Source organism: Lissotriton vulgaris, chromosome 6 (assembly GCF_964263255.1).
Source record: "Lissotriton vulgaris chromosome 6, aLisVul1.2, whole genome shotgun sequence".
Lineage (NCBI taxonomy): Eukaryota > Metazoa > Chordata > Amphibia > Caudata > Salamandridae > Lissotriton > Lissotriton vulgaris.
The window spans coordinates 377,788,651-378,942,083 of NC_141694.1; the positions used below are offsets into that span (position 1 = coordinate 377,788,651).

Below are 1,153,433 nucleotides of genomic sequence, written 5' to 3' on the forward strand. Positions count from 1 at the left end.
CTGGTGTTAGGATTTCAGACCATAGCTCCGGGTTATTCCTGAAGATTGCATTTGGAATGCCGTTTGGCCCCGCCGCTCCCTCAGACTTTAATTTCTTTATAAGGATTTTTAGTTCTTTCTCATTTGTCAGAGGAGTTTGCTCTTCGAAGATGGAGTTTAAATGGGCTGAATTAGCCTTTGGTGATGCATGACGCGATCCGGATTGTGCCTCGTTCTGTTCATGATCTTGCCCCTGGGGATGTTGTTCCAAGTCCCTCCTGGGTTGGTTGAACAAGGACTTTACATGGTCTGACCAGATGTCTGCACCGATTCCTGCTTGCTGGTGAAGTGTTGGACCCGCTGTTGACGTATTAATGATCCCCCAGAAATCGCTGCTGTTGTTTTTTTTTGCTGGCTATTAGTAGTTGCTGCCAGATCGATTCTTTATACTCTGTTTTTGATTTCTCCAACTTCTTTCTATAAGCACTCCTTAGTGTCTGCAGCGTTGTTTTTTCCTGTTTTAGATCCTTTTCTCCCTCTCGGGATAGACGTCGCACTTCTCTAGCGATCTCTCTTTTGCGCGTTTTCAGATCATGATTGAACCATGGGTCCCTTTTGGCTGTTTTTAATGACCTATGTGGCTTGATAACCGGGAAGGTTTGGAGTAAAAACTCAACCATTTGCTCCCAATATCTTACATGAGCCCGTTCTTGGGCCGGGCAATGGGTTTCGATCAATGACTTTACTTTATTCTCAATAAGTTCTGGAGCCTCTCCTCGCCATTTTACTTTGCGCAAGTTAAATGTTTCTGAGTGTTGCGAAATGGCGTTATTCCTCTGAGCGAAGACTGTTCTATTCTTAAGGTTCAGTATTAACAGCAGATGATCACTTTCAGCTCGTGTAATTATTCTGAAACTAGTTATTTCTGAGAGCTGTTTAGAACTCATTATAATAAAGTCTATTGTCGAAACGACTTTTCCACTCAGATATGTTGCCGCTGGAGGCCAATCCCACGGGGAGTTACCGTTCATAATTTTTAGATCTAGTGCTGCTAGTTTGCGCACAAATTCCGACGCACCATTCGATACTTTACAGTTTCTTCCCCGGTTGGGTGCCAAAAGGTTGGTGTTGAAATCGCCAGCGATCACCAGTTGGGCGTTTGAATGGCTTTTCTGCAAAGTTTTCAGCAGTTTTATTAAAGTTATGTATTTTCCATTTTGCTTCTTTCTCTCTGGGTGGATGTAAACATTTATTAGTAAGAGAATTATAGTCTGGTCATTGCCGGTTACCTTGGTAACTTGGATCTAGTTTACCCCAGTGTCTTATTCTTCGGTTTCCCATGTCAATTTTTGAGTTATGAAGGTTGACAGGCACCCTTTCGGGTGGCCATACTTTGAGTGTCTTTCTGCCAGGCAGTGATGTTAAATGAAACCAGGTATTGAGGTTGTCCCGATGTTCCATGTTTCCTGAAGCATGATTATTTGTTGTTGATTTAGGAAGGTTACTGTATATTGATCTTGGCCCACATCCCTGAAGCCATGCACATTCCAAGAACAGAGCGAGATGTTGATTAATTCCTTATTTTCCCTTGCCGTTTCCGATGTTTGTGTGCCTTTGTTAGGGAGACTTATCATTCAGTGTTTTTGTGATCCAGGCCCAGTCCTTGAGGTCCTGAGGACTTACCCCGGTAGTGCATGAATTATCGCTTTAGGGTGCATATTGTTTCTCACTGATGTCATTGGTGAAATAGAACGTGCTCCACGTAGACATGTGTGCTGATGTCTTCGTGGGCTTTGCTCTTCATTTGGATTGATTAAGAAGGGATACGGGTACCTAGGGTGTTGCACTCCCTGAAGCCTGATTCCCCATGTCTCAAATCTTCCCCTCATAGCTATAATGTTATCCACCAGGTTCTTGGATGCCCACGTTGTCAGGGACTCCTCTACCCCCCTTCGGGGTGTTTCCTTGAATTTCACTGAAATTAAATCACGTGAACAGATTCCTTTTAGTTCGGGGATTTCATGGAACAGTCTCAAAAGGTTTCCCCTGTTGAGCGTGTCCTGGGGTCCTTTCGATGAATATTCCGGGATAAAAGACAACTTCAGTTCACACGGATCTATTACTTCTTGCTTTTCAGAAGGCTGTGGGATGCTGCCGTTTCTTCCCCCTAACCCTGTGAGGATTTGCTGGGGTTCTTCTCTGCCTCCCTGTTCGTACTCAGCAAGATTTTAAATTTTTACCTCTAACTTAGCAGTTGGAGGGCCCGTGTGTTTTTGGGTCGATGTCTTTTTTTGTGGGTCCGCTTGCTCCTGAACTAAAAGCTTGCAGTGACGATCCTTCCCCCTTAATATTACGGCAATTGATTTCAGTGGGATTTCAGGGATGGTTGACAGTGTTCCCTCTGGCCTATTTTGCTTGAGTTCTGCTTGGTTGGGCCCCTCTTGCCGTACCAAATGTTGACTATTTTGTACTTTGTCTCCCCTCGAGCTGCTTTGTCCTAACAATTGCTGGTTTTCCATGTGTGCTACTTCTTCCAATTCGTTTTCATTTTGTTTTGTATTCTTCTGTTGCTGCGCCGGCAAGGTTTCTTGACCACTTGCCTTATCCATGCGAACTGGGCCTCTGACTCCATGCTTGTTTCGAGACTCAGAAGAGGATTTTGCCGTGTGCCTAAAGTCTTGGCTGTCTGCGAGGGAGGACTGTGATAGGTGAGCTTGATTCCTTTCTACGCTCTCTACCTCAGATAAAGTTCGAGGTATTACTTTCAATTCTGTATTCGAATTTGTTGTAAACAGTGTAAAATATTTAACCGGGGCTATGTTTTGTTGTTTGTTGTATTTAAGCCTGGCCTTCCTTGCGCGCTTTCTTTCCCGTTTTGTGATTTTAACTTCCGCCTTTGTTATTGGCAGTGGTGACGCTATTTGGTCTTCGCGTTGGATTCGATTTATCTCAAGATCTGACTTTGTTTGAGTGTCGATTTTATTTTTTGCTTCTTCATTGTGGACTTTAGATAAGTGGGAAGTTTGCTCTTGCGCAATTGGTTTTTGAAATGACCCTTGGTACTGATGTTTTAATGACTGTTTGGCTGCCCCTAAAACATCTTTTAAGATTTCCGGTAATGTAGCCAGTTTCTCTATTATGGGGCTACAGTGGCAGTTGGCTTGTTGATTATTTGTGTCACTCTGTCTGTCTAAAGTTTCTTTTTTTATTAGTAACACTGTTATTGCGTCCAGTTTTTTATTTATTCCGGCAATATGACTATCCATCAAGTTTATTAGATCAATTTGGAAGTCCATTTTATCAGATTGGAAGTTTAATACCTTTATCGATTGTTACAAGGTTTGAATCAAATTGTCAGCCCATTTCGTGTTATGGCGATCATCATTGTGTTGTGTCTGTGCTGGCGAACTGGGGCTTGACCCATTACAAGAAGAGATTGTTATTGGTGAAGACAGGATTTGTGGTTTCTTTGTTATGGGACGGTATGTAACTGTTACCACGGATTTTTTACAACGCATACCATTACCACGCATACATTTACAACACTGGTCATTTTACAACGCATACCTTTACATCGCAATACACTACAATGCACATACTATTACAACGCATACCATTACATCGTAAGTATTTTTATAGGTAAGTTTAACATTTTTTTGTGGTATTTTGTTACGGGGTACAGGGGTATTTTTAGGTTTTAGGGCTGGGTTTGGGTTATGGGGTACTTTTTTGGTTTTAGGGCTGGGTTTGGGTTTTGGGGTACAGGGGTATTTTTAGGTTTTAGGGCTGGGTTTGGGTTTTGGGGTACAGGGGTATTTTTAGGTTTTAGGGCTGGGTTTGGGTTTTGGAGTACAGGGGTATTTTTAGGTTTTAGGTTGGGTTTGGGTTTTGGGGTACAGGGGTATTTTTAAGTTTTAGGGTTGGGTTTGGGTTTTGGGGTACAGGGGTATTTTTAGGTTTTAGGGCTGGGTTTGGGTTTTGGGGTACAGGGGTATTTTTAGGTTTTAGGGCTGGGTTTGGGTTTTGGGGTACAGGGGTATTTTTAGGTTTTAGGGCTGGGTTTGGGTTTTGGGGTACAGGGGTATTTTTAGGTTTTAGGGTTGGGTTTGGGTTTTGGGGTACAGGGGTATTTTTAGGTTTTATGGCTGGGTTTGGGTTACGGGGTACAGGGGTATTTTTAGGTTTTAGGGTTGGGTTTGGGTTATGGGGTACAGGGGTATTTTTAGGTTTTAGGGCTGGGTTTGGGTTTTGGGGTAGAGGGGTATTTTTAATATATATTTACAAATAATAAAATTAAAATTAATTTAATTTCATTAATATATCTATTTAATAATTTAATAATTAATAATTAAATTAAATATTACAAAAATAATTATTTACAATATATATTAATATTATATACTTACCTATACTTACGTTGTAATGGTATGCGTTGTAATAGTATCTGCGTTGTAGTGTATTGCGTTGTAAAGGTATCCGTTGTAACATGACCTGCGTTGTAAAAAATCCGTGGTAATGGTATGCGTGCTAAAAGTACGCGTTGTAACATCATATATCCTTATGGGACTGTGGCCGTCCTCCTGTGATTCTTTTATGTTGACGTGCTGAATTCTTTGAGGGTTCAGAGGCGTTGATGAGACCAAAATGGCTCTTCTATGCAGAGTTATGTTCTTTGGGTTCGGGGTTAATTGCTCCCTATCCTGTCCCATCCCTTCTAGAGACTCCAAGACTTCGATTAGATTCGCCTCGCTTATGTTAGAAATCGATTTGCTGATCCGCAATTCCTTTGTTGCTAGACTTGCTGCTGATTTTATTAGATCTATTTTTTCCTCCTTAGTCCATTTTGTATTAGCACAGCACTGTTACTTGTTTCCTTGGGGGAATTCACCAACATTCGACTTACTATTGGTGAAGTATTTGACCTTCATTAAGGGGGTAGGATTTTTCACAGTCTCTACTTGTCCCCATAAGGGCCTCTAGGACCTCTAGATCCGAGGGTTCCACAGTGTCTCCAGTGTTGATTATATTTGATTTTGCTGTGGTTTCTTTTTTGTGCTTCAGTTACGTCTCCAGATTTAGTTTTGGGAGATAGTCCCGTCCTTTCGATAGCTGCCTGGTGCACCTGGGCTATTACTGGTACCAAATTCCTGCCATCTGTATGTACCAGCCGAGTCTCTAGAGGTTGTACTTGTGATGATGCACTGTCTAACGTGGCCGTAGTGACTCTGAGAGAAGGTTGTATTTTGGCCGGCTGCATTGGGGTTGGCAATAACGAAGATTCCCTTTGGGGGGGGCGTACATAGCCGCCAAGGGGTCTTTTAAGAAGAAGAACTTTTGTATTATTAATATTATTATTATATTTATTTTTATAGAGCGCGCAGCTACCCGGAGGTTTCCCGGCGCTAAAGACACGTTAAGAGAGAACACAGTAGGGAGACAGAAGGGCCTAATAGGAAGTTTATTGGTTAAACAACCATGTTTTCAAATTCCTGCATAATTGGAGGTAGCATGGGTCTGTGCGAAGATAGATGGGGAGGGAATTCCAAAGGGAAGGGGCAAGGTATGAGAAAGAACGACCACCCATTCTTGCTCGGTTAATCCTGGGTAACTAAAACTTATGTTGACTTGAGGAGCAAAGGGTTCTTGAAGGACAGTATTGGTGAACAAGGGTACTCAGGTAGGATGGTGCTTTACCTGATTTTATTCTGTGCATGAAACACAAGGCTTTAAATTTAGTGCGGCTTTCGATTCGAAGCCAGTGAAGGTTACGTAAACCAGAGGAGGTGGAAGATTTGTTGGGCAATTTGCAAAGTAGCCTAACCGCTTTGTTTTGTACTATCTGAAGTTTCCTCGTGACTTCCTTACAGGCTCCTAGGTACAAGATGTTGCCGTAGTCCAGTCTAGATGTGATTAGAGCCTGGACTATGGTTTTTTGTGTGTCCTGGGGAAGCATCAGTATGATCTTCCTGAGCCACTTGAGGATGGTAAAACAAGTGGCAGCGACTATGACCGCTTGTTGTTTCAAGGACATTTGGTCATCAAAGATGATGCCAAGATTGCGAGCAGTTTTGGAAGGAAGGGGTGTGGGTCCCATCTGAGGCGGCCAATGTTGGGGACCCCACAGGGCAGTATTTTTGCCAAAAAGAAGCAATTCAGTCTTTCCTCCATTGAGTTTAAGTTTGTTTTCATGCATCCATTTGGCAATGTTGTTAAGGCCGGAGCAGAGGGAGGACGGGTTAGAGTGTGCGTTAGCGGAGAGTGAGTAGATAAGCTGGGTGTCGTCAGCATATGAGTAAATCGCCAACCCAGCTTGTTCCACTAAAGTAGCAAGGGGACTGATGTACAAATTAAACAATATGGGGCTGAGAATCGAGCCTTGAGGAACACCAAATTGAGAGTTATATGGGTTTGAAGAGGATGTGGAAGAGAAGACTTGGAAAGTTCTGTCGTTGAGGAAGCTTTTGAGCCATGCAAGGGCAGATCCAGAGATACCACAGACTTGCAAGGTGTTAAGGAGGATGGTGTGGGAAACCGTGTCAAACGCGGCACTGAGGTCGAGTAAGATGCGTGCCACGGTTTCCCCATTGTCAACTTGTCGGCGTATGGTCTCAGAGACCCCTAGAAGTGTTGATTCGGTTGAGAATCCTGCCCTAAAGCCCGCCTGGGATGTATGAAGGAGATTCCTTGATTCAGTAAAATAGGTGAGTTGAGTGACAATGTGTTTTTCTAAGATTTTAGAAAATACGGGTAGAAGCGAGATTGGGCGGAAATTAGAAGGGTCATCTGGATCCGCATTAGCTTTCTTCAGCAAGGGTGCTATCATAGCATGTTTCCATGCCTTGGGGACTTTAGCTTCCCTTAGGGAGGAGTTAAGGAGCTCCAGAATAAGAGTGAGGGAGGGGGTGTCGAGGGTCGATAGGACATGTGGGGGAAAAGGATCCAAAGGGGAACCTAATTTGATGTTGTTAATGATCTCACGTAATGTCGACAAGTTGAGGGGGTCCCAGTTTACTAGATGCTGAGAAGTGCTGCTAAAAAATGGGTCAGGTACAGCATTGTCAGGGTGAGAAACCATTTTGGGAGATTCAGGTGTTGTTGAAGGAGAAGTTGGGTCTTTGAAATCTGCATAGATGTTATCAATTTTGTTTATAAAAAATTCTGCCAAAGCATTGCACCGTGAGGAGTCCAAACATGGGGCTCTCGCTTGACAGGTAGCACCAGAGAGTTCTTGCACAACTTTGAAAAGTGCCTTGGGACGGTTTTGAGCATTCTCAATAGTTAGTTTGGTATATTCAGCCCTGGCTATTTTACAGTTTGCGTGATATTTAGTTAGGGTTGATTTATATAATAGCTTTATCGAGGGGTCGTAATGAGAACGCCATCGACGCTCTAAATTTTTACATGCAGTTTTTTCCAGCTTAATTGATTCCGTAAACCATGGGGCAGGAGGGTGATGTGAGTTGTGCTTTTTCTTTCTTTGTGGAAGGCATACATTGACCTCAGAACTGAGCCAGTTGTGAATAACTGCTGCCTCCTCGATATTCGTTATGGTGGTGAGGGGTCTAGTTTCGTCAAGGCATGCATTCAATGGAGTAATATCAAGTTTTTTCCAGTTTCTCATCACCCTAGGTTCTGTAGGAACTGTCTGAGAAGTAACGGGCAGGGGAATAGTTATAGTAAATTCCACCAGATAATGATCATACCAGGGGATAGGTAAGTGTGGCTTGCATGCAATATTGTCGAGATTAGAGAAGATCGGATCAAGTAGATTGCCGGCCTTATGAATTGGGCCAGAGTTACAAAGAGTAAGCTTTAATGCTGCTAGGTCTGATATAAGGTTGGTGCTGGTGTGACAGGAGATATCATTAAAGTGGATATTAAGGTCTCCTACTATCAGAAAGTTAGTGGCATCCAACAGGAACGGGGCAATGAACTCAGGAAAGGAGGCGGCCCAGGTGCTGGCTGTGCCCGGAGCCCGATAAATAAGAGCACCAGATAGGGTGACATTTGGGGATAGCAGAAGCTTAAAGGATCCAGCTTCACAGTTTTGAATGTCCAGGTCTATCCACTTGCAGGTGTAGATATTTTGAAAAATAATTGCAATCCCACCTCCCTCTTTATTCAGTCTATTTTTGCTGATGTAGGTATAGTTCGAGGGTAGGGCTACTGCTATATCTGGCCCAGAGCTGTTGTTTAACCAGGTCTCGCTAAGGAAAAGAGCGGCTGGTTGTGATGTAGTAAGTAAGTCAAAAATGTCTGTTTTGTGTTTTGGCAATGATCTGCAGTTCAGGCTAATAAAAGAGAGTACATGTTGGAGTCCAGTAGGATCATGTGTATGCCGGAGAGGCGGAAAATCTGAGGTCTCCAAATTTAGTGTGGAGGGTGCGGATAGGAGGTTTAGATTGCAGTTAGTGCATACTGAGGGAGTGTGCTGACAGCTAAGAGCAATGGCTCGAGAGCATTGCACGGAGTTACAAGCAAAAAGAGCATCTCTGGAATTATCATTGGGATGGTCGAGTTTGGGGCATAGATTCATGCCCCTAGCCCCGGCTGGTCTCGGACGGGCGCAGACGGGCAGGACTTAGGCTTGACTTGGGCGCGACAGCGGCCCGCTCGCTGCGCGCGTCCGCTGCGCGGCCGAGGACACATAGGATTATATGGGTAGGGGAGGAGTCAGCTGCTAATCGCTGATTGGTTGGGGGCCGGAAGTTGTAATCACTTCCTCCGTGGGCTGTTCGCCGTCCCTCCACACAAACCAAACTTTTGGGGGTGGACCGGGGACACGAACACGGCGCAGTTAACAAACAAGTGAGTGCTGTGAAGTTTAAAATCAGTCTTAACACAGTCTTAACACAGAAGTTTAAAATAGTGTAACAGAGCCTTTACCAGCGCTCTAAACAACTGGAGGTCTCCTAGCCGGTTCCTACGCTCAGCGAGTCAACAGAGCGACTATGGGAGAGAGTTTTTGAGCCTGCGGGGAGTCAGCTGCTAATCGCTGATTGGTTGGGGGCCGGAAGTTGTAATCACTTCCTCCGTGGGCTGTTCGCCGTCCCTCCACACAAACCAAACTTTTGGCGGTGGACCGGGGACACGAACACGGCGCAATTAACAAACAAGTGAGTGCAGTGAAGTTTAAAATCAGTCTTAACACAGTCTTAACACACAAGTTTAAAATAGTGTAACAGAGCCTTTACCAGCGCTCTAAACAACTGGAGGTCTCCTAGCCGGTTCCTAAGCTCAGCGGGTATCTCTGTTTGGTGAGTCGATTTGGAGTTTGTCTTTGTTAGTGGGGTTGGGACTGAAACCAGCCTGTCCCTGTGACCCACTCCGTTTTCCCCGATGTGGGTTTGTGAAACCTCCTCCTCTTGATCTTTTAATTTTGTTTTTTTATTTTTGTTTCCTTGTTTCCTTCGCGATCTTGCTGTGGCCTCTTGACGGATAGTGCCTGATCGCATCTGTGCTGGCACCCAGCACTGTGTTTCTTTGCTCGTACCCTGGTGCACGTACACAAGTGCTGGCAGCCAGAGAGCACTACCTTAACTTCCACTAATACTGGGACTTAACAATCTCTTACACGGCTGTGTTTCTGTTAGAACAGCCCTGCGCTTGCTAGCGCCATGGTGTAGGCCTTGGGGGTGGCTGCTGATGGGGCAAATCGCTCTCTCACCTCTGGTCTGGTTGATGCCGCTGATGGTGCTGTTGCTCATCTGCCACTTTAATGCAGCTGGCTGACGACGTAGATGGTGTTGATGATGCTAGTTTTGGGGGCCCGGGGGAAAGGGCGAGGGCAAAGGCAATTCTTAATGCTCACTTCTCTCCGCTTGCCTCTTGAGGCCTGTCCGTCGTCCGTTCACCAGAATGTTAAATTGCGTTCTGGAGTTCTCACTCACTACTGCTCTCTAGTGGTCTGAAAGAATATTGAGGGGGTGGGTTGCTCCTGCTCCCCCGGCGGACCATTATCTCTTCCCCTTTCTTCTTAGCCTGTGATTCTCTCCCTGAGATGGGGTAACGGGATGGTAGCTGGGTGGCTACTGGGATCAATGGGAGAAGCGAGAAGTGGAAAAAGGAGTATGGTGGAACTGGTCTGCCATGAGCGGAGCACTCAGGGGGTGCCTCCCGCCAAATAGGACCTAGTCAAATTGGCCTAAGCTGCCCCCCGGGCTTTTACTTGGCAGCTGCCTCTAACGGCAGCTGCACTCGTGCTTTGACCCTGGGCCCCGTCCTGTACACGGCTGGCCTCACTCCCTTAGGCCCCTTAAATCCCGGGGCTGTATGGCAGAGGCAGCAAGGATGAGGGATAACTCCTAAGTTGCGCAATTGCTTACTCCTTACTTGCCTGCCCAGAGCTGGGTGCCGGACACCAGACACCAGTAACGAAGTGCCCTCCACACGCCCTCCATGCCCCCCTCGGGCCAAGCCGCTCCTCACTGCTACTTTTCAGGCTTCAAGCAGCTCCAAGATAGCAAACAAGGAGGCAGGCTGGCTGGCGGGCAGGTCCGTTGGTGGAACCGGTCGCGACAGAGCTTGAGCCAACCTTTAGCTATGTGGCCGCTCGGCTTGGCACCCCGACCTTGAGTTGAAGATGAGGCTGAGGTCGGTCGGCAAGCAGACAGGCTTCCCTAATCCTTGGGGCCCGCTCGCTACACGCCTCCAGTGCGACTTCAGCTCTGGCGCTGCTTCTCTTCTGCTGTTCTGGTCTGCTCTGCTGCTCTGGTACCGCGCAAGCGATCGCCACCTAACGGTACGTACACGAACACTCGCCAGCAGACATATGCTAAGGGTTAGGGTAAAAACAACAAAATATGTAAAAGGTTAGGAATAAGACCCCTAGCGATTTCAGAATGAGCTGTCAACAGCCCTGCCTAATTGTATTCAGCATCCGTGGGATAAGGAGCAGATGCAAAAATGAGTAAATGAGAATGAAGCTCCAGTCAGGATAAAGAGGTCTACCAAAGAGGGAAACTCAAAAGCACAAAAGGTTGGGCACTTTGCGTTTTCAGACGTAGGAAAAAGGACCATTGATACCGAGCCACACTGGTTGAAAATGCCCTAAGCCACTTTAGAGAGCAAGTGCCACTTGTGGTCGGCAAAATGACCGCCTGCTGAGTTCATTGGCACTTATATTGAGGAATTCGGCCACATGATTGACCATCAGGGAGATCCTGAGAAGTGACAGCCAACTCCGTAACCTAAACGGACAGCATGTCTCCCCATACTGCCCTCTGTTACAGTATCACACGGTGGGTGTGTTGTCTATTAGCATATGGTTTCATCATTTTTGATGGAGGGCAGAATACAATGGGATGGAACTCTAGCAGATTTTTTGATTGCATTGCTCCACTGAAGACCAGAGACTGCACACCTCAAAGCCATTCTGGCGACCTCTCTAACCAATAAATGAAGCATGCATAAGTACGCTACTTTCCGAAGGGGGTAAGGAAAATGGGCTAGCATCAGTCATTTGTCAATATATACTGTGGAGAATTAAAGAGACTGCTCGAGAGGATTCCCCAATATTGGGCTCAATGCAGACACAGTTTCCACAGAAGGACTGGCAGGCACTACCGAGCTTGAGGCATCAGCAGGATGCATGATGCTAGTAGATCTGGAATCCCTAGAATTGACAGTAATTTATTGTTAAACACAGCTGAGTTATTAGAATTGATGTGGAGGCAGAAAAGCCTTCAAGGCAGCCATATCCAGAATGGCCCCAATGAAGGGTAGTTGATGGGATGTTTATAAATTTCATGTGGGTTTTTATGAAATTTGAAATAATTTTATTATTTTCAATATTGAACATAAAACAGAAGCTGCAATGCACAGGAAAAAAAAACAGCTGTCAAGTAAATACATACCAATGTAAGTTTCAATAATCCATATAATACATACCTAATAATTCAAATATGTTGTTAAAGAATTGACAAGTACATAAGTATAGGTAATAAATATTTTTAAAAGTTACCAAGAAAAAACATACAATAAAAAAAATAAACAATACATAATAATTTAATAATTTAGCTTTAAAATTGACAGGTACATAATGGAAAACCCAAAAGTGTCCAACAACATTGCTTTTTGTGGATAGCCGAAGACTAGCTAAGCAAGCCTGCCTTTAATAGCCACAGTCAATGTATAGGAATATGTGAATCTTCAACCTGCAGAATTTGTCCATAACTCCTGGCATGACACTTCATGATGACCTGAGGAGCTGATCTAAAACTGAAAGGCATGATGGTCAACTGGAAATGCTCTGACCCCACTACAAAACAGCTATTTTATGTGTGATGCAGCCTTGCACATGAAAGACACATTCTGCAGAATGTGTGAGGGACATAATCGTTTGCTTTTCCTCCTGTAGGAACAACTTTAGCCACCTGATATCTAGAAAAAGTCCCAGACCCCAGTACATTTTCGGGCACGGAGTTCTGTGAGTGACAACCCATTCCATCTCCGCTACGACCACAACACAGATTCTCGACCCCAACCACCTACAATGCATCCTTCTCAACACCCGCTCAGTCCACAGGCACGCCATTGACCTTTGGAACCTACTAGACACCATCTCTCCTGACGTCGCCTTCCTAACGGAAACATGGATGAACGCTTCCTCCGCCCCTGACATCGCCATCGCTATCCCTGATGACTATAAGATCACACGCAAGGACCGCACCGACCATACAGGAGGTGAAATCGCTATCGTCCATAAGAAATCAATCCGCATCTCAACCAGCTCGGACGCCAACCTCGCCAACTCCGAACACCTTCACTTCCAGATCCACATCGACCCCAAAACCACACTCAGAGGCACCCTCCTCTACAGACCACCAGGACCCCGCGCAAAATTCAGTGAAGACATCACGGACTTCATCACCCCACACGCGCTCCCCTCCAAAGACTACATCCTCCTGGGAGACCTCAACTTCCACCTTGAAAAGATCAACGACCGCAACACCGCCACCCTCTTGGACAACCTAGCCAACCTCGGACTTAAACAACTGGTCACTTCCCCCACCCACATCGCAGGCCACACACTCGACCCCATCTTCACCTCCAGCAATCATGTCTCCTTCAGCCACACTACGGATCTCCTCTGGACTGACCACAGCTGCGTTCACTTCACCTACAACAAGCCGAAACCCATCATCCACCTCCAACCAACTCTACAAAGAAACTGGAACAAAATCACCACGGAGCAGATCTCCACATCGCTCCTTCAAACCTCCCCAGCCATCTCTTCTAACGCCAACGAAGCCGCCTCCAACCTCACCCTCTGGTTATCCAACACCGCCGACACCTTAGCACCACTGAAAAAACGTCAACACAAACTTGGCATCAAGAAGGCCTCATGGTTCAACGATGACCTCAAGAAGTCCAAGAAACTGTGCCGCTCCCTTGAAAAGGCCTGGAAAAAAGACCCATCCACCAGCAACAAGGACGCCTTCAAAAGCGCCATCCGTACTCACCACCAACTGATCCGAAAAGCCAAGAAAACAGCATTCAAGGATCGACTGGACAACAACGCCCACAACAGCAAGGAACTTTTCAACATCGTCAAGGAATTTTCCAACCCCTCGGCCAACTCCAACGACATCACCCCCTCTCAAACCCTCTGCGATTCCCTAGCCTCTTTTTTCCACAACAAGATTGCTGACATCCACAACAGCTTTGACAACCAACCCGGAAGCCAACCCACCCTACCATCAGCTGACCATCTTCCCCCCGTTAACACCCTTAACGCCTGGAACCCAATCTCCACTGAGGACACCATCCGCCTGATGAATTCCATCCACTCTGGATCCCCCACAGACCCATGCCCTCACCACATCTTCAACAAAGCAGACTACGTCATAGCACCGCACCTCCGAGACGTCATCAACTGCTCCTTCAACTCCGCTACCTTCCCAGAAGACTGGAAACACGCTGAACTCACCGCCCTTCTGAAAAAACCAACAGCAGACCCCACCGAACTCAAAAACTACCGCCCCATCTCGCTTCTCCCATTCCCGGCCAAAGTCATCGAGAAAGCTGTCAACAACCAGCTCGCCGCCTTCCTCGAAGCCAACAAATCACTCGACCCCTCACAATCTGGCTTCCGAACCAAACACAGCACTGAGACCGCCCTCATCGCAGCAACAGACGACATTCGAACTCTACTGGACAATGGAGACACAGTCGCCCTCATCCTCCTCGACCTCTCTGCAGCCTTCGACACAGTCTGCCACAGCACCCTTTTACAACGCCTCAGAAACATCGGAATCCAAGGAAAGGCACTGGAATGGATCACCTCGTTCCTCACCGGAAGAACCCAGAGAGTCCGCCTCCCACCATTCAAGTCCGAGGCCTCTGAAATCATCTGCGGCGTACCACAAGGATCCTCACTCAGTCCCACCCTCTTCAACGTATACATGAGCCCCCTCGCGGCCATCGCACGCCAACACAACCTCAACATCATCTCTTATGCGGATGACACTCAACTGATCCTTTCTCTCACCAATGACCCCAGCACCGCCAAAACTAACCTACACGAAGGAATGAAAGAAGTCGCCGAATGGATGAAACAAAGCCGTCTGAAACTGAACTCAGACAAAACAGAAGTCCTCATCTTAGGTAAATCCCCCTCTGCATGGGACGACTCCTGGTGGCCGGAAGCCCTTGGAAATGCACCCATCCCGACAAACCACGCACGGAACCTTGGCGTCATCCTGGATTCTTCACTCTCAATGAACAGACAAGTCAGCGCCGTATCCTCTTCCTGCTTTAACATTCTTCGCATGCTCAGAAAAACATTTCGCTGGATCCCCACCGAAACAAGGAAAACAGTCACCCACGCCCTGGTCACGAGCCGACTGGACTACGGAAACACCCTCTACGCAGGTACCACCGCTAAACTCCAGAAGAAACTACAACGAATCCAAAACGCCTCAGCCAGGCTCATATTAGACATCCCACGCAACGAACACATCTCTGGTCACCTTAAAGACCTCCACTGGCTACCCGTCAATAAGAGGATTACTTTCCGACTGCTTACCCACGCACACAAATCACTCTACGACATCGGACCAGATTGCCTCAACTCTCGACTGTCCTTCTACACCCCCTCCCGCCAACTTCGCTCTTCCAGCCAAGCCTTCGCCACTGTACCTCGCATCAACAAGACCACCATGGGAGGCAGATCCTTCTCATACCTAGCTGCCAAAACATGGAACTCCCTCCCCGCTTACCTTCGCCTCACCCAGAATCACCTAGCGTTCAGAAAGCAGCTTAAAACGTGGATATTTGACAAATAATCCTCCTCCCCCCCCTAAGCGCCTTGAAACCCTCTGGGTATGTAGTGCGCTATATAAATCTTATGACTTGACTTGACTTGACTTGACTCTCTGTCTCAGGTACAGCTCCCTTGTCAGGCAACATCAACACACCTTGGAGAGGATACTGGAATTATCTACAGATTTTGGGTATAAAGAAGGAGAATATGGGAATAGGTGTCCAGGAAAAGGGGTGGAATAACCAACCTAGACAATTTGGAGAACCCATTAGTCTGAACCAATTGTGCACCAGTATGGTATGCAATGTTGGATTCGACCCTCAACCAGTGTCAGCTGTCAGCCCAAGGGTTAACTTAAGGGACATGAAAGAACTATATGGAGGAGAGGAAGGAGAGGACTGATGCTGCTGCCCTTCTCCTTTGATACTGCCTCTGTTCCTTGCACCGTAAACATTTGTACTGGCTGGGATGAAAAGTAAGTTGCTTGTGGAATGTGAGGCCTCTACAATAACCTATAGATTTTTAGTACTGCTGGTGGAACTGGCTAGCCAGAGAGAACAATCCCAGAGAGAGAGCCATTACTCCGCTACTCTTGAAGCACTACAATACTGCATCAGCTTTTTTGCCAACATTTCTGACCCAATCAAAGGGCATAGGGCCTCATTACGACGGCCGAGGGATCACCACCGATAGGCTGTCGGTTCCTCTGCCATCTTAAAATGGTTTACCCCCGCCATATAATGATGGCGGGGGAAGCGTGACGGTCGGAAAGACTGACCGCCACAGTCCAGACGGGCAGATTCAATCCAACCACCCTTTGGACTCACTGCATGTCACTGAATTGTGGCAGTGCCAGTCAGGTATGCTGTAGCAATTATAATATCCCTTTCCACTGGTGTGTCCGCGGCAGTCAATCTGTCGTGAAATGACTGGCGAAACAGATTTGGGGGCCCGTAGCGAATCCCCCTTAATCCCTGGGCCAGGGACATGTGCCCTACTAAGCACCATGCCCTCTACATAACCCTTCACCATGTGGCAGGCACCGCATGGCGGCAGGCACCGCATGGTGCCTGCCAAGTAGTGCAGGGTAATTTACACTCCATATTTTTTGTATTGAGGCGGGGGCTTCTGACAGCCCCCCCACTGCAATACAAAAGAGTGAAACCGGTCGCATCATTATTCAGATTGTGGTTAGGCCGGTCCCAAATCCTATATGATGGCGGATGAGTTGAAATCCATCCGCCATCGTAATGAGGTCCATAGTCATCAAAGATGCAACTAGAGAATATGGTGGCACATATCCAGGTGTGGCCTTTAATAATAATGATGCCTGTAGCAGATGCTACAGTATCAGAGGAATCCAATACAGAACATAAGATCTGCTAACTGTGTCTTGTCAATTCAAAATTCAATTAAAACTTTATTTTACATTTCCTAAGCATAAAAAGTAAATACATACTATTAAAAACAGGCAAACCTTTTAAATGATAGTTAGTAATATTTAAAAAGTGATTCATATACAAATCCATGTATGGGCAGTTTATCCTACCACTTTTATCTCACAAAGATCATAAATGTCATTGCCAAGATGGTGTAGCAAATCAAATCATGTTAACCCTCCTGTTAATCTTTTATATTTTCAATCACAGGTGAATACCTGTTAGGGCGATACATAATTAAAAATAATTATGAATGAGTTAAAACATCTATATTGCAGATATTTCAGTGTCCTGGGTATACACTAAAAACTCACATCATCAGATCAAAATCCCACATCGCAACTCTTATATAGTCGCCTTTGTTTCAGAGCAGCCCAGAGAAATGTTGCTAATGTATAGCAAACCAAGCGGTCATCCAGTTGTTGGATGAATAATAGTGCTGGCCAGCACTGATTGAAATTAAATTTGAGGGGACATAGCCAACGACATGGCCTAGTAAGACGTGTTACCAGAAGTAGAGAGCCACCAGGGCTCTCCTAAACAATGTATCACATACACAGGCATCCATACACCTCTCGGGGCGGGCTTGACCCGAGGGGATAAATAAACGGCAAGAAGATTGCTCGGGGTCTTCCAGCCAAGAACTATCCAGTTATTGTGGCGTACCTTATTTTAGCGCAGTTGCAGCCTTCCCCAACGTGGCCCCGCCGCACTACATTGGCGACGAGGCCGGTTGCACTGCACACATGCACGTGCCCAGCAAGGAGGAGAGGGTTGAGGCAATCCAACAAGCTTAATGACTTTCAGGAGACAATTGAAAACCTGGCTGTTCCAACAAGCAGTATAATGGCTGACTGATGTTTCATCTCGGGCCTCTTGTATCTTTCTCTCTTAGTGCCAGGATACTCTTCTGAGTAGCTGTGTGCTCTACAAATCCAGTAATAACATAACATAACATAACAGTGCCCCAACATGGCTCGCCAAGCACTGAGAATGCAGCCCAGAGGGCAATGTGGTTACTGTGGTGAGGATCACTCAGCGACGACTGCCTGCGGGGCGAGAGGGAAGACGTGCTCTTGCTGTGGCAAGATCAACCACTTCGCCAAGGTGTGCCGCAGCAGTCGGTGCAAGCAGGTGCCTTCGAGGCCGCGGGGCATGTCACAACGGCTTTGCCAGGTTCTCATCGATGACCCACCATCGACAAGGGAGATCCAGCAGCAGGAACACTGCCTTGCTCTCGAGGATGATGACGGCAAAGTGTTTGGCGATTGTCGATCCTGCTGACATACGACACGACAAAGGCCACCACCAATGTGCTCCATCTCTGTGGAAGGGACGGCTGTCCAGGCCCTCATCGACACAGGTGCCTCCGTCAATGTGATGGACTCGGATCAATGTGAGAGTAGGTACATCACTACATTCTCGATGCATGTTGGCCTCCGGAGGTACAACAGACTCAGCTTTGGGGTGTTATCGGCAGCCAAAGTCTTCCAAAACGCCATCAGGGAAGCACTGTCAGGTCTGCAGGGCGTGATTAACCTCAGCGACGACATCCTGGTGTTATAGGACACCCTAGAAGTTCACCACACTCACCTCCGGGCCACCCTGCAGAGACTGAAAGACTGCAGGCTAACCCTTCACAAGTTGAAGTGCTCATTCTACCAGGAATCCGTCGATTTCTTCGGGTATACTTTCACCAGAGAAGGACTACAAGTGAACCCCAAGAAGGCTGCAGCCATCCAAGCTCCAGAACCCTGAAGAACCCCACAGAAGTCATAAACTTTTTTGGCATGGCCACATACTGTGGAAGATTCATTCCGAACCTCGCTGCCCTGTCAGAACCGCTCCGTACTCTCACACACAATGATCACAAGTGGGAGTGGACTGTGGCCGCCAATACTGCGTTCAACAACATCGAGGCAGCACTGCTGGACAAGATGGTAATAGCTTACTTCAATCCGGGGCGGCGTACTGAACTAATCGTTGATGCCAACCCAGTTGGCCTTGGAGCGGTCCTTCTTCAGGAGCACAGCCTAGAAGCATGGAGGCAGGTAGCACACGCCAGTAAGGCCCTCACAGACACTGAAACAAGGTATGCCTAAATCAAGAGGGAGGCTCTGGCGATCAAATGGGTGTGTCAACATTTTCACTTATACCTGTGTGGCCAAGAATCCCAAATTGTAACCGACCACAAACCTCTACTCCTGCTCTTTGCAGGATTTTCCAGGCTGGCACCCCCGAAGATAGAGCAATGGGCTGTGCAGCCGCAGACCTACAATTTCAAGGTCATTTTTCGTCCTGGGGCCCAAAACCCGGCAGACTACCTATAACGCCACCCAGAAGATGCCGCCTCAAAAATCATCAGCAGATGCATCCCAATCAGAGGTATTTGTAAAGATGGTCTTCAAAGGGGCGTGCCCCATGGCAATGAAACTTGAGGAAATCAGCCGTACCACTAATGAAGATGAGACACTGTCCCCGGTGAAAATCACGCTGTTGAGCAATAGCTGGGCACATTTCATGGATGGGACCCCAGCTCTCAGGGCAGAAGTCAGTCATGCTCACCAACAAATCTGGCAAGTCCACCACAAACTTAGCGTAAGTGAGTAGGGAGTCATCCTGAGAGGACACTTGATTATAATTCCGGAAAAGCTGCAGATACGGATCCTCCTGCTGGCGCATGTTGGACACCAGGGGATGGCCAAGACAAAGGCCAGGCGGAGGAACAAAGTCTGGTTTCCAGCAATGGATTTCATGGTAGACGAAATGGTGAGACAGTGCCATGCCTGCACCGCCACAGGGGGAAATCCGGCGCCGGAGCCAGTGATCACTGAAGAACCCAGTGAGACCCCCTGGTCCAAAGTCAGCCTTGACTTCGGAAGTATCCCCGATGGATGCAACATGCTGGTAATGGTTGACTCCTTCTCGAAGTTCCCTGTTGAGGAGGTGGTAGGTCAACGGCGTTCACACACGTAAAGAGAGTCTTGGGCAAAACATTCGCACAGATGTGTCTGCCCAAGGAAATAAGATCAGACAAAGGGCCCCATTCCAGGGTTAGGAATTTCAAGAATACCTAGAAAATAAAGCGATTCATCACTGAAAGATCACCCCTTTGTGGCCTCAAGCCAACGGAGAGGTGGAGCGTCTGATGCAAATGCTCCACCGAGCACGGCACAGTGCCGTAGACCAAGGAGAAGATGCAGAAGCGGCACTGGATCAATTGCTTGGCGCCTATCAACAGACACCACACAGTACCACCAAATGCACCTGTCCCACCTACTCTTCAAGAGGCCCCCACAAGATAGCATCCCGACAGACCCAACGTGCCCACAGTATGATTGTGAATAATATGCTCAAAGTATTTGGATACTTTGTTTAAAAAAATAATTTAAATGGTCTATCTATCTGTCATTTGTTACACATTTGGCTTCCGTCTTCATGTCATACTTTGTTCGTATATTTATAAGCAACAATGTTATATAAAATATAAATAATATATAATATATATCTCAGATTATGTACAATAAAAGAATATATTTTGGAATAATAATAACCTTTCTGGTCACATATTGTTATTGTATAGTATAGGTCCACCTTTTTTAATCATTTCCTAAATGTTTATTTGCAAACATTGTTTATTCGCCCTGATTTAGGAAACTCATTCAGTGGTACCCCTTTTTTCCACATACAGATCACTCTACTGCGCAGACGAGAGGTGCCGTGCGGCAGAGGCCTGAGGCGGGTGATGGAGTGGTAGGCGACGGAGAGAGGGTCTGGCAGGCAGCAAATAGATCCACCAGGCGCCCTTGGCGAGAATCGCAGGAGGTGGGCCTAATCAACAACAGAGTGTGTTTGGCAGACGTGGCGCCTCAGCCTTGGGGGCATCCCTTCATACCAGAGTCCCAGAGTATCCCGCCAATACCGGATCCTTCGTGGAGGGGCTTGGAAGAAAAAAAAGGACCCGGGGGCCTGCGACTGGAAGGCTGACCGGACCCCCCCCCCCCCCCCCCCCACCACAACACATGTGCCGGAACAGAGTGTAGACAAGTGCTCTCCTGGGGCCCGCTGCCATGAGCACCACGTACAGTGCGCCATCCTGTGGTTTCGCCATAGGAGTCAAGTAGTGGTTGAGACCAGGGGTGCTGTGCTGCATGAGAAAGTAGCATTAAGCACTATCGTGGCTAATCAGCTGGTATCACAAACTGGAAGTTTCCAATTCAGTAGTGCAGTATGTCCGGCCTCCCACCTCCACCCAGCAGACTAGCAGACTCTGATGAGTGCCTAGTCGGAGTTGCCCTGCCGAAATATCTGGTGAGAACCTGGGTGCCCAGTTGTGTTTTGGATCATCCCTCGCTGCAGCCCTTACCCACCTACCATGATGGCAAAAGACAAAAAGCCTAAACCCCCCCCCCCCCACACAAGGTAAAATGGACTAGTATAGCAAGGTGGATGCTCCTCAAGAAGCCGCACAGTCACTGCCAAACACGGCCAAATTGCTACAGGCGATACAGTCCTCCAGAGCGGCACTGTAAGACAGAATTAGGGAGGTATGCTCTTAGGTTACATTGCTCCGTCAATATCTATGGAATGTCTATGAAAGAGTGAAGGAGACAGAGAACAGGGTCGCGGAGGTGGAGGAGGCAGTTGAATATCTCCAGAGGGGGCGGCAGAGCTGCGCAATACCAACAGTGATGCACTATGGTGCATCAAAGATGCTGAAAACAGAGCACGCAGGAACAACCTACGCTTTGAGGGGACTAATGTGCTCGTGTTCCTAGCTACATGGCTGAAAATGTTGATCTCGCCCAACAGATTCTCCACTTGCTTCATAATTGAAAGTGCACACTAGGTGCGGAGCACAAAACCACCACCCGGAGCATCACCTAGATCAATCATAGCGAGGTTTCTCACCGTTTTTTGACAGGGACATGATCCTAAGGAAGGCAAGACGCTTGGGAGAAAACAGACACGATCCTTCTAAAATCATGATCTTCCCAGTACAACACCAGAGAAGAACTTTTGACTCAGTCAAAGTGAAACTCAGAGCACACCAAATACAGTACATGCTCCTGCTCCCTGCGAAGTTGAAAGTCATATCTGGGAAAAACACACTTCTTTCACATGCCAGAAGATGCAGAGACTGGTCAACCACTGCTACAGGAGAAACCACTGGATCAATAACATACAAATGTATGAACTGACATTACTGCCCTGGCCAAAGGAGCGGCTGAAATATACCCAACGCCCCAGACACTGTTGCAGGGATTCTGCTCATGCACAGAACTATGCGCAGGAAACCAGCACCTCAGTGAATTGTGGGGTACCAAAAACTCACCTCAGTACCCAGAACCCCTATCCGACTAGCATCAGTGTCTCGTTTGTTCTCCATCCTACCACAAAGCTACCAATGATGAGACAACCCAGAACAAGCACTTAGAATACTCTCAGAAATGGTGGGAATCAAGAAGACTCTTTTGTTTATATTCTCATACAAGTCCACAACATGAGTAATAAGAGACACAGTAAAGTTTAAAATGTTTATTTTAACTACGTGCTCTATGATGTAGCATTTTAGCTAACATAAGCAGGGATATGTTTAGAAATAAAGCAATCAGCATTGTTACAATTTCATAAAGCACAAAGGGAGAAATCATGTTATAATGATAGAGGAAACAGGTCTTATAGCGCCTTATAGCGCCTTGTGTACCACCCTCCCCTGGCTAGGAGCTAGGTTTTATAATAATAGAAGGTCTCTAGGTTTTAACAGGGAACCCCATACCTCCAAGATCAGCTGAGGTGAATCACATCACAGGATCAGCAAGCTCTCTGTAGATGGAAAGGTTTTTCTCCAAGCGCCTGAAAACATGCATGCAGTGTACTATTAAAGGCACTCGAGTTTCAGCTATTCGCAGCTGTGTGCATATTGTGTCTAGAATGTGGGCAATAAACCTGAATCAACAGCATACATTGTTATTTGACCTTGAAGACTTCAGCACAAAGTGTACAGACTGAGGTCACCGTGTAAGTCTAGGGATGTGGAAAGCAGACCATTCTCATGTAAAGAAAATCAAGCAGTTTAACTTACAACAGATACATGTAGTGTTGTATGCAAAAGCAGCAAGGTGGCAAAATGGTGTTTACATTTCTAAAGAGCTTATGCTAACATAGCAATGTGTGCAGGTAGAACCAGGTCTTCACTACACTTGATGTTCGCTATTTGGAACTCTGATCCAAAGGGGCTACACAGGTGCTAGGTCCCTTAAGGATCTAACTTTGTTATTTTAGTTTGTATTCATGTAGTGAGTGATTGCGTACATAAAGTTACGTTAACCAGAAGCGATGGAGGACAGCCCTCTTCTCTTGCGCATGATGTTATGTGCTGTTAGTAGGTCGTGGGGGCTAAGCGGGGGTAGGCTAGGTGTTGGTTGGGGCAACGGACATTTATTCTACTGGTTCTAGTTGGCCGCACTGGTATTTATAGACCGGCACAACAGAGACTGAAAGAGGGCCTCAAGATCTTGATACAAACGGCAGTGACATCTTCTCAGATTATACCATACCCATGTCAACCTCCTTAGAGAATCGGGCCTTCTCAGTCCTGACGTGGAACGTAAATGGCCTCGGAGACAGTATCAAATGATATGAGATATGGTGAAGCTCCAGGAGACTGACATGCAGAGGACCAGGGGCCAGATGTAGGTAATTTCCATTTACCGATTCATAAATACCGGTCATACCGAATCGGTATTCGTGAATCGGTAAATGGTTTGTAGGTAAAAAGTCGGTAAAAGATACCGAATCGGTATGAGTCGGTAACCCTAATTGGTAAATACCGAATCGGAAAAATCCGAGTCGGTAAATACCAAGTCGGAGAAACGCAAGCATCCCTATGGGCCACATGGCCCATAGGAATGAATGGGATACACCGACTCGGAGAAAACCGATTCGGCAATTACCGATTTGTTAATTACCGAATCGGTAATTACCGAATCGGGAGCTTGAAACACGCCATGTGAGCCTGCCAACCAATAACGGACAGCCTACACACCCCACAACCAAGGCCCTGTGAATCCAACCAATCAGAGTGAAGCACCCCACCCCAGTACCTGGGAGTGGCCACACCCATGCAGGGGGAAAACCAACAGAACAAACAATTCTTCAGAGGAGAGAGGAGCAGAGCATCCACAGGCAAGCAGAGTGACAGAATGGAGGCACAGGAAGGCCAAAAGGATGGTGGTGAGAGGAAAAGGAAGATAAAGTTCAGCCCAGAGGAACTACAGGTGGCTGTGGATGGAATAGTAAGCCACTACAGCCAAATCTTTGGGAGACAGTCTCTGCATGTTGCAGAGACTGTGAAGAGGAACATTTGGATAGCTATTCAGGCCAAAGTCAATGCCATTGGTGTCACCCACTGGGAAATTGAGGACATTAAAAAGAGGTGGTATGACCTGCGCATCGTGACGAAGAAGAAAATTGCTGCCCAGAAAAAGGATGCTGGTGTGACTGGAGGTGGCAGGAGCAAAGCACCAAAACTGACACTGATAGAGGAGCTAGTTGAAACCACCATGGAGCCAGAATGCATCCATGGGATAGAAGACCTGGATAGCACAGCGAAAGCAACCAAGAAACAAGGTAAGAGGCATGTACCCACAACCACCCCCAACAACCCAACCCCGTACCCCACTGTGTACACACATCACACTGCAGAAGAGCTCAGACTTTGTTGCAGCAATGCATCATGGTAGACGTAGTCATGTATACATAGATGCAAAGTACACCACACATGACTCAGCAAGGCATGCCACACACATCACCAAACAAGCAATGTGCACTGTGCAAAGGTGTGCAGACTATTTATTTAAGAACCACACACAGACAAACAACAACATTGACCCTATGTCAATTTGAATCCACAGGAGAGTCGTCACGCAGTTCAGCACCGCCGAGGGAGGAGAGGGCAGCACCAACTAAAAGAGGAGAGAAAGAAAAGAGGAAAAGTTGTCACAGCGCAGGTGAAGGAGGAAACAATCCCACCCAGGAGCCCTCATCTCCAGACCCACCCACTACACCTGTCCCAATGTCCCCTCTGTTGTTTGGATCTCCGGACCTCACAAACACACCCAGAGCAATGTCCAGAGGGTCCATGCCGGGAGGGGAAAGTAGCCATGCGGAGCCCCCGCAGAGGATCCTGCAGACCTCTGAATCAGAGGATGAGGAAGATGTCCCCCAAAAGAGTGCACCAGTGGCTGACAGGCCAAGACCACCGATTGCAGCAGGCGCAGCGCGCACCATTGTCCTTGGCAGGAGGGCACGTGAGGGTGGGGAGGGCCAGGAAGGGGAGAGCGTCTTCTGTGGCCTGGAGGGCACAATGCTGAAAGTACAGCGCCAGCAGGCCAAATCACTGCAAGCCATGCATAAGCAGGGTCGCTGTATGAACACCAAAATGTCCAACATTGACAAGGGCATAGGCCAAATGGCATCTAGCCTGGAGCAAATTGCACAAGGGATCACAGACATCTCAACATACATGGGAGTTCTGTCCGACAAGTTGGACAGGGATCATCTCCAGCGTGCCAGGGAATGACAGCACATGCGCCAACAGACAAATGCCATGAATAGGTTTGCAACCAATACAGCACTCCTCTGCAGACGCTCTATTTCAATGCAGGAAGCAATAGTGCACTGCTGCACAGACTTAACACGGGGCATGGGTAGAGTGACTGTGCTGGTGACTCGGGTGTGGAGGAGACTGAGGGGTCAACCAGCAGGAGTGGCTCCAGTACACCTGTACCGGAGGTGCGCAGGAGCGGCAGGCACAGCCATGCTGAGTCAGGCACCAGCAGGGAATCTGAAGGACAGGCACCAAAATCCCGCAATGTAGTGCGAGGACGCAAGCACTGACCTATGCGGGAGATTGACTCAATTGCACACAGTGACGGAAACTGAGAAGGTGCAGCCAGTGACATTGACGTACATTCTTGGATCCTCTTCAGATGTGACAATGATGATGTAGTGCTGATTAAACTACTCATGTCATAAAGTATACCTGTGTATGTGTCATACTTTACCTAGAAATATTGTCGTGTGATTTCTGTCTGTCTCAATCTACCATCTAGTGCGGCTGGTCCTGTTGCCTGGGGCTCTGCATGTTCTTGGTCGTCATCTATGTTCTCATGATGTGTCAACTCCACCTCTGAGCCTTCCTTGGTAGCAAGATTGTGCAAAATGGCATAGGTCACTATTATTTTGCAACACAGGATGGGGGTGTACTGTCGCGCACCTCCACTTTTGTGGAGGCAACGGAACCTGCTCTTCAGGAGTCCAGAGGTTCTCTCCACTACGTTGCGGGTGGACCGGTGTGCCACATTGTATCGCCTTTCTGCACTGTTGGTTGGGTTGAGGTACGGTGTCAGCACAAAGGAAACGCAGGGCATATGCACTGTCACCTGGGAGAGAACGAGAGGTACATGAGTTACATTCACATTGCACATTTAGCTGAGATCCATTTCAGGGTGTGTACAACTTTTTTACCTAGCAGATATCAGTCTCCAAAATCTCCAGTCAGTAGCCGTGTGTATATTCCGCTGTTCTGGAATATGTAGGAGTCATGCGTGCTCTCTGGGAATTTGTCAACTATGTCGGTGATGATGTTCCCTGCATTGCATATCACCTGCACGTTGATGGAGTGCGTACACTTACAGGTTCTGTATATGTGTTCGGTGGCTGCAGGTGTTTTTTAGAAACAAGGGGACCCCATAAAGCGAACCTGGGGTAGAAATGTACTTTTTAAGAAACAATGGTTCAAGGTAGGCCTAATAAGGTCCTAAAGGGAAAAAGTGAAGTAGCGAGTATTTAATAAACGCTAGGGAGCGAAAGATGTAGGTACAGGTAGGAACTTTTATTTACTCTTTCTTTTTTATATATATACACAAATCTTTATACTGTATTTCAGGTGCTCAAGTGAATAATACGGTGCAGGACGTGACATAAGTGATCAAAGTGAACGAACTGTCACACAACAACAACAAGGTTAAAAACACAACAAATATATACAATGAAACAAGTGAATTTCCTTGGGTGGGTCGACGGCGTTTCGATCTATATAACTTTAGATCATCATCAGGACTGTTGAGCCTCCTGAAACTGCAAGATTATGGGTTTGAGTTAAAAATTGTCTACCTACAGGTCTATTTAAACTTTCAGAAATTATGTGCTCCCGGGGAATTAATGAATTATCATGCACATGTTTAAGTAATTCTCATGCATATTTTATCAAGGTAAATAGGGGGCGCATAGCTACCTCACCTATAGTGTGCTGCGCATAATTAATCAGAAAGGAATAAAGCTAATTGTAAAAACATGCACAAATTTAATAATCAGATAAATGACTGAATTTTTCAGTACCTTGCCAGTGCGTTATCAGGCAAGGAAGACTTATTTGGACAGGGTAACTGAATTTGCTGTAGCTTTCCAGAGAGAATCTGAAGGCAATATAAAATAATTAAAAACGAGCAATGCAGAATTGTGGCTGTAGTCACTAGTTAACAAGTTTAAATGTTTTATTTGCAATGGTAGATGCCACTATATTAGCCAAGGGATTGCTAAGATGCTTAGTTATATGGTACTTGTAGCATAGATTAAGGAACATGCAATTCAAAATTTAATTTTCAGTGGTTGTTTTATGGTTAGGGGCAACCATTTTGTCAGTGAGCAGTCACAGGTGAAGACTTACATTGGTCTAGTCAAGCATAATCTTTCAATGGGTTGGGATAGATCGGTGTCCTACTGGAACCTATAGGCAAGGTAATTAAGATATAAATTGCGAGTTGTATGGGTGTAGCCTTCTATAATTGAAAGTGGTGTAGACCAACTTACTGAATTTATTGGCAATGGTAGGAAACAAATGATCCAAGTAGCGCTCTGTCACTGTAAATACAAAAACGATTTTTTCACCGAGGCAGAAGTTCTTTGCAAAAAACTAACTGCTAGACGCTACCCCATTTATCTGATTATTAAATTTGTGCATGTTTTTACAATTAGCTTTATCCCTTTCTGATTAATTATGCGCAGCACACTATAGGTGAGGTAGCTATGCGCCCCCTATTTACCTTGATAAAATATGCATGAGAATTACTTAAACATGTGCATGATAATTCATTAATTCCCCGGGAGCACATAATTTCTGAAAGTTTAAATATACCTGTAGGTAGACAATTTTTAACTCAAACCCATAATCTTGCAGTTTCAGGAGGCTCAACAGTCCTGATGATGATCTAAAGTTATATAGATCGAAACGCCGTCGACCCACCCAAGGAAATTCACTCGTTTCATTGTATATATTTGTTGTGTTTTTAACCTTGTTGTTGTTGTGTGACAGTTCGTTCACTTTGATCACTTATGTCACGTCCTGCACCATATTATTCACTTGAGCACCCGAAATACAGTATAAAGATTTGTGTATATATATAAAAAAGAAAGAGTAAATAAAAGTTCCTACCTGTACCTACATCTTTCGCTCCCTAGCGTTTATTAAATACTCGCTACTTCACTTTTTCCCTTTAGGACCTTATTAGGCCTACCTTGAACCATTGTTTCTTAAAAAGTACGGTGGCTGCAGGTGGGCATAGGGGAATGTGGGTGCCATCAATGCAGCCTATCACATGCGGGAAGTGTGCCAGTCCATAGACGTCTGTTTTAGTTTTGGCAAGTTCCGCAGGTGTGTCAGGGAACTGTATGTAATGTCCCATTCTCTGAGTCATGACATCCAGGAACTTCCTGAAGAAACGGGACAGACAGCTCTGGGATACACCTCCTACTGCAGCTATCACACTCTGGTACCTCCCAGAGGCAAGCAGGTGTATGCTACACAGCACCTGGACATGGGGTGGGATGGTGTGGGCCCTGGGTGTTGGATGATCCAGGTATGGGTGGAGGTCCCTTATTAGGTCCATGATGGTAGTGGGGTGCAGCCTGTACCTCTGGAGTATCTCAGGCTCAGTCAATTGGAACAGAGTGATCCTCTGCCTGTACACCTGCTCCTCCCTTTGCCATACCCTCAGACCTGCAGCCTTCGCCTCCTCGCAATCACATAGAGTGCCGCCATTTTGACAACACTGTTGCATTTTGGGCCCTTTTTTATAGCATGCACATGGTTACCACCACCTTTCAGTCCATGGTAAATACCGACTCTTGAATCCCAAATTTCAATGAATTCGGTATTTTTGGCCTTTCCTACATCTAGATGGCCATGTTTTCCGATTTCTTCATTACCGATTCGGTGAATAAGGACTCGGTAAATTACATATCGGTAAATAACGATTCGTAATTATGTTCTCGGTAAATACAGAGTCAGTATTTTGCGAATTCATATTTACCGAATCGGTATTTTTTGGTCACCTACATCTCTTTCTCGCTATACCGGTCGGTAACGACCGATTTTACCGATTTTAGGCAGTTACCGACCGGTATTTGGCGTCCTACATCTGGCCCCAGATGTGGATTTCTTGAGAGGGGTTGTGTAGATCCTAATTAAGAAGTCACCCCCCCTTTGTGGCTACACATACATGAACTGACCCATATGGTAGCTACGTAGGAGTGGTGTGCAGATGGGGCCAACACAACCTAACACTTATATGTGTCTATGCTCCACCCGGACTACAAGTTGATATGTTGACCAAAGTGACAGACATTCTTTTGGAGACCCCGGAGAACCTTCATGTAATATGGGGCAACTTTAAGGATGTAATGCGCACGTCCTTGGATCACTCTGAGTGTCATGGTCCACCGGCCAACACTACCCTGTTGGCACGTTTAGCTGACACACTCAGACTGCCGGATATATGGAGATCCCAACACCTGCATGATAGACACTACTCCTCCTTCTTAAGGGCACCCAAAGTCTACTCCAGACTAGATTATATCTTTGTACCGACAGGCGAGCTGGGAGAAATCAGTCAGGCTAACTACCTCGCAAGAGGGTTGTCGGACCACGCACCACTATGGCTGTGCATGGGAACTAAGACCTGGGACTCACATGCACAATAGAGACTTAATGCTTGGGACCTACAAAATGGTGCCATTGTACGTGGTCTCCAGGAGGACACTGAGCTCTTCTTTGAAGAAAACAAGGTAACTGTTGCCTTCGGGGTCACCTTATGGGATGCGTACAAAACAGTGCTGAGAGACAGGGTCCAAAAAAAAGGCATAGAGCACCTGGAGCAGTTAGAACGTCAGATACTTGCCCTGGAAGGGCATGCTATAGTCAAGCCCACCAATCACCTGACAACTGGATGCTCTAAGACTGGAGTATCGAGACCTAGCTCAAAAGGCCGCCAAAAAACAGAGGCTAGCCACTCTAAACTGACTCTACAAGGTTGGCGCTAAAACAGGGAAACTGCTGGTACGGCTGTTAAAAAATGAAGTAGATGACCAGGGAGTTACTCACTTCACTGATGAACAGATAGTAAATCTATTCGCCACGTACTACAGAACATTCTATGAGGGAAGACCTCTTAGCACCTCTCCTGAAATAGAGGAATACCTGATTGATATTCTGACCCCCACACTAGACGAAGAAGATATGAAGGGACTGGATGAAGACTTGATGATTACGGAACTGAAGGACGCAGAAACTAAGTTGTGCCCGGGTAGGACACCAGGCCTAAATGGCATACCCGCCAAACTATATAAATGATTCATAGATCTACTGAGTACCCACCTGCCATGCCTCATTCAGAATGCCTACAAAGATAGTATCCTCCCACTAGACCTCCAGATTGCCACAACACCGACAGTCAATAAGGAAGGTAAACCAAGGGATAGGTGCGTATCGTACCGCACGATTTCTTCACTGAACACAGAGGTGAAGGTACTTGCGACCATTTTGGAAATGTGGCTTCTACGCATCATAAAGGCGCTGGTCTACCAAGACCAGTATTACACAATGTGGTCACGGCAGTTTAAGCAACTTAGCATGTATTTACAAAAAACACAACTCAAGTAGAAATGTGGTTATTAGATCCACTTCTGAATCCTTTGTATTGTTCACAAGTATCGGATGCAGTACAACTCAAAGCATCTAACAATAGGAGTCTTACATATGCTCATTAGAACAAAAATGCAAAAGATCCTTTGGTATATACAGTTCTCAAGGTGACATGGAAAGAAAGGAAGATGGGGATAAATTGTTCATGTGTGGGTAGGGGACAAGGAAAAGTCGTAGTGACATATATACATCAGTATGATTCGCTGTATTTGTATCCGTCCATGTTCAAAATGTTCCCATTACAATACATAACTCTACAGGACCCTGAATTCATCTCATTTGGTGTCACTAGAGTTTGTATTCAGATTGTAGTCGACGTTTCGACCCCTTATTACAGGATAAGTAGTGGTCCTTGTGGTGGGGCCTTAAGTGGGATTTGAAATAAATCTTTATGAGCTCAGAAATTGTATGATTGGACAACTTGCAATACTTACTTCAATCAAATTGAAGTGACTAGTGAATAAGCATCAGGGTATGAATCTCCTGGCAATTCAATAGGTAAACTTAATGTGGCGTGGTTCGCTCGCAGGTCCTGGGAAAAATCCCTCTTTTGCTGGAATGAAAAAACAAAGTCTAAATCTACAGAGGACTATTGTGGAAGGTAATTATCCACAGAGTACAAGAGGTAAACATCTACAAGCCTAATGCGGGAAGAGTCAGAATCATCAGTAAACATCTGGGCAAAGTCGTCAGAGACGGGCTCATGATATAAGGCCATTTGGTGACTGACATTTAATTCGATTAGTAACAGGCCGGTTAAACTTAAAATCCAAAAGAAAAATGTTCCACAGCGGATCAAACGACCAGCACCTCAAATTTCCAACGTCCCTTAAAGTATTCAGTCTTGTTGTGCTGACAACCTCCAGGACCTGCTGCGGTTCGGTCCCACTGGAATTCCAGATAGAAACTTTGGAGAAGAATGGAGGCAGCACCAAGCACGAAGTAAATCAACAGGACCAGAGTTGTATCAAAAAATATTTTTTTCTTTTTATTTTCGTATTTTCAAAGTGCACAGGACAGCCAACGCGTTTCGCTCCCCAACCATGGGAGCTTCGTCAGGGCTGAAAACAACGTGAAATATACACATATATTAATGACATATACTAACATAAAACAATCACAGCAAAAAAAACATACAAGTATTAAAAACATCAGATCAGGCCTTCGGAAGCCAAGGAGACGACACAACACCTAAGGGGACCCAATAACGATCATACTAACTGGGGGGCATGTTACCCCAATTCGAGATATACAGACAGCAATGATTGTACAACATGGTAGATACAGTAACCACATCGTTAAGCGAAATAATATACAACCATGTATTGCATCTGGGTCAGTGAGAAGAATAGGGTAGGGCAGAGTTCAAAAAAGGAGGGAGCTAGAAAGGAATAACAGTAAAGAAAAGAATACATTTAAATAATACTGAGCAAGGTATGGAATAATAACCAGTTCTAAAAAATACGCAAATGACTAAACCCATTTGTTCCAGAATATATACATTGTATTTCTCACCAAAAGTACTGGATGGTTAGTCTTGCTGTAGCGCAATAAAGTTGACAAAGAAGCTGGCCAGTGTAATGATAAGAATGATGAAATAACAGAGGACAGGATGTATTAGTGTAGAGATAACAGCAGAATTGTTGAGTCCTCAAATGAGACACCTAAAATATGAAGTCGTCAATACTATAAAGTGCGAGAAAACAATATCTAATAAGGATATATTAAATGTAGAGGTAAAAGTGGTATTGTTAAATCCTCAAATAAGAAACATCTAAAATATGATGTCATCAATACTATGAAGTGAGAGAGAGAACAGTGTCTAATCAGCCTAGGCCCCTAGGCGAGACTAGGAGGTGGGAGACCAAAAAATCAATCAAACAATAAGTACCATAGACTCTTCATAAGGTACACCCCTTGATAATGGTGATATTATGGAAATTTTGATTAACATAAGGGGTAGACTAAAAATCCTTGTCTCCTCACCTAGTGTAAAGATTCCAATATTGGGGAAAAAGTGTCAACAAGCGTCACAGGCCGTCAGGTTGATCACGCCAGTTGTATGAAAGGTTATCTCTCAAATTGAATCTAAAAGAACAAAAATAGAGAAGTGTCATAAATATAGCGACACACAGGTAGTATAACCCAAATCCGGGATGCCGGCAGTTCCGCTAGTATTGGTCCAATTGTGCTTCAGGGCAATACACATAGTGCAAGGTTGAGGACCCGATACGAATTATTGTGAAAAGGGGGGGGGGGGCGGCGACCCGGGGTCGGTCTACAGAGTAAGGAAAGAACTAACGACTATAGCAGTGTCACGTACATTCAAGACAATAATATGCCAGGTAAACTTGCCAAACCCCGGGAAACATGGGAGGGTGAGCTGGGTATTGTAGAGTATGCCAACTAGGAGGCAACATTGATGCAACCCAGGGAGGTGGGGATCAAAGTCTGAATTTGACTCATTCAGTATAAGATCCTTCATTAGGTATACTATGATAGGGCCAGGCTACCCAAAATAGGTCATGCTGAAAACCCGAGCTGTCAGCACTGTATGCAAGTAGTAGGGGGATTTCTATCACACGCTATATACTGTTACAATATATAGACTTATTGAGAAGGGATCATCAGAGAACTGAATAATGTGCTGCAGATATCTCTCCCTATTGACCTTAAGTTATTCCTGATGGGGATCCCAAGTGAGGTAGCTATTGCTAGACGTCAGTTGCTATTCAGTGCTTAAGGCCTAGTGGTGGCAAATCAGGATGTAGCAAGTGCACAGGACTTACCAACACTATACAAATGAAAAGAGGGATGGATATATACAAGGCGGCTGAAAGGGTCACATATATGAGCTTGGGTTGCCCAAGAAAATTCTGCAAGGTATGGGGCAGTTGGCTAAACCACTATGTACAGAACTGCAAGACCTGGCAACAAAAATCTCTAATAAAGCGGGAATAGAAATGACTACAACACCTGTTTTCCAAGAGACACTGCTAGGTCGATATTGCGTAGGGGCAGTGTATTCGCCTGAAATTGGGGGAAGGGGTAAAACCCCATGGCACAATATGATGTGCATTGAAACTGTGTGTATTCATAAAGGCTGAGATGACTTGAGCAATACTGTTTAACCCATGTGCGAAGTTTGGTTTGCTTTTGCAGATTGGGGAACTATCGATTTTTTTCTTGGGGGAAGGTAAAATATGCAAAAAATAATCTATATGACTGGGTGGAAAATCTATCACAGGAGCATAAGGTCAGCTCGTTTACAGTGTGCATTAGCGGGGAAGCCCAACATAAGTGGAATATAGTTTAAGCTAAACCATGTCAGTATAAATATATGCTGGGGATTTTGTACAAAAATCAGTTAGGATTGCACGATTTACTTGATTGGGGAGACCTATGGTGTAATGCAACAGTGCTTATATATATATATTTTTTTTAACTCCCACCTATCAAGAGCAGCCTTTGCCAAAAAAAAAGCATCTAAATCTTTGCCTTTCAAAAAAGGGCACTTGTGCAGGGGGTATCAAAAAGAGTTAGTAAACCCAAGTCTGGCAGAGTGGATTTTACATAATTCAACCAAGGAATCTTATCTGCAAGATCCAGTTTTAAACAGTCCCTCAGAAAAGCTTGGTTCAACTTTACTGTCTCCCTCTTCCATATTGAATGCTTTAATAGAATTGGCGCCAATCGAATAGAGTCACCAAAATACGGAAGATATAACTCTCTTCGACATATATAATTTGCGCAACTGCCAGGCAGGGATAGAAGGTTTTACAAAAAACATCCTCAATACGTTGCAGGGGTTCGATGACCACCATACCCCACACTGCTGCCCCATAAGTGGCAATGGCGCTTGCATTAGCTTCATACATTTTTAAAACTATGGGGATAGGTTTGGACTCCAATTTCTTTGTGAAACAAAATATTGCTGCAATGCCTCTTTCTAGGAGAAGCACATTAATTAAAACCATATTTTTCCATGTGTAGTCACCATCGAATAAGATCCCCAGGTATGAAAAGGTTTTTACAACCTCTACTCTTCAGTGATCTATATAAAATACCAGAAGTTTCTTTTGGCGCTTACCCGTGATGAAAACATACAATTTTGTTTCAGTTACATGAATGTCTAGGTTATCCATAAACCTAGTATACTCCTCTATGAGCCTTTGCAGATCCTGAGCAGTCTTAGCCAGAAGCACTGCATTGTCTGCATAGAGGAGTATTTGGAGATAAACCACCTCAATATAGGGTACATCCCTGACACTCTCTGCCAGAAAAGCTTCAAACCTTTTAGCGCAAAGGGAGAATAGGAATCGAGCAAGGACGCACCCCTGTCTCAAGCCCGCTCAATATCAAAATGCTTTGTATGCTCCCCCTCCCTGCTGAACTGTACACAGGCCGTGGCCCTTGAATATAGATGCCTAATAAATAGGATAATGGATTGGTTCAATCCTATAGTCTCCGTGATAGCCCATAATTTACTAGGGGCAATGCAATCAAATGCGGTCAAGAGATCCAAAAAGGCCATGAAAAGTTGGCCTTTCTTGGCAACGGTATATTTGACAACCACCATATTGAAATTGAGGCACTGATCGATTGTTCTTTTGCCTCTTCTAAAGCCATACTGTGTTTCAGCTAAGGGTCTTCTTTCCTCTACCCATTCCTCCAATCTATTGAGTAATAGACGTCCCATCAACTTGGCCGTGCTGTCCATCAGCGAGATTGGCCTATAATATGTTGGATTTGCCTTATCCCCATTTTATATATAGGTATGATTATAAATTTCTTCAAAGTATTAGGTGGCCCCATCTTTGCAAAAGAATTAAAAACATTAGTCAATAGGGAGGCTCATGAACGCTGCTGATCAAAAATAGATTTCTTCAGGGATCTAAATTGAGCTAATGCTTGCTTTATCTCTATCATCTCAAATTCTAGGTGGGGCTTATGTTTCTCCAGGACATGACATGAATACAGGTTGATGTCTCTCTAGAGAATTTTGAAAAAGGCTTTGAAAATATGCCACCAACCCGCTTCGTCCATATTAACATCTAGCAAGTGATTTGTAGCCTCTTTCAAAAAACGGGGACTTAACCACTTTACAAAATCCTCTTTTATTTGTATTCTCAGTTGCTCGCCTCAACTCCGCCCAGGACTCCTTCCTTAGTTTACTTATCCTGAGCTCTCTCGCTTCCTTGTACTCAACCTGCAGGCTCCGTACCAAGGAGAGGTATCAGGGAACCATGCGTAAAGCCTTGTTCAGGTTTGATAATGCCTTAGTGCATGTTGTGTCAAACCATCGATCTGATTGGGGCTTTCTATTTGAGTATGACTGTCAGGTGATCTCTGATTGCTACCAATACCTAGGCCTGGGTGGTAAATTCTGTTCCGGTCGCGGAATTTGCAGAATTTGGGTAATTTTGCGTTCCGCGGAAAACGCGAAATTGCCCAAAATTCCGCATTCTGCGACTTTGCGAAATATTTTGCTTGTTCGCGTTCACAAATGCATTTTTGCGAGATGTTTCCCCCCAAGCACCCAAACAGCATTTGAGAACAGTAAAAAAGCATCGCGAACAAGCAATTCCGCGTGTTTGCGGAATTTCTGCGTGTTCGCTGAGATTTTTTACCGTTTCGCAGAGATTTGCGTACCGCGATTACGCACATTCCGCCCACCCCTACCAATACCTCCAAGAAGGCTACAGTTACCTGAACTAGGATAGCACTAGGATCTAAACAGGTCATTATAGCTGCCTGTTTATTTGTGAGCACAGTAGGAAGAAGATTTACTTTATCCAATTTTATGATACAGCTGTTATTTCTGGCTAGTGACTTTCCCCGCCTTCTTTTTGATGCTTCCTTCCCATTTCAGATCACAGGCAAGGTAAGCAGGATCACTAAATCCCGAAAATGTCACCTGCATGTTAGACAGCCTGGCCTTATAACTATCTGGGGCTATTATATAATCTATTGTGGATCCTTTGTCTGTGCTCCCATAAGTCCCATCCGTGGAACCTGAAAGGGGATTTATCCAATTAATTACCTCCAAGTTCCATCTAATCATCATTTTATATAACTCATTCCCATAATCACTATGATCAAAATGGGTAATTATATCACCTTCACAATTAGTTATCCCACAAACCGGCTTTTCTAATTTTTGACAGCATTGGGCATTAAAATCTCCCAAAAAAGGTTTTAGGGCTCTGGGTGATAGGAACTTACGCCATTAATCGCCAGCTCCAGTGAGGCTGCCACTTGTGACATTTCCCTAAAAGCAGTTATAATAATTTATGATTATCACATCCCTGTCACTTTGCCACTCACATGCCAAATAATGGAAGTAGGAAGCAGACATTAAAGATCTTAAGAATTCTGAGCTTGGTGATATTAGCCATGATTGTCAAACTTCCACCTTTTGCTCTGCAAGCTCTCAATTGTAACGCAGGGGATTGGTAGGAGCCGAAACCATCCAGGGAAATGGGGCCCACTTCCCAAGTATTCTGGAAGCATAGAATTGTTTTGGACTTGGCTCTTTAGGCAGGTTCACCCCTAAAACATTTTGCCTTATTCTAGCCTTTTTTGTAACCTGGTGTTGGTGGTTTTAGGCCTCTGGGCACTTTATAACTGTGTTCCAGTGTAAAGTGCGTGCGCTCTCTGTGTAAATTGGTGAGATTGGCCTGTCCTCCCATAGGAATGCATTGGGGATTTCCTGATCAGTGTGTGTCAGTGGTAATTTGTGGTATGGGAGGAGCAGAACGATTGAGTTTGGTATGTATGAAATTGTGAGAATAAATGCCGCGCAATGGTGTGCGCAGATTTATTGTGACTATGGGAGAAATGCCACTTTTAGAAGTTGCCATTTCTGTGTGCTTTGTATCTGCCTGCCTGATGTGAATTGCATGTCTGGCTTGTGAGTGACAGGGGCTGGGAGGTGTGTGTAGCTCCAGGAGGGGCAGGGTGAGTCAGTGCTGGGAGTAGTGGGAGGAGTAATCCCCTGAATCTGAATAGGAGTGTGCCTGCCCTGTACAATGCTGGCTCCACCCCCTGTGGTGTGTCTGATCACCTAGCCCCCACCTGACAAAGGGGAAGAGGAGCTTGCAAAACAAACTGCTCCTAATGCCCCCTGCCAAGGACAGAAACCAGAGAATCTGGAGGAGTGACTGCCCTTGTGCAGACTGCTGTTTCTTTAGTTGGCTCAAAGCTGAAGAAGTGACTGCCCTTGTGCCATCATGCTATTTCTTGGGTTGGCCTGAAGCTGAAGAAGTGACTGTCCCTGTGCTGTCTGCTATTTCTAGGGATGGCCTACAGTGGGAACTTATTTGGCATGGAGTAACTAGCTCAGGAAGGTAAATTATCCCCTAAGTGCAGTTGTAGTTTTTGGGAATCCCCAGTAAGGGTGTGATTCAGTGTTGGCAGCAATATGTAGTCCAGTGCAGGGAGTGCCATTCCCATTTCCTAGAGGATAGTACCTGGTTCCAGGTTAACAGGGGGATAGGTTGAGATTCAGGGGCAGTAAGATGCTGTCTCACCAGTCTTGAGGGGGGGGGGGTATGTGGATGAGTGGTGGGTTGCACTGGACGATTGGGTGTGAGCTCTCTGAACCCAGGGAGCTTGCATTAGGGAGTGACCCTAGAGGAATGGAGCAGGCATCTTCCAACCCAGGGATGTGGAAGTGGTTCAGAGTAGCCCAGCTAGGTACCCTTCTAGTGATAAGGTTGCAAGGCTTCACATCCTGTCTCGCAGGGGAAGGTGTGAGACTGGGCCGTATTCCAAGCCTCAACCTCAGTCTCTAGTACTGGATGGTTCTTAGAGGGAACACCAGGTAGGGAGCCTAGTCTGTCCTGTTGGTCTGTTCTTTGTGGGGGATCTCCCAGTGTTTTGCCTTCTCCTATGCTTTTTTGTAATCTGGTGTTGGTGGTTTTAGGCCTCTGGGCACTTTAGTACTGTGGTCCAGTGTAAAGTGCGTGCGCTCTCTGTGTACATTGGGGAGATTGGCCTGGCCTCCCATAGGAATGCATTGGGGATTCCCTGATCAGTGTGTCAGTGATAATTCATGGTATGGGAGGAGCAGAGTGGGCGAGTTTGGTATGTATGAAATTGTGAGAATAAATGCTGCGCAATGGTGTGCACAGATTTATTGTGACTATGGGAGAAATGCCACTTTTAGAAGTTGGCATTTCTGTGTGCTATGTGTCTGCCTGCCTGATGTGAATTGTATGTCTGGCTTGTGAGTGACAGGGGCTGGGAGGTGTGTGTGGCTCCAGGAGGGGCAGGGTGAGTCAGCGCTGGGCTGAATAAGACATCTGTACTGGGAGTAGTGGGGGGGGAGTAATCCCTGACTCTGAATAGGAGTGTGCCTGACCTGTACAATGCTGGCTTCATCCCATGTGGTGTGTCTGATCACCTAGCTCCCACCTGACAAAGGAGAAGAGGAGCTTGCAAAACAAAGTGCTCCAAATCCCTCCAGTTGCATCTGGTTCCCCCAGGTACTGCACTACAGACAAAGAGATTGGTGGTATAAATATAGGGGCTATGACCCCATGAAATTGCTCTTGTGCTTGTTCTTGAACCTAGGGGAGTGCTGCTGCTGGGTATCCGGGGGGAACCTCCATGAGGGGTTGCCTCCCTGGGCCCAGCATTGCCCCCTTTATGCCTAAAGGAACTTTGGCTGGACTTACTCTTTTTAATGCAGGATCTTTGCTTCATCTTGCGCCTGGGGTAGCGAGGCTCCGTAGTGCTGAGCTGCCCGTGGAGGAGGGAATCCCGGCGTAGGGATTCCCCTGCATTTTTTTCTTGCCAAGCGGGGGCCCACCCCACTTTGTAGTTGTTTCCAATGGAGGGTGCCCACCCCACATCGTGGTGCCTATTTGCCGGTGCCCAACCGATTGTGATTTATTTTATTTAACTTTGCGGGTGCCCACCCCGCGTTTCACCGCTGTGGCCCAGGCCGCCAAAGAAATCGTCTTCCGGCTGCAGCAGTACGAACAAGAAGTCAGGCACGTCTGCCTGGCCTGCCGCCGGAAACCAGAAGTCCGGAGCCTAGCAGGCTCCACGTTTAAGTCCCGGTTCCCAGGAGGGGGCCCGGGTGAAGAGGGAGACGCTGTAGGCAGACGGGAGCCCACCCCACCTGAGTGGATACTGCCAGATGAAGCGCGGGGCTCCCCTGAGCCCGAGGGAGCACCGCGTACTGCAACAGTGGAGCCGACCCAAGTGAGTCCCGAGGAGACCGGAAAAGGAGAGCCGGTGAGTGAGGCTTCTCCCGGGTCCAGAGTTGGTGCCGATCGAGGCACAGTGCCAGTTTTAGTGTCTGGGGGATCCCGCAAGAGAGAGGGCCGCCCCAACAATGGGGGCATATTTGTTTTTTTAGAGCCCCATGAGAGTCCAGAGCGCACCATGGTGCCCGTGCTTGTCTTGGTGATTCACAGCTGCACCAGCTACAAAATTGGCCCCACTTGCATCCCCAGTCCTAGAGCAGACTCCTGAGGACACAGTGAGTGCCCATGTTAACTCCTTAGGGGGCATTTTGTGTGTAGAGTCCCTGAGTGGGACAGAAGAGGCACAGTGGTGCCAGTGCTGATTTCCTTTCCCAGCTGCCCCACCAGACAGTGGGCAGCTGCAATGTTTGGCGCATAATGGAATCAGAAGTCCCTGGGTGGGACAAGAAAGGGCACAGTGGTGCCAGGCCTTATTGGATTCACAGCTGCACCGCAATTAGCATCAGCTGCAACGTTTAGGTCACAGTTCTTTGGGGGCATTTTGAAGGAGATAGGAGTGAGATGCACTCCTTTGCCCCAGCGCAATGGTGCACTTTGGATTCCATTGCAGCCCAGACATTTTGGACATAGGGCATTTGAGCCCCATTGAGAAGGCCAGTTGGCCAGGGGGACTGTTAGGTTTGTAGGGAGTCAGGCCCTAATGTGATTTATGTGGTGCTAGGAAATGTGATTCATGTCCTGAGAGTTATGCACCGTGATTTATGCCTCTACTGTGGTTTATGTTATGAGATTTTGCATATGGTGATTTATGCTGTGGGGTTATTGTCTGCTGCATTTAGACTTATGAGATGATTGCATAATGTGTTTATGCTGGTGAGGTTGGCGAAGAATGTATTTCATGCCTAAATGTGATATTGTGCATAATATGGGTCATGCTACAGGATGATGCGGAGCTCAGTGTTTGCCAGTGATTACTGGTTGTACATTTATGATATGTCCCACATTTATTACGTTCACTTTGTGATGGTTCTGACAGTGGTCCAGTTGGCCCTGTCAGGTGTATGTAATCCTTTGTAGATGGTACATAGTGCCAGGTGTCATAATGTACATTATGTGATTGCTATTCTAATGTGTTATGAGAATACAAAGACTATTTTTGATATACCTTTGTGTGGAGTTCCATTTGTGGTGTGCCTGGTATGTTGTTGCTGTGTGTGTGTTGCGCAAACGCTTTACACATTGCCTCCGGGATAAGCCTGACTTCTCATGCCAAGCTACCAAGGGAGTGAGCAGGGGTTATCTTTGGCGTGTAACTCCCTTACCCTGACTAGAGTGGTGGTCTCTGCCTGGCTTTGGCGCAAGCCTTAGCCAACCAGATAACTCATTTCTAATAAATATCATATTTTGTTACCTCACTTATCCAATCATGGTTGTCTATTTTCCATCTATAACCTGCTATATTCCACAACACTAACTTAATCTAATCCGCCCGTCTCATCATCCTTCTTCCCCTACTGCAGATGCCCTAACCCTCAGCCCTCTACTGTCTTGCTAATGCTAATATCCAGTCCGTCACATTCCTCTTGACTCTACAATGGGGCACCCCTGTTTCTGGACGCAAACTCAACACTTCTCATATGGGGAATACTACAGGGATAGACTGGAGCGGAAATACTAACTCACCCTAACACTGGCTTCTGAGCATCTCGTGGTTTATAAAAGAAACCTAGGGGTAGTGCAAATATCTGGAAGTCGAAGGAGGGAGTAATTGGGAGCTGCCAGAATAATTCCCCTACTAAACCCGGGCTGCCAGAATTTACACAATGCAGCCCCCGCAAATTTTTGGGGAGCTGACCGAACCCAGGGGATTCTTCTTGCGATGAGGATTTGACCACTTAAATAGGACTCCACCCTCGCAAACTTGGACAACCAGCGCAGGGCTTTTCCCATCACTTGCTCAGTCAATTCAGTCTGTGACTGCCTTAACTCATCCTTACCCGACGCGCACCTGGGCTTAGCCCTCTAATCCAGTAGTTGAAATGATGTGGGGGATTTACAGATGGGGGCAGATGTACATAGTAATTCCGGGTTAGAGGTTACATTTAAGGCGGAGCTAATTGGATTGGGATATTCGGCTCACTATAAGGGTCCAAGTCTAAGTGGGTTGGACCATCCCCTCTACCACAGTCAGTAAATTGTGAACTATCAGGTCCATTATGCGCAACAGCATGATGGGATCTGTGATCCTCCCCTGGCCCTGGCCTTACTACATCTGTTAAAGTTGGAACAAATGATTTTGAATATGGTTGTAAAGCACTAGGGAGATTAAAAGCCAGGCTGGGTTATCCCATTTTATTTAGCCAATTGAATTAAACGCTGGCATATTGAATCTATTCAAGTTAGATGGGGTTGTAAATGAAATGACAGCACTCATCACAGTTTATGGCATAGTTCATCTATGTTTACAATTGAAGTTGCCTGAGTTGGAGTCTCTGCTCTGGACATCTTCGCTTTAGGTTTATTTTGCTGCCTTGAACCTCCCCTTTTATTTTACTGGGGGTTCTGTGGGGGGAAATGGAAAAAAACCCTTGTTGTTCCAGCTGGGTATCATTCGTTATGGCGGAGGAGTCCCTCAGCACCCCTGACCCCGGCAAAACTGTCTCTCCTTGATGGGGGGCTTTCAGTAATAATAAGTTGTCTACCTCCTACATCTTCGCGGGAGAGCTGGTGTTCTGTAAGTTCAATTTCAGTTGATAGGACATTCGCTGCCCTCACAAAAAAGTCAAGGGTTGTTATAATTTCTCTGCGAGGCTCAGGTTGCTTTGTCTTCCTTTCTACCATGGCCTCGTGTTGCCAGATCCCAGTGCCTAGGAGTTAGATGGGGCACCAGGCTCTGAAGGGCATGGACAGGCCCGCCATTGGCCCAGGCTTCGCCTAGGCATGTCCTGCGCCGTGGAACAGTGTCGCGCTTTTTAGTGTGTGTTCCGCACAGCAGAGGTAGATGGGGTATGTAGTACAGCCCCCCAGCGATGCCTGGGACCTCCAGCACTACCTTCCCTCCTCACAGACAGCAACAGATGCGGAGGCTACACACGCCGCAGGACAGTGTCGCATTTTGAGCGCGTGGGCCTCACAGCATGGGTAAATTGGGTCCTCCGGCACAGATTTCCCCTCTTCACAGACTGCAGCAGATGCAGCTGTGTCTTGTCAATTTTGGACCATTTGTGTTATAGCATTATTCTGGTCCTATGTGATAAAAACGTCATGCTCCATGTCTAAAATGTGTATCTTATATCGTCCCACATCGCAAACTGCATTCAAAGGGCACAACGCCAAACTGCCTGAAGACAAAACTTTCTTGTTCATTGTATCAGTTCTCAATTCGATTCCTTGTCAAGTAGAGTGTAAGAGAAACATTTAAGATTGACATTACAAATGGAGGCCTGCATTACAAGGATCTCCAAAGTGGGATGCTGTGATAGGATTTTAGGGTCTCAAGGTGCAGGGCTATGGCACCTAGCAACAGGGCAATTTAATGCTGAAGCAGAATATCTTTTAGGCCAAGCAGCCAAAATTGGATCGAGTAAAATGTCAACAAAAGCTTTGAAGTATTAAGCCCAGGATCCAGCTTTTGTGTCAAAGGGTTAGCCACAGTGTTATATTTGGGGTCTCTCGTTGGCAGAGGTAGGTACCTTTGACCAAACTGGGACCCTTGCATCTAGTCAGGGTAACGAGATACACTCCTTAAATAACCTCTTCTCACCCCCTTGGTAGCTTGGTACGAACAGACAGGCTTATCTCAGAGGCAGTGTGTAAAGAATTTGTGAACACATACAGTAACCAGTGACAACACTACAGATGGACATCACACAAGTTGTAGTATAAAAGTACAAGTTATATACCTTCGGTAACGATGTATCTGGTAGAGACGATTCTAGCTCCAGATTCCTTCACGTAGAATTAACCCCAGGCGTGAGACTGGATCCAGAAACTTTTTTCGACAGCAACCCTGCGCGCCGAGGGCGAGGCAGCATCACGTGACTCCACCCAGGCGTCGTCCGCGAATGTGATGTCAGCGAGGTCACATAAGCTACCCCTCGGCGCACCTACGTCAGTTTTCTTCTGAGAACTTTTCCCAGAGACTGAGCTGAGTCCCACAAATAAGAGGAGGCCCTAGCCAATATACAGAAGGTGTTAAGGGCCTACAGGGCAGCACTAGTCAAGGCAAACATGTTGCGCCCCCAAGAGTCTAGTCAGCGGGCCTCCCGGGACAGCGGAATCAACAGTGGCGTCAGGAAGGGAAAAGCTGTCCGCAAAAGTGGACTAGGGGCAGAAGGGTGGAGGGAAAGACACGCCGGGTCACGCGGCGCGTAAGGTGCTGGTGCAGCAGGTGTTGACGCACCGGATCCCCTGAGGCGGGAAAGGAGCGAACCCTCAAAGGGAAGAAAGATCTCCCTCCTACCAGAGACCTCGTGGAGAACCTCCAAGAGATGCTCCGCCGGGAAATGAGCAATTGGGTCACCCATGGGCAGAATGCTCACAGCTGTGGGCAACGCGTGAGTAAAGGACGCACCCGCCTCTGTAGAGCCCCACGGTGTAGAAAGCAGCTCTTCCGTGGGCGACGGCTGCAAACTAAGGCGGCCGTCCCCGAAGCCAAGCGGGACGGGCAAAGGCCAGACCTGGAAGTCAGCAGGAACCGAAGAATGGGGGACCTGCTGCTCCTCCAACAGACACCTCGGCCTCAGAAATGTCGGGGAGCCACCCTTCGACGACGACGGTGAAAAAGAAACCGCACAGCGGCCAGTCTCCGGGGAGGACCCAAAGACAAATCCCTGGCACGACTTCTGTGTGGAGCCTCAGAGTCCGCCGCCTGAGGCAGGACGTCAACACCATCTGGCGCTGAGGGAGATGCCGGATAGGGCTCCTCCAAGTCACCTCGCCGGGCACCGGAGCCGAACAAGCCAAGGGGCAGCGCCGGAACGACCCTGACTTGACCTCTGCCGAGGCAGCTGCCTGCGTGGAGGAACGAGAAGGACCGGGGGAGTAACACGAAGCCCTCCGCCAGCCCCGGCCCAGAATGTGGCAGAGGTGGCCCGGCCACCTATGCGGCGGTGTCAGGGATGATTCAACCTCTGACGAGGCAGCCACCTGCGGGGAGGGATGATAGGGGGCCGGGGAGGGATGATTGGGGGCCGGGAAGGGATGAGGGGTCCCCACCCAGCCTCGACCCAGGGTGGGATAAGGAGAGGTCACCGTCCCCTGTGGCGCCGCCCAGAGCAGCAGGCGCTGGCACCGTGGCGGTGTCAGCTCAACCGTGGACGAGGCTCTCGCCTGCGCAGATGGCCAAGCGGGGCTCGGGGATGCAACCTGAGCCCTGGCGACCTTCTGCGGCACAGCAGGGGCTCCCGCGGAAGTTTGCGGCGAGGCAGAGGCGCCGTGGTCAGAAGAAGGGACCCCTGAGGGGCCGCACCCCAACAGCACCACATCCTCCAAGCCTGGATCCAAGCCAGTCGGTGCTGGGGCTTGAGCCACCAGCGGTCCCGTGTGGGCCCCGGGCAAGGCAAGGGATCCGATGACGCCGCAGAAGGGGAAGGAGGAGGAGACGGCAGCGAGGCCTGCAAAGCCGCCACGTATTTCTACATCTGGACTCTTGACGCCCCATCTCCGGGAAAGGGTGGATAGGACGACATGCAGGCCACATCCCCCGCATAGAGCCCACACCCCTGGCAGGCCAGAAACCAGCCCCCGGGGACAAACTGCAACACTGCCCATCAATCGTTCTTCTTGCATTTGTCACCCCGAGTGGGATGGGTATGCTCGGACGTGAGTTCTGTGCTCTCCATACCACTGGAGTCAAGCTATCCTGGCCGATGAGGGCTGAAAGCCCGAAACCGGTCCTAGGGTGCTTGTTTCCAGTCCAGGGAGGACCTGGCCTGGCAGTTCGGGATTAGACTGTTTCCATTGGGCACAGGGTCAAGGCTGATTTGCATAAGTCTGTGTCCAAACTGGAATGGCATGGTGAGCAAAAAAACTATGGATTTAGGCCCAGATCGCTGTACTGGGGTGAATGTATGACATTCTGCATTCTGTCCATCAATTCTTCTTTTTGCAGTGATCCTCCCCTAAACACCACATACAAACGAGGTGAGGGTCTGTCGCCGATATAAGACGCCCACACGACGTCTTGAAGCCCGAAGGCATTCGCATACTGTTCCAAGAAAAGTAGAGACAATGAAGAGAAAAAAGGGTCCCAAACAGGCCTTTAGCAAAGACCGGATCCGCATTGCACGCGGAAAAGAAAAACGGACGTAGGCCCGCCGGGGTGGGGCTTATGTGCCCTTGCTGACATCACATACGCGGACGATGCCTGGGCGGAGTCGCATGATGCCGCCCCTCCCCCGGCGAGCAGGGATGCTGAGGCAAAAGGTTTCCGGATACAGTCTTATGCTTGAGGATAATTCTACGTGAAGGAATCTGCGGCTGGTAGTCTCTATTAGATATAATTATTTTTATATAGACGTAACACAAGACTACAAACGACAAAAATTCACAATACTGTACTTTAAAAATGGTAGAATTAGCTTAGTTCTCTTTAGATGTTAAATGTGACACTTTCAGTTCAATGTACCTTTGGATGCGTAATGCTAAACTAAAGTGTTTCAGGGAAGGTGATGCATCGGTTCCTAACACGCAAGAACGGTGATGCGTCGGGTCCCTACTGATGCATAGGGGATGCGTTGGTGTAAGAAAGTGGCTCTACATATACTGGACCAAAGTAAGGCACAGTGTGTATAGAGTCCCCAATCCCTAGAGGTATAACAGAGGTTAAAGTTAGAACTGACCTTACTCTCTAATGTGGTAGCTTGGTCGAGCAGTAAGGCAGTGTCAGAGGACAGTGTAAAGCATTTGTTGTACACACTCAGTCAGCAAAAGGTTTCACACACTCAAGAACTGAACTCTAGGCCAATTGCTTTTATATAAAAAGATATAGTTGTTTTATTTTAGAACCAACAGGTATCAAAATAAACTTTTCTCAATGTGATTGACTTTGGGCAATTACTTTGCAGACAGGCAATAGACTTAGTAAGTACAGTAGTTACTGGGGTTGCAGTAGGCAACATATTTCTAAACACAATTTAAAAATGAGCTCAGAGGGTTTTTCTATAAAAATGCAATAGATTACTTTCAGGATTACTTTGCTAACCAAAGGACTGGATCCTGGATTGAGTCCCAGGACCTAAGCTGAAAACAGTTAAGTAAAAGCGTTTTGGTTACAGTTGTACTTTTTAAAGGATATGAATGTATTTTCAAAGTTGACACTTAGAAACTTTTCAGAGAAAAACTAGCAATGTTATCCTATGGAAGGAAATTCAAGTCACAGGTAAAGTAGGTTCTCGTTACTTTTGTAATCCAGTACTGGACTCCTAGATCCAGCACTGGGACCTCTACCCAAGACAGGTAAGTATTTACGTTTCAGCAGTTGGTACGATTTTTAAGAGATATTTGTAATTTGCAAAAATCGACACTAAGAAGAAATTTCAGAGAAAAACAGTCAATAGTTTCCTATGGAAGAAAATGCAGGTAACTGGTAAGTACAGTTAAGATTACTTTTGCGGTGCAGCAGTGAACTAGTAAGTACAGCACTGGCTTCTCTCCTGATCCCAGGTGAGTATTTTGGAAATCGTTATTCGGCTGATTTTAGAGGAATATTTTAAAGTGGCAAAAATAGACACTTAGAAGAAATTTCAGTGAAAAACAGTCAATGTTAGCCTATGGAAGAAAAGTGAGTTATCGGCTTTCAGGTGAGTACTCGACTGGTGAGGTTAAGGTTCTGGGCATAGACTCAGGGGTCTCGCAGGGTCGGAAAGGTATAGTTGTTACACCCTCAGCGGAACAGGGGCAGCCTGGTGCAGAGAGAGCAGGCCCAATGCAATCAATGAAGGGTAGGGGGCCTTTGGTTGGTGGCTGCAATCAGGCAGGCCACGCAGCTGTGGGAGCTGAGCTCCTGGTCACTTCCTCAGGGCAAATGGGGAAGTAGATTAGGGTAGTAGTTGCACATCCAGCGGAACTCGGGCTGCTGGGTGCAGGGTGCTTTTGAGCCGTCGGGCGCGCAAAGTTATGCATGGGAAAGTTACAAAGTGAAAAAAGGCTGCAGGCTCTGCTTTAGAGATTCTTCAGGTGCGACCACCTCTTCGAGAGGTAAGTTGGGTTCTTGTAGAAGAGGTGAGTACCCCAAAGGAGGGCACAGGGGACCGTGGGGCGCCGGGTGCAGGGGTGTCTTTGGGTGTCGGGAAATCTTACCCACGGCTGGTCGCGGTTGGGGGGTCCCTGGTTTTGAGGCTGCGGGCGTCGTCTGGGTCACCGAGGAGGGTCTTTGGGCACTGGACTTTGGGTCCCAGTCGCCGGGGGGACGTCCTCGTTGTCTTGGATCACTCGGCACGGGCCGGGCTCAGCAGGTGGCCTGGATTCGCGGTTCCTGGCTGGCACCAGGGGTAGGGTTGTTGGAGCAGAGATTCTGCTCAGGGGAGTCCGAATCTTTGAGACGGTCAAGGCAGGCAGGTCCTTTGGGTTTCCAAGGTTGCTGTCCGCAGGAGTCGCTGGGATTTAGCAGGGGCAGGTTCCAGGGTCTTTCAGGCTGGTAGGGCTGGGGCCAAGTCAGTGGGTGTTGTCCTGTTGTTAGCAGCTGCATGGCAGGTCTTCTTCTTGATCTTCTCTCTGGTTTTCTAATTGGGATCTGAGGAAGGAAGGTTCAGGATGCCCCTAAATACTGAATTTAGGGGTGTTACAGGTAGGTCCCTCTCCTGTGGGTGGGAGGCAGGAGCCTAGCTGTGATTGGGCAGGGCTCCCCATCTTCAAGATGGCCGGAGCCCGGGGTCGTGCTTCACCTCGCCTCTCCCACCTGAGGGATGTAGTTGGCAAAGGCTGGCCCACCCCCCTTCCTGACGTAGGGTTTCCCGCCAGTCTTTCCGCCAGAATGGGGGTCAGAACTTGTGGGGGCTAGTTGCTGAGAACAGCAAGTGGCCTGGAGAAGCTCACAAGGGCGGCAGGCCTTTGAAGCTTCCCCCTGCCCATCCTGGGGGAGGAGACCTAGCACCTCGCCCAGAATGTACTTTGTTGCAGACCCAGGAGAGACGTGGGCTCTCCACTCAGGGGACCTCACTCTTTTTCTACAGGATAGGGTAAGAGCCACTCCATCTGTCCTGGAGAGCCCTTGGTACCACTGGCTCCAAAACCTACACCTGTTGCCCAGGTTGAAATTCAACCAGTGCAGCTTTTGGTCATACCAGTGCTTCTGAAGCTCCTGGCTGGCCTCAAGAATCTTGGATGCCTTTTCCATATACTCAGCCATTCTGGACCTTAGGCCAAGCACATAGTCAACAATGTCTTGCTTGCTCTCCCAACCCTCTTTCACAAGACACAGTGGTCCCCCTTACAGGATGGCCAAACAGAAGTTCAAAGGGGGAAAACCCTACTCCCTTCTGTGGCACTTCCCTATAAGCAAAAATCAGGCATGGCAACAAGACATCCCATCTCCTTTTGAATGTTTCAGTCAGTCCAATGATCATATCTTTCAATGTCTTGTTGAACCTCTCAACAAGGCCATTGGTTTGTGGATGGCATGGGGTAGTAAACCTGTACTGTACCCCACACTCATTCCACATGTGCTTTAGTTAGCAGACATGAAGTTGGAACCTCTGACTGAAACCACCTCTTTAGGAATTCCTACCCTGGTGAAGACACCCAGGAGGGCATTGCCTACCGCAGGAGCTGTAGTAACCCTAAGTGGAATTGCTTCAGGCTACCTAGTAGTATGATCCACTACTACTAGAATGAATTTGTTCTCTGAGGCTGTGGGAGGTTCAAGTGGACCACAATGTCCACCCCTACCCTTTCAAAGGGGACCCCCACCACTGGCAGCATTATCAGGGGGCCTTTGTGTGGCCTCCTGCCCTGCCACTGCCCAGACAGGTAACACAGGAGCGCACAAACTCCTTGACCTTGTGATGCATTTGGGGCCAGTAGAAGTGACTAACTAGCCTCTCCCAAGTTGTGTTTTGCCCCAGATGTCCAGCTAGGAGGATGTCATGAGCCAAAGTCAGGAGGAACTCTGTGGCACTACCACTCTCCTGGTGGCTCCAGGAGTGGGGTTTCTTGCCTCAGCATACAGTAATCATTCTTCCCAATAAGCTCTCTGGGTACCACTGACATCTCCCTGTGCTTCTGAAACAGCTTGCTGCCTCAGGCTTTCAAGAGTGGGACAGTCTTGCTGACCCTGGCACAGATCTTCCCTAGTGGGTCCCTCTGGGCCCAAGAGCTCAACCTGGTAAGGCTCAAGCTCCATGCGCTCAGTTACCTCTAGGGTTTCCAAGTCCTCTCCCTCAGGAGAGGGGGCCTGGGGGTTTTGCTGTGTAGAAGCTGGTCCCCCAGTCTGTCTTCTGATTCTTTCTCTTGATTGGTTGGGCCATACTTTCAGGCTCCAAACCTACTTGTGCGCCCTTCTTTTTGCTCTGTGCTCTGGTTTGCACACACACCAGTCTAGGGATACCCAGCATGTCTGCATGGGTTATTTGCTCAACCCAGGCTGAAGTTTCCAGGTAATTTCCAAGCAGACAGTCAGCTGGTAAATGTGGAGAGACCACTACTAGTTTTAGGCCAGTAACCTCCCCCCAACCTAGTGTCACCATAGCCATAGGGTGATTAGTGGTAACACTGTCAGCATTGGTGACTGGGTAAGTTTTCCAAACCAAGTATTGCTCTGGGAAAACCAGTATATCTTTCACCATATTGACACTGGCACCTGTATCACTCAGGGCTTCTACTCTGTTTCCATTAATAGAGGGTTATAGCAGATACTTTTTCAAGCTACATTGGCAAATTCCACTTCCCTCAAGGAGACTAGACTAGCTTGAGTGTATTCCCCGATTTGCTCTGGGCACTCCTCTGATCCCATCTGTAGACTTGCTGTCCCTGGAGTAGCTGTACTGGGTGCCTTAGGGTCTTTGTTGTAGGGGCAGTTTTTGTCTACAGTTAAATGTCCCAACTTCTTACAGTTGTTACAATAGGCCTTGTTAGGATCAAATGTCTTCCCCCTACAGGGCTGTGGCACATAGGGAGTAGTTTGGTACCACTCACCTGTACAGGTTTTTGGGACCCTTTGGAAGACTAAGACTTTTTATCTTGGGGTTTCTCACCACCTTTCCCCTGGGGAGGTTTTGTAACCACCTTCTTTTGGTCACCCCCAGTGGTTGTCCTTATCACCCTAGTCTTGACCCAATGGTCTGCCTTCTTTCCCAATTCTTGGGGAGAAATTAGACCTAGGTCTACCAAATGCTGATCCAACTTTTCATTTGTGCAATTACTCAAAATGTGTTCCTTCATAAATAAATTGTAAAGTCCAGAAAAATCATGCACATTGTGTCCAGTTAACTACCCATCCAGTGTCTTTACTGAGTAGTCTATAAAATCTATCCAGGATTGGGTCTGGGTTTTGTGAGCCCCCCCTGAACCTAATTCTGTACTCCTTAGTAGTGAGCCCAAATCCCTCAATCAGAGTTTTCTTCATGAGTTCATAGGACCCTGCATCTGACCCAGAGAGGAACAGACGCCACGTCTCTGCAGTTACCGGAGAACAGTTCCCACAGGAGTGCCCCCCCAGAGAGGTTTCTTTAATATTCTCATATCACAGGCCCTCTCAAAGGCTGTGAAACACTTGGTGATATCATCACCTTCCTCAAATTAAGGAACTATCCCTTTGGGGATTTAAGGATCATAAAATTGCTCTCTATCCTTGTTATTGGTATTGCTTCCACTAGAAATAGGGGCTAAGCCCATCCCTTTCCTTTATTTTTCTAGAGCCAGGAGTCTGGACTCTAGATCTAATCTTTTGGCCAACTTTGCTAAGAAGTTGTCCTCTTCATTGGGGGTCTCCCCAATGGGTTCTCCTTGGCCTAGCGCACCTGTGTGGTTCCTAAGCTCCCAGAAGCTGACTCTTGGAGTTAAGGGTATGGGGACCCTCACCTCCCTAGAGACGGGGGGAGGATTGCTATCATCATCCTCCTCCTCCTCTTCTTCCTCTGACTGGGTGTCACCCTGTTCAGAGGGGTGGCCTTTTGCATACTCAGCCAGGAGCTCCTGGAGCCCTGGTTTGGTTGAATGCAGACCCATGACTTTCTTTTTTTTAAATTTTGCATAAGGACCTCAATTCCTTGAAGGACAAGTGTAAGTAAGGTGTGAGGTCGAGCTACTCAACAACCAGGTCCATAGTGTCATCTTCACTAATAGGGAGGTTCTGTTGAGACATTCTAACCTGACAGTTCCGACCATCTACCCTAATTATAGTGGGACTTAAGCAAGGCCCTACCAGACTTTTATTATTTTGGAAAACTAAATTTCAGAATTCTAAAGGTAATTTATGAGTTCTGTTGGGTGAACAGATGGTAACCAAGTAGTCCAACAAATGCAAGTTTGTATCACACCGCTGATCCACCAATGTAAGAAAGTGTCTCTATATATACTGGACCAAAGTAAGGTACAGTGTGTATAGAGTCCCCAAACCCTAGAGGTATAACAGAGGTTAAAGTCAGATCTGACCTTACTCTCTAATGTGGTAGCTTGGTCGAGCAGTAAGGCAGTATCAGAGGACAGTGTAAAGCATTTGTTGTACACACTCAGTCAGCAAAAGGTTTCACACACTCAAGAACTGAACTCTAGGCCAATTGCTTGTATATCAAAAGCTATAGTTGTTTTATTTTAGAACCAACAGGTATCAAAGTATACTTTTCTCAATATGATTGACTTTTGGTAATTACTTCGTAGACTAGCAATAGACTTAGTAAGTACAGTAGTTACTGGGGTTGCAGTAGGCAACACAATTCTAAACACAATTTAACATTGAGCTCAATGGGTTTTTCTATAAATATGCAATAGATTACTTTCAAGATTACTTTGCTAACGACAGGACTGGATCCTTGATTCAGACCCGGGACCTAAGCTGGAAACAGTTAAGTAAAAGCGTTTTGGTTACAGTTGTAAGAAATTAAACTAAAAGTAACAGCAACTTGTGAAACTGCAAATGTGATCTATCTTTTGAAATGTCCCTGTGGGAAAATTTATGTGGGGAAGACTGAGCGCAAAATTCGTTTGCGCATTAACGAGCACAAATCAAACATTAGGACAAAAAATGCAAAATCTACTGTGGCTACCCATTTCCATGAATCAAAACATAACATTGCACAACTGAGATTTTTGATATTGGAAATTGTAGAAAAATCTGAAGGAAAAGACAACAACAAGGAACTTTTGCGCAGAGAGAACTTCTGGATTTATTACCTGCAGGCGCTGAAACCTAACGGTTTAAATGAACGAATTGAATTTGTTTGCTATTTGTAACATTACAGACATTTGTTTATATTGCTCTTTGATTTTCTGTAAATGTGATGCCTCTAAATATTACATGTGTGCTACGATTTGTCTTTACTGTTATAATCTATCACGCTGGAACTTCACCATTCTAAGATGGCCGCCACCTTTTTTACCTTCGTTCACGTGACCACTCACTTTAGTCCGTCTCACCATTTTGATTGTTTTGAACGCCACTTGGTTTTTTCTAAACCCCGCGTTTTTTAAACCTGTGCGTATATAATGAGCACACTAATGTTAGTATCACCGTACACGGTGTTATGGACGGTTCCCTGAACGCGCGCATCTAATCTCACCAGGTAAGCAGTCCTGAGAGGGCTACGTTTTCGCACCCTTTCCGTATCTTTTCTAAAGCGCTTTATTTTTAAAGCGCGAGTCGAGTTTTTTTCATTTTTTTTTCATTTACTTAGTCAGCCTACCTTTGTCTGACATACACCTTATTTCTTTTCCCTAGATTTTCTACTACTCGTTTAATGAGTACGTGAGTAATTTCAGTACAACCTTGTGCACTTTAACACACTTTTCACTTGGGTTATAAGGCCTTTACCGGCACTATACAAACACCGTATTAGTTATGCTAGTGTGATTTTGAAATAGACGCTTGTTTGCACTCATGTATTTTCAAAATGTGATGTCTCTTACAATTGAAATTGAATTTATTGGTTGTATTGTATCGATTTTTTCTAGAATGCACTCCCTGATGAAGAGCGGAATGTCCGCTCGAAATGCATTGGAGATTGGAAAATAATTTCAGGAGGTCCTTTGAAATAATTGGAAACAAATGAAATTTAAATGAACTCTTTCGTTTTGAAAAAATGAAAAAATAAAAGATTCAAACTGTGAAAATATGAAGCTCTGATTGTGATCACTTATAAGGAGTGCCCCAGTTGGGCTTGTGACCAAATTCTATTTGGAAACACTCATTTAAGATTTATTGTTACGTTGTATTGGACGGACAACGTACCCAAGGGAGCAACCTTAAACCTTTCTAAACACACGCAAATACACGCTTACAACTCTATTCACTAAACAATAGGTTGTGCACTTGTCCTACTTGGATAGTTGTTACACCCTCAGCGGAACAGGGGCAGCCGGGTGCAGAGAGAGCGGGCCCAATGCACTCCAATGGAGGGTAGGGGGCCTTTGGTTTGTGGCTGGAAGCAGGCAGGCCACGCAGCTGTGGGAGCTGAGCTCCTGGTCACTTACTCAGGGCAAGTGGGAAAGTAGAGTAGGGTTGTAGTTGCACATCCAGCAGAACTCGGGCGGCTGGGTGCAGGGTGCTTTTGTGCCGTTGGGCGCTCAATCTTATCCAATGGGAAAGTTACAAAGTGAACAAAGGCTGCAGTCTAGGGGACAGAGATTCTCCAGGTGCGACCACATCTTCGAGAGGTAAGTTGGGTTCTTGCAGAAGAGGTGAGTACCCCAAAGGAGGGCACAGTGGGCCGTGGGGCGCCGCGTGCAGGGGTATCTTGGGTGTCAGGGAAATCTTACCCTCGGCTGGTAGCGGTTGGGGGGGTCCCTGGTTTTGAGGCTGCAGGCGTCGTCTGGGTCGCCGAAGAGGGTCTTTGGCACTGGACTTCAGGTCCAAGTCGCCGGGGGGACGTCCTCGTGGTCTTGGATCACTCAGGCACGGGCCAGGCTCGGCGGGTGCAGAGTGGGCAGGAATCGCGGTTCCTGGCTGCCACCAGGGGTAGGGTTGTTGGAGCAGAGCTTCTGCTCAGGGGAGTCCGAATCTTTGAGAGGGTCAAGGCAGGCAGGTCCTCCAGGTTTCCAAGGTTGCTTTCCGCAGGAGTCGCCGGGATTTAGTAGGGGCAGGTTCCAGTGTCTTTCAGGCTTGTAGGGCTGGGGCCAAGTCAGTGGGTGTCATCCTGTTGTTCGCAGCTGCACGGCAGGCCTACTTCTTGATCTTCTTTCTGGTTTTCTTATTGGGATCGGAGGAAGGAAGGTTCAGGGTGCCCCTAAATACTGAATTTAGGGGTGTTACAGGTAGGGCAAGGGCAGGGACCAATAGTTCCCTATCCTGGGGTGGGTCAACCCCCTAGCCTCCTGCTCTCATGCAGCGGGAGGCAGGAGCCTAGCTGTGATTGGGCAGGGCTCCCCATCTTCAAGATGGCCAGAGCCCAGGGTCGTTCTTCACCTCGCCTCTCCCACCTGAGGAATGGAGTTGGCACAGGCTGGCACCCCCCGTTCTGATGTAGGGTTTCCCGCCAGAGTGGGGGTCAGAAAACTGGTGAGGGCCAGTTGCTGAGTACAGCAAGTGGCCTGGAGAAGCTCACAAGGGCGGCAGGCCTTTGAAGCTTCCCTCTGCCCATCCTGGGGGAGGAGACCTAGCACCTTGCCCAGAATGTGCTTTGTTGCAGACCCAGGAGAGCGGGGGGCTCTTCACCCGGGGGTCCAGCAACATGTCTGCTGTGTGGCAGCCTAGGCAGCCTCTCAGTCCAGACATGAATTGTTGGTTAGGTTTTCAAAGGGCATCTCTAAGATGCCCTCTGGTGCATTTTACATTAAATCCCACACTGGCATCAGTGCAGGTTTAATGTGCTGAGAAGTTTGATACCAAACTTGTCAGTCTTCAGTGTAGCCATTATGGTGCTGTTCATAATGACGACCTCCCAGTACCATATACTCTTATTGGCATCACTGCACTTACAGTGCCCAGGAATGGCCCAGGGTACTGTAGGGGCGCACAGGGCTCATGCACCTGTGCGCACACCACTGGCATAGGGCACCCAGCTAGAGGGGTGACTGAGGTATGCCAGGGCAGTGGGTTTTGTGGGCATGGCACACAGCGATGTTTGCCATGTCGACTCTCTGTTTAGTTCTGCACTTAGACACTCAGCCTGCAAAGGCAGTGTGTGGGTGTCAGGGTACAGGGCCCCTAAGGGTGGCACAATAAGTGCTGCAGCCCTTAGGGGTCTTCTTTGGTCACCATGCCCAGGGTACCTAGAGTACTATTTACTAGGTACTGACAGGTGGCCAGAGATGCCAATTGGGTTTTGGTTTCAACACAGTTTTATGGAAGGAACACAGGCCCTGGGCACCTGGTTGGCAGGAGCACAGGGGACACTCAGCCAAAGCACATCAGCAGTTCAGCAAAAAGTGGGGGCATACCAAGGCAATAAAGATGGCACTTTCTCACAGTCGGTTCTTCCCGGCGTGGGGAGGTGATGCGTCGATGTCTTACTGCGCTTCTGTGGCGATGCGACCAGCAGCGCCGTGATGCGATGAAGATCCGGTGCAATGAATAAAAATGGCATCTTCTCTTTGATGCAATACAATGAGTGTATGCCCGACGGCCGTGCGGTGACTCAACGATTCTTCTGAGCCGCGACAGGCCCTACGACACGCTTCCTGGTGACGCGGAGGCGTCTGATGCAACGTCGATCCTCTTCTCCAGCGATGGGAGGCGCTTCAGCAATGATGCGACAGCTGCAGCTACGACACAATTTTGCAGTGATGCGACGGCGTCTGGTGCGACGTTGATCCTCTTCTCTAGCGATGTGAGGCGCTTTTCGCATTGGGAAGCGACAGCGGCAGTTCGGCAACACGCTTCTTCTTCGTGAGTCGCGCTTCCAGCTCCTTGAGACACGCAGTCCCTCAGAAAGCCCAGCACAACTGCAGGCACTTCCAAAGAATTCTTGTGGAGCTGTTGTCCCTGAGACTTCAGCAGGAGGCAAGCTCTATCTCAAGCCCTTGGAGATACTTCATAAGTTGAATGAAAGTAGTACAACATTCTTTCTCCTCTCTTTGGCAGTCAGGCAACCACTGCAGGCCAATCCCTCACACCTAGGGATAGTCTCTCCTCAGTCTCTCTGGTTCCACTCCTCAGCAAAGGTTTCTTTTTGTTTCCCAAAAGTGATCTAAAATTCTGGGGTTTGGGTCCCCTCTTTTATACACATTTTCCCTTTATTCTCTGAAGGTAGAGAGGCCTAACCAGTTCTATTCAGTCCTGGAATACTTTGTTGACAAGGCTCCTTCTTTCCTATCACAGTGTAGGCCAGGGACGTCAGATGCACCACAGGAGGTGGAGCCAGCATTGTAGAGGGAAGGCACAGCCCTATTCAGGTCCCAGGTGCAACTCCTCCCTCCATTCTGCATGCAGGTCTCTCTACTCAGCTCTGTGCTGACTCACCCAGTCTTCTGGAATCACACAGCTACTGTCACTCAAACTGTAGACAAGGAATACACAACCTAGCAGAGGCAGGCTCGGGTGGTTAGACAAGAAAATACCTACTTTCTAAAATTGGTATTTTCAAACACAGAATGTTACAACCAACTTCACTAAAAGATGTATTGTATCATTCTGAGTTCAGGCATACTAAACTCGAATTTCTACCTAGTTCCCTGAGTCAGTTAGGATTATAAGATGTGATAATCAAACTTCCCATTCTGTCCTATAGGGAACAGGTAGTCATGCAATAGTGAAAAACGAAAATGGCTATAATTCACTATTAGGACATGCCACACACATCAGGGCTTGTCCTACCGTTTACCTACAATGCACCCTGCCCTTGGGCCTACCACAGGGTTGACTAATATGCAGAAAATGGAAGTTTTAGGGGCTGGCAAGTGAGTGCACTTGCCCAGTCAACATGGCAGCACCAGCCTACACACAGGCTCTGCAATGGCAGACCTGAGGCACACCTTTACAGGCTGCTTCCGTGGGTGGCACAACCAGAGCAGCAAGCCCACCAGCAGCATATGGTTTACAAGCCCTGGGCACACTCAGTGCACTATACTAGGGTCTGACAAGTACACCAAAGCAACCAACCATGGAAACACTAATCTATATATCAATTTACCATAGGGAGCACTTGCACTGTGGCACTGAATAGCAGTGGCACAGTGCCCAAAGGATCTATAACCAGCAAAAAAACATGAGGCAACAGCAGAAAAGGGAAGGGAGACCCACGCCAAGGTGCCAGGTCTAGCACACAGTCTCTGCAGTGACGAGTGTGTATCGGTGCTCTTTGATTCACCATTACAAATGAGGCACTGTCTACAGTTAGGGGATGCAAAGGTGAAACCAGGGCAGATTCAGGGGAGATGCCTAAGCCACTGGCCTTTTGCAAGTAAAGGTGCAAACTAGCATCTGTATAGAGTGTGCGTGTGTGGGGGGGAGGGAGAGGTGGGGGGTATGCAGCACAGAGATTGTTCGGCCGCCTTAATATCATCACCTTATGAGATGCACTAGTTCAAGACTTTTTATGGCCTCAATCTGACTGGAAAATGTGCTCCAAAAGTACTGGTGCTGAGCTGGAGGAACTGGAAGGGAGTCTTCCTCCACAATAGGATGTGCCTTAGTTGTGGTGGAATGTGACATAGAGAGATCTCTCACCAAAGAAGGGTTTAGAACCAGGGCCACAGCTGAATCCAGATCCAAAACCTGCGGCACGGAAGCTAGAGGAGGCGCAAATCGAGGAATAACTGGTAAGGTTACAGTTATGGAGTAAAGATGTAGTCTGGCATTGGAGGTGGAGTGGGCCAACTAACTCATGGGTCAGTCAATGCAGAAGAATGTCCCATCAGTGGAAGCTCGATTAATTGCCCCCAACAAGCCCAGAAGGCGTGAGGTGCACCAGTGGAAGGCCGGATGAATTTGAAAATCTGCAGCATGGCCTTCTTGAAGGCTGCAATGTGCTAAGCCTTTTTTGGGCTATATGGGCTAGTTCACGCTTAGGCCCCTATAACATTTTGACCACATGTTTCCATGCCAAATGTACATCCATTTCTTCCAACATCATGGAGATTTTAAAGGTACCCAGGGTTTGTTGATTCCGCTGGAGGAGACCCAGAAATTAGCCAAAATACAACAATTCATTTTTATTTTAAAAGTGAAAAAAGCGCTGCAGAAGAAAATGTCAGTTTTTTTCCCTGCAAATGGTATCAACAACGGGTTTGTGGTGCTGAAATAACCATCTTCCGAGCTTTCAGGGACTGATAGACTTGTCAGAAAAACAACATTTTTTACATAGTTTTGGCATTTTACTGGAACATAGCCTATTTTTGCTATTTTGGTGCTTTCAACCTCCTTCCAGTTAATGGTAGGAATGGGTATGAAAGCAACAATGGATCCTGGAAAGCTATAAATTTCAGAAAAGTAGACATAATTCTGACTTCAGCAAGGGGTCATTTGTGTAGATCCTTTAAGGTTTTTTAATATCAACTAACAGCTGAAAATAGGAAAAATTTTAAATGAGTTGAAAAAAACTGCCATTTGTGCCAACGGTTTCACATGTAACTTCTTCCAAGTATGACTGATATTTGAAAGCAATATACTGCTACGTTCGCTGGACCCTTCTGGTTGTGGGGATATAGAGGACTTTTAGGTTCACCAAGAACCCAAGGAACCCAGAGCCAATAACCGAGGAGTGTCTTGCAATGGTTTTTTATTGTGTACCGGGTATATAGCAATTCACTTGGAAAAATAAATAACAGTGAAAATGGTATGAAAGACACCTACGTATTTCTGAAATGGGAACCAAGTATAGATTTCAGAAACCGCAGCTATTTGCACATTTCTGAAATTGTGGGTACCCATACTCCCTCCGGGGGGCAGTATGACTGTAGCATTTTTTGGGGGGTGGGGGCATTGGCATGCCCATTCTGGGCAGCCCCTACTTTTACATATATAAAAATAAAATCCCTGGTGCCTAGTGGGCTATTTCCCCCATCTGCCTCGTGGGGAGGGGCAACAAGTGTTTGTTCCTTCTTCGAGGCCGTAGGGTGGGGGCATCGGCAAGCCCATTCTGGGCAGCCCCCACCCAAGGCTTATTAAAAAAGAATCCCTGATGCCTAGGGTGCTTTCTGCCCCCATCTGCCTCCTGGGGTTGGGGGGCAGAAAGTCTTTTGCCTTCTTTGAGTGGGTAGAGACTGTCCGTCAAAATTTAATGGGGGAGCAAATGCCCTTGCCCAAGGGGCTGCCCCCCCTCCCTAGTGGCTGGATCTCTGCTTGGGTATCGTCCTCCAGGGGCGACTCCCAAGCAGAGATCCACTAGAGAAGGGTATCATTGGAAAGGAGCACCAAAGTGTTTTGGTGCTGGAGGGGCTGAGATAGCTGCACAAGCACCTTAACATTGAAACAGTTACGTTTTCAATGTAATGAGGACAGCACTCCTTGCAGGCGATAGTCATCACTTTGAAAATCAAAAACAGGCCTCAGGAGGTTAGGGAAGCTCTTCCTCACCTCTTGAGGCCTGAAAAAAAGCAAAAGACACACAATTGATGGACGGAATGCAGAACAAATCAAAACATTCACCCCTAGTCAAGAGATCTGGGTTAAATCCGTCATTATTTTGCTCACCATGCCACCCCAGTTTAGACCTGGCCATATGCAAATCAGTCTTGACCCTGTGCCTCATGGGAACAGTCCAGCCCGAACTGCCAAGCCAGGTTCTCCCTGGACCAGAAACAAGCATCCTAGGACCGATTTCGGGGTTTCACCCTTCTTCAGCCAGGATAGCTTGATTCAAGTGGCACAGTGAGCCCAGGACCTACGACTGGGCATACCTGGCGCACTTAGGGCGAGAAAGCAAGACACACAATTGATGGACGGAATTCAGAACAAATCAAAACATTCACCCCTAGTCAAGAGATCCGGGTTAAATCCATCATTCTTTTGCTCACCATGCCACCCCAGTAAAAAAAAGCAAGCATTGGAAATGCAATAGGTCTAGCATTTCCTTGAGTTACAGCTATTGGTGTTGTAAATGAAAATGTATTTTCCCTAAGTGTTCTGGAGTGTATGTATGTGGCGTGTAGTGGAATTTTGTGGTTTGGATTGAAGTTGTTAGGCATGGAATAGTGTGGAGTGGATTTGGGTAGTGGAATTATGTGGCATGGTGTGCAACGGAAATATGTGGATAGTAATTAGGAGACAACGATTAAAATACATAAATACATTTGTTTACATTTAAATGTGCACCTAAACAATCATGCAAGCAAACAAAGGCACAAGATATAAGACGTGTGCACATAGAAGTAACACTCATACGTAAGAATATAAACAGACACACAAGCTAACATAACTTAACAAGACCAAAGCTGAGAAGTAACTTATAGTTTCCTACCTGTCGGTGTTGTTTTGCAGCTTGAAGACTTTTTGGATTCACTATGCTGTTCATTATTCCGCCATCTAGTGGTTGGGTCCGGAATTGTTGTATTTTTTTTTGTGGCCCAGGTGGGCGTCGACATACCACCATTCGGTGTCCTTCGTGACATCGACGTGCTTCCTCCAGAAGCTCCCACCTTTTGTCGCCATCTTCGGATTCTTTTTTCTTCTTCTTTCTCCTGTTTTAATAGACTTCCTCCTGTCTCATCTTTCTGGCAGAAGATGGTGGGATCGCTATGAATCCAGAAATTCTTCAAGCTGCAAAACTACACCGACAGGTAAGAAACTATAAGTTTTGCAGCGTGAATATTTCTGGATTCACTATGCTGTGCTAGACTGTAGCTGTTTGTTAGGTTTGTGGTGGCTGGGTGGAAGATGAGCTTTGGTTCCTGAATATATGTTGTAAGACCTTCTGTCCCACTTGCGCTTCCTTGTTCATTTGAATATCTACGCAGACGTGCTTAGTGAACGTGTGCACCGAGGACCATGTTGCTGCTTGGCAAATGTCTTGAATAGGCGTATTTGCTAGAAACGCAATTGTTGCTCCTTTCTTCCTTGTGGAGTGAGCATGTGCTGCTCCTTGTAATTGTTGCCCAGCTGGTTTGTGGCAGAATTGTATGGTTTGTGCACTCCATCGTGCAATGGTATTTCTGGTAACTGGTCGTCCCAAGAAAGTGCTTGCAAAAGACACAAAGAATTGCTTTATTTTTCAGCACTCTTTTCCATATAGTGCATTACTGCTCTCCTGGCGTCCAGTGTGTGTAACGCCTTTTCTGTGCTTGTGGAAGGTTTTTGGAAAAAACGTGGTCTTTGTATTGTTTGATTAATGTAGAACAGTGACACCACCTTTGGCATGAAATGTGGATCCGTTTTTATTACAAACCTGTCATTGTGTGTTTGTAGGTAGGGCTCTTGTAGCGTTGCTGTCTTTAGCATGAGCATATGCAGTGTTGCTTTATGAATAGGCTCAAATGGTGCCTTCATCAATTGGGTTAGCACTACGTTGAGGTTCCATACTGGAGGTGGCATTCTGTTTGGAGGTGCAATTCTCTGTGCTCCTTCTAGAAATCTCTTTACTACTTGGGAGGAGAAGATACTCTTCTCTGTTTCTCCTCTTGTGTAAGCCACTATCGCCACTGAGTGCACCCTTAGAGATCAAGTCAAGTCAAGTTTAAATTTGTATAGCGCACTACTCACCCAGAGGGTCTCAAGGCGCTTGAGGGAGGGGGGAGTTTTACTTATCAAATATCCAAGTTTTTAGTTGTTTTCTGAAGGAGAGGTGGTTCTGTGTGAGGTGGAGGTGGGTGGGGAGGGAATTCCAGGTCTTGGCCGCTAAGTAGGAGAAGGATCTTCCTCCCATGGTGGATCTTTGGATGCGTGGAATGGCGGCGAGGGCTTGATTGGACGAACGAAGTTGGCGGGTGGGGGTGTTGAAGGACAGGCGCATGTTGAGGTATTCTGGTCCTAGGTCGTAGAGGGCTTTGTGTGCGTGGGTGAGGAGGCGGAACATTATTCTCTTGTTGATGGGGAGCCAGTGGAGGTCTTTCAGGTGACCGGAAATGTGAGCTTGGCGGGGGATGTCTAGGATGAGTCTGGCTGAGGCGTTTTGGATGCGTTGGAGTTTTTACTGTAGTTTGGCTGTGGTTCCGGCGTAAAGGGTGTTTCCGTAGTCTAGTCGGCTTGTGACCAGTGCATGGGTGACCGTCTTTCTTGTTTCGGTGGGGATCCAACGGAAGATTTTCTTAAGCATACGTAGGATGTTGAAGCATGATGATGAGACGGCGTTGACTTGTCTGGTCATCGAGAGGGAGGAGTCCAGGATGAAGCCCAGGTTACGTGCGTGGTCCGTTGGTATGGGTGCGGTTCCCAGGGCCGGTGGCCACCATGAGTCGTCCCAGGCGGAGGGGGATGATCCTAAGATGAGGACTGCCGTTTTGTCCGAGTTAAGTTTTAAACAGCTGTTCTTCATCCACTCGGCTACTTCTTTCATCCCTTCGTGTAGGTTGGTTTTGGATGTGTTTGGGTCTTTGGTGAGGGATAGGATCAGCTGAGTGTCGTCTGCATAGGAGATAATGTTCAGGTTGTGTTGGCGCGCAATGGGTGCGAGGGGACTCATGTATACGTTGAAGAGGGTGGGACTGAGTGAAGACCCTTGGAGTACGCCGCAGATGACTTCGGTGGCCTCTGATTTAAAAGTGGGGAGGCGGACTCTCTGGCGGGGGAACGAGATTATCCAGTCCAATGGTTTTCCTTGTATTCCCTCGTTGCTGAGGCGTTGTATAAGGGTGTTATGACAGACTATGTCAAAGGCTGCGGAGAGGTCGAGTAGGATGAGGGCAGCAGTTTCTCCGTTGTCCAGAGTTTGAATGTCGTCTGTTGCTGCGATGAGGGCGGTCTCGGTGCTGTGTTTGGCTCGGAAGCCGGACTGTGAAGGGTCGAGGGATTTGATGGATTCGAGGAAGGCGGCGAGTTGACTGTTGACGGCTTTCTCAATGACTTTGGCAGGGAATGGGAGGAGCGAAATGGGGCGGTAGTTCTTAAGTTCAGTGGGGTCTGCTGTAGGTTTCTTAAAGAGGGCGCTGAGTTCGGCGTGTTTCCAGCTTTCCGGGAAGGTGGCGGAGTTGAGGGAGCAGTTGATGACGTCTCGAAGATGGGGTGCGATAGTGGAGTCTGCTTTGTTGAAAATGTGGTGGGGACATGGGTCGGTTGGCGATCCTGAGTGAATGGTGTTCATCAGGCGGATGGTGTCTTCATTGGTGATTGGGTTCCAGGCGTAAGCGTTGTTGGAGGGGGGTTTTAGTTCGGAGGTAGGTGGGGTGGGCTGGTCTCCAAAGCTGTTATGTATGTCAGCGATTTTGTTGTGGAAGAACGAGGCTAGAGAGTCGCAGAGGTCTTGGGATAGAGTGATGTCGTTGGTGCCGGCGGTGGGGTTGGTAAACTCTTTGACGATGTTGAATAGTTCTTTGCTGTTGTGGGCGTTGTTGTCGAGTCGATCCTTGAATGCTGATTTCTTGGTGGAACGGATCAGTTGGTGGTGTTTGCGGGTGGCGTTCTTGAAGGTGGCCAGGTTGTCAGAGGTTGGGTTTTTACGCCAGGCTTTCTCGAGGGTGCGACAGATCTTCTTGGATTTCTTAAGGTCATCATTAAACCAGGGGGCTTATTTTGTAGTAGATGTGTTAAGTATTTTAGTACTGTTGATTCCTTGGTAATTCTTCTTTGTAGTTTCTCCCTAATGCACCATTCGGAAAATCTTTTCCACTTTGCTACGTAGCACTTTCTTGTGGTAGGTCTCCTTGCCTCTCTAAGCACAGTCATTGTGCTTGCTGGTAGTTTGAGATGTGCAAACTCTAGGTATTCAGGAGCCATGCTGCCAGGATCAGGATCTCTGGCTCTGGGTGTAGAACCCTTCTGTTAACAGGTCTTTTCTTGTGCGGAACCTTTGTGCTGGGCATTTACCATCTCCATGATCTGTGAGAACCAGGTTTGTCTAGCCCACTGAGGTGCTATCAGTATTAGCGTCATGTTGCTGAATCTGCATTTGTTTACTATTCGGTGTAGAAGTGGTATCGGTGGAAAAGCGTAGGCAAATGTTCCTAACAAGCTTATCCATAGCGCATTCCCTAGGGACCATTTGCACGGTTGTCAGGATAAGAAGTTTAGGCATTTTGCATTTTGGTGTGTTGCAAATAGATCTATTTGCGGATGTCCCATTTGTGAAATATCTTTTGGATTTCTTGTTGATTGATTTCCCATTCGGTGGATGCCGACGTCTGTCTGCTTCCATATTGTCCTTCCCTGGTAGATGTATTGCTGGCAAGTCTATTTGTCTTGGAATTTCCCATCTCCATATTTCCTGTGCCAGCACTGATAGTGTCCCTCCTTGCTTGTTGATGTAGAACATGGTGGTTGTATTGTCTGTTTGGATTAGTATCCTGTGTCCGTAAATTTGTTTCTGAAAGGCTTTTAAGGCTAGGAACACTCTTTAGTTCAAGGTAGTTGATGTGCTCAATAGCATCCTGTTGTGACCACAATACCCTTATCTTGAGGGTGTCTGTGTGTGCTCCCCACCCCACCCCACGTGGCAGGAATCTGTTGTGATGGTCACTGTTGGAGTTGGTTGTGTGAAAAGCTTCCCTTGTGGTATGTTCCTTTTGTTCCACCACACTATTACGTGCTGTATTGTTTGTGTGACAACAACTAGATCTTCCCTACTCCCTGTTGCCTCTGACCATTGTTGTTGGATCCATTCTTGGAATGGCCTCAGGTGTAGGTGGATATTTGGGACCAAATGTATGCATGAGCCCATCATTCCCATCAGTTTGCTCACTGTCCTCACTGTCAGAGCTTGCCCATTGTGGTAAAAACGTGTCTCCTTCAATATTGCAAAAGTTCTCTTTGCACTTGGAATTACCTTGCCCTGTATGGTGGTGATCTCTGCACCTAAGAATATCTTCACTTGTTCTGGCTCGGTTGATGATTTGCCCCAATAGATTGAAAACCCTAGTTGGGCTAGTATTTGTATGAAGTCTTCCATGTGCCGCTTTCACTTGTTGTATGAGTTTACTTTTACCAGCCAGTCGTCGAGGTATGGTATACATGTATTCCTTGGCTCCTTAAGTGTGCTGCTACTGCTGCCAGGCATTTTGTGAAAACCATTGGTGCGGATTGAAGTCCGAATGCCAGCACTGTGAACTGGTAGTGAGTCTTGTTGATCATAAACCTTAATATATGTTTGTGTTTGCTGCTGATGGGGATTTAAGCGTCGATAGTTGCCATGTAATCCTCTTCCTGTAACCGGGGTATTGCCTCTTGCAGTGATGTCATCTTGAATCTTTGAGTTTTTATGACCCTGTTTAAGAACCGTAGATCCAGAATTGGCCGTGAAGTTTTGTCCACGTTTGGTATGAGAAGTAGGTGGAGTAGACCCCATTCCATTCCTTGTATGGTACTATGTCTATGGCCCCTTTTTTTTTTAGACATTCTTGTGCTTCCTGCAGCAAATGAGAATGCTCCTTTGCTGAGTACTGTACTCTGCCTCTTGACCTTTTGCTTGGAGGTGGTTTTTCTAGCTCTATACAGTAACCGTATTGTATGAGGTTTAGTATCCATTTGTCTGATGTGCTCTTCCTCTACTCCTGGAGGACATGTTTTATCCTGCCTCCTACTGATGCCGTGCGCTGGAGGAACTGTTGTTGGTCTTGATTTAGTCTTTGTCTTTGTGTTGTCTCTTGCTGCAGCCCTAGAGGTGTCGACTGAGTGTGCATTGGTTCTACTGAGGAGTCAGTTGGATGTGGGTTGTTTACCACCTCTCTGTTAGTTTCCCCTTCCTCGCGCACACCCTCAAAAGGATTGTGCTCGGGGCTGGTACTGCCAGCTTTGCTACTGCTGCTGTTGTCCCTGGTTACATCCAAGATAATCCTGTTGGAAGGTTTGGTGTGGTGTCACAGATTGGTGGTTCCCCCTGCCCGTTGGTCTCCTTGAAGGTGTTCCTCTTCTCATTCCTCTGAACTGCAGTGCCTCCATGGACCTGGCGGTTTCGTTGTCCTTTTTGAGTTGAATCAGTTTCTCATCAACTGGAGCGCTGAAAAGGTGTTCCCCGTTGAAGGATGTGTTGAGCATGTTGTTTTGAACTTCATTCTGCTGACCTGCTGTTCTGGGGTCATTGCCATCTTTGTCCTCGAGCCCTGGTGGGGCTGGAGTCCCAGGGCCACACGCACGCCAGCACCACTGAGGCACCCATCATCCCGGCTTGTTTGAGGGTCTACGAGATTAATCCCTCTACAGTCTCTGATCTCCCTGTTTCGCCACCACCCCCTGCGTCACTCTGACAACACATTCCTAACTAAGACATCATCCACGACCCGATTCTCCCCCAACAGCTAAAGATCATTTCCTGGAATGTTTCAGGGCTCAGCAGCAAATTGTCATTGCCCCACTGGAACGAACTGATAGAGGGCTTAGACATTTGTGTTTTCCAGGAAACTTGGAGTTTGGTTCCCTTATATAAATCGGGTTTTAGCTGTTTTCACTCACCAGCTACCACCATAGAGAGAGGGCGCCCTTTGGGAGGGTTGATCGTTTGGGTTAACATGGCTTTGGGTTACAGAATCATCTCACAACAAAATGTGATTCCTGACATCTTGAGGCTCACTATTAAGGGACGCTGGGGGGAGGGGAGAAAGGCTAGACTTATTCAAGGCCTACATAAAGGGGAGTATGAGGGCAAACCTTCACCTATTGTCACACTATCGGAACACGGTTTAGCCAGTTGCCTGTCTTACTCTAGAGTTGTGTTTGCAGGAGATTTTAATTGTAAATTTGGGCCTCTAAGCTCAGAGGACATGTTGGGGGTCGAGGACGACAGAAAATGATCTGTTCCCCACTAAGCATACCCCCTGTTAAAAAATCCAACTCAATGCACTTACCCTGGAAATTGTGAACTTTATTCTGCCGACCTGCTGTTCTGGGGTCATTGCCATCTTTGTCCTCGAGCCCTGGTGGGGCTTGAGTCCCAGGGCACACGCACGCCAGCACCACTGAGGCACCCATCATCCTGCCGGGGGACTACTAGTTCCAGCGTGCATTGCTCCCTTCACATGTGCCAATCTACCATCGCGCATAAAGTGCTGCCTCTCTCAGGCCAAGGGCGGGCCCATCCTTGCCAGGAAGAGGGAGGGGAGGCCCACCTTCCTTTCATCCAACTCCTGAGCTGTGACGCAGAACTATTCGCAATCCGCCAAAGTACTGTGTTGAGTGCTAACGATTATCAGGGACCTTTTGTTGTTAGTGGGTACCAGTAGGATCCTATGACTATAAACTTTGTGCTGGGCCCCTGGACTTTCAGAAATAATTTCTGCAAACGGAATATTTGACTTTGGGCATCGGGGCACAATCATCCTGTGGGTCATTGTAAGCTCTGTGCCATATAAAACTATCAGGGGTTAAAACATGGGGAAAAGAAAAACGATGAAGGGAGCTGGGAGGGATATGGCCCTAACAGGGGGCAACAAAGGGGAAAAAGGCAAGGAAAGCACATAAACATGCCACCAATAACTGCGTGATGGATAGAATAGATACCCTTATTAATGGATGTGAAGGCATCCTAGAAGCAGAACCAATAGTTCCCCACACTAAGACCCAACCACCCCCCAAAAGTGCCAGCCCTCCCGCCCAACTATCATTCCCAAAATGTTCCAGAAGCCCTCCCGGAAGGTATATCAAAAAATAGAAAAGATGCACCACTGAGTTTAGAGTTGAACAGGTGAATGACTCTTCTTCCCATGTCTGCTCTTCCCAACTTCCAAATCTCTCTACTAGCATTGTTGAAAGCCAATCACGCCCCCCCCCCCTCCCCCTGCCCCCCCACCAATTACCTGCTTGAATAAGTTTTCAGCTTTGGCAGATATGCCTGACACTTTTGAGGATGAGATGTTCCAACCACCTACTACAACTACAAGATCAGTGAAGAGGAAATTCCACTGTCTCATGATATTTTCAGCTTGTTAGCTTCCTTAGGTTAGAGATAGGAACTATGAGAAATATGATCAAAGAGCTTATCATCATGGTCAAATTCCTATCTTCAAACGACACACCTCACAAGCACAAGCAGCTCACACACCCTCTGCATAAACAACGCCCACAGGCGCATCGGGCTTGCTCATGGATTCATAAAGAAAGAGGCCTAATAGGAAATGGACCTTATTCCTCCCCCTTAGAAACATTTAAGCAGGCTCCACCAACCTCCAAGCTAAAAGAGGCTGACAATCCTAAAACCAACCATCAGAACCAAGTCTGCTCTCAGGCCATTACAAACTGCGTTAGACCACCCAGTTTACCACTAGTTATATGTCCCTATGCAAAAGATCCCCACCAGAAGAGCTTTCCAGAAACTCTCCCCTTTTCGCAGGCGCAATAAGTCTTTATGGTCAATGTCCCCAAGTTAGGCCCATCGGGTGGCTAAGAAAATGAAGACTCTATAATTAACAAATCCATACACTGGATTTGCCACGTTAGGGGCTGTCGCTCAGTCATACGTAAAGATATTGTCAGGGCTTTGAGATGCACGTCCCTTATCCAACCCCTGGACTGCATCGAGCTTACCCTGACCAAGGCCGACCTGTCTGAAAATCTTCTTACACTGGAGTACTGCACTTGCCCCCCTGCCTCCTCAGCTATACAGTTTAGGCGACTTCCAATAACATCAGTAGCCAGGTTACATGATAAGTACTCATTGAGGGCCTCAAGTGGAGGGACTCCATTGGAAGCCATCGATTGACTGCAACGCAAATCCAGTCACAACAGGAAGTACATGTTACCTCTTCAACAATCAAATACAGTCAGCACAATTTCCTTGCATTGGTCCCGAGCCGCTGACAAATAGCTTCGAAACTACTGCCCAAAACCACCACCATATGGATTTTTTGAGGGTCTACGAGGTTAATCTCTCTACAGGCTCTGATCTCCCTGTTTCGCCACCACCCCCTGCGCCACTCTGTCAACACATTCCTGGAATGTTGCAAGGCTCAGCAGCAAATTTTCATTGCCCCACTGGAAAGAACTGATAGAGGGCTTTGACATTTGTGTTTTCCAGGAAACTTGGAGTTTGGTTCCCTTATATAAATCGGGTTTTAGCTGTTTTCACTCACCAACTACCACCATAGGGAGAGGGTGACCCTTGGCAGGGTTGATCGTTTGGGTTAACACCGCTTTGGGTTGCAGAATCACCGCACAACAAAATTTGAGTCCTGACATCTTGAGGCTCACTATTAAGGGACGCAGAGGGGGAGGGAGGACGGGAGGGGGTTGAAACACTAGACGTATTCAAAGTTTACATAAAGGGGACTATGGGGGCAAACCTTCACCTATTGTCACGCTATTGGAACAAGGTTTATCCAGTTGCCTGTCTCACTCTAGAGTTGTGGTTGCAGGGGATTTTAATTGTACCTTTGAGCCTCTAAGCTCAGAGGACATGTTGAGGGTCGAGGAAGATGACAGAACATGGTCTGTTCCCCCACTAAGCTTGCCCCCTGTTAAAAGATGGTCGCAGATAGCATCCCAACTCAATGCACTTACCCTGGTGTTGCAAAGTCATCCTGTGCCCTGGGCACCCCCCAACTTTTTGCTGACTGGAACTGGTGGTAACTGACTGACTGACCCTGGGCTCTGTTTAACCAGGGCCAGTGCCAAGCTAAAAGGAACACATTAGAATACAGTTGACACGCGACATACACTAGGGTACACTATGGTATGGTGGGGTACCACTGTAATTGGCATGACCTACCCCATAAGCTCCTAGTATGTAATAGGGCAGGGGATTAAAACTACCTAGAAGTCTCCAGTATCCTGGGGCATGGCAGTTTAGAGGCCAGCAGATTTTCTGCACTAGCATGTGTGCAGTGCTGAAGCCTGAGGTCAGTTTAAAAGCATCCCTGGTGGCCAGGACAGCTTTTAGTATTAAATCTGTTTATTGAGCAGAAAAATAATCACACTGCACCTCACAAAGAGAATCAGCGCCGACGCCGAGGGGCGGCTGTCTGGGCCGGCGGCATAGTACACGCCCAGCATAGTGATACCAGACGGTCATAGTTAACACAGCAAGCCGCCTACAACCCATCCGGGCCGGCCGCGTCCAAAGAGGTGCTCAGAGGATGCAAGTGGAGCTAATAATAATGCCAAGAAACAAGAGTTTGCAAAACGAAACAAAACTGACCCCGAACTCCCCGCCCCCCCGCCCTTGTCCAGTAATCAAGCACAGGGTGTCATATCCACGCTGCCCCATCTACGAACCCAGTGGAGCCACAGTCACCGGGCCCTTGCGTTTGCGCGTGCGCGCCTCAGGCTCCGGCAATGGGGTATCCGCGAGGCGTAGCAGTCGTAGATACCGGGGACAGCTCACCTCCCGGAATTCCCCGGTCAGCAGGGAGAGGAATGGTTGCCACAAAGCTGCAAAATCCGCCCCCCTCCCCGTCGCGGTTAGTGAGAGCTTTTCCATACCCAGGATCGCCCAAAGCCTATGTAGCCAGCCCAGTTGCAGTGGAGCCTGCGCCGCCCTCCAGTGAGCCACAATGTTCTGTACCGCCGCCCCCAATGCCAGTGCAATCAGTCTTCCCCTCCAGGACTTCAGAGGGTACATGAGGTCGTTAGGGAGACCAAGTATGATGTAGGCAGGGAAACGGGGCAGGTGTGTATCCAGGTGGGAGTCAATGAGGTCCAGGATGGGGGTCCAGTACGGACGGAGCTTATCGCATCCCCACAGCAAATGCTCCAGGGTCCCCAATTCCCCACACCCCCTCCAGCAGCGATCGCTCACCCGAGGGTCCCATTGATGCAACCTCTCGGGGGTGTGATACCAGTATGTGGCAATTTTGGTCATCGTCTCAGTGAGGCCTGTGTGATGGGCAGAGTGTCTGGCCCTGTAGTAGACACCCTCCCATTCCTTCAGTGTGAGTTGGCGCCCCAAGTCCCTTTCCCACCTAATCCTGCCTGCGTTGTATGTGTAGGTGTTGGTGAGGAGTAGCTGCTGGTATAGATCCGAAATTACTTTCTTATCTGATGTGCGGGTCCATAGCCACTTCTCATAGTGTGTGAGGTGTTGTTGGGCGCCTGGTGAGATGGAAGGGTGAAGGACCCAGTGCCGTACCTGTAGGTATCGCAATCGGTCTGCCTCAGCAACTCCATAGTCCTGCTTCACCTGGTGAAACGGAAGTATCCCCTTGAGGTCAAACATGTGGCCCACCGCCCTGCAGGGGGTCGCCCGCCATGCCGCAAAAGCCTTTGTGTCTAGTCCCGGTGTGAAATCTGGGTTATCAAAGATCGGTGTCATCGGCGACGGAAAAGAAGTCAACCCCTTCTTCACAGCCACCCTGTCCCAAACCCCAAGGACGGTGCTCGTGATGTCCGAGGCGTATAAGTTGGGAGGTCTGTGGCGCCGTGGGAGGAATGGGACTCCCTGTAGTGGACGACCGGCCACTGCCTGGTCCTGAAAGAGCCAGTGCTTGCCCGACTCTAGTTGATGCCACTCCACCAACGTGCGCAGTTGTGCCGCCTGAAAGTATAGCGCAAGGTCGGGTATCCCCACTCCCCCGTGTTCCGGTGGCAGGGTCGCAATAGTATGCTTGAAACGCGGACGTCGCCCATTCCAGATAAATCGCGATAGGTCCGACTGGGCGTTCTTGAGCCACTCACGCGGTGGTCGCAGGGGGAGCGTCTGGAACAGGTACAAAATCTGTGGGAGCAAAGTCATCTTAACCGCCGCGATTCGGCCGAGCCATGACAGCGTGAGTGGCCTCCAACGCCGCAGTTGGTCACGGATCTTTCCCGTTAGAGTCACGTAATTGGCCTCTGCAGTGGCCCGCACCGTCGGCGCCAAGTGGACCCCTAAGTAGGAGATGGAGGAGGCCGACCATTGTACCTGAAACTCCGCCTTGACCTCTGTCAGGACGTCGGGGGGCAGTGAGATATTCAGGGCCTCCGATTTCGCCTCATTGATTTTAAAGCCCGAGGCCTGGAGTTCCACGAAAAGCGCTCGCAGAGATTGCATCGGGTCAGTGAGGGACAGCAGTACGTCGTCCGCGTACAAACTAATTTTGTGAGTGTCACCACCAAAGCGGACACCCGAGATGCGGTCGTGTTGTCGCACTCTCTGCGCCATTGGCTCCATATAGAGGGCGAACAGGAGGGGAGAGAGCGGGCAGCCCTGTCGAGTACCTCTGCCAATTTCGAACCTCGGGGAGGTATGGCCATTAACCCGCACCGCGGCATTGGGACGCCGATAACAGTTGAATATGCGGTGACAGAGGGTTTCCCCAAACCCGAAGCGCTGCAACACCTGTTCAAGATAAGGCCAATGCACCCTGTCGAACGCTTTTTCTGCGTCGATGGTGAGGAGCATGCAACCCGGTCTCGTGCGCGAGCCGGCCTCGATGAGATGGAGGACTCGCCGAGTATTGTCGCTGGTCTGCCTCTGGGGGATGAATCCCGACTGGTCAGAGTCCACCAGCTGCTGCATATATGGCGCCAGGCGATTCGCAAGGATGCCGGTGTAAAGTTTCAGATCCACATTCAGCAGGGAAATGGGCCGGTAGGAGCCGCATTCCGTCGGGTCACGACCAGCCTTAGGGATCACTGATATGGCCGCCTCCAGCAATTCAGGGGGAATGGCACCGGGTCGATCAAAGGTGTTAAACAGGTCGCGTAGAATGGGGGCGACCTGCTGGCAGAATGTTTTATAGAAGGCCGCCGTATAGCCATCCGGTCCCGGCGACTTCCCCAACTTGAGGCGAGATATCGCCGATATGACCTCCTCCAGGCCAATGGGCCGGTCTAGGAAGTCCGCTTGCGCTTGAGTGAGGGTGGGGAGTGTCGCGCCGCGCAGATAGTCCAGGCCCGCCTGTGGGTCAAGGCGATCCGCGTCGTAGAGGCCGGCGTAGAAGTCGCCAAAAGCCGCCGCTATAGCTGCGTCTTCCGTGATCTGCGTCCCGAGCGTGGAGTTGAGGGCACACACTTGGCGTCTCTGCTCCTGTGCCCGCAGTCTACTTGCTAAAAGCTTCCCACAGCGGTCACCTCCGGTGTAGTACACGTGCTTGAGACGGATGGCGGCGTATTCTGCCACATCCTGGTCTAGTGCCGCGAGCATCTTCCGCTCCGTGCACAACTGGCGCCACGCCCGCGCGGCCCCAGTGCGTTGGTGCATCTGCTCTAATTCAGCCACCCGCTGAGTGAGTTCGGCTCTTTTCAGTGCCCTGTCCTTATTATCGGCGGTGGCGATAGAAATGATCTCGCCTCGCAGGACCGCCTTGAGCACCGCCCACTGAGTGGCCTTGGTCGTGTCGTCGTAGGCATTGTGGGCCAAGAATTGCGCGAGTGCGGTCTTGAGCCTATCCTGTGTTGCGGGAGACAACAGGAGTCCGTCTCGAAGCCGCCAGTGGCGCCGTGGTGTCGGTGCAGGCGCCATCCGGAGGGTCGCCACCACCGGGGAGTGATCGGACAGTGAGGCTGGGAGTATTTCTACATCCTCGGCTTGCGCCATCAGCTGTGCGGAACACAAGAAGTAGTCCAGTCGCGCGTAGGTCTTATGGGCTGCCGAGTAGTAGGTGTAGGCCGCCGAGTGTGGGTAGAAATGTCGCCATAAGTCCGTGATGGCCAGGTCAGAGAGGTGTGCGTGTCCCGACTCTGAGAGCGCCCCCACCTGTCCAAACCTCTGGCCGGTGCGGTCAGCCGTGTTGTGAAACACCAGGTTCAGGTCTCCCCCAAGCAGTAAATGTGGATGTGTAGTGGCCGTGGCAGCTTCCAACGCCGTGAGAAGGAACTTTTCCTGCCCCTCGTTTGGTGCGTACACCGAGCCCACCAATAACGTCTGACCCGCCACCTGGAAACTGTGGAGGAGAAGCCGCCCCTTGATCTCGGCCTCTTTCTGCATGACCCGCCCCTGGAAAGACCTGGCAACCAGTATAGCCACCCCAGCAACCTTTTTGTGGGAGGAGGAGAAAAATTGCCACGGGAAGGCGCGCGACCGCAGCCTAAGGTGGTCTTTGGGCACCAAGTGTGTCTCCTGCAGGAGGCAGATATCGGCCTTCGAGTGGTCTAGGAAGGACAAGACTGCTCTGCGTTTGACCGGGTTGTTGAGGCCTCGCACATTAAGGGAAAGTATCCTCAGTGGGCGTGTCATGGTGGGCGTAGTGAGTGGGAAGCTATTGTTATGTCTGGTGCTCGCGACGTGGCGGCATGGCGTGGAGCAGTCCCCTGGTCAGTGCAACCCCAGTTCGTGACCCCCATTAAAGAGCCCACAGGCCCTGGACAAGGAGAGTGCCCTCCCCCCTCCCTCCCCTCAACCAACTCCCTTCCAACTCCCTCTTGCATAACACCCCCTACCCACCCCTCCCCCCACCCCCCCCATCTCTAGCCCCAAAAATGAACTGTCCCCTGCGCCCCCACCCTCGCCTCTCCCCCCACCCCAATCCCCAAAACCCAACCAAAGAAACCAGGATGAACATCATAGTCCCAGGTCAACCAAGTGGAGGAGGGACCTGTGGAGTAGTCAGAGACCAAAGAGACCCAAACCAGTTGGAGTCAAAGTACAGATAGGGTACGTGGTGACAGCGACCGTCGTGGCTCCCCACCCCGCTACCCCCCATGATGCTGCTGTCTCTGCATGCCCCCGCAAGGAGTGACTCATGGAGGCCCAGAGGTGTCCTTTGCTACTTCCTGAACAGCATCAGCCTGCTCCTTGGCAATTGTCAATGGGTCCGGTCGGGCCCGCTGCTTGGGCTGTCTCCGTCTGCGGACCGTCTGCCAGCCGTCGCGACGGGATCTTGATGAGCGTTCCTGTGACGACTCTGTATTAGTGTCGTCGCCGACATCTTGCTCCGGCAGCTCGATCCCCAGCAAGGTGCAGACATCCTGAAGGGGAACGCATCTGGTGGAGAGAGCCATCCCAACGGAAGATAAGTCGAAACGGGTGGCCCCAGGAGTAGGGCACCTCCTTGTCCCTCAGGAAAGAGGTGACAATCTTGAATTCCCGTCGTTTTTGGAGTGTGATCGCTGAGAGGTCCTGAAAGAGCTCCACTGATGCATCTCGGAAGCGGAGGGGTCGAGACTGGCGCGCCTCTCTAAGAATCCTCTCCTTCAGAGGGAAGTCCGGGAGGAATGCCAGTATGTCCGGGGGAGGTGCAGGAGCCCGGCGGGGCAGGCCCACTCGGTGTGCACGGTCAATGCGGATGGGGAAGTCCGCAGGCTCCTTGAGGATTTCCCGGAATAGCTCCTGGAGGTATAGGGTGACACTGTTCCCCTCTGTTTTCGACGGCACGCCCCGGACCCTGATGTTGTTCCGCCTGGAGCGGTTCTCCAGGTCCTCGTTGTGTGCCTGTAGACCTATCTGCTGGTCACGGAGCCGCAGGACTTCTTGCTGAAGATGCACCATTTCCTCGCAGCGGACCTGGTTCGAGTCCTCCATCGCGGCCACCCTTTCTCCCAAGCCGTCCATGTCTCTGCGTAGTTCCTTCTGTTCGCTCACCAACTCCTGCTTGAGAGCCTGGAAGTCCTCTCTCAGCGATCCGAAGAGGGCCTCGAGGAAGGATCTCGTGACCGGGGCCTCCTCCTGGGTCCCACTCTTACTGGACGCGGGTATGGGCGACAACGACGCCGTTTGGGCCTTGTCCCCTTTCTGGGATTGTTTCACCAGCAGGTCGGTGATAGAGCGGGCCCCCCCTTCGGTTGGCATTTGCCATGTCGGCGTGGTTCGCTGTGCCCTCCCCCTACGGTCACGTCCCCGGGATGACGCTCCGGCCGGTCGTGAGGACACCCGGTGGGCCAAGCGGGATCCGGTGCTGCCGTTCCGGAGACGGTGCGTGGCCGCCAAGTGGAGGTCTCAATGCAGTCCCTGGTTATACTTCGTTGCCGGCCTATGGCGTCCAGCCGTCCACGCTCTGCGTCTGGGGCCCCCGTCTGCGACCTTGTTTGCTGTGCCGTCCCCAGCAGCTCTGCGCACCTCCCCCACCACTGTCACTAGTTCACAATCCCAAGTGGTCTTTGGGGGCCGCTTTAGTCCGGCAGGATAGTCACTACCCCCTGGGGGAATCGCTGCGATTCCGGGGCTCGGGGATTGTGCAGTGTCTCTGGGGGGCCGCCGGGTCCGACAGACCACCACTCGCCAATGGCCCAATGCCCCTGTTATCCCGCGAGTGCTCCCCGGGGGTCCGCGGCCGTCGCGGCCTAGTCTGTCCGACGCTAGTCGTGCCCCCACTCACCGCCAGAAATGCTCGGGGCTCCTCCGGGGGACTCCGCTCCCTCTGAAATTGCAGACGGCGGCTAGGGCCCCATTGACAGCTCAGGCCCCGTCCGGGCTCCCGACGTCCGCGCCCCCGGGCGTCTCCGGGCCCTCAGCTCACACTCCAAGGGTGATCGGGTGTCGAGGGAGCTCTCGGGATCGTCCCCAGCCACCTGGCGCCCCTTCCGCTGGTCCGCCTAGGCCCAGACCGGGCCCTCGATTTTGGCGGTGGCTGCCTCCCGCCCGACTGCTGGTCAGGGTGTGCGCTCGCGGGCAGATCCAGCGGCGATCAGGGCCGTAGGTATCTCTATCGCCTCACCGCCGTCCCTGGGAGCCCCGTTCACAGCCTCCACTAGCTGTCCCCAAGTCTGAGCACTCCTCCAAATGGCGCAGGTGAGTTCCTGTTTGCTGCCGGCCCCAGCCGGTGCGTAGGCCCCGACCGGGCCCCCGAGGCCAGCGCTGTCGGCCCCCTACGTCGCAGGTCGCTGGGTGTCACACCAATGGGACCCTCCTCTTGCCAGTCAGTGGCGGCCGGGCCCCGAGCGAGGAGGCGCAGCAACTCCCAGCGCGGCCGCCAGCCACCCGGCGCTCACTTCGCAAGTCCGCTCAGGCCCAGGCCGGGGCCTCGATTTTGGCGCCGGTGGCGTCCGCTCCCGGGGCCGTCCAGCAGGGACCAAGGCTGCCGCGGGCCCCGCCGCCTCTCCGCTGATCCCTCACCGACGATCCTGCACCGTGGCTTCGCCTGCCGCTCCACTTGCCGCCAGCGGCGAGCTCGCCGCCTCCCGGTCACCTGGGTCCGCGGCCCGGGCTGGGCCCCCCGATCATCCGTCCCGTGGTCCTCACCGGCCGCCGTCAGGAGCCAGGCACTCCAGGTCCGAGTACAGGACCCTCCGCACACCAGGGGGCAAGGCGGGCGGGCGAGGCGAGGCGAGTCCCAGCACGGCAGTCCGCTAGGAGGTGTTCGGACAGGCAGTCCGGATAGGCCCAGGCCAGGGCCTCAGTTTTCGCGCCTGCTGCGCCGCACCCCGCCAGCCGCCGGCGGATTCCCGGGAGAGGCGAGCTCGCCGGTCCCAGGGCTGCAGGCGACCTCGCCGACTACACCGCTGCGTCGGGGAGGTCTTCAGCAGTTAGACCCTCCGTCTGCCGGCGTGTTGGAGGCAAAATGCAGCAGTTAAGTGGGCTTTGGGGGATTTAGGGCAGGGAGCCACGCAGACCTGCGTCTGTTCAGGTCGCCATCTTGGCCACGCCCCCCAGGACAGCTTTTAAACCTTAAATTGTGCCCACACTCGACTTTGGGGGTAGGGGCCCTTATAATGAAAAACCTACCATGTGTTTGCATATTAGGGACCCCAAGGGTCACCCCTAGGTATACCGGGACGGGGGGGGGGGAGGGAGGGGGGGGGGGTCAGTTATCTATAAGGTACGCCTTATAAAATGATTTTTTATATGCCTGGGTAAAGTGACATTTTATTGTGTTGCAGAGCTGCTCAAATTCGACTTTGATGCTAGAAGAAGAGGGTAAGGATAATGTGCAAGATTTCTGCAGATTCAGAACCCCTGAAGTCTTCCCTAGTTGCACAGGGGGTGGGGGTCCTGTAGAAATTAGGGAAATACTTAATAAATATGGTTTTATAAGCCCTGGTTCTTGAAAAGTGGCCTAAGTCATTTTCCTTATTGCAAACCCCATGGCCCATAGGTTAACATGGTAGGAAGTTATTGATAAATAAATATTGATAGGAGAGGACTAGCCGGACCATTCAAAGACTTCCCAGAATGGTAGTAGTAAATCCAACAATATCATCTTGTTGAATTTCTCCTAAAGTGTACATACAATAAGTTATGAGACTTTCTTGTTTGTAAGTCCAAATTCAACCTTTCAGTGGTCTGCCTTGATTGGTCAGAGTTAAGTGGATTAGCCAGGTTGCTGGGAGGGCAGTGTGCTAGTCTATAGGAATGCCAGGCCAGGAGTTGCCGTTGTAAACTATGCTCTACAAAGGCAGAGGGAAGGCCTGGGTTTCAGTCCACTCGGAACGTTTTGACCCAGAGTCAGGGCTAGGCTTAAGGAAGGTATGTGCAGATGGTAGGGGGAAGAGTCCATGGAAATAAGATATCCCAGGGGGTGTGTTTAGCCAGCTCTTACCTCCTTGCTGGAAAATCAGCCATTATGGATTTGGACGAATGATGCACTCTGGGACAAACTAATGGCATATTCCACAGGATGTGGTCCTAACTATGAGGAGTTGCCCTGCTCTCATTGGTCAGCAGTGACCTGGTGCTTGACCCAGAGAATTTTGAATAAGTATCTGAGAGGGGAAGAGCCCCCCAGATCTGCTGCTTGAAACTGAATGAAGCAAGAAGTGCCCTGCTGATAATTTTGCTGTGCAAGGAACTCTAAGGCCTGACCTCTGGAGACAGCACCAAGTGAAACTGCAGCCCTGTGGATTACCTTGCTGCCAAAGAACTCAAGAGTGGAACTCCCTGCAAGCTACAGGTTAACAGAGCTCACCTGGACAGCCCCACAAAGAATTCAAAGCCTGGAGTACCAGTGGAGTTGTACGGGTTTTGTTTAAGTGGATTGCGGAATTGAAGTTTCACACTTTCAAGGACCCTCTTGGAGATTCCAGAACCTTGGATTGTGTGTTGGATACTTAGGGACCCGCAAGCAGAACGCCAGGAAGGTGTTCTAACTGGACCTGCTTGCTGAAGAAGGTGGCCCACTACAGTGGTGAGAATTCTTCAGAACAATTTATAAAGGTGTGTCCCTGACAGAGAAAACGAAATTACTTAAGGGGCACTATTGGTTTCTAAGCACTAGAAATTGACTAATCTTTAAAAATTCATATCTCTGGTTCCCTACAGTGGATGGTTTTGGTGTCATTTAAAAGATAAAATATTACCTATTTTATATAAATTGGTGTTAGATTTTTATTTAGTGTTGTGTCTTAATTATTTACTGAAATGGTGTTTTTAAATGCTTTACATACCTGTCCTTGAAGTTAAGCCTGTCTGCTCGCAGCCACGTTACCAAGGGATGAGCAAAGCAATACTTTTTTAAGACCTATTATGTGTTAGTGGCCTTATTGCCAGTGGCAGATCTACATTTGCCCCTACCAATAACCCACTTTCCAACATTTGGAGTTCAGAGGTGTGGATGAGGACTCGTGTATAAAAAATACACCTTTGAGTGAATAATTTAACCACATCGCTGCTGTGGTTATTTTTCCCCTGTGCTGGATCTTCTCATTTTCCATTGTTCATGACGAGCTCAGCTTGTCATCAGCACAGCTCAACCGTGCCTCATGATGAGCTGAGCTCGTCATGAGCATGGAAAGGGTTAAGATGATAAAAATCCTCTAAATTGCCTTAGAACAAAACCTTTGAGTTTGATTTTTCGAATTTGGACTAAACTTTTTTTAATCCATTGTTTTGATTTTTCCAAATTGTTCTAAGTCTATTGTGCCTAGTTTTTTGTGACCCAAAGCTAGGGAACCAATGAACTGGACCTGGCTAAACGGTCCCAGTTTAAGATGGCGGATCTTAGAGAACAGTGTAGGCTTAGGGGGCTGCATCCTGCCAAGAAGATGAGGAAGGCAGGGTTGCTTGAGTCCCTAAAGCCTGGGCCAGGGCAGCGGAGGAGAACCCAAGAGGGTGGGAAGATGTTCCCCCCAACCTCACCCGAGAGGGGGGTGAGGATGGGACCTTTCCCATTGTGACTAGTGTTAGCCAGGTGAATCAAGGTGGTGGTGGGAGTGAGGAAGGGTCCCTTACTCAGGTACCACTACTGTCCCTTGCAGGGAGACAGCTTCAGGCTCAATTAATGTTGATTGCCTTGGAGAAGGAGAAATTTGAATTGGCTAAGAGAAAATGGGATAGGGAGGAGGAGAAAGGGCATGGTGGCAGCGAAAGTGAAGAAGATGCTGAGATGTCCAGGGGTGGTAGATTTGAACCTAAACTTCCCAAATGCATAGTACCCAAGTACACTGAGGGGGATGACATTGACAAGTGGCTTGCAGCTTTTGAGAGGGTTCTCAAAATGAGTAGGGTCCACTCTAGATATTGGGATGCACTCCTGGTGGAAGTTGATTCCAATAGCTGGGCGGGATAGGCTCCTGACCCTGAAGGGAGAGGATGCAGAATCATACCAGCAGATGAAGGCATGCTTAGTCAAGAGATTTGGTCTGACTCCAGAACAGTTCAGGGTGAGGTTTAGAGGCACGCAGAAATTGAGTTCAAAGTCTTGGGTAGACCTTGTGGACGTTTCAGTAAAGGCACTGGAAGGCTGAATTGTTGGAAACAAAGTTGACACATATGAGGGATTGTATAATTTGTTTTTGAAAGAACACATTTTGACTCATTGTGCAGAAGAGAAGTTACGCCAGTATCTAGTGGACTCTAAGCTGACAGACCCCGGAGAACTGGGGGAATCAGCTGATGAGTGGGTGAGAACCTGGGTTTTCATTCAGCATAAGGGGGGTGACCAGAAGAAAGGAGGACAGGTACCTTCCCAGGGGAAAGCCCAGGGAAATGAAGGTCAAAATCCTAAGGAGTCCTCCAAAGACCCACAAAAACCGGCACAAAAAGGGAGGGGCCCGAGCCAACCCAAATTCAACGGGAGGGGGTTTCAGGGAAAGCTTGGTAGGTTCTTTGATCCCTCAAATGTGGGTAAGTGCTTTGACTGTAACCAGCCAGGGCATAAGCAGGGAGATGCTGTCTGCACCAAGAAGCTCCCCCTAAGGGGCCATCCACTGGGATTGCCAGTGTAGGGGTGGAGGGTGGTGTACATAACAGGCAGGTGGTGGAACCAACCTTAGTGTCCCTGGGTGGGGTGAGTATTGCCACCCTTGCTGCCCTACCTCCAAACAGGGACAAGTACAGGCAGAGGCCTAAAGTGAATTGGACTGAGGTTGAGGCTATCAGAGACACTGGGGCTAGTGTAACTATGGTCCTGGATGAACTGGTGCCACCAGAGAGGTTGTTACCTGGTGAGTTTGCAGACAGCACTACCAAAATCCATCCCATGGCTGTGGTGGATTTGGAATGGGGAGGTGTGACGGGCCCTATGAAGGTAGCTGTGTCAAAGGTGCTCCCAGTCCAGTGTTAACTAGACAATGATCGTGAACCCTCTGCGTGGTCAGAGGTGGAGAGGACTCCATATGATAATATTGGAGCTCCCTGAGTGGGTATGTGTTGTGACTAGGTCACAGACTAGTCAGAAGGGAGGGGCTGGACTCTTGGACCCTGGAACAAAGGGCCAAGTATCCAAGAACAAGGGCACTGGGCCTGGTGAGCCAGCCCAGGGAACTCCAGAGGTGTAGGAAGAATCTAACCCTGATGGGGAGGATCTGGCCTCTGAGGGAGGGACTCCATCCCTGCCAGAGCTGTCAAATTTGGCAGAACTGACAGGAGCAGGTGGACCCTCCATAGAGTTCAGTCAGGGACAGCGTGACTGTCCCACCCTTGAGAGCTTGAGGCGGATTGCTTCTAAGCAAGAGGAGGGAGATGACAGTGGGTTTCACAAATTCTACTGGGAAGATGGACTGCTTTATACTGAGGCCAGAAACCTCAAGGAGGGGGCCACCAGGAGATTGGTGGTGCCCCAGAAGTACATAGAGTTCATCCTGATTTTGAGTCATGATATCCCCTTGGCAGGACATTTGGGACGGACAAAGACATGGAACCATTTCTACTGGCCCAATATGTCTGAAAAGGTAAAGGAGTTTTGCAGCTCCTGTGTCACCTGTCAGGCCAGTTGCAAGGCAGGGGGCAAGACAAAGGCTCCCCTAATACCACTGGCAGTGGTTGGGGTTCCTTTAGAAAGGGTGGGGATGGACATTGTTGGTCCTTTGGACCCACCTACTCCATCAGGGAATAGGTATATCTTAGTGGTAGTTGACCATGCTACTAGATACCCTGAAGTCATACCTCTTAGAACCATTGATGCACCTGCAGTGGCTAGAGCACTGCTTGGTGTGTTCACCAGAGTGGGTTTCCAAAAGAGGTGGTGTCAGATAGGGGCACAAACTTCCTGTCCAGCTATCTGACTGCTATGTGGGATGAGTGTGGTGTCAACTACAAGTTCACCACCCCCTATCAACCACAAGGAAATGGTCTTGTTGAGAGATTCAACAAAACCCTGTATGATAAATGGGTTGAGAAACTTAGGAGGAGATGGGATGTTCTCCTCCCATGCTTACTGTTTGCCTACAGGAAGGTGCCACAGAAAGGGGTTGGTTTCAGTCCTTTTGAGTTGGTGTTTGGACACCCTGTGAGGGGGCCATTGAGCCTGCTAAGAGAGTCTTTAGAGAAGCCTCTTAAAGAAGCTAAGGACAATGTGCTCCATTATTTGCTAGGCCTGAGATCTAGAATGGCGGAGTACATGTACAAGGCAAACAGGAAACTGGAGGCCAGCGAGGAGCTAATGAAGCACTGGTATGATCAAAAGGCTACTATGCCCGAGTATACTCCAGGACAGTTGGTGTGGGTGTTGGGGCCTGTGGCTCCTAGGCCCCTCCATGACAAGTGGAGTTGGCCCTATCCAATCTTAGAAAAGAAGTGAGAGGTTAACTATTTAGTTGACCTTGGCACCCCCAGGAACCCTCACAGGGTCCTGCATGTGAATAGATTGAAACCCCACCATGACAGGGCAGACATGACCATGTTACTGGTCACTGATGAGGGTGTGGAGGAGGAACTTGAGCCTGTGCCCGACCTTCTCTCTACTAATGGGCAAGATGGGTCAGTGGAGGGAGTTGTACTCTCTCCCAAATTGACAGACCAGCAGCACAGAGACTGTAAGCAGGTGCTGGAGCAGTTTGTTGGCCTGTTCTCTTTGACCCCAGGCATCACTGAGTGGTGTGTGCACCACATTGACACTGGTGACAGCCTACCTGTCAAAAATAAACTGTACAGGTCGTCAGACCATGCCAGAGCCAGCATTAAAGCCGAGGTTGCTAAGATGCTGGAGCTGGGGGTAATTGAACCGTCTGAGAGTCCATGGGCCAGTCCAGTGGTACTGGTACCTAAACCTAATCCTCAGGGGGGACCCAAGGAGTTCAGGTTCTGTGTGGACTACAGAGGTTTGAATGCAGTCACAAAGACGGGCGCTCACCCTATACCTAGAGCTGATGAGCTCATTGATAGGTTAGGGGCAGCTAAGTATCGGAGTACTTTTGATTTGACTTCAGGTTACTGGCAGCTTGCCCTCACTGATGGAGCAAAGGAGAGGTCAGCATTCTCCACACCAGAGGGACACTATCAGTTCAAGGTAATGCCCTTTGGATTAAAGAATGCACCTGCCACCTTCCAAAGGTTGGTGAACAGGGTTGGAACAGTTCAGTGTTGCAAAGTTATCCTGTGCCCTTAGCACCCCCCAACGTTTTGCTGACTGGAACTGGTGGTAACTGACTCTGGCTGACCCTGGGCTCTGTTTAACCAGGCCTAGGGCCAGTGCCAAGCTAAAAGGAACTCATTAGAATACAGTTAAGACACCCAACATACACTAGGGTACACTATGGTATGGTGGGGTACCCCTGTAATTGGCATGGCCTACCCCATAAGCCCCTAGTATGTAATAGGGCAGGGGATTGAAACTACCTAGAAGTCTCCAGTATCCTGGGGCATGGCAGTTTAGAGGCCAGCAGATTTTCTGCACTAGCATGTGTGCAGTGCTGAAGCCTGAGGTCAGTTTAAAAGCATCCCTGGTGGCCAGGACAGCTTTTAAACCTTAAATTGTGCCCAAACTCTACTTTGGGGGTAGGGGCCCTTAAAAATGAAAACCCTACCATGTTTTTGCATATTAGGGACGCCCAGGGTCCCCTTTAGGTATCCCAGGGGGGTGGGGGGGGACGGTATCAGTTATCTATAAGGTACGCCCTTATAAAATAAGTTTTTATATGCCTGGGTAAAGTGAAATTTTACATGTCACTCCCCACATTGTGTTAAAGAGCTGCTCAAATTCGACTTTGATGCTTGGGTAAGGATAATCTGCATGGTTTCTGCAGATTCAGAACCCCTGAAGTCTCCCCTGGTTGCACAGGGGGTGGGGGTCCTGTAGAAATTAGGGGAATACTTAATAAATATGGTTTTATAAGCCCTGGTTCTTGAAAAGTGGCCCAAGTCATTTTCCCTATTGCAAACCCCATGTCCCATAGGTTAACATGGTAGGAAGTTATTGATTTATACATATTGATAGGAGAGGACTAGCCGGACCATTCAAAGACTTCCCAGAATGGTAGTAGTAAATCCAATAAGATTATCTTGTTGAATTTCTCCTAAAGTGTACATACAATAAGTTATGAGACTTTCTTGTTTGTAAGTCCAAATTCAACCTTTCAGTGGTCTGCCCTGATTGGTCAGAGTTCAGTGGATTAGCCAGGTTGCTGGGAGGGCAGTGTGCTGGTCTATAGGAATGCCGGGCCAGGAGGTGGCGTCATAAACTATGCTCTTCAAAGGCAGAGGGGAGGCCTGGGTTTCAGTCCACTCTGACCGTCTTGACCCAGAGTTAGAACTAGGCTTAAGGAAGGTATGTGCAGATGGTAGGGGGAGAGTCCATGGAAATAAGACATCCCAGGGGGTGTGTTTAGCCAGCTGTAACCTCCTTGCTGGAAAATCAGCCATTATGGATTTGGAAGAATGATGCACTCTGGGACAAACTAATGCCACACTCCACAGGATGTGGCCATAACTATGAGGAGTTGCCCTGCTCTCATTGGTCAGCAGTGACCTTGTGGTTGACCCAGAGAATTTTGAATAAGTATCTGAGAGGGGCAGAGCCCTCCAGATCTGTTGCTTGAAACGGAATGAAGCAAGAAGTGCCCTGCTGATGATTTTGCTGTGCAAGGAACTCTAAGGCCTGACCTCTGGAGACTGCACCAAGTGAAACTGCAGCCCTGTGGATTACCTTGTCGCCAAAGGACTCAAGAGTGGAAACTCCCTGCAAGCTACAGGGTAACAGAGCTCATCTGGACAGCCCCACAAAGAATTCAAAGCCTGGAGTACCAGTGGATTTGTAAGGGTTTTGTTCAAGTGGATTGCGGAATTGAAGTTGCACACTTTCAAGGACCCTCTTGGAGATTCCAGAACCTTGGATTGTGTGATGGATACTTAGGGACCCGCAAGCATAACGCCAGGAAGGTGTTCTAACTGGATCCCACTTGCTGAAGAAGGTGGCCCACTAAGTGGTGAGAATTCTTCAGAACAATTTATAAAGGTGTGTCACTGACAGAGAAAACGAAATTACTTAAGGGGCACTGTTGGTTTCTGAGCACTAGAAATTGACTAATCTTTAAAAATTCATATCTCTGGTTCCCTACAGTGGATGGTTTTGGTGTCAATCAAAAGATAAAATATTACCTATTTTATATAAATTGGTGTTAGATTTTTATTTAGTGTTGTGTCTTAATTATTTACTGAAATAATGTTTTTAAATGCTTTACATACCTGTCCTTGAAGTTAAGCCTGTCTGCTCACAGCCACGTTACCAAGGGTTGAGCAAAGCAATACTTTACTAAGACCTATTATGTGTTAGTCGCCTTATTGCCAGTGGCAGATCTACATTTGCCCCTACCAATAACCCACTTTCCAACATTTGGTGTTGAGGTGTGGATGAGGACTTGTGTTTAAAAAATACACCTTTCAGTGAATAATTTAAGATGATAAAAATCCTCTAAATTGCCTTAGAACAAAACTTTTGAGTTTGATTTTTTGAATTTGGACTAAACTTTTTTTAAACCATTGTTTTGATTTTTCCAAATTGTTCTAAGTCTATTGTGCCTAGTTTTTTGTGACCCAAAGCTAGGGAACCAATGAACTGGACCTGGCTAAACGGTCCCAGTTTAAGATGGCGGATCTTAGAGAACAGTGTAGGCTTAGGGGGCTGCATCCTGACAAGAAGATGAGGAAGGCAGGGTTGCTTGAGTCCCTAAAGCCTGGGCCAGGGTAGCGGAGGAGAACCCAAGAAGGCAGCCCACTACAGTAGTGAGAATTCTTCAGAACAATTTATAAAGGTGTGTCCCTGACAGAGAAAACGAAATGACTTAAGGGGCACTGTTGGTTTCTTAGCACTAGAAAGTGACTAATCTTTAAAAATTCATATCTCTGGTTCCCTACAGTGGATTATTTTCGTTTTGCTGTCATTTAAAAGATAAAAATATTACCTATTTTTATAAATTGGTGTTAGATTTTAATTTGGTGTTGTGTCTTGATTATTCACTGAAATGGTGTTTTTAAATGCTTTACATACCTGTCTTTGAAGTTAAGCCTGCCTGCTCGCAGCCACGTTACCAAGGGTTGAGCAAAGCAATACTTTTCTAAGACCTATGCTGAGTCCTATCATGTGTTAGTGGCCTTATTGCCAGTGGCAGATCTACATTTGCCCCTACCAATAACCCACTTCCCAACACCTGGAATTTGGTCTAAGGGCAGCAAATGTTTTAACTACATCAGACGTCCAAGGAGACAATACTTACAATAGAGCTACCTGCCCTTCCTGCATCGACTACATCTTGTTAGACAGAAGACTATTGGAAAATGTCATAGAAATGGTAGTGGGTAACAACTGATAGCGACCATAACCCCCTTAGTGTGAAGATCCCATGGGTCCTCCCCTGTCCGTCTTCGAGCACCCATATGCTATCTTTAACTAAAGAGGTGGTCCCCTCAAATTGCAGACGTTTTCTCAAATGTCACAAGATAAAAAAAATAGCTGGAACTAGGAAAGTACTGAGCAAGAACATATTACAGGAGGCAAAAACAAGCGTAGACGGGCTGGCAAATGTCCCTATTATCTACTCGCGCACAATTGAACAGATAGGTGCATATTTCCAAGCACCTAATCAGCATAACAAATCTGTCGCGCGAACCTAAGAGTAGGCAGACATGGTATACTAAGGATTGTAGACTCAAGAGGCAGCCATTAGCTGCAGCAATTAGAAGCAAGAACTGCCCTGTGATTAAAATTGCAAGAAAAGATTACAGAGGGGCTTTGCTTCAAGCAAAGTTGAAATGGGTTGAGAGCCGCTGGCAGGATCTCAAGGACGCTAGTACAGCAAGGGATACCAACCTTTTTTGGAATCTTGTCAGACGAGCAGACAAGAGAGATCTAGATCTTATCCCCAACCATATTTCAAGCCAGGATTGGTACGATCACTTCGGGAAACTCTACTCTGGGTCTGATGACATTTGCATGGAAGGGCCATGCAATCATTCCCTTATTCTCTCTTAATAGTAGCAACAGCAAACTTTTTTTGCTGGTTAAAGTAGAAGCTGCCATAAGTAGGATATCCCAGCCAAAGGCCCAGGACCAGACAGTCTCCCAGGAGACTTGTTTCTTGCAGACCTCTGAAACTGGGCACGGTATATTTTGCTTTTTATTAATTACATCTCCAATGGTTGTCCAGTACCAGAATCCTGGAAGGGGGCAGAGGTGGTCCCGATTTTTTAGACGGGAAACAGAGAGGACCCTGCCAATTACAGACCAATCAGTTTGATTGATGCAATCCAGACGGTAGTTGGCAGAGTCCTGCTGCAGAGGATTCAATCTTGGGCTGAGGATGAACACATCCTCTCCCAATATCAGGCGGAATTCAGGGCTAACACGAGAACGGTCAATCAGGTCTTAAGGCTCCTTTTGATATATTGGAAAGTTGTTGTGATCGGCAGAGGCAGCCTTTATCTTGCTTCTATAGACTTAGGATGGCCTTTGACCTGGTTCCCAGGAAACGGTTGTGGCAAATATTAGGAGGCATGGGCATCCCTCCACTAATCCTTGACATACTGATCCGGCTTCATGTGGGCAACTATGCACAGGTGAGATAGGGTCCAAAGGTCAGCTGACGGAAAGGATTACAGTAAACAGGGGAGTACGCAGGGCTGTGTGATGACACCCACCCTGTTCTCTTTATACGTGAACGGGGTGGTTAGTTTCTTGCAAGAAGTTCCAGCTGATGCCCCAGCCATGGCGGGTGATAAGGTACCTACTATCTTGTTAGTGGAAGACACATTGCTGATCTTTAAGACCCCAGCCGGGCTACAAAAATTACTGAACAGAGTTCAAAAATGTTTTGTAACTCTCGGGGGCTGGTCATAAACACTTCTAAGACCATGTTCATGACATTTAACCCCCATAAATCGTTAAGAAACAACCTCGCCTTAGATGGGGCACATCTGGAGAGAGTCAGTACTTTTGAGGCATTTGGTAATGCTACCCCGGAATGTCCCATTAACTCCCTTGATGTATGATATGGGTAGGCGTTCATTCGGCGATATTGCTAAACTGCGCCCACTGCTCTTTTGGGATTGCCATAGGCGGACTACTGAACTCCCGAATAATGCTAAAGCACTTACCGAAGTAATGAGCTTAGACGTCAATCATGGGATAAATTAGATAACTAATGTCAGGAAATTAATGACAACTCTTGGCCTCAAGGACTCCTGGGACAACCAAAATCCCCCGAGGAAGGCAGAGCGTAAACTTATCTATTGGGACTGGATTGACACTCGGGAGCTTAGCAATTCAAATGTGGAAAGGCTAACGGAAGAATGATTCCAGCATAAACAACAAAGAGGCCTTGAACCATATTTGGATTCATATTACAAGCCCCATGGCGCAATACATTAGAGCACAGGATGAACGAATAAATATTGCTCAAACTTATTTCTATGTACTGTCACTTGTATAAGTTAAATCGGGCACTATTCTTTAAAATATACATTTTAACTGTTGTTCTATTTTAAAATGAAATATTTTTATCACGATGAAATAATGTGTTCTCATGTTCTGACCGAATAGACATCATGTATCTGTTATGTCTTATGATAACTTTTATTTGAACAAATTCTATTTTTATAAAAGGATAGTCTGATGCTTTTAGGATACTTGTTATCGAAATAAAGCAATTTGACTTGGCTTGACTTCATTCTTGAAGCCTGAAATCCGTAGCCAGGCATGCCTTCTCTGTTATTCCCTTTTTTTTAATATTAAACAATGGTCCTTTAGCTTAAACAAATTGGATTAGAATAGGCACAGACTAAAAATAAAGACTGTGTATTTTTTCAATGTCCAGCCGGACAAGGAAGCTTTTTATTTTGAGGAATTAGAGAATTAACACATATAAAGTGAAGCAAGTCACACAAAAATAATAACTGGGCACAAGCCTGTACCAAGTCAAGAGAGGACAATACATGGGGGAAAAAATAACAGGCAAACAAGACAGGAGAAATGGCGGCTTACAATGCAATGAAATTATAAGTAAGCTCTATCCCACAGTAACTGCAACATAAATCTTAAATCGAAAAAGCAGCAGTACTATGTAAAACAGTCGACGAACGTTTCGATCCCTATCTCCAGGGGTTACAACGGGATCATCATCAGGACTAAATTAAATTGAGCTTTGCCTGATTAATTATATTGGTAGGCCTGCGGGGTTAAAACAGGAGGAAAGGAAGAAAAAACAACAATTGTCTTAGAATTCTCAATTTTGCAGAAAAGACATGTCAGACATACCTCTTTAATTCAGACTGTGAAAGGTTACTTTGTGAAAAAATGGAGTTGTGCACATGCATAATGTGTGCACTGAGCCTTAGGTGCTTGTATCCAAAGGGCACAGTTGTCAATGTGCTCATATTTGGGTGCACTGTCATGCAGATATGTGACTAATTTCTGAAGTGGGTAAAACCGAGTAAATTGTGTCAAAATTGGACATACAACAGTGAACCAAGTGGGAGCAGTGACTCGGCATGGCATTTTGGTATGGTGCTGGTGAAGGAATCTCAGAAAATAAGGAGGTGGTTGATTGTGATAATTGAGGCCAACCTTGAATAACAAAGAGTACCTTGAAGGCCAGGCTCAAGGGCGGCCATGGGATCCTGATAACCTTCAGAGCAGGGTGCTGGATCGCATGTTACTGTTGGTTACAAAAGGGGGGGTAGGTTTAAATTTTTGGACCGCTGGGGGAAGTATCTGTGCGAGGCTTAATAATGACCGTGGAAAAAGGGAAAACATTCTTACTGAGTTTACTTGAAATCACGCATATGAGCGTGGGATATCCGGGCCCTGTAAGGAGATAGCAATTGCCATGAGTAAAAAGCGCTGTGGGCTCATGGCAATTGCTATCTCCTTACAGGGCCCGGATATCCCACGCTCATATGCGTGATTTCAAGTAAACTCAGTAAGAATGTTTTCCCTTTTTCCACGGTCATTATTAAGCCTCGCACGGATACTTCCCCCAGCGGTCCAAAAATGTAAACCTACCCCCCCTTTTGTAACCAACAGTAACATGCGATCCAGCACCCTGCTCTGAAGGTTATCAGGATCCCCTGGCCGCCCTTGAGCCTGGCCTTCAAGGTACTCCTTGTTATTCAAGGTTGGCCTCAATTATCACGATCAACCACCTCCTTATTTTCTGAGATTCCTTCACCAGCACCATACCAAAATGCCATGCCGAGTCACTGCTCCCACTTGGTTCACTGTTGTATGTCCAATTTTGACACAATTTACTCGGTTTTACCCACTTCAGAAATTAGTCACATATCTGCATGACAGTGCACCCAAATATGAGCACATTGACAACTGTGCCCTTTGGATACAAGCACCTAAGGCTCAGTGCACACATTATGCATGTGCACAACTCCATTTTTCACAAAGTAACCTTTCACAGTCTGAATTAAAGAGGTATGTCTGACATGTCTTTTCTGCAAAATTGAGAATTCTAAGACAATTGTTGTTTTTTCTTCCTTTCCTCCTGTTTTAACCCCGCAGGCCTACCAATATAATTGATCAGGCAAAGCTCAATTTAATTTAGTCCTGATGATGATCCCGTTGTAACCCCTGGAGATAGGGATCGAAACGTTCGTCGACTGTTTTACATAGTACTGCTGCTTTTTCGATTTAAGATTTATGTTGCAGTTACTGTGCGATAGAGCTTACTTATAATTTCATTGCATTGTAAGCCGCCATTTCTCCTGTCTTGTTTGCCTGTTATTTTTTCCCCCATGTATTGTCCTCTCTTGACTTGGTACAGGCTTGTGCCCAGTTATTATTTTTGTGTGACTTGCTTCACTTCATATGTGTTAATTCTCTAATTCCTCAAAATAAAAAGCTTCCTTGTCCGGCTGGACATTGAAAAAATACAGTCTTTATTTTTAGTCTGTGCCTATTCTAATCCAATTTGTTTAAGCTAAAGGACCATTGTTTAATATTAAAAACTAGTACTACCCGGGGTCCTTTGCTACCTATATGGGTTCCCTTGTTCAAAATAATAATTCTCTGTTATTCCCAGCATCACCAACCTGCTTGATGTCTCCTCTGCATCTAGGGCGGACTTCAGACATGTATTTGCCATGTTCTTTCCCTCTTCTACCAGGTGTCTCGCCCTTCTCTGGTATTGCTCTGGTAGGTGTTTTAGGAGTTCGCCCACTTCTTCCCAGAGCTGGTATGCGTGCCTGTTAATGAGCGCATTGGAATTGGCGATGCACCATTGGATTGCTGCACTTCTTTCCATCTTCCTCCCCATAAAGTCCGTTCTCCTTTTCTGGAGCGGTCCTGGGTTTGTGGGTATAATTGCCCTCTTACTAGCTGTGGATATTATAATTTAATCCGCTGGTACCGATACCTTAATATGCATATGGTACTTAAAAGAGTGTTTATATTTCCTCTCGGTCATTGGGGTTACTGCTTTACACATAGCATGTTCCTTGAAGGCCTCCTTCCCCTGGTCCAGCACACTTGGGAGAATGGGTAGGAACTGACTACTTGTCTGTGATGGCAGCAATGTCTCCAAGAGGAAGCAAGATTGGGGTTTCTACTCCTCTAGCTGCACTCCATAATTGTCGGCAGCTCTTTTGATGACCTGGTTATAGATCCCTATGTCGTCAAACGGCGAAGGCCTCGAAGGATAGGATTCTACACCTTCTTCCGGTGATTCGGCGTCGAGATCCTGCTACTGCAAGTCCTACGCCTCCGAGGAGGTCGAGCCCTGGTAAGTTTGCTCGACATCCTCACCTTCGGCGTCGCAGTAGTACAGCTCTTCCTCCACCTGTTCCTCGCCAGGTACTGGTGTGGTAGGTGATTGAATCTCCTTGATGCACCTTTCGGATTCGGGCATGGGTTTCGACTGAATATTGTACAGTTTCATTTTCTTGTTGAAGTCCCTCTTGCGTTGCAAGATGCTTGCCATCTCGGCCTCAATCCTTTTCTTTCCCATCTCGGCCACGTGCTCGGTGTCGAGGGTTTCGGCTTTTCTTTTCACGGTTGTCGATGTCATCTCCGCTTTCAGGCCCTCATTTTTTTACGTTGAAGCGTCAGTTTCGTGGCTGCTCTATGGCGCCTTTCCCTTATCTTGGGTTTTTGCAGTCTGGGAGTCCTTTTTCAAGGAATCGATAGACTGTTTGTCCTTGGATGCAGTTGCGGAAGCAGTGTGTTTCGACGGCAATGCTCGTTTCGAGGACTTTGACTCACTTTGCGAGTATCAGTGGAGTGCCTGGGGTTCGACAACTCTTACCTCCTTCGACCTTTTCTTTTCGACCTCGACAACTATGGCGTCCTCCTGTCCTTCGGCGATGTGGTCTTTTTCTCCACTGGAGAGTCCTGAATCTCGGAGTGATGGCGGTGCCCTCTACCCCTGCATGCTGTAGTTTGCTCTTCTTTGCCTCTCTTTTACTCTGAGGGTCTTCAGGGTGAGTGCCGCGCAGGCGGTGCAGTCCTCGCTTCGATGGGCTCGCAGGCAAAGTTTGCAAACTGGGTGCTGGTCCTTCTGCGCGTACTTGTGGTGGCAGTTTGCTCCAGGAAAAGGGGAAAAGGGCCTCGAAAGGCAGCAGGGGTGGGGTGGGGGGATTCCGGCTTTCTTTCTTGTCGGAATACGCTTTCAGCTGGCCATTTCGTACCCCAGATAAAGTCCTTATCAAAATGAGAGAGTTCCGCTATGTGATGTGTATCCAGCGCCTGAAAGACATTTAGAAATAAAAGCACTCACAAACCCAAGTAGATGTTTATTGCTGCGAGGTGCCGCTGCTCTCCCATTACAAATAACCACGCTGAGAAAACGCCGGTACCCTCCCTCTCAAGCCAAAGCAGCACAGCTACTCAGAATCTCAGAGTATCTGCCAAGTTAAAGCACATTCAGCCATATTCATCAATCTCCCGTTTTGCGAGGCCCTAATAGCGAATTATAGCGATTCGCTATTAAGGACTCGCAAAACGGGATTCATGTAGGATTAGCAAAAATTATTGCGATTCCTACTGATTCCTTATTTGCAATTAGCAAATTGCTAATCGCAAATAAGGAAAAACTCCCCATTCATTCCTATGGGCCAAAAGGCCCATAGGAATGAATGGGGAGTATTCCTTATTTGCGATTAGCAATTTGCTAATCGCAAATAAGATTGCGATTTGAAGGGTGCCAGGGGTGTCCAAAGGACACCCTGTAGCACCCCTCAAATGCACATTCGAACAGGTGTTGCGCACACACATGTCCAGAGGACATGTTTGTGTGTAACATGCAAAAGAAAAAAATGCACTAAAGTGCTTTTTACTCTTTTTTCGCAATTTACCACGAAGTCAGATTTCGTGGTAAATTGCGACCAAATATTGCGAATTCGCAATTTCAAATAGGGTGATGAATTGGATTTAGAATCTGGCCATTTGCGAGCGCAATTCAGGTTGATGAATATGGCTGTATGTACATGATAATGTGGTACTTTGCAAATTAAGTACGATCATGTTCATGGCATGCACAGCGATCCAATGCATTGATGAACTGGTTTGCGCTGTATAAAGGCGAACAAATATATACATGTAAATCACTAAACTGATTAATTCAGAGAAATTAAAAGGTTTGAGAGAAGCAAAGTCAGTGGTGACTGATTGAGGTTAAAGATGTACATCTGAGTTTCTATTGCGTTTTGTGATGCACAGTAAGTTTGACCTGGCATTGGCAAGCAGAACCTGCACTTTTGTTTCATTGAGAGTTAATCTGGGGTAACAGCTGCTACTACTGGCATACCTTTCGGCTCGAAGTGTAGGTGGAAGTGGAGCTAAAAGGGAGACTTACCCAGGTCTCCAGCTCCTGAAGCACGACAGGAAATAAAACAAGCATTTGTAACGTAATAATGTTGGTTATTTACTTGGCCTGCAACTCCGTTTCTTCCGGCACAGCTTGTCTAAAGAAAGGTACACAACTACCATTAAATGTAAAGCGCGGAATGGAGTGGTTACAAAAAAATAAATAGTCCCTAAACAAAAAGACATAAGCCTGCAGTGTAAGGGACATTTTATTGGCCGGTGCTCCTCCAGTGGCGTAACGAAACTTGAGGGGGCCCCCCTGCAAACTACATGGAGGGGGCCCCCCTCCCATCCTCCGTGCCAGTCTAGAGCTCTCAGGCAAGCGACCCGCCATACTGCAGGGGATGCCGGGCTATTTTTACGCCACTGTCACCAATCTAGCCGTTATAAGTAACACTGGATGGTGGAGTCAAAGGTTGGGCTCAGTCTGCCCGCACGCTATCATAGGTGGTGGTCCATTCATTACAGGGTCCCTGCCATCAGTAGGCCGGGGAAGTTTGCCCAATTTTAGGTGGGTTTCCTGATGCAGACTCCTGTCATGATATACAACATCGGGCCCACTCATTGTTCAGTTTTGACAAAATTGCATCCACTGCTCCTTCTCGTTTCCGTTTTAAAACATTAGACAATGCGACAATGCAGTATCTCAAAAGCAGATGTAACTTCAAAGAGCAAATTTTGATAATACATTTTTAATAGTAGACTATAGCAATCTTAAGCGGCATTGCATAGCCCCATACACACTGTGACCCCAATTCCATCAAGTCTCTGTCTCTCTCTCTCTCTCTCTCTCTCTCTCTCTCTCTCAGTGAGTCAGTCTCTCTCTGTCAGTCAGTCTGTCTCTCTCTCTGTCAGTCTCTTTCTCTCTCTCTGTCAGTCTCTTTCTCTCTCTCTTTCAGTCAGTTTCTCAGCCAGTCAGTCTCTCGGTCAGTCAGTATTCAGTCACTGAGTCAGTCAGTCTCTACTCTCTCGCCACTCTATCTCTTTCTCTCCATTCTCTCTCTCAACTCTGTCCACTCTATCTAGACAGTCTCTCTCTCCACTGTCTCTCTCTCCACTGTCTCTCTCTCCACTGTCTCTCTCTCTATTCTCTCTATACTCTCTCTCGCTCTCCACTGTCTCCCTCCACTCTCTGTCCCTTCTCTCTCTCTACTCTCTCTCTCCACCCTCTCTCCTTTCTTTCTCTTCTCCACTCTCTCCGCTCTCTCTTCACTCTCTCACTCCACTCTCTCTCTCTCCACTCTCTCTCTCAACTTTCTCTCGCTCACTCTCTCGCTCACTCTCTCCACGCTCTCTCCTCTCTCTCTCTCCACTCTCTCTCTCTCCACTCTCTCTCTCTCCACTCTCTCTCTCTCCACTCTCTCTCTCTCCACTCTCTCTCTCTCTCCACTCTCTCTCTCTCTCCACTCTCTCTCTCTCTCCACTCTCTCTCTCTCTCCACTCTCTCTCTCTCTCCACTCTCTCTCTCTCCACTCTCTCTCTCCACTCTCTCTCTCCACTCTCTCTCCACTCTCCACCCTCTCTCTCTACCCTCTCTCTCTACCCTCTCTCTCTACCCTCTCTCCATAGCTGCCAAGGTTTCAGATTGCTTATGTGTGACATTTTCATAATTTCAGTGTAATTATGGTTGACATTCAACGTCTATGAGTGACACTTTCTCGCAAGCAAAAATAAAGCAATGAAGGCAAAGGAAACACAGAAATATCAGAAAAACACACCCCTTTGAGCAAAAAGAAACTCTAGGAGATCCTAAAACATGCTGCAAAGCAGCAGAAACATAGCTGCCAAGTTTGCAGACTTAAGTGTAACAATTTGGTGGTATCAATGTGCGAATGTGCAGGGCTACCGGAATTATGCGATTGTGCAGTGATTTTTGCATAGTAGTAGATTTGCCACATTTGCTACATAATCCTGCATCTGTTGCATAATCTACAGCTAAAAAAAATGTTTCAAGCTCAGATGGTTCAAAAGTTTGTAAAAACTCATCGACACCTGTTGCAGTTAAGTGGAAGGCCCTTTCCAAAAGAGACTGCTCAACTTTATGTAGCTTATTGCTATATATGACACACAACTAATGCTCACACAATGTTAACAAGCTTAAAAATGCCAAATTAATGAAGTAGTACCATCACAAAATGTGCCGCATAATTTGCCTTTTCTGGTCCTCTTAATTTACTCAACTCTGCCACATGATTTGACCCTCCCCTGCCACATAATTGCAGTGGCCCTGCGTATGAGTGAAATTCTACGTCAAATGAGCAACACTCTGAGTGACACTTTCTCGCAAGTAAATTTAAGCAGTAATTAACCATTACTAAGATCTGTGAAAGGGCTGCTGGTCTAAGAAGTTTCCAATCTCTCCTGTTCTCTCTTTACACTGCTTGTATCTGCAGTCTTTCACTGTTAGCCACTTGTTCCCTCTTTTTCTCCACATCTTTTTAAAAACCTTAATCTGCATATATTGCATCATCTCTTCCCTCATCCTCATTTGTTTTTCAATATGTCCTGCATGCACTACTTGTATTGCCCCCGTCATCCCACATCTACCCACCCGCTCTTTCCTCATTTTAAATTACACTTTTTTTTCATGAAATCAATATTTCGACATTTACATATTACTCCAGCACACATTTTTGTAAAAAAATAATTAAATCACAATTGGCCTACATGTGAACATCTCTCTACAGAGAGGCCAATGCTTGACAGTGTAAACACATTAATTCAACCCATTGTGGGAAGCTCTCCATGCCTTCAGCCTCAGCTACACATCTCTCGATCATGTCCCATTATACCCACTCACAAGCTTTAACTAGCTCAGACGCCTATAACCAACCAATAGAGTTGATAGTTCCCATGCTGCCTCATGCTGAAATACATACTTGGATGACACAGCCTCTGCTCTGACCTGCCCATTCCGTCAGTGAGCTGGCCCTCATAAAAAAATGTGGTGAACCTAGCTCGTCTCGCATACCCAGCATTCGGTGCCTTTAACATCAGGGCAGTCCAGAGCCCTGCTGGGAGTCCGAGAACCCCTCCACGAGGGTGACAGGGGCCCTCCATGGGGGTGGTGGCGGGTGGCCCTTGGAGACCAACTTTAGCCCTAATTAGACCCTTGGAACCCAACCTTGCCACTAATGAGGTACTGGTATGCCTGGCCAAGAATCCTCGCGAGAGCCAGCTGTACACAATCTGGCACCAAAAGAATTTAGGGAAAAGATGTCTGTGGAAAGGGTGACTAATGGGAAGAGAGTCCGACCTGCCAATCACTGCTCGGCTGTCTGTCCATCAAAGTGTCAGAGGAGGCAGGAACTCTCCCCCACAGGGGGGCAAGTACACAGTGCACTGCTCACACCCCCAACAGCCGCATGGGGGGAAGGGCACTAACAACACCCCAATCTCAACTGATAGAAGAAAAGTATACAGAATGAGCAATGGCAAAAACAGCGCTAAGTCCAAGGGAAACTGAAACCGACGAATTTGGAGAGGATCACACACTGTACACGCGATGAATGAAGCCAGAATTAGAACTCGGCTTTCTTGGATTCAGATCAGACAACTTGCCTCATAGGCCTGTTCAAACCCACTCAGGGGCCTAGTCCGCGAGCTATCCATTATTTCATGGAACATTGCGGGGGTGAGCAACATCTTTAGGGACATAACTACATCTGAATACCTCGCACAGGGGGACATATTGTGTATTCAGGAAACCTGGGCAAGGGCAACGACCGCCATTGGTGGCTTTTACGAACATTTTAAACCAGCAACCAAAAGGACAATCTTTGGACGCCCGTCAGGGGGTCTTTCTATCTACGTAAGTCATGCGTGCAAAATTAACACAACTGAATTAAAGTTGGGGTCTCCTGATCTTCAAGCCATCATAATTAGTGGGTTGTCATTGGGTCAAAAATCTCGCCCCCTTCTACTAATTAATTGTTATTTCAATCCAAACAAGTATCAATCCTCCCAGGCCATGGAATCACTTATTTCAATTTTGGAAGATCTTTTAATAAATTGGAAGGACCAAGACGTAATAATCGCGGGCGACTTTAATCACAGAGGCTTGGGTTTAATTTCGGAGGCTCCATCAAGCAAGAAGTCAGCCCTACTGACTGAATTTCTCGCAAATTTTAAGCTGCACTCCACCCATAGAATACAAAAACAGACCCAACCTGAATGGCCCACCATCCCGACCTTTAGAAATGTCTCTACAATAGACTACATCTTTATCAACGAAGGGCTTGTCCACAATCTTTGCAACTCACAGTGGACGACAGAGAGGAAAGTGATCATAGGCCCCTCCGCGCCACATTCAATCTGGCGCGGGTACAAGCAGAATTACAAGTAGTTATTGGAACTACCACGGGGGAGGAACATCACAAAGTGCTTAAAAGAATAAAATGGTCAATCAATCTCAGTCATAGCCTGCTAGACTATGTAGCTAGAAGGGAGGAAGAACCTAACCCAGTTCAAACTAAGAACGTCATTCACCTCTGGGAAACCCTGACCTCCGATTTATTGGAACGTCTGGGCAATAACCGTCACCCAAGAAGTCGCCAATTCCACTCTGGTCCTCGCCGTGCAACATCGTGGTGCCTGTCACAGTGTAAGCGTGATCTAAATAAGGCAATCAGGGCACAAAAGAAAGGCACTCATCTGTCAGGGAGATACTCCATTGCTGCTCTGCGAACTGACTATAAAAAGAAAGTCTGGGCCTACAAAAAACGGCAGACTGAACAGAATTGGTTGACTGTGTTTTCCTTAATTAAAGGAAATGACAATAGCAAGCTTTGGCGTTTCATCAACAGTCTGACCCCCAGAGGAGAGCAAAAGGAAAATAGTGTTGCAGGGAAAGTGTGGGAACAGTATGCCAAGGGGCTGTATACCTGCGAGTCAAATCAAGCCACTGCAGGAAGCCGTGCGTGGTCCAAGGTGGTGGCGGAAATTATCGAACCCGAAAGAGTTACGTCAGAAGGCGTAAATCCGACCTGCACCGGACTGTTCACAGAAATGGAGGTACTAAAGTGCATCAAGGCCATTAGAACTGATGGCGCTCCAGGCCCAAATGGGATTCCGGCCCAGGTTCTGAAAACTGCCTCAGCCTTTTTTGCATCCAGACTCACCCCTTTATTTAACCATTCTTTTGCCACGGCAATGTTGCCATCCTCTTGGAAAGGTTCTATTCTATTCCCCATCCATAAAAAGGGGGACCACACGAACCCGGCCAATTATAGGCTTATAGCTCTCCTCGACGTAGAAGCAAAGATATACGCCCGCCTTCTTCTCAGGGATCTGGAGGACTGGGTGGACAAGAACGGCATTCTTCCGCCCACACAGACCGGCTTTAGGGCTTACAGCTCCACCCTCGACAACATCTTAGCCCTTTCCTACCTTGCGAAGAAGGCCAATATGAGGAACAAACCGCCCCTGTTCTGCTGTTTCATAGACTACTCCACAGCCTTTGATCGAGTGAACAGGGGCCGGCTCTGGGCAAAACTCGACTCGTGGGGGCTACCACAGGCTCTACTAAAAGCTATAATAGCGCTCTATGAGGGCACCTGGGTCAAGGTGAAGCTAAGCCCTACAATAACAACTGCAAGAATTGAAACCAACTCGGGCCTCAAGCAGGGGTGCGTCTTGGCCCCCATGCTTTTCAACTTGTATACTGCGGACATGGGGACAGCTCTGAAAGATGCCAACTTAGCACCTCCAAAACTGGGGAGGCTCGTCTTGGGAACACTCCAGTATGCAGACGACACGGTGATCACGGACCACACTAGGGTGGGGCTCCAAAGAGCCTTAAGCAGTTTGGCATTATACAATAAGTCAAATGACTTACGGATCAATGTGGGCAAGACCAAAATTGTCATTTTTGGCAAATACCCCCACAAAAAAGAAGCTTCATGGTCCCTGGGGGAGCACCGTATCGTCACTGCCCCATCCTACCACTATCTGGGCACCTGGGTCTCTGAGAGTGCCTCTGCAGCCAAACATCTGAAGGAGCTTAAACCTAAAATTGACAAAACCATTCTGTCGCTAAGACGCTTATGCCACCGCTTGGACAGTCCCTCAGCAGAACCAATGTTGACAGTGCTCAGGGCAAAACTGATCCCTGCCATTGCACATGGGCACATAGCCTACCCTGGTGCATTTGACAAAGTGGTCAACGCAGCCCAGGCGAAAGCCTATAAGTTGGTGCTACAGGCCCCTAGATATGCAAGGAACACTAGATTAAGGCTAGAAATGGGCCTTAAGCGACCGGAGCTGGTATTATTGGGGGACCTTTTAAAACTCTATATTAGAGTATTGAAAGCACCAGAACATTCGCTAAAGCACTCCCTAAAATCAATCTTTGATGAGGTGGGCTCCCCCTGGTACTCAAAGGTAGGACAAGCTATTGCAGCATTGAAAATCGAAAGAAGGAGTTTGCCCCTGCACGAAATTCCTTTCTCAGCCTGGGCCCAAGCTGTTAAGCGCCAAGTCCGGATCATCTCCTTTGGACTTGACCTTGCATCTCTTCGGCAAAATCCACTAACCCAGGCCCTGGACAAATCATATATTCCAGGTAAACCCCAACCTTACCTGCAAGATCCAGTATCCACTTACGCGAGAAAGAAAATTTTGCACTTTCGACTTTTGGCCCTCAGGATCATGGACTTCAACCCCAAATGGGCCCGTACGGATGGCACCTTGGCCTGTCGTCTATGCAATTACCGTAGAGAATCCTGGCTACACTTGCTGTGCTGCTGCACAAAGCTGGCCAATGACCGCCATCGCTTGCTGCTTCCGATTTTACGTAACACTGCCTATAGAACTTGTAGAGAGGCCTCGGACTGGTGCCTCTCAGTCTCCACGACCTGTTTGATAGCCAGAGTTGGGAAATTTATACACCAGGTAAAAATGGCACTCGACTCCCACTTAACGGCATTGTCTGCAAAGTAACTGGAAGCCTCCTGCCGCAGTTACCTAACTTGGGCTGGTTTAAAGATCCACGAAGAATCCATCTTTCGTCAACAGCCCTTGGTACATGAATTGACTCTACCGAACTTTCATGTGCCCCCCTTTATCAGCTGGGAAACACTTGTACAATCTATTCATCACTCCTTTTAAAAGAACCATGTTTAGGACAGCTAATCAGGACTAATATGTTAGTATTTTAACTTAAAGTGACTCTCACTTTTATGTTTGGATGGGACTTGAGAGTGGGGGAGCCGGGACGTTCATAAAGCTTTTTATTCTTTTTTTCACTTTTATACTGTAAAGATTTTAAGTAATCATGCAGTTTATTAATAAAAAAAAATTGTCATAGGCCATATCTCCTCATCAAAAACGTGGTGAACCTAGCTCGTCTCGCATACCCAGCATTCGGTGCCTTTACCAGCGGATGGTGGGGGTGGGGAGGGAGGCTCTCATCAACCTGCAGTGCAAACTATCTAATGCAGTGCAGACTATTCTAATGCCAGTACGCAGAGGCGCTGCCCACGCCCACCAGGCTGCCAGGTGTGCGCTATGTCATTTACTGACGGGAAGCGCTGCCGGGCAATCAATCATGTAAATGATAAAGAAGGCCCCGCACTGGTGACGGGACACCGGACGGACTTACTTCAGTCTACTTTCAACTTCAGTTGTTCAGACAGTCCTTTCTGACTCAGAGCGTGGGCGGGCCTGGCTTTGTTTGTCTTCTCTCGACTCTTCTTCTTCACTATGGCCCTATGCGTGCCCCTGATGCCACAAGTGATGCACGCCACACCTTGCATTTGTGTGTTTGCGCCACGGCGCCCAGCGATTGCGCATGTGCTGCTGCAGTGGTGTAAATGGGCATTGGTCACTCACCAGCCAGCCCTGCGCCCGCACCCCACGCGGACGGCGGAAATTATTAGATAGAAAGTGAAAGTTTCAGTGTAACTGGACAAGTGTGTGCGCATGCATTCATCCCGGCCCGCCACCATTTCATCGATCCTCGAAAGAAAAAATAAACTGCTCACGGGCGGCCCCGGCACCATTTTAAGTGCATGATGAGGATTGCATCAAAGTGAGAGTGGGACTCATGGCTGACGACTCCCAGGGGGGCCCAGGCCCCTGCCCGCACCATTTCAAACTCACAGGGGCCCCGGCCGGGGCCCGCGCTGCGCACCATTTGTCACAGCAGCGGCATATCTTACTTGAGGGCCCGGGGCCCGGCCGGGGCCACCAGGAACGCGAGGCCCCCCGCACTGCGGGGGCTGCGGGGACTTGTGTTACGCCCCTGTGCTCCTCGCTTGTAAACTGTTGGTGCGTCTGTGCACATGACTGAATGGTTCCATCATAAGCACAGGTCCCCTTGATGGAACCATTCCGTCATGAGCACCAAAAGGGTTATTTTCTTGAAAGCCAATTGCTTGACATCTTGCTGGGTTGGAAGTGCCTGGATGTTGAACATTCTTGACTGTGCTTTCTATGCTTTTCAACTGGTCTATCGATTTCACCTTAGACTTAATTGAGGAAAGGGATGCGAAAGAGGGGGTGGGGGTGTGGGTAGGGGTTCAGCCTAACCACCTAGTTCGGGACCAATACTTCTTGTGTTTGACGGCAGTGATAGCTTCCAGCTCCATGTCTTAGCGTGCATCAGGGAAGCATTTATCACAAGACTTCAAGTCATGTTTGATGTTGAGGTATCACAGCAGACATTGTGTGGGTCTGTCACAGGCATTTGCTTGCGACAAACACACCATGGTTTGAAGCTTGTCATCTTCGGGGCAACATCCCTGCACACTGCCCAAAAATTTACAAAGCAAAAATGGTTTTGGTCAAAACAAATGAAATTGGTATGCAGGGAGTCTAGGATCATTGTTAAATCGCATGGAAAAAGAAGACTGTCGGCGTGCAGGGTTGGCACCTACATCGGCTCGGTGTTGTCATGTTCACGGGAAGGATGGAGTTATAAAGGCCTGTGGCACAACTTGCTGGCACCGGAGAGCGATTGCAGTAGTATCCAGATCCAGTTTGGAGCCTAGGAGATTCAAAATGTGAGGAATCTGCCGTTAGAGGCATCCATATGAATGCTTAGTTCACCTAGGTGCAGGTGTTAGTGGCTACCTGCCTGTCCATTCCTCATCTTCACCAGTACAACTCCACACTAGCTTACCATGCTCGCATCTGCAAGGCTTGTGTACAGAAGGCACACTGAGGGAACGTGTAGAATAAGAAGGCACTCACACTAGCCTCTGAGTCTTAGATGCCAAGTTACACCATTTTTTTTTAACAATTTCCAAGAAGTGTCACAAGTAAGCAAGAGCAGCTCTTAGGCAGCCACCGTCACGCTCACTCTGTTTGGAAACATAACAACTCATTTAAAAGATCAACCGAACCAACCTTAGGCTTTTCTGTAACTAAACTGCATCCCCAGGTCTACATCAAGATGAGGTTAGTTCGCCCTGCCACATTAGAGTATTCGGTCTGCAATCCACAATAAAAAACGAATTGTAACATTTGTCAACAAAACAATAACAACTTGATAACAGAACGTTTTATTATACCAGACTATTGTTAAAATAAATTGAAACGTTAGCTACATAATCAAAAAAGCATTTAAAATGACATTCGTTTCATGTAGACACCTTAAGAAAACACATCTTTTGTTGGAAAAGCTGAAAACTAAAAAGAATACGTAATTCAGGACAATAAACCATTGTTTGTTTTATTAGGATTTGATAGATGTCAGTGTAACACTAAAATGTTTAATTTGTCAAGTCTGTCATTTAAATATATGTGCAAAAATAAAAAAAACGTATTATTTTCTCACGAAGTAGCGATTTGAAACGCATGAGATAATAAAGGGTTGCATATGGTTAAAATGCACTTATTTTGCTGTTCTGTCATCTAATCAAACAACATATGTCAAAAACACAGCAAGGTGTAGGAAAAGGCTAATTTGTGATTTTAGTTTTTTCCTAAATGGGTGTGAACGACTGCCTATGTCGTCTTGGCTACTGCAGAGACTCAATTTCAGGAGCAGCAATTTTTGGGATGCAACTTCTATCAGGCAAAAACAGAGAGTTGCGACTGCGTCACATGGAACAAGGATCAATGACAATTTTCCAAAAATGATTTACAACATCTAAGACATTGCTGGTAGACGGTCTCAAAATCTTCATCCTTTCCCTGAAAATAAAAGAATATTGTTACTAAAAAGAGACACAGACTTATCAAACAGTTTCACGTAGATTACTGAACATAGTATCAACTGGCCGAAACCCCAAATATGCGTTATTAAATATAGGGTCACTATAGGCAATTACAAGTAATCTTCTCCCAACACACATGGTACAAATAATATCAAAAACACAAGGATTCTTTAGACAGTTTTTCTCAAAAGAAAATATTGCGCAAACTATTAGCAATGCTGCAGTCTAAAATATCGGGAAATTTCTTCTGTAATAGTACCTTTAAATTTGAGCTGAATTGCTAAAAACCACCTCATCAACTATATGTTACTGTTAGTCTTAGACACAGTCTTAATTTAGTTTCTCATCCAAGTGCGCTAAAAGTGAATTAGAAAAATTCATTCCATCATACAAATATAAAAAATAGTCATCAATGGAAATAACTTCCTGGTCAGTGTTCCACCATGCAGACATTACAGCAGATAGAAAAATAGTTCTCCAAGTAATAGGATTCTATGTCAGGACCGAAGGCAAGGATTATGCTATTCTTTCTTCACTTTATTTCAACATCAGCCATTAAAAAAAACAAAAAACAATAATAAACTTAATTTCCCATGAACCATAGGGAAAAGCAAGGACTGCAGTGCAGTCAATTAACAAGCAGTGTCCCGCCACATATTCTCCTGTTGACTCTCCTGCCTCCTCTTTCTTCACTGCTTCAGCAGCCGTCAGTTAAGTGCTTCGGCCTTTCCTTTTTTTGCTACCTGTTTAATGATTAGTTGCCTATTCTTTGATGGAGTATTTGTGTTTGGCTTATAACATTGCGGTTTCTCACAATTGTTCCCCTAAAGTAGCCCCGGGAATGCTCGGACGCTCCTTTGCAGCTGCTGCCAAATTTTTGTATTTGGCCTTAGGAGAGGTGTGAAGCCGGTGCGCAGTGGTCTTCTGGCTGTTAAAAGGCACGTGCTGACGATTAAACAACAAGTCTTTTGACGTGATCATATCTCCTCACCTTCCCCGGTTAGAGCGCGATTCGGGAACTTCCTGTGAAGCTCATTTCGCCTGGCCGCAGAGTGGTTGGATTGACAGCTGTGGCCCGCCTGGAGTCATAACACCCCTTTTGAGGGGGTTGTATTGAGATTATGAGCTTTGGATAGGGTGACCAGACGTCCCCGTTTTGCCAGGACGGTCCCTGTTTTTAACCAGCTGTCCCAGCAAATTTCATGAAATTTAGCTCATGTCCCCGTTTTTGGAGAGGGTCGACTGAAAACGGTGGGAGGTGTTTTTTATGTTTTACAAAGCAGGGATAGTTAGCAGTTGTTTCAAGAAAGCAAATTAATTAATAGGCAAGCTACTGGGCTTACAAATTGCATTTTATGTATGTTCTTACTGCCTGTTCTGTAATTCTCTGCTGAGGAGCGCTCTCATCGCTTGAAGTAAAATTGTAGTCCTTCTTCTATTTTTGTGAAATGTCCCGGTTTTTGGCTTTAACATTCTGGTCACCCGAGCTTTGGAAGTAGTGGGCCTCTGCATCAAAAGTTGGGACACTGACCCAGGCAGTGATTAATCCTAGAGAGCCCTGGCAACTCACCTGGAGGGCATGTGTTGCCCCGGGGTTTGACCCCGATTGGCCGTGAGGCCTATCTCTACCAATAATACTAAGCTTATACACATACCTTTCCCAGTGTATTTCTCAGCCTTCTATTGACCTCTGAAAAGATGCAGGAGTCTGAAGCTCCCTATATGGAAGAGGAGTCGGTCTCCTACTTTTCAAACAAAGATTAATTTTGTGGCGCAACTGATGCTTCCATTCATTGAGCAGTTTAAAATGCGGTGGACCATTAGAGCAGAAACTCCCACAAATAGTGCAAAGATCCTTTAAACTCTCCCTCCGAGGGAAAACCTTCCTAGACGAATATAGCAGCTTGACGCACAAACTCCCGAGCTCACACACAAACGCATACACATCCCATGGGTGGACCTGGATGCCTTTGCCAGGCTTAAAAATGCTTTTATGAACTAGGCTCTGCTACTGTCCCCCTCAACCTCCATCTGGGGCTTTGACCCAGACAGGAGGCTGTCATCCCTCTTCCCCTCCTCCTGACAGGGATGATTCCCTCCACAGGGTCTGATGGAGATGTGGAACCTGATAAGCCATGGTGCATGGCTGCGCACACACCCAGTGGCGACCCCCCACGTCATTCAAAAGTCCGGTATAAGAAGTCTGATATATTGGACTCAGATTCTATTACAAGCTGATTGGACCCCAGCGGAAAAGGTAGCCAGTTATGTGTTGGGCAGATTGCGCAAACCTCTGGATAAAGAGTGCCCGCCTGCCGCCTGATGGTAAGTGGCACGGACGTGCCGAGTTAGACACCAGGACAGACACTTTCTTGGCTAAACAGGTCAGGGACTCCAAGAAGGGAATTGACCGCTGAGGGTAAACGCCTTGATGTGACTGGACCTTGGACAAAGATTCTTGACATGGCAGAAGATGCCATGGCATCAGGCGCTTTCATATCACCGGAAATCCTTTCGGGCGGGCCCAGCAAGCCATTATTTTCTGGGGGAATGCCAATTGCGCTGTCTCTACTGAGAGGAGCTGGTTCCTTCTGATAAAGATAGACCAAATGTTGGGGGACTTTGCAACCTCCAAGGGAGGTCAAGTCGCACACTTTTTGGTGAAACCTTTATAAAGGAGCTCAGTAAATGTGTTTCTGATTTCACCTCCTTGGATAACATATTTACACTTCAGGCTTTCACAGGGGCTGGCCTTGGCAGGGGCTCTGTCAGCCAGCCTCAATACCAAGCCTCCTCCAGAGGCCAAGGCTCCAAGCGGGGCCAATAGCATATGGATCCAGATTCGGGGGTTTCTACCGCATCTGAGGCTACCCTTGTCACCGAGGCTCCAGAAGCGGCTCCAGAGGAGGCAGTAACACCACCCATGGTGAGTGTACACATTTTCCTACAAAAAGCTGGGGTCAGGTTAGCACACTTCGTTCACAACTGGAGGGCGGTGACTTTGTGCTCATGGGTCCTTCAAACAATTCAGAGTTTAACGACTCACATTTCAACCGTCCCCGGATCTATGCTTCTCAGAGATGGAGACTGTCGTCTTCGAGGTGGAGGTAGAAGAGTTACTCTCAAAAGGGGCTATCAATCCCACAGAATTCCTCTGCAATATATTCCTGGTGGGGAAGCAGGACGGGAGCCAACATCATGAAAACAACCTACAGAAATTCAACGAGTGGTTGGTCTTCCATCACTTTAAAATAGAGGGAATTCCCCTCCTACAGGACCTCCTAATACCAAACAATTGGTTGGTACATCTGGATCTCAAGGGCGCCTAGCTGACGATCCAGATATACGTGCCACATTGTCTGTTCCTACAGTTCTGAAGGAGAATCTAGACCTTCAAATTCACAACTCTCCCTTTAGGTCTTTCCTCCACTCCATTGCGATTCACCAAGGTTGTAAAACCAGTGGTGGAACACCTCAGGGCCAGAGGTATCTGTATGATTTATATCTGTGCGACATTCACCTCATGGATCGATGCAAGAGGACATTGTAGAACCTCCAGCAGCTAACCGTCGACCTTCTTAATTACATGTGTTTATCAACAGGAAGAAATCCATCCTAACCATGACACAGACCCGCACATTCTTGGGATTTGCGACCGACTCAGTCGAGATTACTCTGAGCTGTCCTTCCAGGAAGATCTCCAAAATCCAATATCAACTTTGCTGAACCCTCGCCAAGCTGACCTCATCACTCAGACACATTGCAGGGATAGTGGATCTTCTCTCTTCCTCAACACAGGCCATATTTCCAGGGCCTTTGCACCAACGGGTCCTCCAGCGCTTGAAGGCTTCTCAACTCTCCAAGAGTCTCACGTACTTTCAGCTGGTCAACTTGTCGGACGATGCCAAAGGCAAGCTTCGCTGGTGGCTCATTCATATGGAGGTCTGGAATGGTCACGCTGTTTTTTGTTCTCAACCTGATTTAGTAATAAAAGTTAGATGGCAGTGACACAGGCTGGGGGTGGAGGGGGCACGATAAGGTGAATTTGCCACCGGATGCAGATGGTCCGCATCAGAACTATTTTTACACATAAATTAACTTGCGTTGATGGCATGCTCCTTCGCGGTGAGATGATACGCCAAGGACAAGGCATGCTGTTGTGTCCTTTTAAAAATGTACACCGTGGCCGAGGTCCGGTATATCAATCATCTGTGCGGCACAAAATCCAGAACCGTCTCGGATCTGGCTCAAAGCTTTAGGGAATTTTGCCTTGAGAATCACATGTTGGAGGTCGTGGAGAATCTCCCGGGTACAGCAAATTAAGTGGGCGATTGGCAGTCACATTACCTGATAGACGCAAGCTGTTGGAAACTAGATGCAGCAGTTTTCCAGCCCATATCGAAACAGTTCACTGTGGATCTCTCAGCATCTCATTTGGACCACCAGCTCTCCAGGTACTTCAGCTGGAGCCCGGACCCCAATGCAGTGTCAAGTGATGTTTTTCTGCAGGAGTGGACAGGGGAGACAGGTTACACGTTGCCCCTTTTTCCATAATAATGAGGCTTGCAATGCAAACCTGAAGGCAAGGAGAGGAGCTGGTGATTCCGATTTAGAGGTCTCAAGTTTTGTTTCCGGTTTTGATAGAACCCTCTTCGGATTTTCTAATCTGTCTACTTCTTTCTCTGGGGATCCTCAGGGATCTCTGGGACAACTCTCACCATCTGTTTCTTTAATGCATTCTACAACTAATGGTGAAGAGGATTACAAGGCATGATGGCAGGACCTGGGCCATTCACAAGACAAGTCAGAGTTCCTCTCCAGAGCCTGTGCCAACAGCACAATTAAACAATACCAGTCAGCCAGGACTCATGGGATATGTTAGTGTCAGCAGAGACACTTGGATCCCGTGGGGACAGACTTTGTCCAGATCTTGAATTTTTGGATTCCCTTGCCTCGGATTGATACAGATTGGTAAATATCTTCAGTTCAGGCATATCGGTGGGTCATTCACACACTGGTGGTCATCCGGTGGAAGAACATCTGCTTGTCAAGAAACTGCTCAGAGGCATTAGGTTGTCCTTTGCGTCAAAAACGAGGTATTCAGTTCTTTGGGATGTCCATAAAGTGGGAATTTGTTCTTATCTTGGCATTGTAATCTTCTGTATCTCTACAGGAACTATCAGCACAATTAGCTATGTTGTTATGTCTGGGCTCTTGTAGGAGAGGCCGGTCCAAAAGGAGCATGGATCGAATAAACCAAGTGACTTCGTCCTGGTCAGAGATTTTACCTTCAGATCAGGTCTCAGAAACTGAAATCTACCTGGAAGCAGAATAAAGTTGCAGGCTGTGTCTGACAAATCTCTCTTGCAGCCAGATAGCCGCTGGACGAGGTCTATTTCACTAATGCTCCAAAAATAAAACATCGGTCAGCACCTAGCTCTGGGAATGTGTCTTAAGTTGGATGGGGAGGTTTGACTGCTTATTGCTGATATTCATAATACCAAGACCTAGTCATCTAACCCCTTCCAAAAAAAGGTACATTCAAGTTTAAGAAAGAGTGATACCTGCTGTACAAAAGACAGACATGTGAAAACATCTTCTACAGTACATTGATAGCACAGATAGGCTCTTTCTTTCTTTAATGATATCAGTGTACACCAACTAGTAGGATGGCCAGGTTTATAGCTTTCATTTTACAGTTTTGAAGTATCAGCATGACAAAAATAACAAGATCTGGCACAGCCAATGGCCATGGTTCCTCATTGGATGCACACCATGCTCAGTAGATTAAACCAGATGAGCAATCTGTAGCTCCCAGTCTTTTGGTGCGGTCAATGCTTATATGGTCATGGTTTTTGCAAAACTTTATTGTTGGAGAAGCTACTGGATCCTGGTCTATTTAAAAAAATGACTAAAATCCTAAATAAGTTTGGGCCTTAAAACACACATTGCTGTAGTAGTCCCTGGCACTGAACAGAAGTACTTTAAGCATGAATGGGTTCCTTGTGAAACAGTGAAATACCAACACTCACAATGAAGTTAGCCAATGACTGGAGTGGGCTCACCAAGTATAGTTGTTATACATTTAATTTTTTAGTAAAATCAAAGGCCTTGGCTGACAACAGACCTCAAAATGAAATCATCTGAAGTTTGGGAAGGAAGAACAAAGTACTGAAAGAGATATACAATAGGTTAAAGTATCTAAATATTTGACATGACGTCACAAAGGACGCAGAAGCAGGCTGTGATGGAACTGTTTTGTAACTATGAACTGAACAGTCTAAGCTACCATAAACATCGCCCACAGGATTGAGACTTTATTGTGCAGGCCTGTGCAGTTAATGATTTAAACTGAGACTTGGTCGGCTCACCTGTGCCCAGCGAGAAGAATTCATCAACCTCGCAATGCAACTGGCCTACAACACAGCTCCAACAAGAGACTGGAACAGACTCACACTCTAGTTGTATATCAACTTTTCAACACTGTTGGAAAGGGGTTTACCTCAATGGGGCAAGATAACTTCTGGACAAAGGAGGGTAACATTTCATGTTTTTCGGCTCCCCTCCCCTCTGACTGGACAAATTTGCAACCAACCACTTATTGGTAAGAGAGAATAGTAATTCATAGGATTAAAGTGATTTACTACTCTGAGGGCCATAGAGGGTGAACACCTTGCCAACTTCATAAGCAAGATAGGAACTTTGGACTGTGCCCTTTGGCCGAGATACTGTTCCTAATGATGATATATAACATCTGATGTAGGATATGAACAACCTTACAGTCAAGTAAGACAACTCCAAAGGTTGACTTTTCTTCAGGCAAGAGATGCAGAGGGTACAGGGATTATCTTCTGCAACCAATCAGTGACACAAGTATAGTCAACAGTTAAAGCATAGTGGTCTAAAGTGCCTGAGCTGAAGGAAAAAGAGAAGAGTACGTAAATGGCAAACGTATCAAAGATGTAAAAAGAATTTAAGAAGCCCAGTAAAATAATTTTTTGACTGCAAAACATGCAACACAGTTTTTCGTTTCACTCCCCCTGCCCTAGACGCTGTTGCTCGCTGGTGTTTCTGCTTTGGGGACCAACTTTCCCCCACCTGCCTCTCCTGCATACCGGGACGCTGCTGTGGCTGGGACTACATTACCCAGCATTCCCGAGCGCGGCGAGGAGGCCGCTGACGCTGGTACCATCGCGCCAGGAGGCGCATAAAGGGCTTCTTGGACCTCGTCCCGCGGGGACGCGCCGGGAGAAGCCCGGGACAAGGGCGGGGCAGTCTGCCGCCGATAGAGACCGGACAGGGCAATCCCCCTTGGCCGCCATCTGTCAAGGTGAAGGTATCCGTCATTTAATTTAATTTACACATTGACATTTGACTGTTTTTGGAGGGTACAAAGAGGATATTGCAAGCACTCCTTAAATCTGACTAAACCACAGAACCTTAATTATGGCTGAGATGAGTAGGAGGTCAGGGGTAACTGGCTCACTAGATGACTTTATATCTAGGGCAGAACGATTAGTGTGCCGTGATATCGAATTTGCAAAATGACGACTTTCAGTCAACCCTTCTAGTCCCCCAACATATGGTCAAACAATTAGTAAATCTATCGGCCAACCATCGGTTACTGCTCTATATCAGAACGAGGGAAACAGTCCACAGACACCGCAACAAAGCCCAAATAATTCTGCACCCGGGACCCAACATAAAGAGCCCGGGATAGCAGGGATTTTTACTAGGCTACGGACACAGAAGACTGGTATAGATACGGGAACAAAACCAAAAGTTCAGACGAAAGAGAGGAAACTGGTTGGGAAAAAAGGAAAGCTCTGTAAAGCTGTGGGTCCTAAGAATGTGGAAGACAATGTGCAAATGCCCGACCAGGTTGAAGTCAGATTCAGATCCTTGGGAACCCAAACAGACTTTGACTATGAGATGAACTTTGGTGTATCTGGTGGGAGGGAGGAAGAAGAAGATTGTACAATTGTGGAAATTTTTAAAAATGCCCTAGATACAATACAGTCCCAGATAGATGAATGTTTAAACTCCAGATTGATAGTCCTTGAAGACAAAGTAGACCAATTAGATAAATTATCCATTAAATTATGTGCAACCATTGAAGAAGGAAAGGGGTTGATCGCAGGTTGTACTTGCCTGCTGAGTGATCTGGAGTCCAGATGTATGGATAGCAATAAAGTGACCAATGTTATAGACTGTACAAACCGCCCAAGCCCCATTTTGACACAGGATGACAGTATTGGGGTTAGTTTATTAGGACGGGTAGATGGTCCCCCGGTTACCATAAGTAATACTGCTCCTGCACTTATAGCTAATAATGCAGATCATGCAAGGAATCAAACAAGAAGGGGGATTATTCATAGCCCAAAGGGGACTGATCTGGTACCAAAGAAGACATTCCGAGTTTACCGCCTGCCGCGTCTCCATGTGTATTGGTATTAACAGGTTACCCAGTCTTAAAAAGAGACTAAAAAGAATCATGGGAAAACCTCAGAAATAAAGTTGTAAATTGGCTTTGTAAATATAAAAAGTTCCACCCACATCGGAGTGGTGAAATACTGATGGTGAGAAGGGTAGGGTGGGTAGGTGTAGCAACAAAGGACATTCAAGGGGATTGTATTATTGTGAATTTTAGATACCCCAATACGGTTCGTAAGATACTAAAGGTTCATGAGGAGTTCCCATCACAAAACCCTGTTATGCAAGCTTTACCACTAAGATATTTTTACAAACCCAGTGTGCCAAAACTAATGCAAAATATGGGGATATTGAGCTCCCTAGAAACCCCAAACAGGTTTAATGAATTATCATTGTTAGAGGCGGTTGATTGACCACGAAGAATGCATATAGTAAAGGAAGAGGAAGTGGTATATACAGGTTGCACTTTAGAGAGGACTATTACTTATGACATGGAAGGTGGTGATGTATGTTTAATTCGTAATCCTACCTTAAGTTCGCTATGTGAAATATCGTCACAGACGGAAACTAGTGGCATAGAATCTAAGGTAGCAGATAATGCATTTAGTGCTACCAGCCCTAAAGGTCTTCCTGTATAGTCCAGCGCTTTTAATCCAAATGGTCCTTCTGACATAAAGTTAATATCATGGAATATAGCGGGAGTGGGATCAAACATAAGTGACCCTGAATGGAACAATTACATCAATTCAAATGACATCTGTATACTTCAGGAAACATGGGCCACAAAAACCATACACAGGGTAGGATACAAAACTTATCAAATAAATGCAGTCCCATCGGTGAGGGGTCGACCATCTGGGGCCTTATTATTTGGTTGAGAGTGACTATTGATATAGTCGTTAGTAAACTAAGTATTGACTCATTAGACATACTTGGAGTAAAAACGTCAGGGGCTATCAGCGGATTTATTGAAGCGGATCACAAAATTACACGAAAACTATGCAAAAGTTCGGTGGGGCCCAAATGGGGAGTTATCCCAACCAATACCAATAGAGAGGGGAGTCCGCCAGGGATGTGTGTTGGCCCGACACTTTTTTCCGTTTGTCAACGACATCCCGTTTTGCATGGAGGACTGTAACAATGATTCTCCAAAATTGGGGGGCGAACGTGTTTCGTCCCTCCTTTTTACGGATGATACTATTCTTATTTCCCAAACCCCCCGGGGCCTACAGTATATTGCAGCACAAAGGGTTTAGAGATTAATACAATGAAAACTAAATACATGGCCCTAAACGTCAACAAACATAATAAGGGAACCTTGACGTTAAATGGGCACAAACTTGAATGTGTCTAGAATTTTACCTATCTGGGTGTTTCCCTGGATTCGAAACTAACATGGAGAAGCCAGATTGAAAAAAGCAAAATAGTGTTTAAACTCATTACCTATAATGAAAAGACATGGTAATAGCCTGAATAAAGCAATCACTCCGGCATTGGAGATTTTTTAATTTAAAGTACAATCAGCGGTACTATACGGGGCAGAATTATGGGGACCCATGTGCAAAAACTCCTTTTAAACTGGAGAAAACAAGTTTTACAGGGCTTTGTTAAAACTCCCAGTCAGCACCCCGTTGATTACCCTTCTTTTAGACCTGAATATGAAACGCATAGACCACCTTGCTATTTTGAGACCGTTGATGCTCTGAGTAAGATTATGGACGACCCCAGAGCTGATAGACTATAAAAAAGGTCTAATGGAGGTTATGGATCTAGATTGCTGTAATAAAGTCAATTGGCTCAAACACGTAAGATCCTGGCTGGTAAAATTAGGTCTATCACACTTTTGGAATGAACCAGTATTACTGAACTCGTCCTCAAAGAAAATTCTAAAGTTATCTTTCTGGTCATATGCGAGTCATGAGGTAGTGAACCTAAATATTCATGGGTCTCTGACAAATAAATTTTTATTGTTCAAAGATTCAGCATCTTTTGAATATTTCTTAGATGAGATTCACTCCCCGTTAGCCAAGACCCTCTACATAAAATTCAGATACGGTACGCTTAGGACAAATGTTTGTGAACTGAGGTGGTCTAATAGTAGTAGTAACCTGTGTACTTTATGTGCGAACCAGACAAAGGAAGATGAGGCACACATTTTGTTTTTTTGTCCAACTTATGCAGCACCAAGAAAAAGGTGGATTTTGCCCCTTTGTCGGAACATAGGTTACAGATCCCATAAAGAGGCTGGAAGAATCATGGTTTTACATGCATGGCTTTTTAGCTTTTTTAATTATTTAAATATTTTAACGTGATTTTTTTCTTTCATCCGGAATTGTTGTCCAGGATTTAAATGAACTTCTTACAAATCATAATATTTCATGCTATGTGACATTTTGACTTATTTAATGTATATTGGGCAATCGTAAAGTAATTATAATGTATTTTATGTATCTTTTATGGCACTTTATGTACCGAAATAAAGATTTAGACTGGCAACACAGTATTAATGCCCACAACTCCGATTAACAAATTTGAAGCATTCTGGGTCCTGCGACTAGGCGGCAGGGCTGTATTGAGAATGAGAAAGAGTCTCTGGAAGTACGAGAAATGTCTTTACGGGAGAAGGTGACCTGACTGACTGACGGTATTTGTAAAGCGCACTACTGCCGAGGCGTCTTGGCGCTGGGGTAAAAATAAGCTGGGACATAACCACACATACATTAGAGTTTGGTAAAGAGCCATGTCTTAATTTCTTTCCTGAAGGCCAATATGTTAGGTAGTCTTCTCAGATGTGCTGGTAACGTGTTCCAGAGTTTGGATGATAGAAAGGAAAACAGTTTTCCTCCATAGCGTGCTCTTTTAACCTTAGGAATTTGTACAAGGCCAAGGGTGGATGACCTTAAAGGCCGCAGAGGAAGGTAATGTGAAAACAAAGCTTGCACATCCTCGGCCCCATCTCCAAACATAGCTTTGTGCACCAGGCAGAGTGACTTAAACTCAATATGTCGTCGTACTGGAAGCCAGTGAAGTTTATCGCTTTCGATGTAGGCTGATGTTTAGGTAAACTGAGCAGAACTCTGGCTGCCGCATTTTGAATAGACTGACGTTTGGCAAGTTGGGCAAAACCTATTCCAAAATAAAGAGTGTTACAATTGTCGATTCTAGATAAAATGGAGGCTACTACCACCGTTTTCCTCAGGGAGAAGGGAATGCAAGGAGGATCTTTCTCAAGCCCCTTAGCATAAAAAAGCATGCAGATGACACCTTTGAACGAAGGTGGAATAACTCAAACCTGGGTTGATGCAGGCTACCTTGAGATGCAGGCCCATAAACATGGGATTGAATTGAGGCTGTTAAGTCTAGAAACATTTATTAATTGTTAAATTGCAAGTGCTTCACTGAAACCAACAGTTATGATGCACTTAATTATCACAAGAGATTCTGTTCATACGGGTGGTCTGTGATTGATCATGGAGTTTGCACCTAGGCAGAATACTATGTAAACTGACATGAGCAGTGGTGCCACTGGATGAACCACTACTGGTTCCTGGAGGAGGTTGCAGACTCCATGCAACATACGCTATTTTAGATGAGCACTTTACCAGTCCATTTGTAATCAACTTCATCATGGACTGCAGCTCTTGAAAGTTTCCCACATCCGCTCAACAAAGAATGTGGTAGAAGACAGGAAACCATTAAAGGCCAACCACAGCTGGAACTGTCGGATATATGCAAGGTTCACACCAAGCGATATTTCTGTAGAGTTAACTTAGAATGTATAGAAAAACATGACACGATTTGCTATAGAATAAAACAAAGTGGAAAAACTAGTGTTATGGGAGAGCAGGCTATGACAAAAGCGGCTTCCTTAACTTCAACTGCCTTTTAATGAGATACATGAAACCTATATGTGGATAGCAAGCTAAAATGATTTTCTCCAGCTAGATTCAGTTAGCCCCACAGTAGGTTGACCACCCCACTTAAGGTCATTATGTCTGCTGCCTCCAGTCCTAAAGCTTTTCACAACGAATTTCTGCTTTCAGGTGTGTTAATTCTATCTAGCAGGTTTGGTGCACTCATTGCATGACTACAGTATCCCCAATGTAGTAGGTTATCACACAAAGGTTCTGGAATGAAGTGTTCATAGTGACCAGATTATAGGTAATAACCTTAGCCGGAAGCGACAAATGAAGTGCACAAGAACAGGAAAAAGTGAATCACTCGTTGGTTAAACCCTTTATATTCATTCGAGTCCGTAACCTTTGGCATCAACATGACCTAAATGTACTGCATAACAAAGACAGAAAAAATGAAATCTTTTTTTTTTTGTCCTCATTACCCAGACCTTCATTCCAAGTAGTAGCCAACCACCTCACATGTCCCTAGGAGACAAGACCAAAAAACGATCCCTTCCTATACCCGGACAGACGTACCAGAATGGCGGGAGGTACTCTCTGGAAGATGTTACTCCATCAAGGCATGTTTCAGCCTGTGTTGGACTGATTTTCGTATTCGGGCTGGCCCTCTGTCTGGACCATGGAGTGTAGGGGCTTAATCATCAGACCCGGGGGGGGAAAAAAAAAAAAACCCGGAGCCCTGAATGGCTAATCATCTCCACTTCACTAGCAAGTTCCAAAAGGCAAGATTCCGAGAACTACAGGATCTGGCTGTGTCCACCCTTGATGTTTCATAGAGAGAAGACAGCCAATTTGCATGTGTTGGTGCTTTGGGGTCGACCCAATATCTGCAAATCTGCCGTCTCGCCAGGAGGATAGCGTAAAACAAAAAGGTTCTTGCCACCCCTGTGATGTTATCATCCAGTCCAAATATGATTAATGGCAGGGTGAAAGAAAATCGATATTTTAAGGATTGACTCCAAAGTGGCCTTAACTTCTTCCCAATATGCGATTATAAGAGGGCAGTCCCAAAACATATGGATATCGGAAGCTGCTGGAAGATGGCATTTATTGCAGCACTTTCCTGGCTGGAATTTAGATAGCCTTTGGGGGGAGAGATACGCTCGGTGCACGGTGAACAGGTGGTTGCGTCTTAACCATGCTGGCTTAACAGTTTTATAGTGGAGACTAAAAGATCTAGACCATAAGTCATTCACCAGTGCTCCCATATCACTTCCCCACAGCTCCATCGGAAGGTTGAAATCGCCGTCCGCCTCCTCCATGATGGACCAGTACCAGTGTGAGACTTCCTTACCCCCGGGTTGCTTTTCTACCAGATGTTTTTCCAAATAGCTGCCCTTGCCAACCTGGTGATTTTTTTTCTTATCTGCTCTTGGGACCAGCTGACCAGTTGTATACATTTAAATCTCGAAAGGGTTGGACAGACACTCTCAAGGAGCGGCTCCCACTCTACCAGGGAACCTCCTGCCATCAACTCGCCCCACCTTAGAATCCCTACCTCTCGTAAGGGAACTGCAAGAGTGTCTTTTAAGCAGGGAGGGAGCCCCGGAGAATCCCAGATTGGGGCCAGGTTTGAGAAGTATGCCAACCCAGCTCTGGCTTTTATTTGAACCCATACTTTTGCCAGTGATAGTAAAATCTTCAGTCTCACCTTTTTAAAGAACCTCTGATGTCCAAACTTAAACAAAAATCCATCAAGTGGGAAATTGGCCCCAATTAGCATGGCCTCAAACATATTCCCCTTTGAGGTGCCTACTGGAGTTTTCAGCAACATCCTGGAATGGGATAACTGAAATGCCCAGGCATAGTACTCTATGTCAGCAGAGCTAGCCCGCCCTTTTCTCTCCTCCTCCTTAACTTGTTCCAAGCTAGCGTCACTGTTTTATAACTCCAAATAAAAGAGTTTATTTCCTGCTGACACTTAAGTAGCTGTTTGGGGTCAAATGCTAGGGGGATAGAATTGAAGATAAAAGTGAATTTGGGGAGGATAGACATTTTTACTATGTTTGTTTTCCCAAACACGGTCAGGGGGGGGAAGGACCAAGCCTTCAATAATGCCTTGGTCTCTTGAAAAACCCTGTCCAAGTTGGTCTGAGCTAAGATACCGATGTTGTGGGTGATTTTAACTCCCAGGTAATGAATTGAAGGGGTTACTGGAAGAAGTAGGTTTTCAATATTCCAGGTCATGAGCTCAGTTTTCCCGACTTTAATTTCGTACCCGGAAACCCGTCCAAATTCCTCCGCCCTCTTTACGACCAAAGGGAAGGCCTGTACCGGATCTGTGGTATATATAAGGAGGTCGTCCGCATATAGTCCTACTTTCTTCACCCAGCCACAGAATTCAAAGGGCGGAATACTACGCTTGTCTCTCAGGATTTGGATGAAGGGCTCGATATAAATATTAAATAAAATGGGGGGAGAGCGGACAGCCCTGTCTCGTGCCCCTCATGATTTGAAAGGGTTCAGTACGGGTACCATTAACCAAAAGGCAAGCCCTGGATCATTATATATAAGATTTTTAGCTTGACAGAACTTGGCACCAAGTTGGAACTCCCTCACTACTGCTGCTAGATAGGGCCAATTGACCCTATCGAAAGCTTTAGTCGCATCGAGAGTCATAATGGCCAACGGGAGGGCATAAGTTGAAGCAATATCAATTGCCCCAACCAAGTCGAAAGTGAGGTCTGATAGCCGACGCCCTCGTATAAATCCCTTCTGATCCTGGTGGATAATCGTGCCGATCTCGCTCCCAAGCCGAGCCGACAAAATAGCAGCAAAGATCTAATAATCATTGTTTAGGAGCGAAATCGGCCGATAAGACCCGCAGTCAGTTGGGTCTTTTCCTGGTTTCAATATCAGTGCGATATTTGCCTCTCCCCATGACTTGGGTGGCACCTCGCCGTTCAATAAGAGGTCATTGAACAGGTTAGTCAGGGTTTTGACGATGACGGAGCTCAGGACACGGTACAGCTCACCAGGAATACCATCCGGCCCCGCGGCCATCCCCCTCTTCAGTTGTTTAATGGCTTTGCTGACTTCTGCCTCAGTTATTTCCTTTTCCAGATGATCACTCGGATCCAAGGAAAGCGCAGGAAGGGTGACCTTCTCCAACCACGACTCCCTAGCCATTGGATCATCCATAATCTCCTCTCTAAAGATATTTTGGAAAAAAACACTGAAAGGCCCTTCCAATGTCTACATTTGAGGTCATATTGTTGCTTCCCCCAACACTCTCACTTCCCTGATATACTTTTTAGCCTGGTCTGATTTAATTACTAGCCTCCCACCTTTTTGCCACCCTTTCTTGGAGTATATTGTCCAGGTTTACTTTAAGCTCCACCCGTCTATCTTGATCTACTAAGGGTGTGGAGCCAGAGGCTAGCTTCAAATCTAAGAGTGTCAGTTCTCGCTCTATGCCGGATATTGCTTCTCTGTACTGCTTGCTTCTATATGAGGCTCGATTGGTGATGCAACCTCTTAAGTAGGCTTTAACCCCTTCGCTGCTCATGACGAGCTCAGCTCGTCATGAGGCACACTGGAGCTGTGCTTATGACGAGCTGAGCTAGTCATTAACAATGGGATTCAATAAATATCAGCACAGGAGGGGAAACGTCTTAGCAGCCAAGGTGTTAAGTGCCTCCCACACACTTGCCAAAGAGGCAGAGTTTAAGTTAGAGTCTAAAAAAGAAGTAGCCTCTGCTAGAAGGAAGTCCGCCTCTACTTCCTCAAGCAAAATCGTCCGGTCAAAATACCAGGAAGAGTATTTAGCCTGCGGAACCAGGGTTAGAGAGAAGGAGATAGCAGAATGGTCGGACAGATGGGAGGGCAAGTAAACCAGCTCCTTCAAGGCATCCTTAGGGGGGAACTAAAGAGAGCATAATTGATTCTCGATTTATGTTTGTATTTAAGATTATGAAAAGACACACCCAAGGTATTACCCGCTCTCTCCCTCCATAGGTCCGCTAACCCCAGGGTTGTCATGCATGCTATAAGGGTTGACCTAGATTTAACGTGAATCAGTGCTCTGGAGTTGGGCGATTTATCTAATTTAGGGTTTAGGACTAAATTGAAGTCATCCATCCAAATCACAGGGTCATGGGAGGTTATCAAGTGGCTCTGGATTTTATTAAGGTAGGCTGGGTCATCGTTGTTAGGACCGTAATATCCTACCAAGGTGAAAGCTTTCCCAACAAAACTTTGGCTAATAGCCATCTTCCACTAGGATCCTCCTTGTACTCTGACCTGAGCCTTGGCCTGTTTCTAAAAAATGATGAGGACCCCACGAATGTTGGCATTGTGGTCTGTACAAAGATACTTGTCCAACCACTTCAGGTTTTTCAACATATCGTTGACCTCCTGTTTCAATAAGTGCATCTCCTGGATGAGAATGACCTGCACGGGGGAGTCTCTTAGGTATTGCAACATTTTATGTCTCCTACCCCTCACCCGCAGGCCATTGACATTCCAGGATAGAAAGTGTAGTGTACTCATTTACTTTCCATACCCCTTATCCCTCGCCCGCCCATTGAGCAATTGAGGCACCCCTCATTGAGAAGCCAGGAATGATCGCTCTTGACCTGATCATTAGTACCCTTGGGACAGTTAAAGTGGATTTTAATGTGTACGTAATAAACAAGAGCTGACATTTGAGGACATTTTAATTCTTTACATCCCTCCCCACCCCCCTCCCTGGGAAACCCTCCCTTACTTGAACTGGCCTGATGAAGTGCCAGGTTTACATCTCTAGCGTAAACTCACCCTATCCCTGTGTGACTACGACCGGCTAAGAGTAATGGGATTCGTAAAACAGGTGATCAACCTGAGGTCACCCAAAAAGACAAACACCTAAACAGAGAAGTCACCCCGTGAATGTGATAGGAGGGGAACTCTAGATAGTATACTTTAGGAAATGTACTCCTTTTTTTTATTTTAGTTTTATTCTTTTTTTTGTTTTTTTATTTTATGTTTTAGAATCTTAGTCATTTTTTTTTCTTTTTGCAAGACTTCTCTTTATTTTAATTAAGTGTATTTTTTTTTTAAAGTGTTTTTTTTAATTCAAATTTGTTTTATACCACAAGACTGTCCGTTTGCTGGATAGTGCTCGGTTCCCCGAATCATTATTCCCGTGTTCCTGTTGATTGTCAACATTTTTTGTGCTGCTTTGTTTATACCCTGCTTTCCTACATCCTACCTCCTACTTCCTACTTTACCACTCCCCAAAACTGTATAGGATCAGGAGTGGTGACCGGGGAGGTGTGAGATAGCAGGTGTTTGAACTGTTGCAGAGGTGAACTAGATGCCCCCCTGGGCGTAATTACCAATGAATGCTAGAAGCTCATCAGCTTCCAGGGGCGAGCGGATGTTATGCATCTTGTTGTTAAACATTACCCTCAGAAATGCGGGGAACCTCATCTGCACTGTTGCCCCCCAGGGCCCTGAATTTATCCATTTTCTGACCAAGCTCCCACTGCCTATCTAGAGTGGTTTTGGATAGGTCTGATCGGACTTCGAATGCGAAGTCTGGGGCCTTTAATGAATTTGCCTTGAGAGCAAGATTCAGGATCTTTTCTTTAATGGTGTAGGTAAGAAAGTTCACCAGGATATTCCTTGGTTTCACTCTCCCGGGGTTCAAGCGGAAGGGGTCCCGGTGGATCCTCTGAATGTCTTTCTCTAAGTCCTCTACAGTCTCATCCAGGTTGAGGGCATTCTTTAAAAGGGAGACTACATATCCCTTAATATCGCCTCCCTCCTTCCCTTCTGGGATCTTCAAAAGCCTGAGGTTGTTCCTTCTGGAGTAATTTTCCAAAGACTCAACTCTATCCTTCGTTGCCTCCCCTTCTCTCAAAAGAGACTGAATCTTGCCCTCAGCGTACTCCAGCTTGGCTTTAAGCTCCACAACTGCACCTTCCAAGCTCGCTTTTCGCTCAAAGAGACCATCCACTTTTTTCTCCAGGGTCTCGCACACTGCCCTGATCTCATTTTGGTTTTGCTTAGACTCCGCAAACCCGCTTTTGATCTCGTCCCTCATTGCAGAGAGCAGGAATTCAAGAGATGATGCTAGCATGTGCATGTGCTGGATTACCATTCTCGCAGCTTTCTGCTTCAGCCTCTGCCGACGCTCTTTCAGACCTCCCGAGATCACCAACTGGGATGGACTTGGTCGCTTCCGCCATGCCATCAGATACTGCCCCTAGGGTAATACTTGCATTAGACGCGCTGGAAGAAGAACAGAGGGCACTCGAACGCCTACTCTTACTCATACTCTTATTCGTAATCTCGATGCCTCTACCCCCTCTAAACTTTGCGCAATGTCAAGCACTTGGGGTAAAACTTTGAAATAGGATTTCAATGACTGAGTAACTAGGGTTGCGCTCTTTCGTAGTAGTCCCTTAGGTTTCCCTCTGCCTTTGCCCACCAACTGAATAATGGAGCTTATGTTGGGTTTGGGGAGAACCGACCTCCCACCTGCAGGTTGATGCTCTCCTTCCACTGTATCCGATGCCTCTTTCCCAGGCGCCCTCTCACCTCCTTTGCGCTCTCCTACAGAGACGTCAATTTGTGGTATCGTCTTGCCCCGTCCGTGTTTGCCTGACAAGGTAGAGATTCCTGAGCCCTTCCCCAGTTTCCTGCCCTTCCCGCCTCGACTTCCCGGAGATTTGGTGACTCCAGCGCTAGTTTTCGAGTGCTCACCTCCCTTCAAGCCCCCCGTGCGTTATTGCTAAACACCGGCACATTGGGAGCCACTGCAGTGCTCCTGGAACTGTCTGAACGCTCACCTTCGCGCTGTAAACAAGAGTCACCATCGACATCAAAATCGGCGTCCGAGTTGAAACTGGACTCGGGCACAGCCTGGAGCAGCCCCTCGAGTGGAACCCCCTCCTGACCTTCCACGCTTTTGCTTGGGGTACTCACTCTAAACAGACCGCGAGCCGCCGCCCTGCGGCTCTGCCGAAGCTCCACGGCTGCTTCTGACCACCGTAGCAGAGAGGCAGGGGCGGAACCAAGCTGATACATATCGGCTGCAGCGCAGTGAGCCTCAATGGAAAGAAACCTCTGTCCGTCACACCACTTGCCGAAGGATTCGGGAAAGGGCCATAAAGGAGCAATAGAACCCGGCAGCAAGTTTTTACATCCAGGGAGTTCCAGCGATGACAAGAAGCCGGTAACTAATCACCACAACCGCATACCAGCAGGGCTAGGCGAGGTCCGCTAAAGCCGTGCGCACCGCCCTAACCAGCGACCGCCATGTTCCCCATCTTGAGAGAAAATGAAATCTTGGCAGAAGGAAAATATGTTCAAAGGAAAAGAAATCTATAGGCAAAACATGTTTGAACTTGTTCGGTAGAGTGAAGGGACTTAAACAGGTGTCTCATATGCATAAGTTTACCAATCTCTACATATTTTTGGGACATGCAAATTCTGTTCTGATTCCTATGTCTAACGGCTACCATCAATATAGGGAAGTAGACTAGTATAAATAACATATACACAAAGCATAGCAGCTATTTATTATGCTTAACAAAATATGGTTTAACTGGGGCTTACGTAATAAGGATCTTCAATGATGCGACATTTCTGTGGATCATAGCTTCCAAGAAGTTCAATTTTTGATTTGCAATTTTGAACTTTATCACTTTTTCTTTTTAGATCTCTGGGGGAAAAATAAATACATTAGTTGTAAGCCAACAATGTTTGCAATTCAATGCATTGACTATGCTTTTATTTCATAGACAAATTATGCATATTCTACAATAACAAAATGTTGTATAAAAAGAACAAACCCCCATCATGAATTTGCGAATGTCCAAATCCAGACTTTCTCAAATATTACCAACTGCTGATTAGGATAATAAGGAAAGGAACAAGTGAAAGTGGACATGACAAAAGTACAACTAAGCTTCAAGTTACCATGTGCGGACGTATTAGTTAACCAGCTAGGTACTTTCCATGGAACCTTCGCTTTAGCTAACTGCAAAAGTTATTTTCAGGGTGCATTAGATTAGGTAATTAGCCAAAATCTAACAGAATTATTTTTTTTGTTTATTAATCTTTTTATTGCAGGTTATAGAACTACATATATAACAAGTAGTGCAGCAATGACATATCTCCAAGGGACAATACAGCAACAATTCGGTCGTGCATCTCATAGAAAGGTTAAAAGAATACAACAGCAATTCCCATAAATAGTCTCATGACTCTTGATTCAAGGAGTACTCCTATTACGGACTCTAGGACTTTGAAAGTCCTCTTCCACCATTCACCGTTACGATCGTTTCAGGGACGAAATCTTTCCCCATTTTGTGGGGCATCCTCTGCCTACATATACGGTTCTTTCAGCCAACATGCACAAGTCTATATCTTTTCCCTATTTGGCCACAGTTGGTGCATCTCGCAGGCGCCACATACTCGCTATGTTTCTTTTGGCAACTGACAGGCCCAGCGCTACCCACAATTTATTGTACCTAGTTGGTGGGTCATCCACTCAGATGTGTAGGAGGCACATCTTGACCGAGTCTGGGATCTTTATTTCTATGTTCTCTGGTCAGTTTTAGCAATGCCAAGCAGTAGGACCGAATATTAAGACAGGCCCATACAATATGGAAGAACGTGCCCCTCTCCCCACAATCCCGGAGGCAGATATCCGATGGGCTACAACCCATGGCAAAAATGTTGGTGCAGTCGTTGTATGAACGGTATAGGATTCATAATTGAATAGGACGGAACCCTGATTTGATAGCCACCTCCTAAAATGCCACAGTAGCCCCTTCCCATTCGCCCTCCTCAAAAGTGTCCCCCATCAATCTTTCATTTAGCGTGTAGAGTCGAAAGGATGTCTGGAGGGTTATTAGTTTCTTATAGATAAATGAGATTGTCATTTTCAGTAGTGGCTCCGTAAGGATATGGTCCCCCAAAGACAAAGCCTCAGAAATAATGGCGAGTATGGTAATATGCATCAATAATGCGTGTGGGTGCAAGCTTATATTGAGTCTATATTTCGGCTAAACGGAGCATAGATTCCCCCTCCCAAATATCTCCCAAAGGTGATATGCTGATAAGGCTCCATTTTCAGAACCCCTGGATCTTCCCCCACCTCTTTCAGGCTATCACTTGACCACATGGGAGTCATCCCGGTTATTTTTCCTTTCCATCACAAAAAGGCAGTAGCAGCCTTCCAGACCTGGGACATGGTTTGTGTTTGACGCAGAAATCCACTCAATGCGTTTGATTTGTAGAGTACTCCCTGGTTGCCCGTGGCTCCCCACGAGAACCTCTCCAATTGTAGTGTTCAGTCATCCCAGGCAGCAAATGCCCAGTCATTAACACCATCGCTGCTGCAGCAATTCCCCTCCTGTGCTGCATGACCTCTATTCCCATTGTTCATGACGAGCTCAGCTCGTCATCAGCACGGCTCAACCGTGCCTCATGACGAGCTGAGCTCGTCATGAGCATCGAAGGGGTTAAACACCGTCAACTGTGTGGCCCAGTAATATTGTGTGATGTCTGGGAGGCCAATCACCCCCATCGTAAATGCCACTTGTAGGCTTTTGAGGGCTATGCGGGGTGGGCTTGTATTCCACAGAAGGCGGCGTAGTAGAGACTTCGCCTTTGTAAAGAATTTGCCAGGCACACGGTATGGAGTGTTTTGGAGGGCATAAAACATCTGAGCCAGCATCTTGAACATCACCACTCTGCCCAGTAGGAAGATCAGAAATTCCCTCCAATGTTGGATGTCCGCTCTAAAGCGGACCAGTATATGGACTAAATTCTGTTGATAGGAGAGATGGGGATCGTTTGTGACGTAAAGTTCTAGATATTTACAGCTCTCTTTCGACCTGGCCAGATGAATATTGCTGGACAGAACAGGTATAGGGCATTGACAGTATATTCCGAGTGTTGCCCAAAAATTCTCAGGATCCGAGTCAGTCTGGCAATTGTTATAGGGGATCTGTATCATAGAAGAGGACATCATCGGCATATAGTGAAATACACTCTTCCCAAGGAGCCCCCTAATGTATACCCTGTATCATTAGGTCTTGTCAGACACATGCTGCCAGGGAGAAAATTGATGGAGAAAGTGGGCAGCACTGTCTTGTGCCCCTAAAGTGGACAAAGGTGTTGCAGACTGTCCCGTTTCCTCGGACCTTGCGCCATGGGGTTGTTATATAGAAGGAGCAGCCAGACTATGAAATTGGGGCCAAACCTCATCCGTTCCAGCACTTCAGACATGTAGGTCCACTCCAAAGTGCTGAATGCCATGGAGGCATCCATAAATAACACCATTATTGAATCTGCCTCGTCACTAGATCCCGCCATAACACCAAAGAGTCTTCAGAGATTCAGTCTGGTCCCCTCTATTTGGCATGAAACTGGATTGATCTGGGTGGACCAAAGATGTTATTACCGACGAGGCGGGATTGCAAGGAGCTTAGCTAGGAGTTTTATCTCTACATTAAGGAGGAAGATGGGTCGATATGATCTAGGTTTAATATAACATAATTCTTAATCACAAGAGGACAGTTGCAACTGTGGAGGGTTTGGTGAGGCAGGCGTGTGGCGCTCAAGACAGGTAGCTAGTAAGGATAACTAGGTGAAGGATGTCATTAAGAGTATGGTGCTACCAGGATAGGGGAACCCCCAAAACCCCTAAAAGAGTCAGGAGCAAAGCCCTTCCCTCTACAATGAAAAACAAGAACCTGGGCACACATATGATTATGAACAGTATATAAAGTAATTTAGGTAAGGTGAAACTGCTTCGTCAAGCGAATTTCGCAGTTTCACCTTACCTAAGTTTGTTGTATTCGCTCACTTGGAGCTCATATCCGTCACTTTCTTGCATGTTTTTTTCTTTTTTAGTATGTATTTAGGGTTTCACGCTGTGCTGGTGCTCTCAAAGTTGCACATCTTGATTTGTTGAAAAATTCACTCAGATGTTGTATGCACAATGGTAATACAGCATATTTATGTTTTTCCTATGTCACCTTGTTCCCAGCCCTGAAGAGTCACAGGCACTGTCCTGTTGACGCAACACGTGTCGGCTGGCGTTTGTTTCTTTTTTTATGAACATCCACACGTATAAAAATCTTCAAGAAGAAGAATATCCGGTGTCGACTACAGTTACTACCAATTACTTTATATACTGTTGATAATCATATGTGTGCCCAGGTTCTTGTTTTACAAGAGGACAGTTGTTGGGTCACTTTGCCTGTAAAGTCATTCACTTTCTTATTCCAATGTAAACAATGCTTCTGAATCTGATGGTCTAAACAAAATGGTTAAATATTCAAACTAAAGATATAAGGTGCATGTGGAGTGGCTCACTGGTTATAGGCAGCAGACCCGGAAGCAGAGGTCGGTCCAGAACCAGGGTTCGATTCCCGACGCGGCAGGGTCTTGGTCCATGGTCAGCGGACTCGATAATTCTCACCTCGGTGCCTACTCCAACCATGGGTCCCACTCAGCAACTCTGGGCAATAGCTTGCTTAATCTCTACTAACGGCCCCATCAGCGCCGGGGATGCTTGTCTTCACCTTGGAGATGCCCAGGAGGGACCATCTCACAGGGAAAGCCAGGATGGGTTCCCCAGCGGTATACAGCGCCGGGACACCCCTTTGCTGGGGCAGCTGTGCGCTTTACAAGTATACGACATTTAACATTTACCATTGCTGAGAATCATGTATTCGACTGATGTCACAAGTCATTTAGAATTTGTCTATGGTAGATGTCCAACCAAAAAATTCCTATTCTGAGTCCAATCTCTAGATGGTGGAATTATGCACACCATGTGAATCTGGAATACGCGCATGTTTCCAAACATATACATATGAAAATAAACAGTAAAAAAATAAATATCTCAGAAAATAAATATAGTCTATAGGAGATCATGAAGGACTCCACAATCATTATCAATTTCGATGAAAAGATCATGTTCTGATCATCACTTTAGAAGTTCAAAGTCTCCAGTCAAATTAGCACTGCAGACAAAACCTTCAATGCATCAATCAATCAATCAATGACATTTATAGAGCGCGCTACATACCCGCAGGGTCTCAAGGCGCTTGGGGGAGGGGGGTGCCGCTACTGCTCGAACAGCCAGGTCTTCAGCTTCTTCCTGAAGGAGAGGTGGTCTTGGGTCAGGCGCAGGTCGGTCGGGAGGGAGTTCCAGGTCTTGGCGGCCAGGTAGGAGAAGGACCTTCCTCCTGTAGTCGCTCTTTGGATGCGGGGGACGGCGGCGAGGGCGTGGTTGGCTGATCGGAGGTGGCGTTTGGGAGTGTAGAAGTTGATCCGGTTGTTGAGGTAGCTTGGTCCTTGGTCGTGTAGGGCTTTGTGTGCGTGGGTGAGGAGGCGGAAGGTGATTCTTTTGTTGACGGGGAGCCAGTGAAGGTCTCTCAGATGTCCGGAGATGTGGCTGGTTCGTGGGATGTCGAGGATGAGTCTGGCTGAGGCGTTCTGGATCCGTTGGAGTCTCTTCTGGAGCTTGGCGGTGGTCCCGGCGTAGAGGGCGTTGCCGTAGTCCAGTCGGCAATGCATAAAATTTGTCTTGAAGAATTCAAGCTAGGAAACATGGTCAGGTAACGAGAGAAACATGTAATGTGTTCTATTTTTGGTAACCTACAAAATTAAAGCCAAAACATCCTCCATACTAGGTAATCAACCACGAACAAGTCTAAATTTGTGCAGGCAAGTTCATCTTACTTCAGGTCAAAGATTGTGTGACCTGCCTCGGGTTAAAATTTACCATCTTTAATAAGAATTTCTGTTAGGAAGATCATTCAGTCTTTGATAATAGAATGACAAATCTGAGAGAAGATAGAAGTAAACAATCCTCAGCAACTGATCTATGATTTGAATGACAGCTTAGAATGAAACCTTTATTGCTAAGAGCATCTTGAGCCTGGGACTAAAGTTACTGAGAACTTCCACCACAGAGCAGACAAAGTGAAGCACCACGCAGTTGTACCCATCAGGCACAACACATTATCATTATATGAAAATGCGTTTTTTTTCCCGGGGATCTGGCCCACTCTGCCTTCTGGACGGTGAAAAGGATCTCTGAAATGAGTGGAAATTTCTAACTCGAGGCCACACACATCAGCACCTTTAGTGAAGGAAAGGTATTAAAAATAAGTGAGAGAAGACTCCTACAGTATTGTAGTATTAACCTCCAACTTCTACAATATAAACCACTTTGTCTACTCTGCCATCGTCATTACAAGACCCCTTTCAGAAAGAAGAGACTGGAGCAAATATTAGGCAATTTCATTTTTTTTTAAAGTAGCAGCGATAGGCACAGTTGTGCCACAAAGCCGTACTTCTTTTTTGGTTTAACTGCCGTATTTAGTTTCTGCGTGTTTGTGGCACAACGTGAGAAGATACTCTGAACTACGCTGCAGTATGTCTGGCCATTTAAGCAACCACCCATTACACAGTTTGTTTAGATGCCAATTAATACTAAAAGCATAAAAAGTGGTCAATGCTCCAGATGAATGGCATACTACTACTTAAAAAAATTAAACAAAGGCACATTGCTGACCGATTGTCTTAAAAAACATGTTGTTACACATCAAGGAGTAGTAGATTTGTTTTAGCAATAATAATTTTATAAATTGGGTCCAAATGTTTCAAAAGTGTGTAGACTTAGAAGAAATAAAGCTAAAATGGAGACTTTGAGGGATAATTAAGTAAAGGAAGCTGAGGGCAATTCTACATCGGAAAAGATAATGGAGATGGTGTACTGTTTGGGAGTCCTGCTTGGTCAGGACATGGTTGAGATTTCAGGCAAACTGTGTTGGATCAGGAATTAGCCGAGCTTTGCGAATCATGGTTTCAACAAGGGACTTTGTTTTTTTCTCCAGAGAGGCAAAACAGATGGCTTCAGTACTGTAAACAAAAGCTCTGAGAAGGTAAAGATGTATTCGGAAGCAGTGACTGGTGGCAATACGTGAACCAATTCTAAATGAATGCCATCCGAAAGCCTTGCCGCAGGTCCTTTTTAGGTTTTGCCTAGCCAATGCTTACGAAGTAAGCATTCGCTAGAAAAAACTTAATGATGTGTGTGTGTGTGAGGACTGGACCGTCCCCACTCGCTCATTGGCTAGCTCCATAAATGGAGGCTAGCCATTGGGAGACGGGCCTGTCCGTCAATGCAGGACCAGATTCGGGGGCGTTCCCGAGAATTTTTGGCTTTTGGCTACGTCAGCCAAAAGCCGGGAACGCCCCTGAATCTGGTCTGGCAATGCCGGCACCTGCCTTCCTGCTCTGCGTGTTGGTTCCCGCCCCTGCCCCCCCCCCCCTCCCGCTCTCCGTGTGTTCGTTCCCGCCCCCCCCTCCCGCTCTCCGTGTGTTTTATTTAGGCAATTTATGCGTGTTCGTTCCCGCCCCTGTTCCCCCCCCTCCCCCCCCTCCTCAATTTTCTGAATTGAATTGAATCGCCGCCCGGCCCGCGACCAGGAAGTCAGGCAGGCCGGGGGCGGTACTGCGGGACACTCGTCATTCCCCAGGCCGCGCTCTGATTGGCTGCCGGCCCGGGACCTAAGTGGAGGAAGAAGCAGCCTGCAACCGGCGCCTTCTACGCCGCCGACCGGAGACCGAGGAGAGTCCCGAGGAGCGGGAGCTCTCCAGCCGCCGACGAGACCCGGTGAGTGCCTGAGAAGGCAGATTCGCCCTTTTGCGAACGCAAACATGCCTGCTCTATCTGCCCCTGTGTTCCTGGATGCTTTCCGGCACCTTCTACGCCGCCGACCGGAGACCCACTCTAGCTCTCAGCGCCCGGCAACAGCCGCCATGAAACCAACGATCCCTGCCGCGAAGCAGGCGACGGAATCCCGGCCGTGACGTCACAGCGGAGCTCTACGACCTGCGAGGGACTGAAGGGGCAGCGCGCGAGCTTAGGCCTCGTGTCCCGTGAGAGCGAGCAGGTCGTCGCGAGACAGGATGTTCCATTGGAAGGCGACAGGGGGCATTGTAGTGGGAGGAAACAAGGGCACTGAGGTAAAGGTGAAAAAAAACAAGGCAAGGAGGAAAGCTGGGCAGGTCTACGAGGAAGCTAGGGCGATGTAGTCTATCTTCTGTGCCCAGTGTTGGGCAGCCGAAAGAGCTATCATGTGTTCCACCGTAGACGATCATTGCTGTATTTTGAGTTTGTCCCGACGACGGCCATGTTCGTGTCAGGCGAAACTTCAACGGACTGCCTTACGCTGAAGTGTTGTGCCTGATATTAACATGGACGTTGCTGGAAACGATCTCGAGTCTCGTTGCTACGTGGGGTTTACTACGTGGGGTGGGTTTAAAGTCTGGTAGCGTCTTCTGAACTCTATTATTCTTCCGACGCACTTTTCTTAAAACTTTTGTTTCTTAAATATCTACAGCAAGTAATCTATAGATAATGTAAGCATGTTACATTGTTTGGTGGGGAATATCTTCAGTCGTTAATAATCTGCAGATTTTTATGTTTTGCTGTTTCTCAGCGTAAACATTACTGTTAACCAGCTACGGTGCACTGGTGTCTTGGAGACTGGCTCCACTGCATCTATCCAACGGTACAGGTAAGACGCTTTAGTATCGGAGTCAGGCTCTCTGTATATGATATTGTCACAAGCAGAGCTGCCAAGGTTTCAGATTGCTATGTGGGACATTTTTATTATGCTAGTGTAATTGCTAGTGTAATTATGAGTGACGTTTCATTGACTATGAGTGCGACTGTCTCCCAATCAAAATCAAGTAATGAAGACTGCCTGAGAAGGCAGATTCGCCCTTTTGCGAACGCAAACATGCCTGCTCTATCTGCCCCTGTGTTCCTGGATGCTTTCCGGCGCCTTCTACGCCGCCGACCGGAGACCGAGGAGAGTCCCGAGGAGCGGGAGCTCTCCAGCCGCTGACGAGACCCGGTGAGTGCCTGAGAAGGCAGATTCGCCCTTTTGCGAACGCAAACATGCCTGCTCTATCTGCCCCTGTGTTCCTGGATGCTTTGAACCTTGGCTGGAGCCCTCCGTGCTCCTTTACTTCCATGGTTTATTCAGGGGCTGACCACTCGGCCTTCTCTGGCACCCCTCGTTTGCGCAGCATGTTTCTCTATAGTGGTTTTTTGTGCGCATTTATGTCTAATGTTAATTTTCAGTGTAAATAGTGTAATACTTTATAAGTACCATGTCATGGATCCCAACCTTAAGATGCAATGTTACCAGTGTGTCCCCCACCAAGATGAGGCGCCTCACCCCTCTCCTGGTCAATGACGTCACCTGTGTCATCATCAGTGACTTCCCCCAGTGGATGATCCCATTTGTTCTCATGTTTCACACGTGTGATCGCGTACCCATGGCTGTCCTGATCTGAGGATTGCTGCAGTCAGCACCAAAGGCCTCGGTCATGGCTGGCTCCTGGTCCTTGCATTCACGCAGCGCTCTGCGGCTCACATAGAGGCCTCGCGGCGCTGTGACCTTGTCTGGAAGGGGGTGGAGGTGCACGTGGCACGGACGGGGAGCGTGTTGGCGGTATGGCCCACATACATAGAATCGGATGATGAGTTTGAGTCGAGAGATGTCCTCATGTCGTGACAGAACGATATCTTGCAAGGAGAAGAGAGGGATTCTGAGTGGACAGGAGTGACCCTCCCTCGGAGTGGACTCAGAGCCGCATACATGGTGCGCTTGACTCACAGCAGTGAAACATGAGCCCGAGGTCAGATTGTGACAAATGCAGTAATCACAAAGTCGTCGTGTGGCCAGCGGCGAGCTGGTGGCCAGACCCAGCTGGAGGATTGGAATCGACATGATTGAGGAGCCATGAAATCCGGATTTATTTTATACAATGTTTGTATTAATGTTTGAAGAGACGGCCTTGAGCTGGGCCTCCGTGACCTCCTCGCACAAAGGACTTTGTCAACTTACCACCCTGAGACAGAAGGACAGTTGGACTGCAACCACCCCGCAATCCTTTCTAAAATCAAACCTCTGTCCTAGTGTGCAGCATGAACATAGTAACCCGTGCAAATATAAACAATACAGTAGCGATCAGATTCAGAAGTGTTAAAAGCAAATCATAATGTAATGGATTGGTGAAATCATAATACTTTCTTATTTTATGTTTGCAATTCCATCCTTACCTCATTGCCTCTCTAAACTGATCTTGGCACCATAGAAAGGGCCTAGTTCGAGTTTCAAGGACGGTTCACACCCACCTACCCTGTCTGAACAACGCCCCGTGTTCAGTGCTATCGCAGTGTCTGTTGTCCTCTTCGATGTGGGCAGGCAGGTAGATAACCTTGCCGAAAGATGATGATGATCTGTTCCTCCTGCATCCTGCAGCAAAGGAAGGGGCTGCAGTTCTGTGTGAGCTCGGTCCCAGTCTCTGGTATAAAGTTCCTCCCTCCCCATCACACCCTGTTCTTAGTCTTTATAACACATCTGACCATTGCTGTGTCTTTTGAGAATAAACAATTAGCAGAAATGGCCGGGCCCCTCCCACTTAGTTATTGTCTGTGAAACCCAGCTCTTTGTTTAATAATAACAAACAACAAGAAGTAAAGTTATTAGCTTCCATCAAACCTGCGTCATCATTCCAAAACAATTATAAGAATAAAGAACTTCTGTCAGACATAATAACATGAATATATTCAAGCAGACGTGGTGATCATGTTGTACAGGAAAAAGGTCTTTTAAATGGATTTGTGTAGGCATGAGGCATTTCCAAAGTGCAAACCTGGCCACGAGAGCAGGGTTTATTTATTTATAAAGTTTTATATAGCGCGAACAAGATCTCGAGGGATATCAAAGCGCTTTACTATATGAGGGGAGGAAGAACAAAAGCAGTATCTATAACAATATCCATAAGAGGAAGGGAGAGAAAGAAAATACAAGCAGATGGTGAGGGAGTGTTCCTTACAGAGGTGACGTCAGCTCTTTCCTAAACTAGAGCCGTGGGAGGGGGGGGGGGGTGATGGGGAGGGGAAGGGGTCCTGGTGAACACGGGGTAGCTGTTCCTGGTCCTTGGTTCATAGATGGAAAAGGCCTGCTGCAGTGGTTTGTTTTTTGTTTTCACACTTCTTCGTCTGCACTCTCATGATCTCCTGGGGGTGTGTGTAGAGATGGGGAGGTTGTCTTCAAGATAAGCGGGTGCTGGTTGTGGGTTTGTGAATGATGCAGCTGGTGTTGAAGGTGGTGCTGGCAGCAGGACGAGGCAATGGAGTTCCATCAGGACCGCAGTGATGGGATCATTTTTAGGTTTCGATCTGGCTAGTCGGATCTGTGTGTGATTGTAGTGTGGGACAGTGGGAGGCAAGAAGTGTGCACACATACACCTGGGACTGACGCCACGACCCAAAGGTGGCTGCACCCTGGAGGTTTTTTGATGAGTATGTGCTAGGGAGTGCAGAGTGCTAGGGAGTGCAAAGTGCTAGGGAGTGCTGAGTGCTAGGGAGTGCTGAGTGCTAGGGAGTGCAGAGTGACTGCAGAGTGCTATGGAGTGCTAGGGAGTGCAGAGTGCTAGGGAGTGCAGAGTGCTAGGGAGTGCAGAGTGCTAGGGAGTGCAGAGTGACTGCAGAGTGCTATGGAGTGCTATGGAGTGCTAGGGAGTGCAGAGGGCTAGGGAGTGCAGAGGGCTAGGGAGTGCAGAGGGCTAGGGAGTGCAGAGGGCTAGGGAGTGCAGAGTGACTAGGGAGGGCTAGGGAGTGCAGAGTGACTAGGGAGTGCAGAGTGACTAGGGAGTGCTAGGGAGTGCAGAGTGACTGCAGAGATTAAGCTAATGGCAATGTAAATGACAATGCCATTTATTTATCTGTTTTCAAAACCAACACATAAATACAAATGTTGTCATTTACAATGCCAATAGCTCTAACTTTTCCAAAGGCAAAACCATTGCATTGTAAATGCTTGTTTTGCTTGCTTGCAAACTATTCCAGAAGACTGTTTAAAATAGCCGATGAATCACTTCAGTCAAGAGCTCCCAAACTATTCATAGGAACTGCCTTGTTAAAGTAAGAATGCATCCCGGCTCTTCTGGAATCAAACTTTTACCCGACTGGGAGCAGAATCCAAAAGGGATGTTCTGCAAACTAATCACTCTTTAGTGCAGACGTGAGAAAAGGTCGAGGCCCAGATTGTTTATTTTTGTGATGTTGTGTCCATGTGAACTCTCAATTGCCACCCTAAAGGATAAGCGGCCAGAGGTAGCTCTATTGATGCTAAGAAGTAGCTCTATTGATGGCTAGCAGGACAGACTTGTCTTACCTCATCAAGGTTTAATCACTGTCAGCAGGGAAGCCCAGCTGAACTGAATTAATTACTGCTAAAGCTTTGAGACAGCAAAAAATACGTTTTTACAAAATTACAATTGATATTTTTCTCCAAAATCTACATTTAGACCTGAACTATATTTTGGGATAATGTGTAAAGTTAAACATTCTAATTACTAGCAGACCTCTTCTTAAAGCTAGTTGACTTATTTAATGCATAAAAGTAGGCTATTCTATATAGCAACGTGTTTTCTATTGGGCATGTTACTGTTGTGTTTGTACAGCAAGCAGTGGACATAAGTGATGGGCCTGAAGACCCCAAAGACTACTGCAGGCTTAATTATAGGCTTACTTCAACTGGTTTATTTATCTATTATTAGAAGAGCACAAGAAAGCTGGTGTACTATATGCACCAGTGGTTTGAATGGCAAATGTCGCATATGGACGTCAATGTACACTTGAAAACATGGTAAATTTACGAGGCCCAACTCACATACAGAAAGACCCATGGCTAACTGGAAAGAGAACATAACTGCAGTGTCCAGGAAGTTCATACAATAGATACATATGATAACTTGATCATAACATTGATGGACAAAAGAACACTACAATGCTAGCCCTCTGTTTTACCAAACGTTAAAACAGACCTTACTAACTAAAAATGTAAAGTGAAGGATCCTCAACCACAGCTGTTTAAGATGGAGGGCTTAAATAAAAATCTGTTAGAAGAAAACTGGATTCCAATACAGAGATACAGTCCTAGGTGAGAAACTGTTGTCCGTTTTGATCAACCACTCTGAAGTTCAGAAAAACTTTGAGTGTGAAACTTAAGTTGCCTTCCATTCAAATTCCTCTTCTAAAGAAGTCACAAGTCTGACAATGACAGCAGTCTCTGCTCCACCTAAAGAACCATGAATTTAGCTAGATTCATCAAGGAGTAAGAAACTGATAAAACGGTTGTCTAAATCAGGAGGAAAATCACCAACTACTGAATAATCTTCATCGAGGGTTAATATGAAAAATGACTGTGGATGAGAAAGATGAAAAACGCACTTTTTGAAGGCGGTGATCTTGAAATTCTTTTCAAGTGAGAATGTTTATGGAATGTATGAGAGCTCACAGAATGAGAGTCCCTGACGAGTCATGCCTTCCTCGCCTAAGGAGGAATATGCTGATCTTTCTTTGCCTGCGGATCAATTTCGTCCTGAGAGGTCACAAGGAAGGCTGCCCCGATCAGTGCAGCAATACTATTCCTTTTAGAAAAAGTCCAATCACTTGGAGTCGGGCTCCAGCACATAAACAGGAACTTACGATTCAGTATATTACGCGTTGGATTCTTCTTTTCCTGAGCATGCATGAGCATGAACTCAAGAATTTGCAGAAATTACAGCCACCTGACTGCTACCCTGCGGACACCGAGCCATGTATACATGGAATGCTGGAAGTGAAATGCTACTGAGTACCCTCATGTTCCTCCAACAAAAAAAGCAAAGCACCATCAACAATGGTGGGATCTGAAGGGAAGAGCCTGCAAATGACCACTTAAGCTAACTCAGAAATACTCGTGGATAATAAGTGCCAAGACACCTAATTAACACAACAGCTCAGCAAAATTGTGAGTCTCTGATCAATAAAGTCCAGAAGAAAGAAGTAGTAGCCAGAGATTAGCAAGGCACGAACCATAGTTGCAATAAAAAAAAAAAATACAAAAAAATGAACTAATCAGTGGCTAACGTTTTTTCTAAAGAGGAGCAAACATGGTTAGGTTTCTACTGGACACCATAATAGCAGTGATCAGAAACTGGGAGTAGCAAGGAATAAATGAATAAAGAAAGAAAATGAAAAATTGCTAGATTTACCTTGACGTGTGTGATGCATGATGCCCTCTGGCAATAAAACCGTAGGGCCATGACAATTACACTTTTGGCCAGCGTATGTTCTAGCAACAGCTAAAAAGTGTGTGTCAAAACAAGATTATGGAGGAGCTGCCTTACTCTGCTTGGAAGTGGTCTACAAAAGAATGGTAGACATTTGTATTGATCCAGGTGCTAGAATAGAGCATTGAGCACAGTCTGAAAAACACACGTTGCAGTTCTTCCAGCAAGTGCCCAACTCACCACTGATCACTATGTTGACTGGTGGACAGAGAGCTCTGAAGTTGTGGCGAGAATAGGGCACTTAATTTCAACCTGCTTATGGGACAGATGGGTGTTAATTTAAGAGTGGTAACAAGAACTCGAATCTCTGTCCAGCAATTCAGGAATCTTGACTTCATACCTGTGAACCTGATCAAGCTACAGATTCTGTTGAGGGACATGTTGTATCAGATCCTGAGTTATAGCATCTGTGTGTCTCAGAAAGAGAGCCTACCCCGCACGGAATTAGCATCCGATCTGAAATGTATCTGAAATTAATTCATATGAATCTGAAAGGGAGGGAAGTCAGTCAATTTTAAGAGATTTTTGCTACAAAATAAACACAAAAAAGAAACCACCTGCTCTGGTTAGCAAAAATATTCATATCCTTGGATTTAGAGGATTCTCTCTTTACTTTTCAATATGGAAGTCTAAGCACCGTTTGCTGGCCAACTTCCCCTAGCACATAACCTGACAAATAGTTGCACAGACAGCAAATGACACAGGCTGGGTTGTGTCATCCGCTTCTGCCTCTCATTGTAAACTGTAGGTTTGTCATACAGGGTGACAAGAGTTTACATCAAGGTTTCTATGTTATATATTATCAAAACATTTTCACAAGCCTTCAGAACCTCTGTCTTTCTGGTATTTTTCTAGAGTTGCATAAGTAAAGTAATTGGTTTGAGGATATCCTGGTCGAGTCTAAAGATTAGACAAGAAAAAAAGTGACAACACTGCAATTCATTACTGGTTCTCTCAGTACTCAGAATCTTCACACCTTATTTTAAAAGGTTCTACCCTCCTTCCAGAGTTTTGACGATGGATTTGGAGTCCTGAGTTTAGAAGTCTACACAAATAGATAATATTTGAGGAGAGTGTAGTCTTATAGTCTTCAGACGGGATACTTGCTTCAATTAAATAAAAAGGTACGCAATAACATGCAATCAGTTTCGAGACGAAGCAGCTAGGCTGGGGTCCTGGTTAGCAGGGCCCCAGCCAGACTAAAGTCGATAAATCAGTTAAACACAGCAAAAAGTGGGGGTAACTACAGTAAACAGATCCTACTCTACTACAGTCCCCCCCATTAAGGGAGCCTAATGAACACACAACTGGGGCAAGGTAACCATTTATAAAATCCATAGCCATATTTATTTATTTCATATATTCCTTAAGTGCAGCACTTAAATCCAAAGAGATATCATGGCGCTGAGTAGTTGCCTGACCTAGCCACTGAGCGATTACATTAAACAAGACACGTCTAAACATTTATTAACCTGGGAAGAGCAAAGCTTTCAATTTCTTTCACCCGGTATAGTTCTCAATGAGTCGAAGCTTCAAAAGGGAGCATATTCCATTGGACAGCAGCCAAATACAAAAAAGATCGCCCCCCCCCAACCCCTGCCCCCCGGTTATTACTTTTTTTATTCGCTTGATTTAGCCACAGCTGAATTTAGAGATCTCAAGTCCTGAGTAGGTTGATAAAATTCCACTCTAGGTTGTCATATCTGAAGGCCTTTCTTTGTGCAAAACTTTGAGCCTATAGCATAATAGTTTAAAATTGGCCCGCTTTTGCATCGGCAGCCAATGCAAAGAGGCTAGGCAAGCTGAAGCGCACCCAAACCTATCTATGTTGCAGATTAACTTGACTGTGGTATTTTGAATCACCTGCAATCTTGTAAAGAGGTAATCAACATTTCCAGAATATAATACATTGCCATAGTCCAGTCTACTTGTGAATAGGGCCTGGACTGGTTTTGTCGCCAAGCTATGGAACGACAGGATATCCATGCAAAGGAAAACCATGAAAATCACAAAGTCAATAGCTGGACGTGGCTGATGCAAACCCAGTATCTCTCTATACTTCTAACTCTACTTTTTAGAAGGATTGATTGAGACCATGAGGGCAAGAACTAAAATGGTACTGTCAGCATGTACATTTTATGTAAATATCATAAATCGATTCAAAATCCTATTCCTTAAAAAAAGAAAAGGATTACATAAAAGTGGAGAGCATGATTAAATTATTTGCAAAGAAACGTTAAACGTTAATTTCTCAAAAGGTCTCTTCCAATAAATGATTTAGTGACCCTTACCGTAGATTACTTTCATCCATGCACAACATGTAATCATACGAAAGAAAATCCTCTTTTGTAACCTACAATAAAGAAGACCATTTTGCAGTTATTAAGAATGTTTTACGGTCAAGGTAAATGCAACGAAAGTAATCCTTTATAAGCAAACGGTGATATACCTGGAGCACTAGTACCCTCTAGTGTTTTGTTATCTAAACACATTGCCAACCACTGAACTTCACAGACACGAATTTGAAACCACGTTTAAAACATCAGAGGACCAGGGAAAAGAAATATTATCAGCAGCCCTGCTAAGGTGCTGTGGATAGGGACTTTCATTCAAACATCAAGTGATTAAACAAAAACACGTTGTTTCTATTGTTTAGTCAATAAACAGGACTACTTCTAACTTCTAATATACCACAACTGCATTTTACAGTGTAATCGAATACCCGCTCAGTATCCTTTTGTCTACCTACTTAAAAACTGATTGAAAACTACAACCTATTTGAAATACTCGAGCTTCTTACAGCTCAAATCTTTCAACACTTCGCTTCAACATATTTCACAAATATCGTTTTCAGAATTTGGCTGAAGACCATCAGGTCAGCCTGTACACATGTGGCGGTGCCCGTACTTCACAAACGTCAATCACATTCTCTTCCCTCTGAGACATTTTAAACAAACAGATGTTACAGTTTAGTTTTCTCCAGATGTTGCCAGCCAATTTACTTTGTGTGTCTAACATTGCAGGTAGCCTCACCTGACAGTACAGCTGTCTGCAAGACCTATTGTTCCTCATATACAGAGTAGATTTCGGTGTGTTCCCTTCAGCCATTGGCTAGTTCTGCCCCCTTGGCCACTAGCTTGAGACAGTGCTAATATTAGACCGGCCCAGAAAAGTATACATCGCTCACCTTTTGCTATTGGCTAATTTAGTGCATTATTTTCCCTTCAAGAGAGTGTTTCCATTGCAATGCACGAGTTGCATTGTTTTCATCATGAAACAGGGACTATTTGGAGAATTGAAATGCCATATTGAAAAGAAGTAATTTCATTCTAAAAGTTACATAAACACACAATACATGTGCAATTTTAACGAATACCATACAATGGCGTGGTAAAAGAGATCCAGAAAAAAATATTTTCTTTAAAAATAAAAATATACAAATATTGCCCAGCATATACATACTTTTTTGATGAGTCATTCATTTTATTTGTTTTGCATCAGTGGAAACAGAAGAGAAAAGAAAGCTGTCTCGCATTAAACTCGCTTCTCGGTTTCTCAACAGGAGGAGGGGTGGGGGGGGGGGGGGGGGACATTATATTCCATTTCTTATTGTTCTGCCTTGGTGAAAACAAAATGAGTGGAAAAGAAAGTCTTGAAGCAAACTCCGAGTCAGACCTAAGTTTCTCAACTTGTGGGGAATTTCAGTCCTACTTTTATTTCATTGTTTTAACCTGATGGAAACAGGCACACGAAGAGAAAGGGGTACTGGAACAAACTTCCAGTGCTGCTTCACTTTCTTAACTGGAGGGACAGATAATGCCTGTTGGGCCCGCAAAGCGTTTATAAAGCCACCAATATGTTGTATATCGGGGTGAAGTGCTCTGCACATCCTATCTGCCATGCAAGCAACACCTCAGTTTGCACTGACATATGCAAATCAGTCTTAACCCTTCTACTCATGGGAACAGTCCATCTCGAACTGCCAGGCCAGGTCCTCCCTGAACCAGAAAACAAGCAATCAAGGACCGATTTTGCCCTAGTTATTGGCTCATACCCCGGGCACAGCTTGGTTCCAGTGACATAGTGAACATGGGACCCATGTCTGGGCATACCCATGCCACCTATGTAGGTGCATGAAACAAACAAAAGGTGATGGAGGTTGCTTGAAATAAGTCTAACGACTGGCAATCGCACTGGGTATCACTCCAACTCCTTGTTCTTTTGCTCACCATGCCACTTCAGTTTGGACCCATCCATATGCAGATCAGTATTGACCCTGCTCCTCGTCGGAACAGTCCAGCCTTAAATGCCAAACCAGGGCCTCCCTGAACCGAAACACAAGCAACCCAGGACCGTTTTTATCCTAGTTATGGGATAATCAGCAGGGTACAGTTTAGGTCCAGTGACACAGTGAGCATGGGAACCACGACTGGGCAAAAGCTGTGGGTCCCATGCTCACTGCGTCACTTGAATCCAGTTGTACCGGGCTGATGATCATATAACTAGGGCGAAACGGGTCTTGGGTTACTTGTGTTCAGATTCAGGGAGGACCTGGCTTGACAGTTCAGGCTCGACCGTTCTCATTAGAAGCAGGGTCAAAGCTGATATGCATATGGGTGGGTCCAATCTGAAGTGGCATGGTGAGCAAAAGAACGATGGGTTGGGATGATACCCAGTGAGATTGCTAGTGGTAAGACAAATTGCAAGCATTCCTTTATCACCTTTTGTGTGTTTCAAATTGTATTAACTGTGCAGCAAAACAAACCCTGTCCCAACATCCTATAATTCTTCTTGCTGGTGCAAGCGCCCACTCCCAAAGCTACTTCCATCTTCCTAATGTGCAGAATCTGAAGCAGCAAATAAAGGTGCACGTTTTAGAAACAGTGTTGAAACCCCACTAGAACAAATGTTTTCCTCACCTTTGTTTCTACTTGGATAATTCATTTGGTGAATGTTGTACATTTTACTTCTGAGCACTGGCCATTTTCAAGTAGTGCATTCTTAGCATCAGCAGCTCTGTAGGAAGTCATGTTCTGGACCTGTGTTCCAGTGCCACTGATGTGCTGTATCAGGCACAGGGGTAGAGAGAGTACAAATTAGGTGATTGCGCGCCGCGAGGCTAGCCCAATCTATAAATTGTTTGTTTCTGCCTGACTTGCACATTAGAATTGTATTTTTGCACATCTACCGTATTTTTAAAAGAAAAACTGTTTTTAAACTGAAAATATACACTGCTCTAGAAAATAGAAGCTGCTGCTCACTTGTTATGTTATGTTAAAATGCTCTTTTATAGCGCACGGCTACTCCGAGGAGTGTCCCGGCGCTTTAGCAAAGAGCCTAAAGGGTAGGCAAAACACAGCACAGCATAAATGAAAAAGAGGAAGAAAGAAACCAGTTACTGGGTAAAAAGCCAAGTCTTAAGTCCCCTTCTAAAGGAAAGCAAATCATCAGCTTTCCTGAGTAGAACAGGGAGACCATTCCAGCCTTGAGTCGCTAGAAATCGAAAGGAGCGTCCTCCGATTCTGGTCAGACGGATAGGGGGAATGAAAGCTTTGGAGAGAGACGCAGATTGTAGCGTCCTACGAGGCACATAGAAAGACAGGCGTTTCTGGAGGTATTTGGGGCCTATTCGATGAAGAGATTTGTAGGCAAAAGTAAGCGCCTTAAAAACAATCCTTTTGGCAACTGGGAGCCAGTGCAGTTTCTTAAGCAGCTCTGTGGCTCCAGCTCTACGCTGGAGACCAAAAATGGCTCTAGCTGCAGAGTTCTGCACGATTTGCAATCGGGCCAAAAGGTATTTCGGCAGGCCAAGATAAAGAACGTTCGCGTAATCTAGGCGCAAACCTATCAAGGCCTGCACGATGATCTTTCTATGCTTCAGCCAAAGCAGCGGAAGAAACTTCCGATGTTTCTTCCGCATCATCTTTAATGAGGGTGTTTTATTGACGCTGGGTGTCCCAGTCCCCGGTCCGTCACGGCAAACAGTGCCGATTGTACGGAGGGACAGACATAACTCCGCACACAGTGGCTGCTTCACTTCCTGCCAGTGGGTTTATCAGACGGATGGCTTGCCGGCCGTGCAGCGGGCACGCCTAAGGCAAGCCTATCTGTGCCCGGATCGCGGCAGGCGCCGGCCATGCTGCCAGTAATAGGAGTGGTGAGTCTCAATCTTGGACGCAGGACGATTCATTGAGTCTCCGTGGTCTAGGCTGCATTAACTCACACCAGATTAATCTAGCCACTATTCCACTCCCACATAGTTGTGGTGGTTGCGGTCAGTCTTTGGTTCCTACCAAGGCGCCTAGGAAAAAGCAGGTACGTCCCCCATGTCGAGCGGATGTGAGCAATGGAAAAATTAAGGCTCGTCTGATAAACTGTAGATCACTGCCCAAGCATGCTGAAGATGTTTGGTCAATTTTAATTGAGGATACCTGGGATGTCATGTTCCTTACGGAAACTTGGCTTAACTTGGATACGGTGACAACAATCACACTAGCTATCCCACCAGGTTTTAAAATGTGCCATGTTAATAGAGAAGGAGGAAAAAGGTGAGGTGGGGTGGCTATTATTTTTAGAGACACAAAGGAGTTGGTGTCCTCTGCCCCTTTTTCTGCTCAGGATTTACAAAAAGGGGGTGGTGATGAACAGAGTGTCTGAGTTAAACAGACCACTCTTACCCAGTCCAAAGATCAGGGCTTGATCCATCACCGTTATTTATCGCACTGCCCCATCCCAGTTCAGAACCTGGCTATATGCAAATCAGTCTGTCCCTGGCCCAGTGCATCATGGGAACAGGGCAGACTAAACTACCAAGCCAATTCTTCACCAGAAAGGAGACAAGCTACCGGGGACCGGTTTCTGGCATTTCAGCCTTCTTCGGCCCGGCTTGCTTGAATCCTGATGGAGCAGTGAGAAAGGGACTCATGTCTGAGTATACCCTGCCACACCTATAGTGGCCAAAAACGATTTACAAAAAGGGGGTGGTGATGAACAGAGTGTCTGAGTTAAACAGACCACTCTTACCCAGTCCAAAGATCAGGGCTTGATCCATCACCGTTATTTATCTCACTGCCCCATCCCAGTTCAGAACCTGGCTATATGCAAATCAGTCTGTCCCTGGCCCAGTGCATCATGGGAACAGGGCAGACTAAACTACCAAGCCAATTCTTCACCAGAAAGGAGACAAGCTACCGGGGACCGGTTTCTGGCATTTCAGCCTTCTTCGGCCCGGCTTGCTTGAATCCTGATGGAGCAGTGAGAAAGGGACTCATGTCTGAGTATACCCTGCCACACCTATAGTGGCCAAAAACGATTTACAAAAAGGGGGTGGTGATGAACAGAGTGTCTGAGTTAAACAGACCACTCTTACCCAGTCCAAAGATCAGGGCTTGATCCATCACCGTTATTTATCTCACTGCCCCATCCCAGTTCAGAACCTGGCTATATGCAAATCAATCTGTCCCTGGCCCAGTGCATCATGGGAACAGGGCAGACTAAACTACCAAGCCAATTCTTCACCAGAAAGGAGACAAGCTACCGGGGACCGGTTTCTGGCATTTCAGCCTTCTTCGGCCCGGCTTGCTTGAATCCTGATGGAGCAGTGAGAAAGGGACTCATGTCTGAGTATACCCTGCCACACCTATAGTGGCCAAAAACGATTTACAAAAAGGGGGGGGGGGGGGGGAAATCCAGGAAAAGTTTAATTTCAAGAGGTTAATTCATCAGCACAGCATAAGGTCCTTGTACAGCAACAACAGGATGACAACTGACAGGCAATGCAGAATGTTACATGAGCAAAGCTCTGTTCAGACAATGGAATACATAAAGAAACATAACATGTTGCATGCACTTAAAGGACCAGGAGGAAAAGGTTAATTAATAATAAAACCCATGACAAGGATATAACAGTAGTGCCTGCCCTTCATACTCTCTGTAACTTAATTGTACAAAAATGAATAATGTATACCAACTTTCTGGCCTTGGGAGATTTTAACTTGTATGTAAACGACCTGAACTGCCCTCAAGCAATGCAGTTAATTGCATTATTAGCTGGGGCTAATCTCAAACAATGGGTCTCCCACCCCACGCATGTTGCGGGGCACACCCTGAACGTTTCTCCAATTGTACTACTATTGATATGGAGACTTCCGTCCCTCTGACATTGTCAGATCACTATCTGGTTCCATTTTTTATAATTTTACCTAAATTAGGGCAAGTAAAAGGAACGCACCTCACGCTAAAAAGAAATTGGAATAATTTGACCGAAATAGCATTAAGCTCCATCTTGCAAGACAACCCCCCGGTCTATAGTCTAATCCCGACGCTGATACAATCTCAATACACCATTGGATTGCTACGGCGGTGAAGTCGGTAGCACCGGGTATAGTTGTGAAATCAACTAGATTAATCCCCACTGCCCCATGGTTCTCCAATGCCCTTAGGGAGAGTAAAAGCAGGTGTAAAAAGCCGGAACGACAATGGAGGTTGAGCTACTGCGAGAGAACAAAGGCAAATTATAAAAAAGCCTTAAAAGTTTTTCATAAGGAGATAAACACAGCCAGACGAAACCACATTGCGTCATGTATTCAAAATGCTAACCAGTCCAGCAGTGAGATCTTTAAGGTAGTTCAATCTTTTTTAAGCCCAGCGTACTGGAGACTGAAGTAACTTCATCCCCAGCCCTGTGCGATAAGATTGTGAACTATTTTGATAATAAAATCTTAAAGGTTTAGGAGTCATTCCGGGCCACTGAGGCCACTGCGAAAGGGGATAAATCTCCACTCGAGTGGAGATACCTAGACTTAGCGAGTTCACACCAATTCTGCCTCAGGATGCCCCAATTGCCATTCAGGAGCCCCAGATGATCCCAAATTATGGAAGATGTTATCCTCCTAACTGGTGGATGAGTTATTACAAATTTGGAACTCCTCTCTGGAAACAGGCATCTTCCCAGATAAATGGAAGCATGCAACACTTCTCCCGTTGGAAAAAACAGAAAATGGAGACCGGGATGATCTAAAAAATCCGCGACCTAGCTCTCCATTACCCGCTCCAGGAAAAATGTTGGAAAAATTGGTTCAACGTCAATTGACCAGTTTTATTGAGCAGAATGGGGCTTTCGAGCAGGATTCAGTACGGAGACTGCTCTCCTTGAGGTGACACAGTCGGATAAGGGGGTCTTTGGATTCAGGAGCACCAGCACTGCTGGTGCTCCTGGATCTTTCTGCGGCATTTGCCTCAGTTGACCACACTATTATTGTCCAGCGCCTAAAAGAAGTGGGCTTTGAGGGAAAAGTACTCACATGGCTGACTTCCTATCTGAGGGGGCGTACTCAAGAGAGTCCCCCTTACGCCATATGAATCTCAACCAAAACAGCTCAGGTGTGGGGTGCCCCAGGGCTCAGCTCTGAGTCCTTTATTTTTTAACCTCTACCTAGCTGCTTTATTTTCTTTGATTGCCAACTGGGGAGTGAAAGCAATTTCCTACGCTGACGACACCCAGTTGGTTTTCTCTTTCAAAGAGCAGACGGTGGATGGTTTTAAGAATTTCAAGGGATGGCTACGCGTCATCTTTTATCATTGTATGTATTTTATCCATTTTACGTATCCTATGGCTTAGAAACCATATAAATGCTTTTACAGTATTATTTCATAATACTCTTTTTACTGTACGCACTTTACTTTATGACAAGTATTGCGATTGTAGCAATTCACTTCTCTTGCATGAGAAAGAAGACTGCTCAATAAATAACCTTTTTTATTGAAAATGCCCGTCTCTCTATTTCTCTGCACTTCTGGTGAAACTAAGCCTGCACAATTGACTGAGTTAAATAACCATCTATTGTTTCCGCGACTCTGGGGACACATTCCTTATTCTTGGGAAACAAAGTTGTCATGTTATATGGTTGTCAGAAACTAATCCCTTCTTGTGTATTCAAGAAATTTTCTGGTGACCTCTGAGCTAGCTGGCATTCACAAATTAAGTCTAACATATTCAATAGAGACCTAGTCGACTTCATTCCTACGTCTAACCTATCGTTTAGGTTATTCCAATGCGCTGAGCCTATTGGGAATATAGGAGCTACACTACATGGAGCCCAACGTTTGGTAAGGCGATAATTTAACGCTCGATACTAGAGTAACTCAGTCGTGCTTTTCACACAGACCCCTTTCCCGTAAAAACTCAAATAGACGCCTGGAGGGGGTGAAAGGTTAATATCCGCCAAAACTTAGGAGGAGAATCCTATGTATTAGTTTTTGGTTTAGTCAACCTTGAATGCTACAGTGTTCCAAAATATTGTGCACCTAATCTTTGTTTCCTTGAAACTTGCTCTGCAAACTTTCAGTCAGTAAAATGACGACGAAAGGGAGAAAGCTAGAATAGCAGCTCAAGCAGTCTTAAATGACCCAGCTCTCCAACAAAATGACCCGGATGCTATATCCACCCCGGCAAATAAGGAAAACCATAACTATAAAACGTATAGAAAATGGGGTATCATCGAGAGGTGGTAAAGTTATATTTGTGATAGAGGCACATGATTATCGGCAGACAGAGGTATTCTATTCATGGATAACTTTTCCAGCAGCAAATGCTGAGACACACGAGTTCCACTGCTACAAAACAGAGGAAGCTCCAACTGAATACATTCCTTTCGAGGACGTTGAAATTCCACTAACTTACTAGGAGCATCAGCTCTGGTTTAATGGCGCACTAAAACATCAAAATCACATTACCAGGCTCTGTCCACTAGGTATACAAGGAGCTACATGGCCGGTTCTAGCCAGCTATACACCACATCCTGACTTTGAAGAAATGTCAGACAGAGAACTGTTCGCTCAGCTAAAACAATTAATTAAAATACATAGACAATTGGTCCAATATGTCATGCAGACTTTAACAGTCCAACCTGCTATAAAAATTCCACAGCACACCCCTCACCAGGGGAATACAAATAAAATTACACCACAGACTATACAATCAGTCATTGGTAAATTTCCCGCAAAACGGGAACAAATACCGTTCTGGTTGGCTCAAAAAATTACTCAAATAGAGGCAGTATTCCCTGATAGTACACCTCATGAAAAACACAGAATTCTGGCAATCTGTTTACCAATGGGGATCGCACCACATGTGGAAGACTGTGACACTTGGGGAACAGTCTTTGCTTCAATCTACACAAAAACACATGGTGTTTCGTCTATGGCGGTTATACTAGACTTACTAAGACAGATTCAAAATGAATACGGTCCAGAGCCTGCTTTAAATCTAGGTATGAAATTACTGAAAGACTTTAAGCAAGTCTCGGCTATACTACTAGCCAACATAAGAGGAGAAGCAGCATCTGTGGCGATCCGCCAAAAATTAAAGGAAACAGAAATAGCAGACCAGCCTTTTGAACTTGCCAGGATAATTGAAAAGTGCCATTAAGAATTAGGTAGAGATAGTTTGGGTGGGAAACCACTAAAACCACAACTAACAGAACATCCTGAAAAAACTTTTATTAAGAATAATCTCACTACTCCAAAATAGAAGTGGGAGAGTAATAAACAACCTCTTCCTAGAGAAAAATATTCTCAACCCAGAGGAAGATGTCCTCAACAGAGAGACAAGTCTTCCCGGAGGAAGCCCTATGAAAAGAGATATAACCTCAGAAATAGCGATAATTTGAGAAAACCTGACAGATATCAAGATAATGATACACGTCCCTCTCGATCTTTTCAGACTTCCTCACAGAAATCGGAAAGAAGAGGACAGTCAGAACATAAAGAGAAGCGCATCAAGTCGAAAGACAGGAACCTGCTCATCAAAGTAAAAAAATCACAATTTTCTAAAAAGAAGGTAGCTAGCATAAAGATAAAACATGCCGAGGATCCTGAGGACACAACTCAAGAACGGAGAATGGGCCCAGACAATGCTAGACAGTGCAGCAGAAGTGACCATAGCTCGCAAGATCATGATGAATCTTCTGGAGACAGTAGACACGAATGAGTACATTCAGGTGGAAACTGCAGACACCAGAGTTAGTGTACCCCATAAATTATATTAAATAACATTAAGTATAGAAGGGGACAGAACTAGGAAAATTAGAGGTCTCTTTTGGGAGAAGCCATCTAAAGGCTATGATATCCTTCTAGCTGAGAAAGACTGGCCACCAGAATTTTTTAGGGAGTGCCCACATGGCAAAGAAATGATTATGCCTGCCTATTCAAATCCCATTCCAATTCATAAAAAAATACACATATGCTAGAAAATGGGCAGTGGCCCAAGCCCCTGCATTATATAAAAATCATGTAGGATGGGATGAGGAATCCCCTCACCATAAAATCCAGTTAAAAAAAAAATCAACCTGCTGCACAAAGGCTGTATCCTGTTAAGCAAGTCAGGGAGATCTTGGATCCACTTGAATACCAGGGGGTGATTGAAACATGCACCTCACAAATGAACAAACCTTTGTTTCCTGTCTCCAAACCAGACAATTCATATCGTCTAGTATTGGACTACAGACATTTAAACTCTTGTTGCAAAACATTTGCGGTACAAAATTCACACAATGCAGCACTAATGAATACCATCGTGCGCCAAAAATATAAAACGACATTAGATATTTCAAATGGTTTCTTCTGTCAAAACACTGCACCAGAAAGCAGGTATTTGACAGCTTTCTCCAGTATGGGGGCCCAGAGGGAATTTTGCCGTCTCCCCCAGGGATTCAAGAATAGCCCAGGTTTATTTTCAGCGAGAGTAACCGAGTTACTACAAATGTATGATGATGATGCATTATCTTATGTCGCTGACATCTATCTAACAGACGATGATTTGGATAGGCACTTGGAAAGAGTGAACACCATTGTACTTGGGTTCGCATCAGAAGGGTACAAATTCAACTTTGAAAAATCGCGGATTGCCCACCTCACTGTCCTATTTCTAGGATAGGAGTTATCAAGTGAAGGAAAAAGCCTGGCAGCCAATTTCTTAGAGAAATGTGCGCTGCTCCAAGCTCCAAAAACGCTGAAAAACTGACAATCAATTCTAGGTTTCTTGAATTCTGGAAGAACTTATGTTCTGAATTGCCCAGAGAGGCATAAACCTCTCCACGAATTAATTAAACCGGATTTCAAACCAACTAATTGGACACAGAAATTTACGTTCAATACAAACAGACATGTTAGCTAAAACAAAGCTGCAAACACGCATAAGCGTACGCAACCTTGTAATCCGAGTCATCCCAGGAAGATGCAGATTCACGTACCTGACCTATAATGAAGGGGAAACCGTACCAATAGTTTACAAATCACACTTGTACACACAAGCTGAAATAAAATTCACTTCTACAGAGAAAATTCTGACAGCGGTTCAAACTGCTGTATCAAAAGAAAGAGCCCTCGCACAGGGTAAACCTATAATAATCGTTACACCTGTACCTGCTCTAGAGGCAGTGACAAGAGCAAGCATTCCAAATGCTAAAGCTTTACATCTGAGATGGATACAATGGGTTAATTCTCTTGCTGCATCAGACGTAATTTACGAATTTGATCCTAACTTGAAAACACAAGAATGTCTCTAATACGAGTATGAATGTCCTCTGTCGACCGAAATTCTGCCTCTCAAACATTACGCTGTATAATATATACAGACTGATCGCACAGCCCGCAGTTGGGGGTAAACAAGCTTATAGTGCTGCGTGCGCGACCGTTAACGGTCGCTGGCACGAAGGTAAATTCAGACCTATGGTCACTAAAACTCAATCACTCGGAGACTGTACAGCTCAGCGAGCTGAACTACAGGTTCAAGATGGCGCTTGAGAATACCGATCGCGAATTACCTACACTAATAGTGTGCGATTCGTATTACTGTGTCCAGTATTACAATGAATACTTGCAGAACTGGGTTCAAAACTGTTTCAAAGATGCGAAAGGTGGCACAATTAAGCATAAAAAGCTTTGGGAACAAGTAGTTCTTTTGCAAAAAGAACTACAAAAGACTCACGTGATACATACACGGAGTCATCAACGTGATGGCGTTCACGTTGCAGGGAATTCATAGGCTGATAAAGCCGCAAAGGCAGCTGTACACATGGCTTCCGTAGCTACAATAAAGCGTGCTAGGGAAAGAATAGACGGTGAAACGCTGCTAGCAGTAAAAGCTACAATGAAAGGCAACTATGCAGCGTTACCTCTACACTATCCACTCACGAATACATACATAATTGATGCAAACTCCGTTCCTTTTGCTGGAATCCCTGGAGCGGGGGACATAGTAATTCCAAACAGGAAGCAGAGAGGTTTCTTGATTCAAGAAGCACACATGGGAGAGGGTCTAAGACATCAAAAGATCATAGATTCCATACGGGAATTAGACAAAGTGTACTGGTGGCCAGGAATGGGCTTGGACAGCTACGAATTTGCAAGTAACTACCCAGACTGCAACTGAGATCGCAGTAATGAACCGCCCCAGACACCTGACTACAGAGTAGCCATCCAGATACAGACACCTCTGTTAGACAGCAAAAGGCTATTTACCCGCAGGCGTCCCTACAGACAAATGCGGTTCCACAACTACTAGGACGAGATTCATTTGGATGTGGCCCAGCGCTCGGCTGACGCCAAAACGTTTTTTAAAAACCTGTGAGTCTTTTTAGGTACATACGCAATTGGCATTCTACATTCTGACCAGGGTCCTGCGTTTAGCTCTCGAGCTTACAAAGAGGCTATGGCCAGCTTGGGGGTTGCATTGCGGTATTCTAGTCCCTTCCATCCTGAGGGTAATGCGGTAGTGGAGAGAAAAAACCGTGACATAAAGCAATCTATATCCGCGAGTGTATTAGGTTCGGGTGGGTCAAACATCTAATAAGTGTCCAACGTAGTCTTAATAATCTGCCAAGACACTCTCTGGGTGGAATCACTCCGTATGAAATTTTGTTTGGTACTAGAATGTTGATCGAAGACCTCGACCGTCGCACTTCAGTGGTGGAACAAAAAACCTTTGATATCAAAGATCGTTTGGCTGTTTTACAGGACATAAATGAAACAAGAAGAAGTCTAAGTAACACAAAGCAAAAGCCAACGGCCACTGAAGAAAAAACACCTGTCCCAGCAAGACCTGTCTAGATTCCAAAGATTCGGGATCTGGTCAGAGAAAAGATCGCGGTGAAGAAGGAATTTGGGCCTTCTTATAGAAAAACAGTACCTGTCTTAGCAATCCACGGAACAAGATCAGTAGTACTACCGCCCCTTGCTGGTAAAAATGAGAACAGAGTTGTATCAATCGACCTGGTAAAATCACAACCATGTGGCCAATAATAAGTAGTGGGCCCAGTGGACTCCCAAGATGTAGTAGAAGACCAAACCTTGCTACAATTCAAGAGGTTCAAACTGAGAGACTAATCACGTTTGATAAACCTGCAGTGAATAAAGAAGGACTATGTAACAAAGCCATGGAACTAGTGCCTCTTGAAACCCAAATTGCAACAGTTCGTCAAGAAACACCTGTCTACAGGAGAAGCGTGGCTCAATGGTTAGAGCGGCAGACCCTGATGCAGAGGTCTGGCCCGGGACCAGGGTTCAATTCCCGCCTCGGCGGCTCTTGGACTCAATTTCCCCGGACCTGATAATTCTCGCCTCAGTGCCTAGTCTAATCATGGGTCCCACTCTGTGACTCTGGGCAATAGCTTGCTTTATCTCCACAACGGCCCCAGCAGCGCTGTGGATGCCTGGCTTCACCTTGGGGGTGCCCAGAAGTGTACATTTCACAGGAAAGCCAGGATGGGTTCCACAGCTGTATGAATACAGCGCTACGAGGCCTCCGGGTAGAAGTGCGCTATATAAATACTTTACATTTACAATGATGTAGCCTCTGACTATACTAATATGACAAAGGAAGAAGCAACTACAAAGATTAATAACAATCATGATGCAATTCCAACAATTGACAGAACTGCCTCTGGCTTTTTTATCAATTTCGATGACTTTTCCGACGATCCTAGCGAACATGAAGAAAAGCCAGCAAACAAAACTTTCAAAGAAAAAAATAACAGAACTCTTTCATCAACTTGGAGAAACATATCCGATTTCACCATGGATTGAATTGTGGATTGTGTTAGGTGTACTTTTCCTCCTGCTCTGGCTCATTTTGGTTTTAAGTTTGGGAAGAATGATTGATGGAAAATACAGTACAATGGACACAGCAAGTCAGAAAATCAACTTGGTTCTAAAGCCTCACAAATCTTCTCACATTGAAAAAAAGAGAACTATCATTAGTAAACATCACAGCCATTCCTATACCTGATGGTGTAGCATGGGACGCTACTGATTACGACATCTATGGCCCGGTTGAACTTTTGAAGTATCCACACTAGTTCAAGGTTTCTTTAAGTGACTGTCTCACCGAGCACTTTCTCTGATGATTGGGACTTTGAAACTATTAATAACATGATGTCAGATTTAGAAATGTCAGCAAAATTTACAGAACATGATTATTTAGAAGGTTGATCAGATTATGAACAAATGTATTGCTTTAATCATTATGAGCACCACTATTTGCATAAATCTGGGAATCCTAAACATCTTTTTACTTATAATCAATGGGAACATTGTCCAACACTGCAAAAAGGGAGCTCAAAAACATTTTATGAGAAATTCCCATACTTCTCAGGGTTTAATACCACAGATCCAGAAAAGTTTTATTTCAAAATTATGAATAAGACAAGAATGAAAAACATGTTGACAAATACTAAACTAATTTATTCTGCAAAATTTTATGCACAGTTGTCTACATTTGGTTTTGAATTTTGGAAAAACAACATTGAGACAAAAACGGTCTGGGGTACAAAAGACTGTCAGGTACAAGGTTTAGAATCATTATTCAGAGCCTGCATGATCCCAGAACAAATAATGTTCCTGGATGACACCATTCAACAAACAACCTGTCTTGGCCTAGCCAAGATAAAGGATTTAAACAAACCGTCTATACCAAAGCCCATACCTGATAGTAATAGCACTACAGATGAGGAGATAGACGTATCCCAAATTTTACAATAAAACAGAACTAATCCCGATTGGAGAAAATGGTTGATCTGGCCCACAGACACTAATAACTGTCAAGATAGATTCCTGAACAAAACACAGGGGTTCGCACAGAACAGGCCAGACCCAAGATATTCCCAGAGACAACATCCAGGGATAATAACAACATACAGTGTAGGAAAACTATGCCTCGAATGGCTACAGAAATCCACACTACCTGAAATTAAGCAACACTTGACCTTACTTAAAGAAGGCGTTGACTTGCGAGATTTCAAAAACATTTCATATACGCCGGTATGTATGCTGCTTACAACGAAGCTTGGAAAGTAACGCAAATTGAAACTGCTGAAAAAATACGAGAAATTGATCGTATTCATTTGGAAAAAACACTGTCTGTAGTGGACAATGGGTTAACGACTCTGTCCTCCAGAATTTATTCTTTGGACATCATTGTATCATCTGCTATTGATATAATAGAACAGGATATGCTAATGTTACAACATGACCAGTCCCAATTACGTTCTATTGTACAGTTAGGCTGGACGTTACAAAATCTCCCTTCAGGTTACGTGCTCTTGCGTCTAATCAACACAACGTCATTATTTTCTATCTTTAACCTTACAGATAAACAAATCTCTTTGCCACAAAGAGGAGCAGACTATACGGTGCTGAGCATTGAAAAACTAGAAAGATTACCATTGACAGTTTCCAAAAAGCCTGTCATTGAATGGATAATACATGGCACCATTACAATACCAATAACGACATTTCAGTTTCAATATTGCCTAAAGCACATACCAGCGGGCCTGTATGAAAAGTTGGGTAAAGGGTACATCAAGTCAACCTGGAATTTACCATACACACATAGATGTTGGAGTGGGGGATAAAAAGAGGTATTTCTTAGTGGTAACAATTGTAAAAACTCACTAAGTGGTGCACTTCTGTGTCAAGGAATTAACTTGCATGGAGCCTGTGAGGGTTCATCAAATGACCTTTCTTGCCACCTGCACGGCACCCCAGCCACACAAATAGAGCCTTTTTACGGACAACTTGCCAACTGCAGTTACGTTATGTTAAGTGACCACAGCTGTTGTGGCATGTTGCCAGGAACGGCCTATCTCGTTAGTGTTACATCCAGGGTCACTTGCTGTATGCAAGTATTGTATCCAAACAGCAAACCAGACAAGGAGGTAACGATATGGCCTTCATTGAATATCTCTTCTATTCAAATTGATACTTTAAGCAGAATGAAAGCCATTCTTTTACAAAAAAACTGTGCCATTGACCTCATGCAGAGAGACGTATGATCTGCAAGTCGAAAGGACGTCAGCAGAGATACATGCATTATTATCAACAAATTGGCCCGTGCATTTCGTAGAAATGTTAAGTCAAATCTTAAACATGTCTGATACCAGCGGCATCGCACTTGTATTCAAGACAATTTTTTCGGAACTATTATCACCCTTTGAAGCAGTCCTGAGCATCTTCCCGAATTTCGTGCACTCTGTGTTCTGCAGCATGCCTCTCATCTTGGTACTCGTAGCAGGAATTCTATTTTTGTTCCTTATGCTCCGATATGGAAAGTCCAGTCACAAGCAATACCCAGGGTACCATGGAACAAACGATCCTGGCAATGCGGTACAGAGATAGGATTACATAAGTCCTCGGATTTGCTCGGCTAAGAGATCTGAATACCACATGGTTTCTTTCATTCAGACCAATCTGGCAAGATTGCATACTACCTGTTCTACTATGCCTGCTCTGCGGAGAAGAATGCGTGTTAGACGTCAGTCTCACACTCCCATCAGTAGTACCTATGGATGCCGATACTTTGCTTGGTTCGGTAACAGCTCATGCAACGTGTTGTCCCCAGAGGCTACCAATTCTGATGACGGCATTCGTTGAGACCTCACAGCAACATGCTGGTAGTGAGGTACGAGATGAAAGCGGCACACAGGTACAACATTCCGTGACCATTGCTGATCTAGAAAACGATGACAGCAAGGCATCTCACATATGTACTATTTCTACTTTTTTGGACATGGTCCAACTTTCACCTACTGTTGTAGACAAATTCTTTGCCAGCCTATCTGAGCTAATGTTCTCTCCTAACAACGAGAATAACTTTTGAAAACACGAGCACACAGCGTTCCCTGAACTTTGAATTCGCCCTTCAGTTTTGATAAACAGAACTTCTAAAGCTTTGGAATTATTTTTTTCCTCAAACAAAATAATTTTTTCTCATTACCAAAATATTTACTTTTTTGGCACAGAGTAATCTGCTTAAAGTAGAACTATCCTTAGAGAACAAGATTTCTATTTTTAAGGAAAAAAATCTAGAGACAATATTTGAACTCAGCCTCTAGCACATGTACAGTCTTGTATAAATATGTGATGAAATGGTCTCGACCTTCTCTTCTGTATTAAGAGCCATTTCATGAATGCAACTTTTTGTGATTCATTCAGTCAGCATTTCAAATGTAAACTATATGCATGGTTTGAATGATACCACTGCTTAGAAAACGTACAGTACAGTAAAATACTCATTTTTCGCGTACAAACCATTTCAAATGCATTTTGTGTATTTTTGTGTGGGATTGTAAACACATGCTTAGATATGTTATACTTGCTTTAGTACTTAGTAAAAGATGGACATTCTACGTGGAGTGGGTGTTGTAGACGAATCTAGGGCTCTAGTGTAATTTTCCCGATTCATGCCCTTATATAGGTATAACTCATCATATCCTTATATAGGCATCAGAATCATAACCATATTTAGACACAGCCAATGCAGTCCAAATACCGCATGGCTACTTCCACAGATTCCTAGAAATCACGAGATCTTGGAGAGACCAAACCTCCAGCAGTCCGGGACTTTCCCCTGCTTCTGTATTGAATTGTCCTAGAACTCCTGGAGTCCTAAAAGAACTGCAAGTTCTTAGTGACGTATTATGTCCAACCTTACGTCAAACTCGGCACCTTCCATGTAAATATACCAGCATCTGCCCTAGCAAGACACACGGTGGTTTGGAGCAGATCGACTAACTACTTGCCCGACGCCCTGCTGTAGCGAGTGCCGAAGGAAGCCGACCCTCCAGCTGACGCACTGAGAGAGACGCTGTCTTTTCTCTTGCCGAGAAATCCAGCTCCGGAGTTTCCCGGCTACCCTTGCGGGTTACTGGGAGATCGATCCTGAGAGAGAGATACAAGACCTCCTACATTCTATAAACAAGGTACGGAGCTGATTAGACCCTTAGAGAATTCTTGGATAAATTCTTGGCAGAACTATTTAACTCAAGCTACATCTCACTTACTCCTTCCCATGTACTAGGATTAGGTTAGGTACACCGGGGTAGGCGTATCTTAGAAGCACCAGTTATGTTATGTTAGTATGAATTTGTAGAGCGCACGTTCACCCTGGGGTTTGTTGAGTACGTTTAGTCATCTTTTATCATTGTATGTATTTTATCCATTTTAAGTATCTTATGGCTTAGAAACCATGCAAATGCTTTTACAGTATTTCATAATACTCTTCTTACTGTACGCACTTTATGATAAGTATTGCGATTGTAGCAATTCACTTCTTTTGCATGAGAAAGAAGACTGCTCAATAAATAACCTTTTTATTGAAAACGCCCGTCTCTCTATTTCTCTGCACTTTTGGTGAAACTAAGCATGCACGATTGAGTGAAATAGCCATCTATTGTTTCCGCGACTCTGGAGATACATTCCCTATTCTTGGGGAACAAAGTTGTCATGTTATGTGGTTGTCAGAAACTAATCCCTTCTTGTGTATTCGAGAAAGTTTCTAGTGACCTCGGAGCTAGCTGCATTCACAAATTAAGTCTAACATATTCAATAGAGACCTCAGTCCTATGTCTAAACTATTGTTTATGTTATTCCAATGCGCAGAGCCTATTGGGAATATAGGAACTACACTACAATTTCACCTCTTGTTTAAGGTTTAAAGCAGCCTCTGTGTGATACTTCAGCCTGCATTTAAGGTTGGTGATATCCAACCATACTTCCTTCTTTCTGGAGATTATGAAGACTTCTGAACCCTTAGCTGAGGAGTCACAGTAATGCTATAAACGTTTGGAGGTGTTACAAATAGCTGGTGTTGTACATCACTGATTCTTGCAAGACAGATAAATCCCCTGAACAAACTAGTTCCTAAATACATTTTCTTTCTACAAGAGGGATGCCAGTTAATATCTTGGGTATCTTCCTTGACCCAAGTTAAGTGTAGAACAAACATGATGAAAAACTGTAATTAGTCCTGAAATGCTCCAGAAACTAGATTACAGAAAAAGACAAGACTACCAATGCCATTCCTGGTACCAGGTAACATTACAGTGACACGGTTTGCGGCACAAGCAAGAATACGCTGACAGTTCTTTCACGGATCTTATTGTGAATGACAACTGATTTATTTATTGGTGCTTCCAGTCAAAGGCCTCATTTATGTGGTAGATCATGTTTTTTGGTGTACACCTCCAGTAGAAATATTTAGTCGGTGTCTGTCCTTGGTAGTAGGATGAAAGCTATGGAACAGTTTGATCAGTATGCACCTCACTATCTGGCTCACAAGGAGATGGGCAGCCCTTTAACCTGGGCTGCACGCTGCCGCCACATTTCTAGAACTCACAATATCTGCAGTGACAACATAGGGCTCTGTACAGACCATTCGAGCAAATATACATAGCATTGCAATGAACACCCAACTCATTTCACTTTAAAAACATTTGTTGTGTATTCTTCAAATACAATGTTCTGCCGAAGACACTACAATGAGAACATAATGGCTGCCTTTTCAAACAATGAGGACACTATATTTCTACATACACTAAAAACAGGTCAACATATTGGCTTATCCAAGACTTCTCTTAATATGGAGAAACCCTTCTAACAGTGGCAAAACAACATTTGTGGGTGTACTTTCCATGTTCATTACATACAGAACATTGCACAGCTGGAATTGAACCCTGCAGCATTAAAATAGTCTTAAAATTCAGACTGCTGCCTACGAGCGTTCCCAGCTTCTTCACTTGCCTTATACTAAAAAATACAGGTCCATTTAGTTCGAAACTGGTGTACACCACTTGGGACTTAACGTTTACAAGATGTTGAAAAACACTGGACTGATCAGGGCACCTTCAGAAACTTCACTACGCATCTCATACTCTCAGATGCTGTGTGCTAGCCATTGCCCTTTAAACCATTCCTTTGAATAAGTTGATTTTTTAGGTTATTTAATAATAAGGATTATATTACTTAATCTGTTCTTGGCATGTAAAGCAGTAGATGAACATGCTTTGCATACTCCTGCTATCTAGAGGTGGGTCCGGATGTTTACAAGTTGCTGAGGAATAGGTTAGATAGGACTTGTAGCAATGTCCTTCTTTTTTAGTGGAATTTTGCAGCTTGTAACCTCTTAACAGTCTTCCTTTTCGAAGGTATTGATTGAATCCTTGGCCAAAATATGTCCAGTGTCTGGATTAAGGTAAATGTTCTTTTATTAAGGGTTCAGTTTTTCCTTCATAAGTTCCAGGATAGGTTCTGGAGGTTTTTGAAGGGTATCTTTTGGTGCTAGAATGTTTTTGGAGTAGAAGGTTTTGGTTCCGAGGATGTTTTATCTCGACTCAAGTCAGAGCCGGAAGGCTTGATATGCTGTTTCAGTGCCGAGCCCGAAGGCAGGGGGTTAATGGCAGTCTTTCGGTGCCGACCCTGTCCCGAAGGCTGTGGTGGAGGAAGAAGCCTTTTGTTTGGTGGAAATGATTTTGGTGGGTAAAGGGGCTTTGTTACTCGCGGCACCCTGTCCCACTGGAACGTTTTCGACTAACTCAATCTCCGGTTCTGAATCAGATTCCTGGATAGAGAAGGCTTCATCTTTTGCTGCCCGCGCTTCCATTTGCTCCTGGTAGGTCTCTTCCCCAAAGATATCCGGTGTGTAGTCTATGTTCCGCTGCTGCATGTCTTTACATCGACGGTCCGACAAAGTCTTTTTGTATCAGAACGATCGGCAAGCATCGAAATCTTCTTCTGTGTGCTTTGGTGAGTGGCACAAATTACAGACTTTATGCAGGTCGGTGAGCGGAAACCAGGGAGTGGCACCAAGGACAGAATTGAAGCGAAGTCTGTTACATCGGCAGAAGACTGGATGATTTTGATAGAGTGACAATCGACCGACACGGCTAGGCCCGAAGGCCGCCAACTACCGTCTTCTAGATCGAAGATGGGAGTTTTCTTATTTTTTTGACACAAGGAAATAAGAAGGTGCGTACCAAACAATACTGGCGAGGGTACAGTGGGTGCGCACCGAGGGGATCCCGAAGAACGGTCTCAATCCCGAGCACCACAAACCACGTCCGATCCAGATGGCGGAAAGAAAACAATCTAACAATGGATATGATGCCCATGCGCACTATCACCGAAAGGAGGAGTCACCTTCCGTCGTGACTGAAAAACACTTCTGCAAAGAAAAAACTTGCAAACATCGAGACCCAAAACAAGCTGTCAGGAGTATGCAAAGCATGTGTATATACACCACACCTGCCTCGAACAGTTATTTATAATTCTTTGTAAACTACTACTCAATGCTAAAACCATATAATATTTCGGAGGGTTTTATATTATCAAGCGAATGGAGAGGTCTTTAGCAAGTTATTCCAGACACAGGGTTGGGGAAGGCGAATGATAAATGTTAGAGATTGCCACAGCCTGGGAGGTATCTTCATAAGCCACATTTTTATATCACTTCTATAAATAACTGAGCAGCTTAGTTGGACGAGAATTATTACCATAGGTTCATGCTGAATCACACAATTAAGACTGTGCTACACCTAAAATATTTATCAACACACAAAGTCTGTCAACTCAGACCAGTCGTGTGACACACGGTTTCAACTCTCATTGTCTGGAGTCCAGGTAGAGGGCCAGCGAGGCTCTATTTAAACGTCCCCAGCACGTGAGGGGTGTATCTAGATGATTTAATTGAAAAACACTTTATTGGGGGGCACGTTAGGGCTGTTTAAGCAGAGCAGGTTTTCCAAAGCCCTACTCGCCAAACCCTGCCCCTTTGCTACGGCCAGGCTCCATTTTTTATATGATCACACTGTGAAATAGCCTTACGATTGGAAGGTCTGATACATACAAGGAGTACACACATATTGTTTACCTGTGCATTTATAAATAGGGCCAATCTTCGAAGATGCTGAAAACCTTGCGATACGCATCACATTTGGGTAGGGGTTAAGCACAAGCAAAAGGTGAATACAGTGTAAGGGAGATTATATTTTGCTCTGAAATTACATTTCTTACATTTGAATATGAAATAAAGTGTAAAGTCTAGGCTTTTTTTTGTAGGTGCCCATTTGTTCACTGTGCAGTGCTCATCTTATGAAAACGGAGGAATAAAAATTGATTGAAAATAGTTGAAATATCAGTGGCACTTTGTAATCTTTGGGAATGTGGGCAAAAGCCAAGTAAGTGTTTAATACATGGTCTCATCTTTCAGTCAACTAAAGCTACAAATCAAATGCTTTGCATGAAAAACTTTAAAGCAATATTCATCACAGAATTAGCTTAATTGCACTTTAAAGGACGTCACTAACAATCTGAATCAAAACCTCACAAAAATAGAAAATGGAGACTTGCTATTGAACTATAACGACATTTAGCTTTTAAAGAACAGATGCATTAAAAGAATAATTTATGCAATAGCCAATACCTAATTGTTCAACAGATTCATCTTTAAAAGGTAGCAAGCAAACAGGAATTACCAAAAGCATTTGCTAAGGAGGTGTTTTAGATTCAGTTTTCAACTGCTGTAATGAATATGTAAAAACAGTTCAGATTTTACTATTTTTTCTTTTAATGAAAATACCTGTAAAATTTGCGTATTCCAACTCAGGGGGCAAAATTATGTGGAATTTGTATAGATTCAGTTTCTTCGCTTGGTTTAACCGTTATTAGAGACAGTTCTTTGCACAAACACATTGAGGGTAGAGAGCATCAAAAATTCTGAAGCAAAGAATTGTATTTGAATTTGCGGTTATATACCTGCTGTGCTTTATGGGTAGTCTCCATCCCATGCCTTCTTAGACAGCTTAGTGCCCTTACATCAGGGGAGGATCCTATATTCCAGTCAGAAACAGCACCACTGTCTATAATCCACTGCAATACAAAACAAAGTTCACAACTAAGATGATAAAAGCAAAATAGGATACAGTACCTGCCGGGCAATATGATTCATGATAATGCCATGTCTTCTCATGCAGGCATCACCTCGATAATCAGGAGGGCTTCCTATTTCATATGTAGACGTTGCAGCACTGTCTATTCTCCACTACAGAAAGAAACACACACAATATTGTATTCTCCCCCCGAGAGTGATCCAACTTTAGAAAACATAAAGGAGACGTTTGATCAAATAAAAACAAAGACTGAACACTCAAACAACATTTTTCTTTTTCTTGTTGTACAAGAGTGTATAAAATAGATTATATTCCGAAAGGACTCAACTGTTACCCATCCTCCCTCTCACATTAACAAGAAGTGGTACGTGGAAAGTGAGTAAATAAGGTTGCTGATCACCTACACACAGATATCACAATTCTATACATGAGAGCACCGTGTGAACCGGAGACAGAGATGTTAATGGTTGATTCCGATACGCTAAGAGGCGTCAAATCGTTTTTTCGGGGAGTAGCACGAGACTCTGGAACCCAAAAGTGATTAGTGGTGAATTAGTATAGGGAGACTTGAGATTAATTCGAGCGGTGGACATAAGAGGGAAGGGTTTAGAAAGGCTTGTTGGGAGATCTGAATAATAAAAGAGGTATGAGATGATGCAAAGGAGTAGAGGAGGGAAGAGTCTAGAAATTGTTATTTTGGGGATCATAGTAGAATGGGTTTTGGAATGAGTCAGAGAGGAGAAATAGAGGATATATTGAGAGATGTATAGGGTGAGAAATAGGTTAGTGCATTGGAGAGAGTAGTAGAATGAGGTTTGAGATGAGTCTGAGTCCACCCTACGCCATACCACTAACTTTTAGCCATGTTGATAAGCAGCCAGGCTGCTGTACAATGTGGCTGTTAGAACTGGAGGGCAATGCATTGGTTGCAATGGCGCAAAGTCTTTACTGTCGATTTTGTAGCAAAAAAAGTTGCAGAATCCACTTCGGAGGCTCAGGACTGAATTTCCACCTTAGGCAATGGAGGACTCACAGATGACTAAGTCCAGCAGCGGCAGTGTTGTAGGTAGTCTTTGATGGCCCTAAGACTTCAGAACAGGGGGCAAGCCAGCAAGCCCTGGGAGTCACTCTCTGGGTTCAAGTGAGATGGATACAACCTTTGTCCTCAGAGAGGTATTGATCAGCAGGCAGCAGGGCAGCTCAGCAAAGCAGAGAAGCAGTTCCTTCAGAACACTCAGTCAAGCAGAGTGGCAATCCTTGTAGCACAGCGGTCTTTACTCTTGGCAGTTTTTCACAGGTCCATTAGTGTACTGTATTGGGAGGGCCGGGGCCCTGATACTTCTAACCAAATGTGCCTTTTAAGTTGAGGTGACTTCAAAGCAGGCCCTGAAATGCACAGGTTCCCTTTCATCCCAGTCCTGATTGCCAGGCTGTGGGATACAGGACACTGCCTATTCAGGCTGTGGGATACAGGACTCTTGCCCATTAAGAGCTATCATAATGCAGATGAATACAGATGAGTTCTCTATCACACCCACCCTTCCAGTGTTTGTGAGAGAATGTACCAAGTGTAGCGGTCACCCACCCCAGACATGTATTGAAGACAGGCTCCAAGGTGCACACAGAGTAGTAAGAGCAGAGAAATATCAATTTTTTAAATGTGGTATTTCTAAATCAGAAATGTGGAATTTAACTTAACCACATAAGAAAATTCATCATTACCATTCCAAACATATAAAACAGGATGCAACAACTCCTTTCCAATCAGGAATTACAGCTTAAAGGTGTTTTAAGCATCTCCCAATGTTAGCCTATGAGAGGAGTAGGCCTCAAAGTAGTGAATATAAATGTAGCTGTTTGCCACTAGCAGGACATGTAAAACTTAAGTGTTTGCACAAAACGTTAGAGGCAACTACAAAAATGTATTTAGGGGACAGGGATAATCGAGAACAGATTTTTTTAAGACAGAGGGATAATCGAGCCCAATGTACGATAGGCAAAAAGGTCCTCTGTTGGAGTAAGTTATTTTTTTTTTTATTCGTGCCATATTTCGCACATAGGCAGAGAAGTGCATATCCAATTTGTTGCGCCAACATATGGCTTCTCTAGTAGGCATAAACCACTTAGCTGAGTCGAATTATATACCTCGCAGTGCTTGTGAAACACTATCATCGCAACTAAAGATGTGAAAGCCGGTATATACACGGAATCAGATAACAGTGGTTTCTGTCCACAACAGATATGGGGCTCTATAATTTAGCAAATGTGCCAACAAAAATAATCAACGCCTAAGTTTCATCTCAGTAAAAAACAAACAAAGATGGAACACACAGGAGAATAGAGCCCTGAAGAAGCCATATGTAGGTGAAACACAGTGGCTGCGCACTTCTCTGCCTATGTGTGAAATGAAGCATGGATAAAAAAAAAAAAAGGAGAACATACTCCAATAGAGGACTTTGTTGCCCTACTTACATTTGTCTAGATATTATCACTCTGTCTCAAATAATTGTTTTTTAATTGCCTCTCATTTTCTGTGCAAACGCTACTAATGTGTGAATAATTGTCCGTAAGAGTTGGGCAACTGTTGTGTCCCTTACATACAGTGAAAACATCAAGTAGTGCAGCACTGAGGTCCCTGGCTGCCAAAGCCTGTTCAGTAAAACTTAAAAGTATTTGTTCTGCCTTTTACTTAACAGCACCCTGCCCTTAGGGCTACCTAGGGCCTACATTCAGGGTGACTTATGGGTAATAAAAGGGAAGTTTAAGACTTGGCAAGTGGTTGCAAAAGCGAAGTGACAGTAAACTGCACACATAGGCCTTTCAATGGAAGGCCTGAGACAGATATAAAAGTCCACTTGTGTGGGTGGTACAACCAGTGCTGCAGCCCCACTAGTAGCATTTACCCTGGGTAAATGGTATACCACTGGACAAGAGACTTGTAAGTAAACTAAACATGCCAATCAGGTATACACCACTGTCACCATGTTTAGGGGAGAAGCACAGGCCAGCAGTGGTAAGGTGCTAAGGCCCAAAACAAGATAAAGCAAAAAGTGGAGGTAAGCAGGCAAAAAGTTGGGAGAAGAGCACCCTAAGGATGACAACAGATCTAACAGTGGCTTAAAGACACTGGCAAGGCCAAGAGTTCTCTTATAGACGAGACATATTGACTTTGCCAATGCTCGTTTCACATAGAAGAGCACAGCTTTACTGAAGGTGCCATTGCCTTCATTATAGTTCTCTTTTTGTTTCAATGCCAAATGATGTTCACATAGCAAGGGAGTCCTCATACATCATGCAACATTATGTGTCAACAAGCGGCAATTTAAAAAAGCATGTTTCCTGAAAAAAATCAAAAGGATTCACATGCAATGCATGGATATGAGCTGAATGCATTATGGCTGTTAGTGCTCCTGCAAAACTGCAGGCCTGAATCTAAACCAGATTGATGATAGAGAGCTATGGGCAAAATATCTTACCAGTAATTAATGCAGTATTATGAATACCAATCCTTCATTTGGACTTAAAAAATGGCAGATATATGCCCAATTTTCAAAGTGAAGCCACACATAGTAAACATTGGCTAGCTTTGCTGCTCGATTCCTTACTGAACTTACTTCTGCACATGCAGACTTCTACAATGCAAGATTCTATGTCAGTAAAGGCTGGTGTCAGGTCAGAGTGGTGGGGCGAGCGATGAGAAAATGTAGTAATAATGATAATTAAAAGAATTTGCCTGCCATTCGCTGCATCACTGATGTACTGCTCTTCTCTGGCTCCACTGCAGCACAGGTTTTCAGACTCCCCTGCAGCCAATCCAGATGCTGCTCTCATGCTACCCATGAATGGTGTTGTAGACAATTAGCATCAAAGTTGTGCCTGCTGTGACAGACCTCTTTCATGAAGGAAAGACGAGTCCTCATTTCAAAAGATGCAGAACACTCAACATTAAACTTCAAAGACCCAGACACTTAACATTCGGTGTCCAGAAAAGGACTATAAGAAGGAGAGGTTGAGTACCCAAAATATTGTCATCTGCCAAGCAGCCAGCTATGTGAGAGGTGAATGCTCTCCAAGACTTCTTCCTGTGACCAGTACTGGGAGCATATGACTGCTAGTCCCCCTGCTGAGTGAGGGGACATTACCAACAGAAACCAAGTCAAGCTACCCTGGAGCACTCGCGCCTGCCTGCTTGTTTGTCAAGACCAGTGTGCCCTGTGAGGAAGAGGAGAGCTTTGCAGGGAGTGAGGTACATGTGAGGAACCATACTGTGAGGAATCGGCTAAGAACCAATCGGGCTGTCGCCCAAATGCAGGATTGTTTTCGACGACCCCCCGTATTCCAGGAGAGGGCCACCATAGACTGAGCCGAGTGCTGACTGTCATGTGGGCCTTGTTTACACCTGTGACCTGTATGCCAGAGGGGCCCACTGGTAAAAATACCACTTCAGGGAGTGCCAAGACGTGTGACGTCTGGGCCAGACGCTTGTGCTGGCCAAGCCTGGGGTACAACACTGTCTAAGGAGTCTGCCCACCGTCCAACGAAGAGACAGGCTATGACCCACTGGTTAGACTCACACTGTGAGTCAACTGCCACAACTCACTGCAGAGGATTGCCGGAGATGCCATGGACGATGTTGAATCCTCCCTGGCTCCAGCTGGGAGCTGAAGAAATGATTCCCTGCCACAACCCTCCACCTTTAGCAAGCTCAACTTACCACATCTACACGAGTAGGGAGCCATCTGAGTGACCTACAGAAGCAGCACTTGGGAGAAAGAGACTGCGCTGCCGGTAGCTGCTGTGTGGGACGCAAGCAGCCCAACTTCTCCATACTGAGCAGAACTCATGGGTGTGCACTGAAGGCACCCACTGCACTGCTGGTCATTTCCGTGCTGCGAGAGTGGGTAAGACATGAATTGGGACAAATTGGTCTTGAGGGAACAGTGGCTAATGGTGCGGCAGCACCACAGACACGCTGGACTAAATTCCTAAAGTGTCAAAGAGAGAACTTTTGAGTATGTCCTAATAGTTTGCATTTCCTGCTATGGATCTATGATGTTACAACGCGTTATTTTACAACGCATGCTGTAACATCGCAACTTTTACAACGCAGCTTCCATTACATCGGATGCCATTACAACGCAGGATATTACATAGCAGATGCTATTACAACGCATACCATTACATCGTAAGTATAACTTTTAAAAAAAAATGTAATTAAGTTAATATAATTAATTTTATTTTACTAATATAATTAAATTAATTTTAAAAATGTAATTAATATCATTTATTTAAATAAGTTTAATTTAAAATAGGAATTAATGTAATTTAATTAATTTAATTTTATTAATTTGATTTAATAAATTTAATAGTAATTATTTAAATTTAATTAATGTAATTTAATTAATATAATTGAATTAATCTTAAAATTGTAATTAATTTGATTTAATAAATTTAATTAATGAAAAATAATTTAATTAATTTAATTTAATTAAAGTCGTACTTTAAAAAAAAATAAACCCTAAAAATACCCCTGTACCCCAAAACCCAAACCCAGCCCTAAACCCTAAAAATACCCCTGTACCCCAAAACCCAAACCCAGCCCTAAACCCTAAAAATACCCCTGTACCCCAAAACCCAAACCCTGCCCTAAAACCTAAAAACACCCCTGTACCCCAAAACCCAAACCCTGCCCTAAAACCTAAAAACACCCCTGTACCCCAAAACGCAAACCCTGCCCTAAAACCTAAAAACACCCCTGTACCCCAAAACCCAAACCCTGCCCTAAAACCTAAAAACACCCCTGTACCCCAAAACCCAAACCCTGCCCTAAAACCTAACACCCCTGTACCCCAAAACCCAAACCCTGCCCTAAAACCTAAAAACACCCCTGTACCCCAAAACCCAAACCCTGCCCTAAAACCTAAAAACACCCCTCTACCCCAAAACCCAAACCCTGCCCTAAAACCTAAAAACACCCCTGTACCCCAAAACCCAAACCCTGCCCTAAAACCTAAAAACACCCCTGTACCCCAAAACCCAAACCCTGCCCTAAAACCTAAAAACACCCATGTACCCCAAAATTACTTAAATTAATATATTTAATTTATAATATTTAAAAACATAAATAAATATTTTTATTTATAATTAATAATAATTAAATCAATTATATAATATTAAATAAAATAAAAAAAAATTATATACTTACCAATACTTACGATGTAATGGTATGCGTTGTCTCCAGGCACGACTGTACACAATTCCCATTTTCTTCGCGTTTCACGAGGTCACACCGTCTACAAAAACACGCCTTTCACAAACACATGTGAGTGTGTAATTATTCATTGATTATGTTGGTTCAGTGATTTTTTCAGGACATATAGATTTGGGATAAACTTGTGCAACAGTTAATTTATGTATGCAATACAGTGACTTTCTATATACTCTGTACCTGGAGAGCCAGATGAAATTCATGTTACTTAGTCTTGTATCTCTTCTTTGCAGGTTTCTGCCCCTGAGGAAGGGCTTTACAAGCCCGAAATGCATTGGGCATGGCTAAAAGTGCGAACAAGTAATCTTTATTGTTCATGATGTGAAATGAACATTGATTTGCATATTCATTATCAAAAATCCATGAATTTGTGGTACTTACTGATTTTCAAGTGAAATTTCATGTTTTTTGACTTTCAAACACAAGTAAAAAATATAAATATTTGCAAACAAAAAGATTTATGAGTTTTCATGTATCTTTTAAAAAAAGAGTGTTGAAACTGTCCAACCTTTTTTAGGTTGAAATCGCAACAGTGCGTAGAGGGCAAGCGGTTTCCGCTTGACTATTTTTCATGCGTTGTAATACCATCTGCTATGTAATGCCATGCGTTGTAATGGCATCCGATGTAATGGATCCTGCGTTGTAATAGCTGCGTTGTAACAGCATTACGACGTAAAAGTTGCGTTGTAAGTGTTACATACCCCTGCTATGGATAGGGAACAACTCTGAACACATAACACAAAGGAGGGTGGGAGAGGAATTCGCTTGAAAACTACTAGAGCCCCGACTTCAAGGGGAACTGCGTTTCTGAATGTCATAGTTCGTTGCAAGTGCAGAGTTAGAATTAAAATACTGCTTGGTTGTTTCATTAAAACTTAGGTGGTCGACGTCTATAATATAAACACAGAAGCAAAGTTTTGCAATCTGCGGAGTTCACAACTGTTCAGTGGCTGTCAGCTAAGTGCTAAAAGAGACAGTGCTTAATAAGGTATTCGGTGAACTGAAGATAACTGTTTTATCAAATATTAATTGTAGCAAGATAGCGTTTATATTTTTTAAGTTTGACAAAGATGGTACAAATGTGGTACAGTATACCTGTTTTGGGACCTCTGTGTGAGACGATTTATTTGAACTCCTATATCGTCATCATTGAAATTTTTACATTTTGGTCGTAACAAGTTCCTAAAGAATAATAAATAAACATTTTCTGTAATAAACTTTCTTTTTTAATGCCTGAATAATCCAAATAAGAAACAACACATAGGTTAAAGTAGAGGGTTCGGTTTCTATTCTGGAGGAGTAATGTATATAAAGCACCTACTCCTAATATCTTAGTAAACTCCTTTCTTTTCATGTAGTTAATGGATCATTTCAGGAACCACAAAGTCAAGCACAAGAATTGAATACAGGAGCTGAGCATCTTATCCCCCTTCTGGGAACAGATGATCTCTTAATGTTCGGAGTCGGTAGAGTGTTCCCCTTTCAAGGGACAACAAGTGTAAGACCAAAATGATAGTTATCTAAGAGAATAGTTCTGCTGCTGGAGCTTTTTCACAATGTGCCTGCTGTATTTTATCTTACCGTATAGTTGATGGGCTCGGACTTAGATTAAATAGAAAGTACTGGGCATCATCCATAAATGTAGACAGAGATTCATGGTGAGACACAAATACCATATTGCCTTACACTGCTAATGCCACCGTAAGACTCTCTTGGTTTGTACATGTTGATTTCGAGAGTAAAAATGCAAAGTAAGGCAATGTGCTTAGAAATGGTGATGCTTCACCCCACTTCATCATAGGGGGGTGGGAGTACAAGAACCAAGTTGTAAGACCATTGTTACACATACTGCACATTTATTTCAAGAAGGTCCCCTCTCTCCTCCTGGAGGTGGTGGTGCTGTGTGAGTGGAAGCAAGCTCATTCTTTCCCACTGTTGGCACTGGTCTAGTATGACTAATCTCAAGGTGCTATTTAGGGAGTACATGCAGTGAAGATGTAGTTGCCCTGCATGTGTCATCTGAAGAAATGTTATCAATGAAAGGTAATGCTGCTTTCATCCACTCACGAGGAGTGAGCAAATGCTACGTTGATTAATTGTGAATAAGTCTACATAACAACTCTGTCCCAACGTATCTACAGAAAGTCATAGCGAGCAACTGAAGTCCAGATAGCCTATACAACATTTAAAAATGCCACTTTGAAAGTCAAATGTTGCAAAGGGCACATGTGCAAGAACTTAAACGTACGAAATATCAGTGGCGTGAAAACGGTGTTCAATGTTGGATATGGCAGTTATGACCTGCGTAAGACCTTCTAAAAGCATATGCCACTAGCACCCTGAAGAAAGAAGGGCCAGGAATATGTGCATGGAGGAGTGATGTAAGTGTGCATCAAGCAAACACCACAAATGCTGCTGCAGATGATGTAGCGAGAGAGTGAATAATGTCTTCTTTATTACTGCGCGCAGTGATACATTTGGCTGAGAAATTGTCTCAGAGTCCTCTTACAGACTGTCTGTGCAGGATATTGACAGTCAAACTAGAAGGTTTAGGCACATACACACACATCCACAACAGCGGTATACTGCCATTTTTCAAATTTCTAATATTCAATCTGTGCCAATCCAGGCCTCTTCAAAGAATACGAATAGTGCAAAAGTTCATCTCAAGCAGCCTTTTATTTACACGTAAAAACCCAATGCATTTCGGGCTTTGATGCCCTTCTTCGGGGGTTGCTGCTATGTTAGTTTAAAAAGCCTTCCGTCCTCATTTCTTTCTCAATCAGTGATTGAGAAAGAAATGAGGACGGAAGGCTTTTTAAACTTACCGCTGTTGTGGATTTGGGACAAAAAGCTGAAAAAATGTGTTTAAAGAAGACTAAGGAGTATCGCTAAATGATGGAACACTAAAAAATGGCTAAAAGAAAATTTCGAAAAAACATGCACGCCAGTGGCGGCATGAAGCTGTGCAAGAGGTTTTGGGGCTCTGGAGTCCCATCCCACATAAAGTTTATTATTAACCTATGGCAGTTGGGCATGCCTTTCACCTTTCTGCACGCAATTGTACGAAGGAGAGACATAAAGAAATGAGGAACAAAGAAATCTGAAAAAGAGGTGTGCACCCCTACATCTTTAATAATGTTCATAACTTTCACAGACACCCACAGTAAACACCAGGAAAGAAGACCTAGACTGGTGTATGTTTAGGGAAAAAACAGTCTACACATCCTGTGGTTGCCCTAAAAAGTGGTCCAAGATCTGGGACCTTTGGAACACCTCTAGAGGACATATTTGCAACCCCCCGCTTAATATTGACCAAGATGACTCCCCCTCCCCATAATGACTCCACATGGTGTTGTGCTGAAGATTATTGTTTGTAACTGATCTCACAGATTGTACTGTACCTTGTTTCTTCCTCTGCACTGTATACGATATAACTATGTACGTTAATAAAAATATATATATTTTTTTAAAATGGAAACTTATTTGAGAGTTTACGTCATTTTACCACTGGAGGCTTAGGTTTAAGAATAGAGTTAGGGGGGTTGAAAGGTTTAGGTAAGGGGTATGTTGTGTAATACAGGTTAGGGTTGAGATTTGCGTTAGGGTATTTTTAGAGATTGAAGAGGATTCCGATTTATTATAATTGTGTGCCTATCATTATGAATATTTTTGCACTAAAACGAACACACTGTACTTAGCAAAATCATGTTTTCCTGTGCTGGACTAAACAATGCAAACACAAGGAGATGATGGACGGAACGCTGAAACTTTTCAGACACTCACCCCCAGGCAAAGATCTGGGTTGAATCATCATCGTTCTTTAGCTCACTTCGCCACCCCAGGCCAAACACAGAATGACTAAACAATGTCAGAACTAGGTCAAACTCAATCTTGGATTTTAATGCAGCTATGGTGTGTTTCACTTTTCCTCTCATCGCACAAAGTAAAATGTGCACCGTTATGTTTTGTATGGTCATGTTGCTATTCTTGAAGACCTCCAGAGGTAGCCTTTTGCCACATTCAAATCTCTTCACTCCTTTGCTACTGAAGGCCTATTCATAAATGAGACGGTCATGATTTTGAAAGTAACTAGATTTGTACGAACGCATCCGATAAAATGATGTCAATATGGGTTATCTTATTCTTTTTGGGATGTTGATAGGCAGGCTTCTCCAGCGAGTAGTATATCAGGTCTCTCTAACAAGTAGCTCATAAGCAACTTGTAGCTCTACAGTTCCCTGTAAGTAGCTCTTCTCTTTTGTATGCAGGGAAACCTAGTAAATAAGAACCTTTAGCTTGGTTAAATGAATGTATGCATACCTAAATTGATAAAGCCTTTTACGTTACTGCAGGCAGCCTTGAATGATTCACTCAGGTGATCATTGCTGTGATCTTGCAAGGGTGGCAACTATTGTAAACTAACCTGATATGGACACAGTCACAACACTAACAATTTCAGTAGCTCAGGGTGATTTTGATTGAACATAAGTAGCTCTTATTACAGAATAGGATGGAGATCCCTGCGCTAGATGATACTGTATTTAATTTCTTATTCTGATTCGATGATCTGTGGAATTAAGTATGATCACTTTATGCTGACAATACTCTTTCCATAGCATATTTTGTCATACAAATCTGTCTGGAGGTGTCGGGTCTGGTAGTCTGTTTCTCAATTAGGACTTTGACTTATTTCACTATAAGAAACGACTTCATGTCTTTCTCTTTGCTGCATTTGATTAAGGATTATGCTAATTATCCATCCTGTTTGGCTACACAGTGTAACTATTATTTTTGTGTTCTGTATGCCACTTTAATTATTTAATAAACCGTTACAGTTTCAAAACTTTTAAGATGCTTAAGTCCCTTCTAGTCTTAAGGCTTATTTGACCAGGTTGATTCACTGTGCTATTCGTGGCTATCTGTAGGGACACATTGCCTCATACAATCTTGAGGGTAACACCCTCTCTGAGTCGGCGTTTTATCTTAAAATGTTTTGACAATATCTTATCAAATAATCTAAGGAGTGTTAGAACTATGTTCAGGTAAAGGAACATGATTAAGGGTCAGGGCTATTATTAGGTTTATGCATATGGACAGAGTTGTGCTTAATGTTCTGTTAAATGTCAGGCTCAGGATTAGTGACAGCATTTGTTAGGTTTAAAGTATGCTTTTGAGTAAGGTCTATTGTTAGAGCTGGGCTTTTCCTCATGCAATGTTTCCTATATAATACCTTCTTAGTGAAAGTATTTCCTTTTTGCTCGAAACTGATTAACAAACAAATATGTCATAATCAAGACTATCTAGTCCTCTCTCTCAGTTTGGAAAGCATCCATTTTAATTACATGGTCATCAACACTAAGATTGTGACAAACAGTACCATACTTTGCTAGCTTTCTATTGACAACTATTCCATACGTACCCTACATCCTGTACTGAAGTTGCTCTTGTGATGGTCACCCTGGGCATAGTGTCTGAAAGTGGTCCACCTACTATAAATTCTTACTTGCAGTTCAGTGTTCTGTAGTTTGTGTGCCACTAAACCCACCAAGGACCCTGTGTCTGTCACTACTGACTTTTAAGCCATTCTTGCACTGGTCATATTTGTAGCACTGAATGTAGAACTAAGTGTATGCAGACATTATCCAGGAGCTTCATCAACATCTGATTAGACAATGTTAGTAGTTGGTGAAGTTGTCGTTTGAAATATGTTTGTTTCCTTTGTTTGAGTTGCCACCACTTTCAAGGTGTGTTTTGGCCTCCAAAAAGTCTTTGACTGGGGTTGGGTTGGACATGATTTCTACACTGCCTGTGACACTAAACGCCAAGATAAATGTGATGGTTCCATTTGTGCTTATGTCAGATTGTTCAAGAGAATTTCTGAGTAAGGGAACAGCATGGGTATGAATACACACAAACATTTGGTCATCACTCTGCACTGTCAGGGGTGATGAATGTAATAAAATATCTACTTGTCCATGGGCAGCTTGCTTTATATATATATACTTGTCCTGTAAAAAAATCCACTTGTCCCTTTGGTGCCATGTAGTGCAGTGACAAATTAGGGCAGCAATCTCATTATATAAGAGCTCTGATATAGCCTCTTTGATTATGCCAGGGCTCATACCATAGTATTGTTTGATTACTTGCAATCCCCCTTTGTTGCCACATTTCCACAAATCTACTTACTGGGGCTGAAGGTAGTGTGGTAAGCAATAGTTCCAGGGTTAGAATGCACTTTTGAGTCTGTGCAAAACTACTAACCTGCATGTTTAAAGGGTTTTCAATAACTCTTCTCTTATCTTTTCCCACACTGAGAAATGTTGGAAATTTACTCCTGACAATGGCAGACGCAAATCTTCTTCCAGAGTTGGGAAAAAAGTGGCTGGTGGGAAAGTGAACTTGCAAACACTCAGATTTTCGCATGAGCAAATCTACACATGCATATTTGTTCATGCTAAAAGGCAGTTCACAAATATTTTCTAGGAGTGCTATTACTGGTGGTGGGAAAGGGAACTTGCAAACACTGATTTTCGCATGAGTAAACCTACATTGTTGTGATCGTATATAGGACCCCAATTAAATATTCCCGATTTATGCCCTTATGTGGTTATAACAAATCATACCCTTATAAAGGCATAAGAATCATATCCATATTTAGTTATAGCCAATGCAATCCAAATACGGCAAGGCTACTTCCTTAGACTCCAAGAAAGTATAACGAGTTCTTTCAACAAACCAAACCTCCAGCAACCTGGGAATTCCCCATGCTTTTGTTTTGATTTGTCCTAGAACTCCTGCGAGTCCGAAAGAACGGCCAGTTCTTAGTGACATCTTTTATTGACGTCGTATGTCCAACCTTACGTCAAACTCGGCACCTTCCAGGTATAAATATACCAACGTTTGCCTTAAGCTACACACGGTGGTTTGGAGCAGAGCGGCTATCTACTTGAGTTTGAGTTTGAGTTTAAAATTTCTTATAGAGCGCACGTCTACCAGCGGTTTCTTGGCGCTATAGCTAACAAAGTCGAGGGCTAGAAGGCTGGAGGAGCTGCTGGCGTATTATTCAAAGGACTTCGTAAACAGGAAGGTCTTGAGGTGTTTGCGGAATTGAGGGTACAGGGGGATGGAACGAAGTTCAAAGGGAAGGGAGTTCCAGAGAATCGGGGCAAGAGTGGCAAATTTTGAGCCTCCCCACTTCTTTCTCCGGTAGCGTGGGATGGTGAGGAGGGACTGGGAGGACGAGCGGAGTTCTCTGGTGGGGACGTAAGGAATGATCTCGGAAGAGATGAACGCTGGTGCCAGGCCAAGTCGGGCCAAGAAGGTGATGGAGGCGAGCTTGAATTGGACCCTAGCTCGCACAGGGAGCCAGTGTAAAGATTTCAGAAGAGGGGTAGAGTGGTGAAATTTTGGAAGTTTGAAGGCCAGGCGGGCCGCCTGGTTTTGTATCTGTTGAAGGCGCCGCAGGCTATATGCGGGGATGCCGGCATATAGGGCGTTGCCGTAATCCAGGCGGGACACCACCATGGCCAGAATGATGAGCTTGAGGGCGGAGAAAGTGAAGAAACGGGACACCCTGCGTATAGTGCGCAATGAAAGGAAAGAAGAAGATACCACAGAGCTAACCTGGGAGTGAAGGGTGAGTTGAGTTTTATGCCTAGGGTTTTGACAGAGGAAGAGGGTACAGGAGAGGGGCCAAGGGAGGGGGGCCAGAAAAGAGGAGACCAGGGGCTGGATGAACCACCCGTCAATACCAGCTCGGTCTTGTCGGGGTTAAGTTTGAGATGATTGTGGTTCATCCAGTCCCTGATATGGAGCATAACAGATTGAAAGTTTAGAACAGAGGAAGGGGAAGAGGATAGATTGAAAACAAGCTGGAGGTCATCCGCATAATTGAATACGGCGACCTCCATCTGTTGGAGAGAAAAGATAAAAGGGGCGACATATAAATTGAACAGGAGGGGGGAAAGGGAAGAGCCTTGGGGGACCCCGCACTGAACTTTCCGGACGTCCGCTGTGAAGTCACCCAGGCGGACGGCCTGGGTGCGGTCCCTCAGGAAGGAGGAGAGCCAGATCAGGGCGTTCCCCCCCGATCCCCGCTGCCCTGACACGGGATAGCAAGATGGTGTGATCCACCGTGTCAAAGGCGGCTGAGAGATCGAGGAGCACTAGGGCCTGGGGCTGATTGGTATCCATACCCTCCCTGAGGTTGTCTAGGACCGAGATGACAACGGACTCCGTAGAGTGTGCGGGGCGGAAGCCGGCCTGGCGGGGGCAAGAGCTCCATGCATCTCCACAAAGGAGCTCAGAGCGCCGGTGACATGGCGCTCGAGCACCTTAGCCAAAAATGGCAAGAGGGAGATGGGGCGGAAATTGGCAGGGACAGAAGGGTCTGCCCCGGGTTTTTTCAGAATAGGCACAATAACCGCGGACTTCAAGGGGTTTGGAACTACGCCTTGAGCAAGAGAGCTGTTGAGGAGATGAAAGGGGGGGGGGGGGGGGTCTGGGCAGGTAACAAAGATATGGCGGAGAATGTGGGCAGGACAGGGGTCAAGCGGAGAACCAGATTTAACCAGGGGAACTAAGGAGGTCAGAGATTCCCTAGTGATGGGGGGGAGGGTGGTGAGTTCACCCTTGAGAGGGGGGCATTGGGGGTCAACAAAGGAGGGAGAAGGGGGAGGGATGTTGGCCTTGATGGTAACAATTTTGTGGATAAAATAATCGTTGAGGGAGTGGCAGAGTTCTTCGGACGGGGCGGGCTTAAGGGTTGTTCTGTCCGAGAACGCCAGGTTGTGAACGATCGTGAATAACTCCTTAGACTGGTTTTCCGCGGCTAGGATTTGGGAGGAGAAATACGATGTTTTGGCCTCCAAGATGTCTTTTTTATACTGGGTAAGAATGGTGGTATACTCCAGTTTTAGAGTGGGGCAATAGTTTCTCCTCCATGCCCGCTCCGCGCGGCGTACTTTTAGTTTGGTGGCCTTAAGCTCTTCGTTGAACCACCGGTTGGCATCCTTCTCACGTTTGGAAGTGATGCGCTTGAGCGGGGCGACGGAGTCGCGGCCAAAGGAGAGCCACTGGTCAATGGCCTCAACCTGGGAGAGAGTGGAGAGGCCCTGCAGGGACGGGAGGGAGGAGAGATTTTCCGGATTAACTCGGCCCCATGATCGAACCCAGGTGTTTTTGGGGTGGGGGGGCTTGACTGGGGGGTGGATAGGAAGGGAAAATGAAATCAGGTGATGGTCGGACCATGAGCAGGGCGAGATGGAGAGAGATTCCACCGGGCAGTTCAGGGACCAGATCTGGTCAAGCGTATGACCTTTGACATGGGTGGGGGAGTGAACATAGGATGTGAAGTTGAGGGATTGGAGGGTATCGGAGAATTCCTTAGAGGACGAACATTCAGCAGGGTCGAAGGGCCAGAAATTGAAGTCGCCAAGAAGCAGAATGGAGGAATTATTGACTGTGATAGTGGCCAAGACATCCAAGAAGTCAGGGAGAAATTGTAGAGGGGTTTGAGGAGGACGGTAAGTGAGAAAGCAGGTCAGAGGGGGAGAAGTGGAAGTGGTGCGAATCACCAGATATTCAGTGGTCGCGATGTCAGGCAGAGATAGGATTTGAAAGGGAAGATCGGCACGTGCGATGACCGCCACGCCACCCCCAGCTCCGAAGCCCAGCTGATGCGAGTGCCGAAGGAATCCGTCCCTTCCATTTGACACGCTGAGAAAGACGCAGACTTTTTTTCCTGCCGAGAAAATCCAGCTCCAGTGTTTCCAGTCACCCTTGCGGGTTACTGGGAGATCGAGTCCTGAGAGCGAGATACAAGACCTCCTTCATTCTAAAACCAAGGTATGGAGCCGATTAGATCCTTAGAGAATTCTTGAGTCAGATTCTTGGCAAAACTAACTTAACTTAAAAACTCCTTTACTCCTTCCCATGTACTAGGCTTAGGTTAGGTACACTGGGGTAGGCGTATTTAGAAACATCAGTTGAGTACGTTTAGTCAAACTTTTATCATTGTATGTAATTGTACATATTTTATACCTTTTAAGTTATCATATGGATCCGAAACCATATCAATGCTTTTACAGTAATTTCATAATACTCCTTTTACTGTACGCACTTTACTTTATAACTAGTATTGCAATTGTGGCAATTCATTTCTCTTGCATGAGAAAGAAGACTGCTCAATAAATAACACCTTTTATTGAAAACGCCCGTCTCTCTATTTCTCTGCACTCTGGTGAAACTAAGTATGCACAATTGACTGAGTGAAATAGCTGTATATTGTTTTCACACAACTCTGGAGATACACTCCTTATTCTGGGGGAGCAAAGTTGTCATGTTTATGCGGTTGTCAGAAGGTAATCCCTTCTTGTCTAATCAGGGAAGTTAACTCCTCCCTGTTCATTCGAGAAAGTTTCTAGTGACCTCTGAGCTAGCTGGCAAACCTAATTAAGTCTAACATATTCAATAGAGACCTAGTCGACCTCAGTCCTACGTCTAAACTATTGTTTATGTTATTCCAATGCGCAGAGCCTATTGGGAAAATAGGAACTACACTACAACATGTTTGAATGCAGTTCACAAATATTTTCTAGTACTATTACTTGTCCTACTTCTGTAAATTCTTGGAAATTCACGAAGGCCGTATAGCTGCACTTAATTCAAGGACATATAACATGGGTGCACTTTTGCAACTTTCTTTAATAATTGGGCCTCTAATTTGGTCTGGTGTTAACCATGAAATTTTGCGTTTATTAACATTATGTCTCTCTCTCTCAGTATCGACTGGCTTCACTGTGAGTGGCAGCATTATGCTCTTTCACAAGGACCATATCAGCACACAAAGTAGTTTTGTTCAGTGCCAGTAACTACTGTGGCAGTGTGTGCTTTGAGACCGAATTTTTTTTTGCTTTTGCCAATGTTTGTTATAATGGTGAGGGCCCGGCAGCTCCAATATTAATAAAGTTTTACAAAAACCATGACAAAACAAGTCAAATATTGACAAAACTAAAAAGCTTGACCACCAATTTCAAACCTATTGGCTTTGCCAATGCTTGTTTCTTTTTGTTTCCCATAATCTTATTGAAATTGGTTACACTGATTTTCCTTTATGAATATTTTTGGGAAATACTAGCATGCATCAACACGTTACTAAATAATGCTGCAAAGAAATGGTACCTGAAATTGTACAGTAGTTTAGCAAAATGTTTTTTTTCCCACTTTCATTTTTAATGGACATTTTATTTTGAAAGCAAAGAATCATTGCTTTCAAGCTCTGCTTTCAAGCTTCACACATATTTGCATCAAATCAGAGAGCATTCTGGGAGCATTACACATAGCCTCATATTGCTAAACTTTGAATATGTGTGTACACATTTTTATACTGGAACCACTGTCAGTAGTGCAGTCAGAGCATACAACATTTACTTGGAGCGCTCATCTTAATAATGAAGGTTTTGAATTAATTAACCTTAAATTCAAGTTTGAACAGCATTAACATATGGGCAAAAATATTACCTTAAGTGCAGACAGTACCCGTCCCTGATCCATAATGTGGTAATGCAAACTGGCAGCCAAACGGTTTGTGCTGCAGGGGGTTGGGCCGACTTGCCAAAGGACAAAATAAATACACAGGAAAGCGTGTTGCCCTTGACCCCAAACAATAGGTCCTGGGCGTCGGGCTATAGAATTACACAGCCCTGCACAGATATGGAAAAATGCATTACATTTTACCATAGCAAGATAATCTCTTCCTTCAAGCAGAGGAAGGAGGTGGGGTACCCATCTTGAATTATGTTGTTCACATATATTAAAAGGAATGGTCAGCTCTTTTGGGGGTTAATTGTCCTCCTTGGGTATGAGGAAGCCAATGACGTCTACTTCTTATCTTCCTTTACTCAACATCAGTTCCTCTATTACACCCCTAGGGATTGACGCCTATGCCTTTTACAGACGGAGAGAAATGTGATAATCCTTCATGTGCATTTGTCTTGGACGAGTATTCTTTGTTTGTGAGACATTTACTACAGTAGCTCTAACAAACTCTCTTAGCACTCCTTGTCAAAAGGTTACATCCAGTCATATTTGACAGAATAATTTCAATATCTTCCTAGCAGGAGTGGTGCAGAGAGCTTGGGGGGAGTGGGAGGTGGGGTGGGGAGGGACGGGAGTAATAGAACTAGTCACAGTTGAGAGTACAGTGTCACTCCTTGTATTCTGCTTTAGAAGGACAAGCTAGGAACATTGCATCGAACAGACAATCTCCGTGTTGGTCTTGCTTACTGCCACAAGCTTCTTGGCCTTCAGCTATAGCATTAACATTACTGCTTAAACCCTTTCAAAAGAAAAGAACAACCCTTACCTGATCTGTTAATCCTTGCTCTACAACAAGTTTTCGAAAAACAGCTTCTGCTATTGGGGACCGGCAAATATTTCCTAAGTAAATAAAATACATTCCTTAGATAAGAAGCATCATTTAAAATTTCATTTTTTACTCACTACATTAAATCGGTTTTTACTCTATGCAGAAAAGAACAATTTACATAGGATGTGGAATCAGTACCAGGTCCTAAATTAAGCAACAACGTTTCAAACAGATTTTGAAAATATAGTAAATTGAAGAGAATGCAAGGCCCTCGCACTTGCTCTGACCAAATATCCCTATAATCCTGCTTTTGCACTTTGATACACACACCGCAGTCTACGACTAAAGCACAGAGATATGAACAGGAGTTTGCCACGTAATTTTGATCCAGCAATATCTCTACATGCTGTTAGGATTATGTGGATTGTGGGATTTAATTTCAAGTCATGGCATCTGTGTCCTTGCTAGTAGTAGATTTAAGGAACAGGGCTTCTTTGCAAGCTCGAACTAGACTCATTGAGGAGAGGAAGGAAGAGTTTCAGGTGGGACTCGTTGAAAGTGGCTCTCGGTGCTAAAAATGATGCACTTTAGGAAATATGGTTTACATATTATTTTTATATTTTCGGTTATACATGTGGAACACCGTCAATGGAGAGCACAGCGAGTGCCCTGTTTGGAGGGAGATATCTCACTAGCATTCTAACTTGTACCCTATAGGCTACACACAGACATTTCCATTAGCCCACTGATCTGGCAGCAACAATCTGTGAATTAAAAGTTACATTAAATCTCTTCAATAGGAGCACTAAGAAACAAAAGGGCCAGGTGTATGAAGCTTTTTAACGTTTGCAAACTGCCAGATTCATATTAAAAGGCATTATCAAATGTACAAAGGCCAAACTGTGATTTGGTAACCTGTTACTGAACCGCAATTTGGGACTGCAAATCTGATTTTTAGGAATAACCTTCTTAATACCGATTTGCCGGGGCGCAAAACATTCGCATTTTACCACCAACTTGGTGGTAAACCATTTGCAAAAGGGAAGGGGTCCCTGCGGGACTCTCTCCCGTTTGAGAATGAAAAAATATACTTTCCAAGAGCAGGTAGAGGTCCCACGGACACATTAGAAAAAGTTTCATTTATTTTTTGAAACGCATCCCACTTTCCTTTTAAGAAAACGGGCTGCATAAAAAAAGAAAAAAAAGATTGCTTTATTTAAAAGCAATCACAGACATGGTGGTATGCTGATCCCAGCAGTCCGCCATTCCTGAGTTTTTTGCGACTCCCATAGGGATGCAAACTGAGACCACCTCATTAGTATTAAGAGGTAGGTCTATTTGAGACCCACTGGGAATCGCAGAAAGTGCAAGACACACTTTTGTACATTAGTGTTTGCGATTACCAAATAGGGAATCGCAGAAATTCGCAATTTGGTCATAGAAAACATTGAAGAAATTCTTTGACTTTCTCCCCACCGAACCAAGAAAATCTATGGCGGTTGCTCTCATACTTTCCCGCCTCGATTATTGCAATGGCCTGATGGCAGGGATAAAAAAACAGACGCTAAAAAAAACGACAAAGCGTTCAACACGCAGCTGCACGACTGGTATTAAAACTGCCCAGAAAATCCTCAGCATCTGCGGCCCTCAGGACATTGCATCGGCTCCCTCTCCATAAAGGGATTCTCTTTAAAATCTTATTGACCTCCTTCAGAGCACTAAACAACGTTGGCCCTAAATATCTCTCAAAAAGATATACGCGTTACAATCCCACCAGAGTTTTGAGATCAGCAGGCTGCAACTTAATCAATACTCCCACCTTTCACTATAAAACTAAAAGGTGGAAAAACTCTGTGTCCTGGCTTCCAGGGCATGGAATGCTATGCCAAAGGAGCTAAGACTATTAGATCGAGAAGCCCCTTTTCGAAAACAACTTAAAACTTGGCTATTCAACTTGTCAGATGCATATGTATTAGCTGCCATCTAGTTCCCTCCTCCATTGACTTCCTCGCTCTTTAGCGCCAGTATGCTCCTTTCAGAGCGACAGTTTGCGCTTTATAAATACCGAATAACAATAACAATAACAAACCTTTGTACATCTGACTCTTAGAACATTCTAGTATTATAAACTATGAACGGCGGAAAACACTAATCTTTGCAGAGGTGCTTCTCCCTTTAAGCTTTCTTGATTGGGATTAGAAACTATGACGTGAATACTACACAGAATTATTGGTACCATATTTACCAAGCAAAACTGATTATCATCAGATTGTACATCATTCTCTAGGCCTGAAAGCGGAAATCTGAAGTCTAAGCAATGCATTCTTCAGTGGGTATATAACCCACTGAGGCACTATGTCCCTACTACTGTTAACATGTGCAACTTGATTATTTCTAGACTTTCTTTTCCTTCTTTTCCCCATTGGTTAATTGTATCGCTTTTGCAGGTATGGAGGCTTTGAGTCAGCACTGCCTTCTTACATCACATTAGATCTGGCAACCAATAGCTTTAACAGATGAAAAGACTACTAGGCCTGGGCGGAGTTCGAGAAGTACTGTGAAGTGACCAAAAAACTCTGCTGCACTACGTGGAACTCTGCAAGCGGCGGAATGCGTTGGGGCGCCGTTCACACTGATTTTTAGTGCTGGCTGTTTGTTCTGCACTGGAAAATCTGTGCGAATGGAATCATGCACAGCGCAAGAGGGCGCTGCTTCTTTCTGCTGCTCAAGTAGAAGTTCTACTTGAGCGGCAGCTTCCTTAACGCTAACAGAAGATTTCTCAATATGGGTGGTAGCACTTATTGAATGACATATCGCTTAAAGCTTTATTCTGTCACCTCAAGATTTCGAACTCTTTATCAGTTTCTCATCTTGTGATTTATAATAGGGATTTTCGTATATGGAACACGCTTTATACATTACGTTCGGTATTGTATTAATGCTCAATTGATGACTAATAGAGAAATAACTACTAAAGATTAATACAAACGTTTTAAACTCAGATCAAACGCTCATCATTGACTACTTAATAACTGTGATGAATAAATTGAATGCGATTCGCAGCTCGTGATTAATTAGTCACCTACATCCAAGGTCCTATTGACCCAGGGCACAGAAGAGCAGGGACTTTTCTTTCAGATCCATGGACTGAAAATGTAATTTTTTAGGGTCTTATGCTCGGCCACCCATGTGCACCTATAAAGGGGTCTCCTTGAGCTTCAGGCTTGCATGCCAATTGCTGCTTTCATAAAAATGTTTTATTTATTCTTAGTGGTCTAAAGCTTGACTAAAGCACCTTAAAGCGATTCAGATGCAGTCTACGGATCTGTGACCAGAATCTGAATATATTTCCGCCTCAACTCAGCAAGGTATAAGACGCTGAATCAATGACTCACCCAGTCCAGGGGGAATGAGACCCTACCACAACTTAATAAGCCATGTGCAATGAAAAGGACCAACAGATAAAAAAAAGAGTGCCTTGGCAATCAACTATAAAGCCCAAACTGGCCCCTAGCAAATCATTGCGTCAAAAAGAGCCTACTTGGCAATCTGGGGGGTTTGGGGGAAATAGCCCAAATCACCAAGCACCAACTCGACTGGATGAGGAAGAGGGCCACCAATTGAAGAAAGCTACATGCTTGTCACTGCCTAGGGACACCGATGTGTGGCCAACATCTGCTCGGAAGGACTGGCGTATCTGACAGAGAAGGATACAGCATAAGGCAAGAGTAATTTACTCTTTCCTGACTAGATGCTGGTAATTACTTTTTGAGCGAAAGGAGGGCTACAACTTTATTCAGCAATCCTATAGATAGCCCTACCTTAGTTTTGATCCTTTATTATGTTTTCAAATATTTCTGTTATACAGTGGAAGGTGATTGCTATTTTACGAAGTGATAGAGTTTAAAATTGTAGACCAAAAAGATCTAAATAACCACGTTAGATATGTGCCTTAAAACATAGGAAATTGTGGTTAACTCGGTCGAAGAAAAGTTGCATGAATAAATGACACATAGGAAAATGTGCTTGCTTAAATGTATAGAATAAAATGTGAAGTTTTAAATTCAGGAACCTCCCATTTCTAATGTGCTTCTAGGACGATGCCCAAATTTCTTTCAACTCTAGCATTCATTTTAAATAAATAAATGTATTTTTTTTTTAGAAATTATTGACTGAGTATCAACATCCGACTGCAGAATGTGCTGATTTATAAAATGTATTCTTGGCTTCATCACACCATATGTGCGCATTTTACTTCGACAATGTGCTTTGCTGTTGCCTTTATAATGAATAGAATATTAGTATAACCAGCATATTGAAAACGTGTATTGTTTAACCAGGACATTGGCTATAGAAATGTTTCATTGCATTACACTAGCCCTTGTGCACACAATGGGACACAGAAAGCAGCTAACAACGTAGGTATGAGGGTTCTCATGAGAACCTTCTCCCATGTATCTAACGTGAAACTTTTTCGTGCTTTATGCTCGAAGCTTCATGCTTCATCCTCATCCAGCTAACTATGCTCACCAACTTTCATGTCCTTCATTTCTTTAAAGCGTTGTAAGCTACGGCTAACAGCGATTTCCCATTGCCTGACAATTTTTGCGGGGGAGACGTTCTCCTGGTACTGATCATAACTAATGCAGTGACTGACTTTCTTTGATTGGATTCAATGGCTGGTATTGCAACTTTTGAGGGAACTCAGCTGAGTTTCTAAGACGGTCTTTACGAGAAGTTCATTTTCTTGATTATGCTCCGGAATTTCATTCTTTTCCAGAACAAAGTCTTTATGGGTTTCGTTTAGGTTATGTCCTTTTAGATTAACCCGATCCGTGCTTGTGACTGGGAAGGAAACAAGCTTCCGGGGACCGGTTTCTGGCATTTCAGCCGTCGTCGGCCCGGCTTGCTTGAATCCTCATGGTGCAATGAGCAAGGGACTCACGTCTGAGTATACCCTCCCACACATAGTGTGGACAAACCGATTTTGGAAATGCCAGAAACCGGTCCCCGGAAGCTTGTCTCCTTCCCAGTATAAGAATTGGCTTGGTAGTTTGGTTTGCCCTGTTCCCATCATGCACGGGGACAGGAACAGACTAATTTGCATATAGCCAGGTTCTGAGCTGGGATGGTGCAGTGAGCTAAAAAACGGTGATGGATCAAGCCCTGATCTCTTGACTGGGTAGGAGTATTCTGCATCATTCAGAAACTCTGTCCATCACCTTTTCCAAAATTCACTGAGGGCTTACTGCCACTGACTGGCTCCTGAGGGGCGGAAAAGAAGGACAGTCGTTGGAATGTGTGCGGTCTATTATGCTGCATTACAACTTTTGCTGGGATTAAACTTTGTGGAAGGGAATCACGAGCTTCTGGCCTCGCCAGGCTAGAGGCGGTCTGGGCAGGAGAAGCGTGACCTTAGTGTCGACCACAAGTATGAGAACTGGTGGTCTCAGACGTACGGAGTCGTGTAGTCACACGTGGTCCAGCATATGGCGGTCCCTATCAAACATCGACATGGGCAAGGACAAAGGCAGTCTAGCAGTAGCATCCAATACTAAAACTCTGTATACTTTGCCGCGCCACCCCCGCAGCGCATCACGCGCCATACAAATGGAATAGGCGAGGACAGGGGGGACGCGGTGCCGACGCAGGCGGAGCCCCTGGCTGCCATACAGAGATCCCAAAAGGAGCTGGAAGCTCGAATATATACCATCTCCATTGACGCTAATCTACTGCGGGCTGACCTCCACAAAGTAGCGGATAAGTTCACAGTGGTGGAGGAGGAGGACGTATCATGCCTCAAGGGAGAAGTGGCGGTCTTGAAAAAACAGGTGACACAACTATCCTCCACAACGGAAGCCCTGGAGCGCCGGCTGAAGACGCAGAGGGTTATGCCAGACGCAGCAACATACACGTACTGGGCTTTCCTGAAAGAGCAGAGGGGAGATCAGCAGAGCTGTTCCTGCGGGCCTATCGTATATGTTGGTCATCGAGAGGGCACCCATGGCCCTAGTGTCTCCGCCGCCACCGGGGGCTCCCCCGCTTGCGCTCATTGCAAAACTCTTGAATTATAGAGACAGAGACTGCATTCTTCGGGCTGCCAGAGAGCAATAAGACCTCCTCTTTAAAAATAGCAAGATCTCCATTTATCCGGATTATACCAAGCACGTGCAAGAACAAAGGAAATCCTTTTTAGAAGTAGAGGAAATTAAGGGATATGCACCTACAATATACGTTGTTATACCCTGCAAAACTGAAGGTCTTGGCGTATGGTAAGGCACATTTTTTTGAGAGCCCCGAGGATGTTTGGGAATGGTTGGAAATTCGGGGGATGCACTGCGAGAGCCATGGAACCGGAGCTAGAAATGGGGCACTTGACCGCTGCAAGGATCACAGATCGGGGAGGGAGATGAGGGGTCACTAACTGCGGGCGCAGGCCCAGACAAAAGGATCAAGGTCGGGAGTGACGAAACGATACAAATGAGCACAGAAACCCTCTTGGCATTGGAGGAAGAGGGGGACGCTGCCAATTCGGACAATGGGGATCAAACTCAATGGCCAAATGCATCAGTGGATGTAGTCCTGAAAAATCTGTTCGACCAGGAGATGTAGGCAATGTAGGAGCAGTGAACGGGGGGCTTGTGATGGCTCCCGAGCCGGGCCGGCTGCGAGGACAAGCGGTCAGTATGTGAACCACACACATGCAGAAGTGACCTGCTCCATTGAAAGGGCGGGCTCAAGTTTACATACACTGGGGTGGGCTCAATAATGATGTTGTACTGGTGACACGGAGATCCACACCACGGGGCACTATTACCTGATTAGGTTCAATTTCGGGGCGTTGGGGTAGGTGGGTTCAGATTTCTTTAGTTAGGGTGGCTTGAAAACATTTTAGCCCCAGTTGTGCGATAAAGTGGGATGCGTGTGACCTGGCACGACATAGGTGTAGGCATTTTTGAAAACATTGTTCATAAAATGTCCGTGGGAGGAGGGTGGGCTCTGTTACTACAAGTTTTCATGTTTTGGTTTGTTTAGAAGGTGTGCGCCGCAGCAACTCAATCATGGGTGGGCAGAGCTTGAGATTGGAGGCTGAAGTGAGAACACCTCACAATGGGGACAGAGTATAAATTCTTGACCTGGAATGTGTGGGGATTGGGCACGTACACCAAAAGGCATGTTAACTTTCCTCAAATGCCATTATATAGCAATAGCTTGCCCCCTGGAAACGCACCTGGATGATAGTGGTGCAGCGAGAGTGGCCAAGAAGTCGTGAGGTCAGATTCACCATTCCTCTTCTTTACATATGTCAGGGGCACTATGACCTGGGTGGCCCAGGCATACCATTCACTCCGATATACAGCGAATCGGATGTGAATGGTCGATATGTACTTCTGCGAGGCTAACTAGATGGCAGAAAAATTGTCATCTTAAACACATACGCACCAAACACTGACAACCCAGCGTTCTTTCAGGTCATCCTGGAACAATTGTCCAACGAATTTGACGTCCCATACTGATGGATGGGCGACTTTCATTTTGCCCTAGACTCAGCCGTCGATAGACACCCCCCCAGGGCAGGAACGAAACCTAGAATGTCCCAGATGCTAAGGAAGGTCATGCAAGATGTCGGGGACCATATTGCGTGGAGGGAGACCCAACCTACACTTCGACTCTTTACATGCCATTCACTTACGCACGGAACACAAAGAAGGCTGGATAGGGTTCTGGTACCGGGTGTGCCTGCCTTCTCGGAGGTAGAGGTGGAGGTGACTCATTTGGCGCACTTTCTGTCTTACCATTCACCGGTACGTTGCTTGGTGAGGTGGGGGTCATCCATACTGGGCCTGAGGCGTTAAAGATTTCCGCCTGTACTGCTCGAGGATGAAGTGGGGAGGGCTGCACTATCCAAGACTGTAACAGACTATCTGGAAACAAACTGGAGGGGCCCCACTGAGTGGGAGGCTTTAACGGTAGTGATCGGCAGGGAGAGCATGGGTATTGGTGTGGGGGGGTGAGGAGACAGCTACTTGGGGAGCTCGATAGAGAGGAGAAAACGTTAGCCGACATGCTGACTTTGAAGTGGGCGAGAGAGAATGGAAACAGTAAGAGCGTATAGCCGACATCTGGGATAGGCTAGATAAGTACACCTTGATGTGTCGGAGACTACATGCCGAGGGTCACAAGTCCGGTCACCTACTAGCATGGATTCTCCGAAGCGAGCAGGCTCCCTCATTGACCACCACTTTGAAAGCTGAAGGAGGGGAACCTCGTCCACACCAGAGCTGGGATTCTGGAGGTGTTCTTGCACCATTTACAGCGGGTATATACTGCAGACTCTGGAGTGACAACAGTGAGGTACATCCCCGTCGTTGAGGGGTTGGCGCACCCGCAGCTCTCACTTACTGGTGTAAGGAAGCTAGATGCCAAATTCACCACTGAAGTACAGAAGGCGCTTCGGGTCATGCTGGGATCTAAGGCCCCGGGCCGATGGGTTCCCAATGGCCTATTTAAAGCCCTATTCAAATCAGCTGAAGCATAAGGTTTTACCCCCATCAATGCACAAAGGGAAAATTGTTATGCTCCTGAAGCCAAGGGGGGATGACTAGGATCCCTTAGCGTACCGACCCCCAACGATGATATGTAAACATTGTAAACATTTTATGCAATGTCCTGGCTGCTAGCCTGGTCCCCTACATGGTGCACCTGGTCCACGAAGATCAATGAGGTTTTATAGCAACCTGTAACATGGGCATGAATATCATGAGGTTAACACACATTCTGCATGAAGTAAGGCAAAGAGACGAGGAACTATCCTTGGTCTCAATAGATCAGGATTGCCGGATTTGGACCGCGGTTCAGGTGATGGGTACAGATCTTATATACAGCACCCAGTGCTAGAGTTCGGGTGGGGTACAGTAGGTCGATCGAATGGCACCTAGGGAGGGGGACACGACAGGCCCGTCCACTTTCTCCACTTCAATCAATGTCGGCGGGTCTTCCCATATCATATCACTATATGTGGATGACACGTTATTTTATGTCTCATCCCCATGGGAGGCGGTACTAAGGCTACTACGGGTGTTGGGGGAGTTTGGCAGGTGCTCGGGGCTGCGACAAGTTAAAATCATGGATATTCCCCCTGGGTCGCCTAGCGGGCCATGCCACGGATTCTCTCCCTCGACTGGGCCTACGATGGGAGACGGTGCACTCCAGAGCTAACTGGGCATTCAGGTGGCGGGTGAGGAGTTGCAAATATTCCAGCTTAACGCTTATAAGACGATAGATGCGCTAAAGGGGTCGGTGGGTTTTCAAAACACTCTTCCGCTCTCCTTAATGAGCAGGTTGGCAATAGCTAAAATGGTGATGTTGCCCCACTGCCTGTATATGCTACAGAACGCCCTATGCCCAATACCCAATACCCAGGCGAATATTTCGGGATCTGGATTCTATACTGATAGAATTGTATTGGACAGGTCATTGCAGCAGAGTTGCGCTCGCCACACTAAATCGCACATATGATGGGGGTGGACTTGAGGCACCCAGACTGGAGCTCTACTACTTCTCTGCTCACCTACAGGACGTGCGAGATGGCTTGCCGAAGGGGACATTTGGGATAAAAGGTTACTACAGCACAGAGAACCGGTTTCTGACCTACCGTCCTTATTCTTGGAGGGCACAGGCACCTCTGATGTGGTGCCATATGTGGTCAGACAGACCTCATGCATTTGGCCAACATTGGTGGGGCCCTTCCATCGGGAGTTGTCGTGTGGGATATTGTGCCGGTCAGGAGGAGGGTGATGTCCAATATGTCATACCGAGCATGGCAGGAGGGGGGCTGTGACGTGCTCGAGGATCTGTACCCGGGCGAGAGCATCACATTCGAACAGGCCTGTGGCGATTTTGGACTGGGGCAGGAAAATTAACTACAATATGCTGCTCTAGCCAATATATTTAGAGAAATATGGCCCACGCATCTAGCTATCCCACAGCTCGCACAGACATTAGACTAGTGTGCGGGGCAGGTGGGCGCACCATATTGCTACTATATAGGGCCATGAGGGCGGACGCCGGTGCTCTCCCAGCCCCCTCACCCTTTGCTGCTTGGAACGCAGTCCTGGAGGTGCAACTGGAGGGTGGTGGGCGCTCTCATGCACACGAGCTCCTATAACGCTTGTTTCCGGTTAATCCACTACAATTATATGCATCGCACATACATGATCCCGGAGAGAATACATCACAATGCCCCCAATAGGTCCAAACTCGTGCCCTTGGTGCCATAGGAAGGGGCTGATTTCCGGCAATTGGCTTGGGAATACCACAAGGTCAGTAGCTTCTGGTCGGAAGTAGTGAAGCAGATAAGAGGCAGTGTGAAGAGACAAGTGCAATTGATACCCACCCAGTGCCTGCTGGGGTTGATGTGAAAACCTAAAAAGCAAAGCAAGATGGCGTATAGAATCCATTAACTACTACTGGTGCTAGCACGGTGCAGAATTGCAATTGTTTGGATGGGGGTGAGGGTGCCAGAGATCCCGGTATAGATGTGGGATGTGTGTGTGAATGGACGCTAGTTGAGGAGGTGCGCATGAAGAGGTGTCCCAGAGATGAGAATTTAGAGGATAATTTAAGGCTTTGAAGGGAGCTATATCACTACCTACTGGCCAACGGCCTCCAGACAGGTTCCTAAAGCACATTGGCAAGAGGTAACCATGCAGGTCCTGAAGGGGAAGGGGGTTAAATGTCCTTTATGCCTGGTTACAGATTTTGGAGTGGGGGGGAATTGTGGATGGACTGATCTCTATAACTGTAACCACTATAATGTATGACTACATGATTCTTATTGTTGGCATCGGCATGCACACCTGTATTATGTAAAACTTTAAATAAAGTTTCTACCAATTGGCTGTTTACCTTGCAAGGAACATTGCAAATGAACTAACGAATAACATATAGAAGATAATGATGCGTGTACAAAATACCTATTCCTGCATCAATTCAATAAACCACACATGAAAACAAGCGCCACACTATATAATAAATTTCACGTTATTTATTATAGAGCCAATCAATTGTTATTGTAATGACCATAGGTTGCGCGCAAAATGAGGGGTGAAAGGATAGAATAGTTGTGTTGGGTAGTGAGATGGTGAATCAAAGATTAAGGAATAGACAATTCAAAACTTTTCAATACTGATAGCAAAGATCAATTACAGCAAGCCTGTCCATAAAAGATTTACATGTAATCTGTAAATTTTCGGTCTGCATTCAATGCAATTTCAATAGTACGAGGTTGTAAGTAGTAGGTACAGGTCTTGATCAAAGTTAGAGTGTCGACGTTTCGACTCGACTATTCAGTGCGGAATTTGAACCTTTGCTGCGAATCTTCATCAGGATAGTGTATTTGCAACCTAAGATGGAAATGGTATGTTAGAGCAGGGCTTGTATGTGTGTGGTACAATAAAGTCAGGAAGGAGCAATCTACTGACCTATACCTGCAGCCAAGCCTGGATAAACAGGTAAACTTTTCAGAGTGCCAGAAGGCCCAGAGTCGCCTCGGTACGATTAATCCGGTGTGCTGCATGCACATCACCAGGAGTGTATATCATCAAGGATCAGCGAACGCCCCTTATCTGAAACGTACATAACTTGTATAGATTTGAGATTCCCTTAGGCTAGTGGGTCAGTTAATAGTTTACCGCTAGTTAAAACCGGGTTACCCAACTTCCCAGGGCTAAACACTTTGCAGTAATACAGGAGCATTCTAAGAGAACCCACGAGGGACAAGGGGCCTCTCCTTATGAGTTAAAGCAACGTGAGCCCATGTTTAAGCTGTTGGAGCAAAATAGGAAAACCAGCTTCTCTTTGTGTATAAGCGATGCACAAAAGCTCTAGAATGGGGCAGTGGTGGCCATATCATATTACCTTAGTCAGGAGGCCTCAGCGTCGTAGACTTCCGCTCCCACAGGAAGCTGGCAACAAAGGAAATCCCGGCGGACAGGTAGATAAGGGCCGCGAGGAAGCATGCGTAACATGCACGTAGTCGTCCAGGAACAGTAAATGAAGCCCAGCGGCAGACAAAAGAAGGAGAACACTTCTCTGAGCGGCCGATGCTCAAGGATGAGGCTTTGTCCGAAATAATCCCCGGGGGCAGAATGAATAGTTCCCAGAGTCGATAGTACCATGAATAGGGAAGCTATGTGCCTGCCTGGTAGAAAACCAAGCATGTAATGACAAGTGAATATTTACATACTGAAAAACAACGTGAATGTCCATACATTTAATAAACAATGTGGAGGTAATATGATATAGCCACCACTGCCCCATTCTAGAGCTTTTGTACATCGCTTATACACGAAGGGAAGCTGGTTTTCAAACACACTGTCCTGATGAAGACTCGCAGGAAAGGTTCCAATTCCGCACTTCATAGTCTAGTCGAAACGTCGACGCTCTTCCTTTGATCAAGACCAGTTCCTACTAGTTACCTCATCATACTATTGAAATTGCATTGAATGCAGACAGAAAATTTACAGATTACATGTAAATCTTTTATGGACAGGCTTGCTGTAACTGATCTTTGCTATCAGTATTGAAAAGTTTTGAATTGTCTATTCCTTAATCTTTGATTCACGATCGCACTACCCAAAACCACTATTCTATCCTTTCACCCCTCCTTTTGCGCGCAACCTATGGTCATTACAATAACAATTGATTGGCTCTATAATAAATAACGTGAAATTTATTATATAGTGTGGCGCTTGTTTTCATGTGTGGTTTATTGAATTGATGCAGGAATAGGTATTTTGTACACGCATCATTATCTTCTATATGTTACTCATTAATTCATTTGCAATGCTCCTTGCAAGGTAAACTGTAATTGGCTCGAATTCTGTTCACGGACCACTGTTTTCAATCCTTTATCACATGACGACTTTGTTGTAGGAAATGCCATAGTAATTCTAAAGATTCTTGTATTGCTCTATTTTTCAATTATTTCCTTTGTCAGACTCCACAACTTATTTTCTACTCCCTCAGTTTAACTAACAAAATGTGTAGGGGGCCACAGACATGCAGATTATGGTGGAGCATTTAGAAACCGACCTTGGGCCTGTGTGAGGGAGGGAGGGAGGGAGGTAGGTAAGGGTGGGGGGTTGAAATGGAGACTAGAAAGAGCAGCAACAGTTAGGAACCTGTTTGAGATACAAAGCTCCCTCCTGCAAAGATAGTCTTTGCCAATTTAGGTCTGTGTACAACAAGCCTTTGTACTTATCCTATATGGAAGATGCTCGAAAACACTTGGAAGTCCTTGGCTGCCTGCCCAGTAAAACAAAATTTGTATAGCCTACATACGCAGAGAATGCAGTAAAGCAATCTGCATGGTAAAGCACAATCCTTCTATACTTTAGGTCTTATATGGTAAACAAAAGAGAGCTGTGCAATGTCTGACAGAGATAGACTTAAAATGTGCATTAGCTAAACAATTTTCTTCATTATCAAGAGAAAGAAATTGTCAAAAATCGATCAACAAATTGTAAACAATAAATAGCCGTCCAGGCATAATGTTTCCCTGCTTAAAAATCTATAGAGTACATACACCTTTAGGACTGTCTAACGCTTAGCATGCAAGTGTGTTCTACTTTTCTTGCATGTGACTGAATGCTGCAGCAATCATTAGGAAAATGCTCAACAAAACGAGAACCTAGGTCTCGTAAACAGAGGGTTCACTTAATGGACCCTCTTCCACCTTGCAAGTGCTCAAAAATATTTGGGGAAATCATCTCATCCACAATATATCGTGGCATGCTTCATCATTAGTAAAAATTCCACATCAAGGTAGGCAGATACCACCATGACAGACTCAACCAGTTATGGGAGTTCCTGATAAATATTAACTGGATAGAAGCAACAATCCAGATTTCGTTTTTTTGTAAAAACATATTGTTGAATACTCAAAGGAATTCCCCTTTATTTAATGGGGACAATGGATATGATTCAAATACTATAAAGCAGATGTTAATCAAATAAGGATTAAAATTCCATATTATTCTGCCACCATGTTTCAGCCTATTATACTGCTCTTAACGGGTCGAAAGCCTTCTTTAGGGCTCCTTGAAATCACTGCATGATATTCAGGCCATCTATTTATCTTGTGGGGTTCTCTGCTGGGATGATGAGTAGGGCAGTTCCACATCTCGGTTAGGTTGAGCAGGCTCTAGCCTACACACAACTCACAAGAGAGGCCCGGCGTGTGCAACGAAGTTGGAGATAGTAACAAGGTGTAGAGGCATGCATATCCTAGGCGGGCATGCCCCTTCAGCATGTCACTGTGTAGTCTCTCTCCAACATATGATGGTTTAATGGGTCACCAACACCCAAGAGTGTAGTGTATCATTATTACCTCAGAGTGCAGTGTCTCACCACCAACTCAGGATGCAATTTGGCATCAAAATCTCAGGGCCCAGTGTTTAATACCTTGGTGCACTGCTACCACTCCTTTTCGCTTGTCATCCCCCATTCTCGTTAATGTCACCCTTCCCTCAACATATTACTATCAGGTGTATATGTTAGTGTCCTTCCCTATACAGAACTGCCCTCCTTCTTTCAACCTATTACTTACTTTCCTCCTTCCACTGCTTTATTTTGCCCCCAAATGTTGCTTGCGCTTTTAATTTTGCTATTCAACAAGCACTGGGGCATAAAATACTAGTCAAAGCAATAGATCGGCAACCAGTAGAAAAAGTAAGACCAACTGACTTTGCCAATGCTGGTTTTAAATGTTGGATCAAGCATCACTTAAAAACATACAGAGTTGCTTTTGAACTAACACACAAAAATGTAGAAAGACATGACAGGATTGTTTATATATATGAAAAGTTATACTGTATGCACACTCACATCCACAGTATAGGAAGTAAGGGAGGATACATTCAGCTATAATGGAGCAGATTCTGTGCAGGACCCAGGGAAGTAAGCTGAATTTGCGCCAGTGTAACTTGTCAGCGGCATGACATACTCAGCAGTGCAAACACTTGTCTGCTTTATGTTAGGAGCTGCAACCTCAGGGCATTGATGAGGTTTTCTAATTTTCACTTTTAGGTGGGCCCAAACCAGAGGCCTGATTTAAATGGCCACGTACCCTGCTTTTGTTTGAAAATCATCCTGGTTATCCTGGCTGGGAGCAATCTGGAGACTAATGTCTAGATGGCAATGCAATGGTGGGAAACAAAGGCACACTACTGGTTATAACTTAACATATACATACGATAAACTATAATGTGAGGAAAGGTGTTTGACTTTGTTGAACCACCTGTAAGTAATGCATATGCATGCACTGAAAAAAAGATGTATGCATCAGTCTGTATAAGTGATCACATAAATAACAATTTAAATAGAAGTAACATTTTTATGTAATTCTTTAATAGCACTATTCATCAAAATGTAGTGTGTCAAAGCACTTTACATCACACACATTATACAGACACAATAAATTATAGAAGTGTCTAACTTAATGTATAGGGAATGTTTAAATGAGGGTTACAATAGTCCATACTGGTTGTCAATATATGTTATGTGGATCTGGTTGGAAGAAACTAAGTCAAGATTTAAAATTTAACACATGGTTGGGGTTATCTTTAATAAGACTTTATTACATCCCAAAGTAATGCTTTTTAGCAACTTTCCTACAGATTGGGAAAAACTACAGATTGAGAAAAAACAATACAGTTCTAAATACATGCCTTGCAATTTGCACGCAGTTTCTTGATGCTGGTTCACAGCTCACTGTGCTACATTAGGACATTAAGACTGGGACTGCAAGTACCAAAGCAATGAGTGTCAAAAGCAGTAATACACTTATCTTCATAAAATACTAAGCTGTGATCTGCATGTGGTTTGCAGCAGGTGTGTTAGCTTTTTATGTTACTTTGAGTCAAAACTGAACGAGGCAAAGCACAGAACTCTCCAGAAGTATCTTGCTGTTATTATCTGCAGAAAATTGCAGGTCACACAGATTTCTGTAGCCTGTAAGATTTCTGTACAATGTAAATGTTTAATGCAGACTCGTTGTGACCAAATAAGAAAGCCAGAACATATTTACTTTTATATTCGTCCTTGGTGTAAAACACTTTGCAGAAGAGCTTCTAAAAATAGTAAAGTATACATGGACTGTTAATCTCTACTTCTCATAACGTAGCCCTCTGTGACACCATCTTTTTTATACTGACAAATACTCAAGGTCAAAACATAAGTATAAATGGTCCTTGGACAACTCACAAATAGAATACGCGAGTACATATAGATGCTTAGGAGTACTATTTGATGAGCGAGGATCATTTCAACCACATAAGATTGATATACAACGGAGATCAAAAATATTGCTAGCAGCATTGAGAATTATACAGAAATTCATAGGAGGGCAGAGTTATGGACAGTTGTTAAAAGTAATATCAGCAAAACTCTTGCCAACTCAGACATATGGAAGTGAAGCATTGTGTGGAAAAGACTAAGTCATAATCAACAATGCAGTCACGAAAGTGTATAAAGCCCTCTTCTTAATTCCACATAATGCATCACCCGCGCAGATAAGAATGGAATTTGGGATGACTAATCAGGCACTTGCACAAAAAGGCCAATTTATCAAGGTGTGGAAAAGGATAAAAACGGATACTGTAAATCAATTGTCCAAATTATTGTGGCAGGAAATAAACTTAAACTGGAAAGCCCAGGCGTGGAAATATCCAACTACATCATTAGAGGAATATTCTGTAAACTCGGCCTGGGAAATGCCAATTACCTTGAACTCCTTAAAAAAGTTGTTAATAGTACAACAAAGCACTTATCACTGCTATTGAATAAAGATACCTTCTCAAAAAGAAAACATTTGTGGCCTCTAACGAATGGCTGGCTATACCAAGGTAAAAGTGCAACCATATCTCGAAATTCCTTGGTCTGTGAATTACAAGCAAATATTTATAAAAGCTTGCTTCTGACTATTTCAGGGAATATGTCATCTAATGCCATGGTAGAGTACAGAGGGACCAACGACATGTAATCTATGTAAACTTGGTGAAGAGAACATTATACGCCTCCTTTGTGTTTGTCCAGAACTGAAAGTAGAAAAAATATTCATTCTTAAGAGACATTTTGATTTACGTGGAATAAGGAGTTGCAGACAAGCTCTGATAAGATGCCTCCATACTGACAATATCATTTTAACTTCAGCTTTTGTAAAGTTCTTAATGTGACTGAGAATTAAGTTAGAACACCAAAAACTAAAAGTTTGTAACGTAGGATGTACATAATATGTTAATAGTATAATGAACTTGATGCGCAAATGTTTCTATAACTGATTTTATAATTGGATTTTATCATTAAGAATTACTGGATATATATATTGTAAGGTTTTAATTAATCAAAAAATAAACTTTATAATTTTACTGATAGGCCTTGAAACACCCCCGCCCCCCAACCCTTATCTGGTTTCCCAGAATGAATGTTTCCATTTGCTGCAATGCAGATATATTTAACAAAATGTATACTCTGGCTTAGACTAGAAAATAAACTCATATCGTTTCAAGTGAATGACAGATAATGTTCTCTCTTCCTACCGTGAAGGGTCATCACTAGGGTCAGACTGTGACAAACAAATAGGCCTAGGACCAAAATAAAAGTGTGACCAAGAAGGTAAAAAAAAAAGTGGCTCACATTGGAGCTTCTTGGTCTGCTATATTGAGACCAGCTGCCTCTAACAGCGCCCTCCTGCACCCAAGTGGCAGCGAACTGCTGAAGGGCAGCTCTACATTTAACTAGAGAGGATCATCGGCTGACAGATATGACATGTCTGGCGAGGAATCTGGCTTCAGCAGGTGTTGAGTTCTGGGGGTTTTGCCAATTGGGATCAAATAGGAATTACGTATCTTGCAGATGTTCACCTGGGAGGCACGCTAATGTCTGTTCAGGAATCAAGAGACCAATGTTTTATCCCACAAGCAATTCTTTAGTTTCCTCCAGTTGCGCCATGCCGTGCGGGCTCATTTCCCCATTGACGTTGAGATCCCTGAAAGTAGTTTGCTGGAAGCAAAACTAGTCATGAGGCACTTAGACAAGGGGCCAAATCTGCAATTGATCGCTCATTAATGATTAATGGACCAGACTGCCTTGCTTCCCTCCGACAGAAATGGGAAAGCTGGGTGGGCAAACTCGACTACGATTGGAGGGAAGCGTGTTTATCCCCAAGAGAATTGGCGACCTCATCGTGGTTGAGAATGATGCAAATTATCTTTGCGCCTCCTTACATACTTCCCTCATCGGTTGCGACAGATGTTCCACACGGCTCCAGCCGTGTGCACACTGTCTTTGCCCTAACACAGACTGTTACAATGTGGCCTTGGACTATCCTTCTGGGAAGGAGTGGGTAATGAGATTTCAGCTTTACTTGGCCACCCCATTGATTATGGTTCCCAGGTGACCTTGTTGGGCCTTTTAGAGGTACTTGGAACATTCTCACTCATAAAGAATTTTCAAAGGGATGACCGGTTTGGTGGCCAAGAGAGATGAAACTTGCTAATGTAAACAACCTAAGCACCCCTCACTGCTGGACTGGCGAAATGGAGTAGACTAGTGTGCTCACCCAAAGAAGCCAATTTATGAAGCATGGGGTAGTCCCCAAAAACATTATAAACAATGGGAAAAGTGGTGGATTTACCACAGGTTATCCAATTAAAGGAAAGGTATTGGATTCGACTATTCAATCTTGAGATTGTACTCCAGAGCTGGTATTATAATATGTGTGCCACAATGTATGATGCTTGCTTTCTTCAACCTTATAAAAATGTGGGTATAACAAATAAAAAGTGGCTCACTTTTGGAAACCAATCCAGTTCTAAACATGTAAAGAAACGCTGTATGGGAGACTGCATACATTTGAGCTTGCCGCAGACAATGTTCGTGGTAATATCACGAAAATCAACAGTAAAAACCAGCACACCAGGCCATGTAAAACATGGCCCACAAACAACCAAGAAACCGAGCCACACACTGGTCTGTCTACCAGCCCATCGGGCACTGCCTGAATGCCCTATAGGCCAGTCCGAGCCTGCCATCACTGCCAATTTGGGGGGCTTGCTCCTCGCTTTCTGGGCTTAAGGTAAACCAGTCTGAGTGACTGGTGCTAGGTAGTTGAGACTAGACAAAATCAATTAACTAGTGACTTTTGCGCGGTTCAGTGGATTGGGGGTGAGGGGGAAGTGTTGTCATTCCAAGGTTTTTTCGAGTCTGTATGTATATAAACTCTTTTCCTAATAAAATCATTTGAAAACAAACAAAAAAACCGCACAGAACGGTCCATGAATCAGGGTACGACACAAACAACTAAAGGTACATGCCCTCTTTAGATGATATAACATGGCACGCCCGAAACTAGTGCCAAACGGTATTCCTTTCTCGCGAAACAACAAATGCAAGCCTACCAGTTCGCATTCCAACCGACTCCCTTCTTACAAAACCAACAGAGTTGTCATAACTAAAATGGTACTATTTCACAGTTGTTAACACTTTAAATAAATACGAAGGTTCTCCAATTATGTCAGCGACTATGCTGTCTATATCGTTGCATTGCTGAAAAGCAGACGCATAAAAACCGATCTGAATGCGGAAGTATCGCTGCAATTCCATCTTACCCAGGCATACGAACAGCACAGACTTGCTCCCTGTGTCGGCCATGGCTGCCTCTAAAACGTGCAGGCAGGGTCCTCTCAATATGAGCAAGTGCAATGAGATTGCGCGTCACAGGCCAACCATAGCAGACTAGCACTGTGCCTGACTGAAAATCCAATTAATTCAAAGTAGCGAGCGTTTTGAAAGGGGGGAAGACTGTGACCGGAGGAAAACTCTATAAATGGAAGGGGTAATTATCTGCTAAAAAGAAATAAATAGCTACAACCTAAACCGATTGCAAGTCACGTATGTACTAATAAAATAGCCACATCGGATACATTCAAAATAGATTATTTCCCAACTACGTTGAAGTCCGCATTGTACGCCGACCTCTTTTGCGAGCACGTCCCTGCTCCTATTTTCCACGCTGTTTTCTGGTGGGTTTGCGTAAATGAGCGCAGTTTTTCTCGTATCCACAGGAACGGGACAGGGTGCTGATTGGGGTTTGAGGTGTAATGGGCGGGTACTTGGCAAGAAAGATCTCACCGTGTTGATAGGCGCGTCGGAGATGGGTGTGGTTCAAATTGGCAGGTGCGGCGTTGACCCGCCTCTGGCAGGTGAACAGGTAGAGATCACGCTCTACGAGAGATTGCAGGAAAGCAGAGGCTACCTACCCGCGGAGCTACGGGGACTGTCACCACTTAAGGAGTGAGTACCAGGGCTCATGCCCATACTGCCACCCGCCCTTTCCTTTGAATCCGCAGGTCCTCGTGTTTGAGTGCACACAATGGGCGGTCTCTCCTTTGGGATACAGTTCACTTGAGAAGCCTCGCGTCACTTGTTGAAACGATAGTATATCTGACATGCGCGGCATATTGGGCCAGATGTATCAAAGGGTTTTACCCATTCTGTGTCTATGGGAAAATGTGTTCATACATATGGCCCTTAATTTCTAGGTGTGCACTGTCGCAGCCGTGCGATACGTTACCTCTTGCCTTCGCCGCCGTACTTTGATGTCAGTTGACAGCTTATAGATGTCTCTCGAACTAGTGTTGCCTACTACGGTGGCCTAAAGGAAGCGCTCCCAAAAACACACAACCTAAGTTTGAGCAATTGATTTCGGAGTGCGTAATAGAACCGTAGGGAAGCAAAGCTGATATTCATTCCAACCTTCATTGCCAAGTTCATGCCCCCATATGCTTTCTTCAAGCAGGCATCTATCTTATTTTTTTGTTGACTCTACATTGGGTACAGCCTTCTCATGAAGCTTGACATAAAAAGGAGTCCGAATCCCTACCTTTGCACAGTGCTCTAAAAAGGCTTTTGAATCTGAATGGAAGATGTGTTTTTTTTTCCCGAAGAAATACCCATTCCTTTTGTTGTTAAAGTAGGCTCATGGATGGTGGTTCTGGCTACTCCGGGTACCATTATTTCTGAGAAAGCTTCAATATCGAATCATGTTGACAAATGGATGGATTTAGCAATGGTAAAGGGTTATGCGTCCTCAGATTTTGCAATAAGGGCTGCTGCATATGCAAGCCATGCCGTGCAGTCTCTCCATTAAAGATTTTCAGATTCTGGCTCAACTGTTAGATCAAGGTGCAGAAGTAACTCCCAACTAAGGCAATAGTGGAGCAGCAAAAGAGTTCTGTTGGACATTTTCGAAGAGGCTTTCAGTGTTTCTTCTGTTGTGGCAGGATCAACAGTGGGTGTGTTGTTGTGACTTGAATTGATAATATGCATCCTTTCCCTTAGTTACCTGTTATTCGCTGCTCAGCCCGTATGAATGTGATGTAGAAGAATTGTTGGTGATGACATGGAGTGCTTGAGTGGCTGGTGAGGTTGAGAGTGTCAGTTGGAGCGTGTGGGCTGAGCTGGAAGGATGAGTCTCCTGGTGGGACTTACTTAATACCATGTACTATACTTTGACTTTTACCTGTCATCTTAATAAACCATTTTCTTCTACAATCTGGCTACTGGACTTCCTTCCGTTACAACAGGGTGCTTGTCACCAGTTACGGATGAGCCCTTGGAAAACAGATTGCTCTCAGAAAAACCTGCTTGTGAATATTCCCTTTTCAGGACCAAATTTATTGGGGAATAAGTTGGGCAGTATGGTAAAATTAGTCGTCTGATGATAAAAAGTTGTGAGCTCCATTAAAGTGGGCTTCTAGAAGATGCTATTCTGAGTTCTGCAGAGCTTTTGATTCCGCTTTTCAGCCCAAAACAGGTAATTGGCCCTTTTGAGGGCGGGGACATGGGTGGGGAATTCCTCCTTTTGATAAAAACCCAATCTTATCAACCTAGAGCAACACATTACTGTCAGGCTGTCCCATATTCCTTACTATGCATCTACTGACTAGGATCCTTTAAGTGGGAGGAAGGCTGAGATATTTTCTGAAAGGGTGAGAGTACGCAATTCAAGACAAATGGGTGTTCCAGGTGGTCTAAGTATATCAAATAGTTTTTATTCCTCCTATTATTGAATACATCCCTGCTACTCCCCTTCCTACCAACACAGTAAAGAGATGGCTTTTACAGAGTACAATGTAGAAACTTTTGACCATAAGGGCAATAGTGCAAGAACCCTTTAATCGGCGTGGAGGAGGAACGTATTCCTTTTTATTATTTGTTTAAAAAATGAATCAGTAGTAGAATACAGATCAGTGCAGGATCTCAAGACTGGGAACTCTTTTATCCTACTTAAAAATTTCAAGATGCACTCTCTACAATAGATTGTCTCTTTTCATTGATGTGGGGAAGTTTCTGGCATTCATAGCTCTCCAGGATGCTTACCTTCATATACCAGAACATCAAACATCTCAAAAGTACCTGCGTTTATGGTTGGGCCAGAGTCATTACCAGTTTCAGATGCTTCCTTTTATGTTTTCCTCCTCTCCCAGAGTACTTCCTAAAGTGATTGCTCCCTTGGTGGGATACATACATACAGACATTCTGTTGTTCCGAAACGTTGATAATTGGCTCATTTGTACCTCTTTTTCTAAGATGGAGGAAGCCACCAAAAGGTATGTGAAGTGAGAAAGTAGCATGGTCTGCTCGTGAATCTCAAGAACCCTCACCTGGAACTTACAAAAGGCCTACAAATATTTGGGGAACAGCTTGACACCAAGGAAGGGAAGAATATTTCTTCCTCTATGAGAATTCAGAAACTCAAATTGGACTTGACAAGACTAATATCAATCAAAACCGTTCCTTCCAGAGTGTGTTTGAAGGTTCAGGGGCTGATTGGATCCACAATCCTAGTTTTTCCCAGGGCTAGGTTACATTTATATCCTCTGATAAATAGCCTTCTCTATATTTCTGGAATCCAGGATCCGAAAATGACGATCAGGAAGTCCACACGGATTCCCATGTTTGTCAAGAAATGAAGTGGTAACTTACGGACGGGAATTTGCAGAAGGGATCCCCATTCAGATTATGCCCGACCAAAGTAATTACTACAGATTCCTGCCTGATGGGTTGGGGAGCTGTACTGGAGCAGAGTACCTTGCAGGGGCAATGACCAGCACATGAGAGGAAGGCTTCCTCTAGGTGGATGGAGCTCAAAACTGTACATTTAGTTGTGTTCCGTTTTACCCCATTAATAGAACATCAAATGGTTAAAATAAGAAGAGACAACAACATTGTAGCAAGCTACGTAAATCACCAGGGGAGCTGCAAGGCTTCGTCCTTGAACATGCTGGTACGTTTTTAGCAGAATAGGATTTAACAGCATTGAAGACAGTATATCTGCCAGGGAAAGAAAATGCTTATAGAACAGGGGTTGACCCAATTTAGTCAAAGGACCTGGGTATTCGATAATATAGAAAACAGTTGATCCTTGACGAAGATTCACCATATAATTTGGTTAAGTAGATTTTTAGTCAACTCAAGAATAAATCTGTACTGTTGGTTAGATAGGTATACTAGCCCACATTGTCAAAATATTATACAAAAAGCACCAAAAACCTTGGAATTTGAAATGAATCCAATCGGATTATCTTATTTAATATACAATTCAAAAAAGGAAAGAATTTGGCAAATCTTTATACAAATATTTACATTAACAATAAACAAAGGTATATTTCTATGATAAAAGAGAAGCGTGCACAGAGAAAGGTCAAAGTGTGTGCTCAAGTGATTGATCAAGGAGATCAGAGAAACAAAGTGCAGATTACTTATATACAAAAAATGAGCCTGCCCTAGAGAACGCTTGCAAAAAATGTAATTCTTTTTTACCAGCTTGTAGTTTTTCGAACTCAGTTATCCTTAGTTTGCACAGTTGGCAATGGGATTTGGGAGGGAGGGAGATGGGAAGAGGGGGCAGAGACTAATAGGTGCAGGCTCCCACAGGGAAATGTCGACGTTTCGACCCAACCATGAAACGGGCAGTTCAAATCCTCAACACAGGGTCTTCATCAGGACGGGATATGGGGAGGGGGTGCAAAAAGTCTTTCAGAGTGCACGAAGGTTAAAAACCATTGTCATTGGGCACCCTTCTGTGGTGTATCAACACATGTGCGACGTTTTGTCCGCACCCAAAACATTTTTAATCACAGATTGACACCACCACTTAGTTCAGGGATGCTTTCCAATGAAAAAATTAAGTTGGATTGCTAAATTTACTGTCCAAGGCGCGGAGGAATTAATCTTCTCACAAACGCGCTGCCCGACTAGCCTGCTCGTCTTCGCGTTATGGAATGCCCAATGACAATGGTTTTTAACCTTCGTGCACTCTGAAAGACTTTTTGCGGAGTTCGAAAAACTACAAGCTAGTAAAAAAGAATTACATTTTTTGCAAGCGTTCTCTAGGGCAGGCTCATTTTTTGTATATAAGTAATCTGCACTTTGTTTCTCTGATCTCCTTGATCAATCACTTGAGCACACACTTTGACCTTTCTCTGTGCACGCTTCTCTTTTATCATAGAAATATACCTTTGTTTATTGTTAATGTAAATATTTGTATAAAGATTTGCCAAATTCTTTCCTTTTTTGAATTGTATATTAAATAAGATAATCAGAATGGATTCATTTCAAATTCCAAGGTTTTTGGTGCTTTTTGTATAATATTTTGAGAATGTGGGCTAGTATACCTATCTAACCAACAGTACATATTTATTCTTGAGTTGACTAAAAATCTACTTAACCAAATGCAATAATTGTTTTATATGGTGAATCTTCGTCAAGGACCAACTGTTTTCTATATTAGGGAAAGAAAATGCAGCAGCAGATCACATCAGTAGGGTTTTCCCCATCAATGTCAACATTATCTTTGATAAATCATGGGGGAAGGATCACTTGTCCTGCATAACCAGGGTATGCAGGTAAGTACGTGGTGTCTCACAAATTAAAAGACCCTCATGCACGTGTATTCGGAGTGTTCGTAGCGGTATATGTTGTCTCCCCGCTCTTTTATACACGTGTGTGCATAATCCTTGGGTCAGTATTCAAAGGAGACTGAACGGATCAGCACTCTGCCTCCCCCCTGTGATTTTTTGTTGTGACATTATCTTTGAGGCAGGTGTTCCATCAGTTGGTGAAGAAGTTTGGTCTTCCGATGGCGGATCTGTTTGCCTTAGAATATAATCTCCTCCTTTACAGGTTCTGCACAATTATGAAATCTCAAAGAGCATGGAGAATAGTGCAATGCCATTCACATGGCCAGAAGGGCTTCTCTGCCTTTCTCCAATTCTCATAATTCAGAGGGTATTGCAGAAGGTGAAAGAGAACAACACAATGCTTATTTTGCTGACTCACAGGTGGAACTGTCACCCTTGCCGCTCGTCTCTCCTGCAGAAAGCAGTTTGTCCTCCCTGGGTGATTCCTCTAGATCCTTATCAATTGTAGGCTGTCTGTCCCACCCAGCTTTTCAGAGACTGAGATTTGGGCCCTTGCTATGAATGGTTACACCTGGAAGAAACGGATTGTTATTCAGAAGTGGCTCAACCATCCAGGTGTCCTTCTACCCTAAAATCCTTTTCTTAACACTAACAATAATTTGAGAAATGGTGTAATAAAATACAGTCGTCAGGATTGCTAATAGAACCGGTGTCGATTTTTGGAATATTTGAAGGAAGGTTTTGACAAAGGCTGGCAGTTTATACCTTAGTGTGCCAATGGGCAGCATTGAGGGATTTTAGGAATCTAGGTTTGGAGAATGTGGAGCTTTTCGTGTGTTTTACTTAAGAGACAAACTTTGTTGTAGTTCCTTACATGCTTGGGACAATCCCATGGTCTTGCACGCCTTGCAAGGGAATCCCTTTGAACCTTCGGAGCAGGCAGAACTATAGTTTCTGATTTATAAGATGTTTTTTGTGGACATTTCCACTGCAAGGAGAGTGGTAAAATAGAAGGTTTTGTTATCTTCAGTACCTATTTTTAAAGTTCTTCCCAGATAAGGTACATTTATGTCCAGGTTCTCGGTTTTTTCCAAAAGTGATTTCCTATTTCCATTGTTTTGAAGATTTAGTTCTAACAGTCTTTTGTTCTTCTCCAGAGTGCGAAAATGAAAGGTCTCTACATTTATGGGATGTAAGAAGAGCTGTATCAATTTACTTACAGGGTGATTTCTTCCCGAAAAAGTAGACTCATTAGTATGACTTTTGATTTAGCTAGGCAGTGTTTGAAAACGACACAGCTACTACATTATGGAGATGGTTAAAACCTTCTATAATTTTTGCATATGAAGCAAGAGATGAGAACTTTCCAGGAGGGTGAATGGTTAACTGGTGCATGGTGGCCTCCTAGGCAGTGCTCAGAGGGGTTCCAGTGCAGGACATCTGGCCACTTGAGCCTCTCAATACACTTTTGTATAGCATGAGTGTTGATTGTAAAGATTGAATGGATTTATTGGTGTTGATTGTTAAAGATTGGTGTTGGGGTAGTGATTCAGCAACTTTCAAGGTTTCAATTCTGAGGTTACTGGAAGATAGTCAATGAAATGATCATGTTTGCTTTTTGTTGTATTTATATTAAAATAAATATTTCCAGTGTGGACAGACTTCTTTTGTGACGCCACTTGCTCACATTGGTATCAGTTAGCTGTTTGAGGACTGTGACGGTGATGAGTGAAGAAAAGGTAATGTTTATTGCTTAAGTTCTACTCTTCCCCGTCACAGTCTAGGATTCCTAAATAAGGTTTGGCTTCTCCTTGCTTGATTATTGCATGACAGGATGTGCGGTTGATGGCTGTTAGACCTGGCACCATTGGCGTGGGTCTCCCTTCAATTTTTGCTGTTGCCTCATGTATTTTTGCTGGTGTTAGATGCTTTGGGCACTTTGCCACTGCTATCCAGTGCCACAGTGCAAGTGCTCCCTATTGTAAATTGATGTATTAATCAGTGGTTTCATTTTTGGCTATTTGGTTTACTTGTCAGATCCTAGTCTAGTGCACTGAGTGTGCCCAGGGCGTGTAAATCCAAATGCTGCTGGTGGATTTGCAAAAAACCCAGTTGATGGACAGAATGCAGAACAATGTCTTACATTCACCCCAGTACAAAGATCTGGGCCTAAATCCATCGTTTTTTTGCACTCCACACCACCCTAGGTCAGACACTGGCTATATGCAAATCAGCCTTGACCCTGTGCCTCATGGGAACAGTCCAGCCTGAACTACCAAGCCATGTCTTTCCTAGACCGGAATCAAGCATCCAAGGACCGGTTTCTGGCTATCAGCCTTCTTCAGCCTGGATAGCTTGACTCCAGTGATGTGGAGAGCCTGGGACTCACGTCTGAGCATACCCAGCCCACTCGGGGTGAAAATTGCAAAAAACACAGTTGATGGACAGAATGCAGAACAATGTCTTACATTCACCCCAGTACAAATATCTGGGCCTAAATCCATTGTTTTTTTGCTGGTGGATTTGCAGCACTGGTTGTGCCACCCACAGAAGCAGCTTTGTAAAATGTGTCTAAGGTCTGCCATTGCAGAGCCTGTGTGCAGTCTGGTACTGTCATGCTGATTGGGCAAATGCACCCACCTGCCAGTCCCTAAACCTTCCCTTTTCTTCATATCAGTCACCCCTATGGTAGGCCCAGGGGCAGGGTGCATTGTAAGTATAAGGTAGGACAAGCCCTGATGTGTGTGGCATGTCCTAATAGTTAATTACAGCTTTTTTCGTTTTTCACTATTGCAAGGCTACCTGTTCTCCATAGGCCAGAATGGGCTGTTAGATTATTACATGTTTATAATACTAACTGTCTCGGAGAACATGGTAGAAATTCGAGTTCAGTATGCTGATATGATAAAATACATCTTTTAGTTAAGTTGGTTTTAAGATTCTGTGTTTGCAAATACCACTTTTAGAAAGTAGGTATTTGCTTGTCTAACCATTCAAACCTGCCTCTGCTAGGTTTGTATTCCTTTGTCTGGTTTTATGAGTGACAGGGCTGGGGATTCCAAGAGACGGGCTGAGTCACCCAGTGGTGAATAGAGAGATCTGCATCTAGATGGGAGGGAGGAGTTGCACTAGGGCTGTGCCTCCCTTCCACAATGCTGGCTCCACCTCCTGGGGAGCGGCTGATGTCTCTGCCCTGCACACTGAAAGAAGGGAAGGAGTCCTGTAAAAAAAAGTGCTCCAGGACTGTACTTGCCTTACACAATGCTGGCTCCACCTCCTGTGGGGCGTCTGATGTGCCTGCCCTGCACTGTGAAAGGAAAGGAGAAGTCTGGTAAACAGACTGCTTCAGAACTGGTTTGGACTGGGCAAAGGCCCCTCTCCCCTCAGAACAAAGGATTTTGGGGTATAAATATTGGGACCCTGATCCCAAGAAATTAGATAACTTGAGACTACAAGAAGAAACCTTTACTGAGGAGAGGAACCCAAGGAGAGACTATTCCCAAGCTAAATTGCTGCTTTGGGGATTGGACTGCAGTGGTTGCCTTACTGCCAAAGGAAGGAGAAAGGAACTTTGTGTACTTTACTTTCAACTTGTGAAGGATCTCCAAGGGCTTGGAAAAGAACTTGCCTCCTGCTGAAGTCTCAGGGACAATAGACTTCAACCCCCAGCTCCCCAGAGTTCTTGTGGAAGCGCCTGCTGCTGTTTTGGGCCTTCTGAGGAACTGCGTGTCGCAAGGAGCTGGAAGCGCGAAGCAACGAGATCGAAGCGTGTCGCTGCTGCTGCCGTCACACTTCTGAATAAGGGTGTCGCCGCTGGAGTTGTCTCACTGCACCGCATCGAGAGAAGCATGCCGCAACAAAGAGGAAGCGTGTCTCCGTCGCTGCTGCCTGCTGTCGCACTTCTGAACAAGGGTGTCACAGTTGGAACTGTCGCATTGCACCGCTTCAAGGAAAGCGCCTTGCATCCCCGAGAAGCGTGCCGCTGTCGAAGCTGCCGCCGTCTCATTTCTGAACAAAGATGTCACCGCTGTAGTTGTCGCATTGCGCGGAAGCTTCAAGCATCATGGGAGGAGAGTGTCGCAGTTGGAGCTGTTGCCGTCGCACTTCTGAACAAGGGTGTCGCCGCTGCAGTCAACTCATCAAACCGAGGACTTCTCGCATTCCTGGAGAAGCATGCCGCTTCTGGAAGATCTTCACGTCTTTATTTCTTTGTACTTGAACTTTGCCGCATTTACCTCGCTGCGACATTGCTTGTCGTGGAAGCGCTACGCAACCTAAGGTACATTGATGCAAAGCTTTGCATCTTAAGAAATGAACTTAACTAAGCTAAATCTGCCATCTTAAAGTAACAGTATTGTGTATTTTTGTCGTTTATAGTCTTGTGGTAACTATATAAAGTATACATATTTTTTATATAAAAAGCCTTTTGTGGTGTCCATTTGTAGTGTTGTCACTGGGTTACTGTACGTAGTCACAAATGCTTAACACACTGCCCCTGAGATAAGCCTGTCTGCTCGTGCCAGGCTACCAAGGGGGTGAGCAGGGGTTATTTTAAGAGTGTATAGGGGCCCTTGACTAGAGGCAAGGGTCCCTATTTGTGACAAGTACCTACCTGTGCCAACTAGAAACCCCCAAATCTAACAATGGCCGTTGCATTTAATACCATGTCACAGGAAATGTAGTGGAGGCCATGTTGGACTAATGGGTAATTGTATGTTGGAAATGCTTGGTAATTTATCTGGTGGGAGAAATGGAAGGACTGTGATGGGGAAGAGTAGAACTAGAAGAAGAGATGGACCACCTCAACAGTTTTGGGTTCTCACCCCTCATCAGCATTAACAATCTGAGGGGCCTGTGGTCGGTCTGAACCCGAAAGTTAGTTTCAAACAAGTAGGGCCTCAGCTTCTTCAGAGCCCAGACCACAGCAAAAGCTTCCCTTTCAATTGCACTCCACCTCCGTTCCCTGGGTAGCAGCCTCCTACTAATGAAAGCTACAGGTTGGTCCCAGCCCTCGTCGTTGATCTGTGAGAGTACTGCTCCCACACCATGCTCTGAAGCGTCTGTCTGCACTACAAACTCACTGGAGACATCAGGTGCCTTTTGCACCGATGCTGTACAAACGGCAGGTTTTAGGACATTAAAAGCAGTTTGACAGGCTGCGGTCCAATTCACTCTCTTGGGCTGCTTCCTTGAAGTCAAGTCTGTCAAGGGGGCAACAATGGTGCCTAATCGTCAGTAATACCTGGTGAGACCTAAAAAGGCTCTCACCTCTGACTGGGTTTTGGGGGGGCTCCCAAGCCAGAATGGTATCAATCTTCGCCTGTAGGGGCGCCACCTGGCCGCTTCCCACCTGGTGTCCCAAATACACCACAGATCCCTGCCCTATCTGGCACTTGCTGGCCTTGATAGTGAGCCCTGCCCTTTGCATAGCCTTCAACACTTCACAGAGGTCATGCAAGTGTTCCTCCCACGTGGAGCTAAACACAGCAATGTCATCCAGGTATGCCGCGCTCCAGCCCGGTCAGTACCTGGTTGACCAGTCTCTGGAATGTGGCAGGGGCGTTCTTCAACCCACAGGGCATGACTCGGAACTGGAAGTGCCCCTCTGGCATTCAGAACGCAGACCTCTCCTTGACCCCCTCAGTTAAGGCAATCTCCCAATAACCAGAAGTTAAATCAAAGGTACTGGGCAGCTCCCAACCGATCCACGAGCTCATCCGCTCTGGGGATGGGGTGTGCATCCGTCTTGGTGACCGCATTGAGCCCACAGTAGTCCACACAAAACTGGAGTTCAGGAGTGGCACCGGGCGCAGCAGCTTTTGGCACTAAGACCACTGGGCTAGCCTAGGGGCTGCTGGAGGGCTCCATTACCTCAAGCGCCAACATCTTGGAAACCTCTTCCTTGATGCTGGCCCTGACCTTGTCAGCTACCCTGTAAAATTTCTGTTTCACAGGTAAGCTATCTCCAGTGTTCACATCTTGGACGCACCAATTGGTGACACCTGGGGTCAGGGAGAACAGGGAGCCAAACTGACCCAACATTTAGCGACAGTCCCTCTGCTGCTCTGGGGTCAGGGTGGGCGAGAGGACCACACCATCCGCTGACCCGTCTTGCTCCTTCGCTGCCAGGAGGTCAGGAAGAGGGTCATTTTCCTCTTCCATTCCAGCATCTGTAGCCAGGAGCAATGTCACTTCAGACTTCTCAAAGTGGGGTTTGAGGCGGTTCACATGCAAGACTCTCAGGGGCTGCCTGGGAGTCTTCAAGTCCTCTTGTCCTGGAGCGCACTAGGCCCCTCTGGCGCCATCACCCACACTTTCTGCCCAGGTTGAAATTCGACCAGAGTGGTATTCTGGTCGTACCATCTTTTCATTTCTTCCTGGCTAGCTTCGAGTTTCTCCTGTGCGAGCTTCCTGAAGCGGTGTCTGGTTGCGGAAGGCCAGCACATAGCTGAACACATCCTGGGAGGTTTTCCCACTGGATTTCTCCCACCCCTCCTTCACCAGTGTGAGAGGTCCTCTAAAAGGGTGGCCATACAGGAGTTCAAAGGGACTGAACCCTAAGGACTTCTGAGGCACCTCCCTGTAGGCAAACAACAGGCATGGTAGAAAGACGTCCCACTTTCGTCTCATGGGCTCTGCTAGGTCCATAATCATACCTTTAAGGGTGCTTTTGAACCTTTAAACCAACCCATGTCCTTGAGGGTGGTAAGGAGTGGTGAACTTACAGGTTACCCCACACTCCTCCCACAGAGACTTCATGTACCTAGAGATGAAGTTGGTACCCCGGTCGGAGACCACCTCTCTGGGGAACCCCCCACGTTAAAAGATCCCCATTAATGCACGGCCCACCACGGGCCTGTGGTTGTCCTGAGATGGACAGCTTCCGGGTACCGGGTGGCATGGTCCACCAGTACGAGGATGAACCTGTTGCCTAAGGCTGTTTTGGGGTCCAGTGGCCCCACAATGTCGATGCCCACCCCCTGGAAAGGGGTGCTCACCACAGGAAAGTGTTGTAAGGGTGCCTTGCACTTCCCTCCGCTCTTGCCACTCGCCTGACATGTCTGTCAAGATCTACAGAATGTCCCGACGTGCTTCTTCATCTGGGGCCAGAAGAAGTGGGGGACAAGCCTTTGGAAGGTCTTGTCTTGCCCCAGATGTCCTGGGGGAGGCACGTCATGAGCCAGACCCATTAGGAAGTTACTGAAGCGCTCGGGTACCACCAGCACACGGGCTGCACCGGGCTCAGCAAACTTAGGTTCACTATACAACAACTCCTCTTCCCAGTAAATGAGATGATCCTTGGACTCTCCACCTGCTGCCTGGTCTGCAGCCTGTTGCCGCACACCAATGAGGGAAGGACACTCCTTCTGCGCCTTGCAGAATTCCTCCCTGGAGGGGCCACCTTCTTGCTGCCAATGGGTCAGCTCAGGTAGGTCCCCCAGTTCAGCCACCTGTTCCCCGGTAGGCTCCAGGGCATCCCCCTCAGGTTCTGCTCCTTCCTGGGCTGTGGGAACAGCTGAGGTGGGTTTCCCGCGCCCCCTGCCTCTTACTCTCCTGGCAGGTTCCTGTGCCACTGTTTCAGGCGCCGGTTCTGCTGAATCACCCTTACTGCCTGCCATTGTTCGCGTGGTCACGCAGATCCACGCAGTTAAACCCAACATCTCCAGATGAGTCTGGTGTTCCACAGCCTTCCATGGGGAACTCTCCAGGTCATTACCTAGCAGACAGTCTGCATGCAAGGCTTCACTCACAACAACTTCCAAGAGACCAGAGACCCTCCTCCACTCAAAGGGAACACGTGCCACTTTGCAGAGGCGCACTGAGCTGTCCGCTGCAACTACTGGGTGGAGTACATTGGGAATGACCTGCTCTTCAGACACCCACTGACACCTCACGGATGTCACGCTGGCTCCTGTCTCTCAGAACCTCTACCTCCCTCCTATTGATGGTCACCTTCTGCCCGTATTTCTTAGTGTTAGGGGGCAGAGAGGTATCCTGGACCATCTCTTGGTCTCCTAGAGCGACAAGGGTCATGACTGCTAATCCCTCCTCCCCACTGGAAATCCAATCCCTTCCCAAAGCTATACTTGCTAAACCTGGAGCTGGAGCACCAGTGGGTGCTGGAGATTTCTTCGGGCACCTATTGATAACATGTCCCACCTCATTTCAGTGATAGCAGGTAGGAGGACCTCTGTTATCCCTTCTGACCCTAGAGGGCCGTGGCTGTTTGGGTTTCGGGGGATGGGAATCTTTTCCCTGGGAACTATTTTCCAGAAGTAGTGTGGCTCACTGGTTAGAGGCGGCAGACCCGAGAGCAGAGGACGGCCCGGGACCAGGGTTCGAATCCCGGCGCGGCAGGTTTCTGGACCAGGGTCAGCGGACTCGATAATTCTCTCGCCTCGGTGCCCACTCTGATCAGCGATCACACTCGGCAACTCTGGGCATTAGCTTGCCTCATCTTCACTAACGGCCCCACCAGACCGCCGGGGATGCCTGGTCTCACCCTGGAGATACCCATTAAGGGACCATCTCTCAGGGAAGCCAGGAAGGGTTTCGCAGCGGTCGAAGCGCCTTGGGACCCTCCGGGTAAGTAGTGCGCTATATAAATGCCTATACATTTACATACATTTACATTTACATTTTGGGGCCCTTGAGAGAGCTCCTTTTGGTTACCCTTGTCTCCACTACTCTTCTTCTGGGGACGCTGCCCACCTTTTGGCTGTGGTACCCACAATTCCTCTGTGGACCCTGGTACTGGTCCAGCGGTTAGCCTCCTTAGCAAGCTAATGGGGTCTGTCAGTTTGCTGTCTAAAAGATGCTGGTGCAGCTCTGGAACACAAATACTACTCAAGTGCTCCCAACTAATTAAATGCAACAACCCCTTATAATCAGTTACTTTGCTGCCCTTCATCCAACCTTCCAGTGCATGTGAGTACAAATTTACACACTCCATCTAAGTCTCAGACTCTTTCTTCTTGGAGTTCCTAAACTGCAGTCTGTACTGCTCTGGAGTAAGTCCATACATGAGACATAGGGCCTCCTTCATATTGGGGTAGGTCATGGTATCTACTAATTCGAAGGGCTCTAGAGCACTCCTCCCAGAAGCCTTCAAATCTTTCCACAGGCCTGCCCCCCAATGCTGTTCAGGCACACCATTCATTCTCAATGCAATTTCATAGGAAGTAAACCAGGAATAAATATCCTCACTCCTATTATAATTATGTACCAAATCCTTGGGAATATATAGTTTACCCCTTGGCACTGGCTGTGCGCTGCCACCATTCGAAATGGAATCCACCTGCTTGGCCTTTATATCCAATACTCTCATGCTCAACTCATGAGCCAAAAATAATTTCTTTTCCGTTAGGGCATGGGCATTTTTGCTCTCCTCTGCCACCCTGTCTCTTTCTCCATTTCCAATTGCTTAATCTTTTTCCTTGTGACTTCCAAGTCATAGTCTCTTACTCTCTGGTTCTCTTCTAACTCTTCTGGGGTAGGACCCTGGCTGGAGTTGTTGCTGCCAGCCCTTGAGTTTGGTTTGCCCACTGGCATCTCGTGGGGCTGAAACCCCTCCGTACCACTTGCATCATTTCCCTCTTGGGCCTCCCACCAGGCCTTCAAGATTCTCTGCAACTCATCCTTCCTGAAGTTGCTTTTTATGGGGCACTCTGCAACTCCTCCTTCCTGAAGTTGCACTTTATGGGGCACTCAAACTTGTTGCAGAATTGCTTAAGCTGCTCAACTTTGTAAGAATACAAATCCTCAATGACCAACTCCAATTCTGCTTCCCCACTGTGTGCCTTTCCATTCAGACATGATGCTTTTAAGAGTTACTCAAAAATAGAACCAACAAAAAAAACTCAACCATAGTATGCGGTAAAATAGTGGTCTGCACTCACTAGTGATGTACACCAGTTACTGTGGGTCTAGTACAAATACAAGTTCAAAATCCCACCGCTGCCACCTATGTTAGAGCTGGGGGTCTCTAGTTGGCAGTGGTAGGTACCATTGTCCAAATAGGGACCCTTGCTTCTAGTCCGGGTAAGGAGCAAACACTCTTCAGATAACCCCTGCTCACCCCCTTCATAGCTTTGCACGAGCAGTCGGGCTTATTGAAAGCATTGTGCAAAGTATTTGTACCAACACTCACAGTAACACAGTGAAAACACCACAAACAGACTCCATAACAGTTTTGAAAATTAAAGGTATTTTAATCTAAACTACACAAGACCAAAAAGACAAAAATCCAACATATACAATTCAAGAATATGGTTTCAAATGAGTTCTTAAGGTTGCGTTAAAATAGTTCATAGTTGCATCATGTTTTAGCCAACAGTACCTTTTTAGATTAAGACTAAAATTCCAAGTGAAAGCTGTAGCTTTGAAAAGCAAGCAATGCGTCACTCCTGAAACCCTGGAAGGTGATGCAACAACCCCGCTGGACGCAGCGGGCATGTTACGGTGACTCCGGTCTGTATGGGGAGGGATGCGATACATTGCGTGGATTCCGGTGCACAGGTTTCGGTGGAAGCGGCTCGCAACAGATACGATGCGACGATCTTCGGGGTGGCGACTATCTCCGGTGTGGAACGATACGCGGCTCAGCATCTATCTTCTCCTCTCACAGCCCCTCAATGCGATGGCTCTGTGACGACTCTCGCAGCGACGTGATGCGGTCTGCAAGCAATCGGTGCGACTATCTCACCCAGCGACGACAGGCTCTGCGACGATACTCGCAGTAATGGTAATCTTCCTGCACCGGACTGGAGCGTTCGCAAGTGATGGATGCCACGACTCTGGCAGCGGCACCAAGCGCTGCAACGTTCTCCGCCTTGGTGGCGGTGGGAATTTCCTTGCACTGACTGGGATGCGCTCCTCAAGCGAGCGATTACACTTGCAGAAAGTCTTTAAAATCTTTGTTTCCAGCTTCCCAACACAGGTGCAACTTCCAGAGGCACCACGACTGGTCCAATCACTCTAGAAAGGACAGAACCCTCTCAGCAGAGTTCAGGGAAGCTGGTGGTGAAGTCCTTTTGTTCCTTGGACTTCTTAACAGGGAGCCAGCTCTTCTCAGGCCCTTGGAGATTCCTTCAAGCAACGGGACACAGCTCAAAGCAAATTCCTTCCCCTCTCATTGGCAGCAAAGCAACTGCAGGTCGGTCCAGCAAAGCAACAGCAGGACAGTCTTCCTCCTTCAGTCTTCTAGCTTTCTCCTTGGCAAAGGTTCCTTCTTGATTCCAGGATGATCTAATTTTCTGGGGTCCTGTACTTATACCCCTAAAAGTCTTTGTTCCCTTTGTGCAGGAGGGCTCTGAGCCCGGTCTGAACCAGTTCTGGGTTTTCCTTGAGCATTTTGTTTTCCTGGCCTCTCCTTTCCTTTCAGAGAAGGGGGCAGGGTCGTCAGCCGCCCAGCAGGAGGTGGAGCCAGCATTGTGGAAGGTAGGCACAGCCCTATTCAGGCCCAGGTGCTACCCCCTCCCACCACACTAGATGCAGATGGAGCTATTCAGCCCAGGGATGGTCCATGCAGCCTCTGGGAGCCACCCAACCCCTGTCACTCAGAAACCAGACAGTCAATTCACAAACAGGCCAAGGCACACAAAGGTCAGACAAGAGAACAGCCACTTTCTAAAAGTGCTGTTCTCAAACACGGGATTAAAAAACCACCTTTCCTAAAAGATGTGTTATTAGAGTTCAGGGATACCAGACTTTTATGTCCTATCTTGCTCCTACGGGAAGATATGCTGGTAACCACTGTAGCCAGCATTCCCATTGGTCACCTATGGGCAAGATAGCCTTAAAATAGTGAAAAACTAAAATGGCTGTAATTCACTACCAGAGCATGTCACCTGCACTAGGACATGCTCTACCTTTCACATACACTGCACCCTGCCCAAGCGGGTACCTTGGGCCTTCCATAGGGGTAACCAATGTGTATATAGAAAAGGAAGGGTTAGGCCTGGTCAATGGGGGCACTGACCAGGTGTGCATGGCTGTTCACAGACTGCACAAAGGCACTGCGGTGGCAGGCCTGAGACACAATTTTAGGGCAACTTATGTGGGTGGCACAATCAGTGCTGCAGGCCCACTAGTAGCATTTGTAGCACCATCCCTGGCACTCTCAGTTCCCTTTACTAGGGACTTTTTGGTGATACAAATATGCCAATCATGGATAACCAATAACAATTTACACAGGCAGCACTTGCACTTTGACACTGATCAGCAGTGGCAAAGTGCCTAAAGCATCTAAACCAGTAAAAACGAAATCCAGCACAGCATCAAAAATACAGGAGGCAGAGGTAAAAAGACTGGGGAAACCACGCCAAAGATGCCAGGTCTAACAGACAATGTATGTTTTTGAATGCTTTATGTAAGTATTAGATTCAAAAATACAGAATATGCCATCCGTAAAGGTAGCCACTCAAACAAATGATGGACAGAGTGCTGAATGAATCATGCATTCACACCTAGTGAAGAGATCTGGGTTAAATCCATTGTTCTTTTGCTCACAATGCCACCCCAGTTTAGACCCAGCTGTATGCAAATTAGTCTGGACCCAGTTTCTCACAGGAATAGTCCAGCCCGCACTGCCAAGCCAGGTCCTCCCTGGTTCGGAAACCAGCATCCTGGGGTATAACCCCTCAGTCGCCAGGCTATCTTGAATCCAGTGGCACAGTGAGCAAGGGTCACACATCTGGGCATACCCATCCCACTTACGGCTAAAAGTGCTACGCAAACAAATGATGGCCGTAATGTTGAGTAAATCATGCATTCACCCCCAGGTCTGGGTTAAATCCATTGTTCAGACCCAGCTATATGCAAATCAGTCTTGACCCTGTTCCTCATGGAAACAGGATGCTTGTTTCCGGTCCAGCGAGGACCTGGCCAGGCCGTTCGGGGTGGACTGTTCCCATGAGGGACAGGGTCAACGTTGATTTGGTGCCGCTCACAGCCGCTTCCTGTGGTCAGAGCACTCTGGGTTTTACCTTTCCTGCCTTCACGGATTACTACGGAGCCTGATACCGGGAGGAATTGCCGACTTTGGGCCAAACATGTGCTCTAGGGGCCTGGACTGCGAGACCCAGGGTTCATCGTGCTTGACCAACACAGCGCACCTGGTGTCTCTTTCCGCCCCCTGCTCCCTCGCAGCTATTTACAGCTCTCGGCCCCGCTCCGCGGGAGCCGCTCGCAGCAGCTTCCTGTGGTCAGAGCACTCTAGGTTTTACCTTTCCTGCCTTCACGGATTACTACGGAGCCTGATACCGGGAGGAATTGCCGACTTTGGGCCAAACAACGTGTGCTCTAGGGGCCGGGACTGCGAGACCCAGGGTTCATCGCGCTTGACTAACACAGCGCACCTGGTGTCTCTTCCCGCCCCCTGCTGCCCTTTATAATCATGCCCTCCTTCGCGCATCGCGGGGCGGGCGCCGGGCTCAGCCCGGGGTAAAGGGCGGGCCGTTTGAGGCCGTTCGAGCACGGGCGAGACCGGACCAGGCCACCCCCCTTGACTCTTCTCCTTCATCTGCAAACAAGACTTCTGGTTGTGGCGAAAGGACCCTGTCATCCAGAGAGACCAGGAGTAAAAGTGCCCTCGCCGGAGGAGCTCCTACTGGTACCTTAGACAATTATTTTAAGCAGGCGCCCTCCTGATTGACGAAATCACAGTTCTGGAATGACACATTTCCCAGGAAATCAAGTGGGTAAGAAGATCATCCATGGGAACTATAGCTCACCCAAAGACCCCTGTTAAAGAACTTGATCACATGCCTCTTAGCTCAGGGGCTACTGGGAATAGTGGAGTAGCGGCCATGTCTGACGTAGATATTTCGATTTCTTTTAATGATCTACCACACCCATCTACTCCACCCCAGAGCCTCACACAATCTAGCTCCTCCCCCCACCCCCCTCCTCACTGTCCAATATTGCAAGTCCCAAAACTAGAGATACTCGCTTAAAACAGGAAAACAGGGAGTTAGGGAAGGAGCAATCCCGAAAAGGAAAAGAGCGACCCAAAATCCAGGTAGACGCAAGGCTAAAGCTCCCAAGCTTAATCCCTTACTGGAGGCAGACTCAGTAGAAACTAGTAAATCTGCACCCACACTACCCGAGAATGCTCTATCGACATCTATAGTGGATTCACCCTTGCAGGCAATGGAGTTCGCAAACCTTAACTTTACCCTGTCTGAAGGAGGCGATATCTCCATTACTAAGATTGTTGCTCTTCTAAAGTCTCTCCTCAGCCCTCTAGAAGCTCGCCTAATAAAGATCGAGGTTAGGCTATCGATCATAGAAAATTCAACAGTCCAACTAGCAGATGTCCTTAAAGTTGAGAACAAGTCTGTTAGGGGCGGGGCGGAGCCTAAGAACACGAAGGGTACACTAGTTCCACCAGTGAAGGATATTAGACAGCTGCCAAAAACCATCCAGCGCGAGCAGCTCATTGCCCAGCCCACTATTCCTAATCCAACTGAGGGAGTGCTCAAACCGATCCACCCGGGTTCCAATACCCTAGCCATTCCAAGTTACCCAGTCACGACGCAAAGATTTAAGCCCCTGAGTCTCTTTCCCCCCCCCAAACCCCCCCCACCCCTCCCAGAGGCCGGACCTTATGTAGTCATATTGGCTGGCATACCGGACCTAAAACCGGAAACCATCGAATCGGCCACCTCCCTTAAGAACAAGGTGGTCAATTGGCTTTCTTTAAATCGACCCCTTCCCCAAGGAATAGTGAGTGAGGTTCTCATGGCAAGAAGAGTCCCCTGGGTTGGCAATTCAGGGAAATCCATCAACTGGGACTGTGCCGTGATCAACTTCAGGGATCCTAGGAAAGTATCCTACATCTGCGGCTGGCCACATCCTGACCAAGGGACTTCCATCCAATCCCTACCTCTTTCCTTCTTTTATCCACCCAGGATAAACCTGTTTGTTGAGGAGGGATGGAAGACCGTGCCTAGGCGAGGTGGTCGGGGGGGGTTGGGAGAGAGGAGATTCCTACCGTCATATAGACAGACAGCCTGCCCAATTCAACACGTTTTAACAGATTTAGCTGCCTGGATATGATTGATTGATTGACACTCCCCGAAGCGGCGGGGGGAGGGACATGAGCAAACCAGGGGTGACCAGGATGGTAATTTTAGTGGATTGAATGACCCCACTGATCGAATCACAGGGATTCTGACTTGTGCCGAACAGCACAAAGATCAGGAAGGCCAATATCCGCTGATGGGGTTCTTGTCCATCCCCCAGGAACTGCCAGGCACCAGAGGGGACCAGGCTGAAACCATAATATCCCCGCTTAGTCCCTATGACAAGAGGATTCCCGCATGTCCTGCATTCAATCCAAGACCGCATCCTTTAAAGATACTTTCTTGGTATGTGACCAGTGTCGGAAACAAGCTTGAATGCCCGGAATGGAGTTCATTTGTGGGTAGTAAAGACATTTGCCTGTTTCAAGAAACCTGAGCTCGAGAGGAACACCTCCGCCCAGGTTTTGCGGTATTATCCACACTTGCGCAGTGGGCGGGCAAGGGGAGGCCATCTGGGGGACTTGCAATTTGGGTGGCCACACACCTAGGCTGTAAAGCAGCATTTCACCCCACAGCTTCGGATGACTTTCTATGCGTTATTCTGGAGTGGACAAATTCCAGTAAATTGGCACTGGTAAAGTTCTAATCCAGGCCGGTAAATGTAACCAGGGAATCGAGCACCATCGAGGAACTTTCCTCCTTCTTGGGCAATCTCCCACATGGAATTCCATTCCTGGTAGGAGGCGATTTAAACTCTCATTTCGAGCCTCTCCCAAGATTAGTAGATGGTATATCACTGGAGGAGGATGCCCTGTGGCGAGTTCCCCCTACGGCGCCCCCCCTCCCCCCAGAGCTTGGACACCCCTTGCAGTACAGATTACCACTCTAACCCTTAATCATGGCATTAGGGCATGTAATGGACGTACGAAGTCTGACATCCCCCCCCAAAATGCACATTTAATAGAGTGGGAAGGGAGTCAAGACTGGATTACATCCTTATTCAACTGTCTTCCTGGTCGCACATTGAGGATTTTAGGGTAATACCCAGGGAGGACAGCGACCATAACGCCCTAGAACTAGAATATTCACTCCTTGGCGTAGACATAGCAAATGGGGCTGTTGTGGATGCGCCCGACATGGGGTTGTCCTTGGCAAATAACAGACGGAGAGTGAGGTGGGAAAAGCTAGCAGAGAACCCAGAGAAGGTCGTGGGGCTGTATGACCGAGTCATTCCGATACTTGAAAGGGTGTGCGCATTAACGGAATATCCTAACATTGGTGATGCGCACACAAAACTCTGGTTGGCACACGAGGACCTCATTAAATCCTTGGCGGAAATTATTTTTTCCATGGGAGGGACAGGGGGTGGAAGGCCACAACGGCCCACCTGGTACAACGCTGCATGTCGCAAAGCTAAAACTGACCTACTGATTAGCATCAAGGAGGGTAAACGCAGAACATTCATACAGGAAAGGAGAAGGGACTACAAGCGGTTGATTACCCATGCCAAGGCCGAATGGGAGAATCTGACCACTACACTAGCCGTCAGGGACTCTAGGAAGTTCTGGCGTCTAGTGAATGCCGGCTCGGAGGACCTTTCCCCTGCCATTGAGCCTAATATTTCAGCCAAAGTCTGGCAAGATCATTTACAGGCCTTGTACACAGATGGTGATAGGGCCCCAACTGAGGCATTCCCAATCACTGGAACACAGCTGGAGATGGATCTATTTACAGAGGCTGAGGTACGGGTGGCCATTCTTAGGCTGGCCTCTGGAAAGGCGCCGGGCCTGGATGGGCTCCCGGGCAATATTTTCAAACAGGAGCCGGACATCTGGGCCCCCTACCTGTTGACAATCTTTAACGCCGTCTTGAGGAGCATGGTGGTGCCCTGTACTTGGCTGGGAGCAGAGATTGTCCCTATATTTAAGAAGGGATCGCCTCTGCTTCCAGCCAACTACAGGCCCATCGGCCTCATTGATGTGTCTCAAACTTTTTGGTAGGCTGATACTTGATCGCCTCCAAGACTGGATTGAGGAGTTCTCCATTCTCACCCCCTACTAGGCCGGTTTTCGAAGGAAGATCTCAACAACAGACCAGATTTTCCTACTCAATCTTTTGTTTTGGAAAACTGCCATAATCGAAGGAGGCAGCCTTTACACTGTCTTCGTAGACCTGCGTGCCACCTTCGATTTGGTCCCAAGATCCAGACTGTGGACCGTGCTGGCGGAGATGGGTATCCCCTCGGACATACTGAACATCTTGACTAGACTGCACCAAGATAATTACGCTCTAGTCAGGTGTGGTAGAAATGGGACGCTTTCAGGAAGATTCCCCGTTGACAGGGGGGTGAGGCAGGGCTGCGTGCTTGCACCCACCCTGTTCTGCCTCTTTGTCAACGGGGTAGTCGACCACCTGACCAGGATAGTCGATATTGACGCACCAAAGCTCAGCGGCAGCAGGGTGCCCGCCATTATGTTTGCTGACGACACCCTGCTGCTGTCTAAATCCCCGATGGAAATCTAACGGGTTTTGGATGGGATCGAAGCCTTTTGTGTCGACCGTGGATTGGAGATCAATGCGCTGAAAACTGAATACATGATTCTCAATCCTCCTCTTTCAACACGCCCCAATCCTACCATAGGTACACTGAGACTAGAGAGGGTTAATACATTTGAATACCATGGGGTGACCATCAATCAAAATTTGACTTGGGACACACATCGGACAAAGGCTAACATCAAATTAGCTCAGTCAATGGGTGGTATCTCAAGGATGGTAAATAGATCAACCCACAAACCCCTCGGCCCAGTGCTCCAAATCTACAAAATGCAGGCCCGGGGGGCAGGCCTACACGGGGGGAGTTGTGGGGACACAAACCCGCCTAAAATCTGACAATCACAGAGAACAAATTCATTAGGCAGATGGTCGCCTTACCACCAAGCACTCCACTCCTGCCGCTCAGATTAGATCTGGGCTTAAGAACCATTGAGGAAGAATTGGGATTAAAACCTTTAACTTTCTGGCGCCGAATATGGAGCACCCCAGAACTCATCCAGGATGGAGTTGCAAGAGATTTTATCTCTACCAAAATGAAAGAACATTCCCTGGCTGAATTATAGAAATAAGATATGCAAGAGTCTGGGAAGGTCGGAATTGTGGCTGGACCCAGCCAATGCTTGTAAAAGGGTCTCCTGCAAATCCTTATCAAAGGACTACTATGAATTTAAATTAACATCATCATTACAGAATTCATGCATGGGGTCTCCAACACATTCTTTTATTAAATTTAAAGACTCCTATCAGCGGGAACTTGTCCTTGATAAAATTAGCTTTGTTCTCACAAGAAAATTATTTCTACAGTGGAGGTACGGCACACTCCCCCCTCAAAGCATTTAGCTGTACCTGGTCCCATCCCTCCACCCCAGAGCCATGTCCAGCATGCTCGTATCGACAGGAAACTGATTTGCATGTTATTTTTTTCTGTAAGGCTTATCAGAAACCAAGAAAGTATTGGCTTGTTCCCCTACTTAAAAATCTGGGGTCCAGGCACTACCTGCCTGCCTACAGAATACTAAAAACGGATGTATCGTCTCCAATTGTGTTTGCGGTAGCCACATTTTTAACTGCGATGTGGCACATTCGTACTCGTGGTCTGCACTGATCTAGACTCTGTGCAGTTTTAGAATTTTCCTTTTATAAAGTATTTGATTTTTAAATCAAACGCAGTTCACACAATCTCTGTCATTTAAAAAATGTAATTTGTGATGTATGATAGGTAAACTTTTGTTATTGTTTGATTTTTTTCACAAGGGCGAAAACTGTCAAGCTTTTTTAATCATCGTAGACAGACTTGTAATGACCATTTGTACTGTTAAATTATTGGATGTCACCTTTTATGATCTATTGGATCGAAATAAAGGGAAATGATTTGCATATGGCTGGGTCCAAACTGGGATGGCAAAGTGAGCTAAAGAATGATGGATTAAACCCAGATCTGTGACTGAGGGTGATCGTCTGTCTGAAAAGTTTCAGCACTCCGTCCATCATCTCCAGGCAGGTGCTTGCTATGTTAATAATATAGCCATTAAGAAGTTTATATAGACAAGGAATATAAATAAGCGCAGCACTCTTGAGCTTTAATGACTGTGCAAATTCTGCCTTCCTTTGCAAGGAGCAAGTCCAGCTCAAAGCGTTTTTGAATAATCCTAGCTCGAATTGCAAGCTTTTCTTTATAGATCACGGTTAATGCACCTGCTGTGTTAATAGCAAGCCCGTCAATAAGCTAGACTACTTTCTAATCTTCACATCATTCAGTGCTACTCCTACAGATGGAATTAGTGCTCTAAAAATGTCAGAATATGCTTAAAGCTTCATCTGATATAGTTTCTAGAGGGAAATCTATATTCTTAGTATGATAGCTTCGGGGGGAAAAATAATGCGGCATAGCATCTCCCTGCCCAATTATGTGGGAACTGGAAAAAAGTTGATTTACCACATACATGGTAGATGCCTTAAATGTTAGCTTCTTCATTTGAAAGGGTATTCCCTTTTACTAAGTAACTATGTTCACATTCATTCCTTCCTACTTTCTCAACTCTCATTTCCCTCTTGCTGTCGTAGCATACATAATGCTCCTTTCTTATTTACTTCAAGACTCAATTTAGGAGGAGGTTCCTTCAAAATCTCCTCACCTTTCCCAATATAATGAACAGCAACTATTTTCTTTTCTCCCCTTTTCTTCATCTATTTTAACCCTATTGTTCAATTATTTTATGAAAATCCTTGCATCTGCATTCATTTTATATGTTACATTGTGCAAGGTATGATTAGTAAAGCTTTTGTTAGTGAAGTAAATAATGTTATCATATACTTGGACTGTTCCCTTAATTTTGTCCCTTTTTAAAAGCTCTAGAAATATGTTTAGTAGCCCACAGATATGGATTTCCATTCCTGATAATGGGTACATTTTCTAAGTAATCATCCAAGTCCGAATAAAACAGTTTAATCACGTTTTGCTTATAATGGTTAAGAAAACCAGAACAAGAAAAGGACTAAGTTAAAGGAAGGTGAACATAAGATGTTCAATCAGCTGCAGAAGCTGGCAGATAAGATCAAATAAAAAAAATTAAACTTGCATAACTGTTGGACTTGCCCCTTTTTGGCAGGTTCACACCCCTGAACTTTTTGCCTTCAGCTCTGACGTGCTAGTAGTGATTTTAGGCCTCTGGGCACTTTAGCACAGTGGCCCAGTGTAAAGTGCGTGCACGCTCTGAGTGCGTGTGGTGACATTGGCCTGCCCTCCCATAGGAATACATGGGGGATATGTGTGTCCATGGTAATCCCTGGTATGAGAGGAGTGCCGGGGCTAGTTTAGTATGTACTCATGAGGATAAATGCTGCGCAATGGTGTGTGCAGAATTATGGTGACTGGTGGAGAAAGGCCACTTTTAGAAGTTGGCATTTCTGTGTACTGTGTGTCTGCCTGCCTGATGTGAATTGCATGTCTGGCTTGTGATTGACAGGAGCTGAGAGGTGTGGGTGGCTCCAGCAGACTGAGTGAGTCATCCCAGTGGTAAGTAGAGAGAACTGCATGCAGATGGGAGAGAAGAGTTGCACCTGGACCTGAATAGGGCTCTGCCTTCCCTCCACAATGCTGGCTCCGCCCCCTGTGGTGTGTCTAATCACTGAGCCCCCACCGGACAAAGGGGAGAGGAACTTTGCAAAACAAAGTGCTCCAAATCCCCTCTAAACCAGTTCTGACTGGTATCCCCAAGCCCTCTGTTGTGACACAAACGGATTTACTGATATAAATATAGGGGCTGTGACCCCATGAAAGTGTTCAGTGTGCTGTATTTGTTCTTGACCGGGCGTGCTGCTGCTGGAGCCGAGGAGGGCTGCCAGGAGGGCTTGCCTCCCTGGGCCCTGCATTGCCCCTTTCTATCTCTGAGAACATTTTTGCTGGGACCCTTTTCTTCGTCCATCGCCTGGGAGCGCTATCTTTGAAAACTGCCCAGCTGATGGAGAACCTGGGGGCTGCGCAGCGCTGTGCTGCAGCCCTTGCAGGGGGAATCCCCAGCGTAGGAATTACCCCGTTGTGCTTTAATTGTGGGTGCCCACCCCGCTTATTTCTTTATTTCAAGGGCGGGTGCCCACCACGCATTTTTTCAGGAGCCTAGCGGGTGCCCACCCCGCCTTATATCATTTGTAAGTATGAGGGAGCATACCCCTCATTGCCGAATTTTGATTTTATTAATTGAAAGCGTGAGGCCACCCTGCGTTTCACCGCCACAGCTCAAGCCGTTGTGGAAGCCTTCCCTGGGACGCTTCAGCACGACCCGGAAGTCAGGCAACTTTGCCTGGGACATGGGCGGGGCCTGGTAGTGCGGCCGGAAGGAGTGTGGCAGTCATGAAGAGACCGGAGCTCCCCTGCTTAAAGGAGAGCCTCGCATGTTGCCACCTTTTGATGATCACGGCGAAGGGGACTCGAGGCACATTGCCAGTGCCTGCCCCAGCCGCCTTGGAGAAGTCCTGGTCCCCAGGAGAGGGACCGGGTGAAGAGGAGACCAAGCTGCACCAGCGAGGGAGAGGAGCGGCGTACTGGTTCTCTCGTGTAGAGTGGAGAACTGAGGAGTCCTGCCCCCAGAGCCGGTGAGTGAGGGCTCGAGGGGGCACGGTGGTGCCGGTCGAGGAACCGATTCAGAGCGGTCCTGCCAGAGAGCGGGCTGCTCCACCATTGTTCAGATGTGCCCTTAAGGGGTCAGAGGAGCCAGTGTGCTGGAGATAGCCATTTCCATGAGCGGGCCTGCCCTCGCGGACCGCTCCAACGACGGGGGCATTTTCTTTGTCTTAGGCACACGGAGGAGCCCGGTTATTGGGGCTCCCCCATACAAGACTAGTGCTAGTACTTGACGGGCATCATTTTTTTCAGAGAGCCCCAGAGCAGAGGGCCTCTTTGTGTATTCACAGCTGCACCACCGTAGTGGGCAGCTGCAACAATTGGGCAGCCTTCCTGCTAGAGAGTCCCAGAGAGGGGCTCAGGTGGCACCAGGGTGCCGGCTCTGATTTCTTCACCTCAGCTGCGCCGCACCAGAGTGGGCAGCTGTATCGATGAGCATATTGGTCGTGGAGAGTCCCAGTGGGGACCCGGAGGGCATAGAGGTGCCAGGGCCCATGTTTCATGCACAGCAAGTAGTGGACAGCTGCTCAGTTTAGGCCCTCATGGGATATTCCCAACTCCCAGCAAGTAGTGGGCAGATGCAATGTTTAGGTCTGCGCAGTTGCGCACCCTTGACTTCTGCTCCCTTGGCAGCGAGCCCTGACTCCTGGGACATAGGGCATTTTGCGTCCCTTTTGAGATGGCTACTTGGCCAGGGGGACTGTTGGGTTTATGGGGTGCCAGGCCCTAATGTGATTTATGTGGTGCTAGGAAATGTGATTCATGTAGTATGATTTAAGCACCTTGTTTTGATACCTCTAAATGTGGTTTTCACGATTATTAGGTTGTTTTGCATATTATGGTTTATGCTAGTGAGATTATGTTCCATTGAGATTATTTCCTAGTGTGAGTTATACTTAGGAGGTTAGGGTCTAATGCGTTTAGACTTATGAGAAGATGGCATAATGTGTTTATGCTGGTGAGGTTGGTGCAGAATGTAATTCGCGCCTGATGTGATACTGTGCATAATGTAGTTTGTTACAGGCTGATGCTAAGTACAGTGATTACCAGTGGTTACTGGTTGTACGTTTATGATATGCTTTACTTTTTACTAGGTTTGCTTTGTGATGGTTCTGACAGTGGTCCAGTGGGCCCTGTCAGGTGTATATAATCCCTTGTTAATATGACCTAATGCCAGGTGGCACCATGTATATTATGTGAGCACTATTCTAATGTGTTATGAAAATACAAAGGCTATTTTTGAAATAACCTTGTGTGGAGTTCCTTTTGTAGTGTTACTGGGATGTTGTTGCTGTGTGCATGCGCAAATGCTTTACACATGGCCTCCGGGATAAGCCTGACTGCTCGTGCCAAGCTACCAAGGGGGTGTGTAACTCTCTTGCCCTGACTAGATTGTGGTCTCTGCCTGGCTTTGGTGCTAGCCTTAGCCAACCAGAGATCCCATTTCTAACAATAACCTTTACATATTCAGATACCATTTAATAATACACATTATAGCGATGCACATTTTCATGCTGTAGGAGGTGTGACATTTTTCTTTCTTTAGATGGAGGGATAATCACAGAAGAAATAGTAATATTACATGTATTGTAAATATCAACTACCCAAGCAAATAAACAAGCCACCATCTAAACATAGCAGCTGAAATAGCAATTGCCATACTTACAACTATAATTTTGCAGTGTCACTATACCGTCATCAGCTTAAATCAAATCAAGAAAACTTCTATAATAACCAAGAATTAGTAATCTAGTAGTTAACCTACTGTGTGAATCCTATCTTGGAAACTATTTTTCATTCTGCGTCAGCTGGATGCCTTAATGGGCTATCTTCCTTTAATCGTTACCCACACACTCTAATTGTTTGCTTAACGTTTGTCAGTTGTCAAGTTTTCAAATCTTTACATCTTCAATCTTCTATCAAACAATCCACTGAATCAAATTAGATTTTTGCATAGCATGTCCAGTCTGGACCAGCGTACTTTCTGTTCACTTTTCTTCCCCTTTTTTGTCTTATTAAGTAAATTTGTTCAAAGTCATGAATGTATGCTTGTTCTTCTAAATAAATTCTACCCTAATCATCTCTGATCTGGTCTTATGTCTCAGTTGTCTCTTTTTAAGAGTTGTTGTCTTTGGCCAACTTTCTATTAAGGTGCTTGAGATTTTTGATTCAGATATAACTTGTTCACTTTCCACAGTAGTCTTTTTGTTCAGTTTTAGACTCTGTCTCTCTGGCAGGTTGTTGAGTCAGATTACTTTCAATTTTCCACAAGATCTCATTGCCTTGGCACATACTCAAACCAGTGATTGGATTCTCAGAAGTTTCTGGGTTTGCAATTTCCACGGCAGTCTCTCATTCAGCAGGTTGTCCATTCGAGGGAGATTTCTGGTTTACAGGCAGGTTTTCCTCCTCTTCTTCCGAATCCTCAGACACCTCAAACTATGGGCGACTAGTAGAATTGGAAGACTTAGACTCTACTTCTTCCCCTTCGTCCTTGACCTCTTGGTATGGATAGCGTGTATCCTGTTTGGGAGACCATTTTGAACTAAATTGAAAGTTCATCCCATCTCTTCCTACATTAGTCTGACAATGCATAAGTCAGACCATAGATGGGAAAAGAGAATCTGATATTGCAGGCTTTCCTTCATTGGACACCTAAATATCACTGGCATCTCTTGTACATCCCATTCGTTCCCATTTAGCCTTTTCTCTTTCTGGAGCAGCATGTTCAAGCTCTTAGTTCATTAAAAGTGTGCACAGTGTTCATTAACCTGTTTCTCCTTCTAGATTACATGGTTCATTTAAGTTAAAAGGTACTGGACTCGTGTTTGACTCCAGTTTTCACTCTTCGTTGTTTTTGCCCATTTCTATTTTTAATTGAAACATTCTAGGGCATTTTTCCCACTTGGTCCCGCCTCCAGCCAAGCCCCTTAACCATGGCCCCTTTAAGGAACTGGGATGTGCGTCTCCGCAGTGTCTCCAACACTACCCATCCACCGAAAGTCGACTCGTTATTTTCCTTGTAGGCCCTTAGCATCCATCGTGGGAGGGGCCTGGCTAATTTTTTCATCAACGCCGCTGTGAAGGCTCTGACGCCGGTTTTATTCATTTTATGATTTATCTGTTTTTTTACTATTTTAACTAACTTTGTGTTACCAGTATTTGTGAAGCTCAAGCGAGGCTTTGCTGCACGAAGGGGGTTACTGACCCCAGTTTTCACTCTTCGTTCTTTTGCCCATTGCTTTTTTTAAATCAAAGCACCCTGGTGCTCTTCTCCCACTTAGTCCCGCCTCCAGACACGCCCCTTAACCACAGCCCAATTAAAAAACTGGGAAGCTAGTCTGCGCCAAAGGCAAGCCTGTGTGTGCCGACGCGTAGCAGGACTGTGCCGTGCGCCAGGACTGTTGGTCCTCACACTATCCAAACCTACTCCAAGTCTGAAATTTATGTTGATTGGAAACTAAGGTAAGCCTTTGGCTTGCACTCCGTATCATTTCCAGGTATCTGCAAATAAGAATGCTTGCCCTAATTGCAATTTTGCATGTAGCCCCAGCTTAAAGCCCCAACAGAAGAGCAATGCCCTAACATCCACAGAATACTTGGCCTCTAACCTGGCACACTCCAATAATACACTTTCCTGCTTACTCCTCAATACGACGTCTTTAATTAAACATACCAAAGGGGATGATGGACGGAGCGCTAGAGCAAATCAAACACTCACCCCCCAGTCAACTGATCTGGGTTTAATCCATCATCATTCTTTAGCTCACTCCATCACCCCCAGTTCCGCCACGGCCGTATGCAAATCAGTCTGACCCTGTGCCTCATGGGAACAGTCCAGCCCGAACTGCCAAGCCATATCTTCCTGGAACGGAAACAAGCATCCTGGGACCAGTTTCGGGTTCATAACCCTCATCAGCCAGGCTATCTTGAATCCAGTGGCAAAGTGAGCAAGGGACCCACGTCTGGGCATACCCTGCCAACTTAGGGCGAACAAAGCGATACCAAAGGGGATCAGTTGACTGGGGTGAGTGTTTGATTTGGTCAAACGCTCCGTCCATCATCTCCTTTGGTATCGCTTTAATTAAACAGTCATGAATTTGCCGACCTTTTGGAACTTGAGTCCAGTTGTCTCTTTCCTTATTGAAACATGGGCTGGCACCAAATCTGACCCTGATTTCAAAACTGCTATCCCAGAGGGCTATGATGTGACTAGAGTTGATAGAGGAAACAAGCAAGAAGGAGGGATTGCAATAGTCTACCGTATTCACCTTAAGGTGACATTCAAGTCCCTCTTGCTTCTGTACTGTAACGCGCTTATGTTCTTTATAAAGATTGGCAATACTTTATCTTCAATGGCCCCCTGGTCTGCTGCCCACTGGGCCCAAGGGAATAGTTTACTCAATCCCTATTGAACCTCATGGAATCATGCTTAGTTCTCTCTTTTTATACTTGTACCAATGACTCAAACCTGCTGGTCGAGAAGGTTCATGCCTCTGGCCTGAACTGACCACAGGGTTATATTCTTACATACATACATCACTTACCTTGCAATCCGCTATATTCCAGAGTAGAGAGTTGAGGGTGCAGTTTTTCAATTTTTATAATCCGGGACCCATAGATGGAAAAAATGGCGCTCTCAGTGAATTGGACGAAAAACTTACACATGAGGCTGAGCTAAAGAAGGGGGGGGGGGGGGTTCCAATGACAATAGTACTGGGCGACTTTAATTGTCACCTCTGCCCAGTTCTGCTTCAGGACCATCCATATTGGAACGCTTGCCCCTTTAATGAGGGGCCTCATTGGGAACATAATCAGGAGGGCACACAATTAAATGCAATGATAGAAGCCCATTCATTAGCACATACGATGGACCTACTAACCCCAGAGGTAGAGGGGACATACGTACCAACTTTCAAAGGCAGAGGGAGTTCTACCATAATAGACTACATACTAATATCCTCCTCTGCCAAAAATAGAATTGTGATGGCTAAAACTAAATGGAGCCCCTTTAGTGACCATAAACCTCTCGTTCTGGAAATAAGACACACCTGTGGGGCGGGCAAACCCAAAGGGGGGGGGGGGGGGGGGGGGGAATTAGCCTCCAAACAACAGATCAGGGAAGGCGACTTAAGTGGGCAAGGGTAGACTCTCAAGAGTTTTATAAATCTCTTGTCCAAAATGGAAGAAAAGAGATAGGAGACTGTCTGGACCCCCTAAAAAAAAGGTCCAGAATTAACGGAATCCTTCATAACCCTTACAAGCATAGTGGATAAAATGCGAAAGTCAAAGGCCTGAGGAAAGAGCAGAAGAACCCACGCTGGTTCGATGAGAGCTGCTCCAGAGCATTAAGGGATCTAAAAGCCTGTCTTAAAGTTAAACCAAGGAATAAGACAGACTTGGCCACTTGTAGATTAAAATACAGAACCAAAGTAAAAGAGCGGAAGAAGCTGCTTCAAGCAGAAGTGTGGGCAGACCTTAGAGAGGCGGGAGAAAACAGGGATTTAGCAGAATTCTGGAAAATTGTAAATCGGCCCTGTTTTAATGAGAATTCTGCCCCGGTGATTAGTAGTAACATCCTCCCAGAGGAATGGGTCAACCACTTCCAAGGGTTATACAACAAATCACACCTAGCAATTCAGGAGGGCGAATGGCAGGGTACGCGGAATGATAAAATAACCTTCTTGCTAGGGGAGATAACCAATGCAAACCGTGGATTGACCCCAAACAAAGCCCCTGGTCCGGATGGTACCCCACCGGATCTATATAGAAGTAATATAGATCTATGGGCACCAATTTTAACAAGGGTGCTAAATGCAGCCATCAGATCTGGCCTACCACGCTCCTGGTCCACGGCACTGATTGTACCCATATTTAAAAAAGTGTCCAGGGATGACCCTAAGTGCTATAGGCCGATCTCGCTCATAGATGTTTCTGCTAAAATTATGGGGCGAGTGATTCTGAACAGGCTTATGGAGTGGACGGCGGAACATCATATATTGGCAGAAATACAATACGGGATTAGGGAGGGTAGATCGACAAGTGACCAGTGTCTAAATTTGTAGCTCTTGACAGCTAAGTACACGAAAGCAGGCAGGGGCACGGTCTATATGGCATTCATGGACCTAGCTGTGGCCGTTGACAATGTCAATAGGTCTAAACTATGGACCATGATGCATAACCTAGGGATAGAAGAGGGGCTGATCAATATCCTGAAAGAGCTGCACTGGAACACCACGGCCAAGGTTCGTTTCAGTCCAGAGGGGGGGCGAACTGATCAATTTTTATGTTCAGGGGGAGTAAGACAAGGGTGCATATTAGCCCCTTTTCTTTTCTCCCTTTACATTAATGCCCTAGAGAGTGCCCTCATCGCCCTAGAAGTTGATTTCCCCCAAAGTAGGACCGCGTCATGTCCCAGTACGCGGATGACGCGGTCCTGCTGGCCAGGACCCCAAGGGCTTTGCAACTCCTGGTGGACGGATTCGTTAAGTTCATGGGGGACTTGGACTTGTCTGTCAACCTAACAAAATCCTTTGTCATGGTGGCCGGTAAAAAACCTACTAACAAGAGCATGTTCAAAATTGGGTCACAGACTCTGGGCAAAGTAAAGACCTTCCCCTACTTAGGGCTGCTAATAAACGGGGACATGCTATTTAATCACCTGCTCGAGGCGCATTGCACCAAGCTTGTGTGCTCAAATGGGGCTATTTTGAGCTTTGCCCGTAGATTGGGACGCTGGTGCCCAGAACAGATAATGGCATTATATGCCTCAATCAGTACAGCTAAGGCCTTGTATGGTGCTGAGATATGGGGCTTTAGGGACTGTAAGCAACTTCAACAGCATGAAGATAAAGTCTTTCGGAGAATCTTAAAAGTCCCGCAAGCCATCCCTGCTGAAATTGCCCATGATGAATTGGGGATGCCATATCACTGATATTGTTAAACTAAGGCCAATTATGGCATGGATGAGAACTTGGACTAACCCGGAGGCAGCTCTGACCAGGGAAATAATTACAAACTGCTTACAAAGAGACAAGACCCTACAAATCCCCTGGTTGAAATATGTAAAAGACTCTTTAACAAGTATTGACCAGGGCCAGCTTTTTAATGATCCCTCCTTGATTGTAAATAGTTGTAAAATGAAGGTAAAAAAATTGCTTTTAGAAAAATATGTCGCTGACAGAAGAAGTTGTGGCCTGGCAAAGAAATCACTAGCAGCCTATGACCTTGTAAGAAATGGAGGGGGAATGGAATCGTATCTGTTTCTTATGTATAGCCAAAATGATCGGTTTTTAATGTGCCGTTTTAGGCTCAATTGGTTGCCAAATATTTTAGCTTACCCTGCTGGTTTTACTGTATCAATTGAGCAGAAGGGTGCCTGCGGCTGCGACAATAGGTCTCCGCAGGACACCCTTCACTTTGTACTTTTATGTTCATTTTATAGTAACCCCAGACGATTGTTTTTGGTAGACATTTTAAAGAAACAGAAATTCCGCCAAGCAAGAACTGCATTGTTGTTTTTACAGAAAGCCACTGATCCCCACACCCTATGTGCCATTTTAAGCTTTTTAAAAGTAGCAGTAAGATTGAGGAATACAAGAAATGAATTAGTGTTGTAAAATTATACGTGCCCCGTGAATCATATCCTCTCTTCTCTATTGTTGTTTTTAACATGAAAAGTTCAGGAATGAAATGTAATGAAATCTAATAATTTTATGTAATGTGCTTTTATGAGGAATTTTTATTCTTCGAAATAAAGATTTACTGACTAAATTCTTCAAACTAAAAATCCCAATAAAAATCCTCCAATTTCCGAAACACCGACAATACTAAAATACCAGCCATGGAAAAAAATTAATAGGGAATTAAATAATCTGATGGAATACCATCCGGTATTTGAAAGTGACATTGCTCTAGAAGTAGCCAATTTTTCCAACTGTATTGATACAGCCGTCACACGCTTGCCTCTTCACAAATGAGGACAAATCGCAGATCCCCGCCGTCTGCTCCATGGTATTCCCAGGAACTCCGAATGCACAGACCAAAATGCAGACACTAGGAACAATTGTGGAGATTAAACTACAGTTCCGATGTAAAAATAAAATACAAAATCCGGATCAAAGAGTATAAAAGATAATAAATCCCACTAAGACCAAATTGTTTTCAGATAAAATGAACACTGCAAAAATGTATCAAAAGAACTCTTCAATACAGTTAAAACCATGTCCATGCTCGGTAATAAAAATCCTGTGACTCCTAATAACTCACTGTGTAATAAAATAGTGGATTTCTTCCTTTCTAAAGTCAATAATATATTCCTAGAGATTACCACTTTGTTTGAAAACACCATGACCTCATCCAGAAAGGACACATTAGAGGAAGTCATTACTTCTAACACTGGGCAAGGGCCAGCATTGCTCACTAACTTTGCTCCTTTTGCAGAGGATAAGGTGGGTAAATTATCCTTGCCCTAAGCAAGTTCTCCATCCGGTATCAAATACAATATCTACTCACATTACAGTACTCCTAAACCAAATACTATGATTCGGACACTTTTCATTAGCTTGGAAGAAATCATCAATACTGACACTCTTCTAAAAAAAAAAAAAATTTTAAATTGCTGGACTCCCATGAAGTAAAAAACTATAGGCCAGTCTCCCAACTCCTGTTCTAGGAAACATTCTAGAAAAAGTTAGAACCTAGAAATGATGGCCTTACTGGAATCTGCTAACCTCCTTCGCCCTTGGCAACATTGGTTCAAATCAACCAATGCACAGAGTCAGCCCTTATAGATTCTACAGGTGAAATTAGAGCTATTGTTGATAATGGTGGAAAGATTTTGCCGGACGAAAGAAAAAGACGACACGACTTCTGTTGGCTATATAGTACAGAGTTTATATAAAAGCGTGCAGAAGGTCAGTCAGCTCCCTGGAACTGGTTTCTGAACTTCAACTTACGATGTGGCGGATAATTTCTTTTATACATTTGTAACTACAAATACATCATATATTTGTATAATAAATCAAAAGTCTACTCAAGCACAACATTGTATCAACAGATAATGCTTTTTCCAAAAAATATCTAATCACATGTTCATGGAATGCGACTTGTGCACTTGTTTGTTCCACCTGCGTTCTGTGCTTGATGCGGGTCGAACAGCGGCACTGTTGCTATTAGATCTTAGTGCCGCGTTTGACACGGTCTTGCACAGGATTTTGCTTCAACGACTTGAGGAGGTGGGGGTTACAGGCTCCGCCCTGTGCTGGTTTCGATCTTTCCTAGCTGACAGGTCATTCCAGGTCGCGATCCCTCCCGGTAAGTCGAAAATCCATCCGCTAGACCTGGGGGTCCCACAGGGGTCATCGCTGAGTCCCACTCTTTTTAACCTTTATGTGAGGCCGCTGGCAGCGGTCGTCAAGCAGTGGGGCCTAACGATGGCCTCTTATGCTGACGACACGCAGCTGGCGGTCACGCTGAGTGGGGACTCAGACACGGAGGCCCTCAGCTTCTGTGACGGCTTACGGGCAGTGGCCAACTGGATGAATACCAACTGTCTCCAGTTGAATACCAAGAAGACTGAGATCATGGTGGTTGGCAAGCAGGCGGCCCTGTGGGATGACGAGTGGTGGCCTCCAGAATTGGGTGTGACTCCGTCTCCAGTATCGGAGATAAAGAATCTGGGGTTATGGCTTGACCCGTCCCTCGGTTTCATCTGCCATACCAAGAAGGTGGCAGCTTCCTGCTATGGCATTATTAGAGGACTCAGGCAATCTTTAAATTCTTTGATGCTCCCACCAGGCAGTTGATGGTTCAAGCATCAGTGCTGTCTCGGCTGGATTATGCCAACTCACTTCTGGCTGGGATCAACCAATCCGAACTCTCTCGACTGCAGCGAGTCCAGAATGCTGCAGCCAGAGTAGTGATGGGTCTACCTAGGCGTAGTTTGGTCGCTAAGACTTTACATTCGCTTCATTGGCTTCCTGTACACCAAAGGATCAAATTCAAGGTGTTATGCCTGGCGTTTTTCAAATTCTCAAGGGTACATCTCCCCAAATTTTGGATAATTTGTTGATACCGTATGTCCCCTCGCGAGCCCTCAGATCCTTAGGTCAAAACTTGGCTGTGGTTCCGCGTTTTAGACTTAGTAGAGCGGGTGGCCGCTCCTTCCGAGTCCTAGCGGCAAATAGGTAGAACTCTCTCCCGGTACATGTTCGTGCCGTGGACAATCTTCAGTTCAGACGGGCCATCAAAACCATTTTATTTGTATAGCCCCCTTGCTGCGTTCTTTGGTCCCCCCAGTATTTTGTGGTGTTGTGTTGTTTTGACCTTGTCAAAGCGCCAGGACGCCCCTTTGCTGGGCCAGCTGTGCGCGATACAAATAAAAATAACATAACATTTCCACACCACCGTTGTACTAGCGGTGTCCTTGGCTTGTCTCGTGTTTGAATACCCAACTTTGCCTCTGTGCTGCTTTATCTTCATATTTTCTCAGCGATGGTTTCTTTTAATGTGGGACTGTGACCTGCCATTTCTGCTGTGTCTAATTATATTTCTGTATTCAACTGAAGCTCGTATCTACTTCCCTCCCCCTGGCTCCCTACTCTAGTTGTGCTTTCTATTTGTCTAGCTTAGGCCTGTATTTTTCCTTTTAGCACGTATATTTGTACATGACTTTCTGCTGATGTGTGCATTGGCATAAGTAGGCCTTCATTTTCTACATTCATAATAACAAAGCAGCCTTGATCTTTCGGACACATTTGAAACAGTTGATCACTCTTTTGTGATCAACCAGTTCATAGGCATTAGGGATCGAGCACTGGAACTACTAGGCACCTTTCTGTGCAGTCGCTAGAAAGTTGTCATCCTGGAAATCTTCACTTCGTATTCCTTCACACTCCTGTGCAGGGTCCCTCAGCAATCCTCACTTAGTCATACCCTTTTTAATGTGTACATCACCCTCCTCATTGAGTTTATTACATCATGTGGCTTTTCAGTACTTTTTTATGCCTACGACACCCAGATAGAGTTGTCAGTTTCCTCAAACCGGAAAAAGTAGCCAAGCAATTTAATATCTGCATGAGAAACATCGCTGAGTGGATGCAGAAAAAAATGCTTAAACCTTAATTCCGAGGAGACAGAGGTGTTGCTTTATGGCAATAATACCTCCTTCTGGATTATCTTGTGGTGCACTTCCAATTTAGGTTTGTTTTAATCTCGAGTTAAAAAAAAAAACAAGGACCTTGGGGATCATCTTTGATGCTAAGGTGGTATTTGCAACCATATAAATCAGGTGACATCCTCCTATTTCTTTACATGAGAACTTCTAAAGAAAATCTTCTCTTTTCTTCCCTTAGAGCTGCGGAAAACAGTAGTTTCAGCCTTGGTAATCTTGAGGCTAAATTACAGTAATGCTCTATATGTAGGCTCCCAGCAGCGCCTACCAAGCAAATTACAAACTCGAAAATGCGACATCCAGAGTGTTGTAAAATATTCTTAAATTCAGCAGTATCTCACTGACCATTTGTGACCTTCACTGGTTACCAGTCCGAGCTGATCAAGTTCAAGGCCCTGTGATTGGCACGTAAGGCCCTACGCAAGGTTGGTTCAATTTAAAAATCTTTTGGAAGAAATTCTAAAAGATTTTTAAATAGTATGTACCTACTCGCAATCTATGTTCCACCACAGCAAGCTAGGTAGTTGTCCCAAGACTTAGAAGCTTCTTCCTCCCCAGGGAGCCCTCCTATCATACCACATGTAAACGGGGGAATGCATTGCCTCACCATTCCAGGTTGCAGCCTAATCTGTTGAGATTCAGAAAACAACTAAAACGTTGCTTTTTCCCTTGGCCAGTAATTAGGTTTCAGTTGCCTTTCTCTTCAGGATATCGTACAGACATACGCAACCAAGATGCCAATTTTTTTTAGATTTGCACGCTCTATAAAATTTTAACTTAACAAGAGCATCGTGTCGAGCAACTTCATCTGCTTATTAGTTGCCACTTGTGACAAAATAATTTCCGCTCTTGTGTTCGCCACATTTCACCTTTGGCAATTGTAGTGCACTCAGTAAATTTGAAACATATGTTCATTTTTTGATAGGACTCACAGCAGAATATAAAAATCTTTGTGACTATAACTGGTCAAAATCAGGAAAGGCTCCAATTCCATACTGTCTGTCAGTATAAATAGTGACTCGTGGACCTTCTGAAGTACAGCAGACGCCCTTTAGGGCAATTAATTCAGTCAATTGTGCAGGAGTTACTTGTCACAAGTAGGAAGATTCTACTACTCCACTTTATGTACATGTGGCATATGCAGCTCTTGGGATGCCATGTTGATCTCTTAGACATTAACCATCAACAGGGTATGGTCAGGATTTGTAAGAGTGACATCTATCTGGTCTTGGTTTTGTGCAGAACCTGGTTACATTAATGCAATCGTGGTAAAAGTCGTTCTCGTTCTTTCCTTCTGGAGTAAGTAACAAAGAAGCTGGATTTAGTGTGTTACATCGAAACCTGCTGATCTGCTAGAATAATTCTGGCATAGTGGGCCAGGCGGCTATTTGTTATGTGTTGGGTTCTGAAATATGTTATGAGGATTTTGATCTAATGGGGCATCATAACAATTAGACGGTAACCCATAACAATATTTTCAGTTTGCTGGATGCTAAGGTTAATCACTGCAACCTCTTTGAGAAAACCATGCAAACCTACGGCCACCGAAACAAGGCAGTGGGACGTGCAGTGTCACCACGTGCTTATGTTAGTAGAGACGAGGCGCACCCACTTTTGTGACAAGAGTACAACATCCTTTGTATAATCTGACATTCCAAGAGCAGGTGCACTGCAAAGCAGATTTTTAAGCTCTTAGAAGGCTTCCATGCATTCCTCCTCAAGTTTTGGATCATTGCCATCCGGATGCGTCCGCCTTATCAAATGCTTTGCAACTAAGGAGAAGTTCAGTCCCCATTGCCTCCAGCAGCCAACCATCCCTCAAAATATTCTCACTTCTCTACGAGTAGTTGGAAATGTAATTTTACCGACTGCCTCTATATGTTCATGAGACACTCTTCTTACACCCTTTGATATTTGATGACCTAGGTACATGACTTCTTCCTGACAGTACTGTAACCTCTCAGGCAAAACCTATGGTTCCTTGTCTGCAAGCTTCTTTTGTCATTGAGGCAATCATTAGATTATCAATGTACTGGATTAGGGACAAACTACATGGTAACTGCAAAGTCTCTAGATTCTGTTTAAGAATTTGGTTAAAGTAGGAAGGACTCTTTGCATACCCTTGTGGTGCATAACACAACCATAAACCACTGTACATTTTAGAGAATCTGAAACAAATTACAGCAGGGTAGCATGGAACTAAAAACTGATTGATCTTCTGAAAATCCTGCACTATGTTCCATTTCTTGTTTGGTTTTTGTAAGGGCAATACAGATGAATTGCACGGACTCCCACTAACTACTTTTAAGATCCCTTGCTCTATCGTATTCTCAATGAGCCGAGAAATTCCTTCAGTGGCTTCTGGGGTTGTTTTATATGGGTGAATCTGAGGACAGACCGCATTTTATCAAAGAGTACTCTTAAGAGGTTTAGTATCTTTGAGTAATCTGATTTCTTTTCTAGTAAAATATCAAACTTCTTCCTTAACTGCCTCTTAAGTCAACAGGCAAATCTTGAGAGTGAATACTGGATAGATTATGACGACAGACTTTGGTGACTTAACTCTAATGGGGTCTCCCAAAGAACAACTGGTTCTGTAGGGAAACACACAATGTATTTAAAGGTAAGTTATCTTTGGCCTGATTAACTTGGACCTGTCAATGAATGGCGTGATACCCAAATTAACAAACCAATCAATAGACTTATTAACCACCTCTGACACAAAACAATATAGTTTCCTTTAAAGAAATTGTGCGTTTCCCTACAGAACCAGTTGTATTTTAAACTCTGCATCAGTTGCTTGACTCTTAACTCCTACACCGTCTTACATACAATATATAACACAGTATAATTTACACAAAAGATCTCCACCTCACAGGTTTGCAGTAATCTGATTAGTACGCTGCTGAATTGTGATACCTACCACTTGTGCTTGTTTTTCGAACAAGGGTAGTTTTGGAACCTCAACTGTTGAACGAGTAGCTCCTTTGTCTATTAGAAATATTAAGGGATGTGCATTTACCTCGCCTTCAACATATGGTGCGCTCTGATCCACTTCTTGGAATGCTCCAAGTAAGCACTCCTCCTTTTCCCCTCCCCCTGCTACTCCCCGAGCCCTTTCATTGGTCCTGAATTAAGGCAGTTTCAAACATCATGGGTTTCTGGGGAACTCTGACATTTTTCTGTTGGTGTGGCATATTTCCCTGCATCTGCATTGGGTTATACCTTTTTGGTAACACTTCAGCCTTTGGAACTTTCTGAACAGCCATAGGGGATTTAGGGACTGGCGACATGTCTTTTTTGACCGACTAAATTTAACCCCTTGGGAATGTTTTGCTGGTCGATCTGTATTGTATCTACATACTATCTTTCAATGCCCCACCTTGTGGCATATCTGTCATGGGGTAACTTCCTTCAAGGCATTTATATTAGTACCAGTAATCTTTCCCCATCCTATTCTGAGTCCAGATATATTTCCTTTATAATCTGCTTGAACTTCTTGCATTTGCATGATATAATTTGAATCTTACTCAAGTACCTGTACTGAAGAATTAAATACCTTCACCTCTAAATTATTAGCCAATTGGGTCTGGGCGATCTTGAATGTTTCCTTCGCTCCTTTTTCAGTTTTGCTTCCAGATTCTCACTGGTATACTTGGCATATTGTAGGATTTCGTCTACAGATTTGCTCTGCCAACAAATAACACCTACTGTAATCTGATTGCTATTTTTTGGTCTCAACCCATACACAAAAGAAGCAAGAAATCCTCTCATATTTTTACCAATAGGATAATTAATTCCACTGTGCGCTCGATACACCAGCATTAACCTTTCAAAGTATGCGTTCACTGATTCTTTAGGTTCCTGTGTGATTCAAAAAATGTGTGGCCAATTTCTCTTTGTGGGACTTTATTCTTTAAATGTCCCATTACTGTCTCATATTTGGTCTTTAATGTAGGTGAATGGGTATTTGTCCTTGACAAACAATGTGGTTCTTGGGTGTGCCAATCAACCGCTCTTTTACATTCTGCCCACATCTCTTTAGGAACCATTGCTTCAAACCCATTCAAATCTTCCCACAAAACGTTTTATATGATCACAATCCGCTCTAACTGGGTGTACCATGTGTCAGAATTTTCTCTACGTTTTGGCAGAGTGTTTGTATATTGGAAAAGGTCTGAACGAACATGTACATATGGTACTCTCTGAACCTCATTTAATGGAAACGTTTATCCTTTTACCCATAGCAGTTTCTTCTCCCTCTTCCCCCCCCCACCCCACACCCTTTGCTTAATTTTAACCTTCTCTTTCTTCTACCACAAGTTTCTGTATCACTCCATTCGCTACTATTCTAAATGTAATCTTTCACATGCATTCTCATTCCTCAAACTTTCATCATTCGCAACAGTTTCATCCATTCTAGTATTTCTTTGCAGCTTCTAACGTTTTGTTATATGAACACCACATTCATCCGCCACCCTCTCTTTTTTTGGCATACTCCTCTTTCGCCACTCTCTGTACTCTCCCTGCTTGTTTGCACAAATACAGCATCTTGTTTTCCCTATGGTATCCCAAGTAATCAATTGCCACATTTCCTTTTACAAGTTTTTAAAATTCTGTCTTTAACCTTGACAAATTGATTCTTTATGTAGGGGGTCCCTTAATGGGAGTGCTTATCATTAGATTTTTACTAGTTAAGTGTCCCAGGCTCTCCCTTCTAATGAGGTTTCCCACTTGGTAAGGAATTAGTAGCCATACTTCCTACACGTGTAGCTTTCTCTTGGGTTATACTCGGGACAGGTGGTCTTTAAACCAGGTTAGAAGAGGTGCCATCTAAGAAGCTGGAAGTAGCCAGGTAAAGTTAAGGTGTTTATTGCAACTGTTAAAGGGTCCTAGGGTCGGGGACAGAACAGGGGTCTCTGCATAGGTTGGGGGGCTCACGAGGCTCCACTGAGGATCTCACATTTGCTGTATTTTTGGGAACTGTGCAGGGACGCTCCCCACAATTGAAGTAATGTCATAATACAGGGATGATCTAATACTAACTATTCTTAATACAGAGCATCCCCTTCCTTACTTTCTGTATCTGCTTCTTTCACAGGTTTTTCTTTAGTCTTTTCTTTCTCTTCCTTTTCCAACTGAATTTATAGTCCTGCTGTTTCAATACCTTCCTCTCACCACTGATTTTCCTCCTCTTATTCTTTCTTCATGAGTGAGCTGTACTTTGAATTTAAAATTAAATCGTCTTTTTCATTTTCTCATTCAAGTTTATGAGGTTGGTAGACAAGTGCACAGCTCTAGTTAGATTATTTTGGAGAAAAAATGTTTATATGATAGGGTAGGTGCTCCCAGGTGTCGTCCTCTGCCCTGTGGACGAGTAGTATTCAAAGTATAGAGTGCTGTCAATGAGAAACTGATAGCATCCCTTATGGCACACAATATGGCGATTTTTGCCTTCAAAGTTCAAAGAAACATGATTATTCAGTTCTTCTTGAACAGAAAGTTTTTAATTCATTATGTTCAATTCAGTATGTTAATTCACATATTTATTGTAACGATAAGTTCAACTTTTTTGCCTTCCTGCTCCAATGCATTTCGGACGGTTGTCCTTCGTCGGGGAGCATCTAAAAGAACGACATATAAAGAACCTATGTATTCTTTGCTAATGGGGTCTAAAATGTGCAACAAAAACTCAATAAATTCTGAAAGCATGCTCATAATCGTGGGTATATGAAAGTGTGTGATTAAGGTAAAAATTAAAATAATGAAAACGGGTGAAGAGTTAATCGTGTGATTATTTAGCATTTGGTGATTGAAATGTGTGACTCAATACGGTTAGTGAAACGAACGCAAAGTAGGCGTTGTGTGGTATACAGGCATTCATTAAACAAATAAAAGCTTCGCCGGGTTAGTGCAGTGGAATCTCGTCGTAGCGTACTCAATACGGGTTGTGCTCAAATTAATAAGGCATTAATGACACCAGCGTTCGGAACGGCTAATTTAAAGCTGCTAATGTTGCGGGTTGAATACTGATGCATTACGGGTGCTCCGTGAACTTACCAAGTTAATCAAGTTGAATCGGTTCGCGCCGGTTCGAAAACTCCGCAATGGTTTACAAGGTTAACGCGGAAGTGTTGGTTAAGCCGACAGTATGGGTCACGTGGGTAAACTAAAGCAAAACAAAAGACTATCGGATCAGTGTGTGTTAGTTCTGGTTTGTGGAAGCTTAATGCACAACGCGTTTGAAACCGCATATAAGTATGAGAACAAGATGTCATCATGTAAAAATAACATAGTGGCAAAAACTGAAAGATATCCAAAGCTTAACATCGGAATGTCAGTGAAACGGTCACATGGTTCAACAGTAAAACTAAATGAGGGACTTTTGGTCATGGTGTGTAAATCCTGATAAGCTAAAACATAGTAAACAACAACAAATGTAAATCCATGTGAAGGGTTAAATGATGATACGTTCTGAATGTGTCAAATGCAGGCAAAAACAAGTAAATTGTGATCGTATCAACACAGACTAATTAAGAATACTTGGTTTAACAACAAGGAGAATTTCCAGAACTAATGATCCCGAATGTAGGGATCTCTGCAACCATTGTTCATAAATAACATGAGAATTCGATGCGTTCATTTAGACCGAATGGTCTCATCGACTGTAGTCTATATATCCAGTATTTTTCTCTTTGGAGTAAATGTTGTTTGTTGTTATCTCTTCCCTCCACTTTGTTAATGACCTCCAAAATAGTGTACTTTAATTGGGAAACAGTATGTTTCATTTCATTGAAATGAGTGGCTACTGTGGATTTTTGGTTCATGGTACGAATGTTAGACTTATGTTCATTTAAGCGTGTTTTTATTTTCCGCTCAGTTTTTCCAACATAGGTTTTTCCGCATGGACATTTCAAAAGGTAAATGCAGTTGTTGGTGTCCCAAGTAGCTGTTACCTGTAAATGAATTTTATGTCCTTTCATGGGGTGTGTTATTTCTGTGCCTGATATAATGTTATGACAGTTATTGCAATTGTTGCATGGTCTTGTTCCACGAGATTGAAGATCCGGTGTTTTAGTCTGTTTGAGGATTTCTCCTAAGTTTTCTCCCCTGGTGTAGGCGAATAATGGTAAGGACTTAAATATGTCATTGAAATCTGTCTCCAATTGTAAAAGTGGCCAATATTTGAGCACAGTGGTTTTGTATGTAGTGCTAACGTTTGAAAATGTTGAAACTACAACCATTCGGTCGCTTTTGGGTTTTTGTCTAGGTTTACTTAGAATGTCTTTGCGGTTCATAGGTCGGATAAAGTATTTTGCAGATTCCAAAATCTGATCAGGATATCCTCTTGCACGAAATCTTTCAGTCATTTCATTGATACGTGCTTCCGCCATGGTAGGGTCTGAGGTTATACGTTTGACTCTGAGTAATTGTGATCGTGGTAAATGGTTTTTCAAGGATGCTTGATGAAAGCTAGTATAGTGCAGGGTATTGTTTCGATCTGTGGGTTTTCTGAAAATGTCTGTGGTTATCTGATTTTCTTTGAGTGTGATTTTGACATCCAGGAAAGTAATAGAATTTGCTTCAATATTCCACGTAAATTTGATTCTGTCATTAACGTTGTTTAAGGTGTTGAGGGCTGTCTCTAGACTCTCTTTAGTGTTTTTCCAAAGAATAAACAAGTCCTCAATGTATCGTACATACATTTTGAGGTTGTTGCTTTCATTTTTACCTTAATCACACACTTTCATTTTCTCATTCACCATTTGCTCCCAAAGATTTTAGGCCTCAAATTGAGTAGATATAGGTTGCGGCTTTAACTTGTACATCTACCTTCTTAAATTCTCTATTTGTGGCATGTGTAAGGTTCCACTTGGAGGTAATGGTAATTCCCCATCTGTAGCTGTATATTCATGCCCTTTCCCTGGCTTGTGTACCTTCTGATGAAAACTTCTCTCTTATTTACATCACTTTTGGACAAATGATTCCTCATTTTATTTTCATTTGCAAGTATTCCTTATGTAATTCTCAACATACAAAACAAGGAGAATGTTTGCACTGTGACAGAGGGTGTGAGACTGTGACACCGGTATGCAGCACCTCTCCAACACCTGCATACACTACTATGGGCACAAGGAATGATGCATTTTCTAGGCTGAGGAGATAAGTTGTTGGACAGTGCTTCAAATTAGAATTTTTGGTCTTCTTAGAATTGAGCTTTGGGTTTTGAAGTGGAGTTCAACAGTGTTCTTTGGGTTCATTTATGGTCAGCAAATACAAAGGCATATACACAGATGGACACCGCTATCTAATAAAATGGCCGTTTCCACCACTCCTTCTACCTTATACAACATACAAAACAACCAGACCTGCCAATACTGATCACTATTAGAACTACTTTAGAGGGCACAAAAGCAACTAGTCAATATGTACCATAATAACTCAATAATCTTTGTTTGTATGAAAACTGCACTCTTATTTAGTCTTTTTTTCTCAAATAAAACAGTGCCACATTGACATCAAAAGTTAGAAAAATGAAAAACGCCACATCTAGAATTCAAACCAAATTGATCAATGTACAAGAAAATATCACACACCAACTCATCCATTCATGACTTTCCTCATTCATACCACGTTTCCTCAGTCATACTATTCTATATTCATACTCCTACTCATAATCCCTTAGGGTCCGAAAAAGGAATTTTTCTTATTTGTAATGGGACCATGGGCCTAAACCAAACAAGGCAATAGTCCAATTGAAAGACTTGGTTGTGAGCAAAATTGATACTAAACAACAGTAATATATTAAAAATTGACTTTTTTTTTTATCCCACAGCCAGCCCTAACTATCTAAGTAGTGCATTTGTTTGATATCCAACACACGAAAAAGGTGTCTACGTTTTTAGCCCCTTGATCAATGTACAAGAAAATATCACACACCAACTCATCCATTCATGACTTTCCTCATTCATACCACGTTTCCTCAGTCATACTATTCTATATTCATACTCCTACTCATAATCCCTTAGGGTCCGAAAAAGGAATTTTTCTTTTTTGTAAAGGGACCATGGGCCTAAACCAAACAAGGCAATAGTCCAATTGAAAGACTTGGTTGTGAGCAAAATTGATACTAAACAACAGTAATATATTAGAAATTGACTTTTTTTTTATCCCACAGCCAGCCCTAACTATCTAAGTAGTGCATTTGTTTGATATCCAACACACGAAAAAGGTGTCTACGTTTTTAACCCCCTCAGTTTTGGGTTTCTCCTCAGGCCACAGAATACTATTTGCAGATCCACAAATGATCAATACAAAGTATGTCCAACCAACGGGGCAAATGTGCTCGATTTTAACTAGGTGGAGTATTACGAAAGGCGATTTGTCTGTACATTGCAATACCTTGTTTCCACGGTTCTATATAAATCCCATGCGGCCCAACGTCAGAGGAAAGAGGACATGCAGTCAAAATTTTTTGATTCTTACTAATTGTTATCCATTCAGTTGGATGTTCGACACGTACTGCTCGGTGCGCGGTTGGCGTTGCATGATTGAATCCGTATTTTCTTTGTTCACTCAAATCTTTGTTTGCTGAACAAAATTGATTCTTCACAACGCAGTCCGGCCTCCTGACGATGCCTCCGGGTGTGGCCAATTGAACTTTGGGTTTTGTAGTGGTGTTCAACAGTGTTATTTGGGTTCATCCATGGTCAGCAAATACCAAGGCATGTACACCGATGGACACCTCTAACAAATAAAATGGCCTTTTCCACCACTCCTTCTGCCTTATACAACATACAGCAGACTGTAGAGAAATAAAAGGAGTAATTAGCACCCCTTAAACATTGATGATGGCTCAGCACCAAGCTAATATCCCAAAACAATTTCCATTAAAACTGATTCTTACTCGTCGGTCCTGTGAGTAGATGTCTTCACTTGTTTATTTTTGAACGCATCTGTAAAGTTCAAACATTCAATTTGAAATGATCTTTGCAGTGGAGAGTCGGAGAAGGAGAAATACCAATGTTTCTTGTGTATTCTGTATCTCAACATTTTTGTAGGGTTATGCATTGAGAGTAGAGCAAAAATAAGCAGCATCACTCAATGTAATGTTATGTTTTCATAATGGAAGTTAGGGTATGTGCTAGGATCATTCTCTATATTTATTGATACTTGCCAGCTGTTTTTATAGATCAAGGTAGACTTTCAGACCTATTTGGTATCAAGCTTGTGAATATTACTTTTTTTTTCATAGTAAATACCCATTACCTGTACTTTTACTTGTCCTTCTGCCAGTCACTGCTTATGAGGTGTATCCCAGCTCTCAAAACAGGAAAAAACCTAGGAAGCATGGTAAACACCATCCCTTCTCAAAGGACATAGGGGCATCCGCCTGCATTTTTTACTATCTCTCAGGGAGACTGGTATGAGGATTTACACAGTTTAAAAAAGTGACTTAAAGGACTTGGTGGGCCTGGGCTCAAAAGTGTATTGGTAGATATAGCCCTTGGGAATCCTCCTGCTGGGCTTGGGGAGTCACTATGAGACTTTTGTGATATCTACAAAGCACCATACCTAGGAGGGCGCAAGGCAGATAAATGACATCCAGTGTAGTGAATACCCCTGAAAACTGTTTGGGGATTAGTTTTTGGTTGGTGGAAGAACTAGAATATTGGGACATCTGGTAACTATTTGTGAGACTACTGCTGTGCTTTCAAAGTAATACTTAGTATTTAAATTGAAAGATGCTTGCTCGTTCTCTTCATGGTCTTGGAACCAATAGAAAGATGCATTAATTTGATGAATGCCGCAGTATAAGGCGGCTCTTCACACACAAGTGTTAGTGGTCTCAAAGGTCCCCGAATGGACAAGTTTCCACTTCAGCGACTTCTCACTTTAAAGACCTCTCACTTAAGCATGAGCCAGCATCTATATTTAGGGACCTGGGGGTAACACAGGTACTTGAAGTTCTCTGGCCGGTGCGGTTTGTGGTGAATTCTTTGCTAAAACAGCCTTTCTGGTGGGTTTGACTGGGTTTCTGATGAACTGTGGGAAAACGCAGATTAAAACATCATCATGAACCGAGCTCGCTGAGTCAGTGTTTACCCTCTCAGTTCAGGAAGTGTTCAAGACCTGACTCCATCATTGAGGAGGAGAGAGTTAAACAAAATGTTACAAAGAATCTTATGTCTTTAGGGACCACCCCATGCAAGAGGCGGCATGGAAATACTGATAACTGACTCCTCCAGTAATTCAGGAGAGGAAGCTAACGTGTCTCCTAAATATCAGGGAGAAGGTATATAGGAATCTGTTTCCTGCCAGAAATCTTATCCCATATAAGATGCACTATGGGATTTTGGCTACCACAAGAGCCAGATAATTCTTTGGAAACAGTTTTTTATCCGTTTGAGAAGACACCCCCGTAGGATTTACCCATTCAATTCAATTTTTCAATTTCAATTTCACCCATTCACTACATGTATCAGACATTGCACATCGAGAATGGAAGGATCTGGAGAAGGTCTCTAAGCTGAGGTTCAGGGAAAAGCTGTCCCCATCAGAAAAAAAGTATGACGTTTTATTGGTTGTGGTGCATGTAAACTCAATTGTTGTCGGCCTGCTGGGGTGCTCTGCAATGGCTGAGAAGTCTATATTAAGGATCAAAGAGAGAACAAAAATAGATACCTCCTTAAACAAAGTACTTGGGGGGGAGGGGGAGGGGGCATGAACTTGAAAAAGAGAGTTTGAGTTTAGGGTGCTTATGCTCAGCAGTAACAACTATCAGACTTCAAGAAGTTGTTTAAAGCCGCAGAGAGATGAGCAGAATGTTCAGCACATCTTGAACTAATAGTTTCTCTCAAATGTTTCCTTCAGTGTTGTTGGAGCCCATGCCTTTGCCAGTGGAGCAATACTAGCTGCAAGGATGTACTTCCCGCACAAAGAAGGGCATACAGGTTGTGCTAAAAAAGCTACTACCTTAAAGATGCCTTTCCGGTGCAATATACTTTTTGGTACATAGCTAGATTAGAAACTATATAAACTGTTTAAAGAAAATAAATGTTTATTGTATTTTCAACAGAAGAAAGTGATACTGTTGATCCAGGCCCTCTCTGCACTGGTACCCCTAAACATTTTGCCTTTAACCCTCCTGTTTTCCGAAACTGCATTTGTTGGCCCTTAGAACTTTGCACACTTTACCACTGCTAATCAGTGCCAAATTGCTTGTGCCCTCTCCTTTAAACATGGTGAAATTAGCTTACAGCCAATTGACACATTTGATGCATTTTTAAGTCCCTAGTGAAATGGTACTACAGGTGCCCAAGGCAGGTCAATTAAATCCTACTAGTGGGATTGTGCCACACACTTAATTAGCCTTTTACAGCATGTCTCAGGTCTGCCATTGCAGCCTGTCTGTGCAGTTAGAAATATCCCATTTCGACATGGCAGACCAAACAAGTTGCAAAGCCTAAATCCTTTCTCCTTAATACATATTAGTCACCCCTAAGGTGACTTGTATTCTTTTAATACATATAAGACCCCCTGAGGATAGGCCCTAACCACCCCAAGGGACAGGGGGCAGTGTATTTAAAATGTTGGACATATACCTATTACGTTTTTCTTGGCCTGGCAGTGAAAATTTCAAATTTTTACTAGGTGCTTTCGATGTTGTCTTCTACAAGTCATACACCAGAAAACTTCAGCACATGGGCATCTGCGATCCAGCCCTTATCCTCCTTCCTCACGGACAAAACTTAATGAGCTATACTCCCCACACCTCAAAACCCAAGAAACTCATCTGCGGAGTCCTTCAAAGATAGTCACTCAACCCAAAACTGTTCAATGTCTACATGACGCCCCTTGCGCACATTATCAGAGGCCAAAGCATCAGCATAGTATCCTAGGCTGATGTATTAAGCTCATCCTCTCCTTTACCAATTCAACCAGCACCGCCAAAGCAAACTTTGCCAGCTACATTGCAATGTTGCTGTTTGGATGAAAAATAACTGCCTCCAGCTCCACACTAACAAAACCGAAGTCCTAATCTTAAGCAACATTCACCCTCCCTGAGGTGGCTCTTGGTAGCCCTCTGAAGTTGGATTATCTGCCACCCCCACAGACCATGCCAAGAACCTTTCGATCTTCTTGGACATAAACCTCTCCATGAGTAGACAGATCAACACCGTATCCTCATAGTGCTTCCACATCCTGCGAATGCTACTCATGATTTTCAAGTGGATCCCACTGAACACCAGGCGAACGGTCACCAGAGCTCTTAATCCTACTTTTTTACTGAAACGCCATCTCTATCAAAATGCCAGTCTATGTCCTACGCGAACTCCAACGCACCCAAAACACCGCCGCCAGACTCATCCTGAACATCCCGCTAAATATTCCCATCTCTCCACACCACCACAATCTCCACCTTCCCCCAGTCCACAAAATATGTAAGTTCAAACTTTCCACAACACCGGTCCAGCTTATCTCAGCCATCGTCTCCACTTCTACCAACCCACCAGATAACTTCAGTCAGTCTGGTGATGGCCCATCAGGATGTGAATGGCCCATCGGGCACACTTAAGCTCTCTGTGTGTGGCTGTCTAGAGGGAATATGCAAAGCTCAACTGTCACCCACCCCAGATATGTATTCAGATGAGCAGAAGCACAGAATGGTTAAACTGAAAAAATGCCAACTTTCTAAAAGTGGCTTTTTCAGACTTACAATTTAAAATCCAGCTTTACCATAAGTTGCAATTTTTAATTATGAGTCCAGAGACACAAAGCTCAAAATATCTATCTTTTTCCAATTGGAGATTGCACTTATAAAATGTAATCGGGTAATCCCAATGTTAACCTTTGTGAGAGAGATGCCTTACAGTAGTCAAAAACAAATTTAAGCGTTCTTCACTACCTGGGCAGGTAAAACTTTAAAGTAGGTGTCCAACATTTTAAATACACTGCACACTGCCCTTGGGGCTGTCCAGAGTCTCCCTTAGAGGTTATTGTTACTGTTATTTGACATTTGTTAAGCGCATATATCACCCTTAGGTCTCATAGCACTGATACGAGCAATCACAGTGAGAAACCGAGAGGACTGTGTGCATGTGGAGTTTAGAATAATAGGGTTTTGAGGGACCTACGGAATTTCGGTTTCCGTTCTGAGGTGTAAGGGCAGCACGTTCCAGATCGTAGGGGTGATTTTGGAGAATGATCTGCTGCCATACCTGACGCTGCGGGTCTTTGGTATTATTAGGAGATGTTTGCTGGCTGAGCGGAGGGTTTTTGTAGGTTGATATGTGATTAATTTCTGCGCAAGCTAGCAGGGTCCCTTTCTGTTTAGCGTATTGTGCATCATACGGCATATTTTAAAGGTGATCCGCTTTTTGATGGGAAGCCAGTGGAGGGTCTTCAGACTGGGGGAAGAGGGCGAGTTGGGGGGGAGATTAAGGACTAGTCTGGCCACAGTATTCTGTAGGACCTGAAGTCTTGTCAGGTGTTACATTTATGAATGCCAACAGGGCATTGCCATAGTCCAGGAGGATAATAATTAATCCCTACACTAAAGGCATGCATGAGGAGAGTGGTATCCATTTAAAGATTTTTCTCAGGCTACGTATTAGCCCATAGCATGTGCGCAATACCTGACTAATGTGGTCAGACATTGAAAGTTTGGTGTCTATTATCACGCCAAGATTGCAGGCTGTCTTTGTAGGTGAAGGGCAAGGTCCTATGATTGGCCACCAGTCGTCGGTCTACAGTTGTTGAGCCTTTCGGAAGAGTAAGATCTCAGTTCTTCCGGCATTAAGTTGGAGGTGGTTGTTAGTCATCCAGTCCTTGATGTCTGTCATACATTGTTTAAATTTGAGTTTCGTAGAGGTGGGATCTGGTCCAAGGGTGATTAATAATTGGGTGTTGTCAGACGAGGCAAGATGGCCGCTACAGCGTTGTAGAGGATCGTCTCACTTTACTCCCTCTCCTGACCAGGAAAATGCAGAAGGCACTCTGAGGCAGTTATGTGGCTGGTTTACGGGCTGACAAAGATTCAACAAAGGTCAAGTACTAATACAGAGCTCCGGATTCAGCGGGGAGCACTGACAGTATTAAGGATTTTGAAGAAGTGCTGGAGGGATTTATACAGCGGTATCAGGGCATCCAGAGGAATGTCGCAACGTGGGAAGCAAGAAATGCACAAGGAAAACCCCCCCATTGGTAGCAGCTAGCGCGATCAAAGCGCAAAGTCAGCGGGATGGGCTCAGCACCGGAACTATTCCAAAGATGCCCCCAACAACTAAGCGATCGACCCCCACAGTAAACGCGGCTTTAAAGGCACAACAGCGGAAGGCGGAGAAAGAAAAGAAGCTGGACCCAAAGTTGATGCAAGCCGTGGTGACCCGCAGTGAAACTTTGAATGAGGCACACGGACTAAGCAAAGAAATCACCGCCTCGACGAGAAACAATAATCTAGCAAAAAAAGACGCTAAAGACTTGATCCTCCGGCAGCCTACTTTAACGGAGTCATTCAGCACGAAATTGCCGACAGGAATGGCAGACAGGCTAGCGGTGAGTCATCCGCCCTTGCAAAAACGCTGGAACAGAGAATGCCGTGCTCTAGGACGCAGGCGGCTCGGTTGCTGGGCAACAGGAGGGAGCAGACGTGGAGTGCACGCTTCCCGCGGAAAAAGGCCGAAAATGCTCAGAGGACGGTGGACATAGGCATTGAGCAACCGGTGAACAAGGGCAACCGGTGAGCAGGGGCGCTACTAGGGGGGCAGAAAGCCTGAATAATGATCAAATGATGGATGCTCTGCTACAAGTAGAGGCAGAGTAGAGCCAGGATACTATGCGGAGTCAGGGCGCAAAGTGGGGGAGCCTGGCAAGCTTGGACTCACAGAAGGAGCGCAGGGAGCGTAAAGGGGCCAGAGGGAGCTCGCCAGAAGGTGATAGGTTCTTTTCGGTCAATGAGGGCTCAGACTCCACACCCTCAAGTGATGTGGAAGACAAAGACACTATGGACATTAGCTCAGATTCAGAGGGAAGTAGTGGTTCTAACCAGAAAAACACACCGAAAAGGAGGAAATCGGCGGCAAGACGAGGAGGGGGAGGCTCTCCAGCCAGCACAAACAGGAAACTTTTATGGGACTATTCTGCTACTTCTAGTGTGTATCATGAAGGCACTCAAGGGGAAGGAGCATCAGGGAGAGCTGACAAAGAGTCTCCACAGTATGCCACACTGGATCTGATGTTTAATACCCTAAAACAGATGCAGGGGGAAGCCAGGGCCGAAAGCCGAAGAGCTAGGCATGACACTAAAAAAAAATACAAGCAGCAATTAGGAAAGTGAATAAAAAATATGAAGAGGTCGAGGAGCGGGTGGTGCTTGTTGAGTAAAGAACGGGCAGGCTCGAGGATGAGGTAACGGATTGGCAGACGTTCAAGATGGAGGAGGCAAAAGCGGTGGAGGACCTGCAATGGAAAATCGAGGACTTCGAAAATCGCCAGAGGCGTAATAACGTGCAACTTCTTGGACTGGAAGAAAGGATGGAGGGGCAGGATGCAAGAGGATTTGTCATCAAGCTGCAAAAAGGGGCCTTCCTGGAAGCTCAGTGGCAATGGGAGCTAGAGGTCCAGAGGGCACACAGGTTCCCACTTTCAATGAAAAAGAGACGAGATGGGAAACAGCACACTCTGCCAAGAGCCATGTTAGTTTTTTGGGGGAATTTTCTGGCAAGGCAGGAAATTATAGAGAAGGCAGACTCTAAAAAACAAAACATATGAGGGGGTTACGTTTTTCGCAAGACCAGATTTTTGCCACGTGACCGTGGAGAGGCGGTGGCGGCTCAGGCAACTAATCGCTCCTCTCCAGCGGCAGAGTGCAGAGGCATATCCAATGGTCCCAGCAAAATTAAAGGTTATTGTAGGAGGGCATACTAGGATGTTTTTCTCGGAAATAATGGCGGGGGAATTTCTAGTGGAACTTACTGAGCAGCACAGGGGGGGAGAATAATAAATGAAAAGGCTAATATACCGGCCTAAGGGCAGGTTTACAGCAAACACTCAGGAAGGAGAGGGAGGCGACACTACAACACATAGCAGTCACACATAGGTCATGTGTGACCTATTTGCCTGTGGAAGGGGGGGGTGGGATGTCAGCGGAAGGGGGGAGAAGAGGGGGGGAGGGAGAGGTGGGGGGAAGGGTGTTGGTGATGGGGGTTTGGAAAATACAGCACAAAATGACAAAATACAGACACACCAGTAGAGGGGAGTACTAAGGTGGCGACTAGAAAGGAGAAAAGCAGCAAGTACAAATGGCGTTAAGGATTGCTTCTGTGAATATTTGTGGCATCAATAACGGAGGGAAGAGGCAGAAGGTGGCTGCCATGTTTAGAATGCTGAGACTGGATGTAATATGCCTCCAAGAGACACATATCGTGGGAAAGGACAAATTTAGAATCAAACAATTTTTATTCAGCAGACATACAGCAGTGAACACAGCTAGGCAGCCTACATCCACCGGCCGGCAGAGCGTGGGGAAACAGCACAGAAACACAGCCATAGGGTCTACAACCCGGAGGGCGACCCGGCGAGGATGGACTGTCAGCCAAGTGGAGCAACCAAGTCGGGTGTCGATGTTGCCTTTTATGAAACCATAGAGAGAAACACCACAAAGGAAACAAAACCCTACCCACCCCCCGCTTGCCCAAGACCCCCCTCCCACCCACCCACCCCCTCCGCATCAGCATGACCCTGACATCTAACTAAGCCCACACTCTCGGGGACCCTGCCCCACTCCAAGGGTGAACCGCGGGCTCTCATATGCTCGCCCCTGGCGGCTCCAACGGGATGAGTTGCAATACCTGTAGGAATTTGGGGCAGGTCACCTCTCGTAAGTCCCGAGACAGCAAATGTATGAAAGGCGCCCAGAGCTTCGCATATGTGTCCCCTTTACCATCCACACACAGGGAGAGCCTCTCCATGCCCAACAGCAACCAAAGTCGTCTGATCCAGTCCCTCGGGTCAGGGGCGTCTGGTGAGCGCCACTGTGCAAGGATGACCAGGCGTGCTGCCAGGAGAGCCAGGGCTATTTGTCTGCCCCGCGGGGAGCGCAGGGGAAATGCCTTAGGATGAGGTAGTCCCAATAGTACATGCTCTGGAGCCCTGGGAAAGGTGATGCCAAAAGCATTATCTAGGTCGTCTAGGACCTCCCTCCAGTAGCGCACTAGCTTGGGACAGTGCCAAAGCAGATGTGTCAAGGTACCTGTCGCGCCACAGCCCCTCCAACAAAGACTCGAACACTTAGGGTCCCACCCGTGAATCCTCGCTGGCGTATGATACCAATATGCCACTATTTTGAAAGCCGCCTCGGACCCAGCAACATTAGCTGCAGTGTGATGTGCGCGATAGTTTACTCTGTCCCACTCCTTACGTGTCAACGGGCGGCTCAACTCCGTCTCCCACCGAACCTGCGCCTTGGAGCGCTGAGTGTGCTGGCGCTTCATAATGAAAGCATAGAGTTCAGAAATGAGTTTGCGATCATCCTTCTTAAAGGCTACCCAGCGTTCCAGGGGTGTCATAGGACGGGACATGTCTGCAATGTTAGTAGGAAGCGTAACCCAGTGTGCAAGCTGCGAGTAATGGAAGGCATCCGCGTCGCTCAGCTCAAAGTATTCCCGGCGAAGAGTGGAAAACGGTATCAGTCCCTCCGGTTGAAAGAAGTGACCCACTCTCTTACAGCCTAATTCCCTCCAGCGCTGGAATACCGGCGAGGCGCATCCTGGGGGGAACTCCGGATTGTCAACTATAGGCGTCAGTGGCGACGGTAAGGTAGTCCAGCCGCACCTGTACGCCAGTCGGTCCCACACCGCCAGCGTCGGCGAGGTCACCGGCGATGAGTAAAGGCCCCAGGCCCGATGTTTACGCGGGAGCCAGAGTTCGCACCAGATATTACGTCCCGCCACCGTCTGGTCCATAAAGAGCCAGTGTTTGCTGGACATGGGCCTGTTCCACTCAAGGATAAAGCGCAAGCACGACGCCTGGTAGTACGCCTCCACACACGGGAAAGGATACATTTATGTTGGAGCAGATGGGGTTTGATGTGTTCGCTCACACAAAGCAAGAAACTAGGACAAGAGGGGTCGCTATATTAGCCAAGAAAGGGACTGTTAATTTGAAAAGAAAAAAGGAGGATCAAGGGGGGAGATGGGTAATGGTGGAAGGGGAAACAGCTGCTGGGTATTGTACAATTGTTTTTGTTTATGGTTCTACGGATGATGAGCCTGAGGTCTTTGAATATCTCGACTTGGAATTGCCACTGTGGCCAGAGCCTGTAATATGCTGTGGGGATTTTAATATCAATGGACTGGATGGATTGGGATCAACGGGCGGGGGAGCCTATGGAGATCGGAAGAGGAAGACATGCAATGCTATATATAATCTAGCGCAACATAATGCTTTGGTGAACGTGTGGGCTAAGAACAATCCAATAGGAACAGGGAGTACCTATTATTCAGCACCCCATAGGGTGGTAGCCAGGCTCGATTACTTTTTTATTTCAAGCTCAATGATGTGTGGTTCCTAGTTAGAATGGCTGCCAAGGATAGTATCGGACCATAACCCGCTTGTGCTAAGTCTTCCACTGGTTAATAGAGGGGGGGTGGGAACCAACACATGGACTTTTGAGAGAGGGTTGCTGAGGGAGGAAGAGTATGTTGGGCAAATGCAGGAATGGATTACACAATTTTGGGGGATTAATAGAGAATCCGCTTCGGCTGATATGGTTTGGGATGCGTTTAAGGCCGGAGTTAGGGGGGGAAACACTGAGTTACACGCTGCAGAGAGGTAAGAAGTAGAAAATTAGGATGGATAAAAGGCTTCGAGACCTGGAGAGGCTAGAAGAGAGTTTAATCATGGCCATAACCAATCATGAACCAATAGAGGGGGTATTGTTGGAAATAGAGCTAAATAAAGCAGAGGCAGGGGAAACCTTGGCACGGAAGGCGGCGCGAAATTTCTTGGCGAAAAAAGAAAAATGTTATGAATATAATGAAAGGGTAGACCACCTACTGGCAATTCGGACTAGACAAAGTTTAGCAGCATGCGAAATAAAGGAAATAAAAGAAGGAACAGGTAAGATAGTAAACAAGGTGCAGTAGGTCCTTAGGAAATTTTATGAAAATCTTTATGAACAGAGCCAAAACAGCACTGATTTGGCGATCACGGAATATCTGGCAGAGATACCACATGCAATTTTAAGTATTGAGGGGAAAGAGAAGCTAGACCTCCCTCTAACTTTACAGAAAGTACACGAGGCTGCTTTAATCTTCCATCGGGGAAAGCTACAGGGCCAGATCAAATCCCGGCAGAATTTTATAGGACCTTTTGGGATACAGTGGGGGAGGACATGCTGGCGACCTTTAGGCAGGCACAGTTAGGTAGGTCAGTACCACACTCCTGGGCAGGGGCAGACATCATAGTGATTTTAAAGAAGGATAAAGCTCCGCTAGAACCAGGGTCTTACAGGCCAATCACCCTCTTAAATGCGGATGCAAACATTTTCTCTAAATCGCTTGCTCAAAGATTGAGCCGGTTCATTGAGCGTATAGTCAGCACCTCGCAACATGGGTTCATCCTGGGGAAAGGGACCACCCAGCATACAAGGCAAATGATCACCATCTTGGATGCTGCAGAGGTTGGAGGAGACCCTGTCGCGGCTATATTTCTCGATGTGGAGAAGGCCTTCGACAGGGTCTCCTGGGACTATCTGGGGAAGATTATGAAGTGGTTCGGGATAGGGGGGGATGTATTAAAGCGATTCAGGCCCTATATGAAGGGCAGACTGCAAGGATAAGAATTAATAAAAGTTACACAAAAGCAGAACAGATAAGACACTAGGCAGGGCTGCCCAGCCTCGCCCCTGCTCTTCGCTTTAGATCTGGATCCTATGCTAAGGAGACTAGCTAGTAATAACAACCTTCCCCCGGTCAGGCTGCATGAAAAGGAGTACAAACTATTCGCCTATGCGGATGATGTGGTTATTATAACACCGAATCCAGGGAGGGCGATAGCTGAAATAGAACAGGAGGCAGTGAATTTCGGGGCAGTATCAGGATACCTGATTAACAAAGGGAAGACCCAGATAGTGCAAAATACCTATACAATACATCAGGACGCTAGCCCGAAGCAACATATCTAGGGATAAGAGTGACCGCCGATTTAGATAGATTAGTGGGGTTAAATATGGAACCATTACTAGAAAAAGTCAAGAGAAATACTGAAAGGATTCATAACCTAGACTTGACTCGAATAGGCCGCATAAACGTGATCAAGATGATAACATTCCCGAAATTCTTGTACATATTCAGGGCTATACCACTTTTCTTTGACCATGCATGGTTTAGTAAACTAGAAGTAATACACAATGGGCTTATCTGGGCACAAGGGAAGACCAGGAGAGCTTATCGGTTTATGACACTGCCCAGGGAAAAGGGGGCCCCAGATTTCAGACTCTATTATTGGGCCGCGGCCCAGCAGTATTTTCAAGGGTTGATAAATTGAGGGGGAAGTAAGCAAAGGGGTGACAGAACTGGCTTCACGAATGTATATAGGGCACTGGTGGGGGGGGGAGGCTGAGAATGGTTTATTAAATACGATTGATTATAGCTACTTCAAACACACCAGGTTTAAGACCTTAAGAGCGGCATATAATATCTGGAAGGCGGCTGCAAAAAAGCTCGGAATAGGTAGATACAATAGAGATATAAGACTACACACGAGTCATTCACTCCCAGGGGATATTTTTAGGGATTCAGTTATGAAGGAGTGGGATAATAAGGGGATCAAGAAGGTAGGGGAGGATTTTACAATCCCAGGAACTACAGTAAAAATTTGAGATATCTGGTAATAGCTTTTTTAAGTATCTACAGGTAAGAAGCTACTTTGCAAACAAACAGGGAGGTTTAATAGGGTTTGGCCACTGCAGAATAATGGATTACATAGAAAGGAGCAACCACTGTACAATTCGGCAGCTGTATGCAGAGCTTTATGTATTAAAAAATGACGATCGGGAAAAACACGCTAGTAAGTGGGTGGAGACAGTGGGGTCTCGTCATGAGGGATTACAGATATCTTTAGATTTGGGGCGTACAGTTTTATGCTCAGCGACGCTACAAGCACAGCATTACAAAACACTGTATTCTCTTTACCGCACTCCTGCTGGAATTGCACAGTGGGGGGCGGTCACAGGAACTTGCCCGAGATACGATTTAAGTAATGCGGATATTGTCCACATGTTTGCGCAGTGTCCACAACTGCATTCATTAAAGGTGGCAATTGAGACATTTTTGGAAGGATTGTTGGGGATTAAGACCAAAATGACAGATGAACTAATAATGCTGGGGGTGATGGCAGGGGTAGAGGGCCTCCCCACAGAATTTCTGTTTATGGTAGCTGCAGTATATCGGATTGGTATTGCGAGGGCATGGCTTGACAGGGCACCACCGACATTCCAAACATGGGTAGTAAGGCTAGTCTCTAGGTACAATCTGGAGAAGGCAATATATGACAGGAAGGGCAGAAGGGCGAGACCATTGGGGAGGAAGGTATGGCAACCCATAGATCAGTGGAAAAAAAGGCGGGATAGTGGAGGGATCTCCACTGTTGGGTCTGGGGATGAAGCTATTGCTAATGCAAGAAATTGAAATGAAATTATTTGTGTTATTGTGTATTCTGATTATTTGTGCTGTAATATGTATTGGAATACTTGGAAAAAAGTAAAGAAAAAACTTTAAAAAGATTTTTTTTTTAAAGTTGGAGGTGGCTGTTAGTCATCCAGTCCTTGATGTCTGTCGTACATTGTTTAACCCCTTCGCTGCTAGGCCTTTTCCCCTCCTGTGCTAAGGCTTTTTTTGGTGTTTTGTGGTAGTGCGCACTTAGGCTCTTGTAACTTTTTGACCACATAAGTTATCCACGCCAAATTTGCGTCCTTTTCTTCCAACATCATGTGGATTCTAAAGGCGCCCAGGGTTTGTGGATTCCCTTGGAGGGGTCCCAGAAATTAACCAGAATATAGTGATTTTTTTGTTTTTTTCAGAAAAATGGGAAAAACTGGCTGCAAATGAGAGCCTCTGGGTTTTTCCCTGAAAATGTTATCAAAAAAGGGTTTGTGGGGCTGAAATCTCCATTTTCTCAGCTTTTAGGGAATGACAGTCTTTTGTCAGAGAACTGACATTTTTCACACAGTTTTGGCTTTTTTCTGGGACATAGCCTATTTTTGCTATTTTTAGAGCTTTCCACCTCCTTCCAGTTAATGGTAGAAATGAGTTTGAAAGCAATAATGGATCCTGGAAAGCTGTACATTTCCGAAAAGTAGACAAAACTCTGAATTCAGAAAGGGGTCATTTGTCTAAATCCATGAAGGTTTCTTTATAGAAACTAACAGTTAAACATTGGAATAATTGAAAATCTGTTGAAAAAAACAGCCTTTTGTCTCAACGTTTTCACCTATAACTTTTTCTAATTTTGACAGCTCTTGGAAAGCAATATACTGTTACATCCGCTAGACCTTCCTGGTTGTGGGGATATATAGGACTTGTAGTTTCACCAAGAACCCGACGAACCCAGATCCAAAAACTGAGCAGCAACTTGCAATGGTATTTTTTCATTTACTGGGTATAGAGCACTTTGTCTTGAAAAATGTATACATGGAAAAATCTGTATGAAAGACACCTATGTATTTCTGAATTGGGTACAAAATATAGAGTTCAGAAACAGTATATAATTGCTAATTTTCAAAATTGGGAATACTCGTACTAGCGTGAAAATTATTGGTCATTTTTCACATTCTCTTTTTTTTTTACACAATGTCTTTCATTGAAAGGGAGAAATGCATGAAAGCTCAATTGGTAATAACAGTTGATTTACAAATCTGAATTACCCCAAGTCTCCCGATAAAAACGGTACCTCACTTGTGTGGGTCGGCCTTGTGCCTGCGACAGGAAACGGCGCAAAATGCAACGTGGTCACACCTAAATTTTGCAGTTACAAATTGACCCTTTTTTGGCAAAGTGCCTACCTGTAGTTTTTGCACCCTAGCTCTGCCGGCACCTTGGGAACCTAGCAAACCTATACATTTTTTAAAAGTAGACACCCAGGGGAATTCAGGATGGGGTGACTCGTCTGCCTACCCCCAGGTTTTGTTACCCAGAATCCCTTGCAAACCTAAACATTTGACCAGAAAAAACACATTTTCCTCACATTTCTGTGGTGAAAGTTCTGGAATCTGCGTGGATCAACATATTTCCACCCACCCACGGTTCCCCCAGGTCTCCCGAAAAAAATGGTACCTCACTTGCGTGGGTAGGCATAGTGGCTGCAACAGGAAACGTTTCAAATCGTACGGTGGTGAATTTACAATACCCAATTGCAAAACGACCTTGATTTTTTAAGGGGGGGGGGGCACCTGAGTTTTTGGCCAGGGGCTCGGTGGTATTCTTTGGAAAGTACCAAACCCGAACAGTTCTGAAAAGATGACACCCGGGGGAGTCCAGGGAGGTATGGCATGCGTGGGTCCCCCAATACCCAGAACTCCTTGCAAACCTTAAAATTAGGTAAAAATATCACTTTTCCAAACTTTTTTGCATGGGATCTCCGTGCCGGCAAAAATGTCCTACCACCCAGCGTTCCCCTTGTTCTCCCGAGTAAAAGGATACCTCACTTGTGTGGGTGCCCCAAAGCAGAACAGGCTAAAAATGAATTTTGAAAAAAAGTAGTATTTAAGTTTTACAAGTTAAGCCCCCCTGCCTTAGTCACAGGCCTTTGGCCCACCCACACAAGTGAGGTATCATTTTACTCGGGAGAACAAGGGGAACGCTGGGTGGTAGGCCTTTTGTGCCGACACGGCGATCCCACGCTAAAAATGTATGGAAAACTGTTTTTTTAACCTAAATTTATGGTTTGCAGGGATTTCTGGGTAGGAAAACATTGGGGGACCCACGCATGCCATACCTCCCTGGACTCCCCCGGGTGTCTAGTTTTCAGAAATGTTTGGCTTTGGTAGTTTCCAAAGATGCCCGCCGAGCCCCGGTCCAAAAACTCAGTCCCACCCCCCCCAAAAAAGAAGGTAATGTTGCTATTGGTTATTGTAATTTCTCCACCGTACGATTTGGACCTTTTCCTGTTGCAGCCACTATGGCTACCCATGCAAGTGAGGTACCATTTTTATCGTGAGACCTGGGGGAACGCTGGGTAGGAGGAAATTTGTGTGAGACCAGTGATGCCACGCTTTCCCACACAAAAAAAGTGTGAAAAAACTGATTTTTTTCAGCAAAAATTGAGGTTTGCAAGGGATTCTGGGTAAAGGAACTTTGGAGGATCCACGCAAGCCATACCTCCTTGGAAGCCCCCGGGTGTCTACTTTTCAGAAATGTGTGGGTTTGGTAGGTTTCCCTAGATGGCCGTCTCGCACGGGGCCAAAAACCCAGGTAACCCCTCTTGCAAAAGCTGAGTTTTTGGCCCCGTGCTAGACTGCCATCTAGGGAAACCTACCAAACCCACACATTTCTGAAAAGTAGACACCCGGGGGCTTCCAAGGAGGTATGGCTTGCGTGGATCCTCGAACGTTCCTTTACCCAGAATCCCTTGCAAACCTCAATTTTTGCTGAAAAAATCATTTTTTTCACACTTTTTTTGTGTGGGAAAGCGTGGCGTCACTGGGCTCACACAAATTTCCTCCGACCCAGCGTTCCCCCCAGGTCTCCCGATAAAAATGGTACCTCACTTGCGTGGGTAGGCATAGTGGCTGCAACAGGAAACGGTCCTAATCGTGCGGTGGAGAATTAAGTTTTCAATTTGAGAGCGTGTGATTCAAGGCAATTGTGACAGACAATTTCAAGTTTGCCGGAGATTGTGGATAAAAATCAACAATAGAATTCACCAGAAAGACAGGACCATATACTTCCATGGTTTAACAATAATATCTAAATTTTGTAAGTTATTTATAGCTATAATGTACACCGTAACAGAGTTACTCAAAAGTCAAACATTCAAGCACGGCTAACTATTCCTCAAAGACACACACATACAGGTTGGATTTGGCACAAGGGCGAGTGATGGTTCAGTACATAAAATTTTATTAACAAGATATTTCAAAAAATGAAATGCTCTGTCAATAAATAAATGCATAAAAACCGAACCAGTGACTCGCAACTCGTGAGCTGTAAAGCCACGACAAGGCACCAAACGTTTTACAGGCCATTCACGCACCTTTCATACCTGATACAAACCAGACCATTGACACCATCCGGAAGGAACAGCAACACATTACAACAATCACAATAAGGGACAAGGTACACCCTACTTCAGAAAGAGATAAAAGACAAACATTACTGCACAGCCATCTAATCCGCAAGCACACACACATTCTGGTTGGATTTGGCACGAGGGTGAGTGATGATTCAGTACATACAATTGTATTCGCAAGTAATTTCACAAAAGTGAAATACACTGCGTATAATTGAAAGTATGATAAACTGAACCACTGACTCACAGCTCGTGAGCTGTAAAGCCACGTCAAGGCACCAACCTCTTTACAGGCCATTCATACACCTTTCGTACGTGCGACACATACAAAACATTCACACCGCCAGCCGCGGACCCATCACATTTCAACACTCACACAAGCAGACAGCGCCATTCAAGGGCCCATCTCTTTCACACGCCCACATTTCTGACATTGCAACAACACAAAATGATGGACTGCGTGGAGTGTCACTCAACTAGCAGTGTGTGTAGTGACCAACAGAAAGTAACTACTCACACACCGCCAGCCGAGCGCCAGTCCACCGACACCACCATCCAAGCACCAGACCATGCACACCACCAGCCAAACACCACTCAGCGCACACCGTCAGCCAAGTACCACTCCACACACACCACCAGCCAAGCGCCACTCCACGCACACCATCCAGCCAAGCGCCAATCCACACACACCGCCAGTCAAGCACCACTCCGTGCACGGACAGCCAAGAACAACTCCACGCACACCATCCAGAAAAGCGTCACTCCACATACACCGCCAGCCAAGCACCATTCCATGCACAGACAGCCAAGTACCACTCCACGCACACCACCAGCCAAGTGCCACTCCACACACACACCACCAGCCAAGCGCCACTCCACACACACCGCCAGCCAAGCGCCACTCCAAACACACCGCCAGCCAAGCGCCACTCCGTGCACAGACAGCCAAGTACCTCTCCACGCACACCATCCAGCCAAGCGCCACTCCACACACACCGCCAGCCAAGCTCCAGCCCAGGCACACCACCAGCCAAGCACCAATCCCAACACACCACCAGGCAAGAACAAGACCATGCACACCGCCAACCAAACAGACCACGCACACCGCCAGCCAAGCACCAAGTCCACAGACACCGCCAGCCAAGCACCAGTCCACAGACACCGCCAGCCAAGCGCCAAACCATACACACCGCCAGACAATGGACACTACACGCAAACCAACATCATACTTTAGTTTTTTTAAAACACAAATAAAAAACAGAAACACATTGCAAATTGATACAAATCTACTAGCACAACAACTAAATCTAAATACACTACACAAATGCCAACTTTGAAACGGAACAATCAGTTTTAAAGAATAGAGACCAGTCTGTTCACTTTACCACTCATGGATGCTCCCAAAACTTCTTTTGTGTGTGATACATTCTAAAACAAGCAGGCACACACAGCCCAGGGTTAGAAGGACAGTCTGGGCAGTACATACGAACCTCCTTCCGCAAACCTCTTTGCCAACAGACTCTACATCTCCGACTGGGAAAGTCTTTTGAGGTTGTAGGAGGAATTTGATCAGGAAAGTGGCGATCTTTCAATCTGGCAACATCCTCCTCCACTCCAACTCTAGGAACACTTGCCTGTTCCACTAAAGCAAGGATGCCCACTACAGACTCCTGAAACTTCACAAAAGTCATCTTTGACTGAGGACAAGATTGCTGGAACACAACAAAAGCATTAAAGGTTGCCAAGTGGAAAAAATGGACAGCCAACTTTTTGTACCAAATGTAAGACTTACGAAGAGCAGCATACGGTTCCAACCTCTGATCTACTCTGTCAACACCACCCATGTGCCTATTATAGTCCATAATGCACACAGGTTTGTGCACTTCTGCAACCTGACCCCAAATAGTCAACGCTTCAGTGCTTTCATCATGTATGGATGTCAACATGTAGACATCTCTCCTGTCTGAAAACTTCACAGCTAAAAGCTCCTCACAACGCAATGCACTGCACTGTCCCCGAGCAAGCTTTTTACAAACAAGTTCTTTTGGAAAACCTTTAAGGTTACAGCGGATTGTGCTACAAGCAACAGTGTCCACTTTGGCCAATTCCCTGAACAACCGCACACCAGTGTAGAAGTTATCTACATATAAATGATGGCCTTTGTTAAAAAATCCTCTACCAAGTTCCCACACAATTTTCTCAGTCACTCCAAAAGTGGACGGACAACCAGGGGGGTTAATCCTGGATTCCTTACCGGTGTACACCCTGAAATTAGAGACATATCCAGTCTCACTGTCACACAGCATATAAAGCTTAATTCCGTAGCGTGCCCTCTTACTAGGAATGTATTGCCTAAATACCAAGCAGCCTTTGAACAACACCAAAGACTCATCCACTGCAATTTTCTCTCCCAGGATAAAAGATCTCAGAAAATCGATCAACAAAATGATCAAGGACAGGCCGAATCTTGAAAAGACGGTAACAATCAGGGTGATCTCGTGGCAAAGCATCACCATTGTCAACAAAATGCATCATCCGAAGCAGAAGCAAATACCTATCATGACTCATGACTGCCGGAAATATAGCTGTTGCCATCAAGGGACTAGTAGACTAATATGAAGCCAATGATGGTTTCCTAAGCAAGCCCATCAAAAAAGTTAAACCTAAAAACTTTTTCATCTCCTCCAAATTTGTGGGAGTCCACCGGTTAGCTCGAGCATGGGGCTTAAGGATGGCACTGTTCTCCCTCAAAAACTGTTCTGCATACAAATTAGTCTGCTCTATGATCTCTGCCAAAAACACATCATCCATAAACAACTTGAAAAAATCAATTGGCAAAAAGTTTTCAGTGTTCACCCTACACCCTGGAACACCAGTAAATTCAGGCAATGCCGGCTGCACCATGCATGGGGCAACCCACAGGTCAGAACTTTCATCGACAAGTCTCCCAGCCTCAGGCTGCCGCCCAGCTGCCTCCGGCCGCACTACACCAACGTGAAGTCTAGCAGCCCCACGCTGCACCACAGATGCCTCTTGCCGCACTATCGGCACATCAATGTCCTCCTCTGCCACAGGCACTTCATCCACACCAAAAATAGCTTCATCAGCACTCAGGGTATCTTCATCATCAGACGATGCCATGCACAGAGAAAACTCACTACCAGAATCTTCACCTCCCATCTCTGCCTCAGAATCAGAGTCACACTCAGCACCATGGTCAGAGGAAGAATCAAAAAGCATTCCAACAACTTGCTGAGCTGTAATCCGGCGGCTAGCCATTATCCTTACAAATAAAGGAGTCTGCACAAACAACTCAACAACCCCAACACTGTGCAAAGTAAGTTAAAAAATGGAAGCCTTTATCACAAATATCTATATTTAGAAAAAATATACAATTCACTTACAAGAGACAACTACACTCACCAAAGACACATCAAAGAGGCAACGATATCCCACTAGAAAGAAGAAAAAAAAAACTTACATCTACAGAAGGACACATCAAAAACAAATGCAAAACATGTTTTACAATCACAATAAACAGAAACCAAACCTACTCGTATTACTACACACTTTGCAAAAAAAAAACAATTACATTACAATTGAACAAAAGAGGTCTCTTAACAAACACATGCAACTACAGAAACAGCAGAACGGAACCACCAGTAACGGAACCGCACACTGCAACACTCTAAAGAGGAAAGAAAACAATACACATTAGAAGAAACAAAAACAACACACATTACAACAGGCTATGTCACAGGGTATGCCACAAATGGGGTGTCTGTCCCCAAGGGGGAAGATTATAAATCATTATAAACGTGGGCCCCCTGGAAGCAACCCTACGGAGGGCAGAGAGGCCAAATAAAGACACGGCAGAACATACTTTTGAAAACAAATGGGCCCAAGGAAGCAACCCTTGGCCAAGGGGTCGCTCCCTATAAAAAAAAAAAAACCCTGGAGTCTAGCGGGCTTTTCTGCCCCCCCCCCCCCCCTGGGTTCAGATGCGGTCCAAAAAACGGCCGATCTGCCCCAGGGGGGGCAGAAAAGTCTGAAAAATATTACATTCCCCCTAAGGAAGCGACCCTTGCCCAAGGGGTCGCTTCCTTTATAAATATAAATCAATCCCTGGTGTCTAGTGGGCTTTTCTGCCCCCCCTGGGCCCAGATGCGGCCCAAAAAACGGCCGATCTGCCAACAGGGGGGGCAGAAAAGTCTATAAAAAAATTAGGGCCACTAGGAAGTGACCCTTCCCCAAGGGGTCGCTTCCTTTTCATACGTAAACAAATCCCTGGTGACTAGTGGGCTTTTCTGCCCCCCTGGGTGCAGATCGGCCAAAAAAAAACGGCCGATCGGCCCCAGGGGGGGGGGGGGCAGAAAAGTCTGAAAATTATAATGCCCCCCCAAAGGAAGCGACCCTTGCCCAAGGGGTCGCTTCCTGCACAAATAAATTTGCCATAATAACAATCCCTGGTGTCTAGTGGGGCATTCCTGGTGCACGATCGCGACACTGTGCGCGATCGTGCACCAGGAATGCCCTGCATTGGGACATCAGGGGAGAGGAAACACAGTTTCCTCCCCCCCGATGCCTCAAGACACCGAAAACCGGCCCCCACCGGAGCACCAAACACTGACCTGACTGCTGGGCGCGCTGGAAACAAATGGCTTCCAGCGCGTCCAGCGCTTCCTGATGACGTCGGCGCGCGCTGTGCACGCTGACGTCACCAGGAAGCGTGGGGGGCCAGGGGGTGGCAGCGGAAAGTCTTCCGCTGCCACCCCTGCTAAATTGACCAGGATCGATGCCCCAGGGGGGATTGCCAGCGCTCCCCCTCCCGGCTGTACTGATGACGGAGCGGTTCCGTCATCCGCACAGCCCAGCCGATGCTGATGACGGAACCGGGGGGATAGGTACAAGTTAAAGAGAGTTGGGCTCAGTATGGAACCCTGGGGGACACCCTTATCTATGGGCTGGCTACTGGAGGTGAAGTCTCCTATTTGGACTTTGGATGTACGGTTAGTGAGGTAGCTCCTTAGCCAGTTCAGCGCTGTGCCCTCTACACCAAGCTCCCACATGTGGCCCAAGAGGATGACCCGTGAGATGGTGTTGAAAGCTGCAGACAGGTCCAGTAGTACCAAGATGGCAGATTTTCTGGCGTCGGAGGCGTGTTGGATGTTATCAACTATCTCCAGTAGTGCCGTTTCGGTGCTGTGGAAGGCCTGGAACCCGGACTGAAAGGGGTCCAGCAGGTCGTTATTCTCAAGGTGTTCAGACAGTTGATTGTTTACTACTGCTTCCAGGACTTTCCCAAAGAGAGGTAGAAGGGAGATAGGTCGGTAATTATTGTGTTCTTTGGGATCAGAGTTTGGCTTTTTTAAGATGTTTCACTATGACCTCTTTCCAGGTGGATGGTCCAGTGGACAGGGACAGCTAGTTATTGAATAGCTTGGTCAGTCTAGGTGTAACGGCTAGACCGATTTTGGATCTAATTTGGGCAGAAGCTGGGTCAGTGGGGGAGCCTGATTTAATCCTCGAGAGGGTTGATAGGACTTCTTCCTCGGTTGTTGGGTGGAATTCTCTGAGGAGGTTGAGATGAGGGGGAGAGATACCCTTATTCCATTCTGAAGGCAGTGTTCCTGTAGGCTGTGGGAAAGAGCTATGGATGATTTTAATTTTATTCACGAAAGACAGAGCGAGTCAAACCGCTCTTGTGAGTAGGTCTGAGTTGGTTGGAGGGGCGATTAGGGAGGAACTATATGTATTAAAAAGGAAAGTTTGGGCCTGGCAAGAGAGTTAACTTGCTTGGGTGGGTGGCACAATCTGTGCTGCAGGCCCTGGTAATATTTGATTTATAGGCCCTGGGCACATTTAGTGCCCTTTAGTAGGGACTTATAAGTAAATTAAGTATGGCAACTGTGGATATGCCAGTTACCATGTTTTAGGGAAAGAGCACGTACACTTTAGAACTGGTTAAGTGCCCTGAATACTAAGGCCAGCAAAAATGAAGTCAGCTAAACAGTAGGTCAGAAGGCTAAAAGGTCAGGGGATACCATGACAAGAATACCATATCTAACAGTTGGCTTATTATCAGTGAGTAGAATCCAAGCGACTCCATGTAAAGACTGTAGAGTATCGGGCAAGATGGAGCCATGAGAGACTAGTCAGGTGGTATGTATCTTCAGGAACATGATGATGTTCGTTTGCATGAACCGCTGTTGGATCGATAAGCAGGAGAAGAACCAGCAAAGGACGTTGCAGGTGAATTCCCTACAGAAAGTCAGAGTGTGGATGAGGGTGGTTTGTGCCAGATTGTTGAAGGTGGTTCAGAGATCCAGCAATGATGGAAGGCAGTACAATCAGTATTTATACACCTCCTCTTTTGAGGTAGAAAAGTGAAATTAATCTGGGAGTAAGATTTGTAGGCACTACAAAACCAAAGGTGATGCATTTGAAACAGCACTATAGCTTTTCTATTGGTATCTTTGGTGCCTTGCCAACTTCCAGTTTGTAATTCAGTAACGCATAACATCCTATGGGTGTCTTTTTCTTTATCCTTTGCCATAAATTGATGAGAACCATATGTACCTTCCTCTAACAGTATGCTTTCTGTATATCGGTGTTAGTCATTTATATATTTTATACATTTATATTTATTGTTACAGTGGATGACCAATTCAACCCAGACAGGTAACTGCACTTGGTCGTTGCTCTGCACAGAGGAACTGGTTTTGCTTTCAGCGGCACATCGGAACTGGTTTTGCTTTATGCGGTCCATCGGCATTCCTTAGTCGTCACATAGTTCGACTGTAGAACAAGTTGAGCAAGCTGAGTTGTACTGACAGTAAGACTAGAATGCTATTTTTAAACCACGTGACGCTTGTTAATTATTAAGCTCTTCTGCGCAGGTACTGTTTTTGTGTCTAGTAAAATTCTGAATATCGGTGGATGTTTTAAACACAGATTGCAATGGACGTCCTCATGAAATGATAGGTTTGCCACATAGTCCTGCATTTTATGGACTCCTAAATACTACTCACGATCATGTCATCATAGTTGGCCTTTTACTGCTGCTCTGTGTTACCTTTGCTCTCATTTTGTCTTCTAGTACCCGCCCTACCTGCCCCGTAAAGAGCTTTGAAGCGATGTAACAGCCGCGTTAGTGCTATACAAAACGAGGAAAAAAAGAGAAAATAAGATGCACTTCGTTATATGGACTAATAGTGTGCCATCCGGGGTCTCTGTAAGCCTGTCAATATATTTAATATTTTCCACTTCGCTCCTCTGGGAATTTAGTTATTCTTTGAAAACCTTTACTGTGCTCTAATTTCACGGTCTGGAACTGGTAGCTCAAGTTGGTGTCACAGGCCTGTCTGTACTGCATTCACCAGCTTGAGCATTGGGGTTATGGGATTGTGCTTGCCGGACAAATAATACCAAGTTAAATCAGAAAAGTTGAATTTTTTGATAGGCTTGCCTTCCAGAAATTGTTCTCTTTTTACATACCACACTTTCATTTCTGTCCCACCGTAGAACACTAAACATCCCAGAGTCCTCATCAATGAGTGAAGGTTTCCCACCTTAGCTTCTGAAATAACCATGCGCTCCTAAAAGATTCTGTTTGTTTTTGAACTGTCACAATTGAAGAGATTGCTATAGTCTGAAATGCATATGTTCCTCGTTATAACGCACATTTCCTCTTGCATATGGTGAAAGACGGCTATGTTCTTTGTTGGCAATTGTCCTATAGTTAAATCCTTGCTTCAAATCAGTCTGGATTTATAAAGCGCTGCTGCATCACTCATGAGGGTCTCGAGGCGCTGGGGCATCATGTTTGTGCTGCCTGTCGCACATCCAGGTCTTGAGGTCCTTCCTGGACTGTTGGAGCAATGGTGAGGCTCCGAGTTGCAGGGGAGGTTGTCCAGGCCTTGGCTGCCAGATGGGGAAAAGGGTGGCCTAAACTGATCGTCAGTAACGCCTCGGGTGGATGCTAGGTCAGAGGTTCACATATTTTAGTAGCCCCCGATGATTGTCTTTTCTGCGCCTCCCTCTTCTATGAGGTGAGAAAGGCTGTCCTTTACCTGAGGATGGATGGGTATTCGGGCCCTCTGAATGCTTGGTCCAGCGCGGGAGACAGGCATTTCTCCCGTGACTTGACTTTGGCACGAACCACCAGAGCGGATGGCTGTGGTCCATGGGTGGAACTGTTTGCATTTGCAGAGGCCGGCTCAGGGGCCGGGGCCATAACCTGCGCCGTGCCCCAGTGGAAAACAGGTTCTGGGCGCCCTAAAACGCGTAGAAGCCAGCCAGATGGAGATGCCCACCCGCCAAAAGAGCGCCCAGTGGCGTCAAAGGAGGACCAATGGGCAAGCAGCGCTATGTTTGAACCCCCCCCCCCCCCCCCCCCCCCCCCATCAGGGGGCTCCACCTGAGCACTAAGGGGAAAAATTGGGGAATATAAGTCGCCGCTCTGCCAGGTAGTTCCTAAAATCGTGGAGCAGGGAGAGCGGCGCATCGGACGGAGTTCTGCAGACCCACACCTAAGTAACAGAAGTGTTGCAGTGCTGGACAGTTACACTGGTGTTAGCGGAAATTGGTACAATGATTGGCTAAAGAGACACACCGGCTGGCGGTGTGTAGGATGAGGGGCACTCACTTTTGGATGCCGCACGGAAGGGTGAGGTGGCCGCACCAAGGAGGGGAGTAGCACAAGGAGACCGCGCTTGCGGCCCAGACCCGGCCTGACGGCAGGGAACAAAAGGTAGCGAGCTTGGGGCTTAACTCAAGGGAGAGAAGCTACCCTCCACTACACGCAGAGGGCTTGGGTGATCAACCAAATGGTGGTCCCAAAAATAACCGACAAAGAGGACTACCAAGGACTAACAAAAGAAACTGGTTTGGGCGTGCCATTTACGAACAGAAATGTACCACAAGAGTATTGGCCCAGGAGGGCTTATGACATGTATGATTTATGACCAACATACGGCAGTTCGCAAATGACAAATGTATAACCAGCATGTGTACAATCCTAATAAAACTGCGGCCAACAACGACCACAACATATACACTCATTGTTGGCTAACTTTATTGGGATGGCGGCAAGTGGGCGGAGGGGGCATAGGTATGTCTTCCACGGAATGGGCACGGTGCGAGGGTTATACGTAATACCAAGCAGAGCTGTTCCTGGCAGAAAGAGCTAGGTAGAAGCCTTAAAAATGTATACACCCTTACTAAGCCCGGTCTTTAATTGGCTTGTGTACGTAAGTAGGAACTGAACAACACAGCCTCGTCTTCCTGTGTAAGGTTTCACGAAAATGCAACCTCGTGTTCCATAAATTAAAAACATAATAAAAAAAACCAGGATTCTGTCTTGAGGAAAAACTGCTAAAAAATAACTGAACGCATTGGTACGCTGTAGTTACAATTCTCTATGCAGTACATAGTCCACGCGTTGATATTCAATTGAGTTCGGTTTCCCTAAATAGCTCCTACCTTTTGATAATATGCCTTGAAGCGCAGTACTTGGCAAGGGTACACGTCCTTGCTGAGTTCTTAAACTGCACAAACGACACCACACTCACATGTACAAGTTATCTTTATGATGAAGTCAAAGAAATTCGTTAATCGATGCGATGAAGCTTACATTCAAGTTTTGAGTAAATTAATATTTCTCCAACTTTTTGAAGAGTTCTAGAAATATACTGATACATAAGAAAATATACATGTACTCCGTTCCACATGTGCAGAGCTGTGCATCAAAAGTGAATTTAAACGGAAGAATATTTGAAAGTCAAAACGTGAACAAAGATTTTATCTAAATTAGTAGGGATTCATTGTATAGAAATCAGCTGTAGAGAGTTCCCTTGAATAGCCATAGACAGAGTGCCTAGAAACCAAGATGTTGTAGCTGCTGGTTCAGAAGTTTCATTTTATTAATGAATCCAAAAATCTACAGTTTACTTATGCAAAGCAGAACCAGGTCCATACACTGAAATGGACATTTTTTCTCAATGACCCCTATTCCTTCGCATGAGGTTATGGACACAGGATCGTAGGGCGTGGCAAGGGTTTTAACACATGACCATTACAGTTTCCCTATGTCATAAACTGTATTTTTCGGGGCTGTCTTACTGGGTTCTCTTCAGTAGTCCAATGTAATCCCATTTCTGTCAACCTTCGTCCTTTTACTGGGTGAGCTTCTAGACTATAGACTTGGAATAGGGTTCAGTATATAAACCTGGCTTCCAGAGTTTCCCTCTTCCTTCTGCCCTCCTCTGTTTCGAATAACCTTCCCAGTTTTCCGGCTTGCCTGTATCTCCACTTCTCCCCTGTATCTCCCAGCTTCCAGCATCTTCCCACCCTAAAGCCAGGATTATCTGGATGAAACTTCAGACCCTGTCTATCCCTCCTTCGAGCATTGGAGATTGGTGAGTGGTATGTTCGGCATCTCCTTCCCTCCAAACTTTTAATAAGAGATCGAAGAATTGAAGACTTGGCTCCAACCCCACACAAGTCATACCGCCCCTCTTCATAGACTGTTGCCCCATGCTCTGGAGCCAAGACTGTTCTGTGGCTGACCATATGTCCTTCATGCTCTCAACAATAAGACTTGCCCGGGTAAGTGGCAATCCCCTGTTCTTTAGGGTGTGGACCTTTTGTTGATGCTGTCACTACTGCAGTAAGTTAATGTCACCAGAGGGACGTTGGCGAATGTTGTTCCACATAGTAAACTAAGGGTGGTTTCCTTCCCAACCTATATGGGCCATCCTAGTCTGTGGTTGCCTTGCATGTGCAACATAATATGCACAATTCTGTGTAACAGTTGTTTCATTATCATTCAGCGCATTCCCACCAGATGTAGTTTCCTGGTGTATTGGAGCCACTGGTTCCCATTGATCTGCTTGAAAACACATTTTTCAATTGGCATTGTTACACACAAAGATTATTTTTGTGCATGTTAAGTACTACAAATCTGCCTGTTAATCTCAAAAGACCCAGAAAGAAAGGACATTGGGATGGTCATATCAACATGTCGATATTAAAGAGAAGGAGCTTATATTCATCAGTCCTCAATGCCAAATAGCTTTAGTAGAACTAGTAGTTATACCTTGGGAATGCAATGTTATGGTTTGTGGTTCACCCTAACAATCCTTGTAAGGGTGTACAACAAAAGTCACTAAATAAACCAGTGCTGAATTCTGTGGTAGCTTGGCACAAAACTAGTGAGGCTTAACCTAGAGGCAATGTGTGAAGTATTTATGGAGTATTCGAACAGTAATGGAGTGAAAAGAAAGGTCGCACTCCAATTTAGAAACCTAGAAAATGTTTTAATAAATTGATACCAGATCGACAAACATGCAATCAGTACAATCGAAGATATGCAATTTTAAACTTTGAGGTGGATATAATGTCTAAAAGCACAAATCGCTAACTGAGGGTATTTGTTTGCGTTGGAGCGGGACAAAGTCATAAGTTCAGGCCGACTGAAATGGGGCACAGGCGGGCAGAGGACCATGTTTAGTTTGCTTAGAGTTGGTCCTTATGTCTTTGGTGCGATGTCTGCGTGGTGTTACTTTGTGAGCCTTTCGGATGCTTTAGGCCAGTTCTCATGGCTCTTTCTGCCAAGCAGAGGGGCTTTGCATTTCTTGGCATTGGTTCAGATGAAGCTCTCAAGTATGCGCCAAGGCTTTACGGGGATTTGTGTCACTTCGCACCAGATATGATGGAACCTTCAGTTAGGCAAGGAAAAGGTCTCTCTGGTTTGTGCCAGCCAAGGGTTCAGGACGAGGTGAGGTACCTCTTAGGAATCAGGGACTCGCTCCAGCAGAGACCAGTAGGGTTCTTCTTATTATATTATTCAGGCAGGACCAGTGCAACAGGTCATCTGGGCAGTTCAAGGAGGCCTCATGTGCTTGTTCCCTGTAGCTCACACAGGGGGTCAGACATTTCATCTTTGGAGTACTTTGGGTAGCCTGGGATGAAGGTAGCAGGTCCAGCCTTCCTTCTCAGAGAGCAGGCCGGGTCTCCAGCATCAGTGTAGTCCTCTAGAGAACAAGGCAGACCTTTTTCTGTAGTGTTCACAGGCCCAGGAGTGTACTGAAGAATTGTTCTGATGGCCCAATACTTGACTGGTTCCAGCACTTGAAGTGGGGGAGTTTTTAAGGCTACCCCCACATCTGGTTCAGGAAAGTTCCTTCCTTCCCCTGCCAAGGCTTCAAGAAGTTTAGGGTGACGAAAGGTTAGTGTCAGGTTCCTTTGTGTGTACTAGAGCCAATCTTTTGAAATGCAAGTAGGACAATGAACACCTCTGCCCGCAACCATCTTGCCAATACCTAGTCCCACTTTGTCTCACTGTCTGGGAGGAATGCACAAAGGCCAACTGCCAAGTTATTTAGTCGTGTGACCCAGGAGACCGACAGCAGGCACAAAATGGTTAGGACAAGAAAACGTCAACTTTCTAAAAGTGACATTTTCAGAATAGTTCAGATTTAAAATTACATTTCTTCTAATTGCAAACATGACCACTCTACCAATTAAAAGTTAGCATTCATTAAATGTAATAAAGTAGCCCAATGTTATCCAATGGGAGGGACAGGCCTTGTAGCAGTGAAAATCTAATTTAGGAGGTTTTCTCTACAATACATGTAAAACCTAAAAACACTTCCTACTTTTTAAATACAATGCATCCTACCCTCTGGGCTTTTAGGGCCTACCTTAGGAGTGAAATCTATATACTAACCAGCACTGGCAAAGGCAATCTGTCTTGACAGTGGCTAAGCTCTGAGCTTTTGGCGGTGTCAACGTGAATGTTTTTTAATCCTATGTTTGAGAGGCTGTTGATGGGTTATGTGTGCCTGTGTTCAAATGGGTGTGATATTACTTGAAGTGTGCCAAAATGGGGTATAAGACAGACCCTGCAGAAAATATTACCATGTCACTGCAGGAAAATCCAGACATGTTATATCAACAATAAGCTGGCTTTATCGCTGCAATAATAAGGGCCTATCACAAGATTGGTAGTGGTTCAGTTCTGCCCGAAATTACAAATTGGTATATTTTACTGCACACGGATTTACTTGATGTGGTATATCCCAGATACAGTCTCATTAATCAACAGTTGGTGGAATATGTGCCCGGTAATAGCAGAAAAAAAATACAGGAATCCCACTCCGAGCCCAGAACCCTAATTGATGTGGTAACCCAGTAACCGGCATCGCTGCATTGGAGAGCCTGTGATTGCCTGTGGTTACAGAAAAACAGGAGGGGGGACTTACTCATGGCATTACTCCAATTTGATGCTTCAGTGCAGTTTTCTGCTTATGTCGACCACCCCCCACCCACCCACATGCGCGTCAGCCTGTAGAGAAGGTTTATGCCTGACAGAAAGTTGAACTGCTAACTAGTGACACAGGTCTGGAAAGAGCGCGTGCAAGCCAAAGACTCAGTGCGTTTGAGTTGCTTTTCTTTCAACATTTTTCTTTCAACATTTTTCAGACAACAACACATTTACTTTGTGCCCTTGGAGGTTATACCTCTTATACCAAAGCCAAAGACATTATATTTATTTAGCGATCAAACTGGGAGGTATATTTAACTACCTTGGTTATTGCCAGCCTCTGGTCAAGTGCATTTTCATCTTGGGCTCAGTAAAGAGAAGCTAGCTTTCGCCTGTAATCTGCATAGATAAAAGGCGAGCCGCCGACGTAACAACAAAAAAAATAATAATAAAAGGGAAAATGCAGCCAAGCTAACTTAAAAAAAAGTTAATCAATTCAGTTTCTTTGTTGCTTCCAGACTCAATAAAATTGGTATCACAAAGCTGGACTGAAATGTACACTGCAGAGTTTAAAAAAAATTGCTCTGAGATTTCTCTCCATGGGACACCCTTGAGTAGTTTTTGTCTCCGGTCCTTTTCATGGGCATCAGGCATATTGAGATCCTGTGGGCTGGAATGGACCATGACTGATACGAGGTGGAGCCTGTTTTGTGGATGGAAAATTAGTCCTGTTGTTTAAGCCTGGCAGAAGTCCTCCTGCCTTCCTGGCCGTATGGCTTTTAATGAAACCATCCACAAAACGAGGGACGGGAGGAAGCATTGAAAGAAAGAAAGCTGTGTGCTGGGGCTGAGCATGTCCGGGGGTGTCATACAGTAATTAAAAAAAAAAGTCCTGCAACAATGCAATAAAATAGCCACTGCGAATGTTTAGCGGCACTTGGGCGCAGTGCTTGTGGATGGCTAAAGTCTAGAGGAGGCATCACACATTCATGCCATGGGCCATTTGGGAGAAGTAACAACTGAGCAAAGGTGGAGCCAGCAAAGGGCAAGCTTATGAGCACGTTGAAGTCCACAACCGTAGATACAGCATATCTCGGTTCGAGACCGCGCATGCGCGCCATCTAGAGCCGAGACCTAAAAGCAAGGTTTAGTCCTGACGAGACGTTTATTTTGCAAGGTCAAAATGGCAGTTAAAACTGCATAACAGGCTGCATTGGCAGGCCTGAGACATGTTTAAAAGGGGTTCTGAAGTGGGCGGCAAAATGAGTGCACATTGTGAAGGAACTCGCCAGCTCCAACGTCCTCCCGCCGTCACAAGACCTCTGCGACTCTCTAGCCACCTTCTTCCATCGCAAGATCCTAGACCTCCATGACAGCTTCAACACTCAGACCCCCCCACCAGCCGCCACACCTTAGACTCACCGGCCCCCAGTCACACCGGCCTCCTGACCTCCTGGAACCACATCGACGGACACCCTCAAAACCATGAACACCATCCACTCAGGCTCACTGTCAGACCCCTGCACCCACCACATCTTCAACAAAGCGAGCTCCATCATCGCACCCCAACTCTGAAAGATCCTCAACAACTCATTTGAGACCACCACCTTCCCGGAAAGCTGGAAACGCACATAGATCAATGCCCTACTAAAGAAACCCAAGGCAGACCCAAAGGACTTCAAGAACTTCTGGCCCATCTTCCTGCTACCGTTCCCTGCGAAAGTCATCAAGAAGATCGTTAACAGACCATTGACCCGATTCTTCGAAGAGAACAACACCTTGGACTCATCCCAGTCCGGATTCCGCAGCAACCACAGCACCGAAACTGCCATCATCGCCGCCACCGACAACATCAGGACCCTGCTGGACAATGGCGAAACCGCGGCCCTCATCCTCCTATACCTCTCGGCTGTCTTCAACACCGTCTGCCACCACACCCTACGCACAGGCCTCCACAATGCAGGGATCTGCGACAAAGCCCTGGACTGGATCACCTCCTTCCTCACCCTCCATTCCGATCCGATGCCACCAAGATCACCTGCGGAATACCCTAAGAATCCTTCCTCAGCCCGACCCTCTTCAACGTCTACATGACACCACTCGCCAACATCGTCCGATCACTCAACATCCTCTCATATGCTGGACGACACCCAGCTGATCTTCTTCCCCCACCAAAGACCCCATCTCTGCCAAAACCAACTTCCACGAAGGAATGAAGGCTGTGGCTGAATGGATAAAGAACAGTCGCCTGAAACTGAACTTGTAAAAGACAGAGGTCCTCAGCCTCTGCTCCATCCCCTCCGCCTGGGAGGACTCCTGGTGGCCGGCATCGCTGGGAGCTGCAACAACACCCACTAACCATTCACGCAACCTGGGGTTCATCCTTGACTCATCACTGTCAATGACCCTGAAAGTCAACACTGTCTCCTCCTCCTGCTTCAACACCCTCTGTATGCTTTGCAAGATCTACAGATGGAACCCCACCGGAACCAGGAGGACGGTTGCCCAGGCACTCGTCACCAGCAGGCTGGACTATGGCAACACCCTCTACGCGGGAACCACGGCCAAACTCCAGAAGAGACTCCAATGCATACAGACCGCCTCTGCACACCTCATCCTCTACATCCCCTGCCTTAGCCACATTACTGCCCACCTGAGGGAACAGCACTGGCTCCCCTTCCTCAAGAAGATCACTTTCAAGCTCCTCACCCATGCTCACAAAGCACTCCACGATGCCAGACCATCATACCTCAACAAACTTCTCACCTTCTACACTCCCATCCGGCGGCTTTGCTCCACGGACCTCACCATCGCCACCATTCCACGCATCCACCGCATGACCACCGGCGGCAGATCCTTCTCCCACCTCACCGCCAAAACATGGAAAACCCTCTCCATCCACCTGCGACAGACATAGGACCTGCTGACCTTCAGGAGACTTCTCAAGACTTGATTTTTCGATCAGTAGCAGGCCTTGAGACCCTCACAGGTAAGTAGTGTGCTCTACAAATTTTGATTGATTGAGTGCTGTAGGCCAACTAGTTTGTAAAAAACAGAGTGCCAGCCGCACAATTACTTTAACTCCTTCTTTTGAGGAAGAAACCAAGTGAAACTCCTGGGTTTATCTGGGTATCGTACTTTTACCCTTTTTCTTTTTATTGTTTTCAAATTTTCTATTTCATGTATGAAAAGAACACTTTTTCGTATTTTTGTTCACGTAAAAAGACAATTATTCATACCACAAAACATTTTGAGACATACAAACACCTAATTGTATATACACACTGGTTCACTTTGATATATACACAAAAATATCTTACAAAAGACCAGAGTTGCGATTGATATGGGTTCGAGATTTCAAATAGACTATTATTGAAAGTCAGAAAAAATTAATAGAAACAACTTAATATGGTTTGCAATTCATTTTACAACCATAGACCACAAATAAATTCCTTTAGTCTATCGACAAACAACTGTCTAATCTCTTTTATGCCGTAGGCCAACTAGTAGCATTTCATTTACAGGCCCTGGGTACATGTAGTATCAGGTCTTTGCTAATGTTACCATGTTTTAAGGAGAGTAGAATAATTTTAGTTCTAGCTAGTAGTGGTGAAGTGCACAGGGTCCTTATGATGGTAACAAAAGCAAATTTCAGAAAACAGGAAGGGTGAAGGCAAAAGGTTTAGTAGTGACTCCGCAGAGAGGGCAAATCCAAAATCTGTCATCCAGACGCTCTTGTAGCCATTTCTCGACTAATATGCTTTTAAATGTATTGACCCCACCCTAGTTCATTTTAGTGCAAATTATTAGAACTCTGTTATATGCCGATTATCCGGGTGTAATTGAACACAATTTTTGATCTTGTTTGCAATTTGGGATGCATTTATACATATACAAAGTCTTCTGATTGTCAGGCACGCTATAGTAGACGTTTTACTGTCTAATAACTGTTTTGAAAATCACACATTACTTCACACTGAGAATTCAGATCCTCCTAGACATTTTCTGTCAATGGTTATCACATGTTGTAGTCATGGTCTTTGGAGAATAATAACAGAAGTACCTGCAGGATTACAACAGATAGGAGTGGATAGCTGAAGTGTTTGCAAACACTACAGCTTTTCTTGCAGTTCAGTTCCAACTGCCTGAAATAAGCCTGGCTGCTTTCGGCACTGCTAGCACTCAGTACAAGTCCTGGCTCTTTTTGGAACTAAATGTCCTAATCCAGCACACCATAGCACACTTATGAAGTATTTCAAACTACAACAACATATCAATATTTTTAACACAGCAGCAGAAGTGAGTTCATTCAGTGGGGTGAGTATCTGTGCCATGCATTTTAGTGAGTTAAAATGTCCAACCAGTGTAAAGGAAAAACATCTCTTCTCTCAGTGCTACATCTCAAACAATCACCAACAACAGAATGTTGCTTAAGAGCTGCAAGATAATTGGTGGATCAGGGACGGTGTTAACCTCAAAGTCTATGAGGCAATGTGTTCCTAGATATGTTTTAAAACAGCATTTTACAATACAATCAATAAAGAAGCACTGACTCAAAGAGACAGCTGGATTACAATTTAGAAAAATTATAAAAATTCAAAGGCACAATATAGAAATAGTAGATTCAAATGCAGAAATAATCTCGCATAGAAACCGTTTGCCATCAAATGCAGAATAATATAATAATGGGCAACACTTGGAGATCCGCAGAGTTTCAAATGTGCAGCAAAACCAAATCTCACAGCATCCCTGAAGGCTCAGCAAAGATCTCAAAAATAGTTCAGGCTAACCCCCCAAATTCAAGCATTTAAATATAGTTATCATACATAGAAATGAAGAATTACAAAATCAGCATGGTATGATCGTAACTCTAACCAATCCTATTTTCCTAGTGTCATATGGTGGTGCTGAAACACAAATAGCAGTGAATGATGATTAATGAATGTAATAAGGTGTGGAAGCATAAAAAGCATATGCATGGGAGGATGCTCATTTGGTTTCAAGCCAAGATGGGTCGAGACCATCTTCAGAAACAACCTTTCAGAAGAGACTCAAAACATGGTTGATTAGGCAGACTTAGAGCTTTTAGTCAAAATCTGCTATTTCCATTTTAGATATTTCTATTTTTAGGTTTTTGGTCTGCTCTTTTAGATAGCAAGCTTCACTTGGGTTATGTGGAGGGCAATCCTAGCATGGATGCACTCCAGTTGGAGTAACCAGGCGCTTCATAAATAAAATACTATCGTTATTATCAAGAAGGACGTTTTTAAAAATAGCAAAATAATTTCTTCTAGCAAGCTCTTCGAGAACAGTGTCATTCACAAATAAACAATCTACTTACTATTGTACATATAGGCTAACATGAAATATTTTGAAAAACATGTTGTTGAGACCTAGTTAGGCTGAGCCAGAAAAACACTGTAATGTATCCCAATAGTTTTGTTTCAACAGTATTGCCTTCTTTGTTGGAAATGGCCTTTTCAGTAGGGTCACCCCAAACGTTTTGCCCTCCTCCTCCCTTTTTTGCTGACTTTGTTTGTTGGCCCTAGGACTCTGCACTTTACCATTGGAAACCAGTGCTAAAGTGCTTGTTCTCACTCCACTAAACATGGTTTAGTTGGCATTTAAGTAAACTAAATATGCTAATTAGGTATAAGTCCCTTGTAGAGTGGTGAACCATATACCTAGGGCCTGTAAATAAAATGCTACCAGTGGGCCTGTAGCACTTCTTGTGCCACCCACTTAACTAGCTCGCTAAAACATGTCCCTGGCTTGCTATTGCAGCCTGAATGCAGTGCCACACTGCCATGCATTGAAGCCCCCTTACCAATTCTTAAACTATTTTTATTGCATATGTCACCCCTAATGTAGGCCCTAGGCAGGGGTCTGTGTAATTGAAAGGTTGGCCAAGTACTCTTAAGTTTTACATCTCCTGGTTTTCACTATTGTGAGGCCTACCACTCTGATAGGATAGCATTGGGGATTCCTGATTACATTTAGTAAGATGTAATTACTGATTGAGAGGAGGTTTATATATCATGTTTGGTACCTATGAAATTGTAATGATAAACCCTTCTTAATGGTAAAGGGTATAGAAATAGGACCTTTAGACCTGCTCAGATTTTTCATTACAAATTTGAAAATTGGTGCCCTCAGTTCTTTGTGCCTGTAGCATGCCTTGGGTCACATGACTGGGTGTTGCTGACAGTTCAATTCCTTCCGGATAGTCACATGATAGCTCGTTTAGGTGTGCCTCAGTGGGCTATCTTCTGGCAGGATGGTGTGGGGGCTGAGCTGATCACGGCCTCACACCTGAATGGCCTGTGCTCTGCTCTCACACAAAGGGCCTAACGATCCAGTATTGTCGCTGCATCCAGCTTGGAGCCAGGACAGGGAGAGTCCAGAAATTACATACGCTTCAAAGAACGTTTGGCAAAGCATCTCCCACCTTCACGAAAAAAGACACTAGAGTATAAAAATACGACCTTCAGGCCCACTCTTCAGTTCACTACAGGACCTAAGTAGGACTATCGGAGGACTGCATGCCGCTGTCACCTGCTGTGTATTCTCCAGACTGTTGCTGTACCTCGATGAACTGCTTTGCTGTTTGGAGCCTGCCTTGAACCCTCCAAGGTTAGATCTGCAGTTGAGCCCTGAATCTTCACCTGCACCCATGATTGACAGAAGTGATTCCAAGGGCTAGTTTAGTTGGCTCCTGTTTGGAGCCACTGGGGCATAACAGACTCTCACCATCTTGAACTGCACCTATACCCAGCCTGAGTGAGTCCTGAACCTCGACATGATCTTCCTCCACTCCCTGACCCTTGGTTGTGGTGCTAAAGCTGCCAGACTGGCATTTCCCAAGATAGAGGACTTTGGCAAAATGTGGCCAAAAAGTCCTCTGATAACCAGGAAGAGCGGGACTAACTTACTCGTCTATGCGCCTGAGGTGCATCGCAGGTCAGATTGACTTTGGAGCTTCTCTTGCTACGTTCTTCTTTGCAGCAGCAAATCCGTTTCAGTGGTCCTTCACAAAAGGAGTATCCCACCATGTGGAACTGTCTTTGGCTGCAGCGTTCTGCTTCTTCTTGCTGGAAAGTTTTCGACTTCTATTTTGGCAGCTTAGTCTAAAGGTAAAATTCTTTACCACAGCTTTGCTCCATGACCATCTGATGACGACACGTCCTCCTTGGACACTCCTGTAGCCTTGCCTCATAGAACTTATACCTTAATCAGCAACTTTTTCTTCAAACATTTTCTAAGTGCCGAAAGTAAGTGCTGACCAGGCCCAATCCACTTCTTGGATCCGAACCATGCTCCATCGCGGTCAGCCTTAATGTTTGACTTTGACGCGGTCTCGCATGACCAGGTGTCCGTAGTTGGTGTGTTGATCTTTTAGGCGCTAGATTTCACTTCAAACTTTCAAAAATCATATATCCGGTTCTCCTGATTGATTTTCTGTCACTTTGGTGTCAAATGTATCAAAGTGTACTCTATTGTCCTAAATAAGTTTCAAATTTTTGTTGGTGTTTTTACTTGTACTGATTGTGTGCTGCATAAATAAGCTACACATTGCCTCTAAGTTAAGCGGACTGTTTTTGGTTCCAAGCTATCCAGGGTTAAGCAGGGGCTAATTTAGTAACTTTTTGTGGTTCACCCTGCAAAGGATTGTGACTGTTTCTTGACCAGGGCTCACAACCCAGTCCGCCAACAACACAATTTCTAACACTCCTTATCTGCATGCGTGTGTGATTTGAGGTGCAGAATAGCTAATATTAATGCACATTTTAGTGTAATTGTACAAAAGCTTCTACACTTGGTAGGCTAACAAACTATTATTATTATTACTGATACACGTTATTTTGTTATTGACATTAATTATGATGCTTATTAGACCACCGAATGCCAGCTCTGTTATGTTTAATGAAAAAGATATAATTACCACAAATTGTAAAAAAAAAAAAGAATTTTTTGAAAATATATGAATTACAATTGTTTGTTTTTCAGTGAATAATCCGATTCCATCCAACTTGAAGTCTGAAGCAAAAAAGGCTGCTAAAATTTTGAAAGAATTTACTGAAATAAGCTCTCGAAGTGGACCGGACAAGATTATACCACGTCAGTATTAAAATGATTTGTAGTTCAAATGTTTTTGCTCCTGCACTTTTTACTGAATTCGTAATTCTAGGCAGAAGCGTGATACGTTTGAAAACATGTGCAATAGTATGTGTTGCTGTTTGAGAGGGCGAGGAGTAATTAAATATACTTGTTGTTAATGTGGGAACACACTTAAGTTATGGACAACTAGTACATAGTATTCTATTCCATCTGTGCATTTTCTTCCATCACCATTCTTCTCAGTGCAGAATGTGTTTTATTAGATGAAATTCAGGAGTGTTGCTGGACTACTAGTTTTAGAGATACCAAATGTTCACTTTATTCTCCCTCTACTAAGGATATAATCTTGGCCTAGAAGTAGACCATCGCCAGCAGGTCCAATACTTTTATATTATAGCTGTACCCAAAAGTATGCTTGCAAATTTGAGTAATCTAAATCCATGTAGATTCACCAATAGTAACGTTGTAGTGAAAGTGACATTACTGTCTCTTTGATCCTGGGTGGCCCTTAAACCATGCCCACACAACCCCTGTTTTGTTGCTGTTGCTTTTAGAGCCTTATTTTACATTTAGGCAAAGTCTACCAGATGATATTGTTAGATTACCAAGAACGTACAGGGGCTTTGAGCCCCCCCGCCCCCCTATTGCTTACTGTAGGTTGGCATTCCTGTCTCTCTCATTTGCCTTCTTATTTATGTCCCAGCTTGATGTAATTTTTGTCACTCCAATGAGAGGTATGTTTTTAATCGGCTGGCTTCAATGCTTCCTCTACTTGCTTTCCAAGCACTACTTTTTAGGTCTCGCCTGAGCCAGCACGTATGTGCTGCTCTGCGAGGCATTTTGTAAGGGCTTCCAACTGGGACCTCATTCATGTACATGTGTGCTTTTTTGCTAACGACCTATTGGCCTTTGCGTGCGTCTTTCTAAGAAAGACAGCACTCAATTGGCCAAAGGCGGTGCATGTCTTACCTTTGCATCCGCCCGCGGCCTAGGGCTTGTGAGAGCAAGCATCAGAGCCATCTGTTTCCAATTATCGCCCATGCGCCTCACGTTCGCGTTAATTGGAAACAGATGGCTGGCAGAATCAGAAAACAAAAGTTGCTGGTATTTCTGTCTGAGAAAAGTAGCAACCCCACAGGAAAACTTATTAGTCAGAAATACAATTGACAAACATGAATGATTTCAAATGCCCCATATGGATGTCTGGGTCACAATAAAACGTAATTTTAGCTAAGAAAAATGTTAGGCTCATTCGTTTAGACGGACAGTATTTGAAGCTCCTGTGAGCGGCAGCAGTCTCCTGGCGCTGCACGCTAGAGATGGGCTGCCTCTGCGCAGCAGGCAGGAGAGTTCACCTGTGACGTCACTGCTGCTGTGCCCGCCTCCGCCGTCATATGTACCGGTACTGGCATCTTACTTAGCCAACAGCATGCTAGAACCTGGCAGCTGCTGGGTGTTTGCCTGCGGGTATGGGGCCGAGGGAGAGAACAGTTGCTGTTTCTCTGGAACAGTTCTTCCAGAGAAAGTCTGGAAGAATACCAACAGGCACTGCTCAATCACAGACCCCGCTGCCTGAGCGCAGGCACCTGGCAAGGGAGGAAGCAAGTCCGTGTTTTCGGTGGCAGTGCTGGAGAAGAAGCTGTTGGAACTCAGCAACTCGCAGCAGAGCATGCAGACGTTGTCCCTTTGGCTTATTCACCACAGGAAGCACTTTCCACTCATAGTCACTGTGTGTGAGTGCGAGTTGCGCAAAGGTAGAGCAGCCAGCGAGAGGGGGTGGGCCAGTACCTTGCACCCCATCATTTCACAAGCCACTACACACCCCATCATTTTACAGGCCAAGACCCACAGCAGTGCACAACACACTTCTCTTCTGCGCAAATAAAAGAGTAGTATAAACAGTATGACCACCAGGCTTGGCACAAACACTGGCACCTTCCCCAACTGACATGCGGACACTGTCGCCACCATAGCACCCACCTTGATTATAAGAGCAAACACTAGCTTCACGAATCTTTAATTATTTAGACCTATCCCAGGGCAAAAGCATTTGCCACAACCAATCCTAATACCAAAGTGCAGATGCAGAAAAAGCTGTGCGCAGCAGACGGTAGCGTTTCGACTCTTTAACATCCACTGTAGCCGGAACACCCTGTGTTGCTCTCAGCTCCATATTCTCGTACTGTCTTGTAACTTCAAAACTCAAATGTATGTTCAGAGCTTTTCATCCGAAAAGTGCACATCCTATTTTCATTTGACCCAACAACTTATTGCGCCAGCGCGGCTTTCCTATAGACGTTAAAGGAAACCTGTAGAGTTCACAGGTTTTCACAGTTCTCATCAGCGGATAAAATATTTCACTGGGTGAATAGTGGAGGCAGCTGTCGATCAAGTATGGAAATGTAGTATTCTTGAGTAGGGTTGAACTTTTGTCTCCATTAACTAGTGCGTGCTGAATTGGTCCCTTTTACACTCATAAACTGAAGAGCCACATCCGGTTTGAAGTGCTAGAACCTGGTGATAAGGTGTGTCCCTTATCACCAGGTGTGACATTTGTTGTAGTGAGAGTTTGAACTGATTTCAAACTGTGAGTCCCGCACTTAATTTGTAAGGTTGTAGTTAACTGCTACATGGCCAATGCTGATATTGTCTTCTCCCACGTGTACAGCGACACGTCCATTAATCGGTATAATTAAATAACCATAGAGAGGAAAAAGAGTAAATCTTTAACACGGTCCAGCGCACATCTTCACCAGAGATGAAGCCATAAATATGTGTAGTGTGCTGTTCCTCCATGACACTGTATTATGTCGAAATGGTGCAGTCGGGATCACCAATTGGTAAGGTTAAGGTTAAGAACACTGAACAAACTGTATTTGTAAGAATTTTAATTATTATCTAGGGTGGGCGAACAAACAACCTCAAGGAATAATCACAACTCTTGTCATGGTGAACTCTTAAAGTTGCTAAAGTTACCTGACCTCAAGCCCCTGGTAGCTATGGCAAAGAACAGAGTGCATAACATAGGGCAATGTGTAAAGTATTTATGCAGAACCCAAAGAGTAGTGAAGTCAAAACACCATGCAATAAAAATCTCAAACTAATTTAGAAAAAAGAGTAATGGGGACCAGAGATGATTTTCTTCTTCAACCAGGTTCACCCGGGTCAAAGATTTTACTGTTTGATTTACTCTTTTGTGTTTCTGGAGCGGCTCCTCTGTAATTCTAAGGTTCTCAGGACCTTGGTGGCAGTACTTACAGAGCAGGACTCTCTCCAGCAGCAAGAACACCAGCAAGCAGGAGGTCAGTCAACTGACCTTTTGAAGTCCATTTCTTTGTCCTGGGTACTAGAGAGAGCAGGTTCAGTCTTTCATGGATCCTCTTTGTCAGACAGTAGGTCCAGTTCTCGTTTAGTCTTTTGTAGGCCGAGAAAGTGTTCAGTCCTATTGCCTTGGAGTGCCACATTTATGGCTGGCACCTGCTAGTGAGTGGGGGAACGCCTGGGCACTTGCTAACGAATATAATTAGGGTTTCCATGGTACCCATAACCACTCTTTCAGTAGTTCCTGTTTACCTTGCTGCTAACAGGCACAAAATGCCATGCGTCAGAGCATTTTTTAGATGGTAAAAGTCTCCAGCCACCCTAAACTAGGGTTGTGGGTGTGCGGGGGAATGCACTATGGCAATTAGACCTCTAAAAATCGACTTGTCAACTCGCTATGATGAGCAAAATTTTGTCAGTGAGCTATTTTTAGGGCCTCTGTTCTGGCACGAGAGCCAGAGGTGTTCATTCAGAAAATAAATAAGCAATAAAGATGAAGCTAACTCTTGTTTTTTATCTCATCACATTTGCTGTGCATTTAGAGACGGAGGTCAAATGTCAGTTTATATCTTACAAAATAAGCAGCATTTTGTACTGGAGATTGGTGTTCATATTTCTTTCTCTGACTGTAAACCTAGAGAATTTTTTATAAAGTAAACTGTCTTACAATCATGCTGAGGTACAGGGAATGTGAAATTAAAGGCTGTAAAATGTCAGTTTTTTTCTAACACCATTTTAATAGCTTGCAAAATGAAATGTACAAATATTTAAAAATAGATCAACAATTAGGAAAGCACTTTTTTTGTAATTGTGAAGTGTAATAGGATCAAAATAAATGAGAACTTCAATTGGTGATGTGCAAATGATAAATATTTGCTGAAACCCGATTTCCGCACATAATTTCTACGCTATATAGTTTTCTCAGTAAAACTGCATGTCGGTGGACAATTTGTGTTCATTTCAATGGAAAATAAGATTTAGCACATCATGCTTTAGTAATATATTTATTAAAAGTGAGCGTTTTTGAACATGAACTTAGAAACACTCCTGCCCCCGCTCTGATGACAAAGCTACTAGTAAATTAAGCAGCAAATCAAGGGTCATGTGTACCCTATATGTCTGCTAGGTTTTTATAGAGCAAACGTTTAGTCTATTAAATAAATAAAAGGGTTTTTTATACAGCAGACCTGCTGAACTCACATATTTGAAGGTGCTCTCATATGTGATAATGAAGAAAAAGGTGACTGTGAAATAAATGTTTACCCTAGGATTAAACAATTTAGGAACCAGTATATGGTTGACGCACATTACAGTAAGTTCAAGTGCATTATTCAAGTCACTAAACCTGCAGGTCTGGTAACATTTTTATGATTTTTCGAGGCCTGCAATTCTGTAGTCTTCTCCCACATCTAACACGAAAATCAAATGATGAAAGAAGGCATTGTATCCAGAAACCCATAGATGGATTTCCGGTATGACAAAAGCAGGGTCCTTCAGTAATCACACGGGGATACACCAGAAATGTTCTGGGATGCGGTTCTCACCCTTTCAAGTTCTCCAGAGTGTTTCATATGTCTCAACAGACCTGTACGGCAGGATAGGACACTGTAGTGTCAACAGAATGCCCAGTGTCCTCACCTGCATTTTCTGTTGAGCTCTGATAAGTTATCTCTGCACATTGAGGTGGCTATTTTGTGCTTCTCCGAGGAATTACACTCTTCTTTCACACCTCTTCCTGGGCCTTGACTGGGGGCTGCTGTAGAGTGAATGCCAATTATCCTCCAGGAACTTAAGTTAATTTACTTTTCCTTAATATTTATTAAAAATCTAACCTCACCATTTAATTGAATTTTTGATAACTATTACAAATAGCAGTTTAATTATTTTTAAAGCTGATACCATTCTCAGATATAGTGTTGGCATTTTAATGTGTACTCTGATTTTCTACATAGGACTGCTAGTTCTGCTTCCAAGAAAAAAAAAACTTTTTGTGCTTTGTCATTTTACGGGCATCATCATAATAATTTTCTACCGGCCCCACTTTTAAATATCATGCACCCTCCTTTATGGGTTACACAACCAACATAAGGGTTACTTACTAATATTTGAAAGAGTTATTTAGCTGTCAAAAACGGTTTGCACTTTGGCGGTCAGGCTACAGAGGGTATGTCTGTAGCCTTGCTTTCACCTCCTCTGTAGTGGATGGCACAATAGTTACAGCAGTCCACTAGTGGCATTTAACTTCCAGGCCCTGGGCGCACTGTCTGCCCAATCTACTAGGGAGCTATAGGTAGGTTAAATGTGCCAATCCAGGATCAGACCATTTAACCATGTTTAGAAGAGCAGCATAGGCACTTGGCTTGATAAATCGATATAATTTCCAAAATGGGAATTTCACCCATCATAAGGATAACACTCCAAAGTCCAATGCATACCCTAACCTAGAATAGTACACCAATAGTAGTTTTCAAAAAGATTAATTACTAATTCGCCTTAGATTGAAATCTAAGTTTCTACACTGAATAAATCTCTTTGGGATGGAGATTTGAGTCTCTTGTAAAACTTAAAAATCATTGGACTTTGCAGCTCCTTGCCATAATTTAATGGGAGTTTAAACAAAGGGACAATCAATCTGTTAGTCAGTTAGAACTTTCCTGAATGGAGTGAGGTGGGTGATACACTCACATTAGAGAAGCAGATGGATAGCTCAGCTTCAGTGATAGAAATTGGGATCGGTCAACAGGTCATGTCTCTCGGGGAAGAGCACAGTACTATTAACCACTATATTTTATGTAGAAGATTGTTTGTTTGAATTTTAATATTTCAAAGGAATTCGGCAATATTTGAAGGTGGAGACTACTGAATTCTCTTTTCTTTCCTTCATTAATTGCAAACAGACAAAAAAATGTGGACCTAGATCTGAACTTGAAAAAACTATATTGCTACTGAAACTCTAGTAGTCCTTAACTACCTTTTCCTTAGTCATGTCTCCCAGTTTTTAATCCTTTTATGGTGAACTTGTCCCAAATTTGGTTAAATTCCTTTTTTGGAAGCTTTGTATAATGCTTAGTAGGCACTGTATGATTGTTCATTCTATCACAATATTTACTACCTGAGGCATCTTTTTTACCGCACTAGCCCAGTATCTCATCAATTTTACAGGACCATTTCATACGTAAGAAAGATGGGTCTACCTAGCCACATCAACGGCAGGCTGAGGATCTCTCCCTAGTATATTTTTCAGATTTTTTGTTTTTGTGCTGTTAAATATGCACGATACAGAAAATTAAAATGCCCAAGCTTGAGTTTGGTATTACTTAACATTGTTTTCATGTGCTCTCATGCAGTCTTCCAATCTCCATCTGTGAGTGGTTTGTGCATATTATTTTCTCACTTTTGCCTCACTGTCAAGGGTATTCGTTGTCTGTCCTGCTTAGCACCCTGTCCTAGTTGCAATAATGCCATTAATGTCTGATGTGCTAAGTGTTTTAGGGAACTCCACCCATTGTTCCCAGACTAAACTGGCCTGGTCCTAATCCGAATGTTTTTTACCTCTGCAAATGTAATAAAGTCTCAAATGTGTATATATTTTCCCATCCCTCCTGTCTCCATTGTTCTATCAATATGTCTCCACATGGTCTTAAATCGTTTTATGGACCAAATCTCCTAGCTCGGGGAGAAGGGGAAATAACAAATCTAAACTGCCTTCTCTCTGGCATCTCCCATCGATCTCCTCATATGTAGGTAGAGTTTCAGTATGTTTGCCTCTTGCAATAATAACATCAAAGGAAAGTCCTCTCTGGTACAACCCATGATTAGCTTTTCCCCCTTATTTCATCTTTGGTGCTCCATTGCAAGGCATGCTGAAGCTGCAAGATTGTAGTACAACTCTTTACTTCCACCTATTCTCTCGCAGCATTTAACCCTGCTTCTTTTCTAGTCCCATATCCAAGATATCAAGAGCCCAGTTAGCTCCTTAAATAGTGGTTATTTAATATTGCTCATGGTATTTTGCAGGACATACAGGCATTGGGGAAAGAGGACAATTTATGGTACATTTATTCTGCCCATTATTGAAAGCAGAAGTGAGTTCCAAAAGCGTTCAATGTTCAATACTTAATTGTTTAAGTTAATAAAAACTATAAAAATATTCCAATAAAACTGTTAAAATGTTGCCTACAAAACTTTACTGGTCCTCATTATGCGAGAGTTATTACAACAGCGAGTGACTCCTGGTACTACTTTATGATCACAGGTAGGAATTATTGGAGCAGTAATCGTCACAGAGTATTGTTTTTTCCTCAGACCTTATTACTTTTTCATGAAACGTCAAAAAGTTCCTCATTTTACATTTGAGTTGAGGATCAGTTGGGTCAAGACCCTTAATTATGGCTGTTCTACAAGAGTGAATGCCCCTAACATTAAAAGCTTTTTAAATATGCAGCTTGTACTAGCGAGTGCATTTTGGCACCTTTTTTTTATTAACTGACGAAAACCCGGGAAGGAATAATTTTGACTCAAGAGATCTATTGTATTTGTTACTTTCAAAAGATGATTTCCGATATTTGCTGTAGGTAGAGTAGGGGGATCCCTTCCTGGGCCCTCAACAAGGCAATATTTAATAAACTGGATCGATTTTCTCCATATTTTGTACTGTTTTTTATTGTAGTATATCATCTCCCTGTCACTTGTTGTGTAAGACCAAATTCCAGACGAACTTGAGCTTTTTGTTTGTAGATTATCCAGGAGCGTTGCATCTTTACCGTGCAAGACCGCACTTGCATAAGCCACTGTTGGCAATAGTTTAGCCGCTACGACTGCCAACAGTGGCTTAAAGGATGCACCATTCAGTTTTTTTTGCCAGGGTACAGAATGCATGGATTAAGCCATTTCCTTTCATAACATATTGTTTATGAAATTGAAAGTTCAATCAAGTGCCTGTATGACTCCCAAATACTTATAATCACGGGCTACTTCTACACTTTGTTCACCAAGCTTAATTGGGAGTTGTGGCCCGGGTCGGTTCCTGATGGTCATTGTTTTATTAGTGTCGATTTCCGGTACGCTAGCCTTAACAAAACTTGCTAACTCATTAAGAGCTCTTAGAAGGCCGACTCTTTTTAGGCTAAGTAAGACTATGTTGTCTGCATAATAGAGGTGTGATCTGCATAGGGAACCCGGATGTGCAGGATGAGAGTTTAACTGATCTAATCTTGGGGCAAGATCGGCCATAAACAGGTTAAATAAATGTGGTGCTAAGACACACCCTTGTTTGAGGCCTACATCTGTGTGGATTTTCCTTGATAATCTGGTGCCATCCGCTATTTTGACTCTGATCCACGTGTCTGTATACAACTGCATTATTCCTCGAAAGATTCTCTCTGGAAGGCCCCACATCCTTAGTTTACTCCACAGCAAGACTCCGTCTACAAGATCAAAAGCCCCTTTAAAGTGTAAGAAGCATAGTTGTAGATTTTCCCTAGAGCGCTTACACTTACCTGCTATAAGAGATGGGGCTAGAATGTTTGTAGTTGTGTCGAGCCCTCTTTGAAATCCTGTCTGAGTGGAATTTGCTTGTTGTTATGTGACCATTCATCCAATTTGTCTAGGATTAGTGATGCATAATATTTGTCTGCAGAGTCAATTAACCTGTAGATAGCCGGGTCCAACTGCTCACCACTCTTATATACCGGGTTTATTATTGACTCTCTCTAGATCCTGGGGATTGTGTCCAATATTCCCACCTCATTCTCCAGCACCAGCGACTGGCTTGCTCCGTAGTCTGGAGAAGGCCATTTGGCCTGGGGGCCCCATTCCTTCGTCCTGACACTATTACTTTTGAAACCTTCTCCACTGAATAGCATTGAGTGTCCTGACCTTTTGGGCAATCCGGAACTATGTGCAGATTACTTGTGTCTATTGTTCTAAGAGTTGAGTCGGCTGTTGTTTTATAATCTAGTACTTATTTGCTATTGTCCAACTCTATATTAACTGTGGATGAACGTTTAGTAAATGTTTTGCTTAAGTGGATAGCCCAGTCTGCTTCCATTATGTCGGAGTTGTTTATCACTAACAGAACTCTTGTAATCCCATTTATTGTTTCCCAAAAAGGTTTGATGTTTGATTGCTTTCCTTCGAATAGGCGCATTGTCCAAAATGCACCTGTTTGTACTTTCCTATCCTCCCAAATTTGCTTTTTAAGTTGTTTTCTTAGATTTTTTATTTGATCCCATGTAGGTTTTAAAACATTGGTGTCCCTAGTGTTTCTTACTGCCTTTCTTAAGATACATGCCTGGTTTTGTAAGGGCAGAAGGCTGCTTGTATGTAGATTTCCTGGCGTAATTGATGTTGGGTGCATGTTTTAGCAGATTCATTGCAAAGTCACCCAGCTCTCTGCATGACTAACAGTTGTATAGATACTGGTCTCAATTATCTCTTTGGCCAGGGTTGCTAATTCAGGGAAAGTGTTAGCCGACCATCGTATACGTTTCAGATTGGTTGTTAACCGCCCCATTTCAACAGGGGTTGATGCGTGTCGTGGGGGGCTTATTCTCCATTCCATGTGCTGATACGAGGGATAACTTCTGGTGGTATAATTAATAATGTATTTCTTCACATGCTCCAGTAGAGGTAACGTAAGAATTGTGTAGTCTATTGTTGAATGAGAGTACCATGGTAATTGTTTCTCGGTGGCCTATCTTCCTGATATCTACCATTTAAAACTCTCAGGCCTAGATTCTCTAAGGCCCTGACTAGCTTTTGCCCATGAAAATCAGTTTGCTTTGATACTGAGCTTGAAGTCGCATTTTGTGCTGCTAGATACTGGTCTTCCTCTGTGGTATGATTATGTTGGAGGTAAAGTGTCCTGTTACAATTCTTTCCCATGTTGCCTTCTCAAGCCTTAGTTCTGTTATGGTGGAAAGTAACTTATTAAATAATGTAGACTTTTTTTTCGTGTGCTCAGATGCATATAAACATTTTATAGTTGATTGTTGTTTTGAATGGGAAACATCCATTACAACGCAGTCATTACAACGACCTACCTTTACAACCCAACTGCCTTTACAATGCATGCCATTTTGTAAGGTAAGTAATGGAGATTTTTTTAGTATTCGGTGGGTATGGGTTTTGGGGTACATGCCAATAGTAATTTGTACCCCTACGCTATCTAACATTTTCCCTACTGTTGCACTCACTGGAGTGGGAATAGTAACTTTTAGCCTTACACTATCCAAAACTTAGCCTTCTGTTGAATGGTATGCGTTGTAATGGAACGCCTTGTAACGGTAGTTTAAAAAATGCGTTGTAACGTCCTATATTCTTTTGAATAGTTAAGCCACTCATCCAGTTTGATTATTTGTAGCTCTGTTGTGAAGCTGGGCAGCTGTTCCAACGTGATGTTCAGAGCTGTGGATAAATATGCTGCGAGACCACCTTTTGGTCTCCCGTTCTCAGGGCTTTTACATGGTGAAGAGTGTAGTCCATTACTTGCTTTGGGTTGATTAGCCAGGTAACTTGGAGCACTCTGATCTCCTACTTATCCTTTGGGGGGGGTCATTAGCCTGTATTTCCTGGTTTGCCCCAGAATTATTCCAGGATAAAAGCTTTAATGAGGCTGTAAAGTCACAAATATCAAAATTGCTTTAAGTTTATTAGTCAAAACACTGATTGCAGCATAAAATGAACTTCCTCCCAGGAACTCCTCCAGTCAGCAACCGCCTCCAAAGCTCCAGAGAAAAGGTTCTGAACCAAGGATGAATGAGCTGAGACGAGCGGGAATACAAGTTCAAAGGTAAACACTCTACATTAATAGTAATCCAAACATAACACATCCTCCCCTGTTAAAATAATACAATAAAAGAACAAAATAAGAAAATACAAGATTGAAATAAAACTAATACAATTCCATATTTACAAACATAATGACATAGGAAGTTATTCAAATATAAGACAACTATTTGAAAATGTTTCACACAAAATCCTCCATCTGCTTAGGCCTAACACTCACTCTTTTTCCCATGCCTCTCCACCATCCACTAAGTGGACATTTTCACCTAGATCCTCTGCCACTTTTTCTTCTCTGAAACCATGCTTTTCAACAGAACCCTCATTACCTTCAATCTTAATCATCTCACACTTACTATTCAATGTAGAGCCACCATTACTGTCTTCCATCACACCACCAACCTCTTTCTGGACTGTACCACATCTTTTTGAATGGAAACTTGAATGAATAAGGAATCTTCATCCAACATCTTTCTCCTATAAATCACAATTACCTTTGAGGATGGCTAGTCTTCTATTCTCCCAGACCATACCATCGCTCAAAAGGACAGCATTGCGTAACAATCTAGTCACATGTAAAGGTTCCGAATACTGACTTTCACCTTGAAGTTGAGGAGGAAGTTGAAGTTGAAAATATTTGTAGAGCGCTCTGTGGCCAAGCGGCTTCCTGGCGCTAGGAGATTGACATTTGCAGATGGAAGGAGCACCAGGGAGTGATTAAGAAGAGAAAGCTTGGGAGAACAGATGGGTTTTGAGTGCCTTACGAAAATGAGAGTAAACGGTGATGGATCTGATGGTCAATGGGAGGCTGTTCCAGAGGCGGGGGGGGCAAGGATAGAGAATCTGGTACCACCTACTCTGGCCTTGCGGAAGCGAGGAACACTTAGGAGTGCCTGGCTAGAGGAGCAGAGATTACGGGAAGGAAGATAGTGGATGATCATGGAATTGATAAAGACAGGGGCCGTGCGAGCGCGGGCCATGAAGACCATGCAGCCCATCTTGAAGAGGGTTCTCTGCAGGATGGGGAGCCAGTGGAGGGACCGGAGTAAAGGGTTGGTGTGAGGAAATTTAGGAAGCCGATGGATGAGGCGGGCGGCTTGATTCTGGATGGACTGGAGGCGCCACAGCTCATAGGCAGGAATGCCCACGTACAAGCAGTTCCCATAGTCCAACCGTCAGAGAATCCTGGCCAAAACAATGATTTTGAGGGCATCAAAGGAGAAAAAAGGGAAATCTTTCGGATAATCTGGAGGGACAAAAAACAGGATGAAACAGAGCTGACCTGGGGACGCATGGAGAGTTCCTGGCTGATTTTCATTCCCAGGGTTCTAACTGAAGCAGAGGGAAACGGGGGAGGACCAAAGATGAAAGGCCAGAAGGCAGGGGTCCAGGGGCTGGTGGAACCACCAGTCAGGACCAACTCAGTCTAGTCCGGATTGAGCTTTAGATGGTTTTGGTTCATCCAGTCAGAAATAAAAAGAAGTGTGGTTTGAAATGTAAGGAGGGAGTCAGGGTCGTGGGAAAGGTCAAAAACAAGCTGAAGGTTATCTGCATAATTGTACACGGAGACCTCCATGTTTAACAGAGAAACAATAAGGGGATAGATATAAAGGTTGAAAAGAAGAGGGGAAAGGGAGGAGCCTTGGGGGACCCCGCAGGTCACCGAGCGGGAGGGGCCAGAAAAACCAGAGAAACGGACAGCCTGCGTCCGACCTTGGAGAAATGAGGCGAGCCAAGAGAAGGCGGTACCCTGGATGCCCGCTGCCCTGACACGGTCGAGGAGGAGGGAATGGTCGACCGTGTCAAAAGCAGCGGACAAATCGAGAAGTACCGGGGGTTAGGGGGAGTTGGAATCAGCCTTACTCTTCAGCTCGTTCAGGACAGAGATGACCACAGATTCAGTCAAGTGGACCGGGTGAAAGCCAGCTTGATGGGAGGCCAGAAGATGGTTGTCCTCGATGTAGGCCGAAAGGCAGGAAGTAATGTGCCTCTCCAGGATCTTGCCTAAGTAGGGGAGCAGGGAAATGGGCATGAAATTGGCAGGGAAAATGGGGTCTGAGCCAGATTTTTTAAGATGGGGATAACTATGGCCGATTTAAAGAAGGCTGGAACTCTACCCTGGGAAATGGAAGCATTAAGAAGGGAAAGGGGGGGGGTCGGGGCAACCAGAAAACAACTCCCTTAAAATGCGAGCCGGTCCATAGTCGGCAGGGGAGCCCGACTTAACTTTCCGGAGGAGGACAAGGAAGGATTCCTTCGAGATGCGCGAAAATTGGTTGAGAGAGGAGGACAGAGGGGGGAGGGAAGAAGAGAAGATGGCAGGGGGATGTTCCGTTTTAATGTTGACAACCTTCTCAAGAAAGAAATCATTCAAGGAAAGGCAGAGGGCTTGGGATGGGACAGGATAGGGGTTGACTCTGTCGGATGCGGCCAGATTGTGAACAATAGAGAAAATCTCTTTAGGTTTATTAGCCGCTGTCAAAATTTTGCCAGAGGAATATTCTGATTTGGCTGAGAGAATAGCTCTCTTGTAGTTGTTAAGGAGAGACCTATATCGATCTCTCAGAGAGGGGCAGTAATTGCGCCTCCACTGACGTTCTGACTGTCTGAGAGCCAATTTAAGGGCTTTAAGATCATCAGAGAACCATTTATTGGCTTCCTGGAGGCGACACGCCTTAACCCTCCTGAGGGGGGCAACCAGGTCGCATGAAGTGGACAGCCAGGTGTTAACGGCGTCAACTTGGTGGTCAAGGGAAAGGACAAATAGGTTGGGGGGAAGTCGCCAGGGAAGAGCAGAGAGTGTTAAAATCCACTCGGTTCCAATTCCGTGCTAGGATGTTCTTGGGAAGGGGAACTTATCAGTAGCTCCAAGGTCAATGGAGAAGGAGATGAGCGAGTGGTCCGACCAAGTACAGGAAAGAATGGTGGTGGGAGATATAGCCCGACTAGCCGACCATAGCTGGTCAAGAGTATGACCATGTACGTGAGTGGGGAAGTGAATATGGGAAATGAAATTGAGACCACGCAGAGTGTCAGTAAAGTCTGATCTTCCCTGGGGTGTCCAGGCCAGTAGTTAAAGTCGTTAAAGTCGCCCAATAAAAGAACCGAAGAGTTATTGACCACAAGAGTGGCCAGCAGCTCCTGAAGGGCAGGCACAAAGTGAGTCATGGTCTGAGGGGGCGGTATAGAAGGACTACAGTAAGGGGGACAAAGAGGTTCGCCGAACGGACCACTATAAGGTCTACATTAGGTATGGAACGATAGGAAAGCGGTTGGAACTGAAGATTGGATCGGATTATCATAGCCACGCCCCCGCCGACTTTCCCGTCGGGGCGATCGGCCCGGAGGGCATAGTAGGAATCGGGTAGCGCAGATAAGACATCAGGCTGGGAATCTGCAGAGAACCAGTAGGCGGGCAGGAGAAGGGAAACAGGGAGGACGACCGACTGGGGCCTAAACAAGGGGGCCACGGGGGAGGGGGGAAGAAGGGCAGGGATTTCAAGAGCAAGAATGCGTTCGAGCGTAGAAGGACTGAGGGGCCAATTACCTTGATGAGCAAGGAGCTGTGCAGCACTGTAGATTAAAGAAGGGGCAGGGTGTGTGGCCCCGGGTCCAGACCGGTCTCGGACGGGCGCAGATGGGCTTGCCTTTGGCGCCCCGCCAGCGCGCCCGCTTTGCGGCCGGGATGGTGTTATCATTATATGCTGGCCAGAGGGGGGAGTGGCCGAGAAACTGCACCGGCAACCCCAGAGTACCCTCAAAATGGCGTCGAACCTCGCCCGTCCCCGCCACAGCAACCAAATCAGCTGTGAGGGGGAACGATCAGCGAGGGAGGGTAGTGGCGGTGAAAGTGCAGGCAAGTGTAAAGATTTTAAAAACAAGTTACACAAATTACACAAAGACCAAATCACTTTTAAAAATCACAGGTATCGGTGATCCCGGCTTGAACGCCTCAGGAGATCTGCAGGCAATAGTAAATCATCTTTCCTAACTTTCCATGGTTTCTTAACCTTCACCCACCTACCAACTTTGATATCTACATTCTTCGAACCCTCTTGTAATCAAAAGATTGTTTCTACTGTAAATGTTTTTCAAGGATTCATTTCCTAGCTTTTCTATAGAAATGTACACACCTGCGGTCTTCATTAACCATCCACGTTTGCATTTGGTTCAGGCCTCCCATCCACTCATGATTCAAAAGGAGACATTTCCAAAGCCTCGCGTATCGTGGTTCTATACGTCCACACAGTTTTAAAACCCTATAATTACCATTCTTCACCTTTCATAACTATGATCTGAATGGCATTTTTCAAAACTCTATTGAATCTCTCAATCGTTCTATTTCTGCTGTGATTATAGAGTGATGTGTTTCTATGTTTAACTCCTATCCTCGCGAAATAACTCTTATCAAGGTTGGACATAAACAGTACACCATTATCGTTTATAACCTGGACCAGTAATCCCTCGTCCACAAAAACTATGTCCTTGAACTTTAACACTCCCACAGAATCAATCTTATCCACCACCTTAATGACTGGCCACCTGGCAAACACATCAATCATGGGAATTATGTACTTAGAGTACCAATGTGACCCAAAATATCTATGGCTACTGTGCGCCACGGTCCTTCTGGAATAATTGGTTCACACGTCCGGCTTTAAGGACTTGCCTGAATTAGCACACACAGCGCAATCCCTTATACTTTTTTCTGCACACACATCAATGCCATGCCATTTTTGGAATGTATTTATTTGCATTTTCTTAAATACATTACAAAACCACATCATATATTCAAAGCATCTCAATTCTGTTTTCATTACAAACAGAGCGGAATCTGGTAATATTATCACATAAAGAATCAACAATGTCAACTGGGATCTCCCTTCTTACCTCTCACCCCCATGTGTCTCCCCTCCCCTTCATTTTACTGCGAGTCCGTGAGTACAAGGCCATAATAAGTTAACCATGGCTTCCATATTTTCCAGAATTTTTCGGGCAGCCCCTTGCTTTATAGATTGTTATCCCCCCATCATGTACATGTCCATACCCTGTCGCCATTCTTCTAGCGTTGGATTAATCACCACACCCCATGCCCTCGCCAAGTCTCTTTAGGCTACTACCAGGCCCGGCTGGAGCAACGTCAGCTTCACTTTGGGTAGATCAATCTCTTTAGGTATTCCCAGCTAAATAAACATAGGATCTGGGGGTATTGGGTCTTGCAATAGGAGTTCCAACTCCTTCAGCAGCGTGCCCCAATATATCTGTACCTGTGTGCACCCCCAGACAGTATGAAAGAAGGTCCCTTCCATGACCTTACATTTCAGACAGTTGGGCAACTCCGCTCTGCCTATCTTATGCAATCGGGCTCTGTCATAGTACATTCTGTGTAAGTACTTGAATTGAATCAATGGCAGTTTAGATCTAATAGCTACATCTGTAGGGTGCATCAAAGCCATTTCCCAATCTAGGTCGTCTATGTCCCCAAGGTCCGCCTCCCAGTGTGGTCTCAGTTTTCGCAAGGGGTCTGGTGTGTTATTCATGATTGTCCTATAGGTCGAGGACACTGCCTTTTCCCCAATTTCGTCGTTTAAGTAGTAGGCCCGGAGGTCAGGCAGGGAAATGCCGCTGCTGTATTGGTTGCATTGTAGCTTTCCCAGTACCACCCTATGGGGTTTCCCTGCCCAGAGGAACTTTCACAGGATATCATCAGTTTTGGTGAACACCTCTTCTGGGATCGAATGATAGGTATTCGGTAAAACAAACATTTTGGTAAGGTTATAATAGTGAGGCCCATCTATCCACGTCTACGCGGAATTCCCCTAGCATTTTATAAACTTTCTGCTCCAACCCCAGTGGCTTATCCAGCATAATGTGAACACCTAAATATTTTATCCCGTTGGGTGCGACCTGTAGTTGGCTGGGGTAAATCGCATTCTCAACATCCTGTACTGCCGGATAAAAACATGATTTTTCCCAATTAATTCTGTACCCTGCATGCTTGCCATAATCCTCACAGCTCGACATGATATTAGGGAGCGTCGTTTCGGGGTGTGTGACATATAGCAGTATGTCATCAGCATACAGAGAAATGCGTTCATCAAGGGCATCGTTGTCATTTACTTGAAAACCAGTTATGTGCGGGTGCCCTTGAATGACACATGCGAGGGGTTCCATAACCAGTGCGGAAAGCAGAGGAGACAAGGGGGAACCCTGCCTGGTGCCCCTTCCTATTGGGAATTTCCGGGACGTAACCTCGTTGACTCTGACCCTTGCTAACGGTCCTTCATACAGAATGGCTATCCACCTCCTGTACTCTGGACCAAATCCCAGCCTATCCAATACAGCCATAAGAAATGGCTAGTGGACTGTGTCAAATGTCTGTTCAGCATCAAGGGACATTGAGATGTGGGTCAGTCCTATATTGTACCATCTCCAACCAATTAGAGGCTCGTCTGAGATTCAGTCTCATCAATCTCTTAGGCATAAAGCCTGACTGGTCCCTGTGGACAAGTCCTGTGATGACCTGAGTTTGTCTGTTGGCCAGAATTCTGGCCAAAATCTTAGTCTTGAAATTTGAGGGAGATGCGTCTATACAAACCACATCTCTGTGGCGACCGCCCTTCTTTGAGTGTCACCACAATACTGGCTGTCCGCAAGTCTTCGGGGAGTGCACCCATTTTTCGTGCCTCCAGGCACATCTGTAGGAGATGCGTACTAAAAAGTGCCCCATGCTGTTTAAAATGTTCCAGTGGGAACCCGTTGGGACCCGGGGACTTCCCTGTTTTCATCTGACCTAAAGCTTCTACAATTTCTTCGTCCAACAGCTTTGCCTCCAATGCTTGTGATGCACTGGACTCTAGTCGGGGGAACTGTATAGATTGTAAGTACTTGTGAATCTGCTCCAGGTCTGCTAGGGGTCGTTTAGCATAAAAGGCCTCGTAATATCCTGCAAAGGCGTGCGCTATTGCATCTGGGGTTACGTGGACCTGACCATCTTCCCTCTATATTTGGGCTACCCATCTGCTTTCCAGCTCTTTCTTGCTGAGCCACGAGAGCAGTCTACCTGTTTTATCACTTGTGTCATACAGTTGTCTATGCATGGCCTGTATTGTGTGTTGCACATCCCTTTTGGCTAGAGCCAGGTATTCCTGCTGCAGGGGCTTCAGGCTTCTCAACTTGCAGTTATCGCCTGCAATGACTTGCAATTCAGCCTGCAGGAGCTGAGCTTCAATTCTCGCTACCTCCTCAGTCTCTTTACGTTTCCTTTGTGCGATATTTTGGGCTCTATCCCGGGGGACTGCTTTATAAGCCTCCCACAAAACAGTGGTGGAATCCACTACCCCTCGTTTTCCCGAAAGTACAGCTCTGTGTCACTTTGATCTCTTGGGCCACCTGTGGGTCTCGTAATTCCCATGAATTCAATTTCCATTCCCTAGTTTGGTGTTTTGTCTGTGCCCCAACTGTCAGCCATAATGGTAAGTGGTCGGAGAGACCCCTTGCTAGATATTCAATCCTTTGTATGTCTCCTACTTACCCTGCTGGGGTGAATATGTAGTCCAGTCTCGAAGGCCTTATGGGCCCCTGACTAAACAGAATATGCTTTAGTCTGGGGTATTGTCTTCACCACAGGTCAGTAAGTGTCAGTGTATCTGCAAAGGCTTTTGAGTGGGGTTTCCTTGGGGCCCCCCCTGCTGGGCTGTTGTGCGGTCCCATGTGGGGGGGGGGGTCCATCACATTGTTGTAGTTCCCTCCTATCATATGATTGTGAGAACCTGCCTCAAGAAAAATGGCTGCCAGTTTTTCCATCGTTTGCTTCTGTAACCTAGGGGGTGCATAAACGCCAACAAATGTGATCTGTTTTCTGTCCCAAAGCCCCTGTACTGCCACATATGTTCCATTAGGGTCACTCAAAGTGTGCTCTATTCTAAATGGCGGATTTTTCCTTATGAATATGGCGACTCGATAGCCCCTGTGGAGAACCCCGCATGTGCCAGTGTGGTGTACGGCCCCAAAAAAATTGCATCTCGTGTCCTTTAGGTATGTTTCTTGTAGGAGAATCACATCCGGCTTTAGCCTTTTCCAGAACGATGCCACCAACCCACAGTTGACCCTATTCCTCATCCCGTTGACATTCCATGATAAAACTGAGTAGGGGGTCTGATTAACTGTCATGCTTGCTAAATCTCATCGTACCGTGTTCGTCCCTCTGCCCTGCGTCTCCCTCCTTCCCCTCTTCTCTGAATGGTTGCAATAGATACATTAGAGCTTTTTTTCCAAAGAACTGCGATGAGCCCCTGCCCCCACCCCCTCTCCTCACACTTGTCCCTCATCCAAGTGACTCCCTCGGGTCAACATGAACAACTTTGTCATCTAGATCTGGAGAGGTATGTCGCCCACCGCCCCCAACTCTTAAGCCAACCGTTCACCTTCTTCACACCCTCAGACAACCAAAGTCTCAAGTGCGGCATCTTCTACTGCTTTCAAGGCCGGGAGGGCGATCCAACAGGTGAACCAAAATAATAAAACCAAAATCCCACCTGACCAAACTTAGAACGGTATCAAAAATCCAAATAAAAGACCAACAATCAACCCAGAACAGGGGAAGGGAGGAACAGACAGAAGAAAAGGGGGAGGAGGGGGGACAAGGAAAAAAAGGGGGGAATGGAAAACCGCGGAAAACACGAGGGAATAAATCAAACTAATCTCAAATATACCAAAAAAGGGACTTCACACATGGGAAGGCTTGAGAGCCTTTCCGACTGCTTACTGCCCATTCAGTTCTCCATGCCCAGCACTGTTAAACATTCGGTGACATCTTCGTGTCTTGTTTGCGTTTCTGTGCCAGTTGTCCTGTCTGTCTCACCTGGGTTTTCCAGAAGTTTAGTGTTCTGCATTAGGGGATGTTCCTCCTCCGAGTCCTTGGTAATATCTTGGTCCGTACAGTCTGCCGACCTCTGCCGAGATGCTTCTGCCAGTACCGGTCGCTTGTGCAGCAAGTCCCTCCGTGAAGTGCTCTCCGAGTCTGAGGCTCTCGGCGTCCGAGCACCTGAAATCCGATGTGCCCTCTCAATAATGAAGCATGACAAAGTGCACCTTCGGGAGAGAGTCCAGTATCCCCTGCTTCAGGAAGGTACTGGCATTCGCCCCCTCAATATTTTCCAGAAAACCAATAAAGCGTAGGTTGTTCCTCCTTGCCCTGTTTTCAGCATCATCCACTCTCCATAGCACATCCTTCATTGCCTTCGTCAATTCTGTGACCTCTTTCCGGAGTGTATGTGTCGTATCTTCCACTTCCGATATCTTTGTTCTGCCTACGTAAGATTTTCCTTACATCTTGACGAAGTAGGTTGACATCTATCTTTATGCTGTCAATTTTGCCCTCCAGCGCCTCTCTGGAAGAACGGATCGCCTGAAGAAGAACATTGTAGTCCGGCGCATCCATGGCAGCTGGCGCGGGGTGTCTACCCCCTTCAGGGGTTTGGCAAATTTGTCCAACTTTCCCTGTTTCTAAGTTTTAGGGTCTTTGTCTCTCGACATTGGTACTCCCGCTTCCCACTGTTCGGATTCCGCAAAGACGCAGCTATTCCCACCTTTCTGGTGTTATCGAGGTCAAGTATTTGCTTCCTCTGATAGCTCTGCACCGGGGGGCGCTTTGTCTCCCTGTAGGGCCTGCCACCATAGTTCTCCCATTCCCACTTATTCGTCTCACTCAGTTCTTATCCCTCATCATTGCCGCATCTAGAGTCTGACTTCTGCTGACGTTGTCGGCGTCTTAAGTCAGGTGAAGTATCTGGATATCTCACTCTGTTCTTGCAGTTTTCTGTGGCCCCTTGTCTGGGAATGCACTCCAACCAGGTGTTGCTCATCAGACAGCGGGCGCCCTGCATGCCCCCCCCACTCCAATTGGTGTTTCTCATGTGGCAGTAATCTTCCCGCATTGAGGGTGTCCGTCCCCCCCACCCCTCATTGCACCAGACCTACCCGTCTCATTAGTGGCCTTTGTGTGCATGTCCTGGCTCCCACGGGATCGCACAGCCTCCCTGCCACTTCAGCTTCTCAGCAGGGGGACTTCCATCCCTTCGCCACACTCGCGCCGATCACTGTGCCTGCTGTCTGCTCCTTCCAGCTCTCTCAGCGCTTCCCAGGATCCGTTCCAGCCTGTGTCACGCAGGCAGTACTCCACCGGGGCGGGGCACTTCAACTTACCCCAGCTTCCCCTCACTTCCATCATGTCTACCTCTGAGCGGCCCTCTCCATGTGACAAGTTCTAGTCCTGCGGCTCCTCCGGCCCCGCCTCGTTCGTGCTAGCACCCCACTACGCAGGGGTCCATCCTCGCTCAGCACACTCTGTACGGGGTTTCTCCCCTCTGCGTTCCAGCGGCACCCACTTAAATCGGGATAGATTGCGGCCGCCCGTCTCTGCGTCCGCCACTCGTTGCCACTGCCTCTCTCCCTGCGGCACTTCCTCCTCTACCATCCGACTGCTGCAGCCACGCCACCAGCCACCTCGCCCACTTACTGCAGCGATTCGATCGTCGGGGGGGTTGGGGGGTCCCCGATATCGACCACTCTCCGGGTGTTCTGGGGATCTCAGGGCCCTCACCAGGCGCACAGCTCAACTCTGCACTGTCTTCTTCCTGGTACTTTCGGTTGCTCGAACTATGCCATTCCAGTCGGCGCCATCTTGCCTTCAGGCTGGGTCTCCATCACTTGTCATTTTCCGCTACCGGGGAGCCCCTCTGGGCTCTAATGTCTCCCATGACTGGCATACTGTATTCCCTGACACTCGGATAGGGGTTGCAGTGCTTATGGATGAATGCGAGCTCAGGATTCCATCCGGATCTACAGCGGGCTTGCAGAACTCTGGCAGGACACGTCTAGTCCGCCTTGCTGCTGGCCACGCCCCCCACCAATACCAGTTTTAAACTCTTTGCTCTGTTTTCACTATCCCACAATGATCCTCATGACACATCATCATAATGAGTTCCATTAGAGAAAGTGTGGGAACTGCTCTATCACCTCTAAAATTGTGTACCTTGATTTTCTGATCAGTCACGTTTTATCGCTCAAAAGTGTTTCAATTTCAATACCACCTTAGATTTCTCAGGCCAACCGTGAGCCACCCATTTAGGGGATAATTGTAGATCCTTATCCTTGAAGTATTCATCTTTCTATTTTCCTTCTTCCACACAAGAGACACCATCATGGATTACAGCAATTTGTAATTTCTCCCATTCACTCATTACATTCTTGTAAGTCTCAAGGCATACAGGAAAGACAATCTGGCAAACATTGCAGCTACATAGAATACTTTGAAGATAAAATCCTGTAGGTGCATCGAGATCCTTGCAATTCTAGCAGACGCGTTGTAAAGACCTTCAGTAATAAGCAACTTAACTAAGAGTTTGTGATCACTCCTAACCATGTACTGTCTTCCCCAAACAAACAAAAAAGTGCTCTAGAGCCCAAACCAAGGCTAGAGCCTCTTTCTCAATAATTGAGAATTTTTCTTCAACTGGAGACAGCTCTAGAGGCATAAGCAATAATACATTCTTTGCCATGCTCCTTTACCTGAGACACCACACATCTCCACCCTTTATTGCTAGCATCTACCATAACCAAACTCATGCTCTTTGTATCAAAACCACACAGAACAGATGCTTGCACTCAAGCATTCCTAATATTTTCGAATCCTTCATGCAAAGATAGACCAACAAAATGTCACCTTGTTCTTTAGCATTTGTCTAATATTATACGCTTTGCTCTCAAATCCTTTAACTAACTTGGCATAAAATTCTACCATGCCTAAGAAGAATCTCACTTCCTCTTTATTGACTTGGTGAGGACCGTTTTTAATTGCGTCAACTGCGGTGTAGTGGCAACACCCTTGCTGCATAAAACATGACCCAAATAAGTCACAGTATACACTCTGAATTTACATTTAGAATGCTCCATTGTCAACCCCTGCTCTTCCAGGACTCCCAGAACTTCCACCAACACCTTGTTGTGTTCAGACTTGTCTTTTCCAAAAACCATAATATTGTCCTGGAAGCACCTCACCTTACCAAATAACTGATACATCAGTCTTTGAAAAATAGCTGCGCAGATGCTAGGCCAAATGGCATTCTTTTTTACTGGAAACACCCCGTGGGAGTAGTAAAAGCAGTATACCGTTTACTCTCCTGATTCAAAACCTTGTGGTGTGCTGCAAATATGTCTATTGTGGACAACCACTTAGTATCTTATATAAGCGTAGGTATTTCTGAAATGTTGGGTTGCTATTCAGATGACGCAAGTCTATACATAACCAAATCTTTCAGTTGCTGCGTCCGGCCACTACAAAGGAGGAAAATTCACTCTGAGGATTCATTTGGTTCAATAAAGTCCTTGCTCACTAACTTATCCAACTCCTTTTCCACCCCATTTTTTTATTAGAATGGATATGTCCCTTGCTCTATGTATTTTATGACCAGCATCTATCTTCACAATTATGCGGTGCTAAAATCCTTTTAGAACCACAACCTTTCCACTGAAAAGGTTAGAAAACTTCCTCAACATCTCAGGACCTAAAGTCCCGCCTTAATCTATGACTAAAACTGGCTCAGTACTATTAGGATTTAGAATAATGTTTAACTTACCGTGGTCTCTCCTACAACCGAGGGGCCCCTTTTAGCCATAAATAACTCTGTTCTTAAACCTGAACACTAAGGATCTGAAATCCACCATGTCTATTTTTCCCCGGAGTACCCTTCAGGACTGATGTCCGGTGCAAACCATCTATTACCCAATTTCTTTAGAAATTTCGAATTCCAAACAAATTTATCTTTGTACATAGACTCATCCGTCATACCCTCTAAGGTGCAATGCTATACTTTTTTTCACTAAACTCCCATCTTCACTGGAGGTACCTTCATCAACACATTTCACTTCGGACCCCATTTTTTTTGTTGTTGCAAACTCTTGCAAAATGTCCTATTACACCACATGCAGAACTTTTTTGCCTGAGTGCTGGACAAAATTTACTTAGCTAAATTTGAGCCACTGAAACAACGATAACACTTTACTTTACTTACTTCTTCGTAAAGTCATGAACGTTTTCAAACTCACTTTTCTGCTTACTTACTATTCTGCTTTTAGTTCTTCCTACTACTTCTTATGTAACCTCATTAGCTTCAGCTTTAAGTGCTTTAGCACTGCGACTGAATAATTCTGCCTTTGTAATTCTAGCCAAAATATCTTTCAAATAAGCATCACCATTAATCCATAACCTTTCCTGGATTGCAGGCTCTCGAGTGTGAATCACAACCTGATCCCTAATTAACCATTCTTGGTGATGGTGGAACTTGCAAGTTTCTTTAGTGCAGCCACATATACATCTACTGTTTCACCCAACTCTTTTTTTCTTCGAAAGAATGTGTATCTTATAATACCTAGACACACTTCAGGAGCACAATGGTTATCAAAATCTCTAAGAGCATCTATAATTACATTTGAATCACCACCACCTGTGTCATTTCCTCATATACCTTTAAACCACCAGGCCCCACAGAATGTAAAAATATTTTTTTCCTTTCTGCTTTCATTTTGTTCCCTTCATCAATAGTCTTCAGAAAATTTTCAAAATATGATTTCCATTCAAACCATTTCATACATGGGTCACCCCTTACAGACCTAGATGCTTGTGGTGGCTGAAAGCAAAATTGTGTATTGCCTTAGTTACATATAAATAGCTTTTCTCAGTGTCACTACTTCACCCAAAGGGTCTAGTTCACTGAATATTAGATGTGAAGAACCAAAATGTAAAATCCCTTAAGTTCAACTATTCACCATAAGGACTTGTTCTGAAAAAAGAAAGCAAACTAAACTCACACTTGAAAATAACTTCCACCTTGAAATGGCAACCTTTAGAGAAATTGTTCTCCGCCACGAAGATGTATTCAACATTTAGGTTAGAGCAAACCTATCAAGGCAAATGCTGCACACCTACATCCAAAATAACGGCACATCTAACGTAATACGCTAAGACACAGCCAGCACACAAAGTTGCGTCCCATTCTGAATGTATATTGCATACACTTAGCATGTCCGATCCCGAATGTGCCTACGCTCACTGGAACTTGCTACAACTCCGCACCCTCCATGTGTGACACTCCTCCGAATGCAGTTGCGACAGCTGTCCTTGACACCTGCATGAGAACAGTGAGCTTCAAAAAATGCTGCGGCTTCAAGGAACTCCAAAGAAGTCACGAAAACAGAATCCCAACGAAGCACACATCTTTACAGCTTAGTAGATTCTCAATTAATGCACCAATTTGAAACCCAATAGTCCTTGTTTTGCTGCTCAAAATAATCCTTGTAAAAGTAAATATCACTGTAATAAAACCTAGGTTTTTCCTTTAGTGTTTTAACTCTCGAGAACTCGTCACCGAAGTGTAAAGTCGCAAATATCCGAATTGCTTTAAGAAGACGTTTTAGTCAAAACACCAATTGCAGCATGACAGGAACTCCTCCAGTCAGCAACGGCCTCCAAAGCTCCAGAGAAAAGGTTCTGGAACCAAGGATGCATACACTGAGAAGTGCAAGAATACAAGTTCAAAGAGAACCACTCTACATTAATAGTACTACCAACATAACCGAGGTTTCATTCAGATTACGAGTTGTTTTTTGTGGAGTCATTCACTTCTCTAGGCATTTAGTGTTGATGCAATCTAATGCCATTCATTGTCATCCTATTCCTTCAATTGCTTACTCTTTGCTTGTTCAACCACTCCCTTCTTGCCCCTAGCCCTTTGTAACTTCCTGGACCAGAGCTGAGTCTCCTGAGCGGCATTGACGAAGGTGAAGGATGGCATTGCCTTGGTGGTTTTGAGTGTTATGCCTCATGGTTCAAACTGTTGACTAGCATTCATGATTAGTGATGTGACTTACTCCGTTCTCCAAGAGGAGAGAGCCTTTTCCATTTGTTTCTTATCCTTCTGAGGGATAAATTTAATTGAGAACAAGTCTGCAGAAGTGAGACTTTTCAGCGTAGGCACTTCCGCGAGCAGTCTCTTTATATTTCCTCTGTTGAGGCGGTCCTGTTGACCCTGCACGGGCCCTCTTCACACATGGTATACATACCAAATGTTTGCCTACAGAGCGCAGGTGACGCAAAGAAGTATAGAACGAAAGGAGACCAAATAATATACCACAGGTGGGAGATTTCAAGATCTTAAACGCGAAGCAAAGAGATTTAAACTCCACCCGTCTCTCCACTGGCAGGCAGTGTAGCCGCCAAATGGAACTAGGGGTGGGGCAGGACTAGGCATGGCAAGAAGTGTTCTGGCGGCGACTTTCTGGACCCTCTGAAGTCTTGAGATCTCGATCTTATTAGCCCCAAGGTAAAGCACACTGGTATAGTCCAGTCTAGATAAAACAGATGCTTGCACAATGGTCTGCTGTATGGAAGGATCAAAGAAACCCAGCATGGGTCTAAGACAACACAGAATGCCAAGACATGTCGCCGCCACCCTCTTAGTTTGGGTTTGAAAGCTCAGAGCAGAGTCAACCTAAACGCCCAGATTTTTCACCCCCTCTTTTGGGATGGGGGTCCCAAGGAAGAGGGTCACCAATTCCTGCTCCACAGCTCAGGATCCTTCCCAAAAAGCAGGACCTCTGTCTTGCTGGCGTTGAGCTGTAGGCATGATTGCTGCTTTCTTCGTTGTTAGCTTTGATGTTATTCACAGTTGTATTGATGTATGATTTTTCCTGTTTTACCTGAGACCTGTTCCTTTTTCTCTGTACACCCTGTGCATTTTACACAGTTTATTTTTCCCAGAGTGCAAATTTTGGTCAGGGCTTGTTTGTATCTGTACATTATCCTGTTCCTTCTGTATGATTATCATTTCATCATTTAATGGTGTAGTACCCAATGATCTAGATGCGAGGAGTTTTCCTGATTTTCATTGATTTCATCATTTTGTCTCTTGGTTAATTGCATTACTCTCAATTACTGCTCTTGTTGCTCACATTTGGCTTCAAAAATAGGCTATAGTATTTTCCCAATGGGAATCCTTCCCTATGCACTGGGGTTCTTTCTGACTTTCCTGTTGTGTTTCTTCTGTCTCTTGGTTTGGGAAGGAATCATAAGCTTGTCATGTTCAATTAGTTGGTCTGAGCTTTGCAGTATATGCTCAGTATTACCAAGTACTCCTCCTGGCTCTCCCCTTGGATTCCTGGTTAATTCAGGTGAAACAGACGTGTGATAACACGGTTGTCAGTGCTTAATGCTTGGGTAACTGCTCTACGTTGGGTCTGCCTAGCAATGGTGCCGGAAGTTTACTTTTCCTTTTATTCCGAATGCTCATTTGGATGGCCAGCACAGTACTCAGTTTATCAATTATTGGGACACATGCACACTTGGTGTGGGCTACCAAGTTAGGTTTTCATCCCTTTATTATAAGATCATTCCACTTTCTAGCTTCAAATTTATTCCAGTGATATGTGCAGCTATTATATTCATGAGGTCTATCTAGATGTCCAGCTTATCTGACTGAATATTGAGCGCACCTATTGACATTTGTAGGTAGTTTAATAGTGAGGTGTGCAGGTTTGAGATGTTCACCACTTTCATTTCTGAAGTATCGCTCATCTCAATATTGTTTTGGGCTTACTTTTTGTTCAATCTTGTTCCCTATTACCTCTGTTACTGGAATATTAATGATATTACCTTCAGTCATGTGGTTGGGCCTGTATTAGAAAATTCACTTAATTTCTTTGATCCTTGTGCTCATTACTTTCATCAACATGTGTTAGTCATTCAGGTTTTCTCTATCTCAATTACTGATTGTACATGCCCTTCAGGGTGGCCATTGACCAGATACTTAGTGGGATTATCAGACTGGTTGATGGTTTTGACCTCTAGTGCCCTATTGCTTATAAGTTATATTGAGTGGAGCCAGGCATTTATTTATTTTCTGTGTAATTTTTGATGCCATGGTTGGTTCCTGTGGTAGTAGACTGCGGTGTTTCGTCCTTTAGCTCAGGTCTTGGTGTGAAATTCAAACAAATTGAGGCATGTATCTGGGTCTAAAGCACCAACCCATTACTACTCGGCTGATCATTGTTCTACTCCTTTGGCTATTGTTGTCTACGATTTTTAGGTGTGAGTGGATTTGGGAGCCCCATTATCTTTTCTATTGCTGAAGAAATGATTGTTGTTGGGTCCTTTAAGAAGGTGAATATTCCCCGGGGTTCATTTTCCCAAATATGAACCCCAACTCCTTGCCTTCCCTACTAAATTCAAATCAGATGGTCTTTTTATAGCCTGCTGAAAGTGTTTGAGGGGAGTAAAACAATCCAAGGGGATGCTTTCAATTTTCATGCTTTTAAATGACCACAGACTCCGAATTTCAGTTTTGTGGATTTAGTACAAGGCCAAAAATAAGTGTATATAAACACACATCAATATCAGAGTATATAGATACATGAAAATCAATAAAGAGCCGAGTCTGCGAATATAATTCATTCGGCACAAAAGGCATAATGTGATTAACTCCAAAATCAAAATGCAACAAAGAATAGAAGCTGAGTCCAATTCTCTTGAGGTGTAAGTGGATTTGGGAGGCCCATTATCTTTTCCAGTGCTAAAGAAACAATTGTTGTTGTGTCCTTTAAGAAGGTGAATATTCCACCGGGGGTCATTTTCCCAAATAGTGATTGAATAGGCATTATTAGTGGACTGCTTTGGCCTTTGTTTGATTTTCTTGAACTTTCCAAGGCTGCCCTGGGTTTTCCTCTGGCTTTCTTCTGGTCTGAAGTTTTTTGTGCTGCCTGTTTTCTGACCTTTCCAGATCTCATTATGCAAATATATCAAATGATTGTTTTTCCTTTGTTTTGACTGGGAGACCGTGTCGCACCCACAGACCGCACCCCTACCCAGAGGGACCGTCTCTGCGAGTTCCATCCTGGACGATGACGCTAGCAAAACTCTGACAACACTCAACAGCTACTTTCTTATCAGCTGGTTTATTTGTCTGCCCCTTGATGGAGACCGTAGGAATAGCTGCCACGTAATTTCCAGGGTTTAGGTTGCTGTGTCTGGCACTAGCTACTGCTGTCACCAGGGGTGTGGAATTTTATAAAATATCTACTTGTCTTGTAATAAAATCCACTTGACCCTTCGGTGCCACATATGTTGGAGCTCTGATAATAGCTTCTCCAATTATGGCAGGGCTCATACTGTAGTAAGGTTTGAATACAAGAAATTCACTTATTTTGCCACCTTTGTACAGATTTACATAGCTGGGCGGGAGGTAGCGGTAAACAATACTTCTAGGTTTGGAATGCCCTCTTGAATCTGTGCAAATCTACAAATTTACATGTTTAAGGGGTTTTCACTAGCTCTTCTCTAATCTTTTACCACACTGAGAAAGGTTGGAAAGTTACTCCTGAGAAGGGCAGAAGTAAAACTTCTTCCGGGGCTGGAAAAAACTGTTTGGAGGAAAAGTGAACTTGTAAGCGTGCAACTGATTTTTGCATGAGCAAATCTCTACATGCGTATTTACTTGTGCAAAAATGCAATTCACAAATATTTTCTAGGAGTATGATTCCTAGGCTACTTCTGTAAATTCTTGTGAATTAATGAAAGCAGCAAATCTGCACTAATGAAAGGGTCATAAACCATGGCTGTACTTTTGTGACTTTCTTTAAGGATTGTGCCCTTAATTTAGCCTGGTGTTAATAAAGACCTTTTTGTTTTTATTAAATTCCATCGCTCTCTAGCTTTCTGCTGGCTTCACTGTGAGTGACCCCTTTCTGCTCTTCACAAGGAGTATATTGGCACAAAAAGTACTTTTGTTCAGTGCCAGTGACTACTGTGGCAATGTTTGCCTTTTGAGAGCAAGATTTTTTTTTTTTTTTTTGCCAAAGTTATAATGACGAGTACCTGGCAGCTCCCACAACAATAAAGTCTTACAAAAAACCATGTCAAATCAAGAGGCACAATAACAAAACCAAAAGGCTGACCAAAAACGTCAGGCCTATTTTCAGGTTTTCCATAATTTTGTTGAAATTGGTTACACTGATTTTCCATTATGAATATTTTTGGGAAATACTACCATGCAGCAACACATTTTACTAAATGAACTTTCAAAGAAATGGTCCCTAATATGTCATAGTAGTACTTTTCCTCATTGCATTTTTTGTTAACATTTTATCTTGAAAGCAAAGATCCCAAATCTTGCTTTCAAGGTTCTGCAAATATGTGCATCCAATCTGAGAGAATTCTCGCAGCATTATACATAGCCTCACATTGTTAAACTTTAAAAATGTGTGTACACATTGACTACGCTAAATTGTACTCCTTGCCTTCCCTACTAAATTCAAATCGGATGGTCTTTTTATGTCCTGCTAAAAGTGTTTGAGGGGAGTAAAACAATCCATGGTTATGCTTTCAATTTTCATGCTTTTAAAGGACCACAGACTCCGAATTTCAGTTTTGTGGATTTAGTACAAGGCCAAAAATAATTGTATATAAACACACATCAATATCCGAGTAGATAGATACATGAAAATCAATAAAGAGCAGAGTCTGCGAACATAATTCATTTGGCACAAAAGGCATAATATGATTAACTCCAAAATCAAAATGCAACAAAGAACAGAAGCTGAGTCCAACTCTCTTTTCATTAGAGAAGGAAACAAAGCTATCTTTCCCTAAACTGCTTTACTGGAAATCCTACCTATTTCCCCCATATCCTATCCCAAAGGTGTCAGCACGTGTTGACTTCCTAAGAAGTACTCGCGTCATGTGGGACTGATTGATTAAAGCTAAGGAGCTCGCACTAAGATGCTCCATTCTGAAAATAAGCAAAAGTCTCTCAAAACTGTCCCTGCGCATCATACAAAAAGACAATGTTCAACTCACAATGCTTCACACGGTAAAGTTTTCCATTTGCAACATCTTCAGTAAGTTTTCACATAAGCTTTAATTAAGTTGGATTTTCTTTCCAGTGGCCTTGGGTTTTATATAGGCCAGACACGAAAGGCGTCCTCCCTTTTCGCCTTCCAGCTTTTTTCAAAGACATTCCGGGTATCTTCTTAAATCTAAGAATAACGAGGTTGAATTCCTGAACCTGCAGTAGGGTGAGAACACACTGTTTTCGAGTACAAAAACTCAAAACGACTTGCAGTTTGGGCCTACAATGCAGGCAACTTAAACTAAACACAAATTACATTGCACAACTAATAATTCGTCCTGCACATTATACATACAAGAATTATAGTTGAAAATATCCGCCGAGCGTGAGGTGGAATCTCATGCAAAAATCCGGCCTGCATTACAGGAAGAAGGCACTATATTTGTAATAACTCCTGAACCAAGTAATAAAACACAAAGGAGCATAACGGAAAAGCATAGTCTTTTTCTGCCCAAAATCGACACAAAATTTAGTTTTTTTTTAAACACGGGTGACACCCTGCTCCTATGTCCCACCACAGTTGCAGGGCTTCAGTCTCCACTCCCGCCTGGCCTACACGACAAGAGGTCAGTAGCAAGGGAGAGAGGTCTGAGGTGATTGAGGACAAAAGAGGCAGAGGGGATTCGCCTGGATCTGAGGACAAAAGGGGCAGAGGGTATTCGCCTGCATCTAATATCACCAAACTAGCCATATATGGCCAAGAACCCCCTGAAACTCTAATTGTAAAGGCCCTGGAGACCCCTTAGAAAAGACTTGAATGATACAAAGGGACAGTTCACGAGGCAACACAAGTAATAGAAAAAAACCTGAGACAAAGGGACCATGGGAACACTTCTCAAAAATATCAAGTGAAAATGGTAAGCCTGAGATTATTCCATGGGCCTTTAATGTCACAACGCCTAAGCTCACTGACCAATACAAACATGATGGGGGTAATTGTGTGTTAACAAACCCATTAGACATACATGAGCTTGAAAAGCCGATAGAAGACGCCCTGATCGATAGACGCCCTGATTAGAACTAAATTTAACCCAAAAATGGACGGCTCGGAGGAATGGAAGATCACAGGTGGAGCACTGGAAATTCTAAAGGAAACCCTGGTCACAGAAAAGGAAGTTCGGTCCTATACATTTCAAAACAAAAAAATAATAACCAAAACTAGATTGGCAGAAGACCTGGATGACCTGGATGTGTCAGAGCAATACTCATATCTCAAAAAGGACGAACGGGAGGCACTCCTGGCAACCTATCAGGAGGAGCCGTGTTGGAGCGAATCCCCCGTAAATTCTCATTTAAAAGCAGAGGGAAGCATGGAACTCGAGATGCACCACCCAGCAGAGGGGCTGCTTGCACCACTAAATAGCATATCTGAATGGACAAGGGGCTCACAAAAAATCCATCAATGTGACATAGAAAAACTATCGTATAGCAGTGATATTGGCAAAGATGCAGAGCGAAAATCAGACCACAGAGATTTCTGGGCAAGTCTGCTTAAAACTGTGCATCTTCTAGTAGAGGCTCTACAATATCAGACCGACAAACTGGACTTACAACTAACCCTACTAAATACCCTGGCAGTTTTTGTGGTAGCAATCCATGGCAAATTGGGCACGCTAAACACTACACTGCAAAGTTTCAAGGAGCATGTGCCATCTGAGCATCGTGTCTCCGGTTGCGGCCCAATTGTGGATAAACTAGCAACCCTACCATCAATGCTGTCAGACTTCTGTTCGGAACTGAAAAAAGGATCGAATCGAGCACAACCACAGCCTAGTGGAGGGCATACCCCGAAGGGGTCTAGGAATGATATAGCGATTCATCGGAATGTCTGCGCAAATGGGTCAATTAATGACAACGAACCAGAGTCTTTTAACTATTGCTAAAAATGAAATCCACAAGCAAACTCAAACCTCGAAACGTAAACAAAGTCATATCCCAGAGCTTGCCAACGCAGACAGAGGGGAAATTAAATTAAATGCAAAGCAAAGACTGGCACTAAAGCGGAAGGATAGGAATCAAAAACAAAGCCTCAATTTGGACGTATTCCAACGCCAGTGCAAAAAGGGCCAATGGACAAAAATAATCTAACTTTAGAAACATCAAACACCGTGTGCATTACCAACAAGCCAAGTACGTCCCAAAATCCTCCAACAGGGAAACAAGAAAGCATTGCGCTCAAGTCTGTGTGTGTGAGACAGAGAAAGTAGATTCACCCAAATGGAATTACCCACGGAAATTCCGCTGAAGGTGACTTCAGAAACAGAATCGTGACAAAAACAACCAAATGCTCTCATTTGAATGAGACAAAGCAAGACTTTACACCCTATGAAAATCGTCAAACTTCAAATACCCTTGAACCTATCCCTGAAGGCAAAAACATCACTTCGGGGAACTCGATCAACCCCGAAAGTAGACACACCATCAACAAGGAAGAAGAGAAGGTATGGAATAGGTAACTCTTGAATAAGGCATAACCAACTTCAAATTACCTGTCACAACCACCGAGTCACCCCAAGTGCGCAACCATACCGCGGCGGGGCATAAAACTTCAAGGAAGTATGGAACATGGGACAGATCGGGTCCATTATGTGCAAACCGCCCACATGAACTGGGAGCGAGTGGGAAAATAATGTCCCCAAACAGAGGCTGGACCATCTTCCACAGGAGGCCAATACAATATACTCAAAGGGGTAGGAGGGACTGAAACAAACACCATCTGATTCATCCCAGGATAAAGTTCTAAAGGAAGGCACGACATCCTGAACCGAGGCAACGTTTTGCGGCTCCTATCCCATATACCATCTGTCAGAGATGAGGACGACAGACCTGGAATCAATAGAGTTCATTAAAGGGATAGATCAATTGGCAGGAGAAAAAACAAGAGCAACATGGACCACTTCAATAACTGTACATAAAATTCTCCGGAAAGTGCGATTTTAAGGTCTTGGGGGATAATCATTGCTCTGTACACCAAACCAGACTATCCAGATCCGTTAAACCCACAGCTTATGAGGGGATCCGAGGGGACTGGTATTAAACAAGTCATGTCGGTACTAAAAGGAGCAATAGGGCACTGCAACATGGACATAGTACAACAGCAGGAGGGACTGAGAATTTGTTGTAATCCTCTTACATTTCAGGAACGGGAAATTGACACAAGCTGGATCTCAAGAACTATAAATAATGGAAAGGATTGACGAGATCTCTGCTCCTATCAGAAGGCCAACGCAAATGGGTTAGTACGGCTGTGCTCCAGGAATGTAAATGGGTTCCTTAATAAAATAGCAGATCAGGAATTTGTTACCTATGTCAGGGCCTTCGATATAATAGCTCTGCAAGAAACCTGTGCATTGGAGCCTCTACATCTCCAAGGTTTTTTACGGTTCTATAAAGGAGCTACCAAGAAAGCAAAATTTGGTCGCCTGCAAGGAGGTTTAGTCCTATATATTGCTATCACAATTACTCACACAGCCCGCACTTGTGGTCTTAAAACTCAATCATCATTGGCTGTAACCGTATCCTTTCCATCAAAAATAAACACAAGGAACAGCAACATCACGATAATAAACGTGTACATCCAACCAAAAAATAAAATTTAACTAACTAAGGAAATGTGCTGTCTTGTGGAAACGTGCATGAGAGAAGGCTCTAATGCTGATCTCATCCTCACCGGGGACCTAAACTATAATTTAATGGGATCCTTCATGGATGAAGAAATACTCCCAACAAAACACAATTTGGAACATCCCGCCACAAGGAGAAGTACAACTGGGCAAACAAAGTCAGGGCAATCAATTTTGGAGGAGCTGGAACATCTAAATCTAAGGCATTAAATGGTAGAACAGCTGAAGATAACCCTCCAGTTACTTCGTTCAGCTCTAACAGAACAAGCTCAATACTGGACTATACCTTTTGTCTCCCTATGTTTGTTTCAACGAATTGCATCATTTTGGTTAGGCAATATAGGTAACAGCGATCATCGACCGCAGGAAATAGAGCTAAGAGCGATTTACACCAGCATTTGAACGTTGTCGGGCACCCCTGGGGGCAGATACCACTATCGACTTAAAAAGAATAAAATGTAAGTTAGCTGCTGGCAGTAAGATGCTGGAAAATGCTAAATAGCACTTTAATACCAGAACGTGAAAAGGGGAAGTTCAGAAATGGCTAAACTTCCTAACAATGATGGAAGTACACGTGTCTAAGATCAAACCATTTAACCAGCAAAGGTTCAGCGTCACAAAACCTATATCGATTTCTATTGATCTTTGAGACCCCTCCGGCACAAGCCCAATGATAAAAATCAACTGGAATTACTACGGAGACAAAGGGCAGATATGATAAAACTGAAAAGGAATGTCAACAGAGCTATGGAGTCTGAATTCTGGGTAAAAATATTTGCTGACGTTAAACATAATAGCGCCAGATTCTGGTGTACTATAAATCAATTCATCCACCAAAATCATGACTGCATCTCCTCGAACATCGCAGAGGAAGATTGGGTCAAATATCTAAGTTCCTACTTCCAACAAAATAGTGAGCTAAGTGAACAGGACCAAATTAGCCAAAAAGAACTAGACCGCCACATAACCAACAAGGATTCGGCAATATGCAACCCGATAGACTCTGGGAATAGAAGGGGAGGCTGATCACCTGAGGAATTGCAAATAACTCACGCAACAGCAATTAAAAGGCAGATAGGCAAGTGGAGAAGGGAAGGTTGCCTGGCCCAAATGGTGTACCACCAGCTTTATACAAACAGGAGGCAACCTTCTGAGCAGAAGCACTGGAACCACTGTTTAGAGAAATTAGGACTCTAAACACAGACTCTTCTCACAGAAATGCTCCACCATTGGAGCAGACATCACCTTTTTCTTAATTCGCGATCGGTGCTGGCTTATTCTTTGGTTGACTTGCTGACTGGTTTTTCCAATGTAAATTAATTGGCACGGACATAGAATCATGTAAGAATAAGAAAAAGGTGATGTCTGCTCTTCTGTGAGTAGTCCCACAATGAACAAGAATTCAAATGGTCTGTTCTGTACACTGAGTTCCAGGTCAAAATGCCACGACGTCGAGCGCCTTCTGTTACAAAAAGAAGCGTATCTGATTTTAAAATTTAACAGTGCACAGACTGGTTTGAATAACCTATCTGAGATGGCGCATATCTAATTACATCTGTCCTGATTTGCACCGGTTAGACATCACTGGTTTGCCCGCTGGTCTTGGTCCTCTATCTCATGAGAATAGGTCCCTGGCCCCGAGAAGCCACCCAAAATGCTAGCACATCCTAGAAGAGTCATTCTTTGCCTTAAAACAAGCAATACATCAAATATTTGGGAGTGATGTACCCATTACTTCCAAACTACGATAAGGTGTTGACAATAATATGCCCAGCACCTACTCATGATTTTTCTGACAATAACAATTTTTTTTTAAGTAATTGCGATTTATTGGACTACATGCCCCATAATGCATCAGCACAGTTTCTGCATATAACAAATAGGAAACAGCGGCGGCCATCTTTATTGAGAGAAATTCGAATCCAGCAGCACAGAGCAGCAGCTCCAGCTACAGGTATTTGCCCCATTTGCACTAACACGCGCTCGCCTAGCGATGAACTAGCAAGAACATCCCACTAAGGTTGCGCTTTGTTTTTCCCTTTAGAACGCTGAAATTAACAACCCCTTTCATGCGCAAACGAGAGATCAAGGTAGGCAACCTTTCTTCGAATTCTCCAAGCGAGTGTGAAACACCATTTGCACGCCGCTAAGCCTCTGAATGTCAATCTCTCCCATATCTCAGAATCCAAATTGATGGTTACGCCGCTCCTAATGGATCCTGCCAGCACTCGGCACTACCCAAAGTAAAAGGTATGCTTTCACTTCCCCAAACTGACTCAGCCACTAGAATATTCAATGAATCAATCATGTAATTAAAAAAACATCCTTGAAATCTTTCTAGGCTTCTCGGTTCGGCCACGCTATTCATTTAAACGGACCTCCAAAAGACATTCTCTGAAATTCTACATTGAGCAGCCTTGGTATGTAGCGCACACCGTCATTATAGCTACTTCATGTTAATAAGGAGCCCACACACTAGACTAAGCAAAACATTGCTTTTGTATCCTACAGATACAAGACACATACAGCCCTGATGACAGACCAGTGACTCCAGTCTGGTCTAGAAACGCGTCGGCAGTGTTGTTTGGGAGATGCAAAGTATCATTGTTGTACAAAAGCTAGGACCGGCTGGTCCAGCATTAAAATATATATACGTCATTTAATTACTTATATTCTATCCTCCCAACCCCTAGTTTCTCTCATTCAGTGTTTGCAAGTTTTTTGTTTGTGATAAAAATGTTTGTATTATTTTTTCAATAATGGTTTTATTTAATGTCTGATGTGAGAATACTTTCTAATGTGTGACATAATGGTTTCTAAATGTGTAAATAGTTTTTGCCTTTAATGTTTGATAAAGTTTGTTTAGCCTTGTAAATATTTGCAATCATTGTCTTTTTCTGTCAGCAATTCTTTGAAAATATAAAATATATAAAATGATTGACACAAAATAATGGTGTCTAGGGAAGCGACAATAAATTGGTTTCTAAGCCTGTATCAAAAAACGTATTGAGTCACTATGGTTTGGGTACTTTGTGTTGTTCACTATTGATATTCGGTCTAGCCCTCACCACATAAAGGACGTAACCCCTTTTGTTCCCAACTTATGTGGTTCAGCATCTGAAGATCTGCTGCATTTAATGTGCTCCTGCAAAAAACTGCTAAAAGAATGGAAACACCTGTTGAGGGCGACACTTTAATCAGCGGGGGATTCGCACCAGGAGGCAAGCTCTACTGGCATGCTTTGCACCGAATGATCCACAAATGAATTGCAGTCTGGTGAAGTATCTGAAACTGTGCAATAGTAAAAAAGCCTGAAATGGAGACCTAAGGAATTTATGTGGGAACACATGGGCAAATGTTCTGAGGCGCACTCAAGAAATTCCCCTCAAAGAAATTAACATTTACATCTGCAGTACGCGGTGACCGGACAGTACAGTACCCGAGGGCATGGTACATGAAAAAGAGGGATGGTTCGCCAAGGTCAGAAGGGCTTGTCAATGGTCGGCAAAAAGTTTGGTTGGATAGTGTGGAATACTGAGGCAGCAATTGGACAGAAATTATACATTTTCCTGTTAAAGCTACTTCATTTTAGAAATGTCATTCTGTTTATTTTTAAGAAGCTTTTAAAATTAATAATTATGAAGGAATGCGTTTTAAAAGTATATAAATTGTTTTTTTTGTTTTGTTGTCATTTTTGCAACAGTTTTAATTAGCTATGCAAATAAATGTATACCTTATACCATACAATAATTATAGGTTTCTTTTAATACATACAAAGTCCTACTTAAATGTGTAAACTACATTTCAATGCTGACATAACTTCGAATCAATGCATCTTAATAATCTTGAAATACTGCAAACGACAAAAATACATGTGAGTGCGTTTAAACAATGAGTATAATGCACCCATACAACTTAGGGTGCTGTAAGCGCTCTATCACATTTTTAGAGTCCTAGCTTGCAACATTTCCCATACCCTAATAATAAAGGCTTTGCATAAACGAACCATGAATACAAGTTGGAACACAATTAACATATGGTCACAAATAATTCCTTAACTGCAGACAGTGGCCTTCCCTGAACCACAATGTGGTACTGTAAACTAGCAGCCAAAGGGTTTGTTCTGCAGGAGGTTGGACCTACCTGCCCCACAGACCAAATAAACATGAAAACCTGTTGTTCTAGACTCTAAACAATATGTCCTGGGCGTTGGGCTATTGGAACTCAACACCCACGTGTCGCTAATGTTGTTGGGGAGGAACCCAATGATGTCAGTGTCATGATTTCATTCAACTCTATGCTGTCTCACTCTTTTTCGGCAGAGCGAGGTGATGAGTCAGCCTGGTTTTTTACATTATAATATTTCAACATCAGATCAGGCACGCAACTTTCTCCTGCATCCCCCGTCAGAACAGATATGTTTTAAGATTTTCTGTTTTTTTAAAAGAATTTTTAAATGTATATTAGAAAGTCTATAAGTAGGGGGAATAGTGGTTCATGTAGTACCTTGTATAACTTCACTTGTCTTAGCACTTTTCGAGCACCTTAAGAATTTTTAATACTTGCAACATCGGATAAGTATCATTGTTTAGTAGTGTGTTTTAACAATTTTGTTTGCTACTTAAATTTTTCAGTTCTTTGTTTCGAGTTAATTTGGCTAAATTGTTGCTAGATAATCATCCTGAGTTCTGTCCAGGATTAGGGTGTCGATGCACTAGCACTTTATCTTGATATATTTGCACTTTTAGTATCATCTTGCATAAATCATTTGCTGTTAACAACTGTTCTCTGTCCTCGACATAAGAAATATTTTAATTGCTTTTGTTAACTACTGCCTGTATATTGGATATTAATTGCATAAATGTATATGATTTTAGTAATCTTGGGCTAAGCCAAAAGGGTTGATTCAGGTATTAGGCCTGGATTAGGATTATGGTTTCTTTACGTCTGCATATTGTAGATGGCATGTCCACTTTATACGGCACTTTATAGAAATCCTGCTGCTGCTTTCATTTAATATTTATCTCCCATAGATAGGATTTTAAGGGTGTAACTCTTCGTGCTTTTTAATACTGTTTTTATGACTTAATGTTTTATTGTAATGTTATGTGGAATTCCTTGGAATTCCAAATCATAATAAAATAAATTGAATTGAATTGAGTCAGCACAGTCTGTGCAATTCCTGTGTTAGCTTCGCACCAGTTTCCTCTTCCTTCTCTGCTGCACTGACAGGCTTGGAATTAATTGGCCAACATTGAATTTATAGTTTGAGATCATGTATTACTTGTCCAGTATTGTACAAGTATTACCTTTCGTCAGTATGTGATACTTGTATACCAAGATATTTACATTTATCTTGCTCCTGTTTTAGTTTCCAATCTGAAAGTGGATCTGGGGCATGTCAATCAACTTTCTCAACATGAGCAAAACTCTCTTATTATGCTCACACTCCACACCAATCCAGTACTTCCAAAAGAAGGGGACTGAATTAACTTTGTTCGTAATGTAGATCAGTGCATGATAGCTACACATCGATACTATGTGCATTTTATCTCCCCCCCCCCCCCGACCCTCCCCCAACAGTTTCAAGTGCATGGCCAGGGGTTCCATCGCTAAAGAAAATAGCAAGGATGACACAGGGCACATGTGACAGGTACCCCTTTCTATGCACCACAGCTCTGATATTTTTCCTCCAGAACTCAGCCTGGCTATGACATACATATATAATATTTTAGTCCAGATAAGCAAACGGAGACCAAACCCATATTCTTCAGGACAACCTCTAACTAGCCCCTGTTAAAAGTACCACATTTTCAGTATCTAATGCCATGAGTGTGTGTTTTCATTAGCTGTCTCAACCGTGGCATGCCCCATGTGGAAGAGTCTGTACTTTCCAAAGGATTCTACATCCTGGGATAAAGCTGCTTCAATCTCAGGTACTGGGGTACCTATAATGTGGAGTAATCTGCTCTCGAGACTTTGAGAGGCCCTTCAGATCTCTCTTGTGCAGCCCATACGAGGCAGGGTCTTGTGGTTCCTTATTCTCTTCCAGAGTCATTACAATAATCCTTTTCCTCAGATCTTTACTCACCCTACCTTTTTGTTGTGCCTTGTTGAATACTTCGAAAGTTTTCAAAAATGTGATCGTTGGAATGCTTGAATGAATCTTCCTAACTTTTTTTTAAAGGTTGTGGTATTGAGGTTTGGTACAACTCTGTCAAGAGTCCAACCCTTCTCCTGCGGTTATTTTTCTAACTGGAACGGCCTCTACTCTACTACCTTCATCAGTTTGTCTTTTTGTAGATAGTTTCCTGGTTACACAAATTGTTCTTCATCTAACCTGGGGAGCTGCAGTTCCATTAGAAAGCCCTCAGTCTGGTTTTAATAGAGATTTCCTACATTTTGGTATAGAGAATATTTTATGATGAATCAGCCCTCGGAGTGTGTCAGATTTTGCTCACTTAAGGCCAGTATTAATGAAGAAGGGCATTTTCTTCGAATTAGCCTTGATTATAACCTTCAAAAGTTAGTCCCTTTTCTACGTAAGGCTTGCCTATACTCTTTCAAAGTGAATTTATTCAATGTATACTATTATGCCCCATATGGTCTCTTGGCCTCGACCAATTCTGCTCCAACCTGCTGCAGCATTTCTTCTCTTTTTTGGAGGCTGTTGACTCACAGCGTCTGCCTGTAGAGGGGGTCCTGCAGTTGTTTCTCTGGTACCATATATCTTACGTCTGAATTATCCTGTATGATCATTTTCATAACCTCTCATTCAATTCTATTTCTATCAATTCCATTTCTATCTATTGCTGTGCATGTATCAAGTTGGAACCTAATATCTGTCAACGCCTCCAGTTTAAGTCTTCATGTAGGAGCTGGACTTGGGTTTGTCGGCAGTTTTATTTCATCAACAGAGGGGATAGGTCAGAGAGGAGTCTATTCCGATACCTAGCCTACTCTATTTTTGCACCGAGGTTTTGTGCAGCTATTTTACAGTGTAATCTGAGGTATACATTGTAGTCGGTGAGTAATAGGAGTATTCCCTTTCTAGAGGGTCAAGAGCTCTCCATGTATGTAAGCTGTAATTGTGCCCTATTATGTGATTATTTAAAAAAAAAGACTTCAATTGAAGTGGTGTCTTTATTGTTGCAATACACTTTATCTTTTCACTTTTGAATTTCAACTGATATTCATTACTGAAATATTTGCTCATTATGACGCTACTCAGTAGAACAAGAGCCTCCCAGAACCCTGTACCTCCTCCTCTTTAGAAGGGGCAAAGCCCTTTTGCGGGAAACCAAATACTTTGTTTCACCAGTTTAGAAACGTCCTCTCAGTCTTTACAGCCCAGATAGTCCCAGATCTCCCGTTATTGGCTTAAACTTTGTCAGAATGCCTCATTATGATAATCAGGGGGAGTGATTGTGCCTTAAAGGTCCATCTCTGTTTACTTTGAATCACAGGGCATCAGACGACCTTAACTCAAGTAATCTCTAGTCTAGAGTTACTCTTATTTCCTCATTGGCTGTTTTGCACTTCTCTAGGGGGAATCTACTCACTCAGGGTTCCCTCAACGCCCATGGGATCCCTGATGCACTTCACTCACTTTGGAGGTCCCCACTCCCCCATAGTTGTGATCATTATTTCCAACGGGCCTTAAAGGAAGTCGTTAATCACCCCATCAACCTTGGCTACCTTCATGTGGGGAATGATCTTCTGTTTAACTTGGAAGACCTCAAGGCTCCCAAGTAGATATGTCTGTAGACCCTTCTGTTGTGGGGAAGTAGACCATGATGTGGCCTCACGCAAAAACGGGACGAGGCAGCCTCCTGCTCATGGTTTTTGTCCCTGGGTTGCTCCAAGCACCTTGAAAGCTGGCACCGTTCTTCCTTACTAACTTAGGGATTCCAGCTGTCGTTTCCTTCTGAGACCTTGTAAATAGGCTGAGGGTGCCTCTGTCAGACGCAGTGTCTCTACCTGTTCTGGGCTCCAGCACCACAGGTGACCTATCCCATGCAGGCGGGCCTGGCTCGCACTCCTGCGCCATGGCCGTTTCACGGCCAATGTGCTCCTTCACAATGTATACCCTCTCGCTCCTCTGCCTGTGATTAATAGGTATAAGAGGTGACCCCTTTTCAAGCAACAGCCGGAATCCCTGTCTGGGTGAACCACAAAAGTCACCAAATTAACCTGTGCTTAATCCTCTGGTAGCTTGGCACAAAAGCAGTCTGGCTTAACTTGGAGGCAATGTTAAGTATTTATGCAGCACACAACAAGTAATAAAGTAAAAACACAAGAAAAATCGCACACTAATTTCGAAAAATAGAGTATGTTTTAATACATAAAATGATACCAAAACAAATTAAATTAATTCCAATCAGTAGAGCTGGAGTTATGCATTTTTTAAGTTTTAGGTAAAGATAGCAACTAGAAGCACGAATTGCCAATTGGGGTATCTGGTCACACTGGACTGGGTCAAAGTTGCAAGTTCAGACGACTGCGATGGACCACGGGCCGGGCACAGGAACAAGTTCAGTCAGCAGAAGATAATACCTTGCGTCCTTTGAGTACATTTTAATAAATTATTAAACACCAAAATAACAAAAATCCAATCGGTAGAACCGGAGTTATGAATTTATAAAGTTTAAGGTCCAAAATATCTCCTAAAAGATCAAAGTGCCAACCGTGGATATATTGTAGCACGAGAGCAGGTCAAATTCGAAGAAGTGGAGTGGTCCTGGTCGGGGCGTACCTTGAGATTTAGAAGAAATTTTGAAGACCATGTTCTGAGAAGGTAAATTTCAGTGAGGTAAGTCTGCAGGCGGTGTCCGAGGAGGAGGTGTCCTCATCTGGGAGCCGCTAGAAGAAATCACAGTAAAGATTTCTACATTTGGACTATTTAGCAAAGTCAAAAATCTGCAGCGGCACGAGGTAGGCGGTTGTAGCCAATGAGAGTTCCACAAGTCCGGACATCCCTTGGGTAAAGGACCCCTGAACAGGATTTGTTGCTGCACAGATGAACGGAGGGAGAGCTACAGTGAACTCCGGCTGTCTGGCGATGCACCTTGGGCAGATAGACAGGCAGGTTAGTCCTGGTCTTCCCTCACTTCTCAGAGCAGTTTTTAAGCAAAAGAAGGTTAAAGTCCCATGTTTTTGCTCTTGGCCATCTGTGCACCTTTAGAACCACCACCATGGGTCCAGGACTGGAGGGGTACCACTCTGGGAGCTGGGACTCAGTCAGACTGGGCTCAGGAGCGGATTTAAGATGGTTGGAGCCTTTGCTGTCCAGGAGGCTTTGGTCAGGAGTCCAGCCAATTATCCCTTGGAGTCACTGGTAGTCCTGGGTTCAAGTGCTGAAATAGGGCTCAAGCAGCAGGGCAGACCTCTGAGGGTTCGAAGGTCAAGGCAGTCTCCAGGCAGCAAAGCAGTCTTGAGAAGTACAGAGCAGGCCCAGAAGCAGGCCGTCCTCCGAGTCCTTATGCAGGTCCAGAAAGTGAACTGAAGAGTGTGTCTAAGGATCCCATTTTACACCTGGTGCTTTCTTTCAAGATGATGTGTTGAGAGAATTCCATTTGAAGTTCTTGACGTTTCCTTACTCCCCTGCTCTGGCTTCAAGCTGGCTGCATGAAATATGCAGGGATGACAAGTCCTCTTTGTGAAGGCAGAGCACAGCGTATTAATTTGTAAGTGGGGCTGTGCCCAACTTTGCCACCCTCCATCCTCCAGTTGAGGACCCATTCAGGCACACCTAAGCCCTCTATTGTGTGGCTGTCTGAGAGGAATAAACAAAATTCCAACCACACCCAGTCATGTGACCTAGGACAGGCTGTGGGTACCAAATACTGCTGGAAAATTCAAATTTTCTAAAAGTGATAGTTTCAAAATTGCAACTTAAAATCAAATTTTTAGGCCTCATTGTAGTGAAAAGCAAATTTAGGAGTTTTCCACTACCAGGACATGTAAAATTCAAAAGTACATGTCCAACCTTTCAATTACAATGCACCCTGTCCTATGGGCTACCTAGAGCAAACGTTAGGGGTGACTCATATGCAACAAAAAGGGAGTTTAAGGCTTGGCAAGGGGTTATACTGCCATTTTTATTTATTTATTTATTTTTTAAACTTATAAAGTGCAAACAAATACCACGAATGGTGTCTCGGCGCTGGGCCGACAGAGAGGCACCTCCTGTGCATTATTGGATGAATAGCCAAGTCTTCACTTGCTTTCTAAAAATCATCAGTGATGAGCTGCTTTTTCTATGGTGGGGCAAGGTATTCCAGAGCTTCGAGGCGGCTACCAAGAAGCGTCTGTCTCCCCATGTAACTGTTCTCACCCGTTGAATGCATAGAGATGCGGATGAGGCAGATCTTAAAGCTCTCTTAGGGACATACACCAGCAGTGATTCCCTAAAAAAGTCAGGTCCTTGGCTGTTCAATGCTTTGTAGATGATACATAAAGCCTTAAATTTGGTTCTCTTTTTTACTGGGAGCCAGTGAAGTTGGTAAACGATAGGGGAGATGGATGCAAACTTGGGAGTTTTGGTCAAAATTCGTGCAGCAGCGTTCTGCACCATTTGTAATTTTTTAAAAACCTGCTCCTGGGCATTCAGCAGAAGCCCATTACAATAATCCACCTTGGATAACACCAAGGAGGACATAAGGGTTTTCCCCGCAGACAGGGGAAGGAAAGGTAACAACTTTTTCACTTTTCGTAACGTGAAAAAGGAAGAGGAGACTACTGCATTAGCATGACTGGTGAAACTTAGTTTGTTGTCAAACACTCCTAGGTTTCTGACCTTTGAAACTGGGGTGGGTGGATTACCCATTTCTGGTGGCCACCAGACCGGGGACCAAGATGGTTTTAGGTCTCCAAACACCATTACCTCGGTCTTATCGGTGTTTAGTTTTAGACAATTACTGTCCATCCAGTGACTAATGGCTCTCATACCTGCCTGAAAGTTGGCTGCCACCTCGCTCTCATTTTTATGCACTGCTAACACCAACTGAGTATCGTCGGCATACGAAGTCACTCCCATTCCATGGGTTTTAATGACCCTCGCCAAGTCCGACACATAGATGTTAAAGAGTGTCGGACTTAGCGAGGATCCCTGGGGGACTCCGCAGGGCAGCACAAACGTTGGTGAATAGAAGTTCCCCATCTTTACCGACTGTTCTCAGTTAGACAGGAAAGAAGCCAGGAGGTCCGCAGCTTTGCCCTGTATGCCCATAGCTGTGACACGGTCGATCAAGATGTTATGATCGACCGTGTCAAAGGCCGCTGAGAGATCCAGCAAGATCAGGACTGCCGTGCCACCCTGGTCCATGATCTGTCTGATCTCTTCAGAAGCCTTTATGAGCGCCGTCTCCGTTCCATGGCCTCTCCTAAACCCGAACAGAGTGTTATCTAGCAGGTTGTTATGGTCAATGTAGCTGGCCAGCTGTTTATTTATAACTTTTTCAAGTATTTTAGAAGGAAATGGGAGGGCTGCTATAGGGCGATAACTTTTTAATTCCAAGGTGTTAAGGGTGGGTTTCTTTAGAAGTGGCTTTATTATAGCTGTTTTCCATCTTTGAGGATAGTTTCCTGATTCGCAGACGGTACTGCAGATGTTTTCCAAGATTGGAGCTACCACATCAGTTGTTGATTTAATGATGGTCGGTGGGCAGGGATCCAGAGGGGAACCCGACATTGTTGTTTTAATGAGATCTTTTATTTCTGACGGTGATGAAGGGAGGAATTCATTCAGAGAGGAGGATGTGAGCTGTGCGTTCTTAAGGCTTTCTGATGATTCCCCTGTCATGTTGTTGTTGAATTTATCAAAGATTTCTGTGACCTTGGTCCTGAAAAAGTCAGCCATTTGATTGCAGAAATCTTGGGTAGTATCTGTAGTATTAGCTGTTGGTATATTTGTTAATGTTGCCACTACCTGGTATAATTGCTTACTGGAGTTCTGGGCTTTTTCTATCTGTTCACAAAAGTATTTGCTCTTTTCCAGTCTTAACAGCTTCCTGTAGTCTGATAGTGCTTGTTTATATCTTTCTTTATCGTTGTTATCATAATTAACTCGCCAGCACCTTTCTAGATTGCGGCATTTCTGTCTTTCCAATCTTAAAGGTTCAGAGAACCAAGGGGCTGATGGTGTTGCGCGATTTGGACGCACTTTCTTTAAAGGCGCTACTTGATTAAAGGTGTCTGTGAGCCATTGGTTGTAGTTATTTGCTGCTAGTTGAGAATCTAACGCTTTAGACGGTTTATTATTTTCTAGTTTCTCAGATAGTGTTTTTATATCTATATTTTTCCAGTCCCTGCACGTCCTAAGTTGCCTTTTAGCCGAGTATTGATTTTTGTGTTTTTTAACACGGACATAAAAGACCACCACTGCATGATCTGACCATACAATAGGAACAACAGTAGGGGGAGTAATGGCCGGGTTGTTCGTGAATAGGCCGTCAAGAACATGACCTGCTTTGTGCGTGACTGTAGTAACTAACTGGTTTAGGCCAGCAGCCTTAAGATCCTCAATAAGGCTCAATGTATCTTTTTCTGTTGTTTTTTCTAAATGAAAATTAAAATCTCCAAGTATTGTAAAATCGGAGGCTTCTGCCACTGGTTCTAATAAAGTGCTAATGGATTGGAGAAAAGGCGCTCAAGCCGCTGGGGGACGATAGAGCAGAACTCCATTAAACATTTGAATGGGAGACAAAGTAATAGAAAAGGCTAGTGTTTCTGCGGGAATGCTATCTGGTGTTCCTGTTTTTAATGCTAGTTCTAGCCGTAAAATTATGGCGAGGCCGCCCCCTTTTTTCCCTGTCGGTCTATCTTGTCTGACGATGTAGTAGCCCTCAGGGATGGCTGTCACAAGGTCAGGGTCGGAAGCCAAATCGGCCCATGTCTCTGTTATAAACAGGATATCTAGTTTGTGTGCCGAGATTAATTCGGCCACATCTTCTCTATGTTTACACATAGATCTAGCATTCACCAGTGCGCATTTAATGCGTGTGGCCTCATTACAAGAAGCCCCTGGGATTGGTGGTATCTGAGTGAGGGAACGAGTGGATTTGAAATTACAGTTTGGGCAAACTATATGAGACCTGTTGGAGCACTCTTCTAAGTTGAAGTGTGGGCATTCTTCCAAGGACATAGTGTTTTTTATATCTAACAGGTCCGAGGAAGTGTATTTCATTAACTTACTAGGATGGCGTAGTACCCAGCCAGGAATTGGGGCGCTGGGCGCGGGTCCAGCGTGGACTGGCGCAGACTGGCACCCCTTTGGCGCGGAGACGGCGCTCCCGCTGCGCTCTACCGCTGCGCTTCCGGGTGGCCATTTTATGTCCTGTGCCCCGCCCCCAGCTGTAACACTACCTCCGTTCGGATTGGTGAGCCAGCGCTGAGGCACAATGGAGCTCACCCTGCCCTCCACACAAACGGCACAGAGCCGCGGTGGAACGGGGCTAAGGGTGCAAAGGGTACAACAATAGTGGTGAGTTTAAAGTTTAAAAAGAATATTAACAAAAGATGTACAATTCGTAGATCAATTGCATCTGGTAAAAATACGTTTTAAAAATCAAGCAGATTTCAACAATTAAGCGTTTCACACTGGGCTTCGATGGCATGCAGAGGAGGGTCCCCTCGCAATCTGCACAAGCTCTTCAGCAAACCACACAGAGAGCTGCCACCACTCTGCTAGTCAACCGAGCTGCCCAATCCCGCTTCTACTTATGTCCTGTGCCCCGCCCCCAGCTTTAACACTACCTCCGTTCGGATTGGTGAGCCAGCGTTGAGGCACAATGGAGCTCACCCTGCCCTCCACACAAACGGCACAGAGCCGCGGTGGAACGGGGCTAAGGGTGCAAAGGGTACAACAATAGTGGTGAGTTTAAAGTTTAAAAAGAATATTAACAAAAGATGTACAATTCGTAGATCAATTGCATCTGGTAAAATACGTTTTAAAAATCAAGCAGATTTCAACAATTAAGCGTTTCACACTGGGCTTCGATGGCATGCAGAGGAGGGTCCCCTCGCAATCTGCACGAGCTCTTCAGCAAACCACACAGAGAGCTGCCACCACTCTGCTAGTCAGCATATCGAATTGGCAGTTTAAAACTGCATTTAGACTGCTTTGGCAGATCTGCGGCATGTTTGAAGGGGCTACTTAAGTGGGTGGAACAACATGTGCTGCAGGCACACTAGTAGCATTTAATTTACAGGCCATAGGTATATGGTATACCACTCTACAAGGGACTTATAAACAAATGAAATATGCCAATCAGGTGTAAGCCAGTTTTACCATGTTTAAAGGAGAGAGCACAAACACTTTAGCACTGGATATCAGTTGTAAATTGCACAGAGTACCAAAACCACAAAAAACAAGTTTAAACCAAAAGTGAAGGGTAAGCAACATTTTGGGCCAAGATCACCCTATGGCTGACCGGGCTTACAATGGCAGAAGCTTTTGATTGTTGTACACTTGCTTTGATAATCTGCTGGGGCTACCCTCTGTCAGCAGCTACCATCTGAAGTGCGATTGTTGTGACCCTCCAATATAAAGTTCAGTAATCACACTAAAATCTATCATATGCTCCTTGTTAATGGTTAACATGTCTTCTTTTTCTAGCAGTCTTATGCCCGGGATTCTGAAGGATTGCTTAGATGGCCTAGGGAGCTCTCTACAAATACATGCTGCTGGTTAACATTTGAGGTCCCCCCCCATCTTCCCTGAATATAGTCGATGAAAAATGTAAATTTGAGTTTACTCATGTGAAATGATTATGAATCTGAAATGGACTATTCCTCAGGGGTAGATGGCATTATCAGGGTTTTGTCTTTATTACATTTATATCTGGATATGTCGACAAAGGAATCATTACAGTTTCAGTTGTGGTCACTGTGAGGTTAGAACTGAGAGTAGGGATCAGCATGTCATCGGCATATTCCAATACTTAAACTTCAGCTCTGGGAAACTCCAGTGGGGAGTAATTGGTGTTTTCATTAAATAGACCAAAAGGATTCAGCAAATAAAGCATATAGATAAGCAGACAAAGGACCGCTTTGCCTGATGCCTTGATAGATATTAAATGTGGCTGAGAAATGGCCATTGAATAGTAACTATTGGGCATGGTATATGCTTTGAATTCATTTGCTCATACTTGTTGGTAACCAAAAGGATGCATGGCACTCCACCTGGGCAAACAAGTTCTGTGCATTTAATATATCAAAGACAAAGAGTGTTGCCCTGTCTATGCCCAGTCAATGTTTGCTACTCCCAATTTTGGTTTGGCTGGTGGCATGTCTTCCTGGAATATAGCTATACAGTCACTGTGTCACTAAGGGTTATATTACTAATTCTCTGAGATAGATTGCATGAAAATACTATATAATAAGTGTTTAACCATGATCATGGACAATAAGAACTAAGTTGAACAGCAAGACTATGATTTTTAGAGAAAATAATGAAACTGGCAGCATTAAAGGAAGAGAGGCCCCTGACATGATTGCATGTATTTATTCCAGGAAAAAGGAGCCATCTCATTTATCATTGTATGTCATTCATACTTGCAGTGTAGTACAAATCATTCCAATAGGTGCTTGGTTGTAATTAATAGGGTATCTCATCGTCATGTTGTCAGAAGTATCTGATGTTATCTAGCATATTTCCAAATGAAGCAGGATATATAGTTGTTTCTTAAAATCATTAAAAAAACTTCTGCAATCTCAGTGATAGTGGAGCAATGCTTCCCATTTAAATTATGCACCTCCTACATAGTCTGATTAACCTGTTGTCTTAAGCTTGGACAGCGTGTAGTGAGCCTGCTTTATCTCAATGTTCAAGATGAGCATGCTTGGAGGATTGTATTTCTTGTCGGTCATTCTAGAATAGAGTGATTTATTCTGAGACTGAATGGAGACTTGCTAATACCAAATACCCACCTCATCTCACCATACCCAGCTTGTTGCATAACAATAATCATTCAAAATTCACTTCGAGACATAAAATGGCATAACTAATCAGCGTTGGAATTTTTTGAAAAGAGCCATTGCTCATTTATCTTGACTGAGGAACTGCAACAGCCATTGGTGAAATGGAGATATCCCTCATCTCTTGGATCATTGCACATATTTCTCGTTGACGAGAAGCGGTTTCCTAAGCTAGGTCTGAGTAGATGGAAAAAATGCTTCTTCTCTGTGGCTAATGTTAAAATATTTTCATCTAGTATATGATCATGCAAAGAAAATTGTCTGTCCTGGCTCTCGCTGTTGGTGGAGTGTATGGGATCTATTTTCGGTAGACAGGTTGGTGATTTCTTTAGGAAAGTCAGTTTCCTTCATCAGGTATACTTTTAGCAGATCGCTACTCCATGGAAATAAGTAGGTATTCTGTTCATCTTTAGCCTCTTCTGGTATACTGACTATTCTTAAGTTAGAAAGTTGTGATCTGTTATTTAAATTCACTCTCTTCCTGCTAATCATCTTCTGCTGTTTTTGATTTTGCAGTTGAGTATCTTGGAAAGTTTAGTCTAGTGGTGACATACGGAGTTCAGTTTTCTTCCAGGAGTCACCATGAGTGAAAACGTGTTCCTCTACCACTTCAGTTTGATTAGCCAGATTTAGAAGATCGAGCCAGAGCTCTGTTTGGGACCTGCTCTGATTGAAACCTCTTAAAGGTTTTCATTTCCAGTAATGTAGTTTTGAACATAGGTTTAGTGGAGGCTGAAGGTATACTGAAGAATTCAGAATTGATTAGCTCACTTTCAACCCTCTGTTCAGCTCTAATTGTGGTAGTCCCTTTCTTGTGACTGCTATTTCTGTGACCTTTGCAAGCTTCAACTTCATAATAACTTTGTTCAAGAGACTTAGAAGGAAGTGCTTAGGCTTGATAACGATTATCCATCCTAATTCGGAAAGGAAATAAGATGTACTTGTGGTACAATGTGTTGATAGTGTATTGTAACTGAGTGGGCATGGCAGAAGGGTGACCATTTAAACACTTTGTAGCACCTGTAGTGTTTATATGTTTTGAATTTTGCTGTAGGTGGCAACATTTTAGCTCTGGTTTACCCCTTCAAGTAGCTATCTTCAGGACAGGTGAAACAGTTTAAACTCTAAGTTAGTATGACCCTTAAAGTGAGATCAAAGGAAAACTCTACTTGTGGTTAAGCCTTACGTTGCATCCTGTCTTATGCTGTTAAGTATTAGGCTGAGAGGAGGTGTGTGTGCTAGACAGAAGGGGGAATCCCCTTGTTGGAACTAAAACCCTCACACACCCAGATAACTGGGTGCCATGCTTCATCATATGGGTTCTGCTCCTCGTCAGACTGGCGCTGCAATGTCTGACGGGCTCCCGGAACCGGGGCTCTTTATCGGAGATCTTTTGTTCCGGCCATATGGTGCATGCGTGTTAGAGGGCGGGGAGGTGTGGTCGTGATGTGAGATGACGATGAGGCACATAAAATTGAGGAGTATGGAACACAAAAGCAACATCAGGTGTTCCAAAACACACACAAAACTGTATGAACACTACTCCCAACACAACCATCCTGCGGACAGTCTAACATGGCTGGTCCTGGAGTCTCATCCGGCCATCTCCAAACAGGCCCTGTTCAGGATGGAACAAAGATGGGTTCATCGCCTTAAATTGGACTCTTTGGGGTTAAATGACTCTGTCCCGTGGGCATCCCTGGGTCGCTGAACCTACTATCTCAATATTTGGGAATGTATGCTTCCTTTACTCCTTTTTTCCAATCAGTCATTATCTCTTGGGTCACAACACTCTATACCCGAACCACGGTTCCTTACAATTGACCGTGTATTGTTTGTGCCAGTTCTGCCACTACCCCCTTCCCTTTCCAAGATGGCCACCGCCTTTACCATACAGCCTCCATCTCACACTCCCGGCCTCAGTAGGAACTGAACATGCGTGGCTGCTGTTGGGGGAGTTTCTCTCGCTGCTGCGCTGACTGGGCGCATGAAGGATGGCTACTTATACCATGGTTCTTCCACGGTCTTGCTACCAGCTGCTCTGCGCTCTGATCGGACGCTGTACGTGGGGTAGGTTCCAACGGCCAGGACAGTGTGCCGCCGAAGGTAAGCTTTCCATCCTACAACCACCTTCACTTGCTATCATGACAGCGGCGAGCTGTACAGGTCTGACTCGTCTACCCTCGAGTTTTGGTGTCGAGGTAACCAGTTGTCTATGAGCCACGGTACCGTTGAGGGGGCTGGTTGTCCGCTTGGGTGTCCGCGGTGTACCGGGCCACTGCGCTTTGCCGTAACCGTTGTCCCCTGTTGGTTCCCCGGCAGAGACACGGCGCGAGCGACGTATGTTTCCTTGTTTTCCCGCACACCCTGGGCGGACCACAGCTGGTATTGGCCTTTGCCGAGTTACGGGACAATTGCTTTATCGAAACAACCGCCACTTTGGGTACAAGGTTAACTTTCAGTCTCCTAGTATTGTCCCGTTTGGGGCTTCTTGACCCCCACCCCTTCCATCCTTTTACCATTGGATCACGATGATGCTATACCTCGCCCATTATATTTCCCTTACCAGGTACCATACCTTGACAGCCGGTCCCACGGGAGCAGACTGCGAGGTACCTTAGGGATTTCTCTGGGGTAAGCAAGACAACCCAGGCCCCTTCATTTTACAGTAACCTTTGCTTCTTCTAAACTCCAATGTTATACGACTCTGCAAAAGTGAGATGACTGTTTGTCACAATTTCTGCCTCACTATGCTGCTGTTTGTTTGTTTTTAACCCTTCACTTTTTGGTGTGTGTATTCCGATTGAACTTGTGCGGACCTTCCATGTGGGAATATTGCATTCACCCTGCTGTTCTGTGAATTGTTTTTATTCTTACAGGTCGCAATATTTCAGCAGGACCAACCGGCCTGCATCCTGGTATTACGGATCAAAGAAGGTTGTATACCATATTGCAAGTTTTAATTCGAAACCTTTTTTCACTGTGTGGTACTATTTACTGAGGTCCTGAGGAATTGCCATCACGGCAAGAAACATGTCAACCTAATCAGAGGGTAGTAGTTAATATGCTCGGATAGTTTCAGAGCATTTATCTCCCCTCCCACCTTTTAATCAAGGGAGTCTACCACGTGAATAAAGTCGATTGTGGACTGACACACCTTTTTTAATTTCACCTTCTCACATCACGACCACACCTCCCCGCCCATCTCACACGCATGCACCATATGGCCGGAACAAACGATCTCAGATAAAGAGCCCCGGTTCCGGGAGCCCGTCAGACATTGCAGCGCCAGTCTGACTAGGAGCAGAACCCATGTGATGAAGCACGACACCTAGTTATCTGGGTGTGTGAGGGTTTTAGTTCCAACAAGGGGATTCCCCCTTCTGTCTAGCACACACACCTCCTCTCTGTCACTCTTCCCGGGAACTTTGTACTCTCTTTGTGTTACTAGTTGTTGGACCTGTACACTGGACCCCGTTAAACATTGTCCCTCTTTAGTCCCTCCTTTGTTCAAAAGTATTAGGCTGACCCATGTTTTGAAAGATGTTGTGAAAATGGCCCTGAATCCTTCTTTTTGCAGCGGCAGAGCCTCAGCATTTCCATAAGTGGTGGGGTAGGAGTATGGGCAGTAATTGCTATTGACTGGTCCCTACTCTTTCTGTTTCCTTGCCCTGTGCTGCATAAAAGATCCTATCTTTTATGTGCAGTGGTGTGTAATTCCCCAGTCACATTTTCTCATTACTGTTCCAGGTATGGTAGCAGTATTGGCCAGACAAGCAGGTCCTTAAATCGTGCTGGTTCTGTAGACTAGACCAATACGATGGTCTCAATTGATGTAATTTTAGAGGAGAGCTACTGACTGACTTTCCGACCTAGTGCAGGTGTCGGACTCTTTGGGCGAGTGCCATATGGGGTCAGGTGCTAAATTTAGCATAGCTGTTAAAGACAGTTCTTCGAAAAAATGATTGGAAAAACCTTCTTTAGATTGGCATCTAATTGGGTTAGTTCTCTTGTGCCACAACATATAGTGTTTTTAGAAGCTAATGAGGGTGAGGAAAATTGGAAAAAGTTTTTGTTATCAGCATTCCTGGAACGATCAGTGTTATGTTTTGTTTCTGTACACAGTCTTCTATGCCCACCTGGCTCTTAGCTGGAGTCTGTTATTAGTTTTGTGTTCTTGTTTATCCCCACTCCTTCCCCGGGTCTTATTTTGTGTGCGGTCCCACCATTTTGGAAACTGTTGATATGATTCAAGATCCTTACAGTTCTTTTCAGAAACTTTTTGTTGCCACACCACCCTTGGGTTTCATATGTGCAAAGAAAGTCCCCAATGCTACCTGCCACCTGTTAAACAAGAGGACCTCTTAACCCATACCCTTTTTAGGTTTCGACTTTTGGCGAGGGGCAAAGCCCCTCCCAGTCGAAATCTATTGTTTTTAGTAGTGAGGTTAGGACAGCCTCTGTTTCCAATTGGCTAGCTCCATAAATGGAGGCTAGCCATTGGGAAGCAGAGGCTGTCAATCGCGCTTTCTCACGAAAACGCGATTCGGGGGCGTTTCTGGTGCTTTTTTTAAGCCCCGCCCCTTTGTCCCGGGCCGCGCTGCGATTGGCTGCCGGCCCGGGACACCCCCGTGACGTCATTCCCGGGCCGCGCTGTGATTGGCTGCCGGCCCGGGACACCCCGTGACGTCAGCCAATCACAGCGCGGCCCGGGACCTGACTTGGTTTCTATCGGGAGTGGCGCCATGTACGCTTTCGTGCCTTTTTTTCGGCTCAGAAGAAACTGGGCGGATAAGCATTCAAGAATAGAAGCTTTTCCCACCAGCGCATGAGGAAAGCTGTCTTTTTTTCAACACTTCTATTTTTCTATCCGCCAATACGTTAACCAAGCGACTCGAGGACAAGACTCATCACACTGTCAACATTAATATGTAACAGCCGACACGAACGTCGTAGACGCTGTACTGCGCATGCCAGCAGGTCTTCGGCGGGCTGTGTCCTCAAAGGCGGCCATGTTTGGGTCAGGACAGCCTTCCCCTGCGATGTAAGTGTTGCGCAGAAGGTAACAGTGGAGACGTTTGTGCCTGACCATCGCTCAGGATAGGGTCTCCTACTTACACTAACAGGGTCACAGAAGTTATGTGTATACGTGCACATAACGGCGGGTTATTCAGCCAAAGGCAGTGCTCTGCGCTTCTGACTAGCCAACGAAAACCGAAAGGGGCGGGACTTTCGGGGCCGAGAATTCCAGGGCTGGGTGTTGTGGTTGAATCTGTGTTGGGTGTATAGTGTGAGACTGAGGTTTACGTTCTCGAGGCTGTATTTTAAGAAGCGTAACCATGCCCGGAGTGGATAAGCTGCCCATCGAAGAAACGCTGGAAGATAGCCCACAGGTGAGGAGCGCCCCCGGGTTATTGCAATCCTCCGCATTTGTTGACTTGGAGGCGATAGACTGCAGCACTCTCAGCTAGCCAGTGCACGCTTATCACACCTGATCAAATGGATGCAACGGGGATATTCAAGACTCCTCCATGCAGCAGGGCCAGGGCTCACAGTCACTATAATCTCCTGTTCGAGGATCCAGGGGCATAGCAACCTGACATTGCGACATCATTTTACTGTAGGCTCTGTCACTTCCTGATCCATAGCAAGAGCTGTCACTAGATGCCACAGCCGTATGGGTCTGAAGGTGGCAAAACCGCATGCACTGTCACACGACCGGTCATTCCCCAATTGCCAGCTACTGTTGCCACATTATTAAGGTCAGAATATTTAGGCACCGTCACTGCATAATCCAACAATAGACCTTTTAGGCATGTTGACTGCCTGATGTAAAGATGTCACAAACTCATCCGAAAAACAGACTAATTGTACTGTAGATTGACCATGCACTGTCACAAACTGATCCATAGAGTAGCACTTCTATCAACTGCTGTAACCTGGCCCAGAGCTAGACCTTCCATGCAGTGACCCCCTTTATCAGGTGCTGAATTGCCAATTTTACCCTGATAAATCAGTTAACAGGACCAGTCTGTCAACTCCCAGATAAGGTGTACCATTCTGTAAGACCCAACCCAGGCTTATGAAATGTTATAAAATATCTTCTTGTCAAAGGGCAGGCTGCTTCAGAAATCTACTTGTCCTGTAAAAATAATAATCCACTAGTGTCCTGTGTTGCCATGCAGCAAAGTGACAAATTGTTTCAGCATGCTCATTATATCAGCGCTTTGATATGTATCTGATCAACAAGAGACAGGCTCCGATTGACTTAACCACTAGCCTCTTTGATTATGTTTGAGCTCTTTCTAGAGTCTTGATTCTAGCTAGGTTCTGATTTTGCCTCCTTCTGCAAATTTAACTACAAGAGTTGGAAGTAGGCAAGAAGCAGAGCTTCGAGGGTTGATGTACCTTGTAAGTCTCTGCTCAACCACAAATTGACTAGTTTATTGTACTCACCAAGTCCTCTGCGATCTCTATCCACACTAGAAAAGGTTATTTGTTTATTTATTTATTTGCATAAGTTAATTAAAACCATTGCATTACAATAAAATAAAATTAAAAAAGAAGCTATTATTTGTAAGCGATAAAAGTTCTCATAAAGTGCAAGTGTTATGTGCCATCATGTGGCTCAGGGCTTATTTTGTGTTTACATTGGTCTGTTGCTTTTGACCGGCCCTGGTATAGAGTGTCCCTGTCTGGCTCATCAGTTTTCCAGATCTTCCTTACTTTCTGTTCTCCTTGAACACCTCGTGTTCTAATGTTAGTCCCACTTCTCATGTGAAGTGCTTGTGCTTTGCGACTTTCGATGTAGCTCTGCGTTCAGCCCTGAAGGGGAATGTCGCCCGTTTGGCTCATCAGTTGTCTTCTTTCCTTAAAGTTCTTCTCAGGCGCCGCTTGTTCTTATCATTGGTCCTAGTTTTTTTAGGTTTCGACCTGGCGAGGGGCAAAGCCCCTCCCAGATCGAAAACTTTTGTTTTCAGTAGGGATGTTTGGACCGCCTCTGTTTCCAATTGGCTAGCTCCATAAATGGAGGCTAGCCATTGGGAGACAGAGGCTGTCAATCGCGCTTTCTCCTGAAAACGCGATTCGGGGGCGTTTCGCGGTGTTTTTTTAAGCCCCGCCCCTTTGTCCCGGGCCGCGCTGTGATTGGCTGCCGGCCCGGGACACCCCCGTGAGGTCATTCCCGGGCCGCGCTGTGATTGGCTGCCGGCCCGGGACCTGACTTGTGTTTTTTTATCTCCAGAAAGGTGGAGAACCGCGGGCATGTTAGCAGCCTCGAAGCAAGTGGCCTGTATGAAAATGACTCCCCTCGCAGAGCTGTCCCTTCGTGTAAAACAACTATTAGTCACAGCGAGCCATGGCATGCATTTTTAATCACCTGCTCAGGGGCACAGCGGCCTGTGGGGAAAGGGGCAGGCTTGTGTTCCTGTAAGCCCCACACACCAGGCCGCCACTGAGGGCTGACTGACTCACCCGCGCCCGCCAGCCTGCGAGGCCACGCCCCTCACTTGAAAAGGCGCCCTTTCCTCCAGCCCGTGCACCTGCGCCCTCCCCCACCCCCTGCCTCAGAGCACACATGTCACGGCGGGGGAGGGAAGGCGCTCTCCGGGAGATGCAGAGAGGGATCGCGATGAGGCGCGAGCAGTCGATACTGATTGATGCCCCAAGGAGCAGCTTGAACATGCGTTTCATATTGCGGGACAGAGGCGGGATCATTACCGGGCCAGCGCTGCTGCTGCTGCTGGCAGGAGGCAGCTTGCGGTTTCCCCAGACCCGGCTTCCTAGAAGACGCTGCTTGTAGATGTAACGGTAAGATTAGAATCGTATTTTTCTTTCTTTTTCAAAAAAAAAAAACTGGTGTTGGAGTAGAATAAGAGGTGCCAAGGCGCTTGGCGGGAAGACGGCTGAAATGGGTCGGCGCGTCAGTAATGCAAGGGAGAGAGGCCCTGTTATTCAGTATGTATGGAAACATGCGGTTCTGGGAGCTTTATTCGTGTGTTCAGGCCACAGGGCTTGCCTCTGTAGTGTATGCATGATGCATGCTCCTCATTAGCATATGCTTCTATTGATGATTCTGAGGCGTCCCTCCACCCCTCAGTTCTGTCATTAATCTCGGCTCACTTATCTTTTCGACCCTTGCTGTGGGTGCGCCCCATCGACAGCCACAGCCTCCCGCAACAATGGAAGCATGAGAAGTAAACCAGGCAGCAAGGGGCATTTAGACATGAAATATCAGATCACGTATTTTATACTCCTGCTCATAACGACTAAAGACACGCAGTCGTTTACCAGGGACAGCGTGAAGGAACACAGCTTCTGTTTGTGGTTTCTATATTCTGCAGCAAAGGAATGTGGTTTGTAGTTTAACAGGATCTAGTGATAAATGAATCTTTTTTTACCCCTACCATGCGCGCGGCCACCCCTTGAACACGGTCAATGCCATGGGCAGGACTTTTAAGTGGGATAAAAAAACGGGTTGTCTCAAAGGGGTGTGGCCAATGTAATTAACAAGCATTTACAATGCAACGGTTTCGCCTTTGGAAAAGTTTGAGCTATTGGCATTGTAAATGACAACATTTATATTTATGTGTTGGTTTTGAAAACAGATAAATAAATGGCAGTGTCATTTACATTGCCAATAGCTCTAATTTTTCCAAAGGCGAAACCGTTGCATTGTAAATGCTTGTTCTTGTTTTTTTTCTCTTTTTTTCAACCTACTCTTAAATTCCACAATACCACACATTAACGAACAAGGAAAAGATAGTGTCTCGCTAGTATTTTAGCCTGTTCCTTGGTATCTTTGACCTCGTTGTCCAAGTCACTTCCTTATTGAGGTAGGGATCTGGGACGGAGGTACGAGCACACTGGATCATCCCTGTTGTTGCCAAACAGTGCACAACATGACAAGCATTGGAAGTAGCAGCACTATCCGGTGAGAAGCTCACAAAGCCACAGACCTGACAGGGAGCGATAAGAGCAGAACCAGGTTCTGCTGCCCAGGACCGTGACCTACACATGCGAATTACCTAAAGCCAGATGCATCCAAAAAAGGGACAGAACCATCTAAAGTGTCCATTACTCACCAAAAGGTCAAAAAGCGGGTCCAATGCAAGGTAGGTGGTGATGTATGGTTAAGCATAAGTCATCCTCTGAGAACAAGGACAATGCACTGCCTGCCGACCATGCACTGCCTGCCGACTATACACACTGCTGCCATCGCCCCCGCTCTCCCCACCCTCTTATTAGGTAAGCATTGAATTGTTGATGAAACTTGACAGCATTATCAAATAAGTAATATAATTAACCTAAATAGCGTCCTTGTTCCCTAACACCTGTTAAAGTATTTCAAGAGGTCCGTTGTGAAGAGGGCCTCCCTGCGAATGCTGTTAGAACCAAATCTCAGTGAGGTTTGCCAACCGGCTATAATTGCAAGAGGACTGTGAGTGAGTTTTGTCCTGTGTAAAGAGCATTAATATTATTAACTGTGTAGAAACAGGCAACCATGAAGTGAGGGAAAGAAAGAAGGGCTATTGCTTCCTGTGAAAGGTGTCATTCACTCTGTGAATACATTTAATACGTTTATTACTTTATTAACAGGCCACACAAATTGTAAAATGAACTGACTGTGCCTTTAAAGTAAAGAAAATAGTTGAAATGTATCCCACAATAGGAATATACCTAAACACAGAGACACAGGGTTCAAATACATAATACCATGTCCAGGATCCTGGTAAGTTTTGGGAAGCACCATGTGCGAGGTAGGTAATATGGTTGCATTGTAAGTAGTTCAGAATCCCTCCAGCATATGACTCGGTGGTAATTTTACTTCAGACAGTGAGTTTCTACTTGGAGTATTAAGCCTTTGCTTTATTGACATTAGGCTAGATTTTCCCAAGCTTTATGGGTCGTTACCTACTTGTGAGTCTCAAGACGATTGGGTTGCGATAGACCTGGGATTGTTCTATTTAGCCATGTTACAACAGATTAACCACGGACATACATCCACAAATTCACATCTCACCATCTTCGACCAAAACAGTCCTACGTGGCAATGTTCTTGTGGAAAAATGTCAGTAGTTAATCTGATGTAACATAATTTAAATAGAGCAAAGCAGAGAACACAAACTGGGAACCTGAACACTCTTTATCTGCTAGTGTTGTGAATGTATTTACAGTGGGGAGGATTGAGTTCAAAATCAAGCAACTTCTTTAAATTTGACTAATTCCTAGTTAGCCTCACTGGCCTTCCATCCGGATTGACTTGCAAGTAATTACATTAAATTGTCCATGTAGCCTTGTCCCCATTTGGCACTGAAGAGCGGCATGTGCAGCGGACAAGACCAAGACCTTGCAGCCTGCAGCACCAAACTCAGGCCAAAGCTATTGTTCTGTAAAAACAGACAATCTGTCACTGCAAAATGTTCAGGGTACAGAATATTCCTGTATCGTCTCTCGATGGAACTCAGTTTCAGCTTCTGTGAAAATGGGTCACAAGTAAACTATACCGCAAAGCTAGGTGGTTCGTGAAAGTTTGTCATTGTAATAATTGGGTCGTCGTTACAAAAAGTATGGGAAGCACTGCACTCATCACAAAGGCACTCATGAGCCAGGTGTGTCAGCACGTAGGACCTTACATTCATTTTGATGAGAGTAAAGCAGAGATGTCTGCATTCAAACCACTAGCGGGTAATTGTAACTCTGCTGCTACACATAACCCTTGTAATAAATACAAGCGGAACATTTCCGAGGCTGGTAAATAAGATGTACTTCCGATAGTACGGTACTGTCATGTCTTACCCAGTTAAATACAGATATGTGCATTTTATAAGCAAAAGTTAAAGGCCAGAGACCATAGGGAAGCAATCTGATATATTTTGGGAACCAATGGAATTGTCAGAGTACTCCCTGTTTCCTTGAATGGGTAGTACCACCCCGTTTTCTTTGGATTCTTCTGATGCAGCATCCTCTGCATTCACATAACTGCACTCCTGTCAGCAGTAGAGGTTGTGATACTGGGGGGCCCTAGACCCCCATGCACATATAAGAATGACACCGACACTGCTATACAGGAATTGGCCCAGGGCACGTGCGCCTGTCCCTTTTTTTATTATCCGGGTCATTGTGTTCTGTGACGCCTGTGTTGGATGGGTGTGAGGGGGAGTGTGAGCCAGCCCTCTGGGAGTGGCTGGCACAGCAAACACTAGACCAGTGACCAGCCGGTCACTACAGGGGTTTATCAAGTAAGAGACATTTCAGTTAGATACAGATTAGACTCCCAATACTTTGCAGCGTTCCATACTTTCCCAACATCTTTGCTCTTCTACAGTTCTTTTATCTAAATTCTCCATGGACAAAATAGATGCGCCATTTTTAGGTCGAGCCTATGGCGGCAGCGCGCATGCGCTGTTCTCTTTGCAAGGCATGCAATATTCAGTATGGGAGTGGAAGCTCCGTGAAGGCTCTGGCCACTCTCCGCCCATCTTTTTCATTGGTATGTGTGTTTGTCATTCTTAAATGCTGCCTTCAGATTCGTTTTAGGCTTGTTCGTCCCTTCTTTTTTTTTTGCCACAAGTTACATTTTATTCACATATAATTTAAATTCATTATTAACATTACTTTCTTAAAGTCCTTTAAGTTAAGTCACTTATCTCAAACATACATTCATCAATCTTATTATCATAGCAGCATTGATACGCAAAACACAAAGCAATGACATAAAGCCTATTACATTATATATACTATTATATAGACATTTTTATAAATCATCCGGAGCTACCCGATTCCTGTCCTATTTACTGGCGCAGTGGATCCTTTTTTTTTTTTTTTTTAGAAACCAGTTAATCATAGGTCCCCATATCCTATTCTCTCTTCTCTCTTGCACGCCAGCCCTCATTGTTATATAATGCCATTTCTTGAACATGAATGCTTAACACTCTATATAGCCAAGCAGTATATGACGGGGGTTCTACATCTTTCCATACTGAGGCTATCAAAAGTTTGACTACTGTAATTGTAATAAACACAAAATTTCGATGAGCTGTAGATAATTCAGCCCGGCTATCATACCCAAATAGCATCATGGTAGGAGTGATAGTAATCATAAGATTGGTTGTTTCTTGCCAAAAATTCTAAATTCCCTTTTTTAATGAGCTTAGAAGGTTACATGAAAAGAAGGGGAAACATCCTTTACAACAAAACTTTTTCCATGCAGTACCTTTACAACACAGGAATTACAACGCAAGTCGTTACAAAGCCTTGCGCTGGAGGGCGCTGTAGGATAGGGAATAGTTTAATTTACTATTCAAAACCTTCCCTACTATCCACGGGGACTGGAGTTGGAATAGTAAATTAAACTATTCACTATCCAGCGCCCCCCAACGCAAGTCGTTGTAACGACTTGCGTTGTTAAACCTGCGTTGTAAAGGCATGCGTGGAAAAAGCATGCGTTGTAACGACATACATCCGAAAAGAACATATGAATAATATCAGCAGAGCCCTGGCAACATCTAGGACATTTATCCGATTCTCGTTTCCCCCATTTATACAGCTTGGCTGGGGTATGATATAAATCAAAGATAGTTTTATAGGGTTGCGTCTTCAGATTGGTCGCCAACAGAGTATTTCTCCCTAATTCCAATGACACGTCTATATCTACCTCTGGATCCCTGAGTTTCTCTGCCCATCATGTCTCTGCTTTACCTAGATCTGGTATTGTTTCCAATAGTATGTTATTAAACTCCCCAATCCGAGCGCCCCACTGGTGTATTTTATCCAATATAGGTATTGCTCCTAGACTAAATGGTCCCCTTTCCAAGATATTCAAACACCCCTTCATTTGGATATATTTAAACAGAGTCCCTTTGTCGATTACAAACTCTTCTACTTAATCCGAGAAGGGGATTATCTGTGCTTCGTCATTATATAAGCACAAAGCCCGTATTATTCCTGCCCGCTCCCAGTCCTTAGCCATACCATCCATTATTTCTACTGGAAACCATGATAACCCCTATAACGGCGTATACCTATTAAGTTTAGGAACTTTCAAAGTTTTACGAACTTTTATCCAGACCGACCTGGCTGCTTTGATACATTTAAAGCGAATGTTATAATAACTCAACTCCCATTGTCTAAGAAACAACCCTTCTTCTTCCTTTCCTATTGCAAGCTGATAAATAGAGGGCAGGTCATCCTCTCCTCCACAAAGAGAATATCCATCTGTTGCAGCAAAACTGCCCAGTAATAAAAAAGTATGTTTGGGGCAGCCCAGACACCTCTCTCCCAAGGGAGAGTAAGTGTTCTTAAAGACCGTCTTACTTTATGATAGTTCAAAATAAAGTTCAAGAAAATAGCATTCATTTTCTGGATTATACTAGATTGCAATTCAAGGGGAATGGAGTGTAGCAAGTACAAAATTCTAGGAAAGATTTTAATTTTTAACACATTCATCCTGCCAACTATAGTTAAATGTAATTTGTCTATTCGCCGAAGCTCATCATGAATATCCTTAAGTATAAGATTGAGATTATTTGCCCATAGCATATCTAATTTAAATCCTATCCTTACCGCCAGATACATTGCAGAGTCAGTCTGTCGCTGATCTTGTATTAAACACTGTCTCGCGCATATTATCTGAGTCTTTCCCTTATTAAGTCGGTAACCGGACCTTTTCCCAAATTCCTATGCCATATTTTCAATCTCCTTAATTGCCACTCCTGGTCTAGATGTAACTATGACGATATTGTCCACATAAGCGAGCACTTTGAACTGTATCGAACTAACGGCTAAAAAATCAATTACGGCATTTAAAATCAACTGATTAACAAAGGGATCAATATATAAAGCACAAAGGATTGGGAAAACTGGCAACCCTGCCTAGTGCCCCCAGCTATCGTAATTGGATCCAAAGCATTCCCCATCACTTGCAGCCTTGCAGTGGGCATATAATACATCGCCTGATTAGCAGTAATCCGCCGCGGGCCAAACCCTCTCTCAGCTAAAATTTCCCAAAGAAGTTGCCATGTCACCCAATCAAAGGCCTTTTCGGCCTCCACGAGGATCACAGCTAAACAGTCTCCTTTAACTTCTGCGATGTCTATCAATAAAATCACACATCGAATATGGTCTGTAGTACCTCTACTAGGTACGAAGCCGTGCTGCCATGGTGAAACTAGTTTAGCTATCATCCCATGGAGCTGATTGGCCAAAGCCTTAGAGTAGATTTTGGTGTCGGAATTTATTAATGATACCAGCCGGTAGCTGGCTGCTCAGGTGGTTTTCCTTTTTTTGGAAATATTACAATGTCTGACTCTTGCCATGATCTGGGGGGTTTCCCACGATATTGTACATCTAAAAACAAGTCTTGTAATATTGGAGCCAGAATTGATTGTAATATTTTATATATTTCAACTGGAATATTATCTGGGCCAGTTGCTGTCCTTGAAGATTAGGCATTCAGAGCTATCTTTGTTTCTTCCAAAGAGATTTCCCTTTCTAGTTCAGAACGTCTCAGCATCCAACCTGCCAGATCCTAAACAATTCCCCATACTTCTTGCTTGTCCTAAGTCACCAGGATCCAAATGATATAGTTTGGTATAGAATTGTTCAAACACCTCCGTAATTTGATCGGAGTATTTAGCAATTATCCATCAGAGTTCTTAACTTCGGCAATATTGTAATGCGAGGCCCGCTGCCTAATCCTAAGAGCCAGTAATCTACCTGCCATCTCCCCATATTCATACCTCTCTTTGATATGTTGGATATTCGAGGGCCACTTTTACTTGAAACAGACTATTAATTTCTGCCTTAGCTATTGCTATCTCTTTCCTGACCTCACCTAACCTCTCCGGATTTCCCTGCCCTAATTGATTAATATGTTCTGTATCTAGTTGTGCCTATATAGTCATAAGCTCAGTAATTTGGTCCTTACGATGTTTACGCCGTTGGCCAACAAAGCTTATTACTTGTCCACTGAGACTAGCTTTAAATGTATCCCATACCATCGCAAGGGAGGTACTATAGCGATAAATATAAAAAAAACTCTGGTCCAATTTTTAATCAACTTTAAAAATTCTTCATCCGCTTGTAATTTCCTATCGAAAGTCCATAGACGAGGTTACCCTTCCCTATCCTGGTGAGTTATTTTCAACATGAGAGGATTATGATCTAAGAAAATGTGGGTCATTTTTGTAATTTCTGCCTTCCAAGGATCTGAGTTGAAGCCAAAAAATAATCCAAATGTACACTTTTTTGATGTGGACATGACAAATACGTGAATCCTGGATCTTAATCAATTTTGTCCGCCCACATATCTTATAAACCATGGTTAGCCTTAAGCATGTTTATTGCAGGATTCACCTTAGGTTTCCTTCCAACGTACCCCACATCTACCTCCCGTGAAATCCCAAGATGAATATTAAAGTCACCGCATAGAATTAATGTAATGTAATTTGTACTTGTAAAGCGCACTAATACCCCAACTGGGGTGTCCTGGCGCTGTAACGCATACCGCTGTGGAACCCTTCCTGGCTTTTCCCTGTGAAATGTCCACTTCTGGGCACCCCCAAGGTGAAGCCAGACATCCCAGTGCTGTTGTGGCCATTGTGGAGATTAAGCAAGCTATTGCCCAGAGTTGCAGAGTAGAACCCATGATTAGAAGAGGCACCGAGGCGAGAATGATCAGGTCCGAGGAAATTGAGCCCAAGACTCGCCGAGGCGGAAATTGAACCCTGGTCCCGGGCCAGACCTCTGCATCAGGGTCCGCCGCTCTAACCATTGAGCCACACTTCTCCAATGGGGTTGGCCATGTAGCTAACCCCATCTCCAACTCTTCCCAAATTTCCAGATCATCCTGATTTGAGGCATGGATAGTCCCAATTGTCAACTCCTTATTCAAAGAGACAATTGCCCATTGGCCCTTTTTTATCTGCCAAGGTATGTTTACTTATTCCCACTTAATGTTTAATACAAATAACTACTTCCCTAATCAAGGATGTCTGTGAGGAGCAGACTGCCAGATCATAACCCTTTATCTGAAGTACAGCCCGATTACCCCAAGGAATATGTGTTTCTTGCAAACAAATGACTTCTGGACTAATATATCGCAGAATTTCATACATCTCTTTTAGCCCTATCGTTCATCCCTGCCATATTAACTGTGCAAATCTTTCTATCAGTCTCCTTCTCTCCATAAATCCTCTGCGCAAAATGTTTGGCCCATGCGAAGGATGGGTCCACAGATTTTGCTCCAGTGTTTACATCTTCTTCAGCTTGTATAAGACCCACCGTATTTTCTCCAGTGCCAAGCAGTTGCATTTTGGGGGGCTCTAGCTGGCTAGGTATTCTCTATAGATATCTCTTTATTCTTTGCCTGTGGGCTAACATTTTTATCCTGCTGTCGTTTGTCCATTGCCTCCTCCCCGCTGTCCTCTTCCCCTTCATTGTAAATCATAACACCCATACTTGGCTCTCCAGTCATACTTGCTTCTATTTGGTCCCCCCAAGGTTCAAAGGGTTCCATCAGGCCTGATTTAACTACTTCGGGCGTCTTATATAACAGGCTATGCAGAATGATTTAGAGCGTCCCCCACATTTTTCTCGTGTGTCTGCAATAATGTTACTTTATTTATTACCTCGCCATGCTGCTGGATATCCGAGGATGTGCCTGTCTCGCTCAGCCGCTTCTGACCCTCGGGTGAATTTACCGAAATCTCTTTACCGCTGGAGGTCATATTCTCGATATGCTTCTCCGACCTCTTTTTCCTGCAAACAACTCTGCTATGGTTGACCCGGACCTCAACCTCTGTTTCTCAGCTTCGCCTGTGGGCTCCTTCGGGGTCACATTCTGACTCCAGCGTCCGTATACTCGAGCGGCTCTGGTCCGGCTGATGTAGCTTATTTGATCGTCTTGGCCTGCGTTGCCGGGTGCGGCTTTCCGCGGCATTCCCTCCCGATTAGAATCAGCCTGCTCACACAAATGTGTCTGGTCCAGATGGCAGCCGCTTGAATACACCAACAGTCGACAAATCCTCCCACAGGTGAAAGCCAGTTTCTTCTGCATTTCGTTTTCCTCCACAATTGTTGCTAGAACATAAGCGCTACAAAGTATCTTTTTCCGGAGGGTTTCCGATAACTAATTCAGCAGCGCTGGAGTCCTCGTTTAGTTATGCCATTCAAGATCATACGAGCTGCATATGGCCATGGCGTTTCCTGCTGCAACGACAGCCAGCCTAGCCTGTCGCCATCTAGCTTCCACCTGTCTTGACTTTGATTGTAAGTCCCTCCTTATGACGGCCATGTCGTCATTTGTATCCTTCCATGGCGCGTTCTTGCTCCCTCCCCCCGTACTCCGTGCTTCGTGCCTTCTCGCCCGCCCGCAGTCCTGTTTACAATGCAGTAGGTCTTGCGTAAATGTGAGTACTATTGCATTGCAAATGCTGGTTTCTCCTTTCCCTCGCCTCTTTTTATTTATTTCTCACCTCTTTTGCTACCCTGCTTTCACTTTTCACTCCTGTCTCTCTTCACCTGTTTTTCTCAGCAGGTTTCTTCGCCCCAGGTCCCTCTGCTTCTCCACTATTCTGACTTTTATCTGCGGTCCTCTGGTATCTCTGAGTGCGTCCCGGTCTCTGCCTGTTTCACTTTGAGCACTCACGCCTCTTGGCAGCTCGATTCCCCCCTCCAACACCTTACACACGGTTGTCCTCCAGTAGACCTCCTCTGACATGTCCCCTCTCATTCACCCCTCCCTCCCAGTTTTGTTTTTTCTTGCATTTTTCTCACTTTTATTTCCATGAGATCCGTTTATTTATTTGCATGTCCACCCCCAGCCCTCCCACCCCGGCGTTTTTCCTCTTACACACTGACACTGCCCTGGATCTGTCCAAACCAGTTCACCCAGTTTGGAAAAGGTTTGCTTCAGCGCTTCTCTCCTCTGCTTGCATATCAACAAGGTGTTGTGAGGGTGTCTGCTGGTGGGGTTGGGGGGGGGGGAATTAGGCTGGGGGAGGAGAGGTGTTTGTAACAACTACCACAGCTATCAACTAATGCCAAACAACAACACACCCTTCCACCCCCCAATGGTCTTGTGACAATACAAAATAATAAAAAATACTTTGAAAAATGCACTTTGAAACCAGTGGAAAACGGTGGATTGAAAAACCCCACAAATGGGTTGAAAAACCCCACAAAGGTGGACCTCCCCCAGCGGGCTGGTTTTGTGGTGTTAATACCTCCCTCCAGGTTTATGTGGCAGACCACCCCCTTCAGTAAACTGCAAACCACAGAGCAGGCCAACTCTGATGAAGTGAGCAGCCTTAGCTCTTGCGTCCTAGGGTTCTGTTATTGTTTTTAAGATTGCTAATGACGTGTCCAATAATTTTTTCCGTTGACTCTTGTAGAAGTGATGGAGAGTTCTGCTCATGCGCCTTGCACTTCCCGTGCACTTGCCCTCGGCAGTGGTACGTTTCGTGTCTTGTCGTGTGTCAAGAGGGAGAGAGAGGACCAGATAGCTAGCCCGTATCCCCGTATTATATATAATTAAATCAAAAGGAGGTTAGCTGAGGTGAGGGGGTTGTTTAAACAGTATTCTAGTTTAAAGGTATACGTGACTCAGTTTTGTTTTGTCAGACGGTTATGGCACCTGGTAGGTGTGCTCATGAAGCCCTCACCCACCAACCTAGTTGGTGGCATGCTTCATCATCGGGCCCACCCAGTGACACCTAACGTGTCCCGGGTGTGCTACAACGCCTGGAGACAGCGGAGCAGGTATATCACTGTGTGTGCGGTGAAGAATGTTTTGAATGTGAGTTTAAAACGGCTTGGCGGGGGTCCCAGTACCCGAGGGTAGGACAGACTTTAATACCTGGGCCTCCGTCAGCGGTTAAAAATAAGGCAGGTGGACGTTAGAGGCGAGTTACGACCTCCCACGTCCTTGGTACGTCAACATGTTTCAGCCAGTGCCTTATGGATATGCTGGCTTTCTTCAGGACGATTAAAAAGTGTGTGTGATTAAAACTAGTGGACGTGTGATACAGACTATGTGTCTACACGCCCTAAAGTGTATCTATGTGTGAGAGGGGGGATTCCCTTCTCAAGACCACCTGTACAGATAACAAGTAGGACAAAGACAAACATACAGGGAGAGAAAGAGTCACTAGGGAGATATGCATGAGACCTCATGACAGCCGACTTTATAGCGAGGGAGTGCGGGCTATAAGCGGCTAAAGTGTAATGGTATTGGTGGTACCATTATTGTGAGAGTCGCACTAGAACATCGTAGGTGGGGTGGTTAAAACAGCGGTTTTCACAGTTGTGAGAATGGTGAAAAGGTGAGAGAGCGTAAGAGGTTATCTTACGCTAGTTTTTAGGATTTGTTCTTCAAGGTTATTGAAGAGGCAGAGTACGTATAGTACGTATAGTCCCGCCACACTAGGGGCGAAAACACTACCCATCGAAGTCCCGTTTGTTTGAAGGTAGAAGGTGCCCTCTTACTCAAAATAGTTTTCTTTGAGGGCCAATGTGGCACACGCTAGAATGAAACTTCTCGGGGTGTGGTAGGGCCAGGGCGATTCTTCCAGGATGTCATGGAGAACTTGCAGGGTGGCATCTTGTGGGAGACTAGTATATAGGCTTTCCATGTCTAAACCTACAAGTAACTGGGTGTTAGGGTCAAACTCCATGTTGTTTATGACCTGTAGTAGGTGTTTGGTGTCCTTTATATATGTAGGCGTTTTTTGCACCAAGGGATTCAGGAAGAAGTCGCAATATCGGGACAGTGGTTCTAGTAGAGAGTTTATGCCGGATACAATGGGTTACTAATTATAACCTAACCTGACAGACCTACGCATGCCTGTCGTTACACGTATGCATAACCCCACCACCACCTGCGCATGCGTTGCTACTGCGGAGCCTGGCGAGCATACTCTGAGCATGCGCATAGCCCCCTTGACTCACCTGAGTAGCATCGTGACTCGGCAGTCCGAGTCTATCTACCATCTCTATCACTACACAGGTACACGCCTTCAATCAACCAACCACAGTATAAAACCCAGAAGAAACCGGCCACTACTCACCGGTTCTGCGAAGAAGGCACTACAGGTCCACAGCAAGCTCTGGTCAGTAATCCTGTGAGTATGATCGAACAACCACCCCTACCATAGGTAAGCGTTGTCATTTTTCTCCCTACAGGTCTCCTAAATCTCAGTGGACATTCCCCTTTTTCTCCCATATAGGATCAACTACTCTGCCTCTTCAATAACCTTGAAGAACAAATCCTAAAAACTAGCGTAAGATAACCTCTTACGCTCTCTCACCTTTCCACCATTCTCACAACTGTGAAAACCGCTGTTTTAACCACCCCACCTACGATGTTCTAGTGCGACTCTCACAATAATGGTACCACCAATACCATTACACTTTAGCCGCTTATAGCCCGTACTCCCTCGCTATAAAGTCGGCTGTCATGAGGTCTCATGCATATCTCCCTAGTGACTCTTTCTCTCCCTGTATGTTTTGTCTTTGTCCTACTTGTTATCTGTACAGGTGGTCTTGAGAAGGGAATCCCCCCTCTCACACATAGATTCACTTTAGGGCGTGTAGACACATAGTCTGTATCACACGTCCACTAGTTTTAATCACACACACTTTTTAATCGTCCTGAAGAAAGCCAGCATATCCATAAGGCACTGGCTGAAACATGTTGACGTACCAAGGACGTGGGAGGTCGTAACTCGCCTCTAACGTCCACCTGCCTTATTTTTAACCGCTGACGGAGGCCCAGGTATTAAAGTCTGTCCTACCCTCGGGTACTGGGACCCCCGCCAAGCCGTTTTAAACTCACATTCAAAACATTCTTCACCGCACACAGTGATATACCTGCTCTGCTGTCTCCAGGCGTTGTAGCACACCCGGGACACGTTAGATGTCACTGGGTGGGCCCGATGATGAAGCATGCCACCAACTAGGTTGGTGGGTGAGGGCTTCATGAGCACACCTACCAGGTGCCATAACCGTCTGACAAAACAAAACTGAGTCACGTATACCTTTAAACTAGAATACTGTTTAAACAACCCCCTCCCCCCTCACCTCAGCTAGCCTCCTTTTGATTTAATTACGTTTCGTGTCTTACCACACATCACTATCCCTTTTAGAATGAGACAGCGTGGTCTCAGTACTGGAGTAGTACTGGGGTGAGCTACGAAGGAAGGAACTGTCCCAATGGTGGGTTGCAGTTAGTTACAGGACCCACTGCACGAGGTACAGTAAGTTACAGGCCACAATGCCGCAGTGGTTACAGTGGGGTACAGGACACAGTGCAGTAGGGGGCACAGTGGGGTACAGGACACACTGAAGTAGGGGGGCACAGTGGGTTACAGGATTCACTGCAGCAGGGGGAACAGCGAGTTAGAGGATTTGCTGCAGCAGGGGATACCGTGGGTTACAGAAGACACTGCAGCAGGGAGTACCGTGGGTTACAAAATATACTGCAGCAGGGGGTACAGTGGGGTACAGGAGACACTGCAGCAAGGGGTACCGTGTGGTTAAAGGATACACTGCAACAGGGGGTGCAGTGGGGTACAGGAGACACTGCAGCAGGGGGTACCGTGTGGTTAAAGGATACACTGCAGCAGGGGGTGTAGTGGGTTACTGGACACACTACAGGGATAAATATCTGGCGTGTCACACAGTTTGGTGCTTACTGTCCCTCCATGTTAAAGAACAGTAGATGTTTCAGCACCCAGGCTAATATGCTGCATAGCTTAATACAAATAAGGTCCCAAAGTCGAGACCGATTTCATTGCAAATGCATGTTTGGACTTTTACCCCATTACACTTGCGACTTTGAATCTAGGTGACTGTTAAGTCTTTTTTTTTTTATTGCAAAAAATTGTAAGATGTCATGAAGGAAGCTTTTACTGATAGGTCAGTGGTTCGAGAGTTCTGAATTTAAAATGAAAATCTGCATGCAAAAAACGCAGTCTATGATGTGTACCTAAATTATTCACAAGAATTACGAGAAATGACGTTATGCATAACCATAGTCATATGTTTGAATGACAATTGCATGACGGAAGTTTGGCTGCATCATTGTAAGCATGCCAAGTTACGGCATGCTGTGGAGTCGCATACCTCTGAACACGCCTTTGTGCAACCTGTTTATTTCCAAAATTTTAATCCACGGTTGAAATCTGTCAATTTGCATTTCACTGTTGGTGTGTTTTCCTTATAATGAATTCTAAAAAAACTAATTTTTATGTCGGTGATTAAAACTGTGTTTTTACTTTTCTGCTGAGTTTCGGTAGACAATTAACGCGGGCATAGTGGTTCAATTCACAAAGGCGTACGCGAATTAGCCTTACTGATAAAGTAGTGAATGCCCTTGTGAATTTGCCAAGGGCAGTATTTAAACCCATACCCCTGTATAAGCTACATATCTTGGAACATGTAATAGCTATTCTTTCAAACTTGCCAGTTTTGCTTAGTTTTTATTGCTAAAAAATACAAATGTAATGCAATCGTTTGAACAATTCTTCATACTTTGCTATTTGCATCAACCTGAATGCCATATGTACAGTCATTTAGAAGTATAATGTCTTAATATGATCTGTTTCACTTATTTTTGCAGCACATGTGATCGCAAAAGCAAAGGGCCTTGCAATTTTATCTGTGATTAAAGCTGGCTTTTTGGTGACTGCACGAGGAGGGAGTGGAATCGTTGTAGCGCGTCTTCCAGATGGAAGTAAGTTAACTGTTTTGCCTCTGTTCAAGAGAATATAAATTTACTGCATTTTCCTAGACCTTTGGTAAAATACTTAAACGAGAAACACAGTGTAATTTTACACATTTGAAATTCATAGCAGGAGGGTTCAGCCCACAAGATCTCCGTAAAGGACTAAGTGGCTGAGTTTTGGTCTGTGTAAGCAGAACCCTCAACTTTCACCGTTACTTTCATCATTCCTCTCTTCAAACAGATCTGTGTGACGTACAGACTTGTAAGGTGTATGCATCTACCTGCGCAATCGTCGACATCGAAGACATCAACTTTCAAAGCACCTCAAATAGTTAATGATGACCTTAAAGAGCCCCATCTTACCCAGTCATATGTACCCATAGACATTCTTACAGAGAGCACCAAAAATAGACTCCAGAGTAATCTGGCACTGTAGTGCACTCAGTGAAAGTGGCCTAACCCCAAGTTTTGGCAGCTAGGGCTACAACATGCATCAACTACAAAGGTATTTACAAAAATCATTTACACATGTTTTTGAATATTTTCATCGACACATTTAATATGTTAATTTGTTCACATATTGTGTTTTACTGTTATTTTAACATTATGTATCCATCATACATTTTTTTTAAAAACTTGCAGTTCTACCATTCATTACAATATTTGAGAACCCAATGCATTTCGGGACTCACAAAGGTCCCTTCATCAGGGGTGCCTGTATTATAAGAAAGAACAAGGAAACAAATTTTAAATGATGCCAATATGAGCCTATACAAAATAAAATTACAAGTGACAGTACAGTTTTCCACATGTGATTTGTAAAAGCTACAATCATAACCAAACTTATGATTTTTACCAACGTGATGTACATTTAGGTGTTGAATGAATATCTGTTATGAAGTACCTATTCACCTTCATATCTATCTTGTATTCAAAGAGAGTCTATTCAATATGTCAAAAGCAGAGACTACTACATTAGTATTTATCACCAATTCGCTTACCTGTATTGTGATAAAGATAAAAAATTGCCTGCAAATATAAAATAAACGATTTCACAAAGATGTACTCCAGTGACAGTTCCACGATCTAACTGCTAAGTAGCAGATATAAACTCTCACCTGGTATCACCATGACCGTCACAATACAAAATGATAGAATCTACAAGAACAAAAAAATATATAACCTGAATTGAGCAACCAATATATACGGAGAACCAATTGAAACAACCGGACCGAAAATGATGCCTAGTCTCACCTGCTTAGGATTTCATTTCCGTCTTCCGATATTGTCAGGAGATAGTCCGTTTTTTAGGTTCTTAGAATGGTCATTGTTAGGCTTCTTTTCGACAAATAGGAGTCCGTTTTCTGTGTTTGTTTACGTTAGTGGCGAGATCTCGCGATAAATACGGCCGTGGTGTACACGGAAGTCAATCCCCTCCAGAGTTCGAGGACGGAATGGCGAAATAAGGACTGGGCAGTGGCTTCTCGGTAAGCGACGTAGATTTTCGGAGGTACGAGAGTTGTTGTAGGCAGACTCTGATTAGAATCGCTTGAACATCTCGCATTATTTTTCTTTGCAGAGCGCTAGGTCGATGGACCCTGCTCTCGCTATTCGAAGGTTCTAAACGCTACCTAAGCAGGTGAGACTAGGCATCATTTTCGGTCCGGTTGTTTCAATTGGTTCTCCGTATATATTGGTTGCTCAATTCAGGTTATATATTTTTTTGTTCTTGTAGATTCTATCATTTTGTATTGTGACGGTCATGGTGATACCAGGTGAGAGTTTACATCTGCTACTTAGCAGTTAGATCGTGGTACTGTCACTGGAGTACATCTTTGTGAAATCGTTTATTTTATATTTGCAGGCAATTTTTTATCTTTATCACAATTCAGGTAAGCGAATTGGTGATAAATACTAATGTAGTAGTCTCTGCTTTTGACATATTGAATAGACTCTCTTTGAATACAAGATGGATATGAAGGTAAATAGGTACTTCATAACAGATATTCGTTCAACACCTAAATGTACATCACGTTGGTAAAAATCATAAGTTTGGTTATGATTGTAGCTTTTACAAATCACATGTGGAAAACTGTACTGTCACTTGTAATTTTATTTTGTATAGGCTCATATTGGCATCATTTAAAATTTGTTTCCTTGTTCTTTCTTATAATACAGGTACCCCTGATGAAGGGACCTTTGTGAGTCCCGAAATGCATTGGGTTCTCAAATATTGTAATGAATGGTAGAACTGCAAGTTTTAAAAAAAATGTATGATGGATACATAATGTTAAAATAACAGAAAAACATAATATGTGAAGAAATTAACATATTAAAAGTGTCGATGAAAATATTCAAAGAAATGTGTAAATGATTTTTGTAAATACCTTTGTAGTTGATGCATATTGTAGCCCTAGCTGCCAAAACTTGGGGTTAGGCCACTTTCACTGATTAACTCAATGCTTAGCAGGCATTAATACAACATAGCACACATAAACGTCTGATTCAAGTTTACTCTTGATTAATTGAGTGCGATTTCCACCTACATACATTAACTGTAGTGCACTCGACAACCAGGTCAAAATATCCAGCCAGGCCACAAAACCGCTTGGCACAAACTCCAAAGCCATTGTGGGTTCAGGTAGCACATGGATTTCAGGAGAACTGGCCTGGTATACCTCCTCCCAGGACCAAGAGAGCTCCGGAGCCCCAGTCAGCCCTAGTGAGTGCAGAGAGTGCCAGCCTGCAGTGTGGGGCCACACTGGTGCAGGCCTGCACTTGTGTCTGTCAACTTTCCGCTTGCTCTATGTCACTTAGTCTACAAGAGCCTTGTGTGCATAGAGCTCTGTGGCAGCCACACTCGCAGCCTACTGGCAGAACTGGTGCTGTGGGGCAGGGCAGCAGGCAGACACCGCTCAGCAGTGCAGATTTTATTAAGGTTGAACAAGCAGTGGTATAGTCATAGTAGGCATATAACGTGCGATTCGTCCCCACCATACTTTCCCCTCCTTTTTGCCCACCACAAAAAACTCCATACAAAGTGTCTGGTCTTCACTGCGTAGTCTTTATTAATTCTCAGATAACGCTCTCTTTATTTGTTGATGCATTGTCAACATTAGACCAACTTTATTAAACCAATCCAACACACATTGATAAACATTGGTTTGTGCAGTATTCATTTGCACCACAAGTTACAATTGACTTTACAATCCATGATCTCCAGAGCCACCTTGGATGTGGGCTGTACCAGCAGGCCACAACCCATCTCCATTGCTTCACTTCCATTCCAGGTAACTACCCATCGTCTAGCCCCTAGACTCGGCCACCTGGTACAGCTTTGCGCCTTTCCTTGCGCACCAGTTTTCAACCCGCTTTCACCAGATTGCTTATTCCAAGCACCGGCATCTCGGGTAGGGCCGGAGAGTACAGGACCACCAGCAGGACGGCCCCCTCTCCCGCCAGCCCGGAGCCCCATTGACTGCCCTCCCTGTTCCAGGATGAGCCAGTCCCTGCCAAAAAAGGAGTCCCCGCCATTTTTCTTGCCCGGGACCCCGCCAGCACCGGCATCTCGGGTAGGGCCGGAGAGTCCAGGACCACCAGCAGGACTGCCCCCTCTCCCGCCAGCCCGGAGCCCCATTGACTGCCCTCCATGTTCCAGGATGAGCCAGTCCCTGCCAAAAAGGAGTCCCCGCCATTTTTCTTTCCCGGGACCTCGCCAGTTCTACCTTTAAAAACAGGGATGGGTGGGTGGGCAACTTGCTTCTAGCTGCGACCCGCGGCGCCCAAGGCGAGAGGACAAAGAGGGCTTCTCCCTCGTGTTCAGGGCTCTTATCCTTTTCCCCGGGGGTGGGGGGCAGCCTGCGCACCTTGGTGACGCACTACAAGCCTACCCTACCTCCTCGTATTTCCTTTGGCTGCCCCTCCCACTACCCTGTGCACTGGCCCAGCCTCTCTTTTTGCCGCCTCTCGCACGTAATGCCACTAAAGGTCCGCCCCCCGCTCCAAACCTCCCCCCAACCCCCTAGGCGCGGTGGGCCTCTCATAGTAGGCATATGACCTGCGATTCGTCCCCACCATACTTGCCCCTCCTTTTTGCCCACCACAAAAAACACCATACAAAGTGTCTGTTCTTCAATGCGTAGTCTTTATTAATTCTCAGATAACGCCCTCTTTATTTGTTGATGCATTGTCAACATTAGACCAACTTTATTAAACCAATCCAACACACATTGATAAACATTGGTTTGTGCAGTATTCATTTGCACCACAGGTTACAATTGACTTTACAATCCATGATCTCCAGAGCCACCTTGGATGTGGTCTGTACCAGCAGGCCACAACCCATCTCCATTGCTTCACTTCCATTCCAGGTAACTACCCATCGTCTAGCCCCTAGACTCGGCCACCTGGTACTGCTTTGCGCCTTTCCTTGCGCACCAGTTTTCAACCTGCTTTCACCAGATTGCTTCTTCCAAGCACCGGCATCTCTGGTAGGGCCGGAGAGTCCAGAACCACCAGCAGGACGGCCCCCTCTCCCGCCAGCCCGGAGCCCCATTGACTGCCCTCCCTGTTCCAGGATGAGCCAGTCCCTGCCAAAAAAGGAGTCCCCGCCATTTTTCTTGCCCGGGACACCGCTACAGAGCGAGGAGCCAACTGGCGCTCTCACCCTCCCCCCAATAGTTGCTTCACCCTAACTGCAAATAGCCAAGTTGGTACTCTCCCCAGTCTGCTATTGTTGGCTTATTTATGGAGAGTTTAAACTTGCTGCAACGCGATGTACTGAGATAACAATGCCTCCCCAGCAAGTAAACCGCCCTAAAAATTATTCAACCATGCAACCTGTGTGCAATTAATCCGGACCATATCGGCCCCCTGTATGGCGTTGTGCGCCCACTGTACCAAATATCTGACTTTGCTTGACATTGGCGCTGAATAAACTTACTCAGGCCTGCAGGACACAGTACCTAGCCTATGCCATGTCCATCTCCCACATGTGCCATAAATTAGCACAGATGACCCATTACCGCTGCAGTGAAGACTGCACTGCTTAAAAACAGATACAACTTGCCTATGAAGTGCAAGTAGCACCGGTCCTTTCTCTATCCCTGGTACTTCCCAACCCCAGCACCAGGCTAATTGATTATGCTCCATTCTACGGGCCCCAAGTGGACTTCCCCATACCATATAGCCAGCACCGAACTATTAGCATGTGGGCGCCCGGGGGGGAAGCTTCCGCTTTTGCCACGTCTCCATCCAACTCTACATACATGCGGCTATACTCCAAATCATTACCTTGCAACATTCCTTACGCCCTCAATGGTAAGCGCTACCCTCTGTACTTTTTGCTCCCTCATGCTGATGAACCGCCCTATGGCATATTCCATGACAGGACACATAGCAACTGTTAAAGTACTGTAAAAGTACTACCACACAGAACACAAACTCCTCCAATCTTGTGTGCGGTACTGAATGTTGGCTATCCTGCAGGTTATGCCAGTTGCTTTCCGGATATCATGTCAGCGCAGGGCTCCTCCCACCAGCATATGGAGAGAAAAGAAAACAAGCAGTCAGTGTTTGGTGAACTACTCCTTTGAAGGTGCACTTGTAAATATAATGTAGCAATTACATTTTTATAACCCATGAGCAGCTCCCCGGTAAGAAAGCTGTAGTTCCCGTACACTCATAAGCTGCTCATCCTCAAGCCTGAGCCATGTAAGCTCACTCTGCGTCACGCACCACAGTGCTTAAATCACGCCTTTGAAGACATCACCCTGCATGTTTGGAATGCTTTAACACCTGCAATAATTGTGCCTCCTGCATAGCAGCTATTAAGTTATTTGGTCCCAGCACTGCCCGTGGCCCTCAGTCTACCCTGCCGATGCCACCCATATGACAATCCCCTCTCCATCAGCCAGCCCCCCAGGCTCCTAATACCCTCAGCTGCTAACATCAGCCGTAGTCCCCTTTACAACCTGGCACACCCGTGCAGAAACGGCTCAGCTCTGCTGCATATTTTGCGTCCTTCAAAAGGCCCTCTTGTGCAGGACATATATTGGCTTGTACTTCTGGGCTCTGCCCACTGTATGTTAATTGTTTTGTACAACATTGCCCCCCCCTAAAACTGTTGACACATAAAAGGAAAGAGTACTGTGGCCATTGACCAAGGCAACCCTAATAATTGTTGATTTGGTAGCAATTCACAATTCCTGGGGATTATGCCACAAATAATGTGTCCATCATTATTGAGATGCACTTTTAAAATGCCAAAGCCCACTCCATGCTGACTGTTGCACACCACCAGTCCTCCCCAAGGACTGCCAACGCCTAAAAGGAAATGAGAAGCTCCGCATATAAATATTTGGCTATTAAGTATTTCCTTCCTCAAGTCCACTCCGTTAATTGTGTTGTACCCAATAATTCCTCACTCCGATATTCTGACACCATACCCCACCTCACCTGTGGATTAAATCCCAAATAACTTGCCACCTGTTATTGGGTGAGTTTTAAAGTGCTTTGCATTCCCAAGGCCCACTCTTTGTGAATTGTATTGTACACCAGAAGTCCCTTAAGAGACTGATGTAGTTGAAAAGGAAAGAGCTGCTCTGCATAGCCTTATTTGGCAATTAGACAAGACCCAATGAGAGTCTGCATTGTATTGGGATGAGCTTGGAGCTCCTTGAAAGGAAAAGAGTATTTATGCATGCAAATATTTGGCAAATAAGCAAAACCCAATGAATCTCCCCATTTTATTGGGATGAGCTTTAAACATGGAGCTCCTTCCAAAGGCTCACTCCATGCAAATTGTGTTGAACACCTCCAGTCCTCACTAAGGACTACTGGCACCATTCCCCACATTGCCTGCGGATTATGTCGCAAATTAATCCCATGGCTTATGTTACCAATATATTTCTGCACATTATGCGATGAGCTCTTAACCTTAAATTGTAATCTCCTTACTACCTTCACAGGATAATGAAATATACAGGCATTTGGCAGTGTTCCTTTGGGAAATTATCTGGTCATTGGCTAGCTCCCTTAATGACGCCCCCAAAACGGGGATGCCCCTGTGCCACCAACCGTTGGCTACCTCCGCACCCTAGGTGACTGTAATTATAATATAAGTAAGCCTACAATCTGTAGCCACTTACACTTATTGCAACTTTGACGTAAAAGTCAGAGACCTTAACCACAAGGCCCTCGTGAAATGATTCGCACAGACTGTAGATTAATTGTGCCATCGTCTGCCACCCCATTACGACTGCCACAAAACAGGCAACCTTTCAACTCATTGTCCACCGGTGGCAGTGATAAAATATCATGCTATCACAGAATGACCTCCCAACCAATTCGTTGATACAACTGAGAAAGGCAGCAGATCTTCTAGGGCATCTGCAATCTGAAGCCACTTACCATTCGTGCCCTACTGAATATGCTGATATGTGCATAACTATGCATCCCCAAAACCTTAGCCCGCTACACAATTTTTGCGGAATTTTGCATGTTGTCCATTCAAAATTGCCACCAGTAATTCCTTTTGAAGTAATACCGAAAATGTGAGCTAAAACGACAGGATTGAACGCATAAGCTTTTGAGTAAGAGTCAGACCTTAACCACGAGGCCGCCATTCACTCAGACTGTTCATTAAATGTGAAATTGTCTGCCCAAAGATTTGGGCTGCAAAACCAACTGGCCATCTTCAATCTTGATTACCACCGGTAACACCTGTTACAGAATCTGCAGCTCTGGCGACTAAACTACATGCTCTCCATATAGTAATGTCCAATTCCTTTCAGACACAGGGGAAATATGTTAATCTCTCCCCCACCCCCATCATGTGTCATACCGCCTGAGAGCCTACTTGACCACGTCCAGAAGCCCCGTTCTTTTGAAAACCGGCTAGTCTAAGAGCAGCCCAACGACGTGCTCTCCTAGCCACATAATCGTACCTGAACGATGTATAGAAAAAAAGAAAAGAAAAAAAAAACATGACGGCACCATTTCAAAGCAGCCCAGTGAAAGATTTTCTCTTCAACATTGACAATCGCGCCTACTCTAAGTGAGCAGCCCAACATCGTGCTCACTAGCCACATAACCTCACTGAACAATGTATAGACAGCACCATTTATAAAAACAGCAGAGTAAACGTTTTCCTAACATTTACAACCATATTATTTTTACCATATTTTTCCCTTATAAAACAGAAGCTCTTTGCTGTAGCCCAGCCCTGACCCAATTGCAAGAACCACTAGCTTGTTGTCAGTTTCTGCCCCAAAACATACACTAAATCAGCCTGAAGACAGGGACCTTGCTGTGCGACAACTGATCCGGGCATGCGTACAAAGCCAAGGGGTGTATGTAACCTGAATAACACTCGACCAAGGGCAAGAACTTCATCCTTATTTCCGCTCCCCCATACTGCTTTCACCCACAGATGTCGACCGGCCCAGGAACTACCAAGAAGGCATTCCAACATATTGACGCATGCAAGCCTTCTAAATCCGCGTAAACGTGCACTATGTTCAGAGGTAAACGGGACAACCCGCGAATAACCTCTGCCCCCGGAGTATTGCGACTTACGTATTCAACTTCTTTCCCCGCCTCCCTTTGAATCCCAAAGCGAGCACCTCGCGCCGCATCCCTAGTGCATTACTCGCTCTCTGGACCCGTATCTCGCCCTGCCGGCCATACTGCCTCCACAATCCTGCACATTTTGCCCAACAAAGCACCTTCCCTCCCGAGGCTGTCTGGACCTCGTGGCCGAGCGGTCTAAGGCGCTGCATACAGTCTCCAGTCCCTCTGGAGACATGGGTTTGAATTCCACAGCTGCAAAGTTTTATTTTTAAATGCAAGTGTATCTGAATTACACTTTTCTTACTTGCAAAGCACCTCGTGTAACATGTGGATAACGGATATTTATTTTATGTAGAAAAGCAAGTAGATTAGTGCTGTTGATACCGACATCGCCTCGCGCCGCACTCCCTAGCGAGTTACTAATTCTCTGGACCCGGATCTCGCGCTGCCGGCCATACTGCCTCCACAATCCCGCAAATGTTGCCCAACAAAGCACCTTCCCTCCCGATGCCGTCTGGACCTCGTGGCCGAGCGGTTTAAGGTGCTGGATACAGGCTCCAGTCTCTCTGGAGACTTGGGTTCAAAACCCACAGCTGCCAAGTTTTATTTCAAATGCAAGTGCATCTGTATTACAATTAAATACTTTTCTTACTTGCAAAGCACCTCGTGAACACAATACACGGGAATTACTTCATTCCGTCGGGGTCTGGTAGGATGGGAATTAACTCCGGAGGGAAGCCTGTCGGTCAACCTGGATGGAAAAATGGAACTGGTTTGAGACCTCTTGTTCTGAACAGATCAATATTAAGAGGTCTAATGGAACACTTGAAGTCAATTAAGGATATGCGATATTGGAAGTGCCTAGGTGATTTACGCGGAGTGCTTGAAAGCAATTAAGGTTATGCGATACAGGATGTGCCTAGGTGATTTACAGGGAGTGCCCAGCATTAACCTGTAGGGGTAGGCAATCTAAGTTTAGCCGAGCAGTACCCAAAATAGTTACGCTGGGAAGTAATCTGCGGAGCAATGGGACTGGCAGGAGGCTAGCTAACCATGGGTTTTGGCGGCTACAGTAGTAACGCTGGCGGTCAATGCGATGTCAGAGCCCCATCCGAGCTGTCAGGGTAGTGCTCGAGCAGAAAGAATGAGCCCGGGAAACTCAGGGACATTATCGATGACGTGATCATGATTTGGACAGGCACGGAAGCTGATTTAAAAGACTTCTTCCTCTGGTTAAATACAAGGTGCAAAGACATTCAATTTACCATAAGCTACGACCAAAAGAGCGTTGCATTCCTTGATCTTTTGTTCAAAACAGAAGACGGACTAATACTATGTGACCTCTACAGGAAACCCATGACGAGAAATACCTTACTGAAATACGACTCTCACCACCCACGTAATCTACGTGACAATCTGCCATTCGGTCAATATCTACGGATGAGGCCTAACTGTACCAAAAAAACAGACTTCTTTAAGGAGTGTGAGACACTCACAAATCGCCTACGTGAACGTGGCTATCCATTGGGGCTTCTCAAACGTGCCAAGAAAAGAGCCTGTTATTGTCCGAGAGAGGAGTTACTGATCCCAAAAGAAAATAAACCTGCCACTGCCAGCTTAGTCTGTGTCACAACCTTCAACTCAAGGAGCAACATCATGAAGAAAACAATAAAGAAATACTGGAACTTGGTGGCATCTGAGCTCAACACCGATGAAGGTCCACTCTTTGCATTCAAGAGGGGTAGGAATATAAAGGATAATGTTGTAAAAGCTTTCCTAGAACCACCAAAACCAGCAACCCTCCGAGATCATCTGGGTCTACCACCCATGAAAGGACACTTCAAATGTAGTACCTGCAAAGCATGCCCCTTGTGCATTGATGGACCCTCCTTCTCCCACAATAACAAGACATATACATTGCCTTCCCTGACAAACTGTAATACTTCCAATGTCATATACATCATTTTATGTCCATGTAATAAACCCTACGTGGGACAAACGACACAGAAGGTGAAGGCTCGCATACTGCAGCATATGAGTAGGATTCGTTGCAAGGTCCAAGGGGCACCCATGGTGGACCACTTTGCCACTCAAAACCATGATCCTGACAGTATGCGCTGGCGTATCTTGGAGAAAATTAATGCAAACCCAAGAGGGGGCTCTTTATCCACTGCATTAAATAGAAAGGAGTGTAAATGGATCCACACCCTTAACTCTGTGAGTCATGGATTAAATGAACACGAGGAGATTTCCAAACAAATGGGCTTACTGTAACCTTGTTATATGAATCTCCTGCAAAACTGTTTATTTGGACTTCACATGAACTCTTTCTCGAACTTTCAAATCTCTCTTGAACAATGTATTTCTGTATGTTGGTTCTTGCGAAATGTAAATTTGAATTCCTTGAATTGCTGCAATTGCTAACCTTGAAATCCAGTTTTAAATGTTTTAAGTTGGTCCCCTCTACCAGTACCCCGTGCCATATGACATGGTCCATAACATGGGCCAGTCATGGCGCTTCATATTAACGCTCCTGAGTTGCTTAGCAACAGACGTATCGTGCGTCCTCGAGGAGATGAGCCTCACGTCTCCCAGTCCTACGCCCCCAGTTTGATTGGGCCAGCCGACCCGCGTTGCTCAGCAACGAGCATACTTAATGTCGCTGAGTTTCCCGGGCTCATTCTTTCTCCTCGAGCACTACCCTGTCAGCTCGGATGGAGCTCTGACATTGCATTGACCGCCAGCGTTACTACCGTAGCCGCCAAAACCCAGGGTAAGCTAGCCTCCTGCCGGTCCCATTGCTCCGCAGATTACTTACCAGCGTAACTATTTTGGGTACTGCTCGGCTAAACTTAGATTGCCTACCCCTACAGGTTAAAGCTGGGCACTCCCTGTAAATCACCTAGGCACATCCAGTATCGCATAACCTTAATTGCTTTCAAGCACTCCGCGTAAATCACCTAGGCACTTCCAATATCGCATATCCTTAATTGACTTCAGGTGTTCCATTAGACCTCTTAACATTGATCTGTTCAGAACAAGAGGTCTCAAACCAGTTCCATTTTTCCATCCAGGTTGACCGACAGGCTTCCCTCCGGAGTTAATTCCCACCCTACCAGACCCCGATGTGAGTAATTTCTACTTACCCCTGTCATTTGTGACGACGAATACCTACACCTCTCTGATACCTCTTCCCTTCCTTTCCAGGCCCTTCCCACCCCTTGTCTTGATAAAGAACCGCCGCGACCACCAATTGGGGCGCAATAGGGTCGAAACGTCGACCCTCATACTTGGCCAAGATACCTCCAGGAACTTGGACATTAACCATCTATTTCCTTGGAATACTAACTTTGCAATACTGGCCTTCCAACAAAAGAAAACTCCCCTGCCCCCCCTGACCCCCCCCCCCCCCCCCCCCCCCGGTTCAACAGTATAAATCTGTATATAAGTGTCACTATATGCAATGCACTAGTCACTTTGTTCACCACAGTCACTAATCACATGTTTTAAGCATCTATCGAAACCAACAACGGAATGAAGTAATTCCCTTGTATTGTGTTTGTTTTTATTATAAAAAACTTTGTTCTCAGAGAGGTTTGCTTTTGTGTTCTGAGCTGTTATAGCCTTCCTTTAAAGTAATTCTTGCTACCACCCGACAGAACCATTTTTGTTGTTAATCAGTGCTGAAGAGAGACCACTGGGATGAACATTTTTATTTATTTATTTATTTATTTTACAAATACACAGGTTCTGTTTAAAACCGAATAGGTCGTATAGAACCTCTATTGTATTTTGATACTGTTGTAGGCATGTTGCTGACTTTAAAAACCATGACTGTCGCATCTTGAAAGACAAAAGCTGTTTAGCTGCAATCTGAGCCTGACACATCCTGCCACATGCAATTGCCTTGATTCCTTCATTTTAGATTTGTTGCAACACACACAGTTGCAATCACATACATCCACTTTCCTTCAAAAGCACATAAATAAAAACAAAATTACATTACAACGCCAATAGCTCTAACTCAGAATTGTATATATTGCTCCATGCTTGTGAATGGTCAGGTGTTAGGTGTTTTTCCCTCCTTTGTGCGATCTAGGGGTGCAATTCAACATGACCGACTCCTGGAGTAACCCGATCCAGCCTAAACAACTCTAACTTTTTTTTTTTTAATTTTTTATTGATTCAGTTCAAAGTCATGTGTACAAAAAAAAAATATTCAACATACATAGAGATATAGAATTAATAAATGGTCTTAACATCAAATAAATACAATCTAAGCAACATCTTTATCTTATTAAATAACATAAATAATAATAACTAATGATCCAAATAATCTATCAAAGTCTGCCAAATTTTGTACCCTCTTCTCTTTTTCCTAATTGATTTAATGCGATAGAGGTTAAACTCCAAATTAAAAATATTATAAAATTTTGCTCGCCACATTTCATATGTAGGTGGTTCATGTTTTAACCACATTGATGATATACAAAGGTGAGCTACAGCCATGGCCATGAATATGATATATCTATTCTCTTGATAACCTAGAAACAGTTCATTATCATTCGGTAAACCAAAAATAATCATCTCTCTAGAGATTTTTACATCACATTTTGTAATATGTGCTAAAAAGAGTTCTATGGATACAAAAAATGGTTTTAATATAAGGCAGTCTGAAAATATATGTATGATATCTGCCAAATCACCTTGACACCTATAACATTTCCCGTTATTTGCGTTCCTCCATTTTAACAATTTAAGTGGTGTGTGGTAAAGATTAAATAAAGTTTTGTAATGTTGAGAATATAAATTGGCAGAAAGAATAATTTTATCAGCCATGAATATTGATTCTTGAAATGGTACTACAGATGTGCCTAGTCTCGTACACCATTTTGATGCCTGCTGTTCCATATCATCCTGATGTAAGTTTAACAGGTAGTTGTAAATAGTCCCTATGCGTGTTGGTTTTTTTATTATTTCCATAAATTCATTGGAACATAATGGTGCAATATGTGGATGTGTATAGATAAAATTCCTTATTTGCAAATACTTAAAGAAGTCATGTTTCGCAAGATTGAATTGGTCTCTTAACTCCTGAAATGAGGCAATAGTACCGTTTTTAACCAAGTCACCAATGGCTATTATACCCTTCTCCCGCCAAATACCCATAATACGATCCCTGAAAATTACGTAACTTTTGATCCGTTTGACTAAACAACTCTAACTTAAAAATCTTTAGCAGGGGTTCATAGTTTTGCCAAGAAATGGAGGGGGGGGGGGAAAGGCGGCGGGGGGAGGGAAGGCCATAAAGGAATTGTTAAAGATCTGCAAACCAAAATGTGTTTGCATGGTTCTGTATGAGGTCCTGCAAAGATCTTGTCTATTCAAACAATAAACTCCTTTCTCTTCCTCAATTGACCACTCTGTTTTTGATACAAATATGCTCAACAACCCTTAGAAGCGCCACGGGGTCTAAGTATGTCTGAGGATGCCAAGCTTTGGAGCAAAAGTATGAAATGTAGTTCCTCTGGCTATTTAGGCAGGAAACCATCTAGGTTTACAAACTTCTGCAATTTGTAACAAACTGTTATGCGAGGTTTTTATTGACCCGTTTAACCGCATCGCTGCTGCGGTTATTTTTGCGCTGTGCGGCTGTTTTCAAATAACTGCGTTACATGACGAGCTCAGCTCGTCATCTGCACACATCACCCGTGGCTGATGACGAGCTGAGCTCGTCATCCGCATCGAAGGGGTTAAGATTGCACCAGATTCATATAATTGTAACATTTCCAAAAATGAATTATTGGTTGTGTACAAATGTTCGTTGCCCCTGCGATGGAACCTCAACACAAAGCACAATGCACTTTACCCTATTTTGCAAGTTTTTTTTAATGGGGATTAGGAAATGGATACTTTTGGTGTACATCAAACTGACCCGATTTGTACTCAGGAGTTTGGGGGACAATGTTTGTATTATGAAGTGATAATATGCTGTGGATAATAACTTTTAGGATATTAACTCCTATTAAATGAGCTTTTCATTGTGATCTGAGATCTGTGACGAGGTGGACTTCCTGTTACTGTATAAACCGATTTTGTAATCGGATGATTCACTTTTGGCTGTATGGTGGATAATGCCTTGCATTGTATATGTTTTTAAGATATTTATTTGGAGTTTCTTTTCATTGAATGTTTTGACTTTGTTGGTATTTTTGACCAATAAGGAATAACGTTTTATTGAATTGAACTAATAGAGTGCCTATTCCATGATTTATTGATTTGTCTAGGAAACGCAACAAAATATTGAAAAAACATTACTAAACACAAAAATGTGCATTTCCTTGTTCATAAATATATCTATTTGAGCTGGGGTGCTGGTGTATATATAGCCGGCTGGGCTGAAAAATGCATGGTTTGGGTGCACAAAACAAGAAAGGTTAATGCTAGAAAAACACCACCACCTAAAATTAAATGGCGTCTACTTAATATTCTGTACCACACATTAATTTACTTATTATCTTTCAAGATTATTTTCACGCTAAACGGGGGCCATAATAAATTCCTGTTGTACATGTTTTTCCATAACAAGATTTAGTAGTAGATTGGCAATAGGGCATTTTAATGATGTAATAGCTTTGATTACCTTTCTTAAATTTACATTGCACACTTTGATATCCTCACAGAAGCCCGTCATTCTAGTGCTTGCCTTTTCTCAGCAAGTAATTGTGTTGGAGGGCACATTTACACTTTGCACACATATAGCATGTTAAACCTGTCATCCTTAGGATGGCCTCCCAACAAACATTTTGCTTTTGACCTCCACGTTTTGCTGACTATTTTTGTTGGCCTTAGAAATCCAAGCAATTTACCACTACTGTCAAGTGCTAAAGTGCATGGGCTACTTACCTAAACGTGTGTAATTGGTGCATACATGATTGGCATATTTAATTTACGTGTAGGTCCCTTATAAAGTGGTCTAGTATATACCTAGAGCCTGCAAGTTAAATGCCACTTTGGACCTGCAGTTCGGATTGTGCCTTCCACACAAGTAAGCCTTCAAACCGGTCTCAGGTCTGCCATTGCAGGGCCTGTGTGTGCTGTTTACTGCCACTACGACTTGGCATTTAAAACTATTCGCCAGTTCTTAAACTCCCCTTTTACTACATACAATCACCCCTAAGGCAGGCACTGGGCAGGGTGTGTTTTAAGTGAAATGTAGGTGTAAGCGTGGGAGGGGTGCTAGGGACAGTCTCCGGGATAGGAACAGGTGCTACAGCAGTAAGAGGCTGACTAGTATATTTTTTTAAGCTGGGTTTTATTTTGATAGTACGACGTGTTCTATAAGTTAGTCTCTCCCTCGCGAATACTGAGTTATCCGTGATGGTGGTCTTCGTTGCCTTTCTATGGTCCCTGGGTACTGGTCTTCCTCCTGGGTCGTCTCTCACTGCCGTGAGGTCTCAGGGCTCCGATCATGGAAAGAGAAGAAGAAGAGAGGGACCACTACTTTCTTATACGCGTATGCCCAAAGGAACCCGGTGTATGTGCAGGGGGCACCCGTAGTCACTAACGTGCTCTGGAGAGGGAGGAGACGTGTGCGGTACAGGGGTAAGGGAAAAGGTACGAGGAGCGGGTAGCGGAAAGAGGGGGGTGGGAGAATTGCGGAATACGGACACACACTTAAGAAGGCTTAACGCTATCGGCACTATTCACAGGGGCACCCTTCCTCCCCAACCAGCCCGCCAAACGCCGCCGTACCTGGCTAAGCCATACTCCTCCCTCGGGAGTATGGCACGGCGGAACGTAGAACCGTTGGCCTCCTGGCTTTCCTCCACAGTCGATTCCTTCGGTTTCTCCTTCCTCGACTCGCGTCTCCGTTTTCCTCTCCTCGCCTGATCCGGTCCTCGCTGTCCCGGTGTCGTCACACGCCGTGTAGAGGACTTCCCCCGAATTCATCCATCCGGGAGAGTAGACGTCATCAGGAGGCGGGGGCTCCTCTTCGTTGCTATACTCCCACTTAAAGGAGCCCGGGGACGCTTCTTCGCTCTCGTCCTGCGGAAGCTCCCACGCATCCCTCGCTCTTTCAGTCTGTAGAGTAGAAGGGGAAATACCATCAGGGGTCCACCAGTCCTCCCGGCCTCCCTTCCCGACCTCGTTACACTCCTCCCCCCCTGGATTCTCCCGATCGGGGAGAATGGGTGCCCTCGACAGGTAGTCAGCGTTGCCATTGTCAGTCCCTTTTTTGTGCACAATCCTGAACAAAAAGGGCTGGAGAAACAAAAACCATCTTAACACCCTGGAATTCTGAGTCATGTTTTTCTGCATCCACTGCAAGGGCGCGTGGTCTGAGAAGAGAGTGAATGGTTTACCCTCCAAGTAATATCTCAACTTGTCCACCGCCCAGCGGATTGCCAGACACTCTTTTTCGACTGTTGGGTATTTGCATTCCCTGGGGTGGAGTTTCCTGCTTATGAAGAGGATGGGATGTTCCAATCCATCCTCGCCCGTTTGTGACAGAACTGCCCCTATGCCAACATCGGAGGCGTCTGTAGACAGGGAGAAAGTGTTCTCAAAGTTTGGTGGTATTAACACAGGGCTTGAGGTAATGGCCCCCTTTAACACTTCAAAGGCTGAGGTGGCTTCCTGGGACGGACACTTCCCTATGCTGTTCTTGCCGTTGTTTTTCAAGAGATCTGTTAAAGGGGCGGCAATCACAGCAAAATTCATGATGAACCGCCGGTAGTATCCTATCAGCCCAAGAAAGGCCCGGAGTTCCTTCTTCGAGGATGGAAAAGGCGTACTCGTGATAGCTCTTATTTTTTTCTCCTGAGGGGCGATGACCCCCTCTCCCAACATGAACCCCAGATATTTGACCCTGGGGAAAGCCGCCCTTGATTTTTTTGAGTTAACATGTAACCCGGCGGTTTGTAAGTCCAGTAGTATACGTTCTAAGTGTTCTAGGTGTCCCTTCCAGGTCTTGCTGAAGATGACAATATCATCTAGATACACTGAACTATACTCAGTGTGTGGAGCCAACACCGTGTTCATTAGCCTCTGGAAAGTTGCTGGGGCTCCATGGAGTCCAAAAGGTAGTACGGTGAACTCGAACAACCCATCGTCGGTGGCAAAGGCAGTTTTATGTCGGTCCTTTTCTCTTAGTGGGACCTGCCAATAACCCTTGGTTAAATCTAGAGTTGTGATGTACCTGGCTTCTCCTATCCTCTCTATCAACTCATCCACTCTGGGAATCGGAAACGCATCAAAAGAGGATATAGCTTTTAGAGCGCGGAAGTCCATACAAAACCGGGTGGACCCATCCGGTTTCGGTACCATCACTATGGGGGAGCTCCAGTTGCTTCTTGAGGGTCTAATGACTCCTAGTTGAAGCATATCCCTGACTTCCCTTTTCACATCAACTCTTCGTGCCGCCGGAATACGGTAGGCCCTCTGTTTGACTATCTTGCCTGGTTCAGTGTCTATGCAGTGTTCTGCTAGATGTGTTCGGCCGGGTACATCCGAAAACATGGGGGAGAACTTTTGTAGTCTATGTAGTAGCTCTCCTTTTTCAGCTGTTGACAATTCTGGATTAATGGGAAGCATCTCCAGAGTACTGCTTTTATCTGCTATTGGCAACGTTAGGTTTGCTGATTTGGGGGGGGACCCTATCCATTTCTTCAGGATATTGATATGAAAGGTTTGTTGTCTTCCTGGTGAAACCTGTAGGCGGTAGGTTGTTTTTCCTATAGTCTCTACCACTTCGTATGGCCCTTTCCATTCACTTCTGAATTTTTGAGTGGACGATGGAAGAAGGACCAATGCCCAATCACCCTTGTTCAGGACTCTCCATTTCTTGCCCTTGTCATATTGGTATCTCTGACTCTCTTGGGATTTCTCCAGGTTGGAGTAAGCTAGGTCCCTTAGCTTCCCTAGCCTGGATTTCAACTGGTTCGTGTACTCCAGCAGAGATCTTTGTTCTGCCATCTCCTCCTTCTCCCAGGCTTCCTTTGTTATTTCCAAGAGGGATCTTGGCTGACGCCCGTATAACAACTCAAATGGGGAATACCCTAAACTGCTCTGTACTTGAGCTCTTAGGACATAGAGAGCCAGAGGCAATAACTTGTCCCAGTCCCTGTTCTCTGCTGTTAACATTTTTTTGAGGGTTGTCTTAAGTGTACGATTGTACCTTTCAACTAACCCATCCGTCTGGGGATGGTAAGCTGAAGTCCGTATATGCCTGAGCTCTAGGGTCTTGCACACCTCAGCCATCATTTTAGATACGAAAGGTGTTCCCTGATCTGTAAGTATTTCCCTGGGGAATCCTACTCTTGAGAATAGTTCGATTAACTTATCCGCCACATTTCTGGTTGTAGGAGTGCTGAGGGCAAAAGCTTCTGGGAACCTGGTGTTGTAGTCCACTACAACCAAAGCGTAGGTATGTCCCCTAGTTGTACGAGGGAGGGGACCGATGAGATCCATCCCCACCCTCTCAAAGGGGTGGCCAATGATGGGAAGTGGCTGAAGGGGTACTGCAGGCGGTCTGTACATATTTTTCTTTTGGCATACCTCGCATTGTCGACAATATACCTCTGCTGCTTTATAAATACCAGGCCAAAAGAACAGTCTGGTGATATTTTGAAGAGTTTTCTCAGCTCCACTATGTCCTGCTGTTAAATGTGTGTGGGCATAGAACAGTATCTGTTCTCTAAAGTCATTTGGAACAACCAGTTGAGGTGGTTCGTCTGCTTTCCCTTCCCTGTACAACAGGTCGTTTATAATTCGGAATCTGGGGTATCCTTGTCTCTGTGTGGTCTCCCCGATGTGAGCTGCCTCCCATGCATTCAGAAGGGTGGGATCATGGCTTTGAGCGAATTTGAAACCCCGGTCTAATTCCCAAGGTTCTGTAGTTAAGTATATCCCTCGGGTCTGTTCTATCTTCTTCTTGAAGAGACTCAAAAAATCTGGATTATCTACCCCTAAGATGAGGTCTTCAGGCAACGTATCCACCACTCCCACCTTTACTGTACAGGGGTTCCCTCCCAGGGGTCGTATGGACAGTTGAGCCACAGGGTAGGGTTTCACGTCGCCGTGTACACATCTAATGTGCACCACCATGTTGGGGCCTATCTGGGAGGGTCGAACTAACTGCTTCTTGACAACCGACTGTTTACAGCCAGAATCTAAAAGGGCTTTTACACATTTGCTGTTCACTTGTACCCTTACGTAAAATGACGGCCCCATCTCTGCAGTGTACATCACGGCCTTCGGGATGTATCCGACCTCCATAGGTTCTTCTGTTGGCCTTTTCCGGGGACACATTCTGGCTATATGCCCCCACTCCCCACACTCAAAACACTGTGGTCCTCTTGTGGGTGGGGTCTCAAATCTCATAGGGCGTAACTTCAATGTCTCTGATGCTTGTTTCGTTTTTTTTTCTTGTTTCGCTGTTCCTGGGATTCCTTTGGGACCTTTGTCTGTTTCCCAGGGAAAAGTACGGGGCATGGCTCTGTTGTAGTTCGAAGCCATCTCGATGGCCTGTTCAGCGGTCAGGCCTGAATGTTGTCTGAGCCACCGCTGTGTACCATAAGGCAATGCCTCCATAAATTGTTCCAGGTATATGCTGGACATCACTTCCTCCTTACTCCTACTCTCGGGTTTTAGCCACTTATCAGCGGCCATCTTTAGCCGCAGATATAAAGTCTTAGGGTGTTCGCCAGCGATCCCTTTCTCTTTTCTGAACCGCAGTCTGTAGGCTTCGGTATCAAGTCCTAAATGATCTAAGATCACTGCCTTAATTGTTGCATATGGTGTTACCCCCGCATGGTTGGCCACTTGGTAGGCTGCTTGCGCCTCACCAGACAACAAGGGTGCTAGAAAGAAAGGCCATTTCTCCTCAGGCCACCCACAGGCTCTGGCTGCCCGCTCAAAATTGAGAAGAAAGGCGTCCGGGTCTTCTCCTGGCACGTATTTTTGTAGCTGCATTCCTGAAGGATGGGGACCAAAACTCCGTCTTTCCAGTGGAATGGGCACTCCAGGGTTCTGTACTACTTTTTGGAGTCCCTCAATTTGGGCTGCTATGGTGTTTTTAAACATGTCGCGGTCGGCATCGGCCGCCGACATCTGTTGACCGATGGCCCATTCTAATTTCTGCTGTCCTTCAATGAGCTGCTGCACCACTTGTTCCATGGCCACCTCTGTCACTGAGGGGCAAGATCCCACTTCTGACACCACTGTAAGCGTGGGAGGGGTGCTAGGGACAGTCCCTGGGATAGGAACAGGTGCTACAGCAGTAAGAGGCTGACTAGTATATTTTTTTAAGCTGGGTTTTATTTTGATAGTACGACGTGTTCTATAAGTTAGTCTCTCCCTCGTGAATACTGAGTTATCCGTGATGGTGGTCTTCGTTGCCTTTCTATGGTCCCTGGGTACTGGTCTTCCTCCTGGGTCGTCTCTCACTGCCGTGAGGTCTCAGGGCTCCGATCATGGAAAGAGAAAAAGAAGAGAGGGACGCCGTTAGCCACTACTTTCTTATCCGCGTATGCCCAAAGGAACCCGGTGTATGTGCAGGGGGCACCCGTAGTCACTAACGTGCTCTGGAGAGGGAGGAGACGTGTGCGGTACAGGGGTAAGGGAAAAGGTACGAGGAGCGGGTAGCGGAAAGAGGGGGGTGGGAGAATTGCGGAATACGGACACACACTTAAGAAGGCTTAACGCTATCGGCACTATTCACAGGGGCACCCTTCCTCCCCAACCAGCCCGCCAAACGCCGCCGTACCTGGCTAAGCCATACTCCTCCCTCGGGAGTATGGCACGGCGGAACGTAGAACCGTTGGCCTCCTGGCTTTCCTCCACAGTCGATTCCTTCGGTTTCTCCTTCCTCGACTCGCGTCTCCGTTTTCCTCTCCTCGCCTGATCCGGTCCTCGCTGTCCCGGTGTCGTCACACGCCGTGTAGAGGACTTCCCCCGAATTCATCCATCCGGGAGAGTAGACGTCATCAGGAGGCGGGGGCTCCTCTTCGTTGCTATACTCCCACTTAAAGGAGCCCGGGGACGCTTCTTCGCTCTCGTCCTGCGGAAGCTCCCACGCATCCCTCGCTCTTTCAGTCTGTAGAGTAGAAGGGGAAATACCATCAGGGGTCCACCAGTCCTCCCGGCCTCCCTTCCCGACCTCGTTACAGTAGGACATGTACTTTTAGGTTTTGCATGTTCTGGAAGTGAAAAACATCTAAATTCGTTTTTCACCACTGAGGCCTACTCCTCTCATAGGTTAGCATTGAATTCCCTTATAAACTTTTAAGTGGTATTTACTGATCATAAAAGAGTAGCTACTTCATGCTTTATATCTTTGAAATGGTAATGATAAATTCTTCTTACTGAAGACGTTGGAGTTGACATTTCTGTTTTAGAAATGCCACTTGTAAAAAGTGACAGAACACCAATGGGTTTGGATCCAATCAGTAAGGCTGGGCCCTTAAGCAACAAAAAACACTGGAGATGCCAACACTGATAAGTAGTTCTTTTCAAAAAGATTTACCACTTTGTATGAACATTTAATCAACGACAGCCGTAAGCATCCAATAGTTTTTATTTTAGAAAATTAATTTAATTTCTATTGTTTTCTTTTTTATGTATATATAAATCACATTTCAAATAAATACGTACAACATTACAAGGATATAACCAACTTTCTTAAGTGAACATAGAAAACAGAAATTCACCAAAACCTGGACTCATCTCATCATTCTCACTCACAAAATGTCCAAGCATACACAATCATCATACAAACCTAGTTGCATGCCACACTCACTCTACTCATTAACTGCAAACCTGATCTCATATAAACTTTATCACTTTCTTAGACCAAGGTGCTTAACCAAACAACCAACATTTTTCTGCAATCCTATTCTCTGTGCATAACACCAAATATAAACGCCTTTCAATATTAGCAACACAAACTTTACAAAGATGCACAAGAGATAGACACTTTACAGAATGTTTGTTTGGTAATAAAAAAAACTCAAGGTCGATGCGTTTCGAACCCTCTTCATTGCAGGGTTCTCCTCAGGACCAAACTGTACTGTAAAAAGAAAACAAACAATGGATTACTTGTAGGAACTATTTATGACAAATGCACAACCACCAGTGTTGCCAGTCTCAAAAGAGCATTCTTACCATTTCTTTGCCCTCAAGATCTTCCGATATCAACTGAAATTCTGATGCAGATTTTTCTAAAACAATACCAAACAGTGGAAAAACTTCAGTGGAGGTTCAACCAAAAATAAAAACACTGTATAGTCTCTTCTTTGTCAAGGAAACTTACTGTCTTTAATGATTAGGTAGTGTCAACCGAAGTGTTACGATGCAGCTACTAACTGGCATGTTTCTCAATCCAGATGCAGGGATTCTATTCATATGCTCTTCATATCATTCAAAAAACACTGAAAACGGTAGGAAATCAAACATGGGGTGAATTGGTCAGTTTTAAATATGCGCAAGAAGTACACTGGGCGTTCGTACCATTCCTTTCTTAGGCAGGGTTTTTAGAACAATGCCTAGCTAACTTCAACGGATCAACATAATACCTTTAGTGAGTAACATGTTTGGAGACAACAATGTAAGTGTGCTCAATCAAACACAGCAAAGGCTGCGACATAGGCAATCTCAACGCGTACCTCAAATGATAGATCTTTTTCCATAAATCAGACTGATTACGATGAGTCCGTAATAGCTCCTTTCGGGTATGTTCTTTGAAAATCTATGATCCGATGGAAAAAAGGGAGAATTTTTTGTAGAAATCCAAAAGACGTGCTGTTCTTGTATTGAAGCAGAAGCTGCGTCTGCAACTGAACAAACAGGGCAACGGCATACCTGGTCTCTTCGTGCTTTCTTTCCAAACAAGTACTTCCTGTATTTTCCTCTAAACTGGTCAAACGGTGAATGGTTCCCTTCAACAATCGCATTAAATGCTCATGCGTGAATGCCTGAATCTTGGAAGCTGATGGAATTTTCTCTAGAGGCTCTGGGTAATGTTGTGTCGTATTGTTGTACGACTGCTTGTGAAAGTCTGGAACGGAATCTATTGACACAGAGTTGATTAGGGCTTGTAAAAAAGCACTGTAAATAATTGTCAAAAAATAAATGAGGAAAACGGAAACCGTATAATGGTTATCATATGCTTTGAATGTCAATATTTAAACGGAAAATATTTAATTTATATTCATTTATTTTTTGACAATTATGCACAGTGCTTTTTTGTATGTTAGACTGTTCGAGATGAAGGTATCTTGAGGAAACGTGGAAAGGTGATGCATCTACTTAGGCATGTGGACACTACCTTTCCATATATTTTATAGGAGACCTGCTTAAAATGGATATGTTTTTCACTTAAAGGAAATTATAGGACGTTGAATAGAGAGATTATTCACATAATGCATGCCTCATTGATAACTATTTTTTTTAATTATTGTTGATAGATGATGGTACTGAAGAACTGGGAAGTTAAATGTGTTGCCCACGGCCCAAAAGTGTAGTTAAGTGGGAAGTTTGTAAAACGAACCCATGGTGTCTTGGATTCAGGTAATGACTTTTAACCAGTGGTCCACAAAATCTTCCTCTCTGGTGGATTACCTTTTAGTTTTTATTGTAAAATGTCAGGTAATTTGAATGGTTTGTGGTTAATTTTCAGTAATATTTAAAGTCCTAGTCCGAGTTAAAGATGTAATAAACCAATGACGGAAAATGCTTTGATTTTAGTTGGGTAATGAAGTGATTTGTTAAATTAAGGGATCTGTCCAATACCATTCACTGTAAGATGTCCCAAGAGTCAAATAGCATGTTTGACTAATACCCGACTTTTACCTAAAGGTATCATACAGAATAATCCTCTGACTTGGGTAGATAATATTCTGCAGTACAATGATTGGGCATATGTGGCATTATGAGATTTTACTCCGGTTATGGAGTTATTTCACAATGATTTTGGACTTTAAATGAACTGTTTGCGAGGTGGTGTTGCCGATTAATTTATCTGACCTTGCAAGATTTGTTAGATAGTGTAAGTCACTGAGATGTTTAAATAAAATCGAAAATTGCTTTTAGCTAGAAAGAGTGTTACATTGAGGTGCTGTAAAAACAGAATAATCTCAATCCTAGTTTATGTCGGAAATGAGTTGCGCTGAAATTAGCAATTTGGGCAACTTTATCTTTAAATTGTTGAAACATTTCTAGGTTGTAGATTGAATACATTATTGGAAAGATGAGAGGAAGGCGGAAAATTATATAAAAATATAATTTATTTTAAGTGCAAAGTAAAAGACCCACTGGTGCCTAAAATACAGCATCCAGTTCAATCCAACTCCAACCGTTATCTCCCCCAACAATCTCTTTACACATCATTCTAACATTACATCAATGAATTCTAAGATTACATAAACTGTTCTACATGACATCAAAACAATCTATATTCTATTATGGAAACGAAGAAAAGACACAATTACCTCAATTATGTTGGTTGTTTACTGACCTTGGAACACTTAGTAAGTCAATTGTCTTTGTTAAACCAGTGCTATAGTAAAGTAGTATGTAGACGCAATGTTCTGCTCTTCCTATAAAGTTACATTGTAGGACAATTTTTTCTTATATTTATAAGTAAGTGTGATTCAGGAGTGCCAGATGATTAAAGTAGGTATAGTTAAGACTGGACTATAACATAGTAGGCTTTTAGACAACACACTGCACAAATAGCATTCTTATTCTTTTTTTATTTATGTTTGAACATAGAGCTTGAATTCTCCCAGATTGTCAAAGAATACTCTGCTTCCTAACTTTATAAGTTTGTCTTGCTTCTAGATTTGTCTTAGAACATTTTAAAAAATCTATCAATTTATGTAATTGCTACTTCAAATACTCCTGTTTCATATTTTACGTATTGATGCATAACCAATATAAAAATATCATGTGTATAAAAGATTTAACCAACCCAATGTAGAGTCCATTCGGGGGGCAGCAGAGCAGGCAGGGGACTACTTGGCCTCAGCTGTGTTTGGGGTTGTTTGCCTCTGTTATAATGGAGTTTTTCCTTCTATCTTTAAAAAAAATAATAATTATATAGCGCGAACCAGACTAGAAGGTTTTGGAGCGCTTTACATTAGCAACAGTTGTGTTCAAGACGGCAACATACATTTTTGTTAGGCATGGGTGCATTAAGTGATTTTCCCAGAGTCTCAGGATGTTGAGCGTCCCTGACGATACTCAAATCCGGTTCCCCAGCTTCATGGTCGACCACTTTAGTCATTAGGCCACATTCTCTCCTATGGCTTTACATTCTGGGCCAGGTGTACCCCTTCCGCACTGGACTTTCAGGGTAGCAAGGGTGAGCAGACTTGAGCATGTGATGTAGGTAGTGTGGGGTGTAGAGTCCCAGACCTCAAGCAAACAAATAGACATGTTGTTATTGTCCAGTCTAGTACCTTTATTTTTAAGACTAAGAGAAGTACTTAATCACTCAGACGTTTTACATTTAAGTACAGGTGCAGGCTCACTATGGTGAAATTCAACCGCTTTTCTGGGTTTTATGACCTCTGCCAGTCCATATACTTTGACTAGGTCATTCTGACAAGCCAGTTTCAAAAATCTTAACCAAGTGAACCAAAATCTGTTATGCAAGTTCTTAGTCAGTTTTATTCCGGCATTAGCGTTACCTGAGGTGAGTTGAATTTCGTATCTCCAAGCGTAATTGTGCAGTCTCCAAAAACATGGTGTAAGCAACCACGTTGCCATTTGCCAGGGCTTGTTCGGATAGCCCCACCTCCTCTCCTCATCATTCTGATGGAAACCGCAGCAGCACAGTCAAAGTTACTCCATTCCGGCTAATCTGTAACTCATGACTGTGGAATTCCTTTCTTGAGTCTGTGGTGCAATGTTGCAGTCAGCAGGTTTCTTCTTTGTGGTGGCTGCTGGTACGTTTGCTTTTCTTGGCCACCCCAGTAGGCCTGGATACCCTCTGGCAGACTCTGGTCAATTCCAGGCAAACTCCCACAGCAGTTTTATTCTCTTGGACTACACCTCTCTAAGGACTCAGTGGCTGTTTTTTTCCTCCACAGACTGCTCCCGTGGGACAAGTTTCTTCTTCTCCCCTGTGCTGTCATGCACGCTTTCAAGTCTAACGCAGGTCCAAACATCTCCAGGCGGATTTACTGACTAGGTGATGTTTCCTTTCCTCCAGGAGACTGACTAACAGTGATACCAGTCATGGATCACAGTAACTTTCTAAGTAATCTGCAGAGTAGGTAGTCCTTGGCCAGTGAAAAGCATGGAACTGGAAAAAAGTGGGAACATTTGAGATTCACTTGTATGTACCATTTCCAAAAAGCAGATGTGGATCAACTGCTAAAAGTCGAATAAACTGCTTTTATATGGCTCTGTAAAAAACTGGATTATTCGTTAAGGGGGGAGTGGGTGGTGGAAACCCCACTGAAGCAACAACCACAATCCTCGTCAGGGTGAATCACTCTAGTCACTAAACTAACCCATGCGTAACCCACTGATTTGCTTGGCACAAAAGAAGTCACGCTTAACTTGGAGGCAATGTGTGAAATATTTATGCAGCTTTCAAACAGTAAGAAAGCAAAAACCCAACAAACGATAAATCTCAAACCAATTTAGAAACTAGTCACATTTTAAATAAATAAAATGCAAAAATCCAATCAGTAGAAATAGAGATGTTGCATTTTAAAGTTTTAGGTAAAAGTAGTGTAAAAAGGCGCAAAGCGCCAACTGTGGTGATCTGGTTGCGTTGGACCTGTACAAAGCTAAAAGGTTCAGGCCTAATGCGATGGAGCACAGGCCGGGCACAGGACCATGTTTGGCCTGCTGGGAGTTGTACCTTAGGTCATTGGTGTAAGTTCTATGTTGCAAGACTTTGCAGAGCTTCACTTTGCTTGGCGTCTGTTCCAATGAAGCTTTTAGTTGGGCGGCAAAGCTTTGTGAGGTTTTGCGTCACTTGCCGTTGCTTCGATGAGCTGTCAACTGTTAGAGGCTACGTAGGGCTTCGCATTGATTTGTTTCGGCTCGGGTAAAGCTTTCAGGTGGGGCTCTGCATGGCTTTGCAGGGCCTGACATTGCTTGGCGCCACATCGGTTGGAACCTTTAGTTACGCAGGAAGGAATGCTCTCACAGATGACAGTTAAGGGTTCGGATCGGAGCTCACCCCAGCAGGGTGCAGGAGCAGGGCTCAGGCAGGTCCAGTTGTTGGTCCCGGCAAGTTCAGTTGAAGCAGGTCAGCAGGGAGGCTTTTGAAGCTTGTCTCCTTATAGCCCACAGAGGAGATCAGCCAATTAACTCTTGGGAGCTTGGGATGAAGGTAAGCAAGTCTAATATTCCTTCTCAGACAGCAAGGCAGTCTTTCAACAGGCCATTGCGAGTGACATTTTAGCAGGTCAACCTCTTTTCAGCACTTACTCGATCCTGCTGGCGAGTGAACTAAGGTGGAAGAAAAAGGTGTTTTTATTTTTGGGAGGAAGGTGGAATCGGACTACATGGTTGCCCCCACTTTTTGTTTCTGGTGTTTTGATAATTTTTGACTTAGGCTGGGGATCTGACTAGCAGGTTCCCATCCAGACTATCTGCTTCCTCTCTAAATTGATTCCATGTACTTTAGGTACACTCCAGTTTGGTTACTGGGGTACCCTTGTGAGTCCCTGGTATATGGTACCTTGGGTACCAAGGGAATAGGTACCCCAGAGGCTTACCAGGGGTTGCAGCATGTATTATGCCACCCCTAGGAATCCTTCCAAAATGACACCACAGGACTGCTACTGCAGCCTTGGTAAGGTGGTGCATGCACCCCTTACTGAAGATAGGTTACCTATATCTACCTTAAATCACTGCACATAAAAACCTATCAGTCACCCCTATGGCAGGCCATATCAATCCTGAAGGCAGGGTGCTTGGTTTCATGTGAGAGGGTGCCCATGCATGAGCAGGACCCCTCTGCAGCCTTCGGAATCTATTCTCTGGGACTGTTCTGTGCATTACAACCTCGCTGTAAATGCTAACTTTGGGAGGCCTGCACGGAAACATGTTGTGTTTGGTGTTAAACACTTTGGAATCCTACCCCCCGCCATTTCTAGCGGTGGAGATAGAATTCCACCCTTCTAGAGGGAGAGACATGTGCACACCGGTATACCCGGTACCAGTTTAAAAGAGCCCTGGCATCACAAAATGGATGCTGCAGCCAGACACGAGTCTGGCCTCCTGCTGTTGACCAAAACTCCCTCAGGTGAGGCCTGGGCAATAGGTTTCCTGTCACAGGGAGGTGTATCCACCTCCCAGACAGGCCTTAGTGGATTAGGGTTGGGTGGGTGCACTCCAGGAGGGCATTGAAGTCTGCACTGGGGTCACATTTGGAGTCCCTGTGCATAGCCCAGTTCAAATTAAACTGGTGTCAAACTGGACAAAGGAAATGGTAATAGCCACCCCTCTTTCCAAACTCTCCCATAGGTGGGTCCCTAGAATTAGTCCAACCCCTTCCTTAGGTATAAGTAATGAACCCCTGGCAACAGGACTTTAGATATCCCTGGACGAAACTCTGCAACTGAATCCTGGAACTGTGACGCTCTACTCAAGACTAGAGGACTGGAGAAATCTCCCTTGGGGTCAAGGAGTAACTCCCCTGCTTGACAGGCACCAATGAAGCATTTGCCGGTCTGCATCTCCGAAGCTCCTGACTGACTCCAAAGTACCTGCAGCCTAGGAAGAGGATTTCCAGACTTCTCAGAGGCCGACCCGAGTTCCCAGCAAAGCTGAGACCCGCAGACCTCACGAGTGATGTGGAACCAGAACATCTGGACACCATGCTCATTTGCAAGTGCATTGACTTCTCTTGAAGTTGTGCTTTGGGTTACTTTTAGTCCAAGTCCAGAGCACCATCTGCACTGAAGATTGTGGGCCTACACTACACGAGTGTTCCGTGAGCCCGCTTCTTGCATTTCCGCTCAAGGCTCCTTTGCGATCCCTGGTCCGGCGACTGGTGGGTCCCTACAAAGCTAACTCGGATTTTCCTTGGGCTTCCCTGGTTGCTCCAGACGTGCCCTGACTCCCCACTGTGTGGTGAGTCCCTCAGACCTTGCTGGTCCACACCGAAGCATTTCTTTACTTTCTGCGTGGGTTGCTGTTGCCAAGGCTTGTTGGGTCCAATCCGGGCACCGACACCACAGCACTCGACATCCTTTGTGGGACAGCTCGATTCCAGATCCTGGTTGTCGTCGCCACCTCCTTGTCCACGTGGCTGAAGTGTCAAGCTTCACCATCTTCACCTGAAATAACCCGTCGTCAGTGGGCATCCGCCTATCGTTCTCCTGGTCACTGGCTAGTGACCCAGACTCTGTCCCCTCTGCTTTCAGGTTCTTCTTCTTCGATCCAGGCTTGGATCACAGCAGACACTTTGCACTTCGGCAGCAGCACTTTGCAGCAGATCGCCATTGAAACGACCTCTGTGTAACGCGCTGAGCGGGAGCCTTTACTTGTCCTGCTGGAATTCATCACAAGGACGCAGGCAGTATTAATTCTGTGACTTTGATCATTTTTAACAAAATCGCCGCATATTTTGAAATCGCCGCTTTTTACCAGGCTCACTTCCCCCACTTACCTGCACTTTGAAATTTGATCTGGGCACCCGCCGCTTGAGCGGGAACACTCACTCCCCCCACACAGCAGCTCCATCTTGGCTGGTGAGGCAGGCCTTACAACAGTGGCCGCCATAGGCTGGGAGGCGCTCTAGTCTTTGGACCGGGTTTCCACCTCCTATATATTCTATTGGCCATGCTGGCGCGCAGCGGGCGCACCAATGGCGCACCAATGGCGCGCCGGAGGTGCGCCACAGTTAAGCCCGTTTGCGCCCGTTCGCGCACGGTCGAGCCCAGGGACCAGGACCTCTGTCCCCCTAATTTCCTCCCCACAAACCTACTCCCGCTCAACACTCCTTGCCCTAAAGGGGGTAATCCCATCCTCATGCAGCCATTCTGTGGACCTTGTGCTCCATCGCTTTTCATCTCAACATTGTCCTTTTAGGGCGACGGAGGCGGCCGAAAACAAAAGGAAAATAGAGGTTGATCTGAAAATGGCACTGATAAACTGCTGTTCATTACAAAAACATGCAATCGAAATTTCCCTTTTAATTCAAGATCTGGACCTTGACATCCTTTTTAGAACAGAAACGTGGCTTGGATCCAACTCTGGTCCAGATATCGTCCAGGCTCTCCCGCCTGGATAACTGATCCAACATAGGGACAGAGTGTCCAAGGTTGGAGGAGGGATCGCCATTTTTTACAGGGATCATTTAATCTGTCGTATGTCTGGTAGCTCTATTCCAGATTGTGAGTGCGCAGTTTTCTATCACACTATCTCCAGAACTGTCATTTTCAGGTCTTTTGATCTATCGTCCACCTGGCCCGATAGGACAATTTCAGGAAGGAATAATCGAAACTATTCTAGATTTAGCTAGTACGGTTTCTAATTTTATAGTGCTGGGAGACCTGAATCTCCATTTTAATAATTTCTCAGATCTCACCGCAATGGAACTGACTAAGGATTTAGCCTCTTGTGAATTGAATTTAATAGTCTCACATCCCACTCACTCCAAAGGGAACCTTCTAGATCCCACATTTTCAAACATTGCGGAGTTAACTTCAGCTGAGCCATATTCGATTCCTTGGTCAGACCATATGGTTATTCCTTTCATATGGAAGGCACACAGACCCAGCCCAACTATACCTTCTTACAAAGCCTTAGGTAGGCGCTGGACGAAACTAGAGCTAAATGATTGGCTAGAAATATTGAAGAAGAGCGAGCCTCTGGGTAATCAGGACATAGATAGGGCAAACAAAGACTTCAATCAATGGATTGAACAGTCGCTGGACACTGTGCTCCCAAAAAAATTATCACAAACAAGAAAGGCCCTACTAAACAACCCTGGTTTAAGTCAGACCTAATGTCCCTTAAACAGCAATGTAAACGGGAGGAGAGGCAGTGGCGGAAACCTTTTGATGAGGAGAAGAAAAATAAATACAGATCCACCATAAAAAAAATATAAATCTGCCCTTAACAGGGCCAAATCCACTTTTTATGCTGGAAAAATTGAGGCTTCCGCCAATGCCCCCGAGAGAGATATTCAAGATAGTTAAATCTCTGTTGAAAGTCCCGGACCCGCCATCATCATCATCATCTTCTGATGAATCTGGTGTTCGCTGTGATGAATTAGCAAATTTTTTTGCCACCAAAATTCAAAAGATCCTTCTCCCCCCCCCCCCACCCCCCCCCCCCCCTCCTACCTATGGTTGAACTAACTTCCCCTCTGGCAGGTGGCACTGACTCTATCTTGCCTCAGCTTTCTATCTTCTCCCCCCTCAGTGTAGAACTCCTAACCCCTCTCATCAATTCCATAAAGAGTGGTTCTCTGCTCGATCCTGCCCCTATGACCATCTTAAACTCGGCTTTGCCCCACATCAGTACGCCCATTATCAACTTAGTCAACACTTCGATTGAGTCAGGCACTGTGCCACGAGATTGAAAGTTGGCCATGGTCAGGGCTTTGTTAAAAAAAAAAAAACCTTGACCCTGACGATTTTTCTAACTATCGCCCCATTTCCCTTCTCCCTGGCATTAGTAAGCTGACCGAAAAATGGGTGAACAAACAGCTGGCCTCTTTTCTAGAGACCCACAACTTTCTCCACCTGACTCAAACAGGGTTCTGGATAGGGCAGGGAACCGAGACAGCACTGTTGAGGGTGGTCGAGGACTCCAGGAGTATTCTGGACGCTGGTGGCAGCGCAGCCATTATCCTTCTGGACCTCAGTGCCGCCTTTGACACGGTTAACCACCGTGTCCTCCTATCTCGCCTGGGAAGGATCGGGGTCACTGGCAAGGCCCTTATGTGGCTCGAGTCTTTTCTTAAAGACAGATTTTTTAAGGTCTTTTCAGAGAACAGTTGTTCCCTTCCAGTACCATTACAGTGTGAGGTGCCACAGGGCTCCTCCCTCAGCCCCACACTGTTTAATGTGTACATGGCGCCTCTGGCGGAAGTAGTGGCCCCCTTTGGAATCCAATTAGTAAGCTACGCTGATGACACCCAGCTAGTTGTCTCTTTGAATCAGGTGGAGCCCCTTCCGACCAACCTTTGCAACTGCCTGGAGGCAGTTGCAAAATGGATGGACTTATCCCATCTTAAGTTGAATGGGGGAAAAACTGAGCTGATGCTATTGGGGAAACAAGCCACATTTAACAACTTGACACTCTGGCCTTCCTGCATGGGGCCTGGGCCGACTCCAAAGACCGAGATTAAGAGCCTCGGATTTTGGCTGGATGCGGAGTTGTCATTCAAAACCCAGGCAAGGAAGACAGTAGCTACTTGCTTTGGGTTGTTGAAGACAATCCGCAAAATCCTTCCTCAGCTACCTGAAAAAGCCAAGAAAACCATAGTCCAGTCCCTTATTCTATCTAGGCTGGACTATGGGAACGCGCTTTATCTAGGAGCTCCTGTCTTGGTTATTCGACAACTTCAGGTTGTCCAGAACTCTGCAGCGAGGCTACTTACGGGTGCCAGCTATCGCTCCTCAGCCAGACCCGCGTTGAGTACTCTGCATTGGCTTCCGATAAGGGAGCGGGTTCACTTCAAGACCCTCTGTACGGTCCACAAAACACTCTATGGGAGAGGCCCCCCCATCCTGAATGACATGATTAGGCCTTATAAACCATCTAGGAACCTTCGTTCCAATCTGCAAAATATTTTAGCAATTCCCAGGATTAATAGGGCCCGCGCAGGGGGCCGTCTTTTTTCGTATAATGCGGCTAAGTTATGGAATGCCCTTCCTCCATCCCTCCGACAAGAGCCTACCTTACTCGCATTTCGAAAAAAGCTGAAAACTGTTCTGTTTCCCAGGATCTAGAGTCTGGGCCTCCGCATTCTTTGCAATCCACTTCCCTTTGGTCAGTCCTAAGCGCTGGGATGCTCCTGAATATCCATGCGCTATAGAAGAGCCTTACAATTACAACTGCCGACTGTTCCCGACACCAAAAGACACCTATGCACCCGGCTTCCCTGGGTGAGGTAACTCTAGTACTCCGGTGCTCCCGTGGGTGTTGGCCCTAGAACCCCTTAAGTCTTAAAGGGTTTGCTCAAAGTCCTCCTATCTTCAAATGGGGAAAGTTGCAGTTTGAAATTTAAAGTTCATGGCGATCCGCTGCTGTGTTCAGACACTGTACTTGTCCCCTGTGTCACTACCATGTGTGGTTCCTTGTGGCCCCAGCACTTCCACAGGCTCTAGGCCTTGTGTCTAGTCAAGTCGTGGTTCTTATACTACTTTCTTAATATATGGTTTGGTACGCCCCTAGGGATCAACGTATATTGTGCTAATTTACTGTGTGCTAGTAAGTGTAACTTATGTGTTTTGACCTCTAGCCTCAGTAGGGTGTGTTTGGAATAAATACATATATTTTATATATATACCTGGTGTGTTTCTCCATTCATTTGGTCATTCACAAGATTATAGACTGGTGTGAAACAAACTGCTTTACATTCCTTCAAGACTTAGCCTGAAGGCTGCTGTCCCTAGCTACCACTAGGATAGCTTTCAATAAAGGTTGTCTTTAACTTATCACCTTTAAGGGGCTGTTTGGACTGGTGCAAGGTGCCAACCATAACTAGTGGACAGCATATACCAGGCCAACTTCTCACATTTTTGTTGAGAAAGTGAATGCACAATTAAAACGCCTCTTGTTTTATCTTACACTTTTGCCAACTTCTCAAGGGCAGAGGTCAAATGTCAGTTTGTCTTTTTTTCTGATTGTTGCTAATGTGTCCCTGGAAAATTGTGTTTACATTTCTTTCTCTTTTTGCAGTTAATGCTTTTTGTCGTGAGCTACTTGACAATAATTGTGAAACAAAATGCAGTAAATGTCAGTTTATTTTTCTCTAAAACATTTGACCATCCTACAAATGAACAGTACAAGTGGATCAGAAATTATGAAAGCACTTTTTTTGTAATTCAGAAGTGTAATGCAAACTACGATTTTAAATTGGAAGAAAACAAATCCGAACACTTTACTTGGTTATGTGCAAATGAAAAATATTTGTAAAACTTTATTTCCAATTGTTGTACAATATAAAGTTTTAAAACCAGTGACCAATTCTGTGGCCATTTCAGTGTAAAATCTTCTGATTGTAAGTAATAGTGGGCTGCTACTTTATGCTTTTGTTATGTAATTATTAGAAGTGATAGTTTTTAAACATGAGGTGAGAGACATTCCTGGCCAAGTCCTGATGACAATGTATTTAATGAATTAAGAGCCAAGTGTTCAGTCAAGAGTATCTTATGTGGGGCTAGATTTGCATTCTATATGGAGCTAATATTTAGTCTGTTAATTCAAACAAAAGCAAAAGTACAGATGTGCTGAAAGTGCGTATTAGAAGGTACTCTTAGATGTGATCAAGAAGAAAATGGCGTCTCAGTGAATGTAAATACTTGCCCACGATCACGTAATTTGAAACCAGTTGATGGGTCAAGAGCATTATAATTAGATCAAGTAGATTATTTAAGTCATTAGACCTGCTGGTCTAGTAATATTTTTGGGATTTCTCAAGCCCTGTTTGAAGCAGCAGGACAGTCCTTCTTATGTAACTATCACAGGTCCTGGAGATTTCTGAAGAGTGACTCTGGAGATCCAATGGCTTTACCTGGTTTAAGCCTTTCTGTGTTTCGGGGGGGGGGGGGGGGGTGGAGCTCCTTGTCCTACACCACCCACATCTTGTTCTTCTCCCTTCCCCTGTCAAGGCTCCAAACTGTATGTGACAAAAGGCAGTGCAGGCCTTGTGCCAGGTTCCTTTGTGTGACCAGTGGGGTCAAAGCCCTATGAAGTGTAAGTGGGGCTTGATACAGCGCATACCCAGTCATCCTGCCAGGATGGTTCATCAATCCACAGCTAAGCCCCCTTTGTGTTAGTCTGAAAGGCACTTCACAAACCCCCAATGGCTGAGGCACTCAGTCATGTGGCTAAAAAGGGCATTTTCAGAACGATAAATTAAAATCCGACTTAACAATAAAAGAGGATTTTAAGTTATAATTCATTTGAGGTAAACAGCATATCTCTATCTGCTCCCAATCCAAAGTTAGCCCTTATTAAATGTAATAAGGTAACCCACTGATGATCAATTGGAGAGATAGGCCTTGCAGCAGTGAAGAATGATTTTAGGTGATTTTGACCGTCAGGATGTAAAACTTCAGTACATATTTCCTACTTTTTAAATACAATGCACCCTGCCCTATGCACCTTTAGCGCCGACATTAAGGGTGACTAACCTGGATTAAAAATGAAGGTTTAGGAATGAGAGTTTATTCTGCCATGGGGAAATGGCAGTTTAAAACTGCACTACATGCTGCAGTGGCAGGCCTGAGATATGTTTTAAAATGCTACTTTAGTAAGAGGCACAATGAGTACTGCAGGCCAACCAGTAGCATTTGATTTTGTCGCAGGGACTCTGCTGGTAAGTAGAAATGTGCCTTGGAGTGACAGGACGTCCGAATGTAAGGACGGTCTCTTTACATCAGTACCTGACGGTCCAAATCCAGGCTAGCTCACAGTGCTTCTCCTGAACTCCTAACCTTCCCAGAGTAACAGATGATTTTGGCAACACTAGAACATGAGCCTCTAGTCTCCTAGGGAACAGTGGAAACAGATCATCACCTTTTATATCGTGCTCATGCATGCCCTTAGTAAACAAAGGAAAGATGTGATGAAAGTTTACAGTACATTTATTGAAACTATGGTAGTCTGTTCTAAAGCAGATGTGCTTCAATTAGTAGACACATACAACTAAGCATAGTATTAACATCACTAGCAGACTGTATACAATGAACAACCCAACCATGGCAAATTATCTGTCTAGGCTTATTCTTACTTTGTAAGCAAATGGATATATTTTTGATTTCTGAAATTAGCAATGGACTCCATACATGACTTGTGTTCGATCCACGATTGGTTTCTCTGCTGGAATTCTTCTCTCTGCCCACAAAGGTACAGAACACACTTTATATGATAAAACTTCTGTGGTGGAAAAGCTGCAGCTAGTCTACCGTGTTATATCTAAAATTTTAGGAGCTGTTGCTGACCGAGCAGAACACAATACAACATGGTGGTATGTATTCCAAATGTTATCGTATGAAATGTGCAGACGGAATCCCAAGAAGAGTCACTGAATAACAAAACAACACGTACAGTGTATTTCTAAAATAATGTCACAAAGTATTGTGTGACTGTGCAAGCAGCAGCAGCCTTAAACATCTAATACACTAAACTAAGGGGGAACCAAAGTGGGCCCAGAAGGGACATCACTGCAACCCCACTTTGGTCGGTAAAGCGACTTTGGGACTAATAAAACAACAAATGTCACAAGCTAAGCCAGTCCAATGCCATGATAAGAAGCATAATCAAATGTATAAGTATAGTATTAAATTAATCTGAAAGTTTTGAAAGGGGGGACAAATTAGGTTGAGGACTAGGCCCCCAAGAGTTCTTCCAGAAGATCGGTGTTTAGTAAATGCAGAACGGATTCAGTCTTCACAGATGATGATTTCTGAAGGGGCCTATTCAAAAGCTCCAGAGAACAGACATGATCTTCATCAGCCGATGCTGAGAAAGTAGTCTGTAGTTCTGCATCCGCATTAAGAGGACCAGAGTGGTTCACATAAATACAGCCGAAAGGTTTATTTGAAATCAACAGGCGTCTGCGGTGGGCGTGCCACATTAGAACTTTTTAATTTGCTGACGAAGTCACATCAAAGGACATATTTCTTGGACTGTCTATATAAGCTGTGCCACCAATAATGTTGCTGCAGCTACGAAAATGTGGCTGCCACACTGGCATGAGCAGAAGCAATCACTTCATATGCAGCGATCGCTAAGGTGAGCCTGTGGTATTGGTGGTAAAATCGGGAATTTGTTCAATTAAATGGTATGTATATGTATCTGAAAAACCTTTAGGCAAAGGGGTGCTGCAACAGCAATTAATTTATCTTCATCTATACTTGTATGCGAACGAGTAATCAAAGCAGCTGTCACAACTGCAGAATTGTCCACTTCATCAGCCAATGAATTTCCTACAACGTGTGGTCCTAAACACTGATAACTCAAGATATGAGTTACATGAGCATGTGGCAATCTATCTCTTAGGTCTGGCACTTTAACCCAAAATAGTTTTATGCTTTATAGTGTTGCCTTTAGAATCTTTCAATCCATTTTGACACTAATAGTGCAAATTGTCATTAAAATACTGAACACGGGGCGTTGCCAAGATGGCGGTGTGAGCGGACATGCTCTGCTGAGCTCCCACCGCCGATCGCTGTAATTTAGCACTAGCACAGCACCTGCCCCGGAGGTCTCCTGGAGTGCCCGACATCGGTGTGGCTGTGGCGAATGCACCGGCGGTGAGAGCAGTCGGCTGACGGCCGTTGGGGCCTACCAGGAGCAGAGGAACGAGAGCGAGGCCGTGGTGGGCGGAGCCCGAAGGCCGCCTCGGTGGTGATCCGAGTGGGCAGCTGTGGTGGCGGTGGGTCCGGCTCGCATGGCGGCGCGCGAGGCCTCCGGCAATCCCCGTGCGGAGGCTTCTGCGGGCCCGCCGTCACTCCCAAAGGACGGAACCGCTCCAGCCCTGACGGCTGCCGAGACCGCTGCGGTCGGCCGGCGGAGAGGGGAGCGGCGCCTGCAGGAACCGGTCCACGTACGGAGGTGAGGTGCAGGGTCTAGACGGACGGCCGCCCGCGCCCAGGGGGGCGAAACTGGAGGAGAGGGGGTGACGAGGGGACGGAGGCGAGGGCGCCGGTCTCCCCACGCCACGGAGCGCCCGCTTTGCCCTCCGCCCGGCGGTGGCCGAACGGCACAGGGGCCCGCCATTTTGTAGAACGCACTGCCGCGCCTTGGTCGGCGCCTTCTGTTAGCCCTACGTTCCCCTCCTCCGCAGCCTATCACCACCCTGCACCCCTGACGGCAGCACCGGGCAGGACACTCACCCACACCTGGCACCACGGCGAACAGCGGGGATCCGACCTGCCCAGTGACCGCTAGCAAGTGGCTAGAAGGTGCCCTGAACCAGCACGTAGGCACTACGGCCTGCGCCTAGAACCTCTACTGCCCACGCGGCAACCCGGGGCCCTGGGCCCGCCCGGTCTCCTCGGCGCTGGCCTGACTTTGGCACCTGGTCTCGCTGATCCTTGGGTCACCCACGTGCCTGACTCTGCGAGCAACTGGCGCACTTAGGGTGCTGTGTCTCGCAAGCCACCGAAGCTAGAGGTGACCGACCGAAGCACTGGAGTGGGCCCCACGGGGTCATGTCCAACGGGAGGACCCGGAAAGACCGCACCATCACTGAGCTCTTCACCCCCGGCACGATGGGGAAACGGACGGACGTCGCGACGACCGGCCACCGGGTGCCCACCGAGAAAAAGGCCACAGACTCGCCGTCCTTGGGGAAGACGGACCCAGAGGGCCCCGTTATGCGCTCCTTCTTGGAGTCCCTGTTTACCGGGCTACGCGAGGACATCCACGCCCTGAAGAAGGAGCTCCAGGAAGAGATAAAGGAGGTGCGCCACGACACCGACGCCATTGGAGAGAGAGTGGCTGACTTAGAGACAAAAAGCGACACGAGGGACTCGGAACTTGAAGCACTGAGGCAAGAACTGGTACGCATCCATGACCAGCAAGTGGACCTCCAGACGCATGCTGAGGATTTGGAGAACCGCTCCAGGAGACACAACATCAGGATCAGGGGAGTGCAGCACTCTACGGACACGGAAGATCTCTTTCAATTCACTCGGGGGCTGTTCAACCACGTTCTGGGTCGGCCGGCGGACTCCCCCCTGGGACTGGACAGGGTCCACCGGACTGGCCCACCTAGGGCTAACACGGCCCATCCAGCTGACATCCTGGTGTGTGTGCAAGACTTTAGGACCAAAGAAGAGATCCTCAACAAAGCGCGCCACATGGCGCAAGTCACCTTTGGTGAGCACTCCCCGACCCTGTATCAAGATCTCGCGGCCCTTACCCTGGAGAAGCGGCGCATCTTTCGGCCAGTCACGGCGGAACTAAGAAAACGCAAGATCTCTTACAGCTGGGGGCACCCCTTCCGCCTGGTGTTCAAGCTCGGCAACAACCTCCACCAACTGCGTTCGCTCAGGGAGGCCTGTGACCTCCTGGGCATTGCGATGCCGACAGTGGACGAGGACCCCGCGGGTGGTGGTGCTACTGGTGAAGATACAACTGGGCGATGGAAGCAGCAACGACGCCGCCACAGACCGCGGCGCCCCGCGGCGACGGAGATCGAAGAGGGTCAACGAGCAGCGGTGGAATCCATAGCACAGGGCTTGGTGAAGCCGGACATTGGCTGACCCCCAACCTAGTAGAGCGCTGGTATGGACGGATTCGATGAGGCCGGGGCTGCTTGAACCGGCGGCGGGGGCGGAGGCTTCGGACTTCTCACACTTTCCCTGCGGACACCTGACCATTCACCCACAACGGCAGATGGGGAAAAACTTTGTCAGTCAACACCGTTGCCACTGCCTACACGTCAAGGGTACAACTTACCACGGGTCTAGTGGACTGTTACCTAGACCTGGGACTGTGTTTGATCGAACTCTTTTCATAGTTGGGATACAGGGATTGGGGGTGGGCCGGGAGGGGGGTGTTGGGGATGGGTGGGGGTTGCGTTGGAGGAGGGAGGGGAGGGAGGGCTCTCCTTGTCCAGGGGGTTTTACCCATGCAGTTGAGGTCAACGGGCGCCCACGCACCAGGCAAATGGTTGTTCTATGGCACACGCCCGCAATCCGAAGGCGAAATCCAGCACCACGCGTACTGTTCCGGCTATGACACGTCACTTAACTATTCTTTCACTTAACGTGCGGGGCCTCAACAACCCAATCAAGCGAAAAGCGATATTGTCCTTCTTAGAGCACTCGAAAGCAGACATCTGCCTCCTGCAGGAGACGCACCTCGTCTCTAAAGACCAACACCGACTTAAGTCGTGCTCCTTTCCCTGGCAGTTCTTCTCTTCCTCCCAGAAGAAAGTGGCCGGGGTGGCAATATTGGTAGCCAAGTCCTTTGGGGGGAGGATGATACAGAAAGAGGCTGAGGTTAAGGGTCGGCTCCTCCTCCATAGTTTCCAGATTGCGGGCCAAACATTGCTAGTGGGCTCTGTCTACGCACCGAACGAGGGTCAGGAAAAGTTCTTACTTACAGCACTGGAGACAGCCACAGCCACTGCACACCCACACTTGCTACTTGGTGGAGACCTCAATCTAGTGTTCCACAACACCACAGATCGCTCAGGTCAGAGACTCGGACAGGTGGGGGCACTATCAACATCAGGGCACTCGTACATTGCTGAGCTAGGCCTCGTTGACCTATGGAGACACACTCATCCACATACGACTGCCTACACATACTACTCAGCGGCACGCAAGACCTACGCGAGGTTAGACTACTTCTTGTGCTCCTCCCAGCTGACAGCACAGGCCAAAGACGTGGAGATACTCCCGGCTTCATTGTCGGACCATTCTCCAGTGACGGCAACCTTTCAGATGGCGCCCACACCGGAACCCCAACGACATTGGAGGCTTCGGGATGGGCTTCTGCAGATACCGGGCACACAAGATAGGCTTAAATTTGCGATCACTCAATTCTTGACGCATAATGCAAATGGGGACACGACTAAAGCCACTCAATGGGCGGCGCTCAAGGCAGTCCTCTGCAGCGAAATTATCTCCATCGCAGCAGCAAACAATAGGGAGAGGGCGCTGAAAAGGGCCGAACTCACCCAACGGTTGGCGGAACTGGAACAGATGCACCAGCGCACTGGGGCCGCGCGGGCGTGGCGCCAGTTGTGCACCGAGAGGAAGATGCTGGCTGCCCTGGACCAGGATGTGGCGGAGTATGCCGCCATGCGCCTTAAACACGCATACTACACCGGGGGCGATAGATGTGGGAAGCTCTTGGCGAGCAGGCTACGGGCTCAGACGCAGAGGCAGCAGGTACGCTCCCTCCAGGCTGCTCGTGGCGCCCAGATCACGGAGGACGCAGCCATAGCAGCGGCCTTCGGCGACTTTTATGCCGCCCTATATGATGCAGACCGCCTGGATCTGACGGCCGGTGTAGATTATCTACGAGGCGCTGCACTCCCCACCCTCAACCAGGCGCAAGCGGACTTCCTGGATCGGCCCATAGGCCTAGAGGAGGTCATTTCGGTGATATCTCGCCTCAAGGTGGGGAAATCCCCGGGGCCGGACGGCTACACAGCAGCCTTTTATAAGGCATTCTGCCCTCAGATTGCCCCCATCTTGCGTGACTTGTTCAACACCTTTGACCAGCCCGGTGCCATCTCCCCAGACCTGCTCGAGGCGTCCATCTCCGTGATTCCCAAACCTGGCCCCGACCCAACCAAATGCGGCTCTTACAGGCCCATCTCCCTGCTAAACATAGATCTGAAGCTCTACACCGGCATCCTCGCAAGTCGCATAGCGCCATACATGCAGCAACTGATAGACCCCGACCAGTCAGGCTTCATCCCCCAAAGACAGACCAGCGACAACACCCGGCGAGTCCTCCACCTCCTTGAGGCCGGCTCACGCACGAGACCAGGCTGCATGCTGCTCACGATCGATGCGGAGAAAGCATTTGACAGGGTGCACTGGCCTTACCTCGACCAAGTACTGTGGCACTTCGGGTTCGGAGACACCCTCCACCACCGCATATTTAACTGTTACCGCCGACCCAACGCCACAGTGCGAGTGAATGGCCATACCTCCCCGAGGTTTGACATCGGCAGGGGCACTCGTCAAGGTTGCCCACTCTCTCCGCTCCTGTTCGCACTCTATATGGAGCCGATGGCACAAAGAGTGCGACACCACGAACTCATCTTGGGCATTCCATTCGGCGGAGATACGCACAAAATCAGTCTGTATGCAGACGATATCCTACTGTCCCTCACCAACCCGGCTCAGGCCCTGCGCGCACTCTTTACGGAGCTCCATGCCTTCCCACTGGCGTCGGGTTTTAAGATCAACGAAGCGAAGTCGGAGGCCCTGAATATCTCGCTGCGGCCGGACACCCTGGAGGAGGTCAAAGCGGAGTTCAAAGTGTAGTGGTCCGACACCTCCATCTCCTATTTGGGCGTTCACCTGACCCCGATGGTGCAGGGTACAGCTCGGACCAATTACGAGACGCTCACGAAGAAACTCCGGGATCAGCTACGACGCTGGAGGCCCCTCACGTTATCCTGGCTGGGTCGGATCGCAGCGGTCAAAATGACGCTGCTGCCCCAGATTCTATACTTGTTCCAGACGCTCCCCTTGAGACCACCGACCAGGTGGCTTCAACAAACCCAAGCAGAATTATCGCGGTTCATCTGGAACGGCCGGCGACCGCGGTTCAAGCATAGCCTCGCCGCTCTGCCTCCTGATCACGGGGGGGTCAGTATACCCGATCTCACGTTATAATTTCAGGCGGCACAGTTCGCACACTTGTGGAGTGGCATCAGTTAGAGTCGGGCAAGCACTGGCTCTTCCAAGACCAGGCGGTAGCCGGTCGCACACTACAGGGCATTCCATTCCTGCCTCGCCGTCATAGACCCCCTAACCTCTATGCCTCTGAAATCACAAGCACAGTCCTAGAGGTGTGGGACAGAGTGGCCGTGGCAAAGGGATTGACCTCCTTTCCCTCACCGATGACCCCAATTTTCGACAACCCGGATTTTACGCCTGGCCTGGACACCAGGGCATACGCGGCATGGAGAGCGACTCCCTGCAGAGATGCGGGCCACATGTTCGACATCAAGGGTGTCCTCCCGTTCCACAAAGTGAAGGCGGATTATGGTATTGCCGAGACAGATCGCCTACAGTACCTGCAAGTGCGACACTGGGTGCTTCATCCCTCGATCCAACCGGGTGCCCGACGACATCTCACGCCCTATGAAAAGTGGCTGCTGACCCGCACATCAGATAAAAAACTAATCTCAGATCTATACCAACAACTACTCCTCACTAATATTTACACATACAACGCAGGAAGGGCTAGATGGGAGAGAGACCTTGGGCGACACCTCACAATGAAAGAATGGGAAAGGATTTACTACAGGGCACGACACTCAGCACATCACACAGGCCTCACAGAGACGCTGACCAAAGTCGCCACATACTGGTACCACACACCCGAGAGGCTACATCGGTGGGACACCCAGGTTAGCGACAGATGTTGGAGGGGCTGTGGAGAGCTGGGGACGCTAGAGCACTTGTTGTGGGGCTGCGACAGGCTCCGTTCATACTGGACCCCTATTCTGGACCTGATTGACTCCCACCTGGACACGCAGCTCCCCCGATTCCCAGCCTACATCCTCTTGGGCCTCCCAAACACCCTCATGTACCCCCTGAAATCTTGGAGGGGGAACTGATAGCGCTGGCGCTAGGGGCGGCGGTTCAGAACATTGTAGCCCACTGGAGAGACGTCCAGGCCCCGCAACAGCTGGGTTGGTTGCATCGTCTCTGGGCAATCCTGGGTATGGAGAAGCTGTCGCTGGCCTCAGCGGGGAGGGGAGCGGACTTTGCAGCGTTATGGCAGCCCTTCCTTACCCTACTGACCGGGGAATTCAGGGAGGTGAGTTGCCCCCGCTATCTCCGGCTGCTGCGCCTTGCAGAGACCCCCCAACCGGAGCCCAAGACGCGCACGCATAAGCGCAGAGCCCCAACACGTGCAGCACTGATTGACTTGTAGAGCGTCAACGATGCCCTATTGCCTATACCTCATTAATGGACAAGGAGAGGGGAGGGTGAGGGAGGAGGGGGGTCCCTGGGGGTGTCTTAAGTTCCAAGTTGGGGATTCCTATTCATTCTTGCACTATTATTGGCATAGCTTGCACCTCTACAGCACCTCTTTTGACGCGGCCGGCCCTGATGGGTTGTAGGCGGCTTGCTGTGTTAACTGAACAGACCCAGATGGGGGCGTAGCGGGCGCCAGCATGGCCCTGGAACTAGGCCGCCTCCTCTCAGAGCCGGCACGGACGATGTTGAGAGGTGTAAGATGATTATTCTTGCTCAATAAAAGATTTAATACATAAAATACTGAACACAACAATACGAACCACATACTATGAGTGTGAGGAATTCAGGATCTGTATATTTCAGTGCAAGAAGTACAGCTTTAAGTTCAGCCAACTATGCAATGCAGTCCCCTGGACTTTGTGCAACTTTTGTGGTTGGACTTTTCAATCGAACATCATACCAAAAATGGTGGTGCACACCGCTGAATATTGTTTCTTAGTGCCTGTTGCAGGCTGGGCTGAACCATCAGTATAAAAACTATATTTATACTGCTTGAGTGGCAAAAGGTTGCTGGGCTTGGGATAAACATGCTCATGTTGAAGAAATTCTTGCGACTGTAAAGACGGGTAAAAGACAAACTACATCTACAGCTGTTAAGGATTTTGCTCACTGTATCCATCTAGGATGGAGATCCTTCGCATTGATGCGTTACCCTTGTGCAAGTGGCCATTCTTTTAGTATAGTAATCTGCTCCGCACTCAGTATTTTTTCAGTGGATGCGAAACACATTTCCGCATTGGAAAATAAATGCAATTTTTATTTTTTTTATTTTTTATGCAATCAGCACTGTTTCACCTTCAATAAAGGTTAGCTATGTAAAGCTAATGGCACCTGCGACTATATGGATGACCAGGTTTGTAGTATTTACACGTGTATGTAAAGTGATAAGTTGCAAGCAAGTCTGATTAAAATGATCTGAGCATTTCTGTGTCTACTGATGCCCAATGCATACTTGAAAAATCAGAGTGAATTAATTCATATAATGATGTAATGCGTTGGGCATAATCAGGTATGTATGTTCTGCCAAAATTACTGAATCCTTATAATAATTGTAGTTTCCTGTTTGTTGGTTGTGGTAGAGCACGCACACATTTCTAGGAAGTGTGGTGCAAGGCTTTTCCCCTTACTGGTAAGTTTGTATCCTAGAAATTGGATTCTTGGAAATGCTATATTAGATTTTTTTTTGGTGTAAGAAGTTTATTGCACTTAACACAAAAGAAATATCATTACACTTGTATCGCCTACAACCTCAACAGGCCGGCTGCAGTCTTGTTCTTCCGATAAGGATCGCAGTCGTTGTACACAGCCCATCAGCCGACATCCAGCGGACCGGCGGCGTTGTGTATGACAATCACATAACAGTCATTAAGTGCCATAGTCGCTTACACACATGCCAGTGTTCTTACTTTTTCTGTTCATATTTTCTCCCAACGGTAATGTAACCATAACAATACTTAAGTTAATATAAAGTGTCCTGCAGCTACAATTGCTCCGTATCACAGCATCCTCCCTCCTCACCACCATTCCATAGTAGTTATTACCAGTATAGAAGTGCCCTCCATGTCCTCCCCCTAGTCATAATCAATCTCCTCGTCAGTCACACCATGTTCCAATAGATAGTCTCGTAGGAATCCCCAGTAGTCCTTGGGCCGAGATCTAATCGGCAGCTCCTCCTCATATGTGGTCAGTGTGTCACGACAGTACGTCATGTCTTCCAACCAGTTTTTTACCTCCGGGCCCTTCCTGCTGTTCCAATGTAGGGATACCCTCCGCTTGGCTAACAACAGCGCTACAGCACAGAATTTGCGCTTCCGCGCTCTCAGTTGCGGCACAATTCCCAATAGACCAATTTTGGCTTCGCACTCCAAGGAAGAACTCTGCATTTCATTCAACACCCGTATCACCTGTTCCCAATATCCTGCCACCCTACGACAGTGCCAGGCCAGATGCATGAAATCCGCGTTGTCCTGCTTACATCTGCTGCACTTTGAATCCTCCCTCAACCCGTATCTATGCAATCTTTGTGGCGTATAGTACACCTGATGTAGGTACTTATAGTGAATGATTCTCAAATTACCGTTCGGCGTTAACAGGTCAGTAAGCATGCAGGTAGCCGCCCATTCTACATCGGTCAGCGGTGTCTCTAGGCCCGCACTCCATTTGTCCCTAGCTTTATCTGTGTTACCTCCTATAGCACCCTGTAAGCTTGTATATAATTTGGACACCATGTGAGAGGCCGTAGGCGTGGTGAGGAGGAGTTGCAATGGCGCGAGTTGTTTTGGTTCCTCTGGGTGTGTGGGATAGTGCTCCTTAAGTGCCCTTTGTAGCCTATAGTAATTGAAGCTGAAAAGTAGGGACGGGTTGCTGATATATTGTAATTTGTCCAGCGTCTGAAAAACCCCATTTACATAAAGGTCGCCTAGTTTGTCTATGCCCGCCCATTTCAATAGGTCAATACCGACTTGTTCCTGTGTAACCGTAATAGCTGGGTGGTGAGCTAGTGGGAGAGCAGGGGCGTAATGAGGCAGAGCATCCGCCGCTTTTCCCATCAGTCTCCACGCCTCCGTGGTAGTGTTCACGGGGTTGATGTCGTGGTCATGGAGTCTGGGGTGTTTGTGTGTTAGTATGTTAGCCAGTGGTATCGGATCTGCGTCCCCAGCTTTCACAGCCACGTGCGTTAGGAAGGGTATCTCGTGGTGCCAGTAGTGCGCGAACTGCGCCTGAGCGCATTAGTATAGATAGAAATCCGGCACCTTGAAACCTCCCTTAGCATATGGTGTGTGTCATAGTGTGTAGTTCCATCCTCGCCTGTTTCCCGGCCCAGAGCAAGTCAAGTACCAGTGTGTTAATATTGCGGAATACTGCAGCTGGGGGTTTAATCGGTATGTTGTTGAATAAGTACAGGAATTTGGGTAGGAGCACCATTTTTACAACTGCGGCTCGATCTGCCAGGGACTAAGGAAGTTTATTCCATCTTTTAATTTTGTCTTCAAGGGACGCTATAACTCACCCATAATTAGTACGTATAACTAACTCTGGGTCCCTATGGAACCACACGCCTAAGTATTTCGTGGGTTCCTCTTGCCATTCTAGTGGGTAGTCTAGAGGTGTTGGGTGCGTGCTGTCTGTCAGGGATAGGATAAGAGATTTGTCCCAGTTGATCTGTAGCCCCGACTGTTGCCCAAATTTTATGTATTCCCTTAAAAGCGGATTTAAGTGAGGCTCCGGATTCTTGACATACAACACCATGTCATCTGCGTATAGTGAGATGTGTATTGGACGTGTTGGCATCTGTATGGCCGAGTAATGATGATGTTGTCTGATTTTACAAGCCAGCGGTTCCAAGATTAATGCGAAAAGCATCGGCGAGAGCGGGCAGCCCTGCCTGGTGCCTCGGCATATCTGAATGGGTTCCGAAATATACCTGTTTATTCTGATTGTGCAGACAAGTTTGTGTATAACATGGAAATCCAACCTAAAAATATCGTGGGAAACCCCATACGTACCAAAACCGCTTGAATGAAGGGCCATCCAATAGTGTCAAATGCTTTAGCAGCATCTAACAATACTGCCACCGCTTTCGTTTCAGGAGCTAGATAATGTGCCAGGGCAAATAGTGTGCGTATGTTATGTGTGGTAGCCCTATCAGGTATGAAGCCGGATTGATCTGGCCTTATTAAGAGGGGCATAAGTGGCTTTAGTCTGTCTGCTAGTAAACTTGCGATTATTTTCGTGTCCACGTTTAAGAGAGATAGGGGGCGATATGAGTCGCATTTGTCCTCGTCCTTGCCCGGCTTGAGGAGCGCTATAAGCAATGCTTCTCTCATAGATTCCGGTAGGGTCTGGGCCTCATGTGCCGCCCCATAAAGCCTAACTAAGTGAGGAGCGAGTAGGTCTGCAAACGCTTTATAGAATTCCTTCACAAATCCATCTGGACCCGGCGCCTTGTTGTTGGGTAACCGCTTAATAGTATCTGTGACCTCTTCCACCGTAATGGGCCTTGCCAGGTATGCCCTGTGGCCATCCGCCAGCCATGCCATCTCTATGTCCTCCATATAGGCGAGCAATTCTTCCTGTGGGGGCGATGGGCGCGCTGCATATAGGGTACCATAATGTGTCATGAATTCTTTTGTGATCCCTTTAATGTCACTCACCACCTTCCCTGCGGGAGTACAAATGGATGTTCTATTTTGTGGCGCCCTCCCTGAGCATATTTTGTCAGCTAGTGCCTTGCCCGGTCTTCCCCCCCTCCCCATATCGCCTTGCGGTCGCCCGCTTAGTGACATATTTAAGTTCGTCTAATGCGAAATTGTTATGCTCCACTAAGAGGGTCTGAATTTCCCCCAGCACTTTAGTGTCCCCTCTGTGCGTGTACACCTGTTCTAAGTTATGTATGGCGTCTTCTCGTGTGCGTAATTGTTGTCGTATGTCCTTCAGGATACCCGAGGTTGTACTGATACAGACCCCCCTGATCGTAGCCTTAAAGGCTTCCCAGAGAAGACATGGATCGTCAGTGGTCGGGCAGTTTAGTGCAAAGTAATCTACTATCGCCGTATGTATTGAGGTGACATACAAGGGGTCCCGTAGCACAGTCGCGTTAAAGCGCCAGGTGAAGGGCGGTGGCTCATACTGTGGGACTGCAATCTGTAGCAGCACCGGGTTGTGATCTGATAGCGTTCTTGGCATATGTTTAGCATGTGTAACCAATGTTAGTACCTCCTGTGTTCCCAACCAGTAGTCCAGCCTGGACCAGCTATTGTTCGCCGCATTAATGTGCGTCGCAGCTGTCACTCCCGGGTTACCAGCCCTCCATACGTCCGCTAGTCGGAGGTCCTCCATAGTGTCCCTCAGCATGTGGCGTGCATTTCCATGTTGTTCCGAGGTGTGCGCAGCCCTATCTAGTGTGTCCTGCAGTGTTACATTAAAATCACCACCCCACAGTACGTGATCTATCTGCATATCTACAATGTCCTGCCACACCTTTCTGAAAAACCCTGGGTCATCGATGTTGGGGCCATACGTGTTCTCCAACAGGATCTTCTGACCCCTGACCTTACCCGCTACAAGAACACTTCTACCCTCCGTGTCTCTGTGTACGCTCGTGATCACAAAGTGCGTCCCCTTCCGTATCAGAATACTGACCCCTCTAGAGTAGGTTGAGTAGTTCGAGCTGGTTACCGATTCTGCCCATCTGTTTCCCAATGTGGATGTGCTGGTGTTTCTCAGTAAAGCAATGAGGAAGGTGCACAGCGCTAGTAGTACCAGTATCGTGAGAGATTTTTAGTCAGGGTGGGTGCTCTCAAGGGTGGTGTTGCCGTCAAACACCATAAGATATCAATGAGAAAGTGTAAGCACACAGGTTGCGATTACATCCCCCGTTAGAGGCACTCCGGAATGTTCATGACAATGATTCAACAGGTTGATTTGTGAAAGGGTTTATTCAGTGTTATACCCTTGTTTGTGAAGCAAAGTTCAACAGTTCATATGATATTATCGACATATCATTAATACGGACGAAAGAAAACTCCAATGCATTTCGGGCTCCACGCCCTTTATCAAGGAGAGGCTGAAGAAAAAGAAGAAAAAGCCCGGGTCAGGGGGAAATAATTTAAAAAACTAAAAAACTAAAAAACTGGTATGGCGTATAATTAATTACCAAGTGTCAATCAGAGTGGTGAGGTGGTGGGAAGTGAGTATTGTGAAACATGCGAAAAGGATGTGATTAAAGTACTCGGTGCGAATTCAAGATTACGGAGGTCAGGTAGTGATAAACGGGGGAGTGCTGGAGGTTAACATGATGCAAAGGTCTCAGGATAAACACCATGGTGAACGGAAATGGATTAACGCAAAAGTACATGAAAATAAACACAAGAGTCCGGGAAAATAACGTTAAAAACGCGAGTGAGCTTGACGGTGATACCAGGTACTGAGCGGGTGCATAGAAATAAACACGAGGGTGTAAGAAGCATAACGTTAAAAGCGTGGGTGAGCTTAGCGGTAATATCAAGTCCTAGAATCGGACTAACCCAGTGTTGTAACTTACTCGGGTCGACGCCGAAGCGCTCAGATCGGTGAGACGTGGCAATCAGTGAGACAGCCAGTGTGGGAACCGGGGTTAACAAGTGAAAACATAGAAGACGGACTAGAGAAGGGAAAGGAACTGGTGGGGGCCATGATGGAACAGGGAAGGATAGTAAAAGAAATAGATGATGGGTTATAGGGATACGAGAGTCGGAATGACGGTGATAAATATGAAGAGAAAAGGGAAAAAAGTTAGATGAATAAACGGTGAACAGTGAATAAGAAATCCAGTTAATGAAAATGAAACATGATAAAAAATATATACACTTGATGAAGCATGAAATAAAATAAAATGAGTTAAATCAAAATAAAATAAACCAAAATAAAATAGAATAAACAGCAATGCAAAAGATAATCAAAAGTGGCTTAAAGGTAACAACTGTATTCTACTCGGTCGTTAAGTCCATGTGGCTTAAGGGTTTGCAGACGGAAAGTCCATTCTAGTTCTTTCTGCAAAAGTAATTTGCGATTGTCTACCCCTTCACTGCGGGTGACACATTCCAAAACGGTGAATTGCAGTTGTGCGATTGTGTGATGAAATTCCTGGAAATGCATGGCAATGCTGGATTTTAACTGTTTGGTACGGATGTTGGATTTATGTTCGTTAATACGAACTTTAATCTTCCTTTCCGTTTTTCCAACGTAAAGTTTTCCGCACGGGCATTTCAGTGCATAGATGAGGTTCATGCTGTCACAAGTGGCGTTAACACAAAGTTTAATGGCGTTGCCTTTCATAGGATGTTTTAATTGGTTCCCTCTGATTATACAATTGCAGTTGTTGCAATTTAGGCATGGTTGTGTTCCCTTATATTTTTGTGGAGTCAAAGGTTGTGTGGATAAAATTTCTTTGTTTTCCCCACGAGTGTGTGCAAATAAGGGAAGGTCATTGAAAATGTTCTGAAAGTCTGGTTCAATTTGAAGAATTGACCAATGGTTTAGGACGATTCTTTTGGACTGGTGGGTTGCTGTGGAAAATTTGGACACAAGAACCATGCGTTGCGTCGGTGGTTTGACAGTTTGAATTAAACTCTGTTGTCTGGTGATGTTAGTCAAACGTGTTTCAGCTGCATTGAGAATTTCAGTGGGGTAACCTCTGTCTATGAAGCGTTGGTGCATCTCCTTGATGCGATGATTATATGTATCCTGTTCAGATACATTCCTTTTGATTCGCAACATTTGTGAAAAGGGTAAATGTTTTTTCAGAGACCCTTGGTGAAAACTTTGGAAATGCAACGTGTTGTTGCGGTCAGTGGCTTTACGATGTAGGTCAGTGATGATTTTGTTATCTTGAATTTTCACCTGCACATCAAGGAAAGATATTTCTGACGGGCTTGTCTGCCACGTGAGTTGGATGCGTGGATCCTTAGAATTAAGATCAGTTAAGGCTGCAGTGAGTTGGTCTTGTGTGTTTGTCCAGAGTAGAAAAAGGTCATCTATGTACCTTACGTACATTTTTATGTTTTGATAGAATCCAGGATTGTCATAGATGTAGGTTTTTTCAAATTGTTCCATATATATATTGGCGTAGGATGGAGCCGCACAATTACCCATCGCCATTCCCGTCAGCTGGAGATACCATTTGTCATCTTCCTGAAAATAGCTATGGTACAACGTATAAATCATTAGTTCCATGAGGAATGTCTGCATTTTGGGATCGATATCACTTTGAAGTAGCGCTTGCTCGACTGCTTCAATGCCTCCCTGATGAGGTATGGAGGTGTAGAGAAAACTGACATCGGCTGTACATAGAATAAGTGAATTGTCGTTATTGATGTTGATAGATGAGAGTTTGTTGAGGAATTCAGTGGTGTCTTTAATGTGACTTGTGGATTTAATGACCAGGGGTTGAAGGTACCTGTCTAGGAACTTCCCTGTAGGTTCGTGAATGGATCCTTTGGTCGAGACAATTGGGCGAAAAGGCGGGTCAGAGAGATTCTTGTGTATTTTCGGGCTCATGAAGATTCTGGGACTTCTGGGGAATTCTCTCAAAAGATATTTCTTTGTGCGTTCTTGAATGATGCCTGTTTGATAAGCTTTGTCTAGAATGTTTGATAACGTTTCTTGAAACTCCTTAGTTGGGTTGTTACCACAGGGAAGGATAGTAAAAGAAATAGATGATGGGTTATAGGGATACGAGAGTCGGAATGACAGTGATAAATATGAAGAGAAACAAATAAAAGAAACTGATCGTCAACTTAAAGACTTACTTACTCCCAAAGAACTAACTTCTTCCCTTGAAGACATCAAAACCATCCTTGACAAACATCAAAGGGAAATAAATGAACGAAAGATCCGTAAATACCGAAGGGACACGCTTGATTACAAGCTCGACGAAGTGTACACATGGGCTGACGTATATGCCCAACGGCGACGCAATAAGCCTTATAACACCCAGACCGACACTTCTTCCTCAGGAAGTGATTCATCTTACCGTCCCTCACAAAAAACATCTACCATTCCCACAGGATCTTCAAACGATCAGGCATCTGCTTCCACCAGCGCATCAAACCAAACTTCCTCGGTTCATTTTTTAGAAACAGGCCAAGAAACAACCACCGACTCCGGAGGAGCAAGAAGAAAAGAGTTGGAAAAAAGCCCTCCCAACACACGAAGCACAGTAACCAAGAAGGATCTCAAGACCAAAAAACCAACTTAGTCATCAACATTTCTGATACCACTATCTCTACACATCAAATGAATCTCCTCCAAAAAGGCACCTCATTCGTTCCTGTAACTCACACTAACCAATTGGAGTTAGAAGTTAGCGTCTTTAAGCTCACTAGAAAACTCAGGCTACGTCATTACTTTGAGAACGTGTTGCCACCCAACACCGACACCAAAAGTGATCAACTCATGGGCCTACGGCCATCCAGCAACTACTTGGCTCCCGTGAGCCATAAAAGCATCGACTTATTTGAGAGTTTGGTGAAAAATTACTTGTCGAAAATAAACTTCAAAAAACTTAACAAACATCGCAACATCTCACAAAAGGATCGTGATACTTTGAAATCTTTGGCCAACAACCCTAACATCCGATGTGCTAAAGCCGATAAAGGCGGCGCTCTTGTCATTATGAACACCAGTATGTACTCACAACGTTTACTGGAACATATCTCTGATGTCAACACTTACATGGAGCTTGGTAACAACCCAACTAAGGAGTTTCAAGAAACGTTATCAAACATTCTAGACAAAGCTTATCAAACAGGCATCATTCAAGAACGCACCAAGAAATATCTTTTGAGAGAATTCCCCAGAAGTCCCAGAATCTTCATGAGCCCGAAAATACACAAGAATCTCTCTGACCCGCCTTTTCGCCCAATTGTCTCGACCAAAGGATCCATTCACGAACCTACAGGGAAGTTCCTAGACAGGTACCTTCAACCCCTGGTCATTAAATCCACAAGTCACATTAAAGGCACCACTGAATTCCTCAACAAACTCATCTATCAACATCAATAACGACAATTCACTTATTCTATGTACAGCCGATGTCAGTTCTCTCTACACCTCCATACCTCATCAGGGAGGCATTGAAGCAGTCGAGCAAGCGCTACTTCAAAGTGATATCGATCCCAAAATGCAGACATTCCTCATGGAACTAATGATTTATATGTTGTACCATAGCTATTTTCAGGAAGATGACAAATGGTATCTCCAGCTGACGGGAATGGCGATGGGTAATTGTGCGGCTCCATCCTACGCCAATATATATATGGAACAATTTGAAAAAACCTACATCTATGACAATCCTGGATTCTATCAAAACATAAAAATGTACGTAAGGTACATAGATGACCTTTTTCTACTCTGGACAAACACACAAGACCAACTCACTGCAGCCTTAACGGATCTTAATTCTAAGGATCCACGCATCCAACTCACGTGGCAGACAAGCCTGTCAGAAATATCTTTCCTTGATGTGCAGGTGAAAATTCAAGATAACAAAATCATCACTGACCTACATCGTAAAGCCACTGACCGCAACAACACGTTGCATTTCCAAAGTTTTCACCAAGGGTCTCTGAAAAAACATTTACCCTTTTCACAAATGTTGCGAATCAAAAGGATTGTATCTGAACAGGATACATATAATCATCGCATCAAGGAGATGCACCAACGCTTCATAGACAGAGGTTACCCCACTGAAATTCTCAATGCAGCTGAAACACGTTTGACTAACATCTCCAGACAACAGAGTTTAATTCAAACTGTCAAACCACCGACGCAACGCATGGTTCTTGTGTCCAAATTTTCCACAGCAACCCACCAGTTCAAAAGAATCGTCCTAAACCATTGGTCAATTCTTCAAATTGAACCAGACTTTCGGAACATTTTCAATGACCTTCCCTTATTTGCACACACTCGTGGGAAAAACATCAAAGAAATTTTATCCACACAACCTTTGACTCCACAAAAATATAAGGGAACACAACCATGCCTAAATTGCAACAACTGCAATTGTATAATCAGAGGGAACCAATTAAAACATCCTATGAAAGGCAACGCCATTAAACTTTGTGTTAACGCCACTTGTGACAGCATGAACCTCATCTATGCACTGAAATGCCCGTGCGGAAAACTTTACGTTGGAAAAACGGAAAGGAAGATTAAAGTTCGTATTAACGAACATAAATCCAACATCCGTACCAAACAGTTAAAATCCAACATTGCCATGCATTTCCAGGAATTTCATCACACAATCGCACAACTGCAATTCACCGTTTTGGAATGTGTCACCCGCAGTGAAGGGGTAGACAATCGCAAATTACTTTTGCAGAAAGAACTAGAATGGACTTTCCGTCTGCAAACCCTTAAGCCACATGGACTTAACGACCGAGTAGAATACAGTTGTTACCTTTAAGCCACTTTTGATTATCTTTTGCATTGCTGTTTATTCTATTTTATTTTGGTTTATTTTATTTTGATTTAACTCATTTTATTTTATTTCATGCTTCATCAAGTGTATATATTTTTTATCATGTTGCATTTTCATTAACTGGATTTCTTATTCACTGTTCACCGTTTATTCATCTAACTTTTTTCCCTTTTCTCTTCATATTTATCACTGTCATTCCGACTCTCGTATCCCTATAACCCATCATCTATTTCTTTTACTATCCTTCCCTGTTCCATCATGGCCCCCACCAGTTCCTTTCCCTTCTCTAGTCCGTCTTCTATGTTTTCACTTGTTAACCCCGGTTCCCACACTGGCTGTCTCACTGATTGCCACGTCTCACCGATCTGAGCGCTTCGGCGTCGACCCGAGTAAGTTACAACACTGGGTTAGTCCGATTCTAGGACTTGATATTACCGCTAAGCTCACCCACGCTTTTAACGTTATGCTTCTTACACCCTCGTGTTTATTTCTATGCACCCGCTCAGTACCTGGTATCACCGTCAAGCTCACTCGCGTTTTTAACGTTATTTTCCCGGACTCTTGTGTTTATTTTCATGTACTTTTGCGTTAATCCATTTCCGTTCACCATGGTGTTTATCCTGAGACCTTCGCATCATGTTAACCTTCAGCACTCCCCCGTTTATCACTACCTGACCTCCGTAATCTTGAATTCGCACCGAGTACTTTAATCACATCCTTTTCGCATGTTTCACAATACTCACTTCCCACCACCTCACCACTCTGATTGACACTTGGTAATTAATTATACGCCATACCAGTTTTTTAGTTTTTTAAATTATTTCCCCCTGACCCGGGCTTTTTCTTCTTTTTCTTCAGCCTCTCCTTGATAAAGGGCGTGGAGCCCGAAATGCATTGGAGTTTTCTTTCGTCCGTATTAATGATTTGTCGATAATATCATATGAACTGTTGAACTTTGCTTCACAAACAAGGGTATAACACTGAATAAACCCTTTCACAAATCAACCTGTTGAATCATTGTCATGAACATTCCGGAGTGCCTCTAACGGGGGATGTAATCGCAACCTGTGTGCTTACACTTTCTCATTGATGTGCTGGTGTTTGCCATGTGTGTTTCTTGCAAGAAAACTATGTCTACACGTAGTCTGTCAAAATATGCAAACATTTGCCTGATCTTTTTCGGGCTGCCCAGACCTCTTACATTCCACGTGAGAAGATTCAATGTACTAATTCTCGACATTTACATTGGTAGTCACGACTCCAGTTCCCAGTAGGCACCCCTCTGGCATCAGATAGGAGGTGTCTACTAAACATCGCATTGTACATGGTAAAATCAACATTAGTGTGCAGTGTTGGAGTTGAACACCTGCATAGTAGTGTATGGCTAAGGAGGTAGCCATGCTTCTCAGACAGAGTTTGTAGCTCGATTAACCTTGAGATCCCCAACCGCCCCCCACCCACTTTAGCACCCAAACTTTGCCAAAGCCATCCCTCAACAAACTGTAAACATACTCGAAACCTGAGATTGGGGCGCACCCGCCTGGGGGTGTTGCCAGGTTCACACATCTCCATCCACATAGTGGACGTGGACAGATGCTTACGTCATCCTCTATGTAATGTCCATACCAATCCTCCCTTCCCTCTCCAACCGCCAGAGTGAGATAATAGTATTACACTATATAAACCAGAACAGCAACATTCACCGTACCCCAGCACCCAGTACAGCAGTAGTCCGTGCCTATGCACCTCATATGGCTTGTTCAAGGGGCCCGCCAGTGCAAGTATACATGGAACACAAATGTCAATCAGGGGTTTAAGGTATACCACCCGGGCTCAGTGTACTGACTCACACCCACTGAAGGCTGCTAGCCCGTTGGATACTCACTGCGTGAAAGCCCTTCCCGAGTCTTACCGCTGTGAAATACAGTTCGTGCGGTGTGCCTTTGGAGGCGTCTTCAGTCATTAGTCAAGACCGGGCGCCATCTTCGCGCCATGCGGTAGGCCCTCGTGTCAGGTCTCCGCACCGGTAGGCCCACGTTGCTCTCGTAATGTTCGTAGAGTTAGTAAGCAATGTTCCCAGTGCCTCCTGTTATTCTACATCACTCGTCGATGCAGCCTGTTCCTGAGCTTTCCGTCGCTTCCCCTGCTTTTTGATAAAGTCATGTGCGGCCTGCACCGTCTGTAGGACAACAGGTTTTCCCATATTCGTGATTTTAAGTTTTGTAGGGTACAGCATGGCGTACTCCAGCCCAAGTTCTCGCAGTTTCTTCTTCACCGGAGCAAATTTACCCATTTCCCTGGCGAGCCGTAGTACCGTGTCCCTGTCTCTGTAATTGAGCACGCGAGCTATGATCATTCGCGGGGCAGCTCCTGGTTTCGGCACGGGTGCCAGTGAGCGGTGTGCACGTTCAATCAAAAACACTGGGGACAGTTTGTCAGCGCCAAAGATTTCTTTTAGGAGCATTTCAACGTAAGTTTCCATTTTTCCAGTGTTGGTGGATTCCGGCAGGCCCGATATTCGGATGTTGTTTCGCCTGGACCTGGCCTCCTGGTCCTCCACCTTAGCGCGCAGGGTCTCCACCGTTTTCTCCAATCCCCCGCACACTTTCGACGTGGTTTTGTGCTCTTCCTCTATCCTGGAAATCCTCTGCTCCGCTTCGACAATCCGCTCGTCATGTTTCTCAATTTTTGCCACCATGTTGTCCACCCTCTGCATTACGTTGTCCAGTTTGCCATTCATCTCCTGCAGGCTCTGCTGGATGGCTTGCAGCACTGACTCCATGGCCGACCCTTCCGCTATCTCCCTGTCGCCCTCCACTTCTGGGGCGGTTGCTGTGTTTTTAAGTTGTTTTCTCGTTTCAAATGGGAGCTTGGTCTGTTGTTTCTCCGGCTTCCCCATGTCCCTTGGCTGCAAAGGCGAGGAGTGTCCGCTCGTCTTCGGGCTGCCAGCCGTTGGAGTGGAGGCCGTTGGAGCAGTGCTCCGTGCTGGCGTCGCGGTTGCCCACTTCGGGGTACGTCTATTCATCAGCCTCTACTGCTGCCAGGAAGTGCGTTTAGTGTCGTGGCGGCAGTCGCTTACCGGGGACTTCAACATTTGCAGTGTCTCTGGAACGGTAGAGCCCCCTCGGTGCTGAGTCACGTTGTCAGTCGTGAGCCATCACCGGTGTTTGTTGCCTTTCCATTGCGGGCGTGCATCTCCCGCCTCCTCGATCATTCAGAGCCTCAGGCGCACAGTGCCGGTTATCGTGAGGTGCGCTCGCCCTGCATGTATCTTCAGTGGTGTCTGCATCCACCCATCTGAGCAGAGAGGCTCCGTTTCTCCCGCTCTGCGGGCAGCCGTTGCCGCAGTTCATATGCGTTCCAGCGCATCCGCCATCTTGTCGCCGCTGGAACGCACGGCGATACACTGTGTTTTCCGTTGTAGTCTCAGTTCCCCGTTGCTTGACGGCCTCGTATAGGGACCAGCACCTCGAGTCCGCTTCTTCCCCGGTGTTCAGTTGCTCATACCATCGCCCGCTCCGCTTTCAATCCCGATGTCGATGGGCGCCAGCCGTGGCCATTTTGGATCCAGCTTCGGCGATGTTGCTTCTTTTCGCTGAAATAACGATTTGCAGTCCGTATCTTTTCACATATTTGCCATAACGGTGTCGGCCTTACATTCCGACGCTGGATACTATCCGTGTCTCGGCGGCAGCAGCGGTTTAGAAGGGTGAAAAGTCGCTAGATTCGCACCCGTCCGGCGGAGCTGACACACTAGCCAGCCATTCCGCAGTGCGCCCTCTAGCGCCCCCTTAGATTTCCTAAAGTTAAACCTGTAGTCAGATTCCGTAAATCCCAATATAATGCAATCTATTCTGGTCAAATGTCTGTTAAGCTCATCGTCCGTCTTGTAGATCTAGATGGGACGAGTCTGGGTCAATATCACATAGAATTCGCACAATGTAGGCAACAAACCGCTCTGGACTATTCTTGTATCACTTTGGGTGTCATGAAAAAACGATGCTGAAAGCCAAGCGCCAAGAAGGCAGTCCAATCCCTGCTTTCAGGTGCTATATTTTGGCAGAATTTTTGGGGGGAATATCCAAGGTGGTTTAGGTAATTTTTTTACGGACTGTATTATTTATAAGTGCTGTACTATGCGTATTTTATGTTGCAAAGGTGTGTGCCGTGAAGCACATCAGTTTCTGAGGTGCTTTGCCTCGGAGAAAAGACTGCCCCGATCAGCTTCCTCCCCCAGGGAGGTGAGTTGGATCTACTAGGAAAACCTCTTGTTCAACACGCAAGGATCTCATTCCTCATGAAGGCCCGAGGACCGTCTGGGTCATTGCGCACCCTAGGACCCGGCAGCAACACAGCACCACCAAATGGGCATAAAAGACAGCAATTAAATGCTAACACAGTGCAAATAAGATACTATCAATACCCAGGCCAATAAAGCTCACATAGCAAGATTAAGGGAAAGCATTAATCTGTCTGCCGAGCAACGAAGAAAGGGGAAGGTCTGTTCCTTGATGTTGCTTATATGGGACATACTCTATGGTTATACTGTTGATTTGTTGCAAAGACTCATGAGATTTGTAGTCTTGAATAAAATGTGTTGTTTAAAGCTGCTGAGTGGAATAAATAGGAGGTTAGTATTATCTGAGCCTCTGGTCCGGGTATAGAATTGTTTAAAATGAAGTAGATTATTAATTTGAAGTAAGTCAGATTGTTTAGAGATGGACTGTTCGTTGAGGGTTGTTTTCAGCTTCCTTCTGTATTTAAAGAGGGTTGGGGCAGTTGTAATGTCTCATTATTTAGGCAGGTGTTGTCACAGTGAGGGTGGTGTTCCTGGAGGCTGTAGAGGGGCAGCAACCAAACATGGGTCTTAATGTTAAAGGTGTAATGTCTGTATACAAGGAATTCCATTATGTAGTAATACTGTAGGTGAAGAAAGTTCTTCTTGATGTATGGCTGCTAGAACATGCTATTTATTATTTTTTTTCCACAGGTTGGTCTGCACCTTCTGCGATCGGAATAGCTGGCCTTGGTGGTGGATTTGAAATTGGAATCGAAGTAGGTGTTTACATTAAAAAAAAATTAACCAACCTACTTGTTGCTTCTGTCATTTAGGACTGTTATTGTACATACAAAAAAGCCTTAATGCTAAAAGCTAATGTTTATCAGTCCGTGTTTACCAGGCATCAAGAGTGTAAGCATGCATGGACTAGAATGTCAGTCACTATTTGCACCTGTGTGCTCTTCCCTTAGATATGGGAGAAATTATGGCCGATGAAATTGGCATGTTCCTTTTGCATGTTGTGACCTACTGTTTTGGGAATACTACTCCCTGCACTAGCGTAAGTATAATTTTAAAAGTAGCAATACATTAAAAAAGTGGTACTGTCTAAATATGAACATAAATACGAATATTTTTGTGCCTGATACTTCTGGGGAAAGTGGCTAAAAGGATCGCCCTTGCAAAGACTGGTGCAGTAGAATATTACTATAGACTTATTGAACCTTACATGAAAACTGAACCCCAGACAGACTTATCTCCGATGGTACTACCTGAACCTGCCATGTGATCAAGCCTCTCACTCTGTTTACTTCTCGGACATTACAGCTGGGGGATCAGACTGTGACTCCACCCTCCCCCCTCCATAAATGTGTATTATAATCAATTGGAGAATGAGTACTGAGGGCCAGCGCTCTGTGTTAAAGGTATATGGTAATTAGGTATAATTTCAATTGGTATGACAATTCGACTGTAAGAACCTAGTAGTAGGTTTAGAGGCCCAGTAGATGTAATGCATTTACGTGTGCAGTGCTGTGTTGCCTGCTCTCATTTTATAGGCGGCCTTGCTTTCAGGCTGCTTTTAAAATAAAATTATATGCAAATTCGACTTTGGAATTAAATTATTAAACAAACTTATTTTTACATGTTTCACCCTAAGGTCTTCCCAAGGTGCCCCAGGGGTAGGTGCCTTGTAACTATAAGTAGGGACATCATAAACTAAGTTTTTATAAGCCATGGTAAGGGAAAAGCTGCCAATTTCAATTTTCCTCAGTGTAGTACATTAGTTCCATGAGCTAACATGGAAAGGGTATGTTATACTTTAATAAAGTCTTCCTATTGACAGGAGCAAGCTAAACATTATAAATACCTTCTCTGGCACGCTTCAAAAAGGAGGCCAAAACTTTCCTCATGAGAAAATTCCTCTCCAATTCTCTGCCTTCAACCACCACAGAGAGCCTGACTAAGCTACGACCATCGCCTGGTCCTCCGATCACCTACTCACCCCACCAAGAAGTTGTGTGGTTTTATACTGTTTAACTGCATATGTAGCCACACACATGTGTCCCTCTTTCCCCTATGTGCCCAGCACCCCTGCCCCTTCCAATCGTTTTTTATACTTCTGTATGTCTATGCCTTTTTGTTCACTCTGTACATTTTATTTTTGTAAACCTTCTAAAGTGCTCGGATACCCTCACGGGTCAAGTTCGCGCTCTATAAATCACTGAAAATAAATAAATAAAATAAAATCTGCTTGAAAGTGTCTAAATGACAGAATAAATTCAACAAAATGCCAAGGCTATATTTATTTTCACTATGTCAGAAAAGAAGCTATAGAACCGGTTTTTCTGATATGCCTAAATCCAGCTCTAGAGTCTCCTCTCCTTATTGTCCAACCTTTGACAGGCTTCTCTGATGTGTGAAGTGGTCTGAAAGGAAACAAAGAAACATGTGGTGGGAGGAGATCTGCAGTGACGGAGCTAAAGGCAGGAAGAGAGCTGGGTAGCCAAACTGGTCTTCAAAGAGGGAGACACACTTGGAACAGGACACAGACCCAGACCCACTTCCTGCACCCCGAGCCAGATAAGTGCCCCGGTATTTGAATTTGCAAAAGGGCTGTGTGAAATTTGGTAACTGGATAGAAGCACAGGAGACGAGCGCATACAAAAGGGGATGTTAATAAGTACAGCAAGAGGACCCCAGATCACAGCTGTTCATCTCCGAACCTTCACTCTGTCTCACAGGGAGCAGGCCTCAGAACGTTCGCCACTATGACATTCTAACAGCAGGTCACAGTGGCGTGAACCACTACACACGCAGGGGAGGGGGTGGGTGGCAAAGCCAGGGTTCCCCTATAACAAAAGATACTACACATCGCCCTCCTATACACAACGAAGAACATAATGAACATAGGAGAAAACAAATGCGTGAGGATGCTTATTTAGCAACATAGTGTTCCAAGTACCTCGGGCGGCAAACATTCCTGTGACTAGTCCTGGGAAAGGGGTTGGCCTGTCCTGAACATATCGCCCCTTTTCTGGGTTCCCCTCCCACCCGCAAGCATGTTGTCGGCGTCCGCCGTGGGAGCAGTGAACCTTACCACTGTCCCAAAAGTTCAGAATCTTCCCTTGTGTCTTCACCGCATTCTTGAATAACTTTACAATCTTTGTGGGCTCTGTGAACTCTGACCAATTTGCTCTGCCAGTGGGTGCTTTTAATTTGACCAAATCTCCCACCTGGAATCTCACGTCTTTGACAGTATGTAGCCTGTCAAGCCTGGTCTTCCTATCGTTCATTGCTTTGCATTCTCTTTCTTGCCACTGTGACTCTTTAGAGTGGCCTGTCCAACCATTGTACCACTTCATCCACCCAGGGACTAACCTTGTGTTGGGTTTTCTAGTTTCAAGTAATTCGAAAGGTGCCATGCCAGTGGTTTGTTGAAGGGTCAGCCTGTAGGCTTCCAGACGTTTCACGACCTGATCCTTCCAACACAACCCACTAGCCCTCGCTAGTTGGATCCCCTCCTTGATGGTCTTGTTGAATCGTTCGACCATCCCATTCGTCTATGGGTGATATGCACACTGCTTGTATTCGATCCCATTACACTCTAAGAATTCTCTCATTTCTCTAGAGCAGAGTTGCACCCCATTGTCAGTCAGTAAGCTACTTTGCAACCCTTCGCTGATGAATACTTCTATTAGAAAATCTATGACAGTCCTCGTGGTGATCTCTGACACTAATTTCACTTCTGGCAACCTGATGTAGAGAACTAGGAGTACCAAAATGTAGGGTGTACGATGTTCCCCGGTCAAAGGACCCACAATGTCTAAAGCCACATCCACCCATGGACCTACGGGGAGAGGCCTACACTGCATGGAAGGTGTGTGTTGTTTTAGAACTTTGTCACTGGCGGAGCATGGCACATACTCTCTTATCTTCATCTCAATTTCGAGATCCATGCTGGGCCACCAGTAGTCTAGCTGCAATCTTTGTTTGGTTTTGGTAATTCCCAAGTGCCCATCATGAGCCAGGTTGACTAAAGCCTCTCTCAAAGTCTCGGGAGGGACCATCTTTGTGCCCCTAAAAAGAAAAATCTTCTGTGAAGGATAGTTTGTTTCAGACCATCCAGAATGGTCTATGGGACTCTTCCCGCTTGTCTTGGTCTTGTCTTCGTCTTCTCACAAATTTTCTCTAGGAGCACGTCTGCCCTGAGCTCTTCCTTCCAGCGTTCTTCTTCAATGGCTTCTTGCGTGATGACACACACATTCTCTTTACCTGCCTCATTATCCTCCTCCACATCGACTGATTCATCACTATCTTCACCCACCAGGCGAGAAAGACAGTCAGCTGCAAGATTCCTCACTCCGGGTACGTATTCCTCCTAAAACGTGTACTCTTCGAGGCTCGCGAGCCATTGTCTGATTCTGTTCGAGATAGTCTAACCCTTTCTTGCTGAATACTTCGACCAAGGGCTTATGATCGGTCCTCAGGTTAAACTTCATTCCCCACACAAAGTCTCTGAATTTGTTTATGGCCCACTGTGCCGCTAGCTCTTATTTCTCGATTATCGAGTAGTTAAACTCAGCCTTGAGTAGCCAGCGTGATGCAAACGCTATAGTTTCTTCACCTCTTTCTCCGACCTGCATCAGGACTGCTCCCAGTCCTTTCGAACTTGCGTCGGTAGTCAGCACAGTCTTCCTGCCAGGTATAAAAGATTAGCGGTTCGGGGCTTCAGCTAACGTTTCTTTTGTATCTTCGAACTCCTTCTGGCATGCCATGCTCCAGTCGAATACCACCCCTTTCCTGAGTAGGTTGTGTATGGCATATGTTCGTCTGGCGAAGTTATCCACAAATTTGCTGTAAAAGTCCACCATCCCCATGAAGGATTTTATTTCATCTTTGCTCTTGGGTGGTGAGAGGTTGATAATGGTGTTTTGAAGATCTGCTTTGGGGCAAATGTCCTCCGTTGTTTCCTTGTGACCCAGAAACTCTATTTCAGCACAGCCCTTTTCTTTCTTCCCCGTGAGTCCTTGTTCTATGAATCTTTCCAAGACCTGTCTCCGCCTGAGCTTGTGTTGCATGCTACCCTCTCCGAAGAGCAGCACGTCATTCTGGTAGCACATCACCCCAGGGATGCCTTTAAGGAGGTTGCTCATTATCCTTTGGAAGACTGCAGCGGCAGACAATAGTCCGAACGGCATCCGCTTAAATTTGTATGCCCCCCATGGGCGTTATGAATGCCGTGAGTTCTTCTGAGTCAAAATGGAGCCTGACTTGTTAGTAGGCTGAGGTCAGATCCAGCGTTGTGAATACCTTTGCTCCTGCTAACGTGCTCATCTTCTGTGAAATGTTCGGGAGGGGGTACTTATCAACTACGACCTCCTTGTTTAATGCTCTAAGGTCAATGCATAAGCGCACTGCCCCATCCCCCTTCCTAGCTGCAACAATGGGTGCCAACCACTCGGTGGCCTCTACTGGTTTGATCACCCCCAACCTGCACGACTTCTCCAACTCCTCCCTCACGGCTTCCGGTATGGAAATGGGCAGATTCCTAACCTTGGCTGAGACTGGCTTGGAATTGTCTTTGAGTTTTATTCTGTGGGCATAGTTTTTTGAGGCATCCTAATTTCTCTGTAAAGACCACCTTAAACTCATCCCCTCTAGGGTGTTCTGAACCTCCTGCACCAAAATCTGTGGATTCTTGTTGGGATTGAGGTAGATGCCTAAGTTTTTATGGGCTTTACACCCGAGGATGTTGTCGCCCTTCTTTGACATGTAAATCTTTGTGACAACCAACCTGTCCTTGTAGCCTACCGTGCCCCAGAAGCAACCTTTCATTTGTATGGGCGGTCCACCATAACCTCCCGGTCTAACATCCATTCTCCACAGCGTTAGTTTACCATTTGATACTTTCTCAAAATCTTCTGCGGATATAATTGACCGTTTGGAACTTGAGTCAAACATTGCTTTAATTTTTGTCTCTTCCACTGCTATAAAATCTTTAGGATTGTTCACTGTCTCACCCTGAACCTGTAACACAATCTCATCACAGACACGGGTAGTGCCATCTCTGTTCTGTCTCCTGTTATTAGCATTGCTTCTGCAGCATTTTCTGAAGTGCCTCCTCCTTCCACACTTGTTGCATGTTGTTTTTATGGCGAGGCACTCCCTGTCATTCGCCCGGTGACCCGTTCTGCCATACCTGTAACAGTTTCCTTTGAAATGCCAACTCCCATTCCTCTCTTTCTGTTCTTTTTTAAGCCCTTTGACTGTGAGCACATTTTCACTCTCCACATTGACTTCACTCAATTCTTTTCCTCGTTATCTCACTCCCACATTGCATCATATGCTCTACTTGTTTAGCCACAATGAGCACCTCCCCGAGGGGCGGGTCATCTTTTAGCCATAATTCCTCATGTACACGCTCAGTCTTACAAGTTAAAAGAAATTGATCACGTATTCGCTCCTCACAGGCTTCCCTCTTTTTGTCCCCTCTATCCGAAGTGGTATCGTTCCATGATGGTGCTTATCTTTGGCAAGAAATGGATGTCTAATTTCTTCAGACTTATTTCATATTCATTCAACCCTCTTGTGTCATTTGCATTCAGATCAGGAAGATGTTCTAGTATCTCTTGCCCTTCAGCCCTAGATAATGCATCAGCAAAGCTACTTTCCTTTCAAGCCCCAAATTTGGTCCACACACTACTGCGTAATTCTGAAAGCCCTTTTTCCACTTATTCCACCTGAGAGCTGGCTCCCTTGGAGTGGACAGGAAGAATGGCGGAGGTGTGACATTCTGCAGGATGACTAAAGCAGTGCAGTGATAAATGACAGGGGTAAATGTGCCCTAACGTACTTCCCTGGGCAATCAATAAAACACACGCAAATCACTAACCTGACCATAGGTATGCAGAGGACAACAATGTTATTCTGAAGTGAACGAAAACAAACCCAGTAGCCTAGAAGACATTGAAATGACATTCAGCACCATAATGATGAAACGGGTTGAATGTACTATAAAACTGTTCCTGTCTGTGTTCAATGGGCTGGCAAGCAAGTAGTAATTAACAGTGCAGGACTGGTCTTTCCCTTATAACAGTTACAAAATTAAGAAGTACACTAGGTGGCGCTGTACACCAACTAATCCGTCCCTGCGAGTGTCAGAGCTCCTCTCAGGCTCTGCACGTCGAATTTGACAGTCTCCTTTCTCCACAAGAATCAATTAAAGAAAATCTCAACCAAGGTCTCCTAGTGACCGCCCACCTAGGTAGCGGTATATCTCTCCCTGAAGCCTTTTCAAAACACCCGGTAAATGCATAACAAAGGAGGGAGGGAGAGAAAAAGTGGATTCAGTCTCCCCGAGTATATTGTATAAATAAATTGGAATCCACTCGGACAGTGGGGGTGGTGGTCCCTTCTTTGATGGGGAGGACACAGTGTTGTTTAAATACCCCTCACACACCAATAGGCCCCTTGGTGTCATGCTTCATCATCGGGGTCTTCGCAAACCTCTACGGGATGCGGCATGCTGCGACCGACTACGTGGGAGCACTATCAGTGGACTATGTGTGGGTGTGTGTGTGGGGGGTTCCTAATTAATGTGAGTGGTGGGGTAGTGAAAATTAAAAAAATACCTGGCTCATGGGGTGAAAAAATAAACTTTAAGCCCCTGGCTGGTATCATTAAAAGGGGTGCAGTGGGAGGTTGTTAGTGTATAATTATGTACATCAACCTCGTTAGTGCGTCTACATGGTCGTTCGAATATCGTCAAGGTAACAGTGATCTTAAGGACAGAGAGTGTAATGGTTGTCGATTGCCTCCAGTGATCGTACAACCTGTAAAAAGGTGAAAAGGACAAAAAACACATATGACAGACATGACACACAAAAATGGATTGAAGTTGGTTCCTTTTTGATCCTGTAATGTGAGGGTAAAAACAACACACCATATAAAGAGTCTTACTTTATGATATTGACCAAAATGCCTCATGAGCCTTGTGCGTTTTGTTGGGGGTATTTTCTCATGCTACATTCAGCGATCTAAAAACATGAGGATATCTTGTTTAGGTTCTGCTACTTACAACGTGCACCTGTAGTCGTTCCTTATGTGAGGATTTTCTGATAACTCACGATTTTGGAGGATGCGATGTGCCCTCTTCCCCTCCGCTGGTTGTGCCGGAGTGATGATGGGTTGGCCCTTTTATACTCACGTTCGCCTCCTTAATTGCTAATTAGTGAGTAAATTCAATGCGGATGTATGCCCAAACATGGGCTGGTCGTCTTGTATTTCGCCGGTAGTGTGCGAGTGATCAGGGTGTTGGCCCTGCGCATGCTCACTCGGAGTGGTTTGGCTGCCGTTGGTTATGCGACTGCTCTGGCATCGTACACTCTCTCTCGCGCATGCGCGATAGAGAGAAGGACTCGCGCTTTATTCTGACACCTATTTGAAGGACATTAAAGCTGTCCTCCAGTTACTGAGGGACCGTCCATTTGACCCAGACTCCCAGATGCTGCTAATTATTTTCCCCCTAAAGAATAAGACCTTTGATTTTTCAATATTTATAGTTAAGAAATGACTTTTGGCATAAGTATGTAATTCCTACATATTTCTTTGTAAAACCCCCAGGGTTTAAATCAAACCGAATTATATCATTAACATATAAAGGTGTATGTAATGGGTAAGACCCCAATTTTGGGGGAACATTTTTCAATTGCCGAAATTGTTGTGAGAAATCAGACATATATAATTATAACAACAAAGTAGCAAATAGGCAGCCCATTGCGCTACCTCTATTTCCCCGAGTAGAACTCTACACTATGTTGAGGAATACATGGAGAGAATTTATAGAAGTTGATTTTATGGTATGCCCATTACAATAGTTCGTGCCATCGAACAGATCTACCCACGCGATCAAATGTTGTTGAAAAGTCAATGAAGGCCGCATACACCATTAAGAGTTTTCCTCTACATAGATATGTAGACAAGTCTGCAATACAGGAGTTATCAGTCACTGATCAGTTAGCTCTAAAGCAAGACTGTTCTGAGAGGATATTAGCATCAGAGACCCATTTTGCAGGGTCTTCTAAAATGCCTCTGACAAAGCTCTCCCTACTGCATACAGGAGAGCAATTTGTTAATAGTTTCCTCAATTGGTTTTACAGCCCTTTTTATAAAGAGTAACTACGATACTTCATAGCAATATAGAAACAATGGCCTCAAAATCTCTGCCCATAGACCAGCATTGTACTTGTAGACCGGAATTTCATCAGGGCCCATGGCCGGCGAAGATTTTGCCTTGTTTTATGTAACCAACTATTTGTTTTAGCGGAGGACAGTTAATGTTCGAGCTGACACTGTTCCTAGGAAGAAAGGACGTGGAATCTATATTTTGCCTACAGAGATCCGACATGTAGAGTACCTAGTCTTTTGCAGATATAGGATTTGCAGATGCTTTCATTTTTGTTCCTCAATTTTGGGCTGCTATTCACTAGAATAATTTTGAGTTATTTTCTTTTACACCACGATGGAGCTGATACAAGTTATGTCCAACTGTCTCTTCTTTATGGCTAAATAAATTGTTTCATTTCTTCTTGAGAGCTCTTATTAGATGGCTTCCTTCTATTGCGAAAAGGAGGATCTCTTTGAGGGTTAATTTATTTATCTCCTTGGAGAGCAAAATATCGGTTCTATTCTACTCAACATATTAGAATTTCTTTTTTCTTTCCTTGGTCTTTCATATGTTGTACCAAAGTGACCTTGAGTGATTCATAGGTACCAATAGGGTCCAGACAAGAAGGTTCATAATTTGCTATATTAAAAGGGAACACAAAATAGTGTAAAGACTAGTAACTGAGTAAGGCTCATAAAAATGAAATCCTGCCAAAAAAGTGTTTTAACTACTTTTTAATCTTTCTGCTAATTTTCGAACTGCGGCATTTACACTTTGCGAAAGAGAAGAATGATGATTCTCTAATTCACATTTCATTAAAGACAATGGAGGCTAACATTATGTATATATTTTTTATTGCTGCCCCAACATGCAGCCCTTTAAAAAACATTAAACACATCATAAATAAAAGCATTCCACTTTAGAATTTGCAAAATAGAAAATAACTCTGTGTCACTATGTCATAGTCTTCTTTAAGGCTGCGACAAACTAAACATGTTCCTCTTGCTAGTCTTGAAATTAATTCTTACATCAAAGTGTTATCTGAGAAAAAGAAAAAACTGGTGATACGAAACATCTTGGTTAAGTAAGTACATAGTACACACTGTAGAAAAAATCAAGTTAAAGCTAAATCCTGACCCATTTATACAATTCATTAAAAAGAATTCGGGAGTGGAGTGGAGGGTGGGATAATGTTAGCCTACGGATTCTCTCTGTATGTTCATTGGCGAATCGCCATTTCATTACAAGACCGGAGGCTCCCATTATGCTTGTTTAAAGCTCCCAAGCGCCAGACTGCTCACATGCTCCACAGGCTTAAGATAAAATTTTGCAAAAGTGCTAGCATTCAACCAGTTAGCCACCTTTAGAATATCAGCAAGTGAACCACCTGCCATAAAGCTTTACTAGCGAGTGCACCCCTAGAGGAGTGAGCCCCAAATTTGAACAAATCAATCACAGATTCAGACATCACTGCTCTTAGCCGCCATGAAATAGTAGCTGATGATACTGCCTTGTATTGTTTTACATAGGAAATTAACAACTGCTCCTCCCATGAAGTATGCATTCCAGCATTCTTTGTTCATAAGCCCTAATGCAGCTTACTGCACACACCTTCCAGCAGTCTTTGAAATATGGATAGAAAATGTTATCAGACATGGTTTCGGTCCTTCTCCAAAAGGTCAAAAACCAAGTTGACGCTACATGAAAACCATACCTCGCTCTAGGTGGCTGCTCAAGTCTTATCCTCTTCATCACCCGGCGGACTAGCGGATCACTGCCAATCGCAAAATTATTAACCAAGGAATGTCCTGCCGAGACACCTGATTTGTAACAATGTACAGTTCTATTGGACAATCCTGAATTGAACAACTCAGCAAGGTAACTTGCTACCTCCACTATAGGAGCCTCCACTGGATCTGTATTATTTTCCAAGGACCAACTACACCACTTGTTCCACAATCCTCTGTACCTTTTCCTAGTACTTGGTGCCCTTGATTTATCAATTAACCTTTTAACCTCTCCCAAAAGGCCAGACTATTTACCAGAACCCCGGAAATCCTTCTAACAAGATGGTTCAAGTTCCCTTCTAGAACTGAAGGATGTTCATCTCCTTCTGGGCCCTCTAAAAGACCTGCGCTCACCGGTATCAGTCGGGAACTTCTACTGCTAATTCCATTACCCCAGGAAACCATACCTGAGAGGTCCAAAACTGAGTTACTAGAATGATGCAGCACTGTTCACTTCAAACCTTCAGCAAAACCCATTGGATCAATATAAATGGAGGGAATGCATAGAACTCTCCCCCCCACCAAATCTGCAAGAAAGCATCCATTGCCAACACTCTGGGGTCTGGCCTGCAGGCAAAGAGATCCACCTGAAAAGTCCGCAATAAATCCTGAATCTTTCTGAAGCCCACCGGGTTTAACTTCCAATCTCTGGCATGCCTCAAATACCTTGAGTTCCAATCTGCTTTCTGATTCTGCTGACCAGGAATGGACTCTGCCTTTAAGAGAATTTTCAGTTCCCATCAATATTCCAAATTTCCTTTGCTAGATCTGCAAATTGTTTTGGTCTTTCTCCCCACCAAGAGATTGACATAAGATACAGCCATGAAATAGTCCAACCTGATCAACATTAACCTGTTTAATATAATAGACTTGAAGCTCATCAAAGCATTTAGCCCTGCCAACATCTGAAAACAATTTGTGTAAGGGTTGTTCTTTCTTGGACCATTTCCCTCTAGTTTCTATCTATCCCAACCTTGCTCCCCATCCGAGTTGCATTGATCCTACAATGAATCCCAGAATGTTCCCAAAAATGCCCTTGTCTTTCCAGCTCGCTAGGTTGTTCAACCACACCATTAGATCCTCTCGAGCTTATTGGAACAGTGGAATCACTTCTGGATACCAAAGGCCCTTTCTCAAACCCATGGTTTTCAGCCCATGGAGAGCCCAATAATGCAATGGACCTGGGTACAAAACATGAAGTCCTATAACCTTTGCCAGATCTGTCACCAATTCCTTTGCCAGTACATGAACTACTTCCTTCCTTCCTTATCTTCATCAATTTCTTCTGAGGGAGACAAAGCTGGACTACATTGGTTTTCACCTGAAACCCTAGAAATTCCCCCTTCTGTCTAGAGCTCATGATTGACTTCTCTACATTTATAATGAAACCTAAATCATTCAGGAAATCCCTTGTCTACTTCATGTGCCTCAAACTACTCCTGATCTTGAGTCATCCGTAATATATCGTTTAGGTAAATTATTAAGCATACTTGCCTCTTTTTTCAAGAAAGAAACTACAAGGCACCGGATCAAAAAAAAGCTTGCATATTTCCCCTGACTTAAAAGCCCTGGGCTGGCTGCCTTTTGAAGCTAGAATCCAACTGAAAATCGCCTGCATGGCACACATGGCTGTACATCACAGCTCACCCAGCTACCTCACACAGAAGCTGACAATATCAGGTGGCTCAAGAGCCTCTAGAAGCACAAAAAATCTCCTTCTAAAACCTCGAAGATTCCGGAAGGAAACAACTTACAAACGCTCCTTTTCAGGAATGGCACCCAGGATCTGGAATGCACTCCCTCCAGAAACCAGACTTATCTCCTCCACTGCATTTTTCAAGAAAGAAGTTAAAGCTATCCTCATGGCTAAATTCACCTGAACTTTTACTTTAGTTCTACTCTGAGACTCTGCAGCTATTTGTACTACTTGTTTTGTCTTATCAACTATGCTCCTATTTTACTACTCACTCATGTTTATGTAAAGCGCTCTGATATCTGCAAAGATCTTGTTCGCGCTATATAAAACTTTCAAAATAAATAAATAAAAAATAAAATATATACACCCAAAAGGTTCCGTCTGGGGTTTTACCTTGCTGTGTCATGTTGGCCGAGGATGACCCTTATACATAGGTATTAGGCAGAAGATGATAATCCTGCTGTGATTCTGAGAATCCTCAAGCATAATAAATTAGGATAGTTTTCTGGGAAAACCACACAACATTTATGCAGCACCTTAACTAGGTAAAAGGTCAATACCAAAAACAGTTATGTAGTACAATGGCAGGGAAAGTGTAGGTGAGAGGTTAGGTGACTACCCAGGCTTATATTGGGGTACATTACCAAACATAACACTGTAACTGAGAGTCTCTGCCGAAGACCGCCTGCTCTGATGAAGTTAAAACCTGCTTTTCCTTAACAGCAGTTGGAATAAACCATAGAATCGGAGGTACACCACTTAATGCGCCACTATGCAAAGACTTTCTTCTTGTCGATTTTAAACTTTTAGGACTAATTAGCGAACAAGCATGTTACAGGACAATATTTCAGCTTCTCAGTGTATTTTAATATTCATGAGTAAATACTTGAACATTGGTATGGATTTGCAATGCAGGGCTGGGGGCATAGCCTTTCTAACTTTATTTTTGTGGTTATCAGACTGTAGGCCTGGAGTTTGCTTTGGATATTCCTAGGTTCTCGGCGACTTTACTGGTTACAACTCAACACAAATAGATAGGCTTACAAGGAGAGTCCATCTTCAAAGATTGTCTTACTGAAAAAATGGAGCTTCTCTTCAAGACTCCTGCCAAATGTTAAATAATTGCAGCAGCTTTGCTCTCAGTGACAACTTTGGTTCCACTCTACTCACCCCAGGGGACCTGCAAGCTGAGCTGGTGGCCGCCGTCCTTCCATGACCTAACCCCTCGCAGGAACCGCCATACCACTCCTGCACGTACAGTGCCGTCTCGCTCCCCCCATAGTGACCCTCTAAGGCACTCAGGGCTGTGTCTCCACCTGGAGGAGCATGATAGAATCCTAATTGCTCTTTTTTTTTTTTTTTAAAGATATTTTTTATTAAGGGAACAGAAAAACAGAAACAATAGGAAAGAAAGGGGGGATGAAGACACATGAATTGCAAATCAAAGATGTACCCACGCAGGGGTCAATGCAAAAAGGCCAAGCAGCAGTAAACGTTATGAAGGGCTGAGCAATGTCAACACACAGGGCAGGACGCAATAGTGCAAAAAAGAAAAAGTTCCAAAAATGCAGCTCGGGAGAGTGTCAAGCCCCCTGAGAGGTCCAGAGGGGAAAGCCCGCATGGCATCGGGCAAGTCAATGCAATTTAGAGGTTAGGTCGACCAAGTTCGTGTACGCCTCCCCGCTGTGCGGCCCTAAGAAAACCAGCGTGATGTGCAATATCATAAAAAGCAAATCATCCACATCCCCTGTCAGAAAAGAAAAACAAACCCAAAACCCCCCCCCTCCCCAGAGGCTCCAACCTCCCCAGTGCGCCCACCCCCCCCGATGGTGGCGGCCAGACAACAACCATTCACACAGGCACAGATCACACTTGAAACAGATGTAAGGCACGTATAGTGGGCGGGCATACCGCTGACGGCAACCCACGAGAAAGAAAGCGGACCAGTGGGCCCAATCTGAAAGCAAAATTCCTAAAGTTGTTCCTGAAGATATCTGCCATCCGTTCCACACTCAGCAACCTCCACTTCCTAGCAAACCAAAGGGAAAGAGCTGGGGCCTCCCTCTTTTTCCATGAAGCAGCCAGAGTCAATTTGGCTGCTCCCAGGCAGAGCCAAAGGATGTGCTTGTCGGCCCTGGTTTGGTGCTCCAGAACCGGGTCCCGAAGGCCAAGGAGCACGAAGCCAATGGAATCTGGAACCGGGTAGCCCAGGATCTCCCTAATATGAGACAGTATCTCCTCCCAATAGGGGCGTATGATGGGGCAATCCCACCAGATATGGCGGAAGTCCCCCAGGAGTCCACAGCCCCGCCAACATCTATCAGAAGCTGAAGGAAAAATCCTTTTCAATCGGGTCGGATACAGATACCAATCTAGCATGGTTTTCATATGTGCTTCTCTAAGATCGATCGAATGATTAAATGTATGTAGATCGCGCCAAAGATGCGACCACTCTTCGTCGGAAATGTCTCTCCCCAGATGCTCCTCCCACAACCCCATGTATCTAGGGCGAGGCGAAACAGCCGTGGTTAACAGTAAATCGTAGAGAAAGGAAATCACCCCCTTCATGGAGGATGTGCGAGTAATGTAGGACTCGAAAGCTGTGGGAGGCCTCGTCGCAGCGTCCCGTACCTCAGGAGACAGTGCCCAATGCAGCAGCTGGGCATGTCGGTAGCGTTCAGTAGGTGGCACAACATAGTCGCGCATGCAATTGTGGAAGGTGAGCGGCTCATAGCCATGAAACAAGTGTGTAAGTGCATGGCAGCCTCCCGCCTTCCACCCATCAAAGGGCCCCTCAACTAGTGCCGGCGGGAATGCAGGATTAAAGTGAATAGGTGTGAAGGGGGAAGGAAAGGAAGTCCACCGCTCGTCATGAGAGACCGAGTCCCAGACCTTCAGAGTGGTGCTAGTAGGGGTGCTAATGTATGCGTTGTGAGGCCGATCCGCCTTCGCCTTCCAAACCAGGTCCCAAATAGAGCGCCCCGCCACACTCCTGTCCATGTGCAACCAATGCTTCTCCGACTCCATTTGGGTCCATTCAGCCAACACCCAGAGTTGTGCCGCTTTGTAGTAAAGGAGCATGTCCGGCAGGCCAGCCCCACCCTTCCTCTGAGGTCGGCGAAGCGTGAGAAAGGAAAGTCTGGCACGGCCCCCCTGCCAGACGTAACGCAGGATCATAGTTTTCAGTCGCCGAAAGAAACTCCCGTCCAAGGGAATGGGGAGGGCTTGGAACAAGTACAGAAGCTTGGGGAGCAGCGTCGTCTTGACGGCATGTACGCGCCCAAGCCAAGAAATAAACATAGGCTTCCAGCGATTCAGCTCAGCCTGTATCTGAGACAGCAGAGGAGGGAAGTTAGCTGCATATAGGGTGGCGACGGAAGAGGTCAGCTGGACCCCAAGATATTGAATGGATGAGCCCGCCCAGGCCAGGGGAGTGAGCGGTCGGATGCGCTCTACTTCAGAGGGCGGAAGCGTGAGATTAAGTATGTATGATTTGCCGGGGTTCACCCGAAACCCCGCCACCGCTTCGAACTGGGACAGCACGTCCTGTACTCGCGGAAGGGAAGTCCCGGGGTCAGCTAGCGACAGAAGGACATCGTCAGCAAACAAAGATATTTTATGCTGTTCCCCCGAAAAGGGGAGGCCCACAATATCCGGATCCTCACGAACCCTAATAGCAAGAGGCTCTATGCTAAGTGCAAAAAGTAAGGGGGATAGGGGGCAGCCCTGCCTCGTGCCTCGGGAATGAGCAAAAAATGGTGAGACATGTCCGTTCACCATGACCCTCGAGCGCGGGTCGTGATAGTTGGCCGGAAGCATAGTTATAAATTTGGGAGAGAAGCCAAAAGCATGTAAAGTGCTAAAGAGAAAGGTCCAGTCCACCCGGTCGAATGCCTTTTCAGCGTCAAGGCCGAGCAGGACAGCTGGGATCCGAAAGCGTTCGGCCTTCTCAATCAGGTGAATTAGACGTCTAGTGTTATCGTGGGTCTGGCGACCCTTTATAAAGCCCGATTGATCCGGATGAATGAGAGCGGGCATAAGGTCCTTAAGTCGAGCGGCTAAGATAGAGGAATACAATTTAGCATCAATATTCAGGAGAGCAATGGGTTGATAGGATTCACACCTGGAGGGGTCTTTCCCCGCCTTGGGAATGATCGAAATCATAGCCTCCGCCATAGTACCCGAGGTGTGGCCCTCATCCCTCATGGTGTTGAAGAGGAGCACCAAATGGTCTCCCAACTCGGACGCGAACGTCTGATAAAAGGAGGCTGTATAGCCGTCCGGGCCCGGTGCTTTGTACGGCTTGAGAGACCGAATGGCAGAGAGTACCTCCTCCCTAGTAATTGGGGCCTCCAGAAGCTCATTCCATTCCTTGGAGACCTACGGTAGCGCTAGGGCCTCCAGATATGCTTGTTGAGCGGACGGCACTAAGTGGTCCGCCGAGTATAGAGCAGCATAGAAGTCACCAAAGAGCTCTGCCTTATCCGCGTCCCTGTGTTCCACTACCCCGGAGGGGTTCCGAATACCACCCACATATTCTCTTTCACGTTTATCACGGAGCTGCCGTGCTAAGTGCTTCCCCACTTTGTTGCCCTGAGCGTAGGAGAGGCGCCGTAAGCGCAGTAGGGTATATTCTGCTCGGTTATTATAATGCGCCCTGAGCTTCCCTCGCACCGCCGCCAGAGGGCGAAGCGTCCTTCTAGAAGGATTCTGCTTATGTGCAGTTTCCAACGTGGTCAGTTCCGCCTCCAGCGCCTCCCTTTCCTACCGACAAAGCCTATTCAGAGCGGAGTTCAAAGCAATGCATGTACCACGTGTCGACGCCTTGAAGGCGTCCCATTGGGTAAAGATCGAAGTGTCGCCAGTCTTATTCAGCTCAAAGAACTCCCCAATGGCCGCCCAAAGCTTCTTGCAGGATTCCTCATCTCGCGTGAGGGATGCCGGGAAATACCATTTGCGATGAGGGGACGAATCAGGGGCCCAGATCAAGCATGTCGCCAAAAGGCTATGATCCGAAACTGAAAGTGGAAAAATTTTGCTATCGCGCAGGTCACCTTGTAAAGATTGATGCACAAAAATATGGTCGAGACGGGAATATGTGTGGTGAACATGTGAATAGAACGTGTAGTCCCTAGTGCGGGGGTGGAGGGAGCGCCAGCTATCAATAAGGCCCAGACTTAACAAAGTATCACGCAGCTCCGGGGAAAAGAGACCCGTCTCAGTCCTCTGTTGATGTGAACAATCAAAATCTTTATCCCAAACCAAGTTGAAATCCCCCATCACAATCAACGCTCCCTCCCCAAAGTCCCCAATCACATTCAGAAGAGTCTCAAGGAACCCATGTTGCCCTGTATTTGGAGCATAGACCACCACCCATGTGCAAAGTTTACCCATGAGCATCCCCTTCACCATCAGCCACCTCCCCTCTTTTTCCCCCCGCACCCCCACAGGTTGAAATTGAAGGGCAGATCGGAACAAAAGCGCTACCCCACGGTGCTTAGTAGTGGCAGAGGATTTATAAATCAGAGGATACTGCCTGTGCTTGAGCCTGGATTCATCTTTGCGAGCCAAATGAGTCTCCTGCAGGCCCACCACATCCAGTTGATGATCTAGAATATATTTCCAAATCTTTTGACGCTTCTGAGGCGAGTTAAGGCCTTTAACGTTCCAAGAGCCTATCGTAACAGGCAACATCGAGACCAACCTCCCCTCCCAGCGCTTCCATTAATGCAGCCCAACTCTAAAGACAAACCAGACACACCACAGCCATACCAGGTCCCAATCCACCACCACCGGGGTCCATCCCCAACAAGCCCACCGGAGCCCTCAGGAGCCTCAAGAACAAACCATAGAAAAAGGAAAACGAAAAGTAGAAAAAGAACAATGAAAGTCAGACATGACCGTAAGGGTCGGGGGTAGAAGACCCAGGTAATGCCCCCCCCCCCGATTCCAGGGTCGGGGTGACCCTCCATCGGAGAAATGTCCCACAGAGTACCTGAGGTGGTAGAGCCCCCCGGCTCCCACGGGCCGCTGATGATGGGGCCTAAGCCGCCGAGGAGCTGTCCACTCGGCTCGATTCAGTCACCTGGGCCACCGAGGCCAAAGCCTCGCCCCTCTCAGTCTGGCTCGCTGACGGGGATGGCCCCTCCGCTGCGCCCTGTCGGCCCACTCTCTGCCAAGACGGGGATCAGGGAACGGCGATGTCTTCTCGGTGAGGCGCTAGCGTCCGCCGAAGCAGATGTTTCATCCATTCCAAGCAAGTTCCTGCCGGCTGCCACAGTTCGCACTTGCACCGGTCTATTTTGCCATCGGAAGATAAGCCGAAAGGGGTGACCCCAGGAGTAGGACACCCCGTGTTCCCTCAGGAAAGCCGTGACTGGGCGAAAGTCCCGTCGCTTTTGCAGGGTGGTGGCCGCCAGGTCCTGAAAAAGTTGGGGGCTGTGTCCGCGAAAAAGCAAATTGTTAATGTCCCTCGCCTTCCGCAGGATCATCTCCTTCAGCTGAAAGTCGTGGACACAGACCAAGATGTCGGGGGGCGGCGAGCGTGCGCCACGCGGCAGGCCCACCCGATGTACCCTGTCCAGTTTGACTTCATCGCGATCGTCCTCCGCCAAGATGTGCAGAAAGAGAGCCTCCACATATTCCCGCAGATTTCCACCGTCTCCATCTGAGGGCACCGCTCTAATTCGGATGTTATTGCGACGGGACCTGTTTACCAGGTCCTCGCAGTGGGTCTGAAGATCCAGATTTTGCTCACGAAGCTGGAGCAGGTCTTGCTGTAGCTGATGGACATCCCCACTGAAGCCCAAGTCATGGTCCTCCAGGGTAGCTACACGCTCGCCAATGCCGTCCACATCACAGCGGACTTCAAGGAGGTCGGAGGCCAGCTGCGCTTTCAGTTCCGTGATATCCTCCTTGATGGAGGAGAAAAGCTCAATCAGGAAGGCCTTCGTGACCGGGCCGTCAGCGTCGTCTTTGGTCGGCGACTTGCTAGGGCCAGGGTGCGAACCAGACGCCCCCTTCCCGGGACCATCCTTCCCCGGTTTATTCAGGCGAGTCCTCGTCGACATGGTGCGACGTCCCAGTGCCGATGATAGGAGGCAAGATGGCACCCCTACTCCGACCGTTCGTCGATGACGCCTTCCAGCAAGGCCCCAGACAGGACGGCGCCTCCTCGTCACCTCTGTACGGCGATAAATGCCAGCTAGGCCACTGGAACCACAGGTGGGCTCGTCACAGCGCCAATGCGGGGGACTCGCACAGAAGAGCTTCACTCGATCACTAGCCAAAGTCCCGAGTCCTCTCTTGCAAAGAGTTGAAGCCGACCCAGACAAAGCCCCGTAGGCCGCTCTGGAGCAAGTGCGTCACCAAAGTAACACCTCAACTAAGTTCGCCGTCCCGTGTCGTAGCTCGACGGGAGAAGGGACAAACCAGTGCGGGGCGCCTCAGTAGTCCCAGGAGAGTCAAAGCCGGGGCTGAAATCGCCCCAAAACCGCTAAACAAGGCTATAAAGGGCTCGGGGTGCCGGAGGAGCTCGCAGGCACGTCTTACTCCGTCGCCATCTTGGCCACGCCCCCTAATTGCTCTTTTTATTCCTGCCCAGTAGACCCACTAAAAAAAAGTTATGTTTTAGGTTTACACGGAGGACGTTTTAATGATTTATTTGGATCCCCGTGCTTTTCAGTACAGATTTTGTTGATCTCTCAAATTTTGAGGTGAAGTCCATTTTGGTGGTACTATTTTACCAAGTTGGGATGGGATCGCCTATGATGAAGCATTCCACAATGACTTGGGTGAGGCTTTCCCGTCCCTTCATGTGTGAACTTGTTAGGGATAGCAACACTCCTCTAGATTGTAAATAATCCCTGCAGATTTGCTGTCTGCAACCCCTCTGGCTGCACTCTGGCTGCACTCCACTCACTCCAGGGGACCCGCCAGCGGTGCTGGGGTCCACTTTCACCTGACCTAACCCTTCACTGGATCCACCAATCCACCCTTGCACATAAAGTGCCTTCTCCCTCACCTGCATCCCACAATGATCCCCACCCACCCAACGTACTCGCCGTTGAGTCTCCACCTGTGGGAGCCCGCTAGGATCCTGAATTGCGTGGTGATGTGACGTGAAGGCAGCAGAAAGGATAGGGAACCTCGAGGAGTGTATATTGGGCACGAGCACTCCCCAACAGCTTCCACAGAAGATAACATCGGTTTCTCATGAGCTCAACACTGAAGGAGGAGTTTCCGTCTGTTCTCAGTCCATCCTCTCTCTATTGGATTAATCCTTTCTCCAACTCACCAAGTCAGGCCCAGCTCTGGATTGGCTGCCGAATCGCTATAGGCTGAAAGATAGTAGGGAAACTGGCGGGACTAGATCTATGAGCCTGTGCCTAAGCCAGCCGCTTTCCTGGTCGACTACATCCTGCTGCTTTGTACTTCTGGAGATTTCCAACTTCCATAAAAAAGACTAAGTCTAAACTTGGAAATCTTCACCGCATCTTTGTCCAGCTGCTCACGACACCTTCTCTACCGGCTGCTTTTCTCTGCTGAACTTTACTTTCTCAGATATTTTCCTTTATACTTTCTTCAATGTGTGAAGATGAGCTTTGTGATACACTTTGTGTATCTGACCCATGCTGGATTGCCGTGGTCCATAACGTTCGCCTTTGCTCTGGTCTTGCATGACTATTTATTTATTTAATTTATTTATTTATTTATTTATTTATTTAAAGAGTTTTATGTAGCGCTGGCTAGACCTGAAGGTATCGGAGCGCTTTACATGAGAATCAACAATGTAACAGAAAGAGATCAACAATTACACAATACATCAAAAAATAGGGAATAGATTAGGAGAGTAAGAAAGGAGAGAGAAAAGTAGTGGGGGGCAGGGGAGGTGAGAAAGGGAGGATAAGGGAAGAGACAACAAGGAGAGACGAAAGGAAGTCTGTCTAAAGACCGACTGGGTAGGTGACGACCAAGGAGGGAATCCACGGCCCATCTCCCCTATAGCTAAACCAGGTAGCTCCATCGGGCATCAGACAAAATAGTTCAGTCTCAATACATGGAGAGAGGAGAGACAGAGAGACTTAAATAGAGAGAGGATGCAAGAAGAGACGACAGGAGAGATGAAAGGAAGTCTGTCTAAAGACCGACTGGGTAGGTGACGTCCAAGGAGGGAATCCCCGACCTGTCTCCCCTATAGCTAAACCAGGTAGCTCCATCAGGCATCAGACAAAATAGCTAGATCTCAATTGACAAGGGAAAGTTCATAGAAAAACAGGGTGGGGACTAAGGGCCAGGACAGGTGGGGGCAAAGGTCAGTAGCAGGAAAGTGGTGAAGAGTAGAGTGGGGAGGGGTAGGGGAAGGAGAGAGATGATGTCAGGGGAGACCCAGGAGGGTTTGTTGCGGCTGTCATTTTAGGCAGGCACAGGCAGTATTTCAGGAACGATCATTGTGTGGGGTGACTACATCAAAGCTTTGTTGTCTTGCGTGTCCCTGTAGGCTCTGAAAAGTCACTGCATACCACTGTTTTTTTGGGCTTGGCCATTGTATTCGTGTTGGCCCTTTTACATGCTTTGTGCCACACTGCCAGGTTCCATGACATGCCATGCCAACTCGCCGTCTTCAGGGTTATCATTAGAGGACACGTATGTCAGAGGGAGCAGGCATAAGTTCTCCATGACGTTCAAGATTAAGTTAAAGTGTGCCATAGCGGACTGTAGTGTGGGCAGATAGGCACTGAAAGCACAGCTATAATGTAGTCTATACAGTGGTGCGGTAAGCCATCCCCGAAATAGCAGTGCCCATATAGATCCTCAATCAAAAGGTAGTAATGTCACCTACCACCGCACTCGTGTAATTTCAGTGCTCAGATCTAGGTTGCCCTTTTTTTCCACTCTGTTTACCCCCAGCATCCTATGTAGTCTCTTTCGGCTCTCCCTCTGTGCTGCACCCTCGCTTTCTCCACCGATTTGTGTCTTGTGCCAGGTCCGTCGCTCCTCTTGTGCACCCTCTGCGTTACGGCAGTACAGATGTTCGTCCTCACTCGGTTTCCCTTACTTTTTTTTTTGTGATATGATATTGCTGCTTTACCGATGTGTTTCAGGACGTCCCCCTTTGTGGTTGCCGTTACACTCCCCCACGCGGTGATGCAGCACGTCAGCAGCGACTCCAGTTGACTTCAGCCTCCTGTTGGCACGTCCTGGGTTGCTGCTACCATCTCTGCTCGTCCAGCTGGTACCATACACTGTGTGCCTGTTCCTTATCTGGGGTGGTCAAAATGGCGGCAGTGGCTGCCCTGTAGTTCTTTCTCATGTGCAGTTTCGGTTTCATTCTATGGGTGCCATCTTTTCTTCAATTGTGTATCGAATGGTGGTGATGTGTGGTTGCGTCTGGTTGGGGAATCAACACTACACTTTTTTTGCCAAGAAGTACAATTGCTGTTTGTCCCTCCGTTCGTGCCCCTCTCCCTGCCTGTATAGGCAGTGATTTTCCCAGCTGTGCCCGTTTTGTGAGCATTTGCGGGTGGCTGGTCTCTCAACAGTACATTAATACACCCCAATACTCTCTGAAATATGACTTGTCTTGCTTTATATTGGTCACACAGTCTCTCCGTCTCTGTTGGCTCGCAAATATTTCAATCGACCAGGTCAGCACTCCGGGGTCACACAGTCTCCTTGCACACGCACCACTCACTCCGTGTCCAGCGCTCAAGGTGTGCTCCCTGCTGCACCCAGTGTAGGGTCGTATTGTTCCTGACGCCGGCTGATGTAAGGGAGTGGTGGTTGTTCTAGTAGCTTTGTCAGCTGTTAGTGCTTTGATCTGATAGGTGCTATTTTAATCTTTAAATTTTAAAAATTCATAACTCCTGTTCTACTGGTTTAATTTTTGCATTTCGATGTTAAATAATTTATCAAATTGTAATCTGTTTTTTTTCTAAGTTTGTGTGGGATTTTTCTTGTGTTGCGTGTTCACTTTGGTTTGTATGCTGCATACATTCTTTACACATTGCATCTACGTTAAGCCTGACTGCTTTTCTGTCAGGCTGCCAGTTGGTTAAGCAGTTTTATTGATCATCAACAATTTGATCTCTTGTAACTTGTTTGGTCCTATTTATAATGCTGAAACTGCTGTTATGTAAACTGATTATATGAAGGGTATATTGTTCTTATGTAAAGCGGTCTAATACTGATCTGGTATTATTTGTGGTATATAAAATCACAAAATCAATAACATTTGAGGTTTTTGTGCTCGATGACAAAGTTCAGTTAACTTGCTTTGTACTCTACTTACACCAATGATGGAACATGCCTGTAATATGGGGGAATTTGATTAGAAATAATGTAAATTTCTCTTTTTTACTATTGCCTGTCTTTACTATATACAAATTACATAAGGCTTGTTTTTCTGTCACTATTTTGAACTGATATATTTGGTTTGCCTACTTTGGAAATTTCCATAATACCTTGCTATGTGATACGATTTAGAATTCCCACCTCTATCATGAAAATCACTCACTAATGTCTACATATATTCTGGCTTGAAATATTACAGTAGTATAATTTTTGACCATTTTCTGGTTTATTATTTTTTAGACCCAGCTTCACACTAATCTAGTTATTGTGTGCAAATACGTAGGCCGGTACTTTGACATGTGAGTGTGGTCTTAAACACCCTGTCCCTGGATCAGTTGAGGGATCTCGGTTTGAATTGAGGGTGAATGGCTCCCAGAAGATAGGACAGTTAGATTCTTGTGAGTTACCTTAGAAGACAGTTAGAGAATCTGGAGAGGGAAGAAACTGTGATGGCTCTAGAGAGAATATCATGACAAAAACCCAGGGGAGGAGCTGGAAAGGCAGGCATCTTAGACCCTTTCCACAGGTGTCCCCCCAAATATACGCTGTTTGTATCCCAAAATGTGCTTTCCAACAATTCCCAAGGACAGTCTTACCTCAGAAGAGAGTTCACAGTGAATATGCCTACAGCAGAGGAATTTGAAGAAAACACTGAGCCTTTTTGTGACTTACCACTTAGTGACATGAAGGAGGGCTCTGTGGTAGAGGTACAACTTGTCCCCACAGTCGAAGCCTGCACAGCAAAGAAAATGTAGAAAGGTTCTTTGATGACTTTCCCAATTGCTATCACTCACTCCAGGGTTGACGCCAGTCTGCATTCATGAGTGCCACTTGAGATAGCCTTCCTGTCAAGAGTAAAACTTATAGCATGTCGGACTGAGTCCATTCTGTTTGGTTAGAGATGTTCAAATTAGACTGTGGTATCCAGGACTGCATGAAACACATTCTTTTCTGTATCTGTCAATCTTGGGTTGTATAGTCCAATGAGGTCCTCTGAAAGATCTCACTGGCTATGTACCATAAGGCAGGTGTATTGCCAAGAAGGCACCAAGCATTCAAGATGCAAAGCTATACTAGCCAATGAATAATTTTCTTTCCAAATGTATAGATATCTTTTGACTCCCTAGATAGCATTTTAGAAAGCGAAAACATTCAGATTGATTTTATTTGTGGATGCCTACACCACAAGAGTTTCAGGCACTGGTGTCTTGTCAAAGAAATCTGGGTCGTCAAGGGCTTTGCCGTCTGGCTACAGGTTGGCTGACCAGCTGTGCTGTGAATGGCTTAAAGCAAGTGGCCATAAAAGAATCCGAAAGGGTTTTGCTGAACGATACTCGGACATTAAGGCAGAGGTAAGGATTAGGGCGTGATTAAGAGATCTTAAACTCCATGCTCCAGGCGAGTGATGTTGCTGCCCAAGCCAGGTTCTAGAGACTTGGCATTTTGTTCGCACTACAGCGCCCATAACTAAGCCACCATCAAAGTTTCACATCCAGTCCCCAGACCTGAGTAGCCTGTGGACAATTGGGTGCTGGTAAATATTTGAGTACCTTTGATGTGACCTGTGGACTTTAATGTCCCTTTTGACAGCTTTGTCATCCAAGAAGCAGGGTGTCGTGGCCTAACAACATGGCAGAGTGGCTGTGAACCCAAGCCTCCTCCGGACCACTATTGGAAATGCTCCTAAAATCGTTTTGATGTTCTAACCTGTGGTTACCGTTTCATGTCCCTGTCTGCTCGGGAGGGTGCCACAGCCCAGTGAGACCTCTCCTGAACACTGATCACATTCCTGAGACTCTGAAGGGGGTGGATGGCCTCTGAGTAAGACAGTAAGACGTCCCAACTCTGAATACTGTGGCTTGATTCCTGGGCCAAATGTCCTTTATTCATTTGGTGCCTGGATCAGGGTGCTGGAGGCGCTGCTCGGTAGATGGAGGGTGCCTCAATTGCTGTGCAATTGATCCGGGCCTGTGGTTGCATGCGTTGTTGCATACCGGTGGGGCTGCTGTTGGAGCCTCCGGAATGCTTAGAGCAGTGGTTCCCAAACTATTTTGACCCGTGGCTCCCTTGACCTAATTGGCAGTTGGCCGTGGCTCCCCACCATTTTTATACCCGCGCACCGGGGTGCCGCGGCGCACCCTTTATGAGCCACTGGTCTACATGAAGAAACAAGCCTAGACGTGAAGAAGGATTCAGAGAGTCGCCATCACTGTCATAAATCTTTATTTGCAATCACAAAGATCTTATAAAGTACATTTCAATGCATACATAGAGTAGTATAAAGCACTCCCACTAAAAGTAACTAGGCTAGAGAAAGGCTCAAGGAGCTCTGTGGCGTTACAAGAAGTTTACGTGAGGTGGGCTCTGATCATGGGTATCCTTAGAAATGTTTTCGGTGGGGGGGGGGCACATTTTTAACTTCATCACCATCCCCCTTGGACCCTTTCCCCCTCCGCCTTACACCCTTCTCCCCCTCCACCTTGCACCCTTCTCCCTCTTCCCCTTGTACCCTACTTCACCTCTGCCTTGCACCCTTTTCTACCTTGCACCCTTCTTCCCTCTGCCTTGCACCCTTCTCCCCTCTGCCTTCTCCCCTCTGCCTTGCACCCTTCTCCCCTCTGCCTTGCACCCTTCTCCCCTCTGCCTTGCACCCTTCTCCCCTCTGCCTTGCACCCTTCTCCCCTCTGCCTTGCACCCTTCTCCCCTCTGCCTTGCACCCTTCTCCCCTCTGCCTTGCACCCTTCTCCCCTCTGCCTTGCACCCTTCTCCCCTCTGCCTTCCACCCTTCTCCCCTCTGCCTTCCACCCTTCTCCCCTCTGTCTTGTACCCTTCTCCTCTCTGCCTTGCACCCTTCTTTTCTCTGCCTTGCACCCTTCTTTTCTCTGGCTGGCACCCTTCTCCCCTCTCCCTTGCACCATTCTCCCCTCTGCCGTGCACCCTTATCCCCTCTGCCGTGCACCCTTCTCCCCTCTGCCGTGCACCCTTCTCCCCTCTGCCGTGCACCCTTCTCCCCTCTGCCGTGCACCCTTCTCCCCTCTGCCGCGCACCCTTCTCCCCTCTGCCGCGCACCCTTCTCCCCTCTGCCGCGCACCCTTCTCCCCTCCGCCGCGCACCCTTCTCCCCTCCTCCTTGCACCCTTCTCCCCTCCTCCTTGCACCCTTCTCCCCTCCTCCTTGCACCCTTCTCCCCTCCTCCTTGCACCCTTCTCCCCTCCTCCTTGCACCCTTCTCCCCTCCTCCTTGCACCCTTCTCCCCTCCGCCTTGCACCCTTATCCCCTCCGCCTTGCACTCTTCTCCCCTCTGCCTTGTACCCTTCTTCCCTCACACTCTCCAACATGCAGCAGTCACGAGTGACGACCCCTCAACGAGGAGTGAGGCAAAGACAGAAGCTGGCAGAGTGCGGCTGCATCAGGGCATAAGGCGCCCACCCAACGCTCTCCACCAGGCCCCTGACCCCGCACCCTGCACCCACCCAACGCTCTCCACCAGGCCCGTTACCCTGCACCCACACTACGCTCTCCACCAGGCCCCCCACCCTGCACCCACCCACCCAACGCTCTCCACCAGGCCCCTGACCCTGCAAAACGCTCTCCACCAGGCCCCTGAGCCTGCACCCACCCAATGCTCTCCACCAGGCCCCCCCACCCTGCACCCACCCACCCAACGCTCTCCACCAGGCCCCTGACCCCGCACCCACCCACCCAACGCTCTCCACCAGGCCCCTGACCCCGCACCCACCCACCCAACGCTCTCCACCAGGCCCCTGAGCCTGCACCCACCCTACACTCTCCACCAGGCCCCTAACCCTCGACTCACCCACCCAACGCTCCTCACCAGGACCCTGACCCTGCACCCACCCAACGCTCCCCACCAGGCCTCTCACCCTGCATCCACCCACCCAACGCTCTCCACCAGGCCCCTGACCCACCCACCCAATGCTCTCCGCAAGGACCTGGCCCTGCACCCACCCACCCAACGCTCTCCACCAGGCCCCTGACCCTGCACCCACCCACCCAATGCTCTCCACCAGGACCGTGACCCTGAACCCACCCACCCAATGCTCTCCACCAGGACCCTGACCCTGCGCCCACCCACCCAATGGAGGTTAAAGACAGTCCTTTTATGCGTATCTGTGCTCCCAGAGAGAACACTGGGATACCGCCACAGGTTTATTAAGCAGCGCACAAACACCCTCTCTCTCTCCCAATCATTAAATGATTCCACCATTTAAAGAATCCAAAATATATCTCATCAATAATGTGATTTTTCTGCCTGATAATGGACTTGGTACAACGTTGCACATGAATTTGAAAAAGCCGACATAATAGGAACGTTCGTGAATGTCATTTGACATTTGAAAAGTTTTACCCTTTTTCTGTGTTTTGGTTGGCTGGATTTATTTATTTATTTTTTTGGTGTTGATTTATATAGCGCAAACTCGACTCAAAGAGCACCAGTCACGTTACACAAGGATACATTCATGTATTCTGTTTTTGTAGGCGCTGGGAGATTAAGTGATTTGCCCAGAATGACACAGGATTCTGAGCTGACACCGAGGGTCGAACCCGGTTCCCCAGCTCCAAAATTGGCAGCTCGCAGTTTCACTACATTTTGAGGATAATTATATATTTTTTTCAGACCCACATCCTGCACAGCGGCGCGGCGCCCCTGGCTTCCCTTCACGGCGCACCAGGGTGCTGCGGCGCACACTTTGGGAACCACAGATGTATGACATAGATATTAAGAGTGTACTCCCTGGACAGGTCCTGAGCATGGGTAGAGGAGGGGAGAAGATGGAGCTTGAGGTCAGAGCTACCGACTTTGGAACTGAGGAATCAGGTTTGATTCTGGTTTTGGCTCAACATCCTGTGATCCTGGGCAAATAACTTAACCTCTCCGTATCTAAAAAAGGAACATGTCCTTATGAAATGTCATTGGCGCTCATGTAAAGCACTCCAATATGTTTGGGTTGGGTTTGCTCTATATAACAATTGAGGGGGAAAAAATGGAAAAAATTGTTTCATTTACTCTTTCAATGCTATTTGCATCTAAATAACAGAAGGTGCTAATGACTTCACAAAGAGCATGACCCCCCTCCTGTGCTGCAACTCCTTCCCTTCTGCCACTGACCAGCATCTCTTTCACAGCTCATCAGCAGCTGAAAGAGTTGATTGTCTTTTTTAATGGTTAGAACTGCAAGGCGCCAAAATGCGGGATTATGGGCATCATCTTTTGCCTTTGAGTAAGAAGTGCCTGGATCTTCATTGGCAGGTGGGCCTCACAGCTATGTCTGTAGCAGAGTCCTGTGTGCGCTGTTTGTGCACCCCCTGCCGCCGTGATGCTCTGCTTCAGAAAGGCCGAGACTAGGGGCAGAGCAACCTATTCATCACGGAGGCGGGGGGCGAAAGTGACACATTTAGTGCAACTTAAACACTTCCTTTCCCACATCGTGTGCGGCGCCCCTGGCTTCCCTTCACGGCGCACCAGGGCACCGCGGCGCACAGTTTGGGAACCACGGGCTTAGAGGAAGCTGAGGCATGGGGGTGGGGTTGTGTTCTCTGGGACCATGTCCCATTGTGTGGAGCTCCTGGACTCTTAAGTCCTCTGTGTGTTCAGTGTATAGATTGGTTCACAGAGAGAATTTGCATGTGAGTGAGAGGTGTACCCCTGAAAATTGGACCACCGGAATGTGGGAGGAGGTGGACCTGCAGCCCAATGGGGCAGCTGCTGGGTGCTCCTGCACCTCTCACAGGGATCTGTGGCCAGGAATCAATTTGGAACAGGCAGTGGGGAGCATATCCTGCTGCTGGTGCTGGAGCCCAGTCTCTGCCTCCCGACCAAGTAGTGAAGGAGGAAGTAAGGCGGGCTCTTCCTGCGGTGGAGCCCGTGAGAAAGACTCTAGTAATGGAGGGAGAGAATCTACCGCATTGGGGACACTATGATGGAGGAGGTGACCCTGCAAAAAATGTGTACGTGTGCCCTTTGTGAAGGGCCAGATTGGCACTTCCTCCCACATCGGTACACAGTTCGGGTGCAGAGGACAACGTGATCCCTAATAAAGAGACTCTGGTTGGGCTGGGTGGACCTTGCAGTCAGCCCTTGCTGCAGGCACCAAAGGGCGAATACAATTGAGTGGAGTGATGACCCCCTGAACCTCTGGGTGACTTTGGTTTATCCATGTAACTGCCTTAGTGGCCTCACCAATATGAGTAAAATCGCACACTATGGTGACCTGGGTGCACGGTCTGCCCTGGTGTCACAGGGCTCCTGGATAGTACCTGAATCTACTGTCCGTCCCTGGTGGTTTGGTTTATAGCTATGCCGGACAAGCTGGACTCCATACTGGCTGACCTAAAGGACTATCATGAAGCACTGAAATTAAAGGTTGATACAGTTGCAATTGATCTCTTATTGCTACTAGCAGATCAATACAACTTGTCAGATGGAATTAATGATGGGGAAATGGCTTTAGCAAAAAAGCAGTCATCCCTGTAGCAATTTAATACCCAGTTTGACAAAACACAGCAGATATCTAAAATTCGGTGTCAAAGATGGAGTATGTTGAGCAAGAAGCAGCAATCTTAGAATAATTGGCTTGCCTGAAAAAGTGGGTGGCTCTTCTATCTACCTCTTCTTGGAGAACTGGCTTCTGAACTAAGTGACAAGGGAGATTATCCAAGTTTGTCTCCATAGAAAGTGCACATCAGTTCCCGCCAAGACCCTCTTTGCTGGTGGCACCACTGCGAACTGTGGTGGAAAAAATACTTTACTATCTGGTTTGCATTATTGTCTTTTACCTGGCTCGTACATGGTGAATAGCACCACAGTTGTTTGTGGACTAGACAGTCACTGTTAAACAGAAACATAACCGCTTCAGGGAACTAAAACAGGCATTGAGCACCCTCAATTTGAAGGTCATGCTTATCTTCCCAGCGGGCTCAAGATACTCTATGTATTGGATTCTCTATTCTTCACGGATCTGGCAGTGGCTAGGGAATGTATTGACAAATAAATGGCAGGGGTAATTCCTGGCCTTTGTGGTGCTAAAGTCGGCTGCCCCATTGCTGCAGAAGAAATTCCAGACCCCTTGTCAGCTTGAAGACCTCCCTGGAGGAAGCAGGGCCCTGACCTGGAGATCTGGGGTACAGCCTGGAGCCTTCGGATTCCGCAACTCTAGGGAAGACATAAAGATGCTTTACACGAACTTGAGACGGGCATCAACACATATGCTGAGGGGCGCAACTATACTCAAACTTCACGGGGGCTAACGCATGGATTTGTGGAGACTGACCTCATAAGAGCCCAATCAAATTCACTGGGGGGGTACAGTCAGGGTCCTGAATTCCAAGGCGAATTAACTGTGTTGCTATAACTTTCAATAAGCAGATGCCAAGATGCTTGCCGGTCCCCAGAAAACCCATAGTTCTAGCCACCAGTTGTAGAGTTTTGGGAACAGCTCGCAGAAAAAGGAGGAACCCTACCAAGGTTGCCGATCTAGTCTCTCGCGGCTCGCTCAAGGCGCGAGGACCGAATCGGCTGTGAAGTGATCTGGCAGAATTTGAAGCAGCACACTTCCCCAACGTTTTCTTCTTGTGTGCAGCTCCCGTGCAACTGCCTAGTCAGTGAGAGTTTAGAGTACTTTTTGGTAAATTCTGGGCTTGCGTAGATTCTTAGATTAGGGTAGTGTTTGTCCTGCTTGCATAGGTTAGTCAGATAGGGACTAAACTAAAAATAAATACTTTGAAGAAAATTACGAGAGAGTGAGAGAGGTTCTGAAATTCTTCTGAATTATAAATAGAGGGGTTACAAGAATACCAGGAAAGTCCTTACCTGAGACTCGGCTGAGTCATTTGGTTCCCAGTTTTCTTTAGCAGCACAACTGCAAGTATTAACCTGGAGAAAAGAAAGAAAAAGTCATTCTAAATATTTAACTCTTGATGAAAGTACTAAACATATGACAACAGAGCTATACTATAAAAGCGTACAAACATGCATATGTATATTCAGACATTTGGCTCAAGATATTAACCACTGAATTAAAGAAAGAAGCTCCGGCTTAAGCTTGGAGGGTAGGAAGGCATTAAGATAATTTGCATTTAAAGTTCATTTAGTTATAGAGTAGAATTAAAGGTTGTCATTATCTAATTACAGTTCACAAGAAAGTGAGTGATAGAGACTCAATAGAAGTGCGTAGAAGAAAAGACAGAAGAGGTGAACCCAGGGAAAGCAAGGCAGTCTCTTCTCTATCCCATTCCCCTTTCCTCCGGTAGAGTTCATTTTTTTTTTTTTAAATCTGTTTTATTGGTACACGTGGCATACAATTACATTTCTTGTGTGCTTAATTCAAAGGGGAAACAACAATTGGAATAGTTCTTACATCATCAATGTGAATGTTGGCGACTATAGAAAGCCAATAAATGCACTCACTGTTAATAAGTACCATCCGTTATCTTGGGGCGGTCCCTGCATTCACCAAATCATTCGCTTCATTGCTTCTATACAGTGTAATGCGCTCTGTCTGCCTTACTATGGTGCCAGACCTCACCCGTCAGGGCGGGCAGCCTGATGGCCAGCCGCGCCCCCGGTACTCGCGACCCACTGGTTGGTGATGTAGCAAGTTGTCTCTCAGTAGTGTGAATAACCAGCCGGGCCCGGTTCCAGGCAACCTGCATATGTACTGTGGCCGGCTAGGAGGTTCAGTAGTCCGCCTCCGTGAGGCAGGAGGTTGCGGCAGTGGTTTGCATGTGTGCTGCACTCCTGTGTGTCGTCGCCGTGTGTCGAAAGTGAAAGGTGTGGGTGGGAAAGGTAGATCTGGTGTGGACAACTGGGGGGTGTCCTGTGCCGTAAACGTCACCAATTCAAACTGGGGAAAACAGGAGAGTAGGTGAGGGTGTGAAGAGTCCGATCTCGGAGTAAGGGGGGGGGGGGGGTGCTGCAGTATTGGTTCTGCCTAGGCATTTTCGGGTGTAGTAGACTTGCGGGGTGCTGGCCCTGAGTGTGTTCGGGGGAGGAGGTATCGGTGGTGTGCGGTAGCTCTGGGTCTCGGGTGTGGGCGCACCTGTGGGGCCGACTGTATATGTGGGCTCCGCTGATCAGTGGGGGGGGGGGGTGGGGGGGGGGTAGGTCATGTGGGTGGGCGGTGGATCGCTGGGGTGGTATTTCATGCCCATATATGTGTGGCTTCCGATACTCCCCTCTCTCACCACTCAGTCTGTGGGTTGGACCTGACCCCCCCCTGTCCACTGGGGAGGAACCATCTCCTTACAATATCCCTTTATCGTGGCAGGCTCTGGTGAATGCTCTCAGGAAGCCCTCCCATGTCTGGGCTATCGGTATGGCCCTCCGCCCCGCCGTCTCCTCCCTACGTAGCACCGTGCCTTCTGCGGTCGCCCAATAGATGAGGGAGGCGCTCCAATGTTTCGTCAGGGGCGGTTCCGCGGCTTTCCAGTGGCGGGTTATGAGTCTCTTGGCGGTTATCAGCCCCAGATCCCAGAACCTCATGTGTGCTTTGTTATGTTTGGTCCTGGTTAGGAGGCCCAGTACACAGGTGTCCCAGTCGTGACGTAGGCTCAGCGCAGTCCCTTTCGTCAACAGCGCGGTAACATCATGCCAGTACGTCCGGAGCTTGGGACATGCCCACAGCATATGCAGGAGATCCGCATCTAGGAGCGCGCATCGCGGGCATTTGGAGGTATTCAAACCAAAGTAGCGGTTAATCTTGTCTGGGGACAAGTATGCTCTATGCATGATATAGAACTGTATGATTCTAAATCTCGAATTGCGGGGAACGTGTTGCGGCCCCTCTAGGATCCTTTCCCATTCTTTATCCGACCAGTCCCTCCCCCTGTCAGTGGTCCATCTGTCCCTGAGCGACTGAAGGGAGGCCGTTGTGTGGGACCTCAGCGCCTGTGTTAGCCAGTGCACAACGTGCGACCCTGCCCCCATTACGTGCAGGTATTGTATTAAGAGGTGGGTCTCGGGTTCCACGGACATATCGCCCCAGTGTTCCGTTAGGACCCGCATCATTGATGCATGCATCAGGAATTGTCCCGCTGGCAGTCCCGGATTCTCCACCAGCCCCTCGAACCGTACCATGGCCCTGTCGTCATACAAGTCCGCCAGTGTCTCAAGCCCCACCTGCGCCCAGTCTTGTAGGTGTGCTGCAGTCACCACTCCCCCAGGCCTTGGCAGTACTTCTAGCGGCAGGGCTGGTGCGTAGGGGGCAGTTTCCTTGGTCAATCGCAGTGCACGCCTGTAGCATCTCAGTGCCACTGCTAGGTGTAGCTGCGTCTCGCGTGTCGCTCCTCTGAGTGGGTGGAATAGTGCGAGGGCTTCTGCATGGGTCAGGGCCGGGACTGTCGAGGCCGTGTCGTTTAGGTTCCTACCCGCAAGCCAGGCCACCACCCATTGGAGCTGCGCGGCAAGGTAGTAGTGCTCTTGTTTCGGGACCGCGAGTCCCCCCGAGGTCGTCGGGGCATACAATTTCTTCAGGGCCACCCTTGGTCTCCCCACATTCCAGATCAGTGTTCGTGTTAGGGTCTCCAAGTCTCTAAAGACCCGAGCCGGGACATACACCGGTATGTTCGAAAAATAGTACAGGAGTCTAGGTAGGACTATCATTTTAGTCAGGGTGATTCTGGCCGGGACATTGAGCGGGAGTGTGCCCCAGAATTGGATCTGGGCCCGCAAGGAATTTATGGCTCGAATCAGGTTGCCATCCAGTATATCTGCTGCATTTCTATATATGTGGATGCCCAGATACTTAAAAGTGCCGGCATACCATGTCAGTGTTGTGTCCCCTAGTTGCACTGCGTATTCCTGCATATCCGGGTGAAAGGGGAAGACCCCAGATTTACCCCAGTTGACCCTCAGTCCCGAGTGTGTTGTGAATTCGCGGAGGGCGCCGGTTAGTCCCGGTGGTATCCGTGTTAGGTCCCTGACGTAGAGGAGTAGGTCGTCGGCATACAGGGAAACTGCGTGTACCCCATCTATCAACGGGATGCCCCACTCGGCGCCCTGCATCCGCAGTATCTCCGCCAGCGGTTCCATGGCCAACGAGAAGAGTAGAGGTGATAACGGGCAGCCTTGCCGTGTGCCCCGCCTCACCTCTATGGCCTCCGATAGCAGGCCCCCTATCCGGACCCGAACTGTTGGCGTTTGATATAGGAGACCCACCATGTCCAGAAAAGCGTCTCCCAGGCCAAACTTTTGCATAACCGCCCTAAGAAACGGCCACTCCACCGAGTCAAATGCCTTTTCCAGGTCCAATACTATGCAACCTGATAGTGGCCAAGGGCCTCTCGCGTACTCCTGCACTCTAAATAGCCGGCGGATGTTGTGCGATGTGCTGCGTGTGGGTACGAACCCGTTCTGGTCAGGGTGGACCAGGGTAGGTGTGTATTGGGCCAGTCTCCTCGCTAGCGTAGAGGCTAGTATTTTGTAGTCTGTGTTTAAGAGGGCAAGGGGCCTATATGAGCCCATAAGTGCCCCGTCCTTACCCGGTTTCAGGAGGGAGACCAGTGTAGCCTCACTCAGAGATGGGGGCAGGGAGGAGTCGTCCAGAGCTGTCTCATACAGTTTGACGAGTTCAGGGACCAGGAGGTCTTGGTATGCTTTATAAAACTCCGCTGGGAGTCCGTCTGGGCCAGGGGACTTTCCGTTGGAGAGCGCCGCTATGACTTCCCGGAGCTCCTCGGGAGCTATGGGTGCCGCTAGGACGGTACGCTGGGCATCGGTGAGTGTCGGCAGCAGTATCTGGTTAAGATACTCCTCCGTGTCCGGGGCGGGCGTGGGTAGGCAAGAGCGATACAGTGCTTTGTAGTGTGCGGTGAACGCTCCATGTATCTCTGACTGTGTATGTAAGGGCACCCCATTCGCGCCTAGTACTTTTGTGACTGGCTTCGTCCGATCTTCTCTAGCGATGAGCCACGACAGCAACTTGCCGGGTTTGTCCCCCCTATCGTGTGTGCGCGCCGCGTGAGCCGCGAAGTTCAGACATCTGAGCCTCTCCAGCAGTTTTTCGTGGGCCGCCTGCGCTTTGTGAAGTCCAGTGATGTGTCCTCCCACCGAGTCCCGCTCATGTCGACTCAATTCCTCCTCCACCCTGTGTAAGTCCCTCTCCACCTGCCGTTTGAGGTTCCCCTGCGTGCCCAAGCATTGTCCCCTAATGACCACCTTGAACGCCTCCCATTCCATCTGCAGAGAGGTGGCTGTACCTGCATTATCCTCGAAGTAGTGTACAATGTGTGCGAACAGTGAGTCCCGGAAGGGTGCGTCTAGCAGGAGGTCCGGCTGCAGCCTCCAGTTGGGGACAGGGGGGCGTGTGTTTGCCCATGAGATCGTCAACATGTGTGGGTTATGGTCGGAGTGTGTTCTACCCATGTATAGCGCCTCCGTCGCCAGTGGGAGTAGATCATCTGTGAGCATGAATCTGTCTAACCGGGTGTGCAGGGTATGAGCTCCTGAGTAGTACGAATATATCCTAGTCGTTGGGTTCCGGTGGCGCCACACATCATGTAAGTTCCAGTGTGAGGCCCAGGCTATAAGAGCTTTCATGGCACCCACCACTGGTGCGCTGGGTAGAGGTGGGAATGAGCGGTCCAGTGTGGTATCCAATACGCTATTGTAATCCCCCCCCAATATCCAGGGGATCCCGTGCCAGTGCGCCAGGGTTGTGGACACCATTTCCAGGAACCTCTGTTGGTCTGTGTTAGGGGCATATAGCGACGCCACCACCAGCGGTCGTCCATCCAGGCGTCCCTTCACTGCCACCAGCCTCCCTTCCTTGTCTATGTGTGAGTCCTCAACTTCAAACGGGAGCCCTGGTCTCACCCATATCAGTGCCCCCCTGGCGTAAGAGGAGAACCCAGTCGCATAGATCTGACCTCGCCACCGCCTGCGCAGGGTGTGTACCTCTGGGGCCGTCAGATGCGTCTCCTGTAGGAGTGCTATCTGCACCTTGTGTCTCTTCAGGTATGAATAAATCATGTACCTGCGTGCGGGTGTGTGTATTCCGCGCACATTCCAGGTACACATTTTGACTTCAGCCATCAGCATTCAGCAAGGCAGTCACACCCGTTCCCTCCCTCGCTCCAAGCACCCTCCCAATAGGCCCTCCGGCTTTCAGTGTCAGAGTGTCTCCTCCTTTGTCCGAGCAGCCCCTGGAATAGTCCAGCGAGCACCCCTGCGAGCCATGCATGCAGCGTTTCACATTAGGGAGAAGGGGGGTAAACATTAACTGGGGATAACTCCATCGGGTCGGTTGCCAAACGGGCAGCCGTCCAAACATTCTGCGAAAAGTGCGAACAATCCATTCTGGGGGGTTGCTATTCATCACGCAGTCCAAGCAGCCTGTGTGTATCTGTTGAGCATGAAGGCGTGAGCGCCCTCCCAGGGGGGTGTGTTCGTTAGTCTGAGTGGCCAACCGGCCGGCCCACCGGCTATTGAACAGTGTATTTGTAAAGACACGGGGCCACTGCTCTGGTCGAGCTTGTAGTTGGTAACCTTCGCCCACCCATAGGGACCCTGCAAAGTGGTGGTGGCCCCCGTGGTGTGGGTGCCTTGGGGCGTCCGCCCCGCAGTGGATAATTGCAAGTGTGACATCGTCATGACTTACTGCGGGTTCAGTGTCCGTTGCCATCGGGCAGCGCCGTGTCAATGCTTCCCTCGCTGAGAGCCCCGTGTTGCGGCACTTCTTCAGCCGTACAGATCCGACGTTTGTGGGGTGATGTCTGGCAGCCCACCTGAGAGTTGCGAATCCGGGAGACCATATATCGCCTCATCGTCACTCGGTGATGTTCTAGGGCTGGTGGCAGGCGGGGAACGCCGTGTCGGGGAGCCGCTGAGCTCCGAGACCATCCGCAGGGCTTCCTGTTGTTCTCTGCGTATGTCCTCTTCCGGTGGGCTCGCGCTATGTTGGGTGCCGCTGGCCGCGGGGGAGGGTGACCTGGCGCCACGTCTCCTCTTGGATCTTCTGTGTCTCCTAGGCCTGTCCGGGTTTCCTGATCTCCCCGTGCTCTTGTCCGTCCCGTTGTCCAGCCAGGCCTCCGCGTCTTCCGAGGAGTCGAAGAAGTGTGTCTTCTCATTCGCTATCACCCTGAGTTTCGCTGGGAAAAGGAGGGAATATGTAAGCCCCATTTGGCGTAGCCTCCGTTTTACCATTAGGAATGATTGCCTCTGGCGCTGCACCTGGATTGTATAGTCTGGGAAAAACATTATGTTCGCGTTTTCAACTTGAATGGTGCCCAGTTTTCGGGTTTCTCGTAGTACAGTGTCCCGGTCCCTATAGTTCAGGATTCGGATCAGAAAAGGGCGTGGGTTTGAGCCAGTGTGGAGCGGCCTGGTCGGGACTCTGTGCGCCCGTTCCACCACGAAATATGGCGAGAGGGTGCCTTCGGGCAACAGGGTGCGTAGCCAGTCCTCTACGTGGGCGGTCGGATCTTTGCCTTCCCATTTTTCTGGCAAACCTACTATACGGACGTTGTTGCGTCTCGCCCTCCCTTCTGCATCCTCTGCCCTGTCCTCTAGGAATTCCACTCTGTTGAGGAGGTCCTTAATATGTTTGTCCGATTGGGCGACACGAGGTTCTATGTCCGTCACTGCGGTTTCCAGGGTTTTGGTGCGCTCGGCTAGTTTCTTATGGTCCTCCTTCAAGTGCGTGAGATCTATGGCGACTCCGTCTATTTTCGCCTCCAGGGATGTCCGGGTGGATTGGATGGAACTTTCCAGGCGCTCCATGGCCGCCAGCACCGAGTCCAGTCTGGCCGTTACCGGATCTGCGTCCGTTTGCTTCTGCGGCTTGTCCATTTTGCCCTTTTGGGACGTGTTCCCCGTTCCTGTGCGCTTCCCGGCACCTCCAGACATCCGGGTGGGGTGGTGGTCCGTGGTCTTGCGGCGTTTCCAGGGCAGGTTACTGTCACCTTAGAGCCTCCTGTGCGGTCGTGCCGTCCAAAGCGCCGCATGCGTCAGTGGCAGCCGTTATCCCGTTCAGGACTCTGGTAGTGGGTTATGCTGTGCCCCTCCCGCTGTTAGTCGTGTTCTGGGCTCCACGCTTACCCCCTGCTTCGTCGGGTGTCCAGTTGCGCCGTGGTTCCAAGGGCTCCGGAGTTATGGGCTGCGTGTGGCTGGCAGTGTCACCCCACGGGGTCCAACTCTCCCAGCAGTCCCTATGGTTCTGTGCGTGCGGCCCTCCGTGGCTGCGGCGGGTGACCTGAGCAGTCGGACTTAATCTGGGTTTCGTGCTCCCTGATGAGCCGGGCTTCCGGCTAAGCCGTGGTCTCAAGGGTGCCGGGGTCCGTCAGTATCCAGCTGTGGGCGTTGGCGGCGTATGCATCAGGCAGTGTCTCCCCTCGGCGCTCCCCCCACACGGCAATCTCCTCAGGCCTGCGCACGTGGTCAGCAGCGGGACTTTTAGCTGGGCAGTGGCTCCCACCGGTGTTGCCCCTCCGCCACCCTGTGTCTCTGGATGTGGCCTACTGGGCGCCTGGGAGGTGTCTCTTGGCTGCCTGGTTGTTCGTGGCGCCGGGTGAGCCGGGCAGGTGTTGCACCCTGCGCTCCTCTCTTCGCGGCACTTACCGCCCAGGGTCGCAGCAGGCGACGTCGGGGGTCCGATCCCAGGTCCGCTCCCCCCAGTTCTGCTCCGTCCCTCAGTTGTAGGCCGGGTGGGGGATGGGCACCTCCTCGTGCCTAAGTCGGCCTCAGCAGTCCAGCGGGCGGCCTCAGTCCCCCAGCGCTGCGCCTCCTCACTGTTCTCTGGGCTCGGCCAGTCGGGTCGTCTCTGCCCTCTGTGGTCCGCCGAGGGTCGATTCGCTGTGGTGTGACCCAGCGCCGCCGCCTCAGTCCGCTTCTCCCGGGCGCCCCTTCCGCGCGGCCCTCTCTTCCGGTTTCGACACCGGGCTCGCCTGCCGGGTCTCGCCGAGCTCGTGTCCACTCCTTCGGCTATGGTGGTCGCGTTGGTGCCGGTGCGGCCCCGGGGCTCGATGGACCTTGAGTTTCGGTCCGATGCTTTGGCAGCGCCCTCCGGTCACTCGCTGCGAGTTTGGGCCGGCCAGGTGTTGTTTTGTACGGATAAATGACCCCCTAAGTACGGGCTCTCGCCGGAGCTCTGTTAGGGAGCAGCCAGTCTCGCTGCGTGCGTAGCCACGCCCCTTCCTCCGGTAGAGTTCATGCGACCGCCAGTAACCTTGGTGTTCGTGGGAAGATCTGTTTAGGGAATTACGAAAAATTCAGCATTCTGTTCCTGGGAGTATCAGAAGGAAAAAGTGAGTACGCTGTTTGGTCTTGACAGGGGCTCCCTTTGCTTTTTCGATGTAGTGCATAAAACAGTCATTCTTTAAGGCTACATTGGTCAAATAGTGCATTTTAAAGCACACAGGGTCAGTAACATTATTCTCGGCATTACACGATTTTGGGGCTCTCAAGTAATTTTAGCACAGTGAATGACAAATGTTCTATTTTAATGCACATTAGGCCAGTAAACTAGGTGCAATGTGAAACACCAGATTCTATTTTACATCACGATCTAGGGCAAATCATACAATCCAAACACTCTGGGCCAGTTGTGTCAACCTAACTAGTCTTAAAAAAATATTTTACCAGCACCATCCTTCCACCAAAGGAAGGTTTTGAAAATGGGAAGCAAATATTGCAGTTTAAGCACATTTAATTTGTTACTGCTCTGTTCATGCTTAATTTACCTGCACAGAATACTTTTATGTTCTTTTCTGAATAAGATGTTAGTATAGGAAACCACTTTGCAGCTGTTTGTGTGAAGCTGTCACATATCCTAGCTCTATAGCACAAAGAATGTTGAATATATATTATTTGGGACTTTGTTACAACTCCCACCACATCTTTTTGAATTTGAAATGCTTGGGTAGTCATTTAGCAAGAAACACAACCCATGTTTGATAAGATTTGCTCTAATAATATACATTAAGGATAAAAACTGAGCATACAAGCTTGATTATAGATGATACCCCCACATCACAGATGGGTGTCAATCCGGGATGACCAAGGGTAAGAGATGTTGACTTAGTTTTCCATTTGGCACTCCTCTCACTGCAATCAGTACCCCTTGTCTAAGTGAAAGGATCCGAAAATAAACAGCTTTAAAAGTCTTATATATGTTTTTACATTCCAGTCCCTATACCTAGCCCCTTGGCAGCAAATAGTAGCTGTTGTGGAGCTAAGCATGGGTAAATGGATCAACCTTTGATGCTACGACCGCTATTGCTCATTTTAGTGAATAATTGCCAAGGCTGCTAAAGGCTGAAATTCAAACCTGTAATGTACCCCTGAGCGCGAATTTGAGCAGAATATTAAATAGCAATAACATTCATGAAAATTATTTGCAACTGTGCACGAAGAATGAGAATGTATTTACTGTTAACAATGTTTGCAGAATTTTATTGAATTTTTTTGTGAAACAAATGACGTATGAAATAAGACTTCTTAGGGTGGAATCTTACTAGCAGTATAACAAAGTAATCCCATAAAGAACCTTGGATGCATGAGTATCATCTAATAAGAATAATCTGGCTAAATTAGAACAATTGTATAACATTTTTGAGTAATCATAGTGTGAGAAAAAGACTGGACTGCGGACTAGTCTCTGCTTTATTGTGGCAGGCAGAAATTAGGCACAATCTCTAGGCCCTGCAAACCTAGTCCCAATCTCATTTGAGTTAACATATTGCCTCATCTGAGCAGGAAACAATTACTGCAGAGACAGATAATCATTTCACGAAGTATTATCCATTTAAAGGACTGCCCCTCCTGCTAACATGGCATTTGCCCTATAAACTATTGCAGAAAACAAGACAACCATGCTGGCCTCTGTCCTCAAAGAAGTCTTCTCGACCTTCCATATTCCCTCCTGCTGTCTCCTCAGCTAAATGTAACTATTATAGTGATGATCATGCGAGGTCTGCCTTGAGGCCCTATGTAGAATGTGGACAGCTCCTGATTCCAAGGGGTTCTTGGTCAGCCCTAGTATCTCCTGCTCTCAAAATACTTGGTCAGATGTTCCTCTTTTAAATCACTTTTCATTACCAACAGGGGAATCCACATAAAGCTTCACTGATCTAAACAGACTAGAACTTTGTCCCCAAAACTGGCATCCAGCCCTCATTCATTTCGTTCAGGAAGCTACACACTGATGGAACTTCCTTCTCTGTCCTCAAAGCTAAGAAACATCCAAAACCACCTCAGATTCAGGGATGCAGTTAAGACCTGGGTATTCCGTAAATGGTGACACCCCTACTGTAAAGCAGTCCCAAATCCTAACTACCCCACAATGTTGAGTTTGTAACCTATGTACTGGTGGTAGTTATTTGCATCTCTCACTCCTCTTGGCTACATTCCAAGCTTAGGCATATATAAAAATATTGCAAGCATAGATCTCTTCTCAAAAACAAATTTAAAATTATGCTCATTAGGACTGCACATTTTTGTACTGTGAACTACGTAGTTCTTCTTAGGCCCTGATTACAAATGTCTTGGAGGAGAGTGTGATATCTACAGCACATGTCAAGTTAGATACTAAGAGGAAGTCTCAATTTATAATGTGATTTATAGTGTGATAAATAGCATACATTTTGAGTTTTGTCTGCAAATTGGACATAAGATACACATTTTAGTATTCTCTGCACCAAAACCTGCATGCTCGGTTATTTGCAGGGCACTTATCCCCCAGCAAAGTTTTTCCCAGGTACATTATGGCAAGGTAAACCTATAAAAATTTCTTGGGAAAAATGTTGTGGTTTTGTGGCTTGCGATGTGGATATGTGCTGTACCAGGAGCTACTTTATGTTTCAAAATTAACTAGGCCAAACATAATCAGTGGCTTTAACCACTTAAGTTTATATAACACAACGTCTTAAACATTGTACAAAGGTGGGCACTACAAACGGCAACACTTAAAAAAATATATATATCTCAAGTTTTCGAAAAGCATCATTGAGGGTGCTTTTAAAGATGTACCTAATTCTGAATGACTAATCATTACTCCACAGCACACAACATAATTAAGATATCTGCAAGTGCTGTGACTTAAAAGAAGCAGCATAACTGATGCCCTTCTGTACTTTTGAGACTTTTATTTATAGGGATTCTAGTATACAGTATACAATGCTAGTAAACTTAGCATTGCTTTAAAACTGGCTAAGTTAAATATATCAATTTGTGTTCTACATTACACAGGCTACAGGATATTTTAAAGTTGTGCCGATTGGGTTCGCTATTTTATCGATCCCAGAAGGATGAAAAGGTAAGATGCCTTTGTTGGATTTCAAGTTCAAGTTCAAGTTAAAGAATTTATATAGCGCACTACTCACCCAGAGGGTCTCAAGGCGCTTGGGGAGGGGGTTCATTATTTGTCGAATAGCCAGGTTTTAAGTTCTTTTCTGAAGGAGATGTGGTTCTGTGTAAGGCGGAGGTGAGTGGGGAGTGAGTTCCAGGTCTTGGCCGCCAAGTAGGAGAAGGATCTACCACCCATGGTGGATCTTTGGATACGTGGAACTGCAGCGAGGCCTTGATTGGAGGATCTCAGTTGGCGGGTGGGTGTGTAGAAGGATAGTAGAGTGTTGAGACATTCGGGACCTAGTTTGTAGAGGGCCTTGTGTGCGTGGGTGAGGAGATGTAATGTTATTCTCTTGTTGACGGGAAGCCAGTGGAGGTCTTTCAGGTGGCCGGTAATGTGATCTTGGCGAGGGATGTCCAAAATGAGTCTTGCTGATGCGTTTTGGATGCGTTGGAGTTTTTTCTGTAATTTGGCTGTGATTCCGGCGTAGAGGGTGTTTCCGTAGTCTAGTCGACTCGTTACCAGTGCGTGGGTGACAGTCTTTCTTGTCTCGGCGGGAATCCAGTGGAAATTTTTTTTTGAGCATACAAAGTACGTTGAAGCAGGAGGATGAGACGGCGTTGACTTGATTGGTCATCGAGAGTGAAGAGTCTAGAATGAAGCCAAGGTTACGTGCGTGGTCCGTGGGTATGGGTGCTGAGCCCAGATCCGAAGGCCACCATGAGTCGTCCCAGGCAGAGGGGGTTGATGCTAGGATGAGCACTTCCGTTTTGTCCGAGTTGAGTTTAAGGCGGCTGTCTTTCATCCATACGGCTACTTCTTTCATGCCTTCGTGAAGATTGGTTTTGGCGGTGTTGGGGTCTTTGGTGAGGGAGAGGATCAGCTTGGTGTCGTCTGTGTAGGAGATGATGTTGAGGTTGTGTTGACGCGCGATGGAAACGAGTGGACTCATGTAAACGTTGAAGAGGGTGGGACTGATTGATGATCCTTGTGGTACACCGCAGATGACTTCGGTGGCCTCTGATTTGAACGGGGGAAGTCGGACTCTCTGAGTTCTCCCAGCTAGGAACGAGATGATCCAGTCCAAGGCTTTTCCTTTTATGCCGATGTTGCTGAGGCATTGTATGAGTGTGCTGTGACAGACCGTGTCGAAGGCGGCGGAGAGGTCGAGTAGAATGAGGGCCACTGTTTCTCCATTGTCCAGTAGTGTTCGGATGTCGTCTGTTGCTGTGATGAGTGCGGTTTCAGTGCTGTGTTTGGCTCGAAAGCCGGATTGTGAGGGGTCGAGGGAGTTGTTGGGTTCGAGGAAGGCAGCGAGTTGGCTATTGACGGCTTTCTCAATGACTTTGGCCGGGAATGGGAGGAGGGATATGGGGCGGTAGTTTTTAAGTTCAGAGGGGTCTGCTGTTGGTTTCTTCAGGAGGGCGCTGACTTCGGCATGTTTCCAGCTTTCTGGGAAGGTGGCAGAGATGAAGGAGCAGTTGATGACATCGCGGAGATGGGGTGTGATGATGGAGTCTGCTTTGTTGAAGATGTGGTGGGGACAGGGGTCGGTTGGCGAGCCAGAGTGGATGGAGTTCATTAGGCGGATGGTGTCTTCGGTGGTGATTGGGTTCCAGGCGCTGAGGTTGTTAGAGGGTGGTTTAGGTTCTGAGGGGGGTGGAGAGGATTGTTTGTAGGAGCTGTTTTCCAGGTCTGGCGGGCTTTAGAGTTGGTTGAGTGACTGAACATTCAAGCCAGGCTCGAGACAGATGCCTTTCCCTCTTAGACCCATAAGACCAAAAAGAGCCACGTTTGCTTGAGGCTTTTCACTGCCACGTACACTCTAACCTCATGCAGGAAGAATTAAAAGCAAAGCATTGACCTGTGATGTAAAAACAGAAGAAAGTAATAGCCATCTAGTGTCTGAAATTCACAATGAGAAACCCGAAAAACTGAGTTTCATCCCAGCTTCCTTTCTTCACTAAATGGTGTGATCCTAGGCAATATTTAATTTCACCATACCTTCTTTTATTTTTGCATGTTACAGCACCTTGAATTACAGGAGCACAGTATAAAAACCTATTGCATTTGATTTAATAGTCTATATTGCTTCTACATGTATAAGAAGAATCTAGGCCACATTTACCGTGCACATGACCACTGTCTTCCCTCTTACTGGCTTATTTATGGGAATTTGGCATTGGGCAGTGCAAAAAGACACCTTGATGTGCTGCTGTATGCCAAAGTGAAAGGGCAGCAATACATCATATTTTTGCAATATGTTACATTCCTGTCCTTTCACCCTGCGCTGGTGCCATTTATACAGCCTAGCGCCAACGCAGTCCCCCTTGCACCATGGTGTAAGGGTACCTCTGTTCCATGCAGGATTGTTTTTGTGCAGGTAGGGGCACCTTCCTGCACAAAAACAATGCTAATAGGTGTTTCCTTTTTCTATGTGGGCTGCATAATGCAGCACACATAGAAAGAGTAAACAATGAGGAGAAATTAACATATTTCTCCTTGTTACGCGTCCTCTTGTGAAGCCTACAGATTTGGCGCTGCCCCAGGTTTACATCACTTTGTAAAACTGGGGCAGCATCATATTCCATTGGTGTTGTGGGGGAAAACCTACAGCAACGCCCATAGAACGCCTCCGGGTGCAGAGTAAGGCAGTGCAGTGATTTGCGCTGCCTCGCCTTAGTCATCTTTTGAAGCCATGCAAGGTGGCTTTGCGTGGCATCTAAATCGACATGAGAGCTACTCATCCGAAGTATGTACATCAGGGTGTCGGAGTGCGTAACATCACACACATTAAAAAGAGATAAGAACTCATAAATGTGAAAGTCAATGTATAGGAAATGTTCCTTAAGACATTGAGGGGTACAAGGTGTAAGAGTCAGATGTCATCCATACAGGTAGGCAGTGGCATATCGTAGATGTGGCCACAGGGGTGGCATGGAATTAGTTTCTGCTTTTTGGCAGGCAGAAGGAGCATTTCAAGCCCGAGTTCCGCGCTTGCTCCCTGACGTCATGTGTTGGTTTGGGGTGGTGGGTTGAGTCACACAGGGTGTGGCATCCATTAATTCATTAATTCTTTTATCCATTATTCAGCCTTTCACCATTCATTCTGTCCCTCCGTCTGTGTGCACATCCATATCCAAATCTATTCAACCATTTCCAAACCTATCCATCAACCATCCTTCCATCCACCCTTTCACTCATTCATCCATCTTCCATCCATCCTTTGGCACATCCATCCAACCATGTACCATCTCACCAATTGTCCATCCATTCACCCAGTCACTTATCAGTCCATCCATTCACCTCTTCACTCATCATCCTTTCTTCCAGCTCTTCACCCTACTTTTCACTCATCTATGCATTCTTTCACTCATCCATCCTTACATCCTTCTTTCCACTCATCCATACACCTGTTCGCCCATCCATCCCGTCAATCATCCATCCATACTTTCACTCATCCATCCTCCCTCCCTTTCTCTCATCCATCCTCCCTCCCTTTCTCTCTCCATCTCCCTTTCCCTTAGCCATCCTTTTACCCATCCACCTAATACTTCCACTCATCCACTCATGAATCCATCCATTGACCCTATCACTCATCCATCCTTTCTATCATCCATCCACCCTTTCACTCATCCATTTGCCCATCTACCTTCCCTTTCACTCATTCATCCATCCTTAAATTGACCCTCTCACTCATCCATCCATTCACCCTCTCACTTATCAATTCAATTCATAAGCTTTTATTCGATTTGAAAGTACAAATCATACAAGCGACATTAAAAATACAACACCATATATATACAATTAATACTCAATATTCACATTAATGGTGCGGAAAAAGCTAAGATAAAAAACATATACATCAATCATTATCAATTCATCAATCCAGCATCATTTCACTCATCCATCCGCCCATTCACTTGCCCATCACCCTCTTTCACTCATCTATCCCCCTTTCACTCATCTATCCCCCTTTCACTCATCTATCCCCCTTTCACTCATCTATCCCCCTTTCACTCATCTATCCCCCTTTCACTCATCTATCCCCCTTTCACTCATCTATCCCCCCCTTTCACTCATCTATCCCCCCCCTTTCACTCATCTATCCCCCCCTTTCACTCATCTATCCCCCCTTTCACTCATCTATCCCCCCTTTCACTCATCTATCCCCCCTTTCACTCATCTATCCCCCCTTTCACTCATCTATCCCCCCCTTTCACTCATCTATCCCCCTTTCACTCATCTATCCCCCCCTTTCACTCATCTATCCCCCCCTTTCACTCATCTATCCCCCCCTTTCACTCATCTATCCCCCCTTTCACTCATCTATCCCCCCTTTCACTCATCTATCCCCCCCTTTCACTCATCTATTCACTCATCTATCCCCCCTTTCACTCATCTATCCCCCCCTTTCACTCATCTATCCCCCCCTTTCACTCATCTATCCCCCCCTTTCACTCATCTATCCCCCCCTTTCACTCATCTATCCCCCCCTTTCGCTCATCTATCCCCCCCTTTCGCTCATCTATCCCCCATTTTGCCCAGCCCTCCACCCTTTTGCCCAGCCACCGTTTTACCAGTACATCAATTTATTTACCTTTCTCTTATGCATCCTAACACTCACTCATCCAGCCATCCTTTCACTCATCCTTTCACTAATCCTTCACTAATCTATCTGGCCATTTACTCACTCCTTCACTTACTTACCCTCCTTTTCACATTAATTATGAGCTGAGCTTTTGTCTGCAGAGTTGCAGACAGAAGAGGCCCATCAAGAGCTTCACCTGTGCTGTTGTTCCCAGAGCAAGACTGAGGCGGGGGAGGGTTGACTATGCTTCTGCACATATGACTTCCAAGTTTTCAGATTGCATGAGTCATGCCTGATGCCCAGTGCCGGAACCTGAGGTGACTGTGACATGGTGGATTTTCCAGGGCTTTAAGTGAGTTGAAAAAACTTTGGGGTCTCTCCAAATAGCTTGTCCTATGTAATTAAAGGTGTGGCTTAAAACATATTGGCTAAAAATCTGTGCTTAGCATAGTGTGCTGCCAGACTGGTATTCTGCTACTTCTGTTATTGCATCCAGATATATAATACAAGTATCATTACCCATGCAACAAGCCAGGACTATGGCTTTGCCATTGGTTGTTAGTTGCGTAAAATAAAACAGCAGAAACTATGGCTTAAATGTATATAATAATAAAAATGCTTTCGTTCTAAAATGACAAGACTGTAATAGACCCCATAACCCCTTCTTTTTATCTTCTTTTGCTGGCTTCTTTACATGAACTGGATTCCGTACATTTCTTTCATCTCGTGAGGTGCAATATTGTTCTTTATGTACTCTTAAAACAGAATGCCCTGCCCAAGACCGAGGCTGGAGGAGGTCCAGCACATGCTTTAACAGCCCAGATTGGCCCATTCTTATTCTGTATGTGACAATCCGCCGTATACAGGGGTGGGCTAGCTCTTGTGCTCAGTGGAGGAGTGCGAGGCGGCCCCATCATGAAGCGGGAAGCGGAGGCTTATAAAAAAATGCCTAAACTTACGTACAAAAGGTGTCTGTAAAGGGGATCATCACGGACAACAGACGTGAGATCCAAATCGGGTACAGTTTGTGAAACAGACCATCCTACTTGAAGGTCAGGCTGTCGGGCACCAACTCCAGTCTTTGCAGCCGAGCCCACGGCAGCTAATGGGAGGGGGGGCGGGGGGTGGGGGGGCGAAGCTCGATCTGCCCAATGGTGTTAAGCTCCTGCATAGAATATGATTACTTATTTTGCATACCATTACTTCGCAGCTTTTTACTTCAATGTTTTTATTTAGCAAATACCGTTACTACGCAAATTTTTAGTTTGCATATATTTACTTTGCAAGTGTTAATGTATGCCAACTAAAAACCTGCCTAGAATTAAAAACAGACTTTTATTTTTCCTAACCTCTTTTTTGAATGTGAAAAAAACACTACACTAAATACAAATACACTACTCTACACATCACAAACTCTAAAACACTACCCAAACCCTCAAACACTAAACTACCCTACACTAGTCAAACGCCACTACACTACCCTACACCCTAAATCACTACCCCCCCTGGACGACCCTCCCCTTTCCCCCAGTCCCCTCCCTACACTCAAACACTACCCTGCACGCACCCCAGACACTACCCTAAACCCTAAAAGACATTCTGCACTACACAAAAAACACAACACTACCCTAAACCCTAAATCACTACTCCGGCACGACACTGCCGCTATCCCCATTCCTGTCCCTACTCCCAAACACTACCCTGCACGCACCCCGACACTACCCTAAAACACTACCCTACAAAAATCACTACAATAAAACCCTAAAACACTACCGCCAGCACTACCTTGCCTCCACCCCCAAGACTGTCCCTACACTGAAACACTACCCTGCATGACCTCCTGACACTACCCTAAAACACTACCCTACACAACACGAACTCCACAACACTACCCTAACCCCTATAACACTACCCTACACAACACTAGCACCACAGCACTACCCTACACCCTAAAACACTACCCCAGCACAACACTGCCCCTACCCCTGTTTCTGTCCCTACTCCCAAACACTACCCTTCAAGACCCCAGACACTACCCTAAACCAAAATACACTACTCTAATCTACACAAATATAACTACACTACCCTTAAACCAAAAAGACTACCCCCTGCACGACTCTCCCCCTACCCTAAACCCTTAAATACTACACATCCCTTCTTACCTCTCTCTCCTCGGTTCCTCTCTTCTCTGGCTTCCTGCATCGTCAGTGTTGCACGTTGTTGTGATGAAACGGAAATGAGTCTGTTTCAACACAACGATGTGAAGAGCCTTTACTTCACAAGCGTTACAACGCATGCGAAGTAGCAATTTGCGTAGTAAAGCTACTCGTTGTAACATCACATCCGTTGTAGCGCTTGAGAAGTAATGGTACGCCGTGTAACAGCCGCGTACTAACGGATATTTACGTCCTGTATATGCTCATTGACCTCGGGTCACCAGTCCCCATGACAGTGGATGATGTGGCATATCTTTTATTTTCCCGATGTCCCTACCTCTCTTATTGCATGTTTAAGGAAGTAGTGATGGCACTGTAACGATAACAGTGGGGTGTGGTTTCTAGGCTGCAGGGGTGGGAAGCAGGGCACGAATATAATGGTGGTACTGTGGTTAATCACAGGACTCTATGAGTCTATGCAATGCCCCCCAGTGGCTTTGCTGCTCTTCTTTGGGCTTTCTGTCCCAAGCAGGAAACAAATGTTTTGTGTTTGGGTATACCCTTGATGCTTTTAACTCTGGTCCAGGGGTGGGAGTATTTTTTTCTCTTCAATTGTGAAAGGTTCCAGCACAGGAAGTGCATACAGAGACTGTGTTAAATCATGATCACTCATCAACCAACCAAATCAGTCTGTTGGATAGCCTTATAAAATCTCCCATACATCACATTGTCTGACTTCTGACACTTACAAGATACTGTCCTGGAACGTCCGAGGCATGGGCAACCTGGCTATATTTCACAGGATTTACTTCTACCTCCTCAGAAGGGGAATAGATGTTTCCTGCCTGCAAGAGACTTCTCTCTCTAGAAGCAGGGGGGCCAAATTATAGAGAAGGTGGTAGGGGCAGATTTTTTGCACCTCATTTTAATTTTATAAACGTGGTGATTTTCTTTTTACCCTGTACGACAGGTAGACATTGATGGAGAAGACAGCTGTGTAGTAGTCAGAGGGGATCTGGATGGTAGATCCTTGGCACTGGCATTCCATAAATACCCGACTACTGCGCTGTTGGAGTTCTATCGCCTCTGGTTTGAGGGCAAGATGGCAGCCCCTCTCTTTGGGCATGTGATTATAATGGTGTCCATTATGTTGAATTAGACAGATCTCTTCCTCCTGTCCTTGGGGCACAGGTAATAAAACTTTACATATTTTGGCTTTTAGACAATGCTTGTTTTCATGCATTGTGTCCCTTCCTACAAAATATATTCACAAACTAAATAATCATTGGTAAAACCAAAAGGTCAACAGCTACCACTAGACCTATTGGCTCAGTCTATGCTAGTTTCACTTGAATTCCGAGGATGTATGTGTTGACCCTCCATTGTGTTTTTTTTTATTGTGCCTTGAAAAATATGTCGTCACTGTGATATTTTAATGTATTATTTTATTTATAATTAGTTTGTGTTTTGTTCACGGAGCTTCACTTAATTGTAGAAACGCAGGTTTTTGGCATTGCATGGTGTTTCTAGAACTCACGTGGAATTAGAAAGACCGCTCAAGGGACTTAGTTGGCAGTCGCATGGCAAAAATCCTGCCAGATTGCAAATGCTTTTAAATGAGGGCTATGTTTATAGAAGCTTTGCACTAATAACATTATCAGAAGTCAAGACATGTCAGTTGGATAGGTTTAAAGTTGCACCAACATGAGAACATTTAATAATTTTTTCATTAAGCTACTCTATTTGGTATCTGGCGTGATCGTTAATTAAACTGTATCACCTGTAATGTTTGTTTTGCCGAGAGTACAGGCAAACAATTGGGTGAAAATTATTGAATGTGGTGTTCCCTAAGAGGCACTAGATACTTTTCTGTGACATTTATTTATCTCCGGTTTACTGAATAGATATGCAGAGTGGTCTTCTACAGCAGTCACTATGAAGCTCAATTAAAATCCATGTAGAAGCGATGCCAAAAATGGATCCGGGCCAAGTCATTGTTTTGCATGAACTTCCAGTTTCAACAATATTGCCAGCAGGAGACATTGTTGTTTCCAAAGTTAACCCCCCCCTCTTTCTGCCAACAGCCGATTACAGCTTCCTCCACAATTAAACTTTGATAGATTGTGTCGGTAGCAACCTAGTAAAATCAGACCCACCTATCTCCCTCCAATATTATTTGATTGAGTGAGTCGGGGGTAATTGGCTAACACCATACAATGTATTTTTATTTGAGACTAGCATCGCTTAAAGTTGTATTTATAAGTTACAAATTAAGCATATATATTTTCACTTTGGGGATACTGCAAGTTTGATTCTCTGTGTGCCTTCAGCTCATAGTGGTCAAAGGCTTATAAAGCTTAGTAATGCTAGACTCCCTCCATCAACACTTCAATTTGGGTTATTTTTTTCCCCAATTTAGCCATACAACAGACCTATCGACAAGAGAGCAGTACGAGCCTTATCCATGCCCCAAGCCTATATCCTGTCCTGACCCTGACCTTTACAGACACCTTACCAGGATGTATACATTTTTTACATAGCGTTTGTTACATTACTGAAACATTAATCAATCAAATTGGCTTTGTAAGAGTCCTAATTTATTGCACAATTGGATTTTGTCACAAATCAATAAACATAGAGACCGAGCTCTTTGCCGGGGCCAGTTTTCTGCCGATTTTGTTACAGGGTCGATTTTGCAGCCATGTTGCAAAAACGGCCCTGTAACAGAAACGGCCCTCAGGGGCCCAAAATCGCCCCCCAGCCTTGCGGTGCACCGGGGGATTGCCCGGTGCCCACACTAGCCAGTCCAGCCCTGATTAATATCATTGTCGTGACTATCATATGTACTATCAGAATTGTCCATACATCGTATCCTGTTTACCCACTTGGACACTGGCCTGCATACTCTGCTGAAATGTCCTTTCTTGCCACACTTTCAACAAGTCTTATCATTAGCTGGACATACCTTAGAATTCGCAAAATGTCCATTATTTCCACACCTGTAACACAGTAAGAAATTCGTTTACTCGGTTTTCATCCCTTTATATCTCCCTTCAGCTTTTGGGACATTTTCAATCTTTTGTGAGGTAGTTTTTTTTTAACTTGTCACCATCCTTAGGAATGCTAAATATTTCATTTTTTTCATTACCTCTTATTTCTTTAACCGATTTTTTAGAGTGCTCTATAGATTTGGCTATATCAATGGCGGCATTTTTATAGTCCTATTGGATGAAACCACAATCTGATGAATGTATTGAAGATTTTGTTTCAGCCCTTAGCTCACTTGCGGTAATGTGTGATTTTGAGCATATTTCTTAAGAACAAGTACTAAGGGATCTGATATAATTGAGGATAAATAACATAAAAGTTCAACAAAGGTTAAGAACTACATCAATCAATCATAACATTTGTATAGCGAACTACTCTCCCGGAGGGGTCTCCAGCGCCTTGAGACCCCTCCGGGTGAGTTGCGCGCTATACAAATGTTATGATTGATTGATTGATTGATGTAGTCCTTAACCTTTGTTGAACTTTTATGTTATTTATCCTCAATTATATCTGATCCCTGAGTACTTGTTGTTAAGAAATATGCTCAAAATCACACATTACGCAAGGGAGCTAAGGGCTGAAACAAAATGTTCAATAAATTCATCAGATTGTTGTTTCCTAGAATAGAAAATGAAACTTTCCATAACATTTTTCTTTTTTGCATACCTTTGATTGAGTTGTAAAGATGCGTCCTCGTAAGCATTAATATTTCCAGGATTAACTAACGAAGGTACATTTTTAAATTCCTTTAAACCTATTCCACCTAAACAATGTTTCAATAATGCCAATTTCCTTTCTAGTTCGTGCCCCTCCCCCTCAAGCACCTCCACATATGCTAAGAACACTGGTTCCCATATTTCCCAGTCAATTAGTGGTTCACCAGGTGTTGCCAGAAAGGAGGGAGGTGGTACAATACCAGACATAGTTGAAAATAGCAGTTCAAAGAACACATAAATAATAAAAGTAGTCACCGTAGTCGCTTATTGGTGATAGAGCAGTGTGTGGACATCAATGAAGAATGTGTATGCAAACAATAGTCCCAATATCGATGAATAATGAAAGAAATGGAAGAGATTACCGTAGTTATTAATTGATAGAATCTAATGTGTGCATACCACAGAAAACAGTGTATGCAAACGGATGTTTAAATACGCATAGCTGCCAAGGTTTCAGATTGCTATGTATGACATTTTCATAACTTTAGTGTAATTATGAGTGACATTTCAATGACTGAGTGACTCTTTCGTGTGAGCAAAATTACGCAGCGAAGACGAGGGAAACCAATAAATAAAAGAAATTACACCCATTTGAACAACAAGAAACTCTAACAAGAATTTATAAACTGCTGCAAAGGACCTGATCATACTGTTAAACATATGTGTAACCATGGCATTAAATAAGTATTTCAGAGGTAGTATTTTATTAAAGTTCTGGCACATAAGGTGGACACACACCCGGGTTGGGCAGAGGCACAGGCTGAGGCAGGAAACCATCAGAGCTGCGCTGCCAGAGCCTGATTGGACACATTTATGTGTTGCCAGCAGGCTTGACAGAAAAAACTATCAACAGCCCTGAAGCCCGCCTGCATACTGTGAAATCACGTGACACTGCAGAGATTATGATAAACTAGTTTAAACCAGGAGACTCAGGCTCACTGTGACTCTAGAAGGATGATCAAACAGAGCAGCCCCGCGGATCGTTGCAGCATGCGATTTGTGTGAAATTAATTTTTTCAGGTCATGATTCATGAGTTAGTATTAAAACACTTAGAGTTCAGAGACTCTTCCCCGGTCGTCGACTGCACTACTGCTGCATGAATCTCTGCAGCAGCAACCGCCTTCTTCTCAATCCCCCAGGCTGCTGACTCACTCACTCGACCCGGCACCGCTGCCCAGCCGCAGTATTAGTTTGTGCCGTCGGCCACCCACGATGCGACGATCGATCATATCTTGCGCGGCCGGCAGCCATCATAAGAGCAGGACTCGAGTCGTCGACTGACTCAGATTGAGTCTTCTGCCGCTTCTGCCTCACTTACTCTTCCTCCAGACGTGACTGCAGTCTATGCAGCCACATCCGGATATTAATCCTGGCTCCATGCTGTGCCACAGTGTGACTGACAGCAGTAGCATCGACTGCTAAATGGGAAGTCCTCCCCACCCCACTAGTTGGCAGCACTAATGAGTGAGTCGAGACTGCGTGTCAATTTAAGCCGCTTTGCGGCACCGCAGGCAGAATAATTGCCGCACTGTTGCCAGACGACACAGCCAGTCTGGGCAGATTTGATACATTGTAGCTCTCTCAGCCACTCAGAGCTGAGAGCAGATGGATTAAACTAATTAGGAACTCAGACCAGCAACGCAGCACGTCTCTCTGAGCAGCAGAGCCCGGTGCACAGGCGCCGCTGGTGGTGCGTGCTGCCGAGTGGCAAAGTGTGTGACAATGCATTTCAGTGCGGTGACGCGGAACACCACGCTGAAATGCCTGAGCGTCACACTTGATGCGTGATACTTGGCAGGACTGAATACGAGGTATTGACTCCAGAAAAAGTGGTTTGCTTGGCAAAGTAAACCCGGATGGTTGACAGAAAGGTCACAGAAGTGACCCAGCATCGTGACGTTGCGCTGTGACATTAATTCCTGTAGTTGCGAACACCCGCTCTGTACGGTGATCAATCTAGAGAGAACAGCGTGCATCCGGACTGAGCGCAGACAAGACAGAGCGCGTTCTTCTAGCAACCGGCACCTTGGTATCTACCGGTAAGCTTAACAACCGTTGCGCATTAACAGTAACGTGAATATCAAAAAAACAGGAACAAAGCTCAGTAACGTGATATACAGAGGGGTATAAGTGATGCAGGGCACACTGCAGTGGCTACGAGTCAGTTGCATGCAAACATGCACTTCAGATATTGCAATCCAAACAGCAGTGTCACTTCTGATTTAAAGTAAAACAACGAAAGTGTAGAATATCGACAATGGAGTCGGTTGACTCTAGAAATCGTCAGCACTTGCAGCAATAATTCACTTCTTTTGCAGGTGATAGTAACCAGACCAGAAAAAAAGCATCTAAAATGATCCAATTCTGAGAGGAATAGCGTGGCTCTGTGCCCGCGCGTCACCAGTGTTGGAAAGTATCCGTAGGTGATCCTTAGGAAGAAATAGGCATTTTGAGATAGTTGCACAAAATCCGGGTTCATTAACATTAAGCAACCGTTTGGTCCAAGGGCCAGTGCAGAATACGGCACGTTATAACTGACAAAAATGTCCCCAACCCACCAACATTCAAAGCATAACATCTCTCCCTTTCACAAGGAAGCCACGAGCCATGGCATGCAGTGCCATGCTCCTGTCCACCTCGTGGTACACATTGAGAGCACCCTAGCAAAGAATGCCCACATGCGCTCGACAATTAACATCACACGAATATTCATTCAACTGAGTATCTCTTTCCCAATCACTATTTGCATATTTTAGAAAATATTCACGCTACAGGGACCGTTATCCTCTGCATGTTTTTCTAAAACCTGCAGCGCTACTAAACTGTGATCATTTTAGTCCTATCTACTCTCCCTTTTAAAGACACCGAAAGCTGCACATCTTGATTTGTCCTCATGCTTTTAGAGCAGATAAACAGATTTTAATTTGGCATTGTATTTCTGTAATAGTCACTGGGAGTTTACTTTAAGTGCACACAATTGGCTCTGCAAGGAGTACATGACTGACTTGAGAACATCCATAATTCCTTTCCCTATTCTTATATCTGTGGGAAAACAATGACTTGATCTGACATATATAGAACATTGTTGTCTGCAAACGAAATAAGATTAAACCGTTGTCTGGGATTGCAGCCTTGCAAATCTACTCCGGAACAGAAAGGCAACATCCATTTTGCGAATTATGAGGCCACATAGGCAGTACCTGCTTAGTACTTACAGCAATTGGCAACTGCTGGACATAGTCCACTTTTTATATTCTATTCATGACAACAAAATACAATTAAGAGATATATGTTATATTTTTGCATGAATGTAATAGTTATGTTGCGCAAACTTCGCAGAAACGCAGTGGAGTACTCTACGGGGTCAAAGACAAAATCAGAAACCAGCTTCTTCTCTAATCACAGGACTTAGAGAAAAAGTTGATTTTTAATGCATAATTATGTTGTGTTTTTTAACGCAGTATGCTTTAAGCGCTCCATTAAATTGGAGCAGGTTTTGGGTAATTGTGATTAACACAGGGGAGTTGTTCCAGTTCCACGGGGTCATAGGAAGATGAGGCCTGTCGCCTTGTTTTTTTCAATTTTTTAATCTCCATTCTGATGTTGTTCTGGCCGCGGGTGTGCTGAGTCACACAAAAGGTATGCTTGCTAGCCATCTAGGTGAGATGCTAGTTGCGATGTGTCAGATTCACACAGTGGATTGCACCCGATCTCCACTTACCTTTGGACTTGGAAGAATGTCTGAGTAGGTAAAGTCAGGCCGACTGGTGATGCACCCGGGGCGCAAAGGGGAACAGGTAGATCCTGGTCTTCTCTCTGTTCCTAGAACACATTGTGACTAAAAATCTTCTAAGTTCCAAGGGGTACCACTTTGAGGGTCAGCGCCCACTCAGCTTGAGCCCAGTTGAGGGTACAAGATGATTGGAGCCTTTCTGTCCCTGAGGCTCTGATCAGGAGGACTGCCAACTATACTCTGGAAGTCTTGGGTTCAAGCAGAATATCAAGTCTCAATCAACGCAGTACAGGACAGGCTTCAGGCAGTAAAGCAGTCATATTGGAGCAGCAGGGCAGTCTTCTGAAGTACAGAGCAGGCCACAGGTAACAGGGCAGTCCTCAGAGTCCCTCCGCAAGTGCTAAATTGAACTAAAGAGTGGGTCTGAGAGCCCTGTTTTTAGGTCGAGCCTATACAGCGCTTACGCTGTTAGGCGATCTGTTGTATCTGTTTTGTGGAGCCTGACTCCTCCCAAGCTTCGGATTGGCTTTTTTAGGTCTCATTTAAAAATCGTAGCCTCCAAATGGCTACTGGTTGGTGCATGTCCCACCTTTTCAAAAAAAAAAGTTGACTCCCCTGCAGGCTACTGACTAGAAGACGCTGCTACCTGCAAGACCGTTACAGCATTCCCCCAGGCTGATCCAGATCCTCGTTTTGCCGTTCGCCAACTGCCGCGAGCAGTGAGACGCCGAGGACGCAGAGGCTGCGGCGATGGAGCTCACGCCCGGCTCCAGCCTCACTTTTTGCTCCATCATCGGGAACCGGGCTCCTTCTCTGGGGGCAGCTGGATTGCGGTCTGGTCCGGTCCAGCCTGTAGCTGTGCCCAGCCAGCGGACCGAAAGCAAGTGGGCGTGCCCGCTTTGGCCGTTCCGGACACTTGGACGCCCCTGCTTCCATCCTTGATCCCGCTGCCTGTGTCATCGGCCGAGGATCCCGGTCCCAGGTGCAGGTGAGCTTGCCACAAACATCAGTGTGGTGTAGCACCCACAGCAGTGGCAGCGGTGCCCGGAATTTGAGGTGTTTTCAGCAGCCGCAATAGCTGTAGTGAGGACAACCAGGGTCCTAGCTGCAGCAGCAGTACCCCCAGCCTGCCGTCCCCCTCCCCACACCCCATAGCGAACTGAGGTGAGAATACGGGGGGCAACTGGGGGTAGCAGGAGTGAAAAAACAGATGGGAAATCTCTGCCTCTGCCCCCCTTCTGGTTTGCACCCTTGGAGAGAGGCGCTGTGAGGAGTTGTGGAGCTGAGGAGCTGAGAGGCAGCATTCCCAAGCCACTTTGCTCCGCCATCTCGCTCCACCAGCCAGGTGGCACAACAATCAGGAATCAGGGCAGTCAGACAGGTAGACAGAAAGACCAGTTTTGAGAATCCCTGACAGAGCCCCAACCAGGACACCCTAAGTAATAACCTAAGTGCTGAGGTGCGTGGTGAGGTGAGCACTGGACTTTCCCCATCTCACTCAGTAAAACCTTCCTCAGCACTTTAAAGAACAGCGTTAGTGGAGCAGGTACAGAGTTCCTGTACCGCAGGAGCCGCAGGCAGCTGCAGGAAGCTCGGGCAAGCGACCCAAACACCAAAACTAGTCCAGCAAACCGCTCCCCAAGAGACACTGACCAAGCCCACAATCCCGGACCACTAGGTGAAAGGGCAGCAAACTCACTATGAGATCTGGAAGGACAAGAGGAGGGGAGAAAAAAGACAACAATTTGTTAGCTAACTCCAAAAAAGAAGCAGAAAAGGAAGCGGAAAAGGAAGGCACCCCGGCGATGACCCCGGAGGAAACCAGCAGCCCACTTGGCACCTCGCAGGTAGGAGCGATCCAAACAGAGCCAAGGCAAATAAACTGTGACAAGCAGTACACGTTTGGAGTTTCATCAACGATCAGCGCAGTGACCCCTGCAAAGAAAAGCACCGAGCCTATCACCAGCAAAAACATCAAGTCTGCTCCACACGTAGCTCTTGAAGGTGGAAAGAAAGGTACTCCACCGGCACTATCCAGGCATCATTCATGCCCGAATAGCAGTAAACAGGCACTGATCACTGATTTCTTAAAAGTGGCGACAAAAACCATCAAGATTAAACAGGATCAGACTGAACTTGAACGCCCTGAACATTACAAAATCACCAAAGATACCAAAGTGGCCAGGATCTACCATTTTCTAACCAATATGATGACACATCCTTCAATTTTAAAAACGTTGAAAATTCCCCCACTGTGCCGTATTCACAAAAGAGGGAAAAACCAAGTGAGATTCCGGATTCACTGAATTTACTGTCTCCGGACCGCCAATTACTACTGGAGGAGAAAGCCAGATCACCACTGACAAGTGAAGTAGTGTGGCTCACTGGTTAGAGGCGGCAGACCCGAGAGCAGAGGACGGCCCGGGACCAGGGTTCGATTCCCGGCGCGGCAGGTTTCTGGACCAGGGTCAGCGGACTCGATAATTCTCTCGCCTCGGTGCCCACTCTGATCAGCGATCACACTCGGCAACTCTGGGCATTAGCTTGCCTCATCTTCACTAACGGCCCCACCAGACCGCCGGGGATGCCTGGTCTCACCCTGGAGATACCCATTAAGGGACCATCTCTCAGGGAAGCCAGGAAGGGTTTCGCAGCGGTCGAAGCGCCTTGGGACCCTACGGGTAAGTAGTGCGCTATATAAATGCCAATACATTTACATTTACATTTACATTTACACAATAGTCTGGACGCACTTGTTAAATACCCTGGACACCATCGGTAAAGCTATGATCTATCACGCCGACAAGCTAGACACCCAAGTGGATTTCTTAAACATCTTAGCTATCCACGTACAGGGAGTTGTACAAAAGTTGCAAAACTTTAGCGACATGATCACGAGGGTGCAGCAAGACCGAGAAACTACTTTCCAAACATGTCATTGCCACTGCACTCAAATAATAGATCAATTAGCTGTAGTCCCAGGTTTAATGCCTGAATTATTGGGGGTCTCCAGGGACACCGCCTTCAAGACCAACCCACCGGTCAACAAAGTGAAAGAAACACTGAGGGAAGAGGATCCGGTTTGTCTTAGCCCCCTCAAGGAGCAAAATGGAAAAGCAGTGGAGTCCAACCTAGCCCAAACTCCGCAAAATATTAATAAATCACCACCAACAGTAGTCTTAGGCAACCCAGGCCCCCTGGCCACTCCATCAACTGATCATTGTACCAAGTCACTAAAAACAATAGCCCCAATATCTAAGCGGGAATGAAAACGCTTAAGAAAGGCCAGAAATGGGAAAAAAACAAAGACCGGCACAGAATGCAACCAGCACCACGAAGAAGCAAGACACGACTCAAAGTGAAGTTGAGACAATATCAACAAACGTTGAGGATGTCAGCCTAGAGGTTGAAACTACTCCATCCACTAATAAGATCTCTATCTCAATAAGTCAAATCGAACCCATAACGGGACATTTGCAGTCATCAAACGTATACAGCATATTCAAGCCTATAAAAAAGAAAATAAACGGCACCCATCAACCCAGGCCCCACAAACCACTAAAACCACCACCACCACCACAATGGGTCTTAACACGTCAGAAGTCACCTCAACCAGTGCAAAGGATGCCATCCCGCGCAAGCAGGGCGACGACGAGGTCAGGATCAATCATAAAATAACAATCCATCGCTGCAGGGGAAGTGGAGCAGCAACGACTGTAAAGTATAACGACACATACAACACAAACAGTACATCTAATGATCAAAATGTTCATAATCATGGCCCGATCCCTCCGGGACTAATCACGGAGGAGAAATAAATCGGAAATAGTGAGAAAATCGAACAGTGGCCGGTCTCGCCTGACCTCACCATTGACTATAAAAAGTTGGATTTTATCCCCCACTACATCTCAAGGGGAACCCACGATATTCTCAACAGAAGCTTATTACTAAAACTATTTAAAGCACTCCCTTCCTTGAGTCACATCAACACCAGTAACCTAGAAAGCATAGAGTTTAAGCTTAATCCCGACCCAACCGGTCAAGAAATACCACAGCAAATTTCACTGATAATTCTACCATCGAGCAGATCTGGCGGCAGCAGGAGTCCTTTCCAAAATGGGGCATGTAAATAAAAATGCTGAGAGGCGCGAAAGGCCCGGATGAACACAGCACAACAAAGAGCACAGTCCAAACCGGTAGGAAAATCACCATCAAGTTTGCTCACCCTGAAGCAAACAAGCATACAGGTCATAGGCAGACAAACATAACTGGAACCATCGACAGAATGGCATGATTAAATTTAACCAGAGGAACAAAACCAGACAACGACCGTATCATTTGTTCCTGGAACGTCAATGGCCTAAGCACAAAACTAGAAGATCCCGACTTCATGGAATTCATTCAACAGTATGACCTTCTTCTTTTCCAAGGGACATGGCAGACAAACCCTTCACCAATGGTGGGATATAAAGAATATCTAATTCCGGCAAAAAGAGAATTGAAACACGGAAGAGCAAAAGGGGACCTTTCCATCTTTGTCTCGACCTACATCTCATGGCAAGTTTCTGAAGTAGACCTCGACTCAGCTTGGATGTTATGTCTCAAACTAGAGGCTGCACCCTCTTTTAGCCTGCTAATATTGAATGTCTACATCCACCCATCACCCAAACAAAAGAGATCATGTATCAAGACCATATCAGCAACACTGGCTACCCTCAAACTCGCTCACCCTCATGCCAACATCATACTGTGAGGAGATTTCAACAGGAATCTACTACAAGGCTGCAATCAAAGATCAACAAGCCACACTCAACCCAGCAAACGAAATGATACACATGGTAACCGATGCACATCCCTGCTGGAGGAACAGTCTATGTGCATACTAAACGGACAAGTCTCACCGGGGTGTCTCCCAGCATACACCAGGCTCAATCAAAAAAACAGGATCTACCATTGATTATACACTAACAGATAACACATCTCAAATGTCCAAATAATAGAAGGGCAGAAAGCGACCACTATCCTCAAACCTTCTCCTTGCATATAAGCACAGCAAATTCAATACCAGATAAAGCAATGTCCCAACAAACATAATGTTACAATCTGAAACAACTTACCTGGAAAAGGGAAAATATAGGTGATATCATGGCCATATGCACTGCTCGTCTGGAAAGCTTTAAAGTCGAACCATCATGTATAACGGCCTGGGTATCCTTCACACATGATCTAAATAAGAAATGCACAAGAAAAGGCAACGACCGCAAAGTAGGAAGGTCAGTGGAGTCAGTGTGGTTAAATAATAACTTAAGGAAACAAAACACCTGAATAAACATTTAAGACCACTTCGAACTCGAGGTTCAGAACCTTCACAGGGCATTCTCTCCCTAATATCAAAATTAAGGAAACCACTAAAAAGGGGCATCAAGGTGGCTAAGAAAAACTATAGTGAACTGCTCTGGGCAAAACTCCATCATGCCACCAAACAAAGACTCCAAGCACTTCTGGGACGTCATTATCCAGATATCAAATGGCAAGAACGAAATAATAGACGGTGCCTGGAGAGCACACATTGAACATACATACAACGCCATTCCACCTACTGACATTGCATATTACGGAGTCACTAATGTAGGAATAGCCCATGACATAGTAAAGTCAGAACACCCTGATTTCACCCCGGAGATCTCACAAGAGCAGGTCCTAAACATCATAAAAAACCTAAGGCCTGAAGAAGCTCCAGGGCCCAACGGTTTGCCAAAAGCTTTATTCCGGCACGACTCCTCATTCTGGTCAGGTACCCTTACTCCGCTCTTCACACACGTGCTAACATCAGGCACAATCCCTGACTCCTGGCAAGTAAGCATCTTAAACCCTATATATAAATCAGGTTCACGCTCGGACCCCAGGAATTCTAGAATGATTGCACTAATTGACGTTGAGGCTAAGATTTATGCTTCAAACCTGCTGGCAGATCTAGAAGAATGGGTGAGCCATACAAATCTGATGCCAAATACACAAACCGAATTTCAGGCTGGAATGGGCACCCTCACAAACATCTCAGCGGTTACTCTTCTAGCGAAACAGGCACACTCAAAATCACGGACTCTGCATGTGTGCTTCATCGACCTTAAAGCAGCGTTCGATAAAGTACCAAGTGCAAGGTTATGGGCCAAAATGCAAAATTGGGGGTTAACAACCAAAGTTCTGGCGGCGATAATAAACCTTTACTCAAACACGTGGGTACAAGTAAAGAAAGGAGACGGGCGTAGTATAACAAGCAAGATTCTAACAAAAAATGGATTACAACAGGAGTTTGTGTTGGCCCCCTGCCTTTTTAACATCTATACTTCTGACCTTGAGAAACATCTTCAACAAGTTCAAACTGACCCCCCTAAATTGGGTAACATGCCAATCACTAGCCTCCAATATGCAGACGACATTGTTCTTCTATCTCAAACACCGATTGGCCTGCAGCGATCAATGGCCCAACTAGGAGCATACATGATCACAGCCCAATTAACAATAAATCACAAGCAAACTAAGGTGCTATGTTTTTCTAAACATCGGAAAACTGGGTCAAAAGGTAAATTCATCTGGAATCTAGATGGCAAACCAATATCCCAGGTCAATTCATACAAATACCTTGGGTTTCAACTTGAACACAACCTCAACTTTAACTTAAACAACCAGCTGAACCAAGGAAAAATGAAAGCAAAACAACTCCACTACACTGTTATAACTTTAGAGAGGAAGTTAAAAGGCTGCTCAACGGGTCACCTGTTAAAGTTAATTGCAGCAAAATTAATTCCAACTATATCTTACGGGGCATAACTGATGAATACAAAAGATGCAGCAGCTTTAAACCAAGCCCAGTCGAGTCTCTTTAAGAATCTGCTTTCAATTCCACTACACATCTCTCAGCCACAGATTCGATTTGGAATATGGGCTCAAAAACCAGAAACCAGCCCGACAAGGAGTGGTGGTTAAATATTACTGGCAGATGAGGCAAGCAGAAGAAAACACCTTAGCCCACTTTACTGGGCAGAAATTGAACAGCAAGTGAGGCAAAATACTTCCATTGTCAGTATACAAAAAGAATCACTTGCAGATCTACACCTAAAAAGGCCTGGCATACAATCACCTCCTATTCCGTGTTCAAAAAAGTGGCAAACACAGCAACCAAACGAATGTCTCTGTTAATGGACAAAACTGCATTTGCAACAAAAACATGCATGGGCAGTGAGTCAATCATATCAGACGCGGAAACCACAACAATACTTGTCAGAACACTTCTCACATAATGAAAAGCACTATCTGACGATGCTACGGTTGGGGCACTTCCCCACGAAGGACCTGACCCCGAAATAGAAATGCATATGGCCGACAAAAGAATGCAGACTGTGTGGACAGGGAGATGAGACATTACTACACCTTCTATGCATCTGCTCCTCGCTTTTAGAAATCGGGAAAATTGTCCTTCGTGAGATTTTTAGGAAAAACAATTAAGGACATGCAGAGCAGCTGTCATAGAATGTCTAGGAGGCCTGTCAGTGCAACTGTCCTGCAAAGCTAATACGTTTTGGGAAATGACAGCCAAAGAACTAGATAAAACACAATCCATTTGAGTGGCTCTCACAAGACTGTCTGGCCGGACCTTTTCATGCACTAATTTTTGATCTTTCCACAATGAAATATCCTAGCACTTTAAAACAGCATTGATTATAAATATAACATTTCTTATTTTAATTGTTAACAGGGATTGAGTAATGACAGTGTTTTTTATTCTTTGCATCTTTCAAATCTTTGCTTTTAATTGTTGCGTACATTGTGTTTTTACAATCCCTTACGAATTTTTTTTAACGAAATCAAATAAAAGTATCATTGACTTGACTTGACTCCCCTGCAGTATTGCTGCTGGAATGCGTAGCGACGCGTGCGCAATCCCTACCTTTCCATTTCTAGTGCAGTGTGTGTCTTCGGCATTGCTGTCATGTAGCGTGCACTTTACAGTGCCCCTGGGGCACAAGCAGGGATCTACTTGAGTGCTCCTGTATTAGCACGTACTCTACGGTTCCTCCGGGGCACAAGCAGGCTTCCACTCCAACGTCCTTTTTTTTTTGTTTCACCCTTGTCACAGACCACACTGCCGCCTGGAGAAGGAAGCCTCTTCCTAGCCCATTAGGAGCAGTGGCTTAGCTAGGGGCCGAGGCTAGGAAGACAGCAGACAGATGCCACTGAGGTACTGCTGAGATGGGAGACTGGTCAGACTCCGACTTTAGTCAAGGAGAGACACCCGATTGGGGAGACTCAGGCTGTAGTCACAGAGAGATCCCCGAAGTCCATTTTCATTAAAATGCATCACCAGATTTTCCATCTGTGATTCCAATTAATGAGCACATCCAATAAGCAAAGCAAGACCTATAAACCTCTTATGATGAGGGGTGTTACCCCGAAACCGGTCCCAGCATGCTTGTGTCTGGTCCAGGGATGACCTGGCCAGGCAGTTTGGGTTGGAATTTTCCCATGAGGCACAAGGTCAAGACTGTTTGCATGTGGCTTAGCCCAAACTGGGGTGGGGAAGTGAGCTTAAGAATGATGATGAGTTCAACCCAGATCTGTGACTGGGGGTGAGTATCTGAAAAGTTTCAGCACTCCTTCCATCATCTCCTTTTGCTTGCTATAAACCTCTTATCCATAGGTTAAATACACTGAGAGAGACACTTGTGTGCATACCCTACTATGCCAAAGCCCTCTATTCTCTGGAGTACTCTATATAATTTAGCCAAAAGTGGCAATTATACATTTAAGCCTACCTGCTAACTAGGTGGGGGCATGGCCGTCGAACCATGAGTCATGCCACTGCATGGACATACTTCTCTGGCCGCTTGAGAGCCTGCAACGCTTTGCTCTCTGTGGTGGGACTCTGACCCCCAGAAGCCATCCTGACACACCGAAGGGGAGGAGCCCCGCACACCTACATTTTCCTTGACTGCATCCCGCAGCGCAGGACGCACTTCTCAGACTGTTTGAGAGCCCGCAAAGCTTTGCTCCTTCTTCTCTGTGGTGGGACTCCGTCCCCCAGAAGCCATCCTGACACCGCAGAGTTCTGGGGGACCGAGTTATTTTCAACCCAAATGAAGTGCTGTGCGAAGTGAGCATGCCTTGTGATCTGCGGCAGAGCTATCCCCTGACGAAGGGCTCGTCCACCAGAAAGGCTTCGGGATGGAGGAAGGGATTGATGATTATATCCAATAGTATGATCAGATTTGCATATCACTGCCGAAATCAAGTGATATGATTAACTAAATTTGAAGATGTCCGATAACGAATAAATATCGCCTAATCACACAAACATTTTGTGTCTTATTTTTGATGATAACTTGAACACAGAACAACCCCAGGATCATGGGGCCCTTGCAGTGCTAGGGTGGATGGGCCCTATCAGGTGACACTACATTGTGATGGAATGCCACACTCTTTGATCAGAGAGTGAAACCCCTTGAGCACACAACAAATTGAATACGAGGACAACTATAGAGGAAAAGTTGTGCGTGTTCTCCCCTTTACCTATTTCAAATAAGAAACCTGGGCAGGACACTGCAGCTAGCTTCTGATTATCTACATTTTCAACATCTTTAAATCTTGAGCAGGAGATATTGTTAAGTACTAGGTGAAAAGCCAACTTTAGAATAAGCTGTATAATCTGTTATATCCCCGGAAAATTGAGAAGCTGAGGTAAAAGAATGGATTTAAATTGTCCGCACGTCATAGATGGTGATACAGATATTGGACATATGTTATTGTCCTGTGTGAAATTCAGAGTTTAGGAATACAATGTGCACATTCTTGAGTAATATTTTAAATCCTTGAGTCCGCATCACGCCTCAGTGGGTGTTGTTATTAGGGATAGAGTTGCAGTGCGTGAAGGATAGACCTAAAACATATCCAATCTTTGTTGCCTCTGCAGTTGGCGACTATGAATTGTGGCAGCTTGGCTGAATCTGGAACCCCCTTGTGTCAGTAGTGGTTATCTAGATTGCTGGCAATGTATCATCTAGAAGAGGGAATATATTATTGTAAGGGAGAGAAGAGTGGAAGAGCGGTTGCCACTTGCTAGATACTCTGTAATGTCTGTTGGAGCTGGAGGTAATCTAGGGCAGGATGGGTTGATATTTCTACTTTCATGTGTAATTTTGCATAGTATCTCTAATGGTAATCAGAAAATTCTAAAGTATTTCCAACCTGTTTGGGGGCAAGAAGTGCATCAATTATTAACATGTATGCCTTGCTAACGGGATATCGCCGATTTATGGACTAAGGGATTTTTGATCTATCTAGATGAAATGTATATAGAAAATGTATATATGAAATATACATTTCATCCAGATAGATCAATAATGTCGATTTGATGTTCTTGTATTGGGTACGTACTCACTAAAAAAAAAAAAGAAAGAATACTGAATGTTCTGACAGCTAGTAAAATATGTCCACAAAAACCAATGTTTTACTGCCCGTCAGTCTGGATTGAGAAGTGGATTCGGCACAGAGACTGCTTCCTGGAAGGTATTTAACTTCTACTACATTATGGAAAAAGGCAGTGACTCCTGATATTGCTGAATTTCTGGGCAACATTCTGGACAGTCCATCTTCTCCTAAGGGTACTTGCACAAGAATTGTCCATTTTCTAAACTGGTTCAACGCCTATCTGTCCAAGTACAGCCATCTAGTAAAGCTTGTAAAAAAATATCTTCGACACGAGCCGTGGAGTTCAAGATTAATTTTGATTCCATCACTGTTCAACCTCTACGTGGAACCTTTATTTAAGACTGATTTTGGCATGCATAAATAAGCTAATGAAACGCAACTCCGTTTAGGAACTTTTCTGAATGATATTCTCACACAGAAGCCTTGCCTCAAGAAAGTATGGATGTCAAGCAACTTCGCTCTACTAAATCCCCATACACTTAACCACAAAAAAAAGAGAGCGTAGACAGTGCTCTTCTGAATTAATTCTTTTGATTACTTTCTTTGGACCGTCTCTCCCTCAGTAAAACCTTTAGGTTTAATTATTGACAATACTCCGATTCTGATTCAATATATTGTATTCCCCCTGTATTTCTTCCTCCATGCTCTGAGAAGTGTCTCCTCAACAACTGAGAAATATGGCCCATGTTGCGATCATCTCTTGCCTGGACTGTGTCACCACAGTCATTGCAGCGGTCCCACAATCCTGCCCGTTTCTCACCAAGGCAGTCTTGCACACCACAGTTTGGTTGATTTCTTTGAACAGAAAATGCAAATACCTTTCCCTGGTACTAAATGAACTTCATTGGCTGCCCGTCCAAGTAAGACCACTGCTGAAGAATCATCTGTTTGACATGACTCACAAAGCCTTTCACCTAGGTACTTCTCACTGTCCAGCCACACTTTTTACCATTTCCGGAAGACAGATGGGAAATCAGAGTAGGACTTTATCCTAAAAAAAAAAAAGCTGCCTGAAGTCCTTAAAATGGCCTCAAATCATTGTTTTACCCAGATGTAAACACCTTCAAAACACTGCTGAAAATCTACTTGTTGCAGCAGTACCTTATATCCTCTATTTAGATATCTTTAGTTTATTTTCACCTTCCTAATACCTTTTCTCTTGTGTTGTATCAGATTTGGTTACCTATAAAATACACTTGTGCCTTCCTGAGTATAGATGCACTATAAAAAAACTGGAAGTAAATGAATACAATGTCAGTGCTTGAGGCAGTCTAGTATGAAAGGGGAAATTCATACTATCCCTTATACTTGAAATGAATGTGGAAATGCATTTCATAGCTGTGATTTCTACACAATATATCAACAGTATACCAAATGACATGTGTCTAAGTTTAATATTCACTTTTTTTTCTTTCACTGATTGCACACAGAAAAGTAGGGTGATATTAAAATGACACAATAAATCTCACATTTTTAATTCCTTTCAGGTCTCTGATTTAGTGATCATTCTAAATCAAGAAAGAGCAGTTTCTGCTTTTGCAAAAGGTGGAAACCTTACGCTTGGAGGTAATTTTACTGTGGCTCTTGGACCCTTAGGCAGGTATGTATTTTTCTAAATGTCTTAGTTGTTGTTTTTGGTGCTTCTGAATTTCGGTTTAAATTGGGTGTGTTTTTTTTTAAGTAGATCATAAGAAAATGATATATTGCTTCAGAATTAACATTTAGCTAGAAGGCCCACCTGTTTTGTTTTATCTCCTAGTCATGGAAAAAAAGGGGTGAAACAGTTTTTGGAGATGTTACATAAATGCAGAAGTATGTAATGGTACTACACATTTGTGACCAGCCTTCATTTTTCACAACCATACAGGTGAAGGAAGTGACCCGATTAGGGTCACTCGCGACCACCTCTGAGCCTTCCATACAAATGAAGAATTGGTCAGACAGTAGAGAATACAAACCAAGTATATTTTATTCAGGTGCAATCGAGCGGAGTCCAGTCTGACCAGCCTCCTGAGATTGCTGCAGACGGACTGACTTCAGCAAAGAGATACATTATGTAAGTTTTCTGAAGCAAGTATGTCCAGCCCCTAATGGAAATCTACTAGCAGGTGCAGCTAAAATAAAGAAGTACAGTAAGACGAGCCTCGACTCATTATCTATGGATCAAGGTCATGCTGTTTGTGTCTGCTACTAGACTAGTGTGAGAAAGCCTTTATCTATGGGAAAGGAATGCATTAGTAAGAACAGTATATTCATTAGCAGAGCAAGGCTTAACCTTGGAGAAAGGAACATTTGCACAGCCTGCTTCTCGAGTCAGGGAATACATAGCTGACGTCATGATTCAAACTGGCGACTAAATCGAAAATGGTGCTGCAAATGCTAACTTAACACGGAAACAGAGAACGAACAAAACCGCAAAACATTTTAATTTCATCAGACCCTCCTGTTAGCATTTGTTAAACATTTTCGGATTTGGGTGGAAAAGTTGTAATATGCAGAGGAACAAAGGACATCAACACTCAGAACTATCCATATACTCCGTATCGGGAATAGACCTTGCAAGGGATGATACAGATCCAAAAATTCCCTCGTCAATCTGCATCATGTCGGCAATGCCCTTTTGCAACATGATGGCAGCACTAGTGGCATGAGCTGACTTTTTTTCGGTTTAGGGTTGAGAGTACCTAGACAATAAGGCACAGAGGGGTCAACAAAAAGGGGCTCTTTAAGGGCTCTGATCTCAGGGGGGACACTGCTGCATTAAGTAGGTTGTTTTCAGCATCAGTTTGGGTCCTTATAAGCTGCGTGTCCCTGAAGGGGATAAACTGAGGTATCTTCTCACCCTCAGCCTCCCTGATACCATCCTTCACCCATTCGTCATAGGGTAAGGGCAAGGGTACTCTGCGACAGTTGCTGGAGTGGATCCAGTTCTTTAGGCCAGCAACTTTCATAGCTGTCCTGGTAGTGAGGAGGACCAACTCTGGCCCCTTCCAACTGGGCTCCAGGCTATTTTTCCACAGAAAAGTCTTTAGTAACACCTAGTTCTCCGGATAGATGTATGACCAGGCCCCTCTGGTATAGGTGGAAGGGACTTGTGGATCTGTTGGTGAATAGAATGCAGACTTTTAGTTAACTCATACAAGTAATCTGTCAACAAAGGATACTCAAAATCTGAGATTCTATGCGGACACAACAGACATTCGCCGGGCGTCCGAACATGTACTCGTAAGGTGACAATCCTGTCCTAGAATATGCTGCTGTTCTTGTGGACAAAAGAGCTAGCAGCAAAGCACCTGGCCTTTGCAACCCTGTGGTCTCCTGGATCTTTGCCAATTTCAGTTTGAGAGTACCGTTATACTTCTCAACCCAACCTGTTGACTGGGGGTGATTCGCAGCTTGGAACTTCTGTCTGATGTGTAGTCCCTTCACAAACTAGCTGAATAACCTTGGCATTGAAATGACTTCCGTTATCACTCCAGATCAAATGGGGCAAGTAGAAATGAGGAAAGAACTCCTTCAGGAGTATCTTTGCAGTAGCAATGGCTCTATTCTCTTTAGTGGGGTAAGCTTCAACACATTTCCTGAACGCACAAACAACCACCAACACATACTTCAAATTATTGACTGCATCCATTTCAATTAAGTGCAATTGAAGGACCTAAAAATGGAAAGTGGGAGGTGCAAAATTACCAGGTGGTGTAGGGGTACCCTTGCCAATATTGTGCATCATGCACATCATGTAGTATTTTACTAAATGTGCAGCTGTCTTGGAGATATTGTCATTTTGCCATACGAGGTCTTAAAACCTGCAAATACCCTTAACACTGATATGAGCAGCCCGTGGGCCATAATGACTACAGGAAGAACATATGCATCTGGCAACATCCATCCATGCTTCCCTGACTTGTCAATCCAACATCCTTCATCATTCGTATTTGCAGTACTTTCTTGCCACACCGCTAATTCTTCCACGTGGCCTCACTCTGTATCTGCTTCACATTTTCTAGTGTATCCTCAAACATCGAGAACTCAGGCACTCACCTGGCGGGACCTGCTACAAACATTCTTTTCATCTTTGATCGGGCTGTTTCCCTAGCTGTTTGATCTGCAAAAGCATTCCCCTTACCCACGTAGTCAGTCATTTTCCTATGGGCGCTGCACTTCACTATGGCCACTTTCTTAGGGAGCGTCAAAGCGGACAGAAGCCTATGTATAAGAGGACCATGCTGAATGTGTGTCCCGTGGGAAGTAAGGAACCCTCTCTCTGCCCAGAGCCGCCCAAAATGTTGGGCGACCCCGAAGGCATACTGGCTATCTGTATAAATATTAACAACCAGTCCCTCACTCAACTCCGGCTTGAATAAGGGCGACTAGCTCTGCAACAGGGGGCCGACTGATAGGGAACTTGTGATGTCTCAACAACCGCGCGCAGTGTTGTAATTGCGTATGCAGCAGTTGTAGTACCATCTAGTAACTTAAAGCAAGCGCCATCGACCTATAGTTCCCCTTGGGGGTCAGATAAAGGAACATCAGTCAGATCTACCCGTCCTTTTGTCTCTTCTTCTGTCCGGAAGATACAATTATATATGTCAATCTCCTCATTCTCAGAAGGGAGAGGTAGTAACGTGGCTGGATTCAAAGTGCACAGCGTTTGATCGTAATGTGCTTTTGAAAGAGCGTTGGCTCGTAACTTGTCAGACCTGCGCTGGTGAGGTGCTCTGTCCTTGTCTTATTCAAAAGTGTATCCACAGCATGGGGTACCATAACTGTGCGGTCCGTATCGAGTACAAGTCCCGCCGATTGTCATATTGAGACGTCCACAGCCGTGACCACTTTTAGATGGAAACATCCTTTACAACGCAACTTTTACCACGCAGTGCTTTTACATCGCAACTTTTACAACGCAAACCATTACAACACATTGCGCTTGGGGGTGCTCTAGGATAGGGAATAGATTTAATTTACTATCCAACACCTTCCTTACTATCCACGGGGACTGGAGTTGGAATAGTAAATTAAACTATTCACTATCCAGCACCCCTCAACACTATGCGTTGTAAAACTTGCTATGTAAAAGCATGCTATGTAAAAGCATGCGTTGTGATGTCATACATCCCTTTTAGACAGCTCGGGAGGGCTCGGCGACGGGATCAAGCACAGCAGAGAAATAATCACACAGACTTTGCTTATCTGCAAATGTTGGTGTTAAAACAGAAAATGCACAACCACCCTGCTCATGGACCTACAATACAAAGCATTTTGCGTAATTCGGGGTACCAAGCACTGGAGCTGAGCAAAGCTCTGTTTTTAATTGCTCAAAAGACTGCTGACACTCTGGCGTCCAAGGCAGGGGCTTATGCACATCCTTTAGTGTTAGCGCAAGCAGGAGCTTAATACGAAGCGAGTAGCCAGGTATCCACGGCCAGCAAAAGGAAGTGATACCTATGAAAGCACTCGCATCTTTCGGTTTGCGGGACAGACATTTTAACAATGGTACTGATGCGCTCAGGGGGACAGTCTCCTACCTGCCTTTGGCAGTAGGAGACCTCCTGTTGACAATACTGACATTTGGAAAGAGACACTGTATGGCCATGTTGAGCTAAATGTAGCAGCAATTAAACTGTACTTCCTCTGCGCCCTTGTTCTGTATCCGCGGCGATGAGTAAGTCCTTGACATATTGAAGCAATAAATTACCTGCGGGGAGTGACAAGGAAACCAGCTGACCTTTCAATGCCTGACTATAGATACTCAGACTCTCTGTATAGCCTTGAGAAGCATGACCGAACCTAAAGCATCTGCCAGCGAGGGTGAACCCGAACAGATATCTGCTATCAGGATGAATGAGAATACTGAAGAATGCATTCTTCAAGTTAATGACAGAAAATCATTTGGCAGAAGGAGTCCTTGTGAACAGCCGTAATATCAGGGACCACTGGAAACTGAGGATTCACTATTAGGTTCACTTCACGCAAATCAATCACAAAACGATAAACATCTTCCTGATACTCAAATGGACCCGAAGGCGTCCATTTTAGGATCGGAAGAATAGGGCTGTTACAAACATTAGCAGTCGTCTCCTCAACCACTCCTTTCTCAATCAAGTCTTGCACAATTTGTATCAAAGCTCACTCACCTGCCTGTGGTATCTTATACTGAGGAATGCAGGATAAAATAGCACCTTCCTTGACTCGTATCAAAACAGGCTATAGCTGCAACAAACTCACATTTGTGTCGCCCACACATCTTTAAATTCAGCAGGGAGGGGCACATCGCTCGACAGACACTGCTTCGCGCACATCACATCAGGACCTATTGTCATATAGACACTGGCTGTTGAGCAGTAAATCTCAGCATGCAATTTCTCCAACAGTCCAAACCTATCAAATTCTCTCCACAATTGGACGTCAACAAGCATGGCGAATCCACAGTGAAAGGACCAATAGTCAACGCAAGGGGTTTTGAAACCGGACTCATAACCGGTACACCAGCAAATCCTACCGAAACATTATTATGGCCAGACCGAGCCGCCCCATGGACCAAGGAACAAGGAATAGAGAGGTTTGTTGCACCTGTATCCACCAAAAACTCCTTAGTCGAACCATGCACATCCGCACTAATGTACGGACCTCACTGTTCTACAGGTATCAAAACTGGTCCCTCACCCTGTCCCCAGCTGTCCTAGCTGTGAGACATTCCAGTCACCTCATCCGTATCGTAGTCATCATGATAATACGGTTTGCCTCGAGGCTCGTCAAAGTAGTTCTGATCGGTACGATCCTGCGATGTCCCAACGGTCTGAGCTCTGTCATGACCGCCATCTCCACGAGACCCCTGCCCTCTTGAGACCACCACCTTCTGCAGAAGCACAGGGCACTCACTGCGCCAGTGACCCTCCTCCTTACAGTACGCACACTGATTCGGTCCTACAGGCGTATCATACTCGCTAGTACGGGGAAGCTACCATTCCCTCGAGAAGCCTGTTGCAACAACACCTTCGCCTTCATATCTTTATGCTTTTTCTCCATTTTCTCCTTGTCCTTATTTCCCCTGTGTTCATAATACTGCGCCGTATTCAAGATAACAGAAGGAAAAGAGGTGGACCAGGTGCTTTAGGAAGCCTGTATTCGAGTCGCCATCCCTACCATCAGGTTTGAAACAAATCTACTAACAAACAGACGCACACCACCTTCAATCGACAAGTCCTGTGCACTATAATCCAGAAACACACTTTTAAACGGGGTGAAAAAATCAGACACACACTCCTCTTTCCTCTGACGACAAGCTGATAGCTTGCCCCAATCAATCTTTCTGGGTAGGATAAGAGACTGCATATACATTATAATTCGGCCTGGCAAGGCAAGTATCTCTGCCTTAAGCTTCTCACCAGGCTTCCTCTCCTGGTCCCATACTTTAATTTGATCCCAGGTACCACCCATTCTGCAACGTGATCCGGTGCATGTACCGATCTCCAAATATCAACTGGAACCAGCAAGCCAAAGAACATTTCAATATCTGCAAGCGTCAATACTGTCTAAATAGTGGCCTCAGTCAATTCTTTTTAATATGCGGTAGGATTTTTCCTAGGGTCCGACCACTGAGTCTTAAGTGACAATACCTCACTCCTTTCCATGGAGTATAAACCCACTGTTCTTGGAAATGGGCCGCTACCAGTGTTCCCTCTAACCCGCGCGGCTGGGTGCCCGCGCACCTTTAAGGCACCGAGCGCGCAGTGCTTCTTGTGAAGCGCGCACACGTTCTGGCTGCCGCCTGCTTTCACAACGCAAGCGGCGAAAAATGGCAATTTACTGGTTGCCTGAGGCCTTACAAATGCCCTCAATCAGCCCGCAGCCTCCCTCTATTCAGAAAAGCCACGCATCAATTCCAAAAGCATTACGTGTGCTTTACACGTCATGCTTTTGGACTTGCTGCATTTCTTTTCTAAATAGAGCGCAGCTGAGTGCTGATTATGGCCCATTGTGAAAGTATTGCTGTTAATTGCAGCACATGAGAGTGCTGCAATTAACAGCAATACTTTCACAACGGCCCGAAATTAGCACCCAGCCGTGGTCTATTTAGAAAAGAAATGCAGCAAGTCCAAAAGCGTGACGTATAAAGCACACGTAATGCTTTTGGAATTGATGCGTGGCTTTTCTGAATAGAGAGAGGCTGCGGGCTGATTGAGGGCATTTGTAAAGTAGGAAGGGCACTTGAGGGCAGCAAGGCCCGGTTCACCGGCCTGTAGCATCGGGGAGAGAGGGACTGAGGACCCCCGGAACCACAGCTGTGTTGAGGAGATGCATGGAGCAGTAACGCTACAGCCCCCACACACATAAACACACCCTACTGCTGGACGGGCTCCAGCTGCAGCCCAAACCCCCTTCTGACCACCCACACCTTTCCAAACTCGGGGACACCGGAGCAGCCTCGTCACACCCACTGGAACAAGCAGGAACAACCCCGCCCCACGGTGCCACCTGCCGTCACACCTGGGAACTGTTTGGATTGACACGCAAAACAAAGTGAAAGAAGGCATGATGTGTAGGAATCTGCAGCCTGCCATCAGACGTCGGCGAGCATCCAGTACGGTTACAATAAGCGTATGAATATGAAAGCCCACACAAGAGACTTCGAGGAGTTTGCAGAGAAGGACAAGATCTAGGATGACTCCTGTCAGGTCCAGCAATACATCGAATAACATGTGTACAGGACAGGTGATGCCAGGCCTTTCCTCGCACTTTGGAACGTGGCGCTTCAGCAACCATGAAGAAGATAAAGAGACTTCTGGGCAGTACCAATTTACAAACCTAGCGTGCACAGACAGGAGTGCAACATTTTAATCTATGCTAGATGAACACTTCGGAGTTCCCATGCTACCATTTTGTTTGCTGGAGGCTTTTCTCCAAAAGGGATTGGGCATTGGGGAACCCAAAATAACTCAGTTTTCTGCTGCAGCTCACTAGCACCAAGCACGTTTTCACATCATGAACAGCCTAAAGCGGTCCCAGACTGATAGAGCAGTTGCTAGTGTGGCACAGGCTATTGGTGCAGATGTATCTTCCAAAGCCCGCTCCGATGATTTTTATGAGACGTTTCAGGTCACTTTAGGGTCTTCAGCAATGTCTCCTGTTGGGCCGCCATGTAGTGAAAGTTCCCATCATATTTCTGCCACCCCCGGTGTTCCTAAGATGGGAGTTCGGGCCAGGATTGCTGACTGGCCACCTCGAAAGGATAAATAAGTAAATGCAACCGTAAGGCAGTCATTTTCAGACATTTCTTTGTCATCCCCATGAAGGCTAAGAATCGTTCTGCCGTTAGACATGTTACCAAATTACACTGGCACAGAAGCTGTCCTTTCAAATTGAATTACTATCGGCAGTTTCCCTTTATGTGATATATTTTATTTGTACTGTATTGTTTTCTCTTGAAATGTATTTCATCTCTTGGTATCAGAGTACTTAAGGAACATGTTTTATATTTATTTGTAAAAGACAGTATATCCCATTAACCAATTCTAGAGGCAAAGCTCATCGTACTCAAAGATAGCGGTATTTGTCATACTCCAAGTAATTCTAGTAATTATCTTGAAAGAAGATGCAGCAGTTATTATCAATATGTAACAAAAGTAGTCCAGGATGAAACTTTGAGACCAGCCAAAATGTCTGAAGTTTTTTCATCCAACATTGTGCAAAATTTACTAAAGTTTTCAAAATGTTATATTATTCAAGTTTAGGTAAATTATGTATGCAGGGAGAAATCACTTGTGCTGTGCTCGCTGGTCTCTCACATAATTCTTTTATGCTAGTAAGCCCTCGAGTGAAAAAGTAATGAGAGATACTTAGGAGTATATTTATGAAGGGGTTTTGGGTCTTGTTTGCACCACACAACATGGAGAAAAGAAATGCAGCAAGTTTTTATATAGTGCGAGCTCAACCGAAAAAGTATTGCAGCGCTTTACATGATTTATTATTATATATTTTTTGTATGCATGGGGAGATTAATTGATTTGCCCAGAATCACAGGATTTTAGGCTGACCTGAGACTAAAAACCCATCTCCAAAATCGACAGCCCAAGCATTAAGTCACAACCCCAACCACAAGAGCGGAAGCATTTTTATTAATATATACAACTTGATTCAAAAAACAACTATTGATAAAGCCAATTGTCTTGGCCAGGGCTCGAGTCGGGGTAGCACGCAGGTGGACGGCATCCCCCCACTTATTTTGCCGGGAGATCGATAACTGGAGCAAATGGAGCCACACATTCACTCTTTGGCCTCTCTGGGGTGAGATCGGAGCCCATTCAGAACGCTGATCACGCGCTGGCTTCTCTGATGCAATCGCATCCAAGGGGTGAGTGAGGGGAGGCAATGACAGAAGCAGCAAAATATCAGTAGGGTGGCACACTATATGATGCACTCATTTTTAGCTTAATTGCTTTGAAGCCACACCCTTAATTGCATGGTTACGCCCCTTTGAAAGATCCCCGAGTATTTTCATCCCACTCAAAGCCCTGGTCTACAAGCGCGGTCAGGTTCTTGGCGCACATAGCCTTGGCTGCAGAGCACAGAGACCTTACTCTGCCGCACACAAAGGAAAATAATTAGAGGGAACATTGGCCGCTACCCCTGGTCTAGTAGCATTGTGCTGATCCCATATATTTGGTATTTCAGGGTGATATATGGGGTGGACCTCCTCATTGGAAACTGAGATACCCTCTTCGGGCTCTTCTCAAGCAGCCTACTCTGATAAGCAACCAATTTCACAACATTAGCAAAAAGTTGACCAGGCGCCATATCCACAACGTATACATGAATCTTAATATCATAGATAATCTGTGGTGCTGCCTCATTGAAACACTGCTCCCAAAGCCCAATCACTGTAGCCCACATGTGTTTAAGGGCATGCAGGTGTACAAAAGGCTCATATTCTTTCATCACACTTCACACATCTTCCACACTGTAAATGAGGTTACGAGCCCACTGCGCAGCCTGATTAGCCACTACCTTTTTCTCTGCATCTCCCACATCAGATCGCACCAAAGTTCGCGCCAATTGTTCCTTAAATTTAGTCCAGTCTCTATCCTCAGGGCCACGTAGCAGTGTCCCAATACTCTGTAGCATCAGTGAATATAGGAACACAGTGGGAGTGATGACAGAAGTAGTGGGCATTAATGTCGCTGCTGGCTGGGTCGTGGGTGTAAGAGCTGGCGAAAGAGATGCTGAAGCAATAGGTGTTGCAGGAATGTTAACAGCCATAGTTGCCACAGACGATGAAGACTCCAAAAACCGGGAGCTGACCCTTAGGTACTGAGCAATTTTCGCCCCATTTTGCTGTTTCTCTTTTTGGGAAAAGTCCTGGAGGCCTTTTTAGCAAACTGCCTTAGAACCTTTGTGGAAAATTTTCACTTTCTAGACCCCCACCAAGCTGGGTTTAGGCCTCAACACTCCACTGAGTCTATTGCCCTGGCGGTTCATGACTAACTTAGAAAGGGGGCAGACCAGAATACCTCACAAGCCCTGGTGCTCCTGTATTTGTCGGTGGCGTTCGATACCGTTGACCATCCTATCCTCCTCGATCGGGTCGAGAACGCCAGCATCCGGGGCCACCTTTGAGGTGGCTCACATCATTTCTTCAAGACCGAAATCAAGCAGTCCGAATCTCCACTTTTACGTCGGAGGAAAAAAACCTCACCTGTGGAGTCCCTCTGTGCTCCTCCCTCTCCCCTTTATTATTTAACCTGTACATTTTTCCTTTGATTTCAGAGCTCCAGAAAAGATCAGTAGTCATCTTTAATTATGCTGATGACCTTCAGCTCATCTTTAACATCGATTCCCCCCCCTCCTCCATAGAGAACGTTCAATCCATTATGACCTTAATCAGTAGTTGGATGAACGCGAACCAGCTCAAGCTTAATCCTGATAAGACTGAGCTGGTCCTCACAGGCCCTCCAGGAAATCCTTGGAACACCAATTTCTGGCCACGCTCCCTGGGCTGCCCACCATCCCCTGTCAACTCTGTAAAGAGCCTAGGAGTCACCACCAGCAACGACCTCTCTGAGGGCCCAAATTAAATCTGTGGCTTCAGTTTGCTTTTTCTACCTACTTCGCATTAGGAAAATTTGCAGATTTCTTTCTCATGACGCCCTCGTCCAAGTCACTCTGGGATTGGTCATATCCCGGATTGACTATGCGAACACATTGTACGCCGGAATACCCGCTTACCAATCTCATCAACTCCAACTTATTCAGAATCAAGCAGCTAGACTCATTCATTGCCAGCCAAAGTCTAGTCATAATAAACCTCTCCTTAAGAGCCTCCATTGGCTCCCTGTGGCTCAGCGCAGCCTTTTTAAACTGGGTTGCTTGAAACACAAGGCCCTCTCACTCCAAGGCCCGGCCTTTATTGCTTCTTGTATTCACCGCTATGTTCCTTCCCGGGTCTTACGATCTTCATGCTCAAACGTTTTTGTCTACATGTACCTTTAGACGTAAGAAGCATGGTGGCCTGAGATTTTCCTCACAAGCCCCACTCCTTTGGAATTCACTCCCCCCAGATCTCCGTCTAATCTCCTCTTATCCCCAATTCAGGAGTGCGCTTAAGACCTGGCTCTTCTCCCAAGCCTACAATTAACTTTCTTCACCACACTGCTGCGTTCTCAGCCCGTCCTTGGAAGCGCCAAGAAACCGTTGGTGTACGTGCGCTATATAAATAATTTTTATCATATCATTTTAAAGGACAGGAGGTGCAGTGGCCAAGGCAGTCTGATCAACAGTAACAGGAGCAGAAACAGCAGTGACAGAAGAACCAGGTAGCCGGCCTGTGGGGGAAGAGCAGGATACACACTCTGCGGGTTGCAAAAAACACAGCTGATGGACAGAATGCAGAACAATGTCTTACATTCACCCCAGTACAAAGATCTGGGCCTAAATCCATCGTTTTTTTGCACACCAAAAAACGATGGATTTAGGCCCAGATCTTTGTACTGGGGTGAATGTAAGACATTGTTCTGCATTCTGTCCATCAACTGTGTTTTTTGCAATTTTCACCCCGAGTGGGCTGGGTATGCTCAGACGTGAGTCCCAGGCTCTCCACATCACTGGAGTCAAGCTATCCAGGCTGAAGAAGGATGATAGCCAGAAACCGGTCCTTGGATGCTTGATTCCGGTCTAGGAAAGACATGACTTGGTAGTTTGGGCTGGACTGTTCCCATGAGGCACAGGGTCAAGGCTGATTTGCATATAGCCAGTGTCTGACCTAGGGTGGTGTGGAGTGCAAAAAAACGATGATTTAGGCCCAGATCTTTGTACTGGGGTGAAAGTAAGACATTGTTCTGCATTCTGTCCATCAACTGTGTTTTTTGCAATATACCCTCTGCGGGGCATATGGAGGTGGAGGTCGAGCATTTAGCAATTCTTCCACAAAAACATCATTTTCCTCTCCGGCTACATAGGTTTCGACTGAATATTGATAAATCCTATCTTCACATTCAATTCCGATCTCCTGTTTCTCTCTATCATGCACTACAGCTTTTAGAGTCCATGTCTGCATTCTCCCCTTCCAGGCCTCCCTCTCTGCTTTCATTCACCTCTGTTTAGCCTCTTTTTGCCATGTTCTGATGAAATCAAACCTAGACTGCCTACTTCTTCTTGCAAACCACTTTTCCTGTAAGAACCTAATTTTTTGTTCATCAAAGGTGCCTGTCAAAGGCCACTGTAACTCGGCATGGTCCTTCATATATTTGTTCAGTTGCGTATTAAACATAATAGGGCAAAGACCATGTTTTACATACATATAAAAATTTGGGGTGCCTTCCGGAGGCGCTGGCTGACTTTTTTTCCAGTCGAGCATCAGCAGAACAACGACGACAACAAGAAATCGAAAAGTGACTAAACACCGGCATTTTCAAAAGTAAGCCAAATTTGTTATGTTGCTGGGCAAAGTGTCCGCAAACACTTTGCATCCAAATCGGTCCTCAGACCGTAGCAGATGCAAACCAAAATCAGGCATCTGACCGTACCAAAGACAAACCAAAATGGTACCATATCCACAAAGAACAAAAACAAACTCACCTAGTGCACACAGGTCAAACAAATGCTTTATCCACTGCCGACTCTTCGGACCAGACTGTCAAATCCAAGGTTTCTACATTCAGGAGCCCAGTCGAGATGACCACTGGGCGAGGCACCGCCCGGTCAGACGGACTGGGCAGCTGCGAGTTCAGGACTTTCTCGTGCAGGTATCCCTGGTCCTCCTATCCGACCCAACGATGGTCCCCGACCCGTCTGCGGGCGAGGATGGGTCACCCGATGGAGTCCCTTTTCGGGCACCAATTGAATGAAGTGACCCGATTAGTGCCACCCGGGTCACTCGAAACCACCTCTTAGCCTCCCATACAAATAAAGACTTGGTCAGACAGTAGAGAATACAAACCCAGTATATTTTATTCAGGTACACTCGAGCGGTGTCCAATCTGAACTGCCTCCTGAGCTTAATGCAGAGGGACTGACTTCAGCAAACATAAAGATACATTATGTACGTTTTCTGAACAAAGAATGTCCCGCCCCTAATGGAAATCTACTTGCAGGTGCAGCTAAAACAAAGAAGTACAGTAAGACGAGGCTCAACTCTGAGGTCGGGTACTCATTATCACTGGAGCAAGGTCATGCTGTTCGTGTCTGCTACTCGACTAGTGAGAAAGCCTCTATGTATGGGAAAGGAATGCATCAGTAAGAACAGTGTATTCATTAGCAGAGGGAGGCTTAACCTTGGAGAAAGGAACATTTCCACAGCATGCTTCTCGAGTCAGGGAATACATAGCTGACAACATGATTCAAAATGGCGGCTAAATCTAAAATGGTGCCACAAATGCTAACTTAACACCGGAACAAAGAACAAACAAAATAGCAAAACATTTTGATTTCATCAAAGGGTCTTCTCAAGTATGTTCAATATCACCATCTCAATAGTGTGGACTAGAAGCTATTTGTCTTGCAAACACTTTTTTAATTTTCTTGCAACTGATACTAAGCTTCTCAGGGCCTTTGTGGTTTTTGTTACCTACGCTGGAGCTGAACCTTTTGCTACCCATGCAATAATGGGGAGAAATAGTTCTATATTCTGTTTTCCATTGCTGTTATACACTCTTTATACACTCCCTGAAAGATACTTTTATGTGACTAACTTGCATAAAACCTGAATTTTTTGCAGCATCCATCTAATCGGATTGTTCGGTTTTATATTGAAAATTCATAATGTCCTCCCTAAATGCTTGAATACAGTAAAAGGAATTATAGTAGCTGCAACAGAGTGTAGATGTTGTCAGTAAGTAACAAACTGACTGGGACAAGCTTTGTGTAAGAAACTCCAAACACTGCAAGTGCCAGTTGCTTCTACTAGAACTTTGGTGTGGTATATTTCTTACAGGTCATGTAAGCGACAGATAGTAAAATGACAAGATGACTGTTCGAATATATTAACTGCTCTGGTACTATACAGCTTGTTCATTCTATATCTCTTTTAATGTATGTTGGAAGGTGGGTTATAGGGAGTGATAGGTAGGCACCTAGCACCTGCAACAAGGCCGCCAACATGGTAGTGGGTCCTAAATAGGGTCTATATAAATTAGTCCTTTGCTCAACTCGTGGTAGCTAATACCGAGCAATAAGGCTTAACGTTGGAGACAGGCATGTAATGCTTTTTAAAACAGCAATATTGTGAGTAAGTGAGACATAACACACAATAAAAATCCCACACCAATTTATACAAATAGAAATATGTTTCTTTATATTGATACCAAAACTATGAAAATCCATTGAAGGGAATCCGCTATATGAATTTTAAAGCGATAAACACCTTTTAGTGCTTTGAAACCAACTGCGCCACTTCTGGACATTTGGTCGTGCCTGACCAGGGCAAAGTCAAAGTTTGAGGCCAACCGCGATGGAGCCCTTCTCGGCTACCCCACGCAGTAGACCTCAGTTAAAAATTACCTTCGGATCTAGAAACTTTTCTGGAGCTTTTTCTGCCAAGGGCCCTCGCTGTTCTCCACCAGTCTGGATTCAGTGAGGGTTGCTGGCTTGACTTTCAAGGAGCTCCAGGTCAAACTCTGTAAGTTGCACCTCTGGAGGCCTTCAGCAGGATGACCCTGAAATCCGGGCCGGGTCATGGTTGAAGGTGGTCGGTCTGGATGTTTTTCTAACAGGTCTCCTGGTGGGTTCCTAGTGTCCAAAACACAAATCCAAGGGTCTGAAATCTCCTAGATGGTCCTTGGCAGGCCTGGACCTCACTTCACCCAATGCACTTGGTCAACCCCTTTAAAACTCCACTGGAAAGACTCCAGAAGAGGGACTCTGGGTGGAGAAGGGTAAGTTAAGCTCTGTTAACTTGTAGCTGCAGAGAGTGTGCTCCTTCTTGAAGCAAAGCCTTGGAGGTATATTCCCAGATAGTGAAGCAGGCGCAGTCTTCACCAGGCAGGTCCTTGAGTGCAGATCAGGATTCCAGCAGGACAGTCCTCCTCCTCCTTGTAGTTTCAGGCAGTAGAACGGAGAGGCTCTTCACCTCTCACATATGTATCCATGGTTCTATGATGAGAAATAGGAGAGCACCCCTGTCCGATGAGTTGCAGGGCAACACCCAGATCATGACAACTTCCTCCAAAGTGTTGCATATTCTTTTCCCAGAAAGCACTATTCTCTCAAAATCCATTGTAGGAAGGTGGATACCGGACTATGGTTACCCCAGATTCTTTGCCTAGTGTTTAGCTGGTTTTCGACTTAGTTGGCCTGGGTTCCTGCTAATCAGGGCCCCAGGTTATCTGCTCTCTCTGTAAAATGGACTCCATGTACTATAGGTACATCTCCACTTGGGTATTGGGTCACCTTATGAGCCCCTGTACAGTGTACTATAGGTACCCAGGGCATAGGTGCATCCAATGCCTACCAGGGGCTGCAGCATGTATTATGCCACCCCTGGCTGGCCACTCACATTGACACAACTGGCTGATCACTCAGCTGGGGCAAGGTCATGTAATCACCCATTGCTTAGATATAGTATTCCTATATCTAACCTTGTATCTAGACACATATATACCTATAAGTCACTCCTATGGTAGGCCTTAACAATCCTGGAGGCAGAGTGCTTGGTTTTATGTGAGATGTTGCTCTAGCATGAGCTGAGCCTGTCTGCAGCTTTTGAAACCATGTCCTTATAGCTGTACTAGGATATTGCCATTCCATATACTGTTAAGTGCTTGCGGTTAAATGCTAACTCTGGTTTGTCTTTATCAAAACATGTCGAGTAAGGTGTCATACGCTTTGGAATTCTACCCCCTCGCCAGTTCTGGCGATGAGGGTAGCATTCCACCCTTCTAGAGGAAGAAGACCTGTTGTTCCTACTAATCCCGTTTAAAGTTAACCAGAGCCTCAACATCACAAAATGGATACTGCTGCCACAGACACAAGTCTGACCTCCTGCTGCTGGGAGTCCTTCCAGCGAGGGAGGCTTCGACAATAGGTTTCCTGTCTTGGGAGGTGCTAGCACCACCCCAGACAGGCTATAGTGTATTGGGGCAGGGAGGACTGAAAGAAATGAGACACTGCCTGGGGCACACAAGGTGTCCCATGCATAGTCCAGTTCAAACCGGTGCTGGGGCACTTCAGCCCCAGCTCTGGCCCGAAACTGGACAAAGGGAAAGGGTTGTAACCACCCCCTTCCCTGGTCCCACCCATAGGAGGGACCTAGCGGGTAATCCAGCCCCTAGGTTTGGTATATAGGTAGGAGCTGAGTCCCAAGACTTTAGATTTATCCTGACAAACTTGAAACAAAACTCTGGACCTTCAACATTCTACCTGAAGATAGAAGACTGAAGAATCTCCCTTGTGGTCAAGGAGTGACCACCCTGTGCAAGCAGGCAACATCCAGTGATCAATGACTTGCTTTGTCGACACTCCCGCCGGAGCCCGAGCACAGAGCCTGACAAGAACCGGACTTTCAGACTTCCAACAGCCCGATCCACAGTCCCAGCAAAGCTGAGACCCGTGGGGGCGACGAGAGACGTGGGACCGGCCATCTTGAAAAATCTGAGACTTGCTAATTTTGCAGCACCCGAGGCACCCTTGAAGCTGTGCTTTGGGGATTGAGAAGCCCCAGTCCCGAGCATCATTTGCACTGAAGATCAGCCATGCACCCTCCACGAGTTCTGCGTGGGGCCCTTCTGCATTTTCCTGCTCGACGCGTCTGCCCTGTCACTTTCCCGTTGGCTAGTGGCCATCTTGGTGATGAAACCTTGAATTTCCACCGCTGGTCTGGTTGCTCCAGACTGGCCCTTGCTTCCCTCAAAAGAAGCATCCCATCAGACCTTGCTGGTCTGATTAAGAAGCCAACTTCGTTTCCTGTGTGGGTTGCCTTTGCCAAGGCTTGTTGACTCCAATCCGGAAGCCGACACGGCCGACAGCGAGAGCCTTCATGAGACAGTCCGTGCCTGACTCCTGGTCATCGTCAACGCCTCCTGGTCCACATGGCTGCAGAGACAAGCTTCGCGACATCGCCTGGTTCCTTCCTGGTTCCTTCCCGGTCACTGGCTAGTGACCCAGACTCTGTCCCCTCTGCTTTCAGGTCCTCTTCATCCTCAACCCGCCCTTGGATCCAACCGGACACTTCTCTCCTGGTCGCCTGCAGCATCTTTCTTCAAGGCTCCATAGGATTCAGCGACGAAACCCGACACACTTTGACACCTATGCACCCGCTTCCTGTGGGTGAGGTAACGCGAGTACTCCGGTGCTCCTGTGGGTATTGACTATCCAACTGTCTAGGTTTCAAGTAACTTTCATTGAGTCCAGTCAGAAGTGCCCTAAAAGAACTAGCTTCCATCTTTTACGTTCCCATTCACTCCCTATGGTAACTCGTGTGTGTGTGTTTAGACACTGCACACGCATCCCGTGGGCCTCCTGCTTCCAAACACTTGGTAGTTCAGCGTAGCCCCAGCGATGCCCTGGGCCTATTCACTTTTCGTGTGGTGGTCCTTATACCACTATTTTAGTATATGGTTTAGCGTTCCCCTAGGGCCCCACTGTATTTTGTGCAACTTATTGTATTTTAATTAAATATCTTGTATTGTGCTTGTGCCTTTGACCTCATAAAGAGTTCAGAGGGATTGTCTAGAAATAAATAACATATATATGTTATATATATCCTGTGTGGTTTCCTTTCATTTGGTATTAAGGGAGTTACATATGGTAAAACAGCTGGCTTCACATGCCCTCTTGAGTTTAGCCTAAGACTGCTTTGTCCATGCTACCCCTAGGATAGCTGGTCTATAAGGTTGACTTTACAACCATCACCATAAGGGTTGTTTGGACTGGTGCAAGGTGCTCACTAGAATAGAGAACATCATATACCAGGCCAACTTCTCACATCCATCATGGCTGAAATTTCAGCAGAGCAGCAAGGGTTAACTAACCCAGACTCAGAGTATGGCTAATTTCCATAAACTCCCCCCCCCCACTCACACCTGTGAATTCCTTCCTTAAACCTCCTATCTGGCAGTGAGAGGGGTTGGCACTGGTTGACAGGCTTGCTTGACCTGTTCTTCCCTTGAGGTTGATGCTTTATTACCCAATCCCTGCTCTGGCATTCCAGTGCCCCACAAAGCTCTCTCCTTCAGGTAGCCTCCCCTGGCCAGGCCACTTATCACCTACTCAAGGCAGCCTGGATAGTCCCCCAGGGCTGACCAATCAGGAAGGAGTGCCAGAGACTGTATTTTAGCTGACAGAAAAGAAAGTCTTAACTTCTTTTCTGTACAAGTTATGATAAATTCAACAATGCCACGTTGCTGGATTTATCAGTGCCATTCGTTTCAGTCTTTGAATTAAATTTTTCACTCTCCTAACAATAGTTATGCGTCCATAACATATTGCCATGTTAGCCTATGAGGCCAACTATCTTCAAGGCCAAAAAATTAAATGTGTAATTTCTTCCACACTGGAGTTTATAAAACCTCCTCAATAAAGCCCATGTTCATAATTACAGAACTCCCCACCACTCGGACACCTATGGGAGACCTGGGGGGTTCCTAATATGCGTAACCTGTGTAACCTTTTTAACAATGTAACCTGTAACTATGATCTGATGCTCATGGAAAGAGCTCTGATACCTCCGGGTCTAGCCAGCACTATATAAAACCTTGAAAATAACAACAATTTCGGTTATTTCTTCACAGTGCCCACAGCACCAAAGTCAAATTTGTATACACTACACTAGGGAGAAATAAAATGGCCAGCTTTCACTCACCAGGTTTTATAAAACCTCATTTATGGAGACCCTGCTTATAGTTACATTATCCCCCTCCCCCCCCCCCCCCCCCCCAACAAACACAAACATACCCCTGCAACAACTAGGGAAGACCTTGGGGGGTATTCACAATGTAAAAATTAGGTAGATTATCAAATTTAAAGTGCCCATACCGCCAAAGTCGAGTTCGTAGTGAATTTACTTTTAAAAGCAGTGCTGCATCACATGGCTGCTTTTAAAATGACCTCAGTCTCTCAGCAGTGCCCACATGTAAGTGCAACTGAGGCTGCTGGCGTTTACACTGCCATGCCCTAATGTATACTAGGGACTTATAGATAGTTTTCATCCCCTGTCCCTATTATCTATTAGGGGCTTATAGGGAAGATCATGCCAATTATAAGTGTACCTCAATGTATGTGTTTGTGTTTAACATCTCACTGGCCCTGGGGCCAACTAGCAGAGCCCAGGACACAGTCAGAGTCCGCTACTTCCAGTTCCATTCAGAACCAAAAAATGGAGATTAACTGGGCAAAAAGGATGTCTTTCTAACAATGTGCAACTTTGAGCAACATCCAAATATCTTAACGGGGTTGTGGTTGTCCTGGGTTTATGTACTTGATCAACTCCCTTGCAAGTGTTGCCCATAGTTACTAGGAGTAAAAGAGAAGATTAAGACTTGATGTGCTTTAACCAGCCTTCCACAACATCAAAACTTTGCAAATCCCTGAAATGAGACAAAGACTTTTAATGTTAGCCCTGTTTTTCATTTGTTAGTTCGACTGAGCTGTAGACTTGACTCTACAAGATTACAGGGTACGCAAGAAAGAGCGAGCTCCAGATAAACTAGTTGAGAAAGTAACCTAAGGTTCAAACAAAGATACATTTTCCAATCCTACAAATTTATATTTACTATGTAGCATTAAAATGTCAAAGCAGCATAAATAAATATTATAACTCCTAACAAGTTTTCCTGTCCTGTCCAATAGGTCTTTATTGTTTAGAAACTAAAGTGTATGCTGGGGGCTTTGTATTGTGTTTGTAAGTGGGAAGATGTTCATGAACACAAGATATTGGTTGTTTGGGCTCTTGAGCTACCCTGTTGAAACTGCCGCTGTAGCCTCAGCGCTGTGCTTGGATTTTAACTATTGTACAAAACGCTCGCACTATAAAACTGCTATTTGTTATTTGTCACCTGCACTGATCCTGTGAGAACAACAGCGATTCAGGCTGCTCCTCGTCATTTTTAAAATTGCCTATTTTGCACTGTGAGGACGGCAGCGAGTTAGGCAGCTCCTCGTTATTTTTAATATTCCTATTTTGCACTGTGAGGACAACAGCGAATTAGACTGCTCCTCGTTATTTTTAAAATTGCCTATTGCACTGTGAGGACAACAGCGAGTCAGGCTTCTCCTCTCACCCCAGCATTTTTGGCTGCCAAATCCCGGGATCCGTTCCTCCACGGCTGAGTGCCGATTGCGTGGAGAGCCTAAAGGGAGGTAGGCAGACCAATCGGGGCAATCCACCGCGAGCCAGAGGGCGGAGCCACGAGCCCGCGCTTCCCCCTCCCTATTTACCTCCATGTGTTGGCCGAGGCGCAGTGGACGGGCGCAGCGGGCGCGACAATGGCGCGCCAAAGCTGCGCCTAAGGTAAGCCCGTCTGCGACCGGCCGGGACCAGGGGCCACAACCCCTGCCGGCGCACCCGAAACTCACTCACCCCCATTCGATATTCCCGCAATGAGCTGTTATTTTACGCCAATAAAATGGGATATGATGAAGGGGCATGTATTCGAACGGGCCCTGGCTCATCTTATGGACCAATTTCCTGCCTTGCATGTAGATGGTCAAGTATGGGTCAACCACTATTAGGTTATCAGACCATTCATGACCACTCCAAACTCCTTTGCCTATACCTCAATGCTAGATCCCTACCCAGACATGCCTTGGACATCTGGGACTTACTTAAAACCAAGAACCCCGACCTGGTTTTTATTACTGAAACCTGGCTGACAGATAGTAATGCCCCAGACCTAGCCAACGCGCTTCCCAACATCTATAAAATTATCAACCAAGACAGCATCTGACCTGCCTCCCGGAGCCAGTAATCCGTTACAAGGAACATCAAACCTTACCTTTCCAAATACTTCGCGATGGTTTCACCGTCCTAGCTGGAGCAGTAATATATAACCCCCCAGGACAACAAGTCAATCTAGGTTCCAAACTGCTCACCCAACTTCTGCCACTTTGCTTGAAACATAAAAACTATTTAGTAGTTGGTGACTTAAATATCCATTACGAGAAAAAGGACGCTCTAGTGGTCTCCCAATTGGAGGGGGATATGGAGATCCTCAATCTTAAACAGTGGATAGTTGGCCCTACCCACACAGTTGCCAACACAATAGATCTACTTTTCACCAACATTGAAGCCACTAAAATCTGTGAGGTCCTGCCATTGCTCTGGTTGGACCATTCTCTTATAACTTTCACATTAAATCTACCCCTTAAACCTTCGAAACCCAGGGTGGCCCACCAGATTTCCAACCGAGCATGGAGATGAGTCAAACTTTAATACTCACTTCCAGGAAGCCAATATAGAGTTCCTGAATGATGCAACCGTATGCTCAGATGTAACAACATTAGACTCTGGAATACTTCAAATATTAGACAATCTAGCCCCCTTACGGACATCCAGGAAATGATCTCACACGGAAAAATGGTTCACCCCTCAACTAAAAAGTCTTAAAAGGGAGTGTCAAAAGCTAGAACATCTATGGAGGCAGTCCAAAGACAGTGCATCCAAGTCAAGCTATGTGCTTAAACGAAAACTGTACAATCGTACCATAATGCTAAAAGAAATAATTTTTCCCAACGCATCATCGAAAATTGCAACTCTGCCAAAGAGCTTTTCAGAATAGTGAAAGAGATCAGCAAACCATTAAGCATTTCCCAAACACTTACCCCCTCAGCTTAGGCTTGTGAACGAATTAGCACCTTCTTTACTGAAAAAATTAGGAAAATCTACTCCACATTCACTTCCCAACACTCCCTTAACACAAGGGACACAGTAAAGCCCTCCATTACAGTGATCGCAGCAAGAACTGCGACAGCCTCACCAGGTTCAGAAACCATACCCACCTTGGATGGCTTTGAGCCATTTACAGTGGACGAGTTCCTGACAGCCATGAGCAAAGTAAAATCTGGCTCTCCATCTGATCCCTGTCCTCATTTTGTGTTCTCAAAAATTGCCCCTACACTTGGTCCTTTGATTACACAGCTCTTCAATAAATCTTTAAGAACTGCAACCTTTCCGGACGCCTGGAAGCATGCTTCTGTGATCCCCCTCTTGAAAAAAGCCGGATCAGACATTCTTAACCCCGAAAATTATCGTCCCATCTCCCAGCTTCCTTACCTCTCAAGTCCTAGAGAAGCTGGTCAATGGACAGCAGACCAGGTACTTGGAAACAAACCTCCTCCTGGATCCCTCCCAGACGGGATTCCGGGCTAATAACAGTACGGAGGCGAGGCTGCTGGCAGTGACTGACGGTATCAGAGCTTCCACCAACCAAGGTGCGGCGGTGACTCTGATACTGCTTGACCTGTCAGCGGCGTTTGATACGGTTTCCCATGATTGCCTGCTGAACATCCTTTACAGCAAAGGAGTCCGCTCCACCGCGTTAAGCTGGTTGCACTCCTTTTTGAGTAACCGTACCCAGGCAGTACACATGGGACAATTCCATTCTAAATCTAGCCCCATCAGCTGTGGAGTCCCTCAGGGAGCCTCATTAAGCCCCACCCACTTCAATGTCTATATGTCATCTCTTGATGAAATTGGAAGGAAGTGGGGCATTGGCATCTGCTCCTATGCAGATGACACACAGCTGTTGGTGGCCCTGGATGAAAAACCAGATAATATTAAATCCAAACTGCATATTTGTCTTTCGGATATGGCCCAGCGGATGCACAAACATTGCCTGAAACTGAACGCCGCAAAATCCGAGATCCTTCTGTTTGGCAACGCCAAACGTGTGTGGGATGCGACTTGGTGGCCACCCTCGCTTGGTATGGCCCCCATCCCGAAACAACACGCAAGGAATCTGGGCGTCATTATGGATGACGCATTGTCCATGAAATATCATGTGCGATCCCTTTGTGGCAAAGGCTTCTCCATTTTGAACCTTCTTGCCAGACTATTTCCCTGGATACCCCTGGATTGTAGACGTTCCGTCACTCAAGCCTTGTTAGTTAGCCGTCTGGACTACGGCAACGCGCTGTTTGTGGGCATGAACAAGTATCTGTTCTCGCGCTTACAAGTACTACAGAACTCGGTGGCTAAACTTATCTGCAATAAAGGCAATTTTGACTCTGCCCCGGAGTGCCTGAAGAAACTGCTCTAGCTGCCGATGCGCCAGAGAGCGGTTTTCAAACTGCTTGGTCATGCCCACAAGGCCCTTCATAAGACAGGTCCTACGATTCTCCAGGGGAAGATTGAATTGTACGTCCCCAGAAGAAATCTGCGTTCACTCCAGTCTGCCCTCGCCAGAACTAAACGCATATATAAAACAAGGACCGGGGGTCGCTCATTCTCTTACCTGACAGCAAAGAAATGGAATGAGCTCCCTCAAGACCTAAGATTTACCACTAACTACCTCCTGTTTTGAAAACACCGAAAAACCTTCCTCTTTCCCAAACTTTAAGGACCGCCTAAGTGCTAACCGGCGGTAGTCTCAGTTCAGGTATAAGCGCCTTGATATCCCTCGGGATGAGTGTCACGCTCTCTACAAATACCGCAAATAAATAAATAAATGCTTCAAGTGGGCTTGGGTCGTATGTGGAAGAGAGTAGGTATCCTGTGAAGTATGCTGATGCTAAATCTTTGATTTTGGCAAAAAGATTTATTTCCAAGCCATCCATATAAGAACATTGAAGTCCCTCTGAACCTTTTCTGGTAGAGTGGGTATCCTGATGTGCCCAGCTGTGCTCCTTGAGGAGTTTTTTAGGCACGCACAGTTATAAAGCTAAGTTTTCAGGTTTTCATTTTACACTAATTCTTCTGCCTTAGACCCCCTGAAGTAAGCATGTATTATTTGCTTTCTTCTGGTTAGCCAAAGTTAAGGCTTGGTACGGTGAACTGATTTATTGTTTAGTGCCATAACACAGCCTTTTACTAGATTTTCCTGTGGAGCCACTAAGTTCTGTGCTACTACATCTATTTGTTTTTAAAATAAGTGTCCTACAGTAACAGATGTTAGTTTACTACACTGGTTGACATTTATTAAAAATTTACTTTCTAAATAGAAGCAATTTTAAAGGCATTATCATGAATGGATGATATTGCCATGAGTGAGTCAAGAGACAGTTGCATTTGTTTGCTCTATATTAATGGATCATAAATGAGTTATGAATGGTGACAATCGGAAGCCATTAGTGGGTATGCTGGAATAAAATTGTGGTTGTTCATTGCTGTTATGTCACAACTGTAAAAAGCTGAAATTGTTCACTTGTGTAATACCATTGCTTTGAGTTCTACCTCCCCCACCCTTGCCAAGGTCTCCAAAGACAAGATAATGTAATGAATCCGCAGTTGGCAGTCTGCTGTTTCTTTTATCTTTCTTGGATCTCTGCCTCCCTAAGGTCTCTATATCTGAGCATGGTAAGGTACTACTTGGTGTATTGTGGAAGGTAGCCGGGCAGAAAACTTAGTTTTTTTACTTTGGCAGATGAGGTGGGCAGATGTCCAGGTGGCAAGATACAGGTTATGGGATTTTTGTTCTACAGAATGGGGAGGGAGGCCGAAGATGGTGAGGCCGGCCATTTTTAACATGATTCCAATATAATTCTTCTACCCCATCTGCAGTGCCCTATCAATTTCAGTCTTCAGGAACAAACTAAATGCACGCCCATTTTGACCAGGTTTTTTTTCAACATATGGTTGTTTGTCCCTTTTTAGACGTGGCCTCTTTTGACAAGTTTCCTCTGTCTTTTTGCTTTGTGACTTCCCGTTTTGGATTCTGTTTTTGCTGGTTTAGTGTCTCTGTGCACTTTCTCACTACTGTTCAGTGTTAAAGTACAACTGCTCCTATTGTAATTTGTAATCTGGACTGGTGTTTCCGTGATCTGCATTTTTGACCTACTAGTAAGTCTCTAGTAAAGTGCTCAGAGTGTCCGGGCCTGTAAATCAAATGCTGCTAGTGGACCTGCAGCACCCTTTGTGCCACCCACACGAGCAGCTTCACAAAATGGTTCTCAGACGTGCCACTGCAGTTTCTGCATGCATTTATTACTGCCATGTCGACTTGGCAAATTAAACCACTTGCCAAACCCTAACCTTCCCTTTAACTACATGCGAGTCACCCCTAACGTAGGCCCAAGGTACCTCTATGAGCAGGGCGCAGTGCATGTGACCAGTAGGGCATGTCCTTGTGTGTGCCATGTCCTGATGGTGAACTACAGTGTAATAAATGTTTTGCTGTTGAAAGGCTATCTTTCCCATAGGATAGAATTGGGAGTACTTTGTGACATTTTGCGAGTATATCTTCACATTGGGACAAGACAGAGAGATGGAGTTTAGTATGCCTCAACTCAGAATGTAGAAATTAATCCTTTAGTTAAGGTGATTTTTATATTCTGTGTTTGAAAATACCACTTTTAGAAAGTAGGTATTTTCTTGCTTAGCTTACATACTTTCTAAAAGTGGTATTGTGCCTCTGCTTGGTTGTGGATAGACTGTCTGGCTTTGGAGTGACAGGGGATGTGCATTCTCTTCAGACAGACAGCCACTGGGGGGGCCACCGTGTGTCCTGCCTTTCCTTGATGAGTCAGGCCTGGGCTGAATAGACCTGGGCTGCATTTAGAGTAGTGAGAGGAGCCTGGGTAGCAGCCAGACATGCCAGTTGGCAGTCTGGAGATCTCAGTGTAAAGGTGGAGGGTATGTGTGCTTTTTGGAGAGGGGGTTCCCTCCAAGCCAGCAGCAGTGGTTTGCTCCAGAGGAGCTTGAGGGCAGAAGGGAAGTTAGGAGGCATCAAATAGAGCTTGAGAAGCTCAAGATGGAATCATACAAGATGGATTTAAAACATGGGCTCAAGGAGCTTGAACCAAAGAGTAAATCCAGCACAGATGGTGGCAGCAATTCCTCAATGCACTCAGACAGGATTGTGCACATTCCCAGGAAAAAAGGCAAGGAATTTAATTAGGGTGATGATATACAAAGGTGGTGTCTGGACCATGAGGCAGCTATACACATTAATGGGGAACCGGAAAAGCATTGGAGGTGGGGCGGGGGGATTGTGGCCTCATTTCTCAGAAGAGGGGAGGGACACTTTGTAGGCTCTAGGGAAGGGGTACAACCTCACCTACATGAACATGAAGGAAGCCCTTTTTAGGTCTTGCTCGAGACCTATTGCTGTGGAGTCTGCTTTCAAGGCAGATAGACAGGGGCACGAGCAGCGATTCAGGAACGTGGATGCGCACGTACAGGCACACGCACATCTCTTGCTCCACATTCACACTCACGGAAGCACACACACACACACACACACACACACGCAGGCACACACAGACACACACCCCCCACGACTAAGCCCCACTTACTGCATCAGCGGCCTCAGCCGCCACTCCTGACTTCTGCTGCACGCTTCTCTGGGCCAGCCATCCACTCCGTGGGCGCATAAGACGGATGTCCCGCCCCACGACAGCCGTGAGCGTGCACATCCCGACACCGGAAGTTCGGGAGAGTGCACGCTCACGACTTGTTCCTCTTGTTGAATTTATAATCGCATTCTGTCCTCTTCACCAATCAATACATCCTCATCAGCCGACGCCCACTGACATCAGACAGATCTCCACACTGTCAGAGTGTGGGCTTTGAGAATGGTAGTGACGTCACGGCATTCACTGACGGACCCTTTCACTGGGACTAGCACACGGGCACGTGCACACACTCACCTCCTGGGGGCGCGCTGCTCTCCTCTAGTGAGGTCGGCAAATCACTCATGGCCGCGCCGAAGGTGGACCTGAACAGCGGGAACAGAAAGCCCTGCAGCTGCCTCCTGCCTCGGGAAGTGAAATAGTAAAGAGGACAGCGGGGAGCGCCTCTTGGCTCCCAGCCCACTCACACAGCGAAGGCGAAATTCACAGGGATGCAAGAGGGCGCTTTATTTGCAGACTTTGCCCAGCCCAGCCTGTTCTCTGCGAGAAATTGAAAAAAATCTCACTGCAAAGTGCCTCTCAAGGCCGGCTGCATTCCTTCAGCGCCAGGGCAAGGTCCGTCCTCGAGTAGGCCCTAGGCGCATCTCACCCCGCCACGGGCCCAGAGCAGCTCGAGAACCGACTCCGTTTTACTGAAAGTGCGTGACCTGAAGATTCCCATGTTCTCTTAAAATAGACGCCATTTACGCTACCGAAGAGACGGCTGCCAGGACTGCAGAGCAAGGGCGTACCTACCGTTGGTGCAGTGGCACCGGGAACCTTGAACCCTGCCAGTGCGGTATTTTACTATAAGAACAGCAGTTATAGTTGGAACAGTCTTTGGGATCAGTTTCTGCTTTTTTGTGGTTTAATGACTGACCCGTGTACACTATACTTTAATGGTGCCACTAAGACTCTCCATAGGCCCCTAGAACCGCTGCAGTAAGGGAAGTAGAACTCTCATCCACCTTACAATAACACCAGAACCTTCGTAGCTTTTTTTACGGATCTTGTATCTTTCCTCAACGCACTAAAGTGCCTAGAGCACCTAGGTAGAACGTGCGCTCCATGCACATATTTTATATATCCTCTATTTCCCCGTGTAGCTGTTATTGTCTGCTGCTAAGGGGAACTTTCACCTAGTTCACGTTTTATTCGCCAACATCACTTTGTGACCGGGGCTAAAAAGGATGTGCCATCTTAATCACGTTGTTTCTTTTTAACCATTACATCTGGATGTAACTTTGTAGGTTATTTTGCTTTCTGCAAATCAGTGTGTGTGTTTATATATTTTTTTGTTTTGTGCAATTTTTCCTGGTTTAATGTGTATAATAGCTCTGGTAACAGCCCATAAACATCCTGTTGTTACTGGGGGCTTGTTCTCGCGTTTCAGCTAGTTTTCACAGAGCTTTTGAGGAATGAGCTTCCTCGAGATAAGCCAACTCAGAAGGCGCTTTTGTTCAAAATTGTCTGCCTATAGCTGCCAAAATTTGAGATTGCTATATGTGTCTTTTTCTTAATTTTATTGTAATTATAACTTATATTCAACAACTGTAAGCAACACTTTCTCGCCAGCAAAAGCAATCAGTTTTAAATGTTCAGTGCAATGCGTAAAGACTGTAAAAGGTTTTCCCCCTACCAACTGTGTGAATATCGGGTTATCATTTATATATATTTCCAGATGTTGCCTAGTTTTGGTCCGCTTGGTATTATTATTTTGGATTACATTTTATTTTCATGCTATGCTCTTTTTGTATTTTGCTAAGCGGGTGATGTTCATGAAATGCAAAAAGTTACAGCTCTTGCCGATCAGTTGCATTCTTGGCCAAAACACACACATTTTTATTAGAGCTGTTTAGTGTGTGCTGGTCATCTTTTAAGAGATTACATTTAAACTTGCTGCTTGGTGTTAAAGCTGCACCCAGGTGCTCTTGAAATTGTATGCTTCATATGCACACAAAAAAAACAAATCACCTCAAAGTAGCTCCGTGGCTTTGTGTCCGTCTTTCTGAAGCCGCAGCTAAGTACTTCACAGGTTTTTAAAGAATAAACATTGTGTGAATTTACTCTCACATCAGTGCCGCAAGCCGGCAGAAAACAGTGACTAAATACCCTTTGCTTTGGATCAAGGTTATGCAGAGACTGCTGCACGACAAATAGCTCTGTGTTTCCTTAGCTCGGTTGTGCTTGAGTTGTCCCAAAACATGCAGTGCCCCTTTAAATGCTCCCACCCTCTTGTGTGGTAGCGGTGTGAAGAATGCCCTGGGCAGTCACTCACTCGTGGGCTCTTAAATGCACATATTTTTATTGTCTATTATTTTGGGTTTGAACACTTTTATTTGTTGTTTGTTTTTATTTTGTAAATATTTATTAGCATATGCTGTAAAATGCCCGTCTTTCCCCATAAAATAGCTATTGGTGCAGATATCTGAAGCTGCCCCATGTTAGATGCGAACACTTCATCCAGCCGTATTTTATATGCTAGGATACTTTAGAGTTACTGTACATGCTGCTAGAATGCTAGTGCATCTGCGCGTCACATGATTCAATACCGAAGGAGCCAGTATAGCCTTTCATCTTGTCCAGGTCGATAAGTAAAAACCAGCCCACTGGAATCAAAAAGTAATTAAGCGGGCTCCATATATTTTACTGGCGCGGCAAGCTAAGTCTTCCCTTCCCAACCCGGAGCTGTAAATGGTCCTCTATTTACTTCTTTGGTGACCCTGCCGTGGCTGCTCTCTTCCTCTGATACCAGCAGAGCCAGCATTCCTCGCTTTTTTTCAGGAAGCCCAATACGACGGACAAACCTGGCAACCGCAATGGCCTTTAAATATTAGGCCCAAAGCACTGCCATTACCAGGCCCAAAGCAACATCATTATCAGGCCCAAAGCAACGCCATGTATTTTGCTCAAATGTCAATGTTAGTGCACACAAGCCTTGGTAGAGCAATAGCAGCGAACGCTCTCCTCAGTGTGGAACACTTCTCTGCTGCACACTGTACTGTAGCGCACACTGTAAGCACAGATTTTATATTTCATCATGATTATTATGAGCCTGCACCTGTTTTTCCCTGTGCAGCCGTGACTCCCTGCTGCTTAGGGACATTAATGTAGTTCAGGTTTTATCTTCCAACGTAACTGTGATAGGGGCTAGGAAAGCTGTGCCACCTTGGCTTGGTGTTAAGGCCGCATCAAAGTACTTTGCAGGTATTCTTAAAATCGTGTGCTTCACGGGCACAAAGAGACCAATAACTTCAAAGTAGCTGCGTGGCTTGACGTCAGTCTTCTTGGAGCCACAAGTAAGTACTTCACAAGTGTTTACAAATAGCATGCATATGTGTAAAAAGCTGTATTGTTTCTGTTAATTAGAGGGCTTGCATTTCCAATGTGACCAAACTCTCTTAAACAAGCAGATTTCTCACAATGCATGTTAAGTATTGAAGCGTGACGCTTCACCAGCGCGCGCTTGGCCTCAGTCATTCCCTCCCACTTGCTGGCTCCCCTGCTCCCCCACCCGACTTGAAAGGAAGCCTCGCACACCAAAATTTGTCTCACACCACAGGCTGCTGCTCCCCCGCCCACCCAGCAATGCCGAGAGCTTGTTTCCCTAACATCCTGAAGTTCGTGCCATGGCGCTCTCGCATTCTACCTCTCGGACGCCCTTGCCTTTCACAAGCTGTCTCTTCACTTTTTAATAGTTCAAGCCCTTTCCAGGCATCAAGGCGCTACACCCCACCAGCACTATAGGCTTCAATTCATACAACCAATTGTGATATTAAATCCATAACTGGTTCCTTCATTTCCTGATTTACTTCCATCACTCTTTCTTCCCATCTCTACTCCTTCACCCTGCTAACTCTTTACACACTCTTCTTTCATTCACATGCTCATTCCTTGCCACCCATTTCACTCATCCTTTTCCGTCTTTCCATAGTTTTACCTACCCCAATCTACCCTCATTTCCCCGACTTCCACTGAGCTCCTCTTTCCCATATTCCCTCCTTCTACCAAGGTCGCTTTTCTCTCACCTCCTGCCATTCCTAATATCTTTTCCTCTGGAAACTTCCTTCTACCACCCTCTGTTCTTTGAGCCCTACTTTCTCTCTTCACTCATCTCTTACTTCCCGCCCCTCTCTCGCGTTGGCCTTTCACCCCAGCCCTTCTTACCCTTTCCCCCACTCTACTCAACCCCCTCCCTTCTCTCTGTCTTGGGTTGTTTCCTTATTTCTAGATTATTCTCTCCCTCGTCTTTTCACCTCGTTCTCTTTTCTCACCTCCCTAGCTTGACTCCGCCTTTCGCAGTTTCCTTCCTTCCTCCCACTGTTTCCTTCACTCCCAGTGCATTTCCTCACCTCCTTCCTTCTCTGTCGTTCACCTTTTATCCAACGTTTTCGAGGTTTTCCTTCCCTTCTATATGTACTCTCTCGCTCTCCTCGCTTCTTTCCCTTTTGTTACTTTTTTCACCTCCCCGGTGCATTTTCCTTTCCCTTCCAACCTTCTACTTTTCCTCCTTTCCCACAAACCCGTTTTTCAAGTTCCGTGTTATTATTGAGCACAACAGTCGGGCTCTGTCCGTTATCTTGCCTCTCTCCTCTCAGGTTGTCCCTTTCCTCCTGCACACACTCCCGCCCCCCGCCTCCCCCTCCCAATAACTCCCTTGCACATAACATATCACCACGGCTCGGCCTAAACTGGCTATTGAATATAAGCACCGCATCACTACACACTGCATGATACCTATTAATGTGATTATTGTGAGTGTCAGCGTTATTCCTGTTGTCACTGTCACCGTGATGCAAGTTACTTTCAAAGTTACAATTGAGTTCTATGTTAAGATGTTTACAGCGCTGTGCCGCCATTAGTGTGCATCGCAGAGCTGTGCTGCGTACTGTTTTATTATGGTCATTATTCGTATTACTAATTCCATTACTGTTCTCCTGTTCATGTGGTATACCATTATAATTAGTATACTGTAGCATAATATACTGAGTATACTTTCAATATTTCTGTTAAGTTTTTGTTTCTAGCACGAGTCTTAGTATCTTTCTGGGGAAGTATGTGTCCCTAAGTCCGCTGAACTTGCCCGAATGATACATGTAGGCTAAAAGCAAGGCTACGGGAATTATACCATTGTGCGGTCGCGTGATTTTCGCATAATTATAGATTTTCCGCATTTACAACATCGTCTGCATATTTTAACAACAATATTTTTTGTTTCTAGCTCAAACTGTTCCAACAATACTAAAAATGATGCAGCTGCGTGGTGGAAGGCCCTTTTCAAAACTTGTTAACCGCGCTAACTCTTACATATTCACTTGTTCAGATCACTGTGTTTTCACCAATCACTTTCGTTCACCCGTATTTAACTCGGTAACCAGCAGGTTTAATGTGCGACATCACTTGCACTGATTGCCGCGCTGTTTCTTGTTAGGCTATGTTACATTTTACTAATGCTTGTTTCCACGTCCATAGGTAAACAGGACCATCTGCTCGTGAATGCTGGCATGCTTGCCTAGCTCCCTCACAGCGCTCGTGGCATATGCATTCTTTTGTGTCAAATTTTTTTTCCACGCTTGCGCCTCCCATTTCATGGCCACGTTTATGCTCTTAACATTTCCCCACAGGTCTCACTTTCTTCTTAGTCTCCGCGGCAGCGCGTTGTCTGTTTTCTACTTCTTGTGACCCCGGGGCTGCATTCCGGGTCTTGGAGTACTTCTTGTAGTCACCACACTGCTAACTTCACTCCCAACGGCGTTTACTAAACACAGACATGGTTGGCTTCGGCAATGTGAGCTTCAAGCACTAAGGTATGCCCAACGGCCATATTTCTCTGAACTTTTTAACCGCGCTAAATCTTACATATTCACTTGTTCAGAGCACTGTGTTTTCCCCGATCACTTTCGGTCACCCGTATTTAACTCGTTTACCAGCAGGTTCAATGTGCGGCATCACTTGCACCGATTGCCGCGCTGTTTCTTGTTAGGCTAGGCTACATTTTAATAATGCTTGTTTCCACGCCCATAGGCCATTTTTTTTTGTCCGTGTCGCACATCTAAAGACACATTTGCTTTTTTCAGCAAGATTCCTTCTCTTTGTTTTGAGAGCTCACTCACTGATTAGTGTCACAGATCCATTCAAGTTCTTAACCCTCACGTTTGTGTGTCCTAAGCACATTTCTTTTTCTCCTGTTTTCCGCACATAAATGCCTCGGAACACGTGATATCACTCGGGTATTTTTAGATCCAGTATTTTCACCCACACGCTTCGCGCAAAACGGGGTGCCCTACTCTGCACCTTCTCCTAGAGTCTTTTACTGCTGTAGTTTTGTTTCCTTCACCCCAGACGTAGCATTTTGCTACAGTTGAATGTTTTTGTCTTGCTCGCAATCTGTCTTCTTGGATTCAGACACGTATTTAATTTGTTTTACTTTCCAGAAAATTTCCCCTGATGAAGAGCTTTTGCTCGTTTCAAAGTGTAATTAGCATCAACATATGTGATGAACTGTCCTATGATTTAATCGGACTGTATTTACAAGGATTGAACATTTACGTTTCATATGAAGTAATACGGAAAAATAAATCCACGACTAAACTACGGATATCTTTGAAAGATTATACCTGTCTCATTGAATTTCTGTAAAAGCGATTCTCATCGCCTCTGGAGTGCTTCAGATTTTAACCCTCCCACATCAACCACCACCACGTCCACCACCACGTCCACCACCACCACATCCACCAACACCACGTCCACCAACACCCCCACCACGTCCACCACCGCTATCACCACCATGTCCACCACCACCACCATGTCCACCACGTCCACCACCACCATATCCACCACGTCCACCACCACCAAGTCCACCACCATTACCACCACCACATCCACCACCATCATGTCCACCACCACCACCTCCTCCACCACCACGTCCATCACCATGTCCACAACCACCATATCCACCACACCCACCACCACCACATCCACCACCATGTCCACCACGTCCACCACCACTATCACCACCACATCCACCACCACCAGGTCCACCACATCCACCACCACCACCACATCCACCACCCCATTCACCACGTCCGCCACCACCACGTCCACCACCACCACATCCACCACCACCACATCCACCACCATCATATCCACCACCATCATGTCCACCACCACCACCACCACCACCACCACCACCATGTCCATCACCATGTCCACCACCACCATGTCCACCACCACCACACCCACCACCACATCCACCACCATGTCCACCTCCACCACCATGTCCACCTCCACCACCTCCTCCACCACCACATCCTTCACCATGTCCACAACCACCACGTCCACCACCACCATGTCCACCACCACCACACCCACCACCACGTCCACCGCCACATCCGCCCTCACACTATCTATCGCACTCACTATCTATCACTCAGCACCACCACAGCATCACTCAGGGGCACCACAACATCACTATGCGCTACCACAGCATCACTGAACGCCTCCGCATCACTCGTCGCCACCACAACATCACTCAGCGCCACCACAGCATCAATCTGTGCAACCATTCAACAACAACTGGTTCAAATATGTTCTCTCAATGTTTCAAGCTTTATTACAAATGTCATAAAAAGATGTTAATATTTCACTGCTGTTCTTGGATTTTCGTCTCAATAAAATACACTGAACATAATCCTCACAAAAGTTATTTACAAAAGTTTAAGCTATTGCCATTATAAATTACAATACATTTTATTTAAGTATTAATTATTTAAAAAAATTCAAAGCCATTGTTATTTGTAATATCAATACATCTAAGTCACATAAATACAAAACATGTTGCATTACAAATGCTATAGGTGTCACATTTGCAAAAGTTAACAGTATTGGCATTGTAAATGACAAAGCTATTAATTTCGCTATTTTCAAAACCAACACATAAATAAAAAATGTGTAATTTACAATACCAATAGCTCAAATTTTCCTAATGCGAGACCTATTGCATTGCAAATGCTTGTTACTAGGTATGGTCTGACTCTAAATACTGGGATGAATTTAGGTCTAGTAAGAAAACTGATTCCCAGACATGGTTGGAATGGGTGGATTCTTTCTTCAGGGCACTGAATGGTTGGGTGTAGGGCAGCAATGTAACAGATTTTCAGGCGCTGTACAATTTGATTGTGTGGGAGCACTTGTCTAGATTGTTTTGCAGAGCTGCACCCGCACTTTACTGATAGTAAGCTGAGACTCTCCTGAAAGCTTGCTATGAAGGGGGACCGCTGGGTGAGTACCAGGGACCACAAGAAGGTATATGGGGGAGACGCAGCCAAAGGTGGGCAAGTTCCTTAGCAGTAGAGTGGGGGGGACAAGGGTAAAGTGCAGGAGTTCTCTAAAGGGCTCAAAACTAAAACAAAGTGTAAAGGTTCCCATCCCCCAGGAGATACGAAACAAGGGGTCTCTTTAGGAAAGCCTGCAGAGACCGGCCCCGCAAGTGCTATGTCTGTGAGCAGGTGGGTCACTAGAAGGGGGACCCCCAAGTGTCACAAGAGGGTTCAGCCACCCACCAGTGGCCAGTCCAAGGTGTAATCTAGTGTAGTGATTGGGGAGTAGGGGTAGCCACAGGAGAGTGGGTCCCGCAGAATTGACCCTCGTCTCACTAGGGAACAGTGAGTTGGTACTAGGAAATCAGGTGCCTGCTAACACTAAAAAATACAGCTCCTGGGTGACCATCAATGGGAGAAGGGTAGAGGCTCTCAAAGATACTGGAGCCAGTGTGACCTCAGTCCGTTGTCAAACAGTCTCCGAGGAGCAAGTAGTCCCGGGGCATTCCACCAAGTAGTTGCCTTTGAATGGGTAAGGGGTGTATCTCGGGTCCGTTTAGGGTGGTAGTGAGCCCTACCATGCCTGTAGATTGTCTGCTAAACAAACGACCTGGAGCAGTCCTTGTGGATGGATGTTGAGCTCCGGTCTCACTTGGAGATGCTTGGGTTGCCAGAGTGGGCATGCATGACTACTCGGTCAATGGCAGCGGGTAAGGGTGATCAGAAGGACCTGGAGCCTGAAACAGTGGAAAACCAACAGGGATGATGGACGGAGTGTTGAACATTGCAAGCAGTCACCCCCAGTAATTGATCTGGGTTTAATCCATCGTCATTCTTTAGCTCACTCCGCCACCACATGGCCATATGCAAATCAGTCTGACCCTGTACCTCATGTGCAACATTCCGTCCATCTTGTGTGTTGTGCTGCACTAAGAGTTCCAGGGCCTGTAAATCAAATGCTGCTAGTGGGCCTGCAGCACTGATTGTGCAAACCACACTAGCAGCCTCACTAAAGGGTTCTCAGACCTACCACTGCAGTGTGACCACTTTCCAAACCCTAACCTCGACTTTTATTATATGCGAGTCACCCCTAAGGTAGGCCCAGGCTACCCCTATGGGCAGGGTACAGTGTACGTGAAAGGTAAGACAGGTAGGACATGTCCTGGCGTGTGTGACATGTCCTGATGGTGACTTCCAATTGGTACAAGATGGAGGGATGGAGTTTAGTATGCATGAACTCAGAATGTAGATATGTGTCATTTAATAAAGGTTATTTTTTATATTCTGTTTGAAAATACCACTTTTAGAAAGTAGATATTTTCTTGCATAGCCATTCTGTGTGCCTCTGTTGGGTTGTGGAATGACTGTCTAACTTTGGAGTGACAGGGGCTGGGGATGTGCATTCTCTTCAGACAGTCACGGGGGGAGAAGGGGGAGTGGAGGGGGGGGTCGAGGTGTGTCCAACCTTTCTTGGATGAGTCCTGGCTGGGCTGAATAGACCTGGGCAGCATGTAGAGTTGTGGGAGGAGATTTCCTTGTGCCTGAATGGGCCTGGTCTGCCTTGGACAATGCTGTCCCCACCTCCTGCTGGGAAGCTGGGCCAGAGAGGACCAAACTGGTTTGGACTAAGCACAGACACTCTCTACCCAAGTGAACAAAGAGAAACACAGTATAAATATCCTCCGCTACTTTTTCGCAACTGGAGGTATTATTGGACATGTGTCCACACCAATCTAGACTAATAATAGCAGGTAACTTTAACATCACATTCAAACCCTTAGATATAGCTGATGTAATGGAGAAACATTGAAGATATGAAGTGGTTGGTTCCTCTTCTAGATCTGCCCCCAGTCAAGCACCGGTCACAAGTGGTCCTACAAGTAAACGCTCTAAATATAGATTATGGACTGAGAGCAGTGAATGGTAGGACAAAATCAGATAGACTTGTTTCAAACACATTTAATAGGGTCAAAAGCCCTTCTTGTGTTGGCTATATCCTATTAGATTTGAGATTTTGGAGGAGTGTCATTGATATGTTTGTGGGCGATACAACTGACAGTGACCACAATCCACTTTGTCTTAGCATAAAACCAGTGTGTGGTGGCTTGACCAAAGAGATCCCAACCCCGGCCATCCTGAAAGTTCCTCCAGCTAATGATAGGCACAGACTTAAATGGTGGAAGGTAATTCTACGTGAAGATAAGCTCCGAGGCATGCAGTGGGACTTGAGGGCAGGCATACAAGAACTGCAGTCTCTAGTTAAAAACTCAGGAGGGCTGGCTGAAGTTGATACTGCCCACTGTTGTTTTTTGGAGAAACCAGATACCTACTTTACTGTACCAGGGCACATATCAAGAGAGAAAACCGACCAGGGCTGTGAGTATTGGTACAATCAGGAATGTAAAATCCTACGTTCAAAATTAGCTCTGGCCATAAAATCGAAAGATTATAGCCTAATTAGAGATAACAGAAAGAGCTATAAGACAGCCATTCAACTTGCCAAGGAGTGGGATGAATCTCATTGACAGCTACTTAAGGATGCTTGGCTCCTCTCCAACCTTTTCCAGTTGTAGGAACCCCCTTTGAAAGGGTTGGTATGGACATTGTTGGGCCACTGGTTCCCAAGCCAGCCATGGGCAACAGTTATATCCTCGTCTTGGAGGACCATGCCACCCTGTACCCGGAGTCTATCTCTCTCAGGGCAACGATGGCGCCAGTGGTGGGGCGGGGTGTTGATAAGTATCTTTCCCCATGTAGGTTTCCCCAGAGGTGGTAATGGAACGTGGGACACAATTCTTATCCAAGTATATGACATTCCTGTTTCGAGGAGTGTGGTGTGACCTACACGTTCACCATTCCTTACCACTGATAGAATTCACTTTTCGACGCCCTTATTACCCTATGATGACGTGCGAGTTAGCATCATATGACTAACTAATGCAGTTCGTATATGCACTTATGCTGAATTCATATTCTTACTTATTTGCTTATATTCAAATGTATGCGTGACCATATTAGTTTCTTAGCTTAGCCTGTGTGCCACCATTTTGTGTTACTCTCTGTGCCTGCGGGCTCTGCTCGCTCATGCCCCTCCCGCAGGAATACAGAAATATTCTAAGACAGCAGTTTTCGTTTCTCGGCTTACTGTGGCCGAAACTAACAAGTTTCGTTATCTGCAATGTTCTCATGCCCAGAGGCGCCGAAGCGTAGTTCCATGGCCTTGAGCAGAGATAATAATGTATCCCTCGCAGGTGCAGATGCCTGCTGTATGAGAGCATTGTTCACTGGTCTGAGGCTCGGTAACTTTCCACAAGGGGCGTACCCCATTTACTGTATTGCATTATAATGTATTGCTGTGATGCAGAGAGTCAGTCCTCTCGTTCGCACTCCTAGGAGTGAGGTCGGACAGGGCCCTCTCATATGAGTGTTGTTTGGCCTAATAAAGACTTTTGTTTATACTTCTCCACTGTCCGGCTGACTTCCTATAAGGTAATTATAGGTGAGTGCTGTAAGTCACTCCAGTGGATTTGAGCCACGCTTATCAGATGGCGCCCGAACAGGGACCCCGCGATAAGGATCTTTCTCACCCGTAAGTGGGTAGCAGGAGACCGGGGACCCGCTGGTCGGCACGGTGGGCCCGGGATCCCATTTGATGCCGAGCTTGGTTCTCGCAGCGCTGCCCCACCCTGCTGATCGGGAGAGGTCCCGGTTCGGATCTTACGCCGGGGTCCAGAAGGCGGAACTTGAAGCTGACCGTGTTGGTCCTGGCAGCCGGAGGTGGAGAACGGTAGAGGTCGGTGCCGCCTACGGAAGGTGAGTGGTCCACCTGTGATTGCTGCAAGAACGGGAGTGTTCCGGGAGACTAGAGTGTCTCCGATGGTTTGAGGAGCCGGTGTGCTCCTGGGGCTAGTGTGCTCCGGGGAACTCCGAGTACGAGTTGGTGCTCTGACAGACTTGACGGGATTGGGGACGTATGTCGAGATAATTGTTTGTAGCGATCCGACCGAATGGTACTGTGGTGAAGGCGTGGCTCATTGTGGGCAGACTCTGGTGCGCTTACCCTGAACTCCTAGTGTGGTGATTCAGTGCAGGTGTGATCTGGGTTTCCCGCGGTAAAGTGCGCAGTGATCCACAGTGCCGCACGGGTGGCGGATTTGTTCCCCTTCCTCAGAACAGTTAGCGTACTGTTCGGTCTGCGGTAGAGTCCAGGTTCCCCAGGACTTGGTCGACGGGCCTTGTCCCATTTGGTAACACGTGTTTGGAGATATTGTATATGTGTACGTGGTTCTCTAATGTTCGTCTATATGTTTGTGTGTGTGAATGAACCCGAGTTGTGATTGTTGTGATTCTAGGTAAAAGTAGTGCTATTTCTCTTACATTAAAGTAAAGATGCCGTGTTTTAGCAATCTACGATGTTTTGGATGCTGTTGTCGACCCTCAGATACTAGACTGGCCGAGAGCCAACCTGCACCCCCTGAAGGGACACCGAGTTTTGATATGTATGTCAAACATGGACTGGTCCCGATTTTGTTTGGTACTTTGTGGCATCGGTACACTGCTGATAATGTGGATTTACAATGGCCTTTGACGGGTTCTTTTGATGAAGCTAAATTGGATTATTTGCAAGACAAACTGTTTGCTAGGCGTAGCCGCCAGAGTATGTTCGACTCTTTGCGAGTGTGGCAGAAAGAGGCCAGGAAACGTAAGATGCGGGAGGAGAAAGAGGAGTATAAAAAGTCCACCCAGACTATGGCGCAGAAAGCGAGGGAACAGGTGGGGAATGAGAATGCACTTCGTATGGAGCGCGCAGATAGGCTTTGTAGGTTGAAAGAAAATAAAAGTTATGTGGTACGAGAAGATGACCCTGATGAGATGGAGGACATTTTGAATGCCCGACCCCCTCCCCCTTATGCCCCACAGCCCTTGTACCCCTCCTTGCCACTTTCGGCCCCTAGTAGTGCCGTGCCAGGTCCTTCAGCGAGTGCCCCCCAACTATCCCTGCCCTCGACCCCCCTCGTTTCTCTACTCCAGACCACTTCACCTGCCCCCTCACCATTTTCTTTAGCACTCCCTACTGTTTCAGCTAGTACCACCCCCAGTCAGGAGATGTTAACACCGAGTCGTGGCGCAAGTAGCGGATTGTTTTCACAGGTACGGAAGCTGCTTACACGCTCTACAGTTGGGTTAGATGAAAAAAGCCTGGTGGCTAATCAGGCATGTCAATGGGCCAGGAATAATATTTATTCGTTCGAAGACATTTGGTCCACCATGAAAGATTTTGAGCCCTTGATGCAGCAGCACGCTTTGTGGCACATGGCTGGTGTATTGATACCGCTATGGGAGCAGGGATATGGAGGTGTGGCTCCGGCGGTTTTACGGGATATACAGGCTGGAGCGTACAGAACGAACACGGGAGTGAAGGAAGTGATGAGTAGTCTGCGCGCACTATTACAATACAGGAATGAATTGCCCTCTGTTGGTACACCCCACTTCCCAGGTCTCCACCCAATGCGAGAGGTGCACCCTATTTTTCATCCCGAGGTCCCCGAGTTGTTAGACCCAGTCACGAGGGCTGTTACAAGGAACAGAATTGATGCGCATTTTCAGGAGCAATGGGTGTATACGCCATGGAAGAGAAGTGAGGTGTTGTCATTGAAGGCTCAGCTGCCGGATTCCAGAAAGAATCCGACCGCCTATTACAAAGAGCTTACGGAAGCAGCATCTTCTACTGTGATGACGTTGGCTGATGTGGAATTATTTTTCGGGCTTTTGGTCCCGGTTGATGTGTGGCGGCAGGTGAAAGGTACGGATCATAGGGAGGAACTGGGAGGTACATGGCAGGAGTTACAGGACTGGGATAAGGAGCGTAAGCCAGGGGAGAAGCCGAAGGCTGAAATATTAGCTTTACCGGGGCGCATAATAAAGTATATGCACTCCCTTATTCCCCCGAAAAAGGTAGATTGGGACAAGTTGACGGCTTGCAAGCAGAAAAAGGATGAGGCGGTCTCAGATTTCTTTACGAGGTTTGAAGACACGTTCATGGATTTTAGTGGGCAGGATGTGTCACAGGATGGAGGGTTACGGCTCTTTGTTAACAGGTTTGTTACAAATTTGCTACCTGAAATATCAGCTAGACTGCAAGCGTCGGAGAGTACGTGGACGACGTCCTCTCCATCGGGAATACTAAGTATGGCGCAATACTACGAACACAGGGAAAATGAGAACAAGGACAAGCAGGAAAAGAAGGCTAAGGATTTAAAGACGAGGGTTTTGTTGCAGCAAGTGGCAAGAGGCAGGGGAAGAGGTGCAGCGCTGAGTCGGGGTGGTGGTTTTGGGAGAGGTGAAAGTAGAGAAAGGCTGGGACCGAACCAGTGCGCCAAGTGTAAGCAGGAAGGGCATTGGTGGCGAGACTGCCCGCTGCTCCAGTCAGGTACCGGTCCAGGAAGGGGACGAGGACGAGGTAGTGGTGATTTTGGGAGACAGACTGCGCGATCAGAAGGAGGCGGGAGACCGGGAGGCAATTACTTTGATAACGGGACAGATAGACAACAGTCACAGAGGAGCGGGGGCCAGTATTACAACGATGATTACTCGGTGGACGATTTGACAGGGTTCTCCCATAACTAGGACAGCGTAGGACAGAGCATGGGACCAGTACTTATGGAAGTTGATCAGAGGGGACCTTATGTCGAAGCCGACTTACTGGGGTCTCAGCAGAAATTTCTAGTGGATACGGGTGCAATGAAAAGTTCAGTGGCTCGTTCTCGGGTCCCAGGGGCGGCTCTGTCCGGCAAGAATAACATATCCGTGGGTTTCGCAGGAACTCCGGTGATTAGCCCCATTTCTAAACCTCTCACGTTAACGATTGGTCCTTTTACTGTTGATTCACCGTTTTTGTTGACATCAAATTGTGGAGAAAATTTGTTGGGTTTAGATTTATTGAAGAGATTGCATGCAACAATTTATTGTTCTCCGGATGGCGTGTACCTGACTCTAGGCCCGAATGTTGCCCGCCCACTACAGTGCTTTTCAAAAGACGACCCGCTACCACCCGAGTTCCGAGGCATACCCGACAGCTTGTGGGCTGTCAGTGATAATGATGTAGGGAAAATGGATATTGCCCCGGTGTCAATAAGAGTGAAGGTGGGAGCCAAATTGCCCAGAATTCCACAATACAGAATACCTAGGGAGGGTGAGAAGGCCTTGTTACAAATAATTCAAGATTTAATACAGTCTGGAGTAGTGGAAGAGACTGATTCGAATATATGTAACAGTCCTATTTTGCCTATACTTAAAAGACGGTCACCTGATGCTACTGATGATTCTCCTGATGTTTATAGATTTGTGATTGATTTGCGGCAAGTAAATAGAGTAGTGGAGCCACAATATCCGGTGGTCTCGGACATCACTACAATATTGACTATGATTCCACCTTCGGCCAAATATTTCTCTGTACTGGATTTGAAAAATGCCTTTTTCAGTATTCCAGTACATGAGGAAAGCCGTTATCTCTTCGGATTCTCATTGGCTGGCCGAAGCTTCCGCTTCAAAAGAATTCCTCAGGGGTACACTGAGAGTCCTAGTATATACAGTCAGGCTCTAAAGGCACAATTGGATGACCTGGAACTTCCACCTGGCAACGTAATGTTGCAGTACGTGGATGATATTCTAATAGCATCGGATGATGAGCAGGGTTGTCGGGATGCTACTGTAAAATTGTTACACCATTTGGCAAAAAGGGGACATAAAGTGTCCCTTCCGAAATTTCAATACTGTCGAACGGAGGTCACCTACCTCGGTCACCTCCTTTCGAAAGTGGGGAGGAGATTGACGCCGGAGCGCATAAAAGCGATCACTAACATGCAAATACCTAACACGCAGCGAGAGGTGCGCGCGTTCCTAGGTATAACATCGTATTGTCGTCAGTGGATACCTAACTATGCGTTACTAACAAAACCCCTATTGTATCTGACTACCAAAGAAGTGCGCGAACCCCTACCCTGGACCCCTGCATGTCAGGAAGCGTTTGAGTCACTAAAAACGTCTTTGTGTTCTGCGCCAGTTCTTGGAACACCTGACTACCAGAAGCCTTTTGTTCTTTACGTGCACGAGGCGGAAGGTTGCGCGTTGTCTGTCTTAACTCAGTGTTTTGGGGGGAAGCAGAGACCGTGTGCGTACTTCTCTGCAATACTCGATAATGTGGCAAGAGCGCTGCCGAGCTGTCTGAGAGCCACGGTGGCTGCTGCGGTTTCTATAAGACAATCGGCAGGGCTCGTGCTGGGATCAGATCTCACAGTAATGGTACCGCATGCTGTGGATATTCTACTGAACAGGACACAGACGCAGCATTTAACAGGCGCTCGTCTGACAGGTTACGAGATGACTCTTTTTGCGCCCCATGTAACAATTAAAAGGTGTGCCACATTGAACCCCGCCACCTTGTTACCTATCCCCACAGATACTGACACAAATGATGATGACATACATGACTGTCTGTATAGGACTGAGGAAGAGACAAAGGGGAGGGTGGATCTGACAGACAGGCCCATGGAAGAAGCGGACGGGGAACTGTATGTCGATGGATCCTGTTTTAAATTACCAGACGGTACATCGACAGCAGCGTATGCAATAACAACATTACAGACGGTGGTGGAGACTTCTAGAATACCTTACAATTCTGCTCAGGCTGCCGAGATTATTGCCCTACTGAGAGCATGTGAGTTGAGTGAGGGGTTGGATGTGAACATTTACACTGACAGCCAATACGCCTTTGGCGTGGCTCATAATTATGGGCGACTTTGGGCAGAACGGGGATTTCTGACGTCTCACGGACAACGAATACAACATGGTCCACTGATATTACGACTGCTAACGGCACTGACATTACCCAAAAGATTGGCTGTGATAAAATGTAGCGCACACAAGACAATAGTGGACGATGTCGGGCGAGGCAACGCTTTTGCTGATGAGACAGCAAAAGAGACTGCTAGAGAAAAATTACCACGAATGTTTGTGGCAGGGCCAGCACGATGGGTCCCAGATGTTCATATGTTCGCAGACACGGTACAGAGTGTCAAGAACATACAAAGCAAAGCGACGGGTGAGGAATTGAGAGCATGGAAGGATGGGCAGGGACGACTGGATGCGGATGAATGTTGGACAGATGTGACAGACAAGAGACGATGGATGTTACCGAATGCGTATGTCCTTCCAGTAGTGACGATGGCACACGGGCCTGCCCATGTGAGTGCCAAGGGTATTTGCAAATTGTTAGACCCGGTGTGGAGCAATAAAAATATCTCTAAGATGGCCACCAATTTGGTTCGTCAGTGTATGGTGTGTTTGAGACACAATCCTGGGAAGGGTACCCCTGTCCCAACTGGAAATTTTGCACCCCCCTCTTTCCCTTTTGAGGTGATTCAGATGGATTACATCGAAATGGAAAGAGTCAATAACTTGAAGTACGTCCTTGTAGTCGTATGTGCTTTTAGTAGGTGGGTGGAGGCATTCCCAACGAAAGACTGCACGGCCATGTCCACTGCGAAAATGTTGATAAAGGAGTATTTCTCCCGCTTCGGATTACCTAGGGTGATCTGGAGTGATAATGGCACGTCCTTTAATGCAGAATTAGTGAAACAAATTAGCAAAGGTTTGTACATATCGCAGAAGTTTCATTCAGCTTTACACCCTCAGGCAGCAGGACTAGTGGAGCGGTTTAATGGCACGCTCAAGCTCAAGATGGCCAAAATATGTGAGAGTACAGGCCTCCGTTGGCCAGATGCACTTCCCTTAGCTCTGCTTTCCACGAGAGTCACTGTAAATGCAAAAATGGGCGTTTCTCCACATGAAGTGGTATTCGGCCGCCCGGCCAATATCTGGGGAGTGCCTAGGCCTAAATGTTTTACTGAAATACCTTACCCTTTGTTGACAGACTATCTGTATGCTTTGACTAAAGATCTTCGTTCTATTCATCAGCAGGTAGCAGACACTCTGAAGCCGTTGCCAGAGGGGCCTGGACATACCATCCACCCGGGGGACTGGGTCGTCGTCCGAAGATATCAGCGGAAGTCCTGTTTGGAACCAAGGTGGTCAGAGCCGCGCCAGGTGCTCCTCACCACGCGCACGTCGCTTCGGATCGAGGGCAGAAAGGCGTGGACTCATGCCTCTCATGTAAAGAGAGTCCCGCTCCCGTTGCCCTATGATAAATGGGTACAAGATGGCATCGCTGACCAGGAGTTTGAACGTATCCCGAGGTATGTTCCTTTCTCGGATGCTTCACTGATTGGAGAAGAGCGAAGCGGAATTGAGAATACTGTGAGCTCTACTACTCCTTTTGTTGCTAGCAAAGAGATATCGGAAAGTTCAGCATCTGCCACTGATACACCTGCTTTGTTTACTGACCCCGAAGTGCCAGGGAGCACTCGCTATAATTTGCGGCCCCGAAGAAAATAAGTAACAGTGATGAATATGATGGACTAAATACTGGAAGAAGGGCTTAGTGGACATTCTGAAAAAGAAGATTTAGTGGTAGGGATGGACTTGTAAGAGCCCTGGTGTTTAGCCGAAGATTGTGTTCTTTGAGACTATAGAGTGGCGCGGGGCCCAAATTAAGTGCTTCCCTTGTTTCAAATTGTTGAACAGCAACGTTGGAGTAGGTATGGACGGTAAAAGCCTGCCTGTGAGGCTTTGAAGGACACAGGGAGAAGATCCCTTTTTAAGGGTTGAAGAACCCCTCTGGCCGGTTGAGGATTGTCTGGGACTATTTTTTTAGTAACAGTGTGATTTTTATCTTTTTTGATTTTTGATAATTTTGAACGATTATTCGAAATGCATCCCTTTGGGCGGCCCATCCCTGATGAGGAGCAGCCTTTTGCAGCTCCCCCGAGACGTGAGCCTGATTCCCCCTGGTTGGCCCTTCCCCGAAAAGGAAAAATAGTAGTGATCATAATAGTTTTAATTGCCTTTCTGGTGACTCTTGGAATACTGTTTTGCCTAGATAAACACTATCCCGTTCATACATTTGCACCCACACCTACTGCTGTTCCGGAACACAAAATGATCACTGTCGATTATGGTGAGAGAATGATACGCAAAAATTATAAAGACAATGTTTTTATTAAAACTTTGCATCATGCACATGCCACTACCAACATGACAGATTGCTGGGTTTGTGGACTTTTACCTTCTGCTGCCTATAAAAAGGATAGGTTCCTCGCTCTCCCTTTAACGCCAGTGAATAGTTGTGTGGGGTGGTATACTCTTATAGGTCTTGTTAAATATTTTCAGCAGCCAGATTCTTTGACTCCACGCCTGCAGAATAGGGGGTGGACAATGACAATGCGAGTGCGGCCTTTGCCTTCAGCTTCTCTTGGACGAATATATACTGACGGACGTTTTGACCAGACTTTTATAGAGACATGTGAGAAAAAGTTGGGTCGATTCTTGACACCTAATGATACTGATCGACTCTATCCCTGACTCCGCCCCGACTGTTAACTTGGCAGTGCAAAAATTGCATAGATTAGCGACCGAACTACACCAAGATAATGGGACATGGTCTCTCCAAGGATGGCTCTGGGGTGCCTTTTCTTCCTGGGGCTGGAAAATATTGATGGGTTTGGTTGGAGTGGTGAGTGTAATTCTGTCATGCTGCCTTTGCATATATTGCCTCCCTCCATGTTGTTCAATGTGTGCTGCAAATATACGTCCGAAAAAGAAGTTACATGGTCAATATGCCACTTCTATGATTACTGAAATTCCTGCTGATGCAAGTTGGTTAATGTTTATTGCAGAAGATGTTCTAGACTGAAGTAGTAAAGTCCTGCCCCTAGACTGGATGTCGGCTCTACCTTTTTGCAAATAAATGAGGCTATAGTTAGCCAATGATGCTAAAAGGAGGGTCTGATAGAATTCACTTTTCGACGCCCTTATTACCCTATGATGACGTGCGAGTTAGCATCATATGACTAACTAATGCAGTTCGTATATGCACTTATGCTGAATTCATATTCTTACTTATTTGCTTATATTCAAATGTATGCGTGACCATATTAGTTTCTTAGCTTAGCCTGTGTGCCACCATTTTGTGTTACTCTCTGTGCCTGCGGGCTCTGCTCGCTCATGCCCCTCCCGCAGGAATACAGAAATATTCTAAGACAGCAGTTTTCGTTTCTCGGCTTACTGTGGCCGAAACTAACAAGTTTCGTTATCTGCAATGTTCTCATGCCCAGAGGCGCCGAAGCCTAGTTCCATGGCCTTGAGCAGAGATAATAATGTATCCCTCGCAGGTGCAGATGCCTGCTGTATGAGAGCATTGTCCACTGGTCTGAGGCTCGGTAACTTTCCACAAGGGGCGTACCCCATTTACTGTATTGCATTATAATGTATTGCTGTGATGCAGAGAGTCAGTCCTCTCGTTCGCACTCCTAGGAGTGAGGTCGGACAGGGCCCTCTCATATGAGTGTTGTTTGGCCTAATAAAGACTTTTGTTTATACTTCTCCACTGTCCGGCTGACTTCCTATAAGGTAATTATAGGTGAGTGCTGTAAGTCACTCCAGTGGATTTGAGCCACGCTTATCACCACTCACAAAGTAATTGTTGGGTGGAGAGATACAAGCAAACCTTAAAGGGCATGATCAAAGGTCTAACAGAACCCATGAGGCTTAAGTGGGACGTCCTCTTACCATGTCTTCACTTTGCATACAGGGAGGTGGCACAGAAGTCATTAGGGTTCAGTCCCTTTGAGCTTCTGTTTGGCCAACCTGTAAGAGGACCTCTTGGTAGGGTCAAGGAAGACTGGTAGATAGCTCCTTGAAAAACTCCCCAGGATGTATATAGCTACATTCTGGTCTTCAGGAACCAAACTTCACACTTCAGGAAACTTGCTCAGACGAACCTGGAAGCAAACCAGGAGGAGATGAAACAGTGGTATGACTAGAATACCACTCTGATAGAGCTTCAGCCTGGCCAGATAGTGTGGATCATGGCCCCCGTTGAACCTTGTGCCTTACAAGACAAATGGACTGGGACTTTTGAGGTGGTGGAGCGCAAAAGTAGTGTCACCTACCTGGTAAATTTGCAGACTCCCAGTAACCATTTGAGGGTCCTACATGTGAACCGCCTCAAGCCTCACTTTGAGAGGTCCGAAGTGAGCACGCTCTTGGCAACAGATGATGGGGTCGAAGAGGAGAGTGAACCTGTCCCTGACCTCCTGTCTACCTAGGAGTACAATGGGTCAGTGGAAGGTGTGATCCTCTCCCCTACACTGACCTCAGATCCGCAAAGTGACTGTCACCAATTATTGGGGCAGTTTGCTACACTGTTCTCCCTTACTTCAGGTGTTACTCACTAGTGTACCCATGACGTGGACACTGGTAACAGCCCTTACTGGTTGACTGACCGTGTCAGAAACCGCTTCAAAGAGGAGGTCTCCAAGATGTTGGCGTTAGGGGCGATCAAGCCCTCCAACAGTCCTTGGGCCAGCCCAGTGGTCTTGGTCCCAAAGTCTGCTGCACCCGGTGCCACTTCTGAACTGCAGTTCTGCGTGGACTATCGTGGACTCAGTGCGGTCACCAGGACTGACGGGTACCTCATCCCCAGAGCTGATGAGCTCATTGATCGGTTGGGAGCTGCCAAGTTCCTCTGCATGTTTGAATTGACGTCTGGGTACGGGCAGATTGCCTTGACTGAGGGATCCAAGGATAGGTCAGTATTTTCAACCCCAGAGGGGAACTACCAGTTTTGGGTGATGTCCTTTGTGTTGAAGAATGTCCCTGCCACCTTTCAGAGGTTGGTCAACCAGGTGTTGGCTGGACTGTAGGATTTCAGTGCTGCCTACCTGGATGACATTGCAGTGTTCAATTCCAGCTGGGAAGAACACCTACAGCACCTCTGGGAAGTGTTGAAGGCTTTGCAGAGGGTAGACCTCCCTGTCAATGCTAGTAAGTGCCAGATCAGGCAGGGCTCTGTGGTGTACTTGGGGCACCAGATAGGAAGCGGCCAGGTGGTGCCCCTCCAGCCTAAGATTGACACCATTCTGGCTTGGGAGCCCACCAAGGCCCAGACTGAGGTGATAGCCTTTTTAGGTCTCACCGGCTACTATCGGAGGTTTGTAAAGGGCTATGCTCCATTGTTGCTCCCTTGACAGAGCTGACTTCCAGGAAGCAGCCCAGGAAGGTGTTCTGGACTCATGCCTGCTTGAAAGCTTGGGATGCCCTGAAGGCAGCCATGTGCACGTCACCCATACTCCAGTCACCTGGCTTCTCCAAGGAATTTGTAGTGCAGACTGACGCCTCAGAGCATGGTGTGGAAGCGGTGCTCTCACAACTTATCGAAGAGGGCCTGTATTCTTCCTTAGCAGGAGATTACTACCCAGGGAACAGAGGTGGAGTGCCATAGAAAGAGAAGCTTTTGCTGTGGTCTGGACACTGAAGAAGCTAACACCCTACCTGTTTTGGACTCACTTCTGAGTTCAGACAGACCACAGACCCCTCAGATGATTGATGCAAATGAGGGGTGAGAACCCATTACTGTTTAGGAGGTCCGTCTCCCTACAGGGAATGGACTTTACGGTGGAACACCGCCCTTGCACAGAGCACGTCGATGCTGATGATCTGTCCAGGTTCTTCCGCCTTAGTGTAGAGAACTCCAAGAAGATTGGGTAGTTCTCCCTATTTTCAGCTGGAGGGGGACATGTATTAGATCGGGCATCTTTTGGCGTGTTTCCCCAGCTTTTTTGACCTCCTGGTTTTGACGGTTTTTGCTGGTTTAGTGCCTCTGCACACTTTCTCACTGCTGTTTAGTGTTAAAGTGTAAGTATTCCTATTGAAAATTGTATCCTGAATTGGTGTTTCCATGATTGGCATATTTGATTTATTGGTAAGTCCCTAGTAAAGGGACTTACCAATTCCAAGTGCTGAAAGACATTGGAATCCCACCCCCATTGCTCAACTTGGTCATTCGATTACATGAACACAACTTTGCTAGGATAAGATGGGGCATGATTGGGCAACTCCCAGATCACATTCCGGTTAGTAGGGGAGTCAGACAGGGTTGCGTTCTGGCTCCTACACTTTTTTCCTTCTACATGAATGATAAGCTTTCTATTCCAAGAGCCTGCCGATGCGCCATCCTTAGGCGTCTAAAAGATAATGATCCTTCTGTTTGCAGATGACACTCTGCTGGTGTTAAATCCTGACTGGGCTACAGACACTATTAAACAGACTAAAACTTTTCTGCGACAGTTGGGACCTGAAAACACTGCTAAAACTAAATTCATGTTTTTCAATCCATATAAATCTTGTAAAAGCAGGCCAACTCTTGGAGGGACCCCCCTGGAAAGGGTAAGCACCTTCGATTAGTTAGGGGTCGAACTGTTGGAGAAAATGACCTGGAAGCCCCATGTATTGAAAATGGTATTGAACCATAAGCGCATAACCGGGGTACTGGGTACAGAACATCGCTCCTCTTACAGCAGATCAGTGGCCACTGCCCTACATATCTACGATTTAAAAGCCGTCAGCCCTGCCCTCTATGGGGCTGAGTTGTAGGGCTTTGATAAGATAACTGACCTCACTAGATCAAAGCATACATTCTTAAGGAATCTAGTGATGCTGCCCCAAAGCACTCCACTTTACCCTTTAATGCTAGATATGGGTCGTCGCCCGATCAGTGACCTAGCAAAGCTTCGCCCTGTGTTATTCTGGGCTCTACTTAAGAGGACCCCTGAGCTAGCGCCCTATGCTGAAGCACTGGCAGAGGTAATCCATCTAGATACCTCTAACCAGGTCGGGTGCCTAAGCACTCTAATGAGGCTTGTGTCTGACACAGGGCGCCGGGAAGCTTGGGAAAAATCTGATTCCCCTCTACTCCATAGAGATGTAGTAAAGAGGCACTACTGGGAATGAGTTATACAAACAGTTTCCAGAAGGACTGACCGGGAAAACTCACCACAGAATTCTTAATGCCTTCTCTTAATCTGTTGTGTTGTGTTTGTCTTCCTAGGTTGTCAATAAAGCGCCGGGTCACTCTTTTGAGTAGCCGAGCGCTATAAAAGACACAATATAACATAACATAACAAACAGAATAGATCCCTGGAACCCTTTCTTGATTTAATTCAAGTAGCCCATGATAGGAAACTCTATATCCAGTTCAGACTTTGCACCCTCCCTGTGAACGAGTTGAGACCTATGCGGCAAACTAAAGTTCTAAGCCCAAGTAACTGCCCTGGATGCAAGGCTACTGTGGAGTCCGCAGCACATGTTTTGTTTGCTTGCCCGGCTTATGCGTGCCCTAGATTAAATTGGATAAAACCAATTTGCCAGCAGATGTGCACACGGAACTACCAGGATGCCTCGTAAATTCTAAAATCCGACAACAAACCCTTTGTTGCCTATGCAGTTGCCAAGTTTCTCGGTCACATGTGGGGCATCAGGAAAAAGGTGCAAGATAGGAGCTTAGAATGAAGCGGGCTCGCCTCTTGCATTGAAATGCCCACAGTTAAGTATATTGCTGCTATGGAATTATGATTATATATGTTTTAGATGTAATATATCTCCGGGATGTCATTTAAACACTCGATGGCACATTGTATTAGAACTGACTTTTAAATATTGATACTTTAAAAACTGTTTTTAATATGTAAATAGTGCCATTGTGATCTAGGTAATTTTATCTCCCTGTACACATGAATTTCTTCATTTTGTATCGACTTATAATTTGTTTTAATCTGCAATTGCTTATATTATCATGATTATTATGATGATGCTTAATACTCATCTGAAATTTTTCTGTTTCTTAATATTTGTATGTGAAAATATTTGAAGGCATGTATGCCGAAATAAAGTTTATTTAAGTTTGTGTAAATATTGGGGCCCAGACCCCAGAAATTTAAAACTTGCTTGGGTAGAAGAACCTGCCAAAAAGAGTTAGAAGAACTGCCAGGAGGAGTACTGCCCCTTTGCTGTGTTATTGATGTGCTGGGTTGGTCTGCATTTAATGCTTCTGCCTTGGGCAGTGAGGGGACTGAACTCCACATTCTTCAATTGTTGCTGATAATCTCCAAGGACTTGAGATGGAGCTTGCCTCCTGTTCACGAAGTCTGAGTACCGCCTCTGGGACCGTGGGTCTCAGTTGCCACAGAGGGAGACCGCAACCGGATGCTGCCAACAAAACAGCTGGTGGTTTTGTAACCCGAAGGCACAAGAAAGGGCACTGCCGCACTTGGTCTCACAGACAATAGCCGCCGCCACCGAGCCGATGCTTGCACCACAACCTGTGGGCATTGCACTCCACACCACCTCGCTTCACTCCGCCACCCTAGTCTCGCCGACGATGCCGTTGCCAGCTGACATCGCCGCCGTAGTCTGCACCATGGTGGGGGGCACCGCTTGGAAGCTACACGCAGCACTGCCCATCCGGCAGCTGTAGCCCACTGACGCCAGCTTGATCGATCGTCTATCTCCGACAGCCGCTGAAGCTGGCACCGCGACAGTAGGCACCGTAGACAACACTGCCGCACTTCACATTGCAACCCTAGTTTCACTGATAACTACGACCGCCGCCGAGCCGCTGTTTGCACCACGACCTGTGGGCACCGCACTTCGCACCGCTTCACACCTCAGCCTTGATGACCGCAGACGCCGGAGTACACCACAGTGGTCAGCTGGAACAATAAGGTACTGTTTACAAGTCTTCTGATACCGATGCAGGTCCGCACTGACTTGGTCGACCGACCCTGGTAGGTTTGGTTGTTTTCAGTACTGCTGTAGCACCAAAGCTACTGCATTTTAAGGTAATTCTTGCAAAGTGCATATTTTTGATTACTGTATATTGGTCTTTTATCATTTTTGGTCTTGTTTGCACAAATAAATATTGGTTATTTTTTTTAAATTGGTGTTTCCTTTTTTAGTGTTTTCACTGTATTGCTGTTGGTTATGTGCAAACAATCAGAATGTGTCCATTTAAAACTGTTCTTTGTAAAGTTATATTCATGAACTCCATTGGTAACTACTCTCCTGTATGTCACCTGGTATGTATTTTAATTGAGGGTTCCAGTTATACTTTTAAGTCTATTTAGCCTGTATGTCCTGCTTGTATGGCTTTCTATTTTGCTTTTGTTGCCCTTGTGTGTTCTTCTTACATAGATATGTAACTATTATATTACTATTAGCAGTTTCCTGATCTGTCTGTCTAGCTTTGCAACTCTGTCTATGCACCCCTATCTATCTATCTATCTATCTATCTATCTATCTATCTATCTATCTATCTATCTATCTATCTATCTATCTATCTATCTATCTATCTATCTATCTATCTATCTATCTATCTATCTATCTATCCCTAGCTATTGATCTGTCTAGATCCACATCCCTATTATTCTCTCTAGTCTTTCTATCTATCTATCCATCTATCTAGCCAAGTATTTGCAACCCTATCCGTCTGTCTGTCTATCTATCTATCTAGGCAACCCTCTCTAAGCACATTTCTGTATGTATCCAACCCTCTCTAATTATCCATGCAGCAATCTTTGTAGATACAACCTTCTATCTATCTAGGCAGCACTATCTATCTATAGAAGACTCTCTATTTGTCTGTCTTTGCACGTCCCTCTATTATGTATTTTCATCATTCGCTATGTATCTAGCTTTTCAATCCTCTCCATATGTAATAAAGGGTCACAAAATTATTACAGGAAATCATTATCAAAGGCACGAAGCTGGCAGCCAAAGCCAGACAAATTGACTTTTTAGGTCTAGTGATAGCCAAGACCTTTTGATTGTATTGAAAGTATGCTCATAACATAGTTAAATATAGGGTTTTTCAGCAATACATCATCCATTAGTCTGTTGCCATGTCATTCAAATTTTTTTCCATCCACTCCAGCATGCATCATCGTCCAATGAGTCAGCCCACTTCAGCTGTTTGGCTTCTCTGTGAATAACTGCAGCCTGCCCTTTAACAAGGAGCAGATCCACACACAGAGCAGTTCCGTTCCGTACCAGGGTCTACTATGGTTGTGTGTGTGTGTGTGTGTGCGTGCGTGCGTGCGCGCGTGTTTTTTTTTTTTTTGTAAGACAAAAATATTTGTGCCTCTAGCAAAGGTTTGTTTTAGATTTATCAGGACCCAGCAGATACCCCCAAAATAAAATTGTGCAAAAACCATAACGGAATAAAATAAGAATTGCCAAATGGCTAGTGGCAGACATATTGGCCTTGCAACTGTTTGTTGATCTTGGGCTCTGCAGATTGTCATGCTGTGGCAGGCCTAACCAGGTGCCATACTTAGTGGGAACTTTGACATGGCAAGATTACAGGTGTATTCCTATGGGTCGAAGCTGCCAAATTGATGAGAGGGCAGCACCGTTTGAAAGTAAAAGTAACACCAGGCTTGCAGGAGTTATATAGTTAATTGTCCTACGTTCAGTACACTTACACTTTATATTTCTTCAGTTTTATGGCATTATACTTCTTTCAGTATCTAAAGTATGGAGTGATGTCTTAAGAGGTGATAGAAATTATGAATACTACCGTAAGAGTACCTAACAGTATGTCAAATTAGAATTGTATTTTTTTTCCAGGAAAGCGTTCTTTTAAACAAAATAGCGGCTTCAATATTTATATGAATTTTAATTGCATATGCTGATTATTAATTGAATTCAAATTAATGTATTGTCGCGTCCAGAGAACTAACAGTATTGTGATGTATGTGTCTCAAATTACAATGGGATAAAAACGTATTAAAGTGTCAAACTTAAATGCATGTTATTTCCAAAAATAACTAAATATGAAATCCAGTTTGTTAAAACATTTTTTTTTACCTGAGGAGGACCTCTTTAAAAGATATTATGTGATCTTTTTAGAAATTTGGAGGGTGATGTTGCCGTTCGAAGTGCCGCAGCCATTTATACATACTGTAAATCTCGTGGACTGTTTGCGGGAGTATCCTTGGAAGGATCCGGGTTAATTGAGAGAAAAGATACCAACAAAAAGTAAGTTCCAATCGAAATTAAAATGATTTTGATTTCACTAGTTGCAGAGAATTAACTTCTGAATAATTGTGCTTGTATTCATTTTGCTCCACATTTGGAAAAGTTAAATCCCTTTATATAACTGTAAGAAATTGGGTTACTGGTTGGGGGGGAGTGGGTGGAGGGTTGGGGGAGAGGGGTGAAACCCTACTCAAGCAGAAACTACAATCCTTGTCACTGTGAATCAGCCACAAGCAAACCCTAAATTAACCTGTGCTCAACTCTTGGGTAGCTTGGCACAGAGCAGTCAGGCTTAACTCAGAGGCAATGTATAAAGTATTTGTGCAATTAATCAAAAAAGGACTAGCTGGAATGGGGTTGGTATGATATTATATTATAATCATAATAGTGACTCAGTATTGTTTTGTCAGAAGGAGATGGCACCTGTTGGGTGTCTTTTGAAAGCCCTCACCCACCAACCTAGTTGGTGGCATGCTTCATCATCGGGGCCCACCCAGTGACACCTAGCGTGTCCCGGGTGTGCTACGACGCCTGACTACAGCGGAGCAGGTATGTCACTGTGTGTGCGGTGAAGGGTGTTAAGTAAGTGAGTTTAAAACGGCTTGGCGGGGTCCCAGTACCCAAAGGGTAAGAACACTTTATTAAATGGGCCTCCGCCAGCGGTTAAAAATAAGGCAGTGGGACGTTAGAGGTGGGTTACGACCTCCTACGTCCTTTGATGTGTCAACATGTTTCAGCCAGTGCCTTATCTGTAATCTGGCTTTCTTCAGGACTGATAAAAAATGTGTGTAGTTAAAATTAGGGGATGTGTAGTGCAGGCTATGTGTCTACACGCCCTAAAGTGTATCTAACTGTGAGAGGGGGGATTCCCTTCTCAAGATCACCTGTACAAATAACATAAAGGGACATAGACAAAACATACATGGGAAAAAAAAAGAGTCACTAGGAGAATTTTATCATAGGTACTGACAGCCGGCTAAATAGCGATGGGGTGCAGGCTATTCACGGCTCAAGTGTAATGGTACTGGTGGTACCATTATGGTGAAAGATCGCACTAGAACTTCGGTGGTGAAGTGGTTAAAACAACGGAAATGTTAACCACATGCGCGCTCCTCTTATTCTGCTGCTATGCTGACTTTTTAAAAATCCCATTGTTCATGACGAGCTGGGCTCGTCATCAGTGTGCGAGGAGGCTACACCATGACGAGCCCAGCTCGTCATCAGCCTCGAAGGGGTTAAACATTGGTGAAGAAAGTGAAAAAATTAGGCGTAAGGGCTATGGCTTACGCTAGTTTTAGGTAGGTATGGCTTCAAGGTTATTGATGTGGCATGGGGTTGACCCTATATAGGAGACAAAGGTGGGACCACTGGGGTTAGGAAACCTGTAGGGAGAAAGGTAGCGCTTACCCAGCGTAGAGGTGGTAGATCAGCATACTCACAGGACTTCTGGTCAGAGCCGGCGTGGGACCTGTTGTGCCTCCTTCGCAGAACCGGTAAGTAATGGCTTGTTCTGCTGGTTTATATACTGATGCTGATAGGCTAAGTGAGGGCACCTGGAGGGGGAGGTAATGGTAGAAAGACTCGAATTTCCGAGTCATAGTCGCGCTGCACTGATGCTGATAGGCTAAGTGAGGGCACCTGGAGGGGGAGGTAATGGTAGAAAGACTCGAATTTCCGAGTCATAGTCGCGCTGCAGGTGTGCCGGTTGCTTAGCGCTGTTGCGCGTCGTTGTTGCTCGTGTTTGCGCATGCGCGCGTATGAGTGGCTCGTCTTCGCGCATGCGCGAAGCGGTTGTCCAAAGGGGCGCATGCGCGGTGAAGCGGTGTTGCCGCGCATGCGTCTGTGTTGTTCTGGGCGCCCTTGGGTTACAGCTGCTGTTGGCGCTGGGAACTCGTCGGGCTAAATGGCATTGTCTTGGGTATTTCAGAGGGATGCCAATTTATAAAGAATTACAGAGAATTACAGTTAAAAATAAAAAATAAATAATAAAATGCTTGTCACGAAGGCTGGTGGTAAATGGGAGTGTCATAGTGATGACAAGCAACAGGACCCAATATTCAGGGAAAATATGACCCAAATGTGCAGAGGGGTTCTGGGGGTTACTCAATGAGTGGGTAATTACGTGGTAGACAGAGAGTTCCAGGGGATGGCATCGTTCAGGCCATTAGTAGATGTGGAAAGGCGGTATATCCATCTTTGTTCTTTATTGAGCAGTTTTTTTCATTATTGATGGGGCTTTCGGGGATTTGCTCAATGACTGTCCAGGAGAAGTCATTAGGTGTGTGGCATTGGGTGATGAAATGGTTAGTCAGTTTACTGATGTTCTTTTTACATCGCATCGTACTGCGATGCTCGGTGATCCTGGTTCTGACTTTACGTGTGGTCATGCCCACATATCTGAGGCCACACGTGCACGTGAGTAAGTAAATCACATTACGGGAGTTACAGTTGGTGTGGCTCCTTTGGGACCAGATTTTGTTAGGTTCCAGGTTTAAAGTTTTAGTGTGGGATGTGAGATGGCATACACTGCAGTCGTTGCAGGGGTAATGTCCTGTGACTCTGGGCATGCCCCAGGCATTGAGTATGGTGTTCTCCGCCGGTTTTGGGGGTGGTTTTGGGCGGGTACTGACTAGTTGGTCTCGCAGGTTATGGCACCTCTTGTAAGCGAACCTTGGTAGCTCCCAGTTTCTCTGTCCAGAGTTAATGATTTTCCAGTGCCTTCTTGATAATCTTCGCCACCTCATTGGAGGCAGTATTGTAAGTGGTGACACAGGTTGTAGGTTGTTCCTCATCTTCTTTGATGATGTCCTCCAGTAGTGCTTCCCGGTTTTGGTTTCTGGCCCTTTTCTGGGTCTTCTTGATGATGGCCTTCGGGTAACCGCGGTTTTCTAGTTTTGTAGCTAGATCCGTAGATTGTGATTTGTAATCATTCACATTTGAGCAGTTTCTTCTGATCCGAAGGAACTGGCCAAACGGTAGGTTTTCTTTGAGCGGCCGGGGGTGGAAGCTGGTGAAATGGAGTAATGAGTTCCTCGCTGTGGGTTTATAGTAGGTGGTGGTCACCAGTGTTCCATTCATGGCAGTTATTTGCAGGTCAAGAAAAGGGAGTTGGTAGTTGCTGGCTGTACTGGTGAAGTTCAGATATGGATCTCTGCTGTTGAGCCAGTTCAAGAAGTTGTCCAGTTCATGCTGTGAACCTTGCCAGATGACCAGTATATCATCGATATACCTGTGCCATTTCAGGATATGATGTTTGAACGGGTTGGATTCCACTGCGATGTTGGTGCTTTCGAAGTGGTGTACATAAAGTCCGGCCACGCTCGGCGCGAAAACACTGCCCATTGAGGTTCCATTTGTCTGCAGGTAGAAGGTACCGTCGTATTCGAAATAGTTTTCTTTCAGGGCGAGGGCTGCACATGCCAGTACGAAGCTCCTCAGAGTGTGATAAGGCCAGGGTGATGCTTCCAGGATGTCATGTATTACCTGCAGGGTGGCATCTTGTGGAAGGCTGGTGTACAGGCTTTCCACGTCAAGCCCTACCAGTAATTGTGTGTCAGGGTTGAAGGTAATGTTATTGATTACCTGTAACAGGTGTTTGGTATCTTTAATGTAGGAGGGGGTCTTTTGTACCAGGGGATTCAGGAAGAAATCACAGTATCTAGAGAGTGGCTCTAGTACAGAGTTAATGCCCGACACAATTGGTCTTCCTGGGGGTGGGATTACCCCTTTGTGTACTTTGGGTACTGTATAGAAGTACGGTATTCTGGTGTGTACTGGGCAAAGGTATTCGGCCTCCTGTTTGGAGATGTGTTCCTCATCTGCTGCCCTTTTGACAAGGGTATGCACAGTTGTTCGTAGCCGATCTGTTGGATCATGTTCTAGTCTGCAGTAATTCCTGCTGTCGCTGAGTAGTCTGCGGCATTCTGTTTCGTAGTCGGCTTTATCAAGGAGTACGATGCCACCTCCTTTGTCCGCTGGTTTTATTATTAGCGTAGGATTGTTTTGGAGGCGTTGTATGGTCTGTCTGTCCTCCCATGACAGGTTGTTGAAGTGTGTGGTTGGGTTGAGATTCTCAATGTCATGATATACTGCCTGTTCGAATGTGGTGATCTCAGGCAGGATGGTGGAGGGAGGTGGGATGAAGGTGGATTTGACTCTAAGCCCTGTGATGTTAGGGTTGTCATCAGGTTGTGTGGGATCGGGGGTTGTTTTCTCAAAGAAGGATTTCAATTTCAGTTTCCTGAAGAATTGTGCTAATTCAGCATGCAGCTTGAATTTGTCAAGTCTGGTTGTTGGCACGAACGACAATCCCTTCTCCAGGACTGCCTGTTCCTTGATGGACAGTGGGGTGCTGGATAGATTGAACACCAGTGACGGTTGGACAGTGGGGTTCACTATTTGCTTGTTCCTGGTGTTGCTTCTTTCGTCTTCTGGCGTGTGTTGGAGCTCACTGGGTTTTCTTCTTCTGCCCAATGTACCTGTGTGTTGTTGTGCTGGGTTGTGCTAAGCAACCGGCACACCTGCAGCGCGACTATGACTCGGAAATTCGAGTCTTTCTACCATTACCTCCCCCTCCAGGTGCCCTCACTTAGCCTATCAGCATCAGTGCAGCGCGACTATGACTCGGAAATTCGAGTCTTTCTACCATTACCTCCCCCTCCAGGTGCCCTCACTTAGCCTATCAGCATCAGTATATAAACCAGCAGAACAAGCCATTACTTACCGGTTCTGCGAAGGAGGCACAACAGGTCCCACGCCGGCTCCAACCGTCACTGGTGTTCAATCTATCCAGCACCCCACTGTCCATCAAGGAACAGGCAGTCCTGGAGAAGGGATTGTCGTTCGTGCCAACAACCAGACTTGACAAATTCAAGCTGCATGCTGAATTAGCACAATTCTTCAGGAAACTGAAATTGAAATCCTTCTTTGAGAAAACAACCCCCGATCCCACACAACCTGATGACAACCCTAACATCACAGGGCTTAGAGTCAAATCCACCTTCATCCCACCTCCCTCCACCATCCCGCCTGAGATCACCACATTCGAACAGGCAGTATATCATGACATTGAGAATCTCAACCCAACCACACACTTCAACAACCTGTCATGGGAGGACAGACAGACCATACAACGCCTCCAAAACAATCCTACGCTAATAATAAAACCAGCGGACAAAGGAGGTGGCATCGTACTCCTTGATAAAGCTGACTACGAAACAGAATGCCGCAGACTACTCAGCGACAGCAGGAATTACTGCAGACTAGAACATGATCCAACAGATCGGCTACGAACAACTGTGCATACCCTTGTCAAAAGGGCAGCAGATGAGGAACACATCTCCAAACAGGAGGCCGAATACCTTTGCCCAGTACACACCAGAATACCGTACTTCTATACAGTACCCAAAGTACACAAAGAGGTAATCCCACCCCCAGGAAGACCAATTGTCGGGCATTAACTCTGTACTAGAGCCACTCTCTAGATACTGTGATTTCTTCCTGAATCCCCTGGTACAAAAGACCCCCTCCTACATTAAAGATACCAAACACCTGTTACAGGTAATCAATAACATTACCTTCAACCCTGACACACAAATACTGGTAGGGCTTGACGTGGAAAGCCTGTACACCAGCCTTCCACAAGATGCCACCCTGCAGGTACTACATGACATCCTGGAAGCATCACCCTGGCCTTATCACACTCCGAGGAGCTTCGTACTGGCATGTGCAGCCCTCGCCCTGAAAGAAAACTATTTCGAATACGACGGTACCTTCTACTTGCAGACAAATGGAACCTCAATGGGCAGTGTTTTCGCGCCGAGCGTGGCCGGACTTTATGTACACCACTTCGAAAGCACCAACATCGCAGTGGAATCCAACCCGTTCAAACATCATATCCTGAAATGGCACAGGTATATCGATGATATACTGGTCATCTGGCAAGGTTCACAGCATGAACTGGACAACTTCTTGAACTGGCTCAACAGCAGAGATCCATATCTGAACTTCACCAGTACAGCCAGCAACTACCAACTCCCTTTTCTTGACCTGCAAATAACTGCCATGAATGGAACACTGGGGACCACCACCTACTATAAACCCACAGCGAGGAACTCATTACTCCATTTCACCAGCTTCCACCCCCGGCCGCTCAAAGAAAACCTACCGTTTGGCCAGTTCCTTCGGATCAGAAGAAACTGCTCAAATGTGAATGATTACAAATCACAATCTACGGATCTAGCTACAAAACTAGAAAACCGCGGTTACCCGAAGGCCATCATCAAGAAGACCCAGAAAAGGGCCAGAAACCAAAACCGGGAAGCACTACTGGAGGACATCATCAAAGAAGATGAGGAACAACCTACAACCTGTGTCACCACTTACAATACTGCCTCCAATGAGGTGGCGAAGATTATCAAGAAGCACTGGAAAATCATTAACTCTGGACAGAGAAACTGGGAGCTACCAAGGTTCGCTTACAAGAGGTGCCATAACCTGCGAGACCAACTAGTCAGTACCCGCCCAAAACCACCCCCAAAACCGGCGGAGAACACCATACTCAATGCCTGGGGCATGCCCAGAGTCACAGGACATTACCCCTGCAACGACTGCAGTGTATGCCATCTCACATCCCACACTAAAACTTTAAACCTGGAACCTAACAAAATCTGGTCCCAAAGGAGCCACACCAACTGTAACTCCCGTAATGTGATTTACTTACTCACGTGCACGTGTGGCCTCAGATATGTGGGCATGACCACACGTAAAGTCAGAACCAGGATCACCGAGCATCGCAGTACGATGCGATGTAAAAAGAACATCAGTAAACTGATTAACCATTTCATCACCCAATGCCACACACCTAATGACTTCTCCTGGACAGTCATTGAGCAAATCCCCGAAAGCCCCATCAATAATGATAAAAAACTGCTCAATAAAGAACAAAGATGGATATACCGCCTTTCCACATCTACTAATGGCCTGAACGATGCCATCCCCTGGAACTCTCTGTCTACCACGTAATTACCCACTCATTGAGTAACCCCCAGAACCCCTCTGCACATTTGGGTGGTATTTTCCCTGAATATTGGGTCCTGTTGCTTGTCATCACTATGACACTCCCATTTACCACCAGCCTTCGTGACAAGCATTTTATTATTTATTTTTTATTTTTAACTGTAATTCTCTGTAATTCTTTATAAATTGGCATCCCTCTGAAATACCCAAGACAATGCCATTTAGCCCGACGAGTTCCCAGCGCCAACAGCAGCTGTAACCCAAGGGCGCCCAGAACAACACAGACGCATGCGCTGCAACACCGCTTAACCGCGCATGCGCCCCTTTGGACAACCGCTTCGCGCATGCGCGAAGACGAGCCACTCATACGCGCGCATGCGCAAACACGAGCAACAACGACGCGCAACAGCGCTAAGCAACCGGCACACCTGCAGCGCGACTATGACTCGGAAATTCGAGTCTTTCTACCATTACCTCCCCCTCCAGGTGCCCTCACTTAGCCTATCAGCATCAGTATATAAACCAGCAGAACAAGCCATTACTTACCGGTTCTGCAAGGAGGCACAACAGGTCCCACGCCGGCTCTGACCAGAAGTCCTGTGAGTATGCTGATCTACCACCTCTACGCTGGGTAAGCGCTACCTTTCTCCCTACAGGTTTCCTAACCCCAGTGGTCCCACCTTTGTCTCCTATGTAGGGTCAACCCCATGCCACTTCAATAACCTTGAAGCCATACCTACCTAAAACTAGCGTAAGCCATAGCCCTTACGCCTCATTTTTTCACTTTCTTCACCAAGGTTTAACATTTCCGTTGTTTTAACCACTTCACCACCGAAGTTCTAGTGCGATCTTTCACCATAATGGTACCACCAGTACCATTACACTTGAGCCGTGAATAGCCTGCACCCCATCGCTATTTAGCCGGCTGTCAGTACCTATGATAAAATTCTCCTAGTGACTCTTTTTTTCCCATGTATGTTTTGTCTATGTCCCTTTATGTTATTTGTACAGGTGATCTTGAGAAGGGAATCCCCCCTCTCACAGTTAGATACACTTTAGGGCGTGTAGACACATAGCCTGCACTACACATCCCCTAATTTTAACTACACACATTTTTTATCAGTCCTGAAGAAAGCCAGATTACAGATAAGGCACTGGCTGAAACATGTTGACACATCAAAGGACGTAGGAGGTCGTAACCCGCCTCTAACGTCCCACTGCCTTATTTTTAACCGCTGGCGGAGGCCCATTTAATAAAGTGTTCTTACCCTTTGGGTACTGGGACCCCCGCCAAACCGTTTTAAACTCACTTACTTAACACCCTTCACCGCACACACAGTGACATACCTGCTCCGCTGTAGTCAGGCGTCGTAGCACACCCGGGACACGCTAGGTGTCACTGGGTGGGCCCGATGATGAAGCATGCCACCAACTAGGTTGGTGGGTGAGGGCTTTCAAAAGACACCCAACAGGTGCCATCTCCTTCTGACAAAACAATACTGAGTCACTATTATGATTATAATATAATATCATACCAACCCCATTCCAGCTAGTCCTTTTTTGATTAATTGAACATATAAACCGGGGATCTGGACTAGCTATCTGGTCCTCTCTCTCCCTCTTGATACACGCACCTAAAGTATTTGTGCAACACTTCAAACAGTAACACTGTGAAAACGCACCACAAAAGGATCCCACGCCATCTGAGCAAAAGAGTATTTTTTTAAATAGATAAAACAAGACTAAAATGGCAAAAAACAATCTGTAACACCGGAGATCTGCAATTTGAAAGATCTCAGTAAAAATAGTGCAAAAAAGCAGAGCGATAACTGCGGCTATATGGTCGCGCCAGACTGGTACAAAGTCACAAGTTGAGTCTGACTGCGATGGAGCTTTTGACTGCAACAAGGGACCATATTAGGCCTGATGAACAAGAGCCCCTTAAGTTCTGGTTGCGGAGGATTGCAAAGTCCCACTTCCAAGAGTCCAGGACTGAGGTGAAACCAGTTGGCAGGGTGGGATTTATGGATGGCAAAGTTCAGGTGCTGGCTTTAATGTTGTTGGATCCTTCCATCTCAAGTCATAATGCCAGCCAACTAGCCCTTGGAGTCACTCTGGGGTTCTGGGTTCAAGAGATACAGGTCCAGTCATCATCCAGGCACAAGGGCAGCAGGCCAGCACCGCAAGGCATACTGTCCCTGTTGTTCTTGATGCTGCTTGTCGTTATCGTCTGCCACGTAGCCTTCTCCCCATTTACCTTTTGTTATGTATTTCTGTGTGCTTATTTCCTCTACGACTTATGTAAAGCGCTCTGATACCCACTTGGGTCATGTTCGCGCTATACCAACTTATAAATACATAAGTAGTCGAGCAAGGCAGTTGTACAGCAGGGCAACAATTTCTCCTTCCTGGTAGAGAATCCACAGGTCCAGAAGTGTATTGAAGAGTGCCTTTGAAGTGGGAGAGAAGCTTCTAGAGGTTTCCCTGTGAAGTCCCTAGTCGTCATGCCTTCCCTGTCCTGGCTCCAGACTAAATACAGAGGGTGTGCAGCCCTTTGCATGGGTGCAGGACACAGCCTATTCAAGTGCAAGTTAGGCTGTGTCAGGCTCCTTCCTTCCATCCTGCCAGTGACGGTCCATCCATGCACACCTATTATTAAAAGTATTGAAATTACTCCAGTGTAGGCCGTGCAGTAGTGAAACACAAATTAAAGAGATTTTTACTACCAAGACATGTAAAACTTAAAATGACCTGTCCTACTTTTTAAAGTCACCTCGCCTTGTCCTCTGGGCTGTTCAGGGCCTACCCTAGGGATCACTTAAATGTATTAAAAAGAGAAGGTTTGGGTCTGACAAAAGTTTTTATTGCTTGAAATGGCAGTTTAGAACTGCACACACAGGCAGCAATGTCCTGCCTGAGATGTTTAAAGGGCTACTTAAGTGGGTGGCACAAGAATTGCTGCAGACCCACTTGTAGCATTTAATTTGCAGGTCCTGTGTACATGTAGTACCCTTTATTAGTGCAAAATAAGTAAATGTAATATGCCAATTGGGGATAAGCCAATGCTACCTTGTTTTAAAGAGTGAGCACATGCACTTATGACTGTGTTTAGCAGTGCTAAAGTGCACAGTTTCCTAAGGCCAGAAAAAACGAGATTAGCTAAATGTATGAGGAAGGCAAAAAGTTTGGGGGAAGACCACCTTCAGGCTGGCAGGTCTAACAATAGCCAGTAAGTATCCAAAATAAAATCTGAACTATTGTTTGGCTGTATTTGGAAACGCGCATCGGGTAAAGCCAGTATGTATAACTTTTTTGTAAAGGTTTGTACATTGATTGATGTTTTTATGAGTGGTTTAGCAGATAGGTGCAGGTATGAATGTGGGAATGAGACGGCTTTTAGCCGAAAGGGTGGGTAATTTGAGGCATGTACGACTCCATGGGTAAATTAATAAATGAACGGATGACTTGATAAATAAATGGAAGATTGTGTACTTGTATGGATTAATGAGTTGAGCATATAAATGAATGTGAGTGGTTGGATGACTGGGGCCAGGATGCTGGAGGATTCAGTGGTCCAGGCGTTGGATGGTAGCTGCTTTAATTGTGGGTTTGTAATGCGCTGGAATCGACTCCCGAAGGAGTAACTCTCGCAGTAGACCGCTGGGGAACCCGTCCTGGCTTTCCCTGTGAGATGGTCCCTACTGGGTATCTCCAAGGTGAAACCAGGCTTCCCCGGCGTATGTGGGGGGCCGTTGTGGAGATGAGGCAAGCTAATGCCCAGAGTTGCCGAGTGTGTTCCCTGGTTAGAGTAGGCACCGAGGTGAGAATTATCGAGTCCGCTGACCCTGGTCCACGACCCTGCCGCATCTGGAATTGAACCCTGGTCCCGGGCCGTCCTCTGCTCCCGGGTCTGCCGCCTCTAACCAGTGAGCCACACCACTCCACCAATGCTCCTTCCAATGCTACTCGCGCACTCATCCATACATTTAATCACTCATCCATCATACCACTCTTTCATCTATCCAATCATACCCGTTAACTCATTCTTGTATTTTCTCATTCATTCCATGTTACCCTCTTCCAGGTTGTGTAGTGAAAATCATGGGTTTTTTTTTCTCGTTTTTTTTTGTCCTCATTTATCACCTTGGTTTCAAGTGAGGTCGCCGTCTGAAGCACTACAATCTGTCTCAGGTTGACAACCAGGCAGGGTATGGTCATGTTGTAGAAGTATTTGTGTTTTTACCACAGATTTCCCATTTTCTGACCGTTCAGCAATGTGCACATAATTTGTAATCCTATCATTTGAAACCTTGTGTGCATGGGACATTCTTGCAAAAAAGATTTTGCACCAACCCCCTCCCAGAGGTGTAATTGATCCTTCTGCAATACGGCTATAGCAGTTCATAGGTATGTGGGCTTACTGAGCATTGTGTGGAAAAGTGGAAGGCACTTTGAAGTAGCTAGTAAGTTCTCTAAATATGACCCCTGGAGAGTGCAGCTATTTAACTATCCCTTAAATTAACAGTCTGGTTCACTAAACTGCTTTTTGCAGATGAATTTTTTAAACTGTTATGTCACTGCTAAATGAATATTGATTTTAATTTTTTTGAAAACAGCGTACATAGCGTTTGTGAATTAGCTTCTGCAATGTAAAAACAGACTGTTGGCTTTTTTACTCTGTCCTGTTAAGACCTTACCAGCCACAGGGGCTGCCCAGAACACCTGAACCAGGGGCAGTCATTGTACAGTCCTAACAATGGTTCAAGAAGCAATTTGCCAAAAATACAATACTCACAAACAATTCCAAATCACAAACAAAACAAATGGTAAGTGAAAAAAACTAAATACAAAAGCTATATAGAGAGAAAGAAGAGAAGAGAAACCCATATGCAAAATAATTCTGGAAAAATATGACAAATGTATTACATTTTATGAATACTAAGACAATGGTGCACAATACAATGTGCTGGTACAAAGACAGTGTATATTGCAAACCAGACAAGTGGCAAACGAAAAATACACGTCACAGGGAGGGAACAACATAAAACAATAATGTGTCCTTCATTGGTTTTATGGCCACATGTGCGTCAACGGCATTTCGACCTCTGTAGAATTACACGATCATCATCAGGACTGGAAAGTCATTCTAAATTGACATGTTTGCTACTGTTGTAGCTTAGTGGCAGTTGTATCAGCCATCATCTCCGAACCATCCGCTGCAGAAGACCCTTTAAATCCATTTTGCACTGATGTTCTACTGCACAAGCAGTTTTTCCCGCCTAGTCATTGCTCCATTACACAATATTTGGATCTTAAAAAATATGCAATGAACTAGTCGATGTGCGCCCCTTTCAGATGAATATTCCAGCTGTTAAGAAGCAACATGCGGTCACTCATGATGACTGGTACTTCAAACACAAATGGTTGTCCTCTGGGCCTATCAGAAATACAATGACACTAACCTCAAAGCAATGTTTGAAGATGCCAGACCCAAAGCCGCTTTCTTTTTTCTTTTTTTATAGACTAGCTTTGGCAGACAGATGATTCTTTACTCCAGACTCAAGAGATGTGTGTTTTCTACCCTCATAATCATTGCTCCACATTGTATTGCTCCTAAGCCTTATTGTGATCATAAAGCCTGCTAAATCTCTAGTGAGTATTTTGTAAAACATTTTTTTATTTAATACACAAAAACTGGGAAGGCTATTTGAATATGTCTCAGTATTTTTCTGCAGAATTAATTGGTCTGGTTGTCTAAGAAGCAGCCCTACCATATCACTGGCCTATGCAAGGAAAGCTTTCAAAGGGTACAGTGGAGGATTTATGCATGCTCTATGTTGATAGTTAGTTGCTTGCATATATGCTTCCTTTTGCTAGAAATTAGGTCAATTTATGTTTCACACTATTTTTTTATTCATTGCCTGACTTGATTTAGCTGGGTTTGAAACTTTGAATTTGCATTGTTTTGTCCCCTATGTTGCGAGCTAAATAATCGTTCATTGGTATATTTTTCTACTCCTACTGTTTAGATGGCAATTTTATGGACTGGAACCTTGGTTTTAGGTCGAGCCTAGGCAACGCGCATGCGCTGTCTGCAAGACCTGCTGTACTTGATAAAGGACTTAGCTCCCTTCTGCTGCCTTCTCATTAGTTCAGTGCAGTGACGCTCTTCTTTGCTTCTTTCTAAATGGTTTATGCAGCGATATGTCACTTCCGTTGTTTCAGTCAAGAACCCCGCCTAAGTACAGTTTCTTTATGCTTTAAATGTTCATGCGTGGTTTCGGAGAACTTTCTTTTATAATTGCTGCAGCGCAGCATGCCGAGCTGTATTTTCAAGTATGGCGGGCGTGCCTTTATTTTGTTGTGCATGGCGCGGCTCACTCACCTCCATGTTTTTAATACCATTAAACATACTTTAACAGTGTGGCGCCTGTTTCACAAGCGCTGCACATATCTTTTACTTGTAGCTTTGGTGCTGTATGCCCTGTGCCTTTCCACCGCAAGTGGCACAACACATCGGTCTGCTAGCCCCATGCTTACACATTTGACTCCTTTGTTCCTGAAGCTGTTTGTGATTTAATTTACCTCTCCATGTTAGGTTTCCTAAATTTTCCACATGTCTTGTTTTAAAGTGAAAATACACCATGCACTGCTCTCTCGAGGACCGATGTAGGGACACCTACGTTGCACTACGGCTTAATGAGCAGTCCAAGACCACCTCTGAGGACTGGCCTGTGTTGGACCTTCCCACAGAGGGATGGCCACTGAGCTCAGTCAGCAACATTTTTCCGGACTCTATTTGACAATGTTGTGTTTTTCGCTGAAATGTAGCATGGTCAATCTGTCAGTCTGTCTCTGCAGTGGCATTCCCTCAGCTGACTTGATCATCCCTGCAAGAAGAGCCATTATCTCTCTAATTGCCCCTCTGCGAGTGCGGGTAGCGCTCATCCGAACCAGTTGCTGCCTAGGCTGCTCCGGAGTACTGGTTCATTGCCAGCAGCTGGTTTCTTCAGGTTCTGGAGCCCTGCAGGGTAGGGAAGGCTGTTTGACACCCAATATCACTAAGAGAACCCGTGCGTCGCTCCATTTTAACGTTCACCCATCTACTTTATAAAAAATCTTCCTAAAGCTTTTTATTACAATGAATGTCGTCCCCTAACATCATAATAAAAAAAATAAACATGCAGTGCACAATGTGCGTTTACCACAGCATTAAAGCATTGCTGATTTATTTTTTATTTTTTTAACATTGTTATTGAAGAAACAAAGCAATTTTCATACAGTATTATTGGCATGACGTGTAGATCGATCATATTCTTAAGCATATAAACCACTCCATCAATTTCATAGTTCTACACCGGACACCACTCTGTCCCACTTCCTCCCCATCCTTGCGTGTGTTAAACAGATTACTGTGACCGATTCGTTTAGTTGCTCCCATCAGATTCATAATCCTCGGGCGGTGGCTCACATATATCTCCCAGATAGGAGTTTCATCTTCCCCACACCCTTTCCCACTTTTTCGGACAATCCTGATGAATAAACACAGACTTTTCTGCCACCATTGCCAGGTCCATGTCTGTACACCACTGGGTAAGGGTAGGGCCAGCCCTAGGCCTCCATCGCTGCGCATTGGTTCCCATATATTGAGCAAACAGTTCCTCGGCTCCGGCAATACAGTGACTCCCGTGACCTGGGAGAGGGTCCTCATCACTGCCATCCAGTATCTTTCTATTGTGGGGCAGGTGCAGATGGTATGGAGAAAGGTCCCAAGCTCCTCGCACCCTCTCAAACATTGCGGAGTGTCTGTCCTCCCAATTTTATGCAGGAGCACCCTCGTATAGTATGTGTGGTGGAGAATTTTAAGTTGGATAAGTCGTAGCCTTGACGGAATTGCCGCCTCTCATTGCTGAATTTTTGTGTTGTAAAATGCCTATCTTTTCAATGTTCTAGAATTGAAGAAATCAACACAGTTATGATGAACCCTCCTGCGTGGTTACTGTTTAGGTCGAGCCTAGGCAGCGCGCATGTGGAAAGCTGCTTAAAAACATTGGTTCATTGTGGTTTCCTAAGGTTTTCTTTCCGTAGCTGACTTTCCACTTCTCGTTCTTGTCCGCTGAATTCACGTGGGCTGCTGCGAGGGGCTGAGACCATATGTTACCAGCACGGGCATCCCTTGGTTAAAAAGTTGCAAATGCCGCCTGAGCTCTTAAGAAGAGCTTGTGTTGCTTGTACCGGGCAATGCCAAATGGTATTCATTTATCTCATAGTAATTAGGAGGTCCTGGTTTTAAAAACATAAAGTTTATGATCGTCGAGGCTTTCCTCTAAATTTAGCAAGCTTTTCAATGTGAACTCTGCAAGCTTTCGAATTTTAGGCACGCTCACCTTTGTGCAATTAGCGGGTTACCAAACGTGCTCAAATAAGTTAGCGTGAGGTTGAAAAGTGCGATACTGTTACATTGAAAGAAATCTGAGTGCTTGCCATTCTACATAAGTTATCTCAAGGCATGCAGCTTTAACATATTAGGCACAACTTTTATGATTGATTAGCAATCTCTACTTTTAACCTGTGCACTTGTTGGGGATTGGTAGAGAACCTGATATCAACAAAATAGAAGGGGGTTCCCCAAAGGGTTCTTTTTTTAGATAAAGGCAGGAAAAAATGGGGTAAGAACAGTGTAATAGAAGGAAAGAACTACCCTGCCAGGAAATGATTATATGGTCCCTTCAGCGAGATCCACAAAATGGGGGGGGGTGACAAAAATTAATGCTTCGGAGCCAATGATATAACAGACACATTCAGAACCAATAGTGAAAAAATAGAGACATTTATTATTTTTTTTGAGATAACAATTCATAAATAGAGTCCATAAGGTAACATTCTAAAGCATATATGTACACACAGGAGAGAGTTTTTCCTCCTATGACTAGGTAAGTATCGTCTATAAAAAAGTTCATACAAAAAATACGAATTTGTTGGCGTCCACACACTCCCACAGTCATTCACTAAGCAAACATACACATCTCATTCTCTCTCACAATCGAAATAATGCAATCATAACCTTACAAGCATAGAGGGACCTGGGGGCCTGCAACATCACAATCAAAGGTTGCTAGGGTAGAGAGACCAACATGGAGGCAGTTAAAGATGAGGTACAGTAAATGATGATACACTGAAGGCCATCCATGTAGATCATGCCAACGCGCGTTTCAATGCAAGGCCAATTTAGGCTGCATCTTCATCAGGGCATTGGAGACCAGGGAGGGGGACAAACACACTGCGAATAAAAAAGAATTCTGTTATCTCTAAATCACATAGTAGAATACACATTTAATACATGCAAATATAGATATAATTTAAAAACATGTCTTTATGAAATAATGGTATAGTTTCATAGATCATATATATATATATATATATATATATCAAACATGATTTAAGATGATAGGTTCATTAGGAGAGTATATCAAGGCTCCGAAGACATAGTCACTCAGGGCGTAAGAATTCTTACTATTCCTCCTCAATAGGGGGAACACAAAGGGCAACAACAGATAGACCCGGGACCAGCAAAAACAACCTCACAGGCAATCAAAACATGCATATACTGAGAATTCAAGGTATTTACAGGGGGTACAGACACCTGTAGCAAGAGGTTTGTCAGAAAGCTTAAAAAGGTGAATGGATCTTAACATCAAGTGGGGGGGTCTCAGGATGCCCATGCGGGGGTATTAAACCTCATCGAGGTCTATCAAGATGGTTTAAAGGGGAGAGGATATTCTTACCATTTTTCTCATGGAGAGGTCTTATCATCATATACTTTTCAGCAATTCAAAAGAAGTTACCGCAGCGAGGGATTTCTCACGGCTCTAGGATGGGTGGGAGCTTCCGGGTTTAGATAAGTCCTGTAGATTGCAAAGGGGATTTATTCATCATGTGTATAAGAGTTAGGGGGGCGAGGGAGAATGGGGGGGGGGGGGAAGGGGGGGAAGGACTGGTCAAGGGTGATGACCAAATTATTGAAGTCTAGGTATAATCTACGGTGAAAAGAACTTTCCAAGGGCTTCAATTACATAGGATTTATCGGCCAGATCAGATCATTAAAATGTATAGACGAAGGAAAATACCTAATAGGAAATTGGTAAGCGGGCACATCTTTTCTGGTTTCCTTCACAGGCAGCACATCTCATTTAGAAAAGACTCTGCAAGGGAAATATATATAGAGATTTGCATATCGGGGGACAAAGGGTGTCCAATTCCAGTGCAAATCTAAGGTTTAATAGAACATATACAAGCCTAGGGGGAAGGGTTACCTGGAGGCGAAAAACCGTATGCTGATTATATAAACGGTCTGTGAATGATCACTGTAGATGTAATCTGGCGAGGTCAGAAACGAGTAGGCCAGGTAGGGAAGATCGGGCCAGCGGCAAGTACCTGCCGGGAGAGAGGAATGATGTCAGTTTTTCTGGGAGTCAAGCTCCCGACACGTGACCGGGGGAGAGGGAATAAGTAAAAAATAATCTTACCCAGCGGCCGCCGGGATCGGCTTCCCGAGCCGCGATCAGGCTGTGGAGTGGGACCCTTCACAAGCTCCTCCTGGCGATCAGGGGATGAGGGGGTCCGGATACGAGAATCTAACAAACACGGAAATCGAGGTTAGGAACGGAGAATTCCAGATAAGGGAGCAGTTAGGGGCAGAGTTTAGTGAGACGCTACGGGGTCCTTACCAGGGATCTAGGGAGAGCAGTGACGGATCGCACGGTCGGCGTCCTCTCTCGTCGAAACATTTCAAAACGGCCCTTCCTTTTAAGCCGATAAGGGGATAGGAAACAGCTGCGGGACTCAGATTCAGAGTCCGTTTCCAAGTGGGAAAAATGACAGCATAGACGGCGGTGCCGTGGAGAATGCTCAGTATATACGGCGGCCATCTTAAAAGGGGCACAGGATCAAGGGAAGATACAGCCTGAAGGTCCTCAGGGGGGCTAGGGGGTCAATAGGGAGGGATCCATAGTGTGGGAGGGGGCGAAAAACGCTGCGGGGAAAAAAGGGGGAAGCTCTTTAATGAGGAAAAGGAGCCTCATAAGTGCAATATGTCACAGATATGCAGGCAAAGCGGCGGTAACGATGATTACTGCATAGGGAAAACTAACAGAAAAATTTAATATTCGGTATTTCCACAGGGACATGAATAAAGTAAAGTGCGGGAAGTTTTCACATGAGGGCATTGGTCCAAGGACATTCTTCATTGTGTCCTTTGTTGACAGAGTTGAACATGAAGATCCAAAAGACCTCTCTTTTCTTGCGGAGGTTGGTTGGGTCAATTCCAGGTTGGGCCATTATTTTTTCCAGGATGAACCAGCGAAGGTCCTTTTCATTGTGGCCTTTTTCCAGCCAGTGGGGAACTAATGGGGCAGACATTTTTTTATTTCGTATGTTGGATTTATGTTCCCCAATTCTCAGTCGGCATTCGCGTCCAGTTTCACCAACATATGCCAGATTGCAGGGACAAAGTATGATGTATATAATGTTGGCAGTTCGACAGTTAGTCATTCTTTTGTTTCGGGCCACCGATAAGGTGCGTTCAGTGGTACTCACAGAGTCGCCTGTGATGGCGTGGGGGCACGCATGACATGTACCACACCGGTGGTTGCCAAAGATGGGCTCAGCAATGGTGATCGCCGTCTGAAGGCTGGTCGAGGTCCCCAGTAGTTTTCCCCTGACTAGGTGGTTTTTTAGGTTTCTGTTTCTTTTGAAGGCGAATACGGGCCGGTCGAGGGGGGTTAGTTCCTTCTCCAAATTGAGGAGGTGCCAGCTAGAGTTGATGGCCTGTCGGATTTTATTGTTCATGTTCGAGTGGCGTGTGATATACACTAGTCTTTCCTGGGATTTGGGCGCTGCGGGTTCGAACATCAGCTCCCGATTCACATACCTGGCTCTTTTAAAGGAGTCCTTGATGAGCTTTCTAGGATAGCCTCGATGGAGTAGTTTCTCTTTCAGGATATCTGATTGTTGTAAATAATCATTGATGTCAGTGCAGTTTCTCCTGATTCGTAGGAACTGGCTGTAAGGAATGCTGTCTCTTTGATTCCTGGGGTGAAAGCTGGAGTATTGTAACAAGGTATTCCTGGCAGTAGGCTTGGTGTACAGAGATACTTTTAAGGAATTATCAAGATGTTCGACCCAGATGTCCAGGAATTCAATCCTTTGATGGCTGTGATGACTGGTGAAGCGCAGATTGGGGTCCGCTGCGTTTAACCATGATATGTATTCCTCCAGGGTCGTGTGGTCCCCCTTCCAGATTAGAAAGATATCGTGGATAAATCGACGCCATCCTCTGATGTTTTCATGGAAGGGGGCCATATCGTTGAAGATGTTAATGCGCTCGAATTCCCCCATATACAGGCATGCTATGCTGGGAGCACAACTGGCCCCCATGCTGACACCACTGGTCTGCCTGAACATGGTATCATTGAATTCAAAATAATTCTCATGGAGGACCAACTCGAGGCATTGTAATATGAACTCCGAGTTAGTGATGTCAGATCTGTTGGAGAGGATATTTTCTATGGTGTCATATGCTCCTCTCTGGGGGATGTTAGAATATAGGGATTCGACATCAAGGGTGACAAGTAGCTCTCGGTTTTCAAAGAAGGGGGTACCTTCCACTAAGCTGATAAAATGTCCCGTGTCTTTGACAAAAGATTCTAGTTCAGATACTAGAGGTTGGAGGAATTTGTCTAGGGCTCGGTGGCCGAATTTGTAAAAGGGCTTGGTGGCCGAACCAATGGTGGACACTATGGGTCGCAGCGGGGGGTCAATGCAGCTCTTATGAGTTTTGGGAACCCCATAAATAATGGGGATTCTGGTGTTGGTAGGGGTCAGGTATTCAGCCTCTGACTCACAGATCCAATCCTGACTGACGGCCTCTTGGACCAGTTTGAGTATCCGTTTTTTGAGAGCAGGCTCAGGGTTCAGTGTAATTTTTTGGTAATGACCAGTGGTGGACAATAGGTCATTCATTTTATCGATGTTCTTGCTGGTGTCAAAAATGACAATGCCCCCACCCTTATCACAGGGTTTGATGGTGATGTTTTTGTCTTCTCTGAGGGTTCTGAGGACAGCTTCCTCGTCCCTGTAAAGGTTGGAATCAGGGGTGGGCACATACTTGATCATTTTCTCTATCTTGGCGGTGACAACCTTTTCAAAAATATTAACCTCGGGTCCCAACATATCAAGGGAAGGGGTGAACGAGGAGGGGGGTTTTAACCCAGATCTATTCTCCTGTTCAGTCGTTGATGGTTTTTCCATAAAAAATGTTTTTAGTCGGATCTTTCTGAAAAAAAGATGTAGATCTTTTGTGCATTCAAACTTGTCGAAGTTCGCGGTCGGGACAAAAGATAATCCTCGGGTCAATAAATCAATGGCCATGGGTTCAATCTCTTTCTCAGAGAGATTGAATACCGGAATGCCTTTTACGTTTTCCAGTATTGGTGGCTGCGGGTTTGTACATACATTTGAGCTTGTCCCCGACCCTGATGGAAGTTCCTCGTCTGTGGGGTTCTCGGGGGTGGGCGCTGATTGCCCCGGCGGTTCCCTAAAAAACAATTCTGGGGGTTACCGCGCTCGTGTCCTCCCATTCTGATAGGTCTGTTGGAACCTGATATGTTCAGTGTTACTTGTCTGTTACTGCTTTAAACAGAGGTAAAACAGGATGTGTGTGATTCTTTTTTTAATGAAATGGTCTAATGTTTTGGCAACCTGCTTTTATGTAAAATTTGATTTGTCTTTTAATTATATACTAAAACAGGTATTTTTATGTACTAGTGCAACAATTGGTAATCCACTACCAATTCAGCATGTATAACCTCTCCGCTGCATTCTATAAGTGGCACGTATATTGTTGAAATTATATTGTAGTCCACACAGAAACCACTCAAATCTACAACACTATGACAACCGTTACAGTACGGAAAGTTTGTTCTGCTCACTAGGCAGTTTTTGTTAGTGCTCCATGACTGTCCCACGTAGACACTGTCATCTCTCCCCGACATACCCACTCCCCTCTCATCTCTCACACTATCTGCCACCTCTCTATACTGCCTATACACATGCTACCTTCCTCCACCTCCTCACGCTGTACACTAGTCTACCTCTCCCCTCCCCCCCCACACACCTCCAGGTGCCCCGTCAACTTTCATAACCACTGGCATTTGTTATTTTTCATGGTCAATAATTCCTCCACAGTATTTTGCGATCTCCAAGTAAAATGTAAACCCTGGCTCATTCCTCTTGGATTTTGGTATGGACTTTATTAGAGGTTTAATGGCTATCATATCAGAATCCTCTGATTATCTAAAACATTTAAAGAGCAAATTAATATCAGTTTTCTTCATAATATTGGTACCATGTACATTTCGTTTTACTCTTAGAAATGTACTTAAAGGTCCATGTCTGAAAACGCACACAAGGGAAAGTGACTTGGGTACCAACTGAATTTAGACGCCTGTTGACTAAGTTGTACAGACATTCATTTTAATTGATGTATATAGATGAGGCATTAGTCTACCCCTTATCATTGTCTCCTTTAGGTAAGCGTTAAATTTACCTTAATACTTATTGTGTCATCGCTCATCTTTATATTAACCATACCTTCACAAAATCTGCTGTCATTCCGTTTTGTCAAAATAGCAATAATACCTTCTATTACAGAGTATTTGAAGACTAAATTCTAATCACTAGTATCATATGTAACTTCTGACCTTTGCTCTGTGTCCTTCTTGACCTGCAGTTATTTTCCCCTGAGTCCCCCTTACCTGAACCGCTAATTGTAAGCCCAAGCCTAGCCAGCCTAGAAAACTCGTAAAAATGTTACTAGACCTGCGGGTCTAGTGACTTAAATAATCTACTAGACCTAATTATGATACTCTTGACCCATAAACTGGTTTCAAATGATGCGATCCCGAGCAAGTATTTTAAATCACTGAGGCACCATTTTCTTCTTTATCACATATGAGAGCAACTTCAAATACTCAAGTTCAGCATGTCTGTTGTACAGAAAACGCTTTTGTTTGATTTAATAGACTAAACCTTTGCTCCAGACATAATACAAATCTAGCCACATATAGGATCCACAGGACCTCTGACTTGCCGCAGTTCGTTAACCGCATTGTCATCAGTGCAGGAAAAGGAATGTTACTCAAATCATGTTTAAAAACTGTCACTTTTAATAAATAACTAAAGCATAAGGTAGCAGCACTTTGCAATTAGCAGATTTTACATTGAATTGGTCACTGAATTTCCCGCCGACATGTGGTTTTAAAACGGTATGTCTGGAAATTCAGTTTCTGCTATTATGTCATTTGCACATCACCAAGTAAAGTGTTCTGATTTGTTTTGCACCTCTGAATTATAAAAAAAATCCTGATATATTTTGAAATACTTGTACTATTTATTTACAAGCTGTTTAAATGTTGTGGTAGAAAACCCCCCTGATATTTTACAGCCTTTATTTTTACAATAATTGTCAGATAACTCACTTGACAAAAAGCACTAACTATAATAAGAGAACTACAATTAAACACCATTTTCCAGGAACAGATAAGCAACAATTAGTAAAAAGACAAACGGACATCTGACCTCTGTCCTTGAACAGACAGCACATGTGTCAAGAGAAAAACAAGATGTAAAGGCATCGTTATTGCTCATTCACTTTCTAAATGAACAGAACACTTGTTCCTTTCAGCTTAAGTTAACTGGCCAGCACAGACAAGTAAATGCTAAAAAATTGCTCGCCCTGATAAAATCTCAACCACTATTGTGAGTGGATTTTTCTAGGACTGCCATAAGTGAAAGGAACCCATTTCGTTTTTACTGCTTGGCTACAAGCAGCTTTAGCTGCCTATAGGCAGACCTATTGTTTGCAATGTCTAATGTATACTTGAAGAGTGCTTTGGGTCAGCCCCTTCTTCGTAATTGGATGGCTTTGTTGTTTTTCTGACTTGTCTGCTCCGGATTCTGTTGCTTTCCTCCCTGGTCTTTAGTTGTCTCGCCCAGAAGTAGTTTGGTATCTCATTTTTAAGTTGAAACCAACCAAAGCATCCTGGGCACATTTGGAGAGCTTTATGGGAATGAATTCTACCCATTGCCTACCATTGGCTTTGTGGTGTATGACTCACATGTGCTTGCTTTCTATTTTCTGACTTTATTTAGTTTATTCTGTCCAACTTGATTTTGTCCCTCACGTGGAGCATACCCTGCTCCCTTTCTGTAAAAAGGCCTTTAAATCTTGTTCTTATCTTGTTACATTTGCAGTGCATTTAAAGACAGAGGTCAGAAGTCAGGCTTTTTCTTCTGAGGTAGCTTGGTGTTTAATTTTCTTTCTCGGACTTCAAAGTGAGAGGGTTTATGTGACAATCTTGATGTAAAAGGAAAGGCTGTTTTTTTAGCACACAAATTTTAATGCCTGTAAATGAATTGTGCAGATATTTCAGAATACATCAGAATTAGGAAAGCACAAATTAAGCACATTTTGAAATTCTGAAGTTTGATGGAAATATTTTGATACGATCAAAACAAATCAATACACTACGTGATGACATTTCCGCATATTAAACATTTGTTCCCTGTATACTGTATACTTTTATCAGTAAAACTGTATGTCTTTACAAATGTAATGCTCATTTCAATTGGAAATGTGTTTTCTGTAATGGCAGTGCGCTACCACACCATGCATACTCCACTTTATGCCACTCCACTCCCTGCCACTCTGTTCAACTTCCCTCTTCGTCACTGCACTCTACGCTACTCAACTTTACTCTGCACAACTATTCTCTACTCCTCTCTACTCTCCAACTCTATACTCTATTCCACTGCACTCTTCACCACTCTAGTGTAGGCCACTCTGCTCTGTGCCACTCCATTCGGCACCATTCTGATTCATTGTACTCTCTGCCAGTTCACTGTGTGCCACTCCACTCTGCTGCTCGACTCTACGCCACTCCATTCCACCACTTCACGCCAATATACTCTACTCTGCTCCACTTCATGCCACCCCACTCTACTCTCCATACTACTCTACTCCATGACACTCTGCCACTCCACTTTACTCCACTTCACACAGTACCACTGTATGCCACTCAATTCCACACAATGCCGATGTACTCTGCACCAATCTATTCTATGACAATGCACTCCTCACCAGTGCCCTCTTCCCCACAATCCTCTTCCCCACAACCCTCTTCCCCACTGCTCTGCACTGCACTCTGCGCCAAGGGACTCTGAACCACCGCACTGTGCTCTGCGCTAGTGCACCCTGCGCTCTGCATCACTTCAGTCTACTTTGAAACAGTCTACTCTACACTAATGCATTCACTGCCATACTGCATTCACTGCCACTCTACTCTGTGCCACTCTGACTCTGCAACCCTCGGCAAACCTGCAACCCTCGGCAAACCTGCAACCCTCGGTGAACCTGCAACCCTCGGCGTACCTGCAGTACTCCACCCCTCTGCAACACTCCACCCCAATTTACTCTACTCTGAAACAATCTACTCTATGCCAGTGCACTATGTGCCACCACATTCAACGCTATGCTACTCCAATCTGTACCACTGCACGCAACACCACTGCAATCTATGCTGCACCACACCACACTACTGCACTCTCCGCAAATGCACTCTGCCATATACTCGTGACCACTAAACTCTATGCCACTATACTATACTCTGCAATTCTCTACTCCACTGCACTTTATACTACACTACTCTACACCCATTGTACTCTACGTCACTGCACTTTACGTCACTAATTTTCCTTTCAATTCTTTTTTCCAATGATAATCAATCATAAAAGATAACATACATAGTGTACACCATTCACATATAATATACTGCAATGGTGAGCAATAATAAATACAAAAATATTGTGATCTAAAAATTGAGACTTAAACTAAGATACAGTTGCTTTAAGAAAACTGCATATTCTAAAGCATACATCAGTGCTGGGTAACAGTTGTAAAAAACGAAGAGCAACTCTGCATTTATTATAAACTTGTGAATTTTAGAAAGAGGTAATAAATATTGAACTCTAAAAGATTATACAACCTACAAAATACCATAAAGTGCAATAAAGATTGGGAAGACACATTGTCACATGCTCCTTCAAGGTTCCCATAATAACCCCTCGGAAAACACAACATGAAACATAGTGTACACAGTAGGGCTCTTTCCCAATTATTAGTCACATATAATAAATAAGGTTCTATGCGGAAATAATTTTAAGGGGGATGTAGTTCCAGACTAGCAGTTTACTTTCTTCCAAGCTTTCCCTCCTAGCACAGCGTATTTCCATAAATAAACGCTTCACAGAACACTTTTCAGCCTTACATATGGATAAGGGATTGTCAATTAAGGCAGATCTGCCCAAGGCAGTACATTTCTGGTTAGCCATAGTCCAGCCAACGGATATACAAACCCCAATCCCACTGAACACAATCATTAATTATATTATTACTAAAAGACGCCCTAGGATTGTTCCATATAGAAAGCCACAACAAAAGAGCACCCAGCTTAATGAGTCCTCAAGATACTGCAGAGCAAATAATTCTAATTGACAAAAATAGTGGGTCGGGGTGGGGGGGTAGAAAGAGGAGGAGAAAGGAGACGCCTGCAAAAGCAGCTCTCCTTAACTTGCAAAGCTCAACACTCACCATGACCCCATATTCCGCAGCCATAGCTGGCAACAGGTACACATTGTTTTGAGTATATTTCTACAACCGAAGATAGCGATTTACTATCCACTGCTTTGCAAACATTAAATAAAGAACATAAAGTTTGCTTACATTTTGTATTCCTGTGTCTGATGTTCTCTGCCCAGATTCAAAGGCGTCAAAGACTAGACCTAAATAAGAGAATCTAGGGACACTCCAAGCTGTTCTCACTGACACATAAGGTACGCAACATAAAATGATGTTTAGGCCCACGTGCCATCATTTGAGATTTAGTATAGTTAGCTGATAGTTCTAAATCATACATAAATTGAGAAAAAGCTCATACCAAGGGCCTCAAAGCATTTGAAGTCTGTGCTAAGAGTATGGCATCATCAGGGTACTACAGTACATTATGGGGATAGATTTGGCATATGGACATCTTGTGCAACTGCTTAAAAAATCACTGAGTTTCTTAATATATTTAAATGAATAAAATCAGGGATAAAATACAACCATGCCTGCTGCCAAGGATCTGCTAGTTGGCCATTAGGACCAAACCTGACCCTAGCGGTCAAGTTGTGATGTAACAAGGCCAAAAAATGAACGATCGTAGTGTCTATCCCCAGCTCCAGTAAAATAGCCCATAACTTATTGCTATTGACCTTACCAAAGGCAGAGGCTAATTCCATAAAAGCAAGGTATTAGGAGGTCTTTTTAGATATGGTCTATTTCCCCAGCATCAGATTGTGAATTAAGCACTGCTCTATCATTCTAATCTTTCTCTAAACACGTATTTAGAGGGAGATACGACATTGTTATTGCTGCACCAATCTCTTAATCTATTCAAAATTACTCTACCCATTACGTTGGTGAAGTCGATTGAGGGAATGGGTCTAAAGCACTTTGGGTCTGTACGGCTGCCTTTTTTTAAAAGACCAGGACAAAAATTGAACTAGGCTATGATGACGAAAGGACCTTTAAATCTAAATTATTAAAAATGTTAGTGAGCAAAAGTGCCCAGAGATCTAGTCTACATTTAAAGATATAATGAGGTACTCCACCCGGTCCAGGAACTTAAGAGGAGGAGCTATTATTAAAAGCAATAGTCACCTCCTCTATAGTTAAACAAAGCCTGTCAGTAATATTTAAAAATCGCAGGTCAGCAGAATCAGTATCATCAGAGGTTGTGTAGTATACATTGTTTATTTGTTACCCACTGGTCACCCATAATGAGGCTACTCATTAGGGAGAGTGTTAACTTTTGTACTCTGAATTCACTGACTGCTCTCCAGAATTCACACAAATTCCTGAGCGAAGCTTCGTTGGAGAAACTGACTCAGTTAACCTTTTGAATTTCACGTTTCCTGATCCCCTTGGCCTCTTTATAACGTGCCTGAGCAACTGCAATAGGATTTCTAGGACTAGCAGTCAGAGCTAACCTCTGATTTGTATAGTAGGAGGATCTGTCAAACCGTTGAGTAGTTGGGGGATTAGAGCAAAAACCAAACTGAAGCAACAAATGATGTGTTTGGATACTTAAAACTTTAAACTGGTTGCATATTTTTCCCCCACAGGAATTTCAGATAGACATGTCAAAAAGATATCAAGGTGTGATTTAAATAAACAATCCAGAAATATGGATGGGTTGGGAGCAAGCAAGCCTAGGAGCAACATGTTGGGGCAATGGGTTTTCCACTGATTTCACCGGGTCTCCAACAATTTATAATGGAAGTGGAAATTTAGTTCAGATGATTGTGATCATTAAGGCCATAATGCAGTATGTCACCCTCCATTAAATACTGTGTTAGCCCTCGTGTTATGAACAAAGAATGAATTATTGGTTCACAGCCTAAAATATGGAATGTAGGAACCCTAGGCTCCCTTTCCTAACAGATTTGTGTATGTTTACAAGATCACGGGCCAAAAGATTGTGACCAAATTGAACACCTCTGCTATCCGAAGGACCAATCAGAGAGCACATATTGTAGTGAGGTATAGAGCTGATTTCAAATGTTAGAAAATGAAGATTACCATTAAAGTTCCCAAAAATCTAAATTTGACATTCAGACGGTACACAAATGAAATTGGACAGAAGTTTATCAACAATATTAAACCAGGATAAACGGTTCCTGTCAGTGGAGCAAGGAAACTTATTGTTATAAAAAATAAACATCTTAAAACAATGAGAACCAACTCCAACTCTGAATCTCCGAGCAGCTAAAATCCCTTGGTTCTATTTTTACTTTGACCCCCGAATTTGATTCATATTAATAGACCTCCCCTGGGACACCCAGATGAAGAGGGAATTGCAGGGATAGAATATCAAGAATAACCATTTTTAATCAAGCTGGCTATGGACCAAGGTTTTTGCATAATAAGTAAGTCAATCTTTTTAATTTGGGACACCCAGTCTTTCAGGACCCGTTTTCTGTGAATCTCTGCAATGTTTTAAGACAAAATACTAAAATCCGATAAATAACCCTTAAGTTTAGTACTAGGGTTAGATCTCAGTACAGCTGAGGCCATCTCCTTTCCATGAATGGATGAATTATGTGAAACATTAACGCTGGTCATGGTGTAAGTTTCCCATTACAAGTGGCTTCCATAGTACAGGCACTCTGTCCATCCCAGCTATGTGTCGATTAAAGACTGGCTGGACCAGAAGCGTAAGACAACCCATCAGGAGGTGGTTTGTAAAAATAGCCCAGTGGAAGGGGAAGATTTGTGAATGCTCAGAGAAGGAGAAATTGTGCCGGAGTAAAAGGCTGCATACGACTTTAGTGTCTCTAACATTCACCACTACTCCGTCCATATAATTCTTTGGGAGATGGCTAACAACAAGGATTAAATCCCATATGCTTGTTTAACCAGTGTAAAACCTTGTGAATCAGCTGGTCGGTTGACTCTTTCTGAACCAATTTAAGCCTAGGAACATTAGCCATATTAAAACATAAGGGCAAACAGTTAGGGGCAAATTCAAATCACCTCTCTCTCAGCAAAACGCTTACCCAGTGGCTCCACCCGAGAAGGAATATCCCATTCATTTGAAGTAATGGGATCATATTGATTGTGCATGATAAACTGTGAGAAAGGATGAATGGAATGGCATGTAGGACCCCGCAGTGGCTGACTGGGTAGGACTGGAAGAGTAAAGTTAACGTTATTCTTTGCTTGAAGACCGGTTGATATACCGTAATGGGTACACTATCAATAACACTATTCGTATTGCTGGTAACATAAAAGATAACTGAGGATATAACAATATGAGCGCTAATATCCTTAAGCTGAGTCAGTTTAGCCTAGTTAGATTCTTTTTTATCTAGATGGTGTAGCAGGGACCATAAATGTACTTTTAAGATGGCCTAGTCTAGTACAGATTTCATCAGTGATTTGAGTCAATCCCAACAGCCATTGTATCTCATTTAGTATTGACTGCTTTCAAACCAGTCATCTCTCTCTTCCTTACAGCACGTCCTATTTTTCTTTTTAATAGGCGGTTCGTTAGACAAAGAGGTGTCATTAAATCTATACAGGCACTGACCGGTTGCTCCAACGTTGCAGGCGAACAAGCGATACTGTTAATAGCAGAGTCCTGAGCCCCCAACGCTCTGTCACAGTGTACAAGCAAGCAAACCACCTACTTCCATAGATAGTGTTCTTTCAGTTAAGGCCGTTTTTGTAGAGATCACCCAAACTGCTAGATCAAAAAAGGCATCCATGGTGGTAACTGTGGCTCCTGGGGCAAGACTACAATTTTTCTCTTACCCATTATTAGACAAAGTAATCAGGCAAGGGGGGCACAAATTAGGAAGATGAAAAGGGCTGGCCCAGACTTTTTTGGCCAATGATGGGCAAGGACGGGCCCACTCTTTGCCCGGTCTTCGCTTGGGGACACTCCCGAGCACATCCCGCGCTGCGGGCATCAAACAAGCACTTTATAGTTCGTAGAAAGGAATGCAGCTCCTTCTCTAAACTTCAGGGCTCCTGGAACATGCAATCCCCAAAAACAGTGTCAGCAAAGAAGATCTCCACAGCATCAGCAAAGGAAGAACCCCCTGCATTCAACATCACTCTATTCTACTCTGCACCAATGTACTCTGTGCCACTGCTCTTTACACCATTCTACTCCTTGCCATTGCACTATATGCCAGAGCACTCTATGCCACTCTACTCTGCAACACTGCACTCTATGCTACTGAAGTCTATGCCACTCTATTCTGCTCCTCTCTACGACAATGTACTGCACTCTACGAAAGCTCAATCTGTGCCACTACACTGTACCCCACTTTTCTCTGCATCACTTCACTTGCCACTAAACTCTATGCAACTGCACTCTACACCATTCTACTCTTCAGCACTCCACTCTATGCTACTGCACTCTACTCTGCATAGCTCTACACCACTGCACTCTACGCCACTGTACTTTGTGCCACTGCACTCACACCACTGCACTCTACTCTGAAACACTCTAATCTCGCCTCTGCATTCTGCAATGCTCCATTCTATGCTCTCTCATTGTAAGTCGCTGCACTCTACGCCACTCTATTCTGCACCACTCCACTGCACTCTACACCACTCTAACACACAACACTCTATGCCAGTGCACTCTACTCTGTGCCTCTCCACTCAAATCTACTCTGCACCACAGCACTCTATGCCGCTGCCCTCTAACTTGCACCACTCCAGTCTATGCCACTTCACTGTACATCACTCCACTCTACACCAATTCTCTTTATGCTGTGCCATTACACTCAACACTTCACACCACTCTACGAAGCTCAACACCACTCTGCTCAAAATAATTACACTCTGTCACTCTACTTTCACCACTGTACTCTGCCACACTCTACGCCATTCTATTCGACTCTACACCACTCTAGTGTATGCCACTGCAACTCAACAGCACTTTGATACTCTCCTCTACAACAACGCACTCTGTGCCACTCTGTTGTGCACCATTGCACTCTACACCGCTCTTCTGCACTCTACATCACTCTACTGCACTTTACTCCATTCTACTCTGCATCATTGCACTCTGCTCTATGCTACTCTACTCTCTGCAAGGCCTCGCATCTCTCCAGGTAAGAGGCTGTGACCAGTATTGACACAAATTCTCAGGGGTAACCCTGCCCACATTTCCAGCGGTTCCTGCGTGTGCTATTGAAAACAATCTTATAGGGGCACATCTCTACCTAAACCCAATATGGTAGAACCTTTATTGCCTTGAGCAGAGCTCCTGTGGCCAAAGAAATGAGCAACCTCTCCCCAGTGGTCACTCGAAACTGCTTCAGGGGGTGGCAGGTCATCTTCCACTGGGATTGGTGCCTGGCTGACTAGAGGGACAAAGGAGAGAGGGACAAGCCCAGTTGCTAGCTATCTTCCAGTTTAAGGTAAGCCTCTTTGAAGTTAATTTAGCTCCTGGGTACTGCCCAGATGGTCATTCTCTCAAAGAAATAGAACACCTTCCCATGCTCAAGGCATTTGACTCTGCTCTGGGAGCGAGTTTACATCTCATCAAAGGGGCTATTCATCTCCTGGGTGGCAGTTAGAAGCTCATGCAGTGGGCTTCTAGAGGCTTTCGGCAGGTAAAAGGTAACTTTTTAAAGGTACTTTATGTAAAATATTTAGAGAGAAATTTTGACTTTACCAATGATTTGGTAATACATATTTTAAAATGTCTGTAAACTGTAGATAACCTTCATTAATGTTAATATTATATTCCAGTGCTTGCATATGGACCAGCTAACCCTGCTACAGTGAAATTAGCTTTTAGGGCTTTGTCAGTTTGAGGACTTGTTTCATATTTACATGTAAACGTTTACATATCCTACTTTTAAATACCATGCACTCTGGCTTATCGGTCGTTAATGCATCATAGGGTTGATTTATTAATATTTAAATGGATGGTTTAGGATTTTCAGGTCGGATTTGCATTCTTAAAACTTCACAGAGACCCAACAGTAGTAAGCCTTGAGTCATGCCTTGCACTGTGAAACTAACTCTCACACAATGTGTGCTATAGTCCACTAATTAAATTTAACTTGTGTGTGTCTTGTAAAGCGCACTGCTACCCGGAGGCGTCCTGGCACTATAGACCGCTGGGGAACCCGTCCTGGCTTTCCTTGTGAGATGTTCCCTCCTGGGTATCTCCAAGGTGAAACCAGGCATCCCCGGCGTTTGTGGGGGGCCGTTGTGGAGTTGAGGTAAGCTAATGCCCAGAGTTGTCGAGTGTGATCCCTGGTTAGAGTAGGCACCGAGGCGAGAGAATTATCGAGTCCGCTGACCCTGGTTCACGACCCTGCCGCGTCGGGGATTGAACCCTGGTCCCGGGCCGTCCTCTGCTTCCGGGTCTGCCGCCTCTAACCAGTGAGCCACACCACTCCAACTTATGGCCTGAAGTATACCTGTACCATATACTAAGGACATATTGTTCAGTAAAATATGACCAGTAGGAGTTAATTTTTAATGTTTTAGGGGCCAGAGCACATGCACTGGGCACGGGACTACAGTGTCCCAGTGTGCCAATTCCATAGACGGGCATTAAAATGTAGCAAAATAAATATTGGCCAGATGAAAAAGGCGGTGATGAGGTGAAAAGAAAATTCCTTTTCTTAACAGCTCTGTGATGGGGTTTACTGTTTTGAAGATGTCCTTTATAAACTTCTGGGTATAATTAGCAAGGCCAATAAAATTCTGGCTTCTTACAAGGTAGGCTTTTTGAGCTTTCTGATCTTTTTAATAGCAATTGCTATTCCATCCTTGGGTAGATCAAAACCAATATGCTTCACCGAATCTAGGTCAAATTTGCATTTTCAAGTTTTGTTGAAAGATTATATTTTAGTGTTTGTAAATCTTTTTTTTTTTTACATCTTTTTTTGTATTGTGTAAAATCATTTGCAAATATCCGGATTACCTCAAAATATATTACCAGTGTTCACTGGTACATCTGAAAAGATGGAATCCATGAAGCTTTAAAAAATAGATGGAGCACTGCATAAGCTGAATGGCATAACTCTGTATTAAGAGTGCCCAGCAGACTTGTAAATTCCGTTTTACACTCCTCCAATTCTGAGAAGATTACAGAACCTCTAAGATATAGGTTTGAAATCTTAGCTTTATCTACTGTATTCAAAATCTAAGAAATCAATGGAAGAGGATAATGGTCCTTGATGATCTGTACCGGGGTGTAAATCAGTTCAATTTTTCCTAGGTACAAAGAGGAGAGATGCTCCAGCTGGTGACTTAAGTGGTGTAATCAGTCCATTTTGAATATTCTTCTCTAAATTATTTTAGAGAAGTCTCCGCTCTTAATGGAATAAAGAGTACATTTGCTTAACGGAAATGATAGAATTAGGTCCAAAATCGATGCCACAGTCAAATATTCTGTGAGGTAGCAAGGTCTTATTTTCAATGTAGGAAAAAATGTCCAGGTGTTGATTCTTCTTGGAATTACATTTAGAATTGTCACCATCTTAGTCTCAGTCTTACTTTGCAATGAACTGGAATTGTGATCATCAACTTAAATGAAATTGTGGACACAGAATTCATATTACAAAAAGTTTTAGCTGATCAGTTTAATAGGGGATTATAGAGGGACAAATTATAGCAATAATTATAGGATGCAAGGAGTAGCTATCGGGTCAAAGGTTAGTAAATCCCTTTCTTTCTCGATCTTTAGTTTCAATACTTTAGTCTGTTTACGAATGGGTCCTGAAATCACATGAGTTTCCTCCACTGCTTGTAAATAAATATGGTTGTTGCTTTTTACCGACTGGAATATTATTATGATTGGGCCACCCTATGTCCACATACGTTTCTGATGCCCTGCGTTCAATCAAAAACTGAGTGTCAAATAAGAATATCACCAAAAGTTAACAATGCCTGAAAAATTAGGAATCCAGAACTTGAGGTAAGCTGATTTATTTGAGACTAGGATTAAGGACTACAACTTGCCTCTTATTGTTGGTTTATGGGTGTGTTAGCTTGTTTCCCGTGTTCCTATATGGAACAGCGCGGTCATTTAAGGGTGCCCCTTCAACCGAATTGCAGGCCCTATCCAAACTATCTTCTTTTCTGTTTTTCCTCTTCAGAAAGGACCTTTGGGTCAAAACGAGTTGAATAGATTCTTCCTCTACAGTCTGTCCTTCATGGTTCATAGAAGTTGATTACTGAAAAGTGCAATATTCACTCTTCTTAGCTCAGATCTTCGCTCCTTTATCTGGCTGTCTAATTGTAGGACAAGAGTTATTAGCCCTCAGGAAGAAGGCCAAGGCTCCTGAGCCAGTTTAACCTTTAATTCATGCTTTAATCCATCCTTCAATCCTTCCTAGAAAACAGAAAATAACTTATGACCATTTCAATCTGTATCTGTGGCAAAAGTTTTTTTCGTTTAATATAGGCTTGCATAATCATTGAGCCATGGCAGATCACCAGTAACTCACCTTGTATGGTACTCTGATCATGCCAGTCACGTGTTATTTTGAAATTCTCTAGAAATCCAGGATAAATCCAAGAGGATTTTTTCCATTCTCCAAAGGTGTAGTCCACGACAGGGCACTGCCTGTTATGACAAACACCACCTTGGCATCCATCAGTAGCATAGAGGCGAGGCTGAAATAGAAGGTGCCTAGTATAAATATCAAAAAGTTATTTGCATTTTCTTCAACAAGGTCAGCAAGTGGTAGATTCAAAGTATCCTGCTGTAGTAGGGCCAAACAAGCACATAAAACAGTATTTACGGTGATCAATGCTTGATCCAGGGTTATGGATTTACTGGTCCTATAAAATCTTAGACTATAATCAGAATCAAAATGTTGGTGGGTGTCCTAATCTGTCAAACACCTTTCTTCTACTGATGGGTCGTGCCAGTCTTCTTTTTTCTCTTGGGTAAAGCTATCTCTCTTAAAGACTAGTCCAGATCCAGAAGTGAGAAGAACTGAAACAGCAGGAAGTCAATTGGCGATCACTTGAATTCCAGTGTTTCAGTTGAATAACATCTGATTTCAGGAAGAAAAAAAACCTCTGGAAATAGGCGAGCATTGAAGCAGGCAATTCAATCCGGCAATATGTATGTATGTATGTATTGCACATTTGTATAGCGCGAACTGTCACCCAGAGGGTATCCTGGCGCTTTGACTCTACTGAACCAGATACACAATCACACCGTTAAACTGTTCTAGGGAAGAGGTAGGTTTTTAGGCCCCTCTTAAAAGATGGAAATAACCTAAGACTCCTCAAAGACAAGGGAACGAAGTTCCAGAGCTTGGCAGCTGCATATCCAAAGGAGCGGCAACCCATCCTCTGGGAGTCTGGGTCCCACAGGGCTCTATATTGAGCCCGACTGTAAATGTGTGTGTAAATGTGTTTCGATTTATATAGCGCACTTTAACCCAGGGGCCTCAAGGCGCTTGCTTAGGGAACCCGTCCTGGTATTCCCCTGTGAGATACCCCGGCCGGGTATCCACAAGGTGAAAGCCAGGCATCCCGCCGCGAGGGGCCGTAGTGGAGATTAAGCAAGCTATTGCCCAGAGTCGCAGAGTGTGACCCCGTGAGTCGAGTAGGCACCAGAGCGAGAATTGTCGTCTCCGTGGAATTTTTGAGCCCGAGACCCGCCGAGGCGGGGAATCGAACCCTGGTCCACGGCCGATCTCAGCTTCTGGGTCTGCCGCCTCTAACCACTGAGCCACGCTTCTCCACCCTTTTTAACATCTTCATGACCCCTTTGGCGGCGCTGGCGGAGTCGTTTGGGGCCCAGATCATATCCTACGCAGACGACACCCAGCTCCTCTTCACGTGTAAGAGAGGAGGAGACTTTGATGGGGAGAGTATCCGGGATTGCCTTGGGGCTGTTTTTAAATGGTTCCAACTGAACAGCCTCAAGTGCAATTACGATAAGTCCGAGGTACTCTTCTTTGGGTGCGATACGGAGCCAGACTGGCAGGCTTGGTGGCCCATTAATATGTTCCCTCCGTCTTGTTCCTCCCAAACTGCTAAGAACTTGGGGGTCAAGATGGACAAGGGGCTAACGCTGAAATCCCAGATCCTTGGTGTGACGGGCACTTGCTTCGGCCTCCTTAGGATGCTGCGGAGGTTTCTTCCCCTTTTGTCTGAGGAGCACAGGAAGCTGACTGTGCAGGCCCTGGTCGGCTCTAGGTTAGATTACTCGAACGCTCTGTACCTGGGCCTGCCAGAGTATCTGCTACAGCGGCTTCAAGTCGTGCAGAACGCCGCCGCGAGGGCTATTTTTGGTCTGAACAGACGAGCCAGTGCTGCGGGTCTGCTGCAGACGTTGCATTGGCTTCCTATCCGCAAACGGATCGCTTTTAAGGCGCTGACTTTGGCCTATAAAGCCCTCCATGCGGTGGGAGCAAAGTACCTCCAAAAGAGACTTGCCTTTTACCATCCGGCTCGTTCTCTGAGGTCAGAATCCCTGTTCTTGGCGGTTGTCCCGCGAGTGAAGAGAGCCCACCTGGGAGGCTGCTCTTTTGGATTACTGGCGCCACCGTTGTGGAACTCTCTGCCGCTCACACTCGGGGGAGCCACCAGCCTACTTGCTTTTAGAAAAGGTCTCAAAACTTGGCTGTTTACCCAGTAGGCCGCTTTGTTGTTTGCCTTTCTGCTTTTTGTCTTCTTTTAACTGTGTTATGTTATTGTGCTGTAGCTCTTCTTACTCAAAGCGCCGGGACACTCTTTTTGAGTAGCCGTACGCTATACAAAAGTAAATATAACATATTAACATATCCGTAGCCTCTGGATTCTCGGAACCACCACTAGACATGCCGAGGAGGAGCGTAATCCTCTCGCTGCATGGTACCACGAGAAGAGTTTCTGCAGCATGACTGGACCTTGATCATGCAAAGCCTTAAAGACCAGGCAGGATGCTTTGAAGTAGATTCACTGCTGCACTGGTAACCAATGAAGGTCCTTAAGCGCGAGGGAGGTGGAAGCTGCGCGCGGCCTAGAGAGAGCGAGCTTCGCTGCCATGTTTTGAATGCGCTGCAACTTGCTAATCAAAGTGCAGGGTGCCCCCAGAAGCAGTGCGTTGCAATAGTCAATCCTACTAAGGATAATACCACGCACCACCTCTGGCCTAGCCTGAGCCAGAAGCAGGGGAAGGATTTTTCACAGAGTGCGGAGTAGCATCATGCAGGTAGAAATCGTTTTGTTAACAAAACCATCCAGCTGTAGATTAGGGCTGAACATGACTCCAAGGTTACGAGCAGAGTCCGCCGCCACCACTGTGCCCAAGGAGGATGAAGGCCAGAAATCTGCCGGTTAAGGACGTGGGGTACGGTCAGATGAACAGTCCAGTACCTCGGTCTTTGAACCGTTAAACTGGAGAGAATTGTTTCTCAACCAGTCTGCAGTGGCAGTCATACATTGATGGAAAGTCTCCATGGACACAGCATCTTCTCTTTCAAGGGAGAAGATGAGCTGGGTATCGTCGGCGTAATTAATCAGAGATGCCGAAGGACTTAATCAGGGGACGAAGGTACAAATTAAATAAGATGAGACTAATCGCTGACCCTTGGGCTACACCCTGCCCTACTCTCTTGATACCTGACCTAAAAGGCGGTAAAGCCACCACCTGGTGTCTATTCTGGAGATAAGAGATTAGCCAATCCCGTGCCAGTCCCGCTACCCCAATCTCCTCCAGCCTGCTGATAACAGGAGTTTTGAAGAAAACAGAAGCTGCCAAGAGAATCTGAGTGAGCGACCCAAACAGATTCAAAGTTTTGTCTGATAATAATTTGCTCCAGGCTCATTTAAATACTAACGCTTCATCATATTGCCTGGAAGAAATTCCTCCATTTTGGTTTGGACAAAGACATTCTTTGCAATGTAAGAAAAAAAATTATTCCTTTATCAAGAAATACAATTAAATGGATCCAGGTCTGTTCTGAAAAAAAAAAAAAATATATATATATATATATACTGCAAAAACTCGTCCTTCAGTTTCTCCCCCGAAACAGACAGCCAGAACACGCAACCACATCACCACGACACGTTTCGGCAGCTCCCTGCCTTGATCACATGAAAACAGTGTCGTGGGATGCACCTCCTTTTAAAGTGCCAGTGCGCAAATGGACATAGAAAAAATATGTAATTAACAGTTTTCTTTTCTCGTGTGATACGTAAAATACAGGTTAAGTAAATAATAAATGTAAAATACAGTATTATAAAAATGATGCATGAAATATTAAGCCAAAAAGAAATTTCATGTGTAATACATTATGGCTATTATCCTCTCCAATGCATTTGATAACCTTCAATTCATAACATACCAACTGTTATTATTTCAAATGTCCATTCACTGAATACTAACGTGCATCACCATGAATCCGAAAAAAATGAAACCAATGTATTGATACTAACGTGAAAAAATTCCATTAGTGGACAAAATTAATACCCTATGTGAAAAACAAATATTCTTAATTTATAATGCACCCTGCCAATAAACAAATTCATATCTATGAAGGGACGGATACAAGGAAAGACAGATATTTCAAGGGTTCCTCCATTTAACTGCAAACAAATACAACTTTCTAATGAATGATTCCCACAATTGAAAACATCAAAAAATTCATTTTTTGTGTCCTTCAATTCACTCATTATAGTTTAAAATTGCATAAATAATTAGTTAAAAACCCTTTTTATATCAACAATATATATAATCCTCTTTCATCTTGTAAAATCCACTATTTACAATAAAAACGAAATATCAAATTATTTACATTTCAGAGATTATGGATGTGTTCAACACTGTTTCAAGTCGATGAGGACCACATGGGGTTAAAGTGCAGTGTATGTAGCTATGGTCCTAATACTCATTCTAAAAATGTATACAGATCTTCACTCATGTTGAGACCATTAGGCTGTTTGGTATCTAGAGTAAGGATGTAGTGTGTTTCAAGCCTACGAAGCATACCTTCCCTGTCCCCACCTCTTCTCTGAATTGGGACGGTGTCAATGATGTAATACCTTAGATCTTTCGGGTTTCCACCATGAACATCATGGAAATGCCTCGCCACCGGGTAATTGGGGTCATTGTTGTTAATCGCCCTGATGTGCTGCAAGATCCTCTTATGACTTGGAAGCTTCGTACTGCCTACATACTTTAAATTGCAGCTGCATTCTAGTATGTAAACCACAAATTCACTTTTACATGTTAAGTGGAATTTGATAATTTGCGGTTTCGAGCTGAAGGCTGTCAAATATGAAGTTTTATTTACCCCATATGAGCAAGCCTTACAGCTGGGGCATTTGTAAAAACCTTTCCGTGCCAAGGACCAACCCGTGTTTTCCTTGTATTCTGGGCTACTTCTTACTAACACATCCCCCATTGAAGTGGCTTTTCTATATGTGATCTCTGGATGATCAGGGAGAGTGTCACCTATTACAGGATCTTCCTTAACAAGATGCCAGTTGCGCTGAATTATTTTACGCAATTCCCTATGTTGGCGATTATAGGTCATAATCAATCTAGGTGCGTCTTCAGATGTTATCATGCTACCTGTATTTTCCAACATAGGGGTTTCCATGTTACTCAAAAGTTCCTCTCTTGATTTTAATCTGGACTTGGCAATTGCTGCATCCACTGTTTTGGCACTGTAGCCTCTTTCTAGGAATCTACATTTACTCTCCTGCTGGTGTTTTCTCAATTCTCCCTCATCACTACATATTCTGCGTAGCCGCAGCATCTCCCCATACGGGATGCTATGGATAAGATGGCTAGGATGTGCACTCCTTGCATGTAGCAAGGTATTCCCTGCAGTTTGCTTTCTATACAAAGTGGTCATAATTTTACCTTCATCGATCTTAACTGAAACATCTAGGAAGGAAACCTGACTGTTACTTATGTCTGATGTAAAGCATAAGTTTATGTCATTGATATTGATGCTGTCAATGAATATCTGTGCGTCCTCTTTACTGCCTTTCCACACTATTATCAAGTCATCAATGTACCATAACCATGATACGATATTGTTCATACATGTGTCCCGATATTGCCCCCTGAGGACCAGCTCCTCCCACCAGCCCATAAATAAACAGGCATAACTGGGGGAGAAGCTAGCCCCCATAGCGACACCTTGGACCTGACGGTACATTTGTTTGTTAAAAAGGAAAAAATTATGTTCCAAACAAAATAGTATGTCAATAAGCATTTTGTTGTGCATTGTAAATTCAATAGGTCTCTTAGATAGGAAATGCTGAACAGCTTTTACTCCATCTATATTTCTAATGCAGGTATATAATGAGGAGACATCAAGGGTTATTAGATGATATCCATTTTCCCATTTGACTTTTGCTATTTTAGACAAAAAGTCTCCAGTGTCCTTTACGTACGACTCCAATTTGCAGACATGTTCTTGTAAAAAGAAGTCTATGTACTGTGACAGGTTTTCGAGTGGACCATCACATGCCGCGATGATCGGTCGTCCAGGAGGTGTCTCCTTGTTTTTATGTATTTTTGCTATAAAGTAAATCACTGGCGTGCGGGGATGTTCCTTTTTTAGGAATTTGAATTCCTCCATATTCAAAAGTCCCAAACTTTTCCACGCCAGTAACTTGCTACCCAATTCATCCTGCATGTGTTTATATTTGATAGGAGAGCTGTGGTGGTAACATTGTGTGTCACTGAGTTGGGTGTTTGCTTCAGTGAGATATTGTGCTAGGGGCCATAACACGATGTTTCCTCCTTTATCTGAATTCCTTATCACCACTTTATTGTCCTTTTTTAGTTTTTCTAATAAGAGATTATATTGGATTTGTTCCTTGGTTCTTCTTTTCTTAGTCATCTGGATTTTTGTATGTAATTTTTTAACTTGGGCGACCACAGTATCATTGAAAACATCTATCGAGTCTTTGGTCGTGATGGGCACAAACTTGGATTTTCTTTTAAACGGAGTTTCCGGTTTTTTGTTTATCAGACTCCTTGCTTGTTGGGTATTGAGGATTGGGAAGTCCTGCGAACTTTGTGTGTTTTGTGACTCCGTGTCATTCTGGATATTACTTCGTGAGTTAATTATGCCTTGGACCGAAGTTAACAGTATATATATATATATATATATATATATATATATATATCTTAATTCGATTGCAGGTAACACCTTTTGCACGAAGGCCACAGGAAGACTGTTCAATATCACTTCTTTTCATTGCCAGCATGCAAACACAAGGCTTCACAGCATTTCTCTTCCTTTCATTTTTCCGCCTGACCCGTTTCAGCAATTAACTCTCCCTTTATCAAAGGGGCATTTTCTTCTGGCTTCGATGTCGTCATTTCCGCATTCGCACTATTTTATTTCTCACCTGCCCCATGGGCGTGGCCAAATGCATGACTTTCTGGGTGCTGTAGTGCTTTGCTTATTCTCTCCAAGTGGATGTGTCCATCGTGTCCAATATTAAAATCTGTGATATTGAACAGTCTTCCTGTGGCCTTCGTGCAAAAGGTGTTACCTGCAATCAAATTAATTATTGACGGCCTGACACGGTCGTGCACAGAGGCCCACCGCAGGCGAGCGGATCTGTTCATAGCACCGAGTGAAGCTGTGATTAAAAAGGAAGCAAGGGAGGAGGAGCTTCGCGGGCAACCAAGATGGCCGCGTAAGCTCGGAGCTCCGAAGACCCTCCGACCCTCCGATCCTCCGTATTGATCCTGTCAACTATCCTGTCCCACGGCGGTGGGAATCCATTGCGGTTCTGATGCTGATGCGGCGCCCGTTTTCAGATTGAAGATCCGAGCTTCCTGTACCGAGTTACATCGTCGGGAAGCCTGGTGGCGACGACTCCATAGTTGCCTGGCATTGTTGGGGCGGTGACGGAGCTCCTGTGCGGTGGCATTTCGAGTAGGACTAACTGATTTGCAAGGTCCGGCGGCCATACTGCTCTTACTGGAGGCTTGATGTCCCCTGGGGACGGTGGAGGGGCTTGTTGACTTCGATCGAGTGGAGGTGGTGTTATTGGCTTGACCCCCTCTCGGATCGTACGATCCCCGTCGCCCAACATGGCGGGCAGAGGAGACCCAGACAAAGGGAAGCCTCCGAGGGTCAGCAGGAAACCCTCCCACTCGCAGCCCACCATCCCTGAACGATTTTCTCTCTCTAAAGGTTCGCCAGGTGCATCGGGCCGTACCAAGGACCCGCAGCGGGACGTGTCCCCGGAAGATACTGAACCCACCCTCCGGGATGTGATGGGAGCCATTGCTGGCGTGAAGGCCGAGATGCACAAACAGCATGAAGTGCTGTCCAACAAGGTTGATACCCTCACGATCGAGCTCAACCTCATCAGGGCCGACCTCGGGAAGACGAATGACAGGGTCAAGTCGCTCGACATCAAGACGTCGAGCCGGACTACTGATATGTCGGACGTGCAGACCGAGGTTCGGGACTTGAAGGCCGCTAACTTGATGCTTGCTCGCCGGCTTGATGATTTCGAGGGACGGGCACGGCGCCAGAACGTCCGCATTACAGGTGTGCCGGAGGGTGCGGAGGAGGACGCTGCCGATTTGTTTGTAGAGGAACTGGTTGTTAAGCACTTGGCGCCCGGAGGCCTGAGTAAGTTCTTCTTGGTCGAGAGAGCTCATAGACTGCCTGGTGGCCAACCGAAGTCGGGTGCGTCCCCGCGCCCCATCATCGCCAGACTGTTCAATTACAGAGACCGAGACGCAATCCTACAAGCGTCGAGAAGTGGCGGTCCGCTGCGATTTCAGAATGCTGACGTGAATTTCTTCCCAGACTTCACTCAGGCTGTACAGAAACGCCGGCAAAGTTTCATGGGAGTTAAACGGAGACTGAGGGAGATGGGGTTGAGGTACTCCATGCTCTATCCAGCGAAACTTCGAATAGAACATGGTGCTCGGACGCTGTTCTTTGATTTGCCAGATGCTGCTGGAGACTGGCTGGACACTTTGCCTCAGCGTCGGACTAATCCTGAGGATCTGTCGGAAGAGGCGTCGGGCGGTCCATGTTCCCAGGAATAAACTTTACCATGTTGGTCTTCTTTCTGCGAAGGGCTCTGCGGATGCCATCGTCCACTGACTTTTGTTTCTTTTTTATTTCTCCTGTTTTCTCAACTCTGGAGGGTAACGGGGGGTGATAGGAAGTCTCCTTTCTCCTCTGGGGGCTTTTTGTAGGTTAGTTTACACGGGGCGACAGGCACACTGCTAGTTGGGGGGGCTTTTAGTCTAATGCAGGGGTGCAGGGTGGGGGGGTGGTTGGTTTGTGTGTTCTTCTGCTTTTCCTTTCTTACTTTTCTCATGGCGAGGCTACTACTGTTTTGAATACACCGTTGCGGTGGCTGCTTTCTGGGGGGGATGGCTGGGGCGGGGCATCTTCGATGATGGGGGGTAAGACTTTGAATGTGCTTAGTTGGAACGTGAATGGGTTGGGGATCGTATTAAACGTGGTGTTGTATTACAAATGTTTAAACGTTGTGTTCCCGATGTTATCCTCCTGCAAGAAACTCATCTCGTTGGCAATACTTGTAGGGCTCTGAACAGAAAGGGGTTCAAAAATGTGGCCCATTCTGGGTTCTCCTCGGGATCCCGAGGGGTGGGGATAATGGTGCGCATGTCTCTTCCCCTGGAGGTGGAGTCCACAGTGGTTGATGATAGGGGCCGTGGTGAGCAGGTGGGAGGGACGTACCCTGGTTTTGGTTTCTGTTTATGTCCCCCCGGGTTTGCAAACGGCTACCTTTCAAGATCTCGGAGGCGCCATTTTGGGCCTCCCGGTGGGGCAGTTAATACTGGGCGGGGACTTTAACTCTGTGGTTTCGGGCACCCTAGATCGTTTTCCGTCCAGAGATCTGCGCAGCGCACAAGCATGGCTCCCGGACTTCATGAGCACTATGGGCCTTATCGATTGTTGGCGGCTTGTCTTTTACATCCCGCTCAACGACAGTACACTTTCCATTCGGGGGCTCACGGCAGTCTTTCTAGAATTGATTACATTTTAACACCCGCGGTTCAGGCACAGACCGTCTCTGGGGCTCGCCTTATGGCCAGGGGTATATCGGATCACTCTCCAGTTTGGGTATCCTTTGACTTTGGCATCGCGGCGGCGACCAGGGTGGCGCCGGTCAATCCCTGGTATCCGCAACCCCAAGACTCGAGACCTCCTTGCTAAAGCTATCGATCTGTACTTCACTGAGAACACAGGTATGGTAACGTCGGCCCTTTCCCTCTGGGAGGCCTTTAAGACTGTCCTTAGAGGAGAGGCTTTCTCCTTGATAGCCGAGGTGCGCAGACGAAGGGATGAGGACATGGTACGGTTGGAGTCGGATATTGCAGGACTGAACTCCCAGTTGGCGCTGGGACCGACACCCGAGCTGTCACATGCTCTCTCCCTGAAGCAGTCGGAATATAGAGCCACTGCCACTGACGCTGCCAAGGCGATGGGCAGGGAACAGCAAGGGAGGATTTATGATGCCGGAGACAAGGCGGGCAAACTCCTTGCCTGGCTAGACAAGAAAGAGTTGGCTTCCCGTGTGGTGCCTGAGATTTTGGGCGATGATGGTCTGGTTGTTACTGACCCCAATGCTATCGCCTCTGCTTTTGCCGACTACTTTGAGACGGTTTATACATCAGTCTCCGCCCTGACTGAATCGGACTCGGCCTCTTTTTTAGAGGGGGTTGAGCTCCCTTGCCTGTCTGATACCGAGCGTGATGACATGGACTGGGGCATTACGGCGGACGAGGTGGCGTTCGCAATACGGTCCTTGCGCTCCGGGAAAGCTCCAGGTCCCAATTGTCTCCCGGTGGAGCTGTATAAAATCAAAGCAGACACTATCGCGGCGCCCCTGAGGAGTATGTTCTTGGAAGCCCGAGAGGCTGGTGAACTTCCACTGGATCAACGCCTGGCCACCATTGTGGTCATCCATAAGGAGGGGAAGCGTAGAGACCTTTGTAGGTCGTATCGCCCTATTTCATTGCTGAATGCCGAGCCCAAAATCCTGGCTAAGTTGCTAGCCAATCGGCTCGTGGGTGTGATCGCGGACTTGGTCCATCCAGACCAGTCCGGTTTCATACCTCACCGTAACACTGCCCTTAATCTTAGAAGACTTCACGCTGTCATGGCGCGGGCGCACATGCTCTGCGAGCCAACTGTCCTGGCTTCGCTGGACGCGACAATGGCGTTTGATTCTCTTGAATGGAACTACCTCTGGGCGGTGCTGTCTAAGTTTGGGTTCGGCCCTGACTTAATTAGTTGGGTCCGGCTTCTCTATTCCTTCCCGTTGGCCAACATAACGGTCAATGGCTGCATGTCAGCTTCCTTTGCCTTGCGCAGGGGTACCAGACAGGGCTGCCCGTTATCACCGGTCCTTTTTGCCCTTGCGCTGGAGCCGCTTGCTGCTTGGATCCGTTCTCACCCTGACATTAGTGGGATCAAGTGGTCACCGGGATTCGAGGATCGCGCTTCGCTATACGCGGATGACATTCTGCTTTACCTTACCTCCCCCTGTCGGTCTTTGATTGTGGTGTTTGATGTACTGGGTACCTTTGGTGGTTATCAACTGGTTCAAGTCCTACCTCTATGTGCTCAGCGGAGACACTCCACGTCTCCCTAGGGGCTGTGCAATACAGGTCTCGCAGCAGGGCTTCAAGTACCTGGGCATCTATATTTCAACGGATGCCAGGGCACGGTACGCCAACAACTTGCTCCCTCCTCTAGCGCGCCTTCGGCGTGACGTGGAGGGTTGGAAAAGATTGCCGCTGTCCTTGTTGGGCCGAGCGGCGTTGTTCAAAATGATGTCCCTGCCGAGATTTTTGTATGCGCTTCAAAACACGCAGGACCCAGTCCCTTCCAAATACTTCAGGGAGATTGAAGGCTTGCAGCGTACCCTCTTGTGGGAAGGAAGGCCGCGCATTGCCGTGGTCAAGCTGACCATTCCGTGGTACGACGGCGGTATTGCCCTGCCCGATGTACGCCGGTACTACTGGGCTTCTCAACTGGCGGCTATCAATCATGGCTTCTACGGACCGGCGGTTAATCCAGGGTATGCCATGGATCGCTAGCTCATGAACGATGGGATGTACTACAGAGCGCTGTATTCTAGATCTCTGGACCGGAAATTGACTGGTCCCACCAGGACCGCGGTGCATTTATGGAGGGCGGTTACGAAGGCACTGGGGTGGAAGGGTAGGCTCACCGTGGGTACTCCCCTTTACGACTCTGACTTGCTGGGGAGATTGTGGCACTCCAAAGGGTTTGATCGGTGGGATCTCATCGGTATTTTCAAAGTGGCGGATGTGATGGCCACAGGGGAAATTAAATCGTTTGCCGCTCTACAGGCTGAATTTCAACTGGGGGCCACGGAATACTTTAGATACGCGCAGTTGAGGCATGCCCTTACGTCCACCCTGCCTGTAGGTGAAAAAGTTCCCGAGTCATCCCCGCTGGAGGACAGGGTGCTGGACGGCCATATGCCGGACAGCGCCATCTCCCTGACCTACAAAAAACTTATCAATGTTCGGACGGACCTGCTGGTGAAAGTACGAGACCACTGGATGAATGATGGGATTGAGATGGATGATGAGGACCGGCAGTCTGCGGTATCCTCCCCTAAGGAAGTAGCAATTTCGGCCAGACTGCGCTTGGTTTAGCTGAAAGTACTTCACAGGGTGTATGTCACTGGCCCCAGGTTGATTCGTATGGGGCTTTCCCAGGACGGCCTTTGCAGGAGGGGATGTGGTGTGCTGGCCACTTTTATGCATACTATTTGGGAGTGCCATGTCATAGCCTCTTATTGGGAACGAGTGCATGCGGGTATGCGTGTTGTGACTGGTGTGGATTTGCCCGCGGAAGCTAGACGCTGCTTGCTGAATGTCTGGGGTCCGACTGACTACAATAACGCTCAAACCCGCTGGGTCACACTGGGGAATATGGTGGGCAAGAGGGACATTGCCCAGAGATGGGGTGCTCCGACCCCCCCCCCCCCCACTGTGAGTCTTTGGAAAACCAACATGGATTGGTGCATGCTCCGGGAGAAGACTGTCTACTTAGCCCGGGGTAGCCCAAGATGTGGGGGCTGGTCTGGGGGGCCTGGAATGCGTATAGAGGTGACATTTGTATGCCCCTGGAGGTAGTCCGATCGGAGGTTCGTCTCTCACCATAGCTAATCCCTCCACCCAAGTTTTCACGTGATGTAATCCTGTTTCTTGCTCCCCCCACACATGTGTGCTTTTTTTTGATATGACTATTTCATGATGCGGAAGTTCCCGCCTCTCCCCCTGGATATGTGCCTTACCGCTCTTCTATGCTCCTCTGCCTTGCCATCTTTCTCCCCCCTCTTTCCCCCCTTTCCCTTCTTTACTCTTGTCCCTTTTCGGTTCTCACCTTGTTCCTTACGTTCACTTCTATAATATATAAAATTAAACCTGACTGCTCCTTTTACTGTTTTGTGCACACTTCTATGTTGCTTTGATAATGCTGCCTAGCCTCCGGGATGTACGGCTGAATAGCGGTGTACTTTGAATTACAAATAAAGGTTTTCCAAAAAAAAAATAAAAAAAAGGAAGGAAGCAAGACAGCATCTCTGCGGGAGGGTACTTGCCCTTCACATTGTCAGCAGAAAAGCGGAGCACAGGACTGCAGTATTCCGCTTCTAACCCACATGGGAAGAAACAACATTTTAATATTGGACACTATGGACACATCCAATTGACATGTCAATTTTTGCTGTAACAAGGCTAAATAAATTTTATCTTTCGTTTCGAAAATCATATATGGCTCAGGAGTGCACTCTTTTTGAAACGTTTCTTATGTGGGATTAAGAAACGAGCGTTGTTGAATTAATTGGCGCATGTCACCGCACGCTGAGGACGCACCCGCAACAACGAGGAGCGGTGTCTGGTGAACTGTGTTTTGGATATATATATATATATATTAGGCAGAAGCATTCCTTTGTTCCGTGGTAACGGAAGGACCAGGCTCACCACTCCATGCAGGAAGAAGAGAAGCGGGGTCGGAGTCATGGAACTCCACATTGGGCTCGGCACACTGTTGCACTTGCCCCCGTGGACATTACACCCGATTGCGGTGGGTGTGTAGTTTGGGGACGCGAGGAGCTGCGCTGTTGTGGAGGGCAGTGAGGATCGATGGGTGAGAGCCGCTCGAAGGATCCGCAGTTTCCGCAACTTTGTGGCCGACTATGCCGAACTATTGCATGTTGGGACTTGCAGTTTGCTCCAACAGCTACAGCAGGTGATATTAATCTCCTGTCAAGGGTGGAGCCTATACGAACTGTTTTAACTGGGGCAGTAACCTTTGGCAGCACTTGAACTCATCCTCCGTCACACACTGGGCGCTGAAGAGGCCACACGGCCGAAATGCATACGCCCGCCTGCCTGCCTTAGATCTACAATAAAGAAGCTTCACTTTGTTCCCCTACTGAGGCCTCTGCCTTTTTCTTTGAAGGAGGGTTCTTTGGATATATATATATATATATATATATATATATATATATATATATATATATATATATATATATATATATATATATATATATATATATATATATATACTGAAAAAAACATAGGTTTCACACCAGTTATAGTTAGGAATTAGCATTTAAAAAACCTATTAAATTCACTGAAAAAACCATAGGTTTCACACCAGTTATAGTTAGGAATTAGCATTTAAAAAACCTATTAAATTCACTGAAAAAACCATGGTTTCACACCAGTTATAGTTAGCTGGAAATTTTACTGACATAAAACCATTGAAATTCCACGTTATAGTTAGTTGGACTTAGAGGAAGTAAGTACACAGAAAGACAAAGAGAAGGACTGAGTAAAGTGCAGTACAATGAGTGAAGAAAGGAAAAAGAGTAAAGGAGCAAAAGAAGGAAAGAGAGGGGAAGAGAACTAAAGCAGTGGTACTGAGAGAATGTGAGAAAGCTGAAAAGTGGTGCAAGGGAGAGAGGAAATGCAGACAGTTGAAATTGGAGTTGTGAAAGAAGTGGAGTAAAGGAACAGCGATGAAACAAAGTGAAAGAAAGGCAGTGTAAGTGAGTAAAGAGAGCTGAATAAGGGTGGAAAAAGGAAAATGAGTGTGAGACAATGGGAATATAATGTAAATTACACAATGCAAACTATAGAATGACTTAAACAATATGTTACATTGTTTATTTTTGCTGTTCTCAGAATATATTGAATTTCACTTAAAACAGTGAGTTCAAACTCTTCATCATATAACAGCGTGAAAAAAAACACAATCTAAAAGATTGTGTTTAAAAAAAACATATAAACTTACAAATCATATATGTACACTAATCTTTGATTCACTTACTTTTCCTTGAGGCCAAATAGTAGATAGTGAAGGTCCTTTTCGTAGTAAAATACTCTGCTGTTCTTTAAAACTTCCATTTCATCGACTTTCTATGAAAAAAGATCTAAGAACATCTGAAATAATTCTCAACGTTTTCATTTTCCTCCTTGTATTAAGTTATGACTTATTACTCATACCTTGAACTTTCCTTACGGCCAAATAGTGTCAGAGAAATTTCAAAATATACTCATATATCTAATTAAACTCTGAAATTACCGTTTACCCGAGGTTTTAAAAAAAACCTCATATGACATTTTCACAATGTTTAAAAATTCATATTCTCTTTTTTGATCACTCATGTTCAACATTTCCTATACAACTGATATCACTTACTATGAGATCCACTTACAGTACCTATATGAGATAAATAATTTTAAACATTAGACTAATTAACGAATTACCTTTTTATTAACTGCTCCCGTCTTCAAAGGCCAATTACCTTTACTAAAACTTTGGTTCTAAAAACACTAGGTAAGAATTTTTTAAGTCAAAGGGCAAACGTTGTTTATAAGTCAAATGAGTCATTGCAGTAACTCCAACCTTTTTGACATTTTAAGTAGCATGTATAATGTCCTGATGTTGTCGAAGGACCGTCATGATAAATAATAGCTACAGTTCTAAATGTTCTTCCTGAAATTGATAACTGAGAAGCCACAACATTTTTGATACAAGTTGTCAATTTAGTTCCATCAGGTCTGCATCGTTGGAAAACTAAAATGCCATACTGATCATAAGTTTGTATAAATAATGTGGACAGCATTGGACACTTACATTGGGTACACACCATATTATGATCAGCTGCTTTAACTAGATTATTCAATGACACTGATTTGCAGTCTGGTAAAGTCAAATATATAAATCTTTCAGGGTCTATTCTAGTAGTACTTGATACACTACAATTGTGGCAATCATGCTGCCATTGATAAGAAAGGCTAAAAAGATTTTCTACATCTACTCCTTCATCTTCCAAAACACCAAAAATATACATTAAAAATTCCTGGCAATCCTGCTGAATGTTCTGTGAAAATGTATCTTGACCAGAACACATGTCTAAAATATTTCAAATTTCTGTTACACTTTCTATTTTTGCTCTATCACTACTACATTTCTGAAACACAGAATTCAATAAACCGCAGAATCTTTGATCCCGATTTTCAACAATCTGTTATTGTAAAGTTTTAAGAAAAAAAACAACTTTAACCACTACATTAGCATAGCAGTTGACACCAGAACTGTTTTCAAATTGAAATCCAACAACATCTTGAACAGAATGCCTTTTCTTTCTGCTTACAATTAGTTTCATCTACTTTTTGTCTTTTTGCTACTACCTCACTGCAATTATTTTCATTTCTTCTTTTTCGGCCTACCACACGTTTTTCAAATAGAGGATATTGAGGCAAATGTGGAGCATACTCTCTTCTTAACCTATTGTATTCTTTAACACAATCTAGATCTGCACAAATCTTTGTCTCATCACACTCAATCAAGTACAATCCTGATAAAGTTCTGACTCGTGATAATGCCACATATGCCATACCCTCTTTAAACACAGAACTTCCAATGTTCACCAAAGCACTATCTACACTTAAACCTTGAGATTTATGAATTGTCACCGCATATGCCAAACAAACAGGAAACTGTTTTCGGTGAACATATAAGTCTTTTACAAGCAAAAATCTAACAGAAAAACGACTGATTTGTTGTACTTGCTCAATGCCATCAAATTTTATTTTTAAAAATTCAATTCCATCTCTTTTTCTATAATTCACAAAATCAACAACATGACCCATTGCTCCATTTACCAGACCTCTTTCAACATTTAAATTCCTTCTCAAAATGATACGACAATTTAAACACACATTCAGAGTCTTTTCAAAACCAGCTGTTTTAGATATACTCTTCTCTAATGAATCCAAGTTTGTTTTCAAATTTTCTGACAAAACAATTGTTGCACCCATATGCTCTATTTTATCTATTGCTTCCAGTTTCACAATCTCTTCATTTTCTAACTTTAACATTTTGTTGTTGAAGATGGAACATTCTTGCAGAGTTGGCATCAAACATATCCCAGATTTCTTCTCAGTAATTTTTAAAAAAATATTCTCTGGAAGAATGTTTTCATTTGGATACAAATTTGAAATTAATCGAGCATGTAAAGCTTCTTTCCCAAGCTCACTTACTTTTCCGATTCTTACATCTTGTAGAATATTTTTATAATCTTCATCCTCTGCCTGTCGCATATTTTGAAGCAGTTCTGCATATTTAAAATTTAACCATATAACGTTTCCAATTCTTCCAAGCGACTTCCTGGTATCTTCATGCGTGAGCATTTTAAACACTGGTTGTGCTTTTACTGGAGTCAACTGCAGTAGATCTCCAAAAACAATAATGTGTTTTCCTCCAAATAACACATCATACTCTGTTCTAAGAATTTCTTGCATTCTCAAATGCACAAAAGCAAGCATTGGATTTGAGACCATGCTTACTTCATCAATGATAAGAAGTTTCATTTTCTTCAGGACTCTGGAAACTTCAGAACACGCATCTCCAGATAGCTTGTTGTAATACAATTTATTATCATGCTCAACTGGCAGCATCAGTAAACGATGTAGAGTAATCCCTTTAATGTTATGTGCTGCCAGTCTAGTTGGAGCAGTTACAACACAAGACAGCGGTGATTCAGTCCTTTTCTGCAAATAAGTTGCAATGGCTTTAATCAGAAAACATTTTCCTGTTCCCGCTTCTCCACTTACGTACAGTCGGACAGGCTTAAACTTATGTACATGAGCACTCTTTTTTCTCATGTCTGAATCCATGTTCTATCTGTTCTGTGACTTCGTCATATATCATTTTCTGCTCAACGTTTAGTTGCTTTACAAAATCTTCTAAGTTAACTACATCCTCTTGAGCTTGTTCCATAGCTCTTTCCACCTCATCCATGGCAGTTGCAGCTTCATTTTGAATAATTGGTCCTCCTAGTGGATCCTGACTCAATGAAGTAGAACTCTGACTGTCTTGAGAACTGTCTCTAGCAATCTCTTCAGCTATTGTGGTTTCTTGCTCTATTTCTTCGTTCAACATTTGCTGATAATTTGGAAAAACAGGACATTCTATGGTATCCTTGGTTGCATTAAAAGAGTCTTCATAACAGAGAAAATCTCCAAGTAGTTCCTCTTCTGTACGCCATGGCTTAAAGAGTTGCAAAAGAGCTAAATAGTAAAATTCTCTTTTGTCTGGAGATTCGCAACTCAATTTTCGATGATTAATCAAATGGCCTTTTTTATGCTTCACTGGACATCCTTCATACCCAATGACAGCTTTTCCATTATTGATATCTTCTGTGATGTTCCTCTTCTAACTTTAGTTTTGCAGAACTTCATACAAACAAGTGTTCTCAAGGGGAGTACTTCTATTTGGATAGTATTTAGCCAACATGTTTCTGTACTGTTTGGTTCTTTTTCCGCCAAATATTCAATTTCTTGTTCAGATTTCAAAACTCGGTTTCGTGTTGCAGCAAGAACTAGACTCACCCAAATGATTGTTCTTGATTTGGCATAGAGACTTGCTGATGATAACCGATCAGAACATTCATATGCTCCAATTTCTCGATGCGACAACATCTTTAGACTGAAACTGTATAATTTTTTACTTATACTCTTTTCATGTGAAATGTCTTCCCACATTTCCTTCAGTTCAGTCTTTTCTTTTTTTGTGATGTAAGACGTCACATATCGAGCCACAGCAATAGAGTTGTCAGCAACGAACTGAATATCCAGGTTAGCATTCCACAAGGATAAAATCACTGGGTTGTATTCATTGATGTACTTGGACTCTTCGTTTCTTTTTAAATTGTATGTATTTTTGGGTGATTTCCTTGTCACAGTATGTCGCAGAGAAGACATCAAATTATTTACTCTTCCTTTGGAAGTCACTGGTCGTGGAAACGCGAGACGACATTTCGTGTAGAATTTCTTCTTGTTTTTAAATTTTCGACGACAGTACTTTCCACAACTATGAGATTGAAAACGTAAAACTTGTTGCCTTAAACTGTTTTCTTCAGTAGTTTTTGGAACAGCACATGTTGAATATTCTTCAATGAAACTCATCACTGTGTCATCTGAATCAGTTCCAAATTTGGGTGCATCTTTAATCCATAACAACATATAATAACATATGTATGTGAGGAGCACCTCTCGCTTGATATTCCTTCTTCCAAAAGAAATCCAAAACCTCTCCAAGGGGAGGATTTTTTTTGTTGGTAATATAAGACATCATAGCTTCAAATCTATGATTAAAATATATGCAAACATTCACTGGATCCAAAGAACACAGTTCTCCAGGTGTTTTCAATTCTATATTTTGTATGTTTCCATTTGCCTCTCGTAGAAATTGAAGTAAGTCAGTCCATGCATACTCAGCACAGCTAAGAGTGAGGAACGATGTAGGAGTTCCTAAGTTTCTTAGCATACATTTCAATTCCCCATGACGACGGAACCAATACTCGTTTGTTCCACGCTGACATGCCATGAGATTGATTAGCTGAGATTCCAAAAATACTGTCTTGCAGATTGACTTTCTCCATAAAGTCCCTCGCCGAAACATTTTGCAGATGAGCTCCACTTTTCAGTATATGATTAACTGCATAAGAAAGCCCAGACAAATCACTTTCATACAGTAGATGAAACAAATACGGAATGCATTGACGAAACCTTGGATCTTCAGCATATAATCTTAAAGTCTGGTATTCAGCTGCAGAAATTTGAACTGGTCGATCGTTCTATCGTCCACCTCGACCTGTTGGAAATAACTGTGGAAAACAACGAGCTTCCAAACTTTCTTCCCATACACTAATAGGACTTCCTTTTGCTGCTTTCATTTGAAACAAATCAATTGCATTCCCCATTACTTCTTTGGAATGCAAAGGATGAACAGTATAATGTTCGTATATTTCTTCACTTCTAGACACCAACTTTTTCAATTTGGCCAACTGAACAATCACTGTCTTCTTTTGTAGCTGTTTCCTCTGCTCCAACACTTACATCTTTATAGTACTCATTGTTTTTGACCAAATACAACGTTGCCTTTTTGACTTTCCTAACATCCACTAAATCTTGCCAGATTTTCTTACTCTTTGTCGGAACCCCATTAAATAGAATAACCAGAGGAACCTCTTCTACTCTTTCTACACCAATTGTATCAATATTTTTCTTGACATCTAGAGGCAAATAAACAACTCTTCCCTTTAATCCTCTTTGTAAATCTGTAGGAGGTAATTTCCCTATCTTAGGCTCCATGCGAACAATAGCTTGAAAAGGATGGACACATTGAATCAAAATTGATTCATAAGTATTTAAATCCATCAATTCAGTAGGAATATCTATCAACTGAAGATTATTATGAACAGCTCTAGCAGGCATTCTATTTTTTCATTTAATTTTTTCAAACAATAAGTACAAATACATTGATCAAAACTCAAATCGAAAGAATTCTCCACCAACAAATAACTTAAAAAATCCTTCCATTCACTATTATTTTCCAATTCACATTTTGCATATAAATCAACTAACCTAGTCTGAATCTTTTGAGTCCGTCGACAACACACACAAGTTAAATTAGGCCTTTCACTTGATTTCACCTTAAACTTGGTAATTTCCTCGTCAAACTTTTCTATACTTGAAATCTGTACATTGTCTTCCACATTACCATCCATTACTATATCCATTTCTACACTGTCCTCTTTATTCCCAAAATAACAAAACTCAATTTCTTCACAAATAGTCTTCACATCTACTTCAGATCCATGCAAAAGAGCACTGTTTAACTGTTTAAGCTTAAGTGCTGGACTTTTTGCATAATACAACCTTCTCACTAATTTCATCACCTTATTATGATGCACTGCTAACATCCTAAAATGATGAAAAACACTCTGACATACTTTTCTAGAAAGACAAGCCAGTGAATGCCCATGCAAACCTGTGTTTTCTCTCACTCTGCAAGGATCTAACTCTTGCAAGATCTTCACTTTGTTTTACACTATTCTTACTATATGTACGTAAGAAATGTCGAAGCAAATCGATTGAATCCTGTCGCACACTACAAATACTACTGCACTTCCATGTATACACTGGACCCTTAGTACGTCTCCATAAAACCTCATCAGCTTACACCTCTTGTGCATCTCTAGACACAAGTTTCTCTTTTTCCATCGGACAACCATCTTTCACCTCATATGCTCGACCACTGGTGTCAACTGCATGCACCAAATCATTTTCCTGAAAGTAACTCTCCTCATTAAAAAATGGCTCAGAACTTGAACTATGCATCCATTCTCCAGAAAATACTTCACAAAAATTAGTCCATTTAATTATTCTTTTCCATCTACTGTTCGATTTGAAAACATCAATTGCCTTGCCTAATTCTATTATTTACTAAAATAAATAATTTTTTCTTAACTTCAAAAGCCTGATCAACAATCTTCTCTACACTTTTCTTTTTCTTGTAAAAAGCAGCTCTCTGTTTACCTTTCTTTTCATTTTTTAGCAAATTTAAAACTACCCTATTGCGAAACATTCGTCTACGAATGTCCCTAAATACATTTTGCCTTCTATTGCTATCCATACTCTTCTCTCCTGCTCCAGTAGAGACATTGTTTGAGGGCCTCTCCTTCCTTTTCAAATTTGCTCTCTCCTTCTGGATCTTCACATTACCGTTAACATTTGTTTTTGTTCTGCATATGTTGCGAAAAAAAGACTTAGTTTTCTAACCAGGAGCTTTTTTGGTGTTTTTTGAAGTACTTGTTGTAGAGGATTCCTTTAATTCCGTTGCTGATTTCGTTGTATTCCGTATGGTATTTTTTCTTCTCCTTTGCCTTGACGGCATTTTTGCTTACTTTTCAATTGTTGATTTCAATCTGTGGTAAAGAAAAAAATAACACATTATAGACCACTATTAGCAAACAACAAAGCAATGACATTAAGCAAACGATATAAACACTAATTTGCAACATATCTAAGTTTATACCACAGCAACTATATAACTAGGAGTAAGACAAAGAAAAACAGCTAGAGGGAGTAACACAAAACACAGAGAGACTCAGACAAAGAAACAGGTAGAGGGAGTAAAACATACAAAAGGACTAAGACAAAGAGTGTATAATATGTTGAAAGACAGAAAAAAGATGTAATCGGGAGAGGGAGTAAGTCAAAAAAGGGAGTAAGTCAGAAAAAGGATGTAACAGGGTGTAAAACAGAGAGAGGGTGTTAGAAGAGAAAAGGTTGTAAAAGGGACTAAAACAAAGAAAGCCTGTAAAGGGAGAGACAGAGAGTAAGTTTGAGAGAGGGTGTAAGAGGAAGTAAATCAGAGACAGGATGTTACCAGAAGTAGGTCAGACAGAGGGTGTAACAGGAAGAGAGAAAAAAAAGTCAGAAAGAGAGACGGTATAAAACAGACAAAAGGTGTAATAGGGAGTAACTCAAGGCTATAATATTACAAAGAAAAAGGTTGATTAGATAGTATCTGCATGATTCAAAAAATATATTAGCACATTTCACAATCATGTTATCTATGTTTCCTCAGATTAGTCATGTTTTTTGATAATGCTTGGTTAAAACATTTTGCTGCATAGAGAAATTGTCTTTTGTGAAATAGTGAAGTTTCAGTAGTGAAATTGAATGCTTGTACATAGGACCTGTGCTGTGTTTCTAAAATGTAATTTTAAAAACGACTTTGGGGTAATTGAATGGCTTTTATATTTTTCATAAGGAATTAATAGTGTCTTCCTCATTAAATAAATATATTTGAACCTTTTACAATGATGTAATCTGCATTACCTCAGATTAGGAAACAGATTGAGATTCTTTCTTGTTGGTTTGTGTCATGTTTTTTGATAATGCTTGGTAAAAAGATTTTGCTGCATAGAGGAATTGTATTATGTAAAATTGAGAAGTTTCACTAGTGACCTGGAATGCTTGTACATACGACCTGTGCTGTGTTTGAAAAATCCTCTATCTTGCAAATGTTGATAGCAAGCATTCTCAAAAAGCAAGACACAAACCAACAGCAAAGAAACTCAGGGCCTTATTCATGAAGGCCTTGCACCACCGGTGCGTCACTTTTTTCCCATGTTAAAAGTGACGCACCGGCGGCACAAAGCAATCATAAATAAGGCCCAAATGTAAATACCATTGATTTGCCCCAAAATCGTTTTTGGAATAACATTTTAGAAACACAGCGCAGGTCCTATGTACAAGCATTCAATTTCACTACTGAAACCTCACTGTTTCACAAAATACAAATCCTCTATCTTGCAAATATTGATAGCAAGCATTATCAAAAAGCAAGACACAAACCAACAGCAAAGAAACTCAGGGCCTTATTTATGAAGGCCTTGCGCCATCGGTGCGTCACTTTTTTCCCATGTTAAGTGACGCACCAGCGGCGCAATGCAATCATAAATAAGGCCCAAATGTAAATACCATTGATTTGCCCCCAAAATCGTTTTTGGAATAACATTTTAGAAACACAGCGCAGGTCCTATGTACAAGCATTCAATTTCACTACTGAAACCTCTCTGTTTCACAAAATACAAATCCTCTATCTTGCAAATGTTGATAGCAAGCATTATCAAAAAGCAAGACACAAACCAACAGCAAAGAAACTCAGGGCCTTATTTATGAAGGCCTTGCGCCACCGGTGCGTCACTTTTTTCCCATGTTAAAAGTGACGCACCGGCGGCACAAGGCAATCATAAATAAGGCCCAAATGTAAATACCATTGATTTGCCCCCTAAATCATTTTTGGAATAGCATTTTAGAAACACAGCGCAGGTCCTATGTACAAGCATTCCATGTCACAAGAGAAACTTCTCAATTTAACATAATGCAATTCCCCTATGCTGCAAAACCTATTTACCAAGAATAATCCAAAAACATGACACAAACCAACCAGAAAGAAACTCAATCTGCATCCTAATCTGAGGTAGTGCAGGTGACATCATTGTAAAAGGTTGAAATATATTTATTTAATGAGGCAAACACTAATAATTCCTCCTCAAAAATATAAAAGGCATTCAATTACGCCAAAATTGTTTTTTAAATAACATTTTAGAAACACAGCACAGGTCCTATGTACAAGCATTCAATTTCACTACTGAAAATTCACTATTTCCCAAAATACAATTCCTCTATGCATTAAAATGTTTTAACCAAGCATTATCAAAAAACATGACACAGAACAACATTAAAAAAAACAGTCTGCTTCCAAATCTTCTCCATAGAGCATACAAGTGTCTATCTAAATTAAATGAATAATTTCTTACCTTTACAAATGCTTTGGGAGATAGAGAACAATGTCAGACACACACACCAATTTTTCTTTAGCAGAGCAAAAGGTATGCACTCCAGACATGGCAACCATGAATGGCACAGATAATCTCTAATTCTACACAGATATGCCTCATTTCAACCAATCAAAACTCTTCCCTCACTATTTTCGAACCAACACCCTTCCCCCCTCAGCCCTTTCTGTCTGTTACCATAGCAACTCCCTCCTTACTGAACTCTCAGGTTCAAAAGTGTATTCTACAATGTTACAAATGAACTAAGCAAGGATGTTTGACCCCTCAATACACCAGCTTATCTGATGAAATGTTTCTTTCATTGACTTTTTCTTAACCATTCAAATTGCTTCTTTCACAAAACACAACCATGCACCCTAACTTTTACTTTTCAACTATCTGAATCCACCAATCATTGCTTGTGATTCAAGAGCAGTGAAACTCCACAATTATTTTTTGTAAACTCCTACTATTCCAACTGCCATTTCATTCCCACACTTCATCTGACTGCACCAGAACCTTCTCTCATCATGTATTCTGTGTGGATTATTGGACATAGCTACATCCACTGGGCTCAAAGGTATGCAGCTAGCAGAAATTTTCACAACCTTGATTTATCAAATGTGGAAATCAAGTGGATTGGCCAGAGAGGATTGAGATGTCACCAATTGATACCATTGGTGAAAACCTTTTTGCATCTGCCAAACCCTGACCTCTTAATAGTGCACTGTGGTGGAAATGATTTGGGCACTATGACTGGGGTTGGTCTGGAAATGCTTTTAAAGGACACCTTTGATCAATTGACACTTTTTCCACAAACTGCCTTGGTATATTCCAATATATGCCAAAGACAGAAATGGAACTGGTCCAACCAATTTTGTCCACAATTTGAGAAAGCACAGAAACATGTGAATAAATCTGTTTCTGCTTACATGAGAGACTATGGAATGGGTTCAATATACAACAATAACTTGCGTTTCAACATGCAAAATATCTACAGAGGAGATGGTGTGCACTTCTCAGATGAGGGAAATAGAATATTCCTCCTGAATTTAAGACTGTGAATTGGAAACTACTAGTAGCTACCTAAATCAGCCACAGAACCCAAAAGCTCTTTTCAGAGCTACCCTACCTCTGATCACTCAAAATGATTATCTTTCTCTAACTTTTTTCACTATTTTTCACCAGAGTACGCTCCCCGGTACGCTAACCGGTGCGCGTACCGGGCGCTCTCCCTGCGAAATTAAATTATTATTTTTTTTTTTTGCATATATGCCCCTCCGAAACTCCCCTCATCAAACCTAGAGGGTCAAGGGGTGTCTACTGTGCCCCTTTTTACCCATTCCCAACGTTGTTTGTCCTCCATCTTGTGTCTCAATTCAACCGAAACACAAAATGGCGGACTCCCGTAGAGCTTACCGGTACGCGTACCGGGGCGCGCACCGGTGAGCGCTCACCAAAAAAATGTGGGAAACGAAATTACATAAAAACCACTTGACAGACTTTCACCAAATATAGCCTAGACCCTACTACATACCAGTCCCTAACATATATGAAAGTGTTGGAATTTACAACCAATTAAAATATTACTTACATTTTGTACTTTTATGTGCTGACATTTGATTGGTTAAGTACATGAATATATAAATATATATAAGAAAAATGACAGGGAAACAGAGCCATTTTGACTAATACTACCTGAGGTACATTTTGATTGAATTTTGACAGAAAACCTCAACTACTTTGAATAAGGTAAGTTGTTAATTTGAAAGGGGAACTATGTTGTGCACTTTAAGTTATTTTGGGAAAATGTTTTCTGATAGTTATATACTATCCCTGTGTAATAATAGTTATAGATTGAGTTAGGCTTCTCTGGTATAATTATGAATTTACTTAGACTAAATCACATGCACTTTTTAATAGTTCTACTTCCTGCCTGAAACCATACACTGCCCAAAAATTACTTCACTGTTAAAAACTCAGAAGTACCTGTCTAAACTTAAACCCAACAGTACCCCAACTCTACTAATATAGTTAATTTTTATGCAATTTTCAGAAAAGAAAATGGAAGGAGAAAAACAAGCAAATGTTACTTCTATCAAAGTAAAGGTGGAAAATCCAGAAGAGCAAAAAGATAAAGTTGATTTCATGGATGACTCTTTGGACCAACAGTTAATAGAATGTTCGGAACAAATGGAATCATGCACTTATAATTATGAGGAAATACCGGACAATATTATGTTACAAGTTTTATTAAATTATGAAAAAGAATCAGAAGAATAAATTTATATTTAATAATTTTAAATTGTTTGAGACAATATTCATTTTTATATGTAATTCATGAAGTATTACCAAAATAATTATATTATAAAATGAGACTTATAGTATACTGTGCAACTTTTTTGTGTTACATAGTAAGTTTACTCATAGTTACTACCTTTCTCCCACTATATTATCTCATATGTGTATTTCACATATCTTTTTCATCATAAGAGAGCAGGATAGACTACCCATGATCCCCTAGCACTTCTCAGGGAGTGCTTAAAGGATCGGTTTCTGCTTTCCTGACAGACTATGTTATGGATACCACAATAACTTCTGTAACAACATGCAAGATATCTACAGAGGAGACGGTGTACATTAAATTTAAGTCTCTGCATTGGTACCTAAATGTAGGTACTTAAATAAAAAAAAGAACATTTATTAAAACAGCTACTTTTTTTTAAACTGTCTTTCTTTTTCCCCATGGTACGCTCCCCGGTGCTCGTACCGGGCGTTCCCTCCGCGAAAATCGAAAAAAAAAAATTGGGCCCCGTGGGGCCCTTTTATGGCCCCCACATCAAACCTAGGGGGTCAGGGGGGTCCTACTCTGCCCCCTTATGGTCATTTCCCCCTTTGTTTTTGCCACCTCTTGTGTCTCGATCCTACCGAGACACAAGATGGCGGCCGCTCCGGACTGTTTTGAATGTTCACAGACACCCGAGAGCCAATCAGCTTTCCGTGCGCACCTCGCGTGGCGCGCCCGGAGCGCGCCCCGCTGTGCGTACCGGGGCGCGGCCATAGATATATATATATTTTTTTAACCTAAATGACTCAAAAAACACTGGAGCACATTTCTTGAGACATAGCAAAGGCACATCGGGCTACCAGTCCCTACAATTTTGCCAAGTTTGGTGGAAATCCATTCAGCCGTTCGGTGAGGTATGGGGAAAACACGTTTTGGGACCCCCCTTTTATCTTGTCCCCCGCTTGACGAATCCCCCCCAAACTTTCAAGGAAGGACCGGAGCTCCGCGAGGCAAATTTGAGGAAATTTTCTGGCAGATTTGTCAACCGGCGCCAAAGTTATTCACAATAGAATTTTCAGATTTTGCATTGAAAAAAATCCTAACTATAACTACCTACTGGCGACCGCCAGTAGGATATATATAAATGGCGGTCGCCAGTAGGTAGTTATAGTTCTATAGTTCTATTTGGAATAACTTTGGCGCCGGTTGACGAATCTGCCTGAAAATGTCCTCAAATTTGCCTCGCGGAGCTCCGGTCCTTCCTTGAAAGTTTGCAGGGGATTCGTCAAGCGGGGGCCGAGATAAAAGGGGGGTCCCAAAACGTGTTTTCCCCATGTTAATTTCCATAGGGCGGTCAAACTCACTTTTAGCCCGAACGGCTGAATGGATTAACACCAAACTTGGCAAAATTGTAGGGACTGGTAGCCCGATGTGCCTTTGCTATGTCTCAAGATATGTGATTCAGTGGATTTTGAGTAATTTAGGTTAAAAAAAATATACATATCTATGGCAGCGCCCCGGTACGCGCACCGGGGCGCGTACCGGGCGCGACACGCGACTTGCGCACGGAAAGCTGGTTGGCTCTCGGATGTCTGTAAACATTCCAAACAGTCCGGAGCGGCCGCCATCTTGTGTCTCGGTAGGATCGAGACACAAGAGGTGGAAAAAACAAAGTGGGAATTGACCATAAGGGGGCAGAGTAGACCCCCTAGGTTTGATGTGGGGGCTCTAAAAGGGCAAAAAACATGTTTTTTTTTTTTGATTTGCGCGGGGGGGGGGGGCCTCCGCCCGGTACGCGCACCGGGGAGCGTCCCATGGGGAAAAAAGAATGATAGAGTTTTAAAAAAATTTAGCCTTTTTTTATAATTTGGAGGTAGTTCTAAAAAGAACTGTTTTTTTTCTTCTTTTTGTTGTTTTATATATTTTTTATGTTTTTTGAACATTTTGTACTTTTTTCGACTTTTATGAACTATTTTGTATTTTTTTTGGTATTTTTATGGGGAGAAACAAAAAACAGGGAATTAAAAATGGCTCAACTGGAGTAAAAAAAATTAGGAAAAAATTAGTGTTTTTTGGGGCAATTGTGGTTGTCACCAGCAAGGAGGATGAGCTTTAGGCTCTGCTCACCATAGGAGATGGTCTTACCACAAAAAATACATGTGACCCTAAATTCTCCAAACCATGGTTGTATGCAAGGGATTGTCTCCCTTGTCTCTGGTCCCGATGGAGTGGGTTGTTTTCGTTTGGAGGTGCTGGGTGTAGATTGGGGAGGGTTGCTGGCCAGTTCTCTCATCTCTGCGGCAGCGTAGTTGTTCAGATGCTTGCGCTGCATGTGCCTAATCATGGTCTTATTCCCAAATGAATATTTTTTATTTGGGTTACCCCTTGAAAGTTCCATGTCACAGATAAGGCAAGTCACCTTTGCCACATTCACTTTCTTTTTTCCCTCAGGGATACAATGTGTGGCTTGGGTTGGTATGGGGTATTGTGTTCTTCCAGCCACCTCCTCCTGCTCCCCTCCTCCTCTTCCTCCTCCTCTTCTTCTTGACCACCAATGTGATGTTGTGGTGGTCCTCTTGGTGGTGGTGGTGGTGGTGGTGGTGGTGGAGCAGATGCTCCAGCTGATGCTGCTACTGTAGCATTTCAAAGTACAAAATATACCTCAAAGATTTCAAAACAGGTCTTCCTCAGTCAAAGAACAAAGTCAGAATAAGGAAAAAAGGTGGGGGCTTTCATCATTTGGAAAAAAAAAATCTCCTGAACCAATGAAGTGTTATTTTCAGGTCACAAGACCAGGGGTTCATCATTATGAAACCAAAACTGTTCTGCACCAATTAAAAGTGTTATTTTCAGGTCACATGACCCGACGCGCTTATGCGACGCGCCCTGGGGCGCGTCGCGTAAGCGCGTCGGATACTTATGTTGTGAGATCGTATGCGCTCGAGTGCTTCCGGGTGCGTTTACGCCATGCGTATCACGTGGACGCGGCTACGCGGTACGTCACAATGATGTTTTCGGCCACGGCAATAGCGCTAATGGGACGCTCCCCGATGCGCGACCCGGGGCGCTTCAAAAGACTACGCTTTCCGGGGCGCTCACCGGGGCGCGCCCCGGAAGCGCTTCAGGGCAAAAAAATATATACATTAAAAAAAATGTTAAATACAAATATAATATAGGATTCATTCATTTTCAAAAATATTACATTTCATAGCTATAGACATTTGTTATTAACAAAATTTTGAAATTCACTGAAAAAAACGTAGGTTTGGGGCCTTATATATAGTTAGGAATTAGCATTTTAAAAACCTACGAAATTCACTGAAAAAACCATAGGTTTCACACCAGTTATAGTTAGCTGGAAATTTTACTGACATAAAACCATTGAAATTCCCACGTTATAGTTGGACTCACTATAACTTGCGCGCCTGCAATGCACTGCTGATGACGCCACATATTACATCACTCATGACATCACTGATGACACCATCCTTGTGACAGACCTCCTTTCAGTGTAATGTAACCCTTGAAACATATATTCAAAAATAGAAACTAACATTTTCAAAAAAATGGAGATACCCATACCAGTTACAACAACCAATTCAGTAATACCACCATCTATATACACATCCACTCATTCAGCAACAGTTCTATATAGTTACTCATACATATACTCACTCATCATATGTAGTGATACACATATACATCCTGTTACACACCGACAGTCTTCCAAAGGTTACTCACACACATACTCACACATGCAAATAAACTATTGAACATCCATTTATTAGCATATACAACTATACACACACTACCACCTTACTTTTAAGGAAACTTACACATACTTACTCTCTTAAACAATCACTTATAGAAACACATACTTATTAAAACGGGAACTCTTACAATCTCTCACTCACATATACTCACTTATATACATCAATACTCACATATACTAGATTAAAACATATGTCGTTACTGATAAAGACACTAGTGAGACAGTCATTCACTCACTAACACACACATATAGACACTGATCCTCCCATACAGTCCTGCACATATGTTGTGTTCAAAACACATACAAACAGAGAGAAAGTCATTGATACATCTATGTGCTAAGTCATACCCCCACCAAACCATACAGACACTCATATTGATACTAAAAACAACATCTAATAACCCATATACACACACATGTAGCTACTCATCAACCCATGCAGCCACTTATACACAAAGTGAAACACTAATACATATATTTAAATATTTAAACATTTCTCACTAATATATGTATTCACTAAGATACACTTAATAAGCCAGTTAACCAATCAATTTTTTTTTAAAAACATCCATTTAGACACTTATTTAAACATTTATTCTTCCATTGACTTTTAAATATACATATATAAAACATATTTATTTTTCAGAAAGACCCACATTCCCTGGATGGTGTCATAAGTGATGTCATGAGTGATGTCACTGACCATGTCATGAGTGATGTAATATGTGACGTCATCAGCAGTGCATTGCAGGCGCGCAAGTTATAGTGAGTCCAACTAACTATAACGTGGGAATTTCAATGGTTTTATGTCAGTAAAATTTCCAGCTAACTATAACTGGTGTGAAACCTATTGTTTTTTCAGTGAATTTATTAGGTTTTTTAAATGCTAATTCCTAACTATAACTGGTGTGAAACCTATGGTTTTTTCAGCGAATATATATATATTTTTTTTTTTGGGGGGGGGGGGGTGGATTAGGAGCCAAGAACGCAAGACTGCCATAATTGGTGACATGACACACAATATGCTGCTCCACTACCGGGCTCCATTTTATTTTGTTTACGTTTTTTCCCCAATACTAGATGGCACTCGCTTAGAAATATAAATGGAACAAAAAATACTTTTTCTAGCTCAAAAACACTTTTTGGAATACGAAGTGACACAGCACCATATGGTAATTGCAGGGCACTCAAAAATAAATAAAGAAAATAAAAGCACTTACTGTACCACAGAGGGTAGCTGGGGATTGTAGGGGCTGGTGACGGAGGAGCCATCGGGAGGGTATGGTTATTGGGTGGGGCAAAGCAGCACAAGAAAGAGAGCAACAAAACAAATGCACTCTCATTAAGTGCTTAATGGAAAAGAAAAAAGTAGCTCCTAAAATGTGAGCATTAGAAGGATACAAGTCAGCCATTCAAACGAATGGTAAAGAGGCTGTGCTCCAGCAGGAGGGACAAAAACAAGTAGATGAAAGAAGCAAACGAGTGACCATTAAGCCAGTCAATGCTAAGTAGTGGATGAGCTCTAAGCCCACTGTAAATTCCTAGTATGGTCCGCAATAGACTTTAGTCTACCAGGCAGCTAGAAGCCGTCTGGTAGACCAAACCAAAAAACAAATCAAAGTCAATTTAACAGGCAGGAAATGCGTTGCCATGGTAGGAAAAGTCACCATAGATGTTTGTGTAACCAGAGGGTCCCTGATTCAAATCCTGGTTGATGCTTCTAGCGAAGAGTGTTGTGTACTCATTGTGCTACGAGGTCCCCACCCTATGACAAACACTTAAGTCGTTAGTTGAAAAAAGTAATGCACACAGTATAAGATAGGCCGCAACCAGTGTAAGATAGGCTGTCTCAAACTGTGCAGGATTCACTGTTTAAGTGTTTTCCAAACTTACATTTTCAGTACAACACACTTAGACAGTACCTTGTGCAAACCTTTTTTGTAGGCTTCCAGTTAAAGGACATATTCTGGAACTGCTAAGAACTTTTATGCACCTCTAAAAAAGAATAACTCTGTCACCATTAAGCCGCAAAAGATTCTATCAAGTAAAATCCATACTGGTTTCCAAGAAGCCTTTTGTCTTCGTTCTTGAGCGGTCTGTCGTTCTCTTGCGTCAAAGTGCAGGAGATCCCTTCCTTTAATTTCAGCCAGAGGCAACACAGTAAGTAGCAGCATTAACCACGCAGTAACATTTTTTTCCAACAAAAAGTATTGCAACCGTCATGTTGAAATTAAAAAAGCTTTCAAAGTAGATCACGTGGACTTCAACTTCCGGTGTAAGGGTATCTCGAAACATTTTGACATGAACATAACAATACCACACCCTAATACCAAGAATACGTTCATGTTGCCTTTTATAAAGATGCTAGAGTACAAGTGCACTGATGAGTACATCTGAAAAATGTCTCTATTAGCGTCATGCTGTCAAAATAAATGTTGTCTATTTTAACAATGATTTTAAGGATTTTCGATTACTGTCTGTTCTTCTTTTTCAGATTTTATTGTCAAGAAATCCGTGCTTGTGAAATTCTGTCTGGTGATGTAGCCCGTCCTGCACAAGCAGAGGAGCTGTATGAAATTCTTTCCAAATTTACTGAGGATTATGAAAGAGAAGGGCAAAGTATCAATAAGAGGAAAGCAGCTAAAGAACAAAAAGGGGTTTGTGTAGCTCACAAGATCTGGTTTTCACTTTGATATAGTTACAGTTTGAATGTTAAATGTGGTAAAGTCAGAAGGCCATTGTGCAAAATGTCTCAAATCAAATATCTTTTCCTGAAAGGCAACTCAGCCTATGAGGGTAATTTACATCTGTGGATGGTCTAGCCCTTGTCTTTTTATGCCCGCACAGGACCAGTCACTAAATGTAAAGAGCCCAGCTGTTTATTTGTAATACGCTTTTTAAAAATCTTCATGCTGCCTTTGGTGTGATGTACGACTCCAGGGTCTGCAAAGACTGTGCCCAGATGAACCCAGAAGCCATCAGAGGTCATAAGGCAGAGCTTATTTGATGAAGCACCAGAAGGCTCTGCGCAGATCATATGACAAATCAAAGTTGAGAGCACAGACCCGTCCCGCTCCCAAAGTCTTTCCAAATCTTCCTTGCCTGGTCTGGTGGCCTAGAGGACTAGTGTCTCCACTGTAGGGGCCGGTGTATGACCTGATGGTGACTGGTTCAAATACTGGTAGTTCTTTCATCCTTTTGAGGTCAATAAAATGAGTGCCAGGAGCGTTGCCCTGTGCTTTTCCCGTGATTTCCGTTGTTTGGGGCCATAATTCATAGCCTGCTATGATTCCCTGGTGGGACCGTAGTCCCAGGGCTCATGCCACCTTCATCTTTACCACACTCCACCCTAGCCTTCATCTAAATCACCCTGGTAGAGGACTCCAAAGTGCAGGGTGCAACCCGTCGCAACCTGCTGCAGCTAATGAGGGGGAGGCGCCTAAAGCGCTGCCTCTCCCCCGCGGCACGGGATGCATGCGGGCCAAGAGCGGGCCAGTCCGCGCCAGTCAGTGACCGGAAGAGGCCGGGCAGGGCCACCCCTCTTGACTTGGGCATACTGGCTGACGTCTTGAACACATGCTTTTCCAACGGAATTATGGCAGAGACTAAGCTCGATAAGACTCTCAAACCCTGAACTGAATTAATCAGAATAGTAAGGCGGTGAGACTTTTAGTTTAATCCTTTTTAACATATTTTTATTTATTTGAACTTTTAAATCCTGCTGAAACCCCCCACATTATTTGGCAGTAGAACGGATTTGCAAGTGGCGGGAGTTACCAACAAGACATTATATTTTAGGATTTAAAGGTCTTTTACGGTTCAGCCAAATAGTGCTTTATGCTAATATTGTCTCCACATCCAATTTAACTATCATGCGAACCCAGAGTGTTAAATACTGTCATTTTTATGCCTGCCATTTGGCACCTAATTCCTTTTACAGTTTTAATTGGTGGAGGATTTTTTACAATGCTCGTATTTTTAGCGTATCCTAGCCCTCTGTATTTATACCTGGCACCTTGACCCTAAAACTCCTAGCCCTGAGTTATTGCACTTGCAAATTTTTAGGCTTTCTGCACTTTCTGAATTTTGCACTTATTTCCCCTAACCTTAAGTCATTGCACTTGCACTTTGCATTTGTACTTTTTTAGGCTTTCTGCACTTTCTGCATTTTGCACTGGTTTATAGTTGAAAGAGCAGACGGCATCTGGCAAAAGGAGTAATAGAAATGGCCAAGCGCATAATACAAAAAGTAGTCGTCAACCCCCCCATGTACTGCCATTGATTCCTATCTAGTGCGCGGTCAGTGCAATTAATGGAGAAGTTGATAGGGCGGAACGCCGCCTATCTCTAGGATCAGGTATGGTGGTAGAATGAATGGATAGTGGGGTTAGTGGTGTAGTCCAGCAGGAGAAAGCTCAATCAAGGGAATCCCCTCACAATGAGCAACCAGGTACCCCAAGGATAACCGGAGGTACTGTTAACCCCGACACCAAATTGAATTCACAGACTAACACATTAAGATTACTCTCCCCTAATGGTTTCCCTACTCTAAAAAGAAAAAGAGGCTGTAAAAAGAGCCAGGTAAAGGTAGGGAGTAATAAAAACCATAAAGGACCATCACAGAATGTAATAGCCCAGGCCTGTGATGCCCCTCTTGAGCAAGAGTCTTTAATGAATACACATGCCACACAAATATAGCTCTTGTAGCACTGAAAATAGAATAAATGTTAAAACCCCTTCATAATAAACTAGATAACTTGAATGGAGAAATAGCTAAGATTAATGTTATACTGAGTAATCTAGATAACAGTGCATGGGAAAGGCCGAGTAGAGTAATTTACAAAACTTACAAAACAGACCCCCCAGGGAATAGCTGCCACCACCAAGGTAACATGCATTCCAACTGGTAGTAATTCAGGTTACGTATCCCAAGAAGAGCTACCTCAGGGAGTAATGATGGCCACAATGAGCTAGTAACTCATACCCAATCAAACCAATCTCAGTTTAACCGATCATGCCCTGATAGAGGGGACAGGTATGAGCTGAATCAACCAACTATTAACCGTACAAAGCCAAGTGGTAAGGAAATTAAGAGTAGAGTGGGTGTCTCTACAAACTTTCCTCCCGAGTGTTGCCCATACGTGGCTGTAATGGTTAACATGCCACAGTTACAACCTGACCAAAATGAATCCAACCATACCCTGAAAAACAGTTATTCACTGGCTAGATAAAAATTGTGGCTACCCAGTGGGATTCGCAAGCCAGATTCTTCTTACAAGGAGAGTAATCTGGATTTGGCCCGTTTGCCAAGTGCTTTAAAGAAGATCATTATTATTAATTTTAAAAACCCCATTTGGGCTAGGATTACCCTGGAAAGAGCAGTCGCACCACTACAATATGATCATAATGTGTCCCTCCTACCCCTTTGTTTTGAACTAATAGGGGAGTCGATTGGGGGCACCCTAGGTCGAATTTTGACGGGCCAAATCTTCCCCAATATGCTCTACCAGTGTCTAACAGATATCAAGCTCTAAGTACACTGGAAGAAAATGATTGACATAATGTCGCCTGTCCATTTAATATGGAGGCTGGCAATAATGGAGAAGGGCTAACATGTGCTGGAGCATTAAAAGATGATAACCCAGTAGTGACTATGCTTAATATTGCGTTAGATGTAACAAGTGCACACGGAGAGACATTACAAACAAGGGGGGATGACAATATTATTTGTGAATGCCTAGATGATAATACAGGGAACCTACCGGTAAATGGACACACAATAGTCACATGGAATATAGCTGGCCTATTAAGAAAGAAAGATTTACTAGCATGGGCAGACTTTAATAATAGACATGACAATGTCTGTCTACAGGAAACTTGGTGCACTGATCAAGTACATATTGAAGGGTTTACCTCATATGATTTAGAGGCATTACCATCTCCTGCAGGTAGAGCCAAAGGTGGACTCTTAATTCTTATGTCGAATAAACTCCTAGTCACCGTTAAAAGAGTGATTAAAATAGTAGCACACTCACAGATTTTGTGGCTGAATTGTGAAGATGGAAGGATGTGCTACTGGTTAACTTTTATAATAACATATTTGATTCTACTCGTAGTAATGCAGTATTTTAACTAGAAAAGGCGCTTGATAATGTAATGGGTGCATTGAATATTAATTTTGTAATTATAAAGGGTTGGGGATTTTAACACGCAAATATGTCCATTATCCATGACCAAAGCTGTGTGGGTATAAGAGCGATGAAAGGGACGATTGTAAACATTTCCCACACAATGACTATGGAGGAGCACTAAACACAATGATAGCGAAATATGACCGTGACTTGTTGCAATGTGCGCAAGATGTTAATGGGGATGTGGTACCAACCTTTATTGGTAGGAATGCAAATTTAGTGATTGACCATGTATTAATTTCTACAAGTATTCCTCAATTGTGCCCTACACCTAGGATTGGGCAGCTCCTACTCAGCGACCACAAGTGCATTGTCAATATTGGTGTGGGGTAACAAATTTACATCTTCACACACTGTTATGGGTAATATCGCCCTCTTTAGATCAAATGGAACCTGAATAAAGTGGGCAGGGGTAGAACCGAATAAAGTAATATGATATTGTAAAAAAAAATGTGGTGCAGAGATTATATATTGCCTTACTGCAGATGCTAACCCACCATGCTGCTAACCCACTTCAGCAAAATTAATAGCACCATTGATGAGATATTGACAGGCTCAGATAGGGACAAAACTATACAAGGAATAGTTCAATCATACCTGTACTCGAGCTTCAAAACAACTGAAACAGGCTCTCTGTATCAGACCTAGAAACCCAGAGCTCATTAAAAATCCAAGATTCAACTATAAACTAGTGCTCGCAAAGAGGTAAAAAGAGCCCCATGAGGAAGCATGGGACAAACTATCCAGGGCAGCGGACACATCGAATAATAAGCTCTTCTGGGAAACTCTTAATTCACCTTTCCTGAAAAATGAATCTTACCCAGAATTATTGTCCCATGTAAGCTGTGAAGAATGAGTTTTACATTTTTCTGGCATAATCCACCTGTTTGTGAGGCCTCTAGTTCCCATAGTCCATTTCATCGGTAGTGGCCAATAATATCCTTAAACATCAGTCTTCATGAAGTTAGGCTGGGATTAAATGGCAGTAATGGAGGTAAAGCCCCTGGCCCAAATGGGTTCCCTATAGATGTTTATAAAACATCCCCTGATCTATGGAGGCCCATACTAACCAGAGTTTTTAATTTAGCAGTGACTGATGGTATACCATCCACATGGGGTCAATCACTTATTGTTCCTATTTACAAAAAAGGGAACAAATCGGAAACCATAAATGACCGCCCCATTTCTCTGTGAAAGTGATGAGTAGTCTTATTGGTTTGATTAAATGAGTGGGTCTCTGAGAAGGAGATTTTATTGCCAGTACAACATGGTTTTAGCCCCTTTGCTGCTTCTGTCGGCCAACGACCATCGCGAGCACTACCTCGTAGTGCTGCGCACGCCCGTTGAGACGCGGCGCCAGCCACTCCGCTAAACCGCCGCACTGCGGTGGAATTGCTGCCACGGTTAAGTGGTTAGAAGAGGGCTAGGTACAAAAGAGCAATGTATTAATTTAGAGCTTTTAATAGGCAAATATACACATGCAAAACTAGGGAGCTTGTAATTATATTTTGCAGACCTCAACAGTGCTTTCGACCTCGTTGACCATTCCATTCTTTGGCCAGTTTTGCCTTATTTTGGAGCCCCAGAACCTCTTTTCTTTTTGGCAAGACTGTATGAGATACTGACATCTTGAGTTAGTTATGGTCAGCTAGGTGAGTGCACCACAAATTTCGAGGTGAAACACTGCATCCGCCAAGGCTGTTTTTGCCCTACTCCTTTTTACCCTATTTATAAATGAGGTTGACCGTACTTAAATCAGTGAAGGCGGACGCACCCCAGGTTGAAAGTCAAGCTATACCGGCCCTGCTTTATGCAGACAACACAGTGCTCCTATCTAGAACACAGGTAGGCTTACAACGATTAATAGATTAGTTTAGAGTTTTTATTATTGGTGGAAAGTTGTTAATTAATAAAGCAAAAACATTCACTATGGTATGTGGCTTAAAACCTAAGAAATTAGAAACTTTATATAGACCGAACTAAGGTGCAAACAGTTAACAATTTTTGCTATTTGGGAATTACTTTTTCAAGCAAGGGTGACTGGTCATAAGAACGGAACGAACTAATGTCGATACTAGAATGCTAAAGAGCACACAAGGTATTTTTAGTTTTGCATTCAAACTGGGAGAACGCCATGTCAAGGATATGGTGGATATCTATAAGGCCAAAAGTACCTCTATTGCATTATATGGTGCAGGGTTATGGGGCCACATTACAAACACTACAAGTTTTGATTTACAACTGGAGGAAAATTCCTTCTTAAAACGCTTGTTATGTCTGCCCCAGTCTGCATCTACAGAGATAGTACATCAAGAAGTGGGAATTGGATATTTATCAGACATGATTGCTATGCGACCACCAATGGTCTGGAGATCCATTTGGGCTAAGGAGGAGACAAAATTTACCCAAAAAATCCTTCAGGATTGTCTACAACTTGACAATAGTCTATATATCCCCTGGATCAATTATGTCCGAGACCTACATAAGGAGTTATTTAAAATTAAGATCCATGAAAACCTAGTTTGTGACAGGACTGTCCAATCAGGAAAAAAAGGGTTGTTTCTTGGCTCATAAAAATGAGACCCGTATGAGAAAAGTGGGGAAGCGTACTACATTTTTGTCTTATAAAATAAATGCAGACAGTGGCGGTTTCCAAGGATATCTTTCTCTAGTCACCAAACCTTCGCACCGCTTCGTATTAACAAGGTTGCGATTAGGAATTGCTCATCATTTAGCTGCCTTTCCCAAAATGAAAAATCGTCCTGTAAGCCTATGCGAGGAGCATACCAAACAGAGCACTATGCACTTTCTCCTTTTTTATAATTTTTATCGGAATTTTAGAAGTTTCTACTTAAAGCCAGTGTTCAAGAAACACAATGTAAGAACAACTAATGCTGCTCTGAACTTATTATTTGCACTAAATGATCCAGAGATATGTTTCTTTGTTGCATCATTTATTTTGAAATCAATTTATGCGAACAAAAGCATTTTTATCCCCAACTGATTTTATTGTGATAATTAATCGTATCATCTGTATTTATACATGTTTATTTTTTTTTTGTAATAAGATTTAATTGTTTGCTGATGTATGCTTTTGTTGATTTTTATGGTTGTTGTATATACGGAATAAAGCTTGCTGAACCGAACCGAGTACAATAGAGTTGGGTAACCATAAACATCTGTTATTTAGTGCCACAATGCCCTTCTGCGTGAACGTGCGCTTTTCAAATACACGTTATGTGGTTAAAGTCTTCATGCAAGTCAAAAAAGAAACCTAAGAACTCAATCAGGGCTCGGCCCCTTCTCGCCAAGCTCTTGAGAAGGCAGAAGGACATTATCGCGTCTCTCCGTCTCTCTCCTGTTTCACTTAGGAGTTTGTGTTAGGTCCAGATGCACTCTGAGTTCTTGGACCAATCGGCAATGTTGCAACAAATAAAAGCCTTCCAAGAGATGCTGCTAATTTATGGCAGGATCTCTCAGTAGGCTTAATGCCAGCCTCCAAGCTATCTGGGACCCCTTAACCTGCATCTGCCTTTGCATTGGCATTTCACAGCAACCCGCACAGCCCCCCACAAATCACTGCTGGCACCAATGTGGAGGAGGACCCACAACCTTTGGCGTTGTCCAATTCTGAGCCGATTTCGTCTCGACCTAGGCCTCGTCCATATCTTGATGTGCTGCAGCCTATAAGCAATCTATACCAGTACTGCGCAGCCTCGCATATACATTGCATCAGCTTTTTGACTTTGACTCTGATCAAAGCCAGCCTTATGTAGATGACAGTGGTGGCGACAAATTTATTTCACCCTATGACGAAGGCAGTTAATACACATGGGTACAGGAGGCCAGTGAGTTGAGCACCCCATCAAACACTAGGTTGATTCATCCCCTGGACCAGCAAAAGAGGAAACTACAACTTTTTGCAAATTTCGGCAGAAATGCTGCTGAGGTCCCTGATCTCCATCACCCCACGTTTGCGGTTACAATGAGCGTGCACACGTAGATTCCGACAACCTGGTCAGGCACCAGCTTAACCTCTTGCACTTTAGTGAGATCTTAACTGACACACTGGTGGGCACCTGGGATAAGCCATGCACTATGCACACTGTGGGACATGAGGGGTGAAAACTTACCTGCTGTCCCGGAAGACTTATGAGCTTCCTTAGTTGAAACCATTCAAAAATGTCAGGATGTGGCCCCCATCATCAGGCCTAGACACCAAACATTATATAGCAGAGTAATGAAAACTAGTGTTGTGCTTAGACACTACTCATAGGGCTTCTCTGAGGAGTAGATCGTGTCATTTCCTTGAAGGCGTAAGATAAACAACAAATGTGTCCTGCAGATTGTCCATCGGGGCTTAGGACATGCCCTTCCTTTTCAACCCAACACACGTACGACCTACAATGGAACACCTGTCCGAGAATCATCTGTCACCTTAAGCTGTGATGTACAGGCTCTTTTGCTCAAAAGAGCCATGGAGAGAGACCCGGCATAGGCAGTAAGGACTTGAAATTATTCCTGCTATTTCCTTGAGCTGAAGAAGGGCAGTGGTCTCTTACCTATGTATTGGGCCCTAAATGCCTTTGTTATGAGACCACAAATACCACAGTATTTTTTATTTAACCCATGGAAGGTCATTTAGTTATAAGTACATTGAAGGTCAAAATAAGGGATAGAGAACTGAAATAACAAGGTTGTCTCCTCTTTTATTGCATATTTTAGTCTTTATTTTCCCTCAAAAGGGAAACACTGAGTGCCTCCGTCACCAATGTTGCCTCTATTACTGCTAGTCAGCTCTCTGCCCTCCTATTCCGGCCTGTGGCTGTCTTCCCTCCCGGACTCCAGTCTTCCCCAGTTACTCACCACCAGTCAAACCACCCTTCAAACCAATGCCGAGTCACTGGCCTGCATCCATGACCCTGGATGGAGGTCGCAGTGTTACTCCTCCACCCCTTCCTTGCAGCCGACCACCTTTGTTGGGCGATCTGCGCCCTTAATGTCGTTCTTGACCTTACAATCCGGTTGTTATCATAAGTCGCACCACTAGATTAGTAGCCTCCCTGTGAGCTTGTTTCCTGCAATATCAGCACTTCCCTATTACACATCCTCCTTTCCAGGAGTGACCATTCAAGCCATTCAGTCAATGCATTATGGGACAGGTTACTCACGTTGGATTGCTACTTGCTGGCTTTATGCCGCATCTGAAAGGAAAAATGCTAAAGGGCTTAAAAACCATCCCAAAATGTGAGGATTTGAGAGTTAATTCTTGGACAACCAAACTTGTGGAGCATGGCCGGTAAGTAACAAAAAGGATTGTTCTAGTAAATAATATTGTGAGGCCTCCATTGCCCATTTAATAGCTAAGCACTCTTTTTCAATGGTCGAAAAATGAAGTTCTGAGGCAAGAGTTTCCATACACCACTGGCCGCAAATTTTTAACTTCATCCAGTTGATACAAAACCGCTCCGACTCCGTACCCTGAAGCATTCACCTGTAAAACAAAGGGTTTTGTAAAATCGGGACATTGTAACACAGGATCCAGGCATAATATTTCTTTCAGCAGTTCAAAACTGTGAGTTTGTTCCTCTGTCCATGACAATAGTGTGTCAGGGTGACTGGAGTGGAGCATATCCGTCAAGGGACTAGCCAGGGAGCAGACATCTTGGATGAACTTCCGATAATATCCTACTAAACCCAAAAAAGACTGAATATCCCCTTTGGTTTGAGGTTGATGAATTTGACTAATTCACCTTATTCACCTGGGGCCTTGGGCTTCACATACCCCAGATACTGGATGGAATTAGTGGCTAGCATTTCTATGGGTTGACAGCCCAGCCATCTGTAGAGCAGAGAAGATATGGTTACAGTGCGCCATGTGTAACTTCCATGATGGGCCGAATATTACAATACCGTCTAGTTAGGCGGCCACATATTGATGACATGGTCTTAACGATTTGTCCATTAAGCATTGGAATGTGGTGCGAGCACCATGTAGCCCAAAGGGAAGTACTTTTAATTGATATAGTCCAGAGGGAGTCTTTTTCCCTGGCTTTTTTTGTCAAGGTAATCTGCCAATACCCCTTGGTCAAGTCCAATGTGGACATCATTTTGGCAGCACCTAGATTATTAAATAACTCATCAACCCAAGAAACTGTCAAAAGTGGAGCTACTATTGAGTTCCCTGAAATCAATCAAAATCTCAAGCTTCCATCTTGTTTGGGGACCAGTACCACTGGGAAACACCAGGCACTCTGGGATGGCTCACTGATATTTGCTTTTAACAACTCTTCTACCTGTACCGCCTCCCTTAGAGTTCCAGGCTTCCGATAGGGGTGGAGTTGTATGACCTGAGTATCATCTGTGGTTATATCACAATTATATCCTGATCCTCTCTGGATTTCCAGAGAATAAGGGTGAGTATTTCTGAACAACTCTGCTTCCTGGTCGGGTCGTATTTGTGGGCCTACTTTTGTCTGCTTTAATCACAACCTGCTGAAGGAGAAAACAAATTATTCTGAATCCGTCATACATAAAAACCTGATCTTCTCCTGTGAAGCTCCAATTACTGAAGCTTCCCATTTCTTTAATAAATTTATATGGTAAATCTGACTTATTTGAGATGTATGGGGACAGTTACTCTATAAGTGACAGGTGTAACCTTTTCCAGAACCGTGTCAGGGCCCTGACACTAAGCTAATACCTTGTTGTCAAAAGAAGGAAGGAAGACAAGGACCTGATCAACTTGTGGGATATTACCTCAGTTGGATTTGCCTGTCATAGGCAGGGCCCCTGGAATAATGCAGGTGTGTGGCAGTGACAATTTTCGCATAGTTATGAATATGCAGCATAATCCATCATCTGACACATCTGCAGATTTTAACCCCAAAAAATAGTTTCTAGCTCAAACACTTCATATGTTAATATAAATGCATTGGCATGTGTTGCTGCACAGTGGAAGGCCCTTTGCAAAGTTGGATTGGTCACCTTTATGTTGCCTATTGTTCGATTTGGGTATTAAACCGGTACTAACAAGGTGGAACCAATTCTTAGACAGTGTAACCAAGTTTAAATATACCAAAATAATGAAGTAATACTATTACTGAATGCGGGTCATTATGCTTCAAAATCTGCCTTTTCTTGCCGCATAATTTAATCAACCCTGTTGCATAATTTGGACCTCTTCTGCCGCATAATTCCAGTGACTCTGACACCCACTGGTGCACTTGGGCTTTTTCTAGGTCTTCACTGACTTGATCCCACGAGGAAGTAACTTTTTTTTATGGTAGTCCCATAGTCTATCAAGTCCCTGCTCTTGTCCGTCTCCTTCTTCTAGTGTTCAAATTACATGTCTGAAAGTGTGAGGCTAGAGGACCTCTAGTCTCATCCCTTCGCAGGCACACACATGTTTGTCATTCCTTAAGTCAAGAAAACGACTTTCATTCAATGTTCTTAGTGGTTCTTTAATTTATTTGCTGATTCATTTTTTCAATTTTATATTGATTAGTCAAATCTCTTCAAAATCAGTTTCAGCAATTTACTTCAGGCATTGTCTTTTTAAACATGTCCAATGCATTTCGGGCATTAAAGGTGTGCCCTTCATCAGGGAATAGACACTAAAAAAAATAATAATATACATGCACATTAGTGTGAGTATTAACTGAAAACATCACAATAAAAATACAGACATCGTGACAATGTAACATAGTTCAATACTGTTATTAGCTGCCTGCAAGTATATCAATGGTGAATGCGCAAGAAAAACAAGGCTGTTTGTTTGCAATACTGGGAACGTGAAAAAATGAATTAATGAGTCACTTACATGCCGGTGGGGAAAAGATCGTGTGAAATCTGCAAGAGGGGAAGGTGAAATGAGAGAACACGATTAGCGTGAGAGGGCTGGAATGCACGGAAATGTGCTCGAAATTGGGAGGCGGTGAAAACTAACCTGACTATATTCGGAAAGTTAGATCGGTCCGGTCCTAATCTCCGTGGAACGCCGGCAAGAGCATAGGGGTTGCCGCGTTCTTTAAATTCAAATTGCTGTCATGTGATCGTCACGTGGGAGCAAGGGTGGGGGAAACACTATGTGTGCGGATTAAATCGGCAGTGCTTCACAGTGTCCTAATCGGCTGAGCATACAGCCAATGTAAATAACTAAACATTCAGAACGAATGGGCTTGTGGAATAAAGGAATGAGTATGTGAAAGTAAAAAAACGTGGGTGAAAGACTGGAAACTCCTATGAAAATTAAAATTAAAATAAAATGTTAAGGTCCGGTGGAGGATCGAACTCGGAACCATGGGGTTGAGGTGCTCGGTAAGCTACTCATGTGGCTACGGCGGGATGTGCTTGAACAGTGTTGAAAAAAGGTGTCTATGTAGTTGGAAATAGGAACACGCACAATAGCAGCAAGATGGGTGTAAAGAGCAATTCATTACAGATAACAGGCAAATTCAATTCTGTCATTGAGACCCGTTGGTTTCTGGGTTGATAATTTGTAAATCCAATAGTTCTCCCTTCTCAAAAGGAATTTGTTATTGTCTCTTCCCTCTAATTTCGACACAGTCTCTAGGATGATAAACTTGATTTGGGAAACATTATGTTGGAATTCGACGAAGTGTGCTGCTAGGGCTGACTTTGAATTTTTGAGTCTAATATTTGACTTATGTTCCGTTAGGCGCACCTTAATGCGTCGTTCGGTTTTCCCTATGTACATCTTGCCACAGGGACACTTTATGCCATATATCAGATTGCTGGTATCGCAGGTGGCGTTGACTTTGAGTTTAATTGCATGACCTTGACTTGGATGATGTATTATGTTGCCTTTGATGATGCTGTTGCAGTTGCCGCAATTTAAACACGGTTTGGTTCCAGTGTAAGTAGCGGACTCTTTGGGTTTATGTTGTACAATTTCTCCCAGATTCTTAGCCCTGGTAAAGGCAAATATTGGTGGTTGGCTGAATGAGTCTCCAAAATCGGGTTCAATGTTAAGAATAGCCCAATGTTTCATGATGATTTGTTTGAATCTCTTGCTGCTGGTTGAATATTTCGAGACCACTACTGTACGTGATTGTTCAGACTTTGCCTTTGGAGTTAATAATTTGGTTCTGTCCATGTTTTCAACCCTTTTCTTGGTTTCTTCAACTAAAGATTTTGGGTACCCTCTATTGGTAAACTTTGTGGTCATTTCTTCGAGTCTTAGTTTAGCGGTGTTTGTCTCGGAAGAGATCCTTTTGACTCTTGCCATCTGGGAATATGGTAGGTTTCGAATCAGATTGGGTTCATGGAAGCTAGAATGTAGCAACATGTTATTCCTGTCGGTTGGTTTGACAAAAAGGTCCGTGCTGAATCCTTGTGAGGTTATCGTGATTTTCACATCAAGGAAATTTACCGAGGTGTCTGAAATGTCCCAAGTCAGTTGGATTCTTTTGTCGATAGCATTAAAGTTGTTAAGCTCCATTCTCAATGACTCTTCAGTATCGGTCCATACGATGAAATAATCATCTATGTATCGTGCTATCATTCTGAGATTTTTGATCCAGTTTGTGTTTTTGAGGATGTTTTGCGTTTCGTACCACTGCATAAAAATGTTAGCGTACACAGGTGCAGCTGAATTGCCCATGGCCATCCCGGTGAGTTGTTGGTACCATTCATCCTTGACTTTAAAGTAACTGTGGTACAAAGTAAAGTACATTAGTTCCATAAGAAACAGTTGCAATTCGTGGTCAAGATCTGTGTTCAGGAGTGCAGATTCCATGGCTTCAATCCCCATGTCGTGGGGTATGCTGGTATATAGGCTACAAACGTCCGCTGTACATAATAGTACTTTTTCTGTGGGATTGAATGGTGTTTGTTGTAATTTCAGTAGAAAGTCTGTGGTGTCCTTGATATATGTTTGCATAGATTGCACTGACGGTTGTAAATATTTATCAATCAATTGGCCAATTGGTTGGTGTAGACTCCCTCGTGTGGAGACTATAGGTCTCATGGGAGGATTGTTAATGTTCTTATGGATTTTTGGTACCATTCTCAATGTTGGACTTTTGGGGTTGGAGGTAGTGAGAAAAGTTTTGGTCCTCTCAGTGATAGTCCCATGTTTTTGTGCTCTATCAATGATGTTTCTTAAGGTAGTAGAGTATTCCATAGTAGGATTACAGTTGAGTTTACTGTAGGTTGTCATATCGCTGATATGTTCCATCACTTTGTTATCGTACATGGTGGTGTTCATGATGACGATCGCTCCCCCTTTGTCAGCTTTACTGAGTATTATATGTTCATTGTTGGCTATTTTGTTGAGTGTGTCTAGGTCTTTTTGTGTGATGTTTTTAGATTTTGGTTTCACATGTTTGATTTTACTGAGATCTTGTTTCACTATGTTCTCAAATAGGTCCAATGTCTTGTGGCTCACAGGTGCTTGGAATGTGCTTTGTGGGCGTAATCCCAGTAATTGATCTTTCTCCTGTTGTGGACGTTCAGGTATGACGTTGTCAAAAAAATGTCTGAGTCTAAGTTTTCTCATTAACTTGAAAAAACTCACATCAAGTTCCAGGTGATCCGTGGAAGTGGTAGGGACAAATGATGTTCCTTTTTGTAATAATTCCAGTTCGTAAGAGCTGAAAACTTGATCACTGATGTTAATCACTAGGTGTTCTGAGGTTGGTTCTTTTTGGGTTTCTTCTCCTTCTCTTTGGTTGTTGCGGTCGTGCTCCGGGTATTTGGAGGGTCTCTTTCTTTCTCCTTTTCTTTGCCCTCTCCTGGGTCTCCTTTTTGAGCTTGTCCCTGTTCTAAAAAAGGGCTAGTATCTGGGGCTTTACTTGTCGTAGGTTCCGCTGCAGGTGTTGATTCTTGTGCTGTACGTGCGGGTTGAGATTTGCGTTGTTGATGACTTGGTTCGCTATCCGTGGATGAAGTGTCTGTGTTTGAATTGTAGGGACGGTTTCTTCGTTTCTGGGCATTGATGTCTGCCCATGTATAGACCTCTCCCAGTCTGTAATCCAAGGTGTCCCGCTTAAATTTGCGAATCTTGCGTTCGTTAATCTCTCTCGAGTGACGGTCAATTTGGTTCTTGATATCTTCTAGGGTTGTATTGAGTTCCTCTTCTGTCATCATTTTGGAGAGTTCTGTTGATGTTTCCTGAATTTCTACTGAAAGTTCCTCTAAGATAGAAGACAATTCTTGTATAATTAGGAGTATAAGATCCAGTGAACATTTGTTAAGAATCTCGTACCACCGTTCCTGGAATTTTTTTGAATGTTTGCATAGGGATGGTTTAAGTGCAATTCTAAGCCCACGTGGTATGCGTTGGTTCTTGTGGTACTTAATGAGAGTACTGGCATGGAGTTGTTGGTTTGTTTTCCTTTTGGATAGGTAGAGTAACTGTCTGATATTTTGCTCTTTCGACCGACTTGAAGTTTCTTGTGTGAGTTCCTCCCTGATAAGAGAATAAATTTGGTCCACATCTTTAGTTTCAAACGCAAAGGTGGAGGCTCTGGCCTCAGTGCTTTTTGATATGTCATCGTAATTGCTCATGTTGAGATATATGAGATGTGAGTTACATAGGGCGTGCTATCAATCCTGTGGACTCTGAGGAGGAAATGCAACTGATATTGGATGGATGCACAGCAATATTTTTGATCAGAGCTGAATTGGAGTTGAGAAGCGTTTTTTGGTTGTTTTTTTGGTGCTCCGCAAGGAGGCGTCGAGGGCCCACCGACGTCGGACTGAATGTATGAAAGTGTGAGGCTAGAGGACCTCTAGTCTCATCCCTTCGCAGGCACACACATGTTTGTCATTCCTTAAGTCAAGAAAACGACTTTCATTCAATGTTCTTAGTGGTTCTTTAATTTATTTGCTGATTCATTTTTTCAATTTTATATTGATTAGTCAAATCTCTTCAAAATCAGTTTCAGCAATTTACTTCAGGCATTGTCTTTTTAAACATGTCCAATGCATTTCGGGCATTAAAGGTGTGCCCTTCATCAGGGAATAGACACTAAAAAAAATAATAATATACATGCACATTAGTGTGAGTATTAACTGAAAACATCACAATAAAAATACAGACATCGTGACAATGTAACATAGTTCAATACTGTTATTAGCTGCCTGCAAGTATATCAATGGTGAATGCGCAAGAAAAACAAGGCTGTTTGTTTGCAATACTGGGAACGTGAAAAAATGAATTAATGAGTCACTTACATGCCGGTGGGGAAAAGATCGTGTGAAATCTGCAAGAGGGGAAGGTGAAATGAGAGAACACGATTAGCGTGAGAGGGCTGGAATGCACGGAAATGTGCTCGAAATTGGGAGGCGGTGAAAACTAACCTGACTATATTCGGAAAGTTAGATCGGTCCGGTCCTAATCTCCGTGGAACGCCGGCAAGAGCATAGGGGTTGCCGCGTTCTTTAAATTCAAATTGCTGTCATGTGATCGTCACGTGGGAGCAAGGGTGGGGGAAACACTATGTGTGCGGATTAAATCGGCAGTGCTTCACAGTGTCCTAATCGGCTGAGCATACAGCCAATGTAAATAACTAAACATTCAGAACGAATGGGCTTGTGGAATAAAGGAATGAGTATGTGAAAGTAAAAAAACGTGGGTGAAAGACTGGAAACTCCTATGAAAATTAAAATTAAAATAAAATGTTAAGGTCCGGTGGAGGATCGAACTCGGAACCATGGGGTTGAGGTGCTCGGTAAGCTACTCATGTGGCTACGGCGGGATGTGCTTGAACAGTGTTGAAAAAAGGTGTCTATGTAGTTGGAAATAGGAACACGCACAATAGCAGCAAGATGGGTGTAAAGAGCAATTCATTACAGATAACAGGCAAATTCAATTCTGTCATTGAGACCCGTTGGTTTCTGGGTTGATAATTTGTAAATCCAATAGTTCTCCCTTCTCAAAAGGAATTTGTTATTGTCTCTTCCCTCTAATTTCGACACAGTCTCTAGGATGATAAACTTGATTTGGGAAACATTATGTTGGAATTCGACGAAGTGTGCTGCTAGGGCTGACTTTGAATTTTTGAGTCTAATATTTGACTTATGTTCCGTTAGGCGCACCTTAATGCGTCGTTCGGTTTTCCCTATGTACATCTTGCCCCAGGGACACTTTATGCCATATATCAGATTGCTGGTATCGCAGGTGGCGTTGACTTTGAGTTTAATTGCATGACCTTGACTTGGATGATGTATTATGTTGCCTTTGATGATGCTGTTGCAGTTGCCGCAATTTAAACACGGTTTGGTTCCAGTGTAAGTAGCGGACTCTTTGGGTTTATGTTGTACAATTTCTCCCAGATTCTTAGCCCTGGTAAAGGCAAATATTGGTGGTTGGCTGAATGAGTCTCCAAAATCGGGTTCAATGTTAAGAATAGCCCAATGTTTCATGATGATTTGTTTGAATCTCTTGCTGCTGGTTGAATATTTCGAGACCACTACTGTACGTGATTGTTCAGACTTTGCCTTTGGAGTTAATAATTTGGTTCTGTCCATGTTTTCAACCCTTTTCTTGGTTTCTTCAACTAAAGATTTTGGGTACCCTCTATTGGTAAACTTTGTGGTCATTTCTTCGAGTCTTAGTTTAGCGGTGTTTGTCTCGGAAGAGATCCTTTTGACTCTTGCCATCTGGGAATATGGTAGGTTTCGAATCAGATTGGGTTCATGGAAGCTAGAATGTAGCAACATGTTATTCCTGTCGGTTGGTTTGACAAAAAGGTCCGTGCTGAATCCTTGTGAGGTTATCGTGATTTTCACATCAAGGAAATTTACCGAGGTGTCTGAAATGTCCCAAGTCAGTTGGATTCTTTTGTCGATAGCATTAAAGTTGTTAAGCTCCATTCTCAATGACTCTTCAGTATCGGTCCATACGATGAAATAATCATCTATGTATCGTGCTATCATTCTGAGATTTTTGATCCAGTTTGTGTTTTTGAGGATGTTTTGCGTTTCGTACCACTGCATAAAAATGTTAGCGTACACAGGTGCAGCTGAATTGCCCATGGCCATCCCGGTGAGTTGTTGGTACCATTCATCCTTGACTTTAAAGTAACTGTGGTACAAAGTAAAGTACATTAGTTCCATAAGAAACAGTTGCAATTCGTGGTCAAGATCTGTGTTCAGGAGTGCAGATTCCATGGCTTCAATCCCCATGTCGTGGGGTATGCTGGTATATAGGCTACAAACGTCCGCTGTACATAATAGTACTTTTTCTGTGGGATTGAATGGTGTTTGTTGTAATTTCAGTAGAAAGTCTGTGGTGTCCTTGATATATGTTTGCATAGATTGCACTGACGGTTGTAAATATTTATCAATCAATTGGCCAATTGGTTGGTGTAGACTCCCTCGTGTGGAGACTATAGGTCTCATGGGAGGATTGTTAATGTTCTTATGGGTTTTTGGTACCATTCTCAATGTTGGACTTTTGGGGTTGGAGGTAGTGAGAAAAGTTTTGGTCCTCTCAGTGATGTTTTTAGATTTTGGTTTCACATGTTTGATTTTACTGAGATCTTGTTTCACTATGTTCTCAAATAGGTCCAATGTCTTGTGGTTCACAGGTGCTTGGAATGTGCTTTGTGGGCGTAATCCCAGTAATTGATCTTTCTCCTGTTGTGGACATGTCTACCAGTGTTTGGGCTGTCGACGAAATAGCAATTCAAATGGGGGAAAACCCAGTTGAGCTCTGTGTATGGCATTGAATACACATAGGACTAAGGGGAGTTTCTTATCGCAGTCTTTCTCAATCTCTTCTATCATTTTCCATATTCTAGTTTTAATTGAGCAGTTATATCTTTCCACCAGACCGTCCATCTAGGGATGATACATGGACGTTCTTATTTGTTGTACTTCCAGTATTTTACAAACTTGAGCCATTAGCTTTGACATAAATGGAGGTCCCCTGATCTGTCAATAGATCCCTAGGAAGCCAAACCAGAGAAAAGAAAGTAATCATGGCTTGGGTTATCACGGTAATGGTATAACCTTAGAGCAATTTTTGTCACAGCTCACAAATACCAATCTTTATTGGTATCATCAAGTGGAAAGCAATGAGGGGCCCACAAGATCCTTGTTCACCCTATGAAATGTAATATCAAAAACAGGTTGCGGTTGTATGGGTGCTTTAATGACACCAGAGGCGTTGATAAATTGGCACTGCTCATCGGAGACACAGAATTTCGTTGTCATTAAAGACCCCAGGCCAATAAAACCTTTCCGGCAAATATGCCTCTGTTTTCTCTCTTCCATAATCACCTCCCCCCCAACCTAGCAATGAAGCCAAATGCAGCACTTGCTTGGGTATTAAATGGATGGGGTACAATCAACTGCTTTTGTGTTCTCTTATCCTTTAGCACGCAATAAAACAACCCCTTCCTGATTAGAAAGTAAGGCCATGCCAGGTCTTTCTCCTCATTACTGGCTTGATTCCAAACGGATTCTAGATTACCATCCTCCCGCTAGGAAGCCCAAAACTTCAGTGGTGTTCCCTACTGATATCTGTAGATAAAGACACTTATTGGCTTGCTATAAGGGTTGCATAAACAGCGTTCTCTCCCTTTGACTCTCTCGTTTTGATTTCCATTCTCTTTTCCTACCAGTCTGCATTTTTGGACGGGGCAGATCTCCACCAGTAAACTTCCTGGCCTTTGGTCTCCTGAGATACAGTTTGATTATAAAAGTTAGGATGGTCTGTTCCCATGATCATATCCTCTACTAAATCAAGGATAATCCCTATGACCATGTCCGTTTCTTCTCCATCTATCTTTAAGGATATTATTGATGTTGGATAGGTTTTTCTATGCCCATGTACACACATTATATCCACCTTTGCATTTGTTTTCATGTTACTCAAGTCTACCAGTTTATGGTGTAAAACAGAATAATGACATCCAGAATTAATCAATGTGTATTTGTGTTCCCATTCATGACTACAGACTTCCTGTATATTTCAGATGGTTTTGTCATACGTACCACATTCTCTTTACTGAACCCTACTTCAATAGGCTCAGGACTATAGACTTTTCATGGACAATTTCCTGCAATATGACCCCACTCTGCGCAACTAAAACACTGTGGCCAGTGTGCAAAGCTACTCCTTAGGTGTTTTACAGAGGGTTTTTGAATGGAGGACAATTGTTGTTCTGGTAAAGTTTTTTTGTATTAGGGCTGTAAGAACTCAGTCCCTTGGATGGATGGGTCTTAAATTCAGGTGATCTGGGGTATACACAGGCTAACTCTATGGCCATGGTGGGAGTCTGATTTGGGTGTTGTAAAACCCACACTTGTGTGCAAAACAATAAGGCATCCAGGGATTGTTCCAGAAATAATTTTTCACATCTTCTTCCAAGGTGGATCAAGTGGGTTGTAGCCACCTGTTTACTAGATCCAGTAGTATTACGCACAAGGCGTGTCCCCAGTTCTCAGTTGTTTTTCCTACACTTTGCTCGGTATTACTCCACATCATACCCCAGCCTCTCTAGTATAGTTTTTTTTTAAATTTCTGTGTTCGGTGTGGTTTGAGAAGGATTGGAAGCCTGATAGGCTGTTTGCACTTGCCTGGTAACAAAGGGGCCACATATTGTCCCCACCGTTCTGGAGGGCCAGGCAACTGTGGTTGCAACCCTCTCAAAATTCTTAGAGCATTCTGGATCCTCTCTAATTTGGAATCTCTGTCAGACTGTACTCTGAACATTTGGGTGAACTTTTGTGTGGACTATAATATCTGTCGGGTGTAAAATCACGGTATTCTACACATGTTGGTTATTAATGATTAAGAAGGCCTGGTCTTTGAGCGCAGTTTTCAGTGACCCCCAGTCCGGCTGAAGGGACTGCGCCTGATGCTCTACGACCAGTTGTAGATGTCTCTGCCCTTCCGATAGTTGTTTAATCAAGTTCTCTATGGTGACTATGGCGCGTTTTGCGTTCAAAAGGGATCTCCTTTCTGACACCGCTGTTATGGGACTGCAAACACTACAGTAGTTTTAATTCACTCATGGAAAGTTGTTTATGTATAATTACATGCAAGGTCAAAATAAGGGAAAGAGAAGGTGTATACCTCGGGACAAAAAAAAAGAAACTCTGAGTCTAATCTTTATTTTCCCTCAAAAGGGAAACACCAAGTGCCTCCGTCACCAATAAAGCCTCTCCTAGTGCTTGTCTGACCTCCACCTCTTCACCAACTACAGTGTTCCTCCGGTCAAACCATGCTCAAAACTAACCCAGAGCCACTTGCCTGCAGCCACAACCCTGGATGAGGGTCACGGTATCCCAGTCCACAGTGCCGACTCTATTCTGGTCTCTAAAGGATGCCATCCTGTCGTATCCCTCTGGCTTGGTTGGACTTGTAGCTCCTCTTCTCCTGGCTCTCCTTCTTGCTCCTTCACCATCTGCTCTACTTCCCCCTACTCCTAATGGTTGGTCTCCATCAGGCTCCTCCGGCATTCCCCTTCCGTGCAGCGCATCACCTTTACTTGAGCGTTCTGTGCCCTTAAGGTTGTTCTTGATGTTCCGCTTCCGGTCGTCTTTAGCCAATTAAACCGCTAGACCTGTAACCTCAACTTCTTGTGGATTTGTTTCCCGTGATATTGGCACTTCCTTATTTCAGTCTTCCTGCACAAAGACAAATTAAATATACTCACTTTGGCCCAACTTGCTCTAGAGCCCAGAGTCTGAATGGTGGCATTGGACCTATAGGATGATTATGTTCACATTCCCATCTTGCAGACCCACAATAGCTACCTGTGGTTCAACATGAGACATGAGCACTTTCAGTTTGCTGTGCTGCCTTTCGGTGTCACTAGTGCCCCATAGGTATTCACAAAGGGTATGACAGTGGTAGCAACACATCTTCAGAGGTCGAGGATTACCAGTCTCCTCCCGCTTAAATGATTGGCTATTAAAGGCGTGCTTACTACTGTCTGTTGCGTACCGCCTCCAGGTGAACGGCAAACCTCCTCACATTGCTGGTGTTCAGTCATCTTGCTGAAGTCACACCTGACTCCTTTGCAGAGGCTCCACTTCATTGGAGCCATACCAAGCTTTTTCTCTGAACCAGCGAATTCAGGACGTTTGGGCTATGACCCCAATGTTACAACCTCTGTCCTGGGTCTAAGTGAGAATTGCACCAAGGCGTCTGGGCCTATTTGCATATTGTTCATACCTGACGCACATAGAAGCCCATCAGTAGGGTCTAATGTTTAACTGTCAAGTACCATGAAGACCTGTTGGATTCCATCAAGGTGTCAGAGGAGACTGCTAACAAATCTGTAGTAGTTCCTGCTCAACTACAATTGGGCCAGTGGTAGACCCCTCTCCCTGCTCCCCCCTCTCCTCCAAGATAGTAGTGCCAAATTTATAGCTGCTGGGTTGAGAAAGCTATCTGGAAGAGGTGACGATAAGAGGACTCAGGTCTTCAGCGGAAACCACTTCCACATAGACTTGCTGGTGTTGCAGGCTACTCTCTTGGTAATGTAGGACTACCTGCCCATCATCAAAGGGGGGGCTGGTGGATTTCTCACCGACCTCACCACTGCCATGTGGTACTTCAACAAGCAGGACGGGGTAAGGTCCATGGTCATGTGCCAGGAGGCTCCACACCTCTGATGCTGGCTGGAATGCCTGGGAATTCCCCTAGTGATACATTAGCTGCCGTGATCCTTAAGAGCCAGGGCTGATAAACTGAGCCAGAGTTGCGTAGTGAATCACAAATGGCAAGTGCATCCAGAGGTGGTATAGGGTATCTTCCAACAGTGGGGATAACACTGCCTGTAAATCTTCACTGCTGAGAACACCAATATCAGCAACTTTGTGATGGAATTCACAAGAAGGCTTTCTTTCGGAGACTCATTTGCCTGGAGTGGAGCACAGGACTCCTCAATCCTTTCTGCAACTCAAGCCACGGGTTCAGGAGAAAATCAAGAACGACTAGCCCCAAGTCATCCTCATGGCATTGAAATAGGCCAGGAGAGTGTGATACCTAGAATTTAGAATCTCAAATCAGGCTTCCACTTCAAGAGGATCTTTTGTCCAGCAGTGGGGGAGGGTTTTGCACCTAAACCTGCGCTATCTGCACCTCCATGTGTGGAGATTGAGCAGTTCAATTGAATACTTTTGATGTCTTTTCTGAGGTCATGGATGTCGTACTGGTAGCCAGGCGCCTTTCCAAAAATCGGTATATGCAGGTCTCTAGGACAAGTTTGTGGCATGTTGTGGTACCAGACAGTTTAAACCGTTACAGGCAAAATTGTCAGATGTGTTAATGTTTTCTTTGTCTTTTGTCCAGCATGGTTTTGCGCTGGGCACAGTTAAAGATTACCTGTCAGCCCTCTCGAAGTTCTTGCATTAGGCTGACCAACTCTCCTTTTTCAAATCGCAAGTTGTGATGAGTTCTGTAAAAGGTTTATAGTATACGTTTCCGCTAAAGCCCTTTGCAGTAGCACAGTAGGACTTACATTTAGTTTTCACTTTTCTGATGTGAACCCCTTTGAACCGATCCACAGTTGTCCATTGCTCTTACTCACCTTGAGAACAGCCTTGTGGTTGCGACAACGACACACCGAATGAGTGAACCTCAGGCCTTTGTAGTCCAACCTACCTATTCTACTTTTTTCTCTGGTCAAACGGGTGTTCAGGACTCTCGCTTTGTTCCTCCCAAAGGTGTGATAACTTTATCATGTGGGACAAGCCATCAAACTTCTAACCTTCTTTGCTCCACCTTTCCCCTCGTGAGAGGAATAAAGACTCAATTCCTTCGACCCCAAGAAAGCACTCCATTTTTTTTCGTTGATCAAACCAGAGAACATTGGGTGTTAGTGGAATTTTCTGGGTGAAGAAAAACTGTTGGCCCAGAAACGGACTATCTCTCGATGGATAATCCTCTGCAATAAGATATGCTGTGCATTGACCAAGACGCAGCCTCTAGAAGGGCTATAAGCTCACTCCACCATGACCAAGACTGTTTCCATTGCTTTGGCATGCGTTTCCTGGATATTTCTCAGGCAGCTATGTGGATATCAGTGCACACATTCACCAAGTACTATTGTCTTGACAGGCTGGTTGAGATGGGTATTTTGCCCTCTTGATCCTGTAGGACTTTAGTTTTAGCCATTTCATAGACCCATGAAATCTTCACAACTCCTAAATCCAACTCCCTCGCAAAACAGTCTCATGCACAAGGGTCGAAATTTTCAGGCCTAATGATAATCATGGAATAAATGTGATTTATAACATGACATGCAGCGCTGTTGGATTTCGAATCTCAGCGTGCCAGCATACATTGAGCCACACAGCAATTGTGAGGCAAACAGTTAGTGTTATTGGCCGCAGCAGGAAGCAGTTAACTATAAAGAAATATATTGAAGTAGAACTTGTTGCTTTTATAGAACTTCATACACACATACATCTGCTGTTTTTAAGCAGTGCTAGTAACACATGTTGCAGTTGCTCATTTCAGTTCTACTTATTGTACTATCCACAGAATGATGACAAACTGAGTTTACCTAGCCAGGATTTGTATTGTAGTATTCAGATCACTGCAAAGGTTCGAGGTGAGCATAAACTTGGTGAGTGCTGTTGAATCCTCTTGGTTTATTTATGTTTGAAAGCTTTATTAAGAGCAATAAAATGGTAAACAACAAGAGACATCAGCAGGAAGTGAAAAATACGAGAACAAAAACTGAAGCAGTGTGGTTGGTTGCTAATGTCATAACAGAAAAATAAAGCATTTTATGGGATTTTAAGGTTAGAAGGGAGGGGAGGTAAGGGGGAGCAAAGGGGTAATACTACGGCACAATAATAATAATGTAAAAATAATGGCAATTCAAACTGTGAGAAGAAACATTCGATCAAATATGAGTATACATATGTAAAAAAGTGCAATAAAAATAGGAAACATTTCAAAAAGAACAAGTAAACAGAGAAGGAGAGAGTATAAGTCCTTCAAGGCGGTCTAAAATTCTCTAAGGTGGTGTGATTGGATGATGTACGAGCTAGCTGGTCTAGATATGTAGTGAGGGGTAACCAATAAAGGTGTCATGATCGCACTCGGTACGAACTACATTTCCCGGCATGCCTTGGGGGAAAACTACTGTTCCCGTTATCCTTCGCGGTTCCGCGAGTCACGGAAGACATTAAATGAAGCCGGCATCTGGGGGCGAGTGTCGGGAATTCATCCAGAGTTGGGGATCATTCTTCGGCATTACCTCGTCGTGCCTGGTGGGGTAAGGGTGCCTGGCACCATCATGATTGCGCAGCGGTTTTGATGTGTGTTGGGAGAACTTGTGTTTTGTGGATTCGGTAACGGCTGTTACTGTGAGTTCGTGTTCTGCATACTAATGTGGATTAACTCGGTTGGTGTTTTCGGCCAACGGAGTGGTTCTGGTGATACTTTACCGTTGTGACAGGATCACAGGATACCATTTGTTTTTCGTTTGCTGGATTGGCTCTATAGGATCAGGAACCATTACCAGATAAGGGGCATTATCTGAGTGGACTTCATACCTGCGAATAACAGTGTTTGTTTTTCTTTTGGAACTTAAATGCAATATACAGAGGTGACAGTGTGCATGCAACATTGTGATTTAGGTGTTTATAATTGTGTGTTACCTCTTTATTAACAGGGTTTTTGATGGTGTATGGTTAAACTCATTCCCGCTGCGCATGCAAACCAAATGGTATGCCCCTTTTAGATAAAGTTTCGTGAACACGGTAGGACGGCCAGGAGATGGCGGAACGGAAAGTGGCAGCGGTACGTGATTGGCCGGTGCCGTGTACGGTTTGGGATGAAAAGAGCTACCGTGTTCGCGAAACTTGATCTAAAAGCGGTCTTCCATTCATCCCCGCTGTGCATGCGAACCAAATGGTATGCCCCTTTTAGATCAAGTTTCGTGAACACGGTAGCTCTTTTCACCTGCTCCAACAAAACACTGATCAAAGGTAGAGGGTACCTGTTCTTTATAGTAATGTCATTCAAGGCCCTGAAGTCTACACAGGCACGGACCCCCATCGCCGGTGCCTGAAGTGCCTAGGCCTTGATCACGACGACCGCACCTGCTCCGACTGCCGGGCCCTGACGTCGAAGGCTAGGCGGGAGCGGTCCCGCAAGCGGCTCGAGCTCCGGCAGTCGGCCCTGCGCCACTCCAGGTCCCGGTCCCACAGGAGGTCGAGGGACAGGTCGCAAGGTCGGAGTCATCGCAGCTCCGGGAGTGGACACCGGTCGTCAGGCTCCAAATCCTCAGGTAAGAGGCATGAGAGGTCGGAGAGACGTCATCGTTCCTCCGACCCATCCCGACGCTCGCACAATGCGGCCGGGGGCTCGGGCGACACCGCCCATGCGGCTCCGCGGGAGTCACAAGCGTCGCCGCCTGCCCCACACCTTCGGGTCCCTGGGCACGGCGTGACGCCGGAGGAGATCGAGCGGTACCTCATGGCCATGAGGTCCCTCCCTCCTCAGTCGGGTTCCGTGGCGCCTTCGGGCCCAACGGTCCTGACCAGAGGCCCTAGCGGGTCGGGCGCATCGGCCCCGACGCCGCCGGGTGCTTCGGCCCCAACGCCGCCGGCGACTTCGGTCCCGGTGCCGCAGGACCTCACTGGATCCACTTCCGGATCCGGGTCATTGCCGGTCGACCTCGGGACCTCACCGACTCTGGCGCCAGAAAGGCGCCGCTGGGCGCCGCTTCCGACGGCCTATGGAGATTTTTATTTCCACGAGGAGGCCCAGTCTGCTAATCCTGTTTCGCAGGTTACGTGTGACGAGGAGGATTGGGAGGGGTCTGAGGACCCTCTGGCACTGGAGTGCCAGTCTCAACAGGACTAGACATATGAGCTTGGGGAGGCTAGTGGTCTTGACACATCGCCAGACACTGGATTTGCCTCCCCTCCGACTGTGGCTTCGGAGGAGGGGTCTACATATAGTGTAGTGTTGACGAAGGCAGCCAAGTCCTTATACCTTGAGTTGCCCGTCGCGGCCGTGAGGACTAACCTCCTCACTGAGGTCCTCAAACCGCAGTCAAGCTCCAGCGAGCCTCTGCTGCCGTTCAATGAGGCCTTATGTGACCCCGGCGATCTATGCTTTTTGTCCACCCATCCCACCCCCGAGTGCCTGGTCATCCAGGCCTCCAATTCCCAGACCGCATTCCCGTCGGCCCCGCTCGACCGGGAATCCAAGAGATACGAACAGTTCGGGAAGAAGGTGTTCTCGTCTGTTAGCTTAGGGCTGCGGTCTGTGAATACCGCCTGGCTACACCCTCACTTTGTGGGACACGGTTGCGGAGGTGCTGCCACAATTCCCGGAGGAGGTCCGGGCTAAACTCGCCCAAACCCTTGCGGAGGGCCGAGATGCAGCACGTTATTACATCCGTAGTGGGCTTAGTACAACGGACTCACTGGGCAGGGCAATGGAAACGACGGTGGCGGTTCGACGCCACGCCTGGTTGAGGTCCGCCAACTTCTCAGCCGATGTCCAGGCCACACTTCTGGACATGCCGTTCGATGGCCGTCGCCTCTTCGGCGACAAGGCAGGCCATGCGCTGGAACGTTTTAAGGACTCCAGGGCTACGGCCAAGTCCTTGGGCCTCACGGCCCCATGCCAGCAAACGGGTGCCTTTAGCTCCTTTCGTGGCCACGGAAGGGGCGCCCCCACACGTGCTGCCAGCCACGCTCCGCAAAATGTTCAACAGCGCGGTGGCGGCCGTGAAAACCGCCGTGGCGGCGGTCGGGGACAACGGCGAGCGCAGTCCACACCTCCCTCCACAGCACCTGCCTCAAAACCTTCCTAGTCCGAGTTTTCAGGCCCATATGACGCCTGTGGGAGGCAGGGTTCGCCATCACCTCTCCCACTGGCGCAATATCACTTCAGACAGGTGGGTGCTGCAGATCGTCCGAAGGGGCTACTCCCTCCTCTTCGAGGCGACCCCTCCATCCATGCCACCGCGTGTCGGGGGATCACTTGCAACTTCTGCAAGAGGATGTCACAGCACTCTTGGCCAAGGGGGCCATTGAGCGCGTTCCTGGGCCAGAAGTAGGGTGTGGATGTTACTCCTACTACTTTCTGGTACCCAAGAAGGGCAAAGGGGGCCTACGCCCTATCTTGGACCTGCGGAACGTCAACGGCTTTCTCCGGAAGGAGAAGTTCAAGATGCTGACTTTGGCTCAGGTCCTGGCTGCCCTGGACCCGAAAGACCGTCTGGTAGCGTTGGACTTGCAGGATGCTTATTTCCACATCCCCGTCCTGCCGGCCCACCGGCGTTACCTGCGGGTCACGGTAGGCCAAGAGCAATTTCAGTTTACCGTGCTCCCCTTCGGCCTTACCAGTGCCCCACGGGTGTTCACAAAGGTGATGGCGATGGTCGCAGCTCATCTGCTCAGGTTAGGGGTGTCAGTCTTCCCCTACCTAGACGACTGGTTGTTGAAGGCGGGCTCGCCCCAGACAGTTGTCAGCCACCTCCAGACTACGGCCGACCTCCTGCATTTGCTGGGGTTCTCCATCAATGTGCCGAAGTCGCACCTGTGTCCCTCTCAGAAGCTCCTCTTCATCGGAGAGGTTCTCGACTCGGCGTAGTTTCGGGTTTACCTTCCCGAACAGCGGGTTCGGGATATACAAGCTCTGATTCCACTCTTTCGGCCTTTATCCCGAGTCTCGGTCAGGTTGATGCTGCGGCTTGTGGAGCTGATGGCCTCCTGCATCCTTCTGGTGCATCACGCCAGGTGGCGGATGCCGGCTCTGCAGTGGGACCTGAAGTTTCAGTGGGCCCAGCATCAGGGCAACCTGTCCGATCATGTCTTGATCTCGGAGGGCACTGTGAGACAACTGCAGTGGTGGCTCACGGACTGCGACTGGGTCAGTGGCAGATCCCTCTCCCTACCCCACCCGGAGCACGTGGTTGTGACGGATGCATCCCTCCAGGGCTGGGGAGGCCACATGGGAGAGGCGGAGATCAGAGGCCTCTGGTCTCCGGTGGAGTCCTGGCTCCATATCAACCTTTTGGAGCTGCAGGCGATTCGTCTAGCACTGAAGGCATTCCTCCCCTCTGTCCGGGGGAGTGTAGTGCAGGTGTTCACGGACAACACCACGCCATGTGGTACTGCAACAAACAAGGCGGGGTGGGGTCGTGGACCCTATGCCAGGAGGCTCTGCGCCTCTGGCAGTGGCTGGAACATCAGGGCGTGACCCTGGTGGTTCAACACCTGGCAGGCTCTCTGAATGCCAGGGCGGACGAACTCCGCCGTTGGTGCATGATGGATCACGAATGGCATCTGAACTCTGACGTGGCGCAAGGCCTCTTTCAGCAATGGGGAGAGCCTTGGTTAGATCTATTTGCCAAGGAAGAGAACGCGCAATGTCATCAGTTCTGCTCATTGGAATTTCCAAGGCGGCACTCGCTCGGCGACGCTTTTCATCACGAGTGGAGTTGCGGTCTATTGTACGCCTTTCCGCCTATACCACTTCTGCCCAGAGTGCGGAAGAAGATCAGGCGCGACCGGGCCCAGGTTATCCTGGTGGCTCCGGACTGGGCATGAAGATACAGGTATCCCGAGCTACTCAACATGTCAGTCGATCCCCCGATTCGTCTGCCTCTTCGGGAGGACCTTCTGTCGCAGCACCCGAACCTGTCCAGTCTCCACCTACAAGCTTGGAGATTGAGCGGCGGCAGTTGAGGCCATTTGACTTGCCTCCCGAAGTCTGTGATATCATTCTGGCAGCCAGGCGTCCCTCCACAAAGTCGGTATACGCCTGCAGGTGGAACAGATTTGTGGCATGGTGCACAACAAAGGCTGTGGGCCCTCTCTCTGCACCCCTTTCTGAAGTTCTACTCTTCCTTCTTTCCCTTGCCCAGCAGGGCTCTGCTCTGGGCACTCTTAAGGGGTACCTTTCTGCTCTTTCCGCCTTCTTACGGCTATCTGATCAGCCTTCCTTATTCAAGTCCCCCATTGTAAATAGATTTCTGAAGGGCATCACACACATGTTCCCTCCTGTTCCCTTCATGATGCCCCAGTGGGACTTGAATCTTGTACTCACTTATCTAATGTGTGCTCCCTTTGAGCTGCTCCATAACTGTACTCTCCGTCTTCTTACCCTGAAGACTGCTTTCCTGGTTGCCATCACCTCTGCCAGGAGAGTGAGTGAGCTCCAGGCTCTTTCTTCTACTCCACCTTTCCTCTCTGTTCATCCGGACAAGGTGATGTTGCGTACACGACCTTCCTTTCTGCCCAAGGTTGTCACGGCCTTCCACATCGGGCAGTCCATCACCTTGCCCACCTTTTTTCCGCCTCCGCATCCCTCGAAAGAGGAAGAGAGGCTCCACCGTCTGGACCCAAAACGTGCCCTCTTTTTACTTTGATCGCACACGCCAGTTACGGGTGGATGACCAACTCTTTGTTGGTTACGTGGGCGCGAAGAAGGGAAAGGCGGTACACAAGAGGACCATTTCACGGTGGATTATCTTGTGTATTCAGGCATGTTACTCCATGGCCAAAAAGGAGCCCCCTGCTGGATTGCAGGCTCATTCTACTCGTGCCACGGCAACAACTGCCCTGGGCCGAGGAGTCCCCTTACAGGACATCAAGTCCGGAGGGATGGCTTCTTTGGCCGTTACGTCCTCCAGGACTTTCTGGTGTGATATTTGTTCGCAGACCCACCACCGGGGTTGGTATTGCTGGGGTATCTATTCTAAGGTAAGGAATCTATCACTTATGTGTCTCTTTCAGATGCAAAAGTTACTACTTGTGTAACTATATATCTGTAAGAGACATTAGTTAGTGATAGATTCCTTACCAACCCACCCATCCTCCCCGTTCTGTGAACCGATATCTAGGGTTAAGGTCATCCCCTTTCAGGGCCCTAGTTTCATGGCACCAGTGTTGGGTCTATCATGGCTCTGCGTATCTGGCGCGGAAAAGCTGTGTATCAGAACTGACGTCAGCGCGCATGGGCGGCGTCTAAGTACTCCGACTACGTCATTCCGGCGCTAACGACGCCGACGACGGACGCGGAGCCGCAGACGAGGCCTACCGACGCGCAGGGGTATTGCTACGCAAAAATTTCCGGATCCAGTCTGACGCCTAGGGATATTCTAAGGTAAGGAATCTGTCACTAACTAATGTCTCTTAAAGATATATATCGTTACACAAGTAGTAACTTGTGTGTCTATGGTATAGGAAAAATAAGGATTGAGTGAGCGAATCAGAGCGAGAAACCTTTAGATATCTAGACCAGAACTTATCCCAGAGAGTAACAGACCAAGAACAATCAAAATCATGTTCCCAAGAAAGTTCCACTTTGGTTTTGGAACGCTGCGGGTTGGGAGAGGAGAAGAACTTATAAATTAAAGTCAAGTCAAAAAGGCTTTATTTCGATAAAAAGTTATCATAAAAGCAACACATAAATCACAATACAACAATTTTAAAAGCAGAAGAGCAAACATGGACATGCGATAAAAATTTAACCTATTAGAAAAAATTTACAAAACAGTTCATTAGGCAATCATTTTAAAAAAGAATTAAACAGTCGATATTAGCCTTTTAGTTCGTTTGGTTTTTACAAATTTACAGAGCAGTTCATAAGGCAGTTCATTAGGCAGTCAAATTAAAAGAGAATTAAACTGTCAATTTTAGCCTTTTAGTTCGAATGGACCAGGCCCATGATAAAAATTTGGCTAGGGCACAAACATAGGTGGCACGGCTATCGGACATTAATATCCTGATTGCGGCCACGTGGCTCCTAGTACCCAACTGCCGACATAAGTTTTTGAGCCAAACCCTCCTGGGTATTGCATACTCTCTGCACTCAAACATGAGATGTGCCAATGACTGTTTTATCTAGGCATGCTGGGCAAAGCTCTGTAGTTTGTGCACAAGATTTCCAACGTGAAGTAAAAGAATAGAGGAGAAGAGTTCCTGTTCTGAATTTGAAGTATAAAGCCCTATCAAAAGGTTTTTCAATAATGTCAAGGTACACTTCCCGTTTAGGTTGGTCTTTAAACTTCAGGAAGTCCTCCGTAAGTCTGCCCATGGTAGTACTAGTGTTCCTTTGTAGAAGGATCCAGTCCCAATAAAGTTTTTTGAGAGTTAACTTCGGGGGTGAGGTTCTATTTATCCATGCTTCGTTTAGGCCCAAATTTGCTAGCAGCATCTTCATATCTCTCAACCATTTGATTTTGTGCCACCCTGGTAGTGACATGATTTCTGCTAGGCCTTGCGCATATTTACTGAGTTCCTCCACACGCCACAGACGTGCCCATAGCAAAAGTGGACGGAATTTTGCAAGGTCGTCAATTGGGCGACAACCTAAGTCCAACATTAGCGGGACTGTGGGAGTGCCCTGCGGGAGAGACATAATCGCTCTACAAAATTTCTTCTCTGATCTTGGTAAAGCGTCAGTAATGGATGACCCCCAAAGTTCGGCCCCATAGAGAGCAGAACTGACCCCTTTGGCCGAGTAGATCTCAAGGACTGTAGCTATTGGTCTTATTGTACAGGAGCGTTGTTCTTTCAGGAGAGCTCCTGTGATCCTCTTATGAGAACAGCATTTTGTCCAAATGTGGGGTCCATTCCATTTTGTGTGAAAGGCGTATCCCAAGATAGTCGAAGACCTCTACCCTCTCCAAAAGTTCAGCGTTCAGGGTAGGAGAGCGGACTTGTTTTTTGGGAGGGTTCAGCACAAGATATTTAGTTTTGCTTGTGTTGATTACCAGGCCTTGTTTGGTGCAGAAGGATTGAAAGTTGTTTAGGAGCCTTTGGAGGCCTATAGGGGTTTTAGATATTAGAAGCGTATCATCCGCGAAGAGGAGGGTTGGTATGCGTTCGCCAGCCAGGGATGGTTCATCTGAAGGATGTTTTCGAAGATGCTCAACCACCCCATTGATGTAAAGGAAAAAGAGGGTGGGAGCTAACACACATCCCTGGCGGACACCTCTCTCAACCGGGATACTATTTGTTTTTTCCCCCCCTGGGCCCCACCTAATCTGGGCAAAACTATTTTCATGCAACCTAAGTAGGGATAGCAAGTAGTGGGGCAACCCCATATCAGCCAATACACTCCATAGGGTCTCCCTAGGTACAAGGTCAAAGGCAGTCTTTAAATCGATAAACGCGAGATAAAGACTGCCCTTGCCTATGACCACAACTTTCCAATACACCATCATTAGTCTAAAAGCTTGTTCGATTGTCCCGGTACCCACTCTAAAGCCCGCCTGGTAGTCAGAAAGGATTTTATTTTCTTCTACCCAGTTTAAAATTCTGACCAGTAGGACCTTGCCGACTACTTTTTGGCTGATATCTAACAGGCTAATGGGCCTATAATTTGATGGATCTTCTCTGGGGCCTTTTTTATAAATCGGGACCACCTCCGCCCCTTTCCACGAAGAGGGGATAGGGGCGCCCCTACAGATGGCGACGAGTAGGGAGTGGATCAGTTTTCCCCACTTCGTGATATCAGATTTCAGGAGGTCGCCAGGAATACCGTCCGGGCCAGCCGCTTTTTGGGGAATGATAGTGCCTATTGCGTAATCCACTTCCTTAGTTGTAAAATCAAAGTCATTAGGCTGGGTGTCCCAAATTAGAGGGAACAATAGTGGAGCCACCACCCCCCCATCAGGATCACAAGAAACAGTAGGAGTGAGATGGTCATCTTGACGGGTGTAGAGCTTTGAAAAGTGTTTAACCCACGCCTGACTTGGGATGTTGCAAGTTATCAAGTCACTATCTGGCCTATTTCAAGCTCTTCTGGTATCCCAAAAACATTTTGAATCTTTCTTAGAGCTAGCTTCTTTAAGGGTAGACCAGTAGGCCTCTTCCCACTCCTTTTTTGCTAGCCCCAGTGTTCTCTTGTGTTCTTTCCTGGCTATCTGTATTAGGGGTTGGGATTTGCCTCTAACGGCCTCGATTAGCCGAGTCTTAGCTTTCCTACATGCTACGGTGTACCAGTCATGTATCCCCTTGGTTTTGTTCTGGGACATATTCTTCCCTGTAGTACCCTTTACCCAAAAAACTTCCCCTATATAAATTAAAGATGCTTTAGGAAGAGTAGAAAGAATAACAAGAAGAGGAGATTGAAGGGGTAATGAGGCAAAAGAGGGAAGAGAATAATAACGGTCAAGAATTGTCTCCATGAGAGTAGTAAATTTATGTAGGAAAGAATGAGGGCCGCCAAACAAAAGCTGAAATTGAGGAAAAGAACGAGGTGAAACACCGTCAAAGAGATGGTTGACCCACATAAAACCTTTTAATCTCCAAGAAGTCCAACAAATGGGTCTATTGTTAAAAAGTATAAGAGAATTATACCAAATTGGGGTATTTAGAAAGGATTCCCTCGAAATATCATGGGGAAAGAGTAACGGTTTTAGAAGAGCAGAAACGTGTATAAACAGAGGAAGGGAAGTATAAGGAGTTATGGTAGAGAATCCCAAAATTTCTTTAAAAGAAAAGGGGACCAACAGGGTGCGTTCAATATCAAGCCAAAGAGTGAAGAAGGGAGAAGTATCGGGAGAAAGCCATCAGGAAGGTTGTCGCAGGGAAAAAGATTTGTGATAAAGACGAAAGTCTTGAAAATTAACACCACCATTCAATTTAGATCTTCGAAGAGTTACCAAAGAAATTCTAGATTTTTTGCCTTTCCAAATAAATTTGGAAAGAGAAGAGTCAATGCGTTTGAAATAAAAAGCAGGGATGTGGACAGGTAGCATAGACAAAAATATAAATAAGAATAGGGGCAACCACCAGGAAAGGAAAAGAGGATTCCATGAGGAGAATAATTTCTCATTTCGGGACAAAACTGCAGACATGTTTAACGTGCTGGAGGAAGAAATGGACTTAGAAAATATTATTCCAAGATATTTAATCTTTGGCTACTCCAAGCAAAGCTAGTCGAGGAGAACATATGTGGGAGACCACTATTGGTCAGGGGGAGAATTTCGGTTTTGTCAGAATTGATTTTATATCCCGAGACAGAGAAAAAATCCTCAAATTCGGATAATAAGGGGGGCAGAGATGACTCTGGATCTGAAATAAACAAAGGAATATCATCCGCATAAGCAGAGAGTTTTAAATGCTCATCACCGTAAGGGAAGCCAGAAATAGACTTAATATTGCGAATGGAAGTGAGAAACGGTTCAAGGGCCAAAATAAAAAGAAGCGGAGAAAGTGGGCAACCCTGACGCACACCTCTTTGGAGGTTCAGGGAGGAAGAGAGCTGACCATTCACAAGGACTAAGGCTTTGGGAGCAGAATATAACAAGGAGATAAGAGAGAAATTTAGGACCAAAACCATGCTAACGTAAGGAAGCAAACAAAAAGGACCAATCTACTCTCTCAAAGGCCTTCTCCACATCAACAGAAATAGCAGCTAAGGGAATGGAAAGGGAGGAGGCTTTATTCAAAACATTAAGAAAGAATCTGGAATTGTCAGAGGTAAGTCGACCTTTAACAAAACCGCACTGCTCCTTACCAATAAGATGAGGCATAAGGGGATCTAAATGCAAAGCAAGTAGTTTAGCGAAAAGTTTATTGTCAACATCAACTTGTGAGATTGGACAGTAATTCTTACAATACTTAGGGTCATGGCCATCCTATGGAATCAAGCAAATGGTCACATCCTGAAAAGAACCCACAGCTAGTAGAATAAAATGATTGGAAAAGTGACAGATGTTTAGGTAATAAAAGGTCTGTGAAATGTAAATCAAACTCGACAGGAAAACTGTCAGGACCGATGTTTTGCCTGTAGTAAGGGAAGATAAAGCAGCAGAAAGTTCTTGCAGTGAGAGATCAAGTTCAAGAGCAGGAAAGTTAAGATGGGAAGTCGTAGATTTGGGTAATTTCTCAAAATAAGAGTGAATAAGGGAAGAGGAAGGGGTAGATTCTGGAGTATAAAGCTGTTGATAAAACAATTGGAACTGATCAAGTATGTCTTCGTCTTTATAAAAAAGAATATTGTCAGAAGAATAGATGGAGTCTATAAAGGTGCGTTCTTTACAGGATTTAAGATAGTTAGCCAAGAGTTTACCAGATTTATTGCGACCTCCTTAATAACGGGCACTACTGCGAAGAAGAATAGAAGATGCATTATCAGTTGCGAGTTTATAAAAGTCAATTTTACCACAGAGCAGTTCTGGTGACATACATTTGTCTGAAGAGGTGTAAAAGTGATGTTCTAGTTGTTTTATATGAGCTAGAGAGTTTCAGTTTCTAAAGAAACTGTCTCTTCTTCCTAGAAACAAAATCAATATTAAAACCCCTTTCAGTAGCTTTATAAGAATCCCAGAGGATATAAGAAGGTGTATGAGGATCAGAATTAATTTGAAAGAAATCATTAGTGAAGGAGCGAAATAAAGAAGAGAAGTTAGGATCTGAAAGGAGGGCGCAGTTGAAACGCCAACAAGATGATTTAGGATGAGGTGAGAGCAAATCAAGGTCGGTCACAATGGGAGCATGGTCAGAAATAACTATAGGTTCAATTGAGGAGGAAAGTAAGTTCTGAGATAAGGATTGAGAAAGAAAAATATAGTCCAATCGAGAAAAGGATGAATGAGGAGGAGAAAAGAAAGAGTAGTCCAAACTGTCAGGATGTAAGAGTCTCCAAGAGTCAGTGACATGAGTTTGTGAAATGGTATCAAGAAATTGTTTGAGACTTGTGAGGAGTAAAGCGAACCGTGGATTTGCGATCAAGGAATGGGTCCATAATTTCATTACAATCACCACCTAAGAGAAATAGATAATTTTTATGTTGAATACATTTGCTCATAATTAAAGGCCAAAAAGTACAGTTAGGTTGGGTGGGGCCATAAACATTAAAAACAGTTAAGGAATTGAGTTAACTAGGATATTAGCAAGGATCCATCTGCCATTATCATCTTTATCCTCAGACAAGACCTTACAATTCAACTTTTTATGAAATAGGATGGCAACTCCATTTTTCTTGTTAGAGGGGGAAAAAAGAACCGTACCAACCCAGTTCCGTTTTAATTTAAGGGACTCAAGGGACTTAAGATGAGATTCTTGTAAAAAGACAATGTCAGGGTTGTAGGAAGCTAAGTGAGATAGAATTCTCTGCCGTTTATGGGGTTAACAAAACCTTTTACATTCCAGGAAATAACTCTAAATTTTAAATAGGGGGAAAATAATTAGAACAATAAATGCAAACAATATGTATACATCATAGAAACATATATGCCAAATGTAGCCTGAGGAAAAAGAGTGAAGAGAGAATAAAGCCAAGAGATTCAAAAAGGGGCGAAGAGGGGGGAGCAGGAAAGGAAGGGGAGAATGAAAGAAAAGAGAAGACAGTACAGATCCAGAGGATGACTGAGAAAAACATACCTGAAGGGGACAAACAAGAGGGAAGCGGGGCGATGTCGACACTCAACAAGACTGATTGCTGAGAGCGAAAATCCAACCGAATCAGAACCAGGAAATCGAAGACAAGAAGCCACACGGAATGAGGAAACAAATACCAGGAACTTGTGTAAAAAATAAAGGGAGGAAGTAAATGATAACAAATACACCACAACACCATAAAAGCAATGTATAACAACGAATACAGAACAACGAGAATCACATCAAGCATGTTCAAAAAGAACCAGGAGCAGGTAGATAAAGAGAAGAAACCATTATCAGAACCATAAAAAAAATACCATAAAAGATCAATCAACAAATATAAATGACCAATGAATCAGCCACTAGAAGAGGTGGAGGTATCCATGGAACTATTAGATTGAATGTGAATAAAGTTCCTAAGTTCTTGAAAAGTCCATGTTCGGTTCTGATGAGTGACCTTAAAAATACATGGATGAAACAGGCCATATCTTGCACCAAGGGAGTGCAATGGCGCACGAAGATTGAGAAATTCCTTTATTCTGGCTGCCATGGCATTGGAGACATCTTGAGAGAGAAACTCTGTCCCAACCAGTAAACTTGGCGCTTGGACCTAGCTGCCGAAATAAATGATAGAAGATCCGTGAATTTCAAGAAGAGGATGATGACTCCTCACGGTTTCGGTGAGGTGGAAGAATGAGGACCAAGTCTATGTGCTCTTTGGATAATGAGAGTGGTGGTGGGCGGCATATCCAATAATTTTGGAAGAAAAGAAGTAAAGAAAGTAACAGGATCTTCACCCTCCAAAGATTCAGGAAGACCGTAAATGTGGAGATTGTTCCTTCTATTTCTGTTTTCCAAATCCTCCGTGTGCTGCTGAAGAGCAAGAACGGACTTCTCCAAGGAAGAGATGCGTTGAGCATGTGTTGGAATCTCCGCAACTTGCTGTTCCACCGACGTGATTCTGTCATCCATAACTGACCACTTCTCTTTCAGAAATTTCAAATCATTGTTTGTATCTTCAACAAATGGACGTAGAGCACGAATCTCCTCTAAAATTAATTCCATGGAAATTGGAGAGGATGATTTATCAGGGGAAGGAGGATCCTGCTTCAAGCGCTTGGACGAAGTAACAGAAGAAGAGGATTTAGATGATGTGGATTGTGATGCAGAAGAACGGTTAGGAGGGACACCAGCCATTTGAGTTGAAGAAGCAGGGAGAGAAATAAATGGAGAATTCAAATCCTCAACACAGCGGCGAAAAGGGACAAAGATACATTTTGGTTTGCGCAGTTTGCCCATATAGCGGCAGCCAGGAATAAGTAGAAAATGGAGAGTTGAAGAAGATGACACCAACGTAGTAAAAACTTCCAATGTGAGAAAGTCCAGAGAGTAATGTACACAGCAATTAACACCTTGATGCAAAAATGTGTATATTGACAACGTTGCAGTCAAAAATAGCAGAGTCTCTGAGCGCAGAAGGTGTCACAACGCAGCAACAAATCAAAAGACACATTTCTCAAAAATCAAAAAACTGTAGAAAAGGTCTCCCTTCATGTAGCACACCGAGATAGTAGAAAAAGGCATTCACAGGACGTCTCAAGACATAGTATTGGAATTGGCGGACGTGTGGAGACGTATGAAAATAAATGCACTCCAGGGAAATAACAGGTGGCAAACTGACAGGCGAGAGAACTCAAAAAAACAGCAGCGCGACGGTTAATAGTGGAAGCACACAGCAGTAGCACATATCCAAAATAAATGCCAGATGAACATGCCAAATATGTGAATGCCAGAGAGACAAACCAGTTATAGATGGTAGCTGAGGCGTTGAGAGAACCAAAACATCATGATGCAGTCGATATCACTGTGCTCTGAGGAGATATGAAGGACAAGAAAAACGAACAGGGGAGGTTTGAAGAAGCCACAAGAATTCCATGTAAGTGGCAGGCTTCTGGCAGTAATGAAGAAAAACAGTCACAAATGAAGCAGGAGGTTCAAGACCGCATAGCAGCAGTGCAAGTCGGTTCGTGAGGAGAACCACGCGTCACGGAAATGGCGGCCGTCACAGCTCAGCTGAGAGACACGGCAACAAACCTATTCGGGGAAGCGTTTTGCCGCCAGAGACGAAAATGTGCTCAGTCTGCAGCGTTTACCTTCCGATGTAGACACGCTGTTTCTGAGGCCCAGAACATGCCGTGAAGACAATACAAACGGCAAGCAAAAGTTCCGGTTCGGCCGAGATGAGTCTTTAAGCCGCCATCTTGCGTGGTGAATCCTCTTGTTTGTGTAATTGTGATCTGGCACTGCTGACTCCTGATAAAAGGTTGGCCCTGCCGTAATAATGGTAATTTATGGCAAACCTGGGCAACCCTGGCATGGTGGAGCCCACACCTGGAATATTGCTAGCTGTGATATAATTGCAGGATGCATTGGTATTTTGTGGGCATCCGTGGCATTCTGGTGCCCATGTATTGATGGGATGATGCCCTTACCATTATAGGGGTACTTTTTGGCATATGGTGCCCTGGCCCAGTGTAGTGCTGGTCCTGTCATAACAGTGGTAATGTTTAGCATAGTGCGATATTGGCATAATGAAATTAAGCTGGCCCTTGGACAGTTGTGGTAATTCATGTCCATGTTTTTACCATCCATGGCATGATGATGCTCATATTTGGTAGTGAATGTAATTGTGAATGAAGACAGTGAATAGCCTATTTTGCTTCTGTGATGTGGTGAAGCTTTTCTGTAGGAAAACCGTGTTTCTCAATGTCATGTTCTAAATCTCCTGCAGCTTTGTTAGATATTATTCAAGTAGCCACAATTCTAGATTATTACTACTGTATTTTAAATCACACATGCTGAGATTACTTTGGCGTGATTACCTTTAGGAACAAATGTAACGATTTTACTAATTATTTTGAGAGAGTGAAAGCATGAAGAAGAAACCCGATGTTTGTAGTCTAGGAGGTTAATCTTAATCGGTATCTGTCCCTTTAGATTTGATTTGTGTCACTTGGATTGGATTGCCGGAAAGGAGCAGATAAATCCAATCCATCTGTCATTCTGTTTTCCTATGAGTAGGAGTTCCGTCTAATTCCCGATCGGATTTAGGGAAGTGTGTGTTTATTTAAACTTGAACAGCCCTAAAGCAATAAAAGTTAGTATTGAGCGAGGCATTTTAATATACACTAATTGGGGATTGAGCTGAAAATACCTGACGTTTAACTGGGACTTTAAAAAGAGTAGGAGGCAGTGATGAACCCTGAAGAGTTAACAGTTCAGGGGGACTTTGGCAGAATTGTCCCTCTTTATAAGTTTTAGGCACACAGACAGGAGTGATCCTGCTCTCATTACCATTTTGCCCACTCTTCCATGCCACTGTCGTAATATTGTGAGGGATAGCCAACCCTCTTAGACGGGGACATTATTCAGTTATGTTCATAATCTTTATTTCGATCACGAAGATCATAAGACATTCGCAATGATACTTAAAACATATTGATGAAAGGAGATTTACATCAATGTTAACTATAAAAATCGACATTGTACATAAATTCAAGTACATATATATTAGATAAAATATTAATTATATAAAAAAGCAACCATAAGACCATTTTCATCTTCATAAAAATAATTTTGAAATTAGAGGTATCGCCATTTCATAAAAATGTTGTGATAATGTACAATTAATTAAATGATGTAATAATGTACTTGGACCAGTGAAGCAGGAGGCGGACATACTTACATCCATTTTACCTGTGGCAGTGGGAAAGGGTCTCGGCTGTTTTCCTTGGAAACAGATGGATGCAGCTCAGTGTAAACTTCCGATGGCGAAAATGTTAAAGGACGTTTTCTATTGAATGATTTTGTAGCTCATATGTTGTGAACTGCCATTAAATTCTCGTAGGATGTTTTCTTTTTTTTTTTAGAGCTGCCATAGAGATCGTAAGAAATTGTTTTTGTATGGCATTGTAGTGCTTGTGATCGACATTATTCTACAAAGTACATGTTTTGTTGTGATTTAAAGCACACCTGGGTTTTTGTATTTGTATGTATGTGTTGGCACTGAAAAAGTGTAGAAGCTACCAGAAGTGCATTTAACAGCAATTGGGTCTCTCGTCACTTCTGTGAGTTATTTAAAGCACGTCATTTTGTACTAGTTCATGCTTGTACTTAGTCTCACATTTAGCCAACAATGCCAGTAAGTGTGATTAAAAAAAATGTCTAGAATGTTTAACAATATTTTGCGGAGTTCTCTTCAAAATATCAATTGTGAAATGTGAAACATAGACTTAAATATAGTTTATTTAATGTTATTTTATATTTTGTTTGATCTTATTTTACAGGCTAGAGGAGCACCTGAAAGGCCTTCATTCAGGCCACAGTCACAACAAACGCGGCCACACGTCAAGAGTGCACCGGAAGGTATTAAAACATTTTGAGATTTTCTGCTGTAAATATGTAATACTGGTTACCTTGGCGGTCACCTCCCATCCCCAACATACACAATCAATCAATCGGGATTTATAAAGCGCTGCTAACCACCCAATAGTTATGTTTATATGCTTATAGGTATTTGTAAGATATTTCAGTAGGGGCTGTGTCAGCTTTATGTGATTGGGGTATATTTTTTTTACCATTGCAGACCAGTAGACACTCCAGTTCCTTTTGAAAAATCATGTTCTCATCCCTTAGGCTGTGCTGTAGAGGATGCAGCAATGGGTAACTTGGTAAACCATCTACATTGAAGAAAGGATTGGATAGTTCATGTGACTGCTGTTCAAGATTCATTAAAATATCTGCATGTTTAGCTTTTTGTTCTTAAAATTATTTAAATGAATGTTTTAGAGCAGTTTTATTTTTCTACATAGGATCTTCCAAATATCTGATCAAATTACCTGATAAGTCGAGATTCTATAACACTTCAGTTTGTATCTGCAAACTTAATTAGTGTACAAACTACTTTATAGAGCTCTTAAGTTTCACAGTTCTGTGCACGAGTAGCTTACCAAATCCTGGTGTTTAATTTGCATTCTTGAAGTCCTTTTTACCCCATTATGAGTTCAGAACTACAATTTACAGGATGCAAAGGAAAAACTTATTGGGCAATCCTCACTCTTGGACCTGCTAACCCACAGAGTCCTGCCATTATATATTCACTTTCCTTATTTTTTTTTAAATTCTTCCCCTATAGAAAAAGTGTGAATGCAAATTTTTATGATGGATGCATTCTCTCGCAGATTACTCATCCTATGAATGCCACCTCCCAGCTTTAGACTGGGCTGTACGTTTTCCTCCCAGTAATGATACTTCACCACTGCCATGGCACCATGCAACTCCAGATGCGTCTCTACCTCTAGACTTTGTGTCCGGAGTTTATTTTACACCAACTAGCATGTTGGCCTCCATTCCTGAATTTTCCCGCCTCATCAACGTGGGCCAGGACTAGAGCTTTGCATTGGGGTCTCACCAAGACATTTCTCAGCTATTTCAGGTGTCAAGCCTTGCAGACATGTGGCAAAAAGATGTCCCTTTCGGATCCCCACATTACTGTATCTATTTTCTGGTGTTGGGATATGGCTCTGCGGCCTGTGACTCTTCTTCCTCCATGCACCTGGGGTCCATCAATGAGCAAGGATGCAGAGTTATTTTTGACTAAGGTCCATAAGGAGAGTTCCAACCTGATTCTTTCTCCCAAAGGTAAGCATCTTCACGGGGAGTGTAGGAAGGTGGAGCTGTCAGTGGTGATGCTGGTTAGGCTTCACCATGCAATACTCTCAGACTCCAAAGGTGGTCCTTTGATTCACAATAATAAATCATTAGGTCAGTCCTGGTAGTGTGGCAGGTCAGTCAGGCTTTATTAGAGCAGCATGTGTTAATAATAATAATAATAAAGGGGTTTGTAGAGCGCATGGCGACGCCATCCCGGCGTGTCCCCGCGCTGTGGAGAAAGAGGAAACCGTGATCGATGGACCAAAACTAGAGGGTGTACAGGTAGGTCTTTAATAGTTTTGTAAACTTAGTTTCAGTATCTGCTAACCTGATGTTCACTGGAAGGGAGTTCCATTTGTTGGCCGCTAACACTCTAAAGGAGCGGCCTCCCATTCTGGCTTTTTTTACATGAGGGATTTTAAGTAGGCCAGTTCCCCTAGAGCGGAGTGTTCTGTTAGGCTCATAGGTGAGGGCTAGGACCGCCAGATAAAGAGGGGCTTTGTGCGAAGTAATCCTATAGCACATTAAGAGTGCTTTGAATAGGATCTTTTTTTTATAGGTAACCAATGTAGAGCAGCCAGAGTTGGTTTGGAGGCTGCTCTTTTGGGTAGTCTAAGGACCAGTCGTGCTGCAGTATTTTGGAGAACCTGCAGTCTCCTAATGTTTTTTTCCGTGGTTCCTAGGAATAGCACATTGCCGTAGTCTATACGGGAAGTCACTAAGGCTTGGGTCATGGTTCGTCTGGCCTCTAAGGGTAGAAGGTCCAGGGTGCGATTGAGAGTCTTCAGAACCCCGAAGCATTTCCCTACTACTCTATGAATGTGGCCATCAAAAGATAGTTTGGGATCAACCCAGATACCCAAATTCTTTTCTTCCTTACAGGGAGTGGGTAGAGGACCCAGACAGGCTGGCCACCATTCTCTTGTCCAGCTTGCATCATTTCCGCCTATCACTAATACCTCCGTTTTGGAGCCATTAAGCTTCAAGCAGTGTTGGTTCATCCAGCCTGCTAGATCCTGCATACAGGCTTTAAAGTTGGCAGCAGCCGTGGTAGGAGCTTGGGATAGAGAGATGAGCAGTTGGGTATCGTCGGCGTAGGATACTAATTCAACACCGTACGATTGAACCACATCTGCCAGAGGAGCCATGTATAAGTTGAACAGGGTGGGGCTCAGGGCAGAGCCCTGAGGCACCCCTTGTTCTAAGGCTATGCTGTCTGAAAAGTAGGTTCCCCTCTGTACCTGAAAGCTACGGTCAATGAGGAACGCTTTCAGACAGCCAAGTGCTGCCTTGGTGACCCCGGCTTTTTTAGACACTGTAGCAGGATGGAGTGTGCTACAGTGTCAAACGCGGCACTGAGGTCCAGCATAATGAGTGCCATAGTATGACCCGCATCTGCTCCTGACCGTAGGGTTTCAGTCGCTCTCAGCAGGGCTGTCTCCGTGGAGTAACCCGACCGAAAGCCAGACTGAGAGTTGTGAAGGAGATTGTTGGTTTCCAGATGGGGCATGAGCTGATTATTGGCTATTTTCTCCGCCACCTTTGCTAGATAAGGTAGCAGAGAAATGGGGCGTAGATTTTCAAGGGTATCTTGGCTCACATTAGGTTTCTTTTTAATTGGGAGAACAATAGCTTTTTTCCAAACTTCCAGAAGTCTGGCCGAGGCAAAGGCGACTTGGAGTACATGTCTAAAGAATGGTTCCAGTACTGTCAAGCTCGCTCCTAGTACGTTAGGAGGAGCCGGGTCACGGGGGGAGCCCGACTTGATGCTTTTACATATGCTAATGAGTATTTCTGGAGAGGGGACCGAAAAACAGTGTAAGCATAACTCTGTGGAACTAACTCCATCTCTTTCTATAAAATCATGGCCAGATGTCAGGTTACCAGAGAAAGTGGCATAAATGTCTTTTATCTTTCCAGAAAAGTATTTGGCAATTTTATTACACGTTTCCACAGAGTCAGTTTGGGACGTGTTGTCATTGGTTAACACAGAGATTTCCTTGAAGATTTTAAATAGCTCCTTAGAGGAGTTCTCTGCTTCCCCAATGCGAGTTTTATAATGCAAGGCTTTAGTGGTCCGTATTTTAATGTAGTATTCCTTTTGAGCTTTTTTGTATTGAGTTTTGACTGTAGGGCAGAAATTTAGGGGCCATTCACGTTTTAGCAACCTGTAGTTCAGGAGTGAACCACGGGGAGGTCTTCTTCCTATTATTAGGTTTTTTCATGGTACAAGTAGGGGCAGTGCTTTCTAAAGCAGTTAAAATACGGTCCTGTAGCCTACTATATGCGGTTTCGCAATCTATGCCTCCTGGCGGTCCTCCAAGTTCAAGTCTTTTATTAAAAGTTTCTTGAGAGAAGTTTTTCCATTTCCGACATTGGTAGCGGTGTTCACAGTCTATTTTAGAGTCGGACTCTAATATCCGTAAGTGGAACGGAATCAGGGAATGATCTGACCAGGGTACCGGTAAAAGTGGTTGAACTTGAACTCCGGTCCAGTTCCCGAAGATAGGGTCCAACAGATGACCAAGTCTATGAGTAGGGGCACAGTTTTTCAGGTCTAATTGTAGAGAGTGTAATTCTTGCCTGATGTCCTTAGCTTCTTTGTCGAGGAGATCATCAAAATGAACATTCATGTCGCCAAGCACCATAAATCTATTCTTTCTTATGGCTAGGTGTGCTGAAGCTTCCACTAGGCTAGCCGTGAAATCATATATTCTGCCTGGGGGTCTATATACAAGAATACCCGAGAGGGAATGTTGAGGCCCCATTATAATAGTGAATGAGCCCGCTTCACAATGGTCAACCACCAGGGGTGATAGAGAGCATTCCATTGGAGCTTTGATCGCAATTGCAATCCCTCCGCCCCTGCCCTCCTTCCTGTCCAGTCTGGAGAGGGAGTAACCAGGTGGCATGGCCTCTATAATGTCGGGATCAGAGTGTTCTCCTAGCCAGGTCTCTGTTAAAAACAGGATGTCAAGTGCCTCCTCTTCAATTAAGTTATACATTTGGATGCTATGTTTGCATCTTAGAGTCCCAAGCATTTTAGAGTCCCAATAGGGGTGATTAGTAATTAGCACGACTCAAAAGAAATCCAACACCAATTTATAAAAAATTGTCTTTAGGTAATCTTAATTTAGACACCACAATGAACGTTATCTTATACATTTAACCGAAGAAAAAATAAATCACAGCATTTCAACACTGCAAAACCTTTGCATTGCGGTCAATGGGAAAAAGTGGTAATGACAATCTGTCACTTGCAGGTCGAGTTATGCGGAACCCAAGGAGTGTAAAGGTGATGTGGGTCCTAGGCAATGACAGTCAGTGCAATTTGACCTGGTATGTGGCGCTCAGATACAGGGTTGCCCTGGGTATCCCTAAACGTGTGCAGTGGGAGAGAGCTTTTTACCTTTTACACAGTGCGGCGAGGAACACCATGCAAAAACACAACAATATGGTGGATGCTGACTTCGGTTGAAGATCAGATGGAGTTACCTCTGGGTGCAGCTTTGGGTGTAGGGGTCGGTTTCAGGGGGTCCCGGGCAGCACAGTACCTGCCTGTAGCTTAGTGGAAGTCAGAACTACAGTTCCCACAAGGCACTAAAACATCTGGATTTGAGCGATCCCTCAGAGGGCCCATGAGCAACAATTCTTCAGATCTAGTGTTGTTTTACCTGCACTTTTCAGGAGACTAGTGCTGCTAGTTATGGGTGAGTCTGAGGGTGATTCAGGATCGCACAGGGGTCCCTCTGTAGGAATCAAGAGTAAGCCTAGGACTAGTCTCGACCAGGCAGATCCAGGTTTGTTGCCACAGGTGGAGAGTATCCCCTTTTTGGTTTATTCAAGTCCAGTTTTCGCATATACGGGTCTCTTCTTTGTCCTCTTAAATACAGGTTGATTCAGAATAGATGTTCTGGTGTCAGGATTGGCACTTGAATTCTAGATTTAGGAATGTTAGGGATGTGTGTGCAAGTGGCCAATGGGCTGCTTGCCCCAGCTGCTAATCTGTCCCTAGGGTGACCACATTGGGGTGTGTCGCCTTTTCTACTCAACCTTCTATTTCTACCACTTTTTAAAATGGCAGAAGTCTTCCCTAGCTGCACAGCCCAAAGAGCCCACCCTAAAGGTATGGCTAGTCTTTTGGGGGTGTATACCTCCTGCATACCTAATTTCCCTCCTGCCTGAGTGCAAATGTGCCTGGGGCAGAAAGAAGAGGATAAACAAACAATATCTCACCTGATATTATTATGAAAAGCGATTAGACATTTATGCATCAAGCATTACGTGAACAGAGACAAGGAGACTATTAGTGTTTTTTTAGAAACATGCTCATGGCATCGTATAATTAAAGAACAGAAAATAATATATACAGTTGTAGCAGCACTGTACGTAAACAAATATAAAACAACCTGAATTGGACTTGGTGCTGTAAATGTGTAAGTGACACAAGAAGTGGCGACGCAAGTGACAATTGTGATCAGCAGGAACGGCGCATGGTCTAAAGGTGCTTGAATATATACAGTGTATCAAGTGAACAATGTGGCTCAAGACAACGATTTGTAATGCGGGTTTCTTGGAGGATTTGACAGATGATTTAACAGAGCCACACTGGGAAATGCACCATCAATTGGGCTGAACGGTCGACGACGTTTCGATCCTCTTTGGTCAGGATCATCTTCAGGACCGGGTTCTCATATAAACAGTGCTGTACAGGGAGGAAAGGGAGAGAGGAAGGGTTGGGAGAGGAAGGAGGATGGCGTGAGGTGACGCAAAGGACTGGAGGGTGGGGGAGCCCGTATGGTGCGGGTTGCATGCATGCAGAGGGGGTGGTGAGTGCAGGTGGTGAAGTTGGGAAGAGAGAGAGTGTGGTGGTGAGGATGAGAGAGGTAGGACCCCCTGGAGTGTCCTAGGGGAGGAGAGCTTAAGGATCAAGGAAGGTAGATGTTGCAGTTCCTATTATACCAGTGAAACTACGGGGTGTATTTGGCGCAGGAGGGCAAGGGGCAATGATAGCTTGTGGTGTGAACCGAATCTCCTGGAAGGAAAAAGGGCAGTCGTGTGAGCCGGGGAGGAATGCTGTGGGTGGAGTGTTTCAAGTGATAACAATGGGCTGGATGCAAAGGGCTAAGGGCGGAGGCAGGTGGGCCGGTAAGGAGAGCCGGTGCTTCTCCGATAATGTGTGCCATAGGGACGCAGCGTGTGATAACGTGTGCCTTGGGGACACAGTGTGAGGACTGTTGGCCGGGGAGTTAAGGTGAAAAGGGGATGCATCTAGGGGGGGCATGCAGTATATGCGTGGGGGGGTGAATGAAGTAGTCAAGCAGAGATGCGCAGGATACCTGGGGGGTTCCAGAGCAGCAAAGACGGCTCAGATAAGTGGGGGGCAGCCGGCGTCTTAGGAGAAGGAACCTGCTCGAACAGGGAACAAGGTTCGGAGTGAGCCCAAGAACGTAAGCAAGTCGAAGCGCTAAAGCAGTGTCGGATTGCCCTATTACCTGGCTTAGGATATCAATCTCTTAGCGGGTGCCATTCGAATCTGGATTTCGGTGGAGAAAAAAAACAATTGGGCCGGAGTAGAGGGATTCGCTGGGCAGATCAGAGGCATTGTAGCCTTTGAAGCTTACCACTTTGAGGTCCCACTTCACTAGCCTTCCTGTGAGGAAGGATGTGTGACCTCCTTCTTGCCCAGGCCTTTGTTCCCGACTCCTGGGAGTGATCACACTGCCTGGGAGGAGGTCAGAATCCAGTTTTGGCAGCAGAAAGTGTGGGCAGCCAGAGCACAGAGAAGTCAGGTGGGCAGCCTCTAAGCTGGCCACCTGGGTGCATGCCACATTTCCCTCTGCACAAGATTCATGTCAGAGGTGAGAAGGCATGTTTTTGTTACCAAACACAACATATTTAGTTGGTACAGTAATGGAGCTGCCATCCTCTGGTTTGCCCTAGATAAATGGTAAATCCCATGAGCATATAAGCTTGCACTTACATGTCCACACCTTAAGTATAATGTACCCTGTGTCCTAGGCTTTAGGAAGTCTTCCTTAGGGGTGATTGACATATATTAAAAGCAGTGCATTGACTTTGCCGGACATGGTGAGGGCAAAGTCGAATTGGAGCAGTTTACACTGCTTCTGCAGCCTGAATGGCAGGGCAGCTGTCAGTAGTTTGCTTGGGTCACTCAGGGTGGCACAAACAGTGCTGCAAGCCCTGGTGCTCCCTTTCCCACTAATGCCCCTGGTACGGCTAGGTCTATATACTAGGGACTTATAAAGGATGATACCTCACCCTGGAGGTGTGAGTCTCTGCTTGTTAGAAACTGGTGCCATAGAAATGGTTTCTCTGTAAGAGAGGGGTACAGGATTTCTCCCTTTTTCTTGTTGGTTCTCAACAAGGACTGAGACGCTTGCGCCTATACTGGTTCCACTCTTTCTGAACTTCATCTGGTAGGACAAGTTAAAGATGCTGACCCTGAGCCAGGTCCTGTTGGTCTAGAACTCTGGAGTTTGGTTTTGTATCCATTTACCTTAAGGGCGCCTAATTTTATCTTCCATTTCTCCCTCCAATTTCCCTTCCCCCAGGTACAAATTGTGGTGTTTCAAGACTTTGTTTGTGGTCCTTCCATTCAGGATGATGACACCCGCGCCCACCTTTACATAGGTGTTGCTAGTCACAGCAGCTTTGCTGTGCGGTTCGGGAGTCAATGTATTGGAAAGTTGGCTGCTGAAAGCAGAATCCTTGATGCAGGTCCAGGTACATCTCCAGTGAACTATAACTCTTGAAGATTTGAGCATCACCAACAGTGTTCAAAAGTGATGTTTCTCCCTTCCATCTCAAGAGACAAGGTTGAGATTCTATTGGACAACATGATCACTGTGCCTTATTTCGATGGCGATGTGGGGTCATGCGATCCACTGTTGTGAAGCAGTTTGGCTGTGATAGTGGGTGCAGTGATGGCTAACTGGCCTCATGGCCTGCTGTACGCATTCCGAACAGTCATGCTGGAGGAATAAGTAATTCTGATCACCCCATACTTGGCAAGGAGGATGTGTTTTGCTAGTCTACAGTATCCCTACTGTATGCCAATCCCTTCACCTTTCTGCACATAAGCCCTGCTTTTGTCGCATGATGTTCCTGTACTCCACCCCAATCATAAAATGATCTGGCTGCATACGTGGTGTTTGAGCAGTGCCAGCTAGAGCCTTTTTGTCTTCTGGATGACTTTGCTGACGTCCTCTTGGCAGCAAGGAATCCTGCTATTAAATTCATCTACGTGTGCCATGGGCGAAGGTCATTCGGTGGTGCGTCGAAAGACCTCAACCCCTTTTATTCTCGCCTTTTCAACGTCTTGTGATTTCCATTGTCCCTTAACCAGCAGGGCCTATCAGTTGTTGCAGTGAAGGGTTATCTAGCTGGCCTTTCTGCTTTCATGTGTCTTCCTGTAAACCTTTCCTATTTATTATGCTTCTAGTGGTGCGGATCATAAAAGATGAAATGAAATGAAATGAAATGAACATTGCATTTATATAGCGCATAAGCTACCCTGAGGTCTTGCAGCGCTTTGTCTGAAACCGAAGAAAAACAGGAATTACGTGCTAGCAGATTGTACCAAATAGGTGGGTTTTTAAAAGTTTCCTGAATGCCAGCAGATTATCAGTCTTTCTAAGCAGGAGAGGAAGGTCGTTCCATAACTTTACAGCATTAGATGTGAATGAGCGACCTCCCCAGCGAGCTCTGTTTATCTTGTTTAAGGTAGCCAGATGGAGTTGGCTAGAGCGCAGGGCTCTGTTGGGGAGGTATGGGGTGATCAAAGGATGCATTATGGTTGGACCCGTCTTCCACATTGCTTTATGTGTAATACACATAGCTTTGAACTGAATCCCTAGCTGTTATGGGCAACCAGTGTAATTTCTTAAGGACCGGCTTCACAGATTGCCTCTGTGGAATTTGATATAGCAGCCTTGCGGCACAATTCTGTGTGACCTGGAGCTTATTAATTGTGGTCTTTGGAGCTCCCAGGTAAAGAGCATTACCGTAGTCTGAGGTGCCGGGTTTTTAGAGACCCGGTGGTGCCAGGGGATCACACCCGAAGACCTCTGAGTTCTCCCTGTTCTGGACTTACAGAAACACAGAGTCTTCTAGTTGAAGTCAGTGATCGAGTTTTATTGGCTGCAACCAAGTAACATGCATCCTAGAAGTACAACAACACGGGCCGTAAGTTCTCAGGAGACTGTTCGTTTTTACAGAACCAGCCTTCACCTTATATACAGAAATAATAGCTGTAGGCAAGAATTCTTGAGTTTATGATATGGCTATACAAATATTTCCACAATAATACAAAGAGCGAAGTCATGCTGGTCAGCACATATTTTAGATGTCCAGTTGGTGATGGATTACCCCGCCAGATCCAGAACTCCCATCAGATATCGATGAAACACCAATAAGGTCGGGCACCCTCCCATCATAAAACGGGTTGTAAACAAGAATCATGGACAGGTGTATGTGTATGGGAAACAGGGTCTGTATGTAGTGGATGGTTTATGACATGTTGTGCCTTGAGGATATCTTGCTCGGCCACTGGGCGAGGAGCTGCCCAAACAGGCTTGGCTGGAGGCAGTGGAGGCAGCTTCGGCCAGGTCATGGGGAAGTCGGCTACAAAGGACGTGTCCTTTTAGATCAAGCTCGGCTTTAATCAATTGACTTATATGAGGGCAAGCCATAAGATGGATGCCGTTTACAAAATGGAGTCCGAGGGTTCGGGACGGAAACTACGATTTAAGGGTGTTAGCATCACTCAATCGTGACGCAAATACACAGGGATAATGTCCTGATCATTACCGGTTCGTAGATATAAAATATCGTCGTACCATGACGAATTTGGTGACACGAGTGTTGGACCTCGATCTGTAAAACAGCGGGGTCCAGATTTGCAGTACCACAAGTCAAGGCGGGAGAGTATTAGTGCCTGAACCATGATTCTCCTCGCCTGGAAGGGGAGAAGGGGGAGTATTTTTCGGAGCATCCTCATCAAACCGTAACAGGTAGATGAGGTCTTGGTGGCCTGGACCATAAAGTCAAGGGAACTGTCCAACCAGACTCCCAGGCTCTTTATCTGTGTCTTGGGGGAGGGAAGAGGTCCCATACAATCCGGCCACAGAGGGAGCAAGATGTTGGGTGCGGGGTTCCCTAATAACATGATTTCCGTTTTTTCCCCGTTAAGTCGGAGACAGGAGAGCTCCATCCATTTGGTGACCGCCTCCAAGCAGGGGCCCAGGGTGCTAGACAACCCCCTAGTCTGGTTTAGTGATACCACGAGCTGGGTGTCGTCTGCATAGGTGACAATTTTGACGCCAAAGGGATGGACCACCTCCGCCAGTGACCTCGTTGTGGCACTTCAGAAGGAGGGACACTGAGTCGGGAGCGTGGTAAAGAAGGTTTTATTTTTATAAAGGTCTTTTTACGTCTCTGTGTGAGTCTTTCTCTGGCTAGGGCTGCCGGATCCAAGGTGTCAGCTAGGGTGTTGGATCTTCCTGGACTTGCACGCCTGCGCTCGGGTTCCCTGGTGGCGCGGTCGTCGTCTCTCGCGGTGTTCCAACGCCAAATGCGGGGGTGAAAAGAACACTCTCAGTAAGGCGTTCAGGAGTTAAGTAATACCCAAGAGGGGGAGGACCGGCGAAGTGAGGACGCCGGTGCACCTAATTACACTCTGTGCTCTGTACGGTGAGGACACTCTGTGAGGATAGGTCGGGCAGGCAAAAAGTAAGGTTCGGGGAGAGAGAGGGGGGGGGAAACGAGGACGGGTGAAGCAGTCAGGAAGAATGGGGTCACTGTACACAACTACACGGAGGCGTCCCGCCTCCCCGGCCACCTGGTCACGCACCTGGGAGAGCCACACTCCTCCGTGAGCGTGGCTGGGCGATGAGCGAAAACGTTGGCCTCCGGGCTCTGCTGCTCGGTCAGCCTCGCTTCCTTCGGTCTTCTCCACGTCGGCTCGCTCTCCACTCTTCTTCGCCTCGGTATCTCTGCACACCGCTCTTCCTCCTTCCGGCCTTCTTAGCGGCGTGATTGGATGCACGTCATCCAGGCGCATGTCAGCTTCTCCGCCTCGAATTGGTCGGCACAGCATAGACGCTGCAGGGGGGCGTGTCTCTGCCTCGAAGCCGGCCCCGTAAAAGGTACATGTCTCTCCTTGCAGTTCGGGCTGCTCCCACCAGCTGACGGAGTCCGTCTCCCACGGTTCCTGGGACGGCGAAAGAGAGGCAGGATGTGAGTTAGGGTTCCACCAGTCATGAACCGGGGTAGTGTTTGATTCCCGCCCGGCCTCCCTGCTACACTCCTCCCCCCTTGGATTCTCCCGATCGGGGAGAGTATGTGTCCTGGACAGGTAATCTGCATTACTATTGTCTCTCCCCTTTTTGTGCTGTATTGAAAAGGAATAGGGCTGTAAGAAGAGGAACCACCTTAACACCCTTTGGTTTTGGGATTTCTGACAGTACATCCACTGTAGTGGAGCATGGTCAGTGAAGAGAATGAACGGCTTTCTTTCCAGATAGTATTTCAGCTTCTCCACCGCCCACCGAATGGCCAGGCACTCCCTTTCTATAGTGGGGTACTTTCTTTCCTGATCGTGTAGTTTCCTGCTGAAAAATAGAATGGGATGCTCCAATCCGTCTTTTCCCAGTTGAGAAAGGACGGCTCCTATACTCCTATCAGAAGCGTCAGTGGCTAACATAAAGGTCTTACCGAAGTCGGGGGCTATCAGGACGGGACTGGTGGTTATGGCGCTTTTCAATTCCTCAAATGCTTGTTTTGCTTCGTCAGAGGGGTGTAGTAGGGTTTTGTGGCTTGCTCCCTTCTGCAACATGTTGGTCAGTGGAGTGGCTATCTCAGCAAAACTGGAGATAAACCTACGGTAGTAACCGATAAGGCCCAGAAAGGCCCTAAGATCCTTTTTGGAAGAGGGAAAGGGAGTGCTTCGGATTGCTTTTATCTTCTCTTTCTGGGGTGCTATGGCCCCTTCTCCCAACATGTATTCTAGGTATTTGACCTTGCCATAAGCTGCTCGTGACTTCTTGGCGTTTATATGTAGCCCTGCTTCCCGTAACGCGCACATTATGGTTTGTAGGTGTACCAGATGCTCTGCCCACGAGTTGATGAATATGACAATCATCCAAGTACACCGAGCAAAACGCCCTATAAGGGAGGAGGACTTGGTGCATGAGACGCTGGAAGGTCGCCGGGGCCGCATGTAAACCAAAAGGTAACACATTAAACTCAAAGAGGCCCTCATCGGTGGAAAACGCTGTTTTGTGTCTATCTTCCTCCCGTAGGGGTACTTGCCAGTACCTCTTCGTGAGGTCCAGCGTGGTTATGTACTGGGCTTCCCCTATGCTCTCTATCAACTCATCCACCCGAGGAATGGGGAAAACGTCAAAGGTTGAAATAGAGTTGAGGGCTCTGAAATCCATACAAAAGCGGGAGGACCCATCAGGTTTTGGGATCATTACTATGGGAGAGGACCAGCTGCTGCGAGAAGGTCTGATTACGCCAAGTTTCAACATATCCTGTACTTCCTTTCTTACGGCTTCTCGCCTGGCTGCGGGAATCCTGTAGGGCCGTAACCTGACTGTTTTTCCCAGCTCCGTTTCTATCTTATGTTCGATCAGGGAAGTACGCCCTGGTTGGTCAGAGAAGAGGTCAGAGAAGGGTTTCAGGGTGGACTCAAGTTCTTGCTTCTTGAGGGGACTGAGCTCTTCGTTTACCGGTAGGGACCTCAGTGTCGAGGCTTCGGAGGGGGTTGGAAGCCCAAACTGGGTGGTTCAGGGTGGGGGCCCTAACCACTTTTTCAGTAAATTGATGTGAAAACTCTGTTTCCTAGCCGGGGAGATTTGGAGCCGGTATGATGACCGGATAAGGGCCTTTCCACTCCCTCTGGAATTTATGGGCCGAGGTGGGTAGAAGGACTAGGGCCCAATCCCCTACTTTCAGGGACCTCCACCTTTTTCCTTTGTCGTAGGTTTTCTTCTGACGTTGTTGACTACGCTCTAAGTTGGAGTAGGCGAGGTCTCTAAGTTTCCCTATTTTACTTCGCAACTGCTGAGTGTATTCTAGCAGTGACCGGGAGTCCTCTTGCTCCTCTTTCTCCCAAGCATCCCGCGTTATTTCTAGTAAAGAACGTGGTTGTCTGCCATAGAGGAGCTCAAAAGCCGAGTAGCCGGTGGAACTTTGGACCTGGGCTCTCAGTACGTATAGAGCCAAGGGTAGAAGTCGGTCCCAATCTTGACTCTCTATGGACAACATTTTTCTGAGGGTGGTCTTAAGCGAGCGATTATAGTGCTCCACCAAGCCGTCTGTCTGAGGATGATATGAAGACGTGCGAATCTGGTGTATGTTTAACATCTGAGTGACCTCTTTCATTAATTTGGACACGAAGGGGGTTCCTTTGTCGGTTATGACCTCTTTGGGGAACCCCACTCTGGAAAAGAGTTCCAGGAATTTTTCGGCTATGTTTTTGGCTGTGTGCGCTCTGAGGGCAAAGGCTTCCGGGAAGCGGGTGGCATAGTCCACGAGTACCAGTGCATAGGTATTCCCTTTCGATGTACGGGGGAGGGGACCAATAATGTCCATGCCCAATAATGTCCAAGCCCACCCGCTTAAACGGCTTTCCTATCATGGGCATGGGGTGAAGGGGAACTGCTGGGGGTCTTTGCATGTTTTTTCTCTGGCAGACCTCGCACGTTCTACAATAAGCTGTTGCTTCTTGGTACACACCAGGCCAGTAGAACCACTTGAGGATGTTTTGCAAGGTTTTTTCCGCTCCTATATGCCCTGCTGTGAGATGGGAATGGGCGTAATACAGTATTTCTTCTCTGAAGTCTTTGGGAACTAGCAGCTGTTTAGGCTCCCCTTCTTTCCCTTCCCTATAAAGGTCATTCATGATGATGAACCTAGGAAATGGAGCATTGGGGTTTCCCTGGTGTACATGTGCCACTTCCCAAGCATTAAACAGCGTGGCGTCATTGGCTTGGGCAAAACGGAAATTCCTATCTAGAACCCAGGGTTTGGCTGCTATCAGGTTGGGGTAGGTGTTAGATTTCTGCTCCCGTTGGGCTTTTGCTTTCTCCATAAAACAGGCTAAGAAATCTGGATTATCCACCCCCAATATCAGATCTTCGGGTAAGGCCTCCACCGCCCCCACCTGAACTACACAAGGTTTCTTTCCTTCTGGTTGCATCGTGACTCTGGCTATAGCATAGGGCTTTATGACCCCATGGACACACCGTATGAAGACGCGTGACCCAGGAATGAGTTGGTGGGAGTACGCTAATGACTTTTGAATAACAGACTGGCGGCAGCCTGAATCCAGTAAGGCTCTAACCCATCGCTGATTGACTAAAACCCTTACATAGAATGAGGGGCCCATCTCGGCTGTGTACATGACTGCTTTCGGGGCGTAGCCCACTTCCATGGGTTCTTCTCCTTGTTTTTTTCTGGGGCACATCCTGGCGATATGGCCCCATTCCCCGCACTCAAAACATTGTGGACCCCGCATTACCGGGTACTCGACTTTGTAGGGTCGGGGTTTGGGTAGATCGGGTATGGGCTTTCCTTTTTTATCGGATTTCACAGCAGCTGTCTGGAGCCTCGCCTTATCGCCTTCCCACGGTCCCGTCTTGGGCTGTGCCCGTGAATAGGTGGAGGCCATGTCAATGGCTTGTGTAGGAGTAAGACCGGCATGTTGCCGCAGCCATCTTTGGGTCCCATAACGTAGGGCCTCCATAAATTGTTCAAGATAAATGCAGTCCATTATCTCTTCCTTGGTCTTCCCTTCCGGTTTGATCCACTTGTCAGCTGCGTTCTTGAGGCGGAAGTACAGGGTCTTCGGATTCTCGCCAGGCAGGCGCTTCTCTTTTCGGAAACTGACTCTATAGGCTTCAGCGTCCATTCCAAGGTGATAGAATATTAGTGCTCTTATTTGTTGGTAGGCTGCCTGGGCCTCTCCGGACAGGAGAGGAGCGAGAAAAAACAGCCACTTTTCTTCTGGCCAACCACAAGCTCTGGCCGCCCTCTCGAAGTTCGTTAAGAAAGCGTCCGGGTCTTCGCCAGGCGTATACTTCTGTAGAGACACTCCGGATGGATGTGGTACTGGTGCCCTTCTGTCTATAAACGGCCCCGCTCCGGTCTCTTTCATTGCCTTTTGTAGTCCCTCCATCTGTGACATCATAGCGGCTTTGAACGCCTCCCTGTCGGCCTGTGCTGACGTCATCTGGCGTTCCACTGCCCATTCGAGTTTCTCCTGACCCTTTATGATGTGCTGAATGACTTGTTCCATCTCTATTACCGGGATGGGAGGGTCCGATCCCACTTCTGACACCAGTTGTGGCACTTCAGAAGGAGGGACACTGAGTCGGGAGCGTGGTAAAGAAGGTTTTATTTTTATAAAGGTCTTTTTACGTCTCTGTGTGAGTCTTTCTCGGGCTAGGGCTGCCGGATCCAAGGTGTCAGCTAGGGTGTTGGATCTTCCTGGACTTGCACCCGCTCGGGTTCCCTGGTGGCGCGGTCGTCGTCTCTCACGGTGTTCCAACGCCACATGCGGGGGAGAAAAGAACAGTCTCAGTAAGGCGTTCAGGAGTTAAGTAATACCCAAGAGGGGGAGGACCGGGGAAGTGAGGACACCGGTGCGCCTAATTACACTCTGTGCTCTGTACGGTGAGGACACTCTGTGAGGATAGGTCGGGCAGGCAAGAAGTAAGGTTCAGGGAGAGAGAGGGGGGAACGAGGACGGGTGAAGCAGTCAGGAAGAATGGGGTCACTGTACACAACTACACGGAGGCGTCCCGCCTCTCCAGCCACCCGGCCACCCGGTCACGCACCTGGGAGAGCCACACTCCTCCGTGAGCGTGGCTGGGCGCTGAGCGAAAACGTTGGCCTCCTGGCTCTGCTGCTCGGTCAGCCTCGCTTCCTTCGGTCTTCTCCACGTCGGCTCGCTCTCCACTCTTCTTCGCCTCGGTGTCGCTGCACACCGCTCTTCCTCCTTCCGGCCTTCTTAGCGGGGTGATTGGATGCACGTCATCCAGGGGCATGTCAGCTTCTCCGCCTCTAATTGGTCGGCACAGCATTGACGCTGCAGGGGGGCGTGTCTCTGCCTCGAAGCCGGCCCCGTAAAAGGTACATGTCTCTCCTTGCGGTTCGGGCTGCTCCCACCAGCTGACAGAGTCCGTCTCCCACGGTTCCTGGGACGGCGAAAGAGAGGCAGGATGTGAGTTAGGGTTCCACCAGTCATGAACCAGGGTAGTGTTTGATTCCCGCCCGGCCTCCCTGCTACACTCATGTAAATATTAAAAAGGGTGGGACTCAGGGCAGAGCCCTGAGGCACCCCACACATGAGTGGCTGTTTAGTGGAAACAATGTCTCGCTCAAAGACCTGAAAGAAGCGCTCTTCCAGGAAGGAGGTCAGCCATGTCAGTGCCGCGCCCGATACCCCCATGCCACTCAGACGATGCAATAAGGTGGCATGGTTAACCGTGTCGAACGCGGCACTAGGATCTAATAAAGTAATGGCCGCCTTACCTCCCTGGTCCAACAGACTCCTTGTCTCCTCTACTACTGCTAGTAGGGCTGTTTCAGTCCCATGCTGGGGACGAAACCCAGTTTGGGATGTAGAGAGCAGTTGGTTAGATTCCAAGTACTGGACCAATAGGTTGTTAATATGTTTCTCCGCCACTTTGCTCATCTAGGGCAGGAGAGAAATGGGTCGATAGTTGGACAAGTTACTTTGGTCCAGATTAGGCTTTTTTAATAGGGCTCTAACCATCGCACCTTTCCATGGTACTGGAACTATACCTGAGCCAATTGAAGGACATCAAGGATTCCTGTACGGATTGTATCGATGACCTTGATTAAAGATTGTGGAGGCGCTGGGTCTCTCGGGGAGCCAGAGGTGACTTTGGAAATTATTTTCTCCAAGGAGACATGGTCTATGGGGGTAAATTGTTCCAGCCTACAGCTGGGCAGGGATTCAGAACTGACAATCTTAGCTATTTCTAGCTTGGCAATATTGGGGGTAAAGGAGGCATAGATGGTCTGAATTTTTTGATGGAAGTAAGTTGCCTGGTTATTGTACTTTACTTGTGTACTCCACTCGGTTTATTGTTTCCTAATGAGATTTGAATCTTGTATTGACTTTCTTGATGGATGGCTGGTTTCAGTCAAATCACTGTTTGGTTTGACATCTTATTTTGAAGACAGTTCTGTAGGTGGCAATTATTTCAAGTCACTGCGCCAGAGCTCTGGCCCTTTCGATCTGTCCACCCATCACAGATTCTGTAGAAGTTGTTTTTTGCATCTGCCCATCTTTACCTAAGGTGTTTTCTGCATTGCATGTAGCCCAACCTAGTAGGCTTCCTTCTTTCTTCCCTCCTCCACATCCAACTGAGGAATAGCATCTGCAAAGCTAGATCCCAAGCATGGAATGTCATGCTACATTGACTATACACAACAGGACAGAGTTAATGACTAGGTCTTTCTTAGGCCATGCAGGAGATAAAATGGGTAAGGTAGTGACTAAACACACTTTAACATTGGCTCATTGTTTGTATAAAGATCTGCTGTTCCCGTTCTTGCTTTTTTCATCGTGCCTATGGTGCTACCATGGCTCTTTCTAGAGGCGTTCCAGTTGATGACATTTACTGAGCAGCCACATGATCATCCTTGCATGCTTTTACCAAGCACATCTCTGGCATACACTGATGGTAGTTTGCTAAGCTGCATTGCATTGTTTTCTTGATTACTGCCACTGCTTTCTCCCACTTCGCTAGGAGGTACTGATTTAAAATTCATTTATAATGTGATGAACCTATGGGAAGATGTATAAATCATACAAAAAAAATATTTAACTTTAGTAACCAGATTTCTTGTGTGTACATAATCTTTCTGCATATTTCACCCTGCTTTCTCCTGCCCTAGTGAGCTAGTTTCATGAATAATAAGGTCTCAAGACATTCTAACATGTTATGTGCTTTATTTTCCACTGTAGGGGCTCTCTTGATTTCTCTCTGCACACCTCAGTGGGGGAGGGAATGAATATCAGGAACTCACACCAGTACTGTGGGTGGCGACTAATATACTCCTGGAACATCACATCTAAAAGAGACACGTTAGTGATAGATTCCTTACCGTAGAATATCCCCAGGCGTCATACTGGATCCGGAAACTTTTGCGTAGCAGTACCCTTGCGCGTCAATAGACGTCGTCTGCGGCTCCGCGTCCGTCGTCGGCGCCGTGATGACGTCGTCGGAGTACTTAGACGCCGACTCCGCGTGCTGACGTCAGTTCTTCTATTTTCCGCGCCAGCCAGCGCAGATCTGGAAAGAGCAGTTACCCTAGTCAATTTTTGACTAAGTTTTTGGTGATCTTTTTGATCCATTTCGAGGTCTGTACGACTCCGGCGGTGCCGTAGGGATTCCCGGCTTCAAGCATTGCGACGAGTGCGACCGTACCATGTCGGTCACGGATCCCCACCGCCTGTGCCTGACGTGTTTAGGCGTCGACCATGACGACGAGGCCTGCCCCGACTGTCGGGCCCTTTCGAGGAAAGCCAGGCGGGAGCGGTCCCGCAGGCGACTCGAACTCCGGCAGTCGGCCCCGCGCCGCGTGAGGTCCCGGTCCCACGGGAGGTCGAGGGCCAGGTCGCGGGGACGGAGCCGTCACAGCTCCGGGAGTCGGCGCCACTCCTCCGGGTCCAAGTCGTCAGGTAAGAAACGCAAGAAGTCGAAGAGGCATCATCGCTCTTCTGACTTCCCCCGACGCTCGCGCGATGCGGCCGGGGGTTCAAGTGACACCGCCCACGCGGCTCCTCGGGAGTCGCGGGCGCCACGTCCGGCCCCATACCCTCCGGTCCCTGGGCTGAACGCGACGCCGGAGGAGATTGAGCGTTTCCTCATGGCCATGAGGTCCCTTTCTCCTCCGACGGGCTCCGCGGCGCCTCCGGGCACAGTGGACCCGTCTGGGGGCCCTAGTGGGTCGGGGGCTTCGACCCCGACGCCGTTGGGTGCTTCGGCCCGACGCCGCAGGGCCCCTCGATCCCGACACTGCCGGTGCCCTCGGGCCCGGCGCCGCAGGGAACAGCGGCACCCGCGCCGCCGGCTCCTTCGGGCCCGGCGTCGCAGGGCGCTGCTGGGCCTTCCTCGGGCTCTGGATCGTCACTGGTGGACCTTACGACCCCCCCCCCGGCGTCGGTCCGTGTGGTGTCCCCTCCGGCGCCGTCCCCAATACCTCCTTTACTTCGGTTCCGACGTCGGGACGGCGCCTATCGGCGCCGCACCCGACGCAGTTTGGAGATTTTTACTTCTATTAACCGACCTCATACAATTACAACCCTGAATCTCAGGAGATGGGTGATGAGGAGGATTGGGAGGGGTCTGAGGACCCTCTGACCAAGGAGTGTCAGTCTAATATGGACTGGGCAGGAGACCTTGGGGAGGCCAGTGGCCTGGACGCCTCTCCAGACATTGGATTTGTCTCTCCTCCTACCGTGGCTTCGGAGAGGGGGTTACCTATGGTGTGGTGTTGACGAGCACTGCCAAGGCCTTGGGCCTTGAGCTCCCCGTCGCGGCCGTGAGGACTAACCTCCTCACAGAGGTCCTTAAGCCGCAGTCATGCTCCATGGAGCCTCTGCTGCCGTTTAATGAGGCCTTGACCGACGTTCTTTTGGGCACTTGGTCCAGGCCCGCTACGGGTTCGCCCGTAGATAGGAACGTGGCCAGACGCCACCGCCCGGCTCCGGTCGACCCATGTTTCCTGTCCTCCCACCCCAACCCCGAGAGCCTGGTCATACAGGCCTCTAATTCCCATACCGCATTCCCGACAGCCCCGCCGGACAGGGAATCCAAGAGGTACGATAATTATAGAAAGAAGATATTCTCGTCCCTTAGTTTGGGACTGCGGTCTTCCAACACCGCATGCCTCTTGGGCCGCTACACCCACTCTCTGTGGGAGACGGTGGCGGAAGTGCTGCCAGAGTGCCCGTTGGAGGTACGGGCCAAACTCGGCCAAGCCCTTGTGGAGGGCCGGGACGCAGCCAAGTATTCCATCAGGTGTGGACTGGATACTACCGACTCGCTGGGCAGAGCGATGGCTACGACAGTGGCGGTGAGACGCCACGCCTGGCTGAGATCCGCCAATTTTTCGGCAGATGTCCAGAACACTCTTATGGACATGCCGTTCGATGGCCGTCGCCTCTTTGGCGACAAGGCAGACCACGCGCTTGAGCGCTTAAGGACTCCAGGGCTACGGCCAAGTCCTTGGGCCTCTCGGCCTCACGCCAGCAAACGGGTGCCTTTCGCTCCTTTCGTGGCCAGGGAAGGGGCGCCCCCACACGTGCCGCCAGCCACTCGCCGCAGACTGTCGTCCAGCGCGGCGGCGGACGTGGAAACCGCCGCGGAGGCGGTCGGGGAACCAGGCGAAGTCAGTCCACACCTGCCCCCGCGTCACCACCTCTAAACCCTCCTAGTCCGTGCTTTTCGGCCCATGTGACGCCAGTGGGAGGCAGGGTTCGCCATCACCACTCTCACTGGCGCACTGTCACTGACACGGACAGGTGGGTGCTGCAGATCGCCCGAAGGGGCTACTCCCTCCCCTTCGAGACGACTCCTCAAGCCATGCCACTGCAACACCACCGCGTATGGGGGGATCACTTGCGGCTCCTGCAGGAGGAAGTTTCGGCCCTCTTGGCCAAGGGGGTCCATCGAGCGCTTTCCTGGGCCAGAGGTAGGACGTGGTTGCTACTCCCACTACTTTCTGGTACCCAAGAAGGGCAAAGGGGGCCTACGCCCTATCTTGGATCTGAGGAACGTCAACGGCTTCCTCCGGAAAAAGAAGTTCAAAATGCTGACTCTGGCTCAGGTCTTAGCTGCCCTAGACCCAGGAGACTGGATGGTAGCGTTGGACTTGCAGGACGCGTATTTCCACATCCCTGTCCTGCCGGCCCACCGGCGTTACCTGCGGTTCACGGTAGGCCACGAGCACTTTCAGTTTACCGTGCTCCCCTTCGGCCTTACCAGCGCCCCACGGGTGTTCACGAAGGTGATGGCGGTGGTCGCAGCTCATCTGCGCAGGTTAGGGGTGTCAGTCTTCCCCTACCTAGACGACTGGTTGTTGAAGGCGGTCTCGCCCCAAACAGACGTCAGCCACCTCCAGACTACGGCGGATCTCCTGCACCAGCTGGGATTTTCCATCAATGTGCCGAAGTCACACCTGTGCCCCTCTCAGAAGCTCCTTTTCATCGGAGCGGTTCTCGACTCGGCGCAGTTTCGGGTTTACCCGCCCGAACAGCGGGTTCGGGATATACAGGCTCTGATTCCGATCTTCCGGCCTGTATCCCGAGTGTCGGTCAGGTTGACACTGCGGCTTCTGGGGCTGATGGCCTCCTGCATCCTTCTGGTGCATCACGCACGGTGGCGGATGCGGGCTCTGCAGTGGGACCTGAAGTTTCAGTGGGCCCAGCATCAGGGCAACCTGTCCGACCATGTCCCGATCTCGGAGGGCACTGCGAGACAGCTGCAGTGGTGGCTCACGGACCGCGATTGGGTCAACGGCAGATCCCTCTCCCTTCCCCAACCGAAGCACGTAGTTATGACGAACGCGTCCCTCCAGGGCTGGGGAGGCCACTTGGGAGAGGCGGAGATCAGAGGCCTCTGGTCTCCGGCGGAGTCCCGGCTCCATATCAACCTGTTGGAGCTGCGGGCGATTCGTCTAGCACTGAAGGCATTCCCTCCCGTCTGTCCGAGGGAGTGTCTTGCAAGTGTTCACGGACAATACCACCGCCATGTGGTACTGCAACAAACAGGGCACGGTGGGGTCGTGGACCCTCTGCCAGGAGGCTCTGCGCCTCTGGCAAAGGCTGGAGCATCAGGGCGTGACTCTGATGGTTCAACACCTGGCAGGGTCTCTGAACGCCAGGGCGGACGAACTCAGCCGACGGTGCTCGATGGAACACGAATGGCGTCTGAACTCTGACGTGGCGCAAGGTCTCTTTCAGCAGTGGGGAGAGCCTTGGTTAGATCTATTCGCCACCGAAGAGAACGCGCAATGTCATCAGTTCTGCGCGTTGGAATTTCCAAGGCGGCACTCGCTCGGAGACGCTTTTCGTCGCGAGTGGATCTGCGGTCTGTTGTACGCCTTTCCGCCTATACCACATCTGCCCAGAGTACTGAAGAAGATCAAGCGCGACCGGGCACAAGTCATCCTTGTGGCTCCGGACTGGGCACGAAGGTACTGGTATCCTGAGCTACTCAGTATGTCAGTCGATCCCCCGGTTCGTCTGCCTCTTCAGGAGGACCTTCTGTCGCAGCAGCAGGGGACGGTCCTCCACCCGAACCTATCCAGTCTCCACCTCCGTGCTTGGAGATTGAGCGGCGCCAGTTGAGGCCATTTGACTTGCCTCCTGAAGTCTGTAACGTCATTCTGGCAACCAGGCGTCCCTCCACAAAGTCGGTGTACACCTGCAGGTGGAACAGATTTGTGGCATGGTGCACAGCGAAGGCTGTGGATCCCCTCAATGCCCCTCTTTCTGAGGTTCTCCTCTTTCTTCTCTCTCTTGCCCAGCAGGGCTCTGCTCTGGGCACTGTCAAGGGCTATCTTTCAGCTCTTTCAGCCTTTCTGAGGCTGCCTGACCAACCTTCTTTGTTCAAGTCCCCTATCGTTAATCGATTCCTGAAGGGAATCACTCATACGTTTCCTCCTGTTCCCTTCGTGATTCCTCAGTGGGACTTGAACCTGGTTCTTATGTTTCTGATGTGTTCTCCCTTTGAGCCACTTCACAACTGTCCTCTTCGCCTTCTTTCTTTGAAGACTGCCTTCCTGGTAGCCATCACCTCTGCCAGGAGAGTGAGTGAGCTCCAGGATCTATCTTGTAAATCTCCTTTCCTTTCAGTCCATCCGGACAAGGTTGTGTTACGGACAAGGCCCTCCTTCCTACCCAAGGTAGTCACGGCCTTCCACATTGGGCAATCCATCACGTTGCCCACCTTCTTTCCGCCTCCGCACCCCTCGAGAGAGGAGGAGAGGCTCCACCGTCTGGACCCAAAACGTGCGCTCTCATTTTATCTGAATCGCACACAACAGTTCCGGGTGGATGATCAACTCTTTGTTGGGTACGCAGGCGCTAAGAAAGGGAAAGCGGTGCACAAGCGGTTGATCTCCAGGTGGATTATCTTGTGCATCCAGGCGTGTTACTTCTTGGCTAAGAAGGAACCCCTGTTGGGCTGAGGGCTCATTCCACTCGAGCCACAGCCACTACAACTACCTGTGGGCCAAGGTGTGCCCTTGCAGGACATTTGCCAGGCGGCTACGTGGGCCTCGCTGCACACGTTTGCAAGACACTATTGCCTGGACAGTCAAGTCCGGAGGGACGGCTACTTTGGCAGTTCTGTCCTCCAGGACTTTCTGGTGTGATTATTGGTTCGCAGACCCACCACCACGGGGATGGTATTGCTGGGGTATCTATTGTAAGGTAAGGAATCTATCACTAACGTGTCTCTTTCAGATGCACGTTACTACTTGTGTAACGATATATCTGTAAGAGACATTAGTTAGTGATAGATTCCTTACCGACTCACCCATCCTCCCCGTTCTGCGAACCGATATCTAGGGTTAAGGTCATCCCCTTTCAGGGCCCTAGTTTCATGGCACCAGTGTTGGTTTTTGGCATGGCTCTGCGCTTCTGGCGCGGAAAAGCTGTGTCTAAGAACTGACGTCAGCATGCGTTCGGGCGTCTAAGTACTCCGACGTCATCACGGCGCCCACGACGCCGACGACTGACGCGGAGCCGCAGACGACGCCTACCGACGCGCAAGGGTACTGCTACGCAAAAGTTTCCGGATCCAGTCTGACCCCTGGGGATATTCTAAGGTAAGGAATCTATCACTAACTAATGTCTCTTACAGATATATCGTTACACAAGTAGTAACTTGTGCATTAGGTGTGGTATATTAAGCCCTCTGGAAAAGGTTCTCCCGACCATTTTAAAAGCTGGAAGGGATTTCTGAGAAAATTACGTAGCCAGCAGAAATATTGATACCAAATTTATGCACATTTGTCATCCTTTCTCAAATCTCCTCCCGTGTTTTCTGTGCCCCCAGTGTAGGGTGACATTTTGAAAATAAGCAGGGGTATTTTAAAAGATATTGTATATATCCTGGTGAGAGAAAAACAACAGATTTCATTTTCCCCAATTGTAGATTTTCTAGCTCCATAGCCTCACATGGGAATACTTTAAAAGTATGACTGTTGATAGGAGTGAGCTAAAATAATATATCAAGGACTTAAAAGATTGGTAATGATAAATCAAACAACTTGCCACTGTTGAATTCATCATAACGAGTACAAAAAAAAAATTATGAAACTTTATTTCCTGTGAGCCAAAATCCAGCCTTCTAGCAGTCCCTCCTATTGGGCCAGTGTGAGCCAAACTGCTTTGATGTGGTGATAAGTGGCCTGCATAGCTACAGAGGTTATCTGGGATCCAGGAAGGGGCTGGGTAATCAAACTGGTCTTCATAGAGAGCAGTACAGTATGGAATGTCAGCCAGGCCTAGGTCAGGAGGAGAAGTGTGTAGGGAAATGAGCCACACCAGTAGGTTGGATTAGTTAGCTCTTACTCCCAAGAAGAGACTTTCTCCATCTTGAAATTCAAAGTACAGTGCTTTGTGAGGCTAGAATATGCCATACTTTCCTGAATTGAGAATAAGAGGTCAACGATCTGATATCCAGAAGGGGAGAGTTCCAAAATTGAGAGGCCAAGACCTCAAATCTTATTCCCCCAGTTTCTTGCGTTTAAAAGATGGAATAGCCATAAAATTAAGATGGGAAGATCCTAGATCCTGATAAGGGAGGTATCGCTGTACCAGAGAAGATACAAACAACGGCCATTTGCCATGAAGTGCTTTAAAGGTGATGCATCCCATTTTAAATGCCCTGTGTTTGACTACCAGAAGACCGTGTAGTCTTTTCATCCAAGGGGTGACCTGGTGCTATTTAGGCTGATGGTAGATTAATCTTGCAGCCTCGTTTTGCACCAGTTGTAGACGTTTTGATTAATATTCTGGTATACCGAAGAAGAGTGAGTTGGCGAAGTCAATATGAGAAATGACTATGGCCAATACTACTTGGGTCAGGGCTTCAGTGGTAAGTAATCTGCTAATCTTCCTGATTTTGCGAAGCTGGAGAAAACCGGAAGAAACTACCATCCCAATCTGAGATTTCATAGACCGGTCACCATCCTTTGTGATGCCCAGTCTTTTAGTTGAACTGGTAAGGAGTGTGGTCCCAGTTCGGTAGGCCAGATGTTGAATTTCCAGGGGTTTGATGGTCACCAGATTAGGATTAGTTCTGTTTTATCTGGGTTTAGTTTCAGATGGTTACTGTTCATCCAGCTGTTTGTGTGTCGCATTGTGGATTGAAAGTTATAGACACAGGTGGCTGGTGTCAAACATCAGTTGGAGTTTGTCGACATAGTTGAAGGTACAAACCTTCCTTTCGCCTAGGGAATGGATAAGCGGTAGTAAGTATAGGTTAAAAAGATGCGGTGAGAGGGAGGAACCTGCGGCACCCCATATATGAAGTTAACCCTAGGGGAGGAGAAATGGGCGAGGCTTACAGCTTGAGAGTGATCCTCTAAAAAGGATGAGAGCCACTTAAGAGCCAGGCTTTGTATCCCAGCATTTCTTACACAGTCAACCAGAAGTTCATGGTCTACAGTGTTGATTGCTGCAGAGGGATTGAGAAGTACCAGGGTCTGTGTGGTGCCCTTATCCTTTCCTTAGTTCGTCTACGACTGTCAAAATGACAGCCACTGTAGAATGTGATGGGGTGGAAGACCGTCTGGTGGGGGTCAAGGTAATAGGATTATTCAATTAAAGAGCTGAGGCAATTTGTCACGCGGGCTTCCAGGAGCTTGGCTTGAAAGGGCAGTAGGGAAATGGGGCGATAGTTTGTTAAGAGCTAAAGGGTTGGCGTAGGTTTTCTTCCAGATGGAAACAATTTCTGCTTCTATAAATATGTCCGAGACCGTGCCCTGAATGAGGGAGTTGTTCAGAAGCGCAAGAGGGGCCCGGCATATGAGGAAAGCTTCCCTTAATATGTACAGAGGGCAGTGATCCGTTGGAAAGCCAGATCTAACTTTCCTTAGTAGGTTTGAGAAGACTTCACTGGTGATGGGAGGAAACTGCTCCAGAGAGTGGGGGTTCCTGAGCATAGATGGCTGAGCTTTGGTGGGCAAATTATAACAAGTTCACAGACTTGGATGCGGTGTGCACTGTTCACTCAGAACTAAAATCCAAACTCAAACATAATTTGAACTACAATTTGTTCATTTCTGTGCTTTACACATGTATTTCTTTATACATAATACATATTCAATGCATTGCGTGTGGTACCATGCCTCTAGTACCAGGTGCTCATTGCTTACTCAAAAAATAATAATTATTCAACACAGTTTGCTTTGATACAAAATGTACATCAATCCGAAAACATGACATTATATGTATTTTTGTGACCGAAATACATTTTAGGTTTATTTTCATGCTCTATGCATTTCAGGACTGCTAGGTCCCTTCCTCAAGGGCATATTTGAAACCCAAAAATGAAATGCCACTGTTTTAATATAAATCAAGGCATCATTTTCCCCAACAACCCTTCATGCACTGTGGATAATAATGTACCAATGCTGGTATCTGTGCCCCTTCATTGTGCATGCTATTCCTATTTGCCTCACATCTGTAGGTATATACGTTATGATTATAAGATATTCATGCGTAATATCTTACATTCTTGTGTCTAAATAAAACACCTTTTTATTAAATCACCTGATGTGTGTTATTAAACAAAGATAAGATTAGTCCCTTTCTACCTTGTTTCAAAGCGTTCAATTAAGGATCAGTAATCCTTTACGTATGATAAATCACTAGCAGTCTGTAAAAAATGTGCAAACAAAAAAGAAGCAGGATATTGTTCAAACTGTGATAACTAGTGAATAAATGCAGAAAATCAGCCCCTCCAGCGTTAAATATATAATGAGCTGGCTTACCTCCAAGATAAAATATTTATCGCAAACTAGATGACCTGTTCTCAGACCAGTGAAAGGAGCTCTAAAAAGAGTACATAAACAGATTCTGTATTACCACGTACTCATCTTACTAAAAATGCTACCATCCACCAGAAACTGCGACTCATGTCCATCGCAGTGAATCCGCTTACCTGTAAGTGCGAAATTGGTGCTTCCTTATGTTTATGCTTCCTTATGTTCTGCTGATGATGTTCGTGAGCTGACTCCAAACACTTACTGCTTCTAATAGGAAAACCTCCGATAATGCACGTGAAGTAAACACTAACAAAGGACGATCGGCAATGTATCTTCTTTCCTCTAGAACAACGCTCGCCATCTCAGAATGTGCATATACTCATGGCTGGTCCTATGAAAAGAACCATAGCTATTAGTCCTGTTAAAAGCTCAAAAGAGAAAAACAAAACCTTAAGTTTCCATAAAGATGCTGAAACATAATGCATAAAAAGAATCCGATCCTATCACTAGTAGCCTCCTCAATGTTTGTATTATTAAGTCATCTTCCAATCCGCAAAGGGCACCTACGTGGACCCGACTAACTAACCAATATTATGCGTGCAACAAACCACGCTGATGCGGGGCATAAGTATACACAGGAGTCCGTGCGCCTCGCTAATGTATGTTTTGCATCTAGAGATGACCCGCAGAAAACATCCGGGTTATGGCTGGGAAAATAGTTCACTGAACTCGTTCTATATGAGTGCTGCCAAACTGAAGATCGCCATAACACCAAATAAAGACTGCCTGAAAAGATGCACCTTGAATTGCATAAAGTGTAAGATCCAGTGCCCTTCACCAGTGTTAGACCCTACTGATCAATGTATAAATCTTATGTGGTATTCATGGTGGGTGTGATGTGTATTTGGTCGTACCATAAATGTGAAATGGGAAAATATTTTGCTTCCAACTAATCATGGTGATATTAAAACTGCAAAAAAAGAGAGGCTTTTAAATGAAACAACTCATGTCTATTCTATCATTTAATCATTTGGGAAATAAGGTTTCCAATCACTTAATCTAGTAAATCTCACTCTGTAACAGTCTTTTACTGTTGTCAATTCCATGTATCAATTGAAATCTTAGTTGCAAAATGGAATGGTTGGCTTCTTGCCAGTGTACCGCTAAACTGGAAGTTTTATTTTGGGTCCTTATGGTGCTCTTATGCTCAGTTAACCTTACTTTGACCTTCCGTTCCGTTTTCCCAGCGTATGCTTTGCCACATGGGCATTTCGTGCAATATATCACATTGAAGCTGTTGCAATCTGTTGTATGTCTCAATGGGATATTTCTCCCTGAGATGGGGTGTTTCAGGTTGTTCCCCATGTTAACAGTATTGCAGTTTATACAGTTTAAACATTTGATGGTTCCCTTATAAGCACCTAGTTTAGGACTTTTGTCTGGTTTAGCTATGAGTTCTCGTAAGTTCTTGCCTCTTGTGTAAGCGTGTAATGGTTTATCCCTGAATATGTTGTTGAAATCAGGTTCATTCTCCAGAAGTTCCCATCTGCTGTTTATTATTCATCCGTTTGATGGCTCTTGAGCATGTGGAGTATTTAGAAACAAACACTATTGCTTCTTTTTTGGGATTACTTGATTTGGTGAATGCCATCCTGTCTTACTTATTCACCCTGGTAATGCAATCCTGCAATCTCTTCCTGGTAACCCCTTTCAGTATATCTCTGTCAGTGATTTTGAGTGCTGCCACTGTTTGGTCCAAACATATCCTCTTAATTCTCAAAAAATGCGAGAATGGTAAATTCGGTATGAAGCTCTGGGAATGGTAATCATTGAGAACAGTCAAACCTAGGAGGTTGCACCCATCAAATTGTCATTTGAATCGATATCAAACATAATTGAGAAAAGGGCAACAACGTTTGTTTATAGAATGGATCAAGCCTCCTATATCTACTCTTTAATACAGGAAGTCAAACTTATGGACACATGGAGGTTCAATCTCCCAACAACTCAAACAGATTGAATATCTGACCATCTACCTTGGTGCACTATCACGAAGCTAAGCGCATACCAAGGGGACTGAGACAGTCAATAAAACCCATGCTGAATGGCATTATTCACCAAATTCATTACTCCAAAAAAAGATGCAGTGGTGTTTGTTTCTAAATCCTCTACATGCTCAAGAGCCATCAAATGGATAATAAACAACAGATGGGAACTTCTGGGAAATGAACCTGATTTCAACAACAAATTCAGGGATAAACCATTAGGCCTACAAAAGAGGCAAGAACTTACGAGAACTCCTAACTAAACCAGACAATAAGGGAACCACCAAGTGTTTAAACTGTATACACTGCAATATTATTATCATGGGCAACAACCTGACACACCCCATCTCTGGGAGAAATTTCCCATTAAGACATACAACAGATTGCAACCGCGTTAATGTAGTATATTGCATTAAATGCCCATGTGGCAAAGCATATGTTAGGAAAATGGAGCGTAAGGTCAAAGTAAGGTTAACTGAGCACAAGAGCGCAATACGGACCCAAAATAAAACTTCCAGTTTAGCTGTACACTGGCAGGAAGCCAAACATTCAGTTTCGCAACATCATTTAAAATAGTTGAGTTTGTCAAATTGGTACATGGAATTGACAACAGTAAAAGACTATTACAGCGTGAGATTTCTGGATTAATTGATTGGAAACCTCATTTTGTAAAGGATTGAATGATGAAATAGACAGGAGTGGTTTCATTTAAACGCCTCTTTTCCGCAGGTTTAATATCACCATGATTAGTTGGAAGCAAAATATTTTTCCATTTCAGATTTATTGTACGACCAAATACACATCGCACTCACCATGAATACCACATAAGATTTATACATTGATCAGTAGGTTCTAACACTTGTGAAGGGCGCTGTATCTTATACTTTATGCAATTCAAGGTGTATTTTTTTAGGCAGTCTTTATTTGGTGTTATAATGGCCTTCAGTTTGGCAGCACTCGTATAGAACGAGTTCAGTGAACTATTATCCCAGCCATAACACGGACTCCTGTGTATACTTATGACTCAGCGTCAGCGCTGTTTGTGGCACATATAATATTGGTTAGTTAGTCGGGTCCACGTAGATGGAATTGGCGGATTGGGAGATGACATAATAATATCAACGTTGATGAGGCTACTAGTGATAGGATGTGATTCTTTTTATGCATCATAAGTTTCAGCATCTTTACGGAAACTTAGTTTTGTATTTCTCTTTTGAGCTTTTAACAGGACTCTACAGCTATGGGTCTTTTCATAGGACCAGCCATGAGTATATGCACATTCTGAAATGGTGTGTGTAAACGAGGACACAATGCTGATCACAGTCCTTCATTAATGTTTACTTTGCGCGCATTGTCACGGGTTTTATCTATTAGGAGTCGCATTTTGTGGCGGATGGTAGCATTTTAAATAAGATGAGTACGTGGTAATACAGAATCTGTTTGTTCCTTTCACTGGTCTAAGGACAGGTCATCTAGTTTGCAATAAATATTATATCTTGGAGGTAAGCAAGCTCATATGTATTTCACGATGGAGGGGCTGATTTTCAGCATTTAATTCACTGGTATCACAGTTTGATCACTGGCACGCTTCTTTTTTTGTTTCCGCATTTTTTACAGACTACTAGTGATTGATCTTCCGTAAAGGATTACTGATCCTTAATTGAATGCTTTGAAACAAGGTAGGAATGGACTAATCTCCTTGTCTTTCTGTTTAATAGAAGCTCACATACCGTGATTTAACAATAAGGTGCTTTATTTAGACATCTAAGCATGTAAAATATTGTGCATGAATATCTTAGAAACATAACATATATACCTACAGATGTCGGGCAAATAGGAATAGCAGTCATGATGAAGTGGCACAGATCCCAGCATTGGTACATTATTATCCACAGTGCATGAAGGGTTGTTAGGGGTAAAATATACTCCTTGTAGTATATTGTTGTTTAAAACAGTGGTATTTAATATTTGGTTTTCAGACCTAACAGTCCTGAAATGCATCAGGCATGAAAATGAACATGAAATGAATTTTGATGACAAAAATACATATAATGTCATGTTTTCGGATTGATGTACATTTTTTATCAAGAGCAAACTGTGTTGAATAATTATTATATTTTGAGCAAGCAATGAGAGAAATGAACAAATTGTAGTTCAAATTATGATTGAGTTTGAATTTTAGTTCTGAGCGAACAGTGCACATCGCATCAAAGTCTGTGAACTTGTTATAATATGCTAAATGTTTAATGTGTGTTGACAGCACACGTAGCGGGCAGCACCATTTGACAAATTTTTAAAAGATTTTATTGCAGCAAGATAAACTATAGGAAATGGTAAGGATGCACCTCCCAATCAACAAAAACCTATTGAGCTTTGTGGGGGCATTAGCAGGTATGCTAGTCTTGATGGTGATAATGATTTCAATAAAATAATTATTGAGTGAGTCACATAATGCTTGAGTGGGGGCAGGTTTCGCTGGGACTCTATCCAGCTTGGATAGCTCTGCAACAATAGCAAAAGGATCTTTAGATTTGTTAGTTGAACTTACTATCTTTTTGGAGGAGTAAGCTGCCTTAGTTTGTAAGATAATGAACAATATGCAGCTGTAATGCACTCAGTAATCTAATGTTCGAGGCATGTGGGCTGCTGAATTCATATCTGTGCATAGATCGCCACCTAGTGTTGGGTCCGGATGATTGCACATTGTTGTCCTGGAAGAGTCTTCGAAGTATCACGAGATAGGTGTCTCCTCCCCTGGACTACAGTGCGCATGGGCATCGACTCCATCCCCAGATTGTTTTTTTTCCGCCATTGGGTCTACTCGACGCTCCAACCTACTTTCATCATGGAACGAAGTCCATTTAAACGGTGCCCGGTGTGTGCCTCGAAGTACCCACATATCGACGTGCACCCGGTGTGCAATAAGTGCTTGTCGCCGGACCACGACGAGGCCAAGTGTATGGCCTGCTCCAAGTTCCGGTCGAAGAAGACACTCAAGCTCCGCCGAGCTGCGCGACTGCAGGCCCAGCGATCGGCACCCCCTCCGGCAGACATCTTCGACACGGAGGATGTCGGCGACAACACTATCCAGGATATCACAGAATCTAACCCGGCGTCGGAGGTCGAGGAAGACTACGACGCGGAAGACGAGGATTTCGATGAAGTAGTCGAGGAGGTAGGGGACGACGACGGGGCCCTTGCCACCGTAGAGGATAGCTCGGACGAGGAGCTTCCTCACACTGAGTCCGGGGCCAGTCACCGTTCTAAGGCCCAGGCCGAGGGATCGCCTTCGGGCCTTACCCAAAGCCTTGATTCCCGTCCCACGGCTCCGCCTTCCGGCCCGGCCACGGACATTGATACGGCACCACTCACGGTACACAAACCGAAAGTGAAACCATCGGTCTCGACGCCAGACGTATCGAAACCGAAAGCGGTAGTCGCGCTGGTCGGGTCAAAGACTTCGGAGGCCTCGGCGCCGAAGAAATCCAAGATGGCCGTCGAGCTCAAGGGCCACGCCAAAATGGCCGACCCGAAGACTACGGTATCGAAGCCGAAGGTTAAGACGACCGACGCGGCTGCATCGGCGCCGAAGATGGTCGACGCACTTAAGAGTCGCATCAATACCAAGAAGGCCGACGACCATAAGAAGGCCACTCTCAACACGAAGAAGCGGCAGGACGACCCCAAGTCTCTCACTGCCCCGCTTCCACTCGACAAGGCCAAGGGGGCAACTGCGTCGGCTCCGAAGACTGCGTCATTGGTCGCCATCCCAAAACCAGCTTCAGAAGACTCTCTCGAGCCGGTGCGTCCCTCCGCCTCGTTCACTAAGAAGGTCACGGAGTCCCTTCAACGTATTAGGGAGGGGGCTGCAGCAGTCGAGCCGAAGGACCCTGTGCCGCCCAAGCCTCTCCAAAAACCGGCAAAGACGCCAACGCCGATTCTGTTCACGTTGCCGCCAAAGACGGCGCCGAAGGCTTTCACAGCAAAACCTAGGGCCGGAGTGCCCGTGAAGTTATCTTCGGCGCCGAAGGCATCGTTGGTGGTTCCAAGCCTACGGCACCAACCGCTGGCAGAAGAAGAGCGTCGAGAAGTGATCGACGCCAACACAGGCAAGCTCTCTCTCCTTAAAAGGAAGATCACCCCTGAACCACCATTGGAGCATTTCCAAATTCCACTTAAGAAAAAGATGGACTCTGCTGGTGCCTCTGCCTCTATGGAGCCTGTATCACCACAAGGCCATGAACTTTCACCCACTCATTCTAATGTGGAGGAGGGTGATTGCAACGACGAGGATGAGTATTCCTATCCAGTCTACTCAGACCCAGAAGATGTAACTGAGCCATGGTCTGCTGGTGGCGATCCTGGGGACCGGCATTCAGGGCAGGAGCCTCAGCTTTTTTCAGCCAAGACTTTCCCAACAGAAGACTCTGCAGCTTTCAATGCTCTAATTGAAAGGGCGGCAGCCAATCATGACGTCGATCTCCATGCTGACCCAGTAGACGTCGACTTTCTCTTTGACACCTTTTCAGTCGCTGAAAAAACTGTAAAGACTTTGCCAATGCTAAAAGGGGTGTTGAAACATGCGCCAGAAGTCTTCAAGGAGCCCACCCGAGCAAGAGTCATCAACCCACGTATCTACAAAAAATACAAGGCAGCGCCCACTGATCCTACTTACATCAAAGGACAGTTGCCTTTGGATTCCTTGGTTGTCTCCAATGCACGCAAAAGAGCCAACTCACAAACTACGGGTGATGCTCCTCCCCCAGACAAGGAATCAAAAGTATTTGAGGCTTCGGGGAAAAGGGTGGCTGCGCAGGCAGCCAACATATGGCGCATATCCAACACACAGGCGCTACTGGCGCGTTATGACAGGGCACACTATGACACTCTAGAGACCCTTCTACAGCACTTACCCGATCAATATAAGGAAGCAGCAGAAATGTTGATACAGGAGGGGAAGCTTATCACCAATGCTTCAATCAAGTGCGCTCTGGATGTGCCTGACACCGCCTCAAGAGCAATTAACACTAGCGTTCTACTTCGTAGACATGCATGGCTCAGGATATCCGGTTTCAAACCAGACATTCAAACTACCATCTTGAACCAAACTGTCAACCCAGACCACCTGTTTGGCCCAGAGGTTGATACCACCCTCGAGAAGATAAAGAAGGACACCAACACTGCAAAGTCTATGGGTGCCTTGCAGTCCCAGCAGTTTCGGGGTGGTTCCTTTCGTCGCTCCAACAATAGGGGCACCTCGAGGGGTCAACTGTCACAGTCGACGCAATTCTACAAGAGCAACACCCAACCTTCCTATACCAACAAGGGTCGGGGTGGATACCGTGGCAACAACGTCAAAGGCAGAGGACGTGGAAATAACAGCTCCAGGTCCTCCACCGCCAACAAACAGTGACGTCTTGTCACTGCCCCCCGACCACGCAACACCGGTCGGGGGGAGACTCCAGCAGTTCCTGCCCGTGTGGAAGTCCATCACCACGGACAGGTGGGTCAGATCTCTTATCCAATATGGTTATTGTCTGGAGCTCACATCCAATCCACCCAACATACCCCCAAAGAGCCGTCCTATGTCCGGCGAGCACTTGCACTTGTTGCAGCAGGAAGTCAACGTCATGCTGCAAAAAGGAGCAATAGAGCTCTTGCCCCTGCAGGAAAGAGGTACAGGAGTTTACTCCCTGTACTTTCTGATTCCAAAGAAGGACGGATCCCTCAGGCCCATCCTAGACCTCAGACCTCTCAACTTTTACATTCTGTCAGAACATTTCCATATGCTCACGCTGCAGCAGGTTCTCCCACTGCTTCGGCAAGGGGACTTCCTGGCAACTCTGGACCTCAAGGATGCGTACTTTCACATTCCACTGCATCCATCACACAGAAAGTACCTCAGGTTCACCATTCAAAACCAGCACTACCAGTTCAAGGTTTTGCCTTTTGGGGTCACCACAGCGCCCAGGGTTTTCACAAAGTGCCTGGCGACGATGGTGGCGCATCTGAGACGTCAAAACATCCACGTCTACCCCTATCTGGACGACTAGCTCATTCAGGCGAAGTCGGCCCAGCAGTGCGCCAACCACATGTCCCACACCATTCACCTTCTGCACGATCTGGGGTTCTCACTGAATTATCCAAAATCACATCTCCAGCCCGCCCACATACGGCAGTAACTGGGTGCGACCATAAACACTCTGGCGGCCACAGCGCAGCCGAATTCAGTGAGTCAACAGCATTCAGTCGCTGATCCAAAGATTCAGACCTCAACACTCGCTTCCAGCAAGAGTGTTCATGCAGTTGATAGGCATGATGGCCTCCTGCATCTCCATAGTCCCACACGCAAGACTACATATGCGTCCACTTCAGGAGTGCTTAGCACGTCAGTGGACTCGGGCTCACGGGCAGTTAAAAGACCTAGGGTTGGTGAGCGGTCGGGCATACAACTCTCTGCATTGGTGGAATCCACTAAACCTTTGCAAGGGCCGACCGTTTCAAGAGCCTGTGCCGCAGATTGTCCTGACAACGGACGCTTCTCTCCAGGGATGGGGAGCGCATGTACTCCAATACACTGTGCAGGGACTATGGACACTACAGCAAAAGAAGATGCACATCAATGTACTGGAACTGATGGCGATCTTCATGGCCTTAAAGGCGTTCAAAGTACATCTGTGCAACAAGGTCGTGTTGATCCGGACGGACAACATGACGGCCATGTACTACATTCAGAAACAGGGGGGCACTCACTCTCCGCAGCTGTCTCATCTGGCTCAGAGCATGTGGAAGTGGGCCATTCAGAGGAACATTTTCCTCATGGCAGAACATCTCCCAGGCAAGGACAATCAAATGGCGGACCTGCTCAGCAGGCACAGCCACCAAATGCACGAGTGGGAGATACATCCATCAGTACTCCAACCGTACTTCCACAGGTGGGGTCATCCAGAGATCGACCTGTTCGCCACAAGGGAGAACGCAAAATGCCAAAGCTTCGCCGCCAGGTTCCCACACCCGCAATCGCAGGGCAATGCGATATGGATGAACTGGTCAGGCAGATTTGCGTACGCTTTTCCCCCAGCACCTCTGCTACCGCTGGTGGCGCGCAAGCTCAGGCAACACTGGATGACCCTCATCCTAGTTGCTCCAACGTGGGCTCGCCAACCATGGTACACCACGTTTCTGGAACTTTCTGTGGTACCGCATCAAAGGCTTCATCTCACACCCAGCCTTCTGACGCAGAGCCATGGCGACATTCAGCACCCAGATCCGCAACAGCTCAACCTGGCGATCTGGCTCCTGAAGTCCTAGAATTTGGCTACCTCAACCTTCCTCCCAATTGCATGGACATCATTCGGGAGGCTAGAAAGCCCACTACTAGAGCATGTTATGCGGCAAAATGGAAGCGGTTTGTCATCTATTGCGCAAACCACAACATTGATCCATTAGATGCTTCTATTCAGAACATCATCTGTTACCTGTTCCATCTATACAGGTGTAATCTGGCATATACTTCCATTCGCATTCACCTCTCTGCAATGGCCGCATACCTCCAAAATAGACAGCACCTTTCACTTTTCAAGGTGCCTGCCATCAAAGCTTTTTTGGAAGGCCTCAAAAGAGTCATTCCGCCACGGACTCCACCAGCTCCTGAATGGAACCTCAATGTGGTTCTTACAAGACTGATGGGTCCTCCCTTTGAGCCACTGCATTCCTGCAAGATTCAGTTCTTGACATGGAAAGTGGCTTTCCTTGTAGCAATTACATCGTTACGGAGGGTTAGTGAACTGCAAGCCCTCACAATCCAAGAGCCTTTCTTCCAAGTTCATTCAAACAGGGTAGTGCTACGCACTAACCCTAAGTTTCTACCCAAGGTTGTGTCTCAGTTCCACATCAACCAAACCATTGAGTTGCCGGTGTTCTTTCAAAATCCAGAGTCACTGGCAGAGCGGATGCTCCACACCCTTGACGTTAAGCGGGCCCTGATGTATTACATTGATAGGACCAAGGATTTTAGAAAGACTAAGCAGCTTTTTATGGCCTTTGCGCCACATCACAAAGGTAACCCTATTTCCAAGGCTGGTATTGCTAGGTGGATCGTGAAATGTATTCAAATCTGCTATGCAAAGGCAAAACGCACTCTTACCATTCCACCAAGAGCCCACTCCACCAGAAAGTTGGGGGCCTCTATGGCTTTCCTTGGAAACATTCCCTTAGAGGACATTTGTAGAGCAGCCACATGGTCTACTACACACACATTTACTAAGCATTACTGTGTAGACGTGCACTCCAAACAGCAGGCAGCTGTAGGGCAGGCTGTTCTCAAGACACTTTTCCAAACTGCTGCAGCTGGCACGGGCGGCCGCCGCTAATGGAGGGACTGCTATGTATTCTATGCACAGATATGAATTCAGCAGCCCACATGCCTCGAACTGCAAATGCTACTTACCAGTATGCACCTGTTCTTGGCATGTAGGGGGCTGCTGACATTCATATTGCCCGCCCTCCTCCCCGGCGCCTGTAGCAGCTGCAGTGTTCACATATCATTTCATGGCATGGTCATCATTCACTGAGTTTCACTCCATCTTGGCCACAATGGCTAAAAAACAATCTGGGGATGGAGTTGATGCCCATGCGCACTGTAGTCCAGGGGAGGAGCCACCTATCTCGTGATACTTCGAAGACTCTTCCAGGACAACAATGTGCAATCATCCGGACCCAACACTAGGCGGCGATCTATGCACAGATATGAATGTCAGCAGCCCTACATGCCAAGAACAGATGCATACTGGTAAGTAGCATTTGCATTAAATACAATTCACAATTCAACCTTTATAGGTGCCAACATTACTTTGATTGTGTGTGCACCAGGCCAAAGGCCCTGCAAGCCTTTGCTTCAAACTAAGAAAAAGGAATCCTAGATCTCTCTCTGGGAATGCCCAATGCACAACAAGGGTGTCACTTAAAACAAGTGTACCAAATATAAACACATCAAAGTTGAAAAATCTGATGACTTATTAGCAAATTTGTCAATAGCCCACAATTAAATTCACAAATGAATCCGAAGGAAAGTAATCCTCCAGTCTTCAAATCATGGATAGCAATAAGTTGTTTATTCTTGGAAAATTGATGAAGCAGTTCGCAAAATCAAGGTGGTGTGCTTAACGTCAGCATCAAACGAATGATTAAATGTCCCAATGCATTTCGGGCTAACAACAAAGCCCTTCGTCAGGGGAATCTGCAGAACATTAATACATATAAGGAGAATCTGACAAGTGTTCATAATATCAGGCTGACTCAAAGAGGGAAAAAAGAACGTACGACATTCAAAGTAACCATAGCAAAACTGAAAGGTTTAACCAAATAGGTGAGAGTGATTCACGTCAGAGACAAACGGGTGCAAAATCGAAATACGGGCACGAGTGTACAAGTGTGTTTTGCTATGGTTACTTTGAACGTTGTACTTTCTCTTTTTCCTCTTTGAGTCAGCCTGATATTATGGACACTTTTCAGATTCTCATTATATGTATTAATGTTCTGCAGATTTCCCTGACGAAGGGCTTTGTTGTTAGCCCAAAATGCATTGGGACTTAATCATTCGTTTGATACTGACGTTAATCACACTATCTTAATTTTGCGAACTGCTTTATCAATTTTCCAAGAATAAACGACTTACTGCTATCCATGATTTGAAGACTGGAAGATTACTTTTCTTCTGATTCATTTGTGAATTTAATTGTGGACTATTGAAAAATTTGCTAAGGAGTCATCAGATTTTTCAACGTTGATGTGTTTATATTTGGTACACTTGTTTTAAGTGATACCCTTGTAGTGCATTGGGCATTCCCAGAGAGATCTGGGATTCCTTTTTTAGTTTGTAAGAAGCCATTTTTGTACTGTATAAGATGAGTTTGATATAAATCTGTTTTTGTCTGAAGAATCATTTCTTCTCCAGTCATGTTCTCCTCGGCGTAAGGCAAGTTTTTAAGGTTTTAAATCTTTGGAAAACCATTGATGGGCATCATGGTCTCTGACTATTTTGACTTTCTTAATGGGTGCAAAACTATCACTGGTGGACTCTAGCCACGATTTGATGCTTTCTTCAGGTTTATTGATCAGGAGTTATTCAGGTGTGGCCGTAGTAGCTAGCAAGCGTCAGAAGTCTCCGATGTTGGAATATCTCCAAATTCTTGTCATACAGCTTGCCTCAGTGTGGGACCTGGCTAGGTGCAGGTTGGTGATGAAAAGTTTTAAAAAAACATAGTCAGACCAGGTGCAGGGGGATATCTGTAAATTAGAAACCGTTAAGTTGGATGTCCAGACTTGGTCAACGGTGTGGCCTTTGATGTGAGTCAGAGCTCTCACAGGCTGGACACAATTCAGCCCGGTGAATAAGTCCGTCAATTTGGCAGAGCTAGTACCACCCTTTGTATCATTAGCTCAATAATTGAGGTCCCGAATTATTAGGAGATGATGACTATGTGGGAGATTTTTTTCACCCAGTACTTGGGGAAATGATTGCATATGATAAGGGGGTCTATAAATTAGTACACAGATCAAAGGGGTGCGTGGGGAATCAAGTTTTAAGATTAAGCAGTCGACTGACGGCATGCCCAGCTCAGTGAGAGAAGTGAACTCTAACTTCTGATGAAGTATAGTTGCTACCCCTCCTCCTATTTCCTCAGGGGTCCTATTAGCTAGAAAAATGTTGTAGTTACGGGGGAGTGCTTCTAATATGTCTGGGTAGGACTCTTCAGAGAGCCAAGTTTCGGTGAGAAAAGGTATGTCTGGTTTATCTGAAAACAGAAGCTGAAATATTTCTAGTTGGCGTTGAACCAAAGGAACAAGTATTTGTAATTTGGTTCAGGAAGGAGATCTCTGTGCTTTGGGATACCAAGATTAACATGTCTAGAGCAAGTTGCAGTTTCAAGCATATAGTTGATGCCATATAAGTGTTTCAACTCAAGTGGGGAATAGCTCAATATTTGAGCATAATGTCTGGCCCCTGGCACTGGCTGGACGCAGACTGGTGCAGACAGGTTTGCCTTTGGCGTGCCTGCTGCACTTACTCGCTGTGGATGGTATTTAATGGGTGAATGCAGGAGTTGGCTCCGCCCCCCCCCCCCCCCCCCCAACAATTTGGTTCCCCGTAAGAGAGAGTATCCGGGCCATTTGCCGGACCCCGGATTAAGGTGCCGAGCGCGATGCATGTGCCAGTAAGTCTATTCAAATTCAACAAACAATTTAAATTAAAAGTCATATCTAGAAGTAGTGGTCTAAAACAGGAAGAATAAGAGCAAGTTAAAGGAACAGTGTGCTGAACAGCAAAGTAGCAGCCCATGTAGTATTATAAGATCACAAAGGAACAGTGAGTACTTATGACCTAACTGTAATCCAAAACTTCTACCATGATACCAGTACTATCCGAGACTTGAGGTTCTTTCTGGATTTGATTTTGACCCATTACAGGGTACACTTAATGTCCCTCCGGACTGATCATAATAGAGAGGGAGACAATTTACATTCTCCTCATTATACTAATGATGACTCCTATTTATACCTCGAACAAGCCAGTGGACTAGATATCTCTCCTGAACCAGAGCTAGGCTATCCACATTAACCACCAATTTAAATAAGTGCCTAATTTTAAGTCGTGATTTCATAAGGCAGCTGAAGTGCTAGACTTGCAACTGCCCACTATTGAGAGAAAGATAATTGTGTTGACTAAAATTCTCTACCAGGACTGGCTTCATCTGAGCCTTTGTTGCCTTTCAGTGTAGCCCTTATGTAATCCCTCATGGTGATTTGACCCAAGCCATGCTCATGCCTTTTGGTCAATCGTCTTGTGGCTAGGCAATGCAGACAGGATCCCTGTAACTTGGACTTCTTAACCAAACTTTCTATACCAGAAAACCTGTTAGATCAGACATTGAAAAGTAAGGTCAATCCGAATTCCTTTCTGACCAGTGTCCGGGCAGAGAATCAAAAAGTATTGACACCCTTGTAAAGAGAATGTTTTCTTTGACTAGTTTAGCCCTCAGAGCCCTCAACAAAGTGTGGGCCTCATTTGTATGTCCGAGGGTGGGATACAATGTCACAAAAATGACAGATATTCTATCTACATTATCACAAGTGCTATATTATATAATGCACTTGCAATGTGACAAACAGAATATCTGTCACCTCGACATCACTGATAGCATAGGCAGAGATATTGGCATCAGTGTTGTACACAGGCAGAATGCCTGGTTGAAATATTCTCTGTTTTGAGGAACATGCAAGTATCCTTGATGGCAACGCTTTTTGATAGCCCCAGGCTACTGGGCATTGGTACAGTTTAAAGACAGTTGTGACTTTGTAGTTGTTATTGCTAATTTAGCAAATTCCATTCCAGTAAAGTATGTTTAGTGGCTACTCCTGGGGCTAACTTACAGACAACACCAGCCTTCTCAACCTGTACTACAGAAACCAACATAGCCCTTTTGAGATTTAGGGAGTAGTAACAGCCGAAACAATTTGCATCTGCCAGGGCAGCAGACCTCCAATTCTTCCTCCTCTGCTGCAGTGGGCTAGGAAGCCATTTTAGTTTTCCTTACAAGCTTTTCCTTCATAAGCCCATACAACGCTGGTAGGAGACAGAATACTGCATTTCTTACCAAACTGGAGATCGATCTTGTCAGACAGTTGGGTCATGCAAATTGACTTTGTCCTTTCAGCTCTGAACCCAGGAGCCTGGACTGTGTCCCTGGATTTGCAGCACACAAATTTCCATATATCTTTTCTGCAGTCCCACTGGCATTATATGTGGTTTAAGGTGAGCCAAAAACACTTTAAATTGACTTCAGCATTACCTTGGCTCCTCAAATGTTCACTAAAGTAAGGGCATGTGTCGCCGCCCATCTTCGGAGATCAGGCATACACATTTCTTTACCACAATGACTGGCTCACCATAGCCAATTGTAGACCACCTCCATATGACAGATGAACTCCTGACATCCTTTGGGTTTTTCCTCAACCAGTCGAATTTGCACCTGTGCCTCACACAAAGTACTTTTCTCATTGGGCTGTTATGAATGCAGAAGCTTCCACCCTCCCAGGGAGTCCAAGACATTTGCAATATGATCCTGATGTTGCAGCTTAATTCTGAATCTTGGTGAGGATGGCACTGAGGCTTTTTGCAATGCTGGCCTCATGCATCCTCCTCAAATGGTGGCAGGACATTTTCATGGTAGCCAGTCACTTAATGAGGTTCTGCAATGCCAGGGCGGAAAAACTGAACAGATACAGCCTGCATTACCATGAATGGTGTCTCGATCTAGAGTTGGCACAGGGTATCTTCAATCAGTGGGTTTTGCAGTTGCTAGATCTATTCACCACCATTGACAACCTGCAGGAAAAACAATTTTTTATACCGGAGTTTCCTACAAAACATTCTCTCAGAGACCTGTTCTAGGTGAATTTGAATGAAAGGCTATTGCACGCATTCCTCGAATTCTGAGGAAGATCAGGACAAACCCATAGAAGTCATCTTGAAAACCCCATACTGGACCACAATGTTGTGGTACCAAGAGAGCCTGAGCAATTTGCCCTCCAGTCAAGCTACCACTTTAAGAGGACCTACTTTCTCAGGGATGCGGATCTTGCATCTGAGTCTCTGCAACATACACATGCATGCGTGGAGATTGAGCAGTTGGGATTGAATGCTTCTGATTTGCCGACCGAAGTGATTGATGACATCCTCAGAGCCAAGAGCCCTTCCACAAAGTCTGTCTACATTGAGCACAGTAAGAAATTTGTTTCCTGGTGTGGGGCCCGAAACATTGACCCCCTTACAAATCAGAGCCTCCGATATTCTTTTGATTTGTCCTTCGTTAGCCCAGCAATGTTAATTGTATATTTTTGGGGCGTTTCTTATTTTGCGTGGTTGTCCTGCCTTTTCTAAAGACTTCAACACACTTTTCACCCAAGTAATTTCTTAAGCCACAATGAGACCGGAATTTGATATTAACTTCATGTGCATGCCCTTCAAGGCGATTCACAGCTGTCCCTTAAGACTACTGACCCTAAAGACCATCTTCCTTACAGAGATTGTCAGGATGTTGAGTGAGTGTGTGAACAGTGATCACGAAGGTTCTTAAGTACAGGGCTATGTGAATGGACACCTTATAAATGTTATAATTGATGCTGGAGATGCTTGATCTACCCTCGAGGCTATAGCAATTCCCTTTCAAACTTCTCCCAAGCTGTACATAAGGATTTGAATTCCCTTCAGCTTGCTCATGGATTTGTATGTGTGCAATACATTGAAGTTTTTTTGGTTGCCTCTTCGACCATGGAAGCATGTAAATGGGACACTATTGCATTGATGGGCCTATGGTCTCCCTCTCAAAATTATATAATTGTCATGAGAAAGTGATCTATTTGAGGCACTAGTCCGAGAAACGAGTGTGGAAGGTATCTCAAAAGAGGATTTCAGCTGTTTTGGAAACGGTACTACCCCATACCCAAAGCAACGCAAGGGGGTTTCTTGGGTTTCTCTGATGGCCCAGCTTTTACAGTGATTGACCTGCAAAGATGTACCCAACCCTCTGCCCTAGTCAGGTGAATGCTAAAAAGCCTTCTTGGAATTTAAATATTTCCTGTGCTCTTTCCCAGGTTCATGGGTGCCTGATTATGATAAATATCTTTCCTTTATTGCATAGAACGGTAAGGGCGCTCATTGTCTGTACTGACATAGCATAAGAGTGATCAACAATGCCCAGCTATGTATTTTTCTGCTGCACTAGATCCAGTTGCAGCAGGTATTCTCGGGTGTTTACGAGCCATGGCGGTTGAACAGTCGGATAATATTGTGTTGGGACAGCCCCTGAATATGTATGCGCATCATTCCGTTGAAAGTTTGCATCAACAGATGTAAAACTCAGTATTTGACTGATGCCTGGCATACTCACTATGAAGTAATATTGTTGCCCACCCCCATTACATCTATCAAATGATGTGGTGTTATGAACGTTACCGCGTTATTGCTTTTTCTCTATTAGCAGGTGGGGAAGAAGACCACATTGTATTCAAGTAAGAGATATGTGTACCAACCTTCATCAGATATTAAGGACGATCCCTTTGAAAAGTGTTATAATGTGTCATTCTTTTATGGCTCTTGTTTAAGGGACAATGCTGGAATTTTAAGGGGTGCGTGTGCTGTTTAGTGCCAATGCAAACATTATTGAAGCTTCTTCTTCAGCAAATGTATGATCTGCATAGACAGCTGAGCAGAGAGCTCTCATAAAGACTTGCTATAGGGCCAAACCTCTTTATGTAAATATTTTTACTGATTCATGCTATGTTTTTGAAGCGGTCCATGATGTTGCCAGTTAAGCTCGCATAAAGGATTCATGACTTCTTCTGGCACCCAGAGTGTTTCATTTGTTGAGATCTTTGCAAATTCTGGTCCAAATAGACATTGTGAAGTGTGCAGCACATCGGGAAGGGTCAGATGACCTTTCAAGAGTCAATAATTTTGCAAGTGCCATGGCTCTATCACGCAATGAACCCTCCTGTGGAGCAAGTTGCTTTATTTGTGGCAGTGGGAATAGCGGACGGGTCTGCAGAAAACTTTGAGGAGATTAGGAACATACAGGAGAATATAGAGCAGAAAAGGAAGAGCCAATGGGTAAAGAAGGGTTGCAGATGCAATAAGTGGAAATTTTGTTGTAAACAAGAGGAAGGAATATTGGTGTAAACAAGATGAATGGTGGTGTTACCAAATGCCTTATTGACACAGATGACTACATTGTTACATGGGCCCACCCACTTAGGGTGTATGTATGTGATAACAGAAAGCTTAAAGAAAATATGGAAAATTTAAAATCTTTTAGTGATTTTTGAGGCCGCGGATATTACCCAGAGATTACATTGTGTCTATCAGCCTTAATTCTCAGGTGTGGTGGGGAGACGGAACGGAGTGATTAAGAACAAATTGGCTAAAGAGTGTGCATCCACTACTCTGAAATACACTAATGCCTTGCCTCTGGCACTCTTGACCATGCATTCATTTCCCTACAAACAAAGACCCCTGTGAGATTCTCATGGACAGGACAGTGAGTGCCTGGTATTCCTGCTGCTGCATCGATTTCGATAACTGATGACATGGGCTTGGGCTGCTGTAAACAAGCATCTGCCATGTTCCGCTCCCTGTTTAACCAGGTCCGGGAAACTGCCTCCGCCCCTTCAAAAGCCGTAGCTACAGTTTCGAGCCGGGGGATTAGGACCTCCGAAAGAACCACTTACGAAAAATGTCTGCATCCTAGGCGGAATGGGTCATATTATGTCCCTCTAGTCACAAACACTCCCGTAAAATATAAAGGGTAGCTTGCCTGGTTGCATGTCTCGCACACAAAGAAAGTAAAAGCAAAGGGAAAAACAGCAGAGAGACATTGTCCACTGACAAGGACTGCCTCGGTCTGGGCGAAAATAAGTCACAAATAAGGGAAGCAAAGGAGGTCAACTGAGTCATCTGGAGTCAACGGTAGCCTGACTAAACGAGGGAAGATGAAAGGCAAAGAATGGCAAATAGCTCTAGTCATTTGCTACCTGCATTATAGGTCTGGTGGCGGTCTTGTTAGGTTCTCCACCTGATTGATCATCGGCAGACTGAGGAAAACGAGATGTGCATGCACCACCAATACTAATGTCGAGAACATTCTTATGTTGCTACTAACACAGCCAGCACTTAATCTTTGGTGTGAGAGAGAGTAGGAACAATTTACATAGTACATGAAGGAATTGGTTTGCATGGGTGAAATTAATTGCTCTCATACGCTTGCCGATTTTATGCATTATAGTTAAATAGGGCTTCATAGAGATATTTTGTGTAAAGGATAACCTTTTGTTGCCAGCTGGGTGGAGTGGCTTCTTTTATTTGGCCTTTGCGATACATCACACTAAACAATTAACGAGTACCCATTTTTATCACCAGAGTAGCGACACAGGGAAAACACCATTGATATATTTTATGCAATGGTTCCTCCAGTAGGGGTTGTCTTGAAAATGGTAAGCATACGAAAGAAGACCTGGTTGATCGAGAGGTTGGCAAGTGACAAAGCTGCTGCTCTTTCCAGTATTATAGACGAAAAGATTGAAATGGCTAGTATGATCATATACAATATATTGGTTTACAATCTTATCTGAGTAAAGGAAGCAGGGGTATGTAGCGTAATAAGCACCCAATTCTATGCCTGTTTTTCAGATAATATAAATAATGTGCAGGACCTTATTTGATATTTTAAAGGTCTTGAGAGAAGCATATCACTTGGGTAGTCAGGCTATTTGGAGGAAAGAAAGAGGTAATGGGGTTAGCTGGGAAACTGGGGGAATAGTTAAAGTCCTCTCCTGCATCAGGGTGTCCATAGTGACATCTGTTATGGTTGGTGTCAAAGTGGACCTCTCGATAGTTATTTGGGCTCCAGGAATGGCCTCTGAGAACAGCAAATACTTGTTAGTCGCATCCTGGATGAGCAGCAGCTGTCTGAAGCACAACTCTGAGAAATAAGTCCTCGTCCTCTGGCTCACCCCACTCAGCTTGGGACAACACCTGGTGGCCCACCGCCCACGGAAACCCCCTCTCCCCCACAGACACCGCACGGAACCTATGCATCATACTTGACTACTCCCTCACCATGAACTGCAAGATCAACGCTGTCTCCTCCACCTGCTTTAACACACTACAAGACCTTCAAATGGATCCCCCAAATCCAGAAAGACTGTCACCCATGCACTCATAACCTGCAGACTTGACCACGTAAACGCCCTCTATGCTGGAATCAACAGATCCCTGCTACGCAAGCTCCAGACCATCCAGAACACCACGGCCAGGCTCCTCTGAATCCTGAACACATCACCCAACACCTATGAGACCTCCACTGCCTCCCCGTCTAGAAGAGAGTAACCTTCAATCTACTCTCCCAAGGCTAGAAATCCCTCCACAACACCGGACTCAAATACCTTAATGACAATCTCCTTCCACGTACCCTAGAGAAACCTTCTCTCAGTCGACCTCGCTGAAACCCCACACATCCACAGAACAAGAGCTGGTGAAAGAGCCTTGTCCTACATCGCAGGGAAAACTCGCAACAAGCTCCCGATCACCATCAGATGCTCGCCAACTCGGCACACCTTCAGAAAGAACCTTAAGACCTGGCTGCTCGACTGACCCGGAGCTGCCCCCCCAGCGCCTTGAAACCCTCATGGGTGAGCAGCACGCTTTACAAACCTTTGATTGATTGATAGATTGATTGAATGATTAGGCTTGGAGGAGGGTAAAGATGAACTAACCAAGCAGACAAATTGAGTGGGCATATATTGAGCAGAATTATAGCTGAATAGTTTAGGGAACAGCAAGGAGCCATGTAGCAGGAAAACAATAATCAATAATACTTACGCCTGGTAGCTGTGTGCAGGTGTGCAGTATCTAGAGGCCAGTTTGATGTCTTGGCACACATCTTCCATTGCATGCTGTGACCCATGTTGGCCCCCTGGACCAGGAAGGGACTGAGTAGCCGACTGAAGTTTGCAGTGGACAACTGATGCTCTCACTCTTTGTGCCACCACAGTGGTCCCTCCGTTCATCCAGTCTGGGGTCTGAAAGGCCACAACAAAAATGTCTAGGAAAGTGGCAAGCCATGTGCTGCCCTCTGAAGTCAGAGGTACTCTTGGGTTAGTACTTAGAACCTTCAACTTCGAAAGGCTACTAAGTAGTCCATGTGCATGCCATGCAGCAAGGTTCGGGGATAAGTATGCTACTGTGGCATGTGATCACAAATTATGTTTCAGCTCCAGACACAACTGCTCCTGTACCACCTGCACTTGCAATAAGCAGGACATGTCATCTCACCTAGTATATGGGGGCCATTCGTACCTGAAGTCAATTACTTAAGGTGGACTAAGTTCTTTACATGTGCCAGGAATGAGCAAGTTCGGTACCAGAAGTTATTCATGCAGTGGAAGTGTTCATAGTACCACCGCCATCCGGTGAGAAGAGAGAAGATCCCCCTCCTTATTCGCGCTGGGATCCATGTGGCAAATATCACAGTATGGATTGCTGATTAGGCATGCAGGGCCATGGGGTGCTGACACCCAGGCCTCAGCCTCTGCATCCATTGATTGTGGGCTCCCCAGCCTCAGCTACAGTCATCGAGACCACAACATACTGGAGCATTATGGGCATGCGAAGGCACAGTCTGAGACTGCCACATCCATTACTGGGTCCCAAAAGACCAGCACATGGTCTGTCTACACCTCCATGTCTGGTAGCATCTGTAAGTGCAGCTTTATATGCCCACCAACCAGCGAACTTCAAGCCCCTCCCTACCACCAGCATTGCATGAGTGCAGATCCTTGAGCCTGACTCTGTCCTTCAAGGCTACGATGATGGCCGCAAGAACAGCTGATACCCAGGGGGCCACGCTCTCCCCTTCTATTCATCCTATTATTATTTTGTCTTATTCCATAAGGTGAGTACTGCTCTGTGTCAATTGCATCAACCCAAAGAAGGGACCAATCCGAACTCAAGACCTATCAGCCTATCATAACACTAATCCTAAGCCCAATAGAAACACCAGATACAGCAGCCAATCATAGCACAGATGTAACGCCCAATAGTAAACTTATATAAGGAGCCTGGACCTCAAGCATAAGCTAATGACCAGGTAACAGGGAGAGCTGCTCCTGAAGTCAGAATCTCCAGGGATGCAGACAGGCTCAATCCACACTTTTCAAGTCTTGTTTTAGCCAGCAGGTGAGGCCCAAATATAAATCTAAAACCCCTGAAAATCCTGCTTTTTTGCGCACTTAAACAAATCACTTTTTCTAGCCAAAAACAAGTGTTACATACGCTTTCCAAACCAGAAAGCAGATTAAGCAGTCTCGTAAACACACTCTGCTTAGCCTCGGAGGGTGTATTGCCTTTTTACCTTTTAAAGACACAAGGGGAAGGGAGTGGGGGTGAACTGGAGGTTGCCCCTTCTGGACTAAGCACAGTGCAGGGAAAACTAGGAGAGAAATTCAACAGTTTGTGCAGAAACAGGCATAAAGCTCCCTTGTGCATTTATGCGCCCAGTATCTTGATAGAGCGACTCATGCCTGCGTCTGGATCTTGCTTGTATAGTAGACAGGCAAAAGCAATTTTTTTAGGATACCCCATAAGCACGACATTCTGATTGTATTTGTGCAGAGAGAGGTGTTCAAGATGACATTGAACTTAGTAATATAAGTCATTGATTTAAACCTCGCCGCATCCATTTGCTATGACTTACTTGCCACAAATTCAGTGCTTGGCAAAGCCAACTCGGACTCCACACTTTCGAGTTTGGTAAATTAAGGCTTATGAAAATTGATAATAGCACCACTCTGTCAACAACCGGGAGATGGAAAACATTGCAGAGTAAAGCGCCAAGTAGGGATGCCTGGGTTCAAACACTGCTCTAAGTGCAGCCGACTGATGTCGGTTACCGACCCCCCATCCCTGGTGCCTCCAGTGTCTAGGCCTCGACCACGATGACCGAACCTGCTCCGACTGCCGGGCCCTGACATCTAAGGCTAGGCGGGAGCGGTCCCACAACCGACTTGAGCTCCGGCAGTCAGCCTGCGCCGTTCAAGGTCCCGGCCCCACAGGAGGTGAGGGACCGGTAGCGGGGTTGGAGCCCTCAAAGCTCTGAGAGTCGGCATCAGTCATCGGGCTCGCGATCCTCAGGTAAGAGGCATGAGAGGTCGGAAAGGCGTCATGGCTCTTCGACCCACCCCGACGCTCGCGCAAAGCAGCCGGGGGTTCGGGTGACACCACCCACGTGGCTCCGATGGAGTCGCGGGTGCCACATCCTGCCCCACACCTTCCGGTCCCTGGGCACGAAGCAACGCCTGAGGAGGTCGAGCGGTACCTCATGGCCATGGTGTCCCTCCCTCTTCCACCGGGTTCCGCAGCGCCTTCGGGCCCAGTGGTCCCGGCTGGGGGGCCTAGCGGGTCGGGTGCTTCGGCTCCGACGCCGCCGGGTGCTCCGGCCCGACGCCGCCGGCGACTTTGGTCCCGGCACCGCAGGCCCCCACTGGATCAGTTTCCGGATCCGGGTCATCGCCGGTCGACCTCACGACCTCGCCGACACCAGCCCCTAGGGTGTCGCCCCCGGCGCCGCCTCCGGGCGACGCCGTCCCCAATCCTACCCTCGATTCGGTTCCAGCGCCGCCGCTCTCGACGTCGTTTGGAGATTTTTATTTACACGAACTGGCCCCATCCTTTGAACCTGAATATCAGGTGATGGGTGACGAAAGGGATTTTGGAGGTGTCTGTGGACCCTCTGGTACAGGAGTGCCAGTCTCAACAGGACTGGACATGTGAGATTGGGGATGCCAGTGGACTGGACACTTTGCCAGGCACTGGTTTTGTCTCCCCTCCAACCGTGGCTACGGAGGAGGGCCTGCCTACGGTGTAGTGTTGACGCGGGCGGCCAAGGCCTTGAGCCTGGAGCTCCCCGTCGCGGCCGTGAGGACTAACTTCCTCACTGAGGTCCTTAAACCGCAGTCAAGCTCAGCTGAGCCTCTGCTGCCGTTTAATGAGGCCTTGTGTGACGTTCTTTTGGGCACCTGGTCCAGGCCCGCTACAGGTCCGCCTGTGGATAGGATCGTGGCCAGATGCTACCGCCCGGCTCCGTGCGACCCTTGCTTCTTGTCCAACCACCCCACCCCCGAGAGCCTGGTTATCCAGGCCTCTACTTCCCAGACCGCATTCCCGACGGCTCTGCCCGATCGGGAATCCAAGAGGTATGAACAGTTTGGTAAGAAGGTGTTCTCGTCACCGAGTTTGGGACTGCGGTCAGTCAATACCGCAAGCCTCTTGGGCCGCTACACCCACACTCGCGGACGTGCTTCTTCAATGCCCGGAGGAGGTCCGGGCTAAACTCGCCCAAGCCCTTGCGGAGGGTCGAGGTGCGGCACGCTACTCCATCCGGTGTGGGCTTGATACCACGGACTCACTGGGCAGAGCGATGGCAACGACGGTGACTGTTCGACGCCAGGTTGAGAACCGCCAACTTTTCGGCTGATGTCCAGGCCACACTTCTGGACATGCCGTTTGATGGCAGTCGCCTCTTTGGCGACAAGGCAGACCATGCGCTTGAGCGTTTTAAGGACTCCAGGGCTACGGCCAAGTCCTTGGGCCTCTCGGCCCCACGCCAACAAACGGGTGCCTTTCGCTCCTTTCGTGGCTAAGGAAGGGGGGCGCTCCCACACGTGCTGCAAGCCACGCGCCGCAGACTAATACACAGCGCGGTGGTGGCCGTGGAAACCGCCATGGCGGCGGTCGGGGACAGCGGCGCGGCCCTTCCACACCTTCCCCTGCAGCATCTGCCTCAAAACCCTCCTAGTCCCCGCTTTCAGGCCAGTGTGATGCCAGTGGGGGGCAGGGTTCGCCATCACTACTTCCTCTGGCGCACTGTCACGTCGGACGTGTGGGTGCTGCAAAACGTCCGGAGGGGCTACTCCCTCCCTTTCGAGACGACCCCTCCAGCCATGCCACCGCAATTCCACTGCGTGTCGGGGGATCATTTGCAACTTCTGCAAGAGGAAGTTACGGCCCTCTTGGCCAAGGGGGCCATCGAGCGCGTTCCTGGGCCGGAAGTAGGGTGGGTTTGTTACTCCCACTACTTTCTGGTACCCAAGAAGGGCAAAGGGGGCCTACGCCCTATCTTGGACCTACGGAACGTCAACGGCTTCCTCCAGAAGGAGAAGTTCAAAATGCTGACATTGGTGAGGTCTTAGCTGCCCTGGACCCAGGAGTCTGGATGGTAGCGTTGGACTTGCAGGACGCCTATTTCCACATCCCCGTCCTGCCGGCGCTACCTGCGGTTCACAGTAGGCCTCGAGCACTTTTAGTTTACCGTGCTCCCCTTCGGCCTTACCAGCGCCCCATGGGTGTTCACGAAAGTGATTGCGGTGGTCTCAGCTCATCTGCGCAGGTTAGTGGTTTCAGTCTTCCCCTACCTAGACGACTGGCTGTTGAAGGCGGGCTCGCCCCAGACTGTTGTCGGACACCTCCAGACAACGGCGGACCTCCTGCACCAGCTGGGGTTTTCCATCAATGTGCCAAAGTCGCACCCGTGCCCCTCTCAGAAGCTCGTCTTCATCGGAGCGCTCCTCGACTCGGCGCAGTTTCGGGTTTATCCTCCCGAACAGCGGGTCCGGGATATTCAGGCTCTCATTCCACTCTTTCGACCTTTATCCCGGGTCTCGGTCAGGTTGACGCTGCGGCTTCTGGGGCTGATGGCCTCCTGCATCCTTCTGGTGCATCACGCCAGGTGGCGGATGCGGGCTCTGCAGTGGGACCTGAAGTTTCAGTGGGCCCAGCATCAGGGCAACCTGTCCGACCATGTCATGATTTCAGAGGGCACTGCGAGACAGCTGCAGTGGTGTTTCACGGACCGCGTTTGGGTCCGCGGCAGATCCCTCTCCCTTCCCCAACCGGAGCATGTAGTTGTGACCGACGTGTCCCTTCAGGGCTGTGGAGGCCACATGGGAGAGGCGGAGATCAGGAGGCCTCTGGTCTCCGGCGGAGTCCCAGCTCCATAACAACCTTCTGGAGCTGCGGGCGATTAGTCTAGCACTGAAGGCATTCCTCCCCTCTGTCCGGGGGAGTGTAGTGCAAGTGTTCACAGACAACACCACCGCCATGTGGTAGTGCAACAAACAGGGCTGGGTGGGGTCGTGGACCCTCTGCCAGGAGGCTCTGTGCCTCTGGCAGTGGCTGGAACATCAGGGCGTGACTCTGGTGGTTCAACACCTGGCAGGTTCTCTGAACGCCAGGGCGGACTAACTCAGCCTGCGGTGCATGATAGATCACGAATGGCGTCTGAACTCTGATGTGGCGCAAGGCCTCTTTCTGCAGTGGGGAGAGCCTTGGTTAGATCTATTCTCCACAGAATAGAACGCGCAATGTCAACAGTTCTGCGCGTTGGAATTTCCAAGGCGGCACTCGCTCGGAGACGCTTTTCGTCGCGAGTGGAGTTGCGGTCTGTTGTACGCCTTTCCGGCTATACCACTTCTGCCCAGAGTGCTGAAGAAGATCAAGCGCGACTGGGCCCAAGTTATCCTTGTGGCTCCGGACTGGGTGCGAAGGTAGTGGTATCCCGAGCTACTCAGTATGTCAGTCGATCCCCCGGTTAGTCTGCCTCTTCAGGATGACCTTCTGTCGCAGCAGCAGGGGACGGTCCTCCACCCGAACCTGTCCAGTCTCCACCTCCATACTTTGAGATTGAGCGGCAACAGTTGTGGCCATTTGACTTGCCTCTTGAAGTCTGTAATGTCATTCTGGCAGCCAGGCGTCCCTCCAAAAAGTCGGTATACGCCTGCAGGTGGAACAGATTTGTGGCATGGTGCACAGCAAAGGCTGTGGATCCACTCAATGCCCCTCTTTCTGAGGTTCTCCTCTTCCTTCTTTCTCTTGCCCAGCAGGGCTCTGCTCTGGGCACTATCAAGGGCTACCTTTCTGCCCTTTCAGCCTTCTTAAGGCACCTGATCAGCCTACTTTGTTCAAGTCCCCCATTGTAAACGGATTCTTAAAGGGCATCAGTCATATGTTCCCTCCTGTTCCTTTCGTGATGCCCCAGTGGGACTTGAATCTGGTTCTCACTTACTTGATGTGCGCTCCTTTTGAGCCGCTTCATAATTGTCCTCTACGTCTTCTTACCCTTAAGACTCCTTTTCTGTTTGCCATCACCTCTGCCAGGAGAGTGAGTGAGCTCCAGGCTCTTTCCTCTAAACCTCCTTTCCTTTCTGTCCATCCGGACAAGGTTGTGTGGCGGACAAAAACCTCTTTCCTGCCCAAGGTAGTCACAGCCTTCCACATTGGGCAGTCCATCACCTTGCCCACCTTCTTTCCGCCTCCCCATCCCTCGAAAGAGCTCCACCGTCTGGACACAAAACGTGCGCTCTTACTATCTGGATCGCACATGCCAGTTCCGGGTGGATGACCAACTCTTTGTTGGTTACGTGGGCGCTAAGTAATGTAATGTAATGATGATACTTGTAAAGCGCACTGTTACCCCATCTCGGGGTGTCCTGGCGCTGAAGACCGCTGGGGAAGCCGTCCTGGCTTTCCCTGTGAGATGGTCCCTTCTGGGTATCTCCAAGGTGAAACCAGGCATCCCCTCGCGTCTGTGGGGGGCCGTTGTAGAGATGAGGCAAGCTTAATGCCCAGAGTTGCTGAGTGTGATCCCTGGTTAGATTAGGCACCGAGGCGAGAATTATCAAGTCCGTTGACCCTGGTCCACAACCCTGCCGCGTCGGGAATTGAACCCTGGTCCCGGGCCGTTCTCTGCTTCCGGGTCTGCCGCCTCTAACCAGTGAGCCACACCACTCCACAGGACGGGCGGTGCACAAGCGGACAGTCTCTCGTGGATCGTGTTGTGCATCTAAGCGTGTTACTCCTTGGCTAAGAAGGAACCTCCTGTTGAGCTGAGGGCCCACTCCACTCGGGCCACGGACACTACTACTGCCCTGGGCCGGGGTGTCCCCATGCAGGACATTTGTCTGGCTGCTACGTGGGCCTCGCTGCACACGTTCGCTAGACACTACTGCCTAGACAGCCAAGTCCGAAGGGATGGCTTCTTTGGCCGTTCCGTCCTCCAGGACTTTCTGGTTTGATTATTGGTTCGCAGACCCACCATCGGGGTTGGTATTGTTGGGGTATCTATTCTAAGGTAAGGAATCTATTACTAACGTGTCTCTTTCAGATGCACAAGTTGCTACTTGTGTAACGATATATCTGTAAGAGACATTGGTTGGTGATAGATTCCTTACCGACCCACCCATCCTCCCTGTTCTGCGAACCGATATCTAGGGTTAAGGTCATCCCCTTTCAGGGCCCTAGTTTCATGGCACCAGTGTTGGTTCTATCATGGCTCTGTGTATCTGGCGCTAAAAAGGGGTGTATCAGAACTGACGTCAGCGCGCGAGGGCGGCGTCGAAGTACTCAGACGTCTCCTCCGGCGCTAATGATGCCGACGATTGATACGGAGCCGCGTACGACGCCTACCGACGCGCAGGGGTATTGCTACGCAAAAGTTTCCGGATCCAGTCTGACGCCTTGGGATATACGAAGGTAAGGAATCTATCACCATCTAATGTCTCTTACAGATATATCGTTAAACAAGTAGTAACTTGTGCTTTACTAATAATAGCATTCCAGCTCTTGAACCAATTAAATTAACACCTCCCATGCCATTGCCCCCACTAGAATCTCTTCCTACCCCAACCAGTTTAGTCACCTACGTAAATACCAGATCTCTGTTCAAACACCAAACTGAAATAGTTCACCTCTTGGATTACGAACTGCTGGATATTCTACTGTTAACTTAAACTTATCTCACTGAGGAATCTTTCCCTGACATTCTAGCTTCTCTTCCAGAACGTTATTGACCTACAGCCAAAATAGGTGGAGGAGTAGCTGCAGAAATCAATAAACATTTTGGTTCTCTAGTTTTGTTATCTTTTGACATCCCAGTGATAGATAGTCTTTTGATTAAACTCAACTCTGCAATCTCTTCTTTACCATATGCACTGATGTGCAGACTCCCAGGCCATATGCCTCACTTCCCACAACTTCTTGCGTAACACATTTCTCCTCTAGTAATAGGCTACGTAAAAACACTGCAAATTGGTGACTTAAACTACTGGGAAAATGAGAAACTGGCGGGAAAACCTCTTCAGAACTACCTGACCTGCTCAGTACCCTGAACAACATATATTCTCACCCACCCATACTAAAGACCACTCATTAGACCAGATTTGGTGCACTCATTTTTCCTTATATTGCCTCATGGTCATTTCCTGTGTATAATCTGTCAATAACCAAATTAAATTGTCACTTATCTTCCAGGCCCCTCAAAATCCCCTCCATGTACAGGAATCTTATCTGGAAACTGGGCCAGAGTACTCCTTTTTCGACATATTGCCAATCACTCCACCTAATGCAAATGTTAGCATAGTCCGATACGAGGAACAATTCACTAACTGGTTAACAGAAGCCAGCAAAACGTAGGCCGATTCTTTGTATTTGCCCCTGCATTTAGATCTCCCTCCTACTTGAGATTAGGACTACCCTATTGGATTCAGACAGCTTCTAAAAAACATGGCTCTTTAGACAAGCATATGATTAAAACTAGGAGCATTGTTATGTTTCTGTTACTTAAGTGCCAAGAAACCAACCTGGTGTACGTATGCTATATAAATGCTAGTAACATAACACAACAAGATAACCACTACTGAAAGGAAGCAGTTGATGGTGTAAGACCGTACTCTCTTTCCAATGTTCTCTGCTTATGCTACAGCAGTAGTTGCAGGACATGACACTCATGAGCCAATGCAGAATTAGATTTTCATTAGAGGGATTATTTCTGCACAATAATCTTAAATAGGGTAGAGGTTGTGAGGGGAGGTCCTGGGTTATGATTGGGTGGTTATAAATTTAGCATTATCTGTGTTGCTGTTTTTTTATATTTTTTCTATGAATATATGATTATAGCAGCTACCAGAACTGGTGTGAAGGTTTTCAATCTACCCAGTAAAAATAGTATTTTGAATGCAAGGTGGAATTATAAGAAAAAAGTAGTGTTCTGCCTTTTGCTTTGGATCCATAAAGGGCTAGTGCCCCTAGGCTGCTTACCTCGCCTAACAGACTTGCCTGCTCTGGTAGCTGGTGGGTATTGATAGGGGAGCGTAGCTAAGGCTCTTCGTGTGTCTTGAGATTTTTATCGGTACGCAGTTTTTGTGTGTTTAAGTGTGAAAGGTTTCCAAGTAGATATTCTGAACGGGTTTGTCTCCATTCTACATCTCTTGCTGGAGTCAAGCAGATCAATAAGACCCAACAGGGACATCATATTTTATATTATTGGTGAAGTATTTTGTTTTTATTTTCACATTGAAAGTCACGATTGCAGAAGGCAGGTTTTATGGCCAAGTTTTGTAGGGCACCAGCATTTTTTTCACCAATCAGTTTATAGACCATCTTTGCTGAGATGATGAAATCCACCACATATGCCAGTACCTGCGATTTTTGTGTAGGCGAATGTTTCTTCCTTTTGGAGCTAGTCTAGCACTGGTTTGTAGCTTTTGCTGTGGCTGTAATGTCTGCAAACAAACGCAACAAATATTTACAACCTTCCTGAATTCCAGATCTAGTCTTAATTTTTCCGACAGTGGTTTCCATATCACAAGCCAGAAAAGGTTGGTGCACATGCAGATAGAGGTCCTGTTTCCCAACATGAAAGGTGGTGATTATACACATCCGTGCCAGTGTGTGTGTGTTTTACTTCGGAGCTTGGCAATGACTTCACGTTTGTGGTCTATGATTCATTTTATTATGTAGCACCAGGGATACTCATTATGTTGTTAGTTTGAGTTGGAAAGTGGATTAGTAGTAGTATTTAGGAGCGACTTGCCACTAGTAATAAGGCTGCAAGCACAATAAAAGGATTTATCAAAGGCTCCATATTCCCTTGCTCAACCCTTGGTAGCTCTCAACAAGCAGGCAGGCGTAACGAAGGAGAAAGGGATGTAAAGCATTCAAAAAACCAATACATTACATAAGTAAGACTCAATACACTCAACACACAATAAAAATCTATCTCCAATTCATAAAAAAATAGGTCATATTTGTATGAACAAATACACACCAAAATGACAACAATCCCATGTAGGGAACTGGAGATATGATTTTATAAAGATTAAACACTTTATAGTACTTAAAAACGTTGGGCACCAAATTGGGAGATCTGGTCGCGCTTGACAGAGACAAGGTCAAAGTTTTAGGCCCACAGTGATGGAGCACTGATCAGATACACTAAGTGGGAGGTTTCGGTCAAAATTCTGCCTGCACACTTAGTTGTTTTTCTGGAGCTTTTTCTCTCAACTTCCAGCAAGAGTCCTCTCAAGGCCGGATTTGCGTCAATGTTGGCTTGGTTTTCTGCAAGGCCCCAGTCAAATCCTGGAAGTCTGGAGCTCCTGAGCTTGCACTGCAACACCACAACACCAATCCAGGGGTCTAGAATCTGAGATGGTCCTTGGGATACTGGGACTACAATTCCCACAATGCACCTGGCCAAATCCTTAAAATTCCACTGGACGCCTTCTAGGATAGGGGCTTCATGGTGGAGATGAGCTCAGTTAACCTGAAGCATGCAGAGAGTCCCTTCCTTAATCCTTCTTGAAGCCAGGCATATTCCTTAGGGCTGTAATTCTAAGTGTGCAGCAGGGGCAGTCCTTCAGAGTACAATCCTTTCGGTTGCAGGCCAGGGTTCCAGCAGGGTAATCCTCCTTCTCCTTGTAGTTTCAGGCAGCATATCGGAATTGCTTGGTAACTCCATATTTTGCTGTGTTCCTAAGTGTCAAGCAGAGGGCACCCCCTGACCAATGGGGTGCAGGGTTCCACCCAGGTGTATGACCACTTCCTCCAAAATGTGACAATTGCTTGCCCCTGAAAACACAATTTTTTCAAAATCAAATATGGGGGAAGTCTCTCCTTGGAGTTAAGAGCTGGCTAAACTAACCCACTTGCATGGCTAACATTCCCTAACACTCTCCTTCCAGCCCTCTCCCTAACCTAATTACAGGTGTTTCTGTGTGGCTGGGGGTGCTAGATGTGAGGATGAGCCTGTGCTGTCCTAAAGTGTAATTCTACCTTTGAATGCCAGTTTGGTCATTGCACCCCCTGCAGTTTCATTTATCTTGCCACAGGACAGCTTGGATCAACCTGGCAGAGGCTAGCTAATCGGGAGAGAGCAGCTGAAAGGCTGGATTTTGGCTTAACCCCTTCGATGCGGATGACAAAGCCAGCTCGTCATGTGCGTTACCTGTGCTGCGCGCATGACGAGCTGGCTTTGTCACGTTACCCGCAATTTTTAAATTTCAGCGCGCAGTGGGAAAACCCTCTAGCGCGCATGCGGTTAAAGGACAAAGTTTAATAACTTATTTTCTGCAATAGTTATAAATCGAACAGTGGCAAGTTGTTAGATTTATCTTAACTGTCATTTTAAGTCATTGAATGACCTTTTTATCTCACTCCTGTTGAGATTTATACTTAAATAAAATATTCCAATGTTAGCCTATGGAGCTCATTATCTACAATAGGGTAAACAAAATTGGCAGTTTCTCCGTCACCAGGGCTTATAACACATCTTTTATAATGTCACCGCTTATAGTGCATAGCACCCTACCCCTGGGGCACCTAAGGGAGACTTTCGGGGTCACTTATAAGGAAGATTACTACTTTGGAAATACCTTTAAATCCAAAATCGAATTTACATGTATTTTCATTTTAAAAACCGTATGCAAAGCATGGCTGCGTTTAAAAGGACAGCAGGCAGCATAGCAGTGCACACTCCAGTGCAGAAAATCTACTGGGCCCCCAAACCTCCCTGCTCAATTATATACTAGGAACTTTTAGGTAGTTTGAATTCCCCTTGCCTTATTATATACTAGGGACTTACAGGGATCTGTAATTGCAATTGTAATCACACCTAACCACCATATATATACTTTTAAAGCAGAGAACTGGTCCTGGGTCTGGTAAGCAGAGCTCAAGTCACAATCAGTCAGTTACTACCAGTGCCAATCATAAAATGGGGTTGATAGGACCAAAAGGATGTCTTTCTCATAGTTTGCATTTGATAAGTTTATTGTAAATCATGCATATTAACCCTTATAGTAGCTTGTTTGAAGTCTACATTTTAGATTTAATGGCATGCAAGAAACGGTCATGAAAAGTTGACATTGAAGTCCTTGGGCAAGGTGAAGGCGCTTGAGGCGAGGCCTCATAACACCATCCACCTTCTCTAGCTTCTTTTGTCTCCTTCTCTCACCATCTCCTTGTCTTCCTACCATCATTCTTCACTTTGTGTCTTTCCACTGCCCCATATTCACGTTCACTCCACTTTCACATATTAATCTCTACAATTCTCTTCGGCAAATGTAACGTGTTTACCCATCAACAAATAAAACATATGCTGCTGCAGTGACACTGCAAGTCAGGACAAAGCCTTTCTGCATAATCCACTACCTCAATCGAAAACACAGTAATCAGCAGATTCACAATGTACTTAGACCTGACATATTCCTTGGCCACTTGGACCTGTTTCTCTGTCCGAAATGGGCATTAAAGTAAACTGGGGGCGGGGGGTTGAGAGGGTGGTAGGGGTAGGCGTAAGGAGAACCATATGAATTCTGAATATACACCAGATGAACTGCCGGATGATGGGGCAGGTGAGTACACTGTCTGCTTACCATGAATATGGATGAAGGAATCACATGCCTGTCCTGGGAAGTTAAGGAGCTAGGATCTTTCATTGGACCTCAGTGGAACCAATCATCTGTTCCCACTTTGTCATAGTTTCGAAACCACATGTTCAAAGGGGGATGGGATAGCTCTAGGAAGAGTAATGGTTGGGGGAGGGGTGGGTGTGGGGAAGAATCAGTTGAGAACAGCAGCAACAACTATACTGCTCTTCCTTCAGTTGTTTTTCCATCCCACCATAACACGAAATCTGCATAAAATCAAACGGAGCTTTTCAAATGGGTATCAGCATGCTCATAAATGACATTGCAATTGATAAGTGTGTTGGATATTAATACTTCTTTTATTTATTTACAGGAAATAGGAATGGAAACAAATTGTATCCAGACCTCCCCAATTATTGGGCAGATGCAGGTATCGTAAAACCAATAGTATTAAGCAAAAGAAATCTGTTAACGCTCATGTGTGCATGCGCTCTCATTTGAATGCTCTTCCAATTAGGGTCGCTTTCACTAAAACTTACTGATGTTAATGCCTGCTAAGCATGGGCGGAAAATCCGTTTTGCTCGCGGATTTTCGGTAAATTCGCAATCCGCGAGATTCGCGAATCTCCCGCAAAATCCGCGAGCAGCGGATTTTATGGCTTGCTCGCACTGTTCGCGTGAGTTCGCGGCTTCCCAGTACAACTTCGCGCCCCGCGAATAAGCGCAAAATTGCAGAAATACGATCTTAGCAAAACTGAAACTACTTACCAGGTTCAAAAGTTCAGGCTCATCATTAGTAGCCATTTCCTGTAGTGCTTCCTGAGGGGCCCCTCCAGAGTTCAGTTGCCAGTTGCAACTATTATGTGACCCTGCTCTGAACCTCAGAATAGTTACACATATGCCACAAAGGTCCTGAATTACAGCTAAGGGAGACAAGCAGGAGCCAGGCTGGAAGTTCAAATCCATTAATCAGCCCCTAATTCATTATTGTCAGTTGGGGCAGGGCAGGTGTTGTAACTAATTTTGCAACAATGAAAGCACTTAGCAAGTGCAAAAGATCACTAATCAGGAAGCACTAAGGAAGCAGGTGCCAGCTAAAAAAATATTCTGTGACACATTAATCAGCCCCAAATTAATTCAGGTCACTTGAGGCAGGGAAGGTGTGCTTGCTTTGCCACAATAATGTACACTGACTGGACAACCAGAGGGTGCTGTGATGAAACAGAGGGTGGCATGGGTGGGCCAGAGGGTGGCATGAGTAGTCAGAGAGTGGCAGTGGTGACAGAGAGTGGCAGTGATGAAGAAGAGTGTCCCAAACAGGCTGGACACGTAGAAACAACAAGTTCGCGAAACTTGCGACCCGACAGGTAAGTTCGCGTTTGCGAAATTGTACAAAACCCTCGCGAACTGGCAGAAACCCGCGCGAACACACAAAAAAAAAATTCGCGAGAATTCGCGGATTTTGCGAATTGCGAGTTCGCAAATCCGCAAAATTCGCGAACGCGAGATTCGCAAAATTCGCCCATGCTTAATGCCTGCATATGTCCAAACGTTTCCTCATCTTTCCAGCACAAGAGTTACAGGTCATTATGTTATCTGTGAGGTCACTTCTTATTTTTAAAATATACTAATCTCTTTCAAGGCATCCCGCAAATATTGGAAACTGACGCAATATTAGTAGCTAATTACTAAAGAAGCATTTGCAATGCAAATTGGTCTCGCATTTGTGAGATTTACAGCTACTGGCGTAAATGACAATCTTTTACCCATGTGTTTTGGTTTGTAGTGGGAGGAAGTAAAAATAAAAGGAGAGACAAGGAGGAAGGATTGCCTTGTGTCATATAACTAGTGCTCATATAAAACGCTCTAATACATTTGGGTCAAGTTCGCGCTATATAAAAACTGCAACCCAAAAAAACACAAGGATGGGGAAGGACCATGCAGACGACGGGAAATATCAAAGACTCAGACGACGGGGTACAAAAGCTAGAAATGAGATAAGGAGGTGACTTACAGGGTACGTTGAGCACATTTTGTGACAGTCCTGTAACATGAGATGAAACAAAAGCACCAAAGAGTGCGCTGAAACATGTAAATATGCAGATGTGAGAGCCTACAAGTAACCGGGCCAGTTGCCATGAATGGCAACAATACACAAAGAGGCGGTACAAATGTAAGTGATGCACCACTGATAAACAAGAATTTTTGAAGGCGCACAAAGGAACAAATCAAATGATGGGTGTGCTCTTACCCCATACACTAGATACAGCAGTCTCGCAGAGCAGCACATGTACGCAGACTTTTGGCTCAACCCAAAAACAGGGCTCCAAGAGCCATTTTTATTTTCTGCCCATGCTGCTGACTTCTTGAGCCATAAAAGACCTAAAGTCAATCCAGGGTAGGAGTCCTTACCCCTAATGCACGTCCTTGAGACCAGGGTGCAGTGGGGTGAGTGATGCATGCTTCAACAGATAGATACCAGTGGGATTGGCATCCGTGACGCTGGTGTGAGTGAACCTGTGCAGAGGGATAAGAAGTGTTACCAGTGTTTGGAGAAGCTATTGGTCTGTCCACTAAGTAATTAGTTGTCAGGCAATATATAGTAGACGAGCCATGCTGTTCTATGAACTGCACAGCACCTAGAAGCCATTTACTGTTCTCTACGTGGCATACCATAATTATTGTACTCACTAGACTTTCATTGGGAGAACGGAAGGTACGTAGATTCACTCGCAGATCTAGTCGAGGTCAATGTTTTAGTAAATGTTCAAGGTCACCACCCCTATGATCCGCCAGTCAACCCCTGTATTTTGATCTACCTGACTACTTTCTTGCTGACAGGTAAGTACTCAGTACTTGTTTATGCAAATTTTTATTGGCTGCTTGTAAAGTAGAGGTGGAGGCAGGTTTGATCTCATAAGATTTATTGAGATAAAAGGTAAAACAGGTGGAGCCAGGAAGCACAGCTGCACAGTAGCTCAGGAAGGCTTCAACTGCCCCCACATGGAATACGAACTTTACAGAAGTAATTGGCATTCTACAGAGTGGCTCGCTCTAACACGAGCCTTAAAGCAAAACACAAGAAATAATAGTAAGCACAACATAACACATCCCCCCCCTCACAATAATAAAGCAAAAGGAACTCCAAGGGAAATGGTAAGGGAATAAAAGGAAGGAGGAAGGAAAAAACAAAATGGAAATTAATAAACTACTTAACATAATCCTTTAGCCAACAAGGCAACACTCGCGTCCTATTGGAAACTTTAACAGCAGGTAATGTGGGTGCTGAAACAGTGTCACTACTAACAGAAGAGGGACTTACATTGGGGAAAGAAGTCACATTATCACGCACATGACTGGTGTCAATTGAGCTGAGTTCATGTTCAGCATGGCAAGGTTTATGTGAGAATTCATTTATCTGACAGTCAGGAGAAACAGGAGAATCGGTTACCCCATCCTCCTCCCTTAATTGAGGCAGAGAAACATCAGGCGCAAGTTGGGACTGCAAACTGCTGTCCTGAAAGTAATCCTCAACCCAATCAAAATCAGTAAGCTTGCCTTTCACGATTTTGCTCGCATCATGATTTTGACAAATATCCAAAGCCACATCTTTCAGGTTCCAAACTTTTCCGTCACTTAACCTGACTGAGTTCCTAAGAACTTCAAGAACCTGTTTAGGTGAATCAAACTTGTTCTCACCTTTCAAAACCTTGTAAGGTTTCTTAATCCTGACCCAATCACCAGTTTTTACAATGACATTTTTCACACCATGGCGCTGATCATAGTAAGCCTTACTCCTGTCATGCACCAATTCCAAATTTTTCTTGACCTCAATAGGTGACCATTGTTGGACATTATCTTTGAATAACCAGCTAGGGTTAAATTTACACCTAGGTAGCCTGCCACGCATCATCATAAAGGGGGAAACTCCTGTGCAGTTATTTAAGGTCACTTTGTAAGACCACACAGCTTTTTGTATTTCCAATTTCCAATCCAAACCTTTGTAATTTGCAGCTTGCAAAATCCCCTTAATAACTCTATTGAAGCGTTCAACAGTTCCATTCCCGCTAGGATTGTACAATGAGGTTGTTTTGTGTGTAATACCACACTTCACAAAATAATCTTTAGCAACTTTGGACAAGAATTGTACACCATTGTCCGTTAAGATATTAACGGGTAAACCTTCCACTATAAAAATTTTATCTAAAAACTTCAACACAGCCTGAGTATCCACTCTATCCACAAATTTAACTACGGGCCACTTGGTAAACAGATCAATGGCAACTAAACCATATTCCTTCGGGTCCCCTACAGGACCAAATATGTCCACAGCGATAGTTTCCCAAGGCATGCTAGGAATGAGTCCATCACTCATAGCTGGTCTCAAAGTCCTCAAGGATTTGTCTGCGGAACTGCAAACAGGGCAACCTCTGACAAAAGTCTCCACTTCACTGTCAATTTTTGGCCACCAAAACAAACTTTTAACAGATAACTTAGTTCTTACTATGCCGAAATGCCCCTCATGACATAACTCTAGGATTTTTTTCCTTAACCCAGAAGGTGGAACAATCCTGTCCCCTCTCAGTAGAACCTCTTTCTCAAATGATAATTCAGAACGTACCTCCCAAAACGGCTTCACAGTGCCAGATAAAAATCTTTCTTTCGGCCAGCCGTGACAAATAAACTTTGAGACCTCTACTAATTCCTTATCTGCATTGTGTTCTCTTAACCAATCCTCCCTGCTAATGGCCGGGAACCCAGAATCGTGTATAAACGCCACACTAACGTTTCCCCAAGGGTCATCAACACATTCTTCCAGGGGGGAAGGAAGTCTTGATAGACAATCAGCAACAACATTGTCTTTTCCTGGCACATATGTGATATTGTAAATGTATTCTTTCATGCGCATGGAGATCCTTGCCAACCTAGCAGAAGCAGTAGCAGTGCCATCAGTGGATAAAATGTGGACCAACGGTTTGTGATCAGTCCTAATGTGAACCATTTTCCCCCAAACAAATGCGCGAAAGTGTTCTAAAGCCCAAGCACAAGCCAAGGCTTCCCTTTCTATAATAGGGTATCTGCTTTCAGCAGGTGACAAGGCTCTGGATGCAAATAAGATGATTCTGTCTTTACCCTTTTCATCTACTTGTGACAAGACTGCGCCCAAACCCTTGTCGCTTGCATCCGTTGTCAGACAACAATCCAAATTAGGGTCGAAATTAGACAAAGCGCTCACTTTCTGCAACTCCCACTTGATCCCAGAAAACTCCTTCTCACACTCTTTAGACCATACAAATTTCACGTTTTTCTTCAGTAGGGATCTGATGTTATATACCTTTGAAGCAAAGTCCTTGATGAACTTGGCACAATACTCAGCCATACCCAAAAAGGGTTTGATTCCTTCCTTAGAATCAGGTGCAGGTGAGGTAACAATACTTTCTATTAGTGAAGCTTTTGGTCTGACGCCCTCCTCACTAATTATATGGCCAAGATATGAAACACTTCTTTCACCAAATTTGCATTTAGACAGTTCAACAGTCAACCCAGCAGAACTAAGTGTGTTAAAAACTTTCCACAACTTTGTGTCATGATCTTCTTTATCAGTGCCAGCAATCAGAACATCATCCTGAAAAAAACAAATGCCATCCATATCCGCAAACAATTTGTGCATTAAGCGTTGAAATACAGCCGCGGCTGATGCAAGGCCGAATGGCATCCTTATAAATTGAAAACAGCCAAATGGTGTGATGAAGGCTGTTAGATGCCTAGACTCAGGTTCTAAGACTACCTGGTGGTAGGCAGCGGAAAGGTCTACTGTGGAAAACCAAGTCGCTCCCCTTAAGGAGGAAACCATTTCATTAATTTTGGGCAAGGGGAAACGTTCAATCACAATATTTTGATTTAGATGGCGTAAATCAATACATAAACGGATTTTACCGTTGGGTTTCCTCGCTACGACTATTGGACTAATCCACTCCGAAGAGTCTACCTCTTCGATAACACCCTTAGCTAATAGACCCTGAATTTCTTTTTTGACTTCGTCTCTTATCAACAGAGGAATAGGCCTAACTTTATGCACTTTGGGTTGTGCATTTCCTTTGAGCATGATTCTATGCTCAAAACCCTTAAGCTTGCCTAACTGTCCGCTTACTACGCTGGCGAATTTACTCTTCAAAATATCTTCCAACTTGCTACCCTCATCTACAACTAGCACCTTCTCCTTGCTATTAGGGTCTAAAATGATATGAAGATTCTTCTGGTCATACCACCCCAGAACCGAAGGTCCTTTTTTGGCTATGTATAACTTGCCCCTGGTCACCCTACCTTTAAATATGAAGGTGAGCCATCTGAAACCCAAAAGGTCAATTTTTCCACCTGTATAACTCACCGGACTAACATCTGAGGCATTTAACTTATCACCTATTTTCTGTGTGAAATTCTTTTTCCATATCTCTTCGTTGACAATCGTATATGGAGATCCCGAATCTGCATATACCTTAACTTTAACACCACCTAAAGAGACTTCACAGATAGGTTTGCCCTCCATAGCGTCATCAGTAATGTTCAACATGTAATTGCCTTCTTCAGTAATGCTCAACATGTAATTTCCTCTCACATTCTTTACACAACCATCCTCTTCTTCACTACTTTCATTAACACACACATCCTCATTCCAAATACATTTGACGTTAGTACGCCTGCGGCACATTTTGCTAAAATGGCCTATGAGACCACAAACACTACACTTTTTCCGTAGGGCAGGGCATGACTTGTAGTAAGCCATATGTTCTCTGCTACCACAACGGTAACACCTTTTATCTTCCATCTTGTTATCCATTCCTTGATTCTTGAAAGGTTGACCAAAGTTTTTGTTTTGAACTTGCTTATTCTGATATTTTGGTGTTCCTTGGATTTTGAAGACAGCAGATGATGCCTTGTCTGAATCCTTAACAGTATCTTTAACTACAGTAGCACATCTCCCCGACATTTCCGATTTCCTCATTATCGCAAGTACATCGTCAAGAGGTGCATCGCCATTTACCCAAAGGCGATCTTGAATCGGAGAATTGTCGTTGTGCATAACCAATTGATCTCGAATAAGTTCGTCATGCAGGTCTCCGAACTTACAGTCAATAGCAAGTTTTTTGAGGTCATCAACCCATTCATCAACCAATTCATCCTTTTTCTGTTTTCTTTGGAAGAATTTGTGTCTCACTACACCTATACAGACTTTAGGTGCGAAATATCTGTCCATATCCGCAATGGCATTGTCAAATTCACTTGAATCAGCATCAGCTAGTTTCTGCATGCGTGAATATGTTTTTAATCCTTTAGGACCTAAAGAATGTTAAAGTATTCTTTTCTTTTGTTCCGGTTTCATTTTAGCATTCTCGTCAATTGCACATATATAGTTATTAAAATATTCTTTCCATTCCACCCACTTCATGTCTGGTTGTGAACCAGTAGACCAAAAAGGTTGTGGGGGACTAATAACAAAACTTTGTTGAGCCATTACTTCTTCAGAACCACTTTCACTTTGGGATTGATCCCCAGAATCCATATATATATAATACGTAAAAAGGCTTATTCAATAGTACCTCCTTTTTAAATAATACACTTGGTTTATTAAAAAAAAAACAAGTGCCCCGACATTCTCACCTGTTTATCTTTATCCTCCTTAGTTGAAAGAAACGTTATTCAATAGTGTGAGCCAAGGATGGATTAGCGCTGGTTCAATAAAGTTCGTTTATCTTTCTATATTTTTTTTTATGAAACTGCCTCGGTGACTGAGCCTCGGTAACTGAATCTCCGAGATTTCTTCGACCAACCTAAAATGGCCGCCACGTAGGGTCACGCAACGTGACCTAGCGCGAATATGTCATCACGCGATTAAACCAGGAACGCGTGACTGACGTAAGGCATTCCGTGGTCGCGCGTCGGGAGATCGTGCTTGGAACTCGGCTCCCGATTGAAAGATGCCGGCATGCGCGACCAACCGGAGCCTGCAAGTCAGTAAGTCTCCGTTACAGTAAAGGAAAATATACGAACCAGCTTTTGAATCCGTTGAAATGTAGATGGCTCAGGTGATAGAGAGAAAAAAATAATTCTCTGTAAAGCGATTCTCTTTTCTTCTTGTTAGACGAAGAAAAAGAAAAAAAAATAATAATCCAAGGTTGTAGGTTGCAGGGTGTCGATCCCGATCGCCGCCAATTGTAAAGTAGAGGTGGAGGCAGGTTTGATCTCATAAGATTTATTGAGATAAAAGGTAAAACAGGTGGAGCCAGGAAGCACAGCTGCACAGTAGCTCAGGAAGGCTTCAACTGCCCCCACATGGAATACGAACTTTACAAAAGTAATTGGCATTCTACAGAGTGGCTCGCTCTAACACGAGCCTTAAAGCAAAACACAAGAAATAATAGTAAGCACAACATAACACTGCTTATCACTGATTATTTTCATGTTGTACTTTCATGGGTTCCATTCAGATTTCTTTAAAAAAAGACTTGGCCTGAGTGACTGCACATCTATTAGTAGTCATGGGCTGTAGAAACAAGCACAGTGTCAATAAGTAAACCGTATTCACATGTTGCTGTCGTGATAAGTACCTAGTCACCTTAGGTACTGGTTAACAAGCCACACAATGTGTGTTTGCACTGTCCAAAGCAAAATAACGCACTCAAGCACACAAAGGTTCAATCATTGGAAGTCCAACTTGTTTCAAGTGATAGGCCGTTGATAAAAAATAAATCCAGTCCACTTAAGTTTAACTTCCTTTACTTCAAAGTCAGGATTACAGACTGAGAGATCCCAAAAGAACACAGCTGTTTCGCCCTCCTGGACCTTTCAAGGCTAAACAGCATAGAGTAACTATGAGTATTAAAATCTCATCACAGCTTCCGATCAATAATGTTGTTTTTTCACCTGTATGATAAACCTTTTCCAAAATATCCCAGTCTTGAACAGTTTAAATTCAACCGGACGGAGTTACGAGTGCTGGGAGTTGGGGGAAAACGGTGAACAGAGTTGATTTATTCCAGTTTAATATGATGCTCTATAGCGTTTTAAATAGCGAGAATCCTCGAATGACCAGGCTAAGGTTGTGAGCTGGGTTGCAGATGTATAGTTACTTCAACTCCAACACAATATAACAAATACACCTACACTCCTTTTACTGTATTTGGTTGTAGAGGATATAAACTCGTTTGTGTTTTTCGTTGAAGGCTGCTGGATCATACAAATGTGTGTCACAGGGTCAGCTATAAGCATTTCACAATGAACGTGGAAATCCCCACACAAAAAGCTGTTCAGTAATCCACGGTCTTTTCCTAATTGGAGAGGGAAACCTAGAGCAGATTATCAGCGTGTAAAAGCTACAAATCAGCTCAAAATAGATGTTGGTTACAGGAGATCCTCAGACGGACGGATAATGTGACATAAGCATGGTAAACCCACTGGACATTAAGCATATAAATGTAGTAAACATTAAGAGAGGAGCCCCGGAAAGTATTTATTTGTGAGGCTTTTATCCCCCTAGCCTGATCTATTTTTTGTGTGTGAGATGTGAGACCTTCCTGTCCAAGCTTGAGACTTTTGTTGTCGTTGTAGCTAAATATATACACTCATCTGGTATTTCCCTGTCTATACCATTTATTTTATTGGAATTACATAATGTACTTTAAAGCAAAGCAGGAAATGCCAGACTTGTATTTACAGATTGCTTTATGTCTCGCTAGAGTCATGCAGATGTAGGATTCCAAATTTAATATAAACTCTCGATAAGTTTACAACGAGTGCTGTTGAGAAAAATATATAAATATTGTCCTGTAGGAGTAAAGTTCTTAGAGACCGTTTTATTATTACTGCTTGAGAGGTTAAATCAAACACAGGCTGCAGGTACATCTTTTTTATTTACTTGGTACTTTACGTTTGATTTTAATCAATCAGATTGCAGTTAATGCAGTGGATTCTTGTAGCTTTCAAGATGCATAATATTTAATTTTCGTTTTAATGTTGCTGCTATTTAACAGTTTAACAGTTTATTTATTATGATTTGGGACTCCAAAGATTACGTCATAAAATGAAGAAGATGCATCTAAAAAAAACATTACTCCATAAAGAGATTTTCTGAATTTGTACGGAACTAAATTCATCATATCATATAATATATTCTTAAACTACAACATTTTAAAGATGCAGCGGTTAAAGATGTAGTAACTGCATTTTAAACGGCTAGTTCCCGTTAAAGTTCTTATTAAGGCATCGACTAGATTTTGTGGCTCACTTTTTTTCAAACATTTTCACATTGGAGACGTATAGTTTGGAGTAGTTTATGCTGCTAAAATGTCCTGAAAAACTTGAGCTCTGTGGGCAAAGCAGAAAGTAGGCGTCAAGAGGGTCTTCAGCAAAAATGGGTTGGCAATACTGTGGCTTTCCCATGGTCACAACCTTGCAGGCTTCCCTCGAAACTGCTAGCAGGCTCACCAGGCTTTGCAGAAACAGATTGTCTGCCCAAGAGGTTATGCACAGTCTGACTTTTCGTACACTGCTGCTAATTTAATGCAGGCAGGCAATCTATTCCAACCTGTTCTGCTCTTCTTGCTTCTACATGTACACCTATCAAGACTCCTCTTCATCTTCTCCACCTATGTGTCCTCTCAGGATGTCTCGGACATAGCACCTCATTGCTGCATCTTCAGCACTGGTGGTCCAGGTGTTCTCTTTGATGCCAGAACCAGTTTCAAAGTCCCTTATGGAGACCAAGGATATCCTCATGCATTCTATGAGGCAGTTGCAGAGGCTAGTAAAGGAATACAAGGATAAGGAGGAATCTCATCACAGGCCTTTGCATGCAGACTAGTATTTCAACAGGATAGAGGACACTTTTGGGTCACACTCCCACCAAATTAGGTTCTTCAAAATGCTAGTAGGCATGATACCACACCATGTGTGGTATTAGAGTGCTCTTCTGTGCCTCAATCGGAGAAGGGGCCTCTTTCACCTGACAAAGGTGGTGATAGTTTTGAGCTGTGTCTTCCCACATAGGAATAAAAGGCTCCTCTTATACAGATTCTCCAGCCTGACATGCCAGCTTAAGAGCAATTGCTACCATTTAATGAGGTACTGATTGAGCCTATACTTGGTGCTTGGGACAAACCATCTTACGGTCAGGTAGGCCTCTGACATAGTCTGGTACATCCCACATTTCTGTCTGCTCACCTCTTCCCTGACAGCTTCAATGTGCAGGCCTCATCCTTTTCTTCGTGGAGTTCATGTTCCTTTCCCACGCTTCACTAGACCAGGAGACACAGTGGATAGGGGTCACACAGAAAAAGGTTTTCTTGGGTAGTCTTGTTCTCCAGTGCACCAATGTGACCTGTCGTTGGCAAGGTTCTGTAATGCACTTGAGCGATGCCACTGCTGTCACCCAAGGCGCTGCTTGGGTGACAGCCTTCTAGCCACCGCCATCTTGGGTGAGGAGCAGGAGCAGGCGAGCGGTCCAGTGCTCCGCCCCTCCCACCCTCACTGGTACAAAATGGCCCCCTCGTTTAGGGAGCCCAATGGAAAGCCCGTCTGCGCCCTGACGGGCCCCGGGGCACGCCATGCTACTGGGCTAACTGTCTACTCCCGTGAGGAGCTGCTGACCTTCAACAACGGCCAGGGCCACCTCAACGAGCTATCTCGAAATCGAGCCCAGAGATTGGGGCTCCTAAGTCACCGCTCACCCACCGTCGACACCGCCACCACGACATCTGTCTATGGCCTTACCAGTCATATAGTGCCCGACTCTCGTCCCCATTCCATGTCTATAGCCTACCTAAACGCCACGACCTGAGCGTCACCGCCTTGACGTGCCTGAATCTTTCAGACACTGAAAACTTGGTTTTAAAAATTGATACGTCCTATACTACTATGGCATGCATCCTCCTCTACAGACCCCCTAACAATATGCCGTCCTTCCCTTTAACGCTCAGTGAACAAATTGCCAATCTAGCCATTGATCATGCCTGGATTCTATTGGTCGGGGACTTCAATTACTGGTTCAATGACCCTCTGGAAAGTTCCCAGTCGCGCGAACTCACTGAGCTTCTTACAAACTTAAATTTTGAACAACATGTACATTCACCAACTCACTGTAAGGGCCACATTCTGGACCAAGTCTGGACCAACTCTCTCTTAGTCACTACCCCGGTCACTTCCCGTGCTTATGGTCTGACCATTTCCTTCTCAAATTTAATCTAGTCTATCCTCCTAAAATGACCACCGTCGCAGCTACGGGTGGACGAGCTAGGAAATGGAACTCCCTAGACAGGCCGGAATTTCTACAAACTCTTGCCACTTCCATTCCCCCCACCATTCTGACATTAATACAGCAGAAAACAACCTCTCTCTCTGGCTACAAACCGCCAGCGACGTCCATGCCCCATACAAAACGATCAAACTGGCCCGGCGTGCTGACGCTCAAAAATGGTTTTCTCCAGACCTTAAAGCTTAAAAACTGGCCCTTCGTCAACTTGAGCGACATTGGCGTCGTAACTATGCCCCCGACGCTAAAACCCGATACATTACTGCCAGGAAGGATTACATGAAATCTATCCTAGTTACAAAAACTGCTTATTTTTCTGCTCGTATAACCAACTCAACTAATAAATCCAAGGACATCTTTTCTATCCTCAATGAATTAACCAACCTTGACAATACTCGTCCCAGCTTGCCCCCGACCCAGGCTCTTTGCGATTCACTGAACGTCTTTTTTACAGAGAAAATTGCTGCCATCAAAGCCAGTATTCCACAAACCTTAAGCCCTCCCCTTTCTGTTTTAAGTCCCAATATTACCGACTCACTAAACAGTTTCACTCCTATTACCCCAGAACAATTTCAGGAATTACTGGTCAGAGTAAAATTAGGCGCCCCTTCCGACAGATGTCCCCTTTATATTTTGAAAGACTGCCTATCAGTTATTCCGGCTCCCGCTTGCACCCTTCTAAACAACTCACAGGCCACTGGACAAGTTCCCCTCGCATTCAAAGAAGCAACAGTAATACCCCTCCTGAAGAAACCGGGCGCAGACCCCACCTGCAATGCAAACTACCGCCCAATCTTCCTTCTCCCCTTTTTAGCAAAGGTGTTGGAGGCCCATGTTGCCAACTGCCTGTCCAATTTTATAGAGACATCAAAATGCCTAGAATCACCCCAGGCGGGCTTCCGCCCAGCACATTCTACGGAGGCGGTGGGAGTGGCAGTCGTGGACACCCTCAGGGACTGTGCAGACAATCGTATCCCGCAGGCTTTAGTGCTCCTGGACTTGTCAGCCGCATTTGACACGGTCAATCATACCATCTTGATCGACCGTGTCTCTCAGGCTGGCATCCGGGGCACGGCAGCCTGCTGGCTGAAGTCCTTCTTGGCAGACCGCTCTCAGGCAGTTCGCCTGGGCAATCTAGTGGGCACCAAGCAAGCCATCACATGTGGTGTACCCCAGGGCTCGTCCCTGTCACCCCACCTGTTCAACCTTTACATCTCCCCTTTAATCCAGGCTCTTAGAGACAAACAGGTAACGGTGCTGAACTATGCGGACGACTTACAACTCCTTTTCACAATCGACAACTCGGATACGTCCATCTCATTCTTTCAGTCAACAATGAGGTTCATCCAAGCTTGGATGAACCAAAATCATTTGAAACTGAACCCAGGAAAAACCGAGCAGGTCCTGACTGGGGACAGCATCAAATACTGGGGCCCACATTATTGGCCAACAGACATGGGTCAAGCTCCGATCCCCTCATCTTCGGCAAAGACGCTCGGAATCACCTTAGACAGCGACCTCGCACTTAAAACGCAAGTGGGTCAGGTGGTTTCCAAATGCCTTTTCCAACTGAGGAAAATCCAGAAGGTTCACCGCCTTCTGACCTGCAAAGCCCTAACACAGGTGGTGATCGCCACTGTGATTTCTCACATAGATTATGCCAACTCGATATACTTGGGCCTTCCCCAGTTCCTCCTGAAACGACTCTAGATGGTGCAGAATCACGCAGCAAGACTGATTTTAAGCCAGCCTAGATGGCATTCTGCCACCCCCCTCCTGAAAACACTTCACTGGCTACCGGTGGCTTTGCGCTGTACCTTTAAAGTCAGCTGCATGATCTTTAAAGCGCTCTACTGCAAAAGCCCTAAATTCATCTCAAAACTCATTATAAAGTAGGCCCCGTCCCGAAGCCTACGCTCGGCTCACCAATGCCTCCTACAAACACCATTTTTTAAACGTAAACGCTCGGGCGGTTGCAGATTTGGCTCCTTGGCCCCTCGTCTGTGGAATGCCCTTCCCCTTGAGATCAGGTTATGCCCTAACCTCATGTCATTTAGGAAATCCCTAAAGACCTGGCTTCACCAACAAGCATACCACTAATTCCGCAGGCCTCCAACCTTGACTGCTCTCTGTCTTCTACAGCGCCAGGAAACCAACCGGTGACAGTGCGCTATAAAAACCATTGTTAACATAACATAACATAACAGATGGCCATGCCCACCTTTCCACACCATCCTCAGGATCACTTTGCTGAGCTCTTTCAGGATGGGCAGATAGGGGAGAAGCTGATCGTATTATACCTGGACATGGGGGACTCTAAGGCATGGATGATGGCTTCAGCTGTCACCATCCACAGTCATTCCTGGATTCATTCTACAGGCTTTTCAGGGGATGTCTAGCCAAAGTTGATGGAGATACCTCTTGATAGCTCCCACCAGTTTGGCCAGAAAGCTGGCTTAGCCCTAGAGAATTTTAAACAGGAATGGGACTGCAGCTCATTCTCTGTGATTGGCCACCCAAGCCTGCCAGTTCTAATGGCGGCAGTGTCATACGTTTTGTGTCTCTTCCAGGAGCATTACATTTCACCAATGTCATGCCCTCCATCCAGACCAACTGCAACCAAAATAATTGTTCTGGTAGTACAGAAGTCTTGGTGGATCTAGCCATCGACATGGCTAGCACCAGCCTTCCTCCTGCTGTTCTTCCCTTGCCTGGCCAGCTAAACTAGCCTATGTTGCTGTAAACAGAAGTATTTCCCTTTTATCAGTGGAATTGGGAAATATGATAACTTTTACATAAATTACTATTTGTGAGATACGTATAAAATAGTGAAAGTAGATGCTGTGTGCAAACATAAGACGGTTACTACAAAAAATGATTTTTGAGTGTCTGATTCACGAACTGACATTTTTTAATTAAATGTGTGGAGCTATACTGTACCCATGCAAAGTAATAGGGAGTTGGCTTTGGTTGTTGAAGCTCTTTTGTTGTGCCCAACAATAGTAGCAGGCCTCGTCCCATTCTTGAGCTTCAGGTCTTGAATACTTTACTCAAGGAGAAACACGAGATGCTTTTTCTTGCTCCAATCCTTAGCTTTGTAGTTGGGAGACTTGATGATGTCTCTCAACATGGAGTATTGTAAGTTTGACATACTGACCCTGCAGTCAAACTAGAGTGCCCTGTGTTTTGCGATGATTCCACCAAATACCAGTTTGATGTCCTGATTGGGATAACTTTGGCACCTCTAGTCTTTACTGAGGTGATAGATGGAGATATACCTATTCCTGTACCTCAACCACTGACTGCTGAAAGCAAAGTTCGTACAGTTGGTGTCGGACTCCTGAGTGCTATGGCTTTTATCAATGTGCCCAAGTTGCACCTAGAGCCATCACAAGGCCTCCTTTTCATTTGAGCTGTGTTGGACTTAACTTCGCTCACAGCCATCCTGCCTTCCTAGAGGATTCAGAACATTTACAATATGATCACAATATTACCTTTGCTGGGGGAGCTCTTTGTCCCACCATGACAGTCCCTCACCTCCTGGTACTCCTGGCTTCCTGCTGCTTGTTCAGGGCTGCTGTTACATGCATGCCCTCCCGCACAGTTTCTGCCCCAAATGAGCTCAACATTGGGGACCCACTATTGGACAATGCCAATCCAATTTCTCTTTAGGATGCAAAAGATCTTCAGTGATGGTCAGAGATGAGTCTTGTGGATGAGGCTGATGGCTTCCACCAGCAGAGACCACACTGCTGACAGATTCATCCGATCTGGGGAGGGGGGCACGCTTGGAGGACTTGGAGACCGGAGGAACAGAGGTATTGTATCAACGTCCTAGATCTTTGGGAGATCCGACTTTTGTTGATGATGATCTTGCCATCCTTTCACAGTCTGTCTCTTCAAGTCCTCACAGATAATGCAAACATGATGTGGTATGTCTGCAAACAGTGTGGCGTGGGCCCACGCCCAGTTTCACAAAGCACTGAACCTGTGGTCATGGGCTTATGCTAATGCGGTCGAGTTGTTTTCAGTCTTCTTGTGGGCTCCTTGGATGCGAGGGCTGACCACTTCAGTTGGCTTCACCATGCTGACCATGAGTAGTGCCTCCATCCGGAAGTGGATCAGTCCATCTTCACCCTTTTGGGCACCCCTTCGCTGAAATCCTTCTCCACTCATGAGAATGCTCACTACCTGCTGTTCTGTGCCCCCCAATTTCCATTTCATAGAGTTCAAGTGTGCGCTTTTTTCTGAAGTGGGACTTTCCCATTTGTTAAACCGTTCCTCTGGTTCTAAGGAAATTGCATCAAGACTGGATGCAGATGATTTGATTGTGCCTGATTCACCGCAAAGAGTATGGTACCAGATCTGCATTGTTTTTCTCTGTATCCTTCTCTTCTGCTTGCACTCAAATCCAATTTTCTCTTCTAGTTTAAGGGTCAGGTCCTGCACCCGAATCACCTTCTTTGGGATTGAGCCAGGCAACCCAAGTATCTTTGATTCACTTGCAGACATGAAGGATGTCATTCTGACTGCAAGCCATCCCTTTACATCATCTGTGTATTACGGTTGGTCCCATTGCGTGTCTTGGTGCACTACGGAGGACTTTGAATGAAATGAAAATTAAACTTATATAGCGCGTAACTACCCTGAGGCCTCGCAGCGCTTTAGATGCCCCTGAAGGCCCATCTCTCAGATGTGTTGCTCCTTCAGTGGCTCTACACAGAGGTAACTAAAAAGGCATTCCATCTTCCTACTGGCCTGTGTAATTACCCAATTCACCATTCTTTTATTTCGTTTGATAAATAATTAAAGCAAGGATTAATGTAGTCCAAAAGTGGAAAACTTCTAAGGATGCTTGATTTGGAAACATTTGCTGAACCCAAACTCCCAATTATAAGGAATGTGCTTGCAGAGCTCAAGACTATTTTGATAACTGTTCTATAGTCGACCCAGATTTTTCACTGTGACACATATGCTAAGGTTTTAAAGTACTAATGGCTACACTCTTGGTTTTGCAATATACCATGTCCTTCAGCCAGTGCTCCTATTGAGGTGACAATGTTTTTCCCCAATTGATTGCGACCCTGCGCTTAGTTAGCTGGAACGCTATTGCAATAAATTTGCACACCCCCCGTTTCAGCTTCTGTACCAAGCCCATCAGCCACATATGTGCCGTGCACAGCACCATTTCTGATGTCATGGACTGTAGAGCCATCCCCACCTAAAACTAGAATTCCAAAACTCGCCGACATTCCCATGCTAGCTGCACAAAGTCAGCATCCCGTTCCCCACATCTCATACAATGGTCATTATCTTTCATCCCATATTCATACAGTTTTGCAGGCGTATAATAAATTTGCTGAAAATATTTGAAGTGTATGATGCGTACGTCACAGGTAGTAACCCCCTCTGAATACAGCTGTATCTACACTCCTCCAATGTTAGTTGAGGGTCTAGTGAAGCTTTTATCTCTCCACCACTTTAATAGGTGTCTGTTGTCCTTTCTCGAGGGCTGTATTGTACAGCTTTGTAACCAGATGACACTGCAGGGGACTGGTAAGCAATGTCTGTAGGGCGTTTAATTTAGGGGGTTTGTCGCGGAATGAAGGATATAGTTCATTTATTGCCACCCTGAGTCGTTGATATATAAATTTGTAGAGTGGCGTTTTATTTTTTATATATTGCTGCTCGTCTCTGTGATAATCTTTCCCTCTAGGTATATATTACTCATAGTCTCTAATCCTGTCAGTTTCAGCGCCGCTAGTGTTCCAGGTTCCTGCCTGACGGACAGCGGCGGATGATGACCTATGGAGAGTTTTGGAGCGTACAGCAGGGATTTGTTTGCACTCGTGCCGAAGGCCTGCCATGCTGAGGTCATGCACTGAACAGTGTTGATCTCTGAGTGTAGTATGTCCGTGCGCCTATGTGGCAACATATATCTGAGCGGGTGGAATGGGCATCCCCTTCCTCCACCACCAAATGTGGTGTGTACATTTGTGGTTTTCTGCACCAGTAGTGCGCAAAGTGCACTCGAGCGCATAAATATTAGAAATACAAGTCAGACCTGCCAAAACCTCCTTGTTTGTATGCCATAGTCATTACATCCCAACTGATACAGGGCTGTTTACCAGCCCACGATAGTTTAATTGACGGTGTGCGAAGGGTACGAAACAGGGTTTTCAGTAACACTACAGGTATGTTTGTGAATAAGTAGAGGAAACGCGGTAATATTATTTTCCTGATACCTATCCTGTCCGACAGGGAAAGTGGCATCGCTATCCATTTTGTTACCTGTCCCTCCAGTTTCACTATCGCCCTGCTATAGTTTTCCTTATCACTGAGTCACTCTGATATTTCACTGGTTCTGTGGTCCATTCCAGGGTGTATTTGAGCCTGTCAGGTGCTGTGCATAGTGTCAATGGGATTATCACAAATTTTGACCAGTTTACACTGAGGGCTGAGTAATGTTCGAATCGAACATGTTACCTGAGTATCAGTGGGAGATTTTCTTCTGGATCACGAATGTACAGGACTATGTTGTCTGTGTATAGCAAGATGCTTATAGTCCTTTGCAGGAATCGTAGTGCTAATCTCCCATGTCTCTGCATAATCATGAAGGCAAGCAGTTCTAGTAGCAATGCAATAAGATCAGGGGAGGGCGCACCCCTGCCTGGTACCTCTATGTATGTATAATGGTACCGACATATTCCAGTTTATTCATATTCTTGACAGTGGGTCAGTGTATACTAGGCCCATCCACCTCAAGAAATGGTCAGAGGAACCCCATCCGGCGCAGTATTCTGAACATGTATTACCGCTCTATTAAATCAAATGATTTGGCAGCATCTAACAGGACTGCCACCGCCTTGAGATCCGGGTTTAATTGGTGTAATAACGTAAAAATTGTGCGTAACCTATGCATAGTGTACCTAGTCGGTATGAATCCACACTAATCCGGTAAAATCAAGGTTGGTTACAGGAGTTGCAGCTGTGTGGCTACTATTCTTGCTAATATCTGTGCGTCTGTATTAATAAGGGACCGAGGGCGATCTGACCCACAATGTTGAGGTTGTTTATCAGGTTTCAATATGGCAATAATGAAGGCCTCATGAAGTGTAGAAGGTAGGTTGCCCCTGGTGTATGCCTCTCTATACCTCTTTAGCAGATGGGGCATCAGTATGTCTGCATAATCCTTGTAAAAGTCACCTGTTAGTCCATCCCCCCCAGGCGTCTTACTGTTAGGCAGGGATTGTATAGCCTCCTTTATCTCGGCTTCCTCTATTGGTTGTGTGAGATATTCTCTCTGTCCCCACCCAGTGTCTGCAGGATGCATATAATTCTGTATAAAAGCGTGAAAAGGACTTTAGGATCTCTAAGGGGTCATAGTGTTCCGGCCCATAGTCCTCTGTAATCTTTAGCACAAAGGTTTGTCCTTTGCCTGGTGCCAGTTTAGTGGCTAGTGCAGGTCCCTGTCTCCGTCCATCTCCATACGCTCTAGCTGTTTGTCTGCAGGATAGGTAATGCATTCCTTCTGTGCCATGCCATTGCATTCCGTGTTCTGTGCTCTTATCTCAGCAACCATTGATGCACATGGTCTGGTCTCGTATTCCCTCTCTATTTTTTGCAATGTGCTTTCTATGTTGTCTAATTGCGTACAAATATCTTTCAGTATTCCCGCACTTGTACTTATACATATGCCTCGTGAACTTGTTTCCTTGGCATACTTGTTATTTGGGCACTTATCGGGCTCTACGTATCTCTGGCCCGCCACCGGGACGCTGCTATGACCTCTCCGGGACCGGGCTCAGCTCCGTCGCTGGACTACCATCCCCAGCATTCCGCTAGCGGCGCGGCCGCCGCCGACGCGGCAAGCACACTCCAGGAGGCGCTTAAAGGGGCGCTCGGATCCTCGTCCTGCGGGACGTGCCGGAAAAGCCTGGGACAAGGGCAGGCCGTCTTAGGCCGAAGGAGGCTGGGCTGGGCCATCCCTCTTGGCTTCTTTCTCCCAACCGTGAATGAGGTACACATGGTGAGAGTCCTTGTTTTTACTAGTTGAAAGGCAATTGCATTCCAAACTCGCTTGTTGATTGCACTCTCTGCTGACTTATCCTAGTTATAAATTATCCTTGAGTCATTGACTTGTGTTTTGTGGGAGCTAATCTGTGTATATCCAAGACTAATTCATTGGGACATTGGGTTGACTAAGTAACTATGAGTATACGGAAGGGCGCGGCTGGCACACTTGACGATTTCATTATAAGAGCAGAAACAGTCTTATGTCATGAAATCGAATTGGGTCGGAGAAGGTTCTCACTTGATCCAATCCAACGTTCCAACTTACAAGCATCCCAGTATATTTCTGCCAGCCACAACTTTGCTCACGAATGAGGCGAGTTGTGCTCAAACTTCTGCATCTAATTTGAACAACCCTGAGAGAGAGCAAAGACAGTCTAAGGAAGGACCCTTGAGTATCAATGAACCGGGGGCAACGGGGATATCCACAAGATTACGAACTCAGAAAACATTAGGAAAAACAAAAGATTCAACCAAGAAACTGTCAAGGGAGAAACGAACTGTTGATAAAAAAAGGGAAATCTGGTGTAAGCAAAGGAATTGGCAATGTACTGGAACAAGAAGGGAATGCTGTTGAGAACAATTGGGGTACAAACTGATTCTGATCTGTTTGTAAACGAGGGTAAACAGAAAGAGAGGGTGGAAGGAGAAGATCGTACAGTGGTGGACATTTTAAAAAAAGCCCTAGATGCAATACGGATTGAAATACATGAAAGTAAGGATAGCAAAATGAAAGTTTTTGATAGCAAGATCAATAGGTTAAATTCCTCCATAGCCCGGTTGGATACTATGATCAAAGATGGTAGCAGAACAATTGAAGAAGGGGCTTGTTTGGTAACCGAATTGAGGTCACTATGCAAAGTAATAGAGAAAATTGGTAATGAAGAACAAACCCCGAATCAATTAAACCAACCTAGACCTGATCTAGGACACATTGTTAAGTTAGGGAGTAGTGTAGAGGGATTGGGGGAGAGTGTGCCCACTAGAAAGAATGTTGCTCGATTTGAAAATGGAACTAATTATGTGGGAAAGAATAATGAAGGGACAACAATATATAGTCCAAAGGGTACTGATCTGATCCCCAATCCTGACGTCTTGAATCTGCCTCCAGCAACATGTCCCTATGTTTTAGTACTAGCAGGCGTGCCAGTCCTGAAAAGACATCAGAAGGAATCCTGACACAACCTTAGAAATAAAGTGGTAGACTGGCTTTGTAAGTATAAGAAGTTTAACATTCACAAGGTGAACGAAATCTTGATGGTGCGCAGGGTAGGATGGGTAGGGACTTTACAAAAGGACATTCAAGGAGATTGTACTGTCTTAAACTTTAGGTATCCTCGCATTGTGCACAAGTTACTGAAAGCAAAAAGGAGACTTTACTCCAGAGTCCTAGTATTTCTGCCCTACCGTTAGGCTACTTTTACAAGCCAGTTGAAATCACGTCAAACCAGAATTGTTGTAATATTTTAATTCCCGAAACTCCCAATAGTTACTGAGAATTAATTTCTTTGGAAGAGGTAGATTGACTGCAATCGACAAGTGAAATGGTAAAGGAAATTCAGGCAGTACCTATAGTAAATGAATCTGAGGGGAAAATTAATACCCAAACTAATAATTACTGTAGAGATATGTCATTAAGGGATGAGAAATGTGTATGTGAAATTATATTTCCTGTATCAAAAATAATAGTACGCAGTGAGAGTACGTCGGCCAGGGGAGATAGTCGTGTAGAGAACGTGCCAAGAGATGGGTGCCTGAGGACCATTTGCTCAAATCATATTGCAGGGTTAAAATTGATATAATGGAACATACCAGGGTTAAGCAGGAATGTTAGTGACCCAGAATGGAATGATTATATACAAAAGAGTGATATTTGTATTTTGCAGGAGACCTGGGCTATAAAGACACCGCATAGGGTTGGGTTTAAAACTTTTTGTATAGCTGCATTTCCATCTGTGAGAGGAAGGCTCTCTGGGGGCCTGGCAATATGGGTCAAAGTGACTCTTAACATTAGTGTCACTTAAATAGCTATCGATTCATTAGACATTCTTGGAATTAGAATAGTACCAGAAGATAGAAGGACCATACACTTATATAATATTTACAATAGACCATGTCCAGCCCACGTAGTCTCCCATAATAGAAGAAATGGATTTAATCCTAAATGCTCTAGATGCGAATCAAAGCATCATAATAGGCTGTGATTTTAATTGTAATTACGCACCTATTACAGGGTTTAGAGAAATATTATATGAGGAAGATAGAGCCAATAAGATTCCTATAGTGACTGATAGTAAGATGGTCCCATGTACTAAATTAGTGCTGCAAATCAAGCGAGTTATTGTGGGGCATGGCCTGAGAGCGTGTAATGGACAGTTACCGTCCGATGCACAACAGGCGCCAACTTTTTTTAGAAACGAAATGTCAGAGTAAAATTGATTATATAGGTCTATCCATTGATATTTGGTCGTATGCTATGGATTTTGAGATCAGACCGAGAATAGAAAGTGATCTCCGTCCGCTTGAGCTCTATTTGAGTGTAGGTTATTGCATAGCCCAACCGAGACAGAAAGTATCACTCACATCAGTGTGGACGACATTATAATCTGCAATAATCGTCGTTCAGTCAAGTGGGCATACATGATGGAGCATGATGAATTACTGGCAAATGTTTCAAGTATTTTTGTGGAAACCTTTGGTTCACACGAGATTCTATTAGACGGAGATAATACATTCCTAGACCTGCATAAGGGTTTTTTTAAAGAACTTATACCTTTGGTAACAAAAAAGCCGAAAAAGATTGGTACAAATGGAAATCCCCAGATACAAGGGCAACCTTGGTATAATAAGGAATGCCGCACTGCAAAGGCTGAATTAATTCCCGCAATTAAAATTAAAAATATGCTGGAAGTTAAGGAGGCTAGGCTAAAATATAAGAAAACGCAAGGGAAGGCAAAAGTGGCCTGCGACGATGAGGTTTGGTCTATTATGGTTGCCGCTGCAAAGAATGGCGACCAAATGTTATTTTGGAAAACAGTGGCCAAAGGAAACAAAAGAGAAAAGGGATCCAGGGAGTTTTTTTTAGATGAGGTGACATGGGTAGAGTATTTTTCTAAACTGTATGGTGCTCCCAATAATGATCAGCTTTCCCTGGAGGATGAACTATTGCCAACTACAAGTGGTGTCAAACTAGGTTTTGATTTACAGGAAACTGTGTCGGCTATCAATTCAGTTAAAAATGCGAAGGCCCCTGGTTTAGATAAAATTCCGGGTGACCTTTATAAACACGAAATAAATGTTTGGGCCCCCCATATTAACTGTATATGCAATGTTATTGCAGCAGGGACTGAATAACCGGAGACATGGTGGGGGGTAGAAATAATCACAATTTTTAAAAAGGGCGATAGGATCGATCCTGCGAACTATCGCCCAATTAGTTTAATGGACATCTTATAAAAGATTTATGCAAGGCATATTTTAAATCGTGTAAACATTTGGATGGAGGAAAATGAAGTATTATCAATGTTTCAAGCAGGGTTTAGGGCCAAAATAAGTACTATTGATCAGGTTCTTAGATTTTGCTGCTTGTGCTGGAAATATGTGAATATAAGAAAGGGCCTTTTATATGTAGCCTTTGTGGACCTGCGGGCTGCATTTGACTTGATCCCGCAAAAATTGTTATGGGGGACACTTAACCGCCAAGGGCTACCTCCTAACCTTTTAGAGCAGATTATGAAGCTGCATGAAAACAACTATGCTAAAGTTAGGTGGGGCCCAGGAGGCGAGTTAACAAGTCAAATCCCTATTAAGAGAGGGGTCCGTCAAGGATGTGTGTTGGCACCTACTTTGTTTTCATTGTTTGTTAACGATTTGCCCTCTTTTTTAGAAGGCTGTAACAATGATGCCCTGAAATGGGGGGCGAAAGGGTCCCAGCCCTCCTTTCTGCTGACGACACCGCACTTATATCGCAAACACCCAAGGGTCTACAATGTCTTTTTAAATACATTCCAAACGTATTGCAGCAAAAAAGGCCTTGAAATCAACACTAAAAAAACAAAGTATATGACTATAAACCCACATAAAACTTTTAGGGAACAAATGATTTTAAATGGCCAAAAATTGGAACATGTTCCGAATTTTATCTATCTAGGTGTTTCATTAGATGCTAATCTTTCGTGGAAAACTCAGATACAAAAAAGTAAAATAACTTTAACTCAAAACATGTTACCGATTATGAAAAGACATGGGAACAACCACAGCAAAGCTGTTTCACGAGCTTTAGAAGTTTTTAAGTTCAAAGCACAATCCGCAGCACTATATGGAGCTGAGCTATGGGGACCTATGTGCGATAAAGTTTTTAATGCTAGTGAAAATACATTTTATAGAGCCTTGGTAAGGGTTCCTGTCCGGACACCACTAACACCGCTCATTTTAGATCTGAACATGAAACTGACTGATCATCATGCGATTCTGAGGCCACTAGTGCTCTGGGTTAGACTTTGGTCAACCCCTGAGCTGTTGGATTATAAAAATGGTCTAAAGGAAATAATGGATCTGGATAGCTGTAATTGTATGGCTTGGTTCAAACACGTTAGAACTTGGTTAATCAAGATTGGTCTGGTGCATTTCTGGGATGATCCAGTAATATTAACCAAAACTTCAAGAAAGGTATTAAAATCATCATATTGGGCATTCATGGAATGTAGCTTGTTAAATGAAAAGCGATAGGATCATTAACAAGCAAATTCCTTATGTTTAAAAATAGTGCTTGTTATGAATATTTCTTAGATGAAGTATATCCTCCACTTGCAAAAACACTATATTTGAAATATAGATATGGTATTCTGATGACAAATTCAAGTGTAGCAAGGTGGACAAACAATAGGGATGATTCATGCACTTTATGCTCAGTTGAGGCCAAGGCGGATGATTTGCACATTTTGTTTTTTTGCGTATGCCGCTCCCAGAAAAGGATGGATCAGACCACTCTGTTTAAACATAGGTGTAAGAACGTACAAAGAGGCAGGAAGAACTTTGAAAACCGATACTACTCAAGTTATTATCTTTGGTGTTAGTAGGTTTTTGTTAGCTAAAAATTTCATAAGAGCTAAACTTGGCCTGAAATTTTAGATTCCCCCAGGATGTTATATGCTTATTATTTATTTATTAGATGCCTTTTTAAAATTAATTAAATTATTTAATTAAGGGTTTTTAGTGAGATGATATTGCCCCCCATAAATGTCTTCATGTAACTACACTCTACCTTTTTTACCTGATATGTGATAATTGGCATCAATGTCATCCATATTTTGTTGTTTATGTATGTATTTTTCTATGTATCTTTTATGATACAAACGTATTGAAATAAAGATTATGAAACATATGCCTCGTACTGTAGCCTTGAAGTCTTCCCATAGGGTTCCTGCCTCCCAGACATAACCCTCATTCAAATTAAACAATCCACTATAGCCTGCTGTATGGTATTCTAATATACCGGGTCAAATAGGGCCATAGGGCCATAGGGCCTCTGCTCTAAAGCACCATGAGAATTATTTTTGCATATGTGTTGGCACCATTATGTCCAACGCTATCGTTTTGTGATCTGATACTGTTCTCAGCATGTGTTTTACACCAGCTGTCCAAGCATGCACTCCAATGGTAGTCAGCCAGTAGTCTGAGTCGAAGACCCATGCACCGATGACATGTACGGGTCTTCATATCTGTCTGGATTTCTCACTCTCCATGGGTCTACCATATTAAACTCCTCCATTTCGTCCCATATGAATTGAGGCCTTATTGTTTCAGAGTCCGGATACACGTGTAGATAATTCCAAATGCAGAGTAGAATTCAGGGTTGTCTGTAGTTGGTGCATAAATGTTCACATTAGTGACCAAAGTGCCACACAAGTTACCCTATAGGATGGCATATCTTCCCTGATCTTTTGTAGCTGATGTGTATGGTAAATGGGACACTTTTTCAAATTGAAATCAGCACCCCCCCCCTACCCCCCTGAATAAGTTGAATTAGAGGAAGCTCGTCTTACCCCTGCCCATCATCTTCACACATTGTGTTCCGTCCGCTTTGTTAAATGCGCCTCTTGAAGGAGCGCAATCCTGATATGGTGTCTGTCCAGATAGGCCATAACCTGTTCTGGTTTGCGTGGATTATTAGTCCTCTAACATTCTATGTCAGGAGAGGGAGTTTATTGCCTATCTGGGGCCCTTTCCTACTTGTCGTGAAGAACTAGCTGTACGTATGTCTCTGCTGTGTGCGTCTACTGCATCCCCAAGTAGCATTCTGTGGCCATAACAATTCAAAACACATACACCCCCTGTGCCTCCAGCTTCACACTTCTGCATCCCAATCATGCCAAAGACATAATACCCCATGAACCTTCTCTACCAATAGCAGTCAAGAACAGACAACATTAACAACATTTTTAGTGTACTTATTGCCCGTGTATCGGGTGCCCCTCTTGGAGCCTCCAGAGGCCCAGTAACCTTTCGATGTTAAGAGGTGGCCGAGCCACAAATATAGTCCACTTATAACCAATCATGGTGTTCTCATTTGGGTCCGGGCAATCTGAGGCCCTCAGCCTTCCAATATGGTAGAGTTCTTCTATGTGTAGGGACCCGCTGTAGACCTGAATACAATCCCTTCTCGTTACTCCATGCTCCCGTTCTCGCCATTCTCGGTCTGGTAAGCTCGCCATTATTGAGTAATTGTTTTCAGGTAGTCTTTAGCTGCTTTCAGAGTTATGCAGATCATGTTTTGCCCTTTGTGGTCGATGCGTAAATGCACCAGGTAGAGCATACCATATGCAATTTTAAAGTTGGCGTTTAATAAGCAGGTATTCTTTCCTCGCTGCTTGCACCATGGTGGTGCAGTATGGAAAAAATTATACCTGTTATCCCTGATAGTTAAGCTCCTTCTTGTGTGCCAGTCGTAGCACTGCGTCCCGGTAGTTGAGTAGTTTGGCGATTATGGGATGTGGAGCAGTTACCAGCGGGGTCTGGCCATCAGATACCTGTGTGCTCTTTCCAACACAAGCAAATTGGAGAGGGTCTCTGGGCCAAAGAGGGTAGTGCTCATTTGTTCCACGAATAGCTCCATTCGCCCTGTATTGGCCGACTCTGGGACACCAGTGATTTGCAGGTTGTTGTGCCTCTGGTGGGCCCCTGAGTCTTCATTCTTTGCTTGTATTATCTCCAAGACTTTCTCCATGCCCGAGCAGGTCTTCATTTGTGAAAATTCTTTGCTCTGCCTCTGTAAGTTTTGATGATTTTTAGTCCAATCTGGCAGCCATATAATCCATACTTGGGTTCAGCAAATCAGGTTTGCCATTTATAGATTGCAAGCTATGTTGTATCGCTAGTAGCGTGGTCTCAATCGCCGTTGCACTGTCCGGTTCAGTGTCATGGTCTGGGCTCCTTCTGCAATTCTTTTAGGGCCCTGGCGGGTTTTTTTGTCTCAAATGTGAGACGTGGCTGGTATTTCTCTTCCTTCCTCATTTTCCTCTCGCTGGTCCCTTCCACCTGCAGTTCTTTTCTACCTTTTGATGTCGTCCGCTGCAGGCCTTCCGTAGCTTGACGTATTAATTATAGCAGAGGTGCTAAAGGCCTCTTGCTTCTGCAGAGTTTTGTTATTGACCTATTCGCGCCTCACAAGCTGCCAAGCAGTTTTTCTATTGCGTGCTTTGTTGCTTTTGCCCAGATATCAGTCTTTGTTTCACTCCGTGCCCGTATAATAGTGGACAATATGTTAGCCGCTGCCTTGCGCCTTTTCCAGTATTTATGGTGTCTATTCCGCTCACCTAGGTTTCTCAGAACAGGAGGGCAGGCTTACTTACTTTGCGACCTCCTCCCATAGAGCTTTGCTGTAGTCATTTCCAAGCCAGTCGGGGCGTGGCCTCTGCAGTTACATGCAGCTTCTGGCCCTGTGCTTTAGTGCAGCGCCCTGCGACCCTCTCGTTTCTGCAGGTCAGTCTATCTCTGGGGGCAGCCCACCACCTGCGGCCGACCAGCCTTCAGTGTGCGCTTCAGGCTAGGGTGACCAACCGTCCGTAAATTTCACGGACCGTCCGTAATTGGGACCTCACGTCCGTTGTCCGTGAAGATCCCTTTTACGGACGCATTTTGTCCGTAATTTTGACCTTTGGGGAACAGCACTGTTCCCCTGTGAGAATCCTCGCCCCCTGATGGGGCCGCCTTGCACTCCTCTGAGCGCAAGAGCAGCCCCACCCCCACCCATTGTCGTTCTGTATGTGGCTGATTGCCTGTGGTGGGCCTCCTCCAGCCTCAGGCATCCTATCAGAAGGAAGACATGTAGGAAAAAGCCCATGCCCATGCTGCTTTGAGAGAATCCAGTTCATCAAAATAAGGTGTTGAAAGAAAGTGGTTATAGTTCTTTCACAGTCTCATAATTTTAGAACTGATGAATTTTCAATATTATATTCAAGGAAGCCATTGTTTCTGCTTTTTTATTTTACGAAGCTAACAATTGACAAAGCCAATTATACTGGCTTGTTGTAGGTGTGATTTATTATATATCTGGATGCAATAACAGAAGTAGCAGAATACCAGTCGGGCAGCACACTAATACCAAGCACAGATTTTTAGCTTAGGTGTTTTAAGTTATGCCCTTAATTACATCGAACACCCCCTTTGGAGAGAACCTACAGTTTTGTCATCCCACTGAAAGCCCTGGAAACAACATAATGCCACAGCCACTTCACGTCCTGGCACTGTGCATCATGCATGACTCATGACTTCCAAGGTTTCAGATTGACTATATGCAGGGGCATCTTAAAACCCTCCCTTTGCTTTAGGAACTACAGCAGGGGTGAGTTCCTGATGGATCTCTTCTGTCTGCAACTCTGCAGACAAAGGCTCAGCTCACAATTAACGTGAAAAGGTGGATGAGAGTATGTGAAGGGATGGCTGGATGGATTAGTGAAAGTGTGAATGGATTAATGAAATAGTGAATGGATGGATGGACCGGAAACAAGCATCCTGGGACCAGTTTCGGGTTCATAACCCTCATCAGCCAGGCTATCTTGAATCCAGTGGCAAAGTGAGCAGGTGACCCACGTCTGAGCTTACCCATATCTGATTAGCCAGAAACCGGTCCCAGGATGCTCGTTTCTGGTCTAAGTAAGACATGGCTTAGCAGTTCGGGCTGGACTGTTCCCATGAGGCACAGGGTCAGACTGATTTGCATATGGCCATGTCTGAACTGGGGTGGCGGAGTGAGCTAAAGAATGATGAAGGATTAAACCCAGATACGTTGACTGGGGGTGAGTGCTTGCAATGTTCAACACTCCGTCCATCATCCCTTTTAGTTTTGCTTTGTTCGCCCTAAGTTGGCAGGGTATGCCCAGACGTGGGTTTTTTGCTCACTTTGCCACTGGATTCAAGCTAGCCTGGCTGATGACTGTTGATTAGCCAGAAACCAGTCCCAGAATGCTGGTTTCCGGTCCTGGGAAGACATGGCTTGGCAGTTTGGGCTGGACTGTTCCCATGAGGCACAGGGTCAGACTGATTTGCATATGGCCATGTCTGAACTGGGGTGGCAGAGTGAGCTAAAGAATGATGAAGGATTAAACCCAGATACGTTGACTGGGGGTGAGTGCTTGCAATGTTCAACACTCCGTCCATCATCCCTTTTAGTTTTGCTTTGTTCGCCCTAAGTTGGCAGGGTATGCCCAGACGTGGGTTCTTTGCTCACTTTGCCACTGGATTCAAGCTAGCCTGGCTGATGACTGTTGATTAGCCAGAAACCAGTCCCAGAATGCTGGTTTCCGGTCCTGGGAAGACATGGCTTGGCAGTTTGGGCTGGACTGTTCCCATGAGGCACAGGGTCAGACTGATTTGCATATGGCCATGTCTGAACTGGGGTGGCAGAGTGAGCTAAAGAATGATGATGGATTAAACCCAGATCAGTTGACTGGGGGTAAGTGCTTGCAATGTTCAGCACTCCGTCCATCATCCCCTTTGGTTTGGCTTTATTTTGGAAATAGGCCATATTGCTCCCACTATTAGATTGTGAAATGGCTGACATTGAGAAGCAGTAGCCTGAATACAAGAGTACACATCTGATTATTCATGGCTACTATGTTAAAGAAGTGGAAAACACAAGTTATTCATCTGTCTTTATCCAGTGGAAGTGTTGTATTTCCTAATGTTCCTCTACCGTTCCTCAATCTCCACAGACTCCAGTAAAGCAGCAGAAAAACAGCTGATGTTCCCCTGCCTCACCCGAAGTTCCCCTTCTTTCTCAGATCAGAGGAGGCCCAATGCAGGCAGGGAAGCTTGTGGTACTGTCTCTCTGCCAAGCACCATCTCCCCCTATCAGTCGTGGGTCAAATAGATCTAGAGTTAATGGAAATGTCAGTGCATGCTGATATGACTGCCAGGGAGCTGCTGTCAATGTGGCTGAGGGTGGGCGAAGGATAGGCACAGAGGTAATGGATGGAAGAGAGGCAGGAGGGCAGTGAGTCGGAATTTCCTTGACCGTGTTGGAATACTTCCGTCCTACTCGATTGGTTTACAATCCGCCTGACTGATTACGATGTTCACGGTTGGATTGTAAACCGCAAAGTCTTTTCGAATTGTGTGTTGGTCAGAACTGTATTGTACGGCTCTATGGACCGCGTTTCTGACTGAGCGATTACGATGCCGATTTCCAACAGCCTTTCCGAGTCGGCCTGTCCGACATGAAACAGCTGTTGGAAACTGACTTTGGAGGCCCCTTGCAGGTCCCCCTTTGTCCTGCGGCCTCTAGTTTGGGCCAGAGTGGGTACCTAAGGGACCCCCTTGTAAAATCCTGCACTGTGGCAGGCACAATGGAGTGCCTGCGACATTGTGCAGGATTTTACACACACCCCCCATTTCCCCATAGGAGCCCGTGTTGTTCGGGTCGGGTGGAACCTGGTTTTATTCTTAAGTATTTGCAGGGGAAGTGTAAGTCTTGTTGTGTATTTGATGTCATCCATCCATGCTTTTCACAGCTATCCATCTTTAATTAAGTATGCTTTCACTCCACTCTGACTCGTGCTGCCTCTATAAATGTGTTGACATGTTCAGATTGCAGGAAAGGGAGCCCTCTTACTGCTTACAATTAGCCAAATTATCATAAACATTAATGAAAGGAGCATAAGCAGTTTGATAAAATGTCGAAAAACTAAAAATATAGAAAAAAATTATTAAAGAATGGCGTAAGACTCATCTTGTTTAAATATTTGTTCAATAGCGGAAGAAAGTAAAAGTTAGTTAATTAAAGGAATTAGCATAATCATAAATCAGGGCAACATGAATCAAAGGTGATGCCTTCTACAAAGGTCTGGCTTCGCAGAAAATGAACTAACATCTAATCTGGTTCTCTCCAAAATAACCTGTCATTTTAATGTTATTTTTGGATACTGGATGCATACAAACTAAAAGCATGATTTTACATAAATGGTCTCTACTAAAATGCTACTTTGCATAGCAGCCAGTCAGACTGTTAGTATGCATCGCACCCTAGCTATTCCCTTCTTCCAGTTTATTATGAATGGTAAATGTCTACGTGATTTAGCTACAGCGAGGAAATCGGCATAAACTGAAACATTGGACATTGAGCTGCTTCTACACATTAATAACAATGGACATAGCTTTACACTATTTAATTTTCTTCAATTAGCTAGAAAGCTGAAAACTGCTATTTAACAGAACATAATTTGCATCTGAATTCCGATGATGAAATGAGGCCTTATCATGCTAACTATGCAAGCCTAGATTAAGCATTATTATTTTTATATCCAAATATTATTCTACAATCCATCTCTGACTCATGATTAATCTAACATCATCATTTCATCTTTATTTCGACAATGTTGTCTTAAAAGAAATCACATTGAATTAAACAATTAAAAATTGATACATTGGAGGAGCTTCGCGCGCAACCAAGATGGCTGAGTGAGCACAGGGCTCCCGAGACCCTCGCTACCTCCCGCATTTATCCTGTAATATATCCTGTCCTTAATTGACGACTTCATATAGACGAACCAAGGGTGAGGCGAAACTTGTGATCGGATTTTGAATCGGACACTGGGAACCGAAGCTACAGCGCTCTGAGGGTCGAGGCCTGCACTGGGGTGACGCCCGGAGCTCGAGTTGGCATGGTGCCCGTGCTGTAATTGATCAACATCGGCCTGAGAGGAAACGGACTGACGGTCCGATTGACTTTCACTTTCGTTTCTGGTGATCTTGTCGGGTAGCTGTCCCCCCGGGCTGGAGGCTACTAATTTACGTGGCACGCTAGAGTGCTTTTATGACTGCAGTATCGGTAAGAAGCCTCGCCTGTTCCCTCTGACCTACACTGCTCCTTTGTTTTAAGGATCCGGTGCCGCCATCTTTCTCCACTACGCATCCACCTCAAGTGCCTTGCCATTTGCAATGGCAAGCAAAACTGATGGAGACAAGATGAAAACTAAGACCACTCGGCGAGGTGGCTATACCCAGTCCAATAATATGGATTGGTATGCTCAGACTAAGGGATCCCCCAGCGGACCGGGTGGATGTCACTGAATTGCAGACAGAGGTCTGCAATTTGCAGATCTCCAACAATCTCTTTGCTCGTCGTCTGGAGGAGTTCGAGGGAAGAGCTAGGCGTAATAATGTCCGCATTATAGGGGTCCCGGAAAAGGCGGAGGATCCTGCAGCTGATCTCTTTGTGGAAAATCTTATAGTCACCCACCTCGTACCTAAAGGACTGAGTAAGTTTTTTACAGTCGAGCGGGCCCACAGAGTTCCGGGTGGTAAACCAAAGTCGGGGGCCCCACCGCGGCCTATTATTGCTAGGATTTTCAATTTCAGAGATCGGGACGATATTCTGCAGGCTTCGCGGCTGGATGGTCCTACGAAGTTTGAAAAAACTACTGTGAGTTTTTACCCGGACTTCACGCAAGCGGTCCAGAAACAGATATTAGGTTTCATGGGTATCAAAAGGAGACTGAGAGACATGGGCCTAAAGTATGCGATGCTTTTTCTGGCCAAATTGAGAATTGAATTTGAGGAGCGGTCATACTTTTTTGACTGACCCGAGGTAGTGGCGGACTGGCTAGACACTTTGCCCAATCAACGTGGCCAAGAGGGACAATCTGGCGGAGCGGAGGGTGGACCGGAGGAGCAGGAGTAGGCGCTTGGCCTTCGATTTCTGGATCCTCATGTTGGCCTCGGACAGTGGTTCGCTAATCTAGCTGTATGATCAGAAGTGACATTTTGGGGGGTGGCGGGGCTATTGGTGGGTCTTCTCCTCCTCTGTTTTACTTTTTTGTAGTTTAGTTTGATGCTAGGGCGACAGGCACACTGCAAGTTGGGGTGGCTTTTTAGTCTTATGCAGGGGTACAGGGTGGGGGGGTCTGTAACTGGTTATGGTTGGGGGGTGGGGGCTTCTTGTTTGGGTGTTTTTGTTTTTTTGCAAGGCAGCCTACTGTTTTATCATCTGATTAAAGTGCTGAGTTCTGGAGAGGGATGGATCTGTTTACATTTTCGGGATGGGGGTAGGGTATTGAAACTAATTAGTTGGAATGTGAATGGACTGGGGGATAGGATAAAATGTGGGGTGGTGTTGCAATTGTTAAAACGTCTTTCCCCTGATGTGATACTCCTCCAAGAAACACACTTGATTGGCAACACTTGTCATGCCATGAATAGGAGGGGATATCGTTTGGTCGCCCATGCTCGGTTTACTTCCGGATCTAGGGGGGTAGGTATCCTTATATAGAGTGCCCTCCCGCTAGAGATTGATGCAACGGTTTTGGACGATAGAGGGCGCTATGTCGCTCTTTCTGGTAGGTGGGAGGGTCGTACCCTTTCCTTGGTTTCGGTGTATGTTCCCCCGTGCTTGCAGTCAACTACCTTCGCGGACCTTGGGCGAGTCATCCTTTCTCTTCCTGAAGGGACATTGTTAATGGGTCGCGACTTTAATTCAGTGGTGTCTGGTAGAGAGGATCGACATCCGCCTAGAGGCCTCACGAGTGCCCAGACCTGGCTCCGCGGCTTCATAGACACGTTGGGCTTGGTGGACTGCTGGCGGTTGTTACATCCCGCCCAGCACCAATACACTTTCCATTCGGGCGCTCAAGGTAGCCTTTCTAGGATTAATTATGTATTAGTGCCCGCTGCACAGGCCGAGGTCGGGCATCTGGCGCGGGGTATATCCGACCACTCTCCAGTGTGGCTTCAGATGGAGTTGCGTACTGGTGCAGAGGGGCGGGTGGCCCCGATCAACCCCTGGTATCTTCGGAACCCTAAAACCCGTGCTGCCCTGGTTAAGTCTCTTGACCAGTATTTCATGGAAAAGGAGGGTTCTGTATCTTTCGCTGTGTCGCTTTGGGAGGCTTTCAAAACTGTCATTAGATGACAGGCGTTGTCTTTGATGGCGGGTGCGAAAAAACGAAGGAATGATGAAGTCGTAAAGATCGAAAATGAGATTGTGGATCTGGAGCGAGACCTGGAGCAAGGGGTTACCCGTGCAAAACTGCACGTTTTGCGTCTCAAGCAACTGGACTACAAGGCTTTGGTTACAGATGCGGCTAAGGTTATGAGTAGGGAGCAGCAGGGTCGTTTGTATGATGATGGAGATAAGGCTGGTAAATTGATAGCATGGTTGGATAAGAAAGATAGGGCGAGTCGTGTGGTGCCGGTGATCGAGAGAGTGAATGGCGAGTGGGTTACCGACCCTGAGGAGATCGCTCAATGTTTCGCGGAGCACTTCCAGGCAGTCTATTCCCCTGTATCAGAGCGGCCGGAGGAGCACTCGCATTTGTTATTACGTGATATCGCATTGCCGCGCCTGTCTGATGCAAATAGGGAACAAATGGAGTCGGCGTTAACTGCAGACGAGGTGGCTCTTGCTATTCGCTCCTTGCGATCAGGGAAGGCTATGGGGCCTAATGGTCTCCCCATTGAACTTTATAAATTGCGTCCTGACAAGGTGGCTCCTTACTTAAGGGATATGTTTGTGGAATCGCGCGACAGAGGCTCCCTTCCCGGTGATCAGCGTTTAGCTACCATTGTGGTGTTTCATAAGGAAGGGAAACCGAGGGATCAGTGTGCTTCTTGTAGGCCGATATCTCTTCTAAACGCTGAACCTAAGATTCTCGCGAAATTGCGGGCTGATCGATTAATAACTGTGATTAGCGAGTTGATTCATCCAGATCAATCTGGTTTTATCCCGCACAGAAACACAGCTCTGAATCTTAGGCGGTTGCATGGTGTTCTCACGAGGGCTGCGGCGTTGCGTGAGCTGGCCATCTTGGCTCCTTTGGATGCCACGATGGCGTTTGATACCGTGGAATGGCCGTGTTTGTGGGCCGTCTTGGCTAAGTTTGTATTTGGCCCAGGTTTTATTGGCCGAGTGCGGCTCCTCTATGAGGACCCCCTGGCGCAGATTGTTGTTAATGGGCGGGTTTCCAAGCCATTCGGTCTGGGGAGAGGTACGCGACAGGGTTGTCCCTTGTTGCCACTCCTGTTTGCCCTGGCCCTCGAGCCCCTTGCTGCATGGATTAGGTGGGAACCCTCGAGGGGTATTCAGTGGTCCCCTGATTTTGAAGAACGTATCTCGCTCTATGCAGATGATATCCTGTTGTACTTAACGTCGCCCCGGAAATCACTGATAGTGTTGTTCGATATATTAACCTCCTTTGGTAGGAACTCGGGCCTAGTCATAAATTGGACCAAGTCTTATCTATATGTACTCTGTGGTGAGGTCCCTCTTCTTCCTCGTGATTGTCCCATCCAGGTGACGCAGTCGGGGTTTAGGTACCTCGGTATTCATATCTCATTGGACCCGGTGGCTCGCTATGAGCAGAATATGATCCCACCGTTGAATAGGTTGAAAGTAGACGTGGCAGGTTGGCGCAAGCTCCCGCTTTCGCCGCTCGGCCGGGCAGCTCTTTTCAAGATGATGTCTTTGCCACGTTTCCTCTATACTCTTCAAAACACCCTCGACATAGTTCCGGCTAGCTATTTCCGTGCAGTGGAGGGTCTCCAGAGGAAGTTAATCTGGGATGGTAGTTCCCGTATCGCGCTCGCTAAGCTAACACTCCCGTGGTACGATGGTGGTATCGCTCTCCCTGACATCAAGCGGTATTATTGGGCGTCTCAACTGAGCGCCATTAATCATGGCATGTATGGTCCTAAATTGAACCCGTGTTTGCTATGGACAGGTGGTTGTTACCAGGGGGTGATTATTATAGAGCACTGTACTCCAGGTCGGCTGGTAGGGATCTGTCGGGGCCTACGAGGACTGCAGTGCGTATGTGGTGCAACGCGAATAATGCGATGGGATGGAAAGATCGCATGACTCTGGCGATCCTGCTGTTCGCATCCGAGAGGCTGGGTAACCTGTGGAAGACCAAGGGGTTTGAGAAGTGGGACCTGATTGGTATCAGCAACGTGGGGGACCGCTGGGTCAAGGGCAACATCAAATCATTCGAGGAGCTGAAGACAGAATTTCAATTAAGTGATAGGGAATACTTTCAATATGTTCAGGTCCGTCATGCCTTGAAGTCTATTTTCTCAGAGGGTGAGAAGATCCCGGAGTCGTCTCCGCTTGAGGATAGGGTGCTGAATGGTCATGTGCCTGACAGTACTATCTCCTTGATCTACAAGAAACTAATTAACGATAGGGCTAACCTACTGATACAGCTCCGGGACTTATGGACCCGAGATGGCCTAGAGTTAGACGACGAGGACTGGCAGTCGACAATCTCCTCTCCCAAGGAGGTTGCGATTCCGGCACGTCTCCGGTTAGTGCAGCTTAAGATACTCCACAGGATCTATGTTACTGGCCCCCGTCTGGTTAGAATGGGATTCTCTGAGGAGGGATTGTGCAAGCGGGGATGCGGGCTGATTGAGACGTTTCTCCACATTATCTGGAAGTGTCGTGAGGTGACGGTCTTCTGGAATGAGGTGCATAAAACGATGGAGGAGATTACAGGTGTTGCTCTATTGCCCGAGGCCAGGCGCTGTTTGTTAAATGTTTGGGAGCCGATGGATTACAATGCGACACAGACTCAGTCGGTAACCCTTGGAAACATGATCGCTAAAAGGGATATAGCACCGTTGTGGGGGTCCCAGAGGCCACCGACAGTTGAAGCATGGAGGGAGAATATGGATTGGGCGATGTTTAGGGAGAAAACAGTATACGTTGCTCGGGGGCGACCCCGGCAGTGGAACAAGATATGGGCTCCCTGGAACAGTTATCGTGGTGACATTTGCACTACTCCTATGGCGACCAACACTGATGCTCCACTTTCCTCCTAACCTCACGTTCCTACTGCTGTATTATCTTAACATCGCATTGACTTGTTTCTCCCCTCCTTCCCTCTCCCATTGCCGATTGAATATGATTCTGTTCTTCCTTTTCCACCCTCGTTTGTACTGGTATTTTGTATATTGTATTTTATTGCCTTGTTTGTTTACAACTTTGTATAAAAAGAAACCAAAAAAAAAATTGATACATTGCGTCTAGACACAGTAAAAACTACAATCATCGCATATCCTAGGAGCTAATTCATCACTGCAGAATACATGACAGTAAACGTAGATAAATGCATGATCAAGTAATAGCCCTGCCCAACTAGAGTTAAGGGTCAAGCTCCCTAGCAACTATACAGATATATCTACTAGATCCTATTTTCAAACGATATTCACATATTTCCTTCTAATGTTCCACATTGCTGCTAAGAATTTAGTTACAGCAAAAACAATTAGTGAAGAAAGATCAGTTTTAAGTATTCTATAAGCTTGGGAGCACTGCCTAATCCTCAAATTTTTGCAAATGGGAATAATCCACTTCTTTCTAGGTTTATGGTAAACAGGGCAAAAAAACACAACATGCAATTCATTTTGCAGCTCCGAGGTACAAGCAGGACAATTTTTGGTAGTAGGTAGGCTCCACTTGCTCGTAAGAGCTCTGATTGGCAAAGAGCCGTGTCTCCATTGGAGATACAGCTTCCTAAAAACAGCTGGACTGACATCGTCGAAAACAGACTCAAATTTATAAAAATCTTTAGTCATAAAAAACGTGCCGGACAGATTACCTGTTTGGGCATTCGATAAACAAGCAGTTAGATTACTTTCATGGTACAAATTGACCAGGTACTTGCGCGATAAATTTCTGCAGGCATGCTCCGGGTCGGACCACATGGGCGATAGGCCTAATCTCTCAAATTCCCCTCTTACGAGCCTTCGGAACACTTAGGACCTCTGAAAGCTCTTGCCTATAGTTCTTGAGCTCTGGGGTTACCCAGAGTCGCCTCCAGAAAGTTAAGGGTTTAAGGCCTACTTCCTCATTTATAGGTCTAAGGCCCAGGTCAAGCCTGAGCGGCAGTAGTGGTGTACTAGGGGGCATTGATACCAACTGTCTTAGAAATGTGTTCTCTGTGACGGCGATCGTGGGTGCACACTTGTACCCCCACAGTTCTCCACCATAGATTACCGCCCCATCTGCCTGCAATTTATAAATTTCCAGGACTGGACTAATTGGTTTTATAGAGGATTTATTTAGGAGCTTGAGAATGCCTCCCGCTTTTTGAGAGAGCTTTAGTTGGGATTTTATTTGGTGTTGTACCCAGGTCATACTTTCATTAAGGGTGAGACCCAGATACTCTAATGTCTGGACTCTTTCAAGCCGGACTCCACCTATCGCGGGGCTCGGGCGTGTTGTTAACGGAGGGTTAAAAATCATGAATTTTGTTTTCAGGGTATTTATTTCCAACCCCCGATCCTGGCAGAAAGACACAAAGCCGTCCAGAACTCGCTGGATCCCCATAGGGGTCTTAGAGAGTAATAGGGTATCGTCTGCGAACATGATCGCAGAGATCCCAGACCCATCAAGCTTTGGCGCGTCGCTATTGGGGACCGCATTCAGATGGGCGATTACCCCGTTGACGTAGAAGCAAAACAGGGTGGGCGCCAAGACGCACCCCTGTCTTACCCCCCTGCCAACGGGGAATCTAGCTGACAAAGAACCATTTTTCCGACACTTGACCTGTGCGAAATTCTCAGTGTGGAGTCGAATTATCATTTTCAGAAGAGGGGGAGGAATACCCATTTCCGAAAGGACACTCCACAGTTTCCGACGAGGGACTAGATCGAAGGCCGCACGAAGATCCACAAAGACAGTGTATAGTGAGCCTCCCTCGATCTTAACAGTTTTCCAGAAAAGCATGGTTAATCGAAAAATCTGGTCCGTGGCAGATACATTCTTTCTAAACCCGGCTTGATAAGGGCTTAAGATGTCAAATTCCTCCGTCCAATCTAAAAGGCGGTCTAAGCTCAACCTCGTGAAGAGCTTTTGCGACACGTCAATGAGGCTGATTGGCCTGTAGTTGGCTGGGAGCAGAGGTGAGCCCTTCTTGAAGATAGGGACTATCTCTCCTCCCAGCCAAGTAATTGGGACCGCCATGCCCCCCAAGATTGCATTAAAAATAACCATTAAATAGGGGGCCCAGACCCTGTGTTCATGTTTGAAAAGATCACCAGGCACTTTATCCAGCCCTGGGGCCTTACCAGAAGGAAGTTTGGAAATGGCAGCCATGACTTCTCCCTCAGTAAAATCAAGCTCGGTCGTATCAGCCGTAAAACTAGGAACTGATTCCCCTTGAACCTGGTCCTCAGTAGAGTTGTCCCCTGATACAAGGTATGAAAGTGTTCTTCCCACACCTTTTGGAGCGATGTTTGGTGCTACTGCCGAAACTGGGTCAGCCGACCCCGTGCTCACAATTAGCCAGAACTTCCGAGCGTCTCTTATTGACAGTGCAGATGTTAAGTTTTCCCAATTCTCATTCTCCCACTCAACCTTGGCATGGTGAATTAACTGCCAATATACTATCCTCTTTTGTCTTATAAGTTCCCTATTATTTTGTTTTAAGGCCTCGAGGAGTTCAGTTTTCGCCAATCTGCAGGCCTTATTGTACCAGGTGTGTTTGTTACCTGCACTTCTCCCTCTAGAGCCTGGGGGATTTAGAATCTCTGCTAGGGTATTGGCTAGTTCCTTGTTAAGATCACCTAGCCTTATATATACTTCAGGCGGGGGGTACTGCAGCTTCAGGGCGCCAGCGGCTTCCAATACTGGAATTACCCAAGCATATAGCTCCGCCACTAGGTCTGGGTGAGTGACCAATTTATCCCATCTAACCCTACGCCTGTTTGATAAAAGCACCTTATTAACTGGTCCGCACTCTGTGATGGGGCTATCTTTGGAGATACTAGGGGATAGAAAGTCTAAGATCAACGCATTGTGATCACTTTCTCCCCTGGGTACCACCCTAAAATCAAGGACCTTGTGCCAAGCGCAGGTCTCAACAAAGATATAATCCAGGCGTGACTCCTGCCCAAGTTTATTAAAAGTGCACCTTGAAGGGATATCAGATTTTACACGCCCATTGCAGGCCCTGATTGAGTGGTTCAATGTCAGGGTCCTAATTTGTTCGGCCAATGGTGCCCATGACCTTGCAGGGGGACCCACCACTTGAGGAATTTTCCAATGGTCATCCTCCTCCTGGTTTCACCATCCAACAGGCCCGCAAGTGGCTCAAAATGAGAATTGAGGTCTCCCCCCTATCACGAATGTAATTCCCTTAGGGATCTCATTTAGGAAGGCGGAGAGCTCTTCGTGGTTGTGGACTCAGATGTAATGCTCACAGGTCTAGAGTAAATATTGACCAAAGCGAGTCTAGAGCCATTCTGCCACTCTAGGACCAAACATTGGACATCCTCCGTTGCAGTATCCATAACCCTGGAGCTACAGCCCAAATGGACTCCCAGCCAGATTGTTAACCCCCCGATGGTCTGCCCTTTCCCCCCCCCCACCTTGCAGGGACTAAGTATGAGGCAAAACCAGATCGAAATTGTTCTTCCCTCGCCCAGGTTTCCTGGAAGAGACATGCATCGTTAGTATCTATAAAAGAGCCCCAGTCAGGGCAGGCCATTTTGTTACAAAGACCTGCCACATTCCAAGAGAATTTTTAGTGGTGTAGGATCAGATGGAGGACCTTGGATTTGCGAGGTGGATTCTACATCGGTGGAAAACGTAGACACATTGTGCAAAGTTACTTGCCCCGTAGCCTGACTATCGATAATAGGGCCAGAAGAAACACCCACCGTAATCTCTAGGTGAGTAATCCTCACACTACCTGCTTCTTGGCGGCTACACTGATTCGGGACACCCGTCCCCCCCATCTCGGCCCCCAGAACCAGCTTCATGATGTAGTCAGTCTACCTGGTCCAGGCAGCTGTACCTGTTGATATGAGAGTAGTCGGTGGGCGCAGAGGGCTCATAAAGATTAGTCCTGAACCCTCTATTGTGTCCCCTAAGTCCCACCCTTGTCCAACCTTCTTCCAGCCCACATTCAGGGTGGGTATTAGTAGGTGGGTAAAAGAATTACAATGGGAGTGTCTGAATTGCAGTATCTTTTGTGGCGTTAAACAGGGACCCCCTGAGTTAAATCAATTCCTGAATCAGGGCAAAGCAGTTAATAGCAAAGTAAAATACCCAGGCAATAACAATGTAGATATCTGGCACAAATTCAGTATAACAATATAAACACAAGAAGATAATATAAACAAATATTATGATGACATATGAAATTTAATAATATTGATAAAAATGGATATAAACATGTTCAATCATATAGAAGAGATATATTAAAAATACAATAAAAAAGAGAGCGTACAATAGTCAATTATAGTAGTCTCTAATATTCAGGGGAAAATAAAAAACGTTGGTGGTTCCCAGAGCTGATTGTCGGAGCTGATGTCTGTCTGTCAACGCGTTTCGACACAAACAGTGTGTCTTCATCAGGACAATGTCAGCATAATTCTAAAATTCAATGGGTATTGTTTTTAGAGTGCACTCTAAAAACAATACCCTTTGAATTTTAGAGACTACTATAATTGACTATTGTACTCTCTCTTTTTGTGTTTATATTGTTATACTGAATTTGTGCCAGATATCTACATTGTTATTGCCTGGGTATTTTACTTTGCTATTAACTGAATTGCAGTATCTGCCAATGATGCCCGGCCAGTTGCAGATATTCGAGACAATCCCGGGGTTCCTAAAGTTTACCAGGATACAATCGCCCTTGATTTTTTTGTTAGTATATCCCACCCACGAAACCCTTCTAACCATTAACAATTCACTTGAGATATGGGTGGGAAGGGGTCTATGGGTGTTTAGCCAGTTAGCTACTTTATTTTTGAAAGACACAAAAGGTTCTACTGCTGGATTGCTAAGCTCGGGAACTCCGGTTAAAACCACTACATAGGGAGCAGCCTCAGGGGGTAAATTGACGGCCTTTTTCAGCCTCACTCTGTTTTCGTCAGCATTAGACTGCTCAACATTCACCGTACTCTTTCTGACCAACCTATTAGAATTAACCGATACAGCAGACTCGGTGTTCTGCACTGAGATGGGGGATTACTTGGGCAGGAATGGTTACTGAAATGGGGAGGTTGGGTGGAAAAGCACCCCCCCATTAGCATCATGGGTCCGCTGCGTGCTTTCCAAAGATTTCAAATGGTCCACCTTGCCCCCGGTGGCCATTTCTATTGTTTGTAACCTAAGATCAATAAGATCAAGTCTAGCAACCAGGGGGTCAAGCAAAGTTTTCAAAATATTTCCAAGGGCGTGAGTGAGCTGGTCACACCCAGCATTAACTACATCCCCAAATATAAATGCGGAGGACTGCACCACAGGCTGAGTTTGGGGGGGTAGGTTGCTAATGCCATTATTAGCTGGAGGGACCACCCTAACTGCTATTGGACCTATGGTCTCAGAGTTAGTGGGACCTTTGTCTAGTTTAGCCTTTTTTCCACCCCTAACCTGCACCCCTCGTTTCCTTTTTGGGGACAGCCCCTTCCCTAATTCCTCGTGACTGGGGAGTTTTAGAATCGTGCCCACCTCCAGATGACACACTGTTTTCTATTGATGGCACAGGAACAACCTCAGGAATAACCGGAAGGGAGTCTCTGTGCATTACAGGGCTGCACCTAAGTTCTTGAAGTACAGTTGTTGTTGTTTGATCAATTTTATCTAGGAGGGCAGTAGGGGAATCCCCAACCTTTTCTGGGGTGTTGGCATTAGCTATTAAGCCCAGTGAGGATCTTCTAACACTTTCAAGTCCCTGCGAGAGCCGTCTTTCTAGGATAGTTAATTCATTAGTCACAAGTGAATTTGCTCTGAGCAGAAAGTTTTCCAAAGTACCTGCCACCATAGTGCTCGACGCCGTGGCTTTACTTCTGGTTTCCCAGGTGGTCATAGTCCTTACTCCACAATGGTCCTCAGATCAAGAAAGAGTAAGTGCCTGTTGAGCACTGGTGCAAATAATCAAACACCAAGAGGGGTGGCCCGGTCCGGTCTTACTCTGTAACGGGCTAGAACGGGCCCGCCCTGCACCCGGGTTTCGCCCTGCGCGCGTCCCGCGAAGCTTGGGGACCGCCACCAATATAGGGCAGCGGGGAGGGGCGGGAAGAGCGCACAGCATCGCCGCGCGGGCTGCTGGTCCTCGCAGTCCCGGCCGGTCTTTGCCCAGAGTCTCCTTGCTGCACAAACACCACCAAAGTCCAGCGCCTAACACGAGCGGCTCCCGTGGAGTGGGGGCCACGAGGCGCTATGTAGTACACCTGCGTGAGGGGGGGGGGGGCGGGAAGAGAACGCAACGTCGCCGCGCTGGCTGCTGGTCCTCGCAGTCCCGCCGGTCTTTGCCCCAGAGTCTCCTTGCTGCACAAACACCACCAAAGTCCAGCGCCTAACACGAGCGGCACCCCAAGCAGCGTTAAGTTCAAGCCTACACAATCCAAACACAGTTCAGCCAAGAAAAGTTCAAATTTATTAGCAAGTACCTCTGAGTGACATCCAGTGTAGGAACTTTTTCTCGCTACCAAAAACCCAGGTGCAGGTAAGCAGATCCTCCAGCAGCCCCATGTGAGCAACGCGCATCTCCTCCACTCCACAGGACCAATAGCCGAAGAAAGTAAAAGTTAGTTAATTAAAGGAATTAGCATAATCATAAATCAGGGCAACATGAATCAAAGGTGATGCCTTCTACAAAGGTCTGGCTTCGCAGAAAATGAACTAACATCTAATCTGGTTATCTCCAAAATAACCTGTCATTTTAATGTTATTTTTGGATACTGGATGCATACAAACTCAAAGCATGATTTTACATAAATGGTTTCTACTAAAATGCTACTTTGCATAGCGGCCAGTCAGACTGTTAGTATGTATCGCACCCTAGCTATTCCCTTCTTCCAGTTGATTATGATTGGTAAATGTCTACGTGATTTAGCTACAGCGAGGAAATCTGCATAAACTGAAACATTGGACATTGAGCTGCTTCTACACATTAATAACAATGGACATAGCTTTACACTATTTAATTTTCTTCAATTCGCTAAAAAGCTGAAAACTGCTATTTAACAGAACATAATTTGCATCTGAATTCCGATGATGAAAAATGAGGCCTTGCCATGCTAACCATGCTTTTTATATCTCGTCCAGATAAGCTTTAGCTTTAATCTCCGACAAAAAGAATTTTGTCTGGCCACCTCGAACAACTTTTAATCTGGCAGGATTGTTCTGATACGCCTGGGCTCCCTTGTCCTGGAAGGGCTTAATTAATGAGCGCAAACGCCACCGTCGTTTGACCGTTGCATGGCAAAAGTCTGGCCTTATAAAGTACGAAAAATCATTAAACATCAATTTGTGATCAGGCCTAGCTTTCTCTGCAACTGTCTGCCTTAACAAAAAATGTCCAAAATAAACTAAGATAGCTCGTGGATAGACTTCAGGTTTGGGTGGTAGATTAAACGGCATCCGATGGGCACGTTGTATTTCGACATCCCAATTCCAGTTAGTTGTTTCAGGCATTGACTCCCTGAATAACTTCACCACAAAAGCACGCACATTTTCCCCCTCCATTTTCTCAGGGATTCCTAGTATACGAAGATTATTGCGGCGTTGCCGATTTTCAAAATCCTCAAGTTTCCATTTAATATCATTTAATTCTGCTTCTTGCAGTTTAATTTTTTCAGTGTTCGCCGTGGCCTCATTTTCGTTAAGGAGCACCCTTGACTCAATCTCAGTGACCCTTTCTCCGAACGAGGTGCAAGTCTTAGTAAGTTTTCTGACCACCCCTTGCACCTTGCGAAGTGCTGCATGTGATCTCTTACTGTCGAGAGTTGTCTCTTCCCTATGAGCCGCAATGGCCTGCAGGATAGTCTCCACAGCTGTTGATGAAAGCTCAAATGATTTGGGGGTATTGGGTCCTTGTGTGAAATGCAGAGACTGTTTTGAGGTGGGGCGATCCTCAGCTGAACTACTTTGCATAGATCTAGAAGTAGGGTTTGGTCTGGAGCGTATTGTGTTAACTTTCAAGCTCTCTTCAGCGCTACCCCCCTCAGAGGAACTATAATAAATAAACTCAGATTCTTCATCAGACTCCAAATCGGACGCAAATTCTTCTGACCCCTCAGCTTCTATCTCTGCTCCCGGTTCATCTGAGAAGGAGTAGAATTCAGTCAGTTCCTTATCCCCCTCAGCTGCTAAGTTGATCATTGAGGTCGTAGGTCTCAAATCATAAGCAGCTTTAGATAACAACATAGCATTGGGAATCCTCTCAGGAGGTATTGAGGGCGGGGCAGGATTTGTTACCGAATTGGAGATAGTTAACACTGATGTTGCTGAGGGAATAATGGGTAAAGTTTGAGTTAGTTACGGGCTAAGGGCTTTCGCTTCGCTGACCTGCCCCTCTCGCCCCTCTTGGACTCCAAGTATGTTTCCGCCGTCTCCAGAGAAGGAGTTCTATCAAGTAGCTGTATGGAAATCAGAACTTAACCATAGTCTCAGTCAGAGAGCTGCTCAAACTTATAGGGCCTATAGGAAGGATGTATATGAGAGCGGTGAAAAGGTTGGTAGATAGCTGGCATTACGCACACGGCAGAAGAATGTTTCTAATAATATCAGCTCTATACATGATAATGGGCAGACTTCTACTCAAACCTTAGATATTATATTTTTGTTTCAACAACGTTATCAGAAACTCTATACTGAGGATTTGGCCTCTTCTGAAAGTGATTTGTCTGTTTATTTAAATAACCTTCTTAACAGCCCAGAGTCTGGAGTACGTCTAGACGATGTATCTCGGGAAGATTTAGAAAAAGAAATTACATTGGCAGAGTTGCTGGCTGCCCTGTCGTTACTCTCATCAGGTAAAGCCGCCGGCCCTGATAAAATTCCCAGTGATTTATATAAATTAAGTCACCAACTCGGACCTCTTTTTCATGATCTATTTTTAGGGATTCAATATAATGGGGTCCCCCCGGAATCATGGAATGAGGCTAATATAATTGTCTTCCCTAAAAAAGGTAAACCCCCCGAACAATTAACATCTTATCGCCCAGTTTCACTAATCAATTCGGACTCAGCGGGGTCATTGAACACTTGGTCTCTCTGTGGCAGCATGGCTTTGTCCCGGGCAAGGGGACTACTGATCACATATGTAGGGCTATCGCCCTTTTCGATGCCATGTCTGTTACGGGGGCCGGATGTCAATGATCCTACTAGATGCTGAAAAAGCTTTCAACCGTGTTTCCTGGTCTTTCCTCTGGGCGGTCATGTCACGAAATAATTTTGGCCCCAAATTTGTGAAATCTATTAAGTCTATGTATTTATCCCCCAAAGCAAAGTTGCAGATGTTAGGTTTGGATTCTGGTTACATCTACGTTTCCAGGGGCACCAGGCAGGGGTGCCCCTGCTCACCCCTATTATTTGCACTTTATATTACCCCTTTAATCTTAAAACTTCTTGAGAATCAGTCAATTAAACCCGTTGTTTGTGGCCAATATGAAACTAAAGTGTTGACTTATGCCGACGACATCGCGGTTATTACATCTGACCCGATGGAGGCCATGAACGTAATTGAGAATGTGACGATGGAGTATAGCAACCACTCAGGCTACTGTCTTAACAAGGGAAAGACAGTAATAGTATGCACTGATAACATTATTTGCCCCGATATTAGGATTGCTAACAAAGCTACATATTTGGGAGTTATTATCAGCCCTAATATTAAACTCCTCTCAAAGCTCAACTTCGACCCCCTTTTGGATAAGATGAAGCAAGATTTGGATTGGGTAAATAGTCTTCACCTATCCATTGTAGGCAGAGGCAATTTTTTAAAAATGAATGTGCTACCTAGGTGTTTATATTTATTTCGTGCAATCCCCCTTGCCATCGATGATAAAATATAAAAAAAAATTAATTCTTTCAGGTCCAAATTAATCTGGCAACAAGGCAAGATTAGGAGGTCACATAAACTTCTTTCACTACCACTGGAGAGAGGCGGGCTTGCTATACCCAATAAATGATAAATCCTATATCATTGGACGACATTTCTTCAACACATTGCTATTTTGGTCTGCTTCGCTACCGCTGAAGGCAATGTCGAAATTAGCTCAATACCATCAATATATGAGCTTATACTTGGGCAGAAAGCGAAGGGTCTTTTTCTACGGCATACAGATTCGATGTACTATAGAAAGAATTGTAAATTTGCAACTATGACTAGCGCCTTGAGGGTATGGAATAAGATTACTAAGCATATGCATATTGGGAAAATCAATAGGTATACACCTCTGTGGCACTCTAATGTTACAACTGGCTTGGATTTTGATGCTATAGCAAGAAAATGGGAAAGGCTCGGTATTAGAACAATCAATGACTTTTTGTTAAGAGGTTTTGAAACTACATTTTTAGATTTAAAATTGAAATATAATTTGTCTAATGGAGATTACCTTAAATTTGTACAACTGCATGCTAAGCTTAAAGCTAATGAATCAACCATCTGCTTATTTAGAATCGAAATTAGTGATGTAATGAATAGATCTAAGACTAGGATTGGAATACTGTATAATATCTTATTGACTAAAATCCAGGGCGATCTTGAAAAAACCGAAGTAAAGTGGGCAGCTAAATTGGGCAACCAAATGTCGACATTTATAGAGTTCTGGAATTGACCCACCTTCTTCTTATGTCCAGTAACCTTAAAGCGCAGCTTTTTAAAACTATTTTCAGTCTTTATTATACCCCGGCCAAGTTACACGCATGGGGTAAAAGAGAGAATGACCTGTGTCCCAGATGTTCCCTTGGACCAGCAACCATAATCCACATGTTTAGTAATTGCTGTGAGTTGGACTTAAAAAAAATCAGGTTATCAGACTTTTGGGAACAACTGTTTGGACATAAACTCCCGGATTCTGACTCTATATATCTGTTGGGCTACAACAACTCTTTAAGCCTATCAAGAAGTGAAGAAAGACTTGTATTTATTGGTACAGCGGTATTAAGAATCATCTTGTCTGCACGCTGGAAAGAGTCTAATCCTCCCAGCTTCCACATGTGGCTAGCCCGTTTTTTAGCAGTTTTTTGCTATGAAACAGCTATTTTTGCCACAAAGGGTTACAAAGCAAAGAAGCTGGGAGCTGCAATTTGGCTTCCTGTCACTAATTGGAAAGTAGGAATAAGCCCGACTCTCAGGGGTAGTAACTACTGTTATGTTATGTTATGTTAAATTAAATTTATTAAGCGCACGTACGCCCGTAGGCTTCATGGCGCTATGGAAGACTGGCAAAACATAACATGTGACAGAAAGAAAGAAAATTAACTAAGGATAAGCTTGCTTAAAGAGCCAAGTTTTGAAAGCCTGTCTAAAGGTCAACAGATCTTCGTGAAGTCTTAGTGGCAATGGCAAGGAGTTCCACAGGGAGGAAGCTAGGAAGTGGAAAGATCCTCCTCCCTGGCATTGTTTCCTGATCCGGGGCACGACTAACAAATTCTTTTGGCCAGAACGGAGAGCACGGGAGGGAGTGTAACTGACCAGCAGGCTGCTAATGAATCCAGGGCCCTTACCTTGTAGAGCCCTGAAGATGATGCATCCCACTTTAAATGCTGCTCTCTGCGCTACAGGCAGCCAGTGGAGACTGGCCAGTCCAGGTCTGATAGACTGCCACTTAGGAATTTTGCAGATCAACCTGGCCGCTTGGTTCTGAACCAGTTGGAGTCTCTTGAGCTGCCCCGCCGGTAGACCCAGATATAAACTATTGGAGTAATCCAGACGGGACAGCACAAGAGCAATGATGACCTGAATCAGAGCAGGGTGGGTTAAAAGGTGGGCAATCTTCTTAATCTTGCGAAGTTGGAAGAAACTTGCAGATACCACAGTCCCTACCTGGCTTTTGAGCGAAAGATCTTCGTTGAAAGTGATACCTAAGCTCTTAACTGTTTGGGATTTAGCTGGAGGATCTCCCATTTCTGGAGGCCAAAAGTGTGGTCCCCAAAACAGTTCACTCTTCCCAGGCAAAATCAGTTCAGTTTTGCCTGGGTTGAGTTTCAGATGGTTTAGGCCCATCCATCTCTGAATGTGAACCATGACCTCCCGAAATTCGGTGGCAGCGCCAGGGGAGTCCAGACAGAAGATCAGTTGCAGATCGTCTGCATAGTTAAAAATTAAGGCTCTAAACTTTTTTAGTGAAAATAATAAGGGTCGCAAGTACAAATTAAACAAAAGTGGGGACAGGGACGAGCCTTGGGGGACTCCACATTCATTTTTGATTTTGGGCGCTGTAAAAGTTCCCAATCTCACTGCCTGGGTACGCTCCGAGATAAATGACTTCAGCCATCTAAGTGCCGAGCCTCTCAGGCCAGCCTGTTCGACACGGTCGACCAAGATGGTGTGGTCGACCGTGTCGAATGCGGCCGACAGGTCGAGAAGTACCAATGCTTGGTGAATGTCCCTATCTGCATTGCTTCTTAGTACATTCTGGACCGCGAGTGTCACCATCTCGGTTGAATGCCCTGGTCGAAACCCAGCTTGATTAGGCTCCAGATATCCAGTGGTTTCAACGAAGCTAGAGAGACAGCTAGCAACGTGTGCCTCCAGAATTTTTTATAGGAATGGCAGCAGGGATATCGGGCGGTAATTAGATGGATCGTGAGGATCAAGACTGGGTTTTTTGATCAGGGGAATCAATAGAGCATGTTTAAATCCTGCCGGTACCTTTCCTTGGTTAAGTGAGTCGTTAAGCAGAGAAAGGATCCCGTGAGGGATAGAGTGCCCAATCTCTGTAAAAATGTGGGGTGGGCAGATGTCATCGGGTGATCCAGACTTAACCCGTGCCAGGAGAGTTGAAAAAGTTTTAGCATCTATAGCAGGAAGGGTATCTAATGTAATGGGGTTATTAAAAATATCGTCTAAAGGAGATGATTTAGGAGAGCTAGCAATGTTGCGTTTTATATTTACAATTTTCTCTCTGAAAAATTCATTCAGAGAGTCACACAACTTCTGGGTCGGGGCTATTGATGGGGCTGTCCTATCATCGTCACAGGGCTCGTTGACTATGTTAAAAACATCTTTAGTTTTATTGGAGGAATTTAAAATTTTTTGGGAGAAATAGTCAGATTTATGTTGGAGCAAGATTTTTTGAAACTCCTTTCTTGCGGTACAATACACTGTCCTGGCTTGAGGGGAGTAGCTTTGTCTCCATTTCCGTTCCTTCTGTCGAACTCCCAGTTTCAGATCTTTCAGTTCTTGGGAGAACCATTTGTGAGCTTCATTTCCTCTAACATTAGGGACCCGTACTAAGGGGGCTGAGAGGTCAGCTGCGTTAAGTAACCAGTTAGACAGCGCTCTCTCGCTAGTGTCCAGATCCTCGTACGGTGGTGGTACAGTTTTGTTTAAAATGTCAATAAATCCCGGAAGGTCCATAGATTTCCATTTGCGGAATTCTTTGCTCTTGCATGGCTTGGGTTTGACATTTCCGCCTACTTCTAGTGTGAAATAGATGATGAAATGATCCGACCAGATACATGGGCTGATGACAGGGTTGGATAAAGATAGATTATGCGTCCAGATCTGGTCCAAGCTGTGACCTTTCTGGTGGGTGGGTACATGTATGTGCTGATTTAGATTCAGATCTGTAAGCAAATCTATCAGTTCAGCAGCTTGAGTATCTGTGCCTATGCTATCAAGCCAGTAATTTAGGTCCCCAATAAGGATGATTTTAGAGTAGCTGACTACGTATGAAGCCAGCTGCTCCGCCAGAATGGATGGATATTTGGCCATGTATTGGGGGGGACGGTAAATCAGGACCAGAAGGAGGGACCCACTTTCAGTGTCGAGATTAATGACCAAGTTCTCGGTGTCCGGAAGGATCAAAGAAGGCAGTTGCCTGACCTGAAGGGATTTCAAGATTATAGCTGCTACTCCACCTCCAGCCTTCCCGGGTGTACGGTTGGCAGTCAGAATATAATATTCTGCAGGAAGAGCCACGAGTACGTCGGGGAGGGAGTGAGGGGTTAGCCATGTTTCAGCTAGTAAGAAGATGTCAGGTTTTACCTCCTTCAGGAAAAGAAAAATGTCTATCTGGTGTTTGACCAGGGACCGAGTGTTGAGGTAGTAGCAGCGCAAGCTGTGTTTTACAGAAGGTGCAGTTTGAGGCTCAGGAAAAGGTTGTGTTAAAGGCTGAGCATGAGGCCCAGCATTGATGGAAGAGGAAAGCCCTAGGCTTTGAATGCAAGTCAATGTGCGTGGGGCTAAGAAGTGCTTACAGGGACCATCAGGATTGTGAGGACGTAAATGCAGGAGTTCCTGAGATGAGTATTTATAAAAATGGCCAGGGGGAGTGGTTAGAGCTATATATTGCTGATACTGATTTTGCTGGATGGTCCTGGTGTTTGTATTCTCTGACTTTTTTTCAAGACGATTTGTTGTCATTGTTTCAGTTTCCAATTTGTCTCCATCTGTTTCAATATATATATATATTTTTTTTACAACATATTGTCATTGTGTTAGTACTATTTGAAAGGTATGTTTTGTGACTCATGTTTGTCCTGGTTCATAAAAAATAATTAAAAAAAAATAAAAGTCATGCTAACTATGCAAGCCTAGATTAAGCATTATTATAATTTTTATATCCAAATATTATTCTACAATCCCCCTCTGACTCATGATTAATCTAACATCCCACTATTACAAATCTTTTATCCTCTCCAATGTTAACTTCTCATTCTTCTGCACTGCTCTTAGATCTCCAAAAACATTTCTGCTTGTCTAGTGCAGTTGCTTCCTTCGTCATTAGTATAATCTCCGTTTGCTTCTTGCTCATGCGATCATATCTTAAATCCCTAACACAATATGTTTCACAGATTTTAAATGTTAAACAGCACTCACAATCACATCATATTTGTATTACTATTATCATTATTATCAGAGCCACAAAATGTTTCATTCTTATTTTCTTCCTAACCCACCTTTTCCCAAATTCCAGGTTCTCGAATTGGTTGAAACCCACTCACAGTATTAGTTAGAATACCAATATATTTAATACTTTCACTATTAAGAATGTGAGTACAACCATGCTTTTTAACCACCAACAGACTTCTACTTCTTTAGACAAAAGCATATCTAAAGTGAAGTGATTTTTAATCATCTTTGAGCGAATGGCAAGCATTTCTTCATTAAGTTTAGCTAACCAGACCTGCTGTATTATTTGTGAAGCTTTCCACCAAAGTTGGCAATTTTGTCATCTTAGCATCATTCATTGCAACACCTTTAGGAGGAAATAAAACACACATCTAATGCCTCTTTACCTACAATTTCTCTTTTCATTCTTCTATGACTCGTAGAATTTAAACTATTGACCTACTAGACTCTCAGGAATAACATAAGCCAAGTAACAAGAAACTGCCCAAAATTGTGAAACTGTAAAATTAGTTTTTTTGTTAAAAATGATAAACGCCTTTAAACATAACATTAAGCATACCTAACAAACGCATCCATAGTATATTTATAAGCACATACAATTCCCTATCATAAAGGGAGCATTACTTTCTTTTTTTCTCTTTATTGGTAGCAATTTGTGTTATCGATCATAATACACACACTGATCATCCACAATTATAGGTATTATGCACCGATAAATTGTATAAAGAACAGTTGAATCAGCAAATTGGATAAAACATTACACTCGGTTATTACATCTGTGAAAAGGCCCACAAAATCGAATAGGTAACTTAGCAAACTCTTTTATTGGACTGGTGGCGGGAGGTTCCTTTGCTAAATTGTATGTTCATCAAAACCACAGCCATTAGAAAAACCTACATAAAGACCTAACTTTTCGAGAAACACCTGGGAACCATCAACTTAACAGCTTCCAATCAGAAGCTGGATCCACATAAAATCCTATGCCAGTTTCCATGCTCCCTCTTGGTACGAATCACATCACCAGAAACACAGCTGTACTTTTGCTTGGAGCTGTCAATCTATGAGGAAACAGACCAAATCGTAATCAACAGCCTCCATTGCGATTTAAAAATATCACAGTTCTACACAGTTACAAGTTATATACAGTGTATAAACAAACTAACAGGCGAGGTTTCCATCAAATCCTCATTAAATATGGAAATTTCTTAAATCCATAACAATAGCAACTGATTTTTCTTACTGTAAACAAAGGGCAGAGAAGATATCTTGCTGGGTGGGATAATCCTAATCTGTGTCCTTAATAAGCTTGAACATTTCCGTTACATAAATTAGGAAATGTTATATTTTATGCCAGGACGTGAGGCGAGAAATGCACTAGTTTAAAGCTTACCCACCACAAGCTTAGCCACATCTACAACTAGCTTAAAGTAAAACCTCTTAAATATAGAGTCAAATGACCAATCTGCAGCATTCATAATGTCTTCTAGATGGACGCCTATGCAGAATACCTTTGAGGCCATAGCCTCTCGAGTCGAATGTGCCCCAAATAACTATGTATCAGTACTGGCTCCCTGCATGACCCAAACCACCCACCCTGCTATAGTAGGGAGGAGACCGCTTCATATGGTTTGTGCAATGCAGTGAGCAATTGGCGTTCCCAAGGGGGGCATAACTCCTTGGTCATGTCCTCGTAATCTTTGAAGCACCTCACCACACAAGTTAGCTGCCTCCTCAATGACCGGGTATGAAATTATCCCCAAATAGGACTTAGTTTGTCTACAGACTGTAAAGGATACCCCATCTGGGGTAAATACCCTACCTGTAATGGCGAGTGCCTGCACGTCCAAGACCCTCCTTCAAGACACAAGGCACAATAGCATCACCAGGTACAAGGAAAAACATGATCAATCCAAACCGCGATAGTCGAAAGGGAATGGATTCTGAAACGACATCATGTGGAAAATGTGATTTCTCTAAGGAGATTTCAGGGACTGACTAGACATTGACATCTATCTTTCCTAAACCTCAAATGCGATTTAGCCAGCAAAGAGCATAAAGAGTAAGCGTACACGAAACCTGTACCCATACATCTGTTCATGCTTCTCTCTGTTTGTTTGTCTACCTTTCCTATGTGTGTCTCCATTGCTGTGTCTTTTCTGACTCTTTTGTGATGGTTGGGACTCTAAGATCCACCTTCTGTGTATCGGTTTGTGTACCTGTTCTTACTTTGCACATCTCAAATAGTTGTCCATTTCTTAGTCTCCCCAGGTCTCAGTTCCTCCTATTGATGCTCAATCGCATTTGATTTGTACATCCAGCTTCTCCAGCTTTTTCCGCCTTCACTTCCATGCAGTCTATTTTCCTGTCCTGCATTCTTCTTGAGCAATCAAATGTCCAAGATTGGCTTTTAGACTACTGCTTTTCAGGTGTGTGTGTGTGCCAGTAAATAGTGTGATGTATGTCTGTTTGCTGGTCTGTGTGCGGGGGTGACTGATGGTGTGGTTGTCTGTAAATAATATTTGTAGGTACGTTGCTCTGGATATTTGAACATATGCGCGCACTGTCTATGTTGATAAGTGCATGGATGTTGCATGTATGTGAACAGTACAAGTTAAGTGTATCATCTTTGTCAATGCTAGTTATAAATGCGTTCCCTGAAAACACTAAGGTAGATGCATATTTTTAAGTTGTCTGTTTAGAATCGATGTTTCTGGCGCAGTTGTGCTGATTTTGTGTCTTCTTTCCACCTGTAGTTTCAGCATTTTAATGTTATTCCTTGCACCTAAAATAACTATACGCTTGTACACTGTACTTCGTATTTAAAGACCTACAGGATTAATTTTAAACATACTCTGTAAGCTGTTTTGAATTGCAGCTTTTTCTAAATGTTGCTTTGGGGGTGGTAGTATGCTGATGGCATTTTTCAGACTGAAGAAAAACACAAAAATAATCCAATCCTGAGCTGGATTTGCGCCCACGTAAGCTTGGAATGAACAGTCTGTTTCCTTTTACCAGCTCGAAGCAAATCTGGATTATTTTGAAACCTGGAAGGGAAACCCCTTGCAGAGGTTAGAGTAACTGGTGGAATACAACATTTATTTTAGTTAAGTCTGTTGCAGTAAATAGCTAAAACATTGCGTGTGGGCGTTCACAGACCTGGATTTCCCTTCTTAGTCGATGACCACTATGATTCATGAAATGATTCAGAAAGCCCGGCATTTCTGGATTACTGGTTGATCATTGTAAATTACATTAAACGGAAACAAAACCGTTAAAAATAACAATCCTTTGCTTGCTTTACGGCCAGATTATTGCAAGGAACGTGTTTCCTGGCTCTTGATTTTAAAACTGATTAGCTTGAGGTGAAGTGCTAAGTGTCTGTGCTCCCTCTTTCAACTTGATGAAATTCGCATACCCCTGATTGGATGTCTGACTTACCTGCAAGTGGGGGTGGGCGGAATTTGCTGAGTTTGATTCCACTGAATCTCGCTGAATTGCAGTAAAATTCCACCACATTCTGCGGAATAATGCAATTGGGCGGAGTGCGCATTTGATGATGTTTTCTTAGCTCACAATGCACCCTTGGGTCCAAAAATGGATGCGAATATGCATTTTGGCTAAGAAAATAGCGTAGTCTCTACATACTCTGCAGTGATTGTTTATAAAACACTGCAACTTTAAGTAGTTTATTGCACAGGCGGATCTGTGGAATTTATCAGTAATTCTGCGTTACAAGAGTAAATCAGAATGATCAAATTCCTCCGATTCTGCCAGCGGGATAAAATATGGCGCCCAGGCCTACCTTTAATCCCAGAGTATATAGTACAAATGTGTACCCAGGGCCTTTAAGCTAAATGTCACAAATGGACTGCAGCACCCATTGTGCAGACACTTGTGCAGTACTCTCAAATATTGGCAAAAACATTTTTTACATTTTTACACACTACTATGAAAGTGTAAAAAAAAACTGCAGAACTACACTGTGTAGCCTGGTTGTGTAGTTTTAAAACTGCAATTCGAAGTGACAAAATAACCCTTTTGACCTGTCTAAACCTTCCTTTTAAATATCATTGTCACCCATAAGTAAGCCTTACTGCCCATAAGGCAGTGTGCATGTTATTGTAATGTAGTACATGTTAAAATGTTATATTACACATGTCCTTAGAGCGAAAGGCCCCAAAAGCTATTTTCACTATAGCAAGGATAGCTGCTCCTTAGGTAAATACAGGAGAGCAATATTAAATACTAATACTGTCTTCTAGGTATATGACTAGCTAGAAAAACAATTAAACAATTATTTTTAATGGGTATTAAAAATCTAATTCAATGGTGAAGTCTGATTTCTACTGAATATTGAGGAACGGTAACCGAGCCTGCAGCCGTTTTCCCCAACCAATGATCCCAATTGATTTCAATGAGTCCTCAATGTCTTCTCTGCACTCTGCACCCCGCAGCCCCTGCGTCACCGGTGGTGCAGTGTCAGTGCTCTTTGGGGGCCCCTCCAGTGCTGATCTTAATCCCCAAGGTCTGTGTCTCTGAGTTGCAGGTACTTACCTGTTACAGGTGCTTCTTCGAGGTACCCCCAGCCTCCTTAGGATATCATTGGGCCCTATGACCTCAGCACCTGGCTTCCCCAGTGCCGCTGGTGGTGCAGTACCTACCTTGGTCGTTCCTGGCCCAATGTAGACGCAAACCCCCGGAGACTGAACTTGAGGACCGCTTACTTACCTTTAAGTTACTCACTTGCCTTTTTCCCATAGGATTGCATTGGTCTCTTGCTGTATTGTACGAAGTGTGATCCTGCATACAAAGTATCTATTTCGGTATTGAAAATCATTTTATGCATGTGCAAGGTATTGTTTGATACCATACAAAACCAATTGGGGAGACGATGTGGCCTAACGGCTAGAGCGGTCGACCTCGGAGCTGGGGAACCGGGTTTGAGTCTCGGCAGGGACGTTCAACAACCTGTGATTCTAGACAAATCACTTAATCTCCCTGTTCCTAACAAAAATTTATGTATCCGTCTGTAGTGCAACTGGTGTTCATTTAAAGCACTCTGATACCTTCAGGTCTAGTTTGCGCTATATAAAACAAACAAAAAATTTACAAAATGTTTTTGCCAATATTTCAGAGTACTGCAAAAATGGCTACTTGCCTGTAACTGAGTTCAAATTGGTTCCTAGAAATGAAAGTAACAAAGTAACGTTTTTACACATATATTGCCCTGGAGTCAGTCATTGAGTGTGTGTTCCTGCCTTGTACAATTATGTACACCAAATGCATTCACACTACCCTCTGTTAAGCCTAACTGCTCAGCCCAGCTACTACTAAATTGAAAGTAAGCTATTATCTACTTTAACCTTTGCCATACCTTTGGGGACTCACTGGACTCTGTGTGCACTATACCTCTTATTGGTATAGTATATTCAGAGCCAGCTTCCTACATTGGTGGATCAGCAGTGGGGTCCATAGCTTTGCATTTATTGGGCTACTCAGCCAACACTTGATCACACAACAGAAATTTCTAAAAGTCTTGTTAGGGCCTTGGTTGAGTTCCTTTTAGTATTTTTAGAAATGTAAAACTTACTGTAGTCAGGGGTAAATGTATTATGTATGTTCTTTACCTCTTGTAAAAAGATAATAATGACCAATACTCAGGACACCGTTTGAGGAGCTCAACCTTACCGCATACCTACGTCTAGAGAAGAGCGTTAAGGTCCCTGTGTAAACTTGAAAAGATTTTCATGGGGTCCCATGCTTCCGAGGTCAAGCTCCAGGAGCTCTTGGCAGAGTATGCAAAGCAACACCTTTCTGAGGGGGACGATCCCAACACAGAAAATGAGAAAGTTAGAGCGCCTGAATCAAAGGTAGTATTCGCAGCACCTTGATCCCACACAGGTGGGTCGAGTCTTGATGAGATCATTGAGGAAAAGCCTCAATGAAGAGACATTCTTCTAGCAAGGTTGACCAAAAGACTAGACCTAGAGTCCAGACTCCTGGCTCTAGAAAATGAGATAGCAGGGATGTGCGGTGCTTCCACTAACAGTGGCACCAACTTAAAACCTAGGGGAAAAGAGAGTTCTTATGCCCCTAAATACCCCAAAGAGAATATCTCCAAATATGAAGAAGTTGATTATATCACCAAATTGTTCACATTCTTTGAGAGGCAAGTTAAGAAGTCACACTGGGGAGCCTTTCCTTGGGAACTGTTCTCTGGTAACTGCAGAGACAAACTTCTGACCCTCACTGGGGTAGTTGAGGAGTCATATGAAGGGCACCCTGATTGAGGGCTTTGGCCTCAAAACTGGGGAGTATAGGATTAGATTCAGGGGAGCTCTCAAAACCCCAAGCCAGTCCTAGGTTGACTTTGTAGACTACTTAGTCAGAACACTAGATGGTTGGTTAACTGGAAGTGAGTGCATGATTATGTTGAGGTTTATAATTTCATGATGAAAGAACACATGTTAAGTAATTTCACAAATGAAAGTTGCATCAGTATCTGGTAGACCTAGTTCTAATTTCTCCCCAAGAATTGGGGGAGCAGGCAGACATTTTTTAAAAACCTGTTCAGGCAGGTCGATCCCATAAGTCTTCCCAGGCAACTGGTCGGTATAAGGGTAAAATGTTGATTCCCTAAAGACCTACTGTTGCACCTGTAACAGGGTAGGACACAAACTTGAGATTCTGCCTCTCTTAACAAGAATGCCCCTAGTCCACCTCCAGTTAGCACTGGTGAGGAAGATTTTCAGATGGGCTCAGCAGTGTGCCCAGAGCAAATCAGAGTTCACGCTGAAGCTGTTTTGGTCTCTGAAGGGGAGGGCGAGTTGGCCACTTTGCCGGACTGGTCCCCTAACGTGAGAAAGTACTTACGGTTCTCCTTAGTGAATGGTACTACAGTAGAAGCCATGAGGGATACAGAGGCCAGTCTCAGTATGGTGAAAGATGCACTGGTCTCCCCAGGGCAATAAAACCTATCCTGTCACCAACGCTAACATTGTCACTCCAGACCACACCTGTCACTCCAGACCATTCCATGGCTATGGTGACATTAGACTAGGGGGAGGCGGTACTGGCCTGAAATAGGTAGTGGTATCTCCAAAGCTTCCAGCTGCCTGTCTGATTGGAAACAACCTCAGGATGGGCTAAGGTAGAGCTGAAAACCCATGCAGACATGCTGCACACACCTGAGATAGTGTGTGAGAAGAAAAGAGCACGCACTCGAGCGCAGGGTGAAAAAAGTGTTTGAGCCTTGATGAATGGCCCAACCTTCCAAGAGAAAAGGTAAGACTGGGGTACCAGCTTCTGAAGAGCAAAAGACTCAGGACCCCTCTCCTCAGGGAGAGCACTTGTCACCCCAAAGGGGATCTGAGTTCATGAGCCTTGAACCTTACCTGGTTGCGTTCCTGGGGCCAAGGGGGCCCTCTAGGGAGCAGCTGGGCCTTGGACAGCAGGTCTGTCCAACTCTTGAACCCCAGCAAGCTGGCTTCTGCACAGGAAAATTAAAATGTCAGCGGCTCCCACAGGACCTATTGGGAGGAAGGACTCCTGTATACTGAGGCCAGAGACCCCAAACCTGGTGTCACTAGGAAAGTGGTAGTGCCTCAGCTGTACAGAGGGTTTCTACTCACATTTTCCCATGCTATCCCCTAGCTAGGCATCTGGACCAGCCTAAGACATGGGAAAGGCTTGTCAGTCATTTCTACTGGCCTCAGATGCCCCAGAAGGTAAAGGAGTTTGTCAGCTCCTGTGTCACCTATCAGACAAGTGGCAGAACAGGTGGACACCAAAGACCGCCTTAATTCTACTACCAGTGGTTGCGGTTCCCTTTGAAAGGGTTGGTGTGGACATAATGTATCCACTACAACCACCCATGGCATCAGGAAACCAATATATACTGGTAATGGTGAATCATGCTAGCAGGTATTCTGAGGCAATTTGTAGTGAAGATGCAGACACACGAGGTATGTAAATGAAGATTTATTGAGCACTTCGACCAGACAATGTCAACGAGCTGCCTTCAGGAACAGGAACAACTGGCAACTGCCCCAGGCAAGTAAAATATTCAAACCATGCACATTCTTAACCCAACAAATTCCCTAAGCTTCCCTCGTGAGGGTTCTCAGGAGAATCCTCACGAGGGAAAGAAAGAAAGGAAACACTACACATCTCCTCCCTTACACACAACAAAGTCCTTTAAGATAACAGGTCATTTGATCCTTTTTCCAAGAGTGTTGGTTCGTGTTGATATCATCTTTTTGTGAAACGTCTTCACCACCTTTGGCAGATAAATCCTGTGAAACATCAGAAAAATCATCCAAGATAGACGCTTTATTAACAACACCAGAATCAATAGCAATAGGAGACTAACAATAGGGTTTTTTACACAACGCAACCCTCTTGAGATTCCAACATTTCCGATTATCTAACATGACAGCGTTTTTCCTTAACTGAGCTATAAGTTGAGGCTTAAAAAACTTGCTTTCATTTTTTGGAACAAATCCAGGTTTCTTGAATCTGACCCACTGACCAACAGACAATTTAACATTTTGAGTATTATGCTTTTGGTCATAGAGTTGTTTGTATTTTGTCATGTTTAAGACTCAAATTGTTCTTGACATCAGCAGAGGACCAACTCGCCTCCCCGCAATCTTTAATCCAAACAGGAAACCACTTGGCTCTAGGTTTCCTACCCCTCCTGAGCTTAAATCAATCAATCAATCATTTGTAAAGTGCACTACATACCCGCGAGGGTCTCAAGGCGCTGGGGGGGGGGGCGGTACTGATCGAACAGCCTGGTCTTGAGTATCATCCTGAAGGTCAGCAGGTCTAGGGTCTCTTGTAGGCTCAGTGGGAGGGTGTTCCATGTCTTGGCGGCGAGGTGGGAAAAGGATCTCCCGGTGGTTGTTCTTCGGATGCGCGGGACGGTCGCGAGTGAGAGGTCGGCAGAGCGTAGCTGGCGGTTGGGGATGTAGAAGGAGAGCCGTCTGTTGAGGTAGGCTGGGCCAGTCTTGTGTGCGTGGGTGAGGAGCTTGAAAGATATCCTCTTGTTGACGGGGAGCCAGTGCAGGTTTCTCAGGTGGGGGGATGATGTGGCCGTGGCATGGTACGTCGAGGATCAGTCATGCCGAGGCGTTTTAGATGCGTTGTAGTCGTTTGATGAGCTTTGTCGGGGCTCCCGCGTAAAGGGCTTTTCCGTAGACAGTCTGCTGCTGGGCCTGGGTGACTGTCTTTCTTGTATCTGTCAGGATCCATCTGTAGATCTTGCAGAGCATGTGGAGGGTGTTGAAGCAGGAGGAGGAGACGGCATTGACTTGCTTGGTCATTGAGAGTGTTGAGTCAAGGATGATTCTCATGTTGCGTGCGTGGTCGGTGGGTCTAGGGGCTGCCCCCAGTGCCATTGGCCACCAGGAGTGGTCCCAGGCTGAAGGGGTACATTTAGTAGAATCAACAACAGAAACTCTGTAAGACCTAAGTGTTTTAAACATTTGCGTCTCCCAAGGAATATTGTTCTTAAAAGCCTACTGAATGGCACCTTTCAAAATTTTATTGTGCCTTTCAACCAAACCATTTCCGCCTGGATTAAACAGAGAGGTGGTTTTTTGTTGAATTACACATTTAGATAAATACTGTCATAACAACGGAAGTAAACTGTACTCCATTATCACGAACGATGAGAGCTGCGGTACCTTCACTCAAGAATACGTCATCAAAAAATTTAATTAGTGTCAGAGTCCAACTTTTTGATCACTTTGACTACAGGCCACTTAGAAAGCACATCCATCATAGAAATTACATACTTCCCAGAACTGCCAACAGGAGAAATGATGTCTACAGAAACATGCTCCCAAGGAGATTTAGGGCACATAAAATCACTAATGGGAGTTCTTAAAGTTTTAAGGGTTTTATCAGCCGATGAACACAAACGCAGATCTCTCCACCTCAATATCTAAACCAGGCCACCAATACCTGCTTTTGACATTGCACTTAGTTTTTAAAAATCCTAAATGTCCATCATGGCATAGGGATATCATTTTACCTCTGAGACTATGCGGAGGAACTAATTTATCAGCCCTAATGAGATTACCTTCCAATGAGGATAACTCATCTCTGACTTCCCAGAAAGCCTTCAAATCCTTAACGTCCATTTTACGAGGGCAACCAATGCATAAAAACTCCAAAACTTTCTTTAAACACTCGTGTTTGGTAAGAGCCTCCATCCATTTCTCTTTTTGGAAAGAATCAACACCATGGTCCCATATCCAAGCAATTTGAACTTCATCCATGAGGTCATCCTGGTTTTCAACCATCTGAACTGACAACCTAGAGAGAAAATCAGCAACAGCGTTATTTTTACCAGGTAAGTATACAACTTTGTAGAGATAATCCAGTAACTGCATAGAAATGTGTGCTAATCTGGCAGTAACATTAATCATTCCAACATTAGACAAAATCTCAACTAAAGGTTTATGATCACACTTAATAATGACTTTATTTCCCCAAACAAATGTACGAAAATGTTCCTGGCCCAAGCACAAGCAAGTGCCTCATGTTCAATTACTGCATATTTGCACTCTGCAGGAGACAAAGACCTAAAGGCATATGCAACTATAGACTCTAAACCAATTCCATCAACCTGTGAAGGTTCTGCTAGTAAAATGTTTAACAAATTTTGAAAAAAACTCCATAAGTCCTAAAAATGACTTTAACCTCATCCTTATTGTTTACACTTGGGGCATCAATATTAGAAGAAACTAATTAGTTTTTCGGATGAATGCCAACAGCACTAATTTTATGATCAAGATAACTCACACTATTGGCAGCAAACTTGCATTTAGAGAACTCAACAGTTAATCCAAACTCATTCAAGAGGGAAAGCACATGAAGGATTTTAGTTTTGTGATCACTACTGTTCTTCCCCATGACAAGAATGTCATCCTGGAAAATGAGAACATAATCCAAATCACCAAAAATCTTGTGCATTAAACACTGGAATACAGCAGCTACAGAAGCTAAACCAAATGGCATTCTGGTATATTGAAAACATCTAATGTGCGAAAGAAAAGGAGTTAGACTTTTACAATCCTTAGACTGAGGAATTTGGTGGTAAGCTTGAGATGGGTCAATCGTAGAAAAAACTTCCATTCCTTTGGTTTTACTGAGCATTTCATTGATTTTTGGGAGAGGAAACGGGTCTATCAAAATGTTACCATTGAGATGTTGCAAGTCAATACAGAATCTAAGTTTTCCGTTGGCCTTCTTCACGGCAACCAACGGATAAATCCATTGAGAAGACTCTATAGGTTCAATGACACCATCATTAACTAACCTATTTAATTCTTTCTCAACTTCATCTCTAACAGAGAAAGGAATATTCCTAAGTTTTGTGAACTTTTGGAGATGCATCAGGTTTGAGATGGATGTAATGCTCAAAACCTTCCAACCTGCCCAAAGTGTCAGAAAAAACGTCAGGAAAATCATCACGTAGAGAATTGCCTAAGCATTCACCTTCATCTAAAACAAGAACTTTTTCTACACCATTAGGATCAAGAATAATATTGAGATCCCTTTGGTCTCTCCACCCAAGAATAGATGGACCCTTTTTTTAAGCAAAATTTGCATAAAGCATTTCTGGTTTTAGATCTAAAGATGGGTTTCCTAAATCCAAGCAATTCTATAGACTCACCAGTATAACTCTCAGGAGCAATACGCAGTTTTTTAACAAACTTATCGGACCATACAGCCTTATTCACTATTGTGAAAGGTGAACCGGAATCAGCAGCAATGTATATATTGACTCCCTCTATGGACATTAAACACATCTGCTTCTTGGAATCATTACTTTGCACAGTATTAAGAACTACATTCCCATTTGGCCTTGAATTCAGACAATCCTCATCATCCCGTCCTCATTAGCAGAGGATAAAAGACACACCTCAATGCATCTAATTTTATCCTTGATGTGCTTCCTAGTGTTGCACACTTTGCTGAAATGGCCAGTTTTACCACATAAAGTTAATCTTTGTCTGAGGACTGGACATTTCTGGTTGTTAGCAAGATGATTTTTACTGTCACATCTATAAAATCTAAACTTTCTTGAAACACTATTTTTTTTACTAGAGACCCTGTTTGCAGAGTTGACTTTTGATTTGTTGGAAAGAACTCTTGCAACAGTTTATTTTTGCAAATTATCAGTTCTTTCTTTAGGGCTTTAGCACATCTACCCGACAATTCAGCCTTTCTTGCAATAGCTTCCTTAAGAGAATTGTCACCGTTAACTCCTAATCTATCTTGTATAGAAGGATCAAACGCATACATCACTACTTGATCTTTTACTTAATCTTCTTCAATTACTCCAAATCTGTAATCAATAGCAAGTTTTTGAAGAGCAGTTACAAAGTCATCTATAGATTCATTCTTAAGCTGTTTCCTTTGAAAGAACTTAAAATGAGTTACACCAATACAAACTTTAGGTGAAAAATAATTGTCGAAATGCTTAATTGCTTGGTTAAAAACTTTCTCATCACCAGACTCAATGTCTTTGTTCAAGTTGCCATATATCCTTAAGCCTTCAGGACCCACGCTATGCATCAATAAAGTTTTTTTCCGTTCACCAGTTAACTTATTGCATGGTCAATAGTAAGAAGATAATTGATAAAGTACTCATTCCATTGCAACCACGGAACAGGAGGATCTCCAGGAGTGCACATGAACGCTTTTGGTGGATTAACCGTAATGTTAGTAATAGGAGCTATATATATATAATTAGATTAAATTTGAACAAATAAAATTTGCAATACTCTCTTCTTTACAATCTGAAGAAACTAAATTTCACAATATTATCATAACATGCGTAAATATGAATGAATATGATCAAATAATAATGACATTCAGGATGAGAGAAAATACGAATATACAATATTAAAAACGTGTTAATCAATTTGTGAAAACTCGCAGTTAAACACAAAAATAAATGTGACGAAGAGTATACAATTTACCATAAAATAGTCTGTATGCACAAAAACAAGAAAAATGTGCACACTAGGAAACTGTGTGCTTCAGTACTTATTTGAAATATCCACACAGGAAAATCTGTGTGAATCAACGAAGAAAATAGTAGTAAAATGGTTGTAGGATGCCAAAGTCTAGAAAATGCCTGTAAATGCAAACTGGTTCCAGCTTATGAAATGTAAGTCTCACCTTAGTTTGAAGAAGCTCCAGGATAAATAGAACTATCCAGCGCAACGCTTTTCAATCACCCTTTGAATGGTGAAGCCTAGGAGGGTGAATAGGAAAAGCAGCAGAGCGTGGAAAGTAGGACAAGCATACACTCACCCGTGCAGCATTGAGCAAACATCCATTGACTATTGAATTACCAGCGGGTGACGGCTAACAGCTGCGTGACGGAGAGAAACACTCATGCTGAACTTAATCTTGAACAGCGGTGTCCTAGGGAGCCAGTAAACTTTGCAGAATAAGGAAATATTCTGATCACAAAGTAAACATCCGGGGGAGGAGTCAGATGAGCAGGAACCAATTGGAAGTCGAACCAAGAGGCCACATGATCGTGTAGACTTCACTGTGAAGACTTCATGAAACACAATGAAAATACAGACGCGCAGGCTTTAGTCTGGCTGAGATAGTCGCCAAAATCCATGTAGCGAAGAAGTACACGCACGAGGTATGTAAATGAAGATTTATTGAGCACTTCGACCAGACAATGTGATCAAGCTGCCTTCAGGTACAGGAACAACTGGCAACTGCCCCAGGCAAGTAGAAATATTCAAACCATGCACATTCTTAACCCAACACATTCCCTGAGCTTTCCTCATGAGAATCCTCATGAGGGAAAGAAAGAAAGGAAACACTACACAATTCTCCTTAGGTCTGCTACAGCCCCTGCAGTAGCCTAATCCCTCATTGGTATCTTTAGCAGGGTTGGCTTTCCTAAGAGGTGGTGTCAGACACAGGTATCAACTTCACATATGCATACCTAAAACACATGTGGGATGAGTGTGCGGTGAACTACAACTTCACTAACCCCTTACCACCCAGAAACCAACGGCCTTGTTGATAGATTCAACAACACATTGAAATGCATGATCATGGGGCTCCCCGAAAAACTCAAAAGCAGATGTGCTGTCCACTTACCATTCCTGTTTGTCGCTTACAGAGAGCTACCTCAAAAGGGAGTAGGGGTTCTCCCTTTGAACTTCTGTTTGTCCATCCTGTAATGGGACCACTTGCTCTTATAAAAGAAGGTTGGCAGAGGCCTCTCCATGAACTTAACAAGACGTGGTGGACTATGTACTAGGCCTCTGTTCCAGATGGCAGAGTACATGGAAAAATATCCAAAAACCTTGAGGCCAGTCAAAAGCTTCAGAAGCTGTGATATGGCCAAAAAGCTGCACTGGTGGAGTTCCAACTAGGGCAAAAGGTGTGTGTTAGACCTGACATCCTTGGCGTGGTTTCCCCCTATTTGCCTCTACCTCCTGTATTTTTGATGCTGTGCTGGATTTCGTTTTTGCTGGTTTAGATGCTTTGGGCACTTTGCCACTGCTGTTCAGTGTCAAAGTGCAAGTGCTCACTGTGTAAATTGTTATTGTGATTGGTTATCCATGATTGGCATTTTTGTGTCACCAAGAAGTCCCTAGTAAAGTGCCAGGGCTGGTGATAACAAATGCTACTAGTGGGCGTGCAGCACTGAATGTGCCACCCACATGAGTAGCCCTAAAATGGTGTCTCAGGCCTGCCACCGCAGTGCTTGTGTGCAGTCTGTGAACTGCCATGTCCTCCTGGTCAGTGTGCCCACTGGCCAGGCATACCCTTTCCCTTTCTGTACACATTGGTCACTCCTATGGAAGGCCCAAGGTACCCTCTTGGGCAGGGTGCAGTGTAGGTGAAAGGTAGAGCATGTACTAGTGCAGGTGACATGCTCTGGTAGTGAATTACAGCCATTTTCGTTTTTCACTATTGTAAGGCTATCCTGCCCCATAGGCTATCGTGGGTAATGCTGGCTCCAGTGGCTACCAGCATATCTTCCCATAGGAGCAAGATAGGACATAAAAGTCTGGTATCCCTGAACTCAGAATTTAATAATACATATTTTAGGAAAGGTTGTTTTCAAATCCTGTGTTTGAGAACAGCACTTTCAGAAGGTTGCTGTTCTCTTGTCTGACCTTTCTGTGTGCCTTGGCCTGTTTGTGAATTGACTGTCTGGTTTGAGAGTGACAGAGGCTGGGAGCCCCCAGGAGGCTGGCTGAGTTAGCCCTGGGTTGAATGACTGCATCTGCATCTTGAATGGTGGGAGGGGCTGCGCCTGCCTCCCACAATGCTGGCTTCACCTCCTGCTGGGTGGCTGGCGACCCTGTCCCTCTCCCTGAAAGGAAAGGAGAGGCCAGGAAAACAAAGTGCTCAAGGAACACCCAGAACTGGTTCAGACCGGGCTCAGAGCCCTCCTGCACAAAGGGATCAAAGTCTTTTAGGGGTATAAGTACAAGACCCCTGACTACAGAAAATGAGATCATCCTGGAATCAAGAAGGAACCTCTGCCAAGGAGAAAGCTGGAAGACTGAAGAAGGAAGACTGTCCTTCTGTTGCTTTGCTGGACTGACCTGCAGTTGCTTTGCTGTCAAGGAGAGGGGAGGGACTTTGCTTTGTGCTGTGTCCCCTTGCTTGAAGGAATCGCCAAGGGCCTGAGAAGAGCTGGCTCCCTGTTAAGAAGTCCCAGGAACAAAAGGACTTCACCCCCAGCTTCCCTGAACTCTACTGAGAGAGTTCTGTCCTTCCTAGCGTGCTTGGCCCATGTGTGGGGCCTCTGGAAGTTGTACCTGTGTTGGGAAGCTTTTAAAGACTTTCCTCAAGTTTTATCGCATTGCTCGCTTGCGGAGCACATCCCCCATCAGTGCGAGGAAATTCTCGCCGCTACTAAGGCCGAGATCGTCGCAGCGCCTGTTGCCCCTGCCAGAGTCGTCGCACCCTTCGTTTGCGGGACGCACCAGTCCGGTGCGGGAAGAATACCATCGCTGCAAGTGTCGTCGCAGAGCCTGACGTCGCTGGGTGAGATCATCGCACCGCTTGCTTGCGGACCGCATCACGTCGCTGCGAACATCGTCGCAGAGCCATCGCATCGAGGAGCTGGTAGAGGATGATCGCCGCTGGATCGCGCATCGTCGCCCCGGAGATCGTCGCAGCCCCAAAGATCATCGCATCGTGCCTTTGAAAGCTTTTTCACTATGGAACCTCAGCACCGGAATCCATGCAAGGTATCGCCTCCCTCCCCATAGAGACCGGAGTCACCGCAACATGCCCGCTACATCCAGCCGGGTTGTCGCATCGCCTCCCCAGGGTCTCAGGAGTGACGCATTGCTTGTTTTCCACCACACCAGCTTCTGTTTTGGAACTTCGTCGCATTTAAAGGTACTGTTGGCTAAACGTGACGCATCTGTGAACTTTTCATGCAACTCTGGATTATTTCATCACAACTTTAAGAACTCTTTTGAAGCCATATTCTTGAACTGTGTATGTTGGATTTTTGCGTTTTGGTCTTGTGTAGTTTAGATTAAATACCTTAATTTTTCTAAACTGTTTTGGAGTCAGTTAGTTTACACATTGCCTTTGATAAGCCTTGACTGCTCATGCCAAGCTACCAAGGGGTTGAACAGGGGTTATCTCAGAGGGTTTCCTCCTTACCCTGACTAGAAGCAAGGGTCCCTATTTGGACAGTGGTACCTACCTCTGCCAACTAGAGACCCCCAGTTCTAACAGTGTGGGTTTTGGAGTGTGTGGTGCAAAGGGCCCTGTTGGACAGAGGAGTAGCCCTTATCCTATCCTTGAGGTGACCTACTTGGTAGACCTGGGGTCCAGCAGACACCCCAAGAGGGTGATCCATGTGAACTGCTTGAAACATTTCTGTGGCATGGCTGATGTGTCCATGCTGTTGGTCACTGATGAGGATCAGGAGACCGAGTGAACCTCTCCCTTACCAACTCTCTTACAATCCAAAAGATGGGTCATTTGACTGAGTTATCTGTTCAGAAACCCTCACTGCCCAACAGCAGACTGACTGTAGGCATGTCCTTCAACAGTGTGCTGGGCTTTTCTCCTTAACCTCATGCCAGACACACTGGTGTACCCATGGTGTGGACACTGTGGACAGCTTGCCTATGAAAACAAAGATCTATATGCAGTCTGACCAAGTTAAGGTGAGCATCATAGGTGAAGTAAACAAGATGCTGGAGTTAGGGATTATTGAGCCCTCTGAAAGTCCCCGCGCCAGCCCAGTGGTCTTAGAACTTCACCTCTCTTTTTCCACCCTGGTGCTGAGGTTTGGGGACTGTGTGGACCATAGACGATTCAACGCTGTCACTAAGCCAGATGCTCTCAACATACCCAGCCTGGTGATCAGCCAAATTTCTCAGCACCTTTGACTTGACGACTGGATACAGGCTGATTGGCATAGCCCCAGGAGCCAAAGAGAAAACCACATTCTCCACACCTGATGGGCATTGTTATGCTCTTTGGTTTAAAGAATGTCTCTGCCACCTTCCATAGGTTGGTGAACCAAGTCCTTGCTGGGTTGGATACCTTCAGTGCAGCATATCTTGATGATATTGATGTCTTTATCTCCTCCTAGCAAGATCATCTGGTCCATTTTTTACAGGCCTTGCAATCTGCAGGCCTAACTATCAAAGCATGCAAGTGCCAGATAGGGCAGGGAACTGTTGTATACCTGGTTCAACCTTTGCTCCCCAAGATCCAGACAATTCTGGGCTGGGAGGCTTCAACAACGCAGACCCAGGTCAGGGCATTCCTTGGCTTGACTGGGTATTACAGGTTTGTGAAGGGGTATGGACCAATTGAGAAAACCCCTAACAGAACGTACCTCCAAGAAAATGCCAAAGAATGTGAACTGAGCAGTTAGTTGTCTAAAGGCTTTTTAACACACTGCAAGAGGCAATTTGTTAAGCACCTATTCTCAAGGCTCCAGACTACTCCAAGCAGTTTATTGTGCAGACTGATGCCTCGGTGCTAGTAATAGGAGTGGTCCTATCCAATCATTTATGCCAAGACAAACCTGTTGTTTTTATACGGAGGATGCTACACCCCCAGAGAACTGCATTGGCATGCCATTGAGAGGGAGGCCTTTGCTGTTTGGTCCCTGAACAAGCAGATACCTTACCTGTTCGGGGCTCACTTCCTAATCCAAACTGACCACAGACCTCTAAGATGGCTAATGCAAATGGGAGGTGAGGATCCCAAACTGTTGAGGTGGCGCATCTCCCTACAGGGAATGGACTTTATGGTGGATCACAGATCTGGGACTGCCCATGCCAATGCAGGTGCACTTTCCAGGTTCTTACTTTTTTTTTTTTTTTGGTATTCCTCATATACCATTATTGGAAGTCTTGATGGGAAACTGGCAACCTCAACGCAATTTGGTCTTCCTGATCCAACCCTGTTTTTTTTTGTTCGGCCAATAGCGAGGTGGTGAGCCTGGTCCCTCAAGTAGCCATTACTTTCTCAGCAATACTCCATTTCACACTCTAGTTGGCACCCCGTGCTACTTTGGGGTCAAGAGAAGCCAGCAAGGCCCCAGATAAATCATTGGAAAACCAATCATCCGTCTTGCCATGCCACTAGGGCCGCCCATACTTTAACCAAACTTGTGGGATCACATGCCATGTCGGATTTACTGGTAAAAATATGGCGTAAGCAATTCTGAAAAGTGGGATGGATTGGATCCCTCCAAGCTCTACAGATTTCACGCCTTGAAAGGAGCATGACATAGAATACAAATTTAGTAAGAGGACAATTTACGTTATAGTCCATACATAGCCCGATAGTATAGTATTTGTGGTTATTACCAAGGGCACTGGAAGGACCCCTTCCAAGAAGTCGCTAATCTTTCTCTAGTAGTCCTTTATTTCAGGGCAATCAACGAACATGTGGACATCATCTGCATCGGGGAAGCTACATCTCGGACAATGGTATTCCAGGTTGGTAAATTTTGCTAATTTCTTTGGGGTTTTATAAGCCCTGTACATAGTATACAGGTGGTTTCTTTTAGTGTTGAATGTTTGACTACTGATTGTAGAATGGTAAAGAAATCCAACCACAAGTCCCTAATAGTTCCACTATCAGAGATTAAAACATTATTCCAAAGTTTTCGTAGCTCAGATTCCGTCAGGTCCTCACCCTCGAGAAAAGCTGAATACCAATATGCGATTTGGCCCTTCCACCTTCTGCTCCTGGTCACTGCATCAAATTTAATGCTCAGATTTTTATTGTCCCGAGATCTAGTTGACCACCATCCAGATAATTGGTAATATTTGAACCTGGTATGTGTTCCCCTAGTCAGGTTAGAGAGCACTTCCCAGCTTAAAAGTTGTGCGTCTTCTTGTAGGTCCCCCCAGCGTTCCAACCCTGCTAACTTCAATGGTCAGGACAATTGGTCGTCCAGATAAGCTGGAGTCCCTGGAGAATCCTATATCTGGGCCTGCACTGCATAATATGGGATGTTAAGCTTTTTCCTAGCAAATGCCCAATTTTTTTAGAGCTGTCCCTAAAATCTTGAGCCTTACTTTTTTTTAAAAATTCGGCTCCCCAGACTTAAAGAGAAAAAAATCTTGTCCCTGTGGAATGTCCTGCAATAATGCTCAAAATAATACCCCCAAAGATGTTTGGTCGGTTTTACCAGCCAATAACCTAAAATGTTTAAAATGAAAAGCAAGGCAGTAAACAAATAGGTCTGGGAAAGCCAGCCCTCATGTTCTTAGATTTCTCCTGAGCTTTTTCCAGGCAATTCGTGGAGCTTTTGAGTTCCAGATGAAAGAGTCCAGTTTCCCTTAACCTTTTAATTGTCGATAGAGGAAAAGATAAGGGTATAGAATTAAATAAAAACGTGACTTTTGGAAGGATAATAATTTTAATTAAGTTCTCTCCCGAAGATATTTAAAGGGAGAGATAACCACCGAAGAAGTAGGGCACTGATATCTTTCATAACTCTATCCAGATTGACTTTTGTAATATCTTCGATTTTTTTAACCAAATGAATTCCCAGATATCTCATTCTTGTTTTATTTCCCGCCATCCCAATCTCCTGATTCCACTCCATAATCTGTTTTATCTTTATTAATTGTATACCTAGATATCTCACCAAAGCTCTCTGCTAAATATATTAATCTAGGAAGAGCTTCTTCGGGATTTGCGGTGTACATCAGCAAATCATCCGCGTATAACTCAAATTTTAATTCTAAATCAGCAATCTTGAATGGTTTAATTAAAGGATCTGATCTGAGCAGGCATACAAAAGGTTTGATATATAAATTAAACAAAAGAGGCGATAGGGGGCAGCCCTGCCTAGTTCCACGGACGATAGGTATCTGATCTGTAAGAAATCCATTTACTAAGATTTTAACACACGGTGCACAGTATAGGGATTTAATAGCTGTTGATAATTATTCAGGAGGCCGAAATTGGCCAAGGCCGTCCATAAATATACCCAGTCTACCTGGTCAAATGCCTTAGCGGCATCGACCGCTACAAGAGTCAGGGGCAAAAAAATGTCTGTAGCTACGTCTATTGCAGCAATAACTTGAAAAGTTAGTTCATTAAGTTGCCTGTCCGGGATAAAACCCCTCTGATCGCAATGAACAATAGATCTGACTACCTTAGCTAGTCTCATCGCTAATATTCCCGCAAAGATTTTATAATCTACATTTAATAACGAAATCGGTCTATAAGACTCGATCTTTGCTGGGTCTTTATTCGGCTTCAATAAGAAAGTGACCGTGGCCTCAGCCCATGAATTTGGTGCCTGCTCCCCTCGTAGTAAAATTCCATTAAACAATAACGTTGGGTCCGGAACTATTTGATCTAAGACTGTCCTATATAGTTCCACAGGGAGCCCATCGGGCCTGCTGCTTTTCCTTTAACCATCTTCAAGATTTGAGCCCTTACCTCTTCTTCCCTTATCTCGGAACTGAGGAAGGATCTATCCTCCTCTGACAGATCAGGGTCCTGTATCTTGCCTAACCAACTTTCCACCTGCTGTATTCTCTGAGTTGGTTCTAAATAGATTTTGCATATAAGTTTTAGCCTCTTTCCAGGTTCTTCCACTTAGACAGTAAATGAAGACTCTTGGGAAAGGTTACTCATCCCCTTTCATTTGGGTGGAGGTTATGTAGGAAAGTGCCCCTTTTTGGATGGTATCCCCCTAATATTTTGCCAGATACCTAATGCCAACTTGACTTAGTGTGTGCTGGGACCATGCTAACTAGGCCCTAGCACCTGTGTACTTTCCCAAAAATGTACCTTTGTGTCCACAATTTGCATAACTCGGGGCTCCATGTAAGTCCCTTGTAAAAAGTACCTCTGGTACCGAGAGTATTGGCACTCTTTACAACGAATGAGTCTACAATGCATTTTTACATCAAATGCCATTCCAACGCAAGTTGTTACGACTTGTGGTAGGGGGGCGCTGGAGTTTGGAATAGTGTAATTTACAAATCGTCCGAGCTAAAGCTATTATTTATTTCTAGAAGTTATACTTTATTTAATCTTGCAACAATGATATCTTTATTTGTGTATGTTAGATATTAGTCATTTTGGTCTCGTTTTATTCAGATAAATAGTGGCTTTTTTTCTAAATTGGCATGGTGTTCTTTGGTTGTGTTTTCACTGTGTTAGTGTGTGTGGGTACAACTACTTTACACATTACCTCTGGGATGTGCCAAGCTACCAAAGGGGGTGAGCAGGGGTTATCTTTGGTGTGTAAATTCCCTTGACTAAAGTGATAGGTTTGGTCTGACTTAGATGCATACCCTAGGCACCAGAACCACCGTTTCGATCAGTCAGCATAACTTGACATTCAGCAAACCACAGCTGCAAAAGAAAATGTGTTCAGGTTGACTTGGCAATTGAATAGCATAGATACTTGTTCCTGTCCCCATGGCTTCTGTACTTTTGTACATGATTCTTTTCAGAGGTAGCAGCTAATTAACCCCTTGCTTGCTGATGACGGAACCGCTCCGTCATCAGCTGCGGTGGCGCTGTGCTGATGACGGAGCGGTTCCGTCATGGCCCGCCCAGCGCTCCTGCGCGGCGCGAATTCCGCGCCTGCGCTGAGCGTTCCATTGAGCGGGGCGGGCCATGACGGAACCGCTCCATCATAAGCACAGCGCAACCGACGCTGGTGACGGAGCGGTTCCGTCACCAGCATGCGGCCGCCGCGCGCCCGCCCCGCCCTCTTAGCACTGCAGCGGAATAGCCGCCGCAGTGAAGGGGTTAAGAATGTGTGTTTTGTTGCCTGAGATGCAGGTTAATGTTATGCCTATAGGTAAATGCTCACGTTGAATAATCAGATCATGTTTTTCTTTGCTGAAGAATAGTCACTGTAAGAGAATGGTTAAGATGAACTTCACATTTAGAGTGGGCGTGTTATCAATGGGCTGTGTGACTGTGTAATGTTGTGCTTGTTTTAGTTTTTTTTAAACTGTTTTTATTGCATTTTTCCAAAAACAGAACAAAAGACTATAATCTGCATAATGCTGAATATTCTGACATAGTACTGATATGCAGAGAGCTTGATAAAAATAATAATGATGAAAATGTCTTAGAAATGATACAGAAGAAAGAAAAGAAAAAAACACACAATTAAACTCACAGTGCAGGTACATGCTAAAGTAGCGCTAAAACGTTAGTACAATGCAATTGGCTAGCAGTTGCAATAGTTATAGACACTGGTGGTATCAAAATACACCAAGTCTTTCAACCAATCTTTCACCCTTTGAACTGTAATTCCGCCCCAATTTAAGACAACCTGTCTCTTGGCCAACAGTAATGCTAGTGAAGTAGTGTGGCTCACTGGTTAGAGGCGGCAGACCCGAGAGCAGAGGACGGCCCGGGACCAGGGTTCGATTCCCGGCGCGGCAGGTTTCTGGACCAGGGTCAGCGGACTCGATAATTCTCTCGCCTCGGTGCCCACTCTGATCAGCGATCACACTCGGCAACTCTGGGCATTAGCTTGCCTCATCTTCACTAACGGCCCCACCAGACCACCGGGGATGCCTGGTCTCACCCTGGAGATACCCATTAAGGGACCATCTCTCAGGGAAGCCAGGAAGGGTTTCGCAGCGGTCGAAGCGCCTTGGGACCCTACGGGTAAGTAGTGCGCTATATAAATGCCAATACATTTACATTTACATTTACATATCGCAGTGAAGCGCCTAATCCCAACACGCAGTGGAAGAACACACCCCAGCAGTGCAAGGAGCGGCAAGGGTGTGAGTACAGTTTCAACCATTGGTCCCAAGTGTTCAACAAGCACTGGCGTTGCCAGTAGGTCTCGCAGTAGGAAAGTTGGAGCTATTGGTTTTGTAAATGAAAAAGCCCTTTATGTTTTTAAAATGAAAAAGAAATAAAAGGCATTGTTATTTGCAATTGTAATGGCTCCAACTTTCCTACTGCGAGACCTATTGGCAACGTGAGTGGCGTTGCGTGTGTGAGTGGCGTTGCGTGTGTGAGTGGCGTTGCGTGTGTGAGTGGTGTTGCGTGTGTGAGTGGCATTGCGTGTGTGAGTGGCGTTGCGTGTGTGAGTGGCGTTGCATGTGTGAGTGGCATTGCGTGTGTGAGTGGCGTTGCGTGTGTGAGTGGCGTTGCATGTGTGAGTGGCGTTGCGTGTGTGAGTGGCGTTGCGTGTGTGAGTGGCGTAGCGTGTGTGAGTGGCGTAGCGTGTGTGAGTGGCGTAGCGTGTGTGAGTGGCGTAGCGTGTGTGAGTGGCGTTGCGTGGGTGAGTGGCGTTGCGTGGATGAGTGGGGTTGCGTGGATGAGTGGGGTTGCGTGGATGAGTGGGGTTGCTTGGGTGAGTGGCGTTGCGTGGGTGAGTGTGGTGTTGCGTGGGTGATAGTGGGCTTGCGTGGGTGATTTCCCTTTTTATGAATATTTATTTTTTTAATCATGGTGAGCTGGCCACAGACATGTAGCCCCTAAGCACCGACCATACCCTTGTATATAACCCCCAGCAATTAAGGTTGTTGCAGGGTTAGAAACAACTCATGCAGCATAAACACAGGCAGGGCAAAACAGTGGTTTCACAGCAGAATCGGCAGTCTGAAAACCGTAGCAAGGCACAGTGTTTGGGGGACGGGCAAGCAATGAAGAGACAGGAAACAAATGAAATGGGGGAGGGGGGGCAGGAACGATTGGAAAGCTCGCAGAGGAGGAGAGATAAAAGCTGCAAATGCAGTAATAGAGTGATAGATAGCAAATACAACTTTGCTCAGGGTACTTTATCAATATGCGAGGAACATCTTTATTGTTGTAAAAATAAACCAGTATCTTAAGTCAATGTTGGGTATGTGAGACAATGGAAACAAATTCAGCTGGCACACCGAATGGTAAATTGATTCTTTTTTTTATGTGGAAAATGCACTAAATAATTTAGGCAGTAGTTTGGGACGGAAAGATGTACGACAACTCCTCAGGTAACAAACCGGTAGTGAAGTGAATATTACAGTACATTTTTCTTGTGATTAAATTGTCGTATGAAAATGGATTAAAATGGGAGATAAACGGAGACAACACTTTACATGCAACTAGCCTTTGGAGTGAAAGAAGGTCGTTTCAGCGGTACAACACAGAGAAGAAGGGCAATAAAAATGGCAATTTTAGTTTTTAATGAAAAAAAATCACTTCATATCATAAGCAACTAAAGTTCAAACATTTTTAATTAAAAGAATAGAAAAAAAGCCATAGGGAATTCAAAATATCAGCGAGGTGATTTTAACTTTTCCAACAACTGTAGTCCGTGAACATGTGAATGTAGGTAACAAAAAAAGACAAGAGGAAAATAAAACGAAGCAAATTAACATTAACAAAGCCAATATATGTGGCTTTTGTGTAGTGCACACACATAGTGGCACATATGCTGATACAAACGTACAGAGAGCATGCACACAGGCCAACTAAACACAAGTAAGCCCTTGCATGTATGCCAGCATATTATTACCACACATGCGTCAAGCACGAGGAGTGAAAGAAAAAGATAACCAAGAGCAGCACGAGGCACACAAGGCTATGGAGCGGCAGACAACAAGATGGCGTGCACCAAGGGATGCGTGGTGAAGAGCATAATAAAATGTCCATGGGGAGTACGAGGCGATGCGTGTCAGGAGTGCACTGGATTCTGCACTACTACATGTGTGGCGGATACGGGGTGTAATTTATCACTTGAGCAAGCGAGTGAAACACATATCTGTCGTAAGCTGTAGACGAAAGGTCAGATAAAGAATGGCAGGATATCTTGCCCCTTTCAGTCCTCCACTGACACGGACCCCACTGCCCATTAAGCATTGAAGATTAGAGTTCCCGATCCCATACCTTTATTTTCACACTTCGACCGCTGCCGTTTCAGGGAAAGAAAAGATCTTCTATCGATGCTCTTTTCAGTGCGCTGCTGCGTGTGTGAACGTTTTTATTTCGCGCAATGGGGCCAGGATTTCATACCAACTGTTAAGGCAACCATAGTCAAACCGATGTCAAGCAGGATTACTCTGATGAGCTAAACGTGATCGCAAATCTGCACGAAACAGAGATGCTTCTTGTTCAATCCCAAATTCAACTCACTGATTTCCCGAGCAATTTTTAAAAAAAAACGCGGTCTTCCTGGCGCCACAACCTCTGGCAGAACAAGCAAAAGCCGGATGGGGGCGGGAGAGCCTGGTGGGGAGATGCGCGGAGGGAAGACGGATGGGGGTGGGAGAGCCTGGTGGGGGGGCGGGACATCTCATTACAGCTTTGTTAATTAATGTTCTGTTGTTACTGTGAGAGCTAGACGTTCTAGTCCGATCAGTTGGCCGTGATCTGGCGAGGAGAGAGGTCACGCTCGACTATGAAGCACAATAAAGTTATCTACTTCAAAATCCATGAGTTTCAGGATAGCAATCGGGACAAAAAAGTAAAGACGAAGAGTGGCGAGAGACGGCTGACAACCACGTAAGATTTAGGAGAGTCTGTCTGCGCCTTCGTGGTATATCAAACAAAGTGCAGAGCAGTGGATAATTTAACCTCAAAGTAATGCGAGTAATACAGCATGAGGAAGGTGAAAGTCTGTGGAAGTGAGGCAGCGACGCGACAAGCAAAAGCCGGAATGGGGGCGGGAATGCTAGCGAGGGGAGGCAGGCAGATTAGGAGGGAAGCCGGATGGGGGCGGGAGAGCCTAGGAATGCGAGAAGCTGGGCTTACGAGAGGCTGGGCTTGCATGCGATGCGCGTGTATGTACACGTGAACTGCATGAAAATCGCGGGGCTGAAAGCCCTTTGGTTTCACGATGTTTTCGCCACTTGAATTCTCGCTCCGCTCGATGCGCTTGCGCACATCGATAGGTCGCGAGACCTAAAAACGGCTTTCCAGACTGCCAGAACAGTAGGGGAATTCAGTGCGAAGTGAATGAAATCGGCCTGCTCTGCCGCGCATCTGACATGCCTCTGGCTTAGAATGATCCATCTTTGCTGGCAGCATGGGGTGACGTAAGCTCTATGGAGATATTTAAAATGTAAAAGCTTATGCTTATAATTATTAGAAACATAGCACATCTGCTCACAGCAGAAAATCTATACCTTGTCCACTAAGGGATGCGCTAGATCCCGTTCCCAGGCCGCATGTGCCGCCCCACTCCCCGCTGTTCGAAGTAATTGTGCAAGGTGGTATAGTCTTGAGACTAGGTGTGTGATGTCAGGTGATGTAATTATTGTGGTGAGGGGTGTAAGTTCAGGGGGTTCCGCTGCTAAGAGGTGTAGCACCGCCACCAACGCGTTCTGCGTCCTGTGCACAAGGAAGCAGTCCAACACGGACATGAAACAGTCCTCCCCCAGGTCCGCCACCGAACGCACAAGGCCATCACTAAACATGTCCCCTACAGTGTGGAGCCGACAGCGAGCGCGCGCTGTGGTAATTTCTCAATAGTTTCAGTTAGCCATGGGTTGCCTTAGAGGGGCAGATGCGGAGCGTATAGACGCTCAGCCCCTAAATATCTGCGAAGCCCATTGTGTGGATCTCAAGCAGGGATCCTGGTGAGCCCAAGCTGGAGAATAGTAGACAGCAGACTAGGGCGGGCCTGGGTGTGTTCAGGTTTTAAAATTTGCAAACGTGCATCTGGGTGATACCAAGAGGAAGCATAGTGTGTCTGTGCCACTAAATAATACAAATACAAGTCAGGAACTCCGAACCCGTTCCCGTTCAAAAGGCTGAATAAGTGTCTGCCATCCAACTCGCACCTTTCCCCTGCCCAAAAACAATCATGTCAGCATGCTCCGGAGTGTAACGAAGAAGGTTACCATTAGTGGGATCAGGATGTTCAAGAACAGATATGAAAACCTGGGCTGAACCTCTATCCTAATGATTGCGATCCGGCCAGCTATGGACAGCAGAAGGGCTATCCAGCGATCTATTTACCCCGCAAGACGGTCTATGGCTGGACCATAATTAAGATTGAGATTGGATAGATGCACAGCTGATTGGTTGGAATCCGGTTAGGATTATATTTGTAGAATTTTTATGGTGCACCGAAAGGTGGCGTCGAGGGTCCAACGACGTCTAGAACATAAGTGAAAAAGTGATACTAGAGGTTCTCTAGACTCATCCCTTTACAGGCACACATTTTGTTGACTTCCCATTAAAGAAGACTTCCTCTCTGTTAATTCGATTGTTTGTGTGTTTTTTATTTCAAAAATGTATTTTCACTTCAATCATAGTTTGTTGTCCTTTTTAGGTAGTTACAAACATATTTGTTCATCAGGCAATGTCATTACACAATTTCCAATGCATTTCGAGCATTTAGATCATGCCCTTCATCAGGGAATCGACACTGTGAAACATAATAGGTTATCATTACTGTGATGTATGTTAATCAGTAACGTAAACAATATCATTGCATCATATCTGCATTCAAATTGAACTTAATTGCATTGGAAATTGTGTAATGACATTGCCTGATGAACAAATATGTTTGTAACTACCTAAAAAGGACAACAAACTATGATTGAAGTGAAAATAAATATAAAGAGGCCAGAAGGGGGCCCTGATGGAAGCCGATCTAGCCCCGTTGGTGGTGACGCTCCTGAAGATGTCGCACCAGTGGGTCCATTGCTATTATGGACAATAGGGGTGAGAGTGGGCATCCTTGCCTGGTGCCTCGGGATAAGGAGAATTGGTCCAATAACCCACCATTAATTCTGAGACGCGCAACTGGGTTAGTATATAATAGACGTACTAGGAAGCGAAAGTTCTCTGGTAAGCCGTGCTTCGAGAGTGCGGCCTGGAGAAAGTTTCATTCAAGGAAGTTGAATGCTAGTATGCAAGTAGTATTGCAGCGACGGGAAGAGAGTGGTTGATTTGGTTAATAACGGCGAACAGCCTGTGCAAGTTTACAGAGGTCGAGCGACCCGGTACAAATCCAGACTGAAGAGGAGAAATTTGCATCGCAAGGACTTTGGCCAGTGTCTGGTAATCTTAGTTTAATAAAGACAGAGGTCTGTAAGATACACATTTATGAAGTAGTGTCAAAATTGCCTTGCACATGGTATGAGGTAGTTCGCCCAACTCAAGTTCCTCCGCATAGACCTCCAGGAGGTGCGGGATCAGTAACGATTTGTACGTTTTCTAGAACATGCCAGTAAGGCCATCGGTGCCAGGGGCACGAGAGCCGTCCAGCCCGTCTATAGCTTCCTCAATCTTGTCAGCGCCAATAGGCGAAGCTAAAAACTGCTGCTGACCCTTTTCTATCCACACAATTAAAATTTCATTCAAATAATTGGAGAGGGCTGTGCTGGTCGGTGGAGAGCATGAGGTATATAGCGGAGTGTAGTAGGACAGGAAGGTAGAACGAATGTCTAAGTCTCGCACTACGCAGGTATGATCCTCAGTCTGAAGTTGAGTAATGTACGTGGCATGCTGCTGAGAGGTGGGCTATAGTGAGCCCCGGTCTCTCTCCCTCTCCATACACTCGGGCATGCTCATACTTTCCCAAATAATTGGTCTTGCAAAGCGCCATTCCTGAAAGTCGCTCAAGAGGCTTGCGTGCCGATGCAGCGGAAGGGGGCAGTGCCAGTCGGTGTCTGGGCATCCAGGTCCTGCAGTGCCCGCTCAACAGCATCGAGGTCCCAATGAGTGGTACGTAATACTCCAGCCTGTTTGGCTATGCAGACACCCCTAATATATACTTTAAAGCCCTCCCAAAAGATGGCATAACACGACACAGAACGCACGTTGGTGACAAACTATTCTACAATTGCATCTTGCACTTCGCTCGTGAAGACGGTGTCGAATAATGCCTCAGAGAGAAAACACCAGCATCTAAAGGGACGCCTAATTGCAGGCAGGGTCCCTGAAAGTAGCTCTGGCGAATGGTCAGACAGGGTTCAAGGTAAGCGAGTCGCTTCTTGTTGTGTGATCAAGAGGTCCGGGGTTGTGTACCACCTATCTATACGGCACCAGGTGCCATATGGTGCAGAGTAAAACAAGAATCCCTTGTCTACTGGGTGGAGGTATCGCTAGGTATTAGACAACAAATGGGTGTGTAATAAAGTTTACAGTTCCGCCTTAAGAGTACAACTTCGTAATGTGGCCTGTGCCAGTAGTGTCGACGTTAGGTTGCAACATAAGATTAAAATCGCCCCCAAGTATGATGGTCAATTGGTATTGGAGACATGTGTGTTGGGATACTAGACAAGTAGTCAGGAACATCAACATTAGGGGCATAATCATTAATGAGTATTTGTTTTGCGCCCACACTTCCAGCTACCAGTAAAAAGCGCCCCTCCGGGTCAATAGTCACCGATTGGTTCCCAAAGGGAATCGCTTTATGAATAAGTATACAAACAACCATGGAATAGGTGCTATAGTTAGCAAAGAATCTATTGTCTCCCACCCCCCATACCCCCTCACCCCCAGGCAGTAGCAAACCAATTGTCTGAGTTTGGACCATATTGGGTCTCCTGTAGGAAAGAACTGTGTAGTTTGTGCCTAGCCAGGTTAGCGATTACCGGCCGTCCCTTACGGGGGTTTGAAAGACCCCTCACATTCGGGACCTTCATGGACCGTTTGGACCTAAAGATAAACGCGAAGAAATCACACTCAATGGTGGTTGGACACTGTAGACAAAAGTATAAATTTAAAACCTTCACTTGTAAGGGTGAGGTGGTTTCCAGGGTGGCAGCCTTTTCCTACTTAGGTGTTCTCTTCGATGAGAGGGGGACATGGGCCCCCCAGGTCAAGGCTAAAAGTATTTCTGTGGCAAGATCTACATCAGCACTCATGGGCTTCACAAAAAGGCTGGGGGCTAGGCCCATGGAGGCTCTCTTAAAGTTTACAATTCTAAATGTCTGTCAATCACCACATATGGCGCTTCCATTTGGGGTTATGTTCCACTTGATAAAATCCAAAGAGTTGAGAACAGCTTTTTAAGATACCTCCTGTCTGTTCCTCAGCCCACACCCACCTTTTCAGTTCATTCTGAGGTGGGCCTGGACCATGTTTCAGACAAGTTAAAATTAGCCCCATTAATCTTCTGGTTAAAAACATGGCTCAACCCGGAAATATCCCTGAATCACGCTATCTTGACAAATGTAATGGCATTGGATCATGCAAAAAAAAATACCCTGGCTTGAATATCTGAGATCTTCATTTGGCCAGATAGGCCGCCCAGAGCTTTTCCTAACGCCCTCATGCATCAAAAGGGAGGACATTAACTGGAATAAGTCGCACTTTATGGACAGGCTTAGATTGGCTCGCAAGGAGCGGGAATTTCAGAAGCCCTCAGTTAGACGGCACTATATACTTACAATCTCTTCCGCTCTCGAGCCATTCCTTAAGTTTGTAACTAGACCTTTCCATAGAGTCTTACTGACTAAATTCAGATTTAATCTGATACAGTACTCCCTGGGCTGCTTTCCTTCGTGGTCTAAACCAGGAAAAGGTCCACCTTGCAATTGCGATAACTTTTCGCAACAAGATACTTTGCATTTTGTTATGTTCTGCGGGTTCTATGAAGGGATAAGGAAAACATATCTGTTCCCAATTCTGAAAGAGGCTGGCTTTATTCAAGTCAGACCGGCTCTTATTTACCTTCAGACGCTGTGCAGTACCCGCATTACCTTTCACGTGGCTAGTTTTTTAGTGGTGGCAACTAGAATTAAAAAAAAATAATGCCATTGAATTTATCACCCTGATTGCCTTATAAATCACCATCTAATATTCCTGAAGTTTAGCAGTGTATAGGTCCCAAAGGTGTTTTTGCACTGATTTTGTAAATATATGTATTGTTGTATTTTAATGGATGTTTGTAAATTTTTATGCCTTTATGATTTTAAGAAATCGAATAAAGTGTATTTGACTGACTGACTGACCCCTCGCATTCCATGTGATACATTTAAGCTCCAGTCCCTCAAGGTCACTGCCAGTATCCCTCACAGTAGACCGAACAATCTATGGATTGACACCTCGTTACAATTAACTCTAAACATTTCGCCAATGAATATGAGCACTTCTTGCACTGTGCAAGCATGATAAAACACATAAAACCAAGATCCCCTACACTCCGCCCCCTCACCATATCAGATAACCACCCAATCTGGATCCTATGAATCCAAACTCATCTTTAAAAAAAAAACTGAAAAAAGAAGACAACAAGAATTAGAAGATCTCGCGGGGGTAGCAACTTGTTTTAGGTTAATTAGGGGCAAAAACCACTAGTGGAACTGAAAAAATTAGGTTTGGCTAATGGGGGCTGTTCCATACACACCTTTGGCATTGGAAATATACCTGCTTATGTTTGCGGGGCGTCATGGAGGTTGGCCTAGTCTGTGGGCTAACCTTTTGTTTGAATGTCGTGCGTTAGGTTGTGGGTTTCACTGCTTTCCTACAACACTTGTTGCATGATGGTTTCCTGATCCATATAGACAATAGTGAGAACCATCCAACGAAAACCTGTTTAAATTATTTCAGCATTGCGGCCACGGGTCAGGGAGACGTTGGAGGTAGCACTTTCTGTGTTCAAATGCTCACTAACTCTATGGCTTTGATCTGCACAACCCCAGTTACTGTACTGTTCATACAGGTTTCAGATCACCCATCTGCTCAGTTGGAGGATTCCTAGAACACCATGGGGCTACATTCTCTCAGTTTGCCTTCGGCTCAGGATTTATTTTGGCAATTTTGGAACTAATATCATTAATGTTTGTCTGTGTCCATCTTGTCCTTTATGGTCCTGGCTATCCTATATCACTAAACTTTGTGTTGGGTAATTCCTCTTTTTTTTGGAAGGTTGCTTCTTTATAAAGTTGAAGTTTGTGGTGTATTCCCTGGAGACCCTGATCTGCTTTGAAACAGGAAAACCTCCTTTCTGTGGCGATAGTTTTCTATTTCTGAAACCTCATTGCTTATCCCTTTATAGACTTCAGATCTGTTTCTGCGATTCCACCCATGTACTGTCCAAGACTTGACTGTGCATTTGAGTGTCTGGTTTCAGAGCTATGGGTCTTACCTTTTAAGATGCACTAACCTAGAAATATCAATCTGACAGTAGTGATGATAGTTTCCACACTTAACCAAAATCCTAGCCAATTCCACACTAATATCGTGGACATTTCCTGTAGTCCTGGGGAAACAGGACTGGGACAAGAGAGAGAAACCGAAACACTGTATGTCGTTGAATGTTTGGTAGTACAGCTGGATGTAGGATACACTACAAGTGTTAATATATAAAAAGCAAAGGGGCTTTTTAGCATAACTATAGTTTGGATATTGAAATTTTACCTTTAGTTATTAGTCTATAATGTACCTGCTGACACACTCTGTTTTTCCCCTCTATTATTTGTAGATTTAGAGATTAGAGTATGGTATTTACTTCATCAGGATGATGGAGTGAAATATTTTGGTGCCCTGCGGAGCACCTGTACCCCATATTTACAGTTGTCCGCCGGCCCTGTGGACAACTCTAGTCATTGACCAGAACTGCTGTCATGGCTGTTCCGGCCTGTAAGTTAAAGGTTTGATTGATGGCTTCTTCAAATATGTTGGCAATTTGTCAAACTTAACTTGCTTCTGTTTCTTGCAAAAACAGAATTCCAAAGCAGGATTTTGGTATTGAAAAAAATAAAAACCAATGACCCACCACACCATGGGAGTTCTCTCCTATGGTGCTTTGGTCATTTAAATGTTTTTATAGTTCCCTTACTGGCATGTTTTTCACCACTGTAAGGGATAGCAAATACCGGCCATTTGACTGCATTCTCTGAATCGGATGGGTGGTTGACTGGCCAAACCTCTGGTCATCAAACAGTCAGAGGTGTATGTAAGCTATGGAGCCGGAGTAAGCTCCATCGCTGACGAAAAATATGCCCAACTGTAAATTAGGTGGACAGACCTTCCTTTTGTTGAAGAAGGTACTCCTGCAATGGTGACTGAGTACCCTATACTCCAAACTCTAAATCAGTCCTTTAGTCTTCCTTTAGAGCTTTCTCGGACACTCTACTCAATGCAACTCCATTCTGCCACCCTACTTCACTGTACAACGCTTCACTCTATGCCTCTCCACTCTGACACTCTACTCCAGCCTATGCTGCACCACTCTGACACTACTCCAATCTATCACAACAACAAAAATAGTAGTGGGTCTAACAAGTAGGAGGCTCGAGTATGTGTCTGAATGGTAGGCTATGTACTACGTCAAAAGTAGAGCATCTTTTGACGTAGTACATAGCCTACCTTTCAGACACACACTCGAGCCTCCTACTTGTTAGACCCACTACTATTTTTTTGTTGTGAAAGTTTATAATAAGGGGCTATAGTAGTGTGGGGTCTTTAAACCTCCCCTTGGGCCCTCCTCCCTCCCTTTGTATTATATTAACTACTCCAATCTATGCCACACCACTCTAAGCCTCTCCATTTCACTCATCTACACCACTAACCTTTAGCCATAATCAACAGCAGTGACGCTGGTGTACAACATGGCTAAAACACATTGGAATAGCAAATTGCTCTTGCATAGACAAGACCTGTTGGCTTTGCCAAATGGTTGTTCCTGAATTCCCACTGCCAGCCATCACTAAGCTCCATTAGATCCAAATACGTATTAGGACATGGTTGGATGGATGTGTTTTTGAGGTGGTATCTGTCCGATGATGTGATTATTTTCCTAATAATGGGCTTGGTTCCGCTATGAATGATAACTCTTGACAAATTATCCAATAACCACTCCTCACATATTGCTTTGTCTATGGTAGGTACAGCTGTATGATCCTGTGGTTATGTAACCTATATTTCACCTTTCATAGGGGAACTGAAGAAAGATTACAATTTGCACTTTGTTCTCTACATGTCATCCCACTTAAATGTTTTGTAAACTTAACACTGATTTTCCACTTTGTGTTGATACTGTCCATCCTTCATCTATCCAACGTTAAGGTGATTTACTGATTGTTCTTTTCAGATCATTCCTCATATGCTTACATTTTTAAGGAATGAATTAAACATTAATATTTTTTAGAAATATTTCTTATTTAAAACCATGTTTAGGCACAATTCTTAAAATGTTTGTGCAGAATGTTTTTTCAGTGTCCCAGCTGTTTAAAATGTTCATGAGCTGTACACCTTGGGTACAGCTACTTTTATGTACGGTCAAATCATTTTCTTTTAGATTGGTATACTTATAGCGGCTTTAAATTAAATATTTCTAGTCCTAGTCCTGTAGTGGTTAATATACATTCTAATATATTGTATTTGTTTTATTATTGTGCACAGTGCTGTCTTGCCATCCTATGCCCACTTTGCTAAATTAGAAAGTATCCGGAGTATTGAAGCATAAATGTACTCACTGTAATCTGCCACATACCCCCAACACAAAAAATTGTGCGCTGCATACATTGTCCAGACTTCTACTCATATTTTCCCCATAAAATATAGCAACTTTCATACTGCTGTCTGGACTAAACTGTAATAAGGCATACTACGTTGGATCTGATTCTAAAATAGAACGTTGAACCATACTATGTTAAACTTGCATTATCTGTGTCAGTCTTTGTGCCACAGGAGGCTAAGAACTGCCCCAGTTGAATGCTTTTCTCTCAGAGTACTTGTAGGCTATTGCACTGCCGACGATCACACCGTGCAGTGGCACCTGTAGGAGCTCCAGAAACTAGATATGGGATATTGCCTGGCCCCCATTATTCTCAAAGACCGGACTCATTGAGCCAACAGTAGCCAAGACTCCTTTCTCTGCATCACAAATCTCAGTGTGCATACTGTAGTTGGTTTAAGTCGTCGAGCAGCTTTTCTTCAAGGTGAGTTCAATAACTCAACTAGGCTCACAACATAGCTCATGCCATTCAATAAACAGCTTCTTCAGGACTAGGCTTTCAGTTTGAAAAGCTATTGAAGGATACTTTGTAATGAAGGTCCAGGCAAGGTTGAAGGAGAACACTTTAATGTAGATAGTGAGTAAATACAGGTGAACGCCAGGGAGCATCCACTGCCTTACGCCACAGCTCTTCAACTGCCCCCACAATCCAAAGATCCACAACACATACATTCCAATGCCATCATCACATTTCAGCAAGCACTCACGAGCCTCAAAGGAAAAGCACAACATAACACATCCCCCTCTCCTCAATAAGAGAAAGGAGCAAAGGAATAAGAAAATTATAACAAATAAAAAAAACAAAAAGAATAACACAAAAAACAAACAGTTAATAGCACTAAAACTCAGTAACATAATCCTTGAGCCAAGTGGGAGAAGTACGAGTTCTCTTACCCATTAACTCACCACAGACATTGTTTGAAACACCCCCAGTACAGTGAGTCCCAACACTTCCCCCCCTCCTCACAAACAGGTTGGTCCACAGCAACAGCAACAGCACAGCACAGCAGCACAGCAACAGAGTCCACCACCAACTCGTTGTTGTTCCCAGCCACTCCAGCAAGTTGTGCTTGCAAGTAGCTATCTTCAAAATGATCCTCCTTCCAATCATACATATTTGGACAAAAAGGCGCTTCATCCCTCAATTCCTCATGCTGATCACGACTAAAAGCTATACTTTTCAGATTCCAAACCTTTCCGTCACTCAGTCTGACCGCATTTCTCAAAACCTCAATCACCTGTTTTTGTGGTTCAAAACGACTTTCACCTTTAGGCACTTTATAAGGCTTCTTCACACGCACCCATTCGCCAACTTTGACTTCCACATCCTTCATAACATGGTGACTGTCATAAAACTCTTTACTTTTGGAATGAAGTAGTTCCAAGTTATTCTTCACTACTCTAGGTGACCACTGTGTAACTTTACCATCCATCAACCAACCAGGATTGACTTTACTTCTTGGCATCCTCCCCCGCATCATAACAAAAAGGGACAACCCTGTACTAGTTTGTACCGTGGTTCTGTAAGACCAGATTGCTTTTTGCACTTGGACCTTCCAATCCAATTTTTTACTAACAGCTGCCTGGATAACACCTTTGATCACCCTGTTGAATCTCTCAACTGTGCCATTCCCACTAGGATTGTATAAAGTGGTTGTCTTATGTTTTACGCCACATTTCTCAAAATAGGTGCAAGCTATATGTGACAAAAACTGTACACCATTGTCAGTGAGTATACATACTGGTAAGCCCTCCATTATAAAAATGTTGTCCAAAAACTTTAAAACATTAGAAGTGTCAGCTTTGTCCACAAATCTCACTATAGGCCATTTAGAGAGTAAGTCGATAGACACCAACCCAAACTCCTTGGACTCCCCAATAGGCCCATTAATGTCCACAGCAATCGTTTCCCACGGAAGCTCCAGAATCAATCCCTCACTCATACCAGGTTTTAGGGTTTTGAGTTTTGTCTGCAGAACTACAAACACCACAATTCCTTACAAAAACCTCTGTGTCCTTATCCACACCAGGCCACCAAAACATACTTTTTACCATGATTTTGTTCCTTCCAATACCAAAATGCCCCTCGTGACACAGCTCTAAAATCTTTTTCCTTAAAGAAGTTGGAGGGATAACCCTGTCACCTCTGAATAGTAAGTCTTTTTCTAAGGATAACTCCATTCTAACCTCCCAAAACGCCCTAAAATTCCCTTCCAAGGAATTTTGTTTTGGCCAACCAGAACAGATATACTCCTTAATCTTTTTGAGTTCAACATCCTTGTCTTGTTCCTCCATCCACACTTTATTGCTAATAGCAGGGGCTCCAGAATCATGAATTAAGGCAATACTAACGTTCCCCCATGGGTCATCCTCACACTCCTCTAACGGAGACAGCAATCTAGACAGGCAATCAGCAATTATATTGTCTCTTCCAGGCAAATAAATCATTTTATAAATGAATTCACTCATGCGCATTGACAACCTTGCCATCCTAGCTGAAGCCCCAGAAATGCCCTCCGATTATAAAATCTTTACCAAAGGACGATGATCCGTTCTGATGGTTACAGGTTTCCCCCACACAAAGGCCCTAAAATGTTCAAGAGCCCATGCACAGGCCAACGCCTCTCTTTCAATGATAGGGTATCTAGTTTCAGCTGGGGAAAGTGCTCTAGATGCAAACAGAATTATTGTCTCTTTACCTCTCTCATTTACTTGAGACAACACTGCACCAATACCTTTGTCGCTCGCGTCCGTAGTTAACAAACATTCAGTGTTGGGATCAAAACTTGATAAAGCATTGACATTTTGTAAATCAACTTTGATCCTATCAAACTCATCCTGACACTCTTTCGTCCAATTAAACTTGACATTCTTTTTTAACAGACTTCGAATGTTAAACACCTTGGATGCAAAATCTTTTACAAATGTAGCACAGTACTCCGCCATTCCCAAAAAAGCTCTTATCTCCTCTTTGGTGCTAGGTGCACTTGAATTCACAATGTTTTCAATCAAAGCTGGTTTGGGTTTCACTCCCTCTTCAATAATAATATGCCCCAAATATGACACACTCCTTTTGCAAAATTTACACTTCGACAATTCCACTGTAAGTCCAGCATCTTCCAAAACTTTCAAAACCTGTCTCAACTTACCATCATGTTCCACTTTGTCTTTTGCAGCCACCAAAATATCATCCTGAAAGAAATCAATCATGTCTAAATCACCTAGTAGTTTATACATTAACTTCTGAAATACAGCCGCAGCTGATGCCAATCCAAAAGGCATTCGTCTAAATTGATAACACCCAAAAGGTGTGACAAAAGCAGTTAGATACCTTGATTTACTTTCTAACTCAATCTGGTGATATGCAGCAGACAAATCTATGGTTGAGAACCACGTAGCACCTTTAAAAGAGGCAACCATCTCATTGATTTTAGGTAAAGGGAATTTCTCTACAATGATGTTGTTATTGAGATGGCGCAGGTCGATGCATAAACGGATTTTTCCGTTGGGTTTACGCGCCACAACGATAGGACTGATCCATTCTGAGGCTTCCACCTCCTCGATTATCCCCTTAGCTAGCAATCCTTGTAATTCACCCTTTACCTCATCTCTTATCAACATTGGAATGGGTCTAACCTTGTGAACCTTTGGTTCAGCATTTGCCTTAAGTAGTATCCTATGTTCAAACCCCTTCAATTTCCCTAAAACAGTACCAAAAACTCCTGGAAATTCTTTACTCAAAATATCACTCAACTTGCTCTCAACATCTACAACCAACACCTTTTCTTCACTATTTGGGTCTAAAATTATGCTTAAACTCTTCTGATCCCCCCATCCCAAAACTGATGGTCCAGTCTTGGATACATACAATTTGCCCCTTGTGCTTCTTCCTTTAAACACAAATGTGAGCCATCTGTAACCCAGCATCTCAATTTTTTTCCGGTGTAACCTACAGGACAAATGTCTGAACACTTTAATTGATCACCAATTTTTCCCACAAAATATTTCTTCCAAACATCCTCATTTACAATCGTGTAAGGTGATCCAGAATCTGCATAAACTTCTACCACCACACCTCCCAAAGATACCTTACACAAGGGTTTTCCTTCTAAGGCTTCATCAGATATATTGATGACATAATTACCTCTCACATTCTTTACCCATTCCAAACTCTCTCCCTCATCCTCAACAACTACTTCTTCTTCATCCCAAACATACTTCACATTACTGCGTTTGCGGCACATCATAGAGAAATGTCCTAACATTCCACAAATACCACATTTCTTATTTATAGCCGGGCAAGCTCTGCTAAACGCTAAGTGTTCCTTGCTATCACACCGATAAGATTCTTTCTTCTCCTTTAATGTCTTTTTTTTTTTTAATCTAGTTGGTTGAGCGTTCCATCTGCCCTATGAACTCGGCTGAAATCTTGTTGGAGTCTTATTGTGTGGTAAAATCTTACAAACTGCACTTGATGTTTTGTCCTGTTCAGTCTCTTTTACCACAGAAGAACATCTTCCCGACATTTCCGCTTTCCTCATAATAGCTAACACATCTTCCAATGGTGCATCGCCATTTACCCAAAGTCTATCTTGTAACGTAGAGTTATTATTATGCATCACCAGTAGGTCCCGAATCAATTCATCATTTAAAGTTCCAAATTTACAGTCAATTGCTAGCTTCTTTAGTTCATCCACCCATTCATCAACTGTCTCCGTTTTGCTTTGTTTCCTTTGAAAGAATTTGTGTCTCGTTACCCCCATACACACTTTTGGTGCGAAATATTTGTCCATGTTTTTTATACAGTTCTCAAAAACATCTAAGTTCACATCTTCAACCTTATTCATGCGGGAATGCGTTTTTAAACCAATAGCTCCTAAAGAATGTAATAAGATCCTTTTCTTCTGTTCAGGTTTCATTTTCTTTTCCTCATCAATTGCCTCAATGTAATTAATAAAATACTCCTTCCACTCAATCCACTTAATTTCAGGTTGAATACCAGTGGCCCAAAATGGTTGTGGAGCACTTATTGTAAAATTTTGTTGTGCCATCCTGTGTTCAGTATCTGCACTGTTTTCACCAGTAATGTTCTCCACAGAGTCACCACTCTCCATATACTGCACACAAAAATATTTTAAATGTTCCAACTAGTTTAAAATATTACCTCCTTTGTGTGTTCCCCGACCGTCTCACCTGTATTTTTCTTATGCCAGTAGTAGTACGCTATTCGGTGTCTGTACTCTTCTTTACACCAGTAGTACCGTGTAGTTCAAATTATCAGAAATTACGATGTCAGCGTAACTCAAATCTTACTTCACTAAGATGGCCGCCACGTAAGGTTACGCTGCGTGACCCTACGCGATCACGTCATTTCCTTCTCTGTTCGCCGGTAGAATGCAGCACTCGCGCACTTCCTTGATGGTGGTTGCTTCACGCGTCTGCCCCTCGCGCCTTCACCGAACCTTGGAGCAATTTGACAGATGCGCCGCGTCTGAACTCAGGTAAGGTCAAGTTATTTCTAACAAAATGCAAGGTACGGCGCTTTGAAGGAGTCGCTTACCCACACAAATCCGAGCTTCTTCGCGGAGTGCAAATATTCACAGTAACGATTGAAGATTGCAGCATAGGCTTTCCGGCGTATTTCCAATATGCTTAAGGATTCAATAAATTCACGGGTTCTTTGACTGTCCAATCGTCGCCAATTGTAATGAAGGTCCAGGCAAGGTTGAAGGAGAACACTTTAATGTAGATAGTGAGTAAATACAGGTGAGCGCCAGGGAGCATCCACTGCCTTACGCCACAGCTCTTCAACTGCCCCCACAATCCAAAGATCCACAACACATACATTCCAATGCCATCATCACATTCCAGCAAGCACTCACGAGCCTTAAAGGAAAAGCACAACATAACACACTTGTAATCACAGATTCATCACCTTGAAATTTTCCCGAAGACCGACTTAATCGTAAATATTTTAATGGCAACCCTCCCATGCACCAGTAGCGGCTGTCTTGCAGCTTTGCCCATGTTGGCTCAATACACCCCCCCCCCCCCCCCACCTGTAAGTGATGGAACAGAGAACGTTTTTGACAATTCCAAACCATCCAACATTGTGCTAGGTGAAAACCTGGAAGCGAAGTTGTATTTCTCTGAACACACAAGTCATGGGCTTTACGCAGATCCTACTGCAAGTCATGATCCTGGGGCCACTCCTACTGACATTCCACTTTCTACTCAAAGTCCTCTGGTAAATCCACATCCAAAAACAAGCATGTTATCCCATTCTCCACTCTGATTCCAAAGAGAAGGCATGAGGGTGTTGAAATGTCAGTCACACTATATCAAAGTCACCTGCCATGCACACGATCCCACAATTCATGCAAAAGCGGCCTGAGTTTCCTAGTCCAGAGTCAACCCTGCTCTGCTTGTCCCCCTGGGACCCATTATCTTACCCGTATCGACTCTGGTACAGACTGTGTATTGCTTCGCCCTCCCAAATAATAGAAAATACCGCCCTCTCGCATGGATGCACAAACAAGGCAAAACAATAAAACACCTCAGGAAAGAGATTTCACTCTTATAAAATGAGACAAATCAAGGACTGTTCTCAGAATAAGGCATGGGGTTTTATATGTGCCAAAAGACGTTCCCAGATGTCAAATGAACAGCCTTCAAATGTATATTGAGATCTATATATGTGCAAGCAATAATATCACACTCGAATAAGCAAATTCAACTGTTAAATGCATAGAATAAAATGCATGAAACAAAATACAAGCAGTTAATATAATGAACGTCCACTGCAAGAAATCAGAAAGATATATACACTAAGTACATCAGATGATCATAACCAGTGAAGGCTTGAATGTGCGTACAGACACACTCGCACATCACAATGAAAACACCTCCAATGATTATAACCACTGGAGACTTTAATGTGCACACAGACACACTCATGCATCACAAAGTCAAAACTCAAAGAAAACACCTCACCGGCTGCAAACACTGTATCTTAGCCCACTCCAGACTGGGGGATTCCCAGCTGGGGTTAGGAGCTTCCACAAGCTGGGATCTGTAGCGCTGAAGTAGACTCATCCATCCCCATTCAGATTCCAAACAAAATCCCAGTTTCCAATTCAAGAAACGGCCAGCTTTACAATCTTAAAGCACACTACATGTTTCCAAGAGGCCCTCCTCTGTGCCAAGGAAACTTACTAAAGTTGCCCACTCTCCATTCAAGCATCCCAAAGGCAAAAGAGTTCTCACGTTCCTTCGATGCTCTCACATTTTCCAGTCCATTCTCTAAACAAAGCTTACGAAAGTCTCCAACAGTACAGATGACAACCTACAAAAAGAACCTTGAACGTGAATAGCCTAATCAACTTGAGTAATCTGAGGGCCTGACTATGTGCAAAGCTCAAGCTAGACAGTCAGAATTCAAGATGGCATGAGGGCATGCCTAATTCAATAGTAAGAACGTCATAATACTTCCCAATGTACTGCACAATGCACATATGTGCACCACTGCCTATAGCATCACATACTTCATCTCCCAATGTACAACATAATGCACATTTGAGCACCACTGCATATAACACTGCACTCCGAGACCAAGAAGTACATTCCACACCTATCTCATACTTTCAAATGCACATCCCACATGTTCTGTTCCTGGCAAGGCTTTTCTACTCCGTGAAATCTTCAAGGAAAAAGGCGCCTGCAGGAAAAATAATAATAATATTAACCTTGAATTTGTAAAGCGCACAGCTACATCGGAAGTGGTTTCCCGGCGCTGGGGGCCCTCTCGAAGATTAAGTGAGCTATTGCCCAGAGTCACATGGTGCTGGGCAGACCTGCTGCCGGCGCTGGGGATCGAGTCCGAAGTCAGGCACCCTGGCCGCTGCACCACACCTCTTCCAAAAATGATTTCGTACATTCAAGCTAGGATAAAGTAAAATACCAAAAGTCATATAAAATAATGGTAGTTAAAGGTCCTCAAGTGATCCCAATATATGGCAGTGCCCCTGGCCCTACAGACTTCTACTCAGGCATCACGATACACACCAGTTCCAGCTCCCCGATGCCAGTTGTGATGCAGCTGGATAATGATCCCATGACGGCACCTATGTTTGATCCGTGACTGACAGCCTAAGCTCAACTGATATTGCACTGAGGGATTATGTTAGACTTGGCATCTTTTGGCTTGTTTCCCCAGAGTTTTTGCTTTCTGCCCTCCTGGTTTTGACTCTGTTTTTGCTGGTGTATCGTTTCTTTGCACTTTCCACACTGCTGATCAGTGGTAAAGTGCAAGTGTTCCTATAGTTAGTTGTGGAATTGATTAGTGTTTCCATGTTTGGACGTTTGATTTACCTGTTAGCATCTAGTAAAGTGCAGCGCGTGTGCCAGGGCCCGTGAATCGAATACTACTGCGTGGTCTGCAGCACTGGTTGTGCCACCCCCGTGAGTAGCCCTAAAAAAGGTAACTCGGATCTGCCATTGCAGAGTGTGCGCGCAGTTTGTAACTGCCTTGTCGACTTGGCCAGTGCACACACTTGCCGGTCCCTAACCTTCCCTTTTCTTACATGTCCGGCACCCCTAAGGTAGGCCCAAGGTACCCATGTGTATATGAAAGGTAGGACTTGCCCTGGTGTGTGTGTGCCATGTCCTGGTAGCTAATTACGACCCATTGTGGTTTTTTGCTACTGCAAGGCTACCTATTCCCCCTAGGACAGAATGGGAAGTTTGTTTATAGCATCTTATAAACATAACTGGCCCGGGGAATTAGGTAAGAAAATAAAGTTTAGTAGGCCTGAACTCAGAATCTAAAGATGCATCTTTTAGTGAAGGTGATTTTTACATTCTGTGTTTGAAAATACCACTTTTAGAAAGATGGTATTTTCTTGCTCAGTCATCCCGTGTGACTCTGCTGGAAGGTGGATTGCCTGTCTGGGTTTTGGATGACTGAAGGCTGGGGAGCAGGAGTGACTTCAGCTAGTCTAGATAGGTCAGGAAAGGGCTGAATAGACCTGGGCTGTTATGGGGGAAGGGGGAGGAGATATCCTTACACCTCAAAGGGCCTGGTCTGCCTCTGAAAATGCCGTCTCCACCTCCTGCCAGGAAATCACACCAGAGAAGGCAGAGCTGGTCTGCCTAAGAGATCAAAGGACTCTTGTTATATAAATGTGGATGCTTCTGTTTTGGGCAGTGAAAGGACTGGACTGAACTTTCTGCAATCTGCGTTTTGAGTTTCTCCAAGGGCTTGAGGTAGAGCTTGCCCCCTGTTCACGAAGTCTCAGGAACAACAAATACTTCAAGCTCTTCTGCCCGCAGCACTGGAGACTGTGTGTTTTGTGCTACAGAAGAGGAAAAGCAACCCAACGACGAATGACGCCGCTGCCAACTCCGTGTCCTGACGCCACCGCAGAGCATAACGATGCACCGCGACCTTGGTCTCGCCGTCGACGCCTGCTGATGCCGCCGCTGCTTCCACCATGACCTGTGGGTGCCAAACTCTGCTCTGCATCGCTTCACGACGACGTCCTGGCACCACCACAACGCGACCCTGGTCTCACTGACAATGCCATCTGACGCCGCCACTGAGCCGTTGCTCGCACCGCGACCTGTGGGCTCCACTCCGCCTCACTTTGCGACGACGCCTTGGTATCCCCGAAGACAACGCTCCACGTCTGAATCAACGCTGCTGCTTGCACCTTGAGTCGAGGGCACTGCTCGTAAAAGTACACAATGCACCTCCCTCATCCCACACCCCAGCCTTGGTCTACCGACGCCATCGACTCCAGTTCATCAGCCGACAACAGCGCTTCAGCAATGACGACACCGCTGCTTGCACCGTGACCTGCCAGCACCGTTACGAGCACCACCTCCATCTCGCACCATGAACCTGGCCTCGTGGACAACGCCATCCGACACCGCCACCGAGCCGCTCCCCGCACCGTGACCTGGGGGTACTGTACGCCGCTCCGCAGCACCCGACGCCTGCTGACGCCAGCGCTCCTGATTACCACAAAGGAGCTCAACCTGCAACGTAAGTGACTTCAAGGGCCTAAACGCCCTGCATTTCAATTAGGTACTGTTTGCGACACCGCAACCAGCCTGAACTGTTTGGATTTGTTGCTCACGACGCCATGATAGCCCCATACATAGCTATCCACTCCAAGGAACTTATTTTGACAAATGTAGATTCTTATCGTTTTTGGTCTTGTCTTTAAGTATATAAAAATATTGGCTATTTTCCTAAACTGGTGTGGTGTCCTTTTGTGGTTCTTCCACTGTATTACTGTCAGTTATGTGCAAATGCTTTACACACTGCCTCTAAGATAAGCCTGACTGCTCGTGCCATGCTACCAAGGGGGTGAGCAGGGGTTATTTTAGGAGTGTAACTCCCTTATCCTGACTTGGAAGAAGGGTCCCTACTTGGACAAAGTTGCAAGCCCTTGCCAACTAGAGACCCCCATTTCTAACGTTTGTGGCAGCGGTGGGAAAGGACTTGCATTTGAACTTGACTTACAGTGATAGGTGTGCACTACTACCATATCGCAGACCATTACGTGCCACATACTAGTCCTTTTTCTTTTTGGCCTATTTTTATGAGCTTGCCAGTTTGAACTCTGTAATGTTAGGGAGTTGAAATCTATTTGCAAGAGCCTAAAAGTCCAAGTCCGAGACCTCACTAGGAAGTACGAGCTACAAAAGACTTAGAGGGCCTGAGTAGCAGCCTGAGATGCAATTGGGCAATCTGGCGATCTTAGTGGAGAGGCGGAGGGGCCTATTCCTTGAGTGGATGTGCTGTTGGGAGTGGGGTCCCTCCCACCCAGGTATCAGTGGTTTGTTCCCAGAGGAGCTGGGGGGCAGAAGGTAAGCTAGGAGACTTGGGATAGAGCTTGAAAGGCTCAAAATGAAGTCACAAAGGATGGTATTCGACCCGGAGTGTGGGCTCAAAGAGCTGGAATTGAGGAGCAAGTCCAGCATGGGTGGTGTCAGCAACTCTTCAGTGCAGTCAGATAGAATTACGCACATCCCCAAGAATGAAGGTAAATAATTCAAGAAGGGGGGTGACATGCAAAGGTGGTTTTAAGGGTACGAGTCGTCTATTCACATAAATGGGGTCCCTGAAAGGAATTGGGGACAGGGTTGTAGCCTCTCTTTCCAGAAGAAGCTAGGGATACTCTGATAGCTTTGGGTAAGGGGCAGCACCTCACCTATGCTGATATGAAGGACGCTCTCCTCACCAGGTATGGACTCACTCTTGAAAAATACAGGGATCAGTTTAGGTCCAGTAAGAAGTCTGATGTCAACACTTGGTTGGAAGGTGTAGATTTGTTCGGCAGGTCACTGGATGGCTGGGTGATGGGCAGTAATGTGAAAGATTGTCAGGGGCTCTACAATTTGATTGCATGGGACCACCTGCCCTGTCTGTTTTGAAGATCTGCGCCAGCACCTAGTTGATAGTAAGTTGACTGACCCAAGGAAGCTTGCTATGAAAGTGAACCGTTGGGTGAGTACCAGGGTCCACAAGAAAGTGTTTGGGGGAGACTCCGCCAAAGATGGGCAGGGTCCCCAGCAGAAAAATGGGGGGGACAAGGGTAAAGCACAGGAGTTCTCTAAAGGGCCCCTAACTAACACCCATAGTAAAGGTTCCCATCCCCCTGGGATAAGAAACAAGGGGTCTCGTCAGGAAAGCCTGCTGAGATCGGCCCCCGCAAATGTTTTTCATGTGACCTGGTGGGGCAAATGAAGGGGGTCTCCAGGTGCTCCAAGGGGGCACAGCGACCCATCAATTGACAGTCCAAGGTGTTGGCTAGTATAGCGCCTAGGAAGGAGGGTGGGGATCCCGCAGAAATGACCCTCATCTCACTAGGGGACAGTGAGATAGTCCCAGGAAACCAGGTCCCCCCTAACACAAAGAATTACAGCACCTGGCTGACCATCAGTGGGAGAAGGGTAGAGGCTCTCATGTATACTGGAGCCAGTGTGACCTCAGTCCGGTGTCACCTGGTCTCTGAGGAGCAGGTAGTCCCAGGGGCATTCCACCAAGTAATTGCAGTGGACAATTCAATGCGCCAGTGTATGGTGGCGCAGGTTACCTTCGAGTGGGGGGGGGACTCAGACCCCTTGAGGGTGGTTGTGAGCCCTTCCATGCCTGTAGATTGTCTGCTAGGTAACGACCCGGAGCATTCCTTGTGGAAGGATGTTGAGCTCAGGTCTCACTTGGAGATGCTTGGGTTGCCAGAGTGGGCATACGTGTCCACTCGGTCAATAGCAACCAGAGAGGGTGGTCAGAGGGACTTGGAGCCTGAAACAGTGGCCCAGGTCCCGGCCAAGAGAAAGGGCAAGGGGCGCGGGAAACCAGCCCGTGAAAGTTCTCACGGCCCGTGAGGAGGCGGACCTTGACAGGGACGCTGCGGTGCCTACAGGGGAACAGATAGCTGAACAGGGGGAGATCTCTGAGCTGACCCACTGGCAGCAAGAAGGGGGTCCCACCAGGGTGGAATTCTCCCAGGAGCAGAAAGAGTGCCCTTCTCTAGAGGGTCTGCGCAGACAGGCTGCAGCCCAGGCGACTGGTGATCAGTCCGGGTCACATTGGATCTTCTGGGAGAATGATCTGTATAGTGAGCCTAAGGTCGCTGAGCCTGGGTCAGCCCATGTGCTGGTGGTACCCCAGAGTTTCAGGACCTTACTACTGGGTCTTACTCATGGCGTGCCTTTGGCAGGACATTTGGGGCAGGACAAGACCTTCGACAGACTTGTCACCCACGTCTTAGGGTCCCAAATACGAAGGCTGTCAGATGTACATTGCCAGTCTTGCCAAACTTGCCAGGCAAGTGGTAAGAGTGGGAGTAAGGTCAAAGCTCTTCTCCAACCATTCCCAGTTGTTGGAACACCCTTTGAAAGGGTAGGGATGGACATTGTGGGGCCATTGGATCCCAAGACAGCCATGGGCAACAGGTACATTCTGGTCTTGATGGAGCATGCCACCCGGTACCCGGAGGCAAACCGTCTCAGGACAAAGACGGCGCAGTGGTGGGCCGGGCGTTAATGGGGATCTTTTCCCGAGTGGGGTTCCCCAGAGAGGTGATTTCCGACAGGGGAACCAACTTCATATCTAAGTATATGACATACATGTGGAAGGAGTGGGGTGTAACTTACAAGTTCACCATTCCTTACCACCCCCAAGGTAATGGCCTGGTAGAAAGATTCAACCAGACCTTGAAGGGCATGATTAAGGGTCTAACAGAACCCATGAGGTTTAAGTGGGACATCCGCTTGCCGTGCCTTCTCTTTGCCTACAGGGAGGTACCCCCGAAGTCTCTCAGGTTCAGTCCCTCTGAGCTTCTGTATGGTCACCCTGTAAGAGGACCACTAAGTTTGGTGAAGGAAGGCTGGGAGGAAAACTCCCCAGAATGTGTTTAGTTACATGCTGGCCTTCTGGAACCAAACTGCCCGCTTCAGGAAACTCACTCAGGCGAACCTAGAGGCCAGCCAGGAAGAAATTAAGAAGTGGTATGACCAGAATGCCACTCTGGTCAAGTTTCAACCTAATCAAAAAATGTGGGTCATGGCCCCAGTAGAATCTTGTGCCTTACAGGACACGTGGACTGGGCCGTTTGAGGTGGCGGAGTGCAAAAGTGAGGTCACCTACCTGGTGGATTTGCAGGCTCCCCAGAACCCTTTGAGGGGCCTCCATGTGACCCGCCTCAAACCCCACTTCGAGAGGTCCGAAGTGAGCATGCTCTTGGCGACAGATGACTGGGTGGAAGAGGAGAGTGAGCCTCTCCCCGACCTCCTGTTGGCTAAGGAAGGTGATGGGTCAGTGGAAGGTGTGATCTTCTCCCCGACACTGACCGCCGAGCAGCAGAACGACTGTCAGTGGTTGCTGGGACAGTTTGCCCCACTGTTCTCCCTGACCCCAGGTGTTACTCACTGGTGTACCCATGACGTGGACACCTGTGACAGCCCCCCTGTAAAGCACAAATGTACTAGTTGGCTGACTGGGTCAAGCCCAGCATCAAGGAGAGGTCTAAAAGAGGTTGGTGTTAGCTTGGTTGAGCTGTCCAGCAGTCCTTGGGCCAGCTCGGTGGTCATGGACCCAAAGGCTGCAACACCTGGTGCCACGCCAGAACTGTGGTTCTGTGTGGACTACTGAGGGTTCAATGCAGTCACTCGAACTGACGCACACCCCATCCCCAGAGCTGATGAGCTAATTGATCGGTTGGGCGCTGCCAAATTCCTCCGCACGTGAGATTTAACGTCTGGCACATTGCTTTAACTGATGGGCCAAGGAGAAGTCAGCATTCGCAACCCCCGAAGGACAATACCAGTTCCGGGTGGTGCCCTTTGGGTTGAAGAATCCCCCTGCAACCTTTCAGAGGTTGGTCAATCAGGTGTTGGCTTGACTGGAGGATTTCAGTGCCGCCTACCTGGATGACACCGCGGTGTTAAGTTCCAGCTGGGAAGAACACCTACAGCACCTCGAGAAGTGTTGAAGGCGCTGCAGAGGGCAGGCCTCAAGATCAAGCCCAGTAAGTGACAGATCGGGCAGAGTTCCATGGGTTGCTTGGGACACCAGGTAGGAAGTGGCTAGGTGGCGCCCCTACAACCCAAGATGGACACCATTCTGGCTTGGGAGCCCCCCAAAACCCAGACGGAGGTGAGGGCCTTCTTAGGACTCACCAGGTACTACAGGAAGTTAATCAAGGGGTATGACACCATTGTTGCCCCCTTAATCGAGCTGACTTCCCGGAGGCAGCCCAATAAGTTCATCTGGACTGATTCCTGCCAGAAGACTTTTAATGCCCTGAAGGCTGACATGTGCACCTTGCCCGTGTTCAAGGCATAAGACTTCTCCAAGAAATTTGTCGTCAAGACCGACTCTTCAGAGCATGGAGTGGGAGCAGTGCACCCACAACTGAACGAAGAGGGCTTAGACCAGCCTGTAGTCTTCCTTAGCCGGATCTAGTCCTCAGGGAACAGAGGTGGAGTACCATAGAAAGGGAAGCGTTTGCTGTGGTCTGGGCACTGAAGAAGCTGAGACCATACCTGTTTGGGGCTCTCTTCCTGGTTCAGGCAGACCACAGACCCCTCAGATGATTGATGCAAATGAGGGGTGAGAATCTGAAACTGCTGAAGTGGTCCATCTCCCTACAAGGAATGGACTTTACGGTGGAACACTGTTCTGGCACAGAGCACACCAATGATGTTCTGTCCAGGTTCTTCCGCCTTAGTGAAGAGAACTCCCAGGAGGATGGGTAGTTCTCCCTACCTTCAGCTGGAGGGGACATGTTAGACTTGGCATCTTTTGGTGTGTTTCCTCTGAATTTTTGCTTTCTGCCCTCCTGGTTTTGACTCTGTTTTTGCTGGCGTAGCGTTTCTGCGCACTTTCTGCACTGCTGATCACTGGTAAAGTGCAGGTGTTCCTATAGTAAATTGTGGAATTGATTAGTGTTTCCATGTTTGGACATTTGATTTACCTGTTGGCCCCTAGTAAAGTGCACTGCGTGCGCAAGGACCGGTGAATCAAATACTACTTGGGGGGGCTTGCAACACTGGTTCTGCCACCCCTGTGAGTAGCCCTAAAAACTGTAACCTAGACCTGCCATTGCAGAGTCTGCGCGCCATTTGTAACTGCCATGTCGACTTGAACAGTGTATACACTTGCCGGTCCCGAACACTTCCTTTTCTTATTTGTCAGGGACCCCTAAGGTAATCTCAAGGTACCCCTGTGGGCAGTGGGCAGTGTGCAGTGTATGTGAAAGGTAGGACATGCCCTGGTGTGTGTGGCATGTCCTGGTAGCAAATTACGGCCCATTTTGTTTTTTGCTACTGCAAGGCTCCCTGTTCCCCATAGGACAGAATGGGAAGTTTGTTTATAACATCTGATAAACATAACTGTCCCTGGGAAAGAAAATAAAGTTTAGTATGCCTGAACTTAGAATCTAAAGATGCATCTTTTAGTGAAGGTGATTTTTATATTCTGTGTTTGAAAATACCACTTTTCGAAAGTAGGTATTTTCTTGCTCAGTCATCCCGTGTGCCTCTGCTGGAATGTGGTTTTGGATGACAGAAGGCTGGGGAGCAGGAGTGGCTCCGGATCGGCTAGTTAGGTCAGGAAAGGGCTGAATAGACCTGGGCTGCATTGGGCTAAGGGGGAGGAGATTTCCTTGCACCTCAAAGGGCCTGGTCTCCCTTTGAAAATTCCGTCTCCACCTCCTGCCAGGAAATCGCATCAGAGAAGGCAGAACTGGTTCTGGCTGGGTACAAACACTCTCTGCCTAAGAGATCAAAGAACTTTGGGATATAAATATTGGAGCCCAGACCCCTGAACTTTAGATCTCTTTTGGATCAAGAAGACTGCCAAAAAGAAGAGTTGGAGAAGCTGTGAGAAGGATCTACCACTTTGCTGTGTGCTTTGCTGTGTTGACCTGCAGTGACTGCTTCGGTCTTGGGTAGTGAAAAGACTGAACTGAACTTTCTGCAATCTGCTTTTTGAGTTTCTCCAAGGGCTTGAGGTAGAGCTTGCCTCCTGCTCACGAAGTGGCAGGAAAAACAAAGACTTCAAGCTCTTCTGCCCGCAGCACTAGGGACTCTGTGTGTTTTGTGCTATAGCAGAGGAAAAGCAACCCGACCATGTCTATGACGCCGCCGCCGACTCCGTGTCCTGACGGCACAGCAGAGGGCACCACCGCACCGCGACCTTGGTCTCACTGACGACGCCTGCTGACGTCACCACCGAGCTGTTGCTCGCACCGCGACCTGTGGGCAACGCACTCCGCACCGCTTCACTTCACGACAACTCCCTGGCAACGCCGCACCCAAAACCTGGTCGCACCGACGACGCCATCTGACGATGCCACCGAGCCATTGTTTGCACCACGACCTGTGGGAACCGCACTCTGCACCGCCCCGCTTCACGACGACGCCTTGGTATCTCCAACGCCGCCGCTCCATGCCGGAATAGACGCAGCTGCTTGCACGTGTTTCGAGGGCACCACTTATAATGTTGCACAACACACCACCCTCATCCCACACCGCAGCCATGGTCTACCGATGCCAGTGCCATTGACTCCAGTTTGCCAGCTAACGACAGCGCTTCAGCAACGATGACAACGCTGCTTGCACTGTGACCTGCCAGCACAGTGACGAGCACCGCCTTCATCACACACCGCGATCCTTTTGTCACCAACGACGCCGTCTAAAGAGGCCACCGAGCCACTGCTTGCACCGCAACCTGGGGGGACTGCACGCCGCACCGCTGCACTTCGCACTGCAGCACCCGGCACCTGCCGACGTCAGCACTCCTGATTCCAACAGAAAGAAGTTCGACCTGCAACGCAAGTGACTTTGAGGGCCTCAACGCCCTGCATTTCTAACGGGTACTGTTTGCGGGTCTTTCCGACACCGTAGCTGGCCTGCGACGCCGTGACTAGCCTGAAATGTTTGGATTTGTTGCTCACTACGCCGTGATAGCCCCGGATGGAGCTATCAACACAAATGAATTGTTTTTAAGACTTATTTTGACAACTGTAGATTTTTGAGAACTGTATTGTAGAGTTTTATCTTTTTTGGTTTTGTCTTGAAGTATATAAAAATATTGGCTATTTTTCTAAACTGGTGTGGTGTCCTTTTGTAGTTCTTACACTGTATTAGTGTTGGTTATGTGCAAATGCTTTACACACTGCCTCTAAGATAAGCCTGACTGCTCGTGCAAAGCTTCCAAGGGGGTGAGCAGGGTTTATTTTAGGAGTGTAACTCCCTTATCCTTACTAGGAAGAAGGGTCCCTACTTGGAAAAAGGTGCAAGCCCTTGCCAACTAGAGACCCCCAGTTCTAACAGAATATGGAGGTGACACTTGTCATGCACTATAATTCCAATCTTGTACCTCTAACACTTAACTAAAAAAAGCTGAGGCTCCACTTTCTTTTTTTACTCTGATCCTGCACCATAGCAGAGTGACCCCCAGACTATTGATGATGATGATGGTTGGAAGGAGGCCTCCTCCGCATCATTATAGTGACGATTCCTTATACCTTAACTAACAGAATGCTAGTGGGAATAATAACTCGCCTGAGACCTCGCATGACTCGCAGCATGGGCCACCAAAGGAAGATCAAGGCTCATTTGAAGTCGTGGTTCGGAGGGTCCCCAAGTGCTAAAAATTAGACTAAGACAAATGTTCTGATGGAAATACTGTAGCCTTGGCTAGCAACATCTACGCCATTTATTTAATGATGCCTGTGAGAAATGTGGTTGCTATTTTACTGGGTTGTGAACAATAGGTCTACCAGCAACTACAATCCTTGTCAGGGCAAGGCATAAGCAAACCCCAAATTAACCTGTGCTTAGCTGCCTAATAGCTTGGCACAGAGTAGTCAGACTTAATTTAAAAGCAATGTGTGAAGAATCTTTGCAACACTTCAAATATAAAGCAATGAAAGCCTTACACAAAACTATCCAACACCAGGTTAGAAAAATTGTAAAATGCTATATATAAAACAAGACCCAAACTTAAAAAAAATCTAATTAGTAGAACAGAAGTTATGAATATTTAAAGTATAATCTGTAAAATTGTGCCTAATAGCACACAGCGCCAACTCAGGATATCTGGTCGTGCTGGACTGGGTCAAGGTCAAAAGTAAACCCTGGCCGCAAAGGAGTGCAGTTCAGATAGAGTCAAGGATTAGTCCAGCTGAAGGTTTATCTTCTCAAGTTTTGTGCCAAGAGTCCCGTTTGCATTGGAGAGGGTCGTAGGGAGCAAAGAGAGCATCGTGGGCGGTTGTCGGCATGACGCAAATAGCAGGCTGGGCATCACTGACGGGGGGGCGAGTGCTTCCTGTTGGCCGTACCCATCGATGCTGGTGTGCGAAGAGATGGACTGGCGGTGGTTCACGCTGGATTTCGGAGCAAGCAGCGTATACACAGTGCAAACGGGTCAGTTTGTGGTAAAAAATAGCCCAAAAGCTTGATTTAAGTGTCTGTGAGTCACATCAAGGTTCCAGGACCTGAAAGGCTCCACTTGTGGAATCAGCCTTTTATCTCACCGAGGCTCAGTTCAGAAGGCCAACAGACTAGCCCATGGAGTCACTCTAGGGTCCTGGGTTCAATATGAATGTCCAGGGCCTACATTGGGGATTACCTATATATTAAAAAGGAAGGTTTGGGCCTGGCAAAAGGTTTATTCAACTACATACACACAGACTGGAAAGGCAGGCCTGAGAAATGTTTAAAGTGCTAGTTAAGTGGGTGGCACAATCAGGGCTTCAGGCTCTCCACCACTAGGTGCATTTAATTTACAGGTCCTGGGCACATGTAGTGCCACTTTACTAGGGACTTGTAAGTAAATTAAATATGCCAATAGGGTATAAACGAATTCTACCATGTTATAAGGAGAGAGCACAATTACTTTAGTACTGGTTAGCAGTGGTAAAGTGCACAGAGTAATAAGGCCATCAAAATCTAATTCAGCAAAAATGGAGGAGTGAAGGCAAAAAGGTCTGGAGATGACCCTGCAGAACGGTGAAGTCCAATAATGCCCTCATGGATACTCTGATGGCTACCAGGCTGAAGCTATAATATTGCCTACTGGTGAAGTGGCAAGTTGTCATAGGCTGATGGCTGGTGACCTGTATTTTCTCACCACGCACCCCACTCCACATAGCGTTATTGTACAGGCCTAGACCAGTAAGGTGAATCCGAATTCATTTCTAAGCACTTTGCCAGATAGGGAATGCATAAATGATTGATGCTTTTGGCAAAATTGTTTTCTTGCCCCAATCTGGCACAGCGATTTGTAAATGCTGTCTGTCTGCTGTGCTGGTACATATATGCTTGTCTGAGACATGTCCAATGAGATTTTGTCAGCAGTCCTTGTTGGCCCAATTAAAACATGATAGCCAGGGTACTCACAAATTGCCATGGCAGGGCCATTGGTAACAGGGTTGCCCTTGGCAGACATGCCTGAATGAGGTTCACTGGATTCTCTGGGATATGAAGTCTTTGTTAAAGGATTTGCTATTTGCTATTTGATGGGTCGCGCCTCTTCAAAGAAAAGGCAGACTCCAATTAGGAATAGTTTGAGGACAGCAGAGCTACTGTTCTTTTCTTGAGGCTTTTGACCTATGCAAAATGTGTGTGCATCCGTTCTGTAAATTTATTCTGAAGGGCTGACGTATAGTTAGAGACCGCCTTCTCAACAGTAAGTCAGCAGACAGGCTAGTCCTTTGAAGACCATGGATCTGGTAGGCAACGTGCAGGCCAGCAGGAGCACCAGTCTTTTAATTTCTCCCCTCCGACAATATTCAGCAGACTGCTGTAGCTTGCCTTTAGCAGCACCTGCCTAACTTGTGGGAGGCAATATCCAGCACTTTCACCCGGCTTGGTGATTCATCACACAACAGATCTTAAAAATTATTCAAAAAGTCTTTGCCCTGCCTTTTGTCCACTCCCTGTCGAATATCCCTACCACACTGGAATGAATTTCAGTAGAACATCTGTTTATCCTTCTGCAGCAGGTGCTCCTGTTACTCTCCAAGGGTGCTATAGAGAGGGTGCCAGACTCTGGAAAAAAAGTGTTTGTTATTCTTACTATTTCTTCGTCCTTAAAAAGGGTGAGGGTCACAAATGCAAAATGCTCACATTGTCCCGGATCCAATCTGCTCTGGATCCTGGTGACTGGATGTTGTCCTTAGGCTTACAGGGCAAGTCTTTTTTGTACCCACTCTGCAGTCCTACTTGAGTTCACAAAAAGTGATGGCAGTGATCACTGCCCACCTTTGAAGTTCCTATATTCCTGACTTGCTGCTTATGGCAGACTTGCCGCAGCCCACCTTTGGATGACCGCAAAACCTTTGACATTGTTTCACCAAAAATGAGCTGAAGTTCCACCTGATTCTTTTGCAGAGGCTTCCATTCTTAGGGGCAATCCTCAATACGGTCTCTCTGGTAGATTCTCTGTCTAACCACAGATTCCGCACTGCCCTCCCACCTTCTACCTCTGTGGGGTGGCTTCTTTTTAACATCTAAATATGGCCTAAGTTAATACTGAGTAGCCTATCACCAATGATTGTTCATGCTATGCATCTGAGGCACGTAAAGGGAAAAGCCAAAACACTGATTATCTGCAGAACTGTTCCGTCACTACGGAGTGTTTAGAGCCAAATGGGGAGCTGTACGATGCCACCTGCCAGTGAGTGGGAGTGCTGGTATGAAAAAAAATCTCCAGATCTACTCTGGGCCCTGGAGGATATTCTAAGGTGAGCAATCTACATTTAGAGTATCCAGAAAGACCATTACCAGAGGTAAACTTGTTCATAGCTTTCACCCCTTTTGGTTGTTGTGTTCAGTTGAACTGCACCCATCCTACAGATCCTATTGTGTACTGTTTCATTGAATGAAAGAGTAGGACCCGAATAGAGTTGTCCCTGTGACATTGTCATCTGCTAACACACTTAATCATTCTCAGTGGCACAGCTGTATAAAATATTTGATAAGAATTCACACAGTGCAATATCTGAATGAACCAAAAACCCAGGCAGAGCAGAGGCAAGGAGTCAAGGAAGGAACCACCCCACCCAAATCTGATGTCTGAATTAATGACGTCTAATTGCAATAATCTGGGTTCCTTGGGGACCCTCAGGGTTCCTGCCTGAGAGGGAAGGGGGCAGAATAGTAGGACTCCATCTATGAGACTTATTTTGCACATGGATCCATTCCAGAGACTTGACAGCCGTCTTCCGCAGAACGTTCCACAGTAGGAAAAATATTTCATGATGCAAATAGAGTTTACTATACTAGTGTATGGCAGTCCAAACCCATGGAAATGTATAGCAACCACCAAACTCGATATGTGGCTTCTTTCTACCCATAGGGCTGATTCTGCTGCTCTTCCTTCCGAGGTGGAGCAGCCTAATGCCTTTGGGTACATTGATGCTATTTAGGTCGAGCCTAGGCAGTGCGAGTGCTGTATTCAATCTATGGGCTTTCATCACGTCCAGCACTTATGGTTGTACCCAGGGCATAGGTACCCCGGACGTCTCCCATAGGCTGCCCATGAGAGACCATTCAAAGTGGAACTATAGGCCTGCCATTACAGCCTGTGTAAGTTGGAGACACATTTCTGACCTCATGCTGCTGAGCCAAGCTCGAGCAGGGAAGGCAGAACAATAGGCATCCTGCCACCTCCAAGACAGTATTTATTGTATTAGGCCTGGGTGGGTGCGCTTGCCAGCATCTGAAAGTCTGCATGAGGGGCACATTTGGTGTCCCTGTGCATAATCCGTTCAAACCAGTCCTGGGAGCCGTTGGCTCCCTCTCTGGCTCGAAGCTAGACAAAGGACATGGGAGTAACCTCCCTCCTGTCCAGAGCCTTCCCTGGGAGGGTCCCTGAATCTTCCCAACCCTTTCCCTAGGATACTTAAGGGCTTCACGCTACGTCACGCCAATGCCCCCGGCTTCCCTTGGATAGGTAACTTTGGTACCACTGTCCCATGGGTGGGGTGGCTCTCCAATCTTCTGTCTTCCACAGGGTTTCTTTAGGGTCCCTAATCTTTAAAAATCCAACCGCAACTTGCACATAGACTTGTACGGAGCACTCGGTTGTGTTCACACTCTGCACACGCTCTCCTTGGGGTCCCTCTCTACTTACCTTGGGTTGTTCTGTGGGTCCCCAGCAATTCTTCATCCTCTCGACATTGTCCTGACTTGAGTCATGGTTCGTAAACCACTTTCCTAGTATATGGTTTGGGCCCCCCTGGGGCCCACTGTGTATTGGTGCTATTAACTGTCATTTCTTTGCTAAAGTATTATGTGATTTGTGTCTATCTCCGTGTAGGAGATACTGTAACGTACTGGATAGTGTTAGAAAATAAATACATATTTTTTTATAAATACTTTGTGTGGTTATTTTTCTTTTAATCAATACTGTAGGGTTGCCTTCTGGTAAAATAAGCTGCTTTACACTCCTTCAAGACTAAGCCTGAAGGCTGCTCTCCACAGCTATCACTTGGATAGCTTTCTAAGTTTGTCTGAGTCCTCTTAAATCACCATAAAGGTTGTCTGGACTGGTGCAAGGTGCTCACTTGCATTAGTGGACATCTTATACCAGGCCAGCTTCTCACATTGGTGTGCAGCAGTTGGGATTCAAGCCTGCATTGTTTTACCAGAAACATCTTTGTATTGATTAATTGAAAAACCACTAGTACTAGGCACAAATAAATAAAAGCTTAGAATAGTAGGTTCTACTGAACGTAGGGTTGGGTAAGTCAAGGTTCTAGCACACCCTTCGTCCAACCTCAGTTTAGTTCCCACTACGCTAGGTAGGTGCAACACCACACCTCACTTAGTATGTCTACTACAGGAGATGCCAGTGGCTCTCTGCCTAATAAACTGAAAGCACTGTATGCATCTAGAAAGCTGAAGACGGGGAGAAGTGCCAACACTAAACGCATTGTAGAGGTGTTACTGTTGGATGACCTGAGGAAAGCCTCTGGGTCAGATGGACAGGACAGAGTGGGTGGGCCAGGGAATGAAGATAGGGCAGGAGCAGGAACCCCCCTCTTTGACCTAGAATCTAACGCTGAACTGGTTAGGTCTGATGGCTCCCACGTGGACAATTCTCACCTTCCATAGGAGAATATAGAGGGCCAAGAGGATTACCCCTTTGATCCTCAGAGGAAAGTGCAGAGTAGACCAAGGAGATCTAGATCCTCATTTTCAACATCCAATACTTCTCGTCAGTCAGTAGGGACCTCTATTTGTAGTAAAGGAGGGAACTCTTTTGATACGGCATACCAAATGCTTGAACTTGAGAAAGCTAGGCTGAGGCTCAGGAAAGAGAAGTTGGCCCTTGACAGAGTCTCTAGAAGTCCAAGAGGCTAGGAAGAAATTGGGACTTGAGTCCTATGGCGGCAGCAACAGTGTCCCTAGAAGTAAGAAACATTCCTTTGACAATAGGAACCTGAGCAAGATTGTCCCTCCCTACCACATTGTGGATGACATCCACAAATGGATAACTGCTTTAGAGAGGGCCTGTAAAGTTCAGAGAGTCCCTCAAGAGCAGTGGGCAGCTATCGTGTGGCTCTCCTTTGCTGACAAAGGTAGAGATAAGCTCCTCACTGTTAGAGAAGAGGATGCTGACAATTACTCTGTTTTGAATAGTGCTCTCGTTGATGGGTCTGGCTTAACCACTGAACAGTACAGTATTACGTTCAGTGGCAAGCAAAAGAGACCGAATCAGGACTGTGTAGACTTTGTGTATAGTGCTCTTAACGCTCTGGAAGGTTGGTTGCTTGGCACCAAAGTGCATGATTTTGATGGATTCTACAGTTTTAATATGAGGGAGCAGATCCTTAATAATTGTCAGAATCAGCTATTGCATCAGTATCTGGTGGACTCGGATCTGACTTCTTCCCAAGAATTGGGAAAGAAGGCATATAAGTGGGTCAGGACCAGGGTGAAGCAGAACAACCATAACAATAGTGGTGGCCAGGTTCAACCACTTCAGAGCAGAATACTGACTATAATGAACTGGATTGCTCTAACTACCCAGACACAGGTCAGAGCTTTCTTGGGCCTGAGTGGGTATTAAAGGAGATTTGTAAAAGGATATGGGTCCATAGTGACTCCCTTGAACGTTCTCACCTCCAAGAAAATGCCCAAGAAAGTTCAATGGGCAGTTAGCTGTCAGAAGGCATTTGATGATGTCAAGCAGGCCATGTGCACTGCTCCCATTCTGCAGAGTCCGGTTTCCTCCAAGCAATTTATTGTCCAAACAAATGCATCTGAATTGAGGGTAGGGGCTGTGTTGTCACAACTTAAGGCAGAAGGCCAGGATTAACCAGTAGCTTTTATTAGCAGAAGGTTGACCCCCCAGAGAGAAATATTGGTCAGCTATAGAAGGGGAATCCTTTGCTGTGGTCTGTGACCTGAAGAAGTTGCGGTCATACTTGTTTGGCACTCGCTTCTTTGTTCAGATAGATCATAAGCCCCTCTTATAGCTAAAACAGATGAATAGTGAACACCCCAAACTTTTGAGGTGGTCCATTTAATTACAGGGGATGGACTATACAGTGGAACAATGACCTGGGAGTAACCATGCCAATACAGATATTTCCACTTAGAAAATGAAGACAACTGGGCAAGGATAGTCTCATCTCCTTACGTTTTGGGGGTGGGGAGGGTGGGGGGTGTGTTGTGTAGAAAAGTAGGATCTGCTTATTATGGTTACCCCCACTTTTTGCCTGATGTAATGCTGTTTTTGACTAGTCTGACCACTAGTCTAACTGGGATACTGCTGATCAGGACCCCAGTCTCTGCTTTCTCCCTAAACCGTTGTTTTCAGTAACTAGGTACATCCCAGATTAGATACTGGGGTACCGGTGTCAGTCCCTAGTATTGGGCACCCATGTACCCAGGCCATAGGTACCCCAGAGGTCTCCCATGGGCTGAAGCATGCATTATGCCACCCAGGAGAGACCATTCAAAATGGAACTACAGGCCTGCCATTACAACCTGTGTAAGTTGGTGCATGCACCACTTCCTAAAGATATAGGTTCACTATATCTAAGGGTCACCGCACTTAAAACGTATAAGTCAACCCTATTGCGGGCCATTACAATCCTGAGGGCAGGATGCTTGATTCTAAGTGAGAGGGTGACCCTGCATGAGCACGACACCCCTGCAGGTTACGGGGTCCATTCTCCCGGGTTGTCAGTGAAGCCGCCATATACTATATAGAGGGGCACTGTGTAATCACACGATGACGATCTCGAAAACGGCTGCAACAAATCCTACCATGTTTGGTATCAAAAAATGTTTTAACACACTTTATTGGTGACCACAGTGTATTATATTGCATACATAGAGTACAGCAGAAATGGTCTTTTCTTTTACCTTTCTTTTCCATACATTACCATACAATCAGCTCCCACACATTCTACGTAACGAATTTTGTAAATAATCCTGGAACCCCGACTCCAGTAGCATTTTTGTCAGCAACGTAGTGTATTAGCAACTTGAGTTCCACCAAAATTAAGGCAGTGTGGGAATACACATAATAGAACTGAACCAACTTCCCCTATTCCCTCCCTCCACCCGCCCCTCCCCCTGTAACTCCTGGTCAAGGGCTCTTTATTAGTTCGTAATGGTCAGGGTAGCTTACCACAGACACGGTGCTCTAAGGATGAACATGGTCTACGGTTAGAGGTTGTCAGTCCTGATCTGAAGACTTGGGAGTCTGCAACCATCTGGTAACCTAGTATGATATGAAATGGGGGTAGTACGGGCTACGGGCATGATAAATCATGTGTATCCAGTTCAATCAGCATAGCCTCCCATTCCAGTGAAACGGGCTGTTTCCGCAACCCCCTCTCTTCCTCCCTACGCAGATAAGCCCCTTCGGCCTTTCCCCATTGAAGCATGTCCGCTTGCCAGATGGACACAGCCGGGCATCTTGGTGATTTCCACCTCATAGTGAGGGCCCCCAAAGCTAGGATAAACGCTAGGTCCAAGAATTTTAATCGTACCTTTGGTATCTTTGAGCGTCTCCGGTTGCCCATGAGACAATTCAGAGCCTCAGCCGGTACTGGGAGTTGTGTAACTGTGTTCAGTGCTGTGCAAATTCGTCCCTAATAATCGCAGAGGCAAGGGCAAGACCACAGCATGTGGAGAAAACCTGCTTCGTCTTCTCCACAACGGGGGCAGCAATGGGGAGAAGTTGGAAACAAGCGATGGAGCCGTTTGGGCGTGAGGTACAATCTATGCAGGATCATGGACTGGATACATTTTTGTTTCGCATTGCGTGATACCTGTCTGGGTGCTCTGGCATATGTGCCCATGCCTTGTCCGTGATTTCCAGTGGGGAATCCTTGGACCATTGTGCCCTGAGAGAGGTGAATGTGATGGCAGCATGCGTTCTAATTCATGTATACATCCACTGCACTAAGTGACCTCCTGGTCCCATATAATATAGAAGATGTACTAGAGCATGTTATGGGGGTTCCTCCCTTTGTGGGGCCCAGGTAGTCCGTATATAATGCGTCACGGTGGCGTGTAGTAAGAATAAACGTGTTGGTTCTCCCGTAGCTCGTGTAAAGGAGTCAGTCTAGTATTTATTTATTTATTTATTTTGAAAGTTTTATATAGCGCGGACAAGATCCTTGCAGATATCAGAGCGCTTTACATAGAGAAGTACATGGGGATGGTTAAACAGATAAATCAATAGGTCAATTAATACAAGTAGGTGGCAACTAAGCCCAACATGAGTACAAGGTAGTACAAATAGGTGGCTACAAGGCCAAACATGTGAGTAATAGAACAGTTAATACAAAATCAAAAGGGTCAAACAAGTAGTATAGATCGGTGCAGAGTACTAGCAGTGATCCAGATAGTAGTTCAGGTGTATTTAGCCATGAGGATAGCTTTTACTTCATTTTTAAAGAGTGTGGTGGAAGAGATAAGTCTTGTTTCGGGCGGGAGAGAGTTCCAGATCCTGGGCGCCATTCCCGAGAAGGAGCGCTTACATCTTTTTTCCTTCCGGAATCTTCGAGGTTTCAACAGAAGATTATTTGAGCCTCTGGTATTTCTAGCTCCTCCAGAGATTGTCAGTTTCTGAGCGAGGTATCTGGGTGAGTTTAGATGTACCGCCTTGTGTGTCAGGCAGGCGATTTTCAGATGTATTCTAGCTTCAAATGGCAGCCAGTTCAGGGATCTCAAGTCCGGGGTAATATGGGAGTGTTTTTTTGACCCAGTGATGAGTCTCGCTGCAGCGTTTAGAGAAGCTCTTAGGGGTGCGGTTGTAGTTAGGGGGATTCCACAGAGGGCGATGCTGCCGTATTCAATTCGAGGGATGACTAGTGCTTGTACTGCGGTTTGGAAGTCTTTGGCTGGGAGGAAGGGTTTAAGTTTCCTCAGAGTGTTGATCTGGAAGTTTGCTCCCTTTGTTGCCTTGCTGATATGTTGCTGCATGCTCAAATTGGTGTCGAGTGTTATGCCTAGGGATTTTGCTGAGTCCACGATGGTGGGTTGGACATTGAGTGCAGTTAGGTCTTTTAGCCAAATTTGAGTGGTGGAGGCCTTCGCTGGAGGTGAGATCAGAAGGAATTCTGTTTTCAGGGCATTGAGTTTGAGATGATTATCGGCCAGCCAGGATTGGGTGCATCTGATCGTTGAGTTCAGGAGCAAGATGTCCTTGGGGGACTGTAATTTGAGATAGAGTTGGGTGTCATCTGCGTACATGTGAAAGTGTACATTGGATGCTTGTAGCAAGGTGGTGAGCGGTTCCATGACTAGGTTGAATAGAGTTGGGGATAGCGAGGATCCTTGGGGGACACCTAGCGTTACGGGTATTGGCGAGGACATCCTGTTGTTGCTCTTGAATTTCTGCGACCTGTTGTGAAGAAAGGAGGTGAACCACTTGAGAACAGTTCCAGATAAGCCCATTCTTGTGTTTAGAAGCTCTAGTAGATTCTCATGTTTAACAGTATCAAATGCTGAAGAGAGATCAAGGAGGATGAGGAGGCAGGTGTCGTTCCGGTCTAGCATTTGAAGTGCGTCGTCAATTATGTGAGTCATAGCCGTTTCTGTACTGTGCCCTGCTCGGAAGCCTGACTGATGCGGGTTGAGAAGATCAAATTGTTCAATGTGTATGGTGCCATCGCCAAAAAATGCTCCTATGTCCTCCACCCCGGCCTCTGTCCAGTCCTGTATCCTTACCCTCGATAATCTGCCCTGTGGTGTGGGGATTCCAATGAGGGGAATATTTGTGGCTTAAAGGATCACTGCATTGGTGTATGATAGAGCCTTCCTCCGGCATTGGAGGGCGGTTCTCAACAGGGATGGGCAGTCTGAAGGTATCCTGGCTTTTGGTAATAGTAAGGAATCTATTCTCTGTGGTGTGAACCCAATCTCCTGCACATTTCTCCCTGCCTTCCAGTATGACATCCATTGGAGTTGGCTGGCATAGTAGTAGCTTCAAAAATCTGGAACTCCTAAGCCGCCACTGCGTGTCCCCAGTTGGAGTTTGCGGAGACTGATCCGTCGTCGCCCACTCCCCAAATCAGTGTAATCAACATAGCACTCAATGTGTTAAAAATAGATTGGGGGAGAACTACAGGTATATTTACTAATTAATATAGGAGGCAGGGCAGCATTATAATTTTCAATATGGCAACTCTGCCCATCACTGAGAGTGGCAGCGAAGCCCAGAAGGTCACACTGGCACGGAGGGCTGTTATAGCTCGGACTATATTACCTTCTATCTGGTCCGTCTGTGTCCTATAGACCTGGATGCCCAGATATTTGAAGGTGGAGGGGGCTACCGGTATTGTATAGTTTCCAAACTGTGTGTGAGGTGGATGTTGTGAGTCCTGAAAAAAATATGTAATCGATTTCTCTGGGTTTATAGACAGTCCTGACAGCTGTTCAAAGATGGCAAAGATGTTGGGGAGAGGGGCATTATCCGCTGTCAGATCTTGTAAATATAACAGTATATCATCTGCATAGATAGATATTATGTGATGAGTCCCTGGAATCGGAATTCCAAGCTGAGCCGCTGATTGTCTGAGGGCCAGCGCTAGGGGCTCCAGTGCGAGTACAAATATTAATGGGGATAGCGGACATCCCGGCCTGGTGCCCCTATGTATAGTGTTCGGCCCGGAAATGAAAAGGCCAGTGCGTGCTCTAGCCGTGGGGGATGTATACAGTAAACTGACCCATCTAAGGAAAACGTTGGGAAAACCAAATTGTTTCAGTGTCATGAGCATAAAATCCCAGGAGAGGGAGTCAAAGGCCTGCTTAAGGTCCAATGCTATACATCCTGCAGCTTGATATTCTCAAGGGGTGGCTTGCATTACAGAGTGTAGTCGTCTAGTATTCAGTGAAGTGCTGCGATTCGGTGAAAACCCGCATTGGTCCTCGTGTATTAGTCTATTAAGGTGTGGTTTTATACGATTAGCGAGGGCTTTACTTAAAATTTTATATTCAGTGGACGGTAAGGAGAGGGGCCTATAATTAGAAAGCTCTAAAATATCTCGGCCTGGCTTAGGTATTGAAGTGACCAGGCCCTGCATAGTGGATTCCGGCAGATGACCAGCCCCAAAGGCTACCTTATAGACAGACTCCAGGTTGGGTACCAAGGTGTCTGCATAGGTCTGGTAAAACTCAACTGGGAGACCATCTATCCCAGGGGTTTTGTTGCGATTCAACCCCTTAATGGCAGTGCGGATTTAATTTTGAGTAATAGAGCCATCAATGTCCTTTTTGACTGCCTCAGGGATCATCGGAAATGGGGGGTCCTGCAGAAATGCTTGTATGGAATGACTGTCTATCCGGTCGGGGGGTTTATATAGCATTGTCAGATGTTCATAAAAGGCAGCGTTAATTTCCCTCTGTGTGCGAACTATCTGTCCCGTCCAGGTGCGGATACTGGTTATGACAGGGGGGTCTGACCTGTCCCTGACTATGCGGGCCAGTAGTGTACCCGATCTATCTGCGTCAGTGTGTTTCCGTTGAAGGAATGCGCGATGGTCAATGGTCCGTAATGTTTCCAATATTTCTGCATGATTAATGTGGGCATCTTGTAACGCCCCTAATTTTTCTGTATCGGCTAACGCTTCCCGTTCCAGTGTGTTTAGGCGCTGCTCTATAATTTCCAACCGTTGGTGTGTCTCTTGTCTAGCCCCAACTACTTGACCAATCGATGCTCCCTGTACTACCACCTTCAGGGCATCCCAGTCCACTTGGTTGGAAGAGGCTGTGTTCCAATTTTCAGTCAAGAAATTAGTGATACTGTTCGAGAGAGTAGTGCAGAAAGGGCCATTTTCTAGTAGTAGTGGGTTCAGTTTCCAAGTAGGAACGGGGGTGGGTACTGGGCCCCATCCTATTGTGAGTTCTAGAGGATTGTGGTCGGAGAACGTTTTCGCTAAATAGGTGGAGTGGGGTATCCTATCTATGATGGTCCGGGAGCAAAGGAACCTGTCAATTCTAGAGTGTAAACCATGTACAGAAGAATAGAAGGAATATTCATTATGATTCGGGTGTAGGTGGCGCCATACGTCAGAAAGTATCCAACCATCCGTCCATGTAGTGAAGAAATCGGCCAGTTTACTGGCGTTTGTACTCTGCAGGGTGGGGGTGGGACCTATCTAAGGCCGTGCTCAAAACTGCATTCCAGTCCCCACCCAGGATCCAGGGTATGCCATCCCAGTCAGTCAGCACTGTACCCAATCTGCGTAAAAACTGGTCCTGGTCAAAGTTAGGGGCATAAATGCTGCCCAATACCACTAAGGAACCGTCCAGTGTAATCCCTTTGCCTTTCACCAAAACGTATCTGCCCTGATAGTCTACTCTTCTGTCCAGCTCCAGGAATGGGACCCCATGGCGTATCCAAATGGTCGCGCCCCTAGCGAAGGCGGAGTAATTGGTAGAATTTGTGTGACCCCTCCATTTTTTACGCATTTTTTGGGCTTCAGAATCAGATAAGTGATATTCTTGGAGGAATGCTATTTGTGCCCTACGTCGAAGAAGGAATGCATGAATACAATGTTGTTTCTGGATGGCCCCCAGGCCGCGTACGTTCCATGTGACGAAGGTGTACATCCCCGTGGTACTAACTTTCCCTGGCATATCTGTGTGGGTAAGAAAGAATTCTGCATGTGTAGAAGGCATGATCCGAGTCGAACCAGGAGTTCCCATCCATTCCTCAGCATCCACAGGGCTCTCAAAAAAGTGGGATTTCTTGTCGTGGATAACTTTCAGCCTGGAGGGGTTTAAAAGCGCGTATTTGAGTTGCGCTTTCTGAAGTCTTTTCTTTATGGCTTGGTAAGATGATCTTTTTCTCTGCAGCACCAGGATGGTATATTCCAGATACAAGGAGATACATCTATTTTCGAACTGGATCAGTTCCTTTTCTCTCGCCCTTTGTAAGAGGGTATCACGGTCTCTATAGTTGCGGATTTTTACTATAATTGGATGGGGTGGTGCACCAGGTTTAGGCGGTCCGGTCGGGATCCTGTGGGCGCGCTCCACGCAGAAGTATGGGGAAAGCCCCTCAGAAGCTACTTGGTCTTTAAACCATTTCTCCATAAAGTCCGCTGCTTTATTTCCTTCACTACGTTCCGGCAGATGAATAATGCGTACAATATTGCGCCTATTTCTGCTCTCCGCGTCTTCCACCCGGTCCATAAGTGTTGTCATTTGTTGCAGCAGTTGCTGTATTGTAGACGAGTATTACATGTAATGGGGTGACCCTGTAACCCTCAGAACCTGGGCGGGTAATAAACTAAATAATGATGGTTCTGTCGGAGCAAAATACCCAATGATTTAGTATTTCAATGACATTTCTTGTAAACTTCGTCCCTAATCAGGATACAAAGATATTGATACTTATATCAGCACAATCAAACACACTGACCACAAAGTAAAAAATGAAAGTAAATTTTTACTCATAAACTCTCATATTTTGAAACACAAATTACTTCAATTGCTGTCCCTAAAACATACTTAAAACCTACATGACACATAGATTTTGTGCAAAAAATAATACACGATTAAAACAAGTAAAATTGTTAATTCATATACTTATTGGAGTGGTGTGGCTCACTGGTTAGAGGCGGCAGACCCAGAAGCAGAGGACGGCCCGGGACCAGGGTTCAATTCCCGACTTGGCAGGGTCGTGGACCAGGGTCAGCGGACTCGATAATTCTCGCCTCGGTGCCTACTCTAACCAGGGATCACACTCGGCAACTCTGGGCATTAGCTTGCCTCATCTCCACAACGGCCCCCCACATACGCCGGGGATGCCTGGTTTCACCTTCGAGATACCCAGTAGGGACCATCTCACAGGGAAAGCCAGGACGGGTTCCCCAGCGGTCTACAGCGCGGAGATACCCCATGTAGGGTGATTCATGCACTTTACAAGACATCATTACATTACATTATATTATTGGCAGCGACAACTATATATACAATAATCTAATAGGTACATCAATTTAATCTTGGTTCCTAAAAGATTTTGAATAGTTGGTTTGTGTAAGAAGGGATTGCGTCGAAGTTTCGACCCTGGGAAGCGATGCGGTGATTTAGCGCATCAGGAGCGGGGCTCAGGACTGTATATATGTAGGACAGCCTCTTGTAGACCTTGCTCCACTCGGAGTCCTGGTCTTTTTCTGAACTGCACTGCCGGTCCGCCGACTCAGACAGTATAGATGTTCCTTATACCTCTGTAATGATTAATTATACACGAGGTAGAGTGAAGCGTTGTTTCTTTTATTTCTCGTTCACGTAATCCGTGTTCTTAACCTTCCAATTCTCACAGGGGAAGGTTTTTATCGTGTATTATTTTTTGCACAAAATCTATGTGTCATGTATGTTTTAAGTAAGTTTTAGGGACAGCAATTGAAGTAATTTGTGTTTCAAAATATGAGAGTTTATGAGTAAAAATTTACTTTCATTTTTTACTTTGTGGTCAGTGTGTTTGATTGTGCTGATATAAGTATCACTATCTTTGTATCCTGATTAGGGACGAAGTTTACAAGAAATTTCATTGAAATACTAAATCATTGGGTATTTTGCACCGACAGAACCATCATTATTTAGTGTATTGTAGACAAGTGGCCTGTAACTCTTGGTGCGAGATCTGCAATGGAATGGTCATGAGCTTTTACCGTGTCAGCCAGCTTGCTGTGGTCAGCCTTAAGCAGCGTAAGGCCTGTAGTGAGGGTACCTATCTGTAGTTCCAGCGCCATTCTAGATTCACGTATCTCCTTGAGAATAGTCCGGCGCATCAGTAGCGTCTGTTCCTGCCCATGGCGTGACTACCCCACGTGGCCCTGCGTTATTCCCTGCTAGTGGGTATCCACGGAGGAGGGAGGTTGCACCGTCCGTGTCTTCTTGTGGGTATCGCGCCACCTTTAGGGGAGACCTCTCCGCGTTTCAAGAATAATATTAGTCCGGGTGGGGCAAGTGTGTTCAGGGGCACTAAATAGGACTACCTTCTGACATCCGAGAGTCACTCACTGCCCACTCTGCATGCAGTACCATGCCCCTTCCCAACAGGACCCCACAGCAATCCTCTGGAGTAGTGTATAGTCTCCGTATCCGTGGAGGTGGGGGGGTTCCTCGCCAGCTGGCACGGCAAGTTTCTGTACTGCAGCAGGACAGGAGGGGATAGAGCCCCAAGTCAAGCCTATGTTAGCACATGAGCTCTGCGCGTAGTACTATGCGGTCCGGTAACCAGTGAGCTCCTTGATCTCGGAGCGCTATGCCACAGTGGGAGAGTGCATCCGGGTGTCTTTCTGGTACGTTAGGTCTGGAGGTGATGTGTGTGGGCAAGGGCCGAGGCTCTAAGGTTGCGTCCTTCACCGCCCTGCAGCTTCTGGGGTCCTTTCATATGTCGCCTCTCTCGTCGCAGTTCAGCCCCTTGTTGGATATGGTTACCCTCATCTAGTCCAGCAGGAGGTCTAGACTAGCAGCTCTCCCTGAGGGAGCGCGGGGCTCAGCCGGTGGGGGGGCGTAGGCATAGTCGCAGGCCCGGCCCAGCACTGCATATGCAGCACTCTGTGGTGGCTCCTTCGGCACCCGGTCTCACTCGCATCCACAACCAGGGCCAAATATGCAGCTCAGCCCCCGTCAGAAGCGGACGATATTGTGGGGCCACGCGACCTTCCTGTTCGTCGCGTTCGTCTCCGTTGTCCCGTCCTAGTGAGCCGCCGCTATGTCCTCACCGAATACTCCCGGTCAGTCGCGTCCCAGGCCAGCAGGACCGCAGCACCTTCAAATTCCTCTGCTGGGCTTCTGCTTCGCAAGGGCCGCCTTCAGGCGGGCAGGGACCCCTGTGTGCTTCGACCAAGGGGGCAGCAGCAGTTGGACCCCGTCTCGAAGTCAAGGGGGGCGTTCCACACTGCAGCGCCAGACATGCCGCACTCGGGCTCCGGCTCTACTCAAGGCCCCGGTGTCCAGCGACGGCAAGCAGCACACAGGCCCCAGCTGGCGTTCGCGGCCCCAGGCAGCTCTCAGTGCCGCTCCAAGCCCGTCTCCTCACCACGGGAGCTCCGACAGCCAAATCCCTGCATCCCAAGGTCAGTAGCTGCTGATAGCTCTGGGTATACAGTATGATTCCCCTGGGAGGAGCACATTCAAGTTATGACCGCCATCTCCGACGGCTAGCCCATGTTTGGTATCAAACATGTTGGAATCATACCCCCACACTGTAAACGTTGTGGGAAGTAGGATTCCAAGCACTGGACGAGCCCTCCGTTAGGCTCTCAGTGTTAGCCTTAAAGTCCCGGACAGCACAAAATGGTTTCTGCCCTCCTGCTGCTGAGCCAAGCTGGAGCAGGGGAAGGCAGAACAATAGTTATCCTGTCACAGGGAGGTGTGACCACCTCCCAGACAGGATTTAGTATAATAGGGCTGGATGGGTTGGTGCGCTTGCCAGCGCCTAAAAGTCTGCATGAGTTGCACATTCGATGTCCCTGTGCATAGTCTCATTCAAACCACTCCTGGGAGCCGTTGCTCCCGCTCTGGCGTGAAACTGGACAATGAACATGAGAGTAACTTCCCACCTGTCCAGACGCTCCCCTCGGAGGGTCCCCTGAATCTTCCCAACCCTTTCCCTAAGATACTTAAGGGCTTACCAGTGTGTAAGTCCCTAGATTCGTCGTGGGATAAGATTCCGAACGGAAAACACTGCACTTCTAACATCTGGGCACTCTGGACTTCGCTTGGGCCTGTGCTTCATATATGAACCTTCCAAGGTCTATGAAGCATCAAGGACATCCGAAATAATCCTCCTTGGAGTGAAGGAGTCCCTCCCCTGCATTCGCTGTCACCGCAACGAAGACGACTGGTCTGCAGATCCCGAGCTCCTCCAGACTCCGTGGGCTCTGCAACTCAGGTGGTGGTTTTCCTCAGCTCCAGAGGCCTGCTCTACCCTCTTACAAAGTTTGAAGTCTGTAGTCCTTGTGGGGGTTGCATTAACCGAACCCCTGGGTACCGCATCCCCTTTGCAGTCGCAAAGGCTTTCTTGGCCTCTTTATAAGATCTTTGGGCTCCAAGTAGCCCCAACCTCGAGAATCTCCAGTGACCAGAATCATCAGCCACACCACATTGTGTGCATCGTGGCCTGCATCCTTTGGTGAGCTGCTTGCGGTCTTCTCGCGACTCCTGTGCCTTTTGGCCTGTGGGTCCATTTGAGGTTCTGCTTTGTTTTCTTTGGGCTCCCCTGATTGCTTGGGCCTGCCCTGACTCCCCTGCTTGTGATGAGTTTCATAGACCTTGCTGGTCCCAACCGTGCACCTTCTTGACTTCCTGCGTGGGTTGCATTTGCCAAGGCTTGTTGGTACTCCCGCTGTACTCCGACCCCTCAGCACTCGACATCCTTTGTGGGACAGCTCGTATCCGGGTCCTGATCATCCTCACCATCGCCTGGTTCTCGCAGCTGCCGAGTCAAGATCACCGTCATCCTTCCTGAAGCACCCAACATCGGAGGGCATCCATCTTCCAAATCTCCTGGTCATCCCTGAGTGACACAGACACTGTCCCCTCTGCTTTCAGGTAGTCCTCTTCAAGAATCCACATTCGGATTTCTCCGGACACACTCTCCTCTTCCAGCAGCAGCACTTTCCTTAAGTCCTCCATTGGGTTCGACAGCGGTTTCCGACCCCACTTCACACCTATGCACCAGACTTTCCTGGGATAGGTAACTTGGCTACAACAGTATCCATGGGTGGGGTGGCTCTCCAACCTTCAGTCTTCCTTTGGGTTTCTTCAGGATCCACTTAGGAGGGTCCCTAATCTTTAAAAATCCAACCACGACTTGCACATGGACTTGTACGCAGCATGCATCCGTTTTCACACATTGCCCACGCTCTCCGTGATGTCTCTATCTACTTACCTTGGGTGATTCTGTGGGTCCCCAGCAATTCCACGTCCTCTCGACATTGTCCTAACTCATGTCATGGTTCTTATACCACTTTCCTAGTATATGGTTTGCCCACCCCCATCCCCCCGGGCCCACTGTTTATTAGTGCTATTTACAGTGATTTCTTTGTAAAGTATTGTGTGGTTTGTGTCTATCTCTGTGTAGGAGATACCGTATCGTACTAGATAGTGATTTATAATAATTAAATATTTTTTTAATAAATACTTTGTGTGGTTCTTTTTCATGTAATATATACTATAAGATTGCATTCTGGTAAAACAAGCTGCTTTATACTCTTTCAAGACTAAGACTGAAGGCTGCTCCCCACAGCTGCCACTTGGATAGCTTTCTAAGGTTGTCTGAGACCTCTTAAACCACCATAAGGGTTGTCTGGATTGGTGCAAGGTGCCCACTTACCTTAGTGCACATCATATATCAGGCCAGCTTCTCACATCCTCTAGAAAAATGGATTTGACGTGGCTGAAGTTAATGCAATGGCTATAGAGGGCAACAGTCCAAAGGAGAAAAATGAGTCCGTTTCCCTATCAGTTCAATCATCTTCATTGGAGCATCGAAACTCAAACAAACATGTCAGAAGGAACTTTAACAATATCGATCAATGAAGGTGAGCACCGAATTTGGAATTGGACCCCTAAAAACACACAGAGCCACAACCAAATGAAAATCCCTGGTCCTGGATTTCCGCCAACTTGAACAGCAATAAACAGGGTAAGGCACAAACACATCCTTTTTAGCAGAAGTTTAACAATCGTTTCTAGGAATAGAAAAGCTACCTCTTATCCTAGAAAACTCCCCTTCGATAGTTCTGTTACAAGAAACCTGGTCATTAGACACTTTTTCCCAAAAAGATTATTTTGTATTTGATATTGCAGCTGAGGTCACAAAAAGGACTCCCGCAAAATGAGGCTGTTCAATTCTTCTAAGGGAACAAATCCATTAGGATTTAGAAGTAATAGATTTGTTTCTCTTGAATGTTCAATGCATTAAAGTCAAGCACCAAAACGAAAGTTTGAACAACATCCAAGATTTGTTAATTTTTAATGTTTACATCCCACGGGACCCCTCTTATCATTCCCTGTTGGGAAAAACATTTGAGAAGATGAAAGCAACAATGGCCTCTAAAGGGTACCCTCCAGTACTAATGGCCGGAGATGTCCATGGGAAAATTTCAAACGCTGTACTGAACAATGGGGGAAAATCCAAAAAACAGGTAGCTTATTCTATCCCAACCCCAATATTCCAAACAGATAAAATCAGATAAACGAGGGAATGACTATTGTCTCAGATCTCCGCAATGAACTGAGTTATTTTAAATGGAAGAGTAGAAGGTGACATCCTGCTGCTTATACCAGAATAGGTACCTATCGTTTATCCATTTTAGACTACGTAATCTGTAGTATGGACCATTTTGAGAAAGTGCAATCGCTGAATGTACAGGGCACACTCGAAAGCAATCATGCATTTTCATCCCTGGAAATAGAATTCTTATTGCAATCTACATCCTCATGGTCTTTACGGTCTCTGAATGGTCTTGCCAATATGGACCAAAAAAACAGTGGATAATTGGAACTCTAAAGCTATCGAGATAACGAACACTGCATTTCTAGATTTCTCCAACAAAGAAGTAAACCCTATAATAAATCTTGAAGATAGTGTCCCCCTTCGTTTCTTCCCTTCAGGAACTTTCAGGTAGGCAAGACAAAGATACGATTTATCCTAAAGGAAAGCGTACAGATTACCAATCACCAAAACTAAATATCCTGATCAGATTGCAATTTCAAAATTTCTCTGGGACCAGACCGAAAGAAATAATGTTGGAAAAAATCAACAACAGAAAAAAGTGAAAAAATGGCAAGAGCAAAAACACAAAAATTGGGCCTATATTCAAATGACAGTAAAAAGTAAAAATAGCAGAGCATTCTGGAGCATAGTCGCCAAACAAATGGGCATAAGGAAAACTATACAAGCATCTCCAGTGTCCGCATCGGACTGGGAAAAATATATCCATAACTTTAACAAACTTAATTTGCAGAACTTCGAAAAATTGTGTCAGCAGACTCTTGGGAAGGATCAATCTAACTTTGATACCCTATCCCTAACGACTAATAAATAGTCCATTATATAAAGGCTGCACGAACTTCAGCAGCAATGGGGCCGGATAGTATCCCGATTAAAGTTCTGCAATCAAATCCGGATGAGTGGATCAAATTCTTATTCCCCCTATTCCTCCATTGCTTTGCAACAGGAGAAATTCCAAGATCACGGTGGGGTAGTATCATGGTTCCCATCTTAAAAAAAGTCTCCAGAACAGACCCAAAAAACTATAGTCAAATCGCTTAACTAGATGCAACGGTAAAGATCTTTGCAGCCTGCGTCCTAGACCACCTGAAGGACTGTGCCTCCTTCAGTGGAGTGATTCCTAGGATTCCTCTCAAAACATTCAGTAACAGATAACATTGCAATCTTGCAAACAGTCCTTGATAAATATGTTGTGTCAAAAGTACAAATTGTATACTGTGCTTCTATTGATTTTACTACTGCATTCGATAGGGTAGACAGGTCAAAACTCTGGAAGAAACTGGAGAGGTTAAGGATACCACACGATTCACTCATAATAATAATATCTCTTCACACAGCAACATGGGGTAGATTCCAAACGGGTGGTGAGGAAATGACTTAACTGGACCAGTACCCATGACGAACAGATTAAAACAAGGCTGTCTGATTGCCCCCATGTTATTCTCTCTCCATTTAAGCGACCTTACAGAGTTTTTTATTCAAGTAAATGATTTCCCACAAATTAGCAATGAGTGATATTCATATTTTAATGTATGCCGAACATTATGATATTAGATCTTACAATGATTGAAATTGAAAGACATTTCTAGAGCGTATGGTTACCCGGGGGCATCCCAGCGCTAAATGCAAGGCAGCTTCGAGTTCGACAGGAGTTGAGGTAACAAAAAGGTCTTTAGAAGCTTGCGGAAGGTCAGATAGTTCGGATCAAGGTGAATCCATAGGGGTAAATGGTTCCACAGTTTGGCGGCATTAAACATGAAGCGGCACCCTGCGCCTCGTGATTTCCTTATTTTAGGAACTGCTGCCAGCTGCTTGTTGTCAGATCTTAAAGTCCTAGAGGGGCGATAGGGCTGAAGAATAGATCTGATGATCGGTGGGCCTTTGCCTAGTAAGCCCTTGTGAGTGATGCACATCGCCTTAAATTGGATTCTTTCTTGAAAGGGTAGCCAATGGAGCGAAGTAAGCACAGGTTTGGCTGACGTGAGTTTGGAAGAATTAGTAAGTAGCTGTGCCGCCCAATTTTGCACAATCTGCAGCTTTCTGATAGTTGAAAGAGGAGCTCCTAGGTATAGACCATTAGCGTAGTCCAGGCGAGACCGAATTAGTGCCTGGACCAGCACTCTTCTAGCAGAGAAAGGAGGCTGGGGAAGGATCTTTCTTAACATTCCTAAGATCCCGCAATAGCAGGCTGCAACCTTGCATGCTTGCTGCTTATAATCCAAATTGGGATCCACCCACACTCCGAGACTCTTAGTTTGAGCTTTAGGGAGTAGAGGTTGGCCAAGACAAATAGCCAGAAGGGGTTTATTCTCTGTGTGATATAATTGCCCAGGAGATCAGCTCTATCTTAGCTCCATTAAGTTTCAGACATGAGCTATCCATCCTGACCTTTTCTAAGCATGATGCCATGCCTGAGGCTGAGTTGTCCCCTTGACTAAGAGACACCACTATCTGAGTGTCAGCAGCATAGGTGATGCGCTGGATACCAAAGGGTGTTACTATTTCCGCCTAGGAACTCATATAAACATTTTTTAAAAATAGGGCTCAGGGACGAGCCCTGAGAAACCCCACATTTAAGAGGCATTGGCTTCAAGGTAAATTCCTCTTCAAAGACTACGAAGGATCGATCCTCTAAAAAATGTGCTAGTACCTCCGGATCAAGGTTAGGTTTAACCATAGCCTGTTTCCAAAGGGGAGGTACTAGTCCCTTTTCTAAAGAAGCATTGATCACTTCTAGGATCACAGGTGCTACAGTCTCAGAGACTAAATTTAAAATACTGGGGGGGCGGCATCAGTGGGTGCTCTAGATTTCAGTTGGCTCAAAATCCCCTGAAGTGTGATCAAATTCATTGAGGGTATTGCCTCCAGCAGATGGATGGAAGCGTTAGATGGAGGTGCGTATATGTCTGATGCTTTTTTCCGCTGGAATGGGAGCGTCTTGCTCTGTCCATATAAATGGGATAAGAGAATGATCAGCTGTCAACTGGTTACTGTAGTGCTACCCTTTGTCTATCCCTCAAGTTGATCTCCACTTGGTACACCACCCAGCAATTTCCAGTGACCCCACCTAAGTTATTACTTGTCATAGGAGTTTGGGGTTACTCAGGTGAGAGGGGTTCAGGTGTCCCTCCTGTTCTATGAAAGTGCCAAGTAGTGCAGCCAAGCCCAGTCCTCATCCTCTGGCTTTCTTTGCATACTCTTTATAGGTCTCGGCTGTAGATAGCGCATACACTATCTCAAAGAGACATGCTAAATTCTACTTGGGGGCTTCAGCCCACCCATAGGCTTCCCATTTGCATGCCCTATTGTCGCTCTCCCATTCTTTATCCCCATTTGTTCATTAGTCATTTGTCATGGCCCTTCATGTGTTTACCCCTCCCCAAGAGCAGGAATCAAGTACAGTATGCCTCCACTATCCCTCTCTTTACACCAAATGTAGGAACTTCTTTTCTCTTCGTTTTACGAGCCAGCCTCTTGAGCGCTGGTGTTCATTTGCTCTGAAGGGCTTTTATTTTTCTTCCTTAACCTGTGCCCAAGCTGCTGCCTTGCTTCATTTGCCCACTGCTGTTCCCACGGGGCTGTAGCATCCGCTTCCTCCTCCTGTGGTAGGTACCTGCAGCCTCCAGTGCCTCCTCCCAGGGCCTGCTGGTCTGTTTCTCAGCATGGAGGGGGTTTTGCCACTGCCCCATCCCATCATCCCAGCACCGTGCCTTGGCCTGTCTGCTGGAGCTCATCCTGATGTTACCATTCCTACGCTCACTGCGCCAAACATTTGGGCTTGGCTTGTTTCATTGGTGATTTCAAAGAATACCGCCCAAAACCTTTACATCGGATGACTGCCTGCTCTCAGAAGTGAAACTCTCAAAACCAAGCTCATCTAGTACTGATGAGCCTAGGCTTCCTTTACTATAACTGCTGTTTTCTCGCCTCACTGCGTTTACTCCCTCTCCTCTTCTCCCCACCTTCGCCGCCATGGCACGAAGTCTTGGCATGCAATTCTGCTCCTTCAGGAGGCTGGAGCCTTTTATGACTTTTGCTATAAGACCAGTTCAATTACTGAACATTATAACAATCCCCAACAACAATTACATATTGCAAAGCCTTTCATCAATACTGGTTATGAGCAAGTAAGATTAAGAAAACCACCCGACCGGACTACACTCCAAAGATACTTGTGGGACCTGGCCCTTTTCAAAGGGTTATCCCAAACATGTTTGCCTTCTTCCTCCTATTTTTTCTGACTTGTTGTCATTGGTTTTTAGGACTCTGTGCACTTTACCACAGGTAACCAGTGCTAAACTGCATATGCTCTTTCTAAATTATATTGTTGATTGGTTTAACCATGACTGGAATATTTCATTTACTAAAGTCCCTAGTAAAGGGCACCAGGTGTGCCCAGGACCTGCGAATCAAAGGCTACTTGTGGGCCTGCAGCACAGATTGTGCCACCCACATGAGTAGCCTGCAAACCTGTCTCAGACCTGCCACTGCAGTGTCTGTGTGGGCAGTTTTAAACTGCCATTTCGACCTGGCAAGTGCACCTACTTGCCAGACCCAAACTTTCCTTTGTACTACATATACTTCACCCCTAAGGTAGGCCTAAGGCAACCCCATGGTCAGGGTGCAGTGCATTTAAAAGTTAGGCAATGTACTGGTGTGTTTTTCATTGCCTAATAGTGAAATACTGCTAATTTTGTTTTTCACTTTTGCAAGTCCTATCTCTCCCAATAGGGTAACATTAGGATTACCTTGAAATTTCTTTTAAGTGTAATTTCCCATTAGGAGCAGATGGAGATTTGGAGTTTGGGGTCTCTGAACTCTCAATTTAAAAATATATTTTTGGTGAAGTTAGTTTTTACATTGCATGTTTGAAAATACCACTTTTTGAAAGGGCAAAAAGAACAATTTATGGACAGAATGCTGCATGATGCCAAACTTTCACCCCAGTACAGAGATCTGGGCCTTAATCCATCGTGTTTTTGTTCTCCATGCCATTCCAGTTCAGACCCAGCCATATACAAATCCATCTTGACCCTGTTCCCCATGGGAACAGTTCAGCCCAAACTGCAAGGCCATGCCCTCCCTGGACAGGAAACCAGCATCATGGGACCGGTTTCAGGGCATCACCCCTCATCAGCCAGGCTAGCTTGATTCCCGTGGCATTCCGTCCATCATTTGTGTGTCTTTTGCTTTCTTGCACTAAGTGCACTGAGTATGCCCAGACATGGGTCCTGGACTCACTGTGCCACTGGATTCAAGTTAGCTTGGCTGATGAGAGGTGATGTCCTGAAACCGGTCCCAGGATGCTTGTTTCCAGTCCTGGGAGAACCTGGCTTGCCTGTTCGGGCTGGACTGTTCCCGTGTGGCACAGGGTCAAGACTGATTTGCATATGGCTGGGTCTGAACTGGGGTGGCATGGTGAGCAAAAGAACTTTGGATTTACCCAGATCTCTTGACTGACGGTGAATGTTTGATTTGCTCTGCATTCCGTCCATCACCTGTATGTTTTTTACTTTTAGAAAGTAGGCATTTTCTTGCTTAACCATTCTGTGCCTCTGCTTGTCTGTAGAATACACGTCTGGGTTGGCTGACAGTTGAGCTATTGTGCATTTACTCTAGACACACAGAGGGAGCTGAGGTGTGCCTGGCATATCCTGATGGGCCATCACCAGACTAATGGGCCTCTCTGAACTAGAGTCATGGGGGAGTTGTCGCTAGCAAATGGATAGGGCTTTGCCTGTCCTCACACAAAGCGGTCTCTACCCCCTGTCTAAAGCCAGGTCAGGGCAAGGTTGGGTCTTGTGCTCTGCAAACACTTTCCTTTGAAATGTGCCTACTGAAAGGCAGAAAGTGGTATAAGTACTGGACCTCTGACACCCCAAAATTAGAACACTTCTGGACTGAGGACATTCTGCCATGAAGAAGAGCTGGATGCTTTAGGAGGGACTTAAATTCAACCTGTTGCTTTTGTGGTGCTGGCTTTGTGCTTTTTGTCCTGGGATTAAAAAGACTGTATCCTGCTTCCATGGGCCTGAGTTGAACCTGCCTCCTTTAAAGTAGTCTTAGAGCCATCAAAGACTTCACCTTCAAGTGCCTGGTTCTTCTGCTGAGGGTGCTGGCTTGCCAAGTGGTGCCAAATCTAGTCTCTGGGCCTTGGAATGAATTGAAATCTGTTGGTTCTGAGGATAAAATCAAAGCATCGTCTCCCAGCGCCTGTTTTATCAACGCTTCACTGTCAAAGATCGGTGCATCGCCGCTGCGTGCCCTGAAGTGTGTTTCCCGCTTAACTCATCGACCATGGCTTTCACAAGCAGTGTGTCAGAAGAATAATCTCTATCCTTTGAAGAATTATTTATATGCAAAATAAGTTTGACACTTATTCACGGTCACAGATGTGATCCAATCAGTTAATCGTAATAAAAAGTAGAATTACATTCACGGATGTATTTAAATACAAGTGTTTTTACTTAATTTATATTATACTTAAATCATTATACAAGACATCCACAATTTTAGATACAAACAGTATATACAGATAGCAACCCTGCCACTATCAAGACCATCCCTTTAGTTTTCTTACTTTTGTCAAGGGATTGATGGAAGTGCAATCACTCTTTTTAACTAAAATGACATGGACAACAAATATGACAGCCCATACAATCCAAACTACAAATATTTACATAAATCAGGAAAAATATTTTAAATCATGATAATGAAAGGAAATAAGGATGTGCCGACGTTTCGGTCTTTAATGGTAAATGGGTCCGCCAGACCATTCTCAAATCCAAACCACCCCACACCAATCCAAACTACCCCAATCAAATCCACCTCACCCCACTCCAGTCCAAAACAATCTGGCCTACTCCCATCTGCGCCACCCCAATCCAAAACAATCAGCCCCACCCCAATCCAAAACAATCTTCACCACTCCAATTCAAAACAATATGCCACACACCAATCCAAAATAATATGCCCAACTCCAATCCAAAATAATATGCCCCACTACAATCTGCCATACATCAATCCAAAACAATCTGGCCCACTCCAATCCAAACAATCTGTCCCATTCCAATTGAAAACAATCTGCTGCACTCCAATCCACCTCCCTGAATCCCAATTTCCCTTCCTCAAATCCAGTTCACCCCACACCGATCCAATCTAGTTGAATCCAATCTACCCCTCTCTAATCCAATCCACCTCACCCCACTGCAATCTGCCCCTCTCCAAAACAATCTGCCCCACTTCAAAACAAAACGATCTGCCTCAATCAAATCCAAAACAATCTGTTCCAAACTAATCTGCCCCACTCCAATCAAAAACGATATGCCCCAGTCCAATCTGCTTCAATCCAAAACAATCTGCCCACTACGATCCAAATCAATCTGTCCCACTTCAATCCAAAACAATCTGCCCCATTCCAATCTAAAACAATTTGTCCCACTCTAATCCAAAACAATCTGCCCACTCCAATCCAAAACAATCTCCCCCACTCCAGTCCTCCCATTCTAATCCAAAGCAGCCTGCCCCGCTCGAATCCAAAGCAGCCTGCCCCGCTCGAATCCAAAGCAGCCTGCCCCGCTCGAATCCAAAGCAGCCTGCCCCGCTCGAATCCAAAGCAGCCTGCCCCGCTCGAATCCAAAGCAGCCGGCCCGCTCGAATCCAAAGCAGTCGGCCCGCTCGAATCCAAAGCAGTCGGCCCGCTCGAATCCAAAGCAGTCGGCCCGCTCGAATCCAAAGCAGTCGGCCCGCTCGAATCCAAAGCAGTCGGCCCGCTCGAATCCAAAGCAGTCGGCCCCGCTCGAATCCAAAGCAGTCGGCCCCGCTCGAATCCAAAGCAGTCGGCCCCGCTCGAATCCAAAGCAGTCGGCCCCGCTCGAATCCAAAGCAGTCGGCCCGCTCGAATCCAAAGCAGTCGGCCCGCTCGAATCCAAAGCAGTCGGCCCGCTCGAATCCAAAGCAGTCGGCCCCGCTCGAATCCAAAGCAGTCGGCCCCGCTCGAATCCAAAGCAGTCGGCCCCGCTCGAATCCAAAGCAGTCGGCCCCGCTCGAATCCAAAGCAGTCGGCCCCGCTCGAATCCAAAGCAGTCGGCCCGCTCGAATCCAAAGCAGTCGGCCCCGCTCGAATCCAAAGCAGTCGGCCCCGCTCGAATCCAAAGCAGTCGGCCCCGCTCGAATCCAAAGCAGTCGGCCCCGCTCGAATCCAAAGCAGTCGGCCCCGCTCGAATCCAAAGCAGTCGGCCCCGCTCGAATCCAAAGCAGTCGGCCCCGCTCGAATCCAAAGCAGTCGGCCCGCTCGAATCCAAAGCAGTCGGCCCGCTCGAATCCAAAGCAGTCGGCCCGCTCGAATCCAAAGCAGTCGGCCCCGCTCGAATCCAAAGCAGTCGGCCCCGCTCGAATCCAAAGCAGTCGGCCCCGCTCGAATCCAAAGCAGTCGGCCCCGCTCGAATCCAAAGCAGTCGGCCCCGCTCGAATCCAGAGCAGTCGGCCCGCTCAAATCCAAAGCAGTCGGCCCGCTCGAATCCAAAGCAGTCGGCCCGCTCGAATCCAAAGCAGTCGGCCCGCTCGAATCCAAAGCAGTCGGCCCGCTCGAATCCAAAGCAGTCGGCCCGCTCGAATCCAAAGCAGTCGGCCCGCTCGAATCCAAAGCAGTCGGCCCGCTCGAATCCAAAGCAGTCGGCCCGCTTTAATCCAAAGCAGTCGGCCCCGCTTTAATCCAAAGCAGTCGGCCCCGCTTTAATCCAAAGCAGTCGGCCCGCTTTAATCCAAAGCAGTCGGCCCCGCTTTAATCCAAAGCAGTCGGCCCCGCTTTAATCCAAAGCAGTCGGCCCCGCTTTAATCCAAAGCAGTCGGCCCCGCTTTAATCCAAAGCAGTCGGCCCCGCTTTAATCCAAAGCAGTCGGCCCCGCTTTAATCCAAAGCAGTCGGCCCCGCTTTAATCCAAAGCAGTCGGCCCCGCTTTAATCCAAACTCACTCCATCTCAATTCAACCCACTCCCATCCTATCCAGCCCAATCCAATATACCCCACTCCAATGCACCTGACCCAAACCCAATCCACCCCACCCCTATCCAATCCTCTCCAGTCCAACCCACATTACTCTAATCCACCCCACCCCACTCCTATCCAATCCTCTCCTCTCCAGTCCAACCCACATTACTCTAATCCACCCCACCCCACTCCTATCCAATCCTCTCCTCTCCAGTCCAACCCACATTACTCTAATCCACCCCATCCCACTCCTATCCAATCCTCTCCTCTCCAGTCCAACCCACATTACTCTAATCCACCCCACCCCACTCCTATCCAATCCTCTCCTCTCTAGTCCCTCCCACATTACTCTAATCCACCCCACCCCACTCCTATCCAATCCTCTCCTCTCCAGTCCAACCCACATTGCTCCAATCCACCCCACCCCACCCCATTCCAACCTACCCTATTCCATTCCAATCCCATCCAACATAACTCACTCCAAACCGTTTCACCCCCACTCCAATTCACTCCAATCCATCCCGCTCCAATATATCCCACTTCAATCTAATACATCTTAATCCACCCCACTCCAGTCCATCTTAATCCAGTCCAATTCACCCCACTCCAAACCGCCTTAATCCACCCACTCCAATACATACCACTCCACAGCAATCCAATCCACCCGACTTTCAATTCCATCTAACCCACTCCACTGCATCTGATTTCTGTCCAGTCCACTTAAATTAGTCCACTACACGCCAATCCAATCCACCCCACCCAAATCCAATCCACCCCTCGCAATCCAATCTAGGATCTAATGAAAATTCCTTAGCTAAAAGACATTCACATTGACAATGTTAATAGCTCTCAAATTGCTAAAACCTATTGGCTTTGCCAATGCTTGTTGTTTCTCTCTGTGTGTATTCTTCCGCCAGTGCCCATTTTTCAAGTACTGCCTCCTATCTGTTATGCAGGTTATAGTGGACATCTGGCTGGTTGTGCATGCGAAGTTCTTTATCATTCGGAGCTCGAAGCTGCCGATTGTCCCGCAATACCATACCATATGTATAAAGTCTGCATCGACTAGTGAATACCCTGGCCAAGACCTGTCTGTAGTTCCCACTATGACATTCAATCTGTGATGTGTCTGTTAAGTTGTGTGGAGGTAGTTTAGCTGGCATGTGTATTGTAAGGCCGAGGCCCATGACCTGTCCATCATACCCCCACCCTTTATCTCCTACCAGTGTGCTTTAATCCTGTCCATGGGTGCCATTGTCATTGATAACATAGTTTTGTATAGCCAGGAGATCAGCTTTCTCCCGCCCTAAATGTGAGGAGTGTCTGCAAGGTGTTGTGTGATGGAAGTTCTACTCTGTCCACCCTTCATGTGGTGCATCTTGCACTAGAGAGTGTGCTGTATGTTCGGAGCTGAGACCCCTGTAGGCCATCCTCTTCCATCAGGGTTGTGAAACTCTGTAGCTCTCTGTTCGTGTAACAGTCACCCATGGTGATCAGCCCTACCTCTGTCCATTGTGCCATTCTTGGAGTGGAGAGACATTCCCCCTAGCTGTTGGGAGCCCCACCAGTGGTAGAGCTGGTGCGTATCGAGGCCGGTTTCCAGTTTTACAAACCATCCTCTTCCAGCGCCATAGTGCAACAACAAGCACCCTAGTGCGGCCTTCGGCATCTCTCTTCCTACACATAAGAGCAAAAAGGGTCCCTCTCGTTTGGAGCTTTACCTAGGGAGCCTAGTTCTTCCTGCCTCCCACCATTTAGTTACCAGGCCATCCACTACAGCTGCGGTGCAGCATAGTAGAATTTGAAATCTGGTATGGTCAGCCTTCCCTCCTCAATGAGTCATTGGAGAAGACAGAGTGAGATCCTCTGTCAACCTCGATCCCAGTCAGTTCCCTCAGGAGTGTGTTCAAGTCTCTAAATCAAGATTGAGGAACCTAGATTGGTAGGTTCACAAAGAAATATAAGACTAAAGGGAGCATCACCATTTTAGTCAGTGCCACCCTGGCCATAGGATGCAAGTGAAGTGTGGCCAAAACACCATTTTGGACCTAAATGATCGAAAGGTGGTCCCCATGTTGCCGTATGTGATGTCCTTGTCCTCCTGGTAGATCCCATGCCTTTAAACATCATTGGTTCCCATTTAGTACCCTGATCAGTTGTTACCTGTGGGGCCCCCTTCATTACAGTAAGTATAGGGAACGTACATGTTTTGTCCCAGACTGCACTGCTCCAACGGCATCCAGCATTTGCGCCTACCAGGTCACACCTGTGTCTGCGTCACCAAGGAACAATAGCATGTCATCCGCCTATAGTAGGATGCTGTGTTCGCTCTGGAATATGTCCATTCCCTGTCCCTCCTCCCGGATCAGTGCTGCAGATGGCTAAAGAAAAAAGCATGGGCAACAGAGGACATACCTGCCTGGTGTCCCTGCCTATCTCTGGGGGGCCAATGTGAGCTGTGCAGTTCATACATGGCTTTTTGCAACAGCATAAAAGTGACACTTGCTTTGCCCAACACTCCAAGTCATCTGCTGCATGGCAGCCATAAGAAAAGGCAAATACAGTGTATCGAAGGCCTTATGTAGATCAGTGGAAAGAACCCCTCCGTTCAGGTAGGTCTCCTATAATACCCTGAGGAAGTGTTGGGAGAGGGTATTAATCAATTGTGAGCGGAGTGTGTCAGGGTACTAAGATGGGGGTAAAGCCGTCCTGCTAAGATTTTTTACTAATAATCTTATAATCCAAGATCAGGATAGATAGTGCTCCATACGAAGCCATGTCCATAGGGTTTTTGTGAGTGTTAGTAACCGAGACGATGGGCGCTTCTCTCATTGTGTTGAAAAGAAGTCCCCTATCATGGGCTTCAGCGTACAACCAGACAAGGCACTATGAATGTGGTGCATTCCTGGTAAAATTCTGGTAGTGCTTTTGTTTCCCAATGGCTTCCCTCTGGCCAATTCTTTCAGTGCACCCTTGGCCTCTGCTTCCACAATAGAACTTCACTGGGTCTCCCCCTCTTCTCTCGCAAGGCATGGCAGTGTCAATTTCTTCAAGAAGTCTTTGATCACCGCTGTTGAGACAATGGTGTGGGGCTGATACAGCTTGTGATGATGTTGAATAAAAACCCTATGTATGTCCAATTGTGTGTGCGTTATATACCCAGGTTTGGTTCTGATCTTTGAGATAGGTCTCATCTGGTATTCTACCAAACCAGCCATGCTAACAGCCTGCCTGCCTCCCTCCATATGCAAAGTAGTCAGCTACTCCCTACTCGTATGTTCATAGTTGTTCTTGAAACACTAGATATTGTTCTTGTTTCCTACCGAGGAGGGTCCTGGCTACTATGTTAGTTAGGCCATCCCGCTTCAGGCGGCACTGTTCCCCTTCCAGCTTGAGGAGCACTCGCTCCAAAGGCATATGAACCCCAACAGAATGCTACATGCACAACCACTTCTGTATGACTTTAAACGCCTCCCACTCCATGTAGAGGTGGGCCGTATAGTCCTGATTGTGCTGGAAGTAGTCCCATGTAACGTATGCTATTATGTTGCATTTCACTGTGTTTTGTAGGAGCTGGTGGGAGGAGTCTCCAGGTCCGTATCAGCGTCTGACTCTGGCCCCTCTGCAAGGGCAGGTGAGGCAGGTTGTGATATAATTTGTTGGCCGGGTCTGGTGGCTTAGTGGACTAATGTGTTCCCTGTAAGGGCCTGTGTTTCTCAATAAACATCTGTTATTCAGTGCCAAGTTGCCCACGGGTGAACATGAGTGTTCGGTGGTGGGAGTGGCTTCCCCGGAGGTGTGGGCACCAACAAGACATCTAGTAGCACATGCAGTTCATGCATGTGTCATAGCGGATCTTGCTCCCCCCTTAATGGCTCGCACAGATCTCCCGGCCCATTTCTGCCCGCATTACAACTTCCGGACCCGCCATCTTGGGTGAGGAGCAGGAGCAAGCAGACTAGTGCGTGGCTCCTCCCGCCCTCGCCACTACAAAATGGTTCCCTTCCCCAGGAGGCGCAGCGGACGGGCGCAGCGGTGGCGCCGGCAGGGCGCTGAAGGCGCGCCAAAGGCAAGCCCGTCTGCGCCTATCCGCGACGTACCGGGACCAGAGGCCACGACCCCTGGCCAAGCATATACCATCACCTACAGCCCTAGCACCTTACTCCAACTGCGAGGCCCTACCCCTGCTCATTGCCTCGCATCTTGGGACCCCACCACAAAACACTTTCTCTGCCAACACTGTGTATATCAAAGCTGCCCACAAAAGCCTTCCCCATCATATCACATGTTTCAAGCAAACTGTAGATCCCTTCCTAAGCACTCCCTGGAGATTTCCTTGCTGCTATCTGATAAAGAACCAGATGCCCTGTTCCTTACAGAATCATGGCTACATACGGACTCTGACCCTGATATTATCCAAGCACTTCCCGCAGGATACCAAGTTCTCCGGGCTGATCGCTCATCAGGAAAAGGCGGCGGCATAGCTATCATATATAAAAGCCGATATAATTGCCGCAGCTCCCCTATCAACCTGTCTAGCTGCGAATACCTCCCATTCTCGCTAGATTTTTCTCCCACATGCACCTTTTCAGGGACTCTCATCTACCGGCCTCCCGGCACCCCAAGTAACTTTATCAATAACCTGGCACCCGCTATAGCCAGCGGAGTCTGCAATCTACCAAACTACACCCTGCTGGGTGATCTCAATGTCCATTTAGATGATCCCCAGGACCCTGCAGCTGCCGAATTACTCAACAGTCTTGCGGCACTAGAACTTTCCCAGCGAGTGCTGGAACCCACCCATTCCATGGGACATCTCCTAGATCCAATTTTCAGCAATTGTACCCACCTTACAGTTAGCTCACCCATTCCTCTCCCCTGGTCTGATCACTCTTTGATCTCATTTACCTGGTCACCGCCAGGCCGACGTCCCGCACCATCGCTTGCACCCCGGAGAGACCGCAAGTGGTCAAAACTTAATCCTAACCAGTGGGCATCTACTCTGGAAGCCTCCGCCCCAGTAGGCAACCCTGACCCTGTCGTTAGTAACGACAACTTTAATAAATGGATCACCGAATCTTTAGACTGCATTATCCCAATCAAAGACATTGAACCCAAACCAAGAAACGCACCTTGGTACTCCCAGGACTTGCGTAACCTGAAAAAGGAATGCAAAAAAACTGGAAAGAAAATGGCGTATTGACTACCTACAAGCAAGCAAAAATGCATACCGAACCTCTATAAAACATTATAAAAATAGCATAAAAAATGCTCAATCCATTTTTTATGAAAACATAATAAGCGTCAAAACCTAGGGAGATATATCGAATCGCAAAAACTCTGCTCAAACTTCCGGACAAACTACCTGATCCTCTTAGTGCTCAGACCCGCTGCATCGAGCAGGCCGAATACTTCCACAACAAAATAGCCATGATCTACTCATCCTTCCCCCAAACCCCGTATTTCCAAACAAGCCACAAGGAAACAAGCTCGCCTCCACCTGCCACCCTGGAGACTTTCCCACCACTGGAGCCCACCACCCTGGAAACCATCATGCTCCAGGTGAACTCCGTATCTCCCAGTGACCCAGCCCCAGTTCAGTCCCTCAGGACAGTAATCCCCGCCATTCTGCCCACCATCTTAGACCTGATTAACAACTCCTTATCCTCAGGTACTGTACCACCCAGGTGGAAACAGGCTACAGTTAGAGCCCTTCTAAAAAAGGCCAATCTAGATCAAAAGAACCCTGGGAACTACCGCCCGATCTCCTTGCTGCCATGGATAAGCAAAATTGCGGATAAACAGGTAAATCAGTCCCTCACAGAATTCCTGAAAGCAAACAACTTACTGGATGTGTCACAAACTGGGTTTCGCCCCTTGCACGGAACAGAAACCGTGCTCCTTGCTGTGACAGAAGGAGCTAGAATCGCGGAGCAGGGCGGCACTGCGGCCATCATTTTATTGGACCTCAGCGCTGCCTTCGACACCGTAAATCACGACATCCTACTGCACAGAATCTCAGAACTAGGAATCACCTCCAGGGCAGTGGCCTGGCTTCAATCATTTCTGTCACAGCGCTCTTTTCTAGTCTACGAGGGCAACGTCGCATCGCCCAGTAAACCACTCAGTTGTGGGGTTCCTCAGAGCTCCTCCCTGAGCCCCACACTGTTCAACATATACATGCGCCCCCTCACCGAGATCGTCCACCCATTTGGCGTTTAAATTGTGTCTTACTCTGACGACACCCAGTTGGTGGTGACCCTTAATCACCCCTCTACCCAAAGGAGTGATCTGACGGGCTGCATGGAGGCAGTGTGCGCCTGGATGACCCAGTCTTATTTAAAATTGAACGGAGATAAGACAGAGCTAATGGTACTGGGTAACCCCCCGCAGAAATCCATTGACTCTCTATGGCCACCATCCCTGCCCCCCCCCCCTCCCCCCCATAGCCAAGGACACCATTAAGAGCCTAGGAATCTGGAGGGACAATACACTTACATTCAGCTACCAGGCAGTCAAACTATCTGCTACCTGCATGGGCATTCTGAGGCTCATCCGGAAGATCCTTCCGCTTCTTCCTTACAAGGCAAGACAGATCATGGTCCAGGGCCTAATCCTATACCAGCTTGACTTCGGGAACGCCATCTACCTAGGAGCCCCCCAACTAACTCTAAGAAAACTCCAGGTGATTCAAAACTGCGCTGCCCGCACTCTCCTGCGCATCCCTCGCTGTCAATCTGTGAAATCCGAACTAAAAGATCTCCACTGGCTTCCAGTGAGGGAAAGAATCCACTTCAAAAGCATGTGTATTGCCCACCATGCTTACTGGAGGAAAGGAGCAACTCTGAACCACACCCTGATCACCCCCCTACCGTCCCAGCAGACCGCTTAGGTCGGCCCATGCCTTCCAAGCCATCAATCCCAGGATTAAAAGAGCGAGGAGTGGAGGCAGAATGTTTTCAGTAAATGCGGCAAAACTCGAACTCCCTTTCTCTCTCCCTTCGCTCAGAGCCTAACATCCTGCCTTTTCGGAAAAAACTAAAAACCCTTCTCTTCAGTAGATAACTCAACCCCCAGCCACATACACCTCCCACTCCTAAGCGCTAGGACGTCTACGGGTAGCTATCGCGCTATACAAAAGCCAAATCCAATCAGTGAGCAAAAAGAGTATTGCCGGTGACCAGGATTCCTGGTTTGCACATATCCATGTAATTCCCAATGTGTTGCCCAATATATGAATGATCAGGGAGTGGGGGTGTCGACCTGTCTAAGTGTTCATCTGAGATGCAGTTTTAGTCCCCTCCTAGCTGAGTCCCTTCCCAGCAGTTTGGGCGTTTGTGCCTTCTACGCTAACACCATAGTTAGCATTTCCAGGAATTGCAGTTGGCTGACATTCAGGGCATAAAGGCTTCCTAGCATTATCCACATGCCATACAATATCCACTGGACTAGCAATGACTTGCCCACCCTAAGTGGTGGTAGCCTCCGAGGTATTTCCTGATTATGCTGAGTATCCTGCGGCATATACCTACTCAATCTATCACCTACTCAATCTATCACCTTCTTAACTTTAATACCTCTGTGTGCGCTGGGTGTGTTTCTTGGATCAATGCCATGTCCATCCCTCTCAGTCGGAGATAAAGGCCTGCACGTTATATCATTTACTCAGGCTTTCTATGCCCCTCACGTTCCACATAAGGGTGGTGTATTTACATGGTGAGTCAGCCGTTTGAGCAGTAAGTCACAGTAGGTCGTGTGATCCCAGTAGGTTTTCTAAGGAAGCGTAGTATAACCAGCTGGCTAGGCCATAGAAACAAACCAGAACAATCCCCAAATCCTGCTCCCCAGGGCAGAGTGGTTGCCGCTGTCTCCTAGCAACATTCAACTGTGGAAAGGTTCTCATGTTCATACTCCCTAGCACTTAGGCATAGGAGTAGGTGGGGGGTGGGAGAGGTTCTTCTTTGAGTTATCAATTCCACTCAGCCTGCCTGTGCATTATTTCCAACGCTGTGGAATTGTGATCCGTGGTGTCCTCTGCTCAAGGGAAGCCCTCCTATTGTGGGTGCTCAGTCAAATCCTGAGAAGTAGCAGTCGCACCCAAAGTATTGCGCTCCCACATTGTTTCCTTTTTTAGAGGTCATCTGCTGCTTTTTGGGGGGGCAGTCTGGATCTGGTTTGTTCCTCAACGCCAGATGATCTGACCCAGAACTGTCCTGATGAGCATCGGCCAGATTTTCACTAGGAGACCGTTAAAACAGCGCACTGATAGTGGTCGCCATTTTCTCTGTGTCCTCCTGAGACTGTGCTGCTTGTTCTCTTGATAGACGCTGGTTCACCAGTCTGTCCCGCTGTCATTTGCTCTTTGGAAGTGGGGCCTGCCACAGCAACCTCACCTCTGTGCCAGTCCTGTACTGCTTCAACCAGCCCCAGGTGTCGGCAGGTGTGTCAAAGAAGTAGGTCCACCTGTCCACTATGACCTTCAGCCATGCAGGAAAAAGAATGTGGGTGATGCCATTATTGCATCAGCGTAAGACCCCTCTCCTTACCCCACCCAGAGCTGACAGTGGTGACCATTACATCACTGCTGGTTCGGGGCTAGCAACAGGGAGAGGTGGAGATTGGAGGTCTGGCTCCATATCAACCACCTAGAGTTGCAGGCCATCCACTTGGCATTGAAAGCATTCCTCACATCCATGAAGTGCAGGTGCAGGCAACACCACCACCATGTATTGCAGCAAGCAGGAAAGAGTATGTTCCTGGGCCCTGTACCAGGAGGCACTACACCACTGGAAATCTCTGGATCATTAAGGAGTCTTCCTGATGGTAAACCACTAGGTAGAATCTTTAAATGACAAAGGGCAGTTAAACCAGGAAGTGGTTCATTGTCTTGTCCGAGAATGGCTAGAGCCTTGACTTAACCTATTCGCCATGGCAGAGAATGTTGTATGTCAGAAGTTCTGCATGATTTCTAAGTCCCTGTAGGGGCTTCAATGATTGCTCGGCTTTTTTAATTTTTTTTGAGAGGAGCGGGGCTTGGAGCTCAATTGCACTAAGATGAAATTTTTGTTTTTCTCCAATCGCAAAGTGAGATTTTGTAGAATACACATGGTAGTTGGCAAAACCCATTTAGACTATGTAGATGCCTTTGACTATTTAGGCATCCGACTCACACCCAACCTGAGCTGGACTCCCCAGTTGAAATCCCACATGACCATTGTCCAGCAGACTGCAAATATAGCCAAGATTCTTTGTAGGACTACACCTAGAAGGTTTGCCACTGCCCTTCAAATTTATAATGTAAAGGCATTAGGCTCTGTACAGTAAAGCGCCAAACTATGGGGCAGTTTGAATACTAACAGTTTAGATATGGCGGTACACAGGTTTCTAAGGTCTATACTAACACTTCCCCCAAGTACACCACTCATGCCACTATACCTAGAAAGATCTTGCACACAATAGAATGCAGACTTCGTACTTTCTGGCACCGACTGTGGACTACCCCAGCCCTAGAACCATATCAAGAAGGTGTAAGATCTTATAGCTACACACTACATAAAGAAGATCACAGTTACTGAACTTTAAAGTCACTCCTGCATAAACTGGAGCTTAATAACTATTGGTCCTCACCAGAGACAATGAGTGACCAGCATGCCACTGTGATATAGAATCCTTGGAACATATACTATTCTTTTGACCTTGTTATCACATCCTCCCTGTCAAGTGGATTGTGCCCCTTTGCAAGAATCTGGGCATTACGAGGTATTTAGATGCCCTCAGAATCTAGAGAACCAACACAAACAGAGTACTTGTGTTGGAAAACAAGGAATTATTTGTGAGGCCTGCACAAACTATATATCTACATTTGTCCTTCACTGGGATCCAAACACAATGCGGTGGGTTGACAATAACCTGGAATGAGGACTTGTCCCACTGGCACCATCCCAGTGGCGGCCCACCCCTTTATCTCACCAAGCACTTATAGTGGGAATTTCTGCCATAGTGACACATAATCCTGACTGAGCATCTCATACTGACCATACAGTATACAACCTTGAATCACAGTGGCGGACACTCTTGGTTGTTGTTCAACTAATGCAGTAGCAAAAATACATGTCTAAGCATCCCTTAGAATAACAGGTACTTATCATATCTGATAACAGTTATAATGCAATGCAATTAAAGCCATCACAGTTATAATCACAGGATTAAGCATTTACAACCAGGCATCCTAGCAGGAATGTCTAGCAACATAACTCCAGTTCTCTTATCATTTCACAAATAACATTTGTCTTCCAGTCCCCAAAAGGAACACCATTTGTAAATGCACCACCTATGCAATTACAAGTTTCCATCTGTAGGGGGCATCACCTCGGTGACGATCCATTTTTAACCTTCCACATATCAGTGCAGCCCTAAGCTTTAGCACCTGTCTGTAGAACAAAAAATTCCCGCAGGAGGTAGGATTCAGAAAACCTGATTAACCCTTGAGGGGTTCTTTCCTTTAAGTCCCCCAGAAACTGAGAGTGGGGACTTACCAATTTCGTGCTGGGGGTGTCTGTGCTGCTCCCCATGCATCTTTTCCAACAAATCGGGGTGACCCCTTCCTACGGGGGTCACCACGCGCCAAAACAAGCAGCATTCCCCATACTTTGCATAGCATTATGGGACGCTTGGCGCTCAGCACGTGAATATTAGAGCAGCGGCTCTCCCACAGCTCAGGGGAGAGCCACTCTGCTGTTGCTGGTGGCCTCACGCTGCATCTGCCCTTCGTTGGGGCCCCGGTCCCACCCGGACCCTGTGCACACAGGGAAGTTGGAGAGCATCTTGGGAAGCCCACACCCGGCTGCTCTTGCCGGCTCCACGACTGGCCAGCACCCTCACGTGCTGCCACAGGAGCCGGTGCTTCCATTCTGGCCTGCCAACTCCTGCGGGCAGGCACGACGGCACTCCCCCCTCCTTTTCGCTAACTCCGTGGCCCGGAACTGGGGGTCCTGGACCCCAGAATTCTTCAAGGGGTATGTGACAGCACTCCCCGACTTTGTCTTCAGCGGGGCCCAGAGTTGGGGGTCCCTGGAATTCCTTTGCAGGGAGCGCAACGGCACTGTGTCTTAATCTCTTCATGGGGGGGTTCAACAGCACTCCCTGTGGCAGGAGTTGGGTGTCCCGGGCCCCAGGAATTGCTTCACAGGGAGTGCAACGGCACTCCCGAGCTTCCTCTTCGTCTGGGGTCATGGTAGGCTCCTGGTGCCCCCGGAGGCAATTCTTTTCTGACTGCGTTCCCCGGCCTTTCCTTCTTGGGGCAGCCTCTGGGACCTGACCCACCCCGAGGGCACATCCAAGACCAGCGGCAGAGCCTCACGCGCTTCGTCGGCGGTCGCAGCAGAGGTCAAATGCTGCCTACCTCGGGGGGGGGGGGGGGGCATATCTCGCCCCTGTGCGGCCGATTTTGACAATCGTGGCCTCTTCTTGCTCCTGGTGGCCAGCCCTAGCCACCTGGAACACTCTTCACCACCCTCCTGGCTTCCAGGAGGGGAGCTTGGCAAGAAGCTGTCTTCACTGGCTCCCTGCACCAGCCTTTCACCTGGCTCTCCTTCTGGGCCTCTCTTCTCCTTGTGCAGAGGGCCAGGCTTCTCCTCACTGGCCCTGGACTCCCTCAAGGGTGCAGTCCAGAGTCCTGGGACTGTCAGGGGGTTCCTCCTTCCTACTGCCCATGGCGCCAGGCTCCAGCACCAGTCTTCCTCAGCAAGACCACACCCCAGAGAGAGATTCTCTTTCTGTGCAAGACCTTTTAAAAGAAATTGGAGGGGGCTGGCAGGAGGGCTCTTCTGCCCTATCATGCAGCGACATAGCACCTCTCTGCCCCTGCTCCCTCCTTCTTGCATGGGCCTCTGGGAAACTTCAAGATGGCGTCATCCAGTGGTCTCATGGTCTCTGAAAAGCCCTCTTCTTGACTTCATGACCTGTAGCAGGCCAGAGGCCTGACCCTGGGTAATGGATGCTGATGGATAACCTGAAGCTTTACCCCCATCTCTCCCTCCTGGAGAGAAGACCTTCACCCTTGGAATGCTTGCAGTGAAAGGCTAGGCCTCCAAGGCTAAGCTTGGGGAGGAAGGTATCAACCCCTTCGCTGCGGGGGATATTCCCCCGCTGTGCTGCGGGGAGGGGGGCGCGCACAGCGCTCACATGCTCCTGACGAGCTGAGCTGAGTCACGAGGCACGGCGCTCCTGTGCTCATGACAAGCTCAGCTCGTCACGGCCACATCCGTTCCGGTGGAACGCTCAGCACAGCAGGGGAATTATCCCCGCATGCGAGCGTTCCACGGCTCATGATGAGCTGAGCTCGTCATGAGCACCGGAGCGCCGTGGCTCATGACGAGCTCAGCTCGTCATGAGCATTCAAAGGGTTAAATCCAACCTGGCAGGGTCACACCCAGCCAGGCTCTGGTTATAAGTGGAGTCAGAGGAATATGACATTTCTGGATGACCCACAAGCAGCACAGATATGGCTTTGGACTACAAATACTTCTTTTTACACAACTTACAGTTTACTTTGGTGTGTGTCTGGAATTTATAGGCCCTAGGGAAGTTAAACTACCACATGTGGTTCCTATATTCATATGAGAGTAATGGAGTGTTTCTACAGTGAAACAGTAAAGCACACTGACTTTCCCATACATGTGTCTCCCCACATTATGAAGCCTATTCCATGTCACCACCCAACTCTGCATAATTCCTGTCAATCTATTCTATCTGTACCTGTTTCTGGGCTGCGCACAACAGGAATGTCCCCCATGCAGCCCTTTCATGGGTGCACACGCGTTTGCACACATGTCTACATGTAACAAGTACTGTGCCCCTTATCCTGGCTGCAGCGCAGCATCCTTTTCTCACATGCAGTCTGTTCCATCATGTGTTCACTGTGGGTGAGTCCCAGTTTGAGGCTCTCCCAAAATAAAAGCTCAAAAATTAGGTGTTCAAAAAGCGAAAAATCCTGGCGGTACAGATGGTCCGAACTACCTTATAACAACTTGTGTTTGATTTTGCAAAAGATCTAATGGCACTATGGTTAAGGTGTACAAAGGGCCCTATTATAATGTCGGTCGGTAAGCTTCTGACCACTCATCGGAGGCTTACAGACCATCATTGTTGGTTTACATTCCGACCGGAAAGCTATAGTGCCATATATATGTATACGCGTGTTTACACATGGGCTGGCTGGAGGAGCTGGTCCTCTTGGTTCAACACTCAGAAACTATGCAATCTCAGGTGGTAACCTGGTTACGTTTCATTGATGACCTTTTTGTGATTTGGAGGGAGGGGGCATGACATCGGCAGAAACTTTTGTGTCAGACCTCAACAAAAACACCTTAAATCTCCAATTCACAGCCATCTTAAGTAAGACATCCATTACATTTCTGGATACTGAGGTCTTTATCGAACAAGGTAGAATAGAAATCAGATTACACCGCAAGACCACAGCGGGAAATTCTACCCTGCATGCCAGCAGTTCACATATTAAACATCTAGTCAATAGCATCCCGTATGGCGAGATGTTACGCCTGAAAAGAATACACAGTAGACAGACTGATTTGAAAGATGCACAGAGGGACAGTAAATCGAGATTTTTTGGAAAGGGGCTATTTTTCTAAGATCATAGATGCAGCAATCTCTAAATCAAATCAAAAAGACAGGTCCTTACCGCTGGCTGGAAACCCACAGGTATTGCCAAACATTGGGGATAGTGCTATAAAACCACCTGAATTTAGATTTATTGTACAATACAGTGCCCAACATAAGGAGATAGAAACTATCATCAGCAAAAATTGGCCATTACTCCTCAGTACCCCGTGATAGGGAAAGATCTCCCTAAGAGACCTTTAATTACATATAGCAGAGAGCAGTCCATGAAAGACGAACTGGTAAAAACCAGTCCTGAGGTCCTGGAAGCGTCAGTTTGGTACCAAACACATGCAGGATTTTTTAACTGCAAGGTATGTAAAGCCTGCCAACAAGCTACCAATAAAAACAGCTACTATTCGCCATTCGATCGCAGGGAACACAAGATTAACCCGTTGAGTGCTGATGACGGAGCCGCTCCGTCGTCGGCTACGGGTGACCTGTGCTGATGACAGAGCGGTTCCGTCATGGCCCGCTCGGCGCGCCTGCACGGCGCGAATTTCGCGCCTGCGCTGACGTTCTATTGAGCGGGGCGGGCCATGACGGAACCGCTCCGTCACAAGCACAGGTCAACCGACGCTGGTGATGGAGCGGTTCCGTCACCAGCATGCGGCCGCCGCGCGGCCGCCCCGCCCCCTTAGCACTGCGGCGGAATAGCCGCCGCAGTGAAGGGGTTAATAAACTATTAACATGTAAGATGGAATATGCCGTCTACGTGTTAATCTGTCCCTGCAATTTGCTCTATGTGGGAAGCACGAAGCTTCCCGTACATAAAAGAATCTTACAGCATTTACGGGCAATAGGAAATCAGGACAACACATACCCTGTAGCTAGACATTTTAAAGCCAAACACCATTCCAGGAGCAGTGATATTAAATATTTTGTTATTGACTGTGTGCAGGCCAGTAGACGAGGCAGCAACAGGGAGGACAAACTACGCCGCCTCGAAACACAGTACATAATCGAACTCGACACAAAGCATCCCTCAGGCCTCAATATCACGGAGGATCTTTACACCTGTCTTTAATATGGGAATTTGGATGGCCTCTTTGCTATGTTATTTTGTACAGGATTTCATGGGATTTGTAAATTATTAAGTAGGTTTTATTATTCTTAGACTGTTATTTATATAGAATTTGTATTAACTATTCTATGTTATATATATTTTTTAGCAATCAGTTTATATACAATGGTTGTTAGATATACCATATGAATTCATCTTTTTAGCCATTTAATAACCATTTTAAGGTTTTTTTATAGGCGTATTTATGAATCCTATGCATGTATATATATTTATTGATTACTGGGTATTGATTGTTGAACTTATATGAATGAAACATAATGTCTGACTCTTAAAACATGCGGTTTTTGCACATTCTCCTATGTAAATTTAATTGGCAGCTTGGTTACATGGTTAACATAAAGGGTGAATAAGGTATTTTACCGATATTATCCCCTAATTTTTGAAAGCCTAATTAACCATTGGCAACAAAATCCCTAGCTGAGACATAAAATCCAACTTTACTTTAGCACTTTACTCTCTCATTTTCCGAAACTTTGCACATTGATTGGACATTAGCAGCATATGGGGCTCCATATTGTTTCCATTCAAAGCATGTGCAAATGAATAAACTGTAAGAACAGTAGGTTCCGTAATATGATGAACATCAGTAGCTGCATTGCACTTTAAACATCAACTATATTATTTGAAAACCTTGATTTTAGTAGAAACACACATTTTGTTTGCTTCGTTTATATCACTATCACTATTTACTATGACAAAGGTTTTTACATTCACATATTGAATTATAACTGTTCTTTTTTAAAAAATTGTCGAACTCAAAACATAAAGTACAGCAAACACGATAGCATGATGAAATAGCTTGTGTAGTTTTTAACGTTATAACTCTTCTATTTCTATGCCATTTGTAGGCTCAGATATCACGTGTCGAATGTATTTAAACCAATGTCTGGTGATCAACTGTGTCATGTGATCAAGCGCTCTGGGAAGCGCGAAACGCGTCGTGATGACTGGGAACACCACAGCTAAATAAATCGCCTTTTTGCACTGAATTTGGGTTTGTGTCCGTATTTGCAGCCTGGAGAAAGCCTGCGCCATGCCGGATTATCCTTGGTATATATATATATATCAAAAAGCTCGTCGGCCAGTCAAAAGCCGCACATAATCCCTAACGGAAGGCCTGTCCACCGTCTGAATTATGATGTTGGTTTCTGACAGGCTTTCCATGTCGGGCTTTCCGACATAAAAAGCCTGTCGGAAAGTGACTTTTGGGACCCTAGCAGGGCCCCCCTTCCCTCTGCGGCCTACGGTTGTGGGTCTGTCCCTCCCTGAAAATCCCTGCACCGTGTGGCTGGCACCATGAGGTGCCTGCAACACTGTGCAGGGATTTACACAAACTCCCATTTCCCCATGGTAGCTTGTGCTGAGGGCGGTTTCCTCCTGCACCATAAGTTCCCATAGAGAAATGGGAGTTTGTGACTGCACCATGTCCTGTTGCATCCTAATTGCGGTTACGGGACCGCCTACCGGAGGTTGGTTGGTACCACATCCGCAAAGATGTCATAATGAGCCCCTAAGTGGCTAGAAAGATCAAATGCTGGTTCGGAAGTTGACGACGTGCCTTGTGCCCATCTGCTACAACACAAATGATAATTAGGCGGGAGAGATGCACCTGCTTAGCCGCAAATGTAGGGATTATCCAAATAATAATGTAATATGTATTACTGTGTTTTACATGTTTTTACACTTTTCATCATGTTTTGGAAACGACCAATACAGTTTGTATTTGTGTTTTTTACAATCCTAGCACTTTGGGAAGTCCAGAATTTTGGTCCGATATGGTCCATAATGGCTGCGATATTGGCACTGCACTGGTAACTTTATCTGAAACAAAAGCTGCGATATGTTGTTTATTTACAATAGAGCAATGCGTAAGAAAGTGCCAAGAAGCTTATTATTTTGTATATTGCTGACCCGAGTTGCTGGATGCTCTGATCCTTCATGTTTTCAAAATTGTAATTTTATCAAACTGTATTTATAATGTTGCACTTTTATCCATTTGATTGTTGGACCTTTACAAATATGTTTATTTTTGAAGTTTGTACTTTTATGATCTTAGGAATCGAAAATAAAGAATAAATAAAGTAAAAATGCTGACAATATTCTAATTTAATATCCTTTTCTAGGTCTGGTGTAAACTAAGAACTTTTGATTTTATTCAAGTGATATATATATATATATATATATATATATATATATATATATATATATATATATATATATATATATATATATATATATATATATATATATATATATATTTATTTATTATACATACATCGGCTTTCAGTTGGCCTTCTTCATCTGTTAGCCCGATGTTGTTATTCACTTTTTACTTCCGTCCAGGACTGTATGGGGCAGTGGGTCAGTCAACTTCAGCCATTGGCTGACTTCACTGTAACAGCTTTCTGCACTCTCACATTCAGCATCTCCCCACATAAAGTAGTTAATTCCAGTATCCTGGTTTACCATGTGTTCTTTTTTTAAATTATTGGCAAAGCTAACATGCGGGCAGCCAACACCAGATACCTTGACTTTGCTAGAGCTTGTTTTCTTTGTTTGCGTCACTTGCTTTTGTGCAGTTGTCGTTCTTTGACTTGCTTAAACTTTTTACTTTCACCTACATGTTATTGAAAAATGTAAATTATTTCCCTAAACCTGAAATAACATTGTGAATTCTGGTTCTTTGTATTTCTTAGATTCGTCAAGAAATGAAACTACAACTGCTACTGCACTATATACTTACGAAGGACAACAGCCAGGTGACCTCAGTTTCAGGGCTGGTGATAAAATTACCGTGCTGACCAAAACCGATGCACAGTTTGACTGGTGGGAAGGAAGGATTCGAGGACAAACTGGGATTTTTCCAGCCAACTATGTTAATTTGGACAGATGATTAAGAATCCTTTACAAAATATTTACTCTCCGCTTAACTTAAGCTCTGCTTCAAGACATGGACTAATAAACGTAACTTGGCATTGCGCACTGATTAACATTATGCCCACACAAAATAATTCTATTCCAGGTTACTGTATTGCAAAGATAGCAAACAGGGTGCATTTTCTTGTAATGCTGCAAGATGCATTCTGTATCCGAAAGCAGGCCCTGCTTTTTATTTAATTACTGAAAAAGCCATTTCGACAGAACCTCCAGGCATCTTGTTTATAAGAAGACCTAATTTATGTAGAGTCTGTTAAATTGGAAGCGTTGACTGCTGTTACGGGGAAGCCAACATCATAACGAGAGTGTTTTCATAGCGTAACCGATAACAGATTTGGTTCTAAGCGCTAATGTGACCGTTGTGCAGAATTGTGGAGCCCGTGAAGGAAGCTGTGGAAAGACAAGTTTTCCTACGATGAGCAGTGAAAATCATAAATTCCAGTTAGGGGGAGGCAGAGTATAGTTTTGACCCTATGCCTAATGAATCCTACTAAAGTTTCCGACTCCTTTTTAGTGCCTCCAGAGAAACCAACCGACATTTATGAATGTGAGCACTATAATCCAAAATGGGATTCAAACTTCGAGTCTAGTAAGGAAAAGCTCTGTAGCTCTGTCCTGAACAGTCGGCATATTCAGTCCCCGAGATATACTATTTCACCTCAAATAATGTTTAAATTGGGAATAGGTAGTAACAATTAATCACGGCCTATCTAGGATGGATTTTAAGTAAACGCCCTCTTTTTATTTCCTTTCAACTCAACAAATTACTGTATGGTACGAAAATTGTCTCTTTATAAATTATTCGTGAAAACCAAATGTTACACGCCTTTATTTAAACAATTAATTATGTTTCAGTCGTTAATTAGAAGTACATTTGGATGTTCGGACTATAAGCACACATTCCCTTTTGTTCCACGCAATGGCGCCGTTCCTCACGCCAAAGAAACATTACTCAGCAACTTAAAGCACAGGAAGGGGACGCACTATAACTTAAACCGTTAAACAAAAACATTAGAATTTCTATCCACATATAAGCTTACTCTGCTTTTTAGTGATTAATTGATTTTTCATTATTGGTTCTCCACCCACACTCGTGAACTTGTCTGTTACCGTATGCTTGTTAAGGATTAAAATGTCGTTTATGAGCTGTTAAATGTATTATCCGTGTATCTGGCATGTTTAAGAAAACCAGGAATAAAGTACCTAGAATCTAACATGCTTTCCTATTTTTCGTTTGGTTTGGGTGATGCAACGCTCTTTTTCTTTTATGTCAAATGAGGTTTTATTGATTATCAATACTAAAAGTGAAGCATTGTATACATTATTAGTTGATCGGTATCATTTTAAATTAAATTTGTCAAGCATTAAACTGTTCTATAATTATACTGTGTTTTGACAATGATTTTATGTGAAAATAATCTAAACATCAAACTGATGCATTTAAAAATAAATTCTATTCTAAAAAATATATATTTTGACAAATACAACTATGTAAATGTTCTGTCTTCAGCGACTTTACTCTTTGTGAATTCTGTATTTTGAATAAATAGTTTGTCTAATTCCAGTAACGCTTCTCTTTTCTATGTTTTATGAAATAGCTTATCTTTTTGCCTAAACCAGTTATGCTTAGAGGAAGTTGTGTGTTAATGTTTGGAAAAAAATTATTCCTAATTTGTTGTCGCTATGCTGTGCAAGTTGAAATCGGGACCAGTGCTGCTGATCCTCAGGGGTGTTTGCACAACGTTTAACCTTGGTGTGCAAATAAATCTGATGTAGGCCAAAATGGTGATTCACCGAATGTGAGTTGGAAAAATGTTTCCCATTGCTAAAGGTGTTTCGAAACAAAAAAATCCCCCAATATTGTGGAATTTCTGCAGTCTCAGATTTGTGTTTTGAGGCAGCTTTGTGGGCATTTCTCAAAAACCTGTAAAGGGGAGATGTAAAAATGGAGGCATCACATAAGCCTTGCTGGCAGGTTTCCATCCTCAAAACCCTTTTAAATTCACTCCAGTAGTAGGAGTAAAGGTATGTGTAGGGTGGGAATGCTTAGACAGCACATTCAAATGTAATCAGGGTGTAGAGGAAGTGTGAGAAATTTGGTTGTTGTTTGGGATGTGAGCGCTTGTCAAACAACCATATTTCCTAGTAGGGTGAATCACAAAAAGTCACTAAATGAACCTGTGCTTAACCTTGGATAGATTGGAACAAAAAGCAGTCGGGCTTAACTTGGAGGCAATGTGTAAAGTATTTATACAGCACCAGAAAAATCCCACACCAATTTAGAAAAATGAAGTACATTTTAATATGACACCAAAAAGACAAAAATCCTCAGATGGATAGGTGAGCAGGTTGGTCCCAGTCTCATCCTGTTTCTCAGAGCAGTGTTTGACCAAGAACTTTTAAGTCCTGATTTTTGTTTTTTGGCCATCACTCACATTTAGCACTGCAAGCAAGCGTTCAGGACTGGTGGGACACCACTTGGGGGTTCAGGACTCATTCAGGCTGGGTCCCAGTGCGGGCTCAAGATGGTGGGGGCCTTTTGTGTCTCTGTGGCTCTGAACACGAGGCCAGCAAACTGGCCCTTAAAGTCATTGTGGTAGTGCTGGGCTCTGAAGAAGGTGTAGTGCTTAACAGCAGGTCTGGCCTCTGAAAGTTCAAGGCAGACTCCAGGAAACAAAGCAGTCCTTCCTTGTGGAGCACACAGCAGCAGGCAGTACTCTAGTCATTCTGCAGGTTCAGGAGTGAACTGAAGAGCTGGTGCCTGATGTCCTATTGTTATACCATGATGCCCTCCTTCTGGAAGGTGAAATAAGCTTCTAGAAATTTTCTTTGAAGTGCATGAAATTCCCTGACTCCCCTGCCCTGGCTCCAAGCTGGCTGCTGTGACAATGTTGCAGTGAGAAGTCCTTTTTATGAGGCAGAATCCAGCCTATTCAGTTGCAAGTGGGGCTGTGCTCAGCTCTGCCCTCCCATCGTGCCAGCTGATGGCCCATTCAGGTAACCTGATCCCTCTATTGTGTGACTGGGAGGAATTCATAAAGTCTACATGTCCATTACACCTAGTCGTGTGACCCGAGACGGCGGCTGGCACAAAAGGGCCAAGGGAAGGAAAATGCCAACTTTCTAAAAGTGACACTTTCATAATTATATTAAAAATTCCGACTTTACAATTAAAGAGTATTTTTCATTACAATGTCATAGATGCCAAACATAAACTGGATACCTGATCCCAATCAAAACGTAGCACTTATTAACTATAATACGGCAACCCGTTGTTAACCTGTGGCACAGGTAGGCCACACAGTAGTGACAAACTAATTTAGGAATTTTTCACTAACCAATCATGTAAAATGTGAACGTACATGTCCAGGCTTTTAGTTACAATGCATCCTGCCCGGTGGGCTACATAGGGCCTAGCTTACATGCAATGAGCGGAGACTGTTCCTGAAGGTAGAGGTGTCCCGAGCAGGACCTCTTGTACCACGTTGTATTTTAAACAGTTTCAAGAGCTGTTTTAAAGAGCTGCCAATGTTTGTCAAGTTAATTTCTTTTTAATATATTCACTGTTTCTTGAATCGCCCACACATGAAACAAATTTATAGACTCCTTGCGCATTGTAACACCATTCCTGCACCAATTTTTAAAATCCTTACTTGGTAACAGAGTGATGCACTCCCTGTGCCGGCAGGTAGGCAGGGATCATAGAGTGCGGTCGAGAGGTAGTTACCCATCTCTACCATAGAGTGCACTCACAGGCAGCAACATAGGTCAGCAGTCTAGCTGTTTGGCCCCACATGCTTAAATGAAGGCCGGGCAGCAGGCACGCCAAAAGCGCGCCAGGGGTAAGCCCGTCTGCGCCCGTCCGCTTCCGAAATTATCCAAGGGCCAGGAACCCTGCCCCAATTACACGGTTCACATACTCCAGTAAGCAATTACACAGTCTCAAGCCCCCCCCCACAAAGCAGGCTGCAAGAAGGGCTGGCAATTTGGATGTCAGCAAACACAAGATCAAGTTTGCCAACACTGTTACCTTGAGATAGAAGTTCTGGTCAAGCCCAAGATAATCGAGCCCAGTTTGCACAAGGAGTCGCAGGCATGGAGGCTAGGTTAATTAATTGCTGTTCACTGCCCAAACACAAAGCTGAAATCTGCCTGCTACCAGAGGAAGCTAATTTGGAGTATTATTTATTAAGGAAAGTTGGCTTACTGACAATTCTGCCCCAGACATTTTGATGGCCCTCTCACCAGGATATTTAATATTAAGACTGGACCGCACAGGGCAGGTGGGGTGCAACTAGGTTCCACCCAGTCCACACGGAGGAGGTGAAACATATTGATGGATAAGGTGAGGTTAGGCTTGCCACAAGACCCTGCTCCACTGTATATTCTGAAAAGTCACAAATACCCTCTTTCCAACACTCTCTTGAGTCGGGCGTAGTACCAGGGGCATGGAGGAATGCCAGAATCAGACCTCTGCTCAAACAGCCCAATTTGGAACCAGCGCAATTAGGAAACTACCACCCCATCTCAATGTTGCCATTTGCTGGGTAGCTGCTCTCAGGCAGGTGGCTTCTCACGCCGTCTCAACAGCACCACCTGATGTGACCGCCCCTCCAGCTTGCTGCTGCTGCCTGACGCGAGATCGAGGCCCTCCTCCACCCGCAGGCTACCACCTGCACCTCATCCCTGGTGGCCAGTGGTAGGCCTTAGGTTTGCTCTCTGCATTTGTATTTTGTATTGTTTTTGGCTGTTCTTGTCATTTGTATTGCTTAAATTCCTTTTTCTCCCTCCTGTTATTTTCTGTGCCCTGTTTTGCCTTCGGTTCCCTCCGCCATCCTTCACCAGTTTTTTCCTGCTGCTGCGTCCCTGCTGCCCCGCCCCCCTGCTCGCCCTTTTACCGACCCTCTCCCGCCTCCCAGCTTCTCCTCCCTCCCCTTATATGGAGGCCGCTGGCGGCCGCGCCGCTGGCGCGCCTAAGGCAAGTCCGTCTGCGCCCGGACTGCATCCAGCGCCAGAACCCTTGGCCCCCGCGAATGCCACAACGCCCGTCTCCGCTACGATGCCACACCCTCCACGCACTCCACTCCGGACGATCACACACCTGCTTCCTGGCTGCCCCGAATCGCACCCAAGGACCCTACTGCTGCCGAAATTGCAGCTTCACCAGCATCCGATCCGCCAATCCACCCAGCAGGACAAGATGCAGCCACCTCAGATGCATACTCCTGAACACCCGCTCCGCATTTAAACACGCCGCTGAACTCTGGGACCTGCTCAACACATCCTCCCCGAATGTCGCCTTCATGACAGAGACCTGGATGAACGACTCATCGGCACCCGACCTTGCCATTGCCATCCCGGACGGCTACAAGATCACCCACAGAGACCGCACCAATGAGTAAGAGGGGGAATTGCCATCATCCACAAGTCCACCCTCAAGGTCTAGACCAACTCCGACGACACCCTCAGCACCGCCGAACACCTGCACTCCAGATCCACACGGATCCCAACACCACCCTCAGAGGCACTCTGATCTACAGACCCCCGGTCCCTGGCCTCCGCTCAGCGACTCCATTGCAGACTTCATCAGCACGCACCCCCTTGCCTCCTCGGACTACATCCTCCTTGGAGACCTGAACTTCCACCTCGAGAACAATGACACCAACTCCACGACCATGTTCGAAAACCTCGCCAACGTCGGACTCGGGCAGCTCGTCATGACATCCACCCCATCTGCTGGCCACACCCTTGACCCCATCTTCTCCGCAAGCTCCCATGTCTCCTTCAGCCACACCACCGAACTCCACTGGACCGACAATCGCTGCATCCACTTCACCTTCCGGAAACCCACCACGCACCACCACACCCAACAGACCCCCCTGCCGCAGATGGAGCAAAATCACCGAAGACCAGCTAAACACCGCCCTCGCCAATGACATCTCACCCTCGCAAGACCTGTGCAACTCCCTCGCCTCCTTCCATCGCAAGATCGCAGACATCCATGACCGCTTCGACAACCAGACCACCACAACAGTCAACAACACCGCAAGCCCCACGGCCACCACCCACAGCGACCCCCTGCTCACCTGGACTAACATAAATGACGAAACCATCAAAATCATGAACACCATCCACTCCAGCTCCCCGTCAGACCCGTGCCCACACAACATCTTCAACAAAGCCAGCGCCGCCTTCGCACCCCATCTTCTGAAGGCCATCAACATCTCCTTCGAGACCGCAACCTTACCGGAGAGCCGGAAGCACGCCGAGATCAATGCCTTGCTCAAGAAACCCAAGGCAGGCCCGAGGGACCTCAAGAACTTCCGGCCCATCTCCCTGCTCCCGTTCCCAGTGAAGGTCATCAAGAAAAACGTCAACAACAGCTGACCCGCTACCTTGAAGAGAACAACATCCTAGACCCGTCCCAGTCCGGGTTCAGCAGCATCTACTGCACTGAAACGGCCCTTATCACTGCCACAGATGACATCAGGGCCCTGATGGACAACGGCAAGACCGCGGCCCTCATCCTCCTGGACCCATCAGCCGCCTTTGACGCAGTGTGCCACTGCACCCTATGCACATGCCTCTACGATGCAGGAATCCGAGACAAAGCACTGAGCTGGACCACCACCTTCCTCTCCAGCAGAACCCAGAGCATCTGCCTCCCCCTTTCCGATCCAAAGCCTCCAAGATCATCTGCGGCGTACCCCAAGGATCATCCCTCAGCCCGACATTGTTCAACATCTACTTGGCCCCGCTCGCCACATTGCCAGACTATACGACCTCAACAACCTCTCCTAGGCCGACAACACACAGCTGATCCTCTTCCCTCACCAAGGACCCACTCACCTCCGAAAACCTCCACGAAGGAATGAAAGCCGCCGCCGAATGGATGAAGAACACTCGTTTGAAGCTGAACACTGACAAGACGGAGGTCCTCATCCTCTGCTCCACCCCCTCAGCCTGGGACGAATCCTGGTGGGGGACCACCCTGGGAGAAGCACTGACACCCACCAACCACGCACGCAACCTGGGGTTCATCCTCTGCTCTGAGATTGGCATATATTCCTTTAGTTACACTTGTTTCAGTTACTGATGACATAATTTTAGATCACCGCAAAGGTCTGGCAGATATAGTGAAATCTGTCTCTTATCAGGTAAACTTGGAGCAGAACCAATAAAGGAAGATCAGTGCTATGCACTAAACCCTGGAGATTGGGTAGTCCAGAAGACACAAAGAAAAGCTGCTTGGAGGAGAGGTGGCATGGCCCTTACCAAGTAATATTAGTGACAAACACTTCTGTGAAGGGTGTCGTAATTCCACAGGGGATCCATGCTGCTCACTTAAAGAGAGTGAAGGCAGTAGATTAAGAAGGGGTGAAAACAACCACTGATTCACAGAGTCAAACTCGAGTTCGCACTCGCAGCGTGGAGCCAGAGCCAGAGGAGGGTGAAAAGATTGCAACTAGTGAATCCAATTTCCTGTGTTTGTTGATGGGCTCTAACACCACTAGAGCCTCAACCTAGATTCACTCTAATTTAACCGTAATGCAGGCAATGATTATGAGAAACGTTTTAGTGATAGAGATCCTTCTTGTGAAGGAAGGTGGTGTTTGCAAGAGCCTGAAGGTAAATGAGTGTTGCACCTTCATACATGATAACAGTAGGGTTATTCCTGCATACATACAAAATTTCACTAATATTTCTCATGAGGACCAAGCTTTAGAAGAATATGGCATGTGGGAGACAGTAGGTTCTTGTGTTAGTGAGAGAAGGAGGGAGGGTTCGTGAATGGATTGCTAATCTGGGAAAGGGAGATATTGAGATTAATCCTAATTCTTGTGATAATTATAATGATTTGTACACTTGTTTGTTTCATTTGTCTGGGTTTTTGATTAAAAACTGTGGGTATAAAGATGAAAGAAAATCATTAAAGCACACAACCAGCTGAGAGTGACGGAGGAGTTAAACCGAGGGAGACAGTTATGCAGACTGTTTTATAGTTCTTGACTAGATACATTTTCATTAATTGTGATTATGGAATAATCAAGGGAGATTTGTAAGTGATTTTTATGGGTTTGTATGTTTTTGTATTATTAACACCTTCGCTGCTAGACCTTTCCACCAACGCCCCCTGCCCCCCCTGTGCTAAGCCTTTTTTTGGCTATTTGGATTAGTTCGTGCTTAGGCCTTGTAACTTTTTGACCATGCCAAATTTGTGTCTTTTTCTTGCAACATCACAGGGATTCTAAAGGTACCCAGGGTTTGTGGATTCCCCTGGAGGAGACCCAGAAATTAGCGAAAATACAGCAAACTTTTTTTTTTAATGGGAAAAAAGTGCTGCAAATGAAAGCATCTGTTCACCATTTTCCCAGATTTTTGGGACAAGCAGACCTTTGTCCGAAAAACATTTCTTTCACAGTTTTGGCATTTTAGTGGGACATTGCCTATTTTTGTTATATTTTGTGCTTTCAGCCTTCTTCCAGTTAATGGTAGAAATGGGTATGAAAGCAATAATGGATCCTGGAAAGCTATGCATCTAGAAAAGTAGACAACATTTTGAATCCAGCAAGTGGTCATTTGTGTAGATCCTTCAAGGTTTCTTTTTAGAAAAAAAATGAAAATTTGTGAGGTATCATTTTACTCGGAAGACTAAGGGGAATGCTGTGGGGTAGGACATTTGTGCCGGCACAGTGATTCCACACAAAAATATGTGGAACATTTGTTTTGTTCAGCTAAATTTGAGGTTTGCAGGGCATTCTGGGTAGAAAAACGTTGGGGGATCCACGCAAGCCTGTACAAGGTAAAACTGCAATCGCTCAGGATAAGGTTCAGAGAAGTAGCGCGTTCAGAGGTTTATTAGCGCGTTGTTTAGCTTTGTTTTGCGAGGCATTTAATTTTTTAGTATTCACTTTTAACTGGTGGGATCTTATTTTCACTGCATATCTTTTAACTTTGTATGCCCTCTTACCTGCACTCTAATTGTATCCTCACTGCTGTTTAGCGGGTCTCTTGCCACAGCTACGATTACTACCGCCATCTTGGGGATAGTTGGGACGTTTTGTGGGCGCTATCTTGGGGCAGCGTTCTAGCTGTCAGGCGGATACCTACGACGCCTACTTAAACCTGCCACATGCAAGCGCGCAGCGGGTGCGCCGTGGGCGCGCCAGAGGCGAACAGATCTACGCCCATCCACGACCAACCGGGACCAGGGGCCACAACCCCTGGCCAATCTATCAGGTATTGTAGAACCGCATTATTGAAGTTTAATCAGGTTGATTTACATCCTATCCAGGAATGTATAACTTTGTAACGCCAGGAAGGACTGCTCAAGCCCTCGCGGTAAAGGGAGGGGAGGGGAAATAGGAATGCTGATATGACCTTGAAGTATTGTCTTTTAAATACTCGTTCTTTACAGAGGCATAATTTCGAAAATTTTTCGCTGCTGCAGGACGGCAGGGTTGATATCCTTGGGGTCACGGAAACGTGGCTTGAGGAATCTTCTACCCCAGATGTGGTGGCCTCTCTCCCCCCGAATTTCAATGCTATCTGGCTTAATCGCACGGGCACAAAGAGAGGAGGGGGGGTTGCGTTTCTTTATAATAGTTGCTGGAGGGCAGAAAGAGTATGCGCTGAAAGTTTAGGTGGAGCAGAGGTTCTAGGAGTGACATTTGAGATGGGTAATACTTGTTTGGTCATCTTACTGCTGTACCGTCCTCCCTGGGCTAAACCAGCATTCTTGGATCTCTTTGTTGAGGTTGTCCATGACCTTAGATCCCGCTATGAGAATCTGATGGTAATGGGAGATTTTAACTTCCATTGGGAGATCTCCCCTAAGGAAGGGCAAGCAATCCATCTAGAAGAGGCTTTAACGGCCTTAGGCATGATCCAATTGGTGATCGGTCCTACCCACGATAAAGGCCATACCTTAGATCTGGTATGGACAACAGATTCGGCCCCAGGACATGTCATTACTACGCCATGTGTTTGGTCCCAGAGGAAGGCCTACAGGGGCGGAAATAGACCGAGAGCGGCGTGGAAAATGGTTAGGAGATGGAGATGGTCATTTATTAAATTCCACTGCTTTAAACATAGTTAATGAGAACATCGAGGTTAGTAGTCAAAAGGTATTTGACAAATTGAAGAAAGCCATTGACGCCGTTGCTCCGGCAAAAAAGGTGAAATGGGTTGATAAAGGGATGGGGGCACCCTGGTTTAACGATACCCTGAGAATTAAGAAACAGGCTCTCCGGAAAGTAGAGAGAGCCTGGAGGAGGGATTATAATACTAATGCCCAGAGCCTATACGTGCAGGAGCTTGCACTTTATAAAAAGGCTATTCTGGCTCGCAAAGCAGAGTTTTTTGAGACCAGAATTGCGACAGCTCGAGACCCGCAGAAAGAAATCTTCAAGGTACTTACGGAACTGAGGAACAATAAAGAGCAGAAGCCGGAGTTCTCTCAGGAAGACTGCCAGAACTTCCAGGATTTCTTTACAAGTAAAATTGAAGATCTTCGGGGCGCAATATCTCGTACCCCAATTCTTGACTTTCCACTACAAATTATGCCAGACACCCCTGAGGCACACTACTCCCTAAACACATTACCCTTGATTACTAAGGAGATGTTAGCTAGTTTGGTGGAGAGAGGGAAATCTGGCTCTCAGGTGGACCCTTGCCCTCCCAGTGTTTTTAAGCTCGCTATGCCGGGGATTGAGGAGGACGTCCTTACCCTCTTAAATAGGTCTTTGGAGACTGGACACATTCCAACTTCCTTCAAAGAGGCCCGGCTGATCCCGCTTCTTAAGAAGGCTGGGGCCGATGTTAAAAATTTTAAGAACTATAGGCCCATCTCCCAATTACCCTTCCTAGCTAAAGTGGTTGAGCAGCATGTTCTGACGTATCTTTTGAAACATCTGGAGACCAACGATCTGTTAGAGCGAAATCAGGCTGGCTTTCGAAAACATCATAGCACGGAGCTGGTGATGTTATCCATTTTGGATGAACTAAGATGCAGAGCTGACAAGAAGATCCCCGGGGTCCTGGTGCTCTTAGATCTCTCCGCCGCGTTTGACATGGTGTCATAATTTACTGTTGAAGCGTCTGAGAGATCTGGGCATCGGGGGGACCGCTCTAGGCTGGCTAACTTCATTCCTGCAGGGAAGATCGCAGAGGGTTCAGTTGTCAGACCTGGTATCTACAGCAGCAGCCATAACCTGTAGAGTTCTGCAGGGTTCTGCTCTCTCACCGCTCCTTTTTAATATATACTTGCAGCCATTGATTTCAGCTCTCAATCAGATGGATTGTCAGATTTACAACTATGCTGACGACACACAGATCATCATTCAAATTGAGGACTCATCTGGAGCCCAAGCCAGGCTGCATAACATCTTAAAGTTCACGAGTAACTGGATGTCCACCAACTCCTTGAAGATCAATCCAGAGAAGACCGAAGTGTTGCCAATTACCATCTTGGGCAACCCGTGGAACGATCGCTTCTGGCCCAAGGAGCTGGGTAGGACTCCAGTACCAGCAGGGGTGGTGAAAAGCTTGGGCATCCACATTGATGGTAACCTATCTATGAAGAATCAAGTGTCTTCTCTGGTGGGCACATGCGTTGGCCTCCTTAGGCAACTGCGTAAAATTTCCCAACTGCTGTCCTTTTCTACTTTAAGGACTGTTGTGTCCGCAATGATCTTAGGACGTCTGGACTACGGGAACGCCCTCTATGTTGGGCTTCCCCAACAACAACTTTCAAGACTGCAAATAGTCATGAATGATGCAGCCAGACTGATTTTTGGAAAACCCCGGAGCACGCATGCCTCTACTCTCCTGTGCCAACTACACTGGCTCCCCATTAGGTAGAGGATATTATTCAAAGGCCTATGCATCGCGCACAAGGCAGTCTATGGTAATGCGCCTAGCTACATCAAAGCTAGACTGGTGCAGTATATACCTAGGAGGACTCTGCGCTCGTCTGAGGACACTCTTCTGGTTAGCCCTCGCTACCGCATGTCTACCCTTGGTGGACATGCCTTTTCGACCACCCTGCCGGCAGCTTGGAACAAACTACCACTCTGCCTTTGGAAGAAACCTAATCTACTTCCTTTCAGGCGGATGTTAAAAACGGTACTCTTCCGAGATGCGTGGGGTGCGATATAATCTGGTTGCCTGTTTCTGTAATGTTCGGTCTTTCCAAGTACAAGCGCTTAGAGACCTATTGCTGATAACGCGCTATATAAATTGAATAAATAAATAAAAATAAATAAAAAGCCATACCTCCCTGGACTCCCCAGGGTGTCTAGTTTTCAGAAATATGTGGGTTTGGTAGGTTTCTCAGGATGGCCGCTGAGCTCGGGGCCAAAAATCCATGTGACCCTCCTTGCAAAACCAGGTTGTTTTCTGAGAGGTCACTTTGATGTCTCCTCCATACATTTTGGGCTTTTGCTTGTCGCGGGTACCTGACCCACCCACGCGAGTGAGATACCATTTTTATCGGGAGACCTGGGGGAATGCTGTGTGGCAGGAACTTTGTTTAGTGGGCTTTCTGCCGCCCCCGGGGTTCAGATTGGGGGACACTGCCTCCGTCTAGCCCGGGGAGGGGGGCAGAAAGACTGGAATTTCTAGGTTGCACTGTCATGCCCATTTTGGGCAGCCCCTACCTCTACATTACTAAAAAACAAATCCATAGCTACTAGTGAGCATTCTGCCCCCCAGGGGGTCATATTGGGAGCTACTGCCTCATCTGACCCAGGGGGGGGCAGAAACTGGAATTTCTCTGGAGGGCATGGTCATAACCATTTTGGGCAGCCCCCACCCCTACATGAAATTTTAAAAAACCCTGGTTTCTAGTGGGCTTTCTGCTGATTGGGGGCTCCTGTAGACTGTAGTGGCCAAAAGTAATTGGGGGAGCAAAAGCCCTCGCCCAAGGGGCTGCTCCCTTCTCCCTCCTCCCTGGTGTCAAGTGGGTGGATCCCTAAGCAGTGGTCCACTAGGGATTCTCACCTTTCCAATGTTACCTCTCCCATATTTCTACGTGCTCGGAGGATGAGATAGCCCCTTGAGCATGTAGAAAGTGAAACTGAAATGAACCTATTGGCTCAATTTAGTTATGGTTTCTGTGCAATGAAGTCACTGAGACGTGCGCGCTGATTTTCATTGCACAAAAACAACAGAGACAGCCTCGGGAGCAGGGAAAGTCCTTTCCTAGCTCCTGAGGCTTTCAGGGGGAAAAAGAAATCCCTCTGTTTTCCACACCAGAGGGATTTCTCCTGCCATGTCCAAGGACGGCCGGGAGCAGTCCTGCGCACACGAGCACCGTGGCGCAGGACGACTCCTGGCCATCCTGAGCATGGGAGGGGTTAACAATGAGCAGAATGCATTTTCACACTTTATTTTACAAGTGTACACTAATCAGTTATATTGCTTTTGCAACTAGTTTCCCATGATGTGTAGAAGTGGATTTTCATGGTATAGGTGAAATAGGCCAAACACCATTTTGGAAAAGATGGCAGTCATCTCAAACACTCATCCTGCCTCACGTCCTCCCAACCCCCATCAACACATCTCGCAAATTCTGTGGCACACAGTCAAATTGAGGGAACCAGAAGAATTTCCTATTCCACTATAGATGTTGTGCCATTCTTTCCTGATCATGCTGCCCATTTGAGACTTTGAATAAGTTCTGATTGTAACATACACTGCAAAACTCTGTGCATCAGAACTTTCATGGCATTGACTCTCTATCACCTAATTTCAATTCTGTAATGAAACCTGTTGGACCTGGCTAACCCTGCAGGGCCAGCGCCAAACTATTTACATTAACTCCTCCTGTTTGGTGAATATGTTTTTGTTGTCTTCAAGACTGCACAGTTTACCACTGCTAACCATTGCTAAAGTGCTTTTGTTCTGTGCTTTAATCATGGTAAAATTGGCTTACACCCAATTGGAACATTTAATTTAGGTGTAAGTCCCTAGTAAAAGTGCTGCTTCATGTAACTAGGCCCGTAAATCAAAATCGCACTTGTGAGCCTGTACCATTTATGGTGCCACCCACTCAAGTAGCCTTTTTACACGTCTCACATCTGCTATTGCTGCCTGTATGTAGTTTTAAAACTTTTACCTTGACTTGACAAAATAAACCTTTTGCCAAACCTAAAAGTAAACAGCAGCAGGGAATATTGTACCTAAAAAGGTGACATATACGTGTTGTTTAGTTCCTATAAACCTATATAGGATCTGCTCGTTTAGGCAACATAGGGTGTAGGATTGATGTCCCGACTGATTCCAGACACCTGTATGTTTGCCTGTAAACCAGCTAAATCACAGTGCCACTGTAAACTCCTCTTTCCAAGGTGTTCTTGGTAATGATCGAACATGACCACTCTGTCCCATCAGGGATCATGGAAACAGTGCGATACTTTTTGCTCTGTCACTCGTGCTCACTTTGTCTCATAGGGATACACAGAATAAATGGTGGGAACGTTTTCACTAAGCATTTATTCAACCAGCGTCATTCTTGTGTAAAATATGTGTGCTGAAACAACCATAAGACAGAAACAGATATAAATGATTATGAGCAACAACAGAGTAAAATGATGGTAGATTCCTACCATAGTGCTAAAACAATTAATACAGGCAGGTATAAAAATACCTGACAGTAATAATGCGTACTCCTGCGATGCGACCCTAACTAGATGTACCGAAGTGTACCTAGCATGTATGTAGGTGTAGAGCCAAGAATCCCTCTTGGATATAATCTGAAAGAAACAGGTTAGTGTAAGATTCCTTACCTTAGAATATCCCCAGGCCTCAGACTGGATCTACAAAGTTTTCATCAGCAGTACCCCTGCGCGTCGCTAGGCGTCATCTGCGGCTCTGCGTCCGTTGTCGGTGTTGTGATCGCCGGGATGACGTTGTCGCAGTACTTAGAAGCTGCCCTCGCGCGCTGACTTCAGTTATTCTTTTGTCTGCGCCAGCAAGTGCAGATCCGGGAAGAGCAGTACTCCAGTCAATTTGTGACTACCTTTTTGATCTCTTTTGGCTACTTTTCGAGTCGACTCGCGGTGCCGCTAGGGATGCCTGGTTTTAAACCTTGCGAGGACTGTCACCGCCTGATGTGGAGTGGTGTGGCTCACTGGTTAGAGGCGGCAGACCCGTAAGCATGGAACGGCCCAGGACCAGGGTTCAAATCCTGAAGCGGCAGGGTCATGGACCAGGGTCAAAACGGACTCGATAATTTTCGCCTCGGTGCCTACTCTAACCAGGTAACACACTTGGCAACTCTGGGCATTAAGCTTGCCTCATCTCTACAACGGCCCCCCACAGATGCCGGGGATGCCTGGTTTCACCTTGGAGATACCCAGAAATCAATCAATCATAATATTTGTATAGCGCACTACTCACCCGGCAGGGTCTGAAGGCGCTTGGGGGAAGGGGTCCGCTATTGCTCGAACAGCCAGGTCTTGAGTTGTCTCCTGAAGGCGAGATGGTCCTGAGTCAGCCGAAGATGGATGGGGAGGGAGTTCCATGTCTTGGACGCCAGGTAGGAGAAGGATCTACCTCCGGCTATGGCTCTTCGGATGCGTGGTACGGCGGCGAGGTCGAGGCTTGTAGAACGTAGCTGGCGGGTGGGCATGTAGAAGGTCAAGCGGTCGTTGAGGTACTTGGGGCCCAGGTCGTGGAGAGACTTGTGGGTGAGGATCCTGAACGTGATCCTCTTGCTGACGGGGAGCCAGTGCAGGTCCTTCAGGTGGCCGGAGATGTGGCTTCGTCGGGGGATGTCCAGGGTGAGTCGGGCGGAGGCGTTCTGGATGCGTTGGAGTCTTTTCTGTAGCTTGGCTGTAGTTCGGGCGTAGAGGGTGTTTCCGTAGTCCAGTTGGCTGGTGACAAGTGCTTGGGTGACCCTCTTCCTGGTTTCGATCGGGAACCATCGGAAGATCTTGCGGAGCATGCGTAGGGTGTTGAAGCATGATGAGGAGATGGCGTTGACTTGTCTGGTCATCGAGAGGGAGGAGTCCAGGATGAAGCCCAGGTTGCATGCGTGGTCTGTTGGCTTGGGAGTGGCGCCCAGGGCGGGGGGCCACCAGGAGTCATCCCAGGCGGAGGGCGATGGTCCCAGGACGAGGACTTCCGTCTTGTCTGAGTTCAGTTTCAGGTGGCTGTTCTTCATCCACTTGGCGACGTCTTTCATCCCTTCTGTAGGCTCGTTCTGGCAGTGGCGGGGTCTCTGGTGAGGGAGAGGATCAGTTGGGTGTCGTCGGCGTAGGAGATGATGGTGAGGTTGTGCTGGCGTGCGATGGCTGCAAGAGGTCTCATGTAGACGTTGAAGAGGGTGGGGCTGAGTGATGATCCTTGCGGTACGCCGCAGATGACTTCCGTGGCCCCGGATCGAAATGGGGGGAGGCGGACTCTCTGTGTTCTTCCGGTGAGGAACGAGATGATCCACTCCAGTGCCTTCTCTTGGATACCGATGTTGCTGAGGCGTTGAACTAGGGTTCGGTGGCAGACAGTGTAGAACGGGACCATCTCACAGGGAAAGCCAGGACGGCTTCCCCAGTGGTCTTCAGCGCCAGGATACTCCATGGAGTCGCAGTGCGCTTTACAAGTACACCCACATTTACATTTTTACATTTACATTTACATTTATATGTCGGTGACAGACCTCCATCGTCGGCGACTTTATTGCCTCGGGCCGACCATGATGATAAGCCGTGCCCTGACTGCCGGGCCTTGACCTCGAAAGCTAGACCGGAGCGGTCCTGTAAGCTTCTCGAGATCTGGCAGTCGAGGGACCGGTCGCGGAACCGCAGTCATCGCCGCTCGACGAGTCACCAACACTCGTCGGGCTCCAAGTCCTCAGGTAAGTTGAGGCATTTGAAAAAGAAGTCAAAGAGGCGTTATCTTTCTTCCGACTCACCCCGACGCGGCCTGTGGTTCGGGCGACCCCGCCCATGTGGCTCCGTTGGAGCTGCAGGTGCCGCGTCCAGCTCCATACCCGCCGGTCCCTGGGCTGCACGCAACTCCGGAGGAGGTCAGCGCTTTCCTCACGGCCATGAGGTCACGCTTCCCTCCGTTGGAACCTGCCTTCGAGCCCGCGGGTCTGAATGGGACCCCTAGCGGGCGGGCGGCTCCGGTGGCGTCGGGTGCTTCAGCCCCGGCATCGACTCTGCAGGGCTCCGCAGGATCCAGGCCTGGATCCGGGTCGTCGCCAGTCGACCTTACGACTCCTCCTCTGGCGCCGACCCCCAGGGTGTCGCTCCCAGCACCGTCTCCGGATGACGTCCGCCCCAGTTTCAGCCCTGGTCCGGTGTCGGACCGGCACCGCTCAGCGCCATCTCAGACGCCGGTGGGTGAGGCCTTCACCTTTGACCCGGCTCCATCATTTATACCTGATTATCAGGAGATGGATGACGAGGAGGACTGGGAGTGGTCTGAGGACCCTCTGGCACTGCAGTGCCAATTGAGTCGGGACTGGGCAGAAGAGCTAAGGGAGGCCAGTGGTCTGGACAGTTCGCCCGACACTGGATTTGTCTCTCCTCCCTCCGTGGCTACGGAGGAGGAGGCTGCTTACATCGTGGTGTTGACCAGGGCGGCCAAGACCTTTGCTCTTGAGCTCCCTGTTGCAGCCGTGAGGACTAACCTCACTGAGGTACTCAAACCGCAGGCAAGCTCCTCGGAGCCTCTACTGCCGTTTGACGAAGCCCCACTGACGTTCTGCTCAGCACCTGGTCCAAACTCTCCACAGGCCTCCCTGTGGATCGAAACATGGCCCGACGCCACCGCCCGGCTCCGGGTGACCCTAGCTTTCTGTCCGTGCACCCCACCCCTGAGAGCCTGGTGATCCAGGCCTCTACATCCCAGACCGCATTCCCGACCGCTCCTCCGGATCTGGAATTCAAAAGGTATGATCAGTTTGGGAAGAAACTGTTCTCCTCTCTGAGTTTGGGTCTGCGGTCTGTCAACATCGCCTGCCTTTTGGACCGTTAAACCCACTCTCTGTGGGTTATGGTTGCAGACGTGCTGCCACAGTGTCCGGAGGAGGCCCGGGCAAAGCTCTCCCAAGCCCTGGCGGAAGGGCGGGATGCAGCAAGGTACTCAATTAGATGTGGACTTGACACCAAGGACTCGCTGGGTAGAGCGATTGCAACGACGGTGGCGGTTCACCGCCACGCCTGGCTAATGTCCACCAACTTTTCGGGGGATGTCCAGGCCTCGCTTATGGACATGCCCTTCGATGGCCGTCTCCTTTTTGCCGACAAAGCGGATAGTGCGCTGGAATGTTTCAAGGACTCCAGGGCTACGGCCAAGTCCTTGGGCCTAGGCCAGTGCCAGCAAACTTCCACTTTTCGCCCCTTTCAGGGCCAAGGAAGGGGCACCCCCACACGTCCAGCCAGCCACAGGCCGCGAAACCAGTCTCAACGCGGTTGCGGACGTGGTAACCGCTGTGGCCTCTAAGCCTGCCTAGTCCGGCATTTCAGACCCATTCGACGCCAGTGGGGGGCAGGGTTTGCCATCACCTCCTCCACTGGCGCAGCATCACGTCGGACAGGTGGGCGCTGCAAATCATCCGAAGGGGCTACTCCCTCCCCTTGAGGCGACCCATCCAGCCATGCCACAGCAGTACCACCGCATGTCGGGGGATCACTTGAAACTTCTGCAGGAGGAAGTTGTGGCCCTCTTGGCCAAGGGGGCCATCCAGCGCGTTCCTGGGCCAGAAATAGGACGTGGTTGCTATTCCAACTACTTTCTGGTACCCAAGAAGGGCAAAGGTGGCCTACGCCCTATCTTGGACCTACGGTTCAAGATGCTGACTTTGGCTTAGGTCCTAACTGCCCAGGAGACTGGATGGTAGCGTTGGACTTGCAGGACCGTATTTCCACATCCCCGTCCTGCTGGCCCACCGGTGCTACCTGCGGTTCATGGTAGGCCATGAGCACTTTCAGTTTACCGTGCTCCCCTTGAGCCTTACCAGCGCCCCTCGGGTGTTCTCAAAAGTGATGGCGGTGGTCGCAGCTCATCTGCGCAGATCAGGGATCTCAGTCTTTCCCTATCTCGCCGACTGGTTGTTGAAGGCGGGCACGCCCCAGACAGTCGTCTCCCACCTCCAGACTACGGCCGACCTCCTGCACTCGCTGGGGTTCTCCATCAACGTGCCGAAGTCGCAACTGTGCCCTTCTCAGAAGCTCCTTTTCATCAGAGCGGTTCTGGACTTCTGGCAGTTTTCGGTTTTTCCCCCCCAAACAGTGGGTTTGGGTATTCAGGCTGTGATTCCGATCTTTCGACCTTTATCCTGAGTCTTGGTCAGGTTGGCGCTGCGGCTCCTGGGACTGGTGGCCTCCTGCATCCTTCTGGTGTATCACACCAGGTGGTAGATGCAGGCTCTGCAGTGGGACCTGAAGTTTGTGGGCACAGCTTCAGGGCAACATGTCTGACCACATCCTGATCTTGGAGGGCACTGCGAGTCAGTTGCAGTGGTGGCTCACGAACCACGATTGGGTTAGTGGCAGATCTCTCTCCCTACCCCAACGGGAGCACATAGTAGTGATGGTTGTGTCTCTCCTGGGATGGGGGGGCCACATGGGAGAGAGGGAGATCAGAGGCCTCTGCTCTCTGGCGGAGTCCCAGCTCCATATCAACCTTCTGGAGCTGCGGGCGATCCAACTTGCACTGAAGGCATTCCGTTCCTCTGTCCGGGGAAGTGTAGTGTAGGTGTTCACAGACAACACCATTGCCATATGGTACTGCAACAAACAGAATGGGGTGGGGTCTTGGACCCTTTGCTAGGAGGGCTCTGCGCCTCTGGCAATGGCTGGAACAACAGGGCGTCACCCTGGTGGCTCAACACCTGGCAGGTTCCCTGAACGCCGGGGTGGACGAACTCAGCCGCCGGTGCACGATGGATCACGAATGCCGTCTGAACTCGGACGTGGCGCTAGGTCTATTTCTGCAGTGGGGAGAGCCTTGGTTACATCTATTCACCACCGAAGAGAACGCGCAATGTCATCAGTTCTCCGCGTTAAAATTTCCAAGGAGGCACTCGCTCAGTGACGCTTTTCGCCGCGAATGGAGCTGCAGTCTGTTGCACGCCTTTCCGCCTATACCACTTCTGCCCAGAGTGCTGAAGAAGATCAGGCGAGACCGGGCCTAAGTCATCCTTGTGGCTCCAGACTGGGCACAACGATATTGGTATCCCGAGCTACTCAGCATGTCAGTCGATCCCCCGGTTCGTCTGCCTCTTCAGGAGGACCTTCTGTCGCAGCAGCAGGGGACGGTCCTCCACCCGAACCTGTCCAGTCTCCACCTACATGAGTGGAGATTGAGCGGTGGCAGTTGAGGCCATTTGACTTGCCTCCTGAAGTTTGTGATGTGATTCTGGCAGCCAGGCATCCCTCCACAAAAATGGTATATGCCTGCAGGTAGAACAAATGTGTGGCATGGTGCACAGCAAAGGCTGTGGATCCACTCTCTGCCCCCCTTTCAGAGGTTCTCCTCTTCCTTCTTTCTCTTGCCCGGCAGGGCTCTGCTACCTCTCGGCCATTTCAGCCTTCTTAAGGCTTCCTGATCAGCCTTCTCTTTTCAAGTCCCCTGTTGTAAATAGATTCTTGAAAGGCATCACGCACATGTTCCCTTCGTGATGCCTCAGTGGGACTTAAATCTTGTTCTAATGTATCTGATGTGTGCTCGCTTTGAGCCACTTCATAACTCTCCTTTGTGCTCTGACTCTTAAGACTGCATTCCTGGTTGCCATCACCTCTGCCAGGAGAGTGAGTGAGCTCCAGGTTCTATCTTCTAAACCTCCTTTCCTTTCTGTCCATCCAGACAAGGTTGTTCTAAGGACTCCATCTTTCCTGCTCAAGGTGGTTACAGCCTTTCATATTGGGCAGTCCATCACCTTGCCCACCTTCTAGCCGCCTCCGCGTCCCTCGAAAGAGGAAGAGAGGCTCCAGCGTCTGGACCCAAAATGTGCACTCTCATTCTATCTGGACCGCACACGCCAGTTCCGGGTGGATGACCAGCTCTTTGTTGGTTACGTGGGCGCAAAGAAGGGACGGGCGTTGCACAAGCGGATCATCTCTCGGTGGGTAGTCTTGTGTATCAAGGCTTGTTACTCCTTAGCGAAAAAGGAGCCTCCTGTTGGGCTGCGCGCCCATTCCACTCTGGCCACGGCGGCTACTACTGCCCTGGGTCGGGGAGGCCCCTTGCAGGACATCTGCCAGGCAGCTATGTGGGCCTCGCTGCACAAGTTTGCTAGACACTACTGCCTGGAAAGCCAAGTCCGGAGGGATGGCTTTTTCGGCCGTTCCGTTCTCCAGGACTTTCTGGTGTGATTTTGGTTCGCAGACCCACAACCGGGGTTGGTATTGCTGGGGTATCTATTTTAAGGTAAGGAATCTAACACTAACCTGATTCTTTCGGAAGCACAAGTTACTTACCTTTGGTAATGATATATCTGTCAGAAACAGTAGTTATGGTTAGATTCCTTACCACCCCACCCATCCTCCCCGCTCTGCGAACCAATATCTAGGGTTAAGGACATCCCTTTCAGGGCCCTAGTTTCATGGCACCAGTGTCGGTTTCTATCATGGCTCTGCATGCCTGGCACGGAAAGCTATGTACAGAACTGACGTCAGCGCGCGAGGGTAGCGTCTAAGTACTCTGACGTCATCCTGGCGATCACGACGCAGACGGATGCGGAGCCGTAGACGTCGCCTAGCGACGCGCAGGGGTACTGCTGATGAAAACTTTCTGGATCCAGTCTGACGCATGGGGATATTCTAAGGTAAGGAATCTAACATCAACTACTGTTTCTTACAGATATATTGTTACCGAACGCAAGTAACTTGTGCATCAACTCCATTACCTGAAGTGAGAGACTGTTGGACTCAGTCTTCGTCTTGAGATGGGCACCCCATGAGGGTTGTCAGGCCACTTCGAGCTGGAGTATCTGCATGCAGGAACCTCAGCGTCTCACGTCAGTGTGTCAGCATTGAAGTTCTTTTTCTCCTCTCCCTGCCTCAGCAAAGATATGGTGTTTATATATCCAAAGTAGTACCCTCAGGTGATCTACTTTGCTGCATCATGTTGGACTTAGGATGACAGAAGGAATGACTCTTATACATAGTTATTATGCAGGAGATGGTAGTCCTGCTGACTTTCCAAGAATCCTCATGCATAATGGATGAGGCTAGCTTACAGGGAAACTCCCATGTGATTTAGGCATTACTGTAAGTAGGTAAAAGGTCAGTACTAAGAACCCTTATGTGGTGTAATGTCAGGGCAATATAGGTGAAATATCTGGTTGCTACCTGAGCATATATTGGCCACCTGTATGAAATATAACACCCACTCCCCATCTGACTGGACAACATACAAAATGTTTACCGCACTGCTAGGCATTTTTACGCAATGTTTAAAAAGTATTTTTAAAATTCTAACATTGTATTTGAAGCGGTAGAAGTCTTACTAAAATATTTTCATATATATATATATATACCTCGAATAATCATGAGTGTTTGAAAGCCATGCAGTTCAGCAAAATAAAAATGTCTATTGTTTAAAATTTCAAAAATTTGGTTGTTTTGAAGAAAGGCCAAATAATTCCCTGTGCACGATGAGCCAAATCTTTGTGTCCTGGCTGGGAGACCCAACTTCACTGTTGCTTGCCATCGCAGATACCTCACAGATCAAGTCAATCAAGCACAGATGATCTTCTGTATTGTCCACAATAAGCATGGGCGGAAAATCCGTTACGCTCGCGGATTTTCGGTAAATTCGCAATCCGCGAACGCTCGCGAATTTACCAAAAATCCGCAAATTCGCACGCAGCGGATTTTTTTTTCTTGGTGATACAATTCTGCAGCGTGCGGTGTAAGTTCGCAATTGCGAACATGTAGGTGCGGCGGGCAGGGGGGCGTGGCTTGGATGCCGAGGAGGTAGGCAGCGTGAGCTCGGAGCTCCGCGCCCGATCCTGAAAAATATCCTGAATACCTGATCGGACCCCAACGAAACTGATATAATCCGGTACTGGAAGGTGCCACGGAGGGTCCGGCACCGACGGCGGTCGACTCGAGGCCGTTCCCAGCCAGGTATTTGAATCTGAAAGTTGGTCTCAGGCGTGAAGTCATCGAGCTAAGATGGCGGCGGTGGCCTGAAGCACGGAGACGACGGAGTCGCAGGCCCGGAGCCACTTTATGGGCTGCTGCTCTTTTCCGATGAGAGGTGTAGGCGGACGCTTCTGACCTCCCTCGGGGATCTAGAGTGGACCTTTCGCGCGCTACCAGCTGTGGATGGGAGCCGAACCCTTGGTAGTGGCGGCGACAACATGGCGACAGCCCAGTAACGATGACCACGGCTCTCTGAGCACGACTGGCACCAGACGGCTCAACGGCCCATCGGAAACCCTAACCCCAAGAGGCGGCTTTGGCCCCAGAGTTTAGAGTGGTGCTCAAGGCGTGGAACGCAGCGGGCCTTTCCAACTACTGCTACAGGGGGACTTTCCTGAGGGCGAGGCCCTGCAAAGTGGGGAGCGGGTGCAGAGGCAGCTTTGGAGGCCACCACTCTTTCCAGCCCAGATGGGGAAGCCGAAAGGGAAGGGGGATGGTGCGACCGACACCGAAGCCACAGAAGTAGCGGATCGGGACCAGTCGGCGCTGCAGCGTATGCAAGACCATATCCTGGAGGCCATCGCCACCACAAAGGACGCCTTGCAGCAGGATATAGCCCAGGTAGCGACGGGCTTGGGCCACCTGAAAGCTGACCATGATAAGCTCAAGGACAGGGTGAAGTCCGTGGAAATCACGGTTCAGGAATTGGCCCCGAGCCATGCAGCGGTGAAGGCGCAGATGGCGGATGTGATGGATCGATTGAAGGTGCTGGAACGGAGGGCTGAGGACGCGGAAAACCGGAATAGGCGCAATAACGTACGCCTCGTAGGCCTGCCGGAAAAAATCGAAGGAGACGATATGGTGGGCTATCTCGACAACTGGTTACGAACTGAGGTGGCGCCAGAGGGATTGTCCCCCTTCTTCTCCCTTGAGCGAGCACATAGGGTTCCAGCTTGTCCGCCGGCCCCGGGCCTCCCGCCTCGCCCAGTGGTGTTCAAGTTGCTCCATTACAGGGACAGAGACTGGTTATTACAGAGAGCGAGGGAGGCAGGACCCTTTCAAGTGGACAACAACAGGGTCACTATGTTCCCAGACTATACGTTTGAGACACAGAAGCTCAGAGCTAATTTCTTGTCCCTTAAGCGGGAGCTCCGTGATGAAGGCATCAAGTACTCCCTGCTCTTCCCAGCGAAGTTGAGAGTGGTGGTGGATGAACAGACACTCTTCTTTACAACCTCGGCGGACGCCTGGGCCTGGTGGGACACCTACAAAGCGGGAACAGATGGCGCCAAGGCCAGGGAGGAGGAGGCTAAGGTGACACAACCAATCAGGAAATCTCAACGGATCAGGAAGAACCGCAGGAGGACCGGCAGGCCTTCGGTGTCGCAGACGGAGACGGAGAGGCAGGCGGCCCTACAGGCTGTGGTGAACTTATCCAACAATACCAGGAGCCAGTCCGGGAAGGGCACGGAATCGGAGGACCCGGGCACGGGCTCAGAGACGGGACTCTCGGAATTTGGTGGAGCCCGAGGCCCTATTGTGACGCCGCAGACTTCGGAGGAGATCCTTGAGGCGTGCTAACCTGGACTAGTAGAGCGGACTCGCTGGTTGGACACCGGGGCGTTGGGCCCGTGGCAGCGGAACACTGTTACTTGAGGTTTCGGGGTGCTATGATGTGGGGATTGTGGGGTGGAGTGTGCGGGACTGATTTGCTTTCACAAACCTTTCGCATCGATCCGCGCCCTACTGGCCCTTAAGGTCATCGCAGTGGAGACTGCGAACATTACTGCCTTTCTTTGAGGGGTGGTTGGGAGTGTTGGTTTGGATGGGGGTACTTCCATTTGCGGGGGGGCCTGTCCTGGGGGGGTGGGAATTGAGAGCAGTTGGGGTTGCTCTGGGTGTTGTTGTTGGATGGGGGGTTTGGTTTCCTGTTTGGAGAGGGTGGGGGGGACAGTCCGTGGTCGAGGAGCGTGCAAGGTCAATGATTTCTATTGTTCGGTCTGGATGGGCGAAAGGGAATGGCTAGTACCGGGGCTTTGAAATGTGTGTCCTGGAATGTGCGGGGTATGCAGTCCATGACACGTAGGCATAAAGTTCAGGCGTACCTCAAGCGTAGGGGGGTGCACATAGCGTTCCTGCAAGAAACACATCTTAATAAGCAAGAAGGGATTGCGCTGCAGAGGCGATGGAGGAGGCAGCTGTTCAACACGACGTTCTCAGCTTTTGCAAGGGGGGCGCTTATTTGGATACGAGCGGGGGTTCCCTTCCAGGTTACTAAAACATTGGTGGACCCTGAGGGCAGATATGTGGCGGTGGAGGGGAGGCTGAGAGGCAGGGTAGTGTCTCTCTGCAGTGTGTACGCTCCCAATGTGGATCTGCCCGCATTTTTGTCCGCACTCTCGGGTAAACTGGCAGGCTATTTGGCGGGGCCGGTGCTCCTGGGGGGGATTTCAATTCGGTGGAGGATGTGGTTTTGGATAGGTCCCATCCCCCGCTGCGCGCGTCCCCAGCACATAGGGTGGCCAAGCGCAGGCTGGAGTGGCAGGAGAGTTGGGCCCTCACGGATGTATGGAGGGTGTTGCACCCCACTACTAGGGACTACTCCTTTCACTCGCAGTTGCATGATCTACATGTTAGGCTGGACGCGTTTTTGTGTTCATCGTATGTACTTTCTGCGGTGGGGGGGGCGGAATATTTGGCTCGGACGATGTCGGACCACAACCCTTTGTTGTTATCCCTGAACTGGATGGTGGACGTTAACTGCGTACCAACATGGCGCCTGCAACCCGACACCCTGGATGACTTGTTGTTCAGGGAGGCCCTTGGAGACTGTATAGAGTGTTATTTTGAGGAGAACAGTGGCTCCGCCTCCACGAGGGCGGTGGAGTGGGATGCGTTTAAGGTGGTGGTGCGAGGGCACTGTATTGGACACACGGCTGGGGCTCGCAAGACTTTGATGGATGATTTGGATAAGGCGGAGACGCGGTTGAGGGATTTGGAGAAGGGTCGCCCGAATCACCCTGAGTTACAGGAGGGGCTTAGTGGGGCCAGGGAGGGGCTGGCAGTGGAACTGGAACGGCTGCGCAGCTTTGATCATAAAGCGTACATGACGAGGGCGCATGCGGAAGGCGATAAGGCGGGGTCTATGTTGGCGTGGCTTGCCAACCCAGTCAGGAGGGGTATGCCGATCATGACGATCCAGGAGACAGGGGAGGAGCCCTGCCATACCCAAACCGGGATACTGAACAAGTTTCGGGCGTATTATGAGGGTCTCTACGAGAGTGGAGAAACAGGGGGGATGGATGAGCTGGTCGATTTCTTGGACGGTTTACAACTGCCGAGGGTGGAAGACTCAGAGGCAGAGGAGCTGGGTCGGCCCATTACGATCGGGGAGATAGGGTGTGCAGTAAAACAAATGGCCAGAAATAAGACCCCGGATCTCGACGGCCTCCCGATCGAGTTTTATGGTAAGTATCTGGAGTACCTTGCTCCCCAGCTGCAAGCAGTCTACAACGAGGCACAATCGAGGGGTCGGCTCCCGGGCTCCATGTGTGAAGCCATCATGATCCCGCTCTTAAAACCGGGCAGAGAGGGAGCGGCTTTATCCTCCTACCGTCCGTTGTCCATGCTGACAACGGACTACAAGATCCTGAGTAAAATCCTTGCCAACAGGCTGCTAGTGCACATGACTGGCCTTGTTCATAAGGACCAGTGCGGCTTTATCCCGACACGCAACACCACCCACAATATCCGGAGGCTTATGAGATTGATGGGGGCAGACTGGCCGGGCGCCGTCTCTCCATTTGTTCTCTCTATTGACATAGAGAAGGCCTTCGACAGTCTTGAATGGGGGTACTTGTATGAGGTGATGCGGCGTTTCGGGCTGGGAGACGGATACATAAACTGGACCAAGGTCCTGTACACTGACGCGGTAGCTAGAGTCCGGGTGGGCACTCTGGTCTCGAGGCAATACCCTGTCCCGCGAGGCACTAGGCAGGGGTGCTCCCTATCTCCTCTTTTGTTTGCCCTGGCGATGGAACCCTTCGCTGTGGAGGCCAGGTCGGGCCGCCACTACGCCGGATTATCGTATAGGGACAGGCCACATCTCATTTCATTATACGCAGATGATCTGCTGATGTTCTTGGCAAACGCGGGCTCTGAGCTTTTGGGGGCGAGACGGCTGCTGGAGCGGTTTGGCCGGTTATCAGGCCTGAGGGTCAACTGGCCTAAGTCCTGCTTATTCCCCCTGCGATCAGGAGAACCGTGCCCACTCACGGCGCAGGAACTCCGGTGGGAACCGCGCTGTTTGCATTATCTGGGAGTTTATATCTATCACACTCCGGCGGATCTGCTGGAAGGTAACATCACCCGTTGTATTAATGCTCTGCGAGGGAGCATGGATTTCTGGTCTACACTGCCGCTATCCCTGGCTGGTCGGATCTCCCTGCTTAAGATGGTGGCCCTGCCCAGGCTGTCGTATTATTTTAGGACGCTCCCGGTGTGGATCCCGAGCTCTATTTTTCGGCGCCTGAGATCTCTGGTCATAGCGTTCTTATGGGGCACGGGGAGGAGGCGTATAGCGCTGGACACTCTACTACGCCCCAAGGATGAAGGAGGGTTGGCAGTGCCTGATTTTGAAGGGTATTATCTGGCGGCGCAGCTGCAGGTCTTCACTCAGGAGGTCGCGAGAGTGTATAGAGGCCCTGAGGAAGCGAGAGCAGAAGGTACCCCGCGACACGTGCTGGCGTACATCACATTGCACCAGAAGCTCATGGTTGGGGACCTGACGGTTGAGGAGCAGACGTTCCGACTCTGCTGGAACCGAGCACGTAAACGAGCGGGGGTCCGCCTTATGTACGCTCCTGAAATCCCGTTGGGGATGGTTACGGCCCTCCCTCACGGAGGGGACTGGTCGCGCTTGCTGGGGTGGGAGGAGGCGGGGATACACATGCTGGGCGACTTATACGAGGATGGGGTACTGCTGCCGTTTCAGGAATTGCAGGAGCGGTTCGACCTACCGCGGGGCGACTACTTGTTGCACGCGGCGGTCACGGGCGCCATGCAGGCTGACTGGGGGGAAGGCTTGCAGGAACCGGGCGTCTCTATGGCATGTCAATACACGATGATGGCAGCAGGGACCTTTAAGGCCGTCACCTGCTTGTACTCCAGGATGCTGAGGGAGACCCTACAGCCTCTAGCGGCTCTGAAGGCCAAATGGGAGTTGGACCTCCAATTGGAGATCCCTGATACGACCTGGGGCCAGTTGCTGAGGCGAGCACGGAAAAGCTCGAGAAACGCCAGGTTTCAGTTAATTCACTTTTACGTCATTCACAGGGCATACCTCACGCCGGGGAAAATACGACAATATTTTGGGGTGGAACAAGCTGCTTGCCCCAGGTGCAATACAGTTGGTGCGGACTTGGGTCACATGTTATGGGATTGCCCCTCCCTGGGGGACTACTGGCAGGAGATTGGGAGGGCCCTCAACAGTGCAACAGATAGGGACATTCAGTACACGAAAGCAGTGGGGGTCCTCCATTGGTTTCCACACACGCCTAGAAATAAGACTACCAGCAAATTTATAGACTTAGGGCTAATTCTGGCTAAGCGGGAGATAACGAGAAATTGGAAATCGAGAACAGGGCCCACATATAAAAGATGGTATGGGGAATGCCTGCGGTGTGCGGCATGTGAGAGCACCTTGAGGTACCAGGTGGCCTGGAGAACGAATGATGAGAAGGCTATGGAGAGGGCGACTGCGTGGGAAATGATGGTGCAGGCGCTCCGAGACACAGCCGACGAGGAGCGGGAGGACGTGGAGGAGCTGGGTACTGCTAACCCTGTCACCTTACCGGGGGACACACCTTAGTGAATGTATGTACTTCCTATGCCACAACAGACGTTCTTTCGACAGTGATTTAGCACAGCGCGACCACGGGGGGGGCAGGTTGTTGGAATTGGCGGGCTGTTGGGGATCGAAATTTTGGGGTGGGGGAGGGTTGAAAATCACAAAAGCAACCCATCATTACTTTGGTACTAATAGCGTCGGGCAATGTAAGGTATCACAAGGACTACTAGTGGACGGAGGCCGAGCTGCGCCTGAGGAGGGGGCGGGCCTCCCAGAATGGGGAACAATGGAAAATGTCATTTCTTGTTTTAGGTTGAATTATAATTTTAATTCTAATGTCTGTACAATTATATTGGTGATGCAATAAAAATGATGTTAAAAAAAAATGTAGGTGCGGCGGGCAGCAACAATCTCGCACTCGCGAAATTACAAAATTTGCAATTCTGCACAAGAAATCCACTAGCAAGCAGCATAGACCTTCTGAAAATGATGATTTTTATCAGAATAACTCCTCAGGTTGACATTTGCCTGCCCTTTTTTGGATTTGAGGCCTTTTGACTTTCTTTGGATCACTTTTGGATTAGAAATAAACTTTCACAAGTAAGTTTGTTTGGGGCATTTCATTTGCTGTTCTGCAGAAAAACGAGTTTTGCTAAACTGAAAGCACTCAGCAGCAGGTGCAAAAGTTCAAATTCATCATTAGTAACCATTCCCTGTAGTGCTTCCAGACTGGGGCCCCTCCAGAGTTCAGTTGCTAGTTGCAACAATTGTATGACCCTGCTCTGACCCTCACAGCCGGATCATAGAATAGCTACAAGTAGGCCACAAAGGTCCTAGAAAAAAAATTGCACTGCAACAGAAAGCAAATTACAGATAAGGAAGCAGGTGCAGACTTGAATTTTAAAACAGTGACACATTAATAACTCAACCCCAAATTAATTCATGTCAGTTGAAGCAGGGCAGGTGTGCTTGCTTTTTCCCCCATAATCCACAGTGATGATGATGAACCAGAGGGTGGCATTGATGTACCAGAGGGTGGCATGGGTGAAACAGAGGGTGGCAGTGTTGAAACAGAGGGTGCTGTGAACCTGTGATGATGAACAAGACGTAGAAACAACATAGTCGCGACCGTTGCGTGCCGACAAGTTCGCAATCGCGAACTGGTACAAAATCCTCGCGAACTGGCAGAAACCCTTGCGAACACACAAAAAAAATTCGCCAGAATTTGCGGATTTTGCGGATTGCGAGTTCGCAAATTCGCAAAATTTGCGAACGCCAGATTCGCAAAATTCGCCCATGCTTAGTGCACAACCAATGCTGGGGCAGCCTGTATGGCATTCAAGGCCTGAGTGTTTGTAGAGAGCTGGTATCTTGTCCAACAGGAGCTGAACCATCCTTTGGTGGCTCTAAGAATGCAGAAATCAACATGGGAATAAGCAGAGGACACAGCAGTACATGGGCCTTTATCGGGTCCAGTAAAGCATCCACGCCTGGTGGCACAACCAATGGAAGTGTTGGAGATCCAACATGCATTCTTGTCAGCGAAACAAGCATCAGAGGACAAGAAGACTGTGCAAGTCTTGGTTCTGTTCCAGATTTCATTATAAACAGCGTATAAGAAATGTTTCTGACGTAGCTTTTGGGAGCCCAATAAAAAGTCTCTTAGATCCATGTCTTCTGAAAGTAAGGATACGTGTTGTTTCACCTGAGACAGTGTTGAGGTTTTATCAGCCAATCGAGGTATAACTTCCAAACACTGTAAGATGTCACTACCCTCAGATGTTCTCCTTGTACATAGCGTTGGTCTGGCCTATGGATACTTAACCCTTCGGTGGTCCCCCTGAATCTTGTTTGACACCTATTTGTGTCCTTGGGCCAAACTACCCAACCCTTCCGATTGGGGTCTGATGAATTGTACTGTGTGATGTCATCTATTGTATCCCCACCACATGAGGTACATTTTGCCACCCCTCAAAGTGTGATGGTGAGAAAATCTGAGATGTGTTCAAATCCTTGTTCTTGGCTAATCCAAGACAGGAAGTCTGTTGCATAGTATCATTCAGAAATATTATCTGCTGTGGAATGAGGCATGCTAGAAATGGTGCTTCTGTTCCCTGAATTTGCCATTCCTTTGAGCCCCAGACTGATTTTATGTCTATAGTGTCCTTCCATAGGTCGAAACACTGTTCAGACAGTTGGGAAATAAAGTATGTAGATTAAATCTGTTTGTTGTTAGTTAGCATAGTTTTCTGTGCAGTTGTAGGTGCAACCTTTTAGTAATATGACGTCGGGTCAGAAGTGTTGAACCCTGGAAAATAAGGAAATTTCTGTGCAAATGTTTTTGAACTACGTTTTAGTGGTGTCGGACAACATTCTCATTGGTGGTATGAAAAACATTACGTGGGGTACTGAATTTATATAAAAAGTAATGACTATAATGTTGGTAACAGTACATAGTGTCAAAATCAGATGTGTCCTCTAACATTTTAGTGCTTGAAAAGGCAGCAGATTATTCCAAATCAGACAAGATATTTACAGTTTCAAAATCCCAAATATCAGAAAATGTACTGGAGGTAATGATATCATTTAGAGACATTTTAAATACATGAGGTGTTTTCAAAAGTTCTGTAGAACCAAATACATCATAATCAACCCTGTCCCACACTATACCGTCAGGAATTGGAACAGCTGTAATGTTCACGAAGGAAAGGTTTCTTTTGTTCACGATGAGTTGACGTATGAGGTTTCAGGACCAAGTTAACGTTTGAAACTGCAGAGTATTCTGAAGATAGTCTCCATTCATGAGCAAGCTAAAGACAGTCACTAGGCCAATCAAGAAGAGAAATTCCAGATATTATCCAGAGCTGTAGCCATGGTGAGACTCAGCAAGTCTTTTTCAGAAAACTGTAGAAGTCATGTAGTTGTTGTTTACGGGAAACTTGAGCTGGCGTTGTTTCAGGTTCACAGGGATCCAGCGAGAAGGTATCAAAATCAGTGAAGAAGTCAGATGCAGATTGATCTATCTTCGGTAGCTCAGCAGGTTGTGTTGAACTGGCAGGCGTCTTCATTAGAGGAATATTGATGTAGATCGGTGGTTGGCCGAATTAATATTTGTCTTTTATTTGTGTTTTGATGATCTGTTTCAACAGGAACAAGTTCCATTCCATTGCTGGAAAGTCCATTACTTTATTCTAGTGACTCTTCAAATGTTGAGTCTATCTGAACTTCCTGTATGGTAGCAGGAGAAAAGTGTCAGCTACCCAGGAGCCCACGAGGCCTACTATTCAGTATCGACCACATAGTGTGGTTTGATCAGATCAATGGAGACAGATCTCTTTACTTTCTTGCTGGCAAGGGGCGGAAGTAGTACTGGGGCAGGCTTTCTGTATGATGGTCCAAATTCCTTTTTGGCCACAATCTTTTTTGTGACCAGATCCCTGATTTTTGGGTTTCAGGCAGGTCTTGCTGTGACTGATTTGACTTCCCCAGTGGTAGTGTGTTTTACTTGCATGTTGCTTTGTAGTGCCCGGAATTAATTTAGATCCTGTAAAACAGCCGAACGTGTATTGATGTCAAATGATTTTTCATCCAATACTGTGCTTTCATAATCGAGACCAGTTACCCACATTCTCATCCAAAATAGGACCTAGTAAGGAGTGACACCTCCTAGGGAACTTCTTGGCATATTATTGAGTGCCCTCTGGACTCCATATAAATGATTGACCCAACTACCACCCAAACCTAATACTCTTGCTGCTAAAGATGACTTTAAGTCTTAGTTTTTCCTCGCCACGACCGAATTTCCCTCGGAATGCTACGTGAAGGAGTACCGCAATGCAACACCCAAACTTCCCATGGCTTCTTTGTAAGCCTTGGAGCTAAACACAGGGCAGCGGTCAGAATGTAATGTGCCAACTATATATGTCCCTATAAAGACTCGCAAATCTTTTATAACAGTTCAAGCATCAGCCAAGCACCGAGGCCATACCCATAGGAATCTAGAGCATGAATCCATTGCCACCAAGATATACTTGTAAGCCCCATTTGATTGTAAGGGTTCGCAGTGGTCCAATTAGACACAAGCAAGTGGTCTGTCCGATATCAATAATGGTGTCAGCGCTGGACGTGCTACGATGCAACCCTTCATTTGCTGACAGATGTTGCACTTATAGAAACAAATCTTTGTCTGTTTAGTTAATCCTGGCCACCCATAGCGTTGTTTTCAGTAAAGAACCTTTTGCCGTAAATCCTGCATGTTTAGAACCTAGACCCTTGTGTGCAGCAGGAACGAAACCTAATATGCGATCGACGTTTGCTAGTGCCAGAAACAGTGCTTTTAGTTCTGCCAGCTGTGCCGTGCAGTCTCCTAGAGACTGTGTCTTCATTCTGCTTGGATGGAACTTGCCTTCCTGTGTGTTCCATCTCCAAAAGCGCCGGGACGCCTCTTGGCTGCGGCATCTGTGCGCTATACAAAATATAATAACATAACATAACAACATAACACGCAGCACTGTATTTTTGTTTAACACCTACAGCCGGCTGAGCAGAACCATCCGTATAAATAATATATACATACTGATCTAGAGGCATTATTTCATTCGGGAGAGGATATTCTTGTCCATATTGCAGAAATGCTTGCGTCTTAAGTGTAGAATCAAATTTGTAATCTACATCTGTCGCAGTGAGACTATTAGCCCATTGTATCCATCTTGGATGTAAAGCTTTAGCATTCGGAACGCTTACTTTTGTAACAGCCTTTAAGGCTGGTACGGGAGTTTTGACAAATATTTGTTTCCCCTGAGCCAGTGCTCTCTCACTACAGCAGTCTGTACTGCTGTCAGAATTGTTTCTGTAGAACAAACCAAATTTCAGCATTTATGTACAAGTGTTATTTGTATTCTATGGGTACTGTTTCGCCTTCATTGAAGCTTGTATGTATACCCTGATTAATCTGCTATAGCACGGATCACCAAATTTGTAGTGTTTACACGTGTATGTAGGAAGGATCAAGGGATATCTGCGTGTTCCTGTGTCCAATGCCTAACTGAAAAATCCGGTCTTTATCAGGTCACAGAAAGGTTTTACTTTTCAGTGTAATCTAAAATGTATGTTCTGCCAAAATTCAAGATTCCCAATATGGATTGTAAGTTTTTCAATGATTTAGAAGGTTGGTGCTGCGCACACTTTTCCAAAGTTATCTACCAGGCTTTTCCCTTCACTTGAAAGCTCATATACCAAAAATACAAATTGAAATGGGCTATTTTTGACTTTTAAGTTGAATTTGTAGCCCTCAGAGGTGAACCCTAAAATTATGTTGCTCACCCTGGTCAAATGATCATTTAAATCATCATCCATTAGATAAATATCATCTACATGGGACAATGCCTCTTCATCCAAATTCTGAAGTGACTCTGTGACCCTAGCGCAGAACAACCCAGGGCTATTCTTATACCCTTAGGGGAGACGACAAAATTGATGCTGAGAACCGATCGCTGAGAATGCTGTCAAATATCTGCTTTCAGGCGCCATATATTTTGGCAGAAAAATTCCATTTGAGATCTCTAGTGTTGTTTTGTATTTTTTCCGCACAATGTTATTCATTAATGCGACATTGTGTGCATTCTGTAATGCAAATGTGTTAGTGCATGTGTTCAGATGTCTGTAGTCTAAAACTACACAGTTTGAATTGCCTGGTTTCATTACAGCAAATAAAGGATTATTCATTGAACAGGATCACGTTTCAATTACACTCTGGTATTCAAGTTAATCTAAGATCTCCCTGACCTGTTTTTTTGCTTCTTGTTTTATTGGGTACACTCTCTGTGGAGTTGGAGTAGTTTTTACTGGGGTTTCATGGTGAGGTAACTCAGCATCCCACCCAACATGGTTGTGATATAATGCTGGAACAAATGCTACTGCTCACTTCTGCGCGTGTGTATGTTTTAAGTATATAGGCACGAGGTTGGAAAAAGCTGGTATTATTACAGTTTCTCCCATTGGGCAATCCATAACAATTTCAGACGGCAATCTTTTTCAGCTAAAATGATGTCATATCCATAAGTCAGGTCCTCCCAAAAGAAACCTTTCATTTTTCTGGGTTTGTCCCCCACCATTTGGAGTGTTATTTCATGTAAGCTATTTGGGACACTTACCATTGTATCAGGTGTCTCCATCGTGATATGTTCATTCAACTCCGCTGTCACCAGAAATTCCATCAGGTTCTGGCGAGCTATTGGTACTTCTGCTGTGCTGCCTAGCATCGTCAGAGCCCATTCCCTGTTCAGAAGTTGAGTCCTCAGAATTCGGGGCATGTCTAACTTTAAGACCTGCAACTTAATTCTTTTTAAATTGAGGTTTTGATTTTGGTTACTCTTCTTTTTTGGTAGTACAGTCTGAAGCATGGTGCATGTCTCTGGACTTTGTACACTCTTCTTGTCTGTGTTCTGATCGTCCTCCCCCCTCTGAATTTTTTGATGAACCCTGAAAGGAACAAGAAGAATGTGTATCAGTATCCTGATACCTGTCCGTTTTTTTTAATGTTATCATGATTCATACAGTTGTACCTCCTTTCAGAGGGCTCCTGTTGAGGAGTCCCACCCCTGAATTGTGATCTATTTTCTCTATTTTTTTGTTTTTTAATTATTATCCCATTTCTTCTTAGAAGAATAATGTTACTTCCTTGGTGTTCTTTTTTTCAGGACCAGTTGAGGTTGTGTTGCTCTAGCTTCCCAACTATCTCTACCTAATTTAGCATAGGTTTCTTTGATAATTGTAGGTAAATCACGTTCTTGCTGTAAAGCAGTGAAATCCCTCAGGCTTTGGCGTATTGCCACTGCTGCAGTGTCCCCTTTTATGTTAGCTAATATAATAGCATATACCTTGGCAACATTTCCTAACAATTTCATCCCCAAGTTCAGAGCAGGTTCTGCTCCATACTCATTCCTTATCTGTCTTAATACATCTGGTATAACTGCTGAGGAAGGGATACCATGAGTTCTGGTATATATGGCAGCAAAAGCTACCCCAATTGCCAAGCAGATTGTTAGCATTCAGTTTTTCTTGGGTGTGGAAATACTGCCTCTAGCTGTGTTATTTTCAGAACTATCCAGAATAGCATTTGCTCATTTCTAGTGGCCATTTTACCCATAACTGCGTGTAGCCTTTGTGGTGTTATTTTAGTTGTAGATCCATGAATTTGTCCTGCTGGTGGAGCCCTAGATGGCTGAAGTGTAAGTGTCCTCATCACGAATGGTGTCAGGTTTCTGTAAAGTTTTAGTATTTCTTTATGAAGTGGACGTAAGTCTGCTACTGGCATTGTGTCAGTGTCTGGATGCGTTGTGTAAACCGCTAGGACTGGCTAAGTTGCTCCATCTCTTCCAAGTGGACTGAGTCTCCCTTTTTCCTCTGTGTGTGGGAGGGCACCTTTAAACCAGTTTGTGCTCCCGGTAGGTGAGCGGAACATCAATGTCCTCATAAGGACAATATTCATTTGGTTTTTCATCTTCAGTATAGAAATGAAATGTATTTGTGTGTGCATCTGCTTGTGGGAATTTAACCCATGAATAGAATACCTCTGTTCTGTATGATTTGGGTGCCTCAATCACCAATGTTACTATCCCTTCCCTAGCTGTTACTCCATAATCTGCTAGTTTTAAAGTAAGGGCAGTTCTGACATTTTCTGAAATGTTTATTTCATCTTCTTCCTTCCTTTCTGCAGCTGCACGTTGTGCTGGTGCAGCAGTGTCTTCGTCTGCCAATATTTTGAAGAAGGAAAAAGTTTCAAGGAAACTGAGATAAGCTTTTATTCTCAATAGGAACTATTTGTCCTTCAAGCTTGATAAACCTACAGCCAATACATAGGATATGCCTACTCAGCTGTGACAGATAGTTCCCTTCTCACTCCAGACTTCAATCGGAAAATGTGAGTAGGGGTCTCTGAGAACAGCACGACTGAACTACTCAAATTTGACCGTTAAATAAGTACCAAACTAACGTTGACAGCGCAATGTTGTGTAGTTCCTATAACCCTATATAGGATCTGCACGTTTAGGCAACATAGACTGTGGGATTGGTTTCCAGACTGATTCCAGACACTCCCACCGGGTATGTTTGCCTGTGTTCCAGCTAGCTCACAGTGCCACTGTAAACTCCTCTTACCAAGGAGAGAATAGTTCTTAGCAACTATCGAACATGACAACTCTGTCCCATCAGGGATCATGGAAACAGTGTGATATTTTTCATTCCGTCACTCGTGCTCACTTTGTCTTAGAGGGATACACAGAATAAATGTTGGGGGCGTTTTCAATAAGCATTTATTGAACCGGCGTAATTCTAGTGTAAAATATGTGTAGTGAAACAACCATAAGACAGAAACAGATATAAATGATTATAAGCACCAACAGAGTAAAAGGATGGCAGATTCCTATCATAGTGCTAAAACAAGGAATACAGGCAGGTATAAAAATACATGTGACCCTAATAACGTGTACTCCTACAATGCAACCCTAACTAGATGTACCTAAGTGTACCTAGCATGTATGTAGGTGTAAAGCCAAGAATCCCTCTAGGATAAAGTTAACACCATTACCTGAAGTGAGAGACTGTGGGACCCCGTCTTGGTCTCGAGATGGTTACCCGCGACAGATGTCAGACCACTGCGAGTTGGAGTATCTGCGTGCAGGAACCTCAGAATTTTGTGTCAGTGCGTCAGCATGGAAGTCCTTTTTCTCCTCTCCCTGCCTCAGAAACAATATGGTGTTTATATACCCAAAGTGGTACCCTCAGGGGATCTAATTGCTGTGCCATGTTGGACTTAGGATGGCAGATGGAATGACCCTTATACATAGTTATTATGCAGGAGATGGTAGTCCTGCTTAGTCTCCCATGCATAATGGATGATGCGCGTGTCAGGGAAAACCCCTGTGTCATTTAGGCATTACCATAACTATGCAAAAGGTCAGTACTAAGAACTTTTATGTAGTGTAATGTCAGGGGAATACAGGCAAAAGGTCTGGTTGCTACCTGACACTATAGTGTGCACCTGTATGAAACATAACACTGGTAGTTACAAATTCCCAAATTCGTTTTTCACTGTTGTGAGGCCTACCTTTCTGGTAGGATAACATTGTGTTATCTTATTACATTTAATAAGTGATAATGTTTATTTGGGGGCAGGTAGAATTGTTATGTTTGTTGTCTGAGGAATAGTAATGTAAAACCCTCTTCAAATATAAAATTAGATTTTAAGTCACAATTTTGAGATTGATACTTTTAGCAAGCTGTGTGTAGGTAGGCCAACTTTCTAAGTTGTCTTTTATGTATTCCTCCCAGACAACCACACAAAATGTGTTGCAGGACGGGCTATACAAGACAGGCTGGGCCAATGCTGTGCACAGGTCTACTTGCACTTCAAAGGTACTGCCTCAGCTCATACACAAAGAACTTTACACTTGCCTATGGTGACTGCAGACAGGCTGGGACTAGGACAGGGAGGCAGGAAATTCCAAACACCTCTGGGGGGGAAATCCCAGAAGCTTTTCCAATTTCAAATCTAGCACCTGGTATAGAAATAGGACTCCAATATCCACTCTTCAGTACACTACTGGACCTGTGGACACTACAGAAAGATACTTCCCTGCTGCCAGAGGACAGCCCTGCTGCTTGAGGCCTGCCCTGCTGTCTGGCCTTTTCTGAGCTACAGTAACAGAACAAGCTCCAGAGGCCTCCCTGCAACTGCCCTGCTGACCTTTTGCACAGGACTTGTACGTGGACCTACCTGAGCCCTGCTGGCCTCTACTGGAGTGAGTTCCAGATCCCCAGGAGGTGACTTCTAGCTCCTTGACCATTGGTGTGGCATCCATTAAGTTCCTCCTAGAAGAAAAGGATTAATCCTGAAGTTTTGGACTCTCCACAATCGTGAATGGGCCTGTTAAAGCCCAGATCTTGCAGCCCGCGTTGACCGCCTACGTGAAGCTCCAGCAACGACTGTCTGTCTCGCCCAACAGGATCGTCATGCTACATCAGTGACCGTCCATGATGCCCAGCCTACTCTTCACACTACAGTGATGGCCATCCTCCATGCTCTCCCTGCTCCTCGTGGCCTCATCCTATGGCAAACTGGTCTCTTCACATAGACTCTGAGAAGGTAACTTTTTCAGCAGGACTAACCTGGTCCGGCATACAGTCTATTGTGGATGGCCTGAACTTGCGACTTTCACACGGTCTTGCACGATCAGCTAACCACGAGTGGGGCTTTGTGCATTTAGGTGCTGGACTTATCTTAAATCTTTAAAATTACATCTCCCAGTTCTACTCAATGGGTCATTGAAGTTTTGGTCTTAAATAATGTAATAAAATGTACTCTATCTTTCTAAATCCATGCACAATTTTTTCTTATCTTGTATTTTCACTTTATTATTGTCCCAGTGCTGTATGTTTTACACAGTGCCTCTAAGTTAAGCCTGACTGTGTTTGTGTCATGCTGCCGGAGGGTTAAGCACAAGTTAATTTCGTGACTTTTTGTGATTTACCCGGACAAGGATTGTGGTTGTTGCTTGAGCAGGGTTTCACCCCAGCCCTCCCTCCCCCCCTAACCAAAAATGCAATTTCTCACAAAGCCCCTTCAATGTTTCACTGACCTAAAACTCAGTTTTTGAACTCTGCAATAAAATCCTTTCATTGTTCATTGATCTAAACCTCTGTGGTTGAGTGGACCATTTCAATAAATCTCATTTAATTAATTAATAGTATTTCTGATTTTTGACGTTTTGGTGATACAGTGACAAATTGTTTCATGACACTGAGTTTTATCATAGCCTCTCATCCAATGAAATGTGGGAAATCTTGAGATATATTTTGGTGTGTCTCAATTTTGAGATACCATTTTAATCCCACACGTGTTCTTGAGTGGCACTATGAGTCTTTGTAAAGTACTTTAGGCACCTGAAGGGGTATGGAAAGTGCTATACTAATATGATGCTGTACTGATCCCTGTGCTGTGGTGTTCAGAGGTACAAGATTATTTGGTACGGTGTCTTGGTAAATTAAGTGCTTGTTTCCAACATGGCTTCGGATCTATGGCTCACAAGTTTAAATCTCAATGCAACCTTCTGAGTACGACCTATTTACAGCTTTTTAAACTGCAAAAATGTATGTGTGTTTATATATATATATATATATATATATATATATATATATATATATATATATATATATATATATATACTAGCAGCCCGCCCCAGCGTTGCCTGGGGCAGAAGGGGGCTGGGGGCAGCATTTCCGGATTGCGGCAGCGTTGCCCGGGGCAGAAGGGGGCTGGGGGCAACATTTCAGGCTTGGGTGCACTCCCGTCCCGGCCCCGCCCCGACATTGCCCAGACCGCCTGCCTCCCGCCTTGCCTTTGCCTTACCCCGCCCGCCCCGACATTGCCCAGACCGCCTCCCGCATCGCCTTTCTTACCTGAGCCGCCGCTCTTCCCCGCGCTCCGGACTTCACCACCACTCCTCGCTGCTCGTCACCGCTAGGTCGCGGCCGGCGCTACCTTTAGGGGACTGCTTTGTTTTTAAAGTTTAATTTTTTAATTTACGTTTTATTTTTATTTTATACAGCCTATGTCCATCTACACACCCTGAGGATTACAACAATGTATTGGGTGTGTGGATTGGCGCTGTGGTTCCCGAGTTTACCTTGCCAAAAGGTTTCTGTTCCCTCTTTATAATAGTAGTATAGATATATATATATGTATATATATATATATATATATATATATATATATATATATATATATATATATATATATATATATATATATATATATATATATATTCACTGAAAAAACCATAGGTTTCAGGTGCGTTATAGTTAGCTGGACACTTCACTCGTGCAAAACCATAGTAAGTCCCCCGTTATAGTTAGTTCAGCTGACTATAACTAGCGCGCCCGCAATGCTCTGCTGATGACGTCACATATTACATCACTCATGACATGGTTAGTGACTCATGACATCATCCTTGTGATAGAGTGGCATGCCTCCTCTCACCCTAATATAACCTTTGATACACACACTCAAAAATACAAACTAACATTTTCAAAACAATGGACATACCTATACCAGTTACAACACACCTATTCATTAATTCCAAGATCTACACACACACATTCACTCATTCACTAACAGTCCCTATACAGTCACTCATACATGTACTCACTCATCATATATACATAAAAAGTGTCTTGTTCTATGAGTGTTGTGTGGGAACACCCACAGCAACACCTATGGAGCGCCCTTTCAACGCAAAGTGCTGTGTATGAAGGGGTCATATTTACAAGGAGACGAAAACCTACCCAGGGTGGCCTTTCCTTTTCTTGTAAATATAAAGGAGTGTCTGGAGCCATCAGTATGTTACAAAAAGTGACGTATTGGTGGTGCAGGGTGCCTGTAAATCTGCCCCATAAGTGCTTAGGTATTGGCAGACTGATACAATAAGAACATAGTGCTGGTTGGGTGATTGAAGAATTGCATGAGAATGACAGGAGGTATCCTACACTGCATAGGTAATTCTTCAGTATTTAATAGAGTGGACCAATAATATGTATCTGCTTAGAGATTTGTAGGGATTATGCACAGAATACTGTATCTGTACTTGTGTTGGTGCCTAGGTTATTTTTATAAGAATACCACTAGTAACTGGAATGATGACAGTGCTGCAAAAAGAGTGGACACTTAGTTTATAAGTGCTTACTTATTGGTGGAGTGATATGATGAGTAGATAGTGCTAGATGGGTAATTGAAGAAATGCATGGGACAGATAAGTGGATTTATACACTGTGTAGGTACTATCTGAGTATTTAGAAGAGTGTATCAATAATAGGTAGCTGCTTAAAAATCTGCATGCATAGTGTACAAAATATTATAGCTGTACTGGTTTTACTGGTAGGCCATTCCTTTCCTACATAACTAGTAACAAGTGCTGCTGATTAGGTATTGCAGAGTTATACTGTACGTAGATAGTGCTGAATTGGTGATTGGAGAAATACATGGGACTGATAGAAAGATTTCTACATTGCATAAGTATTATTTGAGTATTTAGAAGAGAGTATCAATAGTATGTAACAGTTTAGACTTTACATGTAAACAGTACAAAATAATGTACCTGCACTTCTGTTAGAGGCTAGGCCATTTTTAAAGTATATGACTTGTAACTGGAGTAATTGTGGTGCTGCAAAGAGAGTGTATGCTGAAATTATACATGCTTAAGTTTTAGTGAAGTGATAGAATATGTAGATAGTGCTGGATGGGTGATTGGAGAAATGCATTAGATAGACAGGAAGATTTCTAGATTGCATAGGTACTACTTTACGTAGTAGTTGGTTAGAGGTTTATATATATAGTGCACAGCTGAATGTAGTGGTGCTTTGATAGTATTTGCATTACTTAATCTTACCTTGACAGTAGTACATATCAAAAAATGCTAAACATTTTGTTCAGTTGTTATAAGTGCTTAGGTATTGGTGGAGTATTAGGAAAAGTAGCTAGTGCTGGATGGGTGATTGGAGAAATGCATGGGACAGACTTGAGGATTCCTAGACAGCATAGGTACTAACTGAGTATTTAAAAGAATGTATCAATGCTATGTACCTGATTAGAGGTCTTCATGCATAGTGCTCAGAATAATCTAGCTGTACTATTTTTACTGGTTAGGCCATTCCCTAGGTACATGACTAATTAGAATAATTTATGTGCTGCAAAGAGAGTACATGTTGAATTTATAAGTGCTTAGGTATTGGCGGAGTGATAGGATATGTAGATAGTGCTGGATGGGGGAATGGAGAAGTGCATGGAATAGACAGGAGGATTCCTAGATTGCATAGGTACTATTTTACTTAGTAGTTGGTTAGAAATGTATATATATATATAGTGCACAGCTGAATGTAGTAGTGCATTATTAGTGTTTGCATTAATTAATCTTACCATGTCAGTAGTACATATCAAAAATGCTTAACATTTATTTACTTGTCTATTACAAAATTAAATTTCTTAAACTTTCGTACTTTAGAATTAGGATCTGTGAAAGAAATAGTTATCATATATAATATTATATTTTTTACAACACAATATAATTTTAACATTATATGAATTATCTTGTTTACTTTTTTGCTGTTCACAGAATATATTGAATTTCACTACAGATAGTGATTTCAGTGTTACTCATCACATAACAGCGCAGAAAAAAAATCAATAAGATTGTTTTAAAAACCACAAATCTTTGTCAAAAATATTTTCAATATAGTCAACTATCTCTGCACATTCCATAAAAACATTGTCAATAACATTGTCAATAACATACCATATAATACAAATCACACATATATAAAATGCTTCTTTCTATGAGAGTTTTCTTAATTCAATATGAAAGAACTGAAATAATAGTTCAATGAACAATTCTTTATAATTTCCATATACTCCAAATGATGTTCTTTAAAAATATATGCTGTGAGAATGTCCAATAAAAAGTCATCAATTGAAATTAATACCTTTTCTCTAGGCCAAATGGTATTCCTGAAATCCTTTATACTGAAATTGTCCAATAGTAATCGTATTAATACATTTTAACATATTACTAATAGGCCGGATTATGTTCTTAAAACTTTGGCTTTAAAAATATTATGTAGGAATTTGGTAATTCATAAGGCAAACGATGTTTAAAAATCAAATGTGCATCATTACAATATGTCCATCCTTTAATGCATTTTAAATAGACAGTGTAATGTCTAGATATTATAGAAGGACCATTGTGAAAAATAATTGCTACTGCTACAAAAGTTCTTCCTGATATTGATAGTTGACTTGCTACAACATGTTAATTAAATTTTCTTCCATCAGTTGTACAACGTTGTATCATTAAAATTATATATTGTCCAAATCTTTTCATACATAATGTTGATAACATTTCTGATTTGCATTGGCTACACTCCATGTTTTGATTTGCTGCTTTAACTAGTTTGTTGAAATACACTCTTTTACAGTCTGGTAATGTCAAATATATAAATCTTTCAGTGTCTATGTTAGTGCTAGATGTAAACATACAATTTTCACATTCATGTTCCCATTTATAACGAAGGCCAAAAAGATTTTCAATTTGTATTCCTTCATTTTCCAATACTGCAAGCATATACAATAGAAATTCCTAAGCATCTTGTTGAATATTCTGTGTAAATTGTTTAGAACCAGAACATATATCCAAAAGATTATGAATATCAGAAACACTTTGTGTTTCCTTTTATCAGTTCTCAATTTTTCATAAATAATATGCAACAAGGAACACAATCTTTTTTCAAGAGTCTCCATAATTTACTATATTGCAAACTTTCTAGAAGAAAAACAACATTGACCACTACATTAGCATAGCAGTATTTGTCGGTGTATACCTTCTCCTGATGTAGCCATCACAAAATGGGAAAAAAGAGTCTCTGAATAATTCACCAGAGCACCCAAAAAAAAAACCCCAAACACCATGAAGGAACACAGAAAAACAGCCGCATTTCAGTTCCTTCGTGTTTCCGCCCAAAGAAACATAACAAGGTGGAAAGACTACACAAATCCAGGAAGTCCGTTATCAGAAACAGAGGAGACACGCAGCCGCGTATCTCCATATAAACTTCTCCAGAAATCCAGGCACGGAAAAGACTCCTACTGTTCTCAAGGATTTAAAAGGAAAAAACAACTAAAGGGGTAAGTAAGCACATACGAGCCCTATATAGAGGACTCCACAGCAAGGTACTTGGAATAAAAAATCAGGAACAGGAAATCCTGTGGCAAGGGACCCTAAAAGAAACCAAGCACCGGTTTCTATATGGTAGGTTCTTTTTAAAGTGAACCTAAGGGAACGTCCACAAGTTCCAGTGCGCACTCAGTTGAGAAATGAAAGCATACAGGGGATATCAGGAGAAAATAAAGAGCAGGCGCCCGCCCCCCAACCCCCTAATTCCCAACAGTACCCCCACCCAAAAGCCTTCCCACAGGCCTAGGTTTACCAGGGTGACGAATATGGAACAAGCGAACCAACAGGGCAGCATGCACCTGACTAGCCAGTTCCAAAGAATGATCCTCTGGGGCAAACCCCTTCCCATCCACAAAGTAGACCAACCTCCCCCGTCTCCTCCTAGAATCCAAAATAGCGTTAACCTCGTATTCCTCATGATCATAGATCAAAACAGGTGGAGGAGGAGGCACCGCCTGAGTAGAGGGAACATACAGCGTTAACAGGGAGGTGTGGAAGACTGGATGGATGCATGCTATAGTCATCAGGCAAAGACAACTTCATTGCCACAGGGTTAACCACCTTCAATATGGAAAAAGGACCACAAACCGGGGTTGCAGTTTCCTAGGTCCCGGTAACCTCAAATTCTTCGTTGCGAGCCATACTTTATCACCCACTGCATATAAGGGAGCCGGACGCCTATGCCTATCCGCCTGCATTTTCATACTCCTTTTGGAAGCTATTAACTGCTCCTGTGCATGCGGCCATATCCCAGTCAACTCCCTACTAAGGGTATCCACAGCAGGCACCCGCACAGAAGGTTGTATCGGCATGGTCTTGGGATGAAACCCCATTGAACAGAAAAACTGAGACATTCCCAAGGCTGAGTGCATGCTGTTATTATAGGCAAACTCAGCCAAAGGAAGAACATGTACCCAACTACCTGTCAAAGAAGACATCAGACATCTCAGGTACTGCTCCATAGTCTGGTTAGTACTTTCAGTCTGCCCATCACTCTGTGGATGATAGGCAAAAGATAACCGTAAATCCATTCGCAAGGATAGGCAGAATGCAGTCCAAAAGTGAGAAACAAACTGAGCCCCCCTATCTGAAACAATAGCGGAGGGCACCCCTTGCAATCTCAATACTTGAGCAATAAAAACCTCAGCTAACTCTTTTGATGTTGGTAATTTCAGCAAAGGGACAAAATGCGCTGTCTTAGTGAAGAGGTCCACTACTACAAGTATGGTGGTAAACCCTGAATACGGTGGTAAGTCAGTTACAAAATCCATACTAATTGTATGCCACGGAGAGGGTGGTACAGGCAAGGGATGTAACAGACCTGACGGGGACTTATGGTATGATTTAATGATAGCACACTTAGGACACGAGGCCACAAACAACTGTCCATCATGTACTAACCTATTCCACTAAAACCAACGCAAACAAATTTCCTTGGTCTTATTAATCAAAGGATGCCCTATAAAGAGACGATGAATGACAATAAGTGAGTACCTGTGTCCTTAATTCAGGAGGCACAAATAACTTTTCTGCATGGTATAATAACCCGCCTTGCAGGGAAAACCCTGGGTTACGTCAACCATGGCGTCATGTCCAACCGTCCTACTTCATCCTTCACTTTCACCAAGAACTCCTCTATAGAGGTACATCCCACAATCCTCTCTGTCGGTATCATATGCTTTGTGAACACCCTGGCATGCCTCAACTGATCCAACAACATGGGTATCAGAGGTAGCGAATACTTGTTCTTAATTGTTACTTTATTCAACGCCCTATAATCCACACACGCTCTGAGATTACCCTCCTTCTTGGGAATGAAAAATATGGAAGAAGAAACAGGCGAAGAAGATGGTCGACTACAACCAAAACCCAACATTTCATCCAAATAATTCCACAAATGCTTTTCTTCAGGCTCAGACAACGCATAAACCCGGCTAAAGGGTAGAGCAGCCCCTGGCAACAAGTCAATGCGACAATCAAATGACCTGTAAGGAGGCAATAAGCAAGCTTGTTCTTTATCAAAGACATCCTGAAAAGCAGTAAAGGAAGAAGGCAAAAGATTCTGAACACCACAATCACTCGCCGCACAAGACAAAGTCAGTCAATCTGTTGCCCCACGGTAGCAATGCTGGAGGCAATATTCAGAATCCAAAGTAACCATTTTTCTCACCAAATCTGTACTAGGGTTGTGTACCTGTAGCCAAGGTACCCCGAGAACAACTCCAAAAGCAGGGGCATATATCAAATAGAAACATATACTCTCCGAATGTCTGTTATCACAAGTCATCAAAAGTGGTTTCGTCTGTCGAATTATCGACCCAGAAGAGAGTTCAGTCCCATCTATTGCTCTCACAGGCTCAGGCTGTTCCTTGAATACACATGGAACCATCAATTTCTCAGCCAACTGGATATCCATAAAGTTCCCAGTGGCTCCAGAATCTAGTAACACTGAAAGAGTAGCTCTACAGCTAGCGGAGAACACAAAGCAAGAGGTTACTGTAAAATGACGAGGGTCCCTCCGAACAGCTCCCGGTATGTCATAGGGATTATAACCACAAACCTCCAAGATAGGGGAGCTCTCACAACCCCCCCACAAATGCCACTGCCTTTTTCGTGAATTTGCTAAATGGTTTCGTGGGACACTCGTGGGCATAGTGCCTGCTCTTTCCACAATATAGGCACAGTTTTAAAAGCCGACGCCTATCCTTCTCTTCCTTAGATAGTGGACCCCAAACCCCCCTATCTGCATAGGCTCTGGAGCTGACTTGGAGTCCCTGGTATCTGGTGTATCCCCCTTCACTACTACCATTCGGGAGGGTTTAAATTGTGTTCTCTCCTCCTCCCTCTCAGGCAGTAGGCAGTCTATGATTGAGCTTCACCACTAGATCTATCAAATCAGTACATTCTTCTGGAGGATTAACAACCTGTGACACCACATCCTTTAATTTCTCACACAGCCCCTGATAAAACAAAGACGTTCTTTTTGCAAGGGGCCAGTGGATTTCTGCTACCAAACGATTGAATGTAGCCACATATGTTAGAAGATTTTGCTTCCTCTGTCTTAATTTAAGCAATTCTGCATCACTTGCTTGCATGAATGCATGCTTAGCAAATAAGCTATGCATCTGTGCCTTAAAAGCAGAAAAGCTATAAAGCAGCGGGTCATCACTCTCCACCAAAGGGACCGCCCAACTGGCTTCAGTACCGGCTAAATACGAAATAACAAACGTTACCCTTGAGGTGTCATCAGGAAAAGCAGCTGAACGACACATAAAATGTAGATGGCACTGATTCATGAAAACTCAGCATTTACTGCTATCCCCCAAAAACCTCTCAGGAGCTGCTAACGGGACAGGTACAGGAGTGTTTTTTTTTTTGAAATAATTTTTATTGTAGTCATACCTGTACAGGCCATTACATCTAGAAGTAGCATCAAAAAAAAAAAAAGTAGCAGATACACAATATACTTCGTCAATCAGTACACAGCCGTCCGGCCCACAACCCGGGGGTTGGGCGGCGAAGAAGTCTCTGCTCTTCCATGCCTGACGTTCAGTACAGAGAAGTGGTTAGTGTCCGGATTATGTGTATGACTACTTTTATAGCCCTACTGAACTACGCGCTAAGCCCCAACTCCCCTTCCCTGCGCTAAACCAAAACCTCCCCCCCTATCCCACCCCTCACACCACCACCCGCCTAAGGCCACGCTGCTATCATCACTGGATTGCTGCCTTCAGTCTCCCCACATTCCTGCTGCTCCTAGGGCCTCAACTCGCCTCTTCCGTCCCCTCCCCCCCGGGAATCTCCTCCTCTGTGTCCGCCTCGCTGTCCCTGAGTGCCTGCACCATTACTTCACATGCGGTCGCAGTGTCAGCTGCTATCTGGCTAGGGGTCCTGCGCGCAAGTTGGTATCTATGTGTGCTGTCAGCCGTAGCCCATTTTAGAAATTCCTGCCGCCACCTCCGTGGAGTTGGCCCCACCCTCGCCTTCCAGTTCCTGGTGATCTCCCTCTTAGCTACCATCAGTCCCATGTCGATAAACTTACTCGTGAGTTTATTTTTGGGGGTATGGGGGAACCAGTGCAAAAGACATTCCGCCGGTCCGTATTCTATAGATCTTTCAGTCACATCATTCAACACTTCCCCAATGTCTTGCCAATAGTCCCTCGGGGCCGGGCATGCCCATAGCATGTGTACTAATTCCGCCCCCTCTTCCGGGCACCGGGGGCAGGCTGCCGTCCCATCGCCAAAATACCGCTTGATTCTACCTGGGGTCATATACGCCCTATGCAACACATAGTAGTGGATCAGCTGGAACCTGGCGGTTCTCGTGCTGTTGCGGGCCCTACGGACAAGCTGTGCCCACGTCGTGTCTGGGATGTCCCTACTCAGATCCGCCTCCCACTTGGTTTTTAGGGATGTGAGAGGAGGGATGTTCTCCCTAATCATCCGATTATATAGGCACGTAACTGCCTTGACCGTGCCCGCTGCCATCATGGTGTACTGGCACGCCGCTGCCGTCCCGGGTTCCTCAAGTCCCGCTCCCCAGTGAGCCTGCATTGCCCTGGTTACTGCTGCATGCAGCAGAAATCCCCCTCTCGGAATGCCGAAGCGTTCCATTAACTCCTGGAACGGGAGCAGTGCGCCATTTTCAAAGAGGTCCCCAACTACCTGTATCCCCGCTTCCTCCCATTCCTGTAGTTGCGACCAGTCGCCGCCATGCGGTAAGGCCGTTAACATGCCCAATGGTATCTCAGGCGCATATGAGCGCTGGGTACCCGCCCTCTTCTGGGCCCTGTCCCAACATTGACGGTACGTGCGCTGCTCCAGCGACATATCCCGACTGTCCAGCCGTTGTCGGAGGGCTATATATGCCAGGATGTGTCTGGGCGTCCCCCGTGAGCTTTCGTCCTCTGGGCCCCGAAACACCCTCGCTACCTCCTGCGTGAAGACTTGCAGTTGTGCCGCTAGGTAGTAGAGCTCAAAGTCTGGCACCGCCAGACCCCCCTCATCTTTCGGGCGATAGAGCGTAGCCAGCGCTACTCTGCACCGTCCCGCTCCCCAGATGAACGTGGTAATTTGTGACTTAAGGAGCCTAAAGAAGGAGCCAGGTATCCAGATTGGGAGCGTCCGGAAATAATACAGTAATCTCGGTAGGGCAACCATCTTCAGCAGGGAAATCCGGCCCGCCACCGATAGTGGTAATGTGGCCCAGAAGGACATGCAGCCCTTCAGTCCACGTACGCACCGCCCCAGGTTGCCCTCAAGCAGATCCTCCGGCTTATGGTAGATATGGACCCCCAGGTATTTCACGCAGGTAGGGTTCCAGGTTGCCTCCGAGCGGTGTTGTGGCTGGGCAGCGCCCTCTAGCAGTGGGAACAAGCTCGTCTTGGGCCAGTTAACCCGCAGGCCCGACATCTCTCCGAAGCTCTCCAGTAGGGCCTCCGCTCTCCGTAAGTCCTCACCCCCATCGCAGAGGAACAGTAGTAAATCATCAGCATATAGCGAGATGAAATGCTGTCCATCTCGGGCCCGCACTCTGCGGATGTGCCGCCCCGTTCGGGCCGCAGCCGCCAGCGGCTCAATAGCCAGCGCAAAGAGAAGCGGCGATAGGGAGCAGCCCTGACGAGTGCCCCGCTCCACCGGGTAGCGGAGGGACACCGCCGGTCCCACCCTCACTCTAGCTGTCGCCTCCGCGTAAAGGACCTTCGTCCAGTGAATATAACCAACACCTAGACCGAAGCGCTCCATGACAGCATATAGGTAGTCCCATTCGAGGCTGTCAAAGGCCTTTTCGATGTCGACCGAGAGGACCAGTTCCGTCCCTGCTCCGTCGTGCAGCCCGTCTATGATACGGATAAGCCGTCTGATATTGATCGTGGTGTTTCTCTTCGGTATAAAGCCACTCTGGTCGTCGTGGACGAGCCCCGCCATGTGAGGTAGGAGCCTCGCCGCTAGTATGGAACTCAGGATTTTGTAGTCCGCGGTGAGCATAGAGAGTGGTCGATAGGACGCAGGGTCACTACTCTCCCTCCCGGGCTTCAGTAGAGGGACCACTAACGCCTCCCGCATCGACTGCGGCAGCCGTCCCGCCGCCTTGGCTTCCTTATAGACCGTCAGGAGTCGTGGTGCTAGTACGTCCAGATATTTGTTATAGAACTCTATGGGGAGTCCGTCTATCCCCGGCGATTTGTTCCTCGCCATGCGTCGCACCGCCGATCGTATCTCCCCCACGTCAATGTCCGACCCCAAGTCCTTCGCCTGCTCAGCCTCTATCTGGTGTAGGGGTACATCAGCCAGGAAGGGTTCCACTAGTCCCGTCCTGTCTCCCGGGGCACTCTTGTACAGGCCCTCGTAATATGTCTGGAAGCCGTTGACTATGCCCAGCTGAGTGTGTTGCATCACGCCCGCCATATCCCGCAGTTGGAGAATGGGAGCGCATCATCTGGTGGGGTTCGAGAGCCATGCCAGGAGGGTGCCCGCCTTATCGCCGTCGACATGGGAGCGCAGCACATAGCGCTTGTAGTCAAAGGCTCGGAGCCTCTCCACTTCAACGGCTACCGCCTCCCTGGCCGAACAGAGAGCCTCCTGGAGTTCTGGGTGTCCGGGCCGCCCTCTCTCCGCCTCCCTCAGTCTAGCATCCGCCTTAGCCAAATCGCCCAACAGTACTTTCCGCACACCTACATAATCCTTGATGCAGATACCCCTCACCACTACCTTGAAGGCGTCCCACTCCGTTGCTCTAGAGGTCGCCGTCCCTTCATTCTCCGTGAAATACAGGGCCACTCCTTCCGCTAGGGCCTCCCCGAAAAGGGGGTCCTCTAGGGTCTCAGGCCGTAGTTTCCAGAGCGGAACCCTGGGCTTCTCCGTCGCCCACGCCAGCCGGATCAGGAGCGGATTATGGTCCGAGATTGTTCTCGATAGGTACTCTGAGCCAGTGACGCAGGTTAGCACCTCCCGGGAGCAAAGTATGGTGTCCAAACGGACATGCAAGTCATGGAGCCCAGAGAAAAACGAATAATCCCGGTCAGTCGGGTGCTGCCCTCTCCAGACATCTACAAGTTCCCAGCTCTCCTGCCATTCCCTCCTACCTCTAGATAGCCTGTAAACCGGGGAGTCACGAAGGGGGGGGTGAGACCTGTCCAGCAAGGGGTCGGCAATGGAATTAAAGTCACCCCCCAGCAGGACCGGGCCTGCTAGGGAGTGGGCCAGCGTCCCTGACAGTGCCGCGAGGAAAGCCAGCTGGTCCGTGTTTGGGGCATATATGCTAGCCAACACTATATCCCTACCTTCAAGCTTTCCCTCTGCCACCACATACCTCCCTTCCTGGTCAACCCATTGGCGCGTGAGTTGGAAAGGCGTGCCTGCCCTAACCCATATGACCACCCCTCGCGCGTAGGCCGAATAGCTGGTATGATAAACCTGTCCCCGCCATCTCCTCTGTAGCGCCTCCCCCTCCTGCCGTGTGAGATGCGTCTCCTGCAGCATTGCGATGTGTACTCCCCTCCTCACTAAATAGGCATGCACTTTGTGTCTGCGTTGCATAGTGTGTAGGCCCCGGACATTCCAGGTAATACAGGTCAGCCCATTCACATTAGCCATTATCCCAGCAATCCGGTCGAAACACTCCCTCCAGGTCCAACCCGTCGTCGGTGGTGGTGCCCCCCCTGAACAAAACAAAACTACCCAACATCCCTACCCATGGTACACCCAGGGTCAACAACTTCAAATAAGGCAAACAGTCCCCAACTGTGGATCCCCCCCCCTCCCCCAGAACAGGCCCCATTATCGAAATATCAGTCCCCATCCAAACTCCCATATCTGATGACCCAGGTCTCAACTACACAGCCGTAGCTGTGGGTGCCTTAAGGGCCTACGGAGCGCGGCCTTGTCCAGAGGGAGGCTGCGTCGCCCATCTCCCCGCTCCCTCCCCAGTTCCTCATGGCCCCTCTGCTCTGAGCACCTCTGTGTGCCCCGGCCCCCGCTATGTGCATAGGCAATGGCCCCCCTCACAGCCCATCAAACATTACCCACTTTGTACCGATAGCAGTTCATATGTTCAGGATCTCGTCCGCCGTCTGCGGCGTCACCAGTGGTCCCTCAGTGCGGTGTATCCCCGAAAGGTCCGACTCCGAGCCAGAGGCCGATACATGAGTGTCCGAGTCCGTGGCCCCTCTAGACTCGGGACCCTCAGCTCGTCCGAGCTTCTCCACCTCCAGCAGCGCGGCCTGCCGTTCCGCTTCAGTCTGAGAGGCCGATGGTCCAAGCTTCCCCCGCCCTCGTTTCCATAGTCGCTTCGATTTCCGCAGCCGTTTGGGCGAGCGTTCCCGCTCTTTTTCCCGCTCTTCTCTTGTCTTGGCGCCGTCAGTCCCGGCCTTGTATGTCTCCCACCAGTCCCAGGCTTCCGCTGATGTTGCAAAGAAGAGCGCCTTGTCGTCCACTACCACTCTTAGCCTGGCTGGGAAGAGCAAGGAGTAGGCAATCCCTTCGTTCCGCAGTTCCTTCTTGAGTGTGAGGAAGGAGGCCCGTTGCTTCTGCGTTTCGAAGGTGAAGTCCGGAAAAAGTGTGACCCTACTGTTCGCTATCTGGAAAGGGCCATCTTCTCGGGCCTTCCGCAGGAGCAGATCTCTGTCCTTGTGGTGTAGCAACTTGGCTATTATCGGTCTGGGTGGGAGCCCGGGCTTGGGCGGTCCTGAGGGGACCCTGTGGGCGCGTTCCAAAGTGAAGAATGGCGAAAGTCCTTCCGGCGCCACCACCGATTTCAGCCATTCCTCCATGTAGGCAATCATGTCCCCCGTCCCCTCCGTCTCCGGCACGCCTACGATTCGCACATTGCTGCGGCAGCTTCTATTTTCTGCGTCCTCCGCTCGCCGTTCCAGGGTGCTTATGCGGTCCAGGGCCTCTGTTAGCTTACTCTCCATTGCCTTGTGAGCCGGCGCAATGACATCGAGCACCACTTCAGCATCCTTGACCCTGTCTTTTAATTTGTCGTGGTCCACCCTGAGCAAGCCCAGCCCCGACGCCACCTGCGCTATATCGTTGTGGAGCGCGTCTCTGGTGGCCGTTATGGCGTCAAGTATCCGGTCCTGTAATCGCTGCAGGTCCGTCTGCTCGGCGGGGCCCCCTTCCACCACCTCCGACGTCGCCGCCTCCTCCACTCTGGCCCTCGGCTTCCCCATCGTGGCCGGCCTCACCGCTCTCGCTTTCCTCGCCTCCTGCCGTCTCCAGGCCTCGGCCACGCGGTTAATTCCTGCGCACTACGGGGTCTCGCTGCCCAACCACTGCGCCCCAGAGGGAGCTTCCGTCGTGATGGTCGACCCTCGGGTGCCACGGGGTATCGTTCTCACTCCCCCGGGGTGGCGCGGTAGGCTGGTCGCGCCACCGGGAGTCCAGCGCTGCCAAAGTCCCTTCACTGGCCTTCGGGCTCCTCCTTTATGCCCCTATATGCTGCACAGGCCTCTGCTACGGGGGCGAGGGGGGGAGGGGGGCCTCAGGATGCGCCGCGACGTGCCCCGTCTCCCGAGGTCGCTGTACACCGCAGCCGGGTTTCAAGGATCGACCCTCGCCGTGTGGGGTCCGTCGCTGCCAGCGGCCGCGCCTCTCCTGCGTTCGCCGGCAGTGTGTTCTTCAGGCGGCCCACCGTCTTTCAGGGCTCTGCTACGGGGGCGAGGGGGGAGGGGGGGCCTCAGGATGCGCCGCGATGTGCACGGTCTCCCGCGGACCCCCACTCAGGACGGCCCCCCGCTCACCTGTTGGGTCGTCCGGTGCTCAGGGCTGGGCTGGAGCTCCAGTTCTCGCCCTCTCGGCAAGGAGTCCGTCCAGAAGCCTCGCAGGAGCGGACCCGGGCGGCCGCCACCGCCCGCTCCCGAGATCGCTGCACACCGCAGCCGGGTTTCAAGGATCGACCCTCGCTGTGTGGGGTCCGTCGCCGCCGGCGGCCGCGCCTCTCCTGTGTTCGCCGGCAGTGTGTTCTTCAGGCAGCCCTCCGTCTTTCAGGGCTCCGCCGTGGCAGCCATCTTGCTCGGCGCCGCTTTCCCCTCCGTTCCAGCGGCCTCTTCAAACGGCGGCCGTTCTCGGCGCTGCGCCGTCGCCAGCAGCCCAGATCTCGCCCGATTGGTCCCCGCCGGCTTCCCTATCGGCGCCGGGGCACACACGGGCTCTCCGGCCCTTCTGTCAGGATTCTTGTGGGGAAGAGGCACGGAGCTCCGGGCTCACGCCGCCATTTCCCTCGGCGCTCAAGCCACGCCCCACAGGTACAGGAGTGTTAACTGTGACAGACAAAGGAGCCTCTCCCTGAGCGGTACCCATCTCAAACTGAAAGGTAGCGGGCTGTACCAAAGGACCCCATGATTTATCAGACGGATCCCACCCTTTACCCCAAGGGTCTTCCCGTGCTCTAATACTACTCGGTTCAGCCTGCAACCCATGATTTTCCTGCCGGAGACCCCGTACTTCTGCCTGTAAAGTTGTAATGGCCAACATTAAATCCTGCATGGAAGGCCCCTATACCCCAGTTGCATTCTCATCCATTCTTCACTCAGGCAGTGTATTAATACTTGGGCTTGGTTTTCTGTTCCGCCTGCCAACCTGCCCGACACTGCAGGAGTGAAGAACTTCTCAGGCCCCTACCCCCACCGTAGTTCTCACACACCCGACAAAAACAATCAGGGTGATGGGTGACCTCGATGTAGGGAAAAGGTGGGTAAACAAAACAGGGAGTAAAGGTGTTTCAGATAAGGCAGCGTACTTCCTTCTAGCACCCAACAGCACTCTGATAGACCACAGCCGTGACCTTAAAAAGAAGGAACAACAAGTTATTACTTGTGACCAGCTTAAAGACAGAACTGAGTGCACACAAGAACCCACAGACACCCCAGCTTACCCAATTCTGTGGAAAGAGAGTCTACAGATAGGCACAAGAATTTTTGACTCCGGATAGTAGCTGCACACCAATGCCCAAAACAAAATAGAAAGTGAAGGGAAGGAACAGGGAAGGCAATCCAATTTCTAATGTCCAGAATTCTTTGTCGATGTATACCTTCTCCCTATGTAGCCATCACAGAAGGGGAAAAAAGAGTCTCTAAATAATTCACCAGAGAACCAAAAAAACAACAAACCCAAACACAACGAAGGAACACAGAAAAACGGCCGCATTTCAGTCCTTCGTGATTCCGCCCAAAGAAACATAACGAGGCGGACAGACTACACAAATCCAGGAAGTCCGTTATCAGAAACAGAGGAGACACGCAGCTGCGTATTTCCGTATAACCTTTTCCAGAAATCCAGGCACGGAAAAGACTCCTACTGTTCTCAAGGATTTAAAAGGAAAAAACGACTAAAGGGGTAAGTAAGCAAATACGAGCCCTATATAGACGACTCCACAGCAAGGTACTCGGAATTCAAAAATCAGGAACATGAAGTCCCGTGGCAAGGGACCGTAAAATAAACCAAGCACCGGTTTCTAGATGGTAGGTTCTTTTTAAAGGGAACCTAAGGGAACGTCCACAAGTTCCAATGCGCACTCAGTTGATAAAGGAAATCATACAGGGGATATCAGGAGGAAATAAACAGAAGGCACCCGCCCCCCAACCCCCTAATTCCCAACACACTACAGATATTCTCATATCTTCTTTTTTGACCTACTGCACACTTTTCATGTACAGGATATTCACCTAAATTGGGGGCATACATTCTTCTTAGCCGATTATACTCTTTTACACAGTTTGCATCTGCACTAATCTTTCCCTCATCAAAATCAATCAAATATAATCCAGATAAAGTTCTGACTCAGGACAAAGCAACTTTTGCTATACCCTCTTCAAAATGGTATTTCCAATGTGACCAAAGCATTATCTACACTTAAACCTTGAGATTTATGAATAGTCACTGCATATGCCAGAGAAAGAGGAAACTGTTTTCTATGAACATATAAAACTTTAACACGTAAAAAACTAACTAAACAACCACCAATTTGTTTTACTTCTTCAGTCTGATCAAATTTGATTTTCAAAAATTCACTTCCATCTCTATTTTAATAATTAACAAAATCAACAACTTTACCCATTGCTCCATTTACTAAACCTTTTTCCACATCCAAATTACGCCGTAAAATTACCCGACAGTTTACATATACATATAAATTATTTTCTAAACCTGTTTTAGATATAGATTTTTCTAAAGAATCCAATTTTGTTTTCAATTTTTCCGTCAAAATAATCGGGATTCCTTCATGCTCTATTTTATCAATGGCTTTCATTCTGATTATTTGTTCATTTTCTAGCTTCAAAAGTTCTACATTGAATATAGAACACTCACGCAGTGTTGGCATTAAGCAGATTATAGATTTATTTTCTGAAATTTTTTAATACATTTTTTAAGGAACTATCTTTTCATTTGGAAGCAAGTTTGTAAGTAGTCAACTTTGCAAAGCTTGTTTGTAATGTTCAGTCAGTACTCCAATTCTTCAATCTTGAAGGATAGTTACATAATCAACATCATTTGCCTGTTGCATATTTTTAATGAGTTCTTTGTATTCAAAATATAACCAAATGTTAACGTTTCCAACACTTCCCAAATTCTTTTTGGTGTTTTCATGTACAAGTGTTTTAAATACTGGTTGTCCTTTTATGGGAGAAAGTTGCAGTAGATCTCCAAAAACTATCACATGTTTTCCTCCTAATAGTACATCGTACTCTGGTTTAAGAATTTGCTGCATTATTGAATGCACAAAAGCAAGCATTAAGTTTAAGACCATGCTTACCTCATCAATAATCTGAAGTTTCACTTTCTTAGCACTCTTGAAAGTTCATAGCAAGCTTCTCCAGATAGTTTGTTATTTTCCAATTTATTTTCATGTTCTACAGGTAGCATAAGTAAACGATGAAATGTAATTCCTTTAATGCTGTGTGCTGCCAACCCAGCTGGAGCAGTTACAACACAAGACACATGTGAGTCAGTTGTTTTCTGTAGATAACTGGTCAATACTTTAATTAAGAAACTTTTTCCTGTTCTAGCTTGACCACTGACATACATTCGGATAGGTTGAATTATGTGCATGTGCATTCTTTCCTTTCAAGAAGGAATCCATGGTCAATCTGTTGTCTCACTTGCTGATATATTTCTTTCTGTTCATCATTTATTTATTCTTCCAAGTTTCCTAAGTCCATAATATCTTCTTGAGCTTCATGCATTGCTGTTTCCACTTCATTAATGGCGATTGCGCTTCATTTGCAAGAATTGGTTGTCCTAGTGGATCTTGACTCAGTGGAGCAGAAGTTTGACTGTCTTGAGAACTGTCTCTAGCAATCTCAGCAGCAATAGTAGCTTCTTGATCAATTTGATCATTCAACATTTTCAGATAATTTGCAAAAACTGTACATTCTATGGTATCTTTAGAAGCATTGAAGGACTCTTCATAGCTTTGAAAATCTCCAAGTAATTCCAATTCTGTACGCCACGGTTTGAAGAGTTGCAAAGTGCTAAATAGTAAAATTCCCTTTTATCAGGAGTATCACAACTCAGTGTTCTGGGATTAATCAAATTTCCTTTCCTTTGTTTCACCAAACATCCTTTGGAACCAATCACTGCATATTTTTCATCATTCATGTTTTTTGTAGTATTCCTTTTGAAAGGGTAATATTGCAGCACTTCATAAAGACATATGTTTCTCAAGATGATGACTTCTATTTGGATAATATATGTCCAACATGTTTGTTTTAACAATATATATACTTTCCGGTTTTTTTTTCTGCTAAATATTTGATTTCTTGTACAGATTTAAATACTTGATTTCGCGTTGCAGCAAGACCTAGACTCACCCACAGGATTCTCTTAGATTTTGAGTATGAACTTGCAGATGATAGCCGATCTGAGCATTCCTATGCTCCAATTTCTCGATGAGATAACATCTTCAAACTGAAACTGTAAAATTTCTCACTAAGACTCTTCTCGTGAGAAATTTCTTCCCACATTTCTTTGAACTTTGTCTTTTCTAATTTTGTTATGTAAGATGTCACATACCGGGCAACAGCAATGGAATTATCCGCAACATACTGGATATCCATATTAGCATTCCACATTTAGGGAATAACAGGATTATAATCATTGATATACTTTAATTCTTCACTTCTTCTCAAATTGTATGTATTTTTAGGAGATTTTCAAGTAATGATATGTCTCATAGCTGACATGAAACTGTTTACTCTTCCTTTGGATATTACTGGACGTGGAAATCCATAACGACATTTGTTATAAAACTTTTCCTTAGACTTGTACTTTCATTGACAGTATTTGCCACATCGATGAGTTTATGGCACATGTGACATATTCCTCAATAAAAGACAAAACAGTGTCATCCAAATCGGTTCCGAATTTGGGTGTATCCTTGATCCATAACAGCATATGTATATGAGGAACACCTCTAGCTTGATACTCCTTGCTCCAAAAGAAATCCACAACTTCTCCAAGAGGAGGATTCTTTTTATGCAGATAAAATACATCATAGATTCAAACCTATGATTGAAAAATCTGCGTACATTAACAGGATCGAAAGAGCACAATTCTCAAGGTGTCTTGTAGTCAATATTTTTTATATTCGAATTTGCTTCTCGAAGAAATTCAATTAAATCATCCCAAGCTTATTCAGCACAGCTTAGGGTAACAAACCATGTAGGAGTTCCTAAGTTCCTTAGGATACATTTAAGTTCTCCATGACGACGGCACCAATACTCATTAGTACCATGCTGACAAGCCATCAATCAGCTGAGATTCCAAATGATCGTCTCTCTGATGTACTTTATCCATAAATTCATTAGCAGAAACATTTTGAAGATTTACTCCTCTTTTTAATATGTGATTAACTGTATATGAAAGTACAGATAGGTCACTCTCAAACAAAGCATGAAATATATATGGGATACACTGTCGAAATCTTGGATCATCTGCATACAATCTTGTTGTCAAATATTCAGATGCAGGAATCTCCACTGATTGTTCATCATATCGTCCTCCTTTCCAGTTGGGAACAGCTGCGGAAAACAACGAGCTTCCAAACTTTTTTCCCATATACTCATGGGAATCCCCTTCGCTTTCTTCATTTGGAATAATTCAATAGTATTCCCCATCACTTCTTTCGAATGAAGTGGATGTACACTATAATGTTCATAGATTTCTTCACTTTTAGACCTGTCCACTTTTTCAATTTGAACACTTGACGCTTCACTATAATCTCCTAAAAGTATTTCTTCTTCTTCCACATACACAATTTTGTAGTAATCGTTTTTTTTAATCAGATATAAGGTTGCCTGTCACTCTTTCCTAACATCCACTAATTCTTGCCAGATTTTCTTACTCTTAGTAGGAGCACCATTAACTAGAATAACTAGTGGTTCACTTTCTACATTCTCTACACCAATAGTTTCAATATTTTTCTTTAAATCTAGAGGTAAATATACAACTCTTCCTTTTAATTCTCTCTGTAAATCTGTAGGAGGCAATTTACCTGTTTTAGGCTCCATACGAACAATAGCCTAAAATGTGTGCACACATTGAATTAGAATAGATGCATACGTATTGAAATCTATCAGTTCTGAAGGAATAGTTACCAGCTCTAGAATATTATGGACAGCTCCAGCAGGGATTTTATTGTCATCTAATTTATTATAACGATATTTACAAATACGCTGATCAGAACCCAAATCAAAGCAATTCTCTACCAACAAATAAGTTGAAAATTCCTTCCACTTATCATTATTTTCTCCTTCACTTTTCAAATATAGATCAACAGTCCTAGTCTGATTTTTATAGTGAGTTTGTCGACAACAAATACAAGAATAATTTGGCCTTTCACATGAAATCACCTTAAACTTTATAATTTGTTCTTCAAATTTCTTTGTAGTACTATGTTCCACATTCTCTTCAACATCTTCTTCTATTAATGTATTAGTTTCTGCACTCTCTTGTTCAGGACCAAAGAAACGAAATTCGATTTCATCACACACCTTCTTTACATCTGATACTGACCCACACAAAAGAGCACTGTTCAACTCATTTAACATTATTGCTGGACTTTTTGCATGTTACAATCTTCTGACTAACTTCCGCATTTGAGAATGATGCACTGCTAACCTTCTGAAATGATGAAAAACACTTTGACATACTTTCCTAGAAAGACAAGCCAGAGAATAACCTTGCAAACCAGTATTTTTTCTCACTCTGCAAGGATCTATTTCTTGCAACAGCTTAATCTTTTGTTTAACACTTTTTTTCTATACTGTTGTAAGAATTTGCGTAAAATAACAATAGATTCCTGTTGTATACTATAAATACTACTGCAATCCAAAGTATGCACTGGGGCTTTAGGACGTCTCCCTAGAACTTCATCAGCTATTAGTTCTTCTACATTTCTAGAAACCGTCTACTTTTTCTCAATAGGACAACCATTTCTAACCTCATAAGCTCGACCACTGATATCAACTGCAAGCAATAAAGTATTGGTCTGAAAATAACTCTCTTCATTAAAGAAAGGCTCTGAGCTTGAACTGTGTTTCCATTCACCCCAAAAAAATCACAAAAATAAGTTCTGTTAATTACTCTTTTGTTCTTACTTTTGCCTTCATAAAATGGATTGGTTTATCTAGGGTACGAATTCTGTTTAAAACTAAAATGAATAATTTCCTTTTTAATTCAAAAGCCTTCTCAACAATAATTTCAATTTGTTTTTACTTTGTATAAAATGCTGCTCTTCTTTTGTATTTTTTCACATCTTTTAACAAATTAAAGACAACTCTATTGTAAAACATCTCCTTTCTTATTTCTTTTTTTACTGACTCTGCCACCTTTTACCATACATTGTTTCTTTTGAATGTAATTCCCCATTTTTTTACTAGTTTTTACAATTTTTTGCTGATGTTGAGGCATTTTTTACAATCTGCACACTGTTTCTAGGCTTTGAACGTTTTTTTAATAAATTCTTTTGTTCTCTTACCACAAGACTTTTTCTTTTTTCCAACATGCTGTTGTTCATCCAATATGTGCTGTTGAGTTTTAAAAAAATAATAGTCCTTTTTGTGTTGTTTTCTCTTTTCTGTCGTTCTAGCCATAGTAAGTTTCTTTTAATGATGATGAACAATATCTGAAAAAAATATGGGAAAATATTTTTAAAAAATCTATAAAATATACTATTCCATTACTAAAACACATTCTACATAAAAAATGTAAATACTACATTTACAAATCACATTTAATATAATAAAGTACACAAACACTAATTAAATCATTATTAAAATGAATAAGTGCAATACAAATGCATAGACTATGAATGAGTACCTAGAGTGCTAGTTGTTTGCAGCAAAGTAATTTTATAAGTACTTATGTTTCAGCAGAGTGATTTCATAATGACATACTTCTGTCAAGATGATGGTAGGAGTGCACACATACTCACAGTGTGATTCCAGACAAGCATGACTATTCCCTGCACTTTTATAAGACTGACTCTGTAGTCTGCAAGAAGTTAGGGGACCACATACATTGTGCACATTTTACTGTACCACTGCTTATCTGAATGTCTGACTCATTCTGGAAGTGCATAGACAGTGACTGGCTTCTCAGACTACTAGCAGTTGACAGCAGTATAAGTTTAAAAGTACTTATGTGTCAGCAGAGAGATTAAATAAGCGCATGCTTCTGTGAGGATGATTGTAGGAGTGGACACAGACTCACAGTGTGATTCCAAACAGGCAAGACTATTCCCTGGACTGTAGCAGGAGAGACTCAGTAGTCTGGAAGGGTTTAGGTGACCGCATACATTCTACACAGATTGGCTATACCAATGCTTGTCTGAATGCCTGACTCATTCTCAAAGTTCATAAACAGTTACTGGGTTCTGATACTGCTAGTAGTTGACATCAGGATAAGTTTAAAAGCACTTATGTGTCATCAGAGAGATTAAATCAGCACATGCTTCCGTCAGAATGGTTTTAGAAGTGGACAAAGACTCACAGTGTGATTCCAGGCAGGCAAGACTATTCCCTGGACATTAGCAGGAGAGACTCGGTAGTCTGCAAAGGGTTAGGTGACCACATACATTCTACACTTGACTATTCCAGTGCTTTTCTGAATGCCTGACTAATTCTCCAAGTCCATAAACAGTGACTGGGTTCTGATACTGCTAGTAGTTGACATCAGGATAAGTTTAAAAGCACTTATGTTTCAGCAGAGACATTAAATAAGTGCATGCTTCTGTCACAATGACTGTAGAAGTAGACACAGACTCACACTGTGATTCCAGAAAGGCAAGACTATTCAGTGGAGTTTAGCAGGAGAGACTCTGTAGTTTGGAAAGGGATAGGTGACCGCATACATTCTACACATTTGACTGTACCAGTGCTTGTCTGAATACCTGACTCATTCTCCAAGGGCATACACAGTGACTGGGTTCTGATACTGCAAGTAGTTGACATCCGAATACGTTTAAAAGCACTTATGTGTCAGCAGAGAGAATAAATAAGTGCATGCTTCTGTCTGAATGGTTGTAGAAGTGGACACAGACTCACAGTGTGATTCCAGACAGGCAAGAATATTCCCTGTACTTTAGCAGGAGAAACTCAGAAGTCTGGAAAGAGTTAGGTGACAGCATACATTCTACACATTTGGCTCTACCATTGCTTGTCTGAGTGCCTGACTCATTCTCAAAGTTCATAAACAGTTACTGGGTTCTGATACTGCTAGTAGTTGGCATCAGGATAAGTTTAAAAGCACTTATGTGTCAGCAAAGAGACTAAATAAGCACATGCTTCTGTCAGAATGGTTGTAGAAGTGGACACAGACTCACAGTGTGATTCCAGACAGGCAAGACTATTCCCTGGGCTTTAGCAGGAGAGACTCGGTAGTCTGCAAAGGGTTAGGTGACCGCATACATTTTACACATTTGACTATTTCAGTGCTTGTCTGAATTCCTGACTCATTCTCCAAGTCCATAAACAGTTACTGGGTTCTGATACTGCTAGTAGTTGACATCAGGATAAGTTTAAAAACACTTATGTGTCAGCAGAGACATTAAATAAGTGCATGCTTCTGTCTGAATAGTTGTAGAAATGGACACAGACTCACAGTGTGATTCCAGACAGGCAAGACTATTCCATGGACTTTAGCAGGAGAGACTCAGTAGTCTGGAAAGGGTTAGGTGATCGCATACATTCTACACATTTGACTAACCAGTGCTTGCCTGAATACCTGACTCGTTCTCCAAGTCCATAAACAGTGACTGGGTTCTGATAATGCTAGTAGTTGACATCAGGATAATTTTAAAAGCATGTATGTGTCAGCAGAGAGATTAAATAGGCGCATGCTTCTGTCAGAATTGTTGTAGAAGTGGACACAGACACACAGTGTGATTCCAGGTAGGCAAGACGATTCCCTGGACTTTAGCAGGAGAGACTCAGTAGTCTGGAAGGGATTAGGTGACTGCATACATTCTACACATTTGACTATACCAATGCTTGTCTGAATGCCTGCCACATTCTCAAAGTCCATAAACAGTGAATAGGTTCTGATACTGCTAGCAGTTGACATCAGGATAAGTTTAAAAGCACTTATGTGTCAGCAGAGAGAATAAATAAGTGCATGCTTCTGCCAGAATGGTTGTAGAAGTGCGCACAGACTCACAGTGTGATTCCAGACAGGCAAGACTATTCCCTGAAAAATGGTGTCACATTTTTAACTATAGCTCTGTAGACACTTCTAAAAATTACTCTCATCACTAATACCTTACCTCAACATATACATTTCCAATTTTAAATCAACACCTAAAATTACGCACTAGAATACCAATGTACATATGCACACATTAAAACAATCAGTCATAATCAGCAATCCCTATTGCAAAAGACACATAATAATATACAAACTGTATATTAAAGAAAAGTTTAACACATTACAAAAAACTGTAAAACATATTTCTTCATTAGAATATATATCACTAACTCCAAATTTTAAGAATCATATTTTATGATTAAAAACAGAGGCACCACATAGAACACCTCACAAATTAATAACTCGCCTTTCAAATTGATTTGTGGATTGTGAAGTTTTGGAATCACACACCAGATTTCCCTATGCACATAATGAATGTAGTGCACTGCTCTTAGCAAAACCAAAAAATTGCAAACTTTCCCTCTCATTCTGCACACATATACATGTAAATATTGAACAGCATTGCTTCCCACCAAATTCAAAAGCTAACACACATTGATATTGGTTACACATATCAACCCTTGCCAACTGACTTCTAAGTGAACCAAAATTGGTCGCGCTTGGTGCGTGCACCTTAAATGATGGAACCGCGGATCCAAACGAGACCTCAAAAGTATATGACAAATATTTTTTGCCATTTATTTTCATAACACTCTACTTTGAACTATACCAGTGGTTTGGGAAATCTAACTGCAATTACATATTACCGTAATATTATTAAGTAATACACATTTTAATGCCACACATAACTTTCAACCCTACCCTCATTCTGCCTAATGCCTGTTACCATAGTAACAGTTCATGAAACACTCACCTGAACACACAGGTCACAAGTTCAGCACACAATGTTACAAATGTAAACAGCAAGTGTGCATGACTTTGCAAAATACAAGCTTATCTTATCTAATTTACCTTTCAAATTTTTTTACTAACCAATAAGAAACATGCTTTTAAAACACAGAAACATGCACCCTATTTTTCAATGTAAAATGCTCTCAATCGGCCAATAATTTCTCTTCTTTTTTTAAAAACTGGATCTTGTCCACCATTTTAGAAATATCTTATTTTACAAACTGCCTACTTCACTTACAGACATCTTCTGATTGCATCCAGATTTCCCTTCAAGATGCTAAGAGTGTGGACTATGGGACACAGCTATATTTTCTGGTGCAAAAGGTATGCTGAAAGCAGAGGTATTGACAAAGACCTAGCTTTGCAAAATGTAGACATTAAATGGATTGGACAGAGAGGATTAAAGTGGCACAGATTACTGGTTAAATCCTTTTTGCATATCCAACTCCCTGACCTCATAATTGTGCACTGTGGTGGCAATGACCTAGGCACTTTGACTGAGGTAAGTCTGGAAATTCTAATGAAGGACACCTTTGCAGAATTGATGTTTCTTTTCCCCCAAACTGCCTTTGTCTACTCTAACATATGCCAAAGACAGAAATGGAACTGGTCCAATCAATTTTGTCCACAGATTGAGAAAGCTAAGAAACATGTCAATAAAGCTGTTTCTGCTTATCTCAGAGATTATAGGATGGGGTCCATTTATAACAACAATCTGCGTTTTAATATGAAAGGCATCTACAGGAGCGATGGTGTACATTTCACAGATGAGGGTAACAGAGTCTTTCTCAACAACTTTAGTCTCTGCATAGGTACTTACTTGTAGGTACCAAAATCTCCCAATAAACACAAGGGCTCTTTTTTGAGCCACCCAAGATCTAAACATATAAGCTAGATTTACATTTTTAAAAAAATATAAACATTTTTGCTTGGAGTCTTACACCTATTGCGTTTTGGAGTAGCACACCCAGCATGTTCACACCAAGGGGCCGCGCTGTGCGTCGCGCTGGAGTCCCAACTCCAAATTGTTCCATAAAAAAAATTGGCTCCTACCACTAATTTTATTTGCACCGAGGACTTCATCCCCGGGGCCTATACAAAATGATGGGGACCACGGGGGAGCCCCAATGCCCCCACCGTCCCGCCGGCTCCACGCGTCCTTCGGGAGCCGGCATTGCTTTTCCACATGGGGAGCTGCTAACATACAACACCCTGTGTGGAAAAGCAATTGGCTTTGGTTTTTGGAAGAGAGAGCAGGTTTTCATGCTCTCTCTTCCACAAACCAAACCCAAGTTTGCTATGACAGGGCGGAAACCGCAGGGCTCCCGCCCTACTATAGCAAACAGTAGTGTCCCCGGGGTGGGCTCCCTGGGACACTGCAGGAGCCGGCCCTGGGGGGTGGTGGTCCCCAGGGCCATCAAGGGCTCCAGGAGGAGGGCCGCGCGGTCCCCCTCCCAACATTTACAACCACCCATTTTTAATTGTGAGCCCCGGGAAGGTGGCGGTCCCCGGGGCGTGTGCGGGGCTCGAGCCACCCGATACAGGATTTATTTTTTTAAAGCCCCAGGGGGTGACGGTCCCTGGGGCAGCGGGGGGGGGGCGTGTGCCCCTGCAAATATATAAAAAAAGCCCCGGGTGGCGGTCCCCGGGGCTTCGGTGGGGATTGGATGCCCCCTACCTTAAAAATCAAGTGGTGGCAGTCCCTAGGGCAGTGTGGGTGGGATTGGGGTCCCCCTACACTTTTGTTTTTCCTCCCCCGGGACCAGGCCCACCTGGGGGCTTTATTTAAACGAAGCGCGGAAGCCTGCACTTCATTTTTTTCATTTTCACGGCTGGATCCGCACACCCAGTGTGCATCAAGCCGTTTGAAGAAAAAATGCTTTTTTTGGCCCTGGAGGCCCTTGTGGGAGCCCCTAAACAGACCTAGGGGGTCAGGGTGTTTCAACCCTGCCCCCTATTCTTGTTTTGTGCCTTCATTTTACTGTTTTCTTGCTCCTCGCTTCTACCGAGGCTCAAGATGGCTGCCAACAGTTCCTGCTTTGCAGTGTTGACAGCCAATTAGAATTCAGCTCGTGATTTTCTCAGCAACTACTGAATGGATTTACACCATTTAACAAAAAAAGTTATATCTGAACCACGGGCTACCTTTTTGCCAAATTTGGTGTAATTCCGTTCAGCAGTTCGGGCTGTAGCCTCGGCTAAAATTTCCTATGGAAAATTGCATGGGAAAAACATGTTTTGGGACCCCCCTATTTTTTCAGCCCCCGCTTGCCGAATTGCCCCGATAGGAGCGGACCAGAGCGGGCCACCAGTTTTGAAAATTTCGCGAAGATTCGTCAATCTGTGCCAAAGTTATTGGGAATGGAATGTTGCGATTTTCCAATGGTAACTAGGTCCTAACTATAACCACCTACTGGCGACCGCCTGTAGGTAATATAATATATATTATATATATATATATTTATGTTTATCTCCTAATGGGTTATAATTAGGACCTAGTTTCCAAAGGAAAAACATTTTTGACTTGCCTATAACTTTGGAGTTATTTGATGGATCTTCACAGAATTTCTTCAAAAAAAGTGTACTGCTGTGTCTTATTGTGCATGGAAACTTTCAGTGTGTTCTGTCAAGTGGGGGGGGCGCAAAAAATGGGTTGTGGGGGGTCGTGATAAAAAAATGTGTGTTTCCCATGTTAATTCCCATTGAGATTTTAAATGTGACTACAGACCAAACTACTGAAAGGAATTACACACAGTTTGGAAGTAATCTAGCTCTTCTTCCAGAAAGGGCCCTTTTTGTTATTTGGTGTAAATTGGTTCAGTAGTTTTGAAAACATTAAGGAAAAAACTGATTTCTATCTCAAGAGGGGTGAACCCTTCATGAATCCTCCCGATCTCGTGCAGAGAGCTGATTGACTGCTAGCACTTCAACCAGTAAGTGTTGGCGGCCATCTTGGGACTCACAAATTTGCTATATATTTTTTTTTTAACAAGCACGGTCTCTGTGCTTGTTTGTAGTTCAGCCTCTGACTGGGCCAGGTTCTGGGGGCATGGGAGGAAAAATGCTAAAGGAAGTGTACCTGGTTGAAAGAAGTTGTGCTAAACTATCAAACACATCTGAAAATCATAGGCCTTGGGACATTTTAATATTTGATAGTGAAGTCTGACCAACAGCTTGTGCAGGCACTGGTGTCTCTTTAACACAGACATCAGCTCATAGATTAATGGTGTCCGCCTGATAACATAAAACCTACTGGTGAAGCTATAGTTGGGCCGAAGAAATCCTTAAATAAAAAAAAAAAGTGATGCAGGGTCTCGGACTGATACTTGCAAAGACATGCTGAATTGATAACGAAAGGCTGGTTGGCGGAGGTCAGAGGAAGCCAGGCGAGCATCAGATTGGGTCATATGTCTAAAGACGATGCCAGTGTGTGCGCTATATTGTTGTAGCCCCTTTCTAGTATTCTAACCTGAGCCAAAAAATGATGCAGGCATGTTACGTAGGGCTGTCGAAAGGAGTGACACTTGCTTGTAAATATCACAAACATTCTCTGTCTTGCTGTCATTTTTGTTGCTGTGTTTGTGTGCCTGTTTTATAATATGTTGATGATGTTGGTAGAGGTCTTTGCTATTCAATGAGATTACACAATTGTGTGTGTTCCTTACATATTTTGATGTCTGTAAATGTCTATGGCAGCAGAGTTGTAGGTAAATGATGCTGTTCTCTGTTTAGGGGTTGGATTGGCAGGGATGCCAAGTTGTTTCAATAGCCGTATGGTGTTAACAAAAACCGCTGGTGCTAATGTATTTGAAAAATAGTTCATCAGGTCTTAATTACAAGATGGCTGGAGAAAGAGTCTTAGCAGTGCCAGGGATGTGATACGGCATGCCGGTGCAAGGTATGTGTGTTCTCTGCTCAGTCCATCCACAGACGTACATTTCTACCTGTTATTAGCACCTAAACAAGCTTGATGGATTCTCTCATGCGAGGGGTACAGATTCTGCAATGCACTTGATTTCCATCCATCCAGCCTTATTCATCATCATTACTCATGCAAAAGATAGCACGATTACTTAATAATTTCGTTTTTTTTTAAAGAGCAAGGCAAACAAAAAGACTTATGCTGAAAGCAGGGCAGGCTAGGGGAAAACCTAAGAGTGCTGAAGAGGGATGGTAATGCGAAGGCTGCAGCTCCATTGCTTTTGTGATGCTCATTTCAGACAATGCTCTACTAAACCCTTTTTAAACAAAGGATGAGGTGTAGGCGGCCGCAGCACCACAGCTGGATCTTTAGGTTTCAGGACAAGGGGCTCTTGTGCCCTTCCTACCTATGGCAGATGCCCCCTTAAAGAAGCTTGGTAGTTCGGGCTGGACTGTTCCCATGAGGCACAGGGTCAGACTGATTTGCATATGGTCATGTCTGAACGGGGGTGGCAGAGTGGGCTAAGAACGGTGATAAATTAAACTCAGATCTGTTGACTGGGTGTTAGTGTTTGATTGGTTCAGATGCTCCGTCCATCACCACCCCGTTTTGTCCCCTTTAAAGAAGTGACATGTTTAAAAAAATAACACACTAAATACAAAAATACAAATGTTAAAATAGTATGCGGAACATACTGCATACTGACTTTTTAAAAATCTCTGTGCTTAGGGCAAATCTGTATGTTCTTTTGTCCTCAACTCATTATACGTCTGAGTAAATCCAAGTAATATAGTGACCGAGATCAAGTATTCTACGTATTACCCAGTAATTCAAACATGTGCTGTGAGGATTCATCAATTTTGCGAATTATATGGCACCTTATCATATGGACTGAAAAAACTATCTTTTATTTGTCTCAGATCTGTTATGATCATTTTTGATGCTTACAGAATGCTTATTTTGTAAGCTTTATGCTAGGGTTCTCCAAAGTCGGTCTTGGAAGGCCAGATCCAAGCCACATTTTTAGCATATCCCCATTTAGATAAATGCAGTTATCTTAAAAGTCTGACATGGATCCGTCCCTCCAGGACTGACTTTGGAGAACCCTGCTTTATCCATATTCAATACTGGCTTTTCTGCTTGCTGCTTAGTGTATATATATATATATCTATCTATCTATCTATCTATATATATACATATATATATATATATATATATATATATATATATATATATATATATATATATATATATATATATATTACCTACTGGCGGTCGCCAGTAGGTATATATAGTTAGGATTTTTTTCCTATGGGACTTTTGAAAATTCTATGTCTAATAACTTTGGTGTTTGTGGACGGAATCGGCTGAAATTTTCAGGAAAATGGCACATTTTGTTTCTGAGCAGCCCTTGAAAATTTGGGGGGGTTTCGTCAAGGGGGGGCCGAGAAAAAAGGGGGGTCCCAAAACGCATTTTTCCCATGTTAATTTCCATAGGGCGTTTGGCCTCACTTTTAGCTCGAACGGCTGAATGGATTTGCACGAAACTTGGCAAAATTGTAGGGACTGTTAGCCCGATGTGCCTTTGCTGGGTCTCAATATATGTGCTCCAGTGGATTTTGAGAAATTAACGTTTTAAAAAATGTATATATCTGTGACAGGGTCCTGGATAGCGCACCAGTTCGCGTAACGGAGCTTTGCGAAGCGAAGCTGATTGGCTCTCCGGTGTCTGTCAACATTCTAAACAGTCCGTAGCGGCCGCCATTTTGTCTCTCGGTAGGATCGAGAGACAAGAGGAGGCCAAAACGAAGGGGGAAATAAAGGAAAGGGGGCAAGGTAGACCCCTTCTGACCCCCTAGGATTGATGAGGGGGATATTAAAGTGCCCCGCGGGTCCCCAAAAAAAAATAAAAAAAAATGTTTTTTTCGTGGGGTGCGCCCGGTTCGCGTACCGGAAAGCGGTCTGGGAAGCGTACTATAAGGAAACAAGGATGATTGACATTTAACTTCTTGTATGTTTATTGATTGTTCGTTTTGTTTTTTTTTGTTTTTTTTTATTTACGTAGCTACATGTAGGTACCAATGCAGAGTCTATAATTTAATAAACGCTGTCTCCTTTGTAAATATCTTGCCTGTTGTTATAGAAGTTATTGTGGTATATGGAATTCATACCATAGTCTGTCTGGAAAGCCGAAACAACATGGTGGCAGGAGATGATAAAGAGATGTTAAATACACATTGGGGATTATATAGTGGGAGAAAGGAACTATGAACAAAGCTAGTATGTAACACCAAAAAGTTGCACAGTATATTTTAAGTCTGACTTCACGTTATAATACATTTGCTACTAGTTTTCAATATACATATAAAAATAAATAATGTGTCAAACAATTTTTGAATTAAGAAATTAAAATTTATTTTTCATTTTGTTTTTCAAAATTTAAAAGAAAATCTAAAAAATCGTGATCATTTTTTTCTTCATTTTTTAGTAGAAAATCTACTGCATCTACACATTGCACAAGTTCATTATTTATTGTGTCGTCGTAGAAATCCATGTCAACTTGTGTCTCAATTTTTTTTTCTGTTTCAGTTTTCATGTTGTTTTGTTGTTCTTCCATTTTCAATTCTGAAAAATGATTTTTTTTAAATATATCAGTACAGAAAGGGCATTGTTGGGTTTCAGTACAGATTGGCAGTTTGGTTATTTATATAGTGTTTTTTTCTTTGGGCAGTGTATGGTATCAAATTAGAAGTAGAAATATGAAGAAAATTATCAATTAAACTCTTAGTCAATTCTGAATTATACTATAGAAGTCTAACTCTATCCTTAACTCAGGGCCGGCGCTAGGCATGGGCAGCGTGGGCTGCCGCTCATGGTCTCGCACTCAGCCCACCAGCATGGGGCCACGCACTGGTGATGTGTCCTTTTGTTTTCCTGGAGATCTATCATAAAGAAAGGTGTCGCCTGCAATTAAGGTCTATTGGAGGGGGCCCCCTCCTTGGGCCTCTTATGGATGGTGTCAGGAGGTATAGGGGAGGGAGAAGGAGACGCTCCTCCAATTGCAAGGAGAACATTCACAGACACTGAGGGGGCCCCATTGTCCAGCATTTTTGCGCTCCCACAGTTTTAACTTTTAGACCACAATCAATTCTCACACCTATGAAGGTGTGAGAAATGCGTGTGGAGTAAAAGTTAAAACTGTGGGGGCGTCAAAATGCTGGACAATGGGGCCCCCTCAGTGTCTGTGAATGTTCTCCTTGCAAGGGGCCACTTATGTAAATTGGAGGGGGCCTCGCGCACGTTCCCTTTTAGCCCATGGTCTTGCAAATCCTAGGACTGGCCCTGCCATAACTAAAACAGAGAAGTCTATTTTTTTCTATAAGTATTACAGAGTGATAGAATATAATTGTCAGAAAATGTTTTTCTAATTAGCTTTCAGTACAGAACATACTTCAGTTTTATAAATAATATCTTACCTTTTAAATATAAGTTGAAGTTATCAGTTGATTTTTTGTTGTTATGCACTTCACGAAGTAGTAGTCAAAATGGGTGTGTTTCTCTCTCTTTGTATATATATATTCAGGTACATAACTAATGAAATGTCATGATATAATAGTAGAAATTGAAAGTAATCTTTTAATTGGTTGTCATTTCCAACACTTCCGATATGTTTTGTGAAGTAATTTACCTCAGGGATTTTAGAGAGTTCTACATGCTAAATGGCTAAATGGTATTCCAACAATATTTGTGAAAATGGTAGGGATTGGTATGTAGTATGAGCTAATGTTTAATTGGTGAAAGTGTCTCCAGTTGTTTTTCTGTAAATTACTTTCCCACCTTTTTTGAGCGAGTGCTTGTCAGTGTGTTTCCCGGTACGCGAACTTGCAGCGTTACGGGAGTCCTCCATTTTGTGTTTCGGTAGAATTGAGATACAAGATGGAGGGTAAATAATGTTCAGAATGGGTAGATTGGGGTAGTTTAGACGTATCCTGTCTCCCTAAGTTTTCTGAGGGTGGCTCAGGAGGCTCATATTTGTCGTTAAAATTTTTTATTTTTTTCGCGTGGTTAGCTGCCGGTACGCGAACTAGTTAGCGTTCCGGGAAGCGAATATAGGTGAAAATAAGTGAAAAAAGGTACATTCGAAATTTCAAAAGAGTACACTAAGTTAAGATAGCTCTGAAAAGAGCTTTTGGGTTTTGTGTATGTTCTAGAAACTTATAAGTAGGAACCAATACACATTCTTAAATTTAGTATGAAAACTTTGTTCCCCTCATCTGAGAAATGCACGCCATCTCCTCTGTAGATATCTTGCATGTAGTAACGCAAGTTATTGTTGTAGATGCAGCCCATTCCATGGTCCCTCATGTAAGCTGAAACAGACTTATTTACATGCTTCCTCGATTTTTCTATTTGTGGACAAAATTGATTGGACCACCTCCATTTTTGTCTTTGGCATATCTTGGAATATACCAAGGCAGTTTGAGGAAAAAGTGTCATCAAATGCTCAAAGGTGTCCTTTAGGAGCATTTCCAGACCTACCCCAGTCAAAGTGCCTAAATCGTTTCCGCCACAGTGCACTATTATGAGGTCAGGGTTTGGCAAATGTAAAAAGGTTTTCACCAATGGTATCAATTGGTGACATTTCAATCCTCTTCGGCCAATCCATTTAATTTCCACATTTTGTAAATTGAGGTTGTGTAAATTTCTGTTATCAGCATACCTGTGAGCCCAGTGGATGTAGCTATGTCCAAGAATCCAGACTGAAAACATGGCTAGAGGAGTTTTTGCTGCAGTCAGATGAAGTGTGGGAATGAAATGGCAGTTGAAATAGTGAAGTTTGTAATGAAAAAAAACTGTGGAGTTTAAGTGCAAATGATTCATTAGCAGTGATTGGTGTATTTCTATTGCTGAAAACAGAAAGTTAGGGTGCATGGATGTGTTCTTTGAAAGATGTAATTTGAATGGTTAATAAAAAATGATGTTATGAAAGATTTCAGTGGATTAGCAGGTGTACTGAGAGTTCAGAGTTCATTTGAAACATTGTTGTGTGAACTTGTAAACCTGAGAGGTCTGGCAGGCGGTAGTTGCTATGGAAAAGAGGTAGAAAGGGCAGAGGGGGGAAGGGTGTTGATTTGAAAATAGTGAGGGAAGAGTTTTGATTGGCTGACATGAGAGATATGTGTGATGAATATCAGCGTTTCAGTGCCTTTGTTGGTTCCAGCCTCTGGAGTGCATACCTTTAATTCTGCTAAAGAATAATTGGTGTGTTTCTGAGTCTGTTTTGAATTTCAAAAAGAATTTGTAAAGGTGAGTTATCGTTTATATATTTTAGATAAAGACTAGTATGCTTTTTTGCGTAAATAAGACAGCCAGCTGTGTATTTAAAATGATGTTTTGCGTCAAGTGTTTTGCATTCTGCTTTCAAAGGTGATTTTGGATTCTTTTACCAATTGTAATTGTAGATAATGTAAATTATTAGTACTGACAAGGTGTGTATGTACATAGGAGCTGTGCTGTGTTTTCAAATTATGATCGGAAAATCGTTTTTAAGGAAAAGGCATGCTTTAAAAAATTATGAGAAACTATGTACTTGTGATGTGACTCCTGCAATGCGTCGCTTTTGCGGAACAGATATATGATGCTTTTGTGTTGGTATTGTTACGGTGTATATGTAAAAAATGATGCATAAGTGTTGCACGGGCATTGTAAATACTCTCCTATGTGTGCTTAGCAATTTCAAGTCACTTCCCCCGGGTTCAAGGCCCTTGTAAATACGCCCCCATGTGTGCCTGAAAATTTTTATTTTGATTGTTTGAGTTACATAGCCATGTTAAAAGTTATTGAAAAAAAGGTGCAAGTTCCTTAAAAAAACTTTTTGATGTGTATTAGGGCATCTTAAGTCTGTTCCGCATGAATGTAGGTGTATTATTGTTTTACATAAAAGGTTTAAAAACTTTGTTTGAAATCAAATGCATGCATACTTAGGGCCCGATGTAGGTGGTTGTTTCAGGCCATTTACCGACCGGTTACGGCCGATTTCGGCCGTTTCCGACCGGTAAATGGCCAATCGGTATGTAGGGCGGAATATGCAAACACAACAGGTGATGGACAGAATGTGGATCAATGTCACACACTCACCCCAGTCCAAAGATCTGGGCCCAAATCCTTCGTTTTTTTGCACTCCACACCACCCTGGGTTAGACAATGGCGATATGCAAATCAGCTCTGACCCAGTGCCCCATGGGAACAGTCCAGTCCGAACTACAAAAGCCATGTCCTTCCCAGAACGGAATCAAGCATCCGAGGACCGGACCAGTTTCGAGGTAACACCTCTCATCAGCCCGGCTAGCTTGACTCCAGTGGTGTGGAGTGCCTGGGACCCACGTCTGGGCATCCCCAGCGCACTTAGGGCGGAATATGCAAACAAAACAGGTGATGGGCCGAATGTGGATCAATGTCACACACTCACCCCAGTCCAAAGATCTGGGCCCAAATCCATCGTTTTTCTGCACTCCACACCACCCTGGGTTAGACAATGGCGATATGCAAATCAACTCTGACCCTGACTACAAAAGCCATGTCCTTCCCAGAACGGAATCAAGCATCCGAGGACCGGACCGGTTTTGTCACCCCGAGTGGGATGGGTATGCTCAGACGTGGGTCCTCGGATGCTTGATTCCGTTCTGGGAAGGACATGGCTTTTGTAGTTCGGACTGGACTGTTCCCATGGGGCACAGGGTCAGAGCTGATTTGCATATCGCCATTGTCTAACCCAGGGTGATGTGGAGTGCAAAAAAACGATGGATTTGGGCCCAGATCCTTTGACTGGGGTGAATGTGTGACATTGATCCACATTCGGTCCATCACCTGTTTTGTTTGCAATACCGCCATAAGTGCGCTGGGGATGCTCAGACGTGGGTCCCAGGCACTCCACACCACTGGAGTCAAGCTAGCCTGGCTGATGAGAGGTGTTACCTCGAAACCGGTCAGGTCCTCGGATGCTTGATTCCGTTCTGGGAAGGACATGGCTTTTGTAGTTCGGACTGGACTGTTCCCATGAGGCACAGGGTCAGAGCTGATTTGCATATCGCCATTGTCTAACCCAGGGTGGTGTGGAGTGCAAAAAAACGATGGATTTGGGCCCAGATCCTTTGACTGGGGTGAATGTGTGACATTGATCCACATTCGGTCCATCACCTGTTTTGTTTGCAATCGGTATGTAGGGGCCTAAATCCAAGGCCACATGTATATTTTAAATGATGTTTTGCATCAAGTGTTTGCATTATGCTTTGAAAGGCGATTTTGCATTTTTTTACCAATTGTAATTGTAGTTAATGTAAAGTATTAGTACTGATAAGGTGTGTATGTACATAGGAGCTGTGCTGTGTTTTCAAATTATGACCAGAAGAGTCCTACCTACATATGGGTGGCTTTAAATCGGTATATTTATCGATGTTTTATTTTACCGAATCGGTAAAATTACCGATTCGGTAATTTTACCGATTCGGTAATATATTGCCCCTTACATGACAAATTTTGTTATCTGGTCGGTAACGGCCGAAAATACAGTTTTTCGGTCGTTACCGACCGACCTACATCTGGCCCTTAAAGTCTTAGAGACAGATTTATGATGGTTGTGCGCCTCTTTTGTGCTGTTGGTGCGTCACTTTTGTAATGCAGGAGAGATTTACAAGAAGCACCATGTTGCAAAACAGCAGCCGCGGGTCGTGGAGGGAGTTACGGTGGGGCAGGCATGCGGGGAGGGTGAGGGGCAGGGTGGAGGGACGTAAACACTGGCATATGGATTATTGCAGGTAAGTACACAGTTTAATGTGTGTAAAGTTTCATGTGGGCTTTTTTTTGCAGGGTGGGTAGTCATTTGCATGAAAGCCCTGTAATACTATCACTATCACAGTAAAATTAAAAAAAATTTAATGAATCATTTTTATAGCGTTGCTGAATCAAATTCTTACTGTTGATTTACTGTTTGTTATTAGTGGTTAATAGCATTTTTTATTATATTGTACCACAGATTCAACTGCAGATTATTGAGAAATTAGACAATGCCATCTAAAGATAGAATCCGAAAGTCTACGAAACGTCAAAGACAGCAGATTACTACATTTTTGCAGCAGTCCTCTACATTTAAATCATCTCAACGCACGAAGAAAACTTCGGGTAAGCGAACGAAATCATTTCTTAGAAACATTTGTAGAAACCAAAGTATAACTACAGAACAAGTTTTAGTGCCGAAAAAGAGAGCCAATTTAAATGGAAAGGAAAGGACCGTCAAAAAAGTTTCTGCTACAGCTGGAGATAACTCTGTGCATGGCAGTAGAAGGGAAAATGTATTCAGGGACATTCGTAGGCGAATGTTTCGCAACAGGGTAATTGTCAATTTGCTAAAACAATTCAAGAAAGGCCAACAGAAAGCGGCATTTTATAAGAAAAAGAAAAATGTAGAGAAAATTATTGATCAGGCTTTCGAAATTAAGCGAAAGTTATTTATTTTGGTAATTAATAGAATTAGGAAACTAAACAAGGTAATCTATGTTTTCAAATCTAATAGTAGATGGAAGAGAGAAGTAAATCGAACTAATTTTTGTGATGTTTTCTCAGGAGAATGGATGCATAGTTCAAATAGTGAGGCATTTTTTAATGAGGAGAGTTATTTTCAGGACAATGATTTGGTGCATGCAGTTGACACCAGTGGTCGAGCTTATGAGGTGAAAGACGGTCAACCGGTTGAAAAAGAAATACTTGTGTCTGCAGATGCAGAAGAGGCGTTAAGTGATGAGGTTTTAGGGAGACGTCCTAAGGGACCAGTGTACATCTGGAAGTGTAGTTCTATTTGCAGTGTGCGACAGGATTCCATCAATTTGCTTTGTGATTTTATACGGACATTTCATAAGAAAAGTGTAAAGCAAAAAATAAAGATGTTGCAAGAATTAGATCCTTGCAGAGTGAGACAAGTGACAGGTTTGCGTGGTCATTCACTGGCTTGTCTTTCCAGGAGAGTATGCCAGAGTGTATTTCATCATTTCAGGATGCTAGCAGTGCATCATAATAAAGTGAGGAAATTAGTGAGAATGTTGTATTATGCTAAGAATCCAGCAATTATGCTTAAACAATTAAGCAGTGCTCTTTTGCATGGTTCTGAAGTAGATGTGAATGGAAAGGGGCGACCACTCGGTCCCCCCGAACGTATGGCGGAGTGCCTCGATCCCCCCGGGAAGCCATTTTGGGGCGGGAAGCGCGTCTCGGCTGGTATGCCCGAAGCGGCGTAGCCGGGGCGCGCTTTTTCCCGCCCTAGAGTGGGCTGGCCTAGACACCGACGTAGCCAGCCCCGCCCTAGGGGCAGGCAGGGGCGGGTTTTCGCCCGCCCTGAAGACGGATAAAAAGAGACGCAAGACCAGAAGACGTCCTCTTGTTCTTGTGCTCCGAAGCTGCACCTCCTCGCTACACGTGAGCTCGGGACGGAACGAAGAGCCAATTTTGAGTGTTTTGATCTTTTTCTTTGTCTTCTAGATACTTTCTCGGAGAGAGATGCCCAAGAAAGGCGCAAAGAGAATGACGACCGACCAGATGGTGCGGGCCCTTTGCAAAGAGGTGTCTGACATAAAGAAACGGTTGGCCGAGCGAGATGGGGGGGAGGGTTCGGGCCCTGCGCCGGCTGGAGGGAGACCTAAGAGGCCGAGAAGGGTTCCAGCCGGTGGGGACGTCCCGGTTCCCTCTGCCCCGCTCGAGGCGCCGACCCCAGTACCGATGGAGGGGAATCCAATCCCCGTTGTCGTCACCCCGACATCCAAGGAAGACATGCCCCCCGAGCTGGCAGCACAGCTAGCAGCATGGTTGGGGGATAGTAGTGATGGCGCCACGGCTGCCGAGGCACAGGCGCTGATAAAAGGGCTTCGTGAGAAGAGAGAGGCAGCTAGAGTGGCTGCGCCGTTGGCGGGGATAGACAAGCCGCAAGCGGCAGAAGCTGCGTCCGGTTCAGGTAAGCGGCCATTGCCGATTGCAAGGGACGAGTCAGCACCCTCTCGTAGAGAGAGATTGGGACAACATGTGCCTTTAGCTATAAAGGAAAAGATCTGGGCAGGGGAGTACGTGAATATTTTTTCCTTGCTTGTTGATCATTATGATGTGGAGCATGTGAAAAGTCAGAAGGACCTAATGCATCCGAGTGTTTGGCGCGCAAAAATGGCCGCCTTTAAGGTAAATGAGAACATTGGCAACTGGGGCAATGCATGGGGTATTTTCACATCGATTTTGGGGGAACGTAGGCCCGAGTTGCTTCCTGAGTTTCCCGTTTATCAATCACGAATTATGAGTTACTCGACAGCGTATCAAGGTAACCATTGGTTTTGTTATGACAATCTGTTCAGGAAAGAAAAGGAACATAACAAGAGTTTGACTTGGGATTGTTACGATTCTTTAACATGGGATAAAATGAAAGAATCGGGAATGTTAAGAATGCCATTGGTCGGGAGCAATGTTGTTGATTACTCCCGCCAAAATGTGGGGACGCCCTTTAGACAAAGTACGAGCACCGACGGCCAGTCGAGGCCCGCAGGCAATACAGGGAGAAAGGGTTTCTGTTTTAATTTCAACAAGGGGAAATGTACCAGGCCTCCGGGATCGTGCAAATTCAAGCACGAATGTAGTACGTGTGGGTCATCCCATCCTGAGTCATCGTGCAGAGCCAGAACGAGTGAGAATGGGGGTAAGGGAGGCGCCAAACAGGTCTAAGCTAGGCCGAGGGGCGCCTTTACCAACCCCGATTGATACATTGGCAATGATTCCCTGGCTCAGCGAATTCCCGGATCGTGCTTCTGCCGGGGTGCTGCGGAACGGTTTTACACATGGTTTCCGCATCCCGGTAGGGGACTTTCAGGGTGTAGGGATGTGCAAAAATCAACTTTCTGTTTTACAACATACATCTGTAGTTCAAGAAAAAATTCAGAAAGAGGTTAGCCGGGGACGGGTCGCCGGCCCGTTTAGTGTACCCCCGGTACCGGATTTCGTTTGTTCTCCGTTAGGGGTGGTCCCCAAGAAGGACCCGGGTGAGTTTCGTTTGATCCATAATCTGTCTGCTCCACATGGTCTTTCGGTGAACGACGCAATTGATCCAGAAGTTTGTTCGGTGCGATACGCATCTTTTGATGAGGCAGTAGCCATCTTGAATCGCCTGGGGCACGGGACGTTGATGGCGAAATCTGATATCGAGTCAGCGTTCCGGTTGCTCCCGGTACACCCAGACGATCAGCGTCTTCTGGGATTCGGGTTCCAGGGGTCATTTTACATGGATAGGTGTATGCCAATGGGATGCTCTATATCATGTGCTTACTTTGAGCAATTCAGTACTTTCCTGCAATGGGTGTTCACTAAGAGAACGGGTTTCCGAAATGTAATGCACTACCTTGACGATTTTTTGTTCCTTGGCCCCGCCGGTAATCTCGAATGTGCCCAGGCCTTAGCTGAATTCTGTGTGTTGATGGGTCATCTTGGCGTACCATTGGCACCGGGTAAGACTATGGGTCCCACGACTTGCCTCGAGTTTTTGGGGATCGAGTTGGACTCAAGGGAGGGGTGCTTCCGTTTACCAGCTAGTAAAGTGTCGAAATTCAGGGCAGCCCTCCAAGTATGTTTAAATGCATCCAAAGTTACACTGCATCAGTTGCAACAATTAGTGGGAAAGTTGAACTTTGCCTTGAGGGTGATACCAATGGCTCGCCCTTTTTCCCGCTCAATTGCTCAAGCGATGGTTGGCCTAAAGGAGGGTCATCATCACACAAGGTTATCGGCTGAGGTCCGCCAGGACATGCGGATTTGGTTAGCTTTTTTGGCGGACTTCAATGGCCGAGTCGTCTGGAACAAGCCAGCCGTGTCCTCCGAAGAGCTTGGGCTATGGACAGATTCAGCAGGAAGCGTAGGTTTTGGCGCCATTTTCGGCACAAAATGGTCGGCAAAAAAGTGGCCCCTATGGTGGCACGAGAAGGGGCTGACGAGTAACATCGCTTTCCTTGAGCTATTTCCCATTCTGGTGGCCCTGAGAACCTGGCCAGAAGGGTTCAGAGATCATTCTGTTGTGTTCTGGTCCGACAATATGACCGTGGTAGAATGCATCAATAGTCAGGCAGCTCGTTGTAAATTGATTTTGAGGCTGCTCAAAGAAATTGTCTTACTGTGTATGCAACTGAACGTGGTATTCAGAGCAAAACATGTCCCAGGGGTGATGAATCAGGCTGCTGATGCACTGTCTCGTTTTCACATGCAGGCTTTCTCGGGTTTCCTCCCTTCAGCGGACCCGGAGCCGGCACCCTTCCCCGAAGCTCTCTGGTCTCTCGGTGCCCCGAACTTCGTCACCTCGTGGGAGAGAGTCTAGCACCCAGGACAAGGAAGGCATATGAAGGGGCGTTCCAGGCCTATTTAGCCTTTTTGGGGGCAGAGAGAGGGGGACTTTGGGGTCAGGAAGAGTGGGTAGTACTTTTTCTGATGTCCTTACGTAGGGCTGGGAAATCGGTGGCTACGGCCCAAAGGCATCGTGCCGCCATTTCCTTTGTTGCCAGGGCCCACGGCATCCTGGACCCAACAGCGTCTTTTTCAGTACAGAAAGCGCTGCGTGGGTGGCAACGCCTAGAGGGTCGCAGAGTAGACGTAAGACGACCGATAGGTCTAGACAGGTTGTCCCAGTTACTGGCCACACTCCCTAACACATGCTCGTCCCCTTTCGAGACTTGTTTGTTCCGGACTGCATTTACGCTGGCGTTTCACGGGGCTATGAGAGTTAGTGAGCTAGTTGCAAGGAACAAACAGGATGTGTCGGGGGGCTTGTGCAGGGAACATGTTCAGATCAGGGGTGATACGATGATTGTCTCCTTTCCCAGGTCCAAGACTGACCAAGATGGGAGAGGGGACTGCACGATCATTCGCAGGAACCCCGAGTCATCCATGTGTCCGGTACGGTGCTTAGAAGATTACCTAGCACGAAGGGTGGCATCATGGGGGGGGACATTGTTGAGGCATGCAGACGCCACCCCGCTGACGAGGTTTCAGTTTCAGCGGGTGCTTGCAATGGCCATTGCCGCAGCGGGCTTGGACCCGGGCGAATTTGGGACCCATTCCTTTCGAATAGGGGCTGCCACTGAAGCTACAGCCAGGGGTCTTAATGTGGAACAGGTGAAACGTGTGGGGCGCTGGTCCTCCAATTGTTATAAGAGGTATGTGCGATTGCACATGTTGTGAAGCTGTAATCATGTTCTCACGCTTCTTGTCTTTTGTTTGTTTTCAGTTGCGCAAGCCTACGCGGCAGGGCGGACTGTGCAGTCGACCCAACACCAGGCCAGCGGTCGCACGTCACCGGCTGTGAGGAAGGAGGTGTGGGTCGTGGGCCACTCATACGTGAGACGGGCCGCAGACGTATTCAAAGCAGGTGACATGATTCACGTACCTGGGGAATACGGGTACAGGGTGTCCTTCTACGGAAGGGGCGGTCTCTGTATTGACCAGTTTCAGAAGTTTTTTGAGGGTTTGTTAGAGCGGATGGGGTCACCGCCGTCCATAATCATAGTGCATTTGGGGGGCAATGATTTGGTCACCACCGGTAGACGACTTCTCCTGGAGGCTATGCTTTCCACGGTAAGTTGGTTAGCAAGGAGAGTTCCGGGGTGCATAATTGCGTGGTCTCATATGATCCCACGAAAAGTGTGGCGGGGGGCTATCTCGATCCCTGCTTTGAATCATTCCGTTAGAAAATTGAATAACAAAGTGAGTAGGTTGTTCCGTTCCAAGACATTGCATTCGATCTCGCATAGTTGTATTAATGACGACGGTATGTATTTGGGGGATGGTGTGCATTTGTCGAGGGTGGGGAATGAGTTACTCATAGGAGACTTCCTAGCTTGGTTAAAATCGTTAAATCATGACCTTTAGGTAGGAGTTTTGTGGGGGGTCCGGATAGCCGGTCAACTATCCGGACCTGTGGCGGTAAGGTCATGATCGGTGAGCACTAATTGGGAGATCCCTATGAGTGGGCGTCACCCAACACGGATGGGAGCGCTCGGGAGAGGTGGCCATTGGCCCCTCAGTGGGGAGGCGGTCCCGTCTAAGGGCGGGTCGCCGGAAGTAAAGGAAAGGCGGTCAAGGCCCCTTCCTTTGTAGGAGGGGTTACAGCCCCCTCCTGGGGAATTTCCCGGGGCCAGTGTCATCTGCGACGGCAGATGCGGTAAGTTGTGTGGGGTGGGGGGAGGTCCACGATACCTTCTAGATACCACACACAAGTCTTCGAACGACCTTTAAATGGCGTCGAGTCTTAAGTGCCCCCGTCAAGTCAAGGGAAATTGTTAGTAGTTGCACTTGAGGTAAGCCTCTGTGCTGTCGCCCCTCCCAAGTGGGAGGGGTAAGTCTGGTTAGGGATCTTGACACCGGTTATGACCTTGCCGTTGGCCCTTAAACGTTAGGATGTACAATTTCAGTGTTTCTAGAGAATGTTTTTGTAGGATGCTAGTTCGGCTAGGAGAACCTCTGTATTAGAGAATATGTTAAGGTTAGCCAAACATCGCAATGTGATAATGAAATTGTACATAACATGAAACGTTTAATGTTTTAATTTTTTGTTTTAATAAATACGGCCGGGATGGTTACTCCATCCCACATCCAAAAAACCTTAAGAACTGTTTCCGGTTTTCCTCCTTTCGGGGATTGTGTTGAGAGGGGGTGGCGGGTATCTCAGCCATATGGAAAGGGGCGACCACTCGGTCCCCCCGAACGTATGGCGGAGTGCCTCGATCCCCCCGGGAAGCCATTTTGGGGCGGGAAGCGCGTCTCGGCTGGTATGCCCGAAGCGGCGTAGCCGGGGCGCGCTTTTTCCCGCCCTAGAGTGGGCTGGCCTAGACACCGACGTAGCCAGCCCCGCCCTAGGGGCAGGCAGGGGCGGGTTTTCGCCCGCCCTGAAGACGGATAAAAAGAGACGCAAGACCAGAAGACGTCCTCTTGTTCTTGTGCTCCGAAGCTGCACCTCCTCGCTACACGTGAGCTCGGGACGGAACGAAGAGCCAATTTTGACCCACCCACCAGCCCCTGAGGACAGCAAGTTGTTGTGCAATAAAATGAATTTATAAGTTTGTTCTATCCATTTCGTTTACAGGCTGTGAGAGTATCAGTTTGTTGTTGATCATAATAAAGTATGGTGGATATCGTGTAGGTTGTTATGACTAAAATGATTTGATGTAGTGTTGCATTTTATGCATGTTCTTTCGGTCGTAGCGACCAATGTTTTCATAGGTTTGAGTAAGAATTGTCGTATTTAATTTTTGGTAGGCGGTAAGGTCATGATCGGTGAGCACTAATTGGGAGATCCCTATGAGTGGGCGTCACCCAACACGGATGGGAGCGCTCGGGAGAGGTGGCCATTGGCCCCTCAGTGGGGAGGCGGTCCCGTCTAAGGGCGGGTCGCCGGAAGTAAAGGAAAGGCGGTCAAGGCCCCTTCCTTTGTAGGAGGGGTTACAGCCCCCTCCTGGGGAATTTCCCGGGGCCAGTGTCATCTGCGACGGCAGATGCGGTAAGTTGTGTGGGGTGGGGGGAGGTCCACGATACCTTCTAGATACCACACACAAGTCTTCGAACGACCTTTAAATGGCGTCGAGTCTTAAGTGCCCCCGTCAAGTCAAGGGAAATTGTTAGTAGTTGCACTTGAGGTAAGCCTCTGTGCTGTCGCCCCTCCCAAGTGGGAGGGGTAAGTCTGGTTAGGGATCTTGACACCGGTTATGACCTTGCCGTTGGCCCTTAAACGTTAGGATGTACAATTTCAGTGTTTCTAGAGAATGTTTTTGTAGGATGCTAGTTCGGCTAGGAGAACCTCTGTATTAGAGAATATGTTAAGGTTAGCCAAACATCGCAATGTGATAATGAAATTGTACATAACATGAAACGTTTAATGTTTTAATTTTTTGTTTTAATAAATACGGCCGGGATGGTTACTCCATCCCACATCCAAAAAACCTTAAGAACTGTTTCCGGTTTTCCTCCTTTCGGGGATTGTGTTGAGAGGGGGTGGCGGGTATCTCAGCCATAGAATATTTGTCAAGAAATTGAGTTCTGTTACTTTGCTGGTAAAGAGAACAATGTTGATATTGAATCACTAGAAGAAGGTAATGTGGAAGACAGTGTACAGATTTTCAGTGCAGATAAGTTTCATAAGGAAATTTCCACGTTTATGGTGAAATCAAGTGAGAGGCCTAATTTCACTTGTGTGTGTTGTCGACGGACTTATTATAAGAATCAGACTAAGTTAGTGGATATATATGCAAAAAGTGATATGGAAAACAATAGTGAATGGAAGGATTTTGCCACATACTTGATGGTAGAAAATTGTTTTGATTTGGGAGCGGACCAACGTATGTGTACTTATTGTTTTAACAAATTAAACCAAAACCAGATGCCTGCTAGAGCGGTTCATAATAATCTGGAATTAGATGACATTCCTTCTGAATTGAAGGATTTAAATACTTATGAATCTATTTTGATTCAAAGTGTCCATCTGTGGTAAATATTTTACCGTATACTATTTTTCCATATAATTTCAGACAGATTACAAAAGAATAGCTCAATCAAATGAGAGGCAGAGTCCGTGGTGTCTGAGTCATAAGGGCTTTAATCATAAAGAATGACTAAATGACTCGAGTCAATGGAGATCTAGTCCATCAATACAAAGGTTCGGGTATGCAATGATGGCAGGAAAAGATGTCAACGATTTATTCACAGTACATGACATATATAGTAGAATGACACAATAGCATTGAATACAGTAGGCGTGACAAGTGAAATGTATATGATAAGAACACATGTGCGTAGCAAAAAGGCGTGAACATGGGTGTGCACAGAGGCGTACACTAGGAACGTCACAGAAAAGTGTCATAAGTGGGTGGATGCTTGGAGAATTCATGCAGAGTCAGCTGAAACCTATGGCCTGGATGCACGCGCAGCTAATATGACGTGTGATTGACGTGCAACGGGAGGAAGCTAAGAGTCTGACTTTTAACACTAGTAGAAGAGACAGAAGTCTGGCATGTCAGATCGACCTGTCCCTAAACATATCTGATATCTAATATTTGGAGGATGTTTAATCTAGAGGAAAAGCTTTCTTGGGCAGAGGCTACTCTATACTGAATGTTAGTGCGTGTATAGGTGTCTGCGTGTCTACATGCGGATGCTCGAAGCCAGGGGCCTACCATGGTAACGGGAACTGTAAATTACTTGCACGGAGACAGGGAGACTTGCTCTTTGCTCTGCAGTCAGGGATATGTTTTCGTATTTCACTAGACAGGAATGTGTTTTCGAGGAGCTATACTGGCTACGCTGATAACTTGAAGACAAAATACTGTTTTTGGCAGGCAGACCAGGCCGAGCCGGGCACCGCTTGCTTGGCAGGAAGTAAGGCAGAGGTCAGGGATGCGTCTCCATGCTGCAGCTTTCAGAGGCAGAGGCAGAAGTGGCTTGAAGACAGAAATCATGGCCTAGCTCGGCAGAGCCAGAAAAAAACGTGAAAGTGTACCATATAAAGACGGTGGCACGGCATACTTAGGAACGGAATTATCGATCCATTCATGGTGGATCTGATCGAGGACATGTTCTACGTTTCCAAAGCCATCGTTGTGGAAAGTACTGTCGTCGTAAATTCAGAAACAAGGACAAGTTCTACACCAAATCTCGTTTCAACTTTCCACGACCGGTGATTTCTAAAGGAAGAGTAAACCGTTTGATGTCTTCACTGCGACATAATGTGACGAGGAAATCACCCAAAAACACATACAATTTGAAAAGAAACGAAGAGTCCAAGTACATCAACGACTACAACCCTGTGATTTTATCCATGGGGAATGCTAACATGGATATACAGTTTGTGGCTGACAACTGTATGGCTGTGGCTCGGTATGTGACATCTTACATCACCAAAAAAGAAAAGACAGAATTGAAGGATATGTGGGAGGATATTTCCCATGAAAAGAGCCTCAGCAAGAAGTTGTACAGTTTCAGTTTGAAGATGTTGTCGCATCGAGAAATCGGAGCTTACGAATGTTCTGACCGCTTGTCTTCAGCAAGTCTCTATGCCAAATCCAGGAGTATCGTTTGGGCGAGTCTTGGTCTTGCTGCAACGCGAAATCGAGTTCTAAAACCTGTCCGGGAAATTGAGTATTTGGCGGAAAAGGAGCCAAACAGTACCGACATTTTGAAGACCAACATGTTGGATACATATTATCCAAATCGAAGCAGTCACCTGGAGAATGCTTGTCTGTATGATGTTCTTCAAAATTACGTTTTCAAAAGGAACATCAAAGAAGATATCGATAAAGGAGTGTATGCTGTAATTGGAAGTGAAGGATGTCTGGTCAAGCAAAAAAAATGTCAATTGATAAATCATCGAAAATTGGATTGTGAATCTTCCGAAAGAAAAGAGTTTTTCTATTTAGCTCTTTTGCAACTTTTCAAGCCTTGGCGTGCAGAAGAGGAACTGCTTGGGGATTTTCTCTGTTACGAAGACTCCTTCAATGCAGCCAAGGAGTCCATAGAATGTCCTGTTTTTCCCAAATATCTACAAATGTTGAATGCAGAAATTGAGCAGGAAGCAACAATTGCAGCCGAGATTGCTAGAGACAGTTCTCAGGACAGTCAGAGTTCTGTTTCATTGAGTCAGGATCCACTAGGAGAACCAGTTATCGTAAATGAAGCTGCCACTGCCATGATTGAAGTGGAAAGAGCCATGGCACATGCTCAGAAGGATGCAGTTAACTTAGAAGAATTGGAAAGACAACTCAACGTTGAGCAGAGGAAAATATATGACGAAGTTACCAGCCAAATTGATCATGGATTAAGTCATGAGAAGGAAGAGTGCTCATGTACGTCGTTGAAGCCTGTCCGACTGTACGTGAGTGGAGAAGCAGGAACTGGAAAAAGTTTCCTCATTAAAGCAATTTCATGTTATCTGCAGAAAAGGACTGAATCATCGCTGTCTTGCGTTGTGACCGCTCCAACTGGACTGGCAGCTCATAACATTAAAGGGATTACTTTGCATCGGTTACTGATGCTGCCAGTGGAGCATGATAACAAATTACAATACCACAAGTTATCTGGAGATGCTTGTTGTGAAGTATCTAGAGTCCTGAAGAAGATGAAACTTCTTATCATTGACGAAGTAAGCATGGTTTCAAATGTCATGCTTGCTTTTGTGCATTTGAGAATGCAGGAAGTTCTTAAAACAGAGTATGATGTGTTATTCGGTGGCAAACACATCATTGTTTTTGGTGATCTTCTGCAGCTGACACCAGTGAAAGGACAACCAGTGTTTAAACTGCTTACACATGAAGATACCAAGAAGTGCCTAGGGAGCATTGGCAACGTTAACATATGGTTAAACTTCAGTTATGCTGAGCTGCGTGAAAATATGCGTCAGGTGAAGGACGAAGATTACAAGAATATTCTGCAAGATGTTAGAATCGGGAAAGTGACTGAGCGTGGTAAAGAAGCTTTACATGCACGCTTACTGTCAAATTTATATCCAGAAAAAGACGTTTTGCCAGAGGATATTTTTCAGAAAATTACTGAGAAGAAATCTGGAATATGTTTGATGCCAACTCCTGCAGAATGTTCCATCTTCAACAACAAAATGTTGAATTTAGAAAAACAAGACATTGTAAAACTTGAAGCTATTGACAAAATAGAGCATATGGGAGCAACAATTATTTTGTCAGAGAATTTGAAATCTAAATTGGATTCATTAGAGAAGACTATATCTAAAACTGCGTGTTTTGAAAAGACTTTGAATGTATGCTTAAATTGCCGAATCATTTTGAGAAGGAATTTACATGTTGAAAGAGGTCTGGTAAATGGATCAATGGGTAATGTTGTTGATTTTGAGAGATACAGAAGTAGAGATGGAATTGAATTTTTAAAAATTAAATTTGATGGCATTGAGGAAGTACAGCTAATTGGTCGTTGCTCTGCTAGGTTTTTGCTTGTTAAAGACTTATATGTTCGCCGTAAGCAGTTTCCTGTTTGTTTGGCATATGCGGTGACAATCCATAAATCGCAAGGTTTAAGTGTAGACACTGCTTTGGTGAATATTGGCAGTTCTGTGTTCAAGGAGGGTATGGCTTATGTAGCATTGTCACGAGTCAGAACTTTATCGGGATTGTACTTGATTGACTGTGATGTCACAAACATTTGTGCGGATCTAGATTGTGTTAAGGAATACAATAGGTTAAGAAGAGAGTATGCGCCACATTTGCCTCAATATCCTTTGTTTGAGAAACGTGTGGTAGGCTGGAAACGAAGAAATATCAGTAATAGTAGGGAGGTTGATGCAAAAAGACCAAAAGTCGATGAACCCAAAAGTGGAAGCAGCAATAAAATGAATTCTGTTGAAAATGTTGTTGGTTTTAAATTTGAAAATAGTTCTGGTGTCAACTGCTATGCTAATGTAGTTGTTAATGTTCTCTTTTCACTAGAGACTTTCAAAGAACAGATTGTGATCAATTCGGAACAAAGTTTATGCTGTTTGTTGAATTCTGTGTTAGAGAAATGTAGTGCTGATAAAACGAGAGTAGAAAGTGTGTCTGAAATTCGTTTTCTGTTAGACGAATGTTCAGGTCAAACAGAATTCTCTGAAAATATTCAGCAGGATTGTCAGGAGTTTTTAATGTATATGCTTGATGTATTGCAAGATGAAGGTGTAGATGTAGATTATCTATTTGGCCTTTCTTATCAATGGCAACATGACTGCGAGAACTGTAGGCTATCAAGTACTAATAGTGTAGACTCAGAAAGATTTATATATTTAACTTTGCCTGACAGTAAATCAGTATCCTTCAATAAGCTAGTAAAGGCAGCCGATCAAAATATGGAGTGCAGCCAATGTAAGTCTGGAATGCTGTCCACGTTAATTTTATGAAGTTATGGCCAGTATGTCATTTTAATGTTCCAACGATGTAGGCCTGATGGAACTAAATTGACAACTTTAATTAATAATTTTGTGGCTTCGCAGTTGTCAATATCAGGAAGGACTTTTAAAACTACTGCAGTTATATATCATAATGGTCCTTCAACTAATTCAGGACATTATACAGCCTATTTGAAATCTGGAAACGGCTGGTCATTCTGCAATGATTCTGTTTTAACTTTTCAAAAAAGATTGCCTTTCCACCTTCAAAATTCTTACCTAGTGTTCTTACAACCAAATTTTAGGAAAAAAAGCTTGGGATTTGTTCAGAGGAATTTCAAGATGTTCTAATGGCTCCTACTCTATATGGCCTTGTGGATAATTGTAGTACAGAGCGAAAACTGTTTGTTTTTATAAGCAAAGTCAAGTAGCAGATCAAAATAAGGAGTAGAGGAAATGTAAGTCTGCAATGCTGTCCACATTATTTATGGAAACTTATGGATGAAATGTCATTTTACAATTTCAACTACATAAACTGGAAGAAAATAAGTTGTCCAGTCTAATTAAAAATGTTTTGGCTACATAGTCATCGATTTCAGGAAGAACATTTGCAACTGCAGCTATTATATAATATACTGGTCCTTTGACAACATCTGGATATTACACAGCTTATTTAAAATTTATAAAATGGCTAGTCTTTCAGCAAACATTACTAATTGACTATGAAGCAATGTTGCCTTTTGACTTGTTTTTTGAAGTCAGTATTTAGGGTAGGTAATTGGACTATAATGATTCTAGGTGTTGCTGTAATTTAGTGTGCTGTTTCAAATTGCTTTGTATGTCTCAGTTTTCTTAAAACAATTGAGTTTATCTTTGAGAAAGTGGCGGACAGAAAATAGTAACAGCACAACAGAGTATAAGCTGTTCATAGGATATCCTTTGACGTCATAGAAAGTAAGTTACTTTGGAGGAGTTCTTATTTCTGCTTAGTTATATTATTTGGTTTTTTTAAACACAATCATTTTGATTGTGTTTTTTTTTCCCCGCTGTTATATGATGAATACCTTCAACTCACTGTTTTCAGTGAAATTTGATATTTTCTGATAACAGCAAAAATAAACCATTAAATATGTTTAATTAATTTTCTACTTTGAATTGTGATTTATAATATGTATTCATTTTGTCTCATGCTCACACTTTTTTTACCACCTTCTATTAATTTAAATTTTTTTGTTCTTTCTTACACAGATTAAAAGTGTAAAAAAGATAATTTAGTACGGTAATGACAATTAAAAGGTAAGTGTTTAGTACTCTTTACGTTACATGTCTATCAGATTTAACTTTTATTAGTTCCAGTGCTTCCTTTCTTTAACCCTTAGTTTCCTGTCTTTGCTACTTCCTTCATTTCTTTTTCTTTTACTTACTTATACTACTCTTTTCACTTCTTCTATCAGTCCCTCTTTCAACAGTAACTGTGTGTTACTACCTCTATTTGTCTTTCTTTTCACATTACTCTCTGTTTATTTCTTCGTCTTTTTAAAAAAAATATTTTTTTAGTTCGCTCCCGGTTCGCGTACCCGAACGCTAACCGGGAAGCGAATCAAAAGAAATAGAGGATGCTAGAGTGCTAAACATTCTAGCAATTTTTTTAAAAAGGGAAGGTAGTTCTGAAAATAACTTTTTTTTATTCTTTTTGATGTTTTATATTTTTTTGTGTTTTTTTGGAGGAAGGGGAAACAAAAATGATTCACTTCAAAGGGCTCAACAGGAGCAACAAAAAAAAAAATTACTTTCTTGGACGGTTTGGACATTGATGATTTTCAAATGATGTATTTATTAAAGTAATACTCATCTCTCCGCATGAAATTAATTTTCCACATGCTAGACATGTAAATCTCATCTGCCCAAAGTTCTTTTGGAGATTTGGGACCGTTTCTCTTGCCTCTGACTCACTTATTGCTAAGTCATTGGTGGATATTTTAGCCGGTCGGGGGTTATCCATCAGATCTCGAAGTTGTGCTTTAGAATAATTAAGAGGGTGCCACCTCTCCATGTGCCGATGCATGGTATGATTACCATAGCTATATATTTTTTCGGTCCCTCTCGAGAGTTTTTTTTTGCAGATGAGGCAGATAACGTATCTGGCATTAACTTTCTTTTCATGAGAAGGATGAGAAAAAAATTGCCAGATAAAATTCACTTTCATATGGGACGTTCTTGGCATTTCTTTCAGAAAGCCACTTGTCCCTTGCTCCTGTTCCTCGTCTTCCTCTTCTTCTTCCTGGTCGAAGATGACCTGGCTAGTCGGTCCTGTCTTCTTTGGTGGTGGTGGAGGTGGTGGAGATCCACCAGCTGCAGCTAATACAAATGCCATGTCTTAGCAAACAAAAACAGGTCTTTCTCTCATAAAAATGAAAGTCGGAGTGAGGAAAAAAGGTGGGACTTTCATCATTTGAGAAAAGAAAATGTTCTAAACCAATGAAAAGTGTTTATTTTACGTCATATGCTCAAGCGTTCCATCATTAGGAAACTAAAAGTAAAATGAACCAATGAAAAGTTTTATAAAGTAGTCACATGACCTGTTATGCTTACGTTATGCGCTGCGCGCCGCGCCCCGGATCGATTCCGAGCCTTTACGTTTCGCGCCTTGGTTCGCGTTCCAGAACGCTTCCGGGTGCGCTAATGCAGAACGTCTTAAGGGACATTACGTAGTAACGCGATATGTTGCGTTTACGGGACGCATCGCGATGTGCCTTTCTAACGCGGTATTTGCACTAACGGAACGTTTACAGTTTCGCGGATCGGCAGCGAAACAAGAAAAAATAATTTAAACTATAATATAAATTGAATTTAAAAAATATAATACAAATATATATAAAATATATTTATGAATTAGAATAAGAACATATGTTACAGCTATAGATATTTGCTATTAAAAAACCATTGAAATTCACTGAAAAAACCATAGGTTATAGACCATATACAGTTAGGAATTAGCATTTACAAAACCTTGAAAATTCACTGAAAAAACCATAGGTTATAGACCATATATAGTTAGGGATTAGCATTTACAAAAACTTATTTTACTCGCATAAAACCATTGAAATTCGCATATATAGTTAGTTGCGCTAACTATATATCGCGCACCCGCAAACCACTGCTGATGATGTCACATATTACATCATTCATGACATGGTCAGTGACATCACTGATGACATCACTGATGACAACTCAAATGACATCACTGACAACATCACTGATGACATCTCATTTGACATTACTGATCACATCACTGATGATATCATTCATGTGATAATACGATGAACCTCTTCCGACTCTAATATAACCTTAGATACAATCAGTGTAAACAGACACTTACAGACTGTCACTTATCCATGGAGTTACTCACACACCTAGTCAGTCATGCAAAGAACCAATCACACCTCTATTTACTCAACTATACAGTTATACACACCTTACTTATTCAAAAATATACTAACACATATTTACTCTCTTATACAATCCCTGATACAAGTTCACAATGATCCACACAGCCACTCACACATTCACTGGCTCTTATGCACAGTTATTTATATATGTCAACTCTCACATGTACTGTGTTTTACATATGTACTTACTTTGACATGGTAGCACTGAGATATCCATTCACTCACCAATACACTCATGCACACAGTAAACCGCCCATACAGCTGTTTCCACATGAACTTTTGAACCCATACATCTAGTGAATCAACTGCTCATACATCTATGCACAGAGTCACAGACCTCCCAGCCACCCACACACACACTCAGTCTCCCATACAAATACTTGGGCAACCAATCAATAACCCATATAGTTACTCATATAGCTACTGATCAACACATGCAGCAGTTTACAGAACTAAAGACATAATGATGCACAAATTAAGACAGTTTAGTCACCAACTCATGCTCTCAGTGAGACACATTTAATCACTCACTCATACAGTCAGTCATGCACCTACTAAATCCTTCATCCAGACACTTATACATCCACTCATTCTTTAATATGTAAGACATATTTTAACTTTACAGAAACATACAGTCACTGGATGTTGTCATCAGTGATGTCATCAGTGATGTCACTGACCATGTCATGAATGATGTAATATGTGACATCATCAGCAGTGGATTGCGGGTGTGCGATATATAGTTAGCGCAACTAACTATATATGCGAATTTCAATGGTTTTATGCGAGTAAAATAAGGTTTTGTAAATGCTAATCCCTAACTATATATGGTCTATAACCTATGGTTTTTTCAGTGAATTTTCAAGGTTTTGTAAATGCTAATTCCTAACTATATATGGTCTATAACCTATGGTTTTTTCAGTGAATATATATATATATATATATCACAATAAAAACAAAGATCATAGGGACATTATAGTTAGGAAATAGAATGTTTTAAAAACCTTAGAAATTCACTGAAAGTAACAATGGTTACAGGGACGTTATAGTTAGGCTCAGATTTCTCTCATATACAATGATAGCAATTCAGTACCTATAGTTACTTGAGCTAACTATAACTTATGCCACCGTAATGCACTGCGTATGCCCTCACATATTGACATGACATGGTCAAAGATCTCACTGATGACATCACCAATGACATTATCCAGAGAACCACTCATATACCAACTCACACACCCACACACATACCCATGCAACCACTCACACACCCACTCAACCACTCACACACCCACTCACTCATCCATGGATCTACTCACAAACCCACTCACCTATACATCCACTCACACAGCTACTCACTTACACATATACCTACTCACACATCTACTCACTCACCCATACAGCTACACACACACCTACTTATTCACCCCTATAGCTGCTCACACACACACTCACACATACTGCCTCACAAAAGAGCCACTCACTTACCCAATTAAGCACTTACACCCTTTCACAAACTCATACAATCACTCATACCTACTCACTCTCCCATGCAGCTACTCACTCTTCAGCACAGCCACTCACACACACGGTTAACCAAACACCCACTGAAACAGCTACTTAGTTACCCATAGACACTTACACACAGTCACTCACCCATACAGCCGCTCAGTCACCAACACAGCCACTCACCCATACAACCACTCACTCACCCATACAGTGACCCACACACTGACTCACTCACCAATACAGCCACTCACTTCTACAGCCACTAACTCTCCTCTCCCTTACCCGTACAGCCACTGACACAGCCACTCACTCATCCATACAGAAATTCACTCATCCATACAGCCACTAACTCACCATACAGCTGCTCACACACTCACCTGTTCACCTATACAGCCACTCACACACTCACTCACTCGCCCATAGAGTCACACAACAGAGCCACTCTCTCAACCATATATTTATTAATACACTCACTCACACAGCCACATACATACCCATTCACATCCATACAAGCACTCACAGGCCCACCCATTAACCCATACAGCCACTGACAAAGACACTGACTCTCCAATACAGCCACAAACACACTATCTCAGTTAACTAATCACCCACTTAAACTGCCAGTCACTCATCCATACAGCCACTTACACACCCAGTCACTCACCCATGCAGCCACTCACATAGCCACCCATACAGTCACTCAAACACCCACTCGCCAACCAATATGGCCACTCACACAGCTACTCACCCAACCATGGAGCCATTCCCACACCCACTCACCCATACAGCCATTCACACAGCCACTCACCTGTATAGCTACTTACACACCTACTTTTTCATCCATAGCCACTCATATACCCACTCAAACACCCATACAACCACTCAAATATCCACCCACACACGGATACACACAGCCACTCACATAATATATATTAGAAATATATGGTGGCCGGAAATGCTGGGCCAGCTTTCCAACCCGGTTGGTTCCGCAAGCAATCTTGGTGTTCTGGTTCACAACAACCTGTCTTTTAATCGCCAGGTAAACATGATGGCAACATTATGTTTTTGGGTGATTAAGACTCCAAGGAAGGTGTTTACTTTCCTTTCCCTTCCTTCTCTGCAGGGAAACAAACAGCCTTAGCATTGATTAGATCCAGGTTAGATCACTGTATTGCACTCGACCTGGAACTGCTATAGTCAAGCTGCTGTTCGTCCAGAATGCGGCGGCAAGAATCATTCTTGATCTTCCTGAATCTCATTCAGTCTCTGCTGTGACCCGTGAATTGCATTGGCTTCTGGTCAATAAATTAATCCCTTTCAAAGCCTTGTGCAGTGTCCACAAAGAACTTCACAATGCAGGCCCTGAGGGAATTAGAAATCTGGGAAAACATTTGCTGGTGATTCCTAAGTCCCGAAAGATAAGATGGAGCGGGAGGGCTTTTGCTGTGGCTGCATCCAAGCCCTGGAACACTCTTCCTCACACCATTTCTTGCTTGGAAGCACACCTTACTTTTCGTAAGTCTCTGAAGACCTGGCTCTTCTCCTTATAATTCCCTCTTAGGGTTGACCTGCAATTCCTTGCCTTCCTCAGTAAACTAAAAGCATTAGCACCTTGACGCCTTTGGGTATTTGTTCACGCTTTATACATTTTCAAATCAAATAGCATCACACATTAGTAGTACAGAAAGTATAGTAATTTAGCATATGCAGTTGCTTAGTATATATGTATATATATATATATATATATATATATATATATTAACAAACCAAAGTTCCGGTAATTCACCAGTCACGTTCGCGAGTGGGTCGGGTTAGGGCTCCCGGTCACCCATCTTTCTCCATCACAGCACCCCCATTCTCTCGAACAGACGTACCCGACTCTCAAAGGTTGCTGTGCACGCAATTTTATTCAGCAGCAGGAAAACAACGCGTTTCGCTTTACAGCTTGATCACGTTTACGAATTGATGCCAAACAAATGTCCTTTTACTCTTTCAAGTGACAGCAGTTCAGTGCGCACTCCAGGGTAAGTCTCCTTAAGAATTTAATTGTGCCATAACCAACAAGTTAACTACAGATGCCTTTTGGCATCTGGTCTTTGTCAATGTCAAAGCGGCCAGCGTCTTAACCATATTTAAATTAATCGTACTACATAATTGGGCGGCAGCTCTTGTGTAATGAAACAAACAATAATTTATCTCCAACCAACCTTACATCAATTCATTAGCAAAGTGGCTGCCATCTTATCACAGTAACACAGTGTTGTCTTTTAAAAACAAATTCATGTCAAATGCAAATCAAGTATATATAGGTTGTATTGCTTTATACATTAGTACCTATTGCATGATTCTTCCTAGATTAAAAATACATATCATATTACTTCATAAATAATCTCATATTGCATGATTATTGCTTGCTTAGAAAAAAAAAAGAAGGCACAAAGTCTGTTATAGCCCTTAATAGCTATGTGCGACATACAAGTCAGACCTTCACCAATCCCTCATATGACAGTGTGGCAGCTGGTTAATAACAACTATGAAGGGCTATATATATATATATATATATATATATATATATATATATATATATATATATATATATATATATATATATATTCACTTAAAAAAACATAGGTTTCAGGCCTTATATAGTTAGGAATTAGCATTTAAAAAACCATTGAAATTTCTCCTATATAGTTAGTTGTAATAACTATATTTTGCGCACCCGCAATCCACTGCTGATGATGTCACATATTACATCATTCATGACATGTTCAGTGACATCATTTATATTTATATATTTATATATATGACAATCCAGCTTCCTCAGACACAAATCCAACGAAGAAGGCACGGACACGGGAGTGTAGGATTAAGGCTTCTTTTTAATGATTCAGGTCACCCTCAACCCAGGATTATGTTCTCCACATGGAAAATCTTACCAAATTATATATATATATATATATATATATATATATATATATATATATATCCAAATACTTTCACAAAATCCAAACGTACGCTCTCAGGAAATGAGTCAAACACCACGAATGCAGGAGCACAGGTTTATTCCACACAACGCGTTTCGCCTTACGGCTTGATCACGTGTCGAAACGTGTTGTGTGGAATAAACCTGTGTTCCTGCATTCGTGGTGTTTGACTCATTTCCTGAGAGCGTACGTTTGGATTTTGTGAAAGTATTTGGATAATTAATCACCGGCCTGCTCCGCCGGAGTGTACGCCACCCCTCGCTGGGTCCCAGTATCTCGGCAGGAGCCGTCTTTGTTTTGATATATATATATATATATATATATATATATATATATATATATATATATATATATATATATATATATATATATATATATATTACCTACTGGCGGTCGCCAGTAGGTAGTTATAGTTAGGATTTTTTTCAATGTTAAATCTCAAAATTCTATTTGGAATAACTTTGGCACCGGTTGACGAATCTGCCTGAAAATTTCATGAAAATGGCCTCGTCGAGCTCCGGTCCTTCCCTGAAAGTTTGGGGGGGATACAATAAGCGGGGGCCGAGATAAAAGGGGGGTCCCAAAACGCGTTTTCCCCATGTTAATTTCCATAGGGCGGTCGATTTCACTTTTAGCCCGAACGGCTGAATGGATTTACACCAAACTTGGCAAAATTGTAGGGACTGGTAGCCCGATGTGCCTTTGCTATGTCTCAAGATATGTGCTCCAGTGGATTTTGAGTAATTTAGGTTCAAAAAAATATATATATCTATAGCAGCGCACCGGTGCGCGCACCGGAGTGCGCTCCAGGCGCGACACGCGAGGTGCGCATGGAAAGCTGATTGGCTCTCGGGTGTCTGTAAACATTCCAAACAGTCCAGAGCGGTCGCCATCTTGTGTCTCGGTAAAATCGAGACATAAGAGGTGGCTAAAACAAAGTGGGAACTGACCATAAGGCGTCAGGGATAGACCCCTTTGACCCCCTAGGTTTGATGTGGGGGCTATAAAAGGGCCCCGCGGGGCATTTAAAATATATATTTTTTTTTCGTTTTGCGCGGGGGAAGCGCTCGGTGCGCGCACCAGGTAGCGCACCGGGGAGCGTAAAATGAGGGAAAAAGATGACAGAGTTTTAAAAAAATGAAGTTTTTATTTAGAAATTGGAGGTAGTTCTTAAAAGAACTTTTTTTTTCTTCTTTTTGTTGTTTTATATTTTTTTTGTGTTTTTGGAACTTTTTGAACTTTTTTTGGCTTTTCAAAACAGTTTTATATTTTTTTTTGTATTTTTTAGGGGGAGAAACAAAAAAAGGGAATTGAAACTGGCTCAACTGGAGCAAAAAAACAAAAAACCCAAAAAATTATTTCTTTTTGGGGCACTTGTGATTATCACCTGCAAGGACGATGAGCTTAATACTTTGTTCCCCATAGGAGATAAGCTTGCCACAAGCAGTACAAGTAATTTTAAAATCAGCAAATCTCGGCTGAATGCAAGGCATCACCTCAGATGTTTCTGGTTGCGAGGAAGTGGGTTGGTTTCTTTGGGAGGGGGTCCTTGATGACTGGGGGAGGTTACTGGCCAGTTCCCGGAACTCTGCACGAGAGTAGTTGTTTGGATGTTTTCTTGTCATGTGCCGAATCATGGTATAGTTACCAAAAGAATATTTCTTGTTTGGGTTGCCCCGTGAAAGTTCATCATTGCAGATGAGGCAAGTCACCTTGGGAGCATTCCCCTTTTTTTTCCCCTCTGGAATTGAAAAAAACTGCCAAACAATGTGTGGTTTGGGTTTGTAAGGTGTATTTTCTTCTGGCAGCCATCTTCTTCTCCCCTCCTCCTCTTCCTCTTCCTCCTCCTCCTGTTCTTGACCACCAATATAATTTGGAGCTGGTCCTCTTGGTGGTGGTGGGGCAGATGCACCAGCTGATGCTACTACTGAAGCCATTATTTGGAGCAAAAAAGTAGAGAGAGCAACAAACAGGTCTTCCTCAGTCAAAGGACAAAGTCAGAATAAGGAAAAAAGGTGGGGTCTTTCATCATTTAGAAAAAAAAACTGTCCTGAACCAATGAGAAGTGTTATTTTCAGGTCACAAGACCAGGGGCTTCATCATTATGAAACTAAAACTGTTATGAACCAATGAAAAGTGTTATTTTCTGCTCACATGACCCGACGCGCTTACGCTACGCGCACGGGGGCGCGCAGCGTAAGCGCGTCGGAAGTTTACGTTTTGCGATCGTATTCGCTCGAGTACTTCCGGGTGCGCTTACGCCGTGCGTATCACGCGGTCGCGGCTACGCGATACGTCACGATCATGTTTTCGTTTGCGATATTGGCGCTCACGAGACGCTCCCCGGAGCGCGCCCGGGGGCGCTTTTCAGAAATACGCTTTTCGGGGCGCACTCCGGGGCGCGCTCTGGGAGCGCTCCCCCCAAAAATTAAAAAAAAAAAATGGGATAATTGTAGAGACAGGTAGCCCTATTCTGAAGTGGTTTGTAAAAAAATTAACTTTATAAAAATATGTATTGTGCTACATTGGGCTTAATATATGTTAGAGCCAAAATGTAGCCCAAATGTAGCCCAAAGTAGCCCAATGTAGCCCAAAGATGGCCACCAGAGATCAAAAATTGTAAATGTAGCCCAAAATTCAACTAGATGTAGCCCAACTGTAGCCCAATGACAGAATGTACCAGAGTGTTAAAAAGAACAACTAGAGTGCTAACAGTCTTATTTATAAAGTGAAACTTATAGTAAGGAATTAGCATTAAAAAAACCTTTGAAATTCACTGAAAAAAACCATAGGTTTCACACCAGTTATAGTTAGGAATTAGCATTTAAAAAACCTATTAAATTCACTGAAAAAACCATAGGTTTCACACCAGTTATAGTTAGCTGGAAATTTTACTGATATAAAACCATTGAAATTCCCACGTTATAGTTAGTCGGACTCACTATAACTTGCGCGTGCAATGCACTGCTGATGACATCACATATTACATCACTCATGACATGGTCAGTGACATCACTCATGACATCACTGATGACACCATTCAGTGAATATGTGTCTTTCTGAAAAATAAATATTAGTGAGTTATGTTTAAATATTTAAATACATATATTAGTGTTTCACTTTGTGTATAAGTGGCTACATGTGTTGATAAGTAGCTACATGCGTATGTATATGGGTTATTTGATATTTTTAGTAGTATCAGTATGAGTGTCTATGTGGTTTGGTGGAGGTATTACTTAGCAAATAGATGCATGAGTGACTGACTCTTTGTTTGTATGTGTTTTGAAGACAGCATATGTACAGGACTGTATGGGTGGATGAGTGTCTATATGTGTTTGTTAGTGAGTGAATGACTGTCTCACTAGTGTCTTTATCAGTAACTACATATGTTTTAATCTAGTATATATGAATATTGATGTATATAAGTGAGTATATGTGAGAGTAAGAGATTGTAAGATTTCCTGTTTAAATAAGTATGTGTTTCTATAAGTGATTGTTTAAGAGAATAAATATGTGTAATTTTCAGTAGAAGTAAGGTGGAAGTGTGTGTATAACTCTATATTCAAATAAATGGTTGTTCAATAGTTTATTTGCACGTGTGAATATGTGTGTGAGTAACTTTTGGATGAATGTCGGTGTGTAACAGGATGTATAGGTGTATCTCTTCATATGATGAGTGAGTATATGTATGAGTGACTATATAGAACTGTTGGTGAATGAGTGGATGTGTATATAGATAGTGGAAGTACAGAATTGCTTGTTGTAACTGATATAGGTATGTCCATTTTTTAAAAATTTCAGTTTCTATTTTTGAATATGTGTCTCAAGGGTTACTTTACACTGAGAGGAGGTCTGTGACTGTGTCACAAGGATGGTGTCATCAGTGATGTCATGAGTGATGTCACTGACCATGTCATGAGTGATGTAATATGTGATGTCATCAGCAGTGCATTGCACGCGCAAGTTATAGTGAGTCCGACTAACTATAACGTGGGAATTTCAATGGTTTTATATCAGTAAAATTTCCAGCTAACTATAACTGGTGTGAAACCTATGGTTTTTTCAGTGAATTTAATAGGTTTTTTAAATGCTAATTCCTAACTATAACTGGTGTGAAACCTATGGTTTTTTTCAGTGAATATATATATATATATATATAACACACAGTAATTTGGTCAGTGTTTCCATGTGGAGAACATTTTTTGTATCACTAATAACTTTGGTGGCATTTGAAGAATCTTTACAAAACTTTCCCCAAAACATTTAAATACATCCACGTCATCTCCCTCTTGGAAAGAATTTCGAACAGCTAAGTGAGGACAATGAAAAACGAGGGAAGAGGCATAGAACTTTGTTTTCCCATTTTAGAGAAAACAAACAGCTAAAGAGAATTACAACCAATTTGAAAAACCGCTAGAACTTCACTCAGAAAGTGCGCTACTCATAATTTGGGATAAATCTGTTAAGTTTTTTTGAAAAGTTCTCACGAGGGCTTGAAAGGGTTAAAAAGAGATATTTCTATTTGGTTGGTACAGATAGAGGTCCATGGTACTTCCGTGGTTACAAAAATGAAAAAAAGTAACAATCGGTTACACCTAGGTGGCATTTTTCGCATTAGTCATCTTGGTCCTGCAGGAGTGAGCGATCCAACTGGCTAGCCACAACGTGAACGGAAATGTTGCAGCCTCCATTACAGGCTACAGGGACTTGGTCTCCATATTCTGAAGTGCAATAAAAAGAACATATAAAGTGGCAGGGTGGGGCACCCTAGCCCCCAGCACTTCGGGTGACCCCAGATGGACCATCCCTGGAGCTAAAGATAATTAAAGAAAGAAGATTCTTGCTTCACGTACCGAAATATTCCAATAGGATGCAGCACAGTTCTTCCACAAATTGTTTTGTAGTAGCGTGGTCCTTTCTTGGTACCTCAACCAAGTGTCACCTCCATGGTACCAAAGGACCATGCAAGCTTTACCCAGTGAAGATTGCACAGTCCCACAGTAAAACTCATGTGGGGGTACCACAGTACATCAAGGGAGGGCCACAATGTGTCCCACGGGAGTCATATTGTGAGACTTTACTAGGTGAAGCCTAGAAGTTCACTTGGTACTATATAGGTGATGCTTATTCACAATACAACGCTACAGCAAAAAAAAAAAGAACAATTAAAAATGTGGGGTGGCAGTCTGCAGGGCTTGGTTGCCTGGGGGATGTTGGTTGAAGGGCCTGGCCAACCAACTGCTGCACAAGACCAAACGCTGTGCTCAGCATGAGATATGAGTGAATAGGGTAAAAATAGAAACTCACTGAAGAAACAAAAGGGTAAAGTAACGTTACAGTTCGTTATGGCAATAAAATCTTACTTTGCACTAAAAAAGAACCCTAGCACTTCTCTGAGAAAACAAAGGTTAAGGTGATATTATAGTTTGGTATGGTAATAGGAGCTCACCTCATCTTAGCAAAACCTCTGAAATTCACTGACATTACCAAAGGTTTAGAGTGACATTATTGTTAGGTAAGGTAATAAGGTTTTAGCATACATTAAAAATAATCCCTAGAAATTCACTGGAAAATGCAAAGGTTAAAGTGAATTTATAGATAGGTGTTGAAATAATAAAAAAATCTAACATTTAAAAACCAAAATACAATATAATTTACTAGTTATAGTTTACTGAGCTAACTATAACTTGCACCCTGTCAGTGCACTGATTATGACTTCCTTTTTATTACATCACTTATGACAAGTTAAATGTCTTCATTGATGACATCAACAAAGCTACTGTTCCTAAAGTATCTCTATAAATAACTTAGAAATTGAAAGGAAAACAAAATGAAGTAAGTCGTAAAGGGCTCATAAATATATAAAGCATGTACTGAATTTATATAGATATATGAAATAGAAACAGTGTAGTACTGGAACCCAGTCTAATTCAGTATGGTAAAAATGAAATGGTGAACAATTTAGCTACTAGGGAAGTTTTAAGTACAAGCCGAGAACTTCATTTAAACAAGGTAGTGACATGGCACAACTAGTTTTTGATGCAGGCGTACATTTTAAAAAGGTTGTGCGCCTATTGCCAAAGTGTATACAAAAAACTGAAGCTTATTCCTACAATACATTATTCATTTGTAGATCACTGTACACATACAAACGTTAAAAGTTCCCATGTAGTGCTATTCACAATTTCAATATAAACTGGAGATTTATCAGCTGTGGATGATCTTTTTCCAGAAGTTCCGTCAACATTCTAAGACAATATAGATTGTTAAAAAAATGTGTAATCTTTCGGTGACTTACATATGGATCAAGTCACAATATGATTGTAAGCATGGCTAAAATGGTGCACACAATTTCGCTCATTTCAGGAATATCTTTAGGATACTATTATATACATCGGTGGGTGTCCATGGGCCCTAGTCAGCATTACCTATCATTTTCTAATGTATTGATGTGAAGCTGTTCACTTAAAATTCTATGTCATATGTGGAATTTAATAAGCACACATCAGTTAGGTAACTAATGACTAAATATTGTTTTTGAAGTCTATTTAAGAGGTTCTGGGTGGCCACTCAGAGAATTAAGAATGCTGTTCCATGGTATAAATTTGAACAGAGGTTAAAGTAACTCTATAGTTAGATGTTGAAACGAGATATACACTAAAATTTTAAAAACCTCTTCAATTCTAAAGTTTTAGTTTATTGAGCTAACTATAACTTGCACCACTTGCACTGCTTATGGCCTCACATATTACATCAATTGTGATCATTAATGGCATCATGCCATCATTCTGACACCGTATTTTTGGGTTTGAAGTAATTCAACACACTTTACCTGTAGCCCATTTTTCATTCACCATAATGGGATTACCCTCTTACAGACATCACATGACCTGTATTTTAAGTCAAGAGCTTGACTGGTATCGTTTGCCACTCCTTCCATTAGGTTTTATGAATAAAGCTCCATAGTTTAGTAAAATGTACTTCATGCATCCCTGAGATGGGCATAATGGCATAATTGTTAGAGCCATGCAAACAGCACCAGTAGGAGATGAACTACCTGTAAGTGGATACCCCTACATTCTTCAATAATCTTCGGTGTCTCAAAATATATAGTTAAATTCTCAAAATAAACATTCTCAGCTCAGATAGTTTTGTCTGTACCAATGTATTACAGCTATTTAACATGGGCACGTGCCTAGGTATCCACTGGTGGTTAATCAATTGTTAACAGCAGCTTTATGCCTTTCTCACAGCTTCTTTAGGACAGGTTTTGACTTTAAGCTGCAACCTACTTTCAAACATACAGTTGCAATCCACATCAGGTGAACTCAGCCTTTTCTTTGTTTAACATGGAGTTCTTCTTCCACCCCAAACATTACTGATTTGTAAACGGTGCACCGTATAACTTTTAAAATGTAGAATTACACTTGTCTTTAGGGCTTATGCTATTTCCATGCCAAAGACCCATACCCTTTGTAACTTCATGGTATTATCACTGATTTCATCAGTGGTGTTATCTATGAAATGGTTTCATATGTCATCAGTGATGCCATTTAAAATACTGTGACTGGTGTAATATGTCGGGTCAAAAGGCATGCATGGCGGGGGCGCACGTTATAGCTAGCTCAGTAAACATTAATTGGTGAAATTCAGATTTAAATGTTAGGTTTTTACCTTATTTCAACAGCTAACTATAACAATGCATGAGTGTGTGTTTCCATAGGAAGACAGTGTTTTATTTGTTTTGCTAACATTGGTGCTGTTAGACGAATCATTGCAAAACTTTCCCTCAAAAAATGTCATCCCCCTCAAGTCCTTTCTGGAAAGTTTAAAGATGATCCTTCCGGTGGGGGCTGAGAAAAAGGGATGGCCCCAAAACAATTTTCCCCATGCAATTTTCATAGGAAAAAGTAGACAACAATACAGAGAAAACAGCTCAACAGAATGACACCAAATTTAGCAGAATCTAGGTCTTTACTCAAAAAGAGTGAATTTTTTGTGATTTGGTATAAATGTGTTCATTACGTTTTAAAATGTATAGATATAGAAAGGTGGTCCCTCAGCAGTCCTGTTGGACATCACCATTCCAATTGGCTGAGAGTGCTTTATTCAATTTGCTGTCTTGCTTCCATCTGAATGGAACATTGTCGTGGGAGCTGGTGCTGTGATTGGCTTCACCCAACCTGAATAAAATTGGTGCAGCCGCCATTACAGGACTTAGGGCCCCAGTTGACGTGTCCTACAAATTTGAAAACAAAAAATAAGATATAAGGGTGCAAGGCAGATACCCTGACCCTCCCCAATCTTGTTGGGGGGGTGTTGGATTACATTTTATATTTTTGGTGGGGTTGTATTCCTGCCGGAACCAATGCAGTCCTCATGTAATCCTGCAGTTGTCCTTCAAGAGCCAGTGTGGCGCCTGGCTCCTACAAGATGGAGATTTGTTTTGTAAAAAGGAAGATTGTAGGATGGGGGTTCTTTGCTGGTGGTTGCCTACTAATCAAAGTTTTACCGTCTCTGGGGGTTTAGGGCAAGGCCTGGCCTCATGCCAGGCTCTCTGTCCAAACCCCCTGCCATGAGGGTGATGGGAACTTGTGGTGGGGCGTTGGCCAGTGGCCAGGCCCTGCCGTAATCGTCTCTGCCGTGCACAGGTGTGGTTGGGTGCACAATCTTGCAGCCAACCCCCCTCCGGTCAGGGTCAAAGGTGAATGGCTGCAGACATATCATTTTAAGAAATTAATTTATGTAAAAAAAAACATAGAAATATGTAATGTAGTAATATTTTAAAGCATGTTTAAAACATTTTTTTAGAAATTCAATTAAAAAACAAAGGTTGAAGTCAAATTATAAACAAAAACACACAAATTCATCAGTTATACCTAAAACTTAATTGACATTTGTATAACTTTCACAAGTATGATATGCTGCTTATCACTGCGCATATTACATAACTGATTACATCTAAAGTCTACAGTGGTGAAACTTAAACTGGTGTCACATATGTATAACTGTTATATTTGAGTGCTTCCTTGTTTCAAAGTGGTAGATTATTTATTATTAGAAGATCTGCATTTAACTCCACAATATCCTTTGTTTTTCATTGAATTTCTAAAGGTTTTTTAATGGAAGTTAAAATGTTACTCCCTTGGGTACATATAACTTCACTTTAACATTTAGTTTTTTTCAGTGAAAATATATATTATGTATATATATATATATATATTCATTCTGTGACTTGCACTTCATGCCTGAGGGACCAGACAAGGGGATTGCTATTTGTTTGATTTAGTGAAGAGCGCATTTCTTGTGCCGTGTATGTTTAAATGCTGCTCTTGCACAACCTTATAGGGGGGGGGGTCGGTGAACTGAAAATCCTTACCCGGGCTTAGCCTGTATCCAGGTTTATGGTCGATTTTAAAATGTTTACCATCTAAGGCCTTTTGCTCCCTGACCTAGGTAGGTATTTGTGGGGACACTGCTGCCATGTACAATACGGCTGGATTAACAGGTGAGTACCTACTCACTGCTTGCTTTGTCTTCCAGAGTACTAGCTTTCTGCCATGTCGAAACATTCCTGTTCAAGGTAACTCTACACGCGGATATCTTTACAACGTATCCATCGCTACCACGCTCGCCATTACCATGTACATCACTACGACAAAGTCAAAGAGAGGTACATTATAAGTACCATTACTATGCATACTATTACCACTCATACTATTGCGACTCATACCTTTGAAATGCAATATATTAATATATTAAAATAATTCTAAATTTATAATAATAAAATTACGAATAAATGACACAACATGACCCAAAAAAAGAGAAAGTACATTAACATTCTGGTACTCATTGCCAACATTAAATACATATTTTAAAAATAATCTACATGTAGTAAAGCTCAGAATACATATGTTTACATTTTTTTTAAATACTATTAAGCAAAAAAAAATTGAGTGATAAACGATTCAACAGTAAGAAACTTATTGCAGCAAACTAACATGTTGGTACACATTTTCAGCATTAAATAAATATTTTAAGAACATGTCATAGAGCAAACGTCAAAATGAATGTGTTTACCATGCACACAGTAGTCCTTTCTTTATTTCAAGCATATGTATGTAATTTGACCACAACCAAAAGGGCTGTTGTGAAATTCGAAGGTCATAAAAGCATTTTTTTCACCAACTCAATTAAATGTACATTCAGTCAGATTTTAAACCTCAACAAAAATAAATTCCAAGTCATGTTTTACTGTGAATTATCGACTACCCCAAAAAAAATATAAATTCAGCAGCCTACCATTTTGTGCTCAGTGGTATACATACTTATATTGTGACCACACATGCCATTGAGAGCAGGATTGAGAGAGAAACAGCCAGTTGCAAACACTGCCATCTAGCAAGACAAGTAAGTATAAACGTGGTCAATAATGTGCTCAAACAATGCTAACATTATCTGACAAACAAATTTATATTTAGAAATGTTTTACATTTTACAGACTTCGAGAAAGCAGGCCGCAGTGGACCTTTCAAGTTCAGTTGCTAATTGTACACCACTGGAAGGTAAAAAAATGAAAACGTATTTGAAATATAATTATGAAAATAGAATTGCTTTCTCAGATTTGATCCTGGACAGTTACTGGGGGCCACAATTTCCATTGTAGCTCCGCTTGGTACTTACCTCAGGGAAGGTACTGGACAATGACTGGCAAAATTCCTATTTTAACACCGCCAGGTACTTAACTCCGGGAAGGTGCAGGACAGTGACAGGAAGGCAGAATTATTGTTCTAACTCTACTGGGTACCTAAACAAAGGAAGGTTCCGGAGAGTGACTAGAGGACAAAATAGCTATTCTAACTCCACCAAGTCCTTACCTCAGGAAAGCTGCTGGACAGTGGCTGGAGTCAAATCAATTATGTTACCCCGCCAGATGCTTCCTTTTTTTCCTTTTCAACAGACTTTATAATAAGAAAAAGATATAGGAAAATCAAATAGTTGATCCGAAAAATCACCAACCGTCAGAAAAACAGTGTATGAAAAGATAAACCCTTTTCAGGTAAATATTCTTTTAAAAATGTATGCAGAACCAAATCTAACAACTTTCTATCTATAGGCAACTGATATTAATAATTAAATAGCTCACATTTTTCACAGTAATAATAAAAATGTTTTTTGTCATTAAAACAGTACCTGAAATAATCATGCAAAACAATTTTCCCTTTGAACGTACATTGATCTCAAAAAGAAGTACACCACTGTTTTATACTATCTGATATAGTCTATATAACTCACAAAACGTCTCTATTGTCAAATAAATATTTCTACAGAACACAGACCAAATCACCTGAAGCACAGAATCCAGCTGCTATGAAATACAACAAAAAAATAACCTTACTACCAATAAGCACGCTAAGAGAGGATGGTTGTTAAACTGATTGAAAGTATAGTTCTCCTGCCAATGAGTGCAGAATCCCTTCCCATGAAACTAATGCTATCCTACTGAAAAATGCTGCCACTGTTGCAGTGAAAGTCGCACACCCCTGGTGAGAAGTGGTAGTACTCTCCCTGCTGCTGAAAGCAGAGTACCTCTGATGACAATAGAGGTATCCTTCATTGAGAGCTGTGCGTTGAAAAAGCCAGTGTTCTCTCTCATTGCAAGTAGTTAACTCGTATTACTGAGACTGTTGCACTGAAGTATTGCACTGCACCAAAAGATGCCACGAATGTCCCTTCCAAACAAAACAAAGCTCTTATTCTTGTTGCCTGACAGGATGTTTGTCTAATGCTCCCGCATCCTGTACTACCAAGGGCAAGGTGCTTTGCATACCCTGCATAAAACATCCCCAAGGTAGCTCAGACCCCAATATAGAATAAGGTTGTTGGCGCCTAAAAGAATCAGCGGGGTGTTAGACTTGGCATCTTTTGGCGTGTTTCCCCTGTGTTTTTGCTTTCTGACCTTCCGGTTTTTACTCTGTTTTTGCTGGTTTAGTGTCTCTGTGCACTATCTCACTCCTGTTAAGTGTTAAGTGCAAACGTTCCTGTTGTAAATTATGTTATGGATTGGTGTTTCCATGATTGGCATATTTGATTTACTGGTGAGGCCCTAGTAAACTGCATTGAGAGTGCCAGGGCTGGTAAACCAAATGCTGATAGTGGGCTTGCAGCACTAGTTGTGCCACCCACAGAAGGAGCCCTGAAAAGGTAACTCAAACCTGCCACCGCAGAGTCTGTGCGCAGTTTGTAACTGCCATGTTGACCTGGCAAGTGCACCCACTTTCCAGGCCCCAACGTTCCCTTTTTATACATGCCAGTCACCCCTGAGGTAGGCCCAAACCAGCCCAGTGGGCAGGGTGTTGTGTATGTTGAAGGTAGGACATGTACCAATGTTTGTGACACGTCCTGGCGGTGAATTACAGTGCATTTCGTTTTTCACCACTGCAAGGCTGCCTGTTCCCAAAGGACAAAATGGGGAGTTTGTTTATACCATAGTATAAACATAAGTACCCCTGGTAACAAGGTAGAAAAATAATGTTTAGTATGTCTGAATGTTAAAAAACATCTTTTAGTGAAGATGGTTTTCACATTCTGTGTTTGAAAATACCACTTTTAGAAAGTAGGTATTTTCTTGCTTAGCCATCCTGTGTGCCTCTGCTGGGGTTGTGGATTGGCTGTCTGGCTTTGGGATGACAGGGGCTGGAGAGGAGAGGGGCAGTGGCTCCAGAGAGCCTCATGGGTCAGGGCTGGGCTGAATATACCTGGGTTACATTTAGAGTAAAGGAAGGAGATTTCCTTGCACCTGAATGGGCCTGGTCTGCCTTGCACAATGCCATCTCCACCCCTTGCCAGGAAGCTGCACCCGTGAGGACAGCCATGAAGAAGAGCTGGAGAAGCTGTTTGGGAGAACTACTACTTTGCTGTGTGCTTTGCTGTGTTGGCCTGCAGTGGCTGCACCTGTCTTGGGCAGTGGAGGGACTGGATTGAACTTTCTGCAATCTCTTTCTGTGACTTTCTCCAAGGGCTTGAGGTAAAGCTTGCACCCTGTTCAAGAGGTCTCAGGAACAGCAAATTCTTCAAGTTCTTCTGCTCCCAGCATTAGTGACTGTGTGTTTTGTGCTGCAACAGAAGATAAAGTACGATAACGCTGTCTACAACGCCGCAGCCAACTCTGTGTCCTGAAGGCACCGCAGAGGTCACCGCCGCAACGTAGCAATTCAACCCTGGTCTCACCGATGATGCCTGCTGATGCCGCCACAAGCCGGTGCTTGCACGTGACGCACTCCACACCATCTAGCTTCACATAGTCGCCTTGGTACCCCCCATGACGGTGCTCCACACCGACGCTGCTGCGTGCACCGTGGTTCCATCGCATCACTCATAAGTTACATGACACAATGCCCTCATACCACACCACAGCCTTGGCCAACCAATGCCGGTGCCATCGACTCCAGTTCATCAGCTGACGAAAGCGCTTCAGCAACAAGGATGATGATGCTTGCACCATGACCTGCCAGCACCACAACAATCATCACATTCATCGCATCACTTCGCACCGCAGCCCTGGTCTCACCAAAGCCGATGGATAACCATTACCGAGCAGCTGCCTGCACTACGACCCGAGGGCACAGCATGCTGTACTGCTGCACTTCGCAGCGCAGCACTGGACACCTGCCAGCGCTCCCGACTTCAACAGCGAGGGGTGCGATCTGCAATGCGTGTGACATCAAGGGCTAGACGACTCCTGAACCAATCTCTCAAACCGATGCCTGTGGACACCGCTCTTTCGGACCTCAATGAGAGATCGTCGATGCCCTGCATTTCTAAAGGTATTGTTTTGCAGGTCCGTGGGTTTACGGGAACACCATAGCTGGCCCGCGATGCCGCAGTTAGCCAGAACTGTTTGGATTTGTTGTTCACGATGCAGTGATAGACCCAGACAGAGCTATCAACTTCAAGGAACTGTTTTTAAAGTTTATTTTGATAACTGAAGATTTCTAAGTACTTTATTGTGGATTTTTATCGTTTTTTGGTCTTGTCTTAAGTATATAAAAATATTGGATATTTTTCTAAACTGGTGTGGTGTCTTTTTGTAGTGCTTACACTGTATTACTGTTGGTTATGTGCAAATGCTTTACACACTCCCTCCAAGATGAGCCTGACTGCTCATGCCAAACTACCAAGGGGATGAGCTGGAGTTATTTTAAGAGTGAACTCCCTTGTCCTGACTTGTAAGAGGGTCCCTACTTGAACAAAGGTGCAAGCCCTTGCCAACTAGAGACCCCCATTTCTAACAGCAGGGTCTGTAATTTTATGAATGCCCAATCCTAGCCCAACCAAGTCTAGCTTTAATTCACAGTAAATATCGCAGGCAGGTTAGTGCCTACTCAGATATCCATGAGTAACCATGCATTTATCTTTCCAAAGTGAACAAAATGAGTGCACTGGAACTGGAAACAGTAAGACCTATTATTAGAAATGACATTGTTTTAATGCATACTGTTTGAAAGATCAGTATTTAATTTTTGCTCAGTGGGTTTATGTAGCTGTTCAGAGACATGCTAGTAACGAGCATCTCTTTGTCTCACTGATGGCATTAATTTCTCCCCCATCATATATTGATACATTGAGGCCCATTGAAATTCTGTTCATTATGCAAGCACATGTGGTCAAAAGGTGGTTTTAGATATGGGTAGGAAAGGGCATCCAATCCCTCTGCTTTCACATTTATTTATATATATTTTGTTATGCAATTTTATTTATTCAATCTTACATAGCACGAACATCACCCAAAGGTGTAATAGTGCTTTACAACAGAAACAGAAACATTAAATGAGAATTATATTTTATATCAGTTAAAATATTGAATAGCAGTAGAAACAGGACAATATAGGAAAAACATCAGTTGCGCCAGTAACAAATATTGAGTAACAAAAGTTGAACCGGTATGGGTCCAAATGAAGTTTAATATTAAATCGAGGTAAGAAACGTAACCCTCAAGGCAAGGCTCAGTGCAGACTATAAGTCTGAGAGAGGTTAGAAGGGAGAAAGATTCATTAAAAGAATGTCTTTCAACATAAAGGGCTTTCAGTTCGGCTTTGAAGCATGTCAGTGAGGTAGTGGTAGTTAACGTCAGAGGTAAAGCCTTTCAGACCTGTGGTAGGTACCACGTCCAGAAAATAATTGAGCCATACATTTTTAATTTCAAAAAGAAATAGAAGAAATAGGCAAATATGTTATGTTACTGGTTTTTACAGATCGCTAATTACCAATGAGGGTTTCCAGGTGCTCTGTAGCAGGTGTGTGAGGCAAGTCTTAGGGGCTTACTCAAAAAGTCAGGTCTTCATCTTCATGCGAAAGTCAAGAAGAGAGGAGGAGGCTCTGATGTGTTGTGGGAGGTCGTTCCAGGCTTTAGAGACCAGGCACTAGAAGGCATGGCCCCCTGCTCTGCTTTTGCGTGGGGTGTGTGTCAGTGAGAGACCAGCAGACCAAAGGTGCCTTTTAAGATTGATGGAAGTGAAAACAGTTGTCCAGGTAAGCAGTAACAGTGTTTTGGAGAACTTTCTAGGTGTGGGTGAGGAGCTTAAAGCATGCATGCTTGTGTATCAGGAGTCAGTGGAGTTCCCTATAATGTGGTATGATGTGGGAGGTTGAAGACTAGTCTGGCTGCTGTGTTTTGAATGGTCTGCAGTCTGCAAGTAAGCTGGTTGGTAATTCCTGCATACAGGGTGTTTCCATTGTCTAGTTTGCTTGTGATAAGTGTTTGGGTGATTATTTTCCTGGTGTTATCTGGTAGCCACTTGAGCCCTCTCTTCAGCATCCTAAGTGAGTCAAAGAAGACCAGACCAGACCACTGCACTGACTTGGGCAGTCATGTCCAGTTTGTTGTGTATGATAATTTGGAGGTTTCTCGCTTGCGCGCAGGATGTGGGGGTGGGTCCGAGATCTGTGAGCCATCAGGTGGTGTCCTATGGCAACGGATTCTTTCAGAATACTACTACCTTGGTCATGTCTGAGTTCAATTTGAGGCAATTGGATTTCATCAAGGTGGCACTTCTGTCATGCATGTAGTCAACCTGTTCCTGGTGTTGGGTGTTTTGTCCGAGAATGACAGCTTCAGTTACTTGTCATGAGAATGTTTGCGTCGAGAGCTCTTATCTCATCGGCAAGCAGGATTTTGTAGATGTTGCAGTGCTGGGCTGAGCGAGGAGCCCTGCAGGACTCCACAAATAAGATCTTGTGCCGCAGAGGCGGTTTAGGATCTTCCATGTGGAAAGAGCATATCCATTTGAGTGCGAGTCCTTGGGTGCCTAGTTTGTGGAGTCGTTGGATTAGGATGGTGTGGGAGATGGTGTTGAAAGCTGCTGATAGGTCTAGAAGGAGAACGTCTGCAGTTCCCCCCTGTTGAGGATTATTCAGATGTCATCTGTTGCTATGAGGGGGGTTTCCGTGTTATGGTTTGGGTCTGAATCCTGATTGTATGATGTTGAGAAGCTGATGTGAGGCGAGGTGATTGGAGAGGTGCTTGTTGATGTTTTTTTCTGGACTTTAGCTGGGTAGGGAAAGAAGATATTGGTCGGTAATTGGGTAGCTTAGTCTGGTCAGCCGAGGGTTTTTGAATTTTCTTCATGGTTGTCGTGGTTTCGTCTGTGCTAATGGTGTTGCGTGTGGTGATTGTGTTGACTTCCTTCATCACTGGGAGACTTTTAAAGAGGGCCAGGGGGTCTGGCTATGGGAGGAAGTTGCTGTATATGGTTGCAAATTTGCTGCAAAACTAGTTTGATAGGCTGTTGCACACATCTTGTGATGAGTTGATGTTTCCGGTGACATCTGTGGGGGGGGGAATCTTTGATAATTGAGAAGATTTCTTCGCTGTTGTTGGAGCTGGTGTTTATTTGTTCAACAAGGGATTTTTTCTTGGTTTCTCTGATGAGTTGGTGGTACCTCCACTAGGCGGCTTTCAAGGCATCTATTTCACTTCCCTGTTGCTGGTTCTCCATTTCCGTCCCAGTTGTTTCTAGTGTTGCCTGATCATTTTGAGGTGTTCTGTGTGCCAGCTGGCTTATGTTTGGCTTTTTATTGTGTTGCTTAGTTGTATGGAGGTCAGAGTGCCAGCCCAGTTGGTGATCCACTTGTTGAAGTTCTCAATATCACATGTCAGTATGCCTGTCGGTTCTGGCTTGTTCTCGTATAGAGCGGTCATCAACTTCTGTTAGGTTGTTCCTCTGTCGACTTACTAGGCCCAATGTGGGGGCTCTTCTACGTTAATTGATGTGGAATGTAAAATTGGCTGTGACATGGTCTATCCAAGTGACCTTTGGAATATTGATATTAATGCATTCGAAAGATGTAAAGACTTGGTCTACAATATGTGCGGCGGCATAGATCAGCTCTGTCAAGTGTTGGGTTATTTCCAGGTTCTAGAGGTTGTCAAGAAGGGCTGCTGATTTCAGGTGAGTCCACTCTTCAAGATGCAAATTTAAGCCTCCTTGGAGGGTGAAAAGACTGGCGTAAAGGACTAAGGGGCGATGAAGTCAGTGATATTGTTTGCAAAGTTGGCTCTGGTACCTTGGGGATGGTAGACTAAGGTCCCATCCAGGGTGAAATTTGCTGTGATTTGAAGTTGAGTTGCTCCATGTGGTTTATTTCAGTGCAGATGAAGGTGTCTTTGTAAACAATGGCGATCTCTTCTTGAGGCCTGTTGTAGCGGTATTGCCCGAAGATCTTGTAATTGGCGGGGAGGGGGGGATGGTGATATCTGGCATTGGATATATGTTTCTGTGAGGAAGAGGAGGTCAGTGGCGGCGTCTTCCAGTAGGTCCCATATGTCTGTGGTGTGGTTGCTGAGTGAGTGTGTGTTGAGGAGCATGCATGTTTAGGGTGTGTAGTGCATGTGGTGTGTTAAAAGGATTTTGAGTATGTGTGGATGGGGTGAGAATAGGATAGCCTTTAGGTGTCAAACTGTACAGCAGTGTTCGCCACTGTATAAAATAATGGAATCAATCACCCCCAGTTAACCAAAAAAGTTCCAGCAGAAAGCATTGTGTACATAAAGTGACTACAGAAATATTCACTGTGAACTTTGGGCCAGGGGCCACATGTCCCAAAATATCGGGTCCCACATGTCAATCGTGAACACTGTACTGAAAAATGTCCACCTTCGTCACACTGATGTTCCGAGTTCGAGGTCTTTTCTCACCTTTTTGCAGGCCTTTGTGAACCCCAGAAAAAACGTACAGCATTCCACATTCTTCTGCTGCAATGGGCAGGATCCATTGGGACTAAATACAGACTGGCAACCTCAAAAAAAGTGCCAGGATCATGACCTTTTGCAAAACATAACTTAGTATGTTTTGAGAAATGTTTTAAATGAAAGGTTCTAAAGCTTGTACTGCCAGTAACATTGCTTACCTGACCTTTTTTTTGCAGACACTCCCCCTGATTTTTGCCTTCAGTTGCTGAACCTGTTTTTGTTGGCACGTCTTCCCTAATAGCCAGTGGAAAAGTGTTTGTGCTCTCTCTCTAAAAGCATGGTACCTACCTGATTGGTACATTTAATTTATTTGTAAGTACCTAGTACATGGTACTGATATACAGGGCCTCTAAATCAAATACTAATGGGCAGCAGCACTCGTTGTGCCACCCACTAAGGTAACCTTTTAAACCATGTTTCAAGCCTGCCACTGCAGCCTGTAGTGCAGTTTTAAACTGCCATTTCATCCTGGCAAAATAAACCTTTTGTCACCTTTTTAATGCATATAAGTAACCCATTAGGGTAGGCCCTAAAGGTTGATTGGGCAGAGTGTAATGTATTTAAAAAGAAGGAAATGTGTATTTCAGTTTTATATGTCCTCTAAGTGAAAAACCCCTTAAGGCCTATCTCTCCTACTGACTAATGTTGGGTTACCTTATTACATTTAATAGGTGATAACTTTTAATTGGGAGCATATAGTGATATGGTGTTTACACTCAAATGCATTGTAATTTAAAATCTTCTTTAATGGTAAAGTCGTATTTGAAGTCACAATTCTAAAAAAGACAGTTTAAGAAATGTGGCATTTTCTTGTCTTAACTATTTGTGCCTTCTGCCAGTGTCATGAGTCACATGACTGTGAAGGGCTCTGCTGTTGGGATTTGTGTTTTCCTCCCAGACAGTGGCACAAAATGGTTTAGGTGTGGACAGGATGGCTCAGGTGAAGCTTTGCCCTGTCCCAATTGCACCTCAAATTGCTTGCCTTCACATAAAAAGGAATCTGCCACCAGGCTGGCCTTATCTTATGTCACCCCAGACTTCTTGGAGTGAGTCTTGACAGGAGATGAGAAGAAGTTTCAGAACCTGATATGGGGTTAGTATAGGGAATCCCCCCACACACACTTCAAATGCTTACACCACACATTAATATTGGATCTCCAGTTGCACTCATAAGTACACTTCTGGACCTGTTGACATTACAGAAGAAGGACTGCCCTGCCACCAGAGGACTGCCCTGCTGCCATCAGAAGGAAGACCGAATATGCTCCCTTCATACCAATCTAATTTTATTGACTCCAAGGGTCAGTTGGCTGACCTGTCAGTACCACAGGAAAGCAACAAGCCCCAGAGGCCTCCCTGCAGGTGCCCAGTTGAACCTGCTGCACTGGACCTGCCTGGATTGTAACTGCACCTGCCTGGGCCCTGCTCGCGACTGCTGGAGTGATTTATGATTCCCAAAAAGTGCCCCCCTGGTCCTGGACCCTTAGCTGCCATCTGTCTGAGGTCCTCTCAGGAAGAAAAGGTGAAATCCCAAAGTTTGGTTTCTTTGCAACCACAAATGAATATCTTTGCACTGAGAATGTGCCACCTGTGATGACCGGCTATTTGTGCCACAGCGACCACCAGCAAACACCGGCAACACGAGATCTGGACTTTGCGCTATACTGCAACAGCTGCGTTGGCTGCCACAGTATTAATAGAGAGAAAGGGTAATTTAGATGGGGAACACTCCCAGTCCCCTAGAGATAATCCAGTAATCAAATGAGGGAGTTTCCCCCAAGACCAAAAGATAAAACGAGAGGCGCAGAAAGAGAAAAACGATAATCTTATTTTAAAAAAGAACCCTCACTCACCAACCTGGTTGGTGGCATGCTTCATCATCGGGTTCCCACCCGAGTAGCTGAATGCCACTCGGGTGTGCTTTGACTTCTGATTACAGCTGAGCAAGTTGTTCAATGACAAAGGTGCAAGTGTGTAAAGAAAAAGTATAGTGAGTTAAAATGTCTTTATTGTTTCCAGAATTTTAATATGGAGCAATAATACAAGATTAATAATGAAGTGTTATGCCAGTGTAGGTTAAATTGGCCTGAGGCATCTGAATAATGAGGGTAGTGATATAAAGTCACGGTCTACATGTTTCAGCCTGTGAATGACACTGCTAGGCTTTGTTCAGGACCTCAATCGTGACCCGAGGGGTGTGCACGCGCTAAGGTGCACCCGGTCCTGAGTCACATATAAACCATACTGCGCACTTACGGTATGTCTGTTTTTCAGCCTTCTGTGAAAGGTTAAGTGTATCTGGAAAACAAACACAAAGTCACATATGATCATTTTGTATATACAAAAAGTAATTTCCTCTCATACACGTCTCCGTGACTAGCATGCAAAATGGTATGTACCTAAACCATGCAAGCATACCATGCAAATTGGTCGTATTGTGAGCTGTGGCATTTCACAACATGTAATCGCGGTTATTTAGAGAAGGAGTAAAAGTTCCCCCCCGCTCAAGCATCATTCCCACATTATGCCTTACATATCTGGATGTCTTCGTGCTCACCTCTGCATGAGCATAGTATTATGTGGAGCTGGTAAAACATACAGATGCACATGAAGTACACTTGTACTAGGGCCCGTGTGAATATAAATGACAAACATGAAGGAGAACTAAAAACCAAGCTTACTAAAGACTAAGCTTCATCTGGCCCCATGGAAATCGTGGGGGGGCGTTGGTTGTAGTCAAACACTGTTAGGTGTAAAAGAAACAAAACACACACTGTTGCAGTAGCCACTTGCCTCTCAGATGTAATTAAAAGTGCGGAGTACACCCGCGTTTTGCCACCACTAACGTCATCAAACCACACTGCCCGCCGTCCTTCCTAGGAATCGCCAGTACGGAAACCCGAGAATCACTGATCGGGTCCCAGCGGCTTTTTTAATGATTTGAGAAGCCGGCAGTGTTTCCGGGTTTGTGGCGCACATAGTGGTCACGTGGTTACGTCGGGGGGGGGGGGGAGTTGCCACGGGTCTGTTACTTGTTTGCTTCCACTGTTTGAAATGGTGTAATTCATAATGTTACCCACATTTAAACATGTATTAACTCTACTGTTCCACATGGAAGAAATATCTGCCCTGTCAAGTCCCTAGAACATCATGTTTCATGAAACAGTAGGTGGTGTAATTGGACATTGTGTCCAAGAGAAACTGTAGGGATAGGAGAATCTTTGTGATAGTGCTTAACAAATATCAGAATCAGGAAGTCTCCGTGGAAATATTATTTTTGTTTTACGGAATTCCACGGGATGTTATTATTCAGCCCTTTCTTATGAGTTGAGCCTATAGACCCAGCGCTGTTCTTTCTCCAGCAGCAGCCGTTGGATATGTTCCTTGGTTTTGACTAGTTCTATGACTGTATAGAAACAACTAGAGAGTAAGGAAAAAGTTAACTTGTCCTCTTCCCTAAGTAGTATATGAACAAACAAAATGGACAAGTCCTTCTTGAGGTTTTCAGGTCCACGGCCCGACCAAAACCTTAAAAGAGAGGAGCGCAAACAACTCCAAGTAGTTTTAGGAAACCCCTCACCCACCTACCTAGTAGGTGGCATGCTTCATCATTGGTGCCCAGCTGGATCACCTAGTGCAATCCAGCTGTGCTTCAACGCCTGAGTTACAGCAGAGCAGGTTGTTTGTGTAAGGAAAGTGAAGTGCTATGTGATGTGCTGTTATGGGTTAAAAAAGAGTGTGCTGTGAGTGTAGTGGATTTTTTATTACTTACAAATCCTCTGTATAGAGTACTTACAATCTGAGTCTGCTATGCCTCAAGGATGCAATCGATCTCTGCTGCTACCCCTGCTGACCTTTTGTTGGGCAAATATAAGTCGATGTGACCTATGCAGCCGATCGGGTCCCACTGGCAGAGGATTTGTAAGTAATAAAAAATCCTCTACACTCACAGCAAACTTTAGGGTGTGTGCTGATACTATCACCACTGTAAACATCCCACCCCCATTTTCTGGTCACACATCCCATTTTGGTCCTGATGAAAGCCTGATGAACCAATATAAAGGCTGAAACTAGTAGACCTAAATCTCTGCTGGGATGCAGAGGTACATTTAAAAACCTCATGCAGATCCCGATAATGTTTTTACCTATGTCCTAGGGCCCTTTTATGAAAACCTTTGCAAGGGTTATTCCTAGAGGCATTTTTAACCCATAACTGCACTTCACATAGCACTTCACTTTCCTTACACAAGCAACCTTGGTCCGCTGTAACTCAGGCATTGAAGCACAGCTGGATTGCGCTAGGTGATCTAGTTGGACCCCGATGATGACGCATGCCACCAACTAGGTAGGTGGGTGAGGAGTTTCCTAAAACTACTTGCAGTTGTTTGAGCTCCTCTCTGTGAAGGTTTTGGCCAGGACCGTGGACCTGAAAACCTCAAGAAGGACCCGTCCATTTTGTTTGTTCCTAGTTCTATGACTGTCCGTCTCATGTCATTGGTGGTGTGATTCACCTGGAAAAAATGTTCAGTGAGTTTTGTCGTGATTTTTTTTTGCACCTAATTGTGCTTCAATGTTCACAGATCCTCCATTTGACCTTCCTTCCTGTCATGCCTACATAATGCAGGCTGCATGGACATGTTATAAGGTATATAACATTCATGCTATTGCAGTTTGTGTGTGCCCTCTGGGTCCACACTTTCCCGGGTTCAAGGTTCAAAGTTTTTGTTGCAGTTATTAAATGGCACACACTGCAATTTCCGCACGGGTAGTGGCCAGTGATGTTTGGTAGACCCCATGCTTTCAGTTCAGTGGGTGTTTTCTCTTGTTCCCCTAACCTTGGCTGCAAGGGTATCTTTTAGACTCCTCGCCTTCTTGAAGGAAAACAAGGGTTTCTCCCAACGTAGGTTACCAGTCTTGAGGATTCTCCAATGCATATTGATGGATTTTATTACCTGGTTGGAGACAGTGCTGTACGTCGTGACGTATGTTAGTGGAATGTTTTTGTTTGTTGTTAGTTTTTCTTCTAGGAGGGCTTCTTGTGGTTGGTTCCTGGCGCATTTCTGGCAAGTGTTAACTTATGTTATGTTTTGTAAATGCTCATCAAACGCTCGAATGCCGAAGCATCTTGGCGCTGGCGTGTGTGAAAGAAGCAGGGCAAGAAGAAGGATCAGACACTAACCACCGTTAAACAGCCGAGATTTTAAGATTTTCCTGAACGATAGAAGGTTCGACTGCAGTCTCAGGGCAACTGGTAGTTTGTTCCACAACTGGGCTGCACAACAGGAGAATAGGCACCCCCCCATATGGCCCGCCTGTACCTGGGTACACAGATCAGGCCGAGCGTAAGTCAAAAGAAGGCATGTAAGGCTTGAGCCTGTTCTGACAGTCGTCCGCACCTCCCCCGTGCATTGCTTTATGCACCAAGCAGAGTGCTTTAAACTCAATTCTCTGGTGGACAGGGAGCCAATGTAATGCTCTCCTGCCCAGCGTGGTGGGATGGTGATTTGGAAGCTTTAAAATCAAACAAATGGCAGCGTTCTGCAATGATTGAAGTTTGCTGATATTGTACTTGTCGATGCCCAGGAACATTGAGTTGCAATAGTCAACTCTCAACATAAAAAGGGCAGCCATAACTGTTTTCGGAAGTGCAAGGGGAATGAAAGGGAAGATTTTCCTCAGGGTCTTAAGTAGGAAAAAACAGGCTGATGTTAGACTGTTCAAAAAGGGCAGCCATAACTGTTTTCGGAAGTGCAAGGGGAATGAAAGGGAAGATTTTCCTCAGGGTCTTAAGTAGGAAAAAACAGGCTGATGTTAGACTGTTCACCTGAGCTGACATATTATGTTTATCATCGAAGATGACTCCCAAATTTCTGTCTTTCTTTACAGGTAGGGGACATTCCCCGGCTTCTGGTGGCCACCAATGATTGCCCCACATCAGCGGTCCATTCCTAAATTCCATCACTTCTGTCTTGTCCGTATTGATTTTTAAGAAGCTCCGACTCATCCACTCCATAAAGTCCTTCAAACAAGCATGAAATCCTTTCGCTGTTAGCTCAGGCTTATATGAGATGGAAATTACCAGCTGTGAGTCGTCAGCGTACGACACAAGAGTGAAGCCATGCTTCCTTACTAGCCTGGCCAATGGCCTTACATAGACATTAAACAGTGTTGGCGACAGAGCTGAGCCCTGTGGAACACTGCAGGGTAGATTAAAATTGTCAGATTGTAGACCATCCCAGTTCAAACTTTGTTTCCTGTTACTTAAAAAGGAGGCAAGGATAGCAAGGGCCACCCCATTTATTCCAATCTCCTGTAATCGCCACACCAACACCGTGTGATTCACAGTGTCGAATGCGGCCGACAAATCAAGGAGCACAAGGATAGCCCTCCCTCCCTCATCCACTACTGTCCGAATTCCCTCCGCCGCAGCAATCAGGGCAGATTCAGTAGAGTGTCTAGGGCGAAAGCCATGCTGGGAGGGGTCGTGTAACCTATTATTATCCAGGTATTCAGTTAGAATATTATTAATCAACCTCTCCAGAATCTTGGCTGCCAGTGGCAGCCCAGAGATGGGCCGGTAGTTCCTACAGTCAGTAGGGTCCAGGGTGGCCTTCTTCAAAATTGGCCTAATACTAGCTGTCTTCCATGCCACAGGGTAAACACCAGATGTCAGGATTTGGTTAATCAGAGAGGTAAGAGTCTCACTAATCCTCTCTGCTGCCAAGTGCATAAAAGTGCATAATAGCTGGTGGCCATGGATCAAGGGCCGAGCCGGGATTGATGGATTTTAGGAACTTATTACGGTCTCTTCTGATAAGGGGTTAAAACATAGCAACTTATTTGGCATTATTTCTTCCTCCCAAGAAGGTTGACTTATATTTGACTGAGAAATGAGCTGGCCAAGTTGTCATATATAATTTGCACCTTATTGTGAGAAAAAGCTGCCAACTGTTTACAAAACGCCTGATCAGGCTTAAACCCACTACCCTGCTGTGGTTTGGTCAGAGAGGATACAGATTTAAACCACTCTTTGGCGGAGTTTTCGGCTTCCTGAATTTTCTGAGTGAAATACACCCTTTTGGCTACTGAAATGGCCTCTTTGTATCTATTCAGGGCTAGGTTGTAAGCGACTCTAGTGGTTTTGCTGAACTCCACTCTCCAGAGGTGCTCGAACCTTCACCATTCTACCTTTAGTTGTTTAAGTTCGGGGGCATACCATGGCCTCCCTGAAGTGGCGGTCTGCTCCGGGGCAACACCGTTTCCCACACCTTGAATCCACTCATTAAATTGAGTGGCAGCCAGTTCATTATCCTTGTCTAAGGTTGGAGGAAAAAGTTCCAGGGCTGCCTCTAGGCCACCACTTGTGACCTTACTCCAGCGACGAAACGTCACCTTAGTGGGTTTATGGGAGGGACACCTACCCAGTTCCCTAGCCTTAACCATAAAGAATACTGCTTTGTGGTCAGTCCACGGGAGAGCCTCCAAGTCACCTAGTAAAATGTCCGGATGGTTCGAGAAAAGGCCATCTAAGATATGTCCTCCTGAATGCGTAGGTTCAGACACAAGTTGGTGCATGCCATGAACTTCCATTAAATCTAGGAGCTTACCCGTGTCTGGGTTGGCAGCCAGCTCTAAGTGATAATTAAAATCGCCTAAAATTGTAAAGTACTGATAATTAATACAAGATTCCAGGTAGGATATAAGGGCTGTTAAAAAAGCGGCTCTAGTGCCCAGTGGCCGGTAGACCGATAGGCCATGCAGTGCGGTCTCATCCCTAAGTCTAACAGAAAATTGCATAGCTTCCGCCTGAAGATCAACCACAACTTCCGTCTGCACCTTTAGGCCTTCCTTGTTTATGATGGCGATACCGCCACCTCTACTGCCTGGTCTGTCATAATTAAAAAAAGGCATAGCCCGAGGGTAGGGGGACATCCCAATCAGGGATTGAAGTTAAGTCTGTCCAGGTCGGAGGAGCTTCGCGGGCAACCAAGATGGCCGCGTAAGCTCGGAGCTCCGAAGACCCTCCGATCCTCCTAACTATCCTGTCCCACGACGGTGGGAATCAACGGCGGTGTTGATGCTGACGCGGCGCCCGGTCTCAGATTGAAGATTCGAGTTTCCTGGACCGAGTTACGCCGTCGTGAAGCCGGCTGGCGACGACGCCATAGTTGCCTGGCATTGTTGGGGCTGTGACGGGGCCCCGCATTGGTGCACTTCGAGCGGGACTAACAGAATTGCTGGGTCCGGTGGCCCTGTTGGTCTCCCTGGCAGCTTGCTTTTCTCTGCGGGAGGTGGAGTGACTTGTGTGCTTTAATCGAGTGGTGGTGGTGTTGTCGGCCTTCCCCTCTTGGATCGTACTAATCCCGTTGCCCAACATAGCGGGCAGAGGAGATCCAGACAAAGGGAAGCCCCCGAGGGTCACCAGAAAACCCATCCATTCACAATCCACCATCCCTGAACGATTCTCCCACTCCAGGGGATCGCCGGGAGCATCGGGCCATACCAAGGACCCGCAACGTGACGTGTCCCCTGAAGATACGGAACCCACCCTCCGGGACGTGATGGGGGCCATTGCTGGCGTGAAGGCCGAGATGCATAGCCAACACGAAGCGCTGTCCAGCAAAGTGGATACCCTCAAGATCGAGCTTAACCTCATCAGGGCCGACCTCGGCAAAACCAACGACAGGGTTAAGTCGCTCAACATTAAGACGTCGAGTTTGACTTCTGAAATGTCGGACATGCAAACCGAAGTACGGGACCTGAAGGCAGCTAATGTGGCACTTGCTCGCCGACTTGACGATTTTGAGGGACGGGCACGGCGCCAGAACGTCCGTATTACAGGTGTGCCGGAGGGAGCGGAGGAGGAGGCCGTGGACTTGTTCGTGGAGGACTTGGTGGAGAAGCACTTGGCGCCGGGTGGCTTGAGTAAATTCTTTTCGGTTGAGAGAGCTCACAGACTGCCTGGTGGCCAGCTGAAGTTAGGCACGTCCCTGCGCCCCATCATTGCTAGACTATTCAATTACCGGAACCGAGACGCCATTTTGCAAGCGTCGAGAAGAGGCGGCCCACTGCGGTTTCAGAACGCGGACATGAACTTCTTCCCCGACTTCACTCAGGCCGTCCAGAAACGCCGTCAAAGTTTTATGGGTGTGAAACGGAGGCTGAGGATAGATTGGGTTAAGGTACTCTATGCTTTACCCAGCGAAACTACGCATCGAACATGGCGATTGGACGATGTTTTTTGATTTACCGGATGCTGCAGGGGACTGGTTGGACACTTTGCCTCAGCGTTGGACCACTCCGGAGGACCAGTCGGAGGGGGCGTCAGGAGGTCCAGGTTCCCAGGAATAAACTTTATAATGTTGGCCTTCTCTCTGGGAGGGATGCTGCGGACGGCTTCATTCATTGACATTTGTCTCTTCTTTTTCTACTTCTCCTGTTTTCTCAACTTTGGAGGGTAACGGGGGTGATAGGATGTCTCCTTTCTCCTCTGGGGGTTTTTTGTAGGTTAGTTTCTAAGGGGCGACAGGCACACTGCTAGTTGGGGTGGCTTCTAGTCTAATGCAGGGGTGCAGGGTGGGGGTTAGTTGGGTTGTGTGCTTTTCTTTTGTTCTTCTTTTCCTACTTTTCTCATGGCTAAGGTTTTACTGTTTTGCTTTCATCATTTCGGTGGCTGCTTTCTAGGTGGGATGGCTGGGACGGGACATCATTGATGATGGGGGGTAAGACTTTAAATGTACTCAGCTGGAACGTGAATGGGTTGGGGGATCGTATTAAACGTGGTGTAGTGATACAAATGCTTAAACGTTGTGTTCCGGATATTGTTCTCCTACAAGAAACTCATCTTATTGGCAACACTTGTAAGGCTCTGAATAGGAAGGGGTTCAAAATGGTGGCCCATTCCGGGTTCTCTACGGGATCCCGAGGGGTGGGGATAATGGTGCGCATGTCTCTTCCCCTGGAGGTGGAGTCCACGCTGGTGGATTATAGGGGCCGTTATGTAGCCGTGGTGAGCAGATGGGAGGGGCGCACCCTGGTTTTGGTTTCGGTTTATGTCCTCCCGGGGTTGCAAACGGCCACCTTCCAAGATCTTGGAGGCGCCATTTTGGGTCTCCCGGAGGGGCTGTTGATACTGGGTGGGGACCTCAATTCTGTGGTTTCAGGCACTTTGGATTGTTTCCCGTCCAGAGATCTTCGCAGCGCACAATCGTGGCTCCCGGACTTCATGAGCACCATGGGCCTCATTGATTGCTGGCGACTTCTACATCCCGCCCAGCGACAGTATACTTTCCATTCCGGGGCTCATGGTAGTCTCTCTCGCATCGATTACATTCTGACGCCCTCGGCTCAGGCACAGTCTGTCTCTGGTGCTCGTCTCATGGCCAGGGGTATCTCGGACCACTCTCCGGTTTGGGTGTCGTTTGACTTTGGCATCGTGGCGGCGACTAGGGTGGCGCCGGTCAACCCCTGGTATTTCCGCAACCCCAAAACTCGAGACCTCCTTTCTAAAGCTATCGATCTGTATTTCACGGAGAATACGGGTTCGGTAACGTCGGCCATTTCCCTTTGGGAGGCCTTCAAGACTGTCCTTAGGGGGGAGGCTTTCTCCTTGATAGCCGAGGTGCGCAGACGACGGGACGAGGACATGGTGCGGTTGGAGTCGGATATTGCGGACCTGAATTCCCGGTTAGCGCTGGGACCGACACCAGAGCTGCTCCATGCTCTCTCCCTGAAACAGTCGGAATACAGTGCCACTGCCATGGATGCGGCCAAGGCGATGGGCAGGGAACAGCAGGGGAGGATTTACGAAACCGAAGACAAGGCGGGCAAGCTTCTTGCCTGGTTGGACAAGAAGGAATTGGCTTCTCGTGTGGTGCCTGAGATCCTGGGCGACGATGGACTGGTGGTTACTGATCCCCCTGCTATTGCCGAGGCGTTTGCCGACTATTTTGAGATGGTTTATACATCAGTCTCCGCTCTGACCGAATCGGACTCGGCCTCCTTCTTGGAGGAGGTTGAGCTTCCTTGTCTGTCTGACATTGAGCGTGATGACATGGACCGCGGCATAACGGTTGATGAGGTGGCGTTGGCAATAAGGTTGTTGCGTTCCGGTAAGGCTCCGGGACCCAATGGTCTCCCATTGGAGCTGTACAAAATCAAGGCGGACACTGTTGCCGCGCCCCTGCGGAATATGTTCTTGGCAGCTCGAGATGCCGGTGAACTCCCGCTGGATCAACGCCTGGCCACCATAGTGGTCATCCACAAGGAGGGGAAGCCCCGAGACCTTTGTAGGTCGTACCGTCCTATTTCCTTGTTAAACGCCGAGCCGAAAATCCTGGCAAAGTTGCTGGCCAATCGGCTCGTGGGCGTGATTGCGGACTTGGTCTACCCGGACCAGTCTGGTTTCATTCCTCATCGGAACACAGCCCTTAATCTTAGAAGGCTTCACGCTGTCATGGCGCGAGCGCACATGCTCAGTGAACCAACAGTCCTGGCCTCGCTCGACGCGACGATGGCGTTCGACTCGCTCGAGTGGAACTACCTCTGGGCGGTGCTTTCTAAATTTGGATTCGGCCCCGACTTCATTAGTTGGGTTTGGCTCCTTTATTCCTCCCCGATGGCCAATGTGACGGTCAATGGCCGCTTATCAGCTTCCTTCGCTTTGCGCAGAGGTACCAGACAGGGTTGCCCGTTATCGCCGCTCCTTTTTGCCCTTGCGCTGGAGCCGCTGGCCGCTTGGATCCGCACTCACCCTGATATTACTGGTATCAAGTGGGCGCCCGGCTTTGAGGATCGCGTCTCGCTCTATGCGGACGATATTCTTCTTTATCTCACCTCCCCCTGTCGGTCCTTAATTGTGGCATTTGACGTGCTGGGTACCTTTGGTAGATACTCGGGCCTGGTCATCAATTGGTCTAAGTCCTACCTCTATGTGCTATGCGGAGACACTCTGCGTCTCCCTAGAGGCTGTGCCATACAGGTCTCGCAACAGGGCTTCAAGTACCTGGGCATCTGTATCTCAAAGGATGCCCGGGCACGGTATGCGAACAACTTGCTCCCCCCTCTGGCGCGCCTTCGGCGTGACGTGGAGGGTTGGAAAAGACTGCCGCTGTCCCTGTTGGGCCGTGCGGCGTTGTTCAAAATGATGTCCCCGCCGAGGTTCCTCTATGCGCTTCAGAACACGCAGGACCCAGTGCCATCTAAATATTTCGGGGAGATTGAGAGCCTGCGGCGCCCCTTGTTGTGGGATGGTAGGCCGCGCATTGCCGTCGTCAAACTGACCATTCCGTGGTATGACGCTGGTATTGCTTTGCCTGACATACGCCGGTACTACTGGGCGTCTCAGTTAGCGGCCATTAATCATGGCTTCTATGGGCCAGCGGTCAATCCGGGATACGCCATGGATCGCTGGCTCATGAACGACGGGATGTACTACAGAGCGCTGTACTCTAGATCTCTGGACCGGAAATTGACTGGTCCCACCAGGACTGCGGTGCACTTATGGAGGGCGGTGACAAAGGCTCTGGGGTGGAAGGATAGGCTCACCATGGCTACTCCCCTTTATGATTCCGACTTACTGGGGAAATTGTGGCATTCTAAGGGGTTTGACCGGTGGGACCTCATTGGTATCTCCAAAGTGGCGGATGTGATGGCCAAGGGGGAAATCAAAACGTTTGCTGTTCTGCGGGCAGAATTCCAATTGGGGGCCACGGAGTATTTTCGGTATGCACAATTGAGGCACGCCCTCACGTCTTCCTTGCCTGTGGGTGAAAAAGTTCCCGAGTCATCCCCGCTTGAGGACAGAGTGCTGGACGGCCATATGCCGGACAGTGCCATTTCCCTGACCTACAAGAAACTTATAAATGTTCGGACGGACCTGTTGGTGAAAGTGCGAGACCTCTGGGTGAATGATGGGATTGAGATGGATGACGAGGACTGGCAGTCAGCGGTCTCCTCCCCTAAGGAGGTGGCCATTTCGGCCAGGTTGCGTTTGGTCCAGCTGAAAGTGCTCCACAGGGTGTATGTCACTGGCCCCAGGTATGATTCGTATGGGGCTCTCCCAGGATGGCCTTTGCAGGAGAGGGTGTGGTGCGACGGCCACTTTCATGCAAACTATTTGGGAGTGCCATGTCATTGCCTCTTACTGGGAGCAAGTACATGCGGTTATGAGGGTTGTGACTGGTGTGACTTTGCCTGCGGAGGCTCAACGCTGCTTGCTGAATGTGTGGGGTCCGACTGACTATAATACTGCACAGACCCGCTGGGTCACCCTGGGTAATATGGTTGCCAAGAGGGACATCGCCCAGAGATGGGGTGCTCCGACCCCCCCCACTGTTAGTCTTTGGAAAACCAATATGGATTGGTGCATGCTCCGGGAGAAAACTGTTTACGTAGCCCGGGGTAAGCCCAAGATGTGGGGTCTGGTCTGGAGTGCCTGGAACTCGTATAGAGGAGACATCTGTGTGCCCCCAGAGGCAACTCAACCGGAGGTCCGTCTCTCTCCATAACTTCCCCTCTACCCAGGTTTCACGTGAATTAATCCTGTATTTTTGCTCCCCTTTCATATGTTTGCTTTCTTGCAATGGTTATTTTATGATGCTATTGTTCCCGCCTCTCCCCCTGGATATGTGCCTTACCGTTTTTCTATGCTCCTTTGCCTTGCCATCTTCTTCTTCTTTTCTCCTTTTCTTTCTCCCTTTTTCTTTCTTTTTCTTGTCTTTCTCTGGTTTCTCTTGTTCATTGAGTTCATCTTCAACATTTGTAAAATTAAACCTGATTGCTCCTTTTTCTGTTTTGTACATATTTCCGAACTGCTTTGCAATGCTGCCTAGCCTCCGGGATGTATGGCTGAATAGCGGTGTACTTGGTTTTGGTAAATAAAGGTTTTCCCAAAAAAAAAAAAAGTCTGTCCAGGTCTCCGTTAAGAAGACCAATTCGGGCTATGGGTGTTCAATAATAGTTCGATCTCATACTTGTGTTTGACTACGGAGCGAGTCTTTAAGAGGATACCGAGAAGCCTATTTACTGAGGCGGTCACCTGTTCTGTGGCATGCCCGTGGTCATTTAGGGTGAGAGATGTGTAATTAGGTGGCAAAAAACCCTCGGTGTTATTTCTGCGCATACGGCATGCTTCCCCGTCCCTTGGTGAAGTATGTTGAGCTAGATTCCCGCCCAAACGATATCCGCATTGCGAGCAGTTAAACATTTCCCTCTCACCATCCAGGTTCTTCGTAGCTACCACTCTGCAGTGCTCCACCCTTAACTTCATCAGCGCTTCTCTTGAGTAGATATAGGGTGGCACAGGACCAGGGGTCCTGGCCCTGGGCACGTTCTGGGTGCCAACAGGCGCAGACGGACTTGCTCGCCGGCGGTGCGTTCGCGCCAGCATGCGTTTTAAAGGGTTTGAAAGTTAGAAGGCTAGTGCGCTAACCCAATGAAAGCGGGCCCGCTCTTACAGACGGACACCGCAGGGTTGTTGCGTCTATGCCAAGAGAATATCTGACTCGAATGTAGCTGGGCAAGAAGATAATTTAAAAACAGTGCATATATTATTAAAAATGATTCCCCAGTTCAAATTGGCAACAATAATCACAACTCGCAGCCTGAGTGTCGATCAGACAGCAACACTCGGCCCCAGTCTTACACGACGGTGTAACCCCTGCAGGATAGTTTTGTTGAAAGGTCTGTTGTTTGGACCTGATAGGCTGAGGTTTTGCTACAGTTACGCCTTAGCCTAAGATACTGTCTTTAGGGGAGATTTTGCCTTTGGGCCCTGGGATGAAAACTCTTGAACCTGAGAAGGTTGTTCTTGGTAGTAGGTTTTTTGGTGTGTCTTTCTTTCCAATCTGCCATTCTCTTTGGTAATAGTAATATCTAGGAACACCATGGTGTTACTATCCGTTGAGAGGGTGAACCTCAGATTGTTATCACAGGTGTTTATCCAAGTAAAGAAACCAGTTAGCATTTCCTTAGGTCCTTGCCAAATGACAAGGAGTCATCGATATATCTCTTCAGAAGGAGATGTAGGAAGTGAATTAGGAAGTGAATGTATTGGTCTCGCCTAGTATGAATTTTTCCTCAAAGTCAAAGATGTAAAGCCCTGCCACACTTGGGGCGAAAGTGCTTCCCATGGAAGTCCCGTTGGTTTGGGGGTACAGTTCTCCCTCAAATTTGAAAAAATTCCTTTGGTGTGCCAGTTTGGCGCACTCAAGGATGAAGTGTTTCGGTGTCTTATATGTCCGATCTACATCATTGAGGGCTTTTTTTAGTACTTGCAAGGTGTCATCCTGTGGAAGGCTGGTATACAGGCTTTCGATGTCAAAACTAATCAAAATGGTTGATTCATCCACAGTAAAGTCCCTGAGGAGATTAGGTAGACTTTTGGTGTCCTTCAGGTAGGTCTCAGTGTTCCGTAAAAAAAGGTTTTTAGAAACAAATCACGAAAATGTGAGAAGGGTTCAAGAAGCGACCCTATCCCAGACACGATGGGTTTGTCAGGGGGAGGGACTTTATTTTTGTGTATTTTGGGCAGCGTATAGAAGTATGGAACTTTCTCATCACAGATCGTGAAAAAATCAGCCTCCAGTTTCGACATGTAGCCATTGGCCTCAGCAGAATCCACCAAAGATCAAATTTCTTTTTTCAGTTTGTGAGTGGGATTAGTAGTCAGGGGGATATAATTCTTCCTGTTAGTTAACAAACAGCGACACTCCGTTTGATAGGCTAACTTTTCCTGCACCACCACTCCGCCACCCTTGTCTGTCTGTTTTATGACAATTGTGTCACAATTTTCCAGTTTTTCAAGAGCCTGATTTTCTTCTTTGCTCATATTGAAGAATCGTTGTTTATCCTTCATTTTTTCAACGATGTTGAAAACGGCTTGATCTAAGTCATCACCTCTACAGGGATTGAGTGGGGGGTGGAATAAATGTAGATTTTAAAAGCAAGCATGTCTCACACTGGTCAGAGATATCTACCTCGGTCCTTCTCTCTAAAAAAAAGCTTTTACCTTCAGCTTTATAAAAAACTCAGCAGGTTCGCAATGCAGACTGAACAGTTTCGCTGTTTGGATGAAACGTAGCCCTTTGTTGAGGACCCTTTCTTCAGCTGGGTTGAGGGACCTAGTAGGACAGATTGGTGACTAAGTCCTGCTTTTGCTCGTCCCTCGGTCCCGTGTTTTTCTCCTCGTATTGTTCCCTGCTGGGTCCTCGTCCTCCTAGTGTACCTGGTTCTGTCTCTTTCTTCTTCCTCTTCCCCTCCTGCCCCTCTCTAAAAAGGCGGCCTGTAAGTGTTCTGTGGAAACAAGGGTTGTAGGAAAGGTGGATTCCAACCAAACATGTGGTACTGTTGGTGTGGGTTGAAGGGGCCTGGAAAACCACCCATCATGAGGGCATTATAGTTGGGCCAAGTGTTCTGAGGATTTTAGATCTGTTCACCCCCCTCTGTCTAGACCACCCATTCGCTGCACTGGAGCCACTGCTGACTGAGGAGTCATCTCCCGAAAGGTCAGAATTTCTGTCAGTTTTAGTGGGCGGTGTATAAGTCTGGGTCAGAGTAGGGATATGTCTTAACGTATGAAAAACGCATTAGGTCTTTTTGAAATTTCTGGACCTTTGATTGGGTCAAGTTTTTTTTGTACTCATTTATTTCCTTATTGAACTCATCGAGTTCTCTTTTGTAAGCTGTGATGGATGGAGTGGCATTTGGCTACTCGGATGGGAACCCGATGATGAAGCGTGTCACCGACCAGGTTGGTAAGTGAGGGCCCTTTTTAAAAATAAGAATACTTTTTTTCTCTTTCTTAGCATCTCGTTTTATCTTTTGGTCTTCGGGAAAACTGCTTCACTGGATTACTGCCTATATAAAGCTCCATCAATGACCATCCGCGACACCTGAATGGCTCTTCACGCTATAGCAGAGGTCATCAAACTTGGGGGCAGGCCCCTCTGGGGGGCCTTAAGGGAGCTCAAGGGGTTGCAAGTCTCCGGCCAAGAGAAGCATCATGCTTTGTTTTAAGTGTTAAAAACATGAGCAGCAGTAAGCCACCTTGTAATGGGCCATCCCTAACAATTTTTGTTATTTATATACTAACTGGGAGTATGTGTAAAATGGGGTAAAAGAACTTATCGGCAACGTTAAGATATGTTTAGACATAGTTAAACATTACCAATTCAGCAGAATATTGGCAAAAATTGAGGGAAGCCCGAGGGATTTAAAAATTATATATATTTTGCAGGGCGGCACAGCATTAAGAAGTTTGAAGACACTGCCACACTGATGACAGCCCATGCTGTTCAGTCTGATCTAACACATAACACTTGTAAAGCGCACTTACCACCCATAGGGTTCAAGGTGCTGAATAACAGATGTTTATTGTTACCCAACTCAATGGTACTCATTTTATCGACCTCAGATGGATGAAAGGCTGAGTGGACCCACCAGGATTTGATCCTGTGACCATGAGGTCAAACACAGGCCCCTGCAGTGGCCACCACGTAGGAGAAGGATCTGCCACCAGCGGTGGCTCTTCGGATGCGTGGTACGGCGGCGAGGGCAAGGCTTGTTGATCGTAGCTGGCGGGTGGGCATGTAGAAGGTCAGGCGGTCGTTGAGGTACTTGGGGCCCAGGTCGTGGAGAGATTTGTGTGTGTGGGTGAGGAGCCTGAACGTGATCCTCTTGCTGACGGGGAGCCAGTGCAGGTCCTTCAGGTGGACGGAGATGTGGCTGCGTCGGGGGATGTTCAGGATGAGTCGGGCGGAGGCGTTCTGGATGCGTTGGAGTCTTTTCTGTAGCTTGGCTTTGGTTCCGGCGTAGAGGGCGTTTCCGTAATCCAGTCGGCTGGTGACGAGTGCTTGGGTGACCGTCTTCCTGGTTTCGGTCGGGATCCATCGGAAGATCTTGCGGAGCATGCGTAGGGTGTTGAAGCATGATGAGGAGACGGCGTTGACTTGTCTGGTCATCGAGAGAGAGGAGTCCAGGATGAAGCCCAGGTTGCGTGCGTGGTCTGTTGGTTTGGGGGTGGCGCCCAGGGCGGGGGGCCACCAGGACTCGTCCCAGGCGGAGGGCGATGGTCCCAGGACGAGGACTTCCGTCTTGTCTGAGTTCAGTTTCAAGCGGCTGTTCTTCATCCATTCGGCGATGTCTTTCATCCCTTCGTGTAGGTTCGTTCTGGCGGTGGCGGGGTCTCTGGTGAGGGAGAGGATCAGTTGGGTGTGGTCGTCGTAGGAGATGATGTTGAGGTTGTAATGGCGTGCTCCATTGTAGTCAGCCTGAACTTGTGATTTTCCCCCTATTTACAGAGACCAGGTGACGCGAGTGGAGCTTTGTGCTTTTAGGCACTATATTTACTTAAAACTTCAACATTAAATACCTTCAGTTCTACTCATCAGATTTTTGCTGTTCTGATATCATTCTGTTTAATAAAATGTACTCTGGTTTTCTGAATTGGTTTGGTATTTTTCTAGTGTTGTGTATTCAAGTTACTACTGTTTGTACACTACATTAATACTTTACACATTGGCTCTGAGTTGAACCTGATTGCTATTGTGCCATCTACCAGATGGCTACGCACAGATTAATTTAATGTCTTTGTGTTTCACACTGACAAGGACTGTGGTTGTTCCCTGACTGGGGCTTCCACTCCCCTCATCCAATAACCTGATGTCTTACAAACATAGTTGTAAGATGCCTGGAAGTATATGGCAGACTCTGATTATCATATAAATCAGAAATTTAAATCAAAGCGTAAGGGAAATAGGTTAGGTCAGGGGTCTCGGTGGATAGAAACATAATGACAAAAAAGAAAGAAAAAGAGGAATTCTGAAATTATTTCTTTTGACGATTCACAATGAAGGAGTTCTGAATACGAGAACCTGTAATGAAAAAGTAAAGAAATACATTTTACATTCTGCCTTAGACCCAAGATCGTGGCCTATGACAGGACGTTGCAATAAAGGATTCCATTGATTGTGTTCTATAGTACAAAATAAACCATAAACACTATATGAAAATGCCAATGCACCTGAATGCTTTATGGAAGCAATCTTTTTTCACAATAGAAATTAATATACACTGGCAAAGCCAACATATCTGCCTGTAAAATGCTAACGGATGCGAAAAAATGCACGTAGAAACAAATGTGCATTGTGCATGCCTTTATTTGGATGCGTTATTACAGTATGCTTGCCATAGTGGCGTTGACAATGCTTGTTGCTTCAGATTAACACATTCCTAACTGTTTACCTGTCTTACATACTACATAAAATACCGTGCTAATTGTTCCCAGTTCTCTGAGCAGCAACATACTGAAACCAGCTCCAGATGTTCGGCTGACTTGTACAACCTTTGGTGATATTACATGATGTGTCTTTCAAACACTAATAACTTCAGATTTATTTTTATTTTCCCTTAGACACCGTTGATATGAGGCAGCTGCTCTTGTTTTACCTCCGTCCAACCCCAGTCCTAAAAAAAAAAATCTATCAGGCAATTTCTCATGACACAAGTAACCCGACTCACAGTGGTATTAAACACAGGCACATTCTGTGCGTCTGCAATGGCTGCTGCTTGATGAAACATGGCTCAGGAAAGAAACAGTTGTTTTCAATTTGGCTTTGTTGTTTGAAATTAAATAAAAGTGACTCATGGAAGCAATCTCATGGAGTATGGTGTGCCCTTGTGTTTTCTTTTAACCGTAACGCAGAATGTATTTTAATATAATAGTATCATGCTGCGTCTAAAGTATTAATTCAATTCTTTAAGAGAATCATGCAGCTATGGATTACGTTCAGACATTGCTGCCACATATTCTTCCAAGTTTCAACTTGGCGCAAGGTAATCACGATTAATAGCATCCCGGCTTTTAAATAAAAAAAAAACCCTAGGGCACTTCCTGACGAGAGCTGGAAACTGCATAGCTACCTTATTAGTTGTGAAACACAGATAAATATATGTGTATATATATATGTATATATATATATGTATGTATGTATATATATATATATATATATATATATATATATATATATATATATATATATATATATATATATATATATATATATTCTCCTCCGTTCCTTCTCACGGCTGTGAGAGGTATCGCCAGGATATGTATATATATATATATATAAAAGTGTGTATATGTATATACGCCTCTTGGTCGGGTGCTCCCCTTATGGTCCACAACTACAGTGGTGTTTGGTGCTGACTGCACAAAGCGGCGCCAACTCGCACATGACAGTGTTTTCGGTAACGAGGAGAGAGCGGCAGAGTACTGCTGATTTGGACGACCACAGGTGCTGCTAGCCGCCATAGTCCCTGCAATAGTGGATGTGTGGTCTCACGAGCTGGGCATTACAAATTGCACGGACCGGTCACTGAACCTGTGACCGCAATGTGGGACTGCAGACTTTCACATTGCTTGGGACACTTACAGACTGCCGGACTTCAGGCACCAGCATGCTTTGCAACTGCAGAGATGGAACAACAAGGACTCTGATTGGACTTGCCTGTACCAATAGGAACAGCACTAACAGTATGTAAAGTCCCTGCGCTTTTTAACTAATTTCTGAAATACAATGCTGGCAATGATTAAGGCATACGTCGAAACGCGTCTGCCAGGTGTTTTAAGTATACATTCCTGCCTGGATGGTGGCAAATGAACCTCACCTGGATTGTCCAAGAGCATCTGTCGGCCCGTTTTTGAAAAGAAGGCGGAATTGTTGGTGGATATATATATATATATATATATATATATATATATATATATATATATATATGTACACAAAGTGATCCTTCAGCCCTCTGGACGCGCTCAGCAGTGTGTGCTCTGCCTAGGGGTCGGATCCTGACCCAGGAAATTTTTGAAAAACAAAGGAGGCGGCACAATCAGGATGTCTTTGTTAAGCCTTATTTATTTCAAGACTTTCACCCCACCAACGCGTTTCAGCCTCACACGGCCTTGCTCACGGCGTGTACTCCGGCCGAGCACGCCGGTAATTCAATATTTCCAAAAACAGCAATGTTCACGCTCTCAGGAAAACGCCACACAACGCCAGAAGGTATCTCCAAGGGTGTTTATTCACACCTGGTGTGAATAAACACCCTTGGAGATACCTTCTGGCGTTGTGTGGCGTTTTCCTGAAAGCGTGAACATTGCTGTTTTTGGAAATATATATATAGATCAAGCTCCTCCTTGGGAGCGAAACGCGTCAAGGAGAGCACTTGCTCTGTGAATGCTACAAAAAAATCTTCACTGCTAGCACGATTGATGGTGTGATGGCGTTTCTTTAAACTTCGTTTGAAGCAACTTTAAAGGAGATGTGGTCTGCGCCTGTTTGTGTCCGCGCTGATAGCGGTCAGGACCTTCTCCATAGCAATATATGTATATATATATATTCAATGAAAACACCATTGGTTTTAGGCCATATATAGTTAGGGATTTGCATTTACAAAACCTTATTTTACTCGCATAAAACCATTGAAATTCCATATATAGTTAGATGCGCTAACTATATATCGCGCACCCGCAATCCACTGCTGATGATGTCACATATTACATCATTCATGACATGGTCAGTGACATCACTGATGACATCACTGATGACAACTCAAATGACATCACTGATGACAACATCCAGTGACTGTATGTTTCTGTAAAGTTAAAATATGTCTTACATATTGAAGAATGAGTGGATGTATAAATGTCTGGATGAAGGATTTAGTAGGTGCATGACTGATTGTATGAGGGAGTGATTAAATGTGTCTCACTGAGTGCATGGATTAGTGATTAAACTGTATTAATTTGTGCATCATTATATCTGTTGTTCTGTAAACTGCTGCATGTGTTGATCAGTAGCTATATGAATAACTATATGGGTTATTGATTGGTTGCTCAAGTATTTGTATGGGAGACTGAGTATGTGTGTGGGTGGCTGGGAGGTGTGTGACTCTGTGCATAGATGTGTAAGCAGTTGATTCACTAGGTGTATGAGTTCAAGAGTGCATGTGGAAACAGCTATATGGGCGGTTGACTGTGTGCATGAGTGTATTGGTGAGTGAATGGATATCTCAGTGCTACATGTCAAAGTAAGTACATATGTAAAACACAGTACATGTGAGAGTTAACATATATAAATAACTGTGCATAAGAGCCAGTGAATGTGTGAGTGGCTGTATGGATCATTGTGAACATGTATCAAGGATTGTATAAGAGAGTAAATATGTGTTAGAATATGTTTCAATAAGTAAGGTGTGTATAACTGTATAGTAGAGGAATTGGAGGTGTGTTTGATTCTTTGCATGACTGTCTAGGTGTATGAGTAACTCCATGGATGAGTGACAGTCTGTGAGTGTCTGTTTTCACTGAGTGTATCTAAGGATATATCAGAGTCTGTAGAGGTTCATCGTATTAACACATGAATGATGTCATCTGTGATGTTGTCAGTGATGTCATTTGAGTTGTCATCAGTGATGTCATCAGTGATGTCATTTGAGATGTCATCAGTGATGTCATTTGAGTTGTCATCAGTGATGTCATCAGTGATGTCACTGACCATGTCATGAATGATGTAATATGTGACATCATCAGCAGTGGATTGCGGGTGCGCGATATATAGTTAGCGCATCTAACTATATATGGAATTTCAATGGTTTTATGCGAGTAAAATAAGGTTTTGTAAATGCAAATCCCTAACTATATATGGCCTAAAACCAATGGTTTTTTCATTGAATTTTCAAGGTTTTGTAAATGCAAATTCCTAACTATATATCGACTATAACCTATGGTTTTTTCAGTGAATTTCAATGGTTTTTTAATAGCAAATATGATAAGCTTTAAAATGTCAAGTACGTGATAGATAAAAACATTTTCGTATTTATGCACGCTGATGTGCTTTGAACGCTGCCCCCCTCCCCTCTTTTCTCTTAGTAGTACTCTCTCTTTGCAGATAGTGAAGAGTAGTTAACGCAGGCCTTTACCCCCGTTGTAATCCGTCCTGCCTGCTTGTCTCTCCATTTGATTGATTATTATCCAAGCATTTACTGTTTTACAATTGATTCTCTTTGGTTCATTCTCTATTTACAAACAAGCACAAAGTCGCAATACTCTGTTTAGTCTTTGCAGATCGTGAAAAATCGTGTAAAAAAATAAAAGTAATCGAGCAAAATCAGTAGGCCACTAATTGGATCTCTTTTTGACCTCGCTAAAATAGAAATATTATAAACAACCCTTCATGAGAAATACGAAAATAGTGAGATGAACTGAGCTCCACACCATGAGGGCTGCAAGACAGCTCGGCTCCGTCACCCATCCCGCCCAAAATAACGACAAACCCTATGCAAATATTAAAAATATAGACAACACACCAGCAAAGAAACAGGGTAAAACATTTTATTAAATAACTATTTACATAATGTTGGTTTATAAGATGATGTCAGTAGTGGACCGATGTGTGAATAGGTCGGAAGCAGCACAAGGCGCCAAGATCCGGATGGCAAGTCCTGGATGTTGGGTGCCATAGTTCAGAGTTCTGAGTTTGAGCCTTTTTCAATGCCTGTGCTTTGTTGTTTCCCCTCCATCAAAAACAAAAAAAAATATAAAACTGTGCAAAAATACAAAAAAATCAAAAAATGTTTACAAAAGCAGTGCTTGTAAGACTGTCTGAAGCTTATTTCCACCTACTGCAGCTTCACTATTCTCAAAGTAAGTGAGGGTCGTTTGTGGACCTGACTGCATTTGAAAACAATGTTATATGGTACCTCCCTAAACCGCTTGACGGAGGCCCCCGAGGGGCGGTGTGATGGCACGGACTCGGAGAAGACGCTTGGCTCCGACCCCCTCCCCAAGTCTTATAGCACTGGTGTAGCCTGAGATCGCCCCCGACATAGGCGGCCGGCTCCCGGGGTCCGGCGGAACTTTTTGCCTTTTGATGACTCTTCTATTCTGGACTTTGTCCCACAATCCGTTTGACCTGAAGACACGCTGTAGTGGGGCGCCCCTTTACCGTTTTAGTTGCCATTCCGCCCGCTTTTGCTACACTGTGCCTCTTCCGCCATTCAGCTGTTTACCGCCCGCTCTTGCGACTACAGCGTCTCGCTCACCATGTGGTTAAGTTGCTCCCGCTCTTGCGGTGCAGCGATAGGCGGCTGCCACAGGACTCTCGAAATGGCGGCCGGCTCTTCGGTTTTGGGCCTGGTCCACTAAAATGTCCTGGGACACCTTGGAACTCGGACGCTTCCCTGATAGGGCTTGGGTCCCATTCTCGAAAGCGTCCCCTCAGCCGTGAAGATTCTACAAAAGTCTTGGGGGCCCCCGACTCCCGCAGGCTTCTGGTGGGGAGCGGCTGCCATGTCTGCTCGTGGAATGGCCACGACGGAGCTACGAGATGGTAGTGCTCTCATGCTGACGCCAGCTTTAGTCTGAAACATCCAGAAACACTGTAGACTACCAATTCGATCAGTTCCGGTAGCGCCCCAACATGACCCGGAAGAGAAGAACTTGCCCTCCCCTCTTTGACTGATGGTTCTTGTTGCCTGTCCCCTCTGTTGTCATTTAACAGAACTTTTTGGACTGCTGAAAGGGGTTGTGTTCCGAACGCTGGTTGGTGGAGACATTTTGACTATATTCTTGACCTACGTTGTCGCGTAATGCGTTATATGACACGCCGCGTTAGCGCACCCGGAAGTGATCCGGGGCGCGGCGCGCAGCGCGTAACGTAAGCATAACAGGTCATGTGACTTGTTAATAAAACTTTTCATTGGTTCATTTTACTTTTGTTATTTTAATGATGAAAAGCTTGGTCATATGACCTAAAAATTACGCTTTTTATTGTTTTCGAACATTATTTTTTTTTAAACATATATGTTATAATATTCCAGGCTAATGTACTTTCCCGGAAAATTTACAACTGTCCTGCAAGTAAAATATATTCCTTTTTCGAGAAAAAGGGCGTTTCTTCGTTCCATGACGGAGCCGTTGAGTAAAAGAGACTCGGCCTGCTGTCTTAGTCGCCGATACGCCTGATTATCAGATTCTTATCGATCACTTTATGTTGCAGGAGTGGAAAACACAACTGCCCTTGACCATTTATCTTTACTACGTTCCTACATATTATACCTTTTATCCGTCATGTAATTGGACTGCTTTATTTCACTTGCCTTTTACTGATTCGAAAACAGTGACTAAAAGTAAAAACTTTACCAATGTAAATACTACTACCGTGTTTTGTTTTAAAAACCTTTATTGTGAAAATGTCAGTATACAAATACGGGCCTATAACCACGTGGGCCGGCCACGGAGCAAACTGAAATCGTATATGATGAGGAGACATTTACACTGTAGAGGAACGTAATGAGCGGGCCATTAGGTTGCAAGAACTAAGGTGTCTAACAGTTGCGGAATCGGTGGACGTACATTTTGTAATTAAAATAAGACAGGGCCACTTACAATAACATTTTCTAGATATACATTTGCGGGCAAGGAGTTACGAGTCCCATTTATACCGGCGCCATTTTGGGCGAGGCCGGGCAGGTCCAAGATATAGTCAAAATGTCTCCACCAACAATCGGCCAGACCAGAACCCCTTTCGGCCCTTTATGCTACAAGATGGTGTCTTCCATTCAGAAAATATTGTTGGCAGCATTTTGAACGGAAAGATAAACAGCCGTTCTCCTAGTGAGTCTCACATTGTTACATTTAGGAAGAATGTTGAAGAGTAATATGTGGAAAATCTGAAGCCATTTTTCTACAAACTCTCAATCAGCCTTGGATGGAAAAAAAAATCCTGAAGAATGTACAAACTGAAAACCAATTTTTGTCTGTATAGCATCAACAGCAACGCTTGAGTCAGCTTTGTGTCAAGCCGCCATTTTCATTCAATCAATAGCGTCCCCCTGCACACATTCAGGAACCTGGTCGTGTCTTCAGGTGAAACGGATTGTGGGACAAGAAGCAGAAAGGAAAAGGAAAAAAGTTCAGCCGGACCTCGGGAGCCGTCCGCCTATGTCATGGGCGATCTTTGGCCACACCAGGGCAATAGTGAAGCTGCAGCAGGTGCAAAAGAGCTTCAGACAGTCTTACAAGCACTGCTTTTCTAAACATTTTTTTGTATTTTTGCACAGTTTTATATATTTTTTTGTTTTTGATGGAGGGGAAACAACAAAAAACAGGCATTGAAAAAAGCTCAACAGTGCAGGGCGCCTTGTGCTGGTTCCGACCTATTCACACATCGGTCCACTACTGACATCACCTCATAAGCCAACGGGGCACCCCACACTGACTTTCGGCGCAGCATTGTAGGATGGCCACACCAGTGCGGCAACTTGCTGGACACCACCTCGGTGCCATCCGGATCTCGGAGCGTTCGAGTCACTGTACCGCAAGAGTGACCGGAACTCAGCTTGTCACGCCGTCTTTCGGCGCAGCATTGTAGGATGGCCATACCAGTGCGCCAACTTGCTGGACACCACCTCGGTGCCATCCGGATCTCGGCGCGTTCGAGTCACTGTACCGCAAGAGTGACCGGAACTCAGCTGAACACGCCGTCTTTCGGCGCAGCATTGTAGGATGGCCACACCAGTGCAGCAATTTGCTGGACACCACCTTGGGCAACAGTGAAGCTGCAGCAGGTGCAAATAAGCTTCAGATAGTCTTACAAGCACTGCTCAGAACTCTCAACTATGGCACTCAACATCCAGGACTTGCCATTCGGATCTTGGCGCCTTGTGCTGGTTCCGACCTATTCACACATCGGTCCACTACTGACATCACCTCATAAGCCAACGGGGCACCCCACGCCGACTTTCGGCACAGCATTGTAGGATGGCCACACCAGTGCGGCAACTTGCTGGACACAACCTCGGTGCCATCCGGATCTCGGCGCGTTCGAGTCACTGTACCGCAAGAGTGACCGGAACTCAGCTGGACACGCCGTCTTTCGGCGCAGCATTGTAGGATGGCCACACCAGTGCGGCAATTTGCTGGACACCACCTCGGTGCCATCCGGATCTCAGCGCGTTGTGCTGCCTTCGGCCTATTCGCACATCGGTCCGCTACTGACGCCGCCTCACGTGCCAACGGATTTTCTACGCTTTTTGTAGCCCTATGCCGCATAACAGGTCATGTGACTTGTTTATAAAACTTTTCATTGGTTCATTTTACTTTTGGTTTCCTAAAGATGGAAGGCTTGGTCATATGACCTAAAAATAACACTTTTCATTGGTTTAGAACATTTTTTTTCCCAAACGATGAAAGCCCCACCTTGTTTCTGGATGTTTGAGACTAAAGCTGGCGTCTGCATGAGAGCACCACCATCTCGTAGCTCCGTCGTGGTCATTCCGCGAGCAATCATGGCAGCCGCTCCCCACCGGAAGCCTGCGGGAGTCGGGGGCCCCCAAGACTTTTGTAGAATCTTCACGGCTGAGGGGACGCTTTTCGAGAATGGAGCCCAAGCCCTAGCAGGCAAGCGTCCGAGTTCCAAGGTGTCCCAGGGCCATTTTAGTGGACCAGGCCCAAAACCGAAGAGCCGTCCGCCATTTTAAGAGTCATGTGGCAGCCGCCTATCGCTGCACTGCAAGAGTGGGAGCAACTCAACAACATGGTGAGCGAGACGCTGTAGCCGCAAGAGCGGGCGCAACTCAGCTGGATGGCCGCCACCTGGGGAGGCCCGTTCACGCCGCCTCCCCCACGCCCCCCCCCCCCCCGGGCCGCCCCACGCCAATTTTCGGAGCAGCATTGTAGGATACCAAAACCAGTGCGGCACTTTACTGGACATCACCTGGGTGCCATCAACATCTCAGCGCGTTCCACTGGCCTTGGGACTATTCGCACAACAGACCGCTACTGACGAGGCCTCCCCCCGCACCACCCGGGACGCCCCACGCCAATTTTCGGAGCAGCATTATAGGATACCAAAACCAGTGCGGCACCCAGGCGACATCACCTGGGTGCCGTCCAGAACTCAGCACGTTGTGCTGCCTTGGGACTATTCGCACAAAAGACAGCTTCTGACAATTGTTGCTTTTTTTGGTGAAAAATGTTTAAAAGTTTTTACAGTTTTTGTTCCGTTCATTATATTTAAAAGTTAATAAAGTTTTATAATCTTACTTTGTTGGAGTGTTATAAATTTTTTTAAAAACGGGTGAATGGGGCCTTGAATCGGGTTATTGTCATGTGTGGGCTTTGCAAGTGTACTGCTACAGGATCGGACATTTCAAACTCAAATGCACGTTCTTTTTCTTACCTTTCCGAAGCATGGAGCGCAATAGCAGGCAGAGAAAGGGTGATGCAAGTGTTGAACACTGCCTAGCCTGGAAGTTGCTGGCATTCTCCCCTCCCCCCCCCCCCCCCCCCGCCCGCTCCTGAAAGAGGACACACACACACCGCCGCCCCGAGTACTTCACAGATCTTTAAAAGACCATGCGCTTGTTTATGAGGCTTAAATGGTTTATCACCCCTTCTAGAACCCCTGCATCGACCCTCTGACGTTTCCTGGAAGAATTACCACGTAACACAATACCAAGCTCTGTCAGCTGAAACCCCCGAGGAATCATGGGGCATATTATCAAGGGGGTTTATCTCCGCTTTTTTGGCTTTAAAAGCCAAGAAAGCGGAGATAAAATTATCTCCCTATTACCAAGCTGTCGCTAACACCAGTTAGTGACAGCTAAAAGGAGATAGCGACCATCGTGGGCCCCGCTTTGCATGTCAGTGATAGTGCCCTGAGCAGTTCTTAGCCATGTTATCCAATGGGAGGTGGATAACATGGCTAAGAGCATTTGCTCGATAATACATGAATATCGCTGACTTTTCTGCGATATTCATGCATTGCGGCCGTTTTTTATCGCATTTGCGATAAACCTTGCTAATAGCAAGGTTTATCTGCGATAAAAATCGCCGATGTGCGGCGATAATTTTTGTCTCTAAACAAGTTAGAGACAAAAATTATCGCTAGTTGTTGGTAATATGCCCCCGGGTTTTTGCTTGCAGAAATCGGGAGGCGGGAGACTAGCACTGAAATCAGTAGTCTCACGCCTGAATCGGGAGGGTTGGCATGTCTGGATTCTCTACAGCTGGGGCCATAAACTACATCCGCAGGGGTAGGTGATAGCCTGGGACCAGCCTGGCATCTAAAATGGCTGCCGTGCACGACAAAATTGTCGCATTGGAAAAAAGGCAAGATGGCGCAGACAATGTTTATCAATAAGGATTCATTTATAACAAAATATTTTATCGCAGTGACAAATTGGCGGTCAACACTTCCTGATTTCCATCGAATCGAACGTTAACAGACGTCACGCAGCAAAAAAAATAAAAAGCTCACGCACAGCCGCTGGAAGAGATGTATCAACATATATGAGCCTCCTCAGCCACCCTCATGAAACATAGGGGATTAGGATACGTCTCCCGCACCCCCTTATACCTAGTAATTTAATTAAAACGAAGCACAAAATGGCGAATTCCCGTTTCGCTACCAGTTTGCGGCCCAGTTCGCGGCCCGTGAAGCGCTTCTACCGTGAAAAATCTTTTTTTTTTTATTTTCCCCACGGGACCCTTTAATAACCCCAACAACATTCCTAGGGGGTCAAGAGGGGTATACCTTGCCCCCTTTCATTAAATTCCCCCTTCGTTTTTCACCTCTTCTTCTCTCTCGATCCTACCGAGAGATAAGATGGCGGCCGCTCCGGACTGTTTAGAATGTTGACAGACACCGGAGAGCCAATCAGCTTTCTGCGCTCAAAGTTCCGTTTCGCGAAAAGTAAGCGAACCGGAGCGCAGCCTGGAGCGCTGTTACAGATATATATCTTGTTTTAAACGTTAATTTCTCAAAAACTACTGGAGCACATATATTGAGACCTAGCAAAGGCACATCGGGCTAACAGTCCCTACAATTTTGCCAAGTTTCGTGCAAATCCATTCAGCCGTTCGAGCTAAAAGTGAGTCCAACCGCCCTATGGAAATTAACATGGGAAAAACGCATTTTGGGACCCCCCTTTTTTCTCGGCCCCCCCTCGACAAAACCCCCCAAATTTTCAAGGGCTGCTCAGAAACAAAATGTGCCATTTTCCTGAAAATTTCAGCCGATTCCGTCCACAAACGCCAAAGTTATTAGACATAGAATTTTCAAAAATCCCATAGGGAATAAATCCTAACTATATATACCTACTGGCGATAGCCAGTAGGTAATATCTATATATATATCGCCGCGCAGCACTCTGACCAATTTGCGGTTGGACCAATACCAGGACTGGGAACGATAGACGTCCTGAAGAAGACCGGGGTGACCTTTGAGGTGCAGTAAGTCGGTCGAAACATGTTGGCACAAGCAGTACCAGGAGGGGTGTTTTGAGAACCTAATCTTCTCCTCTAAACACGACCTGTCCTATTTTCTTTTAATCCTGGTTGTGGAACCTATAAATAAAGGTCTGATTGGTATCCTCAAACCAGTTTTAGAGCACTTTCCCATTATCTGCACTTTGTCATATCACCATTCCCAGGGTGATATTTACTGTTCTATCACTGTGTTTGTTATATTTGTATTTGTGTTGTGTCTTGTGATCTCTCATTTTTTATTTTTTACCCCTTCCCTTATGCTCTGCCCTGAGTGTGGCTACACCAGGGCGTTTTGTAAGCAGACCCGTTGATGAAGCATGTCAGACACTTCTGTGTGTGAGTGAGGGCAGTTTTTCAAAACAGATGTATTTTTTCTGTCTTGTGTTGTTACACGTGTATTCTAATCTCCCCACCCCTTCTTGTGTGTGTAATCTTACTAATATGCCTCAGCACCGATTATTGAACTTGATCACAAATGTATCATTGACTGGTCCAGTCGGGGGCACCAAAATCCGTATCTGGATACACTGCACCCAATCTGAGCCGCTTTCGTGCTTTTGACATAAACATTTAAGATAGGTTAACTTGCTGATAGTCAAAAGCATGACTGCCTCTGCTTTCATAGTTCATACCACAGTTGTGACATCTGGGAGTGGTAGAGGGATAAACTGAGTCCCCGGGGATTTTTATAATTTTCCTCCTAATCAGGGCAGCAATACACGCCCTTGCGACACAGAGCAGACCATCCCATCCCATTTGGAGACCCCATGTTCAGCCTACAGCCTGTGAATATTTGTGAAAAATTGGACACTAACAACATTCAACATTCTAGACATCACTGCACTAAATACGACTACTTCTATCCTCGGGATTGGGCAAGTGACAAAAATGACATGAGTTTTACTGTTCGAATTTCCCTGTTGTGCTACTGTTGCACCTGTTTTAGCTATGAAGTTGGACTACCATTTGTTTAATTTAGTTTGGGGCTGCCTACTTGGAAGCCTAAAATAATGTTATCCCTTTTGGTGTACAGAACATATAATTTTGAACTAATGCAATACATAACATTTTTGTCTCTAATACTATTATGTCACTAAAACCCTTTTATCTTCTGTTGCCCAGGCATAATTATGGTGTGTAGCACAATGCAGTGTCCTTTTGTCGAAATTTAAATTCTTGTCACATTGTGACAATGCTGCCTTCAAGTAACTTGCAGTAAAGGAAATATTTTAAATTAAATGGATTCTGAAACTTTAGTCAGACCCACTGCCTCTCCCACAATCTGCTCTGAGTAAACATAGAGAAATTGGTGATCTTGTCTCCCCATGAAACCATGAAGGTTCCAACTGTAAATTCTCTGGAGAAGTGAAACAACCAATTTAAGTCCTTTCACAGTGAAATAGTTGAGGATTAATACGTTCTGCTATGGTTTACAGTGACCGAGACAGCACTCTTTTTTTCTGGGAGGGTTAAAACATGTATTTCTCAATTAAACGCTCTGATCATTTCCGCAACCATCCAAGAACTAAAGACATGGGTGTGGTGAGATTCATTGGCCATGGGCTTTTATCCAGGGTTGGAGACTTACTACTCGCAAAAAAAAACTTCATTAATGACAACACATACCTTATACCTTTAAAGGTGCACTTGAGGGATAAGGTGTCTAATGTTATTTACATGGTCTAGTTACTGTGAACTCAGATACAAAAAAACACACACAAGATTGGTGCCTAATTTGAGTAGTTGGTTGCCAGTTGTGGACCAGCACTTGTGTTTTCTGCTTCAGATATTTCCAAGAGCAAGAGAGGTGAAAACACACAAAGTGGAAGAACAGAGGAATATCAAGACAGATAAGATATTAAAAAGAGAGAAATCGGTGACCCTGAAGAGTGTGGTAAATGGGCAGGGAGTGTCTGGTAGTTGATGCAAGAGACTTGGGGGTGGATTCAAGACTATGCAGCCTTGATATTGAAAGTACTGACATTTAATTGCACCAGCAGTGGGCTTCTGAGCAGAGCTTCCGGCACCAGCAGTCATTCTTCTCCAAACTAAGCACTGATTAGGAAGGCCTTTAAATGGAAATACTATTTCAAAATCAATAAACTTTTATGGACTTCTGGAACAAGTCTGCGAAACTTCTTGTATTAGCAAGTGCTGTCAATACATTTAAGGAGGATTATTTATCCTTGAAAGAGGTATTTAATTGAATTTGTAGCGGATGGGGAAGAAACACTATGGCAACGAGGAATTCATCACAGGAAGATGCTGGACCCAAATATGAAGTCCCACTCTCAAATCCAGTGAGATCATGTGTGCAACATTGGGACGTCAGTACTTGAAGCAAACGTCTTACTTTCAGTGCCGCTGACCTTTTAAAGTGTGCTGTAGTCGAACATTCATCTATTATTCCATCGGAAAACAAAAATGCATGCTTGATAATAAAAAATAAAGAGCGTTAGCACTTGCCAAAATAGCAAAAAGAGCTTGCCATTTGCTACCAAAGGTACACAATGATGGTTATGTAGTGTAGTTCCTATATTCCCAATAGGCTCTGCGCATTGGAATAACATAAACAGCAGTGTAGACGTAGGACTGAGGTCATCTAGGTCTCTACTGACTATGTTAGACTTAATTCGTTTTTGCCAGCTAGCTCAGAGGTCACTAGAAACTTTCTCGAATGAATAGGGAGAGGTTAACTTCCCTGATTTAGACAAGAAGGGATTAGCTTCTGACAACCATACAACATGACAACTTTGCTCCCCGAGAATAAGGAGTGTATCTCCAGAGTCGTGTGAAAACAATAGACAGCTAGTTTACTCAGTCAATTGTGCATGCTTAGGTCCACCAGAGTGCAGAGAAATAGAAAGACGGGCGTTTTCAATAAAAGGTGTTATTTTATTGAGCAGTCTTCTTTCTCATGCAAGAGAAATGAATAGCCACAATTGCAAATACTTATCATGAAGTAAAGTGCGTACAGTAAAAGAAGTATTATAAAATAACACTGTAAAAGCATTGATATGGTTTCTTAGCCATATGTTACTTTAAAACGGATAAAATATTTACATACATAAAAATATTGACTAACGAACTCAACTGGTGCTTCTAAGATACGCCTACCCCGGTGTACCTGACCTAAGCCTAATACGTGGAAAGGAGTAAGTAAGTTGCACTTTTAAGTTAAGTTGGGTTTTTTGCCAAGAATCTGAATCATGAATTCTCTCTAAGGTCTGAGTCAGCTCCGTACCTTGGTTATAGAATGAAGGAGGTCTTGTATCTCGTTTCTCAGGACTCGATCTTCAAGCAACCCACGAGGGTGACTGGAAACACCGGAGCTGGATTTCTCGGTGTGAGAAAAGGCACCTTCTCCAGTGTGTCAAAGGGGAGGGGCAGCTTCCTTCGGCTCTCGCATCAGCTGGGCTTCGGATAAGTAGATAGCTGCTCTGCTCCACACCACCGTGTGTTTGCTTAAGGCAAGTGTTGGTATGTTCATACCTGGAAGGTGCCGTGTTTGACGTAAGGTTGGACATAATACGTCAATGAAAGATGTCACTAAGAACTGACTGTTTCTTTAGTGCTCGCAGGAGTTCAATGACAAATCAAAACAAAGACATGGGGAATTCCCAGGTTACTGAAGGTTTGGTGTGTCGAAAGAACTCGTTGTGCTCTCTAGGAATCTAAGGAAGTAGCCTTGCCGTATTTGGGCTGCGTGGGCTATGGCTGAATATGGGTAAGATTAGTATGCCTTCATTAGGACATGATTTATCATAACGCATAAGGGCATGAATCAGGAATATTTAATTAGGGCCCTAGATACATTCACAACACCCACTCCACGTAGAATGTCCATCATTACTAAATAGTAAGCAATATATAAACATATAGGTATGCATGTGTTTTCCAACCCACCCCAAAATGCAACGAAATGCATTTGAAATGGTATAGATACACGAAATGAGTATTATATTGTACGCTTTGAAGCAAAGTTATCATTCAGGAAATGTAAATATGAATATTGGCTGAATGAATTGCGAAAATTACATTTATGAAATGGCTCTGAATACAGAAAAAAAGTCGAGACCATTTCATCACATAGTTATATAGGTTTGTCCAAATGCTAGAGGCTGATTCAAAATATTGTCTCTAGAATCTCTAAAAATAAATAGGTCCTTCTGTTCTCGAAGAATAGTTCTACTTTAAGCGGAGTACGATGTGCCAAAAAACGGTAAATATTTTGGACATTTAGGGGAAAATAATTTCGTTCTCGGGAAGGGAGAAAAAAAAATAGTGTCACAGTCTTTTTGGAGTTCTGTTTATCAAACTGAAGGTCGATTTCAGAGTTTAGGGAAACGCTATGAGCTCGTTAGGGGAGAACATTACTTCTTATAGGCCGGTAAAAAATTCGTCTACAACAGTAGGTGAAAGTTGGGCTAACTCCGAAAAGGTGGAAATAGTGCAAATGTGCGATGCATTGCCATCATCGATGTCAGGATCAGCAATGTTCACAGAAGGTTGTACCTGTGTGGTGCCGCTTTCATCTCGTACCTCACCGCCACTTAATCGTAATGGTGAAGTCTCAACGAATGCCGTCATCAGAATAGGTAGCCGCTGGGGATAATCCGTTGCATGAGTCGTAACAGGACAAAGCAAAGCGTCGATATCCGTTGGTACTGCTGATGGTAGTGTAACACAAACGTCCAACATGCATTCTTCTCCGCATAGCAGACATCGAAGCACAGGTAAGATGCAATTTTGCCAAATTGGTCTGAATGAAAGAAACCAGGTAATATTCAAATCTCTTAGCCGGGCCAATCCGAGGACCTTAGTGATACGGTCTCAATATCGTATTGCTAGTTCGTTTCTTCCATCGTTGCCAGAGATTTGTCTGTGACTTGACTTGCCATATCGGAGCAGGAGGAACAAAAATAAAATTCCTGCTACAAGTCCCAAACTAAGAGGCAGGTACCGAAGAGCGAATGCACAAAATTCGGGAAGATGCCAAGAACTGCTTTGGAGGGTGTTAGCAGTCCTGAAAAAATTGTCTTAAATACATGTGCGATGCCACTAGTATCTGACATGTTTAAGATTTGGCTTAACATTTCTACGAAATGCACCGGACAATTTGTCGATAATAGGGTATGTATCTCTGCCATTGTCCTTGCAACTTGCAGGTCATATGTCTCTTTGGACGAGGTTAAAGGCACAGTTGTCTGTAAAAGAATGTACTTCACTCTGCTTAAAGTATCAATTCGAATAGAAGAGATATTCACATAAGGCCATATTACCGCCTCCATGCCTGGATTGCTGTTTGGATACAATACTTGCATACAGCAAATGACCCTGGCCGTCACAGTTACGAGATAGGCCTTTCCTGGCACCATGCCACAGCAGCTGTGATCACTTATTAAAACGTAGCTACCGTTGGAAAGCTGTCTGAAAAATGGTTCTATCTGTGTAGTAGGGGTGCCCTGAAGATGACATGAAAAGTTGTTTGAAGAACCTTCACAGGCCCCATGCAAGTTAATACTTTGTCACAGGAGTGTACTGCTTAGTGATTTTTTACAATCATTACCACTAAGAAATACCTCTTTTTTCCCCTAACTGTAACATTTGTGTGTATAAGGTAAATTCCAGATCGATTTGATGTATCCTTTACCCAACCTTTCATACAGGCCTGCTGGTATATATTTTTGGCAGAATTGAAACTGAAAAGTTGTTATCAGGATTGTAATGGTCCCATGTATTATCCATTCAATGACCGGTCTTTCTGACATTGTCAATGGTATTCTCTCAAGTTTTTCAATGCTCAGTATCGTATAGTCTACTCCTTTCTGTGCCAAACTGATTTGTTTATCAGTAAGGTTAAAAATAGAAAACAATGACGTTGTGTTGATTAAACGCCATGGCACATAGCCTGAACGCAGGTTTTGTAACGTCCAACCTAGCTGTACAATAGAACGTAATTGGGACTGGCCATGTTGTAACATTAGCATGTCTTGCTCTAATATATCAATAGCAGATGATACAGTCCTGTCCAATGAATATATTCTGGAAGACAGAGTCGTTAACCCATTGTCCACTACAGAAAATGTTTTTTCTACACAGATACGGTCAATTTCCTGTATTTTTTCTGCAGTTCCAATTTGTTTCAATTTTCAAGCTTCCTTGTAAGCTGCGTATATAACGGCGTATATGAAACGTTTTTGACGCTGTTTGTGAGGTCCCATTATGAAATCTCGCAAGTCAGCAACTTCTTTAAGTAAAGTTAAGTGTTGCTTTATTTCGGGAAGTGTGGATTTCTGTAGCCAGTCAAGGCATAGTTTTCCTACACTATGTTGGCTCTGGGAGTATCTAGGGTCTGGCCTGTTCTGTTTGAACCCCTGTATTTTGTTCAGTAATCTATCCTGACAGTTATTTGTGTCTATGGGCCAGATCAACCATTTTTTCCAATCAGGATTTGGTCTGTTTTTTTTTTAAATATAGGACACGTCTAACCCCTCATCTGTAGTGGTGTTTCTATCAGGCATAGGTTTTGGTATAGACGGGTTATTTAAATCTTTTATCTTAGCTAAGCCAAGACAAGTTGTTTGCTGAATTGTGTCATTCAGGAACATAATTTGTTCTGGGATCATGCAGGCTCTGAATAATGCTTCTTGACCTTGTTCTGCGATTCTTTTGTTCCCCAGATTGTTTTGGTATCAATGTTGTTTTTCCAAAACTCAAAACCAAATGTTGACATTTTGTCATAAAAATTTTCAGAATAAATCAATTTAGTGTTTGTCAGCATGTTTTTCATTCCTGTCTTATTTAACATCTTGAAATAAAACATTTCTGGATCAGTATGATTAAACCCTGAAAAGTATGGGAATTTTTCATAAAACGTTTTCGAACTGACTATTGGCGGTGTTGGACAATGTTCCCACTGATTATAAGTAAAAACATTTCTAGGATTCGCAGATGTATGCAGAAAATGATCACCATAGTGGTTATAACAGTACATCTCTTCATAATTCGATGAGCCCTGTAAATAATCATGTTCTGTAAACTTTGCTGACATTTCTAAATCTGACATCATATTATTAATATTTTCAAAGTCCCAATCATCAGAGAAAGAACTCGGTGTCACAAAGTCACTTAATGAAATCTTGAATTGGTGTGGATACTTCAAGAGCTCTACCGGGCCATAGATTTCATAGTCAGTTCTGTCCCATGCTATACCACGAGGTATAGGCATTGCAGTGACATTCACTGATGATAGTTCTCTTTTCTCTATGTGAGAGGATCTGTGTGGTTTCAGGACCAAGTTGATGTTCTAACTTGCTGTGTCCATTGTACTTTAATAAATTTACCCAAAATTAAAACTAGGATTAGCCAAAGTAGAAGGATAAGTACACGTAACACAATCCATAGTTCAATCCAAGGGGAAATCAGATCTGTTTCTTTGAGTTGATGAAAAAGTTCTTTAATTTTCATTTTGAAAGTTTTTGTTGCTGGCTTGTCTCCATGTTCACTCAAATAATCGGAAAAGTCATCAAAGTTGATAAAGTAGCCAGATGCAGTTCTGTCAATTGGTGGGATTGCTTCCGGATTTCCATTGATCTTTGCATTCTCTTTAGTTACATTTGTATAGTCTGAGGCTACATTGTTGTAGACTGGTGTTTCTTGAACTGTAGCAATTTGGGTTTCAAGAGGCACAAGTTCCATAGGTTTGTTGCATAGTTCTATTTTATTCACTGATGGTTATCGAAGGTGATTATTCTTTCAGTTTGAACCTCTTGTATTGTAGCAAGATTTGGTCTTCTGCTATTTCTTGGGAGTCCACTGGGCCTACTACTTATTATCGGCCACATGATTGTGGTTTCACCAGGTCGATGGAAACAACTCTGTTTTCCTTTTTACCAGCAAGTGGTGGTAGTACTACTGATCCTGTTCCTCTGACAGCTGAGACAGGTACTGCTTTTCCGTAAGAAGGCCCAAATTCCTTCTTGACCGCGATCTTTTCTCTGACCAGAGCCCCAATCTTTGGAATCCAGACAGGTCTTGCTGGGACAGGTGGTTCTTCAGTGGTTGTTGGCTTAGTCTTTATGTTACTTAGACTTTTTCTTGTTTCATTCAAGTCCTGTAAAACAGCCAAACGATCTTTGATATCAAAGGTTTTTTCTTATACCACTGAAGTTTGACTATCTAAGTACTGGATTCTCATTCTAGTACCGAACAATAGTTCATATGGAGTGAAACCCTTTAGAGAATTTCTTGGCAGATTGTTAAGACTACGTTGGACACTTATTAGATGTTTGACCCACCCATCACCCGAACCTAATTTCCTCGCCGTTATAGATTGCTTTATGTCACGTTTTTTTCTTTCCACAACCGCATTTCCCTCAGGATGGAAGGGAGAAGAGTACCGGAATGCAATGCCCATGCTGCTCATGGCCTCTTTGTAAGCTCGAGAGCTAAACGCAGGACACTGATCTGAATGTAGCATGCCAATTGTGTATGTGCCGATAAAGACTCACAAATCTTTAATAACAGTTCTTGCGTCAGCCGAGCGCTGGGGCCAAATCTTTAGTGAATCAAGTCTTAATAATTATGGGACCGCATTCGTCCAGTCTGACGTCTGCGCATAGATAGCCTGAGGCTGTCTAATAGTGGTGTCTGGGCTGGTGTCTGGTCCGGTTCACAACTGCGATCTCTGTTGCAGTCCTCACAATTCATTGCAAAATTGTACATTTCTACGCTCATTCCCGGCCACCAGTATTGTGATTGTAATTCTATCAGAGATTTCAATATCACTTGGTGCCTTAGACCCAATCCCATGTGTGCTTCTTGTATCAAGAAGATTCTCTGGTTCCTGTTTGGAATTACTCTATCCCCCACTCCAGGGATTCGAGCAAACGGAACGGAGTTCGCATCAATTATGTATGTATTATTGAGTGGAAAGTTGAGAGGTAATGCTGCATAGTCGCCTTTTAATGAGGCTCCTAAGGCCAGCATGGTTTTTCCATCTATTTGTTTTTCTGAACGCCTATTAGTGGCTACGGAAGCCGGTTGACCAGCTGCCGCTGTGGCTCTATCAGCCAATGAATTCTCTGCAACGTGAACGCCATCACGTTGATGACTCAGTGTATGTATCACGGGAGTCTTGTGTAGTTCTTTCTGTAAAATAACTACTTGTTCCCAAAACTTTTTATGCTTTATTGTGGTACCTGTGTCATCTTTGTAACCATTTTGTATCCACGTCTGCAGGTTCTTATTCTAAGATTGGACGCAGTAATGAGAAGCGCACACTATTAGTGTGGGGAATTCGCATTCAGCATTTTCAAGCACCATCTTTAGGGTTCTTATTGCAGCTCGCTGAGCTGTACAGTTTCTGAATGATTCTGTTTTAGTGACCAGTGGTCTGAATGTAACTAAGCGCCAACGACCTTTAACCATTGCGCACGCGTTGTTGTAAATTTGCTTTTCCACAACAAAATGTTGTGCAAATCTGTCTGTGTAGATCACACAGGTGTATTGTTCTAGAGGCAGGATTTCGGTCGGCAGAGGGCGTTCATATTCGCATTCCATATTTTCTAATTTTTTCATTTTCGGATCAAAATAGTGTTTCTTCTGCAACAAGAGAATGTTCCCATTGTATCCATTTCAGATCTAATGCCACAGCTTTTAGATTGCGTGGACTTCTCAAAGTCTTAATGGCTGATTCTGCTGTAAAAACAGTTATTCCCTTGTCTTGGGATAGGGCTCTTTCTCTTGCTACAGCAGTTTGAACCGCTGCTAGAATTTTTTCTGTAGAACTGAATTTCATTTCAGCTTGTGTGTATAAATGTTATTTGTAAGCTATGGGTACCGTTTCTCCCTCATTAGAGGTCAGGTATGTGAATCCGCATCTTCCTGGGATGACTCTGATTACCAGATTGCGTTCGTTTGCTCGTGTTTGCAGTTTTGTTGTAGTTAACATGTCTGTCTGTAATGATCTCAAAATTTCTGTGTGTTCTTGAGTCCAATTATTTGGTTTGAAATCAGGTTTTATTAATTTGTAGAGAGGTTTAACCCTCTCTGCATAATTTAAAATGTATGTTCTTCCGAAATTCAGGAAACCTAGTTTTGATTGTAAATTCTTCAGCGTTTTAGGTGCTTGGAGTACTGCACATTTCTCAAAGAAATTGTCTGCTAGGCTTTTGCCTCCACTTGATAATTCATATCCTAAAAATAGGACAGTTAGATGGATATTCTTGACTTTTTAAAGTTGAATTTGTAACCTTCGGATGCGAACCCAAGTATTATGGTGTTCACTCTTTTCAAGTGAGTCTCCAGGTCATCGTCTGTAAGATAGATGTCATCAACATAGGATAATGCCTCATCATCATACATTTGTAGTAATTCTTTTACCCTTGCTGAGAATAATCCTGGGCTATTCTTGAAACCCTGTGGGAGTCGGCAAAATTGTTATTGCGACCCCATTATTGAGAAAGTGGTCAAATACCTGCTTTCAGTTGCAATGTTTTGACAGAAGAATCCATTAGAAATATCTAATGTAGTTTTATATTTTTTGCGCACAATGTTATTCATTAGTGCTGCACTGTGTGAGTTTTGGACTGCAAAAGTTTTACAGCACGAGTTTAGATGTCTGTAGTCCAAAACTAGACGATATATAATCGTCTGGCTTGGAGACAGGAAACAAAGGATTGTTCATTTGTGATTTGCATGTTTCAATCACCCCTTGATATTCAAGTTGATCTAAGATCTCCCTGACTTGCTTTTTAGCTTCTTGTTTAACTGGGTACTGCCTTTCTGCAGTAGGTTGATTTTTTAATTGGATTTTGTGGTGAGGAGAATCCTCATCCCATCCTACATGATTTTTATATAAGGCAGGGGCTTGGGCCACCTCCCATTTTCTTGCAAATGTGTATTTTTTATGAATTGGGATATGATTTGAGAAGGCAGGCATAATCATTTCTTCGCCATGAGGGCACTCCCTGACAAACTCTTGTGGCCAGTCTTTCTCAGCTAACAGGATATCATAGCCTTTAGAAAGATTCTTCCAAAAGAGACCTTTAATTTTCCTAGTTTTATCTCCCTCTATATGTAATGTTATTTCATATAGTTTTTGGGGCACGCTAACTCGCGTGTCTGCTGTTTCCACCTGCATGTATTAATTTGTGTCCACTGCCTCCAGAAGATTCATCAGGATCTTGCGAGCTATGGTCACTTCTGCTGCACTGTGTAGCATTGTCTGGGCCCACTCTCCATTTTTCAGTTGTGTACTCAGGATTCTCGGCATGTTTAATTTTAATACTCGCTACCTTCTTTCTGGGAAATTGTGATTTTTTACTTTGATGAGCAGGTTCTTTGTCTTTGGACTTGACGTGCTCTTCCTTGTGTTCTGACCATCCTCTTCTTTCTGATTTCTGCGAGGAAGTCTGAAAAGATCAAGAGGGATGTGTATCAATGTCTTGATATCTGTCAGGTTTTCTTAATTTATCCCTATCTCTAAGATTATATCTTTTTTCAGAGGGCTCCCATTGGAGAGACTTGTCCCCTCCACCTGGAGACTTATTTCTCAGTTGGGGAGACCTCCCTCTGGACTGAAATAGTTTTTCTCTGGGAGTGGTTTTTTATTACCCTCCCATTTCTTCTTTTGAGTATTGAGATTGTTTTTAATAAAGGCTTTTTCAGGATTTTCAATTAGTTGTTTTAATAGGTAGTTTGTACTGTCAAGTGTGATTTGAACTAAATCTCTATATGCTTTTGTTAATTCTTTTATTTTAACTAAGAGTTCTTCGTTTGACATTGTTTCAATGTCTGGATGTGGTGTGTAGCTGGCTAGAACCGGCCACGTGGCTCCTGGTCTACCTAGTGGACCGAGCCTGGTAATGTGATTTTGATGTTTAAGGGCAACATTAAATAAGAGCAGGTGCTCTTGGTATGTTAGTGGAATTTTTATTTCCTCGATAGGAGAGTATTCCTCTGGAGATTCCGCTACTTTATAGTAGCGGAACTCACATGTCACTGTATGTGTTGCTGGAAAAGTTATCCAGGAATAGAATACCTCTTTCTGCCGATACTCATGTGCCCCTACCACAAATACAACTGTACACCTCTTGGTGATACCCCATTTTCTATAAGTTTTATAGTTATGGTTTTTCTTATGTTGACCGGGATGAGTACTGCATCCGGTTCTGTATTTGGACGACTGTGTCTTCCGCTAGGAGTTGAGCTGCTAGTCTAACTCTTTCCCCTTCATCCTCACTGTCTGACACTTTACTGACAGAAAAGGTTTTTGTTGCAGAGCAAGTTTTGAGGAAACAAAGATTAGGTGCAAAATATTTTGGAACACTGTATCCTTCAACGTTGACTATACCGTAAACTAATACATAGGATTCTCATCCTACTAAGTTTCAGCAGATATTAACCTTTCACCCACTCCAGACGTCTATTGGAGTTTTTACGAGAGAAAGGGGTCTGTGTGGAAAGCACGACTGAGTTACTCTAGTATCTTGCGTTAGATTATCGCCTTACCAAACGTTGGGTAGTGTAGTTCCTATATGCCCAATAGGCTCTGCGCATTGGAATAACATAAACAGCAGTGTAGACGTAGGACTGAGGTCATCTAGTTCTCTACTGACTATGTTAGACTTAATTAGTTTTTGCCAGCTAGCTCAGAGGTCACTAGAAACTTTCTAGATTGAATAGGGAGGGGTTAACTTCCCTGATTTAGACAAGAAGGGATTAACTTCTGACAACCATACAACATGACAACTTAGCTCCCCCAGAATCAGGAGTGTATCTCCAGAGTTGTGTGAAAACAATAGACAGCTATTTCACTCAGTCAATCGTGCATGCTTAGTTCCACCAGAGTGCAGAGAAATAGAAAGACTGGCGTTTTCAATAAAAGGTGTTATTTTATTGAGCAGTCTTCTTTCTCATGCAAGAGAAATGAATTATCACAATTGCAATACTTATCATGAAGTAAAGTGCGTACAGTAAAAGGAGTATTATAAAATAATACTGTAAAAGCATTGATATGGTTTCTTAGCCATATGTTACTTTAAAACGGATAAAATATTTACATACATAAAAACATTGACTAACGAACTCAACTGGTGCTTCTAAGATATGCCTACCCCGGTGTACCTGACCTAAGCCTAATACGTGGGAAAGAGTAAGTAAGTTGCCGTTTTAAGTTAAGTTTGGTTTTTTGCCAAGAATCTGAAACAAGAATTCTCTCTAAGGTTTGAATCAGCTCCCTACCTTGGTTATAGAATGAAGGAGGTCTTGTATCTCGTTTCTCAGGACTCGATCTTCCAGCAACCCGCGAGGGTGACTGGAAACACCAGAGCTGGATTTCTTGGCGTGTGAAAAGTCAGCTTCTCCTTCGGCTCTCGCATCAGCTGGGCTTCGGATAAGTAGATAGCCGCTCTGCTCCACACCACCGTGTGTTTGCTTAAGGCAAGTGTTGGTATATTTATACCTGGAAGGTGCCGTGTTTGACGTAAGGTTGGACATAAGACGTCAATGAAAGATATCGATTCGATTTCGATTCGAAAAATCTTTATTTCGATCACAGATCATAAAAGATGCATAACATTACATACAAAATTTAAAAACGTATTAAACAACATTAGTGATCCAATTATTAAAAAATGGTAAAATAGAGTGCCGCAATTTCAGTCTATCTCAAGTCGTCAGTCTTTTTATACAAGCCTTTTTACCCATCGACTTCGGGCGTACCACATAGAAGTTAAACATTTAGACAGGGAAAAAACTACAATAGGGGATAAGTCTGTCTTTAAAACTCCATAGGCAGTTTGGAAAGATCTAAATCCCAAATTCCTGAGCAAAGGGACTAGCCAGTATTTCCTGCTCCTTTCATAGCCCTTACAGAAAAAGACTACATGAACATCATTCTCCTTTGGATGTGCACATACCGGACAAGTTTCATTGGAGGAGCGGCATGACCAGGATGCAGTGAATGATGCTAAGGGAAGAGTTCCATATTTCCATTGGAGAAATAATTTTAATTTAATTTAATTTAATTTAATAACGATTTCTAAAGCGCCTGGTGACAAAAGGGCATCCCGCGCTATCAAATTTGTGATCCTGTTGAGGGGGAGGGGGTAAGGAGAGATACTTATAAGGGGACTCTATTTAGGGAATAGGTGTGTCTTTAATTTCTTGCGAAATGCCAGGTAGTTAGGTTCAAGTCTGAGGGAACGTGGAAGGGCGTTCCATCCAACAGCCGCTTGAACAGAGAATTGTCGTCCTCCTGTGCGAGTCCTTTTAAATCTAGGTATGCTGGCCAGGTTCTCATTCTGGGATCGTAGGGGTCTGGTTACTGTGTAGGGGGTGATCATTTTGCTGAGAATCGCCGGGCCAGTTCCGTTGATCAGCTTATGTGTTGTGCACATCGCTTTGAATTGCACCCTTTGGCGCACAGGGAGCCAGTGCAAAGCCTTGAGGGCCGGCTTGGCGGACACTCTGGAGGGGAGGTTGGTGAGAAGGCATGCCGCCGCGTTCTGTGTCCGCTGGAGTTTTGTCAGGGTGGCCTCAGGGGCTCCTAGGTAGACCAGATTACTATAGTCCAGGCGAGACAGTACTAGTCCCTGGATGAGTAGTTTCCTGGAAGTAGGTAGCAGTAAGGGGAGAATCTTGCGGGTTGTGCGTAGGAGCCCGAAGCAGGTGCCCGAAGTTTTTGCTGCTTGTGTCTTCATAGACAGCTCTGGTTCGAGCCACACACCAAGTGTCTTAATTTCACGCTTCGGGGGAGGGATTTCCCCGAATACGTCGGGCCAGAGTGCTGGAGGGATGGTCATCCATTGCTTCCCTAGGAGCATCACCTCCGTCTTTGACCCATTGAGTTTTAATGATGAGTTATTCATCCAGTTGTGAATTCCTATAAGACAATTGGTCAGGTTTTCTGGGTGGTCGATCAGTTGGGACAGGGAGACGACCAGCTGAGTGTCGTCAGCATAACTTACCATTTTTATATTAAAAGGTGTCACCACGTCCTCAAGGGGGGCCATGTAAGCGTTGAAAAGCGTCGGACTCAGTAGTACTGAGTTAGTTAGTTAGTACTGGAGACATGGCATCTAAAACACTTTCAAGTTGATAGGAGTCTTTAGCTTTTGTGAACAGGTAAGACAAAGATTCTTCTCTTGTACCATCGATGGCTTTGGTGAGCTTGAGTTCTTGATAAGCTCTGACAAGTACCTTTTTTGGGATCTTTGGGCAGGTGTTTAGAGGGTCCAACCATAGTTCCGGGAAACCAATATCCTCCAGCATTCCCTCAATGTAAGTCATCCACGGAATTCTCCTGGCGTTGGGTAACTGCAGGAGTTCCTGTAGCTCCGCCCTGTAGTTTGTGAGGTCTGGGCTAGACCATAGACGCCTCCAAAATGTCAAAGGTTTAAGACCTAGCTCCTCCGATATCGGTCGGATGCCCAAATCCAATCTAAGGGGAACTAATGGAGTGCTCTGTGGGAGGGCAACAATCTGTCTCAGGAATTTATTCTCCGTTGATTGTAATTTAGACGATTGAATATGACCCCACAGCTCGCCCCCATATGTGACACCCGCCCGGGCTTGTGCTTTGTAAATATGAATAATGGGGGTAAGTGGCCGGTAGGGGGATTTATTCACCAGTCTCATTGTGCCACCCGCCAACTGAGCCAGTTTGATGGTCACTTTTGACTGGTGAGACGACCACGTTAAATGTTCGTTGAGAGTGATCCCCAAGTATTCAGTAGTATGCACACGTTCTAATTGGACTGTGCCCAGCCTAGGTGGAGCACGATTATGGGGGTTAGGATTAAGAATCATGTACTTAGTTTTCTGTGGGTTAATTTCTAGTCCCCGCTCTGAGCAGAACTGTAGAAATCCGTCCAGGACGCGTTGAATGCCCATAGGGGATTTGGACAGCAGCAGGGTGTCATCTGCAAACATAATTGCAGGCACCCTGCTGCCAGTCAGTTTTGGGGCATCAGTGTTGGCAATCCTGGTCAGGTGGGCAACAACCCCGTTCACAAAGAGGCAAAACAGGGTCGGTGCAAGCACGCAACCCTGTCTTACCCCTCTGCGAACGGGGAACCTTTCGGTTAATTTGCCACCTCTGCCACACCTCACGCGGGCATAGTTGTTATGATGTAGTCTCATCAGGATTGCCAAGATGTCTCCAGGGACATTCAGCTCCTCCATGACTCTCCACAATTTCGCTCTGGGTACCAAATCAAATGCGGCACGTAAGTCTACGAAGACAGTATACAAAGTGCCGCCCTCAATTACATCTGTTCTCCAATAAAGGAGATTCAGCCTAAAAATTTGATCTATTGTCGATACACCCTGTCTAAACCCTGCCTGATAGGGGGTCAAGATGCCCATCTCATCTATCCAGGCCTGTAGCCGGTCCAAAATCAATCTTCCAAAAAGCTTTTGGGATATATCAATAAGACTGATTGGACGGTAATTGGCTGGGAGCAGAGGGGACCCCTTTTTATAAATTGGGACCACCTCTGCTCCCAGCCAAGTATCAGGAACCTCCATTCCCCCCAGGATGGCATTAAATATCAATGTGAGATATGGGGCCCATATCTCTGGTTCCTGCTTGAACAGGTCCCCCGGTACCCCGTCAAGGCCAGGAGCTTTCCCTGCGGATAAACCAGTGATAGCCTCCCTCACCTCTTTTACCGTAAACGGAACCCCAGTTGGATCAGAAGCCGTTGTACTGCATGCTATATAGGGATACCCTTTTTCTTCAGAATACAGCGCCTGAAAGTGACTCTGCCATATGTTAGGGGATATATTGGGCTCAATTGCTGAGGATAAGTCCTCTGTGCCATTAGAGACTATGCGCCAAAATTTGCGCGAGTCCCTGTTAGATAGTGATCTGACGAGTTTTTCCCAATAATCTTGGTCCCATTCAGCCCTCGCGTTCTCCAGGAGCTTTTTATAAGATTTTCTCCTTGCTTGAATGTCTTCCTTACTATGGCGTCCTTTTATTGCAAGTAGCAATTTGGCCTTAGATTCCCTACAAGTGGCGTTATACCAGGTCGTCTTGGCCGGTGGGCCTTTTCTTTTCCCTGACGTTGAGAACAAATCCAGCTCTAGAGTACTAATTAAATCTGCGTGTATTTGTGCAAGCTTTTCTATATTATCAGCACCTTGCTCTTCCTTCCCTATCTGAAAAGCCCTCTTCAGGAGCGGTGTAATCCTTGCGTATAGCTTTGGTATTCTGTCTAGGCTATTGGCCAGTTTCTCCCACCTGACTTTTCTCCGATTATTTTCAAGTAGGAGTCCCGACATGGCTTTGTCCGTTCCAAAGGATGTGGCCTCATGCCCCGGTATGGAATAGGACAGTTCCAAGGCGTTGTGGTCGCTATCCGTTCTTTCGGTGACTTTAAAGTCAACTATTTGTGACCACATGGACAATTTGACTAGGATGTAATCCAGTCTCGATTCACTACCCAGTTTGTTATAGGTGTGAAAACTGGGAATGTCCGATTTACAATGGCCATTGCAGGCCCTTAGGCCTTGGTTTAGAGTGAGGGCAGTTATCTGCAGGGCCAGGGGGGTCCAGGCCTTTGGTGGAGGGGCCACCGTCTCTGGGACAAGCCAACATGAATCTTCTTCGAAAGAGGGGCCATCGCGAAGGCCTGATAGTGGTTCGTATTGTGCATTTAGATCGCCTCCCACCCCGCACGCGAAATCCCATGGGATGCCTTCAAGGAACGCAGAGAGTTCCTCTATGGTACTAGATTCCTTTGACATGGGTACTGGCCTTGAGTATATGTTAACAACTATCAGCTTCGAGGAGTTTGGCCACTCTAATAGGACAGCCAATATGTCGTCAGAGGCGGTCTCTAAACAGGTAGCATGGCAGCCTAGGTCCGTTGCTATCCATGTCGCAAGACCTCCCGATGGCCTGCCCCTTCCCCCCCCACTTAGCGGGTTTGGAAAAGGCTGCGTAACCCTGTAATAATAATAATTCACGCGCCCAAGTCTCCTGGAAAAGAAATATATTTTTGGAGCTGATGTATGAGCCCCACTCTGTGGAGTCAATTTTATTGGCTAGGCCGGGGTCATTCCATGAAATCAAAGTTATAGGGTGCAGTTTGGTAGTGGCTGTAGTGGAGGGATTGTCAGCATTGTCCTCCGTAGACGCCAACTGGCTTATGAAGGAATGGCTCGTGTCGGATATTATATTGGTAGAGGTCACAATAAGATCCTCCCTGCTTAATTCTATGGCTAGATTGGTTTCCACTATATTTTTTGACCTTGTTTGTGTAACGGGTAGTGGGAGTGCACTAATCTCGGTCCCAGGAGATGTTGGTAATTCTCCCCCCTCTTTGTCCATTTGTCAGTCAACCATTTCCAAACTACTATATCTATTGTAAGTGGGGAAATAGGCTGGATAATGTATTCTATGGGGCCCCGGAATTCCTCTCATGAATCCTCCCCCACCACCCCTCCTCCTTGTGATTGTTTCCCAGCCAGCCTCCTCCCCATACGGTAAGAAATGATCAGTAGGTCGTCCCATGTGTTGAGGAGGGACATTTCTCTCCCTACGACAACTTTCCCAATCTTCCAGCAATTCTTGATGGTGCCCCCATCTCTGGTCCTCTAGATTATACAGGCTTGATGGATAGAAAAATGAGAGGCAGTGGTTGGATGTTACTGCCAAAATCATCAGACGACCAAGCGCAAATATATGCAGCTGTATTCTGCTCTCTAAAGGTAACCAGAACGCAATCTCCCCTTATGGATTTTTTGGAGTAACCCACCCACGTGGCCCACCTGACCATGGAGATATCACTGGTTATTCCTCTCGGGAGTAGTCTATTTGTGGAGAGCCAGCTAATAACTTTATTCCTTAGTGATGTTGTTGATTCGAATGTCAGAGGTTTTAATTCCGGAACCCCCGCCTGAACTAAGGTGTACGGGGCTGCTTCAGGGGGGAGGTTAACGGGTTTTTGTTTGCGGATGGGGTTGGATTTCTCTCCCATAGATGGTGGAGCGTCCTTGGTATTAGTCGGGGCCAGAGCAGTATCTTTGGGGAGGGGAATAGTTTTTGGGGTGGCAGTTACTGTATGATGGGTTGTAGTGGGGGCCTTGTTGGCATTAGAGGGTTGCAGGGTCTTGTTAGGAATGACTTGAGGAGTTTTGGGGTTTGTGGGAGGTAGTTTGTTATTAATAGCTGTCGGGGGTTTGTTGCCCTTTTTAGACTTTGGTTCTGGTCCCCCTTTTGCTGCTTTAACTCCACTGGTATCAAGTTTCCTCGAATCAGTGAGTTGTACAGTAGATTTCTCAATGTTGACTAGTCTAGCTTCAATCTTGATCAGTCTAGCTTCGAGGGGACTCAGTAGGGACCTAAGAAGTGTGCCTATGTCCTCCAGTGTGATATCATCGGTGGAGTTATCCACTAGAGTGATGTTAGTAGGAGGTGGTGATGGCGTTGTATTATGGATTCTGGGGGGAATTGTTGTACCCGGCTTCGCTAGGATGGTAGCAGTGTTGGCTCCTTTCCCCCCTTTACCTCTCGGCTGTTTAGGTTTTGGCGACTTTATCCTATTATCTTCTTTGTTTTGGGCCCCCCTCTTCTTTTTTTGTATTGCACCTTCCCTCACCCCCCTGTCTCTCTCTGAGCTAAGCTCTTTATCGTTAGCTGCCTCTATGTTATTATCTAATGTTATAAGAGGGATTACTACTGGAGTTTGAGGCAGTTGGGTATTAGGTAAGGCCATTAGGCTCATGTCCTCAAATTCACTCGGGGCTTCGATAGTAAAGTCGGGGTCAGTTATAGCAGTACTTGGGAGTTGACACGATGCTAGATCGGTCCTATCACTGTTTAACCCTTCGGCTCTACCTTCTGGAGTTCTGGCTTGAGCCATTGGGCCCATTGAGGATCTCCTGACCCAGTCTATTTCCTGGGAGATTCTTCTCTCCAGAACCTCAATTTCTTCAATCAGAAGGGATCCAGCTTTTGCGAAATAAGTATCGATGGGGCCCTTTACAGCTGCAGCCGCAGCTAAGGAAGTTTTGCTTCTAGTTTCTCTAGCGCTCATTGTTCTGAAGATTCGGAGTCCTGAGTATGACAATGAAAAGGGGGGGGGGGGCGGGCCGGACTCTTACGTACTCGAAGGGCCTCAAACGGCCCGCTCTTTGCACCGTCTTCGCCCGCGCCTCCGTCCGCGCGCGTCCCGCGAACGCGTTTGGAGGTTGGGCTAAATAGGAGGAGGGGGCGGGAAGAGGCACCAGGTGCGCGGAATGATGTTGCGCAAGCGCTCCTGGTCCTCGCAGTCCCGCTCCCGGTTGCTGGAAGTGGATTCCTTGATGCAGATGGTGACCGAGCACACGGGATCCCAAGTCACAGGCAAGTCGCTGTTAAGCAGGGTTCAGAGGGCAGGAAAGATTCCTCAACAGTCCGACACTAAGAACTGACTGTTCTTTAGTGCTCGCAGGAGTTCAATGACAAATCAAAACAAAGACATGGGGAATTCCCAGGTTACTGAAGGTTTAGTGTGTCAAAAGAACTCGTTTTGCTCTCTGGGCTGCGTGGGCTATGGCTGAATATGGGTAAGATTCGTATGCCTTCATTAGGACATGATTTATCATAACCGCATAAGGGCATGAATCAAGAATATTTAATTAGGGTCCTAGATACATTCACAACAGTTACAGGTGTAGAGGAGAATACCAGACCGTCACCTGCTCAAGAGCAGCGAGAGGAAACTACTATTCGTTAAAGACTGGGATTTTGTTTTGCTCTTTTGTTGGAGAGAAAACAACGAAATGCTGGGAAGGTCACTTGTAAGCTCTGCAAACAGGTTTTGAGACGGGAAAACACAGTTCTGAATTCTTTTAGACCATCTACCATGCCCCCATGCAAATGAGAGAAGGTTTCCGAAGATAAAGTGAGTGCAATGTGTGCCCCAGTACTATCAGTATCTCAGAATGGGTAGCACAAGCATAAGCAGCCCATTTGCAATACCAAAGATCCCCTTCCCTGGCCCTGAATACAAGCAACCTAGGACCAGCTTCACCCTAGTTACGGCTCATCAGCCGGGTATAGCCTGGTTCAAGTGACAGTGTTCAGGAGGCCCACATCTGGGCATACCCGTCCCACTTAGGGTGACACACTAAAGTATACAAAAAAGTGATAGATGGAATACTTGAATTAATCTCAGCCACCGGTAATTACTCAGGCCGCATCCAAGTCCATTGTTATTTTGCACACCCTGTCACCTCCGTTTGGAACCAGCCATATGTAAAACAATCCAGATCTGATGAGCCCCAGTCAGGGTGAAACCAGACCTAGGCTGCTCGTGTTCCAGTTCTCGGAATACCTGGCTTGGTATTTCAGGCAGGATTAGTCCCATTCTTACACCAGGCTGGACTGGTCCCATTCTTACACCAGCTTTTATGGTAGAGTATTAGTTAGGGTGAGTGAGAAAACACCTCAATTAATAATTACAATCCTTGCCAGGGTGAAGTCCCTAAATAAACCTGTCCTTAACCCTCTGACAGCTTGGCACACAGCAGTCAGGCTTAATTTACAGGTAATCTGTAAAGTATTTACGCAGCAAGCACTCAAACAGTAATAAAGGTAAAACACAACACAAGAAAAATCCCAAACCAATTAAAAAAATAGAGTATATTTTATTAAACCAAATTACACTAAAAAACAGGAGATACAAATTTTTGAAACTCTGAATGGAAAATAGTGCCAAAAAGCAAAAAGAGCAGGAATCTGGTTGGGCTAGACCAGGTTGAAGTCAGAAGTTAAGACCAATTTAAAAGGACCAGGGGTCAGATACAGGGACCAGGTTCATCCCAACAGAAAGGTAACCTTCTGAATTGAAACTTTTATGGAGGAAAAGGGGTTGTTGAGCAGGGGCGGAGAAAGCAGCATTTGAGGAATGGGTTGTTGGGGAACCACTATGTTAGGTCTCAGAGTCAATCAGAGATTGTTTTGCATCAGGCCCGATGAAGACATTGATCAGTGGTTTGGTGCACTGATGAATTTGAATGATATGATATTCAATGAGGGAGCACTTTTTCAGTTCTTGCAATGGAGGATCAGTGATCCTTGAAAAATATGAGAATCAGGCAAACTGACTTGCTTCTAAAACAGAAAAACAGTTCACCGTTCAATTTTGCTTGGCAAAGACTGCACACAGTCAGTAAGACTGTGAACAAGGAGCACAGTGGTCCCAGGGACTAGCCCACTATTCCCAGCAACCGCTGTGCACATAGGTTTTGTGCAACTTGTTCAGTGGAATAAGGAGTAGTGCAGGGCTTGGATGCAAGCCTTGGGAAGTTGTGGGCTTGGGAGGTAGTAAATCACCTGAGCTATGCTTTGTAGGACACAAGGTAAGGTGTCATGTATCTATAAATGGCACATGTCTCTCCAGTGGCAAGACCCTGAAAGCTATTTTCACTGTGGCAGGCCTAGCTTTTCTATCTAGAAAATCAGGAGAGAGGTTGAAATAGTTATACCCCATATCTGGAATGGGGCCAGACAGAAAAATTATTAAACTTATATTTGCAATAGCTATGCAAATTCCAATTCAATGGTGAGGTCAGATCTTTAATCAATGATAGAGAAAAGTAACTTAGAAAACACTACATTTTACCTGCCTGACGTTCCTGGAGGCTGAGTTTTGTTAACTCCCCAGCTTCTCCCAGCCTTTGCTGAGCCAGGAAAGAGGTGTGAAATTCCTCCAGGAGCAAAACACACAAGATGATGGACGGAATGTTGCACAATGGCAAAACATTCACCCCCAGTCACAGATCTGGGTTTAATCCATCATTATTTTGCTCACCATGCTACCCCAGTTCAGACATGGTCATTCCTCGAGGGGCACACAATAGGCTGACCAGAATGGGAAAAGATGACTCTTCTGAAGTCCATAGAATATGCAAAGTGGGGGCTGTGCTGCTCCTTTTGATGCCACTGTGTCAAATCCTGCATGAGATGTCTGTCTTAGGGCCATTTCTTGTGCATTAACTATTTGTTGCTGAAGGACTCTGGTTGTAACATATCAGACATCTGTCTGTGTGTTTTCTTGTGGTTAGAGTGCTTGCTTCAAACCTTATTTTAGTGTTAGATGTGAGAGAATATTGGTATTATCATTGTACACTCACCACTCAAACTTCAAGCCTCAGAGCCCAAGTATAGTGCAGCTGAGGACCTGCACCATCTTGGATTTGCCCCAAAAACACATTGTATATTTTGTGGCTGTTTGTAGTAAAGCAAACAGAACATTCTGCAATGTAGGTTTGTCAGAACTTGGGAACCTTTACTTCATTGGTCAGAGAGAAATTTGGAGTGTCTTAGGGCATTCCCTACCCCCAGGCTGGTAAGCGCTACACAGGTGGACCCTCACTCAGCCTTTCTTTGATTGCTATTGGACTTGAACAAGTATTTCAGATCTGCAACCTTTGGAAGAATCTGGAGAGGTTGGGCACCCTTCCACTTGAAGCCCAAGGCAAAAAGGTCTCCAAGGATCCTAAGGCTGATCACCTAGGTGGCTCCAGGACATTAAAAGTTGCAAACATAATTCCTGTGATGAATCCCATATGACGAGTGGCTACTGGCCCTAGACTGGACTTGGCTGATGCCCTCTTCCCTGACAACCTGGGAGTCTCTAAGTACTCACCCTAAGGTCCAGGAGGCCTTGGTTTTAGGCACAAAGTTGTGGGAACTTTTTCAAAAGTTTTGATCCACAGGTTTGAGGGGACTGACCCTGAAAAGTGCCGGACTGGCAGTTCACGCTGACAGATTGAATAGCAGGTTCATCGCATATGGAGAAAAGTTTTTCTCTAGAAAAATGACAAAGTCCCTATTTCAGATTGAAACGTAGAAGCTTTTTTGAAATTCCCTAGTTCCAGGCCCTAGCTGGGCCCATCTTCCTGATGTAAGCCTCAAATTGCACCTAGTCCCGGTCTACCGCGACAGGGTTACCGATTTGTGCCTTTTGGTGTTAGTTTGATCTAAATGTTTTAAAAAATCCATATCTTTTGTTCCTCTTGGTGGATATTTACTATTTTCATGTTATTTTGCTCATTACATTTTCATATGTTTATAAATTGGAGTGAGATTTTTATTATGGTGTGTTCTCAAACTTTTCCTGCCAGCTATGTGTCACAGTTACCATAGGTTGAGCACAGATTTAAATTACTAAAACCTTTGACTGGACCTAGTAAGATTGCATCTCTATTACTAGACATGGACGCTAAAGTACCCCAACTAATAATCCACTTTCTTACACAAGCCAGTTATTTTGATCAACAATATATGTTTTTCAAGGAGGAAACATTCAAGTGTGGTAATTTAACAGCGATTAGATTAAGCATTGGCAGAAGACATTCGGTATTTTGAGACTATCTTGCCTGTGTTACGGAATCCATTTTGTATTTCTGTCGGCCATTTGTATGCCATGTGCTTTGTCCTACCTTTCTGTCAACTGCTCTTGAAATCTGCCTAGAGACAAGATATGTTTAGTCTCCTCTACTTTGCACATGCTCAGAAGAGCATACAGCTGTCTCCAACTTGTAACTGTCAAGATGTGCCCACCAAAATTAGCTAACTGTCAGCCCTTCCCACTTGTTGCTAGCACACTCTCTGTATGACCTTATATGTGTCTGAAACCAATACTCTGTACCTTGTACCGCCTTCATTTCCGCCCCTGTATGTGAATAAAAGGACCAAGCTCCTTCTAGTCAGTGTGCTACCTCATACTACACCGAAGGGTGTTGTGTGAATGTAGTTCCACCTCATGAGGTTTAATAAACTCTGTCTTTTCTATTCCAGTTTCTGTGCCAACTTGTTACTATTGGTCTAAGGACTCTAAGCAGAGAAGGACGAATCCCTTGCACTAGTAGTCCTGGCTGGGGCTTGCTACTACTAAGGTTTCATTAGTTATCGCCAATAAAGAATTGTGGGGCCTGACGACTGGCCAATTAAAGATCTGGAGCCAGGCTGTGTATTATGACAACATGGTTTAGCAATATACATGCACATATTTAACCCTATTCAAGGCATTTCCCTGTTCAAAGTCTTTTCCTCACACAATTGATTTTGACAGTTTGGGTTGTCAGTGTAGTCTTGCTTATGAGTCTCAGTTTACATTTCTCATACCCTGAGCTTGGTCTTCTTTGAGGTTAACGTTTATCCGGTGCTTGAATGGTGCCATGCTCCCACATAGAATGGGGCTCTTCCTCCTGGTTTCTCATTCCTGGTATTTCATTAATTCTCGGAGGACTGTAGTGCTTTCCACCTGAAAAAAAGAAAGTCCTATAGTAAGGAAAGGTGTTACCTCATAGCCAGTCTCCCTCCTTCTCTTCCCTTTTACATGCCTGTAAAGAAGAAGGACCAATGGGGTAAGAAAGGGTGTTGCCTCACATCCAGCACCCTTGGCTTTTTTGTAGGATCAGGCCATTCTCCCTTCCATTCTTTGTCCTTTCCCTTCCATTCTCCACCCCTTTCAAAGCACCAGGTCCTGCCCTCTACTCCTCACCAACAGTCTATGGCTTTCTCTGTGTCCTTATGTTTCCCTTCTGGAAGGAGTATTCCTGCTCCCCAAAACCTGATCTTTCTCTCTTCCCAGGTAAGTACATTTGCTCTCCCTATTCTGGGACAGGTTTTCTGATGAAAAATACACATAACTGTTTTGTTTTGGCATGCTACAACATAGAGTTCTCTCTCGTTGATGAGACTCTTATCATTTCACTAGGGCCTCCCACTGAACCACAGAGGTCCCTGTCTTGGACACTTCTCCCTCCAGAACTTGGTTCTGGGGGTATATGTTATGAAGCCTGTTAGACCTGGCACCATTGGCGTGGGTCTCCCTTCCATTTTTGCTGTTGCCTCATGTGTTTTTCTGGTGTTAGATGCTTTGGGCACTGTGCCACTGCTGTCCAGTGCCACAGTGCGAGTGCTCCCTTCTGTAAATTGATGTATTGATTAGTGGTTCCATGATTGGATACTTGGTTTACTTGTCAGACCCTAGTACAGTGCACTGAGTGTGCCCAGGGCATGTAAATCCAAATGCTGCTAGTGGGCTTGCAGCACTGGTTGTGCCACCCACAGAAGCGGCCTTGTAAAACGTGTCTAAGGTCTGCCATTGCAGAGCCTGCGTGCAGTCTGGTACTGTCATGCTGACTGGGCAAGTGCACCCACTTGCCAGTCCCTAAACCTTCCCTTTTCTTCATATTAGTCAGCCCTATGGTAGGCCCAAGGGCAGGGTGCATTGTAAGTATATGGTAGGACAAGCCCTGATGTGTGTGGCATGCACTAATAGTGAATTACAGCCATTTTAGTTTTTCACTATTGCAAGGCTACCTGTTCTCCATAGGCTAGAATGGGATGCTGGATTGTTACATGTTTATAATCCTAGCAGACTCAGGGAACATGGTAGAAATTCGAGTTTAGTATGCCTGAACTCAGAATAATAAAATACATCTTTTAGTAAAGTTTATTTTACTATTCTGTGTTTGCAAATACCACATGTAGAAAGTAGGTATTCGCTTGCTTAACCATTTGAGCCCACCTCTGCTAGGTTGTGTATTCCTTGTCTGGTTTTGTGTGTGACAGGACTGGGGAATTCCAGGGGACAGGCTGGGGCAGCCCAGTGGTGAATAGGGATATCTGCAACCAGATGGGAGGGTGGAGTTGCACCTGGGACCTGAATAGGACTGTGCCCGCCCCCCACAGTGCTGGCTCCACCCCCTGTGGTGAATCTGATGTCTCTGCCCTGCACACTGATAGAAGAGAAGGAAGACTGTCAACAAAGTGCTCCTGGACTGTACTTGCCTTCCACTATGCTGGCTCCACCTCCTGTGGGGCATCTGATGTGCCTGCCCTGTGCTGTGAAAGGGAAGGAGAAGTCTGGTAAACAGAGTGCTTCAGAACTGGTTTGAACTGGGCTTGAACTGGGCACAGGCCCCTCTCCCCTCAGAGAACAAAGGATTTGGGGGTATAAGTATTGGGACCCTGTTCCCATGAAATTAGATCACTCCTGGAACTGACAAGAAGAAACCTCTGCTGAGGAGAAGGAACCTGAAGAAACTGAGGAGAGACTATTCCCAAGCTGAAGTGCTGCTTGAGGGATTGGCCTGCAGTGGTTGCCTGGCTGCCTAGAGAAGAGAAAGGACTTTGTGGATTTCACTTTTGCTTTTCAACTTGTGCTAAAAAGATCTCCAAGGGCTTGGAAGAGAGCTTGCCCCCTGACCGAAGTCCCAGGACCAGTGTACTTCACCAGCCTCTGTGAATTGCTACTGTTCCAGTGGCTACTGAGGCAGGGAGCTGTGAGCGACTCTCACAACCTGCCCGGTGTCCTGTTGGCACCACACTGAGCAACGTCCACCTCGAACAACGCAAGCTCTGCGCTCACCGACTCCGTCTCGACGCCGTCAACGAGCCGTAGCCTGCACCGCGACTGGAAGGACACCGCAACGTGCAATGCCTCGCTACACCGAATCGAACTGGTCCGCTGGACACGGTCACTGCTGCTGACTTCGAGTCCTGTGACCGTACCGGAGTTGGGCACCGCGCCGCACACTTCGCGATGCACCACCCGACTCGCACCGATGTCCGGACTGACCGATGCCAGCTCCCAAACTCCGGCTCGAACTCCCCACCGTAAAGCTGAAAGCACCGCAACAAGCAATGTCTGCCCCGAACAACCCAAGCTCTGAGCTCACTGACGCCGTCAACGAGCCAGGGTTATTTTAAGAGGGTAATTCCCTTGCCCTGACTAGAGGAGAGGGTCCCTGCTCGTCACAAGTACCTACCTGTGCCAACCAGAGACCCTCAAATCTAACAAAGCCAATTTAAACAGCCAGCACATTATATAAAGTATGTAGAAATATATTTTTGCTAAGTAAAATACAAACATGCAACCAATCAGCTCAGTACATTTTCTCATCTCGCCGCTCACTTGTTAATGTGTGACATTCCAAAATTCTCATTCTTGAATACTTACATGTCACACAGCAACAAGAAATGGAGAGTACATAACACACCTTTCCCTTTTCAATTTATAAACTAAATGGCTTGCTCACAAAATTACAATAGAAACACAAAATAGAATAACTAACAAATGTAAAAAAAAAATATCTGACTAAATTTAGTGACCTGGCAGCTCTTCAGCAAACATAAAAAATAAGACTCATGAACTGGTACATATATTTTTTTTCTTATGAAATAAAAGTTTCTATAAACTGATATAAATGCTCACTCCAAAATGTAATCATTAAATTTGACAGGTTGTTTACAGTCCCTCTTGCTGTGACCATTTTAATTATCAGCGAAAAGATATTGTACAACAGAATTGTCATTTTTTGGCATAACTTTAACCACACATGCAGACGTTTTATATTGCCCATTGCTAAATGTGTTTACTAAGCAAGGAAGACTGAATCTCTGTCTTCCTTTCATCACTCCCAACTCTAGTAATTTTACACATACCCAATCAACTTTTTTAAAATACACTTTTTTGGTTCCCTTCAAAACATCATATCTACTGCTGCTTTGTTAATGACTTACCCTGATTTTCATGTGAGCAAGGCTTGCAAGTGGATCTTGAGACATATCTTTAGTAGTAATGATACTCTTAAATCTGATTCAACCACAAATGTCTAAACAAATAACGCTTAAGAATTTGAAAGGTAAAATTCGTGTCACAGAATGAGATGTATTACAAAATGTCAAAAGCAAGGCTCAAATCACATCATATACATCCTCATCCTCCACCTTTGCTCCTATGACACATTTAGTAATTACTCTATTCACTCTTTCTACCTGACCATTTGTTTATGGGTAATATAAGCCATATCTCTTGTGTTTTACCCCTGCATCTTCCAAGAATGTGTTCATGTCTATAAATGTGAACTTCAGACCAGTATCAGACACTAGCTCTTTGCAAATCCTTCTCATGCAAAAAAAGTCAGTTTTAAATGTGATGACTGATTTGGTGTTGGGTACTTGTACAATCCTGAACTCTAACTCTTTGGACAAACTATCTGTTCGAGTTGTCAGTCTGAGGGTGGTCTTCTTCCAAAAACCTTGCCTGCATCCCTCCTATTTTTTTGCTTATCTTGTTTTTGTTGCCTTAGGACTCTGTGCACTTTGCCACTGCATGCCAGTGATAAGGTGTGTGTGCTCTCTCCCTAAATCATTGTGGAATTGGCTTAAGCCCTATTGGTATTTCTAATTTACTTGTAAGCCCCTAGTAGAGTGGCACTGCATGTATGCAGGACCTGTAAATTTAATGTTACTCGTGAACCTGCAGTACTTACTGTGCCATCTACTCATGTAGCCCTTTAAACATGTCTCAGGCCTGCTAATATAGCATCGGTGTGCAGTCTTAAACTGCTATTTCAACCTGGCAAAATAAACTTTTATTGGGAGGGGGCATAATGGCATATTTTATGAATACGGGAAAAAAAGCAAGTTTGATTAGCATTGAAAATTAAGGTATATTAAATAGGGTTGCACACCAAATGGTTTAATATATGTCTATTCTTGCACGGGTTATACGTTATTTATTTTGAAGAAAATGGGGATGCACGTTTTACCCGTGAAGATTTGTAGGGTGAAGCAATTTATATATACATGACTGGGATGAGTATCAGTGATTCATACATAAGTTGTTTTATTGTGGTTACCCTTGAAGAAGGGCATTTAGTGCTCGAATTGCATTGGGTTTTACCTGATACATTGTGCTTTGAAGAATGGTGGATCTCCATGTTTGTAGAAGAAAAGTCTGGAAAGGCAGTGGTTGAAATTATGATTACATTGGATAGAATATGAAATATGGAAGAAACTGTACCTAATAAATACATGGATTAAATCTGAAGAAGTCTATTAAAATATATCGATTTGTGAATATGAATATATTTGCGGTGCATCCTGGGTTGGGACCTGATAAGGTACCCGCGCTTTGGAGAAAATAAACCTTTTGCCAGGTCCAAACTTTCTTTTTTAATACATATAAGTCAATCCTAAGGTAATCCTTGAACAGCCCAGAGGACTGGGTGCAGTGTGTAAAAGTTGGACATGTACTTTGACTTTTTACATATTCTGGCTGTGAAAAACACTTAAATTCATTCTACACTATTATAAGGCCTATCTCTCTCATAAGATAACATTGGAGTTACCTCTTTACATTTAATAAGCTGTGATTTCCAAACGGAATCTGGTAAGCAATTCATGCTTGGTGTCTTTGGAGTTGTAATAAAATCCTCTCCTATGGTGAAGTCAAATTGAAAATGCAATTTTAAAAATGCCACTGTTAAAAAGTTGGTATTTTCCTGCCGTTGCTAATTAGTGTCTACAGCCCCTCTCTTGGTCACAAACTAGGTTTAGCTGAGAGTTGGGCTTTGTGTATTCTTCCTGGAGAGCCACACACAATAGAGAGCTTAGGTGTGGCTAGAAGGGCCTTCATTGTCAGAATGGGAGAGCAGAGCTGGGCACATCCCTGCTTACACTTGAGTAGGCTGTGTTCTGTCTCCAAACCAAAATGGATGCTTACCCCTTGTAGATAGTCAGGGGCAAGGGTTGGGGAGGCAAGAAACCTGTGCTCTTTAAAGGGATACCTCTAGAAGCTTTTCCCACTTCAAAATACGCACGCTCCGCAAGCATAGAGTAGTACTACACCTAGGGCTAATATAAACACCCTTGCCAGAAATAGTAGGTTAAAAGTTTAATCTTCCTGACATTTGCTTATCCACTCTTCTATTTTATCAACTTTACTTTACTTTAATTACATTTATACAGGGCACAGCTACCCGGAGTTTTCCCGGCGCTAGAGAACACAGAAGGTCAGGATGAAAGGTAGAGCCCAAAAGGAGTAGAAGGACTACTGATTAAACAGTCAGGTTTTTAAGTCTTTGCGAATTTAAGATAGTGTTGTTCAGTACGTAAGTGAGTTGGAAGAGAGTTCCAGAGAGAAGGGGCCAAATAGGCAAAGGAGCGTCCTCCCATTCTGGCTCGTTTGATCCTAGGAACTTGGAATTTGTGTTGATTTGAGGATCGAAGCAGGCGTGGGGGATGATAGTGGTGCTGTCATGTGGTTTGGTTTCACCTTTGCACTGTGTTATGTTAGCATGAGCGTGTTAGAAGTTTAAACGCCATTTTCCTTTTCTGCAGCCTCTGCATTCGATACATTTTGTTATTAAAGCTTTTTGCCTAGCTGAATATTTTGCTTCACACGAGAATAACATGTTTGCTTATAATATCAGCCTTGCTTGGTAAGCTATGCCTGTACAGTGAGTGCTGAGGCCTTCAAGGTTATTTCAACACAGCGCTTGTTGTTCAGTTTGATCAGTGCACTGGCTAGACATAAATATATGCAGCTGTGGCCAAGTCTCTGACAGTTTGTAATCACACTTCATGTTACCATTGCCAATCTCCCAAATTTGTTACAGTTAGTGCCGGGACACCCCTCAGAGCATCTGAGCACTTTATATGACACTATTCATTCGTTCATTCATGCTCCCTTAGGCCAAACACGTAGGGAGTGGTCACACTGACTACTTTTTTGTGTTGCATAACTGGCATGACCAGCCAAGCAGTGGACGTCTCTGGATTTTACTGTGCAGTGTCACCCACTGCAAGGGTGAGCCTGGGACATTGCTCTCTGCTATTGCCACAAAAATTATGGGTCGATTTAAGGGCAAGTTAATTATGTTTTTTTTGTCCTCATAATTGTTGCAGCTAGAAAAGAGATTCAAATCTGTTACCAGCAATACCTTGCTAGGATTAGACTTAGTAGAAAGCACCCAGGCCTTCTGAGCCCAGTATAAGCACATTGAGCATATTAATCATTGGACTTAACACCTTTAACCAATAAATACCCAATGAAAAAACAGTACTACACCATTATACCTTCGCCATAGTGCCTCTTACTGTCACGCATGATGCCTATTTGTACAACTGTACCTGGCCCCCTTGCCAGGAATGATGGAGATACAGCCTCCTTCCAGTGTTTGCATATACACTAACCCTGGGCATAGTTTGCGCAATAGCACTACGCGTAGCTACGCAAAGTGCACTTCGCGCTACGCGTAGCTATGCGTAGCTACGCGAACTGCGTAGTGCGGTAGGGAAATGCTGTTCACACTGATTGCACAGTGCCGGATGCTTGTCCGCACTGTGCAATCATTGCAAACGGCATCTTGCACAGTGCAAGCGGTAGTTTTCTGCCACTCAAGTAGATTGGTACTCGAGCGGCAGCTTTCTCAACGTGGACTGGTAGTTTCTCATCGCGAGCGGTCGCGAGCATACACGACCACTCACAATGAAAAACCTGACTTCCACACTTTGAAAATCTCGCTGGGAGGTTTTTTTTTCCATGCTAGCGATCGGCAACTTGATGTTGCTGATCGCGAACGAGGAAAAATTCTCTCCGGGATGTTAATTTTGGTCGCTTGCGGTCGCCAACTTGACGTTGAGGACCGCGAGCAAGCAGAAAATGCCCGCAACACTACGTGTTTTTGCACTGTGCTACATGCAATTCACATAGTGCCTAGTAGTTCAAAATACGCACGCTCCGCAAGCATAGAGTAGTACTACACCTAGGGTTAATATAAACACCCTTGCCAGAAATAGTAGGTTAAAAGTTTAATCTTCCTGACATTTGCTTATCCACTCTTCTATTTTATCAACTTTACTTTACTTTAATTACATTTATACAGCGCACAGCTACCCGGAGGTTTCCCGGCGCTAGAGAACACAGAAGGTCAGGATGAAAGGTAGAGCCCAAAAGGAGTAGAAGGACTACTGATTAAACAGTCAGGTTTTTAAGTCTTTGCGAATTTAAGATAGTGTTGTTCAGTACGTAAGTGAGTTGGAAGAGAGTTCCAGAGAGAAGGGGCCAAATAGGCAAAGGAGCGTCCTCCCATTCTGGCTTGTTTGATCCTAGGGACTTGGAATTTGTGTTGACTTGAGGATCGAAGCAGGCATGGGGAATGATAGTGGTGCTGTCATGTGGTTTGGTTTCACCTTTGCACTGTGTTATGTTAGCATGAGCGTGTTAGAAGTTTAAACGCCATTTTCCTTTTCTGCAGCCTCTGCATTCGACACATTTTGTTATTAAAGCTTTTTGCCTAGCTGAATATTTTGCTTCACACGAGAATAACATGTTTGCTTATAATATCAGTCTTGCTTTGTAAGCTATGCCTGTACAGTGAGTGCTGAGGCCTTCAAGGTTATTTCAACACAGCGCTTGTTGTTCAGTTTGATCAGTGCACTGGCTAGACATAAATATATGCAGCTGTGGCCAACTTTGGGTTTTTGGCGCAATTAATAATATACTGCACAGAGCATGAGTTACATACTTGATGAATATTCGCATGCCGAGAGTTGGTGCAGGAGATGATGTGATCCATTTCTGCTGAACCCATAGGTACGGGCCCGCCCTTCTGAACCCAAAGAGACCTTCTGTAGATATAATGTAATGCACTTGCAAGGGAGGGTAAACTGAGGTTCTATTTAGACCTTTTCCCTTTAGCATTTTAACATGCTTTCTCCCTTTGTATTTTATGGAATAGTAACTATGCTGATAACCTTGTTCTGTATAATATGTTTGCTTGTATTAGCTAAGATACTGCTCTTGAGAACACTGCATTAGAAATAAATATTTCAAACTTGCACGTGTCATCATTTACTCCTCGTTCTGGACCGGTATGTTAGTATAACGAAAGAGTGTTCATGTGTTCCACGTTACCTGAGGTGTACTAAGTCCATGTTCTGGGTTGTCTAAACATTGGGGGTCGGAAAGAACCAATGAGACACTGATTACTAGCCTGGTAGGGGATTTTGGATACTAAGGTGAGTTTTGGCACACCCTAATTCACAGAGTTTCTAAGTCTCTATGCACAGGTCTGTGTAGGAGCAGAATCCCTGCTACAGTGCACCAAGGCCTTTAGATAGTGGGGAGCTACAAAAGACAAACTCTTCATCCCCATTGAGGACCTAAAGATTGTACTGTAATCCCTAGTCCTCCCCAAGCTAGACTATGGCTACGCAACAATTGTGTGAGCCCCAAAAACACACCGAGCCCCTTTCAAGGCCACACTCCACACAGTGGCTAGACTACTGTTGGGATAGACACTTCAGTCACATTATCCCCTCCCTCAATAAACACAACTGGCTACCAATCGAGCCAATATCTATATTAAAAACTGCATGCCTAACCCATAAAGCTCCTTACATAAAAAAACAGCCTTTAACGCAAATAAATTATCAAAAGCCGGCCAAACGAGACATCTTAGAAGCTTTGACAGTCTACTCTGGATTCTACCAAGATTTAAGAAAGAGAAATCTCACACCTGCTTGTTCTCTGGGAACATGTATACAAACTGGAACTCGCTGCTTTGAGTTTTATGTGACAATCAATTTTTTCCCTCACTTCAAGAAGAAACTGAAACTTTTTCTTCTCAACAAATTTTCAAACCCACACCCTTAAATCATCCAATTGGCTAGTTGGCTAACAAGCCACAACCTCTATAAATCTGAGCAGCGCTATCATGGAAAAAACTGTGCCTCTACTCTCCTCACCATCACAACACCCTATCTTAGCTACATCAATGTCATTTTCGTCCATCTATGCTACTGACCATTGAAAATGTCCCCATATACTGTTATTATGCATTTTATGTACTTCACGTGTAACTCGTACACCTGCTGCTATGCTAAAACTGTAATGCGCTAATTATGCACTATATATATGTGCACTACATATGCCATGCCTACCTCAAATATCATCCTACATACCATTACTTTGTATTTCTTTTGACTCCACATGGAACCTGCTGCACTTGATGCCGTGCTAACTCTGTAAAGCACCTTATACATATACTATAGCTTCTTCAAAACTGTATCACCTTTATATCCTACTGTTTATCATATATTTTGTTTACATATTTTCAATATGTATGTATACTTACTCCAAATGTAACTCATGCAGTTGCTGATGTGAAAATGCTGTGAAGCGCTCTGATACCTTTGAGGAAAGTTTGCGCTATATAAAACTTGATAAATAAATTAATTACTACATAAATAAACTCCCTTTATGTTGCCAATCTAAAGCTAATTTTGCCATGTTTACAACTAATCTATGCTCACTTTGTCTTTAGTATTTAACAACAGTAATACCTCTGACACCATAAATAAAAAGTCAATCTTGTCACAGAAGTCCCTTTTATTGACTCTGCGTTATCGCTCATTTAGTTTTGCTTTGTATTTTTTATATATATTGGTATCCGCATGTTTTTCAAAGGCTCTCCTCTTATACACAACAAACTATATAGGGTTATTACCACAAAAAACGTGTTTATATCACAAAAAAATATGACTTTACACAAAAACATATATACATTCACAGTACGATCAAATAGGTTAAACTGTACATTTCATTTGGTTTGTACATTCAAATCATTTCTAATCATCCCACTGAATACTTTAACAAATGCTAGATCTGGGGTAGAAATATATGTCCCTCAGATTTTAGATTAAATCAGTAGTCCTAGATAGTGTAGGAGAAAGTTACTATCAACAATTATGCCCTTCCGGAAGTAAGTCTTTTTTTCTTATATATATATATATAAGTGTAGTTATAGAGCATAAAGGTCTCCAATCCACTAATTAATGCCAACGCGTTTCGACCGTCTTATCGCTAGGACAAGGTCAACTTTTGTTGTGCGGTCTTCATCAGGGCTGTAATTAGGTTGTAGGGCATCACCTGTAAAAGGTAATGGTACCAATTCAGTATCAGTGTACAGATAGTTTGTGATTAGACATGTGTGTTTTAAGGTTAAGGGTTATGTTCACGTACCATTGGTTTTTTCAATCCATTTAGTGAAATACTGTTGTCTCTTTTCTTGGTTCAGGATGTATCTTGGATCGAGATCTTGTCTTTATCTGTAAAGGGGAACATGGCGCCATGAGTTGTATTGCATATGCTCTGCTCTGTTGTCATTGAGAATTTGCATTGTGGCTTTTTTTCTATTTGTAATCCGGTCAGCTTGTTTTTTATTGACTTTAGTTCATTCTATTACGTGGTTGAGGGCGGGACGCTCCTCTATTTATTCCTAGTTGTTTGTTTGGAGCTTAATTACTCGCGTTTCGAGGTGGGCAGGTTTTGGCGTTTCGGACACGCTGTTCTTAGCGGAACTTAAGGCTTAAGACGTTCACTTGACTAGACGCGCGAGTTGGCAGGTTATGAGCCCCTTTTATTGTTGTGCTTGCTAATTATATTTACTGAGCATCGGGTTACATGCGTACAATTATTTGGAAGCGCGGCTTAGCACATGTTGTCTCACTTTAAACACTCGTTTGTCTCGAAGCGCGGGTTAGCGCAGGGTGTATCCTTCCGTACCTTATTTTCTTTGACTCGGTTCCGTGGATTGTTGCTATCTTCGTGCTTGCTCTTCCGGCTTTCGCAGACAGTGTTTGGATCTGCAGTGACTGTTCAAAACGTCGGCCGCCAGTGATTGGTTTACCTTAGCTTTGTTGTTATTGGATGAAGTCCGCCAGTGTTGTCACGTGGGGTTTGCTTGCATGGGGTTGCTAGGAAACTTCTGTACGCTTCGTGTGTTTCAGTTGGAAACCTTGCCTGGGGAGAAATGTTCAGTGTAGGTTGATTCGAGCAGGCTGCTTAATATACTCAATTTGTTTATGAAGCGTCCATGACTGTTACCAGAAGTTGGTCACTTCCGACATCTCATTTAGTCCATTGTTCGTGGTTCCCAGATACAGGATTGTTTTTGCTTCCAATTTTGACAGGATATTGTCCCTGTTTTTGCCTTTTATATGTCTTAGGACTGTCCAGCGCATGTCTTCTGGTCTGTGTCCGTTTTCTTCACAGTGCGTTACCATGGGTGCATTAGGGGTTTTGCACCGGATTCTTGAGCGATGTTGCGAGATTCTGGTTTTGACTGGTTGACTCGTTTTGCCTATGTATGCCATATCACATGGGCATATTATGCAGTAGATGACGTAGTTTGTATTGCAGTTAGTAAATTCATCATGTTGTATGTATTTGTTTCCGTAGGTAAACTTGGTGCCTTCTAGGGTACTTTCGCATGAAACACAGTTTCCACATTTTCTATGGCCTTTAATTGGTGGTAAACTCAGCATGGATCTTAGGGACGTCTCTCCTTTAGGAATGTTAGTGTCAGCTCTAACTAGCATGTTTTTTATATTACCATTCCTTTTGAGGGCGAAGGTTGGTAGATGTTCCAGTGGTTTTAGGCCTTTAACTGTGGTCCAGTTTTTGCGGACAATTTTCTGAATGTCGTTTGTGGCCCCTGAGAAGGTCGTAACGCAAACCAGTGGTGTATCTGTGTCTCTTTCTTTTGGGGTGAGGAGAGCCTCACGGGGGTAAAACCAGGCTCTTTTCATTGCTCTTTTCAGTAATTTTCTTGGGTACATCCTTTCCTCCAATTTTTTAGAGAGTTCTTTTGCGTTGGAGAAATAGTCTTCCTTTTTCGAACAGTTTCTTCTGAGTCTATAAAACTGGCTTAAAGGCAGATTTTCTCTCAGGTTTCGTTGGTGAAGCTCTTGAAGTGCAGTAAGGTGTTCCTGTCTGTTTCCTTAGTGTACAAAGATGTGTAGATTTTTCCTTCTTCATGTTTTATCGTCAGGTCTAAGAAATTGATTTCTTTTTTATTGTGGGACAGTGTGAACTTGATGTTCGGGTTCCTGTTGTTGAGCCATATTGCAAATTCCTGCAATTGTTCCTCACTTCCTCTCCATAACATAAAAACATCATCTATATACCGACGCCATATTTTAATATGGCCGTCGTAAGGGTTATTGTTATAGATCCATTTGTCTTCATAGAGCGCCATGTACATAATGGCCATTTCCGGCGCGAAGGGACAACCCATCGCAGTCCCCATTATTTGCAGGTACTGTACATTGTTGAAATAGAAGAAATTGTACTTTAGGCAAATTTCAGCTAATTGGAGCAGGAAATTGGATGGGACGTTGTGTGGTCTTTCTCTGGTTTCTAGAAAAAATTCTAAGGCCTCCAGGCCTTCTTCTTGAGGGATATTTGAGTAGAGGCTGACTATGTCCATGGTTACCAATATTTCATGGTCCTCATCAAATGTTTGCTGTTCTAGGAAGTTTATGGCTTGCATGGTGTCTTTGATGTAACTTAGGGTGGAACTGACCAAGGGTTTTAGAAAAGTATCTACATATTTTGCCGGTCTCTCTAATATTGAGTTTACTCCCGAAATAATGGGGTGTCCTGGCGGGTTTCTTAGATCTTTGTGGACTTTGGGGAGAATATATAAACGCGGTGTTCTTGGTGCTTGATTAATTAAATATTCCCCTTCTTTTTTGGATAGCCACCCTTCTTTTTGTCCATGATTTTTAAGTGTGGTCAATTTGAGTTGTATGTTTTTATTCCAATCTTCTTCTGTTTTTCGGTAGTATCTTTCATCAGCTAGTTGTCTTAGGACTTCGGTTTCGTACATCTCTCGTGGTAGTATCACGATACCTCCGCCCTTATCCGCTGGTTTGATTATAAGGTTTTTATTTTCCTTTAGGTTGTCCAGGGCTTGCTTTTCTTCCTTGTATAAGTTCCATTTCGTGAAGTACTTCTTTTTGTTGTCTAGGTTGTCCATATCCCGTAGTACATTTTTTTCAAAAGTGAGAAGTTCTATGGGCATCAAACTTGTTTGTGGAAAAAATGTCGAGGTGTTTTTTAGCCCAGAGTAGTTCCGTGGACTCGTCGTCTCTTGTATCATCTCCAATTTGGATTGGCAAAGGTCTGGTTTGACCGTTGGCACAAAGGATAAACCTTTATTAAGGGCATTGATTTCATGGGATGATAGGGTGTAGTTGGAGAGGTTGAAAATTGCTCCTTCACTTCTAGTTACCATCTGTAGGTGTTCCGTCTCGTCGTTATTTCTCCTTGAAATTGGTTGGGTCTTCGATTGAACCATCTGTTGCCCCTTGGGCGGCCCCTTGCTCGGCCTGTACCTCTGTCTAAAAAAGGCTCCTGGGGGTAGTATTCGCGTTGTTGGTTGTTTCTATTATTGGTAGGCAATTCAGAGTCGCTTAAGGTTTCGGAGGAGGATGAGGCGTCTGAGAAGGTAACAAACTGTCTGCGGCTTCTCCCGCCGTATGTTCTTAGGAACCCGGTGTTTTGTGGTTGGTTATAAAAATCTTTTTCAAGGTATGGATATGTTTTCTTTTCAGAATAGTTCAGAATGTCTCTTTGTAGTTTTTGTCTCTTTATGTCTTCAGTTGTTTTTTGGAAGGTTTGATTTTCTTTTTCTAGTTTGGCAAGAAGTGCTTGTGCGTTTTCTACTGCCTGGTTATTCCGGAAAGCTTCTTCCAATTCTTTGATCAATTCTTGTTCTTTCAGGCCCAACCTTTCTGCTGTTTTGATGGAGTGGAACATCCAATCTCTGGAGCACTTTGTTCCGATATGACTGAATCCTTGTAAATATTCTGGATCTTCGGTAAAGATCACGGGCACGTTTTTAACTTGGAGGCCCACCGGTGTTGTTCCCGCCCTCAGGTGTTCTAGTAGAACTTCTCCATGCAATGAAGTACGGATTTGTTTTTTCTTAAGGCGGGTAATTTTTTCTAGCTCAGTTGTCTGACTCGAATTGATTGCTGTGTTTCCTGGATTTAGTGTCGATGGTCTTCTTAGTAGCGCTTCAATGTCCTCTTCTCGGATGCTTAGTGTTTTTGGTTCACCCATTTGTGAGTGAGTTTAAGAAGTTGACCAATGGATATCGATATTTTTAGGTACGTGATCATAAGGAGGCGATTATGTGTGCATAGTTGCTGGGCTTTTTCTCAAAAGGCAGTACCAATATTATCTGTTTAGGTCCCAGAGGGAGGGTTAGTCTCCCGCTGGTAGAGATGGATGAATCTCTATTAGCGTCTGAATTTAATTCCAGCGTAACCCTCGTAGACAAGGGTCTACACAAAGTTTTTAGAAAAAAGGGGGGGTTGATTCAGTTAAGGGAGTCAGAGGTGGAATCTATAACAATATTTAACAACAGTAATACCTCTGACACCATAAATAAAAAGTCAATCTTGTCACAGAAGTCCCTTTTATTGACTCTGCGTTATCGCTCATTTAGTTTTGCTTTGTATTTTCTTATATATATTGGTATCCGCATTTTTTTCAAAGGCTCTCCTCTTATACACAACAAATTATATAGGGTTATTACCACAAAAAACGTGTTTATATCACAAAAAAATATGACTTTACACAAAAACATATATACATTCACAGTACGATCAAATAGGTTAAACTGTACATTTCATTTGGTTTGTACATTCAAATCATTTCTAATCATCCCACTGAATACTTTAACAAATGCTAGATCTGGGGTAGAAATATATGTCCCTCAGATTTTAGATTAAATCAGTAGTCCTAGATAGTGTAGGAGAAAGTTACTATCAACAATTATGCCCTTCCGGAAGTAAGTCTTTTTTTCTTATATATATATATTAGTGTAGTTATAGAGCATAAAGGTCTCCAATCCACTAAGTAATGCCAACGCGTTTCGACCGTCTTATCGCTAGGACAAGGTCAACTTTTGTTGTGCGGTCTTCATCAGGGCTGTAATTAGGTTGTAGGGCATCACCTGTAAAAGGTAATGGTACCAATTCAGTATCAGTGTACAGATAGTTTGTGATTAGACATGTGTGTTTTAAGGTTAAGGGTTATGTTCACGTACCATTGGTTATTTCAATCCATTTAGTGAAATACTGTTGTCTCTTTTCTTGGTTCAGGATGTATCTTGGATCGAGATCTTGTCTTTATCTGTAAAGGGGAACATGGCGCCATGAGTTGTATTGCATATGCTCTGCTCTGTTGTCATTGAGAATTTGCATTGTGGCTTTTTTTCTATTTGTAATCCGGTCAGCTTGTTTTTTATTGACTTTAGTTCATTCTATTACGTGGTTGAGGGCGGGACGCTCCTCTATTTATTCCTAGTTGTTTGTTTGGAGCTTAATTACTCGCGTTTCGAGGTGGGCAGGTTTTGGCGTTTCGGACACGCTGTTCTTAGCGGAACTTAAGGCTTAAGACGTTCACTTGACTAGACACGCGAGTTGGCAGGTTATGAGCCCCTTTTATTGTTGTGCTTGCTAATTATATTTACTGAGCATCGGGTTACATGCGTACAATTATTTGGAAGCGCGGTTTAGCACATGTTGTCTCACTTTAAACACTCGTTTGTCTCGAAGCGCGGGTTAGCGCAGGGTGTATCCTTACGTACCTTATTTTCTTTGACTCGGTTCCGTGGATTGTTGCTATCTTCGTGCTTGCTCTTCCGGCTTTCGCAGACAGTGTTTGGATCTGCAGTGACTGTTCCAAACGTAGGCCGCCAGTGATTGGTTTACCTTAGCTTTGTTGTTATTGGATGAAGTCCGCCAGTGTTGTCACGTGGGGTTTGCTTGCATGGGGTTGCTAGGAAACTTATGTACGCTTCGTGTGTTTCAGTTGGAAACCTTGCCTGGGGAGAAATGTTCAGTGTAGGTTGATTCGAGCAGGCTGCTTAATATACTCAATTTGTTTATGAAGCGTCCATGACTGTTACCAGAAGTTGGTCACTTCCGACATCTCATTTAGTCCATTGTTCGTGGTTCCCAGATACAGGATTGTTTTTGCTTCCAATTTTGACAGGATATTGTCCTTGTTTTTGCCTTTTATATGTCTTAGGACTGTCCAGCGCATGTCTTCTGGTCTGTGTCCGTTTTCTTCACAGTGCGTTACCATGGGTGCATTAGGGGTTTTGCACCGGATTCTTGAGCGATGTTGCGAGATTCTGGTTTTGACTGGTTGACTCGTTTTGCCTATGTATGCCATATCACATGGGCATATTATGCAGTAGATGACGTAGTTTGTATTGCAGTTAGTAAATTCATTATGTTGTATGTATTTGTTTCCGTAGGTAAACTTGGTGCCTTCTAGGGTACTTTCGCATGAAACACAGTTTCCACATTTTCTATGGCCTTTAATTGGTGGTAAACTCAGCATGGATCTTAGGGACGTCTCTCCTTTAGGAATGTGAGTGTCAGCTCTAACTAGCATGTTTTTTATATTACCATTCCTTTTGAGGGCGAAGGTTGGTAGATGTTCCAGTGGTTTTAGGCCTTTAACTGTGGTCCAGTTTTTGCGGACAATTTTCTGAATGTCGTTTGTGGCCCCTGAGAAGGTCGTAACGCAAACCAGTGGTGTATCTGTGTCTCTTTCTTTTGGGGTGAGGAGAGCCTCACGGGGGTAAAACCAGGCTCTTTTCATTGCTCTTTTCAGTAATTTTCTTGGGTACATCCTTTCCTCCAATTTTTTAGAGAGTTATTTTGCGTTGGTGAAATAGTCTTCCTTTTTCGAACAGTTTCTTCTGAGTCTATAAAACTGGCTTAAAGGCAGATTTTCTCTCAGGTTTCGTTGGTGGAAGCTCTTGAAGTGCAGTAAGGTGTTCCTGTCTGTTTCCTTAGTGTACAAAGATGTGTAGATTTTTCCTTCTTCATGTTTTATCGTCAGGTCTAAGAAATTGATTTCTTTTTTATTGTGGGACAGTGTGAACTTGATGTTCGGGTTCCTGTTGTTGAGCCATATTGCAAATTCCTGCAATTGTTCCTCACTTCCTCTCCATAACATAAAAACATCATCTATATACCGACGCCATATTTTAATATGGCCGTCGTAAGGGTTATTGTTATAGATCCATTTGTCTTCATAGAGCGCCATGTACATAATGGCCATTTCCGGCGCGAAGGGACAACCCATCGCAGTCCCCATTATTTGCAGGTACTGTACATTGTTGAAATAGAAGAAATTGTACTTTAGGCAAATTTCAGCTAATTGGAGCAGGAAATTGGATGGGACGTTGTGTGGTCTTTCTCTGGTTTCTAGAAAAAATTCTAAGGCCTCCAGGCCTTCTTCTTGAGGGATATTTGAGTAGAGGCTGACTATGTCCATGGTTACCAATATTTCATGGTCCTCATCAAATGTTTGCTGTTCTAGGAAGTTTATGGCTTGCATGGTGTCTTTGATGTAACTTAGGGTGGAACTGACCAAGGGTTTTAGAAAAGTATCTACATATTTTGCCGGTCTCTCTAATATTGAGTTTACTCCCGAAATAATGGGGCGTCCTGGCGGGTTTCTTAGATCTTTGTGGACTTTGGGGAGAATATATAAACGCGGTGTTCTTGGTGCTTGATTAATTAAATATTCCCCTTCTTTTTTGGATAGCCACCCTTCTTTTTGTCCATGATTTTTAAGTGTGGTCAATTTGAGTTGTATGTTTTTATTCCAATCTTCTTCTGTTTTTCGGTAGTATCTTTCATCAGCTAGTTGTTTTAGGACTTCGGTTTCGTACATCTCTCGTGGTAGTATCACGATACCTCCGCCCTTATCCGCTGGTTTGATTATAAGGTTTTTATTTTCCTTTAGGTTGTCCAGGGCTTGCTTTTCTTCCTTGTATAAGTTCCATTTCGTGAAGTACTTCTTTTTGTTGTCTAGGTTGTCCATATCCCGTAGTACATTTTTTTCAAAAGTGAGAAGTTCTACGGGCATCAAACTTGTTTGTGGAAAAAATGTCGAGGTGTTTTTTAGCCCAGAGTAGTTCCGTGGACTCGTCGTCTCTTGTATCATCTCCAATTTGGATTGGCAAAGGTCTGGTTTGACCGTTGGCACAAAGGATAAACCTTTATTAAGGGCATTGATTTCATGGGATGATAGGGTGTAGTTGGAGATGTTGAAAATTGCTCCTTCACTTCTAGTTACCATCTGTAGGTGTTCCGTCTCGTCGTTATTTCTCCTTGAAATTGGTTGGGTCTTCGATTGAACCATCTGTTGCCCCTTGGGCGGCCCCTTGCTCGGCCTGTACCTCTGTCTAAAAAAGGCTCCTGGGGGTAGTATTGGCGTTGTTGGTTGTTTCTATTATTGGTAGGCAATTCAGAGTCGCTTAAGGTTTCAGAGGAGGATGAGGCGTCTGAGAAGGTAACAAACTGTCTGCGGCTTCTCCCGCCGTATGTTCTTAGGAACCCGGTGTTTTGTGGTTGGTTATAAAAATCTTTTTCAAGGTATGGATATGTTTTCTTTTCAGAATAGTTCAGAATGTCTCTTTGTAGTTTTTGTCTCTTTATGTCTTCAGTTGTTTTTTGGAAGGTTTGATTTTCTTTTTCTAGTTTGGCAAGAAGTGCTTGTGCGTTTTCTACTGCCTGGTTATTCCGGAAAGCTTCTTCCAATTCTTTGATCAATTCTTGTTCTTTCAGGCCCAACCTTTCTGCTGTTTTGATGGAGTGGAACATCCAATCTCTGGAGCACTTTGTTCCGATATGACTGAATCCTTGTAAATATTCTGGATCTTCGGTAAAGATCACGGGCACGTTTTTAACTTGGAGGCCCACCGGTGTTGTTCCCGCCCTCAGGTGTTCTAGTAGAACTTCTCCATGCAATGAAGTACGGATTTGTTTTTTCTTAAGGCGGGTAATTTTTTCTAGCTCAGTTGTCTGACTCGAATTGATTGCTGTGTTTCCTGGATTTAGTGTCGATGGTCTTCTTAGTAGCGCTTCAATGTCCTCTTCTCGGATGCTTAGTGTTTTTGGTTCACCCATTTGTGAGTGAGTTTAAGAAGTTGACCAATGGATATCGATATTTTTAGGTACGTGATCATAAGGAGGCGATTATGTGTGCATAGTTGCTGGGCTTTTTCTCAAAAGGCAGTACCAATATTATCTGTTTAGGTCCCAGAGGGAGGGTTAGTCTCCCGCTGGTAGAGATGGATGAATCTCTATTAGCGTCTGAATTTAATTCCAGCGTAACCCTCGTAGACAAGGGTCTACACAAAGTTTTTAGAAAAAAGGGGGGGTTGATTCAGTTAAGGGAGTCAGAGGTGGAATCTATAACAATATTTAACAACAGTAATACCTCTGACACCATAAATAAAAAGTCAATCTTGTCACTTTTGAAAAAAATGTACTACGGGATATGGACAACCTAGACAACAAAAATAAGTACTTCACGAAATGGAACTTATACAAGTAAGAAAAGCAAGCCCTGGACAACCTAAAGGAAAATAAAAACCTTATAATTAAACCAGCGGATAAGGGCGGAGGTATCGTGATACTACCACGAGAGATGTACGAAACCGAAGTCCTAAGACAACTAGCTGATGAAAGATACTACCGAAAAACAGAAGAAGATTGGAATAAAAACATACAACTCAAATTGACCACACTTAAAAATCATGGACAAAAAGAAGGGTGGCTATCCAAAAAAGAAGGGGAATATTTAATTAATCAAGCACCAAGAACACCGCGTTTATATATTCTCCCCAAAGTCCACAAAGATCCAAGAAACCCGCCAGGACGCCCCATTATTTCGGGAGTAAATTCAATATTAGAGAGACCGGCAAAATATGTAGATACTTTTCTAAAACCCTTGGTCAGTTCCACCCTAAGTTACATCAAAGACACCATGCAAGCCATAAACTTCCTAGAACAGCAAACATTTGATGAGGACCATGAAATATTGGTAACCATGGACATAGTCAGCCTCTACTCAAATATCCCTCAAGAAGAAGGCCTGGAGGCCTTAGAATTTTTTCTAGAAACCAGAGAAAGACCACACAACGTCCCATCCAATTTCCTGCTCCAATTAGCTGAAATTTGCCTAAAGTACAATTTCTTCTATTTCAACAATGTACAGTACCTGCAAATAATGGGGACTGCGATGGGTTGTCCCTTCGCGCCGGAAATGGCCATTATGTACATGGCGCTCTATGAAGACAAATGGATCTATAACAATAACCCTTACGACGGCCATATTAAAATATGGCGTCGGTATATAGATGATGTTTTTATGTTAAGGAGAGGAAGTGAGGAACAATTGCAGGAATTTGCAATATGGCTCAACAACAGGAACCCGAACATCAAGTTCACACTGTCCCACAATAAAAAAGAAATCAATTTCTTAGACCTGACGATAAAACATGAAGAAGGAAAAATCTACACATCTTTGTACACTAAGGAAACAGACAGGAACACCTTACTGCACTTCAAGAGCTTCCACCAACGAAACCTGAGAGAAAATCTGCCTTTAAGCCAGTTTTATAGACTCAGAAGAAACTGTTCGAAAAAGGAAGACTATTTCACCAACGCAAAAGAACTCTCTAAAAAATTGGAGGAAAGGATGTACCCAAGAAAATTACTGAAAAGAGCAATGAAAAGAGCCTGGTTTTACCCCCGTGAGGCTCTCCTCACCCCAAAAGAAAGAGACACAGATACACCACTGGTTTGCGTTACGACCTTCTCAGGGGCCACAAACGACATTCAGAAAATTGTCCGCAAAAACTGGACCACAGTTAAAGGCCTAAAACCACTGGAACATCTACCAACCTTCGCCCTCAAAAGGAATGGTAATATAAAAAACATGCTAGTTAGAGCTGACACTCACATTCCTAAAGGAGAGACGTCCCTAAGATCCATGCTGAGTTTACCACCAATTAAAGGCCATAGAAAATGTGGAAACTGTGTTTCATGCGAAAGTACCCTAGAAGGCACCAAGTTTACCTACGGAAACAAATACATACAACATGATGAATTTACTAATTGCAATACAAACTACGTCATCTACTGCATAATATGCCCATGTGATATGGCATACATAGGCAAAACGAGTCAACCAGTCAAAACCAGAATCTCGCAACATCGCTCAAGAATCCGGTGCAAAACCCCTAATGCACCCATGGTAACGCACTGTGAAGAAAACGGACACAGACCAGAAGACATGCGCTGGACAGTCCTAAGACATATAAAAGGCAAAAACAGGGACAATATCCTGTCAAAATTGGAAGCAAAAACAATCCTGTATCTGGGAACCACGAACAATGGACTAAATGAGATGTCGGAAGTGACCAACTTCTGGTAACAGTCATGGACGCTTCATAAACAAATTGAGTATATTAAGCAGCCTGCTCGAATCAACCTACACTGAACATTTCTCCCCAGGCAAGGTTTCCAACTGAAACACACGAAGCGTACATAAGTTTCCTAGCAACCCCATGCAAGCAAACCCCACGTGACAACACTGGCGGACTTCATCCAATAACAACAAAGCTAAGGTAAACCAATCACTGGCGGCCTACGTTTGGAACAGTCACTGCAGATCCAAACACTGTCTGCGAAAGCCGGAAGAGCAAGCACGAAGATAGCAACAATCCACGGAACCGAGTCAAAGAAAATAAGGTACGGAATTATACACCCTGCGCTAACCCGCGCTTCGAGACAAACGAGTGTTTAAAGTGAGACAACATGTGCTAAGCCGCGCTTCCAAATAATTGTACGCATGTAACCCGATGCTCAGTAAATATAATTAGCAAGCACAACAATAAAAGGGGCTCATAACCTGCCAACTCGCGCGTCTAGTCAAGTGAACGTCTTAAGCCTTAAGTTCCGCTAAGAACAGCGTGTCCGAAACGCCAAAACCTGCCCACCTCGAAACGCGAGTAATTAAGCTCCAAACAAACAACTAGGAATAAATAGAGGAGCGTCCCGCCCTCAACCACGTAATAGAATGAACTAAAGTCAATAAAAAACAAGCTGACCGGATTACAAATAGAAAAAAAGCCACAATGCAAATTCTCAATGACAACAGAGCAGAGCATATGCAATACAACTCATGGCGCCATGTTCCCCTTTACAGATAAAGACAAGATCTCGATCCAAGATACATCCTGAACCAAGAAAAGAGACAACAGTATTTCACTAAATGGATTGAAAAAACCAATGGTACGTGAACATAACCCTTAACCTTAAAACACACATGTCTAATCACAAACTATCTGTACACTGATACTGAATTGGTACCATTACCTTTTACAGGTGATGCCCTACAACCTAATTACAGCCCTGATGAAGACCGCACAACAAAAGTTGACCTTGTCCTAGCGATAAGACGGTCGAAACGCGTTGGCATTACTTAGTGGATTGGAGACCTTTATGCTCTATAACTACACTTATATATATATATATAAGAAAAAAAGACTTACTTCCGGAAGGGCATACTTGTTGATAGTAACTTTCTCCTACACTATCTAGGACTACTGATTTAATCTAAAATCTGAGGGACATATATTTCTACCCAAGATCTAGCATTTGTTAAAGTATTCAGTGGGATTATTAGAAATGATTTGAATGTACAAACCAAATGAAATGTACAGTTTAACCTATTTGATCGTACTGTGAATGTATATATGCACTAATTTTAAAGATAGCATTATACATAATGGGAACCATGGGTATTAATATAAAGAACAGCCCAGCAGATAATAGGGAGAATTATCTAACACAACCCCATAGAGCAGATACACTACTGCATCCTGGTACAACCGGCAGTTACCTGTACAGGTCCTGGGTCTCAGTACAAAAATTAACCATGGATGGTTTGACTCTTAAATAACTGTAATGGCTTATAATGACTAAGAACAGTGGGGGAACCAACGCAAATATTAGCCAAGAAATAAACATATGCTCCATAAAATTCATTCCTAGAGTGCAGTGAGTAAAAAGAAACAGAATGGGAGAGCGCCCCCTGAACTTTTTTGCGCCAATCTTGATCTAGATTCCACCGACTGCAGCGGCTTGCCCTCACGAGACTAGGTGAGTGTGAATTCTGTGAAATAAAAAGAGCTCATAACTATTACCATTTATATAGATCTCTTGATCACAACACCTTTTCCAATTTTTCTAAGGAAGCTCTTTATCCAATACACAACGGTGGCTCCCTCGCACAGTGTGGACGGCAAGATATTTTATTATCAAAGGTATATGGAGCAACCTTATTAAATAACTAGACTGTAGAAAACATCAAGGTATATACATTAATAGAATACCTTGTTTTCTCCGAACATATAGATATTCTCAGATTAGAACCCAGCAGATGCCAACAGATCGTACATGACTGGGGCACTACATACCACTAAAACTCAAATGGACTTAAAAATAAAGATTTGTGCAAAAGGTAAGGTGACCTACCTGGGCCCCTAAAACTGTCAACATGAAGTTTACATATAGACAAGACATGCAGGGATCTTTCTAATTTTTCTGATGAGTCCCTGCAGCGATTTAAAACAATGAGGATAGAATGACCTTTGGAACTATGTACCTCTGAGGGGGAGGAATATAGAACAATAGCCAATAGCAACAACTGCTGATGTTTTATAACCTTTAGATGTGTAGGACTGGTCTAGATATAGAGCCACAATGCATTGCTTTATGAAAGTCCATCGTGGATTGATTCAATACAAAGTATGTTATACATAAGATGGGTAAATGAGGTAATATAGGGTGACATAGAACGATGTACTAACAAGAAGTGATAAATTTGTAACATGTGACATGTGTAGAAACACATAACAGTGGGTAATCTTGTGTTTTTAAACATTTTTTAGAATCGTTCCTGAAGAAGGTGTCTTATAAGAAAAACCGAAACGCCGCGTCGACTTACCCTGTGATTCTTGTTGTTATGTACCTTATTTTAAGTAGAATGTACTGCATAATATTATGTTGAATGATTACCTATATGTTTGCTTTTACTGTTGTTTTTAACATTACGAAATGACCCAGTATGTATGAAATAAGAATAAACTTGTATGTTTTTTACCAAAAGTTATTTGTATCAGTTTACATTACTGTCACCCTTTATTAGTTGTAGTTATTGTTATAATTGCGAATATAGTTGCTGAATTCAGTGATTGTTTGTATATTAGTTGTAAATCACATAATTGCTGCTTGTTGTGGCTAACCCCACGAGAAAGATACATCCCAGTCCAACTAGATCTCACAGTACTCAGAGGCATATAGAATATTTCCATTGGAGAATAGGTTGTCTGGCCTGTAAAAGTGGGACACCCCATATTTTCTCACCCATTCCCCCTGGTCCCATATAACTACCAAGAGGCGGCCTCCTTATATATTTTTTCTAATATTAGATCTTGGCCTATAGTACCGTTAAATGTTACTTTAGATGTAAGGGGGGAAAGGCTCAGGGGCCGGACGGGTTCCTATTGATGTTCATAAAGCCGTCCCATCATTATGGGGCCCCTTACTAACAATTGTTTTTAATGCTGCTCTAAGTAACGGAGTCCCACCCACATGTGGAGAATCTATCATCACTCCTATTTATAAGAAGGGGGATAAATCGGATGCTAAAATCTACAGTCCAATTTCCCTACTAGATTTCTACGTTAAAATTACGAGTAGGATTGTGTTAGTCAGGCTAGAAGAGTGGGCGGAGGCCAATGGGATTTTAGCCAATACTCAGTTTGGTTTTAGGAAAGGGCAAGGAACGCTTGAACTTGGAACTTAGATTTATTAATTGGGAAATATACTCATGCCAAACAAGGTTCTCTTTATCTCTGCTTTGCAGACATAAGTAGTGCGTTTTACCTAGTGGATCATTCAATCCTATAGCGAACGCTAGCAGAGCTTGGGGACCGAGAGGGAATAATTTATTTTTTAGCATGGTTGTACAAAAGATTACAAACTTTTGTCCGGTACGGGGTGAGAGGGGAGTGTCCGCCCAAATATAACGTTAGATGTGGCATCAGATAAGGCTGCGTCCTCGCCCCTCTGCTTTTTACCCTTTTTATTAATGAGGTGGACGCATTACTAAAATTAGTAAAATCAGATGCCCCCCAGGCAAGAGGGATAGATGTACCAGTACTGCTTTATGCAGACGATGCCATGTTATTGTCTAGGACCCCACTCGGCCTCCAACGGCTAATAGACAGGTTCGCCAATTTTATAACTAATAGGAAACTGCAGATTAACAAGACCAAAACCTACACTATGGTTTGTGGCAGCAGTCGTAACAAACCCTATTCCTTTTTTATAGATGGACAGAAAGTCCAACAAGTGGATACATTTTGTTATTTAGGGATTACCTTTGCCAGAGACAGAACGTGGTCGAACGAAATAATAAACGTATGGGCAAAGATGGCTAAAAGGGCCCATGGAGTCTTCAGATTTGCAGCCAAGTTAGGCGATAGACGCATTAGGGATATGACGCAGATCTATCAGTCTAGATACGTTTCGATCGCACTATATGGGGCTGGGGTATGGGGATATTAATTCGATAGCAGTTTACAGACTGAGAAAAATAATTTCCTCAAAAAACTGCTCTGCCTACCAACTTCAGCCCCAACAGAACTAATCCATAGAGAAGTCGGGATTGACTATCTGTCAGATCTGATATCTTTAAGGCCTCTAATGATCTTGCGATCCATTTGAAAAAAAGAGGAGACTGCTTTTAATAGACTAATAATTAAAGATTGCCTTGATCTGGACAACTATCTCAGGATACCATGGCTAAGATATATCGTACATAGTTTCCAAGAAATGTATGATTTAAATATTCTGGATGATCCTTACGCTGTAGCAGAGATTCCCAAAACAGTGATGAAAAAATTTTCCTGTCACATAGAGCAAAGAAGCGGTCGTACTACAGCGAGCAATTAACCATGTGTATGTTTCATAATAGATATCTAGGCTGTGAAGGCTTCCAGGTATATTTGAGCCAGGTGACCAGAATCTCACATAGATATGTTCTTACCAGACTTAGGTTTGGGCTGGCACATCACCTGGTGGCTTTTCCACATCCTAAAAAGCACCCGGGAGGTCCATGTCCTTGTGAGGGCCAAACTAAACAATGCACATAGCACTTTCTTCTTATCTGCAATCTCTATATGAATTCTCTCATTGTTTACCTAAAACCTATGTTTTTAAAATATGTTTTTTTTACTGTGGATGCAGCAATGAAGCTGCTTTTTAAAATGCAAGATCCTGATATCTGCTTTTTTACTGCCACTTTTTTACTTAAATCTATTATTGCCAGAAAAAGTATGACATTTTAACTGGGGTTATAATAGTTGATTATCTCTGTACTATGCTGTTCAAATTTGTATAACAATTTATTATATCGTATGTGCTTTTATGGTCTTTTTATATGAACCGAATAAAGCTTTATGAAACGAATGAAACTTATTTTCCAGTAAAATATGTACAATGATCTTTTTGAGACTTCCTTAGCCCCTCTCTGTGTTTTTCTAAAAGACAACCTTATGGCCTTGGTACTCTTCTTTCTAGTTTTGGCAAATCTATGAAGTCCTGCCTCCTAATAAATGCCCAGTTCATACTCACTAATGATCACCAAAATAAATGGACTAAGTCTGTTTAGTGGCAATGCAATTTCAAAACCTCATCAGCCACAAAATTCAGTTCGATGAGGCTCAATTGATCCTAATAATTAAAGCAAAAAGTGAACAATGCTCTCTCCCAATCACTGATTGGTCGGTAAGTCATTCAACAGGGTACTCTAATTCTCTTTGATCCTTACAGTTGGCACTTCTTTATCACTGTCACTTAGGCAAAAATTTTCCGTATTGTTAGATTTGGGGTCTCTAGTTGGCACAGGTAGGTACTTGTGACAAATAGGGACCCTTGCCTCTAGTCAGGGTAAGGGGGTACACTCCTAAAGTAACCCCTGCTCACCCTCTTGGTAGCTTGGCACGAGCAGACAGGCTTATCTCAGAGGCAGTGTGTAAAGCATTTGTGAATACATACAACATACAGTAATCAATTGACAACACTACAGATGGACACCACACACGTTGTATATTAAAAATAAGTATTCTTTATATAGATTTAACACAAGAACATAAACAACAAAAATCTACAATACTGTACTAAAAATGATAGGTGTAGTTTAGTTCTCCTTAGATCATAAAATGCGACACTTTGAGTCAATGTACCTTACGATGCATCACAAAAGTGTTACAGAGATGAAGATGCGGTAAAGATCAGGTGCAAAGAAATAAAGACGTCAAGTTCTTCCTGATGCGGCACACTTCTCCGATGTTGTGAGAAGCCTCGACTCGATGCATCACCTGCAGCGGCGACACCCTTGTAATGTGATGCGACGACACCGGCTTTGGCGGTGACACTCTTCTCCGGTGATGCAAGACGCTTCCTCTCGATGCGACAACGGCGCGGCGACACCCTTGTTCCGGGATGGGACGACAGCAGCACGCATCTTCATGGATGCGAGGCGCTTTTCTTTATGCGGTGCAATGCAACAGCTACAGCGGCGACATCCACGATGCGACGGCTGTGACCGCAACACGCTTCTTCCTCGTTGTGAGACGCTTCTCTTGATGCAGTGCTATGCGACAGCTACAGCAGCGACATCCACGATGTGACGGCAGCGGCTGCGATGGCGACACTCTTCTTCGGGGCTGCGGGATGTTTCTTGAGATGCGGTGCAATGTGACAGCTACAGCGGCAATATCCACGATGAGACAGCAGAGGCTGCGACAGTGATACTCTTCTCCCTCTTGAGTAGCGCTTCCAGCTCCTTGTGACACGCAGTCCCTCAGAAGGCCCAAAACAGCAGCAGGCACTTCCAAAGAACTCTTGGGGAGCTGGGGGTTGAAGTCTGTTGTCCCTGAGACTTCAGCAGGAGGCAAGCTCTTCTCTCAAGCCCTTAGAGATCCTTACAAGTTGAATAAAGCACACAAAGTCATTTCTCCTTTCTTTGGCAGTCAGGCAACCACTGCAGGCCAATCCCCCAAGCAGCACTTTAGCTTATGGATAGTCTCTCCTCAGTTTCTTCAGGTTCCTCTCCTCAGCAAAGGTTTCCTCTTGTTGCCCAAAAGTGATATAGATTCTTGGGATCAGGGTCCCAATACTTATACCCAAAAATCCTTTGTCCTTTGAAGGCAGAGGGGCCTTTGCCTAGTCCAAACCAGTTCTGGAGCACTCTGTTTACATGACTCCTTCTTTCCTTTCACAGTGCAGGGCAGAAACATCAGACGGCCCACAGGAGGTGGAGCCAACATTGTGCAGGGAAGGCACAGCCCTATTCAGGTCCCAAGTGCAACTCCTCCCTCCCATCTAGATGCAGATCTCTGTATCCAACACTGGGCTGACTCACCCTGTCTCCTGGAATCCCCCAGCCCTGTCACTCAAACTCCAGACAAGGAATGCACAACCAGCAGAGGCAGGCTTGGATAGTTAGACAAGAAAACACCTACTTACTAAAAGTGGTATTTTCAAACACAGAATGTTAAAATCAACTTTACTAAAAGATGTCTTTAATCATTCTGAGTTCAGGTATGCTAAACTCGAATTTCTACCATGTTTCCTGTGTCAGTTAGGATTATGAAATGTAATAATCTAACTGCCCATTCTGGTAGCCTTGCAATATCGAAAAACAAAAATGGCTGTAATTCACTATTTGGACATGCCACGTACATCAGAGCTTGTCCTACATTATACTTACAATTCGCCCTGACCCTGGGCCTACCATAGGGTTGTCTGATTTGCAGAAAAGGGAAGGTTTAGGAACTGGCAAGTGGGTGCACTTGCCCAGTCAACATGGCAGTACCAGACTGCACACAGGCTCTGCAATGGCAGGCCTTAGACACACTTTTAGGCCGCTTCTGTGGGTGGAATAACCAGTGCTGCAAGCCCACTAGCAGCATTTGGTTTACCAGCCCTGGGCACACTCAGTGCACTGTACTGGGGTCTGACCAATAAACCAAATTAGCCAATCATGGAATCGCTAATCCATACATCAATTTACAATAGGGAGAGCATATGCACTTTAGCACTGATCAGCAGTGGTAAAGGGCCCAGAGTCATAAAACCAACAAAAACAGGTCAGACAAAATACAGGAGGAAGGCAAAAAGTTCAGGGATCTGGCTTGGCAGTTCGGGCTGGACTATTCCCATGAGGCACAGGGTCAGACTGATTTGCATATAGCCATGTCTGAACTGGGGTGGCAGAGTGGGCTAAAGAACGGTGATGGATTAAACCCAGATCTTTTGACTGGGTGTGAGTGTTTGATTGGTTCAGATGCTCCGTCCATTACCACCCCCTTTTGTACCACATTAGTGCAAAGGGCATATGTAAAATCTTGGCTTCAGTCTGGCAGAATGAAGGAATTCTTAAATGTGCAGAAAACGTGGTGAAGCATTGTATTGTTTGTTTAATGCACAATCCATGAAAGGGAACCCAAACTCCAGCAGGTCATTTTGCTCCCCCTACATATCCTTTTGAGGTATTACAAATTGATTATATTCACATGGATCGTTGTAATAACCTCAAGTATGTTCTGGTGGTGGTTTGTGCCTTTTCCAGATGGATAGAGGCCTATCCCCTAAAAGACAATACCGCTTTGTCTACTGCTAAAGTCCTTTTGAAGGAGTTTTTCCCGAGATTCGGTTTGCCGCGCATTGTCTGGTCTGACAATGGGAGTGAATTCATAGGCCAAATTATGCAGAAAGTGGGCACAGGTCTCGGTATTAAACAGAAATTCCATGCGGCAAACCACCCTCAGTCAGCAGGCAAAGATTCAGGTGGGCACAGGTCTCGCCTGGCCTGATGCCCTACCTTTAGCACTTCTGTCTACAATAAGTACTGTGCATTCTCGTTTGGATCTGAGTCCGTATGAGGTAGTGTTTGGGCGCCCAGCAAATGTCTCGGGAGTCCCTCGACCTAAAAAGTATTCTGATATTCCATACCCAATGCTGATTGACTATTTGCATGACCTCACTACTAAATTATGTGTTCTTCATCAACAGGTCCAAAACGCTTTGCCAGAGGCCTCCGCAGACCCAGGTCACTCCATCCAACCAGGCGACTGGGTCTGCGTGAAAAACTTTCAGCGGAAAAAGAATTTGGAACCTCGTTGGGGCCCACCGCGACAAGTGCTGCTAACGACGCGTACGGCAGTGAAAGTTGTTGGGGAAAAAGAACTGGATCCACGGCGTGCACTGTAAGAGGGTACCTTTGCCTTTTGACCAATGGATCCGTAAGGGCATAGGTGATAACGAAAGTGAAAGAGTACCTAGATTCGTACCGTTTAGCAGCGCACGCCTGGAACAAACGAACTCTGAGAAAAAAGACGACGACGTGTTACAGGAGGCCATCCCAACACGTCTGCGTTTGAATACGGTAAATCCAGAAGCCTTGTTTAAGGACCAGATGATCCCTAATAAGACTCGATATAATTTGCGACCGAGAATAATCAAAGACAATTGAACTTTTCTCTTTTTCTGATTTTTTCTGCTTATATCTTTTTGAAAGACATTAATGTGTTTTCTTCCAGTATCCATCAAGTTGCAGGGTCACGGTAGGAGTCTTAAGCTGTGACCTGAGTAGTGACATAGGTCTGCAGGACTTGCAGTGTCATAGGACGGCTAACAACCACAGCTAAGTGATCTAGGAAGATTATCGTGAGCAACGCTTTAGAGTAATGGGTATTGAAGTGGAAATCAATGATCAGACTGTAAACATGGAAAGCAGATTCAAGAAATTAATGGTTAGTCCATGTGGAATAACCTTATGTACTCTGATATGTTTATGTACTTTATTAGCGTGTGGAAGCTGGGTTGTTTACGTTAAACAGCCATCACCTGTCCCTACCTCTGTCTCTTTATCTTTTCCTACTACTACCTCCCCACATTGGTTTTATACACTTTCAGAACATGAACAGATTAGGAGAACCAAATATTTCAACAATTCGTTTATTCAGCTATTGCATCAACATCAAGTGGTGATGAATACTACTGATTGTTGGGTTTGTGGGCTCATGCCTCATAATACAGAGAGAGGTATGCCGTATTTAGTCTTTCCATTCTGCTATGAAGGTTCCGCCTGGGCTTATTTGGCTATGTTCTCTAACATTTATCAGAATCAGCTACGGTATCCTCCTGGTAGTCCATATGGTGGTGGAGCAGACTTCAGTCAAAGTTCCTTAATTAAGGGAATAGTGGCTATGGCTAAAATTGCTCAGATTAGTAAGATTCCTATAGATGAGAAAAGAGCATATGATGGATGGAAAATAACCCGATATGTTACTAGCTTCACAGAAAAGGCCAAACGAAGGGGCTCTCCGCCAATTTGGACTGTACCTCTTCGAGGTAATTTCTGTTTCCAAATTAATGGCCAGAATGTTAAAAATAAGCAGGAGAAGAGTGTCTGTTCTCATACCTATGTTTATACACCTCAGATCCCTTCACCACTAGTGCCATCACAAGGCACATACTTTATATGTCACAACAGAGCCTGTACATGGCTTCCTACATACTGTTACTAGCTTCACAGAAAAGGCCAAACGAAGGGGCTCTCCACCAATTTGGACTGTACCTCTTTGAGGTAATTTCTGTTTACAAATTAATGGCCAGAATGTTAAAAATAAGCAGGAGAAGAGTGTCTGTTCTCATACCTATGTTTATACACCTCAGATCCCTTCACCACTAGTGCCATCACAAGGCACATACTTTATATGTCACGACAGAGCCTGTACATGGCTTCCTACATATTTCTCAAGAACCTGTTATGTGGCTTTTCTTCTTCCCCCAACATATACTGCTCCTTCAGGTCATTACAAGAAAAGGTATGGCATGGGAGTTATTGATCAGAAAGACAAAGCAGGACAGGAGGCAGCTGACTTTATTAAAGGGTTGCTTCCTTTCTGGGGCCCAATGGCCAAGAGCAGAGACATCAGACACTTAGCTTGTGTTGTTGAGGCTACCATAAATGAAACTTCTGGAGCCTTGAATAATGTGACAGCCGAACTTCAGGCGGATCGTCTTATGACGTTACAGAATAGGATAGTTTTAGATATTATCCTTGCAGATCGTGAAGGAGTCTGTAAATTGATCGGGTCTAGTTGCTGTGTTTACATTCCTGATAACGCCCCTACAGTATACCAAGCTATCTCCAAGTTACATATCATCTCTGAGTCTATACATGAGGACACGGGAGATTGGTCTGTGATGGGATGGTTTTGGGGTCTACTGTCCACATGGGGATGGAAGATACTAACTTTCTTTGGAATGATCTTGGCTATCATTTTCTCTTGTTGTCTTTGTGTACAGTGTGGACCTGCAATATGTGGTCTTTGTGCCACTATGTGTGTCCCGTAGCCTGTTTCACGGAAAACAGAGAATATTAGAATGATAATACAGCAACAGCTCGATGACCTCATGGCCATTGACATCGTCTCAGATTGACTTGAGTCCTTGGTGTTTTGCCTGAGTAATGGCAAATGGAGGGTCTGAGGTTCTACGATTTCGGATTTCGTCCCTTATCTAGCTGCCATTTTGTGTCCTGCCGGCATTTTGTGTTGCCCTCACTCAGGCAGCACGGCGAACGATGTGCTTTTGCTTTTCCAGCTGCTACATGTCCTTTCAGTTAAAAAATAACTCCATTGTCCATGTTCATGAAACCCGATGTCAGGGTCTGGTTTAGTTCGTTAATCCATGTCTGGCTCAACTGATCCCTGTCTCGGCCGACTATTTGCCCTCTCCTATTCTTTCCTTATACTATCTTATCCGACTGACCTTCGCTATTCTCTCCTTGTATGCTCCTATTACACAACCACCCTTTGAGGCACACAATTGCGTCCTGCCACCTGCAAGAGGGGATTGTGGACACCATCACTGAATAATTTGTCGGGAGGGGTAGCACACGGGGTCTGCGAGAGGGGCGTATTTGAGACACCTGATAGCTTGTTTTGCAACTTTTCCTATTGGTCTGTTTTGTATGTGTAAGGTAAAGTATAAGATTGTGCGCCACGGATTGAAGTGGCAGTCTCCTTAGAATCCACCTCGAGTGTAACTTCTGGGACAACTGTGCTTAGCTGCAGCTAATAAACCTGGCTTCCACGTTCAACGGAGTGTCTCGTGTCTCTGTTTTTTACAAGGCAGGTGAACTCGGGGATTAAGGCATGCCCTGCAACGCCCGGCCCATAAGGCCCGGTTCTCCAACGGCTCGACCCGGAGACCCGGAGGTATCAGAGCGCTTTACATGAGTATCAGGCCATAGTTACAGGTTAAATGGTTACAAAGGTTACACAGTTATTAGCGCATAGCTACATAGTTACATGTTAGGTCAAAACAAGAAATAAGGACACTATGCATAAGGGAAAAAGAAGGCAAGGGGAGAGATTCATTGGAGAGGGGGTAGGAGCAGGGGAAGTAGACAGAGAATGAAGGAGGGAAAGAGAAGGGGGAGGGTAAGAGACACAGCATGAACGAAGAGGGGTGGGGTGGCGGGGGCACAAACCGGTAGACGAGTAATAGCTGCGTCCAAAGTCCAGTAAGCTGTGATCCAGGGGACGTGGTATCATTCCCCCAACTCCATTGCGAGAGACTCCCTTTATGCAATGGACTCTCTCAGAAGGGTCTCTGAGTCTCCAAGACCTACCTACTGGATGCTTCCCCAACAAGGGGAGAGGGAGTGCTTTGATAAGGGGCACATACCATTCCTCAGCTGTACATGGTTCCCTTGACACTGTGGTCTCTCTCAGAGGGGTCACTGAGACTCCAGAGTAAAAATATCGGATCTTTCCCCAACAAGGGGAGAAGGAGTGCTTAGTCAAAGGGCAACAAGGGACAGGGGGCTAGAAGGCAGGTTGGAACCGGGAGGTCAACAGGGGGAACATACAGCAAAATAAAACCGCCTTAATTACAGAAAGATAACACATTCAATACCAGGGTAAATTAGCGATCCAGAAAAAGACAGGATCCACGAAAGACAAGGGTCAGGGAGGACAAAGGGAGGGAGTCAGCAAGTTGAAGAGTCCCACAAGGAAGAGATACGGATAGCAAAAAAGGAAATGTATACGTTGTAGAGTCACTCAGGAAAGAGATGCATACAGGAAAGCTCAGAATCTCAAAATAGTGATATTAAGTACAAAGAACTACTATATATACTAGTGGTTAGAGTTATAACTACGCAAAATAGTAAATTCACTCAGGGTTCCATTTTCACAACGATTAGGCTAAAAACTATTGTATATTACTTTTCATCAGAGTGAACAGAGAAATAGAACCTCCAAGGGGGTAGAGAGAGGGAGAGGAGATAGGTGACAGGAGAGACGGGGGACTAGGGGAGGAGAAAGAGATAAGGCTGTCCAGCCGAGGAACAATGTGTGAGGGTAAGCAGGATGAAGTCCTACAGACACAGGGAGAGGACAAGAAGCCAAAAAATGGTGGCTCCATTCGCAATCCGCCATTTTGGGCTGTCAGTTCCCAGACACATCACGGACCGTCACTCTGAGGCATCTCCAGCTATGCGGTGAAAAGGCAAACTAAGCAGTCACATGTGTGGGATAAATGCAGAAGAACAAACTCCAAGGTGGCAATCTGTGTCTATAAATCCTCAGAGGGAAGGCAGTACAGGCATGCCGATACATACAAAAACCTGGGTGGCCCCCATCTGTCTTGTTCTTGGTTTACCCATTTCAGTGGTTGTTACTAGAGACAAAGCATCAGGCCACTTCAAAGATTTTGAAGCACACACTTTAGCTAATCAGGATTTCAATGTGCCATTGACTTGCTCCCTGATTTTAGAGGATTTTAGAGGCCTCTGGTTGGTAAATGCAGTGGAGCTTTTGTTCGACTTTTAATGCTGCACATAAGATCTTTAGTACCTCATTATTAAAATGAGTTCCTCTGCCTGACTCCAAAGAAGTCAGGAAACCGAAACGCAGTATTAATGCCCTCAACAACAACTTAGCCACTGTGAGCCTATAATTTCTCTCAATCGGTTTAGCTTCAACCCAACATGAGAAGATGCACACAATCCCTAGGACATATCTCAACCCATTGCACACAGGCATCTCAATAAAATCCAGTTGCCTCCTGTTGAAAGGACCTCCGGATCTCCCTATGTAACTTAGTGTTTCTCTTGTTCTTCTGCCTTCATTCTGCTGTTGGCACGCAACACAGACTTTCAGCCATCAATCTGAATCTGGGGTCGAGACATGTTTGTCTAAACAGGCACACAATGGTGTCTCTCCCTACATATGTGTGTCCATGATAATGTCTTATGTTTAGTGGTAACAAGGTATCTGGCAACACAGGTCTTCCATCTCCTGAAACCCAAATGTCATCCTCATTTCTTTTGACACAACCTGATCTATTCTGTCCTTGCTGTTCTGCTTATGGCACTTCTTGCTGTAACCTCTTAACTTCCTCCTATGTATCAACTGAAGTCAACAACCGCTTGACGTTTGTGGTACCAGAATTTTCATTTGACATATTCCCCATTAAAGGTGTAAGAATTCGCAGCGCATTATCTCTCTGTCATCAGCATTCCTATTGCCCACTGTCATACAATCAGTGCCATGTCGATGTGTGGCACACTTAAACATTGCAATCTGGGCCGGTCACTGTAAAGCCCTTATTCTGGATTCCCTTAAGGGTCATGTGAGTCTGGAACATGGTGTTGTCCTGTAGTCACACTTTTGTCAGGAATCAATCACCATCGATACATATAACGTTACCATCTTCCAGTCCACCGCATCTATCAATGATGACTGATCCTTCAATCAATCCATCAATCAATCAATCAATTAATCAGGGGTTTATAAAGCGTGCTACTCACCAGTGAGGGTCTCAAGACCCTGGGGGGGGGGGGGGGGGGCTAAAGCTCTGGATCAGTCAAAGAGCCAGGTCTTGAGTTCATTCCTGATTTATAGTTAGCAGGGTAGGGAAGCGTTGGATGTTCACTGGGAGCTCGTTCCAGGTCTTGGCCGTGATGTAGGAGAAGGCTCTCCTGCCTGCTCTGGTTCTGCGGATGTAGGGGACCTCTGCCAAGGCGAGGTCCGCAGAGCGGAGGTTCCTCTTGGGTACATAGAAGGAAACTCTCTTGCTGAGGTATTTGGGTCCGATGTTGGGGGATTTGTAGGCATGAGTGAGGAGTTTGAAGGGAACCCTCTTCTCGATGGGGAGCCAGTGGAGGTCCCGTAGGTGTTGGGTGATGTGTTCATGGTGCGGCATCCTGAGGATGAGTCTGGCTGCAGAGTTCTAAATGGTTTGGAGTTTGTGCAAAAGAGTTCAGTTGATTCTGGCATAGGGGGCATTGCCATAGTCAAGTCTGCTGGTTATCAAAGTGTGGGTAATGGTCCTTCTGCAGTCAGGTGGGATCCATTTAAAGGTCTTGCGGAGGATGCACAGGCATTTGAAACTGGTGGATCTGATGGCGTTAATCTGACGGTTCATGGAGAGGGAGGAGTCGAGGATGATGCAGAGGTTTCGTGCATGGTCAGCCACGCCCTCGCCACCGTTCCACGCATCCGAAAAGCCACCATGGGAGGAAGATCCTTCTCCTACCTGGCAGCCAAGACCTGGAACACTTCCCCATCCACCTCCGTCTTACACACGACCACCTCTCCTTCAGGAAGCAACTCAAGACCTGGCTGTTCGAGCAGTAGCGGACCCCCTCCCCCCAATCGCCTTGAGACCCTCCGGGTGAGTAGCGCGCTATACAAATTTCTTGATTGATTGATTGATTGATAGGGGTGAGTACATCCCCGGGGGCCGAGGGCCACCAGGTGTTGTTCCAGGCAGAGGTGCAGGGTCCGGGGAGGAGGACCTCGGTTTTCTCTGTGTTGAGCTTCAAACAGCTGTCTTTCATCCAGGCTGCAACATCCTTCATTCCTTCCTGGAAGCAGATCTGGTGCCTTCGGGATTCTTTGTTAGTGAGGGGATGAGCTAGATGTCATTAGCGTAGGATACTAGGCTGAGCCCGTGCTGTCTGACGATAGCGGCGAGGGGGGCCATATAGATGTTGAAGAGCATGGGGCTGAGCGATGATCCTTTGGGAACTCCACAGTTGATGTCAGTGGGTTCGGAGAGGAAGGGAGGGAGTCGGATCCTCTGTGTTCTTCCGGAGAGGAAAGATTGGATCCAGTCAAGGGTGGCTCCTTGTATCCTGCGTCGTGAAGTCTGACTGATAGTGAGCGATGTGAAACAGTGTCGAAGGCTGCGGAAAGGTCTAGAAGTATGGTCTGGTCTAGTAGCATGTGGATGTCATCAGTGGCGGCGACGAGGGTGGTCTCGGTGCTGTGGTTGCTGCAGAATCCTGTGATATATGCCTTCCCTCGTGCTGGGCGCAGCACGAGGGATTGCTTCTTGTTCTCCATGTTCTTTTCCTCCATTCTGTTCTAGCGCTCTGGGCAACGCTGTCAGTTGCACGGAGCCCTGGAGTCGAGCGGCGGCTTTTCCTTGTGGGTGTTTCTACAACTTGAAATAAAGAAGATTTACACCACTAACTCTTGCCTTGAAATACGCTTATTTCATTTGGCAAAGAGCGGGTCCAGAACCTACAAGAACACCCACCAGGAGATACTCGGCCGATCCCTCTGCCCGCCCTCTCCTCTGACCAGGCTCTCCTTCAGCCTCCAAGAACAACGCATCTGCCTGTTCCTCTATCCGATGGTAGTTTGGTTTCTACCTGGTTTTCCTGGTCTTTCCTGCTCCTCTTCAGTGATGTGGACGGTTCGCCAGAGCTCGAGCTTCAGCCCGTGAGTAACCGGCATTCTGCAGCGTCATCAGCCCCTGCGCTTCCTCAACTCTTACGCGCATTTGACGTCTGCTTTCTCGACGCTCCGCTCCTTCACCTCATCACGCCTCCACGTCATCACGCTCGCGCACGGCAGCCATTTTACCTCGTTGCCTAGCTACAGCTGTCTACAACTACACGCTCAGCGCTAATCTTCACACGGAGTCAGTTTCCTGTTACCTGACATCGCAGCGCGACCTTCGCTTCGTTTTCTTTGCAGTTACTCACCCTGAGGAGTCAAATACTGGTATTTTTACAACATTTTTATTACATTTAACAAATTTATTTATTCTTGTATATGCTCCTTCGGTGACAGGCACACCACTGCCTGCATCTCAACTCTCATTATAAGCTTCAATTCATGCATATCATTTCTTGGGCGCTTTCATCAATTTCATTATTTTCATTTACAATTATAACTGTGATACTTTTATTTTAAATGGCTTCTTCTCAACAATTCGCTCAACCCCCACCTTTTCTTCAACTCCCTGGAAAACCTACTATTCCTTGGCGTCAGTGGGTTAGAGCTTTTGCCAACCATATTGTAGCAATTGATGCAGTTAAGTTCACGCCTGAAAGAAAAGTTGCTATTTTATATGGCTGCTTGGGAGTTGCTGCACAACATACTTTTGAAAATCTTCCAAGATCCTCTCCTCCCTCTGGAGATTCCGGTGATAACTGGGACGAGTATAAGGAAGCTTTATCTCGCCTCACAAGACATTATGGTGAAGAACCTAATGAAATGCTGGAGAGACATAACTTCTTTAAGAGAAGACAGCGAGAGGATGAATCCATCGAGGAGTACATTGCTCAATTAAGAATCTTGGCGTCTACTTGTGAATTTGAATCTAATCCCGACATTTACATTCGAGATCAATTCGTTTTCGCTTGTTTCTCAAAAAAGATTCAACAACGCCTTTTGAGCTGCAAGAAGCCTACACTTCAAGAATCTATTGACATTGCCAAGAGCATCGAAAGATCCATCACTACTTCTAACGCTCTTCAAAAAGACCAAGCTCATTCTTCTTTTCACACTTCTTCACATGACAATTCTACTTCTATTAGTTTAGTCAACGCTAATAAGTCTATTAGACCTTTTCAAAGAAAACCCAACCCTAACCCTTATTGTTACAGGTGTGGTTCTAAGTCTCATATTGGCAACAACCCCTCTTGTCCTGCTTCAGGAAAAAGGTGTGTTTTATGCAAAAAATTAGGACATTTTCAAGGTATGTGCAAATCTGTAAAGAGATCGTCCAGACCTTCTGTAAATAGTATTGTATGTCCTGATTTGGATGATTGCATTGACGAATTTCAAGACATGGTTGTATCTATCCATTGCAATTTCATTGATACCTCCAATTTGGTCAAAGGTCCATACTGCTCTGCACTGTTTGGTAACATCGAAGTTACAGTCATGGCAGATTCTGGATCTCCAATAACCATTCTCAATGAAGCGTTCTTTCTTGAAAAATGGAACAATTCCATTTCCTTGTTTAAATCTGACCTTAGTCCAAAAGCATTTAATGAGTCTGATATTATTATGCTTGGCTACTTTAACTATAGGCTGGAGTGCTTTGAAAGATCTATCATTACGAAAATTTATGTTGCGACCAAGGGTCCCAACATAGTTGGCTGGCAAGATCTCGCAAAAATGGGTATTTACCTAGTTCCTGGTGCGAATGATCCCATTAGAGTTGGTGATCCCCCTGAAGGCTATTCTCCTGTTCCACCTTTTGTTTCTGTTTGTCTTCTTACTAATGATCTCACTGATGATCATGAGTCAGACATCAAACAAATCTTGGACAGATTTCCCAATGTTTTTTCCAACCAACCAGGCACTGTCAAAGGTTTTAAACATGAGATTAAGCTGAAAGCTTCTGCCCAACCCGTTGTTCATAAAGTCCGCCCTGTCCCCATCAGTGCCAGGGATGAACTCAAATCTGTGCTCACCTCTCTCAAAAAGGATGGTATTATTGCACCTTCGAACTCTTCCGAATGGGTTTCACCCATTGTTATCGTTCGCAAAAAGAACGGTGAGGTTAGGTTATGTGCCGACCTTCGCACCCTAAACAAAAACATTTTGGTTGATTGCCACCCCCTTCCCAAAATTCATGACCTACTTGCCAACTTAGGTGGTGCCAAATATGTTTCCCTTATTGATTTACGCTCCGCATACCATCAGGTACCCCTCACCGAATCTTCTCAGGACCTCACCACTTTTGTCACCCCATTTGGCGTTTTCAAATATTTGAAACTTCCATTTGGACTTGCTAGCGCAGCTAGTGTTTTTCAAAAAATAATGGATCACCTTTTTGAGTCTGTTCCTGGGGTGCAGGCCTATCAGGATGACATTTTGGTTTTTTCTCCTGATTCGAATTCTCACTTGTCTCACCTCTCTTCTGTTTTGAGCAAGCTCAATGAAAGTGGCATGACTGTCAGGGCTGACAAATGCAAATTTGGTTCTCAATCCCTGGAATACTTAGGTCACACTTTGACTCCCGAAGGCATAAAACCCAAGTCGTCTCTCATTGAGGCTATTTCTCAGGCTTCTCCTCCCAAAGACAAGGATGCCCTTCGCTCCTTTTTGGGTTTAGCGGAGTATTACGCCCGGTTCGTAAAAGGTTATGCCCAAATTGTGGAACCCCTTCGTTCTTTGCTTCGCAAAGGTTCCAAATTTGTTTGGTCTGAAGAGATCAACTCCTCTTTTGCACATGTCAAGGACATGATTATTGGTGCTCCCGCTTTGCATCCCTTTCAGGACTCTGCCAAATGTTTCATCATGGTTGACGCCAGTTTGACTGGTTTAGGTGCCGTCCTGGGTCAGTGGGTTTCTGGTAGAGAACACACTGTTGCTTTTTCTTCCAGAAAACTTAAGGATTCTGAAACCCACTACAGCACCATTGAGCGAGAGTCATTGGCTTGTGTTTGGGCAATTGAAAAGTTCAAGAACTACATTTGGGGCAGAGAATTTGATTTATTTACCGATCACAAGTCCCTTACCCAACTTCTCAATGGGGATGGCCTAGGTAAAGCCTCCTCAAGACTTGTCAGGCTCTTGTCTAAATTACATGAATTTCACTTCAATATTAAGCACATTTCAGGTGGCAAAAATTTTCGTGCTGACTGTTTATCTCGCATGTCACTCAATACTACTTCTGATGTTCAAGATTTTGGTGATGTTGAGTGTGTTGTCGCCACCCTTGACGCCACCAAATTGTGCCCTTACATTACAGAGGATTCTTGGTCCAAAGCCTATGAAAATGATCTCAATTTAAAGTTGGTTGCACAATACATTTCTCAGGGCTGGCCTGAGAATAGAAAATTGTCCAATGAGCTAAAGGCCTTCTCCATGATTTCTTCTGAACTCTCTCTTGTTGACAATTTAATTATGAGACATGATGTTTTTGTTCCACCTTCTGATGTCAGACCTGATATCATTAAATTTGCACATCAGGGGCACCTTGGCATAACAAAAACTTCTCAACTCATCAAATCCCATTATTGGTGGCCTTCCATTGAGTCCCAGGTAAAGTTTTTCATTGATTCCTGCAAAGAATGTTTGCTTTCGGATAAGAAATGGAAACTCATTAGTACACCCCTCCATCCTGTCCCTTTTCCACTTAAACCCTGGGAAAAGGTTGGTTTGGATTTTTCTGGTCCCTTTGATGTCCTTCCCCATGACATGAAATATGTCATTCTTCTTATTGATTATCATTCTAAATGGTTATACCACATGTTTTGTGACTCTCCCTGCTCTGCCAATGCCGTCAAATTTTTGCGGAATTTGTTTATCATTGAAGGTTGTCCTTCTGTTGTAGTCACCGATAATGGTTCCCATTTTGTATCCGAAAAATTTAACTCATTTTTAATGGAGCATGATGTTGTTCATTTCAAAGTTGCTCTTTATTCGCCCACTTCAAACGGCTTAGTTGAACGGGCCAATAGACTGCTAAAAGATGCTGTTCAGACTGCCATTTCTTCCCACAATGACGTAAGGAATTTTGTTGAGGAGAAGTTTTGGTCATACAACATTTCTCCTCATTGCACAACTGGCACGTCTCCCTTTTCTTTGTTAAGGAATAGGAGTGTTCACACCAAATTGTGTCCCACATGGTTATCTGAGAAAAACGTTCAGACCCTTCAACCTTCCGATGCTTCCCTTTCTGAAAGAGTTTCTCAGAAACAATCTCTTATGAAGTCCAGGCATGATTCAGGTAAATGTTTCACCTCTATTGTTTTGAAAGTTGGTGACTGGGTCCTCATCAAAAATCCAAGAAAAGTTGCAAAAGGGCTTTCCAAGTTTTCTACCCCTGTTCAGGTTACTGCTGTCAGCAGGGCTTCTGCCTTACTTGGCAGCAGAGGATGGTGGAACAAGAGAGCTTTAGTTCATTTGTCTGACTCTCAGGCTCGCTCCTTATTAAGTTTGACCAAGGAACAATTTAACCACTGTGATTGGTCTTTTTGGTTGGACCCTCCATGTTCTTCCAACTCATCCTCTTCCTGTCCTTTTTCAGATGCCTCTGCATCCTCAACAGTTTCCTCTTCTTTTCCTTCAGGTTCCACTGGTTCGCAGTTGTCTTCCTCTCCCTCTTCCATTCACTCAGAGGTTGGTGGGGAGGTTTCAGGTCAGGTTGCTGCACCTTCTGTATGATGTAGGAGGTTACCTGTCAGGTTTAATGATTATGTTTTAAGTTGAAACTTATTTTCATTTTTCAGTTCTAAATGTTTTTGATGTATCAGCTCACATGTATTTGCTCTCCTGTCTTTGCTTGCTCTGAAATGTTGTGAAGAGGGAGAAGTTGTGATATATGCCTTCCCTCGTGCTGGGCGCAGCACGAGGGATTGCTTCTTGTTCTCCATGTTCTTTTCCTCCGTTCTGTTCTAGCGCTCTGGGCAACGCTGTCAGTTGCACGGAGCCCTGGAGTCGAGCGGCGGCTTTTCCCTGTGGGTGTTTCTACAACTTGAAATAAAGAAGATTTACACCACTAACTCTTGCCTTGAAATACGCTTATTTCAAATCCAGACTGTGAGGTGTCTAGGCTGGAGTTCTCTTCGATTAAGGTATTCAGCTGAGCGTTTATGAGCCTCTCAGTGACTTGGGCCGCGAATGGGAGGAGGGAGATGGGCTGGTTGTTTTTCAGGTCCGTTGGGTCGGCCATTGTTTTTTTTTAGAAGGGGTTTAACATCTGCCCATTTCCAGTCATCTAGGAAGATGCCTGCTCTGAAGGAGGCATTGATGGTTTGTCCAAGTTTGGGAGCAATGACAGCGATGGCCCTGTGGAATATGTACGGTGGCAGGGGTCTGTTGGGGCTCCTGAGTGGGTTTTCTTCATGGTCGGGGTGATGTGTTCGACGGTGACGGGATTCCAGGACGTGACAAAAGTGTGACTATAGGACGCTCCAGACTCGCATGACCCTTGAGAGACCCTGAATAAGTTTAACCCCAAAAGACAGAAGATAGAGACAGGTGAGAGCCTTAGACCTCACGTATGTGCATGGTATGCATACGTAGCAGGACCGGGATATATCAAATAGCCCTGATGAAGCCCCCAGACCCAAACAGGCTCTTAGCGTGGGCCGAAACATGTTGGCATTCATACAGTAGGTTCAATTGAACAATTATATTCAATACAAAACCCTGAAAACCTTTTATTAATTAATCAGGTACCCTATGAATAAAGGAACCCTTTGCTTATACCCGTAGGTATTTTTAACCTCTTCTGGATCCCTGCTTATCCAGCCAGATTTAATCTAAGAACTCCCATTCCTCTTTGGGTGAGTTCGCCCTGGGTATATTATCCTACCGGGGTGTGGATAGGGTTGGATGATGAAGCATGTTGCCATAAAGCGAGTGAGGTGTCTACTCAAAAATTTTTGGATACCCAAGAGGTACTAGGAAATAGCTTTCTTCCTAGAATAGGGCCCATACCTTTCTTTCTTTACCCATTCCAGTTGCTCTTGTGTATAACTATTGATTTTGGGAGAATGCAGCTGGTCTCATGGTCTCTCACTCTCCATTTGTGTGATAACAATATGGGATGGGAGCCAGCACAGGGCCAACAAGTTGCTCCCCCCAGCAGGTCCCCGATCCTGGACTCACCTTCCTGCAGGCGCGGCCTTGTTGAATAGTATCTGTTACCATGCATACAAAACAACACGTGGCCTAACAACGCAGTCAATACCACGACTGTGCAGTTACCACAAGTTCCATTACAATCGAGTCATTACAACAACTTGCTTGAGGAAAGCGCTGGACTTTGGAATAGTTTAAATTATTATTCCAACTCCAATCAGTGTATCAGTAGGGAAGGCGTTTGACCTTAAATCTGACACCAGTCCAACACTGCATTCCCTAAAGCAAGTAATTGTAAGGATTTGTAATGTAATGGAACTTGTGGTAATGACATAGTTGTGGTATTGACTACATTGTAAAGGCACTACAAAGTAATGCTTGCATTGTAATAGATGTTTCCGGGCCTCGTTATCAATGCCCCAGGTTAGCTGATGTACCAGGCCATGTTCTCTTCCTTGAAGACATAAGAGCAGGGCGCAAAAACAGCTGACCTCCCTCATGCTCCTAGTGTGCCCAACAGCTCTCACTGCATCCACGTAGTCACACAGCACCACTCATTTCCTCCTGCTGAAGCAGATTAGTCCCGCCTCAGTGGTGACTCACAGAGCACACACCTAGCCCTCAGTTTTTTTCCATATTGTTGCAAGACAATTTCCGGCATCACCAATCAGAGCCTCATATAGCATTCAGGTGTTTTATTTAATATGATTAGGGAGGCCAAGTGCCCCCACGCAGCCAGGTTTGCAGCGGATTTATAGTCATGTTGCAGGAGTGCCTAGCAAGCCTAGTTTGGCGTGTTACGCAAGCAATATCCCCTCCCTATGTCTCACTTACACTGCATAGTAGAAAAGGCATGCATATTTCTCCACTTGCCCCTTTTCTGTAATGGATTTGACTGGGATATTTGGATGTGCATGCAAATATTTCGAAACACAATGCCTGTCTCATCCATGTACATGCCTTCCTGCTTTTTAGATCTCGCCTGCCGAAAGCAGCGCATGCTCTGCTCTCGTCATTGCGAGTACCTTTTGCAATCAATTCAGCCAAAGCTCCTCCGTCTGGACAAAGATGGCTGCCCTTGCCATTCAGCCAAAGGTAAACATGCAAGTGTACATGCATGCTTACCTCCGGACAGTCCGACGCCATCTTGTTTTTTTTGTGCCATTGTCATTGCAACCAGCGCACGCCGAAGAACAGCTTGAGCAGTTTAGTCGAATAGAACATTGTTGCCCCAGGGCATCACACTTTCTCCCCTGTGAAAGATGTCTATTCTCTGGGGAGATGTGATGTAACCCAATGTCTGAGTCTGACCCAACCGGGTGTCTACTGAGGAGTGCAGGCACACACAGACAGCACATGGGAGTCTGGTGAATAGTGCAGGCACTAACTATCTAACTGTGTCTGTTCTCTGAAGACACGCGCAGAATCTCAATGTCTGACATCACCTGTAGTCTTATGAGGAGTGCAGGGAACACACCGAAGGTGCTTGTGGTCTGGTGAATAGTGCAGACACCCTCTATCTAACGGTGTCTGTTCTCTGGGGAGACGTACAGGAACTCCATGTCTGACACCGCCTGTAGTCTGATGAGGAGTGCAGGAACGCACTGACAGGGCATTGGGGTCTGGTTAAAGTGCAGGCACCCACTATCTAACAGTGTCTGTTCTCTGGAAAGACATGCAGAAACTCGGTGTCTGACACAATTCGTAGTCCAAAATCTTCTGTTTGGTGAGAAGTTCATGATCTCGATGTCTGACACTGCCTGCAGTCTGACAACAAGTGCGGAAACAGACTTAAAGTGCATCAGCTCTGGTGAACGGTGCGGACACTCGCTATCTAACGGCATCTGTTCTGTGGTTAGAAATGCAGGACATTGTTTTCTGAAACCTCATGCAGTAAGTCTGCTAAGAAATGAGGGAACACCCTGACAGCCTTTGAGGTTTGGCAAATAGCGCAGGCCCTCACTCTTTGACGGTGCGCGGTCTCTGGTGATGCAAGTGCTTGGGCATCTGAAGTCCGAAGAGGAGTGCGGGAACACATCTGTGGTTGTGGTGTGGTGAATACTGAAGCGCTCACTATCTAACAGTGTATGTTCGATGGAGAGACGCGCATGAACCAGATGTCTGACACCACCTGTAGTCTAATGAGGAGTGCAGGAACACTCAGAAAGTGTCTGAGGACATCTGTAGTCCGATGACTGTGTTTGTGGCCTGGTGAACACTGCAAGCATCTAAGGTGTCTATTCTCTGCAGGATATCGATGTCTGACACCACCTGTAGTCTGCTAAGAAATGCGGAAGCACACACTGACAGTGCATGTAGTCGGGTGAATGGTGCAGGCGCTCACTGTCCAACGGTATCTGTTCTCTGGAGAGACGCGCACAATCTTGATGTCTGACAGCACCCGTAGTCATGAGGAGTGCAGGAACACGCTGACAGGGCTCAAGGTTCAGTAAATAGCACAGGCGTTCACTCTGATGATGCATGGTCTTTGGTGACAAGTGCAGGAACTCCACGTCTGGTGCCATCTGCTGTCCGATGAGAAGTATGGGAACACATCGAGAGCACTTGTGGTCTGGTGAGCAGTGCAGGCACTGACTATCTGACGGCGCCTGCTCACTGGTGAGAAGTGCAGTCATTGAGGGTGCTCGTTCTCTGTTGAGAACTGCGGTTCTATCTGACAAGGTCTGTAGCCTGGCGAGAAGTGCAGCGACTCACTGCCTGACACCACATATAATCTGAAGGTAAGTGCTGGTGCCTAGTGACAGTGCCTGTAGTCTAGTGAGACGTGCTGGTACACACTCTCCATTGGTGCGTGGTCTCTGGTGACAACAGGTGCTCAAACGGACAGGATCTGTGGCACGGTGAGAAGTGCAAAGGGCTACTGCCTGACACCATATATAGTTCGATGGGAAGTGCTGGTACATTGTGCCTTAAAATGCCCATTGAAGGGTGAATTTCAAATCCTATTTCCTCTCCACTTGAATGGGCCAAGCTGAAGGAGGTGTACTTCTTTGGCCGATCACTCCATGCCAGGGCAAGTGTGTGGCCTCCTCTAGGAGCCTGTCAGTACATCCAGCTCACAGAGGAAGTACAAAGAACGAAGTACAACATAACAAAACATAGTATAACATAGCATAGCATAACATAACAAAACATAGCAACACACAACAAAACAAAGCATAGCATAGCATAACATAACATAGGATAGCATAACATAGCATAACAAAAGAAGGCATAGCATAACATAGCGTAGCATACCAAAACATATCACAGCATACCATAACAAAACAAAGCATAGCACAGCATAGCATAACATAAAACAAAATATAGCATGACAAAAGAAAGCAAGCATAACATAGCATAGCATAACATAACATAACAATACATAGCATAGCATAGCATAACATAACATAGCATAGCATATCCTAGCATATCATAACAAAACATAACACAACAAAGCATAATTTAACAAAACATAGCATAACATAACATAACAAAACATAGCATAGCGTAGCATAACATAACAAAACGTAACATAACAATAAAACATAGCATAACATAATACATAGCTTAGCATAACATAACAAAACACAGCATAACATAACAAAGCATAGCATACCATATCATAACAAAGCATAGCATAACATAGCATAACATATCATAACATAGCAAAACAAAGCATAGCATAACATAACAAAACAAAGCATAGCGTAACATAACAAAGCATTGCATAACATAGCATAGCATAACATAACAAAGCATAGTATAGCATAACAAAACAAAGCAGTGCATAACATAGCATAGCACAGCATAACATAAAAAAACAAAACATAGCATAGCATAACAAAAAAACAAAGCATAGCATAACATAGCATAGTATAACATAACAAAACAAAGAGCAGCATAGCATAACATAACAAAACAAAGCATAGCAGAACAGCATAGCATAACAAAACAAAGCATAGCATAGCATAACATAACAAAGCATAGCATAGTATAACAAAACAAAGCATAGCAAAGCATAACAAAACAAAGCATAGCATAGCATAACACAGCCTAACAAAACAAAGCATAGCATAATATAGCATAGCATAACATAACAAAACAAAGCATAATATAACATAACAAAACAAAGCATAGAATAGCATAACATAACATAGCATAACATACATAGAAATAGCATAACATAACATACCATTACAAAGCATAACATAACAAAGCATAGCGTAGCATAACATAACAAAACAAAGCATAGCCAAACAAAACAAAGCATAGCACAGCATAGCATAACATAAAAGAAAGATGTGACCATCTGTATGCCCCTTTGAATCTGTCAACATTGCCATTCTTATCTTAAAGGCACCATGACTATTGAACCCCGGCACTCTTTTAGGATGTTCCTTGTAAATTGCAGGTCTCTACCCAAGCACCAAACAGAAGTATCCTTACTGTTTGATGAGCAAAATCGGATGCTGTTTTCTTTACTGAGACGTGGCTAACCTTGTCGTCTGAGCCTGATCTCATTCAAGCATTGCCACAGGGCTATCAAATAGCTAGGGCAGACCGTACATCTGGGAAAGGCGGCGGTTTAGCAATAGTGTTTAAAGATAGCTACACCTTCCGATGCGCCCCCACCTCTGCCCTGGACTGCGAAAGCATGTCGTTTAGTCTGGAACTGTCACCAAATATAAATTTTTCCGGAGTATTGGTCTACCGCCCTCCTGGTTCGGTTAGACAGTTCATAGACTCTGTGCCCTCAGCAGTTGCAGATTTTGCCGCTCCCTCTGCTAATTTTACGTTGCTGGGCGATTTGAACATGCACTTTGAGGATACTGGTGACTATGCTGCCCAAGAACTAATCGCGGCCTTGTCCACACTACAGCTAACCCAACTTGTCCTCTCTTACCTACACATGTGAAAGGACACTTATTGGACCCCGTTTTTAGCAACTGCCTGTACCTGGTGACAGAGCCCTCTATTGTGCTCCCGTGGACTGACCATCGACTAGTCCCGTTAACATGGCATATTTTAAAACCTCCTGCCCTTATGGCAGGGTTACGGGATGCACGAAATTGGTCTAAATTGCCAACAGATAAGTGGACCGATGAACTACAAGCTACAATACCACCCATCAGTACAGATCCCACGGTAGCCAATGATACTTTTAACAATTGGATAACTCAATCGTTGGACACTACTCTCCCAATGAAGACAACTCGGGCCAAAAGATCTAGGATCTCGGCCCCTTGGTACACTGAAGAGCTTAAGGAAATTAAACGTAAGTGTAAAAGGTTAGAGAGAAAATGGCGACTGGGCTACACAGATCTAGATAAAACTCTATATAGAAATGTCATCAGGGACTACAAACTGGAGATCAAGAAAGCTCAATCTCTATACTATACGCAAAAGATTACTGAAGCTAGATCTAATTCCAAGGAAATCTACAGGATTGTAAAAAGTCTCACTGTCCTCCCCCAGCCCCCTATAACTAGTGACAATTTACAAATTCGATGTAATAAGATGGCGGACTTTTTTTATAACAAAGTCAATCTTTATTACTCTTTTCCAACTATTCATTCGGATATCCCAGTCGCCACTCCTGCGTATTCCAAACACGACACGATTGTCAATGTGTCACCTGTGTTGGAGAATTTCCCTTTGTTGCATCTGGACTTACTAGCCACATTAACGGCCCAGGTTAAATCGGGCTCTCCTAGCGATCCCGCCCCTCTGAGTTTCTTAAAGTCTGTTAGTCACACCATCCTCCCGGTCTTACTGAAGGTACTTAATGCCTCAATCTCCACCAACACAGTTCCATCGGTGTGGAAAGAGGCTAGCGTAAGAGCACTTGTTAAGAAGCCTAACATGGATATTAACAACTTCAGTAACTATCGTCCAATTTCCCTGCTTCCCTGGGCCAGTAAGTTACTGGAAAAATATATCAACAGCCTCTTGACCAACTTCTTGGAGGAAAACAGTCTGCTGGATCCCTCGCAAACTGGCTTCCGCCCCAAGCATGGGACGGAGTCCGCCTTACTGGCGGTCCTGGAGGAAACAAGAGGCATCTTGGATCGGGGAGGATCGGTGGCAATCATCCTCCTCGATCTAAGTGCCACTTTTGATACTATAAACCATAATATCTTATTGCAGCGCCTCCAGGACATTGGGATTAAAGGAGGAGCGCTGAAGTGGATTGGCTCATTCTTGACCGATAGAAATTTCCAGGTCTTTGAGGGAACCACTATCTCTACCAGCAGGCCCTTGAACTGTGGAGTACCGCAGGGTTCTTCACTCAGCCCGACGCTGTTTAATATATACATGAGGTCGCTGGCTGGGATCGTCCGTCCATATGGTATTAAGATCATGACCTATGCGGACGATACCCAGCTGGTGGTCTCTTTGATGTGGGCTGAAGACCCTGCGGGCATGGTGGATCTGGTGGGCTGCCTGAGCGAAGTCAGCAGCTGGATGACCCTGTCTTGTCTCAAACTTAATGGGGACAAGACAGAGGTCATGCTGTTGGGTCGTTCGGCTCCATCTACGGTCGACCAGATCTGGCCAGTCTGTCTGGGTCCCCCTCCAGTCCCTAAAGATGCTATTAAGAGCATGGGTGTCTGGCTGGACAAGTCCCTGACGTTTGACCATCAAGCTGTCGTGCTATCTGCCACCTGTTTTGGCCTCATTAGAATGCTGAGGAAGATCCTTTCCTTGCTACCATTTGAGGCCAAACAAATTGTTGTTCAAGGACTGATTCTCTCAAGATTAGACTTTGGAAATGCACTCTATCTTGGAGCTCCAGACTTCACATTGAGGAAGCTACAGGTGATCCAAAATAGTGCGGCCGGACCCTGCTTCAAATGCCTCGCAGGACCTCTGTTAGACCTGGACTAACAAAACTGCACTGGCTCCCTGTAAGGGATAGGATTAGTTTTAAATCTCTCTGTGTTGCTCATCAGGCATTCTGGGAAACTGGCCCAGCAATTAGTCATCCCTTAATCACCCCTTACCTCCCTAGCATACAGCTACGGTCTACCAATGCTTTCTGTGCTGTCGTGCCAAGAATTAAATGGTCCAGAGCAGGAGGTCCTTCCTTTTCCCTCAATGTGGCTAGGCTTTGGAACAGTCTACCCCTATTTCTCATGTCTAATTCAGATCTTACCTCTTTTAGGAAGCACCTGAAAACCTTTTTGTTCAATAAAACGATTTGTTCTTCCTGTTTCTGTCACTCGTCCAGTTGTCTATACATTGTTAGCTTTAGCGCTTGGACGCCTCTGGGCAGCTATCTGCGCTTTATAAAACACATTTTCATTTCATTTCATTTCATTTCATTTCAACATAACAAAATACATAACAAAACAAAGCATAGCATAACATAACATAGCATAGCATAACATAAAACAAAGCATAGGATAGAATAGCATAACATAGCATAGCCTAACATACCAAAGCAGAACCTAAAAGCAGAACATAACAAAGCATAGCATAACATAACATAGCATAGCATAACATAACAAAACATAACGTAGCATAGCATATTATAACAAAACAAAGCATAGCATAGCATAACATAACATAGCGTAACATAGCATAGCATAACAAAACATAAAATAACATAAGATAACATAACATAGGAAAACAAAACATAACATAAAATAAAGAAACATAACATTAAGTTTGATAAACGTATAGTAGCGGGCTAGCTAGCTTTAACGGGCAGTGACTGTAAGCAACTCTGTCAACCCAGAAGCAGTCACTCGGTCACCTTTGCTCTTGTATTGCAGTGGTTTCGTTTATTAAACAGTATCCATGTTTATACTGTTAGCACTTTACTTTCAGGGATCGAAATTAATACTGAAGATGTTAAGTTTGCGCTATATAAAATCCCAAGGATAAAAAAAACATTGCCATTTACAATGTGAATAGCTCCAACAAATACAAGACCTATTGCAAAGTACAAAACATTGCCATTTACAATGTGAATAGCTCCAACAAATACAAGACCTATTGCAAAGTACAAAACATTGCCATTTACAATGTGAATAGCTCCAACAAATACAAGACCTATTGCAAAGTACAAAAGATTGCCATTTACAATGTGAATAGCTCCAACAAATACAAGACCTATTGCAAAGTACAAAACATTGCCATTTACAATGTGAATAGCTCCAACAAATACAAGACCTGTTGCAAAGTACAAAACATTGCCATTTACAATGTGAATAGCTCCAACAAATACAAGACCTATTGCAAAGTACAAAACATTGCCATTTACAATGCTAATAGCTCCAGGTCCAACAAATGCGCGACCTATTGCATTTCCAATGCGTGTTTAGGTTTTACACTTATTATGAACGGGTTTGTGTAGCCATCAGTGATCTGCTTGCACATATTCGGTATGTTGTACACATAACTGAACTGCATCATTTCTTTATTATGATGGCAAAGCAACGTCTTACTCTGCCGTGTGAAATGCTAGAAAGGAATTTCGACAGATCACCAAATTTAGGCTTGCCATTCGACCACAGTTTTCAGCAATGGCATCTTCATGCACCACCTCTATGTAAACCATTGTAGTTTTGCAAGAAAACCCTGCAAATGTACCTTTCCCAATAGGGGTTCATTCAAACAGTCAAGGCCAATTAAAATATGGTTCCCACGTCTATGGAAGGGATTATTGAATGAGGCAGACCTTTCTTCATCAGTGTTATCAAGTCGGTGCCTATGTCAAATGGGAGCTTGATGGTTCATCAATAGATGTCAAATTAAGATCATTAATATATTCTTTATTTTTCTCATTGCTTTTCTGCTAACGTTCACACTCCTTCGGCACCAATAATATTGTTTATTATTGAATGTCATCTACTATCCTCTAGCACTCTCAAGAGAATCCGAAGCCACTGATAAGCACACATTACGAATAGTATTAAGTCGTGTGCAGCAAAGCATTAAAACAAGAGAAGCTTTAGAACAAGTTGTGAGTTTTTTAAAAAAATGTGCCTACATAGAAATGCAGCTAGTTATGCGGCTTTCTTTTCTTTTCCTGTAAAAGCACTGTCTAGAGCTTTCCTACTGAAAGAGATAAAGGAATTCAATGAGTAATGAAATATGACTTATAAAAATTCAATTCATTTAATTTTCAGTCAAAAGCAATTATACATTCGATGACAGTAATTTAATTAAACACCAGGAGGTTAAACAAGAAAATAATAAGTTTGAAGATCATTTGTTACAGGCAAACTTCATATGGAACAAACAGATGTTGAGCTGATGCTCAAAGCATCTGCATTTAGGCATTAGAAAATTAACACAAAATACTCTTAATGCAACATGTTCGTTTACATTACAATGGAATGTTTTTTATGGGAAGGTTTAAATAGAGACATTTGATAACTTTGACTAATCATTATAAACAGTAATATACTTGAATCCATGCATACTCTAGAGAGAACATTGAAAAAGGGAAGAGACAATTACCAATAACATAGGAGGTCTACATACTAACATAATTACTGTGCAGTAAATGGAAACCCAGAGGGGTAACTTGATATGTAAAGCTAACCATCATCCACTCGATTTAAAACAAAATAGACATGAGAATAAATAATGTTTGGTAAAACAATACTTAAAATAATAACTTGAAGTTATTGTGATCAGTACCAGACTCCAAAGGTTTACTTGGCTCCTGGGTGTTTGCTTAACAGAAAAGCAAGGAATGATCTAAGAAATATTGAATTGCATGGGGTAAAAATGTTGATATTTACATAATGTTGATGTCTTTTCCTTCTATCCAGTCAAATTTGTATTTTTGAAGCATTTGAGGATGCAAAAAGTTCATATTTTGAATGGGCAGAGAGTCATTTTTATTATGGCACCGTACACTGTGTAATATCCAGCGTTTCACTATGTATAAGTGACGCGTAATGCCTGGGATTACACCATCTTGTGTGAAAGAGATGTCTTCTCAGTTAAAAATCTTATTGCAGGAGCATGGAACAATGTCAGCGACCCAAATCCGATTGGCAGTTCTTTAAAGCAACCACTGGCAACATTAACTCGAAAACTCATTTTGGGTTGATTTTTTTACACAAGTGAATCATTCAAATAAGATGTGAGCGCAAAACGCATCTTTTACTGACAGTATCAATGTCCGCTTCCTATCCTCTGTGGTCTATGTTCACCCTCTGTCATTTTGGATTTAGATTTGGGTTGAAAGCATCACTCATCCTTTAACTGCCATCTTTTCAGCATCCTCCACTCTTGAAATCTTTATATATTTTCTGGGAGGTTTAATACAGTATTTTGCTAAATGTTTGTTATAGACCGCCCCGCTATTTTAGTTCCCTGTTTGCTTTTTTCATTTTGTTTGCTTTTTGCTGAATGGCTCGAATTTGGAGTAGGAGATTTCAGCAAGTTCTTGGACGTTTACGGGTTAAGAATGTAAAAGCAGTGGGCATTTCTAGATGATAGGGGTTGTATGTTTTATTGGTTCCCCTGCAATGCTTCAAAATTATGTTGTGGGAGAAAGGGGCTCTGGCCAGGGTAGGGCATGCATGTTCTCATTGTTCTCCATCGTTCTTTCTTTGCTTGCTATGTGGGTAACCAACATTTTGTTTAGCCAATGTGTATGTGTGTGTGTGTATATGTCATAGGCAACAGCAGTTTTGTTGTTCTCCCTGCTCTCCTTGCCACCTTCTTTGCATGCATTTGGGTGGTGAACACCATTTTGTGAATCCAGTGTCTGTGTATGTGCTATAGGTGGCAAATTTGTCTTTATTCTCTATGCCTCCTTATTTGCTTGCCATGTGAGTGGCTGCCATTTATCAGAGCCACTGTTTTTGTCCGATTATTAATATTTTGTTACACAAAATATGACACTCTTTCTTCATGGGGTTCAGGGGACAGTTAGAGTGGTCTGTCTACATTTGCATCCTTCCTTTCATATAATACACCACACAGCAAGGCAAATTCTGGGAGACCCTTTAGACTGTGACAGTTTATTTATGTAGTCAATGTAGGACTAAAATAATGCAATACTTCTAACAACTATTCAGAGTTAATAAAAAAAGAATTGAAAGGTGTGGGCTGACTCCCGCCCCCCCCCCTACCCCTCGGATGTCATGCTTCATCATCGGCCACCTTACCCACCAAAGCTTTCTCTAGTGCCGGGTTGGCTCACCAACAAGTTGGCAGAGAACCTCTAGAGAAAAAGGTTGGGGTGGGATCCACACAAGGTAAGGGTTACAAATCTCTGGAACCTTTACTCAGGCAGTACCTTTTATTTAGTTGTGAAGGTAACGAGATGATTAAAAACTCAAGCGATGCCTAGTAGTCATCATCATCCCTGTATCTAATAAGTTGACATGTTTCAGAAAATGGCCCCACACGGGGTTCACAACTTTCTTCAGGACCATGGATCCCTATTCCCTAGATTGCTAAAGCACACTTTTACACATATATGTAGGATCGATATGCAAGACAACGAAGTTCAGCCAGGACTCCAATAAGACCTCAAGGAAACAATGTATTTCTGCCTGCAAAGCTGGTAGCTGAACCACACTGTCTCTGTTCCACCATCCCTTTCTGTTAAACAAAACAGAAGCTTTGCTTGTTCTAATGATTCTTACTGGCATGCAGAATTTTGACTCTCCTTTGCTAATTCTAAAAGGTTTCTAAATCAAACCCATTAATTCATAGCAAATTCAACATTCTTGACGCTTCTCCTGAGATTGTAATTTCTCTTCTGCTTTTCTTGTCTAGACAATGCACTTTCTTTAAATTTTTTCGTAAAGTCTTCATTCTTGGTTTTAACTAAATCTTGCTTATCCACATAGATATTTGCCATCCATTCAGATACCGACTTTTAAAAATGAAAAATGTATCTATTTATCACACCAAACTATAACTTTACCTTTTTTTCAGTGAATTTCTGGCGTTTTTTAAAGTAAACTGTAGGTATGGTAGAATACCAGAATAGTAAATCCTCTGTGTGGACATTATTCTGAAAGGGGATTGCTTTTGTATGCAAACTTAACAGGGAAGGGTCTACACTTTGTAAAATTTTTCCAAAAAATGATGTGTGAGTAAACAGAGTAATACAACAATATTTGGGTTGAGATTTTCTATCTCCTCAGTTCTTCTGACTCTCATTTTTTTTTTTTTTTAAATAATTTTTATTGTAGGCATACCTGTACAGGCCAATACACACATAGCAGTAGCATCATAAGTGTCAGCAGATATATAATACAGTTCTTCAATCAGTACACAGCCGTCCGGCCCACAACCCGGGGGTTGGGCGGCGTTGAAGCCTCTGCACATCCATGCCTGACGTTCCATACAGAGGAGTGGTTAGTGTCCGGATTAAGTGTATGTCTACTTTTATAGTCCTACTAAACTACGCGCTAGTCCCCAACTCCCCTTCCCTGCGCTAACCCATAAAACTCCCCCCCCCATCCCATCCCGCACCTCAGTTCTTCTGACTCTCATATTGGGAAATTGTCCATGCAAGTTCTTTAATATTGTAATTGCATACTTTTCATAGCCTTTGTATGTGTTCTTATATTAAAGTCATAGTTATAATTCAGAAAGAGAATAATCTGGTGTTTGATCACTGTATAGTATTAAGTTTGATTATATACATCTATTTTTTAGGTGTGAGAGTTCTATATTTATTTTTAATCTACCGTACTGTTTAGAGTTATTTGACACTTGTTCAAATATTATTTAATATTAATCTGTAATAAGAGAGTCATTAAAATATGACTGTCATATTAATTAATTTATTGTTTATTATAGCAAAGGTGGTGACTCTCGCAAGACTTTTGCGGTAGTCCGAAACACAATCCCATACGTGAACTCCAAGGGGATGTACATCTTGGTTGGCTCTTGAGCCTTTTTTGAGAGATCATGCATTTGGGATTAAGTTAATAACAGTGCTTTCCTGTAATTCTGAACAAAGTAACGGATTACAGAAGTTATTTATGCTAGTACAATTGATTTTGATTTGTTCCATGGAATGTATAAAGTAATAATATTTTTACGATTGCACAAAACACTCACAGGAGTCCAACACACAATCCTCTACGTGGATGCTGAGGGGGATGTACTGCCTGTTCAGCTCTCGCAATCTTCTCACGAGATTGTGCGTTTGGAATTAGGTTGATAACAGTGTTTTCTTGTAATTCTGTACAAATGTAGACATTAGGAATGTTGTTTAGCAGGAAAAGATTGATTATGAGTTGTTCTAGGAAATATATAAAGCAATCATTTTTTTACGATCTCACAAGACTATTGTGGGTATTTTTTGAGAGCTTAGGGAGAGGAACCCCACCTTAAAGAAGGATTGTGATTGACTCATGTGCATGTATTTGTTTAGAAGAAGACGTTCCTCCCTTTTTGCTTTATTGCACTATTGGATTTTGGTGAGAGTAGACATATTTAGCTTGCTCTCCTATCCTGTTTCCATTTGAGCAGAAAGATGTCATCATCTGATTCAAATGAAGAGCCAGGGGCTTCTGCACCAGCACAGCCACTGAAGGTGGCAAGAAGGTAACTGCGAAGTACGTGAGTTAGGCCAGGGGAACTGAAATAAACAATATATTATGCGCACCACACGGTTGGGGAGACACCTGATGTCTATGCATCCACAAAGGCTTGCACGGGCAGAGCTGGCTTGTACTATGGAGCTAGACAACTTTACAAGGGTTTCATTATATTTTGCACCAGGGTATTCTGTGCCTCTACAGGTTCTAACTGAACAGATGGTGAATAACTCTTCTTTTTCAAATAAAGCTCTATTTTGCTGCTCATGCAACCAGATCTTTTTTTCATCTGAGACAAGCAGGTTTGCCCAGGACAAGATTGCCCAAGAGAGATGTTTTTATGAGTTTTTCTTGTTTTTGTTTTTAAGGAGATGCTTTTTATGTTTGTTTAACATCTGAATAAATATATTTCTGTCCTACCCATTAAAAAAACGAATTGATGTACAATAAAAAAAACACAATTTCTTTTATAGATGTTCAAAACTGTTAACAAAAATGGCTCTTTACAGAGCTATGCTATAGTTTCATGATGTATCTTGTTTGCACTAATTTTCCCTTTCTTCCTTTCTCCAAAGCTCTTGTGACCCTGTCAGCTGAGACATCTTTCCAGAGTAAGATATGTGCAAAGTAGACTGTGGATAGAAACTGTTCTCTCTGCACATACCTCTTCATGGTGATGAATGTCCATAGTAGACTATAAAATTGAGTATGTTCTCTGTTGAAAACTATGTCTTGTGCAACTGGTGTCCGTATTTAATTTTAGGGCAATAGTCACCTCTCTTTTAAGCATCTCCTAATGGCTACAGTTATGCATAATACTGTGTGCAGAGCAGCTGATAGGAATACATATTAGCTATGAAGATGCACTGCTCTCTGTGTCACTTAGCTCTTACACACTTCCTCTCAAAGCAAGGACCACAATATACATTTCTACTAATAGAGTATATTGAGAAATCATCTATCCCTTTTTACTATTTTTACTATTCAAATTTCTTTGAGAGTCTTGCAAGATTGTAAAAATGTGTTTAAAACAATATACATCTATTATCTTCACAGTAGTTATCCCGTAGCCACCTCCTCTCTAAATCTAGGGGACAGCATGCATTACTTAATTTTTACAGCACCTCCAATGTTTGACAGTAAACAGTGATGTCGGGCATTTAATTTCTAACTTCCCAATAGCCAGCCAATCATAGTGCTCACAAGACTTGCGGAAGCCTCTTGCTCCTGTGAGAGTGTAAAGACTCAGAGGAAAAATGGCCCACTCGACCGATCACAGGGATCCTTTTTTGGAGATTAATTTTATATTTCACCCTCTCGCCTGCAGGACCCTAGGGTGTCCAACTTCCAAAATATATAATTATTTTTGAGCCTAAATATCTCAGAAACTTTACAGCAAATCACAAAAAGCACAATTTGCGGACCAAGATATAGCTTCCTTCCAATTTTGGAGTAAATACGTTCAAAAATCTTTGCTGTAGCCTTGTCTGAAAAAGTCTATGGAAAAAGTATGGGGATTTTGTGTTATGGAACCCCCTTTTTCCCAGCCCCTGCTTGATGGATCACCCTGAAACTTTCCACAAAGGAGCTGAGGAGGATTTACTTCTTTTGTGGGCCAAAGTTATTAGCAAACCAGAAAAACGCTCCGTCTATAGAAAAGCCTAAGCTTATAGGGACTTTACATATACACTCATATACTCTGTCACAGACCTATAGACCCAATAACACACAAATTCACAGACCCATTCATGCACTCACACATTCATTCACACATTTACACACCAACTCATACATACACCCATTCACATACTCACAAAACCATTCGTACACCCACTCACAAACCCACACAACCACTCATACTCCCATAAAACCACTCAGCTATCTCCCCACAAACCCATACACCCACTAAGACACTTGCACACTCTCTCACACATCCATGCAGCCACTCAAACGCCTACTGTAAATATGCTGTTGTTTTGAATGAGTACTTTTGGTTGAGAACGGATCTGTGGATCCTTCATGGAGCCATAATGTGTTGCTGTTCTGTAATGAAGGTGTATTTTTGGTTGGGGATCCACAACCTTTCCATGGATCCTAGTGAAAAATTAAAATAAAGGATTTGAATTCAAGACAAACCAGTGCTTGAGAAAATGGTTGGCTCTGAAAAGAGCCTTGTGTTTAGGATATGTAGATGATTAATTACACATGGAACAGGAAGTAGTCTTTCAAGATGTTGAGGAACACCCTGTTTCCTCTGACTGTGAAATGGACTCCTTCTTTTTTATGTATTCCATCAATATCAAAGAGTTAGAAATTATTGTATATTCAGCCCATGTTGTGTTTTCAGAGGAATACAGAATCAGTTTTATTGACATGTTTCGTGAATTTCTCTACTTTAGTAAATCAGTTGACCACTGTCACTTCTATCTTTGGCAAATGTTGGAGAGCACCAAGGCAGTATGTGGAAAAAGAGTCATTAATTTACCAAATGATCCTTCATTAGGATTGCAAGTCCTACCCCAGTAATTGTGCCTAGGCTATGCCCACCTCTGTGCACAATCATGAGGTCTGGATATTGGAAAACTGCAATACTTTCACTCAAAGTCAGAAATGAATGTCCCTTTAACCCTCTCTGGCCAACCCAAGTATTGTCTACATTAGGTGAACCTAGGTCCTTGTCAATGCAACTATTTTTACCACTCTCTGTGGGCCAAAACACAGCTATGGCCTACAGTCCACACTCTGACCAGTTTGGAGACAAGCAGGAGTAGCGCACAGGAGAATGAGGCATTGTTGAAGACGAAAGGCAGTTAAAATGGAGGACGGGACGTAAAATATAAAATAATACATTTGGTTGGATAGTGGAGATGTGCAAGGAAGTACAATTAGGTAGTGATTTTAAGGGAAATGCAACTAACTGTTTTTTAACTTTGAAATAATTTTGAAAAATGTACGTTGTTTGGGATATGCTTGAAATTGCAAACTGTTAACCATATCTGCTACGGTTTAATTTGAAGCTAGTATGCTGCTCAGGGTAACTCTTGTGAGGTTTGGACCTAGCCAAGAGTGTTGCAAACATGGTTCTATGGAACTTGAGCTAAAAGAGTCTGGGGGAAGGGAACAAAATAGACTGCAGTATGAAACTCAAAAGTAGAGAGGTGTACACAAATTGCACAGTAGGGAGTGTATGCTTTGTAATTGAGTATATTTTACAAAGTAAAACATAGATGAAAAGTATTAAGAGCAGATTGCTGAATGCATTTAAGAGCATTTGTTTGTATCCACAGATCCATCACAGATGTTCACGGGGGGGGGGGGATTCTCTAAGTACTACAAACAAATTGGGCTTCTTTACAGGAAAAATGGAAATGGTTAAACATTTGTGATCATTTACAAGTGGTATAACAAAAATAAAAGATGAAAGGAAGTCTCTGACTTGCTAAGTATATGAGTATGAGTAAGAGTACATGGGGAAGGGTAGCCATTTTAGGTACTTTTCTACTGAGAGTGGAGGAGGATTACCATAATGCTGACATGGGATTTGCTATGGAAAACAGATGTTAACAGAAAATATAATTTCTCTAAAAGATGTGAGTGTATAAAGCGGAAAGAAAAAGTGTAGCTTCTCGACAGTACATTAAAAGCCAAAACAGAAGGGAGCTCAGACGATAACATTAACTAAACATATAGTGAACAGCAAAGGAGGAAGAGAAAGAGCAATACTGAAGATATAGTTATATTATTCAGCCAGTATGAATGAATGTGTGTACGGTGGCAGAGAAGGAGACAGAGAGTATTAAATAATTATGCAAGTCTTTATTTGGTTTGTTGTCATTTCAACAAGAAAAATGGGGTAAGGAGCTCTTTCTATAACTAAAAAGTAATAATAAACATAACAAGCATTCCTTCTTGACTCTTCTTGTACTTTCTTCCGTCAGTCTTTGACAAGGTTTGGAGGATTTGGTCTCGTTGTCCGGTGATAGCCAAATGTCAGGAAAACAAACAAGGACACAATAAAGAGAAAGAAAAAAAAAGAAAAAAGAAACTCAGGGAAGTGAGGGAGAGTACACCCGACCATCACCAGTGAATTGCTCTATACACCCTCAATACTCGCTGTAGCTCTCATCATTAGATAATAGAGCTGATGATTCCGCTGTGTTGTTTGGCCCTCCCCTTGCCTCCCCGGTTCCCTTCCCCCGCACGGCACCTAAGGCGGCCCCGTACTTTGTGGAGCCACGACCCTCCTGGGCCGTGGCCGCCTCCTGCTCGTTGACGGAAGAGGTCCGGCTCCCTTCTTTTGCCGTCTGGGGTTGGCTCTTCACTTCACCCGGCTCCTGGCCCTTCCCCGTCCTTCGTGACTGCTGTCCTTCCTTCTTTGAGTCCCGGCTCTCTGTCTCCGTTCCCTCCTCGGAAGATCCCGCTGCCAGACTTCAAATCCTCGATGTGGACACCAAGGAAGCGTCTCCTCTTCCACTTTGAAGGAGAATGGATCATCTGACCCGCCCACCTGACCAGCAACCTGAGAGGAGTGAGGAGCCTTAAAGGCATAATACTGATCCAGGGGACTAGACGGAGTCTGAAAGTAGAGGAGAGGATAGGGAGTTAGGTAAGAGGGTAACTGTTCGTGTTCCTGACTTGGCTCCTCTTTACAATGTGTTTGAAATTAGATGGGTGTGCTGGCTTATAGTTTGTAATTTACACACACTCACATAGCCAGGCAGGCACGTATACACCCAGTTATACTCCTACAAAAGCACTTATGTACCCACCACTGATATAGCCAGAGAGTGACTGACACACTCAGCCACACACCCATGAAACCATTCATATTCCCATTACTCTCCTATACATCTGCTTACATTATCCTCCACATATGCATAAAGTACAGTCACACCACTCACACAGCTATACAGCCATCCATGTACTTAGCACTCAGTTACAGATGCACTTACACACCCATGATCTAGTTCTACACTAAGTCAGCCACCCATACAGTCAATCACATACCTATTTACAAAACTGAACAGCCAGTAACACACCCAGTCAGACAGCGATAGAGGCACTTACACATACATTCACACACCCACACAGCACTTACAACCAAACTCTCACTAAAACAGTCAGTTTGCAATCCATATAGCCAATTACATACCCATTTAGACACCCATACTCAGACACGTACAAATCTGGTTACACACAATATAAAAATGTATGCAGCTATTCACTTGCTTATAGTATGTAATCAAATAGTATGTAATCTGAAGTCAAATGTATTCTATATTTGCTTTTCAGATATCTACTTGTGTTTAAAGAGTAATGGAAGATGGAGGTTTAAGGTGGAAAAAAATAAGAATAATGCTCCTTAAAGTGGGCAAAAGAAGATGCATTTAGTTCCCCTATCATATGATGTTTTGCACACTGAGTCACCATATCTTGAAGTTTTGGTGAAACAGCGAGGATGGTAAGTATCTGGTTAAGTTGCTAAAGATACCACAGATGGTCCAACCGCTGATGATGATGCCACACCATACATGTCTATTATCAACCTCTGATACGTCGTTGTATGTATGGTTTTCTGGTGTTTCGAAACTGATGATGTACCATATGAACACTTCTTCAAAGTATTTCTTGACAGTTTATTGCTCTCTATATTGGTCTGGAAACTTTTTGGGGAGTGGTAAGTATTCTTCTTTTTCCTGCTCATTACATTGTTTTCTATCTTCAGCAGTGTCAGGAACCATCGCACTGTGCCCTGTGTCATCAGTCAGCACCCTAAAGGTTTGCTGCTTAATCACATGCAATAGTTATACTAGTAGTACCTCCTGAATAAGTGTTAAGTATTACTGTTGTGTGTATTTTGTTTATTGCTAGAAACTTCACACACATTAGAGAAGTACTGTTTCCCTGCACTCCCGAAGAACCCGGGTGTCCTGTTGGACCAGGTGGCAAGGCGTAGCAGTGTCTTTTTTCTTTCTCTATCTAAATCCCTTCTTTTTTGAGACACCTGCCGAGACTCCCTTGAATCCTACAGTAGTGTCGACAGGTGTCTCAGGAGGCTGAGGGTAGGCAAAGCATCGGTCCAGTAAAAAAATCTGTTTTTCAGGTGAGTGGTCAAACATAAGGCCAAGTCACAAATGGAAGTCCTGCCTGGACGATGGATCTGTCTTTCACAGACACATTTGAGGGTTTGTCCCAAGCCTTATAGTCTTATGAAGTCCCCTCCATGTTATAGGTAACCAGGGCCCTAGCAAGCTTGTAGCAAGAAATATTTTCCCTGAAACAAGAAAACCAAGAGTTGAATTGAGAACTACAGAGATATAAAATGAGGGGTAACTCATGGGATGGCACTACTAAGCCCAATAAGCCCAAGACTAAAACCCCCCTTGCGCAGCCACCATGTTTTGGCTTCCCAGTCACTACTACTGGCAGTAGGACTCCCAATTCACTGCCTTTGAGTTTACCTGTGACCACGTCCACACCCATTCAGTTAGCCCCCCCAGCGGCTCTTTGACGACAGTGCTAATGATATTACTGTTACGCATTCGTGCCAGCTGCAATTCTTATGTCGCCCCACAGCATTTCCAAATAACGCTTTTATAGTGGCCTTTATGATTTCTTACTTACTTAACAATATGGCTATGTGGTCCATCTCTTTGGTGGAACAGAATGATCAGCTTCTCCATAACTTCAACCAATTCAAGGAGTCCATGCATAAGCTGTTCACCAAGCATCTCTTTGTACCGGCTAGCGAGAATGAGTTACTAAATCTGCATCAGGGAAATAAGGACTCACTATCTTATATTACTTCCTTAAATCGGATCAATGGAAAATGGGATGGCCAAAAGAGAAGCAAAGATCTCTCTTCCATTGGGGGCTGCAAGGCGAACTAAAAGACATCTTGGCCCAAATCGTGCAGCCCCCCCACTGAATGTTCAGAGTTTGCCAACCTAATTCTCAAGTTGGATAATTGCCTGGGTGAAAAGAAGGGCAAAAAAACCAAGGGAGGTACATAAAAGTGAAGGAATGATGCACAAGAACTGCTGACCACGATGGAGACAAAAGCATTGTATACCAACATACCTCCGAATAAAATGATTGAATTGGTAAAAACCTACGGACATGTACGGACACTAACCGACCAAATTAGTCTTTTCTGAAATGCCATGAAAATGTACTTATTGATAACTATTTTGTGTTTCATGGTGAGCTATTTCAACAATATGAATGGGCCTAGCAGGGGAGTATCTTGTGTTCCCAATATGTAGTAGTAGTAATAATGTATTCGATATTGACATATCATAAAAGTACATACATTCATATAAAAACAATTTGGTTAAACATATACAGTTTCATATAGTAAAAGAATAAAACAGTATTTACAATAAAAAGCCATTTGAAGGCAGAATTTAAAGTGCAGTGATAATGAGAAACATATATAAATTACTAGCAATATATATAAAGGCTACACTTTATTAGCATTTAAAAACATAATTCGAGTGAGCCAAGCCCTTGACAAATATTTTGCCACTCCACGGACAATAAGGGAGGATGTTGTATCTACTGTAAACATACGAAGGGCAACCCGGAAATCTCTAACCCCCAGCTCCATACAGACTGGTTTCAACCACCTCAGTCTTGTCCTTTTATAAGCTTTACAACAAAACAGAAAGTGTGGTAAAGATTCTGATTTACAGGGCCGCATGGGCATGTACGGTTTAGGACCCTTGAACTTTTCCGGCGTTCCGTGAATTTATTAAGGGGTAAAGTCCCATACCTCATCTTTAAGAAAAGTGATCTATCTCTTGATATTCTGATGAGGTGTAGAAACGGTTCCAACTTCCTGGTTGGCTTATGTTCCAGAAACTGCGTGGTTAGGGGGCCCCAATTCGGATTCCTCCGTTCTTCTGCGTCGATCCATTCCCAGTAAATTTTCTTGACTACTTGCTTTAGGGGAGGGGACTGAGTAGTCCAGAATTCTGTCAAACCCAACTTCGTAACCAGTTGCCTTAGTTTATTTACCCACTGTATTTTACTCGCACTGTTCAAGGTGATTAGTTCATCCAACACCAAAGCATAGTTTGCTAGCTCCGGGGTCCTCCTCAGGCGCACCCAGAACAACAAGGGGTGAAGATGAACTATATCTAAAATAGAGCATTTGCCCATGTCTGAAAAAAGGGGTTTCAGCGGAGTTGAGGTAGGGAGGGATACTAGATCTCTTATAAATTTGTTCTCCGCTCTAAATAAATCTTGAACGTTTTCACCACCCCAAAGTTCGGCACCATATGTTGCAGAGGGCAGCGCTCTTCCCTCATACACAGCAAGAGCCGGGGCAATAGGCCTGCTGACTGACAGTCGCTGGCTCCTTAAGATAGCACCTGAGACTCTCTTGAGATTTAAAGGCATCTTGGCCACGTGGGAGTCCCACCTCATTTTGCTGTTTATTCTTATTCCCAGGTAGTCAAACTCCTCTACCACCTCAAGAGATGACCCATTAAGGAAGATATTAATTTTCTTTGCCTTCTTGGAGGGGATAACACCATCAACTTTGTTTTATTAGTATTGATAGTCAATCCAATTTTTGCAAACCAGATGGGGTTTTGGCCAACAGGAGGGTGAATGTGTAAATGTAAATGTATAGGCATTTATATAGTGCACTACTTACCCGTAGGGTCCCAAGGCGCTTCGACCGCTGCGAAACCCTTCCTGGCTTCCCTGAGAGATGGTCCCTTAATGGGTATCTCCAGGGTGAGACCAGGCATCCCCGGCGGTCTGGTGGGGCCGTTAGTGAAGATGAGGCAAGCTAATGCCCAGAGTTGCCGAGTGTGATCGCTGATCAGAGTGGGCACCGAGGCGAGAGAATTATCGAGTCCGCTGACCCTGGTCCAGAAACCTGCCGCGCCGGGAATCGAACCCTGGTCCCGGGCCGTCCTCTGCTCTCCGGTCTGCCGCCTCTAACCAGTGAGCCACACTACTTCACTGCCAGGGTGTCATCTGCGAAGAGGAGTGTTGGTGTTTTCTCCCCTGCCAGGACCGGGGCATCAGCACTGTCCTCCCTCAAATGGTCCACCACCCCATTGACAAAGAGGGAGAACAGTGTCGGGCCATCACACAGCCCTGACGCACCCCCCCTGTTCACTGACACCCTCCCTGTTAATTGGCCCTGGGTCCCGCATCTAATCCTGGCGTAGCTATCCTCATGGAGTTTAGCTATCAATTCCAGAAGATAGCGTGGGAACCCCATATCCTGAAGCACCCTCCAAAGTTTAGCTCGGGGTACTAGATCAAAGGCACTTTTAAGGTCTATAAAGGCCAGGTAAAGATTCCCCTTCATAACAGTTACTGTCTTACAGTAGATTGCCCAAAACCTAAATACCTGATCCATAGTGCTCAAGTTTTTACGAAAGCCTGCTTGGAAGTGGAAAAGTATATTCACCTCCTCCAACCATCTATCCATCTGATTTACAATGACCCTGCCAACTATTTTCTGCATGGCATCAATTAAACTAATCGGCCTGTAGTTGGCAGGGTCACAAATATGGTAACCACTTCTGCATCTTTCCATGAGTTGGGCACAGGGTGGCCACCAAGGATCAAATTCATGAGGGGAGCGATGAAAACCGACCACACCTTGGGATCGTGAAATATAGATCAGCCGGTAGCCCATCCGGGCCTGCTGATTTTGAGGGAATTATATTCTTAATGGCAGCAAGAACTTCCTGGGGTGTGAAGAGCTCAATAGCTATGGATCCCTCGCTACCCGGGTCATTTTGCCCCCTGCAAAATGAGGCTACCTCATCTTCATCACAGTATAATTCTGAAAAATGCGAATGCCATTGCTGTTCGGTTATGTGGTTGGCGAGGGGCTCTACTCCACTTCGATCTAGAGTATTTATCAGGTTCCAGAATGGGCTATGGTTCTTAGCACTGGCAGCCAACTTTAGTTCCTGCCAGAATTCCTCTTCCCAGTCCCTCTTAGCATTTATAATGCAAGTCTTATATTCCCTTCTAGCTAACCGCAATGCAAATATGGCAAATATCTATGTGGGCCTCATCAAAGCGAAACTTATCTACAATGAAGTACCCCCATTCTTTGAAAATATCAAACACTGGTCCAGGAATATAATGACATTTTCTTTATATGGCATCCTGATGAAGAACAATAGTATAAACTTACTTAATAGATAAGTCAAAACGATCATATCTGGATCTTACGCAGAGTAACTTGGAGGTTGATTTATACAACTAGCCGTAAGGAACATATTGCATCTGAATTTTCATCCCCAAAGTCAAAAACAGGGCATCCGTTAGACCGATTTCTTCTCCTAAGGTGAAATTACTCCAGTCTACGCGACTTAATGCAAGATTCATGAGTTTTAAAACACAAAGGGGCATATCTTTTTAACAACGGCGTTAAAAATTATCACCAGTTTAGCGGCAGAAAACTGCTTCTAAAACGGCGATAATGGGCTTGATAATATGCCCTTGAGAATTCCAATAGAAGTCTAGTTCACTCATGTACAAAGCTAACTGTTTAACAGCATCTGGAGGCCCACCCCGGTTCTTGACATCAAGACACAGTTGTCTGCATATATAAAGGCTGGTCGTCTTTTTGATCCCACCTTAGGGGCGTCTGCCTCTCCCATATTCAGGTAGGTATCTAGGTCATTAATGTATAAACAAAAGAGGAACAGGGCCAACACACACCCTTGTTTTACTCTTTTTTCCATGTTGATGGAGTTGGTACATTCCCCTTGATATCCATGTCTCATGCGACCTGTCACTGCCTCGTGCATTTGGGCCAGGACATGTACTACCACCATTCCCATATCAAGCATTTTCCACCAGAGTTTATCTCTATCCACCCACTCAAAGGTTGAGATGAGGTCCATGAAAGCTAAGTGCAAACAGCCCTTCTTCACCTGTGCATATTTACGAATATCCCATGACTCTTTTTATGAGACTCTTATGGCAAAATGCAAAAGGGAAATTGACATTTTTACAACTGGATGTGGGGAGGCAGATGCTGCGCTGGAGGCATTCTCAACCATCTCACGTACAATTGAACTCCTTCTTGAGGCCCCACCCACGTCCCAGAAGGGACGTGCCATGAGCTGGTTTGATCATGGCTGCTCAAGGGCAGCTAAAACCCTGAGGGCGGCCCTGAGTACCCTTCAAATGAATCCTGCCGCAATAAGGGTGAGTCGAGGGATATACAAAACTGAAATAGCAAGGTGGAAGAATGAGCTTAACAAGGGGGCTTGGTGTAAACTTAATGAGACCTGTCATCAGAAAAATAGGACCCAGTCTTGGAGCATTGTCAACTGCCCCTTTCTCAGGGGAAATCTCTGAGCCCCTAGATGTACATATTACAGAAGAGGATTGGGTCTTTCACTTTGAGGTAATGTTCTGCCAGCAAACAGACATATTTCAACATGGAGTGGGAGGGAAGTCGTCCCTCCTTATGACAACCGAGGAAGTCAGTAAAGGTATAGCGGGCTGTCAAAGAACAAAGCACCTGGCCCTGATGGCATCCCTCTAAACCTCAACTATGGGTGCCAATCCTCACTACGGTTATAAATGCTTCTATCGGCGAGGAATTGCTTAACACCTGATCCCTATCGACCATAGTTACGGTTTTTAAGAAAGGAACTAGAGATAGCACCCTATGCTACAGGCCCATATCCCTCTTGGATTCATCTGTCAAGGTGCTGGGACTGGTCCTGCTGGAAAGGTTGTCCACATGGGCTGATGCTAACAATATCTTGACAGATATACAATATGGCTTTCGCCCAGGGAGCTCCACAATCGACCAATGCCTGAACTTGTATATGATCATTAGTAAATACACAGTTGCTTGTTCAGGCAGGATATATCTTGCATTTATGGACTTGTCGTCTGCATTCGACTGTGTTAACCAAAATAAGTTATGGGAGTGTTTACAGTGCCTGGGTGTGGTCAAATAGATCGTCCTTTTCCTCTGAGAGCTACACAGGGACACTAAAGCTGTGGTACGGTTTACGAAAGAGGGTCAGGTTACTTGGCAATTCCCTATCCAAAGAGGGGGTACGTCAAGGCTGTATCCTGGCCCCTTTTGTATTTAATCTTTATATTAATGATTTGGAGATGGCCCTGACCGTTACCCAGGTAGATGCCCCACATGTGGGTTGGCGTGGTCTGCCTGTACTATTGTAAGCAGACGATGCTGTCCTCATGTATAGAACAGCGAGAGGACTACAAAGGAGGACCAGGACCTGTTAGTCAACACACAGCTCCCAATCCTACGTGATGGAGGTGGGTCCTGGTACAGGGAAGTCCTTTAATTTTAAGGTGGGGTCCACATCAATTCCCAAAACCAGTGCTTGTTCCTATCTGGGGTCACGCTGGATGCAAAACTAAATTGGGACCCTCTAAGAAGAAAGAAGAGAGGGGACTTTTTAAGAGCCAATGCAGCAATTTTTAACTTTGCCTCCCAGTTGGGTAGAAAACCAATAGGTGCAATACTAGAGATATATAAAGCAAAGTGCCAGGCGCAGGTTTCATATGGTAGTGAAATCTGGAGTTACTCCAAGGCAAAGGAGTTACAAAGAATTGAAAATAGATTTTTAAGACAACTCCTTTGTGTGCCTCAGGGAACCCCTACCTTTTTAGCACGCGAAGAATTGAGTATGCCCTACTTGTCATACCTATTGTCCTCTCGCCCTTTAGTCTACTGGCTTCAATTGTGGGTGAATAAGGGGACCTTGTTACACAGAGATATCATAGGGGACTACTTGGCTCTCGATCACGCACACCGTATCTCCTGGTTAAAATATATTGGGGATGGGTTCAGGACCCTTGGGAGGGCTGAACTCTATAGTGACCCAAAAACCATCACCAGGAAAGATTGGGCTTGGGCTAAGGAGAATTTTTTTAGCTTGCAGGTAGTAAAAATGGAGAAGTCAGAATTAATGAAGCTCAGCGTACAGAGATACATTATCTTAAAATCAGTACAATCAACTGAACCGGTATACAACGTTTACAACGGAATTTTTACAACGCACTACCATTAGAACGCAGGCATTACCACGCATACCATTACAACGCATTGCGCTGGGGGGCGCTCTAGGATAGGGAATAAGTATAATTTTATATCCAACACCTTCCCTAGTGTCCACGGGGACTGGAGTTGGAATATAAAATTATACTTACCACTATTCAGCACCTCTAAGCGCTATGCGTTGTAACGGTATTTGTTGTAAATACCGCATTGTAAAGGTATGCGTGGTAACAGTATGCGTTGTCACGTCATACATCCAACTGAACCATATCTCCCTGTGCTCCCAAACACATATGATCGTTTTTTATTGACAAGGTTCTGTTTTGATTTATTTTATCTTCTCCTTGCCCACCCCCAATCCCACTTTGAAAGTCCCTAAATTTTAATCAGGTATGTCCCGCTTTTACATTTTTAGCTTTATTTTCAGGGCCCACAATATGGTATGTCCTTAGTTTTCTAAAGGCAGCAGTTAGACTCAGATCAAGTTGTGATTAGAACTTTATGCCCGTTTGGCTGCTAGATCCTTTTTCATTCTGTTAACTTATAATATTTGTTTCCATTATTTGGTTGGGGCACTTTGTTCCTTTTTATATCTGACCATACTGTTTTAAGTGTAACTTTTGTGGTTTATATGAAAAACTGAATAAAGTTTATGATGATGATGAGATGTGAGTTTAGACATTGCTCTGTGGTGCTGAGGTCCTGCTTGAACCCATACTGTAATGGGGGAAATATGTCTTTATCAGCAACCCAGGCTCCAGGAGATACAACAACATCCTCCCCAAGACTTTGCATGTAGAATCAAATAGACAAATAGGGTGATAGCAACAGGGGTCTGCTCTATAGCCCTTTTTAAAAGTGGGAACGATGATGGATTTAAGCGAACTATCAGTAACTGTGCTCCTTAAAACATTGGTGATTAATGGAGCCCATAAATCAATGTTATTATTAAAAAGGTCTATGAGCACTCCATCAGGACCAGGATCCTTATTCATCACACTCTGCTTGATAGCTAGTCTGACCTCTTCAATGGTAAAATGTTGCATACCCATACAAAAGCTTTAAGGATCCACCCTTACCGTGTTGATACTATTGTCAGAATCAGCTTGGCTATTTTATAGCGTAGAAAAATGCTCCACCTATTTATTAGTCGAAAAAAAGTTACAAGAGAACACTACTCACTCGGAACCAGGGTGTACATATTATATGCAGAAACAGTGGTTCCTGTGGTGGACATAAATCTGGAAGGATAGTGATATTCTAGTGCACAATCGCTGTATATTATAGGGTTATGAGGTGGTTTAACGATATCGAAAAGGACATGGTGACTATCGCCAAAGTAGGGGGCATTTACAGTTTTCCAGAATAAAAAAGAATCATTCTTTTTTTTTTGAAAACCTTTATTATATTGTTCAACACAAAATACAAAAGTAGCCCTGCATCAATGGGGGCCGGTCACCACATGTATGCAGAACGTATCAGGAAGTCCAATAACACAGCTCTTCAGCCGACAACCCATGGGTCCGGCAGCGGTAAAGGATAGACGATGTATTGAAAACATTTCGAGATCAAGGATATGCCTAAGGTTTCATTTTATATTTAACCCCCCCCCAAAAACAAGATAGAGAAGAAGATACAGGATATCCGGAGCTACACACTGGAGGTATAAAAAATGCGGGTAGGCGTTAAAAGGTAGTCATGGATCAAGATAGACCAACAGTAAAAATGCAAGCGCCAGTATGTTCACTAAGGGAGAAGAACAAAGCTACCTATCTATCATCATAGCCACCCACCCCAAACCCCGCCCACTCGTATGCTTCAGGATGAGACCGAAAGTATCGCTACCGGACCCTGCGAGAAAAAAGAAAAGGGGCCATAGAACACAACAAAGGCAAAATAACAAACCCCCCCCGCACCACCCACCCTGCACCCCTGCAATGGCTACGGCCTACCCCACTAGCAGCGTGCCTGTCGCCCAGAGGAATACCCTAAAGAGAGAGAAAGAGAAGAAAAAAGGGGCCATAGAACAAAACAAAGGCAAAATAACAAACCCCCCCGCCACCCTGCACCCCTGCAATGGCTACGGCCTAACCCACTAGCAGCATGCCTGTCGCCCAGAAACGTCCCTAAAAGAGAGAAAAAAGCGGAGGAGGAGAAACAAAAAAGCCACTCCCGGACTCCCTTACCCTCCACCAGATGCGACCACCCTGAAACAAGTGCAAAATAAATGTAGCGAGATGCGCAATCAATCCGGGTAAGTACGAAACATACCACCCGACTCCCGCATTTCACAGGCCACAATCCTAGCAGCAGATTAAATTATTTTCCCGTATCCTAAAAAGTCCCACAAGTTAACCCTGGCCAGCACGAATGTCCACTGGAGCACCTATAACCCAGGCCACAGCAACAATGAGAGAGGTGAAGTTTTCATGAAAGTTCAAGTCAGTATGAGCAAGCCAAATAAAGGATAAAAGTTCACGATCTCCACAGAGCAAGCGAGGAAAAGCGTGGAAGGATGATAAAACTCTCCAATAGTCACAGGTGATCTTGTTAAGGCAGTCAAGGTTGTCCATAGTGATATTCGGCGAGATAGGGTTCAAGCAAGGGACACTGACAATGTCCACGGACGCGCGATCTGTTTCATAGGAATCAGCAGCGCAAAAGGGATCCGGCGTCTGCACAGGGACCTCGAAGTTGGATACACGATGTTTCGTTGGTGGCACCGCTGGCTGCGATGATGGCAAAAAGCTGCTGTCCGGTTTCCGGCAAAGATCATCCATTGTTACCGACAGTGCCTGGTAGTTGACGATGATCTGTGAGTGGAGCGCTCTAATGGCCGCCATTACGGCGTGCAGCGGTGGTGTGTCTTTCGTCCCCTCCATCTCCTCTCGTAAGCAACAGATCAGGATGCAAACCACGGAGGCCGGCTACTCCGGGGAAGCAGGCAAATCTGGAGCGGACACCAACCACGGGCACTCTCACCTCACGATTTTGCACCTTCGCCGCTGATCAGGGCTCCCGTCCGCACCCCCCCAACAAGCTTACTATGTCTCCGGGCGTCGGATACAGGGCCGCAGCAAATAATGTGTCACGCCGTGGCGTGTGCGTTGCAGGCAGGATACGAAATCGCCGTTTAAAACAGGTAGATTATGTCCCCGTTCGGGAGACCGGACAAAGCCCAAGGTTCACAGCCGATGTTGTTCAATTCCAGCCCGGATGGGTTAGAAATCGAGGCCCCGGCTTCCACTCCAAGGTAGGCCGAAAATGAAACACGGCGTATCTCCGTCATCCGGTGTGATAAAAAGTTTGGGATTGCGCCTTCAGAGTCAGTCACTCCTCATATATACGGGAGTCCGGTTGGAAAACAGGATAACTTGCAGGATATACGAGCTGCTGGCGGAGGTCGGCGGAGCTCCTCCCCCAACAAGCATCATTCTTAATGCTAGCTTGATGCAGATTTTCCCATGCTTCCTGCCTTATTCTCATTTTCCTGTACAGAATGGCTTGCTTGTAATTCGATCTGCATGCTCTTATCACCTCTATCTCTCTGGGAACCTGTTTCAGGGCAGAAACAAGATCTTTATTGGCTTTTATACAGGCATTATCAAACCAAGTGTAGTGTCCATCATGACTAACCTTTTTGTCTAATGTCAGAATCCCTTTCTTGGTTTTGAAGATCCCGCTAAAGGCCCCCAGTATTTGTTAGGGATTTAACTCATTATCCAGACAGTCTGATAACTGTGCCCTATTGCTCACAGCAAGGTCTTCCAACAATACCCCTGGATCCAACATGGCCCATTTACAAAGAATACCCTTGTTTTTATTCAAGACAATTGGGGCAGTGGTACGTTTATAATAATGCATTCCCTGGCCCAAATCTAGAGTGAATTCCAGAGGATTATGGTTACCCAGACTAGACTGTAATATTTGAGAATCGGTGACCTTTTGCTTGAATTGTACAGAAAGAGCTATAAAATCAATGGGGCTGCTCTGACCTCTTCCAGTGTAGATGATAAGACCTTGTGTGGGAGTAGGAATGAGATCAATGGCAAGGACAAGTAGACTGACAAAATGGAGTCATAACTTGCTACCTCACACACAAGGTTACTAGGATGTGTACACAAACCCCTGATCATAATATAATGCTTGTATAACTCAATCAAGACCTTGCTAAAGGGTTGGGCAAGGGAAAATGGGTAAACGTCGTTTACAACGCGGTGTTTACACCGCACGACCTTTACCATGCTGCCATTACAACGCAAGTCGTTACTACGACTTCCGCTGGATGGCGCTGTTGGTTGAGGAATATTGTAGTTTTATATTCCAACACCTTCCCTACTGTTACTTGTACTGGTGTTGGAATATAAAATTATAATATTCCTCAATCCGCGCCCTCCAAAGCAAGTTGTTGTAACAACTTGAATTGTAATATCTGCGTTGTCAAGTACTGTGATCTAAAAGATCGTGTTGTACTGACATACAGCAGAGAAATTGCTATCTCTCTATTGCTCCCAACAAAATTATTATGATAAAAGTTAAGCACAATAAGAATTTCCTTGGTCTTCTACCGAAGAGGAATACTTTGAAAACGAGGCGAGTCAAGATGTGTCGTGTGGAACTTCCACTCTAACGTGTAGAAATAAGTGACCGCAGACCACCTCTATGATGGCCCCCACAATAATGAACTGCTGGTGTATGAATTAACATAAAACCATTGATGTGAACTACGACATGATACCAGGTTTCTTGTCGGTGGATTATGTTAAAGTCTTTAACTAAATCAGTCCTTTCAGCAATGTCCAGTTTGAACCACAGTTCAGCGGTAGTCCAGAACAGGTATTTGGGATAAGATTTAGAGTATAGAAATACGTTGCACGTCCAGCAGGCTAGGTGTCACAATTAGTCTCTTTTTATACGTTATCATTGAGGCCCCTTTGCAACATTTATGAAAAGTTTCTGGTTGTGTTATTGTCCCACTTCAAAGCTGGTACTCTGTTCAGAAGGAAATTGTAGCAGAATCACATATACCAGTTTAGGATTTGTCTTTGCACAAAGCCAGTTTTCCATTGTTTGATTCGCTGCTCCACATCTATTTTTTGAATGTAAGCAACATTTATTTTTTTGGTGGCCATCTTGAATCTGTGGTTGTATTTTATTTTGCAACATGACTATTTTACGTACGCCTATTTATAATCCAGTACAGGACTACTGCCCTTGAATATTTAATACATGTAACATTCTCTAGGGGGAGCCAGATTCACGTAGGAACTAGGGGCCAGATGTAGGTGAAATAGATTTACCGATTTTTAATTACCGAATTTTACCGATTCGGTAATTAAAAATCGGTAAATCTATGGGGTGGACATGTAGGTATTCCAGATGTGCTGGAATACCGATTCGGATGATTTCGGTATTATACCGAATCGGTAAATACCGATTTTCACAAGGGTGCAGGGAGTGTCACTTTGACACCCACTGGCACCCCCAAAACAGGCTCGGGTGCCATATGGCAGGCATACATCCCCTAAGGGCAGGTCTGCCTGTCACATGGCATAGGTGTGCATGCACACATGTGCATGCACACCGGAATCGGTATTTTACCATCAAATTGGATTTGATGGTAAAATACCGATTCGGTAAGGCTCCTGGGACTTTGAAGAGCCCCACCTACATCTGGGTGGCTCAGATTCGGTAAATTTACAGATTTTTTATTTTACCTATTCGGTAAAATAATGCCCCCTACATACCTATCACCTATTTACCGATCGGTAACGGCCGAAAATACCGATTTTCGACCGTTACCGACCGACCTACATCTGGCCCTAGGAAACATAATGTTACGGTCCTGGCCCACTATGACTTGGAGAATGAGAGTAAACCACTGTTGTATATCTTCGTGGTAGGAATGATAAATAAGAGCATAAAAAATAAATATTTTTTCGAGTGGGAATGTTGCTTATGGATACATTAGTGAATTGGAACTGGGAACAATGAATGATGGCGCCATGCAGGGATGTGGTGAATTTTCATACTCCGACTAGAAGAGTACTAAATCCGATTCCAGTTAAAAATCTCTTTAAAAGGTAGGTTTGCTATTAGTATTCTTGTTCAATATGCAGACATGAGTGGGCAACGGTACAGCATGTTGAATATGTTGTTGCAGAATTTACATCTCCAGACACTAGAGCAAGGAGGGAAGTTTCCACCTATGTCCATGATTAGGTTGCAACATTTGACATTAGACAATCTTGTGTTTTTCAATGCTGTGGGAATTATTGAGCTGTGTGAGTGTTATGTGCCACTGGTTCGACCAATGAAGTGGGCCCCAAAGCATGTGGAATTATAACATGGCAGATGTTGATACATTTAGGAAATGGTGGACTGGCATTCACAGCACGCATGGTTGCAACTCTTTCTATCACTCTGTATATGGTGGAGTGAATGATAGATGTTGGTGCACTTAGGAACTGATGGTTGGCATTTACAGCATCTAAAGATGCAACACATTCTTTCAATTTCTATAACATGGAGGAGTGACTAATTTAAGATTCAGTAATGATAATGACACTTAAAGGTCACCACTAATGTTCATATTATTTAAATGCAAGAATCCTGGGAGTATGATAGAGCTTTGAACTCTTTTTTGTACAATGGAATGCAAAATATTTCCACTGTTGTGTGTCTTTTTTTCTGATGCTCAACCATTTGGGGCCTCTCAAGATCTTGTATTTGTGGTGTTGTCCTGATGAAGGTGAATGTTCATCTGACCTTGATACATTGAAATGCTGGAAAGTTACATAGGAAGTGCTCATACACAAGTCCAGCTTTGTGGGCATTTTTTTTTAATTGTGTTCAAGCTTCAAGGAATCACAAAGCATCATTAAACATATTTCACAAACATGTTGTCTCTCAAGGCCCTGACATAACAGTTTACAAACATTCAATCAAGGGATTCAGATATATGTACTTTGTGTCATAACATTCCCATTTTAACTGTGGGGGATATACTTAGGTCACCTCTATACGTATTCCAACCCGTCCATTTGTTATCCCATTTTTGGGCATCCTCTGGATTTAATCACCTCTTTTCCCGAAATCCTGCATTTATCCATTTCAGCTGCTCAGTTTGTTGGCATTTTTAAGGTCTTGGGAGATTGGATAGACACTTTAGTACTTTGAGTTGTTTCATAATGACACGAATGATAAAAGATGAACAGATGTTTAGGAAAAAACTACAAACTTGGCTTTTTCCCTAATAACTTCTCGTCAGGGCTGGGAAGCCTTCGGGCAGCCATGCGCTCTATAAATCCTTAAAACATAAAACATAAACCTAATGTCAGGTTTCCGGTTGGCAGAAGTGTTCACCCAGTCCAAGGAGGAACCACAGTTTGAGTCAGGGCAAGTCAGATGCACACACTAAATTAACCTGTACTCACCCTCTGGTAGCTTGGCACAGATCAGTTAGCAGTAGCAACTGCTGCAAATAAAAAGTGTTGGGCGGGGGATGAATGGGAAAAATAAGGGAAAAAGGAACTTACCTGATGCAGCCGGCCGCCTCGTGCTTCTCTGCTCCCTGCAGACCATGGGCCACACAGCACAGGCTCCCAGAGTCTCCCCCCAATCTAGACTCCAGTCTCATGCTAATACCAAACATGAGAGAAGCGTTGGGATTGGCCTGAACGGGCTCGTTTGATACTTGCTCATGGACAGGGAGCCTGTGCCTTTTCTCCACCCAGCTGTGCGACACAGCTGGGTTGCAGAAATATAAGTGCACATGTCCGTTCGGCCGGCTTAAGACAGACGGCCAAACTGACATGCGCACTTACAAGTGTCCACCACTCTTCCTCTCTGCTGCTGTCCAAGAGCATGGCCTGGTCCCAACCCCCTAGACTCACGTCGGCTGTCAGAGAAAAATAAAATGATAATAACATTGTTTAATTTCTGTTTTATTTTTCATCTGCTGGATTTGAGCAGGGGGACAATGCTGCTCTGCCATTACGGAGGAGCCGCTGCTGTCAGTCTGGCTTAATTTAAGAGGCGAAGTGTAAAGTATTTGTCCAACACTTAATACAGTAAAACTGTGAAAACTCCTCACAACAATTATCTACAACAGATTAGAAAAAGAGAGCTCAATTAAATGAACAGTACAAGACTAAAATGACAAAAATGTAATAGGTAGAATCGGAATTATGAATTTTTAAAGAATATATGCAAATACAGTGCTCAGAAACATAAAGTGTCAACTGGGGCTATCTGGTTGCACTGGACAGGGTCAAATCTGAAAATTCAGGTTGACTGCAATGGAGTGTGCATGTGTACAGGAGCCACGCAGGGCCCGCTGCGAAGAGTACCTTCATGGTGGAAGCGTCGATGGCGAGGAGCAAAATGAGAGGATAGGTCAGAGGTGTGACGTCATCATGGAACATTAGGATTGCCGGTGATGTTTTGGTTTCGAGTTGCACAGTTGGGAGATGCGTCGTCATTAAAACCCTTGTGAGGCAGGCGATGCATCGCCGTTGACCCACACTGCCAGTGCTGTGATGTCCTCAAAGTTGCGATGTACCAACTTCGAAGTGATTACACCAGTTCTGACGAACACAAAGTCAGTGATACATGGATCTTAGCAGAGACAGCCAGCAAACCCACTTCCAAGGGCCCAGGATGTAATTGGCACCATTTGCCAGGTTAGGACTCACAGTTGGCAGAGTCCAGAGGCTGTAGCAGTGTTGAATGAAGTCTTTGATGTCCCTGAGACTTCAACAGGACGCAAGCCAGCAAGCCCTTGGAATAACTTGGTTCTGGTGATGTAGAGATACAGGTCCAGTCCTTCCCCCTACCACGCAAGGAGGGTAGCTGGGCAGGAAAAGCAGAGTAGGAGTCCAGCAGAGTTCAGCAGCGTGACAGCCCTTACAGCAGCACAGCAATCCATCCCTGTGGCAGAGTATCCTCAGGTCCAGAAGTGTAAGTTGGTGGTGTCAGGGGTTCAGTACATATACCCAGTTGTGCCTTTGAAGTGGGAGAGACTTCAAAGAGAGACCTTTAAAGGTCCCTGCACTTTTTGCCCTGGCTCAAGACTTACTACACTGGGGTATGCAGATCTTTGTTTGGAGACAGGCACAACCCTATTCAGTTGCAAGTGTCAGCTGCTCTCTCCCATTCTGCCCAGGATAGCCCATCAGGCACACCTAGTCTGCATTGGTGCACGGCTGTCTAGAGTGAATACACATATTCCAGGTGTCATCCACCTCAGATGTGTATTCAGAGAAAGGCAGAGGCACAGAATGGTTAAAGTAAGAAAATGGCAACTTTCTAAAAGTGGCATTTTAGGCTTACAACTTAAAATCTAACTTTACCTTAAGTTGTGATTTTAAATTGTGAATCCAGAGAGCGCCAAATTCAAAATATATATTTTGTTCCATTTGGAAATTACACTTATAAAATGTAATAAGGTAATCCCAATGTTAGCATATAGGAGAGATAGGCTTGCGTAGTGAAAATGAATGTAAGAGTTTTTCACTGCCTGGACATGTAAAACTTAAAAGTACATATCCAACTTTTTAAAAACACTGCATCCTGTCCTTGCGGCTTAGGGGTGATATAAATGTATGTAAAAGGAAGGTTTGTACCTGGAAAGAGATTTCATTTGCCAGATTGAAATGGCGGTTTAAAACTGCACACACAGGCTCTGCAATGGCAGGCCTTAGATAAGTTGTAAAGAGCTAATTAAGTGGTAGCACAATCAGTGCTACAGATTACGGGCCCTGGGCACATGCAGTGCACTTTACTAGGGGCTAATAAGCTGATCACATATGCCAGTTGTAGATAAGCCAATGTTTCCAATTTTTAAGTATAAGCCACATGCACTTTAGCACTTGTTAACAGTGGTAAAGTGTCCTGAATACCAATGTCAGCAAAAATGAGGTAAGCAAAACAGGAGGTCAGAAGGCAAAAAGTCAGGAGAAACCACACCACCGATGCCAGGTCTAAAAATCGGCATGTGGGTGAATGTGTGTGTATGTGAGTGAAAGAATGAAAGACTTTTAATTTGTTAATTTATTTAAGGCAGAGAGCTAGACAATTATATTGAAATTCAAATAAATGTTTGATTAAATATAGATGTGTTTATATAGGAGGTGAGACAGCAACAGACTGACCTGCATCTGGAGTGTAGTGGGAGGAGGAGCCCCTAGAGGCGAAGAGGCCTGGTTTGCTGCTATAAAACAATTGGCTCATCTCCTTCTGAGTGATTGAGAATCCAGAGCCCCACTAATCAAAGGAAGAGAGGTGTCATGGGCAGGGAGGTACCCAGATCTGGTTTGAACAGAGGTCAGTGCCCCTGAACACAAAGTCATCAAAGCCATTGAGGGGTATAGCTATGAGAGCTGAAGCCCCTGAACATTGGAGAATGGCTTGATCAAGTGTGAACAAGACTGGAGCTACTTCGTGGCCAAAAGGACCTTTGCCAAGGAAGAAACAACTAAATAGACTGAAGGATAGGACTGACCCTTGCTGTGTGTTCTAGGGATGGGCTGCAGTTTGCTGTTTTATGCAAGGAAAGGCTAATGGGACTTTGCTATGTGCTGTGTCCCCCCTGCTTGAAGAACTTTGCTGTGTGCTGTGTCCTGAAGTAACTTATCCCCAAGGGCCCGAGGTGAGCTTGTTCCCTGTTTGGATACATACAAAATTAAGTACCTGATTAGTGTATTGCACATTGCATTGTTCCTGCATAATAAATTACCTGATTAGTGTATTACGCATTGCCTTAGTTCTGCATAACAACATACCTGGTGGTTGTATTATTTTACCTTGCAAAGTACCTGATTGTTCCTTTACTCATCGCATTCTTTACATTGCAGAGTGTCTGATTGCTGCGTTATGCCTTACAGTATTTTTACATTGTAAAAGTGCCTGATTCTAGCATTACGAACTGTATGAAATGACATTAGGAGTACAGGAGAATGTTTAGAATTGTTCATTAATACCGACAGAAATTACAAGGGTTGGCTGGCCTAACAACCGGCCAGGGAAATACTACACAACCTCATATCTTGGATTTATATTGTGTGGTCTTATCGTATATCTTTTGATATGAAGTTTATACTCGTTTTTATAAAACTCGTGTGGAGTCCATTTGTGTGTCATCATTGGGTTATTGTGAGCGTGGTTGCAAATACTTTACACATTTGCCTTGAAGATAAGCCTGGCTGCTCGTGCCAAGCTACCAAGGGGGTGAGCGGAGCTATCTAAGAAGGTGACCTTCCTTGGATCACTGACATAATATTGAATTCACAAATATAGAATTATCAAAATATCGAAGAAAAAATATAGAATGCAAAAATATCAAATTCCTATCTACAAACAGGTAAGTACAAAAATATCGAATCAAAAATATAGTTTTAAAAAATATAGTTAGTCAAAATATTGAATTTTTTAAAATGTCTTAAAAGTAATTTAAAATTAATTAAATAATAAATATAACATTTACTATTACCACTCCAGTGAAAGCAACAGTAGGGAAAGTGCTGGATAGCGTAGGGGTAAAAATTACTATTCCCACTCCAGAGAGTGCAACAGTAGGGAAAGCGTTGGATAGCGTAGGGGTAAAAATTACTATTCCCACTCCAGAGAGTGCAACAGTAGGGAAAGTGTTGGGTAGCGTAGGGGTAAAAATTACTATTCCAACTCCAGAGAGTGCAACAGTAGGGAAAGCGTTGGATAGCGTAGGGGTAAAAATGACTATTCGATATTAAATTACTTACCTTCAATTCGATATTTTTCACCACTATATTCTGTCCATTCAATATTTTGTCCATTCTATATTTTGACTTCGATATTTTGGTAATTCTATATTTTGAATTCGATATTTTATCTAAGATGTATGATCTACACAATTAATGCATTTATAAATGGTAGATAATACAAATTAGAATAAAAATAACAATGTTGTACACACTTCTTTCATTAGCCTGAAATATCGTGTTAAGGTATACAGGTACACGTTTGATGACTAAATAACTTGATTCTTATGTGGCTGATGAAAATATTGTGAACTTACTGAAAATGTTCTCTCATTTAGTTTATGAAGAACATTCCATACCTTCTGTGTAAACACCTTGAGTTAAAATTGTTTTCTCTCAAACGTGGATAATCAAGTCCCAGCGGGAGCAGCTTTTTCAACATGGTGAAATTACCGAAGAATATACCAGAAAATGATTTATTTGTGACTAAAATCACCCTTTATATGTGCTTCTTTTTGTAACTCACAAAATCTGGCATTCACTACAATGCATTTCAATGAAGACCATGACCCTGAGGCCTGTAATGACTGTCACGACATGGTGTCCATGTTGTGGCTGGGTTCATCAAGGGGAATCAGGGTGTGTGCCTTTTTTTCCATTAATTCTCAGGCAGCTGGGAGCATGTCCCTGAGACCTGCAAAGGCTATCACAATATATTGTTCAGGTTGTGGTAAGACAATCAGAATTAATTAGTCCATTTTAAAGTGGTGTTAGAAATTGGCTTGTAGGTTGACTGTGGCATGAGCCCTAGTCAAGCAGCAACAACAATCCTTAAGGAGTCATGAGCTACCTATAAATGAGATTACACTGCAATTTCAACTTGTGCTTTCTGTCTGCAGGAATTTCCTTAACACAGCAAGTGCATGTCTTTTGTTTGCATGCTGAAGCGGAACTTTAGCAAATTACACATTCACCTGCATAGTTTACAGGTTTGCGTCACTGGGAGATTGTTTTTCTGTAGTATCACCCTGAAGAATTCCCAGGTCCTATATAGGCCATTAGAGTAGAGCAGAAACAAGTTGACACTTTTTGACTAGGGTCCTAGGATGACAGTGTCCTGCTTCCCCCTTCCTATAGTTTAATTATTCCCACTCACCCCACCAACAAATGAACACCTTGGGGAGAGCGAAGGATCTTTATTATATCAAAAACCCTCTAAAAAATGAAATTTCTAGCTCCCTTGAACATGGTTGAGCCCACCCTGACCTGTAGGAGTCAGGGTGAACCCGATGATGAACCATGCCACTACTAGAGTGGGTTATGGTTTTATATATATATATAAAAGAGGTTTTCTCCTCTTCCCACCTCTGAGAGAGGTGGAGTATAGTGTTGTCTCTCTCTCTCTTTAATATGTGTTATTTACAAGGGGGGATATGCTTTAACTTAAGAGTATTTAAATGGATAGTTGTATCCCCTTTCCTTTCAGTTTAGAAAGGATCCCTCTATCCTCTTGGGGTGCTGGAGTATCCCTCCAGACTCTATTTGTTAAAAGTAAAGTAAGAAAATGCCAACTTTCTCAAAGTGTCAACTTCAGAATAGTAATTTAAAATCCAACGTCACCATAAGTTGTGCCTTTAAATTGTGATTCCAGAGCCACCAAACTTAAAAAGTCCCTCTCTTCACAATTGTGAATTACATTTACAAAGTGTAATAAGTTAGTCCCAATGTTATCCTACCGGAAAGATAGGGCTTGCAGTAGTGAAAAATGCATTGTAGTGTTGTTTGCTGCCGGGACATGTAAAACTGAAAAGTACATGCCCTGCCTTTTAAATACATTGCACCCTGCCCACTGGGTTGTCCAGGGCCTACCTTAGTGGTGACTCATATGTATGAAAATGGAAGGTTTTGGCCTGTCAAGAGGTTTTTGTTGCCAGGTCGTTGTAGCAGTGTAAACGATACACACTGACTCTGCAATGGCAGGCCTGAGACATGTTTTCATGTTTTAAAAGGCTACTGAAGGGGGTGGCGCAATAAGTGCAGCAGGCCCACTGGTAGCATTTAATTTACAGACCCTGGGCATATGAAGTGCACTTTATTAGAGACTAATAAGTAAATTAAATATGGCAATTGGGGATAAGCTAATATTACCATGTTTAGGGGAGCGAGCAAAAGCACTTAAACACTGGTTAGCAGTGGTAAAATGTACAGAGTGCTAAAGCCAGTAAAAACGAGATCAGAAACGTAGAGGAGACAGGCAGAAAGCTGGGTGGAAGACAACCCCACCCTATCAGGCTGAACACATGTGCCCCCCAGCTGAACGAGAGGCGAGCTGCCCAACCCTTCAGGAATTCTCTTCACTAAGGTGGAAAAACCTGAAGAGTCCATCATCATTTTCATCTGCATAAGCCATCTGAGGGGCCTGAGTTCTGTCTAAACCAGGAAGTGAGTCCCAAACAGGTATGATCTCAACTTCTTCAGTGCCCAGACTACAGAAAAAGCTTCTCTTTCATTGACACTCCAGCTCAATTCCTGTGGAAGTAACCTCCTACTAATGAAGGCTATCAGTTGGTCTAGGACCTCTTCATTCAACTGTGCTAAGACTGCCCCTAAATCACACTCTGAAGCATCAATTTGCATGATGAATTGCTTGGAGAAATTAGGTGTCTTGAGTACAGGTGCTGTACACATGGCTTCTCTGCGAGACTCTAAGGCTTTCTGAGAAGCCTCTGCCCCAATCACCAATCTAGGTCGCTTCTTGAAAGTCAGTCTAGTTAAGGGGAAACAATAGTGCCATGGCCCTTAACAAATCTTCTTTAGTGGTTTGTGAAGGCTTGAAAGGCTCTCACGTGTGGCTAAGTTCTAGGGGGTTGTGAGGCCATGATAGTTTCAATCTTGTCCTGGAGCGACTGCACCTTGCACCCCCTACCAGGTGACCCAGTTACACCACAGAACCCTGCCCAATCTGGCACTTAATGGGCTGCCTCTTGCAGGGCCTGAAGCGCCTCATGGAGGTGATTCAGATGTTCTTTCCAGCTGGAACTGTAGATGGCGATACTGTCTAAGTAGGGAGCACAAAAGTCTTCCTTACCAGCCAGGACCCTGTTAACCAACCTTTGGAAGGTAGCAGGGGCGATTTTCAAGCCAAAGGACATCACCCGAAACTGGAAGTGGCCCTCTGGGGTTGAGAATTTGGACTTCTCTTTGGTCCCACTCAGTCAAAGGGATCTACCAATACCCTGAGTTCAAATTAAAGGTACTGAGGAATTTGGCAGCTCCCAGCCTGTCAATGAGTTTATCAGCTCAGGGTATGCAGTGTGCGTCAGTCCTGGTGACAGAATTGAGTCCTCTGCAGTCCAAGTAGAACCGGAGTTCTGGTGTAGTGCCTGGTGGGGCAGCCCTTGGTACCAACACCACCGGGATGGGCCACTGACTATTAAAGGGCTCAATAACATCTAATGCCAACATCCTAGAAGATTTCTCCTTGATGCAAGTCCTCACCCTGTCTAAAAACATGTAATTGTTGTTCTTCACAGGAGGACTGTCTCCAGTGTCAAACTGATGTGTGAGTCCAGGGTGAGTGAGAACAATGGGGCACATTGTCCTAGCAACTGTTAACAGTCACTCTGCTGTTCTGGGGTCCGGGTGGAAGAGAGATTGACACCCTCTACTGACTCATTGTGTTCCTGCCCAGAGAGGAGGTCAGGGAGAGGTTTACACTCCTCTTCTACCCCTTTATCTGTCACAAGGAGCATGCTCGCTTCTGACCTCTTGAAGTAAGGCTTGAGGAGCTCAAAGGGGCTGACCCCAGCTCCATTCTGTGGCACCTACCTGTAGGTAAAAAGAAGGCATGGCAAGAGGACGTCCCTCTTGTGCCTCATGTGCTCAGGCAGGCGCATAATCATGGCACTTGGCACGGCGCTCAGCAACTCTTAGAGAATCTGAGGACCCCTGCACTCAAAGTGAACCAGAGCAACTGGTAGGTGGCTCTCTCAATTTTCGGTGACTATAACTTGGTGGAATGTGTTTAGTAGGACCTTCGCTGCGAACACCAGCTGACACCTGACAGTAGTTAGTCATGCTGGCCCCTGTGCCGCGCACAGCCTCAACCCGTTTGCCCATTAATAGTGACCCATTGCCTATGCTTTAATGTAATAGCAGTTACCTAAGAAGGGTAAACCCAAGACTAGTCTCTGGGACCTGGGTAGTTAACAGTACGTAGGAACAGTGGTCCCAGAAAGCGACAGTGCAATGTAAAAAGTCAAAATAAACATTCAAAACAAAGCATAAGACACAAGGTATTTGTTACACGCAGTGTTTAATTCACACTGGGCATAGATCTCTTAGTGAAGATATTTACATATTATTGCATGTGACAATGTCAACAACAGATATTTCATACTGTGTTACTGTTGAAAACATCGCTTTATATTGCTTCTGCTGAATTGTGATTAATAGACTCGATGAATGAGCCATACTTGTTCTAGTAGATGCACTTTTTCTGATTGAAACTTTATCTTTCAATCACTTCCCCTAACCTCACTAAAGCACCAATACCCGTCCTTCCACCTTTCCTCCCCCTCACTATGTTCCCACCTAGGAACATTGTCACATGCAATATTATGTAAATACCTTCACTAAGAGATCTATGCACAGTGTGAATTAAACACTGAGTGTAACAAATACCTTGTGTCTTATGCTTTGTTTTGAATGTTTATTTTGACTTTTAACATTGCACTGTACAGTAAGAAAATGCCAACTGTCTAAAAGTAAATGGGTAAAGTTGCCAACAAGAGATACACGGTGACCTTGAAACAAGATATTTATTATCTTGTTATACGTCGAGAGGTCAATTGATATATATCTGTTCCTCAATTCTATGAACCAATTAAAGATGCCTTTATTGTGTATTTGAATTTCATTACACGAACGGAGGCTACATTATGCAATGACTTTTAATTGCAGATCCAAGCCAGTCGCATCACGATACAAAGGTTCCAATAAGAACACTGAGAAAAGGTAAGACATAACACATAGCAACCATCAGCCTCTTTTAAATGCGGCTCCAAGCAGATAGGTAGCTTACTTCTTTCTCCCTTATTTTAAGACTATTGTCATTTAATATTGTTATGGATCTTAATTTCTGGGGAGGTTTAATTTAAGGGTGAGTTAATTCTCACATCATATTGCTGTTGAATTTGTTTCTGACTATCTTTATGTAGGTTTACCTCACTTCTTACCCTCCCACCTCTCCGGATCTGCAATTTAAGGAGATCCTACCCTCTCCTTTCACTTTCTAGGCTTTAGTTATGTCGGTTTATACCCCTTTTAGCGAGTCACTCCAGTCCCAGGTCCTTCCCTCTCGTGAGCGTGCATTCGTGTCTCCTCGCACGCTGAAGGGGAAATTTATGTGGGAGATTTAGATCGTCTGTTACGGCGTGTTTGTACCCCGGGGGGGGGGTTACCTTTTGGATTTAAGGCATGTAAATTCCAACTTTAAAAATGGTATTGTGTTTTAGCTCGAAATGTTTGTTAACTTTAGACCCGCAGTGAGCCGCGCGCCTGCTCCATAGCAGAAGCGTAACGTGGCCTTGAAGTGCCGGCTCTATTAAACGAAGCGCTGCCCCTTTCTGCCTCGCAAATTTTGTGGAGCTTCCCTCTCGCTTACTACCTCGGCTGAGGGTAACAGGCAAGACGCGCAATACGTACATTAGAGGAAAGTTCCCTGGCGAGCCTCACGCTTCGTGAGTGTCTCGCCTAGGGACTTTCCTCACCCCCCATGACAGTTGGAACTCAGCTGTTTCTGGACGTCGGAGCTTCGTGGTTTTAGTTCCCTAGTTATCAACAGAGCTAGTGACAAGACCTGGAAATATTTATACTTTTTTTTTTTAAAAAGGAGCGTAAAGGGCTCTAGGCATTTGAATATTTGTGCCTATATGCTTAATCTCTTTCCTTAAGAATCCCTATTTTTAATCAGCTCTTCGCCAATATGGAAAACCTATCTGACTCAGATTAAGAAGGAAACAGTGCTACAATCCCTAACTTTAATAGGGAGGATTTTCGGACTATGATCCAGAAGGAAATGAAATCCTGTTTTAGGGAGACTTTTGCCCAATTCGCCCCTTATAAGAGACCAATACCTTCACAAGAGGATATGTCTGATGTTTTTAATGGTGAGAAAGTGGGTGCAAAACGTACCAAAAAAAGTAACAACACCACTACCGAGACCCATGTGAGCACGGGAGGTCCTAGCACCTCTGATATTGTTGGTGGTCTTAGCACCACAACATTTTCGGATGGTCTTCGCACCTCAAATAATAGAGATGTCTTTTATGACGCACATCAATTGTCAAATTACGGCCCAAATACCTTGCCATTAAGTGCTCAAGACTTCCAGGAAGGCTCGGATGATGAGTTAGATCCAGACGAATACGTTCTGGACTTGGATGATGGGGATGTTGGAATTTTTGATGAGTAGGATGAAGCCCCCTCTACATCCAAGAATAGTATTCTAAATCCCTTGGGAGAGGTGATGTTCTCCCCTCTAAATCTAAAGCATCCACGTTCCACACAATGGTCTCTCCAGGAGCATGTATCTAAATTTATTAAAAAATGGATTTGATTCCCTCTCGAAAGGGGGACAAGGAATATTTTAAGGGTTGAGTGTTCAAGACCCTCAATCGATGAGAAAGCATGTTATGCTCCTAATTTAGATCCTGAATTAATTAATTACCGATTTAGACTTGGTCGCGACCCTAGAAAGGGTCTTGAAAAAGCGTTTGAAGGTTGTCAGGATCGCCTACTGGATGTGGTTGGTCCACTTAGCAGAATTCTTGACTCCGCTGAGGAGTGTTACCTTAAAGGTACCAGCTGGATACAGATCTAATAAGAGGTTGGAGTCAAAGAGCCCTCATTCTCCTAGGCAATGCCAATACCAGCATTAACTCTGAAAGGCGTAAGCTCATCCTTTTTAAACTAGATCCTAAACTCACAGATATGGCCGAGAAGGAGCCATCTTCTAACCTAAAAGGGTTGCTCTTTGGCGAAGAGCTTTTAAGATCCTTGGGAAAGTAAGTCTCAACTTTTACTGCACTTGATAAGGCACAAAAGAATATAAAGAGGGTATTCAGCAATCATTTTTTCGGAAGGGCCGGAAGAAGGGGCCTTTCTTCCTGCTGTTTTAACCAGAACCAAAGGCCCTACCAGAGATCACGCCCCTTCGGAAGAGGCTCATACCAGAGTAATTACTACAACACCTCCAACCGTGGAAGAGAAAATCAAGCAAGAGGTGCAAGATCTCGATCATCTTTCTCGTCAAACCCTCCAAGTAAGTTCCCTTCATTTACTTTTTCCTTCTACCCCTCCAAAAGTGGGAGGCAGACTAAAACTCTTTTCGAAAAAAATGGGAGGAAATAACTCAAGATCCGTGGGTACTGTCCACAGTAATAGGCTTTATGATAGATTTTGTTCAAACTCCATTTCAAACCTCATTCCCGAGGGATATTCCCATCTCAGTAGAGAAGGAGAAAATAGTAGAGGAAGAGATATCCTCTATGCTCCAAAAAGGAGCGATATTAAAAGTTCCCTTGGATTCCCTAACCTTTGTAAACTCTTTGTTTCTTTGTGGAGAAAAAAGGAAAAGGTTGGAGACCGGTTATAAATTTGAAGGGCCTGAACAAATTTCTCGTTTACAGGCATTTCAAAATGGAAGGAATACATCTCCTAAGAGACCTTCTTCAAAAAGAAGACTGGTTAGTCAAACTAGATTTGAAGGACGCCTACTTCACTATCCCGATGGCGGAGTTTTATCAACCTTACCTACAATTTCTTTGGAAAAATCATCTTTATCAGTCCAAGGCTCTCCCCTTCGGGCTTTCGCCCGCCCCTTGGTGTTTTACCAAGGTAATGAGAGCAGTAGCTTCCTTCCTAAGAGAACGGGGGGTTCGTCTTATCTTCTTCAATTCAGGCGATATTCCCAGGACCTCTGAATTACCGAGCCTTGCAAAGAATAAAAGGAAGGACGTTGAGATCCGGTCTTTGGTACGAAGACCAAATCACGCTAGGTTCCAAGGTCAAAACAGAGCTAAATTGGTGGTTGGAAAACCTGGAGGCTTGGAATGGGAAAGCAATTTTTGGTTCGGAACCGGACTTTGTTTTGGAATCAGATTCTTCCCTTCATGGTTGGGGTGCATGTTTCCTAGACCGGAATACGGGTGGCGTTTGGTCTCAGGAGGAGTCACCTCAGCATATAAATTTCCTAGAACTTACTGCCGACCTTTACGCCCTTATGAGTTTCAAGCACTCAATACAGGGGAGTTCGGTTGTTCTGAAAATGGAAAATGTCTTGGCAGTAGCCTACATCAATCGGTTGGGAGGTACAAAGTCTGCCGATCTTTCGAACCTAGCAAGGAAACTCTGAATGTTCTGTTTAGAACACAAAATTACCCTCAGAGCGGAATACTACCCAGAGAAGTCGAACGTTTCGGCCGATTTGAATTCCAGATTCCTTACGGACTACAGCGATTGGAAACTGAACGTTGCTGTCTTCGACTCACTAAATTCTTATTGGGGTCCATTCCAAATAGACCTATTTGGGACCCGTCTCACCTCTCAACTAGAGCGTTACTTATTATTATTTTATTATTTATTTCATTTATAAGGCGCACAGCTACCCAACAAAGGGTTTCCCGGCGCAACAGATCCCAATATGATAAGCTATGGCATGCTAGATATTAAATAGCCAGGTTTTTATGGCCTTCCTGAATTTTACGTAGTTCAGCTCTGTTCTCAATGTCGGTGGCATTGAGTTCCAGAGAGATGGTCCAAGAACTGAGAAGGACTTGCCACCCATGCGCGCCAGTTTGAATTTTGGAATTACAAAATGATTGGCCGTGGAGGACCGCAGAGTCCTGGTGGGACGATAGGGACGCACCAGGTTCTGCAGGTATTTAGGGGCAGTGTTAGTGGAAATTCTATGCATAAAACATAACGTTTTGAATTTGACTCTGTTCTCAGCTGAATGCCGGATCCCGGCGCACAGGCAGTGAACGCATTTCTCCAATCCTGGTCATGAATCAATGCTTATGCCTTTCCCCATTCGCAATGATCCAGAGAGTCTTGCAGAAAGTGAGGCAGGACCGATGCTCTCTAGTCCTAATAACTCCCTTTAGGCCATCACAGGCGTGGTTCCCCACTGTTCTGGAACCCACCTTCGAAATTCCATTTCTGATTCCTTCCCTGAAAGATCTCCCTACGGACGTAAACGGAGATCTCCACCTAATGACCCTATCGGGAGTTTGAACCTTCTTGCCTGGAGAGTGTCAGGCGATCTAACGAAGTCTCAGGACTTTCGTCATCAGCTTCTACTCTCCTCAGAGAGTCATGGGCACCGGGAACTCACTACAGATACAACAATATCTGGAAATGCTGGTTTCGTTGGTGCATGGAGAGGGATTTGGATCCCACTCAAGCACCTATCGTTGATATAGTGAATTTTCTCGCAGAACTCTTCGACAAAGGATTGAGTTATAGATCAATCAACTGTTATAGATCGGCGATCTCTACTGGTCATGTCCTTATTAACGGCAAGTTGATCGGTAAAAATGTGATTGTTTGTAGGGTAATGAAGAGCATTCGTCTAAAAAGACCCCCGAGGCCGAAATATGATTCTCTCTGGGATGTGAATTTGATACTAGATCTCTTCACTTCCTGGCCGGATAATTCATCTTTGAGCAGAAAGTTTCTTTCTATTAACACTCGCAACTCTTCTTTGCCTTATCTCCTGTCGTAGAGTTTCTGATGTTGACACTCTGGAGATCTCTAATAGGTCATATCATTTATTTGGAGTTAAATTTGAGGTCTATAAAAGAACCAAGACCATGTCTGATTCAATCTTCTATCCTCGTTTCGATCCTTCTCCGAAACTTTGTGTAGTTGAATGTATGAAAGCATATGATATGACAATGTCTAATCTTAGACCGCTTAATGAGAATCAACTTCTCATTTCTTTTTTAAGCCTCTTAAGGCTATTTCCTCCACTTCCGTTGCCAGATGGGTTAAGTCTGCTATGCCTCTAGCTGGTATTGATATTTCCAAATTTCAAGCTCATTCTCTTAGAGGTGCCATGGCAAGTAAGTCTCTTTGGTCCGGAGGTAAGTTGGATGATATCCTTAAAGCTACTGACTGGTCTAACGCAAATACCTTTGCAAGATATTATTGTAAACCAATTGAACACATGTCTAATGTACTTTTACAGGGCTACCAACATGCATAATGTAGCCTCCATTCTTGTAATGAAATTGCGATTCTCCTATTATCATGCCTAGAGAATCTAGATTTCATTAAAGACACGGAGGCTCACATTATCCCGCCCAACCCATCCCTGTTTGGTATTGGGTATAAATTAACATAATGTTATTTATAATCTTAATGTGATGTATTTTGAATGTTTATAATTTATTGTTCAATTGTTCATCTGGATATGAAACAGTTTGCATTGTTCTTTAGGATACAATTTTCATTGTCTCCTTTCTTTCAGATAGCCCTTCTACTTAATCTACTTTGGATATTTCATCACCAGGAAGCCAACTGGTTGCTTCTTCAATTGGCTTTTACATTGAATCCTTTGGAATCTACTGGATCTTCTTTCGCCTGATTTAAAAGAGGCTGATGGTTACTATGTGTTATGTCTTACCTTTTCTCAGTGTTCTTATTGGAACCTTTGTATTGTGATGCGACTGGCTTGGATCTGCAATTAAAAGTCATTGCATAATGTGAGCCTCCGTGTCTTTAATGAAATCTAGATTCTCTAGGCATGATAATAGGAGAATCGCAATTGCCCTCTAAATTATTTAACTTAGTGGTCAAGAAATCGCACACAACTCTCTTTTGTCTTGACGATGGTCTCACTGATTGGACACGACGGAGACTGAAACGTTGACGCCAAATCCACTCTTATCGTTATATTTACTAACAATTGTTTTAATTGTTTTGAACCCTGAAAATATTCTAATGAAGATGGATTTTATGCATTACGGATCAAGATATTTTTGTAATGTAATGTATATGTTTTCTGTTATCAATGTATGTTTGTTGATTTAATTGTTGTTTTTTTGTACCCCATCTCTAATTTTTTTATTATAAAATGAAATACTTCTTCTGATTCACCCGTTGATTGTGTATGTTGTTTTTTCTTTTTCTTTTTTAATCAATGTGAGATATCCTATTAAGTGTCATCAGATGTCACTACGATTAAGATATAATTATTTTGACTAATTAATTTTGAATGAATCCCTTATTGGCAACTTTACCCGTTTACTTTATTTCCGAATTGCAATTTAAAATCTGACTTCACCATAAGTTGTGAATTTGAATTATGATTCCAGAGACATTAAACTTAAAATGTCTATATCTTCGCAATTGGGAATTACACTTAAAAAGTGTAATAAGGTAATACCAATGTTATCCTATAAGAGAGCTAGGTCTTACAGAAGTGAAAAACGAATTTGAGAGTTTTTCAGTGCCAGGACATATAAAACTTAAAAGTACATGTCCTGACTTTTAAATAGGTTGCACCCTGTCCTATGGGTTGTCTAGGGCCTACCTTAAGAACAACTTATATGTATAAAAAGGAAAGGTTTGGGCTGGGCAAGTGGTTTATTTTGCCAGATCGAAATGGCCACTGTAAACTGCATACACAGGCTCTGCAATGGCAAGTCCTGAGCCTGGGTTAGAGGGTTACTTAAGCGAGTGGCATAATAAATGCTGCAGACACACTAGCAGCATTTAATATTCAGGGCCTAGGCACATGTAGGGCACTTTACTAGGGTCTTTAAGTAAATTAAATAGACCAATTTGGGATGATCCAATATTACCATGTTTAAGGAAAGAGCACAAGCACTTGATCACAGCTTATCAGTGGTGAAGAGCACAGTCCGAAAGCCAGCAAAAAAGGGCTAACAAAAGTAAAGGAGGTAGGCAAAAAAGTTGGGGGAATACTGCCCTTAGGTTGTCTCATCTAACACCCTTAAATGCAGGTATAGGTTACACAGAAGACAGAAGTAACAAACACCTACTCAACTACAAAGGTTTGTAAATATCCCTTGTTTTGTGTATGTATACTCGGAATCAACAGGCCACCTTCAGTAAGGCGCAGCCACGGCCCATCTAGGGCGTGCCACTGGGCACTGACGTGGGGCGGGGGATGGGTAGGGTGGAAGGTTGTAATAGGCGATGCAGCACGCACAACGAAATTCGTTTTTTTTGTTACTTACCTGAAATCGGCCGTTTGCCGCTTTTACAACCCCCCACCTTGCCCCTCCCACACCCCACATCACCGCCCGGTGGCACGCCCTATACGGGCCATGGCTGGTAAGGCATATCGAATTCTTTGTGAAAACAGGGCAGAGTGATGTGAGAAATTGGCGGTCAAGTGGAGTGAGATTCTGGGGGAAAATATTACTATTGAGAACATGAGGATAACTTTCGACACTATTGTCCGGTCCGTACCTTCTGTGAATCTACAGCTGCAGCAATTTCAGACACTCTGCTTGCTATACTATACACCGGAAAGGATTGCCAGATGGCCTCAAAGTGGGGTTGTATGGGGAGGGACTCGTCAGAACTGCCCTAAATGTGGGCTATATGCGACTGGCATTGCTCATATGTTTGTTATCTGTCCTGCCCTAAAGTTGTTCTGGGACAAGATACTAGCAGCAATTAAATATAGATTGGGTAGGGACTTCACGCTTTCAATAACTGAAAAGATGCTAGAGTATAAGGATTACTGTGAGCGGAATAGGCCAATGCTGACAATTATGATGGTTGCTGCCCGGGTGGCGATGGCTAGAACCTGGATCTCTCCCAAACCCCCTACGGTGATGGAATGGTGTCTAATCCTTAAAGAAACAGGGGAAAGTGAAAGAGTGCTGGCCAAAGTAAGGGGAATGCAAGAATAGACAAAAGTATAGTTCCATATGGAGCTGTTTAGAAGAGGTCTAAAAAATGGGCTTAAAGCCTGTTGATTGATATGATTGTTATATTGATTTGAAATGGCTCAGGAGAGATCCTATTCGTTTTTTGGCTTTTGGTTTGTTTCTCTTGCCTACTGCTTGTTTTGTATTTGTTTTTTATTATGCTTTTTCTTCTTGTTTGATTGTATGACTGCACTTCTTTTTGACAATAAAAAAAATGTAAATAGATCCCAATGTGTATCAGGTACAGATATGCATAAACTATATTTCAACTTAATAAAAGGGCCGATCTAGCATGGCAGTAAGAATATTGGAAACAGCAAACAGGTGAAACAATGAAACAAACAGATCATGCCATGCAAAATGTTCTTGAAATATTTTAATTCTCTATTATGTGTCTCAGGTGTAATGATTGCTGCAACTGAACTGGCAATAACCAGTTCCGGTTCAGCAGAGAGAGCGTTTTGCACTATGTTCCCCATTTTTTTTAAACTGATCCCAGCAAAAGATCATAATAACAATTTTAGAACCTCCAATACCTGAAAAAAGAGGACATTTTCCACTTTTTAATTACCTTATTTTATGACTTTGTTAAAAGACCGCATGACCCCATATCTTGTTATACACGGCCTACCGCTGCTTGGGTGTATACATATATGTAAATATCCCACTATGCAATCTTTGACGGACGAAAGTTGTGGTTCTTTTAGCTAAAAAAAAGATTATATTGTATAATGTGTTGATATTAACTTAAGAGCAAAATAAAATACAGATTATGAATAAAAAGGGTTGCCAAATATAGGTTTAAACCATATCCATGGAAATATTTAATCACAGAAGCAATACACAGAGTTACTGGCCCAACATATTAAAATATGGATCCGTTTCACAAAGCTCTTTGAGAAGCTAAATGACACTTATCTCCCACAGCAGAATTATTGGGAGTATATTAAAGATTGCCATTCAGAAGCATGAATTTGCACTCTTAAATGGATTTACTCTACAGTAGAATTACACCAGTATGTTGTAATTTAAAATGTGAATACATTTCCTTAAATGGGTTGATGTGCATACATCATGGTGTGAACACCCCCATATCTGTGGAAATGTTAGGTTATTCACAAAATGTTTGCAGGTTGTTAAAGATTTAGAGACATATTCGTTAAAATTCGTCATGCAGCGCAGCGAGCCACCTTGCTGCACTGCGTGACAGAAAGCGCAGGAATGCCCGTATTTGACATAATATGGCACATTCCTGTCTTTTCCCACCACTGACGCGCAATGTGCTGACTACTGCCTGGCCGAAAACCTTGCACCATGGTGCAGGGATGCCTGCATTGTAAGCAGGATTGTTTTTGTGCAGGAAGGTGTACCTTCCTGCACAAAAACAATCCCCTGATGCATTTTCCTCTTTCTGTGTGTGCTGGTGCACACATAAAAAGAGGAAAAAACAAGGAGAAATAAAGATATTTCACCTCGTTATCCCTGCCCTGGGTATGCGTAGCATTTTGTTGAATTCCCAGGTCTACAGTAATGGGAAATCTGGAAATGCACCAAAATCCATGAATGTTTCGTGGGAATATCCATGCGCTACCCATTGAATGCCTCCTTGAGCCAAAGTAACGCAACACAGCGATTTGTGCTGCGTTGCATTACTTGAGATATATCAAGCCACTCAGGGCCACACAAGGGGGCCTTACATGGCTTGATCAATATTACTTATGAGTCGCTTGGCTCTTGCACCCCGTTGTGTGGTGCAAGGGCGACGCAACTCATTGGTAAATATGGCCCTAGCTTCTTTAAAGGGCAGGAGTAAATCCTTTACCAGAATTAGTAAGTGAAAGGAGCATGTACATAATAAGCAGTGGTGATGCTGAAAGGGCGATTCAGAAAAGGGGGTGGTGATGAACAGAGTGTCTGAATTAAGCAGACCACTCTTACCCAGTCCAACGATCAGGGCTTAATCCATCACCGTTTTTTAGCTCACTGCACCATCCCAGCTCAGAACTTGGCTATATGCAAATTAGTCTGACCCTGGCCCAGTGCATCATGGGAACAGGGCAAACCAAACTACCAAGCCAATTCTTATACTGGGAAGGAAACAAGCTACCGGGGACCGGTTTCTGGCATTTCAGCCGTCTTCGGCCCGGCTTGCTTGAATCCTGATGGTGCAATGAGCTAGGGACTCACATCTGAGTATACCCTTCTTCGCTTATGGTGGACAAAAATGATTCAGAAAAGGGGGTGGTGATGAACAGAGTGTCTGAATTAAGCAGACCACTCTTACCCAGTCCAAAGATCAGGGCTTAATCCATCACCGTTTTTTAGCTCACTGCACCATCCCAGCTCAGAACTTGGCTATATGCAAATTAGTCTGACCCTGGCCCAGTGCATCATGGGAACAGGGCAGACCAAACTACCAAGCCAATTCTTATACTGGGAAGGAAACAAGCTACCTGGGACCGGTTTCTGGCATTTCGGCCGTCATCGGCCCGGCTTGCTTGAATCCTGATGGTGCAATGAGCTAGGGACTCACATCTGAGTATACCCTTCCACGCTTATGGTGGACAAAAATGATTCAGAAAAGGGGGTGGTGATTAACAGAGTGTCTGAATTAAGCAGAGCACTCTTACCCAGTCCAAAGATCAGGGCTTAATCCATCACCGTTTTTTAGCTCACTGCACCATCCCAGCTCAGAACTTGGCTATATGCAAATTAGTCTGACCCTGGCCCAGTGCATCATGGGAACAGGGCAGACCAAACTACCAAGCCAATTCTTATACTGGGAAGGAAACAAGCTACCGGGGACCGGTTTCTGGCATTTCAGCCGTCTTCGGCCCGGCTTGCTTGAATCCTGATGGTGCAATGAGCTAGGGACTCACATCTGAGTATACCCTTCCACGCTTGAAAGGGCTCCTTAACAGCAGAAATATTGTCTCCACGAAAGAATAGATACTGATATTAGGAACACAGATTAATCACATTTACATCTTCGAACCAATTAGCTTAATACATTTCTGTATATGTATATGTTGACACGTGAGTTCTCTGTTAAAGCTGAAACAGATGCAGCCTCCCAGGAGTGCATTTGGAATTCTTTATGAATTTCAAGAAATTTGTATTGGTTTTCTAAATATATTAATGCTTATACAAGAGCTAATTTACACCTTTCATGGTAAATCGAGCCCTCTCTAATAATCTGTGCTTAAACTCATACTACAGACATTTATTCGAGAGGCCACCTAACATATTCTATGAAAGTGAATTCTATCACCAAAAAATGCACAAGTGTTTGAGAAAAGAATTTCGACTACGTGATTGTATATCTGTCAGAATAAAAATCTGCTGAAGCCCTGCTCCTTTCGATTTTAGTTAGTCTTACGGCTTAATAATAGATTTTTTGTCTAGCTTGACAGCGCGGGCTGTCTGCACGACGTATTATTACCAAAGCTTTAATAGAGAGATGAGTTGTCCACCCACAGGAATATTTAACCGTCACATGACGCTGTTGGCGTTGGTGTGCCATTTTGCTCTGCCAGATAGTGTTTCCCTTTGAATGCAAGAGGGACTATTTTATACCAGAAATATGCACTCAAGCATCATGCTTTTTGTCAAATTCAGTTCTTTATTCAGTTCTTTATCTCTCATATTCATTCTCAATCCTTCTTTTCTACTTTTTCCCCAGCATTGGCAAAGCCAATGGGGAAGACTTTATTTTAATGCATATAAACAGCATTTGTCAATGCCTGTTATGCCTGACCTATTGGCTTTTCCAATACCTGTTAATTTAAGCATATATTCACAAAACAACTAGCTGTGATCATGAATCACTATAGCAGGGAACAAGTGAGCTAGTGAGAGGGCAATTCCAAAATATATGAAATATACTGATCACTCTATGAGTATTCAGCCTTATTTGCCTCAAACATCCAACTGTAAAGAGGGAGGCTAATAGGCTTACCCACCACATCAATTGATGAAGTCTCACTGACCTTTTGTTAGGGCGTTTGCTTACCCACCCCGCAGCTCCACCTGGTAAATGTTATCCCCTCTGCGCTACAGGCTACGAGGCCATCCTCCACCGGCAGGCTCCCACCTGCTCCTCATCCCTGTTGGTCCAGTGGGGAGTCTGTCTCTGCTTTTGTGTTCCTTCTCACCTCTTGTTCTGCTTTTCTAGCCTATTTTTCTTCAGTATTTCTCTTTTTCCTCTTATTTTGTGCCTCTTTTCATCCCGCCCTTGCCGCTGCTCTGTCCCTGCTTCCTGCCTCCTACCAGCGCTGCTTCCTGCCTCCCAGTTGACCAGCCCCTCACACCTATGTATCACTACTTAATGGTGGCTGCTGTGTGGCTGGGCCACTGGCACACAAAAGGCAAGTTCACCACACAAGAGAGAAAGGAGGAAAGAGGCAACCCTGCTGTCCTCCAAAACAGGAAACGTGCCTGTAGGAGGGAGTTCTTACATAAAACTGCAGTACAAAAAGAGGGTTCTAGTTGAATTTATTATGTATTATATTTATTTATTTAGGAGTTTTGTATAGCGCTAGCTGGACCCAGTGGTATCAGAGCGCTTCACAGCATATACAATAATGTGCAAACAGATGATACAGGAGAATGGTAGAACATGGGGGTTCGGGCGGGGAAGGAAACAAGCATATGGGTGAAGGGGCAGAGGAGAGGAGAGTGCAAGCCAAATCTGATGGTCATCTGAGCGTATTCGAAATTTAAATCGATTATACACAAAATGTTTTCTTGATCCGAGTCAAAGTCGCCAGTCAGTCTCGAAATTTAAGGTAAGATGCAGTGTCCGCTAGGGAGCTATCTGGGCTCTATCAGTTCGCTCGAGAGCGGTCGAGGAAGAGGGCTTTGAGTAAGCTCTTGAATTTTGGAAATGAGGGTGTTGTTCTGATGTGGGGGGATGGAGTTCCAGATTTTTGGAGCGTTCGGCAAAAGATATGACTGTGGTTTTATGCTTGCGAGTTTTTGGCTGTATGAGTAGTAGAGAGTTTGAGCTCCTGAGGTTTCTGGACTGTCCTGCCCTTTTGAGTTTGGTGGTCAGGTATTCCAGTTTTCCTCTGTGCAGGGCTTTGTGCGTGAGGCAGGCTGTTCGGGAGCTGGCTCGCAACTCATCTGGGAGCCATTGAGTTCTCTGAGAGCTTGCGAGATGTGTGCAAATTTCTTAATTCCAGTGACCATTCTGGCTGCTGAATTGAGGGTTGTCTTCAGGGGGGCGAGGTGGGATTTTGCTGTCCCAGTCAAGGTAGCGATCCCGTACCCTATTCTGTAGAGGACAAGTGCTTGGGTGGCTTGTTGAAGGTCCTTGGGTGGGAGGAATGGTTTTATTTTGTATAGTAGTTTAAGGTTGAGAAATGCACTTTTAGCGGATCTTGTGCTGCGTTACTTCATGTCCAGTTTTGGTCCTAGGGTGATCCCTAGAGATTTTACCGAATCCGCCAAGTTGAGGTTACCATTGAGGCCATCAATGGCTTTGAGTCATTCTTCGATTTGTGAGTTTTCGTCTTTGTTGGAAATGAGGAGTATTTCCTTTTTTTCTTGGTTGAGTTTTAGGTGATTGTTTGTGAGCTAGTGTTGAACATCGTTGAGCGTGTTGTTAAGTCTCTGGATGTCGTCAATTGAGGTGGTTTCCAGATAAAGCTGAGTGTCAGCTGCATATAAATGAAAGGGGATGTTGGGTTTCCTGAGTAGAGAAGTAAGGTGTTCAATGTAGATGTGGAAGTGCTGAGGGGAAGTACTGCCCCTTGTGGATCACCTGTGATGATGGCGTGAATGTCAGACTCAGAATTTTTTTTTTTTATTCTTTGTCTTAAAATACCTATGGGTTCCTCAGTTATCACATTTATTCATAAGGACCCTAGGTATACTAAAAGCTGATCAAGTGATGGAAATCATAGAGTACAATGACTCAAGTCCATCTCAAACTTGCAAACATGTTTTTACCCTCAATAATTAGCCTAATAGGTCTGGGTTATTCACGAGGGCTCGTAGATCCCTATCGTATTGATCTGTGTGCCCAAGGTACCCTAGATGCTAATATAAGTAAAACACCTTCTAAGTAACCCAAGTGAATCCTACCTGGGCTACTAACTTCTAGACTCTGTAGTTAACCCTAGGCTTTATGGTTTACTGGAAAATCAGTCAAGGAGAGGGTGGAATACTTTGTAGTCACACATTCTTCAGAAGAAACACCACTCATATCCACCTAGAAGTTTCCACTCCTTGCCACTCGCACCAGTACACGCTTGAACCGCATTCAGTGCTGTGAACCCTGGTAACCACACCTTTCACGGCTATGATGCCAGCATCCTCAATGCCCTCACACTGGACTATCCACTGCCTGCTGCCTTGTGTCACCGAATGACACCCAAGGCCGTTCACCTACCGCAAATGCACCTTCTTCTGCCTCCGCACACCAGACCCACCAACTGCATGACCCCAGGAACCATGCTCAACAACCTCAGCTGCAGCCTACTCAACACACACTCACTCAACAAATACGCTGTGGAGTTCTGGGACCTGCTCGATTCCATCCCCCCGACATTGCCTTCTTCATGGAAAACTAATGAATCCCACCTCAACCCCAGACATCTCCACTGCCATTCCCGATGGTTAGAGAATCCTCCACAAGGACAGCACCATACGTCTGGGAGGAGGCACCGCCATCATACACAAAATACCCTCTCCCTCACAACTAGCTCCGACAACCACTCACCGACATGGAGGATGTCCACTTTCAAATCCAGACCAACCAGAACACCAACCTCCGTGGCACGCTAGTGTACAGACCACCCGGTCACTGTTCCTCCTTCAGCAAATCTATGCTCGACATCATCGCACACCACAATGTCTCCTCAAGTGACCTCAATTTCCACCTAGACAACCTCAACAACCGAAACACCTCATCACTACTGAACAACCTCGCCACCGTTGGACTCAAACAACTGGTCACCTTCCCAACCCTCTCAGCAGGACACACGCTCGACCCCATCTTCTTCGCAGACAATAATATCTCTGTTACCCACACCAGAGCTACATTGGACTGACCACCATTGGACTGACCACCACTGCATCCACTTCTCCTTCACCAAATCCACCGAACACTACTGCACCCACTTCTACCACCGTAGAAACAGGAACAAGGTCTCTGAAGGCCAATTTGCCACCTCCCTCCACAAAACCCCACTGCTGAACTCCACGGACACCAACACCTCAGCACGCAACCTCCACCTGTGGATCTCCAACTGCACCAGCACACTGGCTCCCCTCAGGAAACCCTCTGGCAAACAGCACTCCGAGAAAGCCAGGTGGTTCTCCCCTGCTCTCCAAGAGTTCAGGCACACCTGCAAATGGCTCGAGAGAAGATGGAGGAGCAGCAAGACCTCGGCAGAAAGCACAGTCTTTAAAACCGCTGCCACCACGCAACACCATCTCATCGGAGCCACAAAGAAAACTGCCATATAGAAATGTATCAGCCCCAAATAACACAACAGCAAACATCCTTCACTGTGGTTAAAGAATTAACCAAATGCAGCATGGATGTCACAAACATCCCCGTTCCCAAGAACTCGGTGGCAACCTCGCCACCTTCTTCCACCGCAAGATCATAGATATCTAGGATAGCTTCTCAACCCAGGACCCACCCACCCCACCCGCAACCACCACACCCAAATTCTCTACATCCCAGCCAACCCTGCTCAACTGGACCACCCTCACAACTGACGAAACCCTAGGGATCATGAAAACCATCCACTCTGGAGCCCTCTTAGATAACTGTCCCCACGACATTTTTAATCGAGCCAGTGCCACCATTGCCCCTGAACTCAGCCTTACTATCAACTGCCGACCCAAAGGACCTGAAGAATTACAGACTTATCACTCTGCTCCCCTTCCCAGCAAAAGTCATCAAAAAGGCCATCAATGCCCAAATCATCAAATTCATCGAAACAAACCGCACCCTGGACCCCTCAACTCAGGCGTAAGAAGCAACCACAGCACTGAGACTGCACTTCTTGCTCCAACGACATCCACACTCTCCTCAACCAAGGCAAAACCACAGCCCTCATCTTCCTTGACCTCTCTGCCGCCTTCAACACTGTCTCCTACCATGATTCTGGTATCCAAGGCAAAACCTTAGAGTGGGTTCTCTCCTTCCTCATCAGCCAGCCCAGAGTCAAACTCCCACCATTCTCCTCTGAACCTATAGAGATCAGCTTCTGAGTTCCTCAGGGCTCCTCTCTCAGGCCCACCCTCTTCAACATCTACATGGCCCCACTTGCAGCCATCTTCAGAAACCAAGGGCTCAACATTGTCTCCTACGCCAATGACACCCAGCTGATTCTCTGCCTCACCAACAAACCTACAGCCGCTAAGATCAACTTTCATAATGGGAGGAAGGCAGTCGCCACCTGGATGAAGAACGGCTGCCTCAAACTCAACTCTGACAAAGTGAAGTCCTCATCCAGGGCACCACTCCCTCTGCCTGGGATGACTCCTGGTAGCTCACAGCGCGCTGGACCACCCCCACACCCACTGGCCGCGCACATAACCTCTGCATCATCCTCGACTCCTTGCTTGCAATGAACTGCCAAATCAACGCTGCCTCATCCTCCTGTTTCCACATGGTTTGCTTACTTCAGATGATCTTCATGCGTCAGCAGCAAGCTCCACTACGGCAATGCACTCTATGCCAGCACCACCCATAAACTCCAAAAGAAATTGCAGAGCATCCAGAACTCCTCCACCAGACTTATCCTGGGCATCCTCCACCACAGTCACATCTCCAGTCAACTGAGAGACCTTCACTATCTCCTGATCAACAACAAAATCACCTTAATTCTCCTCTTGTATCCCTTCAATGCCCTCCATAACACCGGACCTCCATACCTCAACCAACGCCTCTCCTTTTACATACCCACCAGACATCTCTACTCTGCCCAAATGGCCCTGATCACCATCCCACGGATCCGCAAGACCTCGCCCTGAAGAAAGTATTTCTCCTACCTCGCTGTGAAGACCTGGAATTATCTACCTCTACATCTCGGGCAATCACCTTCACTGCCTCAATTCAGGAAGGACCTCAAGACCTGGCTCTTCAACGGAACTGTGAACCCCCTGGACCTTGAGACTCTAACTGGTGATTAACCACACTCTATAAGAACCTTGATTGATTGATTGACACGCCTTCTTAAATTAAAAGATTTTTTCAATGCAAAACCCTAATGTATGTTCTATTGTTCCACCTCCACATACAGTGATGTATACTGTTTCTGGCTTACATGATCTACAAATGGACATGTCAACACCAGGGGATGATAAATCAACATCCAAAGACTTAGAGAAGATCTCAATATCACAGTGGGTTAAATCCACGGTCAAATTATATACACCAAGTAGCACACACAGAAACATAGACATATTCAGGGAAAACGTTTCTAAGAACATCCATGTACTAAAGGATGGCCCGAGAAGGGAGGACAATCATAATCAAAATGGGAAAGGGTAGCACTCCACGATCTTAGTAGGGACAAATCCATTGTCTTCAGGGAGGCTGACAAGGAAGGGAATGTGGTTGGGATGAATACTAGCGATTACATAAATGAAATCAACAGGCAACTTGGGGACACCGATTGCTATGAGCATTTTGTCTCTGATCCCATGGCCTCCCTTGTCACCCACATTAACACCAGACTCCATGATTGGCATGAGAGGGTCCTAATCTCTGACGAGGGATATATCCTTGCCTCGCTGTTAGTGATCCACTCTCCCCTTGTATATACATCCTCCCTAAGATCCATAAAGAAGGTGCTTTCCCTCCGGGTCGCCCAATTATATTGGACATTGGCTCACCCACAGAACGCCATTCTTAATACGTCAATGGATTTCTACAACCCTTTGTGGTGAACCTTCCGGCGTACATACAAGACAGTAGGGACATTCTTCAAAAATTTGAAGGAATGACATGGTCAGACGATTTAAGGTTTGTTACCATGGATGTTGCAGGACTTTACACCTGCATACAGAAGCACGTTGATAAGACGGCGGTACAATCTTTCCTGCGAACACGTACAGCGGATCACATGGAGCACAATGAGATGCTCATCGAGATGATTGATATCATCTTGTAAAAAACTTTTTCTTACATGATGACAATTGGTACCATCAAATACAGGGCTCCGCCATGGGCTCCAGGTTTGCGCCCTCATATGCCAGCCTGTTCATGGGCTGGTGAGAGAGGGAGCATGCCTGAGGATAATATGCCTCCCGCTGGATGGACATGATTGTCTTCTGTGGGAGGTATATAGACAACATCATCCTACTATGGAAAGGAACATCGAGCCAATTGGTTGATTTCCACTCATATCTAACAGCATAAAATGTGTACCTCACCATCAAGTACAGTCACACCAATATTGAATTTTCTATGTCGAGAACAATACTATACAAGCACTATGTTCTGTAAACCCCCTGCATGCAAAGTACTTTGCATGCAACCAGTGCTCATCCTAAGTCTGTCATCAGGAACATACCATTCAGAGAAATGGTACGGGTACGAAACAATGGTAGTTTCGAATCAACATTTTGGGAAAACATTTTGGTGACTAAGAACAGATTTATAAACAGAGGATATAATGAGGAGATCCTAAGGAAGGCTTATCAACGAATCGAAAAGGGCACTAGGGATAGCACATTAGTGAAAAAAACTGAAAAGAACACCAAAGGAAAAACAAATTCACATCTGGCCTTTGTCACACAATATACCATGAATAGTGACAGATTATATAAAATTCTGAGGAAACACTGGGGATTACTATGTGAGATACCAAATCTAAAGGAACATATCATGCTTTCAGTAGGGGCAAAACTTTAAGGAATCTGCTTTGTCCCAGCTATACGACAAATGTCATTACTAGAACATGGCTTCCTTGTGCCCCAAATAGGTTCTTCACTTGCCAAGGTTGCAGTATTTCCCCCTTTGTAAAAAAATTAGATCAAAGAATTCAGGTAAAACACAAGGAAAGACTATGAGATTAGACACTTCACAAATTGCCAAAACAAAATAAGTGATATACATATTAGGCTGCAAGTGTGAAAAAATATACATTGGAAGCACGGCAAGGCCACTCAAGCAACGTATACAAGAGCATGGGCGTGCGATTAAGAACAATGATTTAAAATACCCAATGACTTTCCAAATGGGGGAACACCATGGGCGTGAATGAAAAATCTGATTCCACAGCATTGATCACATCCCGACGAACCCACAGGGTGGAAATCATGAGTTAGCTTTATGGCGTAGGGAGGCTGCTTGGATATGCCATTTAAAATGCACTGAAATGGGACCCAATACTAATGAGGAATTGCATTATTATTTATGAATGCCACAAACTTTGTTGTATCTTCTGTTAACTCACACCTTCTGCTGAATTGCTATGTTATTTCTATCATTAGCTTTTGTGTCTGAGTGACACTTGAAATTAACAGACTTTCTCTATGGACTTATAATCTTTCAGGTGTGACATTTTCATCTTAACCCGAAACACACTGTCCTGTCGGGTTTCCAGCTATATCTGAGAGCCATACATTGAGTTGCTGATTCTAATATTTATTTTGCTGATGTCATATTTGGCAGGGCACCAAATAGGGCTTGGTATACTTAGTGTGTGGATATATTTCTCTTCACTTGTAGCTGCAATGGTGTTTATACAGCTTCCACTTTGATGCTCCTATGGGGCATTCAATACATTGTCAGACGGAATTTCTTTTCCTAGTTCCTAATCGTTTCTCATCATGACTGTGTATATTTGACAATTTTTAAATTGCTTTTGGTTTACTATTTCCCACTTGGAGTTGTGGTACTCTTTTGTCTCGTTGGCTCTTTAAACTATTTATTTTTTATACTCTTTCGAAGTTGGCGGCCAAGTTCCTCAGATGGATATGGTCACCTTATATGTATTTCATAGCAGGTGGTCACTTTTTGCTGTGTTTCCTTTGGGGACAGTTTGTGTTCCACAGGGAGACGCAGTTGTCTTTCTTGCCCGTTTTCCATTGTTCCACGTGAGACATTCTTATGGACCATGGCCCTATTTTGCGCTTTACTAAGGTGGTGATTGCATCGCTCATTTTAGAGTGGTGTGATTGCTGCACTTGATTGGGTGTTTACACATCACAGCATGTATACTTTTTGTTTGGGCGTATGTGCAAGACTCACATTTATACATATTTGCGGACTGTGTGTGGTTCTTTGCATATTGTCACCTGTGCTATGTCAAGATGGCGGACACATTACTCACTTGGCCACAGAGATCTATCGCCCATGTGATCTCGTCATGTGATCAATCGCCGCCGGCCTGAGACGTTAAAAGATGTGCTCAGGCAGTGTACAGCGTTTGCTCTTGGCTTTCCACTGAACCACTTCCGCCAAGACGCCCTTCCATTGCCGGAAGTACTTCAGTGTTCTGTGTCAATGTGTGCTATTGCTAGCGCTTAACTCTGTTGTTGCGCTACGCTATGTCACGCTATATGCAAACTTAAGCCTGTTATGTCTCTCCAATTAAGTAATTATGTTATGTTTGTGTATTGTACATTACCATGTAACAAGAACCTTTCCCGTCAAGACGCATTACATTGCAGACAATACTGTAGCATGAGGTTTAACTCTGTTGTTGCGCTACCCTATGTCATGCTATATGCAAACTCTAGCCTGTCATGTCTTTCTAATTAAGTAATTATGTTATGCTCTTGTGTTGTACATTACTATGTAACAAGAACCTTTCCCGTCATTATATTTCAGTGAATACTGTATCGTTCTGTGTATATGTATTCTAATAAATACGTTAAACTCTGTTGTGCTATATCATGTCACGCTGTATGAGAACACCAACTTGCCACTCTTTTCTAATGAACTCATTACATTATGCTCGTGGGTTGTACGTTATCGTGTAACATTATGTGCTCGGGTCTCCGCTTTGTCTTGTTGTTCGTTTTTTCTGTTCCTTTACTTGGTTTCGATATTGTTGTAGTTTTTCCGTTTTCTGTGCATCAGGGTTGCTTAATGATTATTTATACATACAATCTCTGCTATCATGATTTGGACAGTTTCCATTTCTTAAGCCATGCTTTGCCTTTTGCTACTATGACAACTTATTATAGACGTTTTATTTAAGAGAGGTGGAGATGGTTTTATATGCTTATTCTTAATATTTGATTCATTCCATATAGCTTCTAGAAACCAGTTACTCGTATGAGTTCCAATTGTCAATCTCAGCAATCACTCATTAGGAACTATTTTTTACTTTTAGGTGCACACGATCGGGTGGATAATCCCCAAAACAAAGTGCTTGTGTGATTCAGACCTGTGCCTCTAACACTGACACATGGTTATCATACCACATGTTTTATCAACTTCTATCTATTGTCTATTGGATTTCCAAATAACTTATTTTCCTGCATAGATTCTTTTTTCCAAGCACTGAACAGTAAGGCAACACACTTGTGTTGTTGGCTTTTGTGATTTGTATGATCTTATACAATGTAATTTTATGGATTCTGTCTTGTTGCTTTTCAGATGCCTGCAATTGATATATATATATTGGAAATTGCCCTTAACTAAGGTGCATTTCAGTGATTGTTTCTGACTCTTTACAATGATAGTGGTATGCCTCTTGGTTTGGTGTATTCTTCTCTTTTTCCATTTGTAGTCACACGGATTGAGTGTTCATCATATGCTTATAATATATGCAGACCAGGCCCCTATGTTTCTGGCATGAATTCAAATTTTTCTTTTTTTTTCTTCACTTTCTAATGCTGCCTCTTTGTATCTGACACACCTTGGGGTATTAGAGGTCTCTTTGTTATAATTATGGCGAAGGGATGTTTTATGTGACATCACATTTATGTAAAGATACTTAACGTTTCTGGATTTTCTTAAATACTAGACCCTCCAAGACAGTCTTGTTTCAATAATAATATGTTGTTTCAATGATGTTTTTCAGAATTACTGGTTTTGTATTATCTGGGTATTCAGTGTCTCTTGTACATCACTTACATTCTGAAAACACCTCTATTTGGTTCAAATGGCTTATTTTTTACAATTGAAAGAAATTGGGATGTTCTTTCATCTCCTCTTTGTTTTGTTTGAGTATGGTTTTAAGTGTCTTCATGGACCAGTGACTTTCAGTGGTCTTGGATGTATCCAGATGTATATACTGTATTGAACTGTCATAGATGCTCTTTTTTGTATATATATATATATATATATATATATATATATATATATATATATATATATATATATATATATATATATATATATATATATATATATATATATATATATATATATATTCTTTCCCGTGGATTGAGGAGAACTTTGAGCTTTCATATATATATATATATATATAGATATCTGTGTAAATATAAGTGTAGTTAGTCATGTACAGTTTGTTTTCAATGTGTATCTATTTTATATATTTTTTTAATTTACAGCCCTGAAGAAGGCCTATGTTAAAAAAGGACAAAACACGTTGACTGGTGGTTATTCCTCTGTGAAGGGAGGTGCCTGTGGGCAAGGGGCACATTCGGAGATTTTCACACAAGATTGCTCTGAATGTAAAATATTTTGGTGATCAACTGTGCGGGTTCTATACATGTGTTTTTGGTTCACTGTCCAAACTCTAATCTTCTGATTGATTGATTAACGAGGCAATGGAAAACCCCATCAAGTCCTGCACACTAGCAGGGGTTTTGACTTGTAATAGATGTTTAGAAGTTGTATGCAATTCTAAAGACAACCAATTGAGAATTGCAACCTAATTGAATGCTCTTTGACAGATGTCCTTGAACTGTTACATTTTATAAAATTTCCCTATACATTACCATAGGGAGACTCACAGTCAGGAAGGAGATCTCAGCATGGTACAGTGAACAGAGAACATTTATTTACCCAAAATATGAAATTAAATATATATTATGTAAAAAGTAATGTAAACTAATTTTATACATTTATTTTACATGTTAAACAAAAAAAGTGACAGCATTTATACTTTAACTCTGGAATACATATTTATTTAATGGAAATATATTAAATTAAATTAAAAAAATCATATTGCTGAAGGTGAAATTAAAAAACACATTCCCACATACAAAAATGAATATTTGTAATACACATAAAAACTGTTGAAAGTGATGTATAGAATCAAATAAAATTAATTGAGTTACATTTTGATAAAAATATTGTTACGTTTATTTTTCAAAATAGAGTATTGAATTATTGTATTTTTAAATAATAAATATATGGTATTCTTTATATATTTGTAACATTAAATTATATGTATTTACATATTTAACTATTTTAGCTAAATAGAGTTAATTTAACAATATTTGCTATGGGTTATGTTACTTCTATGGGAGAACTCTGCAGTACCAATAGTTGGCCATGTATGGTACTGGACTTAGTACTCTTTTTTATGGTAGTACCTTACTCTTGTATTTTGTGAATAAGTGAAAAGTAGTACAATTATTCAAAAGTGTAAGTTACCTTTGTGAATGAGACCCACAGTCTCTTGGGGCTGGTAGGAGTTGTGTGGCTCAGGTTGACATAATGGAACTGGTCAGGGAAGTAGGAGAAAAGGTTGGTACTTGTTTTCATTTTGATGTTGATGGCTCTTGCTTCCTCTTTCTGCCAGTGTTTCTTTTGTCTTCACATTACAACACCTGGCCGAATGCAATGTGATACTAGGAACAGGTCCCGAATCTCTCTCACGTTTATTTGTGGTGTCTTTTAATGTCAAACTCAGCCCCATCTTCTGCGCTCTTTACGCAGCCTGTACATAGTGTGATAGCACTATTCGTGACACCTTTAACACAATAACTGTGTTATTGTTCTTTTTTCTTGCAGATTTATATAGCACAAACTCGACCCCAAGGTATTGGAGCACTTTACATGAGGACCAGTTAAGTTACACAAGGATACATTCATTTTGAGGGACTTTCCTTTTAAAAAAAAATATTTCTGGCATCTAACTCTATTTAACTTTCTTGATAGAAAATGACCAGCAGAGGTCAATAAAATACCAGAATCACTTTTACATTCTCTAGATTCCAGTCCATAGAAATTGTCTTCCACAAGCACCCTTAGATAATAATATTTTTTTCAATTCCTGTATTTTCAGTGATATGACAACTGAAGGCCCTGATTTTATATTTAAAAAAACTGAGCTTTGGACTATACCATTTCCAGCTGAAAAGAAATATTTCTCTTCATGTGTTCTCATACCAGGCGTGTCACGCAGTTTGGTGCATACTCTCCATCCATGTTAAAGAACAGTAGATGTTTCAGCACCCAGGCTAATGTGCTGCATAGCAATATACATATAAGGTCCCAAAGGCAAGACCGATTGCATTGCACATGCGTGTTTTGGTAGGCACAGGGAGATTACGCGATTTGTCCAGAATCACAGGATGTGAAGTTGACCCCAAGGTTCGAACCTTGGTTTCTTAGCTCCAAAGTCGGCAGTCTAGCCATGAGACCACATCCTCTCCCCGAAGTGCGAATTGGTAGTTCGCATCGGGTATTAGGTTTCTAACATTTCCACTGCGAATCCTGTTGTCAACTAAAACAAAAGTTAAACATTAAATAAGATTATCATCTTTATTCTCCCAACGAGGTATGCAATCCCAGACCGCTCTGAAATACAGTTTTGAAATTAGCTTATACAATGCCTGCATTTAAACTGTGCTAACCGGACATCAATGTCTGACTTATACAAAAGATGGAACTACCTTTCATTTCTGCACTCCAATAATGTTCCTTATACCTTTAAAAAGTTTTGCATTGTTGGCACAGTCCTGGCATAAATTCTTGTTAATCTCATTTGTTTTCTTTATTTAACAGTATTTTGCATGACGACAGTCATGCCAGGGCATTTAGGCACAACAGATTCAAAGTAAGCAAAATGCAAACCACAAAAAGAAACATTTTGTTGTTGTTGTTTCTTCTTCCTGCTATGGTAAACTACGAAACATTTCAAAGTAAACTGCATTCCTGGGGTTAATACTTTGTAGGTCATATTGCATACTTTCCACTGTTCATCTGCCGTCAACCTTAACTAAAAAGTTTTTTTCCATTTAATTGTGTTTGTTTCATGTGGGCCCAAACCCAAATCCTGTAGATTCAATACACCATGGCATTAATGAGAACTAATGACGCCACTGATCAACTCAAGAGTGCCCGGTGCATTTCCTATCCCTTTGACCCACCTTGCACAGGTGTGGAAAGGGGGTATTTATAAACCTACGCATTTTCAATTGTAGGGAAATTTGGTGTCCCCCTGTCCATGCCTTAAAGGATAGGGGAGGTGGATATAGTTTCCCCTCCTTCAAGCCTCGTCCAATGTTGTAGATGTTGCTTACTGTATTTTATTTTTTTATTTGAGTTTTTTTGTAAAACACTTCAAACTATGGTGTGCTGGCTTCAGGGTGTCTTGCCCAAGGGAGGAGGCAGGTTGTTGTCCTTAGTTGGACTACCTTGTTCCAGGGAGATTACTTTATCGTGGTCACATTATGCACCCCATGCCGTAACCATTCAAGGAGCACTTGGTTGGAATTCTCCAGGTCCCTGCCTTGCCAAAGACCTGGAGTATTTCATGACCTCTACTCCCGCCATCCTCAAGGGTGGGGATAGTATTTTGTACTTTTTACGTCTTGCCCAATAGTGGCGAGGTGAGGAGATCTGGGACTGCTGACATCTGACTCAGTGCACTGTGAGAAACTCCGATACATTTTTTTTCGTTTCACATGGTGCAATATGCCAAAGGTCTTGGGCAAGGTAGAGCAACGAATATCCCCATTCACTTGGATAAGACAAAGATGCTTTTAAAGGAAGGCAGAAGAGGAAAGGCAATATATTGACATGCCCTGGCCACACAAAGGGATTACCAAAGGGGTCCACATAAAACACCACGCCTTGCCTTAGAGCAAGGCAGGGAATATCACAAATCCTTGTGACCATTTGGCAAAAGTGGAGTACAGCATTTAATATCCCTTTGGGCAAGCCAGGCTGAGGCAACCAAATTCCCACCGCCCCACCTGTTTTTCTTCATTATTAGTCCTGATGTTTGCAAGCTGTTGAAATGAAAGATCTTTAGTTTTGACAAATGTGGCTCTTGCATCATTCACGTTGTACATTTTGTCTTTACTTACTATGGGGGGCATCAGATCAACTTTTTCTCTAGAGTCTTCAGTCATTGACTTAAGACATTGTCAGTCACATCTTGCATGAGTCCAGAGGAATATTTTTGTCTCTCAGTTTTTCTGTTAAATGCTTGGGAATATCCTTTTGCCTCCATTGGAATATATTAGGGACTAATTACATCTAATATTGGTATGCAAGTTGCCCAGTGGCACTGAAGAAAGAGCGATGACATAAGCATCTGCAGAAGATAGTACAAAAATGGACTAGCATCAAACTTTTTCCAGATAATCATGTAAGCACTTTCTCGACAGACCAACTGCACTGGTCACCAACTTATTGAGTTCTTCAGCTATCTCTGCCTCTTGGGCTGGCCACCCTTCCTGAAGAGGAGGGTATACGGCT

At 45.1% G+C, this 1,153,433-nt stretch overlaps 2 protein-coding genes across 3 annotated transcripts; one reads left to right on the forward strand and one right to left on the reverse strand.

The window, feature by feature from the left end:
• Nucleotides 1-104,939: 104,939 nt before the first annotated feature.
• ACP1 (acid phosphatase 1) lies at nucleotides 104,940-202,644 on the reverse strand. Of its 2 annotated transcripts, none has more exons than XM_086926398.1 (6): nucleotides 202,490-202,644; nucleotides 182,817-182,890; nucleotides 164,220-164,333; nucleotides 141,256-141,317; nucleotides 125,348-125,453; nucleotides 104,940-105,429 (listed from the first exon to the last, which is right to left on the reverse strand). In XM_086926398.1, exons 1-6 carry the CDS (start codon nucleotides 202,530-202,532, stop codon nucleotides 105,352-105,354), a joined length of 477 nt encoding a protein of 158 aa, XP_086782524.1. In that variant the 5' UTR covers nucleotides 202,533-202,644; the 3' UTR covers nucleotides 104,940-105,351. The 2 variants fall into 2 exon arrangements, with proteins under 2 accessions (XP_086782524.1, XP_086782523.1); XM_086926397.1 differs by lacking the exon at nucleotides 164,220-164,333 and adding an exon at nucleotides 164,048-164,161 and having other exon boundaries at nucleotides 202,490-202,643.
• A 366-nt stretch (nucleotides 202,645-203,010) lies between these two features.
• Nucleotides 203,011-868,933, forward strand: SH3YL1 (SH3 and SYLF domain containing 1). The gene is made up of 10 exons (XM_086926395.1): nucleotides 203,011-203,174; nucleotides 288,244-288,354; nucleotides 361,638-361,751; nucleotides 422,167-422,231; nucleotides 490,974-491,086; nucleotides 545,634-545,762; nucleotides 612,700-612,862; nucleotides 654,043-654,121; nucleotides 715,208-715,264; nucleotides 867,129-868,933. Coding segments are annotated over exons 1-10 (1,029 nt in total). The 5' UTR covers nucleotides 203,011-203,173; the 3' UTR covers nucleotides 867,326-868,933.
• Nucleotides 868,934-1,153,433: the final 284,500 nt, after the last annotated feature.

Excerpts from the sequence above, each read along its gene's own strand:
- ACP1 (XM_086926398.1), bottom strand. The coding sequence starts at position 202,532 with ATGGCCGACACAGGGAGCAAGTCTGTGCTGTTCGTATGCCTGG. Across the intron at positions 182,891-202,489 it reads TGTGCTGTTCGTATGCCTGG|GAAATATTTGCCGGTCCCCA; the intron begins GTAAGATGGAAT and ends TTATTTACTTAG. Across the intron at positions 164,334-182,816 it reads AGCAAGGATTAACAGATCAG|TGGAGAATAGACAGTGCTGC; the intron begins GTAAGGGTTGTT and ends TTCTTTCTGTAG.
- SH3YL1 (XM_086926395.1), top strand. Across the intron at positions 654,122-715,207 it reads CGTCAAGAGTGCACCGGAAG|GAAATAGGAATGGAAACAAA; the intron begins GTATTAAAACAT and ends ATTTATTTACAG. Across the intron at positions 715,265-867,128 it reads CAATTATTGGGCAGATGCAG|ATTCGTCAAGAAATGAAACT; the intron begins GTATCGTAAAAC and ends TGTATTTCTTAG.